The sequence below is a fragment of the Argiope bruennichi genome, chromosome 6, assembly GCF_947563725.1.
Source record: "Argiope bruennichi chromosome 6, qqArgBrue1.1, whole genome shotgun sequence".
In the NCBI taxonomy this organism is placed as follows: domain Eukaryota; kingdom Metazoa; phylum Arthropoda; class Arachnida; order Araneae; family Araneidae; genus Argiope; species Argiope bruennichi.
Window position 1 is genome coordinate 11,470,581 of NC_079156.1, and position 1,054,907 is coordinate 12,525,487.

Consider the following 1,054,907-nt stretch of genomic DNA (forward strand, 5'->3'; position numbering starts at 1 on the left):
GATCATTCAGACGCGCTGCGGGTACGAAGATTCGTGGCCAGATCGGCAGCACGAGCCGTCTAGTTTTGCTGGTCTCCAGTTCGAGTCTCGAAACGGAGAACTTTTTCAATATATTTTTCTTTTCTTTTTTTTACATTTTTTTTAGATATTTTTATCCTTTATTCCCACACTTACTACGAACTTTTCGAAATCTTATACTAGTAAAATAAAATTTTATGTCAAAACATTTCTATATTCAAGAGAAATTTTAGGAGTCGAGTTCACGCACATGCGCAGAATTCATTCCTATTCAAAACATTGTGCTTTTAGACCAGAATGACACCACGTTAAAACTTTTAGTGGATAATCATAATGAGAGTCTTAGACCATTCAGACGCGCTGCGGGTACGAAGCTTCGTGACCAGATCGGCATCACGAGCCATCTAGTTTTGCTGGTCTTCAGTTCGAGTCTCGAAACTGAGAACTTTTTAAATATATTTTTCTTCTCTTTTTTTTACATTTTTTTTAGATATTTTTATCCTTTATTCCCACACTTACTACGAACTTTTCCAAAACTTATACTACTAAAATAAAATTTAATGTCAAAATATTTCTATATTCAAGAGAAATTTTAGGAGTCGAGTTCACGCACATGCGCAGAATTCATTCCTATTCAAAACATCGTGCTTTTAGACCAGAATGACAGCACGTTAAAACTTTTAGTGGATAATCATAATGAGAGTCTTAGACCATACAGACGCGCTGCGGGTACGAAGCTTCGTGACCAGATCGGCAGCACGAGCCATCTAGTTTTGCTGGTCTTCAGTTCGAGTCTCGAAACTGAGAACTTTTTATATATATTTTCCTTTTCTTTTTTTTACATTTTTTAAAGATATTTTTATCCTTTTTTCCCACACTTACTACGAACTTTTCCAAATCTTATAATAGTAAAATAAAATTTTATGTCAAAACATTTCTATATTCAAGAGAAATTTTAGGAGTCGAGTTCACGCACATGCGCAGAATTCATTCCTATTCAAAACATTGTGCTTTTAGACCAGAATGACACCACGTTAAAACTTTTAGTGGATAATCATAATGAGAGTCTTAGATCATTCAGACGCGCTGCGGGTACGAAGATTCGTGGCCAGATCGGCAGCACGAGCCGTCTAGTTTTGCTGGTCTCCAGTTCGAGTCTCGAAACGGAGAACTTTTTCAATATATTTTTCTTTTCTTTTTTTTACATTTTTTTTAGATATTTTTATCCTTTATTCCCACACTTACTACGAACTTTTCCAAATCTTATACTAGTAAAATAAAATTTTATGTCAAAACATTTCTATATTCAAGAGAAATTTTAGGAGTCGAGTTCACGCACATGCGCAGAATTCATTCCTATTCAAAACATTGAGCTTTTAGACCAGAATGACACCACGTTAAAACTTTTAGTGGATAATCATAATGAGAGTCTTAGACCATTCAGACGCGCTGCGGGTACGAAGCTTCGTGACCAGATCGGCATCACGAGCCATCTAGTTTTGCTGGTCTTCAGTTCGAGTCTCGAAACTGAGAACTTTTTAAATATATTTTTCTTCTCTTTTTTTTACATTTTTTTTAGATATTTTTATCCTTTATTCCCACACTTACTACGAACTTTTCCAAAACTTATACTACTAAAATAAAATTTAATGTCAAAATATTTCTATATTCAAGAGAAATTTTAGGAGTCGAGTTCACGCACATGCGCAGAATTCATTCCTATTCAAAACATCGTGCTTTTAGACCAGAATGACAGCACGTTAAAACTTTTAGTGGATAATCATAATGAGAGTCTTAGACCATACAGACGCGCTGCGGGTACGAAGCTTCGTGACCAGATCGGCAGCACGAGCCATCTAGTTTTGCTGGTCTTCAGTTCGAGTCTCGAAACTGAGAACTTTTTATATATATTTTCCTTTTCTTTTTTTTACATTTTTTAAAGATATTTTTATCCTTTTTTCCCACACTTACTACGAACTTTTCCAAATCTTATACTAGTAAAATAAAATTTTATGTCAAAACATTTCTATATTCAAGAGAAATTTTAGGAGTCGAGTTCACGCACATGCGCAGAATTCATTCCTATTCAAAACATTGTGCTTTTAGACCAGAATGACACCACGTTAAAACTTTTAGTGGATAATCATAATGAGAGTCTTAGACCATTCAGACGCGCTGCGGGTACGAAGCTTCGTGACCAGATCGGCATCACGAGCCATCTAGTTTTGCTGGTCTTCAGTTCGAGTCTCGAAACTGAGAACTTTTTAAATATATTTTTCTTCTCTTTTTTTTACATTTTTTTTAGATATTTTTATCCTTTATTCCCACACTTACTACGAACTTTTCCAAAACTTATACTACTAAAATAAAATTTAATGTCAAAATATTTCTATATTCAAGAGAAATTTTAGGAGTCGAGTTCACGCACATGCGCAGAATTCATTCCTATTCAAAACATCGTGCTTTTAGACCAGAATGACAGCACGTTAAAACTTTTAGTGGATAATCATAATGAGAGTCTTAGACCATACAGACGCGCTGCGGGTACGAAGCTTCGTGACCAGATCGGCAGCACGAGCCATCTAGTTTTGCTGGTCTTCAGTTCGAGTCTCGAAACTGAGAACTTTTTAAATATATTTTCCTTTTCTTTTTTTTACATTTTTTAAAGATATTTTTATCCTTTTTTCCCACACTTACTACGAACTTTTCCAAATCTTATACTACTAAAATAAAATTTTATGTCAAAATATTTCTATATTCAAGAGAAATTTTAGGAGTCGAGTTCACGCACATGCGCAGAATTCATTCCTATTCAAAACATTGTGGTTTTAGACCAGAATGACACCACGTTAAAACTTTTAGTGGATAATCATGATAAGAGTCTTAGACCATTCAGACGCGCTGGGGGTACGAAGCTTCATGGCCAGATCGGCAGCACGAGCCATCAAGTTTTGCTGGTCTTCAGTTCGAGTCTAAAAACTGAGAACTTTTTAAATATATTTTTCTTTTCTTTTTTTACATTTTTTAAAGATATTTTTATCCTTTATTCCCACACTTACTACGAACTTTTCCAAATCTTATACTACTAAAATAAAATTTTATGTCAAAATATTTCTATATTCAAGAGAAATTTTAGGAGTCGAGTTCACGCACATGCGCAGAATTCATTCCTATTCAAAACATTGTGCTTTTAGACCAGAATGACACCACGTTAAAACTTTTAGTGGATAATCATAATGAGAGTCTTAGACCATTCAGACGCGCTGCGAGTACGAAGCTTCGTGGCCAGATCGGCCGCACCAGCCACCTAGTTTTGCTGGTCTTCAGTTCGAGTCTCGAAACTGAGAACTTTTTCAATATATTTTTCTTTTCATTTTTTTTAGATATTTTTATCCTTTATTCCCACACTTACTACGAACTTTTCCAAATCTTATACTACTAAAATAAAATTTTATGTCAAAATATTTCTATATTCAAGAGAAATTTTAAGAGTCGAGTTCACGCACATGCGCAGAATTCATTAATATTCAAAACATTGTGCTTTTAAACCAGAATGACACCACTTTAAAACTTTTAGTGGATAATCATAATGAGAGTCTTAGACCATTCAGACGCGCTGCGGGTACGAAGATTCGTGGCCAGATCGGCAGCACGAGCCATCTAGTTTTGCTGGTCTTTAGTTCCAGTCTCGAAACTGAGAACTTTTTAAATATATTTTTCTTTTCTTTTTTTTACATTCTTCTTAGATATTTTTATCTTTTATTCCCACACTTACTACGAATTTTTCCAAATCTTATACTACTAAAATAAAATTTTATGTCAAAATATTTCTATATTCAAGAGAAATTTTAGGAGTCGAGTTCACGCACATGCGCAGAATTCATTCCTATTCAAAACATTGGGCTTTTAGACCAGAATGACACCACGTTAAACCTTTTAGTGGATAATCATAATGAGAGTCTTAGATCATTCAGACGCGCTGCGGGTACGAAGATTCGTGGCCAGATCGGCAGCACGAGCCGTCTAGTTTTGCTGGTCTCCAGTTCGAGTCTCGAAACGGAGAACTTTTTCAATATATTTTTCTTTTCTTTTTTTTACATTTTTTTTAGATATTTTTATCCTTTATTCCCACACTTACTACGAACTTTTTCAAATCTTATACTAGTAAAATAAAATTTTATGTCAAAACATTTCTATATTCAAGAGAAATTTTAGGAGTCGAGTTCACGCACATGCGCAGAATTCATTCCTATTCAAAACATTGTGCTTTTAGACCAGAATGACACCACGTTAAAACTTTTAGTGGATAATCATAATGAGAGTCTTAGACCATTCAGACGCGCTGCGGGTACGAAGCTTCGTGACCAGATCTGCATCACGAGCCATCTAGTTTTGCTGGTCTTCAGTTCGAGTCTCGAAACTGAGAACTTTTTAAATATATTTTTCTTCTCTTTTTTTTACATTTTTTTACATATTTTTATCCTTTATTCCCACACTTACTACGAACTTTTCCAAAACTTATACTACTAAAATAAAATTTAATGTCAAAATATTTCTATATTCAAGAGAAATTTTAGGAGTCGAGTTCACGCACATGCGCAGAATTCATTCCTATTCAAAACATCGTGCTTTTAGACCAGAATGACAGCACGTTAAAACTTTTAGTGGATAATCATAATGAGAGTCTTAGACCATACAGACGCGCTGCGGGTACGAAGCTTCGTGACCAGATCGGCAGCACGAGCCATCTAGTTTTGCTGGTCTTCAGTTCGAGTCTCGAAACTGAGAACTTTTTATATATATTTTCCTTTTCTTTTTTTTACATTTTTTAAAGATATTTTTATCCTTTTTTCCCACACTTACTACGAACTTTTCCAAATCTTATACTAGTAAAATAAAATTTTATGTCAAAACATTTCTATATTCAAGAGAAATTTTAGGAGTCGAGTTCACGCACATGCGCAGAATTCATTCCTATTCAAAACATTGTGCTTTTAGACCAGAATGACACCACGTTAAAACTTTTAGTGGATAATCATAATGAGAGTCTTAGACCATTCAGACGCGCTGCGGGTACGAAGCTTCGTGACCAGATCGGCATCACGAGCCATCTAGTTTTGCTGGTCTTCAGTTCGAGTCTCGAAACTGAGAACTTTTTAAATATATTTTTCTTCTCTTTTTTTTACATTTTTTTTAGATATTTTTATCCTTTATTCCCACACTTACTACGAACTTTTCCAAAACTTATACTACTAAAATAAAATTTAATGTCAAAATATTTCTATATTCAAGAGAAATTTTAGGAGTCGAGTTCACGCACATGCGCAGAATTCATTCCTATTCAAAACATTGTGGTTTTAGACCAGAATGACACCACGTTAAAACTTTTAGTGGATAATCATGATAAGAGTCTTAGACCATTCAGACGCGCTGGGGGTACGAAGCTTCATGGCCAGATCGGCAGCACGAGCCATCAAGTTTTGCTGGTCTTCAGTTCGAGTCTAAAAACTGAGAACTTTTTAAATATATTTTTCTTTTCTTTTTTTACATTTTTTAAAGATATTTTTATCCTTTATTCCCACACTTACTACGAACTTTTCCAAATCTTATACTACTAAAATAAAATTTTATGTCAAAATATTTCTATATTCAAGAGAAATTTTAGGAGTCGAGTTCACGCACATGCGCAGAATTCATTCCTATTCAAAACATTGTGCTTTTAGACCAGAATGACACCACGTTAAAACTTTTAGTGGATAATCATAATGAGAGTCTTAGACCATTCAGACGCGCTGCGAGTACGAAGCTTCGTGGCCAGATCGGCCGCACCAGCCACCTAGTTTTGCTGGTCTTCAGTTCGAGTCTCGAAACTGAGAACTTTTTCAATATATTTTTCTTTTCATTTTTTTTAGATATTTTTATCCTTTATTCCCACACTTACTACGAACTTTTCCAAATCTTATACTACTAAAATAAAATTTTATGTCAAAATATTTCTATATTCAAGAGAAATTTTAAGAGTCGAGTTCACGCACATGCGCAGAATTCATTAATATTCAAAACATTGTGCTTTTAAACCAGAATGACACCACTTTAAAACTTTTAGTGGATAATCATAATGAGAGTCTTAGACCATTCAGACGCGCTGCGGGTACGAAGATTCGTGGCCAGATCGGCAGCACGAGCCATCTAGTTTTGCTGGTCTTTAGTTCCAGTCTCGAAACTGAGAACTTTTTAAATATATTTTTTTTTCTTTTTTTTACATTTTTTTTAGATATTTTTATCCTTTATTCCCACACTTACTACGAACTTTTCCAAATCTTATACTACTAAAATAAAATTTTATGTCAAAATATTTCTATATTCAAGAGAAATTTTAGGAGTCGAGTTCACGCACATGCGCAGAATTCATTCCTATTCAAAACATTGGGCTTTTAGACCAGAATGACACCACGTTAAACCTTTTAGTGGATAATCATAATGAGAGTCTTAGATCATTCAGACGCGCTGCGGGTACGAAGATTCGTGGCCAGATCGGCAGCACGAGCCGTCTAGTTTTGCTGGTCTCCAGTTCGAGTCTCGAAACGGAGAACTTTTTCAATATATTTTTCTTTTCTTTTTTTTACATTTTTTTTAGATATTTTTATCCTTTATTCCCACACTTACTACGAACTTTTTCAAATCTTATACTAGTAAAATAAAATTTTATGTCAAAACATTTCTATATTCAAGAGAAATTTTAGGAGTCGAGTTCACGCACATGCGCAGAATTCATTCCTATTCAAAACATTGTGCTTTTAGACCAGAATGACACCACGTTAAAACTTTTAGTGGATAATCATAATGAGAGTCTTAGACCATTCAGACGCGCTGCGGGTACGAAGCTTCGTGACCAGATCTGCATCACGAGCCATCTAGTTTTGCTGGTCTTCAGTTCGAGTCTCGAAACTGAGAACTTTTTAAATATATTTTTCTTCTCTTTTTTTTACATTTTTTTACATATTTTTATCCTTTATTCCCACACTTACTACGAACTTTTCCAAAACTTATACTACTAAAATAAAATTTAATGTCAAAATATTTCTATATTCAAGAGAAATTTTAGGAGTCGAGTTCACGCACATGCGCAGAATTCATTCCTATTCAAAACATCGTGCTTTTAGACCAGAATGACACCACGTTAAAACTTTTAGTGGATAATCATAATAAGAGTTTTAGACCATTCAGACGCGCTGCGGGTACGAAGCTTCATGGCCAGATCGGCAGCACGGGCCATCTAGTTTTGCTGGTCTTCAGTTCGAGTCTAAAAACTGAGAACTTTTTAAATATATTTTTCTTTTCTTTTTTTTACATTTTTTTTAGATATTTTTATCCTTTATTCCCACACTTACTACGAACTTTTCCAAATCTTATACTACTAAAATAAAATTTTATGTCAAAATATTTCTATATTCAAGAGAAATTTTAGAAGTCGAGTTCACGCACATGCGCAGAATTGATTCCTATTCAAAACATTGTGCTTTTAGACCAGAATGACAGCACGTTAAAACTTTTAGTGGATAATCATAATGAGAGTCTTAGACCATTCAGACGCGCTGCGGGTACGAAGATTCGTGGCCAGATCGGCAGCACGAGCCATCTAGTTTTGCTGGTCTTCAGTTCGAGTCTCGAAACTAAGAACTTTTTAAATATATTTTTCTTTTCTTTTTTTTACATTATTCTTAGATATTTTTATCCTTTATTCCCACACTTACTACGAACTTTTCCAAATCTTATACTACTAAAATAAAATTTTATGTCAAAATATTTCTATATTCAAGAGAAATTTTAGGAGTCGAGTTCACGCACATGCGCAGAATTCATTCCTATTCAAAACATTGTGCTTTTAGACCAGAATGACACCACGTTAAAACTTTTAGTGGATAATCATAATGAGAGTCTTAGACCATTCAGACGCGCTGCGGGTACGAAGCTTCGTGACCAGATCGGCATCACGAGCCATCTAGTTTTGCTGGTCTTCAGTTCGAGTCTAAAAACTGAGAACTTTTTAAATATATTTTTCTTTTCTTTTTTTTTTACATTTTTTTTAGATATTTTTATCCTTTATTCCCACACTTACTACGAACTTTTCCAAATCTTATACTACTAAAATAAAATTTTATGTCAAAATATTTCTATATTCAAGAGAAATTTTAAGAGTCGAGTTCACGCACATGCGCAGAATTCATTAACATTCAAAACATTGTGCTTTTAAACCAGAATGACACCACTTTAAAACTTTTAGTGGATAATCATAATGAGAGTCTTAGACCATTCAGACGCGCTGCGGGTACGAAGCTTCGTGGCCAGATCGGCAGCACGAGCCATCTAGTTTTGCTGGTCTTCAGTTCGAGTCTCGAAACTGAGAACTTTTTAAATATATTTTTCTTTTCTTTTTTTTATATTCTTCTTAGATATTTTTATCCTTTATTCCCACACTTACTACGAACTTTTCCAAATCTTATACTAGTAAAATAAAATTTTATGTGAAAACATTTCTATATTCAAGAGAAATTTTAGGAGTCGAGTTCACGCACATGCGCAGAATTCATTCCTATTCAAAACATTGTGCTTTTAGACCCGAATGACACCACGTTAAAACTTTTAGTGGATAATCATAATAAGAGTCTTACACCATTCAGACGCGCTGCGGGTACGAAGCTTCAAGGCGAGATCGGCAGCACGAGCCATCTAGTTTTGCTGGTCTTCAGTTCGAGTCTAAAAACTGAGAACTTTTTAAATATATTTTTCTTTTCCTTTTTTTACATTTTTTTAGATATTTTTATCCTTTATTCCCACACTTACTACGAACTTTTCCAAATCTTATACTAGTAAAATAAAATTTTATGTCAAAACATTTCTATATTCAAGAGAAATTTTAGGAGTCGAGTTCACGCACATGCGCAGAATTCATTCCTATTCAAAACATTGTGCTTTTAGACCAGAATGACACCACGTTAAAACTTTTAGTGGATAATCATAATGAGAGTCTTAGACCATTCAGACGCGCTGCGGGTACGAAGCTTCGTGACCAGATCGGCATCACGAGCCATCTAGTTTTGCTGGTCTTCAGTTCGAGTCTCGAAACTGAGAACTTTTTAAATATATTTTTCTTCTCTTTTTTTTACATTTTTTTTAGATATTTTTATCCTTTATTCCCACACTTACTACGAACTTTTCCAAAACTTATACTACTAAAATAAAATTTAATGTCAAAATATTTCTATATTCAAGAGAAATTTTAGGAGTCGAGTTCACGCACATGCGCAGAATTCATTCCTATTCAAAACATCGTGCTTTTAGACCAGAATGACAGCACGTTAAAACTTTTAGTGGATAATCATAATGAGAGTCTTAGACCATACAGACGCGCTGCGGGTACGAAGCTTCGTGACCAGATCGGCAGCACGAGCCATCTAGTTTTGCTGGTCTTCAGTTCGAGTCTCGAAACTGAGAACTTTTTAAATATATTTTCCTTTTCTTTTTTTTACATTTTTTAAAGATATTTTTATCCTTTTTTCCCACACTTACTACGAACTTTTCCAAATCTTATACTACTAAAATAAAATTTTATGTCAAAATATTTCTATATTCAAGAGAAATTTTAGGAGTCGAGTTCACGCACATGCGCAGAATTCATTCCTATTCAAAACATTGTGGTTTTAGACCAGAATGACACCACGTTAAAACTTTTAGTGGATAATCATGATAAGAGTCTTAGACCATTCAGACGCGCTGGGGGTACGAAGCTTCATGGCCAGATCGGCAGCACGAGCCATCAAGTTTTGCTGGTCTTCAGTTCGAGTCTAAAAACTGAGAACTTTTTAAATATATTTTTCTTTTCTTTTTTTACATTTTTTAAAGATATTTTTATCCTTTATTCCCACACTTACTACGAACTTTTCCAAATCTTATACTACTAAAATAAAATTTTATGTCAAAATATTTCTATATTCAAGAGAAATTTTAGGAGTCGAGTTCACGCACATGCGCAGAATTCATTCCTATTCAAAACATTGTGCTTTTAGACCAGAATGACACCACGTTAAAACTTTTAGTGGATAATCATAATGAGAGTCTTAGACCATTCAGACGCGCTGCGAGTACGAAGCTTCGTGGCCAGATCGGCCGCACCAGCCACCTAGTTTTGCTGGTCTTCAGTTCGAGTCTCGAAACTGAGAACTTTTTCAATATATTTTTCTTTTCATTTTTTTTAGATATTTTTATCCTTTATTCCCACACTTACTACGAACTTTTCCAAATCTTATACTACTAAAATAAAATTTTATGTCAAAATATTTCTATATTCAAGAGAAATTTTAAGAGTCGAGTTCACGCACATGCGCAGAATTCATTAATATTCAAAACATTGTGCTTTTAAACCAGAATGACACCACTTTAAAACTTTTAGTGGATAATCATAATGAGAGTCTTAGACCATTCAGACGCGCTGCGGGTACGAAGATTCGTGGCCAGATCGGCAGCACGAGCCATCTAGTTTTGCTGGTCTTTAGTTCCAGTCTCGAAACTGAGAACTTTTTAAATATATTTTTCTTTTCTTTTTTTTACATTCTTCTTAGATATTTTTATCTTTTATTCCCACACTTACTACGAATTTTTCCAAATCTTATACTACTAAAATAAAATTTTATGTCAAAATATTTCTATATTCAAGAGAAATTTTAGGAGTCGAGTTCACGCACATGCGCAGAATTCATTCCTATTCAAAACATTGGGCTTTTAGACCAGAATGACACCACGTTAAACCTTTTAGTGGATAATCATAATGAGAGTCTTAGATCATTCAGACGCGCTGCGGGTACGAAGATTCGTGGCCAGATCGGCAGCACGAGCCGTCTAGTTTTGCTGGTCTCCAGTTCGAGTCTCGAAACGGAGAACTTTTTCAATATATTTTTCTTTTCTTTTTTTTACATTTTTTTTAGATATTTTTATCCTTTATTCCCACACTTACTACGAACTTTTTCAAATCTTATACTAGTAAAATAAAATTTTATGTCAAAACATTTCTATATTCAAGAGAAATTTTAGGAGTCGAGTTCACGCACATGCGCAGAATTCATTCCTATTCAAAACATTGTGCTTTTAGACCAGAATGACACCACGTTAAAACTTTTAGTGGATAATCATAATGAGAGTCTTAGACCATTCAGACGCGCTGCGGGTACGAAGCTTCGTGACCAGATCTGCATCACGAGCCATCTAGTTTTGCTGGTCTTCAGTTCGAGTCTCGAAACTGAGAACTTTTTAAATATATTTTTCTTCTCTTTTTTTTACATTTTTTTACATATTTTTATCCTTTATTCCCACACTTACTACGAACTTTTCCAAAACTTATACTACTAAAATAAAATTTAATGTCAAAATATTTCTATATTCAAGAGAAATTTTAGGAGTCGAGTTCACGCACATGCGCAGAATTCATTCCTATTCAAAACATCGTGCTTTTAGACCAGAATGACACCACGTTAAAACTTTTAGTGGATAATCATAATAAGAGTTTTAGACCATTCAGACGCGCTGCGGGTACGAAGCTTCATGGCCAGATCGGCAGCACGGGCCATCTAGTTTTGCTGGTCTTCAGTTCGAGTCTAAAAACTGAGAACTTTTTAAATATATTTTTCTTTTCTTTTTTTTACATTTTTTTTAGATATTTTTATCCTTTATTCCCACACTTACTACGAACTTTTCCAAATCTTATACTACTAAAATAAAATTTTATGTCAAAATATTTCTATATTCAAGAGAAATTTTAGAAGTCGAGTTCACGCACATGCGCAGAATTGATTCCTATTCAAAACATTGTGCTTTTAGACCAGAATGACAGCACGTTAAAACTTTTAGTGGATAATCATAATGAGAGTCTTAGACCATTCAGACGCGCTGCGGGTACGAAGATTCGTGGCCAGATCGGCAGCACGAGCCATCTAGTTTTGCTGGTCTTCAGTTCGAGTCTCGAAACTAAGAACTTTTTAAATATATTTTTCTTTTCTTTTTTTTACATTATTCTTAGATATTTTTATCCTTTATTCCCACACTTACTACGAACTTTTCCAAATCTTATACTACTAAAATAAAATTTTATGTCAAAATATTTCTATATTCAAGAGAAATTTTAGGAGTCGAGTTCACGCACATGCGCAGAATTCATTCCTATTCAAAACATTGTGCTTTTAGACCAGAATGACACCACGTTAAAACTTTTAGTGGATAATCATAATGAGAGTCTTAGACCATTCAGACGCGCTGCGGGTACGAAGCTTCGTGACCAGATCGGCATCACGAGCCATCTAGTTTTGCTGGTCTTCAGTTCGAGTCTAAAAACTGAGAACTTTTTAAATATATTTTTCTTTTCTTTTTTTTTTACATTTTTTTTAGATATTTTTATCCTTTATTCCCACACTTACTACGAACTTTTCCAAATCTTATACTACTAAAATAAAATTTTATGTCAAAATATTTCTATATTCAAGAGAAATTTTAAGAGTCGAGTTCACGCACATGCGCAGAATTCATTAACATTCAAAACATTGTGCTTTTAAACCAGAATGACACCACTTTAAAACTTTTAGTGGATAATCATAATGAGAGTCTTAGACCATTCAGACGCGCTGCGGGTACGAAGCTTCGTGGCCAGATCGGCAGCACGAGCCATCTAGTTTTGCTGGTCTTCAGTTCGAGTCTCGAAACTGAGAACTTTTTAAATATATTTTTCTTTTCTTTTTTTTATATTCTTCTTAGATATTTTTATCCTTTATTCCCACACTTACTACGAACTTTTCCAAATCTTATACTAGTAAAATAAAATTTTATGTGAAAACATTTCTATATTCAAGAGAAATTTTAGGAGTCGAGTTCACGCACATGCGCAGAATTCATTCCTATTCAAAACATTGTGCTTTTAGACCCGAATGACACCACGTTAAAACTTTTAGTGGATAATCATAATAAGAGTCTTACACCATTCAGACGCGCTGCGGGTACGAAGCTTCAAGGCGAGATCGGCAGCACGAGCCATCTAGTTTTGCTGGTCTTCAGTTCGAGTCTAAAAACTGAGAACTTTTTAAATATATTTTTCTTTTCCTTTTTTTACATTTTTTTAGATATTTTTATCCTTTATTCCCACACTTACTACGAACTTTTCCAAATCTTATACTACTAAAATAAAATTTTATGTCAAAATATTTCTATATTCAAGAGAAATTTTATTAGTCGAGTTCACGCACATGCGCAGAATTCATTCCTATTCAAAACATCGTGCTTTTAGACCAGAATGACACCACGTTAAAACTTTTAGTGGATAATCATAATGAGAGTCTTAGACCATTGAGACGCGCTGCGGGTACGAAGCTTCGTGGCCAGATCGGCAGCACGAGCCATCTAGTTTTGCTGGTCTTCAGTTCGAGTCTCGAAACTGAGAACTTTTTAAATATATTTTTCTATTCTTTTTTTTATATTCTTCTTAGATATTTTTATCCTTTATTCCCACACTTACTACGAACTTTTCCAAATCTTATACTAGTAAAATAAAATTTTATGTGAAAACATTTCTATATTCAAGAGAAATTTTAGGAGTCGAGTTCACGCACATGCGCAGAATACATTCCTATTCAAAACATTGTGCTTTTAGACCAGAATGACACCACGTTAAAACTTTTAGTGGATAATCATAATGAGAGTCTTAGACCATTCAGACGCGCTGCGGGTACGAAGCTTCGTGGCCAGATCGGCATCACGAGCCATCTAGTTTTGCTGGTCTTCAGTTCGATTCTCGAAACTGAGAACTTTTTCAATATATTTTTCTTTTCTTTTTTTTACATTTTTTTTAGATATTTTTATCCTTTATTCCCACACTTACTACGAACTTTTCCAAATCTTATACTAGTAAAATAAAATTTTATGTCAAAACATTTCTATATTCAAGAGAAATTTTAGGAATCGAGTTCACGCACATGCGCAGAATTCATTCCTAATCAAAACATTGTGCTTTTAGACCAGAATGACACCACGTTAAAACTTTTAGTGGATAATCATAATGAGAGTCTTAGACCATTCATACGCGCTGCGGGTACGAAGCTTCGTGGCCAGATCGGCATCACGAGCCATCTAGTTTTGCTGGTCTTCAGTTCGAGTCTCGAAACTGAGAACTTTTTAAATATATTTTTCTTCTCTTTTTTTTACATTTTTTTTAGATATTTTTATCCTTTATTCCCACATTTACTACGAACTTTTCCAAAACTTATACTACTAAAATAAAATTTAATGTCAAAATATTTCTATATTCAAGAGAAATTTTAGGAGTCGAGTTCACGCACATGCGCAGAATTCATTCCTATTCAAAACATCGTGCTTTTAGACCAGAATGACACCACGTTAAATCTTTTAGTGGATAATAATAATGAGAGTCTTAGACCATTCAGACGCGCTGCGGGTACGAAGCTTCGTGGCCAGATCGGCAGCACGAGCCATCTAGTTTTGCTGGTCTTCAGTTCGAGTCTCGAAACTGAGAACTTTTTAAATATATTTTCCTTTTCTTTTTTTTACATTTTTTAAAGATATTTTTATCTTTTTTATCCCACACTTACTACGAACTTTTCCAAATCTTATACTACTAAAATAAAATTTTATGTCAAAATATTTCTATATTCAAGAGAAATTTTAGGAGTCGAGTTCACGCACATGCGCAGAATTCATTCCTATTCAAAACATTGTGGTTTTAGACCAGAATGACACCACGTTAAAACTTGTAGTTTATAATCATAATAAGAGTCTTAGACCATTCAGGCGCGCTGTGGGTACGAAGCTTCATGGCCAGATCGGCAGCACGAGCCATCTAGTTTTGCTGGTCTTCAGTTCGAGTCTCGAAACTGAGAACTTTTTCAATATATTTTTCTTTTCATTTTTTTTAGATATTTTTATCCTTTATTCCCACACTTACTACGAACTTTTCCAAATCTTATACTACTAAAATAAAATTTTATGTCAAAATATTTCTATATTCAAGAGAAATTTTAGGAGTCGTGTTCACGCACATGCGCAGAATTCATTCCTATTCAAAACATTGTGGTTTTAGACCAGAATGACACCACGTTAAAACTTGTAGTTTATAATCATAATAAGAGTCTTAGACCATTCAGGCGCGCTGCGGGTACGAAGTTTCATGGCCAGATCGGCAGCACGAGCCATCTAGTTTTGCTGGTCTTCAGTTCGAGTCTCGAAACTGAGAACTTTTTCAATATATTTTTCTTTTCATTTTTTTTAGATATTTTTATCCTTTATTCCCACACTTACTACGAACTTTTCCAAATCTTATACTACTAAAATAAAATTTTATGTCAAAATATTTCTATATTCAAGAGAAATTTTAGGAATCGAGTTCACGCATATGCGCAGAATTCATTACTATTCAAAACATTGTGCTTTTAGACCAGAATGACACCACGTTAAAACTTTTAGTGGATAATCATAATGAGAGTCTTAGACCATTCAGACGCGCTGCGGGTACGAAGCTTCATGGCCAGATCGGCAGCACGAGCCATCTAGTTTTGCTGGTCTTCAGTTCGAGTCTAAAAACTGAGAACTTTTTAAATATATTTTTCTTTTCTTTTTTTTACATTTTTTTTAGATATTTTTATCCTTTATTCCCACACTTACTACGAACTTTTCCAAATCTTATACTACTAAAATAAAATTTAATGTCAAAATATTTCTATATTCAAGAGAAATTTTAGGAGTCGAGTTCACGCACATGCGCAGAATTCATTCCTATTCAAAACATTGTGGTTTTAGACCAGAATGACACCACGTTAAAACTTTTAGTGGATAATCATAATAAGAGTCTTAGACCATTCAGACGCACTGCGGGTACGAAGCTTCATGGCCAGATCGGCAGCACGAGCCATCTAGTTTTGCTGGTCTTCAGTTCGAGTCTAAAAACTGAGAACTTTTTAAATATATTTTTCTTTTCTTTTTTTTACATTTTTTTTAGATATTTTTATCCTTTATTCCCACACTTACTACGAACTTTTCCAAATCTTATACTACTAAAATAAAATTTTATGTCAAAATATTTCTATATTCAAGAGAAATTTTAGGAGTCGAGTTCACGCACATGCGCAGAATTCATTCCTATTCAAAACATTGTGCTTTTAGACCAGAATGACCCCACGTTAAAACTTTTAGTGGATAATCATAATGAGAGTCTTAGACCATTCAGACGCGCTGCGAGTACGAAGCTTCATGGCCCGATCGGCAGCACAAGCCACCTAGTTTTTCTGGTCTTCAGTTCGAGTCTCGAAACTGAGAACTTTTTCAATATATTTTTCTTTTCATTTTTTTTAGATATTTTTATCCTTTATTCCCACACTTACTACGAACTTTTCCAAATCTTATACTACTAAAATAAAATTTTATGTCAAAATATTTCTATATTCAAGAGAAATTTTAGGAGTCGAGTTCACGCACATGCGCAGAATTCATTCCTATTCAAAACATTGTGGTTTTAGACCAGAATGACACCACGTTAAAACTTGTAGTTTATAATCATAATAAGAGTCTTAGACCATTCAGGCGCGCTGCGGGTACGAAGTTTCATGGCCAGATCGGCAGCACGAGCCATCTAGTTTTGCTGGTCTTCAGTTCGAGTCTCGAAACTGAGAACTTTTTCAATATATTTTTCTTTTCATTTTTTTTAGATATTTTTATCCTTTATTCCCACACTTACTACGAACTTTTCCAAATCTTATACTACTAAAATAAAATTTTATGTCAAAATATTTCTATATTCAAGAGAAATTTTAGGAGTCGAGTTCACGCATATGCGCAGAATTCATTACTATTCAAAACATTGTGCTTTTAGACCAGAATGACACCACGTTAAAACTTTTAGTGGATAATCATAATGAGAGTCTTAGACCATTCAGACGCGCTGCGGGTACGAAGCTTCGTGGCCAGATCGGCAGCACGAGCCATCTAGTTTTGCTGGTCTTCAGTTCGAGTCTCGAAACTGAGAACTTTTTCAGTATATTTTTCTTTTCTTTTTTTTACATTTTTTTTAGATATTTTTATCCTTTATTCCCACATTTACTACGAACTATTCCAAATCTTATACTAGTAAAATAAAATTTTATGTCAAAACATTTCTATATTCAAGAGAAATTTTAGGAGTCGAGTTCATGCACATGCGCAGAATTCATTCCTATTCAAAACATTGTGCTTTTAGACCAGAATGACACCACGTTAAAACTTTTAGTGGATAATCATAATGAGAGTCTTAGACCATTCAGACGCGCTGCGGGTACGAAGCTTCGTGGCCAGATCGGCAGCACGAGCCATCTAGTTTTGCTGGTCTCCAGTTCGAGTCTCGAAACTGAGAACTTTTTAAATATATTTTCCTTTTCTTTTTTTTACATTTTTTAAAGATATTTTTATCTTTTTTATCCCACACTTACTACGAACTTTTCCAAATCTTATACTACTAAAATAAAATTTTATGTCAAAATATTTCTATATTCAAGAGAAATTTTAGGAGTCGAGTTCACGCATATGCGCAGAATTCATTCCTATTCAAAACATTGTGGTTTTAGACCAGAATGACACCACGTTAAAACTTTTAGTGGATAATCATAATAAGAGTCTTAGACCATTCAGACGCGCTGCGGGTACGAAGCTTCATGGCCAGATCGGCAGCGCGAGCCATCTAGTTTTGCTGGTCTTCAGTTCGAGTCTAAAAACTGAGAACTTTTTAAATATATTTTTCTTTTCTTTTTTTTACATTTTTTTTAGATATTTTTATCCTTTATTCCCACACTTACTACGTACTTTTCCAAATCTTATACTACTAAAATAAAATTTTATGTCAAAATATTTCTATATTCAAGAGAAATTTTAGGAGTCGAGTTCACGCACATGCGCAGAATTCATTCCTATTCAAAACATTGTGCTTTTAGACCAGAATGACACCACGTTAAAACCTTTAGTGGATAATCATAATGAGAGTCTTAGACCATTCAGACGCGCTGCGAGTACGAAGCTTCGTGGCCCGATCGGCAGCACAAGCCACCTAGTTTTGCTGGTCTTCAGTTCGAGTCTCGAAACTGAGAACTTTTTCAATATATTTTTCTTTTCATTTTTTTTAGATATTTTTATCCTTTATTCCCACACTTACTACGAACTTTTCCAAATCTTATACTACTAAAATAAAATTTAATGTCAAAATATTTCTATATTCAAGAGAAATTTTAGGAGTCGAGTTCACGCATATGCGCAGAATTCATTCCTATTCAAAACATTGTGGTTTTAGACCAGAATGACACCACGTTAAAACTTTTAGTGGATAATCATAATAAGAGTCTTAGACCATTCAGACGCGCTGCGGGTACGAAGCTTCATGGCCAGATCGGCAGCACGAGCCATCTAGTTTTGCTGGTCTTCAGTTCGAGTCTAAAAACTGAGAACTTTTTAAATATATTTTTCTTTTCTTTTTTTTACATTTTTTTTAGATATTTTTATCCTTTATTCCCACACTTACTACGTACTTTTCCAAATCTTATACTACTAAAATAAAATTTTATGTCAAAATATTTCTATATTCAAGAGAAATTTTAGGAGTCGAGTTCACGCACATGCGCAGAATTCATTCCTATTCAAAACATTGTGCTTTTAGACCAGAATGACACCACGTTAAAACCTTTAGTGGATAATCATAATGAGAGTCTTAGACCATTCAGACGCGCTGCGAGTACGAAGCTTCGTGGCCCGATCGGCAGCACAAGCCACCTAGTTTTGCTGGTCTTCAGTTCGAGTCTCGAAACTGAGAACTTTTTCAATATATTTTTCTTTTCATTTTTTTTAGATATTTTTATCCTTTATTCCCACACTTACTACGAACTTTTCCAAATCTTATACTAGTAAAATAAAATTTTATGTCAAAACATTTCTATATTCAAGAGAAATTTTAGGAGTCGAGTTCACGCACATGCGCAGAATTCATTCCTATTCAAAACATTGTGCTTTTAGACCAGAATGACACCACGTTAAAACTTTTAGTGGATAATCATAATGAGAGTCTTAGACCATTCAGACGCGCTGCGGGTACGAAGCTTCGTGGCCAGATCGGCAGCACGAGCCATCTAGTTTTGCTGGTCTTCAGTTCGAGTCTCGAAACTGAGAACTTTTCAATATATTTTTCTTTTTTTTTTTACATTTTTTTTTTAGATATTTTTATCCTTTATTCCCACACTTACTACGAACTTTCCCAAATCTTATACTAGTAAAATAAAATTTTATGTCAAAAAATTTCTATATTAAAGAGAAATTTTAGTAGTCGAGTTCACGCACATGCGCAGAATTCATTCCTATTCAAAACATCGTGCTTTTAGACCAGAATGACACCACGTTAAAACTTTTAGTGGATAATCATAATGAGAGTCTTAGACCATTCAGACGCGCTGCGGGTACGAAGCTTCGTGGCCAGATCGGCAGCACGAGCCATCTAGTTTTGCTGGTCTCCAGTTCGAGTCTCGAAACTGAGAACTTTTTCAATATATTTTTCTTTTCTTTTTTTTACATTTTTTTTAGATATTTTTATCCTTTATTCCCACACTTACTACGAACTTTTCCAAATCTTATACTAGTAAAATAAAATTTTATGTCAAAAAATTTCTATATTAAAAAGAAATTTTAGTAGTCGAGTTCACGCACATGCGCAGAATTCATTCCTATTCAAAACATTGTGCATTTAGACCAGAATGACACCACGTTAAAACTTTTAGTGGATAATCATAATGAGAGTCTTAGACCATTCAGACGCGCTGCGGGTACGAAGCTTTGTGGCCAGATCGGCATCACGAGCCATCTAGTTTTGCTGGTCTTCAGTTCGAGTCTCGAAACTGAGAACTTTTTAAATATATTTTTCTTCTCTTTTTTTTTACATTTTTTTTAGATATTTTTATCCTTTATTCCCACACTTACTACGAACTTTTCCAAAACTTATACTACTAAAATAAAATTTAATGTCAAAATATTTCTATATTCAAGAGAAATTTTAGGAGTCGAGTTCACGCACATGCGCAGAATTCATTCCTATTCAAAACATCGTGCTTTTAGACCAGAATGACACCACGTTAAAACTTTTAGTGTATAATCATAATGAGAGTCTTAGACCATTCAGACACGCTGCGGGTACGAAGCTTCGTGGCCAGATCGGCAGCACGAGCCATCTAGTTTTGCTGGTCTTCAGTTCGAGTCTCGAAACTGAGAACTTTTTAAATATATTTTCCTTTTCTTTTTTTTACATTTTTTAAAGATATTTTTATCCTTTATTCCCACACTTACTACGAACTTTTCCAAATCTTATACTACTAAAATAAAATTTTATGTCAAAATATTTCTATATTCAAGAGAAATTTTAGGAGTCGAGTTCACGCACATGCGCAGAATTCATTCCTATTCAAAACATTGTGGTTTTAGACCAGAATGACACCACGTTAAAACTTTTAGTGGATAATCATAATAAGAGTCTTAGACCATTCAGACGCGCTGCGGGTACGAAGATTCGTGGCCAGATCGGCCTCACGAGCCATCTAGTTTTGCTGGTCTTCAGTTCGAGTCTCGAAACTGAGAACTTTTTAAATATATTTTTCTTCTCTTTTTTTTACATTTTTTTTAGATATTTTTATCCTTTATTTCCACACTTACTACGAAGTTTTCCAAAACTTATACTACTAAAATAAAATTTAATGTCAAAATATTTCTATATTCAAGGGAAATTTTAGGAGTCGAGTTCACGCACATGCGCAGAATTCATTCCTATTCAAAACATCGTGCTTTTAGACCAGAATGACACCACTTTAAAACTTTTAGTGGATAATCATAATGAGAGTCTTAGACCATTCAGACGCGCTGCGGGTACGAAGCTTCGTGGCCAGATCGGCAGCACGAGCCATCTAGTTTTGCTGGTCTTCAGTTCGAGTCTCGAAACTGAGAACTTTTTAAATATATTTTCCTTTTCTTTTTTTTACATTTTTTTTAGATATTTTTATCCTTTATTCCCACACTTACTACGAACTTTTCCAAATCTTATACTAGTAAAATAAAATTTTATGTCAAAATATTTCTATATTCAAGAGAAATTTTAGTAGTCGAGTTCACGCACATGCGCAGAATTCATTCCTATTCAAAACATTGTGCATTTAGACCAGAATGACACCACGTTAAAACTTTTAGTGGATAATCATAATGAGAGTCTTAGACCATTCAGACGCGCTGCGGGTACGAAGCTTCGTGGCCAGATCGGCATCACGAGCCATCTAGTTTTGCTGGTCTTCAGTTCGAGTCTCGAAACTGAGAACTTTTTAAATATATTTTTCTTCTCTTTTTTTTACATTTTTTTTAGATATTTTTATCCTTTATTCCCACACTTACTACGAACTTTTCCAAAACGTATACTACTAAAATAAAATTTAATGTCAAAATATTTCTATATTCAAGAGAAATTTTAGGAGTCGAGTTCACGCACATGCGCAGAATTCATTCCTATTCAAAACATCGTGCTTTTAGACCAGAATGACACCACGTTAAAACTTTTAGTGGATAATCATAATGAGAGTCTTAGACCATTCAGACACGCTGCGCTTACGAAGCTTCGTGGCCAGATCGGCAGCACGAGCCATCTAGTTTTGCTGGTCTTCAGTTCGAGTCTCGAAACTGAGAACTTTTTAAATATATTTTCCTTTTCTTTTTTTTACATTTTTTAAAGATATTTTTATCCTTTTTATCCCACACTTACTACGAACTTTTCCAAATCTTATACTACTAAAATAAAATTTTATGTCAAAATATTTCTATATTCAAGAGAAATTTTAGGAGTCGAGTTCACGCACATGCGCAGAATTCATTCCTATTCAAAACATTGTGCATTTAGACCAGAATGACACCACGTTAAAACTTTTAGTGGATAATCAAAATGAGAGTCTTAGACCATTCAGACGCGCTGCGGGTACGAAGCTTCGTGGCCAGATCGGCATCACGAGCCATCTAGTTTTGCTGGTCTTCAGTTCGAGTCTCGAAACTGAGAACTTTTTAAATATATTTTTCTTCTCTTTTTTTTATATTTTTTTTAGATATTTTTATCCTTTATTCCCACACTTACTACGAACTTTTCCAAAACTTATACTACTAAAATAAAATTTAATGTCAAAATATTTCTATATTCAAGAGAAATTTTAGGAGTCGAGTTCACGCACATGCGCAGAATTCATTCCTATTCAAAACATCGTGCTTTTAGACCAGAATGACACCACGTTAAAACTTTTAGTGGATAATCATAATGAGAGTCTTAGACCATTCAGACGCGCTGCGGGTACGAAGCTTCGTGGCCAGATCGGCCTCACGAGCCATCTAGTTTTGCTGGTCTTCAGTTCGAGTCTCGAAACTGAGAACTTTTTAAATATATTTTTCTTCTCTTTTTTTTTACATTTTTTTTTAGATATTTTTATCCTTTATTCCCACACTTACTACGAACTTTCCCAAATCTTATACTAGTAAAATAAAATTTTATGTCAAAATATTTCTATATTCAAGAAAACTTTTAGGAGTCGAGTTCATGCACATGCGCAGAATTCATTCCTATTCAAAACATTGTGCTTTTAGACCAGAATGACACCACGTTAAAACTTTTAGTGGATAATCATAATGAGAGTCTTAGACCATTCAGACGCGCTGCGGGTACGAAGCTTCGTGGCCAGATCGGCAGCATGAGCCATCTAGTTTTGCTGGTCTCCAGTTCGAGTCTCGAAACTGAGAACTTTTTCAATATATTTTTCTTTTCTTTTTTTTACATTTTTTTTAGATATTTTTATCCTTTATTCCCACACTTACTACGAACTTTTCCAAATCTTATACTAGTAAAATAAAATTTTATGTCAAAAAATTTCTATATTAAAGAGAAATTTTAGTAGTCGAGTTCACGCACATGCGCAGAATTCATTCCTATTCAAAACATTGTGCATTTAGACCAGAATGACACCACGTTAAAACTTTTAGTGGATAATCATAATGAGAGTCTAAGACCATTCAGACGCGCTGCGGGTACGAAGCTTCGTGGCCAGATCGGCAGCACGAGCCATCTAGTTTTGCTGGTCTCCAGTTCGAGTCTCGAAACTGAGAACTTTTTCAATATATTTTTCTTTTCTTTTTTTTACATTTTTTTTAGATATTTTTATCCTTTATTCCCACACTTACTACGAACTTTTCCAAATCTTATACTAGTAAAATAAAATTTTATGTCAAAAAATTTCTATATTAAAGAGAAATTTTAGTAGTCGAGTTCACGCACATGCGCAGAATTCATTCCTATTCAAAACATTGTGCATTTAGACCAGAATGACACCACGTTAAAACTTTTAGTGGATAATCATAATGAGAGTCTTAGACCATTCAGACGCGCTGCGGGTACGAAGCTTTGTGGCCAGATCGGCATCACGAGCCATCTAGTTTTGCTGGTCTTCAGTTCGAGTCTCGAAACTGAGAACTTTTTAAATATATTTTTCTTCTCTTTTCTTTTACATTTTTTTTAGATATTTTTATCCTTTATTCCCACACTTACTACGAACTTTTCCAAAACTTATACTACTAAAATAAAATTTAATGTCAAAATATTTCTATATTCAAGAGAAATTTTAGGAGTCGAGTTCACGCACATGCGCAGAATTCATTCCTATTCAAAACATCGTGCTTTTAGACCAGAATGACACCACGTTAAAACGTTTAGTGGATAATCATAATGAGAGTCTTAGACCATTCAGACGCGCTGCAGGTACGAAGCTTCGTGGCCAGATCGGCAGCACGAGCCATCTAGTTTTGCTGGTCTCCAGTTCGAGTCTCGAAACTGAGAACTTTTTCAATATATTTTTCTTTTCTTTTTTTTACATTTTTTTTAGATATTTTTATCCTTTATTCCCACACTTACTACGAACTTTTCCAAATCTTATACTAGTAAAATAAAATTTTATGTCAAAAAATTTCTATATTCAAGAGAAATTTTAGTAGTCGAGTTCACGCACATGCGCAGAATTCATTCCTATTCAAAACATTGTGCATTTAGACCAGAATGACACCACGTTAAAACTTTTAGTGTATAATCATAATGAGAGTCTTAGACCATTCAGACACGCTGCGGGTACGAAGCTTCGTGGCCAGATCGGCAGCACGAGCCATCTAGTTTTGCTGGTCTTCAGTTCGAGTCTCGAAACTGAGAACTTTTTAAATATATTTTCCTTTTCTTTTTTTTACATTTTTTAAAGATATTTTTTTTAGGAGTCGAGTTCACGCACATGCGCAGAATTCATTCCTATTCAAAACATTGTGGTTTTAGACCAGAATGACACCACGTTAAAACTTTTAGTGGATAATCATAATAAGAGTCTTAGACCATTCAGACGCGCCGCTGGTACGAAGCTTCCTTTCCAGATCGGCAGCACGAGCCATATAGTTTTGCTGGTCTTCAGTTCGAGTCTAAAAACTGAGAACTTTTTTAATATATTTTTCTTTTCTTTTTTTTCCATTTTTTTTAGATATTTTTATCCTTTATTCCCACACTTACTACGAACTTTTCCAAATCTTATACTACTAAAATAAAATTTTATGTCAAAATATTTCTATATTCAAGAGAAATTTTAGGAGTCGAGTTCACGCACATGCGCAGAATTCATTCCTATTCAAAACATTGTGCATTTAGACCAGAATGACACCACGTTAAAACTTTTAGTGGATAATCATAATGAGAGTCTTAGACCATTCAGACGCGCTGCGGGTACGAAGCTTTGTGGCCAGATCGGCATCACGAGCCATCTAGTTTTGCTGGTCTTCAGTTCGAGTCTCGAAACTGAGAACTTTTTAAATATATTTTTCTTCTCTTTTTTTTTACATTTTTTTTAGATATTTTTATCCTTTATTCCCACACTTACTACGAACTTTTCCAAAACTTATACTACTAAAATAAAATTTAATGTCAAAATATTTCTATATTCAAGAGAAATTTTAGGAGTCGAGTTCACGCACATGCGCAGAATTCATTCCTATTCAAAACATCGTGCTTTTAGACCAGAATGACACCACGTTAAAACTTTTAGTGGATAATCATAATGAGAGTCTTAGACCATTCAGACGCGCTGCGGGTACGAAGCTTCGTGGCCAGATCGGCAGCACGAGCCATCTAGTTTTCCTGGTCTCCAGTTCGAGTCTCGAAACTGAGAACTTTTTCAATATATTTTTCTTTTCTTTTTTTTACATTTTTTTTAGATATTTTTATCCTTTATTCCCACACTTACTACGAACTTTTCCAAATCTTATACTAGTAAAATAAAATTTTATGTCAAAAAATTTCTATATTAAAGAGAAATTTTAGTAGTCGAGTTCACGCACATGCGCAGAATTCATTCCTATTCAAAACATTGTGCATTTAGACCAGAATGACACCACGTTAAAACTTTTAGTGGATAATCATAATGAGAGTCTTAGACCATTCAGACGCGCTGCGGGTACGAAGCTTCGTGGCCAGATCGGCAGCACGAGCCATCTAGTTTTGCTGGTCTCCAGTTCGAGTCTCGAAACTGAGAACTTTTTAAATATATTTTTCTTCTCTTTTTTTTTACATTTTTTTTAGATATTTTTATCCTTTATTCCCACACTTACTACGAACTTTTCCAAAACTTATACTACTAAAATAAAATTTTATGTCAAAAAATTTCTATATTAAAGAGAAATTTTAGTAGTCGAGTTCACGCACATGCGCAGAATTCATTCCTATTCAAAACATTGTGCATTTAGACCAGAATGACACCACGTTAAAACGTTTAGTGGATAATCATAATGAGAGTCTTAGACCATTCAGACGCGCTGCGGGTACGAAGCTTCGTGGCCAGATCGGCAGCACGAGCCATCTAGTTTTGCTGGTCTCCAGTTCGAGTCTCGAAACTGAGAACTTTTTAAATATATTTTTCTTCTCTTTTTTTTAACATTTTTTTTAGATATTTTTATCCTTTATTCCCACACTACGAACTTTTCCAAAACTTATACTACTAAAATAAAATTTAATGTCAAAATATTTCTATATTCAAGAGAAATTTTAGGAGTCGAGTTCACGCACATGCGCAGAATTCATTCCTATTCAAAACATCGTGCTTTTAGACCAGAATGACACCACGTTAAAACTTTTAGTGGATAATCATAATGAGAGTCTTAGACCATTCAGACGCGCTGCGGGTACGAAGCTTCGTGGCCAGATCGGCAGCACGAGCCATCTAGTTTTGCTGGTCTCCAGTTCGAGTCTCGAAACTGAGAACTTTTTCAATATATTTTTCTTTTCTTTTTTTTACATTTTTTTTAGATATTTTTATCCTTTATTCCCACACTTACTACGAACTTTTCCAAATCTTATACTAGTAAAATAAAATTTTATGTCAAAAAATTTCTATATTCAAGAGAAATTTTAGTAGTCGAGTTCACGCACATGCGCAGAATTCATTCCTATTCAAAACATTGTGCATTTAGACCAGAATGACACCACGTTAAAACTTTTAGTGGATAATCATAATGAGAGTCTTAGACCATTCAGACGCGCTGCGGGTACGAAGCTTCGTGGCCAGATCGGCATCACGAGCCATCTAGTTTTGCTGGTCTTCAGTTCGAGTCTCGAAACTGAGAACTTTTTAAATATATTTTTCTTCTCTTTTTTTTACATTTTTTTTAGATATTTTTATCCTTTATTCCCACACTTACTACGAACTTTTCCAAAACTTATACTACTAAAATAAAATTTAATGTCAAAATATTTTTATATTCAAGAGAAATTTTAGGAGTCGAGTTCACGCACATGCGCAGAATTCATTCCTATTCAAAACATCGTGCTTTTAGACCAGAATGACACCACGTTAAAACTTTTAGTGTATAATCATAATGAGAGTCTTAGACCATTCAGACACGCTGCGGGTACGAAGCTTCGTGGCCAGATCGGCAGCACGAGCCATCTAGTTTTGCTGGTCTTCAGTTCGAGTCTCGAAACTGAGAACTTTTTAAATATATTTTCCTTTTCTTTTTTTTACATTTTTTAAAGATATTTTTTTTAGGAGTCGAGTTCACGCACATGCGCAGAATTCATTCCTATTCAAAACATTGTGGTTTTAGACCAGAATGACACCACGTTAAAACTTTTAGTGGATAATCATAATAAGAGTCTTAGACCATTCAGACGCGCCGCTGGTACGAAGCTTCCTTTCCAGATCGGCAGCACGAGCCATCTAGTTTTGCTGGTCTTCAGTTCGAGTCTAAAAACTGAGAACTTTTTAAATATATTTTTCTTTTCTTTTTTTTCCATTTTTTTTAGATATTTTTATCCTTTATTCCCACACTTACTACGAACTTTTCCAAATCTTATACTACTAAAATAAAATTTTATGTCAAAATATTTCTATATTCAAGAGAAATTTTAGGAGTCGAGTTCACGCACATGCGCAGAATTCATTCCTATTCAAAACATTGTGGTTTTAGACCAGAATGACACCACGTTAAAACTTTTAGTGGATAATCATAATAAGAGTCTTAGACCATTCAGACGCGCTGCGGGTACGAAGATTCGTGGCCAGATCGGCCTCACGAGCCATCTAGTTTTGCTGGTCTTCAGTTCGAGTCTCGAAACTGAGAACTTTTTAAATATATTTTTCTTCTCTTTTTTTTACATTTTTTTTAGATATTTTTATCCTTTATTCCCACACTTACTACGAACTTTTCCAAAACTTATACTACTAAAATAAAATTTAATGTCAAAATATTTCTATATTCAAGAGAAATTTTAGGAGTCGAGTTCACGCACATGCGCAGAATTCATTCCTATTCAAAACATTGTGCTTTTAGACCAGAATGACACCACGTTAAAGCTTTTAGTGGATAATCATAATGAGAAGCGGGTACGAAGGTTCGAATCCCATCCTCGTCGTTTCCCGATCTTCAGTTTGAGTCCTTTCGCGAATTGAATGATGCGTCGGTACGGACTACATGTTTTAAATTACACTTGCATCGAATTGACAGGGTTTTACCCTTCGATATATGTAGTCCCAACTTGTCACAAGAATGATCCTGCTTTTTCTTTTCCTCTCTGATGGGCATTTTTTAAATTGTCAGAGAATTTTTTTGTCACGTTTTTATTTCGCGGATTTTATTAACAATTTTTTCTAAAGCCCTGCAATACTTTATCAAACTGGTGATATATTTTCTTACCTGCCCACATTTTATTCAAGGTTCCGTTCGTATTCCGCCTGGTAAAGATACCAGATGCGAGCGTTGTGGAGGCAAGCATCTGTATCCTGGCATGAAGCTCCATATTTGTAGAGTTGTGGGCAATCATTTAAAAAATTCATATCCAAGCCAGTCTTTTAACCTATGCATTATAAATTTCTGAAAAGATTTTTTAAAGGGGAAAAAAAAAAGACATTTATGAAAATCTTGCAAACTGTTTAACGCATTTATTAATTTTTTATAGATTTGAAAAATTGATTTGGTGCTTTCATTTTCGTGGTGCCCTCTGTTGACAATTGTTCGGGATTTTCAATTATTTCACGGTCTATTTCAAGTTTTGAAAACCCATCTTCGATTAAGAGTCGCAGTTTCCTTAAAAGGCTATCACTGAGAATCTTCATTGTCGCCGTGATCGTATAGTGGTTAGTACATTGCGTTGTGGCCGCAATAACCCAGGTTCGAATCCTAGTCACGGCAGAGGCTCAAATGCCTTTTCTTTTAAATAAAAAAAAATTCTGAAACATGCTCGTCTACTCCGAAATATGATCATGAATTCCACAAATACAATGGACGCATATCAAAATATTTTCTTCTCAGCTAATGACTGATATATCACTGCATTTTTGACATTAGTTTTGCATGACAAGGAAATTTTCATATCTAATCTCTTTATCCATCTGAAGAGATGACCGAAACTAAAAGGTCCGCATAATAATGCGCTTATTAGCATAATAAGAAGAGGAAATTGTGTAAAACAGTATGATATCGCAACAAAGATTTCTAGAGATAACTTTCAGCTACCTTGTAAAGTGCCATAAGTCACAACAATAACACAACACAAGAATTCTGAATAATTTATATTTGGTCTGGTCATAATCTCTCTCCTTCCCGTACAGTCTTCTCCGAAAGAGGTCAATATTCCAGTCCGGAATCGATTAAAATAATAATAGGAAAAAAATTGTCAAATATTTTTTTTATTCTGCCAATGAGTAATAACATTAGAGATTTCGGACGAGGTGGCCGAGTGGTTAAGGCGATGGACTGCTAATCCATTGGGCACTGCCCGCGTGGGTTCGAATCCCATCCTCGTCGTTTCCCGATCTTCAGTTTGAGTGTTTTCGCGAATTGAATGATGCGTCGGTACGGACTACATGTTTTAAATTACACTTGCATCGAATTGACAGGGTTTTACCCTTCGATATATGTAGTCCCAACTTGTCACAAGAATGATCCTGCTTTTTCTTTTCCTCTCTGATGGACATTTTTTAAATTGTCAGAGAATTTTTTTGTCACATTTTTATTTCGCGGATTTTATTACCAATTTCTTCTAAAGCCCTGCAATGCTTTATCAAACTGGTGATATATTTTCTTACCTGCCCACATTTTATTCATGGTTCCGTTCGTATTCCGCCTGGTAAAGATACCAGATGCGAGCGTTGTGGAGGCAAGCCTCTGTATCCTGGCATGAAGCTCCATATTTGTAGAGTTGTGGGCAATCATTTAAAAAATTCATATCCAAGCCAGTCTTTTAACCTATGCATTATAAATTTCTAAAAAGATTTTTTAAAGGGGGAAAAAAAGACATTTATGAAAATCTTTCAAACTGTTTAACGCATTTATTAATTTTGTATAGATTTGAAAAATTGATTAGGTGCTTTCGTTTTCGTGGTGCCCTCTGTTGACAATTATTCGGGATTTTCAATTATTTCACGGTCTATTTCAAGTTTTGAAAACCCTCTTCGATTAAGAGTCGCAGTTTCCTTAAAAGGCTATCACTGAGAATCTTCCTTGTCGCCGTGATCGTATAGTGGTTAGTACATTGCGTTGTGGCCGCAATAACCCAGGTTCGAATCCTGGTCACGGCAGAGGCTCAAATGCCTTTTTTTTTAAATAAAAAAAATTCTGAAACATGCTTGTCTACTCCGAAATATGATCATGAATTCCACAAATACAATGGACGCATATCAAAATATTTTCTTCTCAGCTAATGACTGATATATCACTGCATTTTTGACATTAGTTTTGCATGACAAGGAAATTTTCATATCTAATCTCTTTATCCATCTGATGAGATGACGGAAACTAAAAGGTCCGCATAAGAATGCGCTTATTAGCATAATAAGAAGAGGAAATTGTGTTAAACAGTATGATATCGCAACAAAGATTTCTAGAGATAACTTTCAGCTACCTTGTAAAGTGCCATAAGTCACAACAATAACACAACACAAGAATTCTGAATAATTTATATTTGGTCTGGTCATAATCTCTCTCCTTCCCGTACAGTCTTCTCCGAAAGAGGTCAATATTCCAGTCCGGAATCGATTAAAATAATAATAGGAAAAAAATTGTCAAATATTTTTTTTATTCTGCCAATGAGTAATAATAACATTAGAGATTTCGGACGAGGTGGCCGAGTGTTTAAGGCGATGGACTGCTAATCCATTGGGCACTGCCCGCGTGGGTTCGAATCCCATCCTCGTCGTTTCCCGATCTTCAGTTTGAGTCCTTTCGCGAATTGAATGATGCGTCGGTACGGACTACATGTTTTAAATTACACTTGCATCGAATTGACAGGGTTTTACCCTTCGATATATGTAGTCCCAACTTGTCACAAGAATGATCCTGCTTTTTCTTTTCCTCTCTGATGGGCATTTTTTAAATTGTCAGAGAATTTTTTTGTCACGTTTTTATTTCGCGGATTTTATTACCAATTTTTTCTAAAGCCCTGCAATGCTTTATCAAACTGGTGATATATTTTCTTACCTGCCCACATTTTATTCAAGGTTCCGTTCGTATTCCGCCTGGTAAAGATACCAGATGCGAGCGTTGTGGAGGCAAGCATCTGTATCCTGGCATGAAGCTCCATATTTGTAGAGTTGTGGGCAATCATTTAAAAAATTCATATCCAAGCCAGTCTTTTAACCTATGCATTATAAATTTCTGAAAAGATTTTTTAAAGGGAAAAAAAAAAAGACATTTATGAAAATCTTTCAAACTGTTTAACGCATTTATTAATTTTGTATAGATTTGAAAAATTGATTTGGTGCTTTCATTTTCGTAGTGCCCTCTGTTGACAATTGTTCGGGATTTTCAATTATTTCACGGTCTATTTCAAGTTTTGAAAACCCATCTTCGATTAAGAGTCGCAGTTTCCTTAAAAGGCTATCACTGAGAATCTTCCTTGTCGCCGTGATCGTATAGTGGTTAGTACATTGCGTTGTGGCCTCAATAACCCAGGTTCGAATCCTGGTCACGGCAGAGGCTCAAATGATTTTTTTTTTAAATAAAAAAAGAATTCTGAAACATGCTCGTCTACTCCGAAATATGATCATGAATTCCACAAATACAATGGACGCATATCAAAATATTTTCTTCTCAGCTAATGACTGATATATCACTGCATTTTTGATATTAGTTTTGCATGACAAGGAAATTTTCATATCTAATCTCTTTATCCATCTGAAGAGATGACGGAAACTAAAAGGTCCGCATAAGAATGCGCTTATTAGCATAATAAGAAGAGGAAATTGTGTTAAACAGTATGATATCGCAACAAAGATTTCTAGAGATAACTTTCAGCTACCTTGTAAAGTGCCATAAGTCACAACAATAACACAACACAAGAATTCTGAATAATTTATATTTGGTCTGGTCATAATCTCTCTCCTTCCCGTACAGTCTTCTCCGAAAGAGGTCAATATTCCAGTCCGGAATCGATTAAAATAATAATAGGAAAAAAATTGTCAAATATTTTTTTTATTCTGCCAATGAGTAATAATAACATTAGAGATTTCGGACGAGGTGGCCGAGTGGTTAAGGCGATGGACTGCTAATCCATTGGGCACTGCCCGCGTGGGTTCGAATCCCATCCTCGTCGTTTCCCGATCTTCAGTTTGAGTCCTTTCGCGAATTGAATGATGCGTCGGTACGGACTACATGTTTTAAATTACACTTGCATCGAATTGACAGGGTTTTACCCTTCGATATATGTAGTCCCAACTTGTCACAAGAATGATCCTGCTTTTTCTTTTCCTCTCTGATGGGCATTTTTTAAATTGTCAGAGAATTTTTTTGTCACGTTTTTATTTCGCGGATTTTATTACCAATTTTTTCTAAAGCCCTGCAATGCTTTATCAAACTGGTGATATATTTTCTTACCTGCCCACAAGGTTCCGTTCGTATTCCGCCTGGTAAAGATACCAGATGCGAGCGTTGTGGAGGCAAGCATCTGTATCCTGGCATGAAGCTCCATATTTGTAGAGTTGTGGGCAATCATTTAAAAAATTCATATCCAAGCCAGTCTTTTAACCTATGCATTATAAATTTCTGAAAAGATTTTTTAAAGGGGAAAAAAAAAAGACATTTATGAAAATCTTTCAAACTGTTTAACGCATTTATTAATTTTTTATAGATTTGAAAAATTGATTTGGTGCTTTCATTTTCGTGGTGCCCTCTGTTGACAATTGTTCGGGATTTTCAATTATTTCACGGTCTATTTCAAGTTTTGAAAACCCATCTTCGATTAAGAGTCGCAGTTTCCTTAAAAGGCTATCACTGAGAATCTTCATTGTCGCCGTGATCGTATAGTGGTTAGTACATTGCGTTGTGGCCGCAATAACCCAGGTTCGAATCCTAGTCACGGCAGAGGCTCAAATGCCTTTTCTTTTAAATAAAAAAAAAATTCTGAAACATGCTCGTCTACTCCGAAATATGATCATGAATTCCACAAATACAATGGACGCATATCAAAATATTTTCTTCTCAGCTAATGACTGATATATCACTGCATTTTTGACATTAGTTTTGCATGACAAGGAAATTTTCATATCTAATCTCTTTATCCATCTGAAGAGATGACCGAAACTAAAAGGTCCGCATAATAATGCGCTTATTAGCATAATAAGAAGAGGAAATTGTGTAAAACAGTATGATATCGCAACAAAGATTTCTAGAGATAACTTTCAGCTACCTTGTAAAGTGCCATAAGTCACAACAATAACACAACACAAGAATTCTGAATAATTTATATTTGGTCTGGTCATAATCTCTCTCCTTCCCGTACAGTCTTCTCCGAAAGAGGTCAATATTCCAGTCCGGAATCGATTAAAATAATAATAGGAAAAAAATTGTCAAATATTTTTTTTATTCTGCCAATGAGTAATAACATTAGAGATTTCGGACGAGGTGGCCGAGTGGTTAAGGCGATGGACTGCTAATCCATTGGGCACTGCCCGCGTGGGTTCGAATCCCATCCTCGTCGTTTCCCGATCTTCAGTTTGAGTGTTTTCGCGAATTGAATGATGCGTCGGTACGGACTACATGTTTTAAATTACACTTGCATCGAATTGACAGGGTTTTACCCTTCGATATATGTAGTCCCAACTTGTCACAAGAATGATCCTGCTTTTTCTTTTCCTCTCTGATGGACATTTTTTAAATTGTCAGAGAATTTTTTTGTCACATTTTTATTTCGCGGATTTTATTACCAATTTCTTCTAAAGCCCTGCAATGCTTTATCAAACTGGTGATATATTTTCTTACCTGCCCACATTTTATTCATGGTTCCGTTCGTATTCCGCCTGGTAAAGATACCAGATGCGAGCGTTGTGGAGGCAAGCCTCTGTATCCTGGCATGAAGCTCCATATTTGTAGAGTTGTGGGCAATCATTTAAAAAATTCATATCCAAGCCAGTCTTTTAACCTATGCATTATAAATTTCTAAAAAGATTTTTTAAAGGGGGAAAAAAAGACATTTATGAAAATCTTTCAAACTGTTTAACGCATTTATTAATTTTGTATAGATTTGAAAAATTGATTAGGTGCTTTCGTTTTCGTGGTGCCCTCTGTTGACAATTATTCGGGATTTTCAATTATTTCACGGTCTATTTCAAGTTTTGAAAACCCATCTTCGATTAAGAGTCGCAGTTTCCTTAAAAGGCTATCACTGAGAATCTTCCTTGTCGCCGTGATCGTATAGTGGTTAGTACATTGCGTTGTGGCCTCAATAACCCAGGTTCGAATCCTGGTCACGGCAGAGGCTCAAATGATTTTTTTTTTAAATAAAAAAAGAATTCTGAAACATGCTCGTCTACTCCGAAATATGATCATGAATTCCACAAATACAATGGACGCATATCAAAATATTTTCTTCTCAGCTAATGACTGATATATCACTGCATTTTTGATATTAGTTTTGCATGACAAGGAAATTTTCATATCTAATCTCTTTATCCATCTGAAGAGATGACGGAAACTAAAAGGTCCGCATAAGAATGCGCTTATTAGCATAATAAGAAGAGGAAATTGTGTTAAACAGTATGATATCGCAACAAAGATTTCTAGAGATAACTTTCAGCTACCTTGTAAAGTGCCATAAGTCACAACAATAACACAACACAAGAATTCTGAATAATTTATATTTGGTCTGGTCATAATCTCTCTCCTTCCCGTACAGTCTTCTCCGAAAGAGGTCAATATTCCAGTCCGGAATCGATTAAAATAATAATAGGAAAAAAATTGTCAAATATTTTTTTTATTCTGCCAATGAGTAATAATAACATTAGAGATTTCGGACGAGGTGGCCGAGTGGTTAAGGCGATGGACTGCTAATCCATTGGGCACTGCCCGCGTGGGTTCGAATCCCATCCTCGTCGTTTCCCGATCTTCAGTTTGAGTCCTTTCGCGAATTGAATGATGCGTCGGTACGGACTACATGTTTTAAATTACACTTGCATCGAATTGACAGGGTTTTACCCTTCGATATATGTAGTCCCAACTTGTCACAAGAATGATCCTGCTTTTTCTTTTCCTCTCTGATGGGCATTTTTTAAATTGTCAGAGAATTTTTTTGTCACGTTTTTATTTCGCGGATTTTATTACCAATTTTTTCTAAAGCCCTGCAATGCTTTATCAAACTGGTGATATATTTTCTTACCTGCCCACATTTTATTCAAGGTTCCGTTCGTATTCCGCCTGGTAAAGATACCAGATGCGAGCGTTGTGGAGGCAAGCATCTGTATCCTGGCATGAAGCTCCATATTTGTAGAGTTGTGGGCAATCATTTAAAAAATTCATATCCAAGCCAGTCTTTTAACCTATGCATTATAAATTTCTGAAAAGATTTTTTAAAGGGGAAAAAAAAAAGACATTTATGAAAATCTTTCAAACTGTTTAACGCATTTATTAATTTTGTATAGATTTGAAAAATTGATTTGGTGCTTTCATTTTCGTGGTGCCCTCTGTTGACAATTGTTCGGGATTTTCAATTATTTCACGGTCTATTTCAAGTTTTGAAAACCCATCTTCGATTAAGAGTCGCAGTTTCCTTAAAAGGCTATCACTGAGAATCTTCCTTGTCGCCGTGATCGTATAGTGGTTAGTACATTGCGTTGTGGCCTCAATAACCCAGGTTCGAATCCTGGTCACGGCAGAGGCTCAAACGATTTTTTTTTTAAATAAAAAAAGAATTCTGAAACATGCTCGTCTACTCCGAAATATGATCATGAATTCCACAAATACAATGGACGCATATCAAAATATTTTCTTCTCAGCTAATGACTGATATATCACTGCATTTTTGATATTAGTTTTGCATGACAAGGAAATTTTCATATCTAATCTCTTTATCCATCTGAAGAGATGACGGAAACTAAAAGGTCCGCATAAGAATGCGCTTATTAGCATAATAAGAAGAGGAAATTGTGTTAAACAGTATGATATCGCAACAAAGATTTCTAGAGATAACTTTCAGCTACCTTGTAAAGTGCCATAAGTCACAACAATAACACAACACAAGAATTCTGAATAATTTATATTTGGTCTGGTCATAATCTCTCTCCTTCCCGTACAGTCTTCTCCGAAAGAGGTCAATATTCCAGTCCGGAATCGATTAAAATAATAATAGGAAAAAAATTGTCACATATTTTTTTTATTCTGCCAATGAGTAATAATAACATTAGAGATTTCGGACGAGGTGGCCGAGTGGTTAAGGCGATGGACTGCTAATCCATTGGGCACTGCCCGCGTGGGTTCGAATCCCATCCTCGTCGTTTCCCGATCTTCAGTTTGAGTCCTTTCGCGAATTGAATGATGCGTCGGTACGGACTACATGTTTTAAATTACACTTGCATCGAATTGACAGGGTTTTACCCTTCGATATATGTAGTCCCAACTTGTCACAAGAATGATCCTGCTTTTTCTTTTCCTCTCTGATGGGCATTTTTTAAATTGTCAGAGAATTTTTTTGTCACGTTTTTATTTCGCGGATTTTATTACCAATTTTTTCTAAAGCCCTGCAATGCTTTATCAAACTGGTGATATATTTTCTTACCTGCCCACATTTTATTCAAGGTTCCGTTCGTATTCCGCCTGGTAAAGATACCAGATGCGAGCGTTGTGGAGGCAAGCATCTGTATCCTGGCATGAAGCTCCATATTTGTAGAGTTGTGGGCAATCATTTAAAAAATTCATATCCAAGCCAGTCTTTTAACCTATGCATTATAAATTTCTGAAAAGATTTTTTAAAGGGGAAAAAAAAAGACATTTATGAAAATCTTTCAAACTGTTTAACGCATTTATTAATTTTGTATAGATTTGAAAAATTGATTTGGTGCTTTCATTTTCGTGGTGCCCTCTGTTGACAATTGTTCGGGATTTTCAATTATTTCACGGTCTATTTCAAGTTTTGAAAACCCATCTTCGATTAAGAGTCGCAGTTTCCTTAAAAGGCTATCACTGAGAATCTTCCTTGTCGCCGTGATCGTATAGTGGTTAGTACATTGCGTTGTGGCCTCAATAACCCAGGTTCGAATCCTGGTCACGGCAGAGGCTCAAATGATTTTTTTTTTAAATAAAAAAAGAATTCTGAAACATGCTCGTCTACTCCGAAATATGATCATGAATTCCACAAATACAATGGACGCATATCAAAATATTTTCTTCTCAGCTAATGACTGATATATCACTGCATTTTTGATATTAGTTTTGCATGACAAGGAAATTTTCATATCTAATCTCTTTATCCATCTGAAGAGATGACGGAAACTAAAAGGTCCGCATAAGAATGCGCTTATTAGCATAATAAGAAGAGGAAATTGTGTTAAACAGTATGATATCGCAACAAAGATTTCTAGAGATAACTTTCAGCTACCTTGTAAAGTGCCATAAGTCACAACAATAACACAACACAAGAATTCTGAATAATTTATATTTGGTCTGGTCATAATCTCTCTCCTTCCCGTACAGTCTTCTCCGAAAGAGGTCAATATTCCAGTCCGGAATCGATTAAAATAATAATAGGAAAAAAATTGTCAAATATTTTTTTTATTCTGCCAATGAGTAATAATAACATTAGAGATTTCGGACGAGGTGGCCGAGTGGTTAAGGCGATGGACTGCTAATCCATTGGGCACTGCCCGCGTGGGTTCGAATCCCATCCTCGTCGTTTCCCGATCTTCAGTTTGAGTCCTTTCGCGAATTGAATGATGCGTCGGTACGGACTACATGTTTTAAATTACACTTGCATCGAATTGACAGGGTTTTACCCTTCGATATATGTAGTCCCAACTTGTCACAAGAATGATCCTGCTTTTTCTTTTCCTCTCTGATGGGCATTTTTTAAATTGTCAGAGAATTTTTTTGTCACGTTTTTATTTCGCGGATTTTATTACCAATTTTTTCTAAAGCCCTGCAATGCTTTATCAAACTGGTGATATATTTTCTTACCTGCCCACATTTTATTCAAGGTTCCGTTCGTATTCCGCCTGGTAAAGATACCAGATGCGAGCGTTGTGGAGGCAAGCATCTGTATCCTGGCATGAAGCTCCATATTTGTAGAGTTGTGGGCAATCATTTAAAAAATTCATATCCAAGCCAGTCTTTTAACCTATGCATTATAAATTTCTGAAAAGATTTTTTAAAGGGGAAAAAAAAGACATTTATGAAAATCTTTCAAACTGTTTAACGCATTTATTAATTTTGTATAGATTTGAAAAATTGATTTGGTGCTTTCATTTTCGTGGTGCCCTCTGTTGACAATTGTTCGGGATTTTCAATTATTTCACGGTCTATTTCAAGTTTTGAAAACCCATCTTCGATTAAGAGTCGCAGTTTCCTTAAAAGGCTATCACTGAGAATCTTCCTTGTCGCCGTGATCGTATAGTGGTTAGTACATTGCGTTGTGGCCTCAATAACCCAGGTTCGAATCCTGGTCACGGCAGAGGCTCAAATGATTTTTTTTTTAAATAAAAAAAGAATTCTGAAACATGCTCGTCTACTCCGAAATATGATCATGAATTCCACAAATACAATGGACGCATATCAAAATATTTTCTTCTCAGCTAATGACTGATATATCACTGCATTTTTGATATTAGTTTTGCATGACAAGGAAATTTTCATATCTAATCTCTTTATCCATCTGAAGAGATGACGGAAACTAAAAGGTCCGCATAAGAATGCGCTTATTAGCATAATAAGAAGAGGAAATTGTGTTAAACAGTATGATATCGCAACAAAGATTTCTAGAGATAACTTTCAGCTACCTTGTAAAGTGCCATAAGTCACAACAATAACACAACACAAGAATTCTGAATAATTTATATTTGGTCTGGTCATAATCTCTCTCCTTCCCGTACAGTCTTCTCCGAAAGAGGTCAATATTCCAGTCCGGAATCGATTAAAATAATAATAGGAAAAAAATTGTCAAATATTTTTTTTATTCTGCCAATGAGTAATAATAACATTAGAGAGTTCGGACGAGGTGGCCGAGTGGTTAAGGCGATGGACTGCTAATCCATTGGGCACTGCCCGCGTGGGTTCGAATCCCATCCTCGTCGTTTCCCGATCTTCAGTTTGAGTCCTTTCGCGAATTGAATGATGCGTCGGTACGGACTACATGTTTTAAATTACACTTGCATCGAATTGACAGGGTTTTACCCTTCGATATATGTAGTCCCAACTTGTCACAAGAATGATCCTGCTTTTTCTTTTCCTCTCTGATGGGCATTTTTTAAATTGTCAGAGAATTTTTTTGTCACGTTTTTATTTCGCGGATTTTATTACCAATTTTTTCTAAAGCCCTGCAATGCTTTATCAAACTGGTGATATATTTTCTTACCTGCCCACATTTTATTCAAGGTTCCGTTCGTATTCCGCCTGGTAAAGATACCAGATGCGAGCGTTGTGGAGGCAAGCATCTGTATCCTGGCATGAAGCTCCATATTTGTAGAGTTGTGGGCAATCATTTAAAAAATTCATATCCAAGCCAGTCTTTTAACCTATGCATTATAAATTTCTGAAAAGATTTTTTAAAGGGAAAAAAAAAAAAAAGACATTTATGAAAATCTTTCAAACTGTTTAACGCATTTATTAATTTTGTATAGATTTGAAAAATTGATTTGGTGCTTTCATTTTCGTGGTGCCCTTTGTTGACAATTGTTCGGGATTTTCAATTATTTCACGGTCTATTTCAAGTTTAGAAAACCCATCTTCGATTAAGAGTCGCAGTTTCCTTAAAAGGCTATCACTGAGAATCTTCCTTGTCGCCGTGATCGTATAGTGGTTAGTACATTGCGTTGTGGCCGCAATATCCCAGGTTCGAATCCTGGTCACGGCAGAGGCTCAAATGCCTTTTTTTTTAATAAAAAAAAATTCTGAAACATGCTCGTCTACTCCGAAATATGATCATGAATTCCACAAATACAATGGACGCATATCAAAATATTTTCTTCTCAGCTAATGACTGATATATCACTGCATTTTTGACATTAGTTTTGCATGACAAGGAAATTTTCATATCTAATCTCTTTATCCATCTGAAGAGATGACGGAAACTAAAAGGTCCGCATAAGAATGCGCTTATTAGCATAATAAGAAGAGGAAATTGTGTTAAACAGTATGATATCGCAACAAAGATTTCTAGAGATAACTTTCAGCTACCTTGTAAAGTGCCATAAGTCACAACAATAACACAACACAAGAATTCTGAATAATTTATATTTGGTCTGGTCATAATCTCTCTCCTTCCCGTACAGTCTTCTCCGAAAGAGGTCAATATTCCAGTCCGGAATCGATTAAAATAATAATAGGAAAAAAATTGTCAAATATTTTTTTTATTCTGCCAATGAGTAATAACATTAGAGATTTCGGACGAGGTGGCCGAGTGGTTAAATCGATGGGCTGCTAATCCATTGGGCACTGCCCGCGTGGGTTCGAATCCCATCCTCGTCGTTTCCCGATCTTCAGTTTGAGTCCTTTCGCGAATTGAATGATGCGTCGGTACGGACTACATGTTTTAAATTACACTTGCATCGAATTGACAGGGTTTTACCCTTCGATATATGTAGTCCCAACTTGTCACAAGAATGATCCTGCTTTTTCTTTTCCTCTCTGATGGGCATTTTTTAAATTGTCAGAGAATTTTTTTGTCACGTTTTTATTTCGCGGATTTTATTACCAATTTTTTCTAAAGCCCTGCAATGCTTTATCAAACTGGTGATATATTTTCTTACCTGCCCACAATTTATTCAAGGTTCCGTTCGTATTCCGCCTGGTAAAGATACCAGATGCGAGCGTTGTGGAGGCAAGCATCTGTATCCTGGCATGAAGCTCCATATTTGTAGAGTTGTGGGCAATCATTTAAAAAATTCATATCCAAGCCAGTCTTTTAACCTATGCATTATAAATTTCTGAAAAGATTTTTTAAAGGGGAAAAAAAAAGACATTTATGAAAATCTTTCAAACTGTTTAACGCATTTATTAATTTTGTATAGATTTGAAAAATTGATTTGGTGCTTTCATTTTCGTGGTGCCCTCTGTTGACAATTGTTCGGGATTTTCAATTATTTCACGGTCTATTTCAAGTTTTGAAAACCCATCTTCGATTAAGAGTCGCAGTTTCCTTAAAAGGCTATCACTGAGAATCTTCCTTGTCGCCGTGATCGTATAGTGGTTAGTACATTGCGTTGTGGCCGCAATAACGCAGGTTCGAATCCTGGTCACGGCAGAGGCTCAAATGCCTTTTTTTTAAATAAAAAAAAATTCTGAAACATGCTTGTCTACTCCGAAATATGATCATGAATTCCACAAATACAATGGACGCATATCAAAATATTTTCTTCTCAGCTAATGACTGATATATCACTGCATTTTTGACATTAGTTTTGCATGACAAGGAAATTTTCATATCTAATCTCTTTATCCATCTGAAGAGATGACGGAAACTAAAAGGTCCGCATAAGAATGCGCTTATTAGCATAATAAGAAGAGGAAATTGTGTTAAACAGTATGATATCGCAACAAAGATTTCTAGAGATAACTTTCAGCTACCTTGTAAAGTGCCATAAGTCACAACAATAACACAACACAAGAATTCTGAATAATTTATATTTGGTCTGGTCATAATCTCTCTCCTTCCCGTACAGTCTTCTCCGAAAGAGGTCAATATTCCAGTCCGGAATCGATTAAAATAATAATAGGAAAAAAATTGTCAAATATTTTTTTTATTCTGCCAATGAGTAATAATAACTTTAGAGATTTCGGACGAGGTGGCCGAGTGGTTAAGGCGATGGACTGCTAATCCATTGGGCACTGCCCGCGTGGGTTCGAATCCCATCCTCGTCGTTTCCCGATCTTCAGTTTGAGTCCTTTCGCGAATTGAATGATGCGTCGGTACGGACTACATGTTTTAAATTACACTTGCATCGAATTGACAGGGTTTTACCCTTCGATATATGTAGTCCCAACTTGTCACAAGAATGATCCTGCTTTTTCTTTTCCTCTCTGATGGGCATTTTTTAAATTGTCAGAGAATTTTTTTGCCACGTTTTTATTTCGCGGATTTTATTACCAATTTTTTCTAAAGCCCTGCAATGCTTTATCAAACTGGTGATATATTTTCTTACCTGCCCACATTTTATTCAAGGTTCCGTTCGTATTCCGCCTGGTAAAGATACCAGATGCGAGCGTTGTGGAGGCAAGCATCTGTATCCTGGCATGAAGCTCCATATTTGTAGAGTTGTGGGCAATCATTTAAAAAATTCATATCCAAGCCAGTCTTTTAACCTATGCATTATAAATTTCTGAAAAGATTTTTTAAAGGGAAAAAAAAAAAAAGACATTTATGAAAATCTTTCAAACTGTTTAACGCATTTATTAATTTTGTATAGATTTGAAAAATTGATTTGGTGCTTTCATTTTCGTGGTGCCCTCTGTTGACAATTGTTCGGGATTTTCAATTATTTCACGGTCTATTTCAAGTTTAGAAATGCCATCTTCGATTAAGAGTCGCAGTTTCCTTAAAATGCTATCACTGAGAATCTTCCTTGTCGCCGTGATCGTATAGTGGTTAGTACATTGCGTTGTGGCCGCAATAACCCAGGTTCGAATCCTGGTCACGGCAGAGGCTCAAATGCCTTTTTTTTTAAATAAAAAAAAATTCTGAAACATGCTCGTCTACTCCGAAATATGATCATGAATTCCACAAATACAATGGACGCATATCAAAATATTTTCTTCTCAGCTAATGACTGATATATCACTGCATTTTTGACATTAGTTTTGCATGACAAGGAAATTTTCATATCTAATCTCTTTATCCATCTGAAGAGATGACGGAAACTAAAAGGTCCGCATAAGAATGCGCTTATTAGCATAATAAGAAGAGGAAATTGTGTTAAACAGTATGATATCGCAACAAAGATTTCTAGAGATAACTTTCAGCTACCTTGTAAAGTGCCATAAGTCACAACAATAACACAACACAAGAATTCTGAATAATTTATATTTGGTCTGATCATAATCTCTCTCCTTCCCGTACAGTCTTCTCCGAAAGAGGTCAATATTCCAGTCCGGAATCGATTAAAATAATAATAGGAAAAAAATTGTCAAATATTTTTTTTATTCTGCCAATGAGTAATAACATTAGAGATTTCGGACGAGATGGCCGAGTGGTTAAATCGATGGACTGCTAATCCATTGGGCACTGCCCGCGTGGGTTCGAATCCCATCCTCGTCGTTTCCCGATCTTCAGTTTGAGTCCTTTCGCGAATTGAATGATGCGTCGGTACGGACTACATGTTTTAAATTACACTTGCATCGAATTGACAGGGTTTTACCCTTCGATATATGTAGTCCCAACTTGTCACAAGAATGATCCTGCTTTTTCTTTTCCTCTCTGATGGGCATTTTTTAAATTGTCAGAGAATTTTTTTATCGCGTTTTTATTTCGCGGATTTTATTACCAATTTTTTCTAAAGCCCTGCAATGCTTTATCAAACTGGTGATATATTTTCTTACCTGCCCACAATTTATTCAAGGTTCCGTTCGTATTCCGCCTGGTAAAGATACCAGATGCGAGCGTTGTGGAGGCAAGCATCTGTATCCTGGCATGAAGCTCCATATTTGTAGAGTTGTGGGCAATCATTTAAAAAATTCATATAAAAGCCAGTCTTTTAACCTATGCATTATAAATTTCTGAAAAGATTTTTTAAAGGGAAAAAAAAAAAGACATTTATGAAAATCTTTCAAACTGTTTAACGCATTTATTAATTTTGTATAGATTTGAAAAATTGATTTGGTGCTTTCATTTTCGTGGTGCCCTCTATTGACAATTGTTCGGGATTTTCAATTATTTCACGGTCTATTTCAAGTTTAGAAATGCCATCTTCGATTAAGAGTCGCAGTTTCCTTAAAAGGCTATCACTGAGAATCTTCCTTGTCGCCGTGATCGTATAGTGGTTAGTACATTGCGTTGTGGCCGCAATAACCCAGGTTCGAATCCTGGTCACGGCAGAGGCTCAAATGCCTTTTTTTTTAAATAAAAAAAAATTCTGAAACATGCTCGTCTACTCCGAAATATGATCATGAATTCCACAAATACAATGGACGCATATCAAAATATTTTCTTCTCAGCTAATGACTGATATATCACTGCATTTTTGACATTAGTTTTGCATGACAAGGAAATTTTCATATCTAATCTCTTTATCCATCTGAAGAGATGACGGAAACTAAAAGGTCCGCATAAGAATGCGCTTATTAGCATAATAAGAAGAGGAAATTGTGTTAAACAGTATGATATCGCAACAAAGATTTCTAGAGATAACTTTCAGCTACCTTGTAAAGTGCCATAAGTCACAACAATAACACAACACAAGAATTCTGAATAATTTATATTTGGTCTGATCATAATCTCTCTCCTTCCCGTACAGTCTTCTCCGAAAGAGGTCAATATTCCAGTCCGGAATCGATTAAAATAATAATAGGAAAAAAATTGTCAAATATTTTTTTTATTCTGCCAATGAGTAATAACATTAGAGATTTCGGACGAGATGGCCGAGTGGTTAAATCGATGGACTGCTAATCCATTGGGCACTGCCCGCGTGGGTTCGAATCCCATCCTCGTCGTTTCCCGATCTTCAGTTTGAGTCCTTTCGCGAATTGAATGATGCGTCGGTACGGACTACATGTTTTAAATTACACTTGCATCGAATTGACAGGGTTTTACCCTTCGATATATGTAGTCCCAACTTGTCACAAGAATGATCCTGCTTTTTCTTTTCCTCTCTGATGGGCATTTTTTAAATTGTCAGAGAATTTTTTTATCACGTTTTTATTTCGCGGATTTTATTACCAATTTTTTCTAAAGCCCTGCAATGCTTTATCAAACTGGTGATATATTTTCTTACCTGCCCACAATTTATTCAAGGTTCCGTTCGTATTCCGCCTGGTAAAGATACCAGATGCGAGCGTTGTGGAGGCAAGCATCTGTATCCTGGCATGAAGCTCCATATTTGTAGAGTTGTGGGCAATCATTTAAAAAATTCATATAAAAGCCAGTCTTTTAACCTATGCATTATAAATTTCTGAAAAGATTTTTTAAAGGGAAAAAAAAAAAGACATTTATGAAAATCTTTCAAACTGTTTAACGCATTTATTAATTTTGTATAGATTTGAAAAATTGATTTGGTGCTTTCATTTTCGTGGTGCCCTCTATTGACAATTGTTCGGGATTTTCAATTATTTCACGGTCTATTTCAAGTTTTGAAAACCCATCTTCGATTAAGAGTCGCAGTTTCCTTAAAAGGCTATCACTGAGAATCTTCCTTGTCGCCGTGATCGTATAGTGGTTAGTACATTGCGTTGTGGCCGCAATAACCCAGGTTCGAATCCTGGTCACGGCAGAGGCTCAAATGCCTTTTTTTTTAAATAAAAAAAAATTCTGAAACATGCTCGTCTACTCCGAAATATGATCATGAATTCCACAAATACAATGGACGCATATCAAAATATTTTCTTCTCAGCTAATGACTGATATATCACTGCATTTTTGACATTAGTTTTGCATGACAAGGAAATTTTCATATCTAATCTCTTTATCCATCTGAAGAGATGACGGAAACTAAAAGGTCCGCATAAGAATGCGCTTATTAGCATAATAAAAAGAGGAAATTTTGTTAAACAGTATGATATCGCAACAAAGATTTCTAGAGATAACTTTCAGCTACCTTGTAAAGTGCCATAAGTCACAACAATAACACAACACAAGAATTCTGAATAATTTATATTTGGTCTGGTCATAATCTCTCTCCTTCCCGTACAGTCTTCTCCGAAAGAGGTCAATATTCCAGTCCGGAATCGATTAAAATAATAATAGGAAAAAAATTGTCAAATATTTTTTTTATTCTGCCAATGAGTAATAACATTAGAGATTTCGGACGAGGTGGCCGAGTGGTTAAGGCGATGGACTGCTAATCCATTGGGCACTGCCCGCGTGGGTTCGAATCCCATCCTCGTCGTTTCCCGATCTTCAGTTTGAGTCCTTTCGCGAATTGAATGATGCGTCGGTACGGACTACATGTTTTAAATTACACTTGCATCGAATTGACAGGGTTTTACCCTTCGATATATGTAGTCCCAACTTGTCACAAGAATGATCCTGCTTTTTCTTTTCCTCTCTGATGGGCATTTTTTAAATTGTCAGAGAATTTTTTTGCCACGTTTTTATTTCGCGGATTTTATTACCAATTTTTTCTAAAGCCCTGCAATGCTTTATCAAACTGGTGATATATTTTCTTACCTGCCCACAATTTATTCAAGGTTCCGTTCGTATTCCGCCTGGTAAAGATACCAGATGCGAGCGTTGTGGAGGCAAGCATCTGTATCCTGGCATGAAGCTCCATATTTGTAGAGTTGTGGGCAATCATTTAAAAAATTCATATAAAAGCCAGTCTTTTAACCTATGCATTATAAATTTCTGAAAAGATTTTTTAAAGGGAAAAAAAAAAGACATTTATGAAAATCTTTCAAACTGTTTAACGCATTTATTAATTTTGTATAGATTTGAAAAATTGATTTGGTGCTTTCATTTTCGTGGTGCCCTCTATTGACAATTGTTCGGGATTTTCAATTATTTCACGGTCTATTTCAAGTTTTGAAAACCCATCTTCGATTAAGAGTCGCAGTTTCCTTAAAAGGCTATCACTGAGAATCTTCCTTGTCGCCGTGATCGTATAGTGGTTAGTACATTGCGTTGTGGCCGCAATAACCCAGGTTCGAATCCTGGTCACGGCAGAGGCTCAAATGCCTTTTTTTTTAAATAAAAAAAAATTCTGAAACATGCTCGTCTACTCCGAAATATGATCATGAATTCCAGAAATACAATGGACGCATATCAAAATATTTTCTTCTCAGCTAATGACTGATATATCACTGCATTTTTGACATTAGTTTTGCATGACAAGGAAATTTTCATATCTAATCTCTTTATCCATCTGAAGAGATGACGGAAACTAAAAGGTCCGCATAAGAATGCGCTTATTAGCATAATAAAAAGAGGAAATTTTGTTAAACAGTATGATATCGCAACAAAGATTTCTAGAGATAACTTTCAGCTACCTTGTAAAGTGCCATAAGTCACAACAATAACACAACACAAGAATTCTGAATAATTTATATTTGGTCTGGTCATAATCTCTCTCCTTCCCGTACAGTCTTCTCCGAAAGAGGTCAATATTCCAGTCCGGAATCGATTAAAATAATAATAGGAAAAAAATTGTCAAATATTTTTTTTATTCTGCCAATGAGTAATAACATTAGAGATTTCGGACGAGGTGGCCGAGTGGTTAAGGCGATGGACTGCTAATCCATTGGGCACTGCCCGCGTGGGTTCGAATCCCATCCTCGTCGTTTCCCGATCTTCAGTTTGAGTCCTTTCGCGAATTGAATGATGCGTCGGTACGGACTACATGTTTTAAATTACACTTGCATCGAATTGACAGGGTTTTACCCTTCGATATATGTAGTCCCAACTTGTCACAAGAATGATCCTGCTTTTTCTTTTCCTCTCTGATGGGCATTTTTTAAATTGTCAGAGAATTTTTTTGCCACGTTTTTATTTCGCGGATTTTATTACCAATTTTTTCTAAAGCCCTGCAATGCTTTATCAAACTGGTGATATATTTTCTTACCTGCCCACATTTTATGCAAGGTTCCGTTCGTATTCCGCCTGGTAAAGATACCAGATGCGAGCGTTGTGGAGGCAAGCATCTGTATCCTGGCATGAAGCTCCATATTTGTAGAGTTGTGGGCAATCATTTAAAAAATTCATATCCAAGCCAGTCTTTTAACCTGTGCATTATAAATTTCTGAAAAGATTTTTTAAAGGGGAAAAAAAAAAAAGACATTTATGAAAATCTTTCAAACTGTTTAACGCATTTATTAATTTTGTATAGATTTGAAAAATTGATTTGGTGCTTTCATTTTCGTGGTGCCCTCTGTTGACAATTGTTCGGGATTTTCAATTATTTCACGGTCTATTTCAAGTTTTGAAAACCCATCTTCGATTAAGTGTCGCAGTTTCCTTAAAAGGCTATCACTGAGAATCTTCCTTGTCGCCGTGATCGTATAGTGGTTAGTACATTGCGTTGTGGCCGCAATAACCCAGGTTCGAATCCTGGTCACGGCAGAGGCTCAAATGCCTTTTTTTTTAAATAAAAAAAAAATTCTGAAACATGCTCGTCTACTCCGAAATATGATCATGAATTCCAGAAATACAATGGACGCATATCAAAATATTTTCTTCTCAGCTAATGACTGATATATCACTGCATTTTTGACATTAGTTTTGCATGACAAGGAAATTTTCATATCTAATCTCTTTATCTATCTGAAGAGATGACAGAAACTAAAAGGTCCGCATAAGAATGCGCTTATTAGCATAATAAGAAGAGGAAATTTTGTTAAACAGTATGATATCGCAACAAAGATTTCTAGAGATAACTTTCAGCTACCTTGTAAAGTGCCATAAGTCACAACAATAACACAACACAAGAATTCTGAATAATTTATATTTGGTCTAGTCATAATCTCTCTCCTTCCCGTACAGTCTTCTCCGTAAGAGGTGAATATTCCAGTCCGGAATCGATTAAAATAATAATAGGGAAAAAATTGTCAAATATTTTTTTTATTCTGCCAATGAGTAATAATAACATTAGAGATTTCGGACGAGGTGGCCGAGTGGTTAAGGCGATGGACTGCTAATCCATTGGGCACTGCCCGCGTGGGTTCGAATCCCATCCTCGTCGTTTCCCGATCTTCAGTTTGAGTCCTTTCGCAAATTGAATGATGCGTCGGTACGGACTACATGTTTTAAATTACACTTGCATCGAATTGACAGGGTTTTACCCTTCGATATATGTAGTCCCAACTTGTCACAAGAATGATTCTGCTTTTTCTTTTCCTCTCTGATGGGCATTTTTTAAATTGTCAGAGAATTTTTTTGTCACGTTTTTATTTCGCGGATTTTATTACCAATTTTTTCTAAAGCCCTGCAATGCTTTATCAAACTGGTGATATATTTTCTTACCTGCCCACAATTTATTCAAGGTTCCGTTCGTATTCCGCCTGGTAAAGATACCAGATGCGAGCGTTGTGGAGGCAAGCATGTGTATCCTGGCATGAAGCTCCATATTTGTAGAGTTGTGGGCAATCATTTAAAAAATTCATATAAAAGCCACTCTTTTAACCTATGCATTATAAATTTCTGAAAAGATTTTTTAAAGGGAAAAAAAAAAGACATTTATGAAAATCTTTCAAACTGTTTAACGCATTTATTAATTTTGTATAGATTTGAAAAATTGATTTGGTGCTTTCATTTTCGTGGTGCCCTCTGTTGACAATTGTTCGGGATTTTCAATTATTTCACGGTCTATTTCAAGTTTTGAAAACCCATCTTCGATTAAGAGTCGCAGTTTCCTTAAAAGGCTATCACTGAGAATCTTCCTTGTCGCCGTGATCGTATAGTGGTTAGTACATTGCGTTGTGGCCGCAATAACCCAGGTTCGAATCCTGGTCACGGCAGAGGCTCAAATGCCTTTTTTTTTAAATAAAAAAAAATTCTGAAACATGCTTGTCTACTCCGAAATATGATCATGAATTCCACAAATACAATGGACGCATATCAAAATATTTTCTTCTCAGCTAATGACTGATATATCACTGCATTTTTGACATTAGTTTTGCATGACAAGGAAATTTTCATATCTAATCTCTTTATCTATCTGAAGAGATGACAGAAACTAAAAGGTCCGCATAAGAATGCGCTTATTAGCATAATAAGAAGAGGAAATTTTGTTAAACAGTATGATATCGCAACAAAGATTTCTAGAGATAACTTTCAGCTACCTTGTAAAGTGCCATAAGTCACAACAATAACACAACACAAGAATTCTGAATAATTTATATTTGGTCTAGTCATAATCTCTCTCCTTCCCGTACAGTCTTCTCCGTAAGAGGTGAATATTCCAGTCCGTAATCGATTAAAATAATAATAGGGAAAAAATTGTCAAATATTTTTTTTATTCTGCCAATGAGTAATAATAACATTAGAGATTTCGGACGAGGTGGCCGAGTGGTTAAGGCGATGGACTGCTAATCCATTGGGCACTGCCCGCGTGGGTTCGAATCCCATCCTCGTCGTTTCCCGATCTTCAGTTTGAGTCCTTTCGCAAATTGAATGATGCGTCGGTACGGACTACATGTTTTAAATTACACTTGCATCGAATTGACAGGGTTTTACCCTTCGATATATGTAGTCCCAACTTGTCACAAGAATGATTCTGCTTTTTCTTTTCCTCTCTGATGGGCATTTTTTAAATTGTCAGAGAATTTTTTTGTCACGTTTTTATTTCGCGGATTTTATTACCAATTTTTTCTAAAGCCCTGCAATGCTTTATCAAACTGGTGATATATTTTCTTACCTGCCCACAATTTATTCAAGGTTCCGTTCGTATTCCGCCTGGTAAAGATACCAGATGCGAGCGTTGTGGAGGCAAGCATGTGTATCCTGGCATGAAGCTCCATATTTGTAGAGTTGTGGGCAATCATTTAAAAAATTCATATAAAAGCCAGTCTTTTAACCTATGCATTATAAATTTCTGAAAAGATTTTTTAAAGGGAAAAAAAAAAAAGACATTTATGAAAATCTTTCAAACTGTTTAACGCATTTATTAATTTTGTATAGATTTGAAAAATTGATTTGGTGCTTTCATTTTCGTGGTGCCCTCTGTTGACAATTGTTCGGGATTTTCAATTATTTCACGGTCTATTTCAAGTTTTGAAAACCCATCTTCGATTAAGAGTCGCAGTTTCCTTAAAAGGCTATCACTGAGAATCTTCCTTGTCGCCGTGATCGTATAGTGGTTAGTACATTGCGTTGTGGCCGCAATAACCCAGGTTCGAATCCTGGTCACGGCAGAGGCTCAAATGCCTTTTTTTTTAAATAAAAAAAAATTCTGAAACATGCTCGTCTACTCCGAAATATGATCATGAATTCCAGAAATACAATGGACGCATATCAAAATATTTTCTTCTCAGCTAATGACTGATATATCACTGCATTTTTGACATTAGTTTTGCATGACAAGGAAATTTTCATATCTAATCTCTTTATCCATCTGAAGAGATGACGGAAACTAAAAGGTCCGCATAAGAATGCGCTTATTAGCATAATAAGAAGAGGAAATTTTGTTAAACAGTATGATATCGCAACAAAGATTTCTAGAGATAACTTTCAGCTACCTTGTAAAGTGCCATAAGTCACAACAATAACACAACACAAGAATTCTGAATAATTTATATTTGGTCTGGTCATAATCTCTCTCCTTCCCGTACAGTCTTCTCCGTAAGAGGTGAATATTCCAGTCCGGAATCGATTAAAATAATAATAGGAAAAAAATTGTCAAATATTTTTTTTATTCTGCCAATGAGTAATAACATTAGAGATTTCGGACGAGGTGGCCGAGTGGTTAAGGCGATGGACTGCTAATCCATTGGGCACTGCCCGCGTGGGTTCGAATCCCATCCTCGTCGTTTCCCGATCTTCAGTTTGAGTCCTTTCGCGAATTGAATGATGCGTCGGTACGGACTACATGTTTTAAATTACACTTGTATCGAATTGACAGGGTTTTACCCTTCGATATATGTAGTCCCAACTTGTCACAAGAATGATCCAGCTTTTTCTTTTCCTCTCTGATGGGCATTTTTTAAATTGTCAGAGAATTTTTTTGCCACGTTTTTATTTCGCGGATTTTATTACCAATTTTTTCTAAAGCCCTGCAATGCTTTATCAAACTGGTGATATATTTTCTTACCTGCCCACAATTTATTCAAGGTTCCGTTCGTATTCCGCCTGGTAAAGATACCAGATGCGAGCGTTGTGGAGGCAAGCATCTGTATCCTGGCATGAAGCTCCATATTTGTAGAGTTGTGGGCAATCATTTAAAAAATTCATATAAAAGCCAGTCTTTTAACCTATGCATTATAAATTTCTGAAAAGATTTTTTAAAGGGGGAAAAAAAAAAAAGACATTTATGAAAATCTTTCAAACTGTTTAACGCATTTATTAATTTTGTATAGATTTGAAAAATTGATTTGGTGCTTTCATTTTCGTGGTGCCCTCTGTTGACAATTGTTCGGGATTTTCAATTATTTCACGGTCTATTTCAAGTTTTGAAAACCCATCTTCGATTAAGAGTCGCAGTTTCCTTAAAAGGCTATCACTGAGAATCTTCCTTGTCGCCGTGATCGTATAGTGGTTAGTACATTGCGTTGTGGCCGCAATAACCCAGGTTCGAATCCTGGTCACGGCAGAGGCTCAAATGCCTTTTTTTTTAAATAAAAAAAAATTCTGAAACATGCTCGTCTACTCCGAAATATGATCATGAATTCCACAAATACAATGGACGCATATCAAAATATTTTCTTCTCAGCTAATGACTGATATATCACTGCATTTTTGACATTAGTTTTGCATGACAAGGAAATTTTCATATCTAATCTCTTTATCCATCTGAAGAGATGACGGAAACTAAAAGGTCCGCATAAGAATGCGCTTATTAGCATAATAAGAAGAGGAAATTTTGTTAAACAGTATGATATCGCAACAAAGATTTCTAGAGATAACTTTCAGCTACCTTGTAAAGTGCCATAAGTCACAACAATAACACAACACAAGAATTCTGAATAATTTATATTTGGTCTGGTCATAATCTCTCTCCTTCCCGTACAGTCTTCTCCGAAAGAGGTGAATATTCCAGTCCGGAATCGATTAAAATAATAATAGGAAAAAAATTGTCAAATATTTTTTTTATTCTGCCAATGAGTAATAACATTAGAGATTTCGGACGAGGTGGCCGAGTGGTTAAGGCGATGGACTGCTAATCCATTGGGCACTGCCCGCGTGGGTTCGAATCCCATCCTCGTCGTTTCCCGATCTTCAGTTTGAGTCCTTTCGCGAATTGATTGATGCGTCGGTACGGTCTACATGTTTTATATTACACTTGCATCGAATTGACAGGGTTTTACCCATCGATATATGTGGTCCCAACTTGTCACAAGAAAGATCCTGCTTTTTCTTTTCCTCTCTGATGGGCATTTTTTAAATTGTCAAAGAATTTTTTTGTCACGTTTTTATTTCGCGGATTTTATTACCAATTTTTTCTAAAGCCCTGCAATGCTTTATCAAACTGGTGATATATTTTCTTACCTGCCCACATTTTATTCAAGGTTCCGTTCGTATTCCGCCTGGTAAAGATACCAGATGCGAGCGTTGTGGAGGCAAGCATCTGTATCTTGGCATGAAGCTCCATATTTGTAGAGTTGTGGGCAATCATTTAAAAAATTCATATAAAAGCCAGTCTTTTAACCTATGCATTATAAATTTCTGAAAAGATTTTTTAAAGGGAAAAAAAAAAAAGACATTTATGAAAATCTTTCAAACTGTTTAACGCATTTATTAATTTTGTATAGATTTGAAAAATTGATTTGGTGCTTTCATTTTCGTGGTGCCCTCTGTTGACAATTGTTCGGGATTTTCAATTATTTCACGGTCTATTTCAAGTTTTGAAAACCCATCTTCGATTAAGAGTCGCAGTTTCCTTAAAAGGCTATCACTGAGAATCTTCCTTGTCGCCGTGATCGTATAGTGGTTAGTACATTGCGTTGTGGCCGCAATAACCCAGGTTCGAATCCTGGTCACGGCAGAGGCTCAAATGCCTTTTTTTTTAAATAAAAAAAAATTCTGAAACATGCTCGTCTACTCCGAAATATGATCATGAATTCCACAAATACAATGGACGCATATCAAAATATTTTCTTCTCAGCTAATGACTGATATATCACTGCATTTTTGACATTAGTTTTGCATGACAAGGAAATTTTCATATCTAATCTCTTTATCCATCTGAAGAGATGACGGAAACTAAAAGGTCCGCATAAGAATGCGCTTATTAGCATAATAAGAAGAGGAAATTTTGTTAAACAGTATGATATCGCAACAAAGATTTCTAGAGATAACTTTCAGCTACCTTGTAAAGTGCCATAAGTCACAACAATAACACAACACAAGAATTCTGAATAATTTATATTTGGTCTGGTCATAATCTCTCTCCTTCCCGTACAGTCTTCTCCGTAAGAGGTGAATATTCCAGTCCGGAATCGATTAAAATAATAATAGGAAAAAAATTGTCAAATATTTTTTTTATTCTGCCAATGAGTAATAACATTAGAGATTTCGGACGAGGTGGCCGAGTGGTTAAGGCGATGGACTGCTAATCCATTGGGCACTGCCCGCGTGGGTTCGAATCCCATCCTCGTCGTTTCCCGATCTTCAGTTTGAGTCCTTTCGCGAATTGAATGATGCGTCGGTACGGACTACATGTTTTAAATTACACTTGTATCGAATTGACAGGGTTTTACCCTTCGATATATGTAGTCCCAACTTGTCACAAGAATGATCCAGCTTTTTCTTTTCCTCTCTGATGGGCATTTTTTAAATTGTCAGAGAATTTTTTTGCCACGTTTTTATTTCGCGGATTTTATTACCAATTTTTTCTAAAGCCCTGCAATGCTTTATCAAACTGGTGATATATTTTCTTACCTGCCCACAATTTATTCAAGGTTCCGTTCGTATTCCGCCTGGTAAAGATACCAGATGCGAGCGCTGTGGAGGCAAGCATCTGTATCCTGGCATGAAGCTCCATATTTGTAGAGTTGTGGGCAATCATTTAAAAAATTCATATAAAAGCCAGTCTTTTAACCTATGCATTATAAATTTCTGAAAAGATTTTTTAAAGGGGGAAAAAAAAAAAAGACATTTATGAAAATCTTTCAAACTGTTTAACGCATTTATTAATTTTGTATAGATTTGAAAAATTGATTTGGTGCTTTCATTTTCGTGGTGCCCTCTGTTGACAATTGTTCGGGATTTTCAATTATTTCACGGTCTATTTCAAGTTTTGAAAACCCATCTTCGATTAAGAGTCGCAGTTTCCTTAAAAGGCTATCACTGAGAATCTTCCTTGTCGCCGTGATCGTATAGTGGTTAGTACATTGCGTTGTGGCCGCAATAACCCAGGTTCGAATCCTGGTCACGGCAGAGGCTCAAATGCCTTTTTTTTTAAATAAAAAAAAATTCTGAAACATGCTCGTCTACTCCGAAATATGATCATGAATTCCACAAATACAATGGACGCATATCAAAATATTTTCTTCTCAGCTAATGACTGATATATCACTGCATTTTTGACATTAGTTTTGCATGACAAGGAAATTTTCATATCTAATCTCTTTATCCATCTGAAGAGATGACGGAAACTAAAAGGTCCGCATAAGAATGCGCTTATTAGCATAATAAGAAGAGGAAATTTTGTTAAACAGTATGATATCGCAACAAAGATTTCTAGAGATAACTTTCAGCTACCTTGTAAAGTGCCATAAGTCACAACAATAACACAACACAAGAATTCTGAATAATTTATATTTGGTCTGGTCATAATCTCTCTCCTTCCCGTACAGTCTTCTCCGAAAGAGGTGAATATTCCAGTCCGGAATCGATTAAAATAATAATAGGAAAAAAATTGTCAAATATTTTTTTTATTCTGCCAATGAGTAATAACATTAGAGATTTCGGACGAGGTGGCCGAGTGGTTAAGGCGATGGACTGCTAATCCATTGGGCACTGCCCGCGTGGGTTCGAATCCCATCCTCGTCGTTTCCCGATCTTCAGTTTGAGTCCTTTCGCGAATTGATTGATGCGTCGGTACGGTCTACATGTTTTATATTACACTTGCATCGAATTGACAGGGTTTTACCCATCGATATATGTGGTCCCAACTTGTCACAAGAAAGATCCTGCTTTTTCTTTTCCTCTCTGATGGGCATTTTTTAAATTGTCAAAGAATTTTTTTGTCACGTTTTTATTTCGCGGATTTTATTACCAATTTTTTCTAAAGCCCTGCAATGCTTTATCAAACTGGTGATATATTTTCTTACCTGCCCACATTTTATTCAAGGTTCCGTTCGTATTCCGCCTGGTAAAGATACCAGATGCGAGCGTTGTGGAGGCAAGCATCTGTATCTTGGCATGAAGCTCCATATTTGTAGAGTTGTGGGCAATCATTTAAAAAATTCATATAAAAGCCAGTCTTTTAACCTATGCATTATAAATTTCTGAAAAGATTTTTTAAAGGGAAAAAAAAAAAGACATTTATGAAAATCTTTCAAACTGTTTAACGCATTTATTAATTTTGTATAGATTTGAAAAATTGATTTGGTGCTTTCATTTTCGTGGTGCCCTCTGTTGACAATTGTTCGGGATTTTCAATTATTTCACGGTCTATTTCAAGTTTTGAAAACCCATCTTCGATTAAGAGTCGCAGTTTCCTTAAAAGGCTATCACTGAGAATCTTCCTTGTCGCCGTGATCGTATAGTGGTTAGTACATTGCGTTGTGGCCGCAATAACCCAGGTTCGAATCCTGGTCACGGCAGAGGCTCAAATGCCTTTTTTTTTAAATAAAAAAAAATTCTGAAACATGCTCGTCTACTCCGAAATATGATCATGAATTCCACAAATACAATGGACGCATATCAAAATATTTTCTTCTCAGCTAATGACTGATATATCACTGCATTTTTGACATTAGTTTTGCATGACAAGGAAATTTTCATATCTAATCTCTTTATCTATCTGAAGAGATGACAGAAACTAAAAGGTCCGCATAAGAATGCGCTTATTAGCATAATAAGAAGAGGAAATTTTGTTAAACAGTATGATATCGCAACAAAGATTTCTAGAGATAACTTTCAGCTACCTTGTAAAGTGCCATAAGTCACAACAATAACACAACACAAGAATTCTGAATAATTTATATTTGGTCTAGTCATAATCTCTCTCCTTCCCGTACAGTCTTCTCCGTAAGAGGTGAATATTCCAGTCCGGAATCGATTAAAATAATAATAGGGAAAAAATTGTCAAATATTTTTTTTATTCTGCCAATGAGTAATAATAACATTAGAGATTTCGGACGAGGTGGCCGAGTGGTTAAGGCGATGGACTGCTAATCCATTGGGCACTGCCCGCGTGGGTTCGAATCCCATCCTCGTCGTTTCCCGATCTTCAGTTTGAGTCCTTTCGCAAATTGAATGATGCGTCGGTACGGACTACATGTTTTAAATTACACTTGCATCGAATTGACAGGGTTTTACCCTTCGATATATGTAGTCCCAACTTGTCACAAGAATGATTCTGCTTTTTCTTTTCCTCTCTGATGGGCATTTTTTAAATTGTCAGAGAATTTTTTTGTCACGTTTTTATTTCGCGGATTTTATTACCAATTTTTTCTAAAGCCCTGCAATGCTTTATCAAACTGGTGATATATTTTCTTACCTGCCCACAATTTATTCAAGGTTCCGTTCGTATTCCGCCTGGTAAAGATACCAGATGCGAGCGTTGTGGAGGCAAGCATGTGTATCCTGGCATGAAGCTCCATATTTGTAGAGTTGTGGGCAATCATTTAAAAAATTCATATAAAAGCCAGTCTTTTAACCTATGCATTATAAATTTCTGAAAAGATTTTTTAAAGGGAAAAAAAAAAGACATTTATGAAAATCTTTCAAACTGTTTAACGCATTTATTAATTTTGTATAGATTTGAAAAATTGATTTGGTGCTTTCATTTTCGTGGTGCCCTCTGTTGACAATTGTTCGGGATTTTCAATTATTTCACGGTCTATTTCAAGTTTTGAAAACCCATCTTCGATTAAGAGTCGCAGTTTCCTTAAAAGGCTATCACTGAGAATCTTCCTTGTCGCCGTGATCGTATAGTGGTTAGTACATTGCGTTGTGGCCGCAATAACCCAGGTTCGAATCCTGGTCACGGCAGAGGCTCAAATGCCTTTTTTTTTAAATAAAAAAAAATTCTGAAACATGCTTGTCTACTCCGAAATATGATCATGAATTCCACAAATACAATGGACGCATATCAAAATATTTTCTTCTCAGCTAATGACTGATATATCACTGCATTTTTGACATTAGTTTTGCATGACAAGGAAATTTTCATATCTAATCTCTTTATCTATCTGAAGAGATGACAGAAACTAAAAGGTCCGCATAAGAATGCGCTTATTAGCATAATAAGAAGAGGAAATTTTGTTAAACAGTATGATATCGCAACAAAGATTTCTAGAGATAACTTTCAGCTACCTTGTAAAGTGCCATAAGTCACAACAATAACACAACACAAGAATTCTGAATAATTTATATTTGGTCTAGTCATAATCTCTCTCCTTCCCGTACAGTCTTCTCCGTAAGAGGTGAATATTCCAGTCCGTAATCGATTAAAATAATAATAGGGAAAAAATTGTCAAATATTTTTTTTATTCTGCCAATGAGTAATAATAACATTAGAGATTTCGGACGAGGTGGCCGAGTGGTTAAGGCGATGGACTGCTAATCCATTGGGCACTGCCCGCGTGGGTTCGAATCCCATCCTCGTCGTTTCCCGATCTTCAGTTTGAGTCCTTTCGCAAATTGAATGATGCGTCGGTACGGACTACATGTTTTAAATTACACTTGCATCGAATTGACAGGGTTTTACCCTTCGATATATGTAGTCCCAACTTGTCACAAGAATGATTCTGCTTTTTCTTTTCCTCTCTGATGGGCATTTTTTAAATTGTCAGAGAATTTTTTTGTCACGTTTTTATTTCGCGGATTTTATTACCAATTTTTTCTAAAGCCCTGCAATGCTTTATCAAACTGGTGATATATTTTCTTACCTGCCCACAATTTATTCAAGGTTCCGTTCGTATTCCGCCTGGTAAAGATACCAGATGCGAGCGTTGTGGAGGCAAGCATGTGTATCCTGGCATGAAGCTCCATATTTGTAGAGTTGTGGGCAATCATTTAAAAAATTCATATAAAAGCCAGTCTTTTAACCTATGCATTATAAATTTCTGAAAAGATTTTTTAAAGGGAAAAAAAAAAAAAGACATTTATGAAAATCTTTCAAACTGTTTAACGCATTTATTAATTTTGTATAGATTTGAAAAATTGATTTGGTGCTTTCATTTTCGTGGTGCCCTCTGTTGACAATTGTTCGGGATTTTCAATTATTTCACGGTCTATTTCAAGTTTTGAAAACCCATCTTCGATTAAGAGTCGCAGTTTCCTTAAAAGGCTATCACTGAGAATCTTCCTTGTCGCCGTGATCGTATAGTGGTTAGTACATTGCGTTGTGGCCGCAATAACCCAGGTTCGAATCCTGGTCACGGCAGAGGCTCAAATGCCTTTTTTTTTAAATAAAAAAAAATTCTGAAACATGCTCGTCTACTCCGAAATATGATCATGAATTCCAGAAATACAATGGACGCATATCAAAATATTTTCTTCTCAGCTAATGACTGATATATCACTGCATTTTTGACATTAGTTTTGCATGACAAGGAAATTTTCATATCTAATCTCTTTATCCATCTGAAGAGATGACGGAAACTAAAAGGTCCGCATAAGAATGCGCTTATTAGCATAATAAGAAGAGGAAATTTTGTTAAACAGTATGATATCGCAACAAAGATTTCTAGAGATAACTTTCAGCTACCTTGTAAAGTGCCATAAGTCACAACAATAACACAACACAAGAATTCTGAATAATTTATATTTGGTCTGGTCATAATCTCTCTCCTTCCCGTACAGTCTTCTCCGTAAGAGGTGAATATTCCAGTCCGGAATCGATTAAAATAATAATAGGAAAAAAATTGTCAAATATTTTTTTTATTCTGCCAATGAGTAATAACATTAGAGATTTCGGACGAGGTGGCCGAGTGGTTAAGGCGATGGACTGCTAATCCATTGGGCACTGCCCGCGTGGGTTCGAATCCCATCCTCGTCGTTTCCCGATCTTCAGTTTGAGTCCTTTCGCGAATTGAATGATGCGTCGGTACGGACTACATGTTTTAAATTACACTTGTATCGAATTGACAGGGTTTTACCCTTCGATATATGTAGTCCCAACTTGTCACAAGAATGATCCAGCTTTTTCTTTTCCTCTCTGATGGGCATTTTTTAAATTGTCAGAGAATTTTTTTGCCACGTTTTTATTTCGCGGATTTTATTACCAATTTTTTCTAAAGCCCTGCAATGCTTTATCAAACTGGTGATATATTTTCTTACCTGCCCACAATTTATTCAAGGTTCCGTTCGTATTCCGCCTGGTAAAGATACCAGATGCGAGCGTTGTGGAGGCAAGCATCTGTATCCTGGCATGAAGCTCCATATTTGTAGAGTTGTGGGCAATCATTTAAAAAATTCATATAAAAGCCAGTCTTTTAACCTATGCATTATAAATTTCTGAAAAGATTTTTTAAAGGGGGAAAAAAAAAAAAGACATTTATGAAAATCTTTCAAACTGTTTAACGCATTTATTAATTTTGTATAGATTTGAAAAATTGATTTGGTGCTTTCATTTTCGTGGTGCCCTCTGTTGACAATTGTTCGGGATTTTCAATTATTTCACGGTCTATTTCAAGTTTTGAAAACCCATCTTCGATTAAGAGTCGCAGTTTCCTTAAAAGGCTATCACTGAGAATCTTCCTTGTCGCCGTGATCGTATAGTGGTTAGTACATTGCGTTGTGGCCGCAATAACCCAGGTTCGAATCCTGGTCACGGCAGAGGCTCAAATGCCTTTTTTTTTAAATAAAAAAAAATTCTGAAACATGCTCGTCTACTCCGAAATATGATCATGAATTCCACAAATACAATGGACGCATATCAAAATATTTTCTTTTCAGCTAATGACTGATATATCACTGCATTTTTGACATTAGTTTTGCATGACAAGGAAATTTTCATATCTAATCTCTTTATCCATCTGAAGAGATGACGGAAACTAAAAGGTCCGCATAAGAATGCGCTTATTAGCATAATAAGAAGAGGAAATTTTGTTAAACAGTATGATATCGCAACAAAGATTTCTAGAGATAACTTTCAGCTACCTTGTAAAGTGCCATAAGTCACAACAATAACACAACACAAGAATTCTGAATAATTTATATTTGGTCTGGTCATAATCTCTCTCCTTCCCGTACAGTCTTCTCCGTAAGAGGTGAATATTCCAGTCCGGAATCGATTAAAATAATAATAGGAAAAAAATTGTCAAATATTTTTTTTATTCTGCCAATGAGTAATAACATTAGAGATTTCGGACGAGGTGGCCGAGTGGTTAAGGCGATGGACTGCTAATCCATTGGGCACTGCCCGCGTGGGTTCGAATCCCATCCTCGTCGTTTCCCGATCTTCAGTTTGAGTCCTTTCGCGAATTGAATGATGCGTCGGTACGGACTACATGTTTTAAATTACACTTGTATCGAATTGACAGGGTTTTACCCTTCGATATATGTAGTCCCAACTTGTCACAAGAATGATCCAGCTTTTTCTTTTCCTCTCTGATGGGCATTTTTTAAATTGTCAGAGAATTTTTTTGCCACGTTTTTATTTCGCGGATTTTATTACCAATTTTTTCTAAAGCCCTGCAATGCTTTATCAAACTGGTGATATATTTTCTTACCTGCCCACAATTTATTCAAGGTTCCGTTCGTATTCCGCCTGGTAAAGATACCAGATGCGAGCGTTGTGGAGGCAAGCATCTGTATCCTGGCATGAAGCTCCATATTTGTAGAGTTGTGGGCAATCATTTAAAAAATTCATATAAAAGCCAGTCTTTTAACCTATGCATTATAAATTTCTGAAAAGATTTTTTAAAGGGGGAAAAAAAAAAAAAAGACATTTATGAAAATCTTTCAAACTGTTTAACGCATTTATTAATTTTGTATAGATTTGAAAAATTGATTTGGTGCTTTCATTTTCGTGGTGCCCTCTGTTGACAATTGTTCGGGATTTTCAATTATTTCACGGTCTATTTCAAGTTTTGAAAACCCATCTTCGATTAAGAGTCGCAGTTTCCTTAAAAGGCTATCACTGAGAATCTTCCTTGTCGCCGTGATCGTATAGTGGTTAGTACATTGCGTTGTGGCCGCAATAACCCAGGTTCGAATCCTGGTCACGGCAGAGGCTCAAATGCCTTTTTTTTTAAATAAAAAAAAATTCTGAAACATGCTCGTCTACTCCGAAATATGATCATGAATTCCACAAATACAATGGACGCATATCAAAATATTTTCTTCTCAGCTAATGACTGATATATCACTGCATTTTTGACATTAGTTTTGCATGACAAGGAAATTTTCATATCTAATCTCTTTATCCATCTGAAGAGATGACGGAAACTAAAAGGTCCGCATAAGAATGCGCTTATTAGCATAATAAGAAGAGGAAATTTTGTTAAACAGTATGATATCGCAACAAAGATTTCTAGAGATAACTTTCAGCTACCTTGTAAAGTGCCATAAGTCACAACAATAACACAACACAAGAATTCTGAATAATTTATATTTGGTCTGGTCATAATCTCTCTCCTTCCCGTACAGTCTTCTCCGAAAGAGGTGAATATTCCAGTCCGGAATCGATTAAAATAATAATAGGAAAAAAATTGTCAAATATTTTTTTTATTCTGCCAATGAGTAATAACATTAGAGATTTCGGACGAGGTGGCCGAGTGGTTAAGGCGATGGACTGCTAATCCATTGGGCACTGCCCGCGTGGGTTCGAATCCCATCCTCGTCGTTTCCCGATCTTCAGTTTGAGTCCTTTCGCGAATTGATTGATGCGTCGGTACGGTCTACATGTTTTATATTACACTTGCATCGAATTGACAGGGTTTTACCCATCGATATATGTGGTCCCAACTTGTCACAAGAAAGATCCTGCTTTTTCTTTTCCTCTCTGATGGGCATTTTTTAAATTGTCAAAGAATTTTTTTGTCACGTTTTTATTTCGCGGATTTTATTACCAATTTTTTCTAAAGCCCTGCAATGCTTTATCAAACTGGTGATATATTTTCTTACCTGCCCACATTTTATTCAAGGTTCCGTTCGTATTCCGCCTGGTAAAGATACCAGATGCGAGCGTTGTGGAGGCAAGCATCTGTATCTTGGCATGAAGCTCCATATTTGTAGAGTTGTGGGCAATCATTTAAAAAATTCATATAAAAGCCAGTCTTTTAACCTATGCATTATAAATTTCTGAAAAGATTTTTTAAAGGGAAAAAAAAAAAAGACATTTATGAAAATCTTTCAAACTGTTTAACGCATTTATTAATTTTGTATAGATTTGAAAAATTGATTTGGTGCTTTCATTTTCGTGGTGCCCTCTGTTGACAATTGTTCGGGATTTTCAATTATTTCACGGTCTATTTCAAGTTTTGAAAACCCATCTTCGATTAAGAGTCGCAGTTTCCTTAAAAGGCTATCACTGAGAATCTTCCTTGTCGCCGTGATCGTATAGTGGTTAGTACATTGCGTTGTGGCCGCAATAACCCAGGTTCGAATCCTGGTCACGGCAGAGGCTCAAATGCCTTTTTTTTTAAATAAAAAAAAATTCTGAAACATGCTCGTCTACTCCGAAATATGATCATGAATTCCACAAATACAATGGACGCATATCAAAATATTTTCTTCTCAGCTAATGACTGATATATCACTGCATTTTTGACATTAGTTTTGCATGACAAGGAAATTTTCATATCTAATCTCTTTATCCATCTGAAGAGATGACGGAAACTAAAAGGTCCGCATAAGAATGCGCTTATTAGCATAATAAGAAGAGGAAATTTTGTTAAACAGTATGATATCGCAACAAAGATTTCTAGAGATAACTTTCAGCTACCTTGTAAAGTGCCATAAGTCACAACAATAACACAACACAAGAATTCTGAATAATTTATATTTGGTCTGGTCATAATCTCTCTCCTTCCCGTACAGTCTTCTCCGAAAGAGGTGAATATTCCAGTCCGGAATCGATTAAAATAATAATAGGAAAAAAATTGTCAAATATTTTTTTTATTCTGCCAATGAGTAATAACATTAGAGATTTCGGACGAGGTGGCCGAGTGGTTAAGGCGATGGACTGCTAATCCATTGGGCACTGCCCGCGTGGGTTCGAATCCCATCCTCGTCGTTTCCCGATCTTCAGTTTGAGTCCTTTCGCGAATTGATTGATGCGTCGGTACGGTCTACATGTTTTATATTACACTTGCATCGAATTGACAGGGTTTTACCCATCGATATATGTGGTCCCAACTTGTCACAAGAAAGATCCTGCTTTTTCTTTTCCTCTCTGATGGGCATTTTTTAAATTGTCAAAGAATTTTTTTGTCACGTTTTTATTTCGCGGATTTTATTACCAATTTTTTCTAAAGCCCTGCAATGCTTTATCAAACTGGTGATATATTTTCTTACCTGCCCACATTTTATTCAAGGTTCCGTTCGTATTCCGCCTGGTAAAGATACCAGATGCGAGCGTTGTGGAGGCAAGCATCTGTATCTTGGCATGAAGCTCCATATTTGTAGAGTTGTGGGCAATCATTTAAAAAATTCATATAAAAGCCAGTCTTTTAACCTATGCATTATAAATTTCTGAAAAGATTTTTTAAAGGGAAAAAAAAAAAAGACATTTATGAAAATCTTTCAAACTGTTTAACGCATTTATTAATTTTGTATAGATTTGAAAAATTGATTTGGTGCTTTCATTTTCGTGGTGCCCTCTGTTGACAATTGTTCGGGATTTTCAATTATTTCACGGTCTATTTCAAGTTTTGAAAACCCATCTTCGATTAAGAGTCGCAGTTTCCTTAAAAGGCTATCACTGAGAATCTTCCTTGTCGCCGTGATCGTATAGTGGTTAGTACATTGCGTTGTGGCCGCAATAACCCAGGTTCGAATCCTGGTCACGGCAGAGGCTCAAATGCCTTTTTTTTTAAATAAAAAAAAATTCTGAAACATGCTCGTCTACTCCGAAATATGATCATGAATTCCACAAATACAATGGACGCATATCAAAATATTTTCTTCTCAGCTAATGACTGATATATCACTGCATTTTTGACATTAGTTTTGCATGACAAGGAAATTTTCATATCTAATCTCTTTATCCATCTGAAGAGATGACGGAAACTAAAAGGTCCGCATAAGAATGCGCTTATTAGCATAATAAGAAGAGGAAATTTTGTTAAACAGTATGATATCGCAACAAAGATTTCTAGAGATAACTTTCAGCTACCTTGTAAAGTGCCATAAGTCACAACAATAACACAACACAAGAATTCTGAATAATTTATATTTGGTCTGGTCATAATCTCTCTCCTTCCCGTACAGTCTTCTCCGTAAGAGGTGAATATTCCAGTCCGGAATCGATTAAAATAATAATAGGAAAAAAATTGTCAAATATTTTTTTTATTCTGCCAATGAGTAATAACATTAGAGATTTCGGACGAGGTGGCCGAGTGGTTAAGGCGATGGACTGCTAATCCATTGGGCACTGCCCGCGTGGGTTCGAATCCCATCCTCGTCGTTTCCCGATCTTCAGTTTGAGTCCTTTCGCGAATTGAATGATGCGTCGGTACGGACTACATGTTTTAAATTACACTTGTATCGAATTGACAGGGTTTTACCCTTCGATATATGTAGTCCCAACTTGTCACAAGAATGATCCAGCTTTTTCTTTTCCTCTCTGATGGGCATTTTTTAAATTGTCAGAGAATTTTTTTGCCACGTTTTTATTTCGCGGATTTTATTACCAATTTTTTCTAAAGCCCTGCAATGCTTTATCAAACTGGTGATATATTTTCTTACCTGCCCACAATTTATTCAAGGTTCCGTTCGTATTCCGCCTGGTAAAGATACCAGATGCGAGCGTTGTGGAGGCAAGCATCTGTATCCTGGCATGAAGCTCCATATTTGTAGAGTTGTGGGCAATCATTTAAAAAATTCATATAAAAGCCAGTCTTTTAACCTATGCATTATAAATTTCTGAAAAGATTTTTTAAAGGGGGAAAAAAAAAAAAAGACATTTATGAAAATCTTTCAAACTGTTTAACGCATTTATTAATTTTGTATAGATTTGAAAAATTGATTTGGTGCTTTCATTTTCGTGGTGCCCTCTGTTGACAATTGTTCGGGATTTTCAATTATTTCACGGTCTATTTCAAGTTTTGAAAACCCATCTTCGATTAAGAGTCGCAGTTTCCTTAAAAGGCTATCACTGAGAATCTTCCTTGTCGCCGTGATCGTATAGTGGTTAGTACATTGCGTTGTGGCCGCAATAACCCAGGTTCGAATCCTGGTCACGGCAGAGGCTCAAATGCCTTTTTTTTTAAATAAAAAAAAATTCTGAAACATGCTCGTCTACTCCGAAATATGATCATGAATTCCACAAATACAATGGACGCATATCAAAATATTTTCTTCTCAGCTAATGACTGATATATCACTGCATTTTTGACATTAGTTTTGCATGACAAGGAAATTTTCATATCTAATCTCTTTATCCATCTGAAGAGATGACGGAAACTAAAAGGTCCGCATAAGAATGCGCTTATTAGCATAATAAGAAGAGGAAATTTTGTTAAACAGTATGATATCGCAACAAAGATTTCTAGAGATAACTTTCAGCTACCTTGTAAAGTGCCATAAGTCACAACAATAACACAACACAAGAATTCTGAATAATTTATATTTGGTCTGGTCATAATCTCTCTCCTTCCCGTACAGTCTTCTCCGTAAGAGGTGAATATTCCAGTCCGGAATCGATTAAAATAATAATAGGAAAAAAATTGTCAAATATTTTTTTTATTCTGCCAATGAGTAATAACATTAGAGATTTCGGACGAGGTGGCCGAGTGGTTAAGGCGATGGACTGCTAATCCATTGGGCACTGCCCGCGTGGGTTCGAATCCCATCCTCGTCGTTTCCCGATCTTCAGTTTGAGTCCTTTCGCGAATTGAATGATGCGTCGGTACGGACTACATGTTTTAAATTACACTTGTATCGAATTGACAGGGTTTTACCCTTCGATATATGTAGTCCCAACTTGTCACAAGAATGATCCAGCTTTTTCTTTTCCTCTCTGATGGGCATTTTTTAAATTGTCAGAGAATTTTTTTGCCACGTTTTTATTTCGCGGATTTTATTACCAATTTTTTCTAAAGCCCTGCAATGCTTTATCAAACTGGTGATATATTTTCTTACCTGCCCACAATTTATTCAAGGTTCCGTTCGTATTCCGCCTGGTAAAGATACCAGATGCGAGCGTTGTGGAGGCAAGCATCTGTATCCTGGCATGAAGCTCCATATTTGTAGAGTTGTGGGCAATCATTTAAAAAATTCATATAAAAGCCAGTCTTTTAACCTATGCATTATAAATTTCTGAAAAGATTTTTTAAAGGGGGAAAAAAAAAAAAAGACATTTATGAAAATCTTTCAAACTGTTTAACGCATTTATTAATTTTGTATAGATTTGAAAAATTGATTTGGTGCTTTCATTTTCGTGGTGCCCTCTGTTGACAATTGTTCGGGATTTTCAATTATTTCACGGTCTATTTCAAGTTTTGAAAACCCATCTTCGATTAAGAGTCGCAGTTTCCTTAAAAGGCTATCACTGAGAATCTTCCTTGTCGCCGTGATCGTATAGTGGTTAGTACATTGCGTTGTGGCCGCAATAACCCAGGTTCGAATCCTGGTCACGGCAGAGGCTCAAATGCCTTTTTTTTTAAATAAAAAAAAATTCTGAAACATGCTCGTCTACTCCGAAATATGATCATGAATTCCACAAATACAATGGACGCATATCAAAATATTTTCTTCTCAGCTAATGACTGATATATCACTGCATTTTTGACATTAGTTTTGCATGACAAGGAAATTTTCATATCTAATCTCTTTATCCATCTGAAGAGATGACGGAAACTAAAAGGTCCGCATAAGAATGCGCTTATTAGCATAATAAGAAGAGGAAATTTTGTTAAACAGTATGATATCGCAACAAAGATTTCTAGAGATAACTTTCAGCTACCTTGTAAAGTGCCATAAGTCACAACAATAACACAACACAAGAATTCTGAATAATTTATATTTGGTCTGGTCATAATCTCTCTCCTTCCCGTACAGTCTTCTCCGAAAGAGGTGAATATTCCAGTCCGGAATCGATTAAAATAATAATAGGAAAAAAATTGTCAAATATTTTTTTTATTCTGCCAATGAGTAATAACATTAGAGATTTCGGACGAGGTGGCCGAGTGGTTAAGGCGATGGACTGCTAATCCATTGGGCACTGCCCGCGTGGGTTCGAATCCCATCCTCGTCGTTTCCCGATCTTCAGTTTGAGTCCTTTCGCGAATTGATTGATGCGTCGGTACGGTCTACATGTTTTATATTACACTTGCATCGAATTGACAGGGTTTTACCCATCGATATATGTGGTCCCAACTTGTCACAAGAAAGATCCTGCTTTTTCTTTTCCTCTCTGATGGGCATTTTTTAAATTGTCAAAGAATTTTTTTGTCACGTTTTTATTTCGCGGATTTTATTACCAATTTTTTCTAAAGCCCTGCAATGCTTTATCAAACTGGTGATATATTTTCTTACCTGCCCACATTTTATTCAAGGTTCCGTTCGTATTCCGCCTGGTAAAGATACCAGATGCGAGCGTTGTGGAGGCAAGCATCTGTATCTTGGCATGAAGCTCCATATTTGTAGAGTTGTGGGCAATCATTTAAAAAATTCATATCCAAGCCAGTCTTTTAACCTATGCCTTATAAATTTCTGAAAAGATTTTTTAAAGGGAAAAAAAAAAGACATTTATGAAAATCTTTCAAACTGTTTAACGCATTTATTAATTTTGTATAGATTTGAAAAATTGATTTGGTGCTTTCATTTTCGTGGTGCCCTCTGTTGACAATTGTTCGGGATTTTCAATTATTTCACGGTCTATTTCAAGTTTTGAAAACCCATCTTCGATTAAGAGTCGCAGTTTCCTTAAAAGGCTATCACTGAGAATTTTCCTTGTCGCCGTGATCGTATAGTGGTTAGTACATTGCGTTGTGGACGAAATAACCCAGGTACGAATCCTGGTCACGGCAGAGGCTCAAATGCCTTTTTTTTTTAAATAAAAAAAAAATTCTGAAACATGCTCGTCTACTCCGAAATATGATCATGAATTCCACAAATACAATGGACGCATATCAAAATATTTTCTTCTCAGCTAATGACTGATATATCACTGCATTTTTGACATTAGTTTTGCATGACAAGGAAATTTTCATATCTAATCTCTTGATCCATCTGAAGAGATGACGGAAACTAAAAGGTCCGCATAAGAATGCGCTTATTAGCATAATAAGAAGAGGAAATTTTGTTAAACAGTATGATATCGCAACAAAGATTTCTAGAGATAACTTTCAGCTACCTTGTAAAGTGCCATAAGTCACAACAATAACACAACACAAGAATTCTGAATAATTTATATTTGGTCTGGTCATAATCTCTCTCCTTCCCGTACAGTCTTCTCCGAAAGAGGTCAATATTCCAGTCCGGAATCGATTAAAATAATAATAGGAAAAAAATTGTCAAATATTTTTTTTATTCTGCTAATGAGTAATAACATTAGAGATTTCGGACGAGGTGGCCGAGTGGTTAAGGCGATGGACTGCTAATCCATTGGGCACTGCCCGCGTGGGTTCGAATCCCATCCTCGTCGTTTCCCGATCTTCAGTTTGAGTCCATTCGCGAATTGAATGATGCGTCGGTACGGACTACATGTTTTAAATTACACTTGCATCGAATTGACAGGGTTTTACCCTTCGATATATGTAGTCCCAACTTGTCACTAGAATGATCCTGCTTTTTCTTTTCCTCTCTGATGGGCATTTTTTAAATTGTCAGAGAATTTTTTTGTCACGTTTTTATTTCGCGGATTTTATTACCAATTTTTTCTAAAGCCCTGCAATGCTTTATCAAACTGGTGATATATTTTCTTACCTCCCCGCATTTTATTCAAGGTTCCGTTCGTATTCCGCCTTTTAAAGATAACAGATGCGAGCGTTGTGGGGGCAAGCATCTGTATCCTGGCATGAAGCTCCATATTTGTAGAGTTGTGGGCAATCATTTAAAAAATTCATATCGAAGCCAGTCTTTTAACCTATGCCTTATAAATTTCTGAAAAGATTTTTTAAAGGGGAAAAAAAAAAGACATTTATGAAAATCTTTCAAACTGTTTAACGCATTTATTAATTTTGTATAGATTTGAAAAATTGATTTGGTGCTTTCATTTTCGTGGTGCCCTCTGTTGACAATTGTTCGGGATTTTCAATTATTTCACGGTCTATTTCAAGTTTTGAAAACCCATCTTCGATTAAGAGTCGCAGTTTCCTTAAAAGGCTATCACTGAGAATCTTCCTTGTCGCCGTGATCGTATAGTGGTTAGTACATTGCGTTGTGGCCGCAATAACCCAGGTTCGAATCCTGGTCACGGCAGAGGCTCAAATGCCTTTTTTTTTAAATAAAAAAATATTCTGAAACATGCTCGTCTACTCCGAAATATGATCATGAATTCCACAAATACAATGGACGCATATCAAAATATTTTCTTCTCAGCTAATGACTGATATATCACTGCATTTTTGACATTAGTTTTGCATGACAAGGAAATTTTCATATCTAATCTCTTTATCCATCTGAAGAGATGACGGAAACTAAAAGGTCCGCATAAGAATGCGCTTATTAGCATAATAAGAAGAGGAAATTTTGTTAAACAGTATGATATCGCAACAAAGATTTCTAGAGATAACTTTCAGTTACCTTGTAAAGTGCCATAAGTCACAACAATAACACAACACAAGAATTCTGAATAATTTATATTTGGTCTGGTCATAATCTCTCTCCTTCCCGTACAGTCTTCTCCGAAAGAGGTCAATATTCCAGTCCGGAATCGATTAAAATAATAATAGGAAAAAAATTGTCAAATATTTTTTTTATTCTGCCAATGAGTAATAAGATTAGAGATTTCGGACGAGGTGGCCGAGTGGTTAAGGCGATGGACTGCTAATCCATTGGGCACTGCCCGCGTGGGTTCGAATTCCATCCTCGTCGTTTCCCGATCTTCAGTTTGAGTCCTTTCGCGAATTGATTGATGCGTCGGTACGGTCTACATGTTTTAAATTACACTTGCATCGAATTGACAGGGTTTCACCCTTCGATATATGTAGTCCCAACTTGTCACAAGAATGATCCTGCTTTTTCTTTTCCTCTCTGATGGGCATTTTTTAAATTGTCAGAGAATTTTTTTGTCACGTTTTTATTTCGCGGATTTTATTACCAATTTTTTCTAAAGCCCTGCAATGCTTTATCAAACTGGTGATATATTTTCTTACCTGCCCACATTTTATTCAAGGTTCCGTTCGTATTCCTCCTGGTAAAGATACCAGATACGAGCGTTGTGGAGGCAAGCATCTGTATCCTGGCATGAAGCTCCATATTTGTAGAGTTGTGGGCAATCATTTAAAAAATTCATATCCAAGCCAGTCTTTTAACCTATGCATTATAAATTTCTGAAAAGATTTTTTAAAGGGGAAAAAAAAAAGATATTAATGAAAATCTTTCAAACTGTTTAACGCATTTATTAATTTTGTATAGATTTGAAAAATTGATTTGGTGCTTTCATTTTCGTGGTGCCCTCTGTTGACAATTGTTCGGGATTTTCCATTATTTCACGGTCTATTTCAAGTTTTGAAAACCCATCTTCGATTAAGAGTCGCAGTTTCCTTAAAAGGCTATCACTGAGAATCTTCCTTGTCGCCGTGATCGTATAGTGGTTAGTACATTGCGTTGTGGCCGCAGTAACCAAAGTTCGAATCCTGTTCACGGCAAAGGCTCAAATGCCCTTTTTTTTTAATGAAAAAAATTTTTGAAACATGCTCGTCTACTCCGAAATATGATCATGAATTCCACAAATACAATGGACGCATATCAAAATATTTTCTTCTCAGCTAATGACTGATATATTACTGCATTTTTGACATTAGTTTTGCATGACAAGGAAATTTTCATATCTAATCTCTTTATCCATCTGAAGAGATGACGGAAACTAAAAGGTCCGCATAAGAATGCGCTTATTAGAATAATAAGAAGAGGAAATTTTGTTAAACAGTATGATATCGCAACAAAGATTTCAAGAGATAACTTTCAGCTACCTTGTAAAGTGCCATAAGTCACAACAATAACACAACACAACACAAGAATTCTGAATAATTTATATTTGGTCTGGTCATAATCTCTCTCCTTCCCGTACAGTCTTCTCCGAAAGAGGTCAATATTCCAGTCCGGAATCGATTAAAATAATAATAGGAAAAAAATTGTCAAATATTTTTTTTATTCTGCTAATGAGTAATAACATTAGAGATTTCGGACGAGGTGGCCGAGTGGTTAAGGCGATGGACTGCTAATCCATTGGGCACTGCCCGCGTGGGTTCGAATCCCATCCTCGTCGTTTCCCGATCTTCAGTTTGAGTCCATTCGCGAATTGAATGATGCGTCGGTACGGACTACATGTTTTAAATTACACTTGCATCGAATTGACAGGGTTTTACCCTTCGATATATGTAGTCCCAACTTGTCACTAGAATGATCCTGCTTTTTCTTTTCCTCTCTGATGGGCATTTTTTAAATTGTCAGAGAATTTTTTTGTCACGTTTTTATTTCGCGGATTTTATTACCAATTTTTTCTAAAGCCCTGCAATGCTTTATCAAACTGGTGATATATTTTCTTACCTCCCCGCATTTTATTCAAGGTTCCGTTCGTATTCCGCCTTTTAAAGATAACAGATGCGAGCGTTGTGGGGGCAAGCATCTGTATCCTGGCATGAAGCTCCATATTTGTAGAGTTGTGGGCAATCATTTAAAAAATTCATATCGAAGCCAGTCTTTTAACCTATGCATTATAAATTTCTGAAAAGATTTTTTAAAGGGGAAAAAAAAAAGACATTTATGAAAATCTTTCAAACTGTTTAACGCATTTATTAATTTTGTATAGATTTGAAAAATTGATTTGGTGCTTTCATTTTCGTGGTGCCCTCTGTTGACAATTGTTCGGGATTTTCAATTATTTCACGGTCTATTTCAAGTTTTGAAAACCCATCTTCGATTAAGAGTCGCAGTTTCCTTAAAAGGCTATCACTGAGAATCTTCCTTGTCGCCGTGATCGTATAGTGGTTAGTACATTGCGTTGTGGCCGCAATAACCCAGGTTCGAATCCTGGTCACGGCAGAGGCTCAAATGCCTTTTTTTTTAAATAAAAAAATATTCTGAAACATGCTCGTCTACTCCGAAATATGATCATGAATTCCACAAATACAATGGACGCATATCAAAATATTTTCTTCTCAGCTAATGACTGATATATCACTGCATTTTTGACATTAGTTTTGCATGACAAGGAAATTTTCATATCTAATCTCTTTATCCATCTGAAGAGATGACGGAAACTAAAAGGTCCGCATAAGAATGCGCTTATTAGCATAATAAGAAGAGGAAATTTTGTTAAACAGTATGATATCGCAACAAAGATTTCTAGAGATAACTTTCAGTTACCTTGTAAAGTGCCATAAGTCACAACAATAACACAACACAAGAATTCTGAATAATTTATATTTGGTCTGGTCATAATCTCTCTCCTTCCCGTACAGTCTTCTCCGAAAGAGGTCAATATTCCAGTCCGGAATCGATTAAAATAATAATAGGAAAAAAATTGTCAAATATTTTTTTTATTCTGCCAATGAGTAATAAGATTAGAGATTTCGGACGAGGTGGCCGAGTGGTTAAGGCGATGGACTGCTAATCCATTGGGCACTGCCCGCGTGGGTTCGAATTCCATCCTCGTCGTTTCCCGATCTTCAGTTTGAGTCCTTTCGCGAATTGATTGATGCGTCGGTACGGTCTACATGTTTTAAATTACACTTGCATCGAATTGACAGGGTTTCACCCTTCGATATATGTAGTCCCAACTTGTCACAAGAATGATCCTGCTTTTTCTTTTCCTCTCTGATGGGCATTTTTTAAATTGTCAGAGAATTTTTTTGTCACGTTTTTATTTCGCGGATTTTATTACCAATTTTTTCTAAAGCCCTGCAATGCTTTATCAAACTGGTGATATATTTTCTTACCTGCCCACATTTTATTCAAGGTTCCGTTCGTATTCCGCCTGGTAAAGATACCAGATACGAGCGTTGTGGAGGCAAGCATCTGTATCCTGGCATGAAGCTCCATATTTGTAGAGTTGTGGGCAATCATTTAAAAAATTCATATCCAAGCCAGTCTTTTAACCTATGCATTATAAATTTCTGAAAAGATTTTTTAAAGGGGAAAAAAAAAAGATATTAATGAAAATCTTTCAAACTGTTTAACGCATTTATTAATTTTGTATAGATTTGAAAAATTGATTTGGTGCTTTCATTTTCGTGGTGCCCTCTGTTGACAATTGTTCGGGATTTTCCATTATTTCACGGTCTATTTCAAGTTTTGAAAACCCATCTTCGATTAAGAGTCGCAGTTTCCTTAAAAGGCTATCACTGAGAATCTTCCTTGTCGCCGTGATCGTATAGTGGTTAGTACATTGCGTTGTGGCCGCAGTAACCAAAGTTCGAATCCTGTTCACGGCAAAGGCTCAAATGCCCTTTTTTTTTAATGAAAAAAATTTTTGAAACATGCTCGTCTACTCCGAAATATGATCATGAATTCCACAAATACAATGGACGCATATCAAAATATTTTCTTCTCAGCTAATGACTGATATATTACTGCATTTTTGACATTAGTTTTGCATGACAAGGAAATTTTCATATCTAATCTCTTTATCCATCTGAAGAGATGACGGAAACTAAAAGGTCCGCATAAGAATGCGCTTATTAGAATAATAAGAAGAGGAAATTTTGTTAAACAGTATGATATCGCAACAAAGATTTCAAGAGATAACTTTCAGCTACCTTGTAAAGTGCCATAAGTCACAACAATAACACAACACAACACAAGAATTCTGAATAATTTATATTTGGTCTGGTCATAATCTCTCTCCTTCCCGTACAGTCTTCTCCGAAAGAGGTCAATATTCCAGTCCGGAATCGATTAAAAGAATAATAGGAAAAAAATTGTCAAGTATTTTTTTTATTCTGCCAATGAGTTATAACATTAGAGATTTCGGACGAGGTGGCCGTGTGGTTAAGGCGATGGACTGCTAATTCGTTTGGCTCTGCCCGCGTGGATTCAAATCCCACCCTCGTCGTTTCCCGATCTTCAGTTTGAGTCCTTTCGCGAATTGAATGATGCGTCGGTACGGACTACATGTTTTAAATTACACTTGCCTCGAATTGACAGGGTTTTACCCTTCGATATATGTAGTCACAACTGTGCACAAGAATGATCCTGCTTTTTCTTTTCCTCTCTGATGTGCATTTTTAAATTATAAGAGAATTTTTTTGTTACGTTTTTATTTCGCGAATTTTATTACCAATTTTTTCTAAAGCCCTGCGATGCTTTATCAAACTGGTGATATATTTTCTTACCTGCCCACATTATATTCAAGGTTCCGTTCGTATTCCGCCTGGTAAAGATACCAGATACGAGCGTAGTGGAGGCAAGCATCTGTATCCTGGCATGAAGCTCCATATTTGTAGAGTTGTGGGCAATCATTTAAAAAATTCATATCCAAGCCAGTTTTTTAACCTATGCATTATAAATTTCTGAAAAGATTTTTTAAAGGGGGGAAAAAAAGATATTTATTAAAATCTTTCAAATTGTTTAACGCATTTATTAATTTTGTATAGATTTGAAAAATTGATTTGGTGCTTTCATTTTCGTGGTGCCCTCTGTTGACAATTGTTCGGGATTTTCAATTATTTCACGGTCTATTTCAAGTTTTGAAAACCCATCTTCGATTAAGAGTCGCAGTTTCCTTAAAAGGCTATCACTGAGAATCTTCCTTGTCGCCGTGATCGTATAGTGGTTAGTACATTGCGTTGTGGCCGCAATAACCCAGGTTCGAATCCTGGTCACGGCAGAGGCTCAAATGCCTTTCTATTCTAAATAAAAAAAAATTCTGAAACATGCTCGTCTACTCCGAAATATGATCATGAATTACACAAATACAATGGACGCATATCAAAATATTTTCTTCTCAGCTAATGACTGACATATTACTGCATTTTCGACATTAGTTTTGCATGACAAGGAAGTTTTCTTGTCTAATCACTTTATCCATTTGAAGAGATGACGGAAACTAAAAGGTCCGCATAAGAATGTGCTTATTAGCATAATAAGAAGACGAAATTTTGTTAAACAGTATGATATCGCTACAAAGATTTCTAGAGATAACTTTCAGTGACCTTGTAAAGTGCCATAAGTCACAATAATAACACAACACAAGAATTCTGAATAATTTATATTTGGTCTGGTCATAATCTCCCTCCTTCCCCTACAGTCTTCTCCAAACGAGGTCAATATTCCAGTCCGGAATCGATTAAAATAATAATAGGAAAAAAATTGTCAAACATTTTTTTTATTCTGCCAGTGAGTAATAACATTAGAGATTTCGGACGAGGTGGCCGAGTGGTTAAGGCGATGGACTGCTAATCCATTAGGCGCTGCCCGCGTGGGTACGAACACGACCTCCGTAATGCTCGAATAAAGTGAAATAAAGTGAAATCCAAATGTATGAATTCGGAGTCGTTGAGAAATCTCCATATGATTTTTTAAAAATAATAATATATATAAAAATTGTTATGTTTGAGGGCATAACGTACTGTCAGTACTGCTTCGATCATTGATGGCGGGTGGTCGCCTGTAGACAAGAAGAGAGTGTAACGCTTCAAGAATAATTTAAATTTATTTTTCTCGCAGATTTACAAATTTTAAAGAAAACAAAAAATGAACAATAAATTAAAACCCATAGACCAAGAAGCAATCTTCCCTACTTCACTTTTTCAAATTCGAAATGAAACTCGAATAAAACCGTAACGTACACCTGTGTGGGGTGATTTCAATGGTTTCGGATTCGAATTCTAGAAAAATTTTCCAAAATCCTAGTCCATATAAAAGTAATTGTATATCATGGGAATATGGCATCAAAAATAATTTATACAGTTCATATTATACAGGTACACAAAAAAAAAACGACTGAAAGTATAAGTATTGACACGCCGTGCCCGACCACTATACATTTACGGGTAACCGTTTGAAATATCACCATTTCTTTAATCACTTATAGACATTTTGGAAATGAAAAAAGCCTCAATGCAATCCTAATGTAGGTAAGGTACGTTTAGAAATCATACTCTGGGTGGTTTCTCTAAAAATAATAAGCCTTATCTAAAATTTTTATATCATCGACTGTATTGTTTCAAGTTTAGTTTAGTTTACTTTAATTTAGTTAAATTAACGTCCCGTTTAAAGCAACACTAGGTTTATTTTGGCATAGTAATTTTAAACCGCGGTCAGATGACGAGGACGACACCTGAGTTGGCACCTCCTCCTCTCCACACCACACCACCCCGCACTAACGGGAGGACGTTTGGCCCTGACGTATTTATCGTGTAACAGACCCCCTTACACGGCGGTTCTTCGGTGGAATGGGGTTTCGAACCTGAAACCCTACGGCTCACAAGCCGAGATCTTACGACCAGGCCACCACCGCCCACATATTGTTCAAAAATTAATTTACATTGATATGTCGCAAGGAAATTTGCAAACCATATTGATATATTTTTAAAAAAAATACCGTTTTTTCAAGCTGGAATCGAACAGAGAACTCGAGATGTAAGTTTCAAACACAGTGTGCCCCGCAAGTAGACTGAGATGAACTTTGCAGCCAATTGAAATTTAAATTTCCTTTCATGCACGTATTACCTCTCGAATTCAAAATGAGAGATCGACAAATCTGCCTTGTAATGACTTTTCGAAGTCGCACTATGGATGATTTTTATAAATTTAGCGATCCACATTAAAAAAATTTATACTAGAAGCAATGATGTTTCAAAAATAATTTAGGTAGATATATATGTGAATGTCATGTGATATTTCTCAAGTAATTTTATAGTTTAAAGCAAAAAAAAAAAAAAAAAAACGCTCTCGATTGGACTGAAAATATAGGGCTATTTATGAAGTGTCTGACCACTCGAGTAAGATATACATTGTAACTGTTTCAAAATTAATTTTCACCTATTCTCATCCTAATTGAGGACAGGTTCCCGCATAAAGCTACAATTTAATTCTGTAATAAGTCGTCAATGCCGTTTCGGAATTGCACTCAGGGAAATTTTTCTAAAAATAACTATCAATATAAAAAAATTATTATATTAGACCCAATAATTCAAAATAATTCACGTAATTGATAATTCTCGGATAAATGTGTATTTTAAAGTAAAAATAAAATTAAGCTTGATCTATACTCGAATCAAGGACTGAAGCTTTTAATCAGACCATGGTGTTTCTGACCACTTGGTCAAGATTTTTAAACAAACGATGCAAAATGAGCTTACTTATTCTCTCTCTTAGCTCACTTATTCTCATCCGAATCTATGATGTGAGATCGAATAAATCCGCCATGAAATCCAATGGTAGCACTTCAAGATCCTTTCGAAATCCCATTCTGCGTTATTTTTGTAAAAATAAAGGTCCATATAATAGAAAGAATGAAGCTTCATAAGTAATGTGATATTTCTCGACTGAATTAATCGCGCTGTGTTTGATTTTTCTAAAAAGGACAATCTATTTAAAAATGTGTTGCATTACATGGAATAATGCTTCAAAAGTAATTTACATAGCCTATATTTATTAACTATTTAACACGATAATTACAAAAGGAAGATAGCTAGATGGGTGTCATTCGGTACACAGATTTAACATCAGTAGTGTAAACAACTCCCAACTTTTGAGTCAAATCCAAAATGGGGTAGACAGTCTGTCCATCTGTGCTTTCAGAATTATATAAACGTGATAATTCAAAAACGCAATGACTTAAATGTATCAAATTTGATATGTGATTTTATGGCCACACGTGTAGTTCTTCGTTAAGTTTTTGTTTCATCCAATAGAAACGCATCTAAAACACAAACTTTACTCCTTGATACTATTAACCAAATGCCAAGAATGAATCACCATAAAACTCAACAAGAATTACACGATAGATTCTGAAATAATGCTTAACTCACACTAAACGTTAGTATTTCGTAATTATTGTACGCCAGTCATATAAGACATTTTTATTACAGAGTATTAGATAACAACACCCTTATTAGAGAGTACGCCAGAAAGTTTCAGGGAGACCACCTTCCACTGGCTTCCTTTTTACATTGCAATTATATTTATCCTAATGTTTTCGATGCGCAAAATTTAATATTACGTTCGATTAAGCCTTTAATTTTTGCAGGCTGATGTCCAAAATGATTGGAAGAATGTATACCCATTCAATGCATCTCCAGCTCAAAGCTTTCATATAAAACGAGAATTGGCGAAACAAATGCAGTTTTTTTTAATCGGGGAAACTAGCCTTTGATTTTAAATATACGGATACAATTAACAAATATAAAGAAGGAATTAAATTTCTTATCTAAGAATTCAAATATTTGCTTGGCGTAGCATAGCCAAATAGCGCTCTTCTGCCAAAAAAATACCAAACCACCACCACTAAGAGGGGAAACTGCAGTTACATAAGAAATTTAGCAATTGTTACAGTTCTAAATATTTATGTTAATTTTTGCTTCAAATATTTCAAATGACATTTCAGAAAACAATTCTTTTCAAATTTGACATTGTTCATGAGCACAATTTGAATTCCCTCCCCTCCCTTCATATATGAAGTAAAGAGAAAATATTGTAATCGTCTAAAAAAATTTTGAACTCCAGATTTTGACAAATTCCTCTACGTTTCCCGAGTTTGAAAAATAAATTTTTGGAATAATGTCTATCTGTCTGTACCTCACGCCACTGTCACGATAACTCAATAACGCTTTTAGATAGACGGGTGGTATTTGACAAATAGATTTCAGACCAAATTTGTACATTTCTCTCAAATTTTGAAAGAAAGGCATTCAGAGGAAGTCTGTCAGTCTGACTGTTCGAATACAAGTGAACCGATAACTACAAATGTTAAAAACTAGATAAATAAAATTTGCTACATAGGTTCAGCCTATAAAATGTATATTCGTATCAAACGGAACAAAATTTGAGAAAACGGTTGACAATCAGCCAGTCTCTATTTTAGCATGCAAGTAAACAATTCATGAACAACATGATTTAAATGAATGAAATTCGGTACGCGATCTTTTGACTACAACTATTGTTTCGTGTCAAATTTTGGTTTCTATTGATCGGAGGGAAGACGTGCAAAATGCATATTCGCATGATAGATTCAATAGAAGAGCTAAATTCACATTTTGTAAACACTGTTTACCAGTGCCATATAAGGGATTCGCCATTTTTCCCAAGATCTGAACTTATATACGATACCTTTTTTTGGAAAATATGCAAGAAACTTTCTGGGATATCATAGCTGCTAGCTCAATTCAATAGTTTATAGTGACTCAATTTTAATCAAAAACATGTGAATTGAAATAATTTATTTATTCATTCATTATTTTATATACAAGAATTGTTTAATTATAACAAAATCTTTTAAAAACAAAATTTTCTAAAGGAAAAGCAGATAACTGCAGAGCAGAACTTGAAAGATATAGTATTATCTATATTAAATTTAAGGATTCTACTGGTTTTGCAGACTGTGTTTCATTCATTCCAAAAAAAAAAGCCATGATAACTTTTTTTAATGGATAATGAGACAAACTTTAAAAATACATAAAAAAAAAAAAACTTTAAATATGAAATAAATTTTACAATTAGTTAAAACACCAGGCAACTTGTTTGACTTATTTCAACAAACAAAATATATACTAGGAAAAAAACATTCTGCAAATAAAATTTCTAAAAAAAAAAAAAAAATGTAAAAATCATTTAACTCACCTTATTAACATATTACAAAAATGGATATAATAATATTTTTATTTTTGCATCTAATTTAAAACTTAAATGATCAAATCTTGCAAATCTAGAAATCTTCTTTTATATATAATTCTATTTTAATATAAATTTAAAGAATCTCCAATACTTATGATCAATAAACAAAAACGCGAAATTGAAATTTAACCCTATTATTTCAAGATAAAATAAATTTCTTCAATAAAACAAATATAACAATTCAAAACCTATTTTTTTAAAAACTAGCTACTGGCTTCCATACTATCTACATGTAATCTTATGATAGAAATATAAATTTCAATGAATTATTATTGAAATCGCGTGTACAAAGGTTCTGAAGTTCTCCACTCATCCTGACATCTCTGGGCACGCCGTGAAGTGACTGTCCAAGCAACACAAGTGCTGACAACTGATGGTAGGATTAAGAAATACTTCTGCGAGTAAGGCAGCCGAGATTTCAATAGAGCTTGTGAAAAATATAAACCTGAAAAGGCTGGAATAAAAAAAAAATGAATGAATGAATTAACCGATTTGATGCATTTTTATGAATCTTTTATAGCCCCGAAACGGGAACAGCACGCTCGTGACTCTTCAATAGAAATGTGGAATCAATTTGGATGCCACTCTAAAGTTAGCTTATTTTGAAATCGTTGACAATTTTTACATTCACAGACACTAAACTAAAATAATTTTTATTACAATAGAACTAAAGATATACAATTCAAATTGAGTTTCCATAACAACAAGTCTATTTTCAAGTTACAACATGATGGAAATATGAATTAAATTTCTAACATGGTGATCTTGTTTGATTTTCTTATTATTTCACCCAATTTCTGAATACAAAATTCTATTAATGACTCTGAACGCCAAATCATATAATTCACTTCGATAGATAAAGTTTGAAAAATTAGTTGCTAAACTGAAGACAGTAGCTTCTATATGATTTTAATTGTTTCAAGATCAGTAACGAGTCACAACATTTCACGTTCCCATTTCGGAGATAATAATTAGAAGGAAAAATAATTAATATATATTTACTTAAGGCAAAGGAAGATACTCCGTAAAATAAAGCTCTAGTCATACATTCAGTATAAACACCAAAACCCTGAAATAAACAGGTGACTAAAATTACTAGCATATAAGAAAAAAAATAGAGATGTTAATGCTGGGTACAGGTTGATTATAAATGAATATTCCAACTTTGCAAGTCTAGTTTTGTTATTCATCAGCAAATTTTCAATAACAATTAAAAATTTCAATTCAACACAGCGATTCAAACTAGAACGATAACTCATTCCACAATTTTTTTCTGCATACTTGGGGTAAAACTTTAATATAATGCAGATATGCCTGTATGGTAATATTTGATTTTTTAATATATATAATTATTGGGCTACAATAAACAGTAAGTATTTTAGAAATACCACTAACTTACGATGACGAAAACTTACTTGAAGGTTTCAAATCGTCACATCAAAGATGCGGAAAAAATATCGGAGGAACTATATCATCTTGCTATCATTCGTATTTTTGGAGGGGTTTACTATGAAAACTTTTAATTGTACTAAATTAAAACTTTCAACTATTATTTGTAATTTCCGATGAGCAACATGGTTTCATTTTCTTTTAATAGCCCTGCAAAGTTGGAATATTCATCTATAATCACCCTACAGAGTGTTACTAAAATAATGCAAAAAATACAGCTGATATTGAAACTGAAGTATTGCACTGTATTCAAATGCTTTATTTAAATCATTTTAAAAAAATGAAAGATTATAAAAAGAAGAGTATCACGAAATTTAAAAGACAATTACATAAAACTAAACTGGAAGCAGTAGTGAAGTGAAATATTTAAACAAAACTTGTAACTCCCAAATTCTAAAACAACAACAAAAAAATCATATATGAAATCAGGTGGTTGAAATCAAAATACTACAACTTTAAACACTGTAGAGAAATTACTAGTGATCATAATAAGGGCAAATCTTAACCATATACATTTAAAAAAATGAGAAATGAATAGAAAAAAAAGGGTTTCAATAATAAATAATAGAAGTGATATGAGCAGTTTCTGATATGAACATAATCTTCATCTAAGATGTTTCAAACACGACTCTGAAACTATAAATTGCATAGAAATATAATAATTACAAATAATTAACCCAACAAAGTCAATCTTGTTTCATGCACATACAAAAAATGCATATTTTGCAATATTTTTAATTAAAATGATTTTTCTTATTTTTAAAATCATTTATATTCACTGCTGAAAAGCATTATTACCAAATAATATTTCATATATGATTTACAAATTAAAATCAAAGTTCTATTTTTTCCTATATCTAATAATATATAATAGCTTAGTACATTTTTTAAGAACTTTTTAAAACGTTTAAGTTTAATGCCAAAATTTTCAACTTAAATAGTAATATATTTTTCACAAGTAAAAAGTGTTAACATACTGCAGAGTATAACTTTTATGCATACTATTAGATTTTCACTACATATGGAACTGAGAGGAAAGGGTAGGAGGGGGAGGGGTCCTGTTCAAGAATATTCTGTAAAATAATAACAGTCAGAAATACTTTATTAATTTTTGTCAAACTGTAATCAACAATTTAGAATGTAATTTAAATTGAAATTAATTCTGAATATTTTTTATCTTGAAAATGTGTTAAAGATTTTAATTGGAGTATGCTTTTACAGGAAATTTGGTGGTACTAATGTAGGAAGGTAATATGAAGGGGGGGGGGGGAATCATAAAAGGGAAGTTGAAGAATTATCACAAACAGATTCAACATCACTTTTCATCTCATTTTGACTGTTTTATAAAAATCACTGGAAACCTCAACTTTCTATTATTTTCTAAAATATCACTAATCGCCAGTCAAATCTTATTAAGGAATGTTGGTATTAATGGAACAATGCTACAAAATTTGGTAATAACTGAGTTGCTATTAAGGGATAAAATATTTATTTTTATCATAGTACTACTAAAGATTCATTGATATTAATGTTTAAATAATTAAATTATATTGTTCGAATAGTTAATACTACTTTTACTAAAATTTTGTCAACTTTTTTGTTTCATAAAAACGTTTATGACCACAAGATACGTCATCAATGTTCACCTGTCATTTTATATTTTTGAAAAACTTTTTAAAACACAATTTCATTGTACACATTATATAAAGAAACACTGCAACAAAGTTCTCCAATCAAAACCACTGCACCTGTTTCAAAAATTTGTGAAGATATGTCATCAATGGTTATTTGCCTCATATTGCATTCTATTGTCAAGAGATATTTCAAAAATTTTCTTTAATAATACATATTTTATGGGGGTTGGGGAACTATGATAGCATTCCTTAACTATAGTACTAATTTTTCAACTTTTATTTTCATAAGAAAGCTCCTCCCCCCTTGGATATATTACAAATGGTTACTTGTTCCCACCAGCCCCCAATTTTAACAGAAATCTCACAAACAACTCTTCACTGTGCATTTTCTAACAATGAGAAGGGGAATTTTTGAGACCAGTACCAATTTTGCCTTTTTTTTTTTTTTTTTTTTTTTTTTTTCTTCTTCATATGAAAGCTTATGAACTCTAGATATGTCATCTATAGTTGCCTATTCCCCATCCTCCTTATTTGAGAGATACTGCAAAATAAAACTTGACAGAGTCTTTACTATGAAGAAACAGAACAATTTCACCAACATTTAAAGCAATTAAAAAAAAAAAAAAAACTGGCAAAGTTTGGCAGTTAATTTTACCATTTTGTAAACACAGCTCATAAATCCAAATATTTTATGTTTATTGTACACGCATAATTTAAAGTAATTCTTACATTACAATAAGATGTAGTTGATGATTGAGACATATGTTTTAACCATTTTGTCATAATTTGTAAAAAACTAAGCACATCAAAATGGGTTATATAAATTAATACAAATATGGTGGGTGAGCAGCTGGTCATTAAAGATGGCTTGTAGTTTATAAAATCATTTAGCTTAATTCTTAGTTCTCATAATTATTGTACAATAACTTCATGTTAAAACACATTTGGAGTAATAATTTGAAATCTTCAGTTTTATGGTTGATTGTTTTCAAAATTTTGCAAGTTTTATATAAAAATAATTTAACTCTATAATTTTCTTGATACCAAATGTAGATTATCTACATAATTTTCTATACTGATTTAAACAGCCATTTGAAGTGATGAAGTATCAGCATAAGATAACTGGGATATTTACAAAAACTCACTACAATTTCCCTGCAAACAGAATAATATCAAATTCAGAATAATTTACAAAATAAATCTTTAATACAAATATGTATATCCTATATGAAATAAATTAACGCCTATAATAATTCATTTAATCATTATAGGCGCGTTAAATCGTTTAACAAGCAACGATATAAAACTTCAATAGCATGATTTTTTTTTTTTTTTTTTACTACTGTTGACAAAAAAAAAAAAAAAAAAAAAAAAATCGCTATTTTAACAAGATTCAAAATGCATAAAAAAATATTTAAAAGAATCCTTAGGGTCAACAAACTAACTTAAAGGTTAAAAAGGCAGAGGTAAAATTCAATTGTAAATTATATAACCATATACTACATAGTTACTTTGTATATAAAAAAAATTACACATAAAAATATAAAACGTTGTTGATCAAACATTAAAACTCAACAGTACCGCCGAGTTTTATTGATTATAGACGAAACCGAAGCATTATACCTTAAATTTTTCACTATACTGTTCTTTAACTTTTTTAAAGTCATTCATTTTAATTACCGGACAGACGACTTTGATTCAAAAATAAAACATAAACAGTTCGAACTAACGGTCGAAGTTAGAAATTAAGACTAGTTAATTATCAGTGATGAATATTATTGACGGAGAGATGTGGTCCAAATTATCATATAGTTCCTAATTTTTCTTTCTTTTCTTTTTTTTCGATGCGTTTTAATTTAGCTTTTATAAATAATATAAAGAAAGTGCAGTAATATCAGAAAGTACAGTCCTATCACAAAGACTAATTTTAAAATTAACTTCTGATATTTCTTTTTACTTTATTTTATATTATTTGCATTTTCATTACAAATTTATCTTTCACTAATATCTGAAAAAAAAAAAGAAGTCTATTGTAACTGTAATTGAAGATTATAACTGTGCCGGCGGCATGCTTTCTTCCATTTATTTGTTTAGATTTCCAAATGTTTCTTTTTGAAGGTCTCTTGTCATGTGGCATATATTAGTAAAAACACTCTTTAACATTTGTGATCAGTTTTATTATATTATTATACGTTTGGATGACAATTAAATCAAAATGAAGTATTAATATTTCATCAGTGTTTTTCAATTAATTGAGGTAATCATGTGAAGCTATTTAATATTTATCCATAATATTGTTATGTCTATTAGATGAATATCTATGTAAAATCATTGTAAAATTTTTTGTATTAATTATCAATCTTTTGCAAAGAATGCACTCATTAATTCTGTACTTATTAATTAACAGTGAAAGAGCCAAATGTGGCACCAAAACTAGATTGCCATTGCAACCCACTTGCCATTGCAATCCACTGTACGCGCTTCTAACTTACGAGAATAAAACAGGCATATGTTTATACAAAATTTACTGAAAGAAAATCGTATTGTTGTTTGTTTTCACTAATCTTTCACCATTTTTCTTTAGTTACTGATTTGGTATTCTTGTCTTTATAACACAAAGGACACACTGAATAATCAGAATACTTACAGGAAATATTGTACACCATAATTCAATATCTTGTGCGACATAGATTAGGACTTCTAAGAATAATCCATGTAAATATTCATCAATTTATTAACTTGGAAGTACATCTGCTCTATGATTTATTTATTCTTTATACATTTGCAGTCATATCTTTTGAGCAGTTTTGTTTGGAACATAATATCATTATCAGATTTAGAAACTATATTTTACACAAGAACATTAAATAGGAGAAAATATCAACTTAAATCTACGGGAAAAGCATTGACATTTCAGAAGTGCTAAATTCATGAAGAGATATTTTTGACTTACATTAATCCAAAAGTGTAACAATGATTATCCATTGCTGAATTTTCTACATTTTACAATATATAAGAAGAAGCATGCAATAAATTAATTGCTCTTTATCCAAGTGACACATGATTTTTGATTTAAATAGAAGCTCTTAAATATGATTGTCATTATCCAGGTAATTGATTTGATAAAATACATAATTATGATGAAGTATTTTCTTTACATAAATGACTACACTGAATCAAGCAACTATTAAAACATAATATTTAAGGAAAAAAGCTAAATAAAACAGTTTAAGAGATGAGACAGTGTAATTGAATTATAAATGATGAACTATTGATAAATTTACATTGTTTTCTGCTACAAACAGTTTCTGATGCAATCACATTAAGAATACAGAAACATTTTGTTTGCTTACTATCTGTTCTTCAAGAACATTAATTATTTATGTTCTTGGCTTATAACTATTTTGAACTCCACAAGGAGACCTTTTCGAATTGAAAGATATTGATTATCTATAATAATATTAGGATTTCTGAGCTGAATTTTAGTTGTATATTTTATTTTTAAAATTAATTCAATAGAATGTGATTCATAAATTTTTTATAGAGTTCTGTTACACTTATTTATTTATAGAATTCTGTTGCATTTTAATAATATTGAATAGTCTATTTAGTTGTAAATGTGTTTTATAATATTATCTTTACTTTTTTTAGTTTCATTTCAGCTCTGTCAGCATTTTTTTACAAATAATGGCAGTTAATAAAAGCCAATCACTAAAATGTAAAGATCTGCATGACTATTTAAAAACTTTATCTGCTGCCACACTTGAAAAATTATATAACCATCCTGCAACTTGCCTAGCTGTTTTTAGGTAAATATTTTACCTTTTTCTGATTGATGAAAGTTGTTATCTGAAAATTAATGCATAATTGTTTTGCAAATTCTTTACTTTCAGTACATTGTATATTTTTTAATATGAAATTGATATAAATGTTAGAGAAGGTTTCAGTCAAATGTTTAGTTCAAATGTTAAATTTATAAGTTAGTTCGGCATTTAAAAGCTATAATACTTGACTGAGTGAGCAGTTGGTTATGTTTGCTTATTTACATCCATATTTTGTAATATTTAGCATGGAATATATTAGATTAAGTAAAAAGTCTTTTTTTTTTAACCAATGACAATAGTGCAGTTTTTGAAATGCTTGAAGCATTGGCAATAGTAGTTACTTCATTGATAGATGATAGTTTAAGCTCTATTGTAAAAAACAAATTGAGTGATTTTTGTCGAATTTTGGAGATTTGACAATACATTGAACATGGAAGACCATTTCCTCCACATTTTATTGTTTTGCTTCTGTAAAAAGAAAAACGTCACACTTGTGAAAAATTACATAAAGTTTATGGTGATGATGCTCTACAAGAATGTCAGTGTCTAAAGTGATTCAAGAAATTCCGTGCTGATGATTTTGATTTGAAACATTCTGCTTAATCAGGAAGACCTACCCAGTTTGATGATGAGAAAATAAAGACATTGATTCAGTCAAATCCATGTTACTCGATGCAAGAAGTTGCAGAGACATTGTAAATCAATCAAAAACGTTTTCACATCCACCTAAAGAAATTAGGATACATAAGCAAGCTCAATATTTGGGTTCCTTGTGAATTCAAAAAAGTTCATTTGAGGGCACAAATAAACATCTGCAATATGCTCATGAAATGCAAAGAAAATTATCATTTTTTTAGAAACAAATGATAACTGGTGATGAGAAGTGGATTGTTTGCAAGAATGTGGCACACGAACAGTTTTGGTTCTGAAGTGATGATTCGCTGTCAACGACTTCAAAAGCAAAACTTCATCAGATGAAATTATGCTCTCAGAGTGATGGGATTGGAAAGATGTGGTGTTTTTTAAGCTCTAATCAAGGAATTGAATAATCAATTCAAATGTATACTATAGGCATTTGGACAGTTTGAATGAAGCTATCATCCAGAAACATCTGAAGCTCGTCAGTCATAAAGGAGTAGTGCTCCATCAAGACAACTCAAGACCATACGCATCTTTGGTGACCTGTTAAAAATTATTGAAGCTGGGATGGGATGTGTTGCCCCACCCAGCATATTCACCTGTTCTTGCATCGTCAGACATGTTTCATTTTTTTTTTTCAAAACTTTTTGCATGGAATAATGCTAAATTCAGATGAGGCTGTAAATCAGCACCTTGTTCAGTGTTTCACAAATAAAGGCAGGCCCTTCTACAAATAGAGAATTATGAAGTTCAATGAACATTGACAAAAGATCTTCGAATGAAAGAGAATTCATACCATTCATTGACCTGTAACCTTTATATAAATATATGACTTTAAAAAGTATAGAAAAAAATTACAATGACTTTTTATTCAGCCCAATAATATAGTAATATTTCATTTCAAATCTTCCAAATTACTATCTGGTATGTTAAATCATTTAGCTAAGAATATATTAAATATATAATTTGTGATAAAGCTTTTTTTCCCCCAGGAATATGAAGTTTTATTGTTTCTTACTTCATTCATATGCTATTCCCCTTCACTAAAAAGCATTTGCACTTCTATCACAATTTTTTTCTTTTTAATCTAAATTTTATATCTAGTGAAGCAGGATGGTCCCAGGTTTCTGAACTTAATTTATAAATAGAATACTACTAAGATCTATGAAAATTTTGGAGAAAAAAAAATTAGTTAACTAAAATAATTTTTTGAAAAAATAAAATTTTGATATTCTTCCTAAAATCTTACATTCACATATAAACTGGATCTTATACAGGAAGTTTAGCTCTGAAATTTACTGGAAGAGTTTCATTTATGTGATAAATTGGCTAATGTTTCTTCTATGAGGGAGAGGGGGATAAATCAAAAAGATTATTTTCCTATTGGGATTTTTGAATTATTGCTATACTCTGTTTCACCCTAACTTGGCAGTAGTGTATATTCTAGGCATGCCGAATCACAGTCACTGTCAGGGGAACTGGGTTACTTTAAAGTACAAAGTTACTAGAAATGTAGATCGCTGGCGAAACTTTATCTCGCAAATTTTTCGCCAAATAGTAAATATTTATTTACTTTATTATATTATCACTTTATCGCAGAATTAATTGTTTCCTTATTTTCATTATTTTTTCAATATTATCGATACATTATTTTAATAAAACATTAATGTTTTTTCATTTCGTTTCATCGTTTCTCAAAAGAAAACCCTAAATCTTTCAATATTCGGTAAAGCGTAGTTCGGCTAATGTTTTTCGAAAAGATATCTGTATAATCGTTCTCATCTTTTAAAACTTTATCTAATGTTGGGATCTCATTTCTACGAAAATATGCATGGATTTTTCGTCAAATACAGGATAATGTAAAATCATCCTATTTTACAAGACCTGAATGTTTACCTACTGAGCCTGATCATTTCTTTCCAGGGGTACTTAAAGAACTGGATGCCTTTATTTCTTTTTTCAAAAGGAAAACTGTTCATTGCGAAACACCTGTAAGGTGCGAAACTTTATCGACGATTTGATTGATAGAATCTTGAGGGTTTTCTGGGAGTCGAGAATAGACGTTTAATATGTTTCTGCATGCTGCACTTTTTGTTGGTATCACTCGTCTTGAAGGTGTGCACAGCGTAGTCGGTGATAACACTTTCTCTTTTTCAGACATTTTAGAAGTGAATAAAAATAAGGAATCGAATAAATATTCAACAATCAAAACTAATAACTACTAATGTGATTAATAGTATCAAAAATATCAGCTGGTAAAAAAGCGAGAATAAAAAAGTACGAAAGATTATAACGGTTGTGAACTGAATGAAGCTAAGTTGGCGGAGACGTAAAAGAAAAACGTGCCAAATATTTGACCTTGAAGACCGGTTCTAGCCAAAGTGGAATTCATTATGTCAATCTTTTAGCTTTATTCGTTCACTTTATTTACAAACTACTTAACAGATAAGCACTTCTAACTTGAGAATAATTTTAAATACATGCTGATACAAAAAGGATTTCTGTAATTTATGATATTAGTTGATAAATTTCTGTGCATTTTAACTATTTTAAAGTCGGAATTGATGGGGAACTCTTTCTCAACGCGGAGCGTCACATTTTCTACCTTTTACAATACTGCCAAGTTAGGGTGAAACAGAGTATAGAGACATTAGTCGATTTATGTGTTAATTTGTCTAATACTTCTTCAATGAGTGAAGGAGAGGGAGGGGATACCATTGGATTTTTCATTTGTATTTTTGAAATATTGCTAGAGGCATTAGCAAAATAAATTTTAACTTTTCTAGAACACCTTACACCTAAGAAAAGAAAATGAGAGTAAAAGAAGGGAAATCCAAAACATTTTTTTAAAAAAATAGTCAACTTGTGAAAGACATAAAAAGAAAATATGTATATTAAATGAAATAGGTAAAATACTATGTTTTGCATTTTGTGATGATTTTATTATGCATGTAAATATGCACAATTCTCATTTATGAATAGCATTTATTCTTTTTCTGATGTTTATAAATATATTTATTCATGTCATTTAAATGTTTATGTTCATTATATGTTTGGCTTTATGATTCTTGTAATAATTAAAAAAATTCTGAACATTCTAGAGAGTTGCCTACTTTGTCCAAGCATTATGTTACTCGTTTATTATTTGTAGAGCAGCCTGTTCCACAAGCAGTCATTGGGTCATGGTTACATCAGCAGTATGTTAAGTAAGAATCTGGTGTATAATTTGCTTATAACAAATAGAAGACTTAAAATACTATTTATAAGATTTTATAGAGCACAAATATTCTGTATTGAAAATATTTACATGATGTTATATAGAAATACTCCACTTTATGTTTTGTTGCTCATAGAGACAAGAAAAAAGTAATAATTATGACCTTATTAATATTTTATTATTTGTTAATTTACTTTTTTTGTTAATTAAATTTTTTAATTTACATGCACATGACAAAAAATATTCAATTATTTATGCTATAACATTATTTGTATTTTATATATTTTAAGACTTAAGGGCAAATGTTTATAGTGCAATCTATCATCTTGGAATTTGAATAAAGTACATTTCTTACTTTTAGATGCATGAAAAACATTTTGTTTCTGTGGTAAATATATAATTATTTCACTCTCCCCTTTCTCTGTGTGTTTGTGTGAGAGAGAGAATTTCTAATTAGTCTATTTCCAAAAAAATAATTTCCCAATCACTCAAACTCTGACTTCATATGGGTTATTAATTTTCTCACAGAATCAAAATGCTGATTCAACTATTTTCTGAAACTATAAACTCAAAAATTTCTCACAATCTCTATTTTCCTGCTATTTGCTTTACTATTCCGTACTCTTTTGGCTTGGACAAATAAGTTTACTAAGCTAGGATTGACAAATGAAATATGTAGAAGGAGATACATTTAGATAGCAATTAAAGTGACATAGCAATTGCAGATAATACTCAAAATTGAATTAGCCATATGCACAATCAATACATAAGTGTCGAAATATCTGTAATTCAAAATGGCAGGCTGAGGTAAATGAAAAAGAATGGAAGAAAATGCATGTAATAGAACAACATGGTTAACAAGAAACCAGTGGTTTAACAAGAACCCAAAAGTATACTCATCTTATTCTCTGTGTATTACACTTCAGCAGACTAGACTCATTCATAGATTTTGGACTCGAGTTCATGAGCTAAACAATAATGCATCTCATTCTAAGGGATGTAATACTGTTATTCACTTCTTAGAATTATGTTCTCTTGCCCCACTGTGTGATAAATATTCTTTGGCAATATCTTTCCTCGATGCATAATTGGTCTAATTTTACGTTATAAGTATGTTAGCTGTATGCTACCATCTTCTTCATAACAGAACAAAGTTATCTTCCAGCTGCATGCTTCAGTTGTCAGTTTTAGTGATTTGAATCTCCTGAATTATAATTTCTATACAATATGATTTTCTTTAAATCTTTAAAACAGTTCTTGCATTTACAGTTAGCATGTAAAATTCTTGTTTGTTTCAGTTACACCTTTATAGACAGAAAAGGCTGCTGCATTAGAAGAGAAATTATAATTTATATGAATGAGCATGCATTTGTAAGAGTAGAATCTGAGATTTCACTTTCTCATAGTTTTGAGCTACAAACTTTGCAAACAAAACTTTACTTATGATCCTCTTTACGTTTTTGAAAGAAAAAAATTATCTTAGTATTTTCATTTTTCATTAAAAAAATCTTTATTTGTCCTTTAATGAAATTCTTTGTAAACTCATCAAAAATATCTAGTTTAAGCCAATAGTAGTCACATTCAAATATGCTGAAAGATCCAAAACATTTTTAAAGAATTCGGACTTATAAGGCTATATATATATATATATATATATATATATAAATAAATAATGATGTGCAGCCCATATATTTTAGGTCATTTTTATTTTAGAGGCAGAAAAGTAGATGATTAAAATTAATTAATTTTCTGCTTCATCATGTCACAATTATTAGCATTTTGAAAAATACTTATTAAGTGCAGAGGGAGAGTTATAGTCTGGAATTTGTGATGTGTATAGTTTTATTTAATAGCAGCTGAAAACTTGGTTTCGTAAGCAATTTGAAGACAAAGAATTTTCACATCTAGTTTAGTGTTGAAGCTGAATTCTGAGTCTTGGATAAAAAATTAAATCTGCCACATGAATCTTATATAGTCTAAAAGTTTTGGATTAATGAAATGTGATAGATGCTTGCTGTGAAGGAAAATTAAAAAATATGTTGCATAAATGCTTCAGAAATTCATATACTTAGGGGAAAGGGGGGGGTCTAACTGTATATAGAGCATAATTATGACTATTGACATAGGGAAGCTCAAAATATGCTACTTCTAATATTCCTTATGTCATCTGACTGTGGATCAAAACTATAATGTCCATTTTTAAATAACATTTGTTTGATTTCAGTGTAGGAAATTATTCTAACTAAATTTTTGTATTTTTATATGTGTGAAAAAAAAAACCAAAATGAAGGTTTATTATACTTTAACTCTTCAAATATTTGTTTCTGCAGGCAGCATCTGGAAGCTGTAGAAGCCCTCTGTGAGCTACATCTATATGTGGAATATCCAGTTCCTGGTGGTCTGCCAGGTTGGATTCTTAATCCAACTTTTAGAAAGAATTTGAAAGTTGCTTTGCTCGGAGGGTAATTATTATTCAGCTGTTCAAGCTTTTCTTGTTAAAAAAAAAGTTTCTATATCCTCATATTTTTGTTTCTTAGTGGGAAGCCTTGGGCGGTATGTGCCATTTTAGAAAAAGATAAGCATGCAAGAGATGTTAATTTCCTTGATACCTATGCTATGGAGCGTTGGGAAGTAAGCCACTTTTTGTATTTGTTTTACAGTAAATTTTCACATCAGGAACTCATCTGTTTGAGCTACTGTTGAAAATGTACTAATTTGAAATATTTGTTTATTATTATTTATTAATTGTTTAGTAACAAGACTTCAATGATATTATTTGCAATTTCTTTCATGGGTTCAAAGCTAACTGTTCTTCAGTTATCTTTTCAAACCTCTGCTAGATAACAGCATTGTTATGCAAGATGTGAATTTCTGTTAGTCTAAATTTAAAAAGTAAAATTTCAGTTTAAAAATAAAATTGCAATTTGAGCACAAAAAGCTGAGTATTATGCATTTCTTTTGGATATTTTTTTTTAACATTTTTTATGAAATAATCTGTAATATATTTTACTAGATGGGAGTGAGTTGTTTTTCTTCTATTAAAATATATTATTATCTTTTTGGTCATTTATATGGCCAGCTATTTTAGCCTAATAATTTTAAAGGACTGAAACATTAATTTTCAAAGTGAATAAATCTTAACTTTTGTACGTTTAATCTAATCTCTGGAATCTAAAAAATCTTTTATGAATGGAATCTTGGGAGAATATGCAGGCCACAGTGCCCTAGTGGTGCAATCTCAGTTGCATGTTGGGTGGGTTACAGATTCAAGACCTAATTCCACTGAAGAACTGCGTGTAAGTAGATCTGGTGCAGGTTAAATCTTCCATTACCAAATGGGTGACTGGTGTGGTGCAGAGGTTTGGAGAAGGGTTACCAGCTCAGGTGTTGTTCTTATCATATGACTAGAGTTCAACATTACGAGGCTGTCCCAAAATAGCCTTAGTATTGTGTTAATACAACTAAACTTAACTAATAGGGAAAATATGCTTATAATCATAAACTATTTACTTTAGCATTCAACATAAAAAGCTGATTTAGCTGTTTAGAATATTAAATGGTTTCTATGTAAATGCTGCTTCGCTCTCTATAATTCAATTTTATCTGATAGTTGCTTCCTATTTAAAGATAACGCACTGTCATTCATCAAGATCTGTACACTAACCTTAAGAACACTTAGAGCTGTTTCTCACTACATTTCAGATTAATTCAGATCAATATAGAAAATTTCATCATGTGGATCTCAAAAGGATATTTTGGAAGGTATAAATGGAATTTCTGTGTAGAAGAATTTTTATTAAGTGATCAAATACGACAAAGTATCAACTCTTATTGTGTATATTTAAGTATCAGCTAATAATATTATAAATGTGCATGCTAAACGTATAATAAATCAATGTTTATAAAGTTCTGGCAATTTTTCCATCCAAAACATGCAAGCTGCCACATCAAATTCACAACAGAAGGCTATCACCCTGTCCTCAATCATAGAGAAAAAACATTCAGAAACTGGCATTCTTTAAACTTCCTGTCTTCCTTGCCTAATATACTAATCAGGCATTAAATTCTGTTCATTTAATAACTAAAAATAAAAAAATATTAACATCAATGAATGTAATATACTTAGAAAAAATAATATCAATTTTAAGCTTTAAAAAACTTTCGTAGTTCTGCTTGTTGATGAGCTATCATTGAATTTCATAAAATTCTGTCTGGTATAATTTTTGTTTCTTTTTTATTAAAGGCTCTTTTACATTTCATGGTTGGATCCCAGCAGGCAGAAAACACGGTGAGCAGTGATGCCATCAAAGTGTTGTTGCATTCCGGCTTGATGAGAAAGTAAACTATAATTTTTATGATATAAAATTGTATATGTATGATTATATGATATATTGTTGTATATATATTATATATTTTTTTTAAGTCTGAAAACAAATATTTAAATTGAGAAATTTCTGACGATAAATAAGTTTTAATACTTTTATCAATACTATAAGCATGCAACTGATGTTAACAGCATGTAGAAAGTAACAAGGAATCATATTAATGGTGATGAAATCATATGTGATTTTACATATATGAAGATTATGAAATTATATAATTAATAGATATGTTCCAAATATATATTGTGGTTATTTATTTATTTTAAATAGATTAATATTTAATTCATTGTTTTGAATTAAATTGAAGTTATATTCAGTTGTAATTAACTGAAAATAATAATAAATTTTTTAACTTAATTGTATCTACTGTAATATACTCTTTTGCTGATGTAATTACTGGTTGAAATAGGATTTTTTTTTTTTTTTTTTTTTTTTTTTTGTCTTTTTTAATGTTTTTTTCTTTATACTTAATCTGTTTAAATTCTTCTTCTTTGAAAAAATATAATACTTTAATGGGAAAAAAAAACACAGTTTTGAATGTAACTTGAAAATTCTAATTATAGATTAAATTTCAAAAATTTTATGCAGCATATATTAAGTTTGAAAGTAAATTTGTTTAAATGAACATTTTTTCTCGTAATGCAAAAAATTTACTTTCTAGTATATTCTTATTATGTATGTGCATACTATAAAATAATATTTTCTTTTCAAAGAGAAAATGACTCAAACATCATTACTACAGAAGGCTTTCAATTTCTCCTCATGACAACAGCTTCTCAAGTATGGCATTTTATGCTTCAATATCTTGATACAGTAGAGGTAAGAATTTAAATTACTTTACCATTTATTAATCTAGATAGAAAATTTACATTTATTTTCAATCTTAAAATTTTTATTTGTATTAATTATTTTTGCAGTGAAATTTGTCCACAACTAATAATGTGTAACAAAGATTAATCTTCTTGTACTATCATAATTGTAAAATTTTGATTCTATATATTTATATAATCTATCTCTTTATGAAGTTTCAAATATTCTGCAGAATGTTTACTTATCAATATAAAGACTTTTTAATTCTTTAAATTTTTTAAAAATTAAAAATTTTCTTATTTTTTATAAGTAATTTAAATAAGTGAAATACAAATGCAAATATTACTTGGATTGTTATATCCTGTACATCTATTTTAATTAACATAAAGCTTTAGGCTTTTAAAATTGCTGGTATTTTGAAAGCATTACTGGGGGTAAAATTATAATATATAACATATGAACTTTCAAATATCTCTTTGTGAACTAGTTGCTGCAAAATATCATAACAAAAAAAGTAAGCAATTTGACATCAAAATGTTGCTCTGTTTCTTTCAATGATTTGAGAATTGAATAAACTTTTTTTAAGTTCTTCGAAATGAGCATTAAAACCATTATTAAAAAAAGCAGCTCAAAATAAAAAATATTAATTGCATTCATTTTATTTTTTTTTTTTAATCTTTGCCACACAATTTCATATCCTTCATGTGAAGTATAGTTATTTGAGGTGCGCAACTAGCAAAATTCCATCATTTATGCTTATTAAACAACATTAATAGAGTTTAATAAGTGCAAATCTATAATTATGTATTTTGGTCATTTCTATGATGATCCTTGGACAAAAAAAAGGACGAAACTTTATTATATTGTTACTTCTATTTCTAATCATTAGATACTTTTATCAATTAATAATTTGATAATTGTAGATTAGGCAGGTGCAGCTATTAAATTCACTCATGATCTTGAATAAATACTTAGTCACTCAAAATATTTAATAAATTAATTATATAATTTGATTGTATTTAGGTGCAATAGTAATAATTTTGAAATGATATTTTTCTTAATTTTTTATTTAAAAAATTTATTTCGTTTCTAGGAGAGAGGATTAAATCTTGTGGATTGCCTAACTTTCCTTTTCCAGCTTAGTTTTCTTACATTAGGAAAAGTAAGCTTTTTTCAAACTTTTTTTGTCTGTTAAGAAAAAGTTGCAGTTGACTTTTTTTTTACATAAATTAGACATGTTGCAAATTATAAATATGTGATATTGTAATCAATTTTTCATTCACGTATTTTCTGGATGATAACACACTTTTAATAATTTGACTAATTAAATGCCTATTTATTTTTATTAAAATGTCCTCTCTTGACTGGGAATTTCGGGAGGGGAATTGATTTCAAGTTTCTGTAATATTTATAATGATGAATAGTAAAAGAAAAAAAGTAAGAAAAAGAAAGTAAGAGATAGTTAAAATAAAATAATTTCAACTTTCCAGTTCATTAATAAAATTGTGTTTTGAATTTATTTCATGTATAAAAATATTTGTCCATGTAAATTATCATTCCATTTTGTGATTTTGTGGATGACTTTGAAATTAATTAAACATTAATATGAGGATCAATAAACTAATTAATTGTTATCTTTTCAGCCTTAGAAATCTAAAACAAAAAATTTTCCAAAGTCGTATGATCAGATTTTAATTTAATTTTAGTCTTTGGATTGTAGTTTGTTTGTATGAAAATGAAACATCAAATAAAATCTTTGGTTTTGGTGCAATGATTCTGTAATGAATGATTGTTGTTTAGCCTCATCAGAAACACAGGGGCTGTAGTAAGAATTAGAGCCCATGCTCTAATTCTGGATGTGTTGGGACAATTTTTTTCCTCCCCTCTATGTCCAGTCGCAACTCAATCTGACATTTCTTAGAATGCTATGAGAACCCTATCACTAATAGTACAATTTTCCTTAGAACTATAGAAAGAGTTCCATAAAGCCAAATGATTTTTTTTATTGCTAAGTTTCAGTATATGGAATATTGATGTCTTATACTTTAACCAAAATTTTGTTCAAATATAGCCACTGTATTTAAAAATATTATGGTCATTATCAGTACTTTTAAACTGGGAGAGCTGATGCACTATGTGGATTTTCTTGCAATTTATATAAGCTTTTATTATTTAGAATTTTCCATAGATATTGTAAAATAGGACATTTTTAATTACTTCTATCTTTTGTTAATATTAATATTAACTTCTTAATCATGTAATAAATAAAAATTATTCTATAAATGCTTTAGAATTTAAATTTTTGTGGACAAGAAAAGATATATTACAGTTTTATTTTTATTTGAGCCACATCAGTTTTATTTACATTTCAGTAAATATTTATGATTATATAATTGTCTTTTACATTGATTTCTTATTTATTTCTAAAATGCATAATTGATTTTGTTTTTCTTAATTTTAGGATTATAGTACAGGCGATATGAATGAATCTATGCTTGTGTTTGTGCAACATTTACGAGAACTCGGGATTGTTTATCAAAGAAAAGTATGTAATTTTTTTACATGCATAACATTTTTATTGGTATAATTTTTGTCGAAGTATAACCAATATTAGATTTTGTTATTATTAGTCTTATTGTTTGCTTTCTCATATTCAAACATTTTAAAATATATATAAACTCAGCTTTGTACCCTCTTCTAAAGTATCTCAAGCTTAACAATATGAATGTCTATTTATCTCTTCAGTGTTCTAAATAATTTGAAATTATATCAGATTTTTATCATATATTCTTCCAAAAATCATGTCTTTTGAAAAAGGTTTGCAGCCATCTTCCCCCCTCCCCCCATTTTTCAAGGATTGATTGTGCTTCCACTAGCATAATCTATCAGCTCATTCACTCCCCCCACCCCTTTTTTTTTACTTTTTACTTTCATTATTATAAATGTTTATTTAACAAATAGAATAATCCTGTCCTCTTTAGGATGTTTAGGTACATATACAAACTTTATACAGGACTTACTTTAAACAAAAGTTTTAATCCTTAATTATCCTAAAGGAGATGGAATTATTCTATTTGCTAAATAAACATTTATAATAAGTGAAAAATGCAAGAGGAGGAATGAGTGAACTGATAGATGATGTTTGTTGAAGTGCAATCCATCCTTTTTGAAAATCTTTGCATGCTTGTTAAACAGTTAATGAAAAATATTGTCAAAAATGCAAATACATTAGATAACTTCTTTTTGATAAAGCTTTATGATGCTAAAAATCTGAGATTGGGAAAAAAATGCCAATATTAAAATAGTTACTACAAATTACTTAATTACTAGAAAATGAAAAAAGTCATTTTAGCTGAGTATTTCATATTCCTGAAGAATACTAAAAATAAAACTAAAAAAGTCCAAAAGTTTGACTGTTTTAAAAGCTGCATCTTGTTTAAATCATTTATTGAAAAAATTTTCACTTTCCACTTATTAAAACTATAGAGCATTGTTATTAAGTAACCTTGAATATTGTCAGAGTAGCTTGTTATTTTTTTTCTTTGTTGTTGAACTTACACAATGAATTTATCTAGTAAAGGAAATTTATTCAAGTCCTTAAAAGAGTGCAATCTTTGTGATTTTTATTACGAATTGATGTATATCTTCGGAATAATAATCCAGATTGCATTTACTTGCATTAATTAAATTAATTTTTTTAAATTAAAAAATCTTGTACGATTCTTTTCTAGTTAGCTAAATACGTTGCTGATAGAGTATGATGCTTCAGTTTTTATGCTATTTCTGGTGAAAACAATAAGTTTAAACAGAATTTTTGTGTTCAAATATATGGTTTTTATTTTTCTTTTGATATTTGGGACCTTTGTCAATTAACTCTGATTTATAGATTTTTAATACTCATTGCTAACTAGGTTACTTTGCATCATTTACATCAGTTTTCCTATAGATTTTTTTTCTAAGGCATTATTGATAATATATTCAAAATTAAATACATTTAAGTTGTTTAACTATTAAAATGAAAAATTTATAAAAAAAACTTGGTAAATTATCTGCAGATCTGGGAAATGGTGTCTTCTACTAAGAGATGTCAAATAGCTGTGTAAAATGGAGAGTTAATAGATAATGGAATGTACAAATGCTGTGTTGTTGTTTTTTTATGAAATTGAAAAAAATATATATATTAATTTTTTTATCCTTATACTTAAAGGACTTAGACTTTTTAATAAAAGTAAAATATATTGTATATTATTTTATACATGTATATTATTTTTAGTTGATTCTATATTCTAAATTTTAAAGTTAATTTTCTACTTTTGCAGAATTAATAAATTTATTAAAACTGTCATTATTAAGTTTGTATTTAGAAGAAATTAATAATTTTTGATTAAAAATAAAGAGGTGAGAAGCATCCTGTATTTGTTTGCTTTAATCTGTTTTATTTATATCATTTGGTGGATTTTATGATTTAACTTTTTGTGCACAACTTAAACTAAAGCAATTATTTACTTGAAAATGCTTATTATATAAATGATTATGTTACTAGAAAAAATTTATGTTATGTGTTTTTTCAGCGAAGATCGGGACGTTTTTATCCCACTCGATTAGCCATTAATTTAGCTTCTGGCTTAAAAGAAGTGAATCTAGATGTGAATAAAGCTGGTTACATTGTTGTTGAGACTAACTATCGTGTTTATGCATATACTGGTAATTTTTTTATTGTTATTGTAGAAATTGATTGGTTTTAATCATTAATTAACAGAAAGTAAACCTATTGAAAATGGGTATTATGATTTGTCCAGTGTATTTGTTGGACATTTTATTTTTCATTAATTATTGAGCAACGTTTTAATTAAAAAAAATTCACTTGTGAAATATGTTAAAAATAAATTCTTCATGAGAAAAAAAAGAATTCCACCTTGATAAATTTGACTATCAATTCTTTCTGTAGTCAGTGATAATTTGTTTGTTGGAATATATATTTATATATATTCCTAGCTAATATATTTAAGTAAAATTTAGTTTTTAACATTCTATGAAATAAAAAATTATATAAATGCTAGCAACCATAGTAGAAATAACAAGAGTTCACACAACAAAGTGATTTCTGAAAGTGAAAATTAGCATACAAGGCTGTATAGTGATAGAAGCAGTTGATTTTTAACAACTTTAGAAATGTAAATTTTTATGAAAAAGGGACAGCAAATTATGTAAATAATGTAAACATAATTCAAATGTATAAAAAGTATTTGAATTTTATCCTTGATTAGTTATTCCTTTTTTAACATTAGCTTTAAAATAAAGATTGTTTTTCACATAGGTTTCTTCATTTACTTAAGATCTATAGAGATATACATTCTGTCCTAATACATACTTTCTACATACTATCATCTTGAGCTATCATTGTTATAAATATTTTATATCCCCTCTATTCTTTAAATGGTTAAAAAAATTTTGCATTAATTTTTAAAATTATATTATTATCTAAATCTAAAATATAATAATATGTAGTATACTTGTTTTTGCATTATAATGCTATTGTCAGTAATCCATATAAAACTTGCAAAAACATGCTAAACAACAAAAATCTCATTAAAATATTCCTGCAACAATTGTTTTTTGTTTTTTTTTTTTTTTTTGTTTTTTGTTTCTGTATTCAAAATAAAAAATCATTAGCACAGATTTGCTGTTTTGGTAATTTATTCAAAATGTTGAAATTTTTAGGTAATAATTGAAATTTTTTGAATGTTTAAAATATTTGCTTGTTTTATAGCATTATAAATATTAGTTTCTATTGGAGTTATATATATGTTATTGCATATATTTTTTTAACTTTTCCTAAATAGTTAAAAAAAATTTATTCTTATTTTTCTAGATTCTCATCTCCAAATAGCTTTAATTGCTCTTTTTTGCGAAATGATGTACAGGTAATTCTAATTCTATATTAACATGAAGTTTTGTAATTTTATTGCTCAAGTTTAAATTTTGTTTTATGCTTCACTTTTAAGTTAGGTTACTTATTATAAAATTCTCTTAATTACTATTTTTCATTGTGGTAAAACAATAATAGGAAATGCTCATATTTTATTAAAATTTCAGAGTTGCTAACACACCAGGAAAATACAGGGAAATAAAATGTTGTAGCTATTGAAACAAAAATGAAACAACTGTGTAATTGCGGAAACTCATTTCTATTTGTTCCCCTTTTTTCCTGTGTAGATAAATCTAATTTCAAAACGTAGTTTTGATAGAGCTTTGATGATCCTAAAAGTTTGAGGTTGAGAAAAAATACTAATATTGTAATAATGGCTACAAATTACTTAACTACTAGAAAATCTCCTGAAACTGAAAAAAAGATGTTTTTTAACATAGTGTTTTATATTTGTGAAGAATACTATAAAAAATATTTGAAAACATATCCAAAAATATTATTGTTTTAAAAACTATATATTGTTTGCATCCACATTTATTGAAGAACCTTATTTTTTCGGCTCATTAAAACTATAGTGTATTGTTATTCTATTATAACTAGACATAAGTGCTGTCTGCTTATTTCCTCTTATTCATATGTATATACACACACACACAGGTTTTTTTTTGTGGTTTTTTTCCCAGGATTTGAGTGGTGTCCTTGAATTTTTATGAGACATTTCTGTTTTAAAGTCTTACATATTTAAGTCAATGCTTATGTTCATTTAATTTTTATCATTATCTTGATTGCTTACCTATATGACTGATAATGTTAAATACTTGTTGAATATTATACATTTTAGATTATACATTTTACTATAGTACTATTATACATTTTAGATTATCAAAATATTTTGTGAAACATATGAATGTTTTGCTTTAGTTGCTTCTTTTTGTAATTGTTAATGCAAATAGCAACTTCATTGCTTTCCATTCAAAAATATTTCTTAATTTGTTTTGTATTTTAATGCATGCTATTTTCATGTCTTTTGCTTCTAATTATTCTTTACTTTACAGTTTATCAATTGATTTTGTTAATTTTTTAATTTTCTTGAATTATAAAGTTTGGGTGTTACAGTGTTGTTCTTTGATTGCCATAATTGTATTGCATTTATTTTACTGATGAATATTTTAAATAACATTTTTAAAAATAGCTTTCAAATAATAGAAGTGGATTCATTGTTGTTTTTATTTAAATTTAATCGTTTACTGTTTTTTCACTCAATAAAAGCTTTTCCTGATGGTATTGAATTTGTATAGACAACAGTATTTCCATTTTGCAATTGTAGTAGAAGAGAGATTTAAAAGTTTTTATCATTGTTAATGACTGCTGCAATTATTACAAAAATATTAAAAAAATGTAGCTTTATATAAGCATAGATTTTAATGTGTAATGTTATATTGATAGGTTCCCTAATTTTTCTGTTGGTGTTTTTACAAGGGAAAGTGTCAGAGAAGCTCTCAAAAGTGGTATCACTGCTGATCAGGTAATAAATTTTAGATCAGCATTGCACATTTTGTCAGCATTTTAAAATAATTCTTTGAATTACAAATGATTATATATTCACCTTTTATCAATAGCTATATATTATTACTTGATACTAAAACTTAATGAATGTATTTATGACTGTGTTTTTTTATATGTACTCTCTGCCGTTTGCTGTAGAATCAGTGGTAAACCTCTCTCGTAACATCGCTTTATTATACATTTACCTCCCTTCTTTTCCAGATAATTAAATTTTTGCAGATGCATGCTCATCCAGAAATGCTAAAACAGGTAAATGAATGTTTCAAATAAAAATTAATAATTATTTAGTTTTAAAGTACATCTCTCGTTTTTCTATAATGCATTCCCTTTTATGCAGAAACCTGTCCTTCCTCCAACTGTTGTGGATCAGATCAGACTCTGGGAGATGGAAAGAGATCGTTTCAAATTCACAGAGGGCGTCCTTTACAGCCAATTTTTATCACAAAGTGATTTTGAGCTGCTTTGTAACTATGCTCAAGTATGTTGCTGCAAACATTTATATGTATTTATCATTAATTTGTAATATTTAGTTTTCATTTTCTAGAATTGGGATGAACTCTTTTCAAACAAAAATAAGTCTAAAAAAATCATTATTTAGCCTGGAGCGTAAAATTTGGGATGGTTGAAACTCAACTATCTTTGCTCAGAGCAGTTGTTTGCTTTTAAAAAGTATAGAATTCAGAACAATTCTTTTTAAATTTCATTGGTATGCATATGAAAATGAAAGTAATGAAAAAGTGAAAGAAAAAAAAAAGAAAGGAGGAAACATTTTCTTATATGTATGTATTATGAAATGAAGAATGTTTGTTAATATTTGTTGTGCTGTTATATTACTTAAAATTTGTCATTAGTTATTACCATTAAATGAAGATATTCAATTTGTTTAAACTAAACACAACTCATTTCTATTTTCTTACTATTCACTGTGGAGACTTTTTTTTTTTTTCAATTATTTTCCCATCTTGTATGCATATACCAAATTCTTATTTTAATTCTTATGTTCTTAGCATCTTCCATTAATAACAAGGAATTTTGTTTGTCAGTGATAATTTTTATTTTATTGTTAATACAATTGTAATTTTATATGTTACGTATTATATTTTTTGTACTTTCTCTATAAAATTGAAAAAAAAAAAAAAAAATGGTTAAATCTTTCACAGATGCTTGGTGTAAAAATTATAAGGTCAGTTTTTATCATATTAATTTTCTAAAACAAAATAAGCAAGTAAGAATACATTTTTTGGGACCTTGTTAAGGAATTCTTTAATACAAAAGCAATTTTATGATTCTTTAATAATTTTAAGCCTTGGAATATTTGGCTAGTCTCCTGGGCAGTTACAAATTCTAAGATGAATGCAGTAATAAATGCTGTTGATAAGCTAATTGCTTAAATAAGTATCTTTAGTTTTGCCTTTCAGCACTGCTTGTTGCCTTAAAGCAAAAAGGAATTTGAAAGTTTTCATAAAAAGCTAAATTCTGTTTTTTTTTTTTTTTTTTTTTTTTTTTTTTAAACCTTGAAACATTGCCCTAACAAAATTAACCTTTTAAATAATAAGAAATAAATAGCTATCTAAAGTGGGTGAGTTCATTTCATGCATCTTATGCTCCAAAATCATAGTAAATATCTTGTCACAGGGTTGCCATGGCATTGTGCAAATTGGGATATTATAAATAATTTTTAAAAAACAGGGAAAATATAGGAATTTTTTTATTTTCTTAGTCTCCCCCCCCCCCCCCTCTCATCTAGAAAATGCTGGTGTCTAAGCATTACAAGAACAAAAAAATCAAGGTTATTTCTCCAAAAATGAAACAACACTATTCACAACCGTGTCATCGTGGAAATTCACCATTTCTCTTCTCACTGCCCCCTTTTCTGTATAAATCAGTCAAATTTCAATGTGAGGAAAAATCTCCCCCCCCCCCCATGAGATTCCGTGATTGCATCTAATGAACATGCATGAGATTCTGTAACTGTAGGGAAGAATAAATTATCTCTGGTATAAAGAGTAACATTCAAAATGGATTTAGCATCAACAGAATGTACTTGTTGAAAATCTGAAGGAAGTTTCTGTAATTGATCTAAAAACTGTGTATGATGTCATAAATTTTTATGGAAGTATTTTAAATGCTCTGATTTCAAAAGATTTGCTTTGGTTTGCTAAATAAGCTGGTTTGAGGTATTATGAAGCTTTAGAAGAACAAAATGGAAGTTCCAAGAAAAGAAAAGGACTTCAAGAAATGCAAAACAACATTCAAAATGAAATTATTGCAAAAGAAAAGTTTTAAATTGATAACTGAAAAAAATTGCAGATGTTGTAAAAATTGATGCCCAAATATATAAATTGGCAAAAATAAATGAATAAAAATAAAAATTAACTTGCTTTGTAATGTTACATAATTGTTAAATGATTTGTATCATGATATTAAAAATGATATTTTGTGTTTTATTTCATCCGGTCCTTAATTTTGTGGGACTTATAGTTAAAGAGCATGATAGGTGATCAATCTCTTCTCCCCGCTTTTAATATGTAAATATTTTCTTGCTAAATTCTAGACAATAAATGAGGAGAAATTGTTTTTTCTATATGTAAATATAAACATTCTTTTATATGCTATTATTTCAATATTAAATTGTTACTTCATTTCCTTGCTTTTTCTACTTATTAAAACTCTGGAATATTGTTATTCCATTATAACTGGCATGCAAATGCTGTTTGGATATTTCCTTCTATATGGCATATATGTGTAAGAAAACACAGGAAATTTTTTATTCAGATTTGAGTGACAACCATGCACCATCTATTATTTTTAAAGAGTAAAGTAAATAGAAGACTTTTTACTTTTCTAACATTGCACTTTTTTTTTCTTATATATTACATCATTTTTATAATACTTGATTTTGTTTAATGCTTTCAATTTCAGGATCTTGGTGTATTAATCTTCAGCAATCCTGCCAGACGTGTGATGTTGGTTAGCAAAAGTGGTCATGATGATGTTAAAAGGTTTTGGAAACGACATCGGAAAGATCTGTAGTATCTACTCCAAAGCTCTTCGACATCATGTTGTAATTGCTACATTGTAATATAACATTTCATTTACATTATTTAATTCTTTTAGTTATATTTCTGTTCATGGTTTTTATAATAAACATTGTACAATTCTTATGCATTGCAATTCAATTTTTGGCTACAATTTTCTGCTTGTATTTTGCAACTTAAGTAATGAGTTTTAACTTTACATCTGGTTATTTTTAAATTGCCATATAGATACATTTCAATAGGAAAATATGTTTCAGATATTTTCAGATTAAATTGCTATTCCTATTTAATATTATTATATATAGTATTACTTTGCTTTTTATGGGGAAAGAGAAATATTGATATAAATCATGAGAAACCACCTATTGAATATATAAATATGATTGTGATATTTTAAGTTAAAAACGACCACTTATCTGTCATAAAAATTGAACATAATTTTATTTGAAATAATTTTCTATTTTTGCACAATAAGCAAACTATAAAGACAAAGGTCAAGTCTAGTTTTTTAGATACAATGCAGTTATAAAGCCAATTTTTGATAGCATGAGAATTAAACCTCACTCTAAAAAAGTCGCCTGTGCATGGAGTGAAATAAATAGCAGTCTAAAAGAGAAATGAGTGGTGAATATGGCTTTGGGGGGGGGGCAACACATCCCATCAAAGTTATTCTAAAATTTCTTTCGCTTTCACTGATCTGACAACATATGGGTGAGCATTATGTTATAGGCAAACAACCTTGTCATGTCTTTTGCCATATTCTGAACATTCTTCCATCAATGCTTCATTCAAATTAATCAATTGTTGCTTGTATCATTTGCATTTGATGGTTTCATCAAACAATGTTTACATATCTGCATCTTTTTTGTTTTTATGGTTAACCATATACTTTGATATTGTATTGAAATTGTCACTTTTAAATCATCAAAACCACTGTTTTAAAATTCTATTCAAAGGAACATGCTTATTAAAAATACCTAACAGCAACCAATGTGTTTCTATTGCAATTTTCTTTCAGTGAAATAATGTAACATAACTTCCTGCAAAAGTTGTTTGTTTGACACAAAACTCAAACATCTTCTGGTATGTTTATAATTTCATGTTTTTACTTTCTTGTATATAAAATATAAAAAAAGTATTGTAATTTTCCAAAACAATTCGAATTCGAGAGTTAGATAAATCTCCATGCTTCAGACTTTCCTGTATCTGAAAAACACATTTTTGGAAATATGTCTGTCTATGAACATGATTATTTGAGATGATTTTGATCGAAATCCATTCACAGGAAATCTGGATGAGTACCCAAAAAAAAAACTTTAATCAAGATTCACGCGAAAGATCATTCTTTCCACAAAGTGATTCCATGAGTTTCTCTGCGAGTTTTTCATAACTATTCTTTGTTAATGGCATGTAATTAATTAAATGTTAATGCATAAAAGTAAATTTTCCTATGCATTAATATAAAACACATAAGTTCCATATGTGAAAACATTCGTGACCTTGTTTGAAGATCATTGTTTTATGCGAGAGGAGGAAATAACAACTTCACTGGAAGGTTTTGAGGATCCCAAACCCATCGGTTTGGGTTTTTTCGAAAGTAATATTTGTGCTTTATTTTAGTTGAATATCTTAGGCATACCTTCATATTCATGAATTTGGTCCACAAATTATTTTTAAGAATCAAATTGTTATAGACATTAAAATTGTGTTGTTTGAAGTCTTACATCTGCTCATTGCGTTTTGTTAAAGTCTTAATGGAATCAAGTCCCACGACATCATAGTGTAATTAAAAATGTAACTGACCTGTTTATCTATCTTATACAATCTGTAATTTTTCTTTCTTATTCCTCATATATATTACTGAGATACTAAGCAAATTCTTTCTTAGAATTTCAGAGCAACAATGAAGAACAACGAAATTAATATCATTAAAAAGATTGAGTTGTGTAAAAATCTATTTTGGATGATGCTAAAATCTGATTCCTTTTTAAGTCTCAAAGTAATTATTTTAAATGAATTTTAAAAAAAAAAACACTCAAGTTCACAAATATATCCCCAAAATTATATCTGTGCAGAATAGCTATACTGTTGGGCACCCTAACAGACGTACCTGCTTTCTGCCGTAGGACTTATTTATACTGCTTGCTTCACCTTGTGTAACAATTATTTTGCTTATTTGTTGAAATTTATAATATCGCAAGTGGAAAGCGAAACTTCGCCTAAAAGCTCCGCCGTTTTGGCGAGCGAATCCAGAGTTTTGATTCGGTCAGATGGAAAGCCAGTTTATGCTAGCTGGTATTACCATGGAGATAACAAAATTTCACCACGTTGTCTCTGTTTTACAGCCTGAAGAGCTAGCTATTGTGGGTGATCTTATTTTAAAACCACCCACAGAAAATCCGTACACTGCACTCAGAGCCCAACTATGTTCGCAATACACCGAGAGTGAAGAACAACGCCTCCGAGACCTCATTTCTGGAATTCAGCTCGGGGATCGCAAGCCCTTACGTCTTTTATTGGAGATGAAAAGCAAGGCTGGAAACCGAACTTCCGATAATTTGATCCCTTTTCCCGCAACGTCTTCCAACCAACGTACAGCAGATTCTTGCTATCTCTAATGATGGAGTGGAAAAGTTAGCTGAGATGGCAGATGGAATTACGGCAGCTGCGTGTATTACACCATCGATTACAGCAGTCGAAGTAGGAGACAAGGAACTGAAAACCATGCTTATGGATATTTCGTCTCTTCTGTCTCGACTAGAAACATGTGAACGTTACCGTCGCCGCTCGGTCAGCAGAGATTCCAGAAACCATGAATACTGTTGGTACCACCGACGTCTCAAGGAACGTGCAACGTAGTGTACCAAGCCATGTTCCTTTCTACCGGAAAACTAGAACGGCCGTCACTCGAACCAGCGGGTGGCGGCACAGCTGAGATTAACCGATTGTATCTTTCCAATAAATCTATGAACTCCAGATATCTGATTGATACCGGCGCCGCCATCTCAGTCATTCCTCGCTCATCAGCACCAAAACATTCCCGATCAGTTTCGCTCAAGCTGTTCACGGCAAATGAAACCGTCATTGCGACTTTCGGTCTACAGCTGTTATCACTTGATCTGGCCTTACACAGAATGTTCCATGACCGTTTATTATCGCTGATGTCTAGCAATCGATAATCGGGGCGGATTTTCTGCACCACTATGGTCTGCTGGTTGATATTCGTCAGGAATGTCTGGGGGACTATGTAACGAACTTGCAGTCCCAGGGAACGATGAAGCAAGGGAATAATTTTGCAATATAGGCAGTTAATAGAGACACAAAGTTTCACAAGCTGATCAAAGAATTCCCTGCTCTTATTGAAACTGTTTCAACCCCAAGGCAATTAAAGCATGAGGTGAAACATACTGTATTAACTAAGAGTCCGCCACTTTTCTCAAAGCCAAGGCGTTTGTTTCCTGACAAGCTCAAAGCAGCCAAGCAGGAGTTCCAGTATCTTGTTGATTCAAGAATTTGCAGGCCGTCAAGTAGTTGTTGAGCATCGCTACTTCACATGGTACCTAAAAAGAATGGAGATTGGCGCCCGTGCGGGGATTTCAGGAAGCTAAATGGTGTTACAATCCCAGATCGGTATGCTGTCCCCCATATCCAGGACTGTTTGCAGGTACTGGAAGAAAATAAAAATTTTTCAACTCCAGATTTGGCAAAAGCCAATTACCAAATAACAGTACAGAAGGAGGACATTCCTAAAACGGCTATTGCTACGCCGTTTGGATTTTTCGAGTTCCTCTATATGCCATTTGGTCTGTCAAATGCGGCTTCTACATTCCAAAGATTCATCCACCATGTCTTGAGAGGAATGGATTTTTGTGTACCATACTTTGATGATGTTCTAGTTGCATTGGAGAATGAGGACCAACATCTGCAGCATCTTAAGCAGGTATTTCAGCGATTTGAAGAGTATGGTGTGATTTTCAATGCTTCAAAATGTGTTCTGGGAGAGACATCTGTGAGATTTCTTGGACATATTATGGCAGCAGAGGGCAATACCAGAGAAAGTCGCGGCTATTTTGGACTCCCCAAAACCAGAAACCATAAAAGAACTTTGTAGGTTTCTAGCAATATGCAATTTTTATAGGAGATTTATACCTCACGCTGCCAGAACACAGGCAGCATTGAATAACTATCTTAAGGGGGCCAAGAAAAATGATTGAACAGCCATCAACTGATCAGAAGAGACACTTGCAGCATTTTAAAACCGCAAAAAGGATCAGGCAGAGGCCACAATCCTGGGCCAGCCAACAGCAGATGCGCATCTTGCAATTCTCCACCGTCAAATATATATATATATATATATATATATATATATATATATATATATATATATATATATATATATATATATATATATATATATATATATATATATATATATATATATATAATGCCAGACATTTTTAAGCAAAGTATGAAATATGAGAATTATTGCATATTTTCTCAAATTTAAGCAATTTTAACACTCCTGAGTAAACCACAAAGTGCAACTGTCAAATTATGAGGCTGAGGCACATGTTAAATGTCACATGCCTTGCCACATGATATTCAATATCGGAGATGTCTTTCATACTTTGCCGGTTTGTCATTTGACATTCTATAGAATGTCTAGGAAATGTGTTAAATATGAGTTATTTCATACATTGCCGCGGTCTTAGGCATTTTATACAATATCTAGGCATTCTATAGAATGCCGGATTTCATACTTTGCAAGTAACATATATATCTAAATATACTACTAGTTGTGTCAATCTAGACAAGCTGTTATTCTCTTAACTATATTTTGGGTATAGTTATTAATGAAAATTGTTGTAGAAAATCTCCTGTACTTGGGTAGAAATATATACATTATTTGTAGTACATTTTACATATGAATATGTTGTAACATTACAAGTTTTGTCTCCTTGATGGGGGATCTTTTCTATTCATAATATTCACAAAACCCAAACTAATCACTAAAATCATTTTGAAACAAATAGCGATTCACTGACAGAAGAAAAAAAAGGATGATGCTAAGTGTAAATAATAATAATGAATTAAGAAGTTTAGGATCCCATAACTAATTTTTATTCATGCTTAGCTTTATTCATACACTGATAAATAATTTGATTGAAAAAAAAATTTTAAGTGTCTCTATTGCTTGGCATTAAAGCAGAAGTTTTTAACTCCCCCCTCCCCGTGTTATAAATGTCAGTGGACTATAATTAAATGTTCCAACTTTAGGGAATTTTTTTTAATGCATAAAAGAAATTTGTTGAGAATCATATTTGCATATCAGAGCAAATATATTGCAGAAAAATAAAAACAGACAATCAAAAGTAAAATTAGTTATTTTTATATATTTTTATTAATTGTATAAATTAAATAATTTACATTCAATGATTTTTAAATATTACAATGAAAGTTAATCAAAATGACGGCATATAGTACTATACTTTAAATACATGTTCTCTGTATCATTGATATTAAAAGCATTAACATTTGAAATGTTTATAGCTTTTTCGAAGTTCACTTTAAGTTGATTTCTTTAGCACAAAAATTTTATATCTTATGCAGCAGTAATGACACTAGACAGTATTGGACTCCTATCTCAAATATTTAGGGAGAAATTCTGAGAAAATATAACTGGTCAAGTTCACCAATCATTAAAAGTGTTTCATTTTTTGTGATACTTAATCTCTCCCTATAATGTTTTAAATTATTTTAAAGGGAACCATTTATGATTGTGGATTTATATCAAATGATGAATATCATTATTTGAAACATCTTGGCTCATTTTTTTCAAGGGCCGCGGTGGCCCTTGAAAAAAATGACCCGATTCAACCGAAAAGACTCGATTTCACCGAAGAACCGCCGTGTAAGCGGGTCTGGCGCACACTAAATCCGTCGGGGGGGCAAACATCCTCCCGCTGATGTGGTGTGGAATCTTGGAGGGGGGATGCCAGCTCAGGTGTCGTTCTCGTCATCTGGTCATAATTTAAAATTACGAGGTCCGTCCCAAAATAGCCCTAATGTTTGCTTTAAAACAGGACATTAATATAACTAAACTAAAAACTCATTTTTTTTTTCTGATCTTTAAAAACTACAAAAAATAATCCCAAAATATAAATGCATTTTAGATAACTGTTACTCAAACATTTATTAAGATCCATCTGTGCTTTATTGTTCAAATTAATTAAAGTTTTAGTTAAAGTTAGATTGTTAAATTACCAGCTGAACATGTATGCTTATCTTGATGGAATCTGGTTAATATGTCTTTCAATTGAATTGGCATTGAGTCATCCCTCGCTTTTGTTCCAAAAAATTTATTTCTGTGCCAATATTTGAAACATAATGCTAAGAACTCAACTATATTCAATGGCCATTACAAACGAGTGAGCTTAAATGTCAATTGATATGTGGGCCAACAGATCCATCTGTTGATATTACTAGCGATGATTGTTCAATATTGTACAAAAATCCACAAATTTTCTTTCAAAATTTTCTATAATTAACAAGATTTTTTTAATACATGAATTATTTTTAATTGCGAAGTTTCAATGTTAACTCCTTATGACATATGTATATGTATTTTTACAAAATATTATTTTCTGTAACTTTTTACTATTCCTACAACTATGCTTACTGTTTGGAGTACTGTAAATTGATCTTTAATAATGATTTTTTTAAGATATGTTCATGTCTTATGGAAAAATGGATGTTTCCATGAAGATGATAGTAAAATCTGTATCTGTCACACAGAGCGTATTTGTGTTTTTAAATGTTGGATGCAACATTAAAATGAACATTTTTTTTTCTTTTTAAAATTTTTTAGTTCTTTTTCTTCAAATGTTCTAATTGTAATTCTATTTTCTTGTGATGAAAAGCATGGCACTGATAAGAAAATTACATAAGATTTCTTTGGCCATTAAGATGTTACTTATTATGCAATAGTTATTCAAAGAATATATACATATTTCACACCATTCTACTATAACCATTTCAAATGTTTAAAATGCGATTTTGATTTTTTTTATCTGTTATTCCATATTTCATTCACCTAGTCACATATTGGTGTAGGCTGAAAAAAGGTTTCAGCTTGTAATGGGCTGACAGGAACTTTGTGAAGAAGTTTATTCTGGATTCTTTAGTATTGACATTGACTTTAAAACCTTTTGGTTGTGATGTCAAACCAAACCTTATTTTCATGAAATTTGGTTGTTCTTTGAAGTGTTTGATATTGAATCGCACGTGAGGCTGTGGGTGATCTCGTAGCTTCATACCCACATTAAGAGCTCGTGATGTAAAGTCACAGTTTTTAAAGTATTCTTCTGTATTACTGTTGCATCGTAATCCATAAGACATCCTATTGGAGAAAAAAAATAGCTTATTAGTTGATACAATTTTTTATACCTTTCTTGTTGGAATATCTTGAATTCAACTAAAATGAATTCCTAATGGTTCGGTTTTATAAGTATTAGATTATTTTCCATTACAATCTTTTTTTAAATATATAATCATCTTGTCATAAGTTTTTAAAAGCTTTTACAACAAATTAATAAATGTACATTTGAATTCTTTAATAACAAAATGAAGTAAACACAATTTTCTTAACAATTTATGCCTGTTAACTTCTTTGCATGCAATGTCGCATGTAACTCATGCAGTGAATTATAGAACTTTTGATAATTTAAAATTATATTAAAGTCAAAGTGGCAACAAATTAAAAAAAAAACTAAAATCTTTGGATATTCTTAAATTTTTCATGTGATTTTTTCTTATATGGATTGAAATATTAACTAATGTCTGAACAAAAAATTCTCTTTTGTTATGGAAAAGAGTAGTATCATGAGAGTACTTTTATATTTTTAAGTAGATATTTGGCTATCTATGAGTCTACTGTTTGATCTTACCATTCATGGAAACCTTTCTCTTGAATAATTTGTTGAAGGCACGCCACATCATCGGATAAATCATCATCTTTCAATCCTGTTTTTATGAGAGAGAAAAGTATAGATATTTTTTTTAAATATGACAATATCTAGGATATAAATATATGATAAAATGTTTGCTTATTCAAAATGAGTTAAAGCTTATACAAAACTATGAAAATTAAAATGTCCTGCTAAGAAAGAGTACTGTAAAGTTGAAAGAATCAGTCATATAAATACTGAATGTTGATAGTATACTTATGTTGTATTGACAAGTACGTTTTCAACATTAAAAAAAAATGCTTATTTGTCAAATAATAATTACTGCATTTGGTTTAATTTCATTTTGTAAATTAATATTTTAATCTAAAAGGAGTCCAAAATATATTTTGTTCTAAAAGGTTACTAAACAATTAAGTGCTTTTGTCACAAAATATTTATCTAGTGTCATAAATAGCTTCAATGTTTTATTTTTCTGTTTGAATTTTAATGTGTGAGTTTATTAAAAGGATTGGCATTGTTAGATCTGATACAAAACACTTAATAAAATGGAAGGCCTTTTTGCTAAATTATTTATGCATTTAGTTGGAGTAAACATACTATTAAACATTAATATGCCAGTTGTTTAAAAAGAGTATGCATTACTTCTATATATACTGTTCTGTAGCTCTTATTTGTATCTTACCATTTTATGTTCTTTTTTAATAGGAGATGCTTTCTCCTGAGTTAAAATATTTCTCTCCATTTTAGTAGTTTGTGCCTGTAATCGAAAGGTGCCCAATTTTCACTAGATACAGTTCTTGATGTCCAGATGAGGAATGATGAACTTGCTGGATACAAATATATAGAATATTTTGATTATGTCAATATGCTTCAATGGGAACTCTTGTCCAGTAGGTGGTCTTCTTGGGGATATGTATTTTAGAGTGGTTACATTTAATTTTTTTTAAAAAGTGATTTTTGGAGAGTAGACGAATTTTTGACCATTGTAGTGGCAAGACATCTGATGATGTAAAATCCCGGAGAAGAAAAATTTTGCTTGCCGCGAGAGACACACGCGCACCTTCCACGGCAAGCAAATAGAAAGAACCCCAAAACAAACCCACTCGCTAATTAAAGAAATTTCAATACCTATATTAGATAACCAGAATTCACTCACTAAGATTTTTTTAATGGAAGATGTGTTTCGAACTACTTTGATTCTAAAACTGAATTTGCGATTGAAGGAGATCTAAGATCTAGTTATGGATAAAGCCATGCTGAATGTACCTGCCTCTATATCTGAAATCCCAATTGGGATAATCCTAGACTGACTGCTCCGACCCGCACGAAGGCACACGGAAAAATTTGAATGACTGGACCGCCGCAACAGCAACACTGGCGGGAACTGTGGTCGAGTCCTAAAGGCCATCATTGGCCACAGTACAACCCTTCCCTTGGGAAGTACGTACCATCATCGATGGGAGGTACCCACTTTGAATAAAAAAAAAAAAAAAAAAAGACGTACATATATCTGATAGCGCAGCTCCTGCTTGTGTTTCTTAGTAAGAGAACGATTCCCATATCAAGGCCATTTCCCGCGCAAAACATTTGAACTTGTTCTCTTTCTGAAGACGAAGACAATTCTAACATTTTTCTTTTCTCTAAATATACGTGCAAAGAAACTTGATCGATAGCAACATTCTTATTTTCAATTGCTTGAAGTTTGTGTTAAGAAGTTTTTCGTGAACAGACAGTTATAGTTGACTGGGAAATTTATCCTATATTTTCTATCTATTTTCTTTTAATTACTTGAATGAATCAACATATCTAGTATGCATGCATGCATTATATTTCCGATTTTATAATTTTCCTTTTGTTATAAACATAGATGCGTATATTATATATATATAACTACTATTTATACTCTTCTTTTGATATTTTAGTAAATGAATTGAAATAAAATTTATCTCTGTTTTTAAACTCTGTCTTTATTATTATTATTATTATTGAAAAATGGGGATTTTTAAACTACTCATTCAGACCACCAGATCACTGATGAGCAAGAAAAAAATTAAAATCTCCTGGTAAAAATGACAGTGAATAAAATTCTATTTGCATTAATTAAACTAACATTTGGATTTTATCGCAACTAATGTATATCAGAATTGCTTCTGAATGCTTATTTAAAAGTAAGTTATGTCAATTCTTCTGTCATTTTTGCATCCATTAAGGATCCCTGATCATTTATTTTCCAGCGATAAGATTAAAGAAGGAAAGAAGCGGTATTGCAAATTCATAACGCTATAAAATGTATCTGAATGTTAAAAAAAATATAAATCTCGAAGTTAAAACTTTGATTACTGTTCATATGTACTTCTAGGATTTTACTGTTATTGATTTAACAATTATTATTCCGAATGCGACTTTTGACTTTTTATAGAACATTTTCCAAAATTCTGGAATGCAAACGATATTTAATCATTGGAAAACAAAGCTAGATTGAACTTACTCTCGCATGAAATGCGACATCTGTTTTGGCTCGGTCTTAGTGGACTTTTGCACCATTTGTCATCATTTATCTGAAAAAAGAAATTTAGAAATCACAGCAAAAATTATTCTGACAGGACTAAAGTTTTGGGGAGATTAAATGAAATAGATGTAAATAAATGAGGTCAAGGGAATAGATCATGTTTTTCATGCTGATTGACATGAATTCCACTTCAAATTTTAAAACATCATAAAATGCAAATCAAGACTTAAGCATTATACTATAATATTTTTGACAAGAAGGTTCGAACTTCCTTTAAAACCAGCGTCCGCCAAACTTTTTTGCGTACGCTGCAATAAAAGTGTTATCTCAGAAAACGTTTTGTATGGCATTGGCGTACAGTAGTTACGAAATATTAACCTTTGGCTTACATTTACTATCGTATGATAATTTTAATAAAAGTATGGCTTTTCTAGTTTTTACTTGGTCTATACTTGGCTAATTTTTTGCGATTATCCTTAGCATGTGGTTAATTGTATTCGAAAATCGAATTTGTGTGCATTTTCCCGACTGATTGAAACCAAAATGTGACACAGAACTAAAATTGTAGTCACAAATCGCATATCAAAATTGATATATTTAAGTCATTGGTTTTTGAGTTATCACTTTTAAATGTTTCGGAAAGTACAGACCGACAAACGGACAGCCCGTCGTTGCAAATGGCCCAAAATTTGACAGGTGTCTACACTAAAGATCTTAAATCTCTGTACCGAATTTCATCCATCTAGTTCTCTTCGTTTTATAGTTTCGAGCAGCCAGACAAACAGACTTCTTCTGAATGAATTTCTTTTCTCAAAGTTTAATAGAAATCTACAAATTTGATGTAAAGACCGTATACCAAATTTCATTCGTCTAGTTCAAATGTTTTTGAGTATCTTTATCACAGACAGACATGAGGCCAAAAATGTGTTTCTCAAACTCAAGGTGGTCTAAAATATGGAGATTCATCAAAATGAATTGGAATTTTTTTGACTGTTACAATACATTTTCTACACTTCTTATATGTGAAAGTAAAAATGTGTATTGTATTTTTATTCTGAAAGATGCCTAAGCTAAAAGCAGTGTGGGAACCGCGAGTTAAAAGCGAACCCTTTAAAATATTACGCGGAACAAAATGTTTGGACATAAGCAAAACTTTAATCAAAGTTTTCACAAAATCTAGAACTTACCATTAATAATTTATCAACAAAGATATTTCAGTCATGTAGAATAGACATATCATTATAAGCAATATTTATAATCAAAATCTTATTAAAATTTAAGAACTTATCGCAAATAATTTAACAGGGAGTTATTCATTTCATATGGATCTATCTTTATAGAACAAAATATTTTGATTACTTTTTTGAGGTGAATATTATTTTCGCGATTTTACCATTCTATAATATAAAGTTGTGAAAGATCAGTGATCTCTACAAAACTGCATGGACAACAAATAAAAAATATATCTTCATATTAGTGAACTCAGTGAAGTGTCTGTCGAGCAAACGCTTTGGGGGGAAATACCCTCTTTGATAGGATTTAATAACTTCGAAATATACAATCAAATTTTTAGCATATGAGTTATAATTTTTTAAAGTGTCTGTTTTAATAGCTTTATAGATGTTCTGTTCATTATACTGTTACGAAATTTCCCGGTTCGTTTGAATAGTGGAAGTTATATGGTGTGGGGAACGCTCAATCAGCAGGCGGCAGTAGAAAAAAAAACAACGACGTTTATTTACACGAAGACTGGACAGGACAGCACAAAGACGACAACTATATACAGCAAAGAGAAGGCAATTATCTTCAGCCGAGACGTGCACACAGCAAGACTCTACTGCGGACAGTAGCGCACAGCTTAGTTCAGCACTAGCTTGACTCCGTCGCTGCTCTGCTAATCTCTGGAAGACTCGTTCTTCACCGTCGATTCCGATCACACTATTCCGGCAGCTGCAGACTGCCTCCTTTTATAGGTCTCAGGAGGCGGGGCTAGAAGCCTCTCAACCAATCAGGAACTTTCGAGGCGTATCTCGGTTCCCAATGGACGGATCGGGAAAATTCTCGATGTTTCGGGTATAATCTGTTTTGGCGCCAAATCCGTCGCCAAATGGTTGTCAAGTTTGTCGCCAAGCTTTGGGACCGACGTGACACCCGGACTCCGTCCAATACAGATGACTGTAAAACAGTCTTTCTGATGATGGAACCAACTATGCTGGGAAGCAGCATCACAGATTCGTAACATTACATATAAATTTTTCTAATGGGAACCAATTCCATGACTTCAAAGCGTCATTGTATCAGGCTCATTTCTAAATTTAGTGAAATTGTAAATTCACTTTTTTTATTCGTCTTGTAAACTGCATAAATATTAATAGAATCTTTTTTTAACTTTTACCAGCGGAAGAAAATCACGCAATTAATTATTTGATGAAACATTGAAAACGATTTCGATTTCATTCACCACAATATATATATATATATATTTGAGAAAAAGTAAGTTAAAGGATATAAACTGTTCACATTTTAATATAAATTCTTTAACGCCTAATTTAAATGCAAGAAACATAAATAAAACGAAAAAGTAAATCGTAGGCCTAGTTCTTAAGAAAATGAACTCAAATTGATTTTATTTTTCACTGATAAAGGATTACACAGATATGAAAATGTAACCCTATGATTAAGAGTCAAAACTTACAGTTTTTAGTTTTTGAAAAGTTTTTAATAGATTACTGCTTCTGAAACGCCTAGCCTTCCTCATTCAATCATGATAAAAGAAAACTAGGCCGGATAGTTGGGAGTTTACTGTAATTAAAATTTCAAAAAAACGCTTCGAGGTGCATATTTCCAACCTCCAAAGTATATTTGAACCACATTTGGTAGCTCTAGGTCAAACGGTATAGGTCGTAGATAGTCATACACACATACGCACATTCATCTTTATTATAAGTGGAGATCAAAACTACTGAAATTGCCTACCTGAAATATCCCATAATCCAGAGAATTCGGCGTAGCGCCTTTGTTCACTGCATTGGTATTGAACGCACTCTCCCAGTGCACTACGCACAGCCCTGTTTTAGGAAAGATGAGTATACGTCAAATAATAAGCATTTGTAATCGGGAAACACAGCCTATTTATAGCTAATGCATGAGTTTGATTAATATGTCTTCGTTAAATTACATAAAGGCCCATGCAAAATGGGCAACACAGCCCAATTGCTAATTACTAAATCTTAGAGAGGCGCATATACTTTCATTTCAAAAAAATTCTCTAAAAATGTAAGTAATTACATTTTATGTTGTTTGAATCAATAAATATACCGTTGGAAAAACTACGAAGTGTCAATGTTTATGCAATTCCCTAGTCCTGGTAATAAAATATTTTTGGCGCGCTGTCATTTTAAACAAATAAAAGCCATTCCTCGGTGATTAAAATGTTAAGTTTTAAAGCTTTAAACTTAATTATTTTAAACCAGTTCAGGGCCATCTCATGGAAACGCCGCCCTTTGATTCGAGGTATTTCTTGAAGGCGGCATTGAAATGCTCTAAAACCCTCTTAAATTATATATTCACAACTCTATCAGTTTTAATCACAGAAGAATGGAACTTTAAAAAAAATGTTGGTATATCAATAATAGTTATTCAATCCGCACAAAATATTATTTTATGCTGAATTGTGTAACGCGGTATACGCGAATAAGCGAATTCTGCAGAATGAATTATCGAAAAAAAATGTACTATTTAAAATGAAAATGCTTTTGAATAACGTTTTTATAGTAGAAGGACTGAACATATAATTACAAGATTTCTGCGCTTACAAATATGTTGGTTTACTTTTTTACAAAAAAGGGAGTTGCATTTTTTTTTTTTTTTTCTTTATGAAATTGCTTTTTTCTTATGTTTCAAATTTTTTTTTAATAATATCTAGGGATTAGTAATCACAGATAATTGAAAGTTTACTGTATTTTTATTTTGCTCAAGTTTGCGTAGGTGGTTTTGAAATATGAAATAAAAACCTAAGATATTTTAACCTCATACATCATTATATTGCAATTCTTTTTAATGATCTTTGTTCCATATGGATCATATTAAAATTTTAATAATGCTATCAATTCATATTTATAATTATATACTGAAAATCTATATTTTTTCCTTTCTGGAATAGTTTCACCTTGTCTAAATGTAATCTGAGGATTCATAACATGGCAAACAATTATGGTAAATAACTATGTTCGTGTAATAAGTTCTATTTTAATGTAGCTATAACATTCGAGGCCTTTGTTTTTTGCTTTTTTAAAAATAAATTATAATCTGAAAAACATTTGAAAATTTATTATCATCTTTTTAAAAATCAATAATTAAATTATCCCAATTTAAGAAGTATTCTTTATTATTTAAATAATCAAATTCTCTATTCCATTTTCTTTATCAAAAAGAACTCTTAACATAAAAGATGAGCAAATTTCATTTTCATTATTTTGGATGCAAATGTAAGGCCATGATAAACTCGTTTGAAAACGGAAAGCTGAAAATGAAAATAATGAAAGTTTCACCTATTGTGAAAACCTTTTGTTTCGTAGCACTGCGGAGAAATGTGCAGGCGGTCGAAAACAAGGTCATTAACATAATCGGAAGGATAGCTTAGATGAGGAAAATGAAATTCTTTTATTATTAACGACATTTTAATGGATTTAAAAATATACAGAAGGCGATATGAAGACAATATTTCGTGATAATGTATATACCAGGTGATCGCTAACGTCCTTTTAAGCCTTTAATTCAACACGTCGCCTCATATAGTCAAGGAAATTACGTATACCTATAGTAAAGTGACTATTCTGAATTCATTGAGACAGGTTGCACCGCATCTAGCGGAAAATAAGGTAGTTACAAAAAAAATTTCAAAAAAGGATACCGGCTAAAGAGTTCAATTGGAAATGTACGTTATACCATATAAAAACAAGGAAAAGTTTCATTTAATTATTGGTAAAATGGGTTGAGATATTTGTAACTTGTTTCCGTAACTTGAAAAAGGATTCGCCATAAAAGATTCCCTCAATAACCTCATACACCCCCTTTCCCAAATGCGTTTTTCAGTTTTTAACTTTCAAATTAACGAAGAACTTCAAACGTAAATTAAATCCATCTCACATCATTGATGATACCGCCTTTTGAAAAGGGAATCGGAAACCTGGTCCAATGATATGGCAAACGCTTAGATTTTCATACTGATTATGTCGAAAAGATTTTTTATGGGCTATGGGAGCTTTTTTTTTTTTTTTTTTTTTTTGAAGGCCTTCATGAAATATTTTGTTTTTCTCTTCTTAGTGTTTAAATTCACTATTCTTATTTTCACTATTTTCTCAGCACAAAAATGTGTTCCATCGATGCTTATGGATTTTCTTTTAATATAAAGAACACATTATAATTAAAAAAGGTGTTGCCATTTGAAACTTTTGAAATTTTATGACTGAATCCGTAAATAATATGTTTTGCTGTTATTTTTCCTATCATACTTGAGAATATACATTAAAATGCAAATGAAATATCATTCTGCTTTCCGTAAGGGTGCCATTGACTTGTATAAAGGTAAAAGTTTTCTTTATTTATTTTTTGTAATCATTTAGTAATTTATTCATAAACAGCCACCTGTAGTGACCGCCTCTCACTTTGAAAGACTTCATGCTATGTTGCTACAGTCTAAAAGCATTTCAGATTCAAGGCATTCTTGGAACTATATGATTGGCCGATTTGCGGGCTAGTGGACGAACACTTGAACTCGAAGTTCTTAACCTCCGGGCATAAGAGTTGCATGGAGAAATGGCTAGGCAATAATATTACTTAGCAAGATGCGGTGCTTAGTAAATATTAAAGCTAATTAACAAGACGGAAGAAAAAAGGAAGAAGTGAGTGGATTTTTAATAAGATCAGATTTTCATTTATAAATTTTTCCAAGTCAAGTTAGATTGATAAAGCCATAAGTTATGGTCTAATCGCAGATAAATTTGCATGGTCTCAATGTTCTAAAGGAAATTAATTCTCAATTCCTTTAATTGTGATGCTATCTTTTTTTTTTCCCCTAAAAATTTGGTGGACAGCTTTTTGTGAAAATTATTAATGGTGGAGAGTTGGTGATGTTTCGTTATTCCAAACAAACAATGCATTGTTGTTTGTCTCATCATCACATTTTGAAGTCTTTCCAGTTCTAATAATTTTAAAATAAAATCCATCCTTGTTTAATACAGAATGGTAAATTATTTTGATGTCTTGTTTGATTTTGATATTTTTACTGCATCGAAAAAATATTTCCTTCTATGCAAGCGTAATCCTAATTTATGAAGCTCATCAGAAAATATTTTATTCTTTTTAATAATGAAAAACAGGGTTCAGACTTTGATGTAGTCTTAGGAGTTGCGAAAATGATAAAATTATTGATCCACTCTTTAACATCTATCTATAAGAACGTTGTGGTATCTTCAAATCCCAATACAAGTTTTGGTATTTTCTTTTCTTTTTGACATTTATTCGTTCAGAATCAACCTTTACAAAGACGATATTAAAGCGAAATGTCCAAAGCAAAGAAACTGACACTTCGTTGAAAAAGTTTTCTACTTTTTCCATTAGCTTTTCTGTCTTTAAATTATTGAAAACTAAAGGTTTTAAAAATAAAATTAAACTGAAAACGAGAAATTTAAATATTAAGAGCAAGATTATAAATTATTAATTAAATTTACATTTTGCAAAATATCTGGGTGCTGACATGCCTATAAACGAGATGCTTCTACCAATATGTCATATTTGTGCTGAAATTTACTGTAATTAAGCTGTTTTTATTAATTAAATAATAATATATCACACCTTTTTTTAAATTTTGAAACTTTGGCTCTTTTTTTTTTAACAAATCCCTTCGTTCTTATCATGCGAAATCGTACCTCAGATATTTAATAACCGTGTGATAATATGTTTGGATATTAAATAACCGAATATATATTCTAATATTTCAGGGCAAAAAAGTTTTTTCATTGTTGCTGTTGAAGTAATCAGCAAAAGAATATTTTGATTTCGCCACGGTCTCCGAAAAGGGATGAGGTACTTCCCATTGTTAGTCACTGAATTTTTCTTTATTATTTTTGATTTTATATTTAAAAAGAAAACGACTTACATCTGGGTATATCAGTGAGTGGAAAATGATATTTTTCATAAAGTTCTCTTCCTAGTTCACATCGATCATAAACTTTTCCTTGCACCATCAAAAGACTGAAGGAGATGAGCAATAGGTGTGAAATCTGAAACGAAATGATAAAAAAAAAACCTTTATTAAACTATTTCATTAATAACCCAAATAAAATGTAATGTAATTTCACAAAACTTTTGTACATATATGTCCCAGCAAATATAAATTAACGCTTGAAATTTTTTAAATACCTAGTGTCACTTAAATATCGAATGTGAAGTTGTGCAAAATAATTACATCACTCTTATTTCCTATGTAAAAACTTGAAAAAACGTTTCCTCAATGATTGCGTTAGCTGTGCAGTGCTATAATTATTATTAAAATATTTAATTATTAAAATTTTAACGAGCATTAAGCATTTAAGAGGATAAAATTTTAAAAGCGGCTGGTCGAAAAAGTCGGCTAGTAATAAATAAATAAAACGTTTTACTCACTGTTCAAATTAAGTAGCAGACATTCCCCCTCCCCCCCCCCAACACACACCTTTTTTATTTGAAATAATTTCTGACAGCTGCATGCTACGTAGTCGTTTTTCGTGTCAAACTCAGATTGCAGCATATGATTTTTTTTTCCATTACATGCTTTGTACCTTTGCTTTTTTGCTTTGAACATCTGTTTGTATCCTTCTTTGTATTTTTGGAGACTATCGTTTGAAACTTACTGATTAACTGGAAAAATTGTTTATCAAGCTTCGTTTTTTTTTAAATTTACTTAATTAATAAATATGGTAATTAAAAATATTTAAATCAAGCAAAGGAAATGCTATCTAGCTTTAAATTAGATAAATTAATATACTATAAGTTTTAAGTTTTTTTAAAAAATGAAATCAAACTAAGAATAAAGTCAGTGAAGTATCAAATACATATACGAAGAAAACCGCGATGTATGTTTTGATCTAATCAATTTCCCTTGAATATAATCTCAATGCATTTAAAATGAATTTCTTTATTTGAAAATAATTAATTTTTAAATATTGATAATTCTTTTTCGGATTAATAAATAATATTTTTAAAAATATAACATGCGAAATGGATTTTCTAAGGAAAGAGAAAAGGAATGAAGTTTCTTAAAGAAATTCTTGAATGACATCCTAATGTTACGAAAAATGTACAATTTTTAAAATGTTCTTTAAACGTATAAAATTTATGATCAGTTTATAACACAATCCGAAAAGGAAGATAGAAAGCAGGGAAAAGGGCGTTAGAAAGTATTCAGAAATATAACTTATATAATTTTTGAAGGGAATTTAACTAAAAAGTGGAGGGCATGGCTTGCAAAATTGAGTTTGGTATGAGATTTAGTATAACATTAGTATAACTTTTAGATGTCCATTAATTAAAATAATAAAGCGCAATAACCAGCCAATTCCGAGGAGGGGAAAGACTTTAAACTTGTTGCATAGTTTCTCTCTGTCTTTAAAACCCAAACAGCATAGTTATCAAGGCAATCGCTTCGTAAGTGGGAAGTTGGAGTTCGGTTCTCAATGCGCCTCCCCCCCCCCCCTCAAAATTATTCAAATTAAATTAGATAATGAAAAATAGTTTTAATCATTATGTTTTCATTTTTTATGCAAAAATAAATGTTTATGCAACTTTTAATTAAAATTATTATTTAATTTTCAAAGAAAAGAATAACTACTAATAATTATTTAAACTATTAATGATTATTAATAGTTTGAATTATTGCTATTATTTCAAAAGAGCTAAAAGTTTAGAACTTTTATATTTTAATAATAATAAATTATCTAATGGATAATAGATTATTTAAATAATTTAATAGATATTTTGTTGTTGGGGGTGGCTTAAATCCTGGTTTTATGTAGCAATGAATGAATGCCCTCAACTTACAAAAAATTAAGTGAATTCGAAAATCAGATTAAAGTTGTTTGACATTACAAAATGGATACAATTCATTTGATGAGTAAACCATAAAATGAGGGCAATTTCTAATATAAATTACAATCACAATATAAATTACAATTAAAAATATAAATTACATTCATTCAAAAATGTTTTTATATTATTATTTAGATCTTGTCGTGATTCCAGTTTTAATGTTCCTTGGAATAAAGTATGACCGGTGGATGGGAGGAGTATGCGGATTGCAGTTTAAACCAGTGTCAGAGTTTTTTTTTTTTTTTCTCGCACTTTTAAAAAAAAGTTATCTAACCTTCCTCCCCAACACTGTTTAAAAATTGTGGACCTTGGGCAAGGTCATAAACCTTACATGTACTCAGAATTTTTTTTTTTTTTTTTTCACAATCCCACACATGAGCCTTTTGTGCATCATAGTTACAATGAAGAAAACCGAGCATATATATTTGGCACGCCTTCCCCCCCCCCCTCCCATCGAATGAACCCGAAATTGACTCAGAACTGCATTCTTAGAAATAAGATGACTTAACGAATTTCTTTCGGCTAAACCATAACGTTTCTGAGTTGCCATGATGACATGCTAAAGTGCAAATCGATAGACGATCAAGCCATCGACGGAAAATTCGATACTAAATAATACTTTTTTGATACTAAATTTCATACATCTAGCCCTTTACGTTTTTCAATTGTCGTATTCCCTTTCTCACAGGTAGACATATAATGTTTCCTGTGATTGTATTTTTCTCAGTTGGCAGTTGTCCACGCATTTTGTATGAAAACCACACCCCATATTTTATGCGTTTAGTTCAATGCCTTTTTGAGCTGTCATGTTTATCGATAGACAGGCATTTTTCTACGAGAAAAGTCTTTCGAACTCGGAAATGTCTGAATCGCAGAGATGGATCAAAATCTCGAAGCGATTTTTGATAACTGCAATACTTCTTCGTATGCGAGAAAGTAAGATAAAAAAGAGGGGTAGAAGGTGAGGTGCCGTTTTGGTATTTGAATTGGCATTTTGGAAATTTCATAACAGTCTTTTCGTATTCCTAAGAGCCTAGAAAGCCCCAGTTAACAAACACGAAAATACGGAGTCAAATAACAAATTACGAAGCTTTTCTTACGATTGCAAGATCCTTTCTGCCTCATTTAGTTTTAATAAACAAAAATCCGATTGAAAACCAATAATTTCAGAGAGATAATACGGGAAAAATAATAGTAAATATTTAAAAAAACAAATCGCCTGGAATACAGTAGACTCCCGATTATCCGCGCCTGCCGCACTAAGTTATTTTTTATTTATTTATTTATTTTATTATTATTTTTTATTATTATTATTATTATTATTATTATTGCTTTCAAGCAAAGAAAAAATGCTTCCAAAGCAAGAAGCAAACACAAATGACTGATTTCTTCAAAAAGGTGTAGTTTTACAGTTATGTTTTTGTAATTACATAATACATTACAGTATTAAAACAGTACATATGTATTGATTTTTCTGTGTATCCTTGACGCCTCTCGTAAGTACAAAGCACTTTTCTGTTTTCATTAACAAAATGCATTTTAGGTTAGTTTTGAGTGATATACTAAAATATTAAGAGCTAGTTAAACATTACCTGCTGTTTATTTTACGTTTCATTGTACATAAAACGATTTTTCAAAGTTGGAATGACTGTTTTCTCTTTTGCTATACCCTTTTTAGCTTTTTTCGGATTATCCGCGACTTTTGTTATCCGCGGCGGCTGCGCCACCCGATTCCGCGGATAATCGGGAGTGTACTGTATTTTGAAATTTCTAAAATTCTTCTGTATTTTATAATTTTTTTAAAAAAATAATATATTTCACTTTAAAGGGTTTTTTTTAAATTATTTGACTGATTTATATTTTGATATGTATTTATAAAAAAACAGTGAATTGCTCTAAATGAATAATTCGCAAAAATGCCTAATTATCCTTTTAATAAAAGTAATGTTGAGCTGAAATTGTAAAATTAATCAATAACTTTGATGTAAATAAATAGTGATACTGGTGAGTTTAATTTTCAAATTGACGTAGCAAGGATAAGGGGTGCCCAGCATTTTGTGATGGTATTTTTTTTTTTTTTTTTATTCACTCATTGTATTTGACTTTTGAAACTGACTTAGTCGCTATAATATGTTGTCCCCTTGATGCCCCTTAAAACTTGAACAGGGACATGTATACACATCTACAATGTCCCTCGGTCACTACGAAAATTGGTCCACTCTAAAAATTGTTGGGAATTGTTTACAATCTATAGTAAAGTCATTTTCTAGAATAGTCATTTTCTACAATATCCTTTATGTAGATTCAAGTCTAAAGTGTCATTAATTTTGATAAATTAAACTGTATTATGGTATGTGACTGCGCCTAGGGCGAAATTTCTTTTAAAGCTCTATATTTTTTAATTTTTGCATAAAAATGATTGAAAAGCATTTGTAAAACTAAAATATGCCAGTTAAATAATAATAAAAAAAAATTAAAGTGGTAAAAATGGCTCTTTTTTTTTTTTGCTAAAAAGAGGCATAAAAAAAACCTTTTAGTTTAGAAGTTTCTCCGGTGATTTGCTCAAACTTTTGCAGATGACTTAAGAAATATATTAGCTCTTTCCTGAATTAAAAAATAAACTATGTTTTTATCCATTCTTTAAATTTTGGGGTCCGATTGATAAATAACGTGAAAATATAAATTTTTTCACGCACTGAGAAGCATTAAAACAGTGTTAAAATATTTCGAAGTGAATAGATTACTTATACTCTGCACAGGAACTGCACAACTTATTAAAAAATTGCTATATCCAATTTACACAAAAAATATGCATTCGGTTTTAATTTGTGAGGTTAAGAAATACCAACATTAGAAAGTAGGAAAATAGCATTTAAAAGTGTAAAACAGCATTAAAACATATATAAATGCAGATATCAAAACAGTATAAGTTCTCAGAAAATGGGATTAGTAACAAAATTCAAATGGTTTTATAAAAAAAAAACAGTCAAGTATTAAGCAATTAAATAAAAAAATTCCTGCTTTCTCAAAAAAATAACTTTTCAACATGGTAAAAGTTTGATTAATTCGATCAATAAAACACTCTTGATCAAACTAATAACTATTTTTTTTTTAAATATGCTTTCGTAAATTCTTCGATTTGCTTTTTAAAACACACAATGCTGCTTCACGTGGATTTATAAAATTTATAACACATCATTTTAGTCTGAAACTGAGGTCAAATTTACACAGAATTTCAGAAAACCAATGTACTTTATAATTCGATGGATATGTGTATTCAAGACATGCAAATTCAGAATACTGATAACTATTTAAGAAGAACTGTACTCACCATGATTGTGTACTTTCCTCTGCTCCTCTAGTATCCGCGTGTTAATTCCTCTGCTTGATGATCCCTCTGACGATTCTGTTTTCTTCGTCCTCCTCACCCGGAAACGTTGCCCCTCTGACCTGGTTTTATTCCATTGCCAAGGTTTCTCGTTCCATTTACATTTTACTGGTCATCCAGACGAGGTGAAAGGAATGGAGGACGGATCTCTTCATTCCCTTTTACCACCTCCACCCCACTTCTCACTTTTCGGGAGCAGGTGGAACCTTTCGGCATGCACTGAACTTTATTTTAAGAATATAAGATGTTTCTATAATTGACGAATAAAGAGATGACCTCAACCTCAGAGAAAAGAAGTTTTTAATTCCCGAGTTTAAACATTGCATTAGAAACAAAGAATGCAATACGAGCCGATTTTCGTAATCAGCTCAGTCTTCAGGAGTATTGGATGTTTTTAATTTTTATTAAATCTCTTTTTGATGTTAGTAATTCCATCAGTAAAATAGTTTGAGGTATCAAATTGTAATATGCATTAGAGTCGTTTTATTTTAATAGTCTTACGCTGTTTTATTTATGGTATATAATCTTTCTAAATGGAGTCAAGTTTCATGATATGATAGGGCCATTCAAAATCTAATTTTCTGGGTAACTTGTGTCATTTGAAGTTACTTCTTAATTTACTTTCGTATTCGTGCTAATAAACATAATAATTGTAATTAATATTTGGCGAAACAATGATAATAATTTCTATCAAATTTGAACAAAATCCATTAATAGAAAGTTTTATCTTCCAAATGCAAGTGAACACGAAAACTACTAAACGTAATGAGCTGAATGGATAAAATTTGGTAACACAATTTTTCACATCTGAAATGTAGATCTGCATAAACTTTTGAAATGAATTCGTCATTGTGGTGACCTCTGCCGGTCTGTTCATTTGCATATACATAAACGTGAAAACTCAAAAACGCTACGACATAGATAAAGAAAATATACTATGTGATCTTATTATTAAAGTGCTAGTTCTGCATCAAATTCTTGTTCAAGCGGTCGAAGAAGCGGCACCAAAAATGCATACTTGGTTTCCTTTATTATAATACGAAGCATAAAACCGCCATGTATGGGATTCCGAAAATAAAAATATGAGCACTCACTGCTTTGATAAAGGTTATCAGTATTCTTTCGAGAAGGAGAAAAAATAATACCTATATTGGAGGGTAAGTGAGAAAGTATCGTGAACACCAAACCCGCTCGTTTTTTTTCATTTTTATTTTGATTTAATCTTAAAAGTGTGCGATTGAATGGTTTGATAGAACAATATAGTTTGAATTCCATCGAAACAATACAAGTTTTGTCAACAGAGTGCGTATCAAATCAAATCTAAAAGTGTTATTAAATTTTGAAAAAAAAAAGAAAGAAAGAAATGAAACTTTAGTTACTGTGAAACTGAATTTTTAAAACGTTTTAAAGATCATTTTTATAAGAGAGTATTTTTTAAAAATATAATAGGTTTTTTTTTGTAAATAAATTTTTTGAAGTTATTAATAAAAAAGTTTAAATATCAATTAATTTTTTAATTAAAAATTAGATAAAATTCCGAAAACTTTCCTATAGAGGAAATTCTGACAAACGATCCAAGAAATAACTACATGTTAAATTTGGCAATTCGAGGTCCAAGGCTCTCCCTTGGAAGATGTTTGAATAATTTTTGAAACATATATGTTAGATGACGCTTCAAGTAATTTACAGATGATATCTAGCCAAAAAAACGTTTTCATGCTAAAGTATAAATGGTGGTTGTCGAAGCTCGGAAAGTACGAAAATATTAAGAAAATAATCTCTCTATATATAAAACGTTAACGTAAGTGGCATGAAATCGTTATTGTTAATTTTTGTTAAATGGCAACAAACAGATGTAAACAAAGCGTCATATAAATATTTCAGATTGCTTCATTGGACGTTTTTACATCTGCACTTAATTCAACACTGCCCTTAGTTAACTGACGAAGCTGCAAAATATTATTTGAATTTCTCAAATGCGGGTTTGCCATTTCACAAAAAAAGGGGGGGGGGGGTGGAATGTGTAGAAGAAGTCCAGATGTTAGGCGTCAAAGTTTAACTGAGCGCCAAAACAGGCTTAACCGTCGTCAGATGGATAATCGTTGTTGCTTGAGAAAATTAATGTTCATATTTTCCAAAACTACTATTTCCCGAAACTGTTTTTGGAATTAAGACTCAAAAAATTATCATTTCAATAACATCAATTTCATTTCCGTATAATTCTTTTGTTTATTTTTCGCATATGTATATATGCATATTTTTTTTAATTTACTTTAGTTTCAGACTGAACTAATGTTAAGATGAAATTCAAACCCATAAAAAAAACTCAACGGTGTGCTTCAGCCAGCTTTAAAATTAAGATTTAAAAAATGGCGGCCTTCTTTGAGCTTTACCTCGGAAGGAGAATTTTCCCTTCCGCTTTTATTTCATTATATACACATTTTTTAATTTGCATCCCAGTGATTTATAGTAGACTGATTATATTAAATGCATGTCTTTTAGTCGTATTGAATAACCCTTTGAAATTTTTTTTAAAAATATGCACTCCATCTAAACCTTTTCACACTGCCTATAAAAATCGAAAATCTGGGCGAACAAGCTGGTCGCTGAAAGCGGCTAGTAATTCATATTTTTGACAGATTTGCAAGATTTTCTGTGCTTGTAATGCACAAAACATAATTATTGAATTTAACATCATCTAAACATAATTATTGAAAGATTTTGGTTAATGAATTTACTTGACAAACATATCCAGCTTTCTTGTAACAGCTCTCAATGTTAAAAACTTTACGCTATTCCTTTAATGTTAAATAGGAGCACGAATTAACTTTACTTATTCAGTAACATATAAAAAGAGGAAAAGGGAACACAACAAAAAATACAAGCAAAAAAATATCTGGACAAATTAACAAAGAATTTATTAACAATTGATAATAAAAGAGAAAAACATATAATTTTTTTTCCAACAATAGATATTATTAAAAAAAAAAAAAAGGGAGCACCTAACATGAAAAAATAAATATTCAGAAGATTTATTTATATCATCTCTCTTTCGGTGTCTGGGCATAAAATATCTTCTGAAGATCGGAGCATTGAACCTGACCTTTTCTCCCTGCATTTTATGAACTTTGCTTTTTTGTGTGTGGCCTCTAACTATTTGTGGCAGTGATTTATTGAAATTCTGTTTCACGATTTTTTGGATCATCATTTCAGGTCGTTCGAGAGAATTTGTTTTTCGTTGCTGAAAAAAAAATGACTGTGACAAAACGGTCGTTTCTTGCGGTTATTGTCTCTGATTAAATAAGATTATGTTAAATATTTTAAAGAATAGCAACCCAAATGAATACGAGGTATATCAATTTCGTTGTCGTTTTGCAATGTGCCATTTTTTCCTTCTCATATACGAAGTATGCAAAGATACTTCGAGAAGATATGATCTTATCATTTCAGACCTTTCTGAATTCGAAAAACAAATTTTTGGAATATGTCTGTTTCTCTGTGAACATGATAAGTGAAAACTCTTTGAGCTGGACAGAATAAATTTGGTATATGGTCTTGAAATCATATTTGTATATTTCTCAAATTTTGTATGAAATTCATTCAGAGGATTGTGCGACTAATGATAATTGACTATGATAACTACAATACGAAAATAGCTAGATGGATAAAATTTAGTACACAGATTTAATATCTAAAGTGTAAATTCTTATCAAATTTAGAGTCAAATGCGTCTGAAGGTGGAGCGTCTATCGGTTTGTCCTTTCACAAGTATGTAAACGCGATAACTCAAAAACTGAATTCAAGAAAGAAAGAAAGAAAAAGTTGAAAGAAAGTTTCAGAGAGATCACTCTCTTTTTTCTTTGCTCGCTCTAAAAATATCACTTAAGCGAATTATGTTGAACCAATGACAAAGACTTTGCTCTATTTAACTTTGATGAGTTCGCAGTTAGTTGTAAGATTATTAAAATAATACGTATCAAATATGCAGAAGTATTCATTGCCATTTTATGCTGTTCTTTTGATTTTACAATATAGAGAATGTATATGAAAAGTGTAAAACTCGACATTAAATTAAGTGCACGTGTTTCATTTATATTTTTGTTCATCAGATGATATATTAAGTCAATGTCATCAGATATTTTTAGGCAGACATAAGTTATCTTGCATGTATTTTATTGTGATTTCACTTATCTGGTCTTATCTCTCGCTTTCTTTCATTTTTTTTTTCCAGTTTCTTTCTCAATTTATTTTGAGTCTTTAAAAGCATTTAAGACAGAAGGGGTATACTTTTCTCAAAAAGGTATACCATTGTTTCGAAAAAGTGTACCATATACACTGTTTTTGACAAAGTAGGAAGAAAACATCTTTCAAATTCTTTACCTCTGCTTCTACAGGTGTTTTTGCAGGAATTGAATCTGCGGCTTATTAGCTAAACATTTCTTATTGTTTCATAACCTAGATCAGATTAAGTCCCTTGGGGCCCTAGACAGTGCGTCTTCATGGGGTCTCCTTTCCGAATCTCTTAACTTCCTTACCTGCCATTTTTTTTTATTAATCTTAATTATTTATGCAAAGAAGTTTTATGTAGCAAATTCTGAGAATCTGACAAAACATTGAATGCGGGCTCTTTCGAGAGAACTGAAAAACTCAACTTATTTATCATATAAAAAGATTCAGAATTGAAATTGAAAACAATTTTGAACAAAATAGTAAAAAAGTTTTTGAACAAAATAGTAAAAAAAGCTTTTGAATAAAATTTAAATACTGTCTCTATATATAAAACGCTGGTGTGCAAAGCACAGAAAGCGCTCTTATCACTTATTGTTGAATGACAAGAATCGAATGTAAACAAAGCCTTAGACAAACATTTCAGATTGCTTCATTGAACGTTTTTACACATAATTTAATGTTTTCTTTAATTAATTAATGGAACCCCAAAATATTATTAAAATTTCTCAGATGTGCACTTGCCATGTCACTAAGCAATCCATTCATTCAAAGGAAAAAATAAGTTAAAGAAGTCGATATGTTCAAAACAAACGCCAAACAAAGTTAAAATGAGCGCGAAATTAGGTTTAAACGTCGTCAGATGGATAATCTCTGCGACTTCCTATGAAAACTGATGTTCATATCTTATAAACAATTATTTTTCAAAAATGATTTTTGCATTATTTTGAAATAAAAATAAAAAAAAAAATTTAAAAAATTTGCTTTCTTAATAATATCGATTTTCCTTTCGTACATTTTTCTCTTCATTTCTTTTTTTAAATTTACTTTAGTTTCAATTTAAAACAATGATAAAAGTCAAACTTATCCATCAACCTTATCCATTATTTGGCCAATGTTCAGATAAAAAAATTGCATCCTCTGAGCATTATTAGGATTTCAAATTCCACTCTTATTTCGTAGTATACAGATTGTTTAGTTTGAACTCCAGTAATTTGTAGTCGATTGATTCAATTAAATTTCTGTCTTTCAGTCGTATCAAATAACATGTTGGAAATATTTTTAATGTATCTTATATTTTACGTATTTACTGCCTGAAAAAAAATCAATAATCTGTGCGAATATGCTGGTCGCCAAAGGCTGCTAGTTTATTTATAAATTCCTACATTTGTCTCTAAATATAAAGCAAAATATTATTTCAAAATTTTTAAATTATATAATGCGAAACTTGTAAAAGAAAATGTGCTAAGAATATTGAAAAAAATATTTTAAAATTCGATCGACAATTGTTTTGAATTTGAATCGGTTCGAGTGTATATACCGTGTAAATTAAATGGGAGCATGAAATTAGTAGAATCAGAAAATATCGCAAAAGATTATTATAACATAATAGTATACTTATTAACTATAACTAGTTTGTATCTAACTGTAACTATTATATACCTACTGTTAAAATAATAGCTACTATAAATGAAATTTTCTGACAAGGAATCAGGTGAGAAAGATATATAGAGATGCTGTATGTATTTTCTTTTTTTTAAAAATTTTATATGTAGTCCTGATAAGAAATAAAAATGGGTTTCTTAAGTTTGGAATAACGCTTATAAATAGGAATTTTTGCTAAAGTAAATTTTGTACAGGAAAATTCGAAGTTTCACTTGAGTTTACTCAACAGACAAGTTGTGTTTGTTTTTACTTTCCTAAACCTCAATTCTAATTCTCTTTTTGAACGCATTGTTGTGATTCTTCTTTTCATCAAAATGTCTTCTAATAATCTTCAAACGGAAGATTTTCTTATTCTTCTTTCTATTCGTCGAAAGCGCAAATAAGTTCACCTTCATTTTGGAATCTCAAAACAGTAGCCTTCCCAATCTTTACCCTAAATCCTTAAAATGAAGTATTTGTCAAACGGTTACTACAGCAAAATATGTTGATGAGATGTTCATTTCAAGGCAAGGAAAATCACTTCTTAAAACTCAAAATGGACATACGGATAAATAGTTACGCTATATTCAAGCAATTATGGGTATTATAATTTGATCTGAATTACGAATAGAACACATTACCTCGAGGCATAACATTGACCTCTTTGATTTGAAAGAAGAATTAGAAGCAGAAAATAATATTAAATTCTATGAATTAAGATGTTTTGATTTTAGAGAAAACGCAAATAATCCTTCAGAATCTGTCTTAGTCACAATTTTTGGTATCATTATATTAAAGTATGGCTAGCAAGACAAAGAGTAAATTTGGTTATTGTAATCCAGAGTAATGTTTAAGGTGTTTTCCTTTTTCGTATCCAATACAGGAATGTGGGAAAGATTGTCAGGGATTGATTATAACAAGCCTACATTAAAATGCATGAATGGGGTCAATTCACGGTCACGTGTCATGTACCAAACAAACCGCTTCTGTTCAATTTTCAATCGTTCTGCGCATGTCGTGATGTCTGTCGATAACGTTGATGAAACCATCGTTTTGTAAATATTACGCTAGCCGATCAATTATTAAAAACTTCTGATTTTTTTAAAAAAGATATTATTTTGAATTATTTAATCCAAATTTTCGTACTTATTTTAATTAGCGACAGCCACTTTCTGTCCGAGAAGGATGAGCAAAAAGAAATTTTTAAGGTTCAAATGTTTAAATCATCTGACATTTACTGAAGCGTCTTTTTCGACTTCCTAATTCGGAGCCTAGCTTGACAGGAGGAAATTGAAAGGCCAGTGAAAAAATTCGTATCGAAAGAACAGTCCAATATATTAAAGGACCATATCAATGAGAGGCATAAATGGATTCAAACCGCAATTTCAGATCAAACAAAGTTTTTTTAACTGAATGTTCAAGAACTTCACTAAAAGTTTCTTTCCGATATTTTCGATGGTGCTTCAAAATAATACGCAATTTGGTCTCAGTAATGACGGGGTCATCAGAATGAAAGAAAGAAAAAAAACCCCAAAACGTTCAAATTTTCGGCCACTCCAAAAGAATTTGATATCAGAAATTTAAATGAAGCTTTTGCTTTTAATGAAAAGTATTCTTCAGCTTTTAATGTCCTGGTCAAACATGGCGAAATGGAACTCACAAGTAGAAATTAGTCCCTCCTTTTTTTTTGGGGGGGGGGAGAGTTTCCATTTTGTTTTTGTTCATCATTTGTTTTTCCTCATCACTTCCGTTCATGGTTATATTTGTTAGGGATGACGAATATTTTCAGAGCTGTTATTACGTAACCAATATCAAAAAGTCACAAATACAAGTGATCAATACTTTTCAAAGAGGGGTGTGATTCAAATCCTTGATACGATCTTACTGGTGGTATTTCGATTACAGGTTTTGGATCACGATAGAAACTAACAATCGATACGATATCACTGAAATTTCCCGGATCAGTGACTTCACTGGAAAGTTACAATCGATACGATCTGTCCAATGGAAGCTCTCGAAAGAAATCTGTGATTGGGTTGAAAAGTGAACGGACCGGTTATTGGAATTATCGTATCGTATCATTGAATTGCATATCACTGAAATGTATCGGAGCGGTGATTTCACCGGAAAGTGCGAGGCTTCACTGGAAAGTGCGAAGTTACCGCTCCACTTTACGGGAGTGCCCGATATTTGTATTTGATGATGCACTATTCCATACAGATCATTTTTAATTGCTCGTGACATGATTGACTTTGATTATATGTACTCTGTTTACTGCTGGCGCCATCTATTGGTAGAATATAGGACTAAAGTAAACATTTTAAAGAAATGACATATATTTTTAACTCATCTTTTCCAGAAAATGGTTCACTCTAATAAATAAATTAAATAAATAGTTTTGAGAAAAAAAATAAAATTTAAGAAGTAAGCTGAAACAGATAAATTAATTCAATCACACGTTAATTAAATTAGTAAATTATTAATTACAATTAATAAATTTTATATTTAATATTAAGTAATAATTTTTAATTAATAATATGATTGAAATAACAGATATTTGGAACGCATATTTAAAAATAACAATAGCAATATTATTTGTTATTCAAAAAATCGTGGATTATGCATCTCTAATATTTGTGTCTCCGTCAGTCAATGGAATGTGCGTAGCATTAAATCTAAAACGCTCTGATTTTTTAAAAAATTCTTCCTTCACAAAGACATTCTTAAAAAATTTCTTAAAACAATCTGCTACATGACATTTTCCTAATAAAAAAGTTTTTAGGAAAGATAGACCAATCAATCTTGGTAAAGGTGGTGAACTCCTCATTGCAATTGTTACAGCTTCACACCGATAGATGGCGTATCTGTCGAGTACAAAGTTTCTGTTTTTTTTTTTTTTTTTTTTTTTTTTTGTATCAGAACGTAGTGTGTGTAAGAACGATTCTGTGACCTAGACGTGGCACCAATTGTGAGAGGTGTCCTAATCTGTAACAGTCTACCTGAAGAGGCACAAAAAATGTGTCCGAAAATAAAATGGTGTTCACCAGAAAGAATGAGTATTGTTTGAAGAGAATTACAGCAATTAATTCTAAAATACCATGTCAAACTATTGATTTGAGTTATATACCGGCAATAGATTTAGAAGCCATGGCAGTTGAGATTTTTCTTCAAAAGTTCCCCTTCATTATAGTTAGCATCTACTTTCAGAAAGGTTCTTTTACTAAGGAATGGCTTGAAACTTGCTTCCTTATTATGCGGACCTTTCTTAATCCTTGGAAATTTCAATGTCAAGCATCCAGCAGTTGCATTTAACATGACTTCTGCATCTGCGAATCTAGTTTTAGGTTGGATCACAAACAATCAAATGATATTATTGAATACTGAAACCCCGACCTACTTTACTAAATCATCTTATAATCTTCTTAATCTCAGCCTATCATCTCCTGTTATTTTTCCCATGATGAACCTCCAAGGTTCATTCGGATCCCGTTCGGATTTTCCCATCAATATGGATATCAAAGATATAGATGAAAAAATAGAATGCAGGAAGTCTTTTTATTGGACGAATGTTGTCAACACGCTTCACTGTTCTTTTGACTCAAAAATTTTCAAATCCTACTCTAATTTCAAGTTTTGTTCGGATTTGTATATTATGATTAAATATGATAATACATGTTAGATTGTATAATCAGTTCTTATCTTGGTTGATAATAAATTTTCATTTTTTGTAACTATTAGTACCTATAACGAAGGTAACTTTTGTAACAAATAGTGCATCTCATTTGCTTATTTCCATCATATTATTTTATATCTTAAATCTATGTTTTCTATTATTTCAATATTCTTCTTTATGCAGCTGTATGATTTTATTTTAGAAGAAACTGATTTTTATCGTTAGCATTTTTATTTAATGTTTTACAATTGTAATTTGAAAAAATATATAAGATTATTGGAATACTTTTTACGTGTAATAATATATTTCTGTATGCTGATTGAATAACCAATATTTTTTGTAGTTAAAATTGCTTTTATTTGCATTTGAATATTTTTTTTTAAAGAATTCATACAGACTGGGATTTTTATCAAACACCTCATTTTTTATAAGTTTTAGTTAGAACATGTTCTAATGGATGTGACTGGTTGATGCGTCAAAAAGAGTACTTTTAGCAAATATCTGAATTATAAAAAATACTTTTTTAATTTGGTTCGATTTGGTTTGCTTTGGTTAAAAAAATGCAGTTTGAAAATGTAATTTAATAAATGTCTTAAAAAGAAACTACTATGCATTAAATATTTAGTTATAAAAGATTCAGAAAATAAATCCCCATGTTTGAAAGAGTTAAATAGATTCTTTCAAATCTCAAACTAAAATATGTAAAAAAAAGAAAAAGAAAAGGCAACTGAAATTTTATAAGTTAATAGCTGTCAGAAATTAACACAAATGAATGTTAAATGAAAATAAATAATATTTAAATACAATTTATTTAGTACAATTAAGTTTAGTTGAATCTTTGACTCTTTCTCTGATAACCATACATAGCATTTGACGTGCATTGCTGATCTATTTCAAAAGAAGATTGGTATCCGATTTTCCGCGCCAACAATGCGTCGATTGATCGGAAATGATAGGTTTATTTTCCAGGAGAAAATATTTCTACGAGCACTATCAGCTTTGCGTGAAATTGACCGCCATACATTCGGAGGGCAAATCTAGAGGTTATCCTTGTTTGCGGCTCATAATTTCTTTGTTATTCCTTTCTCTCTTTCTATCCAAGAATAGGTCGCGTCATACTCTGAAAATGATGATCCCGTCAAGGTTTTCAATTAAATAATACGTTCTTTCGCGAAAGACTCATATCTATTGTGTTAATGTTTGAGATTTTTTTTTAATGAATATGACAGAGAATGGACGAACATTTGAGACTGAGAGATGTTGTAAGTGCTTCTAATGAGAAAAAAGGGGAAAAAAATGAAAATTTTTAGATCAAATTGGTTCAAAATTAACTGTGGAAAGTTCTAATTATTTTATAAACAGTATCACTTCCTTATCCTGTTTCATCACTATTTGTGAAATAGCTCAGTTTCTTCCTGGGAAATTGGCCGAGGTGCCCTGGTAATAAGACCCCGGTTTTGGAAGTGGAGGGTTTCAGGTTCGAGACCCGATTCCACCAAAGAACCGTCGTGTAAGCGGATCTGGTGCATGTTAAAACCGTCTGGTCTAAATATCTACCCTCTGTTTGATTCGGAAATTTGAAGAGGAGGTGCCAGCTCAGGTGCCGTCCTCGCCTTACGACGGCGGTTCAAAATTACAAAGTCCGTCGCAAAATAGCCCTAGAGTTAGGAACGTTAATATAACTAAACTAAACCAAACTAAACTCCATCCAAGAATATGTGCCAAATATCGTTCGAATCCGTCAAAGGTAAAAAATTATATGTTTCATATGTTTGTAATACAGAGGTGGCGGTAGAGATTTGCCGACGAGGGGGCAAGACAAATCCGACAGGGGGGCAAGCACCATATCTCTAATTTGACTTCAAAATAACTCTTAATAATTAATTTTACATTTAATTAAAGAAAATAAAGTATTATTTAATTCTTTTTTATTCGTATCCTTTTTTTTTCATTGTTAAAACTTTATAAAGTTATTTGTAAAAAAAACATGTTCTCAGTTTTTTTACTAACCATCAAAATATTGTCAATATTTATGACTATTTTTTTTATGAGACTCTTGAGATTTAATTTCTCTTCGATCTAATTTAAGAAAAAAATAGTCATATTCTATACTAGATTGTAGTATATAGATAGAAACACAGATTGTACCAGATTGACGCATCGTGATAAATGGAAAAATGCATACTCTTACTATTTTATATGAGAAGCTATATAAAATGAACGTTGAAACAAAAAATTTTATAAAAGTAACTGTTTTAGAAATTCAGAATAATAAATAAAATATATTCGATGTTTTCTTCAAAAACCGATTTTTCTGTTTAGTCCCCTACCTGAAATATTTGTTAAGTAAGAATTGCAACAACGAGCAAGAATCAAGATGTGTTTCGAATCCGAGGAGAATAAGTGCGCGTACTCAACAAACCTTTACTATAGTTCGGACACGAACAATATAGAATGCAGAAAAGATACAATATGGTGTTTTTTAAAATATTTTGTAAATATATGCACAAAATTACTATTTTATGTAAGATATAAAAAATATTCTTATGAAAAATGGACTGTTTAAACGTTAGATCCCCCTTGTATTTATTTTTCTATATATATTTAGGCTTAAAAAACCAATGCATTTTATTTGAAAAAAAATTAGATCTTGAACATGAATTCACCGATCTTCATTTTTATTTATGTACTTTCTGACTATTCTATGTACTATTAAGTACTTCCTTAATTCGAAGTTATTACAAGCTAATTTCCTACCAAAAGGTGAGTTTATCCCCTCAGTTGCATACATAGGCTTTTTTAACCCCTTCATATATAATGACGAGTCTAACTCGAGTATGGAATTATTTAATTTTAAATCTGAAATTAAGTGAAAGTATTAAGTAATATAAAACGCTAAAATCACTTGAAAACGCATCATTACCTCAAATGCCCTTATATTTTTCTGGTGATTAAGGTAACGATAGTTGTCCCAAATAAGATCTGCCATTTACTTAGGAAGTAAGTAAATTCGTATATCAAGGGGTTAAAGTGTTATTTATGAATATTCTAAGAATGACTATTTTAATCATCTTTTTATCAAGGCATCTTTATTCAAAGTCTATTAAAAATTTAGGAGCATCTGAAATTATATACTTTTTGCCAATAATAGTAATTGAAAGAAAAGTATATATAAATTATACGTTCTCCGATTACATAGTCATAATACTGAATGCAGAGTCTTAAGCATTTAGGTAGTAATTTATTTAAAAAAATTAGCGCATACTTGGATAAACTCTTTTAGTGTAGCTAAAAAGTTACCATACCAAAAATATTTTTTTTGTCGTCAACAGCAGTCGGTATTATTTCTGTAGAGTAATCATTGTAGCCTGATAAATTAAATTGCAAAAGAAAACAGATATTTTATTGTTGAATGGATTTAATTTACAATCATACAATTTACTTACTCTATTGATTTATAATGAATTCACATAATTTGGTTACAGCAAAATAACTCTTCTTAGTATGCATACTCACAAGAGTGTCAAAAGAAAACATTGTGTGTGTATGTGTGTGTGTTTTTTTAACTAGATTTTAGTCAGGCAATTCTCATAGAGAAACGAATAAAATAAATTTATAAATTCGTTAGCGAGGAAGTAACCATTATATGAATAAGATGATGATTAATTTTAGAACTTGGATTTGAGTTATGAATTACAGAAAACAACTCTATTGTCCTATTCATGAATAATATAGAAGCTCCAATTTCTCTAATAATTCCACTGGCAGGCAATAGAAGTGCTCGATGAAAACATTTTTTTTTTTTTTATAATCAATGACAAAATCTTAGCCGAAGGATAAAGATTAGTCGGGATAAATGTGACGTCGTGTTCATTTGCCAGATTATTGACTATTCTGCTAAACATAGTATAAATTATATGCTGAATGAACATTATGACATTTAAATAAAATGACTGAGAATTTGGACTCGTCGACATCCCTTCGCATTGAATTCTTAGTTAGCCGATCAAAATTTTTTGACAAAAAGCGACATGTCTTATGTTTTATACACATGTCGTCATGTTCGTCATATTGCCAAAAGTAGTGCAAATTAAAAGCTTGATGAACGACATTTGAATCAAATGTCTCAAAATCTGTGGACATATTTTTCGACATTCATCATATTTAGTTCATAGTCGGCGGCCCAAAAGTTATCGGCAGAATGCGGTATCTTATTCACTTGTCGGATATATTGCCAAATCTAATGCAAATTATAAGCTAAGTGAACGATATTTCAATCAAATGTCTGAAAATCTGCAGATTTAACGTCTTCGGCACTCGCCATTGAGTTTAGTTGAGCGACCAAAAATTGCTAGCAAAATGAAAATATCACCTTGTCAATACCTTATTCACTTGTTACCTTGTCGGCTATATTGCCAAAAGTAGTACAAATTATAAGCTTAATGGCTTAATTAATGTCTGAAAATCTGCGAACTTAACGTCTTCGACATTCATTGCATTCAGTTCTTAGTTTGGTCTATCAAAAATTGTAAAATATGGCATATTATTGACGTAGAATTCTATCGATTATTGACCTACCTCCAAATGATGTTGCTAAATATATCCAAAACACTTTAACCATTACTTGAATATTTCGATTGTTTACAATATATTAACTTTAAGGTGAATTTTAAACAATCATTAGATAATGCTCAACTCTCTACAACCATTATGAAATGGTAAACACTTTTGCCGACGAAACTGAATTTCTCGCCGACGGGGGGGGGACAAGAGGCTGCCGACAGGGGGGCAATTGTCCCCCTGCTACCGTCGCCTCTGGTCTATACCACAAGAAATATAGCGAGATTATAATTCTTCCCCCTCCAAGCTCTACTGTAAACGTAATATTTTCTGTCGAAAGCGTTCTCCATATATATTATAATCCCATGTTGTCACCTGATTGAACCTTGATTATTCTAGAAAACCCATTTAACCCATTCTGACGTGCCTTGCACCAGAGCTGGATGGATTTTGTATTCAAAAGCTTATGGACGGCAACAAGCCATGGAAACCGAACAAGTGGGCTTCCTCGCGTTTTTTTGTTGTTTATTAAATAGTCAGATACTTATGGGAACTCCTGGAGTCTGTACGCCATCGGTTTGGTACAGTCTACTTCTTAGTTGCGTGGTCTGCTGGGTTTAAATGCATTTTAACAACCAGCACTCGCCTTCTATTTCCTAACGACAAAAACTATTAACGATTTTGAAATGTTTAACTCGCTATATATGCCTTTCAAGGATCGACCATTTCAATGATATCCAACAATTACACCTTTCTCGAGGTCAGACAGAGCTGAATTTCGTGGCTAATGCCATTACTGGATCCTACACGATATTTAAGTATAGAAGATGTGACGTCATCATGACGGCAGATAATCTCATTTGCATGGGTGTCCAAATACTTTTTGGTAGATAGTGTATAATCTCAAGTTCTGTTGTTTGAAATTGCCTTCTGGATTGCTATTTGTGCTATTAAGTATTTAGTATTTATTTATTATTACAATTTTGTATTTAACTCATCTTTTTGTTGTTGTTGTTGTTGATTTCAAAATTCTTTCTTAAATTCTAAAAAGTCACGAACATAATAATAGAATATTACTCTATCCTGGAGTTCTTTACCAGGGCTTCAAACTGATCTGCAATAAAAGAATTTAAAAAGAAATATAGTTTATAGTGCGTATTTGTAAAACTGGAATGAAATTCTTAGAATTAAATGGAGTTATTTATCGCAACTTAATAAATAAAAAAAATCCATATTGCAAAGGCTGACGAAATTTTAATAGCATAAAAAGATTTCAAACAATCATGATTAGAACCTGGACCCATAGCTTAAGGAGTTATGCTCCAGTCCATTGATTTGAAGTGAAGTAGATTATAATTTGCAAAGATTTTTGGTATAGTGATATCTCACTTCGTGAGAATTCTGAGTCGGAGAGGGTTCCGACTGCCTTAGGATTGAGACAGACTCCTGTTAATCTGATAAAGGTAATTTTTCTCCTGCTTCTATCGCAAGTTGTTTATTATATTCGGTAAATATAAATATCATTACTATGCGGATGTTTTCTAGTACTTTGCTTTAGGTTATAAACTGATAATTATAGACCATTGCCGTTCTAACAGTTTTTTTTTTTTTTTTTTTTTTTTGCAACCTAATTTTTCTGAGGAGTCAATTATTTCATAACCCTGTAAGTATTTTGCTGCAAATGAAAGTGAATAATGTTTGACGCTAGTTTTTAATGTTTCTGTAGTTAGTTATCTATGGAATATTCATTCTCAGCCAGCGTATAATATGTATCCCCGTTTGTAACGTTTTGTCACGCAATTTTATTGAATGCCAAGTTGGTAATTGTGAGCCATTGTTCTGAAAATTAATTTAATCTCGTTTTCGACACTTTTTGGACGTCTTTTGAGCATTTACTCTTCTACTCTTCTTATTTAAGCGAAATATGTTGATTAAGCTCCAATTATAACAATTGCTTTATTGTTGAAGAATTTTTAATTGAAGTTCGAATAAGAAATTTATCAATTAAAAGTTTCAATGGCATATCCCGACAAACAATTTGCTTGCCATTTGGGTCACAACCTTTAAGTTCAAAACCTTTATGGCTATATTAGTATGTGCAATATTTAGTTCGCAAATGCAAAACAATCGCTTTCTAACTGCATTTTATCCCTACACTATGAAATCTGAAACTATAGAATTACGAGAATTTGAACAATCGAATTCAAACGTATTCCGACCTATTTTTTAATGAAACTTCTAATTTCTCAAAGCATATTTCATTTCTAATTGTTTATTTGATTTTTTTTTTATCTCGGTTGGTTTTCTCTTGAACTGTGAAATCTATACTTAACAAGGAAGTGTATATATTTGTGCCGGAAGTTTACAGGACAGCCACTAAAACTATCAAATTTGGCACAGGTATACTTTATAAAATGAAAATGTTTATCTCTAAGCGATTTTATGAAACTTTAATTGCATACTAAATGAAACTTGAATTTTCTTGGGTGATTATTTCCTGAAACCTTGAAGCAAAAATTTAGTTTCTGCGTCTTTTTAAAATTTAAAAGATTGTCTAAGGAAATGTTATTACCATACAATTTTTCTGAATTTTGACAATATTTAAAATAACTATTAGTTTTTCTTACATTACATTATTGTAATGATATTCAAACCATTTGTGTTTCATCAAATAGCAATCGCATGACTTCCTTCCATTTCTGAAAGCTTCAGGAAAAAACGCTTCTACTAATCCTGGAACAAACTGTAATTACATTACCTTAAAAGATAACTTGAAATTTGATTTAGAATACTCGGAAACTTAATTTTGAGAAACTTAATAAACATTTAAACGATATCATGGAATGCTTCATTAGGAACATGCTTCAGTTGAGGACAGAATCATGAGCGTGAAGTTATATTTACGAGATTCAACATAAAACGAAAGCAATATTTCCAGAAAATCCATCAGTGGTTAGTCTGCAATACTCTCCAACCTGAAAGCGCCTGTATTCGTCATTGAGAATTGAAAGTCGCCATCCTTGGGGTATCTGAAGATGGAATGTTGCAGATATTGTTTTAACTTGAAAAATTCGCCTGAAACTATAATGTGAGCTTAGTAGCTTCTCTAATGCGTTGAATTCAAAGATTTTATATGCAAGCGTAGTGTTAATCGTTTAAGATAAACGGACCAAAACGAGCCACTCTGATGTCGAAAATGCAATGTATGGTTACAAGGTAAAAATACCGCTAACTTTGTTAATTGCTCAATTAATGTAGAAATTTTTTGTGGAGTTCACATTTCAAAATTATATATTTTGCAATTATCCATTGCATTTTGTTCATGAAAAATTTCAATCTTAAATGAAATTTCATCTAGGGGCAATTGAATGATTGGATTATGTCGTATCTAATAAGTTATGCTTTGCGTTTTGATGGGTTTTAATTTATCATGCCATTTCTTCTAGCTTATTATAATCGCTAAATTTCGAACTCGAGTTTTTGATGAATTATGTTTCAGTCCTCCACGAGTTCGGAAACTGTCTTTAGAGATGTCTGTATTTGGCCATAATCGAAACGCGTTGAGCTACAACAATGAAACGTAGCTCAAAATTTTAAGAGCTCGATTAAATTTTGGCCATAACCATTCACAGAACATCTGTTCGAGTACAACACAATAGCTATGAAGTATAAAAAGGTAGACGCTTGGTATTTGGTACAATTTTAACATCTAAATTATCTGTGCCAAATTTGAAACTAATCAGTCAATGGGTTGACTGTCAGTAAGTATATTTGCATGTGATAAAAACTCAACATTTAATAAGATGAAATCTGGCATGTGATTTTCGTACCAAAATTGGATTTCTAACAATCTTAATTTCGATCGACAAAAAATCCTTATATTCTCGGTTCACTATAATACTGAGGTACAAAACGGTCATATGCGGACATCAAATAAAAATAAATTCGTGGTTGTCATGGCCTTAACAATGGTTCACAATTTAAATGCTAGGGCAGGAGGATAACATCTGTATTGGGGAGTTTCTTGAAGACGCTTCGGCATGTTTTGTCAAGCATTTGTTCCACATCAAAAAAACTGAAACTGATTATCTAGCATCAACTCAACACCAGTAAGCTGTCTTTTAATTATTTATTAAGTTTCGCAAAAGATGATGAGTCTCACTCGTGCATCGAATTACTGAATCTTTAATCTGCAATTAAGTAAAAATATAAATCTAAAAGGCAAATCATTAAAACGCTTCACTACCCAAATGCCCTTTTCATAGAAATTAAAATAATGCCCCAAATAAGTTGCATCATCTGATTAGCAAAATAAATCACTGTCAATGGTTTTATAAACTGAGATCACTTGAGGGATCATATCATTTTCTATATCTTTAAGTTGTGAACAGTTTAAACACGTTTCATTTATATATTTCCGTTCTTTTCAGGCTATTCAATTTGTCATCTCATCTGCTATTGTCTGGATACTTGGTGAGTCGAGAAAATTAGTACGAAAATGTCGGAATTTTAGAAGACTTGCTATACAAGAATCGACTAATGACAGACGCAATGGAGGCTGACTTCCGTAATTATCTGCTGGTGCAATTAGAGTTTCAACAAGGATAACGCTGGATCCGAGATGCGTTACGCCAGTACGGGACTTTTACAAATGTAAGTAAATTGAAATATCATTATTTTTCTTAATTTACAATTACTTCCTCTCAACTTTTAAGCTTAAATGATGAATGTTATATTTTAAGCAGCTTACTTAAAATTGTCTCCTGAAATTAATGTATTCAATTGCTAATACTATTTATTGACAGTAAAATCATACTAAGTATATTAATAAATGAGTTTGCTGCATGTGCTTGGTAGAAGTTTTAATTTTTTTAAAATTGCGATTCCATGTTCATTCATACTTTCTAACGTATAAAGTACTGTAATCGTCGAAAAATTCAAATTCGAGATTTTCACCACCCCGATTATGAATAACACGAAGTTTGTTCGTCTGATACAGTTCAAAAATATTTTGAGACAGACTGGTGAATTTGGACTACGGTTTTTACGCAAGATTTTTAAATTGTTGCCAAATTATAAGCAAAATCCGTCCTAAAGAAATCTGCCCTGCTGCTTAAATAAAAATTAGCACTAACTTCGAGAGTTCAGATGCAACTTGGTACATATTTCAATAGACTAGTGTTGCTTTAAATCTAGACATTAACAGAGCTAAACTAAACTTGGTACAGGCTTAATATCTATAGTATAGATGTCCATTAAATTTTGAATTAAATCTATCACGGGGTTCACGTTGGTCGGTCAGTCTGTAATTTCAAAAGCATGTAAACATATCTATACTTGTATAAAGCTCAGGTGTGTGTGTGTGTTGGCGCTCTACAGGTCAGACCGTTTGACCTACAGCTACCAAATTTGGTACATGTATACCTTGGAGGTCGGGAATGTTCACCTGGGGACCATTTTTATGAATTTTTAATTAAAATTTTAATTAAAAACTAACTTTCCCGTCAAAAACTTTTCATTTTCCCCACCGCCAAATGAGTAAGGCTTCAGTTTTTTTTTTCCTACTCTAATTAGGCTAGGCTTAAAATGTTTTCGACTGATTATTTTAAACGATTCGTTTTATTTTCTTAGTGTTTGATGTATTTAAAATTAAACATTGTTAATTAATCGATCTGGCCATGAATCTGAGAAAATATTTCGACAGATTCTTGAAATATTACCTAAATTAAGATATTCTTTAGTTTAAACGCTCAGTGACTGTTTTCAGTAATCAAAATACAAAAAATACTTTGTTTCAGTAAAAAATATTACTATATTAATTGCAGATTAATCCTTTCCACTTGTAAGTATAAATTCTATGGGAGCTAACAGAAAATTAGATACATATTACGTTATGATTGAAGGCCTTTATAATATTATGAGTGAATTATGACTATCCAAAATTTCAAGTTTTAAAATATTTTGAAGCAGCTATTAAAGTAATTGCATAAAATATTTATTAAAATTTTAGTGAACATTAAGATTGAAGAACCGGCTGGTCGCCAAAGGCGGCTAGTATATATATATAATATATATATATAATGGTTTTGGGTCAAACCGATTTCAATCGGTTGGAATAAATGCGCCTAAAACGCATTAGTCTTTCGGGTACTATTAACCGCATGCTAGCTATTAATGGGGACACCGTAACATTCTGACGAATTTAGGATCACACGATAAATTCTTTATTGAAATGAATATTTCATAATTGAACACCAAAGCCATGGAACATGTTCTCTGGAGTAACACCTTTTTAGAGTATGTGAGAGTTTTGGTGCCCACTTCGACTGGCTCTTATTTGCACGGTTAAGAATATATTTAATTCTTCAGTGTTGAAATAAGTTATATATTGTGAAGCAAGATACTTAAATTTACCGCTATTCCCAATAATTTTACTCAACTAAAGCAGTCTAGCCAATTAGCAACAGGCTGTTTCAGTCATAAACTCTACTTAAAATCATCCTTTCAGCATTTTTCAATTTGTTTATAAAATTAAAGTTAAATGTTTCAAAACTGTCAATTAAAATCCGAAATGTGCTCGAAATGGTTAATGGATCTGTTGCCATCTAGAATGTTTTTAACCAATTGAGTTCAGGAGTAAATTTACGCCATCTAAGTCAAATGCCGATGAAACTGCTCATGCACTCCACTACTTCAATTACACGCAGTGATGTGCTCTTTCATACATAAATTATGAGTTTAAAATGGATGCGGCTTATTTAATATTGGGCGCCTTTCTTCACCAATTGGGTCACCAGGTGTAAAACTCACAAAATTCAGTTAAATATTTGTGCTTTGGTCTCTTAATAGATTAATCAAAATATTAAGCTTTAAATTTACAGTTCCATAGCTCACATTATAGAAGCCTTACGACATTTTGTCCATCGTAATATCTATTTTCTGTCATCTCCAATTTGCCGTAAGATTTAAATTTGAATTTGAAATGAAAGAGAACTTTAATAAATGCGAACTTTTTTACTAAATCCAGTCATTTTTAATTACAGAAAATCGAATCTTTCAGTATTGTAAGCTTATATGTATCGGAGAATATTTTATAATTCAGTGAACTTCTGATTCGTCAAATTCAGTTTTTTCTTCAAAAAGATTTGAATGCTGCAAGTGTTATTTCAATCGATAAATGTATTTCAGAAAATTATGAATTCTACGTTATACAGTTCTTCGATCCTGAAAATCATAGTCGGTAAAATTATCTTGCTTCTAACGGTTGTCTTCCGAGATCAAGCCTGATCTAGTTATAATGCTTTGAATATTATTTTAAGATTATCAACGATTGCATTATTTTAGACAATCGGCCTTAGAAAATCCGAGCCCTGAGTAGCGCTTTTTCGTCAAGACGATTCTTTTTTATAGAATAGGCATTCAAATTTCACTTAAGACAATTTAATTGCAAAAGTAATTGCAAAACTTAATATATTTTAATTGCAAAAGAGTGGAACTTTTAATAAAATAGGCTTGAGGCATTAATATTTAATGACTTATAGAATATAGGATCCGTATAAAATTTTTTAATGTAAAAATAAATCTGAGCGTAATTTATAGGAATATTTGATTCAAACTATATAAAATGTCTCAGACTAATTCGCGTATGTATCTAATAAAGTTGTAGAAATCAGCTGTTGGTCCCTGATTAGTGTGGATATCCTATGTATTAAGTTGTATATGCCTTAAATAAGATTGAATTATTGAACTGATAACCATTTTAAAACATCGTAGAACTTTTTCTCGTATTGCTTTTTTAGAAAATATCGCATTTCATGGTCTATTTCATACAAATGCTAAAAATCGCATTTTTAGGTTAAAATTTCAGAAAGAGTTAACTCGGTCTTTTAACTGGAGTTTTAGCCAGCGTAATTGCAATATGATAAATAGAACTACTTTTTTCTACGCACTTCATTTCTTTGTGAAATAAATTGTTTGAAAACATTTAAAATATTTTCTTAAAATTCATTAAAAGTAGAAACTTAATTTATAAGTTAACATTGGTATAATTTGATTTTTTTGAACTTTAAAATGATGCAGAAACCATTTGGGCTATATTTTCGGAAGTCATAGAGGAAAGATACCGATATTTCGCTTCATTTTCAGTTAATGAAAATTCTGATTGAAATTTGCACCTTTTCCCGAAGTAAAATTCCCACCCTCTAAAATGCGTTTCTGACAAGTTGACTAGTTCTAAGTCAAACGGTTTTGCATGTAGAGCGCAGATATATTAAATTAGCATGAATAGAATATCAAATACGGCGAGATTTTTCTCGCCCTGTATTTCATTTTCTGACGAAAGCCATGATCTTCAAGCCACAACTATTACGCCGATTTCCTCAAAATTTACTTTCTCATAAAGTATTGAAATTTGCAAAAAAAACTCAATTAGGGATTTCTCACGAATCTTTTCAGATATCTTAAAATCCACATCGCCTTTTTGGCATTTATTCCCGTTTTTCTGTGAAAGTAAATTCAAACGCTTTGAGCTAAAAAGATGAATTTGGTGTGGGACTTAATATCAAATTAATAGTTCTGTTCAATTTTGGAGAAAAAATCTAATCGGGGAAAGTTAGTCGAAGCTATCCGAGTAAAACGAGCGCAATAAATACAAAACTTAGAACCAACGCATAGTTAAGTGCAGCCAATGTATAGTCTAACTTAACGTATAGTATAACTTGGATGATACACAAGTTTAGCATCTAAAATGTGGATTCGGTTCAAATTTGGAATCAAATTCGTCTCCAAATTTGGCTTTTATCGATCTGTACTTTTACATGCATATCAACGCAATTTAAGTTCATATACAAAATTCTATTTCAGATTACATTTATATCTGTCAATTTTTTGTTTTAATCAGTGAGCAACCAGTGGGAGTAGTTTCACTATGTTTCCTTTCTAATAAGTGTTATTCCAGAGAACGTCACATGTAACATGTGTAATTGTATTTTAAGCATTAAGTATGTGTTATGTATATGCAAAAACTTTTTACTTAGACAAGCCACTTTGAAGCCCATATCGTTATGTCAATTGACACCCTTGGGGCCGGCAATGCTTTACTTGGAGAAATTCGAATTAAAATGACTTGCTTTTAACAATGTTTATTAAACATAACCGGAAAAATAACGTACGATAATTCGGTCTTTGTACCACTAATCCGAACTAATCATAGTCAAGTTCGGAGAACGCCTTGCATGGCATTAGTCTACTATAGACAAGAAATGCTAACTTTGACATCAGTTTGCCATTTTTATTGAATCCGACTTTTGTTCTTTGGCGAGTTTTTTGCCGATTAATCCTTGGTTTGAGGCAAAGAGTATTTGAAAATCGAATTTGTTGATGCAATTTTTTTGTACAGTTAGAAAGTCTACACTTGTAATCGCAATCACATGCCAAATTTGTAACACTCAAATAAAGTTTACACGTTTCTGAAAGTATGAATCGGCCAACTGTCAACCAAGTTGGATTTGGCTCAAGTTCATAGATGTTAAATCTGTGTACCGAAGTTAATCCATTTAGACCCGTCTTTGTAATTACCGCTTTAACTTAAATTCGAACAGACATCCACTGGACGGATTTTGTTCAAAATTTGACTGAAATCTACAAATCTCGTGTGAAAACTGAGTTTGTTGGACATTTGGAAAAGAGCCATACAGAATTATTTCGGATCCGAATTTTTATGGTGTCTTTGGGCTTTTTCGAATTCCGCGCCATAATCTCAAGTAAACTAAAGGATTCGAACCCGACCTTTTTCGTGATTTGTGGTTGGCAGCAACTGCAATGCAAATTTGGCTGCTGTTTAAACTCTCCTCATGTAAGTACTTTAGACGGAATATGCGAAGTGGTTTAAGCTCTTCGGTCGAGGCAGAAGATAAGTTAACTGTGGGCAACTGGTTTGTTGCTTCACCTTTTTTAAACGGTTTCTTTCAGTTCGTTTAAACTTTAGACAGAAAGGATGAATGGTTCGAATCTGTTGACCAAGATCTGGTAATGTTAATTTGAACTTTGATTTTAACATTTATCGTATTTTGATTGCACCAGTAATAAGCACATTGACTTTATACTTTATAATCAATAAGTTACTTTAAGGAAATTGCTTTCAACTTTATGCCTCCTCGACATAAAATTTCGCTGCTAAAATTTGGGTTAATTTACTCAGAGGAATAAGTTTTCATATGTCTAGCTTAAAGCTTTTTCAGTTCTGCCATATAGATTTAATGCTGGAAGAACACGGACGGACTGATATAATTACAAAAATGTTTATTTAATTCGATTTCTAAAATGTGGAGACTCGTCAATATCGAGTTTGAATTTTTTGACGATTACAATACTTTATCGATACATCGTATACGAGAAAATGCCATTTACGCCAAAGATTAATATTTAGTAACTATTGATCACCAATGCCAGTCAAAATATTGGCATATTTTGCCCAAGATTCAGTTTTATGTGAAAGTGTAACGTTTATTAAATGAGTTTGGAGAAAGCCAATCCAATTTTTGTTGGATGGAAAAGAAACTGGTGGTCTTTATATAGTCCAAGTGTCACCTGCTCCATGCCGCGCTTCAATTTTTAAGCTCTCAAAATATAAAATTTCGATATAGCCCCAGAATCACTCTGGAGTCATTTCATCGTTTTCCTTCAATTTACGTACATATCTAACCAATAAAAATGTTGACGGCTTAATGTTAAATGGCATTTTCACTTAGTATAAAATTTATTTTATAGATTTCGAAGAACTAGTCACGGTGGCTAGAGATTTCTAAAATTACAAGCCTATTGACATGACATTTGCCATTCGAAATTATTTTAACTGTTTGGTATCTAACTCTGTATACTGTGTACAGATGAGAATCAACTGGACGGAGTCTTGCAGAAATTTTCGCGCATACTTTCTACTTCATCGTCACTTACCTTCCTTCACATATAATTGTTGAACTTGGACGAGATTGAACTCCACGGGTGCTGAACTTCATTTTCAACCCCTGTATGAGTCTTGCTCTAGAAGTAGAGAATTTTTTCGATGAATCATATATTCAGAAATATAGAATCTTGGTTCGACTGAGGTCACAATTTAGCAAAACTTCATTTTTAGTAAGATTACATAGACAAATAACATTTGATATAAATGCGACGTTTATGGCGCTGCGTTTTTGAGTTATCACTTTTATATCCATAGGAAAGTACAGAACAGATAAAATCTCAATAGATTTATTTCGAAATTTTCCTTTTGTATTTTTCACCTTAAATGCTAATGCTATATACCAAATTTTATCTATCTAGCTCTTTACGTTTTGTAGTTATCGTATTCCTTTATGTTCGTATCGCATTTTGTAGAAATCTAGCGATATTTACAAGATATGTAAAGACCACATACCAAATTTCATCCACCAAATTCAGTTTGCAAGTGTTCAAATAAGATCCAAAAATGTTTTCCGAATACGGAATGGCTTAAAGCGCGGATTCGTTAAAATGTAGAGTTCGAATTTTTTGACGTTCACAATATTTTCTTATAGTTCAGACATGATTAAGTAATATTTGGTAAATTAAATTTTATCTCATTAAACTTTATAATACTTAGAGGTTTAAATAAAGTTATTTCTTTTTAGGGTTGTTGGTTCTTTCATTACTGAATGCATATAAGAATCTACTGCAAGCTGCTAGGAAGGAGGAACCTGACCAGATAAGTTACTTCAGGAATCTGTTATTTCTGTAAACCCAAGCTTGTTTGCTCTTCCCGAACAGATCAGAAAGTTTCTTCAGAAAATACAGCCCGGAAGAGCCCAAGGAATTGAATTTAACATGGTAATATTTTTTGACTTAAATTATAATTAAAAATATCTTTGAATATTTTCTGGATTATTTAAGAAATCTTCATAGTATGTTATCCAAAATAGGATGTTTCTAAAGATATAAAATTTGTGTGAAATGAGCATGTGCAATGAATACTTGAAGCGCTTGACTGACTCTAAATTCCCATTGTAGACTGTCTTAGCAAGTGCTCTCTGCTATTTGATCAGACTTCTGTGGCAGATTTTTTCCGAGTCTCAACGAAATTTCAAAAATCTGACATTGTTAGCAGAAAAACTGCAATTTTCTTTCGCAATTGCATGCGAAAGATCTTTGATACAGAAGCTCGAATGATTTTGATTCTTTTTTGTCCATTAGATGTCTAATTTTCAGTATGTTAATCGTTTTAAGTGTTGTGCAGTTCATTGCGAAGTAGTGTAGAAATCTTTTTCCAGTTCTGAAAGCTCGAAATACTTCGATTAACGTACGGCGGTTCAGCCTCTTCCCTCCCCCCCCCAAATCTTCATTCCATTAAGATTAGAATTCGAAACTAATCCTTCTATTAGTGGCTGCTCCGAATAATAGTATACAAGCCTCGACGCATCAATAAAACTATTGTTTGTGAAGAATACGATATCTTGTCTTGTGTTTTGATAGACCATGTAAACATAAAAACAAAAATTTGAAACCGTTTTAAATTATAGTTAAGTACCCGCAGCATACCTTTGAATAAAAGAAAATCAATCCAAGAAACTCAATACTTTGAGCACCGAAGAGTATTCAATATTAATTCGTCCGATTGAAAAAATTCAATACTTATGATATTGAGAATAAAATTGGCTTCATCAAGTCATCTGACTTTTTGCCTTTCAAGACTTAAGTCGTGACTCTTCAAGCAATAAATTTTAATCGCAGAGCCAAGAATGTGAATATGATGCATGTTAAAAATATATGCAAGTTTACACACGGTAAAACTGAATAAATGGCGACATTAATTTTGGAAATAAATACTCTGAAATTTATCAACTTAAAAACGAATATTAATAGTTAGTAGAAATTTGTAAATCGTATAATTTTTCCCTCTCGATTCCATTTTTCTCCTAGGAAAGTAATGCATCAGAATAGGAAATGCTATGCGTTTGTTATTAATTTTAAATTGTGAGAAAGTGTCCTGAATTACGGTTCTGAAATTTGAAGTTCAAAAATTAATATGGTGTCTACCACAGTAATACAGAAGTAAAGACATAGAATTAAGATGGAAACATAAATTTTCCGACCCTTTAACTATGCGCCTAATGCTCATCTTTCTCGATATCTTAATCTTTAAAACTTCAAATAACCAGTAACAATGCGTTTAGAGAACTGAATGTAAAATGGCAGGAACACAATTCTCAATCCACTCTTGCAAAATCCTTCATCAGTAACGTTAGATGCGGGGAAAATGTTTCATTTATATAAAATTGCAAATACTTCAATGAAGGAATTTTTTTCACCATTATATTTAATTCACGACCAAAATCTATAAATCTCTAATAAATTGCACTTCATTCTATCAATGTTGCCTCCTTTCTGGATTTATCTTCCTGTAGCAGAGATTGAAGTGAAAATGAATCGATTTTGTATTAACCAAACCCGTTTCACTAACTTTTTAGTACTCGGTGTTCATCAACCCACGTCGATTCACTTAATTTTTTCTTCCGATTCTCGATTTTAATCGACAAACATTCTTACGTATTCTTAAGTATAGCGAATTTCATATTCATTTTAATTTGTTGAATACAAAAATGAATGCTACATTGACCTTTCATTAATATTAAATTTACAATTCCAAACCATGATTGGCACAGTTTGTCCATATTTGGCTCTTTAATGAAACCATAACTTGTCAGCATACATTTGCAGTGGTGCATCTTGGCACGGATCTGAGCCTTACGTCATGAAATCGAAACTCGATAACTTCTCAGGAGGTACTTGGACACCATTTCAGTTTCAGAAAGCGAAGGAGAAATTTCATTTCTTTCCCTCATTCCAACTCTGAAGTAAAAAGATGGGCTTCTTATTTTAAAGAGATTCAGATATAATAATGAGAAAGTGCGCGCGCACTATTAGGGATAGGTATTAATAGAAAGGCTTAATATATTTAACATTAAATTGGGGATAAAAGGTTTAGGATAGCACCCTCCCCTCCCCCTTTTTCTTAAAAAAATAGGATGGGCTAGCTACCAGCCGGCTGGTGAGAGGGTGGGAAAATATTCATAACTATAAATTAATTTCTCCCTTTACCACCAAAAGAAGCTTAATTTATACTTTGTTTTGGTAGGTGGTGGAAAAAAATTGAAATTTCCCGTAAAAAGATATCGAACGATAATGTCAATCTTTCTGATGCTCAGCTATAAAAGCAAACCAGAAGTTCATTGAGTTAGGATGAGGCTCATTGAGTTAGGATGAGGCTCATTGAGTTAGGATGAGGCTCATTGAGTTAGGATGAGGCTCATTGAGTTAGGATGAGGCTCATTGAGTTAGGATGAGGCTCATTGAGTTAGGATGAGGCTCATTGAGTTAGGATGAGGCTCATTGAGTTAGGATGAGGCTCATTGAGTTAGGATGAGGCTCATTGAGTTAGGATGAGGCTCATTGAGTTAGGATGAGGCTCATTGAGTTAGGATGAGGCTCATTGAGTTAGGATGAGGCTCATTGAGTTAGGATGAGGCTCATTGAGTTAGGATGAGGCTCATTGAGTTAGGATGAGGCTCATTGAGTTAGGATGAGGCTCATTGAGTTAGGATGAGGCTCATTGAGTTAGGATGAGGCTCATTGAGTTAGGATGAGGCTCATTGAGTTAGGATGAGGCTCATTGAGTTAGGATGAGGCTCATTGAGTTAGGATGAGGCTCATTGAGTTAGGATGAGGCTCATTGAGTTAGGATGAGGCTCATTGAGTTAGGATGAGGCTCATTGAGTTAGGATGAGGCTCATTGAGTTAGGATGAGGCTCATTGAGTTAGGATGAGGCTCATTGAGTTAGGATGAGGCTCATTGAGTTAGGATGAGGCTCATTGAGTTAGGATGAGGCTCATTGAGTTAGGATGAGGCTCATTGAGTTAGGATGAGGCTCATTGAGTTAGGATGAGGCTCATTGAGTTAGGATGAGGCTCATTGAGTTAGGATGAGGCTCATTGAGTTAGGATGAGGCTCATTGAGTTAGGATGAGGCTCATTGAGTTAGGATGAGGCTCATTGAGTTAGGATGAGGCTCATTGAGTTAGGATGAGGCTCATTGAGTTAGGATGAGGCTCATTGAGTTAGGATGAGGCTCATTGAGTTAGGATGAGGCTCATTGAGTTAGGATGAGGCTCATTGAGTTAGGATGAGGCTCATTGAGTTAGGATGAGGCTCATTGAGTTAGGATGAGGCTCATTGAGTTAGGATGAGGCTCATTGAGTTAGGATGAGGCTCATTGAGTTAGGATGAGGCTCATTGAGTTAGGATGAGGCTCATTGAGTTAGGATGAGGCTCATTGAGTTAGGATGAGGCTCATTGAGTTAGGATGAGGCTCATTGAGTTAGGATGAGGCTCATTGAGTTAGGATGAGGCTCATTGAGTTAGGATGAGGCTCATTGAGTTAGGATGAGGCTCATTGAGTTAGGATGAGGCTCATTGAGTTAGGATGAGGCTCATTGAGTTAGGATGAGGCTCATTGAGTTAGGATGAGGCTCATTGAGTTAGGATGAGGCTCATTGAGTTAGGATGAGGCTCATTGAGTTAGGATGAGGCTCATTGAGTTAGGATGAGGCTCATTGAGTTAGGATGAGGCTCATTGAGTTAGGATGAGGCTCATTGAGTTAGGATGAGGCTCATTGAGTTAGGATGAGGCTCATTGAGTTAGGATGAGGCTCATTGAGTTAGGATGAGGCTCATTGAGTTAGGATGAGGCTCATTGAGTTGTTAGGATGAGGCTCATTGAGTTGTTAGGATGAGGCTCATTGAGTTGTTAGGATGAGGCTCATTGAGTTGTTAGGATGAGGCTCATTGAGTTGTTAGGATGAGGCTCATTGAGTTGTTAGGAATACCCATAAAACATCCTGTTCTTCAAAGCTGAATGCGAAATGCAGAATCAAATTCCCCAAATTAGTCTTATAACTCTAAAAATATCGATTGAATACTTATTTGTGCAGTAAAGTTGGCATCACTGCTCGGCTACTTTTGGTAAGTCATCCAGTTATTCAGTTTCTGATCAGTTTTCTAGACGGAAATAATTCATAATCCAATAGAATTTTAAATTTTGCCCAGAATCATTTCTAATTTATTAAATATTTAACAGCGGTTCCTTCTTATCTTCATCGTCAAAGAATGTATAGAATTCTTCCAAAAATGGAGCGAGTTCTATAATTATAGATGCGTTCAACTGCATATTTAACGTCTATTCAAATTTGCGCTACTCTTATTCTTGGAGGATATTGACATCCGCTTATGTTCTATGGTATTTTAAGTCTTCTGTGGTATTTTAAGTCTTCAAATAAAATTTACTTCGATAGCAAACTTAATTTTTCCCCTTTAAAAATATTTGCACTAAAAGCGCTCTTCTAAAGAATTTAGAAAATTTTATGTATTTTAATGGATTGCATAAAATTCCCAAATCCAATTTGGCCCTCTGTTTGATATAAAATTTTTCCATCTTATTTTATTGATCATCTGTTAGAAATCGCACATTATTAAATACTTGTAGGTGCTCAAAGTTATTGAATTATTAGAAAGCTTAACTAATAAAAACAAACCCAAATTATTGAGGAAACACGCATTATGAAACGCTTTCAAAATTAAAGTCGAAAAGTAAAAACATGCCCCAACTCAATTTAAAAGATGAAAACACGCAAGCTTTAAAATTCTAGCATTCGTTTCGAGACGAGTGCCGCAACATTAACCATCCCAGTGCCTATGCAGCAATTCGTACAAATCGGAAGCTCTTGGATGCGGCCTTTGATTTTTGAGGGCAACATTTCTTTTAAAATTGCGGAGTTGAATTATATTGCGTAATTAGACATCGTATAACAATTTTCTAGATGTAAAAAAAGATAGCAAATGTTACAACTAAAACCATAAATCGGCAGGAAGAGTTTACTCAACTGCTAACATAGTCTCTAGTAGACTTCGGAAGTCTATATTTTATCAGGCTAAAGTAGCCTTAGTTCAACTTTTCCAATATTTTGGATCTGTGCTATTGTCTACTTATTGGTGCAATAGTTGATGTATTCGATAGCTTGAAATAATTTTTTCATAAATCAATCTTTAGTTGTACTTAAATGCATTGAAATTTCTTTCTTCATAACTATTTAAGAACAGTACTACTCATTGTCAGAGGATATAGAACTGCAAAGAACAGAGCACTTGCTTTGGGCCATTATTTTTTAATTCTTAAATCTATAAATTGACTTGTAAAGTTCATATTGGGAATCCAAACCTTTGCAATTGATTTTGTATTCAAATATTTGGTAAAATGAATATAACGATAACTTACAGATGAATGTTGGTGAAATTTTTCATATTTTTACCCTATTTCATTCAATTTTATGTGCTTTCAACTTATGTTTATACTTTGTCATTAATACTGCATAAGCAAATATTAAGAATATATTTATATATTGTGCAACTTGTGAAATGGGATAACTTTCTAGGAACTTTTAAAGTAATGCCTATAAAAGTTACATTATGTACATTAGTGTTATGTTTTTACTACTTTTAACTTAGATAAAATAAAATAACTCCTTATTATTGAATAAGTAGTTGGTATGTTTAGCACAGCGAATTCGTTGAATCTTTTCCATTGAGAGGGTTTTTCCAAATATTGAAGATTAAATGCTTTGATATGTATTGAATTCAAAATTCTTCTGCGGAATCTTTTTATATATATCTAATTTAAAATTATGCTTCTTGTATATCTAATTCTTGAGCCTTCAAATTCTTGTTCGTTTATTAATTCTTGCACCCCCCCCCCTTTGCATAACTTTTCTGCTTATGTTGATACTGTAAAGAAATGAATCTTGCAAAGATTTTCCCAATTGCTTTCAATTGAGTTGACCTGTAGAAATAACTCATGGATTTCCACATTTGCTTGGCCATTCTGAAATGGACCAAATGAATCAAACCATTTTAATGCTTACTGCCTGGTTTTAAATAAATCTTAAAATTATTCTGAATGTACAGGCTGTTAATCTGCGCTACTTGAATAGGAAATAATGAATGGAGTTGTAAGATTTAGCATATTTTTATCAAGATTTCAAGATCATAAAACCTAGAACGAAATCTATTGCATTACATTTCCGTATACGAAGTGTAAAGAAAGAATAGTTATTGTCAAATTTCGAACTCGATACTTTGGCGAATCTCCTCGTTTTAAACTTCCCTGAGTTTGAACCCATTTTTGGAAAATGTCTGTCTGTGACAACAAACTTTGACCTAGACGGTTGAAATTTGGTATAAAGTCTCCACACCAAATTTGTAGTCTATGAAATCATAAGCAAAATTCTTTCGAATCCGTCTGCCTTTCTGTTCGAGTTAACACAGTTAAAAAAGAGCTAAATAGATAAAATTCGTTAAAAAAAATGTAACATCTCTAAGGTACACATCTGCGGAATTTTAAGCTAAATCCAACAAAGGGATAACTGTCTGTACTTTCAGAAAAAAATGCAATTGCTATTATTCAAAAACAATGAGATAAATATATCAAATCAGTTAGTATTTTTATTAGAAATACTGTTTTGTTTCAATCGATTGAGAAAAGTGTCTAAAGCCCTAATCCAATTTTTGGAGACTATTAACACATGCCGACGATTCATTGCCAAATAACTCGCCAAGGATGACACGATCGATACAGTAAATGCCAAACTCAAGCCAAAAGTTAATTTTTCGTTACTATTGTGCATTATGTCATGCAAGGCCCTTTCTGGCACAAGTTTATTAGCGTATGTGGAAGTTTTGGAAAGACCGCTCCTGCTGGTTTTATAAGCATAATGCAAAGTTAAAATTAACTTGTAATCTTCATTCCAATTCTGGAAAATAAGCTAGTTTGTCTAATCCTGGGTCTTATTTACAAAACTGCAATCTTTGTAGAAATTGAATATCCAAAATTCAAAAAATCTTCAGAGATGAAATTCTTAATCTTTTAATCGAGTTTCTAGCAATACTCTAAATGTTATTGAAGCGCAACATCTATATTCAAGCTTAAAATAACTGCGAGTCTATCATTTTTTTAATATGTAATCTGATGCAGCTTGAAATCCTAACAATGTATGCCCATCTAGTTTAATTATAGTAGCTGCCTTGTGTTTTATTTTGTATTGGAGTCTGAGTTTTAAAGTCCAGTGTGTTCTTTTTTATTTCATTAAAGGTTTTCTGGAAATCCGGATATTTAAATAATTCGTTACAGTATTGGGAAAATCATTGTGGTTATTCAGTTGTGTGAAAATTTAGTGCTTCTCACGCTTGTCTCGTTCTTTTTGTCCAAGTCATGGAGGCAACTTTCAATTTAGAACTTTTATCTCTAATTTGGAATTTTGTTACTATTTCACTATTACAATGCAGTATCCTATGTATTGTCGCCATTCTGTAGTCTACAGTGTAGGAAACCTATATTGTCTACTCTATCGGTAGTGATGCGACTGATTTCGAGAAGTTTTGGCATGTTTAACCGTTCACTTCTTTTAGGTGAATTTCATAATACTATTGCAGAAATAGACCAGTGAATAAGTATAAGTTTAGTACGCTGAGAAATAGAAGATAGTTTATTCTATAAATATTTCAGGGGAACTCTGAATGCAGCTAACATAGCCGAGTTGAACACATAAGTGATACTTGTAACTAACGCATTAGCAGAAGTCATCTCGCTCTGTAAAGAACACAACAGCACAACAATGTTTGGAGAAAAACTGAAGAGCGCGCTCTGCGTTTAACTTTAAAATTAGCTTCTAGAGTTTTGTATAAATTTTCTTACAAAGCTTGCAATTACCAAGGGAACAGTTTTTGGATCTCCGTTCTTGAAAAGTTTAAATCTCTAAGTTGGCCTATCCCCGTTTTTTCATGCATATGAAGCATTTCGCTAGAGTTCCGCTATTCAAAATAATCCATTTTAAAATTGACCATCGGTTAAATTTAAACAGCTTCTTGGTTATATACAAGTTAGAACAGTTTATTAAAACGCGAGTCGATTCTTTCAATAGATTTCTATAACAGAAAATTCAAGGGAAGTCTCTGAAATAAATACATTGTTCCGTTGGTAAAAGAATCGAATTACTCCCAATATACTTCAGGATCTTCGAAAATTATACCGAAATACATCACTATTTTTTTAAAATTCATTCTTTACTTCAGTTAAGTAAAATCTTAATTAAATTAAAAATATTAGTCCAGCCCTTTAAATTTCTTTAGATTTAAGAACCATAAGAACGAAGAATCTTAATCTAGTGAGGAATTAGTATTTAAGAACGCAATATGTAGAAATAACTTGGTGTTGTTTCTTCTCCTTTCAATCGTGAAATTCTAGTGCTCAAAAATCGAAAACGTAATGGATAGTAAGGTATAAGAGTAGGGAAAGGGAAGGCTTAAGAGGACTTGTCGTCATCTGGCATGGATGAAAGATTAATGGGTCCGTCTTTCAATATCCCTTACGCAACATGAAAACGAGACTAATTTTACCGATCCCAGCAAGGTCTAGGATAAATTCAATGTTTAATTTGCCAATCAAAGCGAACTTTGTTGGGATGTAGTTAAATCTGATATAGATCCTCAGAGAATTTGAGGCCATCCTCCGAAACTGAAGAACCTTTACACAAGACAGGCTGTCATGCATTGGTGCTCCACCGGTCTGCTCACTTCATGCTTTATAACCGTGAACTACCCGTGTGGCTGTCATCATCAGCAATAATCAACATGCGCGATGATTCTCTGTAGTGCTTCTTGTAACATACAGCGCACCCACGAATTTGGACAAGGCTCTCTGCATTGGAAAACGTACTTTATGAAAGTACTCCAGAAGTGACCGAGCAAGGCATATCTTCTAAATTCTAATTTCATTTTTTCAAATGTGATTGTAGGAAGATCAGGAACAGTTTGGAAATTTTTGTAATAACAATTTCTCAAATATGGGCTAGAAATTGCATTTTTCATGACAACCTGAAATAAAACTGAATTGTTTACTTCTGTTAATTTTATTCGTTGTCAATGCAATCATAAACTCATTAGCATAACATTTCCTATTGCAATGTTGCTATGTAGACTATCTTATACGAATTCTATATTTCACATCAAGGCAAGGGATAGCTAACAAAGGAAATAGCGACGCTTCTTTGCTTAACGCAATTTTCCCTTCTCTACAAAATGCTTAATTGTATTTGTTCAACACAATTCATCCGGGAATTATTCATAATATCAAAGGTCTCTTGGGGTGGAGATTCCTTCTGTTAAACTAACTTAAGCGTATTACTTTGGTGTTAACGATTCCTAATTTGAGAACTCGTTTGAACCCCGAGTGCGTGTTTGTGTTTTCCCTCCCCGAGTGCGTGTTTGTGTTTTCCCTCCCCGAGTGCGTGTCTGTGTTTTCCCTCCCCGAGTGCGTGTCTGTGTTTTCCCTCCCCGAGTGCGTGTCTGTGCTTTCCCTCCCCGAGTGCGTGTCTGTGCTTTCCCTCCCCGAGTGCGTGTCTGTGCTTTCCCTCCCCGAGTGCGTGTCTGTGCTTTCCCTCCCCGAGTGCGTGTCTGTGCTTTCCCTCCCCGAGTGCGTGTCTGTGCTTTCCCTCCCCGAGTGCGTGTCTGTGCTTTCCCTCCCCGAGTGCGTGTCTGTGCTTTCCCTCCCCGAGTGCGTGTCTGTGCTTTCCCTCCCCGAGTGCGTGTCTGTGCTTTCCCTCCCCGAGTGCGTGTCTGTGCTTTCCCTCCCCGAGTGCGTGTCTGTGCTTTCCCTCCCCGAGTGCGTGTCTGTGCTTTCCCTCCCCGAGTGCGTGTCTGTGCTTTCCCTCCCCGAGTGCGTGTCTGTGCTTTCCCTCCCCGAGTGCGTGTCTGTGCTTTCCCTCCCCGAGTGCGTGTCTGTGCTTTCCCTCCCCGAGTGCGTGTCTGTGCTTTCCCTCCCCGAGTGCGTGTCTGTGCTTTCCCTCCCCGAGTGCGTGTCTGTGCTTTCCCTCCCCGAGTGCGTGTCTGTGCTTTCCCTCCCCGAGTGCGTGTCTGTGCTTTCCCTCCCCGAGTGCGTGTCTGTGCTTTCCCTCCCCGAGTGCGTGTCTGTGCTTTCCCTCCCCGAGTGCGTGTCTGTGCTTTCCCTCCCCGAGTGCGTGTCTGTGCTTTCCCTCCCCGAGTGCGTGTCTGTGCTTTCCCTCCCCGAGTGCGTGTCTGTGCTTTCCCTCCCCGAGTGCGTGTCTGTGCTTTCCCTCCCCGAGTGCGTGTCTGTGCTTTCTACAGGAAGACCCGTTATTGAATAGAGCATAAGTTCGAGGTCGGTTCATGGGTTTAAGGGATTTATGAACGAATGGAGAATTAAGCAACTTGCAGAGAAAGGAAAGTTACATTAAGCAGAAAAGTATCGTCTTCATTTTATGTTGCCATCTCTTCCATGTCTTGATATGGAATGCAGAGTTTTTAAAGGTTATGTACAAATAGCGTTGTGATTGGAAAAGCTATATTAATGAATTTAATGTTGAAATCGATTAACAGAAATTTTGATCTTGAGGCCTTTTGGTGAGCACGTTGAGGAATTGCCCGAAATGGTAATCTAGGAGAACTTCAATGTTTCAGACGCTAATCTTCTTGGGATCGACAAAATTAGTCTTGCTTTTATTTTGTAGAAGATATTTTGGAAAACAGACCTAGTAATCGTCATCTGGCCATGATGCCAGACACGTCCCTCTTAAGCTGACCTTTATTCGCAATTGTTCTTAAATAGGAAACGTTACTCATTTGTAATCCATGCTATCCATCTGTAATCCATTTTTTGGACCTATCAAAATTAAGTTAAAGCAAAAACAATTATTCTAAAATCTTTTTAAATTTTGTGCAGTCTAGTTAAAAATCGTAAACAATTCTGAAAATTAAATGTATAATAGAAAATGCAATTTGAAAATGTGAACGTAGATTATAGGTAAGATAGTAAATAAAAAAAACTTTCAGATATATTTAGTTTCTTTTAGATCAAACTAGACGTCAAACGGTTAATATAACCATCTTCCACTTAATGTATTAATCCAAAATTCCCCATTAGAAATAAAATATGCGACTGCATGATAGGTTAATTTTTCGTTGCGATATCTAAGACATTGATTTTTGTGCTTTGTTCTATTAATTCGAAATCATTGTTTTCCTAGTTCCTTCTTATTCTTACACCTTAATTTTAAGCATAAGTCTTCAAAAGCAAATTTTGAGTTTTCGTCGAGGGAAAATTCTCGTATATACTAGTTCGAAAATGCAATGAACAATTGAAGTAAAATTTTCTGTTGTGCTAAGAGTAAAAACTAATTCGTGTATCAGTTTTTCTTATTTAATCCGATAAAGTAAATTCTCCTATTTACTGCAAAACTTAAAAATAAACAATCCGTGCTAGTTAGATGCGTGCATTCTTCAGAGAAAAAATTGGGCACTCCCTTCAGCTTATAGGAAACTGCATATCGGAAAATATGAATTATAGTATTTCAGCATTGACTGAAATGGGAGCAAAAAGCATTAATCGACCCATTACTCGATTGGGAATCTTGGATAACGATTTTTCTGAAAATTGGGTTGTCGGCTGTATGCTTAACACAATGCCTCCATATTCATTTCTAACTTTGTCATAGATATGACTGTCGACACATATTTAATAACAAAATGCAATTTGTTAAAAACTGCAGCTCAAACACAGCTGCAGTTGATTTTCAGTTGGCTGCAATATACAAAAGGGCTCTCTAAATAGACAAACGCGTGAAAGTTAGTCCGATTTCCAATCGTGGTTCGTAATTTGATTCTTGGTCTATGAAATGGTTCTCCTGTACATGTCAGACTTCCATCATTAGGTTCCAAAGATTCTTTTTGTGCAGCTATAGTTCTGTACTTTAATAGTGTCTTCCTTGGTTGTATGTTTAAAAGCTTGTCAGCTATTTTGTCCACTCTTTATTCGATATATGCTTTTGTCCGTATTACCTTTATGCTGGAATGCTTCAGAAGCATTGCTGTTATACATTTTCTATTAAATTGTTTTTGTGCGTTGTTGTATTCCTAAAAGTTGCCAATTATGCGTCGAAAAAGCAATTTAATATGGGAAATATCTGCTCTTGGATGAAATACATAACACAAACTACAAGTTGGGTCCTGGAGTCATCTGTGTATACATGTCAGTGTAAAACTGCAAAATGCCAGTCTGCAAGTGAGGTTTGTTCTTGGCCGAGGTATCTTAAGGAGTTTTCTGTCCAATTTGCAGCCTTTTATTATATAGACTTAATGTCAACAGTCTTAGTCTGCAGAGGCCAGTCGTTCTATTTTCCATTTCTTGAGATTAGTCAACCTATAAATGAAATGGTGCTGTCTGTAATCTAATCGCGGCTGTTCTACAAGCGCTTGAATTGCTGAATTTTCTGCCTATCTCTGCTAGGTTCAATATTATACGTGTAAGCCAAGGGGAAACCACCCGGTTTTATTTCGCCTGTCTTATAGAGATGATCCACTTGATAATCTTGTAAAAATGACTGATTGGTTGCTGGTTGTAGATAATGTCTCAATTGAATCTTTTCCATCTATATGGACATCGGGTTATTGATTGCTTACATCCTGCTACTGTAAATACATTATTTTGTGACTGATAAAATCGAGTTTACTAAAGGATTTTAGGTAGAATACAGGTAGGTACTGTTTACTCATTTTCAGTAATATAGTTAATAGATTGGACGACTATTGGATTTTCCTTTTCAAGACAGGTTTGGTCTTGCCGAGTCGTTTACATAAGTTTGTATTGTGATCTTGTCTCCAATAACCATGACTTAATCATTATAATATGGTGCTTTGAGATAATGGTTGACTCTTTCATTGTGTTGAAAATATGGCATATGAAGTTTGTTATTTCTGGATGAAAACGGAAATAAATGTTAATCGATTCTTCGTTTAATTCATTTTTGTAATTCTGTCTGGATAAAGCTTCTCCGATTGAGTATGGAATCGGTAAGTAACCAGTAATTTAAAGTGGCTTCATCCGATTAACTAGGCAGAGCCGAAGGTTAAAATAAAAGGTTAGCATTGAAAGTATATCAGTTAGCTTGCATCTGTGAATTTTTGTTTTTCACTCTCCAAGGCAGCTACTTTCCAATTGTCTGTACTATCGCAATTTTTTTAATGTTGGGTACCATATTGTCATTTGTTGTGGGAAAGTGAGAGGGAATTGCATCTTTTAAAAAATATATATTTCAGTACTTGCTTTTGAGTTTCTAGTTTAATATTTCAACTTTAAAAGTATACTATGCTTAAATATCAAATGAAAATTCTAGAAGCCAATCGCCTGTTTGACTTCAGCAATAACAGCCATGGTTATGGGCATATATTGATCAATTCTTTGAACATATTCTGTCCTAAATATTTAGGAATTCAATTTGACTGAGCGAAAAGGACTGCGTAGTAAACTTTTAATGCCTTCTGGTAAGCTACTTAATTTTCACTGATCTTCAGAAATTTATCTCGAGACTGATAAATCCCAGGAGACGAAACAATGCTTTACTTCCTGTTAAAAAAAATTTTTTAACATGATCATATTTAGAATTTAATTAAAAACTTCAAATGCCATTTTGATCCAAAAACTGCCTGAAATCCAAGTCGCACGTGTTCTATGGAAGTGTTCGTCTCCAGAATTAAATTGTATCATTGGATAGACTCGAACACTGTCGCTTAGGAATCCGATTTATTCCATTTCGTAATGGAGATAAATATTGTATATTTGAGGTTTGGCAAATCCTTATAAATTATACTTCTAAATACTTAAAGAACCCGATCTTTGATTCTTCTGACTTTCATAAGAAGGTGAAGAAACTGGCTTTCTCAATCTCCATTTGCCCTCGTCCATAAGAATCTCTCGGTGAATTCGATGCCCTTTGTGAGGCTCTTTATATAGATTTATATATCGGATTAGATTTGTCCATAAGCAATTTTATAAGCGAGTTTTAAACTTGAATCTTTGCCATCTAAATACTATTTTAAATGACTTGTATTTCTTTAATGTCTTAAACAAGTAAAAAGTTCCGTAAAAGGCTAAGCAACTACTGATTAACAACCAATATTAGTTGATCTCAGCAAGTCTTTCTGTATTTGAATAAATTGTATTTAATCCTAAATCATGCACGAGATTCAATGTCCTCGTAACAATATCAGTGGAATGCTAAAGACTAAATTTTTCCGCACATTTTTCTCTGCATACGCTTGTGCTTACTATATTGGAGAAATTTATTGTCGGACACCAGTGGTCGAGAATCGGACCAATTCTGGTCAGTCTCCAATTGCGGCAAACGTTCACTAATTCAATTCTATATGCCATGCTTTTGTCTTAATATCTAGTTGGAGCTTATCTGGTCTTCCACATTCGTAAAAAGCTTTTTCACTTTCTCTTTGCATTCATGCATGGAAAGCATTAGTATATCGTGGTTACTTTAAACTCTTCTAAGAATAACAGTTTATTACAATAGAAGTGGTTATCTACTAATTTAGTCTAATTCGTCATAGGTAGAATTCTGATCGTTTAAATTTCATTCTATTTTGTTTAGATTACTTCAAATTCCAAACTTATTAGCTTTTCACATAATCAAAGTATAATATTGTAATTGAATTGTATATGCATATCTAAAAAAGAAAGAACAATGTAATCAATTAGGAAATACCCTAATCAGCTTTAAAAGTAAAAAAAAAAAATATATCGGAAAACTCTCACTTAGCCTTTGTATTATTCTTATGGCATATGTTTCATATGTGTGTAAACTGTATCCATTTTTAGTGTGTGTAAACTGTATCCATTTTAGTGTGTGTAAACTGTATCCATTTTTAGTGTGTGTAAACTGTATCCATTTTTAGTGTGTGTAAACTGTATCCATTTTTAGTGCGTGTAAACTGTATCCATTTTTAGTGCGTGTAAACTGTATCCATTTTTAGTGCGTGTAAACTGTATCCATTTTTAGTGCGTGTAAACTGTATCCATTTTTAGTGCGTGTAAACTGTATCCATTTTTAGTGCGTGTAAACTGTATCCATTTTTAGTGCGTGTAAACTGTATCCATTTTTAGTGCGTGTAAACTGTATCCATTTTTAGTGCGTGTAAACTGTATCCATTTTTAGTGCGTGTAAACTGTATCCATTTTTAGTGCGTGTAAAGTGTCTTCAGTTCTAGTGCGTGTAAAGTGTCTTCAGTTCTAGTGCGTGTAAAGTGTCTTCAGTTCTAGTGCGTGTAAAGTGTCTTCAGTTCTAGTGCGTGTAAAGTGTCTTCAGTTCTAGTGCGTGTAAAGTGTCTTCAGTTCTAGTGCGTGTAAAGTGTCTTCAGTTCTAGTGCGTGTAAAGTGTCTTCAGTTCTAGTGCGTGTAAAGTGTCTTCAGTTCTAGTGCGTGTAAAGTGTCTTCAGTTCTAGTGCGTGTAAAGTGTCTTCAGTTCTAGTGCGTGTAAAGTGTCTTCAGTTCTAGTGCGTGTAAAGTGTCTTCAGTTCTAGTGCGTGTAAAGTGTCTTCAGTTCTAGTGCGTGTAAAGTGTCTTCAGTTCTAGTGCGTGTAAAGTGTCTTCAGTTCTAGTGCGTGTAAAGTGTCTTCAGTTCTAGTGCGTGTAAAGTGTCTTCAGTTCTAGTGCGTGTAAAGTGTCTTCAGTTCTAGTGCGTGTAAAGTGTCTTCAGTTCTAGTGCGTGTAAAGTGTCTTCAGTTCTAGTGCGTGTAAAGTGTCTTCAGTTCTAGTGCGTGTAAAGTGTCTTCAGTTCTAGTGCGTGTAAAGTGTCTTCAGTTCTAGTGCGTGTAAAGTGTCTTCAGTTCTAGTGCGTGTAAAGTGTCTTCAGTTCTAGTGCGTGTAAAGTGTCTTCAGTTCTAGTGCGTGTATAGTGTCTTCAGTTCTAGTGCGTGTATAGTGTCTTCAGTTCCAGTGCGTGTATAGTGTCTTCAGTTCCAGTGCGTGTATAGTGTCTTCAGTTCCAGTGCGTGTATAGTGTCTTCAGTTCCAGTGCGTGTATAGTGTCTTCAGTTCCAGTGCGTGTATAGTGTCTTCAGTTCCAGTGCGTGTATAGTGTCTTCAGTTCCAGTGCGTGTATAGTGTCTTCAGTTCCAGTGCGTGTATAGTGTCTTCAGTTCCAGTGCGTGTATAGTGTCTTCAGTTCCAGTGCGTGTATAGTGTCTTCAGTTCCAGTGCGTGTATAGTGTCTTCAGTTCCAGTGCGTGTATAGTGTCTTCAGTTCCAGTGCGTGTAAAGTGTCTTCAGTTCTAGTGCGTGTAAAGTGTTCTAAATGGCGCCATTTAAAACGAGATATCTATAAATGTAAGTGTGTAATCTCAGTTTTATGTATTTAACTTTGACTGTGTGTAATAAAGTTGTTTTGTTCAAATTTGTCATTTGTTAATTTATATTAATCGTAAGATCTCTATTCTTTGCCGGCTATGTCATTACGGAAACAAAGTTCGAACTAAAGATTTTAACGTGTTGACTATGTATTTTAATTGCATCCAAATCTGAAATTAGCTTGTGAACCAAATTTCGCATGTAAATTTATTTTATTTTTTAAATATTTAGAAGTTTTGAAGATCTATTCTTAAACTAAAAATGTTTTTGTACACAAGTATTTAGAAAAAATGCAATACCCTCTACTAATCTAACAAAATACTGAAAAGTATCTTATTCTAGATAATAAAACTCTATCAATCTCGGAAATCCCCAATTAATCGAGTGTTAAATTTAATGTGTGTACAGATCTCAAATTATCAGATTATAATTCCAGAAAAATTCTTGTAAATTCGTTGCTATCGCATCTACTGGAAATTGATATCGATGGAAATTACTCAAGACTAGTTTATGGAGTTTCGGTTTTTATGATCTCCGCATTCAATGTAGGCATTAGCTTCTTAAGAAATGTTCAATTCATTATAAGCAATTAACTTGTGTTTAGGAAACATGTCTTAATTGCGTTTCCCATCGTCTTAAGTATAACAAACCATTTCTAATCAATGGTCGAAAAACACGGTACGTAAGAAAATAGAAGCGAAGTTGGAGAAGTAAAACGTTCTATATTAATCAGTTAAGTTGATGTTTAACAATACAAATGTCTTAAAATAAAAAAAATAATGCAATCGATTCTTCAGTTTTGTTGCTGCCAATCCGCTACAAGTTTATTGAGATAGAAAAATTCATTCACAGAGTTAATTAGAATTTCGGAATTTTTTGATTTCTAAAATCCGGCTTTTTGATCATTTGATCCAGTGTTTTTTATGTGCATAAAATTTCATTCCAAAATTCGTATTGTGAGATAGTTAATTTTGGATCCTTTTGGGTAGTTTTAAGCAATCCATTATGGGCCACATATTAAAGAAATCTGTGTGCTAAAAGCAAAATAAATGCATTAATTTTAATTTCACTTGGATTCCAAAGAATTAACTAAACTTGAATCTGACTGATCGTTAGATTAAAACTCGTTTCCAGATTCCAATTAGTATATTGTTAAAAATTTCAGGACTTCATTACCTTAATTTTTCAGAATCCTCCAGGGGTTTATCCCTCCCAAGCTAATTTTATATCATGAAATTTTAATTGTGATTGAAATTCGCTTCTAATACGTCTAAGTGAAATTTTACTTTATGAAGGAACTAATTAGTTGAATGACATTTTAAGAGAATGACTTTATTAAAGTTTAAATAAAGGTGGATTTAAACTCAGCCAATCATAAATTTCAGTAAGTCGCACATCAGCAGAAATTAGATTGCCATTATCTGTTCTTTCAGCTTATACACAAAATCTTGTTCTCGACAAGTACGCACTTGCTACTGTACAGTAGGATGGAACGAAAAAACGAACTTTTGATTTTTAATTTGGAATAGCGCGGAAAAGTTGCCTTTTGGTGTAGATAAAATAAACTATAAATATGATCAATATTGGAGTACGTCTTGAGGTGCCGCAAGAGCGTTAAAATATCATAAAATTGAAATTTTTGCTATATTTTTGTTTTTTTACGAAACAATCAGCTTTTGATTTTTAATTTGTAATAGCGTGGAAAAGATGTCTTTTGGTATAGATAAGATAAATAAAAATTATTCGAGTACGGTGTCACAAGGACGTTGAATTTTCATAAAAACACACTTTTTGCAACTTTTTAAAGATTTTTGCAAGTCTCGATTAGGAAATAAAGAGCTTTAAATTGGCGTTTTAATATGAATAGGAAAAATTTTTACTCTTGCATTGCTATGGCATCCAAGAAGCTGAGTCATCACTAAAGTAGATGTTATTGAGGGGAGACTGAGTTATGTCTGCGTTTGGTGATGAGATCAGAACTGGTGCCGAGTTCAGTTGAGTTTACGGATGACTAATATTTTACGAGCGGTTATTACGCAACCAATATCAAAAAGTCAAATACCAGTTATCAATACTTTTCAAAGAGGGGTGCGATTCAAATCCGTGATACGATCTTACTGACGATATTCCGATTACAGGTCTTGGATCACGATAGAAAGCAACATCGATACGATCTGTCCAATGGAAGCTCTCGGACAAGAGTTCAATCATGCATAGGGAAAGTCCGTTACCCACTGAAGTAAATGGGCCGATTATTTTCGGAATTATCGTCTCATTGAATTGCATATCACTGAAATTTATCGAAGCGGTGACTTCACTGGAAAGTGTGAGGCTTCACTGCAAAGTGCGAAGTCACCGCTCCACTTCATGGGAGTGGCCTTGACTTTCCGACAGAGGCGGCGGCAGAGATTTGCCGACGGGGAAGCAGGACAAATCCGACAGGGGGGGCAAACAAAATATCTCTAATCTGACTTCAAAATAACTCATAATTAATTTTACATTTGATTAAAGAAAATAATTATTTAGCTTTTTTTATCCAGATACTGACCCATTCTTTCATTGTTAAAAATTTGCAAAGATATTTGTAAAAAAAATGTTGTTCTCGGTTTCTTTTACTGACTGTGAAAATATCGCTAATATTTGAGCATATCTTTTATGAGACTCTTGAGATTTAATTGCACTGAGATCTAATTTTAGAAAAGAACTAAGGGTTTATTTTATTCTAGGTTGTAGTATATAGATAGGAACACAGATTGAGCCAGAATAGCATTCTATGTTCCTGCAAGCAAATACATAAGAACATTCTAACAAATGCATAAGAAAATGCATTTGTTCATTCTAAATGAACATGTATCATGTATTATCTTATGTATGTTCTTATCTTGGAATCTATATGAAATGCATGTTGAAAGAAAAAAGTTTTGTAAAAGAAACGTTTTCAGAAATCCAAAATAATAATTAATAAATATTCGATGTTTTCACCAAAACATTGATTTTTCAGCTCAGTTCCCTTCTTAAAATATTTGTTAAATAAGGATTGCGACAACGAGCAGAGGTGTTGGGAATCTGAGGAAAATCAATGAGCGTACTGAACAAAAATTGACTATAGTTCGGACACGAACAATATAGAATGCGGAAAAGATAGTGATGTTGTTTCTTAAGAAGGCTGGAGAAAATATTTTCTAAATTTATGTATAAACTTATTATTTTATATAAGATATGAAAAACATTCTTATGAAATTTTTATGACTGTTTAAACATTATATCCCCCATGTATTTTTAAATATATTGTCGTGGCTGGTTCGTGAGTGCTTTGAAAAAAATAGGCAAATAGAAAACTTAACAAATTTATTGCAGATTCGTTCGAGTTACTCTGCTCAGTAACTCCTTCTCCTCCAAGAGCAAACACTCGAATGACATCACTCTTTTAATTACACTCGCGCTAGTTGTCTAGTGCCATCTATGAACGTTTATTTCCTAACGCTTCAAAATCCAATCACTATATATATATTTAGGCTTAAAAAAAACCAACGCATTTTATTTAAAAACAATTAGATCTTGAATATGAACTTCTCTATCTTCATATTTAGGCACGCGTTCTTGCGATTAAGTACTTTTTTAATTCGAAGTTATTGCAAACTAACATTCCACCCAAAAGCGTTAGTTTTATTCCCTCAGTTGCATGCATTGGTTTTTCTTAACCCCTTTATATACAATGGCAAATCTGACTCGCTTATGGAATTATTGAATTTTAAATATGAAATTAAGTGAAAGCATTAAATAATTTAAAATGCAAAAATCACTTGAAAATGCATTACCTCAAATGCCCTTATATTTTTCTAAGGATTAAAATTACAATAATTGTCCCAAATAAGATCTGTCGTCTAATTAAGAAATTAAGTAAATCCGTATTTCAAGAGGTTGCATTATTTATGAATATTCTAAAAATAACTATTTTAATCATCTTTATACCAAGGCATCTTTATTCAAAGTCTGTTAAAAAAATTAGAAGCATCTGAAATTATATAGTTTTTACCGCAAATAGTAATTGAAAGGAAAAAAAATATATAAACGATACATTCCCCGATTACATAGTCATAATATTGAATAAAGAGTTTGAAGCTAGGTAGTAATTTATTTATTTAACAAATTGAATGCATATTTAGGTAAACTGTTTTAGTGTAGCTAAAAAGCTATCATACCGCAAATATTTATTTATTTTTGTCGTCAACTGTAGTCGGTAATATTTGTTTAGTATATTAACTGTAGCCTGATAAATTAGATTGCGAAAAAAAAAGATATTTTACTTTTAAATAAATTTAATTTACAATTAACAATTTACTTACTTTATTTAGTGATTTATAATGAATTCACATAATATGACTTCAGCAAAATAATTTTTTTAGCATGCATTTTCACAAGAATGTCAAAAGAAAAGAGCGTTTTATTAAATTTAGTTTAACCTTTAAGCAGATTTTAGTCGGACCATTCTCATAGTGAAATGAATAAAATAAATTTACCAGTTCGTTACTGCGGAAATAACGATTATATAAATAAGATGACGATTAATTTTAGAACTTGAATTTGAATGATGAATTATAGAAAGCAACTCTATCGTCTTATTCATGAATAATATAAAAGCATCAATTTCTCTAATAGTTTCACTAAAGATAATCAAAGTGATGAAAAATTTTTTTTCCATAATCTATGATAAAATCTTACCCGAAGAACAAATATTAGAAAAAATGTGACGTTTTCATTTGCCATCTTATTATTCTACTAAATTGAGTATAAATTAAATACTGACTGAACATTATGACATTTAAATAAAATGACTCAGAATTTGGACTCGTCGACAACCATTCGCATTAAATTCTTAGTCGACCGATCAAAACTTTTTGACAAAATGGGACATATCATATGTCTTATTCACATGTCGTCTTATCGGTTATATTGCCAAAAGTAGTGCAAATTAAAAACTTGATGAACGACATTTGAGTCAAATGTCTGAAAATCAGTGGACATATTTTTCGACATTCATCATATTTAGTTCATAGTCGATCGCCCAAAAATTGTCGGCACAATGCGATATCTTATTCACTTGTCGGATATATTGCCAAATCTAATGCAAATTATAAGTTAAATGAACATTTCAATCAAATGTCTGAAAATCTGCAGATTTAACGTCTTCGGCATTCACCGCATTGAGTTCATAATCGACCGACCAAAAATTACCAACAAAATGAGAATATCACCTTATTGATATCTTATTCACTTGTTACCTTGTCGGTTATATTGCCAAAAGTAGTACAAATTATAAGCTTAATGAACGACATTTGAATCAGATATCTGAAATCTGCGAATTTAACATCTTCGACATCCATTGCATTCAGTTCTTAATTCGGTCTATCAAAAATTATCCGCAAAATACGGTATATTATTGGCCTACCGCCCTATTGATTATTTTGCCGAATAGAGTCAAAATACTTTAACCGTTACTTGTGATACTTCGACTGTTTACAGTATATTAACTAAAGTGAATTTTAAATAATCATATTCGATAATGTGCAACTCCCTACAACCATCCTGAAATGAACACTTTTGCCGACGAAACTATCTCAATCTCTCGCCAACGGGGGGGCAATTGCCCCCCTGCAGAGGTGGCGGTAGAGATTTGCCAACGGTGGGGCAAGACAAATCAGACAGGGGGGCAAGCCCAATATCTCTAATTTGGCTTCAAAATAACTCATAATAATTAATTTTACATTTAATTAAAGAAAATCAAGTATCATTTAATTCTTTTTTATTCAGATGCTGATTCTTTTTTCACTCTTAAAACTTTATAAAGGTATTTGTAAAAAAACAGGTTCTCAGTTTTTTTTTACTAACCATCAAAAAATTGCCAATATTTGAGTCTATTTTTTTTATGAGACTCTTGAGATTTAATTTCTTTGCGATCTAATTTTAGAAAAAATATAGTCATGTTTCATTCTAGATTGTAGTATATAGATAGAAACATAGATTGTACCAGAATGACGTGTCACGCTAAATGGACAAATGATGTACTCTTGACGTACTCTTACTATTTTATATGAGAATTTATATAAAATGAATGTTGAAACAAAAAGTTTTATAAAAGTAACTGTTTTAGAAATTCAGAATAATAAATTAAAAATATTCGATGTTTTCTCCAAAAACCAATTTTTCTGCTAAAATATTTGTTAAGTAAGAATTGCAACAACGAGTAAGAATCAAGATGTGTTTAAAATCCGAGGAAAATAAGTGCGTGTGCTCAACAAACCTTTACTATAGTTCGGACACGAACAATATAGAATGCAGAAAAGATACAATATGTTGTTTTTTAAAATATTTTGTAAATATATGTACAAATTTTCTATTTTATATCAGATGTGAAAAATATTCTTATGAAAAATGGACTGCTTAAACGTTAGATCCCCCTTGTATTTATTTTTCTATATATATTTAGGCTTAAAAAGACCAATGCATTTTATTTGAAAAAAAATTAGATCTTGAACATGAATTCATTTATCTTCATTTTTATTTATGTACTTTCTGATTATTCTATGTACTATTAAGTACATTCTTAATTCGAAGTTATTACAAGCTAATATTCCGACCAAAAGGTGAGTTTTATCCCCTCAGTTGCATGCATAGGCTTTCTTTAACCCCTTCATATACAATGGCGAGTCTAACTCGCGTATGGAATTATTTAAATTTTAATTTTAAATCTGCAATTAAGTGAAAGTATTAAGTAATTTAAAACGCTAAAATCATTCGAAAACGCATCATTACCTCAAATGCCCTTATATTTTTCTGGGGATTAAGATAACGATACTTGTCCCAATTAAGATCTGCCATCTAATTAGGAAATTAAGTAAATTTGTATATCAAGGGGTTAATGTGTTATTTATGAATATTCTAAGAATAACTATTTTAATTATCTTTTTATCAAGGCGTCTTTATTGAAAGTCTATTAAAAATTTAGGAGCATCTGAAATTATATACTTTTTGCTGATAATAGTAATGAAAGAAAAGTATATATAAATGATACGTTCTCCGATTACATAGTCATAATATTGAATGCAGAGTCTTAAGCATTTAGGTAGTAATTTATTTTTAAAAAATTAGTGCGTACTTGAATAAACTCTTTTAGTGTAGCTAAAAAGCTACCATACCAAAAATGTTTTTTTTTTTTGTCATCAACTGCAATCGCTAATATTTCTTTAATGTAATAATGTAGCCTGATAAATTAGATTGCAAAAGAAAGCAGATATTTTATTGTAAAATGAATTTAATTTACAATTATACAATTTTCTTACTCCATTGATTTATAATGAATTCACATAATTTGGTTACAGCAAAATAACTCTTCTTAGCATGCATACTCACAAGAGTGTCAAAAGGAAACAGTGTTTTTTTTTTTAATTTAGTTTAATTATTAATTAGATTTTAGTAAGGCAATTCTCCTAGTGAAATGAATAAAATAAATTTATTAATTCGTTACCGAGGAAATAACAATTATATGAATAAGATTATGATTCATTTTAGAACTTGGATTTGAATTAGGGATGACGAATATTTTAAGAGTGATTATTGCGTAACCAATATCAAAAAGTCACAAATACAAGTGATCAATACTTTTCAAAGAGGGGTGTAATTCAAATCCTTGATACGATCTTACTGGTGGTATTTCGATTACAGGTCTTGGATCACGATAGAAGTAACAATCGATACGATATCACTGAAATTTACCGGAGCCGTGACTTCACTGGAAAGTAACAATCGATACGATATCACTGAAATTTACCGGAGCCGTGACTTCACTGGAAAGTAACAATCGATACGATCTGTCAAATGGAAGCTCTCGAAAGAAATCTGTGATTGGATTGAAAAGTGAACGGACCGATTATTGGAATTATCATATGGTATCATTGAATTGCATATCACTGAAATTTATCGGAGCTGTGATTTTATCGGAAAGTGCGAAGTCACCGCTCCACTTTACGGGAGTGACCGATATTCGTATTTGATGATGCGCTATTCCATATAGATCATTTTTAATTGCTCGTGACATGATTGACTTTGATTACATGTACTCTGTTTACTCCTGGCGCCATCTATTGGTAGAAAATAGAACTAAAGTAAACATTTTAAAGAAATGACATATATTTTTAACTCATCTTTTCCAGAAAATGGTTCACTCTAATAAATAAATTAAATAAATAGTTTTGAGAAAAAAATAAAATTTAAGAAGTAAGCTGAAACAGATAAATTAATTCAATCACACGTTAATTAAATTAGTAAATTAAGTATTAATTACAATTAATAAATTTTATATTTAATATTAAGAAATAATTTTTAATTAATAATATGATTGAAATAACAGATATTTGGAACTCATATTTAAAAATAACAATAGCAATATTATTTGTTATTCAAAAAATCGTGGATTATGCATTTCTAATTTGAATTATGAATTATGGAAAACAACTTATGGTCCTCTTTATGAATAATATAAAAGCTTCAATTTCTTTAATAATTCCACTGGCAGATAGTCGAAGTTCTCGATGAAAACAATTCTTTTTTCATAATCTATGATAAAATCTTAGCCGAAGGATAAAGATTAGTCGGAAAAAATGTGACGTCGTATTCATTTGCCAGATTATTGACTATTCTGCTAAACATAGTATAAATTGTATGCTGAATGAACATTATGACATTTAAATAAAATGACTGAGAATTTGGACTCGTCGACATCCCTTCGCATTGAATTCTTAGTCAGCCGATCAAAATTTTTTGATAAAAAGCGACATGTCTTATGTTTTATACACATGTCGTCATGTTCGTCATATTGCCAAAAGTAGTGCAAAAGCTTGATGAACGACATTTGAATCAAATGTTTCAAAATCTGTGGACATATTTTTCGACATTCATTATATTTAGTTCATAGTTGGCGGCCCAAAAGTTATCGGCAGAATGCGGTATCTTATTCACTTGTCGGATATATTGCCAAATCTAATGCAAATTATAAGCTAAGTGAACGACATTAACATCTTCGGCACTCGCCGCATTGAGTTCAGTCTACCGACCGAAAATTGCTAGCAAAATGAGAATACCACCTTGTCATTATCTTATTCAATTGTTACCTTGTCGGTTATATTACCAAAAGTAGTACAAATTATAGCTTAATGAAAGACATTTGAATCAAATGTCTGCAAAACTGCGAACTTAACGTCTTCGACATCCATTGCATGTAGTTCTTAATTTGGTCTATCAGAAATTGTCCGCAAAATACGGCAGATTATTGTCCTACCTCCCTATCTATAATTGATCTCCCCCAATCGACTTTACCAAATATAGCCATAACACTTGAACCATTACTTGTATATTTCGATTGTTTACAATATATTAACTTTAAGGTGGATTTTAAATAATCATATTCGATAATGCTCAACTCTCTACAACCATTATGAAATGGTGAACACTTTTGCCGACGAAACTCTGCATTGCTCTCCGACGGGGGGGTGGCAAGAGGCTGCCGACAGGGGGCAATTGCCCCCCTGCTACCGCCGCCTCTGATTGTAATATATGAATAGATGAGTGATACAATGTGAAGAAGTACCAATTAATTTTAGATATAGATAAGTTATTTCAAGATTTGAAGTTACAGTGCAACAAATGTTTGTTTGTGAGTCACATTGTGAAAACTTATTCATGACCGCCGTTAGTGCATCTTTATATTTTTATTTGGATTCTCTTAGTTACCGCATTGGCGACAGCGGTATTTTCCGAAATTTGAACTATATATTATAAGTGACAAAAGTCATTTTTTATCTTTTGGAATAACTGGTGACCCAGATTATAATAAGTATTTAAGGAGTCATCTTCTAAATTGTCTATTTACTTAACACGATTTTTTGGATGATTGTTTACAAAGTTCGTTGTTCCATCCAGCTGTTAAGTAAGATGCATGTACCGAAAGATAAAGTTCAGAAATTTTGAGCTGAATATGTAAGCATACAATTTGACATATCTTATGTTTATTCCCTGCTCAAGCTGTCAATTAAAATTCGAATAAGCTAATCATATTACTTAATTAATTATTGAAATAAAATTTTCTTGTAATATTTGAAAAAATTGTTTTTATTTCACTTTTTCGACGACAGTATTACCTAAACAGCCTAATGGAACTTATTAATAAAAATAAATGAATTGGTGTGTTGTTAAAAATAATTAAATAAGCACCTAAGAATCACAGTGGAAATATTTTCATATAATTTTTCTATAAAAGTTCCTTCAGTTTTTTTACCTGTATGTAAATCAGAGCTATCGATAGCGATTCATTTTATTTGGATTCAAAAATTAAAAGGCAATTTGAAATTTGCTGTTACTTGAATGGTGTAAAATAAGAGCAATCAAGTAATGCAATGGACTTTTATAAATAGCTCTTTTCATTTTGTAGATATCTTGATCAGCAATCCAGAAATTGTCAGTTTATTGAAAGTCTTCAAGTACGTTCATTAAAACCAAGCACCGACTGTAAAATATGAGGTACATGAGAAAAATTCTGATTTTTTGTGCTGCTATTGCTTTAATTATCTGTGCTTCTCATATTGTGTCTATATGGTGGGACTTTTCCAAAATCAAACATGAGGAGCCTGTTACCATGGATCCTTGGGTAAGGAAGCACTGGAACCATGTGAAAATACTTACAGACTCTTTGAATAATATGCAAAGTACTAAAACTATTTTATTTTGGACAAAGTTTTTTGGTGAATCAAATTTTGTGCCAAGTTATTCAAATCTAAATTGTCCTAAATCACCTAAATGTTTTGTAACCTTTGATCGCAAATACTTAAACAAAAGTGATGCTGTGGTATTTCATTTGCGGGATATAAATCTCAATGATATGCCCATTTTAAGGATACCTCATCAAATCTGGATACTTTTGCATCATGAAGCACCACCTCATACTCCTACTAATATTTTAGAACAAATGAATGGCATTTTTAATTGGACTGCTACTTATAGACTGGACTCGGATATCAACCTTTCACCTATTGTCAGAAAGAAGAAAAAGGGTACTAAGGAAGTAAAGTATTTTATACAGAATAAGAAAAAAATGATAGCATGGTTGGTTAGTAATTGCAAAACACCTAGCAACAGAGAAGGATATGTTCTGGAACTGCAAAAGACTGTACCAGTGGATATTTTTGGTACTTGTGGTAGCTATACTTGTTTACCAAAAATGTCAGATGAGTGTTATGATGTTTTAGATCAGAAATATCACTTTTATCTCTCTTTTGAAAACTCTATTTGTAAAGATTATGTGACTGAAAAGTTTTTTCGTATTTTGAGTACTAATATGATACCTGTGGTATTAGGTGGTGCTAATTATTCTCAAGTAGCTCCTCCTAATTCTTATATTGATGCATTAGCTTTTAAAACACCAAGAGATTTGGGTCGATATTTACTTCAAGTAGCTAAGGATGATAAGAAGTACCAGAGTTACTTCAACTGGAAGGAAACATATGAACTGGTATATGAACATTATGTATGTCAAATCTGTGCAAAGTTAAATCAACCAAAAATAAATCATTCCATTTATCTAAATATAAGTCACTGGTGGTTTCAGGATGCAAACTGCAGAATGTGGTCAGACTCTCCAAAAAAATTAAAGAAGTATTTAAACAGAAAAACTTTCCAATAACTATGAAGACTTGAATAGAATATATTAGCTATACTAGAAAAGTAAATTAAATAAGAAAAATATTTTACATTCTGATTTGTTAAGATAGCAAACATTTTAATATTATAATTACATCAAATCAAAAAAAAATTAAATTATTTTAAATCTATTTTTGTTTATTTTAATTAATTTCATAAACATAATTATTTAAATAGATTTGGTATTGTCATCTGTTGCCTTTATTAGAAGTTAAAAAAGTATTTTTGTTCTAATAAGTCATCAGAAGTTTACCACTACAAAAAAAGTTGGTCTAATGGGAAACCATCTCCCTTAAAAAGTTTAATAACTTATAATTAGTTGTATTAAAAAAAGATACAATCTTGTTCGTTATTTAATAGCTATTGATTTTTATGCATACCCTTATTTTTTTATTATTTTTTTTTGTATTTATGTGTTTTAGTAATTATTATTATTATTTTTTCTGTATATTATCAAGTAAGCAACAAGACTGATTTACGTTTGTAAATTTTAGAACTATAATAAATATTATTGAAATATAATCTTTCTGCACTACAGAAATAGTAATATAATGACAAAGGCTTATAAATATATATCTCTGCTTACATTAGAATCTCAGAATTGATAAGAATCTCTTCAATAATTAAGTAATTAACAATTTTTAATAAGTAGTATTTGGAATCAAATACCTACCGAATTACATATGCTTTTTTTATAGTTTTTCCAAATTTATGTATGTAATCTTATCAGACTATGACAAATTCATTTTTCAAAATTATTGTAATCACTAGTGATTGTTTTTTTAAGATTTATTTATTTATTTTTACATTTATTATGAAAACTCAATTTTTTTGTGATATGAATAATTTATTAGCTATTTTAAAGTATTTATGTTAAAGAAAAACAATTAAAACTCATATTTTTATGTGCCTGTAGTACCGATTCAAATGTACTTACTTTTATGTAAATATTATTTTATCTTCTCTTGAAACCCTTTCTGGTCAAATGATCAAAAGGTTTTTGTACTGTGTTCTTAATATTAAAAGCATCTGGTCAATTAAGCAGCTGGGGATTTTAAAATCAAAAGTAATATTTTATTATTAGCTTTGCAAATTTTTTAAAAAACCTGTTGCAGCCCAATGTTCAGTTTGATTGGATATTTATGAGATTTTTAATGTAACAAATATTTACGAAATGAAAGGAAGTTAGGAAAATAATCTAGAAATGTGAAAGAGGTTTTAAATTTGAAGCAGATACTGAATATATTTAGATTCTTTAAATGCATTCTTAAGAGTTTTCTTTCTTGCAATGATATTATATCTTATTAATACAGAATATAAAGCAAAGAAAAATTTAGCTTTGTTATATACCCCAAATTGAATTTGATAATTTAAGTCTTGAGCTTGTTTAATAATTTGACTTAATAGATTTATTTTCAGATTTACTATATATGCACTTAATAATTTTGTTCATAAATTTTAATTGTTGCATATTTCATTTTTTATATGCTTATTACAGAAATTTTTTAAATTGTAATATATTTTGTCTATTCAAAATTCTTGATGAAATAATATTCAAAATATTCATTAACATAATTTATATCAATGCCCACCTAAATATTCCTTTCTTCAATATATACAATAAAAATTATAATTATCTTGATACTTCAAATGAATTTTTTTGTGGATAAATTATAATAAAATATAAATTACATTATAATTTTATTTACCATCTTATTAAATATTTATATATTACATCTTGATGGGTTTTTTTTTTTTTTTGCTGAAATTTCTTTTGTTTATTTTGCGTATCTAGCTGATGATTTTCTCGTTCAGATTACTTTTTTATTATTTCTATTATCATATGTATTCTGCATTTAGCATTTTTTAATAATTAATTTCAATACATATATGTATGTTTACTTATAATTAGTTAAGCTGTTAAAAAAATCAGCCAGAAAAATGACAATTTTTTTTTCTTTTACCTTAATTTATTTTGTGGTGATATATCTGCTGAAATGTTAAAATTGTGATATTATACTTGAAAGAACTGAGCTTATATAAATGCCAAATAGTGGGAAATGTACTTAATAAAAAGTAAAAGCAAAGTATTTAAATTGCATGTCTTTTTAAAAATAATATTTAACTGTATTTTTCAAAGTATAGCCTTTAGGATAGAAATGCATTTACATTTACATTAAATATACATTTTTTGAAATGTATTCAGAATTACATGCATAAAAATGTTTTCTTAAATATTAATGATATAATGACTGTACATTAATTTACTTAGTTAATAATTCTTGTTTTTCAAACTTTTATTATCTGCTGAAAATTATATGAGTTTTTATTTTACTTGGATTGTACTGATTAAAAATATGAAGACTTTATTTTCACTCAAATTCAAAAATTTTTTATTATTATTAGTTTACATAATAAAGATAAATAAGCAGGTTTTATATATTTGTTAATGGATTTTTTTTAACTTTATTTTTTAACAAATTGTTGGTATTCTTCAAAGTAATGCACATTATCATATACATTGCAATAATTTTAAATTATGCAAAATGCAATAAGAAGTTACTTTTATTTAGGTGAAGATATTTGTAATATAGTGAACTGTTTCCTGCTGTTGCATTTTTGAATCTTAAAAGAGTAGTTCCTAATAACCTTTGAACCTAAACACTTATGAAGTGTTAAATGTTATGCATTTGCATATAAGAAATTTATATAATAATGCTTTTAATGTTAAGTTTAAAATAATTTTATAGTGAAATATTTATTAAAATATTTCCCCTTCTAGTCTTGAAATGTGTATTTTATTTGTTGAAAAACAATAAAAATATTGTGCTAACATTTGATTTTTAATAAATTTATTCAAACTTAATTCTTATAACCGAATCTTTTTTTTTTTCATTTTGTTTACAATTTAAGCATAGAAAATGTCACATTTTCTTTATATACAGACATTTTTTTTCTTTCAAAAAAAGAATAAGCAATAATACTTGGGGGGGGAGAGGGGAATAAAAATGTGCACTTTACAAATACTTCAAAGTTGACTACAGTAAAAACATCTGTTCAAAAAAATCCATTTTCTTATAAATGCAAGACATTTGATTTATAATACAACTTTGAAATCTCAGTAATATTCATTTTTACTACAAATACTTTTTGAAAGACAAGTAGAATATAATTTTATACTAATCTAACTACAGTCTTGATAAGGCTAGTTATGCAAGGTCATAAATATGAACTTTGAATATAAAACCAATAAATTCATTCATTATAATTCAGTAGCAATTTAAATTTAAGGCTAACTATCTGCTCACCTATATATGTACATTATTCAATAATTTTTGTGTTACTTTAATAATTTAACTCATTGAAATATGTTTATGCAATATATCTTGTAGAGTTTTCATCTGTTATACAAAAATTTTAATTCTGACATTTCTGTTTTTTTTTTTTAAGTAACTGGAAGATTTTTTTCCAACCATCTGTGATTGCCTTTCTCTCATTAGCAATCAATTTAAATCTTAAAGGATGACAAGGAAGGACAAATGATTAGGAGAAGTAAGGTAGCTCTATAAGGAAAGAGAAATCCAAATTGTTTAGTGATTGGGTTTACAGCACCCATAAATAATTCTATGTGTTGAATATCCAAATTTTCAGTTTTTATAATACAAAACTTATTAAAATATAACCAAGCAGAAAAAAAAGACCTAATAATGAATTTTTACTGAAAAGTAAAGATGTACTCTATTCCAACATTTTTGTTGTTAAAAATATATGAATAATATTTCAGTATAAAAATCTTAGCCCAAAGATATTAATACTTCAACAAAATGAACCAGCAAATATCTTGATCTTTTAAGCAATTAATTTCATGTGGTGCAACATATCACTGATGAATTTATACTTTCTTCCCAAGACATCTATACATCTATTCAAAAAAAAAAAAAATGTTTTGTACATAATAATAAATGCCTTACTCCCAAATTAATGAATCTGTAATCCTAATAGACATAATGCATTTTTGCAGATTTCATCATTTAGGAATGAATTTTATCAATCTTCAGACCAATTAATTTTCTATTATATGAGAATACTGCTCCTTCAAAAAAAAAAGTAATTATAAATTAAATCTAACATAAAATCTATTTATAGTTATTTCAATAATAATATCATAAATTTAAAGAAGCTCAGAATTAAGAACGTCTCAAATTTAATGCTTACAAAAGGCTTAGAAAGAAAAGTATATAAATTCATTCTGTTCAGATTATCTTAAGCAAAATCTACGATGTTGAAGAAATTATATTGTTCCTCTCCTTTTGGAATTATTAAAATATGAAAGACAATTCACAGCTGGTTGCCTATTCTTGTTTTTTCCCCCTCATTAGCAATATATACATAGTGATAAAACAGGATACTAGTTTAATACAATCTGAAGATTGATTACAGACTCACCCGGTTAATAACAAAAGGAGAGTGCAATCCTATTAGCTTTAGGCAACATATGTATCATATTGCTCGGTCCAAAAGGCAAAGATTAAACTAAAAGACAATACTGAATACTAAACTGCATTAAAAAATGAAAATTGAGCATGAAATATCTGAAAACTATTGGATTTGGTTCACAGACAAATGTCTTTTATTATTTCCTCCCCTTCTGATTTGTTTTATTTGCACTGATTGATTGTACACGAGAAAAAAAAAATTATCTGCCTCCTCCTAGTAAAACCCAGAACAAAACAAAAATTTGCAAAATTTTTAGTTCTTATGGCATGAAACCAGTTAAAAAAATTACAAAATTTTAAATGTAGACTCGATGTGTGTTATAATGTAATGAATATCTTTTTTTACAAAAATTTCATTTAATTATACATATATTTTAAGCTTAAGCTGTACATTTTAGATATCACACAAGCAACAAAAATTTCACTCAAATTATCTTAACAAGCAACATATACTATAAACATATACAATATATCATAAACATAACTTTTCCTTCCAATAAAATTCAATTAACAGAACAATTAAAATAGAGAAATATACAAAATGCAAGCAATAAATTTTGTATATAAAATTTCAAAATGATTATTTTATATCTTATGAACATATGTCAGATAAGAGTTAGTGAAAATCTAAAATCTTGGATGTGTTCTTCCAAGTCGATTCAAGCATAATTTTGTAAAATATTGTACATTATGCACAGTTAAAATTTCTCTTCATAATGATCTTAGCACTCACAATATAGATATGCCAACTATAAAAGTTATGTTTGCACTGTGCAAGTATTAAAAAGAAGGGTGAGAAAGCAAGCTTGATGGTTATACTTCAATCAGAAGCAATCTACCATATATTTATGTAATGAATTACTTTATATTAACACAATAGATGAATTAATCCTGATCTTTATGAAATAGAAAATCTTTCCTGATAAATTTATCCAGTCCTCCAACTAGAGTTTTAAATCTCTTTGCATTTCAGAAAACCCTCAAAACCTAGCAAAAGTTTCCAGATATGAATTATTAGTGATATTTCTTTTTTCATTAGAATCTTATTATTCCTAGAGATCCATTCACTTTTGGTTTATATGCATCTTGGAAGGTTGTAATCATGATGGTCTTTCAGAGTGGTAATAAGATTTTTAGATATGATAGAGCTCACTTTTATTTATACAACACATACAATGATTTAATTTTTCTCTTTATGAAACAATAATAATAATTTGCAAGAAAGGATTTAATCACATATTTACAAAACAACAGGAAATCGCATTTTACAACAATCAGGAAACAAATATAATTTTTTTTATAAAGTGTAAAAAGTATATCAGATCTACAAACAAGAATCTATAAATTAAATTTATTTAAACTAAGATATAAGAAAAAAATTTCAAATTAATAATATGTTATTATAAAACTTATATCAAGTTTTCATTTAAATAGCAAACGTTTTGCAATAACAGCCCAAATCAATTTTTATTACACAAAACACATCTATGAATGCCACATAATTATAAATATATTTTACTTTAAAGGTATATCCATACAAAACGTTTGCACCTTGAAAAATAAATTACTAGTTTGAAGTATTCTGCATGCTAAAGAAAAAACAATTTAATATTATTAAAACTAAAAATAAGAAAGCAAAATAAGATTTAAAAGAATGATCTTTAAAATTTTCAAAGAGAAAGGAATTTAAATGAGAAAACAATTTTGATGGATTACAGATCAAATTTAAGAAAACATAGCAATCTTTAAATTTTGGATACGAAAAAAAAAAAAAATCTTATCAATAATATGTTGAAAGAAAATACAAGATTAGAAACTGTTTACTAATATTTCCCATCCACAAAAGTATTTTTCATGAATATGAATATGCTAAACATATTAAATTATTATTTAATATAACTTCTTTTTGTGGACTTATAATTATTTTAATTAAAAGATAGGATTGTCGCATTTTTAAATTAAATATCTATTTCATAAAAGCATATCCTGCATAATATGCACAATAAAACTTGATATTTTAAACAAGAAAAATTGTAGAATATTCACAGTGATGATATTAAAGGAGCATTAACAATAAAGTCAAGTACATCAGATTTAAATATTAACAAGGCCAAAAAAACAAGATTTTGAACTAGTCGATCAAATGATCACTTCCTATTTTATAAAATGAGGCTTATTTGATAAGGCTTACATAATTTGTTTTTTCTGCTAATAAGTAGCATCTGTTAGCTTTAATTTTTTTCCTGCTGATAAACTTTTGTGTAGTGATTTCTTCCAAAATTGGAGCTTTTTACCCCCTCCTTTTTTTTTTTTTTTTTTTTTTTTAATATCTGTTTAAATTCACTCATATTTTCAAACAAGGTATTAACTTCATATGAGAGTTTTTGAGTGTTTCTATAATTTGCTGATACTTGATGCTACAAAATTTTACCTTCAAATCTGAATGGAATTGATTCACAAGAAAAATGCAACTGTGCATGGCCTCTTATTGTTTCTAGGCTTACATTCTATTGTAACACTGCATGCTTTATACTCCTGCAAAATGCACAATGGATTCTAAAACCAAATTAGTCTGGGAACTTGGTATAAGTCACAAGAGCATGGATTGACTCTATAACAGTGATTACAAATTCTCACTTTAATACCCTCCTTTGCACATGATTAAGTAACACTTTCACCACAATAATTTAACACAGTCTTCAAAGAAGTTAAAATCTACAAACCAAGCTTCTAATTTATTTAGGATAATTTTGATATGATTCCATTTTACTCTAGACTTCATTAACAATCATGCACATTTAATTTCATGTAAATTTTTTTGTTAAAAAATTACATTCTTAATAGCATGCAAATATTGACATGTTGGAGTGAAAGCATTGCTCGAGTCATAATTTAAAGCAAATGCCTTTAATTTTCTTATTGGAAATCCAGTCAACATTTTAGTATTAACTTAATTGCAAAACATGTTAATAAAAGAGTACAATACGAAACCATATTAATCAAAAAAATAAATGCAATTAAAACAATCATATTTTTAAAGATAAAATAGGAGTATTTATGGAACAAACAAACTGTAAATTCTTTTCACTTTTTTACACCCTTGAGATAAGAACACAAAATAATATCCTATGTACATTTGTAAATCATTAAGCTAAACTCCCTAACAGATACAAATACTATGACACAGCAAACATTCATTTCTGAAATTTTAAGCTTACATATAAACTTAGTTAGTGAATGCATACAAGAATACAAAAATAAATGCAGGTAACTTTTAAGACATTTTTACATATTCAAGCAGAAATATGGATATTTGGCACCTACTAACTGTAAGTATAACTGATTAAGATGCATTCCAAAATAATCTCACAATTTCAAATAAAACAAATTCACACTAAATATGAAAAGTACATAAACTACCTCATATTTGATTTAAGAAAGATTAAAATACAAAGTGATTTATAGAGTTAAGTATTAAACAAAATAAATGTACATATTAGCATAAATACATAGATAAAAAGTAATTTTAAAAAAATTCAAAAACCAAATGTTATCATATTTCAATAATTTATTTCTAAAAGAAAAGGTGATGGCAAAATAATTGAGATATATCTTCTATGACAAGCTATAAAAACAAACTTTTAATAATTAACATTACTTCTTACTTTAAATGTGCAAGGGAAAACATACTGTTAGAATCTTTTAATTATTAATATGACATAATAGTGTATAATGGCATAATAATAGTCCCCCCCCCTCCTCTTTCATATAACTTAAAAAAACGTACAGAGAAACTATCAAGAGGCATTACTTTAATGCTATAATCAAACCTAGTTCACTAATTAAACTCTCAGTGGATGAAAAGTAATAGAGCATCGTGTTTTAAGCATTCATTAATTAAAAAATATTCTGTAATGTCTATTAATCATTTTTGTATCATGAACAGATTATCATCCATGGTATAGTGGTGGAATAGCCAAAGTGAACAGATATCCATGCAACCAATCCTGAAGAGTGTGCCAAGACGATATTCTTACATAGTCTGAAGTTTATATTTGTCTGTATGTAAAGAGAAAGCATTGTAACCAATGCAAAATTCAATCTCAGTATTTTCATGGTCTGATTCACATTGTTAGATCCCTTTTAAGCCTGAAAAAAAGTTTTATTTATTTATTTAATGTTATCTATAAGGAAAAATAATAGCTTGACAATGCAAAATAGAGTTAGACAGAAGAAATTTGGTACAGTCTTCAAATGGAAATTATAGATTTCTACTAAATTTTGGAAGAGAACTGCCATTGTAATATTGTCTATTCATATCTGCATATGAATCTGATAACTCAAAATCGTATTACTGGATGAAAGTCATTCAGCATCATATTTTAATGGTTAAAAGTGAAACCAGAAGTAAAAAGAGTGTTTATTGATGCTTTTCTAATGTATCCTTTTTTCCCTGTTTTTCTTGCACATACATGTTTAGCAAATTAAATTAAGGTGTTTTCATATAATGAAGAACATTTTTTTTTTTTTTTTTTTTTGAAATGATACAATGTTATAATCAGTCTGGGCCACTGCTGAAAAAAATGCAAAATTGTTCCATCATCACAGCAAGTTATTTTCTTATTAACATGCAAAAATCTTCTTTGTTTTCAGTAGCTGAAGCATTTGAAACTTGGGGCTAAAGGCATTCAATTTGTTTTATATTTTAAAAAAATGTTTTTTTCTTCACGAAATGATATTTAATTTCATCACATTTTAGACTTAAAAATTATTCACAATTGCTAAATTATGCTGAGTTGATTATTTAGTTTTGAAAAATGTTTATAAAAGATGAGCCATGTAATAAGCATAGATAATGTCTTTACAATTAGTTTTTAACGAACTTAAGAATATATAATCAACTATGCAATTACATGCATCAATTCTTTCCTAAATAACTAAAATATAATTATTGTTAAAAGGTAATAATATAGAATATTAAAATGCTTAATTTTTAAATGAGAGATATGAATTAAAATGTAATATAAAAAGTTTTCCCAAAATTCATGACCATAAAAATTAATTATATAAGTAGTTGAAGCATATCAATAAAAACTTTCAATAATCAATGTTTCTACTATTTGGTCCCTTTTATTCTTCATTTGAATCTGTTAACTGTCTGATTATTTAAGGACAAATCGAAGGATTTTGAGGAAGAAAGAGAAAACTGTTTTTCACTATTTTTAAATCATTAGAAGAGCAGACTTGATAGAGTTACTTAATCTAGTCTTTCTTCATTAGGAATCAAATTATTCATTAAACATAATACTATTAAACAAGAAAATAAAACAATTTAAAAAAATGACACATTTCCCACATATTCAAACCATGAAGTGAATAAGTTTTAAGAAATTAATAAAATTAAACAAATAATTAAAAAGGATGGTACAAAATTTATCCACACCTAAGGGTGAGATTAAGAAGTAATAAATAAAATGCTGAAAATCTAAATTGTCTTTCTTTTCCAAACCATAACATTTCAAATACTCAAGTAAATTTAGATGAGCAATTGATAAAATTCAATTTTAACAAGCAAACCTTTGGATAATTATTTTATTTAAAAACTATGATAGCATAAACTTATAAATATTTTAACAATATTGCTTTTTTAAAGCAAAAGATAATTAATGAAAACAATATAAGCAAAATAAATAAACAAACTATTTCATATTATAAAGTAATAAGAAAAGCAGGAAAAAAAATCTCCTTTCTTAAAAAAAGTACTAAGTATTAAGGAAAAGTATATTTTGGCATTTTTAAAAATAACCAATGCTTTAATTTTCAACAGCTTAGAATTAGAATTTTAAATGTTTTCAATTCCTGACATCTAGATGCTTAACACTTTAACTAGTACTTTAGATTCATAAATAACAACTTTGACAGATGTTTTTGTATTATTTGAAAATTTAATAATACAAAAATAACATAATTTACTCCTATATTACAAAGCAAGCTGAATTTCATGTTATTACATTATGATACAAACAGCAAAATAATATATATTATATATATATATGCATTTTAATTATTGAATGCTGGGCACATTTTAATATCTTTGTTTTTTTAATGCAAAACTTGCAAAGCGGTCCACTTTTGTTATGAATAAAATTCCAATGTTATGCTGTAATAGCATAGTATAACTCAACATTATGGGAATATACTGTATATAGGAGTATATGCTAGAAGAGGTATACTATAGCAAATTTTCAATAGACATTAATTACAAGTTAAATATTTAGAAAGTTAAATACGATAATTGTTCTAGTGCTATACATTTTATCAAAATCACAATGAAAATGTATCACAGCATAATAACAATAACAAGAATAAATAATTACAAATATATTTTTCAAGTTACATGTTTTGCATTGAAATAATACTATTTACTATTCATTTCTTAGCAAATATTATTAATTACCATTTAAATATAACCTATGCCTTTTAAATTTCTGCTTGAAATAAGTCAGTAATTTGCAATTCATGTTTAAAATCTCAAATAGAAAATGACATATGCCCCTTTTATATAAAGGCCAACCATAAGTCAATATATCTAATAAATTAATAATTTTCAGAGAATGATTTTGGCTATATCTATAAAAATTGACATGTGTATGAAAAATATAAGCATAACATTTTTAAAAAAAAGATATATGGAAAGAGCAATGAAATATTCAGTTACTAAACAATAAAAACAATCAATAAACAAAAAACAATATTTTTAAAAAAATGATACATGATTTTAACATTATATTTAAAAAAATCTATCAAAAAAAATTGTTGATTTAAAAAAAAAAAAAATTCTAAAAGGTTCTTTCCAATCTTTACCCATGTTTTTCACTAGTTTTTCCATAACAAAGATATTTTCTTTCATTCCAATTAAAAGTTAAATGAATTTTATTTCTTAAAATTCATGTATATAAATTATTTTTTAATGAGCAGTTATTCATTGTACTTTAACAAACACAATGATTCATTCTGTAGAATAAAGTTAATAAATAAAATACTAGGAAAAGATAAGATTTTTGGAATTAAAAAATTATCACATTGTTTTAAGATTTTAAATCTCTATGAGATTTTACTGAAAAGCTCACAACAAACCAAAACTGAATGTGCTCCTACTGGCAAAACTGATAGAGGAAAGTTAACAATAACTTTAAAAGAATTTATAGGCAGAAAAGACAAATTTATATGAACACATAAGATATCATTTTTAAATAGTAGTTTTTTTGTTTTATTTTTTGAGCAAGAGTTAGAATGCAAAATAAATTTCAATGCAGTCAAAATGTAAAAGTGTAAATTAAAAACATATACAATTTATAGCTATCAATCAATACTTTGAATAAGAAGAAATGCCATAAAAAGAACACATTATAAAAATATTAAAAGCATGAAAAGAAAAACGATAAAAATATGATGTAATAAAAAGATATCTCTTTAGTTTTCATAGGAGAAAATAAATATTCTAAAAGATTTCTACTACAAAAAGGGTAACAATATGAGGCAGTCTATTAACTTTTCATATATACATGAATGCATTCTGGAGTTGTAGCAGGCAAAAATTTTCTATTTTCATTTTAATGGAAGTGCCCATAAAGTTGCTGTTTTATCAGCACTAGTTGTAAGAAATGAAAATTCACGGGGATGCCACCTTGCTTGAATCACTTTGTCGCTATGTTCAGCCACTGAAATCATGGGCAGTGGTTGCGTCAAGTCTCCTGGAAGGGAAGAGAAAAAACAAAAAATTTTTAAATCAGTAATTAAATTACTGAAATTGGTAATAAATCACGTATGTTAAATTTAAACTTGCACATACACATATGCACAACATCAATCTTTTTTTAGAATTTATCGACTTTAAGTGTAATATGATAGTAATTCTAAAAATTTAGTGGATTTTAACATTATAAATTAAAAATAACACTAAAATCGTCATTATTAAATTCATTGTTTATATTATATATATATATTATGTAACAGGCAGTTAACTAGGGTAAGAATGGTACAAAGACTCCCTATTCCTATTTTAATGCTACCATTTAAATAAAATAATCTCTTGGTAAAACAACTTATGGATTCCCATTAAATTACCTTCTCAAATAATTACAATTTATTTTGCTAAATGGCTTTATGGTATAAAACAAGAATAAAAGTACTTCAAAACTGCTTGCACAATATTTTAATATTTTATGAAAGAATTTCCAAACATAATTTTAAATAATATCAAACAAACCTTGTTTTATTAAATATATTTAAAATAATGTAATCCATTTGAATTTTTAATATTAATCGCATGATTAAAAACAAAAGATCTGAAAATAAATAAATAGTAAGCAGACTTGAGTATAAAATCATGATGTTAGAAAAATAATGAACCACTGTAATAATCTTATTTTTATGTTCAAGATATATAACATGCAATTTTCAGTAAACGTTTTTCTTTTCAAATGACAGTAATATCTAATATGTATCTAGCATCTAGTAACCAATATGTACTTAAAAGGAACAAATGTGAAGATGCAAGGGATATTTAATTACAACAAATGAATTCGGATTATTTACTTACAAAGTTTATCCTAAAAGATATTTTAAATTCTCAGTCAGAAAGAAGGGGGGGGGGACTTTTTTATAAGCTGCACAGGAAATCCACAACCATGCATAGAAATTCAGATCTTGTTAAGAAATTTATGAAAATAGAACATTTATTAAGAAATAACTGTCAATTTTATCAGCATTATCTCACAGAAAAAAATTACTAGCAATTTTATTTTAAACCATAGAATAGGAATATTAAAATTTCAGCTGTAAATGAATACTTTCCATCATCTGCAAAAAATGAAACAGTTTAAAATTTTACTCAAAAATTTATATCTAAAAATAAAATTATTTTCTTGATTATAAAAAGAGTAATATTATAAAGAATCCATCTTACCCTGTAAGTCAATAAGGCCAACTTTGTGATCATATGAGCCAGTGAGTAAATAGTATGCCCTTGGAGAAAACCGAGCTGTTCGGATGTCTGCAGTGTGCGGCTTAAAATATTGAATGTGTCTGCCACCTCTTATATCATACAACATACAAGTGCCATCCTCTTGCCCGGATACTAACAATCTTCCTGAGGGATCCACACAAACAGTAGCAACTGGACTACCTGAATTTCAAAATACAGTAATGTATATATTGAAAAAATTCGAGAAAGGAAAACTATTTCCAAAATCTACAACAGATTTGTGACAAAAATCTATTATAGAAATACTTGTAGATGCTTTTTACAATTTTTTATTGTTTTGCTTCGTTAAGACAATCTAATATATTATTTATACAAGTAATATCAAGACATAATATACTGAACTTTTTAAAGTTTTTTGCAAAAAATAAATAAATAAATAAAAAATAATTTACATAAAAAAATTCATAAAAGATTATTTATACCTATCACAGTCAAAAAATAATAATGGATTTCTTTATTAGAAAAGAATACAGATCATATGGAATGAGGAAATTATCTCGCCCATCATTATTGCAACTGAAATTTATGGCAGATCAGAAAGTTATGTATGAAAAACAATAAAAATTTGCTGGTAAGATATATGCTATAATTAAGTCCTTATGCTATAATTAGTCCTTTTACTGATTTCAAATTCTCATTTTAATTTTAAATTTTTTAAAAATATTAAACAAGGCCCTAAGCAGCAATTTTTATAAAAATGTTATGTCATTAATGAAAACCCTTTGTGATAATATACGATTATTGTCATTAATTAGATCAAGAACAGAAACAGCTTTATTTTCATTTTTATAATTCTATTAGCCATGATGTATAGTAATCATATATGCTGATAACCTTCCAGCAAAATATTTATTGTTCTATATTATTGCTTATATATAAAAAAATTTCACACCTAGTGATAATGATACACCAATTTTTCACCTAGTAATAATGATATCAAGTATATCATTATATATATATATATATATATATATATATATATATATATATATATATATATATATATATATATATATATATAATTTAATATCATTATTACATTTACATAGGCTAGTTGCATCTGCTCTTGTATTGTTGCAAGTGATCTGTGTTTGCTGTATGTTATCACAAAATGCCAATTGTCACTAGTAGTTCCAGCTATAATATAAAATATTCAGATGCTTTGGTCTAATAATTTTTAGCATAATCTTTTGATACAACAGTGATGACACATGAATTTAAATAAGGCAAGAAAAACTTCATTACTGTCTTGAATTAAGGAGGAATAGATGAATGAAATAACTGTTATTTAAAAAAAAAAAATTGATCATCATTTTTTTAACACAAAGCATAATTACCTGGTCCTGATCCAGATAAGGGTGGAGGTGTCACAAGGTGCACACATCCTTTTGTTCTTAAATCCCAAAATCGGATAGTCCTGTCTTGGGAACCACTTACAAACATTGCTCCACCCCAGGTATACAAAGCTAAGATATGACCTATGATATGGGAGAAAAAAAAAGAAGTGTCCTTTAATATAAAATGCATATATATATATATATATATGCACACATACAAACACACACATATATATATACAACTCCTGTTCAAATACTTGAGTACTTCTGATGAATTTCATTTATATAGTAATTAGATTATCCATATTATTATTTTAAAGTGATTTGAATTAGATCAAATTTTACTTCTTATGTCCAATTATGCCTGTCTTCTTTTGAGAAATGGTATATTATTTGTTGTACACATACATTAACCATGTCCTTTTAGGGGTATATAAATAAAATCATGTTATGATTAGTATACACTGAAAGGCCAAATTATTATGGACACCCCTTCAATACAATGTTGGTAGATAGTATGAGAAATTTAAGACCATATCTGAGGAAGTGCAATTTCTAGTTCCTTTGATAGTCCTGGATTCGGCTGTCAAATTGGCAGTCTGTGGATTCGGCTGATACTTTGTTCGATTTCATCTCCTAATTATGAATAGGATTGAGATCTGGTGATTATGAAGGCCAATTAAGCAAGGTACAGTCTCTAGCATACTCTTTGAACCATCTGTGGACAATGCAAGCTTTGTGACAAGGATAATTGTCCTGTTGGGAGTATTCATACCCCAATAGACATCACCATTCACATGATAGGATGTATTTGTTCTTTGATAGCATTTAAATACCCTTTGGATTCAAATGTTGTTCCATTTCTATATAATGCCATGAAAATATCTCCCAAACCATAATATTGCCTCTACTCCTTTGAATGCAGTTGGGGTCCTTGTTTTTGCGTTGTTTTCTCCATATTCACACTCTGGCATCTGTATGGTGTAAATAAAAATAATTCATTAGACTTCATGACCCTATTCCATTTGTCTACTGTCCAATCCTAGTAATCCTTTGTGAACTTAAAAAGTCTTCTCTTTTAAAATGCAGTCTTTTGTTAAATGCTTTTTAACAGGTCATCGGTTCCATACACTATTTGGTGAAATGTGCAGCTAACAATTTGTTCAGAGACCTTCGCAGTTGTTCCTTGATTGAGATACCCCACAATTTGATATACTGTAACTATTCTGTTGGACTAGGCAACCTGGCAAGTCACCTTTCAGATCGAGCATTTAGTAGATTGTGATGACTACAAGCCTGATGTTGAGACTATACTTTTCTGTTTGGTAGTCTACTCTTTAGAAACATTAATAGATGCTGCTTTGAACACTTCTTGTGCTTATAATCATACAACACTCAAACTAAATTAAATTACACTTTTTGCCATTTTCTACTCAAGCAATACAGTGCAATTTGTGCTTCATTTATCCTAAATTCCATTTTTCATAGCTATCTTGCTTTCTAGCAGCAACAATGTGTAATTATAACCAATGTGCGTCAAAAATAATCATAATAATTTGACAACTAAATGTATATCAAACATATAGTAAATGTTTCTATTGTAAATTTTAAAAAAAATTATAGCAAAACAATAAAGATATAAATTGTTATTGAAAAAAATCACCAAACATTAGTTGGGTAAATATTTATAGGTAAGTCATAGCAATTTTAAAAGCAATATAAAGTAAACATACTGCTAAATGACAATTCTATTACTTCTTATTAAATTTTGTGCTATTTATAATTATTAAATAATATTTTATTTTGTATAACTATGCATAATGTTCATACTTGTCAATAATAAATTGCACATAGTTAATTTAAAAAAAAATATTTTTAAGAAATTACCAGAATGCCCTGAAAGTGCTTGAAAAGGAGTAGCAGTTTCACAATCTGTAACATATATTTTACAGTCTCCGGCCCCACCACTAATTAGAAGACTTGACTTGCTTGTAGTGTCTTCAATGAAACACATATCCCTGACTGTACCATCATGCATTGTCAATTCAGCTTCACTGTCTGAAACACACATTACAATAAATGATGATTATAGTTAATATTTCAATAAAATATTAGTTATTTTAATTGGCTTCCAACAATAAACCAAGAATAAAAAATTAAGGAATAATCAATTAATAGCTACCAATTATATTATGAAATAGATTATATCATATTTAAAATAATTCTCTTAGAAAATTCCAGCTATGCTTTCAAAATAAAGTAAAAAAAAAAAAAACTTTCAGGTTTCAGTAAATAATGATTTGAAAATCAATATTTGAATTAAATGAAATTATAAACATCAGTGAAAAATAAAAACTGAACAACCAATGCAACTATTTTCAAGAATATATTAAGATAAGTGCTTTATTCTAAATGACAATAATTAGAAAATATTTATTTGGCATTTCTTTAAGGGAATCCATGATCTTATAAAAAATATGCAAAGTCTACCATACCAATTTAATCACTTTAGGAATCCAAGAATACCATTTGAAAAGTGTAGGACAATATGTAATTAGTAACTGCAATATCACCTATGAATGGACTGAATAGACTCCTATTGCAGTTGGGAGTAAAAATGGTATATCTACATTAAATCTTTTAGATTTTCATATTTTTATTCACTTTAAATTCAAGAAACAAACAAAATGTTACTATAATACTAAAGGAATAATCTAAGTTAAATTGTATAATTCCAAGACATCAATAATAGATATTATATTAATTTAGAATCATTAAATCTCATATATAAAAGACATATAATTAAATTCAATTTAATGAATGCCTCTCATATTGAGTGATTCACATAGCAAGCAGACATCGTACTATCACAAGCTGGATTAGCCTATATCAGTCTGTGTTTAGTAATTGTTTGAAAAGAATCTATATCTGTATGGAAGAAGTTTTGTCTGGAATGACGACTTTTCAAATGAGAAACAATGAGAGAAGTTACAGCATGTGTCTATAGAGCCTTAATTGATGAGATTGTGTCCCTTTTGAAGCTAGAGGTGGACAGCAATGATATCAAAGAGCTAGTGGAAGAACGTGGCCAATAACTACTGAAGAACTTATAGAGCTGAATTCTGTGTAACAGCAAAAAGCTGCATAGGAGATTTGAAAAATGGACTCAACAAAGCAACAACCTTCCAGTAAAATAAAAGAGATAATGAAAGCATGGGAAATCACTGTATCATATGTTCAGAAGCATATGATTATGCTATGTACACTGCAAATTCTTTTAAGGATAATGCTGTGTCTCAAATTAGAAAATGTAGCCAAAGTCAATGCCTTTAAAGAATTTTTTTGTTAAAAAATGCATGCATTATAAACAATAAATTTCATAATTATAAATCTATTTATTGTTTTGGAATGGTACATTTTTTTTTTATTTTATAAGGATTCTTAGGGGAAAATTGTTTTATTTGTTTCATAGTACAGAAGATTTGTGCTTGTTAAGCGAAGTTCCAATGTACATCCAATACATTGTGCATCAATAAAATATGAAATATTAATCAAAGATTATTTGAAAAATATGCCGAAAAATGTTTAAAAAAATGACATAACAAAAAGTTATAAAATCAATGATAAAAAGCAATGCACATATAAATTAAAATTTTGTATGCCAAAATTTTTAAAAGTTATTCCATAAAAATTCACTTTCTAATATATCAATTAAATACACATCTAATTATATTTTAGTTAATTAGGAAAATTAAACTAAATATTTATAAATTGATAAAGAGATTAATTTTTAATCTTGAATTTCTTTTCTTTCTTTTATATCTCTTTTTAAGACACTCAATCTTAAAAAACTTATCTCTATCAACAACCACTACAAAAATATCTCTCAGTTAGTTACATATTTAAATTTAAAGTAATGAACAGTACCTTGCAAATAAGTGAAAAATCAAGAAAATAATGAAAAAAAAAACCATACTATCAACATTGCATGTTTCCATGTTGAACTTCATGAGTTTCACTGTCTTGTCATTTGAACCAGTTGCAAGGAGTTCACCACTTGGGCTCCATGCTAAACAGTAGATTGAGCCCTTGTGGTGTTTCACCTTTTTATATAACACTGTAGGCTGATGAACAATATGATCTTCTCTGAAAATTGTAAAAATTAATAATGTAATCACTAGTTACTATTATTATAAGAAAATATAATTTCAAAGAAACTAACTATGAATCATTACATATAGATAAAATCAACCTGACATAAATGGGTATTTTCTCCAACCAAAATTTAGAAATTTGCATTAACATGCTAATCGTAGCAAAGTAAAGTAACTAATTATATAGATAGATATCATCAGGTGGTCAAATGAGCACTTTGGTGATGTAACATTTATAATTCAAGCACTTCTGTTCTCTAAATGTCAACAGAGCATGTGTATCCAAGTTTTAGATATCAGAGCATGCCAATAAGACAAATTTGAGGTCGATACTGTTTTAGATATCAGTTCAAGTTCTGTTGAACAATATGAAATACAATATTTTAAGACGTTTCATGAATAGAATATTTTGTGACTAAAAATAATGTCATATTACCATGAGAAATACATATGAGTCATATGTCAACAAGCCCACACACACACACACAAAAAAAAAAAAAAAAAAGCAAAAGATTTAAGCCTAATATAGGAGGAATATACCTTACCAAACTATTTGGTAAAATATTCATAAAAGTAGTCATTCATGTCGTTAATGAAGTGAATATGTTATGGATGGAAATTACGTTATATGCAAGGGTTAACATTTAAAATACTTTATATGAATAGATTAAAGTTATAATAAGAATATTTCCAGAACCTGATGCATTACAAAAAGCACTGTTTTTGTTCAGGAACTAAAATGTTGTAGTTTTATCTCGGAGCCAAATTTAACATAGCAGTTACACTGAATAGAATTTGCACATTATTTAATAGTTTTTACAGTTAACATTTTCTTTTCTTTCTCTCTTTTATTTATTTATTTTTTATTTATTTTGAAAAATGACATGCACCATTTTAATTTAATCTGTCCATATTTCACTTCTTTACATAATTAGCAAGTTTCTTACAATTAATGTTTTTGCAGGACAAACACAAAAAAATATACCTAAGATCTGTTATTTTAGGATAAGCACAAATACGCAAAGTTTTGGAATTAGAACCAATTGCATAGAGTTGTCCAGAAGGATGAAATTCTCCTGTTCGAATCGCTTGTGCATCTTCAAGTCGGGTAACTGGGATAAAATGTGGTTTATTACTATCAGGGCCTTCAACAGCCATTTGATTCAGCGCTGTTGTTGTTTGCTAGAGGAACAGAATTTCAGAATATTAGTAATATTGAAATAATAAAGATTTAATTCTAAAACCAGAAAATAAAATATGAAGAGACATCCTTTATTTCTAATAAGATAAAGTCACATTAAATGAAAATGGACACAGAAAATTCAAGTCACTGATACATAAAGGTACCTTAAACCATGAATTTCTACTAAAGTAGAGTAGCTTAGAAATAACTAAGATTATGAAAATTTGAGCAGAACTTTCCTTCAGATACTGAAACACTTATAGACAAAAAGATAATAAAAAATATTGAGGTATAATATAATTAATAAATTTACTAAATAACTTTTTTTAATATAGTTAATTTGTGTTTAATAGCATTTCCATATAGTCTTTTTTTTTTCCTCCCCCTTGATGAAGTAATGGCAAATTTTTCTAACGGAAGTAGGGTCCTGAAAGTTTTATAACTCATTCATACAAAGAACAAAATCAATTTAACTAAAAGGAATTGAAAAAATATCTTGAATCTAATTATTAAGTGAATTGCACAATAATTCACAAACATGCCATTAAACACAAATTTATTTATGATTTAGAGTAACATGATTCAGGCAGCATTTAAAATTAATCATATTGTCATGAACATTCTAAATTATTTTTATCTCCATTTTTATGAAATATTAAGTTTTATCTAGAAAAAAAAATGTATGAATTTCAATTTTGACACAATGGAACATTTTTGGAAATAAAAAGTTATTTTGAAGAAAAACAAAATTTTAATGCCAAATTTTTAAAATGAGCCTGCAACTATTTCTATTTAATATGATAATATACATCACACATAAATGCAAATAAACAACCAAATACCATTAGGAGTTAAGGCTATAAGCAGTATTTTGAGATAAGGGAAATAGTAAACAATTTGATGGACTCTCGTAAAACTAAACAGAAGATGAAGTTAAAAGAAAAAAGATTAGGATTAGGAAGATTAGGACAGAAAGAGGGCTATTTAATTTTTTCTGAAGTTACTGTCTGTAATATAATATAATAATCCAAATATAAAAACCCTAAATAATGTGCTTTCAAACATAGCCTATATATGCAGAATATTTGTTTTGACTAGCATGTCAAATATTCAGAAAAATATTTGCAGCAGAAATGAGTTTAATAGAAAGCAGTTATGATAAACATTAGAGATATGTGCATTAAATGTAATATATTATCCAGGAGTTACAAATAGAAGACATTTTGCAGCCCTTTCCAAGCTATGGAACCATATGGCATCCGGCACTAACCCCTTTTTTATGCATTTCTTTTTTTAATTTGGACTAGAGAGGTTTGATGAGGTGTGTATTGCAACATAATGTGGATACAAATGAAAACCGAATAATAATTTTAATTAAGAAAACAACTAATCAATAATAAATAAAAAAATTTCCATATGAAGTATTTTTAAATTATTTTTTTTTTAAACTTACAGATAATTATTTGAGTCAGAAAGGGTTATATAAAAGTATTAAGGAAATCATGTTAGTTACAGCATTAATCATTCTCAACAACATTCAGTACATGATTTAGAATAGGGGCTGACAATAATGTAATTATTAAGCTACATACAGCTTATTTGGTTTGTATGAGCAACTCTGAAGTAATGAAATTGTAAATAAAGGCACTGTAGTTTTCTTTCATCATAGAAATGCATCACTTTATGAATGAAAGACACCTTGCCCTAGAAACAGTTCTTGATCCATAGCATACTTGATCTCTCATAATAAGATACACACTTGATTTTTTCCTTAAATGTGTTTTTATAAGTTTACATGAACAATAAATTTCCAATTCCGATTTTATTAAATATAAATATAAAGGTGAGATTCCTGATGACAACTTTCAGACCCGTCTTAATTTTAAAATAAACTATCACAAACAAGACATAGATACATATCCACCTCAATGCTCATAAAGATAAAAATCAACAAATTGAATTTTTGATGGTTTTTATTTTTATTTTCATGAAGATATAATTAATATAGTAATGGTTAATATAGCTTTAAATAATATTTATTTCAATGTAAATATTTATAATCTAAGAATGATTTTTAAGTTGTCATAAGGGATAAGTCTGACTATTCCCCCATCAATTTACAGACTTTTGGTCTGGAAGAAATGATGTCTCTAAAGATATTTTTATGGGTGCAATTAGAATATTACTTTAGAAACATGCAATATACTCTTACTTTAACAGAAGGAGCTTGGGCTGAAGGTACTGGTGACTGTCTTACATTTGTATTTTCCTGCTCAATAGGAGAAATAGTTCTTTGAATTGGAGAATAACAGGATCCTCTCCCAATAGATCCTCCTGGACTGCTCTTCTGTGAATTTGTTGTTATAGTTCTATAAAAACAAAATATTAAATGTAGTGCTATTGAATTAAATTAATTACGCCATTCAATACTAAAAGCATTGATATATTATTTTTTTGAATTAAGAAAAATACTAAGCATTCAAGAATTTAAATTATATTACATGGCAGAGTTGCAATGGATGTTATTTCGAAAAGCAGACAACAAAATCTTAATATGATAAAAATATAAATTTATAACTAGTATGATATAATTATATATACAGTTCAAAGGCACAAAAAACACATTAGAGACACTATTCTCCTGCTCTTTATCTCTTTCAATAAGAACACAAGGATGTCAACAATATGAGGGAAAAAAAAATAATTTTATGCAAAATGGTAATGCTTATATTAAGCAAAATCTTAGCAAACATAGCCCTTTATCCCTCAGCTGCATATCAATGTACAAAAGTTGAGTAAGCGCTTAGACAAAATAGCCATTCAGGATGAAGTATTCTATCAAAAAGTTGGCACATAATTTTGGTGCAAGGCATACAAGTAAAATTTCATACTTTTAATTTGCTTCATTTTGATTACTACTTCGATTTATTTGCACATATGTACTTTCATGTACTTTTATTTTTAACAAAGAGTTCTATAAAATTTTATTTTCTTAAATTAAAATTCATTATATTTTTTTCTCTCTCTTTTTCTGTTGTACAGAGCAAAATAAAAATATAGCAGAAATTTTCTAACATATACAGAGTTTAAGACACAAAATTCATTTTCAAACACACCTTAAAAGCATTGGACATGTTCATCTCTATAAAAAAAAAAAAAAAAAAAAAAAACCAATTTTAATATTTTGCTTAGAATGTAAATCGTTTTTTTTAAAGGCATTAATGTATCTAATTATTTGAAAGAACCTTAAAAGATATTGCTTCAATAACAATCCATCATTATTATAAAAATTATTTTTAATTATTACAACTATTATCAAACACACTAATTTAGAGAACAAAAAGAATGAAATTCCTAAATCTACCAGTGCTGAAATTAGCCTTTAAATGTAAAACTTTCTTCTAATCAAGCAAATCTTTTAAAAATTAGAAAACTGAAATGTAAAAACAAAATTCACTGAATTAATACAAAGCATGGGAAGCATGGAAGCTGAAACAATTGCACTACTTTTAATGATGACAAATCTTTCAGAAATATTAATAAGACATTTTCAGGAGCAATATACTAAGCATGGTGATAAAATAAATTTTTCAAACAATGTCTTTATATATATTTTTTAATAATCTATTACTATTAATTCCAATTGAAACTAACCATAAAAAACTTTTTTATGGAATACTTTAATTTTAACAAGAAATGAATTACAATAAAATAATGCAAATAAAATCTTTACTAATAATAAAGATGAATGCATGTGTGTAGAAGAGCTGACACTCTATAGGCCAGATTGGGAAAGAGCTATTAAACTTGGCACATATATACTTTACATGATAAAAATGTGTATATTAGAGTAATTAAGAAAGTAATTAAAATTTTAATGTATTAAAAATTAAGTGAAGTTTTAACATTTTTCTGCTATAAATCATGAAAATATTTCAGCATAACTCAAACATGATTTTTTTTTAAATTTTAAAATGAAAAGAAAAAAAAAAAAAAGGAAAAAGGAAAAAGAAAAGAAAAAGAAAGAAAAAAAATATGTTTTCAATTATACTTAATTTTTTTTTTTTTTTTTGCCGTATAATTTCAAATATTTTTTTACAAATTTTTTTAACATATTTTATAGCAGTGTATTTCAATGTCGAAAAGAAATGCAAATTATTTTCATTTCTGCAACTAATATTTCATCCTAGCTTTCTTTTCACTGTTGATGATTAAGATAGAAAAATTTAGTTTATTTTTCCATATTCAGTATGTTTCAAAACAAAACATGCAGTAAAATTTAAAAAAAAAAAAAATGAAACAATTGGTAAAAATTCTTTAAATTCACATATTTTTAAATGCTGGTGCTCTTTGTGATATATGCACATCACAATGAACAGAATGTTGAAAAGCTTCTAAAATATTATTAGTTATATGTCTATCAAAATTTGAATAGTCTACTCTTTCTTTTTAATTTATTTAAATGAAATTGAGAGGCAACAAATGTTCTTTACTTTGATTTACTTAACAAAATAGTTTTGATCAACTGAAGCAAAAAAAAAAAAAAAAAGTCTTTGGCATATAAAAGGTATTAATTATTAATAAAACATAATATTTAAAAAGAATTTAATTTCATACAAAATTTTAAAATTAACACTTTATGCATGGCTTGCTCATTTTTAAAAATGAATGAATACCTTAAATTTAATTAAAATGATACGATATAATAGAGAAATTATTTATTCCTTTAAAGAAAATAAAAAGATTGAATACACTCACTGTTGGGTGGGATTTCTTCCAGATTTGCATAAAAAGTAATGAAACAAACAGCCTAAAAATTTCTTTTAATGGTATGACTAGGAACTGATTCATAATAAAATAGGAAGAAAGGATTTTTTAAAAACAACATGGAGAAGGGGGGGGGTTCAGAATGGTTCAATCAAAACAGAATTTTGTTATAAGAGAAAAAATTTAGCATTTCCAGTTAAGGACTTTTTAATATTATATATAAATATATATTTTAGGTACCTAGCTTCTTGGTACCTACTAAATTTGGTACATATTTTGAAGCAAAATGTTTGGATAATACTTGTACCTTTGACAAAAATCCATTCAAAGTATGGGTGACCATTTTTATGAGAGAATTTGCCTTCTCATTTCAAGAAATCTGCAAATGTCCTGGAGTTCAAATCAGTACCAACTTTTGCTATAGTTTGTTTTAATTAGAATTTTTTTTTTTTTTTTTTTTTTTTTTTTTTTAACTATTCAACAAATAACTTCTAGTGATTTAGGGGGGGGGGGGAAGAAGAAAAAAAAAAACTTTTCATCTTTTGAAAGACAGAGAAACAAGTTGTCAGCTACAGTAAATTCTTTTCTGGAATCAAAGAACTTGACAGGTAGTTAAACCTTTAGTTATAAAGTATGGAATTAATGGGATGAATTCAGTAGGTGAAGTGTTGCTATAGTAAAACATTTAATTGTTAAAATAAGTTGTTTTACTACAAACTTTAATGTTCTGCATCAACATCAGATCATATGCATATAAAAGCCTTGAGATTTAAATTTTCAGTAATATTTAATCTAATATTCAAAATCTTGTAGTGGACTTATAAACAAACTTAGTAAGTGAGATAAAATCCAATGCAATAAAAAAAAGTCATACAATATGCAAATTGATGATACTAAGATTTTATATTAAAATATGAGAGAAAATTAAGTCAAGCAGTTAAAGGAATTGCAAAAATTTAAAAGACAGAGCTTAAAACTTATATCAAAAGTTTCGATATAGTAAATTGAACTCAAATTTAACTTTTGTTAGTTAATTTTTTATTTGAGATGCCTAAAGGAAATTTAACATTTTAAGAGTATGTGAATGAGATATATGGTTAAACAGAGAAAACGGTTTAATATCTTAAAAACAACAAAAAATGATAAAAATTGTTGAAATTAACTTCCAAAATTTGATTATAAATCAGAGAAAGATAGTAAGGATCAAATAATAGTAATAATCAAATAGATGCCACAAATTTTTTGAGTTATATGTAGAAATAATTTTTGTGCAGTGATTTGTTCGGAAATTGAGGTGGTCATTAAACCTTTTAACCTTCATCACTTTTAGAGGGTAAATATTAGGTCACTTTTAGATATTGGAAACAAGTACTCCATCTAGGTATCAAGGAATATATGTGCCAGATTTTATTCAAAACTGCCAAGGGGTATGGAAATGTACAAGTTCAAACAAACAAATGAATGCTCAATTAAATATTATATATAATTTAATATCCTCTTGCATTATATATATATATATATATATATATATATATATATATATATATATATATATATATATATATATATGAGATGCTATCAAAGAAGAAATGCTTTAAAAAGATGTTTTAACACAAATAATGACACATTTTTTTGTAAAAGATGTAAATGTTTATTTATTTATTGTCTTTAATTTGTAATACCCCGTAGTGTTTAGGAACTTAACAGCCACATTACAAAGCAGAATCTGGTGCAAAATTGATTTTAAGTGCCTTGAAAAACATTTCATGCAATGTTATAATATATTGCATTTTGCTGTTTACTTCACTGATCAAATTGGTGTAATAAAAATCTAAAGAATGCATGAAAATAATAAAATAATATTAATCCCATATTAGATTAAAGTGATTTTTTCCATATTACTTCAAGTTTTATTAAAAATTTATGGATTACATTATCATAATTCAAGTTTTTTTTTTCTTTGCCTAATTTGTATTCAATAGATAAATGTATAAGGAAATAAATTTACTTACACTAATTATAAGACATTTTATAGTTTTTGATCTTGTTATGAGATTTAAATTACTCACCATACCTTGGATTGGTACATGTGAAAAGTTCAAATATTCATGTTTGTATAGTTGAATTAAAAAACAAACACATTAAAAGCATTCTTCATTTTAAAAATCAATAAGCAATTTGGAGCCCTATGAAATGCAGAGATTTATGACCTTACACCAATATTAACCCTCTCAATTCGCCCTGTACAAATGCAAGTTACCTAAATTAAATTTATTTGAACAAGTTCTACAAAGCACACTAACGATTTTTAAACAAATCAGGGAGTAACAAATACATCCCCAAATGTTTCTAAATCACTGCTGTTCACAGAAAAATAAGTTTTAGGATAGAAATCTAGACTTATGCATTATTAATTGTCTGCATCATTAAGATAAATGATAAAAGTTGCTAAATATGAAGAAACACATTTTACATAGAATTTCCTTTTGTCAAAAAATATACAAATACATAAAATGCTTTAAGTTAAGTAAACACTTAAACTTTTTTTTTGGGGGGGGGGACATAAGCACTCAATTTAGCAATCTCTCTCTCTCTCTCTCTCTCTCTCTCTCTCTCTCTCTAACACTAATATACGTTGTACAGAATATGTTCTTATTACTTATTGTTGAATGGCAACAGTCAAAATGTCATACAAACATTTCAGACTACTTCATTGAATATTTTTGTAGTGGAACTTAATTTAATTCTTCGCTTAGCTAATTAAAGGAGCTGAATTATTAAAAATTTTACAGAGGGGGGGGGGAGATTAATTGAGGGTTGTATGCCAAATATGCACTATGTACTTTTTATATTTTATTTTAAGAAAAATTAATGCTTGCTCAAAAATAATAATAATAAAATAAATGCTATTTTAAATGAAATTTTAAAAAATTATCTTCAAAAGTCTTTGCTTTAAAAATATTATATAATTTATTATTATAGGCTTAATGTCAAACTAAACTATCTATAAAATTTGCTTTAAGATAATGTATTAGCATTTGGAAAAGAAACAACTATATGAACAAAGAATGTAACATGTATTTCATTTGTGAAATGCTTCAATCTATAGGTAAGAAATCGATTGAGATGTAAATACCGTTAAGATGAGCGAGTGATTAGGCTATGCACATTAGCAAAATAAGGCAAACCACAAAGATGTTTGCATTTTATAAGCAAAAAAAAAAAAAAAGTAAACTTATATGGAATATATATGGATATTCAATAAACAAATTTTCAGACTATATTCTCTTGCTTTTGGAAGAAGATAATTCATAACAAATGGAATAAAGTTAATGAAATTCATTAACATATTTTATTTCATTAATTTTTGGGATTACCAAGTTAAAGAGTTACGTAAAATTCTGATGGAAATCAAACATAAATAAATTTAAGCATCTTCAAAATATCAAAGCCTTAAATTTAAAAAAAAATCCAGTAGGACATTTCAAAAATAGATATAAAGTTAAACACTTACCCATGCGTTTCATATGCCTGGGAAACATTTACACTAGTAGGTTGAGTTAAATCACAGGAATTATTTGACGCAGAGCTAAGGTTTCTTGTAACAGGAATTGAACGCAAAGATGATCCATCTAAAGAGCTAGTGTCATTCCGAGGAAGTATTGGAGAACCCTGAATTTCAGGAGTCATATTTCTACTTGTTGCTGGTTTTGGGGTACTTGTTGGAAACTTATCTATAATTTGTGGCACTTTTGCATGACCAAAATGGGAAATTTGGGTTGGAAGAGAGGCACAGACATTTTTTACATCAGGAGTTTTGCTAGATAAATTCCGAGAAGATACATTTGATTCTTCGTGTAAGAGTGCAGAAACATCTACACTAGAAATATCGGATATATTCCTAGACAGATTATATTTCTTCTGAAATTCCCTCCATAAGTCTGAAACATTTCCATCAGTACAAAATGAATTACTCGTAGAAGTATCAACTGATATTTTAGAAGAGTTGCTCAAGAAAGATGGCTTCAATGAATCTTCTTCTAGACCTGTATCTTTTAGTGAATTTTCTTTTTCTATTGTAAGTCTTTTAATTCCAGCACCATCTTCAGCTTTAGGACTCACCTGCTCTAAAATTTTAGGTGGTACAGTAAATTTACTTTTTGAAGATATATGTGTATTTTCAAGATCTGATTGAAGATCAGCACAACTAGTGCTGAACACATCACTGCTTTCAAAAAGCCGATCAACAGAAGTATTCATCGCTTTTTTGCCAGTTAGATGAAAGCCCGCATAAGACCGTGACATGTTGGAAAGGTCACCAACAGAATATGCCATAGCATTTCGCCCATTTCCAAGTCCGTCTAAATTAGGAGTTAAAGATTTAGACATAAAATCAGAACTCCGAAGTCTTGTAAAAGGCATAGCTGAATGAGGAAATATTTTTGGTTTTATGGGTGCGACTAGGATTTGTTCTGACCATGAAGCTTCTAACGATGGCTTATCTAATTGTTCAACGTCTACACTTAGTGTCTTTTGCTCAAATGGGTAAGAAAAAGTCTCTGGTGGAATACACTGAAGCCAAGAGAGTAAACTCAGGTCAGAGTCACTGAAGCCTGTGCCATTTAAAATATGTGAAAATCCCATTTCCTGCATTTCAGATGTTGCACTTGTAGCTCTTTGTTGACAATATTCAACACATGACTCATAAAGGACACCTTTGATGATGAGCTGTATTAGCCTATCCCCTTTAGCTGTTTGCGATTCTGCTCCTTTTTTATCAAGAGGTAAAAATTTTTCCACAAGAGGATAAACTGCCTTGAAACAATTAACTCTTGCATTGCTAGGATTCCAGTTACGATAATCAAAATGATCAGAGAGTCTAGGTAATGTTACCAACAAGCATAGATTGTTATAATCCTCTTTTGATGGACAATACTTTTCAAGGTCAGCTAAACTCTTGACAACTTCTTCGACAGCAACATCCACATTTTGGAAAATACCAGTCTCTGAGCGTATGCATAGCAATTCAATATATTTGTGCTTGATGACAATATAATGAAATTGCTTTGAGTCAAAATTTTCAAGTCCTTCAAGAGGTTGCACAAATTCTAGAACATCATCCCACTGGCCATCCAGAATCAGCTGCCTGAGGAAAAGAATGTCATCGGAAAACGTTCCATTTATAACTCCAGTTTCCCTCTCAACTGAAAGCTGAGATATACTAAGTTCTCTGTTAGACAAGAATTCCAATAATAACTTAACAACTTCTTCCTCTTTCAAAGTCAAATGAGCTGAAGGCATTATCGGGTGCCACCAAGCCACAAACCTAGAAAAAGAAACAAATATTAAAATTCAAAAGCCCATTCAATGAAATAAAAAAAAAATAGATTTTTAATTTTCATTAAATAACACAGTAATAGCAATAAAGAATTTTAAATTAAAACAGAATGCCATTTCATTTACATCGTAATTGTGCACGGTACAAAAGTAATTAATTTAATAAAATAATTATATTTTAAAATGCGCATTTATTAGCATGCTTTAAAACAAATTTTTTTATTTTAACAATTTGCCGCATTTTAATCTTTGATTTATAATAAATGGATTCTTTGTGAAAAACACTTTTCTAATTTTAGCTACCTACTGGGAACATGTATATGGAATTAATCGAATTAAATGAAAAAATGATGAATCATTAATGAAAATATTAAAAAAGTGGACTGTCACTAAGAATTCACCAGAGTACAAAATTAAAAACTAGCACATCAGAAAGTCACAAAAAAAAATCAAGCACTAAATTCTAACATTATAAATATGAAACAAATCAAAATTAAATAAAAGTTAAGAAAAACACACAACAACTAAATGCACTTTTTTTGTGTGTGAATGCACAGAGAAATTAAATTTGTTAGTATTTATCTTTTCACCATTATAACTTAAAAGAAAGTAATTTACATGAATATATAGAAAGACAAAATCCACTAATATATATATGACATACAAACGATTTCTAATAAAAATACTCACCATAATGAGATAAATTTTATTTTGAAAAATTATTTTTAAATTTATTATTTCTGAAATGTGATTTCTCTAACAGATATATCTTACGGAAGTTTCTAAATGTATTTAACATTTTCCAACTAACAAGAATACTTGAAAAAAAAAAAGAAAGAAATACTAGAGTTTACCTAAAAATTGGCAGGAAAGTAATATTATAAAAAACCTCAAATGCGCTTTTAGAAAATTAATATGCAAACATTTCACAGGATTTTAAAGTAGAAGATATGAAAAAATAGCGATCACAGATGAATTTATAGAATCACTATATTTTTCACCATGGGACCCTAGAGAAATGGAACCTATACATTTGAAGAGTCAATACATTACACATTCTACATTTCTTTAACTAATATACAAATGAACAATAATTTTAAACAGTAGTTCAAGTGTTTTTAATTAAGATTTCATTAGTTGATGATTCTTTTTTTTAGATAAATCTTTTTGAGATAAATATTAACTACTATATTTGATAATATAATTCTACTACATTATTTCTACTATTTCTGCCACATTTTAAATCAAATAAGTAAACGCTAATCCTCAGCAAATATTATGAATTTGTGCTTTACGTTCAATTTCGTATCAGTGACGTATTATTTTCTTCATATAATTTTTAGTAAAGTATTTTTAGCTACAAGAATGAAACATGCATTTAAGTAAAAAAAAAAATATTAAAAATTACATTTTTCTTGTTATAAAACATTTTTATTAAAATATCATATTAAAAATTTCAACCAAACAAATTTCTTTTTAATTAGTTAACGGAGCATAAATAGAAATATCGATTATTAAACAAAACCGAGCAATAAATTAAGATTACTAAAATTTTCAACAAAGTTTGACGTTTAATACAAAATTATTTTGCGCAAACACTTTAAAGATAAAACGAAACCAAGATATATCACTCGTAGAGAAAGAACCAGTTCTCACATACCTTCATTCTTCGTAATTGCCGAACGAAGCAACCGTGTTTCTGCTGATAACAGAAATTACAAAATGCGCGCTCAAGTAGCAGAGGATGAGCAACAAGGATAAAGCGGAGGCAATAAAAAAATAATAAAATAAAAAAATGTGGCAGAGTGTATCGCAGCGTGTCGCTGCAGAGCGAAGCAGTCCATCACAACAACCAGTAGGTGGGGTCATTGGCATACCCACCCTGGGGCTGAGCGAACTTGCGTTTCCTTCTCCAGAGCAAACTTAACGGCCGGTGGAAGAGAAAAAAAGCATCTGCCTCCGGAATTCTTTCTTGAAGAAATTCATTTTGCCGAGAAATTATTTGTGTTCGAAGCAACCGAGAACAGATTACAGAGCTTGATAAGCCTGAAAAAAAGTGAACGTTCCGCATCTTTAGGGTATAGTACAGCAGAAGGTACCGAATCGGGCACGTGCAGCAGATCGGTCCAATTAGGTGAGCAATTCTGCTTGCTCCAGGAGAGAGAGAAAAAAAAATCTGAATTCATCGTGAGTAATCAGTAATCGATTTCTTTAAAAAAAAAAAAAAACAGGAATATAAAATCCAAAAATTATAAGAGAATCTATCAATGGCCTAGAGCACTAGAGCATGTGACACTAGGAGCACATTATATACATTATTGCCCTTGATGCGTCATCTGTGATATAACAAGTATAAATGGCTCCCAGAATATAAAGTTATTTTTTCGTCCACTAATCATATTTGACTTTAAAAAAGTGGTATAAATGCACTCCTGTTTCACTTCCATGGTGCCTGGACATCTATTGTCCCCTTGGGCCCTCGGTTGCTCTGTCACAGAAATCTTATTTCAAACTCCTTTAAAAAATGACTCGCTTTTGAATAAAATGTTCAGAATCGTCCTATTTTTAACATTTCAATAAATAGCTAGTAGCCCTTACAAAAAGTTATGAGCGACCGAATCTTCCTTCAATGAAATAATATGCGCCTCAGATCTATAGAAAGCGATACACGACTATGAAATTAACTTAAATACAGAATTTAATCGCTGTTAAAATATTAATTGTTTATTATATTAGAATATCATTTAGGTCTATTTAATAAGTCAAAATTATACCCCCCCCCCCTTGCTGTCGTTGAATAGTTTGCTTGAGTTGCCATCCACTTCAGCTTAAAAATTAGCATTTGAAAATCTGTCATTCTCAGCTTATATTAAACAAAACACTGCACAGTACATTCAGGATTTGTAAATTGTTCTCGGGGTATGCCTAATGCTTTTTTTTAAATACCACAGTGAAGTGTACAGAATTCCTGTTAAAATGTAAATAGTTTATATCCTTTCTCTTACTTTCTCTTGAAGTGCAGTAAATAAACATATATAAACTATTAGTACAGAACGTTCTATTTTAACTCTACACATTACCGGAAACTGCTCCTATGTTTCACATTCTGTATGGCCTGAGATGAATGGAAGTCTTAGTACTCAATCAGAAGTGAGGAAATACATATTGCAACATTGAATTTTGGCATGAAAACTTTGTCTTCTGGTATTGGTGGACAAAGAAATGAGTTCATAGAACTCTGGCTTATCCGACTTTTTTGTTATCCGGTCTTCCTTTCGCCACATTAGGCCGAGTACTCGAGAGTGCACTGTATATATATGAAAAAAAGCTAGTCGATTCCAGCTGGTTTCTTTCCTAAATACTAAAAGTAAACACAGTGACACCAAAAGAAATAAACATAAACTTCTCTCACCCTTGACACTTAAAAAAAAAATCTGACTCATCCAAGTTTGCAGGATAGAAATAAACCTCAATGCTATGAACAATTTCCCAATATTTGGGTAAAAGGGCAGAGGAGTTAGTCTGAAGCTAGACATGGCTTTCGAAAGAATTTTTGTCGAGTTCACATATAGAACATTTACAACATTTAGAGCATTAATTGAAGAATATTGCACATATTACAGAATCACCTGCAAAAAATGCGAGATGAGATTATTAGACACACAGAGATATATACGATTTGCGCTTTCTCTGTGATGAGACGTTTGAGATTCTACTCATTTTTATTAACTCCGTCATTTCATATTGTTAATGGAGTCAACTGAAGTGACTCCACAGTCATAGATAACTAGAACTGCACATATAATGAAACTTCAAGTCGCTGCATATCGTTTATTACTATAAGATTTTGATTGGTTAAAGTTGATTGCTCATAAACAAAATAAATTGGATGAACCAAATTTAATTGAAAAGTCAAATTATTTTAGAAAAGGCTAACAAAAGAGTAAAAAGAAAGAAAACCCATTCATACACAGTCATTAGATAAATCACGCTTATCGTATTTTCGAACATATTTTCTACGAATTTCGGTACGCATAAAATAAATTCTATTCATTACAATCGTATAAAATTTTATACAGCAATATTTGCAAATATAATACATCTGTCAAACCTATTTTTATTTTTTTTAAGCAATCGTATTAAAATTCAGACGCTATTTATCATGCATATATATTTTATGCTTTTCAAGTTACAGGACATACATTATTTCTTTATTGATTTTTTATTAGCACATTTAAATTAAAATAAGGTTATTATAATTATCAAACTTATGCTTATATATTATGTTCATTTTGCTATGATTTTTACAATTAATTATTATTTAGCGCATTAATTATGGTTATGAACTTAAAGAATTATTGCATCACAACTTATATTCATTAAAAAAGAAATACTATAAGAAACAAATATTTTCTACCGTTTTATAATAAAAATAATATTTCTATATGTCCTAAAAAATTTTTATATCAGACATAACATTCATTGGAAAAAAAAAAAACACTTTTTTTAAGAACTGAAATTTTGACAACTGTAACTGTCGTGAACGTCCCAAAAATTTTTTTTTAAAAATTAAATATCTGTAAAAAACTGAAAAGCTGATCAAAACATTTTGTGTCGCTTTGTCTAAAAACGGATGAACGAGTTGAAAAGGAGCGCAGAACAGTGGCAGATGATACATTCCTGAGCCAGAGACTGAAAGTGGTGGGAATTTTGTTTGACGAATGGAGATGGATCACACACTCCGCTTTCTTAAGCGTTTCAGCGCTGGAATTAAGAAAATAGCTCGCGGTCTCGCATTTTAGAAAATCTGGAGAGCGCTGACTCATGGGAAAGGATGATGTAGTTAAATGACAGATATCTGCACACATGACTGTTTAGCGATGGAAAAAAAAATAACCAGAAAAACATCACTCTCCTTCTCTATCAGGCATTAAGAAAATAGATAGAGTTCTCTTTCTTTCTTTTTTTAAAGTTGTATTTATACTACTAATCTGATAAAAATCGGAAAGTTAATATACGTCAAGATACTGCTTTTTAGAGAAGATTTGGGTACTCGTTTTCAAATCATCACATTTCATGATCTCAAAGTAGTAAAATTAACATTTTTGACAGGATTTTGTTTTGAATTTTTAGCTAAGAGAAATTTAATAATTAAACTCGTGAGAAAAAAAAATGAGCATTTATGGCACTTATGCAAATGAATAATCTCTCAATATAAAACACTAGCGTATGTGACACAGAAATAGTTAGTTAGTTTAATAGTTTATTAGTTATTGGCGAATTGCAGTAATTAAATGTAAATAAAACATCGTACAAATTTCATACTGTTCCATTGAACGAAAAGTCGTTTAATGGAATTTCAAAATATTATTAGAAATGTTCTGAAGAGATTTTGCTGTGTCAACGAAAATTCCATTCAGTCAGAGGAAAGAAGATACAAAACATAATAAGAAATAGATTTCAAACAGAAAGTTTGATCCAGCAAAAAAGTAAGCTTAACCATTAACGGATAGGATATGAAATGGGTGACCAATGGGCCTATGAAAATTGGTGACCATCATTTTCAAAACAATCAAATTACAAAAATGGTCTTTTTATTATCCAGACTCAAAAAATTATCTTTTTAATGGTATCAATTTCATTTCCATATAAATTTCCTCCTAATTTTACTAATATTTAGAGGTGCATTTCTCGCTTCGCTAATGGATATAGTAATGCTCAGAAGTAGAGTCGCTTTCACTCCAATTATGAAACATACCTCTGACAGGAGGGGTTATAGCGTGACCAGTGATGATGTCTTACAATTTAATCTCAGTTTTTTTTGCTTCCAATCGTGACGACGGTCATATGATCTATTCTGGGTGAACGTTGTCTGGAGGGATAACTCTTGTAATTTTGATTATTATTTTATTGGGGACACTATGAGTAAATAGATGAGAAGTTACCCATAATTAAACACAAGGTGCGTAGCACTTTTAAGTACCTTTAGAGAATAAATAAAAACAGACCTTAAGCTGATATTTTTTATTATAGAACTATGTGTTCGATGAAATAAATAAGTTATATATTAACTAAGAAAGTTCCCAATTGTATACAAATATAAATATAAAATATTACCAGGAATCACGGAATATTTTTCACGAATATTGGAACTAAGTTATTTAAAATGTTTTTTTAATGCAAGTTTCGTTTGAAAAATCTTATTAAAAGGCTACCATCACATATCTTAAATGATTTAATTACACTGCAGTTAGTACTATACAGAAGAAAAAAAAGTTATGCTGCTACTTCATTAACATTTCAATTCCTTCAAAAAAAGTTAAGAACATAATTAAACAAATCTATAATTATGCAAATTCTATTAAAAATGTAAATAAAAGACTGTTTCTCTTCAGGGATTTTTCCAAACACTTTCAATTCGTTCTCCCCCCCCTCTCTCTCTCTCTGTAATAATTTTTCTTAACAAATTAATTTTGTTAGTAGTGAAAGGTTTCGAGCTTGTCGAACAAGTAAGTGCATTAGCTTTATATTCCCTCCCTTTCCCTTTCTTAGAGAAATTCCTTTTTCCGTGGTTTAGTTTAGTTATATTAACGTCCCGTTTGAAGCAACACTAGGGCTATTTTAGAGGACGGACCTCGTCATTTTGAACCGCGGTCAGATGACGAGGACGACACCTGAGCTGGCACCCACCACACCACACCAGCGGGAGGACGTTTGGTCAGGACGGATTTAACGTGCAACAGACCCCCTTATACGACGGTTCTTCGGTGGAATCGGGTCTCGAACCTGAAACTCTCCGATTCCGAAGCCGAGACCTTACCACCAGGCCACCGCGGTCCCTTCTTTTTCCGTGAACATCATGAATTCAGTTACAGAGATCAAGAAATCAGAGTAACTTTCTTTTGTCAATGACAATTATTTATTTCACCATATGTTTCCCTAAAAGCAGTGGATATTTTGAATGGGCTGATATTGCTAACTTTCTTAATTCTTTAATTATGCTCAAATTCTGCCAGACTGCTTTATGTGGTCATAGACTACAAGTTATGAAATATATTTTTCATTGACATTTCTATCTTCTATATTTTAATTAATGCCGAATCGTCTTTCAATACATGCTGTTCACGAGAAAGAATGAAAATATTCAAAACTCTCCACATATTTTAAATTTAATCTTTAAATAAAGAATTAAACCCCCCCCCCACACACACACACACCTCATTCAATCTTATTTTTCTGATATGAAAATGACAGAAATAAAATAAAGATGATTGGACCTGGAAATCTATAAACTCCAAGGGAATGGCATTTTCATATCGTCTTTTATCCTTTTTGATGACAGAACATGATTCTTTTTCAAACTTAGCTGTCCTCCACCAAAACAATATTTCTTACTGATGCAAAATTTAATGAATTCGTTACGCATTCAACATTTTTAAAACTGACAATTCATACTTGAAAAATATATAAAGTTATCGGAATTGCTTTTCTGGAATGTAAAGCAATATCCGATAAATAAAACAAATTATTTTCAATAATTTGCTTTTTCGTGTGCCTGCACAAAATGTATCAATTTCAATCAAGATACATTGTTAATAAAATCATATAGCCATTAGCAATTTACTGAAGAAATAAAAGGGTCATTGTAATTTTACTAACTTACGTATGTCATCTACATGAAAAGGCAAAAGTGAGTCATCACTCTGATGCATTTGAAGAAATAAAATGAAGGAATTCATTATATCAGTTAAACATTGAAACACATCAGTTAAACATAACAACGCAAATAAATACAGCCTGTAATCGGTTAGATCTAGCGTGGTGAAATGATTTTTTTCCCCCATCAGAAGAAAGATACAAGCACCTGGATTAAATTATTCTTTGTTGAGAGGGATTACAGCTCATTGGGGCCGCAGGCCCCACCATCCGTAAATCTAAAAATGGTTAACTTTGGAGTGATATGAAACTGACCTTAGTAATTACAGTGCATCATACATGGTTTATTTTAGTTTGGAAGTATTGTTTTCTTGTGTGTGGGAAAAAAAAGGGTTATGCATTATTTGTCTGCAATTTAAATTGCAAGGGCACAGCGAGGTCTGCGTTTGTTGCAGGTGTCGTTTATATCATATGTCGGTAGATTACTTAGGGTGGGGTTGTCTATATTTATGATGTTTCCATAGAAGTTTTGGGCTTGTTTGAGGATGAATTGTTTGATTGGGGGGATGTTCAGAGCTTTAATGATTTCCGCATTTCTGATGAACCATCTGGCCCTGACTATCATCCTTAATGTTTTGTTTTCCAGTGCGACTATTTTTTGTAGTTTAGTTTTTGCCGTAGCAGCCCAGATCGGACATGCATAAGTAAGTATTGGTCTTAGATATGCTAGGTAAATGAGGACTTTATTGTTTATTAACAGACCTGAATTTCTGCAAATTAGCGGGTATTGGATTCTGAAAGCCAAATTAAATTTTTCTCTTGTTTTATTTATGTGCGTTTTGTAATTTAAGTTTTTATCTAGTGTTATTCCCAGGTATTTGACCTCGTTTTGCCAGCTGATTTCAGTTTTGTATATTTGGATTTTGGGCCAGTTATTATTTTTCTTGAAGAATAAGATTGCCTCTGTTTTGTCCACGTTGAGTTTTATTTTCCAGCGGGTTAGCCAATTTTCGAGATTATTAATGTAATTTTGTAGGGGGATGATTGTTTGCTGAGGGTTTTTGCTTGGGAGAGAATTGCAGTATCGTCTGCATAGAGACTTATCATGATGTCTTTTTGTTGGGGTATGTCATTCAGATAGAGTAGGAATATGACAGGTGCCAGAATTCCGACTTGGGGTACCCCGGCTCTGAGCTTTCTTTTTGTTGAGTCCATCTGGTTAACTTGCACTGTGAAATATCGGTCCGTGAGGTAAGATTTAATTATGTCAACTATTGTTTTGGGGAAATTGTAAGCAATTAATTTATGTATTAGGCCTGGGATCCAAACTTTATCGAATGCTTTTGCTATGTCCAAGAATATGGCTGCTGTTGGTTTTTTGTTTTTCCTGCCTTCATGAAGGAATTCTATCATGCGGAGTAATTGATGAGTGGTGGAGAGTTTCTCCGTGAAGCCAAATTGCTGTGGGATTGAGATGCCAAGTTCTTTACTGTGTGTTAAGTATCTTGTGAGGATTATTTTTTCAGTTAGTTTGCTGAGGGTTGGGAGTAGGGAAATTGGTCTGTAGTTGACTGGCAGGGAGGGGTCTTTTCCAGGTTTAAGTATAGGGATAACTCTCGCAATTTTCCAGCATTTGGGGAAGTATCTGAGCTTTAGTCCTGGATTAAATGTGAGCACTTCTAAGGCCCTTATATAAGGATTTTTAATGATACTCGCCTCTTGAAACAGGTATCCGTTCCTTCGGGATGTAAACTATAAATATAAATGATTGTGCGTACCTCCTGAGGGAGGCAACTAAGCCATTTGATAATAAGCCATAATTTTCGTGTTATTTTTGTATAGGTTCGGTTTTAGTATTCTCTGGGAACCCAGTTATTATTTATGATTTTTAATAATTTATTCTTGATTTTTTGAATTTATTCTCTGATTCTAGAGTAATAAATTTTATTGCATAAAAATAGGATCGCACATTTTTTTAAATTCTGAAAATCGCCTACATTAAAGCGCCACAGATATTTAAGTAAGTTGGTGTGGGGGTGGAGAGTAAGCTCCCCCCAATTCCATCGCTTAGATGTATTGTATTTGTAATGTATTTTGATATATTTAATGCAGTTTTGCACACACATACACCAAAAAGTAGAAGAAACTATAAATAATTTCAAAACAGAAAGAAATAATAAATATTATTTTTCTTCTCACTCTAGGCTTTATTTGATTTCAATATTATATTATATAATTTATAGTTTATTATTGCTAAGATTTTGAATTTTATATATATTTATATAAAGAGCACTTAAAACTCAAGTGTTTAAGGCCAATAAAAGTCTTCATTCGACTCTGATTGTAGTATCTGCTTTTCAGATATAATACACATTCTTTGTACTTATCCAAGCGTAGAGCTACTCAGCAAATACAGTGAAATTCTTCAGTGAATACAGTAACGTTTGAAAACCAACATTAAAAACCTTTTTAATAATAAAATAAAGATAAGGGGGATAACAGACAAAGTAATGGCATCCTCTTCATTCATACACTAGTTCACTTTCTCAAACAAATAATTTCAAATCCGAAGCTAGTTGACATTAATGATGAATCTACAAAGTGAAATTTTCTTAACATAAGCTCAACGAAGCATTACTCCTTAACTAGCCCAGATTTGCATAACGATCAAGAACAAAAAGATCCGGCAGTCTCAGATCAGATGAAAAAGCGGTTAGCTGATAACGAAACAGAGAAACATTTGTAGCTTTTCATTGGTCAGAATAAAGTAAACAATATAGAGCAATCAATATCAAATCCATCAATGAAATATCAGCATTGCCCATTCTGTTTTGAATTTGTATCGAACAAAAATGATAAATTTATAAAATTCCCCACCTATAAATAAAAACGATGAATTGTAAATTTTTATCAACATTCTTATCGTTTAAAATAAAAAGAACTTCCTGACACATGAGCCATAATCGCATATTTTGAAAAAAAAAAAACGATTGAATAGTATTAAATTAAATTTAGGAAAATGCAAAACAGTAAAGTAAATGAAAGACACAACACACAATTGCTAAATAACTTTTATTTTTTCAAAAGCATTACATTTTGAAAATTTTAATTAAGTGTAGTCGAGTCGATATTAGAGTATAAGCGACGAATTACAGCATTACGTCCAGTCGAAGTCTTAAATATGATCTTAAGAGTATTTAAAAGTAAGAAATATTATTTCCACCTAATTTAGTTTCAGACTGATTATTGACATTCCGTGTAAGAAAACTTGATATTAAAATGAAACTTAATATGAAATTATTTTTAAAAAATTGAGAAATACAGAAACAACTTGTTTTACAGAATTCACCCGCGATTCCGGGCCTTTACACTTTAATAGATATTATTAACTTACTTTTGATTATAAAAGTTTTTCTAGATAACCCGGTACTTCAATGAAATAATCTTATTACCAAAACTTCAATAAACAAAGATGGTGAATATTTTTCGGAAATTTTTTAGCTTATTACTAATATCTAGCTACTCTGAGCGAATAGATGAGCCCTATACAGGTCATTTTTAATAATATTTTATTAATTAGCGAAAAGTTGAATAAAGTGCAACTATAAAAACATTCACTGATGCTGTCTAAAATGTTTGTACAGTGATTTGTTTACGTTTGACAGCTGCCACTTGACTAATTGCAACAACAGAGATTCCTATGCCTTAACATATCTTAGCGTTTTATTTATGTAGATGATGTTGAAATTCTCATTTCTGTTGAGGCGATGAGTGTGAAGAGTTAAGATGAAGATACCTTATCGCTTAAGTTCTATTTCGGAAAGAAGTATGGTAGCGTGAAATATAGTTTGAGTTAAGATGAAGATACTGTGTCGCCAAACGTCTTATTTCTACTGAAGTGTGAAAGTTAGTGATAGTGAAAATTTACTTGAAGTACGTCATTTGTTTTAAATGATTTAAAGTCGATTAGCTTATTACTAATAGAAGATAATAATTACAAATAGAATTACAAACAGAAGATATAAAATTAATTACTAATAGAAGATATAAAAGAAATTAAGAAATATACGTCATGGTCTAAACGAATGCGAAAATAGACTTAACCATTGCCAGATGGGTACTGAAATGATTTATCTATGGAAATTAATAACAATATCTTCTAAAACTATTACCTCACAAAAATATTTTTCGCATTATGTTAAAAACTCAAAAAAAAAAATTACTTTTTTAATTATATGAATTTCATCTCTGTACAATATTTTCTTTATTTTTAATAATTTTTTTTAATGTAAGAAACAATTCGTAACAGTTAAATTTTAATGCTATGATGAAATTCAAACTCATCTACTATTCAAAATATTGTCTTGGCAATCGCGTACTTTTGCCGATGTTAAAATTAAGATTCTTTTTTATAAATACTATCTTTGGACAATAATTCCGAAGCAAACTTTTCACTTCTGCTTTCATAGTTTTTAAATTTGCACGTATTAGAATCTTTTTTGAATTACTCAGTTAAATTGGAGTTTTTCGGTCTCATAAAATGGAAAGTTGAATTTAAAAATATATATATGCATTCTACATCGAAGTTCAATAGTCTAAAAAGTCAATCTAGGTGAACAAAATGGTCACCAAGGCGGCTAGCTTTACATAAATCTAACCAACACGCTTTTGTCATTTTGGTAGAGAACAAGTATAAAATCTGAGATCTCAAACACTGAATTTAAAAGCGAATTATATCAAACTTGGCTTATAAAAAGGACAAATTTTATCAATGGCATTCTTCATTCAATACTCAAAAATGCTAACTCAACCTTATAGATGGAGCATTAATTGACCGTCCTAAATATTACGTTAGAAATGATATGGAGAGCACTACATTCAAAACAATAATTAAAAAAAAAGTTCAATAATCAAGTAATGATTAATTTATTAAAAATAATTTCTGCCAAAATGCCATTCTTACTCAAAAGAATAAATATTTCGAAAATTTATTCATCATTAAAACTAACATTCTTATACTTTTAATAGAGACGGCAAATTATTATGGATTCACGAGCGCAAATTGAGAAATGCACTGTCATTTAAAAAGCAGATTGGATACTGAAAATTCAATAAAAAAAAAAAAAATTCTCTCTCAATTTAACTTGGCTTGTTCAGAATATTTAGATTGGAATTGTAGTAGAAAAAAAAATAAAGCAAAAAATAAACATCTACAAGTTTAACTCCCGTTATAGGTCTATAAAAATATAAAATATGAAAAGAAGTGAATTATGAAAATGAATTCTATGAAAAATCAACATGCGGACGACGAAATGATTGCGATCTCAATTCAAAAATCCTAAAACTTATCGAAAAATAAAAATCTGATACAAACTGACGACACAGTGTGAAAACATATATACAAACATATACATACATTTTCAAACTAGTTCATAAGAGGAGCACAGAAGGCCATTTTAAAAATTTATTGAAATAATATTGAAGTTTCGTTATTTTGGTTCACAAGTTCGGCAACATGTCGCAAGTTTGGATTGGTTATGTATTCGAATTGTCGGAACGTCTGGGACTATATTCCGTTTAGTTTCAAATACAAACTGAATTAAAAGCCAGGATGAATTAAAACGTCACTGTAAAATTTAACTCCGAGAGGTCTGAGCGTAGGAACTTGCTTAATTGAAACAACATACAAAATTTAAAAAAAAAATATCTTTTTGCAAATGGCGAGATATATCATGGAATGATACAATGCGGAAGAATATTAATAATTAATCTATGAACATGACCATTCATATGTGAAAAGGCAAATTTTTGACTATGCCGGAACTTAGTCGATGTTTTTCCACCGAAAAAATATAAGGTACTGTTTTTTCGATTACTCTGGAAAATGGTGGGTGGTAGGTAACAACAAATGACACATATAGACGCCATAAGCTTTCATATAAATTAAATTTCTTGAAATAGGCCCAGAGATTAGTACTGGTGAAATCCGTCGCGGGTTTCTTCTGGTTTTGATATTGTTAACATTCGTCAAGTCACTGTGCGGTTACTACTAATAATTAATGAAATTAAAAATCTGAATCATGCGAAATAACAAGGTTTCACTGCTAGCTGGAAGAAATGTAAAGAACTTAGATAAACTACTCGATAAATTATTCCTAAAATTTTTTGCCAATAGTATTTAGAGAGTGATTTTCTAACATAAAAACTTCATTTGAATTTTGTTCAATGAGATGAGGTATTTCGCAGTCTGCACTGGATCTAAGCAATCAATATCGACCCCCTCCCGTCCTCCTCGTCCTTTTTCGGTTATAACGTGACCACTGAGAATTTCTTGATAGACACGGTTTGCACAGAACTCAATCATTCCTATAATAATATGTATATCGAAAAATGTACAAATCGACGGATGCCTTCACAATATCATCGAATATTTAAAAGATCACAGAGACACTTTCTATTCATCCAGTTAAAATTAACTGCTCATTTGCATAAAACAATTAAAACGTCCCTTTCATAATCTACTATTGGTGTTCCAGATTTAAAAACAATTCAAACCATCCTCAGCCTCATTTATTGGCATATTCCTCTCTCTTCGTATAAAGAAACTTGTTAATTCTCTGGAAACATTGTTTCTGGGAACTTGGTGTTGACTACTTACTGATGAATTCGGAACTTATTCGCACCGCCGATCAAGTTTAAAATCGACATTTATCCCACGCGTACTGCTCAGAAAATGTATTTAAATCTCATAACTATGTACGCCGACACATTCAACTTATAATAGGAAATAAATTGTCCATGAAGATAGTGTTTACTGCCTTTACATTTCTCCAGATCCCTCCGTCGTATAATAGAAAAGGGATTCATTGTGAATAAGACCTCAACCATGACGTAATCATTAAAAAAAGGATTCCTGCGACCTGTACTGGCAAAGGGTTATATTATTTCATTCAAAGCCAAATTACGCACACTCAAAATGGACTAATTTCGAGCATGATCTCAAACTAAGAAACAAAAGAACAATGCCTTTGTAGGGCAATGGTACGGTTCTTATATTGCACTGATACTATGGAAAAAGAGAAGACTCTATCGCCTTTGTCTACCAACGAAGCAATATTCGACAAACAAAAGTTAAACTGACGCACACAATTGTTCACTCAGCAATCATCATCAGAATATTTTATTTCGGAGAGACAGCGATCACTTTTTATTTTCTCATCTACAAAGCGAAAATATTGTAATAGTCAAAATATTCCACTCCGAAATTTTCACGAATTCCCAAGTCCGAAAAACATATTTTTGGAATTATGATTGTCTGTGAACATGATGATCAAAAGCGCTTTCTGGTAATCGAATGAATTTTTGTATCTGGCTTCCATTCCAACATATTTTGAACGAAATATATTCCGAGGTAATATATCTATCCAATTGTCTGAATATAAGTCAACTTGATAACTACAAAATCAAGAGAGCTAGATGAATAAAATTTGGCACACATATTTAATATCTTGAGTATAGATATGTAATAAATTTGGAATTAAACCCATCAAAAGATTTCCCATCTGTACGTACATATTTTTACAAATATATAAACGCGATAACTCAAAAACGCTATGAGTTAAAAGTATGAAATTTGGCATGTCATTTTATGATTAGAATTGTAGTTGTGTGCCAAATTTTGATTTTAATTGATCGGAAAAATGACCGAAACACACATTCAGTTTTTTTGGTACATTCAGTTTTTATGCATTAACTGCATCTCAGCGAGTAATTGCCAAAAAATTACACTCTAGTATGCTGTCTCTTCAATTATATTTCGCCACTGAAGTATATTTAATAATACACAAGAACAATTATTAGACAGCATGCCAGAAAGTTTCGAGTACACCTCCTCACCCCCGGAGATAGATTAAACACTACGAGATATATTTTTATTTTAGTTCAAAGTATCCTATTTTATATAAAATCTTTGCAATTTTAGATTTTTTGAAGATGATTATATATTTTGGATCATATTATTGTCTCGGTCAGCCTCTCGATTCCAGAGGCGATAAGGAGGATAAAGACCTCATTTTAACTTCTTCTTGTGTCGAAGTTTTTAATGGAAGTTACAACACCGACAGAGTTGAACGCTGTTGCAAAGTACTTAGTTATAAATGGTTTCAACTATTTTACTTCAACAATGTTTTCTTTAAACCATTTGAAAAGTCAAATTTTATCACTGGTCATTACAAAGTTGTAAGAAAAGATTCCGAACCTCCTCCTTCATCCATTCATCTTTGCCACTTTGTTTATATATTTCGTCTAAAAAGCGCTTTACTTCAGTACACACAGATTCAATAGCTAATTTTTTAGCTTCAGGATCAATATTTTCACATTTCCACATCGCATGGCACGTGCTATGGTATTATAACCTGAAAAAGATCACGCAAAATAGTATCATATATCTCGAATCAGTTATCCATGATGGAGAATATGTTATGATTCATGATATTACAGATGACAGTTAGAATTATAAACTTGGTGATCTTTAGAAGTTAAGTTCGGTTAGAAATAATATGGTAGTTTACTTAAAAAATTATACTGCACAAACTGGAATATAATTGAAATCTTCAAATAATTTTCGAAGTTTGTAATATAGAATTTTTACACTGAAAACGGTAACAATAACTTCATAGCTGCATTTATACACAATATAAAAAACGATTTTCATCAAACAAAATACGATATTCAAGCTCCAAATATATAAATTCTGAATTTAAAAAAAAGTTATGAAAATATATTAATTATCACGAAAGAATGCAGAATTGAAAACATTCCTTAAGAATTGCACCTTTCAACTACGAACATATCAGTCGTATTTCCTATACAAAAACATCGAAGCAACCTTGGATGATAAGGCGCTAAAATGTGTGGGTTGATACAATTCTTTTTTTTCAACTATCGAAAAAACAAAAGTGACATTGAAATCGACGCAAATGCGTTCAAACCTAAGAAAATAGCCTTCCTTTAAAAACAAAATCATTTGGTATTTCCTAAAATAGCAGTAAAATTTTTTTACAGTTATTATCTGGGGGCACGGCAGTGCCCCCGCCAAGTCAAGAAAAACAAGCGGCACGCCGTAACATCCTTTTCTCGAAGCAGTTCAGGTCATTTTTGACCCCCTATAACTTCGTTGTGAATAAAACTAGAAGCCTGAATTTTCAAAATCCAAGCAGGCATTATATAAATACGGTATGTTTCAAATTTCATTACATTTGAACCAGTGGTTTAAGAATTATAACTAATCAAAGTTTGTGAATTTTGTCACTGACTGACTGACTGACCGATCATCAAAACTCTAAGGCACTTCAGACATAGAAGCTTCAAATTTAGAATACAATTAGTTTTTAGTGTATAAATCAACTAAAATATCCGTGTAATAATGGACGGATCGATAACTTTTTCGAAGTTTCGAGCATTATCCATTTTGTCGGCAAATTCGTCGCCAAGTCGCCAAATGGTCGCCAAGTTTGTCACCAAGCTTTGAGATCACTGACTCTGTATCCGACAGGATTCAATACAGATTAATATAAAACGGCCTTTCTTATGATGAAACTATTCTCGCTGGGAAGCAACATTACAGGCTTGTAACAATATCTAATTTGAAATGATTCAATTTGAAGCTGTGGAAGCTGCAAACGCAATGGGTGACTTTCAGAGAATCAATCTAATTCAATTTGAAGCTGTGGAAGCTGCAAACGCAATGGGTGACTTTCAGAGAATCAATCTGGTAGAAGAGCAAATTGATCTTCAAAGTATGATCGCAAAACTTAATGTCGATTAAAAAAGAGTCTTCGATATGATCACAAATAAAATGGACACAACTGATAATAACGCTGACATTTTACGCTGTTATGTGAGTGGAACTGGAAAAAGCTTTTTGATAAAAACTCTGAAAGTTTGGGTTAAGACGTATTTAAACAAAAAAGTGGCAGTTAGTGCTCCAACAGGAATAGCTACATTCAATGAGAATGGATTGACTATACATAGACTGTTGCAGCTGCCTGTAGAACACAAGCAAACACCGAAGTACAAGTCACTTTCTGATGAAATGCTCCAAGTTCTGAGATCAGATTTGAAAGAAGTAGTGTTGCTTATCATAGACGAAGTGTCGATGATATCCAATGATACTTTAACATATATTCATTTACGCTTATCTGAAATATTCGACACAAGCGACGATCAGAATGGGTGGTTTGGAAAAAAAACTTCTTGTAGTTTTCGGAGATCACTTACAGCTTCCGCCGGTAAGAGAAAAGTCACCTTTTGAAAAACTATCAAGTGCTGAAACTAACAAATTGTTAGGTTCCCTCAGTATACCGAATCTGTCGATTGAACTGTTCATATACGATGAACTTACAATTAACATGCGACAGCTCAATGATTCTAACTTTGTTGAAATGTTAAATAGAATAAGATTAGATATGACTACAGAAAAAGACCACGACTTACTCTCGACTAGATTAATAACTCTCATATCCAATTCCAATGAAAACAGATTAATATAAATAATTGAACACCTCTTGAAACTTCCTGATGATACTGTTTGCTTATTACCTACAAAAAACATGTGTCAACAATTAAATACTGCAATGCTTAAATCTCTTCCACATCCCGAAATAAAACTTACAGCTGTAGATAGCATAGATTGCCACAGATACCTAACAAAAAGAGCTCGTGAATGCATAAAAAAATATGAAGACGATGCTTCTATGACTGCAGGCCTCGAAGAGAACATAATTATAAAAATATGAGCAAAAGTCATGTTAAGGCGAAATATTGACGTGAGTCTTGGTTTAGTTAATGGTTCTATCGGTATAGTGCAAAGAATAAAGGTTGATCCGGAAAATACAAAAATAATTAAGAAAATATACATTATATTTAATAAAGAACATGTTTACGAGCTTAATCCGGTCAAAACTAAATTTGAAATTATTAATAGAGCTTATGTTCATCGCGAACAGTTTTCCATGTGTATAGCCTATGCTATAACCATACACAAAAGCCAAGGCCTAAGTCTAAATAATGCACTGATGGATATAGGTTCTGCAGTATTCACATCCGGTGAAGCTTACGTGGCACTTTCGAGAGTTACAAGTCTGGATGGCTTACATCTAATTAATGTCGACTTTGGAAGTATTAAAGCGCAGGAATCCTCAATTTGTGTATACAAGAGACTAAGAAGCATTTACCGTCCAGACTTGTCAAAAATTGTAACGTCAAAGCTTACGAGAAAAACCCATAGAGACAGGGAGTGGGCTTTAAGAAAAAAATGTAGCTGAAGCTCAAGAAGTAGTACCGGAAAAGAAAAAGAGGAAGACTACATTAAAAAAGAAATGAGATGCCATCAAAAACATAACTTGTAAAAAAAACCAAGTCTCGCAACTCAGTTCTTCTATCGTAAAAAGTTGTGAGATCATTTAATACCAAGTCGGTCAATTTATTCAGTCCCTACTTAAGGGTGCTTCTGTCTTAAGTTATTACGTAATTAGCTAACTTAACAACATCTTATAGTAATCATATCAATATTAAAAATCTTTTATGGTTAAAATAAATAGATTGACTTGGCAATCGCACTAAACAATCTAATTTAATATAATATGTTAATGTAATCTAATTTAATGTAAAGATACATTGTGATTTCATGCGATGGGGTTTCATCCCGAAGTTCACCGAGAAACCAAGTCAATCTATTTATTTTAACTATAAAAGATTTTTAATATTGATATGGTTACTATAAGATGTTGTTAAGTTAGCTAATTACGTAATAACTTAAGACAGAAGCACCCTTAAGTAGGGACTGAATAAATTGACCGACTTGGTATTAAATGATCTCACAACTTTTTACGATAGAAGAACTGAGTTGCGAGACTTGGTTTTTTTTTTTTTTAAGTTATGTTTTTGATGGCATTGATATTTAAAGAAAGCATATGTTCACTTCCTTTCTAAATTGACAATAGCTTCTTGGAATATCAGTATTTGAGAGCAAAAGTTCTCAGCCTACGGTACATGCACACAATACAATATTTCTGAAAACAATTTTATGCAAAAAATTTATACGAATGAAAAATGACACTCCTTTTAAAATTTAGTTCTAGTGATTATTATTCAGATGCATATACATTTTTCAGTTTTTGCAGTCCCCTTAAAACGACAGTTTTTCTTAGCACATTGGCCATATGCTACGAGAAACTGTTCTAAAAATTTTCCAGTTTAAGAATAAGACAGTGCGTATATTTATTCTTAGTTATTTGGTAAAAATGACTGAAAGCATCTGCTTTAGATTCTTTTGTATTTAGATGATAAGGATAAAACAAGTGCTCTTTAAGATTTACAAACTGCTTCATTTTTATTCATACATCAATTGAATATCCAACGTCGTTTGAAGTTAAAACTATATGTACAATAATTTTAACATAAAAACTATCCTTGAATAAAATATTACAATATTCAAAATATTTTTCATGTGTACTGAAAGTAAACAGGAAATTTAAAGAAGTAGCGGTAAGTAGTTCAAAGTCTTAACATTGGCCTACTAAGGAATACCTATAAAATTTCAAAATCATCCGAGTTATATTTCTTAAAGAATGAATAACAATTAAAGGGAAAAAGTGCAAAAAATGAAACTCGCATCGTTGAAAATGTAACATTTTAAATTTTAAGATGATCATTTTTTTTTTTTTTGTAATAAGTTTCTCCGAATTTTCGGGGGAGAAAAAAGTAAAATATTGGTTCATTTCTCATACACTGAAATTACTACTGTTGTTTCATTTGCTTGTTAAAATTTGGGCGGTTGACTTATGCCTGCTTTTAATCATTGCTAAATCACTAACGAATGAAAAAAACTTTTGTTAAAAACTTTTAAAAACTTAAACTGTTAAAAACTTTTGTATTAAATTATAACAAATTTTACAAAAAAGAGCTAGAGTAATTCAAAATTAATTTTAATGAGTTTATTGAAATGAGTTTAATGACAATTGAAAGAAATGTTGTAAGCAGCATGCTGTAAGAAAATAAAATTGATATCATTGAAATGGTAAAATTTTGAATTTTAAAATGCTGAAAAATATTTCTTTTAGAATAACTTTCCATGAAGTATCGGTGGAAAAAGATGCCAAATATTGGTTAATTCTTAAATGAATATTTAACAAATTGTGAACTTCTGAAAATTTGACAATACTTTTTCTCTTATCTTAAATAATATGTTCACAAAATTTGGTTAAATTTGACCCATTCGTTTAGAAGAAAATGTAAAACGTATTTTATATAATCATAATGATTTATTTGCATTAAGATACAATTCTGATAAAACTCAATAATAATTAATTATTTTTGAAATCTATAGGTTAGGAAATAAGGCTATCGATATAACATTTTTATAACATCTTTAAACTATCTGAAACGAAGAGAAAGTGAAAGTACAGTTGAAATGCTGATGTACAGTTTGCATTTTATGAAATGGTTCAAAATATATCAAAACACTCAGTTAAGATTAGTATCCAATTCCCTTCATTGGCACCTTTGAAATTTGAAATGAGTATAAAAGAGCAAACCAGCCTAGCTTAAAAATAAGATTACATCGAATAAGAATTGCTTTTTCGTTCTGTTCTTCATGATTTAGTTATTTAGATAACTCTGATATTTGTCGTTGAAAGTTGATAACAGATAAAACGAGAGGGAATAGTTTCCCCGAAACTTTCCAGTACACTCTATTGAAGGGGTTATTATTCTTCTCTCCCCCTCCACACAGCATAAAATTGTAAACCCGGCCGTGAACACCCTGAATGCTCACATTTCTATTTTTAAAGCCTTGCCTTTCAAAGGAGTTTCGTACTGAATATAGAAAACCGGTACTTATGTATGAAAAGTCTTAAAAATTGTTTTTCAATTTACTGAATCAATAGTTTACAACTGAAGCCCATTCAAAACGCGTAGCTAAAATAATCATTTTTGACTATCTATTCTTATATAGAAGTATTTAAGAAAATAGAATAATAATAGAATAAAATTATGCCAGAATTTAAACTTTCTAAAAAGAACTTAAAAGGAAACTCGCCATTTACCTTAGATGCAAAACGCACGGTAAAATTCACCGAGTACAGTCGCCGTAAGGTTCCATTGGCAAAAACCTGATAGCGCAACTAACTAGCCTAACTAAGCGTTTACGCTACGACGAAGACGCTACCTACAGCGCAAAGAAAATTTACTAATTATTCATTACTATAATAACCTAACATTGCTTTTTTTTAAAAATAATAAAACTGCATTTTCCGCTCCTCTGCAAGGCTAGTAGGCCACATTTTCAGGAATCGGGTTGAGGGGAAAAACGGAATTTCGGCAATTTCGCCGGTGTCAAAAAAAAAAAAAAAAAAAAGCCGGCAGCGACATGCAAGCAATTAAAGACCGATTTCCCGTACCGAAAATCGAAAACAGAGAAGACAAAACGCACCGTGCCAATCGGTTGAATGATTTCGAGAACTGGTTGTTAATGAATAGGAATTCACAGGATGGATTCACTAGACTGGAACCTCTCATTAGCCCAGCTTCCCAACGGAGGTGTGTTTGGGAACTGCGTGACTCTTTAATATTTCGATTATGCGAATCACAGAGGCGAAATCATTAACCTTTTACTTAGTAGGACAGCGTGTGGCGAAGCTCGCCAGGTGGCGCCAAACGCGTAAAGGGCTAATGAAACGACGTGGAAGATAAGGCTACTTACAGCTAGATATAAGTGTGCACTAAGGTGATTTCTATTCATGAAGTTGGATGAACTCGCATTTTGTTGAAAAAATGCATATTTACGAAGGGAAGGTAAAAGATCCTATACATTCCTTCAACAGCCCACGCATTCTCAAACTGAATGACGTACCATGATGATGGCTTCAGTTGCAATTTAGTTAGCAAGATGGACTATAAGAGATGAAATCTATCCTGTAACATAATCCAACCTTATCTCGTAGGATAATTAACCTTATCTCGCAGGATAATCTTAAACAGCACACAAATAGCTTGAACATTTTTTTAAAAATTAAAGTTAAAGAATTCAGGCACTATGGTTTCACCTTCACCTTGGTGAAGGTGAAACCATCATTCACCTTCACAGATTAAATCTTCACAAGTAAAAACTAATAAGTATTTGGAAATCACCATGATAAAAAAAAATGATGAAAGATCCCGACAAACCGTCTTCTCATTCTCTTCAGAGTTAAATTATATATTTCAAGATTACTACTTATACATATTTCACGGACAGCAAAGTTTTCTCAGGGTAATTATCAAGTCCTAATTTAAATTCATAACACAAATGTTTCCAGATTAATTCGATATAATTTGTAATTTATTAAGATACAAAATTATTCACTAAACAGTCATCAGATGCCAAATGGAAATGTCCAGACAACAAAAGACAAAAAAACCAGACTGTGCCAACTAATTAGGGACTCAGACGCACAATTATGAAAATTAAAAACATTTGAAGAGATTATACCTCTGAATAGTCATTATACATTACAAATGGCATATTCCGTGCAAAGTATATAAGGAAAAATAATTTCTTAAAATATAATTTTTTTAACTATTTGTTTTCAAAAATTGCAAAATATAATAAATAAATAAAATGGCAATATTAGAACATTCTTTCAAAATCTTAAAAAAAAAAAAAAAAAAAAAAAAAAATTACAGAATGGTATTATCTCGACTTGTGAGAAGATTTGATGATTTTATACACAATTCATCTGACACACCCACATCCTTTGTTTGTCTGCTTTGTTTCGAAGATTCATTGAATGTTCATCAAATATTACATTGAATACATTAAGATCAACTAGACTCGTAAATAGAACACCCAGAATATATGAAACAATGCTTTACAAATGCATCCTTGCAAAATCTATACGAATAATAACTCACCCTGCACTTCAAAGAACGTTTCAATTCTGCATCTAAGTATCATGAAAATACAATGAATGATATAATAATATTCTCTCAAACGAAGATTCCTTCCATGTGTGGTAATCCTGCTGCTACATCCACTTATCCTTTCCTTCAAACTAGACATAAGAACAGATAGGAAACTGACAATTCTTTCATATCAACATCTCTTATGAGAGGCACCATCCGAGTGCAAAAGGTTAAAACATTTCAGAAAAATTTCGAAATGTCTATTTATTTGTCAGATTGTAAATTTTCCCTTAAAAATAAACAAGTATACATTTAAACTAAGAACAATGTAAAGAGAAAGATAAATGAAACAAAAATATTTATACGAAAAAAAGCATCAGATGTCAAGAGAAATGATTTTAAGCCTAATGCAAACATTTAGATTTCGCAGAGGGAAAAAAAAAAAAAAAAAAAAAAAAGACTATCCCTTCAGAATATTAACATTTTCTTAACCGCTTTCGAGCGATTAAACTGAAGAACCGCGATTTCGTCTCTTCAAAGAAAAAAAACAATTTCCGGCACTTTGCTGCCATGACTTCACGTAATTAACGATTACCTTTTATGACTGTTCGCGAAAGAGCGGGCTGTATTTTGCCATCGAATAACGCAACGAGTATCAAAATTCAAGCCATTCTCGAAGCTAAAAAAAGATAAGAAGTGAGTTATAGCCTTTTAGATGCTCAGTGGCTCATTTAAAACGTGATGGACAAACTAAAAACGAAAAGTGGTTTTCTATTTTAGAATAAAATAGTTTTCCCAGTGTTTTTTCGATAAAACTGATTTTTTTTTCTATAATTCTTATATGCTATATGTCTTTTATATAAGATATTTGCATATTTTTCGTTTAGCATGGTTAATACAGTTTCGACATAGCATGGCACTGTGACAGAGACCGTCAATGCCTCAAATGATTAGATTGCATACATGAAATGTTTTGAATCTCGTAATATAATAAAAAAAAAAACATGTATTTCTTCTTTTGCTGCATAACATGGTGAGCAATAATTACGAAATATCGATCTAGTCTAGTGTTCCATTAAATCCAGTATTTTTAGTGAATTTAACATGCGAATTTAGCGATTCATCACTGCCATGCGTTTAAGACACAAGTCCCAGAAAATTAACTTTTTGACCAGGTTTGACTTTTTTTTCCTCCCACGGAATGAAAACCAGATTTTACATATAATTACAACTGAGTCACAATATCAAATTTCATTTAAGGCATTGCATTTTTGGGTGATCGCGTTTAAATGCACGTACAGATCTACAGATGGTTCATCTCTTGTCGGATTTAGTACCGAATTTGATACAGATATACATTTTAGATGCTAAGCCTGTGAAACAAATTTTATCCATCTAGCTCTTTTTCGTTTCGTAGTTATCGTGTTCATTTGGATAGACAGCATTCCTCTGAATGGATTTCATTCAAAATTTGACAGAAATCCAGAATATTGTTCACATATAAACAAAATGTCAAAAATATATTTTTCGGACACAGGAGATCTGAAACGTGGAGTTTCTTTAAAATCTCAAGTTTAAATTTTGTAACGATTTATAATGCTTTGTTTACACACTTTATATACGAAAAATAAAAAGCAAAGTCATCTCAGTCACGGTGGATTTTGTATTTACTTTTGTTTTATTGTGAAGAAAATCAAATATGAATTTTGGACATTTTACCGTCGATAAATGGGTTAAAAATCCGACAGCTTTACCTGCAGCTTTGACGTAAGGATTATATAGTAAAATTCATGCATGTAGCTTGGTGCATTTTTAAGTTACAGCATTCACAAGAATACACATATCGACAGATAATGCACTTTTTGATAAATTTTACAGAAAATTTCAATAAATTATGAAAAAAATAATTTGAAATTGTATATTTTATAAAAAAAATTAATGAAATGCTCAAACGATACCCTTGATTTATAATGACGAATTCTTAAGTTGGATATTAAAATAAAGAAATTTAAAGGAAATTATATCAAATATATAAGCATGAAATTTTGAACATTTTCTTTTAAAGTTGACTTCAAAAATACGGTAAGGATAAGAGTCTGCTTGTAAATTAATTTATTATCACATTGTTTAAATATTATAAAATTAGATCAATATAAAAGCATCAAGCAAAGCATAGGAAATGATGTTAATTTCTGATCAACAGGCCGGCAATGAAGTTCTCTCGCATAACTGCGCACTTAATGTAAATTACAGAGAAGATCCAAGCGTAGGTTATTTAATCATTATTAATGAATGGTTCAGACAACATGGAAGAAATTTTACAAACGTGGGACGATTTGCTTCTCTATTTTGTCATATTCAGTTTTATAGCACATTTTCAAGGTTGCAACAGTGTTTTCTTGCATTTTTTCTTCTTGAATAGAAGTGAATCGTCACTTTTCAAAACAAAAGATGAATTTTATGTCATTAAAATTTTCACCACCTTTAAATTGTAATTAGACAACAACAAAAAAAAAACCGGATTGTTTTTTCCTCGAATTTTATAATAGTACCTTTACAAAAATATTCAACTTACAGCTTATTGTAAATTTTAATTTGATTCTGGTTTATGTTTTCAATTTTTGAAATACACCTCACATTTGCTTTTAGTGAAAACGATTAGAGAATAGATCTTCGATAAAATATACGAATTAAAAATAATTTACAGATAAATGCGCCATTCCATCAAAATGAAGTTTGCCGTTATTAGAATTCTAATTTTCGATCACCCGGAAGGATATCAAAGCTGAACAAAAATCGAATAATATTTTGATAATGAGGTAAAAATTGTATTTTAAGAATTTTATTGTAATTAAAAATGTCTTGTCTGATTTTTATTAAAAAAAATTGTTATTGTTATTTAAAGTAGTATTCATACAGAATCGAACATCCATTGGTTTGAATTTGATACAATTCTACACCGACTCTATAAACGATTTTGGCGCAAACATTCCTTACCACTTAAAATGATTCCAACTCTATTAAAAAGTCGGTACGTCTCTTTAAAAAGGAGCGAAATGAGGGTAAAGCGCTTCAATGCTTTTCAGTCATAACTTCGAAACTTATCACTACACAGAAACAATTCATTTACTATTTTAAAATTAGCTTCTCAGCGACATTGAATTCATTACTGTTCAATTTTCCTTTGATTTTTAATCAATTTTTTTAATTGTTGATTTAAATACGATTTGTATAAATTCCTTTTCTTCAGATATTTCAATTTGTTTTTTTCTTTTATTATGTAGTATATATATCTTAACTCTTTGCATTCTCCTCTCAGGTACCATTCAAAACAGTACATTGTTTTGATGTTTTATTTATTTAAATTTAATTGTTAAAAATACCTACAGAATGGTACGAGGATGTAGATTAATTTTTCGGTGAAATTCAACTAAAATCAATAAAATGTATTTATTTTTCGGAGCCATAAACAAATCATAGTATTACATGAATAACTATGCAATTACTTTTTTAAGTCCAAAGGGTTAATATATGCGCACAGTAATTTAACTTTTAAACATGTTTCTTAAAAACTACTGCATTTTTTTTTTTTTTTTTTTTTTTAAAGTTTTGACCAAATTTTGTCTCATCTTTTAGTATTTTCAACCGTACATCCAGTCAGACTCGATATTTTGAAGAAATAACTGTTTTTACATTCTTGTTAGATAATGATTATAAAATCGTATAACAGTAAAATCTCTTACAATCTATAATAATCTTACGATCAATAATAATCTTTTACAATCAATAATTACAACAAATTCATAACTGTATTTTTAAATTTCTTAAGCACTAAAAGGAATTCTTACACTCACTCATACATAATTATGCATCGTATTACTTTTCAAAGTGCAAAAGATAAATTTTTAATATACTCAAGTTCATGTCTCCACCCACCCTCTCGACTTTTCAACTCGGGCTCATTGAACAAGTTTTTATTTCACTTGATAAGTTTGCCAGTTTTTATTACATTATTATATATTTTAACTTAAGGTCAACCCATGCCTCCAATGCCTATAATCCGAAAAATCCTCTTACCATTTTCTAATCGGTCTATACTTTTTTTCAATGTCTCAATGGACATTTCCTTTAAAATTTGCATTTTCTAATATCATATTTTTGAAATATCAAAACGAAATATAATTTTCTAATACCCCAACGACACATAAACAATCGTGTGTTTTTAGCATTAGTTAAGACTCAGTAGTAGGATTTTCACTTCCGTTTTTATTTCGTACTATATATACTTTTCACTTTGCAGAGTACTGATTGAATTCATGTTTTTCAGTCGTATCAAATAAAAAAATTAATCGTTTAGCAACCTAAATAGTCGATAAACTGGACGAACAAGCTGGTCGCCAAAGGCGGCCAGTGTTAATAAAATTCAAATAACCGCCGAAAATAGTGAATATTAGTAAGATTGATTCATTCATTTTAATCAATTTTAATAAATATATTTTATCTTATTTATATTACATTATTTCAATTATACTTGAGCAATAATGATAGAAAATTCTGAGTGATTAGTTATATTCAACGTGGCGATGATTCAATAGTTCGGAAACGTCATTCTGTAAACTAAGATGTACATATATGCCTTTATTTTATTCATTCATTCATTCTGACTGCATCTTATGAATGATTCTTCAACACTTTCATTTACCTTTAAAATTCGTCTTCGTTCATTGTTCTGATGATAATTCAGTGAAAATATTTGTTTAAATATTCATAGCAAACATTCGGAATGAGGATCGTGTTTGTTTACTTTTGAAAGAGTAATCACGTGATCACATCTGCGACATTGCCAAATCCTATAACTAAATAAAGTGTTTTTTGGATAAAGTGTTAAAATAAAAAAAGTGTTTTTATAGCAAATATTTATATAGATTTGAAATGTCTAATAGAAGTGGAAATGATAACATTGCATAAAATATTGCATAACTGATAGAATTCGTTTCTGTTTCTGGTGTAAAGACATAATCACTTAATCTATTTAGATCAGGATCGTGGTTAAATTAATACGTTGTATAATTATACAACAAAAATAGTAATAAAACACACTCTGCTAACTATTTACTACTTTAAAATTCCAACATAATGTTATACTAATTATAAATCATTTATATTTTTCTAGTTATATCATCATTAGTATCGGTTATAATCATTATTCCAATGACCTGAAATTTTTAAAAATATGACAACATGAAATCCTATGTATGAACAATGCATGCAAATTCTTACAAATCAATTCAAACATGGTTAAAATTTATGATGTTCAACAACTGCATCGTACCATAATATTCATATAAAAATATCAACATTACTTTACAAACAACAACAATAAATTAGAATATGAAAATAAAATTAATTAGAATAATCAGATACACGAGTATTATTCGCCTTTGATTTCACAACATCCTACAACCAAAGTTAAAGTACCATCTTTACTACGAATAATAACTACGAGTTTATTACGAGTTTCGTCAAATTTCGAAAATGAATCTGAATAATCATGTAGATAGTTACTTTTTACTACTTCAATTTAGAATTTGAATGAAAAGTGCATCAAGGCAAATTGTATAAATGAAGTTTATTAAGAGCTGCTCCCAATCTCCGTGCATTCTTCTGATTACAATGAAATTGTAGATTTGTGAGGGATTCTTTCATAATGACTTGCAACTTTTTTTTTTAATAATCAGAGACAAAGAAGCTTTGAAATTATTGAAAAAAAATAAGCGATGGTACATGATAGAGTAAATTCTGTACTAAAGTTTGCATGCGTTTTTTAAAGAAATATTAAAGAAACAGAAAAAGAATAATATGAATCCCATTTGAGTCGATGCATCTTTTAGATGAACCAGCTGAGCAGAAAGCGAAATAAGGGTTTGAAGATATCAAGATGTTATGTGCAGAATTCTAGGCCCGTGGAACACCAGGCGAGATTTTATACAAAAAGTTAAAAACTTCTATCAGTCATAACCTGCATGTACTTATATTTTATTAAACCCTTTCATAGCAAAAAAGAAACTCATTATTTCAATAAATTTAACGACGATGTTTCCTCTGGCGTATTTTGATCATTCTTCATCCCACAGACAGAAATTTTCAATTGCGTTAAGCAATTACGTTCTTTTTGAAAACGACATTAACAATATAGCATTACCAACTACTGAGCAACCAAAGTTATCTCAAATCGAAAAATTTTGAAAACTGAGCAATGTTTCTATTAATGCATTCAGATACGAAGGAGCTTCTCCCCCCCCCCCTCTCCTCTCCTCCCTTCAAAATACTAACAGCAAGGAAAGAGAAATCGGTTTTTAGTGTTTTCGGGTGGAGACAATCGTCATTATATTCTAATTAAAGTTATGAATCATTAGTAATCTGATATGATGTTGTACAAGAATAAGAAATGAATCAAGAATAGTGAATGAATGAAACAGTGAAATGGAGAACTGAGCGAACAGGAATTATAAAGAAGGACAAAGTGAATACCAAATCGATTGTCTGATGCATCAAGAAATATTTTTTTAAAAGAATAAAAGCCTACAACAAAGGAAGAAAAATGGTTTTTAAGCTTGAAAATGGCCGTCTTCAGTTACAAAGAATTAAACGTCATTTGAGACTGTTTGAAAGTAAACTTGATTGTATTTGAAAAAAATTTATATTTTTCAGAACTCATAATCAAACAGATTCCATCTAAATTAATTTAAATCATTACAGAATCCGATTACCTTATAATAAATTTTTCTGTATGTAGAGAAAAAAGAAGCGATTGAAGAATTTTTTAAAAAATTGATTTGATTAAAATTTTGAATTGGATATTTAATCTCATAAAACGAATGAAGTCAATAATTTTTATATCAGATAAGGAGAAAAATTTTCGAGTCGCCTTGAAAGTTGGATATACAAGAAACCTCTAAACAGAGATGTCATTTTTGATCCAAGATTATCTGACAATTATTTACCTGGAACTGCGCATATTAATTGGAATGTGAAATTCCATATCCTAAATACATTCCAGTAATAATCTATAACTCTCAAAATTATGATGCTCCAATATCGGAAAAAAAAAAAGTTTAAAAATTAAGTTATTTATCAGTCGAGCTTCAGAATTTAAAAATTGAATTGAAAATGCTTACTGCTTGATTTAGGAATAAGATACTGTATTTCTTAAATTGCAGGTAATTTAAGAAATATAAATTTGATAAACTTCTAAATGAAAAGATTTTACTTCATACCTCTTTTTAGAAATTATATTTCAAAATATATTCGACATTTTACTAATATACTATTGTTTCATAGACGTTTTTTCAATTTATTTTATTGCAAAAATTATTAATTATTAAAAAAATTATTTTTCAAATAAATCATTTCGAACGTAGTCGTATATATACTTTAAAGGAAATTTATTATTTACAGATATATATTTCCAGTTGAAATGTAAAATCCAATGAATATTAAAAAACGATTATTATTATTACTAACCATGGTTATCATTAACGATTGATTCGAAAACCCGGTTTAATAATCATTAATGAATGATCGAAATAAACATAATGATGTTTTGAACTGAAATACTGGCAATTTTAATATTAGGAAATAAACTATGAATAATTTAAAACTTTTTTTTTATTCTCGAATATAATCGAAGTTCACAAAATAAATCAGCGATACAAACATTTTGCATGGATGCATGAATATTTATGTTTAAGCACGTGCCTTAAATCTTTCCTTTTTCGTTGATTGTAAAATCAGAAGTTCGCTCTAGTGGAGATAATAAAGATATTACTTTCCCATAATTTTCTGAAGTAAAAAAAAACAAAAAAACACTGAGATTAATTAATAACCGATTTCGACTACAAAATGGAATTGATGCAGAAATCACTCCATTTTATTCAAAAACTAAAATAATTGGTAATAATCATAAAACTAATTTCTTAAAAACCAGTCGGAACGTCTCCCCAAAACTTCCTCGCATATTCTCTCATAAAGGTGTTATCCCAGAGAACGCCTCGCATGACACTGACGTACAATAGTTACGAAATATTAACTTTTGGCGTGAATCTAGCGTCCTTATTGGAACTATCGTGTAATCCTTGGCCAGTTATTGGTCGACTAATCCCTGGAATGCGCTTAATAGCATCCGAAAATCGAAATGGTGCTTTAAAAGCGCTTTTCTCAACCGATTGAAATAAAAATTTAACACAGAGCTATACTTGTAGTCATAAAATCCGATACCAAATTTGATATATTTAAGTCATTGCGTTATCAAGTGACATGTTTCTGAAAATACAGACCGGCAAAATGCCAATCCCTAGTTGGATTTAGCTCAAAATTCGGAAAGAGTCTATATTATAAACGTTCATTCTGTATCTCGAATCTTGTGGATCTCTCTTCCTTTTGTAGTTATCGTGTTAAATTATATTCAAACAGCTGGACAGACCGACTTCCACAAAGCAGATTTTGCTTAACATTTGATAGAAATCTACAAATTTGGTATAAAGACCATATACTAAATTTCATCCGTCTGGCTCAAGGCGTTTTTGAGTTATCTTTGTCACAAACAGACAGACGGATATTTTCCAAAATTGTGTTTTTCGAACTCTGAGAGATCTAAAGCATATAGATTCGTCAGAATCTCAAGTTCGAATTTTTTGATGATTGCAATACTTTCTCGTATATACGAATACGAGAAAGTAATAAAGTGGAAACATTTGAAATTGATAATTATTCAGAAAAACTCTCAATTTTTTTTAAATGATACGTATCAAATTAATATGTAACACACCTTTATAAGTTTAGATTTATGCAATTTTAAAATAACAGCAATGAATTTCTGGTAAAAAACACAACTCAGATAGAACATTCCAGATTAAAAAAAAAAAATCAATGCTTTTAAAGAATTTATTTCAGGAGGAAAATTTGGGAATTCAATACTCATAAATTCTAAATTATTATTTAAAATCAAAATGGCATTAAAGGATTTTAATATTCTTAGACTTGAAATAAAATAACATTTTGAAAAAAAAAAGTTTCATAAATGTTGAACGACATGCAGTCATTTCCTTTTCGCTGACTATACATTGAAGTTAATCCCTCAGAAGCGCATTAAACTTTCAGGTACTCAACTGCCATTACAAATGACGTGCTCACTCCAGACCACTTACTTGATTACTTTAGAAATGGCGACACTATATAACCTCTATGCTATATCGAACAGGAGAAAATTTTCTATGGAACCAGAAACATCAAAAGAACAAATGATAAAAGAAATTACACTCATTTTAAAACTTGATAGATAAATTTCACTAGGTAGGATTATTTCAACACGTGATTTTTTTTTTAGCGTTTTGTATTTTAAAAAAAGTACAATAATGTTTTGTAAACATATAAAGTAATAATTTTTTTTAATCATGCGATAAAGAGTTTCAAAAGAATTTGAAAAAAAAATGTTTTTAAAAGTTATTTTAACATTGAAGTGAACTTTCACGGTTAATTTTTGCCATATTACATATATCTTTGAATAAGATACGAAAAGTGTTTCATAAAAGAAAACATGGTTTTAAAATCTTCCCAAATTTTTTTATTTATTTATTTATGTGTAATGATTTTGCAGAATTATGATATTTTTTATTAACGTTAAATAAAAACTACTCGAAAAGAAGCAATATTAAATCTCACGATAAGTTCTTGGATGTACAACATATTAGGATTTCAATAATTTTCGAGTAGTAACCTTTAAAATTAAAGTGACTAGATCAACTAACTTCATAATTAGAACATTTTAATTAATAGATGGGGCGGGACAAAAAAAATGATTGCCATAGCTAATTCTATAGGCCTGGTTATTTTACTATTAATGCTAGTAATTATGAGGTTTATACATAAAGGACATAATCAGACTGAAAAAGGAAATTAGCAAGATAAACTGTCTTTATTTTGCAATAGAGAGCCAAATCTTTAATTATGAAAAAATAAGAAATATCATTTTAAGAAACTATTTTTTTTATTATTATCCAATACATAATTTCAACTGGCAACGACCCTTGTATTCAACTATCAAAACATAACAATGGCGAGAAATAGATGACTAGAAAAGACATTATATCGATTCCGACGATGCCATTCTCAGTTAACGTTAAATAAGCCTTTGCATTCTGTGCTTAAAATTTAAGTTAGAAGAAGAATTAAAACTATGATGATACTTTACTTATCAATCCAATAATATTATCCTATATACAGTACCTGTCGCCTCAAATAATCACTTCGGGTCTTAAGAATTTTGATAACATTAATCGAATTGGGAAAATCAGCTATTACTTGTTTATTCCAATTATTCCTTAAAGGTTCAACTCGCATTATCCTTTTAAAATTTGCTGAACTATGATGCCAGGTTTCAATATATCAAATACTTACTCTTTTCGGCATTCGTCAAAGGCTTTCTTTAACACATTCTTACTTTTGGAAGCATTCATGTTTATTACTTAGTCTTGCTCACAAAAAATGTCAGCGGGTTTTGAAATTTTAGTAAGAAAATTATGTAAATTTTTCAACTGCGTTGCATAGTTGCATTGACTAATTTTTGGTAAATTTTCATGCCTGTCAAGAATCTCAATTTTGTCTTTAACTCTCAAATCGGTTCATTTTGTACCCACTTTGCTTTAGTATTGGTAGGAAATAATAATTTATGGCTATGTCCAACAGATTTCAAACCAAATCTGGCAACGTAGCTATTTGTTTAAATCGATCGAGATCACTCCATTCCAGATAAAAGAATGTAAACACAATTCCATGGGGAAAATGACTTTAAGAGGTTTTCTTGGAAATGGTGTCCATCATTACTGCCGGTTGAAAATAAAAGACTAGTGAATTATCTACTTCAGAAGCAATAACATTAAACAATGGAGTAATCATATTAAATGAATACTTTTATGTATATCTGAATATGTCGATTCTCGATCAGAGTTTTTGAAAACATAAATCGAATGATAAAATTGGTCGCGATCACATTAAGTGACGCCTACTGTATTACTTCTGTAGCCAACATCTCTGTTTCTCAACCAGTACAAACAGCACCGAATCAAGTATCAAAAAATTTTAACTCACTTCTGACACAACATGTTTCACCGTGACTTCAGTCACTGGTAACTTTAATTTTTACTGGTAATTTTAAAATTTAAGTTAAACGTGAAGTCCAAACAAGTTTCCAGGGTTTTACTGGTTAAATTTAATGAGTCTTTTTAAAAATATTTTACGGCGAATTATTTACACTTACTCAAAAGACGGAATAATGCGAAACATTTTATTTAAAAGCTGAGGAAATTTAAATGATCTTTTTCAATCCGAAAAAATAAGTCAAAAATTAGAATACCTGGTCACTACAAATAATAAACTTCCAAAACAAACACAAATGAAGGTTGAGATGACTCATAAAGCTAGCACTTAAAAAACAACAACAGTCTACAAATACAAGCATGGTATACAGATAAAAAGTGAGAAAATAAAAGGGACTTTTATTAAAGAACAAAAAACAAAAAAGCTTTTGAGAAAAAAGAATGTTGCACATACTTTAGCAATGCCAGGAAAAGCACAAATCTTAAAATTAACCTGAAGAATGTTAAAGGGTGAAAAGGGATTGGAAATCGTAATTAGCGGAATGAAATCCTTTCATAAGAAGAGCTTAAAACACAAGAATCTTTTGAAATCGATCATTTTGTGTTAATTGAATATTTCCAGTTTTGCTCTCTTTTTATGCACATTCTTGTTTACTAAGCCGGAATGGGATGAACCCTATGTCGGCTTCATCAAACCTGGCAGAAACCATGTTTAAAAGCAGTTGAATATTTCCAAATTAGAGTAAAAGTGAAGAATGCTAATGATCATGCATTTCTTAAAAAAAATAACGTTTTCGGCACTGTTGCAATATAAAAATATATTTTAAAAATGCGTCAAAGAAACTGAAATTAAAATTTTTTTTAAATTATTGCCCTATTATTTTATTAACAGTTGCTACTTTTAAATGTGGAGGATAGCTTCTGTCTTTGTAATAAAGTAAAATTTTTACTCGTCAGCTCATATAATGTCACTTATAGAATACAACAAATTGCAGAAAAACAGGAATTTTATGCCGTAATTATTTCTTTGTAGGAATTAACTATTTAATTTTACAAATATTTTGACAGAGTATTTCTCTTAGTAATTTATGGATAACAAACTCCATATTTTCTAACAAGAAAAGGGCCATTTGTGTTTATTGAAATTTACTAATGTTTGTTTAAGAGCACAATTTTTCTTATACAAGTCTAAAATCCCATAAAATTAATTTGTTGTAATTATAAAGATTGTTAATTAAATTGTAATTATAATTATTAAACTATAATTAAATTATAATAAATTATAATTATAAAGAAATAATATTATAATTATAATTAAATAATAAAAAATATATTTAATTTTATATCTTTTATTCATACAACAAAATTTTCCATTTTGATGTTTCCAGCATAATGGGGAATCAAGATCAAATGCAATTTAAACAAAACTTTTAATGCTTTTAAATATTTCTTTCCAGAAAAGAATCGAGATTCTTTTAAAATTTTTGCTATAAATATTTTGTCACGAATGGAACAGAAAACGACGTTTCTGAGGAGTTTTACTAAAATATAGATGAACAAGCATTCATTTCAGGTAATTATTTTCATCCAATACTGCATTTTTATACTGGACAGTTTAAGTATCCAAAATTAGATACTAAGAAGCATGGGAAAGCCACATGTTAGGGAATTTCAAAAGTTAAAGATCTTTGTATAGTTTGGATTTAATATATAGAAAACAATTTTAAAATCAGACAAACTGGTTTTACTAAGCTGAATATAATATATATAAAATATATACATATATATTTATATATATAGTTATATAATAATTTTAATTTATTTGTATACTAAAAATAATTATTTTTTAATCACTCAAACCTCAGCCTTTAATTTCTAAGTTTCACAGGCTCACTTAAAATCTCATTACGACTCTAACATGCACCAAACTCAAAATGTCCCACCAGTAAATTCCCTTCTACTACTATACAAGTACAAAATAAATTCTCACCCTCGCTTTTTTCATGCTCTCTGCCTTTCTTTTCACACTGCATCTCTCATTAATTGCATCTTTACATTTATTAATATAGCAGTTTCTATTTAATCTACATTCCAAAGGTAATTTCCAAATAATTCAAACTCCAGCTTCAGTGTAACTTTGATTTCCAAGCTGTGCAGGCTATTATTTTTCTCATAAAATCAAAATGCTGTTTTTAATATATATAAAAAATATAATTTTGTAAAAGAAATTTTTATGATATCTCTCCCTCCTGCTTTCCACCTTTCTATAATACTCCAAACTTACCATGACTTAGATGAAGAATCTTGATAATATATGGAAATGTGACTATTTTCTTCAAATTACGAAAAATAAAAAGCACTAAAAAAAACATGATTGTTTCTTCAAATCTTGTTATATATATATAAGTAATGATATATCTTAATTTTAATAATAATTAATTTTCTGCTTCTTTATCTTAAATTAGTTCATGTTACTTTATTTTAAATGTTCTTTTATTTTCTGATCCAAATCCCACATTTTATTTAATCATTGTCAACACACATTTTAAAAATTGCTTTTTCTTTGCTTACCGCATCATGAGCGAAGAAATAAAAATCCATTGTGCCTATGCAATTGTTTCAAAGATACCCCAGATGCCCTTTCCTCAGTCAACATGTGTCAAAGAAATCCCTATTGTAATCTTGTAATAAAATCACTAAAAAGAAAAATTGCCACATTTATTCATCTTGTGGCACTAACAAACACATCCTGCTTTTGTCCCTATGTACAAATTCTGCCTGCCATGGTAAAATAAATTTTTCAACCATGAATCCTTCAACAACAAATATATATAAAAATTTCTAATTAATTTACTATCTAAAAATAAATTCCTAGTTTTCAAACCCAGCTTTATTGTAACTTCTAAGTTGTGTAAATTATAATTTTAATTGTTACCTTATTTTTGACATGCTTTGGATAAAAACATCTACACAAAAATAAAAATTATGATTATTCGCTTGAAAGTATGAAGAATAAAAATTATTACAGAATTCCTATGCTGCTTTTTCCAATCTTTTATATATACGGCCTGTATATGCAAAATTTTGTTGATTATATATATATATTATCAATATAATTTTCCAGATGCATGCAAAAAAGTAAATTTTGGAATAATTCAATTTATTTCACCATGGGAGGGAAAGATTGTATGTGTGAACGAATTTGGTCTGTGTTCCTTCACACCAGAAGACAAGAGCAAAGTGACAGAAATATCTCTTTTTAGTGATTTTATTAAGAGATTCTGATAGGAATTCTTGGACACATATTGATTTAGGAAAAAGAATATTGTAGACATTAGTACTTGTTACCCCTTCGCTTGAAGCCTGAGAATCAAAGAGTTAATTTTAGAATAAGGTAACTTGTGGTAACATGTAAGGTAAGGTAAGATTTTTTTATAAAAAAAGGAAATTCACTAAGATTTAAATTAAAAGATATCATTACTTATAAATATAAGCAATTACCTTCCAGCATTAAAGAATTTTTTTTGTATTAGTAAGAGAGCATTCAAAGATAGTTTTATACATGAATAAAATATATGACATAAGTGTATAATTGTTAAGAAGCAAAAAAACACACCTGTTTAAATTTAACTAAATGAAAAGAATTATATAAACAAATGGAGCAAAAAAAGATAATAAATTTTTAAAGAGATAGCTTAAATATATATATATATATATATATATATATATATATATATATATATATATATATATATATATATATAAAGCTAAGCATAATTATTTTTATAAATGAATCCACACAATCCAAGATAAATATGAAGGAAATTACTGAAATAGTAATACATACTAAATATTAAACTAACATTATCAATAGTCAGCACAATCACACTTTTAGTATTTAATATATTACAGATTATGTTATGAAAAATGTATAATCTGTAAAGATCCTTAATCAGCCAAATTAAATAGAAAATATCTTATCCACAGCCTTATAATCAATTTTGTAACCTTATTTTATATAATCTCCGTTAGAATGTAAAGCACATTTAGACAGAATTAAATATTTCTTTCACTATTACATCATTTTTCAATACTTCAGTAGACTTATTATTCTAACAATGTAAAGAAATAAAAATCATGCAGTTTTAATGTCTTGTAAATAATAAGCATTAATTATCAATTAGTAAAATGAAGCAGTTCATACACAATATAAATATTTAATGACTCTCTGGAAGTAGCATAAATTTTTTAAAGAAACTGTACTATACAAAATATTTTTAATTCAAACAAAAACAATCAAGTTTCATTTAAATAAAAAACTTAAATAAAACTTGGTATTATTTTAACTCTTCATTGATGTTTTCTTTTGGAAGGAGGTGGAGGGAAGAAATTTACTCGACATTTATAGTTAAAAAATAAAAGTGAATAGAAAAAATATCATTCAAGAGACCATACTTTGAAGACACTGATTTGATATTTTTGAAAGATACAGACAAATCATATCTTATTGTATTATTGTAATTCTATATGTAAACACAACAAATAACTTTTACAGTAACAAGAAGAATTTATACTTTATAATTAGTTGTTTGAGTCACATCTAATCACACTTTACACAGTATCTTAATTATTTAAAAGACAATAGCTCTTATTTCTTGTTATAACCTGATAATGGAAACTATAATGAGCTTAACACATTAATAAGCATGACTCATATTCGCTGGAAACTATAAAACAATTTGTCCAGTACGTAATTTTAATTCAAAGGATAGTAAGTTTACAGTACTGTATTAAATACAGATTAATATAAAAATACCAATGTCTTGTTTCAAAATATATTAAAGCAAATTTAAGTACTCCTTTACAAAGTTTTAAATCTTCATTAAAAAAAACTTGTATAAAATGTACGAATTGACTTAAGGAGAAATAATAAATATATTTCATTGACTCGTAAATCTTTTAAGAAAGAATACACTAATTACATGATTATATAAATAAAATTACTTACTTGTTTACAAAATCAAGAGCATTAAATAAAACATAAAAGTAAATGTTTTTTGAAAGTTTAGATTGGCTGAGTTTTCGGTATGCACATGATTTTAAATTCAATACTGTTAATTCAACTTTTGTCACATTTTATCAAACATGATTCTAAACACACAACTGCTGCTGACAGACTATTTAATTTTAAATTCTTTCACGGTTGTGAGTAAAATAAAAATTAAAACCCATATATAATATATATGATTCTTATGTCACATGTTTTTTTCTTTCCCTATATAATATATATAATAATAAAGTCTACGTCTACTTATCAAACAAAGCATTTAAATTAATATATTATACGATTGATATATTATATTATACGATTAAAAGCAGCGAATTATCTTTATTAAATTCAGATGCTGAGCTTTCACTTATTGACTTTAACCGTGTTTCTTTGTTGCATAACGAAAGTGAATGAATGTAAACAAAATACAAAAATTTGAAATTTAAATAGAAGAAATAGGATAAATTCAGAAAAAATAGCATGCATATCTTCTGAATTTATTGTAAGCACTAGAAATTATAATAGAGATCTGAACCATTTTCTAATGGCGTCTCGTTTGAAAATCCCAATTGTTAATCGAATATTTAGTCTTGTAATCCATAAAGAAAGACCAAAATGTCCGGTTTTTCTGCAACCAAGGTGGCGTTCTACATTAAATGCTGCTGCCCCCCCTAAAACTCAATCTAATCGAAAACTTATTATTGGAACTGCTATTGGTGCCGTGGGTATTGGTTTTGGATTATATAGTTATTTGTCACCTTCTGATTCCAAACAAAAGCATCAAACCGGTGTGGCTCTTATAGAAAAAACAGATTACACAAGAAATGATGACATTGTGGATATTAAACCATCGAGAGAAGTAATAAAAGATTCTCTTTAATTTATTTTGTTCTTTTATTATTTTATTTTTTCTAATTATACTAAATACATTTATAACTTAAAATTACTTCAAACATTATATATTGTTCTGTTTTGTGTTCTGATTTTTTTAACGCATTAGTAATAAGATTTATTGGATCTATTTTTAAAAAATTAATTTTTTCTGACTAATGCTGTATTAACAGTTCCTTTTAAATCGGTTTTTCATATTAATTTTATATATTAAATAAATCAGTTATAAAGTAATACATTAATATGTATATTACTGTGAACAAAACGCTTTTTTGAATGTCATTGGAATATTTCCTTTCCTCATGAGCAATATTCTATGATAATTTATCCATTATTTCTTTCCTTTTTATAGTAAAGTAAATAGCCGTTATTTATACTGTGGTGAAGCTTATAAGCCAGATAACAACTACTGGACACAAGTAATTAATTTTGCCCTGTGGTCTTGTTACTCGGCTATAAACCCGAACATGCGAGTTCGGTTCTCACCAATCTTTCTTATTCGTTTGAAATAGTGAAATTTTATAACTATTCATCACATTATTTATGATAAGAAAAAAATAAAATGATGTATGGTCTGTAAAATTAAAGTTTTTTGCTAGTAGACAGCTTTTTAATCTAGTTAGCTTTTATGCTACTTTTTCTATATTTATATGTATGTATGTTATTCTTTGAATTTATCATAAGTATTTTGTTGTATTGTAAACAATATTCTGCATTAAGAATTTACTTGTTTCTTTATTAATTTTATGGTCAGATGTACAACTGTTCTTCCCAAATTTCATAATTACAAATTTTTACTTATTGGTGCAGTTTTTTTCCCCTTTTTTAATTGCAAATACCCAATTAAAACATGAGTGAAACATTTATAATTTAAAAATAATTTTACTTTCATTCATTAGATATTTGGTCCAGCTACTGGTATCGGACTTGATTTAACCCTCTACCAATATCAAACATGTCCGTTTTGTTGCAAGGTTCGTGCTTTTCTTGAGTTCTATGGTATTCCATATAAGATAATTGAAGTTAATCCTGTTATGAGGCAGCAACTGAAATTTTCAAAATATAAAAAAGTTCCAATTCTTATTGTTGAAGATAAAGAAGCATCCAAAAAGGTGAGTCCAGAAATTTTTAATTGATTAAATATTAACTTAGAAATTAATAAAAGGGGGTAATTATGTAGATTTATGTAATATTGAGTTGAAAATTTAAAATAAGAACTTTCTAGCATTTCAAATGATTAATATCTCTTACTTAATTTTTCTTTCTTTTCCATTTTGAAATTTTATACGTTTAAATATAATTTTTCATATATATATATATATATATATAATGATATTTTAAAATCTAATTTAAACTTAATTAATTTCTTAATTTTTAGCTCAATTCAGCCCATATTAACTTCATATTATGTTTTATTTATATATTCATATTATATTAAGTTTAAATTAGATTTTAAAATATTATTATTATATATATATATATTAATTGTGAGACAATCTAAAAAAATATAACAAACAATGTAAAATCTTTAGTTAATGCAAATTCATATCTGTTTTTAAAAGTTTTAATGTTTATAATGGAAAATTACTTATTGTACCGGCAGAAAGTTAATTATTTAAGAACACATAAGTATCAGATATATAATCTCTAGATGTTTGGGTGATCATATTTTTTAAATATGCTATACATCTACTCAAAAGGATGCATTCTCTTTTGTAATTTTTGATTTCTTTATAGGTGTAACTTTCATTAATATTTTGTTAAAGATATATGGTTCTAAATTTGTGAGAATTTAGTTTAACATCTAAACATTCATTGTGCATGTGTATTTCAGCCAGCTAATGCAAATGTCATTGTGTCATCTACAATTAGATTTAGCAATATTAAAACTAATTCTTACATATATAAAATGAAGAATTTTAAACATTTGTTTTATATTAAATGATAATTTGTATATTCAACATATTGTTGACTACTCACCAATATCTCTCAGATTTTATGAGAAGTTCTCTCTTCTATTTCTTCTTTTTTTAATACCTGTCATGTAATCTGTATTTGAATTTTTGGTATTCAAAATGTAATTCTTCATTTTAGCATCAACTGAATGATTCTTCAGTTATCATCAGCATCTTGGGGACATTTCTTGAAGATGTTTCTTTTGGATTAGAATCAGTTCTAAAGTATTATGTTCCTGTAGCTTATATTAATGAAGACGGTAAAGAAGTCGAAGAAATAATGAATAAATATTTTCTTATGTTTGGAGACAAGTATAAAGAAAGTGCAGATACTTTTTTAAAGTGAGTGTAAAGTAACTTTATATATATATATATATATATATATATATATATATATATATATATATTCTTTTTTGAATTTATACTTGGAGTAATAAGATTGCTGAATTTTCCTGATGGAGAAATACTATATATTTAATGACCTTAAACACTACTTGTAATATTTCAAAAAATAAATAATCATTCATATTTATTAAAATTATAACATTTAAATAGTTTGAAATGTGTACATTAATGTTGCTATTTATCATAAATTTGGATTGCAAAGGGAAAAAAAAAAAGAGGAATTACCCATTAAAGATTGGTTTTCATTTTAAGATTTAATGTAATTATTTACAAGTGAGCCAGATTTTTTTCTTCATTTGTTATAGGAAAGAGAGGCAGTGGCGGAAATGGGCTGATAATGTATTTGTTCATGTTCTGTCTCCAAATATTTACCGATCATATAATGAAGCCCTACAAGCTTTCAATTATTTCTCTGAAGTTGGAGAATGGGAAAAAAATTTCTCAACTATTGAAAGGCTTATTGTCATTTATGTTGGAGCCACAGCTATGTATTTTGTTGGAAAAAGATTAAAGAAAAAGTAAGATTCTAATTTTAATTAAGATTTAATTTTAATTTAATTGTTCTAAAAAATTTTACATTTGGAATTACTTTTTTTTTCTTTTCAGTTTCAATAAAATTAGGGATATTTATTCCCTTTTTATTTTTGTTAAAGCGTTTACTCTGCAATTTTTTTATATCTTTTTTATAAATGTGTTATTGTATGTGTTAGGTTGGTATGTTCTAAAGTATAATATGTGTACCTTATATCTATTGTGTTAATAGAATATTTACAAAAATTGATTTATATATGCTATTTATATTTATTTAAATCTGTTTAAGCTCTAATTAATTTCCTGTTTAAAAATTTTAATGGTTTAATGTGCATATAAGAAAATATGCACATTAATTTTTATAATTTGATATAAAATTATAATAGATTTTTATAATTTAATATAAAATTGGATAAAGCTGTATTTTTTATTATACCTTTGAACTGATTATTATTATTATTTTGAACTACCAGGATAAAAAATGGAACTACATTTTGTACAATAGTGTTTGTTAATCTGTATCTTGTTTGTTTCCTATAATATATATATATATATATATATATATATATATATATATATATCTGTCAGTAATTGTAAGAGCAAAAAAAAAAAAAAAAAAAAAAAAATAGAGCTTTGACATTATTTTTTATTTTGGTTATAATGAAAATTTAAAACATTGTTACTTTTCTACTTGGAAGCATTTTTTTATTGATGTTTATGTATTTCTTAAACCATTAAAAGCAATTCTTTAAATTTGATACTTTTAAATTATTTTATTTAACACATACATTCACTACATCTAAACTGCTGTCAACAATTTGGGAAAGTTTATTCCCAAGAGCACAAAAATTATAATCAGTATTTTATACTACATTATATATCATCATTCATTTTTTCTCTCATCAGTCTCTCAGAATATATGTCTAACCCTAAATTAGCTACAGCATGATTTTTATCCAATCAGTAGATTAAAGTAGTCGGATATATGCCACCATCAATAGGTAAAATATTTCTCCAAATAGATCGATTAATGAGAAAATGCAATAGATTCATGCAATTAAAAGATGAATGCACATTTATATAGTTGTTGCATCATGAGGCATCAATTAAACCCATATTCTCCTTAGATATTCAACTAAAGTAATAAATTTAAATTTTATAAATTCTAGGGTTTTTCTTATAAAGTTTTTTTAATTCTATCATGCCTTTATATTTCCAAGAGGAATTATTGCTGAATATGATTTTGCAGCATTAACAAACAACTAAATTCAATGTCTTCTCCATTATTCTATTTATTCTACTATTTAGAATTGCTTTAAAATAAAAAAAAATTTATGTAATTTTAGAAATTCTGTAATAAAATAATTTTTTCCAATAATAGAATTACAGATAAGGCCATAATTATTACTTGTTCAAATTTAATTTAACTAGGTAAGTTTTTTTTATCTGGTAAATCAGGGAACTCACGACAATTCAGATGAATATGTCAATATTCAAATCTATACTTTTTTCACTTATCCACAATATTATTTATTCTTTAATATCTTTTCCTTACTAAAAATTAAAGCATATGTTATTCATTATGTATAAAATTCAATGTAGGTAACTAACTTGCTAAATTTTTTAGACATGGGTTGAAAGATGACGTACGAGAATCTTTGTATGATGCCTCTAGACAGTGGATGAAGGAAATTGGCTCAAAAAAGAAATTCATGGGTGGTGATTTACCGAATCTTGCAGATTTAGTAAGTACTTGCATAATTTGTTTTTATGATACAGGATTCCTAGAAGAGAAAATGAAAATTTCCAAAGAGGGAAATGGCAAATAATAAATTAAATATTTTCTCTACTTATGTTCAAGTGGACCATTACTTCCTTGCTTACAAATTCTTCATGCATAAGTGTCAAGCAATAATTATGCTTATCTTACAGTTAATAAACTAAAACTTACAGTTAAACCTGGGTTTCAAGATTGAAATGCCAGTGCCTTTCCTATTAATCTCCACATCACTTTTATTAGATGCTAATTTCACTCAAACTACTATTAAATACTTGTTTCACTATCATATTCATACCTTAGTTGAAAAAAATCATAAATATATATGTGTGTGTGTGTGTGTGTATTAATCCTACAAACATCTGTATCTTATTTTTGATCATTTGCTTAGCAGAATGAAGAAGAATACAAGAAAATACCAACTAAAGTAATAAATCTTTACTTCATTATGAAGATAAACTAAAAACAACCTGCTATGTTTTAAATTTACTTTTTTAGTTACTCTGTTTAAACATCAATTTTTAAAGCTATTTTATTCTTCTATAGTTGAAAATCTTCGTTTTTCTGCCTTTTCATTTTTTTTTACAGAGTTGCCACTCAAATTTGGAAAAAAATTCTCCCTGTGTTTTCCCTGTACATTTATTCTACGAGAAAATGTGCAAATAGCACACATGTGCTAATTATATTGGAATATGGTTTTAAGGGAGTGGTAAAAGCAAGGAAAAGAAGCAACAATTTAACATTATTTGAAATTGCATATTAAAAGAATGCTTACATTTACATACAGAAAAAGATTATTTTTATTTATTATCTAGAATAAGTCACACAAAATTTAAGACTTGGGTGAAATAAAACACAAAACATTTTTGTTATCATAATACAAATCATTTAATGATTACTTAATTAAAAAAGTTACAAAGCAAGATTACTTTTTTTAATTATTTATTCATTTTTGCCAATTCAAGTATTTGGATATAAATTTCTGCAGATTTTCTAGCCATCAGTTTTATGGAGCTAATCCTTAACCAATAAGGTATGATATTCCTGTACAGTCTAACATATATTTTTTACCTATTTCACTTTCAGTGAAAATATTTCCAATATATTATTGATTACATTAAAGGGCAAATGTGATGCAGCAGGTTTTAATGCCCTTAAAAATTCAGCTTTAAATGATTATTCTTAAACTAGAAAATTCCAAAATTGATTTATTTTCGGACATTAAATTTGGTATGCCATTTTTTCCTGTATTTCTTTTAGATACTGAGTCCAAAATCAGTCATGAGTCTTTTGAACTAGTGCACAATCTTGTATGTTTTCCTCTTTAGGTGTTACTAGTAAGTGCCTATTTCCCCATATTACTTCAATTTATTATCTTCTTCCAAAGCAGGCAGTATGCAATAAATGGATTTTGTGGAACTTCTCGAACTCATTCAGTATAATCAGAATGTATTTTTTTATCTGTCCAATTCGTATTACATACAGATTTTGAGCTATTTTTTAAAAAATTCTCTAATCTACTTTGAATAAGCTCACAGTTTCGCAAATAATAAACAAATCATTCAATAAATTTAAGTATGATTGACTAAACACCACTGCTTTGTTTCCGCAGAATGAATGTTGCTAATTCCGCCAGAGAAATGTATTCTATTCTTTCAAGTAGTTACAGAAGTCTTGTACATGTTCATTAGCTGCAGTTTTGGAATCTCATGGGAAAAGAACAATTGTCTTGCAAAACAAAATTGGAAGATCTAGAAAACATGGGGGTGAAAAAGGGGCCAAGTTTTCATATTACACAGTCACAAATAGAATTGTTTAGTTTTTAGAAACTATGATTTCGATCTTTTATTCTTGCAATCATTAGAGGTCACCATTTTTTAGATGGGAAAAAAATAACTTAAAAACTTGAAATTCCCTGGTTTTATGAAAATTCTCAAATTTCCCTGTATTTTTAGACGATTTTGTAATTTGCTGTTCTCCCGGTGGCATGGCAACCCTGTTTTAGTCCAGACTTTCTTTAATGTAGAAAGTATCTCTTCATCTTTTTCAAAATTTAGTTATTGTTGTGGCTTATCCTCCAGCTGTTTGATGAAGTCAGACAAGATCCATTAGACCGTTCATCCGGTGAAAGTCGAGGACTAGAAGTGGAGAGGAGTATATGTCCTCTCTGGGAAGTCCTAAAATTTAGTTCATCTGCAAATCATATATCTGGTGTCAACTTTTATTTTCAACATTTTTAAAAGTATAAATTGACTTGTTTTGTTTTCAAACAGTTATTGAATACTTTATCAAACATTAGACAATTCCCTTTAAATGTCAGTCAGCCATTTAAGTAAAGCATCCTTCTTAGTGCATGAAGTGGTGCTTAATGAAATTAAGTTAAAACATCTTATTGACCCACCATCTTTCTGTCTGGAAATATTTCTCAGAACAAGTTTGAAATCCCTTTGCAAAATGTTATAGGGATAATAATAATTGTCCATGCACTTCCAAAATTTTTCATTAGTTTCATTTCTGCATCCAAGTATTGTGAAAATACAATAAATCTCAGAATGATATTATCTTTAGTGGAGAAAAAGATTTTTTCATAGTTGTGATAGTGATTCTCTTCACAACTATGACAAATTGTTTCTGACTTCTTCAAATTACATAGAATATGCAAATTCTTAATTTACAATATTCTCATATGAACACTCTCTTTTTCTGTTGGTGGAATTTTCAAGGCAAAATCTAGTCACAAATTGGCATGCTTTTTTCTTTCAAAAAATAATAGATTTATATTTCTCCTAATTTTCAAAATCTAATGAAAAATCAAATACTTTGCCAAAGTCCTGAATACAGTAAAGGAAATCCTATAATAAATTATCTGGATATTCATTAATTTTAAAATACAGAAGCAAACTTTGTTTTTTAAATCCAATTTCAGATGTAGTTACTTACAAAGGGGGAAAAAAATGCATTCTCTTTTTAAGACTTTTGAATGATTTGTAAACTATATTTATTAAATATGGATAATATTAACTATTAAGTAAACTTTAACTCTCTTTTATAGTTTGTATAGTTATAACAATTATTATTAAGATTCTTTTTAATAAAAAACATCATAAGTAGTAAAAAATTATTATAACTGAGTTTATTAGTTGAAATGATAAATAGGAGTTAATATCTTTTTGTAATATTCCCTTTCAGAGCAAAAAAGTAAAATTGAACTATATTTTAATCTAGGATATCCTGAATATAGGACTGTGTCAATTGAATCACATAAAATAATGAATTTAAATTGCCTGTTAAGCCAAAAAAATAGTTTTCTATAATATGGAACTCTAAAACTGTATTAAGAATTAAATGCTTTATGAAAAAATATAACCCAGTAAGCAATTCATTCATATGTATTTGTAGTTTGCATGTTTTATGTATCAGTAACATTGAGTATCCTTTTTTAAATTCTGTATATAACAGCTTTAATTAGTTGCTTCTTATTTACTGCTGAAATCTCCATATTATCAAAATATATTTATAAACGCAGTTTATTGAAATTATTATAAGCATGTTTTTAAATTTCATAAAATAATGAATATATATCTTAATGCTTAACCATGTCTTTCCTCTTATTTTTGTAGGCTGTTTATGGTATGCTTAGTTCAATCGAAGGGTGTTTAGCATTTCAAGACTTGCTGAAAAATACAAATATTGGCCCTTGGTATTATAATGTAAAGGAAGCTGTTGCCAATCATCATGGATTCCAGAAGTTAAAACTATAATCAAGTGTTAAATTTTATTCAGTGTAGAATTGACTTATATATTATTTATTTTTAAATAAAGTAAAAAATATGTCTTTATTAATTGGGAAATCAATGGATATAAAATTAGATTGTTATTTTAAAATGACAATTTGATATTGCTATGTTTAAAAACTAATCAAATTGACATTACATTGTACATTACTACTTAATAATAAATTATCCAATAAGTGTTCCTGTGCTTTGTTGACTGCTAAAAGAGTTCGTGCAAATAAACTTTATTTTTATTTCCTAAAATGTCCATCATTGATAATTTAAATTTACTTTGATAGAATAATTTTCAACTAATTAAGACCATTTTCATGATAATTTTGCTGGATTTAACCTTTAAAGGGCCTTTTTTTTTTAGTCATTTTGGAGTAAAATGTTTTTAGAATTGAGATTGGTCTAGGAAAAATAATTCATTTAGCTTATTAGATCAATTTAATCTGATTTATTAATTAATTTTGTTAATTAATAACTAAGAAATAAATCAAGGCAATTCATTTTATTTGAGATAAGCAATTTAAACATCTAAGTTTCTGCCTTATTGAAAAACTTATCAACTGAAACTTACAAAGCTTCAGTTGATTTAATTAAGTGAAAAAAGTGGAATTAGATCAGGAAATAAGAGAATATTTTAGAATGAAGTTGATATGGACTAAATTAAACTGAAAGTTAGGAAATTAATTAAGTTTAAATTAAATTTTAAAATATCATTACATACATACACACACACACACACACATATATATATATATATCTCCTTTTTAAAGTCGAAAAAATAAAAAAGAATCACTAAGTTTCAAAGGCCAAAAATTTTGTCAACAGAATACAATATTGAATACATCACTATTTAAACCAATAAATTAAAATACTTTTCCTTTCTTACACTATTGTTATAATGAATCGAAAGCATGGCTGATTGCCTATGATTAAATGCTAAATGAAAGGTAGAATGTGCGAGATGCGTAAAATAAACATTCCTTAATATCCAAATTACCTTACAGGCCATACAACAATTTTAAATTCTTAGGTTTCTTTTTTTTTTATTCGGGCAAATAAATGAAGTGTAAATTTAAAAATAAGTTAAAAGAGTCTAGAATTTGCATACTTTGACAATAACTAGTATATAAAAATTGACACTGTAGTTAAAAAGCTATATTTTATATCTCTCCTAAAAAAAGGAATTTATACAACATTTAAGTAAATTACAGAAGATCAGTCTGAAGGATAGAAGAGCTAAAAGCTTCAAAAAATGATTCTCAGGAGTGTCTGAAAGAAACTGGTCACTCTCACAAAGAAGGTATGTTCATTATTATCATCTTTATTTACTGTTAAATTTTTTTCCTTTTTCATCATTAAAAGGAAAGAGAATGAAGTAAGATTCAAAATCTAACGGTTATTAGAAAACATTTCGAGTAACATTAATTTTAAACATGCAACAACATCTAATTGTATTACAAATTTAATTATTGTCAATAATGAGCTAAACCTAATCAAATAATTCAGAAACTAATCAGATTAAATTATACCCAATGTATGATTTGAGGTGCAAAATTATGTTGAAAAAATATTAAATTCTTAGTCAAATTTTATCTTAAAAATAAGCACCTTTTTAGAGAAAAATAAGAACCAATATTAGTATAGTATTTCTTGATTATATTGTACAACTATGTATTACAATGAAATGAGCCAAGTTGAATAGTCACTGAGTAAATAACAAATTTCATAAAATATAAACATAAAATAAACATCGATAATTACTGAATATATTTCACCAACAACTAAAAACTAAATTATTGACCATGTTTTTTTATTAATAACTTTCATTTAAAAATTTTATTAAAGCACTTTTAGTGCATATCTAAAATTATTTTGTTACACTAAAATTAATAATATTAAGAAAAAGTATTATGCTACTTCTTTTTTAAAATTTTTATTGTATTTTTGAAAGAAAAAAGTACAAACATAAATAAACAAAGTTTTGGTAATTTTATTAAATATGTTTTCTTATAGAATTTTGTTTCTAAAATCTTTCAATTTTCTCACTAAAAGCTTTCCACAATTTATTAGATTGTAAGGAAAAATCTCTGGCTTGTTGAAAAATGCAATTATTTTATTTCAATAATTTCCTTTTCTAAAAGGTATTTCAATTTCTGCAAAAATATAAAGAAATCAAATTCTAACTTTCTTTATGTCCTTAGCAGCTATTTCTTTAGTCAACTGTTCCTAAAAAAAACTGCAATATTTTGAATGGACTGATATTGATGATATTCCCAATTCTTAAATGATGTATGCTTATAGTTGGATTCTAACAGAGTACTTACATGGACATTAATTCTGAAATACGACATTTCATTCAATTTCCCATTAAAAAATTTTATCAATGCTAAATTCTCTTTTATCAGATGCTTCTTCATGAGAAATAGTAAAAATAAGTTTCATCAATCTCTGCAGTTTTGTTTATTACCTTTAAATAAAAGGGGAGAAAAATTCATCCACTCATTTTCCTGACATTAAAATTCTTGATATTGAGTGAAGGTCATTTGATTATCATCCATATGGACCATGAAATAAATCTATGTACTCCATGAGAACAGCATCACACTGAGTGATCTTATATTTTCTAATGAAAGAATCACTTTTTTCCCACTTACTAGTTTTCTTTGCAAAAATAACATTTTTTTATTTATTATTATTATTATTGCATAGTTTAGAGGAAATATATTCATCATGTATTCCAACATTTGTAAAATAAGTAATTAACAATCTTGCTACAAAAGCATATCAGATATTTCTTTTTATAGAAAATGTAAAACTTTTAATAATTTGTCTTCTCTTACACTTTTACTACTTGCAGAAATAATATATATGAAAAATTAAGCTGACATTAGCTATTTAAAGAAGAAATAATTTTACCTGAAAAATTTTCTTCCAAAACTTTAAAAAATAAATTCATTTTTTTACTACTTTATATGTATCAGGTGCATAAAAAGGTAAAAGTGGGTCAGAACTGTAATACATTGTAAGAAATAACTTAACACCCTCTGCAAAGATAAAGTTTATAATGTGGTAGCCTTTCTTAAGTCTTGGGCGGAAAGGGGGAAATTTACTGAGCGCAAATGCCACACAAAACACTCGCTCCCCTCGCTCGCCACACACAACGCACCCCCTTACCTTGCTCACGACTCTCGCTCCCTCCTCCCCCTTCTTCACTCGCTACACATAATGATCAAGCTCACTGGCAATCGCGCGAACGAAGACTAATGGGGGGAGATCTGCTTTTGCTTATTGCTTACTACAGAACAACATACAGAACGCTTAAACAAATAATGAGAAATAATAATTGTCTGGAAAAAATATATGCCATCAAAAACATAACTTGTAAAAAAACAAATCTCGCAACTCAGTTCTTCTATCGTAAAAAGTTGTGAGATCCATGTAATACCAAGTCGGTCAATTTATTCAGTTCATACTTAAGGTTCCTTCTGTCTTAAGTTATTACGTAATTAGCTAACCTAACAACATCTTATAGTGACCATATCAATATTAAAAATCTTTTATGGTTTAAATAAATAGATTGACTTGGCAATCGCACTAAACAATCTAATTTAATATAATATGTTAATGTAATCTAATTTAATATAAAGATACATTGTGTTTTCATGCAATGGCCAAGTCAATCTATTTATTTAAACATAAAAGATTTTTAATATTGATATGGTCACTATAAGATGTTGTTAGGTTAGCTAATTACGTAATAACTAAAGACAGAAAGAACCTTAAGTAGAGACTAAATAAATGGACCGACTTGGTATTACATGAATCTCACAACTTTTTACGATAGAAGAATTGAGTTGCGAGACTTGGTTTTTTTTACACGTTATGTTTTTGATGGCATATGATATTTTCAGTCTGTTATTGTTTAGTGCAACATTTTTCTGGAAATTTTAGAGCTGTGAATCAGGACAGGAATTTTAGATATAAAATTATAATTTTTTTTTTTAATTCACTAAAAAAGGATGTATGTAGCAAAATTTCTAGTACACTTTGCTCAAATCGCAGAAATAGATTACTAAATATTCTTTTACAATCGAATCTCTACATATCCAACATACAAGTCATATGGAATAAGTAAAATTTTTAAATTAAATCTAATGTACAATAATCCGGACGTGCAGAAATATTTAGAAATGTATGCACTACACTTAATTCCACATTTTGTAACGAAAAACAACTATAATTTTTTTAAAATTTAGAGGATTAAAAGAGAAACAAAAAAATAATAAATAAATCTTGAATTCAAAGATGTTTTTAAAAGATTTAGAAATTGTAGAGATTACTAATACATACTTTTTGATGTGCCATATATTTTGTCGATTGCTTATGTTTTTCAGACTTTTAGCTTTCGTTTAGGGATATAGTCATGACACTAGTCTAAAGTAGGATTAGAATTCTGAAAAATAAGTAAAAGAATATCTGCAACGGAAAATGAGAATCGTAAATGACGTTAAGTTTATATCCCTTCTTTGGCCTCCAGCATTTAGAGTTTCTTTTCTAATGAAAACTGGTGAAACAGTTTTTTTTTTTTTTTTCTGATTTAATTTTTATAACTTCTTATAAAAAAAATGCCTGTATATAATTTTTGAATGCAAAATTTTATACGTAATGAATTATTTATTAAAATATATCTTATTTAAATCCTAATTTTATTTCTTAATTTTTAACTTAATTTACTAAATATTTTCATTCTAAAACGTTCTCTTATTTCCTGCAACAGTTCCCTCTTTTTATTTAATTAATTCTTCACATGTTCTAGTAAACAGCTAACATCACCATTTTCACACGCCCCTAGTAAAAATATTAAAACCCCTAATTCTTGCAGCATCTTTTTAAGATACCTAAGATTTCCTACCCTAAATCTAAACGTACCAAACAAATCCCTATCAAAATCTCTTTGTTACTGAAGAGAGAACATTTCTGGCTCTTTTATACTTGTATCGCGATATAAATGGACGTCAGTTTTATCATAGATCTTGTACAGAATATGCCTACCTTAGGGAAATAAATTGAAGTATATATATATATATATATATATATATATATATATATATATATATATATATATATATATATATATATATATATATAATTAGTTTTTATGACAGAAATTTATACAAATAAATGTTTTGAAGTCATTATTTGGTTTCAATTTTTACCAGTAACGCAAAGGTTTTTACGTAGGAATTATGAGTTTAAATTCAGTCTTATTAAAATATAAAAAATTATATTTATTAAAACATGTAATAAAATCTTAAGTTTTTCTATATAATAAGTTTTATCATATAAACAGGCATTCGTTACGTATCGGTAAGAAAGATATATATTTGTTTCATCTGAATGGTTTATAAAAATCATATACAGTTTTCTATATTATGATTTTAAGATCTTCAAGATTTAAATATTAAGGATTGAAATTCAGAAACTTCCACCTGCTCTCTACTGAAGCAAGTCACATATCTTCATAGCAATTGCGATGAAAGTAATCAGTAGTTATTATATGCACTTTAAAATTCCGCAGCAGTTGAATCTATAAATTCATGCACTGTGCGCTTAGTTTTTTTTAATACAAATAGCGAAATTTTATGACTTGAAAATGTATATATTTTGAAGACATGAAAAATAAGAAAAAGATAAGTAAGCTATTTTCCAGATAAATAAAAATTCTTTATTTATATTTCACGCTTGAGTAACATCTTAGCCGTCGCAGTTCAAAAGAAATGCGACGTTGCCCAGGGAACACCACGTGGAGGTGTGCTACTCTCGTTCCCCTCCCGCCAACCCTCCCTTCGTCGCTGCATCAAATGTTTTAATGTTTTTTTTTTTTTTTTTTTTCCTTTATAAAACCATTTAGAAGCAAGCTGACGACAGATTTTAAAAGAGCTTCTAGATGTTGACGATAGTCTTTGAAAATCCATCTGGTTACTGACAACAACATTTCAAATAGCCTGTAGAAAACAAAGGCAATTTTAAGTAGCATCTGGTAATAAAGGCATTCGTTTTAACTGCTCCTGGATGTTGAAGGCAGTCAAAAGTAGCATCTGGTAATGCAGGTATTCTTTTCTAACTCCGTTTGGATGTTGAAAGCAGTCAAAAGTAGCATCTGGTAATGCAGGTATTCTTTTGTAATGCAGGTATTCTTTTGTAATGCAGATATTCTTTTCTGTCTGCGTCTGGATGCCAAAAGCAGTCAAAAGTAGCATCTGGTAATACAGATTTTCTTTTCTAACTGCGTCTAGATGTTGAAGGCAGTCAAAAGTAGCATTTAGTAACACAGGTATTCATTTATAACTGCGTCTGGATGTTGAATGTAATCAAATGTACCATGTGGTAATACAGGTATTCTTTTCTGACTGCATCTGGATGTTGAAGGCAGTAAAAAGTAGCATCTGGTAATAGAGTCATTCTTTTTAACTGCATCTAGATGTTGAAGGCAGTCCGAAGTATAATCTAGTAAAGAAGACATTCTTTTTGACTGCATCTGGATGTTGAAGGCAGTAAAAAGTAGCATCTGGTAATAGAGTCATTCTTTTTAACTGCATCTAGATGTTGTAGGCAGTCAAAAGTATAATCTGGTAAAGAAGACATTCTTTTTGACTGCATCTGGATGTTGAAGGCAGTAAAAAGTAGCATTTGGTAAAAGAGTCATTTTTTTAACTGCATCTAGATGTTGAAGGCAGTCCGAAGTATAATCTGGTAAAGAAGACATTCTTTTTGACTGCATCTGGATGTTGAAGGCAGTAAAAAGTAGCATCTGGTAATAGAGTCATTCTTTTTAACTGCATCTAGATGTTGAAGGCAGTCCGAAGTATAATCTGGTAAAGAAGACATTCTTTTTGACTGCATCTGGATGTTGAAGGCAGTAAAAAGTAGCATCTGGTAATAGAGTCATTCTTTTTAACTGCATCTAGATGTTGAAGGCAGTCAAAAGTATAATCTGGTAAAGAAGACATTCTTTTTGACTGCATCTGGATGTTGAAGGCAGTAAAAAGTAGCATCTGGTAATAGAGTCATTCTTTTTAACTGCATCTAGATGTTGAAGGCAGTCCGAAGTATAATCTGGTAAAGAAGACATTCTTTTTGACTGCATCTGGATGTTGAAGGCAGTAAAAAGTAGCATTTGGTAAAAGAGTCATTTTTTTAACTGCATCTAGATGTTGAAGGCAGTCCGAAGTATAATCTAGTAAAGAAGACATTCTTTTTGACTGCATCTGGATGTTGAAGGCAGTAAAAAGTAGCATCTGGTAATAGAGTCATTCTTTTTAACTGCATCTAGATGTTGTAGGCAGTCAAAAGTATAATCTGGTAAAGAAGACATTCTTTTTGACTGCATCTGGATGTTGAAGTCAGTAAAAAGTAGCATTTGGTAAAAGAGTCATTTTTTTAACTGCATCTAGATGTTGAAGGCAGTCCGAAGTATAATCTGGTAAAGAAGACATTCTTTTTGACTGCATCTGGATGTTGAAGGCAGTAAAAAGTAGCATCTGGTAATAGAGTCATTCTTTTTAACTGCATCTAGATGTTGAAGGCAGTCCGAAGTATAATCTGGTAAAGAAGACATTCTTTTTGACTGCATCTGGATGTTGAAGGCAGTAAAAAGTAGCATCTGGTAATAGAGTCATTCTTTTTAACTGCATCTAGATGTTGAAGGCAGTCAAAAGTATAATCTGGTAAAGAAGACATTCTTTTTGACTGCATCTGGATGTTGAAGGCAGTAAAAAGTAGCATTTGGTAAAAGAGTCATTCTTTTTAACTGCATCTAGATGTTGAAGGCAGTCCGAAGTATAATCTGGTAAAGAAGACATTCTTTTTTACTGCATCTGGATGTTGAAGGCAGTAAAAAGTAGCATTTGGTAAAAGAGTCATTTTTTTAACTGCTTCTAGATGTTGAAGGCAGTCCGAAGTATAATCTGGTAAAGAAGACATTCTTTTTGACTGCATCTGGATGTTGAAGGCAGTAAAAAGTAGCATCTGGTAATAGAGTCATTCTTTTTAACTGCATCTAGATGTTGTAGGCAGTCAAAAGTATAATCTGGTAAAGAAGACATTCCTTTTGACTGCATCTGGATGTTGAAGGCAGTAAAAAGTAGCATTTGGTAAAAGAGTCATTTTTTTAACTGCATCTAGATGTTGAAGGCAGTCAAAAGTATAATCTGGTAACGAAGGCATTCTTTTTAACTGCATCTGGATGTTGAAGGCAGTCAATAGTGTGCTTGAAAGCAGCTTTGAAATTAAACTGCATCCTGGAACTGCCGGTATTCTACAGGCAAGTCCAGTGCCAGGCAAAACTGGTAGACCACGTATGACTCGACTACTGGTGTTCCAATGGGAGCCAACTGTGCAGGCAGATCCAATGCACAGCACATTGCATATATCATATTTGATTTTACAATCGGCGGTGCAGCTTTCTGGACTTTGATTGGAGCCAGTTCAGCCGGTATCTCCAATGCCTGGCAAAATCTATAAACAGCGTAGGAGTGCACTACAGCAACTCCCGGTACAAGCGATGGAGATGTCATTTCCGCATTCAGACCCAAATCAGGATCAGAATCAATGTCCAAAAAAGTTGGTAGTAAGGGAAATAGGAAAAGTTTCATAACTTCCCAAATCGCCATCAGGGCGATGATTCCAAAGAAGGCCGTAGCCTCATCGAAAAGTTCAAAAACAGCACTAAGCATAGCTCAGAAATATAAAGACACACAACTATCGGTTGCAAGAAAATAAATGAATTTTAGCAGAAATCAACAATGCATATGTTGATTATTTCTTCTATAACATTGTTTGTATACTATAAATTTGTTGAGCATTTAAACAATGATTCTTTGTCGACAACAATAGTTGAAGTGACTGTTTAAATACTTTTGTGCAGTAACAATTGAAATACGGTAATTATTAGCTGTTTAACAATTTACTAATAATAAGTCAATGGATTTGGTGTGGAGGCAAAAAAGGGGTGTTAATATGTTAATGAATTTAATTTGTAATTAATATTTCTATGGGCAGTTAAAATTAGTTCTTCTGATTGAAAATGTACAAAAAATAAGATATCTTTTCCATTTTGCTTTATACGTGGAGAATAATAATTATTCTCTCTTATGTTGTATATATTAAAGTGTACACAGAACTTTGAGGAATTAGGTAGAGAGAAAATGTAGGAAATAACAGAAATGAAAAGTTATTGTTTAATTGAAAATCAATTAAATATTTTGTAAATTTTGATATATTAGTTTGTATTTCTTTAGTATTCGTCATTTCATGGCATCATACTACAATTGAGAAACTGAATGAAAGCTCATCTTATACAAAATAATACTTTTCTATTTTGCTGCATACTTTGTGTCACAAGAAATTGGAATGAAACGAAGAAATCATGAGAAATATATCATTAAAACAACGGTGAATTAGTTTGCATCAGATAATTGGTTTGAAATTTCTTGTAGTAACAATAAATTGGTTATTTCAAAAAATTGAAGAATATTTACTAGAAAATTGTACGAAGTCTACTTTTAGACATTTTTTCTGTATTAATTGAGATTTAATTTTTATGTAGTAAAAAAATGTAATCATTTAAGTCCATACATTAATAGTGATATTCTAATATGAACGTGATTTATAATAAGGCGAATAAATTTGTTAATTAAAGTTATTTTATTTTGTTATTAAATATTAAGGCTTTTTTAAGTACTTAACAGTTATACGTTTAATAATTTTTGGTTATAAAATTATTCATTAAATTTACTCTCGCTAATTGAAATTATGTTTAGTAATATATGAAATGAACTTTAAAAACTTTTTGTCTGAAAAATAGCGCTCGAATTAAAAGTTCAATTAAAAACAAATTAGATATATATTCCAATGCATAAAATATTTTCTTGATATTTCAGCATTCGATAAATTTCTGGAAGAACTGAACAAAATATCTTTCCTTTTGCAGCTAGATTTCTTTCCAATAACCCTCACCCACCGAAAAAAATGTTAATCTTTACTTTCAGCCAATTAATAGAAAAAAAATGTCATATCTTCATTTCGTAAGAGAAAATGCCATCAAAAACATAACTTGTAAAAAAACCCAAGTCTCGCAACTCAGTTCTTCTATCGTAAAAAGTTGTGAGATCCATGTAATACCAAGTCGATCCATTTATTCAGTCCCTACTTAAGGGTCCTTCTGTCTTAAGTTATTACGTAATTAGCTAACCTAACAACATCTTATAGTGACCATATCAATATTAAAAATCTTTTATGGTTTAATAAATAGATTGACTTGGCCATCGCATGAAAACACAATGTATCTTTACATTAAATTAGATTACATTAACATATTATATTAAATTAGATTGTTTAGTGCGATTGCCAAGTCAATCTATTTATTTAAACCATAAAAGATTTTTAATATTGATATGGTCACCATAAGATGTTGTTAGGTTAGCTAATTACGTAATAATTTAAGACAGAAGGACCCTTAAGTAGGGACTGAATAAATGGACCGACTTGGTATTACATGGATCTCACAACTTTTTACGATAGAAGAACTGAGTTGCGAGACTTGGTTTTTTTTACAAGTTATGTTTTTGATGGCATCTCATTTCTTTTTGTAGATGGTCCTTTTCTTATTTTTGTTTGTAGTCTTCCCCTTTTTCTTTTCCGGTACTACTTCTTGAGATTCAGCCACAGTTTTTCTCAAAGCCCAGTCTCTGTCTCTATGGGTTTTTCTCGTAAGCTTTGATGTTACAATTTTTGACAAGTCTGGACGGTAAATGCTTCTTAGTCTGTTGTATTCACAAATTGAGGATTCTTGCGCTTTAATACTTGCAAAGTCGATATTTATTAGATGTAAGCCGTCCAGACTTGTAACTCTCGGAAGTGCCACGTAAGCGTGACCGGATGTGAACGCTGCAGAACCAATATCCATCAGTGCATTATTTAGACTCAGAACGTGACTTTTGTGTGTAGTTATAGCATAGGCTATACATATGGGAAACGGTTCGCGATGAACATAAGCTCTATTAATAATTTCAAATTTAGTTTTGACCGGACTAAGCTCGTAAACATGTACTTTATTAAATGCAATGTATATTTTCTTAATTATTTTTTGTATTTTCCTGATCAACCTTTACTCTTTGCGCTATACCGATAGAATCATTAACTAAACCAAGACTCACGTCAATATTTCGCCTTAACATGACTTTTGCTCCTATTTTTATAATTATGTTCTCTTCCAGGCCTGCAGTCATAGAAGCATCGAAGCATCGTCTTCATATTTTTTTATGCATTCACGAGCTCTTTTTGTTAGGTATCTGCGGAAATTTATGCTATCTACAGCTGTAAGTTTTATTTTGGGATGTAGAAGAGATTTAAGCATTGCAGTATTTAATTGTTGACACGTGTTTTTTGTAGGTAATAAGCAAACGGTATCATCAGGAAGTTTCGAGAGGTGTTCAATTATTTCAATTAATCTGTTTTCATTTGAATTGGATTTGAGAGTTATTAATCTAGTCGAGAGTAAGTCGCGGTCTTTTTGTGTAGTCACACCTAATCTTATTCTATTTAGCATTTCAACAAAGTCAGAATCATTGAGCTGTCGCACGTTAATTGCAGTTCATCGTATATGAACAGTTCAATCCACAGATTCTGTATACTGAGAGAACCTAACAACTTGTTAGTTTCAGCAGTTGATAGTTTTTCAAAAGATGACTTTCCTCTTACAGTCGGAAGCTGTAAGTGATCTCCGAAAACTACAAGAAGTTTTTTTTCCAAACCACCCATTCTGATCGTCGCTTGTGTCGAATATTTCAGATAAGCGTAAATGAATATATGTTAAAGTATCATTGGATATCATCGACACTTCGTCTATGATAAGCAACACTACTTCTTTCAAATCTGATCTCAGAACTTGGAGCATTTCATCAGAAAGTGACTTGTACTTCGGTGTTTGCTTGTGTTCTACAGGCAGCTGCAACCGTCTATGTATAGTCAATCCATTCTCATTGAATGCAGCTATTCCTGTTGGAGCGCTAACTGCCACTTTTTTGTTTAAATACGTCTTAACTCAAACTTTCAGAGTTTTTATTAAAAAGCTTTTTCCAGTTCCACTCACAAAACAGCGTAAAATGTCAGCGTTATTATCAGTTGTGTCCATTTTATTTGTGATCATATCGAAGACTCTTTTTTAATCGGCATTAAGTTTTGCGATCATACTTTGAAAATCAATTTGCTCTTCTACCAGATTGATTCTCTGAAAGTCACCCATTGCGTTTGCAGCTTCCACAGCTTCAAATTGAATTATTTCAAATTTGATATTGTTACAAACCTGTAATTTTGCTTCCCAGCTCAAATAGTGTCATCATAAGAAAGACCGTTTTGCAGTAATCTGTATTGGATGCTGTCGGATGCCGAGCCAGTGATCCCAGAGCTTGGTGACAAAATTGGCGATCATTTGGCGACGAATTTGCCGACAAAATGGATAATGCTCGAAACTTCCAGAAATTTATCGATCCGTTCATTATTTCACGCATATTTTAGTTTTTCCTTGATTTGTACACTAAACACTAATTGTATTCTAAATTTGAAGCTTCTATGTCTGCTAGAAGTGCCTTAGAGTTTTGATGATCGGTCAGTCAGTCAGTGACAAAATTCACAAACTTTGACTAGTTATAATTCTTAAACTACCGGTTCAAATTTAATGAAATTTGAAATATACCGTGTTTATATAATGCCTGCTTGGTTACTGAAAATTCAGGCTTCTAGTTTTATCCACAACGAAGTTATAGGGGGTCGAAAATGGCCTGAACTGCTTCGAGAAAAGGATGGTACGGCGTGCCGCTTGTTTTTCTTGACTTGGCGGGGGCACTGCCGTGCGCCCAGATAAATTAAACTGAAAGAATTAAACCTACCAGATTTGTATAGCTGAATCACTTTTGTAAGCTAATGCTGCATAGTCAACTAGTGCGTGTGCTAACTATTTTATTAATAATATATATTATATATATAATATTGAATTTTCAATAAGATGAAAATAAGGAGATATAACATTTTGCTGAGAGGAATAAATTCATACATCTGAAAATAATTGTAAATGTAATTATTTGACAGACTATATTTTATTTCAAGGGAACTTTTTAATGATTTGAAGGCCATCAAGAGACATGGTGTCTCGTCGTTTTCTACTTACTGTTAACTTAAGATTCATCGATTGCTCAGTACCGTTCAAATATTAATTCTTTAGTTGTTAGCTCCCTGACAGCATGATCATTTTATATTGACTTATGTTCATATTGTTAGAATATGTGCATAAAATATAACGAATTTGTACCGATAAAGTACCTACATCAAATTAATATTAACTAATATTTAAATAAACTCATTTACTTTCACAGATTTTACAGTAGGCCAACTTAATTTTTGACCGAAATTGCAGTCGTGAAATTTGTTTTGAATGCTCCTTTAATTCTTTTCTCTCAATTTTAGGAGCCAAATTTTCTTGCTCTATGGTTGAGTACACTTTTAAAAATCGTGCAATCAAACTCTGTTTATCATTTGTTAACCCTTTAAAGGGCAATTTTTTTCTAGTCATATGTAAAAATAATTTTAGACTTGAAATTAGAATAAGAAAAGGGATTCATTTACTTATTAGATAAATTTAATTTAATTAATTCGGTTAATTAATAATTAAGTGACAAACCAAGACGCATCATTTTGTGTGATATAGAACTAAAGCATCTAAGTTTCTGTCTTTCTAAAAAAATTTGTCAGAACTTATGCCAACCTACATAATTTCTTACAAAGATTGATAAATTTGGTGGGAAGCATACTTCCCACAGCCTTAGAAAGGGTTAAACTCAAAGATATTTCTTAGTTAACAACTAGTTTTTCTTTAGACTTGTGAGCCGAAATGGCTCAGTGATCTAAATTAACCCTTTTGCGTCGAACAGCGGCTTTCGCCAGCGCCTCAGCTGAGCGAACAGCACCTGTAGGCGCTTAGACGAAGTTTCTCTATCCGAACGAAGAGCGTCTTTTGGACATATCCTTCATTTGTGACATATCCTGCACTGACATATTTTTCAGCAAACGCAAAAAGCGATTGGAATGTAAAGATTGTAAACGTTTTATTATGTATTTAACCTTGCTTTAAATTATATCGTGTAAAGGAAAATTATTAAAAATTTTTGAAAATTATCTAAGATTATTAAAGATTACTAAAATTGTTATTATCATTGTTGTTATTTGATCGGCGTCCTGGCCAGCTGTCTCAAAGAAATGACCAGCAAAACCAACTCCGCACGTCGAGTTCAGAAAGCCTCGCGTGTCGTGTTGCCTGCTCGGAATATCTTCCACTATCACAACGGCTGCCTAGAGCACAATTCATTTCTTAGCGCTCCTCCGCGAAAGGGTTGATGTGGCAGTAACGAAGACAATCCCCACCAGTGTCTAATTCATATGATCAGCTTTAATTATTTTATGGAAACTCATTATGGGCAGTCATGCAAAATTTGACAAATTTCATTGAAAATGTTGCTTTTCGAATGCACTAGACTAAGAATTTTTTCTATTTTACAGTAAAATTTTCTCTATTTCTCTCTAAAATGTCCTCTGTTTCTGAACATTTCAGCCCATTTCCCCCAGCATTTCTCTTATTTTTTCCTAAAATTTCCCCTATTTCACAGTAAAATTTTTCAATTTTCACTGTAAAATTTCCTCTATCTTTCTTAGTATTTATCCCCATTTTCTCCAGAATTTCTCCTAATTTTCCTAAAATTTAAAAAAAAAATCCTATTTTACAGTAAAATTTTCACTATTACTCCCTAAAATTTCCCTCTATGTTTAACATTTCTTCCCCTTTACCATAGCAATTCTCCTATTTTTCCCTAAAATTTCCCCTATTTTTTCATAGAATTTTCAGAATAATTTTTTTTAAAATTTTACAGTAAAGGTTTCCCTATTTCTCTCTAAAATTTCCTCAGTTTCATAACATTTCTGCACATTTTCCCCAGCATTTCTCCTATTTTTCCCTAAAATTTACCATATTTCCGAAAATGTTTTCCTATTTTATATTAAATTTTTCCCTAAAATTCCCTCAATGTTTCTAAACATTTCTTCCCAGCATTTCTCCTATTTTTCATTAAAATTTCTCCTATTTAATTTTTTTTTCAATTTTACAGTATAATTTTTCTTATTTCTCTAAAATTTCCTCTATATTTCTTAACATTTCTCCTACTTTCCCTTAAAATTTCTCCTATTTTTCCCAAAAATTTTAACAATTTTTTCCAATTTTACAGTAAAATTTTCCATATTTCTATCTTAAATTTCCTCTATGTTTTCTTAACATTTCTCCTATTTTTCCCTAAAATTTTCCCAATTTTTTACTGCATGCTCTCAACGTTACTCAGATGAAACAAATAGTAAGAAATAAATTTTCTGCAAAAAAAAAAAAAAAAAATTAAACTAGGGGAATTGAACCTGCCATATCTGTATATCTGAATTTATTCCGTAGAAACATGCTTTCCATGAGAAGCAAACAGAGTGGTGGCAGCTTTTCATAGAGACCTCCCTCACTTGCCGTCAAGGGATGGAAGGATCAAGCAGACAGAAGACAGCATAGCAGAGAATAAATCATAAAGAAAGTAATAATCACTAGGAACTTCGGGATTGGGACACCCATACTCGCCTATAGTAGGTGAGCCCCTAGGGGGTTTCAGGTAAGGAAAAATTATCTTCAGAGGACTAGCTAGGTCTGTATATAAATAGATTGTATAATATATAACCATTACATAAAATTATAAAAATACACTCACAATATTAAATCAATTTCTTTTTATTTGTAAAAGCAGGTAAAAATTTCAATAAAAAGATGTTCTAATCACAATTTGTTCATATAATACTTTGTTTGAAAGAAAACCAAGGTAATTGTATTCAAACTCTTAATTTTGTTCAGATATATTTTAAATTGTCACTGTATTTCAATAATACATACTTGCGATTAACACACGACATCATTTAGAAAAACTTATGGTTTTGTCCATTATTGGCAATAAGGTTTGTCTTGGATTCACCGAGTATAGAAATGGTACTGAACATAGACTGGGAATGAGATTGAAGCATCTTTGTTAATTCACATGGAAGTGGATCTGTCCAAAAGAAGTCATGATTCAAAGCAGTATCGCTGTCAATTCGTTTTGTAGGATCGATAGTGAATAACTTGTCGAGTAAATCCAAGGCATGTGGATCTTTCACATAAGCCTAAAAATGAAAACATTTTCTTTGTAATAATAATATACAACAGACACATGAAGAAATTTCGCACATAAAAATAGCAATGAGAAATGAATATTGCATGTGCTTAGGTGAAAAAAAAAGTCTTAAAAAATGCATCAAATGGAAAAGGGAATAAATACTTCAATATAATTTTAAAATTGCCTTTTTCAAACATTTTTGTTCAAATGAAGAAAGAATCTCATAAAATTTAAAAAAATGTTTACTAAAAGAATAAAATCATACTGTTGTCATGTGACAAGTGCAATAAAAAAAAAAGAAGAAAAAAAAAAGAGGCGTGGTGGTGGTGAGGACAATTAGATTAGACTAAAAACATGCAGAACAGCCCTGGCCACATCTTCAGTTTTATTGAAATAAAGAATATCCCTAGTGCAGTCAATGTCTATTTTAAAGAGGGCAAATCATACTGTTAATCATATTGTCATTTTAAATCATACCGTTAAAATGACATTTTTGTTTAGAGAATTTATCTATAATCTATTTGGTTTTTTTAAAAAATAAAGAAAATATTTATGTAATATGCAGAGAAATATTCCTTTCAACCAAGCTTTCATTTAACATCAAATGCAAATATTTACCGTAATTTTCAGTATTTGTTAATTTTTAAAAGACATTCTGAAATGGAGGGATTTTAAAACTTAAACTTTTTCCATCAAAAATCAAACTAATATAAACTAAAAATTTTGAATTCCTAAATTTTTGGTTGGATGTTTAGAAATAAAGCAACCCCCATAAGAGAAAAAAATTCATTTATTTGAAAGAAATAAAAATCAACGCTTTCCGATACATATGCAAAAAAGAGACAAAACTTAACAAAATATAATATATAAAGAGTATAGAAAAGAAAAGTATAGTAATCAAAAAATTTCACTTCAAGATTTTTGCAATTATCTGCATTTTAGGCTATACTGAATATACATTTTTTGGAAATATATTTAGTTGTGAATAAAAACTGATAAAAGGAATAAATTAGAAATTTCTCTAGGCCAATATTATAAATCTGTATCAAATTTTAGGTTAATTCTTTATAGGAAAATTGTCCTTTCCTATGCATGTGAATATATTAATTCAATATTAAACATATTAATTCAAATAAATAAGCTATACAGATGAAATTTATTGCATTGAGGAATCTGACAATACATGAAACTTCTAAGGCCCATTTCACCAACAAGTTGGCCATGTTTTTATATTACACATGAATATAATAAATTATACACATATTTGTTATTTTAAACTAAAATTGCAGGTTTGTACTTAATTTCAAATGAAATCTTATAAATTATTGACTAGTCAGTTTATATTTGGTGAAAGCTATAATCTAAAAGTGTAACAAGCTAGGCAATTAAATTTTAATATGCAATCATGACTTGATATCATAATCATATTTGTAAGAATCAATTTTAAACATAACATGTTTATAGGAAGAGCTTCAAAATGCATATTCAATTCTCTTCTCCATACTACAAAATTAAACATTAAATGTGATGTTTAATTTTGTAGAAATGCCAGTAAAAGCCAGTAAAAGCACTGCCAATAAATAATGCCAGTAAAAGCACTGGAGAGAGAAAACTGCTAGTTCATCTAGTAATATTCTTTAGCATAAATATCCATTTTTTTAAGCTATTTCCACACTTTTTAATTATACAAGACTAAAAAAATTTTTTTTTTTTTTTTTTTTATCAAAATTGGCATGAAATGCATGCTGTGTTTTATTATTGTCTTAATCATACTTAATGATATTAAAAATATTTTCTTATCCTGATGGGGCCATTATTATTTTCTTTCTCGTACATTTTTTTAAAATCATCGGTTTCATGGTAGTATCTTATGCCTTCAGGGGAAAACTCATTATGACCGTAAAAAAATTGAATATAGCCAGCTGTTGATTAAAAGCTACAACATATTTCTAGGAGAAAACTATTTGCTCTCAAGATTATATTTTATAAATTTCTTTTATGCTGGGTTTTGCAATTTTGTAGGAACAAAAATACTTTTTAAATCTTTGAAATTTATTCAATATTTATACTAAAAGTATTTTTTTTTTTAATTAAGAGCTTAAAATTTATGTAAATTAAATCTAAAATTCTTTTAAAGTTGAAATAAATTGGAAGTGGTATCTTACCTTTAACCTATTTTTAACTTTGCGTTTCTGCTTCTTGGGAAATTTTATTTGATTCCAAAAGTCTAGTTTTTCACACCCTGGAAAAGTTTCAGGAGTAATGGATCCACAAAGTTTACAGATCAATGCCAGCTGATGTTGCTCCGTGTCACCCTGAAATCAATATATACCTTAGATCAGGACAGTGTACAAACATTTTAACAAACCTATGATTTCCCAAAGTTTTTTTAATATTTTTTTTATTGAAGATATAGATAATTTATAAATGTTGCAAGTATTCAAACTTTAAAAAAAAACACTTCACACTGCTAAATATTACATATCTGAACACCAAAGCTGTAAGATCCATGATTATAAGATTAAAATATAAGAGCCATTTTTTAAAAAAATTACCTAAAGACAAAATATTTATTAAATGTATATTTTCCTTAAATGAATATATTTTTTTACTTTGCATTTCATAAACTCTGTTAAAAATTATACTTGAACTTTTAAAAGCAAGTAAAATTATTGCAAGCAAAGTCAATAATACGAATTGCACTAAACATTTGGTTCTGAGAGATAATGAAAGATTAAATTTGAGAAGATAACTGTAGAATGATTCATTACATTATTTCACTGGAATTTTTTTTTAATTACCTTAAATATTGCAAATATTTAAAATATTAAAAACAGTATTTTTTCATTTTGCCTGGAAATGATTGTTAGAAAAATAAATGTATAACTGCTTTATTTTTTAAAGAAATATTATCTTTTTTTCCCCCCCCATTTATACTGGAGAATTATAGAAAAACTTTTCACTTGGCATAAAAAAAAATTTATGAAGTTTAGAATATATAAGTGATAATAATTGTATTAAACATTTGTTGCTATCAAATAAGGAAATATCAAATTTCAAACGATATAAGCGAAAATATTTTCTATTAGATTCTTTAAATATTTTTTAATAAATACTTGCAGATTCTGAACATAAGAAATATGAAAACAAATATAAATTAAATTAATGAATTCTAAAATTTGAAAAAAAAAAAGAAAAAAAGCCAAGAGTAAACCAAAATTTTTGTAATAAGTACTAAACAACCTGTCTTGCTTCTGAAGTAATGAAAATTCAGAATCAGTAACTTCTAAGAAATTGGCACATCAAGCTGTATTTTAAATATTCTAGTCTTTAAATACTCTATACATTGCTCTTATAATAAGATCTACTTTCCATTCAGAAGATTTATGTCCATACTGAAATGTGTAGTCAACCAGTACTTAGATCTAAAAGTTCCATCATTTTCACACAGAAGTTCTTCTTTGACATATTTAAGAAATTTTAACACTTCATTTGGTCTATCCATACTGATGATTTGCAAAAGTAACTGTACATAAAAACTTAATGTAACTTCTTTAAATTTCTCAAACAATTCTTGAGCAGTAATATGCCTTAAAAATATTGAATTCCAATTCTTCTGAAAACTACTAGTTGATTCACACTAATATCTTACAATAAGATACATTTGGCACATCATTTTTGTGAAATGCGATTCAAAACTACATCACAGCATATTGCAAATTTTATATTGTTTAAAGATTTCTTAAGAGATTGTTAAAAAAAAAATGGAGCTAATAATGTACAACATTTTTTGTACGACCTTTTTTTTTTTTTTGGCTATTTCTCTATCACTGAACATATGTGAAAATATTTCCCCGTTATTAAAAATGCATTAACGGACAAAAGCGATGCTATAGTTTTAATGCCCATAAAAGTTCGGCTTTAAATTATTGTTCTTAAACTAAAAAGTTCGCATCCGGCTAATTTTCGGACAACAATTGTAACTTTTTTTTTTAAATGGCACGCAATTTTGTAAGTTTTCCTCTTTTGGTATAAATAATAAATGCCCTTTATCCCATATTACTTAAACTTATTATCTTACAAAGCGAGCAGCAAACAGATTTTATGAAACTTCTCTAACCCATTTAGCAAAGTCGGGATTTATATTTTTATTCTTTCAATCTGTATTATATAAAGATTTCGAGCTACTCCTTGTTTAAAAAAAAAAAAAATCTTTAATCTACTCTAAATAGGATTACAATTTCTCACCTCAGCGATTCTTCCGCTGATTGAATGTTGCTATTCCCGCCAAAGAAATTTAATCTTTAAAGCAACATTAGCAGTCTCATACCTCCTTCTTAGTTGAAATCCGGGAATCTCGTAGAAAGAAAACAACTGTCGCTGAAATCGAAATTAGACTTATCTATACAGAAAAAAGGAGAACAAGCAGAAAAGCAGCAAGTTTCCATGTTTATACAGTTGTTCCAGTTTTGGTGGTACAGCTATGGTCTTTTATTCTTGCAATGCTCAAAGATCGGTATTTTTCAGGTGAAAAAAAAAATTAAATTCCCTGTATTTTATAAAACTTCACATTTCCCGGCATTTACCCTGGTTAGATGATTTTTAAATGCCCTGTATTTTCCCGGTTCTCGTGCTACCATGGCAGCCCTGCACATGTATTATTATATCAAGTATTAAATCATAGGTCTCTTAACATTAGAGACATCACATACATTGCCTGTTCTTGACATTTACTTGAAAAATAAGATTTAATCTTTAAAAAGTTGGTGTGAACAAAAAACTCGATGTTTCTCCAATAGTTATACATTTTTTGCTGTAAACAATTTTTATAGAAATGCACTAAATTTGAGACAAAAAAAATATTTGTCATCTGAAATCTTTAGGTTAGTAATTGACTGTCTGAAAACGTCTTAAGTGTTTGAATACAAAAATTGTACGATGTAAAAATATTTTTTTTTTCACATTTCTTTGCCTACATAAAACAGATAAATGTAGGTGAAGCCACAGGTTTAATAGCTAGTTGAACAATAAATATGAAAACAAAAATTACTGTGTAACACACCTGCATAATTGGCCTTCTTTTCCACATTTCTGCCATGATGCAACCACCACCCCACATATCAACTGCAGGTCCATAATTTCTCTCACCTAAAAGAAGTTCTGGTGGTCTATACCACAAAGTAACAACTTTATTTGTGTAGTTGTTCGGTTTGTCAGTATTTTTGATAGCGCTGAAAGCTCTTGCCAAACTAAAATCAGCAATTTTAAGTATCCCTGCTTTTGTAATAAGGACATTGGCAGTTTTCATATCTCTGCAAAAGGCAGAATAAGTATGAATTTAAGTACATCAAATAAAATATCAAATGTTCAGGAAATATTGAAAAAAATCTGAAACTTAAGAGGAAGACATTTTTATATACATAGTAGCTTCATCATACAACCTACAACAGTGTTGCATGGCATGGGAGAACCGGGAAAAGGCAAATGAACCCAATTCAAAAATGAAGAAATTTTTTTACTTTTAGTTCTCATAAGTTTAACTTTTTTTTACATATAATTTATAATAAATGCTATTATACTAGTTTAAATAACTCAAAAATTTATAGCCAATACAAATTCTTCACATACAAAACTCTGATAAAACTAAAAAGGCTTGTATAGTGATTAATTTTTTTCCCATTAAACATAGTTTTATAAAAAAAAAATATTGAATATACTTGAAGCCTGTGTTGAATTAAAGCATTCTGAGAAAATTCTTTTTCATTATAAAACTGTTTAGAAGAAACCTAAATATAAAATTTATTATTACTTTTTATTTTAGAATTGAAGGTATTTATTACCTCAAAAAAAAATCTTCCATAAGTTTACTTCCTTAGATATAATTTTAGAATTCTTTACACATAATTAAGATAAAAAAATGTTTGTAAAAAGAAAAACATGTAAAAATTCACAAATTGCAATAATTCTGCTTAGGTATTATTGATTTCTATGCATTTATAGAATTTAATAACAGAATCTGAATATTTTCAAGTGAAACAAAAGCAGTCTTCTATCCAATATTTATGTACAAGAACATTTTGCAATTACACAAAATCCCATAATATCAAAAAATTTAGAATTTAAATAAATAATCATAGAAAAAATAAAATTGAAGATTAGCAGTTACTTGCATTATTCCATTAAAAAATAAGCAAAAAAATTTCTATATTACAATTACAAGAAATTCATGCACTTTGAACACAATGCCAAGATTATGAATTTTAAAATTTTGATAAGGAAAATTTTTAAATAGATTGAAAAAGAACTAACTTTAAAAAATATTTTTTAAAGACTATACTTGATACTTTTTAGCTTAAAACAACTTTCAATAACTATTTTTATAAGAAATTACTTAATTTTTGTATAATAACTTACCTATGAAGGATTTTATTACAATGTATAAAGTATAAACCATTAAAGAGTTGCTTCATAACCATTTTGATTTCTCCAAGAGAAAATTTTACATTGGCATTTCTCAACAGACCACCCAGATCATGCTCACAAAATTCAAAGACTAGATAATAAGTTGATTTATAATAATTGAAAGATGTTGCTGTAAAATATTAAAAAGAAACTATAAACAAGTCTTCTATGATGAAAAATACATGAAAAATCAATTGAAATACAAGATGAAGAAACCTGACCAACCCATAGCAGTTATGAAGGTAGATTTAGCTGAGATTTTAACACAATTGCAATTTAATAAATATCAATAAGTAATTTACTGTCATTTAATACAAGACAACACTGCTGAATTCAATGCTGCCAATTCAAAATTACTCTAAATTTAGAATGACTAAATTAAATTAATGATAATAGCTTAAATATTGTAAAATGTGTAGTAGATATTAAACATACCTGTTGTTCGACATATTTCTATCAAGTTGACAACATTTTCATGTTTTAAAAGTTGAAGAATTTTTATTTCCCTTAAAGCAGATATGGGAAACTAAAATAAAATGAGATTTATGTGTGCATAAATACTTCAAGAATAATTTATAAAAGTAAATTAATACTAATAACTATATTTAATTTATTAAAACAATTTTTGTTGAATATTTATCAAACTTTTTTCATTTTTAAACACTTTTTATCAAAAAGATTATTATAGCATTTAAAGTAAGCAATACTTTCTCTCCAAAAGCGTAATTAAGAAAACAAAACTAAAAAAATGAATTTTAAAAGTACTCAAACTTAAATATTATTTGGAAAATTTAGAAAAAAAAATTTCAAATTAGAAGTCAGACTGACAATGACATGGTCTAGGATATTTTCTCTTTCATCATTCCACAATAATAAAAAACTTAATTGAATTATTTATTTTAACTTTGTAAACAAGGATGGATTTTCACTTTACCTGATAAATTGCTCAAACTAAATAACACACCCAGCCAAACTATGTTTGTCATTAGATTAACTTCATAAGAATATTTTAGATTTCAAATACTCTTTCCTAGATCCAAGTATTTGTAGGTACCTAGGTAGATAGGTATATCTACCTAGGTATAGGTATAGTATAGATTTGTAGGTAGATAGATATTTGTAAGTGCATACTGAAGAAATCTTTAATGCACACCTAAGAATAACTTAGCTGCTTTATAATACTTTTGAAATTGAATACAAATTTTCAAAAAAATATACTCCACTGGTTTCCAAGTGTTTAGAAGCTGTCTGAAACAAAAACCTATTATTCCAGTCATAAAAGAATGGCTTAAGACATTATACATACAAGTTGCATATTCTGCATCTTTATATAATGAAATTACTCTTGAATGATGGTACTCTATAATAAAAATTTCAGAGAGTCCATAGATGTATATTTTGGAAGCTACAGAGTAAATCTGAAAACAATTATAGAAAGCAAATGAAAAAAGTCAAATGCAAAACTGTAGTGAAAAGCAACCTACTACATATACTGATATCCTAAAATATTCTCAAATTCTAAATATTGAAAGATTTCATCACTGTCATAACTACATCACATTACAAGAAATTATGCGCTATATTTTAAGACAGATGAAAGGAAATTAATAACACTAACAGTTTAATTTAAAAAAAACTTGTATTGAAGCTAGATATTAAGAACTAAATTATAGAGTTGGATTATTATTATTATTACATAGTGTGCATTTGAAGTACACATGCTTAACAGTAATTATTGAACTCCAAGTTATTAGTGTATTAAAAGAATAATTCATATTAAGTAATTGATCCTTTACTATTTTATAACCGAATATCTTTTTGTAATTTACCAGTGTTTTCAAAATGAAGTTGCTAATTTCCAAGATTCACTATAGGGTTAATGTAGCAGCCTCGAATAATACATATATGTATACGATTATTTTTATACAGGGTTTTAATTTTTTTCAGAGCAATTTTGATCCATAATGTAATAAATATAAAAACTTCTTAAGTTCACAGAAATTACCAAACCCTCAAGTGTCTACTTGGTATATTTAAAAAAAATAAAATGCTGGGAATCACAGGAAATTGAGATCTTACCCCATCATTCTCATTTTGTACCAGGATCTTTTTCAGGGCAACTAATTTTCTTGTTTTATGATGGCATGCTTTGAAAACTTCTCTATATTAAACAGATTAAAAAAATTGCATTTAAAATCAACGAAAAAAAACTCAAAACACTTAAAATCTTCACATTCTAAAAATGACTTTTTTAGTTTTATCTTAGAATTACATTACCATGGTTTATAGTTTCATAATTAATAATCTGATATCAAAAAGTAAAATATTAACTGATAAACTAATGTAACATCTTATTTTTACAAATTTATTTCTTATATATAGCTTGAATAAATAAAATAATTTTTTTTTAAATATGTAGTATGGCAAAGGAGAAATTTTATATCTTGGTATACAATCCATAGTTGTTTTAAGCATATAAGAAAGAAAAAATTAAAAATAGAATAAAAATTTACAAATTCAAAAAAATTAGATATCTCAGATAAAATTAATTTTTAAAAAGAGCATGATATTTTTTAAATCAAAAGCAATCAGAAATGGTGGCAGTGAATTTTTAAGGAGGGATTAGAGAATTATCTATAAAAAAAAAACAACTTCCAAGTTAATCATTTTTATGAGTGAATTCCTCTACTACTAAAACAAAGGATAGCGAAAGGCTGAGGGATCGCAATCTAATACCTTTTAACACCCATGGGGGATTTTGATATTTTACAGTTGTAGAGAGTGTATATCACGAGCCCCTTTATTAGGTCAGTTCAAATTCTCATTTCATTATTAATTAATCCAGTCAAAATATTAATTTAAAAAAATCATTGTGAAAATATGTATCATTCAATTCCTTTGTTTATATGTCATTCAATATATATATCATGCAGAAAAAGGGAAAATCATTTATTAGTTAGTGATTTACTTACTTAAGAATAAAAACATGTAATTATTAAATTATAAGAAAATAAGCTTCAAACAAATACAAGATTAAAAATTATTTTAAAGGACCTATCAAGTAGAGTATAATACTTTAAGACTTATCAAACCTTCTTAGATTTTTGACAAAATTTATAATTATATATTCAGTTTCAGAAATAAATATCTGAAAGAATAATGAAAAAAATTCTAAAAAGAAAGCATCGATAATTTAAATACTAATGTGAAAATACATACATTTGCAAAAGATTTGAAAAGAATACACTTTTTTCGTAAATAATCTGAACTAATCAACCATATTAGTAATTTAGACTCATTGCCATAAAATTTATACTTTTTTTGTAAATTAAATCGACAAATTAAATGGGGAGAAAAAACCTTTGATCCAACTCAATAAAGCATCAGTCAAAATCCTAGTCAGTAAAGCTGAAGAGAATAAAATATATCAGCTTATTTTCTTACCTAACAGCCTAAATGTAAATAGGAGAACTACAATCTAAATTATTCCAAAATGCTGAGAGTATTTTGGATTTTTATGGGGGCTGGGGAGTCCTCTTGCATTAAGAGGCAAAAGAATTATGCACATCTTTATTGTTAACTCTGCTAGCAAAAAAATTTATATATAATTATTTTTTCTTAATAATTGACTTGGAAGTAACTAGCCAATTTTTCATTCTTCCAAAAACATTTGAATAAAACATTTTCCAAATTAGAGATTTCATTACATGTTAAAAATAAGGATAATTTCTAATATGTATCAGCTTGGGCAATTAAAATGTATGCATTCATGTTAAGTTTGAAATTCATACACAAAACTTTTTTATTAAAAAAACATGTAATATAGCAAAAATTTGTACTAAAATTCATTTTTATACACAAAAAAATACAACTTTAAACTTATTATTTTCAATTAATTAAATTAGATTATTATTCTATAATTTTAAAGCAAAATAAGAATAAGTTTGGAATATCTTGATTTTAAACTTTTGCCTGATGGGGGAGGGGGGGGAGAGATGAGCCAGCTTCTCACCTCCATATCATTAAACTCTACAATACAATCACAGAAAATTTAATTCAAGATAGTTTCAAAATGTTCTATGCTCCTATTTATGATGGATCTTTAATAGATTTGGATATTGAACTTGCAGTCCATTAGTTCTGTAACAAGACTACAACCAAATCTCTGTAATAGGGCTATTTCCTGCATCCTAGTTCATCCAAATAACCAATCCTTTTAAATAATTAAAATTTATATTTGATAAAATAAAATAAAAGAAGGACAACATTATAAGAATAATTTAAGTATTGTCTTTAAAACCAGTCAATAGAAGAGAAAGATTAAAAATCTATTCAGAAATTATGATAAATATGATATTATCAGGCTACTACATTACCCATAAGTTCCTTGCCCAATTTTTGCTAATTTTTCATATTTTTCAACTTTATGACAGTAAGGAAAATGTGTAAGTGACATTTTTTCCACAAGTTTCTCTACACAGGTTTTTTCTCTGTAAAAGAATAAACATTTATTAGTTGTATAAAAAATGTAGTCAAAGCACATAACTGGCATTTCATGAAAGTACCCATTATAAAGAAAAAAAATGCTATTTAGAATAGAATCCAAAGACAACTCTGATGAGTAGAAAATATATCTTATAATTTTAATACATTTAACAATTTTATTTAACAAATTGATAAAAAAAATGTTTTTTTTTTTAAATACTTGATAAATACTTCAGTTTTCTTACGACAGTTTTTAGAAAACGGTTGACCACATTTAAAACTCACTGCAATAGCATTTGTGCAATTATTTTTATCCTTTTCACTGTTACATAACAGAGCAGACTTTCTGACAAAGGTTACAAATCTAGCATAAATATGCTTTGCAAAGTAAGCACGTATGCTCATTTTAAACAGATTCTTTTCCTCAGAACATTAATTAAAAAAATAAGAAAAAGTTACGATATTTTTTATTAACTTGAAAATATCATTGCACTAAATAATTTTTAATTTTGAAAATTCAAAAAAAAAAAAAATTAATGACAAATTTAGTAGCTGTAAAATTATTTTTTTCATTTTTTTTTTTTAAATTTTAAGTATGAATTACAACATTTTTAGTTGTTAAAATTTCAGTCAAATATTTATTTCATTATTTCATGAAACTTTCTTTCTAAACATAAAAGAAAAATTACCAAACAAGATCCTTAGATTCCAAATAATTTTTTCTAAAATTTTCTACATCTATGAAAAGGTAGCAAATATTTATTTACTTGGATTTAATTTTTTATCCTCCTTTTTATATAACTTCATGAAAATTTTTCTTCGATATTATTTTGAGAGCATTATTTATGTTACAAAGTGAAATTTTGTAAATAAGTATATTTCATGTAAATGAATAATTTAGATAATTGTGTGATGAATGCTTATAAGCCAGTTAGCAGCTACACTACACGAGCAATTACTTTTGTATTGTGGTCATGTTACTGGGCTGCAAACCACAAGGTCCCAGGTTCTATCCTTGCTCATCACAATCTGCCACAATTGTTATAACTTTATTTTCTAAATCTATATAGTTTCACTAATTTTATTTAATTTCAAGGTTAGTGCATCTGAAATAATTTATCCAATTCTGTTTTATTTTACTTAAGCTAAATATTGGGTAATTGTAATTTAAATTTATGCTAGACTAAAATGATAAATTATTAACATATTTTTTGTGAAAGTCATTCTGGTTAAACATACGGGTCTATATCATTATTATTTTTTTAAATCTATAAATTATTTCAAATTGTATATTCTATACAAGTTTGCAGTTGTTCTGAAATAAATGTAATCTTTTACTGCTTGCATGGCCTCTGCATTGTCTCCTATTTTCAATTCCTCTTTATTGCACTTTTTTATATAGAATTAAACCATCTTGTTCACATTTGAAAGGAGCTTAAATAATATTAACTTCACTAATGCGAGATGTATATTTCAATACTGTTGGAACCTGTCCCTAGAATATTATTGAGATCTTATCCACATACAACTATTAAATTTAAAATAAACATATTTCGCTTCAGAAAAATAATTTTTAGTTTTTAATTGTATTCTAAAATATAGAAATGCTTAGTTAATTTGATGAATAAATTCAAGTTTCCTTAATAAAAAATAATTTCAGTTTTTATTTAGCAAGCCATAAAAAAAAAGCTCCTTAAATAGTAAACACATGTGTTGAAAATTAGGAAGTTTGTTATAAGAATATGTTCACAAAAAAAATTTAATAGGCAACCTATCAGGCAATGATATAGCATTTCTAATTGAGTTTGTTTGTATTTTATAGCACAAAACCAAAAAAGATGTGCAACACTCAATTTCTAATTCAGTGAAATTTTAGTTATTATAATATACCCTATGTTGAAATGTATCCCTCTTTCCACTACACATTCCATAAACAGTATTTGAAAAGTTAGATAATTCAAATTAAAACTGAAAGTAGGCATACATCCAAAAATAATTATAATCAAATGTTTTTACTTTTAAGATATAAAAAAAACTATAAAAACTTACATTGGATATATTCTATGTTTATACAACATAATATATCCTGCAACATACTCAAAACTTATATAACATAATATATTCCATTTTGTTTATTGTATATCTATTCTACATCAAATTCCACTGTTTCATATGAATTTGAAAATAGTTCTTTAGTTATTGAAAGGGGGGCGGAAATAGAAAATTTCATGAGTTTCACCCGTTTTAAACACAATATATTTAGAATTAAATATTCTCTACATTCAAATTTTTTTCCCCTCATTTTTATCAGTATAAATTCATACATTTTTGTACAACTCAATCTTTTATAATATAACTAATTCCTAGCAAATATTTAAATGGAAAATGAATTAAATTCTAAAAAATTAAATAGAATTCTAAAATATGTTCCCAACAAAATCACAACTTACGCTTGAGGATTTGTAACCTCCATTTTGATGTCCGTAACATGCGGTGCCGCGAAACACACATTCAAATTTCGACACGCATTTTTTTTTTTTTTTTTCCCAGCAAAGAATCGTTATGAACAGAAAGAATGTCGATTCCGATCAGTAATTCATTCCCTGCCTAAACAGAATGTGGATGTTACTTTTATCATTTCTATCGATAATGATTCTGTGATGTAATGCTGATCTATTCACCTCAGTTGTTAAAGTGTATAAAAAAACTTATCTGAGACAAAATTATGTTTTGATGGATTGCCATTGAATATATACATTACCAGAGTTTAGATTTAGTTATATATACGTCCCATTTTAAAGCAACACTAGAGCTGTTTTGGAATGGACCTCGTAATTTTGAACCTCGGTCAGATGACGAGGTGACACCTGAGCTGGCACCCCTTCTCCAAACCAACTGGAGGACGTTATATATTATATATATATATATATATATATATATATATATATATATATATATATATATATATATATATATATATATATATATATATATATATAATTTAAGACTACTTTGATTTCATCGTACCGAAAAAATAATTTCAATCAATCGTTTATAGTCAGTAGCTGAACCTTATTAAATATTTAATCTACATTTTGTTTCAATTTTTATTATTCCATTAGTAGTTTTAATCTATAATATTATTCTGTAGATTTCCATAAGAATAAGTCTTAGGTTTGCGCATTTTTCAAAATTTTTCTATAGGGTAAACGTTCTTCCTCTATTGTGCAATGAACGCATTTTTTTATGCGTTTCAATGAAAATACTGAATTTATTTTACAGCGCTGAAAAACAGCCTAAGTAAGAATTTTACATAATTTTCAGCGACATTTAAATACAAAACAAATTTACACACTCGCATATATTTGTTCCATCTGCTATTATTTTTTCTATATGCAGGGAAGAAAAAGAAAAATCCATTTACTTTTACGTTGTAAAAGTAAATAAATTAATGAAACGTATTTACTTTACGTTGAATGAGCCTATGTAATGAACGTATTTACTTTACGTTGTAAAAGTAAATGAAATGTAAATTTTGATATTTAATCCTTTAAGAAGTTTTTTGACCTTAAACAGCTAGTTTGCTAGTTTAAAAATTTCGGATACATGATATATTAATTTTTATTCTTACAGATAATATAATTCATACAAGCAATAGTTTCATTTCATACATCAAATGTAAAGTAGCCGTTTGAAGTTAATTTTAATAGAAATAAAAATCATTTTGTCTATATATGCAATTATGCTCCACATATTCTCCTAACGATTGATACGATTTCTATCAAAATGTGAGCACTTATTCTGGACGACAAAAGAATCTATCATCTTTTCGAAGTGCGAAATTTAATTAAATATCCAACTAATTAGATATTATCCGAAATGTTTTTCTGTTTTTCTGCAGTAACTTTGGAACAAGTAATTTCACAAGAAATATTTCAATACAATTTATAAATTCAAAATCTTATCATTTCAATGATATCATTTTCGTTTGTTACAATAGTTCATTCAAATGTAACTAATTTTAAAAAATAAAATAAAAGCATTAAAATTAATATTAAATTTAAGCTATTCTATTTACCACTCTTTTTTAATTTGTGTTTTCTTTTAATACATATTTTTAATCAGGTTTCCACTGATGTAAAGTTCGCGATTTAACTATATTTAAAAGCGAGCATAAGTCAATCGTTTAGTAGTTTATCGTTTAGATTTTCTTATAGTGGAAAGCTAAACTTGATGGGCAGGAATAATACGAATCTTATTTTACACCCGCTTTTCTTAGTAAATTTTGGCTTTTTGTCGCAGAAGGTAGGAGACATGGGCTTGAAATTGTAATTCATTATTTTAATAGAAAAAGGGTTTGAAATCATATGCAGGAGAAGTATTGATGTTGGCGTCTTATCGCGGCCGTAATGTGCCCTCGTAGTATAGTGGTGAGTATCCCCGCCTGTCACGCGGGAGACCTCGGCTCGATTCCCAGCCGAAGAGGGGAAATTTTCCATATAGTTTTGTTTATTTAGTTAATAAAGTAAGAATATATTCTTCTTTTTATAGTTCATTGAAAAAAAAAATTCTTACATATATATAAAATTAATTCAATTTTTAGACATCAATATCTTGCACAAGGGCATCTATTCATAATATTGTGCTTTTAGATCAGAAACCCTTCGTGATTTATATTAGGAATGGTAAAGGATATTTAGAAACTTATACCACGCAGGCAATCAGAGGATGCGTTGCCTGATGGATAGAATAGAAGGTATGCTTTCGGGCTTTCAGTTCGAATCTGGCGATCGATGATTAAAGTTTTATATACATTTATTATTTTTTTTAAATATTATTTAATATTTTCTCAATACAAATTCAAAATTAACGAAGAATTACTCCTCATGTCACAGTTTACTGGATAAAATTTTACAAAATAAAAATCTCACATAAATATAGAATTAACACAATTTTTAGATGTCAAATCTCCTATTCATAGCATTGGGGCTTTAGACCAGAAACCCATCGTATTTCATGTTGGAAGTTGCAAATAGCATTTGGAAGCTTATACCTCGCCGCCTATGAACGGAGATGCGGAACGGAGGATAGAAAGGTTAAGCATGTCTCAATTTTTACAGCGTTTAGATCAAATCTCCGAACTGATGATTAGATTTATACATATTTCCTTTATTTATGTGATTAATAATTAATATTTTCTCTAGACCAAATTCAAATTAACTAAAAAAGATCCTTTTTGTTATAGTACATTGAACAAAATTTTATCTTAAAATATCTGTATAATTAATAAAATTTTTAGGTGTCAAGATATTGCACAGGAGCAGAAACATCTCCTATGTCAGCATTACTCTGTTTCGCAGGTCTTTAGTTTGAATTTCGGAACTGATAATTACATTAAAGATAACTGATAATTAGAATTAGACGAAATTTACATTTATTAATAATTATTTTTCTTGTTACAGATCATTAAATAGAATTTTAACTTTTTAGAATAGAATTTAATACAATTTTTAGATGCCAAGATGTCCTATTCATAGAATTGAACTTTTAGACAAGAAACCTATTGCATTTTAACTTAGGAATGCTAATTTATATTTAGAAGCTTATTCCATGAGGGCGCTCAACGAATGTTTCCCTATTGTTAGAACGGCAGTTCTTTTCTTTGTTTTGCAGGTCTTCACTTCGATTCTTGGAATTGATAATTAGATTTTTATATATATTTCTTTTTTTATTAATATTTTCTCCAGACGAAATTGACATTAACTAATAATTATTCATTATGTAATTGTGCATAGAATAAAACTTTATCTTAAAATATATATAAAAAATTAATACAATTTTCAGAGTTTAAGATCTTGCACATGCGCAGAAACATCTCCTATTCATGGCATTGTGCTTTTAGAACAGAAATCCGTCGCATTTCATATTAGAATTGTTAAATAGTATTTAGAAGCTTTCACCTTGGAGGACAACGAAGGATGTGTAAGCCTGATGGATAGAACGACAGATCCGTTCTTTATTTTTCAGGTTTTTAGTCTGAAACTCAGACCTGATGATAAGATATATATATATATATATATATATATATATATATATATATATATATATATATATATATATATATATATTCTTATTTTTTATTAATATTAATTTTTTCCCTTGAAAGATTCTAAATAAAAGAATTATTCCACACACACACACACACACACACACACACACACACACACACACACACATATATATATATATATATATATATACTAAAGTATTAGAATCAAGTTAATAGGAAAAACAAAAATCAAATAAAAATTAAACCAAAAAAATTATTAAAAAAATATTAAAAAAGAATCCGGCCTGAAGACTTTTTCAAGGGTCACCCTCAGGCAGGGATTCAAATAAAGGGATTTTTTCTGTGAGGACAAACAGACATAAGTCTAATAATGATTCCTCGTGACCCGAAAATCCCCTGAAATCATGCTCAAGAGATATACCATTTTAACAGAAAGGAAATACAAAATAACAAATTAGAAAAAAAATAACCACAAAGTAAAAATACAATAAAAACAATAGAGAAAAAATAAACCATAACAAAATTTTGATTTCTATTGGTAATGATTTGGATGTTTTTATTGCCAAATTATCTAGAAAATACCACTGGCCTGCGGAAGGTTTCGGGGAATGGAAAGTGAGAATTTTAAAGGAAATTAAAATAAAATTGAATACTGATTTTGACAGATCTAAAGAACGTGGGATTTATTTTCGTAAAACATTAAAAAATGAAATAAAAAATTTAAAAGAAAAATTTGTTATTACAGTAATAGATAAATCAGCAAATAATTTCTGTTTAATTTGTAAATATTATTATAAAGAACTTTTAATTAATGAATATAACTCTAATGCAACTTATATGTTAAAGAACACCGGGAAAAAGGAATTAGATAAAAGAATGCTAGCTTTCGCAAAAAAAACCCAAACTAAGACTTGCTCTCTTAACTATCCTTATTTATTCCCAACAGTTACATTTCATAAAAATCCATTAAAATTCAGATTCGTAACCTGTAGCACTGGTAGTTATAATTACTATACGGGTAAACATTTCTTTAAATACTTAAAAATTATCCTGGACAAAATAAAAAATGAAGACAACTTTATTATTTCTAGTAACAAAGAAGTATTGGATTTTCTTAAAGATAACAACATTAATAAACTTAATACTTTTGATTTCGAAAATTTATACACTAATCTACCTCATGAAAAATTAATAAAGGTCTGCACTTTTATATATGACGAATATTTAAATGAAAATGTCATTCCTAAAAATAACTGGCTTGAGTTATGTAATTTTAATATTACTGAAAATTACGTGTTTAATGGTATTAATTTTTATAAACAAGTCAAGGGCATTCCAATGGGGACAGCTTTCTCAAGTGCTTTAGCTAATATTTTCCTGCATTACTATGAGAAAAGAATAATTAAATATAATTTAATAAACGGGTGGAGATATATTGATGACCTACTTTTGATTAACTTCGACAATACTAATATTATTACTAATTGCTATCCAAAAGATTTAATTCTAAAAGATACAAATAAAAATCAACTTGAGGCTACCTTTCTGGATTTAAAAATCGAAATTGCTAATGATAAAACAATAGTTGGTATATACGATAAAAGGGATGATTTCAACTTTAAAATAACAAAACTATGTAACTACCATTCCAATCTAAACTCTAAAATTTTCAAAAATCTAATTTTCTCACAAGTTAACAGGATCAAAAGGGTTTGCAATAATAAAAATTCTTATATTGAAGCATCAAATATTCTCCTTAAAAATTTAATTAAAAAGGATTTTCCTAGAAATTACTGTAATGTCAATTTTTTAATTAAACAAGGTATGGTTTGGGATTAATCTTTTGTCTTAAATAAAAATAGAACTTTACTTGCATATTGGATCACTCAATAGATGGCGCTGGGTGCCTACCTCTGTTTACATAATTTACCGTTAACTTTTTTTAAAACAGGAAATCACAAACGATTGTTTAAAGTTTCCTTCACTGTTGGATGGTATGTTCTGGCCTTTTCGTTTTTAATTTTAATTTTAATTTTAATGCTGTTTTTGTTTTTATTGTTATTGTTTTTATTGTATTTTTACTTTGTGGTTATTTTTTTCTAATTTGTTATTTTGTATTTCCTTTCTGTTAAAATGGTATATCTCTTGAGCAGGATTTCAGGGGATTTTCGGGTCACGAGGAATCATTATTAGACTTATGTCTGTTTGTCCTCACAGAAAAAATCCCTTTATTTGAATCCCTGCCTGAGGGTGACCCTTGAAAAAGTCTTCAGGCCGGATTCTTTTTTAATATTTTTTTAATAATTTTTTTGGTTTAATTTTTATTTGATTTTTGTTTTTCCTATTAACTTGATTCTAATACTTTAGTATCAATTCATCTGTGTTTTAGAAGTAGCTGCAATTGCGCTCTCTAAATACTATGAAGTTCCTTTATGGTTTTAGTTTAAATAGGTAATAAATTTTAGTTGCGATTTCGAAACTGTTTTGTTTCGTTTTCATTTTAGTTTCGTAGTTTCGTTTTCAAACTTTTTCTTACTTTAGATTGGTTATATATATATATATATATGCATGTATGTATGTATGTAGTGATATTTTAAACTCTGGTTTCAATTATAATTAATTTCCAAAGTTTTATCTTAATTTAACCCATAGTAAGTTCATTCTCTTATTTTCTGATCCAATTTCAGTTTCTCTACTTATTTAATTCAAGAGAAGATTTGTAAAATTGCTGAATCGTCTAAAAGCCTAACTTTCCCACATTCCGAGTGAAGGGACAAAATACCACTGACGAAGAAAAATTCTTTTTGAAAAGATCCCTGCGTTCCCCTTACTTGTGATTGCCATTCGTCAGAAATCCCTATCAGAATCTTATTAACATATTAGCACTATGAAGAAATATTTTCCCTATCAAAATCTCAGGTTATATAAGACGAGGGATAATTTATTTCTCTCTTCTTCCCCACACCTGCTTTTGTGCCGCGCAGAGAGCGAACGTGCCTTGTCCACGCCTACTTGTAAATAAATCATGCCTGCCACCCGAGAGAGATGAAAACGAACTTAAAAATACAAAGTTTCTTCACTGTCTTCGAACCTGCATTCTGCGTCACATAAAATAATGCTTACATATTAAAGAGTCGACAAGGATAGTTTCCTGTGCAAAATTGTCAAATTAATTCAAATTAAATCCGCCTGGCAGGCTTCGACGTTCATAGGCCTCCGCAGCTCGCCGTGCTCCGAAGATGATTGCGTGCTGGCTCGGGCGCTCTGTCTCTCGTTACGCTGAAGTTTTCCGACACCAATAGTTTTCTCCTCACGCACGTCGTTCCATGCAAACCATAGTCTAGGGTCAGGTCCAGTTCCCATTGAGTTCATCTGTGCTTATCGCTCCTCCTTCCGTAACCTGAGATCTCATCCGACATTCCTGCATTGCTGTTCAATAAATACCCTTGTGTTTGTACTGCTTATCTTCAAGAAATTCCTACCTATGCCATGCTTCATCCAGTTTCTGAAAATATTACTTGTGTTTTATATTATCACCAAAATATAATGAGCACCTTCGGTCATCTATTTTATTCTCCAGTAGTCTACAGTGCCACTTCCAGTGCTCAAAATTAACTTTTATGATTCATCAAAAAGTTATTAGTGTTAAAAAGAAAGAAAAAAGCCTCCAAGAGCTGACTCAACAAGTGAAAGTCAAGATCTATATTCTGTGCTTTTGATTTTATTTTAAATTGAATTTTCCAATTAAAATACAATTGCAAATGATATTTTCATATTATTATTTAAAATATTATGATGGTTTTAATTTTTTCCAGATCTATTATTTAAAATTTATTCATAAAATTATAATTTGTTGATTTCCCAAATAAATTAAATTTATTTTTAAATAAAAGAAAAAATAAATAATTAAAAGTCATGACACATTATATCAGAGAAAATTAGTTAATATTTCAGAGGAAAATTTGTTACACCTCTGATTGTAATGAAACTATACTCTGGTATTTATTGTGTCAGATTGCTTTTTGTTTTAATATGCATACAGAACTTGTGAATGAAAAAAAAAAGTTGCTTACCAAGATTCTTATATACTTAATAATTAATGGTACGTGATAATTAGAATAATTTAGTAAATGCCTCAGGGGCAATTGTTACACCTCTGACAGTCATTAAGCTACCCTCTATTATCACTGTGTCAAAATGCATGTTTACAAATATATATATATATTTTCAATTATCAAAATATTTTTTTATATTATTATTTTCCAAATATTTATCTTATAAGAGTATTTTGAATCTTGTGTTTGTTACATTCATTTACAAGTGTTTTGTGTGAAATCTTTGAATCTTCCATTTATTATTTTTAGTTCAAGTCTTTTTTATGAAAACATTCAATTTTACAAATATTTTTATTTCCAAGTTTTTCATTTGATATTTTTGAAGTCATGCAATTATTATTTTCATTTTCAAATGATTTATGTGAGGTTTTTTAGTCTTATATTTATTAGTTTCAGTTCCAAGTGTTTAATTTGAAAATTTTCAATCTTAGAGTTACTAAATTCATTTCGAAGTTTTTATTTGAAATTTAAAAATCTTATGTTTTTTATTTACAATTCAAAGCATCCAAATACTTTATTTGAAATCATGATTATATTGATATTTCGTTTGGGTGAAATTATAACAATATTGATATTATATTTAATAATTTAACACTTAATTTCTAATTTAATAATTTTGTTGAGTCAGACTTTCTATAGGCAGTAATATAGACAAGCATACCATTGACCTTCCTAGCCAAATTAAATTCATTAATTCAGTTTTTACAGAAAAATAGTCAAAATAACTTTGTGCAAAATACCGTTTCATTTATTCATATTTTGTAATTATTGTTAATTATTTGAGTTTGCTAAAGATTTTTACAGATATTATTCTTTTTCTTTTATTATTCCAATATCTTTGTTGAATAATAAGTTAAATTAAAAAAAGTCCTTTCATTTCCCATTTTTTTTTTCCACATAAACCAAGATTTAGGTTGACCCATTGAACCCTACCTGGACCGAAGCAGTCATCTTTGGAGCACAGATGGCCGGAACGAAGAGCTATTGCACGATTCCTTTTCCTTTCTCGCGGATTTAATTTTAATTCTTTTACCTCATTTCATAATTTTTCACAGGAAACTATCCTTGTCGACTCTTTAATATGTAAGTATTATTTTATGCGAAGCAGAATGCAGTTATGAAGACAGTGAAGATACTTTTGATTTCGTGGCGTCGTTTTATTTCATTTTGAAGAAGCAGGCATATGTACAAGCGATGAGCACACAGAACGACACAGAGAGGAATAAGGAAAAAGCTCTTGGACATTTTATCCCTTGTCTTTTATAACTTGAGATTTTTATAGGGAAAATATTTCTTTTCAGTGCTAATATATTATTAAGATTTCGATAGGAATTTTCGTTAAACGCGTCAAAGAGGTGGGAGAAACACAGGGATCTTTTAAAAAAAAATTTGTCTCGTCAGCGGTATTTGGTTACTTCCCTCGGAGTGTGGGAAAGTTAAGCTTTTAGCCGATTCAGCAATTTTACAAAGCTACTCTTGAATTAATTAAGTAGAGAAAGTGGAATTGGATCACGAAATAAGAGAAAATTTTTAGAATGAAGTTACTATGGGCTAAATTAAGATAAAATATTGGAAATTAATGAAATCGAAATTAAGAGTTTAAAATATCATTACACACACACACATATAAATGTAATAAACTTTACTACACTACACATACTTTCACTGCTACAGAAATTTCAATTAACAAACAAAAGATAGCAAACAAAAGTTTTTACAAATGGTTTTCAATGTGCCCACCTTGCTGCAGGGTTAACATGCTACACCGTGTTATAACATGATTCACAGCGGTATGTAACAAGGTTCAATGTTACCTACGTGCAAGAGGATATGGTTGTTCAAATTCGCCAGATTTCCTATGCTTCCTCGACAGTCTTTAACCTTGAAAAACTAAAAGCGAAAAATCATAAAGTGTTAGAACAGGTGAATGTGGAGGTCATCTTGTAGGAAATGCATGATTGATAATGCGATCCTCAGTAAAATTACGTCGCACCTATCGTTAAACAACACATGCTATGTGAGGAGGAGCACCGTCTTGTTGAAATATTTTTGTAGTGAAGTATCTCTGGAGTTCTGGAATGACAAAAATTTTTAACATAGCCCGATAACGTGCTGCGGTGAAGGAATAGGTCAATGGTCCCTGCGGAATGATTTCCTCAAAGAAAATGGCCCAATAAAAAGGTCGCAGTGAAGCCGATCCAAACAGTAACCTGTGGTGAATTCAAGGGCATTTGTTGATAATTTCTGGGATTGCCTGTGATGCAACCTTCTATTGGCATTCTTTCTGCATGTTCCATTTATTGACAGAATATAGAACTAAAGTGAAAATTTTAAAGAACTGATACTCTTTTATTTCAATTTTTTTCAGAAAATATTTTTTTCCCTATAAATAAATTAAATAAATGCTTTAAAAAAATCAAATTTAAAACTTTAACTCAAATGAAAAAGTATGCTAATCGCATGTTACTTAAATTAATAAATTAAATATGAATTATTAATAATAAATTTTATTATTAATACTTATTAATAACTTTTAAATAAAAGTGTAATTAAAATAACAGTTATTTGGGACAAATATTAACAGAATAAATATTTCTTATTCAAAAAAATCGTGGATTGTACATTTTTAACCTCAATTGTTGCCACTGTTCCTGATTATAACTGCACAGTATTCGTAAATTGCTCTTGGGTTGTTGTTAATATTTTTTAAGTGTGTCACAGGGAAGATTTCAAAACGGGTGTTAAAATAATAATAATAAAAAAAAATTGTAGTGACTATGGAAGGGAAATTAAGCGCTATACAGCGACTAGATTCCGGTGTAGCTGCAAAAATATAGCTTCGGATTTAGGAATTGGGGAAAGTAAGTGGGGGACTGAAAAAAAATCGAACAGAATTGAAACGTGATGTGTTGCACAAGCTAGTGCACTTGGAATAAAAGTAAGAAAAAACATGCTGAAAGGCAGTATACAAACATACATAAACTACTATTACAGATCCTTCTATTTTAACTCAACACGTTACATGCAACTGCTTTTATGATTGAGTGGGTCGTGGCCGCTTTCACATTCTACATGGCTTGAAATAAATGGAGACTTTAGTACTAAATAAGAAGTGAGAAAATACGTATTATAACGGTGAGTTTTAGTATAAAAACTTTGTTATTGGGAGGCAGGAAGTGAGTTCACCAAACGGCCTTTTTTTGTTATTCGACCTGCCCTTCCGGTACATTAGACCGTAAACTCGGGAGAGCATTGTATTTGATATCGAAATAGAATTTTTCAGTCGTTTTTTCATTAAAGAATGAATCGATTTAAAAACATTTCATGTTTTTTCGATACTATTCTAAACCCGATGGGTACCAGTACTCATCTTATTTTGTGGTCGACTAGACAGTCATTGTCGTTCAAATTCAGTTATATAACCCTCACAAATTCCTAGAATTATCCTAGTTCCGGTTACAAGAGTTCATTTTTGTCTCAGATTACAAGATATAATTTTTTTGTGTTTGAAATTTTAGCCGTTCCCATCTCTTCCGCCACTGTCAATATCTCCTGCAAACAAGCTAGTCAACGAAGTCAACTGGATGTAAATAAATTAAAAATTCTTGCCTCAATCTAATATTCAAATAAATTGCTGTCTTATGTCAAACTGCAAAAAAAAAAAAAAAAAAAAAAAAGTCGCACTAATTTACAAATGACTATGAACCCCCTCCCCCGCCTACCCCAAAATTAAAAACAATATTTTGAAGCGATAAACGATATTTGATTTTAATTTGAATAAGTTCACGACCTTTGCGAAGCAAGTTATAATACAAATAAATCTTAGTACCCCGAAGTTGCGTAATCCCTAAATTGTTGCATGATTTATCTATTTAATAATCTGGTCGGAGAACGACTTGAATGCAATGAAGAGGTAATTTTCTCGGGTTACTTTTCGTTACAGTTCAATTGAGCCAGACTTATGTGTATCTTTCTCTACTTAACAAACAAGCAAAAAAAAAAAAAAAATTCAACCCCATTTGTAGATCTTATTTATTGTGCCATCATCTGATGTTCCCTGCTTGACGTCATGACGTCATTATATGATTACTAGAGCATCCCTATCGTGCTAGGTTCTACCAGATGTGATTCATCTAAACTCATTGCAATTCTATTTTTCAGTTCCTTCGCGTGGCAGTTGCAACTGTGAGAACCGAAAACAAAACCCGAATATCGAATAAATTAACTTTCGTATTAATTATTCGTTGTTTTACCCTTATGGCTAACGTAATGAATGGTGATCAACCCAATACAAAAAAGGTAAGTCTTAGTTTACGTAGAAATTATAATTATTGAATTAGCACGTGGCCTTTTCATTATATGACTGAATACGAATTTTTATTGATTCTCCTATTATGTGATTTGTGTTTATTGGCTAATTGATGTGTAACATTTTAAATATTTTTAATTTTCACAATTCGATATTTCATTAAAGTTAGTATAGAAAATAGTCAATTCCTTTAATGGTATTACTTCAGTTTAAAAGTTAGAAATATTAGATTCTATGCTTGTATTTATAATGAATATAAAAGCAGGTTGGTTAAAAATGTATCAACAGTTTGAAATATTTACGATGATTTTTCTGATTCTCCATATATTAATCTGTTTTTTTACTGATTTCTATATGTTTGTTGACATAAGCATTTCTAAACACAAATTTAATTCGATACATAATTCGATTTAAGGAAAGTGTCAATAATAGTATTTTAGCTTAAGAACGTTTAAGAATCTGCATGTGAAATCTGTCTTCCTTTATGCAAGATCATATCACATTAAGATGAAGATCTTTTCCTTTTTTGTGGGGTTTAATAATGCTTAAGCATTTTAATTTAAATTAAGTTAATCAGACTTACAGCTGTAAAATTTGGTTAGAAGAGCCAATTGTTAGTTAGAATCTGAAACTTGTCATAATCTTTTTTTTTATTTAAATTTTTAAATGGATTATGAATTTTCTTAAAAGATCCCTATCACATATATTTTGCAACTTATTATTGATCCAATATACTTTTAATATTTAGAATTTTAAAATGTTTATGAGTTGTAATTTAATACTTTTATCCTTTGGCATTAATAAATGCATTTTTTTTGTTCTTAAAATCTATTACAAGCATTAGTTTAATTCAGAGATTTTTTAATTCTAGATCTTGTGAATGGTTAACTTCTTTTTTGATTAAGTAAACATGAAGAATTTGATGATAGTGCCCCTTCGATATCTATGCTTTCGTAAATCATCAATTACATCAGTTACTTCTTACATGAGATCATTATCTCTCTTTTCTGTTGAGGTACAGAATAGTTATCAATTACTATTATTGTTCTTGTATATATTAATGTCTCAAGAAGTTGTGTTAGCTTTTGTATTACCTTCAATATCTATTATTTGTTATATAAGATAGTTTTATATTCTGATTATGGTGTTTGGCTTATGCTACCTAAGATGTTCTGTTAGCCATTAATAGACATTACGTTTCTACTTTTTGATAATTTTCTGGATATACATTTAATAATAATATAATTATAATATGTAATTATATAATAATATAATTATATATATAATTTTCTGGATAATTTCTGGATATTTTATCCGACTTGTAATTTTTCCCATTTATTTATTTTTAAAAAATATTTTTAACTTCATCTTCAGTTTTAAAAAAATAGAAAAATATATATTGTTGGTATGTGCATATTTGAAATTTTTGTATGAATGAGATACAGTTAGTGTAATGTCATATTTTTCCTTCAAGTATTTCAGCCAAGTTTGCAAAAGTATTATAAAAATAACCAGAACTAATGGCATAATAAAGATAACTAGAACTAGAGCTTTTGAAATATATTTTGCATTTGTACTAGAATTTATTTTCTTGTATGAATTATAAATTTTTAAAGGCCAGTTTAAAATTATATAAAATTGATTAATTTTAGGTGTTTTAAATCTTTTCAAGATCCAAATCTCTTGCATGTTGTATAATGTTTTAATGCTTAAAATTAAAAGTCTTTTTATGAAATTTAAGTATAATAGTCATCATGTCTCTAAATTGTTATTTAATATAATTCTTGTATAAAAAAATGCATATTGTATTCATCAGTATCAAATATTAAACTAGAAAGGCAAAGTAGTTTTGTACTGTTAAAAGTAATGTATTTATTTTGATTAGTATTTTAATACACTTATCTTGTAAAGATTAATATTGTAAGTAAATTTCAAATTTCTGATAAGTAAATTCAAGAATGTAGGATGTATTTCAAAGGCTTAGTTTGCATTAAATACCATGACAGTATTGTAAAGATTTGAAACCTATTAGTTGAACTATGCAATAACTAACAAAAACATTAAGTAGAACAGGGTGGGAAAAGTTAACCTTTTATAACTCCACCCAAAAATGATATGTAATTATTCCAGGAAATTGATGTGTCATTTACAGAATATTAGTTACATTCTTCCAAAATTCTTCATTCAACAACTGTTTAATTTTCTTTCCCTTTCCAGGTTCCAAAAAAGAAGGGGACACAAGGTTCTAATACTGAACATGAAGCTGAAGGTCAGCAGAAATTTGTACTTAAGACTGCAAAGGTAATTTAGTATCTTGTATGAATATTTTTTGTTTGAATTTTCATGTATATGATTTATAAGTAGTGTTCAAATAAAGTGATCTGATTTTTCATAACTTGTCTGGTAAAGTAAAATGCATGACCGAGGATGATGGCTAAATGTAAGGCAAAAGTGTGGAAAACTTTATAAAAATATTAAGAAATAATTTGTAAATGAAATTTTTTTTTAAAGTGCAATGTAGTGTTATCTTTATTATTTTTCTTCATGCTGATTAATTCATATTATTGTCATGCTGTTAGGTGTTTAGTAAAAATTCAGAGGAGAATTTTTTAAGGGATTTTTAAAAAATTAAATATAATTAAGATTTTTTTTTTCTGCATTTTACTAATATGTTAAAAAAAATGAGCACAGGCCCTGCACTATAATAATTCAGATTCAAGACTCTTTTTCATTGAAGACAAGAAATCAAAAAATATGCCTGATCTGGTTATGTTGGAATATTTGATCACTTTATTCTTCCTAAACTTGATATTTCCTTCTATAAAATTCTTTAATTTTGTGTTAATACCACAAATGCCATTAAGAAAGTTTTGCTATATTTTACATTTAGATCCTTCAGTGCAAATATAATTAAGTAAAACATGTTGATTTATAGCATTTCAATAAAATTGAAGTTAATGATTAAATATTCCTTCATAATGTTTAATTTGTGTACTGAAATGGCAACTTAAAATTTTATTCAAGATGTTATTTGGGTACACTTCTGATGTAATATACAATTGGAAACTGTAAAATGCACAATGGTATTTGATAGTAGTTTAACTACTAAAGGCAAGATATTTAAATTATATTTGTTTCAAATTTATTTTGTATTTACTTTTATTATCATTATTTTTAACTTTATAAAGGCTTTCTGCAGTTTTAATTTAAATTTTATTTTCAAGTCTGTTTAAGCAACTTTTTGTATGTGATAAAAATATATATAATAATCTACAATCAAAGTAAATATGCTATATTATATATGTATATTATTAATATTTTGTAAATCGTCTTTTCAGGGAACGCGGGATTATGGACCTGTTCAAATGGCTGTTAAAGAAAAAGCTTTTTCCAAAATTATTAAATGTTTCAAAAGACATGGTGCGGAAACTATAGATACACCAGTATTTGAACTTAAAGTAAGTTTTGTCTTCTTCCTTTACATTTAACTGCAATGCAAAATAAATGTCTAATTTGTTTGTCAAAAATTTAAATGCATCCAAATGCATTAAAGTATTATATTGCCAGAATATTTTGTCATCCATGATATTGCACCGGAAAACATTTGCAGATTATTCTGTCGTTTTATGCAAACGTATTACTCGCATTTATAAATTAGTTCAGTCAGATTGTTTGCACATTTTAATTTTTACCTAAACAATTGCATCATCAAAAGTGCTGAAATTTGAAAATCATTTTTAAGCATCTTAAAAGTGCTTAAAATTTGGTATACCAAAGAGATATATTTAACATGGAAGAAGCTACTTTAAAAATAATTATTGTGAAGCCTCTTAGTCCATTTCGCATTCCACTATAATTCTCATTAATATAACATTTTGAAGCAATCTCTTGAAAAATTTATTAAAGGGATTTTCCTGTATTGTATTGAATTGTAATTCATTGCTGTGTGTAATTACATTAGCTAATTATGTAAAATCTTATGTGATGAAAATTTTAACTTGAAGCCATAGATTTTCAATGATTGTGATTTCTTTCACTTTTTTTTAATGCCACCATATATTTGAAAATTTTTGTTGGACCAAATTTTATTTTTTATATATAAAAAGAAATTCTGATATATCTGGTTCTTGAAATTTTAAAAGAAATAACAATAAAGAAAAAGATTTTCAAAACTTCTATTCTTTAAGGTTCAGTTTCTATCAATATTTTTTAATGGCTTTTGTTTTCACTTTTTTTAACTTATAGAATTAAAAGTTTCATTAAAAAATAAAAATAGAATTTTAATGTATTTCTACCATAACATTAAAGCTGAATATCGTACAAAAATTATTTTTACACTGTTTTTAAAGTTTACCATAAGCAGTCTGTCTAAAAGTAGAATTCATAAATAATATTGTTTTAAATTCATCTGTTGTGAATTAAAGCTTTACTTTTCTTTTTTTGTCACCATTTGAGCATCAATACAATATAAATATTTATTATAACATAATAATATTTATTAAATATTTCAAACAATATAGGCAAAATAAAGCTCAATGCCATTGATCAGGTGACTTGCTATCTTCCAATCACAAACTGATAAAATGCAATATTTATGTAAAAAAATTATATAATAAAGAAATAAGAAATCCTGCTTCTGTATTTTATCAGTGACTCATCTATGGAAACTGCTTTAGCAAGCAAGTATATTTTACCCGTTCTCTTTTATGTAATGGATCATCCTATAGCAAGAAATTTCTTGAAACTGATAAAAATCAATTTTGGGTTATTATTTGACTGAAGCATGGTATTTCAGTATTCATTCTGCATCCCAATAACTGTAATGCAATGTATGTTTTTGATCCACAGATACCAACATCATTGGAGCAAAATAAACTTGCAATTCTTATATAGAACTTTTTGTGAAACTTGTTCAATTTTACCAAATTAATTAGTTTCAATGTAATATGTTGAAGAATTTCCTGTAGTAAAATTTGTAATATTCTTATTTGTTTCACTAACAGATATAAATTATGCTGTTTGTATTTTTTTTTCATTTAAAATTATTTATATTTTGATATTACTATCATCATTTTCAGAAGAAAGCACAACTATGCATTTATGTTTTGTAGATCTAATTGCTTCCTTACTATTATCAAATAAAAATGTTTTTAGTTTAATTATTGCTTTCATTTCAAAATATGAACTTTCAACTGCTTGCAATCATCACTGCTTTGGCTGTGCACATAGTTAATGGAAATTAACTATGTGTGAATTAATAATTAATTTTTATTTGATACTGGCAATTTTTTTGTTAAAGATAAAATTGCTATTTTTGAATGTTTTTTTTTTTTTTTTTTTTTGAAAAATTTAACTTTAAATAAATTTTTTCTATTTTTTTTTCAGCTGCTGTTCCTTTTATTTATTGATTTATGGAAATACTTTTGAATAATAAAGATAAAGTAATAAAAATAAATGCACATGTAGATAAATTACTTAAGTATAGTTGTAGTATTACTTTTGCTTAGTATTAGTAGTGTAATATTTAAAAATAAAATTTCTTTATCTTTAATTAATCTTTATCTTATTCTTTATTTTCACATTGTTCCACTGTTGAAAAGTTTGAAATCCTAATTCTAACATTTAGTGAACTGCAGTTTTATCCAATGCTTTCTTCTGTGTTTGAGAAAGTATACATATTATTACTATACATGATGGCAGAAAGAAATTGGCAGAATTCGTCTAAATTGTTGTGTTTTATAAAGTTTTCTTCCTCTCTTAAGAAAGGCATATTGTTTTTATTGCATTTCCCTTGAAAGCGGAAAATCTTTGAGGAAACATTTTATTGGTAAAATATAGTCCACTCAAAATTAAATAAATTAATGATTAAATTTATAATATTAAATATAAATTTTTTCTCATAATATCATCTGTTAAGTAAGTTATAATAAAATTTTGCTGAAGTTTTAAGTAAAAGATTTATAATATATTCATTTTGTTTTTCGTTTAGTAACGCAGCAGATTAATAAATGATTAATTTTAGGAAACTTTAACTGGGAAATATGGAGAAGACAGCAAGCTCATCTTTGACTTGGCAGACCAAGGAGGAGAAATACTGTCTTTGAGATATGATTTGACTGTTCCATTTGCTCGCTACCTGGCAATGAATAAAATTACTAATTTCAAAAGATATCATATAGGAAAAGTGTACAGGAGAGATAACCCATCTATGTCCAAAGGTCGTTACAGAGAGTTTTATCAATGTGTAAGATGTTTTTTTTATCAGTACATTAAATATGTCAAATACATTTGATTTTCATGTATAAATGTTATATTTGTTTTATTTTTAAAGCAGCAAAATTAGCTATATCAAAAGACATTTTAGTCATTAGGAATTTAATTCTTTGTTGTTCTCCCTATTCCAGTATTAGCAAAAATAATTTTGAAACAAGCCTTCTAATATTAGCTCCATATATCTATAAACTGAATTTTCCCTATTTGAAAAATACACTAAGAAATTAAGTTTAGAACAGTAAAAAAAAAAAAAAAAAAAAAATATGATAAAGTGATATTTTTGAAATTCTTATTTATAGTAATTTTTTATATAATCTATTAAAATTTGAATGCTTTTTTAAGGATCAAAAGTTTTAGACTGTAATGTCAGGGTTATTTTTTTATTGTAATATTGTAATATTTTTCAATTTATAACATTTTTATATTCTTCCAGGATTTCGATATTGCTGGACAGTACAATGACATGGTGCCTGATGTAGAATGTGTTCGTATTATGAAAGAAATCCTTTCAGAGCTTGATATTGGAGACTATGTTATTAAAGTTAGTTTTTTAAATTACTAATTAATTAAAATTTTAAAAATTACATAGTCCCATATTAATATAAACTTTGTAAAAAAAACTATTTATTAGGAAAATATATATGCTGATTAATTCATGTTTCTTTTTATTCACCTTTTTATCATGCATTTGCTTTTGCTTAATATGCATGTGTGTGCATTCAGATCTTCAAAATTTTTTTAATTGTATCATTCTTTCTCTTTATTTTTCATTATTTTAAAAATTAACTCTTTGTGGGTTTATTGGAAGCATTTTTCCTTTTTAAAACTAAATTCAGTTTGGAACATAGTTCAGAAATTCAGTTATAGCATTTCTTTATGAAATATGTTGAATTGATCTTTGGAAAACTTATATAAAATACTCTTGATATTATTAAGGGCAACTGTTTAATCCTGCTACAGTGATGAGAATGTTGAAAAAAGATTATTTAATTATAAATATGTTAGTACTTATTATTCTGCTCTTATTTTCTCATCTTATTTTTTTTATTTAGAATGTTTGAACGTAATCAATTTATGTTTAGGTTAATCACAGACAAATTTTAGATGGAATGTTTGATGTTTGTGGTGTTCCTGCTGATAAATTCCGAACTATATGCTCCTCAGTTGATAAATTAGATAAGGTAAAGGAAATGTTTTATTTATTTATTTATGTGTATGTATAAAACATAATTATTCTTTATATGTATAAAGTATGCATACCATAATTTTTGTTTCTTTGTTTAGCAATTCAGTATATAAATAAAATGGTTCTTTTGCAGTTATAAGGATGCCCAATTATTATTTAATAAATTCAGTTGGTAGAGGTTTAAATTTTTGTTTCTTTTGGTAAATGTAATCAAAGTTAATATGTAAGAAATTTCTGAATGGCATGTTTAAATGTTAATTTCTACTTAGTAATTTTTTAAAAATATAATTTAATATGCAATCAAATGTCATAATTTCATACCAGGAATTGTAATATTTAATTGTGTTTTATTTTTTGCACATTTTTGATTGAACATTTTTAAATTACTGTACAATTTCTTTGAAAATAGACTAGATTTAAAATACAATTTTTCTAACTCTAATTTTTCTCGCATGTAGTATATATCCTGAGTGGATTAATAAAATTTTCTCTAGAGAGATTTTAAGCAATAAAGGATTCAAAAGTAGTCTGTTTTTTCTAAAATTATGCATGCATGCACAGAGAGAGAAAGAGGATCGAAAATTTACTATAATTTTATTTGTATCTTAAAGTTCCATTAAAAATCTACTTTTCAATGTAATTATCTCCATTATTTAAGTATTTTGTTGAGGTACAAGTTTTTCATTGTCTTGTGCAAAGAAATCCCAATGCTCAATAGACATTTTTAGGTTGCAGCTTCACCTCATCATCTAAGTAGTATTGTTGTTTTGGAAGATTTTTTTTTTTTTTTTTATCATGGAATCAAAAACATGGAAGTCTCAAAGTGAAGGGTCTTGATTATAAGAAGAGTGATTTCCCACTTCCCACCTAAACTTTTTCAGAAGTTAGCATATTTGTTTAGCTGCATGCAGTCTTGCATTGTCATATAAGAGCACAATGCCTTTTGACAGTTCAGCTGGCCATCAATTTTTAAGTGATTTTCACAATAAAAAAAAAATTCATTGTGGCAATATTTGGCAAAAACTATGTATGCAAAAAGCCTTTTGTGTTGAAAAAAAAAGGTCATCCTCATGTTTCTCCCAGATTGAACAGTTCAACACTTTTTTCGACTTCAAGGAAGTCATCAGGGTGAGATGTGTATGAACCCAAGTCTCATCTCCAGTCATGAATTCATGATTTTTAACCTTATCAAATAAAGGGAAATGAAAAATTTTCATTAGTAGTAGTTTAACAGCCTAAAAACTTAATAATATGAGTGGAGGAGCTGTTTGCCGACTAGTAATGTTAAAAAAAAATTAATACTAATGTTAAAAGTAACTACATTTCTTGCATTGAATTAACCCTGGTCAAAATGCAATAAATATATATACTTTTTTTGTGATCATATTTTAATTTGCCATTGTATATAAGTGCCACTGAATTTTGCATTAACTTTTAAAATGAAACTCAAGACCCCCCCCCCCCCCAACCAGTTATTTTACTATGTAATTGGACTTACTTCAGATGCAAAAATAATTTCATGTAAATCTGCATATTAACACTTTTCAAGATGTTTATGTAAGTTACTTTTTTATTTTCATTACATATATTATATAATATAAACTAATTATGAGATGCAAAGTGTCTAATAAAATAATTTTGCCTTCTTATGAATTTTATAGTATTCATGATATTTATTGTATTGTAATTGATAAAACAATTTAAAAATGTTTTCACTATCTTGCAGTATTTCAACTAATTTTTTTCTCATAAATAATTGTTGATACTAATTTAATTCATTTATTTTTCTGTTCACTATCATTTAGTGTTTCCTCTATATAAATTTTTTGCTTTATTTTTGTTTAACAGACTCCTTGGGAAGAGGTTAGAGAAGAAATGATAAATGAAAAGCATCTAGATGAAAGTGTGGCTGACAAAATTGGAGATTTTGTCAAGAAGCATGGTATGTTTTCCTTTTTTTCTAGCTATCTAAGGAACGGTTTTCACTTGTTATAATGCCTTTTAATTAGGTAGACTAAACCTGATTCATTTGAACTTAGCTAATTTGAAAATTTTTCCCTACATTTTTGAGTTTCTTATTAATTTAATGTTGGAATTTAAATATGTTTTTTAATTTGAAGTTAAAATAAAAATAGAAAAAAGAAACTTTAGCGATTAAATAAATCCTTATTTTATGCTCTCATTGGTCATTAATTATAATTTGTCTTGGTCCTTAATCTTCACACATGGTATTTATTGATCTGCATCATATTCAATTAAAATAATAAAAAAGTTCATGATAAAAGATATGGCTATGAAAAACGATGTATTCTGGCTTATTAAAATTACTTATTTATTGATATTTTCTCTATTTATTAAATATATACATTATCTGTTAAATATATACAAAAATTATTTTAATTACCATTTTTAATTTAAAAACATTTTTTCTGTTTCTGTATTCATTTTTAAACAATTTTTTTAATTTTTTTTTTTATATAAATCCAGTTTTTACTATTTCAGTTATTACTATGTTCAATTCAAAATTAGCCATGTTCCATAGTGATTAAATGTTTTTAACCACTATACTTAGAAACATTTAAAGTATCTCTTCCAAATGGTTTTGAATTATATAAACGAAATCATTTCATTTTACTGAACTTTTGGTTATAATGATGTTACATTTTTTAAAATAACACCTATAATTTTATTTACCAAAATTTAAACAATTTATAGTAATCTGCTTAATTTATTGTGCATGTTCCTTCTTCAGTGTTAAGGTTCAGTTGATCCATTTGAATAGTTACTATGAATGAAATAATAATTCACATTGATTACATTTACTTTCCTTTTAATAAATATTTTTGTATTAACAAATTTAATTTAGAGAAATAAAATACTAAATATATGAAATTTATTTATGCATTTATATTTATTTATATATCAAGTTGAATTTTAGAAACTGTGTTATTTATTTGAAAGCACATTTTTACGCTTTAAAAATATACTTTCTTCACTTAGTGGTTTAAAAACTGAATCATCATGTGTCAAATACTTTGATATAAGTAGTTCAGGAAATAAACCAACAGTCTTGAAAGAGTTAAGATGTTAATTTCAAAGTTTTTATATGTATGAATTTGACATATATAGATTTTTGCAATTTTTGTCCAAAACTGTTTTTAAAAAGGTTTGTAGTATTGGATTAGAAAAAACTAAATTTTTTACTGTTATGAATTATTGTATTTCAATTTTTGTATTTCAAATAATTATGGTTATTCCTCGAAGATGATTAATAAGGCATATTAAGGAAATGTTTTTTGCCTTTTAATAGGTGGTGCAGAACTAGTTGATGAATTGCAGAAATGTGAGTCACTTGCTCAAAATAAGTTTGCTGCTCAAGGCTTGGAATCTATGAAGCTATTTTTTACCTATTGTGAACTCTACAATGTGTTAGATAAAGTAAGATTTTCATCACAAGTCATATTATATTTTTATCAACACCAGTACATTTCACTTTCCAGTTACCTTTTAAATTCATTAATTATATTAAAAAGTACTGCTAAATATATATAAAAACACATCATTACTTACATAAAAATATTAATGAGAAGTATTATAGCTTTATTGATTTTAATATTATGAAGATATAATTCATATTATTTCATTTGGTCGTGTGAAAATTTCTGCAATATTTTCCCTTATGAAATTTATTTATTTATTAAAAATTAACTTGTATAAGCAATTCTGACTTAGTAAAACAATTGCATATGTTCCCAATAAATTTAATCAGTTTTCCTGATCCATTGCTAAATTTGTAATCTGGTTTAAGGCCAACATCTCATGACCTCATAGAAGGGAACTTTTAAAACACAGGGAATTTAAAAATGGACTTAAAAAAGGGAAATTGCTGGGAAATTTCAAAATTTTCATAAAAAGCAGGGAAATGCAGGGAATTTTGAATGTCTTAGTTATTATTTTTTTCCCATCTAAAAAATGCCAATCTCTAAAGATTGCAAGAATGAAAGATCATAGTCATAGTTTGAAGTAACAAAATAATACCATTCACGATTGCGTAATGCGAAAATTCGCAGCTTTTCTACTGTCTCCCTTTTTTTGTATAGATCAGTCCAGTTTCAACTTGTGACACGTTTCCCCCCCCTCCCCCATAAGATTCTCAAATTCTAGCAAAAAGGCACAAGACTTCTGTAATTGTGTGAAATATTGGAATACATTTCTCTAGTGGAAATAGCAACATTCACATTGACGCATTGCAGTGGTATTTAGTCACTCACACGTGAGTTTATTGAATGGTTTGTTTATCATTTGAGAAAGTGTTAGCTTATGCAGAGTAGATTAGAGAATTTTTTAAAAGACAATGTGCTGCTAAAAATTGGTATTTAATATGAATTGGTCAGATAAAAAAAAATCAATCCTGATTTTGCTGAAAGGGTTTAGGAAGTCCTACAAAATCCATTTGTTATGTACTTCTCACTTTGTTAGAAAATACTAAATCCAAGTAATATGGGAAAACAGGCACTTATTAATCATGCTGAAAAAGGGAAACAAAATCATGTGTCAGTCTAAAAAAGTCATAATTAATATTAGAGTTTGTATCTAAAAGAATGTAGGAGAAGGTGATATGTCAAGTCCGAAAACATCAAATTTAATGTCTGCAAATAAACCGATTTTAAACTTTTTAGATCAAGAATAATAATTTAAAGCTGGATTTTTATGGTATTAAAACTTGTTGCATCACCTTTGTCCTTTAATGTATGCAATAATATATTGGAAATATTTTCACATATGTTCACTGATGGTGAAATAGCTATAAAAATGTGAAATATCTTACATTAGCATGTACAAAAATGATGTACTTTATTTGTTAAGGATTAGTTCCATGAAACTGATAGCTGAAAAATCTGCAGAAATTGATGCCCAGATACATGAAATGGCAAAATTGAATAAATAAATAAAAAGTAATTTTGTTTTCTAATGTTTTTTTTTTTTGTTGTTGTTAAGTAATCATTAAATGATTAACAAATATGTTTTATTTCAACCGAGTCTTTCATTTTGTGTGACTTACAATTAAAGAGTATGAGAAGCAATATATCCCCCACCCCAATCTTAATTTATAAATTTTGCCTTGCTAAATTCTCGTTAATAAATAAAGAGAAATTGTTTTTTTTAAGATCACATTTTTTTTAGTATGCTATTATTTAAAATAATGTTCACTTGATGATTTTTTTTTTTGCTTTTTCCACTCTGTATTATCATATTGCATTATAACTAGCATTAGAGTGCTATTTTTGCATTTCCTCATACCTTGAATGTACATATTGGGAATTTTTGTCTTCCAAATTTGAGTGGCAACTCTGTCATAGATATACCCTTGCTATGAAATCATGAAATGTTGTTCCTTCTCTGAAGTGGAAGGAATTATTTGCTATTTAGCCCTCCTTTTTTACCATTACACATACTCAGAGTTACTTGAGTGACTCTCTAATTCAAAAGAAGAAAACTTTGCTGTTCATTATTGGGGGAGGGGGAATCATTTGAAATTTTAAGTTGTTGAAGAAATAAATTAAGATTACTATTGAGTTTTTAAATATCATTTTCAAATATTTAAAATGTATTTTGCATTGAAACTTTTCATATCCATTTGGGTTAATGGAAAGTAATCTTTCCATTGATACTAAAATCAATGCTGGTATTTTAAATTGAATTTTAAACAATCTTTAATCTTGTTTCAAATTCTGCAGTTTAAAACTAATCTTGCAATAGATTTTATTGGAATTTCATTCACTAATTTATTTGTTTTAAATGTTTTCATTTTTAAATATAGAAATTAATTTTTTTTATTTCAAAATTTTTTTAAAGAAATTAATATATTAATTATTTCAGCTATGTACCTGGAGGTTCAAATTAATATTTGATCTCCTCTTGATCTGATCCAACTCGAGATCCTCTGGAACTGTACATGAATTTGAATTTTTGGAAAAATCAAATGAATGAAGAAAAAATCATTTAAAAATTCATTTTTGATCTTTCAGTTTTAATTTTTATCCTTCTTGGAAATAAAATTTATTATGTTCAGAAATCACTTCTTCTGATAGCTTTAATTAAAAATTATTAATATAAAATATAACAACTATTTGAAGCAACCAATTTGCACATTTTAAGTTTTAAAGCTGTAACTGAATCTTTTTAAGTAATAATCTAAGCTAATTGGTTAATTAAGCAATTAGTTTGTGCTATACATTTTTTTATATAGAGCATTTTTTATTTTGTATTTAAACTTTGAAATTTTTACTATATTTTTTACTATGTATATGTTATATAAATAATAGACAATGAAAGACATTTGAAGCAACTAAGGAAATTTGGTTCAGAACAATTTGCTTTTATATATCTTTAATTTCTAAACAAGTGTGAGCCTTCTGGTTAAAGTTGTTCTTTCCTTATATGTATGTTTTCATTATGGATTATTTTTGTTCTCATTTATAAATTTGATTTCTTATTTATATCCACTTCTATTATTGTCAATGCATTTGTCAGGATAGTTTTTTTTATTGGAAATGTTGCACCTCCAACTTTTCTCTTCATTCATAATCTAATTTTTTGACATTAATTTTAAAGGGAGGAAAAGATATTCAATTTTAAGAGGGGTAAAAAAACCCCAGATACTTAAGAGAATTTTTTCTATTCACCAACTTTTTACAATTAATTCCTTTTATGTGAATGCTATTATTCTAAATTTTGCTCTTAATTCCATGTTTTAAGTTTTCTATGCAGGTTATATATGTTTTTGTTGATCTTTTCTTGTATGTTCATTATATCATTTTGAGTAGGTGGAGCTTGTAAAGATTAAATAAAGAAATAGTTTATTATATTTGACAGTCTTTTCTGATTGTTGTTGTTATTATCTGTAAAATAATATGGTAATTACAACATACTTGAGAACAAGAAAAAATACTTTAGTATACATATATTATAAATATTAATGTTGAAAAAGTAAAAATTTTCTCTTATTCTTTTCAAGACATTTAAAGATGTCACTATACAATCGTTAAAATGCATTGTAAAGTTTATTTATGTTTTAGGTATCATTTGATTTGAGTCTAGCCAGAGGTCTCGATTATTACACTGGTATCATTTTTGAAGCAGTCTTGAAAAGTAAGTTTTTAAATTTTATTGTTTATTGATATTAATGGGGTGAGGAAATCTCTTCTTGATATGGAAACTTTAATCCTTACCTATCAAATTCTGATTTGATACATAATTTGTTATTAATCTATGTGAAAGTGATTAAAATTGTTCATTCATTTTAGAGTATAATTACAATTCTGTAAATTTTAATACAACTTTTCATCATATCTGGAATTTTTATTTTGCTCAAATATTTAGGTATCAGAATCTATCATTGTAAATGTCAAGCCAAATACTATATTGAATTGTCATATATTTTTTATTTATACTATAATGAGATAGAATGATGAAGTCTTTTTTTATTGATAGCATTATAGTTTTCTTGTAGAACTAAATGTGTCAAATATTTAATAAATGAATTGGATACTGTACATTGTAAACGAGATTATTTTTTTTATTTCTAACAAAACTTATTTTTATCATTTGTTACTGCACTGAAAGGTATCAGGATTTTAAACCTTTCAATCTAGTTTCAAGTATCATTTCTGCATCTAGTAGCCCAGTTTTCCAAATAATAAATGTTGCGAAATCCATAAATATCTTAAGTATCATAGGAAGTTTTTGTTGAAGTAATATGATACATTTTCCTGAAAATGTAGTCTAATGAAATAGTTGAAAAAACTTCTTGATTAAGAAGTTAAATGTGTTCAGCCTGACTATAGAATTTATATACATGATAAATGTGAATTTGTAATGATAGATTTAATTTCTTGTTTCATTTATATTAATTAATTTGCTGCATTTTAGTTTACAAAATACCTTTTTTAAACAGTTTCTGCAACATATGATTGCAAGTCACTAAAATGTATGCAAATGTTTGTATAATAGGCCAACCTGTTGAGGTGGTAGATGAGAATGGAGAATCCACCAGTATTGGTAGCATTGCTGGAGGTGGGAGATATGATAATTTAGTTGGAATGTTTGATGCCAAAAATAAAAATGTACCATGTGTAGGCATGAGTATTGGAATTGAACGAATCTTTTCTTTGATGGAAGCAAAACTTCAAGTATGTTTATTTTCTTTTCATTGAAGAGAAATTTTCATTTATTTACTTTTTATATTAGAAGATTAATATGCTCTTAACCACAAAAACCATGAAACCTTGTATAGTAAAAGAAAATAAGTAAATAAATAAAAATTGTAACGATAAAAAAAACTATATTTGAATTAGAATATAGGCAATAAAGAAAGATCATATTAATAACTTAGCAACATAAAGACATACAAGGGGTGTCCAAATGAAAAGGTACGAAACAACACTGTGGGTATAAATGAAGACTTTATTCAAAGTATACACCATAGGCCTGAGCACAACGATCCCATTGATTTAATGAGCTGAAGGATTCCTTTTCCCCAGAATTCCTTTGGCCGTAACGAGACCCAGTCCTTCACCGCGTCCTTGAGTTCATAGTGGCACAGGCAAATACGTTAACATTATGTTGTTATGACATTTCTTACCTTTTCATTTGAACACCCCTTGTACAGAATTTAAAGTAATAATTTTCTTATTAGCATATTGAAAATATGCAAACTGCAAATGCTTATCCATAATCAGTAAAGTCAGAAAATCAATTAAGTATAAAATCTCCCAAAATTAGTATAATGGGTGAGTGAAGTTTTAATAATTATAATGAACTTAATTTTCTTAAACGTAAATTTTTTTAAAAAAAAGTTGACTCTTATATATAATTTGAATTATATAGATTTTCCAGTAACATTTTTATTAAAGTGTATAATTCATAAAAATAAACAAATATGTTAAACAGTGTATATGCTTATAAATATAAGAAAATTTTAAATTGCAACAAAAAAGATTTTTATGTATGTTTCCTAAATTGAAGACAAAATATTTATAGGGGAATGAAAACATATTAACTGCAGAGTAATGTAGGTATTTCTTTTAATCAAATTGGTTTTTGTAATTTACATTTTAAAATTTTAATTTATGGCATTTCAAATCATGATATATTATGCACTTCTGGAATTTGTCCCCTGTTTTATGAGAGTAAATTTAATTTTTTGATGATCTCCAATTTGCTTAAATTATTAAATCAAATATTTTAACTTCTTATGTAATGTACTATTGAATGATGTTGTACTGCATTGTGAATTTTACAACTAGATAAGTTCAAACTGTTAAAATAAAATTTGCATGAAAAGATATAATTAGATTAGTTTCACAACAAGCTATAACTGGATAATTTGACATATATAATTTCTTAGCAATACTTAAAATAAATAGTCAAAAAATGGTTTAGTCTGACTTAATGTTACCTAATTATAACGCTTAGCCTTAAATATAATCATGGAGAAAATTTAATATAATTCTTATTTTGAAAATTTTTGCTAGTTGCAAAGTTCAATATAGTATTTAAAAAATTAAGTGCACATAATGAAAACAGCAAAGAAATTTTCATTGCTTTCAATGATAAGGCATGGAAAGCTGCTAAGAATGGTTTCTTATTTTTTTTGTTATTATTTATTTTCCTATTGTAATATATATTTCCCTTTTATCAACATTCTTGGATAGTAAGAAACTACTGGCCAATTTGGTGGAAAATATTATCTTTGAATATTGCTGAAAATAAAATTTTAGAAAATAAGACTCCCTTAAAGATTTGATAAATTAATTTCTTGCTTAAATTAATCAATAAAATTAAATTTTTTAAGCATCATGTCTTTTTAGTACTGAACATTTTACTTTTTGAGTCTCTGAGAGAGTGTCATAATCTTTTTGATATCTTGAAATAAGTTATGATTCTCAATTAATTAATTTGAATTTAAACAGAAAATAATTTTTCACTTATGTAAATCTTTTTTTGATGGTTATAATCTAAATTTAAGGTTTTGTAGTTCCATTTAACTATCTTCTTACAGCTGATTTACATATTTCTTTTATAACTATTTATTTGTAACTACTTTTTAAAATGGATTACTTATATGACTTAGTATTAGTTTTGCAAATATGTATTTCTTAAAAAGTATTTATACATTTTTAGGCCAATGGTAAAAAAATCCGAAGCACAGAGACTGAAGTATATGTAGCTACAGCCCAGAAAAAGTTAGCACACCACAGAATGAAATTGTGTCGAGAATTGTGGGATGCTGACATAAAAGTGAGTTAATCTATGTAACATTGATTCTTAGAGTGATATAAGTTTTACAATCTTGTAAATAAATGGCTGCAATATTCCAAGAGCTATATTTTCTTCATATTAGAAATGTAAATATCTTGTAATATTAATATTAAAAAAAAATTGGTTTACCTCTAATATCATTTTACTGCATTTTCTATGTTTTATTAATATATTGTAAACAGAGTGTAAATCATTACTCCTATTACCTTGAATTTCATATAATTGCATATTTATATTTTAGTGAAATGTATTTAATTGAAAATAATGCTTTTAAAATATTTTTAAAAGATCCTTTATTAAGTTTATATTTATCCTTTTGATATATTTGTTTCATTCACTTTGAATCCAGGCTGAACAATCGTATAAACTAAATCCTAAGCTGTTAGACCAACTTCAATATTGTGAAGCTCGAGGCATTCCATTGGCAATTATTCTTGGGGAATCGGAAGTGCAAAGAGCTGTTGTAAAAGTGCGAAATGTGGAGACAAGGGAAGAGGTAAGTATTTTTTTAAAACTTTATTTTATATGAGTGGTATTCTGAAAAAAAGTTTCCCAAAGCAATACAAAAGGAATAAAATGCAAAGATGCAAGCCTGATAGATTGTGGTGTGACTATCATATATAACAGTTGTAATTTCCCCGGTGTTTACATTAACAGCGTTGTAGTGGCAGAAATTGTGTTGGTTTTTATTTCTTCTCTTCTTCCTTTGCGAGATGAAGACCTTAATAAAGTTTCTGAATACACAGTTAGTAGTGCCAATCAAAATCCATAAGTTGTTTTCAGCATATGGACAGGATGTGATGAGCAAACAGTTGGTTTGTCATTGGTGTCGATAATTCAAAAGTTTCATGACAAACCGCGCTGTTTGCAGCCGTCTCTCATCGATGATGATCTGAAGTAATGCAGGCAATGCATCCTGCTTTGCCTGCAATCGTTGCTTTACGATTACAGAACTCAGTAATCATTTCCGGCAAGTATCACAAACTGTGATACATGAAATTGTTACTAAACACCTGTTGCTTCAGAAATTGTGCACCAGGTGCCGAAATGGTTTACACCCAAATATCTAACAAAATGTATAGGAGCAACATTGACCCTTCTGCAGCAATACCTCAATGACGGCGATGAGTTCCTCAACAGGATCATTACGGGTGGTGAGGCGTGGGTTGCTCTCTTCACCCCAGAAACCAAACAACAATCGATGCATTGGTGTCACATTGAATCTCTCTGTAGAACCAAAGTCAAGCAGATTGATGTATATGGTTTTCTGGGATATTAAAGGCATTTTGCTCATTAACTTCTTGACAAGGGGTGATTCAGTGAATGGAGAATGCTGCTGCGCAATACTAGAGAAGTTGCGATAAGACATTCTGAACATCAGGGGTGAAATGCTCAGTGCTGGTATTATGTTGCTGCACGACATCGCTCACCCTCATATAGCAAATTCGACAAAACGTTTGCTTTAGTTGTTTTGCTGAGATGTGTTTGACCACCCATCCTTTAATTGCTTCTACCCTATAGAACAGGTGAAAGTTGCTCCCAGCAACTTCCACCTGTTCATGTACTATGAAGAAATACTTGTCTAGGTATCACTTTCTCACAAATGAAGAGAAGAGAACCGTAAGATGCTGCTGCATTCCCAGGCGGTAGAATTCTATGAAACTGGTATACGAAAACTTATCCCCCAATATCCCAAATGTTACAATTTGTATGTTTGTGTTTGAATGGTTCAGAAGTAACTGGTATGTTGCTCTATCTTTTGCAATAAATCTTTCCATGTTATTTTGTTTTGTTTCTTTTTATAAAGGGCGGGGAACTTTTTTTTCTTTTCCAGATGATGCTCGTAGTAGCTGCAGTATAGAGATAATCAACCCAGTTTTACTCATGTTTCTTGTATAATCAGATATTATCAATTTTCTTAGCCAATGAAATGTAAAGTTATTTAACATATCTAGACCCCACTTCTATACATGACTTTTAACTTATAACTTTCTTGATGCAGTATAAATTTGCTTTCTAATGTTTGTTTCTGCAAAAAAAAAAAAAAAAAAAAAAAAAAAAAAAAAAAAAAAAGATTTAACCTTAACTGTGCATTAAAATACATTAATGGTACATTTATGATATTATAGTATTATTATATTCAGATTCTTTAGAAACTATATGTTTATTTTTCATTACTTTTTCCCCCCAATAATTTGGTGCCCATTTTGTGTCTTCCAGTTTCATGTAATTTACATTTTGCTCTTTCATAATAAGGAAATTTGCTTATTTAAGCTGAATTTTGCAGGTGCTATATAAACATTCAAATTGTTTGGATCGTTGCATATAAACGTTTTTTTCTTACAAAAATGAAATTAAATGATATGCCACAAATGGATTATTAGAACTGTGCAACTGTCATTAGAATTATACATCTGCATTTAATGGATTTAATTTTTTTTCATCAAATTGTTTCAAAATTTTTAGTTAAACAAAGGAGTGGAATTTGTTTTGGTCCATTGACACTCAAGTTAATTGCATACTTAAAATTTTTATTGAATTGTGAGACAATATTGATTCTAAATATGAGATATTTTTCGGAGAAATATGTGACACCCAGAGATTATGAAAAATCTAAATGCCAAGTCATTTTTTGATAAACGGAGGTTTTTTTTTTTGATGATTACATAAATTTTTACTTAGAATAAAGAAAGATCATACACATATTGAGATGTTATAATATAAAACACAATAAAAATAATGTTGTAGTCAAGTCATTTTGAAAAAAAAAAAAAAAAAAAAAAAAAAACCAATTTGCAGATTTTAAATTTCAAGCATGAATTCATGCTTTATTACTTTTAGTGGATTGGAGGGGGAAAAAAAAATCCCCACCATTTAATCAAACTTTATTTGTGAAAATTGGAAGCAGAAAGAGCAGCTTGGCAATATGTATCTGCTCAGATAATATAATTTTTTCTTTTCAAAACTGACTGTTTATATTAAGGTGGCCAGAGTTAAATTTATTAGTTTCTGAAAGTTGTAAGAAAAAGCATTTCAGAAAGACTTGAATCTTTTGATTTGAGAACAAATATTTTTGAACACATAGTTATTACTTAAAAAGGTAAAAATATGTATAGTAAATTAAATTTTTTTTCCAAGTTTATAAAGTTGACTAGACCTAAAAACCAATAAAATTTGAAAAGTGTGTCTCAAATTCAGTTTTAATAGACATTGGATGTCATTTTCAAAAATCAAAATTTTGAGATACGATTTAAATTTGTACCCATTAACTGTTCCAAGGAAACTATTTCATTAACTATTCTAAAGTGCTAAAATACATTTACTTAATGACTTACTTTTCCCCCTTTTAGATGGAAGTGTCTCAAGCTGAATTGATTAAGTTCCTCAAAGAGCGAAGGACTGCCAATGAAGATTGAGTGATGATCTGCATGTATTTATTTCCTATTTATTTGCCTTCTAGGACATTTTATGTGGCTGTGCAACTTCGATTAATAGGTGTAATATTTCATTACTTTGTAAGTTTTTGCTACTCTAAAATCAATATAAATTGTGTTAATAATTAGTGTCAAAAATTTTCAAAACAGTAATATTATAATAATTTTCACATAGTGGAAAAAATAAGCAGTTTAAAGAGCTATTATTTTACATTTCGATTATTATCCTTGCTAAAAACAATAATTATTGAATGTTAATTTTTAAATATATTTGGCACTTTCACATCCATGAGGATAAAAATTTTCAATTGTATTATTGAATGTTGCACATATTTAAATAAGAGCTAGAATCGACTAAGTCTTTATACTTAATACCTAATGTTTTATGAAGCTTAATATCAAATGCAGACAAAGTCTATTTTTATACTTGTAATTAAAACTTAAAAGTGTAAATAATAGTTTTTCAATAAATGGGGAAAGTTAAATGTATATTTCTTTTCATTTCAGCTTGTAAATTTAAACTTTTATTAAGATTAAAACTTTAAATATATATATATATATAATGACTATTTCACTTGAAAAATATGCCAAAGAGTTTTTCATTTCTTTGAAGTTTCCTAATTTTTGTACATCTTTATATATATATATATATATTTGTATATGTTTTAATATATAATTTGTAAAATGCATGTTTTTAATTTCCTCTATATAAATAATAATTTTATAGTTTTTGTCTATGAAATTACTTTAATAATCGTTTGTGATTTTAAAAGTACATTTTGAATATTCAGATATCTTGTTTAACATAAAACATAATAATTTTATGAATCATTTTATGTTTGTAAATGTATTGTTTTCATATTATATTTTGCTTTTGAACATTTTAAGATAATATGCTATAATTTTCTAGATCTATATATTGTTGATATAATTTGGCACATAATATCAAATGCAGACAAATAATGTATTAGATATGAGAAGGCATGTGAAAATATTGCAAATGATCTATAAAAACTGTGTATATCATATACTTAAATATCTAAATTGTCTGGAGCTGGGCTAATTTGAACAAAAGTGACGTGGTGCAAGGTTAATTTGTAGAGCCTTGACAAGAAATATAAAAAAAAGTAAATTAATTTATTTTAATAAAGTTAACATTTCAATTATACAAAACATTGTTAGTGAATCAAGTAGCAAAACATATTGCTTCACAAATTTATAATATGTTATTTGGGATGTAATTTTGTTTAATTTCCTGACATGTTTTATTGCAAATTCCTTGGTGATATAATTTAGCCTTTTGCCATATTTGTATTCAATAGATAAAATGATTAAGGAGGTGATTCATTGTTGATTAGTCCTAAATTTAAAATTTCTTTTTTTCAATCTTGAGAAATATTTTTTTACAGATGATAACAATATAATTTTCTTTATAGTTAAGTTTGAATTGTAAGCTAATTTTTATTTTTAAAATAATATATTTGGGTTTTAAAAAAAATCAATCAGATTTGCTAGATCTTCAGAAATGCAGGACCTAGTTATGCTGGGGTCCACTTCCAACTGTCTCTAATCTGAAGTTGTATAATTCACTATGTATTGAGCCTTGTTAATTTTCTTTTCATCTCATAAACTGGACATTTTTTCTATAGTTCAGATTAACTTTTTAATTGCTTTAAATAATGGCACAATTAGTATTTTGTAAATTTAAGATTTTATCCTTTTTACTTTCTAAATTCTAAAGATAGTATTGTATTTTACAATCGTCAGACATGGTTTACTTAACCAATATGCCATCAAGTAGTATGCTATATTACTTTAAATTAAAATCTTAATATTCTGTTTAACTATTCATTCTATTGATGTGCTCGTAGAACAATTTTTTTGATACTCGCAAGACGTTTTGAATTGTATCAAAATATAAATCTACAAATAATGCTAATGCTAAAGTTTTTTGCCATCTTTTACACATCATAATGCAATTTTAAATAATGAACTCCAGTTTCTGTTTTCATCTGAATCTTATTTGAATTTGTTACATTTGTATTTTACCATGATTTTCTTATGAAATTGTTTTTGAATAATTATCTCTTAAAATTGCATCTATTCTTTCTGAAAATTGAAAGGGGAAAAAGTACCTGAAAATATGCGATATTAAAAATTGTCCTTTTTTCTAAAGCATTCTGCTATCAGTCCTTGAATAAATTCTGTTGCTCTGTATTAAATAAAAAATTTTATACATTTTTATTGGGTCTGTATGCTTAATATTTTTTATCTGAAGTGTTCATTAATGATGTAGAAATGAATGATGCCCAGACACGTAACATGTTCCAATTGCTTATTGTTAAATTTTAAATTATTTAATATTTTACTTTTAGGTATGCAAAGAGATTGATGTTGTATTTACATTTTAAGCCAACATTTGATTATTGCACAAAGTAAATGAAGGACAAAACGCTTTTCCTTTTAGCAGTCCTATCATAAGCAAAAAGGCTATTTCATGCTCTGTATTTTTAAGATATAATGCTTTTGTAACATTTTGCTCAACATGTTTAAATAAGCAAAAATTAGATTTATATTATTACCCATGGCTGTACATCCCTGTAAACAATGACAGGAGTAAAATCTTTTAATATAATATAAACTTCATATTTTGTTGTGTGACTATCTTTGGACATTGACAATATCCGAGCTTTTACAGGGAATGCAGATACTGGCACAACCACATGTATCCAAATATATACTTTTTCTTGCTGGCATTCATAAGCACCAACAGAATGGTGTGAGGATGCTGCAGACAAAACTTAAGGGAGTTGCTCTCTTCCTAACTTTACTAAAAGGCCAGGAAGAGTTATTTTGTATTCATCTATGAAGAAAGTCTAAGCGACAGTTAAATTATTTGATTACATTCCAAAGCCCGCGTTTTTTAGGCTAATAATGGAAAATGAAAACAACCCCCCCCCTTACCCCCGCATTTCAGATGTCATAAGAAAATCTCAGTAAATACCTCAATCTTAATTTTGTTGTGTTGGCAATCTCGAACAGGCATGATGAATAATATAGTTCATTATCACACACAAGTTTTAATTTTTCGCTTTTTTTTAAATACAAAATACAGAACAGACAAAGGTAATTAGAGAGAATTAAAAATATAAAATACGAACTATGAAATGATCATTGAAAACATTATATGTACAATGTCTGAAGGCTTTCAAAGAAGATGTTCTGCTTGAAATAGTTTATTCAATTTTTAATTTGTTGACAAAAAAATTCATTAAAGACGTACTTTGAACAGTTCAGGTTCATTTTCTTTAAAGCAAATTGCGTAGGGAAGGATGTAGAAAGTAAGCACTTTCCACCTCTATACAAAAGACTTAAACAAAGGCAGTCCAATCTTCCTGGAGTTTTTTTCCTTTTAAATGAATAAAATTGTACGCGTTTCATTTTTGTAAAGGAGTACAGGCTGAACTTTCAAATATACACAATATACAAAAGTAATTGAAAATGAAATGCTTTTCACACAATATTAGAGCGATAGACTTTAAAGTCACACAACATATTAATTTTTAAGAATTAAAGGTTTTCCATGTATAAAAAAGATATTTGCATATTTACATAGATACATAGTCATAAGTCTATATATGTGTATAGTACATTTAAACAATTTGACATTCTATTCAACACCTCAAAGTTTAACAATTGTTCATTTTATCACACAGCTTACGTTACAATTGACCTTATTTTTAAAACATCTTTATTCGGAAACAATAAGCAATCGGGAACTAATACTTATTTTATCTAAATTTCAAATATAGAATTTTTTTTCACTGTAAAACATTCTTACTTTATAATAGATATGTTATTTTCTTAACAAAGATTATATCTCCAGAAAAAGATTTTAATGCTTATATTTTAAAAGCCACATAACTGAAATATATATTTAACTATTAGATGCTAACTTTAGTTTTTAAAAATTTAAATATTCCATAACAGTTATTCTGAAACATAACGATGGAGACATAATCTACAGTCAAAATAGAGAATTGCAATATGGAGGAAGGTTGCTATTAGCGTGCAACATATTTCTTCAAACAATACAATAGCTATAGAAAAACAATTTTTTTTTTCAAACATGATTTTAGCATCTATTTTTTTAAAGTAAAAAAATAAAACAATATGTAACAGTTACACAAACAAATGAATAACACTTACAAAAACGAACATTATCAATATTTCCTTTTTTTATATAAACATTTTATCTATGGAAAAGACAAGCATGTAACTTCTTCAAAGTAATACTTGACTTCTCATAAAATAAGCGCAGTAAAAAAACTGCTTTTGATTTTTTAAAACTTTTAATAATTCATACAAAATATTTACCTTCTGGCAATAAATGATAAAAAGGCCAATTTTGCAATGTCTGAAATACATCTTTAATTTTACTTTTTCAGGGTTTGTTTCTCAGTCACTTGATTAGAGCAAATAAGAGAGTCTAACAGATAATTTTTTTGTTTTTTAACAACAATTTCAAAATACTATAACTCTTCAAATGGTGAAATACTTTCATTGAAAACTAATTTTCTTTTCATTTGCATTACTAAAATAAACACCAGACAGTATCTAAAATGTGACACATCGTTAAAAAAAGTCTAAAATTTTTTTTTAACAATGAGATTTCAAAATTATGACTGGTACTTTGAAAATTAATAAATGAAACATTTACAATGCCAACATGACAGAAAATTACGGAACTTATTTTAAGTAAGAAGGAAAATCATGGATATAACAAGAGAAAATGTATTATTCTTTTAAAAACTAGCTTCAGTTTTATTATTAAAAATGACCCTCAAAAAGGAAATTGAGTGTAGAGCAGTATTTGTTAATCAGACGAAATTAAAAAAAAGAGTTAACAGAGCCTTTGCATATGAACGCTTAATGGAAGATGCACATAAAAATTGTATGGAAATAATAATCGATAGTTACAATTCAATGCTTGTGTAAAAGACAAAACATGTTTCAAAATAACTTTTATTTCTGCTTTTAAGTTAACTTACAAATGAGTTAAGAAGATTCAAAAATTTAGTTGTTACATTTCTTTGCTCAGTGGAGAATCTGAGGCCAGCTGATTTCATTCGTTTTTGCTTAAAAATAATTCCGGGAAGAAATTTATTGACAATCAACATAGAATGAATATAAAATATCCTATCATCAAAATAAAACAATATTATTTCTTTCAAACGCCTTAATAATGGGGAAAAAAGAAAAAGAAACTTTAAAAATTGTTCTTGGAATTCTATGGGGAATTCAAAGTACTAATTATGGCAGCAAGAATTGTGTGCCTTTTCGTACATTTCGAACTAAAAAAATGGATTTTTAGGCTTATAATTTTGTTCAAAAATAAGTTGTATCTCCAGCGAAATGGATGAAGAAAGTACAAATTAAATTAATTTTTTTTAAATAAAAATTTCAAATGGCTCAGTTAACTCCATCTGCCCTTTAGCATTTGTCTTTTAATATTAATCATAGTGCACACCAATTTATACCAGAGGCTTTAAAATATATTAATATCAAAAATTTATATAATACCGGTAACAGGAGTTATTAACCAGTACTTCAAAACAATTGCATTTTTCTTTGACATGATTTATTTCGTCGATTCCCCGACTAAATTAAGCGTACAATTGAAAACCGACAGCTCAATGCACTTATTAGTTGTATTTTAATCATTAAATTTCTGATTTCATTCACTACAAATAACTATTAAAACATTTGTAAATTTATGTCAAATTAACTACATTTGGCGTGCACCGTCGACAATTTTACGGACTGCTTGACTAGAATATTTTGTGGGAAAAGTGATAATGACTAGAAACAACATACAAAAAAATATTTTATATTATAAATCACAGTAGTTGGAGAGTAATTAACTCAAAATTAGTCCCCAAAATAAATAAAAGCCTAAAGCAGATTATTGTTGGATCAAAAAAATAAATAAATGCTTAGTAAAGAAGGAATGTTGCTTAGAAAAACTGGCTTCAGGACATTCACAGTTTTTCAATATCATTAATTTTGGCATCCTGTTTTGGTGAACAGTTTAGTCTTTTATTCAGTTTGCTAATTCATCTTACCAAATTAAGCATTTTTGTATTTGGAGCAAAACTTTTAATCTCAGACCGAAAAGTTCACTCGTTCTTAGGGCCACTTTATTTGGCAGTGGACTATGAACGAAGGTCCTTAAAATTTCACTCCAGTCATCGATCTGTTCAATTCGATTGCATATACTGAATGTCAATAATTGTTTAGGCAGGGTAACTGAATGACAACCATAAAAATGTGTAGGGAATCGTCTTAGAAAAGGTAAGATTTTACTTTATGGCAGAACAGTTGGTATTTCGTAGAAATCCAGATTCTTTGTGAAATTATGAAAGAAATCCTGTTAAGGCGCATATAATAGACAATGCGGGTCCCTCGATAATGTTTAGAGTAGGACTTTCAAGAAACTAAATTCATCACCATTATTAATAATAAAAAAATTTCATTTCCTTTTTAATTGATGCTTAATTATTTCTTAAAATATTGATGTTTTTAAAGAAATTGAAAATTCAGAAAGAAATAATTTAGAACTCATTTATATTTTTATTTGATATTACTTTCTGAAAATCCGCAACATTTTAAAATTAATTTAAGACTGTTTATTTCAAGCTTGCATTTCAGCTAATGTGTGTATTGATTCCGCGATATCCAGCGTCTGAGCCAACTGCTGGATTAAGCACCATCCAAGTCTCATGGAAATCCTTCATTTTGATTTTGAAAATGAAGATTTAGAACTCGCCGAGGCAGGAATAGTTTGACAAGAGAAAAGTTCAGAGAATCTCCATGACTTAAAATAATTTTTATGAATATATTTGGATTTTCGAGGAGATTAATTTTATTAATACATATATTTATTTTTCAGTTGAGGATAGCAGAAGTGTACATGTACCTGCGTAAATGTAACACCTCGTTTCAGGATCCCTTAGAACTATGACATCTAATATTTTGCAAATCCAGTCATAGCTACATTGTAGTACCGGAATTACAGTGGAATATAATTATCAATTTAAAAATACAAATTGACTCCGTCTAAACAACAATTTTCATTCAGTATATTAAAATTTCTGAATAAAATGTATGATCTTCTAACTATTTATAAATAAAATGGGCCGAATATATGTTCTTAAATGCTTTCTGTTTTGCATAGGACAATAAACTCGAAATTCGATGTCGTGAACTTTGATCAGGAACAGGAGTTATTCGTTTATAAGTCACTAATTCAAAAAAAAAAAAAAGAAAAAAAAAAGAAGAAGGAATGTTTAAATTTAATTCCATAAATCAAAGTATCACTTAAACACACATTAAAAATTTCTTTAAAAACGGAAAACACATTTATGTAATGAGGTGTAACAGCAAAGGAATATTAATCATGCAAAATAATGAATAAGTGGTAGATCGTGCTTGTAAGTATTATAAAGAAATCCTAAATGATACCTCAGAAGTACTTTTGATGAATATAATGTAAAGTAAACCGACTCTGGGCCATTTTCAGAAAGTAAAGAGATCGTTTCCATTATCTGACACAATTGATTGTAAGGAAGTACAGTACAGGCAATAAGGCTGCAATATTTGAATTTTCATTAATACAATTGAATTCATTCTCAGAAGTGAAACATCTGGCAACTCGGCAGTCAGCCAATCAGAAAAATTTACAAGGGCGGCTTGTCTCTTTCGATTGGGCAAAAAGTTCGATTACCAAAGCTTGATACTCCACAATGAACCAATTTTAATTTATTTAAATTTTCAGCCACTAAATAGAAATAAAACTGAACACATTGAGAATAAATATTCGCCAAGTGCTAGAGGGGATATCACACAGATAGAAAGTGAATGTGTTAAGGATGAGATCTTCTCTCATAGCGGTTTCTTGGCTTAAAGTTAGGTAATATTGTGTTGTGACAGACTGTCACTGTAACCGTATCTTGTGCTGATGGAAAGAGTGGCAGTAAGAGGGAAAAACACAGTAGCACACGAAATTATTAAGAGTCACTTAAATAAGAGAAGCACTTAAATCAGTCTCCCTGCATCTAAACTCCTATCATCGCGACAATGCAATATAAAAAAATATAAATCTGAAATTCACACCATGCTCACAGTCGTAAAGGAAATAGTTTTAAGGTTACAGAGCCGGAAGGTTGGCTTTTTTATTTTTACAAAGCTTGTTGTCCTTTAAACATCATCAACAGATAAATGGTTTATTTGAATCAATGAATTACATTAAATCAAAAGGGTAGTAGTCTTACAGAAAAAAAATACAGTGAACCCTTCCCTAAAGTTATTAAAATAAGGGGAAAAAAATAATAAAATCTGCATATTATTTGATAATCAGTGATCGATATCGATCATTTTTCTTTATGTATTTTGATGATTTTTATCGGAAATATTTAAATAACCCGATCAAAGAATGCAATTATAATTATTGCTATTAGTTTTATGCTAAACAGAAAATTATATTAAATTTCTCAAAATAAACACAATGATTTTTTTTCGAAATTCCGTTAAAAATTTTAAAGCTTTCTATTATAATATTAAACGAATAATTTTGAAAAATCAAAAAGCATAAAATTTTAACATTTCTGAACGAAAATGTAGGTGATTTGTCTAAAGTTTTTGCTGGAAATGACAAAGTTTTGAAACGAGGAATTCCGTTTAGTTATGATTTATTTTGGCAGGCGTTTTAATCGATTCCCCATAATAATTTGGATATTATTTTATTTTAAGTAAATTAGAATCATCTTATTCGAAATTTCTCACTAATCAAAGCCAAATGATTGCTTGTAGTCATTTACCACTAGATACAAACGAGACTTCTTGATTATTAAATGATTGAATTCAGCCTTCAATATTTAATAAAATGTGCATCGTGCTTTAAGAAATATAGAATGAAACGACTACAATTAAAAGCGTAATAACATAACGTCGAAAAACAAAAAAGTTTCAAAAATAAAAATAGCGAAATTAAATAGTTATATTTTTCAAATAGGAAATCCCAATCTCAAATCATATAAAGATGGAAAAATTCCTTCCTGGACTACTACCCCTCATCAATTTGTGAATGGACTGAACCAAATCCGCTTTTGAAACAAAGAAATCATCTTAAAGGCTCTTCCGGCTCTGCAGGTCGCTTAGTTATTCCACACTGGACATAAGACAGCGCTGAAAATCACATGTACATTGAGTGAAGAGTATTTTTCCTACTTCTTTACACTATCTTCCAGTTAGTATTATAATTACTTATGGTACAGTAATGCATGGTATAGCATTTACATTTACATATGTATATATTTATATATGTTCGTAAAAAAGGTATGCCCAAGAAAAAGTACAGATAACAATTAGTATTATTAGTATTAGACATAGCTTGCTTGCACACCGAAATAGGATCTCCGCTTTTTTGTGTTAAATTGAGAGAGAGGCGACACTAGTTCCAAGAGTAGGGAAAGCCTAAATCTGCTACAAGGCCTCGTTCCCACTTCGGAGCTTAGCTAAGGGGACACTGATCGTCTGCAACCACTTGATCATTATGATTTTCGACTCAATTTGGAAGGCGAATTTCGAACATCCACCGCTCAAGCAAACGCGAAAGAAAAGTGAACTATAGGCTCGTATTCAAAATCGCGGGTTTCCTCCGATTGGAATAATATTTGTACTCAAGATACATCGTAATTGAAACATTGAGCATTTCACATAAATGCAAAGATCTTAAATCTAAAAGTAAAATACATAACTTCGATAAATTCTTTTTCCACATTTATAAAAAATTTCAAAGTCAATGTATATTTACATAATTTTTGTGTATAAATTCTTCGATATGAAATTTAGAAAGACTCCAAAACACTCAGAAAGCACCGTTATGGAGTTCATTTTTTTAAATTTTAAATAAATTTGGTTCTCAAGCTTCTGAATAATTCCTTCTTTCTGCGAATCGGCTACGATTTTTCATTCGCTTTGCGCAGTATCGGCTTTGGAATACAAAGCACGAAGATGGCAACGAGACCTGCATGGAGTCCTGTTCTCTCTCTTTTTGTAACAAAAAAGAAAAGAATCGATTAAAAAGAGAGAAAAGAACTGTTTCATCGAAACTGGAGATGTTTTTCCCCCTTTTTGTTTCCCGAAGCAGAAAGATTTTTTTTTTTTCTTTTGCCATTTCGGAAAGATGATCGGATGCAGTAGTTAAGTGTGAGACAGGTAGGGTTCATATGACACAAAGAGGGGGCAAGGAGAGTAATAAGAGTTAGTTTCACGTAATGAAAAACTGGTTCATCGAATGAGCAAATGTCGGAAGAACAGACGACGCGGAGAACGCGTCATATTTCTCGAGTGAGTGAGTAGTGTCCCGGACTAAAGTGGGTGGCCGGGACAACGGCGACGACACCGACCCGCACGGTCGGGGATGCATAGGTCCCAAAGTGTCCCCTTACTGCACGGGGATGTTTTCGTCGTTGCGGACCTCTGACTTGAGCTTGACGAATTCCCTGGCCACTTCGTCGTTCGTGCGCTGGGACAGGATCCTGAGCACGGTCCAGCCCGTCTCGTCCATGTTGACCCGCCGCCCAAGCGGCAGCCAACAGGCACAGCTGCCCTGCTCGATGATGTCCCGCAGCTGCATCACCGCCACGCCCACGAGGCGGTCCTCACGCGCGAAGCAGTAGTCCTTCACACAAATGTGCAGCTCGAAGGACGATGGCTCCTCCTCGTTGCCGATGATGCTGAGGGGAAAAAAAATGAAAAACAGTTCATCAGTATTAAGCAGAAACATTTTTCATTTCCTTTTCCACTCTAGTAGCACATAGATATTGTAGAAAATTGTATGATATTAAACAATATTCGCAAGATTATATAATATTGTTGAATATTCAATGATATAATATAATATTGCACAATATTGTATAATATTGTGTTACAGGATGTGCTTGCTACCTGGGTGCGGAATCAATTCACCGCCTCCGAACTGAGTGAACCATTTGCCGGATGATTCGAGTTTTGACTGGTCTAGATTTAAAATAAAAATCTAGTTATTTCATATAAAAGAAATCTAGCTGAAGACAAATTCTTTGGGGCTAGTTGGGTAAAAACCTGCCCCGCATTTTGCCTAGCTTTTCATGCGTATATTTTAAGCCACCTCGAAAAATTGCAGTTATTCGTGGCCGTACAAATGAATATTTTTATTTTAAGTTTTTCATTTAGTTGGTATTGGTCATGTACCAAAAATAAATGCGTAAATAATTGAAAAAAACTATATAAATCAAAATGCATCAGTAAGCTGCTGTGATTTTTGTCGCTCATAAAGTCAAGAATTTTTTCTTATAAATAAGTTGCTTTATAATTAAAAAACATTTGATGCTTTATACTAATTTTGAAGCTGTAATCATGGGATTACATACATGCCCCACTCTGTAAAAAATGACTTATTGAAATGTTTTTACTCATAAGCTATTTCCATTTTCCGTAAAAACTATACACTGTTTAATAAAAAATATGCTTGAAGATAACAGAAGTATATTTGATAGACTGCGATTAGAAAGATCATATGTTATAGCTTAAATGCTTAATATGATTACTGCAGGTCTAGTACACGCTATTATAACGAATCACAATTTGGATGAACCGAAAACGATCTCTCTCTAACTATGCTTCCTTATCAATTCCAGACCGTCTGGGTGTTGCAATTGGAGAGAAGCAACAGCGTGTCGACTTTCCCCAATCAAATCCAATAAGGTTTGCTGTGAATATTGTGGACAAATTCTTAAATGGGAAGTAAGCTGCGTTCACTGGGCTGACGGAAATACTTGTGATGTGGCAACAGTGCTTCTGTGGTGTAGAATTGGAACATACTCGTTTTTAATTCACAATTCTTCGAAGGTATGAAAATGCATTCCATCACAAATGCCCCATATACAAAATATTACATAATGACATAATTTCAACACTGCAGCAGCGAAATGTTGCTAATAACATTATATGTGATGCTCACTAAGAAAAAACGTTTCAGAATCTCAAATAATTAAAAGTTCATCATTTTGAATTTACTCTTTTACAGTTTTTTCTTCAATAACTTCTAAGCATATTATAGCAATATTTGGAAGACCGAGCTTCGATCGACATGTTTTTTTGTAATGTTTCGAATTAGCTGCTCAATTTTTTTTTTAAATTTTATGACAAACGTTATCATTAAGAAAAAAATTACAAAAGTATGAGGCCGACGTTTTTATTTTATTGAACGATTAGAAAGTTTCTCAACATTTATTACGGCTTAATTTCTTCATATTGTTTTTAATGCCTCAAGGTCTCATGATTTTTTTTTATTGAAAACATGTTTGTTTCTTTTGATCCACAAATAAAAGTATATTTTTAAAACTTTGTTATTTTTATTATTTCTTCACTTTTAATTTCCCAAATTTTCCTTTCAAAATTAATTTTTATAAAATACCATTGAACTTTTAAAGAATTTTCGTCAATTTCATGCTGAATGTCAAATTCATTTACATTAATTTACTATACATAGAAAGTGTATCCATCTGAATAAAAAAAAACTATTAAAAATTTCAGAATCTTTATAAATAAGAAAGGAAGATAAAAAAGTGATTACAGAATTTATCTTTACAAATTCGAACCAATATGAACTAAATGAAGAAGCATAAAAATAAAATATGTATATTGAAAATAACTAATTCGATAATGTTTAAAGCCTAAGGGAAGAAACGCTGGCTGGACTTACAAATGAAAAGTCTCGTTGTATTTTGGCGACCAGTTGTTGTTCTTAGATTTGGTGGCATGTTTTCTTCTCTTGTCGGACAGGTGTGGGCCGATAAGGTTGACTTCTACAAATGGGCGGAACATACTAGTGCTGGGCCACTTTAGGTCGTTGGCTGCCACCACTAGGAAAAGAGGAAAATCAGGTAACAACACTGACATTATTTCACTAAGAGAAAAGAATAGCACAAAGGCATTGCAGCTCTACCTTTGACGGTGATTTTGTGCTCTCCCGTGCCTGGGTGCGTGAAGAGATCTACTTGGATGGAAACCTCCCCCACGCTGCCTTCCTCTGCCGTTGGAGCATCTGAAAATGGAAGGGAAAACCTTTTCAGTACACAGAATTTGGTACCACTAATAATGTTTCTCAAAGATAATAGGAAATTACTGCATTGTACAGGTTCAAAAATTTAAAAATTGTCCATAAGATATTTGTATAGATTTGAAACGAAAGAATTATTAGTGATATGAGGGTAATTGAGGAAATAATATATATTTGTTTATGTGTGAGGATAATCCGGGATAGAAACGTCATTACAATGCTGTACTGTACGCAAGTGGCCTTGCGCTTTCCCTATTAATGTCAAATTCTAAAGTCAATGACAAATGAAATTAGTAGGTTGTGGAGTAGTTAATTCGGAGGCTAATTCAAATTAAAATAAAAGTTGAGATAGAAAATCCCACTAATTGGGAAATATATTCAATAATTCGATTTTTTTCATGCGTGGAAAAGTGTTTGGCTGTTGGAATTCTTGATTAAGTCCGTAAGTCAACAAAAACAAGTTTCGGAACACGCAAAGTTATGGTTTCGGTTCACTACAGTGTTCTTCCGTATACCACTACTCACCCCTAAAATACTTTCTAATTCTTATTGGATACTCAAGTAGTAAAAATTCGGCACTTTTAGCACGCTCGCACCATGATTGATACCTGTCATTCGGAGTACTATCCAATAAGATGTTTATTAATTTGCTCTCTTTTAATTGTACTAGAGAAGAAAATATCTAACTTGACGTTATGAATGAATTACAGGCGATTCATGTGCTGTGCAACGTGTTAAAACAAGGAAATATAAACTACACATAAGTTTGTTCAACTCGCACCAAATTCTATATTGACTTTGCTATCACGTGAGTGTGAATGACATGGCACTCAATGATTTAAGGCAAATGAACCACGCATCTCAATCACGCAATGAGGGTAAGCGTCGCCTCAGTATACGATTGTTTTTTGCATTACAAATGGCAAGAAGGTTGATAGTAAGTAATGGCAGGAGTGTGATATTATTTCAAAAAGAGGCATCAATATATTAGCATCCTTCTACTAAGACTGGTGCTCCCATCTTTGCCCATCTACCCGATAACAAGGTACTGACTTTTTCTGTGATCTATTCGTAATTCCGCAATAAAGCACACTTTTGTGCTTCGTAGAATAATGAAGAAAGCAGAGTGTGCTTCTTGGATTCGTTTGAAAGAAAAGGGTCAAAAAGAGACACAAATCTACAAAAATAGAATAGAAACAATGCGTCAAATTTCGTTCATCAACACCATACTTCTTTAAAGTAATCACGTGCAGAAACAGGCCGATATACAGACGGGAGAGCAGTTAGTCATTCGATAGAGTTGGCTCAAAATTTGACATGGATCTAAAATTCTGATGTGGAAATCGACTGTGCGATGAATGTCACCCATTTATCTCTATGTACACTGACGGAAAAAAATCCCAGCACCAAGAAAAATTATTGTAGAGTAATGAAATTTGAATAATGCATTTGTTTAGTTAACATGTTTAATTAATTAAATTTTCAAGGTCACAGGTTAATTTAAGCTCAAGAAAATGCATTTAAAATGTGAAATGCTGTCACATTAATAACCGGTATTTCGAATGTTAGCCTGCAAACGTGCATGCATTGTGTCATGCTACTTTGTGATATGGAGTTTCATGCTTGTTGTACTTGTTCTGTCAATACTGGGATTGTCAATGCTGGCTGTGGATGATACTGGATTTGTCGTCCTATGATATCTCATATGTGCTCAATTGAAGACAGATCTAGTGATCTAGCAGGCCAAGGTAACACTCTGTAGAGCACGTTGCGTTACAACATCGGTATGAGGGCGAGCATTATCCTATTGGGAAACTCGCCTTTGAATGCTGTTCATGAATGGCAGAACGACAGGTTAAATTACCAAGCTGACGTACAAATTTGATGTCAGTATGTAACCATGAGAATGCTCTTGCTGTTATAGAAAATTGCTAACCAGATCATGACTCCAAGTGTAGGTCCAGTGTATCTAGGCCGCAGACAGTTTGGTTGCAGGCGTTCCCCTGGTATTCTTCAGACCAACACACTGCAATCACTGGCATCAAGGCAGAACCTGCTTTCATCAGAAAACACAAAAAATCTCCACTCTGTCTTCCAATGAACTCTGGCTTGATACCATTGGCATCCCAAACGCCAATGGCTTGGAGTCAGTGGAATACACGCTACAGGACGCCTGGCTTGAAGCTGTCCTTGAAGTATTCGATTTCTTCTAAAAATTTGTTGTGTCACTGTAGTACCAACTGCAGCTCGAATTTCTGCTGTAGACGCAGTGCGATGCGCCACAGCAGTCCCCTCAATACGGCGGTCTTTCCTTTCAGTAGAGCCACGTGGCCGCCCGGAACCCGAACTTCTTCAGGCCGTACCATCCCTTTAGCCCTTCTCCCAACAATCATGTACAGTGGATACATTCCAGCCAAGTTTTTCTGCAATATCGAGGAATGAAAATCCACTTTCTCATAGTCTTATTACGCGACTTCGTTCAAACTCGGTGAGCTGTTGATAATGGTTTCTTCGTTTTCTTAAAAGTATTCTTGGCTAACATCAACTCAATACGCCGAATTTCAAAGATAAAAAACGCTCACGAACTTTACAGCACGCATTTCAAGCAAACCTGATTTGCAAGTTCTGAGTGGCGCTACTAGCGCCACACTTATACGCGAAATTTGAATCGATGTCATCTTCCAGATGCATAAACACACCTACCAAATTTTGTTTATCTGACACAAGTCTTTCTTGGTGTTGGGATTTTTCCCCGCCAGTGTATTTTTAGGAATCGCATTAATACACGCGCACGCGAACAAACAAACCGACGGATTTCGTCCGACAGTTCACGAAAATCTACAGTTATGATGTAGGCATCAATTTTATCCTGCAAGCTTGTATTGTTTTTGAGTTATAGTGTTCACAAGCTCATGTATAATTCTAAGCAAAAATCCAGAATCACTCGCTTTCTGAGCAAGAGGAGGTATGAAATCTCAAAGTTTACAATTTTACCATTTCGTCTTTTTTTTTAATACTTCGCACACGAAGTATAAAGCGAGAATGAGCTGCCTTACCCTGCTTGAGCTGCGTCGTGACGAAAGTCTTGATGAGCGTGTCGGTGGTTTGCGTATAGAGGGAGAGGGCATACCGCAAACTCTGCAACTCAGCGCTTTTATCCAAGAAATTCTTCTTTAGGCCGTTGCCATTCGCATGGAAGTACTGCTTGATGGTGTCCAAGGCCATGTCCAGCACGGCACACTGCTTCGGCGTCAGGTTTTTCTCCACCTGCAATGATGCATTGTAATTTCATAGCTTCGAAAATTGACATATCAGATGCTCACCACAAATTGAAATATTCTTAAAATTTATGCAAAATAAAAGAATTTCTGATATAACAAATTGCATCCTTATAATCTAAAAGTTTTGATGCAGCACTTTTATTTCTTTTACTAGAGAAAAATTAAGCACTAGCTAAATTCAGTACTCTGTTTCAAAGTAATATTGAGCTCTAAACTTAAAAAATTACCATTAAATGGATAATGGAATTAATTCTAAACAAGATATCATTTCAGTCATTTAAAATTTTGATCAATTTTATTAAATAAAGGCAGATTTTTAATATAAAAAATACGAAAAGAAAACACAGAGGTGTACGTTCAATTTCAAATGTTACTCTATTTTATAAAATAAATCAGTAAAATGCAGGATTTTAGAATAGTTTTCAAACAAAAGACAAACGCTTTTGAGTGAGAATTAAAATATCAGCACAATTAAGTTTGTAAATAAATTTCAAAGACTAATTCCTTATTCTAGGTCGAGAGGGAATCTAAAAGATGATGCTGTAGTTATTTCTTGCGTGGGACCCAATGAAGCAGAGAAGCGAAAGAGGGCATAGACTAATTCCTAACAATAACTTTTTCTTCACAGCATCTTTTACATTGAGAACAGCGTACGCCAACATTAAGACGTGTTGGCGTTATTAAAGCGTGATGTCGGGTACTTCTCGCAAACGAAGTGCTCAACGGAATCTATTTAAAAATGCGCACCAAACATTCCATCACTTCATCTGTTGGGTGGAATTTTATGTTCACAATGCAAGCTTCGCCGTGAAGAAAAAGTTGTCAGCAATGATGAGGGGGAACAATTTAAGTTTCATGTAAGTACTTTCACATATCACATGTAGCTATATATATATATATATATATAATTCTTGCTTTGTAATCCTTTAATTACATCATCAAGTTTTATGATGTGTTCCTGAATGTCTTTCAATTAAATAGGTACAAACTAACTAATATAACATTTTATTTTTAATAGCAGAAACAAAGATGTAAGTGAGGATGCGCAAAGAGCAAATTGTGGCCCATAGAAATTAGAATAACCCATAGAAACATTTCAAATTTTTATTTAAAAAAATAAATAAATAAATTTGACATAAAACAAAGTAAAATCAGAAGAAAAGAAACTGAAAACTTGAAACCAACGAAATACAGTAAAGCAAAAAGTGTTGTAAGAAAGAGTTTGGGCATCGAAATTGAAATTGCTCCTCCATTCGATAAATCGGGGAGTTGCCCGAAAGAATAAGAAGCGGCCAAGTAAGCAGATCGTACCATGACGCCGAGGGCTGAAGGCAGCTTTGTGGTCGCTGTCACGTGGTTCCTCAACAGGCGACCCATATCTTCTATTTTGGCATTGGGAAGGTTTGGGAGTATCACCTGCAAGAGAAGAGACAGTGGTTACTCGCCAGAGAGAAAAAGCAAAGCACAGAGCGCATTAAGCAATCAGTCTCCTAAAAAGCATTCCAGGATCCGTTAGAGTGCAAGCTTGTCAGAGAAAGCAGGCGAATTTTCGGAGATAAAAATTTATTACGTTCGCAAGCTGATATTTGGTATTTATACAGCAACAGAAACTTGATGAGCATGAGACTTGATTTTATATTATCGTCCCTTCATTCCATTTTATTTTATAAAGAAGCACGAAAACACAATATTTTGTTTCCACGGCAGCCTGGCTATTAATACACCATATCCTCTCTGACCAATCACTATTATTAATTCTCGGATTCAGAAACCCTCTACTCCATTGCAAATGTGTCAATAAGCATTTATTTCATCAAAAAAGGGGTGGGAAGAGAGATGAAAAGAGGTGATGTTTACTTTTAGCAATAGGGGGAATTCAGATTATTAGCTGAATTAGGAAGTCTAATAACTGCTCATTTTTCTACGCGCCACCCCTTAGCGAAGTACATCGTAGAAAAGCGCTTGTGATTGAAACGGATAGTATGCCACTCTATATTTCTACTGTCACAAGCAAAAAGCCCGGCTCCCCTCTGAACGCATACCAGAATGCATTGACTTTGTAAAAGAATGACTAGCAGACTCACATTCTTTTCAGATATGGGAGGTAACACAACAATTTTTTCCATGGTAGTTATCACAATCTTCCATAGTTCCTGTTAAAAAGGAGGAAAATATATAATATAGTTATAATCATATATAAGTATAAACATAGGAAATGCATCAATAAAATAGTGATTAGAATAGAGTTTATAAATGAACGATTTCAAATTACTTAGAAAAATCTAGTACTTTAAAATAATAAAAAAAATCAGTGCAAGTTGTCGTATGCACAATTATTCTAAAAACCATAAGTGGCTCGTCTTTTAAGGCTGCACGCTCTCTAATATTATTTTTAAAATCTGTTTTCTTTCATTTTTATTTTTATTTAGGGGTTTTTTTTCCCTCTACGCGTTTGATACAACGAAAAAAATAAAACTAATCAAATTAAATGAATCAAAATTAAAAAAGAAGAAAGGCAGAAAGCGAATCAATAAATATGCGATGTCCAAACATGAGATAGTACCAAAATTTGTCTTCAAAAGTTCAAAACTTCCTCTCCTATGATTACTGAAGATTGCTAATTGAACGATGATTCGGCAAAACTTTTTACAACTTGGATTTGGCACTCAGCCAGCTGTTCTCTCATATCCGCGGCAAAATTCGCTCTCCTTATTTATTACTAGCCGCCTTTGGCGACCAGCCGGTTCGCTAATCTTAATGTTCGTTAAAATTTTAATAATTAAATATTTTATGCAATTCCAACTTTAATAGATTCTTCAGCAAAATATTTTAAAACTTCAAATTTTGATAGTCATATAATTCACTCATAATATTATAAAGGCCTTCAGTCATAACGTGATATGTATCTAATTTTCTGTTACCCCTCGTAGAATTTATACTTTAAATTAAAGTGTAAATGATTAATCTGCAATTAATATAATAATATTTTTTACTGAAACAAAGCATTTTTTTTAATAATATGATTACTGATAATAGAGTCACTGAGCGTTTAAACTTTATGGGCACTAAAGAATATCTTTCTTAATTTATGTAATATCTCAAGAATTTGTTAACAAAATTTTCTCAGATTCATCATGAACAGATCGATTCATTAACAATGTTTAATTTTAAATGCATCAAACACTAAGAAAATAAAATGAATCGTTTAAAATAATCGGTCTAAAACAGGTTTAAAAACACTACTTAGAAAACGATGTACTTAAAACTATAAGCATATACAAAAAATATATAACTAACATAAATACAATTTACTTACAAAAGCATGCAACTAACCTAAAAATAATTTAAATCATCCGTTGATAGTGGTTGTCATGACAACAATCAGAACAATGCGCATGCGTGAATTTTCTTCGCCAGTTAGGTAACGCAAATGCGTGAATTTTTCTACGCCAGTTGGGAAAACGCTATGCAGATTATACATTTTTAATTTCCTTTATTCTGTGTTATTTTAATTCAAAAGTATTTCAGAATGAATCTGAAACATGGATTAATTAACAATGTTTAATTTTAAATGCATAAAACATTAAGCAAATAAACAGAATCGTTTGAAATAATCCGCCGAAAAATGTTAACCCTAGCCTCATTACTGTTGGAAGAAAAAAAAAACTGAAGCTTCACTCATTTGGCGGTGGGAAAAATGGAAGATTATTTTGGCGGGAAAGTTAGTTTTTAATTAATAATTAAAATTTCAAAAAAAGGGACCCCAGGTGCACATTCCCGACCTCTAAGGTATACATGTACCAAATTTGGTAACTGTATGTCAAATGACCTGGCCTGTAGAGCGCCAACACACACACACACACACACACACACACACACACACACACACACACACACACACACACACACACACACACACACACACACACTTTGAGCTTCATTATAAGTATAGATTATTTTTTTTTCCGTTTTCTCTCATTCGCCGATTTATGACTTAATTCTTCCATATTTTCCCAACAGAATCACATTTAGTTCAATATTTTTGATTTTCTTTTGTTAGAACCCCCCCTCCCCCGAAAAAAAAATAATTGTGTCAATAAATTGTTTAAAACATAATTTGGATAATAATGATTAAATCTTAATATTCTCAAAGAAAAATTATTTTTTAAAAACTGTAAGTCAATTCTAAGATTTTGAGGGAAAAAAAAAAAAAAAATGCAACTCTACTCGTTTCTCATCTGACGAACCACCACTGTCAGAAATTTTAAGAATTAGCCATTTTCAGTAACTGATTTTGAATTAGTTTCAATTTTCTACAATTTATTGATAATGAGGTGAGAACTGAGCGAGTTTACGTTGATGCGTTGTTTACGAGTCAGAGAATGTATACCTTTCGACAGTTTCCATTTTTATACAATATTTTTTCCAGTCATCTCTGAATCATTTGATATAAGAATAGTGAACCTGGGAAATCTATTTATCTTGCAATCATCATTATTTTGGCGAAATGATCCCGAGAATCCGGGTTATTGACCTGTGATTTCATTCAAATAATTCCCGCTAATTACCCAGACAAATTAATCCGCATCATTCCGAAAAGTAATTTGTTTCATTATTATACGTATGTGAATATAAAGATTCCTTTTATTCACATTTTACCTACAACCATTTTAGAAATCTCAAATGGTTGTAGGTCTGTTATTATTCCTACAAATGAATATAAAAGCTTTTGCTATTATATGGCTTTAATAATAATCATTATCCAACAAGAATATGAAAATGATGGTAGTCGGACTGGACATAGAAGCGATGACGGTTAATATTTTAATATTGCTTTTGATTTGACAACAACATAAATAGATTGATGATGTGCCATCTGTAAAAATATTGATTTTAGAAAAGGTTCGGCCTGCAGTGAGATTAATAACATTACGAACCAGTTGAAAAGAGAACTCACCTTGAGCAAGCGCTTCAAGACTGTGCGTTCGCAAACCTGATAGAACATTGACAGTTTCCCGTCCAAAATGTCCATGAGAGGGTGCAACACATGGTCTGCTTCGGCCATCACCTCATTGCGCTGCGACACCTGCGTCATGGACACTTGACCTGTACCCTTCACTGCCGACAGCAGAGCACTCAGTTCCTGCATACTCTGGCGGATGGTGCCTTCCAGACTGAAAAAAAAAAAAAAGGGTATTCAATAGTAGGTATCAGAGGCGCATTTAAAATTTCGGACACTAATATAAAGTAAATTTAAAAACAACAAGTTTTTAATAAAAGGAAAAATGCAGCACCATTTATTCTTATCTAAGAACTAATAGTCAACTTTTAAAATATTGATATGAAAGAAAAACAAAGTTAGTATAATTTAAAATTTCTTTTGTAATTTTAAAAAGCTTGTCAAACAAGGCTTCATCTTCTTTCGACAGTTTTTAATGTATGCATACGATACATTAAGAACCCTATTTGTTACCATGCATATGGTTTTAAAGTTGATACCAACAGATGTCAAAGGATGATTTATAAAAAAAGTATACAGTTTCATTGTACTAATATAAATCAAGAACAATGTAAAATGCTATATGTCATCTGTAATAGAATTATATGGGATTATTTTTTGTTAGAGATAGTAGCAGATGTTCTATGTGTGACTTCTTAGAAGGGAACGTACACTTTCTTTCTGGACACAGCACAGAACAAATTTACTTTAAGGGGATATCGTATGTGTTGCACTGTGGATTTTTGATTCTCTCTTACCCAAAAGGAAACATTGTCCTTGTGTACCTTCCTCCTGATTGAATTGTTGTTTCATCAATGAAAACGATGTGATCGGCAAAATCATCATTTTTATAATGAAGCTGCATATAGACACAAAATTCAAAACGCTCTTGTTTGTCAAAGTATTTCAGATTTTGCAACACCTGTAGTTCGTAAGGAATCATTTTCAGCTTCTTTCTCAAAATTCTCCAGAAGATGAGCTGAGAAATGTGCATTTCACGGCCCACCCTCTACGTTTATTTTTCCGGGCTTCGTTGAATGACGATTTCTTGTGATACCGTCAGTCCTCCAGGATTTATACCTTTGCATAAACAGCCCGTAGTTTAAAATTTTTTATGCCATTGATAGATAGATTTTCTAATTAGAGCTTCTTTTCCGAATTGTGATCGAATATGCAATTGCACAAGAGTTGTGGATTACATCTTCTACATTGAAGAACACAAAATGCCTCCTCCACTGCAGACGCCGCCATTTCGACTGACTACTGCCTGTGTGATTTCTGCCAAAGGCGCGACACAATATTTAACAGTATATCTACCTTAAGATCCGCAAAAGTGGTTCGTGTCCTTGCCTGTTACTGTTTTGCAGTCATCTAGAAAGTGTATACTTCTTTATGAATCACTCTGTATTTTTAAACAACGAATACCATTAAGAAGGAAACTACAGGAAAGATATTAAAATGCGTATGAACATTTCTTTCCTGAGAATGCTTTCAAAATTGCGAATTCAAGTAAGTAGAAAAATTTATTTTTAAGATTTAAAAGTGAATGGTATTCTAATTTCTCTCTACATATTAGGTTGCAAAATCACGAAAACGACTTGCGATTAAAATCGGAGATTAGTCATTTGCTGATTACAAATTCTGATTTACTCTTTTAGTGTTCTCTGTTTCACTCCTAGACTATAGACCAGTGGTTCTTAACCTTTTTAAGCCGCGACCGAAATTTGAGAAATATGTTCATGTCGCGACCCAAAAAAAAGTCAAAATTTTTTCATTGCTTTATTTTAGATCGTATATTTAAAAAATATTCAATCCTACGATGATGATTTTTTTTAACTTACAAATTTTTTATTTATTTTTTTAATAATAAAGATAAACAAAAGTACTTTTCGATCCAAGGAAAATTTAATTAATAATCAAGTGTTTTTAATAATTTTTATTGACCAAATTAAAATATATTTATAACTTTTTGAAAATAGTTGACATTTTAACAGTTAACTTAATTTAACTTATTCCTAAAAAAAAAAAAAAGAAATATCAATACATATGTTAAGTCTTTTAAATTTCAAATGCAAGTCGTACAGTTTTAATGAGAACCTTGTGCTTGAATACATTTTGAAAGATCTTCAAACCTCGGTTGAATGCTTGTCAAGGAGCACCTTATATCTATTTCAAGATTTAACTTGTTCCGGAAATTGTTTTTGATTACACACAGAGCCGAAAAACCATCCTCACACATATATGTTGTTGAAAAGGGCAATAATACTTTTAGGGCTTCTTTAACAATTATTGGCTTTTCGGTTTTTAATTTTAACCAGAAAGCACATAAAGATTCAGTGTTTTTGTAGAAATTGTATCGAAGTGCTTGGTCACTTTGTATTTCTATTAATTGTTCTTGAAATTGATCAATATTAACAAATTCCTCATGCAAATCACTTACATCAAAATTAAATGGCATTCGAACCCAATTATATTTGAAAACATCGTCTGCAGGGAAATATCGATCAAAGTCTGCTATTAGTTTTTCTAAATGATTAATAATAATTTTCTGTATTTCAAAATCTGTGATATCAATATTATTGTCTTCAACAAGTAAATTAAGAGTCGGGAATGAAGCAAGTTTCTTTACTTTAACCTTATTTCTCCATAATTTGAGTTTATTTTTAAAACATGTAATTTTTTCAGTTAATTCAATAATAGTATGATTACTTCCTTGCATAGACGTATTTAGATTATTTATTTCAAATAAAATATTCGACAAATAAGCAACTTGAGTAATCCACTTCAACTCGGAGAATTTAGATGCTAATGGGTGTTTTTTTTCTCTCAAAAATAATTCGACTTCTGTCCGTAATGATAATACTCTTTGAACAACTTTGCCCCGAGACAGCCATCTAACTTCAGAATAATATAATAAATGTTCGTATTTTGCACCAAATTCGAAACACAGTTCGCGGAAAATTCTACAGTTAAGAGCTCTTGATTTGATAAAATTGACTACCCCAACAATTTCATCCATAACGATACATAATTCGGGTGATAATTTTTTTGAAGCAAGATTTTGTCTATGTAACAAACAATGAATCGATATAATTTGTGGATTCATTTGTTTTGCTCTTGTCGAAAATCCCTTTCGAGATGCTGTCATGGCAGTTGCACCGTCGGTGCAAATACTGAAACACTGATTCCAGTTTAATCCTTCTTCTTTAAAAAACGAATCGACCATAAGAAAAATATCTTCACCTCTAGTTGTTGTTGACATTGGTTTGCAAAATAAAATGTCCTCCTGTATATCTGTTAAACCTGGATACCGCACGTAAACCATGAGTTGAGCATCTTTACTTACATCAGTCGTTTCATCCAGTTGAATACTAAATAAACCAGCAATGTTTATAGCAGAAATAAGTTGATTCTTAATATCAAATGACATATCATTAATTCGTAAACGAATTGTATCATTTGATAATGGTATCTTTTGTAATTCCTTTGAACTTTATCTCCGCACATGATACGTGCCATGTCAATGGCAGCATGTTTTATAAGTTTTTCAGCAATATTATAGGGTTTCTTTTGTCTTGCAATATGCCAAGCCACATGAAAAGAAGCAAGTGTAGCTTGTTTGGCAGAATTTATAAAACCACTACTACTTGGTGCATCCAAACGCTGTCTTTTTAAATGGGCTTCTTTTCTTTCGAAAAAAGTACGATCTTTTCCCTCAAAGGAAAAATTTTTATGTTTTGCATCAAAATGTCTTTTAAGTTTGTTCGGTTTCATCGATTCATTACTTAATATTTCACTGCACAACACGCATTGCGGCTTGTTCACTCCTCGATCATAAATGCAAGTAAAACCTAATTCTAAAAATGCTTCCTTGTATTCACGTTTTGCCATTATTAGGGTGATTACAATTTTACAATACGCACTGCAGCTTGATCACTCCACTATTAATAATAAGACAAAATTTGCTTCTAAAATGCTTGTATTCACGTTTCCCTGTTATTCACAACACAATACGCAGAAACGAGTTTTTGACAGAGAGCTTAATAAGTCTGCGAGCACGCAAAGCAATGGCATTACCAACACCTCCTATACTCTGTTTCACCCCAACTTGGCAGTATTGTAAAAGGCAGAAAATGTGACGCCCCGCACTGGGAAAGAGTTCCCCATCCATCCGGTCTCCAAGGTCAAATATTTGGCGCGCTTCTCTTGTACGCCCACGCCAGCTTTGCTCCGGAAAGCCATTCGCGAAGAGTGGTAAAACCGAAACATTGTATTAGGGAATAACTCTTCTAGGAGGTGTTGGTATTACTTATTATTTGGTGTATTACTAACTTTTTTGGTTCGACTCAGCGCGACCCAAGAAATATGCTTCGCGACCCAATTTGGGTTAAGAACCGCTGATAGGAGTCTTAGTCCTTCATTTACCCCGTCCCGTATTTACTCTATACAGGAATGCAGTAAATGAAGAATTTGTATAATAGACATAGTATTTTTTGAACATTCTAGCCACTTTTAAAATTATTCACGGTTATTTATTAGAGCATTTTAATGCATGATTTCGAATTTAATACCGTGTTTTTTTTATACATTAAATATATTAAAATTATACGTCAAACAAATAATTCCAGTGTCCTACCTTAAACTAGTTGAATCTATAATTTATCAGAATAATTAAAAACATTAAACACTGAAAAAATAACGAGATTAAAGGAGCCATTATAAATTACCTCTTGGAAAAGACGACACTCAAGTCATCCAATACAGTGTTCAGCTGCTGTTGCAGATCATTCAAAATTCCAGCTGCCTCCTCGTCCAGCTAAATGGGATAGAAACTATCAGGAATAGCTCAAAAATGAAATGAAATCAAAAACCGAAGGGAAGAAACATAGTTGAGATTTACTTTTTCGCCGCCCATCGATTCGAACATCTTCTCCAACTGAACTCGCAGTTGTTGAATGTTGTTCATCAATATGCAAGCCTACAAGAAGAAAAAGACAAAACTATAAGTTCCATTCCTACAGTTTGTTAAAAACAATGTTTTGCGTAAATTTGATTCCAAACAAATTCAAAAGTGAAACAAATTAATAAATGGAATATTTTGAAGAAATCTTTTTTGAATTGTTTAAGAAAAATATGATTACTTTTCTTATTAAATCATTGACAGTGTTATTCGGACGGACGGAAAAAATTGATGGAGACATATTGCAATAAAATATTTAGTAATTTCCTTTAAGAATCCTTTTTAGAAGTCCTCAAAACTACTTACAGAGTTGAACATCGACAGCAAATAAAATTCGCTTACATCATGTAACATCATCATTAATGGCATCAGTAATGTCACAATCAGGTGATTGTGAATGATCAATGTAGATAACACTAGCTCCAATAATCTGGCACTGTGCCGAACTTATATTTTAAGCAAATGTATAGAAGGGATGTAAGAAATCTGCGGCAACAATTTTTTTTTTTCTTTGTGTGTCATAAAGCAAAAGGGAACGAAAAAGTTTTTCAAACTTGCTTTTAACATTCCTGAACAATGATAATTCGTAGAAAAGGTTTTAAGCTTATAATCCAAGAAAATTTTTATAACAAGATGGCTTACAGGGTTTTGAACAAAATTAAAAAAAATAAGGGACAAATATTTTAAATAGAATAACTGACATTCAAAAAATATCGGTATCTTATTTATATTATTATATAATACATAATAGATAACATATTATTATATATTGTAATATATAACAGATAACATATTATTAATTATTATATAATGTATTATATAATTATATAATATATTATTTAGATAACATTAATTCTTATAACGTACTGGAATACGAATTAAATAGAAAACGAACTAATATAAAATTTAACATTTTAATTAAAACTTTAATAAGAGAACTATTGCAAAAAAAATTTATTAATAAGCCACTAAATATTTCTTCTTGAGATAAGGTTTCCGAAATTAAAAGTGCCTGAGCGGTTTATTATTAAATATATTATTTTATATAATTAATCGGAAAATTTTAAATTCAGTGCTTCAATTATTGAATTAAAACGAATAGAGAGAGTGAATAAATTCCGTTTAGTAAAAAAATAAAATAAATTAACATATCATTAAAGTAGTACTTTGCCTCTTATAATTCATGTTAAGATTAGATATATTGCAATAAAAATTACTCATTCCTAATTAAAAGTATAAATTTTCAATAGTTCAATAAAATTTAAATCTATATTTTGCTCTCAAAAAATAAAAATGCATTAAACATTGTAGATGAATCAGAAGACAGTTCGCGCTTTCTTTTGTGTGCCCCCCCCCCCAAGGTTTGTACATTCACCAACCTCCTCAAGGTTATATAAATAACCTTATGATCTGACGCCAGTGTATTAATATTTAATTACTTTGATTTAAGTAGATATTCTATTTATCTGCACAGAATTTTAAAAATACAGAAAGGGTTAAAAATAACAGATATTACAAAAAAAAAAAAAAAAAGGAATGTAAATATAAACTTATTTGTTTGCAATAATTCATGATCACAAACACACAAAATACTTACTGTTTTTTCTTGGCTGATAAAGTTTGGAAATTCCTTTTTAACAATGTCAGCGTAAGCCGTCAGAACTTTTACTATCGTCTGAAAAACAAAAAAAGGTTTTACTATAACGGAAACAAAAAATCCACTCATCGAGCCATCTTACGACTCACAAATATACAAAATGCATTTTTATCAAAAATATTTGCGCATCAGATAGGCACACTTCTTTATGTAGTTTTTTAAAGGATTTTTTGTTGTTGTTAATTTAACGAAATTTAATACACTTGCTGAATAACTATTTTCAGTAAGTGCATTAAATTTACTTAGAAAAATGTTAGGGAAAAAGAACGTTTTTTTTTTCTTTGGATTTTGATCTAACCCACTCTCTATGCTTCCTGACATCTCTGTTTAATTTAAAGAGACTTTGTCGAAGACTTAAAAAAATGAAATTCGGTCACTTTAGTGGTTTGATTACATTTATGCCACAAGTGTAAAATATGAATTTGTTGTAGCAAAGGAATTTATTTTTATAATGAGACCATGATAGTTTTCATAAAATGAAGCATTAAATATATTTAGAGGTGTAAATTATCAAAAATAATTTTGCGATGGGTGAGAGATTAAAAAAATATCATTCCTCCCCCCCCCTATATAACAGAAATTGCCATTTTGTAGTCAAGGAACTTTTCTCGGCCATGAAATCAAGAAAAAAAAATGTTCAATTGCGATTGCCTCTGAGTAAGTTCTCCATCATATCAGCTTTAGAAGCAAAAAAAAAAAAAAAAAAAAAAAAGCCTTTTTTTGTGTTTTATTAAAATTTTTGTTTAAAACAGCCTCTTTATAATTCCTATATTATTTCATTCTTTAAAATAATCTAATTAATCTGTGGAACAATTTAGATGCATTGATCGACTTCTAAGTTATATGCAATTATTTATTATTAAGTTATAAAAATACTTTATATATAATTATTTAATTTTAATTTTACTGCACCCTCCTTACAATAACTTTTTAAAAATGGAGGAGGGATGCTGTTTGCCCTGGTCGCTATTTTATATAGATATGCCTCTGTATGCCATATTTATGAGTGAAGATAAAGTGTTTGTGGCAATATATTTAAACTGTTGATGATGTCGTGTCCGAGTTACCACAGAAAGGGGAGGCAATAGCTTCTGAGGGCAAAGACTCCTGAGCACCCGAGGGCAGAGGTCTGACTTCTAGCTCATATGAAGATGAAAGTCACACATTCGCTTGCACAACCCCTTTTTACAGGGGGGCACATTCACACACCTCACAGATAGAACACAGATGAAGAACAACCATGCCTGAACCGGGATTCGAACCCGGGACGCACAGATCACGTGGAAGATGCGCTACTCCTATGCAAGGACGCCGGCATTTAAACTGTTTGCTTATGAAAAAAAAACATTAAGAAAATATGTTAAAGAATCAATATCTTTCTCCCAACCTTGGCGAATCTCTTCATGTATCGTTTGACGAGTTCGGGGTCCGGACATTCGAGCTTGCTGATGACGTCGAAGCACTGCGTCAGTTGAGTGAACACATCCACCACCGAGTTGGAGAAGAGGGCGTGCTCCGAACTTTGCTGGAACTGGGGGAAAAAGAGAGAAGAACCATTTCAGAATACATATTTTTTTTCTAAGTCATTTTTGCTAATAATTTCCATTATGGATAACACTAAAACACTTATTAAACACAGAAAAATTTCCTTTACTACAGAAACTATGCATACACATATTCCCAAAATCCTTTTGATAAAGTAAGTAGTGAGAAATAATAAAACTATCCCTTCGGGTGTAATACAGAGTGATTCAAAAGTCCGTTCACATTTGAAAATTCAATTATTCACGGAATAAGGTAGGTAGAGAGGTAAAAAGTGACACTCATGCTACAAATGACAAGGGGTTTTATTGAAAAAAAAAGTGCGAAAGATGGGGGAAGTGGGTGATTGTTTGTCTAAAGTGTTATGAATCGACGAAGTCCATTTCACACTTGGAGGGTCTGTCAACTCCCACAATTGCAGAATTTGAGTTACAGAAAATCCTAGAAATGTCATCGTGGAAACCTCATTGCATGGCGTTGGCTGTGAGGTTACCTGAAGTCACAAGTCCACCACGATCATCCAAACTCATTAGGGATGCTAAAAGACAACATACGACGACAATTTCTTACCACATGTAAAGATATGCTGTACAGTGAGTGCTGTTCACAACATTATTCCTCAGCTACAGGTATTGTTGAATGACGGTCGACATGAACATTTGTTATAAAGAACATATTTACTAAGAAACTATTCTTATGCTCATTATTGCTTTTGTTATCATATGAAGCTTCATCTACTGGCCGTTTTTTTTGCATATTCTTGATGTCAGCAAAACCCCATGTCATTTCAAGCATGCGTGTCCAGTGTTACCTCTTTATCTACATTATTCGGTAAATTATTGATTTCTTAAATGTTTACGGACTTTTGAATCAACCGGTATCAAATTCTTTGATGCGATTCAGATAGGGTGGTAGCTGGAATTTATTAACATTCGTGCAGATTCAAACATATGGTATAGAAGTTCGAAACAGTTTAGCGAAAGAGGTGCCAATTCAATTGTTGTTATAATCTGACATCAAAGCAGAATTGGAAATTCCATATGCATGTATGCATTTTCAAAAAGGTCATTAACTGTGTCGATTTGATGGAGAAATATATATCCCGTTGGAGTACTTTAGGTGGGCGTACACTCGTCCAGTTATAAGACGGCCAGTAAGCAGCGCATGCGTAGAAAGGCTGAAAAATGCAATTCGGTCCATGGCAAGTACTTGCCAGACGGGACAACAACATGCTGCTGTATTGTATTTTTTTTTTTTTTCTTATTGCGCTTATTCTTAGAATTTGGCGGGTTTTTTTTTTGAGTGAAAAAATTGATCACTTATCATAGATTCAGACATTTTTTACTCTTTGTTCTTTTTGATGCAAGTTTGCGTTTTTTTTTTTTACTTTATTTACCATTTCTTTCTATAATTTCCAAATTTAGGGATATTGGCCTTTTCTTTTTATTTTACCTTGTTTCTTTGTGTAAATATCCAAAATTTTAATGCGATACGTGAAAAAGAAAAGTTCAGGGACGGCCAAGCATGGAATTCCTGAATCTATCCTATATAATCGTAGCAAACAAAAATCAGATCCTTTCTGAGCATGCATTTTCTTACTAGCCGTCTTATAACCGGCCAACCTTAAGAGACGATTGCTGTCTAAACAGTAAAACAGCTCTGAGCGTTTTACTGTTTGTCAACATGATTGCAAGTCGAATTTCTTACTCATTAATATTTAAAAACAAACTGAGGTTGAAAACTCTAAAAAAAATAAATAAATAAATAAAAGGAGCCCTCCTTACCCCGTCCTTCTTATCCCTCAGGAAGGCACTGTTGAGGTATTCGAGAGAGACGTCGTCGTTCTCATTCAGCCACTGCATCACGAAGGGTTCATACCACCTGGCGGAACAACAATCTATTAACAACATAAAACTGATATTTTGGTCATTTTTCAGTGTAATAAAGTCCTGCAATTTTCACTTCTTATAAAGAATTAGCCGCCTTTGGTGACCAGCTGGCTCGCCTAGATTGTTGAATTTTTAGGTTATTAAACGGTTAATATGAAATGTACTTTTTTAAAAAAATTTCTGTTCATTTGACACGATTTAACAAAAAGACTTTAACTGAATCATTCTGCAACAAATTACAGTGAGTACAAATTAAAAGTGTATATATTATGAAATATAAGTGGAAGTGAAAATCCTATTTCGGAATTAACGATAGAGAAAAGTAATTTTTTTTATCTTAATTTTAACATTAGCAAAAGCACGCGATCGAATATTTTGATGGATGAGTTTGAATTTTATAACGTTAAAAAAGCAACTGAAGGGAGCATTACTCTTTAAAAACCTTTTCACAAACCAAACCTAACCTAACATTAAAAGTATCGTGACATTATAAATTAAATTTGAAGAATTTATTAAAAGTAAAGAATAAAAAACTGTATACAAATGAAATCGATATCATTAAAGAGGTAACTTTTTAAGTTTTAAGATAATACGAATTTTTTTTGGGGAGAAATTAACAGTTTTGAAAGTTATTTCTTTCCAGTAGGTAAGTCATTGCGTGTGTCCATAGTAATGGTTAAGCCTATTTTCACTTTCGATAAGTAAACGTCTGATTAAAGTTTATTTTTTAATTTTTTTTTTCATCTTCTGACTGAATGGTTTCATACGGTGAGCAGCATTTATAATATGATAATTTTATTTAATAAGTGAAGTGTTGAATGAAGTGCAGCTGTAAAAACGCTGAATAAAGCAGTCTGCTGAAACTTTCGTACATCGATATGTTACATTTCATTGCTGACATTTCGTAATAAGAGCGGTTTCTGTGCTACATACGAAGCGATATATTATATATATATATATATATATATATATATATATATATATATATAAATGCATTTTGACAGGGATATTTAAGAGTTATTCATTCATGTTTCAAGATAAAATTTATAATATTATTTTACAAAGTATGCATTCCTGCTTCTTAATTCAGGATTCTTCTATTTCGTAAACTAAACGGCATCTATAGACTGAAATTAATTTTCATATTCTCCATAGAAAAAAAAAAAAATCAACTATTTTAACAATTAAAGAAAAATGTCTCTCCTCAGTGGTATAAAATCATCAAGCACAGGAAATTTATATATTTTTTAAACATTTGATAGTCATCTTATTGAAGAAAGGATTCCATAATTATGATTTTCCAGTATCAGAAAGAATGAATTTGCACAGTTGGAAAAATGACCTTCTGCAAAATAACACGAAAGGCAGACGAGAGAGGTACTCACGCTGGGTATTCAGGTACTGTATCTTTGTATGGAGGGACATCTTTGACATAATTGTTATAAAACCACTTCACCTTGAAGTGGAGGTTCATGTAGAGGGAGCTCTTGCACAGCCGCCGGACTTCGTGCTCTAGAATGGAAACAGAAGACAATCGACAACACATTTCGTAAAAATGAATGGAAAACAATTCCTTTAAATGGCAAAATATTTGATGTTTTTAATAATATCTTTTTTTTAACCTTTAATAATCTGCATTTTACTTTTTCATGGAAAAACACTCCCCAGATTCTGATGAATCTCCACGCTCTAAATTGTTCCGGAATGAGAAGGTGTCTATCTGTCTGCCTGGTAGCTCAATAATTAAAAAAAAAAAACATCTTGGCAAGCTGGAATCAAAGGCAGATTCCTTTACATCTAAGTTACTATTTTCGCATTCATTTCAATCCTTAAACAAAACCAAAGGGAATTAGTTTTCCAGAAACATTCTCGAATAACCTCCAATTAATTCCCCCCTCCTTTATCTTCACATAAAATTATAGACCTTGGATAAGGCCACGAATACCTTGGATGGCGTCCACTAACGTCTTGCAAAGTCATTACAAATTACAGATCTAGTGATAATTACAAAATACAGATCTTTGGCATGGATCTACCGTTTCTACTGAATCTATTTTGATGTGTTTTAAACGCCTTGTTTGCAGCCCAACCCCAACATCAAAATTTGACATGGAACTGAAATTGTAATAACACGACAACGAATTTCATTCATTTAAGCCATTTGTTTATGAATAATCGCATTTATATGTATGATAAAGTATGGACTGACAGATGGTAACCTCTTGACAGATTTGGTTCAAAATTTGCTAATTTAAATCCCTATTTCAGATGTTTAATCTGTCTACCAAATTTTATTTGCATAGCTCTTTGTGTTTTGTAATTACTGAGTCCATTTTTACTCAAATAGTCAGGTAGACAGAATTCCTCTGAACAGAATTTGCTCAATATTTGATAGAAATCTACAAATTTGGTGAAAGAACCGTATATGAAATTTCATTTATCTACCACAAAGAGCTTTTGAGTTATGTTTGTTACAGACAGCCATAATGCCAAAAATATGTTTTTTTGGACTTAGGATGGTCCGAAACGAAGAGTTTAATCAAAATTTCGAGTTTGAATTTTTTTGACTATTACAATGCCTTCTATATACTTTATTTGCGTTGAAGTAAAATGAAATATTGAAGTAACCATAGGTAATGTTTATATTGCTATCGAATAATTTATTATTTATTAAAAAATAAATAAAATCAAAGCACAAAAATTGTAAAAATAATATACAAATCTAGGCGTGTTACAAAGTTTATATTATTGAAAAGCTTCGAAGTTTTTAGTAAATGCCAAACGTTTGTATTAGTTGGCAAGAATTGAAAGTTTGTGTTTGCATTTTAAACATATTTAAAGATAATATTGTAATAATATTGCAAATATTGTACTTTTAATGAAATGCAAACAGAAACGTCTTATGATAAAATGTACGTATTTATCATTTGATTTTTCATTTCTATTGGAGGAAAAAAATCGTCCGCTTTTCTTAATTAATATAAGAAATAATATCTTACTGCTGCGCATTTAAATATAATTATTAATCGGAGTAAACGGAAATTTATTCTCACTTTTTAAAAAAAATATTCTTCAGCACTATGTCATTGGTAAACTTTAGGCTTTACCGCACGTTATTAATGAGCATAGTCAATAGATTAACATGATATCTTTTCCCATGTTTTTTGGCGATTAATTGCTATTAGCAAGTTAATAAAAGTACCTATACTTGGGTAAAATTCATAAATATTGCCTTTTATTATTACCATATTTTTTTTAATAGAGTATATTCTCAGAAATTCGGCAGACATCAAATCAAAAGACCGCCAAATTCACTAAAATTCCGGAATAACAAAGCTCATTAAAAGAAAACATATAAAGGACTAAAAAACAAGCAGCTTCTAAAAATTTTTAAGCTGGTCGTTTTAATAATGCTTTCTTTAAAACATTCCATTTTTTTACTTAATTAGTTTAATTCAAACTTTTAATCTTTACTCCATGTGCATTTAAAAATTGCACATGCATTAAATATGCAAAAATTACATAATTTAAAGAAAAGTAAAAGTTTCATTTAAATTCTTTTCAAAACTGGCAACATAAATTGCAGATGTTAGAAACGGAATAGAGCTTGAAAATCACTTTTTAGCTCCTAACTTTTAAGATTTTGCAGTTATCGAAAAACTTTGAATACAAAAGTTGTTCGTCTTCACGAGGCGCTAATTTGGCTAATTGGATTTATTTTTCTATCTTAAATATTAAGACAGTTATAGTGAAATCAAAATTTCAATTCCCAAACCTTTTCCACACCTTTTGAGATAGATGGCCCATTTATCAACTCATCTGAGATTTTTACATTTCTAACAACATATTCCAAGCCAGTTAAAATTCAAACAAAATTGTTCTAATTACACTGTTTACAAGATAACATGGGCAAGGCGTTATACGCATATATATATATAAACTTTGGTTTTGGGCTTTTTTGGAACGAAGGGTGGTTTTGGGTTCTAGGTACCATGATCAGTGAATTTTCCTGAAGTCTTGTCATGAGAACCGAACCATTGCAATAGGTGATCTTCTTATAGGAATCTACATACAACGAAATTAGTCAGGCAGATGGTCTTCCCACCAAAATTTTAGATTTCCGTCAAATTTTGGGTGAAATCCGTTGAAGCTTCATTTTCTTGTTTATCCATTCGTAATCTTTCGCATTTATATTTAGAAAAAAAAACCCTCACAATTTATGAGGATAAAATTTGGTATTTATCATCGTAATTGTAACACATTTCGGATCTTATTGGATATCTGCCAGTCAATTTATAAATAAGTAATTTTGGAACTCAAAAATAATAGTAGACAAATAAATGAAATTTATCATGTCATGAAATTGTAGATTTGTGTCAAAGTTTGCACTCAGTAGGTCAAAGAAATGGCATTTCAGTTACATATTATTCAATATACTTTGACGCCGTGGGAGTAGCTGGAAGGAGTCTCTGATTCAATTTCCTTATTTTCGGAAGAAATTTTTTAGAAATTTTTCTGTTCTATTAAACTGACTAGATGTTTTTTACTTACCTTCCAGGGCATACTTCATGTCCACAGCGAAAAGACTCCACATGGTGGCCGCGCTCAGCTGACCCACATTGAGCTCCTGAGGAAACCTGCGTAACAAATAATAACTTTCAATGATCCGCTCACTTTAACTTGAATGAGCGATCTTTAAAGAGTTAGATGTTCGCCCTCTTCGGAAAATGCGTATGTAAATTGTATGGCAAAAATTTAACGGTGACGAGTATACTTGTCAAACACAGAGTATTATGTGTAATATGAAATTATGTTGTAATGAAGTGACTGTTATTTTTTTATTTCAATAATCACATTTATTTCTTTACTTAAACTAACATACATTTTTTTGCATATGAACGAAAAGAAACATAAAAATGAATTTATTATAATTTGCAGTTAGAGAATGATATTGAGCAAAGCATGGTATCCCGGTTTTGATCATCCCGGTTTTTATTACCAGGTACGACCCTTATTGAGTAGTCTATAAAACAATTTATGGTTGCCCAATTGCTTCTGAGATGATTAATACAACACAGCGAAACATTTAAGAAAAACAATTCGTTCCTTTGATTTCGACTTGATCTCAAAATATTGTAAACATCTTAAAATTTACGAGTACGTTTGAGGTTTTACTAAAATTGTTATTCAAACTGCAAATTGTCACTACTTATTACTCCTGACGAATAAACTCGTCACAACGCAAAATTTACTTTTTCCATGACGAGTATACTCGTCAAAAACAGTTAATTGGATAAGAAAGAATGTTTCTAGCACTTATTAGGAATCATAAAACGTAAGGTGTAGTATAAAAACAAAAATTTGGTTCGATATACGTGGCTAATTAGAAACGTTCATTGGAATTTATCTTCTTTATTGCACTCCATAGCGAAACTACGATTCATGCAGGTTATTAGTAGATATAATTAACTGGCATCTTTGTAAATATCTGTTTTATTTCTCGAATACGTCTACTGTTAAACATTTTAAACTATCTATGTTTGTTTTAAATCATAGTTTGCCAGCAATATATTGTTACTTTTTTAAAGCATCATTTATATGTTTAAAGAAGCTAAAAAGTCACGATTCACTACCGAAATGAGAGTTGGAAATATTCCTTGCAGCGGAGATATTCCTTGATGTTGCCCGTAGATTCAAATAAATGACAGGAAATTCAATGCCCACGATATCGTTCACAACTGAAATACATGACCTCATTCCGAATTTTATTTTAAAGGATAAGGATGGGGCACTAGCCAGCGATATAAAACATCTTATTATTTATGTAAAAGTAGCAAACAAGTAAATTTATTGAAAAATACTTAAGTTCCACAAAGTGTATCTCTAGTTTGGCATTGATTCCCTACTGTTTTCTTTAAAGTAAGGTGTCTGCCAAGATAAGCCTATGGACATTCTTGAGGATTTTTCAAAGATGCATTTTTATTCAGAATATGACGGATCTTTAATGGATGATAATACCACCATCCAACTTGACCAATATTTCGAGAAAAAAATAGCAGCAACGATGACAAGCCATACCAGAACACTATCTATTAAAATTTTGACATCAAATTTCAGTACTTACATAGCCAACAACTGGGATTTAGGAGACTATTCGACAAAAAAATTGATGAATGCAGAACTGTCATTCCGCGTTCATATACACATCAGGAAGTAAAGAAGATAAGATTTATAATTCATCGATCAGAGTACATTTGTTTAAGTTGGTTATCCAAATGCAAATTTATAATATCACCGATTTTATCTCATACGTTAAAATGAATTTTACATTTTCCATGATTTCCTTACTTTTATATCAAACAATATTTTGTGCGAGGGATAGTAAAAGATGAATGAATGATATCGGATGAACTCACTGGTTGAGAACGGGCGTGTAGCTGTTCCTGTCCTCCTCTATCACAGATACCATGAGCGCGATTAGCTTGTGCCAGAAGTCGAGGCTGTACATGTTCATGGGGCCGTGGTCCTCCCCTGCCTCGCGGTTCTTTTCCTGGGGATCCACTTGGAACTCCCGACTGTACAGGTCGTAACAGTTGTCGAACAGGAACTGGAAAGTAGAGCGGAGGCACGCCTTCACGCAGTCCTTGACCACGGTGCTGGCGCGGGGAGGGCTAGACAGTTCTTGTACCTGTCGAAAGGAATTTCACACATTTGTAAGACAGGATATGTAAAATACAAATTTTTGATCGGAAGAAAGACTGAAAAAATCCTACCTTCATCCTAAAGAAGGTGATGCTAGTTAATAGATCAACGGTGGATTTTAAGTCTTGAAGCTTTTCGGGGCTGGATGCAGGGAAATTATTCTACAAGAAAATGAAATCTCAATACATGTGGCAACAGCATGAAAAAAATTGTGAAATTTATTTTTTAATAAACAATGTACCGAATTCGACGCACTGTTTCACCATCCATAATTGCACCAGGAATTAAAAAAAAACTTCTATGTGCCTTTATGCCTTTCAAAAATTATAAAGCAAAATGTAATGCATATATTCCAATACTAGGACGCCATTTTTCGAACGTTGATCTAACTTTTGTTTCAAAACTAACCTTTATTTTAGAACATTAGGCATAAAAGAGCGTAGGCCTTTCTTGAATTTTCTTAATCTCATATATTTACTTGGATGAAACTTATGCTTTATCAAATGTTTAATTTTCATTTAGCTTTATGAACAAATGATATTAAAATTCAATTCTAAGAAATAAATTGACTTTACATCCAGATAAATTCGAAAGATCCAAATACATCATACTACATTCAACAACAAAAGATTTTTATAGTAGTTGAAAACAACATATATATATAGTCTTAATCTAAATTAAATCCTAATTCATTTCCAAATTTTTATGTTAATTTAGTCCATATTAACTTCAGGCTAAAATGTTCTCTTATATCCTGATCAAATTACTACTATTTTATTTAATTAATGCTACACGCGCTGGATAAAAATGCTCACTTCTGCATTTTCTTACGTTTCGAGTGAAGGAATAAAAATCTTTAATACACATTCCTTTAAAGATACCTAAATTTCCCTATCCTAAATCGAAAGGTTTCAAAGAAATCCCTAAAAAAATCTCATTGTAAAAACCATTGAAGAAAGAATTTTATTCTCTTTTACTCTTGTGTAGCGATGTAGACAGATGTATTTCTGACCACTTATTCTTTGTATATAATATATTTCTCGGGATTGAATAAAGTTTCTTCTATTCGGCAACAACAAAAAGAAAATGTTTATATATGCATTTGTTACTATTATTATTATCGAAATGAATAAAGTGGATTATCAGTAGCAAAGGCTGTTATCACCGAATGCGAAAGAATAAGAGTTAATAAACATGAAAAAACTTAAGAAAGCGCTTATTAAAAACAGTTTTTTTTTAATTCAAAATTTTCAGAGACGGACACTTGCTCTCTCTCTCTCTCTCTCTCTGACACACATACAATAAAAAGAGCACCAGCAGCATTATTAATATTTAGAAATGAAAATTGAATCCAAACACATTCTACGACGATAAACTTAGTAACATTGTTCAAATTGAAGAATATAAAATGGAAGTAACTTTAATGAAATGTGATAGAGAATGCTACTTACTCGATACATGGATAAGTCAATGCGTAGTGAATTATGCAATTGGTCCAAAAGTTTCACGAATTTTTCTTTCTAAAGAGAGGAAAATCTTTTATTAATACAAAAGGTAAATAATAATAATTATAGTAAGCAGTTTTTTCGCCGTTGTCGCGTCATTGATTGAACTATTATTTCCAAAAATAAACTTGTCCATATAATTTGTGAGGCACTACAACAAATCATATAAAAAGGTAATAGATTTTATTCAAAAATAATTAAGAGAGCAGACATAATGAAGGCGCAGGAATCTGATTACGATGTCAATTGAAGGAATGTTTCTTACACATAGGGATTGCAATACCTGACCAAAAGTTCAATACCGGTATTCGGTATTTTCTAGATCTTAACGCCGGGATACCGGTTTTAATACCGGTATTAGAAATTTTAGAAAAATAAAGAAGACACAGGTTTTTTTTTGTTTTATTTGCAAGTTTTATTAGGCAGTGTAAATATCACAAAAAATAATTTGTATACTGTTATAAATTATAACAGTATATAAAGAATCACAAAAAAGTAAAGGAACATCTTATTCATTCAAATAAAAAAAACCTATTTAGTCTGTGGTATTATTACAAATTTTTGAAATGTGATCTTAAAAAACATAATGCATCAATTGTACTGTCATTAAGCCTGGAATGTAATTTTGTGCAAAAAGTACCAGCTGTCGAAAACGCTCTTTCGGCATCTACGCTAGTTGGTGGTACTGTTAGCAATGCGCGATATACTTTTTCCAATATTTGCCTCTAATCTCTCATCTTCAAATAAACCGATTTCTCGTCGGATGGTTTTGGATACAGCTGATTCATGTATTGTATTTTGGTTTGTTGATTTTTTTTGTTGATAATTTTATTTTTTGTTCAAGAGACAATTCCTTTTCACTATCGATATTAGTGTCATCATAATCTTCGATAATTGAACCGAATTCTTCTGAATGTGGATAGGTTTCTGGATAAAAAAATTTTAAGAAATTTACTATAAACTTGATCAGATTTGAATCGGTTAGGTTCTTTTCTTGTTTTTCATTTTCATTTTTAAAATCATTATAATTATATAAATACCGTAAGACATTTTCTATTTCGGTATGCCTTTCATCTGTGCGATTTTTCAATGTAATATATAATTTTTCAGATAGTGATGTGTGCTGTTCTTTCAGTGACTGCAACATGAAATTTATTGTCGCATTAGCTGTTAATAAATTAGAATATTTTCGACTTAATGATTCAACAGAAAGTTTTATTGAAAGTAGAGCTGATAAAATTCTGGATATTAAGTCGAATTTACTATCTGAAAAATTAATCTGCAAGTATAAGTCGATTATTGCTTTTTGGATTGGATTTCTCAGTTTCAAAAATCGTTCCATTATTAGGAGTAAACTGTTCCAACATGTTTTAGAATATGATATTAACATAGATTATGTTTTATATTCAGTTAGTATATATTTTTGTAATATGGCATTTTTTGTAGGGAAACGTTTAAATATCTTAACAATTTTTCGAACTTTATAAATTATAGGAAGTAATTCTTGAAGGGTTAATATTTCATTCTCATTAGCAATATCTTCTTCAGCTATTACATTGTCATTATCTTCATTGTCAATATCACTCTCACTCTCTTCAAAGTCGGAATCCAAAGTTTCTTTATCTACAATATTTGGATTCTTCTGTTTTTTTTTTTTTTTTTTTTTTGTATAATACATCTATTACTCCTAATTGAATTCCATGAGCATAGCACAATTGCTGATTTTCATCAATCAACTTTCCAACTTTTTTGCATAACTGTTGTTCCATCAGTCCTTATGGATACATAACATAACAATAACATATAAAAAAAGAAACATTTTAATAAAAAAATAATTACCAAATTTTAAAAACAGAAATTTTTCATTTATTTTTCATAATTTAATATTTATGTCTCTTATATTAAATAAAAATTGCTCTGAAATCTTTTACTGTGCATTAGTACCTTTTTCCTTCTGTATAACTAATTTTCTGTATTGTTTACGTCTCATAAAATCGCGAGTCTTCATTGTTAAATGTAAATATCTCCCCCTTTTATCTTTCCCCTCATCCCTATTGTGTGGAATTAAACCCATCCTAAAGCATGCGCAAAAGCGCGGAGGGTTTTACAATTCGTTGTCAAAAAGTATTTTATCACTTCTCTTGATTGTACGATGCAACTTTGTATACACAGATGAATTAATTTCGCCCGTTAGAGAGACATAAAAACAAAAATGTATACTATTTTGCTATGTTAACGATCCCTGAACACATAGTGGAGACAATTTAAAAAATCTTTCTAGTAAATACCGAAAATACCGGTGTTTAAACTTGTGAATACCGGTATTACAAAATTGTACAAATGGCTCAAAATACCGGTATTCGGTATCCCGGTATACCGGTATTGCAATCCCTAATTACACAACATTCACATATGTAACTTCACAAGGGTACTACAATTATTTTTTGGTTAAAAATTATATCAACAGGAGGAATTATGGCGTTTTATTGTGAGACTTGAGAGGGAAATCTTCTTAAGGGACATGATCAAATTATTAGTAAAAAAGAACACTCCGCATAAAATTTTCTTTTGCACATAATGACGAAAAAGGGATTCGAAACTCTAGTCGTTGTCTTGCGACTATTTTAAGCAAAGTTTTTTCGCAGTAGCTTCTGAGGGTAAAGACTCCTAAGCCCCCGAAGGCAGAAGTCTGACTTCTAATTCATATGAAGATGACACACCCACTCACGCGTCACAACCAACCTCACGCGTCCAAAATTAAAATTTCATAGTCCTACCGAATAACGGAGGAAATATTCTAAATACTTTCATATTTAGAGATATTTATTTCCATGTATTTTCACATTTAGAGGCATTTCGGTTTATTCTTTCGCCATATTTATAAATCTTAATTCGATGTTTGGGTTTGACTACCCATCGGTTAGTGAAAATCCATTTAAATCAGCAAGAATGATCTGCTCAAAACCTTCTCGTATACTCTGTAATAAAGGTGTCGTTCCAGAGAATGTCTTGCACGGCATTAATGGACAATAATTATAATATTAACCTCTGGCATGAATTTTGGCAATTTTACTGATTCTATCGCGCAACTAATCCCTGGCATGCGATTAATAATACTTGAAATTCAAATTTGTTGGAGACGTGTTTTTAGACACGTTTAGACGGGACTGACTGAAATTACAATTTGATACAGAACTAACTTGCAATTTCAAAATCGTAAACCAGATTCGATATATTTAAGTCACTGTGTTTTTGAATAACTGCGTTTGTATGTTTCTGAACGCACAGGTCAGCAGACGGTCAATTTTTGTTCAATCTGGCTAGAAATTAGGTAGGTGTTTACCACGTAGAAGTTAAATCTGGGTACCAAATTTTATTCATCTCTCTTTCCATTTTGCAGTTATCGAGTTCATTTATATTCGTACAGCTGGACAGACTTCTTCTGAATGCATTTTGCTCAAAATTTGATAAAAATCTACAAATTCTGTCTAGGATCCATACAAAATTTCAACCCTCTAACTTAAAACGTTTTTGAGTTATCTTTGTCACAGATATACAGACAGACATAATACCCCCCCCCCCAAAAAAAAAGTTTTTAAATTCAGGGAAGGCGATATTCGTCACAATCTCGAATTATAATTTTTTGAAGATTACAATACTTTCTTATACGAGAAAGTAAATGGAGCAAAATTTATATTTACTATATTATTAAATGTAGAAAATTAAACAAAAAAATTATATTATGTATAATGTTACAAATATTACAAAGTATAATTCGAAATCCGAGCAGTCGTTCACTGTCTATGCCATTCCAAAGTCACTGGAGCAAATGACTTTTTTTTTTCTCTGTTTTCTTTTCTGAAAGAACGGATTAGAGGAGAATATGAAGAAAAGCGTCTTACGCCGAAATTGGAGGCAGCGAACCTATCACTAGCGGAGACGGCGGAGGAGGCCGCCGTGTGTGCATAGTAGGCATTGATGTTGGCGAGCAGGGTGCTCATCACAGCGGGCACCCCTTGGCACATGTATTTGGTGGAGAGGCAGTGGAAGTGCCTGCGGGACGAGAAACACTCAATGAGACACAAATAACTTTAATAATAAATAAATAATAAATCTAATAAATCTAAAAGATCTAATAAATAATAAATCTAAAAGATCTACTAAATAATAAATCTAAAAGATCTACTAAATAATAAATCTAAAAGATCTACTAAATAATAAATCTAAAAGATCTAATAAATAAAAAAAAAATCTATAATCATAATTTCAATAAATTAGCCGTCTTAGGCGATCAGCTTGTTCTCGCAGATTATGACTTTAAGAGCAGTTAAATATTAATGTAGAATGCACTACAAAAAAACTCTCCTTTTTTATATAAAACCATGAATTTAAATGAATAAATCAAAACAAATTTTAACGCTTGCAAATTAAAATTTTTTTATATACTATGAAATAAAAAACGGGACTGAAAACCCTGCGTCAAAATAAATGTCCAAAGAAAGCGTTTTTTAAAATCTTTATTTTAACGCGTTTGTAAAGCACGCAATGGAATGCTTTGATGAATAAGTTTGAATTTCATGAACATCAAAAATTGTTACAAACTATGCATTATATTTTTAAAAAATCATTAAAAATAAAGAAAAGATTGTGCGGAGATGAAACTAGTATCAATAAAAAAAATATTTTTTTGAGTTTTAAAATAATGCGAAAACCATTTTTGTGAGATTGATAGTTTTGGAAGATACTGTCATCAGTTTTCATAGATAAGTCATAACAATTACGTATCTGGTAATCTGAATCTTATTTTCTTGCTCTATTAAATTTTATTTGGCACTTTTTTCTTGATTTCTTTAAGTGAGTAGTTCTTCTGAGTGAATAGTTTTATCCAGGTGAATAGTTTATTCTAATAGTAATCTTCAGCGTCGTTAATTAGCGAGCGCTGAATTGAATGCAGTTGTAAAAACGTTAAGTTAAATAGCCTGAAATGCTCACACAATGTTTTGTTTACATTTGACTGTTGCCATTCGATAATATGTAATATGAGCGATTTCTATACCACATACGTTAGCGTTGTATATATAAAGATGAATGATTTTTACAAGGAATTCTACTAAATAATTTTAAAGCTACTAATTCAAATTCATTTAAAAGCGATACAGTTTTTTAAGGCAGTAGAAATTAGAATATTAAAATATGGTATTGGAAACATTAATTGAATTTTAAAATTAAGGATTTATGGAAAAAGTGAGAAAGATCATTATTTTATTGCATAAATAAATAATAATTATTTATTATATGCAATAAAATAAATAATAATTATTTATTTATTGCATTATGCTGCTGCTGTACATACTTTACATACTTTATGCTGCTGTTGATGTATTGATGTACAATTGATGTATTGAGTATCTCACATCCTGGATGTCTTTGAATATTATAAATCCAAAGTTAACGAAATGTTTTGACAAATAAAACAAATTCGAAATTTCTTCTTTGAATTATAGCTGTATTTCGGTCTATTGACGAGTGGGTAAAAAACACTTCTTATTTATTATCATCTCTTTCAAGAACACATTCATTAAAATGTGATTTCTTGAAACGGCAGCAATTTGTGTTGGTTTATATTCTTATCGTTTCTTTTCTTTCTATGATTCTTATTTATGCAGATAGGGTATTTTTTAAATCATAAATTTCTCCCAGTGGATTATTATTAATAATAATAATAAAATTTAAGTCAAAATCAAGCTTTAGTATGTGTGTAAACACATCAAAAGGCAAGGCAGTTTAACTCGCTAGAGTTTTTTAAGAAAATATTAACATAGAGAGCTGTTGAAAGTACTCACGTCATAGCTTGATAAATGGATTCGATACCGTATCTCATGGCAAATTCGTCAACTATGTCTTGAGCAGGTTGATCGAAATAAACTTTCCATGCATCATCCTGGAAAAAAAAATCGAACTTCAATGTACTTAAATATTTAAAAAAATGTATTCTGTGTGCCTGCAATTTTTTACTAACTACTTGCATTTCATATAACTCAAATGTGTATTAGGGTGTCCCATAAGTTTCTTTCATACCCTGACTTTATCTATGCATATTCTGATGATGATTAGGTGTGTGTGCCAAAAGTGGCGTTACACCGGTAAAAGCTCATAAATAAAATTAAAGAAAAATAGAATTTAAATAGCTATCAAAAGACTAGCTATTCAAATTTTTTTTTTCATAATCTTGTGTACTAGAAGCTAGACACAGCCAAAGAAAAAAAAAGAGCATAAAAAGAAAAAGTGGAGAGGTCTAAATGGCCCAAGCAGAAGAGTACATAATATTCCAACAGCATCATTGAAGCATAATTTGTAAATAATAAAATTTGCCGAAGATAGGCAATTAAAAAATTTAAAAAGCAAAAAATTAGCAAATTAAATAAACACGCGGGTATATCTATTAACCGATTGTGGCAACAATTTCAGTTTTCTCAGAACTCTTTTAAAGAACATTTCTTTTGTGACAGTCTGTTTTGAAACCATTTTCTACGCCGATCAATATGGTTAGGAAAAAGCATTTGCTTCCTTTGGATAACTTGCTTGGCTTTGGATTGATATGTTTAAATTACTTCAAAAAATTAATGATATGTTCAATTACTTTAAAAAAATGCAATTGTGCAAAGCATTCTTAAGAGATAACGGATTTTGCATCAAATCCAGGTCTTAGTCTAAGAACAGAAAACTTTGAACTATCGCCTGAAGAATGTTCTTTAGTTCATTTGAAGGGACTAGAAAGATGCATTCTAGAAGGAACTCCTTCCTCAAAGTGAAAAATACAGCAAGCCATTTGATAAACTAAAAGCAGCCTTTGTAGAAAAATAGTCAGAATTGGAAAACCGACGGGACTTCACCATCACGACAATGCAAAATTGCAAGCTATAGTAACTGTAAGCAAAAAGGTGCTTCGCTTTGATTGGGATATTCTATCGCATCCTCCTACTTATCAGATTTCGTTCCACTATTTCTTGCTTTTGTCATTAAAAAAAATTCTCCACGACAGACGGTTCCAATACATAAACGAAAATAAAACACGGCACGACAAATATGCTGCAAGTAAATTCCAACAACTTTGGCGAAGCGTTCTGAGTGATCGGAATAAGTGACAGAGAAGAACGGTTCATAAATAAAGCAATAAATCAACTTCAAGCAATAAATGTCGCATATTCATTTTGCATTTTAAAAAAGAAATTTATGGGGCACCCCAATATTTGTTAACAACGAAAATGCAATTATGACATAAATTACATAAAAATTTCAAATGATGTGGATACGTTAGTTTTTTAAAAGAAATTAAACGTTTGAATGTTAGTACTTGGTATTACATGTATATATTCGAAAGCCATTCATATTAGGATTACTATTTACACTATGCAGGATGATTATAAAATGCTCGACCGATATACGACAGCCTAGTGAATATGCCATTCGTGGCAACAGAAATAAAATATTATATGGGAAATGGTCAAGTATGATGAGGTAGGCAAGGCTGCTTAATCTCCCCAGAAACCATAAAAAAACTACGAAAATATACAGTTTTGAAGCTCAATTGTAGATAATTCCAGGACTGATGTTACTTGAATGTTGCGTCTTGCCTTTCAACTTGAACAATATACCTGTTTCAAAATAATCGCGCAACGAAATGATAAAACTTTTATTTAAATGGACCTTAGACACATTTCTAGTCTACAGCAGAAATCATCGGCTGCATCAAGACCAGTATTCTGAGTGAGTTGGATGAGACTTGATATGTAAATCTGAAGACATTTGCGATTGATTTTATTCTGGATGACCTTCTGTTCCAATGAAGGTTGAAGCCGTAGCGCATCAAGCAATAAGTGGAGATTGTGTTGGAAACGCAGGAAGAGCTTCACGAGTGCAACTGACGGTCATATAACTGTTTCAGAGAGTAGCATTTCTATGGTACGGAAAATTTTGCGCTCTGTTTTTTATATACTTATGTATTTGCATCAGTATGGATAAATATTCACCAACTAAAGAAATAATTATTCAGTATGATGCCAATAATTGCTGGCTTTAACGCATTCTGTGAGCCGATGAGGCACACTTCTTGTTTATTTATAGCTTAAATTCGAGGAGCTGAAAGCATTCATTTCTATAATGTGATGTTACACGAAGCAAGTATGGGACGAGATAGCAAAAACCTTCATCGTTGGATCTTAATTTTTGAAGAATTAGTTTTTATGAATTAATGTTGTTTCAATATCCTTTCCTTTTATGCACATATAAAAGAGTGTTATATTGATACCCTTTAATACATATAAAAGGGTATCAAAAAAGGTTTAAAAGGTATATTAATATCCTTTTTGAAGCGGCTCTTGAATTGCTATGGGATGGATCTCGTAATTTGCACCGTCAGGTTGAATGAGGACAATATTTGATCAGGCAACTACTTTCTAAATTTTTACACCACATTATGGGAGGATATATCGTCCCGCTTGATTTACCGAACACTTACTGAGGTTTTATTGTGGAATCGGTTTTGAATCTGGATACTTTTGGTCCCAATGACCGTACCACCAACCATCGAGACCCAAGTTGTTTTGAAGAGATTATTTTTTTTCAAGGGCCACCAGCGTATGACAGTAACGAGTGTTCTTTATGAATCAATGTTGATTAATTACGTCATTCCCGAATTGCACTACCGAAACTCGCTATATGAATGACATCATATGGATGCAAAATGGCATTACATACTAAAAGAGCCTTCTGTCAAATGTTAGTTAATACAGTGTTTTGTTATTTTCTCCTGTCATTTCATGTTCCTCTAATGCCCTCTGATTTGTCTGATGGGGATTTCTGACTGTAAGGATATCTGAAATCAAAAATGTAGGCATCAAGTCCGTAAACAGCGTAACTAATTTGAAAGATACAATCTAACGTGAGATTCAAGTAGTTATCATATACCGCGTGCAAAATAACAATGCATACGAGGACAGGCACATCTAAAATGTCAGAAACATAAAAATATTTGCTTTAATATTGTTTCTCTGTTTTTCATTTCTTTCCCTTGAACAAGAGTATCATACATCTGCAAAGTTTCTTTTGCAATCATCTTGCGCGTTAATCTTTTAGTCGTCCTTCTTAATCATCCCTTAGTCGCAATATCTAATCATGGACTATACATCTATTATCTCATTTTAATGCATCGTAATCTATTTTTTCTTAGAATACTGATTTTATTTCTCATTATAATTGTTAAAACTGAAATGTTATCAAAATCAAATCAACAGATCATAGCAAAGATTTTATATCAGCGAAATGTAAGTAATTGGAGGAGAAAATCTTTATTAATCATTTACACGAATATCTCCTTTCAGGCACCATTCATAATGATGTATCATTTTGATTTTTTATTTATTCTTTAATTTCGATTGTTAAAAATACCTACAAGCATAGGTTAATTTTCCGGAGAAATTCAACTTGAAACCATTATATGAAGCAACTCCTTGTATTAGATGAATAATTATGCATCGAATTACTTTTCCGAAAATAAAAATAAATGGGCGGCAGGTACGTCCTCTATCACAGATTGTATGAGATGGAAGAGAAAAGGTCACGCAAAACAATTAGAGAAATTCGAAGCAATTCTTTATATCTCCAATTCCGAAAATATGACTGGAAGTGGAAACCGAGCACGAAATCTGGATTCACATAAATGCTCAATCAAGTGGATGGGAGGGGGATGAGGAGTCCAGAGGAGATGTTTTCATCGTCATGGTCTTCCAACCATTCTTGATCGGAGTAGATAAGTGAGTTGTCATCTTGAATGAATGATAATTCTCCAAGGAAAAATGAACAAACTTAGTCGATCAGAATGCTATGGTAAGATTCGCTAGTTATTCTTCTACAAAAGGAACGAGTTGTCCGCGCCAAGAAGTAAAGGAGCTGGTTCCGTATGTAATTGTCGACCGCAATTGGAAGGGGCCATCTCCACACATATTCTTTGCCTGTAGTTTGAAAGAGGGTGATTACAGTTTTCTGAAATCAGATTAGATGCTTCCACTGGACAGGGAGGACTACTTAGTGGGACCAGCCTCTATAATCTCTATTTCGTATTATATTATCATCCATCAGCACATTGCGACCTTGGGATGAATGTTGTTCTGCCTATCATATTTTACTAATGAAAAAAGGCTTTGAAAACTATCCGTGCTTTAAAAAATTTCTATTATACCTTTCTATTGTTTATTGTAAAAATAAATTTAATTAATTATTAATAGCTTACAAAACAATTTACCAAACTTTTAATTATTAAAATTGTATTATATTTCTTAAAAAGAAACTAAAGGACGTTCCAAACAGATAGTTTACTTACTCCTTTGGCTTCAGGCAATTTTACATCTCCGTTTTCGTTTTGTTCACACAGATAATGGAAAAGATTCTGAAAAAAAAATCCAGTTCTAGATATTCTCACAAAAATGGAAATACTTTGTTTACATATATGAAATAATTTAATCAAGGTGATAAACAAACAGGGAATCTTTATTAATGGTCTGGTTTTATTGCGTTAACCATGTTCCTCACTATATTTTTTGCATTTGTTAATCTTCCTTGCTTAATCAACAGAAAGGAGTATGGATTCCTGGGTCTGTAATTTGATATAGATCAACAATTATGATGTCAAGACCATATACCAAGATTCATCTATTTAGCGTGTGTTTTAGTATTGTCACATTCGCATAGCACGAATAGGCAGGTTTTTTTTCATAAGTTCAGCCCTAAATTTAATACGGATCTAAAATTATGCTAATAAAACTATATACCAAATATTACTACTCTAGCTCTTTGTATTTCTGAGTAATATAGACAGACATAGGCAGAAAGGAATAGGCAGACTGTGTTCAAAGGCGTCGTCCAAAAATGATCGAAGCATTCAATTTTGGTATAAAGACCACAAATCAAATTTTATTTTTCTAATTTTTTGTTTTGAGATAATTTTGAATTGTGTATTACTTCAGTTGTTCGTGGACAGGCATAATTTAAAAATTGGCATTTTTTTTTGTCGTGAGAGTCATCTATTAAAATTTCGAGACTAAATTTTCTATCTATTATGAGATTTTCTATTGAAATACGGGAAATTAAAATCCTTGTAGCAACTTACTGATCTTTAGAAAATACTATACAATTACATGCAAATATGCTGTAAAATTTCGAAATGACACAGATTAGCAGGATGTCCAAGTCTTTTATGACACGAATCATTACAGCTAGGGAGTGCTGCACTTTATTTCTCGTTCATTCAGCTTCCAGAATTTACGAGGCAGTTTAAAGTCTAGGTTGTATCAATACACTTAATTCATAACGATCTCATGCGAGACTCAATTTAACTTTTACAACCTTCTCGTAACGATCGCCGACGACACTTAATGAGGATAAATGAATGGGAAGAGCTTCAGAAAGTTCCACGACTGAATAAAGTTTATATTCTTAATGAGTTACATTTAGAAAGTCTTGATGGTCCGATTCGCTGCTAGTAGAGAGAGCAGTCAAGAGTTTCCAATCCAACTATACAGACCTATTTCATTAATGTAGGCAGCGGGCAATTAGTTGTTTGTTTCATATGAACACAGAGGTGTATAGATACATTAAGTAGAACAGCATCACAGCTGTTCTTGTCTGAAATTCCCTCATAAGAAAAATTTCAATGATATTGGAAAGGTTCAATATTTTGAAGAAACACCATTATTACAAAGATTATACCATAAATCAAATCAAGATTAAGAATTAATTATTTCAAAGAGAAACTGATGCGAACTGAATAAGAATGAAAGAATATGTCCTCTCACCTCATGTAGGCATGTGTACTGCACATGGTAAGGAGCGACTTTCTCCTCTCCCTTGATTTCTACGCTAATGTGCAGCCGAATGGCACCCGATACGGCAGACTTGTCCGTCCTCTTCTCTGAAAGAAAACAACATTCATGAGGTAAGCAGATTTGGGCAAGAAGGTTGTCCTATTTTCTCAATTCAGTGAAAGATTAATTTAATCGTTTAAAGAGAGTATTTTCATTCTAATGATGTTCCAAATTTCTTTAATCCAAAATTACAGGATGCTAAATCAATTCAGATTTACAGGGTAAATCAAAACTATTTACTTATTTTTTTTACAGTGGAAATATAGCTGCAGATGCTATGCTAGAAGAATCGCAGTAGTCGTGAAATAATGACATGATCTGGATATTTATGACGGCGATTGTCTACTAGAACATGGTTACATTTACTCCATGGATATCGTGTAAATTCTGCCGCCGAGTCAACAGGTACATTTCAAATGAAAAATATGCCATATTAGTAGTCCAAATTTTAATGCTAGAGCCATTGTAGTGCACTACGTTACTTTGCTACTCATGAGTTTTCAGACACTCACAATCTCCAGTTACATGCGTCTAAAATGCCACAACATGAAAATATAGCTTCCCTCAATGAATAAACTAGGGAGGAAAATCAGTATTTTCAGCATCCTTTTGGAAGTTGTTTTGACACAAATATTTAAGTAAGAATAATTTATCTGTATATGAGCAACAATCCAAAGAGGCCTCCTCTTAGCTGTTACAGGAACTTACAAGACCACGTCGATGGCAGCATTTCAGGTGATCCTTGTTCTACACTTAACTTCACCTCCCGATACAGATGCAGAAAAGAATGACCGAACTTTACAGGTTCCATGATATGTCAGCAGTTCATGATATATCACTCAGCAACTCGTATTAATTTGAATACAGAACTGCAAGTTGGTTGACATATCTCTCTAAACATATTCCAATCATACCAGATCTCGCTGGAAGACAGTGGTTCACAAAATTCAAGATTTGCATACATGCATCAATATCGTTATCTGGAATCGGGGCTGCATATTGTGTCATTGAGGCACACAATAGTAGCAGATCACTAGGTTGAAAAAATACAGTCTTACAAGTACTCGTAATCAATAAAGAAGTCTTTTCTGCAAATTCACTCCTCTTATCAGAGACAATCACTACTTACACCGACATTAGAACAAGCATACAAATTTCGCTTTTCAAAATCCAATAGCCAACAAGAAAGATACATTCTCCTTTCTCTTTGGAAATTCCAGTATTCAAGTCTCACGAATCAAGGAGCATGTAGTTTATGACGGAAAAGTGGCAGACAACATAGCCAAAACAGTGCCTAGCTCAAACTCAAAATATTCTGTGGTGGCAAAAATAATGGGATACCACCTAATAGCGTGTCGGACCTCCTTTTTTGGCAAATAGACTTGGTATATGGACTGAAAAACTCCTTGGAAGTCCCTAGCAGAAATACTGAACCATGACTGCGAAAGTGTTGCGGGTGCACGATTTTCTGTACCAACTGACCTCTCGATTACGTCCGAAAAAAAATGTATTTTTTATCCAGCAGAATTTATTTGACATATCTGAGAGATTATCTCATTCAAAAGAAAGGAAAGAGTGCCTAAATAAATTATTTTTAAAAGAGATTTTGTAATGGTTAAATATGTCAAAGAATAAAGTAGACAGAAATAAATATTTACATCGTTAAAGTGTCGAAATATTCTTTAAACCCTATTAAGATATCCTTTTTACATTTTCTTCTTTTCATTGATTTTATTGTAAATAAAATTCCCTACAATGATAATTTTTAAAAATTTAGACAAGAATAGATATTTGATTTTAAGATCATGTGCTCTACTAGAATTTGAAAAACGTTAAGCTCAGTCGACAAAATTATAATTTGTATCGATCTTCTTTTATATGCAAATGTTTGAACTGAAGCAGAAATACTCGTTCAAACAAATAAGAACACTTGTATCGAAAGAGTTAATTGCGATAAAACAAGTCAGAAACAGTTATTGAACAAATATAAGGGGATTGAGGCCATACCTAAGTTGTACCAAACGTCCATTTCGCCGCTGAGTGTGCGTACTTCGATGATGGTTTGACCCAAGAAATCGTCCGACTCCCTCGTCAGCTTTTGACGAAGTTTAGACTTTAAATCGTTGTCTTCGTCCCTGAAAACATGATAGTCTTTTTAGAATTTTTCACGCAACAATCATTCAGAATTATTCGATTCAGATTCTGAAAGCGAAACCAAAACTTCAAAATTCCTGGAAGCGGTAATGAAGAATAAGGAATTAATCAATGAGTTTTAGGATGGGATGCCTAAAATATAAATGAAAATGAATTTCTTGTCAGATCTGAAGAAATAAGTGATAATGTTTGACCCTGGACGGCAATATGCCATAATAAATATATATATTTTTAAAATCTTCTGTCTATATATTTTAAGTTTTAACAAAAATTAGTGGATTTTTTCTTTCCTATGATATTATTCATCACAGCTTACCCAAGCAGCAAGAGTGGTAGCCAAATGATTGCATGAGTCGGGTATAACTCGTCCGTATTTCGCCATTGCATTCGCGCGACATCGGATTCTGACCATATTTTTTTCTGTCGCCTATGAAAGTCGCTTTTTCATCGGGGCGAACTCCCATGGCGACTTTGTGAAAACGGCCTGTTCAAAGTAATCGGCCCGCAATCACCTTCGATGTCTGAAAAGTCTCTTTTCCTATGCGGCGCTATAGTTAGGCTATAGGCTAACTATAATTCCTTTGCGATATAATTTTTTAATGTCATTCTTTTAAGTTTTCTTGATTCCTATATTTTTGTTAATAATAATGATTCTCTACTTTTATTACATTAATGAAAGCTATATCTTGAAATGCTTTTAATATTTATTATGACCTGTATCTCAGTCCTTAATATATTATTTAATGATAGCAAATATTTTTGAATTCTGTTATAATTTTAGCTTAAATTAACTATCAAATGAAATTAAAGTTTAATTAAAATAAATTGATTAGCCAATCATTAAGCTCTGAAAATATTAATATATTTCCGTTGGATAAATGCTAACATACAAAATGTCAGACCTCTAATGTCTTAGGAAATGAATAAAAAATAGATTACAAAATATTTTGTAATCCATGTTTTAAGCAAAATGAAATTAAAGTACATTAAAATGAAGCTTACCACACTCGTACTTTGATGCGATCGGAGGAATTATGGCATTCGCTAGAAGAAAGAGAAAAAGGGAAATGCATACTCCATGATTGAAACAACAAGCATTCACATAAAACAACACAAAATAAATAATATATTTTCTAAGAAAGACAATATTATAAAGATAGCCCTCATTCAGTAAGAGAATCCGCTTTCGTCTCTGAGAACCAGTTCTAAAAATAGCATTTATTACTTAAGCAGTAAGATTAGTCTGCTATTAATTATTAACTGTTATTACTAATTATTAACTGTTATTTGTTATAATTTAAATATTATTATATTATAATTTATAAAAAAATTAATGATTTATGACTCAAGCCCATTTTTATTTACAAGTATAACATATACAAAGAGAAAATATTGTATTAATCAAAAAACAAATTTGACAAATCTCAACATTTCAGACTTTCCAGAGTCCATAAAGCTCAGTTCGGGAATTATGTCTATCTATGAGTCTGTGAACATTATAGCTAAAAAACAAAACAAACAGCTTAAAAAGTCTTGAACCTGACAAATGGGTTGCGTACTCTTTGCAACACATTTATAGATTTTCTGTCGAAGAATTGATTGTTTATTGGTCTGTACGTGCAATTGCGATAATTTAAAACACATGAACTTTGTTTGTGTAACAACGTATTTTTGTGGAGGAAAGCATTTTCTCGGACTTTCTTTCCTCTCTCTCTATATATATAATGAGAGCTTCATTACAATTTATAATTAATTTATCCTCTAAAAAATATGTCCTGTATTTTTAGCTTCTGAGTTGCGTGGGATTGTATTTTTCTCACGGAATGCATTGATTCTCCAAATGCTGCGCTGGCAAATTCTTTTGTCAAACTATATCAGTTCAAAATATTTTCTATTTCCGTACTTTCTGCCTGCTTCTTCTTACGCTACAGAGTACTTAATAGGCCTTTGACAAAGAATCCTTATAGTGTATAAAAATTGGACTATTTCCTTGAAATTATAAAGAATAAAAATCATTAAGGAACCCCAAGACTCTTGCTTCAAATCAAATATTGTTCCTAAAATCATATTTTGCATGCATATAAATGTATATATTGCATTGATAAAAAATATATTCTATGCACAAAATAAAACTATAGATGCGTTAAATAATATATAGGAATTTCTTTTAAATTATAAAACGATATTTGAAAACTGGCATGAAGATCAAGCTGAAAGCTCAAATTAGTTTAGTTCCAGTTACTTTCTTGTCATCGATATAGTTTTTCCAGGAGAGGCCTCAAAATAATTTAGGGCTTGTGGCCTTATATTGTCATAATACGCCACTGTCCACACAATAAAAAATGACTGAATTCAATACTTCTCCCTTTTTTAAACAGAGGAAGATCCTATCATAACTGCATCTCAACCAGCTGTTAATGTATCTAAATAAGAAAAATTTCATTTCCCTTTCCAAAGTGCTCCATTTAGAGTGACAACAATGTCACCTAGAACACGGCTTAATAGTTTTCGAATGAAACATGGACACATTTGTTACGAATCAAGAATAAATTGCTGGGAATGTTGCTTTAAAAATATTATTGATATTGATATTATTTCTTTTTTAGTTCCATACTATGAAAATTCGTCAATAAAAACAAAAGTAATTCCTGAGGAAAAATCAAACTATGCAATAGGAGTGGATCGACCTGTCAACAATGTAGTGCAGTGCTCCATAGAATCAAAAATGCGGACTTATTTAAGTTTGTCATTATTAAGGAGGGAAAACATTATGCGAGAGTTGCAAAAGTGGAAACGGAAGAAGTCACAGTGAAGCGAGATGGAAAATGTATTTGCAAAACCAAGTATTGATAATGCTTTCAACGCAAAAGTTGTCCAAACTGACACTTGACAAAACCCTATTTTATTTCTCAGATCAAAATTCCCTATAAGGAGTTGGTAAAGACAATCCAGCAATTTACCTTGGTAAAGAATGAGACTTGGTAATTAATATGTTTTAAAATTTACAGTGCAATGAGATAGGTACAAAAAACATTAAAAGTTATTAAAAAACTGTTATTAGCGATGTTCGTAAAGCGACTCCTCTATTTAGTTGATTTGACAATCTCTTAAATAAAAAAATAAATAATAATAAGCAATGCGAATGCTTGAAATCGCTTCTAATTTGTTCCAAATATATAAATATGAAGACGATTCATTTTTTAAAAATCAAAATAAAGCCTTTTGTGGGATTAGATCTCTTTCGCCTCTCTGTATGAGGTGGAGAAAAAGGATTTAACGAACGGATTGTGAGAAGAAAAGTTTAATGACGTGTGACTGTGATATGACATGAATTGGTTGATTGTAAATCCTTGCAACTCTCATGTTTTTTAACTCTAGACTCCCACTTTAGCGGAGGCACTTTCATAACGAGTGATCCGAAGGTGATAGCTTAATATTTTTACTGTAACAGTGCGGAAGTTGGCTGCACTTAAATAAGGCGTTCTGTCGTTGTAACTATTTTCAATCTTAATAAATATTAAAGATATTTCGTGCATTGAAACATTTATGATTAAGCATGTGCCAAACAAACTCGGAATTTGTGCTTCCAGTCCATTTGAGAAACGCAAATAAACAAATTACATACGCAACTACTGTGACAAAGCTAACTGTGCATTTATTATCTGCCAAGAGTGTAAAAACAAAATGTTATCACTTTTCTGTTTTTTAATTGAAATATTATAATAATTCTCCAAATTATGCGAATTTATTTGAAATAAATAAAGGGAATAAAAAAACTTATTTATTCTTAATTTATAGTCTATGAGCTGAATGATTAGTTACAGATTAACATTTTTTTGAGTTTAATTACCTAGAATTAATGACAATGTGTACCAAAGATTTTAAATCGGATATTTGTTTCTGGTGATTACACATTAACATGTTGATATTTGCAAGTCGATTTTTCTACGGTTTTCTCATAAATATTTTCCTTTCTAATGATGCATTTTCTCTAACAAAGACTATTCAAATTCAAATTTTCGAACTTTTAAAAAGTTTATAAAATAAGATTAAAAAGGGAAAAAAAATTCTTATAAATAAGAATATGAACTAATAAAATGAAAAAATAAGGCATATAATTTTTCCCGGAAAAATTAAATAAATATACTGATGTAAAGACAGTTATATTCAAGAAATTAAAAATACAATCGTTCATTCATTCATCATTGGTAGAATGCTTGAACAAAAAATTTGAAACTGAGATTAATTTGAGAATTTGAAGAGGAAATCAAAAGACTAAACGTGGGATTATTGGTGAATGGAATTAAAAGTGATAGACATAATGACACAGTTTCGATCTGATGATGAGAAAATTGCCTTGTAGTGATGTATTACATCAGATTGCAGTCCATTAATGTCAAAAAATATATAAATACCGACATTTATCATTTTTAAAGATTTTCATTAAATAACAAATTGATTTTTAGCATTTAATAAAAAAGAGGCAAATCTTTCTTGGAAGTTCCTCAGCTTCTAAAAAAACTGAATTTAAAAATGGATAATTACTATAAGCCTGTTCTTTTAGAATTATTTTCTCTTCTCCAGACGATACGTTATTCATAATAATGTTCACCTGAATATTGAATCAAGAGAAATATGATATAAAGAAGCCTTAACAGTTGTAAAGACAGATCATTAAAATTCGCTATTGCCATATAATTTTGAAATTCGCTTTCAAATGACCAACAATACAATAAATAAGCTTGTACATTTTTGTAAACTTAAGAGAACTAAATTTTTCATACAAAAAACAATATTCGAATCATTCCACATTTTCAATTACAATGCGGTAAATTCTTATCTCTGTCTTATCCATTCTCCAGATCATCCAACATACACATGATGAGAAGACGAAAGTTTTTCAGAAACATTCAACAGTTGTCCGGTTCCATTGTCCGGCCCATGAGAACCTCATCGACCGGTTCAGGAGCAACAGACACAAATTCGCTAGATCGGAACACGATCGAAGTGATGAGCTTCCTCTGCTTGGCTTGGCAGCTTGCCAGCAAATCATTCTCCCAGCTGGGTGCTTAAACAGGAGCTACAATGACTAATTTTAAACGACTGATTGAACACAAACTCTTGTCATTATCCCGATAGAGATGTTTAAAAAGAATTTCAAATCAAGAAATCCGCAACATATTTTTCATTTAAGTTATATATTAAATCTAGATGGTATTTTCAGGCACATTTAAATGCTACGATTAAGTTTGGACAAAAATTAATACTAATATTTGATTGCATGTCTAGTTTGGTATCGATTTGAGTTCTTCATCTATACTTATAATAAAGCTCAATGTGTGTGTGTGTGTGTGTGTGTGTGTGCGTGCGTGTTGGCGCTCTACAGGCCAGGTCATTTGACATACAGCTATCAAATTTGGTACATGTATACCTTAGAGGTCGGGAATGTGCACCTGGGGTCCCTTTTTTTGAAATTTTAATTATTAATCAAAAACTAACTTTCCCGCCAAAAAAATCTTCCATTTTCTCCACCGCCAACTTTTCCGCCAAAAAAATCTTCCATTTTCCCCACCGCCAAATGAGTAAGGCTTCAGTTTATTTTTCTCCCAACAGTCATGAGGCTAGGGTTAACATTTTTCGGTGGATTATTTCAAACGATTCTGTTTATTTTCTTAATGTTTGATGCATTTTAAATTAAACATTGTTAATTAATCCATGTTTCAGATTCATTCTGAAGTACTTTTGAATTAAAATAACACAGAATAAAGAAAATTAAAAATGTCTAATCTGCATAGCGTTATCCCAACTGGCGTAGAAAAATTCACGCATTTGCGTTACCTAACTGGCGAAGAAAATTCACGCATGCGCATTGTTCTGATTGTTGTCATGACAACCACTATCAACGGATGATTTAAATTATTTTTAGGTTAGTTGCATGCTTTTGTAAGTAAATTGTATTTATGTTAGGTATATATTTTTTGTATATGCTTATAGTTTTAAGTACATCGTTTTTAAGTAGTTTTTTTTAACCTGTTTTCAATGATTTAAATTATTTTTAGGTTAGTTGCATGCTTTTGTAATTGAATTGTATTTATGTTAGTTATATATTTTTTTGCATATGCTTATAGTTTTAAGTGCATCGTTTTTTAAATAGTTTTTTTAAACCTGTTTTAGACAGATTATTTTAAACGATTCATTTTATTTTCTTAGTGTTTGATGCATTTAAAATGAAACATTGTTAATGAATCGATCTGTTCATGATGAATCTGAGAAAACTTTGTTGACAAATTCTTGAGATATAACATAAATTAAGAAAGATATTCTTTAGTGCCCATAAAGTTTAAACGCTCAGTGACTCTATTATCAGTAATCATATTAATAAAAAAAATGCTTTGTTTCAGTAAAAAATATTATATTAATTGCAGATTAATCATTTACACTTTAATTTAAAGCCTAAATTCTACGAGGGGTAACAGAAAATGAGAGAGATACATATCACGTTATGACTGAAGGCCTTTATAATATTATGAGTGAATTATATGACTATCAAAATTTGAAGTTTTAAAATATTTTGCTGAAGAATCTATTAAAGTTGGAATTGCATAAAATATTTAATTATTAAAATTTTAACGAACATTAAGATTGGCGAACTGGCTGGTCGCCAAAGGCGGCTAGTCTATAATAAAAATATCAGATGAAAATAGACTGTTGTGATCCTATACAAGTCAGTCCCAATTTTTCTTTACTTTCTTTTACATCTATCTTTTAACACTGGGACAGACACACCACTACGATTCCGTAAAAGGGATCCATTTGATTCTGGCTATAAAATAAGTCCATTTGGCAATTGTCAACATATTTTATGAACACAAAATGTCGATAGGAACAATTCATATTTATTAAAACTAAGTTTTATATGAATAATACATAATTTATAGTTATATAAAATTTATATTAATAAGTCCATTACTCCCAACCTAGAAATATGAGGAAATATGAGGAAAACGTGACGCATTTAATTATCAAACGAGGCATTCTGTTCTGAATATCCGAACTTTCACTCCATTCGTTAAAAAAGAATATTTTTTAAGCCCCCCCCCCGGATACTAAACTTCTTCTTGTGATTCATACATGAAATCGATTTCATTCAGAGAATTTGAGAATCTGTCATTTGAAAGGGAAACGGCAAACATATCAAGGGCAGTGCTTGATCCTCAACTGACTTTATGCCGGTACATAAAATATATAATTATTAATAGAATAGGCAGGTTCAGTTTGAGTAGAAGCTGGAATCATCATAACCCCACATTCCCATTCCAGAGTTAATGAGTTTGTTGCAAAATGGATGACTATGTTTTACTATGCGGTTAGGAATTTAGACTATTTGGTGATTTAGATGATTCGGGAACGAAGCTTAAACCTTATCGATGAATTTTTCATTGATACAGTTTAGTTTCTAAAAATTGCATTTTGCGCAAGATGGCAGATATCTAGTTTTTAAGTAAAAGTCTTTCACTTTCTAAGAAAAATACCCGCTAAAATGTATCCTGATGATCCTAAGGTCCTTTCTGTATCATTCATATTCTCAATCGACTCGACGACAACTCTTTGGGAGTACAAAAATATTTCATGTCTCGTATAGCTTGATGATGATTATTTGATGATTCCGTGATACTCGAGTCGTCTGATGATAACAACAGTCTAGTACACCGAAGTGAAAGTATCATATTTGATGGGGAAAGTATCATATTGAATGAGGATTTTTTTGATGATTTTTAGCTTTGAGGATACTTGAAGTACAGCGGCAAAATGCATTTTGATACAATAGTTGATTTTCATTAGATTTATAAAAAACGTCAAAAGCATCTACGCATTCATTCGGCAATATTGAAAGGACAAAAAGCGTACTAGTCCCAGCGATTAACCACTATTTACCGTTTATTTTAGTATCTGTCCCATGATAATGAATATCCTCATATTTCCATTTATTGTTGTAACATATTTAGCACGCACCTTCCTACATCCAAATAGAGACCCATATGCCCATTTTAGAAAAATTACCTAATTTTAAAAAATTCTTTCGCTATAGATTGAAACTAAGGGTCACAGATTTGACTCCTCAATAGGTGCTCTGAAGAAAACAAATGTCGCACAGAACCAGTTGGAAAATTGAGACAAGTATGTAAGGACGAATAGAACCCGAAGGGATTGCGAAATGGAGTGAAGATTATCGAGTTGAACTTGAATTTTATCACAACCGATTTTTTTTCGAATTTTCCTTTTAAATATGCATCATATTTAACTTAAATATTTTAAATTCATTAACCCTTTGCCCTCGGATGGTGCCTCTCACTCACCATTCGAGACGGCGAGTCATTTTGAAATTTTATTTCTTTATTTCATTTTGTTTGTTAAAAATATCTGCAGAGTAATAAGATAATGTAAATGAATTAAACTTGCGAATTCAACTTAAAAAATTGAATTTATTTATTTTTCGGTGCATAATTATTAGGTGAATAATTATGTATCGATTTACTTTTCAGAGTGCAAAGGGTTAATAATTGATAAATTCGCTTTTTCACTCCGTCAATGAAATGTCTTTTACAGATTTTTAATGTAAACATGGAACATTCAAGAAAGGAAATGAGGAGAAGGCATACTCACAAATAAAATTTCTCGTTCCATACGGGGTTGAGGTCTTGAGGCATTGTGCGTGTGCGTTTCTTTGTTTTGCCCACCTGCACCGTAACGTACGGATCGCTGGTCCCGCTCTTATCTTTGGCGATGAGCCCTTGCGCGCAGATCACTGCACAAAAATCATTCACAATTATGCACTGAAATTTCTATAATGGACAATTATTTATGAACTTCTCTTATCCTGCCAAATCCTACAAATAATTCGCCAAACTCATTGGAATAGTGTCATCGCAGCCATTGACACTGTCTGTAATGAATGCAGGTTTACTTTTAAGGTTATACAAGATTAAAGCATTTGTATTAAAGTAGTATCAGTGATTTCTTTGACTGTCATTTTTTTAATACTCTCTGTTAACCCGTTGACTGCGGTTCCCGCCTACTATCTAATTGTACCGAAACATCTAATGACACGTTCTCTTCTCTACTATAGTTTAATAATAAAGGGACCATCTCATTAGATAGATGGTCCGATTATCAGTGTGAGTCGTGTCAGTAAACGTGTTAAACAATAAAATTCTTAATAATAGAAACGCCGATAAAAGTATTCACCCTATAATCACTTTTAAGATTCTAGTTCCTGGATGTCAATTAAAATATAATATATTCTTATACTATGAATTTTATTATTTTACATTCAGTGACAAAGAATTTTTATTTTGCATCGAAAATTTGCTTTGTTCTATATAAAAATATTTAACTTTTGACTAGAATTCTAACACGCTTCTTCTCTGATTTCAAAAAGTCACACATTTAAATGCGCGATTTCCGAAGAGATTTATCCATAAATAATAAGTAAAATTTATTTAAAATAAATTTTCATTTTAAAATATTAATATGAACAGATATAAATCAATAAAAATTGCGATTTCTATGTCTGAGAAGTACTGAATATTGTGGTGGAAGTTTGGTGTAACTCGTACATAATAATTATATCATTGATTTATAATGGAATTTACAAACATCGTCCTATTTGGTTTCTCCAATAAATGCAAATTTTTACGTAGTTTAATCAGGATTATTGTGCTAAATGCCTACTCAAATAATGGGTAGATTTTAGAAACTAAACGAAAAGTGCTTTCATGATAAGAGTTTTTCAGCATTTCTTCAAGTGTCTTAACATAAGCATGATGTGGTATTGATCTTCTGAATAGCTGGTTAAAAATTTCATAGAACAATAAACAATAGGTAAACAGTAGGTTACAGCTACTGGTCAATGAATGAAATACCTTGGTTCACTATTTTATTGGACATCCTTTAATCTGAAATGCTACTCGCGTTTGGTTGGGATTCTACAAAATTCGAGGCCGGTTTCCGAAGAGTAGGGTATAAGCAAAAATTAATGAGCCTCGAAATAAGAAAGTCCTATTAGTTAGCATTACCCGAACGTTTTTAAAGCTCTGGTTTATAGTTTAAGGGGAAGGGGGTGCAGAGCTGATAGGTGTCGGTCAGGCTCAAAGAACCACTACTGAATGGATAGTGATCATGGCATTATTATCCATGAAAGAGGGGGGGGGGTGCAACATTATAATGATGGTCATAATTAGAGGCATGCTAACGTAATCCTTGACCTTTCCTTTCACCTCCTTTACCTTCCAGAAATAACAGGAAGCCAGAATCAAACTATCAGAACATACATCACATCATTGTATAGCCATCAGAACTCGTGTGATTTTGCATCATTCCGAATACACTTACGTAATTTGTGATTCATTGACCAGCATATGTAAATACGAAGGGATAAAACTAAGACCCGGACACGTCAATATCTAAGGTACTGATATATGGTATGATTGATCTATGGTATTGATGGATATATCTATGTTATATAACAATAAAAAAATGAACATTTAGCACATTTAACAATATAAATAAATACAGCATTAATAGACATATCCAATGAACTGTCGAAAGCACAAATCATTCGCAAGCGATGAAAAAAGTGAAATACATGCAACAAGCGCAGACCTGCATTCCCATGCAAACAAGCATTTCATTACAAGAGGCAAAACACGACAGCAACAAATATTGCTACTTTTTCTAATACACTTCATATCATAGAGCAGAATTTAATATTTTATGCAGAAGCAAGCAAGCACATAAAACATGTAATTATTCAGAGAAATGGTGCAAACAGATATTTCGTGTTTATAATCACTATAAAGAGTGAGAATCCTTATTAATAGCAGTTTATAGACATTAAGTTTATTAAGATAATAAACGATGCCAATAAAACTTTAAAACCTGTTTCCTCTTCAAAAAAGTAATATATTACTTTTTAAAATGTAAGTGCATACTCATAGTTTTTCATGGATCTCTTAGTTAATTTATTTTATCTTTTAAAATATATTTGCTAATTCTTAAAGATATATTAAAATTGAATACTTTTTATAAATTTACAATTTTAGTCACACAAAAATGAGGGTTATAAGAAATTCACATTAGTTTTTGGAGTTAAAGAATAAATTCTTAAAAACTTAATTGCTATTATAGGAATTATGATGCGGCATCCATTGATAAATGTCGGATGTTAATAATGATTTCAATTTATTATAAAAGTTTTTATTCTAGCTTACATTGAACTAATGAAATTTATCAAAATTTAAACTGCTAATACTAACTTTACGTTATTATAATTTAAAGAATAATTATATTAATTTAAGAAAACATTTATTTGAATGAAATGAGTTCGAAGAAAATATAGTATTAAATGTCCAGTTCTTTTGCATTAAATCCATTTATGTATCTTCATTTTCAGTTACAACACGTATCAATCTATTTTATACAAAAAAAGAAAGGAAATCAAGAGATCTGAAAGGGTGCAAATTGATCAAGTGCAAGAGACGAGTTTTTGAAGAATGAAAAATAATATGCGGCCTTCGTAAATGCGTGATTGAATCATAATCAAATATATCGAATCTGCAAATAAATAAAAATCTTAAATATATAGCAATTTCGTTTCATCAAACTGTGCAGAAAATTTGGAATTTTCTTTCTAGATATGCAGAAAAAGTGCAGTGTTCTCCTTCCGTAAATAATTAAGGAAAATGAGAAACAATTCATTTTCGGCATAGTTGATTCTTGTTTAGGCCAAAAGTATATGGCACTATAAAAGGAAACTAAATATGTAATTATTCAGAATTAGAAATTTATTTTACTTCCATGATGTCAATGATCATAAGATATAACTTGAAAAGTTTATATTAAATTAAATTATGCTAAAATCTTGGAAAGTGTATCGTATTTCTATCATGAATAATTACCTGCCAATTTCCTCTGCATTTTCATCATGAAATAACAACAGAAATGATTCTTCTTACAGTGACTCTTAATACAGAAAGAGACAATACCAATAAAGAACCTTTTTTTTTTTTTAATTTTGAAACTCCCATAAAAGATTAATATTTCATCAAAATGACTTTTGAAAGCAAGATTTCTTACACTTACCCACCCCCGCAACTTTAAGAAGCCCCGAAAATCTTTTCAATATTTTAAAAGGTATTTAATTCTGTATAATTTAATTATGCGCAGCCTTATTCAAATTAAATTCAAGTATTGTTTAAAATAACTTTGGACATTATTTTAGTAGTGGTCTTAATCAATTACAATTGACAAGTTTTATATTACGCTCATTTCTAAATTTAAAAAATTTAGTGCTCCATAATTAAAAAAAAATTCTCGAAATTATTGTCAAATACTGTGTTAAGAACAGCTTTGTCATCTTTTACTATTTTCTTTAAAATTATTTTTTAATTTAAGCGGAGCACGTGATACACTGAAACCAATTTTTTTAGAAAGTGATTTGCAGTTAAGCGTTTTTCTATTTCAATTTATCAAAATTTACTATTTAAAACTAATTTTATAAAGATTAAATTTAAAAAAAATTATTTCAGTTTGAAACTTTTTAAAGATGTTAGAAGAATAATGAAAGTCAATGAGTGGGATTATTTGAGAGAAAGTTAAAAAAAAGATAGAATGAAATTTAAAAAAAAAAATGAAATGTTTTTTTAAAAGTTGCAATTTTTATTCTCATTTTATTCATTGACTATTGAGTTCTATTAAAGGAATACAAACGTACTTTCATTATTTAAATTTTTCCAGGTAAATGGATTTAAAATGGATGGATGGAAAATGGATGGAAAAGTTTTTAACTTCTAGCATTTAGAGATGTTGTTCGAAATGACAATTTTTCAAATAATAATGATCAGAATCACTATAATAAGAATCTATTTACTATATATAAAATGCTAAACAAAATCATCTTTGTTAAAATTAGGAATCAAAAAGGCTATTGGGAGTTTAGCATCAAAACGATATAAAATGCAGAATCTAAATAATTATATTTTTCTAATGACTGCAACTTTATTGACTACAAACTAAATTTACGCCTATCCAGAGGTAACGTAATGATGCCTATATCTGCTTCAAACTAAAAGGAAAAGAAATTCATTATTTTAGATCTACGCAGCACTGAATGCCCTAGACAGCGCTAAAAAATATGGAACTAACCTACGCCGCCTTTCAGAACGCCTTCTCAAATGCGAAGTGTCTCAACCTTAATCGCTTTCTACAGATTAGGTTGCAGAATTTATGAAAAAAAACTGTTTTAAAAATTAAATAATTTATGGTGTTTCTATAGTTGCCTGTTTCTCGGGAAGAAAGAAGTTACATGGACCGGCATAGCCTGGTTGGTAGGGCGTTATTTGTGAGTTTGAATTGTGAGTTCGCATCCCACCAGCCGAAGACTCTCCGTATACATGGTAACTGGTGCACGTATAAATCTGTCGTAACCACAAAATCCTCCAAGTCGAGACAACACCAGAGGATCAGAGGTGATCGTTCTCTGATTCATGTCTAAATTACGATCTATGGAGGAGTGAATGAAATGTATGAATGCAGTCCTCCCCATGAAAATGACTGTGACGCATGAGTAGCTAAGATGAATTCTTGGCACTAGATGGCGCTAAGAAAAAAAGAGACTTTAAAAACTCGGCTTAAAATCGCTGACTTCTTGACTATGGTTTGTCTATGACAAGTGCCATAAACAACAACAACAACAGAAATTACATAAATAAAATGAAATGCCCAATTTTTGCATAGAAATGCATAATTTTTTAAATTATTTTTATTGGTGCAATATCAATAATGACAGATAAATATCCTCTCTAAAGAGCAAATAGTCGTTTCAAGTATAAAAGATATTCACTCATTTTAAAATTCGAAATAATGAGATGGCATCCCCAAATTTTATCAGAGAAATGAGAGTCCATGCCGTCTTAACAGATTTAGACTGCAGTCAGTAAGCTTTCTAGTAATGGTCTCTTCTTCACTCTCCCTTTTTTTCTCTGGTGAATAGGTCACAAAAAGTTTCTCTCCGAATGATAAATAATGCTGTTATCTGAGACATTCCGCACTGCCTGCTTTTCGGTATTTCATGTTTCACCGATTCCATTCCTTATGTTTTATCAGGAAAGAGATGAGAATTAATCTTGAGAATAATTTTTGTGTCTTTTTCGCCATTGAGTTGTAAACAGAAAAGATCTGTGGCCCAGACAGTGGTTGTTCGTCCACTCCCTTTGGACCCACGGTGTTTGTAGCAGTATGTTCATATCTCCAACAATAGCTGTTTTTCTGTCTTCAAAGGAGGAGGGAATTCTTGGATTCTTTTATTTGCTTCTCTTCTAACGGAGTGTTTACTTTGGCAAATATAAGTATATTTTTTCAATCATTTGGCCTCCAATTGAACTAATCTAAGATTTATTAAATGTTTTGTGGCTCATTTATCGTTACGTCAAACATTCGTTTAATCTGCCATAATTTTTTGTTCAAAACCCGAGTTTAAACCATTAAAATATATAATGTAACCCTTACTTAGGAGCTAGAAAAACTTCATACTCCTTTTTCAGAGAAAGTTGAATGATATAGTGTACATTTAAAATGCACTTGGAATATTTCTGTAAAACAAATCGTCCCTTCATAATCAGTCTCAACTTCGGAACGGGGGATGTGATTCTTTCTTCTCAAAAGATCCCTCATATACTCTGGCCTGGTCAAGTTTGTCGAAGTCAGATGCTTTCGTAAAATACCTAATTTTCAAATTTGGAAGTTTAAGATTTTTTTTTTGTAATTGTAGACAATGCAATAAAATAACTTTGCTGATCAAAGCGAATATGCTCCTTTTACTCGATTGCTATCAGAGGCCCTATTTCAGAAATACATATCTACAGATAATCCTAACATTATATTTAATTTCACTAAAGTGAGTGATTTACCATGTACATAATCAATTTCAGTTAGCAAATATCCTTTAGTTACAATTTTTGTTTTTATATATACACATATACTGTTTACTGTCATATACTGTTTACAAGTGTAATGACAGTGAATGCGCGATGGGAGATCCGACGACGGAGAATTTTGAGATGATGATGATTTTCGTAGAATGCAGTTATTGGAGATCTTGGATTTCAGTACATTCTTGAAGTTTGAAAGAAGTTTTGAAGAATGAAAAATAAGTCATTCAAGTCATGAAGACCACTCCCAAGACAAGGCTCTGCATTTCTAAGAAATCAGGCTGAAAAGTAAAACTTGTTCGCCATTTGAACATAACTAAGGAGCATGGTCAGCTCCCAACTGGAAGGAAAATGGACGTTGAGTAGTAAACTTGAGGCCCTAAAATGAATCCACACTTGGGAACTGTAATTAACTTTTTTCTAAATGGGTTGTAATTAAATGTGTATATTTAAGATTAATTTACCTAAGTAGCATATTTATGACTACATAAGTACTTTATAAAATGTTAAAGATAAAAAGCTCTGAAATGCAATTTAAAAATTTATTTGTTTTCTATTATTATTTTTCGTGCGATGCGATGCATTTCTGACTTTTTTTTGTATCTTTATAGCATTGAAATGCAAGAAACACTGAGAAAACGGTGCGATTGAGACACTTCGCTCTTTGGCAGAAAATGACGAGCAAAACCAACCACCTCTCTCTCTCCTAGGCGCGAAGAAGGAAAAAATGGAGAAGTTAAGTGAGTGCAGAGGGAGAGAGAGTGAAAAAAAGAGAAGAGAACCCCGCACAGTTGTGTTCTGTACCTGTGATGGCGATCTTTGCCGACCACTTGCTTGTCCCCTCCATTATTTGATCTTCGCATTGTTCCATAGCGTCGATATGAGTATCGGGATCAATGCCGAAGGTCATCCTGTAAACAACACGGAACACCAAGAGTGAACAAGGAGGGAAGGAATGCCATATCACCAGTTTGCCACAGCTACCTGTTTGCCTCCCCTTACAAGGAGGGAGCAGCAACTCACCTGCTGCATTTAGAGTTACCGCATTTAGCTTGAAATGACGTAGGCACTTTGTTCATAAATTAATAAATTGCATATTAGTTCTCCTCCCACGCTTTTCACAACTGCATTACATTTTAACCGAGTGCATAATATAATGTAATTTGGTTACATGCTTTGTGATCACATCATTCACAGAAAATTGACAAGTGGATTATTTTTAAAAAGTGATATTAGAGAATTGAACCATATTAGGAATGACACTGAGTGATGTTTTTAATCCTTAAGTGAGTTATGGCGCAGCTTATCATAGCTATGTTTATTCACAACAAACGAATAAATATCACCAATAAGTATTGTTACCAAGTATGTCTGTTTTGAAGGACATCTGAAGGACAAGTTATTATACATTTATTACGTATTAATCCAAGAACGCAATATAGATGGACGCCCCAGGCATCATTTAACCTTGCAATCTCATTGTTTTTAAAATATAGCTGTTGTCGGGGGGATATAAACATTTTAAAATAAATGAAATTTAGCTTTATCACTTATTCTCATAACGATTCAGTCACAATTTTATTTTTGATTGATGTTAGCCTCTTTCAGTAGATTCGATTGTCTATTGAAAATCAAATTACAGAATATGTTATTTATATTATTTATAAAAATAATTTACTCATCAAATTTAATAATTTACTTACTTTTCAAATATCATAGAAAACAACTACTTATTTTTCATTTTTATTGGATTTTAAAAGTTTTGCTAAAGGGATATCAAAAACGATTAGTTTTCAAACTTTAAACACATTAAGTTAAATTAGTTACATTTTATTTACGTATAAAAATTTTATCATTTAATGCATATAGAATTCGTACTGTGCCTATGATAGATACATATAAATTTAAATCGAAACCGCAGCATGTGTTATCTTAAACAATACTTTTAATAAACATGATTTGAAAGAAATTAACCTTCATTTTGTTTATCCAATCGGAACAAAATCTACCAACTCAACAAAATGTTGCTGTAGACACGCACAGCAAAGGAATGCATTTACGCAAATAAATATTTTGAAAATGCACTCGTTGTGAAATCAGCAAACAAACGAAAATCCACCTCAATGAATGTGAATGAACTATTTAAAAGTGGTTCATTTAAAATAGATAATTCCGCCTGATAGACAAATGCTGAATCATCGATGAAAAGGTCTATCGAACGAGAATTTCAAAGGGTAATTGGCGGGAAAACTCTACCTTTTATAGAAATCAGCTGCATTCAGGATGGCAAAATGTTAATTCAAGGAGAAAATGCCCGAATTAATACGTTCATAGAGGCTACCATCTTGCTGCATTTCAGATACATCATCAATGGCAGGATTTTTTTTTAATTTGATAACAATTCTTCTTCTTAACAACCGGTGAAAACTCTATCGCGTTTCCAAGTTACATATCAATGCAATTTTCAATTCTAAGGCATGTGTCAAGTTTTGAGTCAATTAAAATTCATTTAAAATATTTTATTCTTATTTAATTTGCTGCCAAGCAGTAATCAAAACAATAAGGATTTCCATTTTCAATTGAGAGAAGAAAATTTCAGACACGATGAACGAACTTAACACAACACGAGAAAAAAAAATTAGCCGAATGGCTTTGAGACTTTCCATTCTTTTTTTTAAGAGGAATATAAAACCAGGCTATCAAGTGACTGAAATTTTAATTTGCGGAATTCGAAAGAGCATAAAAGTCATTCTTTATTGAACAGGAATATAAAACCAGGCTATCAAGTGACTGAAATTTTAATTGGCGGAATTCGAAAGAGCATCACAGATTTTGGACTAATGATTCAAAATAGTTAGGTTTATTTTCTTATAAAAACAAATATTCCATTTGTAGTTTACTTAATTCATTATTAACATGTCATGTCAATGTTGGCCATGATATTTTCTAATGAAAATATGCGGCTGATACTCATTTAATAAACCTAAAAAATATGAAAAATGGGATTTAATTCATTTATAAATGCTTAAAAATTAGGACTGTTGAAAATCAAAAACTGCAGCAAGAGTTAATTATGAATTTACAATGAAATTACAGACTGTGGAGGCTTTATTTTCGATTTCTAGGAGTAACATAGCTCGTATGTGGATTGTTTTCTTCATTTGTGTTTCGCTATGGATTTCATTTCATTATTTTTTTTTCAAACTTAGGTTAAAATTTATGATTTTGTAAATCATTGCGCTTTACAACCTTTTCGGTCGGTTTGTGCCGGTGAAAATAAATAAAAAGACGAGAAAGTAATGATTGTATTTAGATATACTGCGATTAAGTGCAACTGCCGAATACATAGCTGTAGAAACAGACATATGGCAATCCTTCCTTCAGAAAAACATCAACACGAAAACATGCCTTTTTCACAAACACAACATCGATACACAAACGCGTCGTTATGCATATACATGTACAGAGACGGTGGGAGAGCACACAGACAGGCTAAAGCGACGTTAGTGATCTGGAGACAAGGGGAGCACGCCCGAGGGGGGATTCCGCGATGGGGGTGGGGACCTACCGGTGATGGCGATTTTGGCTGACCATTTGGAGGTGCCGTCCAGGACGCTCTGTTTCACGGCCTTCATATGGTTCGTGTGGGCAGAGGATTCGACAGAAAATACGCCCCTAAAAAGTGCGGGGATGAAATACAAAGTTCAATAAAATTATACACAGCGACTGGCAGAGATGGTTCCCAAAATCACATATATTTTTTAAAATTCAAAATGCGACTTACCTGATGCTCATGTTTGTGATAATGACCATTTGAAAGAAGAGGTTCGACTGATTCCATAAAATATGTAAACCGTGCCCAAATGAATTAGGACTATGTGGTCGTTCTAAAGGCATCATTCCCCGTTTCAGAATATTGAGCTTTCTATGTTACGGCTGCAAATGTCATAAAAATAGCCAGTGGCGGGGACGAAATAGAATCCAAAAAACAAGTAACGCCGTGCCATGGGTGGCTTCTTATCCAAACGTTTCTAGCTTCAAATAGATTCATTGTTTAATGATTACATTTTTGGCGGTCCAAAGTATTATTAGAAGCGAATGTAGAATGTGCATAGCGCTAAATGCACGCCATCTAGTGGAGTCAACTGACGAATATAATGCATATATGATACGAAGTTATTACTTTTATTGCGTTTCCAATATTATCACTAATCGCTTAGTGAAAGAGATACCCTGATGTTCATAGATGTTTACTGAAGAAATCTCACAGTTTTATCTCCCGGAATAACGCGGTTAAAACCACAAGTCCGCCTTCATTTGAGCGAGGTCTCATATTAGAAGTTCACTGTTGTCACATGGAAAATGTTGTTAGATTGTAATACCTGCTGTCACCAAGAGTGTAAGATAATCTGTTGATAATTCTCAGTTTCCAAAAATCTGATCCGAATTCTTATGTTCATAAATTTATTAATGGTGAAGCTAACAAATATCGCTTATTTTTATGCAAATATATATATATATATATATTGTCATTACTGTCATCACCTTGCAATCCGAATGTCATTTGATCCCTTTTTATTAGATTACGTTAGAAAATTAAACTGCCGGTTATTCAAACAGTTAACAAACATAAATGTTAAAATTATCGAACAAACTAAGTTTCTCGGAAGAGCAAATTGCAGACAATGTATTAAGGAAGCCTACTATTTTCTTTTAGTAATCCAAGTAGTAATTAAAGTTTCAGAAACCTATCTCATTTTCAAGATGTACATTTATCACATTAAATTCGTATTGCCTTTCCGTTTATTACATAAAAGTCACGCTTTTCATTTGATAAATTTTGCGTTGGCTTTCTGAAGCAAATTTTGTGACAATTTGTTGCAAATATAAATAACGTTTCTCGCTTCAAATAGTAACAACAAGATATTTAAGAAATTCGAGAATTTCGTTTTAAGAATAATTTTCTTTATAATATTTAATTATGGTACTCAGTACCAGTATTCAAGATACATAATTTTTCATTATTGGTTTAGTTAGAATAAATGTTTTTTAAAAGTTTGAGACATCAAAATGTTTGATTACGAAAATTAAATATCATTAATTAACAGGGTTTTATTCAATTGACAAAACACGTGGTATTTGAGTATCGATTATGTAAGACATACACAACAACGCTGAAAAATGCCCATCAAATACAATTTCATAGAAAACTATATTAATGTTATTGAGCGAAACAAGTATAAAATAATAATAATACAACATTTTTTTTCTGCAATCAATATTACTATAAAGAAATATTCAAATTCTCCGTTTTTAATTTAATCTTACGCCTTCCTTGAAGTATTATAGAAACTATTTGCTTCAATAAAATTATTTAAAAAAAATGTTAAAAAACTTTCTGAGATTACACTTAAAATTCCTTTTAAAATTCAATTTCATTCTTTGCAAGATTCGCTTTTGGGAATACGAACTATAATATTGTTGTTTCTATATTTTCTGTTTATAAACTAAAACATTCCCCGTAATCTTAATTAAAAAATTGATGGTTTGTTGTAAACTATAGATACCGTTAATATTTCTCCTTCAGCAGAAGTAAAAAAATCGCTTATTGGAAATATATCCTACTAATTTTCACGCGAAAACGAAATAATTCGTTTAAGCTCAAGATTAAATGTTATTGATAAGTTAAAACAAATGAGTTTTTCTCTATTTTTTCTTTCGTAACCCATTTCATAAAAGATAGAATTCAGTGTTCTCTCTCGTGATTAATGAGACGTAAATATGTAATAGTTAAAATGCAATTTGCAAGAGAATCACTGAAAGCCGATTTCCCACCACAAAAAGTTCTAGAAAAGGTAATTTATGGTTTTCCGCGAATTAAACTTTCCCTAACAAGAGCTACAGACGACTGCAGAATTTCTTTTTTTTTATATTACTTGTAAAAATGTTGGGCATTAAATTTTTGACCTTCAATTTTTGGTACTAATTCTTCGCAACAATAATCATCCTGTTTATAGTTCGATCTCAGTCTTCAGTCTTATTCGATCTCAGCATCTCAGTCTTATTTGTATCAGTCAATACGTTGTTGCTGCATTTATTGTTAATGAAATAAACAAAAAATGACCAACTATTGGACGATCGAAAAAGTCTTTTAAAAGGAGGGAAGCATAGTCTAGTTACTTTGCCTGAATTCTGGTTTTAAAAGTTAATTTCGAAATAACATTTTCCAGTAATATAACTGTTCAAATAAAAAAAAAGTTTAAGATTATCGTAACGGACCTAATAAGCTCAAAAATTTCTGGTTTGTCCCTCTCTCGAATCTTCATTCGTTCTTTCATGGCCATGATGATGTTATTCGCCTTGTCGTCGGCTCCATGCTTGGAACTCTTCTCCGCGGCACCTGCAAAAGAACCTTCCTGTAATCACAAGTATTTCCTTTATTGGACAAGACAGCATTAGATAACGGTTATGTTATCTAATAACATTAGATAATAGTAAAACGTCAAAAATGGTAGCCGATTTTTGATTGACACGGATAAGAGTGGAATGTGTTAATGGCAGACACAAGTTTTCCAAAGAAATATTAAAGAAAATATAATGTAAAATGTGAGAAGAAGTGGATTAATCAACAATAGATATGTAAAGTTATTGGAGATCACACAATCAGATACAATTTAACAGATTTTTTTCAATCTTATTCTATTTTTAGAAAGAAAAAAAACCCATTTGCAGTTTATCTGAATCAAAAACATTAATAATGGTTTCACAGCTTTGTGGCACCGTGCTTCTCAAGAAAAGAGAGTTAGGAAGCGAAGTCACTCACGTTGCAGACAATCGGCGTTGAGCAGGTCTTTGCACTTTTCGTGGCACTTGACACCGCACTCTGTGCAGCGGACCCCCTGTCGGGCAATGCCCCAGAGGAGTCCTTCGCACTCGTAGCAATAGGTGGGGGAGGTGGCCGTCCATGGCTGGAAGTTATGGGGAGTGGTGCTCGAAATGGGGTAGATCAGGGCCTGAAGGGTCTTCTTGTACACGTGGGTTTTCTAAAGAGAAGGAAAACACAAGAAAATGAGTTCTGAATGATATATGCACTTTATGTTCCGGTTAATTATTGATTTTAGTTTCATTTATGATAAAGAACTTGAATTTTTACAACAAATTTCTGGCATAGTTTCAAAAACCTACACAAGGCTCCTTAGAACTCTCAAGTACACAACAATTTAAAAGCTGTTCTAATGAATAAGCTGAAACCTTTTATATTTCAATATTAAAAACTCAAATCTTCAATGCTGTAACTGTTTAAGATTCATTCTTTAATTAATTTTTTTAATTCAGCAAGGGAAATTATATTAATTCGTTATTCATTTTATGAAACAAACAATTCTCGGGATATATCGCCACCTTAAAACGTTATACCTTTATTATTTTTAGTTTGAAATTCTAAATAATTAATTAAATTAGACTTAATGGTTTCACAGCAGAAGATTCTCTGTGAGGATGAAATGACGCTGAATTAAAAAGTACTGATTATTTTTAGTTTGAAATTCCAAATCAGTCTGCTATTTTTTCATCTCGCTTCTGTGGCCAAAACTAATATTTTATTTCTTTTATAATAATATATTTTATTTCTTTTTTAATAATATATTTTATTTCTTTTTTAATAATATTTTATTTACTTTAATTTATCGAGAATTTTTAAATTAAATTTAACCACAACGGGCCTTTATTTTACATATAAATTTTCATAAGTTTTCTGAAGACTTCGACATTTTTATATGCCCTTTTAAGTTTTTAAAGATTTTATACCTAAATCGTTTAAAATCGTAGCATATTTTTAAGTTTAATGTTTACAATTTTCAATATTTAATGATTCAATTCGTTGGTTGATATTCAATTTGAATCACGTAATAATAGTGATTGGGAGTTTCTGTAGGGGCGCATCTTATTTAAATAAATAAATAATGTCGGAAAATGAAATAAGTGCATAGAATATTTCTGAAAATAACAAAAAGGGTATAGCTAAATAGTATGAGACCACCCGGAATGTTTAGGAGGGGAGGGAGGCCTTTATTCGTTTTGAAGAATTAGAACAGCAATATTCTGAATCGTGGTTACCTCTTATTTTTCAGTCCCATTTCTCTATGCTAAAAATATAAAATGACACATTCCTCAGCTAAGTAATGCAACGTATAGAAAGTATCCCATAATATTTGTGAATAATTCAGCGTAATTTTTTCCCCTGTAATAATTTTAAGTAAAGTTTTTTTATGTAAAATATTCATTTGCAAATATTATAATTCTCAGAAGGGCTTGAAGAACTTTTGGTAGCTGGTTGAATCGAAGTAGTTCTCTTGAGTAATGATGATTTTCTATTTGACATTTTGAAAGGTCTTGGTGTGAATAAACCGGTAATCTTGATTTTGTCTATCGGTGACCTATGGCTTCCCTTGTGTAGATGCATTTTTTGGCAGTTAAGTAAGCTTCGTCTAAGTAAATTTTGGTTTTATTCACCCTATTATGAGTTATCGCCACTTTTGATAGCTTGGAAAGTATTTTTAAAATCACCATTTTACAAGTTTAATAGAGAAATTCATTAAAATTAAATTAGACTTAGTAGTTACCACAGCTTAAGATTTTCTGTGAGAATGAAATGAACCTCAATTAAAAAGTAATGATTCTGCCAATGATGAGAAAAAATGCTGTTTTATGCAGATAAGGATGCTATTTAGAAACAACAGTAAGAAACTACAGAGAAAATGCTAAGTGTTACTATGGATACCGCCATTTTTTAAATGCATAAATCAGTTAGGACGAGATGGCTTTTGAATTAAAAATTCTGTATAGCAATCAGTAATGTAAAATATAATACACAAAGATGTTAGGTCGTGTCTTAATAATTAATTCACAATCTCAAGACAAATTTTGCGATAATCATGCTTTCAATGGTTGACAGGACTCACCAGTTCCTCATCGTTGAGAGACTGCCGGGGCACAGCGGAAGTGAGGCCAGCATTTCTCTTCGTCGCTGCCATCGTCTACAAAAACATAATTTTTTCAATACAATGCATGTACTACTCGATAATCTAAAACAATGAATAATAAGTAAAAAAGCACATATAATCAATAGAAAAAATTAAGTTTTTAAGTTTAAAAGTTTAAAGTAAGTAAAAGTAAAAAGTAAGTTTAAAAAAAAGTTTTTAAAATGCCTTTAAAAAACAGATGATTGTTTCATTTAATACTGCACAAACATGACTTAATACTGCATTTCATTAATATTGCATAAACTAATCTCATAGAACAACTCCAAGAACGCTTGTTGAATAAAAACTTCAAAAAAAATGATGTGGTTTTAAAACAGGCTTCTTCTTCAACAAATTAATATCTAACAAAAACAGTTTCCAATGTGGAATAATAATTGAGATTCTTTAGATTATTCTTTATATCTGAACAAATTTAAATGTACACTGTAAAACAGAATTATTTCAGTAAGCATTAAATTTGGTTTTAATGGCAATTCTAGTTTAATATATGAAATTAAAGAAATGAAGGAAAGATGAAATACCTTCAGCACCTTCACCACAGTAAGCACAAAAGAGAAAAAGACATGGATTAATTCCCAAACAAAAGTACAGCATTCAGTATTGGAAAGTAAAGAAATATGCAAATAAATACAAGTAAACAATTTAAATTCTATAAAAACAAAGAATTATATTTTAAAGCGCCCATCAAAATCCATTTGTTTCTTTTAAACTCTTTCTGATATCATGAAAATGTTCAAATATAATATATAATTCTTCATTCTGGTAGGTTTTATATTTTAAAAAAATGCGTATGATTACATGTATGTAATTTTCGTTTTTAAAACACGCGAATTATCATTTTTACATTTCATGCCATATATAGTTCTAAAAATGAAATTAATTCTTTTTTTGCTACCGATAAACTTTATACGAAGCTTAAAAAATAAACTGATTGTTTCCGAAATAATTTTGAGAATACTTTAGCACTGCCACAGTCACTTTTTGATGAAAAACATTCTACTTGGTGTTCCAACTTTGACCAAAAACCTCTTTTCTAATTACAAGGAGTTTCTTAAACGATCTTTTGCCCGACAATTAGAAAATCACATAGTTTCGTGTACTAGTTTATCCTTTTTCCAGTTAATTTTACAACTGATTTAATGAAATTATTTACATTTGTAGCCGCTCTTGTAATATTAACCACAACTGATTGTGATGATGTCAGAGACAGCGGCCTCTGATGCCTTAAGACACTATGACTCAGTTCAAGTCAGGTGATGGCATGTATGCTTTGATCCATGCTCTTATATATTTATTTTAAAATTATTCTAAAATTATGTATGTAAATTGTCTGTGTGTAACGTAACCTGCAAATAAACAACTTTTACACTAATTCGGATCTCTTACCGAACCCTTTAACGACCCCACACATTTTGATGTCCAGAAGGAAAGTACTTCAACACATAAAAAGTGAAAAGTTCAATTTAAAATTTATTTTAATTTTAAAATTAAACCAATCTGTCCAAATTATAATTTTTAATTTGTTCTTTCATTCATTTCGCTCTTTAACATAGACCTGTACATCCTCGGTTAAAGCAGGAAGTAGTAAAGTATAGAACTTACCAACTCGCTGACTAGCGGGATGGACTTCCGCCTGGGTCGAATGTCAGGCATGGAGTCGATGTTGCTGTAGAAGGGGTTGTCCCCCGGGCTAGAGAAGACAGGTAAAGTATAAGATTAGGTCCAAGAAGAAGAAAATACAAATGATATTCAATCAATTTTAACAATATTGCTTTAGAGTATTGTTAAAATTGATTGTTTTTAGAGAGCTTCATTCGTTTAGAGAGCTTCATTCGTTTATCTGTATTTTCTCTAACACAAGCTAAAAAAAGTTTTAAACATGGCAGTGTATTTCTTTATTTCCATATACCATAGTGAATATGATCGAATATAGCGTTACGAATCTGTAATGTTACTTCCCAGCATGAACAGTTCCATTGTAAGAAAGACCGTTTTACGATCAGCTCTATTGGATGCTGATCGCATGCCGGTTTAGTAATCTCCGGCTTGGTGACAAACTTTGCGACCATTTGGTGACTTGGCGACGAATTTGGTGATTCCGCCGAAAAAATAGATAATACTGGAATCTTCAAGCATTTTGGCGATAGAAGTCATAGGAGCCGAGATTCCAGATTGATTGTTACAGAACCTTTGCTGCCCTGCTCCGGATTTCTTACATTTGCAATGCTTTTTCTTTTAACAACCCCTATTGCAATTATTTTTTTTGTTGTCTCAATACCTTTTCATTGATACCTTTAGACCCATTTAAAGACATTCAGATCCTGCTACCAAAGAGCTCTGCGTCGTTTTAATTTTAAACACAAACAGATATGTTTTACAACAGATAAGTACATTAATAATCGTTATTATAACTTCTTTAGTTTAATTTATTAGCTGTTTTTCCAGAACAGCTTTAAGCGTCTAAAAATAAATATTATGCCATTCCACGGTAATGCTCGTAGCTCTTCAGCTGGACTTGTTACAAATTAACTAAGCCTCTGTAACTAATGGATATCTCCCTCTTCAGAATGAAACAGAATGCAGAAGACATCTCGATAATTTTCGTCTCGAAAATATATTAAAAAACCTGGCAGCAATACTTGTTATTGTAAAGAAAGGTTATCTATTTTATTAGTATATTGTGAATCTTTATTATGAAGTTCACCGCTTTTTTTATTAGTGTTTTAACCACTTCTATTGCAATTAAATTGGTTGTTCGGATGAAGCATACATTAATTAATCTTGAATCTAATTTGTCAATTTTTACAAATAATTTCAGTAAATGACTTTGCTTATCTCTAAAATAAATATTATGAAAAAATATTAATTAGATTAATGAATTTATCTTGATATCATTATTTCGTTTAAGCAAGCTAATTATTTAATGGACGAATATTTCCTCCATTAAGTAATTAATTTTCATTATCTCAAAAATGGATAGCTTATTTTCGAAGAAAAAACCCCCGTTCCTATCCAATAAAATTAGATTAATTTTGGAACGTCTAAAATATGAGTGGCGTCAATCCCTGCAAGATCATTCGCACGATCAATGAAACTACGCGTTATCATCTAAGACATAAATGTGCGTTCTCTTGCGCTACGACAGCTCATCTTTACTTGCTCTTTTTTCTACTTCTTATTCATGAAAGTACTGGAATCGGAAAAGATTCGACTTCTAACTTGAGATGAATCACTGAGTCAGAGTGAAAGTGTATCAGTGTATAAAAATTGATTTAGCTAGTTTCCACTGTCTCCAAATCCTATTATTAATTTATTCCATATTAAAGTTCTTCAACAGTTGTAATCATTATCTCAGGATAATATATATATATATAATGATATTTTAAACTTTAATTTCAACTTAATTAATTTCCAAGATTTTATCTTAATTTAGCCCATAGTAACTTCATTCTAAAATATTCTCTTATTTCGTGATCCAATTCCACTTTCTCTACTTAATTAATTCAAGAGAAGCTTTATAAAATTGCTGACTCGACTAAACGCCGATACTTTCACACGGTCGGCGTGAAGGGGTAAAAAATGTCCAGTAAGCACATTCTTTTTAAAAGATCCCTGTGTTTCCCTTACATGTGATGAACATGCGTCAGAAATCCCTATCAGAATCTTAATAATATATTAGCACTGGGGAGAAATATTTTCCCTATCAAAATCTAAGGTTATATAAGACGAGGGATAATTTATTTCGCCCTTCTTCCCTATTTCTGCTTTTGCAACGCGTTATGACGGACGCGCAATGTCCGCGTCTTTGCTTGTAAATAATTATGCTTTCCCGATGGATATTAAAAAGATAAAAAGTCTCTTCACTGTCTTCAAACTGCATTCTGCTACACATAAAATAATGTTACACACACACACACACACATATATATATATTAAAGAAGTCTGCATTTGCTCTATCTGTGATAGTATGGAAAAAATACAGTCTATATAAGTCTTTAACCTAAACCAGTTTTCAAGTTTTAGTTTAAAGACCTATTTATTTGAAGATGAAAAGTTGGAATGAATATAAAAATGGATTACAACAGAAATAAAAGTATATCAAAGTACTTAATTAAATAATTCTCATACTCGTAGGCCATTATGCTGAAAATCTATCTTTTAAGCTTTACTTTCTTTTCTTCTATTTTCATTTCTTATGTGGTATGCTTCGTTGCAAAAGATTTTTTTTAAATTCATTTCTTAAAGACATTTTTTTATGAATAAATATAGAAAACAGCATCGACATTTATTCTTTTTTGCAGATGGATCTTTTCAAATGACACCGAATCCGAAATCATTCTTTGGCGAGAAAAAAAACATTACATCTTTACTTATTACCTTAAATATTAACTATTTTGGAAGGTAAACATGCAGGAGATGGCAACAGATATTCGGTAACTTTCTTCTATATATTAACAAGTAAAAAGATTTAAACTGGAATTAATAATTTATTTCAATTTTTGAGAAATATATAAACCAGTTACCTAGTTAAAATAGTACAGAAAAAAACAAATATGATTTTAACGTTTTTTTTGTTTGTTTATCAACATGCTTTTGTCTGTTCGATTTATGAAGAAGAAAGTGGTAGACACTCACCCGCCATCCTTGGGCCACAGGCTTCGGACGGCATCCGTAGAATTCCCTCGCAACGCATTCCCGCTCTAGAAAATATAGAAATAATTAGTGACATGGTTAAAAACAACACAAACATGGTTAAATACAACACAAAGAGTAATTATATTAGTATGTTAATGATTTAACAGTCATTACATCAAACTTATTTAGCACTCTTTTTCTTTCTATAGTTTAAATAATTGTTTTACATTTACGGTTTTCCTTCAGGTTACATTTACGATTTTCAGACTTGCGGCTAACCAACTGCATTACTCAAACATAAAATATTCATGTTCGGATACTGCTTATTTAATGTTCAAATCTGAAATAATTCAGTAAATTTTAAGTATGTGTATTTTTATCGCGTATTGCAGTTTTAAAAAAAAAAGTTGAGTTCCTTTTTTTTTACAAATATAATCCGTCTAAACAACAAATTAGAATTAAAAAAAAACTCTCAAATTTTTATTACATTTGGAATGAAACTTTGAATCATACGAGTGGTCAACTTTTTCGTTAAGTGCCAATATTTATGAATTTGCAAGTGAACACGTGCATTACTGGCAGCGATACTTTAAGGAACATCCTCCTCCAGCCCGATCGTACACCATTCCGACTGCCATGTCGATTTAGTTTAATTTTAGTTATATTAACGTCCCGTTTTAAAGCAAAACTAGAGCTATTTTGGGACGGACCTCGTCATTTTGAACAGCGATCAGATGACAAGGACGTCACTTGAACTGGCATCCCCTCTCCAAACTTCTACGTCCCACCAGCGGGGACTGGTATGTCGGAAGTCGGTTTTAATTCCCTTCAATATTATATTCAGTGCTGTTTCATGTAGAGTAGTAGTAGCAGGGAGGGGATGCTATAACTTATATTGCATTAATTATGAATAACTTAATAATCAAGCAATAAACAAATAACAATTAGATTTTTGACTTGATACAAATAAAATGAAAAAAATAATTGTAAACATTCTTTAATGAATTTTTGTCCCTGCCTTTTCTAAATTATTATATTCAAGTATATGCCAGAACTCTTAAATTTACTTATCATCTAAATACAACAGTATTTTGAACAACTATATAAAAAGTGTGCTTCAATGAATCACTTAGAATGACGCGATATCAAATAAAATGAAAGTTGATACAATTTTCCAAAAATCAAGTTGATACAATTTTCCAAATTTTGAAAGAATAATAAGATACAAAGTTGCATTAACATTTGCGGAATAAAAGCAAACGGAATATATTGCAACCATTCATCTTGGAGTCTTTCTTTCTGTTTCTAGAAAACTTAAGATCAGAGTGTGTGACCCACTTTTCTTGAAAAACTAATAGTAAAAGTAAATCTAAAATGTAGCAAATCCAAGATTAAGGGAAAAAAATAATAACACGAAAATCGATTTCTCGTTGCGTTTCTCTCATTTCCAGGTGCTATTTTTAGTCACAGACGGGGAAGAAGCAGCATCCTGCCACCCCTCCTGTCTTCATTAAGAATACAGATCATCTGCTCTTCGGAGCGAAAGGAAAAAAAATTAAAACTCCGAATTTTCTCGTCCGATCACTGAAGGAGAAGCCTTCAATCGGCCCGATTACTCCTAAGTGAGCCAACAGGAATCATAAAGTAATTTATCACTGGTTGAAGGACGAGCGCAGTTGAATAGGAATTCTCAACTAGCAGGAATAATCTCTCCTGGAATTTCTCATGCGCTCATCTCTTACTGCCCTAATTAATTTAAAGCCTTATGTTCGGTAAATTATTTTAAAAGATGATAAAAACATCAATGTTAGAATAATATGAAGTAAAATTATATTTCTAAAGAAAAAAAAATTATATTTTTACTTTACCTTAAAAAAATAATTGAAAAATCAGTAGAATATTGTTTACAAAATCTTTTTCACAGATTTTTAAAATTTAATAAAATATCAAAAACAACAACAACAACAACAAAAAAAAAATGATTTCAATTTCTTTGTAATTTAAAAAAAAACCAAAGGAAAAAAACCCGAAAGATGATATTTTGACTTCAAAATTGGATTAATTATTAGTATACGCCAGTTGAAAACCGTTTGAGAAACTTATTTGACGCATTCGGTATTTTTTAGCATAGCGAAGAAAACAGTGTATGCATTTTTGGCACCCTACTTTTGTTCAAATGGAATTAAATTTGATGTGTATTTACAAGACCACAAGATAAATCACTGATCCGACATCCGCTCAGCATCCAACAGAGCTGATCGTAAAACGGTCTTTCCTACGATGGAACCGACTGTGCTGGGAAGCAACATTACAGATTTGTAACAATATGCTTTGCTGATTTCTTGTATTAAAAATTAACATCTAATAAAAATTTATTTTTAGAGTTTTTTTGTTCAGTAATTATAATTGCTTTTCGTGAGCTATGGAACATTTAATGTTGGAAGTGTAAAGAAAAATGTCATGTCATGACATTTTGTCATGAAAAATGGCAATTCTCGGAAGTCCAAGTCATGGCAGGCCATTAAAATGTAATTAATGCAACATTAAACTATTCAGACCGCGAGGAAGGATATGCCACATTTTTAATCGGACGTTCAAATTTATTACCAACAAAGAATCAAATCTGAAGTCAAGTTTCTTTTTTTTGAGGGGGGGGGGAGGGGCACTAATAAATGATCTCTTGAAACATTTTGTCACAAAAAAGAAAAGAAAAAAAAATCGAAATTTTAAAAAGAATTTCGAGAAGTAGGATAGATTACTGCATGAAATAAAATGGGTTTGGTTTAGCTATATTAACGTCCCGCTTTAAAGCAACACTAGGGTTATTTTGGGACGGTCTTCGTAATTTTGTGCAACAGTCAGATGACGGGGACAACACCTGAGCTGGCACTCCCTCTCCGAACTTCCGCTCCACAACAGCGGCAGGACATTTGGCCTCGACGAATTTAACGTCCACTAGACCTGCTTACAAGACAGTTCTTCGGAGGAATCGGGTCCGAATTTGAAATCTTCTAGTTTCGTATTCAAGACCTTACCACCAGGCCACCGCGGCCCCTGAAATAAAATGGAAACTTGACGAGATAATCTACTTGTGAAAAATATAATAACTATGAACGCAGGAAATAATAAATAGACGAAACAGAATAGCTGCAGTGAGATAGAATTTTGTTCCACACGGGCAAGGCGGAAAAATTAATTTTTCAATCCTCAGAGCGGCAAGGTTATATTTTTCTCCATATCTTTTCATCAGACCGCATATATGTAAATCATATTTTAGTAGTTGCATAGCCGAATAGAAGAAACTTCTGAAATTTTAACTTCAATTTATTGCATCCAGGAGAGGTATTTTATGTATAAGGATAAAGAGATGATAAGTTAACGTCCGTTTACATCGCGATACAAGAGCAGAAGAGATAAAGATAGACCGACATTTTCCCTTCAATGGTTTTACAATGACATTTTGATAGGAATTTCTTTGACGCGTCTCGATTTAGGATAGATGAATATAGATTCTTTAAAAGAATGTTGCAAACATAAAGGATTTTTATTCGTTCACTCGGAGCGTGAGAACCCGCTGCTGCAATTTTCTAGAGCGCGTGTTAAAATAATTAAATAAAAAGTGGATTTGGATCAGGAAAGAAGAGAAAATTTTAGAATGAAGTTAATATGGGCTGAATTGAAATAGGAAAAATTAGAAAATTAAATGATATTTATATTAGATTAAGAGATACCATTACATTTATTTACCATCATTTCAGTTGGCGACCCAATGTATAAATGACAATGATACCTTTTGTTTCGTCTATGTTCTTAAAATTTTAATCACAAATACTGAAGAACCAAGAAAATTTTAGTGAATGATTTTTTTATCAATAATTAATGACATGAAATTATTTTCAATCTGAAAAACACAGGATTTATCAGCTAGCATGAAATCGTTCTTCAAGTAGCACTGTGATGTCAGTTAGATTGCTAAAAGTATAAGTTTAAGGGCATCGATTATCCGTTACCCTCCAAATCACCTCTTGAAGCAGGGAATAAATCGTTTGGCGGGGTCTTCTGGGACATCCAATATTTTCGGCCTGAGGACGTCTGATAAGGCTCTCATCAATTCCAACTCGAAGGACGAGTTGCCACTCTTTAAATTCTCTCTCTCACACACATACATATATAGGCAGGGAATCAGAGAAACGAATTGCATATGTCTACCGATAAAGGAGGCATTAATCATTCGCTTTCTTCGGAAAGTTCAGTTAACTTGATATTAATGGTTATCTAGTCTTCATTCAGTAACTGTGAAAGGTACTGATTATGTTGAAATTCCATAAATGATGCAGATACGATCATTTTTTAGAGGGCAGTAACTGCTGTGTAAGTGTAATTAATTTGAAATTTTCAATCTCTCCCTTCCAAAAAAAAAAAAAAAAAAATACGCTGCTAAAATAAAAGGGTGCGCAGAGCAACGCCCCGCAATTTATTTGGTTCAAAGTAAAAATTATTCATAAAAATGAACGCATGCCTGTCTGTTTAACAAATAGTTGAGCTACTGAATTAAGTATACAGTTTGGATAATGAAGTTGTGTAACCATTTTTAAAATTTTAATTACTTAATAATTGAATCAAATTACAGTACATTCCCGAGTATCCGTTTCACGACTATCCGGCGTCCGTACTATCCGACCTTGTTTTTTTTTTATCGTAATTAAATGAGGAAGGCAAAGCGTTGCATTGGCAACATTGCCAAGACATTGGAAGCGGGCGTCTGCTTCAATCCTCCTATATGTCGTGTGCAAAATACAAGTTGTGACAGGAAAAGAACAGCGTTCTGCTCGTTGTTCATTGTTTCGTCAGTGTCGAAGATTAAACTACCTGTACGGAGCCTTCTATTTTAACACGACACGTTTTCGGCAACTGCTTCTATGATTCATCGGGCTGCGTTCACATTCTACGTGGCTTGAGATAAATGAAGGACTTAATATTCAATAAGAAGTAAGAAAATAAATATTATAACAATGAGTTATTGTATAAAAATTTCATATTCTGGTATTAGTGGGCAAACAAATGAATTCACTGTACGGCTTGCTCTTCAGTCATGTTAGGCCGGATATGCTAGAGTGTACTGCATGGCCTTTTACTTATTTTTTCGACAGTAACATCCGAAATAAATATCATACAAATATTATTTAAAAATAATATTAAAGTACAAAATTTTATCTTTCCAATCATGTTCACAAGTTTTTTGGAGTATTTTTTTCGAGTTCTGAAAATATCGTGTGCTGCTAGAAGCTCAGGGAAAATTTAAAAAATCAACAACTCTCCTGGATTGCGAAATGTTTACAGTGGAGAGAGGAAATTTCGCTAAAGAAAAAAGTTTTTTGCTCTCGGAATTTTAATGAATTCGGAATTTAATGAATGGATTTTAATGAAATCTTTACATTTGTATTAAATTTAATGCTAAGAGACTTTTTATCGGATTTAATGAAATTTTTAGATTTGCTTCATATTATATATACCATCAAGAAATTCAATTAGAATACCAAAATATTTTAACATATATAACGGAGCATTAAATTAAAAAAGGCATTTAAATAGTTTCTTGTGATATAAATATTTTCGTTTAGTTTGTAAAATTTGTAAAAAATTGTACAAATTTGTAAAAATTGCAAAATAGAAAAATTTGTAAAAGTTTTGTTATTGCACATCAATACGTTTTGCATTTATTAAAATCACTTCTTTTACATTATTACTTAAAATTAAAATGCATTTCAAATCATTCCAATAATACAGCAAGAAGTTCAAATCAATATTTTATAAGTAGTAGTTAATAATTCTGGACTCTCTAAAACACTAAAGGAAACATTCTCTTATATTTCTGCGACTTTTAAATCCAATTTAAAGTATTCACCAACATTCAAAACTTAATTTTAATCAAAATTCCGATTTTTAATGTTGATAATGATATTAATAATTTTTTTTATATAAAAACCTGTATCTTTATATTCTAAAAACCACTTTACTTTTACTTCTACAATAATTAGAAATAAAATTAGGCTTTTTAATAGAAAACAGATACGAATGGAATCATAAACGATACTATAAAATGTCATTTTTCATTGTTTTTATTTGGATTATTTAATTTTTTCTATTTCTTTTTCTCTACCATACATCAGATATTATTTCGGAATATTTTCAGTATTCATTTATTTCTTTCTGATGAAATTGTTGCAAATTTAGATAATTCTTAATTACTGATATATCATTATTTTCAGTTGCTGCTTAATTCTGAGATGACGAGTCACTATAAAGTTACGCAGCCTTTAAACTTCGAAAAAGAAGCTCAAAATCCCCCCTCAAAGAACTTAAGATTTTATTCTAAAACTTTCGTAATTCCAAGAATTCTGAATTGTTAATAAACTTTAGGTTTAGTTTTAAGACAATATATCAATGAATATTATATATATATATATATATATATATATATATATATATATATATATATATATATATATATTCCTTCAATCTGATCACTTTTTTTTGATCGAGAGAGCGTTTGAAAAAAGTCTAATTTGCAAAAAACTAAGTTTTCTTAAATAATGTAAAAATTTTTAAATTACAATTTTTTTCTTCAATATATAATTTTTTTGCATAAATTTTATATGGAAACGGGGAAAAATGTAGTATCCGAGTATCCGGTTTCCGTATTATCCAGCCTAGTTTTCTTTCACCGTAATTAAATTTGGAAGGCAAGGTGTTGCAGAAGCAGTCTTCTATCAATGACTTTTTCAAAAACTAAAAACTGTAAGTTTTGACTCTTATCTTAGGATTACCCTTTCATATCTGAGTCATCATTTATCAGAGAATAATAAAATCAGTTTGAGTCAATTTTTTTAAGAATCAGGCCCTACGGTTCAACATTTTGGCTATGTTTGCTGCATTTAAGTTAGGTATTACAGAATTTGTGCTAAAATGTGAACAGTTTATATCTTTTAAATTACTTTTTCTCTAATAAATCCTTGAAATGATCAGTTCAGTATATAAACTACCAGTAAAAAGCCTTCTATTTTAATTCGACACGTTACCGGCAACTGCTTCAATGATTTACCGCACCGCGCCTGCGTTCACATTGAGATAAATGGAGGGCTTAGTATTCAATAAGAAAATACGTATTATAAGTACTTTAAAAATTTTCTCTTCTGGTATTAGGAGGACAAAGAAATGAATTCTTTGAATTCCGGCCAATCTGGCTTTTTTGTTATCCGGCCAGTTCTTCTGTCACAATAGGCCGGATACTCAAGAGTGTACTGTATAACTTTAATAAAATGTTTACTATAAAACACAACCATAATATTTATTTAAAACAATTTGTACGTTTAAAGGTTGTTAATATACGTGAATTATTATGAATATAAATATGGTCGAATCAGTTGTTGACCTAAAAGCGGCTTGTAATTCCAACAAATATATTTCTTAAAAACATTCTATTACTTACGTACCAAAAGAAATGATTTTTATACTAATTTTTATGATCTTTAATCCTTTACTTAATTATTCATGAAAATAAATATTATTGCATCATGAAATAAATTTTTTTCTCATAAATTTACTATCAGGAGATGTCAGTCATATGAAATTAAAATTTAATTAAACAAATCGAATTTTCACTTTTTAAATTCTGCTAATGCTAAAATCTTGTATTACCATTCAAAACACACAAGAGCAACAGAATTTCTAGTCCATTAAAGAAATAAATAATATTCGCTGAAGTGCTATAAAAAGAGTAATGATATCTTACAGTTAATGAGAAATAGGAGAACCAAGATTCAATAACATTTATTATGATAATGAATTATAAATTAAAAACAAAAAGAAAGAAAACAATTAAATAAAAAAATTCTAACTTTTGGTACACTCATAAAAACGAAATTTTCAGAAACAGTTTTGATATATAAAGAGGATATTTTTATAAAATAAATTCCAATCATTTTCTTTTCTCAATGTAATTTCTTATTAGCGTCGATGACCTAAGATTGTTAGTTCGAAGTTATGCCATGAAATAGAAGGTAAAATTCGCCTGGACTTGAAAATTGTTGAGTAGTATTTTTTTTTCTTAATGCCTTCATACACGTGAATATGAATCTTCTTGTGTACAACCGACATCCACACCAGCACTAAACGTAGCTGTATCGACAGGATTTGTTGCAAGGAATAAGAATCTCTGTAAACAATGAATCCAATCACTCTCGCTTCAAGGTTTACGTGTTTGCTAAGCTGCCCGAGTTCCGAATCCTTCCATTAAGAAAGTAAACCTACACGCATTGTCTTACTCTCATTACAAGAGATTTGAGGAAAACCTCAAATGCCAAAATTTATCAACATTTGTAATATCTTAGACGCCCATAAAATCCTAGAAATGAAATTGACAAACAATCATTCCTTTCCCACTAAATTGATTTACGACTGGATGAAATCACACCAGTCACTTGGATCACAAGTATTTTTATTATTTTAAAATGGTAATTTATTTCCTAAAATGATTGTTTTATTGCATTCGTGCACGTGGAAAAATTTTCCACCAACTTTTTGTTCTTAGACATACTAATAGCCATTTTAACAAATCAATCATTTTAAAAAGGGGAAAACTACCAATAAAATGATTTTGAATCGTGTATTTTTTTAATATGTAAAAAAGTAGAAATTCTTTTAATTTTGACTGTTGGCTATTTTTTAGCTTTTAATTAACAATTGATCCTTATAAATATTATGGTATCTTTAAAATCCACAATTAATGGAATCACTGGAACAAAATTAAAATTTAATTAAGAATTTGGAAAACTCTAGCCTGTAAGTTAAAAATTGATTAAAAAAATTCGCAATTTACAAATAAAGTCGAATCAAATAAAGTTGCATAAAAAATGCCTTATTTATTTATTTTTGTTTTCTCCCACCAGTTGTTAAGAAAATTACAAAATGTTGAATTAGCTCAATTTTAAGAAAAACATAATATTATATAAAGAGTTATGGTATGAATTCGTCTGTATTTAAACAGGGTCGTTTATTTCTGTTTGAAGTACAAAATGCCAATCGATTCTAAATTAAATTCTTGATTATCCACATGACTCAATCAAATCACTTCAAATCTCAAAAGAAAAGAATCGACCTCAAATATTTAGTTCATAATATACTTTTTTGGATAAATATGCGATATTCAAATAATTTTAGAATATACAGTACGGATATAAAAATATATCACTTAAATAATCATCTATCCTCAAATAAATAAAGTTGAATATGTGCTTTAGACGCATAAAAGATTGAAATTAAAATTTGACAAAAAAAAAAAAACTGCAATTTTTTGTCACAAAATCACATACCAAATTTCATATCGGTCATTGCAGTTTTAAATTATCGCGTTTACATGCTTCTGAAAGTACAGACAGACAGACGGTCAATCCTCGTTGAATTTAGCACACGATTTGTTAGATGTCTTTATTATTATTATTTTTTTGCCGTGTGACTATTTTAAGCCAAATTTTTTTCAGTCGTTTCTGAGGGTAAAGACCCCTGAGCACCCGAGGGCAGAAGTCTGACTTCTAGCTCAAATGAAGACACACACTCGCTTGCACAACCCCTTTATAGAGGGGGGCTCATTCATGCACCTCACAGATAGAACACAAGGAAGAGAACAACCATGCCCGTACCAGAACTCGAACCCGGAACACCTAGATCACGGGGAAGACGCGTTACCCCTAGACCAGGACGTCGGCGTTAGATGTATGCAATATAGATATTAAATCTGTGCACCAAATTTTATCCATCTAGCTTCTTTCGTTTTGTAGTTATCCGGCTAACTTATATTCGACATATAGACTTCTCCTTAATGGATTTTACTTAAAACTTCAAAGACACTTGGTGCAAAGACCCTATACCAAATTTCATCAGTCTCGCTCAAAGTGTTTTTGAGTTATCTTTGTTACAGACAGACATTTTCCAAAAATTCGATTTCGATATTTTTCTATCTCAGGGAGATTTAAAACATGGAGACTCATCAAAATCTTGTATTCGAATTTTTTTGAGGGTCAAAATTCTTTCTCTATACTTCGTATACGAGAAAGTAAAAATGCCAATGAATTATTAAAACTTGATGCTCCAAAAACAATCCTCATCAAGTATTGTAAGTAAACAATCCTCATCAAGTATTGAAGAACGTTCCTTCGTACAGGATAAGCCTTGCTCGTCTATTTTCACTGAGAATTACATTACAATGCGTAATCCAGATAATAATTTTAACGCGAGATCGGGTCGTTAATGCTCGTTAATGACACGAAAATGAGCCGAGACTCCAAGCAGGGCTTACATATGCACTAGATGCGAGTAGTTTAAGCGGAGGATTAGTAGTTATGATTAGTTATGCATGGTTTGTTCATTTTGCGTCTATTTGGGAGAATTATTGCTTTTTCCGACGTTTCAGGAGCCTCGTCTCTTCGAGCACCAACGATTAAAGGTTTAGACATTTAGGTAGTGATGTATTGGAGGCATTCATTAGGTCTTACGGAAATGGATAGTGTTTTATTTTTTAGGAGAAAAATATTCATTAGAAGAGCAATAATTCGTCTTCAGTCATTTTTAAAGGTTTGATGCGATTTCTTACTGTCCATAAGGCTGCTAGTAAAACTGAATCTTATAAGTATGTCTTTCCTCAGGCCCGTTCAGGAAAAAGAATAAAAAAAAAGGACCTTATATATATATATAGTTAAGAATGATTATTTTTAATGCAAGTCATGTGTCCTGTTAAGCATTTTAGACACAGCTAAGAATGAGTTTGGAAGATGATTTAGAAATGTTAATTAATTTTATTTCTATCTCCATCGTCAGTTGTAAATAAATATTTTTTCCACTTACAGCGAGCATTGTAAAATTCTTCTTATAAACATTTTTGGCACAAAACTTTTCTTTAAAAAATATTGCAATTAATTTATAGTTTATCGAAATTTTTACGGTTCTTTCAAATATAGTTGATTGCAATTATAAAGAACTTGATTCAAATATAAATTCGTCGTAGAATTCTTTCACAAAGTTTAAAAAATAAACATCTTAACATTCTTTTTATAAATAAGAAAGAAGAATACATACAAATATGGCATTATAAATGAAATATTAAGAACTGACATAGTACATAGAATAAATAACACAAGCATTATTGGAAAAACCGCGATAGAAAAAGAAAACGATTTGGAGACATAACAACAATCTGTTTAGTTTCTAAAACATTTATTTGCCTTCTTAAAAAAGTAAAATTCATTCATTCGAAATAAAATCTATGAGCTTCAGAGGCTTTATCTTGGTAATGAACAAGAAATTATAAAAGGGACATTCACTCAAAAAAATGCTTTATAATGCATTTTTACAGATTAGAAATGGCAACACCAGAAGACACGATCAAAAGTGACACAAATTTTTCCCTTTAATTATTTTACTGAGAGATTCTGATAAGAAATTTTTGTTGACTTAGGAAAAAGTACATCCCTTCGCTCGGAGTGGGAGATTTCCCAACACAATAATTTTAAAAGCATGTATTAGAAAAAAATTAAATAAAAAAATTGAGATTTGTATCTGGAAATAAGAGAACATTTTAAAGTGACATGAGTTAATTTAAGATAAAAATTATGAAATTAAATTAAGTTTATGTATAATGTGTGTGTGTTAAAGGAAAGGAAAGTAATGAAAAGTTATATTAGTTATTAAATACTTAGGCAATTATATACCAAATATAAATGAATTATCGAAATTGTTTTGCATATTCAAAATTTCCTACATATAGAGAAAAATTTGCAATAAAAAAGGAGAAATGATTATAATAATGTTCTAAAATATTTTAAATTGTCAGAAGTTAAATAAAAAAATGTCCAAGAATTTGTTTAACTAATCGAATGAAACATTCGTTTGCCGAAGCTTTATCAGCAGCCTTTGTTTCATTAGTTCATTTATTCAGTCATTCCGACATCCGTTCAACCCAAAAAGTTTTCACTAATTAGTTTTCATAAATTATCTTTAATTGTCACTGAAATGCTTCAAAAGTTTCCTAAACGAATTCGCCAATTACCCGACGACAAGTAACAATTGTCGAGGAAACTATTCACTGAAAATAAAGAGTGATAGTGTGCAGTGCATAAGAGGGAATTCATTAGTATTTATGCTAAAGCGCATAGAAGCGAGATAAGACAGATTGCGGATTGTGTTTGGAAACACTTTTGCGGTAATTCTACTAAAATGTAGACGATTTTATTGAGTTAGGAATGTTGAATAAGAATAAATCGAATATAGGGTTGCCTTTTAAGTATTGACAGAAATGAATAATCTTCAAATGCCTTATTCATGTTGGTAAACATTATCTAAACAAATTATATTTAGAGTAATATATAATAATAAATATATAATAAAAAAGTTATTTTTATATTATTTATTATTATATTATCTAAACAAAATATATTTATATTAGAACTATATTTAGAGGAATAGTTACATTTCGTTATTTTCAATTTTGGGAATAATGATTATTTATAACAAAAAAAAATTGAATTATCCTGATTCTTTTAAGAATATTTATTTAGATAGTTTTATAAGCTTCGAAAAAAAATTCCGCACCCAGAAAGATTAAGCAAATGTTTATCGTACATGTCCTAATATTCACACAAACACTGTCAAAAACAAGAAATAATAGCAACTTTCGTTCACCCATACAAGAATAATATTATATTAAATCTTACAATGCATTGTTATGTAATTTGTCATTCATTACACGGTAATGATTTCTTATATTCTATTTTCCGTTTGTCCTTTGATTTGATATATTCAGTTCTGTTATATTTTGTTACCCTTTGATTTGTTATACTCTGTGTTCATTACGATTCTGTTTCTGTCCCTCTGTGTCTGTTCTATTTATCATCTTATAATTCTGACATGCATGTTTCATAGTTTCTGTTTACCGTTTTGTTCTTTGATTTGATATATTCAGGTCTGCTATATTTTGTTACCCTTTATTCTTTGACTTGTTATATTGTGTTCTTTACGATTCTATTTCTGTTCTTTTATGATATTATCATCCTTCTGACATGCATGTGCCGTAGTTTCTGTTGTAGGATACTAACTTTATATTGTTGAAATAGTATTTGTGCTCCTGCGTTATACCGAAGTTTCAATTCATGAAAAAAAAAATTTGTTCCCAGTGGCGGAAAGTTCCAATAAAACAAAAGATGCAGCTGTGTGCAAGACACAATGTACCTCAGTTTGTTTTGTTATTTCTTTAAGCAGTGAGCTTTAAATTCACGACAAAGAAAGTTATGAATTTTTATTTCTAAAAGAATAAAATAATCCATCATGGCAGTTTGTGCAAAGTAAAAAAAAAAAAAAAAAAATGCTAAACAACAGAAATAATCAGATTACAGCAGTCTCTTTTACATTCAAGTGGAATTTTTGAATATACATACATGTCGAATATTCAAAGAATTTTTAAGTATCAAAAAATTCCGTAAACAAAATATTTAAGTATTTAATTATTAATTAATTAAATAAATATTGAAATATTGAAAATTTTGAATTTAAGAATAAATTTTCCACAAAGAGCGGATTTTTGTGAGTGAAATTGCAATATTTGTCATCGAATATATAACATGATTCAGAAAAAGAATTTCATTTCATTTTTTTTTTCGAATATGGTAGTTACATATTTTATTCTATTTTAGCCTTGTCACATGCTATATTACATTAATATGTTTAGTATTCATATTTAATTTATATTTTTAGTTAAAAATAAATCTTCTAATGTTATTCGTGTTGTATGTTATAAAATAAGTACACGTATACACTAAGTACACTTTTTTTAATGTTTCTTTCAATAAAATGTATTCATTGTTTTTTCGTTTATTTTGTGGGAAATTTTGTTCTAATCCCTTTTTTTCCTTTCCAAAATGAATCTTCGTTACGAGTTCAAATTAATTAATTAATCGGCCCACTGAATATAAATTTGCGAACAGAATTAAACCTGTTAATTGTTCCGTACTAGTTTAAAACTGGAAATGAATATAAAAGTATCTGTCCCTATTAAGTGTTTCGAGAGTTTACTGATTCAATTACTTACGAAAGATAATTTCTTTCGTTTTTCTTTTTTCGAAGGAAAGCTTCTTCACTTCGACCCCATGCACAAATTATGTCTTCTGTGATAAAATAAATCGAATATCCCCCAAACACCACTTTTTCTCCTTCGTATCAACTAAAATTATACAATATTGTGGACAGTGGAAGCAAGAGGGCCCAGGTTTCCAGGAACATTTCTTTCATGATCACATTTCACACAACACACGAAGACAAGACATTAACGCGCGCACACCTTAACAGAACAGCATCACATCTTCTTATTTTTACAATCGCAATGCACTATGGAATAGGTACGTAATCAGGCATCGCCATCTATTATCCAAAAGAAAAGATAGAGTAATGCAACTGCTACAACATTATATTATATATATGTATATATATGTAATGATATCTTTAAATCTAATTTAAACTTAATTAATTTCCTAATTTTTTGTTTCAATTTCGCCCATATTTACTTCATGCTAAAATGTTCTCTTATTTCCTGATCCAATTCCCCCCTTTTTTTATTTAATTAATGCTACACGCTCTCTACAAAACTACTGTCTGAGCAAGTTCACACGCTTCGAGTGAAGGAATAAAAATCCTTAATGCTTGCAATATTCTTTTAAAAATACCTACATTTCCTTATCCTAAATCTACACGTTCTATACAAATCCCTATAAATTTTTTTTCGAAAAAGCTATTTTAGTATAACCCTCATACGCAAACTTCATAAACGTTTGAATCAGACAAGATACTTTTTGTTTAGCATAGAGCAGATTTCCCCCGAATATTGTACGTCTATGCTTGAGGATACACAGAAATATTACGGCAAAATAGAAAACTCAGAGAATAACAGACTAACACACCAGAAAAAAAAAAGATACAGAATTTTATTTTCTCAAGATTTCTGTACTAAAGCAACGTGTACTCATTTTTAAAGTATATAACGGATAAGTAACGTAACCCAAACATGAGAATATGCTTACTTAATTTGAATTTAATTTTATAAAACTCAACTTCATAATAAAATTCAAGAATCACATTGAAATTATTTTGAATAGTTCATTAACATGAAGAATGATTCTTACTTTTCTTGAAAAGTGTTAAGGAGAAATTATTTCAAAGCTGCTGCCATTTATTTTGTGATTGAATTAAAAGCATTGTAAAGAATGGGAAGAAAGTAAAATAAAATATATGTCCTATAAAACGTTATTATATTAATTAAAGTAATTTAAATTAAGCTAAGTTAAGGCCAAAAAAGATTATTAATAAAAGCAGCTTTGAGACAAAAATGTTTGGATAGAATATTTGAAAATGGTGAATGGACAAGAATAGAAAGCCTATTCAAGAGATAAATTGGCAACAGTTGATCTAGAGCAATAAAAATATAGAATACATGCATTTTATTGTCCTTAAACTGCTATCGAATAAAAGAATAAACAGAAAAGAAGCAATATATGTTCAATATATAAAAGAATAAACAGTAATTGATAACTTATCGTTCTTATTCGTTTTTAGTTATCACATATAAAAAAAAGCATATTTCAAATTTGTGATATTTCCGTTTAAACAATAAAAGAACACAAGATTTCCACGTACTAAATTTTCATTTCAGAAAATTTTTCTTTTTATCTACTTAAATAAATTATTCAGTTTTTTTATTATTACGCTCTTTTATAGACATAAGGGAAATTATTAAGCAACAAAGTCATTCAGAAGCGTGATAAAGAATAGTCAGTTTGCAAGAACCGATTAAAAAAAATTAAATCACTAAACGTGCCATTGTCACGGCTGACTTTTAAAAAAAGCCTAATATCCACATTTTTTCTTTTTAAAATGACAAAATAGAAAATTGCGTTATAAAATAACAGAAAGAGAAGTTTAAAAATTAACAGAAAACAGAAGACAAAAATATCAAAATGAATGAAAACAGAAGACAAAAATATCAAAATGAATGAAAACAGAAAGACATAAAGCAACAAATAAAAGCAGAGGTTGAATGTATCAATAGTGAAGTTTCCAAGTAATTTCTTATTAATTGTAAGACTGAACAATTGTAAGACTGAAAATTTTTCATGGCTTTGAATTTTTTTTTTTCATTTTAACAGAATAAGCAGCTTTTTACAATTTATAAAATTAATGGAAATGGAACAAAATGACAATTGTTCGAATGAAGAATCACTATATTCTTTTAGATGTAATTTATTGAAGCTGTGCTATAAATGAAATGACGAATTGTAATAAACAAATGTATTCATATATTCAAAACAATTCAAATGAGAAAAATTCTAGTGTTGCCATTCTAACTTCAAAAACTTCAAAAAAACCGAATAAAAAAAGAATTACAAAATTATTAAAAAAATATCAATACAATGCGGATTTTTACAATAGTTTTTATTGATAAATAAGTACTATTAATTTAATTTAAAAACCAAAGCATTCAGTTTAAATAATGCATTTGTTTATTCAAAAGAAAACTATTTCAAAATGAGCAATAATCAACGCTCAATTATTCACTGGTATTGAAAAATGTTGGTGTATATGGAGAAGTAAAATCTTGACAACTTTTTTATAATATATAATTAAATTTTGATTTTGCCATAGAAACATAATAAGGGTGGTTGATTGCATTTTAATATTATTAACATATACACATAGAATATTCGATATTTCGTTTTTAGGAAAATATTTTTAAAATCATACCTCTCTCATCTCAACAACTAGACGCATTGCACCTAAACAATGTGAGCCGCCATCATTTGCGGGAAGTTCTCTTTAATCTAACTCTGAAAGAAACATATTGGTTTTTAATTACCGCGATAGCTTTTTGAATATGCAGCTTTCTGACGTAGTATCCTGACGCTACAGATTTACACTCACATGATGCCTGACGTCCACGCGCCTGCGTCAAAACCAGAGGATAAATGCCTATAACCAAGAAAAACGGATCAAAATAACGGAAGGTTAATTTATTTTTCAGAATACGTTTGCCTCTATTATTCGTAAGAGACGCCTTGAAACAGGGGTGGGCACGTGACAGCGGAGGGAGGGACGTTTTGCCTCAGTTCGCAAGAGCGTTGCATCGGTCAGTATTCCACAAAGGTCGAGCAGTGCCGTTTCAGCTGCGGTTGCAGTGGAAGTGAGTCATGAATTTGGAAGGCTGCACAAATAAGGGTGGCAGATCTTAAAATAACACTCTCACTCGCAATTCTCAGCTGTCAATATTCACAGCGGTAATATATATACAGTTTTTCCTCTCTGCATATTTTGTGGCAGAATCTTCTATTCCATAACGCTTTTTTTATATATTGCAGCATTGAAAAAAATATAAAGAACTAGCTGCCTTTGGCCACCAACTTGTTCGCCTAGATTACCACTTTTTTTTTTATCTGCAATGGAATGCATTTTTTTTAAAATTCACTTTCTTAATTTATACGAACTGAAAAACATGAATTCAATTGAATTAATTAAAATTAATGGTACATATTATGAAAAAAAGGCGAAATTAAAAGTCCTGTTATTGAGTTAATGATTGGTACGCGATTGAATGCTTTGATGCATGAGTTTGAATTCCATCATAACATTTAAAAACGTGTATCAAATTGAACTAAACAATATTGTTAAAATTAAGAGATACTAACTAGACCTATTTAATGAAGTCAATTTCATTTCCGTAATTTTTTGAATCTTAAAATGATATGAAAACAATTTTTGTGAGATAATTGTTTTGGAAGACATGAAAGTCAATTTCTACAGACAAGACAGCGATTACACATCTGGTGACGGTTAAGCCTATTTTTGCGTTCGATTAAATTTTCTGTTTGAAATTTATTTCTTAGCTTCTTTCCTCTAACTAAATGGACTAATTTGTTGACACGGCGAATCCTGTCCAACACATTGAATAATATTTTGCAGCTCCATCAATTAACAAATCGAAGTGCTCAATTAAAAGCAGCTGTAAATATATTCAATGAAGCAGTCTAAAATTCGCACATTATTTTGTTTACGTTTGACTCTTGCCTGCCGATAATAAGTAAAAAGGGTGATTTCTGTGCCACGTACATTAGTGTTTTATAATAGAGATGTTCAGCGTTTGGCCCTGATGTCTTACCAGATATACAAAAGAAAAATATCTGAACATTTCATGTCACAATGTTTTATTGGTTTATTAAAACATTAAATAAAAACACACTTTCGACAATTTATGATGATCAGTTTGTAGAAGTAAAAGCACGAAACGTTCATAGAATTTAGAATTTTATTCACATTCGTAATATATTTTAATTCATAATGAATGCCTTTCTATGATATTCACTGTAATTTAATATTATTACAATGACATTTAAGTCTATCCAAGGGCAAGAAATTTCTTTTGCTTAATAAACAAATAAAATTAAAAGATCAATAAAATTAATAAATTTATTAAAAAAAAGTTAATCGATCTCAAGAATGATAGAGTGCGATGCCGAAAGCGTTGAAATCCGCCTTTTCAAACACAATGTAAAAAACGATGATAAAAGAAAAAATTAACAAATTTCACTTCATTAATTTTAGCTACAATCCAGCTTTAAAAATGTAAATAAAATATGACGTCCGTGATTCCATAACTTCATAATACTCAGGAATACTTATATTAAAACTGATTATTGACATTTAATTGCAAATAAATGGTGATTTATTAATAGAAAAAAATAATCGTTAAATACAAAATTAAAAAAAAAATGCCGAATGTAAAAAATAAAAAAAGAACCATATGCGTGTACACAAACATTTCCGGGTTTGCTCGGTTTTATTACTCGAGAAAAAGGATGCCAAGACAAAAGTTGGGTAGACGCCAAAAGAGCTTCACTGCAAGTTTCAGCTAATTTTTATTTAAGTGAAGCGAGAACTGACCAGAAGGAGATATAAAAGGCTGATGGTCAGTCCAAAAGTATAACATATTAATGTTGACTGAAAATGTCTTTCGTTTATTTGTCTATAGAAGTTTAGTTATAAACATTTACAAGAAAACAAAAAAGTGCGATGAGAGATAGATTTATAAAAAATGCATTTAAATAAAATAAAATTCATCCAAGGGTTTGTTTTTAAATAAAGGAATTTATTTGAAACAATCGAAAATAATCTATTTTAGGAGAAATGATATCACTTTTCAACAGAGTAGAAGTTTCGTACTTTCTTCAGCTTCGAGTAACAGTATAAACTTCTCACAAAATTATTTCAAAAAGTCACGAAGGAGAGCAATGAAAGATTTATGACGTAAAATTTTGTTATGAAATATACAAATCTTTAAAATGATTTATAACGGAGATACAATTTTGCTATTTGTAAGAATTCGATCTTTTAATCCCTTAAAAAGGTAAATATTTTCAAGGCTCGGTAACATAATAATAAAACATATTCTGATACGATATCAGAAATTACGACTTACAACCTTATTTTAGGAAGCGAAAATGAAAACGACTGCATTCATCACAATAAAAAAAATTCTAATTGAAATTTTTTTAAAAAAAATTGCTGTGAATTGCATATTTTCCCTTTTTAAACAGTAAATGTGAAAAATTTGATAGCTTAGATGCAGATCAACCTCTCTCTGTTACCTGTAAAGTGGACCGCACGCACGCGCGCACACTCACGCACGCACGCGCGCACACTCACGCACACATGCGCGCACACTCACGCACCTTTATTATTAATATAGAAAACTTTCTATTATCTGATATATGATTTTTATGTACCTCAATATTCAGTTTATCAATACTATAGAACCTTGCATTAAGTTTTGCTACTATTCGCTACAATTATTCAACAGCGGGCCTCATTACATTTCTAATAGAAAGTTAAAAATTTAATTAAACTAACTCATTTACTGACAAATTTTGAACAAATTTATAAATTATATTCTTATCGAAAACACATAACTACATACAAATTCAGAGTATATATGTACATCAAGAAATAAAAACATAAAAAAAATATCAATTCAAAAACCCATCTTTATAAACAGGAAATAGGTCAAATCGAATAACAAAACGTCAATAATTCATATCAAAAATCCCTTTAAAATAAATCATCAAAATTAAATCTTTCCTTATGGCTAGATTTTATTTTTTCAGGGGCATTTTAAATATACCAAATCAAAAATATTGACAGCGCTCCGAGCAAAGAAGTAGAGCTGAGACAAAATTCTGAAGTCCTGGTTAATAAGGGATAATTTCTTCATATTATGGTCGAAGAAAGTACTTATACATTTACGTATTGAATTATACAGAAATATATATTGGAAAGTTTTCATAACTTTCTAGTTAAAAATGATTGCTAATAATTTAATTTTAAAGAACACAGAAATATCAACGTAATTTGTAAACTTGCTTACATTATAGTAAAAAAAAATCTATGTTAGTATAAAAATAAATTGCATCAAATTTTTATTTATTTTTTCATACCACCGGTTTTCTATGTTTTTCTATTGAGCTGAACTTCTCTTTCAAACTTGATTTTCATTTAGAGGCCATACTCACTAAAAGACATCGAAAGATGAAAATTTATGATGATAATCTCACCAAAAGACATCGAAGGATGAAAATTTATGATGATAATCTGGCCGAAAGACATCGAAAGATGAAAATTTATGATGATAATCTCAGTAAAAGACATCGATAGATGAAAACTTATGGTGATAATCTCAGTAAAAGACGTTGATAGATGAAAATTTATGGTGATAATCTTAGTAAAAGACGTCAATAGATGAAAATTTATGATGGTAATCTCAGTAAAAGACGTCGAGAGATGAAAAATTATGATGGCAATCTCAGTAAATGATATCGAAAGATGAAAATTTATGATGGTAATCTCAGGAAAAGACGTCGATAGATGAAAATTTATGGTGAAAATCTCAGGAAAAGACGTCGATAGATGGAAATTTTTGATAATAATCTCGCTAAAAGACATCGAAAGATGGAAATTTATGTTGATAATCTCACTAAAAGACAACAAAAGATGAAAATTTATGATGATAATCTCGGTAAAAGACGTCGATAAACGAAAATTTGTGATGATAATCTCAGTAAAAGACGTCGATAGATGAAAATTTATGATGGCAATCTCAGTAAAAGACGTCGATAGATGAAAATTTATGATGATAATCTCAGCAAAAGATTTCGAAAGATGAACATTTATGATGATAATCTCACTCCAAGTGAGGAAAGGGATTCATAGGAAAAAAAGTTAAATTTAGATGGCTAACCACCAGATTTTTTTTCCTCCCATAACCAATTTCTAATCTTCAGAATTTTTTTTTTCAATAAGAAATTTGGAAACAATTTGTCTTATTTAATTTATATTCCTTGTTTTAAAAGAAACAATGGTCTGTATGAATGAATCATAATTTTTCAAGTAAAAAATTTTGTTAAATGAATTTCATGAAAAACGTTCGATTCACAGAGATTTTCAATTCATGGAATTTCCATTTATGGAGTTTCCACTGTGTATAAGCATATATGCAGGGAAATCAACAATACTCAAAAGAATTGTAACGTTGATTGGTTACTAATTATTTATGCGAAGTGATAATATTATTTGTATAGTAAAAATTAGAAGGGGGGGAGCGTTCTATTCATTGATTTATTTAAAATTTAATTTTGTTAGGAAAATACAAATTTTTTGATTTACACTATTTATTTTCTATTGAAAATCGAACCCTTACAGGACAGTTTATAAAAATCGAGCAAAATTGAGCATTTTCTTATTTCACTTTTTATTTACTGACGGTACTTAAAAGTACCATTTAAATCTGGCTTATATCTTCGTAATATGACAATTTTTGTTGATGGTATTCTAAAGAACACGGAGAATGCAACCCAAATAGCAAGAAGGTAATATAAGCTAAAAGTAGGAATTAAAAATATTTAATTAATAATTAAATTAATTAAGATATTTCTATTAATTAAAATATTTTTTTGGAATCCCTGGGACTATTCTGCAAGAAAACTTAACTACTAGTGCAAAAATGAAGTTGAAAAATTGATGGCAACATAATTCAATAAATAAAGGGTTAAGATAAACAAATAAAAACCACAACGTCTAGTAATTGATCGGGAAGTCTATCCAAAACAAATGAAGTACTAATTTTAGTTGTGATTTATAGTTCTTGATTTCGGACAATTGTAAATTGAAATACTAGGACAGTTGAAACTGTCTTTTTTCAAATGTTAAGCCATGATTGTTGCTATACGGGAATAGAAAATAGGAATAGTTGCTACACGGGAATAGAAAATAGGAATAGTTGCTATAGGGGAATAGAAAATAGGAATAGTTGCTATACGGGAATAGAAATAAGTAATAAAGTCGCATTACTAAGCAAATTCGCTTTAATAATAAGAGCACCCTTAATTATTTATTTATTACTTATTACTGCATATTTATTACTTACATTCATAATTACTTATTTATTTTTAAACAAATACAAATTATTTTTACAGTTGTATTTTAACAGAGCAAAAACTCTTCTTAAACACTAACTACGTAGGAACGTTTTTGCGTCGACTATCGCAATATATCGTTTAGTGCTTTGTTTCGTCATATGATGTCGAGAAAAGAATACGCGTTTTAGACCTTTTGCCACTGACCATTTGGATTCAAAATTGGATACTGAATTAGAATTTTTATGTCAAGATCACATTACAAATTTCATTTTCAACTATCGCGGTCACATATATTTGCACAGAAAGACCGACAGATGCATAAAATAATGGTGCAAAATATTTCGCAGATTCCAATTCTGGCAATAAAATCGCTCATCGGTTTGCATTTTTTTTTTCAAATATCATGATTTTATTGATCTGCAGTTCGACAGGAAGACGTACAGGTATTACATGGATGGATTTAGTCCAATATTTGATAAAATGATTTTTTGTGTGACCTAAAGCATGAATATATTTCCAAATATCTAATGTTTTTACCAACATAATGCATTTTCGTTGTATACTTCATAGACGAGAAAATAGAAAATAAATTCATACAAACAATTAACACAAAATGCTTTTACAAGTACTTATTTGAAATTCTACAATCAATTACTTGAAGGAAATCGGATTTAGTGAAATGATCCGGTAATCTCATGTTTTTGTAAACAACGATTCTGTTAAAAAAGATGATAAAACATTTGATTCATAAGTAGTACTAAAGTTAAGAAAAGATATATAAACCGAGACATTAATTACATACCTCTAATTCATAATGAATTTTTATAACTTTTTTAAATAAATGATCGATTATTTAAACCTTTAAACATGGCTCGTGATCATAAATACCTTTTTGATTTTCTTGCGAAAGGCCTTCAAAACATGGAGAGAGAGCAGAACCTGCAGCATTGCGGCAGGGAGAAAGGACGAATTCAGCAAAATCCGATCGTTAAGTAACCTCCCAATAATGGACAATATTTACTACTTTTAACTTCACCAGTAATCGATGAATCTATAACCAACTGTTAAGATGAAATCCCGTAGGAAAAGTGCTTGTGGAATACTGAACCATGTTCGTCGTTCACGTGTGGTAAATATTCCGTAATGTGGACTCAGGTGGTGGACACATGCGTCCCAAGATTGAAGGAAGGAAAATGAAGGTGAAGTGCGTCGCGATCCGCCATATATGACCACAGAGTTGCATGAAGAATTACAGTTTGATATTCCATTTTCTACAACTTTCTTGAATATTATATATATTTTCCATCCCCCCCCCCAAAAAAAATTCTAATAAGCGAACTTGTTTCGTTTGATAATTAATTGTTCCTGAAAAAAATTAATATTTTGGTTAAGTGGTTGAATAGTCAGAAAGGAAGGATAAAGAAACCCGATCTTTAATCGGAGAAGAAAGGGACCAAATCAAGATAAAAGTTAATCAAAAATCAAGATAAAATTCTACATAAAAACAGAAAAGTGGGATTGCACCAATATTCTAAGAAGCCTGGTTACAGACACTATGGTTTAAACTGTGGTTATACATAATTTGTTATGCACGTACTTCGAGGAAGCTATTTTAAATTAAAACGTGGTAACCGAAATGAAAATTAATCTGCATGAAGACGAGCTGCGCAAACTGTAACCGATTTCAGTATCATTCAAGATGTCAATTTCCTAATTAATTTTTTCCCAATCAATCTTATCTATCTATATATATATAACATGTGCTTTAAAACTGATATTAAATAAGCAAGGTGAAAATTCCAAAACACACTATTTTAAATTACCTTTTAAATAATCAGTTTTTATTAATTAAACTTAAAATTGGTTTTAAAAAAAATTATTTTCAAAAAAAAAAAAAAAAAAGAAAAAGGAAAAAAAGAAAGAAAGAAAAGGAATAATATTTGCATTTTCGTTTTCATTTCGGTTTTATCAAAAGCTTGCATCGCCTTGCTCACCCTGCTTCTACTACTACTTAAAGTGCCAGTTGAATTCCGAAAATTTTTTTAGGAATAAAAGTAACAGATTTTTTTTTTGGTTTAAATAAGTTACACGAATGTTTCCCTGCATTTTCCATCTGTGGATCGTTTTTCTCAGTTAGCATTTCTCCGTGGAATTCCCTCTTTATTCTACCTCAATAAATTAATTTAAAAAACATGATAAACATGAATGGTTTATGTCAAAAGGAATCATACTCATTCAGATCAAATGACATCCTAATCAAAAAAAAAAAGATTACATAAATTATGACATTAAATGTTTGAAATACAAGACATGTTAAATAGTTTATTGAAAACGATATTCATTTATTCCTGTTAAAGTTTTATATATATCAAGTAAAAATAAGGTATTTTCAAATTAAAAATATTTTTTATATAGCTTACAATAATTTACAAAGAATGAATTATTTGTAGAAATTTTAATTGAAATTTAAAATTCTGTTCATTAAATTGATAATACTGCGATTTGAATAATTCTATTTCCTACAGAAAAATTTTAGTTTATTATTATCTAACGTTTTTCTAATTTGCATTCCTTTTATACCCTAGTCGTAACTAAAAATGCCCTCAAAAGTGTATCACAATCATAATTTATATACAAACGTAAACTATAAATATAAGACAGTCAGTATTATTTATTACTAACAATTTGACAGTTAATAAATGACACTTAACATGTCATGTCATTTTAAAAATAAAAACACATTTATTTTAGATATAATGCAGTATTTTCCATCATGATATTAAGGAATAAAATAATATTTTACACCATTTAGAATTCCCTGAATTACTTCGGGTAATGACGCTTCAAACTGTTTATCGAAAAACAAGCTTTTTATGAGTGGAAAGCATTGTTTGGAATTGTTTATTGTTTAATTATATAAGCATTCCGTTTTAAAGTAACACTAGGACTATTTGGAGACGGACCTCGTAATTTTGAACCGCAGTCAAATGACGAGGACAACAAATGAGTTGGCACCCACTTTTCAAACTTCCACGCCACACCAGCGGGAAGACGTTTGGCCCTGACGGATTTAGCGTGCACCATACCCGCTTATACGACAGTTCTTTGGTGGAATCGGGTCCCGAACCCAAAACCCTCCGGTTCCGAAACCGAGATCCTACCATCAGACCATAGCGGCTTTGAAGTCAGATTAAGAAAGAATACTTCTTCAAAAAGCAAATCTCATATGACAGCATGTTAACGAGAGATTCTCGTTTCGAATGCAAACGTATGTGTATCTATCTGGTAAGGATCACACTACGAAATATTTTCATTTCAGTAACGAAAATTTTGAAAAAGGTATTTATTATTATTCAACAATAAACTGTACTACTGCACCCATGCTTTTATTTTATAGGCAGATACTTAATCTTGCCAACAGTTAAGAAAAGAAGGAATTTATTTGTCGGTGATGAGTGAATAGAAAGCAAACACAGGATCGCTTCTTTTTCACCAATAAAAGAGGAAGGAGCGTCGAAACTTAAAACAGTTACTACTATCTTTCATTTTTCAAATTTAAAATGATCAACATTAGAACGCTCAAGTATTCAAGCCACGTCTTCATCACACTAAGTGCTGGAAATAATAATAAGTCATATCACTGACTCTCCGACCCACCCGAAGGCACACGGATAAATAATACTGAATGACCGGACTGCCGCAACAACAAAACTGGTGGGAACTGTGGTTAAATCCTAAGGATCATCACCGGCCACGGTACAATCTTTCCCTAGGGAAGTACGTCTCGTCATCGATGGGAAGAGCCAGACCCCCACCTTTTCGTGTGTCCAGAGTGTCCAGAATCAACCACCATGCCGGAAACTTCTCATCCCTTGACTTATAGAATGTCTGAATAATTTTCTTATTTTTTAAATAAAATATATTCATTTAGATAGCGATCTTAAAATCACTATAGCGTATATAATATACATCTGTATAGCAAAAGTGGTATTAAAAAATAGCAGAAATCGATTAGAAATATAACGGCGAAAAAAATTTCCTGCTTTCTCCCTGAATTTTTCCTGTACGTGTATGCAATATAAAAGGAAATAGGAGAACAGAACTCATGTGCTAGTTGTAATTAAATAACGATTCTCCATAGCTTTAATAAGTGAAAAAAAGCAAGTTTCTTCAATAAATTCGAATTTTAACAAGACGCAGTTTTCAAAACAGTAAAACTTTTGGACATGCGTTCAAATATTTCTTATAATATTTTTCATAAATATAAAACGCCCTGCTTTTTAATTTAAATTTGGTCTATCTACACTAATTTGTAAAAGTATTTATCTATCCAACATTGATGTAACTTCTTTAAAATTTTCAAATCATTCTTGATCAGTGGGATGCTTTAAAAATATTGAATTTCAGTATCTGCTGTGGAGTCTATTAGTTGATCCACACGAATATCTTACACTAAGATCCATTTGGCATTTTCATAAAATGCGGTTCAAAGCTTCGTCAAAGCATATTATCCATTTTTTAAACGTTTTTCTTAAGAGATTGTTGATAAAACGGAGCTAATCCGTAACAAACAATGAGTGAGATTTTTGTACAATCTAAAGTACATTTTAGGTTATTTCACTACCAGTGCACGCATGTGAAAAGATTTCCGTCATATCATTGAATGCACTAAAGGGCGAATGTGACGCAACAAAATTTACTGCTCATAAATGTTCAGCTCTAGATGATTGTTATGGATCTAAAAAGTTCAAAATCGGTTTATTGTCGGACATCAAATGTGACATTTTCTGACTTGGCATATCATTTTCTCCAGTACTCCTTTAAGATACAAAATCCAATATCAGTGAAGACTTTTTTGAAATGTCACGCAAGTTTGTTTTTCTTTTTTCGCATGACTAATATGTGCTTGTTTTCCAATAATACTTAAGCTTAGTATCGTCTTATAAAGCGAGTAGTATGAATAAAACGGATTTTGCGAAACTGTTCTAACTCATTCAGCCAAGTCAGTGTTGTGACGCACAATTTTAAACGTCGAATCTATATTAAATACGGATTTTCAACAGGTCATTGCTTTAAAAAATTCTCTGATTTATTATGAATAAGTTCACAGTTTTTAAAACTAATAAACAAATCATTAAATAGACACACGCGAGTGAGTGACTAAACACCACCACGATGCTTCTACCGATTCAATGTTGCTATTCCCACGAATGAAACTTATTTTATTTTCTCACGCAGCTGTAGCAATTTCATGCATCCATGTTAGCTGCAATCCGGAAATCTCATGGAAAGAAAACAATTGCCGCTGAAATCGAAATTAGACTGATCTATACCGAAAAATGGGGAACGAATAGAAAAGAAATGAGTTTCCGCGATTACACAGGTGTTCTATTTTTGGTGCTATAACTACTCTCTTTTATTCTTGTAATGTTCAGAAATCAGCATTGTTTAGATGGGAAAAAAAGGAAATAAGAAACTTAAAATTCTGTATTTTCCAGGATTTTATGAAAATTTTAAATTTTCCCGTATTTTACCTGTTGCTAGATGATTTTTAAATTCACTATATTTTCTCGGTTCTCCTGGTGTCATGGCAACTCTATATAAACATATTTCACAAACCTGGAAAGAATTAAAATCAGAATCCTTTGTTCTCACCAAACCACTCACCAACATAATTTTTTCTATTAATTTAAATAATTGAATTTTTGCATTAAAAGTTCAATTTAAGATTAATTTTAATTTTACTATTAATTTTAATTAATAAAAATTCCAAATTGGTTTCTTTTTTTTTGATAAAATCTCTTTACTTCTTTCTTCAAGTAAAAAATTAAATAAATCATATATAGTATAGTAATTCATTTAAAATAACATTATTATTAGTTTATTTGATTGAAAATAAATGGCATCGATGTTAATAATAATCTTCATATATTCTTTGAGGTTTGCGACCGAAAATGGCAGTCCTTCGTGTTTAGCGAGCATCGCGGATTTTAAAATTCCAGTGACGTCATACTCTGGGAACGCAAGTGTGTTTATGGTGAGAGCTAAATGAAGGCCAATGTTTGCAGAGTCGCAGGCGGGTGCATAGCAGCCGCTCTTACAACTCCTCTACGTGAAACCATCCATCAAATCGTTTTGACGTCACCATCAGAGAGTGCGGGGTGATGATCGGCAGTTGAAATGGGCTTTTAACTTTATGGGAAAATATTGTGATTTTTGAAGTGCCGGGTTGACAATCATTTTTGCACGCCCCCTTTTTTTTTTTTATGAACGAAAGGTAAATGTTTATCTTTGCAGAAAGCTATCGCGTGACACTAGGTTCTTCAATATTTTCTTCTAAATATACTTTAGTTTTTTTTTCGGAATTGAGGAGGAAACGTGTAAACAATTATATTATAATTTTATAGACGTACAGATTTTCCCTTGAAAGAAAGATTTTTTCTTTTTATTTGAATTGCAAATACAAAAGAAAAAAAAAAAAGAATTCGTTAAAAAAATGGTTAAATAAAAATCAAAATATTTGAAAAAACAGTTTAAACTTTTTTGCATCGCAAGAATAAATTATCACACAAAGCATTATTATAATGAGTTCTAGTTGCTTTTGCAATATCTGCTGTTTCCATATGCCTGATTCTGCTGCAAGGATATTTTGTCGAACGATTATCATTTACGCCCAAAATCTTTTCTTCGAAGAGTAGCTAAATGCATCCTATCAAGACAATATTCTTCGGCCATGGAAGAAATTACTGTTACACGACTTTGTCGGGATCTATCATAATAAGACTTCAAAACGAAGATGAATCATTCTTTCAAAATTAGCCGTCTTCGAGCAACCAGGTGAGCTGTCTTATTTCTTAGTTATAATGACATCCATAAAATTTAAAGTTCACACGTTGCTTGATTGAATTATTTTTAATAATATGGAAATAAAACTATTGATCCACTCATTTCCAGTTAAGAAACTTTCTTATAGAATTCTACTCTATGAAAAATAGAAGCACCAATGAAATAATGTAATTTCATTTATGTTCATTTTCCTTTACTTTGTACGAATATTTATTCCAAACTATGAGTATACGATCTAGATAAAGATAGGTGCATTAAAAAAGAAAGAAAGAAACAGAAATATTACTGTTAATATAATCACATAGACGCAACAGTTGAATTCACTTTAAACAAAATAACAGTTTTCATTTAAAAAAAAATTATATCTAAAGACTGAAATTCCAAACATAAAAAATGTGACAATCAAATAAAATGCCTGCTGAATAACTATATAAAAAGGCAGATTAGTCCTTTCTAAAGAAACGACGCGCAAATACTGTGTCTATAAACAAGGTGCATGCACACCTAATACAAATACGAATACATTCATATTACTAAAAAGGAAAATAATAGAAATGCAGAAATTTCACTTCATATTTATTATGTTAAAGAGAAAGAATGAATTCACCTTACAGAAGTGAGTCAGTGTCTGCATAAACAAGACAGGTAAGTCAAAATGCGTAGTATAAGATGTTGAATGGACTGTTTGAACTTCAGCCGCGAAAGGCGAAAGAATGGGGAAGAGACCAGAAGCTAACGAACAGACACTCTTATAAAAGTGAAAAAAAAATGTTTATTTAAAAAAAATTGTGAAAAAATTTTAAAAATAAGAAAATTTAGATTTTTTTTGCTTGAAAATGAGAGCACACATTATAAAGTAAAAGTAAAAACAAAAAATGTAATCATAGATTGTAAATAAGAGAGAATTCCTTGCTTTGCCGTGCATCCGAAAAGCTCATTGTACGAGATACATTCAAATTAAATTTAGTGTAGTTTAGTTATATTAACGTCCCGTTTTTAAAGCAACACTAGGACTATTATGGGATGGACTTGGTCATTTTGAGCCACTTTCAGATGACGAGCACGACACCTGAGCTGGCATCTCCCTCTTCAAACTTCCACACCAGCAGGAGGACGTTTGGTACCGATGGATTTAACGTGCACCAGACCCACTTACACGGCGGTTCTTCGGTGAGATAGGGTGTCGAACCTGTAATCTTCCGATTCCGAAGCCGAAACCGTACCACCGAACCACCGCGGTATCTGTCCTCTAATCACCCCTCAGCGTACGGTTGAATTATCTGTATTGAAGGAAGATAGGAACAGGTGATCAAAAGGAAGCAGATTTAATCTTTCAAGGAATTCGATAGGTAAACTGAACCAAGATCTCCATCTTAAAAGGTAATATTTCGCATTTAGCAAAATATTGACTGTCGTTAACAGGAATCTAATGAATTCCTTATTTATAATTGCGACTGAATTGAAGTTTTGATTCTTAATTAAAAGTAGAGTGATGGGTGAATTAAACTAAATGTTCCCAAAAGAATATGATTGAAGATATGCAATCAAATATTCAAATTAAGGCCGATAAGTTTAAATTAATTATCTGTTATAGGAAATGCAGATAGGCGTCTCGAAATTGGACATTAAGTACTGGAAAATGCTACAACATGCGAATCCATGCTATACAAAACAAAGAGCAGCCAGAAAAAGATTTGATTCAAAAAGCAAAACATAACATCGACTTCTTTATAAATAAATTTAGTTCAGGGAGATTAATACTACCCTATTCACCATAGGGTTTGCTATCCATCAAACCGTCGTACTTATATTTAAAAACGCGTAACACATCGAATTATATAACAGAAATTCGATATGTGGCCTACAAGCACTGCAGGACTGTGTCCAATCAGTCCATAAGAAGCATACTCAGTTTGCTTCAATCTGCAGGGAAACAATAGATATACTGTATATGGGAAAACGGAAGGGAGAGCTGCTATTCCACTGATTTTACTGGCAAACGAAGTGAGAAATATCTTGCGACTTCATTGAATAAGAAACTGTAAATAACCTCACAAAAGTTCGTGCTCTCAATACTGCCGAAATCTACGCTATGAAAGCTGATAATGAGTTTGGTTTTTCTATTTGCTCTGACAGAACTCATGAAGATTGTTGTGCATGAGAAAATGATGTGAACTTTCACTTTGTTATACTAAATTCGTTTAATAATATTCGTTATTTTAATACGGAGTTCTTTATATCAGAAAACTATGCGAAATTTAGACTAAATTGGGTAGTTTTAGAGTGCATATTTATAGAGTTAATGAGAAACAATACTTTTATTTCCGGTTCGCAATATTTCAACTCAAAGCCAAATTGGGCGAAATCCCCCCCCCCCCTCAGTGAGCAGAATTACCTGCAGTTGGGAGTAATATCGTACAACGACACTTTTTAAAAAAAGTAAACTGATTGGACAAAAGGAATAACTCTCACTTTACACTTTATGGTTGCATTAAAAGAAGAATGAAAAGTTGTCAGTGAAGAGTCATTACTAATTTTACTATTACAAAACTCCCTTAGGTGTACAGATTTCCCTCACTCTCCCCTACTCCAAACAAGTTTTAGCTGCACAAATAAAGAAAACAAATTCACCTTCAGTGTCCTGAAAAGATGATGCCTAGCTGCATTTAGCAAAAATTATGAATGGTAATCTCTGGTTTCCATTGCCTCATATATCAATATCACTCTCTTTTAATCGGGCATGGCTATGCTATTAGGAACCAGTTTCATGAAACATATTTTGTCTATAACTGCTATTTTCGAAAAATGTTAAAGAAACTGAATTCTCAATTCGTATTTTCTCAAAATTAGTTATTATACTTTTTAATAGTCTCTTGGAAAACGAAATAGGGAATCCAGTATAATTTTCTAGAGCAACAATTATTTCCCGAATGTGAAGTCATGCCAAATTAGCATACAAAATGCAATTCATTAACCGGTTGGTAACGAATGATAAGTAAATTAAGTTAAAAAATAAGAGTTAGGTTAGTAATAATAGGGTTAAGAGATAGAGGAATTAATTCTCTAGTAAGATCATCTTTGTTTGTTGTAAAATTATTTCTGTTTAATATATGAATGAAATCAAAATACTTCATAATTTTCAATGCCATGAAAGAACATTTTTTTTTAAATTTAAAATGACTGTTTTTAAATGAATTTCACATAATAGTTTTAGGGGGAATCAGGCATTTCAATGCTTCTTTTAGCTATATTTCAAAATCAAAACTAATTCATTCGGAGAAAAAAAGAAATATTCGAAGATTCGAATTCGTGAGTATACATATTTTATGCAGAACTAAAATGAATCTGTATAATTTAATTTTACTAAATTATATCAAAAGATTTAAGCTCTATTTTCTGATGATGTACAGTGATTTGAAAGAACAGAAAGTAAATTCTTAAGAGGAAGTTATTTTTTTTAAGCATAACAATTGATAAATAATTAAAAACAACTTACGGAGCAGAGGATGTTATAAAAAACTGATGATCGAAATACGGATGACGTTATTAAATCTGCCATGCGGATAAAAAAATATTTATTGAAATGTCAACCGATAACTATGACGTGCGCCATTTCAATCCAAATATAACAAAATTCAAACTCAAAAATATGTTGTCTGCTTAAAAACATGACTACGTCGAATATTTTCGGTATAAGCATCACGCAAGCTCTCTTCTAGTCCGATGAATGTTGATTTGAGTCACGTAGCGGAAATCATTACTTCCTTTTTAGCATCCGTGCGACAGGAAAGTCTTAATGAGCGGTAGAGAACACTATGTCGCTCTTTCCTCTGCAACCCTCTCTAACTTAGAAATAAGAATTAATTTTTGAAAATTTAATTAAATGTTACTGTTATAAAAAACGCCGAAACGCAGTCAAATTTTAAATATACTAGCCGCCTTTGGCGACTAGTTTGCTCGCCTAGATTATTAGGTTTCTAAACTGGTAATTATTAATAAGGGATGCATTTCTTTAAAAAAAACATTTTCTCTTGTAATTTGATACGACTAAAACACATGAATTCAATTGAAATAATTTGCAGCAAATTAAAAAGTGTATATATATATCACGAAATAAAAACGGAAGTGAAAATCCCACTATTGATTTACTGATTGGCAAAAACACATGCTTGGATGTATTGATGAAGACCTTGAATTCCATCATAGCGTTTAAAAACATTGTTTCAGATAGCGTATCGAATTGAATTGAAAACATTATCAAAGTTAAATGAAAAATTGTACGAAAACGAAATTTATATAATTAAAAAGGTAATTTTTTTAAGTTTTAAGAAAATGCAAAAAACATTTTTATAATTGTTTTAAAAGATATGAGTATCAAATTTCATGGCAAGTCATAACGATTATGGCTAGATTTAAGATTAACGCTCCGGGCACCACAATTGAAACATTTTGTAGCGATTCCACGCCAAATATAATCGTGACAATTTCTTATTGAAATTTTAAAAGCCATTTGTAGCATTTCTGGCATACACTCAGGATGACAGACTTTTAGAGAGGTTTTGGACGATTGGGATAATTTTGACGTTCTTGGCGAGAAATCGGACATTCATTTTAAGTTTTACCTCGATTACTTATCTCGAGATGGTTAAGCTATATTTGCGTTTTATTCAACTTTTTTAAAGCCTTTTTCTTGATTTGTTTTATATCTTCTTTCCTCTGACTGAATGTCCTCTTAGGTGACATGGAGAACTATCTCGGAACACGTCTAATAATATTTTGCAGCTCCATTCATTAGCTAAGCGAAGCGTACAGCTCTAAACATGTTTATTGAATGAAGCTATCTGAAATTCATATGATGTTTTGTTTATATTTGACTGTTGCCATTCGTCAATTAGTAATGAGCTCGATTTCTGTGCCATATACCTTAGTGTTTTGTATATACAGATTTTAAATTCAAGAAATATTATTATTTTTTTATTATGATTCCATCAAGATTGTTAGCACTAAATTTAAAAGCTTAAATTAGGGCTAACGAAATTTCAGATACATTTTTAAAACGAGAAGATGTTCTCACTTCAAAAATAACCCATTCAATTACTACACCATTCTTGTCTTTTCGCTTCACATACCCTACGATGGGATTTTATTAGTTCGAAGTTGAGTATCCAAAACTGAGCATTTCCACAGAATACTGTCACGAATTAAAAAAAAATTGAATTCATCCGATTTAAATCAAAGGCTATTAATCTGAGAAGAAAAATTTAAGTGAACAGATTAGTTTAGTTATGTTAACGTCCTGTTTCAAAATAACACTAGAGCTAATTCGAGATGGTCCTCGCAATCTTGAGCCTGGGTCAGATGACGAGGAAGATAATTGAACCGGCACTCTCTTCTCCAAACTTCCACACCACACCAGTGGAGGACGTCTGGCCCTGACGGATTTAACGTGCACCAGACCCGATTACAAGACGGTTCTTCGGTAGGATAGGGTCACGAACCTGAAGCCCTCCAGTTCCGAGGCCGGGGGCTTACCACCGCCCCTAGGTGAGCACATTATGGGTAATAAAAATACTTATAAAATGAGTCACTGAACTCTGAGATATTTAATTTGGTACTGAGGATTTTAAAAAAAATGTAAATTTCAAAAAATGTTTGTTTGTTGTTTGTTTGTTTCTTATGACACTTGCCACTGACAAGCCCGCTGTTACGAAGACAGCGATTTTTTTAAGCCTGAGGGGAACGTCTCTTATTTTTTATAGCAGCGCCAACTAGGACCAAGAGTACGACTTTGCCACTCACGCATCATTCATTCGCTTGCACAACCCCTTTTTACAGGAGGGCACATTCACACATCTCACAGATAGAACAACAGAAGAACAACCATGCCCAAACCGGGACTCGAACCCGGGACGCCCAGATCACGGGGAAGACGCGCTACCCCTATGCCAGGACGCCGGCTCAAAAAAATGTTTCATGTTTTTTTAAATTTTAGCGAACTTTTCGGAATAGGATTTTTTTAAATGGTTGTGCAGGAATATAATCATCTTTATAAACAAGTCCATCAGAAATTATATTAGGACATGATAATTTATCTCTCTTAATTATAAATTTCCAATTAATTTGATTCGTTTCATGTTTGCAAAGTTGCAGGCTGGTAATCGATTTTCCATTCAGACCCTGATGAGGTAGTCAAATTTTACTCATTTGTGAATTCCAGATAAATATATACAATTTTAATATTTTCAGAATTTAATAATGGATTAACTTAAAAAAATTGCCATTAATAAATACATAAATAACTTTGAGACGAAAAAAAAAATAATTTCAAGATTTCATAATAATTATAATATTGAATCTAAATTTTTGAATTAAAACTTTAAACAAAAAACCGTTTTCTACTTTTGTATATAAAAAATGTTCTTTTAAAAATTACTATTACTAAAATCTAATTCTAATAATTTTCAATTTATAAAATTTGAAATTCTATTTGCTTCCAAATTGAAAGACTGCATAACATTCTATTTCGAGTTTACTATGTATTTTGACGTGCAATTTTTCAAGAAAATTGTTCAGCATCATTTTACTTTCTTTTGTCTCGAAGTATGAAGGGGAAAATGCTGCACAGAGTTCTCTAACATATAAAAAATAATCAACATATAAATAGAATACTTTACTTTCCATTTCTACAGCTCCTACATCTTAAATCAAAAGTTTAAAAAAATACTGCTGAAACATGTAAAATGACATTATTATTCATAGAAAAATAAATATTCACTTTTTGAAAACAAAGGATAGACGTCAAATGAAAATATGGAAAGACATTTACAATGAAGGCAATAAAAAGCATATTTTTTCCAGACGAAGAATAAATGACGATACAAAAATACGCTGGCAACAGAAGAGGAATATGAGTAGAAAAATGCTTTTAACATCATTTATTCATTGAAAAATAGTTTGATATAGAGATGGAAAAAAAAGAAAGTGAATATATGCTCTAGAATTCAAGAAATGCGAAGTCATAAGAAGTTATTTTGTATCGAATAACTAAATTGATTACTTTTCAAATAACATGCCTTTAAAACAACGATAAATATAAATTAGCTCTCTACGTTCGCAAAAATATTCTAAAAAGAGTTTAATATCGTTATTGATTGTCAATATAAAAGTATACGAAATCATTTTACATTTTCAATTTCAGAATCTGGAAAAGGCGAATGAATACTTAAAAGTTGCATCATACCTTTTATGTTGTTGATTCTGTAAACCGTAACCGATGATTAAATGGTCCAGTCTTAAATCTATCAATAATGATATCATAATAATAGTATTATAATTTTTTATAATATCATAATTTATTATTAAATTAACTGCGTTTCTGATCAGCTGGTTCGCCAAAAATATTGGTTATATTTAATTTTAATTAAATTTTGTAGACATAACTTCATTTTCATAATTTCAGGAAATTATCAGACATTAAAATCATGTTATTTTAATTGTCTTACATATGCTCCGCTCCCTGCGTATATGAATCTTCCTAATGGAGACCACTCCCATGACATCATAGTGCATGACTAAATGTAAATGACAGATTGATTTTTTTTCCTAAATTTCGCGGTATTGTACCATCATTTTTTTTTCATTCTTATCATAAACTAGACAGACATTAAACAAAATCCTTCTTCATTAGCTTTCAAAACTGGAAGAAAATCATGCTATCAGATAATTGACGAAACAATGAAAATGATTTGAACTTCAGGGCAACAATCTGTTATTCAAAATTAGGTAAAAGAAATGTCTTTAAAAATTTGTAAAAATCCAGGAAAATTTCGCGTATTATTAAATTAGTATTATTAGAAAGACAATTTTTTAAACTTTTGAAACAGTATAAAATTTATTTTTCAGCGGTAATATTTTTGTTAGCTATCGCTGGAAAACGTCGAAATTTAGTTTCATTTTAAATTAATTAAAATCAAGCTAAGAACCTCTTAGAAATGAAGATTACCAAACTCAAAGGTATACAAATGCAAAAATTGGTAGATTTAGATCAAATGGTCTGATTAAATATTGAGCGTTGCTAGACGTATGCATGCATGCATGCACACACGCGTAGACACATACATTCATCTTTATTTTTTAGCCGCCTTTGACCACCAATTGGTTCACCGAGATTAATGTTCGCTAAAATTTTCAATTAAATATTTTATGCAAAAGAACTTCTTCAGGAAAATAACTAAAATTATTTTTCTGAAGATGATTTGCTTCAAATTTTGATTGCCATATTACTTATATTATTATTATTATAAAAGTTTCTGTTCATTCCACTATGTATCCCTCTCATTTTCTGTCAGCTCCCATAAAATTTGAATTTCACATTAAATTGGTTAAAGTGCAGTAAACAGTTTTTGCTGAAACCAAGCATGTTTTCTTTAAAAATAGAGTCATTCGGCATTGAAGTCTTATGCGTACTACAGAATTATATTCATAATTTATGCAATATCTCAAAGAATTACTCAACAAAAATTTATTTGATTCATAATAAAATACAGTTTTTAATTTTAATTTCAAAAGCATTTAAATGGCAAATATTTTTTAAGTAAATAAATATACTTAAAAAATTGTGAATTCTACATTTTATTAAGTTTTTTGGTCCGAAGGAATCATATACTGAGAAATATTTTTGACATTCTAACTTTTAAATAAATAAATAAACATTTATATCTTCTGCGATCAAATCTGATAGAATTACAAAGGTGTGAATATTACAATTTTAAAACAATAAGCATTTTCATAACCTTAGTTCAATCGATTTTGCGGAAACTGGACGCCAATTACGTATCTTCTTTGAGACAGTCGATGGGTGGTCTAAAATCTTCCATTTTCATAAAATAGTAATATTCAAATTTTCATAACTCACTCAGTTTCAATCACAATAGAGTGAATCTTTCTTTTTGTTTAAAAATATTCATCTATGGCTACCAATTGATTGGCTGAGAATATCAGCTTTTAAATTCGTGTAATTTTAATTGTTTCTTACATATGCTTTGTTTATTGTGTACATGAACATCTCTAATGGAAACCAATCCCATGACATCATTGCGGTATTAAAAATGTTATCCAGTTTATTTATCTTGTAAATTTCACGATACTGTATATTTATTAAACGCTTATTAAACTCTAGTGATGTTAAGCAGAAATTTTGTCCTTCAGATTTCAATAATAGAAACAAATCGCACAATGAGATAGTTGATGAAACAAAGAAAATGGTTTGAATCCCAAGGCAAAAATATAATCTACTTTCCGAAATTAGGCGAAAAATGTTTTTTAAAAATTGAACAACGTAGGAAAAACTCGACACAATTGTTAAATTGTTATCAATGAAAAGACATTTTTTAAAATTTTGAAACGATATAAAATTTAGTTTTCTGCGATAATATTTTCAAAATTTATCATGCAAAAATTGCAAAATTTTGCTTCTTTTTTATTAAATTAAAATTTTAAAAAAATCGCTTCAAGGTGCGCACTTTTACCTTCCAAAATATATATGTGAAAATTTGGTAGCTATGGTCCAAACGGTTCTGCCTGTACAAGGCCAATACATACCTATCTACACATCCTGACACATTCATCTTTATTATTTCCTTTTAGATTAATATGTATGTATTATTAGCATAAATGATTATTAGTATTAGTACAGATTTTTATTATTAGTATAAATTTTTTATCTTAATGAGAAAAAACAAATCAATATACAAATAGCGAATTTATTTAAAACTGGCGATTGAAAATATTCAAAATAAAGACAGAAATAACATTATATAAGCATTTTAATTTTGGATGGATGGAAGTGAAATTAATGTTTCAAATTAATTACTAATTAAATATCATATGATCATCGGAAAATCGATCGATTTGCCATTATCACTTACTGCACACTATGCTCAGACTCTTCTTCTACTCGAGATTTCAAAAAACTAAATTTTTCTTTTCTTGTGTACGAAGAATACAATTAGATGAATCCTCATATTTGGAATATGCACAAACAGATTTTTGGAGTTGTGTTTTTGAACGAGATGACACTCAAATGATAAAAAGTTAGAAAAATAAAAACTTCCATGAGGCTTTTACGCCAAAGTTATAGATTTTTTAAATCAAATTTTGGAAAAAATTCATTCTCACGAGGTCTGTCCATTCGTCCGTGTGCATACGAACACAAGAATTAAAAAATACAACGAACTAGATTGAAGAAATTAAGCAAGTAGTTTTATTGCTAGAATTCTCTGTTTTCGGTCTTCTTCCAAATCCCTTAACGATTAAATGCATTTACTAAACTGTGTCCCACGCTACACATGCGCACAACAAGGGCAAGAGAAAAACGTTTCCTTTGGTAATTGAAAAAAAATCTTTAGATTGCATAGTTTCGTCTAAATTTAAAATTCCGAAATATTTAAAGAAAGTACGAGATATATTACAAATGAGAAAACTGCGATATATAAAATGAAAGAAATTCGTTTTATGAAGTTACTTTTAAGTTTTCAAACGTCAAAATAGTGGTATAACAGGCTGAAAAGACTTATAAAAATACGTTTACATTAAAAACAGTTCGAAGTTAACCACTAGGTGAAAACAACACACAAATATTAACCAGACTCCATTTTGACGCAATCAATATGTAATTTTTTTTTATCTAATCTAAATGAAAACTCTCAATCGCTTCATTGGGATTTTGTGAAAAATTTACTACGCTTGTATTGCGTTCGGCATGCTTGGTTTAAGTAAATAAATAAATAAAGTACGCAGTTAAATTGTTAATCAGATAAGTGATAATGTCAATACAAAATTATTCTAAAAAGGAATGAAACAACAATTAAAGAAGAAAACAAAAGCAATGATTAAGCTAGTGAAAGTCCCCAAATAGAAATAATTTTTCATCAGTTCGGCATCAACAAAAATAATACTGTGCGATACCCGGGCATAGCCAGAGACCATACTGGAAACTTGATGGGGCCGCCGAAGAGGCAACCCCACCTAGCATGAAGGAACAACTTGATGACATTGGACTCTTGCAAACAATAAAGAACCCTTTAGAGAAAACGCATATTGGTTCAGAAAAAGAACACAAGTCAAACGTCTAAAGCAGTACTTACAACAACCCTAGACATCGAAATATATAATTTGTCCCCCAAATTTGGAGAATCCTTCTTTTTCGCACTCGCAAACATTCCAGCCATATCAGCAATAAAGTGACACTTCGTTTTCTCATCTACACCTCCTTAATAACTTACTACTTAACTGGAAAGTAGCAAACGATTTTAGAATGACTTCAAAGTTTAAGCCAACCTTTTACTGACAGTGTGTATTCTTGAAAACGTTTAAGAAATTTTTTATCTCAGTATCTGAAGTTTCTAAAAATACAATTAAGAATTTCGGTATAGGAGAGCTCTAAGATTATCCCCACCCATTTCATCTCAAACAAAAAAGAATATTTTAGAAGTTCTTAACACACTCACCTGCATTAAAGTTGGAAAAAGCAAAAACTTCATTCCCACAGAATTCATTTCACTCAGTGATTTTTGAAGTCAGGTTCCACACAAATTTAAGGAATTCAAAAATCCTAGTGTAGAGCTAATCTTCCTAGCTGAAGGAAAACACAACAGTGGAATTTTCATTCCTTGTGACTGCTCGAAAAAGAATCGAAAATGTGCAATCATTAGAAGAAATATTAATTATTGCATGTCTAATTCCTTTTGCGTTCTTTTAGAGATCACATGGTTTACTTAAAAACCTTTTCTTTTTTCTTAAAAATTCTTTTTTTTTTTCAGCTTTTGATTATCACCTTTAATTTTCTAGATGTTTCCCACATTCTTCCCTTTTATGCAGGGTGTGAAGTCCCCCAGAGCTGTCAGAAAGCCTCTAACATTTGCGTTCGGATTCGTAATTAGATGCTTAGTAATTCGCTCATTCAATTGCTTCAATGACAAATGTCTGTAGACAAATAATTGCAATTTGATTTTTTTCCCACAAAATAATTTGCCACTCAGTGCGAATTTTCTTGAATTTTCTTATCTATCAAAATGAATCACCATCAAAATGATCCATTTTTAAGAATGATAATTGAGATGTTAAATCAGAACGATTCAAAGCAGTTCCATTCTGTTTTACAGTTTACTGAGAAAAGTTCGTTTGCTTCTTCACTTCTTCTCGAGTTCCATTGCTCTATTCAACAGCACCGTTCCTCTGAAGACAACAAAATATTCCAATCCCACACTCTCTTGTCCCAGTTCTTTCTGTCCTCGCAGCTTCACAGGAACTGTTCGCCCCCGAGAAACTATAGCAAAAAGGAAACATTTGTCCGTTTGAATTCGGATGAGAGCTTTCTGCTTCGCTCATAAATCACCACCTGGTGGAAGTGGGTCACAGAGATACGATTCATGGGCACACTTTCCAAGAGAAGACGCTATTGAATAACAACTTTCCAATACTGGCAGTACAAGCTTCTAAAAATTGTTTATAAAAATATCTATGTTTTCTAAATTTTATTGATTTTTGTCAGTAGACAAATAATTGCAATATCATATTTATTAAAAATTATATACAGTGATTCACAACTAATGAAAAAACTCTGTTTTCTCTGTGATAAACTATGCCTCTTTATGATACTAATCAAAAACCAAGAAGGGCTGTTTTAAAACTTGGGAATTATTTTTAAAGCAATGAACATTGTCCAAGAAAGTAAGAAATACTATGCTAGATTTTTACAAACTATTTTAAGACATAGTAAAATGGAATTTAGTAATACTTTGGTTTAATTGAATTATATTAAAATCTTAAAGGACATAAGAGCTATTTTGGGACGGACTTGTCATTTTAAACAGCGACCAGATGACGAGGAGGAATGTGAATTAGCACTACCCTCTCCAAATTACTACATCTCAACAATGGGAGGTCATTTGGTCTCAACAGATTTCATCAGACCCGACTATATGGTGCTCTTCAGTGGAAAGGAGTCTCGAGCTTGGAACCCTCTGGTCCCGTGTACCAGGCTATCTCACCCCTCAGAAACAATTCGTACTAAACAGCTAATTTTCCGAGCTCAAATTCTTGGTAAAACTGATTCTACAATGTCATATTTTTCGGGTAGATAGCATCGTAATAGTTAGGCCCTTTTTAAATATTGAGGGTGATTCAGGATGGTTGAATCCCTTAAAAATTACCACTCTCACTAATAACTCTCAACTATAACTAATCATATAAGAGTGTCATTTTTTAATAAGATTCTCTCATATAAGTGTAACACCTGTGATCGAGGTTACCGCTTGGCCGCCTTGCCACTGTATAGTTCACGTCACAACTTTGAGAGGTCAATGATGTACTCTTCAATATTCCAGTATTGATAAAGTCGTGTTTAAATAAACATTAAATTCATAAACCCCCTACTAGTGAGGGGAGAGGGCAAATTCCAAACATGTCATCATAATATATTATCATTGTTACCATATTTCATCATAACAACCCAGTTAGAGGGGTCTTCCCAAACCGTCGTTGCGTACCCTACAAGAAAAGCGAATTCGTGTTTTGAACGAATTCACTTTTATTATAGAGTATATGAAAATGAAATCTCGAGTTCTCATTTTTTGACTATTGCAATAGTTTTTCTATACTTCGTACACGAGAAAGTAAAAGAGATATTTTTCAAGTTTCAGACAATTAGAATGAAATACTCGTTTTACTCAAAAGCAGAAACAAACACTTAAGTATTCAATGGATTCAAGAGCATATAACAAATGTTTTATTTCTGTCCAGAAGTCTTTCACAAATTATCAGAAATCTTATTCATATTCTTTTTGAACACACAATATTATTTTGATACTCTCGTATAGATTACAATTTTTAACGGAACTATATAAACTATTTTTTTTTTCGTTTAAACTTGCAGCTAAAGAATAAATGTTAATTGCTTCACAGTCTAGCGAGCATCACGGAGACGCGCAGAATGAATTGCACATTCTTTATTGGCTCAGTTTTTTTTATTGATTTCAAACATTGAAAGGCAATGGATTTTTTTCGAGTACTGATTAACGATTTCCGCCTGTTCTTAAAACAATATATATAGTTTTCAAAGAAAATTACAGAAAATAGATTTGAAATTTAAATTCATTTTATAAATTTAATTGAAAGAAGTTGAAAATTTATTAATTACTGAAGTTGTAGATCATTTTATAGCTCAAAATTCTAAATGTTCTAAGTGAATTCTAATTGACAAATTCATTACTAAGTTTCATTCCTTCGAGGATTTTCAACAGGTGGGAAACAAACTTTTCCATTAGGTTTTATTTTTGTTTATTGTTTATTTTGAAGAGACAGCCGAGTTGTACGAATTAATTTTACAGTTCACTTTTATAATATATATATATAGTAAATGTATGCTTGGCAGCTCAGAGATGCCTATACGCCGGCCGTATATGACTTTATGAACTCCGATTTCAGTTATCAAATCATGAAGCATAGGAATAGGAATGATATGGAATAACACCTGAACAATAATATCCAAATCACGTTGTTTTGAAGGTTTAGTAACCGTATACAGGCTACACCGACCCGCCCTGAGGCACATGGAAAAATCTGAATGATCGGACTGCAGCAACAGCAATGCTGTCGGGAACTGTGGTTGAGTTCTAAGGGCTATCACCGGCCACGGTACAACCCTTCTCTTGTGAAGTACATCTCGTCATCGATAAAAGGAGCAAACTCCCACCTTTTCATTTACGCACCAAGGTGGCGAGAACCAACCACCATGCCGGAAGCTTCTCATTCTCAATGACGAGGTGGTTCCCAGAGGGTGGAAGATTTAGGGAGCTAATAATCTCGCCAAAGCTTGAGAAGAAAACGCAGAAGAAGCATAATTACACAAACAAGAACAGGCGAAAAAGAATCCTTGTTAGCCAATATTCAAAATAGGGAGGAATCAAGCTTGGTATGAATGCGCCATTGAATGCATTATTAATAAAGCTTTATTATTACATTAAAACTGTGTAAAGAAAAGAACCCTTTAAAAGTTCTCATTTATAAGTCTTTCACATATTTATATAAGTATGCTCCTCACAGTTGCGTAAATATTGCAATTATATTATTTGTACTCTACGAAGGATGTAAAGCTTCAGTTATATAAGCGGTGCTTTTCTATATATGAAATCCGCTGTTCACCAAATCAAATCGCCTGCATAGGAGAAGTATTTTACCCCTAAAGAAATTATATGTGCGACAGCATTGAGATGAGATGGTTTCTTACGGATTGCAAAGTCTACATGTTGACTTCTAATAATAGCCGATATTTTCTTGGAATGCACTCCTCTCTTTGATTATGTGAGGGAAAAATCAAGTACCACAAAGTAATAATAATATTTCGTGAAAGTGACATTGCATCAGAGACAGAAATTCAAAGCAAGAAACTCATTAAGGTGCAAATATGAGATTTTCTTTAGTTACACCGGATGTTAATTGAGAAGTGCAAGATATTTTTTTTTAGAAATAATGAAATAGTTTTTTTCTTTCTGCTTAAAACAAAAGAAGGCAAGCTGAAAGAGCTAAAGAAAATTGAGAAAATTCTATTACTTTTTTTCGTCAGATTGATTCATTTATATTAGTAATAATTTCTGTGTTCCAAGAAATCTTCTTAGCAAGATTTTAAGAACTCTTCTTAAAATAAAAGAAATGAATTTATTCTCAAACTGTTCTCTCTTCTGTTCGGTAATTTTATAGTGAAGTAACTCATTATTTTCCGGAATTTGCAATTACTTCACTTTCTATATTTCCAATTTGATCTTAAATACACAGTTGATAACTTTAGTAAGATCTATATATCCAATGATGGTATTGCTCTGCTGTTGAATCTAGCTACAATAAAAAAGGGAAGCTCACAAATTTTTCTTAATTATTTTAACTAAAATGATTAAATAACCAATGATTTCAGTGGTCTTAAGGTTTTGATATAAGAGATCAATGGCATCGCATTCTTCTTTAGCATATTTAAATTAAGGAATAATTAGGGGACTGATAAGATAGCGATGCGCTACAAAAGGTGCATTCGATTCGGCCGCATTCGCAACATCCATTTTATTACAGATCCCCCCCCCCCAATTCAGGTCATTGGAATTCAATAGCAATAACACGGAGGTCGACGGTAATATTCGGGGGGGGGGGTAATTGCGGGGAACCAGCAGCAGCCAATAAAACAAGAGCCAGGGGAAGTCTTGGTCTTTTTCTTCGCACGCCTGTGGGTTATCGATTTCTAGGGGCTCCATTTTAGCACCTCTACCTCCTCCGGGTCGGGGGATGGAGGTTGGAGGACGCCGTCTGGAGGCAGTTTCATTCAGAAGGAGAAACCGGTAGAGGCAGCGGTGGAATTGAAGGATTTGTAATCGAGTGGGGAGGGACTTGAAAGTAAAAGCTATCCAATAAGCAATGCTGGCAGATTTGCATATCAAGCCATTCATCTACGTTTCCATATTTTTCCATGCATCTATCTACGTTTATCTTAGAATAGCAACATTTTTTTTTTTTTTTTTTTTTTTTTTGCAAAATTAATGCTGCAAATTTCGTAGAAGTCACCTGGAGTTCATTCAGATGCGCTGATTTTATAAATTCATGAATGAAACCACCTCAACGCATGAAGATTTAATCTACAATGCAATCATAATACATACTTCTATAAAGACCACCAAATTAGAACAACTTATTCGAAGAAGAACTGGAAACTTATGCTTTCTTATAACTTGTCCCCTGTATAATCTTTATAACATTTGATTATCCAGTTTCTTTTTTTCAAAGGAAATGCAAGGGTTGTCGTAAAATAATTATCAAAGTTTGGAGGCATCTGCGGCTAAAACTAATGAGTGAAAGGAGACAAAATTTCTTTACAGTCTGTCAAAGCACGAAAAAATAAATTTTCGCAAAATAAAGAAATAAATAAAAATAATCACAGAAATAAAATCCTGTAAAAAATATTCCGCAAGAAAAGAAAAAGGAAATAGAACATGAAAACTATCATAACAAGAAAGATAGTAACAAATTCACCCTTAAAAAAGATTTCAGTGCTATCGGAAAAAAAAGTCAGTAAAATCAATGATTGGGGCAAACGCACGGAAAATAAGTGAATACAGAATTTCATTAATGTTCGTGTGATACAAATTGTACATGCAGAAATTAATGATATGCAATATGATTCCCAGGGAAAAATATTCTTTTATTAAACCACAGCGAGACAACAGTTTCGATGTGCTGATCCTACCTTTTGCATAAAAAAGAACATCGGTAACTTTTTTCTAGTGTATATCTCTTTACATCTTCTAAAATTTACACAAGAAGTTTTGCTCTATTCTGTTTATTAGTTTTAGCTGTAGATAACCCCAAACATGGAAAGTTATTTTGTGGTCTCTGCATTTAAGTATTTAATAGTTTTGTACAAATAGCAAAAAAAAAAAAAAAAACGTCGTTACTCTTAATTTTCTGATTTCGACCTGCTTAAATACTGACACCACATGGAGCGTTTTATGTTTCATAGTAAGGAGAACGAAGCAACCATTTTCAATTTTTTCGGTTCAAAATGAAATTGAAATACATAATTCCATTTATTCAAGTCGTCAAGGTTAAAGCAATTATATAAAAATGAGGTGTTAGAGAAGATTTTAAGATGTACTATGAATAAAATGCGAGGAATTTTAAAACATTGCACAGAAAAATGGATAGGAATCATTTAGTTGGAATAATTGTTCATGATTTGAGAATTTAATCACGTTTATGATCCCTTTTTATGATGAATTAAGGGCCAAGAAAGATCTTAATTTATCACCAAAAAAATGTGTACTTTATTTCATGCTTGCCTCTCTTTCCATTTATGAACAATCGAATTTATAGATTGAATTTCGAAAAATATGCATGCGAAAAAGTGACCAGCAGGAGTAGTCCCCCCAAAAACTTACTCTCACACTCTCTAATAAAGATGTTATCCCCCATTCTATGCAAAAAATTGAGGACCTCGATTAATGCAGAGAATACATTGCATGGAATTGGCGTACAATAGTTGAGAAATATTAACCTTTGGTGTGAAGTTAGCATTTTTACTGAATTTAGCGTGTGATTCTTGGAGAGTGCTACGGCAATTAATCCCTGGCATGCGGTTAATAGTATCCGAAAATCGAAATCGTGTTTTAGAAGCCTTTTTCCCAACTGACTGGAACTGAAATTTCACACAGAACTATAATTGCAGTCATAAAGATCACACACCAAATTCGATATATTTTAGCACTTGCTTTTTTGATTTATCGCATTTACATTTTCTGAAAATACAGACAGACAGATGATCGATCCCTTACTGTATTAGCGAAGAATTTATTATCTACATTATAGATGTAGAATTTGAGCACCGAAGTTTATCCGTCTAGCTCTCTTCTTTTTTTAGTGATGGTATTAACTTATATTCGAACAGCCGGAGAGACAGACATCCTCTAAATGGAATGTGTTCAAATTTTGCTAGGTTTGCACAAATTTGGTATAAAGCCATGTACTAAATTTTTTCCATCTTATTCAAAACGTTTTTGAGCTATTTTTTTGATGACAGTCTAAAACGGAGAGATCCGTCAAAATCTCGAATTCGAATCTTTTGTTGATCACAACATTTCATCTATATTTCCTATACGAGAAAGAAACATTCTAATTAGCCAGAAAGTGAATCAAAAGTTCTTGCATCACACAATTGGTTGCTGTGTCGGATTTTGGCATCTTGTGACCTACGCAGAATGCATTATGACGGCTCTCTTTTAATTAACTAAGCAATTGAGATTGAAATTTTAACAAGTAAACTTTTTATTTTATGACAATATTCTATTTATTTTATTAACTTTGCGAAAATGTAAGTTTTTAATATCTATTATAACCCCAGACTTTCTAGTATCTACGTTCTTACACAATATTATCACATTCGGTATTTATAAATACTCTAATAATAAATGAGAACTATATGAGCCTGCCCAATCATTAATATTATCCTAATATTTTATAATTCACAGGATCAGCAATATTTACAAACTTGTTTATCTGGCAACTAGAAAAATAAAGCTTTTTTAACTGACTAGCTTTAGCCATCTCTTCCTGGATCGTTGTAGTCACAGATGTGAAATGAAAGCCTTTTCAGCGATTTAATGAACTCGTCTCGTTGTTTGACATCCTAAACGTTCTTGAAAGCTTCTGTGTGGACGAAGAACTCCTTTATATCTCTAATCAATGTTTCAACGATTAGCTCTTCCTCCTATTTACTTTAATTAGTTATGAGAAATGATTCCGTGACTTGCAATTAAGACCCGTGTGTGTGCTTTGCTTCAAATGACTTGGTGACATTCTTTATTCTTAAGTCTATTTGTACAGCTTTTTTGTATCTGTCTGCTTGACAAATAATTTTTCAGGAATAAAATAGTATGTAATAAAAGAAATATTTTAGATGTATCATAAAGACCCTGGTTCTATAGAATCGATTCAACAATAGCCTTCAATCCCCCTTCTATTTGTGGCAATTTTTAAAAAAATGATCCATAAATAATTCTCGAATAGCATTTTATAATATATTATGAGAAAACATAAAATTTCCAGACAATGTCTGCTAATTTCCCAATGCGGAGTTAGATCATGTGATGTAGTATATAAACATACAAATAAATTTGCCATGGGAGATGCTCCCTGGATCTCTGGAAAAATATTTTTATAATACTCAATCTTCCATTTTATCAAGTGATAACTTTCTAAAACATTTTCCTTTTCCTTTCATAAATAAAAATAAAGTGCAATTATGACTGAAGTATGAGTTAAATCCCAAAGGTGCCTCGAATTCCACTCTCATTAAAACTTTCTTTCCAGTGATTGAGAGTTCACTACTTTATGGCACTAATGTTGGAAAGGTTAACTGTTTAACTGAAATTTAAAAAAAATTAAGAACAAATTAAAAATCCTTTACGATTAAACGAATATTTTTACCTAAATTAATAAAAACCTGTTGCTCTTCCCATTAAATACACTAATGGGAATTCCACCCATTTTGTCCCATGGGAACGGTCTTTAAATATAATATTTGGGTTAAACGTTCTGGCAGATTTCGTTCTATTTTTATTGAAATTTGTTTAATATTAATTATCCAATGAAGGGTCTTGCCGCAAATTTAGAAATACGTGAATGACCCGAGAAAGTGACGAATTCTGCTTTTGGAACGCACACGAAATTATCCAGGATTGGTGACGACCTTGAGTTCCAAATGTATATATTCAGAAACAATATTTTACAACCAGCTAACTGTTTTAAGTTTTACAATGTTGTTTTTCAGGTTAAGCTCTAGGCAATCTGTTTTGCGGTGAGGTGGGGTTCGAAGAACGGTTAGAAAGAAAATATTTTTTACAGATAGTCATTCAACCATCCAGACTTCAAATGGCTCCAATTCTTGATCTTCTAAATATTAAAGAGATATTTCTTTTGCTTATGACATCGCTGGATTATCTTGTGTTAAAGTATACGTTGGAAACCTATGCAATCAAGTGGCGGACCACTTTTCAAAATGAGTTAATGAGATTGGTGAATTCTATGATATCCTGGCATCATATTCATTTTTAAGACAATGGAAACTTTTGGGGTTGAGTTTTGAAACTAGGTAAATAGTTAAAGAGGATATCATAACGCCTAGTCTTGAGATGTTAGCCATAAAGTCAAATGTTTTGTGTACTTTATTACCGGGCATGGTTCTTTTATTTTTTACTTCAATCAATGCTATATTTCTCAGACCCATTTATTCCTACGGAAATATTGATGTTGTGGACCCCTATGTTTTGCTTGTACTTTTACTTCTAGATCTCAAATGTGGCTTAGTAATGTTTTACAAAGCAAAGAATCACTTCATTGCTTCAAAAAATGTTGTGAGATTTCAGAACAAATTAGCGATGAAAATATGATCCCTGGAAATCAACCTTTTTTATAAAAATAAAAACGTCTAATGACTAAGGGGGGGGCATTTTGGAGGGTAACCATAGTTTATGAAAATTTTATAACGGAGATTTATTTTTTATTTAATTAGTTAAAAATTTATATTTTTAGTTATAAATTTTTAGAGCTAGATTAAGAATTGCATATCCGAAAAAGGTGTACGTTTCTGCTTTTATATTCTTTAAATCAAATATCAAGCTTAAAAATGCGTAGCATTATTCATTATCTCTTATTTATTTAATATTTTTTTTATTGCAGTCGGATAACTTAATATTTTAATGAGTTTTATATGGCTTATTTATATTTATTCACCATTTGGTTTATCTATATTTATATGCATGTATAATTTTAAGTTAATTTAATATATCATTATGTTAGTTTTTATAATATTTAGTTTACTCAATTTGGTGTTTTGGACGCATATTCATTTTATTTAATATCTTTTATTGATGATGTATGGTTTTTGTTTCACTGTCTTTTTTTATGCCTATTACAATATTTAGCAATTTTTATTTATTCGCTTTCATACTACTGAACTTCTTGTAAAGTTCATTTATATTTTGCTGCTTGTTACATTGTTATTTGTAATTTATTATATTTATTATTATATTTCTATGTATTTTAAAATTCATCTTACCCATCATCAAACTTCATCTTTTTCTTCATCATAATCCATCTTCGTTAAATTTCAACCATTTCAAAATTTATTATCCAGAATTTAATTTGATATACTTTATTGTATGCACTTATTCTTATCTGAAGCTATACTGCAATAAAAATTGATATTTAAGGGATAGATTGAAAATTTTAAAAACATGCGTATTTGATTTTGATGCGCGTAGATTTGGAGAGATCAAAATTACACATACTCTAAATTAATATTCTAAATCATATATTTTGTACTTTAAAAATTGCTTTCCATTCCCCCCCCCCATTTTTTATGATTGTAATATTTCCTTATGACTGATATATAATCTTTTTTTTAAATAATTTTATATTTATGTCACTCCAGAAATATACAGTTACATAAAATTAAAAAAAGAGAAGGGTCGAGTAAACAAATTTTAATTTTGGAGCAGCATATTTTACAGCAAAAAAAAAATTTACTGTAAAAAAAGATGCTAGAAGCAAATGAAACCATCAACAATAGAACTTTTACTTTGAGAAAAATTCGATACTACTACTGCTAATCCGGGAAAATCTAAATTTAACATGACACAGATATAATTTTTCAGCTGTTAATTAGCAGTCCAATTTTTACATTTTTATAGCTTTGAACAAAAATTTGCTTTCTATTTTTGTTTTTTAAGGAACTGAAATTCAGACATTGGGTCCATTCCAGCTCATCGAAATATATTTCAATTTGCCAAAAAAAATGATAAATATGTGACCATATTGATAATTTTGATTGAAAAAATTTTGAATTTCGAAACGAAAAAATATAATATTTTTTATATTCATTTTAATGTACAATCTTTAACACATTTAAATTTATTTGTACCAAATGTGGTAGTTCTTTGTTCATTAATCTACCTTGTAGCATATAGATACACAGGCATTCAAACTTAAATAATCTGTAAAGATTAATAAATCAATTATCATTATGCAGGGCACCAAACATTCCACTCTTTTACATCCTGCAATGACAGTACGAATATTCCTCTCTCCCAAGTTCCACCTCTGTCATCCCGATCACGTCACTAGTCCCGGAAATGTCCCACCTAATCGATACCTTATCGGAAAAGAAGAAGCACCAGAATAAAGTCCCTTTTTGATTTGATAGGAAACCCCCATCACCTCCGCCTCAACTTAGAAATCAAATCTCCAAAGTTCAAAAGATTCGGAAGAACACAGAGTAACTGCATATCTTCTTGAGAGGAAGCAGAAATATTTTCGGTTTGAGGCGGTGCTAAAAAAAGAAAAAAAAATTTCTCTTGTCATCTCTCCCTCCCTTTCTCTTTCGTGAACATTCTGAGAAAGAACAAAGTTCCAGAGACTTTTTCCATCTCTTTTCCTCCTCGCGTCTTCTTGATCTTGACATTTCTATTCATGGAGTGCCTTGTTGCTTTCGAGATTCAGGTAAAGCGACCTCTAAGGTAAGCGACGGTTTTCTGAAATTCAACCGGACTCTTTAAATATTGCAGGGTATTTTTTTTGTTTAATTTAGTTATATTAACCTCTCGTTTCCTCCCTAGGGCTATTTTGGGGTGGATCTCGTCCTTTTGAACCGCTGTCAGATGACAAGGATGACATCTGAGCTGGCACCCCCTCTTTAAGCTTCCACACCACACCAGCAGGAGGATGTTTGACCCCGATGGATTTAACGTGCACGAGACCCGCTTACACGGCGGTTCTCCGGTGGAATCAGGTCTTGAAACTGAAACCCTCTGGTTCCGCAGGCTGAGACCTTACTACCAGGAAAACGCAGTCCTAGATATGGCAGGGGAAAGGCTGGTAAATGACTTCGTTGTGAAGTTAAATCAAATACAAATAAAAAGGGCATTTTTTTTTCTCAAAATCATTGTAGGAAGTAAATTATTATGTGAGCAAAACTCGAGCAGGGAAGAAAATGGAAATAGGATAGATCTGTTGAAGTTCAGCTATAATAGTTCTATTTAACTAATTCGCTCTTTTTTTTTTTTTTTTCCAAATTAAGAAAAAGTCAGGACTAGAAAAATTAGATTTAGATAGTTACCCATCCATCTTTTAGTATGTGTATGTTTAAATGCAATCTTAATTGACGATTCCTAACTGAAAATTTCCAGAATAACTCACTATATTTGATTTCTTCTCCCCTCTACCGGAACCAACATTTTGAAGTAAGAAAATATTTTTGCATGTTATTTGAGTGTACGATGAAAAAGTACAAAGAAATGAAAATGAATGGAAATAATTGTTACCATTTGCCTCATACGATAAAGGAAAACTTTGAATGAAACGGTCAGTTCTCAACTGTAATATTTTGTGATTTCAATTTGAAATCTAAGCCAAAGGGTGTATTAAAGGTATAGGTGTATTAAATTATCAAGCTTAATAAACATCACGATCAATTAATTAAGTTTTTATATGCGATTGTATTCAAACAGATTCCAAAGATCTTTTTAAAAATTGGACAACTAATTTCGAACAACAAATCGGATAACTGAAGTTGGAAGGAAGACATATAGTCAGATCATAGGGTAATTCTTGAAAATTATGCAACATTTTTAAAGCAGAATCAGAGGCAACAATTGGGATTATCTTTGCTAAATCAGGATATCTGGTTATTTTTTATAAGTTCCTAAAAGTAGCGAAAAAGGCAATGCTTCAGTAAAAAAAGAGAGAGAGAGAACGAAAAGAAATATTCTTCCATTATAGCTTTTGTTATGATACAAGTTTTATGTCCGAGCTAGCTCTTCACAGATGAGGGAGTCCAAATGGGTTGAGCGAACGATTAAGGGATGTTTCCACCACTTTATGTGGTACTTAAGTCTTCAGATCACAGTGCCTCAACAATCGTAAAAGCCGCGGATCCTACATATTGAACAAGATTAAATAGTTTATTCTCTTATTATTCAAAGATATAAAATGAAAGAAGTTAGAAGAAGCTCTTTTAATCTTCTTGAATTAATTCATTTTGTGGTATCGAAGGAATATCAAAGAACGAAGCTTTGACATAAATATTGATGGATAGAACTGGATTGCACATTTTTTAAAAAGTTTCCGAACCAAAATACTTGAAGCTTAGCTAAACAACTGAATCCTGTGGTATAAATTTAAACTTTTAACATGGGAAATAGAGACAACAATTTATTTACAAAAAGAAGATAAAACAAAAATAGAAATACTTGACTAAAGCGAAGAAAAAAAACATTGAAGGGTGGATATTGAAATAATGAAGGGAATCTGTCCTAAAAGGGACTTAGTATTTTGCTTTTCTGGTAGTCAATAAATATCTGGTAGTCGCTAAATATCAGTTCTAATCTATATAGATATTGTTTTTCCGTCATGCGAAAATAGGGAATCTGAAATATGTTTAACCTATATAAATATGGTTTTTCCGTCATGTTGAAATAGGGAATCTGAAATATTTTTAACCTATATAAATATGGTTTTTCCGTCATGTTGAAATAGGGAATCTGAAATATTTTTAACCTATATAAATATGGTTTTTCCGTCATGTTGAAATAGGGAATCTGAAATATTTTTAACCTATATAAATATGGTTTTTCCGTCATGTTGAAATAGGGAATCTGAAATATGGAGTAGGAATGGAATGGAGTAGATGGCAGTAGATATGCAGTTACAGTTAATCAGGTCAGATAACTTTTACAATTACAGTTAATATTGCGCTAAATTTTCCTCTAAAATATGAGCAATGCACAATAATCTATTAACATAAATTCTAAAATACTGAAATTGTTCCTTTATTTAATGTTCATTTTTAATATTCATTGTCTTGAAAAAAGCACCTTGAATAGTTTGTAGAACGCATCCATGTATCAGAAACGAATTTCAAAAGATCTTAGTTATGATACTGCAATGCGGATGCTAAAAGAGCCTGTATTCTTAATAAATAATTTAATTTATAACGTAACATTTTCTCTTAAACTCTGAAAGTCCGGCCTTCAATAAAGTCGCCTGCCACCTTCGAATGGTATTGATCGCTGCTATGACTGTAGAGAGAGAGATGATGCACCGGTGAAGTCGTGATGGAAAACTTACATGGATTTTTCCTACTCAAAAAAAGAAAAGTTCCACATATTTTTGGAAAACTTTCGTGTTTATTTCTTTTTTTGGAAGAAGGGTGGGAAGGAGAAACCAATCAACAACTCAGAAACTTCTGATCAGTTCTTTCGAAACCAATATAAGGAGACTTAAAAGGGTGAGGGGAATTATAGAACTATAAAAAAAGAAATAATAAAAAGGCAATATGTAAGAAAAAAAAGAAATATGAACGCGTAGAAAGAAAAATCTATAAAGATGTAGCACAAGAGTGGTTTTAAATAATGAAAGAAACATACAAGGTTTGAAGTTTAGAAGCCAATTTCAAGAATTTTCTTTTCTTTTTCTTCTTTTCTTATATTTTGGAATAGAAACTGAAAACCAGATTTAAATCGAGTGAATATAATAATTCAGTTTTGTTACAATTTAAGTCACTTTCATATTCCACTTTTTTTTGAAACAGTAATATGGCCAGGAGATGAAAAGAATGTTTTAATAAAACAAATGAAAAAATTTAATAAATCAAATTTTTGTTTAAATTAAAGGTGGGGACTGCCTTTATCACGAGAAATAAACAATTGATATACACTCAAGTGCATAATTTAAGGATAACTCAGAATCACACGGAAATCGAACTTTAAAGTAAAAATTTCAGCTGTAGAATTATCAGAGGCATCTTCAAGAATAATATGCAAATTACAGGGTGCCACCACATGACGCCGATAATAAGGCACAATAATGAGAGTATAAGAGAGGACGTATATAAGAAATGGTGGCTAAGAAGTCTACAAGCATTCTGTAAGCCACCCAATGCTATATCCAAATAGTTATGATACAGAGGGCGCATGCGAACGATTTTTTACGTAATACCATTATCAGCTTCTGGAATGTGGGCATACTTAGATGGAACTATCCGAGGAACTTGGAATCGTCCAAAGTGTCATCTCTAGACTGAAAACTATTCCAGGATGATGAAAATGTCAATAGACGTTACAGTACAGCTCGCCCTCGATTTACAAAGCCGAATAACGACGGGTATTTGAGAGTAACTGCCAAAAGAAGCAGACGGAGCACAACATCAGACCTGTCTCGTCAGTTTTCTTCAACCATGGGTAAAACAGTTTCAAGGCAAACTGTAAACGACATTCGGGACATATTAGTCTGTATGATCGCAGACCTATCATATGTGTTCCATTCAGAAAGAAAAAAAGAGAAGAAAGAAAATACGAAATGTGTTCAGAAAGAAAATACGAAAAATACCATTTATATCTATGTGACGTTTCAACACATTCAATCGTAACAATTGTAATGGTAAAGTATTTCGCTGATACAACGCAAAACTAGGATTGTGAGTCGTTTCACCTACCTTTAGAAATTTTGGAATGACTCAATAATAAAAGAATAAATTTTGTTCATTATTTCCGCTTTTCTGTTACTGGAGTAAAAAGCTGCGGAAATAATATCCTTTCCCATGCAGCTTTCTAAATGAAAGACTTAATATATTATATAAGAATATCTGCGAACACCCCGTGGTTGGAGGGTAGGGAACGGGCAATGTGAGTGCCACTCAAATTTGTTATTGGACTTGTCTATCTGTTATTCTTAATTTCCTACGTATTTGAGTACCGACGATTTCTCAACATTGCCGTGTTTCGTAAAAGCACAAAATACTTTCACTAGAAGATAAAATTGAAATTTTAAAAGAATTTGGGAAAAGAACTGAGAATAAGAATATTAGATTAAGAGAATTAGGGTTATTAAAAAAATGAATAAATCAATTTCAATTATGGAAATTTGCGTTCATCTACAATTAATTGTATGAAATGTGTAAACTGACGAGTCTCTAAAGAATTTAGCAAGACCAATTGTCAAGCAGATTTAAAGCACATTTTCAGTTTTGATAATAGTGGCCTCTTTTACTATCTTGTGGCTGCCGAACACTCATATTTTAAAGTGATAATTGCCGAGTCGGAAAGAAATTTATAGACGCATTCAATTAATTAAGTTTCTTACAAATTTAAAAATTTGTACATTTGAGTTAGATTTCCAAAAACTTTAAAAGATTAGCCTTTTTTTTTTTTTTATTTAGAGTGCATGGCATTCACTTTTTTTTTAATTCACTTTTTTAAATTCCCGAAGAACTTTGCAGAATCCAGCGCTTTTCCATTACAGATGCCATTAACGACAGACAAAATCGAAAAGTTCATTTTCAGAATTCAGGTAAGCAGAACTCATTCACTTGCATTCCGGGACCGCGATGAAAAATGAACTTGGAAAAAACGATTTCCATATTTGTTTGCCGCGGCCGACCGCGTGCGATTTCAACAACTAGAAAACTTCCCACACTTTTACGCACTGTTATTGAAGAATTGCAAAGCGAAGGGAGTCATGAGCAATGGGTAAAGATTAATGAGCGTGGCGTGATTCAACTGAGTTTCTTTCCCTAGGTAGGAAGTATACTCGCATGGAAAAACGAACAGAAAGGGAAAGAAAAATTAAACTGCAAGCAAAAATAGCTACGATATTTTCAGCATTTGTTCGCAAGACAACTGAATATGTTAAGGTAAGTAAATAATTCAGTTACTTTGCATAAAACGTAATTTTAAATTCAGTTTGCTTCGTGAAAAGAGTGCACATTTTATGGTGATTAGATAAATGTATAAAATGAAGAATATGTGAAAGTTTTTACCTTGAAACTTCTTGGAAGAAAGGACATTAAATTTAATATAAATAGTCAATAAAATATTTTATTAGTATTTTAAAAAGATAAATGTTTAATTCATCATCTCTATACAAAAAATGTTAACATTCGTGGAACAGTAATCCCTGTTAATATTTATCGTCGAATGGCAACAGTCAAATGCAAAAGAATCGCTTTACAAATGTTTCAGAATGCTTCATTGAATATTTTTATAGCTACACTTAATTCAGAGATTCGTTAATTAATGGAACTGCACAATATCATTAGAAATGCTCGAGAGAAGGCTCACCATATCTCCAAAATTCTGTTCAGTCAGCGGGAAGGAAATGTAAAAGAAGTCAAGAATAGAGGCCAAAAGGAAAATTTAATCGAGGACGAAAATAGGTGCAATCATTGCAGAGGGTAATCGATATGGAAATTAATGATCATATCTTCCAAACTTAATCTCACACACACACATATATTATATATATATATATATATATATATATATATTGCATTATCTTACAACTCAAGAAATTATCTTTTTAATAGTATCAATTTCTTTTCTGTACAATTTTTTTCTAATATAATGCTTTTAATGTTATGATAAAATTTAAATTCGTCGATCAAAACATTTAATCGCTTGCTTTTAAAAAAGATTGTTAAATTAAGATTAAAATATTGCTTTCTTTAACATTAACCTTGAAATATAATTTTCACTTTCGTTTTTATTTCATAGTATATGCACTTTTAAACTTGTATCCACAGAAATTTATAGCAGATTGATTCAATTACTGTTTTTCAGCCATATGAAATAACAAGCTGAAATTCAGCAAACTGCATCTCATGTTAACAACTTAACAGATTAAAAATCAATAATCTTAGCGAACGAGCTGATCGCCAAAGGTGACCAGTTGTATACAATACGGAATCCTGAAACCAATTTCTCCACAAATTCCCTTCGAGGTGAAATCGCTATTCACAAAATAGTATTTTATGGCCAATGGCCAACAAATATTTTTCGGTTGTCATGAAGTTGCCGGATTATACGCATTTTATACTCAAAAGTATAAAAATATGTGCATGTTGGAAGCCAGTCAAAAATTGTTAAGGATAGTATTTGAAAGCTCAGCATGATTTTATATTTAATTTCGTGCAAGCAACACACTTCGATTGTCAGCTAATATGTACTATCGAACATGTCCTCTTAGAACAGTCAGCGATTTCTTGTAGAAATTGAACTGAAAATTACAATTAGTGTAAACTAAATAAGAGATTGAAGAAAATGGCTGTTTAATTAATTGATTATTTTTAAGCGAGTTTCCAATCCTTAGCAATGCTATTTTTCTTGAAATAGAAAATCATCTGGCTTAAAAGCAATTTCTACAAGTTCTTATTGGCTACACGTTTTTAGTGAGCACAAAAGAGAGACAGCGCTAATACTAAATTGGCCAGTTACGAATGGATTTAAAGCAAATAACAATATTGTAAAATGTAGGGCTATATATCGATGCATTATAGCGAAGCTTAAAGCATTTTGAATACCAATGGAAATGAAAAAAATTGGAAATAATATCCACATCCACGAATAGTATGATATCCCAGTATAAAGAAACACGAGAGCAATTGTGTGGATAATCCCGTTGCTTTAAACATAGGACAGATGACGAGGAAAATAACAGAGCCGACTCCCAGTAACACCACAGAACATATCGCATCTCATTATTCTGCGTACTACTTTCAAAGTTATTCTAAGAGAAAAAAAAAAGGATAGAAAAGAATAATTTTACACTACCACGTATACAAACTAACGAAATGAATCACTGTTTAAGGAATCGATAAATGACCCTGCTTTAAACAAATAGAAGGTTTAATGAAAACAGTGGAAAAATTATTTTTCTCAACTATATCTATTTCGCATCATTCAAATTATATTACAGAATTTGTCTACATTTTAGCTTTTACAAATCTCCTAAGCATTAATAAGATTATTCCACATTTTGATTTAACTTAACATATTTCCTGTTTGCAAAGATAAAATTTTGTAGACGATCTAACACTCAGTGCCTGATGTTCTAGAGCTTTCAAACTTTGCACCATTAATTTTAGCATCAGACTTTTCTCAACATATGTCCTTAATGATTAATTTCAACAATATCAGAATTTAACAAATAATTCATTTATTTACAAGAAAAGTTCGGTTCCATTCGATTGACTTAACCAGATAGTAAATTTGAAAAAAAAAAATTATATCAAATTCCATAATCGATATAAATTTATGACCATATAGTAAAAAGTAATTAAAATAACGATGCAATACATTTAATACCCTAATAAGAGAGTATGTTAAAAAATTATTTTTATGAATTCAACTAAACGATAAATGTAATATAAAAAAACGAGCTATTTATTACTTAGTAGTTTTTAGTTTGTAGCCAATCCATGCTGAAGATAAGTGCACCAAGCCAATTTGATATTAGAACCAGCAACGCACTTCACAGGAGTTAAAGGGGGTCGCGATGGCCTGGTAGTAATGTCACGGCTTCGGAAAAAGAGGGTTTCAGGTTTTAGATCCGATTATACCGAAGAACCGTTGTGTAAGCAGATCTAGTATACGCTAAATCCGTCGGGGCCAAACGTCCTCCCACTGGTGTTGCTTGGAAGTTTGGAGAAGGACAGTGGGCTCAGATGTTGTCCTCGTCATCTGACCGCGGTTCTAAGTTACGAGGTCCCAAATAGCCCTAGGGTTGCTTTAAATTGGGACGTTGCAAGAGTTAAAAGGATATGATGATATAGGCAGTATGAAATAGAACAAGCACCTGTTAGATGGCGTGGGCAGATTCGTCCTGAAACTTTTAGTATTTACATCGATTTCTTAAAAAAATTAAATTTATTAATAAAATTTAATTATTTTAAAAGCAGTTAAAAATTGTGTAGTTTGAAATGATTAACAAATTTAATAAAAACAGTTTTCGAAACACACTGTTATTAGTATTATAAGGAAAAAGTATTTTTAAATTTCAGCAACTAATTTATTATTAATGATTAAAAGTAATACGAAATGCTAAAACCATTTTTTTTTCTGAAATTCATTATCAGGTAGGATCACTCGTATGGAATTAAAATTTAGTCAGATTAATCAATTAACACAATTAAGTTATGAAAATATTAAAATAATGTGATACTAGGTACTTCACTTCCCGCCAATGAGCAGCGCCACTGACGAAAGAAACGAGAGTTGCTGTCAGTTGATGCCAAGACGTGGCGATGTGAAGACGAGCTATTACGACGTGTTGTTTAAAAGACGAACTTTTTATGTTAGATCTGCACCTGATTATCGTAGTCTCATACTGTAAATTTGTTATCTTCAATTTGTTCATCATGATTTGTGCATCATCATTAACGTAACTATATTGTCACTCATTAAATTCAACTAACTCATATCAACCAACTTGAACTTGTTATTGGCCATCATCTTCACAATAATGTGTTGCAATCGAAAATATACGACTAGAAAATTTTAAAACTAACACAAGTAAAGAAAAAAATCTATTACAAAATTCTGCCTCGGCAAAGATGAAACAAGTCAATTTAAATAATGAAACAAAACAGTTACTTCTTTAAAATCTCAAATCAATCTTTTAAGTTAAAAACAGGTGCGTTCAGATGCACGCTCCCAAGCAAAAATAAATGAGACGTCGTATTTTTAGCTAATGACTGGCAGAAAGCACCATTTTTCGTCTGTCGCTTCCGTAAATCGATATTTTCTAGCTGAATCGAATTCTTTTTTCTTTCTTTTATTTTCTTTCTTCGGATGGTTTTTAGCCGAAGCATCATTTACATGCAAATTGAATTTGCAAGTTTGGCAACGCTTGATTGCTCGTGTTTGCCGATCGAATATTTCATTGTTCTCTTCCCTTTCTTTTTTGTTCGGAAGTTTAGAAATAAATTGTCGCCAGCATGGGAAAAAAAGGAAAAGGTGGGGATTGAAACACGATAAAGATAATGACATTGAAGAACTCCCGCGGTAATCGAAATCGAAGCGTATATAAGTGAGATAAAGGGTTCATGGACACGAGTTCTGAGACAGACAGATTGTAGAAATGGTTTCCTTGAATAAACGTCTGCTAGAAAACTTCTTTTGTAATGCTGGGTGGTTTATTGGTAAAATTATCTTCAGCTTCAGTTGTTTATTAAACAGTTTAATATTTCAAAATTTGAGTTCCAAATTTCTTGATTTAGTTTAGTGATATTAGCGTCCCATTTAAAAGCAACACTAGGGCGATTTTAGGACGGACCTCGTCATTTTGAACCGAGATCAGATGAGCAAGATGACACCTGAGCTGGCAGCCCCTCTCTCCAAACACTACACCAGCGTGAGGACGTTTGACCCGCCGGATTTAACGTGCACCAGATGCGCTTACACGACGGTTCTTCGGTGGAATCGGGTCTTGAATCTGAAACCCTCCGGTTCCAAAGCCGAAACCTTATTACCAAGCCAGAGCGGCCTCTGAATTTATTTAACTAATGAAGAGAGCTGCGATAAGAGAGATAAAAAGAATTGGCAAAAGCCGTCAACTTCAACAATGATCATACTTTGTCACTTTAAGAAAAAAACATTTAACGATTAAATATTGGCAATCATTTAATGACGCAAATAAAATTAATCAAAGTTGTATTGTCCCTTTATTTTATTTGAATCCAAGAAAAGATGCGGTTTATTAAGAATATTGTATGGCGCGTTTTTATTTCTAAGTGTTCTCAAAAGAAATTTTTCAATATTTTTTTTAGATTCTTAATTAAAAATGAATTAATATTGTATATTTTTTTTCAGGAATTATTGCACATCAGCAATTTTTGCTTTATTTTACAATTTACAAAATAAGCTTTTTATTGATATCAATTATATTTCTGTAAAATATTTTCTAATTTTTATAAATTTTAAAAACTTATAATTAATATATTTGATAGAATACTAATTTTTTTTGTTTGTTTTAAGAATTGAAATTAAGCTCATTCGTGTTATGAGAATTTTAAAACACAATTAAAAAATGTTCCCTTGCTATATAAATGAGAGCAACTTTTAAAAATAAAATAACGATTGACGAATAAAATTCAAAGCAATATCATATAACGATGCACCAGAGTAGAAGTCTGAGTTTCTTAATTTATCTCGTTAATTTTTTTTCCATCTCAAATAGCACAAGGTGCTTTATACAATGTCGCTACAATACTTTTCTGCTAATAATATTTAATCAAGCTTAGTTTCATTATCCACCCGCTATGAAACTAAATCATAAATCATATCAAAGGGAATGAAGACGAAAACTAAATATTTGTTTTAATAGAGGCAAAAAAAGGACTCCATCTTTCTTTTATTAAATCGAATTCTACAAACAGATTGTAAGTTTAAAATTCATCGCTAAAATACTAATGCTAAACTTTGTTGTAAAACCTTTATAGTTTCCTTATCTCAAATACCAGAAAAAAGTTCTTAAATTAGCAACTACGAGTTTTATTACCCAAAGTACAAGCCATGAGTTTGAAAAATGGGTTATTCTATGTCATTCAAACACCATAAATGTACGTAAATCGAATATGACTTCAGGGATGAACATTGATGAATATTTCATTTCTTGTTTAAATTTGTAGTGCTCTTTTATTAAATCGATGAAAGGGAGTAAATATGCTCATGCGAAATATCTAAGAAGCACATTTTGGTTATACAAATAGATGTTTTCCTATAAAAGATAATAAAAGTAATTCTAATTATCTTATCTTCTTAGGTTCCAAAATCCAACTCAGAAATGGGACTAAAAAACTAATAATTAAGGATTGGCAGGAGAGATGGAATTATTCCATCAAAGGGAGAACGACCTATCAATATTTTAAAAAAACTTTTCGATTAACCGAATCGAGAGTGATTTTTATCTTAACCGAGTATACACTGGACATGGTGCATTTTCTGAACATCAAAGCTGTTTCTTTGACAAAAGGTCGACTGGTCAGTGTAGCACACAAATCACGTGATCAAAGCCTGTGTTCTATGGCGAGAACAGAGACTCAAATGACAAAGAAATTGGATGCCCCTGGACCTCTAAGCACTCTTAAAAATTCCAGCCATTGGATCTTCTATTAAGGACATTCTGTCAAAGCTCTTGTCTTTAGTTTCCTCCTTATGTAAAAAGTGAACGTGCATTTAATATATTTAATACGTTTTTAATGTTTCACAACTTAATAAGTAATGTAAAACGTTATGTTTTTTTCTCTATTCTTTTTCTGTACCAATATGTGTTTTCTCTAGAGAGTTCTTTATTGTTTTTAGGAGTTCAAGGTCATCAAGTGTAAGTTGTTCCTTCGTGCTAGATGGGATTGCTCTTCGGCGACCCTATCAAGTTCCCCGCATGGCCTCTGGCTAAGTCGGGGTATCGCACAGTATCCTTAATTCTTAAAATAAAACCATTAAATATTGCAAGATCACATAACAAAAGAAAACTTTCAGAATACTGGTTTACGTTAATATTTATTTTCCCTTTTGCAGACACTTCGAAACTCGCCTCTGAAATAGTATCGTGACCTGAATTCTCCACATTTGCGTCAGCTACATTCCTTCAGAAAGAATTTTGAAAGAATTCTCTCAAATTTTCTCACATTTCAGCTTTCTCTATATTTACAAACTTATCTAATATAGTTTTTTTCTCTATAGAACAAACTTTTCTTCTCTAAATTTCTGTCCCACGGGGTGGGGCACTTCGTAATTGATGATAAGAAGCTTGGTTGGTTCTCGCCACCCCTATGGATGCACGAAAAAGTGTGGGTGGATCTGGCTCCTCCCATCGATGACGGGATGTTCTTCTTTAGGGAAGATTTGTACCATGGCCAGAGATTTCTCTTAGGACTCAACCACAGTTCCGGCCAATGCTGCTGTTGCGGTGGTCCGGTCATTCAGGTTTTTCCGTGTGCCTTCCGGCGGGTCGAATTAGTCAGTTCGTAATTCTCTTTATTACTTAATTCATAAAACACTAAAAACTGCTCGCCGCATTAAAGGAACTTTTCATTTAAAGAGAATATTTGAAATTCCCCTAAATTTAATTTTATAGTGAGAGAGAGACAAAGTTATCATGTTGAAATTGAAGTTCATAATGTCTACATTTATCTCTATTAAACAGAAAACGGGAGATAATTGGTTTAAAGAACAACAAAAACATGAAAACATGTTTTAAAAGTTTGAAGTGAAATCTAAACAAAAATTGATTTTCTTTTGTATTTATAACCGCTGTCCCTTCAGGGGGGGGGGAGAACATCAAATATGGGAATGAGAAGCTTTTGGAAGAATGGTTGGTTCTCACCATCCTGCTGGGTAAAGAAATGGTGTGAAATGACTAACTCCTAATGACGGTGGAACATGCCTCCTACGGTCTTCCATGGTCGATGATGGCCCTTAAGACCCAACCACAGTTGCCCAATGCTATCGAGGGGCCCGGCATTCAGATTTTTCTCTGTGCCTCAGCACAGGTTGAAGTAGTCAGCTATGATTATCTATAACCTTCCCCCTTAGTTAAATTTATTGATCAGTTCGTATTTACCAAGATTCTAACCCCTTTCCGGGGTTACCTGAAAAGTTTAATACAACTTATTTCATTCACATATATATCTTTCTGTTTTCAAAAGGACCAGCGGAATTTTTATACTGCAAAGAAATTCAAATATCAAAAGAAAACGAAATTTACATTATCAAATAAAACACTATTTCTGAATAAAATGTCGTGCAACAACGCAAAGATACAAAAAATGGAATTAGAGTATTCAATGCAACGATTGGTAGCGGCAAGGGCCATGCGTGTCCCACACCCATTTTTCACTTGCTATTTGATGTCTTCCGTGACACGCTGCAGTCCATCCCAAAAATTGTTGCACATTGAACCCGCGTTGATTTCCAAGTAGGAAGGACGGGATATCTTCCATTAAGGCGCATTCAAAGGGCACTAATGCCCCGCGCTATCATTTAAACGGCAATAAGGAACCGATCCGTCCTAAAATGACATTAAAGTCTTTTCATTGCTAATGTCGTCCGTTTGAGCGACGAAGCGACCACATCGCAATGATATTTTTATACGATGCTCAGCAATATCACAGACTGACAATACAGGAAGAGATATGTCACCATTTAAGTTTAATTAATGTCTAATTTTAATCAATGTCTATTTTTTATTTAATAACCAATTTAGTAATCGTCCAATGCTTTTTTTCTCTCGCAATTTAAGAGTTTAAAAAACATTTTTATGAATAAGTTGTAACTGTACTTATTAAAATTCAAGTCGTTTTTTAATTTTTTTTGTACAAATGCATAATTAGGAATTTTTTCCCATTGCCTAAATCTAAGGAGTGAAGTTAGTGGGTTCTTCCATATTGTTTTATAAAATCATAATTATACTTCTTTCTTTTATTTCAATAATTTTTTTTTCAGAAATTTGCATGAAAAGTCGAGGAGTACAATCGAAAATATATCCCATAAATTGAATGATTACGGTTGGTATTTTCATTTCCTTTCATTTCTTTTTCCTGCTAAATGTTGTTGCCCTTCTTGCATGCTGCTTTCTGTTTAAAAAAATAAAATAAGCTGCACCATCCTAAGTTGGAATCAACCAATATATCCATTATTATTATTATTATTATTTTTGTTGTTGTTTCACCAAAGGAATTTCAAATATATATCACAATTCGAAGTTGAAAAAAAATGTTCTTAAAGTAAATTATGGATATGAAATCATGCATAAGAAATACAAATGAGATGAAACTGCGTTATAATTGCTGGGGGTATCCTAAAAGTAAGTAAATAAAATTATCTCGCTTGAATATATTGATTCTAACATTATTAGCGCAGTTTTCTACTTTTTGATTTAAAAGTAACACAATTTTTTTAAAATGCGAATTCTACTGAACAGCAACTCACTTCTGAGTTTACATTTCCATTCGCCATTGATTTGCAACTTCACGGTGAAGAGACAGAAATGCTGGAAGTAATTTCCAAGTGGAAGTAAAACTCTCCTCTTTCTGGGGGGGGGCGGAGGGGAAAGAGTTCTTTTCAATAGAATTGCGCCTTAACGGGGGTGAAAGAAATTCGATTCGAAAGGAAACGACCTTCTCTGTTTTATGAAAAGGCAGGAAGCTATACGGAAGTTAACAAAAATATCTCTTCTGTCTTAAGAGTGAGAAATATTGTCTGTCCACTACTTCTCGTATAAACGTCCATTCGATATTCGATGGGATCGATCGCTTTCTTCCTTTCACTTCACTTCTCCACGAAGGGGAACAAAGAAGAGACGTTCTTTTAATTGCATGCGTGACCGCCGAAAGTCCACGATGGGAAAAAGAAAATAAAAGTCTACTATTTGGATTACCCATTTGAAAGAACTACATTCGTTGGAACACTATAATAGCGATAAAAACAATCGAATTGAATCGATATTGGATTTTTTTTAACAGGCTTATTTTGAAAATGGTTGCGATTTGAATGACTATTCTCGATTAGCCTGTTCGAAAATGTATTTAATGCTTCAATTTGTTTGAATAATCTAAAACATAAAAGGAATGGTACATACAAACAAATCTTAAAAAATGGAAAAGACGGCATTGAATCAAAACACGTATATGGTTCTATATATCGTTTACATGGAAACAAAGTGACGCAATATGAAATTCTCTATCTCATTGTCCCCCCCGCCCGACGGAAATCTGAAAATCAGGCATATTACTTGGAGATCATATCATATCGCATACTTTTAATATTTATTGCTGGATAAAGCACTGGTGGCAATTTCATATTGCAAATGAAAATCTTGCTGTCTTACAAGAAATTGGCTTAAGTAGGTGAAATTGAAATGCTTCCGATTTAAAATTTTGGATTTCTTTATACTATAACAGTCTTCTTTCAAGTAAATGATATTATATATATGTTCCCAAGGTAAGTAAATGATTTATAACGAGCCTTTAATTAAGACTCACTTGGACGAATTTATGCAATAATACTTCAAATACTTAGTACCGTGATTTTCTTCCAAGAAAGCTAAGGAAGAATGCTTCATACCAGTATAGTTCACAGAAGGGATAAGAAAATGAAATTAAAGTACCTTGAAATTTAGAAGACCACTTATATTGAAAATTATGTTTTTAATAGTACTACAATAACATGGGATTTAGTTCTATGAGGAAGGCTCATAAACGTTATTAACAGAACATATTGAAAATAACATGACTTTGATATCAGTTACACTTGGATGGCTAAAAATATTTTCTTGGGAAATCGTGCATGCTTACTCATGTATAAGAAATTTCTTTGAAAGAAAAAATTATAGTTCTGTATCAAATGTCGGTTCCAATCGGTTTGGAAAAATACATCTAAAACATGAATTCGATTTTCGGATGGTATTAATCACATGCCGGCGATTAATTGCCAAAACATTCGCCAAGGATCACACGACAGATTCAGTAAAAGCGTTAAATTCATGCCAAATGTTACTATTTCGTAACTTTTGTACGCCAATGCATGAAAAGAATTTCCAGCTTTTCCCAAAAGCAACATTTTTTGCCGAGTGTGAGGGATAACACTTTTATTAGTGAGTATGCGAGAACGTTTTGGGGAGACCAGTCCAACTGCTTTAGCCATCGTTTATACATACATATACATTTCTTTTTTAAAACATTTCTGGTGATATAAAACGTAGAGATTCAACAAAATATCAAAATTGTATTTATTTTATACGAGAAAAAAAAAAGTAAAATCTTAAAAAAGTTAATATCCTATTTTCGAGCACTTAAATTATTTGTATTTATTGCTCCATGATAGCTATTAAAAGGGTATTTCAGCTATTATGACCATTTTTAATATATTTTGCATTCCTCTGGTGAATTTGTAATAAAAGTGCATCAAAACTGTGAAATGATATAATTTAAATACCTAATAGTTATATATTCAGAGGTCTTTTAATCAAAGAAATGTAGATTTAATAGGAACCTATATCCAATTAGTTAAGAGACTAATTTAAAAAAAATGATACATCAAAATTTTTTATTGCACCAAATAGACTTCAAAGGTCACTATTAGAAGAAAAAAAAACACTCATTGCCTTCAGTTTTTGAAAAAAAAAAATATGTTTATTTAATGAAAATTTAGCAAAATTTTCAATTTTAGGAAAAAACAAAGTACGTTAAAATAAATGAAAATATTTAATTTTTATCTCACCTATATATATAGCTCTAACTACATAAAATGTGATAGACCATAAGATAAAAATTATTTTAATCAATAAAAATTTTATGAGCATTTGAAGTGGCCGTTAAAGATTTTTTGACAAAATTTGTCTATAATTTGAACTTAAAAATGTGTCTGTAAAATATATCTAAATGAAGCTATCTTAAAATTCGTGGTTTATCACACCCTCAAAGATATTGGATACATGCATACCAAAATTCAGGAAATTTTATCTAATTGATTTTTAGATATCATGTTTTACGTGAATCAATCACAGTGAAATATTCATTCTTCAGAAAATGCGTTTAGATATTCTTCTTGTAAATTAGTTCAACTAAATGCGCTGGTAAGAAATGTAATATAAACATATCAAATATTATTTTGGAGAATTTTTTGGAGTAAAAATAAAATAAATCGCTCATTTTCAGTTAAAAATATCACTGTTTTCTTTCATTTATATTTGTTGCGTATTATTGAAACTACTGTATCTACAGTTCTATCCCACATATATTAAAAACAAAGTCTGTTTTAGAATCTACGAAGTTTGGATTTTATTTTCAGATCATAAAAAACAATTTCAAAATTTTCTGGAAAAAATCATCGTTACAACCTAGTCGGATACCTTAAGAATAGAATGAGTGGCGAATTTAGGTATTTCGCGGGCAGTGCATATTATGAGGTTCCTTTTTTAATAGATTGATCCATTTAATTTCACATTTCAACACATTAATGAGTTATTAAAATTAAAAAAGGATTAACACAAATAACTTTCTGAAAATTTGTTTTCATTTATCTCTTATGACTTTAGGCTGCTTTGTATCGACGTTTGTAAAAAACATTGTCGAGGTAGAAAATCGTTATTTATAAATATTCAATAACTAAGTAAATGCAGTGAAACATATAAGAACTTGACAAATTACGTTTTCAAAAGTGTTAATAGTATTCTATTATTTTATAAAAAATATAATTTACTTTATTTACAATTATTAAAATAATGTATTCCAATCACTTTACTGGTCACCTCTCAGTCTAATGGTCATAGGCAGCTGTTGGAAGATTCTAGTTGGAAATCTGCCACTGTATAGAATAGTACTAAAAGTGTATTTATTACCTGTAACAAAAAAATTGAGACAAATGAATCGGACTCATTTTTACGAAAATTTTTAGATAGTCGGGACACTTTAGAAATCACTCATAAAAAGCAGCAGAACTTGTGGAATCCCAATTGCGATTCAGAGAGGAGTAATGGACGAGGAATCGATATTCCATGTAGTAGTGGCGCTATCGATTTCCGGCGCTTCCTTGTTTTGTATCGATGTGCCGAGGAGAAAATTGAGAAACGATGTATCGGACGTTTTTCTGACAACCAAAAATGTAATGACCTACTTTCTCAACTCCGGCGTCGACTTCCCCCCCCCCCCCCCTCCATTCCGACGCATTAAAATAGATATTCGCTATTTGATTGAAAAAAGAAAGATGAAATGTATGAGTAAGCATTCATTTCCGATTCATACATAATAGTATGCATTATCATTTTACATGCCTGAGAGCTTAATGTTTCCATTCATCACCTTAACTATCTGCTTTTTTTTTCGCTTTTCTAATCCGCATATAAAAAAGAGATATTACGGAAATAATGAATCAACTGAAGTGGAGAGATTTTATTAAATTATAGCCGAAAGAACTGTCAAATCGCCGAAAGCAGTTATTTGTATGAATTACATAATGCTCCAATTGTCTTTAAGTGAAATATGAAATCGCTTTCAAGTGAAAGAAAATGTGGAGATATTTTTAGAATGCAATTAAGATAGAACAAGGAAAGGTTCATTTAGAAACCAGTCGGAGTGGTCTCACTAAAACTTTCTCGCACACCCTCTAATAAAGGTGTTATTCCAGAAACTGCTTTGCATGGCATTGGCGTACACTAGTTACGAAATAGTGGCTTTTGGCGTAACTTTAGCATTTTTACTGAATTTATAAGGTGATCCTTGCTGATTAATACGTGGCATGCTGTTAATATTATCCAAAAATTAAGCTTTAGAACGTGTTTTTCCCACCCGATTGAAGCCAAAATTTTACACAGAACTACTTTTGTAGTCTCAAAATCACATACCAAATTTGATACATTTAAATCATTGCGTTTTTGAGCTATTGTGTTTGCATGCTTTTGAAAGTATAGACCGATAGACGGCCTTGAGGAATTTTGCTCAAAATTTGATACTTGTGTACACTATAGATGTTAAATCTGTGCATCAAATTTTATCCAGTTAGCTCTCTTCTTTTGTTAACATGTTAACTTATATTCAAACAGCCGAACAGACAGATTTCCTCTGAACAGATTTTGCTCAAAACTTGATGGAAATCTAAGAGTACCAAACTTCATCCGTTTAGCTCAAAACGTTTTTGAATTATCTTTGTCACTGACAGGCAGATATAATGCCAAAAACCCAGGAAAATCTAAAACGTAGATAATTCGTCGTGATCTCAAGAGTTTTAATTTTTTGACAATTACAATACTTTGTCTGTACTTCGTAAAGTAAAAAAATGTATCTTAATTGCAAACCTTATGCCTTACAGAAGAAAATAAATTAAAGAATTCAGAAAATGTAATAAATAATGGATGTCGATTCCTAAACGTAATAAATATTTCAAAATAGGATGAGCAGTCTATTGCTTAAGTCGTGACAACTTTCATGATGTCGATATGTATTCCTTCCACCCTCCCCACTCGTCCACTTTGAAAAGCATAATAATCAACCAATGCATTAATTAGTGGCTAAGAAAGAATAACGTGAAATATATATATATATATAAAAAAAACCATAAACATAACATAAACAAAAAAATAAAGAAGGGAATTAAATGTAGAATATCTGATGTTCATATTTTTAAATTAGATTATCAAAATGATAAATGATTTGCGTGGCATTTTTCATAGAAGAGCGCCCCCTCAAGTGCCCGTGATCTTTATTTGCCCACGATATGAAATGATAAGATGGATTCCACAACAACTCTTCATAAAAGAATGTTATTTCATTCAATTTAATTCCTTTTATCTAGAGTGGCGTTATTTATCACTAGGTGACTACGCTTGCCATTTATTAATTTTCTTGAATAAAAATGAAGCCATTCTCGGTACGTGTATAACAATTAACAACTGCAGCGAATTCAACCATTTATTATTTAAGACAAAAGAAGAGAATACTGTCGAATTTTCGCAATCCATTAAACATTGAATAAAAATAAATCCAACAATTTTGGAGCCAATTACCTCACTGAAAATATTGTTCAAATTCAAAATGTTACATTTTTTTAATGTTGCCAATAAAAAAGTGGCTCCCCTACGACCCAAATTTCATTTCTTTTTTCACATTTTAACGAGTTTTTAAAACTTTATTAAAATGAAAGAAGTCATAAAGAAAGAGAGACTTTTTCAGACTCTAAATATATTGAGATGCCATTTCTTGCAAGGCAAACCTGCAAACAGGTCAATTTTGTTTAAAACATAAGCTCTTGACTTACGGCAATTTCATCATATTCAGGAATTTCGTTTCCTATATGCAATTATTGATGATTCTGACAGAAGAAGGGTATATGAAGAAGCTGTTTAGAAAGACAAAGAAAAGCAGTAAGAAATATCTATCACAATGGCAGCTGTAAAAGTATTGGAGTTTACATTGTGAATTCTTAACTGTTAGCCGCATTTCTTCATAAAATTGAAGTTTTTTTTATCTGAAAAATTGATATTTGAAAATTTCTTTATTCTGTTAAATGGACAAGTAATAAGAAGTTATTTATTTAAAAATTTTAATGCATGAAAACATATTATTGTGGAAAAGAATGACGATTTATTTTTGCACAGCTTTGGCTCGTGCATTGGCACTTTTTCCAATGTTTCACAAACTAATTTATTTAATTTACTAAACTTAAATAAATTAATGCATTATTAATTGCATTGTTTAGATCCAACAAGAATTTAACGAAATGTATCTTTCAGCCTTTTCTTCTATAAAGAGGAAATCAAATTAAAACTACAACAGAAATTTATTTTCCTAATTTAGTACAGGCTGAAAAAAGACATTTTTTTTAAAAAAAATAGTTTTGATTTCTATCAGTTGAGGGGAGGAATTAGGCAAAAACGAATTAATATGTGAAAACTTTAATTTGTCGGAGTTTAATGAAAATAAATATGAAATCACAATCGCTTATTATTCATAGGATGTATTTAAAATTATATATTGTTAGTCATCTACTATTGTGAATAAGAAAAAGTTGTGAAACTATTTACTAAAATTAAAGACGTAAAAATAATTAAATAGAGAAGTCCAAATAAAAGCGAAAATTTACTATTTTAGGAAGCTCCCGTTATATTTCCGCTTATAATATTTATCATTGCGAAAAACGATGGTTTAAATATCCATCGTTAAAGAAAATGGGGCTTTTGTTTAGTTTATATCGATCTGTCCAGCTGTCAAGTTTCTTTTTTGGAAAAGCGCCAAATGTGGACTTGATTGAGATGTTAATAGTTTCTCTTGCATATTCCTCAGCAAACGAGCATATTCGATTATTTTTGAAACTAAAAAAGTATATTCTTTGAGTCGGAAATTTCGTAATTTATTTTCACTGATTAAAAAAATTACACATGTAAGCAAAAAAAAAAAGGTAAGGAGGGGATTTCAAAGAGACATCTTGATTATTAAGTGGAAAACAAGTAAGTGTACTTTAAAAATTTTTTACAAATACTCAAAAATACTCAGATCATAATTTTTCAGAATGAAGATTAATAAACTAATCGTTCAGGATGCGAAAGGTACAAATAAGGAACCAAACATATCAAATTTTGATTCGAGTACTTCATTGAGTCTGCATGTACAGACACAAGTCAATGAGGTCATTTAAAAATACCTAGATCTAGATAAATGAGATCTGATGTAGTCTTGTGACAAAAATGATCAATGTATGAAATTTCGTGAACTGTCAAGCGGAAGATGCACCTAATGCTTACTGGCGTCACTATACTACGAAATCCAAAACACACTGCTTTGTACAGTATAAGTACACGAACAGAGATGATCGTGATTCCATTTCATAATTCTGAAAAATTAATGGAATTAAAATCCGACATAATTTCAAATGATACAAAATGCCAATGTGGCAATTTATTTATACATATGCAGTTTTCAGAACAATTTCCTTTTAACGTAGGTTAACAAAAGACAATTTTGGAAAAAAAAACATGTTTCAATAATGTCTTCATTTAGCAAATGAGTGCGATCTTGAGAATAATTATTATTCACTGCAGCATGTCAAAATATCACTGGGAGTTTTGTTTCGTCGTCAGTTTTTAAATAATTATTAGTTTAATTTTCTTTTTGGATGGTCAAGGAGTGGTAGTTGCTGTATTTGAAATTTTCTTTACCAATAAAATCTAGTTCAGTTTGGTCAGCAAGACATTTTAAAGTAGACAATAGATTTCCATTTGACCTATCTAGTACTAGATTAGAATATGAAGGACTATATTAACAAGTTTTGGGAAAGAATTGCAGCCAACAAGAGAGGTTCATGGAATTTTGAAAAGTAAACTGTCCAACTATTCAATAAGATTTTATTAATACCTGTACCAATGGAAGAGTCCATGTGGGATTTTTTAAAGTAAATAATATTTTACATTTTGTTTGGTATATAGGTTTCCGGTTTTCAAAAAGGTTTGCATTTCATTCATATAATCGAAAGAACTTTCAAATGAGGATCTATAAAGGAAAGTAAATCGGGTTTCATTAATTTTATCACATTTCTGTTTTCTATTGTCGTTTAGCTTCAAGACTTCAACCTCCATTTTTTTTTTTTTTTTAAAGTAAGTCTTTTCTAGTAAGAAAAGAGACCAATTAACTCATTAATAGTGTCTGACTTCTTAGTCTAACAAACATTTCTTCATTTAAAATTATATTTCGCAAACTATTAGCTGATTTCATTAACTCGATAAAAGAAAATTCGAACATTCGGATTTTTCTGGCACAAGGTTTTGACTATGCAACGCTAAACCAGGATTAAAATCATATTAATGTATACCAATCAAAAACAGATATTATACAAGTGTACTTAAAAACAAACAAGATTTAGATGAGTGCATAAAATTTGAGAGTCTAAGAATTCAAAAATTTGAGCATGTGGTGTCTTACCAAGTAAGAAAGGTAATGGAGTGTTCGTGTTTTGAAAAAATAGCAACGCTGAGCATTGAAATTTGGGAACTCTGGCATTAATATGTTGGACAGACATTTGACAGTCATACTGGAAACCTATAGATGTTTGTTCACCTAACAACAAGTGAAGATAGACGAATCTAATATGTACAATGCGTAAACGGGTTAACACTATGTCTCCTTTTCGATTCGGTAATGAAGTTAATAACAGTTTCACATGAGGTTTAATAGAGTGTAGTTTATTGTTAGCTTTGAGGTCCCACTGAGATTGCCATTTGGAATAAAGAGGCATTTTAGTGTGCTTCTTTTATCCTCTTAAATATGGTTAACTTTATAATATGGTTATAAATATAGTTGCTGGAATACTTGGCAATTTAGCAGTTTTGTCTGCTTCCTCATTGCCCAGAATTTCCACATGAGAGGGTATCCAAAAGAATAAAATGGTAAAATTACGAGAAATCAGTTTGTTAAAAACTGACGGACAGTCTGAAAAGCGTATTTTGTTGATTAAAATACGTTAAAATATAACCAATTACTTCAACGAATATGCAATAAATAAGTTTTTATCACAGTGGTATTTTCATGGGTGTGCTTTTATCAAAGCAATACGAATAAAGAATAACTTCCCATATATCCATACGAACGTCATTCATTTGTGTAAGTTTGCATTCATTCACTCACGGAAACCTCTCTTTTACGTAAAGCGGACGAAACATCTTGACTTTATTAAATAATTTCGCGGTTTCCAAAATGCATAAATAAGTTTGATTAGTTCCATTAGTGTTTAAAGAAACGCCCCACTGCCTGAAACCGTCCATTAGGCGTAATGGTGGGAGTGTGGCGTCCTTCCGCCTCATAAAGCTTATCAAAAACCTGTTGCCGGACGCCCGTGTCAGTCGCGCCCCTGCGTCGGCATAGTTGGAGATCATCAAGAGAAAATTCCACTTTGCGAAATGTTGACCTTTAAGAGAAGATAAATGGACGGCTGTCCTAATGGATAAGTCGTCCCTTAAAAGGAATGAATAAACAGAGCCGAGAACACTTCGAATCTCATTCGCAATTGTCAACATTTTTTTTTTCTGAAAATAAGAAGGGTAATTATGAGTATATTTCGTAAGAATAAAATGAATTTCTTCAAAAAATTATTTAAATAAAAAGTTAACCATATTTAAAATACGCGCATCACTTGTTTTATATTGGCCATTCTTTTTTCACAGTATTCTGGTATGGTTGTTCCATTTTTATCGTATGGCTACATAGGTTTCGAATAAAATACAGCTGATTCCATTCAGATTTCTCACTGATCTTACGGACTGATTAGAATTTGTTCCTATTCTGATTACCGATACAGAGATAATTCGGAATTACATTAAGAATAGATACACTTCACTAAATATATCATTATTATAGCATATAAAGATCAACGAAAATATGAACAATTTAAAATGTCGCTTATTTTAAATCATACAGAATAAGAAACTGGTGCGTGAAGTTTTGTTTTGTTGTTCAAGAGATATAATTATGTTCAAAATATTACGAAAAGTAATAAAATTCATAATAATTCGAATACTGTTGAGTTTTACAATCTCAAATTGAGGTTAAATTGTGAAAGAGGACTGATTGCTAGACGAAGTATTACAAAAGGTTGAACTATTTTGATATTTCCAGCAGCTATTGTGATATTTTACAATAGGCACACTACAGTGGAACATGATTGTTCCCATTCTGATGCACATATGACGTATTATCGTCATTTCTTTCATGATATATTTTTTGTTGCCATTTATATTATATAACTTTGCATTTAGTTAAGGTTATGGTGGCTGAAAAAGTAAAGATACTTCAAATCCGAAAAGATAATGCATTTTCAACTGAATCGGCTATACGCTAAATAGATATTTTATTTTCTCGTATATGAATTATATATATTTTTTTAAAGAAAAGAAATCGTTAGAAATTTCAATTTAGAGGTTTGAATAAATCTCCAAATCATGGCAAATTACATGCTACATTTCCTACATGGTCTTTGCTCTTAAAATGTAGATTTTAATCAAAATGCATTGAAGAGGAGTCTACCAGTATCTCCATTTGTATACATGTGAAGAAAAAATGATTGCACACAACAGTCAGCTTTTAGAAAATTTTGCTAAAGTGTTGATTATTTATGAGTTTATGAATACAATAATCAAAGTCACAATAGATTAGATACCTGAAATTTAATGAGTCATTTTAGCATCAGAATTGCAGGCTCAATCACCAAAATAAATAAATAAAAGTCCTAATGTGCTATAATGATGAACACAAATTGTGTCATATCATTTTTAGTGAAAGGTAAAGCATTTCCGTTTAGCAAAAAAGAAATTCGTGGAATTAGAATAAAGATCGAAAAAATAGAAAAATTTTTGCAAAAAGAAAGAACTCTTCATAACCATTTGGAAAGGTCCCACAAAACTTCCCGCATATTCTCTAATAAAAGTATTATTCCCCACTCCCGCATAAATTGTAGATAATGGGAAAGACATAGAAAACCTCGCATGGCATTGGCGTACAATAATTACAAAATATTAACTTTTGGAGTAAAATTAGCATTTTTGTTGATTCTATCGTGTTGTGATAGATGACTATTGGGATTGGAGTGTGTAACTAACTATTGGAATTGGAGATTAATCTCTGGTACAGACAGTACAGAAAGTACATACCGACAGACGATCAGCACTTTGAGGGTTTTTATCCTTCTTGCCTCCTTCGTTTTGTGATTATTGTGTTAATTTATATTCGAACAGCCTGATAGACAGACTTTCTCTCAATGGATTTGCGCAGAATTTGATAGAAATCTACAAGTTTGGTGCTTAGATCATATACCAAATTTCACCCGTCTAGTTCAAAGCGTTTTTGTGTCATTTTTTGTACAGATAGACAGACATTTTTTCAAAATATGTTTTTTCGATCTGACTGAAGTCTGAAATGTGGAAATGTGTCACAATATCGAGCTCGAATTTCTTTTTGACGATTACAAGACTTTCTCCATTATTTCGTATGCGAGGAAGTGAACACAATTTCAGATCAGGAAAGAAACCGCGCCCTTCGGATATTCCTACCAGTTTTTTTATGGTCCCGAAAGCGCAGCCTTGAAGCCGTGCAGACATTTCTCGGGAAGTGGTGCAGAAAATAGGGATTTTCATCTCCCTCTTTCGCTCAGAGGGAGGTGGGGGGGGGGAGTGCGATTTCGATTCAGTACATTGAGTTGAGTTCGAGTGTTATGGTGATGCAAAAGAATTTTATTCGGCATCTTACAGATGCCAGAGGATCTTCCTTTGGTGCTGCTTGTAGAATATAAATTGGATGCAATAAAAATGCAGAATGGAAAAACAGACGTAATTCGATAGCAGATAAACAGCGCCACATTTAGTTACCGTTTTTAAAGAAAGATTATTTTTATAAATTTATAACTCATAATAAAATTCATGTAACTGAAAAATTTATTTTTGCATAACGTTCAGTATTTTTTAGTAAAAATCGACAACCGTTTTGTTCAGCGCAGTATTATAGCGGTACGTTTTTAAAAAATGCTTACTTATGCTACAATAACTAAGTGTTAAAAAATGGTAGAATAACTTGAAAATTCTTGCCTCTATACGCTTTATTTATATTTCTATACGCTTTATTAGAAAAATGCAATTCCAAATTTAGAAAAATGCAGATTTTGATGTTTGTTTTTTTCGATTTATAAAAAGAACTCTTCAAACATTTACGCTTCCGTCAGGGAAAAAAAATAAATAAATGGACACGAATTTGAAATGAACCGAAGAAATGAATGATGACCACTCTACAATTATGATGTGAGAATTATTTGCCTGCTCGGCTGGATAATGCACTAAAATAATGCATGCCACAATGTATAGGCTGTTGTTGCACACCATTTGGTCTAACAATATATGGAGTGTGTTCCCTTCATATAGTGCGCATCTAACACCGTTTGAATTTTTTATGTTTGACGTACTAGAGATTTAATTCATCCATGGTTGTTTTGAAGTTGGCAGAGATGCTTCTAAAGATGTCTCCAGTATGATTCTATAGGCGGAAGACTCTTTGGATTGAGTGTATGTTTATCAAAGGGGGCTATTTCGAAACAAATTTTAATCCTTTGACAACGTAATTTTTTAAAATCACTATTTCGATGCGTTGTTTGCAAATAAGTTTAAATATTTTTCAAACAAAGTGAACTGATATTATATGTTACACGATAATAATATGATATAATAAAAAAATCTGCAATAGTAAAAATAAATACTCTTAACTGTGAAAAACGCGGGATGTAATAGAAAATGGATTGATTGCCAACCCGCGGGATAAAAAGCTGGGTGATTAACGAACTGAACTCTACGAAACGTATATAGGCTATAGCTTTTACTTAAGAATTTATTTATTTATTATTATTCGGAATATATACTGCTGCATGATATAGAGATAACTTAAGCTAATTAGAATTACAAAAAAAAGGGGGGGGGAATATAAATTTAAACAAATACGGAACGTTCTGATAAGCCAACTGTACCCAAAATGTTAAATACTTTATGACTCAGCAATTTTCGATTTTATTGTTTCAGAAATATATTTACTTCCATCAAAGACACGTTACCAGCAATTCCTTGAAACTTCTCTACTGCCTGGGATATAATAATGCTTGAATCTTTCAGTTAAGCAACTGAAGCATGCACAACCTTGCTGACTCTCCTCTGTAACGGTTTCTCTCCCTTAAGTATATTTATTCAAAGATGCGCAATTCATAAGTGCAGGGATGGGAGATAAATGTATGACCCGAGGATTCGGTGACATTTAGAGCGTGTCACCAAGTCGCGACATTCCCTTTTTGGGAATGCTGCTCTCCATGTGCATCCATTCTCGCTCGAAAAGGGCGGGGGGAGGGGGGGAGGCATTTCGTAATCGATGCACCAAAGATCAGAGGAGAAGAGATGTATGATAATAATTCATCTTCATAGACATATCTTAGCCGGCAGTGATAATCAGTCCCCGGCACGCCCCCAGGTGCTACGAATGCGATTTAATTTAATGGAAGGTGAAAAGGTGCTGAAGTCGGATTAGAAAGGAACATTTATAAGTACGGATCAGATGCTTGCTTTATTCAACTAAGAAAGGGTTTCAAGGTGCGATTTTAGTTCCTCGATAGTAAAGAAGATAATTAATTTTTTTCAGGATTCATTGAATCTTGATTAAATAAATCAAGTATTATCAAAACGTCTAGAAATTAAATTTCGGCGTGTACTTTTTCATATAATCGAGCTAATTACAAATAGTAACATATAATCAAAAGAAATATTCCATACGAAATTTTTCATTGAATATATTTGGTGGTAAAATATTGATTACATTGCCGTGATATGGGTGAACAACAATTTTTGGAATACAGATGGGTTTTCTTAAAAACTGGTCATGAAACAGCTAAATTCTCTAGACTTTCAGATCATTCTGCAAGAGTTTGCTTTGATAAATATTGTTTCAATTAGACCTAACTGGATATGTTTATCCGATTTCTAGACCAGAGAATGCTACCAAAATTTTATATAACATATACTTCTATTAAATAATTCAATTTATGCACTTTTCGTTTCAATTTATTTCACATAATATAAGGTGAAGATCTCGGAGAAAGTAAAATTTACAAAAACAGAAAATACTTTCAGTCTATTATAATGCAACAACTGTGCACCAGTCCCAAATAACATGTTGCGCTATCAGCAAGCAACACCCCATTGTTAAATGCAAACGACCCACGACAAATGACACCATGAAAGAATAAAAATAATAAAAGGGGATCTCCATCATATTCAGACAGTGCGTCGAGCACTCCTATCCCTGGCTCAAACGGGCATGCTGCCATAAAATTCCGACAACGGAATTCTTCATCTTTTCCCCCTAAAAAATACCATCCTTCGTTTGCACGGAAGCAGCAGAAATGTGACTTCAATCCTATTAATTATTGGATGCGGATTACTTTGAAATGATTGACAATTTCAGTTTTCATGATATTTTTGAATGGCTGTCATGTCAAAATAAATTTGGAGCAAAATGAAATGCAAGAATATTAGTAAGTTTTACTAAAATGTTTCATTTTAGTAAAACTTTGCACCCACTATGTAACATTTACGCTGTCTTGAATTTTTGTTACGAAATTAGCAATTCTAAAATGGCAACATCTATGTTTAGAATTATTTGAAAATCTTTCGAACAATCCATGCCGTTAGATAATCTCTTTCTATTTATATTGTATATATCATCTATATGAGGTAATGAACTAAGTATATAATAAATAGTTGTTAAAAAGTTTCGACTATCATTTGTTCATCAAAATACATCAGATAATGTGTTCATAGTCACAGCAGTTAGTTCATCAAATCCAAATCAGATATAGCACCCTAACTTTGTCCCTCGACGTTTTTAACAATTTACTTTCTCGTATACGAAGTATAGAGAAAGTATCGTAACAATAAAAAAATTAGAAAGGTCTCTTAGATGTCGCTGAATTTGAGAAACACATTTTTGGCATTATGATTGCCTGTCTGTCTGTCCGTGACAAAGATACTCAAAACCGCTTTGCGTTGGTGGTTGAAATTTAATATTTGGTCTTTATATCAAATTTGTAGATTTCTATCAAATTTTGAGCAAAATCTATTATGAGACAGTCTGTCTGTTCAGACGTTCAAATATAATAAAGCAAAACAACAAAACGAAGCGAGATAGATGGATAGAATTCCGCACGCAGATTCAACATCTATGTCACAGATATCTATAAAATTTTAATCTAAAAGCCACTTGCATTCAACAAGGAGTTGACCATCTGTCGGTCTGTACTTTCAGAAGCATGTAAATGCTATAACTCAAATACACAATGTTGTAAATATATCAAATTTGGTATGCGAGTTTTGAGAATACAAGTGCGTTCTGTGTCACATTTTCATTTCAATCGGTTGGGAAAAACGCGTCTAAAACCTAAACTCGATTTTCGGATACTATTTGGATACACTAGGGCCATACTATTTGGATGCCAGGGATTAATGGCCAAGGATCAAACAACAGATTCAGTAAAAATGCTAAATGCACGCCAAAGGTTCATTTAAAGTAACAGTTGCACACCAGTTGCATTGTTAACAAGGCGTTTCCTGGCTTACCTAAGGTCCGCAATTTTTTTGTAGGGGATGGAGGATAAAATTTTATTGGAGATGTACGAGAAAGTTTCGAAGAAACCACAAAAGACCAAACATTCATTATAAAACTCCCTTTTTTCAATTAAAAATAAAAATTGGGGAAAAATAATTAAAAATAAAAATGCTCCTCCAGATTTTGTTTCGATGAAAACATTTTGCTCTAATCCATACCTCTGAAAATAAATAAAAACTTAAAGCATTCTTGAAGGGCACGTTAAAGGAGCACTTGCATATTCATTTATTGAAGATCTCCTAATTTTAGACGAATAGTACAGTTGCATTCAAACTTTTTCCCATACAAACTTACACGAGGAATTTACTCACAATTTAAGAAAACTCTAATTTTCGAATTATGAAGAAATATACTTACTGAATTTACAATAAGATGACGTGATTTGGATTTTATCCTTTTATTTATTAACGGTTCTTTAAAGTACCGTTGAAATCCGGCTGACATCTCCACAATATGATTACTTTTTCTAACAGCATTTGTAAGATCTGGAAGAACGTATTTCCAATAGAAAGCAGTAGATGCCAGTTAAAAATCTTTTATCATTAATTTTAATTAATTAAATTATTTTAATTAATTAAAAAAGTTTTTAATTCTTTTTCCTGGGTTTATTCTTTACCAAAACTTAACTAATGGTTCAAAAATGGATTTGAAAAATGGATGGTAAAAAAGTTCGGTAAATAAAAGGTTTTAGCGTATCTGTCTTTTTATAGAAATTATTCAAATCCCGGATATGAATGGATTATAATCAAAGATTGAATTCATAAAATAATTTCTTATAAACACATTCAATTGTAACCGTAAAGCAATTTTACAAGGAAATTAAATGCATTTAAAAATATTTTTTTTAAAAAGAAAAAATTCTAAAATCTCAAATTCTAAAAATAAACGATTGCCTCTGCAAAGTTTAGTAAAATTTGTATAGAAAATCTCAAGGTATCATAAAAAATCCCCTATAGATGAAATTCCTTTTTATTATTTAGTTTACCTTCGGTTTTTATATCCATTATAAATATAAATTGAATATATATATCTAGAATTGAGAATGAACGGCTTGTTCCGAATTCTATTCATTTTAAATTTTTTAGGGGTGGGCGGAAAAGTATAAGAAAGAACAAGGAAAGCTTCGAAATAATGTCATCGATGCATAAACACAGAAAGAAGAAAGCATGTAAACAAAGAAAACAACCTCTCCTAGCATCCTGTGCCTTTCTTAACTGCGGTCGCATTTACGGGTTTGTAACTTTTGGATCTTCGAAACGTGCCATCGCGATTTACGTGATAGAAATGGCGATGTTTTCCATCACCAAATAAAAAACAAAGATGCACTTCAAAAGCGGTTGAGGGGAAAAAATACGCCAAAAATAAATACACAAAATTTAATCTACGCCGAGATTTTCTATCGAGAAAAGTCAACAAAAGGCTGCGAAGAAATTAAGCGCCACATAAATTTGATTTCACCGGAGAAAAAGCAAAAGGTTTCTTCCCTTAGGTGACTCAGGAAAGGAGGCATTTCCTAACTTTCCACAAGGCGACTTATTTAACGTAGAGGATTCTTATTTGCAAGAAACTGGTTTTTGCAAACTTTTTAGCTGCACTCGTAAAACAATAGTTTTCGTTGATTTTTCCAGGTAAAAACAAAGGCATAATAGAGTAAAATAAATTGATTTGAAAAAAATGTTTAAACCACAAAAATTTTCCTCCATTAAATTTTTAGTTGATCCAGTTGCATTTGGAAATATTTCTGATATCCATGCAACATTCCAAAAATTTTCAGAAGTTTAAAATCTTAACAACGCAAATTGAGGAAAGGTGAGAAAAAGGACATTGGAACAGTATAAAATTCTATATAAATGGCATACTAATGCTAGTTACTTAGTTAATGACATATTTATATTTGCTGACTCAAAGACTCTTTAATTAATATATTCGAATTTTGTTATTTTCCCCCTTTGAAGCAACACGAGAACTGCTTTGCGATGGAACTTATTATTTTGGAATTTGTCGTTTTATGGCATGGAAGCCGTTGAAGCCGTTGTCGGATATGCTGCGCCAAACACAAGATTAAAATATGAAACCAAGTAAAATGATTTAAATAAGTAATATCAATTAATATCAGTCGGAACTTTTAAAAAAGGCTTCAGATTTATTAAAAAATCAAAGAGAAAAAACATTTACGGTTACCAAGTATAAAAGACATTTAGAATCCCAAAAATTAGTAATAACATGAGTTAAAATCTAAAATAGAGATAAGATACCGATATTTCTAAAAACAAATTTGGGTGAGGTTTTTCACTCACTAAGTCCTTCAAATCTAAAATGGTTGTTTTAAAATTAAGAAAGAAGTTAAAACCAGGGCATTTTGTTAAAATATGGTCTATAGTTTGATATTCGTTGTATGTAGCACACATTAGTACTGAATCTCTAGACAGCAAGTGATTGTGAGTATCATACGTGTGTCCAATTCGAAGGCGTGTCAATTTAACTTCAAATCTTCGATTAGGAAGAATGCTTATATTGTTGTTGATATTTATGGCTCTTGACAAGCCCGGAGACGAAGTCAGTGATTTCAGCCGAATTTGTGCAGTAGCTTCTAAGAATAAGGCCCCTGAGCACCCGAGGGCAGAAGTCTGACTTCTAGATCATATGAAGATAACACATACTCGCTTTCACAACCTCTTTTAATATGGGGGGGGGACTCTTTCATACACCTCACAATTAGAACACAGGGTAAAGAACAACAATGCAGAACCGGGACTCGAACCAGGGACGCCCAGGTCACGGAGAAGACGCGCTACCCCTAGGCCAGGACACTGGCAGAATGCTTATTATTTTTAGTTACGTTCAAATGCGAAAGATGAAAATCTACCTGCATCGGTGCACTTCTTTATAAACTTCTACGCCACACCAGAACAAGGACTTCTGATTCCGACTGATTAAAAGCGCAGCCGGCACCAATCTTGGATGGAGTCATATTTCGACCTGACATTTACAGCCCCGAAACCAGTACTTTCTTACTAGGTTACTGCAAAGTTTCGAGATGCTATTCCACAGACGATAGCAGCCTGGTGTAAGTTTAAATTGTCATTGCGAGCAAGGCAAACAATGGAAGACAAAGGACGGGTTCTGCCGATTCTGGTGCCATCCTTATCTTTTTTGCAGTTCAAATGGATAAGTTCCTATCTAATAATTTCCGTATAAATCATTAGCCAAGCAAATCGAAAACATCATGTAATGTTTTTTTTTTTTTCATTGACGTATTCTTTTGGACACTTGTTTACATATTCTTGACCTGATTATCAAATGCAGCGGGATGGTAAGGATAGAAATGAGCGGGAAATTATTCCTTCAGATTTCAACATAAACACGAAGACCTCTGATCTGTGAACCAAACTGTGAATCGCGATAAAATCTTGAATGTATACGTATTCCCCCATAATTTGCAAGAATGTAATGCAATCTTATAATTTTCATGAAGCTATATAGTAGCAATTTGAAACCCTCAAAATTAGCGGAATGCGTAAACAAATAATATTTGTCAAATGAGAAGAAATGAAGAAGCAAATCAAATATCTTTCGAACGTGGAGATGACGCACATAAAGAACAGTTGCGCGCTCCTGATTCGTCACTACCATCAAGATTTCTCTTAAGGAAACTCCTGAATGTTCAGTTTACTTCAGTACATTCATTTCGAAATGGTTCATTATCATTTGTATAAAAATGCCTTTTTTCATTCTTTTGGGAATCATAAAGGTGCTTTTATAAAAAAAAGTTTGCTATTCGTATCGGAAAAAAATTCAGTGCTCAAAAATGAAACCAACTGCTATAGTTTCGGTTTCTGAAAAGTTGGTCGAAATTTGGAATTCATGAACTAAGATAAAATTTAACTACTTCACCCGATTAATATATATCCTATTTGAAGTTGAACTTTTGCCATTTTAAGGTATTGTCATATAGAAATGAACAACGAAATAAGATTCGATTTCTAAACTGATTTATTTTGCCGTAGAACTTTACACAGGCAGAATTGCCACTGAAGACTTACTCAGCTGTAGTATTTTTATATATCCGCAGGAATATTCTAGACCACTCAACCAGGGAGAATATTTACATACTGTACATTCGCATAAATAATAATTTGCATATGAATTAAATGAAGGAAATAAATGTAAACAATCGTTTACATTTTTTCGAAAAATGAATAGAAAATCTAACATATTTAGATATGCGAACTTCACTAATTCAAATGTATTCTCACTTACATTTTCAAATTGTCAAATCTTTAAAATAATTGACAAAGAAACATTTGAATAGGACTGAAGATTAATTATTATCGGAAAACAAGAAAGTCTAAAAGAAGATTTATTATCCTCTATTCGAATTAAAAAATCCATCTTTCACCAGCACTGCTCTTTAAATCTCAGCAAACCAGGAGATTCTTCGTCAGCCTCACAGAAAGCAATATGCCCTCGAAAGAAGGGAAACTTTTCTTTAATCAGCTCTAGAAAGCATCAACGGAAATATTTTTCGATCGTATAATTCCTCTTTAATCCCAAATAATAATTACTGTGATTGTACGCTTATGAGTTAGAGTCGTTTTTCTATCCTTTATGTCTTATGATGAGACATAGGTAAGGAGAAATTGCAAAGGGCATATGTTTGATATTTTCTCCAAAAGTCTTAAGAATTAATTGTTCTTTCCTCTGCGTTAGAATAAGATATTCTATTATTGAGTATTTGAATATTTATGTAGGATTAGATGGCAAATGGAATAATTTCTTCGGGGGGGGGGAGGAATGGAAGAAGAAGCATATTTCCATTCGTTTCGATATTCTTTTAATAACGTCATGGCGGATTGAATGATAGAAAGGTATTAGGAAAGAGAGGTAGATTAAGCAAAGAAATGTTAAGATTGGTAGTATTAAAAGCAAATATGTTTACAATATATTTTTTTTTCAGTTTCTTTTGTGTATTTGGAGTATTTTTATCACCAAACAAATTTGAGCATGAGATATCAACTTGGATTGTTTTGTAAGCATAATAAATCAAGAAAAAGTATAATGAGAGGAAGAGGAAAATTCCAGAATATTCCTTTAACTCCAAATTATATTTATGGTTATTTGATATTTGCTTGAAACGTATTGAACCAATTATATAATACCGTACTTCTGCATTAAAAGTTATAGTTTTTTTTTCGAACTCTGATATACCCAGATAAAATTTACACGATAAAAATATTTTCCAGTTTCATATTTTTAACGTAAAAAAATACTTTAATAGAAATATTACAAAGACACAAAATCGTCATCAACTATATTCTTAATTATAATAGGAACATAATTTACACCAAACAACTTTTAAAAATCTCCAAAAGTTAACAAAAGTACATTTCAGCAAATAATCAAACATGACTCAGATTTATCTTTAATATGATAATCATTCTCAAATCATAAATAATCTTTAAAAAAATGAATTCAGACATTTCTATTATTTTTTTCTTTTGTTTGTAATCCAATCAATTTCGATGATCCTGCAAATAATATTTATTGCGAATAAAATAACAGACGCGAAAGAATCATGAGACTTTAAGCTAATGAGCTTATCATGCTTCATTAAAAGAGGAATTTCCTTTTCAGACGGAAAAATTATGAATTCGATAAAAAATTCATTAAACTAAAGAGTTTTTCTATTATTGTAAAGATATAAGGTTGGTTGGTTGGTTTATTTGAGTTTTTTGGCACAAGGGCCATCTTTGGCCATACGAATTAAAGATATAAGATATATGAGCTTTATAACTAGTCCGATAATATTTGAAATCAAAACATATTATAATCTAAGATGACGACATTCAAAATCATATTATCAATAAATATTTTTATAATGAACATATAATAACAATATCTTAAATGACAAAAATAAAAGTTGAATTTTGGGTAAAAATTCAATTTATCTAGTACAAAGAACTATAAAGGTGTAATTTTTAGAGTTACTAAACAATATTTATCATGAATATTTTTTTTTTTTTTTTGCTTTTCCATATGCTAAGATTACAAGAAAAAGCAATGTGAAGTCGAGAAATAATCTAACCGTGAGATTTTAAGGAATCTTGAATAAAGTTTGAAGCATGTCGAATCAGAAAAAAAAAAAATCATTTTCGGAATTAAATCTATTTGTCTGTGAATCAGAAATTAAGGGGGTCAGAGATTTGTTATATGCTTTTACATCTGATGATCTCTGAATCAGAGCTCATCAGGGGTATATTGGAAACGAAAAATCAGATACATTAGCCGAAGAAGCTCTTTCCATCAATACAAAATCCAACTCAGAAATGAGAAAACTAATAACTAATGATTGACAGGAGAGATGGAATTATTCCATCAAGGGAAGAACAACCTGCCAACATTTTAAAGACGTTTCTGTTAACCGAATCGAGGTTTATTTTTATTTTAACCGAGTACACACTGGCCATAGTGTATTTTCTGTGCATCAAAGCCGTTTCTTTGACAAAAGTTCGACTTGCCAGTGTGGTACCGAAGAAGGCTCTATAAATCACGTGATCAAATCCTGTACTCTATGGCGAGAACTCACTGACCAAGAAATTGAAATCGAAGAACTCTTAAAAACTCCAGTCATTCAATCTTCTATTAAAGACATTTTGCCAAAGCTCTTGTCTTTAGTTCTCTTCTAATGTAAAAAGTTAACGGACATTTAATGTATTTAATGCATTTTTAATGCTCGACAGTTCAATATATAATGTAAAATGTAATGTAAATGTGAGGTCTTCTGATTTTTTCTTTCGTCCAAAAAGTCAGACCCCTAGCAGAAAAAATCTCTGGTTTGAAACCCTGCCTGAGGGTGACTATTGAGAAAGTATTCAGGCCGGATTCATCATATCTTTCTTTTTGTTTTTTTTGCATTAAACTTAATATTTATTTCTAATTTGATTAAGTTCATTTGTGTTTAGTTGTAGTAGCATAGCTCTAATACAATGTATCTTTTATTAGTTTGGTTCAGGTAATATATGAAGTATTTCAATTTCAAAATGATTGCTTTTGGACTGATAGTTTCTTATGAATTTTCGAGTAATTTATCAGTGCCATTGTGTAGCCTACTGCTGAAAAATTCAAAAATATACAATTAGTCAATGATTTAAATATTTAGGTACATTTTTTTTTTGTTGCAAAATATTCACAATGACTAAATCGAAATGTGTCCTTTTCGGTTTTGGTAACATTTTTATGTGCATGCTTGGATAAATTAAGGGTTGCTTAATCTCATATTATTAAGAGCCAAATTGTCAGAAACGGTGTTTTATGGAAATATCACCAAAGAAAGTTTATAAACACCAGAGAGGTATAAATTAAGACATTTGGAATTTCTTTGCTGAAATATTGCATCCATTTTGGATCATCGATGGTTGTGTTCCCGGGATAGTGGACAGATACAGTCGTGTACAAGGCAGAAAGTCCGTTAATTGCGGAACTCGGCCAATCAATAGGAATTCCAGAGGGAATTACTGGAGCGGGCAGACGACAACACTTCGTCAGATAATTCAGTCAATTGAAACTTTCGAATGAAATAGAAGCCAGAATTCAGACTGGAATACACCCGAAAATTGCTCGAATTTGGGGAAATGCTTTGAAAGAAAGTAACGCTCTCGGGTTTCTTAAAAATGTTATTGAAATAAGTAATTAAATAGAACCAAGAAGAAGTAATCAATAGAATCAAATAAAGGAGAACACAAAACTGAATGATAACTTATGTTGCTTCAGAGACGTGGATGGAATAATCATTCTTTGAAATTTATATTTACGATTAGCGGATATAAATTTCAACGTCGATTAACCAATGCCATATTGCGCGACATAATAGTGACATACTTCCAATTACTCTATATTTGTTATTATTACTTTCATTACTTTCTATTTGGGAGCGACATGCGAGTGAATTCAGTCAGTACAAAAATAAAATAAAAATATATGAAGTCAGTATAGTTAATTTATTGTCTTAGAGAATTATTCTCAGAATTTTTGTAAATCTTGTAATCTATTTTTTAGAAATAATCTTTCTCTTTTGTGTTGTTAATCATAGCAATAAAATATAGAGTCTAATTAATAAATAAATTTAAATAATGACCTAAAGTAGGGCAGAATCCTTATGTTAATCCAAATTTTATGGTTAAAGATCCAATCCAATTATAATTTTGTTTGCATCATTTTAACATAGGTCTTGACATACTTAGTGTTTGTCCTGTTACGTTTCATGAAAATTAATGGAAAGATTAAAATCAACTTGGAAATTTTTATTAATATCATAAAAAAGGTATATGATGTTTTTGATATGTATTTATCGTTTTTTTAAGCAAGGAATGAACTTTCACATCCAAATGTGTTCATTCCGTTGATATGCACGTGTTTCAGCCACATTAGTTTGCTATATGATGTGATGTAAATGATTGTGTTCACATCTTCTTTGTACAAAATAATCTGTAAAAAACTATACTTTTATTTATCTTATTAAAAGTTCTTTTTAAATCATAACTTAAAGAATAACATCATCATAACGGAGTCGACTTAGTACACCTAGACGGTACTGCTTTAATCACGCGTATATATTCATAATATGACGCATCTTTCTGAAGGTGTTCACAAGATCAGGATGAATGCAGTGTCGACAATTAGATGTTAATTTTAAACCAAAATAATGAATATTCTCCGTATTGAAATTATGCTTTCAAAATCTTAGTGAATATAAAGAACTTTTAATACTATCTCAAGGCACTTGGGATAGTATCAAATAATGCCCCCACTAATACATCTGCATGTCAATGAGAAACAATGATTACAGATTACACAAATTAATGAAGGAAAATTCCAAAACTCAGAAAAAAAGTTCTTGTATGAATATATCTTTCAACAAATTGTGAAATGTTGAAAATCCAGTTGAAACAGAGTGGATATTTTAAAAGCGATTTCACGAAAAAGATGGTTGTAACAAAATTTCTGCATTAAAGAATTGCTTTTAACAGAAGTAACAGTTTTTTATTTGACATAGATTTTCATCATTTCTTGTTTAAAAATATTCTCCATTAAACATATTTTATATATTCTCAACTAAACACAGTTATAAAACGACTATTTTGAGGTCCAAAAACAATACTATAATAGATATATTTAAAAAAAATAAAAAAGAACAGGACGAGAATTCGTTTACGATTCGACAAGAATAAACGAATGCGAACTTTTTTCTTTATAAATCAATTATCAAATGCTTAAATAGTATGTGTAAGAAATAGTAAAACGTTTGGACAGTATATTCTATACTGTAGAGCCCTAAACACCTATACGTTAGTTAGGAGTATCCTTTACATTAGAATAAGTACACGAGACCGAGCCGGCGTCCTGACATAGGGGTAGTGCGTCTTCCCCATGATCTGGGCGTCCCGGGTTCGAGTCCCGGTTTGGGCATGGTTGTTCCTCCGTTGCACTATCTGCGAGATGTGTGAATGTGCCCTCCTGTTAAAAGGGGTTGTGTAAGCGAATGAGTGATGCGTGAGTAGCAAAGTCGTACTCTTGGCGCCCTAGTTGGCGCTACTAAAAAAAACAAGAGACGCTCCCCCTCCGGCTTAAAATCGCTGTACTCGTAACATCGGGCTTGTCCATGGCAAGTGCCATAAGAAACAACAACACACGAGATCGAGGTAGATACCAATTAGACACAAAGACTGATACTCTAAAAGATTTGTAAAAATAGAAGCAAAATCGCTCACAGATACAAAAATTAAAAAAAAAAAAAATATTCCATACATTTATTCTTCCAATCAATGTCTAGTTTTTTTCTAGAAAAGTATTTTCTCTCAAAGAATTTTTTGTAATAAAAAAAAAAAGCTCCAATTTTTTTTAGAAAATTTCGGCGGAAACATCTTTTGCAACATGCATTTATAATACAAATTATAAATCAGTTTTAAAATTAATTTAACTAAATATTTAAATAACAAGCATTAAAATTTCATGAAAAGTAGTTCACCAAACAAAATTTTATATTGAGGTAATTTTTACAGATCCATTTATTGATGTATTTCTCGTTTACAAATTTCATTACGCGAATTTTTGAAATTTTCTATTATACTAAAGATAGCTGCGATAGCACATAATAAAACTATTCTGTCATATTGCGTATTATGTCATCTTATTAAAAATAAAGTATTTTCTCCCGTATCGTATTTCTGAATTTCTGTACAGTTATTGGTTCTCGATGATAAAAGGAAATTCTAATAATTGTAGAGATCTTAATTATCATTAAATTGATTTCACGTAGGTAAATTCTTCAGGAGAATTTGTGAAATATGAATTTTTAGATTCCATAATACTTACATCTATGAATTATACAATATATTAAGAATATAAAGAAGAAAACAGTAGAAATAAAAAAAAAAGTTTTTGATACCTTTTCTTTGGTGTACAAAAAATAAGATTATAAATGTTAAATTAATTTTTTTTGAATGGAAACCAAATAATGCTATAACGGGACGAAGCTATTATAATGATAAGCTTATCTTAATTAAGCAATCTTAAGTTTAGAAGCTTATTATCAATAATAAGTTTATCTTAATTAAGTAATGTTAAGTTTATAAATGCAAAACATACCAATTTACTTTGAGCATTTATTCTAGAAGCTCACGCTTTTATGATTTTATTTTGACATACATAAAAATTAATTAAAATAAAAAAATTATAATATCATTGAAAATATAATAAAAATAGGAATACTATTTAAAAAAACGGGTATATTTACTTTTCAAATAGAAAATCAAGTATATAAATAATGAACATTATAAATTCTGTTCCACGAATATTCATTTTTTACTGAATATTTGTAACCTCAGTGATTTACGCCTTTTTAGAAGGCTCAATGAATGTCATAAGAAATAATAATATTAAAATTATTTTTATTAAAAATCTGGGGGTGAAAAGTCTCATTTCTAAAATTGGAAGCGAAGAAAATAATCGGAAAGCAACAATAAATATTATGTGAATATTTAATTTATTATTATTATTATTTATTATCTTTATTATTTACTATCTCAAATATGTGCAAAATGGAAATGCATGATGAATGTGATTATAATTCTAATTTCTTTAAAGCCTTTAAACCAGCTCCTAATGCTTTTACGATTTTTTTAAATATTTTTCCTTTTAAATATACTAATAGAAGAGTTGTTTTTTATGCTTTTTATAATATTTTTTTATTTTTAAAGTTTTTAAAACGTTTACAGCTCAACAGTTGAAAATTTAATTTGAAATTTACATTAATAAACATAAAAAAATAATACATTTCTTTTAACCAGTTGACTGTTTTTGACGAGTATACTCGTCATGGGAAATGTACAACATTTTGCGTTATGACGAGTTTATCTGTAAGGGTTAATAAGTGATACATTTTTCCGACACAAATTAGATATACATTTTCCGAAGAGGTCGAAACAGTTAAGTGGTTAAAGCTAACTCAAATATTTACACGCTGTTAAACTTTCTATGAATGGGATAATCCTTTTTTTTCTTTCTTTCGCATCTCGCTTATACTGGATTGTTAAATACTAAACATATATTTGAATTCCCAATGCATTCCGGTCTTTCTCCGCCAAATATGGTAATGGTCAACATTTCCAAGAAGAGCACGTGATTTGTGATTCAAGGAAAATCCATACGATAAAGGGTTCCGATTCCCTTGTGCGAGGGCGTGGCTCCTCTTATGACAGTCATTTATCCGGAAACGCTACTGACCCACTGAACGGGAAGGAAATGGAACACAAGTGGAGCTGTTGAGGGTTCAGTTTCAATGAGAGGACGTCAAGCTGCTACTTTCTTGCAATTCTTTCATGCCTCTTCCGGCAGAATATTTCATTATTCATTCAACTAGGAATTAAATTTGAATAAGAATCTTTTCTTGAAACATGGCACAGATGTTGTATCTGAGTCATTTATTTTTTCTCAGCTTATGGGCTGCTACAGGAAGCGAACCAATAAGTAACTACGATTCGAGTACATCCGGAGCTTGTATCCTCTGGTAACGTGTTTACTTCTTTTGCCAGTACTGCCGTTTGTATAATGGCTAAATGGACTAGCTATATAACTAAATGATTAGAATTTCACTTTTCTTCATTAATAGTAAAATTGGTATCGTTATAGGTTGCCCCATTTTTATCATTAGATCCATTTTTTACTGTTACGCCATGAAACAATTAAGATTTCATTACTTCCGTAGTACCAAACTTTCTGTTTCAGTATTTTGTTTCCTTGGTTTTACATAATTACATTCAATCAATATCACGACCTAGCCAGAGGAAACTTGATGGGGCCGTCGAAGAGCAACCCCACTTAGCACGAAGGAACAAACAACACTCGATGATATTGGACACTTGCAAACAACAAAGGATCCTCAGGAGAAAGCGCATATTGATCCCATCTGAGTCCATGTTCTGAGTGTATAGGATACACGTGATTTTTAGAGCCTACTTCGGTGCCACACTGAGAAGTCGAACTTTCGTCAAAGAAACAGCTTTGATGTTCAGAAAATACACCATGTCCAGTGTATAACCCGGTTAAGATAACCCTCGATTCGGCTAACAGAAACGTTTTTAAAATGTTGATAGGTAGTTCGCCCCTTGATTCCATCTCTCCTGCCAATCCTTAATTATCAGTTATTTTAGTCTCAGAAATGAGATTAAAAATAATTATTACTGTTTGTATAATTACACGTATGAATAATTAAGGAGTGGGCAATAAGAAATGAATAGGCAACTTCATAGACAAATCGTATTCTCTAGCAACCTAAATAAAGGGGGGGGGAAGAAAGAATTTCGCTATTTCAGCTGGAATATTAAAAACAAATTGTGAGTTCTTATTTAAAGATTCTTTGTCTTGAATTGATATTCTCACAAATAACGAACTAAGTTCAAAAACAAAGTATCTTCGGTCCTTGTAAATATATGTATATAAAAGAAAGGGCAAATATAAAAATAAATATAGCAAAAAAAAAAGTGTTTTAAAAATAAATTTAATTGTTCATGTAATAAACATCTATGTATTATTAATAATAAAAAAATTCTCTATTGATGAAAATATGAAAGGTGAATCAATAAATTGAGAATTAATATTTTAAACGCCTTATAGAAAACATTAAAAAATCAATGCTTATAAATTATCAACAATCCTTTCAAGCTAAGCAGAAAGTGAATAATTTGCTAATGGGAGTTCAGATTGATTGATGGTAAATGCACTTTCTGCGTGTTTTAGATTTAATATAGAGCACTTGGAAAAATCAACATAATAATGAAAAATTTCTAATAGGATTACAGATTAATGGCGAAAAAATATTTTGAACCTAAAATCAATTTAAAAAAATAAATCTGTTCATCTTTATTTTTATCAAAACAAAAGAAAACGGAATTTATATAAAAAGAACCGTTATGTTGATATAATATTTTTTTTCACTATCTTAAACAGTTTTTAATGATTGCAAGAATAACTCATGAATGCAATCAAAAAGATTTTGCTGTTTTTTTAGTTCAATTTTATATTCCTTTTATTCTCAGAAGAAATTCTCTCCTTCTTAGTGTCACAAACAGTTAATGCGATGCGTAAAATTTCGCTTAAATGTAATGTCTCCTTTTAGATGATGAATGAAACGAAAGGATTCGAATCCATCCCCGTTTTTTCAAATGCGCGCAGAAGTTTCTGTCTCTTCCGGCACTTCAATGATTTGATAAGAGAAAAGAAAGAAATTTTTGTTTCCTGAATGACAGAATAATGATGATGATGATGATGATAAAATCATGCATTCGCGAAACTTTGAGGATCGATTTTTCTATATAACACTACGCAATGATTAAAAATTTTGTTTATATACTTTCTGTAAATGAACTTATTTCATGATAGCAACGATGAAATTTTGAAATCGATTTTATTTTCAATTTCCGACAAACTTTTGGAATTTTGTATGCTTGCGATGGTAATTTATTGTTTTGATATTTTTTTTTACATCAATCAATCGATTCATTCCATTAAATTTAATTCCGTATCTATGGTGCCATCTGGTGAGGAATTTGAGAAAAAGTGATTTCAAAATTCCATAATATTTATAACAATGAAATAACCCATATTTTTTTGAATATTTTAATTAATTAATAAAACTATAAAGTTGATATTATTTGAATTGCTCATTTTGGAAAGGGGCCCTGTCCAAATCATTCATAGTTTCACTTTTTCGTGGTTTCGCAGTCCTTTGGCTCATGTAATCTGTATAAAAATGAGAGGCATTTCATGAATTAAAGTCTTTTTGGATTATTCTAGTCAAGAGATCATTTTGAAAACAAATCACTTCCTAAAGCGCGGTTCTTATTTCCACTGCTATATATGCGCTAAATGCCTAAAAATTGACTACTTAAATTTGATAGAATTCTTTAATAATACAAACGTATTCAAAGCCAGAATTTTACAAAATAAAATGTTGTTGATTTTAAAATTTGGTCAGCTTTCTTTAAAATGAAAGTTTTCGCCATTTCAAACTACGGAAGAGATTGTTTTTCAAGATCCAAAATATTATTTAGCGAACGACTGTTATAAATTTTTTTTTATCAATGAAGAACCAGGATTTGTCACTGACAAGCGCTACGTCACTATTTTTTAGAAGAATGATTAGGTATACTGAAAAAAAAAAAAAACACTTTTGAAAAAGCTACAAAAAAATCTCTTTTAACATAAACCATATCTGAGGTATCCCTGACTTGTCAAAGAATTTTGTGTAGTTGACCGGTCGCCGCCTCAACAACAGGAAACGGGAAGAAATGATCCCCTCTCGTAGGAAATATGTCCCGTCAGTGGAGTGAAAGTCAATTTCACAACATCATTATGCCCATCAAAGAAGTGAAATGAGTGGGTCACAATTACAACGGTCAACTACTCTTTCTCTCTCTCTTATCTTGCCCATAGTATGGAAATCCATTGAGGTTTTGTAGTGTATTTGCTTTTATGTAATATAAATTTTATAAAAATACATGCAATAGCTTTGATGTTTTATCACTCCACATAAAAATGATCGAACAATTTTACCAAAATTAAATTTCTAAATTCCTTAACTGGAGGTTTTTTTAAAAAATTTTTAAATTTATTTTTTTACAAAAGTCACATAAAATAGCAAGGTAGGAAAAAAAAAGTTATTGAAAGCTATAATTTTCAGCTTACATTTTAATTAAAAGCTCTTTTTCCAGAATCCAAAAATGTAGCAAGCCGATAGTTTTATTAATCATTTATTAATTATTGAAATTTAAGGTGTACGTACACACTTGAAGATTTTTTTTATAATTTTAATTTTAAAAATCCAGTTTTTTCACAGTAGGTTAGTAATATATGTTTAAACTCATTTCAGTGAGAAAAAACCATATTACACTAATTATTAATTAAATAATATTTAATGAGCTAATTAGCCTATTTTTTGAAACATGATATCTTAAATTCTAATTTGTACAGACACACAATTCTAGTTGGAATTGATGACTAATATTAGTCTTCATGTTGTCTGCCTCAAACAAGTTATAAAAATGTATAGTTTTTTTTAAACAATTTTTTCATCAACAATGAATAGAAAAAGCGAGATTTTTTCTGTCATTTTAACTTTTAAATAGCTATTAAAAATTTATATCTATAAATATAACTTTGATTGAGGCACAAAACATCCGCTATTTCATACAGATTATTTTGATATATAAATAACTGTATTTGGTTCATTTCTTGTTGAGTTATGATTGTTTGAATGAAGCAACATAGTGGGAAAATATCAATCTTCATAAAATGAGTTTTAAAAACACCGTGACTAGAGTTTTTAATGAAAGCACCTCAAGAAGAATAATTATAACTTGAGAAATATTTCAAATATTGACAACATCTTGGTATCGTTTGAAAGCTAAAGGATCAGAGAACATTATTAAGCAATAAAAGAAATATTCGATATTTTGAACGATTTTCGAAGTTTCAAGTGTGTACATACACCTTAATTTAATAAAATATCGATGCAACTGTACAATTTTAGATTAAAGACGGATAAGAATAAAATAAGCCGCCTTATCTTCACAAAAAGCAAACCTTTGAAATAACTGATGTCTTTCCCAAACATATAAGCTGAAACACCAAGTTTTGTGTATTCCCTAATTGCAAAAAAAAAAAAAAAAAAAAAAAAAAAACACTTCTCCCTCTTCCCCCCCTTAAGATTATTCAACACTCGGGAGTTTGCCCTCTTTCTTTTTTTGGAAACAAGCTGATTACTTACAGAGAGATTCAAAATGCGCACAGGACACTAAAAAAAATAATAATGATAATAAAATAAAATAACTACAAAAGCAAACTATAGTTTGAAAACAGTTTGGAATTGTGGACAGCGTGACGTGTAGTGGGGATTGAATAGATTAGGAAAACTCAGAAGCCATGCGTTCGTTGCCTGGACAACTAAATGTTTGATGACCTAATGCCCAGCAGCAACAGTACTAACCCGTTTCTACATTTCATAAGCCAATAATAATTTGTTAGTAGTCGGTTTTCTCTTCTAGTCATTTTTCTTGATTCTGTCGCATTTATCGCAAATATTTTAACAAGATTTTTTTGTTGCCAGGATGGTGAAAGAGCATTCAGTTAGGTAATTTATTTTAATTTTATAGATAAAAAAAAGCACTCTAACAGTTAAATAAGAAAATAAATCAAAACATATAGGGCAAAAATATCGAAAAACATTTCATCCCCTCATTTAAAACTATTTTCATAAATTTTCTAAAGTTACAAAGAACATGAGCTGAAAGCAACAACAAGTTAATATTTATTAATTTGTTACTTTCAATCAAATTACTATGCTTTCATTCTTTTACTTTCTTCCAGACGAAGCATATTAAAACAGAATACTATAATAGCCAAAAATTTTGACCTCTAGAGGATGAAGCACCACGTTTACAGATTCCTCATTGCTTTTTTCCAGGATCCATGTCTTAAGATTATATTTCGCAATGATTTTGGTTTTATTTCCATCAATAATTGAAAGAAAAAAAAGTATTAATTGAGATGCCTGAAATAGGGTATGCCATATTTACATCACAATTGAAGATTTTTTTAAAACAAAACTCATTTTTAGGAAAGACGTTTGTCTTGTTTAGGGTCTAATTTAAGCTAAATCAATGCGATTTTCATAACTTTAATTATATTGATATTTATTAATTATATAGATAATATAATTAAATTTAATTATATTATCAAGAATTATATTTATTTATTTAAAGTTAGGATTTCCTTTTTTTTTTATACACTTTCATTTCAACATGTTTTCAAAAGTAACAGGCAAAGTGGAAGACACGCAAAATGTGCATTCATTTATACATTGAATTTGTCTTTGTTTTGATGTATTTACAAAAAAAAAAAAAAATGCGTAGCTCGCCATTGGGGAGCACTTAACGCGTAAGGAAAATATGCAGCTAAACAAGGAAAATATGTATTCAGATTGTATGCGAAAAAGTAAAAATATGCTAAGAAAACTTTTATCTACTGTTCATTATGGCAGAAAAAAACTGGGACAAAATCTATACATGAGTTTTTACCATCAATTTATCACAAAAATATATATTTTTTATACTGATTATATTAATTATTTTTACTTATTCGAATATGGTATTTTATTATCGCACTCATTTCATCAGTCATTTATACACAGTTAAGCTTAATTTATTTAGCTTTGTTTTTTCGAACAAACAAATCAAAAATGAATCAATAAATGAATAACCTATACATACACCCTAATTCAACAATTTTTGGACTAAAAACATATTCAAAGGAGATTTTAGTAATTAAATTCCATCGAAGAACGCAGCAAAAATAGGAATATAAAGTTGTCGTTGTTTGGACATTTATAGAAAATTAAAACAACAGTTTTCGATCTGTGGCATCAAGATGGTAAAATGACAAGCTGTGGAGTCAAGTATTGTACTGTGATAGCTCTTTGACAATTTTGTAAACTTAGAGGTATAAATCAGTTTCAAAATAAAATGAATGACATTTACCATCTTTTCTCTTACAAAATCGGCATTACAAAAGATTACAAAAAAAAAAAAAAAAAAAATTAACTCGATAATACGATAACATTGAAAATAAATACATTTTTATTCCTTAAAACGTGAGCTTTACTTTCTCGTTATGTAATATGTTTAATAAGAAATTACAGAGTATTTGAACTACTCACCCCACAAAAAGATTATATTCATCGCTAACAAATAAGTTGTTATTGATTATGTGGTGTGAAGGACATATACAAAATAAAAAATATGTTTGATTTTGACATTTGTCAAAGTGCACGCAAATTCGCATTTTTAAAAAATTATTTAATTTTAGTTGTTATTGAATCAATATTTTTATGTAAAATTTTACAAGAATTCTAATGAGAATTAAAACGAGAATATCAAATGAATTTTTAAAAAAAGATGAAAACTCATTTTCTTCCTATTAACCACTTTTTTAAATGTTACAAAATTCAACTATAGACCGCCATTTACATCTCCGAAACTAATTAATAAATAGGTTTATGATATCAATAAAATTTTCACTTAATAGCGTTTGTAACGTTAAAATAATATTTTTCTCCTGAATGAAAATATAATTTTAAATTAAAAAAAAATGAAATCATTGAATGTGGCTAAATTTTTTATTTTCATACTATGAGTTCACTAAATCATGACATCGCTAAAAAATTTCTTATGCTTCATACTATAGTTTAGTTTTGTTTCATACTATAGGTTTTTTTTATTTGTAAATTTTATTTACATAGAATATAAACGGGTGAAAATCTGCAAAATATTGTCAGTTTTAACAATTTTTTTTTATATAATTTCAAAATGAAGAAAAGCTTGATTATTTCTTGCTGGAGATGGGTATACAAGATGTTGTGTCATCGAAAAGAATTCCAAATTGAAAATATTAGATCCATAAAAAATATTCATCAAATGATAAATTCGACGTGGTATCAGTGAAAAAAAAATAATTCATTGAAATAAGGAATTAGGTGTGGCACATGCCTATACTTTCAAAATGCTAATTAAATTACATTATATATTATTCTCTTTGGTTATCGGTCGCGATTCCACAGTATAAGTTCAAAATTTTGTTTAGATGAAAATTTTGACTTAGTAGAAAAATAAGAGATAAATTCAGCCGTATTTTCTCTTCTTTATTTGCATACATATATCTCTTTATTTTGCAGATAAAATATCTTTTTAAAGTCCTTCCTCTTTTTTGTATGTTGATTCGGATACATTAAATATCATTTACAATGATAATAGCTGCTACTTAATTATAAGCCCAATAGTCTGCAAATCCCGTTGGTTTTGAAGCGACAGCTGGCTCACAACATTCACGCTCAGTAAGTAACTCTTAAATTGTGTAATTCTGTGACTTAAAAAAATCGATTCCGCTAGCAAAAATATATCCCATGTGAATTAAACAAAATGATATTCAAACGAAAAGAGGAACGCTCAAGTGCACTGAAATAGAATTTGGAAAATCTTTCATAAAATTTTTGCACCTGTAATCAAAACTTTTTCTTTCTTTCTAAAAGCGTTAAATGTTTCAAGTGAACACTAAATGCAAAATAAAGAGTACTTTTAGCTGTAATAACCATGAGAGAAGAATTGGATTTAACATAGCATATAATGAATTTGGTTTTTCAAGTTTCAAATTCCTGCTCTAGTCTAGTTACATATTGGATAGAAGAAAAATCAAATACGTGTGTGCGCGTGCGGTTTTAACTTATTAAAGAGATCAAGGAATTTAATTTCATATGATGTTATGATGATGATTTAATGTTATGCGTATAGTAATGGCAAATGAAAACGCATCATTTAACTTTTTTTATGGATATAACAATATAAATTTAAATCGAGCGAATAAGATCGATAAGAAGATACTTTTTATGTATTTGCTATGTAAACGCAAGAATGCATCATAAGGTTTTTTTTTTTTTTTTCATTTTTTGTACCATCTTCATGTATATGACAAAAATTAGAGAGAAGCTTTTCATTGGCCATTATTGTAAACGAAAACAATCTCAAAAGGAACCAGAAGAATTTGATAAGATATCAGGTTTTAAAAACATTTGATTAAAAGAAAGTAAAAATACGAACCGCTAATTTCATCCACTTGCTCTTGGTGCTGCCGATAGCTTTTTTCGACTTATCCTCGTCTATGGCGTCGTCTCCGGCGCCTTCCTCCTCTCCGCCTGAAGGGCTTCGACTTTCAAATTGAACTTTCTTGCCCTTCTTTGCGGTACCCTCTCCCTCCTCCACAGGCTCTTCCTTCACCTGCTGCTGTACCTCTTCACTTCCGTCTTGTAGACCCCGATCGCCGTACGATTCCAGGGATCCACCGTCTTGTTTGGCACCCTCTCGATCATTGGGCACGACAGACTCCATGGAACCCAGACTCCCGTACTCGGACTGGGCGATGGAGCTCTGCCGGCTGTCACTGACACAGGAGAAAAAAGCGGACTCGTTGGACACGCTGGCCGTTAGAACACCGGACTCGGTCGAGTCCTCAGGCTGCCTCGGCGGGTTCCTGACTTTGGAAACAGTCTGGAACAGGGAGGCAAATTCTTCGGCCGCGATGCTCTTCTTCCGCTTTTGCTCTTCCGCTTTAGATTCTTCAGCAAAGGTCACTGTCCTCTCAGAGGAAGGAAATTCTTCCTCCTCCTCTGGAAGCTCCTGTGTCTCATAGTAGTCGTCAGGATACTCGGTGGTATCCTGGTAATTCTCCTCCTGGTAATCGTTCTCCTTCTGATCCTGATATTCAGATTCCAGAATATCCGGTTGTGTTGCATAAGGGTCTTCTTGGGCATCTTCAGTTCCGTAAAAGACATCGTGATCTTCCTCAACGCTGGGTTGTTGTGCTGAATAGGTGTCCCTTACAGGCGGTGGTGGTGCCTGAGGTTCTTCTTGTGGATAAGAAGTTGTTATATCAGCTTGAGGCTCCTCGTAAACGGATAGCTCGCTTTCGCTCTTGACGCTATCCGATCGAGATTTGGACCTGGATCCCAGCTTGAAGCTGTCCAAAGTCGACCCTATATTGAAAAGGCTGGTCATGCTTCCGCTTTTAGACCCACCCGTAGTGGATGGTGCGGAAGTGGGTATCACATTATCCTTTTTAGTTAGAACTGGCATGCTCATCATTTTGTAGCCCTTAGAGACTTTACTGGATAGAACACTAAGAATCCCTCCACCTCCAGCAGTAGAAGTGTCCTCCGCCACACTTGTAGCAGAACTAGACAGTTCTTTTGTAGATTGAGTGATAGTTCCTGAAGAAGTCACTTGCGTTTGACTGAGAATGGTATTTGAAAGAGTAACTGGATCAGAATACTGTCTTTGGCGGCGACGTTTGCTACTTCTTTGAGGGGAATATCCTTTATGCAGAGTAGATGATGTGAATCTCTCATTTTTTGCCACTCTTTCATGTTCTCGTAAAGGTTTTTCTGGAGGAATCATAGACTGATCTACTTGCTGTTCGCCCATGTCTTCAGGATACATCACGTCTTCATTCCCAAAGTAATTTGCAGTTGACTGTTCTCCTAGTGATTGATTGCCTTCATAACCGGTGTAATCTTCTTGTTGAACTTCGGACGAATATCCATAGTTATCTTGATGACTTTCAGTGGCATAGTTATAACCGGCTTGTTGATAATCTGTCTCGTTCGAATATTCTGGTTGGCTGCTGTAATCTCCGTAAGGATGTTCTTGATAGGCACCAGCGTATTGTGGTTCACTATATACCTGAGAATTTTCTCCATATGCATCTGATCCATATTCATCATGTTGAGGCTGTAAATATTCCTGTTGTTGAGATGGGGCTACATTCATTTCATTATCATAGCGATATTCAGAGCTCGTTTGCTGTGAATCATCCCAGTTTTGTTCCGACTGAGAATTCCAGTCATAACTCATTTCTACACTTTCTCCAGGTTGGTCAACATAAGATGAGTTTTGATAATCCACATTATGTTCGATATAAGTCTCGGCAACATAAGGCGAATTATCGGTATCTTGATAGTAATTAGAAGAATATTGCTTATCATTTGGCTCAGGTGGAAGCTCTTGATATGTTTGGTCATCAGTTGCGTCTTGTACATAATAAGGCTCATTTTGAACTTTGTCATAATTGCAAGTTTGTTGGTTTTCTGTTGAATATTTAGCACTGTCATTTTGCTCAGGAGAGAGCTCTGTTACATCAACATTTTCGTATTGAGGAGAATCTGCTTTATGAGGCTGGACTAAAATTTTCTGAGATGTTTGGCTTGAATCGTATTGAATCGGTACACTTTGAAGATCGCCTACTTGCAAGGGAAGTGACTCAAACTGCTTCTGCTGTAGCAAAGTCTGAGTATCAGGTATAGATGTAGCAGGTTTCACACCTTGAGACCTATCATAAGTTATCTTACCTGACTTATCAATATATGGTTGAGGAAGTTTCCGTCGACCCGGTGCAGGGGACGAACTCTTAGTTTGCTTTTGGTTCCTCGGAGGAGGAAACGTGTTAGTACTTCCTTTCTGGTAAATTGGTTCAGTTCTAGTTAAAAGTTCGGACTTTTTTAGCCTACATGGTTGATACGGTATTTGGGGTAATTCTTTACCACGTCGATGCTTATTCTTTTGAACACTATTCGTTGCAGTGGTATGAAATTGAGACTGTTCCTGTTTAGAAGTTTTCGGAAGGCTTTCTGAAAAAGGGCTATCATCCGAAATTCTGCTTTTATCGGTTAAATGAACTTCTGCTTTTACTGTTTTCGTAGGATCTCCGGGACTCATAGGAGATGTTGTTACATCCGAAACAACATCTAATTTTTGCAGAGACTCAGGGCTCCGCGATTCACCATTCCCAGCTGTATCGGACGTTGCATACTCAGGACTTATTTCTGTCACAGGAGTGAGGGCATGACCCTTCTGTCTTTCCTCTACAGTGTGTCCTAAATAATTAACATCAGTGTAATTGGAGGCCTCACTGACGCTTCGATCTGGTGGGGTAGGAGCTACTACTATAGGGGGTTGAGAGTAATATCCCATTCCTAAGCTCCTTTTGGGACTGGCAGAAGACTCGGACCAAGACTCAATGTTGCCGTAACTATCTCTGATATCATTGCTACCTTTGGCACTTGTTACCAAGTCTGATGTGAACCTCAGGCTATCAGTATTGTCTAAATTATGGACATCGGTGATGAGAGCAGACGCTTTAGCGAAATCGTCGTAAGCTGACAATTTGTATTGGGAAACATTATCTGGATCGAAACTGCTGGCGGGATCATCGCCAAGTACACCATGGTCCCGCTTACGCAAAGGACTGTTACGGATATTACTTAATGTCCTATACACTTCTCTAGCTGTAGTACTGGTAGTCGAGGTGGAGGCCTTATGCAAATTTGCTGAAAGGCGGTCTAATTCCTCTAGGTCTCTTTCACTAATACATGGAGAGGCACCCCTGTACCTTTTGTAGTCCGATGCCGTAAATATTTCTCGACGGGGATATTGCAAAAGATCTGGATGAAAATATCCAGGACTACCTTGGCTAGTTCCTTCCCATTCTGACGTCTCGGATGCAGTCGAAGGATCCATGTATTTAGAAGCGTATTGGTATCCCGGGTATTTGGAATCCTCAGATGTCCCAAAAGCACCCAAAATATCACTATCGGATAATTCGCTTGAAGCTCCATGCTTTAAGAGAAGCCTCTCCTTCAGAATAGGATCACTTACCGAGCTTAAATACTCCTCTGGATCTTCCCCGCTGTTTTTAATGACAGCCATAAGTTGAGTGATGACATTCTGCTGCTCGTAGAGCAATATTTCCAGCCTCTCCAGCTTCTCCCACATTTTGACGTATTCCTGGGACAGAAGATCAACTGCCCTCCAAGCGTATCGGAGCTCAACCTCCAATTCACCGAGTCGACCTCCCAATCGATCCATGAAGGCATCGACAGCTTGCTCCACACGACTGCCATATACATTGCAGTATTCGGACGGCGAAACACTTTTGCTATTGTTTCGGACTATGTCCATGGTGCGTGAGCCCCCGCTGAGTCTTTTAGAAACAACGGTGGTGGCACATGACGCCTTCCCTAGAAGCCATTACCAGACTGAAGTGTAAACTCGAAAATGAAGATTGGAATTGCAGACTCCATTATTCGAGGTATAAATAATAAAGGTAAAGATCTACTTAGATGTATCTCACCTCACAGTAGTTTAAAAAATGTCTCTGGTCTATCACAAACAAAGCAATAGTTCTTTTGCCATCTAGGGATCAGAGCACAAGGACTATCGAGTTCATAGATATTGATAATAAACGTTGTAGAGTTTTTAATTGCCAAACATGCGTTTGAGAAATTTTCTAAATTCCGTTTCATTTAAATACGGAGAAATAATTTAGTAGACGATAGACAACATAGAGATGAATGGAATCACAATGTATCATTTAACAGTACTTAGACAATGCAAATAACGTAAATTTGCCTTATTCAGTCAGAGCTCTAAAGTACTTTGAAGTTATTTGTTAAACACGTAAGAGTAATGTTAAATCTTTCTCCTAGCACTCCAGAATATCTGGATTGTTATTACGGCTCTATCAGTTTTTGATAAATGCACGCATCTCATTCCTTGAAGACAGAAATACATGGAAGAAGCAAACTGCGGATACTAATTGACAGACTATCAGAAATAACAGACGTGCCCTAAGAAAAAAATGAGATCTAACTACGAATAGCTCAATGTTTTAAATATCACTGCATCTTTAATTGTATAAAGGATTTTGTGGAAAAACATTTAGATATATTCTTGTGAAGCGATATGCTAAGAGATTATAAATGTACCAATACATTCAGATAGTAAAAAATATTCAAGGTAATACTTCTCAGATTAAAATATTTTGTTTGAGTAAGATTGTAACACTTATATGGTCAAGTAATATTTAAGATACTTTAAATATAACATGAATGAAAAGAGAAGTTTTTCAATCAAGAGTGTCTAGGCTGCAGTAAACGCGATAAAAATGCGCGCACTTTGAAATGCAATGACTCAAGATATTTTTTCATGCAACATCTCCATTAAAGTGGAATTAACTTTCTAAAAGTTCAGTCATGCACAAGGAAAGAATTTTCCAATTAGATCGAAAATATGTCAGTTCCAAAAAAGACAGATCAACACTCAGCAGACGAAAGTAACAAGTGATCTTCAAGTCCATGGTGGGACAAAGTAACATTTCTGGTAAACGAATTAAAAATGGCATCAAATGCATATATCAATCCACATTCAACTTTTTGAGAAATTAACTTTTCTAAAAGTTTAATAGCAAACATAGATTAAAAATTATTTTTTATATAAATAATTAATTATAAAATGACAGAAAATATTTGTTTTGCAATGCTATTTAAGAATACCATACACTTAAAAAAATAGACTTCCTAAAATAGGAATAAATAAAAAGTTAATTCCTTAAAATATTATATGCACATATTAATATTCTAACAGAATAATAAAAATCAAAAAGCATTGAAACTTTTATAATAAAATAAACTCTAAATCCTTTTATCCTAGAAAAATTATTTAATGAATGAATGTAAAATAAAAAAAAAAGATTTCGAAACTTTTCACCATAGAACTGTTGCGCACACCACCGTATACCTTGACAAACCAACCAGGAATTGTTAATTTTTCCCGCCACAGTCTTAAGATCACAAACGACTCGCAATCAAATCAACTTCGATACCACACCACCACAATTCACACGGCTCTCGGCGATTCTGTAGGAAGATGCGTATATCACACCAAAATCACTCGGTATTATTTCACACAAATGCAATATAGCTTGGGGCTATGTATATCCACCACCGATTTGTTTCACCAGAAGCAGTGTAATCCAAAAACTGAGAAGGTGGTTAATCCGTGAGGTAATCCAGTCGGTAGAGGCGAGGGTCTGAGAGAGGGTAAGGCATTCTTCGGGCAGGAGGTTGCGCCTGGGGGTGTACCGAGGATCAAGACCGTTTGGCGCATCCTGGTGTATCCAGCGGAGACAAACTCCCGAGGAACACTCTCCGGTTGCGCCCCAGAAAGAGCTTTCGCGAATCGACTTGTAGCAGTGGCGCCCCCCTTGCAAGGAAGGTGGGAAGGGCGGATTCATTGTCGACGGAGGGGTGGGTGGATTTGTGCAGCGGCGGTTATCGATTGGAAGGGTCGTAGGTACCGCCCCACTGACGTAGGTTCCAGAGTGACGTAGTGTCCCGGCCGTACGCTCTGTGACTGGCCAGTGAAAAAAAAAAGGATGCTCAAATACGGGCTATTTAATAATGAGGCGTCGAGCTCGCGCTGCTGACCTGTAATTTCGGCAGGACAAATATTGGGGGTGTTGTGTACTGTCGAAGTTTTTTAAAGAAATGCTCCGATGCATACTTTTTTTAGGAAATTGTAATTTCGACCTATTTTTAAAATAGAGCCCGGACAGACAAATTTGTAGTGAATTTAAGGATATTTTTTTATTACTAAAAAAATAAAGTGATGTAAAATGACCATTGATGTTTGCCAGATGTTAAACATTTATGCAGACTTATGAAAATAAGATTAATAGATTATGAGATGAATTAAGGAATAGAAAAGAGGAAGAACTTTATCCCAAACTCCTCTTCGCCAGAAAGCAAAGAAGAGCACAAGTTTTAATAGTTATACAAAAGCATTTATACAGTATACATTTTGTTGGAATTTTTAAAAACTGAAAAAGAACTTTGATTATTAATACAATATCAGAAACCCATTAAATTTAGCTTGGACAATCTTTAGTCTAAATATATTTAGACTAAAGATTATCCATGCTAAATTTAATGGTTTTCTAATATTGTATTAATAATCAAAGTTCTTTTTCAAATTTATAATATTTTATTAATTATTATTACCTAATATTAATAAAAAAATGAAACTATTTTACGAATAACATTAATAGTAAAAGACAGTAGTGTGAGGCCAAGATGAATTCGTAAAATAAGTATTCTGTTTCGGTGCTTCTGAAGTGATGTAATAACCAAAATAAAAAACAAAGTCCTTTGAATATAGAAAGAATATCCTGTTGTAATCTTAAGCAAATATCTTATTTTTCTCATATTTATTAACACGTGGCAATAAATATATTTTTGCGGTATGTATAATTTTTTTTAGATTTAGAATATAAATACTAGATTTTGAAGGCTCAAACGCTTTAGATTTCATTGAGAGGAAATTTTAAAATAACTCCAGTTTGAATAGCAGATCATGTTTCATATTAATAAAACACACCAATTAATAAAATACACCAATAATAAATGGATTAGAAATAAAAGAAATATTATTGAGATTAATCAGAAAAAATATGTCTAATTTTCCAGAATAAATGGCTGAGACTCGACGGAAAAAGGCTCCTTCTCCACGAAAAGATATTGTTTTGGCATTCACAGGTTCAGTTTGAAAGACAAATGAAATTTCTGTCCTTCTTTAATTAAAATTCGGCAATTCAAGTTATTAAGAATGCAAATTCATTCCGCAATTCAAGTTATTAAGAATGCAAATTCATTCGGCAATTCAAGTTATTAAGAATACAAATTCATTCCGCAATTCAAGTTATTAAGAATACAAAAATAATTTTCTCAAAATTTTTTAATTTCTATTTTTGTCACAGATTTTAGTCAAATGTTTTTATTTCCAAACATTTTTGCTTTTGGGAAAAACTGTTAAAACAAGCTTATGCAATTCATTTGAATGTGCATTTTGTTTCTGAATAGGTACGGAAATCTGAGATATTTTTTTACTTGCATTACCAGAGATCCATGCTAAAAAAACATATTTAATTTTTCAAATAAAGCGTCTAAGAACAAGTTGTCTTATTTTCTTTATAAAATGTTCATAGCAAGTATTTTATTCTTTTGTGGATTAGGACATTGCATTGATTTTTGTTGTTGCCCTTCGTGCCTTAAAAATTCTGATAGCATATAAGAAAATAGACTTTTTATTGTTATATTATCTATCTAAATATTAGTTTAAATCTTAAAGAGTTTCTCTTTTTTATTGAGAAATCTATTCCTTACATTGAAGGATATAAATTTTTAAAAAATTTAAACTCAATTTTTTTCTATTTAAATTAGTTTTCCATATGCTTTTTTATTTTAAAATTTATGATAAAATTTTTGTTAGGTTTTAAAATTATCATCAACGTTCAAATCAACTAATTATATATAATCGAAACACAAAGAAATCGATATAATGATTTAGAAAAATTAAAATTTACGAATTAATTTTTTTACAAAAAAATTAGCGTTTCTAGGTTCAAAATCTAACTTCTCATCTTATATATTTTATGATTATTGTCTTGAAGATTGAAATATCTAATAAACGCCTATTTTTCTTGATTTGCCTTTGAAACCATATTTTAATATGCAAAATACGGTGTTCTCATTTATTTTAATGTGAAAATGTCTGCTCACATGCACTTAGACATAAAAAAATTATCGTAATATTAAATCTTTTAATAATCATACTGCCTTGTATGCTAAAAAGTATTTTCAAAAGTATTAAGTATGTTTCAAAATACAGTACAGAATAAAGATGAGTAAAAAAAACTAGTTGGTGAGTGGTTATATGTATTTAAAGTAGGTATAATATGCTTTGAAACAGAATTGATTTGCTTCAGCTTAGCTTATTTTATGTTTGAAACAATGGAATTCTATAATCAGCTTTTCCTTCACTTTCCTACAAACTGTGATTATAAAATTTGGGAAAATTGTGTATTTTATATGACAAGGTTAATTTTGTTAGTTTATCAATTATTTCAATTAATCTCTGATTAGTATTAGAAAAATCATTTGGTATTGCTTTTAGGAAGAAAAATGATTTCAACTTTTAATAACAAATAAAAAATTAATTCAATCACTTTTAATTAAAATGCTTCTAAAATTTGCATTTCCCCCGATTCATTAATTAGATTTAACAAAATTTTACGGAACCTAATTTTGTTAAATTCTAGTTTGTACTTTGGTCACATCATTATCTATATATTTGCAGTATTGAATAAAAAAATTTACATTTTAGAAAAGATAAAGATGTTTAAAATATTCTTTATACTTTTTTTTTACTAATACTAATACTAACAAACTGTGCTTCAAAATATTTTAAATTAAATTTATCATCCCTTTACAAATATTTCCTTTTCTGTTAATTATATATAGTTTAAAGAAAGATTAAAGTTATGCATGTAGAACTTAAAAAAGTGATTCATTTAGCTTATTAAATAAATTTAACTTGAATAATTATTAACTAAGCAACAAATCAAGAATATCATTTGATGTGAGATAAGAAACAGAAATATCTAGATTTCGGTTTTAGTAAAAAATATGTGAGAATTTAAGCGATCCTATTATAACTACAAGCAAAGATTGATGAATTTAGTAATAAGTATATTTTCCATAATCCTAGAACGAATAAAACGAACTCAAATTAAAATAAAATGGAATAACTCTCTCAATATCAAAAAAACTTTTTGTCATGGCATTTCTTGAATAGATAATCAATCAAATAATTATTTTCTTTAATAAGAAATTATTATTATCTTTTTCATTTAGAATCATTTAATTTAATGGCAATAATTTAAAACTGTGCCCTGTAATCACAAGTGTTTGTTTTTCTGAAAGTAATACCATCATAAAGATAATATCAGTTATTATCCCTTTTGGATATAGTCATTCATTTATGTGGATAAATGGAAAAAGGCTTAAATGCCAGCTATTACAGGAATGCTCCATATTAAAACTGACGAGTTATTTTCCCATTAGAGATCCATAAACGAGTTGAACCAACAACGCATTCGCCTTTTATGAAAAAAAACTTTTTATAATTTAATATTTTCCCATTTGCAGTTAGGAAGAGAATACAATGGCGAGGCATCGTTTCTATGACAACTAGACATTCCCACGCAAACATAAACAAGGTTCGCAGTTTGAATGACTGGCCTGCGAACTACTTGAATTACTTTTCTTGAAAAAGCGCCATTTTTGTGTTTTCTTTCGCCATTTTCGGATAAATGAAAGTAATATATCGAAAAAAACTGCTATGAACAATCTATATAGGGTAAAAAATTGGGTAAGATATTCATTATCATCTGTGATTTAAAGATTAAAAAAAAAGAATCTCTAATTTGAAACATAGAAGAATGATGTTATAACTTAATCTGAATCAGCCGTTCTACTAAGTTTAACGCATTACGTAATTCACAGATAAAAAAAATGAAGGCCCAAAAATGGCACATTAACAATCGGCAAAATGAAAACTCTTCTTTTTTCAAACCAATCAATTCTTTTTATCATAATTTTAACCCTTTGCACTCAAGAGGTGACTCATGGTTACCATTCAAGACGGTGCATCGTTCTGATGCTTTATTTATTTATTTTTCTATTTTGATTGTTAAAAATACCTACAGAATAGTAAAAAGATGTAAGTTAACTTTTCGGGGAAATTCAACTTGAAACAATTATATATATTTATTTTCCAGAATAATAAACAAGCCCCCCCCTTGTGTTACATTACAAAAAAACCATCTCTTCAATTCTGAGGAAATGTACTGAGTTCTGTTGTCGAACCTTTTCGATGACCCATCCAAAAGCTGCAAAGATACCACCTACCTTGAGGAGAGAACGGGAGGCATTTTGAAGAAAGTGTTAAAAGGACATCAGGTAGTAAAAGACTTACCTAAAAAGAGAAATATATATATTTAAATGGATTGCATCTACGAAAATTCTTTAAAACAAAATCATTAAACGAAATCATTTAACTGAGTAATTACTCTCTTTAAGGTTAAATATTTATTTAAAATTATAAGTTGTGGTGGGACAACATTAAAATAATTACATGCAAAGTTAATAGGTTCATATTATTTTAAAATTTAGAATTCACAGTTTTTTTCCTTAGTGTGAAAACGTTTCAAACTCATATTCTAGCATTATTGAGACTGAGCTTTCCTACCGACTCTTTTCACTTGACACCGTGCAGCATAAGAAGCCCCTCTCAGCAATTGCGCAAGGCTGAGATACATATATTGTAGTCTTTTTAGAAGCTATTCTTTTGGAATAATGATGGATGCACAAGTTGGAAACGCAAATTCAACAAATTAAGTGTCAAATTTACTCACTAAAATACTGTGAGGATATCAGTAGTATATTCATATTCCAGTAGGCATATTCGATCCTCAAAGGCGGTTATATGAATTTGCAACGGCATATAATCTGTCGCGCGCCTTGATACAAGTGATAACACTTTTTTTGGAAACACGAGTTTATTACATTATAAGAATTAATTTATGTTAATCATCAATAACTATTTACATATGTACAATTAAATTTCGATTTAAATCTAAACTCTTTTCTCGGAGTTCCCATCTACCAACCCATATTCTTACGGGTGTCAGCCACCAACACCCGCGCAACTCTCCCTCTCTCTTCACTTCAACTCCTTTCAGCCGTGATACCGGAACAGCTACGTGGAGGTTAGGGGCATGACATAATCCAATGAAGACCGCCGTTCGCTACTGGCAAGATTATTAAAATGTAAAAACGTTTGGCCCAAAATCGTTAAATTTACGCGCTGACTATTATCTCCATCCATCGACATAATGAAAGCGAGCCATCCATTCCACTTAGCATCGCATTTGGCGGAAGAGCAAAGTCGTGTTGGCGGCATGACTTATGTTTCCCACCCATTAAAAGGCCATTAATCCTTCATTCTCTCATTCCTGGCGATATTAGAGACAGATGCCTTTTCCAATCAAATGTCTGCCATGGATACAGTCGACCGAGATTAGAATCGGGAGAGATTTGTTGTTGATTGAAAATGTCGCCTCGCTCATCAAAAGAAAAGGCGACAAAACTTTTTATTTTGAACTTCAAATGATCGCGCACATTTTTGAGTTTGACTATCGAGTTAAAATAGCCAATGGCGACTTATTCTGATATTTATGAGTATCAATTGATATCTGTACCATTTTAATTTTCTAATACATCAACATGCCTTGTAGTTCCATCATTTTGTGGGTCATTCTTCTTTGAGTCCTTTTTAAGAACTGTCCTCATCTTTAAATCTTTAATTTAAAAAAAAAAATGGTTATATTACTCGACACTGTTTTCTTTGGCTATTTTTTATTGCTTCCAAATTCATGCAGAGATGAAAGTAGATCAAACTGAGGAAATCTATGTATTCAATATAAAAGATGAAATTTGAAAATTTACACTGTCAGATATTATAAAAGTGAATCACTTGATAACGTTTCCTTTGAAATCGTACTATTTTGGGTATTTCAATCTACCTGACCTTGAACCTTAAACCGGCTACTCCGCCCAGCCCGAAGGCACACTCAAAAATCTGAATGACCGGACCACCGCAACAGAAACACTGGTGGAAACCGTGGTTGAGTCCTAAGGGCCATCATCGGCCACTGTACAATCCTTTCCTTCGGAAGTACATTCCGTCATAGATGGGAGAAGCCGTGAATCAACCACTATGGCGGAAGTTTCCCATTTCCAATTAGAAGTGTGAAGGGTATTTGAATCCACAGCCTGATTCAAATTTATGGTGCAAACTTGGAGAAGGGGTAGGGAACAAGAGTTTGAATAGTATGCCCGTAGGAAACCTAGGCCGCAATTCATTTCTTTAGTCACAAATACAAGTTGTTTCAATTCAACTGAAAAAAGATATTTAATTTTCTAATATCTACAATAGTGAAGATATTTTAGTGAAATTTTCAACAATGGTGGATCCTTCCCAAAAGTTCATTAAAATATTTTTACTATCAGAGATATTAGAAACTAAACATTGTTTCAATTGAACTGAAAACCTTCTACTTATGACCAAAGAAATGAATGGCTGCTTAGGTTTTTCTATGTGAATACTATTCGTATCCTTGTTCTCTAGTCTTCTCCAAGTTTTACCATTAATTTAAAACCACCTTGTATAAGTCTTGTCAAACAAAGTTTGATGCTGAAAATAAGATGCTTCTTCTTTTACAAGATCTTCCTAATGTACAGATCATGAAAGGATGTATTCTTTCTCGGGAAGATTTAATTCAATTTTGTTTAGTTATATTAACGTCCCGTTTTAAAGCAACATTAGGGCCATTTTGGGACGGATCTCGTCATTTTGAACCGCTGTCAAATGAAGAACAATTCTTTGAATATCGCATAAATTATAAAGAAATATATCGTTGTGCACCTAAGCCTAGAATGCTGAACGATTCTGTTTTCTGTGCTAATATTCTTAAAAGCATGTTTGGTTTCAGGAATCACTTTAGTCTCAATTTAAAGTTCAAATTTTACGGAAACAGACAGAAAATGAGAGAAATACATGAATGAACAGAGCACTGAAGGCTTTCATAATAGTAATGATATGAAAATCAAAATTTGTTACTTAAATATTTTGTTGAAGAAACTTTTAAGAGACCAGGTTACATAAAACATTGAATTGAAAATTTTAGAGAACATTAATATCGGCGAACCAGATAGTCGCCAAAGACGACTAATTATGTAATAATTTCTATTTTTTCGTATTCTAAAAATAATTATGCCCTAATTATAACAACTCTGGACCCACTTTAATTTCAAAATTGCTTGTGCTTTTATTTTTTTACGATAATTCCAAAAAGTGTTGGAACCAAAAACACTTCTAAGGAACCAAAAACACTTGCAGAATTCCATTCTAAGGCTATAAAATTTCAAAACGCTTTCAAATGTTCCTCTTTTTTTTCTTCTGCTTTCTTCCTTCCATTTAAGATCACCGTTTTCGCAGAGAAGATACCAACATGCAGAATAAAATATTTTATTAAATAATTCCACGCACGCTTCTTAAATAAGAAGATATGTACTCGTAAGATGTGTGCTGTACTGAAAAAGCTCAAATGCGATCCCTTATCGTCACATCTTAGTCAAATGTGTTAAATAAAAATGCAAATAAGTACCAAATTAATTCTTTTTTCCATTTCAAATTATGCCATTTTTTAAAAACCAATTCACAATACCATAAACAGTGATTTAGCATGTCAAGAAACAATGTGTCTTATAATTAGTAATGGTGAGTGGTATTATTTTCTACAGGTCACGCCCTAAAAAGTTACCGGTAACTGCTTATTATTAAGTTACGCCACCCCTGAGAATTATTTATGCATACCATAGAAAGTAAAAGTGATGTGGAAAAATGGATTGAAAAATCTCGTCGCCATCTTAAGAAATAAAATAATTAGAAGAGGTTAAAAGTGGCTCCTTCTCTCATGAAGACAGGACCAATATCAAATAAGTAAAGGAAGGACATCGAAGGAGCAGGGCATCATTCACTTTCTCGCATGCGAAGTACTGTAATTATCAAAAAATTCGAACTCGATATTTTCTCGGAATTTTCACGCTCCTGAGTTCGAAACACACCTCCACATTACGTCTGTCTGTCTGTGAAGAAGATGGCTCAAAACGGCTTGGAATTGAGACATGAAATTTAGTATACTGTTTTCACACCAAATTTATAGATTTCTGTCAAATTTTGAACAAAATTTATTCAAAGGAACTCTATCTGTACGACTGTCCAAATATAAGTCAACAGGATAATTGCAAAATGAAGAAAATTAGATTGATAAACTTCGTTATGCAGATTTAACTTCTATATTGTAGACATCTATTTGCGATTTAAAAGTCTGTCTGTCTGTACTTTCAGAAGCATTTGAAAGCAATAACTCAAAAATGCAATGACTTAAATCTATCAAATTTGGTATGGGATTTTGTGACTGCAAATGCAAATTTTTTGGTTTCAATCGGGTGGAAAAAATGCATCTAAAACACAATTTCACCTTTATTAGAGAGTATTAGAGAGTATCTCAATACGCATTCAAGACGGAGCAGTATTTTGATATTTTATTTATTTATTTTTCAATTTTGATTATTAAAAACGCCTAGAGAATGGTAAAAAGATATCTTTTCAGGAAAATTAAACTTAAAATTCAACTTTTTCAGGAAAATTCAACTTAAAACAATTATATGTATTTATTTTTTGGTGTAATAAACAAATCCATGTATTATGAAATTAATTATGCATCGAATTACTTTCCCGAGTTCAAAGGGGCAAAAGGAGACACTCGAAACTAGCATTTACGTGTTAAAGCGCCCCCTAGAAAACAAACGACGTCTCAACGATTGCTACATTGTATTTATTTTAATGTTTGTTTCATCACAAAGAATAGAAACATTGTTAAAGAAACTAGCTTTGAAAATTACAATAGTTTAGTATTTTAGGTTCTACTGCAGAGTTTACGATGGAGTAGTTTTTCAAAGAGGACACTTTATACTTCTCAGACGAATGGGGAATTAAACTTCAAGAATCTGAAATTTTGCGTTTCATTTTTTAAAATTTTCAATTTTTATTCCACAGAATACCTTCAAGTAGGTAGTAAAAATACAAAATACTATTGGAATACTTTTGATATTATCTTATTTCTCTTTTTGTTCACTGAATAACTTATTCTTTGCTCATTTAATTTTCATTCTATATTTAGTATCTAGAATTTTCGCTTACACATTTTTCTTTCTGTTTTAAAATCTGCAATTAAAAATGTGTCAGAACTGAAATTTTAAAAATATTTAATCATATGAATTAACACAAATGATCATTTTAAACCTTAGCATAAAAGAGATAAAATTTCAGTAACTTATATTATGTGCAATTAATTTCGCCATATTTTTTCCGTATAATTCGAAATCAAGCCAAAAAGGTGTTTATTCATATATCGTATCATTTAGCATTTATTGTAGAATCTACATATAGAAAAAGCAATCTCTCACCAGCGAAGATGAACTATGGAAATTTTGAGGTGCAAAAGTTTTGGCGAACATTTTCTAACCTGCATTGACGTTTTTTTTTTTTTTTTTTTTTTTTTGTCCATTTCAACAATCAGAAACAGATTTCGAATAGAAAAAAAAATCTCCAGTATTCTTTTGATATTTCCAAAAAATTTCGCTAGTGTGCTAGACATTAAAAAAAAAATGATAAAGATACAGGATAATAACAATATATAATTACATCCTGATAAAGATACAGGATACAATTATATATTGTGGGTTTGAAAAATTTTCTAATTTTTGTTTTAACAAATGTAAATTGATGGGGTAAAAAATACCCATGTGTGCGCTTACTGATTAAGATAAAAATGATGGCCACTTAAAGGGCACTCCTAAAGTCAATGGCAAATGCCCGATCCAGAAAATTGGCAACTCTTCAAGAACGGGCAAACCTTACCTTACACATCATCCATCTTTTTGGCCCCGCGTGTGTACACCCATCACTACTTTACGAACGCGTTATTTAAACATTGATATCCTATTTCCTTTTCCCGTTCCGAGGAATAATCCCGCTCCTTTGTTGTTGGAGTGTGTCAGTGCTTCACCCTATCCCCTAAAAATAGGCCGCCCATGGAGCCGAAATGAAAATGGCTCTTCTTCTTCTTCTTACCAAAGCCATGATAGTAGTGGCTCGAAATAATCGACCTTCCCTTAATGCGTTTCACTTGCTCCGCGGCACAAAACAAAAGAATCGAAATCTTCTTGGTGGTTGTTTCGCACGAGAAATCGTCATTTCGCTTTCCCTTCTACCCCATCTCCAGATCACGTCTGCACTTTCGGGTAGCCGGATTTTCGACGCAAGGGAGAGAGGAGGAGGGGGAGGGGGTTCGGAATTTTTATGTATCGGTCGACGCACTTCACGGATGGACGCTTTATAGTTTGCTGATACTTTGATATGTGTTTGCTTATTTATGTCTCGCCTGCGGCTTTTTGTTTGAAAAAAATATATAGCAAACTCTTGGGAATTCACGGTTTAAAAAATCTGAAAATCTTGAGAATGTTTGTTACTTTCGAGATTTAGGCATGTTGGTTTTTGTGGTTATGCTGGAAACGAAATTTAAGGGTGCGTTTGTGTTGTAAACCCATTTGTGAGAGCATGTCTAGAAAATAAAGGAATTTCGAAGCTTTATTAAGAGAAAAAAAAACTATATCTAAATTTTTCTTAATTAATAAGTACGCTTAATTTTGGTTCTTACTGGCATGCTGTTTTAATTTAATAAGAAAATTTTGTGAAAGCGCAGAGAAATAAAATTTACTGAATGAGAATGCTCTGTTGTAAATTTGAGCTAACAGTGACCCGTGCATCCGAAGATTCCGAGCTACACCTAGCCTAATTGTTAAGGATGACAAAAAGTTTTAAACTCGTTTTGATACGGTAAATCTGAGCTAATTATTATTATTATTATCTCGTATGAAATATACAGAAAGCCAACATTGTAATGGAAAAAAAATTAATAATAATAATAAAAAAAAATTGAAAAAAATCCACCCTCGCTGATAAAAACTTTCTAAAGTGAAATGGATTGAATGATATATACTTCTCAAGAGATGAATATCAGAAATGGATTCATTGACAGATAATAACCCTATGAAAATAAATTCCAGTCTCATGTTTATCATTGACTTCATTTTGGCCTATGAGAAAAGGTTCATATATGGAACAAATGAAAAAAAAAAATATTAGGCAGACGCACATAAGATAGTACCTTCATGTCCAAATCAAGTGTTCATTAAAATTCATATTGATTTCTGGAATTTCTTTTAAATTTCACTCTTTAAATTTGTTCCATACATGAATTTTTTTTCTTGAAGGTAGCGAAGAAATCGTGTTTGAATTTTTCCGTTCGGTTTCGTAGATTTCCGTTGCCGGATTACGTTGTAATAAATGGATGAAAATTAATCACCTCAGAATAGTTCAGCGCATCATATAAATAATAACTTAAAATGAACTACAACACAAGGTCATAAAAATAGACATATATAAAAAAAAATCGCAAAGTCTCCAAAAGTAATTGAGGTAAAGCAAAAATTTTTTTTTCTCACTGTTCAAGAATTCTCTGAGTGTTTTTTAGATATAACTTATTAGCAGTCATAACATTCAGATAATGAATTCTTTCAATATTTTGCCTTGTGCTAAAGAAAGTAATATCTTTAGTAAAAACAATTTAGAGAACTTCCCAGATTGTTTATCGTAAATAATGGTACAAGTTATGTAAAGAAAGGGGAAAATAATATAGTTATAAAAACAGTCTTCTGAATGATTAAAAACAAGCGAATCTTGAGCGCATTCTTCACTTTTTCATATAATTATTGATTCTGAGTTTCAAAATGAAAAAAAAAAAAAAAAAAAAAAAAAAATGTTTAGGCTAGTTTACTAAGTAATATATTTTTAAATTTCCAAGAATTTTTTTAAAACATTTTTTTTAAAAATCAGCTTGTATTAATTATAACGCAGCATACAAATAGCGATACACTTCAATGCAAAAGTGTTTTTATATTTATATTCGTAACACTGCATGCAAATTCTAAAGAACCCTTACTCCGGGCAGGAGGCAGAATACCAAGAATGAGTTGGCCGCTCTGCAGTCCGACAGCGACGAGAAAACCGAGCGCCAGAATCAATAAAATGTTCTCATTCTCTTCCGTTCTACTGATGGAAGCCAATAAAGCCTCCACTCGGGATGAAAAAACTCGAGGATGATGGGATCTGTGCTTTAAGAGAAACGAACGCGGAGGCTAATTAAGGTTAACTATCAAAAGGACCCCTTGAACATCCCTTTCACGCGCAGATGATGCCCAAGAAAAAAGTTGGCCAAAGAAAAATCATTCAGTTTAATATCGCACGAGATGAAGTGAATGGAAAAGGGTGTCACGGATTACGGCTTCCAATTTTCGGGTAATAGGGAGGACTCGTCCACCCCCCTCCCCTCCCGGTGTGGAAAGAGGAGATGAATCGCGGAATGACTCAGTTAAAAGGAAATTGGAATCCTGAAATGGATATTCGAAGCCAAAATTCTTTCACCCCTTCCTTTGTCGGAAAAACTTGCCCTCGGAAATCACTTTTTTGGCAAAGAAGGTCTAGTTCTTTGGGTATAATGATGGGATGATCCGGAAGAATTTGGAATAATCATTTGATATGCGAGAAGAAAGGACGAGTCAAGAAGAATAGACCGAGAGTCAATGGCCAGACACACTTTTTTTAATCCCAAATTGTTAACATGCTCAATCTACTATCTAAATATCCTGCTTTATCTGTTCATCGTTGTAATTTACGTAATGGAACACGATCTTGTCTGCATTAAAACATTTTTTTAATTATAGAAATAAATGAAGAAAATAATTAAGGGAACTGTGGCGATCCTGCTTTCATCAAGATGATGTCGCGGTTTAAGCTGCGTGCTCAGCGGATTAACCATGAGATGCACGAACTGTGTTCACGAGATTAATATATATTTAGGTATATATTCCATTAACGTGCAAAGAACTTTTTCTTAAAGTTTTCTTTAAATAAAAAAATGCTATTTTTTACGCCGTTATTGAATTAAATATTATGGACAACATTCATATGGGTGACCCGGACGTGATTTGAATACACAACCCTCTGATCTGGAGTGAAGGTAACCGCGACGTCATATTGATGAAAGCACCTTTAAATTAATATATGGAAATTTAACTGTAAATTATAATAATAAAAAACATTAAATTTAAAAGAAAACCATTTCATAACACAACAGCAAAAAAGAATGAAATTACTTTTGCCAATGTATACAATCTGAGTATGCCATTTGAGCCAATTTGGTAGTATAAAATTTCAGTCAAATATATTTTAACACTAGAATAAATCAATTTGAGAATTTACGCAACCGCTTATTTTAAATTCTTTACCAAATAATCCGTAAATTTTCTTCTAAAGCCTTATTCTAAACTTAAGGAAATTTTTACATGAATTTCTGGAAAAATGCAGTAGACAAGTAAGATGTAGCCGTAGTAGCAGTTTAATTCTTGAGAAAGGATTTTATTGCCTGGCTTCTTGAAGAACAGATATTTTAACAACCATAGTTTTCTGTCTTCATGTCAGCAATCGCTAAAATCGGAAATATCTGTTAATGACTGTTTTGAAAAACATTTAATTAACAAATATTTTTTTAAATTGTTATCAGATAACGTGTCTAGAAATTCTTATGAAAAGGCAGTTATATAAACAATAATAAGACATCATTATTAATATGTTATTGTTGACAATAATAAGTCATAATATATCGTTTTCATGAGATTTTCAAACAATTATAGAATCAGTTTAATACATATGTACAAAAATTCTTGGTGGATTATGATATGATTAAAGAAAAGAAATGCTTCCGTAAATGATATTATCAATTAAAGAAATCAACTTCCTTAGAAGGATTTATACTCGATGTAACACTCTTAGAATCAAGTTATAAAAAAATTAATATTTAAAATAAAAAAAAAATCTGAAAAATATTAATTTCCATATCTCTAGCAAAAATTTGGAATTGGAATAAGAGATTAATTCATTTTTTAAATATAAAATTATGCTGTTATTCATTTTTCATAGCAAATAGTTAATTTGATGTGAAAAAATGAAATCATTTGAAGTTTCAAATCATATTTTCTGCAAAATTAATAAATTACATTATTTTTTACATGAATGGCAAAATTTACAATTTTATACAACGATTTTACGACTGGCTTATCAAACTGGGTATTCAACTAAAAAATCCGATTGATTTTCATTAATGTAGATTTATTTCAAACTAGCCTTCTTTGACGACCAGTTGGTTCGCCGATCTTAATGCTCGTTAAAATTTTCAGTTAAATATTTTATGTAACTTGTCTTTAATAGCTTCTTCATTAAAATATTTTTAAGCTTCAAATTTTGATAGTCATATAATTCCCACTTACTATTAAAAAGGCCTTGAGATATATTCTACTATTAATCTCTATATCTATTAATCTCTGTCAACTCCTGTAAAATTTCAACTTGAAATTAAAGTGGAAATAATTAAAATGCCATAAATATAAAAAAAACATATTTTACTGAAACCACGCATTTTTTTAAAAAAAAGTACTGAAAACAGAGTCCTTCAGTATTTAAGTCTTACGTGCACTACGGAATAATTTTTATAATTTATGCAATATCTTAAAATTCAAGAATTTCTCAGATTCATCATAAAATTCAGTTTTTAGTTTTACTTTCAAAAGGATTTAAATGACGCCAATAATAGTATTTTATTTTGTCTTGGTCAATAAATACACTTAAAAAAATGAAATCTAAAGGAATCCCAAGGAATCATATTCTGCGAAATATTCTTGACAATGCAACTTTTAAATAAATACATGATCGTTACTATTTTCTGCTATAAAATAGGATTGATTTCTGAAGTTTTGAATAGAATAATTTAGAAAAATCGTCATTTTCATAAACTTAGGCAAATCAGTCTTGAGAAATCCTGGGCTGTGATTGAGGTATCCGTCTTTTAGACCGTCGATAGAGTGGTCTAAAATCACCCATTTTTATTGAATAGTGGTATTCAAATATTCATAAATCAGTCAGTTTTAGAGACTGATTTAGTTGATTGGAGTGTTACAGTTTTTTTTTTTTTGAATTTAAAATATTAGCATCTCAATAATATTTTGTTAAAGATGATTCGCAGAGCAGAGGATCTAGATAAAAGCTAAACATTCGTCATTTATTAAAACATTTATAGACTCAAGTTACATATAATGTATTATTCCCTTCATTTAGGCCATTTTAATGTATTTCTATTATTAAAGGTTTACAAATTAGGCGTTGAGCCTTGAAATGAAAGGATATAAATTAAATCATATTTATCTTAAATAAAGCTGATTTATTGAATTAATAATATAGAAATTGTAAAAGATCATAGAATTTTTTTTTATTTACATTTTATAAAATATCCTATTTTGCATTTATTTCATTCCATACAGAGACGTGCTGAAAATTATATCTTCATATGTTTAATTTGCAATGATAGTTAACTGATTTTTTAAATTTGAGCTTTTGTCAATATGATGGCAAAACATTGATAAAGGCTAATTTTTTCCCATTAAAAAAATTTCTATTTTTAATGGATTTTTAATCGGTTGGTTAAAACGTTAGTATGATTGGAAAGTTTATTTTTTAAACTTCAATATAATAAAAAAAAATCAATTTTCTGCTGTGATACTTTCTGAAGTACAGCTGAAAATCGCCCAAATTTCACTTAATTTTTAATTAATTAAAATTTTAATTAAAAAATAGCTCCGAGGTGGACATTCCCGACCCTTAAGGTATACATGTGCAAAATTTGGTGGCTCTAGGTCAAACGGTCTGACCTGTAGAGCGCTAACACGCTAATACACACACACACACACACACACACACACACACACACACACACACACACACACACACACACACACACACACACTACTTTGAGCTTTATTATAAGTATAGATTTTAAAGTCACCTTGGATGTAAACATCTGTTACAATTTTAAAAAACGTTTGGTTAACACTTTTTTTAGTCAATTTCATATGCCAGTCGTTGATTACTCGGCGTAGATTTTCATTCGCGTCGTATGCTATTTCTTTCGTAGGAACCAAACATTTGCATTCTTTTTCACTACCCAATTTGTCAAGTCATTCATTCATTTTGTGTATGTCTGCAAATCCGAGTCGCGAGCGAGACAAACCCCCGAGTGATTGCGGATATGGAAGTATTCAGTTGGTATAACTAGTGAAAACAAGAAGAAAGAGGAAGGAAAAAGTTCCAGGAACAACACCTAATCAGCCAGAAATCAGAAGAAAAAAAATTTTTTTTTTTTTCTTTCCCTGACCTGTGACAAGAAAATCGTGACTGAAATCCAGAAAAGATTTCCGCTACACTAACCAGAAAACTTCCAAACTTCCGTTAGAAAAGGGGAAGAAATGAAAAACAGACATGCCCGGCATGTATAGCAATCCAATACTTCAATGTAGGTGCTGTATAATTTGTTAAGGTAAAAATACACAACATCTTTTTTTTTTCCTAACAAATATTTAACCCTCTATAGGGCGCAATTCCAGGGCATTGACAAATAAAATTTTTTAGAATTATATCATGATAAACTGATGATGTAAATACAAAATCAAAAGTTTGTTGATTTTCCTTTTAATTTATGAAATAAGGGGTGGTAAATATACTTGCCAGAGATCGTTCAGGGAAAACAAAATGGTAAGCCTACTTACCACTAAGCGTAAAGGGTAAAAATATCATCGAATATTCATTGGTAAGCATATTTACCGCTTTATTTTAGGCAATTTAAAACAATTTTATACAGTTCTTTTAGTTAGAAATCATAAAATTCAAATTCAGTAATGTCTTTTCATTAAAGTTTGAAGCTAATTTTGTATTTATTAGGCTGGCTGGGCGGATTGCAATATTGAATAAAAATAAAACTTGCAACCTGATAACATCTTAGTCCCGTTTTGCTTTAAGAAATAAACTAAAATATCATAAACTACAGTATTCAAATAATCAAATTTGAAGTGAATTGAAAATACAATAAAATATCCATAAAATTTTAACAGGAAGAATTTTATGCACCAACAATATTTGTTCATTTTTAAAAATGAATGTTGAATTTAAATTAAATAATTTCTATAACAAGCAATGATAATTAAATATAAGAATATCTTAGACATAAGGAACACAACACAATGATGTTTTATGTCTGAAAACTTTTTCGGAAGTTAAAACTTAATGACAAACGCTGGAACTTAATGTCGCTACAAAAATCTTTACTTCGTGAATGGGCAGTGGTAAGCCTATTTACCACTTTTGAATTTAAATGCTATTTAACTACAGACTTAATGTACTTCAGAGCTATTAAGGTAGCTCAATAGAATTTTAAGCATCTGATTACCCTATTTATATAAATACATTTGAGCCCTCCTAAAACTCTTTTACAGTCGGTAGGGATATATATACCAGAGAACTATAAAGGATTAATGGAATTTGACTTAATTTGGAGACAAGCAAAAGATGGATTGCACCATTTTGGTTAGCAATATCAATCGTAGAAAAACAAATGCCTTCTGCAGGCTTACTGGAGAACAAAGAATGAGCAGTTACAGTAGAATATAGATGTACAGCCCAACAAAATGATAGAAGGCAGTAAATAGGAGAGATGGATAACGATGCCCTGGATGCAGATATAAATTAAAACTATTCCTTTTTTTTTTTCATTCTTCCCCCTTCATTCACTCAGGAATTTTCCAAATTTTATCTAGATTAGTTAATAAATAAATACCGTTATAAAGAGATAAGAATATGCCAAGAGATTATAAGAAGAGAAAAAGCGAAAATTATATAACCCCTTTCATTTTATGGAATTTTAAATTCCAACTAGTTGGAGCAACGCATTTTATGGGACTAAAGATTTCTCAGTTCATCGGCGCGTGCAGACAAAACAGAGCAGCAAAAGAGCTGAAGTTAGAATCGATTTTTGATTGGGTTTTTGTTCAACACTGAATAGCTTTTATTAAAAACAAATATTTCTGATTATATCCAAATAATAAACGAAGAGAATGTATAACGGAATTTTGTTTACTGAAAAGTATAAAGCCTGTTGGAGAAACAAGTGTTATTCTTCATTTCAAACCTCATTCAAAAGATATATCTGCGCTACAATCAAGTTTTTAATGGGAATTTATTAATGCCAAAGAAACAACAGAAAGTTTTATAGTGTTTCTATGACTCTACCCAAAATCTCTATATGATTTGTTGCAACTTCAATTTCAAATGACTAGGAATAAACGAATTCCTAACTATTACCAACATTTTGTATAACTAAAGCATCATCATTAAAATACCATTATTTAAAAATTTGCAAATTATTTTTTTGGGAAACAAATGATTTAATCTAAATTTTATCTCTAGAGATTTATGGAGGTTTTAAAATAGAAGTACGTCATATTCTCGCGTGTACGTGGCGAAAAGAAGAGAATGATTGTGAATAAGTGCATAACATGTTAAGATCAACTTCTCGGCCATGCTCTGTGCCCCAATTACATATTGAATTGTAAAACAGCACGTGAATAATTTTATTTGTCGCTTTTCAATGATCTTGAAATATCTGATTCTCAATCGGCTTGTTCGCGAATCAAAGACCTATAAAAAACGCATCGGTTAATAAAAGTTTTTCTTCATCGTTTACAGCATATCCTATCCAATGCAAATCGCTTTTGAATATGATTCATCCAATCACACAACCACCGAAGCCAGGAAAAAAGCAATTTGAAGACAGATATTAAAGCTAGGATTGGGGTGCAGATACGACACTGGCATAAAAACAGTTATCGTTCAGGAAAACACCACCCTAGAAACGATCCCCGCCAATATTTGTAAAATGGAAATAAGGAGCAGGCCGTTCCCTTAAACTCATCATCCTTTTCTGAGAAGAAGCTAGTGAAAAAAAAAATCTCATCCCTTTATGAATGTTTACGGTGGTTTACGATCACATAAAAACCTTCGACTTTTATAAGACTGCCTTTATCGTAAAAATTACTTGATAAAATTGACCCAGGATATGTAGCGCGTCTTCAGGGAAATTCCATGTCCCTTGATGTGACAGAATCGCTACGATCAGAAAAACAGTTTTAATAAAAGTGACTGAGAGAAAATCATCTGCAGTTTATTTGAAAATTTTTGATAACACTTGTCTCAAATCATCTCGTTTAAAGCTGGTGCATTTATTGACAGAACAAGATTGGCATGTTTCGAAAGAAAGTTAATACTTTTGAGTGATTGCCCTCTTTAAAAACAGGTATAAATATTTAAGCAACAAGGATAACAAATTTACAAGAATAGCTGATGAAAAATTTAAGTTGCATAGTGTTCTATATCTCTCATTATTTTGATCACAAGAATATAATTTAATTGGTAGTATATCAATAGTTCTGCTCTGAAAGATGTGAATTGTGGAATTTATATCTGGGCTATGGCATCAATACAGCGTAGCAAAGACGCGGGAACCAAACTTGACATACATTTTTACTTGACAAGAGATAAACAACATATATATGTTGCTTAGTAGCAATTAGAAGTGCACCCCTTTATCTAAGTACTTAACATTGTTTATTGTATTCAAAAGTCGCATTCTATGCATTGAGTTCAAAAGGCCTTTCAAGGTTCATCCTGTCAACACCGTCTATATATTTTCTCGGTATGCATGGGTAAGATAAGCAATAGACATAGGTTGCTTAATAGTAATTAGAAGTGCGTCACATAATTAGAATCTGCGAAGTGTTACATAATTAGAATCTAAATATGTAACATTTTTTTACTGTATTCGGAAGTCGAATTCTGTGCATTGAATTCAAAAGAACTTTTAAGGCTCATCCTGTCAACATCGTACGTAACATTTTTTGTTTCAGGTTAAAATCAGAAAAAAAGTCAATTTTAAAAAATAGCTTGATTTATTTCAAAACAGAAAGTAAAGAAAAAACAAACACTCACTTCAAAGATAATAATCGTAATAAAATGTAATGTAATGTAAATAAAGGATATGCTTAAATTTGCAAAACATGTAGAAACCTTTGAAACTTTTAAAAAAGATATTTTATAGAAAGTTCCCAATAAACATTTAACAGCTAAAAGAAAACTAGATAAATAAAACAGCTGAACACTTTGGTCCGCACGCATCTAATTCGCACTTTCAAAGGGAATTGAGACAACAAATGCAGATATTTTATTCCTTTCAATGTTGTTGTGACTTATGGCACTTTACAAGCCCGCTGACAGTTATCTGTCAGCAATTTAAGCCGAGTGAGCGTCTCTCGTTTTTTTAGTAACGCCAACTAGGGCCAAGAAGAAGACTTAGCTACTTCATGCGTCACATTCGCTTGCACAACCCCTTTTTACAGGGGGACACATTCGCATACTTCACAGATTGAACGCAGAAGAACAACAACAACAGTGCCAGAACTGAAACTCGAACCCGGTTAGCACAAATCACGGGAAAGACGCTCTACCCGTCAGGACGCCGGCCCTTTTAATGTAATTACATTATAATGAATAATTTTTTGCCAAATCCTCTTTCTAGAGTATTGTAAAGACCTGACAGACAGCGAGTTTAAATTCAAAATTTTTACAATTTAAAAATTTTTCAAAATTCTATAATATTTTTTAAAAATATGCATTTAAAATTTTAGATAATAAAAAAAGTTACAAAAGAAATGAAAATGGTCATTTATTAGATGTCCCAGATAATGTACAAAATAATTTTACTGTCTCTTCGTTTTAAGATATTCCAAACTAATGTTTTATATCTTTTTTTTTTCTAGCAGCCATTGAGTCAAGAGAGATTATTGTATGAAGAATAATGTTTGACAGTGAGTTTACCTGAATTAAAGAACCTGTCGCTGAAATGGAGGATATTTAAGCCATTATTTGTTGAAGATATTTTTTATTAAAACTTGCCCTTATTGAAAGTTGAAAAATTATTATTAAAGTGCAGGTAATGCATAAAACCATTAAAATCTTATTTTAAAATCGAATGGGATGCAATCAGAGAAAAGCAAAATAATGAACCTCTATATTTTCCAGCAAAATAAATGCAATATCTTAGGACTATTTAATAAAGTACAATTATCAAAAATTTGAACCAGAGATTTTGTCGAATATCCATGTTTTAGATCTCCCAGAGATTGAAAAGTACATTTTTGGCATTATGTTTTGTCTGTCTGTTTGTTTATCTGTGTCAAAGAAAACTCGAAGAAGTTTGCCTGTCCGGCTGTTCGAGTATAAATTAACACAATAACGTCAAAACGAAGAGAGCTAGATGGATGAAATTAGGTATACAGATATAACATCCATAGTTTAGACACCTATGAAATTTTGAATAAGTTCCAATAGGGGGGTTAGCCGTTTGTCAGTCAAAACTTTCAGAGGCATGTAAACCCAATAATTCAAAAACGCAATGACTTACGTAAATGCATTAAATTTGGTATGCGATTTTATGACTGCAATTGTACCTGTGTCACATTTTGGTTTCCATATTTTGAAAAAATGTGTCTAAAACAAGAACTTTATTTTCGAATATTATGCACTTATATTATTAAACTTACATTAAGATTTATTGGTGTACTCCGCAGTTTAAAAATCAAATGATAATTTAATTCTTTCTTTTTATTGAATTGAATATTTAGAGCTTCTATAATTGAATTCGGATATCTTTATTTTATTTTTATTTTTTTAAAAAGAACAATTTAGACTTTTTAGAAATATTTCAAAATTTTTACGAGAATTTTATTTCTAAAGAAAAACCCAAATAAAAGATCTCACCATTGATAAACTATTCGGAAACCCTACAAGAATGAAAAAAATATTTTGAATGGAAAAGATTAATAAAATATTTCGAGGTGAAGAAGTAACTCCAATCGAATTTTGTTATTCTAATGTACTTTGCTCGCGAGCGTGGGCGATTTATCCAAAAGCCTTCTTCGATATTCTTCCAAATCATATTTCCTTCTGAAATAAAACTCAATAGAAGATTTATAAATTCTTTTAAAAAAAATAAGAAATCTGCTTTGAAAAATAAAGCTGCAGAACAGAGGGCCGACGCGCTTGAATTCTCATTAAATATGAACCTTACCGAATCACTTTGTGAGTAAGAGAAAGCGCCATCTACTTTACAACGGGAACGAAAGCTTTCTTTTGTTTATTCGCCGATCGCCATTTTTTTAAACGAAAAAGATGGAATGAAGAAAGCAGAAATGCATTTTATATCCTATGTTCCTACGGAGAAGTCTCTTTCTAAATCCAATTACAGAGATCAAAAGATTTTTCTTCCATTTCCGAGTTAGAGGAAGGTCTTGGAACTCTTTCGAAGGCATTAGTAAGCAAATTACATGTAGTGTTTAATAGCGACAGCGTCTTTCGAAAGAATGAATATTTAATGAACTCTTTCGGAATTTTTCCTTTCGAAAAGATGCAGCTTTGGAATGCAATTATCTGTCTAGTTGTTGAATGTATACAGCTTATTTCTTGATAACGCAACACTTCTGCTTACAAGAAAACTGGTCTCTACTGTTTTTTTTTTTTTTAATTCGGCAGCTACTATGTAGGAAAAACAAAATACAGCTGTACTTCTGTTTAGCCCAACTTACAGTTTTAAATATCTATCCACCATTTTTTGCAATTTTATGTTAATTTTTCACTCACAAAAGAAAAGATGATAATAATGAATGGCAGAAAAATAAGGTAAGTAATTCGTAAAATAAAAGCAAACCATACTTATAAACTTAGACATGCCTCGTAAAAAATATATTTTAAAATGAAAAAAAAATCAACAATTTAATAAGCAAAATTATCCCTAAATCACTGTGTGGGTAAGATGTCATTTCCGCTGTGGGTAAGATGTCATATTCAAATCAAAATGATCAGAGATATATTCTGTTGAACAAAAGTAAATTAGAAATGATTAATATTTTTGTGAAAAAATAGATATTTTAAATGGAAAAGCTTTCTGCAATAGCGTATGAAAATGTCTTTAAGGCACTGATTCTTAAAGTTTGAGATACGTAACACTTTACTGGTCGCTCACATAGCACGGAATATTAATGTCCTAATATGTGCGTGATGATACCGTCGTGTTTTATGCGGGTGCTCGTACAAGTTGAATAATTTCACGAAGTTTTTAAAAATTAATTCTTCAAAAATATTGCCAGTCCTTGGTGACATTTAACTGCGTAGATGTGCGGTCATTCAAGTGTTAAGACTAACTGACTACTCCAACACTCCGGCAGACATATGGAAACATTTGAATGACCGGACCTCCGCGACGGCAATACTGGCCGCAACTGTAGTTGTGTCCCAAGGGCCATCACCGGCCGCGGTACAACCCATCTCTAAGGAAGTACGTCCCGTCATCGATGGGATGAGTCAGACCCCAACCCCTTTTCGTGTATCCACAGGGGTTGTCAGACACAAACACCATTCCGGAAGCTTCTCATCCTCAATTAAGTGTTAATATCAAAATAAAACAGATTAAATAATCGAAAAACAAAATCAAAGATTTTGTTTTATCAATCTATCAAAGCATACGTTCAGTTCTAAAATGCTCATTGTTAAAAATAAAGGCAATGTAATAAATGCACATAAAATTCTATTTGAAACATGTTTTCCCTTCCTCGTCCTATCGTTTCTACGGCAGCACTGAACTATGAAGCTCGGTTGATTAACACCCCTTCCTTTCCCTCCTTTCGTGAAATAGTAGTAAATAAAGTCTATTTCGGATCATGATTAGTATGTTTCTGAGTTATTATTATTATTATTATAATCACTAAAATGGTTATAAAGTGTTTCAGTTTTATAAATCTCTTAATAAAACATGCCTTTTCTCAAGTAATACAGCACAATATTTTCTTCTAAGGAACTTTATTTCAAAGGCTAAATATAGCCTGTGTGAATATTGCGCCATTTCAGGGAAAACGATTAATTCAAATTTAATAACGACGAATGGTGGCTTCTAGTATTATAATACCAAACAAAGAGACGCTCAATATTATGGCAGTATTTCTGCCTCTCTTGTTCGAACTTACTGCTCTGCACTTGGGAAAAACATTTATCATCATGCATGGCATCATCACCATTGTGCATCTATTCCCCTACTGGCTGTCCTCTATCATACACTATACAATTCGTGGGCACAATGAATGCATTTCCCATCATATCTAGTTAACAGCTCCGAGCACAACGCTTCTGGCAAGGGCGAAATAAATTCCTTTGTGGCCTCTTTCATACAGTGTTGCTTAGTCAAAAGTAAAAGTCTTGTGAGTATAAGAAAAAAAGAAATGCAAAAAGCTGTCTTTATCTAGCCTTTTGTTCCTGATCATGCACTCTACCTTAGATTGAGCCAATGTATATATATATATATATATATATTTATTTTCCCAGTTTATTTATTTATTTATACTTTTCTCTTTGCTTTTATTTTTCTGTTTTCAAAACTTAAACTGCCTACTTTTTGTCAATTTTGCTATCTACAATTTATGTTTCAATGATGCTGTTACTGCGAAATATCATGTAGGCTCTTCTGCTTGAGCCATTTAGATCTTCTCCACTTTTTCTTCTTATACCTGCTCCTTTATTTTTTGTTCAGGCTTTTTTTTTTTTTTTTAAATTTCTTTGGCTGTCTTTAAGCTTCTTTTGCATCAAGTACACACGCATATAAAGATTTTTTTGAATTAAATGCTATTTTTTATTTTAAATATGAGTTTTTTACCAGTGTAACGTGACTTTTGGCACACACCTAATCATCATCAGAATACATCATCAAAAATAAAATCGAACCTCTGAGAATATCCTTACTTTGAGAATTTATTTCCCATTTCATATGTAACAGAATAAAAAGGATATAAAATGAAACTAACGGAAGTATTTGATTTGACACATAGTATAGTGCGTTTTGTGCTTTAAAGAAGACACAAAGTTTGCAATTTAAAAATATTTTCTTAGTCGATGGGTGAAATATTCGCTGCAATTTTACAAACTCGATGTCAACAATATGCCACATTTTCCCCCTATTTTTGCGTTCTTTGTTTCATATACCCTCATCCTTAAATAAATTAGATTAACGATTTAACATAAATGGATATTTCCACCAAACTATGCATCAAGACAGAGATTCAAATGTATCAATCAATTATTATACGTTAAGTTAATTGCATTTTTTGTTATTGTATTCAGGCGAATTGATATATATATATATATATATATATATTTCCTATGGAGTTCGTCTAAAATTGATAGTAATTTTCAAGATTGATGCCAAGATCATGCCAAATTTCAATTTCCGTGCTTTCTGCAATTTTAAATTCCATTGACATAATTCAAAACTAGATTTTTATGATGTAAGGAAGCCTGAAATATTAGTCAATGTCAAAAAATAGAATTATAGAAAATTACAATATTTTCTTTTTCGATAGTCTATAACAAGAAAAACAAAAATATCATTGGACAGATATAGGAAAAGTTGTATTGTATTAATGTAAAATTTTAAATATTAGCATGGTTCATACTTTTAAAGTATGAATAGTTTTCACTTAACAAAAAATACAATAAGAAGGAAGCAGCAAAATTATAAACTCTCTTATATTGCTCTTAGCTCTGAAAGGGGGCGCGATTAATGGGATCCGACAAGGATCAGAGACGAATTTTTTAAAAAATGATACATAAACATTTTTTATTCTACCAAATAGGTAAAACAGACTTGAAAGGTCACTGTTAGAAGAAGAAAAAATACTCATTGCCTTTAGGTTTTGAAAAAAACTGCTCATTTAATGAAAATTTAGCAAAATTTTCAACGTTAGGAAAAACTAAGTAAGTTAACAAATAATGGAAATAGTTAATTTTTATTTCATCTATATATATAGCTCAAACTTCATAAAATGTAACGGACCACACGATAAAAATATTTTTAACAAATAAAAATTCTAGAGCATTTGAAGTTGCCATTTATAATTTTTTTTTTTTTTTTTTTTTTTTGCCAAAATTTGTCTATGTTTTGAACTTCGAATGTCTGCAAATCATGTCTATTAAATGAAGCTACCCTAAAATCCTCTGTCTATCACACCCTCAAAGGTTTCAAATACAGGCATACCAAATTTCATGAAATTTTATTGAATTGATTTTGAGATGTCGTGTTTTCCGTGAATCAATCAAAGTGAAATATTCATTCCTCTGAAAATGCATTTCGATATTGTACTTGTAAATGAGTTCATCCAAATGCACTGACAAAAAATGTCATTTTCACGCTTTTTTAACAGAAATATCAAAAATAATGAAACTACGACTGAGTAGGCAAAGATTTCTTATAAGCATACCAAATATTATTTTGGAGAATCTTAAGGTAAAAATAAAATAAATCACTCATTTTCGGTTAAAAATATCACTCTTTACGATTTCATTTTCATTTGTGGAGTAAAATTTGAAATTTCTGTATTCTTATTTCTGAATACAGTTCTATCCCACGAATATTAAAAACAAAGTTTGTTTTAGAATCTACGAAGTTTAGACTTAATTTTCAGGTTATAAAAAAATGTTCAAATTTTTTTGAAAAAAAAGCTTTTTTACAATCTCGGATATCTTAAAGATACGTCAAGTTGGACTAAAGTTTCACGAGCACAGGGAGTGTATATCTTAGAGTGTGCAAGAAATGTGCGTGATGTGAGGAATGAAGCTGTAAATCGCAGTCATCCCTTTGTCTCATACACTAAAGGGGCCTCCTTTCCTGCTGCCGGCAAACCAGAAACGCACTTCAGCTGGTCGTTTGAACGATTGAGATAACTGGATTTTCATTTAATTATCTGAACTCGCACCCGAACGAATACATCGTCGTCCAACGAGAATATGTTCGAGAATAGAAAAGTGAGGGTCATCCATCGTTTTCCCTCCTCTGGCTATTTGCGTCAGTCGCATCATGATGAATGACCCAGAAGCTGCATAGGACTTTTTATGGTTTCACCATGCCCATGTTCATTAGTTATCAGTTTGCACATAGCTGCATCTTGACTGGCGCTTCAGTGACCACAAAATAATCTCATAGAAAATCAGATGTATTCATTAAGATTTATCAAATTTCATTGAAATGTTGCAGGGCGATGATCTTCGGTCACACGTCGATTGTCCTGCTTTTAATAATAATCGTTTACGAGATTTTAATGCAATATCCATGGATGTGAGGGAACGAGTGGTTGAAAATGCTCACACTAATATTGTTCAATTGTCATAAACCATTCATTTGTTACATTTTATATGTTTATTATCCCTATATTTTATAGATGTTTTAATAATTAATGTTCTTTTACTTTTTTCTTAAATGATTTTTAACGTATCATTGTTAATACATCTGCTTGCTTTTTCAAACCTTACTTTTTTAATTTCAAGAATCTTTTTAACATCATGGGAAATTCGTTTTCCACCATTTGATAGGCGCATCATGGCCAGATCTGGCTTTTATGTAAAAAAAAACAAACAACAACAACAAAACATTTATGTACATTTTTTGAGTTATGTTCATTCGTTCATGTATATTCTTTTCAGCATAGCAAAACAAAAGAAAAAAGAAAGAAAGAGAAAGAAACGTGAACAAACATTTTAATGAAATCAACCGAGCTTCATAAAACATACACATTTTGTTTTTGTTCCCTACCCTTATTTTCCTTTGAGTAAAAACAAGATTTCAATAACCCACATTTCTGCTGTTCTGCTGATTTATGCAAGGTCTCTACTCATGAATTTGTATTCAGGTTATTTTCCTCTACTTCTTGTCAGTAAATAAATTCTTAAATGATTGTAATAATTTTCTTAAAATCATTTTTTATACACAATATATAAAAATATATTGATTTCCGTTGACTTTTATTTAAAAAAAACATTTTTTCCCAGACAAAAAGCAAAATAAATAAGTAAATAAAAATAAAAAAATGAAACTCTTTAGTATTATGAAAACCAGGACCACATCTCTTTATCAATTGATCATTTTTCTTGAAATGAGTTGTTACAAGAAACGCTTTTCATAAATGATAGGATTTCATTAATAATTTCGTTGATTATTAATTATATAAATATAGAAAATGAATATTTAAAAACAAAAACCTAGAATAAAGATTAATGGATGAAATAAGGATGACGCATACTTCTGCCGAATAAGCGCAGCCTGATAAATGAAGTGTCGTGGGAGCGTTGAATTTGTTTACTTTTTTTCCAAATTTCTTCTCTGTAAGAAAACCACATACTTCATTTGAAAATTTTAAAGCAAAAATATAAGAATAGTAGGATTGTTTTTTTATGGTAAAGCACCTAATAATTCATTTCACTCTTTCGCTTAAGAATCATAGAAAGGTCATAGTCAGACCATAATCATAAAAATGTCATAGAATCAGTCACGATTTTAATGAATTGATATGTTTCAGATCCTCCCTCAGATTCGAAATCCGATTTTAAAATTATGTGACTCTGTCTGTGATCACGGTTAATTAAAAGAATAAGAAGTTGATTTTCTACGAACTAGGACAGAGAAGAAAACATGTAACTCGTCCCTTCTTTTACCGATGAAGTTTAGTAGGTGATCTCGAAAAAACAAAACAATTGTATATAACTCAAATTTTAGATGAAATCTGTCTATCCACACCCAGAGTATTTGTAAAAAATCTGAAAATAATTAAAATAAAAAAAAATAACAAATCATTTTTAGTATAAAAAGTAAATTTTTTTTTTAATTCTCTTATATTTCTTAATAAACCCACGTACAACTGAACCATAAAAAAAAATTCATTAGAGTGTTTAAAAATACATTCCTCAAATTTTATGAAATATAATAATGAGTGCAAATTTAAAACTAAAAAAAAAATGAAAATAATTGAAAAAAAAATGAAGTACATATTTTTTAAAAAGATTGTTTTATATTTCACACTGAGCTCTTGCACGACTGAATTCAGAGAGAAATCCATGAGATGTTTAAAAATAAAGACATTTTTCAATCGTTATGAGAAAGGTTTGTAACCTCAAAAAATTGGTTTTTCAATTTTGGACTCATAAAATAGGAGACATTCCACCAATTATAAAAATGTATAAATTTTAAAAGCTCATAAATTAGAATTCATTAATAAAAAATCACATTAAGATACACTAAAATGCATTGATTAAAATACATTTTTTCTATATTTTTCTCAAAAAATATCTTTTAAAATTTCATATATAAAATTATTTTTAATGCATTCGCAGGAAATATTTTTCTATACTCTTTATAAGTATTATGCATGCATTAAATTTATTTCTTTAGGGAAATATGTTTTTAACAGGCTATTTATGGTAAAAAAGTATCGTACATGTTTTAGATTTTCAGCTATCTGCTTTTCAGTCGTTTTTAAAAAATATTACAAATATATTTAAATTAAAATTTCTCTGTAATTATTGAATCTATAAGCAATAATGCACAAAATTTGGAATGATATCATTAAAACACTAAATATTTTTTTAAACACTTGATATTTCTGTTTTATATAGGAAAAATAGTTCATTCTTTTATAAGCCTAACTTTTTTATAACAAGCATGACATTTATTTTGAAAATATTTTTTGATACGTTTCATAAACCAGAACATTATAGTTACTTTCTTTTGTTACATTTGTTGATCCCAAATATTGTATTTTATTTTTAGAATATCGAAACAAGAATCTTCTTTTAAATCTTTTTAGGAAAAACTTACCATCCAAAGGATCTATATATCAAAAAAAATAAATTGTTATTTTGTCAGAGTTAAAAATCCGACGATGCAAATGAGTAAAACGAAAGACAGAAAACTCCGAAAGCAATTTAAATATATAAGAAAAAAGCACGTAGATTAGAACGGCAAGGAGAAGGGGGGAGGCGTATCAAGGGGAGTGGACTGAAGAAAAGCTATTTTGTATCTAGCGTCCTCGTCTTCATCAATATTACGAACAAAACAATGTTCGAGACGCTTTCTTCCTACACGTGAGTCGAAAGAAAATGACGAGGGAAAAAAACCTTGAGCTCTGCAGACTATAGACAAAACAAAAATACTGTAATAACACGTAAAAAAAATTGTTCGATAATAAGAGAAAAAACTCTATATAGCAATAATAATATTCGAAAGTGAATAGTTGAATAAAAACCAGCTCGTGAACATTGCTTATAATAATAACTTGATCACAAGTGGCTCGGGCAGAGTAATTCTCAATTTTTTTTCTACTCAGAGATCATGTTTAGCTCATAAATACTTATGAATCAATTTTAGATGATATTTATGAGATTGAGGATTTCTAAATGGAAACAGAAGTTTTTGCGAGGTAATCAATTTTATTTGACCAAAATATGGAAGCCAGCAAATATTAGTTTCTTTCCGCAAAAATGATTTGATATTATATATGTAATGATATTTTAAACTTTTAATTTCAATTTAATTAATTTCCAAGATTTTATCTTCATTTAGGCCATAGTGACTTCATTCTAAAAATATTCTCTTATTTCGTGATCCAATTCCACTGTCTCTACTTAATTCATTCAAGATAAGCTTTATAAAACTGCTGAATCGGCTACACACCGATACTTTCACACGCTCAGCGTGAAGGGGTAAAAAATGTCCAGTAAGCACATTCTTTCTTAAAAGATCCCTGTGTTTCCCTTACATGTGATGAACATGAGTCAGAAATCCCTATCAGAATCTTATTAATATATTAGCACAATTAAGAAATATTTTCCCTATCAAAATCTAAGGTTATATAAGGCGAGGGATAATTTATTTCGGTCCTTTTTTCCCCACATCGGCTTTTGTACTGCGCTGTGGTGGACGCGCAATGTCCGCGTCTTTGCTTGTAAATAATTATGCTTTCACGATGGATTAAAAAGAATTTAAACAGATAAAATGTCTCTTCACTGTCTCCAAAACTGCATCCTGCTTCACACACACACACATATATATATATATATATATATATATATATATATATATATATATATATATATATAATTTTTTTCCTGCTCGCGATTCATGTGCTCTGGTTTAGAAAATGGATAGTTTCCAAAATATAATCTAGATTTTCCATCTCAAATTTGAACTTTTCTTTATATATTAATATCTTAGTTTTTTTCTTCAGTAATAATACCAATCAAACCATTAAAAAAATTAAATGTTCTGAAATTAAAGCAATAAGAATAAAGCTACGTTTATATATTTATATTAATGCGCTATTACTATTTATATAATAATAAATGTTATTATGTCAAGAAGTAATTTATTTATTTATTCAGCTTTTATTATTTACTGAAACCCCAATATTTATGTCTGAAGATAAAAATGGAACGAGCGATCACTGAATCTTCTCGTTCTTCCGGATCGTTAACAATCGCTTCGAAAGAGACTAGTATATATATGCAAATCCGAATACTACGCTATCACGAGCCGAATTGAAGATGCTCATTTGTCCACTCTGATCGCAACCCTACTCACTCCTGATGGGTTCTGAAATCTTCCTCTTTTAGCTAGACGACTTTTTAGGTAAGAGGTGGGAGGCGTAGCTAAAAATGAATCACGGAATGCTACTCTTTGCACAACAGAAGTCAATAATTGAAAGTAAAAAGAAAGGGGATTCCAGAATGAAGGAACGTGTTCGATTTCCAGAGAATCGATCTTCCTGAAAAATGATAACCCCTCCCAAGAAGGAGACAGACTGAAATAAAACAGGCTTTCAGAGTGGAATTAGACGAATAATCATCCGGGAACAATTGAGAGGATAGAAAGCTTTTCGCCTGATGGCGCGTAATCGCATGAGAGAGCTACGAGGTGGCGGCGCGAATCTTGCTTGATCCCGGCGAGAAGTTTGTAACGATTCTTGATGGGGATGGATTTCGATTGGAAACCTCTTTCGCAAACATTCGTTGGGTGTTTGTGCAAGAAAGTCAATGGATAGAGAGCGCCTTATCTGGGAAGAGGCGTTATTTATTGTTTGGGAGTAATTTATGAGAAGAGAGTGACACTATTTATTCCTTCAAGAAGGTGAGAGAATGTTCCACACAGTGCATTAAAGAAGAGTGTTATGGATTTTTTGCACTATATTTTAACTCTTAAATGCGCGAGTCTTGTTATTGATTTAAAAATTTTTTAAATTATATTAGGGTTTATAAAACACAGTAAATATAGTGAAAAAAATATAGTATTGACTTTAAATGCATAAAACATTAAGAAAATAAACAGAATCGTTTGAAATAATCCGCCGAAAAATGTTAACCCTAGCCTCATTTCTGTTGGGAGAAAAAAAAAATGAAGTCTTACTCATTTGGCGGTGGGGAAAATGGAAGATTTTTCTGGCGAAAAAGTTGGCGGTGGGAAAAATGGAAGATTTTTTTGGCGGGATAGTTAGTTTTTAATTAATAATTAAAATTCTGATTAAAATTTCAAAAAAGGGACCCCAGGTGCACATTCCCGACCTCTAAGGTATACATGTACCAAATTTGATAGCTGTATGTCAAATGACCTGGCCTGTAGAGCGCCAACACACACACACACACACACACATTGAGCTTTATTATAAGTATAGATGAAAGAATGTATCGCAACACGCGTGTTCTTTTTTACAAAGATTAGGCCTACAAACCAGTCTTCAGTTATACGTCAATTACATACACTATTGTGCATTTTGCTCATAAATTTTGAGAATATAATGCAATGTATCATAACGACTTTCCCCCTAAAAGATTGTAATTAAGACTCTTAGTAGTAAGACAAAACACTTTATAATAAGTATATTTTAACTATATATTATTTCTTAAACAGCTTTTCTTTTTTATTAATTAAATAACAACCTTTGTTTATAAAAATGGTAAGTTTAATGTTCTCTTTCATGGCAACCCTTTAAAATGGTATCAAACGAAACAAATTATAAATATATGTACACTTTGAAAAAAAAAAAAACACCACCACATAAATTTTCAGACCCTATTAAGTTAAAAGAAGTGAAGAAACGATTCAATCTTTGAATTTCTAAATAGACTAGGCAAAATTGGGATTTTTATAATAAATTTTTCACTCACTTCTGGAAGTTTAAGATTTTAAACTTTGTACAACTGTGTGTTGTCGATGACAGCATACTATTTTAATGTTTTCAGTACTTCGAAATTTTTGGACCTCCACTCCGTTTTTTGTCATTGACATCGAAATCATCACTCTTAAATCGGTGAAACCAAAACCAACAATCGGGATATGACGGAGCAGCATCCCCATAAGTTTCTAAAAGTGTCTGATGGGCTTCGGCAGCAGATTTCTTCAAATAAAAAAAAAAGCGATGAATGTCGAAAATGCAATTTGAAGCATTCCATGATTGGGGTCTTTATACACTGAATGACTCAATAATACTAAATGGAAAACTTTCAGAATGATAAAAGTAACAGTAAATTGGTAAAATCCAAAACCATTGACGTTTATATAGATACTTCGTATTGCCGATAGATGTCGCTGATTAAAATACATGCAAGTACCTAATATAAATTTTATATATTTAAAAAAAATATGCTTTTGTTTGTTTCTTTGTAAAAAAAATATGCTATACCAAAAATGTGTTTAAAAACAAGCGCTCTTATTAAATTTGTAAGATATATCATTGAGTCGGTCCTAATGAAAGTTCGAGGGTGCGTATGCACTGCCAATCAATAAATTTATGACGTACAAATAAATGAATGCTCATCCTTTCCTTTTTATGTCAAACACCATAAATTGTAAATGATTAGAAGGGGGAGGGATACTTCCAAACAATCACCGATAATATTTCTTTATGAATCATCCCTAATCTTTACAAATAAAAAAACTAATGCGTTCTTTCATAAATGACACTATTCACGATTTTCGAACACTGTCTGAAATATTGTCACACATTTTCGAACACTGTCTTTAAAAAAGGGGGGGGGGGGCTAATCTGCTTCGTAAAGAGTTCCGTCTCTTTGACATTCATTTTCGTTTCGAAAACCAACTTTCGAAAATAAAAAAAATAAAAAAGTTAACCGTCTCCCACCTTCGTCACGAGATAATGACAGTTCACGAAATTACTTTCCATAAAGGCCTGTAGAAAAGGATATGCGTTCAGATGGAACACATACCCTTTGATTGGCACTTCGCACGATGTCCTCTGGCAGAGATACGTACTGGAAGTCCTGTTAGAGAACGTTTGAGGCGAAGAAAGTGTGAGTTTATGTAAGCATCTGTCACTTAGGAAAACAAGACAAGCGGTGTTTTAGTGGGCATTTAGTTTTGACGAGAAATTTGATTGGCAGATTATTATTTATTTTTGATTATGAGTTAGAGAGTTGTTTTGATGATATTTATGTCATTTATATGTCATCATGTCATTATTTTTATGTGTCATGTGAACTCAATTTTAGTTGTTATTTGTAATTTAAAAGAATGATTTTGTAAAAGAGAGAAAAATTAATCTACAGCTGGAAAGAAATATTTGCTACGAGGGCTTTTATCATCATTTAAATATTGAAAATGTGAAAAATTGGTTAGGTCAATCTATACTATTTTTTATTTTTATGTAACCTTTGATCAAATGAAAATGGGACTGTGGCTCATGTGGGTGATTCCTCTGGTAGATTATTGTGTATGTTAGGAGAGATGGGTTTGAAGCCGTTAACAGCATTGTGTTGCTGGGTGAAGCACGCAGTATTTTTGTCGGTGAAATGAGCAAATTTATAGTAGAACAGAGTGCATAACACGAAATGCAATTTTCTGATGATAAAGAGATTTTTACACTAATAAACAACAATGTCTGATCTGTTCGTGTATGTGCTCCATGGTTAAAACGACTTCAAAAATGGCACTAAGTGACTAACACTCACTACTTAACACATTATTTATTCGGCAATCAATGTTAGTTCCGCTAACATCTTGCGCCCTCAAAAACATCATGAGCGCGTTTAGTCCGATTTATGGCACGGCATTCCTTATTTTATCGTTTCTCATTCACTGAAAGTTACAATTTCAGCATTCATTTTACACAAGATATACACAGCTTTTTACTAGAGAAAATCACAGTCGAACTTTCATTTTGGAGCCTTTATACAATAAAGCTGCTTTTTTTAAGAATGCTGTAATGATTCAGCTTCTTCCCTGCTTGACCACCTTCTTTTTCCCACGCTCCATCATTAGCATCCAGACAGCAGTATCAGCAATGGCGACGCCCTACCGCAGTGTAAATGCTTCCAGAAGTGCCAGGTGGTCAACCCCTTTAAAGTAAGGACATCTGGGCAGTTAGTGTGAGTCCAGATAAGGGACCCCACCTGCATTGTATTTGAAACAGATGTAAACCTGCATTCCTTACATTGTGAAGGGTGGCTCTTCAACGGAATGCCACGGTCGACGGTAGACCAGTGAAGTAGTTGCTGAACGATTATTGGATAACCAGGAAAATGGTCCGATGTGAATGAGGGTGGGGACAGAATAAAAGTGCGGAAAAGAAGGAGAATCGTGCAGAAGGAGGCAGAGAGTGGAGTGTCCGACAAGAATTCCACCCGAGAAGATTCGGTGGATCCCTGGAGCTACGCCTGTGTTTGCTAGAACGCTAAGAGCCGGTTAGCTGTTTCCTTGGGAGGTTTCTCCGAAAGTATTCGAGGAACTATCCTTGTTGCGTCGAATAGAATACTACTCACTCAGTTAACCTAGATTATGAACTGTAATTTTATGTAAATAAAGCTATAATAAAGAATTTGATCATAACGCTACCTTTTATCGGATCGAGACTTTACAATGCTTACCAGTATTTTTTTCACAAAATTCTATTATACTATATTTTGGAAAACAAAATGAAGGCAAACATTCCAAGGCCAATGATGTTTTTCCAATCATGTAATAGATTATTTTAGATTTGAAAGCCGAGCTCTCTGGCAGTGACTGTAAATGAGTTCCGATAGCTTCATAGAAGAAACTAGAGATCGCTTTACATCCAGCACCTCTCGTCCACCAGGATAGAAAATTGACACGGCCAGATTGAGCTGTATTATGAGTCAGAAGGTTAAAATCATTTTTGAAGAAAGTATATTTTTAATCTTTGACTGAACAATTATGTATTAAGAATTTTGATGCAAGTATTTCATGAAATAATATTAGTGTTATTTAAAAACAATTCATTCATTCATTGGACTGTTCGTCATAATACCATATAAAATTAAATTCATTTGTGAAGAATAAGGACCATCGAACTATTGCAATTCTACAGAAAGTACAAAATGATAATATAATAAAAATATACGGATATTATAGATATTTTTTTAAGGCTTAACACAATTTATTTAATAAATAACCACATCTCAAGTAATAAAATACTCTATTGTGTGCAAGTTTTTATTAATATACATATTATAAAATGTTATCTAATCATTTAAAAATTAGTTACGAATCTTCAATAAATAGAGTAAATTTTAAAATGTTTTTCGTAAAAGTAATTAAAATACTTCATTTCAAAATGATGACAAAAATCATAGTAAATTGCCCCGATTTTTTCTAAATCTGCATACGAATAAGCTAGAAACGTTAAGTTTTCGCATGTATTTTCATTTTACTTGCAAAAGAAATAACCGCAGGTAGAAAATGTGTTTCAATAATAATATGTCTTGAGAGTTTTCCCTTATCTAAATCAAAATTTTCCATTAATATTAAAGATATTCTCACTCTTAAAAAGCTACAAATATCCGATTACAAATCCTTGCTCAGCTCCCTAAATCATATCTTCGAGAAAAGCTTATTTACTTTAAACTTGTTATATAACAAATCTTATAATTATAGCTGCAATCAGATGTCTGCATTCTCACAGGCGAAACAGAAAAGCAATGGTCATTCATCTGAATTATTTATTCTAGATTTAATCAAGCGGCAATTCAGGCAGAAATCGATGAATAAAAAAGTATATTTTGCACAAATGCATCTATATGCAACATATTTAACTCCGTAAATAAATTCACACATTTAAGATGAGAATGGGTGGTGCTTAAATAGTCGAAATAAAATCATAAAATATGGTTTTAATGGAATACAAGTGAATGAAGATGATTAAATTTGCTGGAAGATATCTGATTAAATCGTATTTCTCAATACAAGCGCTTTCCACGGGATAACGTTGTCTGATGCGGAAGACTCCGCAATCTTTGTCTTCGGATGTTTCGGCTGCATCCGATTGGGGCGGTCCGATAGTTTATCACATGTCTGCTCCTAATTTCTGGACCACGCGCCACAGAATTCATTCATGCTTCATTGGGGGGGGGGGCACATTAATTAATGTTTGAGCTCACATTATCGATGCAAAACATCGAGATTGAGGGTGCCAGAGACCTATTCCAGGGGCTGAGCGCATGATTCATTTAAATTTCATTGTTGCCACTTCTGTCTGTGGTCTGCCTTTGTTGAAATAAATTGTCGTTGTTAGATTATTTTAAATATCTAGGAGGAGAGAATTATCTCAACAGATCGGGTGCCTGATATTCGCACACGCGGTATATATAAAACGTGAATAAATTCTGCTTAAGTTATTATTTTGGATATTAAATGGCAACTTGAATAGTACTAGCAGTCTATATCAAAAGCAATTTCACACTCAATGTGACTAGTTTGAAGCTTTTTATTTTCTCATTTATGAATGATATACAAAGCCACAGTAATCATAAAAAAATTCCGCAATAAAATTTTGTATCTCTATGATATAAATCTTCGAAATTCGATCTCGGGGAAAAAAAACGAATTTTAGAAACTTGTTTGTGAACGTGATAGTCAAAAAACGAAATGGGTCAGAAGTAGGGATTGCAAGGGAGAAGTATTTTGAGCCATTTGTACAATTTTAAAATACCAGTATTCACAAGTTTAAATACCGCTTTTTCGGTATTTACTAGAAATTGTTTTACTCCTAACAGTTTACTCCTAATGATGGAACGATTTTTGAAACTGAGAAATCCAATCCAAAAAGCAATAATCGACTTAAACCCGCAAATTAATTTTTTAGATGCTGAAATCGACTTAATAACCAGAACTGTATCAGCTCTACTTCCAATCAAACTGACTATTGAGGCATTATGTCAGGGAGATTCTAATTTATTACCAGCTAATGCAAAAAAAAAATTTCATGTTGCAGTCACTGAAAGAACAGTACACATCACTATCTGAAGAATTATATATTACATTGAAAAATCGCACAGAAGAAAGGCATACCGAAATAGAAAATGTCTTACGGTATTTACATAATTATAATGATTTTAAAAATGAAAATGAAAAAGAAGAAAAGAGACTAACCAATTCAAATCTGATCAAGTTTATAGTAAAAATTTTTATCCACAAACCTATCCACATTCAGAAGAATTCTTTACAGTTATCGAAGATTATGATGGCACTAACGTCGATAGTGAAAAGGAATTGTCTCTTGAACAAAAATTAGAAATTAGCGACAAATAAAAAAATTTCATCAAACCAAAATACAATACAGAAATCAGCTATATCCAAAACTATCCGAAGAGAAATCGATTTATTTGAAGATGAGGGTTTAGAGGTAAATACTTGGAAAAAGTGTATCGCGCATTGTTAACATTTTATTTCGACAGCTGGCAATTTTTTCACAAAATTACATTCCAGGTTTAATGACAGTAGAATTAAGGCATTATGTTTCTTAAGATCACATTTCAAAAATTTGTAATAGTAGCACAGACTGAATAGTGATATTTACACTTTTTTGTGATTTAAATAAATAAGGTGTTCCTTTATTTTTTTGTGATTCTTTATATACTGTTATAATTTATAAGTTACAAATTATTTTTTTTTGTGATATTTGCACCGTCTAATAAAACTGACAAATTAAAACAAAGAAACACCCGTGTTTGCTTTTTCTAAAATTTCTACTACCGGTATTAAAACCGGTATCAAAATCTAAAAAATATCGAATACCGGTATTGAACTTTTGGTCCAATATTGTAATCCCTAGTCAGAAGGGAGAAAAATTGTTGTTAAATGCTAATCAAAATGTAAATACGCTCCAAATTTCGATGAAATCTATATTGGGGTGAGATTTCCTTCTCTAAGTCCATGTTATGTGAACATCATAAATATGAAAAAGTACAAATAGAAAGATTAACCTTGATTAGGAAGTTGAAAATGTATTTAATTATAGAACGATTAATCCTTTACTGGTGAGGTGAAGTTTTTGCAGTAAACTAGGGAGGTGAGGTCTTGGAGACCTCATATTTTAAAAATTCAAATAACATTTTCTAATAAAAATTCTATAACGGCATTTCATCAATATATTCTGTAATTTTTTTTATTATTAGAAATATTTTTTAATATTTCAAAATATAATATAATTTAGAAAATTATTTTGCAACCTGTTTCAGAATATGTATATAGTGATTAAACTTAATCTAGAAAAGCATATTTTTTATTTTTCTAATTATATTACATAAATCTTTGAAAAAAAAAGTAACAGAATGTAAAAATTAGCCATTGTATTAAAAAATAATTAATATTGGATAAAAGAGGTCTATTTTTACAGGGAATTATTTCAGTTAGGATTCTTGTGTACATATATTTCATTTACACACTGATTTCTTACAATAAATTCATAAATATATAGTTTTTCCTTTCTTTGATGGAAAAAAAATTAATTTTTTTCCTGTACTTCCCAATTTATTTAATTCAGAATTAAAGACTTATTCTGGAACTTCGCATCAATGGCATTTCTTGATAGAATTTCGATTTTTCTTCTCATTTTTTAACAAATGATTCTTTTGGGCATGTTCATAAAATCTGCTTTCAATTTACAACACAATTTATAACAGAATTTTGAATAGAAATGTATGCATTTTTAATATTCATGACAAGTAGTTTATAGGTCATTGCCTTATTCATTTTTTGTTCGAATATATGAAATTTTGGCGAAAATGTTTTAACCTTCATGCTAGTAGTGTGTTGCGTTATTGATTGATTGCATCCAAAGACGGTTGTTTCGGGCTGGGGTAGATCTGAAGCGTGGAGATTTGTCAAACTCTTTACGTCGAAGGTTTTAGTAGTTTTAATAATTTCTATTTGAATTAGGATAGGACAAAAATAATAAAAAAAAAAACATGCATAAAAATGCGAGTAACGATGTAGTAGTAACAAAATTCACTTTTTCAATTCGCAAGTCTAAAAGTTTAATTATATTTATGTCTCTTTTTAAAGCAACATGAGGTCTATTTGAGAACGGACCTCGTCATTTTGAACCGCGATAAGATGAGGAGGACTACTCCTGAGCTGGCATCCCCTCTCCGAACTTTCACACCATACCAATGGGAGGACGTTTGGCCCCGTCGGATTTAACGTGCACCCTATCCGCTTACACTATGGTTCCTCGGTGGAATAGGGTGTCGAACCTGTAACCTTCCGGTTCCGAAGCCGTGACCTCAACACTAGTCCACTGCTGCCACTTATTAAGGATTCGTAAGGATCTTCGTACACGATAAAAAACGTTACATTGAATGACTGATGATACTTCCATTAGAATTCATGATAGATATATAGATTGGATGTGCATTTTGCTGTTAAAATTTTGTCAGAAATATTATTAAAAAAAGTTTATATGGGCTTTCTTTAGTGGAAATTAGATTTCAGAAGAGTGAGAAACACGAGCAGTGCGTTTGAAACATTGCCCAGTTGGAATTCGTAGAAATATTATTTCCAAATAATAATATTTCCAAAAATACACTTTCACATCTGAATGAATGAGCAACTTTAAAACACAAAAGTCGCTAAACAAATATTTGTATAAAATTTAAATGTTTTAATTGATTTGAATTTTGTATGAATTTTGTTTCTCAATATTCAAAATTATTTGGTTTCAAAAGTAAAGTGTATTATTATTATATAAGAAATATTTTATTTGTAGCTGTGGTTCTTTTATTTTACTATGAGAAAAATTATATTCACCCCATATGTTTCCCTCTAAAACCAGAAGTTTTTAATCATGAAATAAAATTCACAAAATTCCTACTAAAGCAATTGAATGAGAAATCTTATCGCTTTGCTGCATTTCATAAAATTTATTTTTATAAATATCCTTCCAATTATACAAAAGATTTAGGATCAGTTGTGAAAGGGATGACTTTTTTTCAGCAAGACAACTGCAAACACAATGTAATAACTTCCCAATTTTTCACCCCTAAACACGGACAAATAAATACTCAGCTAAAACGTTTCAAATGAAGGATCCTGCTTTAAATTCGATGATATCAACATGTATATCCAAACGAGATAGATGGAAAGCACAACTTAATTTAGAAGATAAAAGTTGGCGGATACAAAGAATATTCTCTCTCCCAACTTTACCCATATTTTAGCATGTTTTCTTTAAGGCTTCGAAGCATGATGAAGAGAACCTAGAATACATTCGGACATCTACAGATTGAATTTAAAATGCAAGATCATACATCGAATGCCATTTATATAAATCGTTTCAATTTTGAGAATAGGTTTAGTTTCGTTACATTAACGTCCAGTTTTAGAACAACATTAAGGCTATTTTAAAATGGATCTCATAATTTTAAGCCACGGTCAGATGACGAGGGCGACACTTGAAATAGCATTTTCTCCAAATTTCCGCACCACACTAGTGGGAGAACAATGAATGCCCCGATGGATCAAACCCGCTTACATGGCGGCTCTTCGGTGGAATCGGATTTCAAACCTGGAACCTTATCACCAGACCACGGTGGCTTACAGTTTTGCGTGTAAATATTCTTAAGTAGAAAGATCAATAGATAGTTAATCTTATGATCGATATAAGCCAAATCTAATATGCATCGATTATTTTGGCAATTAAATTATTTTCCAGAGTCTATCTTTCTGAATTTTTGAGCTTTAGAGGAGTTATTCTCCTCAACTTTTTCTAATAAATTAAAAAAAACAAACATAATCATTATGTTTTGGGTATATTGGCTGTTTAGCATCTTAATTCCATTATACATCATTCATTTCCAGTTGGAATAGACCCGTTCCTTTATTATAGAATTAAAATTCAAGTGCTAGATATCTTGACGTCCCATTCTATCCCTATTTGTAGAATAATCCATTTTGAAGTTTAAAAAAATGCTCATTTTAACTAATAATTTTTTTTATCTCCGCATGTGTTGTTTTGTTAGTAATCTTTGTTTTCACCGATTTAGTTTGCTTATTGTTTTAACTTAGAAGCCGAATATATCATTCTAAATTAGTGATTAAAGAAAAAAAATATATCGACAAAAACCATTTCTACTGAATACATTTATGATTCATCTTTCAGCATGAAACATTCTAGCACGAAAAGGATTCAAAAAGAAAAAAAGAAAAACATCTGGTTATGTTCACAGCGAAATAAATATTTATCTGAAAACAACCATAAATCAAATTTTTAAACTCTTCTACAAAGAAAAAAAATGTAATAGATGGTATCAGTCCGCAGATTATTTTAGAATTTCGGAAGTCAGAGACGGTTCCTCAGAAGTGGCAAGTAGAATTAATGTTCACATTGAAACATATATCAAAGAATAAAAAAGATTATTTGCAGTAAGTTATTGACACTCGCAACCGTTTTGATTTATAGAGCAATATCTACTGCTAGATCTGGTTGTGAAAAATGGCATTTTTAAAAAAATGTTTTTATTTAATTTCGGATTAATTTTGCCTTTGGAAGAATAAAAAATGCTTTTGTTGGCACAAATATGAAACAATTTTCCTGAAATAACAGAAAATTAATATATATCTTTTGAAGAAAATGCTTTGAGAAATGATTATTGGATGGCGTTTTGTGAATTCTGAAATTCTTTGAAAATGAAAAGAACTCATCCTCGTCACGGCGGCGTACATAAGCTATCGTTTTAAATTTGATTTAGTTATATTAACGTCTCGTTTTAAAGCAACATTAGGGCTATTTTGGGATGGACCTCGTCAATTTGAACCGAGGCTAGATGACAAGGACGACACTTGAGCTGGCATCCCTTCTCCAAATTTCCACAATACACCATCGTGAGGACGTTTGATCCCGAAGAACTTAGCATGCGCAAGATTTGCTTACACGACGGATCTTCGGTGAAATCAGATCTCGAACCTGGAACCTTTCGGTTCCGAAGACGAAACCTTATCACCGGGCCACCATGACCCTGTTATCGATTTGAATCATGATCCTACTGCCAATGTTTAAACTATCGGAGATTAGCACACACTTCCAATTGGAAAAATGCTCTATATGATGCAAGAAATTATTTTTATGTTCGATTCATTAAATGTATTATTGAAAAAGTTGAGAAGTATAAAATTTTATACAGTCCACCGATCCTATTACCTTTTAGTAAAATATTTTTGATACATTAGAATTTAAAAAAAATCCGCACTTCTATGATTAATATTGACTTAGTTATGAAGCTTTAAATCTAACTATTTTAACTGCTTCAAAAGCCGATTCAACGAAAATCCACCAATCAATGCATAGAGTTGGCGAAGATAAGATAATGAAATTCAAAGATTCGGTCAGTTTTCGTCACAGCAGACTTAACTGCATTCCTTAAAAATTTCAGTATGTTAAGAATAGTTTACTAAATATAAGCAGAAATTTGTATAAATATTCAGACTTCATAACTTTCTCAGTTATACATTTATTGATTAAAACTATATAAAATATAACTCCTAATGCTATTTAGAGCATTTTTGTAACAGGAAGTATTTTCCGGTGTGGACACCTTTTATTCTATGTTTATCGTTGATGTACATATGCATGCAGATAATAATTTTCGTAATAGAAAATAATAAAAATTTATTTCCGTCGTACTCATATTGCTTATAGTAAGTACATACTATTTATAATAATTAATTCCTTCACACTTTATGTGAAGTTTTATTTCTCGATCTGTTTCCTTACAGAACAGAGCAAACAGATATCAGCTATAGCTATTAAATTTCTACCTATGGCATATCTACATAGCAAATGACCCATGCCTTCATTAAATTAAACTCAGCCACTGAAATATGTGAGAAACTTGATTCTCTTGAGAGCGTCAAATCTAGCATGATGCGATTAACGTCCAATTTTGAAGATACTTGATTATTTTTAATGGATCCCCACATTTCTTAAATGATTTGACGAAAGAGACAGCAAGAAAGCCCATATCCCGTTCTCTACACAGCCATATGCCATATCTCGAACAGCCACTCAAAGGAGTTTTCGCAATCCAGTATCCAATACGGATGATAGCATTTGACGAATCCACCGACCTTGAACTGGAAACGAACAAATGAAATTGGGGATACTGTGAACTTGCAGGAACTGTTTAAATCCTCGAAAATTATTTTATGTGACTTCGGTAGGTAACACAGTAAAATGGTTTTAACCAAAGACGGTTTAATACATTATTATAAGTATTTTTAAAATAATGAATTTATATCCCTCTTGAATCGTTTTAATATTCGAAATGGTGCTTATTGTATCATACTATAACTGAGTGAGTAAGCTCAAACTTGTAAAGTCTAAACTGCTTAAAGACGAATAGAAATATTCTCGGAAATCTAGAATGCTCAGAGCACATCAAAATCCCATTAGCAAGCGGGGTCGAACATTTCCTCATCGCTCTGCGCATCATTTATCGCCCCCTCATGCTACACAAACACATGCATCAGAACATAATGATGGATTAATATTTGGCCCTCGATAAAATTTTCACACTGCGCATGTTCGTTCATTTTGGCGGACAGTGTAATAAGCCTACTTGTTCATACTTCATTTTAAAATAAGTCTAACTAAATTTAAAATCCTAATAACCGAATTATCCAAAGCAAAAAATGAACAAGACAAATACGAAGGTGTATCTTCAAAAAAGTCAGCTCAGCTTGAATTAAATATGAACTACATGCACGTTTTCATATAATATACTTGTTACGGTCATTGTTAATAATAACCGCTTCTTTTGGTCAAAGTGAGAAATATCTGAAATTATTCACTTTAACCAGTTATTATTAATAATTCTCAATGAAGTTTGGCCAGTGTGATTAAACGGTTTATATAGTATTGGGACAAGGGTGCGCCTCTTCGTATATGTTTTTTAAACTTGATCTGAAGTTTTTCTATGATATTGTTTTCTAACTTCCTTTTCTTATTTCATATTTAATTAGTCTTTTGCGAAGGGGGTATTAGTCATTGAAAAATCCCAATATCTATCAGTTGAAATGAAAAAAAAAAAGATATTTTGAAGCATTAAAAAAAATTATTCATCATGTCGTAGTAAAATTTGTTAAAATAACTATCTTAACTCTTTCTAGGGCTGTGGGAAGTATGCTTCCCACCAAATTTATCAATCTTTGTATGAATTTATGTAGGTTGGCATCAGTTCTAATAAATTGTTTTAGAAAGGCAGAAACTTAGAGGCTTCATTTCTTTATTTTACACAAAATGATGTGTCTTGATTTGTTACTTAATTATTATTTAACCTAATTAATTAAATTAAATTTATTTAATAAGCTAAATGAATCCCTTTTCTTATTCTAATTTCAAGCCTAAAAATATTTTAACATAATATGACTAGAAAAAAATGGCCCTTTAAAGGGTTAATTTTGAAAAAACAATAACAAACGCCAAAAGCTGACAAAGAAAGAATCGGGAACCTAACTTGTAAAATAAACAATCAAATGATATTGTCTAGCTGTTGCCAGCACATAAAAAAAGACGAAAATCTGACATTGACCAAATTTCATTGGCTATTATTAATGATAATCGGTTAATGTGATAAATGCTCATAAATTATTCACTTTAACCGGCTTGTTTGGATATTTATTAATAATGACCGGTTAGTATTAATAATAACCGATTATTTACATTGACCGTAACATATTTATATATATATATATATATATATATATATGCAAACTCATGGAAGATATACTTCGAGAAAAAATGCCTGGAAAATCGCAGATTCAGCACATTGGAATCATTCTGGTTCACCCATAAGTGAACGGCCCCAAACTCAGCAACATCAGATGGCCATCTGGATAATCCAATAAAGCAGGGAGTGTAATCGTGTTGCAGATACTGGTCTCTGCAGGGGCGTGCCGTGAATGGCTTGTAAATCTGCCGATGCGTTCGCCCCAATGACATGTGGAGTGGGGGCGAGGGCTTTACGACCCTTTTAACTGCAGTAAAATGGGAAATGATTGAAATCGATAATTGAAAATGGAATCGAGTTATGACAGTGACTTTCAGGCATGCGATTCTTATGACAAAATGGCGACATTAGAAACTATCGAAAAGGGATACAGAGTGATTTTAAATTGAGCGGTGTTCTCTCTTAATGAATTTTAAGGACGAAATGTTATATGTCCTTGCATCATCTATAAGGCACTTATGAACAATCTAGATAAAGATTTTCCCTTTCTTACATACACAAAAAAGAAAGAAAGAGCAATCGCCAAAAGGGAAAAAAACTGATTTTAATTATTTTTCCTCTCATTCTGTTCTAATATACAGGGTGTTTATAAAGTCCCGGACCCATTTTGATGTTTAATAACTCATAAAATAATAAAGATATAAACAAACTTATGGCATTTATGGATGGAATAACTCATATATTTTCCTTATCAGGTTTGAATATTTTTACTTTTGTAAATATCGTCTGCACGTGTGGTTATTTTCAGATAATTTCATTTTCCAGTCTAAATATCTGTACTTTTCTAAATATTGTCTGCTTATTAATTGCATTTTTCTCTCTTTTGTTTTTGGCAACTATTGCAATGTTATGTTTACTTTTGATGTGTTTGTTCTATGTAGTACTTTTGTATGTGATGTTTTATTCGAGTGGATATTAAGGAGAATGCATACACCACAAGAGAAAGCACAGATTTTATGGTGGTTCATAGAAATGAAATCGATAGTGCAAGCACAGAGAAATTTCAGAAGAATTTACCAAAAAGATCCTCCATCCAAAAACAGCATCTTGCGGTGGAAAAAGAATTTTCTAGAAATTGGAAGTATCGAAGATAAGAAACGTTCCAGACGTCCTTGCACAAGTGATTTTGATGTTCAGCGTGTCAGAAAGACATTTTTACACAATCCTAGAATATCTGTGAGATCAGCGGCAACATAATTGGATATGCCAATTTCGACGGTGTACAAGGTTATTAAGAAAAAATTAAGACTGCATGCATACAAAGTTCAAATTGTTCAAGTTTTGGAACCGAACGATAGGCCTAGGAGGATGGCCTTTGCAACAGATATGCTAAGAAGGATAGAAGATGCTGCAGATTTTCTGAAGAGCATAATGTTCTCCGATGAAGCATCCTTTCATGTTTCTGGCATTGTTAATCGCCATAATGTGCGCAAATGGCTCTGTGGATGCCGACATGCTTGTCACTACCTGGCGTGAAATTGACTATCGACTTGATATTCTCCGTGCGACGAAGTGGGCACACGTGGAAGTTCATTGACAAGGGTCATGAAACTTTTTGAGTCTATTTAACCATTTATGTTATTAAATTAAATCTATCTTTATTATTTTATGAGTTATTAAACATCAAAATGGGTCCAGGACTTTATAAACACCCTGTATATATACATATAATGACTATAGAGTTATATATGACAAATGATCTATTTGCCTGTAAGTAAAATAACTCAAAAGCACAAACAGGATGAAAGTATACCTTTTTTCAACTAAAACTCAAGATTTCCATCAAAATCTTTCTATGAGAAGTATGTATGCACGACGCATGTCTGCGTTCGCAATAGCTGAGTCCCGAAGTAAGCCAGATATACGAAATAGGGTGTATTAATTGAGTTAATGTATAACTTACATTGAATCTAATCCGTCAAAGATTTGGTTGTTTGTCGATTCACTGGGTAAATAAAATTAAGTATCTGGTAAGTAAGTAATGAAGTAAATGAAGTACTTATATAATAGGTAAATAAAATTAAGTCTATGTACTGGACTTTCCATAAATATATGTAATATATAATATATGTAAAATAAAAAAAAATATTTTATTGATGGTAAAGATTGGCTTGTTTTCAAAACAAAAACATAACTTTAATATGTTCTACAGCAGAAAAACTTCTCTCCAAAAAAATGGGGGGAAGGGTTCAAATTCACAACATTTCTCACAAATATTCAGTAAACATTGGGCGAAACATTTCAATAAGAATTAAAACACAAAGGCTTTGCTGAACTAGATATGAGGTTCAGACGAATGCCAAAACAGACTCAGTGAGAGAAGGGCAAACATTGTTCATTCACAAATGGTGGCGAAAATCAAGAAATACAGATGCGGCAACCTTATCGAAATAGAATTCATTTAAAATTTGTCATGCTGTTCATTAGAAAAGTGGAACGAGCTCCAGTAAAATGTTTAAAAACACTGTCGAGATTTTCCAGTTCATCAACCAAATCCTACAGAGACTATTAATAGAACTCTTTGAATAGAGTTCTCATTAACTGTGAATAAAGTCTCTGGTCCAATTCTAAACAAAAATCGATTCAATTTGCCAGCTCATCCATTTGATAAATTTGTTAGATAAGTCATCGACATTTATAAGTAACTCTTTCAGCGATTTTGATGCTGCCGACGCTGTGTGTCCCCACCTTTTAATATATATATAATGTTGCGCAAGTAACGAAGTTTTAGACAGTTGTAATATATATATATATATAAATTGTACCTTCATAATTGATAATGGTGTATATTGTTTGCTATTAATTTATATTTTTTGAAGTTCAAAGAGCTTACAATAATTTTTTTGTACATATTGTGTGTGTATATTATATAAGGAAGAGAGGGGGAGGGAATCCATACATGTATTACTATTGTCATGAATTCAGTATATCGTGTTATAAAAAATATTATTTGACTTCAAATAGAAGATACCAGAGCGCAGATGCTCTATAGGAATTCATCTAGTTGTCAAACTTTGAATTCAGTAAGTCCAAGAGGAAGGGTTCAAATGTTTACATTGCAAAGAAGTAAACGAGCCATATAGTGTCAGATGGATACTCTACCCCATTATTATTTTTGTTATGACATTTTGGTCAGTTAAGTGGTGAGTGATAACAGTTTAGTTTGTTTATGGTCCCAGAGCTACGGAATTTGAGTTACTTCATATTTTGGAGAAAATAAATTATTAATATTTACGCCTTAAATGTTATCGAGTGTTATTTGCTATTTAAAACAAACAGTTAAGTAAGAATTATAAATAAAATTTTGGCGTGCTAGTATTAAAAGGTATTTACATGAAACAACTGACTATGCCAAGTATAATCTGAGAATTTCTGATTTCAAACTCAAAGCGGAATAATAAATGTGATGGATATACTAGTTGATGCCACTGATCTTTTATCAACACATTATATTAGAAAGGCCGGTCATCCAGGTTTAGTTTAGTTATATTAACGTCCCATTTTAAAGCAACACTACCGCTATTTTTTGGAACGGACATCGTCATTTTGAATTACGGTCAGATGACGAGGACGACACCTGAGCTGGCACCTCCCTCTCCACACCACATCAGCTGAAGGACGTTTGGATTGACGGATTTAAAGTGCAACACGTGATCACGTGAATATAAGTGATCCAAGTTTATGGCCAAGTATTATAACAGATAAGTTTAGAATGTTTTGTGTTAAAACCAGACCTGTACAAACACAAAGGGGGTTTTGCGAAGAATAGTGAAGGTTGATCATTTTCCACTATGTACTGCTTAAAAAATACCAAAGGGTGAAACCCAGCTTCGCAGCTGGTTAATTTACATAAAAATCAAGACTGGGTACTTTGTTTTTGTTGTATATTATTTTCCAAAAGAAGAGGAAATGAGCAATCTATACGATTTATAGGTGGTTATAATAACTGGATAAAGCTGTGAACTGTAACTCAAGATCATGAGCGTTTTATTTGTCATTTTAATTCAAATTATCATTTAATTCATTTAATGACCCAAAAATTCGTAATTCAAATTTAATTCATTTGCCATTTAATTCAAAAAGAATTACTAAAACGCTCAATTTATTTTCGTCTGTTGATAAAACAAATCAAGTTAATATAAATAAGGAAATGAAACGACTTAAATTACTATTCCAAAGGATTGTAGATATAAATCTATTTTTAGCATGTAATAATCTTCCACTTCGATGAACTCATGAAATAATAAATTTGGTTGGGGTTTGTGGCGCAAGAACCAACCCTGGCTAAAATGCGCCCGTGAAATAATAAAAACGCCAAGTAATGGAATTTTTTATAATTTAATCGGATTATTAAGTAAATAAGATTGTGTTAATGAGTCATATAAACAGAATAAACAATTCGAAAAATAGAATATCGCATCATTTAGCACATAGATCACACAAACCAATCATTCCCAAATTAGGAAATAAAATTCTTAACAAAATTGAAGACGATATAAAAGCTGCCACGTACTATAGTATCCAAATGGATTGTATCTCTGATATATCCCATATGGACCAAACTTTAGGCATTATTAGGTATGTAAATTTTGAAGAGAAAAGATTAATTATAAACGAATCATTTCTAGGGTTTATTGAAGTAACTGATGTGACTGAAGAAGGACAAGCAAAAACTCTATTGGAAATATTAAGTGAGCTTCATTTAGACATTATGAATTGTAGAGGACAGGAATACAACAACGATAGCAACGTGAAAGGAAAATAAAATGGTGTACAATCTATAATAATTGTACTAAACCCTCATGCGATTTATGGGCCTTGTCTGTTACACTGTTTTCATTTATTAATTTGTGATACCGCAGTATATATTGCAAAATTTTTTTGGAAATTGTAATTTTTGAATTGCCTATTTTCTGCATCTACAAAAAAGGTGGGAAATTCTACAAAAGCATTTAAGTATTATTCTTAAACCATTACGCGATAGGTCCTGGAATTCGTCCAATATAGATTCGTTTAAAGCAGTGTATGCACAGTTTGAACAAACTTGTAAGCCCTAGAAGAATTTATTAATGCATATAACAGCGCCATCCGAAGCTAAAAGACTATTAGATTCAATACAAGAAATGCCATTTATGTATGTTTAATGGTATGGTTTGAAATATTGTCCAAAAATAACACTATCAACAAACCATTTCAAGCTGAAACAATTGTTCTTGACTAGGCTTTCAATTTAATCAATAAAATTAAAACTGAAATCAAAAAGTTAAGAACAAAATACAACACACTTTTAGACGAAGGAATAGTGATAGCATGTAATTTGAATATTTCAGAATATTTTCCTAAAAAACGTATTCGAAAAAGAAATAGCAGAATTTGAAGTTGTAACAAACATGGCAGAGGAATTTAGATGTTAATTTTTAACTCTGCAACTGATACTGTTATTGCACAGATGGAAGAAAGAATTATAAGTATTTACAATTAATCATTGATATAAAAATTTTTTTAAAAAATATGAGTTAGAAAAATATACCAAAAACTTTGTAAAGTTATAGAACAAAAATGTAGATGAAAACCTAATGCAAGAAATTTGTTTGTTGCGGGATTTGATTTTCAATGTAAAGGATGTAAACAATGCATGTCATATTGTAATACAAACTATTGTAAATAATAATTATAACAAGTTATTTGCAAATGTATTAACTGCATTCAAACATTTCCTTACATTTCCAGTTACCATATCAAATTATTGACTGCTATTTACGCAAATTAATAAAGGATTTTTTTTGTTCAAAAATGTGTGCAGAACCCATAATACATTTGCTGTTCTAAGCATCGAAAAGAAAATTGCAAAAAATTGTAATTTTTCTGAAGTATTTTTATTAACATCAAGGAAAATATCACGCATTAATCATGCAATAGTATTATACGTTCATGTTTGTAATTTTATTTTTACTTTATAAAAAAATTTAGGGCCCCGAATGTTTTTTTGCCCCCAGGCTCCTTTATAGAGATGGTTGGCTCTGCATATTAGATCCTGTTAATAAACCTTAAAAATGTCAATAGCATATTTTAAAACATTCGCCGCAACGTAATCTCGCACAGTTCAACAGCAAAATTTCATTCATCCAGCACCCTTGAAGCACAGCTTATTGCAAATTGTATTCTGCCGCAATATTTTATGACGCAGCTGCACCACCCTTCCAGAGACCGAACTCACCTGACGCTGCCCCTTTCAGAGTAAATACATTTTGATATCTTCCAATTCTGCTAACAACGTTTTTCTAATCCGTTCCGGACACTTGCAAAGACGGACCCTGCAGCAACTCCTCGCTCTTGGAAGCCAGTGCCCGAGAAATAAAAAAAGTGGTTGCTCCCTTCTTTCCATCTTTCATCCTTCTTAAAGAAGCAGAAAAACAAAAAAGTTTTTATTTCGCTCCGAAATAAACCCCTCTTTTTCCGAAGCTGGCACAAAATCCTCCAAAAAGAGGATTTTCGTCCCCATCGATTGAATGAGGAAAAGCTGACTAAACTGAGCATGCGCGGGAGGAATATGAATGCTGGCTTTAAAAAGACCCTACTTTGATATTTGCAGACATTGGTCATCGGTCAGTTCTGGGTAATACATGAACAAGGATGCTCCCTTCAAATGATTTTTACATTGTATTAGTAGTAAAAATAATTAAATTTATTAGTTATCAGTATAAATGTTAAGTTAAGGAGTAACCAATTAATTTTTGTAGGTTGAACATGACTAAATTTTATAATCTAATAACAATTTCAGATATAATATATAAGATAGCGTATGCGGTTGTAGATATATTAACTCCCCGTTTTCAAGCAACACGACGGCTGTTTTTGAAGAATCGCATAAGTGCAGGCAGATGACGGGGACTTTATTTTAAACCAGTGGAAGATATTCAGCCTCGAAGGATTTAATGTTTACCAAATCAGTTTGCATAGTGATTCTTAAGTGAAATTGAGTTTTGAACCTCCATCCCCGAGGCCAAGTTTGTTAGTTTACTTTAGCATCCCATTTTAAAGCAACACTAGGACTATTTTGGGTCGGATCTCTTAATTTTGAATCACGGTCAGATGACGAGGACGACAGCTGAGCTGGCACCCCTCTCCAAACTTCCACACCACACCAGCGGGAGGAAGTTTGACCCCGATGGTTTAACGTGCACCAGAACCGCTTGCACGACGGTTCTACGGTGAAATCGGGTCTCGAACCCGAAATCCTTCAGTTCCGAAATCGAAACTTTACCACCAGGCCACCGCGACTTCCCAGAGGCCATCAATGGACAAAAATGTGGGAGACTCTCAGGGTGTGCTTTAGAGAACGAATGATGATGTATAGAGTTGGGTAAGTGGAGAAGAAGGGAAAATCAAGATTAGTTGCTCAGTGACCATGAATGTGATATAAATTAATATCATGATTTGCGTATTTCGTAAAGAAGGATTTTATTCTTTTAGTATTTATAAATTATTATTTCCTTGACGTCTAAGAGAGATTTCATTGTAATTATGATGAAAATAAAAATATTCTTAGGGAGACATAATTCTAAAGCGATATTTTAAATTTCATTATCTTCAAGTAAATATTTTCTAACAAAAATATTTCATGGACTGTATTGAATTTAAAGTTAACTCAAAATCTGAAAATTAAGAAACGATGCTTCAAATAATAAAGATTAGCAAAGATTTTTTCAAACAACCAATGGGAATGGAGGTTTACAAAATCTAAGAAGTAAATGAATAAAAAATGACAGAATATGAATTTTTTATTTCATATTTCATTTTCTTTCTTTTTTTAAATTCAGCGTACAATATTTCAACAAAATGTTATTGTATTTCTCTTAGCGTTTAGTGTAAAATTAAAGTTTAATTGTTTTGTTTGAAATCAAGTTATAGAACATTAATTATTTAATTTACTTTTTAACATCATTATTTAATTATTATTTACATTTTAAAATTTATTTGCATCATGTTTATAAAGATAGGGACTAGAAATTGTATTTTCACTCCTTTCTGATCTTCTATAGTTTTTAAATTTTAATATGTTGTGTTCAATTATATATTTTTAGCTTTTAAGTTTCAATTCACCGATTAAATTAAATTTAATGTTGATTTCAAATGAGTGCTGGTATTAGATAGCATTTTTTAAATGCACATTAATATTTCATAATATTTATGATGGCGAATTATAAATTGAAGTCTTAAAAATAATAGAAACAATTAAAATTAAAAAATTTACTTTTCGTACGATAATTTATCTGTGTTTTAAAACTTATTTTTATTAAATTTATCATATTAAAATTAAACTTTCTTTCAATTCATTTCAAATAAGTCGCCCAAGGACAGTAAAAAAACAAAACAAAAAAAAAAAAAAACAGTGAAAAATGCTGTAGAAAATAAAATATTAAACGGAAGGAGAAAGAAAATCTAGTATTAACAGATTTTATACGGCTATTTTATAATAGAAAAGCTACTATCTTATAAATAAATAAAAAAAAAAAACGCTGAAGTTAATTTTTCCAAAAAGTTATATGTGAATATTTATAATTCAACTGTTCCACATCATTTCTCTCAACATCAATTCAAGCAGATATGCGTACTTTCGCAGTTTTTTCTTCCCAAACCCTTCTTTCAACAAAAAGGGATATAGAATTCCTTCTCATTTCAACACCTCTCAGAAATCTGCGGAGGCAGACGATTTTTTTTCCCGGAAGAACAACGTGGACAAGGTTTCGAACACGATTTGAATAACACCCCTCACTCGAAGAAAGAGATTCGCTGATGAAGAGCAGCCTTTGAAGAGGGTGCTCGCTCCAACCTGCTGGAATTGAAAAGCATCTCGTCTGCAGGATTCGTGTCACAGGTTGCAGGAGTCTTCGGGAAAGAGGGTGGAATTTTGAATAGAGTCACTCGATTCTCGAAAGAATAAGAGTCCGGGAGTTTTATTGGATGAGTCGATGTACGTATTTCCGGGAAGATCAATTAATAAGGAATCATTTTTTAAGCAAAGAGGTTGGGTGCTCGAAAATTGATTGGGTCAACTTTTAATGGAAGAACCCTTAAGATTTTGGTTCGGATTAATGTTAAAAGTATGTAATTATTTCCCCGCAGGCAAAGGAAAAGAGTTCTTAATATACGCTGTCTTTATTCTTTTTTTTGTGCACATTTTTTATGTGAATTGTGTGGATTTTCATATGTGTGAGGATGAAATTTAAAGATCGATTTTTCTTTATGTGCTAGATTTTAATGAGCTTTGAAATGTTCCACATTTGTGCATTCCAGATGAAATTTTTTTTTTGATTTCAGATTTTATTAATAATTTAAGTGATTACTTTTAATTAATGTTTGATGCCATAAGGTTTGCGCTTATTTGTATTGAAATTGAATCGTTTCAGAAACTCCATAATATTTATAATAATAAGTTACAAATTTGAATCTCAAAAGCAGAAAATAAATAAAATACAAAAAATCTGCTTCTTAGCAGATTTTTTTTTAGCCTCTTTTATTTTTAAAAGCTGCTATCATAAACTTGTTAGTCATCCAGTTTCATGCATTTCAACTCTCTCAAGCCGGCGGATATAATTTTGTATATTATAGAAATGCACATGTTATCTTGCTCTTCTAAAATTTGTTTTATGAAATATCAGGTGAGCTAAAGCAGAATGCGTTTCAACTGGATTCACTGAGAGAAACAAATTATGCTAACCTACATTCATAAAAGGAGTACAATACATTCCTGAATATCCGGTTCGCGACTATCTGGCTTCCGTACTATCCGGCCTAATTTTCTTTTATCGCAATTAAATAAAGAACATTGCAAGCAGGCGTCTGCTACGACCATCTTAAGTGTCGTGTGCAAAATACATGCTGTGACAGGAAAAGAGCAGCGTTCTGTTCGTTGTTCATTATTTTGTCAGTGTGGAATGGACTTTAATTGTTGCCGCTGTTCTTGGTTATAACTGCACAGTTCGAATATATTCGTGCATTGTTCTTGAGGTATGTTTAATATTTTTTTAAAAATATGTACCACTGTGAAAATGACAGAATTTATGTTAAAATGTAAAACAGTTTATATCCTTAAACTTACTTTTTTCCTAATAAATTCTTGAAAAGTGCAGTGCAGTATATAAACATATATAAATTACGTGTACAGAGCCTTCTATTTTAACTCCACATGTTACCGGCAACTGCTTCTATGATTCATTGGGACACGGCCGCCTTCGCATCCTCTGTGGCCCAATAAGAAATGGGAAAATACGTATTATAGCATTGAGTTTTGATATAAAAACTTTGTTTTGTAGTATTGCTGGGCAAAGAAATGAGTTCATACAACTCCACCCTATCCGGTTTTTTTTATCCGGTCTCCCTTCAACCACTTTAGAGTGGATTCTTGAGAGTGTAATGTACTTCTCTCCATAAAATGCCTGGTGAAAAGAATACATATCAAATTTTATTTTCCTGTTTCATTTCCGTCAAATTATACTCGAGCAGACAATAGCTAAATGTGTTATCGGTTTCAAGAGAGAGGGAAGAAAAGAAATGGAGGCGGAGTTTATCGACAATTTTCAATTCTTCCTTTTTTCAATTTCATTCGTATACGAAACCTTAAATCCGCTACTCCGAGCCGCCGAAAGCACGCAGAAAAATCTGAATGGCCGGACCGCCGCGATAGTAACACTTATGGAACTGTGGTTTAGTCCTAAGGGCCATTTAGTCCTAAGTGTTGTACCAGTCACGGTACAACACTTCCCTTGGGAAGTACGTCTCGTCATCGATGGGAGGAGCCGACCCCCACCCTTTTCTATACATACCAGGATAGCGAGAACCAACCATTATGCTGGAAGCTTTTCATTCTCAATTATGAGGTGTAGGATATGAATATGAAAAGCAGCTCTAAGATTAGTAAGATATAAAAAGAACTATAGAAACATGAAATGAATGTTGCTTTCATTTATATGAAACTGGATCAATGATAAAACAAATGATATTTAAAGGATACTAGCAAAGCCTTTCGTTTTAAAGCAGCATAAGCCAGTAAAATTTAACTTCAATCAAACTAGGATCATAAAGCTAAATGACTTTTTTCTTTCTAAATATTCCTTTCCTTTTTTCGCAAATTCTGGTTTCTTGCAGTTTAAATTTTTTATGCACAATTAAGTAATAATTAATAAAATAAAAATTTGCCATTTTTGCAACATTTGAGAAGATGAATATTCATACAATGGATTTGGCGCAATTTATTTATAAAATAAATCATTAGAAAACATTTAAAAATCAAAATTTTTAAGGAATTTAATATAAAAACACGTTATGAAATTATTGTTAATATTTAAAGAAAACTTTCATCTTTCACCAAATGAAAAAACAATCTTTGCTCCGAAAGTTTTGGCTTATTTGATTCTATTATATTAAAGGAGAAATTTCTTTTAATTCATGTTCAGAAATTGATTATTTTGATGATTTATTTCAATCCTGAATGCATACAATATAAAGTGAATATTTAGAATAAGAAATAAATGATAACAATATGTCGGTTTTTTAAAGCATTTTTTTTTGAAAATTTTAATGTTCTAATTTCCATTACATTTTAATTTTTTACGGTTAGTTTGATTTTGTATCATGTTTATAAAGTAAGAGAGTTCACATCTAATGGCTTCGGTCTTCAAATTCTATTATGTTTGAAGTTGCATTACTCTATCTTCTCTTTTCGATAATAGATGGCGATGCCTGATTCTATAGGTATCCCATAGTACATCACGATTGCAAATAATGAGATGTAATGCTGTTCTGTTAAGGTGTTCACGCGTTACTGTCTTGTCTTCGTGTTTTGTGTTTGTTTTGTGTGAAATGTGATCATTAAAGAAATGTGATCATTAAGAAAACATGGGTCCTCTTGCTTTCACTGCACGGATCATAACGATTTTCATTCCACCACAATGTCAGAATTTTATTATCAGTGATTGTTGGATTTTATAAAATTTGATTCCATGCGAATGCAAACAATTGCTAGTGTATTTGAGATAAAAAAAAAATATGTATTTTAAGATATGATGATATATGTAACAACGAGCTGTTAATATAAATGTTAAAAAATTAGAAAATAATCATAATAAACATTCATGATGCAATAGTATAAGTACATGTCTAAAATTTAAATTTCTTATAAAATTTCTATTTGAAAGATTAAGCGTACTGAAAAACAATAATTGTATCAACCAAAACAGTGATCAAGACTATACCCAAAATGTAACTATGAGCAACAGCGTGGCGATCTTAGCTCAACAGGGTTCTCTCAATCAGTTTAATATTTTCACCAGCTAAATAATTCATCAAAGCAAACAAGAAGTAACAAAAATAAAAAAATAAAAATTGCAGCTGTAATTTGAGGATGGCAGTGTTCCAGCTCTCGAGTTTCGTTGCCCGATTAATGTTCTTAATGCGTGTGATTTCTTGTACCATTTAACACTCATGAATAAGAAAGCGCTGAATAATTTGCAAACGATTTCAATAACACCCTCTTTCGCCGCTGAATTCATAAGTCCGTAGGGAGCGCCATTTGTTACCGCGCTGTCATCCCGGGCTGTCGAAGGCCACTTAATGGCCGCCTCAAATTAAGAGATATTCCTCGGAGCTGTCGGAGAAGCTCTTTTCATTTTTGGAGCATACGGTATAACTAATAAATTTGAAACTATTCTGAAATCAGTAGTTGTAATTTTAGTAGTTAAGAATTGGATTTTCAGGAGATTCTGAGAGATTCATTCTATGATGCATAATATTTAAATCATAAAATATGTTAATACTTCAATTCTGTTGAAGGTTTAATGAAAACAGTATCTGAAAAATTCAATAGAATGCAAAAGTAGACATTTCATTCGAATTATGAAATAAAAAAAAACCACTATCAGTTGCTTATAATCATGGTATATTAAACAGAAATTGTACACAGGATATTTTTTCCAGGTGAAATCTATTTATTACATCAAACAAATGATGTTGGGATAGGAAATTATAAAGTTGGTACAATTTTAAATATGTAGACAACCTTCTATGAAACTGTTAGGCACATCATCTTTTAGTACTAATTACTATCTTTAAAATGGTACTTTTAGCTTTCACATAGGATGATCGATTACAAAATAAATCTCGGTAGCTCCTTTTTAATCTGCGACTGTACAATCGATAGAAGATGTAGGAAAAACGAGAAGGTTTATTTTTTACTTGGGTGTTGGACGTCGGACTCATAACGAGTATGTGCAATCAGTTCAATGTTACAATTACTATTTCTTATCATAATCGTCATTTAAATATTCATTTTTTTTCAGGGAATCAATTATTTTTATGAAGGATAGATAGCTTTTTATGTTTAGTATGTTTTATATGCATGAAATAAGTAAAGCAGAAAATCTTAAAGAATAGGATGATAGTTTAACTTTTCTTAGTTAGTACTGAAAATCGTTTTTGATTTTTAAATAAATAAATGTCTTGAATAAAATATTGAAATATTAAGGAAAATGAGTTTTTTAGAAGAATTAATACAATATGGAGAAATTGTATAAAAATTTGGGGGTCAAAATGACTCTAAATTGTTATACAATTATTGTTTGCCATGTACCAACAATACTATGATATTTTTGGTAATTTACGATTTTAATGGTACATTTGGTCATTTAATTGGTAAAAGATTTTGAAATAAATAAATGTCTTGAATAAAATATTGAAATATTAAGGAAAATGAGCTTTTTAGAAGAATTAATACAATATGGAGAGATTGTATAAAAATTTGGGGATCAAAATGACTCCAAATGGTTACATAATTATTGTTTGCCATGTACCAAAAACACAATAGACGAGTGAATACATTACAACATTTTTCTTACAATGACAGCAATTATTTTGTTACATTTGTGCGGCAGTTTGTTGTGAAAATAACACTCGCTCGAATGTTCATTTACCAAAAGCGAATGACTTTGTACCAAAGATGTACATTGTACACATTGAATATATTATAGCATTTTTTGTTTTCTAAAATGCGTACTTTTTACTGAATCCGGGTGCAATATTCTGCTTCATATCACTCACTCTCATTCTACGTTTCTTTTCCAGAGAAATGGCCCGAATGAAGGATTCCATTAGAGCTCTTTGTTTATAGCAGAACCATTATCGTGTCTCGGGATTCAACATGAGACATGTTAATGGCGCACGAATAAATGATATCGGACATGTGGCGCTCATAAATTACGCGCTCGCGGTTCAGCCGAGACGCCACGGGAGGATTTACTTCCCAGCTATAATTAGGACTCTGCAGAATAGCAGTTCTCTTGGTTGTATCCCAATGTAGTTCTATAGCTCGAAGGTTGTTCATGCAGTACATGATGCTTTACGAGTTTAAAGAAGCCTATTTAAAACTGTAACTTAAGCTAAAACTATAAAACTGAATCTATACTAAAACTTTAACTTATAGAAATAGTTTTATTTCTCTAATTGCCATTAACGTCTCTATTGCATCCATTGAGTTATCTTAAAAATTTAATTCTTATTGCTCATATTCGATTCACTCTTTAAAAATGGTAAAATAACTAAATGGGAAAAAAATATTATTCCAAAATCAAAAACATTGCTTAGTTTAAAATCTCACTTATCGAAAACACGGCTTAGTTTTTGACTAAAACTCCACTTATTTCGCTTATTCTGCAAATGGAGCATGTTTTAGATATTCTGCCGCAATAAATATGTTTTGTTTGCAATAACTCAGTCTGCAATGATTCTTGTATTTCGCACTAAAATAATAGAAACAAAAAAATTTTCCTAGGAAACGTTGATTTGCAATATCTATATATAATTAATTGAAGCTATTATTTTTCATTTCTTTCAGTTATAAATTATAAAACCATATATTATAATTCAAATATAAATTATTTTTATCTTTATTTTTTTAAATCTTATTTTTTTAAATTTTAATTTCTAGAACAAGATGCAAATATAATTTATATATAATTTTCCAATCTAAAAGCATTTCCATATTCAAAAGAATAATAAAATCTCTTTTGTTGATAAAACTTATAAGAAAAATACCAAAGTGCAAGCAGAAAAAAAATTTCTCATTATGAAATGCAAAACATTATATTGTTCCGTAACATTGTAAACCAATAACAAGCACCATTAAGAATAATTTTTCTTTTGATAACTATTCTTATAACTTTCCAAATGATTTTTAGACTACTTTTACAATGTATATAAATTTAATAAAGAAATAAACATAAATGTTTTTCTTAACTACTATATATAATGTCCCTGTTTTAAATTACTTTCTCTGAAAAACACTTTTTTACGCCTCGATCTTTCAAATTTTATTCGAATCCATTATTTCACGGCAGGTATCACGATGGAATTTTATATTTTCTTCCAAATAATTTATTTCGTCTTCCGCTCTACAATGTTATTTCCCTTACGTGCAACGATTCGTTTTTAGGGACTCGTTACTCTTAGCTGTTGCCAGATCTCGACTGAAGCAACAAAATCATATCGAGCGTATGCGGGCCTCTTTTTGGCGGACCTGGTCAGATCGATCAAAAAATCTTTTCAAGAACGGAGCTAAAAAGTGCAAAGTGAAAAGAAAAAAAAATCTCACCCACTTTGAGAAAATATCGGGAGATATTTTGAAGAATGCGATCAAAAGCATCAGGAAGTGAGAGACTTACCTAAAAAAGAGAAAAAAATATTTATAAATATTTGTTGATTACATTTGCGAAGCTGCTCTTTAAAAATGGAATATAAAAGACAAACTTTTAATGTAACTAAAATAATGGCATATATTTACTTTAAAATATGAATAAAAAAGAAAAAAATTCAAATACTTTTTTCTGTACGCTGAATCATTCAAGTATGTCCTGGCAAAAAGTTTTGTTCAACCGCAACATATCAAAATGCAGTACAAAGTGATTATTTACTATCATTTACACCGAGTGTTCCATATTTGTAAAGAAGGAAATCTGTCAGTGATTTTTTCATTCATTTATTGATGTGTTATGCTTTTAAATTTCATACATTGTTTGTTATCAATAATAATATGCTATTTTAATATTTTCGGAATTTAAAGATCAATTAACGTATTAATTCAATTAAATTTTATTCCCCGCACAAGGCACCATAGAAGCAAGCAATTCAGAGTTTGAGACTCGTGTTTCTTTTAAATAAAAGCTTTTATGTATTAGGCGGCATAAACAGGACCTCGTAATTTTGAACTGCGGTCAGATGACGAGGACGACAACTAAACTTTCAAACCACACCACACCAGCGGGAGGACTTTTAGCTCCGAAGGATTTAGCATGCACCAGACCGCTTATACTACGTTTCTTCTGCGGAATCGGGTCTCAAACCTGAAACCCTCCCGTTCCTAAGCCGAGATCTTACCAGGCCACCGCGGTTCTGTGATTAAATGTGAATTAGCTCTATTCCCACTCAAGCTGAATTTAGAAGAGGATCCTTGCTTATCCTCTGTATTAAAAAATCTAAATTGTTTGCTGGCAAGATCATGCTGAAATCATACAATTTTGCTTTTGTGTCACCGATTGTGTCTTAAAAATGCAATTTAAATATTTTAAGAAAACTTAAATTTGTTTGAAACTCAATTTTGCATCGAAGTGGCGCACAACGTGGAGGAAAAGCCTCCACCGCTAATGCAATTCATAGGCAAGAATAAATTCTCTTAAAACAGCTCTGAAAAAATGGCAAGTTTTAAAAAAGGGGATCGCGAGGCATTTTTTGCTTGTCTGGTACACAAAAGCAGATTTAATGGTATGCATTATAATTTAGATAAGCCGCTGTCGCTTGGGGAATCGCATAACTAGATTCGAGCTCCTGCAGATGGGAAAACTTTGTGTCGAGTTAAACACAGCGGGTGGATCGATCGTCGATCCAGATTTTAAATCCGAGCCGAATATCTCCGCGGTGACAGTGATGGTACAAGCTGGCAGGTGGATGAAATCATTCTGGGAAGTAAATAAAATGGTGCCACCTTTTTGAAACCTCGATTTATAAAGAGGAAAAATACGAATAACTTTGCAGGGCATTTATACTTCATATTCGAGAAACTAACAATACAAGTTATACATTTCTTTGAGATTCGGATGGCTTTCTCTGTTCTTTTTCATGTGGTCTTTACATTCTCACATTTGTACGCGTGACCGTTCTTGAGAAAGCGAAAAAAAAAAAAAAAAAAAAAATAGAATGAGATGACGGCGGGAAAGAGGGAAAGAAATAAATGGATGAGAAGGACGGACATTTTTATGTCTCTTCTTCTTTTCCCTGGTTCGTAGAAAATCAACCTCCAATATTGAACCAGCTGTTTCTTTTCACAGACATGACGACTACCTCGTTCCGTTTGATTAAAGAAGCCTTTCGTTACTGCACCAGTGTTTGTCCTCAGTCACATTCCTGTGTCAGATGAAATACACGAGTTTCTTCGTGGAATTAAATAATTTTTGCCTTTATTGGTTTCCTAATGCTGGGACTTGTGTTCTATCTCATTTATAAAAAAAAACTTCTTATACCTCTATAACTATATATGCGAATGTGTCCCTGTGTCAGTCCTCTACTCTGGCCTCTGTGCGTGTGTCAATTCTGCCTCTGTACTCTGGACATGGAGAACCGAAATTTCAAAACGAAGTCATTTTAAAAATGCTTTTCAGAAGGATTTTTCTAAAATTTTAATTTGAGTTTCATACCATTATAAATTAAACAATATTTTGGCAATTTTCTTCAAAAATTATAAGAACTCAAAAGTTTTAACATTATTTTAAGATTTCAAATTTTTTTGGAATTATATCCATTTAAGTACAGTGCATACTTTCCCTCATTTAGCATTTAAAAATATTTTATATATATTAGTGTAAATATTGGTTTCAAACTGTTATTGGTATGAAAAGTTTTTGCATTCATATTAAAATCAATTTCATCGCTTCATCAAATCATTCATTAATCAATACAAATTTTTGTTTTTAATTTTTTTTGGATAAAAAAAGTTATTATTCAGCACATCCATAAAAGCATTTTAAAAGCTTTATTATGCTTTTTTCATTTATTAGTCTGTTATAATATTTTTTAATGATGTATAAAAATATCATGGAACAATGTATTGTTCATGGCTTGTTCACATTTATTTCCAAATGGCGTCAGAGTTATGAAATCAAATTAACAATTAATGAGTAAAAATAGTCCATTTACTGATAATAAAATTGTGAAAATATTAACCCTTTGGGTATATTTGACATATCAGAACGTCTTGTTCCAATTTACGTTTCAGTTGTTTTTGTAATGCTATAAATTAACTTAATATCATGCCTGCAATATATATTCTGAATAATATGAAGTAAATGAATTCTTACATGAAATCTACAGCCTTTACATGTTCAAAAATTAAATGTGCTCCAAATGCAAAAAATGCTTTCAAATAAATGCGTATTCAAAGGGTTAAGATATTGCATTTTCATCATGAACATAGAAACTCAATGAATTTCAAAACTCTCGCACATGAAAATGTGAATGACAAATCAGTTATAAACGTAGCATGACAGGAAACTTGTCATATCAAAAAAAAAATGTAAATGTGAATAGGTACGGTTACGAAATAAGCAGAGATCGTAAGAGTTTTTTTTAAGTCTCTGTTCTCTAGTTATTCGTTGTACAGCATTTCGCAGAAGTACGCTGTTTCGCTAAAGTTATAGAATTTTGGTTAGCTGTAAGATATACTTAAATGTTAAGCCTCGAAGACACAGTTGGAAGTAAATTTGACGCTTTACACACGCTTTAAAAAGCGCACTTGAAAGCAAATAATAAAAGCATGTGAGAGGACGAATGCATTCATTATTCTCGTATTTTTCTTGTGATTTCGAATATCTAAAAAAATTTATAGAATTTTTATTAATACTGATTCATTTTCGTTATTTTTCCAGTTCGACAGTCCCATTCTTGCGCCAATGGGTTAGTTCATTTTTGCAGGTCCATTCCATTTTTTCAAAAGTTTTTTTTTTTTTTTTTCTTTTTTTTTTTTTTTTTTTTTTGTTAAATGAAACCAGACATTCGGTCTCTAAAGAAATTCTCCTTTCAACAGCAGTGAAGACTTCTTTTTTGTTTCCTTGGGGCTGTAATAAATGAGCGGTCGTAAATCCCAGGGCGTATCACTTCCCGGCATCTCAGGTTTCCTTCGTGTCCGCTCCATTTTCCTCGATACCTTTCATTCTTTGGAGGTATAATTTTCGAAGCTGTCGTGTGTCACGGGGTGTAACAAGCCCCCCGGGGGCAGGTTTCTCGCCCAGCCGGCAATTGGTGGCAAAGTAATGGGGCGTAATTTCCAATCTGTCTCCTCGACAGGTCTGTGAGACCCTGAAGATATTTTAAAAGCGACAGGAGCCTGATTATACCAATTTGGTCTTTTCAGATCCGTAAACATTTTTACATATTTAAAAAGCACGGTATATCTGGGCAGCAGGAAAGGAACCGGACACTTCCGAGTGTCCGGTTCGCGACTCTCCGGTTTCCGTATATTCTGCCTAGTTTTCTTTTATCATAATTAAATGAGGAAGGCAAGGCATTGCAGAAGCAGTCATCTATCAAGGACTTTTTCAAAAACTAAAAAGTTTTGACTCTTATCTTAGGGTTACTTTTTTCATAATTGTATAATCATTTATCAGTGACAAATGAAATCAATTTGAGTCCATTTTCTCGTCGACGATTTACGTTAATGTTTTATTTATGTTTCCAGCATTAAAATTAGGCATTACACGTTAATTTACGTTAAAATTTGAAAAGTTTATATCTATTAACTTACTTTTTCTCTAATAAATTCTTGAAACGTGCAGCGCAGTATATAAACATACATAAGCTGCCAGTACAGAGGCTTCTATTTTAACTCGACATGTTACCGAAAATTGCTTCTATGATACACTGGGCTATATTGTACGAGGCTTGAGATAAATGGAGAGCTTAGTACTCAATAAGAAATAAGAAAATGTGTCTTATAACAGAGAGTTTTGGTATAGAAACTTTGTCTTCTGGTATTGGTGGGCAAAACATGAGTTCCTAAAACTCCGGCCTATCCGGCTTTTTTGATATCCGGTCTGCCTTCCGCCTCATTAGGTCGGATACTCGGGAGTGCACTGCACTTCACAGCATGAGTAGGATATGAGTCACTATATATACAAGTAAAACATGCTTTTATTTCCTTAACAATTATAATTAGAACATATAACTCCAATAGACCATAGTGAAATAAGGTATATAAATGTATGAAAATGTTTTGACTTCTTCCACTATTCCAAATAAAAATTTATCGATGAGTAAAATACATTTCCTTCCACTCAACTGTGAGGATATAGAGTTTCATGCGCCTATCTGTGATACGCCCAGAGACATTTGACCCTTTCGGCACATGCAGTCCCGAGATCAGACTTCATTCATGATTGGGTATATAAATCTTATTTTTAGGCGATTTATCGTATAAAGACCCATTTTATATGATATTTAAAATTTTAATCATGCAAAAATTGGGTCGAAAGGGTTAAGGGCAAATGTATTGACTTTATTCATACTATTATTTATCTATACCTCTAACCAGTGTTCAGTTTTAGTTTAGTTATATTAACGTCCCGTTTTAAAGCGATTTTAGAACGGACCTCGTCATTCTGAACCGCGGTCAGGTGACGAGGACGACACATAATCTGGCACCCTCTCTCTAAGCTTCCATACTACATTAGTGGGAGGACGTTTGGCTCTGACTGATTTAACGTGCACCAGACCCGCGTACACGACGGTTCTTCGGTGGAATAGGGTCTGGAACATGAAACACTCCAATTCCGAAGCGAGACTCTATCACCAGGCCATCGCCTCCTAACCAGTCTTCAAATGTAGCTTTTGTTATAATTTTCATGGATAATATACATGTCACGAAAGATTATTAAAATATCAGGATCAAAAAATAATAACGCATTGTTATTAAATTAAAAAAAAAGATAGATAACATAGTAAATGAAGGGCTTAAACACTTGTTCAAAATGAAAATTTATACAGAGTTGTATTCTTTGAACAATACTGGAACATATGTTATCGAGTTTATCCATTGTGACTTAAAGACAGTCATTTTGAATTCACTGGCAAAGATCAAGATCAAAACCAATTCATCCTTTCATTTAGACATAATAACACTTAAAACTAAACCAATATATCGTTCACCGTTCAGCATGCTGATGTACAAAATAGAACCAACCCAATAGTTTCAAAAAATGCTACTTCACACATTTACAGAAAACTGCCATTGATGATGAATCTTCTATTGCATGAAGAGTGAAGTTGACCGTTCTAGAAGTGATAGTATTGAAGATGAACATTTTACGATTCAAGTTAGATTTGTCTGTTCAAATGACATTTTTCAGGAAAGAAAGATCTTATTTTACCTAAGGTAGACCTAAAAGCTAAATTTTAGACGAAGATCGTGTCGTTGTTCATGTAACAGCTGTGACAATCCATAAAATTCGGGAATAGAGTATGTCTGCAAATTATTACGTTGAAATAATCTTGATGATGACATTTTGAGTTCTGAACTGACCGTTCGTACACAAGCATGAGGATAAATTGGCTTAGTTACATTATCGTCCCTTTTTTTAAAGCAACACTAGGGCTATTTTGCGATGGATCTCGTCATTTTGATCCTCGGTCAGATGACGACGACGACACCTGAGCTGTCACCCCCCCCCACTCAAATCTTCTACACCACATCAGCAGGAGCACGTTTGGCCCCGTTGGATTTGACGTGCACCAGACCCGCTTACACTAAGGTTCTTCGGTCGAATCGAGTCTCGAACCTAAAACCCTCCGGTTTATAGTTAACATGATAACTATAAAATGGAGAGATCTAGATGGATAAAATCCGTTCGCAAATTTCAAATCCATAGTTTCGACATCAAGTAAATTTTGAGCCAAATCCATAAAAGTGTTTGTCGATCTGTTTGTTGGTCTGTGCTTTTAAAAGTGTGCAAACGTAATGACTTAAATACATTAAATCTGGCATGTAATTTTGTGACTACAAATGTGTCAAATTTTTATTTTAATCGGTTGGGGAAAATGCATCTCGCCTAGTCTAATGCGTTTGAGAAAAACTCGCAAAAGATCACGCGATAGATAAAACCGATCACACGATAAAACCGATCCAATTTTTTACCGATCACACGATCGGTAAAAATGCTAAATTCTCACTCAAGGTTAACATTTCGTAACTATTGTTCACCAGTGCCCTGCAAGGCGTTCACTAGGATAACAGAAGAAAGTAACCTAGAAAGTTGTTGGGAGACTATTCCGCTGGTTCAAATATATGCGAGTGCCTGAGCACATTATTTTGTTAGTGCTAAAGCACTTTGGAACTTGTAAGGCTGCAGTTTGTTTCGTATTTGGTGAAGCTAGAGAAATAACGGTTTCAGTTTCATACAGCCTTTCCTAGAAGATAGAAGTTCTTTTGCGCTCTTCAGGCCTTTATTTGATGTTTGCTTTCTTTCTTTATTTGTTGGTGGAAATGGAAGGTTTTTTTATCTTCTTATATGTTTTTATTTTTATCCTTCGTAAGAAAATCGTTTTTCGTTCAGTTTTGAAGAAATTCTCAAGCAATTGCAACTAAATGATAATTTTTTTTTCATTTTTCAATAAAAGGGTTCGATTTGCGAGCGTTTGTTTTTTTAATGCTGTCGAGTGGATTTTTATTGTTACTGAAATATGAATTTTGGTTAGATTTTAGAAGCATTTTTGGCATCACTCTTTAATTCCTTCAAGTAATCGATCACTACTTTTGATATTGAATGTAATTGGTTCAAATCTAACGACTGATCAAAGTTGCAAACTTGGCACCAGTACAGTATTCTTAAGCAAAATCCAACTTTACTTTTCATTTTCAGTTTTGGAACAATGCAAATATTTCAGTACAGAATACCCAGAATTAAGAGATTTGGTTGAAATATGTATTAGATTTTTATTGCAATAAAGAATCCGAAGCATCGACAAATGGTAGATGGTTTCAGTGCAGGTTTTTACTATCGATACTTAATTGGATCTTAATTCAATGTCTGACGGACAGAAATAAGTACTTCTGAAAGAAAATTAATCCATAGAATATCGAGAATACACAACTGTAGCAATCAGACAGTAGATGAAATATTATTTACAAAATTCTGCGGATTAAAAACATGGAATAAAATTGGTTAAAGAAAAATGTGTAAGAAGTGAATCTTTAAAATTTCTTAATACAGCTACGAAGTTGTTAAAAGTCTTACAGTTATCTAAAGATGCTGTCAGAAAAAACCGTCTCTCGTAATATTGAAAAAAATTTTATATTTCGCTTGCCATTAATTATTTTTAACTATATTGTCGATGCCACTGAATTTTACAATTTATTCTATTTATCCACACGTTTCTAACGATTTTAATTGCTTTAAATGTCATATGCATAATGTGAAAATAATTTTAAAAATTAATACTACAACTTTTCATTTATCAGGAAAAAAAAAGAGGAAAATAAGAAAAGGCTATTTTTTAACCTTTTCTTTCTTTCTTACTGTTTGCTTAAGAAGTTTCTTTTTTTTTTCTCGATTTTTCCCGCCAATACCGTTGTAAAACACGCTTGAAAGCCATTATTAGTTTTTTTACTTTTGTGAGCATCTTATGATTCAAGTTTTTAAGACTTTTCAAACCCAAATTCTTCCTTTTAAACCATTTCATGAATATTTTATCAGCCCCCAAACTATAAAAAATGATATGACGAGACTGTTAACTTTAAAAACAACTCCCCCCTCAAGTTGATGATCTCCTTTTTATTAAAATCGCCATGTCTCAGTCATTGAAGTTAATATCCGGTTCTGAATTTTTTAAACAGAATTTTGTTCGTATTTCTTTTGAATGTATTGAATATTTCATTTTTTAGCATTCAAGGCTGTTGCATTCTTATCTTTTAAAGTGAGTAGTTTTCGAGTAATATTGAATGTTCTTTGCTTTCTGCCTTCTCATACAATTCGAACTTTGGATTCTGATGTTTTCAGGTGTTCTTCTCAAACAGGAAATGCAGAGTTGGATGAAAAGTTTTCCTTGTTTATCTCTGGATAAAATTTTTCAGTTCGATAATCATCACGGAAGCACGAAAATAGTTAAAGATGGAATTTTAAAATGCTGGAAGGATGCATTGTCGCATATCTAAATGAAGACGCCGAAATTTAAGACGTAAAATTTGCTAGAACCAGTTTCAATTTTTAAAATCTTCTTCAATGCAAATATAATACGTTTATTTCTTTTTCCCAGTTAGACGCTAGAATAAACTAATCAATGCTATTCTGATATGCTTCCTTTATATATATTACTGAGTTAATTTGGTAACATTCTAAATAATTTTAACCCTTAACTGATGAGGTGTGGTTAGAACGCTAAAGATGGACTTTTGGTCACACCTATTGTATTTTTAGACCAATAGAATGGATTGTCCTAGTAGTTTCTTGTTTCCTGATCTTCACTTTACGTGGATTTTTTCAATCGGTATCAGCGGATGCTTTTAAAAATATTTCAGCTATTTCTTTGGCGAAGTCTGTGAGACCGCACCCCCCTTTTAGTGTTCCAGTATTGTAGTACAAGGCTTAGCAGATAGCTCTAAAACTTAATCCTTGAAATATCATCCAATTTACTGATCCTCTTTATGAAGCAGAGCCCCAGAGACTTAAATGAAGCAAAAAGTGATTTTAGTAATGAGGATAATTGTACTGAGGATCTGTTCGATGAAAGTTTGCATCCGACTGATTCTGATGTGTATGCTAAAATATAATAGATTTTTCTAGTGATAATATATTTTGAAATATTTCTAAAATATATTAATATATCAAGAGAAATATCTATAGAATTTATAGGCTGGTTTTTATTCTAGTACTTAACCTGTATACTTAAGATGCCCTCGAAAACCATGCTACGAATGTTCACAAGTTTATGTGTAGAAATGATGGCAATAAAAAAAAAAAAGAGTCAATTTTACTCATTGCCAATTTTTTATATTTTTTATATAATTAATGAATTTTCCATTATATTGTTTACTGTATACCTTTGTGTATTGGAAAAATAAATATGATTTAAAAGGAAAAAGTAATATGTTTTTTCAAGAATAGTATTAGCTGTAACATGCCATTTGAGAAGAAAATGCATGTTCTAACGCCCTTACTTTTTTCAATGATAATATATTTTGAAAAATTTCTAAAATATATGTATATCTCAAGAAAAATGATTGCAGAATACATTGGGTGATTTTAATACTAATACTTTCATCAGAAAATTTAATTTGAGGGTAAAGAAAATGCGGTCTCATAGGTCGCACCACCCTATTTAACTTCTCTTTAATCTCCAAAATAGTTGACTTCTAGATTTTGATGAATACTCATATTTTACTCCTCTCAGGTTCTGGTAAATTAATTTTTGGAATCATGTCTATAAACGTCATAACTTAAAAACATAATAAATTATAAAGATGAAATTTGTACCAAAATTGGAACGCTGTACCCAATTTGTAAGTTTCCATCGAATTTTGGTTGTCAAAGGGTCTATCCATTTTCGAGCATACCAGCACAAAAACTCAGTCACCCAGTTTCAGAAAATCGACATATGGGCTTATTTCACAATTGCAGTTAAGTACTAAGTTTTGGGTCGATTTTGCTGCCACTCGATTTATTTTTTGCGTACATGCGAACTCCGAAATACAAAGGGAAAGCGAAAGAATATTAACCCATTCAAGAGTAGATCGTTGTCTCCATTCAAGACAGTGCATTATTTATTCATTTTTCAATTTTGATTGTTAAAAATACCTGCAGAATGGTAAAAATATGTAAATTAACTTTGCAGGGAAATTCAACTTGACATTTTGACAACAAACATTTTAACGTTTTATTCTTATTTTTCAAATTTTGATTGTTAAAAATACCTACAGAACATTAAAAAGATGTAAATTAACTTTTTGGAGAAATCCAACTTGAATCAATTATATATATTTATGTTTCCGAATAATAAACAAGCCCTTGTATTAGGTGAATAATTTTGCATCGAATTACTTTTCCGAGTGCAATGGGCTAATATGTGTTTTTAAAATCATAATCATACATCTATGTCAAATTTTAGGTGCAATTGGTCACAGGGAAGAGGTATTGCCGAAAAACAAAAATATCAATAGTCCATTCAAAAATTTATCTATCTTCCCCAGTAGTCTTTGGAAACCACTACTGTAGCTCGCGAAGATTTTAAAACAACCGATATTTAGCTAAAAGGCTTAAAAGCAACTTATATTTCAAAACCAGCAATTTAATTATTATACCGCATTTCTATAATTCTTATGCTTGTTGTTGGTCTATTGCCAGTATTCCAAAGGAAGAAGAAAATAACCAGATGCGAGAATGCCATTTTGCCGCACAAAAAGTTGTGACAATAACAAAACTATTTCTCAAATAAATTGCCTGTTACGTCATTGTTTCGCAGTATTCTTTTATCATATTCATTTACTTAATTTTCTTTGTTACGCTAGGCAACAGCATCACCGCTGTGCCAAAATAAATGCTTCGGATAATATTTTAGAAAGTGCTCGTGTTATTATTTTAATGGCAGAATGATATTTTTTGAATAAAGATTTTGCATCATCTGTCGAGCTTTAAATTTAAAATTTCAACCTAGAATTTGTTTTTAAAACTTAAACGCGAATCTTTTAAATTTTTAATATAAGCCCGATGTTGAATAAAATTACGAATTGAATTTCGTTATATTAAGCTTTAAAATCGTCAAAAGAAAAAGTAAAAGTAGGAGAAAGTAAAATTAAATAAAAAGAATTTTGAAATGTATGTTTCATGAACAACTGGATACAATTGACAGGTCAAAATTTCAAAACACATCATAAAATAATTTAAATGCCACTTTGTTTCAAAATCAGTTGCTGCATTATTTAAAAAAGGAACAGAGCTCATTTTTGCATGATAAACTACATACATTTGGAAGCAATAAATTTATAATTCTTTATATATTTAGGGCTAACGTAGTTTCATTGGTAACGTTATTAATAAAAAGAAGTAAATTTCCTAAAATATGGTATAGAAACTTTGACCTTCTTAAAGTTTTATTCGATGTTTGAAATAAAAATATTATTGATTTTACGATAATATTGAAGTTCTATAGAATATAATTATGCCAAAATTACCACCGAAGGTCACACAAAGAAAGGAAAAGGTTTTTTTATTAGGAATTTTTTACATTAATCTAGTTTAGTTATATTAACGTTTCCTTTTAAAGCAACACAGACTATTTGGGGATAGACCTCGTCATTTTGAACCGCGGTCAGATGACGAGGAGGCCACCTGATCTGGCACCTCTCCCTCTCCAAACTTCCACTCCAGCGGGAGGACATTTGCCCCAACGGATTTAACGTGCACCAGACTTGTTTACACTACGGTTCTTCGATGCAATCGGGTCTCGAACCGAAGCCCTCCGGTTCCGAGTCCTTACTACCAGGCCACCGTAGGCAATATTTATATTAAATTTATAACAATAAGTCTGAAAGGAAATTTAAGAGCTTGCTTGTATGTTTACCCATCATATGACATCATAGTTTTCAAATTTCACAATCTGTTTTTTGAAGCATTATTCAGATACCTGTAAGGAAGTTTCACTGTTTCAATTACTTATTTCTAGAATAATTTTTTTCTTCTTCTCAAACCTTACAATTTTTTGTTTGAACAGCCGCAGTTGCACGTGGATGGATATTGAAAAGTGCCGAAATTCTTCGTCCAAGAAAACTAATACTTTTCTCTAGAGATTTAAACTGACTTATAGCATCGTGCACCCGTCTTGTTTTGTTGCTAAATGCGATTTTTAATGATTTGGTTAGGGTTCAAATCTCTGATCACTTCTCGAAAAATGTTGTTTGTTTAAATAAAATTGTTTGTCACTTGTTTAATAAAAGTTGAAAATCGTTTTGTATAAATTTCAAGACACATGTAAAAACATGGAAAACTTTTAGAAATTGTCTTCCAGGTAAACTTTATTGTAACCCAAAATTTTCTTTCCTCTCTGTTTTTCAATATTTTAATTCAGGAATACTTTTGTGTAAAGTTCAGAACTGTTGAAAAGATTTCATAGTAAAATATCACCTTGAGTCAAGAAATCCTTTTGATAAACAGTCACATAAAAAAATGCAGAGTTTCAAGAATACATTCAAAAAGCACCAGAGTGGATGTCTTATTTGTAAAACGCACGGCATCTAAATAAGACGAAACCTCATGTCAAAATTCACACGCAAAGTGTGCATGTTACAGCTGAAGACTATAAAATTTGTTATGCGCAGAAGCTGGTCAATGAATCAGAAAAAAATAACATGTATGCAAAAGAAGAAGAAGAAGGAAAAAAAAAATATCAAATGAAAATGGACTATACGAGTTTCATCAAAGTTTTGTTGAGCGTATCATTGTGAGGGGTATGATCACCGGGTTTGGAATAGAGGTCTTTCTGCTTCTGGGAGAAGGTGTCAATCAAGAATTACATTCTTATTGATTAAGTCCATCCAGAAATGATGCATTTCACTCCGTATGCTTTTTAATAAACGCCGATCCAACATCCATTGCGCTGCGTCATTCTGAGCATAATCGGTAGTTCCAGCATTTACTTTGGACTCGTATTTGAACTGTTTGCGAAAATTTATCTACTATAAATCTAAAGAGTCAACTTTCTGAACATTCCGCCTCAAAGTAGATTACACTTAACAAATTAAGCTCCAGTATGTGAGTAAGAACACAATTATTTTCCTATAAATTATCGAACTTTTTATTTGATTTACATAATTTCTTTTAAGAGATGCCTTGTTTCATTTTCCCTTTAAAAAATAAGCCTTTTTTTCATTCCTGATATATTAAGTTTGTTAAAAGATAAAGTTATCGGCTAAATATCTATCACATGCACTTAATTTCAGATAATAGCACGCATCCTAGAAATAAAAAAAGAAGAAAAGTTTGGTTCGCGAGTTTATCTCCCTTGATCCTTATTCATGTTTGCGTTATGCTAATTCACGTCGCATTAATCGCCAGAAGTCTACTTTATCCTGCTCAGAAACAATGCTCCAGTTTCCATAATCGCCCATTCTTTCAAGCCAGTAAATTTTGATGTTTATGATACAGTTGAAAATTTAACGTATTTATTTCCCTGACTTCGTCCCAAAAGCTTCCAGTTATGGAAAGTTGGTGAGCTCCGAATATTGGATGCGGTCTAGTATAATGCAAGTATCCATTCTCATTTTACTCCGTAACTTTAAATTGCAAAAGAACCAGTCTCTAGTTTTTGTTTTATGCCTTCGAGTTTCAAAGATGATTTCCCCTTTTCTTTGACTTACTTTAAGGAAGGCTTTAAGAATTCTAACATAAAAGAGGATGAAAGCCAAATGCATCTTACGTTAAAATTTCTGTCTCGGTTATAATAGTCTGAAACTGTAAAGATGTTTTAAGAATCTTAATACATCTTGCTTAAAACTCATTTGTATTCGTAGGATTTCTATGATTTTCCCAGCAATGCAGCCAGTATGGCAATGACCCAGACTTTTTGAAATTTACAACAGATCAGAGTAACGGTCGATGGCGTAGCTAGAAAACGTAAGATTTCCAGCAAATGTTTAAGATTAGATAATCAGAAAACTGAATTTATTTCAATCATTACTCCATTTCTTGAAAAATAACTTAGCAGATAACCTAAGGAAATAATCTAGCATTGATTTATATTTTTAACTGACACCATTATATATATATTTTTATAAATTAATAATATTTTACAATTCGACATACCTTTTAAAAATACTTGCTGCTTTAAATTGATTTATTCTACTGTGTTTCCGATCATGCGAGACATTGCTTCATGTTGATGTAAAAGCAAGAAAATTTCAAAATTTAAATATGATGTAGCGTTTCGTTTTGACTTGCCTGTAACAAAAATACAGATGGCAAGAGATGAAAACTGCAGCTGCTAAAATATAGAAATCCCAAGAGAAATTCATAATTTTGCTATCATTTTCATAAATGCAGAATTCTGAAAATCCATTGAACTTAGTTGTATTATACTTGTATTTAATTTGATTTGTTTCGTATTAGTAAAAATGGAGTTTTGCATTTCCATTTTCAGTTACTTTCTGATGCTCTAAACTTATGAAATTTCGTCATTGTCACCATATCAACTATGTCAATATTTCTAGAGCTTGTTTATTGACTTAAACATTTTATTTAATTTTTATTTTATTTTATACGATTGGTAACTATCGGTAGAAACAAAAAACATATTTTTTCAAATTCCTTAGTATTTTTATCAATGAACTCTGAGTTCATTGATAAAAATGCTAAGGAATTTGAACTACTAAGGTTTCACAGCGGACGAATCACTATTACTTTATTAGCGGCATACTCGAAAAAGTACATTCATTTCGAACAATGTCTATAAACACTTCAGTTCAGATATTATTTGAATTTTTTTGATCAAATAAGCATTGGTAAAATCATTATAATTTTTTTTAAATCCACTTTTTTAATAACATTTTTGCGCAATATTCGTGTTACTCCAAAGATGCACATTGAAATAGAAATAAATGGTTTAAGTCAATAAATTTGCCTTTTGATATTTTTTGCAAATTTTGAAGGTACAGTCGTGAAATTTTGTATATGAGTGTAAAAAATATTTACTTAGACATTTTCATGCTGTAAAAGTACTATACAATTTAAAATATTCAAAAATTATTATTGCCGATCCTCGCAGAAGTCAAAACATTTTCATACAATGTCTATTTTACTTAGTGAATCGGACTTTAAATCTAAGTGCTATATTAAAAACTAAGTACAGTACACTCCCGATTATCCGCGGAATTGGGTGGCGCGGCCGCCGCGGATAACAAAAATCGCGGATAATCCGAAAAAAAAGCTAAAAACGGGTATTGCAAAAGAGAAAACAGTCATTCCAACTTTGAAAAATCGTTTTATCTATATCTATACTTATAATAAAGCTCAATGTGTGTGTGTGTGTGTGTGTGTGTGTGTTGGCGCTCTACAGGCCAGGTCATTTGACATACAGCTATCAAATTTGGTACATGTATACCTTAGAGGTCGGGAATGTGCACCTGGGGTCCCTTTTTTTGAAATTTTAATTAGAATTTTAATTATTAATTAAAAACTAACTTTCCCGCCAAAAAAATCTTCCATTTTCCCCACCGCCACCTTTTCCGCCAAAAAAATCTTCCATTTTCGCCACCGCCAAAAGAGTAAGGCTTCCGGATTTTTTTTCTCCCAACAGTAATGAGGCTAGGGTTAGTATTTTTCGGCGGATTATTTCAAACGATTCTGTTTATTTTCTTAATGTTCGATGCATTTAAAATTAAACATTGTTAATTAATCGATCCTTCAGATTCATTCTGAAGAACTTTTGAATAAAAATAAAACAGAATAAAGGAAATTAAAAATTTCTAATCCGCATAGCGTTACCCCAACTGGCGTAGAAAAAAAAATCACGTATTTGCGTTACGTAACTGGCGTTGAAAATTCACGCATGCGCTTTGTGTTCTGAATTCCGCATTGTGTTGACGAATTATTATCAACCGATGCGGACTGGATTTAAATTTTTTTTAGGTTCGTTGCATGTTTTTGTAATTAAAATGTATTTATGTTAGTTATATATTTTTTGTATATGCTTATAGTTTTAAGTGCATCGTTTTTTAAGTAGTTTTTTTAAAACCTGTTTTAAACCGTCTATTTTAAACGATTCGTTTCATTTTCTTAGTGTTTGATGCATTAAAAAGTAAACATTGTTAATGAATCGATCTGCTCATGATGAATCTAAGAAAATTTTGTTGACAAATTCTTGAGATAATACGTAAATTGAAAAGGATATTCTTTAGTGCCCATAAAGTTTAAACGCTGAGTGACTCTATTTTCATTAATCAGATTATAAAAAAATTCTTTGTTTCAGTAAAAAATATTATTATATTAATTGCAGATTAATTCTTTCCACTTTAATTTAAAACATAAATTCTACGGGTGCTAACAGAAAATTAGAGAGATACGTATTACGTTATGACTGAAGGCCTTTATAATATTATGAGTGAATTATATGACTATCAAAATTTAAAGTTTTAAAATATTTTGATGAAGAAGCTATTAAAGTAGGAATTGCATAAAATATTTAAATATAAAAATTTTAACGAGCATTAAGATTGGCGAACCGGTTGGTCTACAAATTCTTGAGATATTACATAAATTAAGAAAGATATTTTTTAGTTCCCATAAGGTTTAAATGCTCAGTGACTCTGTTTTCGTTAATCATGTTATTAAAAAAATTAACATTTATTGACGAACACACTGATATTCACCGTTACTCTAATTAGATATTATAAAATCTGAATAGATAAACATAAACGTGTAAACAGCTGTGCGCCGGTTTCTATGGCAACACAGCTGGAAAGGGAAAAGAAGTTTCCGAAGAAAATTCACGCATGCGCATTGTTCTGATTGTTGTCATGACAACCACTTTCAACAGACGATTTAAATTATTTTTAGGTGAGTTACATGCTTTTGTAAGTAAATTGTATTTATGTTAGTTATATATTTTTTGTATATGCTTATAGTTTTAAGTACATCGTTTTTTAAGTAGTTTTTTTAAACCTGTTTTAGACCGATTATTTTAAACGATTCATTTTATTTTCTTAGTGTTTAATGCATTTAAAATGAAACATTGTTCATTAATCGATCTGTTCATGATGAATCTGCGAAAATTTTGTTGACAAATTCTTGAGATATTACATAAATTAAGAAAGATATTCTTTAGTGCCCATAAAGTTTAAACGCTCAGTGACTCTATTATCAGTAATCATATTATTAAAAAAAATTCTTTGTTTCAGTAAAAAATATTATTATATTAATTGCAGATGAATCATTTACACTTTAATTTAAAGCATAAATTCTACGAGGGGTAACAGAAAATTAGAGAGATACATATCACATTATGACTGAAGGCCTTTATAATATTATGAGTGAATTATATGACTATCAAAATTTGAAGTTTTAAAATATTTTGCTGAATAATCTATTAAAGTTGGAATTGCATAAAATATTTAATTTTTAAAATTTTAACGAACATTAAGATTGGCGAACCGGCTGGTCGCCAAAGGCGGCTAGTGTACAATAAAACGTAAAATAAACAGCAGGAAATGATTAACTAACGCTTAATATTTTAGTATATCACTCAAAACTAACCTAAAATGCATTTTGTTAATGAAAACAGAAAAGTGCTTAGTATTTACGAGAGGCGTCAAGGATACACAGAAAAATTAATACATATGTGCTGTTTTAATACTGTAATGTATTATGTAATTACAAAAGCATAACTGTAAAACTGCACCTTTTTGAAACAATCAGTCAAAAAAAAAAAAAAAAAAAAAAAACTTTGTGTGGCAGGCGCGGATAATCCGCACCGCGGATAACCCGCCCGCGGATAATCGGGAGTCTACTGTACTATATTAAAAAAAAATGTTTCAAAAAAGTGGAGCAGTCTACATCTTTATATGAATTCTCAAAATCAAAAGGCAGACATCGAAGAATTCCACCTTCTTTATCTGATAATGGAAGGAAGGCTATGAAAGATTAGCTGATGCATTCAAGTGCTTAGAAAAATAAGGGAAAAAAAAGGAATGGAAATACAAATGCCAGAGTTATTACAATAATTCATTTATTTATTCCAAAGCAAATCAAAGAAATAATGGACTACTATAATAATATCTTTAAGCTATATATTCACGGCTTATTCCAGTATCTTTTAATATTTGGCGTTTCATAAATATAATCTTTTTAGTTTAAAGTGTCATTTTCACCGATTTGTAAGAACAGAAATTGAAATCGATGCGACATTATGAAATAAAAAATACTTATAACTACTTTGACATTTCCTGAGTAGATGAGAATTAAAAAACAATTTTGCTAGAAATAAAAAAAAAGCTGTTTTTAGAACACCCCTATCTAAAATTCAACAAAGTGGAATCCCTACCCCTTTGCACTTTCACAGGGCATCCAGTGGCATCGTCTTTAATTAGAAAGAAATGGCCCCGCTCTCTGTTTACTCCGGAAGCAAGAAAAGGAAAGAAAGGGAGGGAGCTGCAACTTGTGGAATCGGTGGGGCAGATTGTTCCGGAAATGATTTGGCGTTGTTGCTTGGCGAAACCCTCCTGAATGAAAAGAGAGAGGACTACGGACCGGTAATTAGTTTTTTTCTCCAGAAATACTGCGGAGCAACGGCAATTAAGAAAAAGATTCCGGAATTTAAAAATATTTTTCTTCCCGGGAAAGAACTCTGTGATGAGGAACAGAGAAAAGAAGATGAAGCTGACGCATTGCGCCTCGTTCTGGAAAACTTCGCAGAATAATTCCATTCGGTCGCTGCTTTATTTTAGAAACGATGCTCCGTAGAGATGCAAAAATATTTTGTGATAAGTAATGAAACAAAGATAAAGTACAGTACACACCCGAGGATCCGACCTAATGTGACTCAAGGGCAGGCCGGATAACCAATAGCCAGATAGGGCGGATTCTATGAAATCATTTCTTTGCCTACCAATACCAGAAGACAGAGTTTTTATACCAAACCTCACTCTTATAATACGTATTTTCTCTCCTTATTGAATATTAAGCCCTCCATTTACCTCAAGCCACATAGAATGCGAAGGCGGCTGTGGTCCAATGAATCATAGAAGCGGTTGCCGGTAATGTGTCAAGTTAAAATAGAAGCCTCTTTACTGGTAGTTTATATATGTTTATATACTGCACTGCAAGTATCAAGAATTTATTAGAGAAAAAGTAAGTTAAAAAATATAAATTGTTCACATTTTCATATCTATTCTGTAATGCCTAACTTAAATGCGGTAAACATACACAAAAAATAAACGTAAATCGTAGGCCTAGTCATTAAGAAATTTAACTTAAAAGTGATTTTATTTTTCAATGATCAGTGATTACACAGATATAATCAGAAAAAGTGGCAGCAAATGTGGTCCGTAACACACTGACGAAACAATGAACAACGAGCAGAACGCTGCTCTTTTCCTGTCACAACTTGTATTTTGCACACGACATATAGGAGGATCGAAGCAGATGCCCGCTTCCAATGTCTTGGCAATGTTGCCAATGCAACGCCTTGCCTTCCTCATTTAATTACGATAAAACGAAATTAGGCCGGATAGTATGGAAGCTAGAGAGTCGTGAACCGGATACTTGGGAGTGTACTGTAGCGAAATATTACGGTAATTAAAGGAATGAATTATGAATTACTATACACTAAAAAGTAATTTTTGCACAGAAAACGTCGGAAAATGATTCATATCAATAAAGGGGCAGATTTTTTAGAAAACGACATGCTAGTAAAATGAAAACTTAAATAAGGGTTAAAAGTCTTATTTAAAATTGTGAGTGGCATACAAAAAATATGAGAAACTAATTTATTTATCCAAAGTGATCAATCTGTGCTTATCAGGTTGCAGTGAGCGTCTTGACATTTGATCGCTTCAAAAACATTATAAATAATTTGTTTTTAGGATTGGAAGAATTGCTTTGTGTTTATAGGTTGCGGAGTGAGAAATGTCACTGCATCGAGCATAAAACAGATAAATATTATGGCTTTCAATGGAATTAGAACATATGATATCAGAGTAGCCTGATAATTATCACTGCGCATGCCACTACCAAAACATTGTTATATATTTTAGTTTAGTTATATTAACATCCCGTTTTAAAGCAACACTAGGGCTACTTTGGGACGGATCATGAAATTTTGAACCACAGTCAGATGAGCTGGATAAGTGCGGAGGTAATGGAATCGTTGCGCATGATTATATGCAAAAATGAATACTGCTGCAAGAAATGTATACATCCAAACTGAGTGCTCTTAACATTTTATTATCTATTCTGCGACAATAAATAGCATATTTATATGATATTTTGTCACGTATTTCATAATTTTGAATCGTGGTCAGATGACGGGCACACCCTCCCCCTTCTCTAAACATCCACACTACACCAGAGGGTGAACGTTAACGTGCACCAGACCCACTTACACGACGGTTCTCCGGAATCGGGTCTCGAATCTGAAACCCTCTGCTTTCGAAGCCTAGACCTTAATCAGCCACCACGGTCCATATGCTGTATATAAAGTTACTCATTTTTCCCTCTTACGGATTTCAAATTGAGCGTGGCGTGCTTGGTGAAACGCATTTGATAGCATTAATCTACGCCTTATAGGTTTAGCTTTAACATAATCCAGCGGAGACAAGCATCTTAACACCCATTACTCCAGGCACGGGATCAGGAAGCACTGAATGAAAATCAAAATTACATTTCATCAAAGTGAGTAAAACGATGCTGTAGATGAAATTTCTGTTTCACACGCGTGCCCTAATATAAAATTATGAAATTCCTTATCGAAACGGAGAGAAATCGGGCAACTTTCCCAAGTGATGAATGTCTTGAAGTAAAGCAGAGTGAAGTGTTTTCTGACAAATGATGTGTTCGATGCTTTTCATAAATCTACTCTGGACTGTTTCCATTTTTTCCCTTAGTTTTGGCCAGAAAAATTGGTTAAAAATAATGGAAGTCCTTAGCAAAAAGAAATGAAACCGTTCCGCCGAAATTGCATATTTGTTTTCAGATACTTGCCAGCGGTTTCTCTGCAATTTCCTTTAAGTGTTTCCTTTTCTTTCCACTCAAGGAAAGTTTTTTTTCACACGTCTGTATCCGTCAATCTTCAAACGAATTGGATGACAGACCGAAAGTCCTATTATTAACTCCTAGTTTTATAATAATTATTTATAATTGCTCCAAGTATTTCCTAAGTAAAAGATTTTGGGTGTAGATGCGAAAATTTCAGTTCTCGGTATTCTTTATTCTTCTAAAGATAACTTGATTGCTGGTGAAAGATTCAATAGCTTGATAGACGGCGTCGAAAAAGGGTACGGCATTTTATTTTTCCCTTGCCAAAACTCAATTTTAAACTAATTAACTTATTTTAATGAATCAATTTCAAGAAAAACTAATTTTATATAATACGTTCAGATTTCTTCTTCCGTTTTATCCAAGTTAATTAATCATTCTCATTTTAACAATTGAGTCCCGCGTTCCATACTTTTCACATTGGGCGGGCAATTTTAAAAAAGTATCAGAGCAGGTTCAGATAAAGGAAAATAAATATTTTTAAACATTTTATCTAAACACATTACATTTAAGAACTGAATTTCAGTATATTGCCTTTATTAAAGCCAATAAACCATGTAATAGTAGATAGTAATATGATAATATTTTCTTCTTAGAATAGAAAACGTTTCACAGATGGACCAAATGGTCAAAATTGTTCTGAATTTTATTTTCTCTTAATAATTCTTGGTTTTTTTAGGTGTGCCTTTGACTGTCGTTCCTAATGTTTTAACTGGTAAATTGCCTGCTTCCTAATACAGTGAAGTAGAAGCAAAATCCTGAAACTCTAATTGGCACTTGCAAATTCTAAATATGTTAACAATTGTTTATTGTAGAAATAAAAATCTCTATATGTTCTTAAGTTTCAAATTTAGTTGCAATTTATTGGTCCTTGTTAGAATATTACACTGCAGCAGGATTTCAAAGTTGTCCCATCAAGGGGGAATTTTTTTAGAGTGGGAAATGATGATCGACGAACAAGAAATTAGCAAGGAAAATATTTCCGGCAAAACAGTTGCATAAAACAATCAACTCTCGAGCCAATGTCACCTCATCTCTGAAAATGAAAAAAATTATCCTCCTCTTTGTTCTGATCTTTCGTTAAGTGATGGTGATCTGCAAAATTGTTTGGGTTACCCGCAAAATCAATTGGCACTTGTTTTATAGGCCTTCAAAATATAAGAATCAATGAAGTATTGGGTTCAATCAACGCTGATAAGGATCCGCGATTTCGCTGTCTCATATCCATCGAGTCACCAAAGTTTTTTCTTATATTTGAAGTTGCATATTAGTATAATTTTTAAATCAAAATGGGTATAAAGTAATGAGAAATTTTGTTTAAAAATTCTGAAGTTGTCTTCGCGTGATTCATTTCAATACTTTTTTTTTGTTTTACTTTCACAAAGATCTCTAAAATATGTCGAAAGCTATTTACAAGAAATCTTTGCCTTAAGAAATAAAATAATACATACAAAATTATATATATTTTTTGTCCTTCATGTTAATAATCAAAGACTAAATTTACTAGACAGTTTAGTTATATTAACGTGCCGTTGTAAAGCAACAATAAGGCTATTTTGGGACGGACCTCGTCATTTTGAGCCGCGGTCAGATGACGAGGACGACACCTGAGCTGGCACCCCCCTCTCTACACCACACCACACCACACCAGCGGGAGGACGTTTGGCATGACGGATTTAACGTGCAACAGACCCCCTTACACGACGGCTCTTCGGTGGAATCGGGTCTCGAACCTGAAACCCTAGGGTTCACAAGCCGAGACCTTCCCACCAGGCCACCGCGACCTTTACTAGACAGAAGATTGAATGATCGCTGAACCTATTATTATATTCGCTATCAATGGAGGAAAAATTTTAAAACATCTCTCGACAGTAATTAAAGTTCTGCATTGCGAAAACTTCACAGGAATAATAATAAAAAAAACAACATGATATTGGTAAAAAATTTTCCAATAGAAAACAAAACAAACTTTACGATAAAGATTTTTTTTAAAAAAATACTAATGATCTCACATTTTTTGTTAATCACTTACAAAGTTAAACTTTTCTCAAAGTTAAGAAAAATCTTACAAACTTTTTTTTTTACTTTTCTCAATCGTAAAACCACTAAAATACCATCATAAAAGCTGATTCCGTTTTTTTTTAATGGCTGTAACGCGAAGGCTACAATCGATTCGAAGCTGATAGCTTCCTCGGCTTCAACATTGATAACTCGATAACGAATATTAATGTCACTCAGATGAGATTCCTTTAACTTCCAAACGATCTCAACAATTGATAAGTTGAGAAACAAATCATCCTTAATCGAATATAAATCTCCAGGCATTGTCATTTTTTTCAATTTAACAAACACCATTTTCAAAACAATTATTTAATCCACACGCATTACGGATCTTTCACTAATGGTAGGATTGCAGGAGCATCATCAGTTATGCCAAGAGAAGAAATTATTTTTAACATTAAATGTCATTATTTCTTTCAAAAAATTATTATAAAAAAATAATTATTTGAATGTCTCCCTTCTTTTCTTCGCAAAAGAGCAATAAGCTCGTTTAGAATCTTAATTTTAACCAGATTTCATGAGGAAAACATGTTAGTATTTCTTGAAATAACTGAAGGCTTTTTTAAGACCAAGTTTGTTAATGATGCGTTTGTTACAAAAATATGAGGCGCATATAAAAGTTATTAATTTACGCGGCTGTAACATAGAACATTTTAAAAATACTTTACTTTGATTGCAAAGAAGAACATTTTTTAAATGGCTGTGATGTTAATATTTTTTTTATAATGTCGATTAAGTAACATAACAGATGATCATTGAATAGCATGCATGATAAATACGTTTATTTATTTATTAAGTTTTATTCAATAAATAATGTAGATCTCAAAACATTCCTGCTCATTTAAAATCAATTTTTGAAATTTGATTCAATTTTTGAATCCGATATAGAGCTCTTGCATACCATTTTTTCAATATGGCATCTCCTTTACCTCATTTCTAATGAATAAAGCGAACTTAGTTTGCAATTTTGATCTCTTTTCTAAGTTTATTTGTTCGAAAAATTTGACAGAGATCTGTAATTTGAATATCAAACCAACATACCCAATTTCTTGTATCAAGCTTTGTTGCAACTATTAACTATCATGTTCACAAATAAAAAGGCTGATACAAAGATTTTCGTCAAAATTTTATACATAATATGTAGATATCAATATAATAATAAAAACGTGTAAAATAGTGCATATATTTTGCTCATTACGTTTTTGAATTATTGTGTTTACAACCGCAGATACACAGGCTTTTGCTGGCAAATTTTGTTCCAAATTTGATAGAAATCAGTGAATTTGATGAAAGTACCACATATCAAGTTTCTTGTTTGTGATAACTGAGAAACGTTTTGAGCTATAATCCTCGATAATTCCGCTAAAGTGCGAAATCCTCGATAATTCCCGAAAGTGCGTGTTTCAGACTCAAAGTCGTCTAAAACGGGAAGATTTAACAAAATCTCATGATTGATTACACTTACTTTCTATAATATTGTTATGAATTCGGGATTCTTTCGATTTGTTAGTCGATGAAGAAACAGTCCTTAGTAACGAATGGCGACTTTATTAACACGAAGACACAGACGCAATACACAGCAACACATTGCAACAACCAGTAGCCCATAAGTGTAATCGGTAGTAAGAACAGCCACAGCACACAAAGTGGTTTGATAGAATTCAGCAGAAGGAAGGAATATTCCTAGCTGCTCTTTACTGTCTCTCCAATTGCTTGAAATTCGCCACTGTCTCCTCGTTTTAACTGTATCAGACTGTCGACCCGCTACTAGATGACTGGCTACTCCTCAAACAATTCGACGCTGCTTCTATAATAAACACCAGGATTCGGCATATGCTAAATTCAGCAAACGCTTGAGCTCCACGCAACGCTTGCGCTTCATTGAACTGATACAGCTATCCATTGACTCGCTATGCGACTCTAAACCTTATGGCGACTCTTTGCACGATTGACTTCAGCGTGGACTGCCGGCCATTTATAATTCCCGGAACCGTACAGAAAAGGTTCTGGAACAATCAGGTATATCTCGTTTCCTATTATCTCTATCGCCAAAATTCTGGAATATTCCAGTTTTATCTATTTTGTCGTCAATGTCGCCAAATTCATCGCGAAGTCGTCAAATGGTCGTCAAGTTTGCCGCCAAGCACTGAGATCATTGATTCGGCATCCGATCAGCACCCAACAGAGCTCTTTGTAAAATGGTCTTTCCAGTGATTCAACTAACCATGCTGGGAAGCAACATTACAGATTTGTAACATTATTAAAAGAAAGTGAAGTATCCTTTTTTTAAATTTTAGAACATCAGAAAAGGTAATATATTTAATCACGTTATTCAGAATTCGCAATGTTTCACAAAGAATTTCAATAGTTGATCTCCCATGCATCCTCTTGCGCACACATCAGTCGGATGCTCATACCTCGCGTTTCCATCCTTCAAAATCTAATTCGCCCTTTCATTTGCATTCCAAAAATATCTTTTAGAGCTGAGATGTATCGGAATTCAATACACAGGTCCAACGAACCTCTTCAGTGACAACCTCCTACTTCGAAACAAACTAGCATCCCCCCTTCCACCTCACAAGTTCGACGAAGATATTGGAGGCTAACGTCCTGCCGACGCCACCGATAAATCGATCAGGTGGTGATGCTCGATTTCTGGCGACCTCTCTCTAGGCATCAGACTCCCCCCCCCCTCCCGCCAATGAAAGGACACTTCCAGCAAGCAGAATAAATCGATGGTGTATTGATACAATTTAAAGGAAAAATGTTCGCTGGTAAAATTTCAAAAGTTCCGAGATTCGAAAATTACAGAAACAAATTCTGTCTATTTTAATAAAAGAGGTTCGTTACTTCTCATTTTATGAGTAACGCGATAATTTTTTTTATATATATAGGGACATTGAGATATTAAAAATAATATTCACGCATGCAAAGAATTGTCAAATCCAAGCGTATGAATTAATATAGTATTGCTGTTTCATCATAATGGGTAATTCAAGATATCAAGTCCATCCATATCAAAGAGGAACTTTGATTTTCTTTGTTTTATTCTACGCTTTAACATTTGTCGGATATGCGGTTTTGTTTGTATGTAAGGATAAATCTTGTTTACAGCAAATGGTGTCGGTGTATTATTTCGTACAACTACATAAGCATCCTTTTATATAGCTGTGGTGTGCAGTAATCTACTTTTCATCAGCAAATGGTTTTAGGGACTCCACAACTACTGCCATATGATCCTAGTAATAAGGGTATGCCACGGAAAGCAATTTGTTGATTGTGTTATGACTTTTTATTGACGATTAAGATGGGCCTTCTCAATAAAATCGTTGCACTCACATTACCAGATCATCGAGGAGCTAAACTCATTTGGGATCGTGTTAATTTCCAGTATCATTTCATGTTCGCACAGCGGTAGAAATATCTACAAGATTTTGCACTAGCTGCATTTAAATATTTTCACCTATCCACGCTGAGGGAATGTTTCTATTCCGGATGCATGATGTATCTTGAACTGCAATTCTTTAACAACATCGATGCATTTCACTATTATATTATTACGTGACTTCATCACTGGCTTGTAAGAAGATATTTCAAGCCTGCTAAAGTTTCTCGATTTGAATGACAATTTTGTTGAAAAGTAACATAGTTTGACTGTTTCTGAATGCCCATAAAAGCATTATGCATCTATTAATGTCTACCTTTGATCACCAAACAAAACTAATTTTCTGAATTTCCATCTTACTGCACAACAGAGCACCACATTTCTTCAGTGATCAGATGTTTTTAACTTAATGCTAAAATCATTACTTGCTTGTTATATTTGGGTTCATTTTGGTGCTCCTTTTTCACAAAACTGCCTTTTTGTCTAGCTTCTATAATATAGAATTTCAAATTCTATCGATTATACGGGTGCAATCAGAACTCATAGGCAAAACTCAAGGGCTAGTGCGGGACACTAAAAACGGTTTATATATAATACATTATATATAAGCTGTTTTATAAATAGTTATATCATGCTTGCGTTTGCAAAAATTGCTTAAAACTGTGTCTAACACAGTAATACTTATTCGAAATCGTCAAGGGAGCGTACAATTTAAAAGATGCTACAACATTCTCAACGTAATCTATCCAAAGAGGGGCGCTAAGCACATCATCGATTCAGCTAGTGGACGTAAATTTGAATTAATTCTGTAAGTAACAATTTTCAGCGATAATGAGAGGAAGCATGTTTCATGCATGTGCTTCAACAGATCGTATGTGTTTATTAAATTTTTTACAAAAATATTTGCTGTCACGTCCAATCACCCATTCAGGTTTTGCTCAAGAACTCAAATTCATCTTCTAGTTTTTGGTTATGGAATCCTTTAAGAGTTTATTTAATTGTATATTATACAGAAACTTGTATTAATATGGGCTTCATATAAAAAAAGCGACTATATCAGTTAACCGATCCTTATTACATAATGTTGCTATGTAAGTGTTTAAATCTAGAAATAATCGCTTTCTCTTAATCCACTGAATAAGTCTAAAGACCATTGACCAAAAACAGCCTAAAACTCTGAAAGAAAAAGCATCGGTCTGAAGACTTATGGGAAAGCCGCTCCGACCCAACTCTTGGATCATTTAAACAAACAAACAAAGAGGGAAATGCCCTAAAAGGAGTGGAGGGAAATGAAAGAAAGGGAAGAGAAATTCCCCTTCGCCGTGGCTGATCAGCGAATAAAAGGAAAAGAAAAAAAACACCTTTTCCCTCCGAGTTCTAATCTGCCACAAGCAGCCTCCTAACTTTTGTAGAGCACTGAGATGAAGGGGAAGGGGAAAGGAAAAAACGACTTCCCCCATCTTCAAAGAGCAAAAATGTGCAATTAAAGAGTTGCTATTTATTTTCTTTTTCTGCTTGAATCGTTTGTTTGCGCACAAAGGGTTAAGGGAGAGAGTGGACCGTCAGGTGTCCCTCGAAAACTGCTGTGTAATAGTTACTGTAGAACAAATACCAATGTCTTTTCTTGAAAAAATTGTAGGAACGCTACATTTATTCGTCCGTGATAATTTTGACGTTGAATTTTTCATGAAAAACATTTGCTCCAGTGAAAATTTATTAAAAAAAGTGAAATAATTATGGTCTCGGCCAGTTTAAGTCGATTATTGTCTACCAGAGCTCAAAGTGTAAATGTTGTTAAGAGAAATTTCATGCAAGAAATGATTCAAATTCTAACTCTTCGCAACAAATAAAAAAAGATACATGACTGGGAAAAAGAATTCAAGTATGTTTTACGTTTAAGTTTCCTTTAACATATTTTGTACAAGTAAGGTGGACAAACGATGAATGGGTATGGAAACAGAGCATATAAAACATGATTATCAAATTTTTGCAAATTAAATCTCGTAGATGCAAAATGAACCCCGAATCTTCGTTCTGAAGACGTTTAGGAATTATACAATATGCTAAAGAGCTTCTTAAATCTTCTTCAATTCTATCTTTGAAAAGTTATTAGATAAATCGACTTATATAACTTATTCTTAAAATTATCATGAAATATAACATATGGGTTTTCTACCGGGATAGTACACCTAATAAATTTTATTTAGTATGTAGATTATTTTCAATGTAAATGCCTGATTTCTAGCAGCTTCTCAAACGATCCTCAACAATGAGTATTTTTTGTAGTTTTTAACACTGGAAGACACAGTCTAAGTAGTATATATACAATGATGCTTAGAACTTGATAAAGAGCTCATTTTATACAGACATTAAATCCTCCACACAGGCTTCTGCAGTGCTTTAAATGACAGCTGCTATTATCCACCTGGAATTCTTTAATATGCCTTGAAGTTCATATCTTCTGGTTTCACTCTTTTGTTATTGGACCTTCAAAACTTCTGACAAAATGTTGAAGATTCATCTGTAGACACTCACAGTAACGCACGATGATTCTGAAACTTGCTGAAACAGTCGGAGGTTTAGCGCACTTAAGAAGCACACTATTTACCTGCTCAAACCTTTCAAATTTGCATGAATATGAATAAATTATTTCAAGTTAAAAAAAAATTAAAAACCAGAATAAAATTTTGAACAAGAAACACTAAAGCAAAATTCCACAACTCATCTACTCAGGATATAAAACAGGTTGCATCGCCACTCATAAATAAGTAATCAATCGCAACAAGTTTCATTTTAAAACTGTGTATGGGGTTTTTTATTGCGTGTAAACGCACATGTTCTCTCTCAAAAGTTGCGTGAGTAAGGAGAATACAAAAATGAGTTAATGAACATTATACTAATTCAAAGTTTAGGTTGAGGTGGTGGGAACAAACATGAATCACTCGCTTTGAATACTCATTTTTTTCGCAGAAAACCAGAATGATATTCTATGCAATGCACCAATGCATGAGCAAAAATCGATGTGGAAAAGAAAGACGTTAGACGTTAAAACTCAACCAATCTATTGGGGTGTTACCAGTTGTCGGGATGGAGCATACATTATGTGGGTAATAATATTAATACACAATGCAATAGATTGCTAAATCAAATCTACTGAAGTGAAAGGCCAGTTCCGAAAACCTTTCAGCTATTTGTCTGCAGAGACAACGACATCAACAATCTTGCTTCTAAAAATTTTCTAAGAAAAGGAAACTGGGAAACATATAGCTCCATAAAACGGAACTTGGTTTAGGTTAGTTATATTAACTTCCCGTTTTAAAGCAACAATAGGACTATTTTGGGACGGACCTCGTAATCATGAACCACGGCCAGGGGGAGGACGTTTGGCCTCCACGGATAAACCCGACCCGCTTATACGGCGGCTTTTGGTGGAATCGGGTCTCGAACCTGAAACCCTCCGGTTCCGAAGCCGAAACCCTACCACCAGGCCACAGCGACCCGGCCTCCCCCTAAAATAAAACAGAACCTTGAAAACAACAACCTCGTGCTGACTGAAACACTGACTCACTTGTCTCGGATGAACGATATCAACTAAATCAAATCTCAAAAACAACTGAATCTAATTTCTTCATGTTAAGTCCCATTCCGACGGCATGTTGCCTTTACGGGTATGGTCGTAGAGCTGCCATCTGACCCTTTGTAGGACCACCTCGCCTGTGGATGTCGATCGGGAGTTTTCCACAAATTGTCGGTAAAATAAACAGACCTTAAAGAACCCCGGAATGCCACAAGAGAGAGGAAACAGGGGAGGGGGGGGATGTGCCTGCCTCAAGATGCGCACGGGCCATCGGAACGGGGCCTTAAACAGAATTCCTAGACGATTCCATTGAACTATTCAATTTGTATTATAAATTCCCAAATTATCCTTCATGGGGCTCAATGCTCGACCAATGAAAGCTCAATATCAATGTTATTGAAAGTTATGGAGAGAAAGATACAAACGCCATAAGGCGATGCTCAAAACTAAACATGTAAGAAATAAAAAAACTCTGTCTGTGAAAAATTGATCTCCAATAGTACAAATTGTGTCAAGGTGAATTTAAATCACATCTTAGGTTCGTCCGCTCCTTTATTCATGTACAGCCTAATGTTTATTTTACTATATTAAGCAATTTCATAAATTTTTTTCAAAACATAGAGATCTGCTGATCTAAATCAAGGAATCTACTGATGCATTTTTCAATGGTAACCACTAAATAACTTCAGAGGAAACATTTAAATCTAACACTAGATTTTCCCACTTTTGCCTTTTTTTTTTTTTTTTCATTTTATGAATTCTTTCACCTAAGTTCTATGTGATTGCAACATTATTTTGTAAAATCATAAACGCCTATAACATTTTCTTTTTAATTTTGCAACCTATACCGATAATATTTGTTGATTCGCAAGGTGGCGAATCCACTACACAAAGAAATGAACCCAATTGCGGGAGGAATGAAGAGAAGACCGCCTCTGAATTTTTCACTTCCGTTCACAAATTGATCAGTACTAGAATATTTTAAAGTTAAGATGCTTTGAAAATTAAACTGATTGTAATCACTAAATATGAAAGAATTTAATTTTTGCGGAGTTGAATTATTCTTTATAAATACTATTGGTTCTATTAGTACTATTAGTAATACTATTAGTTAGAAATGGGTAAATTTTATTAGAAGCGAATGAAAAAAAAATGGCCAGCCAATATGAATTATGAAATTTAATAAGAATTCAAAAATATTTTTAAAATTATTTAACACTAATGCAATAAATGAATAAAACATTGCATTCATAAAGGGTATATTTTGCAGTAAATATCCTATTCTTTTATATTATTTTTAAATCTGTATCGGGCTAAACGAATCGCTCATAGATCCGCATTTAGCTCGCAGTACGTCATTTGCTTATCACAGTATTAGTGGATTTTAAAGGTTTCTATAATTTGAAAGTGTCAAGAAATAACAGAATCGTCTTTGTGCACATATAATTGCAACATATTTGAATCGATTTCCGATTAAAAATGTAGTCCCGTGATATCCCGCTAGTCTTGCCGCTCTCAAATTTCGTTAAAAATTCAAAATGTTTTGACTTAGCGGTTTCTTCGACTCCTGATCGAACCCCTTAGATCTGCTCTCAAAGTCAAGTTGGCAGGAGATAGCGAAGCTTCGCGTTGCACGCGCACCAAAGTCTGTTCCTTGTGTCTTAGCAGTTTGAAATAGCCATTTTTAGAGCAATATTTTTAAGACTGTCCTTATGTAAATTCCAACACAATGAACTGAAATGCAAGCTTACAAATTGGATCAGAATACTCAAAGAGACAGATTTCGATTGAATATAAAAGGACCTTTTGTGACAACTAACATATATCAAATTATAAATGCTGGTAACAAATAATTAACAACGTGCATGAAACCCTACAGCAAAATCTTTGTTGTCATCACGGAAAAATTCTTGTTGGTTCGTAAATGGATTTCTCCGGCTTTTACGTTGTGAAAGAAGTACGAGCTTCGCGAATCTAATAGCTGCAATCTATTTAAATTTTAAAAGACCCGCTTCACTTTCTATTTGCATGACACTGGCCATGTAATTAAATTTATATTGTAATACAATGAGAAAGCATACAGTGAGAATCGTGTACAGAATTCTTCGAGGAACAGTTTTCTTTTTAATTATATTTTGGAGTTTCTAAAAGTAATATTTATAAAAGGAAGCGGGAATTCTGAGTTCTGAGGACGAAAAGACTTGCATACTTTTAACAGTTTTGAATTGCTGAGCAATTTAGATTAAGTTCAAGAAAAATTAAGTTTAAAAGTATATTCATATTTGGTCAGCTATGTATAATAATACAAAAACATTCTTTACATAATTTGCCTGTATCTATCTAAATCTTATGAAGGCAAGGTCTATCTATGAAGTTAGGTTTTCTTATATCTGTCATTAACAGATAATTTATCTTTCCTAAAAATGAAATGGGTAAATGTGTATGCTGAGATCAAGTTTCATTCTTTAATTGAATCAAATCAATTCAATAATAATAACTGCAGTCAGTCAAAATCTTTAAATTGTATCGTTTTATATCGCAACAATTTCTTATTATCTCATCCACTCTAAAATATACACCCTGGACTCCTCAGAAAAACCGAGTTGGATGTAATGCAAAGAAGAGGAGGCGGGAAAAGAATCACACAAGCAGCCGGAAGTCCCCCACCCCGGACCAGCCTAGAATCTGGACAGAACCATTATAAGAAATCTTATCAATACTTCCGTAACAGACGAATATATTGGGCAACAGAAAGAGAGAGAGTGAAGAAATTTAACTTCATCTGGGAAAGTAGCCAATATCATCGCCAATGTGTTTATTGCAATAGTTGGATAAATGCGAAGTTAATGGAATCGTTGAGCATGATTGCATACAAGAATGAAAACTCAAGAACGAAAAGATTTGTAAGAAATGTTGCTGATATTTGCAAATGTATACTCCCAAAATTAGTACTCTTAATATTTTATTATTTATTCTGTGACATTAAATATCATACATTTATTCAATATCTTATTTTGAATAAATTAGTAGTTAATGTCGCGGATTTTTAATTGTTTAATTACTACGAAAATAAATACGATATTAAATAATTATTGATACTTTAATCCGTTTCTTGTGTTATTAATGAGAAATGGTAGAAAAGAAAAATAAAAAAAATATATAATTAAAAAAAATTGTGATTTTTAATATACAAATCATGTTCCACAACATCTTTCACCACACGGCAAATAAGTCACATTTTTTCTATTATTTTATTTTCAGAACAAAGTGAAGAATAATAAATGAAAGTATCCAGCTCAAGCGAAGATTATTTTCATTTCTCTTTTAGTTTGAGGTCACTTGGAATGGTTGACTTTCAACCTCGAAACATGACTGCATGATATCATGGATAGTTTTATCTGTATCTTTCTCAAGTTTACGACCTGCTTTAAAGCAATTCTAGGATTGTTTTGAGTCGGACCTCGTAGCTTTGAACCGCTGTCAGACGAAGAAGACATCTGAACTGTCGCCCACCTCTCCGAGCTTCCGTAGCACACTAGCGGGAGAACGTTTGGTCCGACGGATTTAATGTACACCAAACCCGCTTACACGATGGTTTTTTCGGTGGAATCGAATCTCTAACCTGAAACCTTCCAGTTTTGAAGCCGAGACCTTAAAACCAGGCAACCGCGGCCTTTGTATTTTTCTCAAACGTTATTGTTTCAGAATGGAAGATCCCAAGAGAATACAACAGATATGCAGCTTTAATCCTTAAGTTACCGATATGTAACAATTACAAATGTTAAAACATTCGACCTATATTGATCAATGACATACTATACTGTTTATCGTATGGAGAATATACTTTTGTGGTTTAGAAATAAATAAATAAATAAAAAAAAAGACGAAGCCCTTTTCCATAGGTACACGAACAATTTGTTTTATCTGCTTTGCGAGAACTTGAAACAAGTTTTACTGCACTTTTGAAGAAGTTTTCTTTGAAAGATGTGCTGTCTGCAATGTCCGGCTAGGTGATAGCAGTCAAAGAAATTTTTCTTTTGTTCTTTCAGAGATGGATGAATTTTTTCTGCAAACTAGGTTCACTTGTAGATGTTACCGTAAAAAGATCGAAAGCTGTTAATGTGCAGATTATCTAGCTATTCTGCAGATGAACCGATTTGCACCATTAAAGTGCGGAATAAGGAGTTTTCCGCATTTTAACTAAATATTGAGCACATTAGAGACTTAAATATCGTTAGAATTCAAAAGTTTGTTCATTTCATTTCCTTTCCCTACTCCTTCCCCCTCTCACTCTACTTTTAATTTGGTTTTCGTCAGCGTCTGATCGTCGCCGATTGCTTTTATTTCTCTGTAGAAATATCTTTACATCAAACAGCAATATAACAATCCCTTAGTACAGAGCAGGGTTTCAAAAAATTTGACTGTAAATCTAAATGTACAACAAAGAGCCGTGCTTGTCGCAAAAACCAATTCAATGCAATTCAAAATGTCTCCAATTTTTAGATTGCATTAACTAGTAAGCATAATTTTATATGTTTCTTTAATTTATTTCCTTAATTGTAATATATTAAACCATTTGATTCTTTGTATGATAGTTTTTAAATGGATTGATGATTGATTCTATCAACTGTTGTTTGCTTGACTGTATTAAAATTATTGACTGTATTTGCTTCAATTTGTTGTTTGCTTGACTGTATTAACGCGATTCAAGATATCAAAAAATAAGTAAGCGACAATAAGTATACAGAAATGTTGCTGTTCCAGTAAAGATCTTAATCTTCACTTTTACGAGCGTCTAGTATGTAATGTGCAGGTTATCTATGTAATTCGGAAATTACCTAGGTAATTTGAGAAATGAAACAATTTTTCGCACTTGAACGGATTACTCTAGTCAATGTGCAGATTGTATTGCTAATCTGCAGATTAACCGATTGCTGAACATTAGCTGTAATAGATACACTGAATTTGATGATGGCGATTGTTGCATTTTAATTATCTAATATAATCTATAATTAAATATTTTAATTCGGTTAATATTTGGCTTTGTGTATTTGTGCCATTTGAACCTGAAAAAAAAAGAAAAAAAAAAAAAGAAAAGAAAAAGCGTCTTTCTCGAAATTTTTCACAGCATCACGTATGCAAGACATATAATGCTAAGTTTATATTATGGCATTTATTGAGATCACACAAAATGAATTTAGCAGCAAGTTCTAGCAGTCTTTGAACAATGACTCATGTAATCATTCTTTCAGACAGATGGAACCCCCTCCCCCCCGCAAGGAGCAAATCCAAACTAATCATATATGCGTTCTCCCCACAACAAAGCCTTTGACACTCCAAGGCAAAAACAAACTGTAAAAGGGCTCCTAGCTTTAATTAAAGCGGCACGCAGAGAAAAGGGAACGAATGCCTTGTTCGGTCCGCAGTCCTGCTAATTAAGCTATAATTTTGCATTTAACAGGCATTATTAAATTCCGCCGCCAACAACCGAGGGGGCTCCATTTCTTAAATTTTATGGACTGACGAAGAAAGAAAATAACAAATTTAATCATACTCGTGGGGGACATGCGACTAGAGCTGTTTTTCGCGGCGCCCCTTCATAAAAATAATTCTCTCAGAACGTTTGGAAAATGGTGGCTCTTAATACGTAACAAATGGTTTACACTTCGGCAAGGTCATTTCTCATTGAGGCGGTAATGCTCTTAGAAACTGCAGTATGATGACGTCATTAGAATAAAGCTGAGTTGAGGAATTTTTGAAAAATGATTGGAATGGCGGTGCAATATAGTTGAGGAATAGAATAATTTTGAGAAAATTATGTTTTGATATGTAGTATTGTGCCGTGGAAGGAAAAGTTGACACTAATATTTTCCAGTTTTATTTCATAAAAATGACGCAACAGATTTTCTCTAAAATTTCAATTAAAAATGACTTATGTCACAGAGCTAAAAAAAAAAAAAAAAAAAAAAAAAAATTCGTTTCATGAGTTTAGTTTCAAAATTTTCAAAGAGCAAGATTTATATAATATAAAGAAATGCGTATAAATGAAATCAATAAAATCAGCTTTTTAAAAATATTTTTAAATGCATTAAAAAAGAAAAAAATTCAAAAATATTTTCTATTTATTAACCTTTAATTTAAAATTCGTTATTGTAAACGTCACGAAATATTGAACAAAAGAACTTCCAAAATTTACTGCACTCTTATAGAATCAAAATGCAATTAAATGAACAAATTAATTGATAATTTCTTCATAAAAAGTATTGAAATATATTATTGTCATTGTTGACACACAAGTAAAAAAGATTTCAGAATTTTCCCACATCAAAAAGACGAGTATAAAACACCATTTTCAGAGCAAAAACAAAGTCTTTCAATAAAAGCGATCACTTTGAGTCACGACAAGTTAAAAAAAAAAGCTATTAACAACAGTAGCACACATAAGAAAAATTGTGATTTAGCAGATAAATTAAAGTACTCTTATAATAATGTAATTAATTAACCGTGCGACAAACGGCAATATTTTGATATAAATATATGCCTTTTAGAAAAAAAGGCATTATACTTAGTCGGGTTGCATTAAAAAATAAAAACACGTAATTGATCCAAATTACACTAATAAATAATGACTAACAGGTATAAAAACATCTTATTTTGATTGATTAAAATTTTCACAGAATAAAAAACTATTGCTAATATTTTAGGGTCGCCATATTGTAGGTGCTTTAAAAGAGTAGTAATGTTACTGATAAATGTTCCAATTTTTTTTTCTGTAGAGTTTTTTTTTTTGCATGTATGTTTTCTTTTCCTACAACACATAACTAAAAAAATTATTCGATAAAAAAATAAACAGAAGAGTCTCTCCGAGAAGAGGTATCGTGATATTTAGGACCACAATTATCTCAAGGGAAGCCTGCAATCTTAATTATCTTTAATTATTAAGCAGAGATTGATGTGGTGGTGTCCGAACTCTAATTATTGGATGAAAAATTAATATTCATCATTTTTTTCATTATGATGGATTTATTTTCATTTTCCTGCCCTGAATACAAATGTCTGTCACATAAATAAAACTTAACGAGTTCTTCGCTCAGATCTATTATCAGCTTTTTTGTGTAGGTCTACCAATTTTTCTTCTGAAATTTTAATAACGTCGCTTGTTTGTTTGTCATTTTCGTAAAAATAATCTTCAAACTAACACTTAATACATTTTATAAAAGAATTGTTCTGTTTTAATTCAGTATATTAACGCCCAGTTTAAAAGTTATTTTGGGATAAAGTTGTCAAAAGTTTTGGGATAAAGTTAAAGTTTGGGATAAAATTTGACAGTGGTCAAATAATGAGGATGACACCTGTGCTGGCACCGTCTCTCTAATATTATACTTCACCTAAGCGGAACGATATTTGACTTTCCACAGATATGACGCATGTCAGGCTGATATACGTACAAGACAGATTTTATAGAGAATCGGATCTCGAACTTGGGATTATACGAGTAAGAGACCTCTAAAAACAAAGACATTAGGTCAGCACGGAATTCAGACACAAAAAGTATTCCAAATTGTATTTATATATTCCAAATTGTATTTATATTTCAAAATATATTCCAAATGTATATTTATATTTTACTTATAAACTATTTTATTAGAGAAGCTTTAGTTCGAGCTCTAACGGAGATCACCGAATAAATGACTGAAATTTTTGAAAAACACCCTGCTTTGAAGCAAAACGATGGTTAATTTGGGACGACATCTTCAATTGTGTTGAGATGCCGAAAATGATAATTATGTTTATACTTCGATCTTCAGATTTCTACGCCGCACTAAAGTAAGCAAATTAATTTCTATTCAGTCGAATATATCATAGCCAAATCAAGCTAAAAAAATTATCATACAGTTTCATTTCAGAGACGGTTGTTTTCTTTCTTTCTCTATATTTGTTATAAATTGATACTTCTTACCAAATTAAGACCAAAAAGCAGTAATGGTATATCTATGTTTCTGATTCGAATTGCATGACACTAAGGAAATCTTAACTTCTTTCATTGAGAGGTATTTTAGGCTACTTTTAATTTCATTTAATTAGATAATCATAACGCATTGAAGCAACAGAAATCCAATATTGAAAGAAATCTCAACATTTTGCATCCCATTCTGATGACAGGAAATTCCCTCGCTAGGAGCGCCACCTCTGCAAGCTTTATGCGACATTAGAGGTGACAACGGATTTGGTATGCAATAGACTAGTCTGCTCTGGATCCTCAGTGGAGTTAGACCTCGGATCTACGACGATCCTCTCGCAAAGCTGCAGACCCAATATCCAGGCTTTAGTCTCCAGTAGCTTGCATTTTCAATTTTAAAACTATTAACCATTCACTGCCATTTACGAGATATTTCATAGAAAGCTGCTGTAAAATTAAGTGTCTATAAATTTCTCTGGCAGTGAATGGGTTAATGAATATAAGTAAAGTAATGAGCATTTTTTAAAGCTAAAAGTCCTCTGTTTTTCCGGGCAAAGTCAACCCAAAACTTAAATTATTAATGGTGCAAATGGCGTGTAAAATACATCATATTTTATCAGCAAGATATTTTTTAAAGAACATAATCTTATTTCACATAAAACCACATAATTCAAGGAGAAAAAAGCAAAGAAGTTTCCAACTTTTCGGACTTTTAAATCCGTAATTTTTCTGGTGACTGTATTTATTCAATGATGCAAATCTTTAACAAGAAATCGAAACGATATATATTTGTGTGTGTTATATAATATTTGAAAACAATATTTTGTTCACTATATCGTTCACTATTTTGAATAATTAATCGGTTAGACGGCAATTCTTCAAGAAAATCCCCTTCAAAATTTAAACTTTTACTCGCAAACATTTCATTTTAATCGATCGCATTTTAATTATCCTGTTAACCAAACACTTAAATACCGTCTATCTAGTGTTTTAATTTCAGATTATAAACACGAACGCATCAATTACCGTCGACAAAAAATTAAGGACGATTGATATTTTACGAGTTAGTTTAATCGAAATTATTGATACTGCGATGCTTCCTTATTGAATACAGACATCTTTAAATCGTAATTAAATGATATAATAATCTTCTGGACAGTAAAAAGTCAACTGCACAAGATTTAGTAATTATGTGACAAACTTTAAAGAAATCTAGTCTCCATTCTGCAAAGAACAATAAAAACATATCTAAGAAGCAAAACGAGAATAGTTGCGAGGAAAACGAAGTAATGGGGGAAAAGCAAAATTATCTGTGTGGCCTTATTTTCTGAATATACATGGCCTGATACGAAATTCGGAGAATACCAATGTGAAGGTACATTCTTAAGGAGTTACACAATAAAAAACATTTTTCAAAAATATATCCTTTTTAACTGACAAAAAGGAAAGAAAAATATATGAATTTAATGTGAACATTTATTAAAAAACACACTTCTACTTGTCCGCCACTGAGTAAAAAGTATATTAAATTTAATTTTCTTAAATTTTAGTCTTCAATATATAATTTTTTTATTATAAATATTATGGAATACTGAAATCAATTTTTCTCTCAAATTCATTACCTGAACTCAAAATCGAATCAAATCTTAATTACATCGATCTGTTAACTGATAATTAAGTTCTGAAGATTTTCAAAAGAGTTTTCAAAGAGTTTCATATTCTAAAATACGAAAGTGTACAAAATTGTCACATCTGAAAGTGATTAAAATGTTGATTATTATAAAATTCCATCTTTATACTCATAAATTAAATTAGTTAAATAAAAGTGTGTGAAAATAAATATAAAAAAGGCTTTAAAAATAGACTTTCATTGAAATATTAAACATAAACAATTTTTTTACATTACTCGCTTTCCCGGTTGTTTGTTTTTTTCAAATTCAACACCACAAGGCGTCTCAGGCATAGAATAAAAATTTAATTTAATTTAATTGATCTGTTAATTATTAACCCAAGCAATTCGATACATAATTATTTACCTAATACAAAGATTTGTTTTATTGCCCTAAAAATAAATGTACATCATTGTTTTAAGTCGAATTTCTCCAAAAAATTAATCTATATCTTTTACCTTCTGTAAATGTTATTAACAATCGAAATTGAAAAATAAATAAATGAAACGGCAAAATGATGCACCGTCGTGAATGGTGAGTGAGTGGCACCATCCGTGTGCAAAGGGTTCATTCAATTCAGTAAATAATAATACTGTACTGTACAAAAATATACAGTATTTCAGAACTGTAGAATGCTAGGAAATGAGTTAAATCGCTTCCGATATGCCATCTTTACAGACATGAAAGAAGCCAAGTGAAATCAAAGTATTTAAGAAACGTCAGTTCATTTCGGAATCTTGATTCATGCTTTATTCCAAGCCTCGGCTGGCAATGCCCAAACATTAGCGACTTCTTGCAAATCGCAAATCACACTTCGGACGACTCATTTGGAGCAAAGATATCCAGGAACCTAACAACGCGCTTTCCCCCTCGGCATAATTAGAATTCCGAACGGGAGACGAAAATGATGCAGGATCCCGCAGTGGTCATTAGTTTGCGCACTAATTTGATTTCGTTACTTTTCTTAGATAATAGAAAGAAGTCGTTGATCGATGCTGCAAAAAACAACTCCGCAGTCATTTATTTTCAATGTCTTCTGGATGAGTTAAAGATGGAGACATTTGCTTAATTAAGGCAAGGACTACGGGGATTAAATTTGCAACAAAAGTTGAGAATTTGAGAGAAAAAAAAGGCAATCAGGTGACATAAATCGAACTCGATAGCATAATCCTACCTACATACCATCAAATCTAGGCATGGATTTGTTTCTTTACTTTACTGAACATATAACAGTTCTACGTTCAAACAATTCCAAATCTTACTTTATCACAGAAGAAAGAATGCGGATGTTTTATTTATGTCGAAGTCACTGCCCTGAGGATGAACGAATGCGATTCAAATATGCTTTTGAGCTCTCAACTTCGGAATCCCAGTTTTCAATCAGATTCTTCAAACCAAGAAATAACGAAACCAAGAGAACGAGTAGGTTATGAGGGCCTTATTGTTGTCTAAGTACTCATAACTGTCCCTTCGCCAGGATGAGTGCAGTCATGAGCTCCTGTAGCTGTCTGAAGCAGATGAAATTGTTCGAACAAGTCTATCATAACATATTCTTCACTTAGCCTGCAAGAAGTGCCAGAAATTATTTATATTTGTAAAATATGGGTAAAGTCCCGCAAATTTTTGAACGTAGGAAAGTAGAAAAAAAATATATAACCATCCAAATTCAACCTCAAGTTGTTGATGAATCATCACGTTTCACACTTCCTTGAATGAGAAGAAGACATTTTAGGAATAATACAAGGGTCTCCCAAATGAAAAGTCGACAAGTTGAATGAAAAAATATCTATTGTAAATCAAAAGAAATTGACATGGGCGTTGTAACACAGGTCCCATCGCTTAGATCTATGCCTTTACTGTACAAAGATAGCGGTTGATTCTTGTGGAAGTCTTGCACAGCTTCCGCCATTCGTCGTCCGTATGGAAACGTGTCCCATGTAACGCTCTCTTAAGTGGGCCGAAGACGTAGAAGTCACAAAATGACAAATCCGGACTGTACGGTGCATGTTTCAACACTTTCAAACGGAATATTTTTAAGGTCATCTGGGTTTCACGGGAGACGTGCGGGCAGGCATTGTCATGGAGAAGGATCACTTGTTGTGTGAGAAGGCCTGGCCCTTTGCTTTTAATTGCAGTACTCTGACGAAACTACGGAAAGCAATAATGTGTTGAATTGAGAGTGCTCCCTTGGTGCAGGAAATCAACCAAATTGGATGTTATGGCCCATGGTAATCGAAGAATCAGAAACCTTACAACCGCGCGTTATTCCGATCTGGACGTATCCATGTATATAACGACTTTTTTTTTCGATCAATTTCCTCTACCACGAACAGCTTTCACTGTTTAACGCCGTATGCAGAACACACCTACTACCACTCTTTATATCTCTGTTCAGTGGAGCTGGTATAGCTGCAGTCATTCTTTCGCAATTGCAAGTGACAACTTTTCATTTAGGCGACCCTCTTAGGAATGTAGAAAGAGAAGATATATAAACATCCAAATTTAACCTCGATATGTTGATGAATCATCACGTTTCACACTTCCTTGAATGCGAAGAAGCCATTTTGGGAATAATATTTGTCTGGCTGATAGCGGTCGTCCGAAAGCTCACCGAGCTAGAAAATGCAATACATGCAAGAGTTTTGGATAAAAAAAGAGTATCTTTCAGCTAAATTTTGGAATGTGATCCATTCAAGGAAGTTTGTTACATAATTCATTTTAAAAACATGAAATCAGTTAAGACAAGCAAAAGTGTACAAAAAAACTGAAATCCGAAAAATCTCTTAGATGTTATAGCAAACATATAGAGGTGAGGAAGCATTCAGCAGATCAATTCAGAAATTATTTATAAGTGACTGGAGAGTCCTAGCGATTTATAAGCAGCTTCAAACCACCAGCAACCAACATAGCTAGTCAAGGAGAAAAAACTTTTAATTCCATCAGCTTGGTAAAAATAGTTTAGATTCATTAAAAATCATTAGCATATTCTTTCCATTTGTCAATATTAATCTTACTTTTTCCTTCTTGGTACTCAAAACTCTAGAAGATAGCACTAATTTATCGAATGAAAACAATTGACCTCATCGCATCATTTTTCTTTTCATTCAGGTTCTGGTTATAGAATGGGAATGGGTCGCGGAATAGGCGACGACATAGGCACAAAAGGCAGGGCGGCAACTCACCGGAAATCAGCCCCAGGAGGAGCAGAGATAACACTCTGCATCGGATGAGGCAATTACCTTCCGAAAATTAGAGATATCGGAGATTGGAGACAGATGGATTGAGATGGTAAAATAAGTTCCACGGGAAAAAGAATTGTGTTTTCTCCAGTAAAACATCGGTCACTGTCGCATTGGCATGTATTAACAGTATGCTTACTGTTCAATTGAACCAACTATTAAGGTCTACTTTATTCACAACTGGAATAAAGTAGATTGTTCATTTGAATAATGGATAATTTTCATCAATATGCCTCCAAGTAATTTAAGCAATGCATGTAAGTTATTAGAAATTCAGCCTGAGTTTCATCAATAAACGACTATTGAATTTCTAATTTTAGAAATACACACTTTATCCTGAGTACAAGTCGAAATCAATTCAAGATTTGAACAGAATTAAAACTTTACATTAAGTATCACATAAGGTTTAAGCTATAGTTTTATTTCCCCCTATTAAACTGATACCACAGTTGTTGATTTCTTTAACTGTCCCTTTTGAAGCTATGTGACCAGTGGTGGGGCAGATCTTGTAATGTTGAGACAGTACCTAATTAAATACAAAAATCCCACAGAATAGTGGTTTGGGTTATTAAACATTCAGTGGCAGAATTAATGTCATACGTTATGCAGCTCTTTGAAAGAACAGGATCAGAAACAAAACCCTTCCCACCAGAACACTGTGACTCACACTCACAGTGTTCTGAGAAGAGGAAAGAATATACCAGAAAAAAAAATCCATATTGATACTTATATAAAGACGACTCTGTTTTTAAATGTAATCGCGATGAACTAACTGATGCAGATCAAGATAACAGGAAATGGGCAAATTTTGTTAGATCCACATTCCTTTGACTCGGGGGTTACTTCGAGGTCTTATCGGTCTTACAACTGATATAATTTTACCAACGTCATCCTTTTGCGTCCAAGCCATTGGCAGAAATATGTAGCACTCATCATTATAAAGAAGAAAACACAAATGCTAACAATCAGAAGATAAATAAAGTGATAAAAATCAATACGAAGAATAAACAGTAGTTTCTAGTTTAATGAAAATATTACCCCTCTGCTTCCTTTAAATCCCAAGATTCGAAAACAAAAGCATCGCTTTTCGATTTAAAGCAAACCGAGTGTAATCAATAATGCAATTTCAAATTGTTTATTATCGAGGAGAAGAATTTAAATAGAATTCTCACATGCCCAATCTAATTGGCTTTGTCTAATTATCGAAAGTTGAAATCAATTGAATGAATCAGCTAAGCATTGTTAGAAAATTTATTGATCCTTTTCAAAATATTTAATGACTTATTTCTCAATGCAGACGAATAATTATTAATTCCTTTTACACTAAGCGAACAAAAACTCTTGTAAAAAGACAAAAAAATATGGATATATTATTCTTCTCAAGCAGAAGGATCAAATGTTCAGCGCAATATTATTGATTCTGTCTAACCTACATATGTGTTTATTCTTTGGATGTATATGTGAGCTTAGGAATACAAGAAACGTAATATGAAGTTTGATCTACGAAGATAGCTGCCTGCGGTTGCGGAGCATTCGCAGTTTTAAACTCAGACAGCTACTCCGGGCCAATTCGAATGCACGCGGATCTGTTTCAACGACCAACAACGCAGCAGCTAAGGTTGAATCCTAAGGGCCATTAGCCACGGTACACCCTTTCCCTTCGGAGGCACATCCCATTATTGATAGGGAGCAGCTGACCCCACATCCTTTCTGCACCCACCAAAGTGGCGAGAACCAAACTACTATACAGGAAGCTTCTCTTTCCTACATTTGAGTTGCCCCTCCCACCCGGTGAGATGATGACGCAGGGTGAGGGTGGCAATCCTGATAATCTTTTTTAAACCTTATCTGTTGCACCACGGAAAGGGAAATGTTAAGACTCAGAAAAGTGCAAACGATCATAAATAAGAACTTAAAGTAATTAATGTTGGAACTGCTGAAAACCAGACATTGTAAAAAAAATGTACTATTCACATTAAATGTAGGAATCTTCAGCTATCCCTTTGTACGTTCTTTAGAATCCCTTAGAGGACAATTAAGCACTTTTCTTTTTACCATGTAATGAAAATTGTCTATTTGATAACTTAAAATGAAAAAAAAAATTGGAATTTTTAGCTCTTGCAACGTTTACCACTTTTAATTTTTTCCTTTCAGCTACCGATGAATTCCTGGATGTTAGACATTGCCTATTGGCGATTGTCTATTATCGATCCCTTTGGATAAAACTGGGAACATCAAAGAGCAAAGAATCAAGCAAAAAAGGGAGGGGGCGTAGAAAGAAAAACGGAATCCAGTGCTCTTATTGACCAGACTGCTCAGCTCTAATTAGAGCCATTCTACTTCCATCTTGAGAAGCCGCTTACCTACACAGTCTTTCTTCCTCCTATCCGGATGAAAACGTTAGGAGCCCTTCCAAATCATTAAACAGATACATCCTTTTATCTAAAGACATCTCCAAATGATATACCTTTGCCTCCACCGGCTCCTTCGAACTTCCAATGTATCGATTTACTTGCCTCACAGCGAACTGGCAATGGACGCAGCAAGAGCTGTGCTTCCCTTGCCGAGCCATTCCGATCGTTTCTCAAGAATCCAGATACAGACAGCTCAAATTGCAACAGTTAAAAGGCTATCAATGAAAGGATAATTTCAAGGCACAGCAAGAAATGGTAGCCCTTTTTTCCTACAGAACTTTGTTTCAGCTCAGTTGAAGCTGCACGAGGGTTGTGAATGGGTATAGTAGTTTTAAAGGACGATGGTTAATTGAAGCCAGTGATGGGGTTTTAGTTAAGTATCTGCCTAGGGCAACAGGCAGATCAATTGATATATAACAGTCATGCCAAACAAATATATTCCAAATAAATACATTTGTAAAAAAATATAAATTTTATGAATTATTAAATATTAGAACTACAGTGTGCGTTTATATAAAATCATTATTAAATAATTTTAATAATAGTTAAAAACATTTATAATTTAATGGGATATTAGTTAATCATATCCTAGATCATTTTTATACCACTCGATAGGTCCAATAAAATAATAATTTTTATTTTTATACTTTTTAAATTTTATTTCTTCCTCTAAATCTATCAATTAATAATTATCATAATTTTTCCCCTGAATTTTAATATTTCAGTCATTTTTTTCCTATGATATACACATTAAAAATAAATATGAATTAAAATAGATATACATAAAATAAACACTCATTTTCATAAAATTGTTAAAAAACAAAATTTAAAACTTCTAAATTAAAAATTAAAACGAAATTCCCAATGCCCCAAGCCAATAAAAAACTTAAAAACCATTAAAAGCTTAAAAAATTGTTATTCCCACATTATGTTGCTGTTTGTGGAATCTTCAATCTTTTGGAGTAATTCATTTATGAATTACTCCAAATTACTCATTCATCTTTATATTTCACAAGTGTGTGTGCATTTTTTTAGTTTGTTTCATATAAATTTCCTTTATATGAAACAAATTAAAATTCCTTTAACAGTTTTTACCTTAAAATTCCTTCTTAAGGTAAAAATTGTAAGGAAATAGATAAGGTAAGGATCATACCTCCCTTTTATATTGTTTACTTTTATTAAAATTTTCATTTTACAATTGTAATAAAAATTTAAAAAAAATGTAATTCCATGTGCACGAAATCTCTGTACCTATAACTTGCTGCCAATAGCAAGATTCTGTTTATGTCTTTACAGCATCATTATAAACAAGATTCACTGTATATCGCCCTGAATGTGTATATGGTGAAGTTCATCTTACTATAAAGTAGTTATTTTCACATCGATGAGCATATATGATTGATCAGTTCCCGACATTTTTTTTTAACTGTGCTCGCAAACCCACTGGAACCCTTCCCGAATTCGGGGGAATTGAACTGCCAAACAATGAAGCTATTTGAAGCTAATTACAAGTGGAGAAGAAGCTATCCATGGCACAGCGTTACTTGTTTTTGGGATCTGTTTCGTCCCCGCCACTGATTATTTTTATATTAGATTCCTCATGACATTCACAGCCCTACCAGAGAAAGCTCAATACTCTGATACCCCCTCCCCCTTAAAAGTGAAGTTAATATTGAAAAATATATCTTTATTGTACAAATTTAAAAAAATGCTTTCAAACGGTAACTACTAGATTAAACAATATGCAAAACATTCAAGGTGAATAAATTTTTTTTTTGAGCTATAAGAAATCAGTACTATATTCTACAAAAAAAATTAAGAAAACAAAAGAATTTTTGTTTGCTTTATTATCAAAAAAGTTTTATGCTTTACTCTTTGACGAATTTGTCCAAAGCGAAAGTTTGGACACGTGAATCGATTTCTTAGAAAAATTTCATAGAAAGATAAATAAATCACCATCAACCTTTAGATAAATCAGATTACTCGAAAAATATATCAGATAAATCTCAAAGTTTTATCACTCGAAATAACATTACTAGAATTGTAGTGACCCTATATGCATTTTGATATTTAATGCTATTTAGAGGGCGTTTGCGACTTGGTGGGGGAGTGTTAGCATCGGAGTCAAAAAGTCACGGTTCTGGATCTGATTTCATCAAGATCCATTCAATCCAATGTTCGAATCGTAATTCAATCCATTCAATCCAATGTTCGAGCCCTAGGGTTTCAGATTAGAGACTATTATACCTAAGAATCGTCGTGTAGGGGGGTCTGTTGCATGTTAAATCTGTCATACCAAACATCCTCCCGCTGGTGTGGTGTGGAGAGGGGGGGGGTGCCAGCTCAGGTGTCGTCGTCGAAATCCGACAGCGGCTCAAAATTATGAGGTCCGTCCCAAAATAACCCTATTGTTGCTTTACAACGGGACGTTAATATAACTGAACTGAATCCAATGTTCCATTGTTCACATCAAGATCCAATGTTCTTGATTCAAGCAGTCTTTGTTCCACGTTAAATAAAAGAAGTTACACTGACGCGATCTGGAAATGTGACGTCTCCAATCTCACCTGCTGCTTCAAAACTAAGATTCCAACCCGAAATGGTCTTTATGCAGTTTCAAACTCAGACATTAATAACTAAATCTAAAATTATTTTAAAAGCAGAGTTTTTACAGCGCACAAGTCTTATTTTATTCATAGCAAGTGACTGCAAATCAGAATTCACCTATGCAACGAATACTAGAAAAGCCTATCGAAGAATCCTATGCATCGATCATTTTTGCGTCTCTTGAACCCCGCCTCCCGCCAATTCTAGTGACAACCCGTCGGGATTTCTGTCGCGAATTGATTTATTTCGCACCGTCCAGTCCACAGTTGGCGCAGAAAATTCCAGGATTTCGTACCACCTAATGAGGATCGCATCATCGCATTTCATTTAAGTTTGCAGTCGCGAAATTCGGAAGCGCTCGGCATATCACTGACTATTTGCTCTCGGTATAATAATCAAAGATTTCGCTTGCAGTCTCTTTTGTACTCGACGCATTCTGTGAAACGAAGTACGAAATCTCTGTTCTATTGTAATACTGATAGAACTGGCATTTCTAGGGATAAAAATATTTTTCGTTTCTTATTAATAAAAAATAACTATTTCTAGTTCACAACCCTATTTGGTGCAAATTTTATGATTGCTAAACGTAGAATCATTTTTTTTTTTATTATACGACTAAAACTAATGCTTTACATTTTTATTTTAGTTATAAATAACCTATTTTATTTAATTTATTTAACTTTAAATTTTACCATAAGTGAATAGTAAAATAAAGTTCATTTTTTTTACAAAAAAGAAAATGTTTGCACGCAGAAGGTCCATGCTTCCAAGACGGCTGCTTACTTAGATCCACTTTCTGTTACAGTTATCAGTATTGAGGCTAGTTTTGTTTCGACAAGATTCCAGATACGAAGAGAAGAGAAAGAAACTCATTTTCACAGTGAAACTTCGAAGATTTCAAAAATAATAGAGTTGGGAGCGGTTGCTTTATTAGTTGATTTTGCAGCATGCCTTGGTTTAAGTAACGTGAACTTTTCAAGCGGTTTTTCTTCTCGACAGATGGCGAATGTTATTATTGCTTACTGAAAATATGAAACTAGGTTCTAAATCTTTTTCTCTGACTATTTATAGTTCATCTTTGTATTAAGTCGTACACATCTTTTACTTTTTTGTATACAGAGTATAGAGAAAGAATTTCAATAATCAAAAACTCGGTATTTTGATGAATCTTTACGTTTTAGAAAAAATACATATTGGTATTATGTCAATCTGTCTGTTTGTAACAAAGAAAATTCAAAAGCGCTTTGAGCTAGATGGATGCAATTTAGTATAGGGTCGTTACAACAAATTTATAGATTTCTATCAAATTTTAAGCAAAATCGGTTCAGAGGTTTCGGCTGTGATGAATTTACGGACGCCGCTCACAAAAAAACCGCCACAGTGGTCATCGTCTCCTGTAATTGCCTTCAAAGTCAGAAACATTTTAGGCTGATATTTTGTTTCAAATGGAGGAAGGATTTCCTGATAAAATGTCCAAAGGTATTCTGATCGCCGTGGCATTTCTAACAAATAACTGTAAAATCTTCCGCTTTCTTCTTTAAAACGAGTATTTGAAGAGAGTTTCTTTTTTCTTCTCAGAATTTCTTTCTATTTCAAAAATAATACTGTTATATTAAACAGCATAATAAACTTTTTTGTGAAACATTAAATAGCTACTAATTTTCCAATATTGCTTATAATTATAAGATTAAAACATTTGTTAATAATAGCAACTCATTACGGAAATAAAAAAAATTAATAATTAAAACCAGAAACAAATGCACATGTAAACAAAGTTTGTCTGCCATTGCAGAGTGTGATCACAGTCACTTCGAATTTTTCACGTCCCCTACATTTTTGTGAATCTAGGAGGTAAATACATGTGAGGAAATATATACTAATTAAAATCATTTCTCTCTTTTTACTTTCTTGTTTACGAAGTATTGAAAAAGTATTTCAATCCTCAAAAAATTCGATCTCGAGGTTTTAGATGAATCTCCACGTTTTCCGATTTCCAAAAGTTCGAAGAATACATTTTTGGTATTATGTCTGTCTTTCTATGACAACGATAATTTAAACTCTTTGTGAGCTTGATGTATGAAATTTGGTATGGGTCTTTACATTGAATTTGCAGATTCCCGTCAAATTTTGAGCAAAACGTATTCAGAGGAAATCTGCATTCTGGCTGTGAATATAAATTAATATAATTTTTACAAAACGAATAGAGAGCATAGCATCTATAGTGTAAACGTTTATCATTTTTCGAGACAAATCCAACAAAGGGTTGCCATTTGGCGATCTTTTCTTTCAGAAATATGTAGGCGCGATAACTCAAACACACAATGACTTAAATACATCAAATTTGGTATGTTTTTTTTATTGCAACTGTAGTTTTGTGTCAAATTTGGTATCAATCGGTTGGAAAAAAGTGTTTCTAAATTAAAAATTCACCTTTTATTAGATATAATGCGAGAAAGTATCGGGGAGACCATTCCAGCTGGTTCTTGCAACACATCGCTACGCTCCGAAAATTCCAAAATAGCTTCGAATTTCCAGAGAAATTTCATGTTAAGCATTTTTGCCCATAAATATGTCAAGGATTTTATTTCACTAAATGGTCCTTCTTCTTAAGTTAATGGAATTAAAATTTTATCATCAATATTCACTCATATTTTCCACAGAAAAGACCAATTGATATTAAAACAATATTGTTTCACACAAGAATGTAAAACTCACATTGCCAAAAATGTCCCTCTACAACGGTAGGAAAACAGCTGTGTGTGCGAACTTGCATTTGGTCCTTTAGTTAAATGCTAATAGTATAACTATCTTAGATTATAGTGGCAATCAGCGAATAATATATTTTCAAAATATATTATTGCTGAAAAAAGTAATTGCCTTTAAACATACATTTTTTTCTCTCAAATTATATGTTACAACAAATAATACTCTTAAAAAAACACATTACTTTTTACTATTTAAATTATATTTATTTTTCCAGCAAACAAAGGTATATAGAAAACAACTAATGCTTCAACAACTACATGAAAAAAAAATAGCAATGGGTAAAATTGACCCTTTTTTTTTTTAACAGCATTACTTCTACGAGATTCTTTCAAGGGTATTTTAAACATACAGGTTAAGTACTAGTAATAAAATCAACCTGTAAATTGTAGATATTTCTCTTGATATAAATATATATTTTAGAGATATTTTCAAAATACATTATCACTAGAAAAAATAATTATATTTGAATATACACATCAGAATCAGACGAATGCAAACTTTCATCGAAATAATCTGCTGTACAATTATCCTCATCACTAAAATCGCTTTCTCCTTCATTTAAAAGTCTCTGGAGCTCTGCTTCATAAAGAGGATTTGTAGGTTGGATGATATGTCGAGGAACAAGTTAGAGCTATCTGTTAAGACTTGTATAATACTGGAACACTAAAAAGGAGTTGCGGTCTCACAGACGTCGCGCAAAGAAATAGCAGAAATATTTTTAAAAGCATCCGATGAAACAGGTTGAAAAAGTACACGTGTTGTGAATGTCATGAAACAGGAAGCTACAAGGTCAATCCATTCGATTGAGCTAAAAATGGAATAAGGGTGACTGAAAGTCCATCCTTAGCAATCTGACATACCGAACTTCCCCAGTTCCCCGAAGTTAAGGGTAAATCCAAAGTTAGCTTTAATATTAAGACCGTAATATTTGATCAAAATTTTCACATTATTTATGTGGTTTCGGAGATTGTTAACAAAAGAGACCGTATAAAATGGCGTAACAGCTATATTTAAAATTAATGATTTAAAGGAAGGTGCGACCAACTCTTTTTGCAGTCAAGGAAATAAGTAAATATAAACTACAATAAAAAAAATCCAAACTGATGTAGCAATGCTAAAGAGTGCAAAAGGCAAAATTAATCCCCCTTCCCATGTTTGACATTATGAAGCGAAGTACACTTGTTTTAATGTATCCCCAAAACTGGCAGAGGAAATGTCTTCTCCACCCTCGCACCCAACCCACACTATCACTACAAAACTGCGCAAGATTTGCTCTAAAGTGGAATGGAAGAAAACGCATGTTTTTGCTGAAACACTTTAATGTTCGAGCCATTCGCGAAAACGCTCAGAAACACAACTTTTGGAATAAGCGAGGTGGAAAGAAATCGCACGGGTCATGAAATAGTCAGGACTTGTACTCTCCGGTAACTGAAGATTCAGGAAAAGTCGAGACGATGAATCGCCCTCTTCCTTGGAGCGACAAGCTTTTTTAAAGACGCCCAGGGCTCTTAAACTTCGCTCATATTTCATCCGCGCGATTTTTCATGGTCCATAAACTTGCGGAATCTTCTGTCCGTGCAACAGCCTCCTTCATTAAAGTGACAAGGATGGGATTTCAACTCACCCTTCCCGCCGCCAGAAGAGGATGGAAGATTCCAGTTTCGCCCAATGACTGACTATTTATGAGTCTAACTACTGATGTTAAAAAAAAAAAAAAATGGGCACGATGGCTCCCGAATTGACCGGAAAAATGAGCAGGAAGTTGATGCGAATAAAAAAGAAAGCTAACTTTTCCCCAGAAGGGCACAAAGGTTATTTAAACAGAAATGAACAATTTCAGCAAATGGAAAGAATCACCAATTCTGAGAAATATGAATGGCAGCAAAAGTTCAGATAATGAGCTTATAATGATGAAACATATATGTTTCCAGTTCTATTCGTTTTAAATCAGACCGTAGAATCACAAAGCTCCCTGACTTTGACTGAATCTCGTTCCAACTGGCAGGTTCAAAGTCAGATTTATATCTTTTACAGCTGCTTTCATTGAAATAGGTTTTAAAAACCCTCTCTAATAATAATAAGTATCACTACTACTAATAAAGGTGAATGTGGTTAAGAATGCATTGTATGCTTTGGCATTCTACAGGCATCAAACATAATAACATACTTTTGCATAAATATATTTTAGAAGGCAGAAATATGCATCTAGAAGTAATTTATTGGAATCTTTATTAAGAGAAAATTGAGATTTCGGCGCTAATCCGAGGCATATTATTACATAAAAATAATTTATACATCCACCATTAAGAAGATTAACGTAATCGGCATCTTCATAATAGAATATAAAAGACATTTGTGCATTTCTGACACGCTCCTAATTCCACGATGAAATTTAAAAGCAGAAATTAAAAAATGGCATGTCAGAATAAACAAACAGTAAAAGTTAAAATTAGGAATAACAAAAGTAAAATTCAAAGTATACTTTTTCGAGAAAATTTTTGGATATGTGGGCACACATTTTTTTTCTCCTCCGGTTTCATAATACAGCATTGCTCAACAGCTGGTTATTTTTTAAACACACATTTTACTACCATCGACATAATAAACGACAATATATGGAAGAGAACTGCAGTAATATTAATTTATATTGAAAGTAACTAGGGGGCTCCTCCCCCTGCTCGCTTATGCTCGCCAGACCCCAGGAACTGCTCTCGGATCGCTTCGCTCGCTCGCCATCCACTAAACCACTTTAGTTTAGCAACAGATATATTCAGATTCAATTTATTCCAAAATATGATAAAACAATGAAAGAAATAAATGTAAAGCAAGAAGTACCCTCGCAAAAATCCCCTGCGTCAAAGTTCTTTGTAAACAGAAATAACCTTTCATTTAATTAACATATACATCCACCAAATAAACAAACAAAATTGTGCCTTTGTCACAATTTTTCAAATTTGGGAACTATACCTTAGAAACAAAGTAAAAAAAAAAATATTTACAAAAAAAGAGCCTTTTTCACAATTGTTCAAATTTGGAAGCTTCACTACAAAAACAGAATAAGAATTTGATATTTACAAAACAATAAATTGTCTGAAAGCAGCTATATTCAAATTCGTGTATTTATCACTTGAATTCACTTCTTTTTCCCAGTAACGTGCCTGGCAAAAAGAACAGAGTCCTGACATAGTGCCACAACTATGTTCCTGTAATTCGAAAACTTTGCTTCGTACACATAAACGTCTAACCCTTTCCGTTCATTACGCCTGGATCTTCTTATGAACAATTCTTGAGCATTTTCATTCGAAAAGTCTTCACTTTTTCGACAATTTCTTTTTAAAATCGATACGGCACGACTTAAGCTCATCGTAGAATATTTTGTCCGTTTTTTGACCGTTAATTTTCTGTTTAAAAAATTTTCAAGCCGATACAAGAATAGCGTTCGCTTGAAATCTTATCAAACCACGTGTTGATGTTCTCGGAAGAGGTCGAAGTGTTGCCAAACGGCAATTAACAAATTCGGCATGATTTTGCATCCACGTAAGCGTTTTATATTATATATATATATATATATATATATTATATATATATTATTAGAACAATGTTTTATAAAAGCTGTACTGTAGAAAATCAAAATGATTTTCTTTCCGATCCTATAATTAAATTTTATATCTTTTAATATCAAATATTTTTTATTATTATTAACTTATTATTGAATTATTGTACAGAAAATACTTTAAAAATATATGGTAGCGTATTAAATTTTTAGTTGTTAATACTTCGTTTGAAATATTTTCTCCATAAAAATAGCAAAAATTAAATAATCAAAACAAACGTTAAACTTCAACGGTATTTAAAAGTACAACAGGAAATTCGTAATGGTAGCAATTTTATCTTTGTCCTCATAAGAAAAACAAGCTCAAAAATTATCTCGTTAATAAAAATTAATACCACAAAGAAAACTTTAAAAAATTAAAATGTGGATGTAAATCCAAGATAATGCGGCAGAAGGGAATAAAGCATGCCAACTCATGCAATCTTCCATTTTGAAATTTTTCCGAGATTAGCTGTAAAAAGAAACCCAACGTTTCTATTTCCATTCAGAATTTCATTTATATGTCATAATCATGAAATTCAAGAGCAAAAAATAAATGATATAAATACTTTTTGTGTCATTTTATTTAAATTATTACTATACATTTTTAGCTCTTAATTCATAATTTATTATTATAAATATTTTGGAATCACTTTTTTTCTCAAATTTACTTTCAACAAGTATGCAATCAAAATTTAATTAAATAAATCGATCAACGGATAATTAGTTTCTGAAAATATTAAAATAGTATATTGGCATCAAGAATACGTAATTGTAGAAAATTTCAACTCTCTAGCATATGAGGAAATGAACGAATACTGGATTTGAAAATTCCATTTTTGCAAACACGAAACAAATCAAACTAAATAAAAGAGTATTAAAATGATCAACTATACGAGAAAATATTAGTCTGAAACTCGCCAAAAAGTGACTAGACTTCCTTAGCTAAGATAAAACAAGCAAAATCGCTTTGAAAAACGAATCCAAGTAGCAGAACACGCAATTCACTGGTTTCTCGAAGACTGCGTTATCCTCCCCTATTGCAATACCTGGGGTAGACTTCAGCTCAAGACTGACAAACAGAATGGATTTTATTAAAATCTGCCAATGCTTTCGCTTAATATATTCCTCCCATTCAATCTGATATAATAAACGGACGAGCTAATGATGATATGGTAAGTTGGACAAAAGAGTTAGTAATCTCGAATTCAAACTTGACCGTACGTAATCTGGATTAATTACTTCTAAGTCACTGTCAGATATGAATAGTAGAACATACTGCTAACAGATCTATATTCTGCATGGCGCCATGTTGTGTCATTGATCACATGATGCTTTCCAGCCATAATTGGCAGACGAGAGCTTGACGGTGAAACGGCAAGACGCACCGCTCACGCATCTTTTTATGTGTTTTATGTTAGTCTAATAATGTTTTGTCCTTGTAATCATAATAAATATATTTTACATATTAATGCTGATCGTTGCCTTTCCCCACAATACTTAATAATTCCAATAAAATTATCAGAAATATCTTATGGTTCTTTACAAGTCGAAAATTTTATTATCAAGGGAATGAGATTAAACATGTGTATTTGTTTAAAATTCTAACTAAACGAATATTGAAATATCACATTTTTTAAAAAGAATTGATATGGAAATTAGAATTTTAAAATGAGAGCTGAGAGCGGGGCGAGTTGTTATACTCGAATTTTAAATTAATCATACGTTTAGATTACCTTTTAACTTGGTGGATAGAAGCTCTCAATCAAGAGGCCTCCTCAACAATTTTTGGGTTGCCTGTAGTTAGTAACAAAACAAAATATATATGAAAGCATTAATTATGCAGTTATATGCAGTTTTTCCTTTAAATTTAAATTTTTATTTATGTCGGAACCCTTGGAGATATCTGTATGATCATTACCACCAAAAATTCTACATTTCAGACAAATGATATAAAGTTTAAAAGTTCTGTAAAACTGTATTATACCACTCATAAGTAGCAAGTATCAAGATATAAAATGGCGTCACAAGAGAAAACTTGTTATAGACCATCAGGACTGTTTGCTACAGTGTGACAACTTACCCTAGTGAGTTAATTTTATAGTATATATTTTATTTTAAAAGTTGATATGAGTAACTATAAGAGAAAGAAGGATGGAATGCACTCGCATTGTTCACGAGACAAAGAAACGAAGGTAGCAGGCTTCTTAACAGCCATCTTCGAACGAAGAGAATGGCAATTGGTACTGCATAGAGTTTTAAGAACCAATCATAACACACTGTTGACCGCGATTTGATGCCGTTGGTACGAAAACACGAGTTAACTCGTGGGCGGATAAAAAAACGTTAAAACTCAGGCTAGTTTCAATGTCGCAACTGATTGGAATGGACTCACGGCCATAGAGCTAATTTCACAAATTGGATATTTGTACAAACTGCAATTCAGATATTAATTATAATAAACTTCCAGAATAACTTATGAAATCAAGAGCTAAAATGAATATAGTTTAGACCTATTGCTGCTTCACAGATCCTATAAAATAATAAGAGCAAAGATTATATTTTTTATTGTTAATATATTGCATGTAACAAATAATCCCTAACAATAACAACATACACTATTGTGAGGCATATTGTTTCGTAAAAGCATCTGTAATAGATAAGACACTTGTAGCAGAACAGATTATAAACCTTAAAGTATAACAACTAGCCCTAGTCTTCCCTTACATTTATGAATTTTAATTTAAAATTTTTTATAAACATTTTGAGGAATACAAGGTTTGACATTGTAAATGTGTGATGAAAAAGTGATTCACTGTGAAGCAGATTTCAGTGTTACTTACAATTAATTTTTCTTAAATAACATGTTTAATACTCATAAATAACGGAATAAGACGCAGCATCTTTTTAAAATAAATTGACCGTTTTGAATTATGCGTTGTATATGATAGTATCGATATACCTTCATCATTCCTTGCGCTTTCTTATGACAAGTCTTTATAAAGTATCCGTAATAGTATATTTTTGGTCTTTGCATTACATTCAAAATGATTTCTTTTTATATAATCATTACTATTTTTTTAGAAAATCAAATCCAGAGTAAAATCATATGATCAAAAAAATTCAAAAATCCTTTCATCACTTAAAAAAATATTATTCAGCGAGATGATTTTTTTCAATTAATAATATCACAGTTTAAGTCAACATTCATTTTCTGTAAATTTTTCAAATGTAATGAAGACGAGGAAATAGAGAAAAAATGACAAGTCAAACATTTTTTAAAGAAGCCTTCAAGTATAAATCGAATGAGATGCGATTAGAAAAGAGGGGGGGGGGTCAGATAACATTGGATTAATCTAACAGTATTCAGCATAGCTGCTTCACATATAATTCTCTACGAGTTTATCAATTTATAAATATGACTCAAGGGACGAGATAATGAGTAGAAGCACCCACAATGTGGCAGTAAAACTTCCAATGAATAATCGAATCATCCGAAGAAATAGAACAAATACATGGCAACGTGCCAAGTTTAAATTGAACAGAACCAAAGACAGGTGCTGAAGCGGAAATTACTTTTACAATCAAATTTTCTCCTCATGAGGAGTTGCCAGGCAAATTTACTTACTTGGTTACATATGTATTGACACTCTTTGATTGCAATATGACGAAGAAGTTATTATTTTAAAGGCATGACAATTTAACATTGCGAATGATCTAATCGAAATCGGATTTCCGACTATGCAGTGGCGGATTTAGACATTTGCAGCCTTCGGTAATGTTAATCGTTCCATTCCTCCTTTAATAAACTGGAGCATTTAATTTCATACTTGATACACATTTTTAAGTTATGTTAGCAAGTTAATGATTTACTAGCTCTCTTTGGCTACCAAAGTGTTCTTCCAGTTCATTGACTTTTTAGGCTTTAAACAATTAATATGAAATATAGGTTTTAAAATTTCACTTAGTTCTTTGATACAACCGATAAACAAGAGTTTAATTGAACGAGTTTGTTAATGGTGGGTGCAAATGGGAAAGTGTATATACTACGAAATAAAAGTGGAAGTAAAAAGACTACTTACAAGTTGCTGCCCAAAGAAAGTAAATTTTAATCTTAATTTAAACATTGGCAGAAAGGCACTAATCGTATGTTTTGGTGGCTGAATGAAATAAATTTGAATTTCATCTTAACCGCAGAAACAGTTTACAGATTGATTAATAATAAATAAATTATAAAAATTGTTTGGAGCTGAAATAGTTATCATAAAAAAGGCAATTTTTTTTTAGTTTTAAGAGAATATGAAAATCGTTTATGTGAGATATTAGTTTGGAAGACAAGGTCTTCCATTTCCAAAAATAAAGTGTAGCGATTACCGATATGACGACGGTTAAGCCTATTTTTGTGCTCGATTAGGCTTTCTATTTAACGCTTATTTCGTTTATATCTTAAGACGAACCATTCCCAGAGAATTTCCAATAATATTTTACAGCTCTATTAATTAGCGAACTGTTGAATTCATTGCAGGTGTAGAAATTTTAACTTGAAACGGTCTGAGAGTTCACACTGAGATTTGTTTGTATTTCATTGTTGCTATTCTGCAATAAGTAATAACAGCGATTTCTGAGACACGTACGTTAGCGTTATATATTTATAGATTTTTTTATTACTCTATTTTACTTTAGTAACTTTGTGAAAATAGTTGCATTTTATTACTCATTTATGACCCACGGCTTCACAACATTATTTAAGCAGATATTCGGTGTAAGTTAACATTATCATAAATAAGCGAACACAATGAAACAGTGAGAAACCTGACAAACAAAATTTGACAAAGTAGTAATAATATCTGGATATACTTTTTTAGTTTTAAAAACGGTTTTTATACATCAATGCAACAAAAATTTGCAGCCCTAATATTTTATAATGTATACATTTCTAATTTTTACAATTTTTTTTTATTTGACAGTTAAGCTGGTAATGTTTTTTTTTTTCATCGACCAGCTTGCGACTCTAGCTAGTCGAAAATCCATTCTAAGGTAAAGCAGCTGTCTACAGCCGTGGAATCGCAGACAAATTGATTAAAATATGTTATGAGTCTAGCTACCAAATTAATAAATTTGTAAAAAATACGAAATATATAGATATTATTATAATTAGTATTATCACTATTGTAATACTAATATGAGGATTATAAAATATTAATGAATGAATAAATTATAAAATAATAGGACTACAATAATACATCTATTTGCGCTTAATTATTAAAATCATTATTAAAAAAAGGAAGCATTAAGTATTAGTATAATATTAGCACTTTGTCACATATATCCTTTATTACATCTACTTAGTATTTATAAATAGCGAGATGCTGTTTAAATATTTACGTATTCAAATGGCAACACGGTGTTAATTTCATAATCATGAGACCTAAATGGATGCTACAAAGTATACATTTAACAAAGATTCACTTAAGAACTAAGCTAAAAATGTGTGGAAATATGAAATTAAATTGATACGTTAATAAAAAAAAGTGAGGAGAGGGACTCTTAATGCGCATTGCTCGCAAAATACCCAAATCCACTATTGAATCAGATCACCGCAACATGGGGTGTTGAAGCGTCTTAACAGCTTAAGACTTGCTTAGCTTAAATTTAACTTCCCTCAACATTTAACAAAATCTGTTTTAACACCGTACAGTGGAATTGTGCATGATCCCCACAGAAAGAAATGAAAATTATTAATGTTTAAATAGAAGTCTGGCTGGAATATATCGTGTGTACTCAATTACATTGAGATCACATTCTGGACAATTTAACTAAGTGTAACAAAATTCGGCCATGTTCATTGGCTGCATTTATCGGCTCACTATTCCTAAGCAAATGCATAATTACCTCATTATTTGCTTCCTTTAAAGTTAAAAATGGTACGTCCATTTAGACCAAATCCAGTGACAGGTGTCGCTCACGAACTTGCCCCCATTCATCCACATTGGAGACAGGCGTATCAGAATGCAGCACCGATTAAATCCAAAAAGAAATGTGGAAGCATCTTGTAACAAATCAACTGCATTTCGTTTTCGGTCAAAGAAAGAGCTGGGATCAGCTGCCCCAAGAAGGCGAACAGCAGGAACAGGAAACCGTAGAGTAGCAGATGAAAGAGTCTGCGCACTTAATCATTGGACTGCAGTGTCAGATGCGGGAGAGGCATTTCCTGGTGCTCGTTTCCGCCAAAGACAGAAGGAATGGTAAAAACGCAGGTGTCACGTGACGTACGAGAATGGAATGATTGAGGGGGGGGGGCAGCCAGCATGATGATAGAACAGGTGATTCTGCACAAATCCTAGCAGTACACAGATGCAAATACAATCAGTAGGGCAACGTGAATAAGTAGTATAGTGACTTTGAACAAATGCGTTGACGGTATGTTTGCTGAGCAAATAAGCTTTTGTTACTGTTATAAAAATAACTTTTTGATTTAGTTTTTCCCTATCATGGCACTTTCTAAACCCGCAAGTACACGCGGAGGGTCTTATATACCCCATTTTCTCTTTTTTGTTAAAAAAAAAATCTCATTCCGGAGATATTATTTTCTTTCCTTTGTGGGTAGTTTAGAAGGAAGTGATTCGAACAGAATTTACTGGGAAGAAAGTAATTCATTTTTTTTTACTGAGTGTGCAGGAATTAGATTCCCACCATGCGTGTCATCACTTGTTATATTCGATTACAGTTTGACAAAAAATTAAAATAAAGTCATAAAATCTTTTTTTTTTTAATTTAAACATTTTTGTGCAGCAAAACGATTTAATTTATATATAACTAGCAACTGCATTCGCCGCTAAGCCTCTGTTTATCCGGTTTTTACGTACTTAAAAAAACAAAATACAAAATCTTATATTTACATAAATGAATATATTTATACGTCATATAAATTAGTAAAGATTTCGCATAACGACATTTTGAGTTTCAACATTTAACGCATATATATAAAGTTTTCTTGGTGTTTCCTCTCTAGAATTTAGCAGTATATAATTGACCATTTCAAGAAACATAAGGTTTTAGGTTTATATTCGTTTTTTTAATAACTATTAACTTAACAGAGTAGCATTTTTATGAGAAGACAACCCAGAAGGTATCCGATATTAATATTTCCATTATTTAATACCTACGCAAAATCTTTACACAAGAATTTACACAGACATCTTCACACCGAGCGTTACTATCTCTTAAAACAGAATTTCAGTGATTACAAAATTCCGATAGCGCTCATGGAGGTGCAATATGCATTGAATAAAACGCCAATGTAAATGGAAATGATTGATTTGATAATTTCTTTTTGCCTGCTGCAGATTTTATGACACGTTTCCATATTCATTATGAATCACGGTGTCAATGCGAAATTTAATATCAGAATATCGATTTTCTTTGATATTTATTTTTTAAAAATTAAAAATTTGGTATTTGGATTTTGAGCAGTGATGATAGGACAACAATAACTAACAGAAAAAAAACCCTGCAAACATATTATTACGAAGTTAAAAAAAAAAAGCTATTAATAGAGAATTAAATTATACCAGAAAATGCAGGGAGCACTTAGGAATACCAAGCCCCAGAACTTACTATAGTACCTGACTGGAAACTATAATCTCAGGTTTACCCCCAGAGATAGTAAATATCGTTAAAGCCAAGTCACTGAAAAATTCATTATCCCTGCGAAATTTACCATTTTAGAAGTAAGCTAACAGCTACATCGAAGACCACAGTGCACCACTTGTGTGGCATCCCCCACACAAAACCAATACACAGGGTTTTCTACTACCCATGAAACGCAATAAGCAAACGAAGAGGCAAAGGCTTCTCTAAAAAAGTCCCTCGCTTGCTGACAAGCGAAAGAAATGGCAAAGCTTATAGCAGGAGTACGGTCACTTTGAAGGAGGATGAAATCTCTGAGACATTGGTACTCATCTAGAAAAGCTGCATACCTGAGTGTCTTATAGTGAAATTAAATGCAGGTCTGAAAAATAAACTTTGCATCAAAATAGACAAATGCAAGAAAAAGATTAATTGAATCCTTTATCTTTTTCTTTTGAACGTTTTATATGCCTATATTTTCCTTTACGTCAGTATGACTTGTTTGTAATCTTAAATACTATGAACAATATATATAATTAATTTAAAGAGAAGAAAAATTATTAGTGATATAGTGTGTTAATTTTACGTCAAACGAAAAAAAAATATCAGTCGAATAATAAATATTACTGGTCGCTATCGAAGATCTACTGTTTTCCCACTATCTATAGATTCAAAATGATTAACAAAAACAAAACATCATATTTTAAATACCATTAATATGGTCCCGAAAGCGGATTATATTAATAATTTGGTTATGTCAATGAACTTTAACGAACTGCATCTTATCACATCAAAAAATACTATTTTACATTATGATTACAGAATAACCATTCTGATATCCTAACTATTCTTCAAGATGTGATTCAGTTATTAAAACTGAGACATCTTTTAAAATTTTATTTTTCTTTATACTTCGTAATGGAGAGGAAGTGAGTAGGCGAGCATTGACGAGAATCTTACATTGATTTTTACTTCATGGACTTTCATAAAATAAAAATAGTGAAAATTGGTTCCGTGGTTTTGGCTATAAAAATATACAATAAAGTAGTTTTTTTTTTTTTTTTTTTTGTAATTAATAGAAAGGTATAAGGTTCATAAATAGCACGAGTTCGATGTCTTCCGAAATTCGAAAATAAAGAGTACTTAGCCAGTCTTAGGAAGCTATTAAGATAATTACGCATAACATATTTATTTTGAAGTTTTTAGTACGCGTTAATCTAAGCGTGTCAACTAGTCACCAAAGATGCTATTAACCAAAATTAACAAAAGATCTACCAGAACGGTTAAATTTTAAAGTAAAGTAAATTTGAAAAAAACCCAAACACACCTTGGGAATAATGTATCAGATTTTAAATTCAAACAAAGATTGTTTAAACATCAAATACTTTATACTACAACTACAAGAAGTCACAAATCTTCACAGTTTTTAAGGGATATCTTGTCTTCCAAAATTTTTCCAGAAAACGTGTCTATCAGATTGATTCTCAGTAGGTTTTATATTTTCCATCCTTGCCTGATTTTAAATCTTCCTTGAATAAAAATTTAGCGATTTGGACCGAACATAAATTGCATTCATTTCCCTGCAAAGAACCTGCTCAGGTTTTTTCCTCTGAATCGGGCACATTTCTCCAGGAAGAATGAGCTGCCGAGATTCTTCTACGAGATTAAACATCTGCTCCAGAGCCGAGAGATTTTGGCTCCTCTCCAAAACAATCTCCCTCCCATTTCATTTCCACATTCGCATGGATGCCATTCAGATTTGTCTCTCCAAAAATGATTTGGCTGACAGGAGGCTGTTTTTTTATTTTTATATGTCTTGGAGCTGTTTTTAATTCGTGCTCGTATTAAAAGCCAACAGACGACTACATTATATTTAACAGCCAGAAGCCATTTCCTTTATCGATGTCAGTTATCGTAAGACATGAATGGGGTTGTCGGGTAGTTGATAATGTTTAATGTTGCATTCGAGTTTCGAATAACCGGATTTTATATTTAAAAAACTGATTTATGACATTTAAAAACGCATAACGATAAAATATACCCTGTAAAGTGTAATGACTATCCAGTTTAAGAGCAAAATAAAACAATGACCAACAAAAATCAACAAATATTCCTTGAGTATTTTTCAAGCAATGTAATTAACCATTGCAGTGTCGCAATTAGAGCTTGGAATCCTTGACAAATGCTTAGAGGGATGCCGATGCTATTTATGCACTTAAGTAATTCTAACATCTCCAGTGAATGGATGCCAGATATTTTACCAGCTAAGCCAACGCATGCTATTAAGTTCTTCAGAGGTATTTTTAATTTTTCGTGTTCGAAATATAGAAAAAGTATTGGAATCGTCGAAAAATTCGAACTCCAAATTTCGACGAATCTCTTATTTCAGATCTGAGTGAAAAAAAAACAAAAAAAACAGTTTTTGGTACTATTCTATTCGTCTGTGAACACGATAACGCAAAAACACTTTGAGCTACCCTGATGAAATTTGGCATGTGGACTTAGGACCACTTTGATCTATCAAAGTTTAAACGAAATACGTGATCAGGAAATGTGTCTGTCTCGATGTTAGAGAGCAAAGGAACTCGATAACTAAAAAATGCATTGATCTAAGTAGATAAAATTGAGTACGCAGGTTTAACACTTCAAATGTAGAATCTTATTGAATTCTGAAGCAAATCTGTCAAAGGATTGATCGTATGTCAATCTGTATTTACGCATGCAAACGAGTTCAAACAAATTTTGAACAAAATCTGTTCGGAGGAATTCTGTCCGGCTTTTCGAATTTCAGTTAATAGGATACTTACAAACCGAAGAGAAAGATATAGACATCTATCGTGAAGAAATTTATCAAACTTTGAGGCACATCAATCCAACAAGTGGTTAAGAGAAGCTTCCAGCATGGTGGTCGATTATCGCTATTGTGGGTATACGAAAGGGTGGGGGTGGCTACCTCCCATCGATGAAGGGACGTACTTCCTTAGGGAAGGGTTGTACCGTGGCCGGTGATGGCTCTTAGGACTGAACCACAGTTTCCACCAGTGTTGCTGTCGCGGCGGTCCGAACATTCAAGTTTTTCCATGTGCCTTCGGGCGGCTCGGAGTAGTTAGTCTATGATTTATTAATCCATTACTATAGGGATCAATTGCCAAAATACTTGCCAAAGATAAGAATGGTTTAATGTTTCGTAACTATTGTACGCTAATGTCATGTAAAGCGTTCTCTGGGTTAATGCCTTTTTTCTAGAAAGTTTCCGGGAGACCATTCCCACTGATTTAAAAAGAAGCCCTAATCATCTACAGACATTTTTAAAGAAACCTTCCCTTTTCCTGACGCCTATAATAAGATTCTTTAAAATTCTTCATCACACGCTTCACGCGGAAATCAAGGACGCGATCTCATCAGTCAAGGGGTTCCTCGCTCGAGTGTCTCTTTTAAGCTTATTAAAAGCCATGGCGAAGAAGTCAAACTTTTGAGTCACTTCACTTACCGCACTCATTACTCAAACGTAATAAGATCATTAGTTATAATCAAAGCCCACGTATTCCATCATTCTACGATCCATTCTTTTCTCGAAGGTACCTGGAAGTTTAGACATTTAGTTTAAACATTAAAAAAATTTTAATGTGTTCCTGACATGCAAAAATTCTGAATGCTCAAACATTCGGAACAACTTTTAAACCATAAATGAATGAAAGTAAAAAGATGCTGCCTGAGCAAAAGGCATGAGAACGAAACTAGATTTAAAAAAAATCAAAATTTATCGTTCTCATAGTTTTCCATGAAATGATTCACCAATTAACCCCTTAACCGGTATGCCCATACGCCAAGCGTGCATCGATATATCTTATTTTTCCACTTTTAAGCAACAATTAAGCTGCCCATAATTGTTATAATGCTATACAAAAATTACTTAGGAAAAATAAAATATCAAGTATTCTATATGAATTCTCAATTGAATCACAACGACAAAACATTCCCAAAATTGAAGACTTCTTCTAATTTCATAGTAAAGAATATAAATCAGTGAATATGTTAGCAGAACGATGGATTTTCTTTTTATACTGTTAGTATAAAGTACAACATTAACAATTATTGTAAGCAAACTTTTAATTTTATAACTAACCAGATTATCGACCTAGTTGGAGATCTAGGCGGAAAAATGGGTCGTAAAAATATTTTCATCATTATTATTCGAAGTAGAAATAATTAATGCAAAGAGAGAAATTATAATATTTCTTGCAAGGAAAGCATAATTTTTTGTTTAAATTAGAATGTACGAAATGCGTGATAAAATGTAGGAATTCACAGAGTGAATTTTGGTATGCAATATTTTATTCGGTTCATCAGCATAGTTGGAACACGTTTGATACTATCGGTTGTAGAATTTTCATGAAATTCAGCATTAGCACTGAAACAGAAAGAAACCAATGGGAATGGTCACCTCACAATTTTATCTCTACTCTCTAATAAAAATGTTATCACCTGTCAAAATCGGGAACCTTGGATAAGGAAACTCCTTGTATGACATCAATGTACAATAATTACGAAATATTAAACTTTGGCATGAATTTAGTATTTTTACTCAATCTATCTGCGATTGCTTGGCGAGTTTGTTGGCAATTGTTCCATGAAATGTGGTTAATAATAACCAAAAATCGTATTTTAGTTTCAGATGTACTTTTTTCCAGTAATTGAAAATTAAATTTGATAAATTACTATACTTAAAGTCATTAAATCGCATACCTAATTCAATATCTTATAACCATTGCGTTTTTCAGTTATCACGTTTACATGCTTCAGAAAGTACTGACCGACAGACGGTCAACCCGTTGTTGGATTTGGTAAAAACTTTGAAAGGTGTTCTACACTGTAGATGTTAAATCTGTGAACCGAATTTTTTCTGTCTGTCTCTTTTCATTTTGTAGTTATCATGCTAATTTATTTTCGTATAACTTTAAAGGTAGACTTCTACAGAATGGATTTTGCTGAAAATTGGATAGACATCTACAAATTTGAAATAAATTTGTAAATGTCTATCCAATTTTTTACAAATTTACATGCAAATTACTACAAAATTTATTACAGCAAAGCATACATCGACAAATTTGATGTAAATTTGTAAATGTCTATCCAATTTTCTACAAATTTACATACAAACTATTACAATATTTATTACAGCAAAGCATATATCTATAAATTTGATGTAAATTTGTAGATGTCTATCCAATTTTCTACAAATTTACATACAAACTATTACAATATTTATTACAGCAAAGCATACATCGACAAATTTGATGTAAATTTGTAAATGTCTATCCAATTTTCTACAAATTTACATACAAACTATTACAATATTTATTACAGCAAAGCATATATCTACAAATTTGATGTAAATTTGTAGATGTCTATCCGTCTAGGTAGTTCATCCGTCTAGTTCAGAGTGTTTTTTGAGTTATCTTTGTCCCAGAGAGACTGACGTATTGCCAAAAATGTGTTTTTCGAATTAAGGGAGGTCTAAAATGCGGAGATTCGCCAACATTTTGTATTCGAATTTCTTCACGATTACAATAATTTCTCTACACTTCATGTGCGAGAAAGTAAAAATACAGGAGGACGAGCAAAAAGAGTAGATTCAATTTAAATTTCACGCGTACTTCTTTTAAGTGCAAGTGAGGGAGCGTATTTACACATTTCCGAACACAATTTAGTCAGGAAAACAAATTTGCTCTCCCCTCTTCAGAATATTGGTAGAGCACACATTCACTGCGCTACGGAAAGGCGGAGAGAAAAGTTCATTTTCAACCGAGTGGAAGCAGAGTGAGTTGCTTGAAATTCCTCGCAGCTTCCAGCGTTGGTTTTTTTCCTCCTCTATTCCTTCTTTTTGTTTACAGTTTCTATTTACTTTTACCATAAAATTGCGAAACTCGATATCTTGTTTCTCGCTTAAAAGGTAAACGAAAACAGAAGAAAAGTCGTTTATAACGAGGAGGAATCCTAATCAACTGCCTAAGAGGTTGTCACATAGAAATAGAAACATAGAAAATTAAATTATTCATCTGCATACTCAAATGGCTGCTGTGTTATTATATTTTTGATTTGGATTATTCTTCATTCGGTATATATTCAAAGTCACGAAGACTTGAAAAAGTATTTAAATAAATCAATTCAATAAATTTAATATGGCAATATATGAGAGTGGCGCATTTTATTAACAGCTATATTCAAAACTGAATTCTTTTACATACATTTAATTTCATTTTTTATGTTAGTAGGAATTTAATTTATAATGAATTTTTCATACTTCTTGATTGTACACTATCTTTTGTCTTTGTCTATTAGTGCCCTTCCACCAGCCTGCAACTGCATATACTAAAATTCTTTCCAGGGCTCTTTTGTATACAATTTTGACACTTTTTCCGGATATCCCTCTATTGTACTTGGCAACTGTAAGTCTATTTAAAATTTTAGTCATCTTGCTTCCCACATGATTTATATGGGCATAGCATTTAATCTGTAATAACACCAAGAATCTTCATACTTCTTTTAAACTTGCTTATTTTACCAGCACGAACAAAACGGGAGTACGCCCTTTTTTTCCAAAAGGAATCAGCTGAATTTTTTCATGCGCAAAAGTAACCTTAGAATCCTTACTCCAACCATCTAATTTTTCTAATGCCCTTTTAACCAGATCTCGAATTTTATGCTTGCCAGTTGCTGCCACAAACAGATAAAAATCATCCGCGAACGTAACTGTTTTATATCTTCTCCAAAATTAAATTGGATTGCTTCATTAGCTACTAGGAGCCAATACAAAGGTCCAGAATTAGAACCCTCAGAGCATTGAATAGAATTAAAAATCTTGATCACCATAAATTAAAAAAAAACTAAAAAGACTTGTCGTTGGAGAAACTTGAAACATCGAAAAGGTCTTATGGCCAATTCCTATTATTCAAGTTACGTAGCACTAATGGTCACCAAAATTATATAATATAGCATACATATATTCGCACAATAACAAAATTTGAAATATAACTACTTAAACACGCAACATGAATTTCCTAATGCAACACAAAGCCACAAACGAAAGAAACATGTCATGAAGTGAATCGATGATTCCACTTTACTTCATTCGTCGTGACACGCATCTCCGTATTCGAATTCATCTTGCGGCATGACATTCAAGCACACTTTAACTCTACTCTCGGTGGCAATCGATTACGATTATGCTGATGACCTCTCGAATCGATACAGCGACTCGCTTCATTTCCCATAATTACAATAGCACTTTTGTCAGAATCATATCCCTCTCCTCTCCTTTCCATGGGCCAAACGAAATTTAAATTGTAAATTTTTCTACAGAACTGCCAGCAACCGTCTTTGTTCGTCTTTCCTGCAGAGAATTATCGATTTTTCACGCATGATGAGATGGAATCCTGTTTTGTAGCAATGATGTTCATAGTAAAATCAATTTTGGAAAAAGATAGATATCTGCTTATAGTAATTTTTCCCTTCCTATAAGAGATGACTGAATCAATTCGGAAGTCACATTATTCACTAGGTGTTCATTCGTACGCAAATCCTACAATATGCCGCAACAAGGATAGCTAAAAACTTGTTTCCACCTATATGCTTCATATAATAATGATCTTATATCTGCGATTACGTTTATAATTTTCATTTTCCACCCGGCTCATTAGAAACATCATACCTGCAGCATAGACTAAGTCTCTATAAATAAATAAATATCTTTTTGAGAAGTTGTAACATTAACTATTTCGAAAGATCCCAATTATACTAGTCATCATAAAAATATTAACACTGACATCAGATAACTTTGAATTCAAAACGAATTAATGACATTAACTATTTAGAAAGATCCCAATTACACTAAAGATATTAACACTGACATCAGATAATTTCGAAAGATATAAACGAATTCGTGACGGTAACTATTTCGAAAGATCCCAATTATGCTAGACATCATAAAAGATATTAACACTGACATCAGATAATTTTGAATTCAAAACGAATTGGTGACATTAACTATTTCGAAAGACCCCAATTACACTAGTCATCATAAAAGATATTAATACTGACATCAGACAATTTCGAATTCAAAACTAATTGGTGTCAGTATCTCCTTCGAAAGACCTCAATTACACTAGTCACCATAAAGATATTAACGCTGACATCAGATAATTTCGAATTCAAAACTACTATAATTAACAGAGACCCAATTATTTCTGCATTTTTTTTTAAGCTCACAACTTCTATCCGCAAGTTTGTCCTAAACATAAATTTGGCCTGAATTCTCTGTAATTTTCTAAGCGATTCATTAGTTCGCTTGACAGAAAACGAATTCCGTACATCAGTAATAAAGTATATTAAACTTATTATGCAACTATCCGATTACATATTAAATGTAAAAGTATCTGATGGATCGGATGTAAAAGAATCTAAATGATGATGTTAAAGGTATTAGAACAGATATATTCAAAAGGTGAATATTTTCTGAAAGGTGAATATTTCTACAGGATGTAAATTCAATACGTTAATTTAGGCTTTTTCTATATAAAATGCAATCTAACAGAGTATGAATATACCGATTATATTTCTTTACCGTGGTATTTCGTGGAATGCAGTATGTTCTTAGAAGAAAGAAAAAATGATAAAAGGAACAATTCAATCACACGAAGTATTTATTTTGTTATAAATATTTCCAGAAAAAAATAGATAAATTTTTTGTGCGTCTTATATTATTATCATCTAAAATTAATCTGTAGTTTAATATGCATCCTGGATTCTATCCTCTCACTTAAACCAAGAAACACTTGTTAAACTTCCTGCACTCGAGAAAGAGTATGAACTATTTTTTTCTTTGCCAGTTTGATGAACAAGAAATGAAGCACGGCACCTTTGAGAATGAAGTGCTTCAGAAAGGAGAGTGATATACCGTTTCAGTAACATTTCAAAGAATGGAGGATTTCATCGAAAAGGCAGTCGTCTTTCAAAAAAAATTTTAGACAATAGCCAACAATATAATGTATAAAATGGAAGCAAAAGCAAATGAATAAAAAACACTCGGCGTTCAAAGGACTACTGTTCATCGCACGTTGATATACGAACAGCTGTATTATTGTAAATGTGCTTTCCTTTAAATCTTACTTTGCTTTTACTTTATTCCCTCAAAACGGCCATCATTCATTATACATGTGATGACAACATTTCCTTTTAAAAAACTGACTTGTACACACGTATCTTGCTACGCTTGCAGTCTGTCCCGTGATTTTGAAATCATCCTGTGGTTGAATTTATTAACGAAAATTTCACAGTGGATAATCAACAATCAGATCCATGCAATCTTTCAAAAGTTTTTTTCTAAAGACTTTTTAAAGCATTTCTTATTCGTTATAAAATTTTAAACTTTTCGATGTATTTTCTTTAATGAAGTAAATTTAATATTCTTTTATTTATTTATTTACTCTAAAAAATAGATCGTCGATTAAATTTAATTATTGAATCTAGTAATCTTAATTCGCTTATTCTCTAAACTGCTTTAAATAATACATCGCTCATTTGAGAAAAAAAATTACTGCTTAGTAACTTTAATTCCTTTTATTATTTTGTTAACAGTTTAGGACGAGTTAAAAAAAATGTCCAAGAGGATTATTTCCCTTGATTCTCTTACACTGTTGAGTTCCTTGCTTGAATAAAAAAATAACACATGCGAAAATAAAAAAAAATAAAAACTGCTGACAGATCTTTAAAGTAATTAACTTTTTTTGCGAAGATCGGCGCTGCAAGATAGGAATTACTTAAACAGAAAAAAAAATTGATATTGTTCAAAGGAATTAGACAAATTAATTCATTTAAATATTTAACTGAAACTTTAAATTAATTCAAGAAATTAACAAAATTCAATATGTAAATCATGACTCATTTCATTGGAAAAAAAATTCTCAGCGTGATTGAGGCAAAAACAGAAACTTTGAGCCTATTAAATCTATTGGAAGTTGTTAATAAAACTGCGGATTAATGTTCTTTGTTCCTTTTTGAATAAAATTCTGACTTATTTTGCTGTTCCTTGCAGCCCATTTAATTATACATTAATTTTGTGGATTCTACTATATACCTGTTACGTTCTTAATGAGTAAACTGTTTTTGACGACTATACTCGTCACGGAAAAAGTACATTTTCCGTTATGACGAGTTTAGTCGTCAGGAGTAATAAGTAATAGTGAAAATTTGCAGTTTGAATAATAATTTTAGTAAAAACTCAAACACATGCGTAAATTTCACGATGTTTAAAATATTTTGAGGCCAAGTTGAATCAAAGGAAAAAGATTACTAATAATTATTATGAAAAAAAACCCTCATGTAATCTGAATTGTTTTTCTTAAATGTATCGCTGTGTTTTATTAGTCATCACAGAAGCAATTAAGCAACCATAAATTGCTTTAGATTATTCAATAAGTGGCGCATCTGATAATAAAAACCGGGACTCTATCTGTCTAATCGGGAAGTGTTAGATGGGTAAACAATTTCTGGATTATGCACTATCAACTTCAAAATCTAATCCTACACGAAGGTGTGCCCATTGTGCTAAAATAATATACAGAAAGAACCGCAATACTGGTGTCCAACTTGTGAAGTTCTATAATGCGTTGTACCATGCTTTGCTCAATACCATTCTCTAACAGCAAATTAAAATAATAAATTAATTTTTTATGTTTCTTTTCGTTTCATATGCAAAAAATATATGCTGGCTTACTTAAATAAATAAGTGCAATATTTGAAATAAAAAAAGTAAAATTTATTGCATTACAACATAACTTCATATTACGCATACTCTGTGTTTCACGAGTACACTCGTCATTGCTACATTTTTGCGACACAATTTACAAGCGCATTATCCGAAGAGGTCGAAACAGTTAACTGGTTAAAGTCCTTTTCACATCAAAGTTCAGAGCATTCAAGAAGTACGAACAAGAGATTTGCTACAAGTAATAAAATAACTGAACTATTTTTAGACTAAAATATTCGGTTGATGAGTGACGTATACAAAACATTATAAAATTTGGTTTCTGTTGCATTTTAGTTCAGCTTTGAGGGTGAGCAGAATGAAGTTCATCTAGCGAAATGTTGGAGCCTTATGTTTATCATTTCGAGAGAGGAGCTTCATTTGCTGTCATTATTAGAGACAGATCCACATAGGGTTTATCAAATCGATGAAATTCAAGTCAGGTGTAGCACTTATTTGATAAAATCAACCATAATTCTTTTTTTAACTACATCGTTCAGACTTCCCGTTTTTCTTCAAACGAACAATTATCAACTAGCTTATCAATATCAGTAATATGTGTCATTCATTTATATGCGACAGCTAGTTGCTTTGCTACTTTCTTAACAATAAATAATCTTCTATTAGGCAAAAACTATTCAATATATATAATAGATATTTAATGCTTTAAGATTTGAATTTCCCTTACAGAATTTTCATTAAGGTTAATTATGATAATTTATTATTAAATTATCAAAAAAATTTTCATTGCGACATATTATAGAATAGATTTTTTATATCCGCGAGATACACTTTAAAGATGAAGATGATTGTGACTCATTGTGAGTCAAAGAAAATTTAAAGTTTATTAAAATGAATCGTTGCCTAAAAGAATTGATTTTTTCAAAATTAATATACAGAAATATCGGATAGATTTTCATTATTTTGCTTGGAAATCAAAGAAGTCTATTGAAGTAATAAGTATCGATAGTAATTTGTTAATTTTATATATAAGCTAAATGAACGCTTTTACTTGTACTAAAACATGTTGAGATTGAGTTTAGCTTACCATTGCGGGAAAAAGTTGATCATTCAAAGCGTAAAAGAAAATCGGTAGCAACTGAATCATCAGGATACACAAACACGATAAATCAAAGACAACGCCATGGTCATTCTTCAAAAAGAAAAACGTAATGATGTTGGAAATTTAGACTTTAATATTAATGTTTAAATCTCCAATCAGGTGTTATTAATATAAATCAGGAATAATACCAGTCATAATTTATTGTTGTATATTTGAATTCGCATAGGGAAGCAAATATATAATACATTATTTAATCAATTTAAAAAAGGAATCGCCAGAAGGATGGCACAAAAAGAAATGATTTATTAAATTATCAAAAATCTTATTCAATAAATCTATTCTTGGATGCGTTCCACATACCGACGGGAAAAGAATATGTGGTTTTAAGAAGTCGATTGAATATAAGATAAGGATGGCGGGGTAATCAGGGCTCGAATAATCTTTTTATTTTTTTTATTCGAACTTTTCTTTAGATTCTTTCTCAAATAGAGAATTTTTCGAAAGAAATTTATTTTATGCTTGAAGTTTGTATATATTTCCAAAAGAATTTGAACATCAAATCAATGGTTTTGGAGCGAAAAAGGGCTCAATTAAATGTGTTATTATGTTGTTTGAGAAACTATACGATTCTATTGTTTCTAAAAAAGCAAATTGTTACTCCAAGTTCGATGTTTAAAATTAACGGGAGATAATTAAAAAAAATTAATAATAAAAGAAAGACGCATACAGAAAACTTACTTCATTTAATTTCCCATATTGCTAGCGAAGTTATAATATATTAGAGAGATTTGTCCTTCGCTTTATCGTGTGCTTGCACAACATGGAGCGTTTATTGTGTGATGAATGGAATAAATAATGCGTTTCGGACATCCTTCCTTTTATGATTAGATCTAATATACATCTACAATATTAGTACAAAACCTCATACCAGATGTATTTATCTACTCATATTTTCGAGTAATTGTGTTCATATTTACACGAATAAAACGAGGTTTAAATCCCTAACAAATTTGGTACACAAACCCACAATCGAAATTCAACGCTGATCCGTAATTTTGTTGATAAAACTATATGTAAAATAGAAACCACCTGACTGGTTTTAAAGTCAAATGAATTCTCCAACGGGTCAACAATTTTTTTACAAATGGATCTTGTCCAAAATGTCCCGGACTTATGAAATTTTGTTGCGAAACCTATATAGTAAAGTCTTTCGTTTGGCAATCAGAAATGCTACTATTTCCTTCAGTTGCACTTTTTTTAATTATTTCTTTCACATACAGACAGTTTAAACAATACTTTTTATTTTACTTTGGAAAATTTTTTTTAAGCTCCCAAAGTTCTCGGATTCGGAACTGAAGGGTTTCAGGTCTGAGACCCGATTCCGTGTGTCGCATAAGCGGGATCGTGAGAGACCCGATGAAGAATGTCGCATAAGCGGGATCGTGCACGTTAAATCTATCGGGGCCAAATATCGTCCCGCTGATGCGATGTGGAAATTTGATGAGGGAGGGCCAGCTCTGTCGTCGTGCTCATCATCTGACCGCGTTTCAAAATTAAGAGGTCCGTCTCAAAATAGACCAAGTGTTGCTTTAAAAGCGGGACTTTAATATATCTAAAACTAAAAATCCAAAGTGGAGAATTATCAGTATTTTGGTATCGAATTTCTCGACGATTACAACAATTTCTTCTTTAAATATAATGTATTGCTAAACTAAAAATACTGACGATTTTTACTCAAAAGAGTCTTTTTGGTTTCTTTTCTACTAAAAGAGAAAACTCTTCCCTCTTATGAAGATTTTGTTTTCTGTTAGAAAGGAAGATAATGCTCCGTTGCCATGGCAAATGAAGAGGGAATGCTTAAAGAAAATAAATACTGTTTGCATCCCTCCTCTGGCTGCTACTTGTTACCATAAATATATCGTTTACTGGGAATTCCTTTTCTGAGGGCAACCCTCATCCTACGTGGAGAGAAAAAAAATGTGGATTTGCAAGGGCTTGAAAAAAGTCTGTATTGCCAGCAAGCGCCACTCAGAAGCCCCCCAAAAAAAGAGTATGTTTTTGTTATTTTTCTCGCTCAGCCCCTGGCTAGAGTAATCTGCAATAAATCTCGAATTTTTTGCCCCCACACCGTCGTAAAGTCTGATCGCATAACCACCCTTTTTGCTTTTGCTGACTTTATAGTGGTGGGACGTGAGCAGAGTTAGCGTCGAAGAGTATAAACCTAAAGCCATTTAGTTTGCAGCCCTTAGAGAAAAACACACGAAGATTTGTTAAAAATGCATTACGTAAAAACTTTCAAATCATAAAAATACATCTATGATAAAAGCAGAACTGGGTTTTACATAATACAGTTTATTTGACTCCTTTTGACGTAACACTTATAAGATAGACTACAGTAGGATTTATTCGTAAACAAAAAATGGATTATAAAAAAAAATGATTTAGAAGCTAACAAGGGTTTTTAGAAAATAATGCCCAAAACACTTGTAATCATAGAAGTCATTTAAATAATAATACTACAATAGCCTTAATATATTATCTGTCAAATATTTTTATTTTAGAACATCATGTAATGCAATTAAACCCTTTCCCGTTTGAATCAGAACCGCGAGTTTAAACTGTATGGTTAAGTATACTTTTCTCGTAAATCCGTAAAAAACTCAGGTTACAAAGATTTGGAAATGCACACATTCAAATAGGCCGGTCTTTAAAAATATCAACTTCTTAAGAATAAAGTTTTTTAAATATAACCTCGATTCGCAACTGAATCTTCCAACTGTAACGTATTAATCAAGGAGTTAACTTTGTTCAGCTTTTATATGTTTTGTTCATAACCTATTGCTTAAGATTCCGATACAACAAACAAATCACGTGATGACATTGCACAGCAGCACACCAATGCGAACGCAGAATGAACTCAAACACTACTAAGACGCAGTTTTAGTAACTACAAGAAATTATTTAAAAATGCATAAAAAAGTAGTATTACCACCCATTCTGGCAGTATTCAAACATGAAGACAATATATCTGACGCGGCTTCGATATTTATTAGTATTTATGCAAACCAATGAGATCTGAGTTATTCAAAATAGAGTTTCTGCATCTTTGGTTATTCTGCATTTCTACGTCCATATAAGCTCCTATCCTGTACTCTCTATTGTGTTTATTAATTAAAAACAACACGTTTTCCATCTTTCCAGTTGGTCCTCTTTTAATAAGACACAAAATATGCTTGGATTAAGCATGGATAAGCTAAGAAGCATCTAATTCGGAACGAAGCAATGAATATCCACATGAAAGGAAGACATCAAACACCAGATAGAATCAAATTAGAAAAAGGAAAGTGAGTATCATCTGATTTCCCGTCTTGTTTGGGTGCAGTTTCATAAAAAGTCACTTTACAAATGTTAAACAGTAGTATTATTCTAATAATATAGCTAAAAACACTTCGATAAAGAATTTTAGGAGCTAAAACTATTGATCACTTCGCCTGATTTCAACAAAATCGGAAAATTCGTTAACCCCATTTACTTAAAAAAAAATACGAATATTTATTTTTGTTCTGAAAAAAAATGAAAATTTTAGTTTAACTAATAATTTATTAGATACATAACAACTCTCTTTTATTAAGACTTTTATGCACCCCATTTGCAATTTAATCTATACTTATAATAAAGCTCAATGTGTGTGTGTGTGTGTGTGTGTTGGCGCTCTACAGGCCAGACCGTTTGACATACAGCTACCAAATTTGGTACATTTATACCTTGGAGGTTGGGAATGTGCACCTGGGGTTTCGTTTTTCGAATTTTTAATTAGAATTTTAATTATTAATTAAAAACTAACTTTCCCGCCAAAAAATCTTCCATTTTCCCCACCGCCAACTTTTCCGCCAAAAAAATCTTCCATTATCCCCAGCGCCAAACGAGAAAGGCTTCAGTTTTTTTTTCTCCCAACAGTAATGAGGCTAGGTTAAAATTTTTCGGCTGATTATTTCAATCGGTTCTGTTTATTTTCTTAATGTTTGATGCATTTAAAATTAAACATTGTTAATGAATCGATCTTTCAGATTCATTCTGAAGTACTTTTGAATTAAAATAAAACAGAATAAAGGAAATTAAAAATTTCTAATCCGCATAGCGTTACCCCAACTGGCGTAGAAAAAATCACGTATTTGCGTTACGTAACCGGCGAAGAAAATTCACGCATGCGCATTCTGTTCTGATTGTTGCCATGACAACGTTATCAATGGATGATTTAAATTATTTTTGGGTTAGTTGCATGCTTTTGTAAGTAAATTGTATTTATGTTAGTTATATATTTTTTGTATACGCTTATAGTTTTAAGTACATCGTTTTTTAAGTAGTTTTTTTAAAACCTGTTTTCAACCGTTTATTTTAAACGATTTGTTTTATTTTCTTAGTGTTTGATGCATTTAAATTTAAACATTGTTAATTAATCGATCTGCTCATAAAGAATCTAAGAAAATTTTGTTGATCAACTCTTGAGATATTACATAAATTAAAAAAGATATTCTTTAGTGCCCATAAAGTTTAAACGCTGAGTGACTCTATTTTCAGTAATCAGATTATAAAAAAATGCTTTGTTTCAGTAAAAAATATTATTATATTAATTGAAGATAAATTCTTTCCACTTTAATTTCTACGGGTGCAAACAGAAAATGAGAGAGATACATATTACGTTATGACTGAAGGCCTTTATAATATTATGAATGAATTATATGATAATCAAAATTTGAAGTTTTAAAATATTTTGATGAAGAAGCTATTAAAGTAGAAATTGCATAAAATATTTAATTATTAAAATTTTAACGAACATTAAGATTGGCGAACCGGCTGGTCGCCAAAGGCGGCTAGTAAACAATAATTTTAAGTAAACAATATATTTGGAGAAAAAAAAACTACACTATATTGTTTCCTAAGAAGAAAATTTAGGAAACACTATATTTAAATAAACTAAGTATTTGATTACAAACAGAAGCAAACATTTCAAATTAAAATGAATTTATAAAATTCTTGAAGAGGAAAATTCTTAGCTTAGCGAACAGGATGGTTAATGACCTCAGCACAAATTTGGATGGAAAAGTACCCGAAATATTAAAGCGTTGACTATATTAGACAATTTACAATACGATTTAAATTTGTGGTTATTTTTATATAATGCACATCTTCAGATAAGTTACAAAATTGCAATAATATAATACTTTAATTCAATTGATGGCTTCCTAAACTATCCAAACAAAACTTCTTCCGAAACATTAAAAAAAAAACCCTTCTTTGGGAATCACCCCCACATTAAAAAGTCGCGCATGAGCAAATTTAGTTGAATGAGATATCTAAAAATGAAATTGTTCGTGTTATGCTTTTTTTTCTGTTTTGTTTCCGAATACCAATAATAAAGTATTAAAATTAAATCAGTTAAGAAGAGGATTGGCCAAAGCAGGTTTCATGCACTAAAGGGCGTAATATTTAATTTCGATATCCCACAAGTCTACTTCTACAATTTCGAATATTATGCAATCAAAATTAAACCAATCATAACAATAGGTTCCCGAATTCCAAATGTGACTGCTTGAAAAGTACTAATGCACCTCTCATCTGAAAAGTAAGCAATAAAAGGACGCAATCAATTTCTACCCATAACAGCAAATCATTATTATTAATACTTCGGGTTTAAGGTATCTAACTAGATTGTAAAAATGCTTTTTCCAGAATAATTCGAAATTTTGTTATGATCTGGAAACAAAGTCCAAACTTCATAGATTCTAAAACAGACTTTGTTTTTGAAATATGTGAGATAGAACTTTAGATACAGTAGTTTCAATAATACACAGCAAATAAAAATAAAATCGGAAACAGTGGCATTTTTAATAGAAAATAAGCGATTTATTTTATTTTTATCGTAAAATTTTCCAAAATAATATTTCATATGTTTATATTAACCCTCTAGCTACTCAGCCGTAGTTTGCTTCTTTTTTAGTATTTCTGTTAAAAAAAAACGTGGAAACTACATTTTGACAAAAATAATTAATGGCAACTTCAAATAAAAGAAAGATGAAAGCTTATGATAAATTATTCTTCATTTATAGTTACATACTATTCTGGAGAAATACAAAATAAAGAGTATTTTTAATTTAGGAAATGTAATCTTATTAAAAAAAAGACGATTGTCAGTGCATAGTAAAACATGTGCATATACTTTCTCATCCAAATTATTACAATTTATAATAAGAGCACAATTTCTTTCGTCTATATCAGCACGGAAAAAAATAATGTCTCGAAAAAAGCATAATGGAATATATGACTCGTAGCAACAGATTCTACTATGAGCCAAAAGAAATTATAACTAAGCACAACCCTATTCTTTTATAATTCATTTGTTGAGAAAGGAACATTCATTTACATAACTCGAAATAATATGAAGCAAAAATGGTTATCTTGGGGAATTTCTTTATATTTGGCACACAGCAATAAGTGAAAGTAATTCATGCAGCCCCAATTCCGAACCGCTTGCTTTTCATCAAGATGAAACAGCAAAAGGAAACAAAGAAACAATCTCTGCTCCAAACTGATGAAAGATATTTGTCTTCGGCGAATATGCTGAAATTATGTTATGATTAAATTTCAAATGTATATATATCCGAAGAAACATTTTTCCTCGGGCGACATTAAAAAACCCCCATGATCTGTACCAGTCCTTTTTGCTTTCTCCGAAGACTTTATTTTTTGCTTTCTTTATACTCCGAATTATAAAGAAAGTATTATAATCGCGAAAAAACTTCGAATTCGCAATCTGGACAATTCTCCACGTTTTAAATCTCTCTGAATTTGAAAAACATATTTTTGGCATTAGATTTGTCTGTCTGTGATGAAGATAATTCAAAGAAGTTTTGAACTAGACAGGTGAAATTTAGTATATAATTTTAAAACCAAATTTGTAGATTTCTGTCAAATTTTGAGAAAACTCCTTTCAGAGGAAGTGTATCTGTCCAGCTGTTCGAATAGAAATGAATACCATAACTACAAAACGAAGGGAACTAGATGGATAAAATTCGGTACATAACTTTAACATCTACAGAGTAAACACCTGTCCAATTTTCAATCAAATGCATCAAAGTGTTGACCGTATATCAAATTTAGTATGTGATTTTGTGACTACAAACGTAGTTTTGTTTCCAATTTTTGTTTCAATCAGTTGGAAAAAAAGCTTTTAAAACCCAAATTCGATTTTCGGATACTATTGATCGCGTGTCAGGGATTAATCGCATATCAGGAATCTTTGAAAACATTTGCATCTTATACCATTCTGACTTTTCAAATAGAAATTTTTTCAATACATTAACATTAACTGCAATACCACAACTACATTTAATTATTAGATTGATTTGCAGCTCCCTATAAAATCATAAATTATTTGAAAACAAAACAGATACAAATGTTATAATAATTAATTATATTAATTACAAATGACTTTGGGTAAAATTACATTTTTTGGTTCACAAACTTGATAATAAATCAGAGCATTTCTCTATAAGTTTGATTTTTGGAACTTACTACGAATAACTTCGCATACTCATTCACGGACAATGCCAGCTTTACCAGCGTTGTTACCAATTTCAGTTGAAAATTTGTTTCTGACATTGGTTGACAGAAATCGCAAGGGCCAGTCGAAAAGGAATCTGTCTCATTAAAACTTCAAAGGCATCAGTTAAATTTCATTAGATGTTTCAAAATAGCTGTCTCAAGTCGTGTCCAGAAACGTCGAAAATTTGAATTATGCATCATCCAAGCTTTAGAAACGTCAGACTGGTAAGCACTCTTAAATAATAAAGATTATCTTTATTTATAATTAAACAGATTTAAACGACGCTCTGAAACGCTCTGGAGGCGATACTGCCTTGATATGGGAATTGAGTTTCTCCTCAGAAGGTGAGAATCGATCGTAGATTTGAGATTCAATCCTTCGACTCGCACGAAATACACCAAAAATAATTCATTTTAGTCTTACGGCGGTGGAAGGAAATTAGACATTAAAAGCAGTTATTTTTAAATATTTGATTTACATCATTAAGATCTCTGTATTTAGATAAATCTGCTAAAACACTGAAAACTGCTTTTTAATTTGGACAAACAGTATAAATTAATGAGTTCAATTCAACACGAATATCTCAGGAAAAAGCCTAATATGTATATAAGATAATTAAAGATATGAAAATAAAGTTTTTAAAAACAATTATCTGTTCTATATTTAAATCCAAATGTTTATAGAAAAGAGAAATTTACTCCGATTTTAAAATTAAATCTTTTGTTGTTCTATTAAAAAATTATTGATGATGATGTCGTGTCCGCGTTACCACGGAAAGGGGGTGCAGTAGCTTCTGAGGGTAAAGACACCGAGGACAGAAGTCTGACTTCTAGCTCATAAGAAGATGAAATTCACACATTCGCTTGCACAACCCCTTCATACAGGGGGGCACAGATATAAAACAGATGAAGAACAGCCATGCCCGAACCAGGATTCGAACCCGGGACGCCCAGATCACGGGTAAGATGCGCTGCCCCTATGCCAGAAAGCCAGCTAAAATATTATTAATATATAATAATATAAATAAAAGCATTCCAACTTCAAAAATTAACTATAATCTTAAACTTGAATTCGAAGTTAAAAAATCTCGAAATTTTAAATTTAAATTCCAGATGTTAGTTTTAAAACATTCAATATTTATGCCACTTCTAGTAAATAAAATAAACAATAAATTCTTATTATATATATTTGAAATCAATATTGATAATTATTGGTGTAATTTCATTATTTAAATCATAAACGTTACACATATGTAGAAACTAAATATGTACCTCTGAATCTTTAATTCACAAGGAAGTGAATTTCTTTAAAGATAAAGATACACGACTCAGCTGAGAGGACCCCGAGTAAGTAGCCTGATGAATTGCGCAAGTGTGTTTAAGTGTAAGAGTGTTTGTGGATCCTAAGCTCTACTCAATAAACACCTGAACTATGTATCTGAAAATTAGCTGCACGAAAGCTCAGTGAAACAATGTTTATAATGATACGGTGACTGACAATAACGTAATAATAATGCTCTTTCCTTAACATTTCCCTCGTCAGTTTTAATGAATAATAGTTTAAATAAAATTCTATTTAGTTTTGAATCACCGAGCACTTATTTCAGTTCTTTCTGTTGTTAGAAACTTACTGCAACAAATTAAATCTTTCAAGTATTTTATCAGAAATTTTATTAATGTCTCTTATGGCGATAATTTATAAATGCGATGGCATATAATAGATTTACAACAACGCTGATATAACAACGATCAAACCCATAGATAATTTGTTATTACCTACATTATTATTTCGGAAAAGGATACATTATAAAATGAAACTGCATAAAAGGAAGTTTAAGGAATCTAATGAATTTTCATTATGCCAGCAATACATTTTCTATTATCGAAATTAAATTCCGAATTTTTGGAAAATATATACAGCTGCTCGATCCCTTAGTAATTGCAATCCAGTCAGGCAATAATAAGATTGTTATCAAATGGCAATGCATATTTTAATTAAATTACAGCTTTGCAGATAAAAGAGTTCTTCAGCTTCAATTTAATGACGCTACGAATTATTGTGATGAGAGAAGGCATAAAAAGAAACTGCTCAACAACAGTTCTATTGCTGTTCAAAATGTCTTTCAGACCATCACATTCAACTGGAAATAGTATTTTTATTTTTAAAGTTTACATTTATGTGACGAAAATATATCCATGTTTCTACGACGGTAGTTTTTAAAGTATAAAAACAACCTAAGCCATTGGCATTGAGTTTAGGAAACGTCTGTCAACTCTCCATTTATTATCCTTGTCAATGAATTGGCTATCTTATTCACGAGGTGTTAAATCATATGACATCTGTATTTTGAGTCCATAAGAATGATTCATTTTACAAAAAGAAACTACAAGACACAATATGCCGTGAATGAAATATTTTTCAGCTTAAAAAAAGAAAAATGCTTGAATATGTACCTTATATCTTTTATATCTTTTGCCTAGGGTGTGCTACACTACTGTCTCTAAAGAGTTTCAGTTTGGGAATATTGTTAAGAATCTGTCAAATTACTTTCTTGCAATATCAGTTTCACTGATAAAAATATATATTCTCAATGGATGCTAAATGCATGCCAAGTCAATGAGCTTGACAATCTTGTCTTAAGTCTCCTATTTGGCGATAAAGTGGATGTCTTGATAACGAATTTGGCGAAAGAATAAATGTTCTGGAAATACAAGAATTTTGACTCTATCTCTATTAAGGAACGATATCTGGAAATTTATAATGGGAAATTCCATGCTCTGTCAGAAAATTAAACGTGAAGGTTGAAAGATGTAGTCCTATCTCTCTTTGAACTATTGAACCTGGAATGAGTTCTCCAACTGTGCTATGACAATTTTTGTTGTATTTTGTCTCTGTGGAGTTGCATTTTATCTCTGTGTCAGTTGCATTTTGTCTCAATAGCCTCGGCTGTTTGCTAGCTACGCTTTTTTTGTGAGACAACAGCATTGTTTTCCATAATTCAGAAAGAGACATTTTTCATTGCATATCGAATGAACGATTTCAACAAAAATACTATCCATTAAATTAATTTTCTGTGTTCTTTTCAATAAAAATGTTAGTTCTATCCTCAATCATTCAAACGTTACTTAAGATCGAAATTATCGGTTAATCTAGACACTCACTACAATTTTATGTGCTAGATTATATACGATTTTTGTACCCATTTTTAGAAGACAAAAAATAAGCAATCCCACTGATAGAAAAAAGATTTCTAGTTCATTTTGATAAGTGCTTTTTTAATTTTCTAAGTGTTATATTGCAATTTTTCTTCTCTCGCGATCTTAAGGTTAAAAGACTGATCACATATTAGCAGAAGAACGTTACAAATAAATACAGTCATGTTTAGAGCCACAACCGTGATGATGGTTCCTGACTGAGAACGCATTTGTCTGGAAACTAATTAATGACCATCAAATCATTTATTTCAAAATATGGAGATTCACTGTTACAAGGTAATTTCATGGAAGTATGAAGGATACAATACGCATACACCTACGTGCAGCTACGCAATATATTATTACATAGCTGCTTATGGATTTAATTTCGAAACAGCAGCAAAAATTTTAAAAAATTACTATCCATGCTTGTATGATTAAAAAAAAACTATTTTTCTTTTTGATACCAGATTAACCTCTACATCGTCCGTATCGCGTCTAGCGCGTCCAAGTGAAACTTCTTCAGGACGGCCACAACGCGCTTCAAGAATTCTTCTACATTTTAAAACTTTTAAACATTTAAAACGTTTTGTAAATGTTTACTTGTTTGAGTTTTTATTTTTGTTTATTCTAATGTGGTGAAATACACAGCGTGGAAAAAATAGAACTTTTCGAGGATAGGAGAGAGCAGCGAAAAGGTTAAAGTATTTTTTTAAAGTTGCGCTTTTACATTGATCATTTTCTAGTTTTTAGTCTTTATTTTATATGATATTCAATGTGGCTTGAGAAAAATCCTAAGCCTTCTCAGGGAATTGAATACGGTCAACGGTTACAAGGTGCTGAAATGCAGTACAAAACTCACATACCAAATTTGGCAGAATTTTTAAGTCTGCTGTGTGTCTTTCCATTCTAAAAAGTCATACACAATTCCACGGTGAAGAAAGTTACTTTCCAGTAACATTCTAAATTTCCAAGTATAAATATTATAATTTGTACATTTAATAATCACCCAGAATAATTTAGTTTTCATTAAAAAGTATTCGTAATCAAAGAAAAAATATGTAATACTTATCTTTTTATAATATTTTTGATTTCTTATTTTTTCAAATAAAAACTTAAAATCACAATATTCTGGAAGAAATAACTTAAGTCAATTGGAATTTTAATCATATTCATTACATATTTTAATTATATTATTATGGATTTTTTTTATTTATCGTATCTCTTCGAATTATGATTATAAGTATTATATTATCAAAAAATTCAAATTTCTTAAATTAATTTCTAAATGTTGCCACCTTTTTGAAATCAATTTTTAGTTTAATTAATACATTTGTTAAGAGCTATAAATTATTTAAATATTCTGCTGGAATCAATCATTGCACAAAATTTCAGAATTCTAGTGTTGAGGAAATGAGTGCAAGAGTCATAACAAAATTCTTTCATACAAACAAGAAACATACAAAAGAAAATAAACATATGAAGTTAGTTAAAAAAAGGATTATACTTTAAAGATTACTTCTGTAATAATTTATCTGCGAAATGAGAGTAAAGGCACAACAACAAAACTGGAAACATTTTACAAACTGAAACATAACATTTAAGAGAGCAATTTAAGGAATTTTTCGTCTTTTAATGTCCGCTGTTTTATAAACTAATCCTCTGATGTTTCATTCTGGGAGGAAAATTTGCGACAAGTGGCGCAGAGGAGCGCCTTGTTATGGAATTAAAAACACGGTTGGTTAATTCCTGAGCCATTCTAATAAGGCGAACCAAAAATGAAGTTTTCTAGCATCTTTTAATTGGAAACAGGTCTTACCTTTCGTTTGCTGCGGCTAAAAATAAAATAAGTAAAAGCCGAAAACGCAGCCAACTTTCTGTTGGGAAATCATTAAATTAGAGTTAGCCTGTCAACAGCGGTATGAGAAGATTCGGGATATTTCCATGTCTAATTAAAACTTTAAAAATATAAACCTTTAAGTCCCTCGTTTGTCAATTAAATTTAAATAAATTCTATATAGGTGAGAGATAAATAAAAGGCAGTATTCAAAGTAAAATCAACAGATTTAAAAAAAAAAAAAGAGCACAGAAAGCGAAGGATTTTTCAGAATTTCAAACAACTAAAAACAGAATATTCTTAAATTTCAACAAATGTTTTAGTTTCTAAATTACTATTACATTTTTTGCTTGTTTAATTCTAAGAAATATTTCTTTTACATTTCAATCTGCAATATTATATTCCTTTAAATGAAGCTGTTATGCTTCATGATGATGATGAAACATGCTTCCGATGTCTCATGTGAAACTTTCACTAAGAAAAGACTAGTAATAATTAGCAAAGCACAAAAGCATTCATCCTTAAATATTTTCATTATTTCCCTCATTTATTTTCCTTATAAATGACTCGATAAAAACTCATCTGAAAAGAAAATAATAATTGGAATAATGAAACCTTCATTTATATCTATAAAAGACATACGTTTCTTCAATCGACTAAAATCTTAAATCATGCTTGAAATTTCTTTTTTTCCAGTTTAAAACGATTATTTTTACACTTGTATTCACAGAATTAATACTTTCAATGAAGTGGTAGCTGTATCCTAACTTAAATTAATAAATGCATATTGTTAATAGATTCATGGAAATAAAATAATCAAGAGTCAATCGTTTTAATAAGAACTCAAATATTCTACTCATCTAAGTAATGACAAGTTTAAAAAACATTTCACGAAGAATGAAAGTTAGTTTCAGACTTCTTGAAATAATATATGGATTTAATTATTCCAATTGGTTTTGTTTTTTTTCAATTACTTCAAGCAGCTAACCGATATAGATCAGAATTTGTTATTGCTGAATTACCTTTTCTATATACTTTGAACAGTTTTTTTTTTAATTTTCGTGTCTGCTGTTTATTGTAATTAAAATTAAAACTAAAATAATGCGCAAAAATGAAGCAAATAATATTTACTGTCTTGGAACTGTGATAACATTCATATTGTTAATAATATTCATATCCTGCATATTAGTATAAGAATTCAATCATAATATTCGATTCAAATTAACATAAAAGCACAGTAATATTTCACTTTCTTAGCATTAAAATACGAAACAACCATAAAAATAGGCTTCATTAAAAATCCCTGCATAGATATGGGCATACTAAAATTATATACATATAGGTGTTGCATTTCTATTTCTTTTTGTGTTCCTTGTATTTCTATTTTTATTTTTATTTTCTTATTAAATGTGGTTAATAAAGAATTGTTTTGTTGGGGACTTTTTTTATTTTTCAAAACATTTGCTACGATAGCCAATTGTTACATCTTAATAGTCAATTGTTACATCTAATCGCTTCTTTTGTCATAAATTAATTGGGTTAAATCTTCAAATATGGCGAAAAATATAGAAATAATTTCTTTTGATTTTCAGTGTTAACTGCTTCAGCAGTCAATTAATTTCCAATGCTATTTCATTCATAGTAATAATTTCCAATGGCAATGATAAACTGACTAATTAAATATTAGTCAGTTTACAATACGATATCTTAGCTAATAAAATACTTCAAATGAATTGAGCTTTGTTTTTTCAAAAATTAAAATAAATTTTAAAAATCATATGATAAAATCTCATATTTAGTGGAATTAATTTGAAATTTAATGAAACTTACTTCGAGCAGTGTGCACTGGAAGTGCAAAGAAACAAATAGCTTACCTGAAATAAGAATTTCAAGGAATTAATAATTTGTAATGAAAATATTTTTGTACTTATAAAAAGAGACATATTTGAAATCATGTCAAAGTAAAATAGCAATTGATAGATCTCCATTCGAAAATATGTGCGCGAAAATAATTATTATGAGACCAACTTTATAACATACTTCATTCTAATACTAGACAGTCGTCTGGCAAATAACATAGGAAAGAAATAAAAATACTATTCTATAAAATATGTTTGAAACATTCGTATTTGAATCACAATTCATTATAGTTTGATGAGTTCAATGCCTAAAACAAGAATCCAGACATTATAAATTACAAACTCATAATATATGTTTCAAATGAATGTTAAATACCAATGAACGTTCTATATAAGTATAATCATTGCAAATGTTCACCATTAAATGCATTTTATGCATTGGTAAACCATAAGAAATGTTTGAAAATACTGCCTTTTATACTTCTGTGCTATATCAGCCTTTTCTTCCCGTAATTAGAAAAACGCCGAAACAGCGGGAGTGTAACAAATGAATTTAACTCATTTGTAGAAATATGTTATTTGTAATTAAGGTTATATATGTATATATATATATATATATATATATACAAAAGTATTAGAATCAAGTTAATAGAAAAAACAAAAAATCAAAAAAAATTAAACCAAAAAAATTATAAAAAATATAAAAAAAGAATCCGGCCTGAAGACTTTTTCAAGGGTCACCCTCAGGCAGGGATTCAAAGAAAAGGATTTTTTCTGTGAGGAAAAACAGACATTGTCTAAAAATGATTCCTCGTGACCCGAAATCCCCTGAAATTATGCTCAAGAGATATACCATTTTAACAAAAAGGAAAAATAAAACAACAAATAAGAAGAAATTAACCACAACACAGTAAAAATACAATAACAAAAATAACAATAAAAACAAACAATAGCACTAAAATTAAAAATTAAAAACGAAAAGGCCAGTACATACCATTAACAGTCAAGAAAACTTTAAACTATTGATTGTGATTCCCTGTTTTTAAAAAACTAGCGGTAAATTATGTAAACAGATGTAGGCTCCCAGTGCCATCTATTGAGTGATCCAATATGCTAGGAAAGTTCTATTTTTATTTAAGCCAAAGGATTAATCCCAAACCATACCTTGTTTAATTAAAAAATTGACATTACAGTAATTTCTAGGAAATTCATTTTTAATTAAATTTTTAAGGAGGTTGTTTGATGCTTCAATATAAGAATTTTTATTATTGCAAACCCTTTTTATTATAAAGAACTTTTAATTAATGAATATAACTCTAATGCAACTTATATGTTAAAGAACACCGGGAAAAAGGAATTAGATAAAAGAATGCTAGCTTTCGCAAAAAAAAACCAAAACTAAGACTTGCTCTCTTAACTATCCTTATTTATCCCCAACAGTTAAATTTCATAAAAATCCATGAAAATTCAGATTCGTAACCTGTAGCACTGGCAGTTATAATTACTATACGGGTAAACATTTCTTTAAATACTTAAAAATTATCCTGGACAAAATAAAAAATGAAGACAACTTTATTATTTCTAGTAACAAAGAAGTATTGGATTTTCTTAAAGATAACAACATTAATAAACTTAATACTTTTGATTTCGAAAATTTATACACTAATCTACCTCATGAAAAATTAATAAAGGTCTGCACTTTTATATATGACGAATATTTAAATGAAAATATCATTCCTAAAAATAACTGGCTTCAGTTGTGTAATTTTAATATTACTGAAAATTACGTGTTTAATGGTATAAATTTTTATAAACAAGTCAAGGGCATTCCAATGGGAACAGCTTTCTCAAGTGCTTTAGCTAATATTTTCCTGCATTACTATGAGAAAAAAATAATTAAATATAATTTAATAAACGGGTGGAGATATATTGATGACCTACTTTTGATTAACTTCGACAATACTAATATTATTACTAATTGCTATCCAAAAGATTTAATTCTAAAAGATACAAATAAAAATCAACTTGAGGCTACTTTTCTGGATTTAAAAATCGAAATTGCTAATGATAAAACAATAGTTGGTATATACGATAAAAGGGATGATTTCAACTTTAAAATAACAAAACTATGTAACTACCATTCCATTCTAAACTCTAAAATTTTCAAAAATCTAATTTTCTCACAAGTTAACAGGATCAAAAGGGTTTGCAATAATAAAAATTCTTATATTGAAGCATCAAACAACCTCCTTAAAAATTTAATTAAAAATGAATTTCCTAGAAATTACTGTAATGTCAATTTTTTAATTAAACAAGGTATGGTTTGGGATTAATCCTTTGGCTTAAATAAAAATAGAACTTTCCTTGCATATTGGATCACTCAATAGATGGCACTGGGAGCCTACATCTGTTTACATAATTTACCGCTAGTTTTTTAAAAACAGGGAATCACAATCAATAGTTTAAAGTTTTCTTGACTGTTAATGGTATGTACTGGCCTTTTCGTTTTTAATTTTTAATTTTAGTGCTATTGTTTGTTTTTATTGTTATTTTTGTTATTGTATTTTTACTTTGTTGTGGTTAATTTCTTCTTATTTGTTGTTTTATTTTTCCTTTTTGTTAAAATGGTATATCTCTTGAGCATAATTTCAGGGGATTTTCGGGTCACGAGGAATCATTTTTAGACAATGTCTGTTTTTCCTCACAGAAAAAATCCCTTTCTTTGAATCCCTGCCTGAGGGTGACCCTTGAAAAAGTCTTCAGGCCGGATTCTTTTTTTATATTTTTTATAATTTTTTTGGTTTAATTTTTTTTTTTTTGATTTTTTTTCCTATTAACTTGATTCTAATACTTTTGTATCAATTCATCTGTGTTTTAGAAGTAGCTGCAATTGCGCTCTCTAAATACTATGAAGTTCTTTTTTTGGTTTTAGTTTAAATAGGTTATAAATTTTAGTTGCGATTTCGAAACTGTTTTTGTTTCGTTTTCATTTTAGTTTCGTTTTCAAACTTTTTCTTACTTAAGATTGGTTATATATATATATAAGAATTATTTTGTTTAAAGCAGAATGCAGATTTGAAGACAGAAAGACTCATTGAAGTTTTAAAGTTCGCTTTATTTTCTCTCCCGAGAGGCAGGTGGGCATGTTTATGTACAAGCGGCGCAGACAAGCACTTCCGCTCACAGCAACACATTAGTCAAGAAGTGGCGTAAAAAGAGGGAGAAATAAATTATGCCTGTCTTATATACTGTGATGTTTAAATAGGGATTTCCATCGCATGTCAATCAAAAAGCAAGGGAAACACAGGGATCTTTTAGAAGAATTTGTCAAGTCAGCGGTATTTTGTCCCTTCACGCAGAGCGTGTGAAAGTGTCGGGTTTTAGCCGATTCAGCAGTTTTATAAAGCTTCTCTTGAATTAATTAAGTAGAGAAAGTGGAATTGGATCAGGAAATAAGAGAATGAAATTACCATGGGCTAAATAAAGATAAAGTTTTGGAAATTAATTTGGATTAAATTAAGATTTTAAAATATCATTACACACACACAAACACACACACACACACACACATATATATATAACGTTGACGGACATGGCATGGAAATCGTTCTTATTATTTATTATTGAATGGCAGCAATAAAAGCAGCATTTATATTGAATGGCCTCAGACTGCTTTATTCAGCGTTTTTACAGCTGCACTTAATTTAACACTTCGCTAATTAAATAAAATTATTATATTATAAATGCTGCTCTCCATAAGAAACCATTCAGTCAGAAGATGTAAAAAAATTAAGAAATAAACTTTATTTGGAAAGTTTAATAATCGACGCGAGTGAAAATAGGTTTAACCATTACTATGGAAACTCGTGGTGACATTCTCAATGGAAACATATGATTGCCAAAACTATTAATTTCCCAAAAAGGTTTTGGGATTATCTTAAAACTCAAAAAATTATGTCTGTAATGATATCATTTCTATACAGTTTTTTTTTCTTTACTTTTAATAAATTCTTCAAGTTTAATTTAGAATGTCACGATGCGTTTGATGTTAGGTTCGGTTTGAAAAGCAGTTCCGAATTTCGGAGGCTTAAATTATGCAGTCACAAACGGCATCGATTAAAATAAAAAATAATGACAAAAATTAAATGCTACAATTTGTCAATGCAATATTTCTGGTGAAAATATTCCAATAAAATAATAGAAGAAAAAATAGCAAAGATTAATTTCATACCTTCAGAAATCCTTTATATACAATTAACTGATTTGCCCACATTGAAATCTAAAGAAACTCTTTTGCAAAGGCATTAATTAAGAAATTCGTCAGTTATTATTTGAAATTAGTAAAATATTTTTAACATTTTCAGAGTTCTCTATGAATTGCTTTAAATGTCTGTCATTAAAAAAAATGTATGGTGTATATCACTTTGTATAACTCAAATTAAATTATTGCCCAATTAATCAGTTTTATTCTTCGCAGAATGTTCAGTTATATTAACATCTCGTTTTAAAGCAATACTAGGGACATTTTGTGACAGTCCTCGTAATTTTGAACCGCGGTCAGATGACGAGGAAACACCTGAGCTGCCCCCCCCTCTCCAAACTTCCACACCTCAACAAAGGAAGGGTGTTTGGCCTCGACGAATTTAACGTACATCACACCCACTTACATGACCGTTCTTCAATGAAGTCTGGTCTCGAACTTGAAATCCTCCGGTTAAGAAGCCTAGACATTAACGCCAGACCACCACGGCCCGAGCAGAATATTCAGAAACAAAGCGACAACATCTTTAAAGAACAGTTTCCTGACTACAAATTCGGACGCTTATTTCTAGCTTATATAGAGTTATCATTTTATTAAATCAAAACTCTGACTTAAAATTATATTTTATGAATTTTTTTAACCATTTATACATTGCATAAAATGATTTCCTTCGTGCTTGCAAAAGAAATAATATTTTGTAATTGAGTTTTCAATCATTTCGGAAGGATTAGGGTTTTCAATACTTGTATACTTCTGCGTACGCGATGACAATGCACAACTTAAACATTTTCAGAATTTAATTATCAAATAATCTGTCAATTTAGCTTATAATTATTTTCATACCAGTAATATCATCTTGAAGTTAACTTATTAAACTTATGTAGAGATTTCAACATTTCGTAATATTTACATTAATAAATTATGAAGGCTAAAAAGTAAAGAATAATTAAAATGCAAAATAAAACTATACCTTTAAATACATTAATAAAGCTGGTTTTAAATACTGTTTTTATTATTAATGGTGCAGAATACGAATTTTATTTATTTATTTTTGTCCTAAAAATGCAACGGGACAGAATAGAATAGCACTTAATTCTCACAGAACGGTACAGAGTCCAAATATTGTTACTTAATAGACACTGTCTAAGAATGGAAAAAACAGAACTCTAATAACAGAATTCTGCAGCAGATTCCCTCCCATAAAACTAATAACAGCACCGATCTGAAACAGCATTAATTAATGAAATAACTGAATTTTCTTTGCTCCATTAGAAAGTCTCATTGGAATTCAACATAAAGCCCCGAAACGAATTTAAAAATAAAACGCCGACTTCATTTCCCCTCAATCCGCGAAATGAAACACCGCCCCCAAACTCTCATTAGTTGGCGGAGAAGGTAATTCTCCGCTCGAATGTGATTTCCAAATTTAATTAAATCATCTGTGCATGAGAAGCACATGCAATTACCACATTTCGATTGTTTTCTTACTTGCATCTCATACCGATCAGAAACTAATCCAGATGAGCAATGAAATCATTAAGAGCAAAACTGCAGGCGTGGGAATATTCTTCCGTTATGAATAAAGACATAATTATATGTAAGAGCTGTTTGTAATATATTCGTTTAATAAAATAGAACTCATCACAGAGGAAATTTCAGAATCGTGTGCAACACCCTAAAGGGAATTTACAGGAGATAGGTAATCAATAGGAAAGACATTAATTATAATAAAAGCTGATATTAATCCACGTGGCCTTACAGGTCCTACACACCTTCAACTTCGTAATTTCACATTGACAAAGTGCGTCAAATTTCAAGAAAATTTTAATAAAAGAAGGCTACAGAAAAGACATTTCGATTTGCGTGAATGTCATAGAATGACGACTAAAACCCACCCGAAGGCACACTGAAACGCTACGACAGCCACACTGGTGGGAACTGTTGTTGGGTCCTAAGGGCCATCACCGGCCACGGTGCAACCCTTCTCTAAGTAAGAGATAGTCATAGAGGGGAGGTAATCACCCCCTCACACACACACACTTTCGTAAACACTTTTGGATGGCGAGAACCAACCACCATACCGGAAGCTTCTCATCCTCAATTAAGAGGTGCCTCCTTCAAGGGATTGTTTTGGGGATTTTGGTTTTATTGGAATTTGGGGGGAAGATTTGCGTGAATATGATCAGAAGGATACTGGACTATTTTCCATGTGTAAAAAATGACTCGCACAAATCATATTGAGATGTTTTCATATTAATTAGGCTGGCAGTTGATTCCTGGCTTGAAATGGATTCGTCGTTCCTTCCCAGCAATATACTTCCATAACCAGATTATGGTTAAAAATTTTTAAAAGGATGGTGAATCCTCAAATACTGCATTGTGAATGTTTCGTCCGGATAAAGGATTGAAGGTTTAAAAAAAACCCTATATCATTGAACGACAAACTGAATTTAATATGACGCGTTGACGCAACGGAGAGTTTGGAGGATAGTCTACGATGTTACAGATTAACTTTTCGCGCACATTGGCCACCGAAAGACATCAGAGGGTAGTAGCCATGCTCGTGAATCTGGAATGTCGGAATCTTATTCTGGACAGAATCCTGGATCTGTATCAGTAAAAGATACATACCACCAGTTATTACAGCAGATACAGGTGAAATGTTCAACTTTGCTGCATTTGCGGTAGAACAAATAGAGCTTGACTAACAATGACTGCTGAACGCTATGCGCACTGAAAAATTCCATTTTTCTCCATACGATGCTGTCAGTACGCAAAACAGTTGTACCTGGGCGATATGTAACTTTCGTGAATACCGGATTCAGCCACTGAATTTTCCTCATGTCATTTCTGTCTTTCCGCTTTTCATTCTGGACTCTTTCTGTTTTCAAGTGCATGTCCGACTGTCACTGCACAGCGGAATGTGAAGCAGCGTTCACTCGCAGCCAACTATTGCGCTCAGTGAAAGGTCACGCCTATCTCAGAAACATCACGTGATCCCCAACGTTGCAATGGCAAATGATTGTCTCATCGGGACAACTGTTTGCCATTGACCAATTGCGGTTAAATGATCATCCTGAAGTAGAAGTGACTTTCGATTGTTCGTAATAGTTGGCCTCATGTGAACCCTGCTTTATGCTTTTGCGAGATCTTGCTAAGTCTGCAATCCAGGAAAGACATACATTACCAGTCGCCATCTTCTAGCAGGACGATGCCCCCCCCCCTTTGTATGCGAAGGTAAAAACGTTCCTATTGGATACTTTCTTCAAATTTAAGAATATTCAGCAGATGCTGGAATATTTTGCCGTGTGCCCCGGTGATTCCCAGCAACTTCGGTAGAATGGAAGAATGCCATTCGAAGGATCGATGATACCATCGATGCTGATATGCTATACTCAACTAGTACCAGGCATAGTGACACGCTGCACTTGCTTTATAACGGTAGTGGTCATGTTAAACATCTTTTATTTTAAAATAAAGACACGATATCAAGTTATTTTGATTTTTCATTGTCTGATAAGCCTGAAGTGCAAAAAAACATTCCAGAATGGCATATAAGCCTGATATATGATGACATTCTATTAAAAGATGTAAATCATCTTCTTTTAAATATAGAGTAACGAAGACTATATAACTTAGAAGAAAGATTTCCTTTCACCTAATCAAAAGAATTTGTGAATGCAGAATCCTTATTCATATTTTTGTGTAACAGGAAGTGTTCTGTAGTGAACAGAAAATAAAGTGAGAAATATATAAAAGTTTTCGAGATCTAAATTTTATGACTCATTTTATATTGGATGTGTCATTGCTCAAAACCTAATACATCTTAAAATTTTCATCAAAAGTTTATAAGAATTTGGAAGCTTATTTCAAAACGAACAATGGGTTGAACGAAAAAAATTGTCAGATAAAATGAGAAAAATTCGAGATATTAAATAATGAACAATCTTAATTGTCTGAAGTCATCAGTTTTCCTATTTTGCTCTTTTGAGTTATTTCTGCTGACAACAGTATTGTGGAGATGCGATAGTAAATACTGGAGTTAAAGAAACTTTTCCATTTTTCTGGTTGTTGGCAATTGTATAGCAAAAAGAAAAACTTAGTACACATGTGGATTTCTACCTTTAATCAATAGAGACCAGTCTCTGTTGCAAATTTTCAATTTTGATGACTTTCTAAATTGTATTTTTTTTTTATTGGTCTTTATTTAAAGTTATCAGATTGATATTTCTATGAATAGATGAGCAACCAGATTATCAAAGGAAAGGTTTGAAAATTTTGGTCCAAAGTGTGATACAAATAAACAGTTCAACAAATAAACAGAATAATACAAATAAACAAAAATTCTAACCAATCGGATATTACAATTATTTTATTTTCATACAGGGGAATACAGAGACCAACAGAATTTCAGTGTTTTTTTTAGTTGTATTTACTTTGAAAAATCACTTTATAAGAAATAATTTTAAATTTTGAGCGGATGAGAATTTCACTTGAATCGGCATCCTTTTCCACATTTACGCGGTGATACTTCGGTGAAATCGGATTTCGGGCTGCATTTTTAAATTAGCTTTAATCCATCCCGGGAAGGCATAATTTATTTACAAGACGGCGCGGATAAGGCACGTCCGCTCACAGCAACAGATTAAGGGAAAAGAGAGGCAAGAGCGAGAAATTAATTATCCTCGTCTTATATAACATGAGATATTGACAGAGAAAATATTTTTTCACAGTGCTAATATACAATGAGATTTCGATAGCAAATTTCGCTACACGTGCCTACCATGCAAGGGAAACACATGAATCTTTTTCAAAAGAATGTGCTTGCTGAACAATTCTCTATCCCATCACGCGGAGCGTGGGAGCCACCGACGAAAGAATTTTCAGAGAACTTTTGTTGCATTCATTAAATAGAAAAAGTGGAATGGGATCAGAAAATAAGAGAATATTTTAGAATGAAGTTATTATGGGCTAAATAAAGATAAAAATTTGGATTTAAATTAAAGTTTAAAATATCATTACACACACACACACACACACACACACACACACACACATATATATATATATATATATATATATATATATATATATATATATATATATATATATATATATATATATATATATATATATATATATATATATATATATATATATATATATATATATATATATATATAATTTTGAAGATGCGTGGTCAAAAAGAAGCTTTTGGAATAAATTTCAATTTGGACATAATTTGCACACAGGGAAGATCGAAAATAAATATTGCGTCGATTTACACGAGAACAAAGTGAAAATAATTTTTCCCTGAATTATTTTGAAACAAAATTCTGATAAGGATTTCTTTGACAATATAGATTTAGGAATGGGAATCTTATGTAACTTTGAGAGGAATGCCTACGCGTTAAGGATTTTTAATCCTTTCATTCGAACCGTGAGAAAATGCTATGACCATCTACTTTTGAAAGTGCATGCTAGAAATAATCAAATAAAAAAGTGAAATTTGGATTAAGAAATAAGAGAAAAACTTTAGAATCAAGCAACATTGCCTAAATTACGATGAAAATTAGGAAATTAATTAGTTTTAAACTGAATTAAGAGATAACATTACATGCATATATATATATATATATATATATATATATATATATATATATATATATATATATATATATATATATATATATATATATATATATATATATATAGAAAAGAACTAAAGATATTTATTGGATGCTCTTATGTTTTTTACAGATGGAGGTGGTCTAAAAATTAACATATTTATTAAATTCGTATTGTAGTGCTAATTTTATCTTCACATCCAATGCCGCTGCATTATTGCCACACAGCTACACTCACTAAGCAGTGAATGAATGGCCAATTGTGCACAAACTCTTCTATAACAATTCACTGATAAAGAAACGACCATTCATTAAGAGACACTCCCTATTCTAGATCCTCCGGTTTCAAGAGAAAAAATTCCAGTATTTATTCAGTATAATTATCTCATATTTTTAGTCGAGAAGGAAAAAAAAACTAATCGAGCTCACTTCCATTTAATGTTTTAAAATGATATTTTTTTTCTGTAAGTTGAAAAATAACTTGCTTTATTCTCTGACACAAAGCAAAAACAGCAAAAATGAAAATAAAAAAGAAGAAAAGGAAAGAATCCTCTGAAGATATATTAAAAAAGGCATGGAATTCAAGAACTTTTATAGCGTTTTATTCTGTCTGACAATTTTCATCTAACATAGTTGGAAAGAATAAAAAGAAGAGTTCCATTTATTTTATTTGTGACTTATCAGCTAAATTTTTTTTTCTGCTGTTGCTTAAAGTACAAAAAATAAAATGCATACCCATACGTAAACAAGTATTTCTGAATCTTGAATTGATACAATTTTGAAACTTTTTTATGTATCCTTGGAGCTATTTTTAAAGAGTCGGAAGTTTTAAGAAGTGACCAATGTTATCATGTTGTTAAATTATTCAATAATAAAAGGCTTATTCTTTTGCATTATCTCTGAAAGACGTTCTATAGAATCTTTTCAGACTCGGCCTGTCTCCAAACAGATAAAAGGATGCTGAAAAACTGCTCGTGAAAATCTCCTTTCATCTGTAAGGGAATTTGATGGATTTATTCCAGTTTTGAAAGGCGATTAGAAATCTGTGGGCTTGAAGCTGTTCCAAGGCTTTTAAAAACCGCAATTTTCCATGGTAGTTGAAAACATTTTTTTATGACAACTGTTTTTCAGATATATACAAGATGTATATTCTTTTACTTGGAATGATCCTTTTACAGTAGTGAACATGTTTGCCAGTAAAAAGAAACTGTGAGGTTAATATTTTCATTTCTTTTTGTTTTAATAATTAGCATGGTTCCTCTATGTTTCTCTAATTCTAAATCCTTAACCGCTGTGATATCAACAGGGACGATATTTATCTCTCATTATTTGATAGACACGCCAATTGAATTAAAGGGAATAAAGATTGGGCAATGCATTTATTTTTATCTGTCTAAATTATAAATAATTTTGCCAGATAATTTGATCTAGACGGTAAATGAATATGAATGAGTTAGGACACTGCCACCAGAAAAATTTATGTCAAACATACAGCAAAGAGATAAAAATTCGTGACTCACTAAAAAAGAAATGTTCGTCTTATGGCTAATATTGCATTCAAATTTCAAAAATTATTTCAAATAATAAATAAGAGGATTAAATATAAAAAATTTTACAGACTGTATTTGCTCTAGAACCTGTAGAAAAAAAGCTGAAGCCAATTATTGATTTTCTCCTTTTTCCTCTTTTATTTTGCCATCACATTCGCGATTTTATGTATAACCCTATTAACAGTCAGCAGACTATAATTTAACCATATTAACAGCAGTCTGAACAACAGTCTGAAATGCAGCAAAATGCTTGTGGTTTAGTATTAGAAAATCCCAAATCATAATTTTTAGTCATTAAATGATAACTTTTTTATTTTCTTTATTAAGATGTGTAGATTGTTCCGTTTAATTTTTCTGCGATTTTTTTGAATATTTTCACGTGTCCTTAACTTTTTAAAGTTTTGCGTTCCCTAAAAGCAACAGGGGGGGGGGGGGATTCAGATATATTAAGAATGAAAATGCCTAAAAGTACCAATGAAATTTCATAATCCAGTTCTTCCAAATCGCTACTTTGCTTTGTTTTCACTATTTCGTAAAATAAATATTCATCTAATAAAGAATTTTAAATTGCAGCCTATCATGTTTGAAGCTTACAATATTTATTACTTCACGTCCTTAAATGATCGATTTTAAAATTTCTTAAACTGCATTTTTGTAATTAATTATCAACTTGTAAAATTTAAATAAACAATAATTTGTATCAAATCTTTAATTATTACATTCAATATTAAATTTATATACCGAACCGAATGAATTGTATGAACAGATTAAATTTAGAAAACACACACACACACACACACACACACATATATATATATATATATATATATATATATATATATATATATATATATATATTGAAATTTACAAATAGCAATATAGAAAACTTGAAAAATGGAATTCGTTTTTCGATTTGATTTTTACAATTAAATATCAGCTTGTAAAATTTAAATAAGTAGTAATTCGAATGAAATCTTTAATTACAACATTCAGTATTAACTTTATATGCCGAATGAATTGTACAAACAGATTAAATTTAAAAAACATAGTTTTTTTAAAATTTCTAAATTAGAATATAGAAAACTTGAAAAGTTTAATTCGATTTTTTATTTAATTTTTACAATTAAATAACAGCTTGTAAAATTTAAATAAGTAGTAATTCGAATGAAATCTTTGATTATTACATTAAATATTACCTTTATATATAGAATAAATTGATTAAATTATTCCGATTAAAAATTCTGAATTCTTATTAAAAACAGATTAAATTTAGAAAGCATAGGTTTTTTGAAATTCTCAAATTGCAATGTAGAAAACTTGGAAAATTCAATTCGTAATCGATACAAAAATTTACAGCGCAATTAAAATTTTAGTTTTTATAAAAATCATAATTTACGAAGATCTTTCTTTCATACAGAAAAAAATAGAAAACTAAAAAGCTGAATCATAATTTTCTAAGAAACCGCATTCTATTACCCCCAAACATTATTGAATTACTGCAAACAAAGAGAATCAATCGCCTTTGGCCTAACGATCTTCGAGGGGAGGAAATAGAATAACCATTTCTGTCTCGAATGTTCATGTAGTAGTAAAGAAGTGATGGCAAAGCGAAATTAAGATGTGAAAAACGTTTTGATACTACAATGTTTCTCTTTCTTTCTCTTTGAAATACGAGAAAACTACGAAAAACCGATCACTAGTAAAATTGCGTTATTGTTTTTTTTTCCCTGATCAAAAATGGAGAGTTGTGGGCGAGATCTTTGAAAGCGAAAGTGTAAATAAAATATATGGAATCTAAAACACCCAAAGACTTTTGTGAAAGTCTTTAGCTACAGTTAAGAAATGCAAATATCGGAATTGAAAATGTTTGCCTAAAGGGGGAAATATCGCTTCTCAAAAGAATCATTTAGGTAGATTTCTTCAAAGATGGTGGAAAGTCGACAAAAATAACTGAAGCGAGATGAATTCGCTTTTTTTCTCTTTTTATTCAAAGGAAAAAAGCAGGCTAATTTAATTAACTTTCAGCAGTTCTAAGATATTCAAATGAAGGAGAACAAAGAGACAATTTCTAGAGGAAAATCTTTTCTGTTGATGAGTAAGAACCGTGAGAAAGAAATAAGAAATGGATATTAAAGCGGCTCTTTTGAGAAAAGTAGAAATGAAACTAAATGATCTTTAGGAATAAACTTGGTCTTTATGGCAAATAACATTAAGATAAATAAACATTCATATTAAAAGAACTTTTTTGTATTCTTGCGGAAATTGATATAATTTAATGAAATAAAGAATAAACAAGATGCTACAAAAACTTTTTAGGAAAACTTTTTAGCTTTTAAAATTAGAAATATACACACCCTTGGAAATCAACGTTTTCCTTCATATATAAAAAGAGAAAGTACTGAAATCGATCTTTTGAAATTAATATTCAGATACATTGAAAAGTCTGATTCTTGAATCAAATGACTGAACTTTTAATATGTAATTTAGTAAAAGTGTTAGATAATTTAAAAAGGAAAAAAAAATCAGAATACCTAATATCTCAAATACCCTTATATTATTATTATTATTATTATAGGAATTAAAATAATAATAAATGTCCCAAATAGAATTTTTCTCATCTAATTAGGCAGTAAAATTGATTCATATATCAATGGATTAATATATCTTCACGTTTAAACCAACTTGATTTGATTTTTGGAATTATGTTTATCTGTGAACAAGACAATTTAAAAACGCTTCTTCACTGCGTTTTCATCTTTTAAAGATGGGGATAAAATTAATTGAAATTTATTTTCTCTATTTATGAAAAAATTTGAGTTTTACATGTTCATATATCTAAATATTCCGATTTATGTATAACTATACTAATATCATTTATTTAAATCAGCCTTGTTCCCATTAATTCATATAAAAGAAATGAAATTTTCTTTATGCAAAGCTCGACCGAAATAGCTGGGTTAACACTGGATTAAAAGTTTAGTTTTAGTTAAGTCAACATCGGGTTATGAAACTACACAAGACCACTTCCGGACAGCATCCAGTCAGCAAACTTTCACACCACATCAACAAGAGAACTTTTGTTTCACGATGGACTTAGAGTATGCACTACGACGATTCTTCCATGGACTGATGTATCCTCAAATTCTGAAGTTGAGTCTCTGTCATTATTGTATTAAAAAGATTAAATAACAGTTCAACGAATAAGAAATTATGCCTTCTTTAATACTGGGATATATATTATGCAATAGGTTCTGAAACACTGCCATCATAACATTTTGTTCTAAAACCAATTATATGAGAAGACAACACGAAACTTTCAGATGGGTAGGTAGTGATATAAATACATAGTGATTCATAAAGAAGTACACACTTTCCAGATGCTGTAAAACAAAAGCAGTCAAAGGCGAACCTTAACGAACACCTTAACGAATCGTAAAGTAGATGCACTTTTAAAGTTTGTGTCCCGCCCTTGGCAGAAGTCACACAGGTAGTAGCATGTGTGTCATGTGACTAGTCAGTCGAAATGGCGGCGTGAGCAGTGGAGGAGACTAATTCTGTTCTTCAGTTTAGCAAAATCGAATCCGTAATTGTTGTGCAATGGCATATTCGATCACAAATCGGAAAAGATGTTCCAATTAGAAAACCTGTCTATCAATGGCATGAAATTTTTTTTAACTACGGGCTGATTGTGCAAAGCCATAAGTCCTGGACGCTTGACTGTATCGCAAGAAATCGTCATTCAATGAAGCCCGGAAAAATCATCTCAAGCAGAGGGTGAGCCGTGAAGTGCAGATTTCTCAGCGCACCGTCTGAAAAATTTTGTGAAAGAAGCTGAAAATGATTCCGTACGAAGTGCAGGTGTTTCAAAATCTGAATGACTTTCACAGACAAAAGCGCTTTGAATTGTATGCCAATATGCAGCTTCGTTTTGAAAATAATGTTTTTGCCAATCTCTTAGTTTTCATTAATGAAGCAACATTTCATATCAATGGGAAGGTACACAAGAACAATGTTCCCTTTTGGGCAAAGAGAATCAGTGCAATCAATCAATCAATTTACAGTGCAACACATATGAGATTCCTTAAGGTAAATTTGTTCTGTGCAGTGTCCAGAAAGAAAGTGTAAGGCCCCTTCTAAGAGGTCACACATAGAACATCTGCGACTCTCTAACAAAACTTAAAATAACCCTATACAATTCTGTTACAGGCTATATATATATTATCTTACATTATTGTTGATTTATAGTGCATTGAAACTGTATACTTCTTTATGAATCACTCTATATAAATTCGAATAAATGCTTTTAATATTTTATTGTTTTGCTATATCTTTTCTATTCGAATGTTAAAATATCAGCAAAAAAGTTCGTGAAACGTATATCACTAAGAAAATCCAGTGCTGTTTGTTAAACTTGAAGGATTCTATCAAGCAAGTAATTTACTCTTTAAAACTGAAGTTCAAAGAGTTGTCCGACAAAATAAGAGCCTTTTAGACAAAGGAAGTGCATTAAGGAAGAAAAGGAAATATTCTCGTCTTATTCTTGGTTCTGTTTTTGGAATCTGGCAACTTAAATTAGGTTCCGAAATGCCGCACAGGAAATATTTCGATTGAAATTCCAGAACGTTCGTCGTATTTTCATCTATAAACAGTATTTCTATTTGTTTATTCTACGAAATGAGATTGGAAAAATTTAATTCAAACCATCCAGTATGGATTAGACTGGAGGAAAGAAAATATCTGACATCCCTATGAAAATGGCAATCATCTTGAGTTTATTTTAAATTCCGATTACCGAAAATCATGTAATTCGAATTTTACATGTTGTTATTACAAATAAATTACTTTTCTTCTAAAATGCACACTTTTCCCTTCATTATTATTGTTTGTTGACGATTTAAAATAGTTTATGCTTAGACGATCCTATATACAGGGTAGACAGAAAAAAAGCTGATATATAAACTTCTAGTGACTGATCCATTCAACCAATCCAGCTGAGATTTCAGATATAGTTATTTAGAGTTAAGAGCTCTGGATTTTGTAAATGGCAACACAGTTGCGTTCACGATTATGGTTATAGGCATAGAAACTCGAATTTTTCGAATGGCAATGACCACTGTTTTCCGTCGTAAAATATTCAGCGCATGCGAAAAACCCTAAAGAGCGTCGGAACAGTACAAAAAACGGTTTGGTGTAGCACAAAAAGCAGACATGTTATGCATGCACAAAGATCAGCTCTGCAAACAATCCCCGAAAATAATCGGATGCTCACGGAGGAAATTTACATATGACAGAGGCACGATAATAACCACGTGCAAGACGAAATAAAACATTATTTTAAAAAGCCTTTTTATTTTTTTTTCTCCTAGAAACATACAGTGGATAAAAAAAGTTTCCGTACACAGCTATAATGGTTAATGAAAATTTAATTTTTGACACAAAATAGTTTGTAATAAAATTGGAAATTTGAAAATTCATTTAAAACAATTTCCTTTATTATATATGAATATTATAAAGGAAAAAATACGAAGAAGATTAAGTACGTAAATTGAAAGAAAAAAAAATCACTAATAAGGAACAAAAAAGTTTCCCTACAGCATTTGCATAGTACATGAAAGATCTTTTTCATGCTGACCAATTTACATTTAATGATCGGTAGGCTCACCTTTGGCTTTTATCACTTCTCTCAAGCGTTGTAGTATAACTCTCTCACGGTTTTTTTTGTGTTTGTTTGTGTGTGTGTTTGGAGAAATATTGCACCAAATGTCTTGAATTGCCCTTTTGAGTTCAATATTGTTCTATTGTCATATCTTTTCAGCTAACGACTGATTTTTTCCTATAAATGTTCTATACGGTTTAAATCGGGAGACTGGGAAGGACTGTAAAGCTATCGTTTACATGATACAGGAGGTATGTTTAGGATTATTGCCCTGTTGATAAGTAAAGTCAATTCCAAGAGAGAGCTTTTCTGCACTGGTTAAAACGTTTTGTTTTAGAATGTCAAGACACATGTACCTATCAATATTTCCTTCTACAAAACATAAAATTTCCGTCACTAGCAGCGCTCATATACCGTGATCCCGCCACCACCGTGCTTCACAGTTCCACAAAAATTCTTAATTAACATCTGTTGCTTTGGTTTTCTCCAGACCATAACTCCATCCATCTGAACTAAAGATATTAAATTTTGATTCGTCACTAAAAAGGACCGATTCCCAAAAAGATATTCGCTAGCTTACATGGTTCTTTGCAAACTCGAGGCGCTTTTTTTCTGTTGTAAAAACATATAAAAGGCTTCTTAAAGGCCACACGTCCATTATAACCCTTTTTAATGACATTTCTCCCCATTTGAGGTGTGAATTTAATATTATAATGAATCATGAAATAAGTTTTCAGTTGAAAGGCACTAATCCACGGATTATCTTGCACCTTGCGCATGATATTTCTTATATGCAAACGATTTAACTTCGGAAGTCTTTCGGACCGATTTCAATCTTCAAATGTTTGCAGCTAAATGTGTTTTTTAATAATATACTGCACTGTAGACTTTGGTAAGTTAGTGATTTCACTAATCCTTTTAATAGATAATTCATCTTTTCGCAACCGAATAACAAACTCACGAATAGCTTATGGAACTTCTATTTTAAGACGATAAGCTACAAACTGGAATTCAATAAATGTTGCAATGTTGTGTTCTTCATTCTGACGAACCAACAAACCTCGAATGTTTACAGTGGTTTAGTTGTAGAACACGGTAGGACGAATTTTATTAGGACGTACGGAAACTATTTTTGCACGACACTTCGTCATTTATTTTAACAACTGCAAAAAGATTTGCTCTGTTTTATAACAAAAGAAATTTATTATGTTTATTAGGAAACTCCCTTTTAAAAACTCATATTAACCATATATAAGTAGTTTTTTCACAAAGATAAAAAGCAAAATTATGCTAATTTATTATCATTTTGTCTACCATACGGAAACCTTTTTACCCACTCTATAGCCTACCTTATATAAGCGCTCAACATCTGAACTAAATTTAATTGCTGAAACCCTTCAGATGCGGAAAGAAAAAACGTTTTCTGGACTGAAGTCACTTAGCCCCAGGTCCCGTTTTCAAGTGAGGGCAGATAATTATGGGAAGCTAAATTTTTTCAGTCAGCACGTTTCCGTCGTGTCGCCAACAAAGAAAGGAAATTCATCCATCCGGCAATGCAGATTCAGCAGCATCGGGGCCTCGGGCGAACACGCGCCTCTACTTCAGTACCTTTCGATGTGGCGCAGACAAAGGATATTGGCGACTGATTATTATGTTTCATTTCATATCGTAAAACATACACCGTAGAAAAAATTGAAAATATTTTTACTGTTTTAATCGTTTAAATTAGTAATATTTTTTTCCAAATTTGAGGCCATCTATGAGTGATATTTAATCTTTTCATATTTGGACATGGAACTAACGTAGAATTGTTCATTTTGAGATATTATTTATTCTCACAAAATATAACAGAAAATCTTTAGATCCTTCATTATTTCAGAGTTAATATTTTCATGGCTAACTGATCTGATTTCGCATAAAAATTCACGCACATTCAGGAGTAAACCCAAATAATGCGCTCAAAATCAACCATATACAGCTGGAATGATCTCCTTCCACTTTCTCTTTAGCTTTGCATTACGATACATTTTGTGTCTATTTCAACATCTTTCCATTCATAAAATGAATCAAAAATTTCCTATAAGACTACAATTTTCATTACAAGAGCATTTATCAAATTTCATTTTACTTGAGAGTTACGTTTTTATTGTGTTTGTATGGAATCGGAAGGACTGATAGTCCTTTTACCGCACGATTTCATCGAGAATTTGACAAAAGTCTACAATTTTCGAGGAAAAAAATTTTAACTAAGTTTTATTGTTTTCGATTATTGGCTTTTCGAAATGTTCTCCAACTGAAAAATAGAGTTCCAAAAATAATTTTTTTTTTCTGACTGAAGGAGATTTATAGTGTAAAGAATTATCATTACCTATAGGTCAATTACTTCGCTATTACATTATTTTCTCTCTATATGTCATGTATACGAGAAAATAACCAGCGGAAGTGGATTTCTCAAAACTGTCTCTCATATTCTCCGATAAAGATCGTATCCCTAGATTGTACAACTTGGGTGAAGCCACAAATGCATTTCATGGCAATGGCATGGGCAAACAATAGTTACAAAATATAGATATTTGGTGGAATTTATCATTTTTACTGAATCTATCGTGTGATCCTTGGCGAGTTTTTTCGGCAATTGATCCACTTTTTAATAGTGTTTGAAAAAAAATCTTTGAGGTAATTATCATTAACGCAATTTTTTTCAAATTACTGAAACAGAAATTTGATAGATAACTGCAATTGTTGCCACAAAATCACATAACAAATATGATATATTTAAATCATTGCGTTTTTTGAATTGTCAAGTTTACATGCTTCTGAAAGTAGGGAGCGACAGAAGGTCAACCTCTTTTTTGATTTGGCTGAACATTTGATGTGTTTACACAATTAATGTTAAATCTGTGAGCCTAATTTTATCCATATAGCTCTCTTCGCTAGACAGAAAGACTTTCTCTGATTAATTTTCTTTCAAAATTTGATAGTCCCACAAATTTAATGTAAACATCATATGCTAAATTTCATCCATCTAGTTCAAAGCATTTTTGAGTGATCATTTTCACAGTGCAGACCGACAAATAGATACAATTTCAGATATGTATTTTTCGAATGCGAAATTGTCTAAAATATGGACATAAGTCAAAATCTCGAGTTCAATATGTTTTGACGACTATAATTCGTTATTTAATATTATTATTGTTTGAAAAGATTTCTTAATAAAACCACTGGATTTTTTTACCTAAATTAATTTTCTGGGAAGTTACGTTGATTTTTTATATTTGCATTTACATGCGTTTTAATACTATTTTACATTTTTGGAAGCTTTTTTCTCAAATTCCAATGTTTGATAGAATTTTCTTATTAAAAACCTCATAAACTAAAATCTAATAAATATATTTTTCTCAAATTTGGTATAATAATTTATCAGTATGTTCTGCAGTTCCTGGACTAGAAAATAAGTTATTTTATTTAGAAATATTTTTAGTTATATTAAGGCTTTACAATGTGAAAAAAAATTGAACATTTCGTGTTATGCATCAAACGAACCCCAATATTTAAAGACACAAAGATTGAAACACAGCTTATTTCTTAATTCAGAAACTAGAAAATTTATACCTTAAAATTTTAAGAAAATCATTTGATGAACCACTAAAATATAACTAATCATTTGATGAACCAAAGAAGTAAATATTTTCGACCGTTTTTCAAAAAATTCATTCTGAACATACTGCCATAACTTATATTTTTTGTGTGTAAAATTTTTGTTAAATATTTTTTTGAAGCAGAAAATATTTCTAATATCAGTGAGCTGACTGAAGACGGAATTTGAATTTGATGCATATCTAGAATTTGTGTGATCAGACCAGACACCAAATTTCATTTATCTAAGTAGTTGTAATTTTGCTTCATCACGATCGAATAGGCAGACCGATTCCAAAGACCAGGTCCAAAATTCGACACACATCTGCAATTCTTGTGAAAAAATATATTCTAAATCTCATTTGTCTAGCTCACTGTGTGTCTGAATTGCTTTTTTCACAATCAGACCGACATACACAATTCTTATATCCAGATAGAATTAAAATACAGGTATCTGTCAAAATCTAAGGGTAAGATTTTTTTGACAATTACAATGCTTCATACATGAGAAAATAAAAAAGATACAGGTGTAACAGATGTTTAGAGGTTATAACATTAGAAGTGAATTTCATTACCAGGGTCCACATATTTAACTTGCTTGTTGCGAGCGAAATGAAAAAATTTAAGTTCTCAATAAAACTCAACTATTGAAAAATGGTTGTGTCTTATACTTACTGCATACCTGAACGTAAAAAAGTCCGCAAAAAATTTCAGTATTTAAAAAAAGAGATGGCATTGCTGCACTAATTTGTAATCGAAGAGCATAAGCAAATTTAACTATAATTATTATATAAGCTTATGCCGGGTTTACACTCGATCAGTAATAAAACGGCCAGTAGGCAGCGCATGCGCATAAATAGGCTGATTTATGTTTGCCACAATTTCATAAGATAGACTCAGGCATTCCATGCGTGGCTGTAAATTGCCGTTTTGGCATCCCTGAATTTTTCTTTTTCACTGGGTATCGTATTAAAATGATGGATATTTACACAAAGGAACATGTTAAAATAGAAAAAAAAATCATATTTAAATTTGGAAAACTATAGAAAAAAATGGCAAATAAAATGAAAAACACACATAACCTCACATTAAAAAGAACAAAGAGCAAAAAATGCCGGTATTAATCTATGGTAAGTGAGCAATTTTTTCACGCCAAATAAAAAAACCCGCCAAATTCTACTAACGCATGTGCAGTAAGGAATAAAAAATCATACCATATACAGCGACTTGTTGTTCTCCCATCGGGACAATTACTTGCTATCGACCGAACAACATTTTTCAGCCTTTCTAAGCATGCGCTGCCTATTGGCCCCTTATAATTCGCCGAGTGTAAACCCGGCATAATAAGAACTTTAGTTTTATATTTCACAGAATTCAGCTTAGAAATGTAAGTCATTTTGTAATAAACCCATTTTATTTCGACTTGCTGTTACGATAGTTGTATATTGCATTTATGAATAACGTTTAAAGATAAATATTAATAAATTCATTTGAGGTCCTTTACTTTTTTATACTGTACTTTTGGCAAACTATTTCAGTATATTCAGAACAGGCAACAAAGATAATGAAAAAATATGCACCATAAATGTTTTCATTATTTGTAGTTAAATGTAATAAATTTCTTCCTCTAGTTCCATAACTAGCAAGAATGCGATGATATAGTAAAATCCCCCTCGCATTTCGTTGTAATGTTCCAAAGAAGAAACTTTCAAGTGCAGAAAGAAAAAAATCTTTGGAATTATGGATAGAAAACTACTTTGAATTGAGAAAGAAAACTCTAATTTAGTATCGCTACTCCAATCAAAAGGCGCTACTTTTTTGAAACTGCGATCAGAAAGGCAAAAATAAATTCTGGAAAATGGAATTCGCATCCCGAAATAAATTTGGTTCCCCAGACAAATGCAATTTGGGGAGGAGTATTAGATTTAAACAATCTGGAGGAATCACTCAGGATCATTTCCCTTCTCTCGTCATTTTCGGGGGTATTAGGTCTTCTCATTCCATTCCATTACTAATTCAATTCGAGAACGTTTCGTTGATTCAGAAAGGGTTGCGTTGCAACGAATCAAATTTTTTGGTATACGAAATGGTGTGATCAGGACAAATCAAATGCAAGAATCTTTTTATAACACAGGCAAACATAAACTTCTTTTTCAATTTCTTAGAGTTATTTTTATATAGCAAAATAAAAAGGATAATGATATGATGATGATGACAAAGCTAAAATTCTACTTTTGAATATATGATGACAACATGCTTATATAGAATATGATTCATTAACAGTTTTTATTCGTAACAATAAAGATATGCTAAATGAAATAATAGAACTGAAATATCAGAATTCAGATTATACCATTTCATCTATTATATCTTTATAAATTTATTCATAAAAATACTTACTTCATAAAAATTATCTTATTTATTATAACAAAAAATTAATATATTTTATAAAAATATTTTTTTTAAATTTATTAATATACAAAAAAGTAAAATTATTTCATTTTAATGATTTTTTTTCTTAAATTTTTATTTGAAGTTCATTGTAATAAATAGATTGAGACCACGAAACCAGTATTTATTTTTCATATTTCCACTCAAATTGGATGAAAATTTAATTAGATGAGTTTATTAGCTAATAACTGAATTCTGAATATATTAAAATAGAATAGTGTCATCGAGAACACAAATGTGTTAACTTACAAAACTATCTTGGAGATTTTTAAAAATTCCATTTTTATAAAAGTGACAAATTCAATTAAATAAAAAAAAATGTATTTTGAGATAAGCTATTTTTTTAAAGATAGATAAAAGATGAGCTATTGATAAGCTATTCTAGAGAGCTGTGAGATAAACTATTTTTATTATTAAGCGACCAAAATTTTAGCTTGGGATAAGGGAAAAAAATGCAAGAATTTTTTCAAAATATACTATATTTGTGGGGACTATTAGATACTAAACCTAATTATTTCTCTTTGATAACAAATATATATTACAAAAGAAAAGAGAAGAAAAAAGTAAACATTTAACATAACTGGACTGGATTCCTTTGATGCTGTATCGTTAAAGTTATAATGAAGTAACAAAAATAAAATTCAGTTTGCCTTACTAACGCTGATTATCCGTCAGTCTTAAAGCCTATGATAGTCTCTTCTTTAGAGGTATGACCCGTTGAACAGGGCGAGTAAATATAGTATGGTATTTTCATTAGAAATGTACAACTGCACAAAATTTCAAAACTCTAGCACATCAAAAAGGGAGCAAAAAAATCGATTACAAAATTTTATCTTCACAAACATGGCACAATTTATGTTAGAAGAAATAGATTGGTTTAATTCTTAAGAATTCTAGAGCAAATCACGATTTATCTATTCTGAGAGATAAAAAAAAATACAGGGGAATGGTAATAGGAAATCATCGAAGTTGAAAGCAACAGAATGTTTTAATGATTCATGAAACTTCGCTTAAACTAAAGAATTAAGTCATGAGTAAACTAATTGTCAAATTATTAAACTAAAAAATTACGTCAAGTAATTCTTTATTTTTTTAATTTAACATTTGTCCATAAAAAAATCTAAGGATCTAAAATGGTGCCACACTACTTCATAAATTCTGGAAGTTCTTTGATAATTCTGCATTCCGCAAAATCTTCAGAATTACTATTTCTTTCACTGACTTGGGTAAAAATAATCGATTCAAAAATTTTTCCACCGTCATTGAGGTAGGCACGCATAAAATATATTTATCTAGGAGTAGACCCTGGTGCTATAGAAATGGTTATGGTTGGAAATCTGGCCTGCAACATAAAATGTGCGCCACCCTCGGCATATAAACACATGATTGATGACGTCTAAATCACCAAGCACCCCTTTCTCTCCCCCCCCCCCTTAATATATTTCTCAGAGCACACCCCTTTCTTCTTCTCTTTGGGTTGCAGGGTAAAAGAAAATGCAGAGGAAGAATCTATCATGAGCTAACGAGACGTCAGCAAGTGGCTGGCGGCCCACGTTAGATATCTTGGGACTCACTCCCTCGACCCTCAAATAAGCGACTTCTGCAGAATTTTCATACACTTTTAAATACTGATCGTATAGGTGGAAAAGTCTAGCATTCAAGAGAAAAACAACTGTGACTCAAAATGTCAAACTTATGAATTTTACCCTCTTGAAAGACTATTGCCACAGAAGCATTCTTCATGAAAAACTAAGCTAAGTGATCAAATTAAAATTAAGACAGTATTTTTAAACGTGTTATGCAACGAATTAAATTTTAAACAAAAACATAAATATAGATATCATTCTTGTATTTTGAATTTAACAACTGTATTTCACTTGATGATTAACACTGCTTTAGCTTCTAGAAACACCAGGAATAAACAAATACAATAGTTTATTAATAATACTACATAACACATACTAGAAACATCTTAAATATGAGGGGAAATAGTAAAGGTTAATAATGCAGACGGATATCTAAATAAATGCCTGCGCTGTCTTCCAAATAAATTCAAAGCATGCATGTCCATTTTAAAGGTGGGTTTACACTCGGCCAGTTATAAGGCAGCCAGAAGACAACACATGTGCAGAAAGGGGCTGATTTGTGTTTGCCCCAATAAGATAGATTCAGGCATTCCATGCTTGGCTATAAATTGCCGTTTTGACGTCCCTGAATTTTTCTTTTTCACTTCATATTAAATTTATGGATATTTATACAAAGAAACATGGTAAAATAAAAAAAAGGTCAACGTACCTAAATAAAACTATAGAAAAAATTTTATTTTTTAAAAAGAAAAGTCATAACATTGTCGCCGATATATATTTCTTTGTATAACTATAGAAAAAAATAGCAAATAAAATGATTTTAAAAAAAACTCGCATCAGAAAGAGCACAGAGCAAAAAATGTCGGAATTAATCTGTAATTAGTGATTAATTTCTTCGCACCAAAAAAAAAAATGCCAAATTCTACAATTGCATGCGCAGTAAGAAAAAAATACAAAATAGTTGTGCTTTCGGAACAAGTGCTTACCATGGACCGAACATCAATTTTCAGCCTTTCTAAGTATGCGCTGCCTACTGGCCGAGTGTAAACCCACCTTAAAGCGAAATGTACACGCATTTACATTCTTGCCAGGCAAAAAAAAAAAAAAAAAAAAAAAAGGATGTTAAAATCCATACAATTAATATAATGTCTATTACTGAAGCATTTGAATTTTTTGGTACTTTTACCTCGACCTTTTCAGAAAGGAGTTCATAACTGAGGGTTCAAATAAAATAGATAGTATCGAAGAAGTAATGATAACTAAGCGCCATAACACACCTTAATAATTGGCGAAATAGCCAATACTCGTTCATCCCACCATCAAAAGAATTCGAATTGCATAAAAGATTTCTAAACATAATGTAATCGAGGCAGAAAAAATTATTTATGGTTTGAAATTTAAATATAAATATTTAAAATATACTTAAAAATACTCCTTTGTCATGTTCTTTTCAATTAGTTATTTTTGACTGTTTTTTAACTGCTTATGAAATAACTGTTTAAGTCTACAACTGACCATTCGACGAAGTCGCATTTTTACCCTCTTGCAGGAAATTGCAAAATTGATGGAAGCATGAAATGACTTCATTAATGGAATGTAAGTATACTTAGATAAAAAAAAATCTTCATATGGCAGATCAACTTGAAAAAAATTTAAATTTGATGATAGTGAGTCAGAGTCATCAACCAATAATTTAAAATCTAGACATCTTCACATTTTTAAAAAATATTTTGGAAGGAAATTTGAAAAATGTATTAAGGAACTTATCTTCCGCATAAACCTCGCCTTCCCGTTTTTAAATTGAATTCGAGGTAAAGAAAAAGTAAAAAAATCTGTTTGGTTTCGTATTTTCCCGAAAACGTCATTCTTTCGCATTGTTTTGGGCTTTAAATCATCGTAAAAATTATCTTTATATGTTTACTTTCTAAAATTAGATTTAGTTATTTGAATTAGTAACAATACTTTTCACTGAATTAAATGGAAAATTAATAATCTAATTAAAATTCTGAAGACGTCTTTCTTAACGAGCACTTTCTACTAACAAATATATGCGTGCTTATTTTGATAGCTTTGCAGAGAGTTTCGGCTGATGTGCCTTTTTTTCATATGCTCGAGGCAATTGAGGGAAAATATTAAGAGATTTGCTTATTTATATTTACTTTCCAAAATTAGATTTAATTTTTTTAATTGCTTGAATTAGTTGCAATATTTTCCATTGACTTAAATTTTAAAATTAATGATTTAATTAAAATTCCGAATTCGCCCTTTTTAACGAGAACTTGCTACTAACAAGTAATTGCGTGCTAAATTAGGTAGCTCTGCTGAGAGTTTTGGCCAATGTGCCTTTTTTCTTATGCTCGAGGGAATACGGAGGAAAATGTGCTAAGGAAAAATATTATATGTTTTGCTTATTTCTAGCCAAAAATCTAATTGAAATTAAAAAACCTTATTTAATAAACACCCAAATCTAGTCGAAATTCGCAATTGATTCAAAAGTGTGCACTGTGGAATGTTTTGTATGTTTTTATATCAAGCATGTCGCATCACACAATTTGCAGATATATACCCAGACTATAAACATCAGCAAGTTAAATAAAAAGTCCGTCTAATGTACTTGAATAAAGGGCACTCGCATAAAGAGACAAATATAATGATTTTCTAATTCTTTGACATAGTGATACAATACATTTTCTACGTTATGAGATAAGGTTTATGTATATCAGACCCTTGTAGGAAAGTTTGAAAATATTTTACATCCGTGATTAAAGCTGAAAATATCTTATATCCGTGATTAAATGCATTTTCAAGGGATATAGTTTTGTGTGTATGGGGTGGGGGGAGGTGGCAGACAATAACCGAATGTAGGTGATTCGCAGTGCCTGAAGTTAGAACGCGATATCTAGAGAGTAATTAGTGAATACAAGTGTGATGCGAAGCAAATAGCTGCATAAGTTCAAAATATAAAATTAGAAACTTTAAGTTTAAATGGATTCGGACTGTGTTCTGCCCAAGATGTGTCGAAGGATTTTGATTAAATACCGCAATCAACGCACCAGGGTCACAGAAAAAATGTTTCAAGTGATCACTCAGCGTATTTCGTGCAACTAGAATACGATTGCAAAAGTGGTTTTTGTTTGTGCCTCAGTGATTCTGTTGTTGGATCTTTCTCTAAGATGCAGAATGTTTCTCTTCCACCCCCTTTCCATCCTTTCCTTCTACAAGGGTGTTATGTATTTTCTTTTAAAAAAATGAAATTTACAACAATTTTTTTACAATTAAATTTATTTACAATAATAAATAAACTAATGGGAAAGTTCTCCTCTCGGCTTTCTCATGTACTGAAACTATATTATGTATCATAACACAATGAAGAAGACTGCGGATTTGTTATGCCTTCTTTTCCTCGATTTCAACAAGTTGCCTTTTTTTCGATCGAATACAAAGACTGAAACAGATTTGTACTTTTAACGATAAATACATATGCCTAATCTACTCCGTCAGCTAGCTTGGGCTAAACATGAATGCGCAAAGAGACAGGCTAACTTCCTAATGATGAAATTTTGACCAAAAATGGATGACAATCTGCAAATTTATTCAAAATGTTAAATGTCAAAATTCCATACATTTTGCTTGTTTTATTTTCGAGAAATCGTGTTCATAAACAGACGGATATAGATTCAAGAATGCGAGTTTTGAATTCAGAGGAGCCTTAAATGTAGAGGTTCCTCCAAATCTCAAAGGAGAATTATTTTGATGAGGAGAATACTTCGCACATTTCATAGATGAGAAAGTAATATTCACTATCCATGAGCATCTCGAGCATTTATATATATGGCACGAATATATATCTCATTTTTCATGCAGATGGATATTTCATGGTAGGGACGGAGAATAAAAAAAAAAAACTATGTTAAATCTTATAGAAGGCAGGTTGACAGAACGGACTCGAAAAGAATTCTGTCTCGACTTTCATTCCATTGCGGATATGAGTTTAGAAAATCGGAAGATATCCCATTTCTTCCTTTCTTTCTCCAATATCGAGGCCAAGAAGAAAATGGGTCTCTGCTGAATGCTCTTACGTGACCAAAAAAACAACTGTGCGACTAGAGAAAACACTCGAGGCGAGTGAGGAGTGATGTCCAGTCATCCCCTGACCAAACACTGCAAAAGAAAACATCCACTTTGCATGGAGCGGAATATGGGAGAGCATCAAAAACACTTGAAGCGGGAGAGAGAGATTCCAGACACGCACAAAAGTACCCGGAGTTCAGAAAAAAGTCTGTAAAATAACTCTTGAATTAAAACTGAAATCTTTCTAAAGAAACGCTTCATTTTCCAGATTTTATTTAAAAAAAAGGACTCAGTGACTTATTTTTCCGTATAAGAGGACAAAATACAGTAATTGTCAGAAAATTCCATTAAGAGATTTTGGCGAATGCCCGCTTTCAGATCTTCCAGGATACATCATTGGAATTCTGCCATCTCTCGGTCTGAATGTGCACAAAATTGGTTACATAGTCTTGAATTTGAAATTGCAGGTCTTGCAATGTTGTTTGAGGAGTTATTCTTTGATAAGAAATTTGCCTATCCAGCCATGTGAATTAAAACACGATAACTCACAAATGGGATTAAATAGGTGGCTAAAATTTGATGTATCATTCTAGCAGAACTGTATCGAATTTTAAATCAAATTGGACGAATAACTGATTGTCTATCTATCTAAGAGTTCATTCATACTCGATATAACTTGAAAACGCAGGAATGAACTTCTGTCCATGGCTTCAGTATCATACCATGGCCGTCAACGGGTCATTTCTCAACATTGTTTTGCAGATCTCGATTCTTCAGAACTATGTGAAGAGCATTTCATGCAAATATAAACTGGAGGTTTATGATTAAGCACAAACTATCTCAAAATAAAAAGTTTGCCATAATCATTACGATAGGGCTTTCTTAAATAATTTAAAGTCATGATTTAATTCATTCTTTATGACGATTAGAAAAATAAGAAGGAGGAGATGAGAATTCATTCATTGCAAAAAGAATTATTTTAGCAATAAAATTACTTCATGTTCCTGCGTGATGCTTGCAGACATATTCTTTCCTAATACAATTTGTATAGAATTGAAAGTTAAACGGAAACAATACGTTAAACGGAAGCGCAATGAAACGAAAGTGTCGATTCTTTTCAGCGTAACCAAAGCAATGATGCTTTTTGAGAACGCAACAGAAATCCCTTTCTTGCCAATGGAACTCCCATACTCAAGAGCACTGAAAGTTTTGCATTATACATTTCTTCGATGAAGATTTCAGTTGTGCATTCGAACAATAGATTTTTTTATTTTTTGATGACAGAAATAAAAATTCGCATTTGAGAATAGAAATTGATATGGGCTGTGTTGAAAAAAGTTGCGTTTTGCCAATTTAATTTTACAGAAAACACATTTTTTTTTTCACCCACGACATTTTATTCTCTGTTTTGAAGCGTACAAACTCAGATGTTGGTTCTTCTAAATAATGGCAATAGTTTTCGAATTTTTTTGCGGATAATGTGTAGAGAGGTGCTCGTGAAATTTCGAATTTTGATGAATAAACAATTAATATCAAATATTTAAAATAAAGTTTCAAGGGAAAATACGCATATACATTGCGTATACAATGCATGTATTAATGAATGTAATATACGCATAAGCGTAAAATGTAGATAACGTCCATAGATTGTTCAGTATTCCGGTATCGCCCAGAGAATTAATTCAATCTGAAAATATTTCCCATTGTGTTATTCTGCAACTGCAGTTACATGTCTTCAATTTATGGTAAAGTTTCCACAGAAAATAATTAAATTTAATGCATACTAATGCATTTAAGTTCATCGGCCTCTAAATCCGTTTAATCATCCAAGAATGACTCTCCAGAATGCTATTCAAATCTTTATAGTTCATTACTGACAGCGCAAAGGAACACTTTCCATCTACAAACCATAAGGCATGCGTCTTGAGAGATCGCAGCGCTCTTATCCCACGATAAGCTCCAGATCGAAGAAATTAAATATTTATAGATTTCCGTTGCAGCGACATCCTCAAAAGAATGAATATTCATTCCATTGTTAGGGAGCTTTCAGCGCATTTATAAATTCAGTAATATAAGAGTTACGAGCGAAGCAAACAGGAATAAATAGAATTATTTACTCAGAATGAAAGAAATCGGAATGATTTCTTTATGGAGGCGATCGTCATTAATGTCAAAAATTATTCCATGCCCATTCCGAGACTACAGGAGGAACATAAAAATGAGGAAATAGATAAAGCGGCTTCAGAGGCGGGAAATGAACCAAAACAGAAGAATAAAAAAAGCCTTGTAGCCTACCAACTTCCAAACAAAAAAGTAAAAAAAGTGTTTTAGTGTTCGCCATCCTTAGGAGAAATAAAAATGGCTTATTTCATAATTATTATGACTCCATTTATATTTTTCTTGTTCGATTTATTCACTCCTAAATAATAAATCCATGTACATAAAAGCGAGTATAAAAAAATACATTTATCTTGTGGTAAAACAATTTCGCATTCCTCTTGGCACTTCCAGTGTTAATGCTTTTTTAACAGTTGCAAACTTTAAATGGGATCCTACCATTGCCTGAGCCTTTCAAAGTATGCATAGAGAAAGGCAAGCACCGTTAAAAGTGGATAGTATCTTGTGAGTATAAGAGAAAAAAATGCAAAAAGACGTCTTTATCTAGCCTTTTGTTCATGATCATAGACTCTACCTTAGACTGAGCCAATATATACATTTATTTTTCCTGTTTATTTATTTATTTTTTCTGTTTATTTATTTATTTTTTCACTTATTTACTTATTTTTTTTTTTCATTTATTTACTTTTTTCCATTTATTTATTTATATTTTTCTCTTTGATTTAAATTTTTTTATTTTACTTTTATTTTATTTTTGCTTTTGTTTTTAATGTTTAAATTGCCTGTTTTTGTTAAATTGTATTGATTACTAATTATGTTTCAATGCTATTGCTACTGTGGAATTTATGTAGGCTCTTCTGCTTGAGCCATTTAGATCTTTTCCACTTTTTCTTCTTATACCTGCTTCTTCATTTTTTTGTTCTTTGGCTATCTTTAGCTTCTTTTGCATCTAGTACACATGCGTATGAAAGATTTTTTTTGAATAGTTAGTCCATTAATAGCTGTTCAAATTCTACTTTTTAAATTTTAATTATGACCTATTTTTACAAGCGTAACACCACTTTTGGCACACATCTAATCATCATAAGAATACATAAAAGTCAGGATTTATTAATAATTTTTATGCTGTAGAAAACAAAATTGCAAAAAAAGAATTTTCTTGTAATACGGCTACTAAATATGATGACGCACAAGAAAGCTTTAACTCAGTCTAGAGTTCACAACCGCCTTTGATACTAGCATCATTCAAAATTTAGGCATGAGCACAGAATATGATTTCTAATTCATAGTAAAAATAAAAAACACACTACATCATATATCCCCAGTAATCGATTAATTCAAAATGAAACAACAAAAATATGCACTCGTACACCTCCAAATTTAGTGACGATTTAATAGCCCAGTCGGTAGTCGTCCCCACAGTTTGTGCGTCCAAACAATGTAAACAACTGTAACTCGATTTCTCCGGAGAAATGTCTTCGTTTAAGTCGAGACAAAAACCAGCGAAAAAGAGGTGCAAACAAAAACATAGCTCTGAGACATTAGCATAAAAGCGTCTGATTAGAAACATGAGAAATCGGCATCCATAATTCATGAGGGTCCTCTTCTTCTGCTGCAGAATCTGTCGCAGAGAACGGAACTGAATTAAGAGCTCAGTCTCGTTTTCTTTCTTGAAAGAGAATCAGGAAGAATGCAAAATAAGTGCAACTAGAAGGAGAAGACCACGCTATCATGCGAATTTGTTTTATTTTTTAAAACATATAAATATAAAATTTTTTACCTATATATATATAAACACTCACCTACATATATGGAACTGAATATATATATATATATATATATATGGAACTGAATTAAGAGTTCAGGATGCCGAACAGTTTCTTTCTTGAAAGAGAATCAGGAAGAATTCAAAATAAACGCAACTAGAAGGAGAAAACCACGCTATCACGCGAATTTATTATTTTTTTAAACCTATAAATGCAGATTTCTAACCTATAAACGCAGAAATCGTTCTTATTAATTATAGACAAATGTTAGCAATCAAATATAAACAAACCATTATGCGAGTTTCAGAGTGCTTCATTGAATGTTTTTACAAATGCATCTATCGAACACGTCGAGTAATTGAAATATAATGAAGCTTCAAAATATTATTAAAAATGTTCTGGAGATGGTTTGTTGTGTCATTCAGAAAGTACTTTCAATCAGAGTAAGTAAGATATAAAAGAAATGAATGAGTAGTTTTGAAACAGAAAGTTATCATTTACATGGATACGTTTTAAAAGTTAACATAAACACTATATACTTAGAACTCATTTTACTTTATATGTTTTCATAATTACTAAGAAAAACATAAACGCATTCCTTCATATAAAGAAAAAGAAGATTTTCAAAACCTTATCTTGAAAAATAAAACTTTTTTGCTTTAGAACCAACAAAACACAAACTTACTTATCTAGACAAAAGGGAAAAATTAATTTATCTTCACAAATATTATACTCAAAGGAATTTCAGTAACACGCCGAATAAAGCTACAGCTCTCCTTATTTCAAAAATGAAAGAAAAGGAATGCTTTAATTTTAGAAAGAATAGTTTTTTTTCCTTCTTTTCACCTGCCCTGACAACTATAATAAGGAAAAAAATTCCAAGAATTTAAAAATGGCACCGAGATTTATGTTCTAGCATTTAGGAGATGAAAAAAATTTATTTGTGTTTAAAATTCTCTGAGATGATATTAATTGTTTTTCATTCCTCTTAACTTGGAAATATTGTTCCATATTGCGTTATCTTTTTAATGAAGATTTTAAGGAAACGGATTTGGCACAGTAATAAAAGTGTAGGGAAAATGTTTCTTATTTATATTGATGTTTGAAGTCTCTTTTTTGAATAAAGCGAGAAATGACTGACTGGATTTTGAGAACTAAAAAATTTAAAATATAGCTTAAACAACAAAATTCTTTACTGAAACAAATAATTGAAGCACGTTTAATTAGCATAAAATGAAAAAGTATCAGAAGTGTTAATGGGACAGACATTTTAAACTTTTAGCCTTTATTCTTCCTTGCATGAGTTAGGAATAACAGTGCGCTTTTAAGGAATTTAAAAGTGTATTATTGACAATTACTATAAAGTATTCCAGCAAAAATTGTTTATATAATATACAACAGCATTTTCTTCCTCCTTTATATTGCCAGAATTTGATGGGAAATGGTGGGAACGTTCCCCTCTCGACTGCGCATGTCCTAAAGCAATTTATACTTCGTAGTAGTGAAGAAAATCGAATATGGATTTTGGACGTTTCAATGATTGAATGAAAAATTTGATTCATAACTCTAATGTTGCTAACATGATCACGCACTCAATTTCACTTATCTATTTCTGAATAACATATTTACAGCGATGCAGAGAGTCCTTACATTTAATGCAGCTCTCTACATGCTCCAAGTCATCGATCTAGCTATTTACATTTTTGAATTACAAACAGACTGGCTCGGGTTTTGAATGAAATTTGATAAAATCTGTAGATCATATTAATCCTTTACACTCAGAAAAGTAATTCGATGCATTCACCTAATACAAAAACTTATTTATTGCTCCGAAAAATAAATACATATGATTGTTTTAGTTTGAATATTGTTTAGAATGAATAAAATAAATTCACACATTCTTACCACTTTGTAAGTATTTTGAACATTACAAATTATCCACCGGGGATACCTCGTAATTGAGGATGAGAAGATTCAGACATGGTGGTTGGTTCTCAGGACCCAGGTGTGTACACAAAAAGAGGGAGGGGTCTGGCACCTTCCATGAATGACGTATTTCTTTAAGGAAGCGTTGTACCGTGGTTAGTGATGGCCCTGAGGACTCAACCATAGTTCCCAACAGTGTTGCTGTTGCGGCAGTGCGGTCATTCAGATTTTCCGTGTGCCTTCGGGCGGGTTTGAGTAGCGAGTTTAAGGTAAAAATCAAAATTTAAAATAAATAAATTAATAAAACGTCAAGATGATGTACCGTCTTGAATGCTGCCTGAGAGGAGACATCTGCGTGTTAAGGATGACCGACAGACAAAACTAATTTAGAGAGCTCTGAAAAGGAGTGGATATTTTCAAATCTCAAATAATTTTTTTTTTTACAATTATGTTATTTTCTCTTTATGACTTCATAAGTTTAAATGTAGAAAAACTGGAAGCAAGCTAATCATAACTACATAATTAGCAAACACCAAAATGTGATGATAAACTGGGAAACGAAAAATAATAATTAATGATTAATTTTAATTTTCAAAATTAATTTTTTCGTTTATTTTTCTTGTAGTCTGTACAACCATTTATAAAGATTTCTGCAATTCCACAATGGAAATGTAAATTCTTTAAAATAATGGTATGTTTTTTTTAAAAAAAATGTTTAGAACTATATTTTAATTAATGCTCATTTTTCACTAATTATCATTCATTTACTCATTTGTTTTAAAATTAGAAACCCTCGGATAAAAATCCCAAGTAAAAACACTATTAAAACTCTTCTGAAGACGGACCCACCATTTGAAAGATCCGATTTTCTTCCCAAAGCTAAAATATTATCTTTCAAGAAATTTTCTTCGTCTGCTAAGAGAATTATACCGTATTTTCGGAAGACTTAAAAAAAATCATGCTGATTACTATATCTGTATTTATTATCTTTCAAGAAATTTAAGAATATTATCTTGCAAGAAATAATATCTTTCAAGAATATTATCTTTCGAGAAATTTTCTTCTCCTCCAAAGAGAGTTGTACCGTATTTCTTGGGGACTTGAAAGGGAAATCACGCTGGATGAGATTAGGCAGGATTTGAATATTTAATGAAATAAAAACAAAAATAAATTTTTGATGAGTTTATATATTGAAAAAGATAAAGGCGACCCTCCACCTTTTTTTGCATAGTATCTAGGGATTTCATGCCCTGTGCTTCGATTTGATTAAAATTCCAGCAGTATTAAATGCGCCATAAATATTTAGAATATTAAAAATCAGCGGAAGGCGACGAGCGTGCTCCAGGAAGAAGTCAGCGATTAAAACATCATGCCAAGTGGATGGCGATTAATATCGAAGCCAGAGCGGAACGCGCGCCAATTTGATGGATGGAGGGCAGGAAGCGGGTGAAAGCGGATCGCTGCATAAAGGGAAATATCTTAGCTAATCTTTCTTCCCGGGCCACGATTTATCACGGCCGGATCGAGGCAGGGTCTGCAAAACAGGTGAGCTATAATTCAACAGAGATGAGGGCTTGCCAGTGGATTTCTGCCAACGATCTCGGTGCAGTATTGAAGAGGATCTGAGACGTCTAGCGAGTGATCCGATGGATTGCGTGATATAGTTGACACTAAATTCAAATCAACTGAAAAGGCTAAAAATAATTTAATAATACATTTGGGAAAGCTTTTTTATTCATTCGTGTGTTTTATTGCATAACTTTCATATATCCTTCTGATATAATTTTACAAAATCGCAGTTGTCCTTACAGTTACTGTAAAATAAATGAGTCTTAAAAGTCTCGTCCGTTCTAAAATTACCAGACGGTCGTTTTACATAAACGCAACTCCCCCGGGAGAGCACCTCGTTATTGAGGATCAGAAGCTTCCGGCACGGTGGTTGGTTCTCGCCATCCTGGGTGGTACAGAAAAAGCTGGGGTCTGGCTCCTCCCATCGATAACGGGACATACTTCCTTAGGGAAGGGTTGTACCGTGGCCGCTGATGGCCCTTAAGACTCAACCACAGTTCCCATAAGTGTTGCAGTCCGGTCATTCAGACTTTTCCGTATGTCTCAAGGCGGGTCGGAGTAGCCGGTTTAAAGTTGCAAGACAATGGAAAAAGGACCTTGTTTGCAATTTTACGTAGAGATTTACCATCTTCTGACATTCAAACCACAAGTTTCTATCATCACTTGCTCGAATTCTATGACTCATTTTCAGAATCAAAAAACCTAATACTTAATGGACATCAATTAATACTGCATCTCAGTATTGCATTAATTATATTGGCTCATTTAAATAAAAGTACTGTTTGCCAAATTGATTTTTCTTTCTTTTTTTTTTTTTTGTAAAGTGTATACTCAAGTCTGTGATTCTCAAATCTGGAACTTTAACGTAAAAATTAACCCAATTTTTATTACATCGAAGTTTTTTTTTTCCCTTACTAAACTCAATTTTTTTTTAATTAAGTCTGTCTATGAATAAATTACTCCAACACTTTGAATTAATCGAATGAATATTGGCATGTATTCTTCTCTATAATAAGTTTATAACCTATGTATCAAATTTGAGACCATAGTAGTATATCTCCAAAAAGTATATCTATCAATCTTTCAATATGCATGGAAACAAGATAACTGAACAAAATAGATGGAAAAATGTTGTTACATCTAAATTGCAGGTGTCAATTTTGTACCAAATCCGCTTAAACGTCGCCTGTCTATCCGGGTATATGCATAGGTGGTATCGATTCTATACAACAGAAAATTCAATTCTTTGACTGGATAAAAAAGCTACAGTTCTAAATCTAATTATGAAGACAGTTACTCAAAATAGAATGGTACAAAATGCAGGATTGATTTTTTTTTCATGAATGCCACATCCACTGATCCCGTTACCACTGATTTATCCCATTTTTATTGAAAGATGATGACCAAGCTGCCTATCACTAAAAATAAAGTAACTTTTAGTTTTTCCAAAAATTTTTAACAGAGGGTTTTTGTAAGAGCTGTTTTTTAACTTTCCCAAAATTCTTGCTTCTATTAGAAGATAAAGTAAAAAGTTCTTCTCCCTTTCAGACTTTTTAACAGCAAAGTAAACATTTTCTTTTAATTCAAGAACAAAATCAAGTGCTCATTAACACGAAAGTCCTTTTGAGAAACCGCCCATCCCTCAAGAACTTCTTGAAAATTAGAACGGAAGCCCCACTCTTTGGCAGAATTAACAGAAAGCGCAAACTTCATGTTGGCATCATCACATGCCAGCTTAAATCAAGTGGACACTCAAACACTTATTCAAAAAATTCTGAATGCAAAAATTTCTGAAAGACAAAGAGTTTCAGATAACTTTTAAAGACATAAAACTTGTTATGAAACTTAGGATAAAGTGGAGAAAAAAAGGTGATAAAAAAAACCCAAGTAAAAAACATTTTAGATAAGTTGAAGTGTCGTACAATAATTGTCTCTGAAAGAGTATTCCTTAAAACTTTATCATTTTAAAGAAAGAAAAACAGCTTTAAGAAAGCACCTTTTGGATGAAAGTAGAATTTATTTATTTATCCCATTTCTTACAGTTTCATTTCTTGTTCATTGTACAATGTTTTTATTATAAATGTATGCTCAGTTTTTCCTTTAGATATTCAATTTTAGCTACCAGATGATGTGACTCTTAGGGAATAAAAATGAAGCTATATTAATTAATTAAATCAAATTAATTAATGAAATGAAATAGATTTAAATTGAAATAATTAACGACAATTAAATCTTATAAATATTGTCATTATCAATAAAACAGCACAGAAAATTTCAGGGATTTTCATCCAGAAGTGACTGAAAAAGCGAATATCAAATTTTATTTTTTACAAAATGAAAGTAACCAAGTTTAATAAAAGTGTGAAAAATCCAAATAATTATTTACCCGTTTTCATCAAGTTTTTACTTTTGGACAAAATTTCGTTAAAGAAAACATTTTCATTGTCACTTACTGCAGTTCATCCAGGGAATTTTAACTTATCTGAAAAGTTCAAGAGATTGCAGACAAACAAATCTTTTCAAAAATTAATAAAGCTATTAATCAGTGGGTGCAAAAATCTATTGCTGACTGAAACTAATTAAAACTAATAAAACTGAGTAATTAAAACTAATGTGGTTACTCCTTCTGGTACTCTTCGACTCATTTATTACACGAAATAATTCATAAACATTCTCTTATCGCTTAGAAACTCTTCGTCCTCTCAGAAGTCCCCAGTAAAACAAATGACATCCTACAACGTTCTAGAAGAGTTCAGTTCACAAATCCTCTAAAACAGTTTTTCTTCTCCATCATTTGTAACTATAAAAGATGCGAGTTCTCAAATATCAAATGTTTTCAGTAGCATCCTAATTTGTACAAGTATTTGAAATTTAATAGTGGCAATCATATAATTCCAGAAATATTTGTTTGAACTTTATTGTCCTTTACTAGGGTTACGTACATTTTTTTATTATTATTACGTAAAAGTCCTAAAATGTCTGAAGAAATATCTTCAGACATTCCTTCGTGGTTTGGATGGAATGGTCTATCAATTGAGAATCTCCTGAACAGTTGATAGAGATGGCCACGAAGTCTTCCAAATTAAATCATAATCATATATGCTCAAATTAGGATAGAGGAACTCTTAATTCCATCCAGCAAAAAATCATTAACGTTTCTTTACCTAAATGTTTAAAAAAAATTTAAAATTTTTTTAATTGAGGAAAATAGTCAATTTGTACCATATTTCACAATTCTTAAATCCCATGCAGAAATGGTAGGTATCAATCACATTTAATAATTTTTTTTTCTGATTATATTTATCGACCGGATTGTGTCACTAATCAATCAGCATTATGAGGCTAGATCTGATTAGCAGCAACATCTATGAGCTGGAGAAAGAATTTGTTTAAAACTATCGAAGAGCAGCATTCTGTATCAAAGCAAAAAACTACGAATGAGTTTTGGCCAAGAGAAGAGGAAATAATAGTTTCATCGGAGCAATAACATTCCACTGAGATAAGGAAGAAGCATCGAAAATCATTGCACCGTACGTGAAGAAGCAACATCCTGATACCTACGTGTACTAAATTTCATCGCATGCTAATGCCGTGTCTCTTTTTTGCCAAATTTTGGAGCATGGCCAAAAAGAAAATGACTTTAAACAATTTCCTCGTAAAAAAAGCATGCATTCTAAATGATGAATTGCATTATTATAAATGTATTTGAATAATTTTTTTAGAAGAATGCATTATTTTATTTAACATCGATTTCTACGAAAAAATTATTTCTCTTAAGGATTGTTTCGCATTACGAGTAAAATTCGGGAATGGATTATACTTGTTACACAGTATTTATAAAATTAAAGAAGTGGCATGGAAATAATTCTTATTTCTTATTGCCAAATGGCAACAGTTAGATATAAACAAACTATTCAATGAATTTCACAGTTCTACTAAATTGAACCATTCGTTTAGCTAATAAATGGAGTTGCAAAAATATTATTAGATTTCCGCGTCACCAAAAGTACGTTAGTCAGAGGAAAGAAGACATAAAAGGAATCAAGAAATAGATTTCAAAAAGAAAATTTAGTCGAGAGCAAAAATAGACTTAACCATCGTCAGCTGGTGTAATCATTACAACTTTTCAACGGAAATCGATGTTCATATCTTCCAAAACCATTATCCTCATTATAATAGTTTGTATATATATAATCTCATTATAATAGTTTTGTTAGTTATCTAATAAAATCAGTCCTTGTGTTATCTTAAGAGTTAAAAAATGTAATTTTATTGATATCTTTTTCATTCATTTTTCTGTGATTTGTAATAATGTTTTGAATAATGTAATAATGTTTTTAAACGTTATGATGGAATTAAAACTCACTCATCAAAATATTCATTCGCCTACTCTTACAAATCCATTTCGTAATACATAACCCTTTCATTTTCAATTCGAGGGATTCATTTCAATTGAAATTCGAGTATTCGAGTTTCAATATTCTTTATTTTCGTACAGGTCGATGGACGATAACTGCTAAATAATAATTTCATCTTAACTTTCAGAACTGTGAATATGAAACTATGTTTTTTTCATTAATTCATTTATAATTTATTAAACTATGATTGGACAACCAAGAAATGAGGTAAATAAATTTATTCTTATCTTAAAATAATATTTAGAATCTGGGGATTAAAACTCTTATCAACTTAATATTAAGCAAACCTTTTCCATTGCCATCTTCAAAAATAAGAACTACAAACATTTTCTATTTTTTCCAACAAGAAATGGCTATAATCAACATTTTTTGCTATGATTCCAACTTAATTTAATATCTTTCCCTTAAAAGGCAAGCGCCTGGAAATATTTTCAAAAGCATTTCATTCCTTGCACACCATTCCAACGAAAGTGAGCCAAAATATTTTATTCGGAAAATCATTTCAGCTTATTTAACCTTTTGCGGTGTTATTTTAAACATAATTAAATAACATGGAAATTTATTCTTTCTTGACTTTTAATCTAGACAGGAAAAAAAAAATATTTATTTTCATATTTTAGAATTAAATTAATACGAAGGAATTTTAATTAAAAAAAATTTTACCAAGCACACATTCTAATCATAATATATCTTAAAGTATACCACATATGAAGGAATTCTGAAAATGAGAGATTCATATTTTTAAACACAAGATTGGAATTTTGAATAGGATAATTAAAAATAAAAACAAAACCTCTGAATTTCACTAAACAATAAGATTTTCCTCAAGAACTTCTTAAAAAAACATTCGGAATATTTCTGAATTTTCTTTCCTCTATTCCCAAACGTTTTGTACTGAGAATGAAAGCCAAGCTTTTCCATTTTTAATCAGCCTTTTCATTAGTGCTTCATCTTTGAAACTGAGTTAAATTTTATCTCGTCAACTTAATTAGATTTGAATAATTAAAATGCATTCCAATCTCCTCTTGTCGGCTGCGGACCATCTCATTAATGAAGATGCTTTTTGTTCAAGGAGGGATTGTTTTTAATTAAGAAAACGAATTCTCGGAAGTACTGTTATCTGATATAATATACTTGTATATAAACTGTAAGAGAGAAAGAATTCTAGAGAAGATTTACTAATTTAGTATCTTGTTCCAATATTTAAACAAAATATTACTAACAACTTTCAATTTTTTTTGAAAAATGTGTTGGCTTTCATAAATTGTTAATATATACATATTTATTATAATAGAAATTGCAAACAGTATGCCTCGCATCTTATAGTCCTATATATAGATTTGAATGGTTTGGTGTAACTGAAAAAGGGAAACAAGTTGACTAGCAGAGGTTATTTCATTCATGGCCCTTAAACAGAGTGTCTTGAAAATGGAGCAAGATTTTATTTTATTAAAATAGTGCACCTTGACATATACTTCCAGTAACTAAGTTTCATTCAATAAGGTAAGTATTTGTATGAAAGCGCGTTGACTCCTGTGAAGGTTGGTGTTAAAAAGTTAAAAATAAATTATACTTTTATTCGTCTCCCGGTGTGCAAAAGAGTCAATTAGTAAAACGTTTATTTTACTCTCACCGGTGCATTCACAAAGTTTTACATTTCTATCAACAAAAGTTGCAGAGACACGCTTATTTACAAATTTAGAGAGACTCAGCATGAAACATTTGTGAATTGAGATGAAAACATTTGTTTCAGAAATACAAAATTATTCAACATAGAAAAAAATGGCCTATGTAAATATTTATCAATAATATAGCATCCAATCACCATAATTTCAAAAAAAAACACCTTGCAAAACAAAAGACATTCAATATATGCAAATTACGTATAATGCTTTCTCTTTCATTGGTTGACATTTTATAACATTGATTTTATAAAGGAAGGAAAATAAACTTTAGAAACTAAATATTTAAGATATCTCAAAGACATACCAGAATACCGAGCAAGAAAATAAATTTCATCGCACTCGTGTTTCTAAATCAATAACATGTTTCGGTAACAAAGAACATTTGTATGAAATAGTAATGCCTGTTTAATTGTAGAAGAAAACAAGCATCGTTAGCAGAATTCCGTATAACGGCTCATCGTTTCAAGGAAGTGTGCCTGAAGAACGATTTAAAGATTATGAATTACAAGATCTTTATTTCCATGGAGAAGAAGGGCAAGGATGATGATGCAGTCATTGACATTTTGTCTGATTTTTCAAGTTACATTCATGATGAACAGTTTATGAACAGTCAGTCCAGATCTCAACATTCCAAAAGCAACAATATAATGAATATTGGCATCTATAACTAGTATAATAAGAACAATCGGTATAATATAATAATATAGAGAATAGCTGGCATCTATACAACATGAAATTAGAACAATTTTACAATGAGGTCTTAGTTAGGTAAAATCAAATCTTTCTTTGCTAATGTGCAAGAATAATTTTAAAATTATTTTTTGTTCAATAAATACTTTGCTCTGATTAGTTTACGATAAACTTGATATCTCAAAATTATTTAAATAAAAATTAATGAAATGTGATCTGCATGTGTCAAAAGTCTCTCAGATAAAATATAAATAATAAACTGAAAATTTTAAGATATCACCATTTAGTCATGTTAGAATTTGAGTTTTAGTCATTGGAGATTTTTGAGTTTTAAAATTTAAAATACAAAGAAATTTTATCGAAAAACTCTGAAGACAATTTCGAATCTTCATGAAATATTTATTCGTTAAATAATTTTATCGTGGTTTTTATTTTTTATATTCTAGATAATTTCAGAGGCAATTAATTAAATTTACTCTGTATTTTTTCAGTTACTCTATTTTTCTTAAAATGGATGATTTTTCTGAAATTTCATTAACAAAACAAATATTTTCATCAGCCAATAGTGATATAATTTATTAAATTTTTTTTATATTTGATACATATTTTCGTCTAATTGTGATTTTTAAAGGCTATTTCAATTATTTGACATTAAAAAAATATCTATATAAGACTTTTTTTAAAAAATTTATAATAAGTGGAATAAATAATAGTAATAAATGGAAATCATCCAATAAATATACAATAAAAATGAAAGCTTTACAATTCGATAAGTTTTAATTACAGAGGATCAAAGAGTATACTTTAGAATATAAAGATAATTTTATTAAATCTTTAATCCAAGGAATGCATGAAAATTTAATAAATTTAACGCAGAAAAATTCATAATTTTTTAGCAAACATTTATTGATACGAAAAGCATAAAAAATAGCTTTTTACTTCATTTAAAAGATTTGATTAAACTTGTATAATGAGTGCAATTAAAATTTCATTTTATATTATTTATAAGAGTGGATCATTTTTGTGATTTCAAATTAATCTAAAAAATTCTGATATAAATTATATTCAAGCTTTTAGTATTGATTTACTTTTAAATTTTAATTTTAAAAATTTAAATTTTATTAAAAAAATTTACTGTTAAAATTTATTTACTTTTATTTCTGACTATATATTTAATTTTATTTTTCTATTTCAATTATTAAGGAATTACAAAAATTTCTGGAAACGTTATCTCCAATTGAACTTAATTTACAGCTGCTAATTACAAATGAATTACAATAGCGCGCACACACACGTGCGCGGGAGCGCACACACAGGCACACACACACTTTCTACGTTAAAAATGAATGAATCACATCTAGATTCTTTAATATTTATATAAAAAGCGAATATTGTCAGCTCTTTGGCTGGAACACGAAATGCACTCGACTTGTTTATTGATAATGCACTGAGAACGTCCGAGAGGGCGTATCTGAATGTGATCCAATCGATTCCATTTGCTGATTGTCCAAAAAAAGGCTACGTTCCCCAACAGCAGGTATCATCTGTCTCTTAGACAGACACATAAACAATGGAATGTCAAATGGTACGGCACGGATAGCCCGAAGACACTGATATTAGTCACACATTTCGAATCGGAGCAGCGTCTGTTTAGATGTTCCACTTATTTTTATCCTTTCAACAATTTAACAAAATATTTTTTTCATTTGTCTTAACTAATAATGTACAAACTATTTTTATTTTATAGTATCCTGTACATTATTATATTTATTTATTTCCTGTATAGTATTTTTTTATTATTATTATTTACTGTATAGTATAGAAAGTATTGTTGTCACTGAAAAATTTTATTTTGAGGTTTCCACTATTCATACCTTGCTAAATCCGAAAACAAATTTTAAAATTATATCGCTTCCTATGTGAATACAATAACTCAAAACCGCGAAGATCTTGCAATTGCCATAAAATGACAGCAATAATTAAATAAACGCGAAACGAGAATAAATTAGTAACTGAAATAAAATGATAGCAATAGGCAATCCCAATCCTTAATGTATTTCGAAAATACTTTTCTTTTGTTGAAATGTTTCAAGAATACTTTCTCTACAGTTGCAAACAAGATCGGGTGGAATGAAATAAATGGCTCCACTGGCAGACACCTCGCTCTCCACCGACAAGGAAGGATGAACTCGTTCGATTAAGCCTCGCATACTGCGATTTTCACCTCATTCCTATTACTTATTTACCCACCTCGAAAGGGAAAAAGTAACCGTTTCATATGAAGATAAATGAACGCATTCTATAATAAAAGGGGTCGTTTATCACCAGTTTCTGGAAAATCTAATCGCCGTTAATGGATCTTCGTCATTTCGAGGGATCTTTTTTCCCTTGTCGAACGTTAAGCCTTTGCAGCGGATGATCATTTTTCGCTTCGCAACGCATAGAGATAAATAGAAGGATGCCGACGTGACGATTTTCGTGTTGTCGACTTGATTTCTATCTCCACCAATTACAAAAAGGAGCGAGAGATACAATGTTTGTACACACATGTATACACATTGGTTCTGTATAAAGTTATCATTAAGCCTATTGTTACCAAATTTGATGTAGATATACTTTGAACGATGGAAATCTATACTTCATAATGATTGCTCCGAAATTTTTATTAGAATTTTGATTAATGAAGCGCAATTTTCACATTACCTCGCCATAGTTTCCAAAAATATTAGAGTATATAAATGACTTTTAGAACAACTTAAAATTTTAAAAAATCGTTTCTTCCATTTAGCTGCAGAATAAAAAAATTTTATCTAATTTTCAATAATTTTTAAAGAAGTTGTTAAGCATATTTAGCAATAATAACTTTAGTGTTGTAATGAAACTCCAGAAGTTTTTATTGGTGCTACATACTGGATTGCTTAAGTGCAAATAACTGAAGAAAAACAACAACAAGATATTAGAATTTTAATATGTGACAGATCTGTGCCAAAATTTGAAGGCTTCCTGCCAGCAGGAAAAGTTCAAACTGTTTAGTCAATCCTATTTATCAAACAGCGCAACTAAACACAATATTATGAAGTATAAGATAAAACCGATTCAAGACCCTCCAGTCGGTTACAGTAGACGAATAGAAATTTCATACAGACGTTTAATATGGGATTGATTGTCTGTTTATTTTAATCTTGTACACAAGAAAAATTGGGGTTGATTTGAATTTCTGAACAGTGGACAAGGAAGAAGCAGTGCGCATTGAATAGTCTAAAAAAAGCAGAGCAAGTATGAGAATGAATGGAAGGGCATCCAATGGAACAACTGCCATTCTCAAAAGGACAATGGCTCATTTGAAGACCGGCCGACAACAGCGAATCGCTTCCAAAGGCACGTTCACTCTCGCCTCATTTCTCGAAATTCGAAACTAATTAGCGTGACTTCATCAAACCCGCATCGGCAAGGGACAATCAGAGTTTCGACTAACCTGATTAGCGTGCAGAGTTGGTGCGGATTAAAAACTGCATTCCAGACAGAAAGAGTTTTCGCAGAATGTATTCACTGTACTTGTGAAAGCACTCAATGGGAGGAGAATAATGTTGGATGCTGTTGGGAAATTCTATCACTGTAAACAATCCATTATGACAGGAGAGGCTTCATTCAAAATAGCTAACTTGCGTCTTTTGTCTCTCCATTTTCCCTACTATAATTGATAATTTACTTATAATATTTGTTAAACAAATTCATTGCAGTTTATGAAAAAAATATAAATGTTTTTTTTTTTTTTTTTTTTTACATATACAGTGTGTCCTCAAAGGTTGTTTGCAAACTACGGGCAGATCAGGCATACAGAAATAAGCCACCGCCACAACAAACCAAACGTAAAGTAAGTTGTAAACGCAAAGGTTGTCGGTGAATTAACAATAAGTGAACTATGCAGGGAGCACTCGGATGTTGTGAATAACTATTGTTATTCCCATCACTGAGACATGAAACTGAGGTTGAGTCCTAAGAGCTATCACCATGAACGGCACAGCCTCTCCCATAGGAAGTATATCCTGTCATTGAAATGGAGGTAATTTGACTCTACAAAAATTTTTTCCTCATAAAAGTAGCCAGAATATGTTTACTTATTCGAAAGTCACTCCTCTAAGTACTCAGAATTCCCTTCGGTGGGGATTGTCGATGCATTAAGAAAACGAATACACCAGCATATTAACGAGGGAGAGAAGGGACGAATAAATGCTCCGATATCCGTTTTAGAAGGTGAAATAAAGACAAAAACATGAGTGACTTTGTGTGACTTTCTAGACAAATTTAAAGTATGAACAACAAGGTCGGCACCATTTACATTTGCTAAGCCATAGACGATAACTAGGACTGAAAAAAAATTATTGTGCTCTGAGTGCCATCTATACTCGCGCTGCATAATCAGAAATGGTTTTAGCGCCAGTAAACTCCATCAAACTCAAAAGCCATCTATACTCGCCTCGCCAATGGCAGATAAATTGCACTATACACGTTTAATAAAATACAAATGTACAAGAAAACAATTCATGAATAGTAATACTACAATAAATATTTTTCTCAACTGTATGATTACCTTCTAGAAATACAGATATAACATTTACATATTTTATTCTCGTTTAACGTTTTAGTTCGACTTGTTTTATATCTATAAAGATAAAATTTTGTAATCGATTTCTTTTTCTTGCTTTTTTTCTCAGGTTTTAGAGTTCTAAAATTTGTACGGATATTGTTCGCGATGACGATACATTATTTTAATTATTTTCGAGCAATCAAATAATATTTTCAACTAAATATTCACTTTTAAAAAGGAAAGCCGACTAGATGAAAGTTTGGAAAATATTAACTTAGATTCTAATAACATTTTTAAGCATGAAATATTTTAAAGATTACAAAGAAGAAAATAATAGAAATAAATCACTTTTAAAAGCACTTTTACTACCAATTAGGTAAAAAAATGAAAACTAGGAAACAATACTTTTTAACAGAAATTAAATTATGTTATAAAGGAATTAAGACGCAATTACAAGAGAAAAATTCTTGATAATGGAAAGCTAAAATATATTATAAATATGATGGAAATATACTTTTACAATTTTATTTTGATATTAATCTTTCTAATAGAAATTTAATTTTTCTAATAAAATTAATTTTTCTAATAAAAATTAATTGAAACAAAAATTAAGAACGTTATAAGAAGAGACGAATAAAGATATTTATTCACAGAATAAGAATATTCTTAACCCATTCACTGCCAGCGAAATTTATAAACCGTTAATTTTTCAGTAGTTTCCTACGAGATATCTCGTAAATAGCAGTGAATAGGTTAATGCGAAGTTTTAGAATAATTAATATTCTGGTAAAATATTAAATATTCTATGTATAATATACGAATGATAGTATTTCTAAGAAATCAACAATACCAAAAAATAGTTAGTTTCATTCATGATGAAATTTTATATATTTGTTAAGAATATAGATGCGAATTTCCAGACAGCAGGTCAGTTTGTTTAGTGATGCACGCACAATGTTGCAAAGTCATGGTTCGATTCACAAACAGGAAGTTTTATATGAGGGAAGATCCAATTTCTGCCATCAGATAGATTTAAAAAGGAAAAAGGTATTAAATACATTTTCATCATTTCCTTTTTAATACACTGATGAAAGAAAAAGATATTTTTTTGTATGTTTATTACTTTACATATTCTTTCTCAATGTTAAAAGCGACAATTTTTGGGGATTCACATATTCTTGGATAGGAATAAACTTATTATCAAATAGGAATTAAAATTCGTCATTACACATTCTATTACTGCTGAAGTTGTTATGACAAGAAATTCTTTAAGGACTGTAGTCTTAAAAAAAGTTATGAATCCCGATATAACCTACCATTCCAATTAATTTAATCCAAGAAACTTAAAGTTGGCAGAAAATAGTTCATAACATTTTATATCCTTTTCCGGGAGTCCACCCTAGTCTTCATTCGAAGATGCTGTTCCATCCTCCGATATGGACCTTCCAAACGTCCCCTCCTTCCTTCTTTTCATGGAACCTCTGTTTTTCCTCTTGTTTTATAGACGGTGCTGGCTTTTGGGCAGTCGTAACTTTACGATCCCCTACCCGAAGATGAGATACTCTTCCCTCGACAATAACTATTTATAGACACTTCCCGTTTCTCCCGGAATAAATTTATATTTCTTCTAATTCCAAATGACTCCCTTTTTATATGAAGGCCGGAATTCAATAAAAGCCTCTGCTAATTGGATCTGCTTAAAGCTAGCTGATGCGAGTGCAGATAGGGTGAGCTAAAGAATGTTCATCTAACGAGAAAAGAAGGGGAAAAAACAGAGAAGAAAGAAACGGATGGAAAAACAGAGGATTTTCCTCCCAATAGCTCCATAAAATTTTATTCAATATGTCGTCCTTTCTAGCAGGGGGATAACCATAAAAGGAATGCGTGTGACGACACAGAAATGTGTCCTTACCGTGGAAGCAAATGAGTTCTCCCTTAATAAGTCTCTTAACACGGAAAGCAAATTGGCTGCATATATTTTGCGTTTGATACAAAAAAGATATTAATAAGCGCTAAAATGGCGGCATGAAGAAAAGATGAGACATTTAATGCAGCGATAAAGAAAATGGAAATAGGGTGATAAAAATTATGAATTTTACTACCCTCCCCTCCAATTAATTTCGTGCCTGTATAAAACTAGAGGGTGAGAATAGAAGAAGTGACAGTAATTTTATTGCGTCATTTCCTCCATCAGTTAACTTATAATTAAATATTTCTTAAGAGATCATCATCAATGAAGAAGAGCGAATAATTGCGGCTATAAAAACTTTTCACGCGCTCCTGTTATTGGGAACTGTCGAAACAGTTTTGAAAAGTAATTGCGCAGTTCCAATGATTCTAAGGCTTATGATATTTGGCAACAAATAATTAACTATGAAGTTGGAAATTAATTTAGAGGCATAATTGTAGCACTAAAAGAGATAAAAGTAATAGATTCTTTAAACTAATAAATTTTCAAAGTCACTAAAAGAGATAAACAAAATTAATTCTAAAAGATTTCAAAATCTTTTTTCCCACATGGTAGTCCTCTAAAAAAATTCCAAAGAGCTTATAAAGACATTTCTAGTGTGAGACTTATTTGATGAGATCCAAGAAAGGTGAAGGCTGGAAAACACTGTATTTTTAGTTCCCTTTAAACGAAACTTCATTCATCCGACTATTGCGTAGGGAATGATGAAATCCACAAGCAGGAGAGTTCCTTTTCTTTCAATTTTGAAGCATAGAACAGCGTTTTGTATCTCGGAGTATATTAAGAATATGCTTATTTATGAGTATGAGATTCTTAGGTGTCTTCTTTTTCGATCGATCGAATACAAATTTCAGTATAGAGGCTTTATGACAAGAATACAAAATAAATTTCATTTGCCTGAGTCATATACATGCAAATATACAGACGATACGATGTCCAAAATTCAGTATACATCTAGATTTCTGAAATCGCACCTCCCAGAACAAGCGGAAGGTGCGATTGGAGCTTAGGCCCTTAAACAAGTAAATTAATCGATCCACTTTCGCCAAATGTAATGATCAAACTAAAGAAATTTTATTCGATAAAACATTACTCAAATCTCTATCCAGTTTAAGCATAAACAAATATCTTCAGTCTTCAAAGGTCTTCATTTAAAGTTCATCGAAATATGAATGCATAACAGCAAAATGCTCTGAAATGAAAACTGAGAAACATAATCTTTTTTTTTCTCCCTAAATGAACTTTTTTCTTCAGAAGAATTCGTAATAGATAAAAACAATTTCATTAAATCTATCAGAAAAATTAAGAGTGAAAGATTTAAAGGAAAAAATCTTGAGTTTTTTTTCTTCTCTCTCACTCTTTTTTTTTTTTTTTTTTTTTTTACCCTGACAACAGAACAAAAGTAATAAAAATTGAAAGTCTCCAACAAGACAAGAAGACAAGACTTGGGAGAAAAGTATTTTTTATATACTTTAAGAAAGGTAATTAAACGAATCTCTTCTATTTTTTTTAACCTAATTTAAATGTCCGAACGACTTATTTCTCTTTCTGTAAAGCTTGCGTGTTTTCTTGCCGAAATTATATAAATAAACGAATTATGTCAAAATAATTGGAATTAAAATATCAAGTACGCATACTTATCGATTCTGCTTTTTTTTATGCATTTAAAATTCTAATTGGTGAAAATTTAAGCATTTTTTTTGCAATAGATTTTCTAATTAAGTTTTTTGAACACCCATGCATAGAGATTTTAATTGTTTTTTCAATTCCTACTATTAGTTCACACTCTCCCTATACATATTTATATATCTTGTTCAAATTTTCAATCGTTAATAAAATACTTTTTATTCATCCACTCAAGTTCAAATAAATTTTTTAAAACTTGTAGTGGATGACACTTGATGTTAATAGTTTTTTCAAATTTTAATTCATTAATTATTAAATTTAATTAATTTTTAATATTTTAAATAGAGTTTTAGCAGTTTGTAATGAACATTGAAATCAACAGGCAGTAGCTCAATCGGTAAAATGTAAGGATTTCGGTTTCTTTCACGTGAAGGTGAAGAATGCGAGTTCAATTCTTGCGAAAGTAGGAATTGATTTCAAAAAAAATTATATTACTTGTTTAAAGACTTTTTCGTGAAAAATATTTTCCTCTTTAAATAGAGACAGTGCAATACAAAATGGAATTAAAATCTGTCACATACTTGTATTATTACACTGAATTTAAAGTATGTCTCTTTTGAACACAATCAGAAACTTAACACACGGCAATAAAATAAATTTCAACTATTAAAATTCAATATAACGTTTTCTGTCAGATTTTACATCGCAAAATATTTCTAGTGTTAATATTCAGCTCACGAACCTCATGTTTCGTAAAATCATGCAATAATTTATTATCTTTCGGTGATCACAGTAAATACTATTAATATTTCAGCCATGAAATATTAGAAGAAGGAAAGAAAACAGGGTTTAAAAAAATGAAAAAAAGTCAAATTAATACAATTTACCTAAAGTGGCAATACATAAATTGTGTAAATGAACATGTAACACACGCAGCTCTTAAAAATAGGGAATTATTACAAATATCTCACAGAATTCTATATAGTATGGCTTGTTTCATAACAATGATATTTTTTAACCGAATTTTCATTCACTATCTTATATAATAGAATTTTGAAATTCTGTACATTTAAGTTTTCTTAAAAATAATATACTATTTAAATATTTTGCTGAACTAAATTTTTAGTTAATCTCCTTCACTGGTGCGCTTTGGTTCTAAAAATTATTGGAATATTCGAAATGATAGCGTGTACGATTTACATGGATTAGAGAGTATTGTGTACTTACATTTGTAAATTTGTAATATGAAATACGAATCACTTGCTTTTTCGAATATATCTTTTTTACATCACTTCCACGATCGGCTGAAAAGCCAGACATGTTGAAAACAAAAGCAATTCGATAAGAGATTTATTCAGAGATCGAACAGTCCATACACATGCTCCATTTTGATTCATTCTCTGAAATTAATTTTGGATAGAAATCCTTGGACGCGGTCGTAAAAGCTCTTCCTTACAGAGTTTTCCTTACGCAGGCCATTAAAGCCCTTGGAAAAAAGGACATTTTCAGTAGAAGAGATGGACTGCTGGGCTCTTTCTTTTGCCGCAGCCCTTTGAAAACAGAGTGTTAAGATGATGGAGTGAATTGTATCCAACAGCTGCTGCCGAAGAAAGGAAGCTATTAAAAGACGGGCGGGGAAGAGGGGGGGGCAGTTAATACCTTTTAAAAGCAGATTAAACGGTTCGACGTCGAGGCAAGTTTTCAAAATCATTCGGCCTGCTCTCTGATTTCCTCCGAACCAGACGACATCATTTCTAAATTTAGGAGGGATACAAATTTAAGGGCGTTTCAACCAGAATGATTTGCTGTCGCGTAGCTGCGAGGCCGGTTTAATAATAACATGATTTGCACTGCTGTCAGTCATTCAGGTAATAATTCATACAGCTTTCGGTATTTTGTTAAATATAACAGCGCAATACAAAATGGAATTCTGAAATACACTGGGACTTCATTAGCTATTAAACTCTAAACGAAAATGTTACAAACATGACACGACATTGGTGACTGTAATAAATATGGCTCTGTAAAATGACTCTGTAATAAATATGGGAATCATTGCAATCGTCAGTAATTACGATTCCCAATTTTTGATGACAGATAAAATTTTAATGAGTACAAAAAAATGCATTAAAAAGAGACGGAGATTACTAAAATGGAGCTATTCCATCCAAATTCATTCATTTTTTTCAGGAAAAAAAAATTAACCACTTCGTCTCCCCCCCCCACACACTTCCTAAACTGTCTTCAATAGATTTTTTTAACTTGGATATCCTCACATCTTCCGCATACTTTATATTAGCCACCTTTCATGAATAGTTGGTTTTAATGGAATTACTGATTATGTTTAACTTATTTGAATCTCTTATGAGTCATTCAGCACAACATTTCTAAAAATGAAATTGTGATAGACATTTATGCTTTTTATTTTTTATGTATACGGGACCCCCTAAATGAATTAAATTCCATGACTTCACACTGGTACACAAATGCAATCTAAAATCTAATAAATTGCGATTTCTCTCAAGTTGTGATTTACTTCCTCATATAAAATGCGTAACATTAAAATGATGGGACATATTTTACCTGCATTATAGGAGGGTGTCTAACAACATTCCAATTGAAAAGAATTATGCTAAAAAGGAAACTAAAAAGTAGACAGTGTAATTATTCAGAATATAGGGTCTATATCTTAAAATGAAGGTTTACTAATAGATTCCACAATAAATTTGATGAAATAAAATAAAATTCAAAGAAAAGGGGGGAAAATTATTTCTCACTTTTTTAAAAAGGAAGAAAAACCCGAGATAAACAGCTAAGAAAAAGAAAAGTGGAAACGTTTCAAATTTTAAATACATCAATGAAAAATATTTTAGCAAATATTGCATAAAATTATTTTTAAGAAATTGTCGAAATACAGGAAAAAGTTAAATTGGATTCATTAGAAAGATAATTTTTGTATAGTAATAATTTCAGAAAATATTAATTAGTTTTTCCATAAATTAAAATTCTAATTAATCCTTTTTAAAAATCGTCCTGATGTGTACTTTCTACCCTCCAAAATATATCTGTAGTAAATTTCATAGGTACAGATATATTTTGGTTCAGTTATAAATCCACAGAGTAGCAACAAATAAATTGAAACTCACACATTCTCCTTTTATTATTCTAACAGTTTTTGATTGCCCGAAATGAAATCCAATATTAGTTTTAATTCTGTTCTCACTCTCTTCAATTCCCAAACAGAGCAAGCCTAAGATATCGGAAATTGTATTCTTCTTGATAAAATTGATTTCTTAATCCTCTGAAATCCAGGGACGAATCTATACTTTTTCAAAATCTGAAAAATTATTCCTCTTTCTGACACTCTATTTAACATTAAAAATAAATTTCAATTATTCATATCTGAGTTAAACAATGATTCAAAATAAAGCCAAAAAATGAAATACAATTATAGGATGCGGACAATAAATTAAAAGCAAAAAAAGTAAAAACCCGATGCAGATAATATTTTGAATGAATTCAAAATTCTAAGCCTAAGCGTACTCGAATTAATTGGATTTAATTTTAATACAGAAAAGCATTTCTTAAAGAATAATATATCGTTTTATAAGATTTTTTTCTTCAAATTTATAGCAGGCAATAACTGGTCGCGAAACAGAAATAGGATAACCTTTCTTCCCGCGTTGAGCCATTAATTAGGATCATAAAATTCATCAAAAAGATTCCTCAACCGTAGGCGTCCAATTGATAGATTTCGTATCTCCTCAGTAAAATTACAAAACTTCATTGCTACTATTTTTGTCCAGTTTAAGTTTAGTTTTGTTATATTGACGCCCCGTTTTAAAGCAACACTAGGGCTATTTTGGGACGGATCTCGTCATTTTGAACCGCGGTCAGGACGACAAGTGAGCTGGCAACCTCTTCTCCATACTTCCATACCACACCAGTGGGTTATCAAGTTTAAGATGTCAATAATTAGGGTTTAGTTAACAATGGAATGGTACTAACATACACTCACAGTTACTTATTTTTTTGTCGATTCTGCTACTTTACAATTATATATGGTGTAGTTATTTTTTCGAATACTAGACAAATCGATGGGACTACTAACTTCATAATTAATCCCAATGGGCGTATTCAAGAAGTTATTTCTTTAGAAACAAACGTAAAAGTAAACAGAAAGTAGTTTCTAACTAAAAATAATAAATCGGCAGAGATGGTACCGGACTTAATATCAAAACGGCGCGACTCGATAGAACAAGGAAAATAAAAAGATGTTGAAATAAGTGTAAAAAGAATGCGAACACAAAATCGAATGCATTGGCAAAAAAATTCAATGAATAAATGTAAGCACAATACAATACATAATTAGAATAAATTTATTAATTAAACTTGTTGTAATTATGTTATGTTGTGCAACAGTTATTTAAGAAAAATTCGCAGTTTTCTTTACCGGTCAATTTCAAGGTTTCAGTAGAAATACAAGAAATGCTCATATTCACAAGAAGTGCTCACATCCTTCCTGTATGGAAAAAAAATTGCTAGCCAATGAAGGAATTGTATAATTGAAATTTCTATTACTAAAAAGGAAGCTTCGTGGGATAACAGAAAGTGTCCACCTATCAGATGAATAAAGTCTTGCGAACAAACACCATTCATTAACAGCGTAAACAGGCTGGACACCATTATGCTAACGAGACGGCTTTTCCGCAAACTTCTCGTCAGCAAATCTCTCGGAATTATGACCACGTCTGACGCCCCTCTTGAAAGACGATTTAAGGTTTATTTTAAGGATCTGGATTCTGGAAGGGCACCAGACTGCTAAGACCTGTTTGAATGGCCCTCTTAACGCAGATATGCCCCCAGATTCAGACAGAAGGGGTGATAGATGCGTCTCTGGAAGATAATGAAGTGCCGTTGTGTTCTCCTTAAAACAGTCCTCTGACGTCAAAGACGTAAGGTATAGGCATGGGATGATTATTATTTGTGTCGGCACTTGAGTATGATGCAATGCAATGTAGGAAATTTTGATACAGGACTAATGAAAAGAAATTCATTAAAAGTGAGAAAAACCAGTTTGAAGGATCTCCCTTCAACTTTTTCGTATATTTGAAGAATATAATAGAATTTTGTGGCGGTTTGTCAGCTCATTAGAAGTGTTGCAAAAATATTTATCGAGGAATTTGCAATTTAAAAAAAATAATATTTTACCTATAAAAATTACCAATACACCAAAAAAACCAATACCCCAAAATTTTTAACTTTCAGAACCAGATTTGAAAATTATTATAATTAAGGAACATCACATCTATTACATTACTTAAACCCTTTACAGAAGCTTTTTTTCCATGATTTTTCATCAACACCTCCACTATAAAGTAAAAATGGAAAACAAAACAATGTCATTTTTTACATTGCCGCCATATATAGCCAACGATGTTTGGAATTAAACTCTGAGAAGTTTCCGCTGGTTCTGGATTTTCATTCTTGAAGATTTTCGAACAAGACCGAAATCTGGCACGACCGGCACTTTTCATATTCAATTTTTCGCTCGTGAGGACTACAAAGATATAATTTTTTGAGGATCTGCATCGTTCTCTATTTTATACATTAAATAATAATAACCATTGGTTTATTCTTATAAATATTTTCAACTGATATTTCATTTTAGAAAACCTTTTTATCTCAAAAAGCGAACTTTAATTTAAAAAATCAATCTCTAATGAACCAAATAAATTTCGGAAGAGGCAACAAGAAATGAAATCGGAAATTTATATATAAGCAGTAAGAGAAAAGAAGAGAAACACAAAAAGAATTTTATAATGTAATGGAATAGGAATAAAAACAAACTAGAGATGAGCTGGTGTCATCGCCGCTACAAGGCGTGCCTGGTGGACTTGAAGCTGTGTTATGTCTAAATTCAAAGAGAGAAAAGTCTGGTTGTAGACTTCAAATCGGTCAATCAATTGCGAACGTAGCGCGCCTTCATGTAGCTGGACGACTAGCATGACTCTTGCTTGTTGATTTATTTTGTCTTCGCTTAGGATTTTATTTATTTTCTTTTCGTTTTTCATCGATCATCATACACTCAAATGGATAAAGGCAGGGCAAACTATCTAACTCCCTGAGTGAAAAAAAAACCCGCATGAGTGGTCTCTCCTAAATAATATCTAATAAAGGTCAATACGTGTTTTTAGATACATTTTTCCCAAGCCAACTGAAATCCAAATTTGGCATAAAGAAATACAATAGCAGTCATAAAGTCAGGCATCAAATTTGTTATATTTAAGTTATTGCGTTTTTGAGTTATCGCACTTACAGACCGACAGACTTTCAAGTAATTGATGATTTAGTTCAAAATGAGTTACGTCACCGAATTTTATTCAGTTAACTCTCTTCATTTTGCAGTTGAATCTCTGTACGTGATTTCGGTAAGACAGACAGATTTCATCGTAACAAATTTAACTTAGAATTTGGTAGGAGATTGTAAATTTGTTGTAAAGGCATTATACCAAATTTTGTCCCTCTAATTAAGTTTTGAGTCATAGACAGACAGACATAATGTCAGAAATGTGTTTTTCAAATTCAGGGTGGTTTGAAACGTGGAGACTTTTTCCAAATCTCGAGTTAGAAGGTTTTTAACGATTACACGAAAAAGTAAACATGGGAGGATTTAAACAAATGATATTCGGTATGTGAATACTCATTAACATCGGAATTTGAGCCCATTCAGTGGAAACGAAAGCATTCAAAACTCCGTTGACTTTGCAGTTCTATGAAGCACAAAGCATGGCATTTTCTTAACAGATAAAATATATCGTTCATTAAAATCCTAAATGAAACCAATTAAAAGTGAATGTCTCCTAACTTAAAGACCCAAATTTCAAAAATATCTCAATACTGTGGGATCATTTTGAGAGCAGGTCGAGTAAAAAGTGAGATAATTTGAACACTTAAACACTTTACGAAATTTATGTAAATCAACCATTTTTCTTTACATTAAAGCGACAAAAAGGATACTTTTGAATTCAGAAAGCTTTGAAAAGAGATTTTAAAGAAATATTGAAGATAAAATTACAATCTTAAGCAAACATGAATATTTCAAAAAGTATGCAAACCAATAAACGCTCTAAAAAAAGAGTCTGAAGAAAATTTGTCAAATAATTACTGTTTAAATAGCTAGCGTTCATTTTCGATTATCAGATCGTGTAATTGAAAAACCAGACCATCTTGAAGACATTTCTTGCACCTACAGTATAGGCAAATAATGTAAAAATAAGAAAAATGTAAAAATTGTAATCTGAACTCAATGTTTCTCTAAGGAAGACCATAAACATTAACTTTGGTTCCTAATTCTGAAGCGATGTATCTGTCATTCATTGATTACTAAGATAAAAGGAAAAAAATTGAGCATAGAACTATTCTAAATATTATTTTTAGTAGATTTACAGATGCATCAGATTTTTTTTTTATTTTCACACGATAGTATAAATATGCATTACATTAACACTTGAAAACAAAGTCTGGAGAAGCAATCTTCTAAAGTTTTCTCCTATGAAATGTAAAAAAGGAATTTTTGAAAAGGTTATTTTTTTTTTCCTTATATTTCGAAAAAAAAAGGATAGTCAAAAATAAGGAAAAAGCACATTTTAGTGTACTTGACTTAAAAAAAAGATTCTTAACTATATGTTACGGAAACTTTCTCTCTCAATATATTGTAAACTGCGAAGTTCAAATGGAATTTTCTAAACTCAAAATCACAAACATATCTCCCTACTCGGCCTTTAGACTGCAACCTTACAAAGAATTAAATTTCTCTCAAAATCCCCATTGGCAAAGCAAAACCACTTGGAAATATGTCTCGCTGGATTTCAGCCTGATGACAACTAACACACATAATAGCAATGAATTTCAATAATAAGAACAAATATCGGATTCCTCTGTGCACGCCAATAAGATGTAGAAATGCTGCATTTAATTAAGAATTGATGAGCTAAAACATTATCTGTTTTGTTACAATAGCATTCGACGCTGTTTCTCGAGCATAAAAATCATTCATTATTTGGTAAGATTAATTAGCGAAAGCGCAGAAAAATGAAAATCTTTGTTCTATTATTTGTTTCAATCATTTTTCCTATGCATTGCTTAATTGATTCGTTATTTTTTTCATTAATATTATCGAATTGCAACACTAATTATTTCTTTGCAAAAATTTACTGGAAAATTATTGAAAAGATTATTTTCTTTTAACTCTAAATTTAGAATTTTTCAGGATTTCCCGTTTCCCGTTTCAATTTCTTACATATATCAAATTTTTTTAAAGAAAATTTTCTGATGCTTTTTGGGGGGGAAAGGGAAAAAAAAGAAACCAGCTCACTAGCAAAAGAGCAAATGTCAGTAGTAATTAATTGAAAAAACATTTTTTTTTCATATTTATATCGATCAAAATAAATATATTCTCCTAGAAAATTAAATAATCTTTGAATTTAAATGAAGTATATAACCAAACATAGTTTAATAACTAATAATATAAAAATAAAATTTCGTGAACGATCGATAAATTGATGTCAAAACTAATGAAAAAAAAAAGCATATCAAGACAGAAGATAATGAATATCTTTTGTTTCTCTAAATTGCGTATAAACTAAAATGCTGTTTTTTCCTACTGCGAGTTTCTCCTGATAAACTAATGAGCGCTATTTTCGTCTAATTAAAAGATAAAATGAAACTCAATTTTGTTTGTGCCTCATCATTTAAAATCCGGCTGGTAATTATCTTAATAAGCTCCCCAAATAAATCATTAAAGCAAGTTTCTAATTAGAAATCTTGAAGTGATCAGCGCTTGTTGGCAATTTAAGGGATCTCATGAAGCAAAACTGGTTACTTCGTATCTTTATAAGCATGATAGGCAAGCACTTCAAACTGCTAATTATTTGCCAGAAAAATGTTTCACCGCTCGAAGTCGGAAACGCGGGGCAACTCGTTGTTCAAGAAGCTCATTTTAAACACTTCAGGAAAAGAGAATGAGTAGTATATCGATGCTTCTGAACTCTACGAGGGGGGTTCAAAAATCTATTAGCATTTTAAAAGCACTAGAATTTCAATAAACCCTGCATTAAAAATTTGCATTCAAAAAAGTTTGTCATTAATGTTTTTTAGAAAATAAATGTATATTATAAATTTTTTTCATCACAATATAGAAAAGTTGTCATATATATATATAAAAAAAATTATCCTGTTTAGCCATTTTAAGATTTATTTTTTTAAAAATCATCGATTGAACATTATATTTAAACATTATGTCAGGTATTAAAAGAATAACACTAAATGTAGCTACCTTAAGTCTCCTTGTAGAAACCAATAAAAAAATCAAGAGTTAATATATATTTTCTCACAATATGCAGTCTTTGGCACAACAGAGAGAAACAAGTGAGAACCCTCTCCCCGTTGGCCGAAAAGTTTAATATCGAATTTCATTTGTCTTGGAACTAACCATCGAGTTTCTTCAATCCCAGTTTGACAGTCGATGATTTATTTAAAAGTTGACATGCAAACTTAATATATATCTGAACTGTTCCGCTTTTGAATGATATACATGCACACAAACGAAATTAGAATTATAGGAGGAGTTCGGAAACACCTTGCATACTTTTATCCCTGCTCCGATAAAATCATTATGCTATGATTTGTCCGCTAAATTTTCGTCTTTCATCTGCTGAATTACTAATCTGTATTTTCAAAATAATGCTAAATTTGGGCAGAAAACATTTTAAACGCACACATTTTCCAGCTCAAACTTCAATAGAAAATAAAAATCATATTTTTAAACGATGCTGCAGTTTCCGCTGTTATTCTGTGGATAATATTAATCATTTGCTTACAAGGAAGACCTTCTTCAAAGTTTTAATGGATTTTTGAGGATTGGCTAAGAGAGTTATAATGCGATTTCGTTGAATAATGGAAGTCACACCAATTTCTGAGACAAAGATTGTTTAAATTGGTTGATCATCTCATTAAACGCATTTGAATTATATATATATATTTTTTATAAAAACTCACAAAAATGAAATTTGTTGCTAATGGAAAAAATCAGCACTAAAATTCGTGTTCATTAACTGAGGCAGTATTTTTGTTTACTTCCAATTTAAACCCACGCTGCATAAACACATTGAAAAAATTTATATAAATAAAAACAAAGAAAATAAGAAAATTAAATTTAAAATTTTATTTTGAAATAAAAGTTTTGTTTTAATTTAGAAATATGGAAATACAAGTCTTTCAAATTAATTTCGTTTCTAAGAAAAGTTCGTTCAAATCAAAATATAAGTAATAATTTTAGTATTCACCAGCCATCTTTGAGAACCAGTCGATTCGCCAAGAGTAAAGGTCGTTAAAATTTTCAATTATATATTTTATGAGACTTGATCTTAATGGTTTCCTCAACAAAATATTTCTAAACTTCAAATTTTGATAGACAGACTCATAAAGTTATAGAAGCTGTTATAATATTGCATTTTAAATAACAGGAACTAACTTAGCAATTTATAAATATTAAATCTTATTAATAGTATACGAAGTTCTGTTTGTAGCAAATTTAACAATTTGTTTACATTTTGTTAACAAATTGAATGAACAATTGAACAACAATTCTTACCTTCATTCATAGTTAACAATAAATGAAGGTAAGAATATTCAGTCAGATATTGAATATTGAGTTCAGAAATGAGATGGTCAATAAGAAATCGCAAAGTGTCGTAACATTTGACGATACATAATGGATATAAGCTCTAAATATTATGGTCATTTTGAATAAAATATTTAAACATCCCGGCGGCGCCTGAGTCAAATGTTAATTTGATTTCTGGAAAGGCAGTGACAGTTTTCCGAGAATTTCAGATGACAATCCTCTCGAGTTACGTTTCTCAAATTACCTTAATAAAGAGTGGCGCGTTCTTGTAAAATATTTAACGAGTATCCGATTTCGGATTAAAGTAATTTATTTGAGTGCTTCAAGAAGTGCCGAATCGGAGCCATAATAAAATTTCATATCTGTCCTCCATTCAAACTTCGATTTCTTCTCTACATTGTCTTTATTTTTGAATTCTCATATATTACAAAGAGAAAAAAAGTATTGAAATCTTTAAAAAAAAGTAGATTTTAAGATTTTGATGAATCTCCATATTTCAGAATTAATAAAAATCATTTTTTGAAATGAGTTTAACTGTTTGAGCATATCGTCATTTTGAACCGCGGTCAGATGACGAGGACGACACCTGAGCTGGCACCCCCCTCTCCACACCACACCACACCAGTTGAAATGTAACAAGATAAACAGATGAAAACAAAGTTGTACACTACGTAAAATTTCGGATGAGATCAGGGGATGGAAGTCTGGTTGTTCATCCACAGAAGTGAACACAATAACGCGACAAGCCAAAGACGAGGAAATGTGGCTCGTAGTTTCATTACCAGCATTATCTAGTTGCGTCAGATTTTGAACCCAAAGGAAGGAGTCTCAAAAAGCATACTCTGATTCCTTCACTGTTGCGACGTAAAGAAGCGCAGCATACTGCTGTAAAAATCTTGTAGAAAACGCTCCGTGAATGTATTGAAAAATAGCAACTACCTTGATTTGAATATTTGTTGTTGTTGTTTTTAAGTCCTTAATTTATAATTCATTTCTATAAATATTATGGAATATGGAAATCACTTTTTTTTTCAGTACCATTTGAAACTGCTGAAAGGAAAATCAGAATTTAATTAAAATTAATCCATTAATTAATAATTAAGTTCTGTAAATATTTAAAAATCACTTTTTTTTTTCATTACCACTTGAAACTGCTGAAATGAAAATCAGAATTTAATTAAAATTAATCCATTAATTAATGATTAAGTTCTGTAAATATTTAAAAAAAATTATTGTTGCAGAGAACAAGTAAGAAAAATTTTACAGTCAGAAGAAATCGATACTAAAATCACTTTTTTACGTATCTGAAATATGTTGCATCACATGACAAAGGTGAATGCCCAGATCATCTGTCATTTTATTTCATATGGTCTTTTTTTTCTCCTTCAAAAGACTCTCTAGATTTCAAAACTTAATTGGCAAAACGAACTTTTGTCTCATACCTCGTTTTCAGATGTCCCATTTGGAACCAAAAAGAAGTTTATATTCGTGATTTTATACTATGTTCAAATACTGCCGAAGCACCAGATAAAAAAAAAACATCCTCCTTCTCCAAACTACCCCGCCACATTAGTTAGAAGTCGTTGTACTTTCAACATCACATTTAAAGGGCACTAGGCTTATATGATGTTGTATATATAGTAATTTCCGGATATCTGATTCGAGATTTTATAGCAGGGATAATGTAACCTCAATGACGTGAGCATGAATTATTATCGTGATACATCAGAAATGTCAATAACTTTTATTTATTTTTCTACTTATGTGCATTTTTTTTCTATCTTGGAGATAAAGTTCAAAGAAACACTTTTAGCATCACCAGGGGCCGCAGTGGCCTGGTGATAAGGCTTCGGAACCGGAGGATTTCAGGTTCGTGACCCGATTCCACTGAAGAACTGTCGTGTAAGCGGACCTGGTGAACGTTAAATCCGTCCGGCCGAAAAGTCCTCCCCCTGGTATGGTTTGGAAGTTTGGAACGAGAGTGCCAGCTCAGGTGTCGTCCTCTTCGTCTCACCGTGATCCAAAATGACGTGGTCCGCCCCACAATAGCTCTAGTGTTGCTTTAAAATGGGATGTTAATATAACTAAACTTTAGCATCACCACTCAACGATATTTGAATAAAACTTCTCTGTTAACAATCGGAAAGCTAACTGTCACTCTTTCAGAATCTACAGAAAGCTAAAAAAAAGTTTAATTCCCTGTCTCCAATTCGAGACGCCTGTATGTCCGGTATTATATAAAAAAAAGAACTGTTTCGACACAAAATGAAATCAAAATGGCAAACGAAATCGTTAAGAGATCTAACGAAGAAAAATATATAGGCTCGGACACTTCTCTTAAAGAAACAAGAGAATGGCAGTTCTTTGAAAGAACCTCTTAAATTGCTGGGGATTGAATTATAGCGGGATTCTTTTACAGACGCAAAGTCCTCATCTAATTTAAAAGAAAAATGGGGTGAAATATCGGAAATCCGAAAAAAAAAAGTGGTTGAAAAAGGAAGGTCGTAAATTGCCCGTAGTGTTTCAAAATACTCGATGATAAAGGAGGAAACATCATAAAAAGATTTGAAATGAAATAAGAAGTAAAAGCTGGCTGAAAGGCACATGACCATGGCGGACAAGAAAATGAAATAGAGCAATTCGCCTTCACGTAAGACACGTCAAAAAGACTCCGGCAGCTAAATTTTGGAATTCACTCTGCTTTTTGAATCAGAAGCAAACAAGAATATTCCCTCCACTAGGTTCTGTGGTCTACAAATCTATTTTTGCACGTTTAGTTTTAAGCAATACAATACACTGAAGAGGAACGAAACCGCTTTGAGAGTATTTTTAAAATTTATACACGATCATATCAAACTGATGTGCTCTCTTTCAAGTGGTTATAGAAAAAAAAAGAATGAGATACGGGTCTGGAGGTTTTATTGGAACAGGAAAGATAATCTCTTTCATTTGGAAAGTTAAATGAAAGAAATGCTTCACCAGCAATTTAAAATAATGGTTTCTACATTGAGCGGTAAGAGAAGGCAATCAGTCTGAGATAGTTAATAATGCAATTATTAGATCTCGAAGTGTGCAGATAAACTGAATTTTCACATATATATTTCTATAAGAGAATTTTCGAGTTTCACCTACAGAAATATTTTCAGCTGGAAACATTGAACGTGGATATTTGGAAGGGGAGAGGTTAGCGCCTCGCCATATCACCATACATCAGCATTAATAGAATCTACCACAGAATAGAGTTGTAATAATGTTGAAAATGATTCATAATTTGACTTAACAAAATCTTTCGAGAATACACAACAGAACAAATTTCTTATTATTCTTGCTCATGTATTCATGTGCGAATGTGATGCTATTTATGCATCACATTCGCTTGCACAGCCTCTTTTTACAGGGGGGGGGGCACATTCACACATCACGGATAGAATAGATGAAAAACAACCATGTCCAAACCGGGACTCGAACCCAGGAAGCCCAGATCACGGGGAAGACGCAGTATCCCAATGGAGGATGCCGGCTGAATTATATATAGAAAATGCGTTGTAAAAAGCTGCTTTTATTAAATTCATTCTAGTCTGCCATGGTTTTCTTGTCCAAAAAAGCACAGATTTATACCTGAAGAATAGAATATTCATGATTTGTAACTATCCATCTCGTTGAAAAAATGATTGACCATGCTAAAAAATTAACATACCAGTGGAACTTATTCATTTTCTAACAGAAATAAACGTCGAAAGCATTAGGAATTCTTGGAGCATGCGCAGTGAAAAGAATTTTCGCCTTCCTTTCAGTCATCTACTCGCCTTTAAAAAAAATGGAGGGGGGAAAAAAGCGGGAAAGGACACAGGAGCTATTCCATTCAATAAAAGAAACCATTCATTAGAATCCATTCGATTGTACCTTTTTCATCTCTATGTCAAGAAGAATTAATGATACTACAGTGGATCACATACGATAAAAGAAGAAATAGTGTCGAGTTCCTCTAATGAGATATTTGCTTAGGGTTCTGTGGGATTCGAGAAAATATGAGACGGATCATTTTTTGGCCTGAATGATATAAAAAGATAGTTAAGAACAGAAATTTTCCCATTTAAAGAGTACGAGTAGTTTGGGATGAAGTTATAATATGTAAGCCTTCTAGTAAAAAGAAATATTCCAGTCCATTTTCATATGGATTCACATAACTGCCACTATTTGACTCATTTTTACTTCAAGAAAAAGGATTATAAAGAAACAATTAAATTAAAAAAGACAAAATAAAAAAATCTGGAGAAATAAGGTTCGCTAAACTTTCACAGAGCGAAATGGCAACGCTCTTCCTGTGCAGTATTAACATATTGATAGATGGAATTAGATGTTGTTAACTTTCTTCTTGTAAATAAGCGCATCATCTTTCTTCCTGTAGTTTTATAGTATTACTGAACGAGAAAAAATCACAAACACAATTAGAGGAGTCAGCAGTCTTCGCATTCCATATCTCTTCAAGCCTGTAAACAAGTTAACGTCTGTGAACATCATAAATGTAACGAATTACAGGAGTGAAATGTGTATGTAGCCTTTTCACTAAGTTTGGAGATTTCATCTCCATTTGGGGAATTTTTTCTCGTTCATTTGTAAGTGTCTATGCGTGTACGACAACTCAAAAATGTAAATAATTAGAAGGATGAAATTAAATATACAGTTTATTAATCAATAGAATAACAGATGCGTAACGTATTTCGGATTCAATCTGTCGGGCTATATAGCTAAGAGTATGATGATTGGAAAACTTAACCAAATGTAATGATCTTAGCAACACCGCTGTTGTGGTGTGGAAGTTTTGAGAGGGAGTATCGGCTCAGGTATCCCTCCTCGTCATCTGACCACGGTTCAAAATGACGAGATCCGTCCCAAAATAGCCCTACTGTTGTTTTAAAACGGGGCGTTAATATAAATAAATAAACTTGTTAGCAACACTATATTGAATTTCGGGCTCAATCTGGCAACAAACGTGTTGGCAACATTCCAAACTCCTATGGCGGGCCGCGATGGCCTGCTGTTAAGGTATCGCCAAGGGAACCGGATGATTTTAGGTTAGGACCCGCTTCCACTTAAGAGCCGTCATATAAGCGTGTTTGGTGCACATTAAACCAGTCGGGGCCAAATGTCATCTCGCTGGTGTGGTGTGGAAGTTTGGGGAAAGAGGTGCCAGCTCAGGAGTCGTCCTCGTCATCAGACCTCGGTTCAAAACGACGAGGTCCGTCCCAAAATAGCCCAAGTGTTGCTTTATAACGGGGCGTTAATAGAACTAAACTAAATTAAACAGATCTCCTATAACAGTTATGACGAATTTTATAGCACCGACGTAAAAGCCTTCTAACTCATTTAATTATCGCTGCAATAGTAGATGGACAAATTATACGATAACCAGAAATTAAATCGGAAGGAAGTTATTTTTATTGCACAAATCGTCCACATTCCATTCAAAAAATTTTCAATAAATAAATTGTAAAAGTTTCCATCTTAACATTTAGACGACACTCAACGAAAATTCCTCTAGTATTATATTCATATGAAGGAAATGTGAAATTTTGGTGTTAAGACCACAAAACAAAATCTGTGTTTTAAGTGCATTAAGTTTTCACAACATAATTCCAAAAATGTTTGCTTCGGATTCGTGGAGAAATAAACGTGCACATTCTGACCACGTTTCTTTTTATTAAGTTTTTTTCTTATAAAGCTTCGTAAATGAGAAAGGGAAAAAAGGCTGAAAGTGAAAGATATTCCATTTGTTTTTTAAATGAAATGTGAGTGCTTCAAACAAATTCTATTCACAAATAAATATAATTAACACATTAATCACAAGATCCGATTAGAATTCTGAATAGCTAAATGGCATTTTGATTTATCAGCCATTCAAACAACAATCAACATTCTGGGGATGAAAGCGAATTTTCTCTCGATAGAAATCAAACGATGGTCCAGTGATGATTGAGATCAATCAGGAAAATCTAATCACCATCCATTCACCAGAAATTTCGATCAACGAGAGTTGAATGAATAGCAGAGCAATAACTAACCTTTTTAATAATGAATAGGAATAAAATAAATTAAATACTGTGTAATTTGTACCCAGCTTATGTAAGTACAAAAAAGAATTAACAACAGCTAATACAATTATCTAATAAGGATTGTCTAAGAAGATCTTCGAGCATTTTATTAAATATATTCGGTGAATAACCACGAAAAGATTCCCGGTGCAACCGCGAATTTATTTCTTAGAAAAGTTTATCGGTGTTTTTTTCTTGATAAAGAATGTGAACACTTCTTTAAAGAGTATTCCGTATATTTGAAAAGTGCTTCTTTTTTAGAATTTTAGAAGATCTTCTCGAAAATAAGATTTTTTTGAGCATTTGAATGACAAAACATTTCGATTGCATTAACAAGAAATCAAACACAAATTATGGGTATGACATTCCATGCTGTGTTGAAATATTGAAGATGAGGCACTGATGATTTTTAATGTACTTTAACTCTAGTCATAATTTATTTTTGTTATCACATTAATAGTTATAAAAATTCAAGTTATTACTTTGAATAGTCTGTTTCTTTGCTATCAAACCAGATGACATATTCACGTGGAGAACATCCCGGGTATTCTTGAAATGTGTTTATGATATTTTGTGTATAACTGTAATATGAATGAGTGGCTTCAATTTGTAATTATTTGATACACGAGTTATACCTCATTAAAATATTCTCAAGAAGTTAATTTTTTTTCAGTAAAATTTTTGCCTCCTCTGAAGAAAAATTCAATATCAAACAATTATTCTCCCGAATAAAATTTTTGTAAAAAAACAAAATTGGGTGAAAGATTGTAAAATGAAAATGAAACAAAAATGCATAAAAAAGATTTAACAGAAATAATATTAACTAAAATTCGTTAATAAAGGTGTATTTAATCTTCCAGTTACAGAGAGATACATAGATAATTTTTTTATGATTCATCTCTTATTCCTCCAGACAAAAATAACAAAAAAAAAAAAAAAAAAAAAAAAACCCTACATTTGTGAAAAAGCGTAAGATTTTATAAAAGCGTGTAAGTAGGAATATACTTGATAAAATTTCCCACTTACCTTAATAATTTACGAAATTATTAAAAAAATGCCTCAAAATCAAATGGCAAAGAGAAAAAAAAAATAGCTATAAAAAATGTCGGCGATGACCAAAAATTTTCTGTTGAATACGGCAATATAATATAGAGAGCCATCTTGCAAAGGAATTTTAATGATAAATTTAAATATATTTGCATACATCAGATCGAACGAGTATTCATTTTCATAAAAGGGGTTTTTTTTAACTTATAGGCATTAAATAATATTTCGGAAAAAAAACATTCATGTGCATTTTCCGGTCTCATTCCGGTCATTAGTTTTTCGGGAAATTCTCGATTTATTCCAATTCAAAATCCTGAGTTATTAAGGAATATTTAAACAATAATTGGACGAAAAAGTTTTAAAATTTTCTTTTAATAATTTATATTCGTTACTTAACTGATCTTGTCAATCAATCAAGATCATTACATTTTGAGCTACTCAATTAAAATGAAGATTTTATAAAAGTAAACTGAGTATCAAATGTCACCCTTCGAATTCGCCATTACCATTCTCATAGACATAGAATTCTAAACACTGCATTTTCGGATTCAAAGATATGGAGATTCATCCAAAATTCGAGAGCGAATTCTCTATCATAAATCTTCGTGTTCAAGATAGCAAACATGAGAAAAAAAGAAATAATTTCGAAATTTTCACTGCAAGAGTAGGAATGATGTATATGATACCCCTCTACCATAAGTACAGAACCCACGGAATGAAATCGGACTTGAAATGAAGTCGTAACAAATAGTGAGGAAGAGGAGAATGCAGTTCTCAACGCGAACAGACATGCTGAGGTGTCAACACATCCATCATGCCAATTGAATTCGAGCAAACCTCCTCCGAAGATCATTTGTCTCTTCCATGGAGCCTGAGGTCTGGACGCACAGGAGAGACTCAGCGGACATCCGTGTCCGGACACTCAGAACGTTGCAGACACTGCTGTAAGATATGTCCGGCTGTCTTCCAGGGACACTGCTGAGTAATGGAATCAATTGTCCGGCGACGGCGCTGGAAAGTTTCTCGGCTCCTGTTAGAATCGACAGCAAAAGAAACTCGTTTGAAAGCAAGATGGAGGGGATTTGGGAAAGACTGCAGATGAAGGTGAGATAAACGCGAATGAGGATGAACAATTTAATGATGAATTAAAAGAGTTATTTAATGTGCCATCATTGATTCATTCATTTGATCGCGATTTAATGAGGAACAACAGATTATTTATAAATAAACTGCAGATTCTGAAAATTTGAAAGCTTAATTTGAAATTTTATAAAATTATATTTTATGACAGAATCATATATTTAGAGTCCCCTCAAATAAAATTTCGAGAATAAGGATAGGAAGGCAATAGTTAAAAATTCAGTTTCTGGTCTCAGAGTCTTTCGAAATAATAAACAGACTTTAGTTTATGAATGTTTTCTCTAATGCCTACAAATAAATCTTTTCAGAAGTTGAATGAGTGGAGTTATACCAATATTTCGTTTTGAAGAAACACGAGTACCATTTTGGAAGTGCATTCGTCATTCTGAGCCGTGATCAGATGATGGTGGCAATTTTTGGCCTGACTATCCTCACTCCTCCTTCTTTTAATCATAAAATTATTAAAAAAATACTTTAAGAATCTGATCAATGGAATAATCATTATTAAATTTGGTGCACACTTCTTAGATAATAAATACTCACTTAGAAAGTTTATCTTAAAATGTTAATTAGTTTTCAAACGAAAAACACATGAAATTTTAAGGTGTCTTGTCAACAAATTCGGAATATAATTTTACCCAAAAACAATTTTTACACTATTTTAAAGATCAAGACATCGGATTTTCACTTATTCCATTTTTAGTCGCAAACTATTTTTTTTTCCTCTAACTTCAATAAATGTTTAAAATTATTTTCAAATGCATTTTACAATAATATTTTTCATTGTGTTAATAACTGCATTTACACACGCACGTTTGGTGACGCTTTTAAACATATTTTTTATGTGTGTGTATCTGAATTATTGCTATAAAATTAAGAATAAATATTAAAAATAAAATCAGAATAGATGAATCGAGTCTAAAACACTGCCATGTTCTACTCCGAAGTAGATATTCAAATCTCCTTTAAATTCCCCTTATTTATCTATCCCATACTACAAATCAAACTTCCAGACATCGAAACTCACAAATGAATATGATTTTATCACATTATAATCTGGTACAAACCGTCACACCCTTTCACAGACATTTTATTATCATTATTAAGTGTGCGCAAATTTTACAGTTTATACAATTTAAGAAATAGCAAACAAATCAGAGAAATAGCGAATTTACATATTAAAATTTACGAAGCAAAATGTTTAGTAATATCCCCATGAGACTAAACTAATGCGTCAATTTTTACAAGCAGCTGACATTCATGACATTCCAATCAAAGAAGCGAATTTTTTGACACCCGGCTGTTTACTTGTAGCAAATATATCAGGATGAGCTGGGCAGAAAATACATCCATCATCTCCAAGAATTTTATAAACAAGAGGTTGTCATGGTAACGACCGGAAAACGCTCATGGAAGGGATCCGGGACATAAAAAATTAGACACGAGGACACGATCCAGGAGCCGAGTAGCGACCCGCCCGCTGCACGATCTCGACATCGAGAACTGCATCTGATGATTGTGAACGCCAAGAGAGATTTATGGGTACAGGAAGAAGTTGTACTTGTTAAGAACGGGGGGGAGATGGAATTTCCAAACTGCGAAAAGGCGGGAGATGGAATTTTTAGGAAAGTTTCGGTATATACAGGGCATCTCCAAAGAAGTGTTTATTGTCTTAAATGTAAGGACACATTTATACTTCTATCTTAAAAATTTTGCTGGGATATTAAAAGGCAAATTTATTTACTCAGGCCATTTTCCCATATCTTTAACCGGTATTTGAGGGAAACGTAATTTTAAATTTAATCAAGATACTACAAAAGAATATTGAAAGTCCAAAATCAGAAAGCAATAGCGCATTTATTATCTACAATTTAATCTTAAAAAGTTGTCAGATGATATATTAATTGAAGTGCTTCAAAACAAATTCAAAATAAACGCCTTCGACTTTTATACGAAATCCCATTCTAGCACATATGCGATGGAGTTCACTTGTGACTTAAAGGCAGATTTTTTGAATTTATCGGGAAAGATCTGCAGAGTCAATGCATCCGTTATTTCAGACATAATGTCAATTAAAATTAACTCAATACATCGGCCACCAAGTACAATGTAAAGACAATCAAAGGGACATCTGTCACCAAAGTACAATGTGAAAACAATCAAAGGGACATCGGTCACCAAAGTACAAAGTGAAAGCAATCAAAGGGTTTCTAAAATGTCACACCACACATTGACAGGAAATTGACAATAATAATGAAACTATCGTACAAAGAATGGATTTTTACTGCTAAAAGAATGACAGGTATAAAGATTGATGAAAGAAATCAACAATCTTCTAAACAAATTTTTTTTCTCATAAAAAAAAAAGAAAAAAAAGTGATTTTATCTAAGATAAGGTTTAATTGTGAAGTCCTAGATATCGATTGCTTAGTTGTCCACGAATCTGTTGTATCAGTCCATAGACACTTAGAATACTGTAAGGATGCTGGTCGTCGCATTGAAAAATGTTCTACACTATTGGACTGTTGTGTTCTGGACTGATTACTGATGAAGGCAACTTAAAAACCAAGCCAATACATCAATTTCTGCATAGCATGCATAACGTCTTGGTCTGGGAGTTATCTCCAGGAAAGTAAGGATTCTTATGTTTGTAAACTCTAGACTATTCTACAAACACAATGAAATATAGAAGATGGTTAAGACTTAGAAGGATGCTGGGAATTCAGAAATCAAAATTTGGATTATTTTATAGTTGGACCAACATTAGAATTACGAATAGCATAAATTGTCATTCAATCGTTCCTTATTATTGAAATATATCTTTCATTTGAAAAATACTCAAGCGCGAGCAATGAATTTTATTTTCTTGCTCGGCATTCCAGACTTGTCTCAAATGCCGAGGTTTTCACGTTTATCGTCCTTTCTTTATAAAGTCAGTGTTGCAACTGTAGACCAATGAAAATGAACAACATTATGAGTGATTAGCAAATTTCCTTGAAATCATAATGATTGGATGATACTAGACAAATATTTGCTGATAATATTTGTATATAGACCAGACAAATATTTGCTGATAATATTTGTATATGAAATTTTCTCTGAGTCTTATAAATTTGTATTTCTGAAACTGATGTTTTAATCTCAATGTTTTGTGTTTAATCTTTTTAAAATTTAAAAAATAAACATATTTCTATAAATTTTGTGGATAGAAATCTCTTTTAGAAATATACAGAAGCGCTGAAAGAAGCGCATAATAGAAGTAAGATATACTTTAGGACTGCTGCTCAGAGTACACTTAAGGATATGTAATGGAAATTTTTACTTATGCCAACTGCTCACTGGCCATTGAAACTTTCCCATTTCTCAACAAAGATTTTTCAAAAAGATAATGGACTTGACAAAGGTACAATTAATGACAGCGTCTATAGATGTAGTATATTTAAAGGTACAAGAACTAGTGTTTTCCGACGAATCATGATATGCTAAATCAGGATTAATTATTAAGAATAAGGAACTGCCTGGAATTTTTAACAAAATTTCAATGTCTTTGGGGAGGATAATGTTTCTAATCTGATGTTTTGTTCATAGCTTCTGAAGTTTGCTTTGTTGCATATCTTACAATTGTGTAATGATTAGTACATAAAATTATATTAGGTATTCAACTGCACTAAATGATGCTTTTATTAATGTATTTTGTTATGTTATTGTTAGTGTGTAAATTTATAATGAATATTTAATTGAATTTCAAATGGATTTTTTGTATATTTAAACGAATGTGAAACTATAGACATTTTATTTGCACGGATATACTGTGTCACTTATATTACATACTTGTATTTACTTTATATTCACTGTATGGACGCTTCGATTTGAATGTATTATTGTTTGTATTTTCTATTTTTATTTGTATTGAATATCGGTATGTTTTACAAGCAGGATTAAAATTTTATAAAAATTCAAACACTTTCTTTATAAGTATAAATTATCAACTAATGGAATCCTTTATTTAAATTCCGATTCCAAATGCTTGGCATCACTTGATAGTAATTTTCAAAAAAATAAATTTTAAGTTATTTTTATAACAGTCATTCATGAATTGAAGAATAATATGTAGAAATTATTTTTAAAAAAATTTGTTTTGAATAACACAGTCAAAGCGTTTTCAAACACTGTTTTATTAAATTTATCTTTTGACAATCCACTTTTAAGCAGCTGAAACCATTTAAATGCATATTTCAATTTGATACGAAATCCAGATATTAATTTAGAATGTTTCTATCGACAGAATAAGTGCCACATAAGCAAAATAGAAGAAATAATTTTCTTTTATCGAATGTCTTAAGAAATGTTTAGAAAGGTTTCTGGCTGAACCCGGAATTCTTGCAAATATCTTTGTATACTCTGAATTCTTTTTCCATCTGAAGCTCTCGAGGAACACTTCGTTACTTTAAATCGTGGTCCAGAGAAGACAGGTGAGGTGAAGCTGTCGGCTCCGAAGAGCTATTCAAATCTTTTGGCGAATGCAGCCACTCCACCCTTCCGAGATAGCTTCTTAGCCAAAAAGGAAACAGTCAATAAAAGGGGATGGGAAAGGGAGAAGATTCCTTAGTAAAATGGAAATCGGCAAATTCAATTTTCGAAACACCTTTTGCAGAATCTCCATTTCCAAATGCAGCTTGCCACTAGGACAATTTTTGTTGTTTTCTTTCCCAGTAGAATGATTTTTTTTTATTGCATAGTTCCCCATTTATGCTTACATGAAACAAGCAGCGAAACAAAGAGACTGTTCTCTATTCAAGTGCATGGTATAATTTCGCAGTATGATTTTGAGTTGAAAGTTGAATTTAGTTTAGTACAATTGTATGTCGTAATAAGTTTAAGTTACTTCATAAAATCTTTTTGAGTATATTTGCTGTTATGTTCTTTGCCTCCTTATAACTTATTGATATTTTTTGGATTTTATAGTTTTATAATTGTCTTATAGTGGCTTGGTTTGATTCAATTTTACAGTGATATTGCTTAGATTTGAATTTTGAAATAATATTTTGCTTATTATTGTCTAATTTCATTGTCATTGCTTTATTGATATTTATTCTTGCCTTCAAAAAACAATTCATTTCAGGGATTATCGAGTCAAGAGGGATCAATACTTGGAAGAAAGTTAGACCCCTCGCAGAAAAAAATCCCTGGATTGAATCCCTGTCTGAGGGTGATCCTTAATAAAATCTTCAAACCGGATTCGTCATTTCCTTCTTTTTTATTCCATTTAATTCATGTTTTACATTTAAACTTAATATTTATTTTTAATTTGGAAAAGGAATTTTAAGTATAGTTGAAAGGCATGTGTAGGTGTTACGGGCTTTTATCCTCCGCTCTGAGGATTAAGAAATTGCAATAGTCGTCAGTTAGAAATAATTATATCAGTTAGAAGTCAGAGTTAGAAATAATTATATAAAACAGTGGGATTCAGAGCAGGAAATATGAAGTAAAATAAAATGTAATGTAATGTAATAAACATAGGCTAATTTAAAATAAAATTTAGAAAATTAATTAAGATTTAAATTACATCACAAATAGCATTACACACACACATACACACACACACATATATATATATATATATTAGCACTTCACGCTTCCAAGATTTTTTGTATGTCTAGGCATTTCGTAAAATAATTATTTTCACTTATTTAGAACAAAAATAAAGGCGTATTTTAGAAATTTATTTTTATTCTGTCATATTTAAAGATAATTTTTACTTATGTTAAAAACTTATTTTTTCCCATTATATCTTAAAGATAAAATTATTTTTTATACTACAATCTCTACTACTATCTCAAATAAAAATAAATTTTAAACAATATTTTAAGTGACATTTTTTTAATGAAAACGTGAATTCTACTCAGATGAAGGTGAAACTTATTGCAAGATTTAAATCTAAAACTGCCCTTTCAGCCAAATTGTGTTTTAAGCTCGTATTCTACACCATTTCAATAAACTATTATTTAAATTAAATATTAACTTTTCAAAATCTGAATCAAATGTCTTTAAAATACCACAACATATTTCAAAAAGAAATCTTGACTCTGTGAGAGCAACAAAATATCGAGAAAAGGTACTTTCTTTTTATTTCCTCCACCTGACGTACCCATCTCTCAGACAGGAGCGTGCCGCTGAAGGACTCCCCGTTTGACAGAAAACTAATTTTACCATTCATAGTAGAGAAAAACAAAGCAGAAAATTTGACAGCTGAGACCGAATTCTTTTCCTCCTCCTTCCTGGAACAACTCGCTGCGGGTGGAAGTGAATCAAAAAATAAAACTCCTCCATACAGAGAGAGGAAGAATCATAAAAAATGACCCCTTTTCTTCGAAGAGAAGCGACGATAAAACAATAAATCGATAGGATGCTTATTTATCGATTTTTCACTCTTCAGGAATGAGGCATCGACTTGTTAGAATATAACCATTCTTCAAGGAGATTAAATGAAAACATGTATCTGGTTTTTGAATCCTGATTATCTGAACAAAACTTTCAACATGCATATCGCACCACAATCAAACCCTTTTCATTTATTTAAATATTAGCCGTTTAGTAAACTGCCAACAAATTAGGATACGGGCTGTGCTTCTATTTTAATTATCCTAGACTACCGTGGTGAAATATTCGACATTATTGGCACGTTTAAGGTGAATTATTTTTTAATGATGCTTATTTCTTAGAAATTATTAAGTTTTTACAATAAACGGTGAATTATTTAATGTAATAGTTTCAGATATTAAAGACAGCAAATCTAAGAGTTTGGAGATACCCAATAGTATCACAAACCTCACAATGTTGATGACTGAACAGAATTGATTAGAGAAAGCTTAAAAACCGTGGACTTTTCTATTTTAGACATTTTCTATAAAATGCATCGCTATGCGCGAAACAGTTCCATAATTGTCCCGATTAAAAAGCATTTGAAAAAATTCTTGAAAATATCTAGAAATCTATATATATTCTTCTCTTCTTCTTTTTCTATTCTAACATACATGGCACAGAAATCGCTCTTATTACTTACTAGCCGCCTTTGGCGACCAGCCGGTTCGCCAATCTTAATGTTCGTTAAAATTTTAATAATTAAATATTTTATGCAATTCCTACTTTAATAGCTTCTTCATCAAAATATTTTAAAACTTCAAATTTTGATTATCATACAATTCATTCATAATATTATAAAGGCCTTCAGTCATAACGTAATATGTATCTCTCTCATTTTCTGTTAGCACCCGTAGAATTTATGCTTTAAATTAAAGTGGAAAGAATTTATCTTCAATTAATATAATAATATTTTTTACTGAAACAAAGAATTTTTTTATAATCTGATTACTGAAAATAGAGTCACTCAGCGTTTAAACTTTATGGGCACTAAAGAATATCTTTTTTAATTTATGCAATATCTCAAGAATTTGTCAACAAAATTTTCTTAGATTCATTATGAGCAGATCGATTCATTAACAATGTTTAAATTTAAATGCATCAAACACTAAGAAAATAAAACGAATCGTTTAAAATAAACGGTTGAAAATAGGTTTAAAAAAAACTACTTAAAAAACGATGTACTTAAAACTATAAGCATATACAAAAAATATATAACTAACATAAATACAATTTACTTACAAAAGCATGCAACTAACCCAAAAATAATTTAAATCATCCATTGATAACGGTTGTCATGGCACAATACGAACAGAATGCGCATGCGTGAATTTTCTTCGCCAGTTACGTAACGCAAATACGTGATTTTTTCTACGCCAGTTGGGGTAACGCTATGCGGATTAGAAATTTTTAATCTCTTTTATTCTGTTTTATTTTAATTCAAAAGTACTTCAGAATGAATCTGAAAGATCGATTCATTAACAATGTTTAATTTTAAATGCATCAAACATTAAGAAAATAAACAGAATCGTTTCAAATAATAAGCCGAAAAATATTAACCCTAGCCTCATTACTGTTGGGAGAAAAAAAACTGAAGCCTTACTCATTTGGCGGTGGGGAAAATGGAAGATTTTTTTGGCGGGAAAGTTAGTTTTTAATTAATAATTAAAATTCTAATAAAAAATTCGAAAAAAGGAACCCCAGGTGCACATTCCCAACCTCCAAGGTATACATGTACCAAATTTGGTAGCTGTAGGTCAAATGGTCTGGCCTGCAGAGCGCCAACACACACACACACACACACACACACACACACACACACACACACACACACATTGAGCTTTATTATAAGTATAGATTACGGAATGACAGCAATGAAATGTAAACATATCGATTTGCGAAAGCTTCAGTCAACTGCTCTATTCAGCGTTTACACAGCTGCACTTAATTCAACACTTCACTTATTAAATAAAATTATTATATTATAAATGCTGCCCTCCGTGTCAAACACTTCATTCAAACAGAAGATGTAAAAAAATATTAAAAATAAACTTTAAGTGGAAAGTTTAATAACCGAAACTGAAAATATGTTTAACCATTACTATGGATACTCAAAATGACTTACTTACTGGAAGTAAATGACTTTCAAAACTATTAATTTACCAAAAAGGTTTTTTTGCATTATCTTAAAACTAAAAATATTATCTCTTTAATGATATCGATTTCATTTCTATACAGTTTTTTTCTGTATAGAATTGATGTGTAATATATTTATTGCAGAATGATTCAATTCAAGTTCTATTTTTAAGTGGTATCAAATAAACTGAAATTTTAAATAAATGCATTCCTTACTAAGCGTTTAATAACCTAAAACATTAACACTCTTGGTGAGTAAACTGATCGCCAAAAGCTGCTAAGCTATGTAAGAAGACGGCTAAGCTGAGCGTAGCAAAGGCGGCTAAGCTATGCATGAAAATTAGAATAAAACAATCTCTGGATTTGATTATAATTACAGTTTCCATTGAAACATTGTGCTCTAACAAGGAAGTTTTACATTCGTACACGTATATTCATACAGGCATTTTCAAAAAACTTTATTGGCGAAATGAAAATATAATCCAAAAGCTTATGAAAAATTCATTTGTGTTTCACTGCATTCAGACAGTTGCTTATCTTTCTGGCTACCTAATGTTTAAAAAATAATAATAATTGCTTGGTTTGGTTTATTTCTGTTGGAAGATAAGAGGAGGGAGGGGAATCTGGAAACTGCTGTATCTATACAAAATGAGTCCAGAGTCATGGAACAAACTTTCTGGATAGGCACGGCTCACAGAAAAAGGTCATTTTTATAATAAAGCAAAGGGTTACAAATGCTGTGAAACTCTTTACCACTGAATAAAAAAAAAACAGATGTATCCTATAGAGTTTTTAACGCAATCTAGTATTGAGGGATAAAGGCACTAGTTATAGAAAACATTTTCTGATAGGAATGTGTGAATGGAAATAATGCATGGAATCACAAAATTACATAAAAAAATGAGGATATATTTGCAGTAAGGAAACATTTGTGACTATATTACAACTAGAGAATGCCTCGCTTTCGGTCGTATCTAAATGTTTTGTGATTCCATATCAACGGATGACTTCCATCAATATACAGAAAAAGAATTGTTATATCAACGTCTTGAAAATATTCGTCTCGTAATATTCATAGAAATATACATATATTGCTTATCGCTTTATGAAATATATAAATTTCAAGATGCATCCGTTATTTAAAACAACAAAAAGCTGTATATAATAATCAGACTTTTCATGCTATTATAAATCCATTCTGGAGTTTATTTACTTACCAATCAGATAGGAAAATCAAGCAAAAAAAGATCTTACCTGAAAGTAAAGAAAAATTGATTACAACATTGCAGTTCCTTCATCATTCTGATTGAAATTACTGTAACATTCATATGCTTTCTACACTGAAGCGCACAAGAAATTCCGAACATTTATAATCCCATCTCTAATTTACGATAAATTTAATTTTTTTAACACGGCACATTATTGTGTTCGTTATAGAATTACACAGACAAAAAGGAACACCTAATTAGATAAAATAAATAAAATTCTTTCTCGGATATACATATGTTCCAATGGAAGGAATACATTCAGATATTGATAAAGCCGTATCTTCGCTAATAAAATAATTGCATCAATATTTAGTAATTATTATTTATTTCGCATCGTCTATAAATTATGGTGACTTCCGCTCAACTCTCCTATAATAGAAGTAATTCTTTCCGTGCGATATAGAAAACTAAAAACAGATCAAGGAATTCCATTTCAAAATTTATTCATTTTTTTTATTTATTTATTTATTTAAAGTAAAAGCAGAAACAAAATTAAAAAATTTAAAAAAAAAAACTTCCAACTGAAAAGAGTATGACGCAAAAGGAGCATCAAATAAACAAAGATAAAAATTTTAGCGTAGAAAAAATTTTAACATTAAAAAAAAGTATTGAGCACCTTAGTGGATGTTGATTAAGTATGAAAATGTCCTTTTAAAAAAGAAAAAATAATAACTTAATAAATTATCAAGTTTGAGTGCCAGTGCTTACATGAGAACAAACTAAAGGCCTGAGAAGTAATAAAATAAAAATAAGATGTTAGTAAATACAGAAAAACAAAAACAAAAATCCTTTCTATATTTGCACTTAAAAGAGAAAAGCAAATTTTAAAAAATAAGAAAACAGATATATTTTAAAAAGAAAAAGATAGAAAATAAGAAGAAAAATAAAGTATCTGCTTGTAATGAAATTTAAATTTAAAAAAGAAAGAGATTTAAATTAGAAAAAAAATAAAGAAAGAAAATAATTATTCATATATATTCATGCACATAAACAAACTGTGTACAAATGTATCTTCATAAATGTATACAGAAAGTATAAAATGTAAGAACAGTTCGTCATTCAAGATAAAATTTTAATAATTGGGATTGTCCAATTCCCAGCTGCTGTTAAAAATAGCTTTTGAGTTTGTTCAATTCCATTTCTTTTGAAGAGTACAAAGAATTAAAACTATTGAGTTTATTGAGCCGTTATTTTTCAAAAACAGAAAAGAGTTTGTTTTATTGGATAAGAGTTTTGTTTGGGAGAGAGAAATTTATTGTTTTCTGATTTTACCTAGAAGGGCTCTAGGAAAAGAATTAAAAAGCTGAATGCTTTAAAAACATCAAAAAACTCACTAAAAAAATTAAAAATTGTAGAAATTTTCACTTAAGAAAGAAAGGACATATTCAAAACACTAAATTTAAAAAAAAAAAACCTTGTAAAAAATTAACGATATTTATATGGCGATAAATCCTTTTATAATTAAATATGGCGAATACACTTTCATATAATTAGAGTATCTAAAATTCTGGCTGGTGCAGCAAAATATTTATAATATTTAACGAAATCAGCCGCATTATTCAAAACTTAATAAAACAGCGAATATAAGAAAGATTTCGTTGGGATTTTTAATTAGAAAGTCATAATAATACTTTTTTGTATTAGAATAACTGAATATTTTACTGGTATTGTATCATAAGATATATATTAAAGTGAAAATCTGGTATTATCGGGCGTTTCAAAGGCATTTTCAACATCAAAACGTTTGGGGAGAATGTGCTATATTAATACATTGATGAAATAAACGCCAGTTCACAAAGAATAATGGTTTCTTTAATTGTTAATACGCTGTTAATTAATTAAGCTGTACCTATATATAATTATTTAATATTATTGTCCAAAATAGAAAAATTTTGTAGAAATTGATATGTTTGCGAAAAAGAATTCCTTTTTTATGTCTGTTTTCGAAATAAAGTAATTTCAAACTATGTATTTTGCATTATATGCCAACACATGGGCGAATAAATTTTAAACAATTAATTTAGATGTGAAAAAAGTTATCTAAGAAACTATATTATTATACATACTGTGTCAAAAATAATATGATTTTTTTTGAAAAATTGAATGAAATGCTTTGAAAAAGAAACTAAATCTACAAACAGCATGCAAAAAAATATTGAAAAATTCATTTATAAAGATCTATCGAATCTATTTTTCAAATAATAAATTTTAAAGAGTAAAATGCCTGCTTTTATGTTTCTTATTCAATCTAAAAGGAAAGAAACTTGAATTATAATAGTTACAAAATTAAAATGAAACCTAAAATTTTAAATTATAATGCAAAACATCGCTTTATTCAAAGTATCAATTAGAAGCTGTTGCTTGAAAATATTTTCCTGAACATTAAATGTCAATTAATTGAAAAATAAAAATAATTTTATTCAAAGATCTTGAGTTAACAGTTATATCTAAAGGAATATATAATACCAACACAGTTATAACATCAACGAAAATTTACATTAAACTTCAGTTCATGAATCAAAGAGAGCAAATTTTGCGAATTGCAACCTCAGCAACGATAAAAGGTAACGTAATGACCATATTTAGCGAAACAAAGTATTTAATTTCATTGTCATCACAACAATGAAAAGTATTGTTGCATATCATAAAGATAGTTATAGAAATTTTAAAAAATCATGCGACATTTAAATTGATATCATTTAAAAGTCATTTTTTAGATACTTTCGGAAGATATAACGGTCACTTCAAAATGATCTTAAAATAACATAAACATCATTGGCAATAACAGCAGTACTGAAATATGCAATCAATGAAAATTAAAGATAATTTTTCAGGCTATTATTCCTTCAAATGACATTTAGTGCGGAGAAACTTTTATTTCTAAAGAATACGTTTCTCTCCCAGGGCAGGATATGCGTGTAGTTATTCATAGGCAATTGATTAAACACGAAGCTAGACTTTTACATCTAGTTAGTTGGAAAGTTTCTAGATTTAATTGTACATCAATTAATCGCAATTACAATTAATTAATTTATTACAATAACAATAATAATAACTTCACTTCGGAGGGACTATAGCTCAGAGCCCTGGCATGCCTACCCTTTCATCTGTCACTGTTTACAACATCTGAAGGTGACGAAAATCTGCAAAATTGGTTAACAAAACGCCAAATGCCAAAATTCATACCGTTGCATATCAAAATGAACAGGTTTACAAACAGACAGACATGTTGACGTATTCCTGAAAACGTGTTCGTTCTGATTCTAAAACGTCAAAAGGTCATGATTCATCAAATTTTCAAGGTAGAAACTTTTAGCAATAATAATACTTCGTATACAAGAAAGAAAAAGGATTCTTTTGTCTTTAAAACGTTTTCTTTTCAAAGATCTCATAAATACAATATTAATTCTTCCAAACAAAATATCCGACAACCACCGACAGAAGTTCATCTTCTTTCGTAAAGCGTGACTACTTCAGACAAAGTTTTCTTTTTTAAAAAAACTCGAAGCAAGCGCCCGAAATAATTTTCTTTCGGCGAATGAAATTTAGGAGAAAAGGAAAGCAGACAAACACTTTCTTGCCTCAACGCTTTCGAATAAAACAACTTTAATGACCTCCAGTCCAAAAACGGTTCGATTACGAGTGTGTTGGAGACAAAACATTAGTTTGAAGAATAGCCGATTTCGTGGGGGAGAAAGAAACAGTTATAATATTCTCTAAATTTTGGTACAAGAAATAAAATAATAGGGTAAGGCTCAGCTCAATCATATTAACGTCGCGTTTTTAAGCAACACTAAGGCTATTTTGGAACGGGCCTCATCCTTTTGAGCCACGGTTAGATAACGAGGACGACACTCGAGCTGGCACCCCACTCTCTTAACTTTCGCACCACAGCAGCGGGAGGATGGATTTCCCAAGCACCAGACCAGCTTACGCGATGGTTCTTCAGTGGAATTGGGTCTCAAACCTGAAACCCTTCGGTTCCGAACCTGAGATCTTACCACCAGACTACCGCGACCCTAATAGGATAAGGTTATAATTATCTTTCTCTCGGGTAAAAATTTTGATCCTCTAATACAGCATTAACACCTTAAAGAAAATTTAACACATTATTGCACAGAAATGTCTGCAAATAATACATAGACAAGAGACATCAGAATTTTAAATCAAGCTTCGTGCCCGTAAAGTAGGTGACAAGTTGCTGCCTTTAATTTCAACTTTGAATTGTGAGCAGGCGAGTAGATAAAGATCACTTTCAGAAGTAAGGGGCTAACATCTCCGCTTGATTGCGGAATAAATCACGACCTCTTCTTGTCGCGAAAAGTGATGGAGCGATCTCCCCCCACCCCACCTCGACTAATTAAAGCACAATTTTCTCTGGCAATGGACCTCAAGTGGACAATGATGGATGCGATGTAGATTTCCTTTCCTCCCATCTAATCTACATTAATTGCTATTAGGACTTGATGGATGGAAACAAAAGAAACTATTTTTTTAAAACTTCCATTGCTTTACTTCATTGAATTATTGACAAAACAGAATCTCCAGATATCCATTTTCAAAATCAGAAAATATGTCATATATAAAAGACTCTTAAAAAGCGATGCAAAAGCAATGCAGGTAGAATTCTTTTCCTCTGCATATATCGCACAAACGCTGTACTATAGGATATTAAGATTTTACTTCCACAGCAGAATTAACCTTTATTCTAGTCACACTAATGTAACTTCTTCTCTCCAAACTTGTTGTATTACTGAACTAGGCACGTTTGGTGGCCAGCTGGTTCACTAAGAGTAAATTCTCAAAAATGTTGAATTTGATTAATTTTTAATTATTTAAAATTCTAATTAAAAATGCAAAAAAATCGCTCTAAAGCCATCGCTCGCCATTTCCATCCTCCATGGTATATATACATTTGCCAATATTGGTAGCTGTAGGTCAAACGGTCTGCCCTGTAGAACTCCAACACACACATACATTCAGCCTTATTATTAGTACTAGTCGCTTTTGGAGACCAGATGGTTTGCCAATATTAATATTCGCTAAAATTTTCAATTAAATATTTTATGTTACTTGGTCTCTTAATAGCTTTTAGGCAAAACATTTTTAAGCTTCAAATTTATATAGTCATATAATTCACTCATACTATTATATAGGCTTTAATCCGTTCAGTTCATTATACTACGTACTTCTCTCTAATTTTCTGTTAGCTCCCTTAGAATTTCATCCTTAAATTAAAGTGGAAATGAAATACAAATAATTTTTGCTGAAATCAAGCTTGTCTTATTTTAATATGAGGACTGAAAGAAGAGTCATTCGGCAATGAAGTTATATGTGCACTACAGAATAATTTTCATGATTTATATGATATCTCAAAAGGTATTCAACAAAAATGTCTCTCTTTCATCATAATATTTAGTTTTTTAGTTTTATTTTTAAGAGGATTTAAATACTCTCAATATTTCATTTTTTGCGATCTTTAAATATGCTTCAAAATATTAAGAAATTTAAATTTTACGCAATCCTATGGAATTATATTCTGTAAAATATTCTTCCAATATTTCAACTTTTAAAAAAATAAATAAACGTTTCTATCTTCTGCGATCAAATCTGAAGAATTTGTGAAGTTTTGAAAGAAATAGTTTAGAACAATAAATATTTTTATAATATTAGACCAATTCACTTGAGAAACGCTGGAAGATGATTCACTTCTTTGAGATGGTCGATGAAGTGGGCTAAAATCGCCTGTTTTTATAGAAAAATTATATTAAAATTTTTATAAATCAATGAGTTTTAGTAATTGATTTAGTTGATTGGAATGCATCTCATTTTATTTAAAATATTATAGTCTCAAGAATATTTTTTTATATATGATTCACAGGGCAGAGGATATATATAAAAATTTAAAATTCGAAATTCATCACAGCATTTATTGACTCAAGTTACATAAAATATAATTTTTACTTCATTTAGACCATTCTTTTATCAGATATATATCTATTACTAAAGGTTTATAAATTAGCTGTTGGACCATAATTAGAGTGGATATCCTGTATATATTAAATCATGTTTGCTTTAAATAAAATTGTTTAATTGAATTAATAATGTAGATAATGTAAAAGAATATAGAAAAATTGTCCTCGCATTTATTTTCTAGGAAATATCATATTTCAAATAGACAAGCGCTGAAAAATGACACATTTTTATGTTTAATTTGTAATAGTAGTTAACTTTTTTTTATTTGTGCTTTTGGCAATGTGTTGGCAACTCATTGATAAAAGCTAATTTTTTTTTTCATTGAAGCGTAACATGCTCATGCAGGTTTAATCTTATTTCTATTTTGTGCGAAATAAATTGTTGGGAAATGTGATTAAAACATTCCTTTAAAACTTCACTGAATATAGAAACTTAATATATAGGTTACAACATTGATATCACCAAAAAGATAATTTTTTGAATTTGAACTCGATTTAAAAATTGTTTTTGTGTGATAATATTTTCGAAAATTATCACAAAAAAACGCCGAAATTTCGCTTAATTCGTTATTAATTTAAATTTTTAAAAATTGACCTGCAAGATATATTTGTGCCAAATTTGGTAGCTGTAGGTCAAACAATCTGACATGTACAGCGCCAACACACACACACATTCAGCTTAAATAAGTATAGAGAGATAAATATAGATATAGATGTAAGAGTGATGTTTGTATTAAATGTTAAAGAGAGAATACAAGTTAAGCTTTCTAGTAGTCAGAAAGAACCTCTGATATTATTCTCCGTTGATTTGGAAAGAAGGAAATTCGAGTTTTACTCCAAAATCATCGTTTCAAAATAATTTAAGAATATTTCCCTTTATAGCTATTGAAATATATTAGTAATCCAAAGGTTATAGCTTGGAGGATGAGATGATGGATCAGATGCTGTGTTTGCTTCATGGCCAAGATTCAAGGTCATGAGATTAGTTTCAAAACAACCCTGGAGGCTATTTGAAGGGCATTTAGTTATGTTTCTAGCAGCGATCATCAGAAAATGTCAACACATGTTGGAGGAAATGAAGGTCTCCAAGTGACGAGCAGAATTGGGAAATTTAATTCCGAATTTGGGATTAAAAGTTATATTTTTCGTAAAAACAATCGGGAAAGACAATAAAGTCGAAGCAATTAATTTCAAAATGAATTATTATTATTATCGCGCATATAATTCTGTAATATTTTAAATAATTTTAATTTAAAATTAAATTATTTTATTTCAAAATACCGCAAGGATTCATACTCAACGAATTTTATATTGAACATTGAATATAAATATGAATTAAAGCTATCTCTCATTTATAGGATGTCTACTCTTATCGCCGCTTATTATCTAATCAGGTAAATTTCTAATTCTAAAAAGATAGGCATATTAATTCCGAACGAAAAAGTGGTTTAGATGATGCAAAGAATTATATTTTATTTTATTACAAATCAATAAATATAATCTGAAGTGGATATTTCCATACAATCAATCATCCTAATGGTATATTTAATGAAATATTCTTGACACGCTAAACAGAAACAATTCCACTCTTCTAAATGAAAACTCACCGAATTATGGAGCTTTTATCATCATGGTTCAACATTGTTAAATGTCGAATTTGCTATATAGTTTGCACAGTGTCGCATAACATATTATTAATTTAGAATGATTATTTTAAAAATAAAATATCAAATGAAATTAAAATTAATGTTTTATTTTAACAATACTACCACAATATTAGCCGATACTCCTTAGTATTCATAATACTGTTCCATATTGTCTAAAATATTTTTCAATATTGTGGTATTGTATAAAGACAAAAAAAAATGGGCCCCATTCTAATAATTTGCTAGAAGTCTCTTACTTTTTGCTTACGTCACAGTATTACATACTAATTACTCATTCCAGTAAATTCCCATTTGAACCAAAAGCGTTTTTGAAAAAAATGAAAGGCTCCTCACGTCTATTTCGCAAATTAAAAGATATCATTTTCCCACTCTTAAATAATTCTCTCCCTGTTGTTCAAACGCCCCTTAAAAATAAGGAGAAATTTAAAAAGAAACGACTTATAAATTATTCATATTATTCCTACTTAATAGGGAATCAAAGAATTCGCCTAGTAATGGCCAGGCAAAAAAAGTCTTAATTAGCCGAGGGGAGTACAAAACAAATGACCCCACCATGATTCGGGGGAGGCAGGACTAATTAATAGTCATCGCAGCGTTTCGCCGATGCATTAATTGCATCGGCTGCAACAGTTCCACAGAAAGAAAATTATAATCGCATTAGCCGTTGTCGTTAAAATGGAGATCGCGTTGCCGTTTTTGAGTCACGAAAGAAAACGTGGCAATTTGGAATCTCAGGTAATATTCGGCTCGGGTGATGTCTATTCACAAACAGTAACTACTTCCCTTACTAGGAATGGATAACAGAGGATTAAATACTCAAAGCTTTTGCTATAAAATAAACCACTGCAATAGATTGTACATCATAAATTACTTTTAATCAGTAACTTAGTAATTTTTGAATTCTACTTTAAGATAAGATAAAATTTTTAAGCAGCTTATCGATGTTTCAAATTCCCGCAAAGCTAAAAATAGCATAGATAGTCGATCGAAGAAGTGATGTATTACAAATATGTAACTAATAAAGGATTCTTTAACAAAATACTCTCCTAGAATTAAAACATCTTTAACGTAATGTGCAATGAATGGAAAAGTCTCGTCTGAAACAAAAAGTATACGTGTAAGACATTCAAATGCTTCATTAAAACAGATGCAAGAATATGTAAAAGAAGTCAAAATGTTAGAAACAAGGATCAAACAAGTTTTAATTGAGCTCGAAAATAGGTTTATAAACCATTAGTCTTGCCAATGGCAACAGGTCTTCATATATTCCGAAACTCTTATTGCCAAAAAGATTTTTACTTTCTTTAAAAATTCAAAAAATTACATTTCTCGTTTCATTTACGTGGAATTATATTCATTAATATTCTGTTCTTTGAATTTACTTTCGATTCAATCTGAAACAATATTATGGTGAAATTCAAACTAGTCCATCCAAAAAGCACAATAGCGTGCTTTTGCCATCGTTAAAATTAAAATTAAAACGTTTCCTTCCTTCAGCGTTACTCCGTAATAGGCTTTTTGATTCTGCTTTTATTTTACAGTATATATATATATATATATATATATATATATATATATATATATATATATATATATATATATATATATATATATATATATTAATTTGAATCCCATTCATTTGTAGTAGATTGATTCTATTAAATTCATCCATTGCACTGTCAATTCTATGAAATTAATCATTTCACTGTCCAAAAAATCAATCATATGAGCGAACCAGTTCCTTAAAATGCGACTAGTATGTAGAAGTCCACTCTTCGAAATAGTATGGAGCCAGAATAAATACTGCAGAAAATTCACAACATATTGCATTGGAGCTTTCAGGATTGAACAGAATTTGGTATTCACAAAGTCGTCCAAATGAATGTACTTCATCTACCAAGAAAAAGGCCCAAAGTCATTCTTTACCAACCTCATAGCCATCAAGAAATTTGCAGCATGTTTTTCTTATCCTTTTATAAAATCCTCCGTGAAATTTCGCTCTCTTCTGATGAACCTTTATGGGTTCAAAAAGCTTAAATCTGTTGTATTCAATACGGACAGCTTGTATAGAGTGCAACAAATTGTTCGCAACACTATAATTAATTTTTCTAAAACGGCGCGTCAGAATTCTCCTTTTATGTTTTGCGAAACAGCTGTGTTTCAAAATGTGTATTCGAGGATGCTCCCTAATTATTCTAGATGTGAAGCATTTTCTTTTAATTTAAAATATGAAAACCACTACAGGGAGTTATCGAAAAGTAATGCAGGTGTTTTATAGAAAATCGAAGTAATGAAAAGGCGGTAATGGTAAAGAAATGCAACACACGTTATCAGGAAACATCTTCAGATGCGTCAAAGAATGTTCTAAAAAAATAGATTATTGACAAAACATTCATTTCCCTCCATGTTTTGAACAAATTTTTAACCACCCGAACAAAGAATGAAAGTATCTTCCTTTCTTAACCTGCGTCGAACCGCTTCCACCAGAATCAATTAAAAGTTTTAACACATTTTATCTCCACCATCACGAATTTCCTAATTGAAGGACTCGAACAAGAAATGCGTTAATTAGGAGTCCGGCTCACTTTTCAACTATCCTCAGTCCATCAAAGCCTTAGAAAACTCGGTTGATTTTTTCAAGAGGAAGGTAAGATGGTGGAAGCATTTTAAATAAACTTTCGTAACATATTTGTCAGTCATCAAACTTCTAAGTAAAAAAAAAAAAATCTTTTAATTCTATACAAGAGAGGATTTTAATATCCTTTGTATTCCATTACAATAGAAACTTTAAAAAAATAATTACTTGCATGTTAAAGAGTTCTTATAAACTAGTAGATATCGCTTAATATGGTCGTTTAATATGATCGTACACTCTTCATGGCAACAGGGAACAGTTCAGGAAATACTCAATTGAAACTGCGTGAATTTTTTGCATCTTAAAAATATTTCAATTAACAAAACTTTCGATTCTAGTTTTACAATTTAAAATGCCCCAAATAATAGCAGCATGAGAGATTTTGCTAGTATTTCACTAAGACTTATTTTCATCTTTCATTCTTGATTTTCTTCAAAAATCTTTTATTATTTTTGAAGCTGGTTCTACTTAAGTAGCATCAATTAGTAATTTTCAAAAAATGTGTTTCTTGTGACAACATAATACATTGGATTGCCAAATTTTATTTAAGGCAAATAAATTTCAAATTTATCACAAACTATTACTTTTTTTAGCATAATTGTAAAAATATTTTTAAAAAATCAAATATGTTTGCATCGCTAATTTACAATGTTAGTTTAAAAATTATTTGAAACTGTCTCAAAATTTCGTTTGCTTTGAATATTAAGTGAGTGAGAAATTATTCTTCACATTGAAGCTGATAGAATTTAACGTATCTTCTTAAAATGAAATTTTTTTGCATATTGCTTGAATTTTGCTTTCTAACTTTGAATATTTTGAACATTGCTTTCTAACTTTTCAAAAAAATCAGAAGAGAAAATATCGATACTAATGTTCCCAAATGTCGTTAGAAAAAAATATTTTTACTGCACAATGACTTATAAAATTTACATATACTCTCAACATATATGAAAAATGTGATTATTGTTTGTGGTTACAAAAGGTAAATACTGCTAATTCTTCAAACAGTTTACACAAAATCTCTTGCTTTACTGCGGGCGGACTTTGTCGTACCGAAAATAAGAACGGTAATATGTAACTCTTTAAAACGTCTCCAGATACGAGATGACTTCATAAAATTTAGATGTCGACTTTCATTAAAATGGCAGTCCCACGGGGAGGGATACCTCTTAATTGAGGATGAGAAGCTTCCTCCGGCATGGTGGTTTATCCTCGCCACCCTTGTGGGTACACAAAAAGGTGGAGGTCTGGCTCCTCCCGTCAATAATGGGACATATTTCCTTAGGTAAGAGTTGTATCATGGCCGGGATGGCCCTTAGGATTCAACCACAGGTCCCACCAGTATTGCTGTTGTAGCGGTCCGGTAATTCAAGTTTTTCCTTGAGCCTTTCGGAATGCCCAGTTTGTGGTTCATTAAAATGGCAGAATTTTATTAAATTTCCGACAGATGATCATCCTTCCTGTGAGCATGTGAATGAATGAACTCAGAAACCTAATGAATTAAATATATGAAGTTTGGGATACAATCTTATGGCTCAAAGTAAATCTGTATCTTTTGATTCTAATTAAAATAAAAGAAGGCATCTAAAATGAATTAAAAGATATTCTTTATTATATTACAAGACTTAAAATTGTATTAGCGAACGTCAAAGTTCAAGTGAAAGCGTTTCTGCAACTTTGTCTCACTAAAAAATTAAAACATTTGTCACACAATAAGGAAGCATCAACAAACAATAAAAGATTATTACACTAACTTCGAGATGGGGCAGAGTTTCAAAATTTCATTGTGAATCACGAGAGCGCTAATTCCGGAGAATAGAGCTAAAATTCTTCCCCGGGCTAAAGCATTCTATAAAGGTGTACTCCTCTTAAATTAGTTCTTCTTTCACCAGGTCAGCCGCATTCGAATTTCATTTCAAAATACATCAAATGAAACAATTAATATTTCTAAAATGGCAACCGGAACGAATGAATTGCATCCGATTCTGATAAGCTCGTGGTAGCAGAAAAGCAGATCCAGTTCATGTAATTTATTTGGAAAGTGATTGATAGATCGGAAAAATTCGAATGAACCCGCTTATATTCGGAAGAATACAATGAATAACAAACAAGTTTATAATTCTGAGGAAATTTCCGCTTTCTCTGAAAGAAAATCAAATTATTCCACCTAGGTGGAACTTTTCGGCAACATCGAGAGAGGAAAAGTGGTTTTGTTCCTACTAGATAAGAAAGGATTTGATGCTGAAATATAACCAACTGTTAAAAAAACGAGCCTGCCAATATTCTTTATTCTCAGAAATTCGAAATTGCCTTAATAATCAATAAATCAGAAACTGATGGAGATAGAAAAAAATTCTTCTGAACGGAAAGGATAAAAAATATGAAATCACACTTTTTCCTTTTTTATTTTCGTTTTTTTTTTATTTATTTATTTATTTAAAACATTTGTTTGGTGATCGATCTTTTGTATTGAAGATTATTTTTAAGATATGATAGTCTACAAATCTGCAATTTTAAAATAAAACCACAGTAGATGAGCAAAAGTAAATGGCGCCATGGCAAAATATTTATTCGTTCTCTACATCAAATTAAATTAAAAAATTAACTATTATAATATGCTATTTCTCTGGCATTCTTTTAGTTGGCACTCGCCCGCTGCAACGTCACCTTAAAATTTTATCAATTTTACTTCTTGTGTGTTTCATCTAAAAGACAAAAATACGACTCATTAGAACTCTTTCAAACTCGGGGGAGGTCTTAAACTTCAGTATGCATCAAAATGCATCGAACTTTCTCAAACTGTATTTCGACCACGAAAACAAAGAAATTAAAAATTATAATAGTTAGCTTACAAAAATTAGTCCAATAATCCAGGTTAGAAATTAAAAATTCACTCACATTTTGCGTTCCATTTGTTATAGAAACAATAGAAGACGAAAGAGCGAGCTTTGTCTTCCATTTTCCCCATTTCTCTCATAGTTTGGCGGTCTGGGAATTCCAGAAAATAGAAATCTAATTGGTTCCGGGACATTTTTCCTTCCGCTTTAATTAAAACTCATATTGGGAAAGGATTTGTTTTTCTTGGCGACGAAGATTATTTCCAGGAATGAAAAATCAATCTTGGCTGAAAGTTTTGGATGAAGAGTTGGCGAGGAATCAAAGTCGTTAAGAAGGCAATTAACTTTTCCAAAAAAAGAAAACGTTGGTTTTCTTTATTTGGATGAATGATTCCTTATATTCTTTGAATTGATTTGGAAAGTGCTTTTCCTATAAATATTTAAAAGAATCGAAATCTGATTTTTTAAAGAAAAAGTAAGATAGTATTAAATAATTTCAACAACGATATTCGTATTTTGTATTAATATCAGACATTTTCATTTGCTTCAAAAATAGTGGAAAGAGAAGAAAGGTTTAGTTCCAAAGTTTTTAATAATTGCGCTCTCTTACACAATACACAAAAGAATTATTCATAGAAATTTTATTTTGTAAGGGCGAAATAGGATAACTTTTTGGATTTACAATCTTAAGAAAATTCGGCATCGGCCAGTCATTCTGTAAATTATCATAAAATTTCACAAATATTAGATCAAATTTTTGTACCTACTAATAAATAACATTGCCTCACACAATCTCGTTTTTCATCTATATTCTTCAATCATTTTAAAGCAGGTATTTGGAGTTTCATAAAGCAAAAATCATAAAACTCGGATAAGTTACAGAGAAAAAGCCATGCGTCTATGTTGTGTTAATGTATTAAACAGAATCACCTGCTTTTAAAATTACGGTAGTTGATAGTACGTATTAAGAACCACCAATTCATTTACACTACTTTCCCCCATATTTTATTATTAGTTTTAGCAAGGTCGGGTTATCGAATAAGAAAAGTATTGTTACTTTAAGTTTCTCAGAGATTTATGAGACTCAAAATCTTGGTCAAACCATTTTTTTTCGGTAATTTTAAAGATGTTTTTCAATGTAATTTATTTGCTTCGTGCATTTATTTTCTTTACCAGAACCATTCATTTGAATTTATTCGAATCAAAATCATGTTTAATTTTTACGGCGTTATTTATATTTTTTCTCACGTATTTCAGCTTTTATTTACATGTTTCAAAATTTGAGTTAAATTTCGAAACATTTTTTAAATACTTTTTGTTTCTTATAGCATAAACTTGTGCAGGCTCATTCGAATTATGACTGTCCTGATTTCAGATGGCGGGCCAATACATTTGTTCGACAGGTCGTTTAGTTGATGTGTGCTTTTGAAATTCTGGCACTAAGATGGATGTGAATACATTTCCGGATTTTTATCATTCTTTGTGAATCATTTTAAAATTAGGAAATTAATTAATATGTATTTATATTTAATTAGACGACAGGATTCAAAAACCGTTGTGCGAGGAAACCACAATAGAAATTAAATGTTAACACATATTTTAGCAATTGCGTGACCAAATTGAAGAAAGTTTTGAAAATTTTAAAACTTTATTTCAATCCGGAAGACAAAATTTATACAGATAAAAAGCGATTGGCAATACGTCAATCTACATCGTGACACAAGAGCAGAAGAGCAAAAGAAGAGACTAAAATTTTTTCCCTCACTGGTTTTTACCATGAGATATTGATAGGGATTTCTTTGATGCGTGTCGATTTAGGTAAGGAAATTTTAGGCATCTTTAAAAGAATGTTTAAGCATTAAAGCTTGTTATCCCTGCGCCCAGAGTGTGAGAAAATGCTGAGATCAGCATTTTATAGAGCGTGTGTAGAATTAATTAAACAAATATTGGGAATTGGATCAGGAAATAAGAGAACATGTTAGAATGAAGTTAATATGGACAAAATTAAGATAAAAATTAGGAAATTAATTAAGATTCCAATTATATTTTAAAATATCATTATATATATATATATATATATATATATATATATGAATGAAATCAATTAAAATTTTCAAGGGATTAAACTTTAAAAAATAGAAAATTTAAATTTTTATACGGACCCCGTACAAAACAATTCCTAATGAATAAAATGTGCCCCATCCTCTAATAAGGCCATGTACAAATTTTCATCATTTTATCACAAAAAGTCTCAAAGATATGAAACTACATAAATGCTGAACTTAAACCACTTGTCGATGCCTGGTTATGAGTTCGCAAAGAGGAAATATCATGTTGGATGTTCGTATTTTAGGGGCGTAGACAAATTAACAAAGAAAGTAATGATTGAATTAATAAATAATAATTTTACAATTTATTGGCTCAAAAGTATTAAAAATGTGTACAAATAATAACTTAAAGTAAAGATTACATAAAGGAAAGATCACTTTAATGAAAGGTTGCATAAGAGTTTTTACAAGTTCACTGACTGTGCTATATTTAAGTATTATTCTGTAATTCATGATATAAAATAAATTCATGATATAAGTATTTTTCTGGAAGCATAGATTTTGAAATTTGTATTTAATACTAAAGATATGAAGCATATTTTATTGTCATATGATACACTCCTGCGTCGCGTCATCTGCACTGAAGCTGTAAACATTTGCATTTTAATTTGTGATTGATCCTTCTCCAACTTTGTTTTAACATATGTTTGAGAATTTTCATGATAAAATTCTGAAATTTTGTACATGACCTTATTAAAGGATGGGGCACATTTTACTCATTGGGAATATTCTTACGGGGTCCGTTTAAAAATTTAAATTTTGTATTTTTTAAAGTTTCATTTTTGATAAGTAATTGTTATAAATTTTTTAAAATGTTTATTGGATCTTTCTTTAGGGTTCTCTGCATACACTCTGAAACTTTTATTTATCATTCAGATTTCATTTTTTATATTTCAGTAATTATCGTTTTTTAGTTCCATTTGACTGTTGAATGGTCCTCTAAGATACTGCAAAATTATTTTCAAAATCAACAAATTTTACTCGGTATACTGATTTATATTTAAATATCAGAAGCATAATCATTAATTACAGTACACTTCCGAGTATCCGATTCGCGATCATGCGGCCTAGTTTTATTTTACCGTAATTGAATAAAAACGGCAAGGCGCTGTATTGACAACATTGCCAAAGCATTGGAGAGGACGTCTGCTCCGGTCCGATCCCCCTAATTGTCATGTGCAAAATACATGTTGCATGAGGAATAGAGCAGCGTTCTGCTCGTTGTTCATTGTTTCGTCAGTGTGTAATGGAGCCGCTGTTCCTGATAACTACACAGTATTCGTAACTTGAACATAATGTTTTTTTAAGTGTACCAAAATGAACATGTCAAAACCTGTGATAACGAAAAAAAAGTTGTAGTAACTATGGAGGAAAAATGATGGGCTGCACAGCGACTAGACTCTAGTAAAACAGCTAAAACGGGCAACTGCTTCTATGATTCACCGGGCCGCGTTCACATTCTACTTGGCTTGAAATAAAGGAGGCTCAGTACTCAATAAGAAGTGAGTAAATATTTATTATAACAGTGAGTTTTTCTATAAAACCTTTGCCCTCTGGTATTGGTGTACAAAGAAATTAGTTCATAGAATTCCGGCCTATCCGGCTTTTTTGTTATCCGGCCTACTCTTCCGCCACATTAGGCCGGATACTCGGGAGTGTACTGTATATTTATAGCGTTATATGACAACAATTGGTTCAGCTATGATGCGTAATGTTTTCAGTGTTGCGAGAGAATCAAGAAGCAAACCCGGATGGAATGCTGAACAGTCGTTAGGGATGGCGAAGGTGGCGAGCAAAGCGCAGAGCACTGTAGTTAATAATAAAATATTTCGTTTTCTTTTTTAATTATTTAGTTTTAAATAATAATATAAGAGCAATACATTTAATTATATATTTTTCCATATATTTTGAAATAAAATGATAAATCCCTTTGTTGCTTTCGTGTGTCAACAAAAATGGAATAACTTACTTATAACAAACTTACTATTCAAATAAATATTATTACATTATATATATATAATACAAGTGTCTGCATGTCGCAGGAAACATGTAGTCAACACTATAGCGAATAGTAAATAAACGAATTTGTGTTGCTGTACAGTCCAATGCTGCTTCAGCAAGCATACTGTCCCAGAGAAAATAATTCTGGATAATAACACCCTAATTACCTAGAGTTATGAAATATACTTTACGACCTATTCTCATGCCTACCAAATACACATAAAAAATTTCATAAAAATCGACCGAGCCGTTTCGGAGGAGTACGAACACAAACACCGTGACACGAAATTTTTATATATTAGATTATCAAATTAACATCAACTTATTTTTATTCAAACTCTAGTATCATTAGAAATAAGAAATTCAAAAATTCAATAAAATATCACTGTTGGCAATCTGAATTAACAACTATTTACAAACTGTTTTTACATGACATTGGAATTGATAAGATCCTTTGAGTTTGTGTTTTAATTTGCATGTGTGTGTGTGTGTGTGTGTGTGTGTGTGTGTGTGTGTCTTACTTGGAACATTGTATATCAAGATAAATCATGCGTTTGGCGCAACGTGGCCAAATATGGCTTTTGTGCCACTAAAACAAACCAAACCAAACCATACAAAATAGTACTTATAATTATTAAACTGCTCGGGAGTTACTTTTAAATGCAATATTTATAATTTATGTCGCAACAAATTAAATTGGACAGAAAAAGTTAAATATAACATTTTCATTTTCAGTGGCAACCTAAACTGAAAATGAAAACAAAGGCTTTAATATATTAAACGCGCATTTAAAGGCAAGTAAGATGAAAATATGTAAATCTGTTTATGTATAAATGTATGCCGTTAAGTCGTCTCTTAAAAAAGAAAAGCCCCATCTAAGCACATTCTAAATCAAACAAAGCGAGCTAAAGTAACGAATAAGCTTGGATGAGAGGTGATTTGTCATTTAGTTTATGTACCAAACATTTCCAGTGTAAAGACTCGAACCCAGTTTCCTTGCAGCATAAAGTGACAGAATGTTGTTTGCTCAACAGGATGCGAAACTAAAGCTTTATGGATGCAAATATTTTCTGATGAAATGCACCGCCACAGTTTTTCCCCTAAAGTGCACGAGGTCATAAAATTTTATGCGTATGGGCGATAGTTGGAAGTCTTTTTTTTTTCCCTCTCTTCGTATTTAAATTCTTGAATGTTCCTGACGTCAGAAAAATGATTGATTTTATTGGGACACGAATATTCACATAGAAAAGAGCCATTTCATGTCCCCATCTAAGAGCGGAGGAAGGGATTCATTCATTCTGACATTTTTTCAAACTTCAAATCTGGAAGATTATCGGAATGAGAAGGGATTCTATTGTTGAATCATCAACTTAAATGAATAGAAATCAACCAGTAAAAAATACTTTCATTGAAGCAATCGAAATAAAAAATTATTTATCATTAATTGTATTGGATTAATTATAATGTCAAAAAGAATCGTAATACTAAGAATGAATGCCCATTAAACACATAGATAGATGCTCACAGAAGATAAATTTTACATTATTTTTAAATACACTCACTCATCATAGTAAGTATGTACCTTTTATTTCGATTCATACACTCTAAATTTCAAATAAATAAAACAAACGTTTAATTAATATATAACAATAATAATAGTCAAATATTTACCTACTTTAGCGAATGTTAAAATATTAATTTGGATTGCAACATTTCAAATAAAGAGAAGTAAATGCCAGGTTCGTGTCATTTTTGAACTACTTTCATAGAAACAAATTTCAGCGCCATTGAAGTATACATAAACTTTGGAAGTTTCCAGGGTCATAAACTTCTCAAAGGATAAACACAACAGCACTGCGTACTCTGAGTCAGTTAATACTAATTTTCCTTATTTGCACAGTTCAAGATTTAAATTATTAGTATAAAAAATCTATTACAGATTTCGAAAGATTTAATTTTAGAATTATATAAAGGAAAGCAGATCTCAATGGCAAATTGCTGAAATCATTTGAGATACACCCTTTAAAAAATCATCTAAAATTTCTAATTTAAAGTGAATAACCGAAACCAGACTGGTATAAAATAAGTGTCAGCTCCTATGAACTTCGAATTTAATTCATTACTTGACACATTTCATTTCAGACATTTTTTCTTATTTTCTTTCGTATAAGATATCATGCATGATAGAATGCGGAAACGGAATACAATATTCGCAATATGCAAACTTAATCGCCAGCAATTTGCAATAAAACATGAAAAAGACCCAGTTTTTAAATTCTGTGATTTTATGGGATAATATAAGCGGGCATTAAAAACTTTGGAGAAATTGAACGGAGACATTACGAGAGGAACACAAAGTTGGCTGAGTCGCATAGCAGCTTCTGGTGTAAGCAGCGTAATTGTAAAGAGGGAATAATGAGTCGATGACGCTATTTGTATACATTTTGAAAGTAATAAATGCTCATCAAAATGCTCTGACCATATATTTCCCCAAAAGACATATATTATTCACTTCACATTGTGCATAAATGGTTGTTTTACCATGCATAGAAATGGCTCAGAATTCCTCCCCAAGCAAAATATATTTCCCTTAAGCAGTTGTAAAACTATTTGTATAGACAAACCAGAAAATAAAATATCTAAAAAAAGTTTTTCTGATAAACACAATCGTCTATGGAGGAAGTTACATAATTTTACAACTTGAAATAATGTCGCTAGATCCGTCATCCCACATTACTTACTTTATGTTAATATTTTCAAAAAGCTTATACAAAAGTAGATCATTTTTCCCATGTCAGCTGGTAACTTAAAAATGCACGCATTTAATTGTTGAAGTCAGAAGAAAAGTAACAAAAACAAATCTTTTATTTAAACATTCTTTGTCACTTAAAGATAAATTGTTGTCATGACAAATTCATTTATTTAGAGAATTTCCCCAAAATTTTTTCATTCTATTTCCATCAAATTAACTTTTTCTTTAACATTCTGAATAAACATAGGTCGATTATGGAATCCCGAATGTATTAAGCAAAAATAATTACCTGACCTCTGATATTCCAAGATAATTTAATCTACTTGATACCGATTGCGCACAAAACGGTCACTAGAAAATGTTACGAACTGCGTATAATTACATGTAGTAGATAAGCAATGTAATGTAACAGGCGAAAAATATACAGATACATAAGAAAAATAGTCTTCCATTATAATAGAATATTTCCTACTGACAGGCATATTCGTTAAATGTGACCGTTTTCTGCTAAAATCGGAGGAGAGAAAGAGATTGCCGGTAGAGTAGAATGCAAAGTGGCTTGAATCACGAAAGGAGACTAGAAAAACTGGAAGCGTGGCGCAGAATGACTAATATCGGAGGGAATTCAAGTTTTCTCACAACAAAGGAAGAATACAAAATTTCGAAATAGGCACTATTATAAATGGGTACAATTTGGAAGGCAATCTCCGTAGAGAAATAATTGAGTTCGTGTTAGCAATCCTCTAACAATAATCTTCAAGCAGTTAAATTCGAACCAGCCAGGGGATTCTGTTCCCGAATCTTTCGCATTTTAACGTACTTTCCTTTTATTATTTTTTTTATTGTATTGTCAAAAGAATGCCGAATGTATGTCAGTATCCAATGACGGTTTTTCACATTTTAATAGAATATCCACAATTTAATAATGAACATATTCGCTGATTTTATTCTCTCCATATCAAATTAAAAGACATTCTTCATAAAGTTCCCCATCCCCATCTTTTTACTTATTTAAAAATGATTGGTTTTTTACTTCTTGATATGATTCTGAAATAACTTTTAGATTGTGCTTACCACGTTACTAATTTTAGTAGATTTTACAGGTTGACATGTCTTGGAAAATGATGCAATTTAGAAATAAACTTTTAACTTTCATCATATGTTTGGCGCAGTTTAAACAAAAATGGTTCTTGCACTAATAAACTCCATCAAACCAAACCTATTCTCTTTGACTGAAATGGTGAAGTATGCTATATATATCTAATAATGATTATATATATATATATATATATATATATATATATATATATATATATATATATATATATATATATATATATATATATATATAATGATATAACAGCCACTTTTCAAATTTCATTTATCTTGCTTGTCGAATTCAATAATGTGTTCACATATGCAGAAGTACAGATAACCAACCGATTTGTTCCGAAAATTGATAAATATTTATAATTCAATAATTTAAAATGATAATAAAATATACCAAATTTCATTTCTCTGCCTGTTAATATTTTTGAATAATCGTTCTCCCATAAATATGTTTTCATGCAACAGGAGAGATCTGAAACATGCAGACTCATCGAGGTCGAATTTTTTGGCGATATAAATATTTTCTTTATTTCATTCACAAAACAACATTTCTTTCAAAGTTTATTTAATTTCTTCAGATATAATGACAATTTGACTCGCTCATCGAATTACTGAATTTTTAAGTGAAAGTATTAAGCAATTTAAAATACAAAAATCACTTAAAAATACACCATTATACCAAGTGCCCTTATATTATTATAAGAATTAAAAAAGTAATAAAAGTCCCAAATAGAATGTATCATCTTATTAGGAAGCTAAGTAAGTTCGTAGTAAAGGGTTAATGATGCTGCTCACTCAGAAGTAGTTGTTTAAACTGGTAGTAATCTTAAAATTACAGTAACATCATTTAAAGCAGTAACTATCAATAAGGTTTCATTTCTCATGTATTACTCTGAAATTATCTTTTGTTTTCCAATGCAATGAGTCATGCTCACATGAGCCAATTTGATTTTGAAGCCCTCTGTGTTAAAAAGATATAACATCACAGCAGTGCACAAGAGACATATTATTAAACTCCAGGAAATAATGTATCAAATTTCGTTCGAATGAATGAATTGGTTTCGTAAGTTTTTTATTCAATTTTAATTTGCAAATCAAGAATTTCTTGAAATTAACTTTAAAATTAAATCTGTATACATGTATACACAGTATTAAGTCCTTCTAAACCCTTTAACTTCAAAACGGTATTCCTTGTAGTCAGAGAAGTAACGTATACCTCAAGTTAAGTGAATATGCTGCATTTATTGAGACGGGTAACAACGCTCCTAGAGGTGAAATAAAGAAGTTACAAAAATAACTCAAAAAATAGAGATCAGCGAAAAATCAAATCGATCAGTTCAAATAGAAGAATATATCTATACCATAAAAAACACATTAAAAGGTTTCATTGAGTTATCTATAAAACTAGCGGAGATATTTGAGATTAAAATTATGAACTTTCTCTAACTTGAAAAAAGAGGTGAAGTCCTAAATTGAAAAATATATTTTGTGCTTTTATCATAATTTTTCCGAGTTAAGAAAAGGCGAAATTAAATTTAAGCAACAAAGAACGTAAAAAAAAATAATTTTTTAAAAAATCTAAAAAAAGGCACTTGGGAGATATAATCAAAGAATACATTTTTTTTTTTTTTTTTTTTTTTTTATTTAGGACGAATCATTTTTCAAAAGAAAGTTCATAATTTTAATTGCAAATATTTCCGTCAATTTTACAGATATCTCCATTAAACTTTTTTGTGTTTTTAATATGGCATAACGTACAGTTTTCTAGTAAGATTTTTTGGGCGATCTTCTTTATTGCTATTTTTTTTGTAAGTTCCCTACTTAACAACCAGGGGCGCTAAGTCCAATAATTCAGCATAATTTCTTCTGGCTTTTTATTGTACTTCTACGGCATTTGTTTAGGCATTACTTATTTGGCTCTACGAATGGCTGTTTCGAATTTAAAGAGCTTAAAAGGATTTTACCAATATATACAGAGTGTCCCAAAAAAGTTGAAACGTAGTTTAAATCTTTACCCATTACAGATAAGTGAAAGATGTAAAATGCAAAACAGTTCAAAATAAGATACAGAGTAATGCGATGTTAATAAAAAAAATTGCCATTCATTTTTAAAAAGTTACACATTTTGAATTTTTATGCCATTCCTGTAGATAACTTTGGTCCATTAGAAAGTTTTTCTTACCCATCCAACAAGATCATAAAAGAAAGAAACATATCTGTATCTTTAAAACCAAACGAATTATAATAAGAAAAATAATTGACTTATGCCATTTTTCGCATCACTTAAAACGCTATTTCTTCGGTGAAAATAGGGGCCACATACAAATTGATAATTGAAATTTTTAGATCAAAAATGCGACAACGTGTGTCAAAAAAAATCCCAAATGCTCTTAAAAAAAGCTTTAATAGCCGGAGATAAACATCGGTCTGCCGATGCGAGCAGCAGGACGCGTGTGTCTCTCAATTTCATTTCATTTTATTTATTTATTTATTTTGTCCACGATGACAAACTACCAAATGAGAATGCGCAAAATTGTAACAAAGTTGAATAACTCTTTATCACGGATGAAATATTTGAACAAATATTTATACCACACAAACAAGAAGGCTGCCAGACGTATTGAAAAATAAAAATGGAAATATGTGGTTTCCCACAAATAAAAACCGAAATAAAGAGTTTTTTGAACTGATATTGTGGATGAGATGGATAGAACTCGTAACTTTGCGTCTATATTGGTCCCAGGATCCATTGTTTATTCTAAATTCCAGCGGAAAATAATGGGGAGAGACGGGTTTGAAATTCTGCGGATTGCAAAAAAATGTGAAACTTGGTGCTTCCAATCGTCTCTCGAAGGTCGAATTTGTCATTGACGAACTGAATAAAAAAATTTTTTTAAAACATTATGATTCCATCGAAATATTATACACCCGTGGGTCGGAAAGATCAATCCGCAGATGAGTCATATTTAAGCAATTTATGATAAAAAAAAAAAGAGATACAGGAACGGGATAAAGATATTTAAATTGTGCTGCGATAATAGTTACATTTATAGTGCTCACATTTACACATAAATGTACTGTGTAAAAAAATACACCAACAAATGTTGCAATGAACTTATGTGAAAGCATGCTCATAGAGGCTTTACTTTATGCATGGCCAATAATTACACCAGTATGAATTTAAACAACAAATTCATATAAGAAAATTATGTATTTGTTCGGTATCCTTCGACCAAATCACAAAGCAATCCATATGAAGTTGTGACAGCAAAATTACAATGCAGACATGTCTTTTCTCGAGGAAACAACTTAACCCTTTAAAGGGCCATTTTTTCTAGTCATATTATGTTAAAATATTTTTAGACTTGAAATTAGAATAAGAAAAAGGATTCATTTAGCTTATTAGATAAATTTAATTTGATTAATTAATTTGGTTAATTAATAATTAAGTAACAAATCAAGACACATCATTTTGTCTGAGATAAAGAACTGAAGCATCTAAGTTTCTGACTTACTAAAAAAATGTGTCAGAACTTATGCCAACCTACATAATTTCATACAAAGATTGATAAATTTGGTGGGAAGCATATTTTCCACGGCCCTAGAAAAAGTTAAGGATTACTATCTGAAACTGACGTTTGGTTCTTTCCACCAAACATTCTAAAGAAATGGAAAATGCAACAAAAAGAGAGGAAATGAGTGTGTAAGTGTGTATAGCAACTTATTGAGGAGAAAAAATAAATTTGTATAGAAAATTAGTATTCGAACTTTTTTTTTTGAATGATGCCATTGTGAATGCATCATTCAAAAAAAAAAAAAAAAAAAAAAAAAAACGGGAAGAAAAATATCAGTTACAAAATTCTGGAAACAGTTACAGATGCACTCACACTTGGAAATCCAAAACAGGGCCGATACAAGCAGAACAATTCATAGATTTTGAAGAAAGAAATGAAGGCGCATAATGTCGAAAGTTGTAGTACAAATATAAAAACATTCTGGTACGCATTAATGAGCTAACTCACAAAAAAAAGGACAATATTTATTATATTATAGGCAAATTTCAATAACATCTATTCTTAAAATGGTTTGATAAACTCCAATAAAAATATAATATTAATTTTTAATTGCTATTAATTTTTTAAACCTTGACAATGCTGGTCTCACTCGCCGATGTTGCCCAAATGAAAAGTCCACCATCAATCCTCAGAGAATAACGCCATCTGTACGGAAAGTTTGTCTCCAGAGACAGATGTCGCACGCAATGTTACGACACGAAACTTACGACAAAATGTTTAATGGTAAAAACAATCTTAAAATTTGAGTGTATTCTTACCTAGGTTTCTATTTACATTTTAACATATTTAAATGGAATTTCCTAAATCGCATTCATCTCATTATTCCATTCCTTCGGTATTTCCTCGATAGAGATCACGCCGAATAATAGAATTCTGCATATTAGACAACGAAAATAGTCTTTTAACCGACACTCCAGCCTATATATTTTTACAACAGCCACTAGTTATAAAATAAATGCTGACAGAGTAATGCATCTATTACACCTAATTCCGCATACACTGACAAATATGTATTGATTTGAAAAAATTACCACTATTGTCTATTATGTTTTGGAAGTTACAATAAGCAGAACAGAAAAGCAACAAAGTAGCAGATAAACAATTTTTTTTAAATTAAGAACTCGTGAAAAAAATATCATTCTTTTTCCTTAACAGTTTTTGACAGAATTACCTTTCACTTGAAAAGAGTTGTATTTTTGAAAAATTGTATCTTTAAAAACAAAACCAAAAAAAAAAATGCTTTGGTAATCTTTTAATACAAGAAAGCGAACATAATACTTTTGTGTCAGAAATATATTAACACTCCAAAGGAAAATTCTGACTCCATTCTCATTTCCAGCCCCGACACAATGCACGCCCGCTCAAAGTGTAGCCTGCAGTGAACGGAAAAGAAATTTGCATCCGAACCATGGCCCAAGATAGGAAATGAGTGGAGAATTAAAAACTGTCGGAATGGCAATAGCGAAAGAGCTGACTGCCAAGCAACCCCTTACAACGAAACACGCAGTGGTGAGAAGTCTCTAAACGGCGGAAGCCTCGACTGCGTGAGAAAGCATTATTATTCAGAAACGCCCGCCTCATTAAAAGCCTCGGCGATGAATTCAGAATGCTTGACAATGCAGGCATAAGATTTTAACAGCGACGGCCAGAGACAAACTGGAGAGCTAATGTTGAACAAATGAATAGCCTCAAGTTATTTTAGTTAGTTTAGTTATATTAACATCCCGTTTTTAAAGCAACACTAGGGTTATTTTGGGACGTACCTCGTCATTTTGAACCCCGTTCAGATAACGAGGACGACATCTGATTTTTAAAGAAAACAAATAAAAAAATTTTAAAACATTGGCCATGGATCGAACTCTTCTAGTGAATGCTAAGCCAGTGCCTTATCGATAGTGCTGTTTGTAAGCTTCGAGATGGTGATTCATTATTAGTGTATAAGCTATATTGAAAGTTTGAGGGCCATTTCCTCAAAACTGGCCGGCTATTGCGCTTTAATATTTTATTGAATGAGAATCCTAAAAATATTCTACCATTATATTAAATCTCATTTCGAACTCAATTTTCCAAGACTGCCTTTCATCTTGTAAGAACTGTTGCTAGTAACAAAAAATGTAAATACAGAGTTTCTAAATAAACATACTTGCAATTATGCAAATAATCAAGATGGTTAGTGTTCCTTAAAACAATTGATATTGATATAGGCACAGATCGAAACGCAAATAGCAGATTAAACTTATAAGTTTATATTCATGTTTGCAGCACCTCTTCATAAGCACAATTATATGGACTTTTGAAACAAATTGTTTAAGATTTTCCCTGGAACTCTTTAAAGTTATTTTAAATTGATTCATTTGTAAACTAATTTTTTTTCCTTCATCGTTTCGATGCGTATATTTAAAAAAAAAATCTAACACTTTTCAAATTAAGATATGCTAAAATTAGTAACGTGCCATGGTTTATTCGAAACATTAATGTTTACAAAGTTCTCCGACACATGATAAACACGAAAAACTCACTTCATGATTCTTTGAAGAAATTGGATTTAAACCACAACGAAGCTCTTAAGGAAATATGTGGCACCCCAAGAGCAAAAGAATACTAAGAAATCTTATAAGCGAATAACTTTCGCAAGATTTGATGCCTCACTATACCAACATGACTCCTAGGAAAATCTAATTGTCGATATAAACATATAATGCTATTCTGATCAAATCATTTTCAGATATTGTCGTCCTTTTTTCCATTTTCAAATTATAATTAAGCTTCAATTTAGGTCTTGTCAAATTGTTAGTTAAATTTTTAAATGAAACTTCCAGATTTACTAAGTAACGGTATTTGAAATGCCGTCCTTCTTCAACAATAACTATGTTCGGAAGTTAAGAACACTTGAATGTAAAAAATTAATAATACCCTACGCATTGCTGCAATCATATTTAACAGCACGGCAGAGAATCAAGTTTAAATTCTTAATAAGAAAGTTCAAGCCAGTTCGCACTATTCGTTTACACGAGAGAAAATGCATGATCCATCCATTGATATAGATGTGGCCGTAAGCTGTAGTAGAAGAAGGTTTATTTATTTATTTAGTTTGAACAGCACAAGAGAAATATTTACCTAGATTAAAAATCACTATAGAGTACGTTTGATATCTTCATTGGAAGTAGCAAATCAGTAAATAAATGCCGTAGGTTAATATATTAATTGGATTATTACTGCACATGAATAACAACATGCAAGTAAAATGATGCAATTAAAAATGCATATTTTCAAGAAACTTAAAATGACAAAGCTCTTATTTAAAGACAAAACTATAACTTCTTTTAAATACATGGCTATATTGACTAGTGAAGTAATGAATTATACACATATAAAATTTCTATTCATATGCATTCTAATAAATAAAAAATATATATATTTTCTTATCACAAGAACTCAGGTTCCACAATGCTTCACAGTTGCGTAAATTCGTATATCCCACGTGGGTACTATACGTGCTGCAACTAAGAATGTGTTCTTTGAAAAATTCCATTTTAAAGATATAATAGTTCAAAATATTTTCACGCTGCTCTTTTCTTATTTTCAGTTTTGTATTCTACAGATGCGTCTCTTGTCGGTCATGGTTCTTATAAAGAAATCTTAAAAATGGATGAAAATTAAAATTTCCCCCTAACTTTCAGAAGAATAAAAGATATGACGTCAGAAAAATCTCTAGATGTCAATTCTTAAAAAAAAAAAAAAAAAAAAAAAGGCAATATATCTTGCATTTTCCGAAATTTCATTTCTGACGCCAAAATCGGGAGTCAAGAACCAGCATTCTTTAAGAAATTCTGTAAATCTTTCTTTTAAACCATACACATTAACATGGCAGGAAAATAATATTGCAGATTCGTATCAATGTATAGAAATTTTCTTCTCCTTGCCGATCGATTTTGTCAAAAATTTTATAAAGAATAATAACCGTGATATAAGTGTAGCATGCCAAATTCCATTACGTTTTGAATTACCAAATTCATAAATCAAGAACAGACGAGGAAAGTGTTTATAAAATTCGGGAAAGTCTAAAATTAATAAGAAACAACTGTTTAAAGCATATTTACAGAAAATACCAGTAATAAGTTGAGAATTATACAAATGTACAACTACTATAAAAGATACTCCGTACTTTGTTTCCATCCTCCATACGAGTTTGAGATTAGACATTACTCAAAGTATGCTGATAAATTTGGCAGAATGCACACTGTAATCGACTTAATTTTATCTTTAGAACTTTAGCTGCTTTATTGTAAACAAATGGAAAGAGGATTACTTAGATTTAATAAATCCAAATATATAAGTTGTATTTTTATTATTATTTATTTGCAAATACACATAGTAGAAGACGTATATCTTACAAGAAATATTCTTAAAATAATTATTTGATTAATCGTCAAGTCACATGATCCTTTAGTTCTTAGAATTCCCCAAAGTCAAGAACAACGCGACCAAACTGTTGATCATCGAATTGTTCCAAGAGTCCCTTAACAAACCATTCCTTTCCCAAAGAAAAACAATCATTTCATTCAAAGTCAGCAATCCGGTCACTCATCTCAAAGGAAGGAAAAAAATGATGAGATTTAATTGGTGAAGTACTTTAATTAGGACTTTGAATCTTGCGAGCAGCATGATCAAGAGTTTTGGGAGGACTTCTTATTTACAGATCGGCCGTCGTGGGGAGAATCCCTAAATTTAATTAAGAATGGCGTGAGAGATTTTGGATAAGCCTCTCTCTTTGGTAGGTTCCAGCGGGATTAAAACAAATAACTTTCGATTGCCAAAGGTACTTAACGGAACCAGAAAGAAATGGCCACTGTTTTCACTGAGTGCTAAGTCTTATCGCTTGTTTAGAATGAAGGTTCTTTCTCCGCTCAACTCTCACTCCAGATAAGCAGGCGAGTTGCTAAGTTAATTAAGAGAACTGGAGCTGGACTAAGAATGTAAACAATCTTCCACAATATTTGATTAAGATTCGACCACTATTAACTTTTGATCCTTTTTTTTTTCTAAATTCAAATATCCTATTGGAATTTAACGATGAAACTGTTCGAAACATGCACATGGGAAAATTAAGTAGATTCTTTAAAATGTTTTATTAATGTATAAAGGAAAACAACAGCACATTTCTAATAATAAAAAAAAGAACTTCTGTTATTCAAGTATGCGATGTATTAAACGAACCAATCACAAAAATATACATAGCATAAACAGTATCATTATGAACTACAATACTTATGGATTACAGAAGAAATGCTATGTCGCTATTTTCAAATTAGCATGAGAGACGACCTATTCATTACCCTTTTAATTGATTTTCAAAGCTGTAACTTAAGAAACGTCTTAGTTATACTCACATATCGCATCATAACAGTAGTACAGTGTCTGGAATGAAAACTGCCAGAAAAAAATATTATAAGTTATTTAAAAACCATGAGACAGTTGCTGTAGATCTTCATATAAAAGAATTTTTCACATAGACGATGCTATATTCCGTATTAAGAGCCTTTTTATTCTTACCAATCATTGATAATTGAGAAATGGAGTTAACCATATGTATATTATATAAGTATACGTAAGTATTTAAGTTCCTTTTTTTTATTATTTAGCACAATCTAAATGTCCAATATCCATGAAAAATACGTAACTAAACTACAAGGAAGGCATGCAATCAAAATATGAGAAGTTGTTAAAAATAAATATTCTAGAGAGAGAGAGAGAAAAAAAAGAGCGAAACTAGGACAAACGATGCCCCTGACTTTCCTTCTAGGGGCTATATCTAGAACATTGTTTTCCAACACCCATTGCAAAATTTGCATTACAAACCTTCTGTAATTTGTGCAACTGTCCTTTCGCATACGACGAGAAACATATGACATGAGACTGAAGACCGCTTAGGCATCTGCAATATTGTACATTGTGCTCACATTGAAAACTTAGGGAATTATCTTCAACTTCCATTGATTACAAAACTTTCTTTTGTGGTTTTAATTAAATTTATTTTCGACAGATTTCCTTCAGGACATCCTGTGAAACAATTAACATCTCGAAAAGATATTGCCACTGTTCGTTATTTTTTCAGGCAAATCAATTTAAATTAAATTTTTCACTTATTTTTTAAATTTCGTTGCTTAAAAAGAAATACACTAAATAAATGCAACGGCGTTTCAATAAGTAATAGAAAAATTCAAATTTTTCACTACATTTTATCTCAATTATTATGTCACAATGCGTGTTAGCAAAAAAAATTAAAAATTCAAGCATATAAAAACTAATTTCACATTCACTCCCCCCCCCCCTCCTGTTTTTGTGAATAATGTTGGTATAAGAACCATTTTTAATTTTATAAAAATGCTTCAAAAACAGAGGGTTTTTTTTTCATCTGATGGATTTATATATGTATAAAAGTATTTACGGCATTTTTTTTTCACAAAAAAAATTGAACTTTTCAAAGTGAACACACTTTTATAATTTATTCCAAATCCAATAAAGCCTTCTTGAAGTTCCATGCTCATTTTATAGGTTTATTTAATTCCAATAATTTTTTTTAACTTCTTTTCTGCTATCATAAATACCCTTTTATTAAAACTCGGAAACAGATGTCATGTTTCCTCCTTCACCTGGTCCTAAATTTAGGTATGTGGTATAAGGGCATATTTTGGATGGTCAATTCAACTTAATGTAATAAAAATTCTGTTATATATGTTTCCATAATTTCATATTTTGATATTAATAATACAATTGGACTAGACGGCAGCCACAAAGACGAACGTCCAATGCAGACAAGGCAATCTAAAAGAACTAAATTTGGGTTTTCCAACATTCAGTTGCCAGTCTCAAAATAAAAGATAATCCACGCAATTTCGTAAATTTTTGTAAAGATCTTCGTTAATGTTGAACAAGACTGGACCATTAGCAAATCCCAAAACATAGTAATTCATTTATAGTGATAATCTTCAATTATAATATTTAAAGACAGTCTTTCTCTCCGTTGAAATCTATATAGTTCTTTTGCTTTTGATGGATTCGAACGAAATTCGGCAAATACTTTGCACTTTTCAGCACTTTGAGGCTGCCATTTATCCATACCCCTGACCAGAGTTGAAGTGAGGCTTCTGTTTTAATTTTCAGGAATAATATACATATTGCGAAAGATTATTTAAAGGGTAAAACGATTTCAGCAAGATTCAGAGTTCTTGCAACCTTATTACAAATTCAAACAGCTATTCCAAACATTCATTGCCCCTTGGGAAATATTCATCGGAGAAGAAAGGAAAACGGTAGGATAAACTCATTCTATATTCAAAAGCAACATATACGAACGCGCAGGAGAGCTCGAAAATTTTAAACAACCGAATAACTGCAAATCATTTTCATTGCTATTTCTCTCCAAAAAATGTTATCAAACACATGCATTTCATTATCTACAATTACTATAAAAAAATCATATCATTATACTCTCTAATAAATGCATGCATGGAGACAAATACAGCTCAAACCACTCAACTTAGTTATTCTCCAACCAACTTTCTGGTGTGAACACAAAATGTGACGCATTTTGTATTTAAATTCGAAACATAATGAAGCGGACCTCTTCTTTTTTACTAATCGGAATCAATTTGACGCAAATCTACAATTTTTTAGGCTAAATTTCATCTATCTAAATCACCGCGTTTCCCGAGCTTTGTGTTCATTTGCATAGCAGAAAGAGGATTCATGCTGAGAGATCATATCCAAACTTCGACATAAATCTACAACTATGAATAAAAGATCATGCGTCGAGCTTCATCTCGGTACTTTTCCGTTTTCGAGTGTTGTAAAAAAATCGCCAAACTGTTGGCATTTTTTTTTGGGGGGGGGGGGCAATTTAGCGAATATAATTTAACTGTCGCCAACGGCCTTCGGAACGGAAAAGTACCTTCATCTCTTTGCATTTTTGAGTTGTGAGCATAGACAAGCATGTTTCAAAAACTGTGTGTTTCGAATGTAGGGAGGTCAAAGATGGAGATACACAATTTCGGTGAGATAAATTCCATTCATTTTTTAGTATACCGTTCACACAGTCGTGTCCAGATAAACAGTAAATACTTTGATGGATGTTGTTTGAATGAATAACCATATACCGAATTTTATGTCGTATCTAGCTCATCACGTTTGGGAGAAAATGTGTTCGCATACGGGCAGACAGACTGACGAAGATATATTTTTAATAAAATTCTACAATTTTAGAGAGAGGGCAGTATAAGATTTTTCATTCTTTTAACTCTGTATTTTTCAGTTACTGTATTTATAGACAGAAAATGTTCATGCTTCCTCAAATATGTTTTTCATCAAAATCTCATTTTCGAATTTTTTGGCCATTTCCTGGAGACTAAATAAAAGAGTTGAAAACATTTATTTGTTCATTCGAAAACTATTCCAGTCTCGACCTGTTGTGCCCCAGAGTTTCAACTCGACGTCACTTCAGAAGCAGGAAATAAATAGCTTAATAAAACAAAGAACATTTCATTTCGTCCCGCATGTTTCCAAGAATCAGGGAGAATTCTGATCCTTTTGTTGGAGTCCGGACGCATTTCGAAAATGAAAGTAATTACAAAGAAACAGACGGAAAGGAAAGCGGAGCTGCAATTACCACACTGCTGAATACACGAGTCATATCGATTTTGCATTACTTTCATTTAAAGTAATCAGCAGTCTAAGGAATGCACAGCGTCAGTCAGAAAAACAGCGATCTCTGCTGAAAGGAAAGAAGATTTAACGGAACCCTTTTAATCCGTGATAAATTTGAAATGCCTTATTTATTTTTCTCGTACACAAAGGGAATATTTGCACAAGGAGTCGTCATCGACAAAAATATCCGACCTTCTAGCTTCTAAGGGATAACTCTGCTTCACATTTTTGGCAAAATGGAAGAATCAATTTTACTTTTTTTTAACAAGATATTATAGAAAGAGAAATTATTGAATTCATAGAAAAAAAATCTAATTTGAAATTTTGATGATTTTCCATGTTCAGACATTTCCAAGTATGAAACACTTATTTTGGAACATAACTGCGTAGATGATGGCGGAATGAGTTGATAGAATTTAATATGTGGTCCTTACACGAAAACTGTAGATTTCTATTAAGTTTTAGATATAACAGTCCATAAAATGGATGTCTGAACTACACTTTACGGTTTTTATATTCAATCTAGAAAATGATGCGAGTACAGAATGTTACGACATGTATATGACGAATCCTACCCTTACGTGATGTAAACTCAGATGCGTTAAATCTTATTTTTAAAATGGAAATTACAATTACAATATTTTAACTACGAATTCGTATTTTTTTTCACTGGTCCTCGTATTTCATATTAACATGATATTAAACTAAACAGCAATTTGAAGTCAATATATTTTTTTTATATTTATATTTCCGAATAGTTTTTATACATTAAATACGTCCGTACTTTCTACCCTCAACGCTCATGAAAAAATAATATTTTAAGGCTCTTAATTCATTAGAAAACTTAGTTGCTGTATGATGCATAAAAAAAGAAACAAAAAAATTGCTTACTTTTTGAATCTTTTAAATATAAGTTTAACATATAAATTTATTAAAATTATAAATTCAATTCTTATTAAATGTTTTGACTTTAAAATGTTAAAAAATATTTTGACCTTATTTATTTAAATTTTATATTTGATTATTTGTTATATGTTATTTATTAAAACAGGTAAATATATCGAATGCATCCAAATTTTTTTCAGTTTGATCTAGGATTTTGTAAGGCTCATGTTGACTATAATAATGAAGAATTAATTCCTCCAAAATAAAGATGTCAGGTTTAAAATTTTATTTTTTCCTTCATACCAAATTATATCTCAAGAAATAACGAAACTACTTCTGAAGAACGAGTTAATAACTTAAATCAATAAAATCATTGTTCTAGCCTTATTAAATAAAATTCTATTATCTAATAAATGAATACTAGGAAGCATTCATTCATTCTTGGACACAATAAGGGTGCTAAGAGGGACAGACTATCAATTTTATCTTTGAATTTATAAGAACCACACATATAGTAATGGTAATTTTGAGCATCTGTTGGATTGGAAAAAAAGCTGGAATCAATCCATTTTTCGAACCACGTTTCCCAGCAGCAAAGTTCACAGGGGAAGAACGGCCCGCTCTCCCTCATGTTTCCAATCTCCGCAAGTCGTCAAAGCTTTTAAATATAATTACTCTTTCCCAGAACGAACGGAAGCGAGTTCAATCTGCTTAAGTGCCGCTTGACCTTCCTCCCCGTAGAATAACAGCCTCCCACACCGACCAAAAGGTTCTTAATTGTTTTTGTTCTCGGTTCTTCAATTAAGAAGCTTTAATCTCGTTCGGTCCATTTTATGAGGAGTTGTCCTTTTTTTCTTCCCCCCTCCCTTCCGACGGCAGTGGGGAAGTTTATTAGCAATCTAATTTTACGCGTTCGTTCGGGGTTTATTAGTCTTGTTATTACGGGAAGCAGCTGAAAAGTCGCTAATAGCCCGCCCCTGGACGTAATTGGAAAAGAGGTTCATTAATGGATGGAAGTACGTAGTGACATTTCAGGTTGAGAAAGGATATTTATCTTGGAATCCGTTACCAGTTTGATGTACGAAAATTTTATCGAGAACGCAGCAGATTCTTGCTGATAGAAAATACCGATATTTCTATGGCACCTGCGGAATCAAAAGAAATAAAAGGAAGTTAAAAACCATCTAAAAAACAGGGGAAATGCCGTGGGAAAGTACAGATAATTTTAAGTTTCTTAGGTGTTTTTTTTTTTTTTTTTCAATCTAAAAATGCCGATCTCTACACATTTCAAGAATAAAAGATCGTAGCCATAGCTCGGAAAACGGAACAAAAACTGTGTAATCGCGGAAGCCTTTTTTTTATGTACAGATAAGTCTGACTTTGATTTGAGAGAAAGATATTCTTTTCCCACAAGATTTTCGAATTTCAGCTAATGAGCATGCAATAGACTGTTGTACTTGCGTTAAAGAATAGAATAAATTTTTCTGACAAGAATAGCAACAGTGAATCTGCGGAAGTATCGCGGTGGTGTTTAATCGCTCACACTTGAATTTATTGAATGGTTGTTTATTATTTGACATATTCTGAGTTTATTCAGAGTAAATTAGAGAATTTTTTCAAAACAATGAGTTACTCAAAATCCGTATTTAATTTGGATGACAGATAAATATATAAATCCTGACTGTGCTTAAATAGGTCAGAAATGTTCCGCAGAATCCGTTTGTCCCGTATTGCTCGCTTTTTAAGAAGACAATAAGCTTAAGGTATATGAGAAAAGAGGCACTTATTAGTCATGCCAAAAGAAGAAAACAAGCATCATTAAGCGCCAGTTCAAAAAAAGTCATCATTAATATTGAATTTTGTGTCGATAAGGTATATATATCAAAAGATGATAAGTCCGAAAAAAAGGTCGATTTCAGCCTTTTCAGTTCAAGAACAATACTTTAAAACTGAATTTCTACTGACAATAATTCGCTGCACCATACTCGTCCTTTAAGGCAATCAACGATATAGCAAAAATATTTTCATATATGTTCACTGATAGTGAAATAGCCAAAAAATATACATTAGATCGTACAAAAATGTCGCACATTATTTGTTAAAAATTAGCTCCATCTTTTCAACAATCTCTTAGAAAATCTTTAAGGAATAAAATTGCTTCTTCAATATGCATTATGAAGAAGCTTTGGACTGCATTTCACAAAAATTGCCAAATGGATCCTATTGTAAGATACTGGTGTGAACCAACCAATAAAGTCTTCACAAGACATTGGAATTCATCATTTTTAAAGCCCACCGCTGCTCAAGAGCAATTAGAGAATTTTAAAGAAGTTATATCAAGTTTGGACAAGTTTTTACTTTTACAAATTAATATGAATGGCCCAAATGCAAATTTAAAAAATACGTCAAAGAAATGACTGAAAAATTTTACATCTAGGAGCTTTTTTAGCTAAACATAATCCGCAGAGCGTTTCAGTATAGACATAAATTTACTGGATGGGAAGTAGATGTTACTTTAAGAGCAATGTATAGAATATTTATAGACACTTCAGCTAGACGTGCCGATTTCCTGCAAGTTACAGGTTCTTCCGAATTCCCAATTGAAGTTTTGTTCTATCCGGTGGGTAGAAAATGTCTATAGTTGCAATAGTACTCTAAAATTTTTTGATAACATAAAGAAATACATAGATTTCAGTATTAAAAAAATGCCTGGATCTGCCCGAGAGATATAAATGCCAGTCAGGATAAAATGAGCATTCCCTAACATTGGTAATATTCTTCAGCCATTTCTTTAAAAATTTCAGACATTTGAACCAATGGTGCCTTTATTTTATGAATATCTTTTCATTCTTTCTAAACAGTTAATAAGAAATACTTTCAAAAGAAGCATAATCGATGAAGCAAAAACATTAGACAGCTTACTTTTGATAGAGCCTGATGATCCTAAAAATCCAAAATTAATACTACTAGCAAACTACTTGATTACTAGAACTACTGAAACTGAAAAAAGAGGCTTTTTAGAAGAGCACTTTTTGTTTGTAAAGAATACTATAAAAAAATATTTGAACGTATGCTCAAAAATGTTGTTGTTTTAAAAGCAGTATCTAGCAGTATTCTTCAATCCCTATTTATTGAAGAACGATGCATTATTCTGTAAAACACGAATGGTTGATTTGCTTCAACTTCTTTATTCCAACGCACAACTTTCTCCTAGCATGTCCAGAACATGGAAAGATCCAAATTGAAATTTTCCTAAAAAATCTAAAAGATGAATACAAAGAGCAACTTCATTCATTTAGTGAAAAAATTTGTTCAGATGATTTCTGTTTTAATAACTAAGATCAAAGTATTTCCTGATTTTTGGAAAGGTATAAAAATAATTCTTGAGCTGTCACATGGTAAAGCGGCTGTGGAAAATGAATTTAGTATTAACAAGGATATGCTTGTTGAAAATCTGGAAGAAGAGTCTTTAACTGGACTAAGAACTGTGTATGATGTCATAAACTTTTATGGAGATGTTTTAAATGTTCCCATTCAAAAAAATTTATTTCAATATGCTAATAAGCACGTGCGAGGTATTATGAAGCTTTAGAAAAGCAGAAAAAAATTCAGAGGGCAAAAAAAAAAGTCCAACAAGCGCAAAGCAGCATTGTAGATGAAATTGTTGCATAAGAAAAAAAAATCAAATTCGTGATTGAAAAGTCTGCAGGCATGATGCCCTAATATATGAATTGAAAAAAAGAAAAATGAAAATAAAAAGCAAACTTGCTCTATAATGTTTTCTTTTCCTTAAATAATCATTAAATGATTTATATCATGATAGTAAAAATGTTATTCTGTGTTTTATTTCATTCGAGTCCTTAATTTTTTTTTAGATGACAGATGATTAATATCTCTCTTTCTTTTAATATGTAGATTTTACCTTGCTAAATTCTAGGCAATAGAGATTTTTCTCCCTGTATGTAATTATAAACAATCTTTTAATATAACTATTGTTTTGAGTAATATTAAATCGTTGCTTACTTACTTTGCCTTTTCCACTCATTAAAACTATGGATCCATTATAATTAGCAATTGAATGCTGTTTCTCTTATATTGCATACACGTATTGGAAATTTCCATTGTCGCTAATAGGAAAATAAAATGTTTTGAACTAAAGTATTTATCGATATAAACAATAACAGCGCACTTTTCAACGTTCTTTTCATGATTTCTTTTAAAATAATTTGCAAATACCCAGTTAAAAATAGCATTTTCCTTCGGCACAATATGGCAATAATAGCATAATGTTGTTTGAAGTCCATCATTATAATTAACCAGCTAGCTTTGGCATCTTTACAAATTTTGACAGTTTATTAGCGCCATTTTGTAAATGGAGGTTTAGCTAATTACGCCTTTTATTTTCATGACATCCATACAAAATCTAAGGAGTCTTTATATGAATTTAAAACATCTTCCATAACTCCAAAGTGTGAATTACATTTAAAGTACATTAATTAAAAAAATAAAATATTAAAACACTGTAGGTTTGTCTTCTTAAAATGCTTTTTTCTTTGATACACGCAACCTCTATCATTGCGGATCCGAATGATTCCCTTATAATGATGAAGAAAGAGAATTTCAAACCCTGTTTAGTGGTATGTTGGATATTGAGGGCCTTCGAAATGGAATAACAGCAGACGTTGCGGAATGGGTGGTGATTGTCAGTGTGAAATGAATTCTAATTAATGTGGCAAGCTGAAATGGTGATTACTGGTGTATCGTTGTCAAGGGTATAGTTTAGAAAGAATGTTCTGGATCAATAGAACGTTTTTCAGTATAGCAAGTTAAAGAAAAGATGGTGGGCAAGTACTTTACTTGAAAGACACCAAGTTAATAATTGTTCTGGTACTTGATACACAGATAATTTGAAAAGATAGTGATAACTTAAAGATCGATAAAGCATAGATTGAGACTTTTAGACTGCATTTGCAGCAAAGGAATCTGGCTGAGGTGTGTTGCTTGGTGTTGAATGTCTACTGCAGAAAATTCCAAGGAACACTAAGGATGCTAGTAAGGAAAAGAACATCTTCTTTGAATGCGCAGATTAGTAAGTCCCTCGAACGACTATAAGTTAGTACAAAACAACACTTGATGCATATTTAGAGGGAATATAATTATTTAATAGAGACCGAATTTGTTAGAGTTCTAGACTAGTACCGGTCGTTTGATGGCGCACGTCTTGGAAAATTATTAATAAGGTGAATTAATCTGGGAAGTTAAAATAGTTGGAAGTTTGGAAAATAATGAGCTTGATCCACCCTCAGAAAAGAGCACAGAGACCCATGAGGGTGAGTAAGGTATAGTTTTGCAACGTATGTGGGAAAGGAATTCAAAGGTTGTCTCAAGCAGTATTGAAAGATGTGATGATTGCGGTTAGAGGTAAAAAAATCCTGGGTTTGACAAGAAAGGAGAAATTAGTTTGGTGGAAGGCATAAGTTGGATAACTAAAAAGAATAGGATAGCCACTGGTAAGAGCGTTTAAATCTTTAGAATCTGGAACATAAAAATGAGATACGTTAGGTAAAGCCTGAGTCTTGGTTTTCCAGAGGTGTCAGGTGAAGGGGAGATGTTAGTGGTCGGGCTGGCTTCGTCTAACGCTAGTGGCTGGGGGTCAATCGCTGCGAACAAGAAAATATAGCAAAAGATTATAACAACGGGCACACGATTGTTCCGACATAGAGTGCATGTAGAGGAAAAGGAGGAGTCGACCTCTACAAAGAGACTGTTATAATCTGGATAATTGATTGCCGTCGTAGATGGAAAGTGAGTGAACATTAACACTAACTCTGTTTAAACGTCTTTGTTCTGGGTGTGGCTGTCTTTCACTAACTGCATAACAAATGCCAAAATGTAGCCTTTTGGGTAAATGCGTAGTGATCATGGAAATGAAAGCATTTGTTTCGGCGATCCTTGTGATTAATACACCGTGATTTAGTCCAACATAAATATGAAAAATGCTCCAAAGAGACGACAAATAAAGATATCCCGGTTTTTGTCTTTTTTTAATTTCGATTTTTATCTCTGAATTGGTTTTATCCAGGACATATGAAGATCACTGAAGCAATCATTTAAAATATTAGCAATTATAAAAATCGTAATAAAAATTTGTTGCAGGAAAAGCAAAACACGACTTCTCTGAAAAGAGATTACACAAACAAAAAGTGAGATGATTTGCGTGAAAATAATTGCGCTCCTGTAAACACCCTGGTACGTAGTTTGTTGAAAGTGTTGTATCTTCCAACAGACTTTTTGGAAAGTAGCAGGCTCTCCAGAAAATTTATTACTGCTTTGCAAGCTAGGTAAAAAGGAATGATTTAGGATGAACATTAAATGTTAAATGAAACTATACTTATCGCCTATCAGCCATGTATCTTTAGTATCCAATATTGCAAAGATAAAAGAGCAAAGGATGAAAATTGAGGGTACTTCTTGAATTATTTTAAAAATAGTTTACAAACTGCATCGACTTACACACAGTCGCGAATGAATTAAATGAATTAATTCAACATTTTATTAGAGGGCCGAAATACAACTTCTGGCCAGTAAAGCATTCTAGACCCTGATACTTTGAAGGCATTTGATAAATAAAGTTTAAGACTCTCTAAAATCGACAAGTTCTGATACTGCTGTTGAAATATCTCTCTCGAATATTCCATAGATGGTTTAAATTTGTACTTTCCCAATTCAGTCTTGCTCCGGGTACCAATTTAGGTCCTCCTTCTCCTTAAAGAGCTCTTTACATGCGGGATAAAACTGTATGTTGCATGATGATTGGCAGAAATTCATGTTATTTTTTTAATACAGTCATGTTTTCCATTTCCAACTGCATAACATATCCACCAGAATCTTGAAGGGACTCTATGCAATTTTGTATATTTTCGTCAGTTACCTAAACCTATGAACATAAATGTTCATAGATTTTTAAGTCATTGGTCAGTACTTGTACAAGATAATTTTATTAAAATCGAATGATTAAAATATTTAATAAAAAGAAAACGTGCAACTTAAATTTAAAGCAACGGAGTTTTATGGACGATTTTCATCTGAAAATGATCACTCGTAATACAGCGACTTCAATATAAGCTGTGTCGTAAAATTAGTATATACTTGCATAATTCACAACGTTAATCTTTTAACAACAACAACGGTTAAAGAAATTGATTTCATTATAAAGAAACATATTCATAACAAAAATATCTTCAATGGATAGCACTCGAAACCTCATGGGGGTTCTTCCTCTATTTTCTCGTACGAACATTTTATGATTTGCAGTATGATAGGTGATACCAAATATTCGTTCCATGCGCCAACCATTTGATGGACCGGGACCAAAATTTGGCACAGATGTAGAATCTTGTCGACAAGACGACATACCAATTTTCATTCATATCTCTTGTTAAAATATCTTGTTCATATGCAAGTACAGATAGACAGGTTGGCATAAAGTTAATATGAGAGTAAATTTGGTAGAAATCTATAATTCCGATGATAAAATCCTATACGCCATCTATCGTTTTTTCCCGTTAGTGGGCGATCGTCTTCAAATGCAATCTCATGAGAGGACTGCATCGAAATTGGATAGGATTCTACTGTTATGATCACGAACCAAATTCAGTCCCTCTACATCTTTTTATTCGGGAATTATTTATTCCTGGAAGAACAGACATCATTCCATTTTTTTTTTTCGGACGTAGGGAACTCTAAAACGTGCTTATTCAGCAAAATGTCACGATCGAATTTCATAATGGTTACAATATTTTGTATCTGAAAAATATGGCGGGTATCCCCCCCCCTTGATTTAGCCCGCTAACTCAAGTGAGATAGTGACCACTCACCCTTCCAAAGTAAAGGCAAGATGAGGTGATGAAAATAAAAACAAGTGGCATGGAATGCACTGATATATATATATATATATATATTCTTTTTCCGGATTCTTTTTTAATATTTTTTTAATAATTTTTTTGGTTTAATTTTTATTTGATTTTTGTTTTTCCTATTAACTTGATTCTAATACTTTTTTATGTATGTATATATATATATATATATATATATATATATATATATATATATATATTAAGCTGCCTCCTTAGTTGCAAGACTGAATTCTACTCAAACTTTCTTGCTCGGCTAAGCAAACAAACAGTCTGTGATTACAAGATTTGCAAAACTAACAGTCCTCCCCCACCCCACCCCCGAGCCTTTGAATGCTTCAAAAGAGAGGGCTGAAAGTCGCTTTGAAAAGAACAAAAATGAGGTGAAGTTTATGTGACTCTCTATGCCAGAAGCGAGGAGCAAATGTAGTATTTAAATAAAGGAAAAAAAAAACTGCAAAAAAAAAGTGTTTTCTTTTATTATACAATGTATGTCATTGTACAGTGCATAGAAAAAAACGTTCACTAAACCCATTCATTTTTTTTAATCTTATAAAATTGAGCTTACTTCCAGAATACGAGAAATAAAATTTAATAAAATCTAAAATTGGAAAAAAAAAATTCGAAAAAGTTACATATTTAAATTATGCATTATGAAATAGAAAGTAACTTTTTTAAATGTTACGTTTATTTGTTGAAAATGTTAAGTTTAGATTGTTAATTTTCAATAAAAATATTAAATCTGTCGTGACAAACTTAGGTCTCCCGAAATCTGTACGCATACGTAATGTGTGCATGTTTTTGAATTTTCAACCCATTCTCTAGATTAATATCAATTTTTTTATACATAGCTGAACAGATTTTAGAAATCACGAAACATTTATTTTATGAGATGGCGCGTAACTACAATCGGGTGTAAGAAAGACCAGACGATTCCTTATAGCCGCCAGAGAATCTGCTCTGTAAAACTGTCTTCTTTATAAGGAGACTTACTACAAAGGAAAACAACATTACAAATTCATAACAATATCCATCAAAATTAATAGTGTTTGAATTTTCTTTCCTCAGACGAATTTCCGATCCGATTTTCTTTCCGATACGAATAATTGTTCTACTTAATTCAGAAAATATAAAGGTCCCTTGAAATTAATTGAAAATTTATACAGCAGAGAGAAAACTTGATTTAACAAATTAATTATAAATGCACAATGTACCTTAATTCAAATATAGCTCTATTACTTATTATTCGCAAATGCATTACATTGGACAAAGAATTCTTTTTAAATCAGTGAGGGAAAAAAAATACTTTTATATTACAGAAATATTAGTGAAAGAGAAAATCATGAATGATTTCTCCACTTTGAACATATAACACAGAAAATGGTGGACATATTGAACCGCCAGCTTCTCGTTTTAAACACTGAGCAACGTAATTGCAACTTCCGCTTCGTGTATACCTATAACCTGAATTGTAACATTTCCTTTTTCTTTCACATAAATGATCGTAATTAAACAGGAAACTGAGTTCTACTTTCCATTCCTGATCATTTTTATTAGAGCGCTAAAAGCCTTTTTATGCGCGCGCACGAATATAAAAACGGCGCTCTGCACATGATAAAGCTTATTAGAACACATAAGAGTGCGCGCACCCATACAAACAAAAGATTTTGAATGGAGCAAAAAAAGAAAGCAAAATATAAAAGACAGAGTGAAAAGTTTAGAAATTCTTCGGAAAATGAATGCCGTGCATAAAAAATTGGAGAAAGAGTAATAATCGCTAGAATGATTAGAAGTTTTATTTTTGCGATTTACTACGCACATTTGGGCCAGATTCTTTCTTTTTTGTTTTCAATCTCATCTTCCATCGCTTTCAACAACTAGAGGGAGAAAAAAAAGAAAGAAAGAAAGAAAGAAATTGACTGAAAACGCTTATGGATCATAAAAGAAAACGATTTAATACACTAAGAGATTCTCCGTCACTTTATCTGTGATAAAATCGACTTTCAAATGATCAAAGAAATGGTCTTAGAATTATTTTTTCTAAAGTAAATAAAAAGAATTGAAAAGAATGCCCATAGTTTGCTTTTGAATATTTCAATGAAACTTTAATCCAAAATGATAAAAAAAAAAATCCAACGACGATATGAATAAATTAGCACTTACCAAAGATTTTTTTTTTTCCATAATTATTTTTACTTCCTCTTATAAGAAGTAAAAAATATAGAAATGTTTAAAATTTGACTCGAGATTTTTGGTTTTAAATTTTATGGAGACCGAAAACACACTTTTGCTTTCTCATATAGGAAATATGCCACCTTTTTGTATTAGATTGCTAAGCAATTGTAAAGCTGGTAAGGTTTAGCTAGGTTTAGTTTATTTATATTAACGTCCCGTTGTAAAGCAGCGCTAGGGCTCATTTGGGATGGACCTCGTCATTCTGAACCGCGGTCAGATGACGAGGCCGACACCTGAGCTGGCACCTCCCACTCTACGCCACACCGCACCAACGGGGGGTCGTTTGACCCGGACGGATTTAACGTGCACTAGACCCGCTTACACGACGGTTCTTCGGATCTCGAACCTGAAACCCCCCGATTCCGAAGCCGAGACCTTACCACCAGATCACCAGGGCCCATTTCTATGTAGGGAGGGAAAGATATGCAAAAAGAAGAAAAAAAAATCAATATTTCTTTAAGTATTTAAAGCTTCGATATTCATTTATTCGAGATTTAAACCTATATCAAAATTCTGAACAATAGATTTTAATATTTATTTTCGGATCAATATGCGTTCGCAGACAGTTTCAGGACCAATACAGTGTTCAGATATAGATGAATATGCGAACAGACATGAGGTGGATTTAGTCCAAATATTGATAGAGATCTACAATTCTGAAATTAAAATTGCATGTTAAATCTCAACTCTTTGCATTTTTTAGTTTCCTTGTTCACATGAAAAAGGACGTACAAATTTTTCGTTGGAAATTTTGTTCTTCATCCACTTTACACAAACATACAATTCTGGTGAGAAGACCATATGCCAAATTTCATTTATCCAGCTCGTTCTACTTTCGAGCTATCGTGATCAAAGACTGGCCCAACAGGCATATTTCAAAAATTTGTTTTTCGGAAGTACCAAAAACTCGAGGTCGAATTTTTGAACGATCACAATACTTTCTATTTCTGTACTTTATAATTGACGGAGTAATAGACAGACAGAGAAACTATTCACTAAAACACGTTGCATCTTGAATTGATCGGTGCAGTGAATAAACAAACAATCAATTAAAGCATCAAGTGCAAAGATGAACTTATATTTAATAATTTTCCTTTCAATGGCTCATTAAAAAGAAAAGATAAAATGACTTTTCTCTCCAAACGTCTGACTAAGCAAATAAACTGAAAAAGGCGTCTAGACATCATACTATAAAAATATAAATTATCATATCGTCAAAATTTATTTCAATAATGATATTTTTTTATGATTTAGTGATTATAATTATTAATTAACAATTTGAATATTTGATTAAAAAAGGTAGTTAATGAAGCGTTTGAACTTCGATATTCATTTATTCGAGATTTAAACCTATATCAAAATTCTGAACAATAGATTTTTTCCCAGTGTGGATTATGACCTCTTCACAACATGCCATTTTTCCAGCACAATAATTTAAAAAATACGTCTGGTGTCTAAAGCAGAGGTCATATTCTTTTTTCTTTCCTTTAGTCGCTATCAATGGCTTAGAATATGTAAGCATCGCCCAGGGCCTGGCATTTTTTTCTCTTTCCTCGTGATATTTGGCTTTAAAGAGTGACATAAATGCACTCTTCATTTTGACTCCATGGCACGCCTCAATGCCCCTCTTCGCTGCACAAACATTTCAACAATATCATTTCATTTTCATCTAATCTCAAAGGCAAAGGTTGATTAGAAAAAAGGCAAAAGTTCTCAAAAATATCAGATATAGGAGAGGAGTAAAATTACGGTAAATCTAAAAACATTTTCCTTGCCCAATGTAGTGTAGAAATAAAGTATTAGCATTCAAAATAGCTTGCAGTTTCTTCCAATGGATAAATACAAGTTCTCTGTGCCTACGAGGGAATCTTACATCTTTCTTTCTGAAAAACGATGGTAAAGTTAGATTGATGGGGGTGGATAGTGATCAGGTACTTTCCTCTCCAATGCAGACCACAAAAGTTCAATAATATTGAAGTCTAGTGACTGTGTTGACCAGGAGTGATATGGCAAATCATCCTCGTGTTCAGAAAGTTAGTCAGTAATGTGGCCTTGCAGAATAATGATGGAGCCCAAGAATACCACGATGTAACTGCCCAAATCGTCAAAGAGCTTCCGCCATATTTCACTCTAGGCAGCAAGCAGTTGTATTAAAGACTTGAAACGCCAAACGCAGACACGATCAGCAGTGGGAAAAGTATGAAAAAAGATTCATACGACCAAATTACTGTCTTCCATTGCTTCACAGTCCAATATTTATGACTTAAACACTACTTTTTCCTGCCACGGGCATTGGCATGACTGATGAATGGTTTTTGAATTTTCAGCTTGGGCAGAAATACCCAGCTTACGGAAATCCCTTCCGATAGCATCAGTAGGCGAAAACACCAGCACCTCCTACGCATTCGACTGCAATAAAATTTCTTTTCAAGCACGCATTTCATGAGGTTTCTTCCGTATTTCTGTTCTCCTCCTACCTATGTATCCAAAAGATTTATCACGTGAAAAGATCAACTAAACTATTTATCAACCACTTCAGCGAGACTTATCATTTTTCATTATTCCACAGATCTGGCAAAGCTTTTCGACAAAATCTGAATCGATACCTCTGTTCCGTTGTTATAAATTTGCTTCGCGCTTTATTAACTCTGAAATATGCATTTCAATTAATATCCAAATATAAACAAACTCTATATATACACTTTTAATTTTTAGTATGCGAAATATGTAAAGAAAAAGCATAGAAAATTCGATTTGGATGAATCTCGACATTTCAGAATCTTCTGAGTTCAGAAAACACACGTTCTGAGTTATGTTTGCTTGTAAATACGGTAGATCAAATAAACAAGTTACAGGCATGGAATATGGATGTAGTCATTACACTAAATTTGCAAATGTCTGTCAAATTTTGTATAAACTTCAACATGGGGAAGTTTCTGTTCATGCAAACACAGCAATTCAATAGAGGGGTGGAAATGACATAGATTTATCGTTGGAATGACAGGTCTGTATCAGAGATTTTGGATCCAACAATAAATGAGTTGACTGTCTGTATGTCTGTATGTGTATGCCAATATATGAACAAGATAACTCGAAAACGCTACCAGGTAAACAATTGAAATTTGATTTGTGAGCTTCAGAAACACTATACCAAATTTTGAATTCAATCCTTGGAAAGAAAGATCCTAATTTTTATCATTACAATATCCAAAACATATGATAAAAGAAAAATTGAATATTACAGCTAGTTTGTTTCTGTCATAAATTGCATTCTTCTCAACAATGCATTTGAAAACTTTACTTTGTCCTATTTTTTGAACATGCAGTGACATGTTTTTCGGCAATGCAATGTGTATATGTTCACACTGATATAGAAATTTCATTCTGAACAAAAAAATATCACTAATAATAAAAGCGAGAAGCAAACATTAAAATGAGGGCGTCATTTTACAAAATTAACATGTCATACTTTACAGCACAAGCATGCCACTATTTAACATTGAAAGAATATTTTTTATAAACTCTTAATAGTAATGATTAACACAGAAAAACTTAATTCATATCTCTCCATGATCAGCAATTATATAACAGCAAGCCAATGTTTGCCACACAATTCATATACTGAAATTTTACGTATGATACACACATATAATATACATAAATAATAAAGAAAAATTATTTTTCGGAGACAAAACATGAAAAAAAAAATATTCTTATTTATTCAAGGCATGCATATACTTCAGTGGAGGTTATACCGAGCATCTTTTAGAAGCAATACAATACTGAAGTTGTTGTTGCTTCTAATGCTCTTGTCTAGACAAGCCCACTGACTTTTAAGCCGTCTCTTGTTTGTTTTTTTGTTTGTTTGTTTTTCAGTAGAGCCATTTAGGGCCAAAAGAATGACTTAGCAACACACGTCACAGCCCCTTTTACGGGGCGGACTTCATTCACTCATCCACAGATCGTAATTTAGACCTGAATCAGAGAACGATCACTCCTGATCCAGTACTCCCAGTGGTATTGGACTCTACATGTAGGACTTTGTGACCACGACCGATTTATACGCGCGTCAGCCACCACGCAATCGGGGAGTCGTCGGCCGGCAGGGTTCAAACTCGCAACCAAAGGGACGCGAATCCAACGCCCTACCAACCAGGCTATCCCGGCCCTACAATACTGAAGTTATGGATCATAAAAATATTAATGAAGTTACACTCCAATAAACAATAATTTCATAAAGGTAAGAAACTTTTAGTAGTTCCATTTTAAAATAAAACTCCAAAACGATTTTATTTCGATTGCGATTCATGCTGAAAATTTCAGTAAATATAATATTTACAGAAAATTTGGTGTGTATTCATATGTGTGAAGATTAAGGAAAAATATGTGACTGCTATATAAAATTATTTTTTGTAGCATGTGTAGAGCTATTTGAAGTGATTTTGTCATATCATGACTCAAGCTTTTCAGATAACTAACAGTTACAATGCAGCCTTGCAATAAGACAGCACACTAACCATATAAAAAGATCCCCACTTTACAAATACAAACGCAATTGCTCTGTTTAGCGACTGCCACTGCTGTGCAAGAGTATTTCATTTCTTTAAAAACACAAGAGTAGAGGGTTAGTGACAGAACTGAGCTCATCAGTGCTGGGGAGAAGTGTTAGGAGGGTTTCGCTGAAGGAAGTTAAAGCCCTTTTATTTTATCGTTTTGATTCATTTATTTTTGTTTTTTAACTACTGAAGCTCTTCTTTTGAAAAGCTGAGAGTAATTATTTTCAATGAATTACTTACAACATTTATAAAGCCATATTAAAAACACTAAGTTCTTATGGCGTTCAAAAGGAAATTTGAAGTAATACACTGTTGTTACTATAATACACTGCCGATCCTCAAAAGTGTAAGGGCAGTGGGAATGAATAGTATTAATTCAATTTTTGATAGGTCAGGATCTTTAACTTCCCTCCCCAGCAGACCCTCTTAAGACTTAGAGCATGCAAATCTAAAAGAGTTTATTTCAGATACTCATCAAAATTACAGAGAGGAATGTGCATTTCAGCCATATTTGTGTAAGTACAAAGTATACAATTTACGAAATGAGTGTATATATTTTTCCCTTTGATAAATATTTATTGAATAAATTTTAAGAACTTTAGTTCCTAATAATAGATGCTTTCTAATATTTGTAATTAAAAGCCGTGAATTTTCAAAAGTGCATTAAGAAAATTTTCTATATATTAAAAATATTATGTTTTATTCATAGCAGAAAAAAAAATTAATCTACATTCAGAATTTCCTCAAATTTTCAACTATGCAATGCTCTTAGATATTTTCAATAGAAAAATTTACTTACTAATAAATTAAAAGATTTAATTAACCATTTATAAAATCGAACCAATAATGCTACAAACAACAGCATGGTATTCAAAATATTTTTATTAAAAAATCATAAGTTTTAAAATTTTTAAACGTTTTATATTTTCTATTTCAATAAAATTATAAAAAAGACATCACTTCACTTCTTTGAAGTTTGACACGAAAAAAATAATTATAAATAAAAATTGTTTTTAAAAATGAAGTTTTGATTTCAAAGCCTCGGAATCTTAACGTTACTACCAAATAAATCATTAAAAAAAAACTACCTTAATACTCAAAAAAATACTACCAACGGATTTAGTCATCGCTGACCGAGAGCAAGAATTATCGACTAATCGAATGGGTAGACAACTTTAAGAACGTTACTTTCTTAAGTATTCATTTCTTCTTACCAAAGCGATGTAAACTGAAATGCATAAGAAATGTCAGAATTTTATCCCCACCTTAAATGAAACTTACCTCATTCAGTTGAGCCACTATTTTGTTGAAGGCATTGATCCAACGGCGTTTCGCTCGGGACATGGTGGGATCATCCTCATCAAGAGGCAGTTGAGGAACTTCCGGCTGAGCAGACATCATGCTTAGATCAAGCAATGGCACATCAATGGGACCCTTGGCAGAGAGTACACTCGCCCTACGGTCTCTAGTTCTATCAGCCTCACTAGGCTCTGCAGTCAGAGTCAGAGATGTTTCATACTCTGATGGCTCTTTAGTAGGTGGAGGAGGTGGTTTAAAAACTGGCTCAATTTCCAGTTCATCTTGACTGTTAGGGACTTCATTCACTTGTATTTCTGGATATTCTGGCTCGGGCATTATTTTTTCATATTCTTCTTCTTCTTCTTCCGGTAACCACTCACTTCGCTCATTATCGTCTTGCCACTCACTAATCAAAGCATCCATTTGGTGATTGGTCATCTCCTCCTCATCAGCCCAATCTTCCTGAACAATTGTTTCTTCACTCCAGCCATTTTTAGCTTCTGCATTCTTCCATCGTTCAGCATTTCGAACTGGCTCAATAGTACCATTGCTTTCCCACCTTTCCTCCTTTTTATTTGGTTCCACTGATGAGCTCCGCCTCTCATCGTTTTTCACCTTGAGTGACTGATTATTCCACCGATCATTGTTCTTCACTTCTGTAGGATGGTCAGCCCACTTATCTGCAACCTTTACAGGAGGAATAACAGAACTTCGTCTTTCAACTGGTTTGGCCGGTTCTAACCCTTTATTATTCCATCGATCCTTAGCTACCGCAGATGCATCTACCGGCTGGTCCTTCCACCTATCGTAGTCTTGTGCTGGCTCCGTTGGATGGCTATTCCACCGATCAACATCCTTCACGGGTTCAGGATGGTTATTCCACCGATCAGGATCTTTCGCAGGTTTGACTGGATGCGTATTCCACTGATCGACATCTTTTGTTGGCTTTGGTGGATGGCCATTCCACTGATCGACATCTTTTGTTGGCTTTGGTGGATGGCCATTCCATTGATCAATGTCCTTTGCCGGTTCCACAGAATGGGTGCCCCACCGATCAACAGGTTTCCCTGACTCAGGAGGAACTCTTTCTGCCACTGGAGGCATCTCATCCGTCCAGCCTTTCTTACCATGCTTTGGTGGCACTTTAATTACGGGTGTTGTTTCTTCATTCCAATCATGCGGTGGACTTTCTTTCCTCCAGTCTGCCACAGGACTTTCTTTACTCCATTCTGATTCAAGACTCCTCTTTTTCCAATCACTGCTAGTGCTATCATTGCGCCACTCTTCAGGCTCAGGCACATGCCTGCCACTTCTAACTGCAACAGTACCATTTACTTTACTCCAATCAGTTCTACTCTCTTCTTGAATAAATTTTCCAGGTATTTTCCCCGTTGTTGCTGGTGGCGGTTCAGGTTCTCCATCCCACTGGGACATATAATAGCTATCCTGTTCAGAATAACTAGTGGTGTATCGACTGCCTTTCTCCCAGTCGGTAGAAATAGAATCATCTCTAAAACTAGGATAACTTTCAAAACTACTTTGCGGATATGTTTCTGTACTGTCTCTGTAGCCATAATCATCTGGGTTGTAGTGTTCGACAAATCGGTCGTGAATTGATTCGTCAAAGCCAGTTTGACGTTCGAGACTACGTCGTCTATCTGATCTTTGAAATCGTTCTAAATTCTTTTTATCAGTTTCATTATCGATGGTGTCCTCATCCCAGTGGCAATGCCGAGAGCTCTGGTCTGTTTCGAAGGAGTAACGCATATCACTCTCGTAGTCTAAGCTAAGACTATTGTCATAGCCTGATGTGGATCTAGTTGAGCGAGATCTAGAACATTAAAGAAAAGAAAAAATATGGCAAATTAATAAAACCTGCACCAAATTTTGGCATCTGATAGTAAAAATATCTTGCAAAACTTTTTTTTTTTTTAAAGTTGAAATAATTGTTTGATTCTAAAATTTCACAAACCACTTTCTTTTAAAATCCTATTTTTCAAGAGAATATTTTAGGCAACTAACAGAAAAATGGATATAATAGGAATAACTGCGACTATATTCCAAAATCTCTGAAAAGTAGTAAAGTGTAAAAATCCGACATAATTTCGAATAATTCAGATTTAAAAATATCATTATATATATATATATATATATATATATATATATATATATATATATATATCCTGCTACTTCCAACTCCTAATCTTTCCTTAATAGCCTTCTAATCAGCAAAAAACAAGCTGTACAAAATTTCACAAGAAATGGACAACTATTAAGAAACCCATAAATACCTTGAAGCTGGAACAGTCCTTGAAATAACATGTAAAATTTAAAAATAGTATGTTATTTTAATAATGCAACAATTCCTATCAGGGAAATACGTTTTTACTCTCATGTATACGTAGTATACAGAAAGTACAGTAATAGTTGGAAAATTCGAATCGAGAATTTGATGAATATACACGTTTTAGACCTTCCTGAGTTCGAAAAACACAGTTTTGGAAAATGTCCCGTCTGTCTGCGACAAAGATATCTAAAATCCATACAAATGTTTTCTGTATGTCCAGTAAAGTGGTCACATATTTAGATTCGGATACCTCACAGGCATCAATGAGACAATTAAAAGTTTTCTCCAACCTGGGTTCCCAGCAATAAATAAATGCAAAATAAAAAATAAAAAGATGTATAATGATACAAACAAAGAATATTTTGCTCTTATGAAAAAAATATTTGGAAACTAAAAATAATTTTTTTTTTTTTTTTTTTTTTTGTTTTTAAAACAGATTTTAAAAAGTAGCATTCACAAATCAATATGTTGCATTAATTTTAACACACGAAACTTTTAGCACTTTTGTTATGAACCATTTTGAAATTGTATATGAATCTCCACAAAACAATGCAACAGTTACTCTTTTTTATTTATTTTTTATTAATGTTTTGAATTAGATAAAACTAAACATTATTATTGAAGCAAAACAGCAATAAATCTTATATATCTCATGATTTTCAAAGTATGAGGATGTGAACTGAACTTTTAAATATACATTAAACTTAAAATTCTAATATTTAAAAACTTAAAATTTCAAGTGATTACTTTTTCTAATAACATAGATTTATCCTTAAATTTAACACTCCATATTCATAATATAACTAACTGTGCATTCTGCTAAACAAAATCGTAAATTACATTTAAACAAAAGGAAACTATGTAATTTGCTTTAGAATTAGAATAAAATCTTTACCTATCTGTGCTGTGTGAATTCATACGACGATTGGGCCGACTATTATAATACAGAGGATCTTCAATGGAATTCCGATCCATATAATCATTCCGATCTCTAGAATTGTAAGGAATGTTATCATAATCTGTTTCATAACTATTGCCAGGTTCTATATATCTGAAAAGAAAGCAAATAAAATTTAATGTATTTTGTCCCATAAGTAGACCCTTAAATTTATCTTCATATATTTAGTGTGCTGTTGCATAACGTAATTTTTATTCATTAGCTTTTTTAAATCAGAAAAATTTGATGCAAGATTACTTTAAAAAGAGAAACAAAAGAGAAAGAAAATCCACAGTGAACTTCGAACCTGTATGTAATGAATAATACAAATAAAAAAATATATTCTGAAAGTCAAAAAAGATTTTAACACTTGGTCTATTCTTTTAGGCACAAAAAAAAAAAAAAAAAAAATACAAATTTTAAATGAGGTTATATTTATCCTTTATAATTATATGCTATAATAGTTTTCTCACAACAGGAATAAAAAAATTAGAACAAGGATAAATACTTGTTCCACTTTTATAATTTGATGAGATATTAATTACTCACTAGATAGAAGCGATGAAATCACTAAAAAACTAAATGTATGTATTACTAGTCCTCCTCTAAAATGACATAAACTGAAAAATTACTTGAATTAATGTCAAAATATTTTACTTTATAAAGAGGTTAACACATTCAATATTAAAAGTTTTAATGAATATGGTGGATTTTCTAGTAACGAATCTCATCAAAAATGCTCTCTGCAATAACAGAAAAAACTGAAGCAAAAAAATCTATTTAAAAAACGCCTATTTCAAAAGAAACACATTTATTTGCAAAAGTATACAAAATATTGATATACATGATAGATATAAAATTAGTTAAACAATGACTTACAAATACATATTAAATCAAATATATGTAATTTTAATATATAATAATTAATAATAGTCATCATTGTTGATTTATATTTAATATTACTTTTGTCCATTAGTCATGTTTATTTAATATATAATTAACGCAAAAATTCCATGAATTACTTTCTAACATAAATATTTGCTATTATAATATATTTGCAAACATTTGAAAGTATATATATAAGGAATTTTTACCAAAATTTGATGAAATCTTCATTAGTTTAATATGCTTTTAATTTTAATACATGATTGGTAGAGATGGATAAAGGATGGACAATATCTTCTTTCAAATCCAAAAATGCAGTAGAAATAAAATATCTTATTTGAATTTGAAATGAGAAGCTATAATTCATGACTGCCATAAATTTTCAAGAGTATGCATAAAGCAAAGTGAATTAAATTCTTAAAAAATACATCATGTAATAAAAAATTTTATGTGCAAAAGTATCGAAGTAAAATATTTTTAGAAACAATGATGAAAAGTGTGTGCCAAATTAAATTTCAGCTTCTCAGTAATTATGTCAATGTTATTTTTTTAATAACTAAGTACAACAATAATTTTCAAAATAACTGTTCATTTTATGTATTTCAAATTCAAGAATTTTTTCAGAAGAATTAATTTCATCAAAAGTTATTTTTTTATTACATAAACTGTAGTATCAATTTGATGAATTTCTAAAATCTTATTAAGTACTAGTCTTTTTGCAATATTTGCAGGTGTTTAAAAATATAAATGCATGTATAGTTAATATTTACATGTTATCAAGCTAAAACTAAACATGAAAACCTTTCCATCTTAAACAAAGCTAGATGTATCATATACTAATTAAAGAGATTAAAAAAAACTTACTTAGCTCTGTCCCCATTGCGGGAGGAGGGGTATTCGGAAGCCCTGCGAGTGATCTCCGCAGCTCCACCGAACTGTGACGCCGAGCTGTTGGGATGGTGAACGGAGGCACTTGGGTGTTGAACCGTAGGGTAGCTGACATCACTGGTGTAATCACTGTCCTCAGAGATGCCAGCTAAAAATAAATAAATAAATAAAATGGAAATGAAAATGAGGTCAACTTAACTTTATCCTCTAATACAGCAGTGAATAGAATGATTTGTTTTTATGCAACATTAGATTTCTATGAAATATTATCACAGACCTCCAGGGTGATTTTTTCTGATTAATCACATTGTCACATGTGAGGATGAAGAAAATTTTAAAATTAATTAAACTCTATAAGTTCTATGAATTTAAAATTAAACTCTGAATATATATTACAAGCAGATATGGAAGAAAAATACCTCAGCAGAAAATAAAACAGCATTTACTTTACTAATTAAAATTGGCAGTATTCCAATAAATATACAGAGCTGAATAAATTGTTTACCAGCGAATCTTTGATTGTTTACCTCTGAATTCAACACATTTGTCAATGGTCTGAAATTAGTGGCAAAATACTACACAATAGACCATTTCAATATCTGCAGTGAGAAACATAATGCAGTTATATAGATATAGTTTAAAGCCTCATAATAGCAATATTTTTACCCCATGTTACCAAAAGAACGCTGTATTGAACACAAAGACAACAAAATTGTAAAAAAATCATTTATCCAACAAGATTATTTTAACCATGAAACACCATCTACTATTTTATTACAAAAAGTGGGGGCGGAGACCTTTGTACATCTAATATTTTCTGATATTCAAATCAAGAATTTCATGACTCATTCTCTTAACCAGTAAGAATATTTTCCCAATTACCTTTTCATATACTTTCATAATATGTAATATTCTGTAATCAATTTTTGTTATATAAAGAAGAAAATTAAATATATATTTCAAATTTCTTTCCATACATCAACTATGCACAAAATTTAATACTTTTTAATTGCCATGGTCTCAACAGCACATATGAAATTTGTTTCTAGGTTACTGTATTTTTGAATTATGATTTTCACACCTAATGAAGCAGATTTGCAGGCAATTGATAGATTTGACCTAAATGTGATATGGATCTACAATTTTACTTCATTCCCCTTATTTACTGTCTTTTTGAATGTTTCCTTACATTTGTGCAGACAGCCTTCTTTCAATAGATTCTGCCAAAAATTTCATAGATATTTGCAGTTTTGGTGAAAAGACACACATTAATCTTTTAGCTCATTGTGTTCCTGAATAATCCTCTTCTCAGATTGAAAAATTCTAAAATATACGTTTTTCAGACTTAGGAGTTGCTGTAAAACATGAAGTTTCACCAACATCTTGAGATTTTTTTTAATCATTTTGATATTTACAACACATTCCCTTTTTAGTACTTCATATATGAGAAAGTAAAAAGATCTTGTAATATATCATCAAACAATCCCCGTGGGAAAATAAAATGTTCTTTCAAAGCAAAATTCCACAGCTTTATCTGCTGTAATAACAGTTAAAGCAGATGTCCAAATATTAATGCTGAGGGATGCAATTAACTCATTGAATACTACAAAAATTTTACATGGCTTACCTATCTGGCCAATCTGAATTTCTCATCATGGATTCAACTTTTTGGTGAAATATTAATTAATTTATATGGCAAGAAGTAATTCCTCAAATAGTACGTCTGATGATTTATTTATATGAATTTCCTCTATACTATGTTGAATAGTATCAGTAAAGCAAGGTCCACAAGCAGTGATTCAATAACAACTTTCTCACAATATAGCCTTTAATTTGAATCAGATAGTGAAAATGAGAAAAAGTGATGATGATCAAGACAGGACAAGTCAGGGTATGTAGTGAGAAACTGCTGCACAAATTAAATACTTTTAAGTACCTTAGCCAAAGAAACTGAACAGCTTTGCACATGAATGCACACATAAATCTTCATTTTTTTCTAAACAAAGGATATTTTCTATTTTATAAGAATGTATAGTTTTTATTAAAAGAAACTTTTAAAATTAATTTTTAATGTATATTTTTTAAAATTTAATATTTATTTCTACTTTTGCACAGCGCCTTTTATTGTAAAACAAATTATGCATTTTTGATTTTGATAAAAACATAAAAATGGTTGTAAAAATGAAAGAAAAAAATTATCAATACCAAAAAAACTATACCAACATTTATAAAATTAACAATAAAGATATCTGATCTCTTTCAACATGTTTTTAAAATAACAAAGATAATCTCGATACTGATGTTCATGACTAAAAATTTTGTATTTGATTTTTATATATGTGATAAAAAATAAGATTCAACATGACCGGGATAGAAAGTGTAAATTTCCTCCTGCATTAATTTACTATATTTAGTAATTTTATTTGCAGTTTTATGAAACTAAGAACTAAAGTATTTCAGAATGACTACCATTATAAGACAGACAAAACTTCTATTTAATTAAGGACAAGACAATGCAACATTCTAAATATGTTTTGGGGCAATTTTTTCTAATAGAAAAGAATAGTAACATTCAGAAATTGTCAGACTATATAAAAACTGTCTTACAGTCCGACAATTTAATAACAGCCTACCTTTTTAACTTTAAGCAAGAAAAAAAAAATCTTAATTTAACTTTCTAAAAAATTACAGAAAAATGTGATTATACATTTTACGAAAAAATGAAAATGCTTTAATAAGTCCTAGTTTTCATAAACAATAAAAATTAAAAAAGCCATCTCTGTAGTTAGAAGCAAAATTAAAATTTAAAAAATGCCAGCTGAAGCTTTTTTAATTTTTTAAAAATATTTTCTGAAGCCAGCATCAGATAATATATTGCCCTACTCCAAAATTTAACAAATTTCATCAAATAAAGAATCTTCTTCAATGTACCAATTAAAAATATTTTTACATTTAAGTTAAAGCAAAGAAAGCATTTTTTTTTTTTTTTAAATCACAGCAGCAATATAAAGTGGTTCAATGATTTGAAGAAGTAATTAGATTATATTGAATTTCAATATGATAAAAATTATTGTTAGAAACTGTGTTCAAAAACCAATTTTTCAAAAATTACTAAATCTAAAGAAAAAAATGCATTCATTCAAACAAAATTTGTATCATTGAAAAGCTTTTTTTAAAAAAATAATCAAAGCAGTATAAAAATAACTTTTGTGTGATAATATTTTTTGATATTATGGTGAAAACACATTAAAATTCAATTTTTATTTTTTAAATTGAACTTTTTATCAAAATTTTGAAAAATCCATTCTTAATAGGCCTCTACTATCCTAAAAACAACTTCCCAAATTTTAAGCTATTAATTTTAATTATTTAGGTTTTGCATCTATCAGAACAAACATTTATATGTTAAGACATATTTCATTAGGAAGAACAGAAAAAAAAAATTCTATAAGAAAAAAAAATCCCCATAATATCTGAACCCAAAAGAATAAAAGTTTTGAAAAACTTTTTACAACTCTAAAAAATTTTGAGTATCAGATCCAGCAGTTCCCCCCTCCCTCAGTAAAAACTAAAATTTGGTGAGAATGGTTCAACAAATAACAATTTGCAAATGGATGGGAACATTCTTAAAAGAAGAAAGAAATTGCAGCCATTGAAAATGTATGGCTTTGAATAAAATCTCATTATATTAGATTTTAGGCAACTGACTAATGTAATTGAATACTGCAATTAATTACAATTCAATATAGTACAGTAAAATCCCCTTAATAGGTCATTAAATGGATTGCTCCAAAACAACATATTAATGAGAATGATATGTCTTTAGAGCAACTTCTCCCATGTTCGATATATCTCTTTTGTGTACCAAATTCATTCTTTTCCATTGATCATATTTTCCATTGATCGAACCAATCTATGCATTCTTCTTTAACACATAAAAGATTAAACATATACTTCTCATGCATAACTTAAATAACTTCTGCAACATTCAAAACGCTAAAAATTAAAGTTAAAATGTTGTTGTTTTTTAATTGTTTTCTTGATACATCAGACAAAAACATAGAAACAGGTTAATTAGATAAGCAGAAAAATTAAAAATAGATTGGGATACTTTTTATTGGGAAGTTAAAAAAAAAATTACCTCATAGATTTGTTAGTATACTTCTATTCTTTTGACATTCTGGCTATTACAGAATAAAATCAAGAGCAATAGAGGTAAACAGCACTTATAAGAATCCCCTAAAAAAGAAACAAGGAAAAAAAGGAGGAGGACTACTTACAGTTAAGTGAAAAATTATGTCTTCTATCTTGTTCCCTTAAGCTTGATATCTGAAAACAAATACAATAATACCTTAGAATTATGCTGGTTTCTAATGAATTATAATAAATTTCAAACAAAAACAGCAAATTGCAATTAAAAAATGAAATGAGTTGGAAACTGTAGATTAGAATGTAAAATTCATATTATAGTCATATTTGAGAAAGTTATATTCAATACAATATTTAAATTTTTATAGACATTCAACAAACAATGTGAATCACTGAAACTTAAAAATGAAAAACTTAGTAAATTGTTTTAATGCTAAATTTATATATTAAATATTTTTAATTTGATATCTGCAACATCAAAACTAATATAGACATTGAGAAAATAGCTAACCTAATTTATCATGAACAGTTTTTTCTAATGTGTAAATTACAAAGTTTTTTAGCCCGGTTTATCATTACAAAGAGTATTCTATAAGTTCTACTTTTAATGGTTAATTTTATTCATTTTAATTTTGAAGAATTAATATTGATTGTGCAAAACATTTTGAAAAATACTACTGCTTCATTTAATGTGAAATACATAAAACAACTGGATAATCTAATGGCAGCTATCTTAACACTAGAATTACAGCAGCTGTCATTTTGAGTGAAAAATTCAATTTAATAGAATTTAATTTGTTTTATTTTCTTATTTATAATTTTGATATTTCATGCCTTTTCTTAAAAACATATAAATATTATATAAATTTATTATTATTCATTTTAAATAATTATTTTTGCAAATATTATTGTGCATACCTTCAATTACAAATGTCGGTAATTTTGACAATATTAAAAAAAAAAATTAATTTTCATGTTTCTTCTAAGATTTTCTCATTTATTTATTTAAGTTGATAGATAAACAGTTTAAAAATAGTTTCAAAAGGATTAATGTTCTAATTTCATATTAAAAACAACAGAATTTTTAAATGTTTTTTATGTTTAATTTATTTATTAGTTTTTTTTTTAATTGAATATAAGAAAAACAGAAGAGTCCTTCAATAAATTATGGTCCTTAAAAAATTATTCAGAAGTGGAAGTGAGTGGGGAGGTGAGAGGGTAATTTACTTGTTTGAAATTTCTAAGTGGCATGTGATTGCACATTTCCTTTGTATTAGAAATGTTACTTTTCAAAAAATACACATATACCAAACTTCATTGTGTTTTATATAATTTCAGCATTCTGATCTGTGTATTTGATAAATGAATCTGATTCATCTGATGCAGAGTTTATTCACTAAACAACAAAAGAAAGTAAAAATGTAAGCCAAGAAAATATATCACTGTCAGCTGCTAGTACAATCTCCAGCATTGAAATTAGAGAGAGTAGTCAAGGATGGCTGAACAGGATTCAATAAAGAGAAAGATGTATCTAAAGTGTGAAAAATGAAAGAAAAAAGAAAATATTGATTCAATTTGGAAAATAGGAAATATTTTGTCAAGTGTTACACAAGTGTTACATGTCCCAAGAGGAACAATTTATGAGAAATAGCAGTATAAACTTTGCTTGCAAATAGTAATAGATGGCAATACAAATAGTGCATACAGATTGTTTATTAATGAAAAAATACAGCATCACATTCACCAATTAACTGAAGTAGCAGGAAAGAAGTCCCAAGAACAAAACTGTTCTTTATCAATAAATGAGTTAAACACTTTTATTTCACACCTTTCCTGAATGAATATCCCTATTTGGAAAAAGATGAAACATGACCAGAGAGGGAACTGATGGATGCAAATTACTGTTTGATGAAACCTCACAAAACTAGAAGAAACTTGACAAGAAACAATTTCTTTATTTTGCTGTAACCAAAAGAACAAATAAGGACAGCAGGAATAAGCTGCATTGGCACAATAAGTCTTTCAAAGAATGAAGTACCTTATAAATCCAAACAAACTAAGATTGCTAAGCCTTATAATATATTGCTTGAATCTTATCAAAGTAAAAAAAAAGAAGGAAAACATTATGCTCCAGCATACCTTATATCCTACATTAATTAAATCATATTTAATGAAAAAAATAAATATATAAACGAAGTTGAGAAATTTTACAATCAGACAAAATATTGAGTAAATGTTTTGGAAAGCACTTTGTGAAATCCTCAACCAGAGATTGGCCAACTGAATTTCATTTAACATTTTTAATTCAGCACCATAAAATGATAGGATTATTTACAAAAATACAACTAGATATAAAAACATCACTTGTCACGATTTTATTTTGGATATGATTAAAAACACTTGAAAGATTTGCATTTTATTAAACTTCTCAAACTTTCTGTTTCTAACTGAAAGAAAATTTATAATTATGAGGCCTCTTCTTGTAAACATGAACAATACCAAATAAATTCTGTCAAAATTAGAAAAGGTTTTTGCTTACATAAGTTTACTTATTAAACAAGCAAACTGCATATTTATAAGATTCAGCTTTACAAAATATTATTAAAAAGTGCACTCTTTCTTTTAGCTTGGACATGATTTCAAAATGACCTTTGGACATAGTTAAAAATATATGGAAAACGCTATAATCTTATAATTAAAAATATAATTCCAGACAAAACCAAGTAATTACTCTATTTGTAAAAATACAAATTATTTCTTGAAATTACCGACAAAGCTAATAAATGACCTTAGTGTAACAAAAAAAAAATAAATAAAAGTAACATTGAACACATACCTCATTGCCTAAAAGAGCGTTTAAGTAATCAAGCTTTTTCACGAGCTCCTCCTCCTCAAGGTCTTCTATGTCTTGGAAAAACCAAAAACAATCTTACAAGTAAGAAGCAGATATGCATTGAAACAAGAAAATAGGTTCTCAGATACTCATATCACAAATTATCATGAAACTTTTACTTATTCACAAAAGTACTAAAATTAAATTAAATAATTACATGTCTAATTAATAGAAAGCTTTACAATGATTATGAAATTTCAAATAAAAATAAAACAAAATACCATGTCACATTCATTACAAAAATTAAATATCTTAAGTCTGCAAAATAAAAAATAAACATATATGAGTAATATATTTAAAAAACTATTCAAAATAGAGAGCTGGATTAATGTGAATTATTTTGTAAATTAGCTAATTTAGACATTTAGCTAATTAGCTAAATTAGACATTTGTAAATTAGCTAATAATTCAAAAATGAGACAGAAAACAAGTTCACATTAAAAATAATTTTAAAATTATAGCTAAATTATTTTGTGGTTATGACTTGCCACTCTAAAAAAATCTGTTAACATTATCAATATTTCAGGCATTGTATTACATAGTTCTACTAAAAACTTCATAATTATTTCCACTGATTTTATATAAAGTATTTAACATCATTCAAGACAATAAAAAAAGCTTTTAAAATAGCCTAACAGGCATTACACAAATGTAATGAAGATTTATTTCTAAAACAAAATAAACTTTTTTTGCATTAAGATGCACACAGTTACTATAAATATAGAATAATTCAAAATTATTGCTATTATAAATTCTTCAAAGAAAATGAGTGCAAGAAAAATAGAAAGAAGTTTCATTTTTTTGTTTATATTTGTAATAAATGCTATGTAAAATTATTCTTGATCACATTAACAATATTTGAATAGTAGTTCTTTTTCATTATTAATTGAAGAATTTCCAACAAAAAATATACACGAAGAAAGATGGCCATATACAATAGAATATGCAAACATTTTACATATATAAATTAGCCTTTCTACTCACTCTATCCTTGTGACTACAAGAAATCTCACTAACTCACAAGAAATTGTAAAAGAAACTGTTTTGAAAGTTTTTGAAATGCATGTGAAACAAACACACATAAAAATGCCTGGCATGTTGATCATATGACAAAAGGCAATCATTAATCAAAATAAAAGTGCATAAACAAAGATTAAAGCTTCCTCCTGTACTGTGTTAAAATTTTAATTCCTATCCTTGCTGATAAGGAAATTACAGCTATTTGTAATCACACCAATGATTTTGAATTATCCAGTATTGAAATGATAAATTGTCTCTAAACAATATTTAATGAAATCAAACATAAAAATACTATTTGCAATTTAAAGATTCAGAAAATCACTTTTAAAGTAATATTATAGTAAAACACACAATTAATAAAAACAGCAAACAAGGATTCCTTAAGGTATCAACATAACATTGCAATAAATCATAATAAAATAATTTGGACACAAAATTTAATTCTTTAAGGAACCATTCATTAGTACACCCACTTTAAGTAGAAACAGCATATAAAGAAGATAGATGCTTTTATTGGATTTTCACACATGTCTTAAATAATATTAAATTTTTTACTTAAGGTCTATCAGAATATTTTTTTTTTAAAAAATCAATGTTTCAGCAAAATTATAACTGTAGGGAAACTAACAGAATTAATTTTCCTAAAAAGTACTCTACCAGAAGAAATTTCTTCATTAATTTGAAAAATCTTGCCTTTTGAATATTTTTTAACTTTTAAATATGTATTTATGTTACTTAAAAATATTAGGGCTAAATTTTATTTTCATAGTGCTTCTCACTACTTAATGTTCACTGATAAGAAAACATAATATTGATATCAATTTCAAGTTAATCTGTATATAGCAATAAATTTTCTACAAAATGAAGAGACCTAGCAGGAAAAAAAAGCATACCAAGCATTTGTAAAGTTAAAACAAATGAATATTTAAAAATTAACGTTATTAATCAATTATCAATATAATATTAAGATTTGTTTTCTTAATGAAATCGAAATTTGAAAACATACTGCATGTTTAAAAAAAAAAACTCTTATTAAAATTACTGAAAGAAATTGAACAGGAGGAAAAACGCAAACCCACCACATGGAAGTTCGAAGTGAGCCTCGAGAAGAAGGCTATGTCCTGTAGGCACTTTGGTTCCAACAATTTCTCCATCTTGCATCACTAGCTCCTGGTCCAAGGATAGCCACTGACCCTCACCCATCTGGAAAAACATATTAATATAAGAGACATCAGCTAGTAAAAGTTATGTACCTGAAATGATTATGAATTAGCATTTTAAGCAATTTAAAATCATATTCTTAATCTGTGGTAGTGATGGATAAAATAAAATAGCAGTCTAACAGTTAGAAATAATCATAATCTGAAAAAGGAGAAAGTTTCTTCTTCAGCTAATAGCATAAAATTCTGTTTTTTTTTTTTTTTAAATCTATTCTTTACAGATGAATGTGTTCAAGCCATAAATTTTACACACTAACTATCAATATTTATTTATTTATTATTTATTTTGAGAATATTAGGTGGAAATTGATTTGGTAGAAGACATGAACTCCATCTTATTTATGAATATTAGCAGCTTATATTAATTAAAGATCGGTTTTACTAAAGTTTTAAATGAGAATACTAAAGTTTTATTACATAATAAATGCTAAAGTTTTATTTACTGAAAAGTACAATGGATTCTTTAAAAAATGACTGAAAGTCACTCGGTGATTGTAAAGTGTAAAAAAATGACTGAAAGTTGCTCAGTCACTTATTTCTGATCAACTAAATTAGAGAAGTAAAAAGCATAATTATTGTGAAAATGAAAGCAATGCAATTTTATTTTTAAAAGCTGCTAGAAAAATCAATTTTTATTCATTTAATATACTTTTCACTACTATTATGAATCCATATTAAACAATTAACTTTTACATCCTGAAAATCACAGAGCAACTACAAATGCATATTGTCAACAAACTACAAAAATATGAAAGCATATTTTTTTATCTGAAATAAGCACACTACAGAAATTAAGCATTTACATAGTGCACAGTGTATACCTAGTATTAATCAATGTCAAAATACTTAAAACAAACATTTATTCAAATATACATACATCTAATGAAAAAAAAAAACATTAGCAAAACTATATATAACAGAATATCATCACTTGCAATACTTTGTTCAATTGTTTCCTTATAGAGCAAAAAACATAAATATTGCCAGTATATTTATAATGCAATGCTTTTTTTCCCCCTTTTTCTTTTTACAATTGATTAATCAAAGCATTTTGGAAAACCAAAAGGCTTTAAAAGCAGAACTTTAAAATTAAATTATTTCCAAAGTTAAAAATTGGAAATAAATATAAATTATTTATTACATTTTTTATTAAATGATATCAAAACTATAAGCAACAGAATTCCTAAACTTATTTAACAAAGACAAAGATGCAGAAATCTGAAAACTTTGGAACAAGTCAATAAATTTAGCTGTTATTGTTGAAAATGCATAATAGCACATAATTTTTTATTTCAAATGAAAAACAAATCTATCTAAATGCAGATCTAATTTTTGAAAAGTTGATTCAGCTATGCTTTTTAGGACATAAAGTAAAAAAAAAAGAAAACGCACATATTCAAATGGATTTTTGAACACAAAAGTACAATTCTAGGACAAACATCTCTATATTTTGAGGAATTAAGCACTGTCTCATGTGACTGTGAAAATGTCATCAATAAACAACATCTAACTAATGTAAAAGATGATTCAATTGACCTAGAACCTCTTTCTCCCAGTATGTTCTTAGAAGATGTCAGAGAGATTGAAATACCTGATCTAAATTTCCTGGATAGTAAATCTAAATAAAACATTCGCTTATTGCCAAAGATTACGACAAGATCTAAGAAAATGCTTTCATCCTGAATATTTGGGACAGCTTAGACAATTTGAAAGAAAAACAAGAAGCTCACCATCTATCAAGATTGGAGACACTGTTCTAATACTCATTGACAATATGAAAAGATTGGATTGGCCTTTGGGCAAAGTCATCGAAGTCTTTAAATCGCCATACGGAAACATCAGACTTATGAAACTGAAATTCACAAGTGGAGAAATCCTACATCCAGCATTGAGACTGTATCCTTTGTGTTTGTGAGCATAACTAGGAACTTTTTCAAAAGTGTTAATCACCAGTAAAATCTACATATGATGATTTCAATGCAGCTGAAAGTGATACTTTGGGTAAACCTGAGCCTGGTGAACCAACGTCTAGGCATGGCAGGAGGTTAAAAAGGTAAAAAGACTCTTATTGTGAGAACTGAACTTTTCTTTATTACAAGTACTCTTATCCTTTGAACTTCTTATTATCTACTTCATATCTTAAGAACTTTAATTGATAATTGAACACTAAATTATAATTTTGTACCTTTGATATTTTGACAGTTGAATGATAATTTGGTTTATTTTAATACTGAAATACTTTTTTGTAATATTTTGATAGTTGAATGATAATATGATATATTTTAATATTTGAAATATTTTTTGTAACTTTAATAAATTTTGGTAATTGTAGTGGTTTCTTGATTTATATTTGATAGTGTAAGCATTTTATTAATTCAATTATTTTGTTATTTGTCGATTTCTATTTGATAATTTTGAAAAAAAATTTCACAATAATTTGAGCATTGATTTTGAATTTTCTGTTCTTTAAAACTTAAAGGTGGGAGGATATTGCAATTCCTGACTTAACCACAATATGATGTAACCCTTATGTGCATGCATGCTTTGATGATGTCAGAAAAATATCCCATGATCTCACAAAAACAGAAGTAAATTATTGGTGAAGAGTAAGAAGAGAATGAAAGATGGTTGCACGCTATATAAAGAATTTGTGCACATGAAATAAAATATGTAAATGCTTGTAAATAATTATCTGTGCCTGTGTCCTCATCCAGAAAATAAAAAAGATGATAAAATAGAGAATGTACAACCCTTATTGGATTATTGTTTTCGATGTTTATGGGGACTAATTCATTTTGGAATACCTCAATTCTTTTGATTAGAAGACAGGTAAGAATAAATTTTCTCTTGCATTTAAAATTTTGAATTAGGGGCCTAGAAATCCCCAAAATTACATTACAGATGCCATTTTTGTTATAGTAAAACAGACTATATAATAAACTTCCATGTATTTTGTTAAATAAATTTTTCAATCCCCAATGTGTGTAAACTGTTTTTCAAATCTTACACATTATAAATTTATTCAAAGTACATTCCTTCAATAAATTCAGGATCTGTTTCATTCTATGGCATACTATTTGATATATTAGTATGACAAATACGAAAAACATTAAACAACTTTAAGTATGAATAATACATATCAAAATAAAAATAATTCCTCTTACCTCATTCGTATATTTTATCCTAGTCAGAGGCAACCATTGCAGACCTAGAAGCTTGTCCCAGAGCATCCCTTTGTTCCAGACTTCAATTATAAGACCAATATCCATTCTATTGGTCTCGCTAAAAAAAGAAGAAAAAAGCCTTATTCTTCATATAAATAAAAAAATTTAGTTATTTCATACATACTAATTTTTAGTGTAACAAACTATATAATAAACTTCCAAATATTCTTTCATACACACTCTGTGAGTATGAAAGAAATATTTTTACCACAGTTCATATACTTTTATTTATTCAGGGTGCATGGTAAAAAATTGATGCAGAAATTAAGCACTTTTTAAGCACCTTGGCCAAAAATATTAAGCATCTTTGTACATATATGCATATATAAACCTGTGAATTTTCTAAGCATAAGATATTTTCTGTTTTCTATTAATGCATGGTTTTCATTGAAAAATTTATGAATCAATTTTAAAAGTGCATTTTTTAAATTCTAATATTTATTTCTGCATTTGCAGAGTCTCTTCTATTGCAAAACAAATTATGCCGTCTTGGTTTTGATTTTAAAAAAAAAAGGGGGATTATAAAAATGAAAAACTATTAATACCAAAAAATAAAGAAAACTTTTATAAAATTAACAAATTACATAAGTGATTTTGTTTTCATTATTTCTTAAAATAAGAAACTATCAGTTTATTTAGATGGATACATCATTTCTGAAAATGCCATTGATGTAGAAGCATAGCATGACCAACAGTTTATATTTAAACATGGAACAACAAATAAGATTCAACATAGTTCGGATGAAAAGTGTAAATTCCCCTCCATACACACACACTGATTCAGTAAATTTAGAAATTTTAGTTACAGTCTTATAAACCTAAGAACTAAGCATTCTGGAAAGGCTACCATTGTAGATTGGCAAAATTGCCATAAAATTGATGACAGAACAAAGCTATATTCTAAATGTGTTTTTAAATCATAATTTTAGTAGAAAAGAATAACAAAGTTCATTAATGGCCAGACTATAAAAAATTTGTCCTTTCACTTATTTTTGTAGTAAAGGCTTTTATTAATGTTTAACATTCCACAAATTTAATAAAAACTTGCTTTTTAACTTACATAAAAAATTCTTTAACTTAAAAAAATTAGCTGAAAAATGTGGTGATATATTTTGTGAAGAAATGAAAATGCTTTAATTTCTAATTTCCATTAATAATAAAAAGAAATTCAAGAAGTTAAAAGAAATAATATAATAAAAGTAACTTACAATATGAAGTCTACCTCCCACTCCGGCTCATTTCCTTTTACAGAAGTTGTTGTAGATTTCACATTTTGTAGCTTTAATGTAACATATGTGTTGAATTGATCTGAAAGAAAAGGAAATGTGTGTTTATAGCACGATATGTACATTGACAAGAAGAACTCAGTTTCCAAAACAAGATAAACTGCTTAGATAAAAAGAACTTTCCTTTAAAAGAAGTAATCAATGGTAAATTTATTTAATAACAATAATTAAAGGTAGTCAGATTCAAAGACTCAGCTTTTTTAAGTGAGCTTTTTGAAGTTTCAATTCCCACAATTCAATGCAAGAGGAAATTAATTAGGAACACTAAATTCATTCTTGGCATGAAAACTTAGCTAATTTCTAATATAAGAATTCTCAACCCATCAATTCAAGCCATCAATCATCACAATAAATAATTTTAAGTGCCTACAGATATATTATATTTTTTTTCTATTCATCAAATGCAGCAAGATAAACATCATTTCTGTAGGTTGAATCTATTGTTTATAACAACACAAACTGACAACAAAGAGAAAAATGTATAGATGCAATCATAGGTCAGTATTAAATACGGCAAATAAAAAGTAAATGATATTTAAAGTAATAAAACTTTGCAAAACTTGTTTAATTTTGTACCTCTTTTGACTTACAAAAAGATTGTCATATTATGCTAGTTATTAAACATGCAACCAATCATTATTTCACAGTTCATGTTGAATTAACTGCAATTTCTTTTCTCCTTAATTATTGTCTGATTATGTCACAAATGAAACAGAACACCACCCCACCACCCCTCTTCCAGGTTTGTTTTTAACTGAGGACTTTGATAAGGTTATAAGTATAAAATTAAGAATCCTTCAAAAAAAATTTTACTGATGAAAAAAAAAAAATGTCACATAAAACAAACTTATTTGTTCGTTATATTTTGTCTACATTATCTATTAATAGTTTGTTATATTTTATGTCTACTATCCTCTATTAATAGTTATTAAGCTTGAAGTTTTTTCTTTTATTGTTATTTACTAGATTTCTAAAGATTATTTTCCTAATTTAAACATTTCATAATGACATAATATATATACTATCATTTTTCATAATTTATATAAAATAGACTTTTAAAAAAATATGTTATCTTTCCTGTCATTTGCCTTTATTACTCACATACATATGCTTGATGCAGCTTAATCTAAACTCTACTAAATCAATCAAATCAACCCTTATTACTGCATATTGCTATTTTTTTCTTTCTTTTTCTGTTTAGACTTTTAAATGATTTCTTTAAGGAAAAAAAATTGAAAAATTTTTCTTATATATTTGATTTTTTTCATTAAAATTTAAAAATAGAAACAATTTATTGCATTAAAACATGGGAAATGAATTCATTAATCTCTAACTTATTTATTTGAAGTTTAGAATAAACAGAGGATTAATATGTGAAATTTTTCTACACCTTATCTAAAAGAAATACAAAATAAATTATTAAACATGCCCCAGCATACTTTTCTTATTCCATAAACCTGTTTTTAAAAAATCAAAGAATTTTAAATCAAAATAAAGAGAAATCCTTGCAGAACATAATATAGCATATCATAAAATATAATTATATTCTAAAATCATACATACTAAATCTTCTGACACAGAAAGTAAAATTTAATGAATATTCTTGAATGACAATAAACAATATTACACATTAAATGATAAAAAAACTAATTCAAACTTTGGAGAAGGTCATAAAAACAGTTATTATTAAAATACTATTTTTTAAATGATAAAAAAAATGGAGAAAAAGAATAAATAATTACAATACAGAGATAGATATTGTGTTGATCGAATTTGATAAATTTTTCGATTTTGTATCAAATGCTCTATTTCATTCTTGAATTAATTACATATGTGCAGGAACTGCCATTGATGAACTGTTTTGTTTTAGAAATCAGACACTAAACACTTTCAGTCATCAATTAACTAAATATTTTGGTTTTTATAAATAAATTTTTTTCATATAAGCACTTAAAACAATTAGCAACCTTAGTTCAAGTATAATGGTGAGTTACTTTTGAATTCACAACTACTAAATGATACAAGAGAATTTGTATATAAACTGTACGTCACAAGCATACTTTTAGCTTAACTATATGTCACTAACGAGCTCAGTCAATAAACAAACATGACAATGTTAGCTTTTTTTTGTAATTAATTGTTGGTTGCAATACATTTGTGGTAATTAATAAGTGGCAAGTGGTTAATACAATAATATCAATATAAATAAATTTTGCATAAAATCAAATATTATTATCATATCTAAAGATGAATCATTTAATAAAGTAAATGCATATGATAATGTATTTTGAAAAAATTAATTAACAAATTATTGCAGTTCTAATACTCACTTGGGTTTCCTACCAAAGCAGCTCTTTTCACTGAAAATTAAAATAAAAAGAGTTAATATACAGTTTTTAATAAGCAAACAAAGAAAATTTAGGAGAAAGTCATATTTAGCAATTTATTTAGACAGAATAAAAATAAATTCCACCCAAATTTTTTCTCATATTTTGAAAACTGGTTCATCAACTTTGCAACATAAAACTGCTGGCTTACAGAATTGTACAGAAAAGCATATTCTATACTAACATTTGTTTGATAACAACTGCCAAAATGTGTATTATCTGCAAGCAAATATTTAGTTTGAAATACTTCAAAATACAAAAAAAAAAAAAAAAAAAACTTATTCAGTGTTTATTATTTCCAAATAATTATAGTAGAATAAGTACAGATTATTATAATTATACAATTTTATTTTTTAAAACACAATAATCTTACTACTCTTCTCATGATGAAAATACTAACAGGAGTATACTTTTCATCAAATATTACTCAAGAATTATTTTTAAAAATTCTTCATCACAATTTTAACATTTATGCCAGAATTAATAGCCTTCAAGTCTGTTTATTAGTATACATTTTATAATTTTAAAATGTGTCGAATTCTCATCACTTATTCATACTTTTGAATTTTAAAAATCCACCAACAAAAACAAATCTTATATCATCAATTTTATTTCATTTTCACACTCAACTGAGAAAAGATTCATATGTAAAATATAGTACTTTTTCATTTAGGAAAAGTTGTGACAATGCAAGAGGAAAATTTTAAAATACTATTACAGACACGAGAATTTTCCAAATAATTTAGAAGATCATTTCTGATAAAAAGTAGTTTGCATTCTGTGACATGCACAAATTTTTCACTTCTGCCTGTCTTTCTCGCACTCACCTATTTTATTTATTTATTTTCTCATATATGAAACATAGAATAAGCAGTATGATCCTCAAAAAATTCAAATTCGAGATTTTTACAAATTCCCCTGTTTTAGACAGAAACACACTTTGACACTGGAAGATCTGGGTCTGAATATACAGCAAAAATTAACTCTGATTACATAAAAATATCAATATCTGTTTGTCTGTGACAAAAATAACTCAAAAATACTTTGAGCTAGACTGATGAAATTCGGTACACATTCTTTATATCGTATTCGTAAATTTCCATCAAATTTCGTGAGAAATGCATTTAGTGGAAATTTAATTTTTAATTCTAGTATTTAACTGAATATAATATATACAAAATAGAGAAAGCAAGATGGACAAATTTTAGTAAATGCAGATTTAAAATCGAAAGTGTAGAAATCTGTCCAATTTGGAATTAAAGGGCTTGACTGTCTGTTGGTCTGTACTTTTACAAACATATAAATATGTTAACTCAGAAATACAGTGACTTAAATATATGATAATTGTTATGTGATTTTATGAGTATAATTGTAGTTCTGCTTCAAATTTGGTTTCAATCAGTTGAAAATAATACATCTAAAACATAAATTTGATTTTTAGCTATTTATTGCTAAATACCAGCAATAAAGTGGCAAAAAAAATTCTCAAAGACTGCATGTTAGATTCAGTTAAAAAAATTTACTTTGTACCAAAGATTAATATTCATAACTATAGTTCATATGTCATGTTCATTGTTTATATGTCATGCCAGGCATTGGTATACTTATCCAAAGTCTGCAATTGCATGCAGGGGAAGGGAGATAACACCCTTACACCCTACATTATGAAAGAATATGTTAGAAAGTTTTAAGATGACCACTCCTGTTGCTTTATAAAGTTATTCTTTCAAACTATGTTTAAATGAACAGGGAAATCTGGCCTAAACATGCAGCTCTGATGACATAAGCTCTGATAGAATAGGTAAAATGTATACTTGTAAAAATGTATACTTAATTTCATAGAAAAATTCAATTATTTTCTTTTGTAATTTCATAGAAAAATTCAAATTCTTTGCAAATTAACTGGGATAGAATTAATCAAAAGGGGGGGGGATTTAAAAATGACATGAAAAAGTGCAAAAAGAAAAAGCATTCAAAAAGTTTTAATTAAATAATCAATGTGAAGAAAAAATTATCAGAACTATAGCCTCATTGCATTTTACATAAATTTAAAAATTATTATAAAGAAAAAAAATCTATAACTTATGATTTTCCCAAAGATACTTTAAGAAGTAAATTGTCAGAACTAATTTAAATGTATGTGTACGAGATAATAGGGGAAAGCTAGTACTTTATTGTAAATATACCTCACTAGCATATTTTAGCAAATATTTCATTAATAGCCAATGGACCTTTTACGCATATCTCAGGCATATTGCCGGGGTTTGTTTGTTTTTTACAGGTATTTCATTAATATAACTCAACTGAAGTTTTAGTTACACTAACATTTGAACATTATTCATACTTGTACAACAAGTAGTTTTGTTTTTTGTACAAAACTCAGATATCAGAGAATTACTTGATAACACGGACCTCATTTTTTCCCCCCTTACATCTTTTTCATCTATTTTACTGCTGCATGTTCTATTTCTTAGGGTATATAAGATTTGCATATTATTCTAAATAATAATCCAAACTCTAAGAATATACAAACCAATTTTAGAAATACTATTATTTTGAAAAAAAAAAGTTTCGAATATCAAATAAAATTAAAATTTAAAAGATGGCAATGTTCAATAGTACCAACATGTAACTTGAAAACTCAATTTTGAATGAAGGGAGATGGCAATAAAATAGCAGGCACAGCAAATGAAATTCATTAACTAAATGCTTGACTACCTCATAATAAAACTAGGCGTTATTTGGTTAAAAGAAAAAGAAAAATATATATACAATTTTTTTCCCCACTAATATTTCTTTTTTTAATCAATGACAACATAATTCAAAAGTGAGTGGTCAAGTAACATGTGAAAGCTTAGCAAAACAAATATATGAGAACTGGAAGCCTCACTGTTAATGCTGTACCAACTGACAGCAGCAAATATGAAAATAGTTGTGAAGTATAGAAATTAGCAGTAGAATAGTAGAGAAATAGAAATTATTTTCAATAATTAGAAAATCAACCAGAATTCAAGTTTTCAAGGAAATAAATTTTTATATTAAAACAAAAGTTTTTATTTATAGCAGTAAATTATAATATTGGATATTCATACCTACTGGTTAATTTTATGTACTTTGTAAAATTTAAACCACATTTGATAAAATCTACAAATGCATAATAACAGATTTCTGACTAAGGGGAAGGAAAGCATGGAAGGAAGTAAAATTCCTTTAATGTTTATTAGACTGATTGATAATTAAATACATTTTGAAAAATAAATTGTCTGAGTTATAAAATATTAGATTCATATTAATAACTTATCAATATAATTAGTCTAATTCCTACCTTTCATATTATTGAGATTTAGAAAATGCATTATATTTACAAATACTGTGAATCTACTTAAATAATACTTTTAACAACATGGATTCTTTTTTCTTTTTTTTTTTCTCCCTTATTCCACCTCTATAAATTAAAATTAGCTGAAATTCTTCTAAAACTTTTAATTTTAAAAAAATCAGTTTTTTTTGTTTTTTTTCTGTGGAAGCTACATTTGAAATTATTATAAGTTTCTAATAATGTTTACTAATTTAAATGTTACGAACCTTGAAGTGCCCAATTATTTTGATCTAGTAGTCTTGAAAGTTAGAAAAATTGGTTCTCAAATTGAAGAAACCCTTTTTTTTTTAGCATGTGTGTACACAATTTATATAAATCAAATCTTTAAAAAATATTTCCTTCATGGAATTTTAAAAATATATGCATAAAATTCTCCTCTTGAACTGAATATGAACAGAAAACATGATAATGAGATACAAAACAGTTGTTAAGCAGAGAATTTGTACAAATATAGTTGTGTGAATAAAAGTAAATAATAATAGTAAAGGTACAAATAAATTTATAAAAAAATGTAAGTAAACTGAAAAGAAAAGAAAACAATTTTAACAACTATGTCAAATGCACATGCATTAAATCGATTGCTCAGTTATAATATTTTAATTATCATATAAAAAAGATATCAAATGTCAGTATTGAAAATTTTCTATCAAACTGAATGAAATCATTTTTTTTAGTATGTTTGTGTGCTAATTGAAAGCTTTGAGGTATTACAAATATTTTATCTCTGGAATTAATGAATATATAAACATGTGAATTGTTTGTTTTTGAACTGGGCATGAAAAAATTAATTTATAATAGAGATTAAAGTTGAAATGAGAAATTTTCAAATTTTTAGCCATAAGCTTGAGGGGATAAGAAAATTATATTTGTAAGAGATTAAACAATAATAAAAATATAATGATTGAATAAAAATTCAAAATATATATTGTTGACTTATTGATATAAAAATATTACACTGAATGTTCTTCCCAATAAGTTTCAAAGTATTTTACACACTCCCTCATAGAGAATTTAAAATAACTTCACAGTAAATAGGAAAGTGTTATCTTCCCATTATTCTGAATTTGGAAATTTTAGAAACTAATTTTATATTTTATTTTTCAATTAAATATTACAGAAAAATAAAATATCACTTTAAAATGGAAAAAAAAAATGAGATTAAAAAAATGTCATATAATTATGCATTGTTTATTAGCTTATATAAAAAAAATCAATTATCTCATATACTAAAAAAAATTCTGTTTTATAGAAATCCATGAGACAAGAGGAAAGGGCGACTTCATGTAAAACAGAGTTTGGTCATTGATGAAATCTTGATATTAAATATTGAATAAGTGACCTTTCACACTTCAAAGACTTATTTAATTATTACAGGCAAGAAAGGAGAGTAAGGGAAAAATCATAAATAAAATCTTACAAAAAAAACTTTTCAGAGGTGTTTTTTTTTTTTTTTTTTTTTTTTTTTTTGAAGTCAAGTGAAATTTAAAGAGTTTAAAAAATAATTTTTTTTTAAAAGAATCATTAAAACACATATGGGATTTTAATATTATTAAAAGGTCCTGAAATTAATAAGTTTTATATCCAGCTTAGAATAGAATTCATCTAAGATAAAAACCAAAACAAATGTCAATTTTTTTTCTGAAAACAAAATAAAACTCTTCTACAAATGAAGAATTCATTCCTTATGAAACAGAAAGTTTTTAAAAAAATATTCAAACACATACCATTAGTAATATTTGTGTAAAGGTTTTAAGAAAAATGGTGATAAACATTCTAAAGTTTTGTAAGCTTTTCATTAAATTATTAAAATGAAGACAATAAAGAACTTTGAAGAAACAAAAACTTCACACTGATGAAAAAACTGCAAATATTTAGTCAAAACACAAGAGTGAGGGGAAAAGCAATTATAGATATTGCATGAATATTTGCGGAAGTAAATTGAAGGCATTTAAAAAAATCCTAAACTGTTACATTTTAAAAAATCCTAAATTGTTTTGAAATAAAATAAGCATTACAAGAAAACAAGAATTTTTCTGTTTTAAATATCTATCTCTTTTAAAATTTCAAAGTGTGCATAGTACTAATTTTAAAATTCTTCATTGCCTTATCTATGGCTCAATGATATAATAAATTATATTGTATGAATTAAAGAATAACCAATTTTTATGCGTAAATAATTACGAAGATACGTTTTCACTTTTGAATATATAGCAGAAACACACACAGAGGAAGTTGGATCAACATTTTGTTCCGAAACTCACATTCACTGGCACTTAATATATGAAAAAAACTCAATAATTCCTTAATTAATCACCACATGAACATCCAGAACGGCAAAATTTTATCATGCACTTGTTTGTAATCCAAAAGCGATGATGATTTTGAAAGGTGAAAAGCAAGAGTCACATATCACAAAAAATAATCCAACTTTTTTGTTTTATCCGCATACGAAAAAAACACTATAAATATATTAAACCATTCATTAACACACGTATATGAAGATTTAAATAAAAATAAATGGTCTTTTTACGCAAAAGAAAAATAAAAACCAAATGATCTTCGAATTCCAAAAACATTCCCCAAAACAGTCCATGGTTTTGAATTTATTTTGTCTTGGCACACTTTTAGGAATTATTTGATAAATTCCACATTGTTTGCACATAATTATGGTACAGATTTTTTAAATTTTTGATCATTTGCACAAGTGAAATTCGCATTATCACGTCTTTTATGGATCGGAGAATCACAACTCTCCTAAAGATGAATAGGAAGAGCATGATCCTTACCCTGAACGCAGAGCAAAGACATACTTCTTCAAACACAACTATAGTAGTTGTCCAATAAACACCTGGATTACATAATCTACACAACTTCTTGGCTTCCCAGTTCAGAAGGCCGATCATTCCATGGCGTTTAAAAACACATCTCTAGTATAAGCATCAGTATTCCATTTAGATCACACATTTCCGCCATATCGTTACGTCATGAGTGACGTCAATGACTGGCGGTCTTCGGAGCAGACTCGGGAGGCAGTGGCTGGATGGGACCGCCCAGTCCAACACCAGTCTATTATGTTCGCCATTTAAGACCACAAAAAGAAATTTTCAAAATAAGATATTCTCCTCTTTTTAGTTCAATCATCTTTGCTAATTACAGCTTAAATGATAGCTCCAACGTGGAGAGAAATTCTGTAGAAGTAAACAAAAAAATTATAAACATAAATGTAATTGCTCTATTTTATTGTGTCCTGTTCTGAAATTTTTTTCATTAACTTGTATGCTTTCTTTACAAATCTATCACATCAATAAATAAGAAGTTCTTGAATGATTTATTCAGTAAAATTAAGTTCACAGGGCAAAATTATTTCTCCAAAACTTTTTTGAGGAATGACATTACTTAACCAGCAAAGTACAAAGAAAATTTTTGATTAAATTACATTAATGTAACTTTTTGCTCGGAATGGTGCCCTTCTCGGACAATACTTTAAATGGTGCAACATTCTTGACTTCCCAGTTTAGAAGGCCGATCATTTTTTTTTTATTCTTATATATTACTGTATAATTGAACAGGCAAAATAGGCAATTGCCTAGGAACTCCAAAACTTAAGGAGGTGACTAACCTTCAAGATAAATTTGCGGTATTTTGAAAGTTATTTAATTTCGTGCCTTCATTTAATTTATAAAGCTCATGAAATCGAAGCAATTAAAAAAGTCACGTGTTTTTAATTACTTTTAAATCATTACTCTAGTAACATTTCTAACAAATTATCATTTGCAATTCTCAAAAATGCAGTTCTTTATAATTTTTTTAAAGAAATGCCCGATTCCTATTAGTAATTATTGTTTAAAATGCGTTAAAAAATATGTCATCTTTTCCCCATTATATTTCAAATTACTTTTAAATTTGAGTTTCGCATTTTTTATACATGATATATTAAAACTAACTTTTTAGTAAGTGACCAACAATTAAGCGATTTGCTATTTCAGTGTGCAAATATCTATTACTTAAAACTATTTAGATAAAGATAAAACTAAAACCGAAAAAAAAATTGTTTTGAAAAGAATGGCTTTGAGAGAGGCATTGCCTAAGAGTGCCTAGAAAGCTCAATCCGGCCATGTTCCAATTTACTAAAGAGAAAATATAAGTAAGAAGTAATTTAAGCTTTCAGGTAAAAACTAAGTTATGCAACAATATATATATGTTACTTACTAGGCAATAAAACAAGCTCTTGTATTCAATGAATAATTACGCTTCTAATTACTTTTACAGGAGCAAAAGAATAATTTGAAGATCAAAATAAATAAATTTTTCGCAAAATTTTCCAGGAGCTACAATTGAACCTGATTGTATTTCATAGGGGGGGGGGTCTTTGTTTGGAACCCGATTCTATCAAACATTGCCATGTGAATGGGCCTGCTTCATTTTAATCCTCAAAATAAAACAACTCCTGTACTAGAATTTTTAAAAGACAGCGGCAGACTGGCCAGGTTAGTTATATTAGCGTTCCGGTTGAAAGCAACACTAGGGTTATTTTGGGACAGACCTGGTAATTTTGAACCGTGGTCAGATGACGAGGACGACATCTGAGCTGATTACCTCCCCACTGAACCAGGCCTCGGTGGATTTAGCGTGCACAAGACCCGCTAACATCAGGTTCTTCGATGGAATCGGGTCTTGGATCTAAAACCCTCCGGTTTCGAAGCCGAGACCTTGCCATCAGGCTACAGCGGTCCCTTTTACGCATAAGATAATGTGGACTCCTTGGATAATGTGTGAAAGAGAACATAATCCAGCACAATCTGCCTTTATAAACAATATGTATAGCATTGAAGCAAATAGTAAGAAGATATATATATATATAACCAATCTAAAGTAAGAAAAAGTTTGAAAACGAAACTAAAATGAAAACGAAACAAAACAGTTTCGAAATCGCAACTAAAATTTATTACCTATTTAAACTAAAACCAAAAAGGAACTTCATAGTATTTAGAGAGCGCAATTGCAGCTACTTCTAAAACACAGATGAATTGATACAAAAGTACTTTTATATATATAGTTAGAAATGCACATGCATTTCTGTGCAAGGCTTGGCTTCAATAATCCTCGTAGGTTTTTACGCCTGTCTTAGATTTGTGCGGCCGTTCGTCCAACGAAACAGAAGGAATGATACTCCCCTTTACTAGAAGTTTAGTTTAGTTATATTAACGTCCCGTTTTAAAGCAACACTAGGGCTATTTTGGGACGGACCTCGTCATTTTGAACCCCGGTCAGATGACGAGGACGACATCTGAGCTGACACCCCCCTCTCCACACCACTCCACACCAGCGGGAGGACGTTTAACGTGCACCAGACCCGCTTACACGACGGTTCTTCGGTGGAATGGGGTCTCGAACCTGAAACCCTCCGGTTCCGAAGCCGAGACCTTACCACCAGGCCACCGCGGCCTTTACTAAAAGTGTTCTGTCCTTGCGAGAGGTGACTAAGTGGCGTGCTTCTCTCTCTCTCTCTCTCTCTCTTTTATTTTTTTATAACTACATTTTATCCTCAAAAGGGGATGAACATGCTAATTGATTTTTCTAAAGCAAAAGAAAGTTTTCTTCGGACCAATAAAATTCTTACAAAGTGGGAGAAGAATGATGTAGTTTAGCGACCAAAGCCACATTTGGGGAAAGAAAAGATGTACGCATTTTTTTTAGATTTATGTGTTTGGGAGCATTCGTTTGAATATCTTTACAGTGCTGACGAAAAGGCAAAGGGGTTTCAATCTTATATGGACAGATTTCTGAACTCTTTAGAAGCAGACATGTCGACGAAAATGTGGTTTTTATGAGTAATCAGAAAGAGATTCATAATAATTGTCATAAAAAAACCACAAAATGAATTATTTTTCACACACATACGACGAAAAAAAAAAAACAGAAAATGAATTGATATAACTTAATTTTTTTTTCAGAATAAAACGTACGAAAATAATAATATTTAGTGGCAGTTATTTTTCTTTAATATATGTATAAAGCGGTTTTAAATTACAATTATATGGCTTATTTAGCTAAAGTCATTCTTATCTTTACTACTAATAAAGATGGCAACAGCGGGTGTAGAGGCAAAAAATTTCAATATTTGGAAAAATTAAACATTATAAAATTAAATGCGGTGATTTTTTTTTTTAAAGGAGATGGTTATCCAGAAAAAGATGGGAAACGGCGGTGAATTTAGAACTGCCAATTTTGATACCGATATACTGTAAAATGTGAAAATCTGCAGCTTAGAACTATTTTTTAAAGTTTTAATTACTTAAAAATTAAATGAAATTTTGAACTTTTTCTCTCGTATCTGCTAAAAATTTTTACAAAATAAAAATAAATTTTATGTCGTCTTGAAATTTAAAGATTACCTTTTTAATGATACCAATTTGAGTATTGCACAGATGTTTGTGTCTGTTTTCAATTAATTTTTAAAAATATTATAAAGCTTATTTTGCAATAATATATTTCATTCCTATAGAGAAATTTGAATTGTTTTCATTGTTGATAACGAAGGCATGAAAATGCTTTTTATTTTTCCACAATGAGAGGATTTTCTGTTTTAAATTTGCTTTTAAAATGCTTTTTGCAATTTTCTTATGTTTATAATTAAGTTTAACTTTAAAAGTAAATAATGATGGGAAATTTTTTACAGTACATCCATTTTTAAATAGAGTTTACAAAAAAGTTTTCATTTGCAACCTTTAAGTTTTAAAGAACAGAAAATTCAAAATCAATGCTCAAATTATTGTGAAATTTTTTTTCAAAATTTTCAAATAGAAATTGACAAATAACAAAATAATTGAATTAATAAAATGCTTACACTATCAAATATAAATCAAGAAACCACTACAATTACCAAAATTTATTAAAGTTACAAAAAATATTTCAAATATTAAAATATATCATATTATTATTCAACTATCAAAATATAACAAAATTACAAAAAAGTATTTCAGTATTAAAATAAACCAACTTATCATTCAACTGTCAAAATATCAAAGGTACAAAATTATAATTTAGTGTTCAATTATCAATTAAAGTTCTTAAGATATGAAGTAGATAATAAGAAGTTCAAAGGATAAGAGTACTTGTAATAAAGAAAAGTTCAGTTCTCTCACAATAAGAGTCTTTTTACCTTTTTAACCTCCTGCCATGCCTAGACGTTGGTTCACCAGGCTCAGGTTTACCCAAAGTATCACTTTCAGCTGCATTGAAATCATCATATGTAGATTTTACTGGTGATTAACACTTTTGAAAAAGTTCCGAGTCATGCTCACAAACACAAAGGATACAGTCTCAATGCTGGATGTAGGATTTCTCCACTTGTGAATTTCAGTTTCATAAGTCTGATGTTTCCGTATGGCGATTTAAAGACTTCGATGACTTTGCCCGAAGGCCAATCCAATCTTTTCATATTGTCAATGAGTATTAGAACAGTGTCTCCAATCTTGATAGATGGTGAGCTTCTTGTTTTTCTTTCAAATTGTCTAAGCTGTCCCAAATATTCAGGATGAAAGCATTTTCTTAGATCTTGTCGTAATCTTTGGCAATAAGCGAATGTTTTATTTAGATTTACTATCCCGGAAATTTAGATCAGGTATTTCAATCTCTCTGACATCTTCTAAGAACATACTGGGAGAAAGAGGTTCTAGGTCAATTGAATCATCACTTAGATAAGTTAGATGTTGTTTATTGATGACATTTTCACAGTCACATGAGACAGTGCTTAATTCCTCAAAATATAGAGATGTTTGTCCTAGAATTGTACTTTTGCGTTCAAAACTCCTTTTGAATATGTGCGTTTTCTTTTTTTTTTACTTTATGTCCTAAAAAGCATAGCTGAGTCAACTTTTCAAAAATTAGATCTGCATTTAGATAGATTTGTTTTTCATTTGAAATTAAAAATTATGTGCTATTATGCATTTTCAACAATAACAGCTAAATTTATTGACTTGTTCCAAAGTTTTCAGATTTCTGTATCTTTGTCTTTGTTAAATAAGTTTAGGAATTCTGTTGCTTATAGTTCTGTATTTTTTAAAGTTTTAATTACTTAAAAATTAAATGAAATTTTGAACTTTTTCTCTCGTATCTGCTAAAAATTTTTACAAAATAAAAATAAATTTTATGTCGTCTTGAAATTTAAAGATTACCTTTTCAATGATACCAATTTGAGTATTACACAGATGTTTGTGTCTGTTTTCAATTAATTTTTAAAAATATTATAAAGCTTATTTTGCAATAATATATTTCATTCCTATAGAGAAATTTGAATTGTTTTCATTGTTGATAACGAAGGCATGAAAATGCTTTTTATTTTTCCACAATGAGAGGATTTTCTGTTTTAAATTTGCTTTTAAAATGCTTTTTGCAATTTTCTTATGTTTATAATTAAGTTTAACTTTAAAAGTAAATAATGATGGGAAATTTTTTACAGTACATCCATTTTTAAATAGAGTTTACAAAAAAGTTTTAGTATTAGTTGTAGTTTATTTAATCATCTCCATTTCAAATTAAAGTGAAAATTTTAATAAGATAATAGAAAGTTACTGAAATACAGAGTTCAATAAAGAGAACGATGTAAGGCTTCTAAAATAGTGGATGCTACATGTCTATAAAAATTTTAAGTTTAAAGGTAATTTGCTAAGAAAATCATTAAGAGGAAGCTAAATTAAATATTTAATTGAAAATTTTAGGTTTATGGTTTATTGCCATTTTCTTCTCTTCTTTCTTAGGACTCGACCCTTTATTGGCCAGACAGCAGAATCGGGTGCACGGTGGCCATTCGCTCTAAGTTGTAACTTTTTGTTGGCGATTAAATGTAATAACTTTCTTTTATCATTTTCTAATAACCCTAAAAGCGAATTTTTTTTTGCCTCAAAAGCCATAAATCACCAATTTTCTGACCGTGTATTTTGAGGCTTCAAAAATCTCAAACCAAAAAACATCATGTTCTCACATGATAAATAATTCTAAAATTAAGAACAGAACAGCATGGCAATTAAACGGTATCATTTGAAATACTGATGAAAACTTAATGGATTCTCTTTGCAATAACTATAAAAATTACAGTATTTGCACAGGTGGGATATTAAAGATTTTAGCACCAAACAGGCTTCATGAAAAAGCATTTGATATCCTTTACGAACTTCGTAAAGTCGTTTGCACTCTATCACTCAATAAAGAGTACTTTGAAAGAACATTTTCAAAATTGTAGGTAACTAAGCATAGATTAAGAAATTAATTGTCTGAAGAATCTTTCAGTTAACTTTTAATTGAAAGTAATTATTAGATGATTTACATGCAGAAATGATTACTGATAGAATTGCTGAATAATTTTGAGAATGAAAACGCTTGTTTACTTGTTCTTTAAATATTGAATTATATATATTTCTGTACTTTCAGCAGTTAATCTTCACCAATAAGAAATATCGAAACTGATAAATTGTTGACACTATATTTTAAACTTAATTTTTTAAAAAATCCCAAAACAAAAATATAATTTCGAAATGTCAGTACATTATACATTATACATCCGTCGAAAAATTATTCAAAAATTCAATCATAAATTTGTTTTATATTTAATATTTTTTTTATTTCCATAATATGTATAATGTTTTTATATTATGATTAGTAATATATTTATTAACAAATATTTGGGATTGGAAGTAAGTTTATGTTAATTTATCGATTTTAATAATATATGTATGTAAGTCTGAGTGAATGCCCCCCCCCCACTTTGACAACCATTATTTTCAGATTCAATCCGCCACTGTGAAGAGGAGATCCTAAGCAGTTGTTTCCTTCATCATGCATCCGCACGATATTTCAAATAGCCCACGAGATATTTCAAAATGGTACGTAAATATTAATAAACTAAAAGAAGCCAAACGCTATACAAGCATCTGAAAATTGTTTAGCATATTATATATTTTTAAAATAAATGTCACGCATTTCAAATATTATTTGTCGGGTCTGGCATATTTTTCGATTATATTCATTCAACTGCAATAATAGAAAAATTATCTGAAAAAATATGCTCAACAACGGGCATCTGCACAACCTTAATACGATAATTAGAGAGTGTGAAGATTCGTGATTAGTTTAGCTTAGTTATATTAGCGTCCCGTTTTAAAGCAACACTAGGGCTATTTTGAGATGAACCTCGTCATTTTGAACTACGTCAGATGACAAGGACGACACCTGAGTTCGCATGCGTATTAGTTTTTTTTTTTTTTTTTTTTTTTTTTTGTAGGAGTATCACAAATAAACAAGTACAAGAATTGCGTCGACAAAGAACCCTAGCGCAGATTGAAGTGTTCACGCAACAGTGATCACTCACAAAATTGGACCGCAACAACCTCTAGGTGGAAGAACAACAGTGGAGTGGGAACTAGGAAGCAGGAGGTAACAAATGTTCTTAAGAGCGCCATAATTAAACATAAATTTGACATCGCTTTTAAAGTCAGATATTATAAAAAGGCGAAAAAAAATAATCTGTTGGGAGTACCGTTCAGCTCATTGGGAGTATCCAGGAAGCTACTTAATTTCGCTACGCCACAGCTTCTGTTATTCATAAAATATTGCTTAATGGTTTTTTTTTTTTTTCCTTTTTACAAAATCTTTACTTTTTTGAGCACGAATTGTATACAGAGATAATATTGTGATCGTCAAATAGCTCGATCTCGAAATGATGAGGAGTCTTCACATATTAGAAATATTTCAGTATGATTCATATTTTGCAATTTTATCTATACGTCGATCTTTGTATACAATACAACGAGCAAACCGTATGAAACTTAGTACGTGATATTTTCATCAAAATTTCAGATATTTATCCAATTTTGATTCCGTGTCTACAATTATTATTGTTTTACTTTGGTCAAAGGGGAGATGTTCAAAATCTATACTCATTTCCACTCCCCTCCTTCCTATTATGTTAGGAAACGCGAAATAACTCCATATTAACATTCGACAAAGTTAAGAAGAACACTTGTCGCTGAGTGTGGGGGGCTTTTATCCAATGAACATTCCACAGAAAACATGGACGAAAAGCACAAATCATTTAGAAAAACACATATCATTTCACATTTAACACTGCTCTTAACAACGAGTGAGCTGTAAATAACTACACCAGCTTATTTCAGAACAGACATTGAAGCAACAAAAAAACAAGTGCTCACCACTCACTCTCAAACAGTTTAGAGAATACATAAGCGCCGTCATTAACAAAATTAATTAGCCACTTTAGCATATGAATAATCACACAAAAAATAATAATAACAAATAAAAAAATTATATGAATACACTCCCACTCACCAAGAAGTCATTCTTGATGCATGGGTAATTCACAAAGTTACACGATAGATTTTTTGAAAAGCCCTTCTAAAGTTTATAAAGTAACTACTCGTACGACTCCATCCTTCTATTACAACTTTACCAAGAGGCCATACAGCTGGTGGAATATGTCTTCTTTAATAATTGCAACATCAACAGTTTTAATGTTAGGATTGCAATTTTTCCAATTTTTTCTTATTTTGTAAAGAACCCAAATAATCCATATGCCATCATTTTCAAAAATTTAAGTTCATTTTTTGGACAATATCTCATAGTTTCTTTAATGAAATAGTATCTCAGGAGGACTAGTGATTAAGCCTCCAGTTAAAAAAATAAGATGGCGTTAAAATATTTAAGTTGTCTAAGTCTTTATTCTCTAAACTAATCAGATGTCATGAATTTAATATTGCCTCTAATTGAGTTAAGAATGTATAAAGTTCTTCAAATGTTATATTAGAATTTCGTGAGATTTGGTTAAGGCGAAAGTTTACAGTTTTTACCTATTAACAAACTGTAACCTGCAAGTAATTTTAAAATATGAAAATATTATACAGTTAAACTACTTAATTTATGCTGGCTAGGTAATATGATCGGATGCTTTGCATTATATTGCAGAGGCACATTTTAAAGTCTCCCTCACATTTTTATCAACCCGTTCTTATCAACGAATGGACAAAGTTCTGCTAGTGGGCAATTTCTTTTAGCAATGATTAGTATGAACCTTATACAATTAATTTCGTTATCAAATAATACATTTTTGAATATAACAATATTACGAGCAAAAATTCTTTCCTCTGTAGTCAAAGATGTAGGCTTACCTGTGGAATTTTAATTAACCTTACCAGCCTTACAATTGTTTAGCAATATAATACAAAAAGGTAGCATATTTCCTATACGAGAAAGCAAAAATGTTCTTTCGGATTCCATAAAATTTAAAATCAAAAATCTCGAGTGAAATTTTTAAACATTTTTATGTTTTTTACTTCTTGTAGGAGGAAGTAAAAAAGAATTATGAAGAAAAAAAGATTCAGGTATTGTTCTCATTATATGATAGTGGCTTACGCGAAGTCCATCACAACAAATTCAAAAGAGAGTTCATTTATCTGAAAAGCAAAACACCTTAAAAAATCTGCCGGATTGTGTTTCAAAAATTTTAATTATTACTCATATTAGAAATTAACATCGGTCTAATAGCATCAGCCATCCTGAAAGAACAAGCAAAAATGGACTTTGCAAAATTTCTTTCAGATTCCTTTCCAGTCAACAAGCGTTTTGAAAGCTTCTGTTGTCAAGTGCTCTCTGATTCTGATCATCCCTTCTAATCCCGATACAGCAGATTTTAAAAAGAGGGAAGAATAATTTCGAGGACCTTTCCTTAATCAATTTCATGTATTGTCACTTGCAGGATCATCTGGGGCACGCCTCTTCGTTATCATTTGCCCCGACCCACCCCTCTCATGAATATATATTCTTCACTCAGCTGCCCCCCCCCTTCTTTTCAATCTTTCGGGGTCGAAATTTCCCTTCCAAAGCGATCGATTAGAAATTTTGGCTGCTTTGCATTTAATTGTTAAGTACGGATTCAGTTAGTTTCATGTTTCAAAGTTTTCTCATGTAGCGATGTGACAATTGGTTAATGTGGTACAATTAGGCACGCTGATGTTATACAAATGCGTTTTCATTTTCTCACAGACGAAGTTATATAAAGAGTAATCGTCAAAGGATTCGGCCTCAAGATATTGATTAATCTCGGAGTGTCAAATTTGAAAAACACATTTTTGGATTTATGATTATCTGTGAAAAAATGATACCCAAAAACTCAAGGTGCATCAGGCACGAAATTTTTTATGGTGCTCTCTCCCATTTTAACAAATTCTTGGAAAATTTTAGTGAGATCCATTAGTGTGAAATCTGTCTATCTGTCTGTGTGAACACTAAATTTTAAAAATGCAAATAGCTAGATAGGCGAAATTAAACATATAGATTTTTAATTCAAACTATCAAATAGTTGACCGTCTGTCGGTCTGTTATGCGAACAAGATAATTTGCAAACGCAATTTCTTTGATAAATGAAATTCGTCGAATAGTCTTGTCAGCATCTCTTTCGAATTATTCCCTTTTAAGTTTCTCTAGAAAATTCATTAATTAGTTCCAGACGATGCTTGACTAAAATTAAGTATTTGCGAAGCATGGGAAATACTCCAAATCTACGAAGCTGATGTTTCTAACTTTGCATATTTATATTTTTACAATTCCTCTCGCACGAACAACTGTTTGCTCCAAAAGATGGCGTATGAAACACTCTGCTGAATTTTTTAAAAATCAAAACATTTAGGATTTTAATGCGGCATGAAAGTGCGAGTCATAAGTTATGTATTTTAAATACAAAATGGCGACACTCATTAGAAGTGTCAATGACTTTCTTGTAAATAATAAAAGAAAAAACAATCCGAACGATTGTTTACAATTTTGTTTGCCTATGTAAAAACGTTGTCCATGTTAGCAAAATCAATCAGTTACAACATCCGACATTAATCCATTTCAAGTTAGAAATGCGTAGCCATTGACACCAATGCATCCTATGTTCGTGCCTTTCGCAACTTAATCTCTCAGCATTAGCTAGTGGAATGTACATGCAACAAATAACAAAAATTTAAATATTTTAAGACAGCAATTATGAGGAATAATTTAAAACGTATAACTCGCTCAATTTTATATACAAAAGAATAGACATTATTTTTTTTTAATTTAAAATGTTAATTTCTCAATATTATTTTACTAAATATTATTCTCAGGACTAAGTACAGAAGTATAAAACTCTTAATTCATCAGAATATTTATTGACTCAAACTGCGTTAGAATAGCAATTTTTACTTCATGTGTTCGTAGATAATTTTCCCTATTAGATGTATATATCTAATACTAACTTTTTAGGAATTAAGTATTGGGAACCGGTTATACTGAATATACAGTGAAATTGTCTGAAATGTGTTACTTTAATTGAATTACATATGCTCTGTTCATTGTGTAACATGGACCTTTTTAATGGGGACAAGTTTCATGACATCGTGGTAGTATTAAAAAAATGCAAATGTGTGGTTCATTTATCTTATTTATTAATTTCACGGTGTTATAATTTCATTTTTTATACGCCAAGTAAGCTATACAGTTAGTAATCAGACTCTTTTTTCGTTAACTTTTAAAAATGGAAGAAAATCACTCGACCAGAGAGTTAATGAAACGATGAAAACAGTTTAGATTTCAGAACAATAATGTAATTTATTGTTGAAAATTAAGCAAATAAATATCTTTTTAAAATATCGGCAAACTTTATCAAAAATTCATATGACTAATAAATTGATCATTTAAAAGATAAATCATCGTTCAAAATACAAATCATCATTCAAAAACTAAAAATTGATAATTCGAAAGATAATAATTATAAATCAAGTAATTCAAAATATAATAATTATAAATCAAGTAATTCAAAAGATAATAATTAAAAATCAAGTAATTAAAAAGATAATATTTTATATTTTGAAACGGCGTAAAAATCGTTTTTTTGCAATAATCACGAAAAAATGCCAAAATTTCGCTTAATTAATAACAAATCTAATTAAAAGATTTTTTTAAAAAGAAATTGCTCCGAGATATACATTCTCACTCTCCAAGGATTATATGTACCAAGTTTGATAGCTGCAGGTCAAACGGTCTGACCTATAGAGTGCCAACACACACACATATACATTCATCTTTATTATTAGCGTAGATTAGATTTAATAACAATTAGCTAAGCTATCTAATACTGTGAGATATTGAAGTAGGAAAAAAATTTGCTTGTTGATTGTACAATGTTGTTTCTCGTTTTAACTGGATTATGGGCAATTAATTTCATGGGTTGTGATTTTGTTTAATTCGGGTATTGAATGTATGAATTTAATGAAATCCGGTTAAGAAAAACAGCAAGAAGAACTGTAGGATTTTATGTTTACTGCATGCTTTTATGTGCATAATGCAAAAAAACATTATGGTTTAATATGCTTAAATCATTCTTGATTAAAAACTCAAAGAGAGAGAGAGAGAAAACAGCTACCGATTCTCAGACTTTTCCTTCTCAGGATAGAACAGTTAAAGACTTAAAGACTTCGCAAGCGTTTATGATAATATAGTAAGATAAAATAGGTTTTTTTTAACCTTAAACTCAAAATTTGTGGAAGCAAACATTTTACATTTGATGAACATATTTTACAGGAAGAATTAATTTTTGCAAGAAACCTAAGGAGCCAATTCATTTTTATCTGTTCAGTTAAAAATTGACCATGAATTTATATTTTGAATCCATCCCTGAACTGCCAGCAGTCAAAAGAGCATGGCGTCACAGCATAACGCAAGGCAAGTGTAATTACATAATGTATGACAACTCTGTGCACAACTCAGGTTTGGGGCCTTCATGCCACGTTAATTAACTTATTTAAGTCGTTTATTATTCATAAAACGTTCCCATTAATTTTTTTAATGTTATCATGAAACGCAATTAAAAATTATAGGGACATTTTAAATTTCCGAAACGTACACAACGAAACGCCTGCTGGTATGGTGTGGAAGTTTGGAGAAGGGGTGTCAGCTCAGATGTCATCCTCGTCATCTGACCGCGGCTCAAAATTACGAGGTCTATCCCAAAATAACTCTAATGTTGCTTTAAAAACGGAGTATTAATATAACTAAATTAAACTGAACTAAACACAACGAAACGCAATTTGTCTTGGTTTCATGAACAGTGACACCGCAAGAAGGGATGGAAGTTTTAAGAGACGATCACTTGTTCTGTCGATCCTGAACGTGTCGACACACCGGTGGAGAAGAAATACGCGTTGAGGAAATCCGTTGGTTGCGATGAATAGTTCATCGAACGCTCACGTCGGAAATTGCATAAAATGATATTCTTTTTTTTTAAAGTAATATCTGACAAGAGTTTGAATATTTAGCGTCACTTTGGTCCAATAGAAAATATGTTTTAATCAGTTTAGAACGCATATTTGCAGAGTTTCGCTTTTTCATTTTCTCACATACAAAGTACACATGAAGACAGCATCGTAGTAAATATCAAAAAATTTGACCACAAGATTTCAGGGGACTTCGGCATTCCTCTAGAAAGAGGATTAGTTTGAGTTCGAAAAAAAAAAAAAAAAATCTGCTTTGAGAATGCTTTTGCTTTAATATTGTTACGAATCTGTAATGTTGCTTCCCAGCACAGTTGGTTCCAACGTAAGAAATTCAGTTTTACTGTGAGCTTGGTCAGATGCTGATGGAATGCCGGATCAGTGACTCAGTGAAGTACTGGAATCCTCAAGAATTTTGATGATAGAGCCCATAGGAGCTGAGATATGCTTGAGTGTTCGAGAACCTTCTCTGCCCTGCTTCGGAAAATATAAGAGGTTGGCAGTCTAAGCTGAAGGCAGTCGTCCAGTGATATTGAGTCGCATAGCGAGTCAACGTCGAATTAGTCGGTTCAGTCTAGCAAAACGCAGGTGTTGAGTGGAGCTCACGCGATTGATGAATTGAGCTGTGAGCCGAATGGTGGAGTTTATTGTAGAAACATCGTCGAGTCGTATGAGAAGTAGCCAGTAGTGTAATAGTGAGTCGGCAGTTGGATACAGCTAAAGCGGGGTGAGAGTAGGGAATTGCAGGGGAGGCCGTAGCGAGTAGCTATGAAGATTCCCTTTTCCTGTTGAATTCTGTCTGGCCGCTTTGTGGGCTGTTGTTGTTGTTACTACCGATTATTACTTGTGAGCTGCTGTTTGTTCCAAGTTTGCTACTGTGTACTTCTTGGCTGTGTTTTGTGTGTTAATAAACGGCTTTAATAAGTGTTAAAAAAGCACAATAAATGTTTCTTCGTGATAATAAACGTCATTATTTGCTATTGAGACCTGTTGACTGTGTTACACCATATACCCACTACAAACGAACCCATTGACGTTACAGACTCTCTGGAGGAAATTCAATAGGATATGAGGAAGTTCTATTTCCGTAACAATATGATTATTCAAAAACTTTAAGATCTTGACAGATGAAACTATCGAACCAAAATTGCAAGATTGATATAAATTTTTGGCTTTAAGAATCAATACGGAAAGGTGCACCAGCGCGATAATATTCATTGTTCAATATCTTCATAAAAATCGCATTAAGCAGAAGCATACTTTTAAGAATTATTTTTATAATATGCTGCCATTTAAATTGAATAAAACTATTGCATTTATTTCCTAAACACAAGCAATCGTGGCCAATAGCAGCGTCATCTAGAAATTTGATTATTATTATTATTATTATATTGATATTTTATTTTGAGGGTAAATGAAAACAATTTCTTCTAATAATAAAGGCGAAGGTTTGTCTGTTAATGTTTTCCAGGGAAGATTCTTACACTTTCAGCTATCAAAAATTACTTAAACAAACTTTGAAAGGTGGCAATGAATTCCACAGAGCAAATATTTCAAAATGTTTACCAAGCAAATATTAAGCAAAATTTCAGCGTTTTTCTAGGATAAGTTCCGAAAATATTATCGAGTTAAAATTATCTTTACATTGCCTTAAAATCCGGGAAATATCTTTTCAATGATATCGCTTAGATTTTCAAGCAATATTTTCTTAATAATAATGAATTTTGCAAGATGATTAACAATGCTTTCATTGCTATAATCAAACGGATTTCATAATTTCATAAATGTCAAATTCTTTATTAAAAATTATAGAAAAATTATCAACATTTTTTCAGAGAAAAGACCGCAACAGCCTAAAACGCAGATTAGCTTTTTTTTAACAATGTCAGTAAACATATTTTGAATAGATGGATGCATATCATTAATTTAATTCGATGAACATATTCACATTCCTGCTTGAAATTTAACCCAAAAATTATTGCAATTATCCAGTACATTAATTCGTCTTTCATAGCAATTAATTCTGTCCTGTTTGCTAATGCATTCAGAACTATGAATCAAATTATGTGGAATATGTGCCAATGTTACATTTTATGAAATTTCAAAGCCTATATTTTGAATATTTGAAGAATGTCAAAATTTGCTTTAAAAATATGAGAAAATATTAAAAATTTCAATTTGAACTTTAGATCCACGATACATAGCATATTTTTTCTTTCATAGTTTCAAAGTAATGAGGGCTTTTCCAACAATTGTCGTCATCCATATTATTATTTCATATTAGTAATTGATACATTTGCTGAAAAAGGAATATATAAAGATGTCGTCTGTTTAATTGGGTAGTGTATATTAATTTGCAAAATGTCACGATTTATGCAAATAATGCAAATTATAATAAAGTTTATTGTTATATATGGTGCTTAATTTACTATAATTATTGATATGTAAGAATATTTAGTATATTTCTAATCTTTAGTATTACTATTTAAAGTTTAAAGTTTAAGAAGCATATAGTTTCTCTTAGAGAGCAATTGATTTTCAGCTTTTTGTAATACCCTGTATCCTTTAAAGGATATTCATTTGGAATATTTGCATAAATTGACTTCTAAATTACGAAGGAAAATATATATAGTTAAAATAAAATTAATATTGTTAAAATTTCTTCAAACATTTAAAATATTAATTCAGAAATTTAACACAATGATTCGCTGGCACGCTGTCATATATTCTATGAATTTAGTACAATTTGATCTGTGCCAAATTTTAAACCAAATCCGTGAAAAAAATTAATTATCTCTCGTCTTTCCATTCTTGAATATGTGAAAGAGATCATTCAAAAGCGCAACAAGCTAGAAAAAAAAAATTCGGTTGTTGTCTCATGTCTTGTCAACATTTTTTATACTTAATTTTAAAGCCAACATTTTGGTTATTTTATATCTAATTTTTAAATCATCAGCTTGACATTTAAAACATATATTGTTTTATAATTATCGTTATTCAGACATTGCTCATTCTCTATATGAATTTTTCTGAATGTGCAGAGAACGGAATAAATCTGATAGAGCCATGTTATTTCCTGTGAAATATTCCTTCTTCTGTTTCCCTCCCTACAATCAAACCTTTGATTTCCAAGGATTTAAAACCTTTCCCAGTGAAAATGGCTTGCTGTGCTCGGTGTGGAAAAAAAGTTGAATGACGAGAGTATGGAGAGAATGGAATTTTTGGCACCTAAAAATCAAGAGACCAATGAGATGCGAAGGAAATCAAACATCAAAAGGCTATATAAACTAAATAAGCAATATCTTCATGCAGTCCATTATGATATGGTCATCTCAAGAAATATAATCGCCATGAAAGACGCCTGCATCGGGCAATGAAATCGTCCTCTTCTCGCTGTAACTCCATCAACCTTCTCGAATGTCCCTTCTGTAGATAGTATCAACTAAATTGCCAATCGTAGTGACTCATCGATGCTTTCATGGAACTCAGTTAAATTCTTTTACCTTATATATATATATATATATATATATATATATATATATATATATATATATATATATATATATATATATATATATATATATATATATATATATATATATATATATATATAAGGTCCCACTGGGGGCACCTCGTAATTGAGGATTAGAAACTTCCGGTGTGGTAGTTAGTTCTCACTACCCCTGTGGGTATACGGAAAGGTGGGGATCTGCCTTCTCCCATCGACGACCGAAGTACTTTTTTAGGGAAGGGTTGTACCGTGGCCGGGGATGGCCCTTAGGGCTTATCCATCCTTTCCGTGTTGCTGCCCCGGCGGTCCGGTCATTAAGTTTTTCTTTGTGCCTTCCGGAGGGTCAGTTTGTAATATATATAGAAGAAAATTTTTAAATGATATTTGAATCCTGTGATGCTTTCCAAGCATTTCTGTTGAATTTTTACCGTCTTTTAATGTATATTTTTAGTCTTTGAGGTGTAAAAAATAAGTCTTTCTAATGTGCGCGATTGTAATTGCATATTCATGAAAAGCAAAGGACTGAACCATACAAGCAACTTTTGAAATGTGTTGTGTAAATTTTATATTTTTATTCTTTAGGGGCCACATTTATTAATTAGCTGTATAAGTTGGATACTTGAAATAATTTAAATTGCTACTGAAGATTTTAGCAGATGAATAGGATTAATTATTAAAACTATCTGTGTATATTTTTCGATTGATGTGTAGATGATTACAATCACCTAGAGTATGTCGAACCAGTATGATTAAGTTTTGCTCATTAAAAAAAAAAAAAAAAATGAAAGCTCAATTCGCTTTTATTTGGGTTATTGCAAAAATTATGTTAATCTGTTTTAATATTTCTGTAATATTTGAATAATCTGATATTTTATTTAACAGCACCACACTAAGAATCAAATTTTGGAATTTATTGGTGAACCCGAAAAGGTACGAATGCAAACTGGCTTTTTGCACATATAAATAAAGCTTAACAGATTGCAGATACGTTAAGGCAAAAACACTCCCCAATTTTATATTTTCATATATATCCGCGATTTATCCGTTTCCCGATATTTTCGTGTTCATATATGGCGGCAATGAAAAGTAGTCCTGCTTTTCAGCTCCGTCAGCCGGCGAAAGCTCCCCAGTCCAATTACGGCGCTCGTTCGCCGTAGTACTACGACGTTTAGGTGTCTGATTAGCACCGGCCCGTGCTCGCGCTCCCCAAAACAAAGCCCCTCGTCGGGCAGATGGGCCCTTTTTTCGTGCCCCGTTTTCCCGCTTCTTTCACCTTTTCGTTGCGCACAGCCCGTTTGCCGCCGGGGTTGACGGCGCAGGGCCCCGGCGGCCTGTTTCGAAATTCGAATGGGTTCGGATCGAGGGTCACCGGGAAGTCTGCAAGTTGCCCGGGTGAATATCCGCCACTCCTCACCGCTTTAGTATACTGTTGATACATATGGAGTAAACCCATTACATTCCAATTGTCGAAGCAGAACTGAGTGTGTTGCAACATTTTATTTAAAATAGAATAGAACCCCTGCATTGTGTCTCAGAAAATACTGTGAAATGTAAACATTCAAAAATCAGGTTTTCAGCGCGACTCCTGCAGATTTTCCAAATAAGATGTCATTACGAATGAATTCCTAGATAAATGCATAAGAAAGAGTGGGTGTAATTCAACTTTGCAATTTCTTCACCTTTCATTTGTTTGTTTGTTTCTCATTCTTCCGTTTGTGAGAGAACAGTGCACAAATGATATTTAATGTAATAATTAGATTATTGTGACTCGTTTACATTAGTGTTCCATTTTAGATTAGAGAAAAGGCGTTTAAAAATGCATATAAAATGCTATAAATACAAAAAAAATGGATTGAAATTCCCATGAGATGTTTACTTGTTGCGCTCGACAGACTCCATTTTAGACAGCAAATTCACGTTTCTTACTTTCGATAATTTAAAAAGATGCCGATAGAACTTTGAAAGTGTCTTAAATTGATTCGCCCCTATACTTTTTCATATACTCTCTAATAAATGTACTTGTGTATCATTAACCATGCGCCACTGACGAATAATAGTTACGAAAACAAGGAATGCTTAAGATCTTTGACATACGATCCTTGTCGATTCATCGCTGGGATGCCATTAATACACACGCAACAAATGAGAATTTTGCACTCCTTTTCTCCCCGACTGATTGAAACCAAAATTTAACATAAAACTACAATCGCTTAGATATATAAAACTACAATCATTTAGATGTATAAAGCTACAATCACTTAGAAAAATATTACAATCACTTAAAAATATAAAATCACTTAGTTATATTTAAGTCAGTGCGTTTTTTACGTGTTTCAGAAAGTACAGACAAAATCCAACAAGGTCAACCCCAAGTTGGATTTACCTCCAATTCGATACGAATCTATGTTTTAAATGTTAAATCTGTGCACCAAATTTTATCCATCTTGTTCTCTCTCTCTTTTGTGGTTATCGTCTTATCTTGTATTCGGAGAAATGGGGTGACATGCTTTCTCTGAAAGTATTTTTTGCAAAATGCGATAGAACACTACTAAATTGGTCAAAAGACTAAAAAGTCCTTGACTTAAATATGAGTAACTATGAAATTTACGTATTAATAAGACGAGTTTACTATTTATTAACTATCTTTCGGTATTTAAATATGAAGGAAAAAATTAAGTATTTAAAACCTCCATTTTATTATCTTTATCAAGACCATGCGTAACTCAAGAAAACACATCTTACACAGAATGAAGAATTATAATTTAAAGAGAAACAACTCATTAGAAATACAAAAATATCCTCATTTAACAGAGATGTCATTTTGTGTGATCAGCACAATGAGGACCACTCCCTCCTCAAAGAAGCCGCTCCTGCGAAGACATTCCCTTGCATAAATTCACAAGAATGTTATCATCTCCTTAGAAGCGGCGTATGTGCCTTCATAATCAGGCAAATGAATGTAACGCCACTGTTCGGTCAATAATGTCCGGAGATATATAACCTACTTTTTAATGCCATTTTTTAGTCACGGAATACACTCCGTTAAAAAACACAGACAAAATAGTAGCGACCCACGCAAATTCTTATTGACCTGACGACGCACGGGTAAATCCAGCAAGCATCGGGAATACCGTGCGTAGGATGATGCGCAGAGAAGAGAGTTAAATGGTTAGTTGATGTGAAAACAACTTGCAGAGATATAAAAACATTAAATTCCCGATTATTTGGTTAGGTCAACAGTATAAAACCGGGAATAAAAGAAAAAAAAATCAGAAATATTAATTCGTTCTGTACAAGGGTTCCCAACCTTCCGTAACTTTTAACTAACCTATCTGAATATCCTACAGTGCTATAAATCTAAAACTATTATCCCTTCGCTCAACAGGCTAAAACTATTTTCCCGTATTAATAAAGGTAAGGGCTGATCTTTGCTTAAAAGTCAAACGAGTCGAGTTATTAATATTTTCAGGATTTTATATTCTACTCTATTTTTATAATGGCATCAGCCGCCTTTGTCGACCACATTGCTCGCGAGGAATATTGGTTGTGTTCACTTTCAATTAACTCTCTTATGTATAGCTTAATGTTTGTGATTTCCTCAAGGAAATCTTTTTTGATAAATATACAAGCCATGTAATAATAATTTTGATAAATATATAAGTCTCGCGAATATTAGTTCTATAGAAAATTTCAAAGGAAAGAATTTTTTTGTAGTTTAAATTAAAAACTGAGCGAAATTTTAACATTTCTTCTCAATCAATTTTGAAAATATTACAGCATAATAATTTTTCACAAGCCTGAAATTCAAAAATTATTTTTTCTGTAATACCAATTTAATTGCTTTATAATTTTTCTCTTCATTCAAATAAATTTATATATATATATATATATGATTTTAACACCAAATTTGCAGATTTCTATCAAATTTTGAATAAAAGCTGTTCAGAGGAAATCCGTCTGTCCGGCTGTTTGAATGTAAGTTAAAACAATAACTACAAAACGAAAAGAGCTAGTTAGATAAAATTTGGTACGCAGATTTAACATCTATAGTATAGAAACCTGCCAAATTTTGAGACAAATTCAGAAATATATAAACGTAACAATTCAAAAAAATGCAATGACTTAACTATATCAAAATATAGGATTTTCTGATGTCAAGTGCTGTTTTGAGTCAAACTTTTCTTTCAATCAGTTGAAAAAAAAACGTGTCTCAAACACTAATTTAATATTTGGATACTGCCAGGGATTAATCCATAAATATTTCTCCAAGGATGACACGATTAAATCACTTAAAATGATAAATTCAAGGCCAAAAGTTAATATTTCGTAACTGTTGTACGCCAGTGCCATGCAAGGCGCTCTCTTGTATAACAAGTTTATTTGAGCGTATGCGAGAAAAGTTTGAGGAGACCACTCCAGTTGGTTTTAAAGCTGTAGTAATTATAGATAAAGCATAATATCAGATTTTCAGATTATTTTTTATATCTAGCTCATTTTAAGTATTTCCAAGCTTCTATGTGATATAATTGGATATTTAAAAGTGAAAGTATCTCCTTTTTTTCCCGAGCTTCAAATTTTGCTTTCCTATAAAAGTACAATTTTTTATTAGATCAATAAATAAAAATTCTCTAAAAAAATTATAAAAATTACCAAATTTTAACCTTCTCCCACGCGCGTTGTTAAATTTTCATGATTAAGGACAAAATTGAAAAAAATAAATAAATAAAAATTCAAATTCCTGTGCACGTGGCGTTAGGAAAAACCGTAAAGACAAAAGAATTCGAATTGATTATTTATGCAGTTTTAATATAAATGCGGAAAGATTAAAGAAAAAAATAAGAAGAAGATGCCCATTTCGCATCGAAAGCACTCTCTGCTCCCCCCCCCTCCCCCTCCTTTCCAGCTCCTGTCTGCCGACTGTCATCCCGGGATCGGTGACATAATTGAAGAAGAGCCAGAGACGGCATTTTATAATAAATTTCTGCTTCTTGTAGAACATTAAATTCTTTTTTCGATATTAATAATGAGTACTGAGAACGTTTTTTTTCAATTTTTTATTATATAATTAATTATGTTAACAACTAAATTTTATTATAAAACTGCTTACAAATTATTAATAAATATTATTGTTTTGTAAATTGGTATAAAATAATAATCATTATTATTATTTTCTTAACTTTGTATATATAAATTTAAAGGGACAATGCGTCTAATATGAAAAAAAAAATATTAAAATATTTAAGTATGCTTGAATGTAAATAATGAAATATATATTTTGTTTTTTTTCGAAAATGTATCTTCTATTCTTAGCTTCAAATAGAAAATGTTATGAACAAAGCGATGATTTTAAGAAAAATGTATTGGCAGAACGGCTTTCACTGGCGCATCGAAAATCAACTGTCACTTAAAACTATTTAAATATTTGAGTTGTATGCTGATATGTTAACAATTTAATCCTTATTTAGACCTTCTCTTGTGCTTCACTTGTAGGGCATCTCCTCTTTATCTTCTCCGCTATTTGAATGTTCTTCTTTCTCTTTACAATCAAAGTAGAATCTGAACGCATTGGAAAACGTTTCTGAATGCAGGAATTTAATTGAAAAGTTTCTAAATGTTTCAAATTTGTAATGCAGAAGTTCCTTTTTTTCAAATCGATTTCCTTATACGAATACTATTTATTGTTATGGTTCTCATGATAAAGTTCTCATGTTATGTTTCACATGTTAAAATTCTCTAGAAAGACTCTGACGCAAACCAACTCTCGTTTAAGAGTTTATATATCCTAGTTAACATGAAAACTGCAGTGATTTTAATTGAATTTGAAGATGTGAAGAAGATGTTACTAAAAAGATCCTTGTACAGATCGTAGATTCTCAAAAGGGGTGAAAATGGAAACTTCTATTTTTCCATAAATCTCTTATTGTTGTATGTGGCCATAACTGTTATAGATAGAAAGGCAATTCAAAGTAGACAAATTATCATTTTCTCATCAAGAGTATTTTTTTATTAAAGCGTTTGTATTAAAAGATTTTTTAAGATTGCAATTTCTTTGAAATTAGGTAAATTGCTTTAGGTAATTGCAAACTTTAAAGTAGTAAGGTTTGGAAAGGGATTTTTCAAATCTTTACTTCGATTTCTTTTAAACCTATGATTATGATTTTTTTTAAAAATCGTTTTTTTTTTTCACAGAAAATTAAACAGTGGGAGTAATTTTCCTAAAATTTCCTCGTGTACTCTCTCATAAACTTATCATGCCAGGGAACGCCTTACACGACACTGGTCTACAATGACTAAGAAATATTAACTTTCGGAGTAAAGTTAGCATTTTTAATGAATCTATGGTGGCATTCCTGGCGAGATATTTAGCGATGAATCCCTGGCATGCGTTCATAGTACCCAAAAATCAAATGTTTGTTTTAGACACGTTTTTCTCAACTGATTGAAACAAAACTTTGACTCAAAACTGTATTGTAGTCACACAAAAAAATTTCTAAATTTTTTTGGCGGCTACTATATTTTCTCTCTACTACGTATAAGAGAAAGTTAAGCTGACAACGTTTTCACAAAACGTTCCACGGGCATGACTGTTGAGCCATGAGCTATCGAATTAAACCTGTAATTGCTTTCAGGTAGTAACCTTTCATTGTGATAGGTTTTTTTAAGTGATAATTAAATTTCTAAATTAAAAGGAGCTTAGTTTAGTTATATTAACATCCCGTTTTTTAAAGTAACACTAAGGCTATTTTGGGGCAGACCTTGTCATTTTGAGCTGTGGTCAGATGACGAGGACGACACTTGAGTTGGCACACCCCTTCTACATCACACCAATGGAAGGACGTTTACCCCCCGACGGATTTAAAGCCCACCAGACTCTTTACACGACGAGAATCGGTTATCGAGTAAAGCCGAGACTTTACCACCAGCCCACTGCGGCCCCAAATTCTAAAAGGAATCAGATTGTTAATATTTTTCCTTAATAATATCGGAGGACATTACTGCTCAAAACTCACTTTTTATATCATATTAAAATTCAAAAGTTACTTTTTTATGAATATCAATTTTTAGTCAGCACTATTTTTTTTTATACAATTGCAAATAAAATGTTTTTAAGCATTTTTTTTAAATGTATTTCTTTATTTTAATGATGGACCATCTATGTTCACGCAACGATATGAAATACATTTTGCTTGTGCGTGTTTGTGGGTGCGTTATCACTGCTTTCTAATTAACAATAAATTAAAAATATATATAATAAAGAAGAATAAAAAAAAATAGAAAGAATCATATCTAAAATGTTACCGCTCTGCGGTGTTTCGGACAAGAGGTTCGAATCACCTCTAAAAAATGTTCTGTGTGAAGCACAATAATAATTGCAACCATTTTTTGCGGGAAAGAAAAGAGCGGTGCCGTTTCTTCCCCAGGAAAAACACGGCCCGGTGGTCGGCGGGCTGTAATCCGAGAGTGGATCCCGCGGCTTAATGGCCCTCCTGTTTGCAGAAATTAGGATCGTATCGATCCTTTCCTATTCCGAATCGGATTTCGGAGTCGATTCTGCTTCAGGATAGAGGGAATTTCCTCTTGGTGGAAGAGATCCAGAAGAAAAAACAAATTTGAAATGCGATACATAACCTAAAAATATTATGAATGAATTTTACAAGAGCTTTCATCCATTTAATTAGAAATGTACTTTTATTAGAAGATTAAACGATTAAATTTTATTTTTTTTATCTTTTCTTTCTCTTAGGCGAAGTGCATAAAGAAAAAATATTATAACCGTCAAAAAATTCGAACTCCAGATTTTGAACAAAACATTTTTTAAAACACTCCAGAAAACAAAACATTTTTGAAATGATGTCTGTCTTTAAACAAGATAATTCGAAAATGCATTGAGGCAAGCGGATGAAATTTGGTATATAGCTTTTGCACCAAATTTGTAAATTTCAAACGTATTTTGAATGGATTCCAATTTTTAAAAAAAATTACCACTTAACTGATATATTTTGATTAGATAGATGCCAATTTTTTTATGCAAGAATTCAAAACCTTAACTATTTTAGAGTATTTAATAAAAATTCAACCCGAATGCAGTCCCGTACCTTAAGTCATGAATATATTAACCCTTTGACACCAGTGACCTTCGGGCCCATCAGAATTATATTATAAGAATTACATTATAAGAAATTCAGTGCTGCAGTCAAAATATTTATATTGCGCTTTTTCGTTGTGTATATGTTACCGCTAAAGAGCAGAAATCAGTTAATTTGTAGAAGGGTGATCGGTTAAAGTGCGGAAAATGGTTTCATTTTTCAAATCACCTAGGTAATTTGCACATTACCTACTAAGGACTAAAGGGGTGGCACATTCACACACCTCACAGATAGAACACCCATGCCCGAACCGGGATTGGAACCCGGGACGCCCAGATCACGGGGAAGATGCGCTACCCCTATGCAAGGACAAATAAGAAAATGAATTTTCAAAGCATGTGATAAAATTACGCTTACTTATTAGTGCAGTCTAAAGATTGGTGACACTTTTAATTGCATAGCAATTTAAAGTGCCATCATTCGCGACAAGCACATTTATTTGTGGTACATTTAGATGGCAGAAGCTGGCTAAACCAAATTAAAAGTGGAGGGAGATGGGGGGGGGGTAGGGAAAGGAAAAGAGAGAATCAAGCTTTTGAACTTTAACGATACGGAAACCGCTAATGTGCGCATTACCTACTAAAATGCGGAAAAGGCTTGATTCTACACTTTAAAGTAGCAAATCAGTCAAAATGCATATTAACAGCTTTCGTGCTTTAACTGCAATAAATATAAAACTACGCAAAATTTGAAAACACTACCACAGAAAGAAAGAAAAAAATCAATTTCAAAATGCCATCTTTGAAAACCTGAAACAAGTGCATTTATCAAAAATGCAAAAAAGCAACCTTCCTTCGCAAAACAATTCTCTCAGAAGAGCTGTCTTATCAAAGACTTGATGATAAGAGGATGAGAGGTTTCACCATCCTTCCCCTAACTTTTTTCCTGAGTCAGTACATTTTGGTCATTTGTCGGTAATATCTAAAGGGATAGTCTAACATGATATTTTATTCTGCACTTTGATGATATGTAGATAAATATGATTAAATTATTAAAAAAAGGAGAGTGAAATGTTACTTCCAAAGTCGGTATTTTTGCGAAATAAGTAGAGAAATTTTATCGGAATTATTTAATTATCGAAAGAAAAATATGCTGCCTTTGCAAAAGGGCAAAATCATGTTTCCTTCGTACTGAAACTCCACCTTCTGCTTCATGTGAATACATTACTCTTATTGGCAAAAATCAACGTTTTAATCGTAAGTTTAAATATATATGTGTATGCAATAATAGCTCTTAATCTAATTTAAATTTTAATTAATTTCCTAATTTTTATCTTCATTTAACCCATATAAACTTCATTTTATTCCTTGATCTAATTCCACTTTCTTATTTAATTTATTATACACGTGCTCTATAAAACTGCAACTTGCAGCATTTTCACAAACTCCGAGTGAAGGATAAAAAATCTTTCGCGCTTGCAATATTTTTTAACGACACCTAAATTTTTCTATCCTAAATCGCACGTGCCAAAGAAATCCCTATCAAAATATCATTGTAAAAATCATTGGAAGGAAAATTTCGGTTTCTTTTTACTCTTCTGTTGAATTCGCCTTGCAGGGCACCTGAATAAGGAATGCTTTTTGCTTATTTAATATTTTTAATATTAGATGACATCAATGCAATATTTTTCAGATTCCAAAACTTATCTAGATATTTTTTCAGGACCTATAAATCATTCAAAGAATTTTTTTACAGTGATACTTAGCTAACTGGAAAATGCTTGAATTAAGTTTGTTAATAATTCGATTTTTTTTTCTCTGGTCTCTTGAATTTTCTATTAAAATAATATAAAAAAATTGTCTATAATTGGAATGCATTTGAGTTAATTCAATATACAAACTAAAACCTAAACAGCTCCTGTAACTTGAAAGCGTCAATTAGTATTTTTTTCCATCCATCTGTGCATGTACAAAATTTCACGCTTCAGAGGCGTGCAAAGACAAAAGCACGTTTCACTTCTATCAGCCTCTTGACGGTGCTTAAAGAGCCTTCCGCTGCACACACCGTAAAGGGGGACGGAATCAAGAAATGGCTTTTATAAGATCCTGTCAAATTTAAGGAAATATAAATAGACACGTTCAAAATAAACATTTCCGATACCTGTTCTGGAATTAAAAAAAATACTTATATACAAGTTACTGAAATACGCTATAATTTTTTTTTTCCTTTGAAAGACGTAATGATAGTCTAAGTAGTAGTACTCATTTTGAAACACGTAGTTTTAATATTTTATGTCAATAAATTATTGTTTTAGAATATCTACTGAGAAGATTATTTTGCAGCCGGAGAAAATAAGGGGACATTGACGTCTTTCACGTGTTCATTTTCCTTTCAAAAGTAAATAGCACTTGTAGCGCTGGAGTAGTGTAGCAATAATTTACGCTTACATTTTATATCTGTCTTAAGAGATAATAAGAGCGGGAAGTATTTGCGGTCTTTATCAGTGGAAACAAATCTGCTCCAGGATGTAGATGAAAACTCTTCTTGCTCAGGTGTGAAGCCACAGGTGTTGAGGTCGGTGACGACATTCCAGAGGCATTTCGATGTCAAGGAAAGGGATTTTCGATTTGTTTTTACCATTTCAGTAATCTTTTAGGAATTTTTTTAAAAGCTATCTTAAGAATAAAATTATTTTTTCATTCTTTCAATGATAAAAAAATAAGCTCAGCCTCTTCTCCCAGTTTTCTATTTGCTTGTTTGTCCATAGTCTTGGCTTGGGAATGGAGATTGTAATTTTGAAACCCTATTCCTCTACGTATCCGTCTTGTGCAGAGGTTTGCGCTAAGTCTTGATCTAAGTTTAGTTTTGTTATATTAACGTCCCGTTTTAAAGCAACACTGGAGCTCATTTGGAACCTCGGTTCGATGACGAGGACGATATCTGAGCTGGCAACCCCCTCTCCAAACTGTCACACCGAGGACATTTGGTCCCGACGGATTTAACATGCACCGAACCTGCTTACGCAACGTTCCTTCTGTGGAATGGGGTCTCGAACCTGAAAAGTTCCGCCACTGACGCCCAGACCTTACCACCAGATCCTCCTGATGCCAGCTAAATCGAACTTGGTCGGTCCCGTGAGGGTGAAAATTTAAAGATAGACGGGCAACCTTTCGAATCGTCGTCAGACCCTTGTGTTGTTTCAAAATGAAAAATTCCAATGTAACTAAGCTGAGTGAAACTGTACGTGAGTACAGTGTAACGAAAACGAATGAAATGAGTGCCATTTCGACCTCTTAATTTTAATTGATTAGGTATAAAATTTGTGCAATCTTATACTGATTTTTATTTATCTAACTCCTCGTGTTTTCGCGTACATAATGATTAAAAACCAATTTAGCTTTTGACGGATTGGATCCAAAATTTGGTACAGATCTAAAATTGATGTCAAATTATGCCAACTATATGCCAAATGTTACCAATCTAGCCACCTGGTATAAGTTATCTTTTTTACATCCATTCAAACATACATATGTCGTCTAAAATTCTATTAAAATTATATATATATATATATATATATATATATATATATATATATATATATATATATATATATATATATATATATATATATATATATATATACAGAGACCCCCAAATATTTTTGTATTCGGGGAACTAAAAAATAGAAATATGGCGACTGAATTTTTTGACAACTTCAGAACTACCTCTTTATCGAGAAAGTAAAAATTTTAATAAACATACTTTGTTAGATTTTATTTCTGTAAAATTTTTCATAAAATATAATTTATGAAAAACAAAAGGCAAAGCCAATCAAACAAATGTTTTATAGGTGGGTTGTAATTCCATTTTAATGCAGAAACTTTTCCCATGTTTTCTTATAAATTAAAACAAATCTATATATAGCTGCATGAAGCAAATTGTATCTAAACTGATGCGTTTTAATGCCGCTAGAGGGCAGTGTTAGGTTGACCTTTCTAAGGAATGAATGAATTAATTAGTTTTCACCATATAACGGAAAACTACTTTGAATCTGCAAAAAAAAAAAAAAAAAAGATTTTTTTTTTTAATACAGTGCTTACTGATTTTCATCCATCATTATTATTTTTATTACATAAGGAAACTTTATTAAAATTCATAAAAACTTATAATCTTTGTTCTAAGTTCCTTATTATAAAGACCATCATTTTTTTTTAAAGTAAAAGATGATTTGCTTGTTCACTTTGAGATTTCACTGTCGGATTGAAAGAAAAATTCAAAATGAAAAGCTTAGAGTGAATAGGAAAGATAATTATAAAGTATAAATAATGTAAAGTATAAATAAAGTAATAAAAGTATAAATAAAGTTTTATTTTTCAATTGCTAATTGTTTAACTGCCAAAAGAAAACAACTGCTCGATTTTGTTTTCTTCTTCCACAGCTAATCTGTTTAAAAATTTGAATTGTGGATAATCATCTTTAAAACACTGTTAACAATTTTTAATGTCTGTGGAATCCTCTATTTTATAACTTTTATACTTAGTTTCTATATTTTATAGCTTTTATTTATTTCATATTTAGCTGATTTTCAGATAAATTTGAAGTAATTCTATTCTCACTTTCTTCCCAATCCCTAATACTTCGTACATGTTCTAAATTAAAAAAAATAATAATAAAAAAAAAAAATAGTATAAATATTTTTTGAAGTCTTCTCAGTTACTTTCAGAGGAGAAAAATTTAATTAAAATTGCACAGTTCCAATAAATAATTAAAATATAGGTATTTGTTTAGTTTTACATAAAGTTACATAAACCTCCAAATCTCACTATCCAAAAATAAACAGCGTCTTACACATTTAGAAAAGGACTAAAAAATAAACAATTCAATATTTTTTCGAAATAATGGAAACGGTTTAAATCTCAACCCATGAATGAAAATTACTGTCGAAAATTATATCTTTAAATCAATTTTTAATTATTAAAATTAGGGAAAGATTCTTTAAAACATTATTCTTACCCGAAAATGACATTTTTTTCCGTAGCTATAATTTAAGATTTCTCTCATTCTTTGTAATCCAAATAACTAACTCCATGTATCAGAAATTACATTAGCAGAAAGCACTGCTCCGTCACCCTCCCAAATACCGAATGCATTCGAATGCCCGTTCCTTTATGGATATGCTCGTAAATCTGCCATCTGGCCCATTGTAGGGGCACCCCCACCTGTGGACGTCGATAGGAAGCTTCCCGCAAATTGTTGGTAAAATGAACAGACATCAAAGAATCCGTAAAAACACAAGAGAGAGTAAAGAGGGCAAAACGTGCATGTTTCAAGACGCTCACAGGTCGTAGAAATGTGGCTTTCAAACAGAGCGTCTAGACGATTCGCCGCTGAACTTACCAATTTGTACTACAATATACGTATTATAAATTACCTAGTCATCATTCATGTGGGTCAGTTTATCGGTAAACAGGACAGAGATGAAAAAACCCTGGAAAACCGTAGAAGAGAGTCAAAAGGGGAAAGTGTGCCCCCTCTGCAGACTCACGGGTAGTTGGAACGCAACTTGAAAGGGGCTTTATAGTGGTCCGAAGAGAACGGATCCTCTAACACATTGTACCACCAAGTATTGTTCTTAAATAGTGTTCAGAGACAGTCGAACCCTTTCTTATGCATACAAAGCAAGCCAAATGGTGATTCGTTCAGATCCGAGGGTTTAAATAAGATGATTTAAGGGGCATCAATATATACGCGTTTCCGCATTTATCCTCATTTTTTTGTTTACTTCAATGTAGTTACATTAACGTCCTCCTGAAAATTTTGAACCACGGTCAGATAACGAGGACGACACCACTGCTGGCGTCTCTCTTTAAATTTCCGCACCTTATCAGTGGGAGGGCATTTGGTGCCCTGATGGTATTAAAGCGTACTAAACCCACTTACAAGGCGGTTCTTTGGGTCTCGAACCTGAAATCCTTTAGTCCCGAATCCGAGACCTTACCATGAGGCCACCGGCGCCCTTGCATTTTGTTTTAAAAATCAGAACAGAGGTCCGAACTCAATAAGCACCCGATTCATCGATAGCGTCACGAAAGTTCACGAATAAGGGCGCTCTGAGGGTCTAAAGCTAGGCCCTCCCCGAGGGATTTAATTTTCACACGAATTCCTATTGATCGGAATTGATAATTATAAACAAAAAATAATAAGTATTTGTCAATAAATTAGGAGTTTTTATTCATTTCCCATTACTTTCTTTATAGTAGTTTATGAAACTTAATTATTATATTTTTCCAGTCTTATATTCAAAATAACTAAAAAAGAATTTTGCAACCGATTATTTGCGAATTGTGCGCAAAAAATGCTTGTGTCGCTAACTTTTGTTCACTTATTTTCACGATAGATTTTTATTTTTAGAATTTTATTTCCGATTCATCTATCAATTAAATTAAATGTTACTTCCTTAAGAGTGAAGCCATCTAGAAGTACTTGTGAGAAAAATAGGGATTTGAAGTTTCAAAACTCTATTATATTTGTCGTGGGATTTTATAAATTACAATTTGAAAGTAGAAATCAATTATGTAAAATCCACCACCATCCAGAAAAAGGCATTAATAAAAGTATGTTTTTAAAAATTATTTTTATTGATCTATTATGTTCACAAAAAAAATACAAATGCTCTATATTTATTTTTTTAAAAAAGCAAAAAAAAAAAAAAAAAAAAAAGATGAGTAGTCTTGGCACATATTTCGAAATTCTTTTTTTTAATACTTCCAATTTTTATTTCTTTCCTTATTTTCCTAAACATATTTTTCACTATTTCCATCCGAAAAATATATGCTTCAATATTTACAATAAATATTTTTAAAAAAATTCTTGAAACTTTATTTTTCATTCAGAATTTCTGCTTTCTTCGAGGCTGCTTCGATAAAGATTGCGATGAAGACATGCATGGACTCATTTTTATCGGTTTATCGATATCTGATTGCGCCGTAAATAATAAATGAAACGAAATCCAGTGACCAAACGAGTGAATCTTCAATACCGACAGCTTCCGTATTTTTCATTTGTTTGCAGATATTTCTTTGCTTGTTTGGAAGCGTACAAATATTTTTGTCGGTAAGAAATGAATTTGACGATGTATAGAAATGGTGCAGCATATCACTGTAACCGGCGAAATTGCTCTTGATGTTTGTAAAAATTGATGCTCAAGACTTTTGTTAAATCAGGGGGAGGGGCTATAAGTTAGGTAAATCACAAGGAAACAAATCATTTCTTTTATAGAACATGAGACTAAACTTAAAGGAAGGTGTCAATAAAAAAGTGACACAAAATGTGCAAACAGATTTACTGGAATACAAATCTACAATATCTCAATAATCTACTTTCCATATTAAGAGTTTTACATGCTTTCTGGATCAGGGCAAATACAATAATGGCTAACAGGTTGGGATTTGTATTATTTAAGGATCATCGAAATCCTTAAATAATATAAATTACCTCAATGAAAGTTTGAGCGTTCTTGTTTATAATTATACTTATCTGGTTAGAGGCAATAGCAGCACTATGGCTAACGTTTCAGACGGAAACTTCCCATTATTAATGACTAGTCGTCTTTGGCGACCAACTGGTTCACCAGGAGTAATACTCTCTAAAATTTTCAATTAAATAATTATGTACCTTGGTCTCTTAAAATATTTCTATGATTCAAATTTCTATAGCAACATACTCTATATTATTATAGAAGCCTTACGATATTTTATTATTGTATTATATATATATCTCTAATTTGCTATAAGCTACCGTAATATTTAAATTTTAATTTCCTATGGAAGTGATAATACTTCAATAAATACTAAAACTTTTTTTGCTGTAACCAAAAAAATATTTAAAAAAAAATATGAATATAGAAAATTGAATTCTTTGGCATCTTAATCGTATGCGTACCAAAGATTTTTTCAATACTTTATGCAATATTTCAAAGAATTATTCAATAAGCATTTCTCTAAAACATCATAAAATTAAGTTTTGCCTTCATAAATATTTCAATGCTGTAAACAATATTTTATTTTATTACAATCAATAAATGCCTTTCTGAAAACAATGATGAAGTCTAAATTTTATGCAGTCTTTCGATTCTATAAATCATGTTCAGTAAAATTATCTTGACAATGTAACGTTCCAATCTTCTGCGATCCAATCTGACCAAGTTATAAAGCTTTGAATATTTCAGGATACTCAACAATTACATTATTTTAGACAATAAGTCTTGAAGAAAATCCAAGTCTTGATTGGTATATTTTCTTGAAAACTATCGACAGAGAAGTCTAAAATAGCGCGTTTTTATAGGACATAGACATTCAAATTTTGATCATTCAATCAGTTTTCATTGTAAAAGAGTGGAACTTTTTTAAAAATTTAAAATATTAGTGTTTAGAGAATATTTTACTAAATATAACTCACGCAACATTGATCAAAACATTTATTGATTCGAACTATCTACATAAAATGTAATTATTTATTTCAATTTGACCATTTTTTATTAGATATAAACGCCAATTAATAAAGTTTTAGAAATTAGCTGTTGGGCCTTGATTAGAGTGGATATCCTATATATATTTAACTATGTGTACCTTAATTAAAACTGAATTAAGGAATTAGTAATATAACTATTTAAAAAGTCACAATAAATTTTTCACTCATTCATTTTTTAAAGAAAATGTCATATTTCTTTAATTTCATACAAACATTAACATTACTCATTCCTAGGTTTAGTTTGCAGTTAGAATTAATCTTTCAGTTTCAGTTTTTGTCAATGTGATGCCAACGCGCTGATAAAAGCTAATTTTTCGCAGCCACTGATAACGAGCTCGAGCAGATTAAATTTTATTTTCATTTTGTGAGAAAGGAATTGTAAGAAAATATGATTAAAATACTTTTTTTACAAAATTTAATTAAAACAGAAACGTAACTCAAAAGTTAAAATATTAGTATCATTGGAAAGATTATTTTTTGAACTTTAAGATGATGTAATCAGTTTAATGATGTAAAAATCAGTTTTTTGTGTCGTAATATTTTCGGAAGTTATCGCCAATTTGGCTTAATTTTTAATTAATTAAAATTATTGGATCGAAAACCACCAGCTGCCTTATGCTATACCTTTAAGGATTACATACTTTTATTTATACTGAGATTAGGAATATTCTATATGTACATTAAATGCATCTGATACATAATAAAAATTTGGCAAGAAACCTGCTTAGAAACAACTCGTACCATTTTTAACCCCTTCACGTACAGGGACGATGGCATCGGATAACTGAATTTTTAATTTCAAAACTGCAATTGAAAGAAAATATTACGTAATTTAAAATGCGAAAAATTCTAAAAAATGCATCATTATCTCAAATGTCTTATATTATAGAATTAAAATAATAATAATTGTCTCATACAGGACATGTCATCTAATTAAATAAATTCGTATGTCGTGAGATTAAAGGCGATTTTATTGCATTTGTCTCATATTTGTAAAAACATAATTTTGTCATCGACTTTACATTCCCTTTCTGTTTAGATATTTGTTACGAAATTTGCGTCATTTAGTTTAATGCTAAAATTATATAATTACTTATTATAACTAGTTAAACGATATTTTGAAACTTTCTGGATTCAATTACATTAAAATCCTATTTTAAAGCAACCCTATGGCTATTTTGGGACGGACCTCGTAATTTGGAACCAAGGTCAACACGATGACAAGGGAAACGCCTGAACTGGCATCCCCTCTCTACGCTTCCGTCTACGCAGGTCTGCCCTTTCTAAGCAGGTCATTTGGTCCCGACGGATTTAACGAGGGCTAGACCCGCTTACACGGCGATACTTAAGAAGAGTATGGTGTTGTACCTGAAACCCTCTTACACAGAGCCCGAGACTTTATACCCAGGTCTCACGGCCCAACCGGAGGGACGAAATTAAGTGAATAGATCTGTGTCACAATTTGTCAACTGTATATTTGTCAGTGAGTGAACCAATAACCTGATAATGCAATGCTTTATTAAAATAAAATTCTGTTTGCTATTTTATCAGCAGTATTATAAATCTGTTTGGAATCTTAGTTCCAACCAAGGATGTGTCTAAAATCCCTTTTGAGTTTTCTTAACTTCATTGTGTGGCACAAAAAGCGCTCTACAGAATGAATATGAGTCAGAACAATGCCACTGGGTTAAGCAGGGTCTCTAAAAAATTGTTGAGACAGAAATGGAGTCTCGTTTGGTCGAAACTGAGGGAGCAGTGATCACATGATTTCCAAATAGTGAGACGCTCACAAAAGCTCTCATCGATTCTCCTTCCGAGTGATTTATTCTTGCTCTGCAGATGCTAAAATTCGAGTCTCTTCTCGCTCCAGGCGTTAAAAATAGATCTGTCAACTTGGATCTTCCGGTCAATTCCTTTTTTCATCCTCCCGCTCCGCCCACCCTTTCCTCCCTTTTCAGTGGTTCGGTGCATAGCTTCCAGAATCACAAGAAGCATTTGTTATTCTTCAAGAATCGGCAAGCGTTTTGAGACTTGGAAAAGGTTTGCCGAAATTTTACTTCAAAGTTTATATGTATTCACAAAATGGTTTATAAATTCAGAAACAAAATCAATAATTCACAAATGAATGGAAATGTTTTTTTTTTTTCCCAAAAAATGGTTAAAATAAAATCCAATTATTTTAGTCATCATAAATACAGAATTTATTGATTCCATTGTTCCTAATTTATGCTATCAGATGTTAATTCATTTTATCGTTATAGAGGCTATGAAATTTGTTGGATTAACGGATTGTAAATATTGTACATACACCGGATGGTACCTCGAATATGAAGATGAGAAGTCGTTGGTTCAGTAGTGTTGTTTTGCTGGACTCAATATTGGTATTGTTTTTCTCCGGCCCTATCGTCAATGATAGGTCGTACCTCTATTTGAATGGCATTTCATATAATGGAAAGAAGGTGTTTTAAGTCTATCACTGAGTCTTAAATATTTCGATTCTTGGCATCTCAGTGAATTATATCTTCATGCTTATAAATGTTATATATATTGTCTTTCATTCAGGAGTTTAACTGTCAGAAGAAGAATGATACATTTTCACTTCAGTTAGGCATATGTCTGTTGCCCGTGCTCTCTCATGCCATCAGAAATGTGATTCCTTCTCTTATGGACAGGTTTCTGAATGGAAAATGAAACATTGGAAAAATGAAGGCCGTTACTACATTCATTGTCTTATTCTAAGTAACATATCATTCTGACAGCTGCAGAGTCATCTCCAAAAATAAATTCACCTAATGCAAAAATTAAATAAAAAGTAGAGGGAAAAGCGATAGTGTTACAAATAGAGTTATTTACCAAGAGCCACCGGATGGCGCTTCTTTTACTTTCTCCACCGAGTAACAAAGCTCTGTTTGGTTTAGTATAATAATGTCCCAATTTAAAGCAACTCTGAACCTCGTAATTTTGAACAGCGGTCAGATGGCAAGAGCGACACCTAAACTGCCCTATCTCCAGGCTTCCACACCACACCAGCGGGAGGACGTTTGGGCCCATCAGATTTAACGCGCACCAGACCCATTGACACAAGGGGTCTTCGGTGGAATAGGATCTCAAACCAGAAGCCCTCCAGTTCGGAAGCCGAGATCTTATCACCAGGCCACCGTGGCCCTACCAGAGCTCTGAGGCTGAGCCAAACTAATACATTCAGAGAAGTTGTTCTCCACCATTTTAATAAGCAAAATAGTTTTTTGTTCATAAAATTGCTCGCAATTATAATTAACATCAAATTAAATTATTCATCCAAGTTCATAGTATACGATTCTTTCTTAATCCTGAAAAAAAAACATTACTTCTTAATATATAAACAAGTATAACTTATCCAAAAAATTGATGAGCACTAAACAACGTTCACACAAGGCTAACTATTGCGGGCAATGGAAGGCAAATAGTTGTCTCATTGGGACAATTATTTACCATTGCCCCATTGCGGTCACGTGACCTTTCTGTAGGAGGTGTGACCTTCCATTGCACGCAATAGTTGACCTCGTGGAAACCTTGCTTTACCATATTTGTATCTTCATTCAGTTACAATTTTTTTATTATTAAAGTGGTTTCCGATTTCTGAAACATTCTGTAAATTCAGTATTCCATTTTGTAAAAATTTAAAGTCTTATAATGAAAAAAAATCTGGCCTAAATTAACCTTTTACTCTCGGATATTGCGTCTCACTCACCATTCAAGCCGCAGCATCATTTTGAAATTTTATTTATTTATTTTTTAATTTTAATTGTTAAAAATACTTATACGATGGTAAAAAGAAGTAGATTCCTTTTTTCTGGGACATTCAACTTAAAACAATTGTATGTATTTATTTTTTGGTGTAATAAACAAGTCCATGTATTAAATGAATAATTATGCACCGAATTACTTTTCCCAGTGTAAAGGGTTAAATAACATTTGCAATAAACGTCTATCATGAAACAAATTCAGAAGAAAGCATCTCCTGAGCTATAAATAAAAAAAGAAACGCATTCAAGGATATTGCGATAGGAGACGAAGCATTCATACTAGCTTTAGTCACTGTTCCGAGAATGTGGTAAGATTAACATCTGTCGCTGTTTTGACAGCCCGCATGACATTACAATCAGAGGGAGAAATACAGCCACCTGTTGCCGTCGTATGAAACGACAGATAACATGCGGAGCTTCGAAATAACCTTGTAAAAAAAGATCATTTCAATTTTCAGAATGATACTAACAGGAACACAAAATTCTTTATACCTTTTATCTTGCTGCAAAGTGCCTGTACTTTGTTACAAAAATGTGGTGGATCTTTTATTACAAACAGCGGGAAATCTTGCCATTTATAATACAATGCACGAAAGGTTTCTATATAACAAAATTTACATTATCGTATATAAAGTAAGAAAATATTGTAATCTTCAGCTTTGACTTTTTGATGAGTCTTTATATTGTAAATATATATGTAAACAGCAAATTCGTGACCGTGAAGTAATAATTTATTTATAAATTATTATCAATATTTTAAACCTTTGATTTATTTCACTACAGGAAGCATATTATGTACAAGGAAGAAGCGACTAGATACGTCAGTCTACATCGCTACACAATAGCAGAAGAGACCGAATTTTTCCCTTCGGTGGTTTTTACAATGAAATTTTGATAGGGATTTCTTCGACACGTGTATATTTAGGATAGGGAAATTTAGGTATGTTTAAAAGAATATGGTAAGCGTTAAATATTTTTATCCCTTCACTCGAAGTTTGTGAAAATGCTAAAATTTGCAGTTTTATAGAGCACGTGTATAATAAATTAAATTTTAAAAAATGGAACTGGATCTAGGAAATGAGAGAGCATTTTAGAATAAAGTTAATATGTGTTAAATCAAGATAAAAAATTACGAAATTAATTAATATTTAAGTTAGATTAAGAGCTATTATTGCATATAGAGAAGAAGAATTATATACAAATAGGAATCAAGACTCAGAAACAATTCGAAACGAGGGGGAGGAGGGGAGAAACGACATATTGAGGGTGTGACTACATCGGATTTGAAAAGAAAGTATACAACTCCATGATTCCTTTCCCAGCTCCTCCCACCCAACCTGAATTAGATCCCGAAGAAAGTTCGAATTCAATGGTGGACGAAAGATGAAGAGAACGGACAATTGGGGGATGTTTGAACCCACCTTTAATCCGATTAAATTGATACTCCTTCCTCTCATACACCAGTAATAAGGAATCGAAGACGGTTCGAATCCTAGAGGAAATTCAGTTATATAACGTCCCGCTTTTAAAGCAACACTAGGACCATTTTGGGCCGGATGTCGTATTTTTGAACCGCTATCGGATGACGAGGAGGACGCCTGAGCTTAGATCCCCTTCTCGAAGCTTCCACGACACATCAGCGGGAGGAGTGCGCCCCCACGTATTTAACGTGCTTCAGACACGCTTATATGACAGTTCTTCGGTGGAATAGAGTCTCGAACCTGAAACTCCCCGATTCTGAAGCCGAGACCTTCCCTCTGAGGAATGTAATTGGAGAAATGAGTGAGTTATTTTTTTGTACCTCTACATGCGGATACAGCAAAGGTATAGACTAAAAACATGGCAATGAAACCACTTAGGTTGTGCTTGAGATAATTTAATTGTGAATTAAATGATATTTCCTAAAGAGATTAAAGACTAAATTTTATATAAAATATAGAGAATAAGAAAAGATATACATAAAGATATTTTCGGCACAATTCGGTTCAGTATTAAGTTGGCTCGGAAAGTTGTTATTAAGTTTCAGTCATGGAGGAGACTTGTAACCCTGTTAACCATATTATCTCTTTTAGTCCGCACCCAACAATTAGAAAACAGGTTTAAATCCTGAGTCTGAGGAAGAGGAATAGAAGCAGGACTAATAAGAACGCGTAGGGGTTCCTGATTGGGTGCCATTCTTTCATATTTATTTCTTTATTATTATTATTTTCTCCTTCCTTCCATCCTCAAACAAACTGGACACGGAAACTATTTGAAATCAGTGAAAGTGAAAAACTGAGATTGATAAAAGAGTCTACGTTCCTCTAAAGTAGTATACATTGCTAGATATTACCCTTCCCATATTCCTGCTAAATGGTTTGAGCCTTAGTGGGGTGAAAGGGGCTGCGAATCGGAACAATAGGAATAAGCTCCCAAGGGCAAGTACTGGGCTTTGCAACTTCCATTTCTGAACAGATATTAAATCTTTTACTTTTCGTCCCTCTAATCAGGACTCGGATATGTTTACTTGTTTCTAAACATCTTGTTTTTTTATGTAAGCAAAGGAATTTTTAGAACAGAATATTTAATATTCTCTACGTAGTCAATGAAATTATAAGAAATAATTAAGGCTCGATTGCCACACTAGCCGATGAATTAGAAACCTAGCTTCAATATTTGAACTCACTTACTAATTTGAAATACAAATGAGATAGTTGTAAAAATAAAGTTAGAAGTCCTCCTGGAGTACAGGAAATAATCATCGAGTGCGTCTTACCAGCATTTCCAATTATTCTCTTGACGCTTCTGTCTAGACTTATCAAGGGGCAGATTAGATATCAGAGCTCAGAATTATGCCTCTGTCTTCTGTGGAAGGCAGCTTTGCAAGATTGTTTCCATAATTTTAGAAAGACATCCTGTCACAGCAGAAATAGAAGGGGGACCAGAACTTCGGTGAATTCGAATGATTTTGCATAACTTTATTTATAAACAATATTTACATAAGAGTTCATTCATTTTTAATTCAGAGGTCATTAAACTGCCAAAGGGGAGTTTCATTAGCATCTCTTAGAGATTTATTGTCGTCTCAAATTTCTTATATAAAATAATAATATTATGGTGTATAAAAGTTTTTTGAATGCTTGCATATAAAATCTTGTTTCTAGTACTTCCTTTATTAAATTAAAAATGTTGTAAGAAAGGAAATGTGCTTTTTTATAATCTATATTCAGTCACCTTTCTTCCTTTTAATTTAAGAACATTTGACGGATGATATAAAAAGAAATATTTTATCCATCTTGAAGAAGCGTCATTTTAAAATAGTCCTTATAGTCAGTGAAACTACTCGCAGAATTCATATTTGAAAAGCATGGCAAAATGACTGACAAACAACTCGAATGCTTCAAATTTCGCCTAACGCTTAAAATTCACCCCAGAAATAATAGATTGACACTTGCAAGTCCAATATAGTTAAAAAGGAAGAAAAAGATGAATTTCATTCTTTATCATTCAGAAACTTGCAAGAATGCTTGGATACTCCAAAGGTATACGTGATATGTCGATCCTACCATATACCGCAAAAAGTATATATGGAGTATCTAAGATTCCTCTTGAAACAAGCATATCTTCGAATGGAAGTCTAAACTACCTCGAAGAATCTTTGGTTTTTTGTTGTTTTTTCAGGCAAATATGGAACATGTGATGAAAAATGAATACAACTACGAAACCTTGATTATCTTAAAAAATTATATTATTTCAGTGAAATCTGTTGAAAAACAATAACGAACTGACATAAATCATTGTCTGATGGAAATTTGAACTGGTCATTCCTTTAAAGAACCAACTAGATATTTACTTTGATGCCTTTGTTGCACTGTATGTGCAATTGCTGGATTGAATGCTGGTTGCTTAAAATTTCTCTCTTTATTATGTCAGTAACTTGGCCTCCGAAAAAAACAATGGTGAGAATGATTGCCTCAAATAATCCAACCCAAAGGACAGAAGTTTGAAAGAATTGATCTTTTGTAAAATCCTGCTTTTTGTCCGAATTTTACTAAATCATTTTATCACTAGTTTTCGGCAATATCATCTTTATTACTTAGTAAACATTTTAGAATTTTTTAAATTTTTTTTAAAAAGTAGGTAAATGTGGGTGTTATTTTTTTCCGTCTAGAACAATAGAATCATATCGCCAAGATTCATTCCACTAACAAAAATATAACAAAAAATCATTCCCTATTTTGCATCTTTTGAGATTTTGTGATTTTGTACTTGCATTTAAAAAAGGTTTGGTTGTAAAACAAAACTGCTTTAAGTCAACTCCAACAATCGCAACAAAATTTCTTTCAAGAAAGCTCACACTCTACAAAACCCATGAACAAATAATCAAGAATTTACAATTATTGATGACATACAGAAGCCAGTGGACAATTGACGATTAATACAAAACACAGAATGACACTCAAAAACACTGGCCGCTTTAATAATATTCTTTCGATTTTCATAACCTCGCAACAGGCATGTTTGAGAAATTGCGAAAGCGTGTCTTGTTCTCTCCCACCGACCACCCGAGGTGCCCCGGAATGTCTCGTGACACATTTTTTCCGGGTTGGACTTATAAGGGCTAAAAGCTCGCTGCGCCTCGAAATCGCCTGTATTTAAATTCCCGCAAGAAACAATGTCGTGTCTGCTAAGTGCACGATGGAATTCCGGAGTCTCCCCCGTTCTTTCGTTCTAATTTTTTAGAAAGGGTCACGCGACTCCGGCTGAAAGGCTCAGGTCACAGCACGCCACCAGTCAGAACAGAATAGGTAAATGTTTTGGAAATTCGTCACTAGTATAATAATTCGTGTAATTTTTATCACATTATTTTGTAGGAGTAAGCTCCTTGGTTATTTAAGAAAAAGAGGGAGGTTTGTTATTTATAAATATACAGCCCAAATACATCGTGATTAATATGCTGAAACAGTGAAATCCGCCATCTTTTTCCAAACAGTAACTATGCCACACGAGCTGCCATGAATGCATTTTCACACTCTCATCTACAAAGTATCGATAGCGAAAGTACTAAGATCATCAAAACGATTCTGCCTCGAGGAGTCCATATAGTTCAGGTATACCGGAATCTGAAATATTTATTTTGGAATTATGTATGTTTGTTTTACATAACGATAGTACTAAAATGGAATTTTGCTCAATGATGACCTTTTGTATGTGGTTTTTGCTGAAATATTACATATTTCTGCCAATTTTGGAGGAAATCCAAAACCTATTTGAAACCTATTTATCCATCCACGTTCGCGTGAACTCAACAATCCGAATAGGATCACGTTTGGTTGGCAACTTTTACCTTCTAATCGATTTTAACTTAAATCCTAATGACACATTTTTCAAATACAAGAATTATAATTAATTGAGATGACCAAACGTCTCATTGCTGATAACCTTCATGAGAGCTGATTTCAATGTCTCGAGTATAAAAAGTAATATTTATAAAGATTTAAAAAATTTCAAAACTTTTAAAAACATTTCATATGTTTTAATACAAAGATTGTTGACTGGTTTGTGAATCAGTCAGCCAAATTCAAACAAAAAAAAATTTCAAAAATCCCAAGAATGATTTTCTGAAATTCAATTAATAGTTGAATTTAAATGAAATAATACCCAGATTAGCCCACATTAGCTAATTCCGATCAGGCGGTTGCTTAAAGTTGCAAGGTTAACAGAAGATTAAAAAATTATTACCCTAGCCAAATAAATAAATTTATAAAAAAAATACATCAATTAGGATGATAATAAGTATACTTACAATGAAACTTTAAAAACTGTTATCAAATAAATTAAAATATAGTTCATTAATTATTTATAATATATTGGAATGTTAATAATTTATTTTTTTTATTTTGTTTATGTTCATGGACAAATCCTGTAAAAATTATTTCTACGTTTTCGTAATGCGTTCTAAAATTATCATTCTATTTTTATGTTCATTTATTTTATCTCTCTGATGTTATTAAATCGCAAAATTGCTATTTATTTCCTCTTATCTGTCTTACTGTCTGTCTGATAACTTCTAAATGCCATCTATAACATATCCTGAAGAAAGTGTCGTTTCTTTAACACAATTTTACTTGCCTTGCTATATTTTTGTAAAGATAAAATTTTCAAATCAACTTTTCTTTCCCTTCCTAGTATTTCAAATGTTGCTCAGTGATGCATTTGAGAAGATAATACGCTATTTCAAAACTTTCAGCTTTGAGCTGTCAGTTAATCAAATTAATTTAACCCTTTCTAGGGCCGTGGGAAGTATGCTTCCCACCAAATTTATCAATCTTTGTATGAAATTAGGTAGGTTGGTATAAGTTCTGACAAATTTTTTTAGTAAGTCAGAAACTTAGATGCTTCAGTTCTTTATCTCAGACAAAATGATGTGTCTTGATTTGTTACTTAATTATTGATTAACCAAATTAATTAATGAATCAAATTAAATTAATCTAATAAGCTAAATGAATCCCTTTTCTTATTCTAATTTCAAACCTAAAAATATTTTAACATAATATGACTAGAAAAAAATGGCCCTTTAAAGGGTTAACTGAATTTGATTAATGACGTCTGAATGAATTTAATTGAGTGACGTCTCCAGTTAAGAAATATGCAATATTAAAAGTACTTTTTTATAACCTTTTTTTTTATTTTTACATTCATTTGAAACATGAAATGGTATTCGATTATTCGCTATACAAAGGATCGATCATCGTATTCACCATTAAAACTAAACTAAAATGATTAAAAATTAACTTCACAAAAAAATCTTTAATTTTTCGTTAATCGTTAATTCTAATCTATTTTTATCTTTATTATAATATTTTACATTTATGATCAAATATTAATTCATAAGAAATGTTGCCAATTTAAAAAAAGAAATATTGATGGCAAGAATATTTCTTAAGGAAATTTTAATTATTTATTTACTTTCTTATTTTCTGCAGAATATAACATTTCAGAGAGCAAAACAGCAGAAATGGCGCAGAATTGTAAATATTTTTTCCATCTCTTGACAAAAATAAAAGTTAAAAAAAAGGCATTTATCATGGTTTTGAAATCTCGCTCTATTAAAAATGATGCCCTTGACCTTCACGGCGGAATGGAAAAGCCATTTATCAGAGCGATTACTCCCCAAATGGATCCACTCTCTCCCCCTCTCATTAATTAACGGGAGATCTCTCCCCTCCCTCTGAGATCCCGGAATAAGATCGTCAAGAGGTTTTATTCATAAAGATCGAAGATCTCAAGTTAATAGAAAAGCTGACTTCAACTCAATAGTAACAAAATGTAAACGAAATATAATTTTTTGAAAAGAACTTAACAGCGATTTGAGAAGAGATAAATTTGAAAGAAATCTATAAAATAAAAACAGTTTTTTAAGCCATTTTTTTCGACCAATACATTAAGCAATTTCTAAAAATATACTTTCAATAGTGTACTTAAAATTAAATTTTATTTTTAATTTCATTATTTCCTACTTTTTAATCTTTAATTCATTATATATTGTAACAAATATTACAGAATCTTATGATTAGATTTTTTATAAATCAAGTAATTCAAAAAAGTACAAAGGTTTACTATATGTTTATTTGTAGTAATTAAATAACTTATTTCAGATTAAATATCAATTAAAATATTTCTAAAATAACATTTATATATACGAATTATTAGAGGAGTGACTTTGCAACTTCGAAAATTGAAAATTGAATTATTCGAAAATTGTTGCAAAGCACACTGAGACTAAATTGATTCTAATATGTTGGGATAACTTTGTTGGGATAATTATCTTGAGACAAATATCTACGGGACTACTTTGCAAACATTATTTTTTCATTTTCGAAATAAGGAGAAAAAAATACTTTGTGATTTGAATGAAGTTCCATGTCTTAGCTCCTAAAAACGTATTTTTGAAATTTTGACTCTCTATAGCGTGACCCACCTTCCTCTCGGCCACGCCTTCGGTGCGAGATGTTTGTTGGTCTGGTTAGTTACAGATTCTTGTTAGCCAAATTCGATCGTCAAGAATCACAAGAATTCCAAGAACGGAGAAATAAAGTGGATTCACGTCTCTTTATCTGATCACAAGTTAGAATTGAGTAATAAAGTGTTATAGAAAACGCCAGTATTTGTTGAGCCCCGTTCAGACAGCCCATGCACGTCTTCAGACAGGCACATTTTCCCCTCTTTCCCCTCTCTTGTGGTTTTCCGGTGTTATTTGATGTCAATTTATTTTACCGACAATTTCCTGAAAGCTCCCAATAGGCGATCACAAACGGGGGTGGTCCTGAAATGTATCAGATGGCAGATTTACGACCCTATCCGAAAAGGCAATCGGAACGGGCTTTAGAAATAGAAAAAGGTACTTTAGCATTTGTAAGATTGCACTGAGGAGCATTCTAAAAAATGTATGTTTCATAAGTCTTAGTCCTTAACACAGACCGGACATCGTTAGCATATCGAGTTATAAACATTCTGAAAACCTGAATAGACACGTGAGGATCTTTATCACTAACCACATGACCTTTATCAATGATCTATGTCGCCAACCAAGAGACTGAGGAGTGCATCGAATCTCTCAGTTGTTTGAGAAAAAAGAGTAGGGGGACTGCAACTGGCTTGGCCAATGCATGAGACCAAACTGACGAATGCAAGATTGAAATGAGTCACAAAAGGAGTCATCGAACTGATCTGGACCTCCAAGACACAGCAATGGAAGTCAAATTATATCTTCTAGAATTCTGATAGTCTGTTCGAATAAGCATGGGTCGCTCTCTGCTTTAGTCAGGCATAACGCCTATCGCAGCAACTAGCATGTTTTGGATTCTGCTTTTTACTTTCTCCTATGTGAAGTATAGAGAAAGTATTATAATCATCAAAAAATTCATATACGAGATTTTGAAGACAACCTTAAATTTAAAAAAACCCCATATATTTGGCATTATGACTGTCTGTTTGTGACAAAGATAACTCAAAAATGCTTTGATCTAGATGGATGAAATTTAGCATATAGTCTTTTCCTCAAATTTATAAGTTACTACCAAGTTTTGAGGAGAATATATTCAAAGGAAGTCTGTCTGTCCTAGTATAATTTAATGCGATAACTGCAAAGTGCAAAGAGCTAAACGGGTAAAATTCTGTTCACAGATTTAAAGTCTATATTATAGAAGTGTAAGTCAACCAACTGAACTCTCCGACTCGCCACGAAGGCACACGGATTTAAACCATAAGGCTGAATGACCGGACCGCCGCATCAGCCACATTGGTGGGAACAGTGGTTGACTCCTAAGGGCCATCACCGGTCACGGTACAACCCTCCCCGAAGGAATTACGTCCTGTCATCAATGGGACGAGTCAGATCCGCCACCTATTTGTGTACCCTCCAGGGTGACGAGATCCAACCACCAGCTCGAAATGAGGAAGCATCTCATCCTCATTTCGAGGTGCCCCCGGGGGTTATTATTGACGTGTAAAAATTTTTGAGCCAAATCCAGCAAGGGTGATGATCGGTGGTCGGTCTGTACTTTCAGAAACATGTAAATGCGGTAACTCAGAAACGCAGTGATTTAAATGTATGAAATTTGCATACGTGATTTTGTGAATTCAATTGTTTGTCAAATTTTAGTTTCATTCGATATAAAAAAACACGTCCAAAACATAAATTCACCTTTATTAGAGAGTATGCAAGAAAGTTTCGGATAAAAAAAACTTTCGCTGGTTGAGTTTGGGTTTTATGTTAAAGCTCTTATACCAATGCATTGCATAAAATAGAATAAAGTGTCGTACTTGACATTCGTAAGTATTTAATAAGATTTACTTCTGTAATGGCAGCATTTTCAGAATCATACTTTTTTTTATTTCAGTTATGCATTATGATTTTGAATTGTTTTATTTCATTGCAGAATGTAGACAACTTTTTTTATGATTCAAATAATTCGGCTTTTCTCAATTAATAGAGAAATAATTTGTTTACTGTATTTTTCTTTCCTTTTCTTTCTTTTTTAAAAATTGGGAAAAAATGTGGATATTTTTATATATTAAAATCTTTGTCGAGTGGTAATCGCAAAATTTTATAACTATTGCATAAAATTTCAAATATGTTACAATTTGAAAAATATTGCATTGAGAAAGAAAATTAAATTGTCAGAATCGCTCTTGTTAATGTCTGGAAAGATATCGTATTCGTTTTGTAATGAATATATTTAAAACAATAAAAAGACCAATGACCAATCATCAATGATTGCCTGCATTTTACCATCCTCCAGTCATGAAATAAATCGGAAAAACTTCTACTTCGTTGTACTTTCTGTACGGAGAAAATGACTGCACTTTCTGCCTGCCAGAGATGGAGCTCATCAACCACGTCCATTAAAATTTTTATTCCATATGAATGTTCGTGTCTCCTAGATACGTCATAAATGATTGTCAAATCCCCCCCTTTTTTTCTATTTCAAAAGATGTTGCAAAATAAAATTTTGACAAAACTTCTATCTACAGTACTGGACCGATTTCGTTAATCTTCGGTAAGATTCGACCCACGTTTGCTTACAAATGAAATATGACTACTGAAATCGAGGAAATCAGTTTTCCTCAGCAGGTAGCTATCAGCAGGTTACACATAATGAAAGTGGCGGCTCATAATGAACATTAATGCATGAATTTAAGTTAATGTTAATTTACTATTTATTTTATAATTAATTATTAGTTTGAACATTAGTGCAAAAAGTTTTATCATACGATATATCATTACAACATCATAGGAAATTCTATTTGCAATGCGATGACTTTAATTTCAAATTAAGACAAAAAAAAAAAAAAAAATTGAAAAAAGGTTTCTTTTTTTTTATAAACAATCTTTTTAGAAAAAAGGTTACTTATAACCTTCCAGTGAAAAAAATTACTTACAAGAAGAATATCGTTTTTAGGCATTTCATTAAATATACGAAAAAAGAAAATATATCATATCCAACTGATGTGTATGAATGGATCACATATCAACGCTTCCCGTGAGGGCACAATTTCTGTCCACACTGATTTGTAGAGCAAAAAGCAATGGATGATTTTCTTTTCTGAAAGGCGCTAAGAATTATTTGTATCAGCCAAACGTATTTAAATGAATCATGGCTCTGATTTATTGGAAATTGCTGGAATTTGAATTTAGATATACTGGGTGGTTATAATTGAAGTTCCACTTTAAAATAGTCATAAAAGTAAAACTACTGGACCAAATGTTATCAAACTTGGTAATAATTTATAGAAAGTCATGAGAATTTCTTTACCGCCAAAAAAAAAGTTCAAAAACTCAACAACAGGGGGAAATGGCGCTGTATGCAATATTGTTAAGCAAAATAAGACATGAAGACATCGGTATAAAATGTGTTTAATAGTTCCTTAAACGTGTTATAAAGCATGTTAAATGTGGCGTCCACCATTTTCTGAAAGCAAATTAAATCGTTTTACCGCATTCTCAACAATAGTACTTAGCATATCAGGTGGAAAGTTACGCACATATCGGTGCATCGCTTCTTTCAGTTCCGCCAGATTGTTTAAATTATCAGCATAAATAGTGCTTTTGAGATAACACACACTGAACATGCTTTGTAACACGTTTTAGAAACGATTAAACACATTTTTAACCAATATCTTTATGTCCTATTTTGCTTAATAACATTTCATACAGCGCCATTTCGCGCCTAGTGGAGAGTTTTTGAACTTTTTTTGGCAAAAAAGAAATTCCCTCCTTTAAATTATTATCAAGTTCCATTACATTTAGTTCAATAGTTTTCCTTTTATGACCATTTCAAAGTGGAACTTGAATTATAACTACCCAGTATATCGCTAAAAAGCTGCAGTATAACTTCTCCACCCAATTAGTTTCTTGGTAAGGAAGAGAGTTTTACAGATAGCTCAAACGGACGCCGGATCAGTGACTTTTGGGCTTTGACATTTGACAACTAACTTGAAGGTTCCCGAACATTCTCGATATCACCATTAGGACCCAAATTCTAAAATATTCAATACTCTACATGAGAACTATAAAGGCCGCGGTGCACAGAAACAATATCTCTACGCTTCGTTGCGATCGTTCAGTGACGATTTGCTATTTGTACGTTGATGGTGGCATTTGATTATTGTGAGATGTTGGAGGACGGGCGTAGATGCTCCATATTCTCAGACTCTACGTCAGTCCTTCAGGCAATACAATCCACAAACACCAAAAATAAAAAAAAAATCTGGAAAATGAAAGAAAACTTGAGAAAGGCTAAAGAGACCAAATGGATTAGATTAAACTGGATTAAGACTCACATCGGAATATGCGGAAACGGGAGAGCAGATGAATATGCAAAAAAGGGGGCACAGGAAGACCAAGTAGATATTGTAGTCCCAAAATCATTCCAAATGTGAAAGAAGGGAAATTAGAAGGGAGATGATTATGCAGTGGCGGGATAGATGGATAGTGTCATGCAAAGGACGCATGACATCTGAATTCATAGCGGGACCAAAAATTATAAAAAGAATATTTCATCCGATGATAGTACAAAATATATTTGGACATGGAAGATTTCAGAATACTTCTACAGATTCGGGAGGATGCAAGACAACATATGCATATGCGGGGAAATTGGATCAGTCCAGCACTACATTTGAACTCAATGAAATGAGAGGAAGACTCATTATGGATAGTAATTTTAACACAATATTACCTGGAAATACCCTGGGAATTTAAAAGTATTAAAAGAAAGGATGGAAAAGATTTTTAGACTTTTACCAACAGTTTGAAGATTCTTTGAACTTCTGTTGGCCATTGTTTTCTTCTGCAAAAATTTGGACAGTTAATGAGCATAACAGTCAGTCACAATAATCCCTGTTTATACGGCTTATTTCTGTAGTAACGGGGTGACTGGTTGTGATTAATAATAATGTATGTTGAAGGTTTCTGCAAGTATACGTACGCTTCGTCTGTGTTTCTTGTTTTCGTATAAAATAGAATAAAGCTTCATTATCCAGTACTGCGCCTTTGGCGTTTCATCGCAACCTACCAACCAGACGGGTTTTCCTTAAAAATATAACACGAAGTCTCTAAATGAAAAGAAAGAAAATTGTCATTTTACCATTTTAAAAATATCTCGTAAAATTTTTATCTGATTTCTTTTGCTGCCAATCACCATCATTCTTTGCTTTTAATACCATTTTGAATGCTGCTCAAATACTTATTTTTGTGCTTCTCTCGAAAGCATCAATAAACTTCTTGCTATCACTTATTACTTTACTTTCTGTTGTTGCCGCTCGAGAAAATGCTTATTTAATTTCGCTTTTTAGCAAAAAATCAGCGAATCAACTAAGTTTAGGATACCACTATAGTCTGGTTCAGTTATGTTAGATGTGAAACTCTCATTTTTCTTATTAAAATTTACAATTCATGTTATTCAGTAAACAGATTTAACACCTATACTGTAGGCACATATCAAACTTTGAGTCAAATCCAGCAAATGGTTGATTGTCTGTCGATCGGTTCTTTCAGAAACATGTAAGCCCGATAATTCAAAAACGTAGTGACTTCAATATATCAAATTTTATAAAAATTACAATTCATGTTTTTAAAGATCAGAACATTTTAGATAAAAAATGGAATGACGCGAAACATTTTTAAAAATTTACTTTGCATTTCAACTAGTAGATAATGCTTTTATGAATTATTTTAAGCTATCTGAAAGAATATTGCTTTAAAGCTTTTATAAAGTAATTGAAATACTTTTCCCCTGTATTGTAACATTCAACTATTGGAACAAAATTTTTTAAAAAATTCACCATTCACTTCAATTCGAATTTCAGAAGAAATACAAATTGCTAATTTAATAGTATTTTCATAATAGTAAATCTGATTACAGTTAAATAAATAACTAACTTATTACAGTTTTATAAATAAGATATGTTATCTGATTTTCCACTTTTAATTTTCCTTTTTAAACTTAAATAAGGATTAGAAATATATAATTTAAAAAATATTTTTGCAATATCTGACCGGAGAGAAGACACTTTTGAAATTTTAAAACTTCCTATTATTTCATCCTGGAGGCATATTATGCACAAGAAGCAAAAATGAAACTGACGTCACGATACAAGTGCAAAAGAGACAGAAGTTTTATCCTTCGATCGTTTTACAATGAGATTTTGATAGGGAGTTCTTTGCCACGTGTCGATTGAAGTAAGAGAATTATGATCGTTATTTGTGTTTTCCTAAGGAGGATCTAAAATAATTTTGTACCTGTGATCTGATGATGTCAAAATCTGTCACTATGAAAGAGACAATTTGTAAATAATATGCCAACCTATGAATTTTATCATGTTTTCGGTTTCAGGGTGATTAAAAACTTAGAGATTCATTAAAATATCGCGAGCTTTTTTATGTTTACTAGTATCTCAATTTAAGTACTGAGATAAAGTGAAAATGAATAAAAAAAACTTTATTTTTATTCCGTCTGCTGACTTTTCGCTCTAGTATTTCATATAATCCATTATTAAACCGTCTCGCCCTATTTCTATTCTTCTGTTTATTTTATTTTTTATTTCATGAAAATAAATGAAAAACTCCTCCAACATTTCTCTTCGTCAAAGAGGGGAGAAATAAAAAGGGAAAATAATATAAATGAAAATAAAAATAATGACTAACTTCCATGCTTGCATTCTTTTTTTAATTTTTTGCCCTTTAAAAACTTTCGAAAGAATGAAAAAAAAAAAAAATCTCAAACCCTTTCAGCACATAAATAATCGCTTCTTGATGAATGAAATGAATGACACGCCATCTGGCGGCGACAGGAGGCGGAAAGGAGTCAACATTGCTGTGGAGAGAAATCGTCTGCCCTTAAAATAGTAAAAAAGAGCGGCAGTTTTGGCGCCTCTTTGCCCCAGTCAATGAAATCTGCGTAGGATGCTCCCGTCACCGGAAGGTAGAGTGACGTACGATGAACGTCACTTCCTTTCCGAGGATTATTCTTATTTTTTTTTCCATTTCTTTTCTGATATTTAAAGGGCTAAAAAAATATAATAAATATTTACAGAAGAACTACTTTATTTTCTTTGACTGTCAATTGCTTTGTAGACATGTGAAATAAAAGAATAGTACCAAAGAGGCATCTTTAAAACCAAATGTAATGAAAGTGGCATTTGTTCAATACGATTACTGATAATACGAATTTGTATTTGGTTTAAATTTCTTTCTGATACTTCTGTTCACGTTTTACGATTAAATTTCTAAAATGAATGCATTTGCATTTAGCCAAAAGGTACTCAGTAAGAGGCAGAACCAAATTATTAAGTAAAACTTAAGTGCAAAGACTGATCATCAATTAAGAAATTATACCAGAATTGCTGCTATGGAAGGGCACACAAATTGAGGTGAAATAGTACAGACAAAACAAACACGTAAATACAACACACGGCAACAATGAGCAGCCAGAGGAGCGATAGGAAACTTGAAAAGTGCAAACTCACATTGAAATGAAGTCATTTGCATTGGTGTAAGGTGAAATCTGTAAGAAAGAAGCATATCTCATATTTATAGATATCTTTTAAAACAAACTATTATTGTATGATCTAAAGTATCTATCAATTGTACCTATAATCATTCTCTATGAATTATAAAGACGGATGTGTGTGCATGTATTGACTCTCTACAAGCCAAATCGTTTAGCTACTCAAACTACCAAATTTAACACATGTATACTTTGAAGGTTATAAATTTTCAATTCGGAGTAATTTTTTAAAATTTTAATTAATAAAAAAAGTGCCATTTCGAAATTTTTCTGAAAATATTACAGCACATAAACTATTTTTACATAATCTTAGCAAAAATTATCTTTTATAATAATACTACTTTTTGCTGTAATTTTTTTTTTTATTTTCAGTTAATTTTTTAAAAAATATTTTAAATGGATTTCCCAACATTACATTTCACTATTTAAGTGAAACTCAATTCACTTGCTTTGTAGACACGAATAATTCAACATGTTCTTTTTTTTTATTTTTAATGATAAAAATGCTTAGCATAAAATGTTGAATGATGCTGTAATCACAATTAAAGTTTGATTTCAGAATCAAGCAACAGTGAAAATTTTTGAAATGTGCCCATTTTTAAACACTGCAGCTCTTTTCTGTGATATAATTGGGTTCATATTGATAAAGATAAATAATTAGGAAAGTGCATATTCGAATGAATAGGACGGTGTAAAACTTCTAAAACAATATATGCCAGTCGAAATTTGAAATTTAAAAATAATTTATTGAGGAAGCAATGAAGACCAAGTTTCACAAAATACACTATTGAAATTATTAGTAACTATAAATATTTGTGAAGCAACTGATCGTTCAAAGATAGCTAATAACTAAATAATTGCATTTATAGCATCATCCAACATGGAATAAATGTATCTGTACTGAGTATAACGAAGAGTTGCTAAACTAGGAGAAAATGTGGGAAAAACGACTTTCTAGTTTTTCAATCCCTGACTGTAGGGAAAATAGCAAACTGGCATCCTGCTTTTCCTCCTTTTCCTCTAATTATCCTGATTCTCTTGATTTTTTTTTATTTCCTTTTAATAATTGAGTAGAAGAAGTCTTTCTGGCTTAACAGACACAGCACTATTTTTTTTTTTTTTTTTGCTATTTCTTTAATCAATTGCTTGTATGAAATTGTTTAACATAATAGAGAAAATAAACATATTTTAGAGATCTTTTTGTTTTTTATTGTTAATTGGGAACTAAAATAATGATATATATGTATTTGTGTCAGCACACACTCAAATATAGCTTTCTAGCGTAAGTGGATTGATAAAACGAAAAGTGCTGCATATTTAAATCTGTTAAAATCCAACAACTTACACTGAATTTAAAAATTTTTACTTAATAAGAATTATGAGCAATTTTTACTTTCTCGTTACAAAAAAAAGTTTCCTGGGTCAATAATAATGATAACAATGGGGGAAAAAACCTCTCTGTAAATGTGATAGTTCAGGAGATCTAAAGGAAAGATAGAGGAATTTTTATATGGGTCTTTACCCTCTCACTATTAACTCGACCGATCCGGTTTTCTACAGTTTTCATATTAATCGGATGTTTTGATGCCGGTTTCTTTTTACTTTTTCGTTTACCTACTACAGAGAAAGTATATTAATTGGCAAGAAATTCGAAATAGAGATTTTGACAAATCTTCAAGTTTTAGACCTTTCTGAATTCGAAGAACACCTTTTTGGTTTAGTTTAGTTTAATTTAGTTATATTAATGTCCCGTTGTAAAGCAACGCTAGGGCTATTTTGGAACGGACCTCGTCATTTTGAATCGCGGTCAGATGACGAGGACGACACCTGAGCTGGCACCTCCCTCTCCACACTGCACCACACCAGCGGGAGGACATTTGGCCTGACGGATTTAACGTGCAACAGACCCCCTTACACGACGGTTCTTCGGTGGAACTGGGTCTCGAACCTGAAACCATACGGCTCACAAACACCTTTTTGGAAAATCAGTGTTTGTCTGCCTGTCTTTCATAAAGATAACTCAAAAACGCCTTAAGCTAGATGGTTGAAATTTCGTATAGGTCTTTACATTAAATCTGCAGATTTCTATCAAATTTTGAGTAAAATCTATTCAGAGAAAGTTCGTTTGTTCAGTTCTTCTTATATAATGTATCACGACAACTACAAAACGAAAAGAGCTAGGTAGGTAAAATTCGATAAACAGATTTAACATCAATACTGTAGGCACATGTCAAACTTTGAGTCAAATCCAGCAAATGGTTGATTGTCTGTCAATCGGTTCTTTCAGAAACATGTAAACCCGGTAATTCAAAAATGTAATGACTTCAATATATCAAATTTTGTACGGGATTTTGATAATATAAGTGCAGTTTTGTGTTAAGTCTTTGTTCCAATCGGTTGAGAAAAATGTTTCTGAAACACAAATTAGATTTTCGGATACTATTGACGGCCTGGCAGGGATTAATCGCCAAAAACCTTGGAAAGGACGAGACTATAGATTCAAAAAGAGGCTAAATTCAAGCCGAAAGTCAATATTTCGTAACTATTGTACTCCACTGCCATGCAAGGCGCTCTCTTGCATGACAAGTTTATTAGAGAGTACGCGAGAAAATTTTGGGGAAACCACACCTGCTGGTACAAACGAAGAATGCAGGATGTAAAGCTAGAGTATCTTTTGTGTTAATTTACATCCTACAACCATCGTTGGGAACGGAAACCCGCCCTTATTAGTGTAAAACTTGCACGACCGGATGAGGGCTGATTAGTTGCGAGAGGGTTGGGTCAAAATGATGCATTTTCTGTAAATTGTGAGTTAAATCTTTTTCAGAAACGTTTACTTGTAGTCCGTTAGTGTGTATAGGAGCATAATAAATCAAACACTCAGCAGGCTGCATAGTTGAAATTCAGCAAATGGTTTCATTATTAGAATTATATTAAATTTAAAACCAAATCTGAGGAAGGGATAAACGTTCGTTTACACGCGAATGTGATAATTTGTGATCGCAGTAAAATAGAGGAAGGAATTTTAGTACACGATAGTTTTTCTTGAGTTACAGATCTCTCTCTACTTTTTGACAATACTCATTCATTGCATATACCCTCCATGTGTATATCAATATAGGAACATGAAAACAGATCAAGCAGACCTTGGCATAAAAGACTCAAAAAGACGTGGTCCAAAACGTGAGTGTGAGCATTCGAAGAAAGAACACTCCAGTTGGTAATGTATTTCTGACTCTTCTGGATTTTGAATCAGCACAGCTACTATGCCATTTCTTTTCCTCCGCATGTAAATTAAATTCTCGAATTTCATTATCGTATTTCGAAACTGTTTGGTGACAAAAAAAAGTCATAAGAGGTTTTAATTTTTCTTTCTAAATTTTCTCTCTCACTCTCTTTATATATATATATATATATATATATATATATATATATATATATATATATATATATATATATATATATATATATATATATATATATATATATATATATATATATATATATATATATATATATATATATATATATAAAATAACATTTTTATGTTTTCTAACTTTGTATGCTTATAGAAAATTTAACTTTTCTTTAATTAACTTCTTACACATTATTTTAAAGAGAATTTTATGCTGATTTCAATACAGAAAGCAAAATTCAAATATTTGCAAAACAAAAAATTTGAGTGGCAATAATTATCGAGATATATTAGATGTTGATGACTGCAGTGAGTTAATAAGATAGCCTTTATTTTTTTTATTACAGCTTCACACTGATGTTTCATTAAGCAGACGAGAGTTTTAAGCTCTTCCTTCGTTATTGAATGATGCCAGGAAACAATTTTAGCCTCAATTAATTCTCTTTCATTTGATGAACACTTCAAATATACACGAGTTTTCAAACGGTGCCATAAGTTCTCAATAGTTTTGAGGTCAGGACTGTTTCCTGTTCGTAATAACAATAATAACAATTAAATGCTGTTTGTACAATACCAGTCTTTCGATATTTTTGCTGTGTGGCAAGGATCTGAATCCCGTAGAAAAATAAACGAGGCGTTGTTGGGAAAGAGATCGCTGATTGAAGGCGTACGTTTTGGCTTTAGAAAAGTTTTAATGTAATTTCTTGCATTGAATGTCCCATCGATAACATGAAAGATATCAATAAAGATACATTCTTCTAACATTCATGACCAAATCATAACACTAATTGAGTTCTTCAGAGGTGCCTGAATGCAGTCAGGATGTAGCTCTTCCCCTATTCTATGCCTTACATATCTTCGCCATCACTACCGAATAACAATATGTTTTCTCACTCCGTATAACTTGTGATCACTGATCATCTGTACATTTAATACATTCCTTTGCCCACTGTAATCTTTTTATAGGCTGCTGTAAATTGATATAAGGATTTTTTCGTTCAGTTCTACCTCTTAGTCCAACATCTAATAATCTTCTCCTGATTTTTCTTACAACATAAATGCCAGCATCATTTAATTGACTTCTGATGACATTCTTCTATCTTGAATACATAGTTTTTTTTATTCTTCTGTCATCAACAGATGTAGTGCACCTTTTTCAGTCATTTCCTGCTTTGTTTTTTTATTGGTCTCCTGATATCGTAAACAAAAATTTCGGACTCCAGATATAGTCAAAATTTTTTATGTAATCAATTGCGTTAAAAATTTTAACAAAATTTTTAACGCAATTTGATTACATAAAAAAACAGTCTTCCTAAAAAAATGACTTTTTCCAACTTTAAACATGATGTCAGCATCTGCTAGCAATTATTAACATTTGAGTGGTTCCCAGAATAAGAACAGTGATTTGTCAAGAAAGTTAGAAATTACAATTCACTTCATCACTGTCTTTGTTATTCAGATTAAAGTAAGAATAACTTTTTTTTATTGCAAACATTTGAATCTTTCTTTTTGTATTGAAATGAGCATTAAATTCTCTTTAAAATCATATGTAAGATATATATATATATATATATATATATATATATATATATATATATATATATATATATATATATATACTAGCCGCCTTTGGCGACCAGCCGGTTCGCCAATCTTAATGTTCGTTAAAATTTTCATAATTAAATATTTTATGCAATTCCTACTTTAATAGCTTCTTCATCAAAATATTTTTAAACTTCAAATTTTGATAGGCATATAATTCACTCATAATATTATAAACGCCTTCAGTCATAACGTAATATGTATCTCTCTCATTTTCTGTTGGCTCCCATAGAATTTATACTTTAAATTAAAGTGGAAAGGATTAATCTGCAATTAATATAATAATATTTTTTACTGAAACAAAGTATTTTTTTTTTTGTAATATGATTATTGAAAACAGTCACTGAGTGTTTAAACTTTATAGGCACTAAAGAATATCTTTCTTAATTTATGTAATATTTCAAAAATTTGTCAACAAAATTTTCTCAGATTCATCATGACCAGATTGATTAATTAACAATGTTTAATTTTAAATGCATCAAACACTAAAAAAAAAACCCAATCGTTTAAAATAATCGGTCGAAAACAGGTTAAAAAAAACTACTTAAAAGACGATGGTCTTAAAACTATAAGCATACACAAAAAATATATAACTAACATAAATACACTTTAATTACAAAAGCATGCAACTAAACTAAAAATAATTTAAATCGTCCGTTGATATTTGTTGTCATGTCAACAATCAGAACACAATGTGCATACGTGAATTTACAAAGCTAGTTACGGTAACGCAAATGCGTGAGTTTTTCTAAGCCAGTTGGGGTAACGCTATGCAGATTAGACATTTTTATTTCCTTTATTCTGTTTTATTTTAATTCAAAAGTATTGCAGAATTAATCTGAAAGATCGATTAATTAACAATGTTTAATTTTAAATGCACCAAACATTACGAAAATAAACAGAATCCTTTGAAATAATCAGCCGAAAAATCTTAAGCCTAGCCTCATTACTGTCGGGGAAAAAAACTGAACTCTTACTCATTTCGTGGTAGGGAAAATGAATAATTTTTTGTCGAGAAAGTTAGCTTTTAATTAATAATTAAAATTCTAATTAAAAATTCAAAAAAAGGGACCCCAGGTGCACATTCCCGACCTCTAAGGTATACATGTATCAAATTTGGTAGCTGTAGGTCAAATGGTCTTTTCTGAGGAGCGCCAACACACACAAACACACACACATTGAACTTTTTATATAAGTATAGATGTTTTTTTAAAGCAAGCGATGAGGGGAAAATAACTATTCTAAAAAATTGGGTAAAGCAGGTGTTCTTATTAAATAAGTAATTTTTTAAAAAAATGAAACGAAAAAGGGGAAAAGTTATTCTATAAAATTGTGTAAAGCAGATGTTCTGTATTAGAAACTTCTTTTCCCTTTGCAGCTGTGTTGCCATAGAAACCGGCGCACAGCTGTTTACACGTTTATGTTTATCTATTCAGATTTTGTAACATCTAATCAGAGTAACGGTGAATATCAGTGTGTCCGTGTTCGTCAATAAATGTTAATTTTTTTAATAACATGATTAACGAAAACAGAGTCACTGAGCATTTAAACCTTATGGGAACTAAAAAATATCTTTCTTAATTTATGTAATATCTCAAGAATTTGTCGACCAGCCGGTTCGCCAATCTTAATGTTCATTAAAATTTTTATATTTAAATATTTTATGCAATTCCTACTTTAATAGCTTCTTCATCAAAATATTTTAAAACTTCAAATTTTGATAGTCATATAATTCACTCATAATATTATAAAGGCCTTCAGTCATAACGTAATATGTATCTCTCTAATTTTCTGTTAGCACCCGTAGAATTTATGCTTTAAATTAAAGTGGAAAGAATTCATCTGCAATTAATATAATAATATTTTTTACTGAAACAAAGAATTTTTTTATAATCTGATTAATGAAAATAGAGTCACTCAGCGTTTAAACTTTATGGGCACTAAAGAATATCTTTTTCAATTTACGTATTATCTCAAGAATTTGTCAACAAAATTTTCTTAGATTCATCATGAGCAGATCGATTCATTAAGAATGTTTACTTTTAAATGCATCAAACACTAAGAAAATGAAACGAATCGTTTAAAATAGACGGTTTAAAACAGGTTTAAAAAAACTACTTAAAAAACGATGTACTTAAAACTATAAGCATATACAAAAAATATATAACTAACATAAATACATTTTAATTACAAAAGCATGCAACGAACCTAAAAAAAATTTAAATCCAGTCCGCATCAGTTGATAATAATTCGTCAACACAATGCGGAATTCAGAACACAAAGCGCATGCGTGAATTTTCAACGCCAGTTACGTAACGCAAATACGTGATTTTTTTTCTACGCCAGTTGGGGTAACGCTATGCGGATTAGAAATTTTTAATTTCATTTATTCTGTTTTATTTTAATTCAAAAGTACTTCAGAATGAATCTGAAGGATCGATTAATTAACAATGTTTAATTTTAAATGCATCAAACATTAAGAAAATAAACAGAATCGTTTGAAATAATCCGCCGAAAAATACTAACCCTAGCCTCATTACTGTTGGGAGAAAAAAAACACGGAAGCCTTACTCGTTTGGCGGTGGCGAAAATGAAAGATTTTTTTGGCGGAAAAGTTGGCGGTGGGGAAAATGGAAGATTTTTTTGGCGGGAAAGTTAGTTTTTAATTAATAATTAAAATTCTAATTAAAATTTCAAAAAAAGGGACCCCAGGTGCACATTCCCGACCTCTAAGGTATACATGTACCAAATTTGATAGCTGTATGTCAAATGACCTGGCCTGTAGAGCGCCAACACACACACACACACACACATTGAGCTTTATTATAAGTATATAGATATATATATATACCGTTAACATTATCATTTTAAAATAGAATATCATGTTCGATTACTCCTAGAAATATTACCGACTAGGGAAAAATTCCAGAGAGTGTATAGCGCCTCCTCCCCTTTGTCACGTTGTTAGTTCGGTGAAATAATTTCAGCCACAATGAAAGTCCTTTTGCCGGCGATCTTGGAGACACAAGAAATCGATGTTCGAAGTGTCAACTATGAGATGACAATCTCCGTCTCTGCCCGGGGGGGGGGGGGGGAGCTGATAGTTAGTTAAACTTTATTTGGTGACATGTCCGAAAAGTTTCCGAACATCCCAGGAGCGGGTCAAGAACTCGGTTCTCGGAGGGAAGAAGTCATCTTTATCAACTTTTCGCCGAGAAGAAAACCTTTTGTTCTGTTTAATTTCGTCTGCGGTTTGGAACTGTGGAATTACTTTCGGCAAAATCTTACTTGTTCCTCCCTTTTTCTCTCAGGAGGAGGGATCGCAGTCACGGTTACAGGACACAAATTCTTGATTACCATGGTGGCGTATTTAAAGCTGGCTTACTTTAAGTAAATTGCGACATCTGCCAAAATGCTATGCAAAATCAACCACTGTAGTAATTACATATAGAGTAAAAGACACTCACAAAAACAACTTTTTCAAATTTTTATTTAAAATTTAAGTAAACTAAAAATTACTTGAAATTTTAATGTTTTTTCTGAATAATTTCGGAGCATAAGATTGTATAGAAACTTTTCACACAACTTCAATGTTGGTTTTTTTCAATTGATTATTAATTAATTTTTAACATATTTAAAAAACTGGATGCTTTTTAAGATGTTAATGCTTTTATGTTGGCTTTTTTCCTCTGTAAATTACGAAAATTAGAATGTACAAAATTTGGCAGCGGCTGCTATCAAATCAGGCGATGACGAGACTAATGAATCGAAATTGAAACATTAGCATGGTATGACGTTTCAGACTGTCTCGGAGGGCAAATCTTCTTTAGCTTTTAATTTTATTATCATTTTTGCTAATCGCTGTTGAGATATTAGTAAATGGCGGATAATGGAAGCTAATTATGAGCAAACCATTATTTTCGGTTTATCACATTTGAGAAATAATTAAACTAATAAAAATTCTCTGCAACCCCGGGATCAATTCAATTCCCTTTTCTGTTGAATATCAGTATTTTCCTTAATTAAGAGAAACTCATCTGTGCGGAACTCAATCCAAAGAGGTTCTCACAGTTATATGCATTATAGACGCTCAATTGAATCAATAAAAAAATAGATTTTGGTTTTTTATGGCCCCTTCTTAAATAAGCCTCGAAGGACTATTTTGGGACTGACCTCGTCATTTAGAACCGCCTTCAGATGACGAAGACGACACCTGAGCTGGCAACTTTCACATCACATCAGCGGAAGGACGTTTGGCCCCCTCGGATTTAAAAGGCACCAAAAACGCTTACACAACGGTTCTTCAGTGGAATCGGGCCTCGAACGGGAAGCGCCCTAGTTCCGAAACCGGGACCTTACCTCCAGGCCACCGCGGCCCTGAGAAAATTTTTGGAGGGACCTCTTTGTTCCTTACAATTTCTGAAGTTAATCAATAAAATAATAGGATATACTTTCTACCAGAATGAACTACAAAGTGTTGCGTGCATACTTGATAAAACTAGTTATTTCTACAACAATTTTATCGAAATGTCCGTCAATTAACTTATTCACTGTTAGCTTAGAAAATTGTTTTTTCCCTCCTTTTAATGAAGTAATAGTAGCCTTTTTCATCACCATCGCCAACTCAGCGTTCCAGACCTCTCCTACCAGAAGGTAAACCACCTCTGCACGCAGCAAGGTGAGTTGGGGGGAAGGCACATTGATCGAGGAGGAGACTCGTTCATCGTTCCTTGTTAATGGACCGCAGTTAAAAGAATCGGCCTGAATGTGAGACACTTTGCATGCAAATAGAGTCGTTTCGCCTCAGTCAGGGGATGAAGACCCGAAAGCGCGAGATATCCAAAGTGCGGATAAACTCATAAGGGATTATCCGAATGGCAAAGGGGTCGTCGTGCCACCTGAGGAGTTAACAAGCCTCGAATGGAGAAATCAGTAGATCTGCTTATGCAAAACTTTTTAAAAATATTGTCTCTGTTCTTTGCCAAATGCGTTATTTAAATATACAACTTGTATTTAGAAGTGCCTTGAACGCTGCTTTTCATAAATCGAGTGGAATTTAGCTCATTCGAGCATATAATTAAAATCGATTTATTTAATGACTTAGATTCAGAGAAATATTTATTTTAAAGGTAATTTTCAATAAATAAAGGTATTTAACAATGAAAAAAATTTCATTGTAAGTTAAATAAATAACAATGATTAAGCAGTTAACATTTTAAAATAGCCCGTACTTTTTAAATCAAAGGTGTTTAAAATCTTTTTTTTTAAAAACGAGAAATAGAAGTGATTTTTTTTAAACTGAATACATTACAAATAATAAAATCTTAATGAATGAAAGTCCATAAAAAACTATTTATTTATGACACAAAGAAAACGAATGTATTTAACTAATGAAAAAATTTCAATTGTAAAAGCAATATTTTAGAGTTTTTATTTTTGTTTTAAAATTAATTAAAATTAAAGTGAGTTTTGAGTGACGATTCAACTCGATGCAAACAGGAAATTCTAATAACCCGAAAAAAAATTTAAATTGCTTTTAAATAAATAAAAAAAAAAGCTTAAATCACCCAATCTCATTGTAATGAGCAAAATTATTCTGAGTCGATTGATTAGCTGAATAGCTAAAATCTGTTATATGGATTAAGACGTGAATTACTTAATTGATTGGATTCTGGAATGTATTGGTTTAGTTTAGTAATATTAACGTCCCGTTTTAAAGCAACACTGCGGCTATTTTGGTACGGACCTCGTCATTTTAAACCGCGGGCAGATGATGAGGATAACACCTGAGCTGGCACCCCCTCTTCAAACTACAACACAACACCAGCGGGATTTCGTTTGGCCCCGAAAAATTTAAAGTGCACCAGACTCGCTTACACGACAGTTCTTCGATGGAATCGAGTCTATAATCTGAAGCCCTCCGTTTCCGATGCCAAAACCTTATCACCAGTCCACCGCGGCCCAATGAAAATCGGAATCCTAGTAGCAGATGTCATCCTCGTCTTCATCGGATGACGAGAACAATATCTGAGCGAGCTAGAAACTTCCTCTCCAAACTTCCATACCTCACCAGCGGCATTGAGATATACTGGAGCAAGAGTCATGTTTGGCTTTATTGAGTCAAGCACATAGTCAGTGTATAAGTACAATATATGTACAGGAAATATAAAAAAATTGTTCAATTCTAAAATATATGAGATGAGTATTTAAAAAAAATCTTATAAAATCCAGAATTGGGTGATAATAGTAATTTTCAGCTACTGTTATCACGAAAAAGGATTAGAGAAAGAAAATCATTTGTCTCAAGAATATTAGAGAATAATGACTTTCTAAATTCAAATAAATGACAGGTTTGAACTGGAAGTAAAAATCAAAATGCCTTTTAAGAGCCAAACGATCGAAGAAGAAAAATCGCTGTAATCTTGGTGTCCTTGTCAACTTGTAACTTGGTGTACAATACTGTCATATTTTACTTAAGCTTAGTTATATTAATACTCCGTTTTAGAGCAAAACTAAAGCTATTTTGGAATAACCTTCGTAATTTTAAACCGCGGTCAGATGACGACGACGACGCCTCAGCTGGCACTCCTTCTCCAAACTTCCACACCACACCAGCTGAAGGGTATTTAGCCTTGGCGGTTTTGAGTTGCACCAAACCCACTTACACGATGATTGTTCGGTGGAATCGGGAGTCGAACCTGAAGCCCTCCGGTTCCAAAGCAACCTTACCACCAGGCTACCGCAGCCCCCGACTACCAAACGAATGAGAGTGTCCTTCTGTCTACTTTCTAGTTCTCGAACACATTGTGGGGAAGCTCAGTAGAGTATTGTAGAATATTCAAGTTTGCATTTGGATCCCTCCCTTATGCCTTTATGAACCCAATATTCAGTGCAGGCATGCAACTGTCATTTTCATGACGCATACCGAATTTACTAATATAGCTTATTTCGTTTTAAAATTATTTCATTCACAAACCGACGAATAGACAGATTTGCAGATTTAAAAAATCATGTAACAATTCTAGTAATAACAATTGACACCAACTTAGAAAGTTGAAATTTTAAACAATTGTATTCACATTGATGCATATAGGAAAACCATTTTTTTTTTTTTTTTGAGAAATTTTATTCAAAATTTGACAGAAATCTATAATTCTGATATAAAGACAATCAACAAAATTTAATCTTTTAACTGGATTTATTTTTCAGTGATCATAATAGAAATACATGATACTAAGTATGTGTTCTTCGGACTTGAAATATGGAATCTTGGATGATTTTAATACTTTCTGTAATATGTATACAAGATAGTAAAAAGCCCAATAATTATTATAAATCATACACATTTCATTTTATTATTGTTCCAAATTAACTGACTGATTTCTACGAAATCGAATGTTTACTTTCCAACATAAAGTTTACACCATGGGTTAATTTCACTACTTAAAAACACCCCCCCCCTAAACACTTTTTGCACATTTCTCTTTGGAAGTCACCGTTCGAAACAAAACCGGCCTCCGACTAAAGCAGGGGAATGAAGAAGTGAGAGGGGGACACCCAAACGACACCTGCATTCGATCCAACAGGGGAATGTGAAAGGGATGAAGTCGTTGATCAATCCATCTTGCTTCTTTTCTACGCAGGGCTGAAGGATGGAGGAGGGGTTGTTGCTGTTACCGCCTGAGTTGCATTCTAATATAGAGGTGTATCGAATTTCGGTCGTGTTGCGAATTCGTTTGGTATTCAGGGAGGGCATGTTCACGGGGAGGTCCTGAAGGGGAGATCAACCCTCCTATTGGGAGACGTGAGCAGATTCGGGTTCCGAAATATTTGGGAAGATTTTCCGACGGGTGTAGGGGCATAGGGATTTTGTCCCATTCATTTGATAAATGTTGAGAGACTGAGCAGCTATAAAGGAGAGAAATCCTCTTCAGTGAAAAAGTAGGGATGAGAAATAGAGATTCTTGTGATGATTCTGATCACTTAAACGATATATTTTTATCTAAAACGGTAAAAAAAAAGTAGAAAATTTGTTTTGAATTAGGAAATCAAACTCAGATCAAGTATTCATCTTAATACGAATAAAAGCTCTTCATTATATATGTAGACAAAATATACAAACAAAAGTTAAAAGGTAAAAATAAAAATAGAACAACAAAAGTAACAGATAAAGTGAAAATCGAAGTTAAACCAGAGTAGGGAAGAATATAAGGGGTGCATATGTATGCATACTCCCTCTATATTCTATATGTATATAACTCTACATAATATACAAGATGAATGAAACGATAACACATAGCCAATCACAGAAGGCATAACAGTAAACGGTGGCTTTCTGGCGTAGGGGTAAGGCTTCTTCCCGTGATCTGGGCGTCCCGGGTTCGAGTCCAAGTTCGAGCATCATTGTTCTTTACCCCGTTTTCTATCTGTGAGGTGTGTGAAAGAGCCTCCCTGTAAAAAGGGGCTGTGCAAGCGAGTGTGTGAGTGTCATCTTCATATGAGCTAGAAGTCAGACTTCTACCCTCGGGTTCTCTACTGCAAAAATTCGGCTTAAATTGCTGACTTTGTTTATGACAAATGCCATAAGTAACACAGCAGCATAACAATCAGTTACATCAAACAGCTAATCAGAAACGAAAACACATATTTGTTGAAAAGTTGTCACGCCACTCAAAGTAACATCGCATGTAAATGCGAATTCTAAAGAATTACTTCACGTCGTTTGTGAGTATTAATTTTACTTAAAAATTTTTTTAAAAAAAATCACAATCTCGCATCAGAAGGAAAAAAGAATAAAAAATGTTGGAATTAATCTATGATAAGAGATCAATTTTTTCATGCCAGAAAAACCGCCAAATTCTAAAAACGCATGCACAATAAGAAAAGAAAAAAAAAAATGCAATACAGCGACATGTTGTTCTCCCTGTCGAGACAATTATTTGCCATCGACCTAACAGCATTTTTCAGTCTTTCTACGCATGCGCTGCCTACTGGCCGTCTTATAACTGACCGAGTGTAAACCCGGCATCAAGATGAACATGCTGATGCTATTTATCCAGATGCATTAAAAGTTCTTTTGCTCGGCAGTCATTCCGATGCCATTACTTTTCGCCAAAATATTCGATCGTACAATTCTTCGTTTGCGACGGCTGCTGTTTGCCCATTAGAAGAAGCATCTTTCAAAGGTATAAGTTGCATTACTTTTAAAGGTGATTTCAATGTTAGGACTCTTACAAGTGTGATTCCAGTCAAATGCCAAGAATTACACTAAGGCCTTTTGCTTTATACATAACACAGTTTCCTGTTCAACTGGCTTTTACTATGGCCATTAACGAGTCACAAGGTAAAACCTATGATAATTTTGGTCTTTATATAGATCAAAATAAACCAATTTTTGGACATGGTCACCTTTATGTTGCACTTTTAAGATGCCACTCTAAACAGAGTATAAAAGTACAAATCGCTGGAGCAAAAAACGAAATTGAAAAATATCGGGAAGTTTTATAAGTAAATAGAGAAGTTTTGCTGTTCATTTTTTAAAAGAATTATAGTATTTTCTTTATTTTTAACTAAATTTTTTCTTAATTTTTTTTTTTTTTGCTTTTATATTAATATTCAGCATGGAAAAATTCTTCACTATTGTTAAGATTTGGGTGTCAAATTTGAATTTATTTTGTTTTAATAATTTTGTTAACATTAACACCAATCAAACATTTTGTTATTTCTATTGTGGTTAGGAAGTATATAATTGTTGAAAATGTGATTGCTTTTCGTTATTATTCATTTTAAGACAGTGATTTATTAATTTTTTATTTGTTTTTGAAATTTATGCAAAATTAACAAAATGTGTTACTTTATACTAGTACTTTATTTTATAGTACTATGTAACGTATTAGCTTACACTAATTTATGTTTAACTACTAAAATGTATTAGTTTATAAATTAATTGAATAGTTTATATTTGAAAAGTAATGAGGGGGGGGGGGTGAAACACTTTGCAGGGAGCGTTCGACAACCTATTATTTGAGACATGCCACACGTGCTTCTGTTACGGAGATTAACACCGATTAATGCCTTTTAATCCATTTTACCTCATTTAGCTTATTTAGTGAAAGATATTAATTTATTACGTATTTCTTTGGTTTCTTTACGATCGTCAATGATTCACTGAATTCATTCAAACACTGCAATGTACTTTTAGGAACCAAAAAGAATCAAATGCATTGCTCTATACTGGAATAACCAATTGTGTTTGCGAAACAAACAAAAAGATAATTGCATAACAAATATAAGGTGTCGATGGAATAGTAAGCAGGGGGCTCAGTCCCTTAGTATATATATATATATATATATATATATATATATATATATATATATATATATATACAGAGAGAGAAAGGTTCCACCTGAACGACTGAGCCGATTTTTGCCAAACTCTTCGCACGTACTATTTAAGACAAGAGAAAGAATAATGTCAACTTTTCAAAGTGGAAAAGTTAATTAAATATTCAATTAATTAATTTACTCTAATTTTGCTGTTTTTTCTGTCAATAAATTCGAAGCAAATAACTGACAAGAAATATTTTAATACTCTCATAAAATTCAAAATTTTACCATTTCAGTGATATTAACTTTATTTTTGTACAGTATTCCTTTAACCTGTCATTCATTTAAGAATAAAATTAAATACATTAAAATTAATTACTCTGTCATTGTTTTTTTTTAATTTTAAACTCATCTTTTTTTTTCAGATTTGTATTTGCCTTAAAGTTATTATTTAATTACGCCTAAGGGGACGCGGTGGCCTGGTGGTAAGGTCTCGGCTTCGGCCTCAGATTCGACATCCAATTCCATCGTAGAATTGTCGTATAAGGAGGCCTGGTACACACTACACGCGTCGGGGCTAAACGTCCTCCGGTGTGGTGCGGAAGTTTGTAGAGGGTTTGCCAACTCCTTCGTCGTCCTCCTCACCTGATCCCGGCTCAAAATGACGCGGTCCGTCCCCAAACAGCCCTAGTGTTGCTTTAAAACGGGACGTTAATGTAACTAAATTAAATTTAACTACGTCTCAAAGCAAGCGTAAGCCAGTCGTTGAAATGGAAGAAAAAAAAAAATCATTACGAGCAAATGAAGGCCAAAAGTAGCCTAACATGTTTCCCCTATTTTGCACAGCCAGGGTTAGCTTCGAAGGAAAATATTCCGGAAAAATTTGAAGTCAACATAAAATTAAAAAATTAACCTTTGTAACAGTTCTTATTTCAATGTTATGTAATTTTTCTTTCAACTGTTATTATTTCTTTAGAAGATTTTTTAATAAAAACATTTGTAGATACTTCTTTGCTGGAGAACGTTAAAACTTTGAGCTACTATAATATTTTTTAAATTTCTCTTTTATTTTAAAACATGTATTTAGGCATCATTTTAAGGATGATTTAACTTTGCTTTAAAACAAATATAAGTCAGTTACTCAGACGGAGGTAGTAAAAGTAAAGTTTTTGCGAATAAGTGAAACAAGCATTCAACGACTGAAGCTGCTTCAGAGTATGTGAAATAACCACAATTTTTCTTGTTGTCAATAGCAGCATCGGAAAAAATGATCCCAGAAAATGTACTTTAACATCATTTTAAAATTTTATCTTTTCAACGATATCGGTTTCATTCCCGCATAATATTTTCAATCGATATCAAGTTGTATATTAAAAAAAAAATTACTTCAGGCGATTTTGAAATAAGGAAAAACGTCGGCGCTCCTTTGCAAATAATGTTGAAGCTTTGAATTACCCTACTATAATATATTTTTTTAATTTGTCTTCTTTGTTAATTCATATACGGAAGGTTAAGTAAACTCCTTTTGGATCCTTTACTGAAGCTAGGGAAATTAGTTATTTATATTGACGTCCCGTTTACACGTCGTTTTAAAGCAACAATCGGGCTATGTTGGGATGGACCTCTTTACTTTGAACTGCGACCAGATGACGAGAACGACACCTGAGCTGGCATCCCTTCTTCAAGCTTGCACACCTCACCAACGGAAGGACGTTTCGCCACGACGTATTTAACGTGCACCAGGCCCGTTGACACGACGGTTCTTTGGTGGAAACGGGTCTTGAGCCTGAAACTCTCTGGTTCCTTAGCCGAGACCTTACCACCAGGTTACCGCGGCGTTTAAGATAGGGAAATAACGTGTATTTATAGTAAAGCGACTAAGCTGAATTTAATAAGACGGGTTACAGCGGCGCCCCTAGAGGCGAAATAAGAAAGTTACAAAAAAAAAACTCAAAGAATGAAGTAGACTGGCCGTCTTCTATATTACAACTTACAAATTCTCTTTATGAATATCATGAAAATTTGAAATTAATCTCCCCCCCCCCCTCTCAAATTCACAATCAAGTGATATTTTTTTTTTTTTTTTGAAGAATCAAAATATTAAATAAATTAACGAATGATAGTAAAATTTCCGAAACGATTGATTGAAAGAGAATATTAGTTACTTACGTCCTATCTCAACCCTATTGGCGAGATCGTATAAAATTCAATGTCGCCAATATTAAAATTCGCAATTCAGCGCCTTAGACACGTGTGAAATCGGGGTTGCCCCATTTGATGAGTTATCCTAAAAGTTGGCATGGTTGTGATAGTACATAAGTACCGTTTATTATTATCAAACAAACACAAGAGAGCGAAATTTGAAATCTCTGTCATATCCAGACGCATATGACTACGGAATTCCATTTTTATAATCAGTCAAATCAAATTAAATAGATGAGAAAAGCAAATTCCGACGACAATAAAATCTCCCTTCGGTACAACTAAAATACTTTTTATGTAGTTTTTCAAAGTATTTTTTATGGTATTTTTAAATCCAGAGTCCATTTAAGGTCATCCATCGTAATGGAAGAAAGGAGTATCCACTTGAAACTAAGTATCGAAAGATTGGAATTTGCTCTATTTCATGGAATAATCACTTCTGAAGTTCAGAATAATGGAATATATTACATATACTTTCCACTAGACGATTCGAGCTGCAAATGTGTAAAGTGTATTTTATACCTAATATTTAAAATACAGTGTATGAAGAAATGCCTTTTACATTGCATAATTGGGGGGGGGGGGGGGATTGCAAATAAAGAATCATAGCCTTACAAAATTCTTGGAAACAAATTTAAATTTATGCAGATGATTCCAATGTAGATAAAAAAAAAAGTTGTATCATTTTTGTACGAAAACAGCCTTCCAATTTCCACCAGCATTAGAAAATGGAAACGATTTTTTAAAATTGTTCTTTTTAAATTTATTTATTTAATTTGTTAATGATGAAATTCAGTGCGAGAAAAAAAATAACTATTACAGTGCACGCAATCGTCGAGAGATGGCGCAAAATCCCCGCACAGAGCAGACGATTATCTACTCCTTTTACGAAACCTCCCTCGCAAACGGTTTAATTAGGAGTGGAGGGAGAGGATGAGAAATAAAATTTTACCTCACGCAATTTATCTACCGCACGCTCACACTCACCAATACCTACCACCGAAATATTTTCTCAGAGTCTTACATGCAGCGCCATCTGTAGATAATGATGGATACTAACTTACTTATTTATTTGTATGTTTTTGTTAGCAGCTTAAATTTTTTTCATGTGTATTCAAGCTGAATTGAATAGAATCATACGCAAGGAATGCATAGACGCCATAAATGCTTTAAAACCTATTTAGTAAAGAATCCTTAATGGATGATGTAATATGCCATTAAATGTTTACATGTAAATTATTTGTTTAATAACTCTTTTACAGCGAATTTATTTAAATTCCTAATTAGATGTCACGTTTCGTTAGGGATATTAATTACTATTACAAACCATGTGAAAAGAAGAAAAGAATCTGAGATATTTAAACGTATCCGAATGGATAATTAACTTTTTAATGAATAACCATTTTGACTTAATTCTCAAATAAACATAATCCAAAAAAATCAACGATTTATTTTTGGTTAGCTTTTTTTTATTTCATTAACTTCGTGAAAATTATTAATTATGGCTGAAGACTGCAGAACATTTATATTTGTACAAATTACCATTAAAAGAGAAGCTCGGTGTTCAAAAATATTGGAATAACCAGATAAATGTAATAAGGGAACTTGAGAAATTTTATCCTGTATTATTTAAGATTATTTTAATTTTTTTTCACAGATTCATTTATATAGCAAGTAGGAAAGTAAAGGTTTATAATCACCTTGCCTGCGAATTTACCTGCACAGCAGAGGGCCATCACTGTTTCTTCCTTTAATTCTTTAGTTTTAATGGCCCCCTCAATATCTAGTTGAAATTTAAAATATCTGAAATCTTAATAATTCTTAAAGAAACCTTTTTGCTTCAAGATTTTCTTGTTAATATTAATACCTTTTTTATAAAGCAACAGATTCTAAAAATCACATTAGGATGTGATTATAAGAAAATGAAATTTACACCAAAAACAAAGGTGTTTCAATGCAAATTATCACTTTCTTAATTATTAAACTTTTATTTAATTTTTCGGTCTAAAAGAGATTTTAAAAAATTAAATTAAAAGTACTACCATTTTATGCAATGCATGTTGATTCATTTTTATTATTTTACCTTTGATAAAATTACTGGCACAGTTTGCTTGGAATAAAATTCTATTTCCAGGCTATACGAGGAATATTTCAAAACGGAGCGGCAAGCAATATTGACCCTAGAAATCCCTTTTCAAATCGTCACTTGGTGTTAAAAGAGGCACATTTGAATTTCTGTAGACATGTGCATGAGGCGGTATTTCTAGCTGCACATTACGAGGACCCTTATCATGTTTTGCTTTTTTTTCCCCCTTTTCAAAAACTTCAAAGAAAATTATTCGGGAAAAAAACTATACCGTCATAAATTTCAAAATCTTACCTTTCTAATTATACCAATTTCATTTTTTTTTTTTTTTTGCAATTTTTTTTTTCTAAATGCAAGTAATTCTTTAGAAAATTTAACGTAGATGATTTTGAAATAAAATGTGTAGGTATTCCTTTGTTGTGCAGTGCTAAGATTTTGAATTATTCCGCCCTATTTTTTAAAATTTCTCTTTTATTTTAATATATATATATATATATTAACATTGTTTTCAAATGACATTGGAATAGAGATTTAACGTTGCCTTAAAACAAGTATAAATCAATTGCTCAAATGGAGGCAATAAAAGTCAAGTTTTCACAAACAAGTGAAACAGATGTTCGATGAGAAATAATTAAAGTTTTGCTTTTTCCCTATAATAATGTCGAAGAAAATTTTCCCTCCCTCCAAAAAAGAAAATTTTTACAACATTTTAACATTTAAAATTTTACCTTCTCATTGATATCTGTTTCATTTCTATGTAATTCTTTTAATCAATATTTATTTTTTAAGAATATTAGTGTAGACAGTTCTGAAATCTTTGCTAAACAGCGTTAAGACTAAGAATTACTCTACCATAAATTTCTCTTTTATCAATACATATCCGTTGATAACAGCGTCTCTTCTTTGTTTGCTTTAAAGTAGTACTGGTTTAAGATTGACTGAAAATCCAATCCAAACGAAAACTCGGAAAGTGGATCTTTCTGGGAAAAAAGATATATTTTTTTCTGTTGATCAACAAGGATACGTACTGAGCTGTTGCCAGAGCATATGTGCAAAAATTAATAATGTGTATCCTGAAAATTATTGATTTAGTTTATTTTCAATTTTTTATTAATGAAAAATTGACTATTTCATTCATTGTCTCTTAAATTGTTCTTTAGACAAATGTTATAAAAACGAAATTTCCAGTACTAATGCAAGAAGTATTTCAAACTTACTGAGAAAATCAGCTGTCGGAAGTTTTTAAAATCCTCTGCTTAAATGGTATTGATATTACAATTTACATTTGCATTTTGATTTTAATACTTTTAAAAACCATGTCAGATAATAAAAGGATTTTGTTTTAATAGTATTACAAAACGATAAATATAGTACTGCAAAATGACAGGACTGCTTTCGTTAATAGGATTATAATATTTTATAGAAAAGTAGTTGCTACGTTAAAAGAGCTACACGCCATAGGATGTTAACCACGTCACGTTACCATCTTGTAACTTTATAAATCTAATATGTACAGAATTTTCAATCTTATTATGCTCGCACTATTTAAGTCATTTTTAAATGGTTAATTAAAGGATCATAATAATTAATATAATAATAATAAAGGAAATAATTAAAGGATTTTTATTAACTTTTCATTGATGTTGGATTCCATATTTTCTAATAAATAGTAAATTTTTGTTTATTTTTATTAGATTTCTTAAAAGTTCTTTATTTTTCTAATTTTTATAACCTTGATAAAAATTATATTACTCTTTGTACATGCAGAAGATATAGACTGAAGATGAGAAACAAGATGTGCAGTATTTTTCAGTTTTTACCGAGTGATAATTCTAAACCAAAGAAAATTCCTCTTTCAAGGCAGCGAAGATATGCACCATCCAAAATAAATTTCTATTCGCGCCACTACTGAGTAGATTTCTATTTAAAGTATGCTTTTAATAAAATATTTGAAATATTATTCCACTTGCAAGTGAAGATTAACTTCACAAATAAGCAATGATGAACACTTTTTAAAGAGCGTTCATTTTTTTAAGGACAGCCGCTCTTTATCATAATATATTTTGACATATAAAAATAAATTATAGTTCTTAAAGCTTGAAAATTCTTTTTTCTTTTGTTGTATTCCCCTGAATGTCTATTGCATGAGAAAGTTTTTCATTGAACAGCGTTAGTTATAAAACATATTCTTTAGTAGAAGTTTAATTTTTAGGGGAAAGTATGCAACTGGATATAGGATTTTGATGTTAATGAACCACGCAGAAACTAACGTTATATCAACTTTTGATTGATTTTCTATGTGCTTGAAAGGACACGCCTCGTCTGCTAGATTTCTCCATTTTGCTTTAAAGAGAGATAATAGAGCCAGACCTGGAACTAAATTATCTCCGATTTCATACTTCTGAATAACAATCATATTATGAGTAACTCGAAATTCGTGCTTCTGTGTCCGAAAATCAATTTGCACGGAGTGTCACTTTGCTCCTCAAAAAGAAATCCGAAGAATAGGGTCTTGAACTTGAAATCTTCCAACCTCGTAGCAGGATTTCCCCATATTTACGATAGGACACTTTAGCATCCTGATTTTTTTTCCCTCGTGTGTTATAAACTAGTTCGAGAATATATTGCCGTGTCGATCCAGGGAAATGTCAATGCTGACAATATCTTTTACATTTCAGTTTTTTTTTATTTCAAATCCCAAGAATTTGAAGCACACGTCTGACTTGCTGAAGCATACACAGGAGGTTCATATACTTTTAAAAAGATTTTATCAAAGAAACATCGAAATTTCTAACTGCACTGATACGTGAATGCCATTCTATGTGGACTACAAGAAAATTGAACGGAATTTGCTGAACAAGATTTGAACATGTATTATCTGAATTTTGTAGAATAGAGTCCTGTGATCAAAGCTAACAACCCTCGATACATATTTAGAATTTTGTAGATTTGTTTTCAAATTAAAATGTATGTTAGCATGAACATTAAACTGTTGCGGCATAAATCGTAAATATTTTATTTAAAAGTAGCTAACGATTATTTTAATAATTATAAATTTTATTTTGCAAATAGTTGTAAAATTCAGATTGGCAACAGAGATACTTTTGGAACTTGTTGTTTAAAATACGATGCTAGAATGTTGAATGAAAATAAGTTGATGTAAATTTGAAAATATTATCTATATGTAATATTTAGTTTTATAGTACGTTGTCTGCATTTTAATTTTGTTGATGCACGAACACAACAAAACAATGAAACATTTAAATAATCCAAAAATATATATATATTTATAATTTTATCCCCAGGAACACGCACGATTCCTATGTCTTGTAAATAAACGACGAAGTAGTCGTGAATTTTAAAATGCATCCTTCAAAAATCCTCTCCTCTTTATCACGAAAAGTCGCCCACTCCTAAAACGTCCGCCAACCCCCTCCCCTCGTAATATCACCAATGAAGAAGGGGAGGGGGAGGCTGCTGCTGACGAAAAATTGGCACTCATTTTCCCCTCTTCTTTCTACTTCCACACGGTGCAAAAAAACAGATGACTTTTTGAAACGGCCGCGATCTTTTGTCGCCAGAAATGGAAAAATAAATTCACCCCTTCCCCATTAACGGAAGCAGGACCTGCATTCAACAACTTCTTCTAGACCAGTAACTTTAGTATTTTCTGGAAAAAATTTTATGCCAAAGTTTTTTTGTTTTTTTTTCTATTCTACTGATATCTTGTTCAGGACATTTTAAATGATATATCAGAAATCCACGATATTCTGATGCATGCGTTCCGATTTTGTGGGAAGAGGAGCTTAGAAATTTATAATTTAAAAGTCTGAGCGTATGGATAGGGTTGTGGTGATCTGGCGATAAGGTCTCGTCTTCAAAACAGGCGGGTTTCAGGTTCGAGGCCCGATTCGCCAAAGACCTGTCGTGTAAGCTGGTGTCGTCATTCCATCCTTATCTATTTGAATCGCAGTACTGGAAAATAATTTTTATCGGGATTATTATCTTATTATTATTATTATTATTATTATCTCCGTCCTGAGCAATTTCTCAGGATGGAGAGTTGTTTACAATCAGATTTTAAAAATTAGGAATCTTTTGTTCATTCTACTTCTCAAATTTTGAACATTTATAGAAAAATCTCAACCGTCAGCGAAAAGAACAAACCTTCTTATTATCCCAATTGTTAATTTGGAAATCAAGCCAGTAGCACTGAAATAACGCAGGTGGGAACTTAAAAACTAAGTAAAAGAAAGTTTCAAAATTGCCAAGGGATTCTACAAAGACGCATCAAATAGTTTAATAAATATAAATTTTATTATTAATAGTATTACTCAGCTTAAAACTTAAAGAAACTTGATCATAAAACGTATTATGAAAACCAATTGTTTTAGTTAAATCTTAAAAAAACAAATCCATTATTTCTACGATTGTCATTTAGAATTACAGATACTTTTGTACAGAAAATCAAAAACTCTACATCAGGCATCTCTACCAAACTTACAAAATCCTTTTATCGTCAGCTTAAGAGTCCTTGACGTGTATACCCATGTATATGGAAACATGGTCAAGTCTGAAAAATATAGTAAAAATTGGGAAATCAAACAAGAATCTAACAGATCAATCTGCTCGGTTTCGAATATGTACAACATCTTGGAAGAATGATCGTAAGCAGAATTATTCCATTTTTTATTCCTAAATTGAATCCTAGTTATATTGGCTTCGTTTCATGTAAAAAATGGCCAATTTCGTCAGTTAACCATATATTATAAAAGTATTCAGTTTTAAACTTAAAATAATTTATCATCTTAGTTAAATTAGCTGTAGGAAATGAAATGGAAAAAATCAAATATGTATTTTAATCGTGTACCGGTATGAAATATGTATTTTAATCGTGCACCGGTAATCAAATAAGTAATCAAGTAGTATCAAAAACACTTTTACCTTTCGATGAGGTAAGTGTGTACAAATTTTGAAATAGATCTATTTCGTCTAAAATCTATATATTTAATTTTTTGCTAATTTGCAGTATTTCGTAACAGGCAATGAATAGACAGACAAACTAAAGATTTACAAATTAGGTAATAAAACTGCTTGTCAAATTTCATCCAACTAGTCACGAATTTATTCATTTCTATATGCACATGTATGCTCTGACAAGCTTTCTTTAAACAGATTCCGTCTATAGTTTAATAAATATTTATACTTTAATAGTAGATCAAGTCCAAATTTCCTCTATTTAGCTGTTCATTTTTGAGTTATTATGTTATTATTCCAAAAATGAGCTTTTCTATTAATCGGTTGTGATACTTTCTCTACCCAAACTCCGGTTTCATAAAAGATCTCTATGAAACGAACAAAAAAGTTGCATAATTAAAATAATAATCTTTTAGAAATTTTTGGAATATATTGTATAAATTAATTTTGTTGAAAACAATTGCCTTTATTTTGAATGTGGCATATTTCAATAATTTTAGAATAGTGACCCCAAGTGACCCAATGAATAATTTAAAAGAATAATCTAGTACTGTGAAAGAAATATTTCAACTTGCAACTGCAGTGAATACACATTGAGGAGTTAGTTTCAAATAATCTATTTTCGTCGGCCACATTTTAAACGCTTTATAACAGACAAATAAACAAAACGGACGATACATTTTTGGCTTTAGCCCTTGGTTTCAATTATTGTCAAGCATGCGCAGTTGTTTTCGTTTATTCCTTTGATTTCTTTAGTTCGATTTCGTTTGCTTTTCTTGGCAATGTGCCCAGGTCGTGTATTTACTCCTGATGTTTTTTTTTTTCCCCTATTCTTTTCACATGGAATGGGAAGCCAACAACAGAGCCACGCATTTTAATGATATTCCCTATCAAATACGAAAACGGGAAGTTAAAGAGTGTTAAAATTTATGTTACTGTCTGAAAACAGATCATAATTAAATACTTTTTGCTGGTGGAATATCAGTTTCCAAAAATGAAATCTAAATTAAGAATTGATTAAATATGCAATATTTTTCAAGGTTTAAATTGAAGTTTGTGTAAAAAATAATTATTTAATTAAAAAAAACAAGTTATTATATTAATAGGACATACTACTGAATTTTAAGAAGAAAAATCGATGCTTTATTTTCTCGTGTCCAATATAGTAAAAAAAGTATGAAGAAAGGAAAAAAAATCGAATTGGCATAATACTAAACTTTTATGTTACGATTAGTTATTTGTAAGTTGTGTTTATGAACTAACACTTGGAATATTTGTGAATGGACTTTATTATTATTATTTAGACCGAGTTCAGAATGTGAGGCCAGCCAATTCGATCCATCTGAACTAGAAATGTTATCTTTTTTCCAATAATTAATTTGAAGACATTTACTTTTTTTTTTTTTTTGGTGCTAAATACATTACATCTAAAACTTCTGAGAATTCTATGTCTTCTTCAAAATTCAAATATTCGGATCTGATAATCTCTTAAGACCGTTTCTAAGTTCAAAGCAGCGGTAGCTTTGCAATTTAAAAATACGAAATTCTTACTTTACATATGAGATGCACTTCGTCTACTCCCCCCCCCTCCAAAAAAAAAGAACAGTTTTCTACCAAAGATGCAAAGAAATGTTCTTTTAATAACAGCTTAGTTCTATTTACATCATCAAGAATAAACATATTTCTCTGATTTAATTCTTAAACAAAAATAGTAAGCAACTTGTAGTAAAAGAAGCACTTTTTAAAAGTGCTTTTTTAGTATACCAGAAATTAGTAATTTTTATTTTAATTATCACCTAGTTTTAAATCTTTATCTATACTTCATTATTATGGAATCTTATAAACAACTTCATCTCAAACTCTCTACCATATAGCTCCATTAGTATGAAATCAAAATTTAATTAATTTGTACTACTTTCTGATAAAAAAAAAATCTGAAAGTATTAAAATATTCACCAAGATCATTAGTGTACGAAATATGAACACTAGGAAATATTAACTACACGATTTTATCTTTACAAATTTGATACAAATTATATAGCAAAATGTATAACAAATAAGGAGTTGTATAAAAATTATAAAAGTCAAACTTCTGAAGAATGTATTTTGTTTGTTAATGGATAGTTGAGTGAATGTCTTAAAAGTAAATACTCAGATTTCCATTTTTAGAGCATATAGTTGTTTGGGAATGAAAAAAAAACAAAAAACCAAAGAATGTATTTGCCAATGAATACATTTTTGCTGGTAAAAATAATAATAACACTGATAGAAATCTATATCTTTTTTTCTCTTTTTAATTATAACATCCATCTGCCAAAAATGTTCGGTCGAATTTTACTCCCTTATTCAACCAACCGATAAGCGTTGAAAGTTTCCGTTCAGACAACAATTCATACTCCAAGACATCGTTTGAGACTCCATTGTTTTGAAAAATGTATTAAAAAAACGGAGTGAATTGGAAAAATGCCCAAAAGGCCTTCTAGTGCAAATTTTTACCAGTTTGCGCAGCTGACTTTACAATTTTATGAAAACAAAATAACTCGATTTTCTTATCGTTCATTTCATGACATGATGAATCTCAAACGAGGATTAATATTTAAAGCAATGTATTTGCTTTGAATGTACAGGCATTTATATTTTGTTTCAAAATATTGAAAATATCTATTGTTTCTCTGAAAGTTGAGATTTCATGCACGTTGTTCCAAATATGACAAAATATTCTCTTAAAATTAGACTGCGGAATTTTTCTTTTCACTATCGATCAGGGATAGCACCAATAGGGGTTCTTGGGAGACCATTATCCGTTCTATCTAGAATGATGTGCCCCCCCCTCCCTCTGGGGCAATATATATGTATGTGTGTGCGTGTGCTTGTGCGTTTGTGTGCATGTGCGTGTGCATATGTGTAAAAATATTTGAGCAGTTGCGTGACTGAATCGAAGAAACTTTTTTAAATTTTAAAGCATTGATTTATTTCACCATGGGAGGCAAATTTCCCTAAAAAGAATATGCGATAAAAAATACGTCAGTCTACAATTATGACACAAGAGCAGAAGAGCCAGATGGTAAGCATAATTAGGAAAGAGGCGATGATTAAACTGAAGTCCGTTTTCATCGCGATGTAAGCGCAAAGGAGACAGAAATTTTTCCCTTCGATCATTTTACTATGAGATTCTGCTGGGGATTTCTTTGACACTTGTCGATTTAGGCAAGGGAATGTTAGGTATCTCTAAAAGAATGTGGCAAGTATTAAGGATGTTTATCCCTTCACTTGGAGCTTGGAAAGATGTTGAAGTGAGGAGAATTATAGAGGACGTGTTAAAAGTAATTAAATAAATAGTGGAATTGGATCAGGAAATAAGAGAACCTTTTAGAATGAAGTTTATATGGGCTAAATTAAGTAAAAATCTAGGAAATTAATTAGAATTTAGATTTAAAGATAATGTCATTATAATCTCCCCCACCGCAAGAAGTGGAGTGCGCCGGGGCTGTTTCACGCACAATCCTACTTTCCATTGGTGTCCAAGCAAAAGATTGAATTTAAATGCGTATTAAAAGTTATACCTTGATCATTTTCATCAAGGATATTTGAAATATAAAATGACAAAAATTATATTGCAAAGATATTATGCAGACCTAAAATCAATAATAATAACAAAATATTATTAAATTAAAAGGTATTGTGCATAGATGTATTCCGGACCTTTTTCTGTAGAAGCACAGCTGATGAACTTAATTTGGTGAGGAAATCTATCGTATGCTTGCCTATATCATTCCTAAATATTAGAAACTTTGACTCAACAAAATTATTAGATTAGAAATAAAATGTTAAATTATTAAATAAAATATCAATGTTGTTATGATTTCACTTTATATATATATATATATATATATATATATATATAATCAAAAATATAATCATTATGAAATTCCAAATTAAAACCTATTTCTGAAACAATCTAAAATTAAAATTATTTCCGAAACAAATGAAAAACCACCGTTGTATTTAGAGAGCGCTAGTGCAGCTATTACTAAAACACATATGAACCTAACCTAATTAGTAATAAATATAAAGTTAATAAAGTAAAAAGGAGAAATAGAAACAAAATTAAACCAAAAAAAAAAAAAAAGAAAGAAAGAATCCGGCCTGAAGACTTTCTCAAGAGTCACTTTCAGGCAGGGATTCAAAAAAAGTCACTTTTTTCTGTAAGGCGTCTCACCCATTGTCAAATATCGCACCCTAATATGTCCTTTCATAACTATTCTCGCCAATGACATGCGATTAATTATACACAAATATATTTATTAGAGAGTGTGCGAGATCATTTCAGGGGGACTACTCCCATTGGTTTATTTTGAAATATTTTTGATACTTCGTCTATTCTGATAAGAGTTCTATTGAAAGAGTATCGAGCTTTTTTAAATATAATATTCGTGTCTCTATGTATGCATTTTTATAGATTTTTTTAAAGTTTTATATATTCTCCGCAGATTTTGACTAGGAAATGTTATAACTTTAGAAAGCTATAGACAAATCTAAAATGATATTTTTTGTTTTATGATATTTTATATAAAAATAAGTTTTATTTTGAAAATAAAGGCATGAAAATACTTTTCATTCCATCTGTGAAGCTGGATTTATCAATCACTGTAAAATGAAATTGAAATCGAAATTCCATGATTATTAGAAAATATTTCCCCAAGTCCTTTATTAATACAAATCCATTTAATAATGATATTTAATAATGCCAAATCCATTAGATAATAATGCGTTTAATTCATTGTTTAATAATGCGTTTATATTCAAACTAAAACTTCTCTCAAAACTTCCTTATGGTTAAGTATTTAGAAGCAAAATTTTAAAGCAGGTCAGAAGTCAACATAGCGAGTCAGAAGTCAAGACAGTGTGATGGCAAAGCCATATGCGAGAGAGAAAATAAATTTAAGGTTTGATGTTATGAAAAAAAAAACAGCATGTGTGTGTGTGTGTTGGCGCTCTACAGACCGCCAGACCGTTCGACCTACAGTTACCAAATTTGGCACATGCATATCTTGGAGGTCGGAAATGTGCATCTTAATTAATTAAAAATTAAGAAAAATTTTGACATTTTCCGCTATAAATTCCAAAAATATTAAAGCACAAAATTGATTTTTATATCATATTGAAGATCAAAAATCTATCCTTTTAATAGTACTAATATCTTAACGAACAAATCAAATTTCTATTTTTAATGAATTTTCAAAAAAAATTTAATAAAATTAATTTAATAAAACTAATTAATTAAATTTTAAAAAGCTGGATTTTAGTAAAAAATGTTTTTTTATATTAATTGCAGTTTAATCATTTTCACTTTAATTTAAAGTTGGAATTTTACAGGAGCTGACAGAAAATTAGAGAGAAATATAGCACATTATGGTTTAAGGACTTTATAAAAGTTTGAGGGATTTATATGACTATTAAAATTTGAAGTTTAAAAATATTTTGATGAAGAAGCTATTAAAATATATAAAGTGCTTAATTTAAAATTTTAATGACATTAAGATCGGCGAACCGGCTGGTCGCCAAAGGCGGATAGTATTTAATAAAAATTAACTATTTAAGGAATTATCACTCAAAACTTCCTTCTGATTGTGAGCAAAATTTGAATGTTTTTGTTTAAATAGGCCACAAACTTCCGTTTTACTTACGTGGATTGCAACGCTACGCCTCTTTCGGGGCAATTTTTTATTAATGCATCCGATGTGGTTGAAATAATTTTTGCAGTACCTTTTCTGCATAAGTGACATGAATTGATTTCTGATCGCAGTCTCTCATGCAGATGCCGATCGAGCGATGCCGTCGTGCCCGCCATTCATCATACGTCGGTCCGATGCCTCTCCTTCGCATTAAGGCCTTCAATCGTGCATACGGCTGCCCGAAATGTATTTTTGGTAGGTCCATCGAAATGTCACTCCCCGCTAAACACCGTCAATCTTTTGGAAACTTTATTTTGACGAGGACGTACCGAGTTAAGAACATTGATGACGAAATCAGGAATAAAGAAGAGAAAAAAAATTCTAAATTTAGTCGAACAAGGTGTGCGAATGTCAAAAAAATCATAATAAGAAAAGTAATGCTCAAAAAGAATTGCATTTTGAGGGAATATGCTCAGATAGACTTTGGATTTTTTCCCCATTAAAAAATGAACGATAGATGGTGCTCATGTAGAAAACAGAGTAACTTAAAGCAGCGCATTTCATGTTAAAGCAAAAGATGTTCAAAATGACCCCCTCTACAAGATATTAAGCAAGTGAGGCTCGTAACTATATCTATTACAGCTAGATGTAACTTGACGGCATCGAAGCCACCAGCGACCCATTCAATGGCATCTTTCAGTTCCACCAAAGTAACCGGAGATTCTCTTTAGACGCGAAATTTTAGATAATCTACCAACGAAAAATTCGCTGGAGTATGGTCTGGCGATCGTGAGAGCCATTTAATCTTACATCCTCGGCTTATCACTCGATTTTCAATAATGCGCCTAAAATAAACGTCTTGACGGAAAGAAAAACTTGAGACGAGGCAGCATCTTGCATGAAGGTGATAACGCACGTCTTTGCTGCTAAGAAGGCACAATATGGTTTCTCAAATGCGTAAAACACTATTTTGCAGAGACGGAACCAGTTTTCCAACAGGATGCAGGATGGCCCAGAAGAACGCGGGAGCCAAAAATTGACACGCGAATAATGTACTGGTTTGGTCGTGTATTCAAGAGTTTTTGATGTCGCTCAGATATAACTATTTTGTGAATTTCATGCCCATATGATGTTCAGCAACCATTGTGGGTCATTGTGGTAATCACTGGATTATATTGAAAAGCCTTTCTTTTTCTTAACCTAAATAGTTTGCTCATCTTTGGTCTAGTAAGTAAAATACTCAACAGAGCATTTTACTTACTAGACTTACAAAGAACTTTACTAAACTTACAGTGTACTTTACTTACTTTGCTCTAGTAAGTAAAATACTCAACAAGAATATTTTACTTATTATGTTCACATCTAGAAAGGTTTTGTGGATTTGGAAATGTCTGATGCTGGGAGAAGGTTCAACACTTTTTCTTTCGGTACCTTAAGTATGAAAGAGCAAAAGTGCAAATAGTGTTGGGAATAGTTTGGGAGTCAATTCGAGTTTCCCATTTTTTTTTTTCCGAAATTCAACTGCTATGAATATATATAATGTGTTCCATAGCACAGCCTACAAATTTTTCGAAATCACTTAAATAATTTTATGAATTATTATTTGTGGGTTACATTTTTTAAAAATTTTAATGCACCTAAAGGAATTATTTTGAAATAGGACCTTTTATTTTCATGGACAAATGATCTCACACCCTTGATTCCCTTTTGATTTATCTAATTAGTCAATATATAGTCCTAAACATGTTTCAACCATTATAGCTTTATAATGGTTGGAACATGTTTAAATAGTTTTTAAAGTTAAAATGACTTTTTAAGAATTAAATTTTTTTAGAGATATCTGTTATTATGCAATTAATTCGAAAATTCTTTCTTTTTTAGTATTTCATTACATTTAAAAATATTTTATATAGTTATAAAAATTTTCATTAAAATGATAAATTTTCTACTGAAACTATAAAACATACTCCACCTCTCCCCCCGAAAAATGAATTTAATTGTACTTCGCATTAATCCTAATCTTGATATTGGATTATTGCCTGTCGTTGCTACCGCACTGTGAAATTAAAACAAGGCTCATTGCAAGTATGAAGAAAAAAAAAAAAAAAAGAGAGAGAGAGAGAGAGAGAAAATATGCTATTCATTGATTTGGACAAATCTGTTGTGAAAGTTCTTCAAAAATATCTTCTTGCATTTTGAATTGGCAAGCTACCATTATGTGTGCGTATATAAGACATTTAATTACAGAACGCTCAACCTATCCAATAACTTATGTCATAGATAAACAGAAATTTTGAGATTACCCTCTGAATGTCTAGTATCATTCTTTTCTCTCTTACTAGTTGTGTAACTTTCGGGTAGAATTTTACATGTAAATTAAGCCCTGTTTATGTTTTTGCTATTTTATAAATTTTATTGAATGCACTCGAAATGAAATAAAGCAATGTAAATCTTGAATGAAGCATTTTATATTTTGTAATTAAAATGTAAAACATCAACATTTCTAACATAAATGAAATGTTTGACATTCGAAGCGTATTGAGAGTTGCAAATGTCAGAAGCGAAAATTTTGAAAATTACAAATTCATTATTCGATTAACTCTCATCAGGAACAATTCACTGTCAACTTCTTTACAAGCTCCGGATGATTGCCCTAGAAAAATTTCCAAACATTTTTCACATTTTATTATGAAAAATGGTGTTTTAAAACTTTTGTGGCATTGTTCATTACTTCGAGTCATCATTTCCTTTTTATTTATTGAAACCTGTGTTGATACTGCATAGCTAAGAAAATTTAAATTTTCTTTTTATAAAATTAAACTATGATTACTTAACATAAATTCATAAATTCCTCATAAATTTTGCTGGAGAAATATGTTTAAAATCTTATATTTAAGATATAAAAATTAAAATCTTATGATAAATTTCTTTTTTCAGTGTTTCAAATAACAAAAACGTAAAAAATAATTAAAATGATTTGAAACCTAAAAAAAAATAATTAAATCAGAATAATTATTATGAGGATCCCCTCAATTCATATAATAAATCTGAAAAAAAAATCCTAATTGTTGATATTTATTTAGAAATAAAGATGCAAAGAAAAAAAATCAAATTCTCTGCCTTTGATTGATAGGTGGCGATACGAATGGAAGATATAACGGAATGCTCATGGCGCCATCTAGTTGTATTGTAAACTAAGAACATGCGATTTTTTTTTCATTAAAAGTTTTATTGCATCAAAAATGAAATGCGATTTAAAATATAATTTGCAAGTATATTGTTTTAAATACTTTAAAATATATTTATTTAAGATAAATTCTTATGTTTTAAATTTTTTTTTTGGCAGTAAAGTGTCAGTTGAACAAAAAGCCTACTTTCATAATTATTCATTAATTTATCATATTTATAGAATAAACAACAAACTAACACTTCATTAGAAAATTAACAAAATATTTCATAAGGTTCATTTCTTTAATAAGGTAAAAATCATTCTTTTAACTTAAACTCAACATTACTTAAATGGTACAGCTTTGAGGCATGTTAGAAAAAAGTTATACCACAAAACGAGGGAAAAATAGCTATTATAATTATAAAAAGTAAGATTGTTTACATTCTTGGGGAAGAAAATTATTCACACCATCTTTTTATTTTTTTTTTCTAAAAAAAAATGCATTATTTTTTGAAAGCAGGAAATTGTTTTCGCCATAAATATTTCTTTAAACAGTTATGAGGGCTGAAAAAAAATCTAAAAGCTATTTGTAAAATTGGATTAAAGAATTCGTAATAAAAGAATAATTTTCTATTGTGCCATCATAATAAAAATCCTGTTTTCCTTACAAGGGGAAAATATGTGTGACGTTGAATGACGTAAGGAATTTGACCTATTCTTTCACTAACATCTGGCAACGATCGACACTCAGTTAGTAAAGAAAAGTAATGGCGGGCGAGAGCAGTGGTTTATGGAACAATTTACCCAGTATTATTATTGTCGAAATCTTTTCATTTTTAAGCTTAAGAGATCGTTTAAATGCATCTTCTGTGTGTAAGGCTTGGAGAAATAATCTTTTCCATCCAAAACTATGGCGTAAAGTCGTATTCCAATTAAACAGCTGTGATAATAAAACAGTCAATCAGAGTAATGGGGCCAGATTTCTAGCCAAGCACTGCGGAAGATTCGTCCGCGAAGTCATAATCGAAGTCAACTCTTCAAACCCCAGAGACGTCCAGCTCTGCAAAGAAGTTTTAAAAGTTCTTACATGCAACAATAATCTGCGTGCATTGTCCATAAAACCACTAAGCTCTCGACTGGAGTGGACTGATTACAATGATACGCTATCCTTAGACCAGTAAGTCGTCTGCCAAGTTTCGTTTTTGACATTATGGTTTCGCAATCCACTATCTACTGATTCTATAATACTTTTATGCGATTTTGTATTTATTAACATTTAGCATTTTGTTTTAATAAGTTTAGCTTTTTGCATGTTACAAATAATTTTTTAGTATAATAATGAAATTTTATATAAAAGGTAATTTTTAAGTATCATTAAAGTCCGCCTTATATTGGATTATTTTTCATTATATGTAAGATTTTATATTGAGCCTTTAAAATGTATTTTGGAGTATAAAATGGAAAATTTATTTAAATTTGAAAGTGGATTATTTAAGAATTGGTTTAATTAAAATCCAGATTTATCATAGAGTTTTGTTTATTGATATTTTATTCTGTGCTTAATTATTTACTAAGAAAAGAACATAAAAATGGTGTAAAAGACTTAAATAGTTCTTTCTTTAATGAAATCTGTTGGTATTTGCATTTACAGTAGTTTATCCAAAATTTTATTTTTTATTTATTTGGATTATATTTGTAGTTAGAAATGCAGATGGAAAGCAGCATGATTGTGCCCATTTATTATTGTTTATATTTTGCAAAGTTCTCGCCTATTATATTTTAATGGAATGTGAATTTATTTTGAAGTTTTCTTTTATCCATTGTTATTCTAATATTCATTGAAAATTTAGATTATAGGCTGTTTAACAAATTTGAATCTGCAGATGCTCTACTTCTGTTACTTATCTTATAAAAATGAAGTCCAGAGAACATCAATATGAAAAATGTGTTGTATTTTATTCCTGTTAGTCGTTTAATACAGTTGTATAAAGAAAAACATAGTTTTGGTTAAGAAAGTAATTAAAATTTTTCCTACACTTTTTGAGTAATTTTGGATTTTACTTAACCTCTTATTTATCATATTAGAGTTGAAATTATTATTATTTTATAAAAGCTTTTGAGTTTTGAATTACCTTTCATTAACTAAAATCTCTGCAACTTCATAATTTGAGTTTTTGTGAGTTTGATTCATTAAAATAACCTATTGCAATTCACTATTATTGGAATAACATTCACTTGCAATGATACCTCAAGCTCAAAACACTTATAATTTTTTCATCCAATTAAAAAATTTTTTACCGAGTTTGTAAGTACTTAGTGAGCATGTCTTGAAAAGCACAGTGAAAATCTTCATTTGTACTTGAAGGGCAAATGATTAAGTTGAAATCTTAAACAGGAAATTTAACAAAACTGATCATAAGTTTCTTTAATTAATTTAGATTATAAGTTATTTTTATTTATCAAATTTTATGGAATATTAGTTAATTTTATATAGCTTTGAACATCTCTAACATATGGTAATTTTTAAAATTTATAATTCTATTAATTAATGAATAAATGTGGGTGGAATGAAATTTAGGTAATGTGAAAATAGATAATAAATTTATTTGAAAAAAAAAAAATAACTGAACATTTAAAATTTATTTTCAGTATTTTATTTTTAGTATATCACCACAATTGATAATTGATTGATATCCTTCATAATATTTTATGCTTGAAAATATTTATTTGGTGTTTGTATATATGTTGATTTGAATCTTTTTTTATACTACAGTGCATAAGTATTTACTTTTATTTGTTTGCTATCCTAATTATTTTGTTTCAAATTATTTACTTTAGTCGATTTTTGAGTTGTTTGTGTTTAGATTTCTAGAAGAAATTGGAAGCAGGAACTTGCATACCTTCCTACAGCTATAAAATTTCCTTAGTTACTACAGAAAATAGGTGAAAACTACAGAATTACTGATATATAATGGAAAACTATTAAAAAAAGGATATATATATATATATATATATATATATATATATATATATATATATATATAGTTTTTAAAAAAAGTATGTATGGAAAACCACAAAATATGTTGAAGATGTCCTTTTCACAAATCTTTACATGCTGCAGTATGGATAATGAAAGTATTTTTAGCTTCATTCGGGGGGGGGGGGAATCTTATTTTAGCACAAATACAAGAATCGCTTCTCATAACACAAATGAATGTGTAAGTTTGTTATGATATTAAACTGAGTAATGATGACTTAAGAAAAGCATAAATGACTGTTATTTAAAGAAAAAAATTTAAATTTTTAAAAATAGTGTTATTTGATCAAAATAAGATTTTGTTCATCAAATATATCAACACTGTTTGTTAAAAATTTGTTTAAAATATATATATTTTACTTATATATTTAGTCATTATTAAGTATCTTAAATAATTTTTGGAAATATATGTTTTAATTTGTTAAAATTATTTACAAATATCTATTCATCAGTAATTTGTTAATATTATTACATTACATGTAATATATCAGTAATAACTGCTACTTTTGACTGGGTAACCAATATTGGAGGATATAGACTTGGCAAAGGTTTCTACTAATGCAGCATATTTTAGTAATTTGTTTATAAAATTTGAAAGAATTATTCAATATATTTTTCATGACAATATCATATGGATAAATATGACTATAGTTCAAAATTTTTTATTTATTAAGTTTACAAAAGCAGTAAAACTATATTCATTGTATGAAGAAATTGCTGATTTTGCCCTGTGTAAATGCAAGTTTTGTATTTGCCAAAATCAGCTTTCTAATCATAATTTCTAATATAATTTTTCGATAAGTGTGCAAATAGCTAATATTACTATTTTAAGTATCTATTGATTCTTAAGAATCAACATATAACGGATCACATATCAAATCGATAAATTAGCAAAAGATAATACGAAAGACCACCTTTTAAATGAATCAAATACAAGAAAATTTGTAAACTTAATGAGTAAATAAATGTTAATTGAAAAAGTCCCAGGGAATATTGTAAGATACAGTATTTTTAGAAAAGTAAAGCCTTTAAACAGTAACATTTTTTAAATCAAAAGTGCACTAAAAAGAGAAAAGCTGAACAAGTTTTCAATTATTAGTCCTTAGTTTGGAAATAATCAGCTTATATAAATTATGGATCAAATGAAAACCTTAAACTTGGAGCTTGCATTTCCAATATAGGAGTTATTGATATTTTGAATGCTAAAAATAATATAGATGAAACCTTAATGTGAAATGCTTATTTTATGTTTTTAATTTCAGAAAATAAAAATTTCATTGATATAATCTTGCTCAAAATTTGAAAAATTGCTCTGATAAATACTTTTTAGTTCCTATAAATTAAAAAGTTTAAAGTGATAGTTAATTGAAGACTCTCTAAATAAAAATTGCTCTTCATTTGATTTTCCTTTCCCTGTGTGTGTATGAATTTTCTGTGAAAATTATTTCAGTATGTTCTGAATTAAATTATATATTATCTGATTCAGCTATGTAAACAAAGATTTCTATTTATTTCTGAATTTCTCTTATTTTATGAATATATCCATACATAGAATTTCCAAGGATATAAGTGAATTTTTGAACTCTTTAATTATAAGATTGCAAAAAATTTCATAAGTGATTGGCAAGAATAAATTGGAAATTTGAATTGGAATTTTCTAATTTCATCTTAAATTTTTATATCGATAAAATGTGGTTTTCTTTACTGCATTAAAGAAAACTTTTCAGTTAGTTTTCATATTCTGTAGAAACATACATAATAATACTCTCCCTTAAAATTTTATTACCTCTGTGAATTGAACGCATGTAGAAAAACTGAATAGATGAATGTATCATCAGAATAGTGATACATAAATTAGAATACTGATTATGATTCAATATATGTATATATTATTGTTTCCATCAAAAAGAATAATTAAATCAATTGGATCTCTAAAATTGAGATGATTGTCATTTCAGAAAATCTTAAGACGAAGTTATATGTTTAAATAAAAATGCTTCTAAATTTAGTGACTAGTGCTTTAATTTTGTCAGTATTTTAAAAACAGTATTTAAATTTGAATTATAATACATTGAACTTTCAAAATTGTTTGTATTATTCTAACATTACTTTTCTTCAGTAACTTGTGAAAGATAATTCAGTACAAAGAAATTGATTTCAACCATAATCAAGTTAATATAATTTATGTGTATTTGAATAAATCAAGTTTTAGTTCCTTAAATAAAGTTGTGATCAATTTTTTGTTGAAAAAGAAATTCTATAAGGCTTTATTATTAATCATAAAAATAATTTGTGTCTTGATAGAATTTTTCAAATTTTTTATAATTTATGATTTTTTAAACTTTAAAAGGTATTCATTAAAAGTGATAATATAAACTTTTTGGATCACTGATATCTCATCATTTATTAGCTCTTCAATTATATATGATATAGCAATAGACTTTGTATACAATATAATTTTCCAATTTTCAATAAAAAAATTGTTGATTGAAAATGTTAAGCCTTGTACTATGCTAGCACAATGATAAATAAGATACCTAGAAAATATTAGTTTTTTAATTTGGTAACATTTATCTCAAGAGTTTGCATTTTTCTTCTCATTTCTCTAATGCAAGATACTTGCCATGTCTCTGATTAAATTATCCCTTTATTTATTATGAAAAATTAAATTTGTTCTCTAAGTGACCTATTCTCCTTTATTAATCGATGGAGCTTAATCCTTTTTTATTTCAAATTGATTCCCCTAGTGTTGTTAAAGATAAAAATATTTTCTCGACTTATATTAATAAAAAATATCATAAACCCCTTGCTTAAGTATTCAGTTTCTGTAGTCTCAATAAGATTTCAGTTATTTATTACATAATAAAGATTACAGTTACCACTTATCAAGTGAGCTGTTCATAATTATTTGGTGAAATTGTTATATGCAAGAAACGTAAAAATACATTTAATGTTAGTACTTGATTAAATACCAACATTCATGCATTTTAAAAACATTTGTTACATTAAAAATGCTTTTTTATAATATTAACTATTTTCTAAATTATCAATAAGTTAATTTTTGTAAAATATATGTTGAATCCTTTTAGTATCTATTACTTTTAAAAAAAGCAGCTGCTCCAAACAATTTTTAAATCTTGAGAAAATGGGATTGTATCAAAAGCACCATACAATTTTTTTTTCACTATAGTATTAATAATTTTTAAAGATATAGAACATAGTTAAATACTGAGAGTTAAAATTTAGAAGCAAATAAAATAATTTAAATTATTTATAATATTTCCATTTAATATTAATAGAAGTACTGAAATTTGAATATATTTTTTTTAATGTGTGAAAGCATAGCCTTTAATAAATAAACAATGAACATTTAATTTTTGCGAAACATTCATTAAAATCTTACTTATGCCTCTTGGTATTTATGAGTGAGCTTTGAAGAAAAACTGTACTGTACTTTCATTTCTAGAGCATAAAACTGTTTATAAATTTTTACATGTGTCAATATGGAAAATATATTGAAAAATTAATTGGGGATAAACCATTTATCACATATAGATATATCGTAGATTAGACCAGTTAGATTTATATCTGTGATCTTCATTCCTTTTGCATGTGTGAAATATTTCTATTTCTTGTAATTTAAAATGTTTCATTTTTTATAACAATTAAATAGTTGACAATTTCTGATGTGCTGCCTCCCCCCTTAATCAAACTAATATTCACTGTTAAGATTTATTTAGTGTGTAATTTGTAAAATGAGATTTTTTTTAAAGACTAATTTTAAATTCTCTGAATCAAAAGCTTGTGAATAATTTCATTCACATATAGAATGTCAAATAAAAATTTCAGTTCCATTTAACTTAGTAGAATCAAAAGTATATAAATGTCTTTGCTTATTGTGTGTGCATTTAATTACTTTGTTTTTAAGCTTAAAAACCTTTTTAAAAATTGTTGGTGAAAAACATTTGGATCCCATATTCTTATGTTGGATGCTTATCCTATGTAGATTCCATATGCTAAATATTCTGTAGCTTCTTGATATCATCAAGATGACTGCACATTTTAAAAACTTCTCTAGTTAATTTGTAAAAAAAAAAATTTGAATAGGTAAATGATTAAATTTATCCATTATTACCTTCAAATTGCCCTAATTAAGAAGTCTTGTTAAAGAATAAAATAGAATTGTAAAAATGCTATGTTTTGTTAAGGCTTATTAGTTTGTATATCAAGGATTAATGTTGTGAATTTTTAAAGAAATTTTAACAACATTAAAAAGAACATTCTAATTTCAGGTATGTTGAATTCCTGATAAGAATCATCAAACGAGCTCATTGTCTGGAACATCTCTCTTTGGGCTGTATAGAAGAGCTCCTTGATCTCTCTGAGCACTTTCTAGCTCCACTGTCCAAATATCAGGCCAAATGTCTGCGATCCCTCCACCTCTCCAGTGTGAAAGAAGTCCCCGGTAACTACTTCATCAATGACCTCAACACCTCACTCTTTAAAACCTTCCTCCAACTTGAACGCCTCAGCATTGATTATGACTACCTAAATGACCAACTTCTTGATGTGTTTTCTCAAACCCAACACAGGCCATTGTCTCACCTGATCATCCATGTCCATTCGTTTGATTATCGTTTTCCCAAGGTTAGTGATGCTGCCTGGAAGAGGCTGACATTGCATAGTCCAAATCTGGAAGTTACCATCAATTTGCTCCACTTTCACAACCTTGCAGAGAATGTCAGACATGTCCTGAGTGGTGAAATGCCTTTAGCACACTTCCGAGTCTACTTCTCGTCTGGATTTGATGTCGACATTTTGACTCGCATAGCCTTTCTGAATGACCATTCCCTTCGGTCATTAGTCCTGGTAGATGAGTTGAATGATGACTTGTCACCAGCTGCCACTTTTCTCAGAGGTGGTGTTGATCCACTGGTCATGCTGGCCTGGAGGTGTAAGAAATTAACATATGTCAAAATAATAGGTTTGTATTATATTTGATTCAATATTGATGAATTTTTTTTATGTCTTCCATGAAAATATAAATTTTATTACTAAGTGATTCGTATAATATTGATTGTATGTGAAGTTTAGCTTAATATAACAACTAACTAGCAGCTAACTTCATAAGAGGTGTTATAAGACTAAGACGCCATGGAGTGAAGAATTGGCAGGGGGGCTGTTAATAGTTCTAAGCATTACCAATAGGTGAAATTATTGTGCTTTCGTAATTTACTTAATTAATACTATATTTCAGATGTAAAAACTCAAAATGTAAATTTGCAAGGGCAAAAGCAACGGCTACAGAAAAATATAAAGATAACTCCAAAAAACATCTCAAGGATCAGCTCAGTGGTATCTCATATGACGATAACTTTCTTAATCTTGTTCATTACACCTTAATCATCTGAGTGGCAATCAGTTTTTTTTTAAATTTACTTTAAAAAATTCTATTATCAGGGGTGTTTGTTCTCCGGGGAAACCCCGGAATTCCGGGGATTTTGAACTTCAATACCCGGAAATTCCGGGGATCGTCGTTCAAAAGGAAGTAGGAATAATAATGAATTATTTATTTTGATCTGGGTAATTTTGTTTGCTTTGAAAGCAGAAAACGCAAGGTCAGTGTGTGTGGTGAAAACTTTTCCTTTCTTTCTCCAAAGGCAGTGATAATGCGTGAAAAGGGGGAAAAAAACTTCTTTTTTGTTCTTTCCTTATTGCGAGTTATGACTCATTTCCCCGGTTCTCGGACATTCTCTTCTGGATTCTTTTCGGCAAGTAGGCGCGGCAGAAAAAAAAGGAGAGTCTTCGTTCGACCAGATGTGCGATAACATGACTCTGGGTTCAAAGGTCTTATCTCTCCTGGCGTGGCGCCAATAAGTAGAGAAGGGGGATTTTTCGCCGTATTAGCTATTTGTCATTGATCGCTTCGCAACTTTTTTTTCTCCGCTGTGTAAAATTTTCGTTTCATTTATTGATGCACGTGTAAATTTTTCGTTTCGCTTATTGAAATATTTTTTTTATTTATGTACGCAAGAGAATTTCACTTTGAAATTTCAGCATATGAAACAGAAATTACCCCTTAAAAATTCATATCTAATTAGTTTTACAGCATTAGATCCAGAGCTAAGAGGTAAAACCAGTACAATATTAGCTTTTGAAAAATTATCATCTTTTATGTCCCATATTTTTAGTGATAATGAAAAGTCAAAAGTAGAAGCTGAAATAAGGTTATACCAGAGTGATATTGATATCACCAAAGAAATGCTCTACACATCTGATGAAAGTGGAAATCAAGCCAAGTGTACAATTGATAAATATTGGTCTAAAGTTTTTAATTTAAAAGATGATTTCACAAATGATTATAAGTATCCTACATTGGCTAAATTGGTCAAAGCCTGCCTTAGCTGCTTCCATGGCCCATTAGTGGAAAGTGCATTCAACTTAATGGATACACTTGTCACTGACTATAGAACCTCTCTTAAGATTGATTCCCTAGATGCAGTGCAGACTATTAAATATGATTTAATGGCTTCTAAAGAAACCTCATGTGAAAAATATGGCTCAAAAAATCCAATGACTGATCCAATTCACAAAGATCTCTTACTGAATATGAACAGAAGTTGGAAAACATATCAAGAGGACTTAAAAACATGTATTTCAGATGAGTCACCTATAAAAGTCTCTGAAAAACCTTCTACATTAGCAGAAAAGCAAACTGCTTCTACCTCTGCATGTGCTGTTCTCGAGGAAATTTCTTCAACTGTAAATGAGGAAAATAAAAGTCAACCTTCCTGCAATTATGAAGTTCACCACAAAAGAAAGACAAACCCACAAACATCAGAAAATAAAAAAAAGCAGCAGAAATTAGATAATTTTTTTAAAAGAATTAATTCTGGTAATTTAAAATATTTGCATAAAATGTAGTAGTTCATATGTTTGAAAATTTATGGTTATTAATTTTGCAAAAAAAGTAATTCATTGAACTTTTATAATTAGGTCATTCAATACTTCATAATTGTAATTTTTCATTTCTCCCCCCCCCTTCTCGAAACTCCAAAATGCCGGTAGTAAGTCCGTAAAAGTTTCAGGGGATTTTTTGGGGTCCCACAAACACCCCTGTATTATATAACAATGAAATATTTATGTATCGAGCAATAAAGCATTTCACATATCAGATTTGCCCCCTTCCACCTTCAGAAGGCTGTAGAATGTCACAGATTTTATCATGAGACTTGAGCATTCTCCAATCTCTTACCGTAATTTCTATAATTGTTTCACAGATATATTTGTGGCTTAAATTCGTTATTTGATCCATGTTATTTAAATCACTCAAAAGGAGATGTGTTGTTTATGGTTGTAGAAAACTTTTCTTTTTCAAACTACAATTATATCAGTACATAAATTATATTCAGCACTTCATAAAATTTTGCTTTTTTTTCTTTGACTTATTAGAAAATATAGAACAACAGTTTAAAAGCTTATCTGTCTGTAATTATTTGGTTTAGACAAAAAAAAAAAAAAAAATCCAGAATCTTATATTTTTTTTACTAATTAAAATATGAAATTTAGAGATTTTTGGAATGTACTCTTATCTCAATTTTTCCTTGAATGCAAATTATTTGACAATAATATAAAATTGTCTTGGATATTCATAAATATTACTGCAGAAGCAATTAAATATTATTCATTCTAATTAAACAGAAATACCTGTGAAAATTTTAAGAATCAAGAAATCTCTCAAGACAATCTTGTCAGTGTTAAATATTTTAATTTTTTAAGTAAAGCAATCTAACCTAATTTCTGATATTCCTTTGCACGCCTGTAGCAGATTTTCATATTTATTCGCCATGTGATATGAACTATTCACTTTCTCAGTTGATTAAAACTATTTTTATACCTATTTAAAAGTATAAAAAATAGCTTTTCAATTATACCAATTTTGTTTGAATGAATGCATTTTTCCCTTTATTTTTAATAATTTTTAAAAATTTATTTTTAGACACAATTTGTTTTTTTATTATAATGAAATTCAAAACAATACAATTGCTTCTTCAAATGATTGAACCACGTTATTCAAATGCTGCTAATATTGTGATAAAAGAAAAAGAAAAAAGCTGCTTTTGCTTTAATTTAAAAGCATTTCATTGAATAATATTCTTCATTGATGAGTTTTGTTAAATTTTGAAGCAAAAAGGTATATTGTCTCACCCTGAATTTAAAAAGTACTTTTTAAAAATGTTTCAATTGGCATCTTTTATTTTCATTTTGCTTTTAACTATAGAGCTGACTTTTTTTAACTTTATGAATTTGTTTCAGTTATTTATGAAAACTAGGATTTGTTAAAGCATTTCAGTTCTTTGTAAAATATATAATCACATTTTTCTGCAATCTTTTAAAAACTAAAGGTTATATTATATATAAGGTGAAAAGCAGGATTTTATTAAATTTTCAGAAAGTTAAAAATGTTTAATAAAGGCTGTTTCTAAACTCCAGATGTAGGAAGAGATATGCTGCTATTGTTTTCAGTTAAAAAAAATTTCTTTTAGATCATGTAACAATTCCCTGCAGTTTTGTTCTCCTTATGATGGTAGCTGTTCTAGAATGCTTTATTCTTAGCTTTATAAAACTCCAAAACAGAAAAACAAGAATATATTGAGTTAGTGCAGGAGGAAATTTATGCTTTCCATCCTAGCCATGTCAAATTTTGATTGTTGTTGCATATATAAAAAGCAAGTACAAAATTTTTGTTTCAAGTTATGTGTCTACATCATTAACGACATTTTGATAAATGATGCATCTATCTGAATGAACTAGAAATTTGGTAATTTTAAGAAATGTTGACAAATATCACAGATTTTAATTATTATTATTAATCTTATAAAAGTTGACTTAATTTTTCAATATTGATAGTTTTTCTTTTTTTATTATAATTATCATTTTTTTTCCAAAACCAAAATAATAATAATAATTTGTTTTAGAAAGTATTACAAATTTATATTGCAAAGATGTTGTGCAGTTACAAAAATAAGTATTAAATTTAAAGAATACACATTTAAAGTTTTTAAAAAGATATTTCAATTAAAACTTTGCATTATAAAACAGAAAACATCTTATGCTTAGAAAATACATAGATCTATTTATGTATACATGTACAAAGGTGTTTATTTTTTATTTTTACTTATTTATTATTTCTCTATTTTGCTAAGGTGCTTAAAAAGTGCTTAATAGTATTTTTCATCAATTTCTCGCTATCCACCCTTGTTGATAACTCATCTTTCTGTAGGAAAACAAGCTATCTCTCTGCAATTTTATAAAATAAATTTCAAAAAAAAAAACAGTTGTATAAAATGATATTATAAAATAAACATTACTTTTAAGTAATATTTATTAAATTATTTTTATTTTGTTTTTCAAATTGTTTGAAAGTTTAACATTTAGATAGGATGGTGTACATCATTTTGATATCTTAATTTATTTGACATTTTAACTCAAAGTAGTTTTTCAGATTTTAGAAATAAGATTGTAGTTACTCGTGTCTCTGCTAAGACTTTTCCTTTCAATTTTATTTTTTCTTATAACTGTATCTTGAATAATTTTTTTCTATTATTTAATAGTTTAATTATTGCTTTTACTTGCTATTAATAATGTTATTTCCTAAAGTTCTAGCTATTAGGAAAAAAAGATTTGTAGTTACAATCCTTTCTTTAAATAAGAATAACATAACTTGGAAACAATTACATAAATAATTGTTAATTTAGTCTATTTATACGACTTTCCAAAGTCTGACATTTTGGTATTTTTTAGGTTATGAAGTTGGTGCAGACAGCCTTATTGCTGTCTCTAGGCTACGAGGAGAGCAATTAAAAGATCTAAAAATTCCAGCGTGTTGCATTTCCTCCACCCAGTTGGAAGAGAGTGAGCAGCTAACTCAGCAGGGAGCACTGGATCACATGCAGAATGAGGTCAGTTATGGCCTTGGTCAGTACTGGCAACCAATGACCCTCAACGAACTCCCCCTTGCAGTTCGGAATGTGAACATAGATGCAGACGGTGCTTATTTGGACGAAATCTTGAGGGATCAGATGTGGTGAAGCCGGTTGCATGCTCTTATTTTTATCAAAATCTATTAATATGACATGTTACTTATCTGTTTAACAATACTGTGTCTTAAGCTAGTCATTGTTGTAATCGCAAAAAGGTGTTTATATTTGTGCAAACTTCTTATCTCTTTAAAAGAAATAAGCTATTCTGTTGTGCAAAAAGAAAAACTTTTTATGATCTCTCTTAATGGGAATATATATATGATGTGGTTTCTTCACAAGGGGAACATCTGTATTATTTGATTTTATTTTTTTAAAATAGTTTATTGACGGTACCCTCTCCAGAAGTTGGTTGATTGTGTTCTTTTTTGCCTGCTCTCTTTGTGGATGCTTTCAATGTCGTTTGTTAGGAGCCACACTCTATGGCGAGGAGATTGTAGCGACGAGGGCGATCGTTGAGATTTACGTACTTGTATTCGAGGACCATGCATGTAGTAGCCTTGAGCTAACTCAGCGCTCAAATGTAGAACTAATTGTGATTACATCGTCTCTATTACATCCTTTTTAAATGCGCACACACTTCCATCTTTTATATGTGGCAACTGTCTCATCGCTTGCGGGGAAAGCGGGTTCTATTACAGATTATATAATGTATATATATAAATGTTAACATTCCATTTGTATTGATGTTCCTGACATCATCCAGGTAGCGTCCTAACTCAGGGAAGAGACTTTGGGGAGTCTAGGTGGTAAAGAAATCAATAAATAAAAAGTGCCAACTTTGGTGTGTCTTTACATCCAAATCTATTTTAGGCTTTTCCTCGCAATCGATGAACCTTATTTTGGTGCTGACCGTGTGTACTTTAGCACAGGCATAGCTGAGCTGAAATGGTCGTCCAAGGGTGACCAAGATCTGTATAGAGAAAAATTATATTGCCCTTAGGATAAAATCCATAGCACATATTTTTAATGTGCATTGTTTGACATACTTGTTTATTTTTAAGATCTAGTATTTTTTATTTCTCTTAATTTATTGTGATGTTCGCAGAAATGGGCCCTTTTTGCAGGCTCCAGATTTACATATTTACAACGTTTGAGATCTTTTACATCTACAAGAACGATCATGTTCTCGTTGTTATTGTTTATTTTTTCCATCTGGGTATACAGTGATATCGAGATTGGAGAAATCTGTTACATCTGTGTGTGAGTGTGTGATAGTTATAATCTAGATTTTACACCTAATGTATGACGAGTCCGCCGAAAACCATCTTGTCTTTTATTGAGATAGCTGTGATATTGAGCGTTGTTCTAGATCTAGAAGTGCAATGCATACTGTGTTTTTAACACCAAATTCTGCTCACTGTTTGGGAGCCATTGTGAGACAGTGACAGGCTACCCATGCTGCAATACTATATATTTTGAAGTACACTAACTATACCGGGCACTAAGTGCAATTGAAATTGCTCAAGTGACTCAGTCATGCCAAAAAGTTTTGCCTTTTTTTAAAATAATTATACCTGTCTTCCTAATATTATTAGTGTAATTGGGGATAATATTTTTATTAATAATGCAGAAATGTGATGAAGTTAATAACCCTTTAAAGGACTGGGATTTATACTTCTTTCACCAAGTCTTTCATTAAAAGTAGTAAATAAAAAAATATGAGCATGAAAAAGCAATTTGAAATTTCAAGTGCTTTTTAAATGATAAAAATTGAATATAAATCTCAGTTTCTTTGAGTGTTGAATATACAATATTTGGACAACATTGAATCGCAATGTAATATTATAATCTTTTTTCACTTCATTTCAAATTTTTATTATTTAATTATTTAATATTATTAATTATTATTTTATTATTATTTATTAAGAATGTATTTTAGTATTGTCAGAATGTAAAAAGATAGAAATTAGATTTTTTTTAAAACTTCTCCAGAACTCAGTATAATGTGCAGTATTGTTTAGTATTACCTCACATTGTGCAATATTGTACATTATCTATATACTACTGCAGAAGCACCAGTAATTTATTTGATACAGCTTTTATAATTATTTAAAAAAAGCAAAAGATTAATTTTGAATTGCATTTATAGGTATGAATACCTTTTTATATTCCGAGTGATAAACTTAATAGAGCAATTTCAATTGTACTTCAAATCCCACATATGCAGCAAGCACTATATATCACATCGGTGGTGTTAACGATGTACCAACTATTGAATGTTAAAGTGTATTAATATCTTTATTCAGATGTTTATGTATGTTATGTTTTTCAATTGTGAATCAGTTTCCTCCCCCCTCCCTCTTTTTGTTAAATTTTTTAGCTTTAAAAGAACTAAAAACTATACTGTGAGATCTGTAGAAATGGTGCTGATTCACATGAAAAAAAAAATATCAAACCTGTGACATGCTTGCTTTTCTGCTGTAATTGCTAATCAATGTTTTTTGATATCCTTCTTTAATGTTTGTATGTGCTTTCTATAAATGTAATGGACTTGGAAAATCTAGTTCCTTTTAAAATTATTTTTTGAAAAAAGATTTAATTATATATGTTTAATCAACTTTACTTTGAAATATTCTCAATTATATTTTATGTTCCAGATATTAATTTTAAAAATTCTAATGTAAATGTTATTCTTTATTTAGATTTATTTTATTTTAAATTAAGTTGATTAAATGTGTTGATTAGCATATTTAAAATATATCCAATCAATTCCTCATTTTATTTTATTGATAATGGAATTTGCTGTCTTGAATTTCTATGTAGTTCCTATTCTTTCATCCCAGAATGCCAAAGAAACTTACATTAAGTTAATACTGTTAAAGTTTGATATGGTTTAAATTCAATGTGTAAAAGCTTGTAATCATTTTTTTTAAAAAATTGCATTTAATTATTGAACAAAGAATGAAGCAGCTTAATTTTTAATTCAGGAAGTATAAAGTTTAGAGCACATTCTATACTTAAGATTTAAACTCTGCTTTCATGTTCTGCTGTTCTATGTGGATCATTTGTTTTCAAACAATGTTGTGGTCTCTACACTATCAATTTTGGATATTTATCTCATATAAGTGTTTTAAAATTTTTAATATTCCATTTATTAAATGTAGTAGTTGTTTAAAATCGAAGCATGCATCTTTTTCCATTAGCTTTCTCGGCTCTTTTGTTTCAGCTTTATAGTTGATTCTAGAACTCTTCAAATGCTTGTGTATTTCTAGGTGCAAGATTACTTACAGCAATATTTTACTCTTTTCATTATGTTTGTTGCAGTTTCCAGCTTTTTTTTTTTTTTTTAAATCCTTAGATAAAGTTCAATTGGTTGTCGATTTTATAGTTGTGTATTTTTATGTTAGAAATAAAAGGTAATATTTGTGGATGTATTGTTTTTATTGCAAGAAGAATTGCCTTGCATTTACAGATTAATATCTGCATAATCATACAGTATGTTTCAAAGATTCAGAGCAACTTGCCACTAATTGTATAATTTATTGATTCATATTTCTGTTGCTTATATTCATTCATACCATTAGAGATAACATTCAGTCCTGCCAAAAGTGGTATCGAAGATTTTTCAATCAAGTATTTTACTTATTGTCAACATTGATTGAGTTTGATAGAGAAAAAAAAGGTTTTTGGTTTGCTATTGTTTTTTTTTTTTTTTTTTTGCATGTATAAATTCAGGGAAACTGATTTTTTTTAAAAATTTCTTCTTTATATAAATCCACAACTTTACAAAAATATATTTATCTTACAAAATTTGACCTTAAAAAATCATCTAAGAATTAAGAACCTCTTTTCAATTTAAGAAAATTGTCAATGTTAATACTTTTAATTGGATAGTATCATTTTTAATTGAGATATTGTCTTCCTAAACTGGAATGCTTTCTCTAAATTGTATGAAGCATAAAGTAAAGTGCAACTGATTTAAAAACATTATTTTTCATTCATAATCTTCCATTTGCATGGTAAGCATTGTTAGGTCTGTTTAACATACTTTTAGACTGACATGTTTTCTCTAAATTGTGTTTTATAAAAATAATGCATAAAAAAAAGAATTTACTATACTCTAAAGAATTGCAGTAAGAGACATTCTTTTTATAAATTGCACTATATAAAAATCTTTACGCCCAGAATGCAACTACTGCAGAAATTGAGTTTGGCAAAAACTTGACAGACATTTCAAGTCTAACACATTAATTATTAGTGATGTACTGAATCTGAAAAAAGTGATTGCTAAGAGACAATATGGGCTCATTCACATCTACAATGCTATTTTTAAAAATTAAAAAAAAATGCATGAACTTAAAATGAAAAGATGTAAATATAAATTTTACAACATTAAACTGTTATGATTTTGAATATCAGGACCCTTGACATTAAAAAAAAAAAAATATTATATGTTTCTTAACACATTCATAACACACACAACACATTTTGGTATTCAGTCAAATGCTATTATTTGATATATATTTACTTCCTTTCAAATGATGTTTGCACTACATGACCAGCAACAGCTGATCTAATATGATTACTTTTGTCATTTTATAAGTTCTTAAAATTTTGCTTACTACTACAGGAGAATAAGAAAAATTTAAGTGAATGTTTTGTGAGAATACATTATTAATATTTTATTAGTAGAAAGTACAAGAAATGTTTTCTTTAAGCACACACTCCTTAATAAAGGTGTTAAGTTCCAGACTCCCTTATTTGGCAAAAAATTTTGAACCTTGATCAAAGTTAGTTTTCAGTTTTAATTGATAATACGGTATGGCCTCAATTGGTTGCAATTCATTATTGTTATACCATTTTTAGAATTTATTTCATTTATGACTTGGAAGTAGAGTTATGTTAAACCACTTACTAAAGAATCCTGTCTCATTGGTTATATTTTCCAAATTTTTGATATTTTAACTAAATAGCATGTTCTGAATTACATTGTGATTTGCATTAAAATTTATTATTTTATTTGAGACTCCTTAAAAATTATTCTGTTATGAAAAGGCCGAGGATTTTCATGATCAAATATATTGTAGATATATCTATTCTTTTGAATACATACATTATGTATTCAAAGCCGCTTACATTTTAAAAAATAATAATCTTCTTTCTTTCTATATATGATTGATTGAATGTAAATTTTGCAATTTTTCAGTTTAGTTTAAATGGTATCCTGAAATTTTCTTGATGAAATAAACACCTGCTCTGGAAATCAAAATTACATTTCAATGTTTCAAAGTGTAGTTAATCTCGCTATTTGTACGTAGACATTTTTAATATACAGTCGTTATTATCTTGGGGTGCATAACATCATGAAAATGCTTAAATTTGAAAGCCATTTTTGAGCACCTTAAAAGTGCTTAATTTTGAAAAAAAAAGATCCTTAAAAAATGCTCAATTTTCTCGAGAAATGCAAAGAAAGATAGTTTTGTTTCCCCGCACATAGAAAAGTGATATCACAAATGCTTGTTTACTTGATTTATCAAGAAAATAAACCAACTAACAAAAGGGAGAAATTCGGGGAAGGAATTCCAGGATGAAATAGATCCGGGGGTTCCAACATATATTAAGATAACACTTAATGAGCCATTTTTTTTTTCGCACTCCCTTTTTCTGTGCATTACGTTTATTGAAATAGTTATGAGGCAGTATGAAATGATACTGTGCCTTACTTGTTGCCTATGTATCAAGAAAGCGATTCGATAAACGTTCAAACTTCAATTTTTAGTGTTTTGGATGTTGAAGAATTTATATAAGTTGCCTAATCTTTTATGTGTTGTTAAAGAAGAATATGCAGATTGGTCTGATCAATGAAAAATAAGAATGCAGCAGAATGAATTTGATACGTCAAAAATATACATCGAATATAAGAGAAGTTGCTCTGAAGACATTTACAATGAAGCTTTTTTATTGTACGTTACATACTGGATCATCATTCTCATTAATATGTCGTTTTGGAGCAAACCATTCAACGACCTGTTAAAGGGATTAGCCATGAATTTTCAATGGTCGCGACTACTATTATGTTTTATGAATGCCCCCGTTCATTTGCAAATTAATATTTATTGGACCCATCATGCCAAATTTTAGTTTTTACTAGGCAGGAAAAAAATGCTGCATCAGATAAAAAAATTTTTTACAGAAGTAAAAATTTTTCAAATTTTTTATTCTTTCGGATTCAGATTTTATATAACGATTTTTCATTTTTTTAAATTCTTTTTTATTACTCTTATAGATTTTTTTCCCTAGTGAAAAATCTCATTACATGGAAATGTTTGTCCTGACAAACGCGCAGCATAAATTATTGAAATTTGGGAATTTATTTTTAGGGAGATGTAGAATCGTTTTTTAAAAATTTCAATTCAAAGTTTAATTTTAAAATAATAGAATTTCAGCCTGTTTTCGCCATAACATCAAAGCATATTATAATACAATTTTTTTTTTTTTTTCCAAAACAATATCATTACTTCTTCGAATCGTTAAATCGCATTATTTTATCGCTGTTAAATCGTGGTTAAAAATATGCTTTCTTTCCTTTAATTTAAAATTTTTAAGGCAGTTCATTGCAAAAGATTCTTTATTTGATGAGTTTTGTAAAATTTGAAGCACTGCGATGTATCTGGCGCTGGCTTCTAAAAATAATTTTAAAAATGCTTCACCTGGCAATTTAATTTTGTTTCTAGCTACAGAGCTGGTTATTTATTTTTTGTTATTATTTCTACTCCGTTTTGTTACCGTTGTTTAGGAAATCCGTTTTTTTTTTTTTGTTGTTGTTTGTTTATTTCCGTTATTTATGAAAACTAGGATTTGTCAAAGTATTTTCATTTCTATCCAAAATTTATATTCACAATTTTCTGTAAATTTTTAAAAGTTAAACTAATTTTATTTATTATTGTTATTATTGTATATAGGTTAAAAAAAGCTGACTTTTATTAAATTGTCAGACTGTTCAAAAAAAGGCCTTTACTAAACTTCAGAAGTAAAAAGCGATTAGACAGTTTTTATATAGCCTGATCATTTCTGACAATTGATTTGTAAATTTTATGAAACGTTGAAAGTGAGAGATTATTGTTAATCTGATAAAAGTTAATTTAATTTGTTTTTTCCTTTCATTTTTATGTTTTTGTCAAAACCAAAAGGACAAAATTTGTTTTACAATAGAAGACGTTGCGCAAATACAGAAATAAGTATTAAAATTTTAAAAAATACGCATTTAAAATTAACTAAGAAAGTTTTTTTTTCCAATAAAAATATACGTTATTATAAAACAGAAAACATTCTTTGCTTAGAAAAAAAATGTAGATTTATACATGCTTGTATGTGCGAAGGTGCTTAAAAGTACTTTTGGAGTAATTTCTTGCTACACATCTTGTATCTGTGTATAATTTCGTTTCATTAAACAATAAAATTATGCTCATCCATACTTTCATTAATAAATAAAATTTAACTGTTAACAAATAAAACTAACAATAAATTAAATTAAAATGAAATTAATATTTTAACTTTAAAATCTTCATTAAATTGAGATGAAGTTAGCATTCTTTTAAATTTCTATGGAGGAAAATTGTTGGACAAAAATATGGAAACACCTAAAAAAAAATATGTTTCCTTGCTTAATACGGTTTAGGAAAACCGCTGGCATTCAAAACAGCATGTAGTTTTCTCAGAATAGATAAATCGGTTTCTGTATTGTTGCCAAGAAAATCTTGTACCCTTCTTGCTGCAAAACAATGGCAAGTACAGGTAACGATAATGGTGGTGTATAGCGACCACGTACTTCCCTCTCCAATGTAGACCATACATATGTAGTTTCAATAATATTGAGGTCAGGTGACTGTGGTGGCCAGGGGAGTTGTAATAAATCATCCTCGTGCTCAGAAAACCAGTCTTGGACAATGCGAGCAGCTGTGTGAACAATGCATTGCCGTCTTGGGAAACACCATTCATTTTGGGGAGCAAATTCTGTACCTTAGGATGGGCTTGATCGACCAAAATGTTTACATAATCCTTGTCAGTAAGGTTCTTTAGCAGAGTTATTACGGGGTCCAGGAAAAAAAAAAAAAAACGAAATGGTTGTCCAAACCATACAGAACCTTCGTCATATTTCCCTCTATTCAACAAGCAGTCTGTTTTATAGGCTTGGGACGGTGTTCGCCAAACGTAAACTAGTCCAGAAACTGGTGAAACAACATGCATCTGAAAATATTCCTTTCTTCTACTGCTCCACAGTCCAGACTTCATGAATTAAACACCACTTTTTTTTTTTTTTTTTTACGAGCATTAGCATTACTGATGAATGGTTTTTTTGAATTGCAGCTCGGCAAGAAATACCCTGCTGATGGAGCACCCTTCTGATTATTTTGGTTGCTGACAGGGTTTGTGAGCACATTCATTTCCGCAGTAACTTTGGCAGCTGTAGTCTGCTTCGTCACAATCCTCCTTCATGATCATTCAATACACACTTTCGTCAACGCTGTGATTCAGCGAATGGTGTTTTTCTGCATTTCAAATATGCGGAATAAATCTTTGATACACTACTTCTTGAAACACTAAACACCTCAGGTACCTTGCTTACGGAAGCCCTCACCATATGCGCTCCAACAATTTGACCACATTCCATGTCTGTCAGCTCCGACATAAAGCGATTGCAAATTAATAGAACAGTGCACCGACAACGAATGACCTGCGCATTGTATTCAGATGTAGGTGGGATCAATAGGCAAAAACATCAGCGCCACTTATACATTTCCCTAGAGTAAACATTTCTTTATAAGCATGCATTTCAGATAGATATATGTTTCTAGAAAAGTGAATTTGTAATTTAAATCGTTGGTTTATTTATTAATATTAACCAGTTTAAAATTTCAGAATTTTATTTGTTAAAGTTCCATTATTTTTAATATGCGCTGGTGGAACTTTGTTGCAAAACTGTGGAAATATTGATTTCGGAAGTACACAAATGTTAGATTTCACTTATTGTAAACAGTTTAAAAAATTACAAATTATAGTATAAATAGTTTTCAAGATTGAAGTTCTTTATTCTTATTGTTTATAGTATATATTTTCTGCTATTAAAATGCTTATATATTATCTTTATAAATAATTATGTAAATGTTCGTTTGTTCAAAATCGGTAATTTCCCAAAGTTCTTCGCCGATTTTTTTGAAATTTTGGCACAACATTGCATTCGAATGCAGGCGGGTTTTTATATTCTTATTACATAAATGTCACACATGTAACAGGTGAAAATAGTTTTTTTATTGTTCTTGATAATGGAATCCAACAGATGGCGCCATATGTTAGAGGTAAAAACAACACAGGCTTCACTAATTATTTTACGATTCCATTTCAATATTTCCGAGTGCTTTGTTAATTTGAATTTTCATAGATTTCGATTTATTTTCATTTTGATTTTATTATTTCGTTGGAATTGAGCTATATATTTTATCATTGCGTTCATTTCATGTACTCAGCAGAATGTCAAAATAACGGATTGCTACACACACATATACAAATTTGGCCCTATTACAAAATCACTTTAAACATAATATACGAAGTAATATGCGTTGAAATACCCAATACCAATATCGAGAAGGATTTGCATGAAGTTGAGACAAAAAATATGATACATGTACGCTGCAGTAAACTGAATTCAATTCAATTCCTAAGCATCTCTCGAGCATTAGTATGCAACCCATTTACAGGAAACTATGGATATCCTTTACACAGAAGATTATCAGAACATGTCGGTAAATTAGCAACCATAGAAATGATAAATGGTTGTAAGTAATCGGTGGATTATTCCATATTCGCTTTTGTTACGATGCAAACAAGGGAAAAGTCGGTGGACAATCTAACATATTCATAGAAACTAAGATATGCAAATTGTACACCGGGCATCCCAATGAAGATCAATGCCTTTTTCCAATGACGATGAAGTGGAGATGGTCATAAAATGGGTCAATTGGCAGATTTATGCCCAAATCCTTAAGGCTACAGGTCGTCGGAACGCGTCTTTAGACTGATTCTACCTGCAGTTTCCTCCTAAAACGATATAGTCTTAGCTCTCTCATCCGGAACATCTTCGACATTGCAACCAGAATGCCAGAAAGACTGCCAGTTGCAGGAAATACTCATTCCGTCTTGAAATTGCCATTGAACATGCACTTCATTGAAACTCCCACGTGAAACATTTCAAATGCATCTGGCATGAAAAAGTATTGCAAAAGTAAACTTATTGTTTGAGATAATGCACAATCCGGATGATCATCACCCCAGCTCTACTGAATGAATTTGGATTTGTCTCTCCTGCAACCAAGAAAAGGACACTGAACATATTCTAGTGCACTATTTGAAGCATTTAACTCAAAGAACCCATGGAGCAAGCTAACTTACTAGCCCAAGAAATTTTGTCTCTAAAAATTTCTAGAAATTGTTTTTCATAAGCGTTCTCTTCAAATTTTTCTTCATTCACTGAATTTTTTTGATATTTATTAACTCTACCTCGCTGGCATTAAGGGACGACAAACTTTACTGCTAAAAATCCCAATTTATCCATTTCAATAACAATGATGATGCTTAATGACGCATAAAAATTCGCCCGTGGCTCTTCATGGATCATTGTAAGATTTGCGTAGAAAGATCAGATCATTTGAGAACGCATTAATATTGCTTGCAGGAGATTTCAGGCAAACATTATCTGTAATTCCTTGATTGACACCAGTGGCTGAAATAAATGCTTGCCTGGAAATGTTCGACACTTATTTGTGCTGACGTAAAGACGTAATTAACTTCACAACTTCTTGATTGCTGAGTTATTCTCATATCAGTTGCTAGAAATTGAAAACGGAATGGTGCCGGTTGTTCTTGTTTAGGACAAATTTCATTACTTCATAACTTCTGCATTTTAGAGACATCAAAAGGAGAATTGGCTGAAAAAGTATTTCCCAGCATTCAAATCAATAACACGAGTCTCTATTGGCTGAGTGAACGAGCTATTCTTGCGGCCAAGAAGAAAGAAATTTATGGTCTTAACAATGTCATTTAGTTTAACATTCAAATCGAGGCAATTGCATGCAAGTCCATCGACGCTATTTTGGAAGCAGATGAAGCCGTTAATTATCCAACAAAATTTCGGAATTCACTCGATCTACCGGGGATACCACTGTACTTACTGCAATTGAAAATTGGCGTGCCAATTATCAACCTAAGCTTTTCAACAACCATGTTTAGAAGTAAAAAAAAAAAAAAAAAAAAAAAAAAAAAAAAAGAGCAATGTTATAGAAGCAACAATCTTGGCCTCTCAATGGTGAAGTTCCCTCATTCTTCGTACTTCTGTGATTCCAACGAATGTGCCATTTCAGTTTAAGAGATTGCAATTCCCATTTCGAATGGCGTTTGCAATTTCCACCAACAAAGTACTCGGCTAATCTTTAGAATTGTATAGTTTAAATCTAGATATAGATTATTCTCACATGGACAATTATAGGTTGAGTGTTCTAGAGTCGACAAAATAAAAAATATTTGTACGTGCACAAACAATGGAACAACAAAAAATATCGTAAATCCACAAGAATTGTAAAATTAATCATACTTGAAACGCCACAGCAGCTTCTGGCCGGGTACAGCCAGTCCTTAAAATTTGAATGCAATTTGTATTGTTATCGCATGATAAAATTTATTCTCAAGTATTTTGAAAGAAGTTTAAATTGTTTCGAAATAAGCTGAGCTGCGTTTCAAAAGCGTATGGAAAAATCCAGTAAACAGTACTCGTAATTACTCATGGCTAACAGATTTAATAATGCACTGATATTTTATTATATACTAATGTTTATTTTATGAGATATACTGAAAAATTATATTAATATCTGTAATTTCTACCTTTTTTTTTTTTGAAAAATATCTGTTAACAGCGAATAATTATATAAAGATATTATTTAACATTCAACTTAATTTAAAGCACATATTCTTGCAAATTTTCTAAAATTATTTTAAAATCTTTAACTGTGAAGTAAAATTCTTTTTTGCTTTTTTATTTTTTTAAAAAGATTATCAAAATATCAATAAAACATAATTTAAATTTTTTTATACTTATATAATGAAAATTTTAAATAATGTAATAAAGTATAAAAAATAGACTGTTTCTAATTTCTTGAAATACGTTGAAAATTATTAAGTAATAATGATAATAATAATAATAAAAAACTGATAGTTTGATTGTACAATCTGATTAATGGTATATACTATTTGAAAATTGCTTAAGACTTTGGGGAAACATATCGACTTCTTAAATGAAAAGGTGGAAAAAAAAAAGAGTGGAATGCATTTGATAATTTAGTTTGTAATAATGTTATCGACAAACTGAATAAAAATTAAAAATGCATATTTAAATTAAATCTGCTGCTAATACTTTATGTTATTCATATACCGAATTAATTCTTCATGATATTATAGACTACAGATTTCGAATTCGCTATTTATCAAAATTATTTCATTTAGCATATTAAAGGTAAAAATATTTTGTGTATATGTGAAGGATGAAAGGGACTACATTTTCTAAATTGGGATTAAAGAAGATAACATTTTAAAAACTATCCCATTATTTAAAAAATATAGTATTATGATATATTGTGAAATGCATACATAGTTAGAATGAAAAGCTATTGCAATACTCTATTGAAATAATTTTAATATCACTATGCTTTAATTATTTTATTGGAAGAAAAAATGTGAATATTCTTATCAGTAATTAAAATTAGTAAAGTAATTGAAAATTCCTTTTTTTTAAAGAAGTTCTGATAAGTTAGTATATGTTAATAGATGTTATTTATAATTTGTTTTTGCAATAAATAACTAATAAAATCGCTATATATTGAGAAATATCGAGTTTTCTTGGACGATATATCGACATGATGAAATGCAGTCATCGCCCGGCCCTGCTGGTTAAGAATTTATACGCTTTCCTTTGTTTATGTAATATAAGCATAAGGACTTATATAAATTTTAACATGCTTTCCAACTACAGATACTCCTACCTCGACATGCAAATAAACTAATAGTCACTTTATTTGATAATAAAATTACTATTTTTATTTGAAATTCAAATGTTACAAATTACAAGAATTGTTTTATTGCACTTTTCATTACACTTATAAAAACTTAAACATATTTTAAAATAAGGCACATGATAGTCTCATACTATTATGAAGAATAGACAGAATAATTGTTTATGTATATTTTCATACAACTTCTAATGATAGAATTTGCAATTATATAGTATACTCAAATAAAGAAGATTTTTGGTGTTGAGTGTTGTAATACGTCAATATATTTGCTAATATGACAAGTAGTAGCAATAGCCCATATCAAAAAAGGATAATTTAACATGAATGTCAGTGAAATGATCCTCATGTTCTTTTTCAGAGAATCTGTACTCAAGACTGCTTAGAATGGAATGAAACAATGAATTCTCAACAGTACTACAGTACACTTTTGAGGCTAGTAGCAGATTTATCATTAAATGGCAGTCCAGAACTATAGGAAGATGATTTAAAAAACGTTGCTATGCAAGTTGTCAAATAAATAAATTTGTAAGCAATACAAATTCCATAAATTATTAAATATTATTAATTAAAATATTCACAGAATTATTGACACTATTAAGAAATAAGTATAATGAATTACATTTTATACTATGTTAAGATGTTAATTATTCATTTAACTAGTTACATTCCAGTTGACAGTTATTATAAAATAATGATTTTTGATGCTGTATTTGCTTGAAGCTTATTATTTCTTTATAATGTATCATAATAATTTAATTCTTTTATTTAAAAGTAGGAACATTATTAACTAATGGTTAATTTTTCATGAAATATACATTAAAAATAGGTTAAAACCTATGTAATTTTAAAAATTAAACTGAAAATTTAATCTAAATCATCAACATATTGATTAAATATTTATTAAAATGTAAAACTACACTAATCAGCTATTAAAACAGCCTCATGACGTCACTGCATGGGATCACAAAATGCATAAATCAAGAGGCCTAAATATATCAAGAACAAAAATAGACAAATATTCTCTGGGAACAATTAAGGTTGGTTAAGAAGGGAATGGTTAAGAAGAACAACATTCCACCTATATAACTCTTTACACTATATCTCTGATCCTTTAAAAAATGAGATAATTCACATAAAACAATGGAAGCCAAGTGAAAGGAATATCCATGATCAGAGCATCCATGTTAATGGTAGTTTTGAGCTTTGCTATTGCTATATGTCTATTGTAAGTGTAATAATTTTTAGATATAACTGAAATCTCATTCTGTTTTAGATACATTCATATATGTGATTCTCTAATGTATTTATAATCTAAAAGTACAACCAGTATTAGGCAAGTCTAAGTAAAATATTTAGAAAAGTTAAATGTATTCAAATGAAGCAATAATTTCAGTTATAAAGGTAATCTTTTTTCAATTCAAAGACAATTGGATATCTTTGATGTCAAGAATTATTATTGCATGCATTTTGGCAGAATAATATGAAATGCATAACATACATATGAATTATAAGAAATTTAAAATCTTCTTATACAGACACATTACACTGTTTATGCAGTTTTTAAGGCATTAGTTGGCAATGAAATCTTATGCAATTCATTCTTATGCAAACAGATGCAATTCAGCACTAAACCATGATTTCCCAAGAGGAAAATGGCAAGCCCAACAATTCCGGGGTTGGATGAAACACAGTATGGAAACATGTATCCAATTAATTTCTTAGTTAAAAATGATTTCCATTTGATTTTATGTCACCTGATTCCTAAGGAGATGACATTTTTTCTATAAAATGAATCTCCACTTCAAATGGAAATGCAGTTGAGTCTAAAGATTGGCGAAATAGTTGTGCATGTTGCCAGGAATCGCCACCAGTCAATTCAGCTTTAAGGATGAAATTTGTGTTTCCTTTCAAATCTGTAGTTTCTAAAGGACATACTTCTGAAAGAAATATATCACACATCATTTTCAAATATACAAAACATAGTCAAGTAAAACAGAATTCATTTTAAAAATAATTTTTTTCCCAAAACGTATTACTTATTAATTAATAAACAAATTAGATTTTTTTTACAAAACTTCTAATCCAGAAAGAGTCAATTTTTTTCCCACTTCATTCATTAATACTTTTTTTGGATTATTTCTCAAATATTTATTTGTCAATTGTTCCATTTATAAATTGTCATAACGCAGAATAATTCATAAAGATTATAAGACAATTTTCAGCATAATACAGAAGAAAACGTGATGTTTTGTTTGCATACATAATAACGAGTTGCCTTTGGCATCTAGCTGGTTTTGAAGAGAATACTGATTGGGTTTAATTTCAATTAAATCTTTTATACATAATTTAATGTTCAACAACATAAGTGTAATACTAAACTATGAGAGGCAGCTGGGATATTTTCAAAGCTTTGGACCTGTTCTGTTTATCATGTACATACAAGGACCTTCCTAGCTAGTCAAGTTTCACAGCATCCCAGTTCCTTTAAAAATAGGCACAAAATTTGGATTACACTGGCAGATCAATGCTATTCTGTCTTCTTTTCAGCCGACTGTCTGTTGCAGAAATCAACATGATTAAACCAATAAAATTTTCCCTAGAGTCATAAAATAAATATAGTTAAAACTGCAATGGAAGGATAAAATGTATTATGTTACTAAGGTTAGCCACTTTCACAAAAAGAAGTGGGGGAGAGAGAGGTGGGCATTTGCTATCATTCGCTAACCGTATACCAATGGGATAATATTGTTTTGTAAAGCTAAGTAATGTTTTTACCTCTTGTCTGCTTGAAGAGTTTCCATGTCATTTTATCGCATACTCAGATTTTTTTTAATACATTTTTAAAAACAAGAAAGCATTTACAATTTTTTTTTCCTCCAGAAAAAAGGAATATATAAACTTTTAAAACTGTATCTAAATGAAAACTGTAAAAAAAATTGTAACTGCAAGTATTAGGAACCTCGTAAGATATGAACAATTTTTTAATAAAATTTATTTGGAATAGTAATTTCATCATATCATAAATTTCGAAGAAATTGCTTTCTTCTAAAAGTTTCATGAATTCGATATGAAAACTTATGATATAATACAATATCATTTTTATACAAAAGATTTAACTCAGCGTGAAGGACGCACATATACACCCAAAGGCCACACCGATGTTTTTTGCTTAACGCATTACAAACATCGGTATCGAAAAATTTTAGTATCCCACCTCTCCTCAGATGTAAGGCACTCACCACTCATTCCTGGTAATAATGTATTGCTTCGTTTTCTTGCTCTCTCTTCCCTAGTTATCTGATTAAACCCTTTGTGACTTCTTTTGGAGGCACTTTAAGGAGCTTATATATGAATCGTCACCACTAAAATATTTTTTTTTTAAAAAAAGCTTAGATAATAGATTAGTGCTGCAGTGATTGCGCTATAAAATGTGCAAACAAATTTAACTACCACAGGACGTGTGTCATGTGATACATGGAAGACACATAGAACACTTGGAGAGTATGCAAGAAACTTGGCAAGTTACTCATATTTGTACAATTTGAAAATGAATGAATCTTTTACAGTGGCCTTGTACTGCTACGCCCATGCATAAGTGACGCCTGGTATTGAATTCTCATTTTAATGATAAAACCATCGGATTATTATAATACTATTTGTTGAAAAATGGGCGAAATATATTATAGGGATAACTTTTAATGGAAATTGTAATAATGATGAGTAGAAATATATTCCTTCACATTTCTCTAAATTTAAGATGTTTCGCCCTAAGTTCCTTCTTAATTCTCTAATATGAACTACTTTCTATTAATATGCAGGAAAACTACATTTCTTATAACACACTTTTTTCCTGCAGGGTTTTCCTTGCCGTTCAATCTAATTAATTGAAATTTGCATATTTTCTATGTATATACAGACGCCAGCTTCTATACTTGATCCCATCACCCTGTAACTTCAAGGTAGTATGTAATTCCCTTTATAGATAATCAGTTACTTTTCAAATACAAATTAAAGACGAATAGAAAATTCAACAATGATACTCACCTTCAGGAGAATATTTTGTTATTTTGTCATCTTCAGAATTTGGAAAAAGCAACCACTTTATAGTCCCCGAGTTGAACGTTCTACTATGCAGGTTTAATTTTACAGTACTAATAACCAGATTAGTATCCCTAAAATCAAATTTCCATGCAACGCTTCCTCTACTGAAGCCCTCTGCGTGAGCAAGATAGGAAACTTTCCAGTCTTTCTCCACTTTGCGGAACATATTCGCGTGGGAAAAAGTGAAGGACTTCCAATCTTCCGTCTGGACAGACAAGGAACTGACACGCATATATTTATCCAAAGCGCAGCTGTACTTAATGTGAAAATACTTCTGTTTTATTTCTTCAGTGTTTAACTTAAACACATAGAAATTCTCAAGGAAACTTATTTCCCCTCTTGCTAGTCGCCATGACAGTGAACCAGAAGTTCTGCCACTGTAATTCCCACTATCAGGTTGAGCAGGAGATAAAAATTCTGCTAATTCTCTGGCACGACGCTCTTTTAACTCCTTAAGTTGTGGCGGAGATAAAGACTTTTGTAATTTTTCTTGTAAAGTTAGAATACAGTGAAGAAGAAATTCTTCACGGCACACATTTCGCCTTTTAAGGACGTCTTCAAAATTTCTTGTGTAACGCCACGTCACATCTTGTATTTCATACCTGCCTATGGCTATGACATACTTCAGCTTTTTATTCCATCCCACTTCATACATCAAAGGCTTATCACAAACATTTTCACAAGGATCGCAGTGCAGCCATTGTTTGTTGGAATGAGAATATACCTCTGTCCAGACGTGGTCCGTCCAATCTATCACGAAGCGAGAATCATACCCTAAAGCAATACACAGTAAGGTAAAGCAGTTGGCCCACTCTCCACAACGTCCTCGTCTAGTCTCTAAGAGTTTTCGGGGATGATTAAAGCGAGGAAATCGATAAGTCTTTTCACATTTTGGGCATTCAAAATGTTCGACCGTTCGTGCGTCCCACTTAGCTTCATCTTGGGTGGGTGTGACGAATCCTTTCTTCTCAGTAACCACATCACAAGTGTCACACTTGGGTGCATCCAACCACTTGAAGAAATCCTCTTTGAACCATTCCAGTAGTTCCAGAAGTAAAAGATCGTCAATATCAACATTGTTACTTTCTGGCAAGCTCGAGTACTTCACGGTTGCTCTTACTCTCAGTTCATCTGCTGGAATGAGTGTAAGCGCACACTGCAGCAAGGAATCGTCTTTCCAATAATCGGTGAAGGACAACATGTTGACAAGCTTCGAGTATAAAAGTTTCTCCGTTTCCTTAAAAACAGAAAATATTTTTTTTTTTAAATAAATAATATTTTACGTATCACAGTATAATGCTAATAAGATTGTGATTTTATAAATGCTAATAAGATTGTGATTTTATAAATGCTAATAAGATTGTGATTTTAAAATCACAATCTTATTAGCATTTTAATTATTTTCTAATTTTGGATATTAATTTCTAAATATTATGGAATTTTTGCTCAAGTTCACTACCAGGTAGCAACACTTCATGCGGAATCAAAATTTAATTAAAGTAGTAACTGATAATTAAGTTCTAAGAATAATAAAACGGATTATTATCACTGAAAGGAATCAAATGCACAAAATTTCAGAGTACAGCATGATTCTGAACAAAGCACCAAACAACAAAATTCCATATTTACAAACATGAAATAAGTTAAGGTTGACAAAAGTGTATGAATAAGTTTAAATGAAACTAAATACCAATGATTTGAATTACTAAATTAAGCAATAAATACATATCATAGAATGTAAAAATGTGATATAAAAAATCTGATTTTTAAAAGAAAGAAAATGCGTGTAAAATGCTTTAATCAAAAACGCTACAAAATATAGTTCTGCTTACATAATCAATAGATAAAACATAATGTTTTAATTAACAGCTGAGTTAAAACAAACAAACAAACAAACAAAAAAAAAAAAGTCAGTTAGCGGGAGTTACTTTCCCAAAGCTTCCTCGCATTCTCTCTAATAAAAACGTTATCTAAGAGAACGCCCTGCACTGCAGTGGTATATGATAATTAAGAAATGTTAACCTTTGGCGTGAAATATTTTTAGTGAAACTACCGCATCATCGTTGCAAGATTTTTTGGCGATTAATAGTATCCGAAAATCGAATTTCTGATTTAGACGCGCTTTTCTCGAACAATTGAAACAAAAATTAGACACAGAAATACACCTGTAGTCACAAAATCCCATACTGGATTTGATGTACCTAAGTAATGGTGTTTTTAAATTATCGCATTAACATGCTTCGGAATGTATAGACTGATAGTCAGTTAACTTCTCATTGGATTTGATTCAAAATTTGACAGAAGTCTACAATGTTTAATATACGTACCGAATTTCATTTTTCAATTATCTTTGTCATTGACAGACAAGGATTTTCCAAAAATGTTTTTCAAACTCAGAGAGATGTAAAACGTGGATATTCGTGAAAATCATGTGTTCGAATTTTTTGACAACTACTATACTTTCTCAGTACTACGTATACGAGAAAGTAAAATAGCATTACGCTGTTATTTTATTATTTTCTAGTATGCGAAATATATAGAAAGTATCGAAATTCGAGATTTTGTGATTCCGCACATTTTAGATCTCGGTTCAAAAATCATATTCTTGGAAAATGCCTGTATATCTGTTTGTCTGCCTGTGAAAAAGGTAAATCAAAAACACTTTAAGCCAGATGGATAAAATTCAGTACATGGTCTTTATACCAAATGAGTACATTTTTATCATATTTTGAGCAAAATCCTTTCAGTGGAAGTCTACCTGCCTGATTATAAGTTATTACAGTAACTATAACATCAAGAAATATAGATGGATAAAATTCAGTACACGGATTTAAGACCTGGACACCTACCAATTTTGATCCAAATCTACAAAGTTTGCGTCTGTCGATCTGTACTTTCAGACGCATGTAAATGCGATAACTCAAAAAAAGCAATGACTTAAATATATCAAATTTGGTATGGCATTTTGCAAAATGAACTACAAGTGTAGTTCTTTGCCGAATTTTTGTTTCAATCGGCTGGGAAAAACTCGTCTAAAACACAAATTCGATTTCTGGATACTATGAGCCGCATGCCAAAAATTAATCGCAAAAAATCTCGCCAAGGATCACATGGCAGATTCAGTAAAAAGGATCACATGAAGAGATCACTCTTCATCTTATTTGGTATTTTACAAAGCACCATATTAAAGCATATTACTTAGGAGTGGTCTCAACAAAACTTTCTCGCATACTCTCTAATAAAGGTGTTATCCCAATGGAGGCCTTGTATGGCATTGGCGTACAATAATTCCGAAATATTAGCCATTGGCGTAAATTTGGTATTTTTACTGAATCTATTATGCAATCCTTGGCTAGTGTTTTGGTGATTAATCCCTAGCATGCGGTCAAAAGTATCCAAAAAACGAATTCGGTTTCAGACGAGTTCTTCCCAACCGACTGCAACAAAAAATTTGGGCCGCGTTGGTCTGGTGGTAAGGTCTCGGTTTGTGAGCCATAGGGTTTTAGGTTCGAGAACCGTCGTGTAAGGGGGTCTGTTGCACGCTAAATTCGTCAGGGCCAAATGTCCTCCTGTTGGTGTGGTGTGGAGAGGGGGGTGCCAGCTCAGGTGTCGTCCTGTCATCTGACTGCGGTTCGAAATGACGAGGTCCGTCCCAAAATAGCCCTAGTGTTGCTTTAAACGGGACGTTAATATAACTAAATTAAACTAAGCAAATAATATTTGACATAAAACTACACATAAAGTTGCAAAAAGACGTACCAAATTTGATATATTTCAGTCATTGCGTTTTTGAGCTATCGCGTTTACACGTTTCTGAAAGTACAGGCCGACAGAAGGTCAACCCCTTCTTATATATCGTTCAAAATTTGATAAGTGCCTATACTAAATATGTTAAATCTGTGTACCGAATTTCATCTATCTAGCTCACTTCATTTTGTAGTTATCGTACTAACTTATACTCGAACAGCTCAACAGACAGTCTTCATCCGATCGGACTTTACTCCCATTTGATAAAAATCTACAAGTTTGGTTTTAATCCTGTGTACTAAATTTCACCCGTCTATCTCAAACATTTTGAGTTATATTTGTCACAGACAGACAGACATTTTCCAAAAATGTGTTTTTCGAACCGGAGAGGTATAAAACATTGGAGATTCGTCAAAAACTCGAGTTCGAGTTTTTTGACATGTATTTTCTCTACATGTCGTATACATGAAAGTAAAAAAATAGAAAGGTCAAAGCATGTTTCAATTTATTTTTACAAAAATATTCACTATTAAGTAAAATTTTTTAAAGGAAAATTTTACTTAACAGTTAATATAATTCAAGTTATTATAACTGTCGTTTTGGAAATATTTCAATGCATTTTGTTGCGATTTTTAAAGCAGAAACAGAAAAAATGAAAGAGTCTTTTTTCCTACGAAAATAAAAAAAAATGTTTACAATCTTTAGCAAGCAACAGCAAGCAAAAAAAAAAAAAAAAAAAAACCTTGAAGAATTCTTATTTTTTTACAGACATGTTCACAGAAACCAATTTTAAAACAAGCAGTTAGAAAACCCACTGAAGAAATCGGCTCCAAAAATCACATTTCAACGATTGGCGGTTTGTCCATAAAGAACTACAGCACCCTTGGAATTATTTTTTTAAATCTAATTTGATTAGTTTTCGAGTCTGAGAAATCGATTGTCGTTGCTTACTTTTTCATTTAGATGAAAAATGATGACCAACGAAAAAGGAAAAATGCAATAAAAAGCGTGAAAATAAGACAGGAAATGAATCAACAAATGAAAGAATCGTAGATTGGAGCTGGTTTGTGAGTAGCCATGAAAGAGTATTTAAATGGTATTAAAAAGTTTTGATTCCTTTTTATTGTTTTCTTGAAAATAAAATATTTATTATTTCAATTAATTCGACAATTTTTATTTAAAAATTCTTAATAAAACACTTTAAGTCAACAAGTTTTAATAATTAATTTGGTCCATTGAATAATTTTAAACTAGAGTATTAATAATTAAAGTAAGATAATAATACTATATTAATTATTTTAATATGTTTTTTCACTAAAAAATTTACATACAAATATACAGTTGAATGAAAAATACCATTCAGCCCATAGGACAAGGAATGCTGACACTGTTTATTCAAGTTTGAAAGGAATATAAATAGTAATATTTTCCCTTAACAGTTTTCAGTTTATAATAAAACTCTTTAAAGTTAATGAAAAAAATTGGGGATTTATGAAATTAAACCTTATTAAATAAATTGCCTTTAAAAAAAACTTAAATAAATAAAAAACTAAGATGATGTATTTGTGAAGAATAATCTTTGAGTTCAAGATTTGAATGTTTGGGTGTAGTAATGTCCAACCCATTTAGAAAATATGCAAAGACCGAAACAAATCACTGTCATATTCTCATTTTATATTATCAAAAAAAAAAAAAAATGAAGATAAAGGACAGCAACTTTATTGATTTCATATATATATATATATATAAACATATTTCAACAGTTGCGTGGCCAAATAGAAGAAATTTTTGAAATTTTAACTTTGATTTATTTCACCATGAGAGGCATAATTTATATAGAAGGAATAAGTGGTAAGAAATACATCAGTCTACATCATGAGACAAGAGCAGATGAGACCAAAATTATTTCCTTCAGCACTATAAGTACTTCTGATTTTAGTAACTGAGAATCTGGTCTCTATGTCTCCTAATATTAATTTAAAAAATATGTTTTTGAACTTGTGTGTTGTGTACAGAACAGATTGCCTGAGCTAGAGCTACCAAATTTTGCAAAGATGTATTTCTACGATTGGAAATACCCCCCTCAGACATTCTCTCCCTTATCTTAAATAATTAAAAAAGTAAGAGGCTTTTGGTGTTTTCTTGAGATAATTTTCAACACTATTCTCATAAAATTGACTTTTATATCATTTTAAAATTTAAAAAAAAAAAACTGTATTTTTAATGATATCAATATAAGTGTCTAGCTCATTTTCCCTGCCATTTTTTAACAATATTTTTACATAATTTTAATAATACATTTCATTATTACATTGAATGCCAAACCATAGACATTGTTTCATCAAATATTTAATGGTGTGGATTGCTTTCATCATTAGAAACTAAGAGGAATAAGAAAATGAAGTTATATATAAAGTGTTATGAAAGTTAGAAGATGGATGCTACAGTTTTAAAAATACTATTATGTCATAGTATTTGAGTCTATCAGAAAGGTTCATTTACACAGTATATAAAACAAATGTAGAGCTACTAAAATAATATTTCTCTTGCACATATTTCAATTTGATGCTTTAAAGAATTTTTTTTTTTTCCTTTGAGATAATCATGAGCATCCAAGTTATACTTAAGAGACTTAAAATAAATTAAGCACAATTCATATTCTCTACAAACAAACTGGTCATCAAAGATGACTAAATTCTTTAATCAATATTTATTTATTAATAATTTTTTAATTTCATAAAATTTGTTTAATAGGAATGCAACTCAATAAGAAAACAATTATTAAATACTAGCAATAGTATGCAGCAGTTATTCTACTTTCTTGTTTGTGTTATCATATTGGCAATATACTCAAGGAATGCATTAAGTAGATTCAATCAGTTACAGAAGTATTCAATAAATAACATAAATCATGTGCTATTATTAAAACAAACAAAATAAAAATCTTACATTTATTGGTTCCATTTTCAATGACAAACCCTTCTGTTTTTGTATTTCTTTACTAAATAATGTTGTAAATCCAGGCTTTATTTTCTTGTAATATAAAAGTCATTCTTCACACACCAAAATTATAAAAAGTTTCAATACTAAGAAACCTAAAAAGAGAGAGAATAATTGCTTTTTCAGAAAAACACACTTTATAATTTTATTTGACACTTAAAAATACTATCTTTTTAGATAAGTAAAAACAAATAAAATATAATAAATATATAAACATGAAAATTTGATATTTGAATAGATATATGAATCAAAGCAATTAATCATAACTGCTAAAAGGAAAATGCAAAAAATACCCCAAAGTTAAAAAAAAAACATTCAAAAGAAAAAGAATAACTAAATAACTTAATAAAAAATGATAACCATCTATTACTATAGTACTGATCTAATTAATTTTAATAATACTACTTTGTCTTCAAAATTCCAAAACAGAGAATATTTTTACATACTAATTTTTTCCTCCCTAAACTCTTCAGAAATATGGGTGTAGTTTCATAAGGAAACTTTAATAACAAATTCTACAATACTGATGAAATTCATCGCAATAAATATTTTTAAAATTTTTTTCAAAAATATTATTTGATAATCAAAACCATGCAGCAAAACCATATCAAATATTCTTTCCATTGGTCTGCTAAAACTTTTACGGGAAAAATACACTAGATAAATATTTTTAATAAACATAAAAGGAATATAGTCTTCTTACTCTGAATCTATTTTCAATGTATTTCAAATGCTATGCAAGAAACTTCTTTATCTTCGAGAAAACTAGATCTTTAAAAACATTCAAACTTTTTTTAATTTTACTTTAGATTAACTTAATTACTCATCACATCCGATATTTGATGTGCAAAGATCCCCCACTTGATTACGCTAGTAACACGGCTTTACTTCAAATGATGATAATGATAAATAAAATATTTTTGCTATAGCTGTTATTGGGGGAAATCCGTTCGTTTCGCTATATTTTTCCTAAACTTATGAAATTTTCAAACCGAAGTGAGGGTTATCTGTGTAATTTTTCAATATTCATTGTTATTTTCGCCGTAATCTTGAATCGGTTTTTAGGGTATGGTTTTATTCAACAAAAATTAATGGTCTTAAACTAATGGGTATTAAAAAGAAATTTAGATATTAAGGTAATAATTTTCATCAAATTATTTTTCAACAATTATGATTATTAAAATGTATGCGTTTACGTTACAATACTGATGCAAACAATCTCTCAGTATCTCTTTTTCAATTTCTTTATTAGATTGCATTTGTTTTGATTCGGATTATTTACCTCGATACATTAAATCTGAATTATAATATCTATTTAATTTTTTAAAATGTATTTTAAACACAAAGAGTGTAATCATTTTTTTTATGTTGTACTTGTCCTAAAATCTAAAATAGTTATAACGGCATAAAACTTTCTTTTCTTTTGTGTGTGTGTTCTAGGCAGCATTTAAAAAACAAAACAAAAACTTTTCTCTATTTCATTATTTTTGTTGATTTTACTAATTTTAGTTTTATAATTTCTTTAGCAATTTCAACTCCAAATTAATTTAACTATGTACTGTGTAATTTGCATGTATTTTTATATTAAGCGGCACAAAATCCCCCCCCCCCTCCCAGTTATATAGAGCCGGAATTAATTTGCTATAGGAATTTTATTCAGAATGAAATAATTCTGTGAAATTATAAACTTACTAATGAAATTCTGTTGCTTAAAAGTAAATTGAAAAATAAGTTTTATATGACAAATATTAAAGACTGTAAGTAAATAATCAATTATTGCATGTCTTGAGATTTGTCTTCTTGTGTTTGTGAATGAGTTACTGTAATCATTCCTTAATTTAAGATGTCAGGATAGATAAGGCTAGTTGAATGATTTTTAACTAAGCAGTTAGGTTAATATAATATATTAAAACATGTCTAACACATTGTACATATTCTTGAATATAATTTTGTTGCACAACATTTTTTTCCCCCTATTTGCTTCTAATATTTTTTTATTTATATAATAGTTTTTACATAAATATGAATAAATTGGAATTGAATGCATTTTTTAATTGTAAAATATTTATTAATTTATATCTGTTCTCAAATAATTAATGAGAATCATATATAGATAGAAGTTTAATGCAAAGTACAATTTCATGATATGTAAATTGAATTGATTATAAGGTAACTTAGATTATTGCTGAAGTTATTGTTTGAATGTTTATTGGTTAATGTGCCTTATATTGAAATAAAAATTAAATTCTGGTTTTGATGTAATATTTTATTGCCATCTTAATAATTTTGTTATTTATATTGTTTAAAGTATATTTTATAAAGATGTTTTTCGAAATCTAATGTTTTGCATGTTATTGATTTTATTTTTAAAACTGTATTTCTAAGTAATGAGTTTGCCATTGTCAATGCTTTTAAAATTTAACTTTTCCCTTTGATTTGTGGGTTTAATTTTTATAATATATTATATTTGTTTTCAATTTGATTTAATATCTTTTTGTATGATGATTATTATAATTGTCCTTATATTTGTTGCTGAATTATTATTGGTTTTATAACTGGTTTCCTTGTTCATTTATTTATAAATTTCATGAAAATTTTACTTAAATGAATATATGACTTATAGCCATTTATAATATATATTTATAAGATAAATATATCATTGTTTTAATTACTGAATTTTTAATAACATTTCTTCAAATATAGTATATTAAATTGCATGCAATATTGTAATCACTCTAGTTCATTTGTATCCTTGTTCTTGAATTTTCATTCAATACATTTATGTATTTAATAAATATCACAAGAGTTTTGATATGGTGTATTCTTACCTTCATGAACTATGAAATTGAATTTTTATCATAACTTTTGATGAATATTTTTTATTTGAATTTTTATTTTATTATTAAATATTAAGCTTTAAACTGCATTCTTCAATAAGTAATATTCTATATTTACCATCTATTTTTATTATATATATGAAATTAATTAATTTCTCTTATTTTTATGGTAATATAAATAAATAGCTAATATTCTGTAACATCTTTAGAAATTCTTTTCTTTTAATTTAATTTAGTATTAAGTTTTTATTTTTTATAATGAAATCAACATTGGCTTAATAATTTAGGTTATAAAATAATTAATTAGTAATTTTTGTATTACAATTCACTTTTGTCATATTTCCATCAATGCTCTTTGTGGCATGTTTGTTATTATATTTAATTTTTTATATAATATTTTTCTTCCAAAAAATCCAGATAATTTTTAAAGAATGAAGTATTTTAAATTATAAAAATACCAATTTGTTGAAAAGAAATATTTTTATCTCTGAACAGGGAGATTGTATTTCATCTTTCTTTGTTGAATCAATTTTAAAATTTCTTCTTTATCCTTTTAAATATAAAAATTTTGATTTCATTTTTTATGCTTATTATTTATCAATTTCTTTCGAAGAAAATGATTTAGTATATTTATACTGTTAAGCTTGATAATATTGCCTTATGCTTTTAAATAATAAAGACTTAATTATTTTTTACTCTCATAAATTGTATGCAGGTATAAAATTTTGGAAAATAAATGAATGATAACATGAATGGATATCTTTGATAGTTTGAAAATAGTGGAACTATCTTAGTTCAGTTGCCTATGATTAAATCGTTATGACCTTCATGCATAATAATTTTTTTTTTTTTTTCTTATCATTCAAACTTAATGAGAAGGGAGAGGAATCAAAATCGGTAAAATTCTTGGAATCTTTTCCTAGAAGAAGATTACTGATTTAGGACATACATATTCAAAAAAAATTTGAATGTTTTCCATAGAACCCATCATGAGTGGAACTTAAATTTTTTATTGCATATTTTTATATCCCCCCTCCTCTGATGGAATAAGAAACTCACACATTCTCTTTATGCTAATCTGAACTACTATAGGTATCCAGGAGTCAGATTTCTATCTAATAATCTATACTAATTATGAATATGAATGTGTGTTAGTGCTCTACAGGCCAGACCATTTGATTTGTAGTTGTCAAATTCTGCATATGTATGTATACTTTGGAAAATGCAAATGTGCACTTCAGAGCAATTTTTTTTTTTTTTTTTTGAAATTTTAATAAGTTCAAAATTAAGCTGAATTTTTGAATTCTTCCATTATAGCTACCAAAAATATAATTCCAAAAAGTATATTTTACTTTGTTTAGAAATTTTAAAAATTATCTTATTCATGATACTAATTTAATAATCATGTATATTTTTGTTGAATTTCAACATTTTTTAAAAAAAATATTTTGCCTGGTTTTCAATAATAGATTACATTGTTGGACTGAAGTTGGAGCTGTTTTCATTGCTTTATCAACTATCTGGTTGCAATATTTTCCATTATTGAAAATTGAAGATCACAATTTTTGTTTAATATCTGTATAATTTATAAGACATAAAAAATGACATTACAGTATTGTGAAATTTAGGAGATAGATGAAAAGGATATTTATATTTTTAATAGTACCATGATGTTATGGAACTGATCTCCATTAGATAGGTTCATGTGTACACAATAAACAAAGCATATGGAAGAGACAATTAAAATAATGCAGGTTTAATGTCTGATAATATGATGGAATTATGAACAAAAAGTTATGAAAAATGATTAATCTGAATGCAAATGTAACCAATATTCCTGGTGAACCAGTTGTTAGTCATCTGAGGTGATCTCTGCTAATAATAAAGATAAAGGTATGTTTTTGTGTATGTGTGATGATACTGTATAAGTCAGGAAGATATGTTTGACCTAGAATTAACAGACTTAGCACATATATATTCTGGAGGCAAAAATATGTACTTTGAAGTAACTTTAGAAATTTTAATTAAAAATTAAGCAAATTTCTGGAGTTTTTCTGCAATTATTTCTGCAAATGTTATTATGTAAAAATGATTTTTCCATTAATTTAATTTTTAAAAATTATCTTCCTTAATAGAAATTTTTTAATGTACTAATATTTTCTTATATTTAACCAGTTTTTTAAAGCACATTTTCTGACAAGGAATGTGAGAATTCTGTGCAAATCTTAAACTTATCACAAACAACAATACAAAAACATAAGAATGCGGGAAGAACACCACAGTTACTGATTACTGTTATACTCAAGTTATTGATTACTATTAAATTTGTAGGAATTTTTTCATTTTTGTTTTAGAGTCCAGATTATTGTCTTGTCTTTTATACAAGTCATTATTCTCAAAACAGGTTCTAAAAAAGTCAGCAATGTATTTAATTATTTCTGAGAAGAATTTGAAAAAAAATTTATATTTATATTTAAAATTTTTTTGCTAATTTTAGCACAACTGACAGAAAATAAGCAAAATACATAATAAAATGAACAGAACAACAGAAGTCTTCTAAAATGGTACAAATTATATATCTTACAAAATTTGAAGTTTAAAAATATTTTATTGTAGAAGCTATTAATACTGAGTTAATAAAATATTTAATTAAGAATTTTAGTGAACATTAATCCTGGCAAACCAGCTAGTACATCTGTCTACTTGTTAATTACCATAGTTGTAATTTGCACACGGAAGAGAAAATGGGGGAAGGTTGGATCTTAAATTGAAATAAGTAGGATCCTAATTTACAGATTATTTGCTCAGTTAAAAATAAATTGTCATTTGTTATCTAATAGTCACTTCAAATGGAGTCTTTTTACTTACTATTTGTAGGTACTTGCCTTCATTTTATATTTCTGTTAAAGGGATACTTTTTTTTTTTTTTGTACTTTTCTCCTGGGCCTAGTTTTTATCATTATATTATTTATATAATTGAGGAGAAAAATCTTTACTATTTTAAATTACTGTTACTTGCAATTTTAAAAAGTACATAATCTGTTACAAACTCATAAAAATTTGAATTTATTCTTTGTGAACATCTTGGGATTGAATGATAGATTGAACCAAAACTAAGAATTTCTGATGCAGAAACTGAAAATATTTCTGAAGTTATTTAAAACACTATTTAAGAAATTTCTTCATTGCTTTGGGGCAAATTTGCACAATTTTTTTTAATTCCTCGGCATTTTCAAAATACATTCAATGTTTCATTTAATAATATTGCATAATATAATGACTCACCTTTCCTTTTTGTAATTTATTATTTAATAATACATTAATTTTATTTGTTAAGTCTTTCAAATCAGTTTTGAATATTTAAATTATTTATAACTAAATTCTCAAATTCATTCAAGCACTGATTTTTTATTCATGTCTTGTTATTCATTCATTATGAGGTGGAATAAACAGTATAGCATATTCAAAACAGAAAATTTTACATAAAAATGTGCTATTAGTCTTACTAAAATATCTGCAAATTTAAAAAGTAAATAAATATACTAAAAACATTTATAATCATGAGAAACATTTTTGAAATGTAAATAATAGAATTATTTTATCTCACAGTGATTACTATTTCCTAATCAGTTATAGAAAGGCATTAAATTTTAAAATATATCCATTTACAATTTGTAATGTAGTATAAATTTTATTCTTCATCCCTAAAATCATTGACAAGTCTTTTATTTTTGAATGAAAGCATATTTTGCTTACATCTTGAGTAATATGCATGAACAGTTTAATTGTAAAACTCCTTTTCTTTTTTATACTGTCTGCCTGAAATTTTCAAATAAATGTAAATAATAATAATAAATCTTTACATACTTTCTCAACTGATTTTATAAACTATTTTTAAAATGATTCAACCTAAATAAGAATATTCCTTAAGATAGCTTCTACTATTAAAATGTTGTTGAAAATATTTTTTTTAAAAATTCTTAGTTGTAAAATTATTTTATTTTAATTAATGAAGTAGATTGAAAAAGGTATTTGTCAATTTTAAAATGCTATACAAAAGCTGAAAATTTTTTAGTTTTCTAAGTCCCTATATATTTAAAATAAATAGCTTTATGTATGAAAAATTAGTTTTTAAGACACTTAGTACTTTTTGGTATTTAATCAAATTTCAAAATTAAAAAAAGAATACACATATAATCTTGAATTAATTGCTTTCGAAAGAAAACGGAAAAGAAAATTTAACCATTTAGAAAATTTTAAAATTTCCTAAAAATTTTATTTCTTACTTTTATGTGGTGTAGAAACTGTAATATGTTAAAAATATCTATCACTAAAAAAAAATTTTTTTTTTTTTTTCTTTAGGTTTGTCAGAAGACCTTTCACTTTCATCATTGCATTCAACAGACAATAGTTTGCTCAGCTTTTGCGATTTCTGTTCCTATTCAACAGCCTATAAAGGCAATTTAAAAACTCATATGTTAGTCCATACTGGTGAAAGAAAGTATCTTTGTAATATTTGCAAAAAATCTTTTAGCTTGAAAGGTAATCTGAAAACACACATGCGAATTCATTCTGGAGAACGACCTTATGAGTGCAGTATATGTAAAAAAAAGTTTACACAACAAACTGCTTTAACAAGTCATCAAAGATCTCACTTGAAACGAAGCCTTTAAAAATTGATGAAATAGAAAGTATTTTTGTAGTCTTCTGTTGATAATACAAATTGCCAATCTATAGAAACTAGGAGCAATTGAATTACTGATAGTTAATTATGTAATATTTATATTAACCTATTTTAGTTGTAGAATTCCATGAAATTAAATACTCAATTACTGTGTATTATCTTCCCATTTTGCATGCTAATGTAGTATCTTAGCATATTTAAATTTTAGAATTTTCAACATTGAGACATAGTACTTACTAGAGGTTATAATTATTTCAATTCTCTTTATATGATCAATGATAAGATTTTGATGCATCATATTGTGAAAATGATAGAAAACATTGATTTAACTTGCTGTTAGAGATATTCATTAAAAATATTTTTTTTTTAATTTAAAAGTTTTTTTTACACCTCTCACAATGTGAAAATACAGTTGGTGTTGGTGAGGAGGGGTATGATCTCGGATATACTGAGTGTAAACTATAGAATTTTACTGTCATTATTAGTGTAATTTCTTTCTTCCTAATTAAAGATATGGACATGCTTTATATAAACTTCTATTCAAAATCAATTTATTGTATTCCAGAATAGTAGGCATGTTTTATTGCTAGTTGTAAACTATAGAGGAATTTTTTTTTTTAAATACACATGCTCCCAGGATAGTTTGTTCATAAACTGTAGGTCTAAGACTTAAGTGGTTAAATAATTTTTTCTATTAAATATGACAGATGATTATTTACATATATTATTTCCATTTCAATGTTTTGGAAATAGTTTGCATATTTTACTATGATAATGTACTCAGTGACTTCTCTTTGTTCATTAATTTGAGGTGTCATTGATTATATATATAATGATATTTTAATATCTAATTTAATCTTAATTAATTTCTTAAAATTTCTGCCTGATTCGGCCCATGTCGGGGTCATTCTAAAGTGTTCCTTTGTTTCCTGATACCACTCCATGTATGAAGCTGTGTTAAAATTACGGCACAATCAATTCTATGTATCAAATGAAAATGATCCGTTTGGTGCCCTTGTCAAAGGTCAACACATGTATTCAATCGCCCCATGGCCGGAAATCCCATGTTATATAAGACTAGTGATCATTTGTTTCGCCCTCTCCTCTTTACTTCTACTTTTCTGCCGCACTGCCCTTCTTGTAAATAAATCATGCCTGTCTCCCGGGAGAGAATAAAACAGAATTAAAAATACAAAGTCTCTTCTATGTCTTCTTCAACGAAATAAAAATAAGTTTACACACGCACACTATGATAGTAATAATTTTTTCCCTAAGAGAGTGTTTTAGATTTTATTAAAAAAAAAACAGCCAGTGTGCTTTTAATATTTTTGTACATATTTTAAATTGGCTTGGATCTGTGTATTTTTTTGAATTCAGCAAAAATGAAATGTATCTGCACTAAAGTTATTTTTTTTATAAAAGATCATTATCTCTATATAGAAAACTATATAATATTTGTTTAACCTTAAAATGAATTGAATATCATACGTTTAAATCAAAGTGATTTAGATTTATGATATTCAATTTTTTAATCACTTAAATTATGTGATTAAAGTGCATTATGATTGTTTCAATAATTTTTTTATTAAAAGTTTTGAAAAATTTAATATTTAATTTTAAAAAGTGCACCTTTATCAATTGAAATAACAAATAATTAAAATTAGCTATAATGGAGTGCCTATTAAGAATTTCTGCTTGTTGCTGGTACAGATTTCTTTTTATAACATTTACTTTCCTAATAAGTTTGCTCATTATGTTGCTAAAAGGCTCTCACAAATTTTGGCATTTTGATTGTATATATATTTAAGGCTGTAAACATTTTTCATATAAATTTTCTTTTCTTTAAAAAAAAGTTTTCTAGTTTATAACAAAGCTAATTTCATTTTCATATTGTTCCTTTTTATTTCATATATTTTGTTGAAAACGAGCGAAAAAAAAAAGCGTAAAATGCTTTTTATATAAATAAAATTCTGTTTAGTAATATGTATTCAGTTCTATAATATTGAATTTAAGTAACCATCAAATGTACACATATTTTTAATTTTTATAATTACGTCAGATACTCGTCATCTTCACCAGTATTTGCATACTCATAGTGACTATAAAATATAGATATTTGTTATTGCAAATTTTCATGGTTTAGTTATTATAAATTGTTATTCTTCCTTCCTCATTTTAAGTAAAGCAACTGATGCCAAACATTAAATTAATTTTGGTTGCTTTAAATTTCTAAAATTACTACATTCATGTTTATATTCTCTTATAACAAAAATTCTTTAAATTTTATTGTTATCCAAACACCACAACAAGTTGCACAATATTGTTTAGTATTATACATTATTGTTACATGTTGTTATTCTGTATTGTAAGTTAAATTTTTGATGTTAAATGTTTAAAAATATAGATTGTGCATTTTTTTAAAGAATAAATATCTTGCATAGCTTGTAATATTATGATTCTAGAATACATATGATTATGAACAGTATTTTGAAATAACTTTAAATTTTACTATTGCAAAATGGTTATTTTAGAATTATTTTGTCTAGAATTGTCTAAAAATCAATATTGTATGTTTTAACTTATTTTACATGTCTAATCTGTTTTTTTTTTTTAATTCAAAATATATTTTTCAAGCTTTTTAGAAGAAAGTGATTACATTATTTTCATATTGGTGTTAAATGATTTTTAAGATTCTCTTTTGTGTTATATTTATATGCAATAATATTTCTTAATCTAATTTAAATTCTTATTAATTTCCTAATTTTTATCTTAATTTATCCCATAATAACTTCATTCTAAATTGTTCTCTTATTTCCCACACTGGAACTGGATCGCAGTTTCCACCTCTTTTTATTTAATTAATTTCTGCTTGCACTCCGTAAAACCATCTAAGCTTTTGTCATGCTCCGAGCGAAGGAATGAAAATCCCTATTGCTTACAACATTCTTTTAAAGATATTTTCCTAAGACTACATGTATCAAAGAAATCCCTATTCCTCCTGTGCTGAAATAAATTGAAGTTTCCAAATTTCAAAAGTTTTTTCTATTCAGATATGGAACTTCTAAAAATGTTAACATATATGTAAACATGTATATGTATTTCAAGTTTAATCACCTCATATTCTATTGCTACATTTTCAGTAGATTTGAGTGTGTTTTATTTTCAAAAGCAATGTCCTTGTGCTTTTCTATATACAAGAAAAACAATAAAGCAATTTCAGTTGGAAAAAAAGTAGGCATGGAGAGATAAGAGAATAGCTTTAAATCGGAACTTTTTTCATCATGTTCCTTGTATAATTATTTCAGTATGTAAACAGGTATTATGATTTAAGATTATTCCTTAGAAAGAGATTATATTATGCAAAAATTTTTTGAAATACTGACAAATTTTCTTTAATTTTCAGATATTTTTTACTTAAATATGTATTTAAATATTTTGAAGAAATATTTAATTTTTGTGATTCAAATAAATCATTTTAGGTTTTATATAAAAGATTATTCAGTTTTCTTTTAAAGTATAGAAATAAATGAAATTGGGATTTTTATTTTATAATTTTTAGTTTCCACTGTTGTTAAAATATCTTAAACATATTTAAGAATTATTGTGCCATCTATAAATTTTATTTTCAGAAATAATGCTCTAATATAAAATATATCATGCTGCCAACCACTATTATTTTTTAAAATCATTGTCATATGTTAGAATATGCATGTGATATTTTACCAATGAAAAAATATGGGTTTTTTTTTTCCAATGTTTATTTTAAACTTTTTAAAGGTATTTGGATGTTAATTTTTTCTTCTTTGATGTATGTTAAAAGAATTTAGTATGACGAAATATTCTTTGTTATATATTTTTACATATAATTTTATTAGATGAATTCATTTTTGCATCTTAACTGCCAAAGGAATTTTGCATGATTTGTTCCCTAATATCATCTAATCCTATGTGATTCACTTTTTTTTTTTTTTTTTTTTTACCATCTTTATAGCAATATCACTTTTCTTTGTTGCAAAGCCCATATAATATTTTGTTTATTGCATTTCAAAGCAATAGATGCACAGATAAGAGAGGGATATTTTTTAAAGATGTATATTTAAAAATATCCTTGGCAGTTAAGGCATAGGTTCCAATGAATATATATATATATGATCATATCTAAAACAGTTAAGAAATTAAAAAGTTTTTAAATATTTCCTTCATTGTCAATAGTAATTTGTGTAAGTAAATAAATATGTATATAATTCATTAGTTCACCATTATATTAGCTTTTGAACTAGATTTGTTTCTTTAAACTGTTTGTGTTGCATAATGATTTTGATTTTAATAAATGCTTACAATAGAAACAGGCTTTCATGTAAAAGTAATATTTTACAGAAATTTAATTTTATGTAAATGTTTTACTTAAAGATTTAAATTGTAAGTATCTTTGAAAAAAAATATGTAAATTTTGTTTTTCTAATGACAATAAAATTATTTCCTAATATATCACAACTGTCTTTTGAATCCTCATCTGATAGTAATTTATGAAAGTATGAATCATTACTAGAATTTGTAATGTTCTTCTGGCTCAATTTTTTAATTGATATCAGGTAATTAATTTAACTATTATTTTTTTTTTAGGAAATGTTACAGTAATGAATGAATCAATTTTAGAATATTGATTGTTTTTGCTTTAAAACTTTGTTCTTTCAGAAATATTTAAAAATTTCTCACTTCCTATGTCCGCACAAGTATTTATAGACTTTTTTTTTTCTAATTTTAAATGCTTGAAAGATATTTAATCTTTTAATTGAAATGAAATATTTTGTTAGATATTAAGTAATCTTTTAAGATCTATGATTAGTCAAATCGTATGTCTTGGCCATATTGCAAAAAAATAAAAAAAATCTTAGCAAACCAAAGTAAATAAAAAAATAAAGTGGTTCTTCGATTTTTATTTTGTAATCCATCACTTCAAAAAAGAATAATAATACTATGTACTAAATTAAGTTTAATTTATAAAACAATTATTCTGAGTAATGTTTAAAACTGACTAAGAAAAAAAAAACATCTATTACTTTTTTTTTTTTTTTTTTTTGAGGAAATTAGTATTTTAAACATATGTTCTTGGAAAACACATTAATTGTTTTTGAAATCAAATTGAAAATATTTTGTAAAATCTTATCAAATAAAAGTTTAAATTCCTATTGCTATGCTTTTAAATTAACTAACTTTTTAAAAATTCTCAGCACATTTTTTAAGCAATGAAATTATATTATGTAATTCACATTCTTCATATAATAATATGTTAATAATTTTTCCTTTTTTTATTTAATTGATAATTGTTTTTAATAGCATTTTTTTTTCTCTAGATGCATAAATAGATTATATTATACTCATAATATTATAACAAATTTTCTATTTTATTATCATATAATGAATTTTTTACCACTATTTTTCAATCATTTTTATTTCCCCCTCTTTAGATTCACACTATAGGAATATATCAATTCTTACTAATGAAGTACCATGCCATCTCTGCTCTTATTGCTCTTACAGTACACCATACAAAACCACATTGAGGAACCATTTGAGACTTCATACAGGAGAACGTCCTTATTCCTGCTCCACCTGTGGCAAAACGTTTGTTCAGAAATCTACTCTTCAAAAACATATGACAATACACTATCGAGAATGAGTACTCAAATACATTTGAAATAATATTCATAATAATTAGAATGAATGAAAAACCATGACAAAAACAGATTCATCCCTTGTGAAATAACATTTCTAAATCATGTACTCATTATTTCTGTATTTTAATGATTCTGATGAATATGTATGCTGTATAACTAGATTGCAAATGTATTGAATCAGAATTAAATCTCATCATTTTAGTTAATAATTTTAATTTTCTACATAGTTCAAAATTCTTCTCACATTTTAAAAAGCAGCAAATTTTAATTTCATAATTTTTATAATAATTACAGTTGATAAAATATGACAGGAAAATTCATTTCTATGGTTTGCTATAATAATCACATTATTTTCTAATATTTTTTTACATTGATTTCTTTTAGGAAAGCTATTTAACTTATTTTGATTTTTTGTTGTTGTTGAAATGAAACTTTAATTAATTAGGCTTTAATTCTTATTATCACTCATTTCTGTAGTTCTTGAAATCTTATTTAACAGATATTATCAGCAGAACTTAACTATTATGATTCTATTTTAAGTGCTGATTGCTAACGATATGTGATAGAAAACTTTGCAAATTCACACAAGGGAATATATATGTTGCTAATAACATAATATGTATTACAGAAACTCAAAATTATTTTTTTAATCGGTACCTTATGTGAATAAATATAAATTTCTTTCTTATAATATTCAAAGATTTTTTTAAAAAATGAAAAATAACTGTTATATTTTGCAACCCATTTCAAAACTTGGTTTATTAAATGGTGTAAATTGGAAGTACAAAAAAATTAAAGAATATCTCTAATTTTTTGTTTGACTTTTTTATATGGATATGCTTGTCTGTAATGTATAATTTGTTTAAAAAAATAGTTCATTGTTTTCACTTTAATTCATTGTTTTTTCATTGTTACTTTCATTGTTTTAGAAAGTAACTCTTTAGCACAGAAAATGTATGTACTTCTCTAAAAGTAAATATAAAACACTTTTTTAAAGCTTGTAAACTGAAACTTTTTCTATTATTAATTAATTTTTTTATATGTTAAGTTTGATTTTAAATATTTTGATTCTATTGCACAATTATAAATCAGGAATTTAAATTAAATTTTATTGAGAATATGATTTTTTTTATCAGAATGTTGTATTATTATCATATCTAGAAGTGATGTATTATTTCTCTGTACTATAAATGCTTGGTATCATATGCTGATTATGACGTTGTGTTGTGGCCATAACATAAAATATTTGAATCCCTGTTATGGCAATTTCTTAGAACAATTTTTTTTAAATTCAAAATTACATCCCCCCCCCCCATTGAATGATAATAGTTGCATCTCATATAAAAATATTTTATTTGAAAAGTATAAAATTTGTTGTATAAATATAAAAATGTTTTTTAATATAAAGATTATTTTTAATGCCCTGAAAAGAATTAAATAAATTTTTTCTGAAATGTCTCTAAAAAGAGTTTCAGTGGATATTAAAATTTTGCTCGAAGGGCTTTAAGTTATGTATACATCTTTGAGACAAAATATCATATTCACAACTTCAGTTTAATTATTTTCTGCTGCAGAGAATAGTCTTGTAGAAAATTCACGAATCTTTTATTTTATAAGAAATAGACAAATTTCAAATGCTTCAACTGTAAATTGTTTATCATGTTGTGACATCTTTTCCCAAATGAACAATCTATATGTTCTAATTTTTTTGCTCAGTTTTATTTTTTTAGAATTGATTGTCATTTTATTTTTTCACTAAATTTCAACTAAGCTCATAATCATATTTTATTAATTTTCTATTTTCCCATTTTTAGATCCAAAAATTAGAAGCACATTTCACCTTACCAATGAAATGGGTGTATCATTCCATCACTGCTCTTACTGTTCTTACAGTACACCATACAAAACTACTCTGAAGAATCATTTGAGACTTCATACTGGAGAACGCCCTTATTCCTGTTCTGTGTGTGGCAAAACTTTCATCCAAAAAGCTAACCTTCGACGACATATGTTAATACATAATTAATTATAATTTCCGAGTAAATTGTGGATGATAACCTAGCAATGGCAACCTAGGTTGACAAAAAGTAAAAAATTATGGGTGTCTAAATCATAGGAGAATAAAGTAATGTCGGTTTCTGTGAATTTCAAGCTTATAGAGTTTAATAAAATTAATAAATTTCACATTAAATATAATAATTTTTAATTATATGAGCTTATAGTTTTGAAGTTTCTATTCTTTTTCTCTTCTTTTAAAATTTATCATTTTAATATATGCTGCAAGAATGTAATTTGAAAATAAAGACAAATGTACCAACTCAAGTCACTCCTCAAGAAGAAATTAATTTTGTCTGGCAATTAGATTTGGAAGTTGATATTAATAATGTCCATCAGACTGGCATACCAAAGAATTAAAAATAAATGAGCTTGTAGATAGTTGTGACGCTGACACTTGGATACAGATTTAAATTGAACAAAAAAGCAAAGCTGGACAGATGAACTGAACTGAAAAAACAGTTACACATGTCAAATCTAATGAAATGACTAATGAAAATCATTTTACAAATATAAGAAAAGTAATAAAAAAAAATTATTATTTTAAGAAATTTTAAGTGAAAAATAATTGTGGAATAGTCTGGCAAATTTGTTACATTTTATGAAGCTGTTGATATCAAAGAACTCCATTTTTTTAATACTGTTATTTTTCTTTCTTTAATATGTCTTATTTTTGTATGAATATGTATGAAAATTATATTCCTTATAACAACAGGAAGTGTATGTATCTGCAGTGTCCAAACAATTCTGTCTCATTTTCAATCATGAAATTTTGCACACAGGTAGTGCACAGGTAGGTGACTCAAGGTACCTTAAATCCAAATTTGAAAATTTACTATATAAATTTTTTTTATTTAATCTTTTGTGTTATTTTGAATGATTCTTTGAACAAATTTGCCCATAATTTTATTTTTGATGATAGCTGAAGAATCTGTGCATCGTGGAATATTTTAAAGAATTATCATTCTAAAGAAATTTGCTTTGTACTTCTGACTTAATTTACTGAAATTTGAGAAATTATGAAATTTGAATAAGACTTGGCTGAAAAACTTTAAGGGTTGAAATTAAAATTTCTGCATCTGACATTCTAATTTCATTACCTTTTTGAAATATTTTGAGATTATGTCTGTAATTTAAAATGATAGATTAAACTATCTTTATTCATGGTTTTTTACTTAATTATTTTCCTGATAAATTCAGATTTTTTTTTCTCTGATCTGCTGGGAGACATTTTCTTTTTCACTGATTTTGGCATAGTTACAAAATTAGCAAGCCAAGAATCATAAAAAAAAATATTTTTATAATTCTGGTTTTAGTATGTCTTTATTTTTAGTTATTTATTTATTTTAGTTATAATTATTTTGATTTTTTTATTGTTTGTAGTCCCCCAGATCCAAGTGAATTCTATAATTTTTTTATTGTTTTATTTTATAGCTTTATTTTATTTTATTGTGGTTTTAATTTTATTGATATTTATCAGACATGGGCAATGCTGTGTAAAAATCATATAGCTTTTTGTACATAACTTAATTTTAATAGTACAATTTACAATTTAATTTTACTTCCATCCTTTCTTCTAATTTCATTGTCTCTCCCCTCTCTTTTTAGAATGTCAACATTTTCTGTTATTTGTTTTGATTTTTATAGTTAGTACTCTTAGTAGTAACATTGTCATGAACTAAAATAAATACATAAAATCAATATCAAATTTTTTATATCTTTTTCATAGTTTTATTCTATGTTGCTGTGGTATTGGTTGCTTTTAGAAGCCATTTATTTTGTAGGAATTAATGGTTTCTAAAATTTTTCTATTAAATATTTTGTAAAACCTTGCCTGAATGATTTCTCCAGTAAAATGTTTTTAAACTCCAAATTTTGATTGACATATTACTCATTATTTTATTCGCTAAAGTGCACTTCTATACGTTTAAAATTGTAGAATCCTTACAGTGTTCTGTTCATTATGCTAAGCATTTTCTCAATTTTCTATCTATAGCTTAATGCAATATATCTAATTACATTTTAGGAAGGAGCAGTATTATTTAATAGTAATGCATTTTAAAATTTATTTAATTAAAATTATAATTAATATTTAAAGAAAAATAATTTTGAGGTGCATATATCACTCTTCAAAGTTTATATGTTCCAAGTTTGGTATCTCTAGATTAAACAATCAGACCTGTTGAGTGCAAACACACACATTCATCTTTATTGTTAGTAGAGATTGATTTTGCTGACACTCATTCTCATAGGCAACATTGTACATGTTCTGTTATTTACAAGTTGTAACAAAATTGAAGTGAGTGAATGATATTATGAACATGCTACAGCTGAAGATGTAATATTATTTATTTCAAGATGATGTTTTTACTTGAAATACAGGTTTCACACCAGAAGTGAGAATGAATTGAAGATGTCATTAGTATTTTTTTTTTTTTTGGCTCGGAATTAGAATTTAAAAAAATAATTTGTCTAATAAATATTTTATATATATATAGTACAAATTCTTTTATAAATAAAATGCAAACTCCCCAGATTAAATTATTTTTACAATACAAAGGCTTATGTTCTTTGATGTGATACTTTAATGCCTCTCATCTAAGAAACAATTTTCTGAATCATTTCTTCTAATTGATTAAATGTTCTCTTGTTAATACAAATTAAACTTAATTATGATTTACTTGATTTTCATTGATCCACTTAGGGCCTGACTTGGGTATATTACTAAGTATAGTTCCAATAGATTAAATATTAATAACTGGAGCTTAAAACTTAACTCTGATCAAATGTATACCTTTTCTTTTAAATATATAAGAAAATAATTTTAAATTGAGTTTTCATGTACTATAGTTATAAAATATAATGGGCAAAAGTGTCTTAGAGGTATATTTTTTATTTTGGGGATGACAGTGCTTTAGTCAGTTGAATATTTTGATATTTTTATTAATTTTTGTTGTATTTAAAATATATTTGCTAATAAATTGTAACAGTTCATTTTTATTCACTTATTTATTAATTTTCATTTGACTGTCATTTAAATATTTGTATGTATCGCATTTTAAAATATAGTAGTTTCACTTTTCATGATTTTTTTTTTTTTTTGGTTACTTCATGATTTACATCCTATTTTGTTCTACATCCATTATATTATTTGATATGTGCTTAAAACTGAAATTATGTCGTGGGAAACTGCAAAAGAGATCTCCCTTTATTGCCATACAGTCCATTTTGAATTGAATTACCATTATCATTGTTTTCTGATGGGAACTAAAATTGAGATCTTATAGCCATCACCAACTATGGAATAGCCTGTACCATAGAAGATATATTCTGAACCACCTTAAACACCAGGGAAGAGAGAACTAATCACCATACTGAAAGTTTCTCATTCTTACTTTTGAGATGCTTTCTGCTGGAGGAAAATAATTGAAAAGTTAGAATTAAATCAACTCCTAAATTAAAACAAGGGTGCTCTCTGGCTGCGGAACATAATTGAAAAGACAAAATTTAATCATGAACAAAACTATTAAGCATAAAAACATTCACACAAAAAAAAAATTACTGAAAGATTGACATTTTCTATCATTGCAGTCTAATAATCTTATAGCTTGATAGAATTCTATTATATATTGACTTTCACTTGTTCATGTAATTTTGAGGTTCAACAAAAATATTTGCTCTAATGTTTTGAAAGCTGCAAAATATTTTTTGTTTATTAATGATTTTAAAAAAATCAAATCAACTGTGGTTAAAATGTGTTGTTGAATAACAAATTGGGTAAATGTTATAAATATGGTATTATTATTTTTAATTATTATTTTATGTTATGGTAATGTTAATAAAGTGACATCTGAAAACTTGCCAGTTCAAATAAAATTAGTTATGGCTGTTAAAAAAGTGGTATTTCATCATGTTAGTAAATGCTAATTTTGATGGTTATAATTTTGTTTTTAATACTTAAGGTGATATATTCACAAACAACTGAAGATTCATCATGGTAATATCTAAATATAATTTCTTACATTTTTTTTATCCCAACACCTGGCTCTTTTGAAACAAATAATCAAGGTACTAGTTCATTTTCCACCTTAAATTTCAATAGTTTGAACTAATGAGATTTTAAAAAAATATATTTTACTAATATTTTTTAGAATTTGAGTTTTTACTTTTGCTACTTTCTTGTATACGAATTGATATTTTTAAAGCTAATTATTGTGTGCTTGAAATTGTTATAAAGAAAAAAAAAAATTCAAATATTTAATGAATAAATAATTTTGAACTGCTGTTAGTTTTTTAGTAATAAAATGTACAATATTATATTTTAATTCTTTTATAATTTTTTAGTTTCTACAGAATGCATTGGAAAGTTCTTTGGCTCATTGAAAAGAGTTTACTTGTTCTTTTTAAATTCTTTTATGAGCTATTATAATCTGTTTGTAATTTTTGTAGTTTTAGCTACAATTCATTTTTTAAAGTATTATGTTTTTATGATCTGCAATTCATAAAAATGATAGATTAATTTCATTAATTATTGAATATGTGTTTATTGTTTTCATTTATTTTTAGTATAACATGTTTTCCTATGACCTATAAATTCATTTACTGAAATTATAGGAAATTATTTTTTAAAAAATTATATGTACTCTTAATATTCTACTTTATTGACCTAATGAACTGGTCAGAGTCGCTTATTGATTATTTTGTGGCAAGCTTTCTTTTTCAATATTATATGGAATTTAATAAATTCTATTTGTTTAATTTTTGCTTGCCTTTAAAATTTGTTTTTAAAAATGTACCGAACTTAAAGTGCAAAACTCATTTAATTTTTATCTTTCTCCAGTATATATCTGCATATATATAATTTTTGGTTCTTTAATGCTCAAAATTGATTTGGAATTATATATATCTTTTTAATCCTTTTCTTATGTATCTGATTTGACAATTTCCTTCATTAGCATAATCATTTGAGCAATAATCTGTTTAAATATGATGTAATGAAAGTGTTATTAACATATTTATAAACTTCTAAAATCTTGAATATTGATTTATTCACCTTTTTATTCAACTAGTTTCATGCTTGTAAGGATTGAATTTTGTCACCACTTTTTTTACTTATTTTTTGATGGGGAAGAGGAATTGAAATTTTATGCTGGAATTTTGTAGATTTATGTGTTCCTTACAACAATATTTACTTTATAATTTTGTTATTTATTTAATTAATTTAGTAACATTTTAATTCCATATATATGGGCTTCTGGAATTGAATTTAACAACTAAGAAATTCAAAACTATTTATTAAATTTATTTATATTTGTTATATGTATTTATTTAGAGATTCATGTCCTTGTATTTAAATCATGATTTCATTTTACTAAATAAATTTCTTCTCTTAGGTGCAGAAAATCGATTTTCTCTCATAAAAAATGTTAAAAGTGGTTTTCATATCCTTGAGTGCCCTTTTTGTCCCTACACAACCAGAAACAAATCCAATTTAAAAACTCATTTATTAGTTCATAGTGGAGAACGTCACCATGTTTGTGATGTCTGTCAAAAGTCTTTCTCCCAAAAGGCACATTTAAAAACTCATCTGCGAATCCATTCTGGTGAACGCCCATATGGTTGTGAAATATGTGGTAAAAAATTCACTCAACGTTCACATTTATTTACACATCAACTAGTTCATATTAAAGAAAAAGTAGCATTTCCTGTTTGAGAATAAAATTGTTTTAGAAAGTTTTGTCATTTCATGCATTTTTTTATCAGTTATAAGAGATCGATGGAAATAATTGAAAGAAAACTATAAAAAATAATGTATTTATCAAAAGATCATAAACTTTTGTACAATTCTATTTCCACCTATAGAAGCATTTATTACTTTGTAATATATATTTGTGTTTAAATGACATAACTATTTGTTTATATTTATTTTTCTGAGTTTTAATAATTATCTGAATTGTCTAAAATTCCTAAATTATTTCTGTGGGCTCACATTTCATTGTTTGTATATTTTTTAAACTTTAAATTTGTTATTTTCAAAGATTTCTGAAGGAATACTGTGCAAGATTATAAAATGTATGCAAAAAAAAAAAAAAAAATCCTTTACATTTCAATCCTCTCCTTTTCTTTTTCTCTACACAGTTTCAGAAATGCATGGAATATAGTGATTTTTCATCCACAAATGTCTTCTTAAATCTTAGAATTTCATGCTATGTGATGAATTGTTTCATACTGCTTGCATTTTTATTTTTTCCCTTCATAATTACCATATCTATTGTTTAATTACTATTTTATAAAGTTTTTAAATATTTTATTCTGTTTGTGTATTCAAGTTAATTTTAATAAAAAAAATTTTTAATTTTTATTTTAAAATAGTAATTTTTAAATTAAATCAATAATTGTTGCATGTCTGAAGATTACAATTTCATTAATATCATCGTTTAAATAATTGTAAAATGTATAAGTAAGTTGTAATTGTAAATTTTCCCTTGTCTTTTGAAAGGATTTAAAATAAATTTAATTAATAAGAAAAAACAATTTTGAACTTCCTGAAGCATTGAAGTATGACAACATTTTAATTTGATTGATTGATCTTGTCTGTAGCTAATTTGATTGCATTAGCTAATCCATTATGGGTAACAATTTTTTACTATCTTCCTATTTATAACAAGAATTTCTTTTAACAACTTTTTACAAATAACTATGCTGAATAAAAGTACTATAGTTTCTATCAAAACAATCTCTGTGATTTTTTTCAAATCTTTGTTCATAATACTAAAAATTTTGGTAGAAGAAGAAGATGATATTACTCTGAATGATAATGATTTTTTTTATTACCTAAAATTCCACCTATCTGGGTTCAACAATTACAGTTACCTAAAGATGATACTTTTTGTCATGTCAGATTAACCTAATGTTTCCTTTTTATGTGTTGTTAATTGATGAAGAAGTAACATACAAAAGAGTTTCTCCTCTTCCCAATATGGATTACTTGAGACAGCAGAATCTGAACAAACTTTTAATAGCAGTCTCAATAAAATATTTGATTTTTGTAAATTTTATGGAACAATGAATTTAATATTCACATTTCCAAACATATATTTTTATGGGAAATGACCCTATATCTCAATACTATTTGAATTTTCCCCATAGATAAATATCTAGATAAAATAATGTTCTGTACATGTATCATACTTTAAAATTGTATCTTAATGTGAAACTTACTTATTATAGTAAGAACCTTTTAAATATAATTCGGGTACTTTAATTTAATAAGGAAATCATGATTAATCATATATAAAATATATTATCCTCCCTCAGACATTGAATATTATTCGAGCATTCTTTTGCTATATTTTATTATTGACACTCATAATTTATTTTTCATTTCTGTTTCATTTAATAATAAATTTTTCAAAAGTTGCATTTAAAATTTTGTGGAATGAATTAAAATTCTCATGACATAAATGAAAGCTGTATCTTTTAACACATTTTTATTGAACTTGGCTTGCACCATATTCTAAAAAATTATTTTTTTATCTAAATACATTAAATTTTTGCTCATTTTTTGATGTTTTAGAAAATTTTGCATATTTGTATGATTTTGATAGCAATAACCAATTTAATGTTGTCTGTTTACTTCTCATTTCATTATCAGTTAATATATTAATTTTAATTCCTTGTTAGTAACACTACTTGAATGTGAGAAAAATTTTATTTCAAGATTCTGTAGAGTTTATGATAATAAATTGCAATAATTAAATAGTAAAAAACAATCAAAATAAAAAAGTAATTGTGCTAATAACAGTATGTTTGTGTAAAAATTGTTTCTATTAAATTTATTTCTGGAGAATTTCACATGTTAACGGTGGGTAGATAAAAATATAAATGTAATTTATTTTTTTTCTTATTGTTTGCGTCTTTGAATGCTGTATAAAAAACAATAACCTGAAATACAAAATTTTTAAATTTATGTTTCAGGTAACCAAGCATGTTACTTCTTTTCTAAAGATAGAATTTTTATCCATGATCCTTCCCCACCCTCCCACCAGAGTATAAATGTGTCCCTCCAAAATAAACATATGGAGTGGCATTTAGTTTGCTCATATGTCCAAATATGGATATTGTATGCTCAAAATTTTCAAGCCCTACAAAACTCTCAATATGCATTTAATAAAACATAGCAGATGAAAACTGCTGTGCATCTTCACTGTATGGAAATAAAATTTGAATATCCCTTTTCATCCTTCCCAAAAGAATGTTCTTGTAATAAATTATTTACAATTGAATAAATTTCTATATTAATTACTTTTTGTAAAAAAAAACATTTTAACTGAATGGAAATATCAAAATGCTTTGTTTATTGAAAGTAGAAGATTTTAAATTAATGTAACAAATCTATTTCTTAATAGATTCTAAGTATTGAAGGTATATATTTTTTATTTTAATTGCTGTAAATTTTACTACTTTGTTCCAATTGTCAAAAATGATGACTATCCATTAATTATATCAAAGTATTCAGTAATAACATACACCTATTAGTAGACCTAATAATAGATTTTCATTCTTTTAATGGAATAATGTGATTATTAAGAAATATTGATTTAAATTATATTACTGATATTGATCTGTGTTAGCTATATAGGTTTTATAAATAGGCACCAACTAGTTTTTTTTTGTGTGTATTTTCATTCTTGAACTTATTTAAATATTTGTTTACTGAAGGAAATAAAATCCTTTTAAATGAAAATTCTGTTAATTCAGTATATTTCAAAGAGACAATTGATAATATTTTCTGCTTATAGTGCTGAAATTTAAATATAATTTCTACACTTTAGTTAATGAAAATTTACTTTTGTTCAGACTATCCGCTTTAGGGATTTACTTAGCATGCCAAATGTTTTCTCATAATTATTTAAAAAATTGGATAAAAAATGAAATAATAAATAATATCATGTTTGTATACATTTTGTATAACCGAATGTGGAAAATATGTGTGAAAATTATAAACCTCCTTGCTATTCTGAATTCATCATCTGTTTCTTCCACTCACATTATCTATTTTTTGACATTAACATAAACGTATAACCATTTTTCCTTAAGTTATGGACTATTACTCCTTATTTCATTATTTTCTTTATAAAAAGAATGTCCTGTATATATATTTTGTGAACTAAATGTGTTGTCAATTTTTGTGACCATCGGAACACTCACTAGATATCTCAGCATTTTTCTCTGTAAAATGAATCTAAAAGACAATCATACAAACAGGGTAAATGTGATCCCCATTAAATAAATAGACCACTCTTTGCTGCTCTAACCCCCCCCCCCCCCGAAATAACCATTAAGGTACAGGAAATAACAATTTCAGTTTATAAGAAATTTCTGATATTTTCATAATGAAAGGAAACTGGTGGGTGATGAACATCCATGTGTGATGTTAAAAAAAATTATTGAAAATTATCAGATTATTTCATCATCACTATAATACTTTTGAGATGATAATTATATGTATGAATTAACAAGATTTTTAAATATTGTGCTTTAACTACATATTCTTTTTTTAGATTACTCACAAATAGAAAACTTTCCTTCCAACATTGGGGGAAATGTCTCTCCACCGCATTCATGCCCTCACTGCCCTTACAAGACTTGGACAAATACACACCTTAAAAGTCACTTGAGAACACATACTGGAGAACGCCCTTATTTGTGTACTGTGTGCTATAAGTCTTTTATTCAACCGTCCCATTTAAAAACTCACTTCAGAATTCACTCTGGAGAACGTCCATATGGATGCAAAACATGTGGCAAAAAATTTGCTGACAGAAGTAATTTTTTGAGGCACCATCTTATTCATGTAAACAAGACTTCCAGATAAATACTTGTATTAGCGAAATTAATTTCTGTTAAAGTGTTGAAAGTGTGTTTTCATCATTTAGTCCACTATTTTCTTGCATTTAAAATTTTTTTTAATTAGTTCTTAACATTTGAAGTTCGATTAAAATTATCATATATAAATATGCTTTTAATGTTTTCAATGGGACTTATACCTAGTGTAAAAAAAAAAGAAAGAATTCTATGCATTTTGAAAATAACATTGCAATTGTAATATCTATTTTTTACAAAAAAAAAAAAAAAATTAATGCATATTTGAACAATTTATATAGATTGATGAGTACCAATTTCTCAGCAGCTTCATAAATTACAGTTTCTGCTTTGCCTAAATTTACTTGGGGGATAAATGAATGGCGAAGTATTGAAGAATTTCACAATTTTTTATACTTTTCAATCATTTTTAATTATCTGTATTGTATAATGCATTGTTTGTTTTGTTTTGACATTAGATATCATCTTGGTGTTAAGTGAAATATGGTGTTATAAGAATGTTTCTAAAATTATAGTTCTTCTCTGTCTCTCTCTTTTATATCTAGATGTCCAAATATTTATTAAAATTGAAAAATCTTATTGGCATTTGGAGAATCATTCATTATTTAAAGATAGGATGCTAATTCGTGTTACGTTTTATATCATTGTCTCTTCATATGTATTGGTCTTAGAAACAGTTAACAAGTGCAGTTTTCAATTTGGTGTTTTATTAACAAAAGTAAACAGAATTTGTGTTTCTGATAATAATAAATGCTCTTAGACCAAAAATAAAAGAAAGGGGACTATCTTGTTTATTGAATAAAAATTTAATCTCCCATTATCTATATGAATATTATGATAATATATGAAATTATGATTCTAATAACATTTTGATAACATATTATTTTATATTATGAAATAGTTTATTTGTGTATTGTAAAATTTATGATGGCTGCTGTTTACAATTAATTCAATTATTTTTCTTCATCACTAAAATCACATTGATATTTTTTAGATTTTGTAAAAAAAATAAAAGAGGAGTACATTAGTTTTCAACTTGTGGTGAAAATTTCTTATAGTTATTTCAGCTATAACAATTTTTATTATTTTTTGGACATTTTCATTTATACTAATGCCCCTTACTCATTTGTCTGTAAAATATTCCTTTCTTTATCTTAATGTTTGCTTTATGAGGTTTTTATTCAAGAAATTATGCAATGAATTGTCAATAAACCTTTTGTAACTTTCTTGTGTTGGTTTATTGGCGTTAAATATTAGCAAATTGTTGATCTTAAAAATATATTTCCTAAATTTAATTTTAATATTTCAGATTTTTGACCCCCCCCCCCCCTTCATTCAGGTTTTTGAATGTAATTTACCAATTTCAGGCAATTTATTGAATATTATGGAAACTTAACTAACATTTACATTTATCTCAGTTAAGAGGAAAAAAATTTTATTAATTCAGTTTAATTGTTCCTTAAAAAATGTGAGTGTTTTATTATAAAATGATATTTAATTTGTTCCTTTTTAAACTAAACATGTTTACAAAGGAAGGAAATTAATTAAGGAAAAGTTGTTTTATTAAATAATACACGAGTTTAAATTTGTATTGTATGAGTTTGGATATATTTGCTATGTTTTAATTTAATTTTGGATTTATATTGATTGATTGATTTTGGGCTTGTACTGATGTTCAGCTTGGTATTGATTTTTCTTTTCATTTCATGTAGAAAAATGAAATAATTTTTTTTTTTTTTTTTTTACTCATTGAAAATAATGTTAGTAAAGGTTATTGAAGTGTAATGTATTGCTACTTTTGGTGTTTAAAATTGTTTGGAATGGAATAAATTATGAAAAAAAATGATTAGAATATAAGTGCTCACTTTGAGTTAGTAGGTTAATAAAAATTACTATAATTTAATCTTTAATTGTTTTTGTTGATTTTTCCTTTGTAAAATTTTCAAATTTTATAAATTTATATTAAAAATTTCAAGTTGAAACTGACTTGTAAAATGTGTACTTTGTAAAATGAAATTTCTGTTTTTAATTAATTTTAATTCACTTATTGAAGCCATTTTCATAATTCATTCCATTGTTAGTTATTTTAGACAACTTTTTCCCCTTCAATTTTCATTAACTGCAGTAATATTTTATTTTTAAATACTATAAAATTTTAAAAACATCCTTGTGTAGTATATATCTCTAACATTTACCAGACACATTATGTCTACGACTGCATTATTTTTTTCCCTTCAAAATGTGCCAGGATTATATATTGACTTAATTTTTTTTATGCTGTTAATAGTTCAGTTATTGTTTATTATATATTTCTTTAGTACCAAAACTAGATAGTATTTGAGCATCTGAAGTATTTAAGTTGGAACCATTAGAAAAATTAATATCAGCTCTATCACTAAAAATAAGAACATTCCAATTTCAAAGATGCCAATAGTGGACTATAATTAATTTAATTTTATGCTGTTTGGAACAGCAGTGATATTATTAAAGATCATTTAATTTTCACTTCTAAATGATAGAAATGTAATAGAGCCTATGCAATTTTAATAACTTGGCTGAATGGCACTTAAAATTGTAGGTCATTGTCATTCTATCAATTGATAAAGTTATACTATTGTATTTCTTTTAAACTTTTTATTTTATTATATAATATTATTTTAAAATTCTTATTGATGTATAATTTATGAGGAAATTGATAATTGCTTTCAAATTATGCTTGCTTCATAGTTTGAAAAGCATTTCACTTCATCCCTGATAAAATGAATCAAAATTTTGTTTGCATGTAATTTACATCTGATTTAAATATCTCATGAAGAAATCTTAATATTCTTTTTATATTTCTGTAATAGGTTCCCTGGGAAAAGTCACCTTTTCTAAAATTAAGGATTGCAATTATACTTTCTATTTGTGTTCCTTTTGTTCATATTCAACTTCACATAAATCAACAATGCAGAAACATGTTTTGAATCACACTGGTGAACGGCCATTTATGTGTACATTTTGCAGAAAATCATTCAAACAAAAAGTTCACTTGAATTCACATATGTTGACCCATATAAATAAATCTACTGGACATTTGAACCATTTTACTGGAAACTGATAAGAAAAAGGTATAATAATAAGAATTTGTCCCAACAATACAATCTTGCTTTATTTAAATTACTGTAAGGAAGAATTTTTAATCATTATTTTTGACAAGTATTAACATGAATAATTTTTTAAAAATCCAAATTTTTAAAATTTTTTGAAAATATTTTGCTTTAATAAATTTGAAGGAAGCCTTGCATTTTTTTGTATATATATATATATTGCTAAAATGTATTATTATTTTTTTATGTTCAGATGTAATTGGGATTTGTGCTTTATTCTTTTGTGTTTTATTATATTTTAATATCATGTGTTTTTATCATCATCATTATATCAATATAACATGCTTTAATATTATATTTAAAGTATTTCAGACATATATAAAACACAAAATTTAGCTGATTGAAGATGAAAATATTATGCTAATTTTTAAAAAGTTGTGTTTAAATGGTTTGAAATTGTGTTTATGTTTTTGCAAAAGTTAGAAAAGAAATTATTGTTGCTTTGATACTATAAATTACTAAACAAGCTATCCTGATACTTAATTTGTTTATGTAGCTGACTAATCTTATTATTATTTTTTTTTCTTCTTTCTTTTTAGATCCAAATCAAGGAAATTTTTTTAAAGCACTTAAACTCGAGACAGGTGTTGCATATACATGTTCTGTGTGTTCTTATTATACTCCACATAAAGGATCTATGAAGATGCATATTTTAATTCATACTGGTGAACGACCATTTCTGTGTAAAGTTTGCAGTAAATCCTTTAAACAAAAAGCTCACTTAAAAGCCCATTTGTTAATCCACTTGAAGTGAATTGTTGAAAATTTAAGTTTTTTTTATAGATTTAATTTCCTGAAAATTTAAGTATATTATATCTTTAGATTTCTCAAATATGATTTATTATTGTGTAGACATCTGAAAAATTAAAAATATCATCTGAGGTATGAAAAAGTTTCAAAAAATGTGTGTGATTTTAGAAGATATTGCTAAAGAATGAAATCTTTTGATAAAATCATTATAACATTTAGTCATTTCAATGTATTTTATTTGTGGTTTTGAAACAGTTGTCATGGTTTCTTTTTTGTTATTCTTAATTGTAAATTTTGTCTTTATTTCAAAGTTTCAGTTTGAAATATCTCTTTTTATAATAAATAAATTGAGTGTATATGTGAATTTTCTCTAAGTCCTTTTAATTTTTAAACTTTCTATATTGAATTAATATAAACAATTTATTTATAAATGGACACTGTTAAGTTATAAACTCCAGATTCACATTTAGAGATATACTTGCCTTTTCAAAACATAATTATAAAAATCAATTGTTACTTTCTCTAATTATATTATTAATAATTTATTATAAAATTAAAGATTGAATTAGTCCAGTTCTTTCTTGCTTAAATAATAACTGTAAATTTCAACAATTCTGTAGTTATTATAGGTTTAATGATATTTAAAAAATACATATGAGATTAAAATTAAAAAAACATATAAGAATTTTTGGTGAATATAGTATTATTTATCAAGAAAATTTTAAAAGGATAAGAAATGATGTGATAATTTTGTAGAAAACTTATGGTATTTTTTTTTATTTTTTCATGCTTCTCCTGTTTAATTTTTTGTTACTTATATGTTTTAATTGCTTAATAACTTTAACATACATTTTTGTATAAATATGATTATGTTTGAAAATTTTAAAATTATCTGTCTTCTTTTACTGGGAAAATTCATTTTCATATTAGCCATGTGCATGTTTTTACTTTTGAAGTACATAAATATGATGGAACTCTTTCAGATGACACTTTAAATAAAATTCCTTTAAAAGTAATGTGAATTCATTCTACGATTATTTTTTCTTTGTAGAGAAATGTTCAATGCATTGAATAAAATATCTCATAAAAATGGTAGTTAGTGAAAAAGAGATTACTGATTCTTTACAGAAAGCTAAAGTGTGTTAAAGAATTTTTGAAAATGAATTCCTTATTTTCCAAAAATTCATTTTGCAACAGATTGTAACTTCATTTATTTAAAATATGTATACTTTAAGAAATAATATAGAATCATTCAATAAATATATGCTCGTTCTGGCATACATCAGATATATAATTCTTGATAGACTTTTTGTATCTGACAATAATGGCTGCGATAAAGTATTTTAAAATCATTAATAGTCCTTTGGCATTGAAGCATTGCTTCACTTTCATTTAATCATATCATTGGTGTAGCTGCTCAGCTGAGAGTTACTTTGACCACTGGCACATATTCAAGTCATACTAAATGCAATTTATTTGTTTTTAGGTAGTTTATGGAAATTTGATTGTATGTGCTTTTTTTTGTCCACTGACCATCACAGTATTTTCAATCAAAACACATAGCACACTAATATTATTGTTATGTTCTTAAACTGAATTTTTTTTACTGATTATATTTTTATTCCTTTCCTTTAAACTCTTGAATTTCACATGTATAATAAGAAATATTTTCTGATATCAGCTAGGAACAAGATAATAAATATTATTTAAAATTTATAACTTGACAAATTTTAAGATCTGGCAGATTCTTGTAAAAAATGAAAACATATTTATATCTAAGATTTCTGAATTAATTTTACAATAAATTCAACTAAAAAGAAAATGCTTATCAATTTGATATTCTGCAATTTTTTTTCTCATTACCTTTTACAAACACTATTGAAATATTTTTTTACTTACCTGATTGCAAAGACAATTTTCAAATTTATTGGCATATTTTAGTTTTAAAATGCTAATCATATGTAAAAGTGCTCTTTTTACACACATTTTTGTAATGGAGGGTTTTTTCAATCGACTTTTCAGTCCTTTTTTGAAATATTATACTTAATATAATATACTTAATTATATTTTGAATAATATACTTAATTTTGCTCTATTCTATTTTCTTTTGTATAACATATTTTAATATTTTCAGTTTATTGATTACTTTTGATTGCGTTTGTGTGATGTTTATTACCTTGAATAAATTTGAGGGAAACTGACTTAACAATTCTGTAATATTTATAATAATTATTTATAATTTGAAGACTAAGAAATTTGACTAATTAAAAATTCTATTTTGATAATATCAATGAAAGAGTGATTTTTATAAAAACTGCTTTCTTTAAATTTGTTTAATATGGTGATGACTATGGAAAAATAGTTTATTTTTCCATAATCACCATATTAAACAAATTTGTCCTTTTATTAGTGTATTCTTTTTATATTCAATATAGGATTGCAGCTTGTTTCTTCAATTTCTCAAGACTTGGAGAATCTTCAACTTGGAATTCAAATTCATTGCTGTTCATTTTGCAACTATTCATCACAGTATCGTGGGAATGTGAATAAGCATATGATTGTTCACACAGGAAGACGTAGCTACTTGTGTAATGTCTGTAATAAAGCCTTCGGACGGAAAGCGCATATGAAAAGACATTATAAAATTCATTTCAAACAACATGCTTTTGAATGTGAAACTTGCAAAGAGAAATTTTCCAACCAATCTGAACTTGATCAACATCAAGCATCTCATACTTAAATATGTAATGCATGGAAATAATGCATGTTTTGCATTGCCTAATGAAGTATATGCAAACAAACGATTCCACTTAGCACATAAAAAAACAATGAATAACAAACTTACCTAAATGTGAAACAACTAATTGTGCTTTGCCATCTAGTATAAATCACAATATCAACTGTATCAATCATTTTTTTAAATAAAATTTAATATTTCTGTGATGAAGAAAAAATACACTTAATGCTATATTTGTGATCTGCTTATATATTTGGCAACATATCTTTTCAGTGTGGGGATTATTAAATTCATAGAGTTTTGCATTTAAGACTCAATTATTACTAAATAATCCTCCAGGTATTACTCTCTAACTGTTTTATTTTAAAAATCTGAGTTGATAAAAAGATCGAGGAAATTATATTCTTTTTAAAAAAAGAAAATAATTAAACATATGTACTGTACATGTCAAAGTAAATATTCTGATTTAAAAATTTAAAGTGAAACATGTAAAATTGCTGCATTTATTGTAAATGTAATATTTTAAAGATAATATATTAAAATTATAAGTTGAAGTAACAGAAATGAACATTGTGCTTCTTTTTAATAGATTCATGCATCAAATTCTGCTATGCAATTCTTGTTGTCCCTTTAGCAGCACTGATTTAGACTTTCAAATTATGATCATTGTTTATCTCGGTTTATCTGAGGTACACCAAATTCCCATCTTTGATTGACAGTAGCACAATCATATCACAGAAAGCGTGGCAAAAAATTGCATTATAGACTTTATATACAAGATCTAACAAAAGGAACATGAAGTGAAAATCTGTGATACCTGCATTCATACCTTCTTGAAACATTGCAGATCAAATTAATAAACTGATACAAAGTTTTGAAGTGCAATTCATTACCGCATATTCAAATTTTGAAATGTTTATTTGACTCAATCTGTAATGCATAGTTATTCAATTAATTATTCTCCAACATTAATTTAGAAAAGTACATTATTATATGTTGCCGAGTTATTTTTACCACAACTTTTGTGTTCAAAAATTGAATGATTTTATTACTGCAGTCTGTGTAATTTGTCTTTTTATATATATATATTTTGTAGATTTTGAAGCTGATTGTATCGCAAGTGCCAACTCAAGTGGTGTTCTTTTATATTTCTGTAAAATGTGCACCTATAATTCTCCCCAGAAAGGTAATGTTTTGAGACACTTTTTGATCCATAGCAAAAAAAAGGAATATGCTTGTGGAATTTGTCAAAAATCTTTCTCGCAAAAAGCTCATTTAAAAAGTCACATGACTATCCATACTGGTGAACAACCTTTTGAATGTAAAATTTGCCACAAAAAGTACACTCGGATGTTTGGATTAAGATTGCATCAGATGTCTCATTTCAAATAAATTTTTATTTTGAAATTTTTTACTGTCTTTTTTACAGTGGATGTGACAATTTCATGGTATAATGCAATAATTTTATTAAATGGTACTATCAAAATTTATATAGAATTTTCCAAAATAGAATTTTGAATAATATCTTTCAATAGTAAAATTTATATCCATGATCCCTACATAGAATAAAGTTCCAATTCTTTCTATTAACATAATTCACCCTACTATTCTTTGAATAAGGATGTAAATATCTTTTCAGTAATATATCTGAACCAGTCACAAATTAGTGTTTTGATCTTTTCTTTCATCATAAATTCCCTTTTTTTCTCAGAATCAGAGTTTTTACATTTTTTGTAGTCATAAATCTATCAAATGCACCTTCAATAAATATCGCCAAATTCATTTAAATTGGTTATGAAGTGCAGGCATATAATCCATGTCCCTATTATTTTATAAAATACTTCGTCTAAAATCTAATATTTACAACATACACTATTGAATAATTGCCTGAGATAAAATAATGAATTATGCTATTAACGTTTTTGCACACATTACAAATCAAACTGGAATTTATGGTCATAGAATTTCTAAGTTTTACACTTACTTCGCTTTTCATATGTAATGTAAAAACTTAAAAGATAAGGAATGATGAGTAACTCTGAAAAACTTCAATAAATTCTTCCCTGATTCAAGTAGACTGTCATTAGAGGAAATTTGCATGACAAGAGACTTGCTACTTTTTATTACTTTTTAAAACAAATACTTGATGAATATAATTTGAAACATTGACAAATTTTATTTCATTACTATGTTGCAGAGTTAGTATAACTTTGTTTCCTCATATAAAAGCACTGGCAGTTCTTATGCTTGGAAATGAGTAGCATTACAAAAAAATATTTCTCAAAAGAAAACAGTCAAAAAATTATATATATTATTAAATAGCAAAAAAAAAAAAAAAAAAAAAATTGTAATTTTAATTGTCTGAATAACATTTAAAAAATTATTGATGGTATCTTTTTACGATGAATTACTTTTAATTAAGCCTTTAAAGGGTCATTTTTTTCTAGTCATATGTTTAAAAATTTTTAGGCTTGAAATTAGAATAAGAAAAGGGATTCATTTAGCTTATTAGATAAATTTAATTTGATTAATTAATAATTAAGTAACAAATTAAGACATCATTTTGTGTAAGATAAAGAACTGAAGCATCTAAGTTTCTGTCTTTCTAAAAAATTTGTCAGAACTTATGCCAACTCACATAATTTCATACAAAGATTGATAAATTTGGTGGGAAGCATACTTCCCACGGCCCTAGAAAGGGTTAAAGAAAATAAATATTTATTGAGGGCGATGAGTTTTAATAGGTGCAATGTGAAAGTGAAAATAGCTAAGAAAAGTAAATCAAGAGGGAGAGGTTTGAGCAAGAGGAAAAAACAGGGACAATATAGAACTGGCTGCAGCATAAGCAACACAGTCAATGGGAAGAAACTCTGATTTACAATATGTCACTTAGCTATTGGGTAATGAATAAATTTTGTTGTCTTTAAAAACTGTTTTGTAAGCAACTCCAATTTATAAACTCTTACAGGTTCATTTTCTTTCTTTGCACCATTTTTGTAAATTATTAAACTTTCCAAAATGATAAAATAACAAGAACAAGTTGTTAAACTATTTTCAGGAGCTACTGAAGCCAGAAAGAATGAGCAGTTATTATATAAAACAATTTTAAAATATAATGATTTTTGAAAAATTAATGATTTTTGATTGTGAAAATATTGTGAATTGTGAAAATATTTTTTATAAAATATCTATTTAATTTCTCTTTAGAAATACTTTTCTAGGTCAGATTAATTTGAAAATACTTTTATTTCAAGACCATATATCTAGCAGCTTTAAATAAAGAAAATTTAGCAACAATAAGGTATGGTGATGATTAACAGATACAACAATTTTCTTCTGCAAAGCGCAATTTCCAAAAACTTTTTAAGTCTTAGACCCTCCAAAATTACATTTGTGTGAAGCAATGTTTTTCAATAAAAAATAATTTTAAAAAAATCTATTATAATTAGAATTCCTGGAAAATTCAGTCATATAAAAATATGCAGTAGAAATAGTCAATTTAAAATGAAATGTGAAAGAATGAATTATTATTTAAATGTATTATTTACAATAATTATCTACAAAAGTTATGAAAATTTAACTACTAATTACTAAATAAATGAATTCTTTTATATAACTGTATTACTCATTCTTCAATTATTATAAATAATTTTTATTAGTTAAGTAATAATAAATTTTCAGATTTGGCATTATATAAAATTTTTAATCTCTTTGATCAACAGTGATGATGAAAACTGTTGATGGATCTTTTGTCTTCCCCAAAACACAAATGTTTACATGTCTGTTTTAAGTTCACTTAAATAATGACTTTTAAGTAAAAATCATTATCCTTTTGCAGTTTCTTTTTAATTGAACTAGCAATGAACCCAAGAATGGCTAGTATAAATTTCTTATAGATACTGCTTATTATTTCAGAGAAATTTTTAGGACAAGACATTTATTTTTCTCTTTAAATATTATCATTAAAAATATAATGACAAAAAATTGATTAGAAGATATGCCACATAAACATTTTTACATAATTTTTAATTTGTTTTTAAGTTTTCTGAAAAAAATTTCTTTTTATCCTATTTTTTTTATTTGGTAAGCAGTGATTTTTTTTAATAATATCATAAAGAATTGTTAATTATTGTCTTTTGTTTATGGTAATAAACAAAATAGTAAATAACAACCCTGATAGTTATTTACTATTTGAATACTAATAGTAAAAACAATTATGATAGTTGTTTATAAATAAATACGTTATTTCACACAATCTTTGAACTGATTTCTTTCAATTATACTAATTTTTAATGCTTTCAATTATCATCATTGGAAAAAAATAGTTTTTACTTTCTTTACAAAATTTTAAAAATATATATTTTTGGTGAAATAAGAGCAACTCACTTTCTTGATAAAAGAAAAACTCAACATAACTTCTTAAATTTTATGTCAACCAAAAAGAAAATTATTACAAACTTCAATAAAAATAGGCAGTAAAACCTGATTAAAACATTATAGTTCTCAATAAAATAAAAAGCTTTAAAAATTTATAAATGTAATAATATATTTTTAGAAACAGATTAATGCAACTATATACTAAAAAAGTTGCAAGCTTCACATTCTGTAATTTTTCCATCAATATCCTTTCTTCCAATCCACCTCATTTAGTAGTGGCTCCTTTTTTACATATCTCATGTAGTTTTGTGCAATAAATTTGGCAATCTAAAATATTGAGGAAGGAATTAAATATACACATTAGATTACTATGGCAAAATGTAAAAATAAGAAGGGGAAAAAAGGAAGTGAGAGAGGAGAAACAATTATATTTGGCTGAAAGCTTGCAGAACAGCCCTGGCCACATCTTCAGCTTTATCAGAATAAAGAATATCACTGGTGCAGTTAATGTAACTTAGAGTTTTAAGCAACATATGGAAAAGTCTTTAACAAATTACTATTTCATAGAATATGTAAATATCATTATTTGTCAAAAAAAAAAAAAACAGCTAAAAATATAGGGCTGTTTTTTAAAATACAAATAATTCTGTGAAGTAAAGTGGAGAAAATACTTATAAAATTGGAAGAATGGAAAATATAAAATAGAAATAAAATAGAATTGAAAAAGTTTATAAAATTGGGCAAGAAACAAAGAAACTCAATAATGCAATAAAATTAACTCTTCATATATAACTGCAAAGTGTACTCTGTTTGGTTAAAAAGAATGGCAAATTTCAAATAATTAAAGTCATTTTCCAATGTCACAAGCTATGATAAAAGAAAAGTAATTCACATTATAACAATTTAATAAAAATCACATATCTTCCCACAAAATACATTCACTCCAGATCACATATAAATAATCCTTTTTAGAAATAAAATATAAAAATGTAACTTATCATTAAATGCCTTTACATATAATATTGTGAAAAAAAAGACAAAATATTAAATATGAGATTTTTACAAATAAACCATAAAAATAAATTCATACATATTTATTAAAATTGTGCTGCTACTTACACCTTCTATTCTAGGAATAGCTCCAATGTGAGGGGTGATATAAACCTATAAAAGAAAGATAATTGCACAGTTATATATATATATATATATATATATATATATATATATATATATATATATATATATATATATATATATATATATATATATATATATAGAAGCATGTTGCAAATTGTTCAATAAAAAAGGAAATTCCAACAAACCTCAGGAGTGTTCCATAATGGATTGTCTGGTGGCAATGGTTCTACTTCAAAAACGTCTAAAATAGCTTTAGATATCCAGCCTGCTCTAAAAAAAATAAAAAAATAAAAACAGTTTTAATAATGACTGCAAACCAGGGAGATAAGAGGTTACATTTAGTGTGTAAATTAAATATAAAACTTTGATTCATTAATTTATTAATTGGACATAACAAGTATTATAAAAATTCACATAAAGAATAAAATTAAAAACCTTTTAAAAAATTCACAAAGTAACATTTTAAAACTAATATTGTTTATTTTAAATTCAGAGGATTTCGTTTCACTTTTTAATATATGCAATATGACACCTTTTAAGGTGAGCAAACAATAAACAAAACATTTGATAGAAAAAGACATTTAAAAGTAATTAAGCTGATTGAAAGGTTACAAATATTTTCTAATATAGGCATATTATTACTGAAATTTTATTATTTTCAAATATAAAGGGTTACAGATAAAAACTTCCAGATGTACTAAAAAACAACCTTTCAAGAGAATTACGAATCATTTACTGAAAAATCTGGATTTTAAAAAAGAACAAGGAAATTTTTATTCAACAACAGAAAAGAATTAAGACATGGCTTTACTTATGAAAACAAATATACATAGGTAAATCATGTAATTTAGAACTTGATAATCCAAATAAAAGCATAGAATAAATTTAAAAAAAGAGCTAATTAGATTGGCTTGATATAGATGAAAATTACATGATTGAAACTGTCAGGTAAAAAGCGAATTTAACTTTACAGGGAAAAAAATCAAAATTAGCAACAATCAAAACTGTTAAAAAAAATGATAATATTTAAGAACAATAAGTAATAGAACTGAAGAAATTTGAAGTATAGCAAAAATTAAGGATAAACATACTTTAGTGCTTTAATTATACTGCTGTCTTTAATAATATCTCCTCTACCAATGTTCATAAAAATAGGTTTCTGAAAAAAACGTTTATTATCAAGCATTCATTAAATATTTAAATTATAAAGCATATTGTCATTACATTTAAAAAAAATCATTTTTATTCATATACTTAAAAGCAACAAACTTTTCGATGTAGTTCACTAAAAATACACACATAATACATTTTGATGCGTAAATAATGGTAATAAGCTTTCAAACGGTTTAATATTTCAGAAAATGTTCAGTATAAATCATTAGTTAAATTTTTTGAGTTTATCTATATTTTAAAAATTTTTGTTTACCTTTTTTTTACATGCCAAAAAAAGATAAGATTATACAAACAATTTTTCACTCATATCTTGATATACTAAATTTTTGAAATTCCCTAATTTTGGATTTCTAATCACTATGAAAATGTTTAAAAATTTATAGAACTTTAATATCAAGCTAATTAATTTCTTTTAATTTAATTCCATATAATTATGCACATCACCCAATGATTTTAAAAGACACTTTTTATGAGATTTCATTATAATTATAATGATAAATAATGAAATTTACCAAAAAGTAGAAAATAATAAAAAATTAAAAATGCTTTATTAGTGTAATAAAATTAGAACAGTTTAAAATTAAAAATTTGGAGGTTAAAAAAAATCATAAAAGTATGAGGTACTGAAAACAATATTATATATATATATATGTTATGAATTTTTAATGCTGCTTAGTTGCCAGTATAGTTAGCTCCATAGTAAGGCAGACAGTTTTGCACACAGTTCTGATGGATGCTGTGTCAAAGATTGGCACTGACAATGAATTTGGCGACAAAATTTAAGATTCCAGAAACAACAAGAATTATTAGAATGCAGGTTATTATGACTTTTCTAAAAATTTTCCTGCTCTGTCATGGAAACTATGAAGTGACAGGAGACAGAATTGCAGTCAGTTGATAGTGAGCAAGTTCAGAGTATGAATAATTATGCAAGGTTTCTCTCTCATGAGCTCTTTTTTAACACTTTGTGCTATGGTAATTGTTTATTACTGATCTTTTGCTTGTATGCAGATATTTATTACAAGTGCTATTTTATGTATTCTTTGTTTGTATTTTGTGAAGTAAAACCACAAGGAAAAAAAGTTTTATAAATCGTTATTAAGCCTGTTGGATTCTATTAATCATATAATCAATGCAGCAGTACCATGATTTTCTGAATTTACATAACAATATATATTAATACACTAATAAAAACCTAATTTTAAAGATTTATTTATCATTATTAATCAATATTATTAATCAAGTTTAATAATCAAAAATTATTAATAAAAATAATGAAATTTTTAAAACTCTTATTATTTATTTAAAAGCTAAAATGATCAAATCAAAGAAAAATAAAACATCTAGTAACATCTCCTATAAATCCATAAGGCGCTAACCAAAAGTTCAACTAAAAAAAAATTCTTATGAAAAATTAGAAGAATTCAAAGAATCAGAATTAAAATATTATTGTATAGAACACTCCACAGAAGGAGGGGGGGGGGGAGAGAAAGAAAAAACAGAGATCATAAAAATTAAGACTCAGTAACTGACATTTTAGAAACATGGAAAAATAAACAATGCAAAAAAAAGTAACACTATTTTTTTAATTCAAAATTTTGTTTATTAGCACTAACTAAAATTTATCTTCAGATTTAATATTAACTTCAGAATAAGACTGAGGTTTCTTGCACTGTTGTACCACTTATACTCATTATTTGTAATTATTTGTTATGCATCATGACTATGAACACAATTTTATACAACAGCTTCAATATGTTTATACTAGATATTGGTTGCCTATTCTTCCCTACAATTAATTCTTAGAATTTTTTTCCATTATTCATTTCTATATGTTGTGCATCCCACTGTATACAGTATATTTTATTTAATATCTCAAATTATATTTGTTAAAACCTAAGGGCAAGGGGATTTACATATCGTGGGGACAACATTGCAGCATCTACAGGCCCCAAGTATTAGTAGTACATTTATGTCATTTCTTAAAACTAAATATGATAAAATAAGGTCACACACCAAATATTTTTTACACTTACTTAACTATAAATGTGGATAAAGGCAAAAAAAAAAAAAAAAAAAGTGTCAAATCATTTTTTTTTTTGTCACCATTGCTTGAATAGAAGCTGACAATCCTAATTGACAAACATTTCTTGGAAAGGAAGAAAGAAAATAGCAATACTGTTTTTTTTTTTCATTAACAGATAGCAAGTAGAAAGTCTATTCAAAAATTAATAAAACCAAATGTCAACTAAAATAAATGACAAAGATTTAATATCAAATAACTGGTACCTCCTTCACGCATGATGAATATGAATGCTATTTTTTCTAAGCAAATAATTCTTGATTTTAATTTTCTGGGCAAGTACATAAATTAATGAAACAAACCTTCTGACAATTTTTCAAAACATCTCCATCTAAAAGTCCTTCAGTTTCTGGAGTGCTTGGAAGAACATTAACCAAGTAATCACATTTCTCCAGAACATCATTTAACTCTGTAGTTACTCTATTTGAATGAACAAGCATAACATTAGTATTTCTCTAAAAGATATTCAAATTTTATTTGATAATATGTCAGTGGCATAACTAGACAGCATGGGACTTTTGACGCATGTTTACAAAAATTGAACACATTGCAAAACTAAGAATAAGCAGTGGGAGTAAACTTCCCAAGACTTTTTCACATACTCTCTAACAGAGGTGTTATCTTGCATCTCCAACTAAATATTTTGGTCCTTCCTGCATTGCATAACATTGACATATGATAGTTACGAAATATTAACATTTGATTTTAAAGGATTCTATAATTTCAAAAGTATTTTTGTGTTCAAATTAACACAAATGTGTGTAAATTAACAATATTTTATAAGCAATTTAAAAATGTTTATTTCATGATAAAAATATCAATTAAAAGACAACGAATGTTATTAGAGAGCTATAATTTAATGCTGCCCAATTTTAATGTTTGATTTCTTCGCTTTCTTAAAACTGATATACCAAACCAGTCATGAATAATTTAAACTTAAAATGTATCTTTTTGTATCTGAAACTGTCATTCCATTATAGTATTCTGAAATCTGTGTGATGATTTTTAGCTAGTTATTGAGATATTAAATAGAAGTCTAGAAATGCAATTAAATATATATAGTTTAAATCATTCAATTTTTGTAACTATACATGTATGAAAAAAGTCATGCCAAAATATATTTATTTTCCAATCTTGGATAGTGAAAAATTAGAAATGTCTATTCCAAAATTTTTTAATGCAATACAATTGTAATATCTCAGGTATGTCCTTAAGTCAACTGCTCCCTGGAAATTGTCAGTTCATGCTCTTATAGTTATGCTACTGTCAAGACTTAAAGAATACATTACTCATCATAGTTATTTGTAGGACCATCACTCCGAGAACTTCGGACAAACACTAATACACTACAACCAGCTTTCTTCAATAAAGAACTCACTAAAAACAAGACATTTATTTCAATTTTCATAAATGGATGTGATATTATTTATTATTATCTAATACAGGAAAAACAAGATATTTTTAGACAAAAGCAAAATGTTTTTCAAAAAAAAAAAGTTCTGATTATTACATTTAAAATAACATGCAGAAATAAAATTTTTATCAGAAATCATTTATTTGAAAAATATTTATAGTTTAGAAAATCAAAAATTATGAAATATTTGTACTATAATATGTATAAAAAAGCAACAATATTTTAAATATAATTTGAAATGGTCTACATCTGTTTAAAAATAAAACTTTTATCTATCTTAAAAAAAAAAATGTATCATAAATAATTATATGCAGAGGGAAAAATTATAGCTGGATAATAGCATTATTTTCACTTGGATTATTTTTAAAAAGTCATCACATTTAAACAAAATTTAATCAAAATCTAATAAATGACTAAATTTCAACCATCAAATTCATAAAAGCAGCATTCTAAAAGTAAAATGAAAGCATCTTGTTAAAAACATCTTTAATGCTTTTTTAAACCTTATTTCATATTTAATTAATACATATAACAATAATCTATTATATTGCTAATATTGCTCGAGATTATATATATTCTTTGCAACATTTTTAACTGTCTTATACAAAATTTTGAAATCAATTATAAAACAACTGCAATGAAAATTTTTAATTTCTAGTTTGTTACTGATATAACAAAATATAACACAACACATTCATCTCAATTTTTAAAAAAATCCTGTAGGCATTTAAAAAAAAACATTATCAGAAAAATTATTAAATAACTTGACTGGTTTTAGTTTCTTCTAATTTCTATAATTATTCTGATTTTTATTATCAAAAATAGACTTAGATTCTATTTCTGATTATCAAAATCAAATAGAAAGCATTGATATTTGAAAATAAATGCAAAACAAGAAACCAATCCTTTTGCCTAATCCTTTGTAATAATCCTAATTAGAAACATTAAAAAAAATGGTATCAGCTTATTGTTTAGATTTTTGAGATATGTATTCATTAGGTTGCTCTATTTTCAATTTTCCAAACAAAATTTTCTTTAGTTTTTAAAAGCATTTTCAAAAAATAGTTTTTGTTGTTCATATTCTATACACTGAAAAATAATATGCTCTAAATTTTCTTCTTGCTTGACACTACCGCAAAGGGGAGGAGTTAGGTGATAATGAAAAACTTTGACTTTGATTGGATACATCTTAGTTTTGGTTCAGAAACATGTCAGAATAACTTGCTTTAACCATTGTACAGTATTAAAATATATTGGGTTTTGATATAAGATGCATAACTTTTTATAATATTTGGAATGCTATTAGGTTGTACAAACTGCATTTTATATATCCCCTTTTTATTTTTAAGATAATGGATGATATCATGTAATGAAATCATTTAGAAATACTAAGATTGTACAAACAAGTTAATATTTTTTTTTGAGGGGTGGGAGAAAGGGGCAATTTCCAGAGATATCAGACACATACAAAAACTGATAATATGTTTGAGGATTGTAGGGTTTGCAAAACAAATAAATTATTGGTTGATTAGATGCACTGCTTAATGAAATAGTAACTGCATGCAGGATTGGAAGGACCTCCCAGTGAAGTAGCAGTTGTAGGAAGAAATAGATCCTGAGGCAAATTCTCCTGTATTAATATTTGTAGTACCAAATGAATATTTATAATTAGACTAGGATGCACTGACCGCTTGAATTGTTTTAATCATCCAATTCTGAAGTTTACAGTTCTGATATAAATCTTTGATAAATGTATATTTTGGAATTGAAAGGGTAGAGAAAATATTTTGATAATTTAATTGAATTTTGGAACTTGTAGGCATACTGAGTTTTTTGAAAAATGTTCTAGAAATTTTTAAAAGCAAGTGGGTTTTCTCAGTCTTGTTGGCCATAAAGAAGATATTTGAATAATGCAATAAAGGGGGTGACAGCTAAGGTTTTAACTTTCAGCCAGCACTGTAAAGTGAATATACAGAAGTGTTTTAAGTGGATTGGATTGCTTAAATTTAGGTAGTCTGCCTGTGGAACATAGAATGTGATATAAGGTATCCAAAAAAAAAAAAAAAAAAAAAAAAAAAAGATTATTTTTGTTTGTAGCTTTGAAGACATATCATCTATATGACAACTTGCTGCTTATTGCTGAGTTTATTATTTTAATTAAATGAATGAACTATCTCAATTTTTAATCCATTGAAATATTAATGCTTCCTAAGGTTTTTTTTTTTTTTTTTTTTTTTTTTTTGCAAATTAAAACAAAATTTGGAATTAAGTTATATTGGAAAAAATATAGTCCAAGAATTTTGCTATTTAGTTTTGACAAATTTTGATATTATTTATTTTAAGATGATATCTGGGAAGTACAGCATAATTTATTCAAAATAAACAGTCAAAAGAAAAATATTCAAACACAAACCTGAAGCTCCTAATTTCCCAGCACCTAAAACACCAATAGTAAGATCACTTAACACACGAAAATCAGGAAAAAATGGTCTAGACCTGTAATAGAAATTAAGTATGGAAAAAATAAGTCCAAAGATTATTATCTATGACACAATTCATTTCATAACTAATGTAGATAAAAGATGAAAGCTGAGAAAATTACATTTTACCACAAAAGCATTTAGTTTTACAGCAAGATAATTCATATGTATTGAGTTAGTCAATATTCAATATTCACAATATTCTAAGAACTTTCCAAATTTGACAAAATAGTTTTCCCTAACATGAGCATAAAAAAAACTTTCCTTTAAAATTAAAAAGAATTCACAAAAAAAATTATAATAATAAAGCAATAAATAACTTAACAAGATTCCCATTCAATTTCAGAATTATTTTTCCTAAATTTTCACAATATTTTGAAGAAACTGTTTATAATAATTTCATACAGCTTTCAGCATATACAACATGAGAAAACAAAAATAAATAATAATAATAATAATAATAATAGAACTTAATAACAATTACTTAGACACACATCTAAAAAACAAAAGAATATGAATGACTGAATTATTCCCTTTTAATTACATGGAAAACCATTCACTAATCTATGTTAAAAAACATTTCATACAGAAAAAAATGCAATCAAAATTTTCCAAGACTTCGAAACAAAAATGAAATTCAGTTCTAGATTATATAAGATAACAGTTGCAAACTCTGCCTGATCTATGAAGACTTTTAACAGCAGACTTCTAAGCAACAGTTACTAGACAGTTAGACAACTTAGATGAATCGGTCCAAATTTTCAACTTTTCATGACAGCCCAATTTAGAATAAAGTACCTCATACTATAAAAATTTTTATTATAAATAAATCCTTTTATTTAAATAAATCATTAATTCAGGCTGCCACTCAAATCTGGGGGAAAAATCCTGAGTTTTCCTTGTATATATACACAATATAAGAGGAAAAGCATGAACAGTACTTATGTATTAATTATAATGGAATAACAATACTCCATAGTTTTAATGAGTGGAAAAAGCAAGGTTTTTCAATAAACATGGATTTAAACAAGATATAGTTTTTAAAAGCATTAAAATTCTTGGGTATGTATTTAAATATTTTTTTATAGTATTCTTCAAAAACATAAAATATTCTGCTAAAAAGCCTCTTTTTCTTCAGTTTCAGTAGCTCCAACTAGTAATAAAGTAGTTTGTAATCACTATCCCAACACTGGAATTTTTTCTTAGCCTTAGACTTTTAGGATCATCAAGCTCTATCAAAAATGTGTCTAATGTTTTTTGCTTCTTCGATTATGCTTCTTTTGCCAATGTTTTTCATTAATTGTTTAACAAAAATGAAAACATTGGCAAAATATAAGAAAGTTATTATATTTCTTATAATATCTTCATAAAAGCAACACACCATTAGTTCAGATGTCTGAATTTTTTAAAGAAATGGCTGCTATAAGAGAAGCAATATAAGATATGCTTATATTAGCAATATAAGAGAAGCTAATTTTAATCTGAGAAGAATTCATTTATAATATTGACTCTTGTGGCAGATCCAGGAATTTTATAATTATTATTGAAATTCATGTTTTCTTTACACAGTCGAAAACCTTTGGGGCACTTTTGCAAACACAAATATTTTCTGCCTAGTGGAAAGAACAAAACTTCAATGAAAATTCAGAATGACAACTTTTAAGAAATCAGCACATCTCGCTGGACTATCTTTAAATATTCTATACATTGTTGTTAGAGTAACACCTAATTTCCATTCAGCAGATTTATGTTCCTACAAATCTGCTCAATGAAGTATGCAAGTATCAAGATCTAAAATTTTAGTCAGTTTCACATGAAAGTCCTTTTTTAACATGTTTTAAATTTTTTACATTTGGTTCGTCCATACTAATTTGTAAAAGTAACTATAAGTCCAAACTTGATATAACCTATCTAAAGTTCTCAAACAATTCTTGAGCACTGGTATGCTTTAAAAGTAATGAATTCTAATAACTTGTGGAGACTCTATTGGTCGATTCACACCAATATCTTACAATAAGACCCATTTGGTATTTTTGTGAAATGCAGTTCAAAACTTCATCAAAGCATGTTAAAAATTTTTCATTGTTTAAAGATTTCCTAGGAAATTGTTGAAAACATGGGGCTAATCCATGATATATTTTGCCTATTTCAATATCAGTAAACATATATGAAAATAGTTCAATATATCATTGATTACATTGAAGGATGAATGTGATGCCATAAGTTTTAATGCTCATAAAAGTTCAGCTTTAAATGATTGTTCTAGAAATAAAAAATTTAAAAAAAAATCTTGGAGATCAAATTTTACATGTCTTTTTTTTCCTGCATTCCTTTTAGATACAAAGTCAAATATCAATTATGACTTTTTTGAACAGGCACAATTTTGTGTTTCCTCTTTTGGCATGATTAATATGTACCCATTTCCCCATATTACTTAGCTTATTATCTTCTTAAGCAAAAGGTTCAGATATTAACTCATTCAGCAAAGTTAATTAGTTCATATTTTTATCCATCCGATCTGTATTAAATTCGGATTTTAAGCAACTCATTGTTTTAAAAAAATTCCTCAATCTATTAAGCTCACAATTTCTCAAATAAAAAAATTATTCAACAAACATGTAAGTGTAACTAAAGAAGACTGTGATACTTTCGCAAATTGAATGCCGCTATTTCCAGCAGAGTAATTTATTCTATTCTCTCATGCAGTTACAGCAGTCTCCCCCCCCCCCCGAGCCACAATCAAGGAATTCTTATGAAAAGAAAACCGTCTCTGAAATCGAAATTAAACTGAATTATATAGAAAAAAAGGATACAAGTAAAAAGGGTGAATTTCCACAATTATACACAATTACTTCATTTTTGGTGCTAAGGCTAAGATCGTTTATTTTTGTAATGTTCAGAGATTAACATTTTTTAAATGAAAAAAAAAAAAAAAAGAGCTAAGAAACTTATTTCCTATATTTTCCTGACTTTTATGGAATTTTTCATATTTCCCTGCATTATCCCTATTTCTGGATAATTTTTAAATTCAATGTATTTTCACGGTTCTCCCGATGCAATAGCAACCCTGCAATTCTTCTTATCAAATTTTACTAAAATAAAACATTGACAACCATATTTTAGTGAATAATGAAAGTTCATAATTGTCTGCAAACAATTTATAAAAAATGTTGGCTTATATAATTGTTGCTAAAATATCCAGCCAAATAGCAGAGATTTTAGAGTATTAAAATAGGTATTAGGAAAACAAGAAAGGGGGGGGGGGGAAAACCAAACACATCAACATTAAAATGAAATAAAGAAAAATGCAAAGCAAACTGGAGATTCCTTCCTTACGATATTTATTGTAGCTTAATTTTGATGGTACCTCATTGACTTAGCTATTATTTTATTTTGGAACTCATATATATATATATATATATATATATATATATATTCTGCCTTTATTATAAATTCTTCTTTCCACAAAATAAACATTAATATTTATTATTTTTCCCCTCTAGTCTTAAAAATATTTCGTAATATTATGACTACTATGAAATTTTGCATTCAATTTTTCTCAAATTTGCTACAAGATAGCTCCACTGATATGGTACCAAAATTAATTAACTAAGGTCTGAAAATATCAAGAGAGTAATGTTATATAATGTAAAGAATATACAAGTAGACAATATCTCAAAACTTTAACAAATATGGAAGTGAAGAAAAAATTATTCCAAAATCCAGTCTTTGTAAACATAAATAAGCCAAGTTAAATAAAAATATGAAGAAATATAGCGGATGCTTTACCATGTAGCAGTTTTCTGTGCATCATGATACACGTAGAAGCCTCTTTCAATATTAATTATCTGAGCAATGACATAATTAGACATGAGTTCACCGAAATATGGGTCTACATATCTTGTCAGAGTAAAATTAGGTGGTGGCTGAAAAAAAAAAAAAAAAAAGAATAATTTAAGACCTCTAAAATAATTTTTTAAATGCTATATTATGTTTATAATTATATGCAGATATAAAACAAAATAAAAACTGTAAAATCTGCATTTCTTAAGAAGCTATTTTTGCAAAATACGATTTTAAAAATTCCAATTTTATATTTTCCAAAATTAATTATTACATTATAAGTGGTTTGTAGTTAATTTAATTTTGCATTGTAAACCTCACAAACTTAAATAAATAGAAAATAATTAAGTTGAAATCTTTACATTTTTTCCTTGTTCCTAATTGAATTAAGTCACATAGTTCTTTAAGGATATTTTTTAACTTGAAAAATTGTTTGTAAAATTATGAAATTATAAAAGATTAGATAATTTTCTAATAAACAATTGTTAATTTTCCAAATAATCAATTACTTTAATTTAAAGATTTTTAGATGGAAATAATGATTTCTTTATTACAAAAAATAAAATTTGAAATTCTTTAAAAAAAAAAAAAAACCTGGAAAAATATAATGAAGTTTAAAAAGAAGTTCTTTAAGGCATTTCGGAACAAAATAGAAAAGAAATAGTTGATAGCTTACTTGGTTTTATTTGTTTCATTTTTTCCCACAAAAATCACAAAAGTAACAAAACTGATCCCCACAAAAAGTTCATAACAATATCAAAGTAATAATATAACAACATTAGTCAATTAATGTAAAAATATACTTAATACAACATTAAAACAAATAAAATGGCTATATAAAATTTGATAGAAAAATGAAAAAAAAAAGTATTATAAAAGGTCTTACTATGTCAAATTGACAAGATGTTAGATCTTATTCTAGCACAAGATCCTTTTATAGGATAAACTGCACCTAAGCTTAAGGTTCAGAGATTCTTAGCTTAAGGTTAATTGCTGGAAGAGCATGTAGATTCAAAAAGTTTTCCCAAAATGTTAGCTATTACCTGTACATCATAAACATCCCTTCCATCCTTTTTGAGATATGAAAAAGGAGAACCTGGGTAGATTCCATCAGGTTTTGTAATATTAGACCACATTTCTCCAGCAATAATAGAGAATTCCTGAGACAAAATTTATCCAGGAACCTCTTTGACTACATTGTCGAATTGAATATGCAAGGATTTTTGCTCATTGAAAAGACATAAGATTCAATATTGTAAGGCACCATCTAACTTTATCCCATGCCCATTTTTCTTTTTGCTGGGCCTTAGTACAATTCAAATCCTGTCATGGGCTTTGATGTTCGGCATAATTATTTCTAGATTTTGGAATGCATGTATTTGTACCAACAATCAAAGTATGAGTTAATAAATTAACCACATTTATGTCTTCAATATTTATCAGGTCTCTTGTCATGGTAGCTCGCTCTTGCCAAGAAACCCTTCCATGAGCTTTGGAGATGCATATAGATGAGCATTGCAACAAAGAGCCATTTAAACAGACAGATTCAATGAAAATGGGGAAATGATCACTCTCTACTTGATCTTTCCCGACTCTAAAATTGAAATTAGTAGCTAAAGATACAATAAAAAAGAGCAAGATCTATAGAATGAAATTTTCTGTTCCGTTGATGAAAATATGTATGTTCACCATTATTCAATATACAGAGAGAGTGGTCATTGATAAATTCTTCTATCTCCCTTCCTTGAGCATCAACCGACTCCTTTCCCTAGAATGGGTTGTTGCCATTGAAGTCGTCCAAAATAATGAAGGGAGGTGGTAATTCCTCACACAGCTTATCAAGCTATTTACAAGAAATGGGAACAGAGGAAGGTAGATATTGACTGATGGGAGTATGGAAACACTCTCAGCTACAGCTTGCAGGTTGGTATACAAAGGAATAACAGAGGATTACCTGCCATGTGAAATGAGTATAGTAACATCTCTTGAAGCTCTGTGAACGCTGTTATTATAATTTGAACACCTTTTGATTTTAGCCATGCTCATTGGTTTCAAAAAAGTTTCTTGCAATTTGATACAAACTGGATGTTTCTCAAAAATCAGATATTTGTTGGGCTCAAGTCTGTGACAAAAACCGTAACAACTCCAACAAAAAAAATATTGGTGGGCTTTTTTTTAGTTTTTACTTGCAGATTCAATATTTGATATTCAAGTGCATTCATCCACCTCGCCTGTCGAGGATGCCAAATCCCCAACTTCACAGGTCAACACTTTATCTGATCTAAAGATCTGTAGTGGTAGTGTCACTGTTCCTGCTTTTATTGATGTTCATTTGTTAAAGAAAATCATCTTCACCATAATTTCCTGCATATAATATGTGGATTATCTGTTAGAAAAAAAATGAAAATCATCACTAATAATCTGTCACTATGGATATTCCACCGTATAATCCGCATATTATATGATGGTGAAGATTATCTGCTGAATTTTTTTTCCATCATGGCTAAAAGTAGCACCTGCGGATTATACTCAGAAAATTATAGTAGTTAAAGGTCAATGTGGAAGTGTGGCAGATGCCTGTTTTTCAGTAAGTATTAAAAAATGGCATTTTTTTGTCTTTTGTTTTTTTCTGGAGGTCAGATTTTGCCTTTTTTGAATTTTTAGACGATTTGTGAATTTGTTTGGGATATGTGTTTGATGTTGAAGGAATAGAAGTCATGACAGATGATTTTTCCAATTTAGAATGCTCGGTAAATTTGTTTGTTCTGCAACAAGTTTTCTCCAGAATTTTTAGAAAGTTTTGAAGTTATTTTTGGGAATATACTTGGGCAAAGAATTTTACTAGATACTGAGAGATACTTTGTATCCTAATGAACTACTCACACTCTCAAAGGATTTTTAAGAGTTCAAGCATATGAAATCCCTTCTTTTCGTGCAAGCTTATTAGGATTATTGTTGCCTCTGGAGATTATACATTTTGCTTAATTTTAACAGACAAAAATCTCTTTTTTACTGTTTCATTTTGGGCAATTTCTTGAAAAAGTTGGATGAGGTCAAGAGCAGTTTATGCATTTAAGTGTATTAGACCTACTAGAATTTGTGTCATGACTGATCTCAGCACATTTCACTCTTGTTGGTATACCATAGAAATTTGCATGAACGTGCCAGAATCTTTGACACTTAAGCCATCTAAGAGGATTTGGCATATATTTACAGACATTGCAATTTCTATTACCAGCTCAGACAAATTTGGGTGCTTCACTTATAAAAATTAAAACAACATACTGGGTATTTTTACGTGGCCACCATATCTGATATTTATTTTATGTGCAGCACACGTCTTTTGATTAATAAATTTTGCAACAATTTCAGATTTCAATGTTTGAGCTGAAATAATACTGCGAGAAAAGTTCAGAGATTGATGAAGTGAGACTCTTATTAATGGACTGAATTAATTGTTAAGATCTGCAGCTTGGGTAGGATTTGCTATCTTGATTTCCAAATTGCAAGAACATAATTTTTTGACATTCTTCACTTCACCAATTGTTGACACAACAAATTTGTGAACCATAAATGGTGAAACATTGGTATTGCATACCTTGACGTAAGTGATGACACTTTTCTTGGCAACACAAGAAATTTATTATATTTGAAGGATTATATGATCGATGACTATTTACATTTGTAAAATTAAATTTTGACTTAAATTTACGCTCATTTCTCAAAGTTTCCACCAGAGCTCCTACAAATGCACATGTTTACCAATATCAGTCACTGACTTCCACACAACTCTTTATCACCTTTCTGCCATGAGGCTAGAACAACTACATGAAAGTTAGAGGCATGATAATTGTGAAAGGTATTATTGTGCATAATGAAGAAAATGGCATCAATAGTAACATCCGTGCGATTAAAAGGAACTATGCAAGACCAAAATAATTCAGGTCATGATGCCACAGTCCACTATGGAGCCTAACAAGAGAAGGCAGCCACTGCCTCTTGGTAACTCCAGCCTCAGTGTGGCACTTACCTAGATGTTAGACAATACCTACGTGCTCAGAGCTATTTCTGGGAATGTTGACCACTCTTAAAGCTATACCCTGGAAATTGACCACTTTTGCTTAATCCCTAACAATTAAGACATTTAAGTGACCAAGTTACCAACCAAATTGATACACAGGAAATGAACAGCGCTCCATTCATCTAGCAGGTTTTCATGCATGATCAACATGCAAAATTTTTACTGTCCATAAGGAGCATAAATCAGACAGAGTGATGATAGCTTTTCATGGAGAGTTCTTTCCCTTATTATAGAGGAATGTACGCAGAAAATTGAAAGCAGAAGATATAGAGAAGAAGAAACTTACGGAGAGGAAGGATCCTTGGGTACCTCAGGCTTGGAACACTTGTAATTACTTAAGAAGGTAAGCCACTGAGGAGAAGAGTAAAATTGAAAGCTTTGGAAAAATTTTAAATGTTAAAATTCAAATATGGGTATTTTGTCAATGCATGTAGAGAGAAATGTTAAAGCATGATTAAGTGAGAAACATTATTAAGAAATTGTGCAAATCATCTCACCTTGGTCCTATCAACACTTCCCATCAATAATTCTAGTCCTATAAAAGGAGAAGAAAAGAAAATACAATTTTCCTTCATTCTCCATATATACAAGAATAGCAAGTACTGTTAATAAAAATGAATATGTCTTTGTTTATTGCCATACAGAAGAGCTAAATTTTTGACCAGAGCTATAAAATTTGGAAAAACGATAATTTGGAGAATATAGAATGTGTCTCTGATAATGACTTTTAAATTTTTTCTTCATTAATTACAAATTAAATAAAATTTAGACATTTTTCAATAACTTCTAAAAATATTTTTGCAGAAAAATAATCTTTACATTGCTTTAGAGTTCTGCAAATTGTCTTTTAATTATACTTATGTTGCTGCTATGTGATTTCATCTCTTACATTTAATAAATTTTTAATTATGAGTTTCAACAATGCTTCCCATTGTTCCAGTGAAAGTCCAAACTATTTGATTGCTTTAGTATATTTTTAAATAGCAATTTTTCTACTTACTTAAAATGGTTGTTCCTCAGATACTCTTTTTTATCATAAATTTGGAGAATCTTAAGAATAAGGCAAATTTTTTTTTTTTTTTTTTTTTTTTGCGTTGTATTTGTCATGTCATATTTAATGGATATATGAATTATTTATGTTTAGATGTTATCACAAATCTCAAAGTCCTAGGCGATATTTATCTGCACATTTTGCAGGGAAATATCAGTTTAGTTTAATATTTACTAAAACAGCTTGAATATAAAATTTTCTTTAATGCAGTAAGAAGTTATAAGAGCTGACTTTTATTATAAATTAGCTGGCTCTTACCATTTAAAAAGGAACTACATAGCTTTGACCATTTAAGTTTATTTCCAGTAATCTGATCGTATTGAAAAGATATTTATAGTTTTACATGAGTTTATCAAAATAAGAATTAAAAGAAAATTAAAACATATTATATTTAAAATTTGAATTTAAAAATAAATTTAAAACAAAGACAATTCATAGAAAGATTATCTATATTCATTAAACAGAAATCATTTTGTAAAATCATTCAGTAACATTTGATGTTCTGACAGTACCATCACTTTAAAAAAAAAATTTAATGCTCGGTGCAGATTTATTTCACTAAAAGATTTAAATTCAAAATTGCTTAAAAAATGTTTCCACTCAAATTCACTCATTTTTTTCCCTTTTTTTAAAAAGAAAGTTGTTAAAATCAATCAAAGATAATATTCTTTTTTAAAAATGTAGAAATGATAAGAAGGTAATGTAAAATCTGACAATCATTTGTAACTAAAAAAAAAAAAAAAAAACATATGTTATGACACTTATTTTTTATTTATTTTTCCCTATAAATTAACAACAGCATAAATATTCAATATAACAAATTACTACAAAACTCGTGTTAAGCAATAATTTCCACAACAGAAGAAAACTTATATAATATAACTCAAATATCAAACATACATATTTTTCACATGCAAAATTCCAATTCTTACTAGAAAATGTAGCACAAAAATCTGTGATGTGTAAAAAAATCCAGAAATAACTAATTATTCAAAGAGAAAGGTAATTAATATTTTCATCCTAAGTTTGGCTTACTTTACAAGAAAATAGAAAAATAATGCTAATTAACTAATGCATTTTGTTCCATTCATATATTTTCAGTTATATTGAAAATCATTACAATAAGAAACTCCTTAATTAAAAAGTAAAGAAAATACTTACCAGCCCATGTTGTTTGTATCCATTTTGCATTTGGAAGAGAGTATAACATCTCTGATAAATAAGTGCAATCCATGATTAATACTTCAGCATCCTTAATCAAGACTTTTCCCTCATCAGAAAGTTTGATACTTTTATCCCATCGCTTCACTTGATCTTAGAAAAATAAAAATGGAATAAGTATAGGGAATTACAACAATAAAGCAAATTTCAAAACATGATCACACTAAGAATAAATTTGGTCAAATGTGAATCATTCAAGTTTATTTAATACTATTTAACAGAACAAAAATAATATTACAAAAGTTTTAAATGAATCATTTAAAAAAATAAACCTTAATTATTTTTGGAATTCCTGCACTTTTATAGGTGTGGAGAAGGGAACTGGGAACAAAATCTCATTTCAAATAAACAGATTTTTTGATACAATGTTGAAAAATTAATTACTATTAACTAAAATTAATTCATTAATTACTATAACTCTTAATAAAAGTAAATTAAGTAAATATTTTTTTTTTTTTTAAATTCCAATCAAGCCTTATAACTATTTTTCCTTGCAAATAAAGCAAAGAAAAAGTAAAAAAGTTTGAAAACGAAAAAGTGCAGGAAATTTAGTAGCCCTAATTTAAGGAAAGATTCATATATAATATTTAAGGTTACATTCAAATAAAAGTTTGGGAATCGGGATGTAAAGTTATACTATTATATTTTACAACATAATAACAAACTTAAGAGTTTAAAAATGCATTTCATTTATTTTTAAGAGAAAGAAATTTTATTCAAACTATAAAACAAAGAACAAGTATGACAAAAATTAATATTAAATTCGCAATTATTTAAATAAATACAAAATAAAGATTCTGTGTCAAACCTGTTAAAGGTACAACAATCAAGTTAGATTCTTTAGGCAGAAAATTCTTTAAATGCTCTGCAATGTTTGGAAATTTGGATACCAAGTAAATATTAGGAAAATTATTATCCATATCAAACGATTTAAACACTATAATGTTTTACACACAATTACAACTTCTTCAGAAAATCACAAAGCAAACAGCTCTCCAGGTACAGAATAATCAGCTAATACGAAGAAGGAACTTAATATAGTCTAGTGTATTTTGATATGAGCAGCTGCATGCGAAAAAGTGAAAATTCATAAGCAGATAATAACCGGGCAATGTACGATAGCTCGATGAAATCTCAAAACAAATATCAAATCTTATTGAGATCGGAGTTATAAAACTCTCTCATTTAGTCTGATGAATTCGCAGTTATAAAACTCTCTCATTTAGTCTGATGAATTCAGGAAGGAAATATGTCAAACTAGTTTACCTTGTCCTTAAGGTGCTATTCCTGGGACGTGATTGCAATACCAATGAATATTTACACAATTTAATTTTGGAAAGACTGAAAAAAACAATAAGTTTAAATCAAGAAACATAATTTCAAAGAAATTTATCGAAGCGTATCTCCCAAACAACATCTGTTTACTTGAAGTGATTTAGATAGATGAAGGAAAAATTAATTTTATTCGTTCCGAAAACAGAGTTTCACCTCAAGGTAAACTTAATTTCAAAACAAGAACTTTCCGCTAACCTGAAATCTGAAGTTGATCATTGTTGCCATCTTATAACAAATATAAGTTATTTAAATTAAATATTGTTCCTCATAAAATAAAAAGTGGTTGAAGGATTATTTTTCTATCATTCAGATAAAATCAGTTGAAACCGATCCAAAAAATATTAAAAATTGAAATATAATTAAATTTATTAATCATCAATGACAAAATTTATTAATCATCAATGACAAACTAAATTTTATGTAGTATTTTACAGCAGATCGTAGATTGAGCAATAGGTGATGGTGGACATGATATATTTTTACTTTCTTGTTTAAAAAGGACTAGGAGTCAAAAATCATTACGAAAAGAATGGGCAGTGCTTTTTCTTGTTCTTTGTTTGTCGTTCGTTTGATGTGTTTAGATGTGTTGCTTGTTTTTTCTTTAGTCTGATAGAAGAGGAGATCTCGCTGGGGACGTTTCTCTTGTATGTTTTCAAGTGTTGCTTTTCGGTTCTTGTGTTGACTTCAAAGCTGTATTCTAGGGATGACGAATATTTTACAAGCGGTTATTACGTAACCAATATCACAAATACCAGTGATCAATACTTTTCAAAGAAGGGTGAAATTCAAATCCTTGATACTATCTTACTGGTGATATTTTGATTACAAGGAGCAGGATAGAAAGTAACAATCGATAGATCTATCCAAGATTTAACCGGTTTTCATACGTCACAAATTTACTTTTAAAAACCGGGTTTGAAAAACCGTCAAAGCCTACTGGAGACTATACGATTTTATGCAAAAAAGAAAGTTAATAAAGCATTTTGAAAAAATGTGTTTAAATGACATTTGGATGGGCACTAGGGATTTTTTATTTGCTTGAAAACTTCTTCCAAGTAGTGATGATAATTATTAAATTTGTCGCTTATCGTATAATACCATTTGTTATAATTTGAATTTAATGCAGTTGTACATCTTATAAGATTCCTAGTTATTATTTTATTGTATAATCAAATTAGTCTCTTCTTTATTTTTATGAACACAAAAGAATACATGCATTTATATTATTGGCAATGCAGCAGAAAATTTAGCCCGTAGAAAAATTGTGAAAAAAGTTCAAGGCCTTAGTCCTTGTACTGTAAACTCTAAGAACAGTGTATTAGAATAAGATTATTAATGAAAAAAAATTGAAAAATTTTAATACAGTAAAAATTTTATTTTTCTGGAGGTTACAAGAAGCAAACATAGTATTCGCACCATTTTAGTAATACTATAAAATGGTGTAACTATAAAATTTTAGTAATACTATAAAATATCTTAAAAATGGACACACACACACACAAAAAAAAAAAAAAAAAATACACATATTTCCATAGCAGAACAAGAAATAAATTCACTCTATATAAAAATTGCACAAGTATATACATACTTTTTATTTGTTCCATTAATTAAATCTTTCTCCCTAATTTCGAGAAATAATTTTGCAATTAAATGTAATAATAAATTTAAACATTTTTAAAAAATTTATGAGATCGGACACATTTAATTATTAATAACTAGAACCTTGTCAAAGCAAAAATTATAAAAAAATTTTTTTACTGAAGTTTTACGCATTGTTATATGAAGCACATTACCAATTCCCACACAGATATGCTGCATTTTTAAACTACAAGGCATTTTAAATTTTTCTCAGAAATTGGAAAAAAAGAAGGATCTATTTTCTCACAAAGCAAAAATTCGACACGATAAGCAACACTGACACTGCTTTCAGGTGGCTGGAAATTAATTAGCATTCCGACTGGGCGGGAAATCTAAAGAAGGGGGAAGCAATACCTTTTCCCAATTTGTGGCCCTTACAAGTTGTAAACAATGTAGGAAATGGAAAAATTCAATTTTAAAAGAATCATATTTCAGAGCAATGGATAAATATATTACGTCATCCATCCTTAAAAATTAGATTTAAAACAGACATTTTAGAAAAAAAAGTTTATATTTTTTCAAAATACTTTTTAAAAATAAAAAAAGCCTATAAAAGGAATATAAAATTAGTTATGCTTAGAATAATCCATTCATCTAATGTTTTTTTTCTAATTTTTAGAAGTAATGAATGGTTTCATTTACAAAGATCTATGAAATCACATCCATAAATGTATGATTTTTGTATGAGAAATATTTACATGATAACATTTTTTTCAAAATATATTTAACAAAAAAGAATATAAGACTTCTTTGTTGTATAATGCGTAGAAAATAATCAACATAAAAAAAATTTCTTTTCACTTAATTAATATAAAATTAATCATTCTCAGGTTAATGTATCATGAAACTTCATGATAAACACTAACAATGCTTCGTTATCACAAACCGCAGAAACGAGATAGAATTATCAAAAATTGCAATTACAAATTCAATTTTCCTCAGCATTGATATTTTTACCTTGAAATACTGAAAAATATATTGAAAAAATTTGTTTATTCCTAATACTTAAAAATTTATAAACGATCGATCATTCTTATGTGGATGTATCAAAAAGACGATATTAATAATCGATATCAGTCGATTTCAATTTTTTGTACGATATTAATACAAAATCTTAAAGTCGGCAATAGGCAAATATGTTGTAAGTGGAAAAGGGATTAAAAGGGTCGCGGATTCCCTTCAGTCTAAAACCGCAAATGAACAACTCCCGTATTGACATTACGCTATCAAAACTTAAGCGATCTGAGCCGACATCTCTGAAAGAAAAGAAGGGGCATCGGCTGATCCCCGATCCTCCAGGGTCGTAAAGGAAATTCTTCACAAAACATTCTTCTCTTGTGTCCTGAGGGTCGTGCCTGAGGGTCCCATCACTTTAACGCGAATAAAGGGAAAAGAAGAAATTTATGAATGCGTTGAAAAGTGAACGGACCGGTTATTCTTGGAATTATCGTATCATTGAATTGCATATCACTGAAATTAATAGGAGGTGGTGACTTCACTGGAAAGTGTGAAGTAACCGCTCCCATTAATGGTAGTAGCGATCTTGACTTTCCGATATTCGCATTTGACAAATGCACTAACCCAAAACTATCATTTTGAATTGCTTGTGACATGACTTTCTCATTGCATATATTTTGGTCACTGCTGGCGCCATCTATTGGGAGAATATAGAACTAAAGTAAACATTTTAAAGGAATGACATATAATTTTAATTCAACTTTTTCAGAAAATGGTTTACTCTAATAAATAAATAAAATAAATAGTTTTGAAAAAAAATCAAATTAAAAAAGTAAGCTGAAATAGATAAATTAATTCAATCACACGTTACTTAAATTAGTAAATTAAATATTAATTACAATTAATAATTTTATATTTAATACTAATTAATAATATGATTGAAATAACAGATATTTGGAACAAATATTTAAAAATAGCAATAGCAAAATTATTTGTTATTCAAAAAATCGTGGATTAGGCATCTGATTGCTTAGTAGAAGAAATTGGCAATACAAACCGTACAAAAATAAAGATTAATCGAATAATTTTCAAAATTAAAGTTCATTGAGAATCCTATATTATAAATGCTTAAAATTTGGGCACGCACAACTCCGATGTGAAAACAATAATAGATGCAAAAATTGTGTTTGTATGTGAGGGTACATTTGGTGAGAACTGTAATTTATCTACAAAAACTTTTCGATGTAAAGAAGCACATGATGCACTCAGCAAAGAGTATAGATTTTATTCTCTAGAAAAGGACATTATTAATTTGGTTAGAGAAAAACATATTTCATTCCGGAATGCAAGGAGGAAAGTCAGAGAGCAAATTTTTGTGCAAACGGTTAAGGATTGTTTGCTAGTTCAGAATACGGTAAACCCAAACAAACAAATAACTGATCTTTACTTGGCATTACAAGACTTAATAAAATTAATTACTGCTCTTTTTCCTTAAAGAAATGAACTCTTAAAACTTCAAGAAGTAAATATGCAGTGCACAGCAAGTGTAGGGGAAACGCAGAGGAACTTTGATAAATAAATTGAGGAGAATATTACTCTTCAGAAATAAATCGAGATTCAAATGGCTTCTATCGACTCGATAAAATCTAAAATTGCTCTTCTTGAATCAAATCTTGAATATAGCCTGGTTATTCGTCCAAGTTTAGTGAACGGTCAATGGTCTCCAGGTGAAATGAATCACTTCAGTGTTGCGGAGGATATCTTGGATATCGGGTAGTTCTTTTTATGCAGTTGGTTCAGTGGAACGTCTTATGAAATAAAAATAAGATCCCTTGGCTGCAGGAACCCACTTTATCTTCTGCCCAGTGTCTAATTATGGCTCAATACTTCTGCTGCCTTTTCTCTAAAAAAAATATCCCGTGTTGAAAGGTAAAACTCTGTTAGAGATGGATTGTTTACTGCACTATGACAGGATTGTTTAGGATTGTTTACTGGATGATGGATTGTTTACTGCACTATGATGGATTGTTTAGGGAGATCAGCTCAGCTGATCTCCCTAACTCTTCCCCCTTCAGAAGGTGAAGTCTTGGTGAAAATACGGATTGGCTCAAATTCCGAATTCCCTCTCATGGTTATTTGTCTTTTCTCTCTTGGAGGCAAATTAGGAGCCAATTGATTGGACTATTCTGTACTCTCAGATTTCTTCAGCTTTCGTGTTGCTAGTGGATTTTAATATTGTTGTTGTTTCGTATGGCGCTTGCTACGGCCAAGCCCGCTGTTCGAAGACAGCCGATTTAAGCCTAAGGGGGAGCGCCTCTTGTTTTTATCGTAGAGCCAACTAGGGCCAAGAGAACGGGAAAGAATACTTTTACTTCCTGATTACATTATCAGTCTGATTATCTGTGATCTCAATCCAAATTTAACTTGAGGGTTAAATTGAAAAATCCTTTAAAATTAATTGCAAAAAGATATGAAACTTGCTCATGAACAGCAATTAAAGGATGCGTGTTTTAAAATCAAATAAGTATTTTTAATTAATTTTGTTTGCATTACATATATTTTTGTCTGTACATTATGCTGATATGATTAAATATTAAATTTTTAGAATTAATAAATATAAAGACAGGGGAAACATTTTTATACTATGACAATTTTCATTCAACTCATCAGAAACCTCTTATTAATTGCCCTTTTTTTGCTCTGTCTTTGATCTTCATAGCTCTAATTTGGATGAAAATAGTAGAAGGATTGAAATTTTCTTTTTATCTCGTGACAATAGGCATCTTCTCTATTTCTGCATTCTGACTTGCCGGCAAGAATACTTTAAAATTTTTTAAAATCAAAAACAAACAAACAAAAATGCCAAGTCAATATTCCTTCCCCCCCCCCCCCCCCCACACACACGCACACATACACCTGTTGATTTACATTTAAAGAATGTTATTCTACTTGAACCGTATCACCATCTATGACAAAAAAAAAAATCCACGAAACATTTAAAGCAGAAGGGAGAGATATTCCCACCCTTTGGTATCCGTCATCATCGCATGTGCAAATTCCAACTTTCTGATATCAAACGAGTCACTTAGGTGTGTTTTAATGTTTAAATTTATTTATCGTTACAGAAATAAACCTAAGCATGAATAAGAATTAGTTATAGGATTTAAACACATTTTTTACTTCAGTGTTGCGGAGGATATCTTGGATATCGGGTAGTTCTTTTTATGCAGTTGGTTCAGTGGAACGTCTTATGAAATAAAAATAAGATCCCTTGGCTGCAGGAACCCACTTTATCTTCTGCCCAGTGTCTAATTATGGCTCAATACTTCTGCTGCCTTTTCTCTAAAAAAAATATCCCGTGTTGAAAGGTAAAACTCTGTTAGAGATGGATTGTTTACTGCACTATGACAGGATTGTTTAGGATTGTTTACTGGATGATGGATTGTTTAGGGAGATCAGCTCAGCTGATCTCCCTAACTCTTCCCCCTTCAGAAGGTGAAGTCTTGGTGAAAATACGGATTGGCTCAAATTCCGAATTCCCTCTCATGGTTATTTGTCTTTTCTCTCTTGGAGGCAAATTAGGAGCCAATTGATTGGACTATTCTGTACTCGCAGATTTCTTCAGCTTTCGTGTTGCTAGTGGATTTTAATATTGTTGTTGTTTCGTATGGCGCTTGCTACGGCCAAGCCCGCTGTTCGAAGACAGCCGATTTAAGCCTAAGGGGGAGCGCCTCTTGTTTTTATCGTAGAGCCAACTAGGGCCAAGAGTACGACTTGACTACTCACGCAACACTCATTAGTTTGCACAACCCCTTTTTACAGGAGGGCACATTCACACACCTCACAGATAGAACACAGGAGAACAACCATGTCCAAATCGGGACTCGAACCCGGGACGCCCAGATTAGGTGGAAGACGCGCTACCCCTATGCCAGGATGCCAGCGGATTTTAGTACACATCACCCGACACTCAGGAGTTATATCATTCATCTTCAGATGCAAACTTGGTGCTGGTTGGATTAGCACCAAACATATGTGTCTGCGAAACATGCACTATTTCCCTAGATACCAGGGGACTCAAGCCCCGTCTTTATTAAATTTGTGTATCAATTCCGCAGGTATAATCAGTAAGATTAGTATAGAGATCTCCCATGATATATTTAATAGCGATCATGATCCAATTTTCAGCTCCCTCTGAAATTTTGGTACAAAGTTTCTTCAAACAATGAAATATATAAACTGGGGCCAATTCTCAAAGAAGGATAATGCTTTTCTATATTGTCAAGGTATAATCTTTTCCTCAATGAATTTTCTCAAATTTTTCAGGAAAGTGCAAATTTATCATCTGACTCTTTCTCTAGGATCACTCTCACCCCCCCCCCCGGCGGGACGCAAAATGCAATTTCTTGAAGGCGCTTAAAAGATGTTACTAAGAAAGGCGAAATCATAGCACTCATGCGAATTGGACTGCATATAAAGAAATGGCTGCTATTTTTAGAATGTACAACAAGAGTAAGAAAGGCAATTTTGGGGAGAAAACATACGAAGAAGTTGCTTCTTCCCAACCAGGCATTCCGCTTCGTAAAAGCTTTACTTAACAAAAATATGTCTCCTTGCATATCCATTCTTGTTCTCTCCTCTGGTATTTTCTCCTCTGACAGCGCCAACTGCTCAGGCAAATATAATAGCGACTAGATTAATTAAGTGGGGACTGCCTTTTACTTTAGATGTACTGACATACTTTAGACTTTTCTGCAAATGTTTCTGAGACTTCTGGATATAAGATTTTGAACCGTCCTTTCACTTATAGGGAATTTCAAAATGCTTAGTCAAAACCAGAAACGAATCCCCTGGCATGGATTAGATCATTAAGAAAATGTTGTCTTGTCTTTCCGACGAAAACGCTTATAAAATATTAGATTTGTTCAATAACCTATGGACCAACATGAATTGTCCCAGAAAACGGGAGAATAGCGAAGATAATTCCTATCTTAAATCTAGAGAGAAATTCATCAGAGATCATATTCTATAGATCCATAGGGTTGGCATCTGTCTTGGGAAAAAATTTCGAACTAATTATTTTGGATAGATTTCTACGTTTTTATTTGGAATTTTTTTCCTCCGTTTCATGCCGGATTCCTCCAGTGCAAAGACTTTAATAGCCTATCTACGGCCCTGCTTAATAATAGTTTGACAGCCAGAGCTCAGAAGAAAATCATGCGTTTCATTTTTTTTAATATTAAAGCTACGTACGAAAACATTTGGCATGACGTTTTAATGTCCAAGTTATTACAATCCTGGCTTTAAGGGTAGTCTTGCCCTGTAGATCTCTTATTTCTTACAAGACCGGAAAACATCTGTGATATGGAGAGGTGTGTCCACTATTCTAGCTTGAAAGGAGCGTCCCTCAAGGAAGCGTTTTCCCCTTTACTTTTTATAACTTTTATGAGTGCTATTTATAGTGTCTTACCCAATGAATTCCCAACTGTATCGAGATTAAATTAAGATTGAGGTTAAATCTATTATCTCTTATCGGATAGTCCAAAGACTCCAATGTGGGGACACATTGGAAGATTATTCCAGTTTAGGAAACCTGCCCCTATATCAAATCATCCCGATTGTGGTTCCGGTGAGATGGAATGATTGCAAACATTTCGTTATCAGGACTCGTGACTTGAGTTTCCAACAAAGAAATTTGAATCCGATCGCCATTAATTTTATGTATGCCTAGTACAAATCATTACTTCTCCCTGATGGGATTTTTTTGGTCACAGGTGCATCCAAGAATGAAAACTCAATTGTGATTGCGGCTTTCAACTGTTTCTCGAATATATCACAAGGGGACTGACGCACAAAAATTTTGTGTTTTCAGGGGAGTTCTGGCTTTCACATAGTTCTGGCTGTTATGAATTTATCCAAGAAAATTAGAATTATATTATCTTGACGGACAGTTTGTCCAATTTGACCTCATTGAGAGGCTTCAACTTCCACTTCCAAGTTATCTTTTTCTGGCCAGAATATATTTAATGCCTTAAAGCTTTGCTCCTCATTGGAGCTGATATTCATCACAGCCCATGTGAAAATCTTACTGAAAACAAACAGGTTGACTTTTTAGTTAAAACTATCCTTAACTTCTCCTAACATCTGTAACTAGATCTCGCCCGAGGATGCCAAAGCGACCTGCTCTAAAATTGTCCTTCAGAAGAAAAACATGGAATGGGAAGGCAATACAGGGAATTCTGTAGTTAAAAATTGATATAACTAATTATACATTAGATACATTTATTATACATTTGTATATGTTTTAGCTGATGTGAATTAGATCAGACAGTTCGGGAATATTTATAGATATCTTGATTTTGACTCTTCATCCTGATCGAAAAAAAAAAGAAAAAGTTTGATCTTTAAGAAAATAGTCTATTTTGTTCTTTATTAATTTAAAGGAATGCAGTCAACCTTACTTAACGAGAACCTTTGATGATGAATGATTCGCATAACAAATTTAAAAAAAGATTAAAATGTGACTCGTTTAAGGAATGACGTTTCGTAAAACGAGTGGCGAGGAAATACCTTAACATCACAAACTGGATTGTCCTGTATTAGTGTTGAGAGCTCGTTTGAAGAGAATCCTTATATTTACATGGAAGAAATTTTGACCGGATAGTGTTGCCGAACACGATTCCGACGTGTTTGAGATAATGCTTGTGGAATCTTAATCGACGAGACTGTTCTCTGAACAAAATTATGGGACTAGAGTAGGGTAGCAGTGATATAGATGAGATGGTGAAAGAATATAGCCAGAACTACCGAAAAACTTATGGGGCTTCATCCTCTTCACAGCAAAGATGGTCAGCAGAAGAAGAAATAATACTCAACAGAGCAAAAACTTTCAGCGAAATAAGAGTGATACTGAAAGCATGGGAAATTATTGCATCATACGTCTAAAAGCACCATCTTAATGCGTAGTATCTATGCGTTTTACCAATTCGTTTAACAATAAAGCCTCATTTTCACCATATTTTGAAGTGTAGTCGAATGCAAATGACAATTCAGATAATCTTCTCGAAAAAAAAGCACATTTTATAAGTAATAAATTACATTATTCTGAAATTGAGTACATTTTTTGGAAGGGAATGCGATTTACAGAGATTCCTAAGGGGGACAAAAAAATATATATTTTCTTTTAACGAGTGTTTCACATTTCAAGTTAAATTCGGAAACGAATTCTACTCGTCAAGTGAGTTCCACTGTATAAGTAAATATTATACAAAAAAAGAAAAGTAAATAAAAAAACACTAAAAGAAAACGAAATTGACTCCACACACAAATAAAAAAAAATCACTGTTGAAAAATTTTCCATTCCAACTTTCACTATATATAAAACATTCAAAAATTATCATGTTTAAGTAAATTATAAAGAGTTGGTTTTTTTAATAAGCGAACCTTGTTTTACAAGCAAATTTATTTCATTTAAGTATCTCTTATTTGAGCAGGGGAAGGAAGTAACACTGGGGAGACATACGTACTAAAATTTTGGTATCAAGAAGATGACACCTAATATGAAATAAGATAATGTTTAAAGTATTGAGATCGGGATTCGCCTCGGTAAATCCGAGCACAGAGTGTCGGAATCACTGGTAATGAACTCGGGATAATGATGCAAAGAGTTCGTATTTGCTTCTACAGAGAGACGTCCCATTCAGTGATGCAAAAAATGCAATCCAACGTCATTTTTACTCACTCTGACAGGAATCATGGAACAATCAAATTAATAACAAACTTCACGTGATAAAACCTTTTGTTTTTTTCTGGCCTTGTTTGCCTATGCTAGAGCTAGACATTAAATTATCTAGACTCCGCATTGGCCACACACGTCTTACATATAAACATCTTTTATTCGGCGATCGAGCTCCATTCTGCACGAGATGCAAAATGATTTTAACCGTTCATTACCTTTTGGTCGAATGTCCTGATTTTAAACATCACCATTTAAGATTTTTTCATGCTTCAACAGTGGACATGTAAATGCTAGTGGGGGAACGTTCCCACAAAAGTCTTTTAAAATTTTTAAAAGCAATTGGTTTTTTTCATCTTATTTAATATTTCCTCTTAATGCCATTTTTTACACCATGTTCATAATTTTAAGAGACATTGCAATGTAATTTTATCAATTGGTTTCCACTTTTACATATTTTTATATAAGACAAGGATTTAATATTTTAACCATAGGTCTGGCGCAGTATGGTCAGGTAAGCTCTTGCGCCACTAAACCTCACAATCCAATCCAATCCGAGAACAGAGTGATGTAACATTTCAAATTTGTTAAATTCAGTTTTCCATGAAATTAGAAAAACTCCTTGATAGCCGAACTCTTTTCTACGAAATGAAAAAATGCTGCTTTCAAGTGCTTTTTGCAGTGCGTCTAAATGCGTCCAAAGGTTTTAAGACTTTTGCTTGGAGACTGAGAAAAGAAATGCTAGGGGATCATATTTAGTAAAAATTTAAAATAAGATACTGACACTTTTATGTTTAGATTAAAGGGATCTATTGGATGCCATTTTCTATTAAAGAAATTTATCTAGTATTCTGAGGAAATTGAATGGTGCCACATTTCGCATCATTTCTGAATATGTTGCCCGGTGATTTGTAATTTGTAGATGAGATGTTGCATATTCGAATGTTCGAGAATGTATCATCAATAAATTAAGACTGAAACACTCAAAGACATACTTTCAAATTATCAGACACACAAAATGTAAAGCAAAGCTTATACGTAAAAAAATGCCTGAAGTGACTGCCTTGTTGCAACACTCTGAAAATAATACGGATTTCAGGAAAATTTTCCAGACCAATTCAGACAGAAGTTGCGTTCGATTATTAATTCAAAGATTTAGTTTGTAATCTCTCAGGTTAATAACTTGAAAATGAAACTATCTAATCAGACTGATTCATATGCATTCTCTATATCTCATTGAATTAAGATGACAAATTCCTTCAAGTTTAAAGTTGCAATAATTTCATGGTTCCTGATTAAATGAAGGGGTTGACTGTCTTTCTATATAAATACAAGATATTTTGTAATATTTTTATATTTTTCTACATTCTAAATCCTGGGCAATATCTCGAAGACATACTTTATAAATATCGCAGCAGTATTGTTCGGCAATTTGAGCTATTAGAGTTGCTTGGAACGAAACTAGAATAGCTAGAATTTAGTTTAGATATTAAATTCGGAGTAATTCTATCGAAAACCATTCTTTTAAAAATTTAGACTGAGAAGTTGCGCAGATCGGTCAGTGATTTTTTTTATATCGTTGCTTGGTTTCCAGAGCCACTCAGCTAAGTACTCGAACAAAGATCAACCGTCACACGGATACAGTTAAATCCACTCTTTAATCACTTATCCGATCGGAGTTTGAACATGGGTGCAATTTAATGCTATATATGAATATGAATATATGAATCTGTTAGAAGGGAATTGGAATTTTAAACTCTTTCTCCACAATTAGTGATTTATAGACATTCAATAAAATTGGATTATTAAATTTTCTGAAACCTCAAATAACTTTATATTTAAGGGCCAGAAAAGTAAAAATACTCTTGATTTGAGCGAGAAAGACTAAAATATTTACATTCACACTTTGATTTTTATCTATTACGCAGAATCAGTCTACTCAAGAATTTAGATGGCAAGATATGTTTTTTTTCTCGAATATCTCCCAGCATTCTGATCTAATTGAACCTTTTCGCTAATTCCTTCCAGTTTAAAGAAAATATTATTGATAGTAAAATATAAGAGAATGAGTTACACATATCTTACGAGTTTCAGCTTAATGAAACTTTTAGACTGAAATTACTGAAATACAGCGAAAGTTTGATATTTCAATACATCTCTGGAAGAAAATGTGCGGATAGCACTCATGGGCTATTTATAATGGAATATGGTTTAAAGGAATGGAAAAAGAAAGAAAGGAAGGGCAATTTAAAGTTATTTGAAATAATAGCATATTAAAAGCAAGTTTATATTTACATACAGAAAGAAAATTATTATCTAGAATTTAGCAAGACAAAATTTATATATTAAGGGGGGGGGGAGATATATTACCTCTAATGCTCTTTAATTGCAAGTCGTACAAAATTAAGAACACGGGTGAAATAAAGCACAAAACATTTTTATTATTATGTTACAAATCATTTAAGGATCATTTAACAAAAAACATTAAAAAGCATTTTTTTAAAAAAAAAATTCCTTTTTTTTTCCAATTTAAGTATTTGTGCATCCATTTCTGCAGATTTTTCAGCCATTCGTTTCATGGAGCTAATGAACCTAATATGTAACAAATAAGGTACAACATTCTTGTATGGCCTAACATACATTTGTTAGCTGTTTCACTTTCAGTGAGCATATGTGAAAATATTTCCGATATATCATTGCATGCCCTAAAGGAAGAAAGTTACGTAACAAGTTTTAATGCCCATAAAATTTCAACTTTAAATGAACTAAAAAGTTTGAAATCAGTATATTTTCGGACCTTAAATCTGACGCTTCTGGGTTTGACGTTCAATTCCTTTTAGATACTAAGATTAGCATCAATGACGACTCTTTTGAACTGGCACGTAGTCATATATGTTTATCTCTTTTGTTAGGACAAGTGCGTTTTTTCTCGTATTATTTAGGCTTATTTTCTTTTTTCAAAACGAAAAATTTATTTTGTGTATTATTATTTATTGTATTGCATACGCATTTTCAGCAGTTCACTGATTTTAAAACATTCTCTAATCTACTTTGAATAAGCTCACAGTTTCTCAAATAATAAATAAACCATTCAATAAATTCAAATATGGAAGACAAAACACCACCGCACAGAATCCCGCAAGAGAAATACATTCTATTCTTTCGTGGAATTGCAGATATTTGGCGCATGATCATTTGCTGTAATTCAGGAATCTCATGGGAAAAGAACAACTGTCTCAAAATCAAAACTAGAATGATTCCCACAAAAAAAAAAAAAAAAAAAAGAGAGAGACGAGAGAGGAAAGTAGTGAGTCTTCACATTACATAATCACGAATAATATTGTTTCGTTTTTTGAAGCTGTGATAACGATTCTTGCAATCTTTAGAGATAAGCATAATTTGGACGAGAAAAAAAAATCAGAAATTTAAGTTTATCAGAATTTAAAATTCTCTGTATTTTCCATGTTTTTAAGAAAATTTTCAAATTTCTCTGCATTTTTAAATTCCCTGTGTTTTCCCGGTGGCATGACAATCCTGATTTGACAAGTTTCGGACTTAGAAGTTGCAAGATAATGAAATGTTGATTGTTCCCATAAATCTTTCAACATATTGATCAAATTTGATCTTCCTGTTAATATTCCATTTTCAAGCAAAGAAAGGTTCTAATTGCTTAATAAGATAATACGGGAGATTGAATTAAAATATTGCTAAGAATGAAGATTTGGTCTAATTACTGACATCGATTCAAAGAGAGCAGAAGGAATGTTTTTCCAAGACATATCAGTGTGTTCTAATTGAATTTGGCCTTTTTACTAATTCCTTTCCAGCTTAAGATACATATTAAACAATGAATAGTCTACTCGGAATTGCAAAAGACAAGTTCAGTTAGAGAATCTTTAAGTTTAGTTAATTCGTATAGAAAGAGAGTTATAGTTTAGCTTAGAATTTTATGCGAAATGAGGGGTGAACATGCATTTTGCGTGTTGAAAATCATGATTAAAAAATCACTACCAGTGCTCTAATTATCAATACGTACCCCAAAGTCTGCTGACCATCCATAAGTAGAGGAGAATACAACAGTCGTACATCAAAGAGAAAAAGAAATAAATTTAGCCTTTGATTACTTATCCGAATCAGACATAAAAGTTTGACCAAGGACATAGTTTCAATTGAAGGTGTTAATGTCAGTTTTCTGGTATTGGAATTCCCGATATTTTTGCTGAAATTACTGAGTTAGAAATAGTCTTCCGTAAATAAATTACTAAATGTTGTGGAAAATCAAATAATGTTATATTTATGGGGAAAAATAGTAAAAAAATTTAGAGATTCCAGCGGGATGACTGAAAAGGTTTTATTGTCACCCAATGTTCTAATCACTATTTAGATTCAACCTATTTTAGTTCAAAGATTTCAAATCAAAGGAAGATTTATTTTTCGATGCATGACCGAAATTTGGCGTTTATTTTTAAATATTTACATTTTAAAGAAACCGTTCTGTTTAATATGGAAAAATTAAGATACATACGTAATTGAAATTTTAGCCTATGTAGTGTGATTCAAAATCAATCAAAAAATATGTACCGAACCTATTTTCTCATATAAATTCAAAGAAAACAAAAGGTGTATTTTTAAACAAATCTTATCATGTTCTAAATGAATTTGGCCTTATTATTTTAAAAATTTCTGTCACTTTTATTTAAAATTTTAAAATAGCTCGGTAGGAGAAAATAAGAAATTAAGAAATATGCATTGAACAAGTTTCAGCTTAATCGGAAATAAAGATTGGAAAATAACAAAATGGGGATTTTTCCATATATTTGGCGATGTTCTGATCAAACTGCACCCTTTGGTAATATCATTCAATTTAAAAATAAAAAATAACAACGTCCTGGCTGCTTAATAAAATGATATAGGAAACGAAATTACAAGTATAATCGATGTCCCACCATTTCGCTTTTATGGACTGAAGATAGCAAAGGGTGTATATTTCGCAGATCTCGCCATGTTCTGGTCGAAATTGACTTTTTCGAGAATGTTACAATATCCAGATCGTATAGAACAGGAAGTTAAGATGTACACATTTAACAAATTTAAACTGTATCGAACTTATAGACTGGGGGGGGGGGATCCCATGAAATGTTGATTTTTCTGTACATCTCGCGCTTTACTGACCAAATGTAGCCTTTTCTTTAATATTTTTCTATTCTAAAGAAAATGTCAAGTAGTTTGTTACATTGGTGAAGATACACGTACGAAACAAGCTTTAATAGATTTAAAGAGAGCAAAAATATTTTTCCAAATATCTCGTCTTGTTTTAGCTTTCCGTTGAAATTTTTCCATTCTGAAAATAAAACGTTTCAACTGTTTAAAAGGATGATGTTGGAGAGGATTTAAAGTGATTTTAAAATGTTGATTCATGAAATTTCAGACGATTCAGTCTCATGGAATCCAAGATAGAAAAAAGATTTATTTTTCGATAGCTTTGACACTATTCTGAACGAAATTGGGTTTTTTCGTTAATATCCTAATAAGGGAAAATTAAAATAACTTGATAGAACAATATGGAAGGTTAAGATTTACTTATTAAAAAAATCAGTCGCTTCGGAATCGTAGATTGGAAAATATAGTTACAGAATTCTGAAAGAAATTTACGTGAAAAAAAGCAACAACACCAGCAAAAAACAAAAAACAGTGCTTTGTAGCGTGATTTAAAAGCATGACTAAACAATCTCTTCATATTCTCTAACCAGTATCACTTATCCCATTTTGACATTGACAAAGAACAAATTTTCCAGTTTGACTTTGGAACTTGACAAAGAACAAATTTTCATCCACCCACCACATGCAGTATACCAGAGTCTAGCTGGAATTCCCGACTTTTTCCCTATCTAGTAATGCATCATTCTTTTAAAAATAGATTATTAAGTTTTGTGAAATTCCACAAAATTTAAAATTTAAAAGCAAAAAAGTAGTAAAATATGTTGTGATTCAAGCGGGATTCAAGCATACCAATCAAAGAAAAAAAAACCCGCACTGTTTAACACCCTGTGTTATAACTACTATACAAGTTCAGATTACTCGAAATTAGAGATTTTAAGTTAGCAATTTTTCAATGCATCTCGCAGTGTTCTGAATGAATTTAGACTTCTTTTCGTTAAAAATCCCTCCATTTTGAAGGAAACGTTTTAAATGTTTAATAAGATGACACGGAAGATAGAAATACATACATGATAAAAATTTCAGCTTATTTTCTCTTATAGATACAAATAGAGCAAAGAATGTATCTCCACAAATGTCTCTGTGTTCTAATCGAATTTTTCCTTTTCACGAATTTTCTTCCAGTTAAGAGAAAACATTAAAATTTCATAACATAATATAACAGATTAAGATACATTTATTGAACAAGTTTTAGCCTAATCGGTTCTAAAGATTGGAAAATAACGGAATGTTTACTTCTCAATATTTCTGGCGAAGTTCTGAACAAATTTTGCTCTTTGGTCATATTAGAATAATTTCTTGGGAATGGATTTCATCCAACGATTTGAGAGGAATACACACATTTCATCATCTTTTTAGCCCTCATTATTTTGAAGTCATGAATCTGACAGATATTCAGCCAAGCATAAATCCCAAAATATGTTTCTTAGACTCAGGAAAATTTGAAACATAAAGATTCTTCGAAAACACATGAACGAATTTTTTTACCATTAGAACATTTTTCTAAGTCTTCGTATACAATAAAAAATTGTCAATTATCAATATAAAAAAAAGTGGATGACATTTTCGGAAATTACTTCGGTCAAATTCAGAAAATTTCACATCATGTTAATGAATCAAAATTTCAAAAGAAAAAAAAAAGTTTTGAAATGAACATTCTAGCTTCTTTTTGCAGAATTTGGCCCTGTAGAATGTCAACACCACATTGTGTTCAATTTTTAACTGATGCCACTGGCCCCTGATCATCCCAATAATCAGTGCAACCATCAGTCACTCGGCAAATCACGACGAATCATAGCAAGAGTTTTATTAATAGATCTCTCAAATAATTGCTATAAAGTATGAGAAGGACGACAGTCAGGCTCTCTTGTACTTCTCCATGCGTGCTTTCATGATGTCGATGCAGGGCCCGAGCAGGCGCTCGAACGCTTTCACTTCTAGAAAGGCGAGCTTCGTATCCACCACTGCCTTTGCCGTTCCCGCTCTCGGCTGGTTCTTCACCAACGCCATCTCTGGAATGAAAAGAAAGAAACATCTTACAGTTGGTATAGCCACATTGAACCAACAATGTTTGTTTGTTCGGTTTATGTCTTTTAGAACAGAACCCAAATAATTTAATATCTTCAATAACTAAATTTACTCAACTAATAAATGAAGGGGGGGGAGAGAAATGACTAAGATGCATGTCTCCTGATTTTGAAGTTTCAGCACTCTTTGTTAGTAGATAGGATGTTATTTTCCAATATCAATTAGAGGATGCGCCATTCTAAATGGGTTTTTATTCCGTTAACTATATTTCAGATAGGATTGTACCGATTAACTAATGGAAGTAATAGTAGAAAATTTCAGGCACATTGGCATAGTGCAAAGAAATAAAAAAAGAATTATTCGTAGGCTAATTTAGAGGTAAATACAATGTAATATTAAAAGTTTTGCTTAACTGCAGTGGAATTTTCTATATTCCTAATGTTCGCGAGCACTTAAATCAAAATAAGCATTAAAATCGAATTGAGATAAACAATAGCCATAAAAAAAATACACTACCAAATACAAAATAAAAATAATGTCGAAAGAAAATACTATTAATGGATTCTAAATGGCTTTGAAGCGAGAATATAATGAATCAGCATAAATATGAAATGATATAATTTGCAGAGTGAACTGACTGATTTTCTCTACGAAACACGCTTGAAAGAAGATATTTAAATAAAATGTGTTTAAATCCTATAACTAATTCTTATTCATGCTTAGGTTTATTTCTGTAACGATAAATCAATTTAAACATTAAAACACACCTAAGTGACTCGTTTGATATCAGAAAGTTGGAATTTGCACATGCGATGATGACGGATACCAAAGGGTGGGAATATCTCTCCCTTCTGCTTTAAATGTTTCGTGGATTTTTTTTTTTGTCATAGATGGTGATACGGTTCAAGTAGAATAACATTCTTTAAATGTAAATCAACAGGTGTATGTGTGCGTGTGTGTGGGGGGGGGGGGAGGAATATTGACTTGGCATTTTTGTTTGTTTGTTTTTGATTTTAAAAAATTTTAAAGTATTCTTGCCGGCAAGTCAGAATGCAGAAATAGAGAAGATGCCTATTGTCACGAGATAAAAAGAAAATTTCAATCCTTCTACTATTTTCATCCAAATTAGAGCTATGAAGATCAAAGACAGAGCAAAAAAAGGGCAATTAATAAGAGGTTTCTGATGAGTTGAATGAAAATTGTCATAGTATAAAAATGTTTCCCCTGTCTTTATATTTATTAATTCTAAAAATTTAATATTTAATCATATCAGCATAATGTACAGACAAAAATATATGTAATGCAAACAAAATTAATTAAAAATACTTATTTGATTTTAAAACACGCATCCTTTAATTGCTGTTCATGAGCAAGTTTCATATCTTTTTGCAATTAATTTTAAAGGATTTTTCAATTTAACCCTCAAGTTAAATTTGGATTGAGATCACAGATAATCAGACTGATAATGTAATCAGGAAGTAAAAGTATTCTTTCCCGTTCTCTTGGCCCTAGATGGCGCTACTATAGAAACAAGAGGCGCTCCCCTTCAGGCTTAAATCGGCTGTCTTGGAACAGCCCGCTTGTCCATGGCAAGTGTCATAAGAAACAACAACAACATAAGGCACCAGACATATTTTTCTAACTTAAAAAAACACCCTACAGTTTCTCTAGTAGTGGAAATGGAAACTTAGTAATTTCGCTAGCTCATTACATTAAAAAGTTTTCAGAATAATAGAAATAACACAAGGAAAAAAGAAACTAACCATTCCTAGTAACTTCAAAGAGACAGATGCTTTTATTTAAGAAGTTTGAAGGGATAAATACACTTGCTCCTTTCAACTAATTCTTCATTTGAGCAGAAATCGATTTAAGAATTTCTTTCTATGTCTCTCTCTATATAAAACAGTGGAATTTTTCAATGATGTAAGCGTTGTTCTATTGGGACCATATATATTTCGTAATGTAGAAATCAAATACTCCTACACAATATCCCCCGATATTGTTTGTGATCATATTTCTGGTTATTCCAATCCACAGACATCACGAACACTTTCAGACTTATCGAATTATCATGGGAAATCCACGATAAGAATACCAAATCGCAAAGAATTTCGTTAGAACGGTAAGCTAAAATGAAAATGAAAAATTGAGAAATAAAGAAAAATTATTTTTTAAAGTTTATAACAGATGCTTATAGTTTTTTTATTATCTATTCTGATAAAATTCATAAACAGTCGATTTTAATTAGAATAAAATAATTCAGTAAGAATTGCAAAAGGATAAATATTATAGGTTCGTATTTAATTCACTTTAAAAATAACACTAGAATGTTTCAATAACTTTCAATTATAAAACGTAATTTAATTAAATTCTTTAATGGGTGCTTATTGCTTATTTATTTACTATTTTTAATTTTCCTTTCTTACAAAATTGTTATAGTAGAGGTGCAACTCAACAATCGAAAAAAAATGTAAACAAATCGTTATCAGTATTACTAGGAAAATTAGTTCGCTCACTTTTTTTGATTTTTATATTGTTTGCAAACTGGGAGTACACTAAACCAAGATTTAACGAAACGCCCTTTTAGATTCCAAAATGATTCCCTTTGTCACGAGCGTAGTAACATTAATGATATTGAACACATAATTCTGTCAATAGGGACAAATTGTGCACTTTTCAACAATTAGATAAACAAGGTATCTCCTTCAAAAATGTTTTGGGAAAAATAATTGTAAACAAAACCAGTCTTCAAGTTTCATAAGCAACGAAGCAACGAATAAGCAACGAAGCACTTCAATATCTACTAACCTCATTGATGACATTCTGTTGTGATCTATGTGGGTTTCTTTTACCTAATCAACACTCCGTATTATGTGAACTGTCCGTTTTATTGTACCTTTTCATTTGATTTTTAGAAACCTGAATAAAAGCTGAATCACATCAGCGAAACTGCTGTTTAACTGCTAACTGACTAAAACTTCAATTTTCTGTGTGTGTGTCTGTGTGTGTGAGCTCTTGTGTTTGTAGATGAAATTTCTTGCTCTGTACATCTGGAACCAGGGGATAGCAGTCATTGTTGCTTTAAGTCCCTATCTCTTGCATCTTCCAAGTTCAATAAGGTTGCAATAAAAATTATCAGTATTACCGTATTTAACGAAAAACAGCTAAAATATTCAGTTTTGATAAACAGAAACTATTAAGTCATATTTAATTTTCAAATCAATAAACATTTGTTAGTTATTTTCAATTTAAAGCTCTTTTAAAATTCTTGTAGTAGGCGTACGTGTATCTCAATAACAACAAATATTCATCAGAGATTTGGTATTGGAATACTCCACTTGATTGTTTGGGCTGCCATATTGGCGAAAAATTCAAGGAATTATTAGATTTGGGTCAAATTTTTTTCCAGTTCTGAAATTAAAGTGAATAAAATGTAGCCTATTTTCTCTTGACATCTCTGCTTTATTTTGCATTTAATTTGGAAGATTTCATGTTTTTAATTCGTCTGATCATGTAAGAATGACACAACGTATTACATTTCATTTTAATCAAAGAGATATAAGCCTAGAAGAATTATTTATGACATTAAGAAAAATAAAAACTCAACCATAAATGAAAAAAAAAATGGATGCAATGCAGTTTAGTCCACTGTTTAGCGACATTTTTTTCTGGTTGTTAAAGGTTTTATTTAAGATAAAAAGCTATTGAATATTTCTGAATTACGGTAAAAAAGAATGGAAAATTAAAGAAAAAAAGAATGCCTAATCAGTAGATCAAAGTATATTTTCATCCAAACGTATTTGACATACCTCCAAAGTACTCTCCTGGACCTAATTGGGCCACTTCTTGTTCGCTCTTGTTCTTTGAAGACTTCTGTATGATGCTGATCTTCCCCTCTTCCACAAAATACATTCCGTCCCCTTCATCTCCTTCTTCGAAAAGAATATTTCCTTTTTTTAGAAACACTGGACTGAGTGCATCGCATACCTGCATCTTCTCGAATTCCGTCAGGGGTTGCAATTCAGGCACCTTTTCCAGAAGAGCCATATACTTCTGCCTTTTTTCGAAGGCTCTTTTCACGACCAATCTATTGAAAGTCTTTCTGCTCACGGCCCAGAGAAGCCCTTTCGTCGTGGCCGTAACTGTAGCAGCCCTTGGTTGGTTATGAAGCAATGCCAACTCGCCAAAACTGCCAGAATTGTCATAGATCTTTACTATCCTCTCTTCACCTTTTCCATCTTTGACACATGCCTCAAAAGTTCCTTTATCGACCACATAGAAAAAGTCGCCATCATCCCCTTGGCGAATGATAACTTGTCCTGTTTCGACCTCTCTAGGCATCATGGCCTCTATAATTTCATTGATGTCCTCTTCGTCTAAGACCTTGAAAAGAAAGATATCCTTGGTCCGCTCTTTGATCCTTTTCCTTTCCTCATCAGATTTTGGAAATTTTTCGATCTCCTCTTCATCGTCGTCCTGTTCTGGATCATATCGTTCGCCGACTACCGATTGGCGTCTCGAGGCTCTGGATCCCAGAATATTGCTGATGTCAGTCTTCTCCCCAACCATTCCAGGAGGATTTTCCTGATCTCTGTTATCCCTCAGGCGAGTGAAATAATCGGCTGCATGGCTGATAATATCCTCCGGATTTTCCACCAAGACATTTATGGTGTATTCCAGGAGAATGTTTTCCAAGACAGGTGGCACTGTGATCTGCCTCTCCGACATTTTTTCCTTTGAGAAACAACTTGTCCTAGATTCCAGACAAAATGAAATTCGTTGAATAAAAATAAAAGCTTAAATACTGAATAGCATGTTGCCATTTAATTTTTCTCTCAACTATAAATTGAATTTCCCTGAAAATGGGAGGCACGTTCCTTAAATTATAATCATATTACCGTGATGGTTATCATTATAAAATGGAAATAAAAGAGAAAAAAATGTTTGCAAAACTTTTTCATGAGTATAAAAAGAAACATAATTACACTTTTCGTAATTTAATCTTATGTGAATATTTTGAATTAATAATTTAAAAAAAGGAAATATTTTATAAGAGTTGTTACAAAAATGCGAGACCTGTTACGTCGAGGTGATGCGAAGCAAATGAAATGATGTCAGAGGCTTTTGTGTGTTGCTTAGTTTAATTCTGAATCCGCCTTTCAAAGTAATGGATGCAATTAGACCAAATTCTGAAAGATAAATATTTAGAAATAGAAACCCTTAAAAAACTGTGATTCTAAAATTAATTATTGCAACTAAAAATGGCACGAATGCAATGACCCTTTTCTTTTTCAGTATCAATATTTAACTAATACTTTATTCGATTTTGCACATATTATTTAAATCCATTAACAATAAAGCAATTTTTGTTAATGGATTTAAAAATGCAAAGTATCTTTAGAATAACAGTGCCTACTAAGAATTTTATAAGATTCAGGATTTTCAAGAAGAATCATGGATTAAATTAATTAATTAATTAAGGGTTATTAGCCATCAGGACAAAGGCAGACGTCCTCATCCGAAAAGAGGTTTTTCATCTAAGAGACGAAGTATTTATCAGAGAACTGTTATTTTTCCTTAGCAGAGATTTTCTGTTATCACCAAAATGGACTTAAAATGCGCAGTTTTTGTATTATGAATTTAATTAAAAAGAATACTCTAAAAAACCTCAGTTCTCATTGGTAGAAATGTCAAAAACTTTTATGAGGCCAAAAATTTTCACATTATTTTCATAGTTATTTTCAAAATCATTTCATTATTTTTATTTTTCTTACGAGGTCAAAAATTTAAAATCAGCAAAGAAATGAAGAATGATAATTGATAAATAGAAAAGAAATTTAAAATACCGGGTGTTTCAAAAATGATCGGTATATTTCAAAAATTAATAAAAACTAAACGTGCAGCGATAGAAATATACCGTTTGTTTCAATATGCTTGAGACAACAGTAAATTTTCAGGCAGACAAACTTGCGAAATTAGTTACAATTTACAAGAACAGATGGCGCTGCAGGCGATTTGAAAGATATTGAAGAAAACGCAGTCTGAGTTCGCCATTCTGTAAGTCGTCTTTCTGCTTTAAGCGTGTGCTGTTCACAGATTGCAAGTTTTTTGTGAAAAAATGGTTTATTCCTTAGAACAAAGGATTTTTCTGGTGTTGGAATTCTACCGCGTAGAACACAGTGTTGTTGCAACAAGACGAAGTTTACAAAGAAAGTTTAATGTAACCAAAGAGCCGAAAAGCGATACAATAAAGGATCTGTTTGAAAAATTTTGAAATCGCTAGACATGAACCCATGCGACTTCTTTCTGTGGGGACACTTGGAAGATCAGGTGAACCGCCATAATCCAGAAACAATTGAACAACTGAAGCAATACGTCTGTTCTGCATGTGAAGACATTCCGCCTGAGACGTTTACACGGGTTTCTGCTCATTTCATTCTGAGACTACGCCATGTTATTGCTGCGTATGATGAATATTTGGAAAATATTGTAGTTTAGATTTTTCAGACTACAGCGCCATCTGTTGTTGAAAATTGTAATATTTTTGCAAGTTTGTCTGCCTGAAAATTTACTGTTATCCCAAGCATATTACAACAAACGGTGTATTTTTATCGCTGCCCGTTTAGTTCTTATTGATTTTTCAAATATACCGGTCATTTTTGAAACACCTGGTAGATACAATGTCGTTAAATTTGAAAGAAATTTATTTAGGAATTAAAATGACGTATTTTTATTAATAGTTATTAAAGGAATGTGAACCATTGTTAAAAAAACTGCAATTTTAAACTGAATATCACTGAACACTACTTTTTATCCACTATCCAGAATTGTATTCACATTTAGTATCATCACAGCACACATCTACATACACAATTGAATTTATCTTTTTTAAGATAATCAGTATCAATCTTTTTTAAGATTTCAGTATTTACAGGTTGGCGCAAAATGAATGTGCTAAAATTGGCTAAACCCGCGCTAACATTGGCAGTATAACTGCCAGTTTTAGCACTATTTATTTCTTGAGAGGTAAATACTCACGAAGAAAGAGTTTTGAAAATTTCATTTGAAAAACTAATTGGAATTAATTATAAAACTAATTGAGAATAGTAAATTTTTTGGAATAGTAAATAGTAAAGAAATACAATTTTGTCTATTTTAAAATAGTGAAAAATCTCGGAAGTATGCATTTATATTCTCGAATCTTACCGTGAAAATGTACCAAAATCTCGATTCATTTTTAACTAATTAAAAGTAAAAGAAACTGTTGCGAAGTGCGCATTCGCAATCTTTGATTGGACCAAATTTCATTAACTTTATTTCTCATTCATTAACTTATTTGGACCAAATTTCATTAATACAGGTTCTGCAATACAGGTTTGCAATCTATAGACCATAGGCGAGAGCCTATGGTCCATAGATTGCAAACATAAACGCACACATACACATGAAAGCCTAAAAAAATCGTTTTAGTTATGAAGTTGGATTCTATCTGAGCTGCAAGCATGTGAAGAGCGTGATAATGACAGATCTGAAAATGCTGTTCCTTAAGATATGACGTCAGAGTCATTTTCAATTACTGATTTCCACACAGTAGTTAATTTTATTTCCACACGTGAGAGTTATACGCTTAGCAGTGTAAGATGGGAAACCAACATTTGTGATTTCACTGTGACGAGCAATAATTACGATCACTATCTTTGGTATGAACCTAGTGTTTTTACTGAAGCTAACGTAATATCTCTGGAGATTAATCACTGATATACGCCCCCCCCCCAAAAAAAAAATCGGAAATGTATTTTCAACACCTTTCTCATTGAGCTGAGCGTCGTGCAGTGCTGAAGGAATTTAACTGAAATGATATAAACCAGCATTACTGAAGTCAATAAAATCTGATTTAATTGAATAAATTTTTATACAAAATTTTGTTGAACTACTTTAAATAAACTGAGTTTCTCTGCCGAATTCTGATAACTGTCATGTAAAAATATAACCTAAGTCTAAAATTTACAGTAAAAATCTAAATGTAACTAACGAAATGTTTTCTAGGCTGCCTTTGGAGTAGACATTAATCTTACAAGGCCTCTGATTAGATTAGGCACATCTAGATTAACAGAAACATCTTCTTTGGCATTTGGTGATAAGCTGAGGTGTCATATATATATATAAGCATTTGATGATAAGTCTTGTCAAGAGTCAGAAGTGACTTCCTCGCCATTTATAAAACATTGCAAAAAATTCTTAAGTCACATGCATTTACTGTAGCGTTTAATGATTGTAAACGCGCATTTATTAGTAACCAAAGTGCTTTTTTTTATTTGCTCGTATACATAGAACCCCCGGGGGCATCTCGAAAAGAGGATGGGATGCTTCCATCTCGCCATCCTGGAGGATACACAAAAAGGTGGGGGATCTGGCTCCTCCCATCGATGACGGGACGTACTTCCTTCTGGAAGGATTGTTCCGTGGCCGGTGATGGCCCTTAGGATTCAACCACAGTTCCCGCCAGTGTTGCTGTTGCGGCGGTCCGGTCATTCAGTTTTCTTTATCCGTGTACCTTCGAGCGTGTCAGAGAGTCAATGTTATGACTTCTCGTATACATAGTATAAAAAAAGTATAGTAATCGCCAAAAAATTTGATTTTCAGGACTCTCCACGTTTTTGACTTCCTTGAGTTCGAAGAACTCATTTTTGGAAAATGTCCGTCTGTCTGTCTGTGGCAAAGATAGTTTAAAAACGATTTGAGCTAGAATATTGGAAATTGATTACAGTATTCACACCAAATTAGCAGATTTCTGTCAAATTTTGAGCAAAATTGGGTTTCTGAAGAAGTCTGTCTGTCTGTTCGAATATAAATTAACACGATGATTTCAATACAGAGAAAGTTTGGTAGATAAAACTCGGTATACAGATTCAATATCTAAAGTGTAGACACCTGTCAAATTTTGAGCCAAATCCAACAACGGGCTGACTGTCTATCAGTCTGTACTTTCAAAAATTATTAAACACGATAATTCAAAAACACAATGACTTAACTATATCAAATTTGGTATGGGAATTTGTAACTGCAAGTGCAGGTTTGTGTCAAATGTATTTAATCTGTCGAGAAAAAAATGTCTGAAACAAAAATGTAAGTTTTAGATGCTATTTACCGCATGCCAGGGAATGAATCACCAAATAGTTAGTCAAGGATGATGAGAGTGATTCAGTAAAGATGCTAAATTTGCGCCAACAGTTAATATTTCATAACTATTGGACGCCCATGTCATGTAAGGTCATTGTGCCATTACTTCGCAGGAAGTAATGCAATAATATCACTATTGCATAACTGTGAAGTTTCTCGCTCTTTTTCACCAGAAAACCACAAGTGTGAAAGTTAACAATCACAATTTTATCAAAGTGATTTCTTTTGCATGACAACATTCTTTGGCAGCTTTAAGCATAAGAGAGAGATTAATTCGACTTGTTTATGGTCAAGGTTATTGTGCCAGGAAGTCGCTTTAGATCATGAATACACATTTACTGTATTATTAATGCGAGTTCGCAAATTGTACAGACTAAGTCTATGGCAAAGGATACCGACGTGCTCTGATTGGTTTAAGCCTTGGCATCTTTTTGGCAAAACATTGCCAAAAAGATGCCATACCGTAATATATTTTTATGAAAATAAATAAAATTTGTAAATTTATCCCCCCCCCTATTTTTTACGGTTTACATGTAATATTAATCTGGAACACATATACAGCAGAAAAGATCAAATCCTGAAACCTAAATTCAGGAAATATAAAAATTACAATTTATTAAAAATATTTTTTTTGTGTGTTTCTTCTTAATATTATTTTGATATAACTAAAAAAAATTAGCTACGAAATTACATTTTTCGTTAAAGCTTACATATTTATACATTTTGGGCATTAAATAATCATCTCCCCATATGTATTTGATGGGAAAGTAACAAACGTTCAGCAAAAAGTTTCAATGACTACATAAATTATCTAATAAAGGCACGAAAATCATAGAAAAATAAGAATTATTTAATTGCTGCATCATATGTTGAGTAATTATTTTCATTTTGTTTTTATACTTCCGTGCATAAACAACATTAGTTACTTGTATTACTAGTATTATTAGTAATAATTAGTATTAGTAGTATTACTAGTAATATTTAGAGAAAACAATTATATTAATAAAAATTAGGTCGTGTTGATATTCACTCGTATCTGCCAAAAAAACTAATGAAAGGTACAAAATTTGAGCCAAATAAGCGAAAACTACACTATTATGAGTGCAAAACATTGCCAAAAAGATGCCAAGGCTTAAACCAATCAGAGCACGTCGGTATCCTTTGCCATAGACTTAGTCTGTACAATTTGTACATTATTAATATATGCGCTCATTCGCATTTGCACTCGCCGTTGTCATTTGCGCTCTCGTTGGAGTTTTATTGGAGCTTAGTCAGCATTGGAAAGAAAACGTAACGAATATCCAAAAAGGCTACAGAAAATGCATATTTCTCGATCTAATAAAAGATTGATTTATGGCTGAAAAGATTTTAGGATTTTTTTTCCAGTGGTAAAACTGACAATTACTTTAAAAATGAGAGGAACATATTTACAATTTTATTTCTTCATCTGCTTTTGTTCTCACCGTCTCTAGGCTCTGGGACTTTCGTTTCACCAAAATTTTGTTTACATGTAAAAGCATATGATTTTTTTTTGTCTGTTTTGATAAAATGGAGTTCCCCATTTAAAATTTACGAGCTTTTTTTTATTGAAATTTAAATGCTGCATACATCTGCTAAGAACTGAAAAAGTCGATGCCATTGAGCTGTGACATGAAACAAGCGCCGAGTCCCATGTTATATGAAATCTTTGATATTTGTTGCGTGTGGCATCCCCTAGCCAATCAATCAGAGTCAACCAGAACTGATGACAGCTCTTCCGTTTTTCACTTTCCATTTTGTCGGGGTTATACACTGCCAGTTATAAGATGGCCAGTAGGCAGCACACGCGTAAAAAGGATGAAAAATACTGTTTGGTTGATGGCAAGTAATTGTCCCGACGAGAGAGACAACATGCCGCTGAAGTGCATTTTTTTCTTACAGCGTATGCGTTTGTAGAATTTGACAGTTTTTTGGCGTGAAAAAATTAATCACTTATCATAGATTAATTCAGACATTTTTTGCTCTTTGTCCTTTTTGATTCGAGGTGTGCGTGTTTTCATTTTTTTTCCATTTTGTTTCGATAGTTTTTCAAATTTAGGTATGCTGACCTTTTTTTTTATTTTACCATGTTTCTTTATGTAAATATCCATCACTTTAATAGGATATGCAGTGAAAAAGAAAAATTCAGGCACGCCAAAACGGCAATTCACTGACGTTTGTAAGATGAATCTCCTTTCAGTGAGATTAATTTTACAACAAATTTTATTTACTATTATTCAATAATTTAAAGTTTCTCTTAACATTTCCATTAATTTTAAACAAAATATTAAGTTAATATACTTTTTTTTATTTATGATTTCAATGAAATATATGCACGCTTCTATAATAATTTCCGATATTGTAATTATTTTTTAAAGATATTTTCTAAATTGAGTAATTTGATTGTAAATATTATATGGTAATAAGTGATTAGACTCAAATCATGATATAATCGCCAAACCTGATTTTTTTTGATAATTCGCCAAATTTATTATTAGACATAGCTTTGTAATTACATTTAAATATTTAAAATAATAACGAAAAGCAGTCAAACAGTTATATAATTCTAATCACTGATCCGATATCACGAACTTTTATTTCATATGAAAGCTTATGCAATGGTTTGCTTGTTCTCATCCACCCTCCATTTTAGAAAGAAATCGGAAAAACACTATATGTTTTGTTCATTTTCTGAGAAGAAAACTCGCGGGTAGAGCTCCCCAGCCACAACCTTTATGCATATTTCCAATATTTTTTGATGACATCTAAATACTCATAAATGGTTGGCCATCCTGTTGTTTATCATTTCAAGCTATATGCCAAAATAAAACTTTGGCAGTGCCCTTAACTTCAACGATTGAACCAATTCCGCCAATTTTCGTCGTCAAAAATTTATTTCTCCAATTTGAAGCATTATTAACCAAGCAGAAATTGATTGACATGACCAAACTAATTTTATTACTTTAGTATTTACTATACACAACTGGGTACTTTGGGATTATTCGGTTGATTATTTTCACCAACCCGATATTATCGCCAAAATGTAGATTTGCTCCAGTAACCGCAAATTACTTTTCATTACGATGTCGCCAAAAGTTTGGCGCCTTTTCTACAGCGTTGATAGGTCGACGGGATAATCCTAAAAACAGACTGCTATATCCTTCGATTCCAGGTCCACTATAGTTGCATTTATAAATAACTGAAAATACTACATTATCAAGGCTTTTGTTACTGGATTTAATATATTAATAAAATATGAATATGAACACAAAATAATAACACATTTTAAATTAATCATATACATTCACATTTCTGTTATGCTTAAAAATAATCGAAAGTCTATTCAAAATATTTCAAAAAGAAACTACAATCATATTTCAGATTAATCGCAAATAACGATGCTACCAAATCGTTTTTGCTTTTAAATTAATCATATATATTCACATTTTCGTCATGCTTATAAATAATTGAAAATACATTCAAAATGTTTTCAATCCAAACAGCAATCATATTTAAAACTAATCGAAAATATAATCAAAATAAGCTTTCCGTTACAATGAGTAAATCTCAGTGAATCACATGACTAGACCAGCCAATCATATTCAAGATAGCAAATATGGAATCAAAAGATCTGGTGTATATACGTACGAAAAAAAAAATTCCTGATGTAACGTTGTATTGCGATGATTAAATGCTTTATATGGCATATTCTTGTTTGTTCAGCGTATTTTAAAATTCCCTCAGCCAAAACAAACATCGGGGAGATGACAGCCCAGCATAATTATTTGAAATATCGAGTAGCATAGAGTTACGCTACATAAATTTTGGTGCCCAACGTGAGGCATGTCTTGGCTGTTAGTTCATATTTTGAGCCTGAAAAAATAGATGTGACACCGCTTAAATACAACGGAAAGCACTCTCTACGTCGTTTACGGTTCGTGTAAGAAGATTGAAGATGAGATAAATAAAGAAGCTTCTAACATAAAAGAACATTCGGTTTTAAAATCACAAATTGGCGATAAATTTACGAGCTTGGATAAGTGCCAAGCAGATATAACATATTGTAGCGGATTGTTATGAGCGAGGATAGAACCTGGGACTTTGTGGTTCGCGGCTGAGTAACAAGACCACAAGACAAAAGTAATGACTCGTGTCCCGTAGCTGTTATCTGGCTTATAAGCTTCACCATAATATCTTATTTTGAAAAATCAAGACACCGAAGTGGCGAATGAAAAAGATTATTAGTCTACTGAGAAATATAGAGACAAATATTCTGAGCTTTGCTCTCATATTGAACGAGTGTCTTTGAAAGAGTCAAGCAAGAATTTTCTCAAAAAAGGAAGTTTAAGGTCCCGAATATAGAGCTTAAAAAATTTAAAGAAGTTGCTAAAGACTGTTTAGCATTCTGTGTTTAGCATTTAGTGTCATTTTCGGACAATGACGCAAGTATTCCTAATGAAGATAAAAGGCAGTATCTCTTATAAGCCATTGTGCTGAAATCGAAAGCGGCTTGTGTGAGGGAGAGTTTCCCTGCTACAGCGAAAAATTATCCAAAAGCGATCTCGTAGCTTCAAGATAGATTCAGGGGTGACGATTTGTTAGTGTAAATATACGTTGAATAAAAATGTATTTGTGGATTCTTCTAAATAAACAGTAATTTAAACTTTATAAAATTCCAGCTTGATTTTAAGATAATAAAAGGTTGATGATGGAACCTGAAGTGGCAGTTATAAATGCTTACAATTAGTTTTCTTGAATTCTTAGAATATGGCTTAAGAATCAGTCTCGCAGTCTCTAATGAATTACTCAAGTAATGTCTTTTTAAGCTATCTTCGTTCTTTATATTTCGTGTACAATTTTCTTCTTTCATTAGTCCAGTATTTTTTTAATCTTGTCAACAAGAAGATAGGTTTTCACTTAATGTAGTATAAATTTGACTCCAGTTGTTCTTTCAGATGTCAAATGATTTCTTCTTTTATGAAAGGAAAGCGCAGAAAATTCTCTGAAATGTGCTAAGTCATTTCAATTATAGCAGTAGTTCCATTCGAACCCCTTTAATCACATCATAAAAGCGAACTCATATTCTCAAATACCTTCATATTTTCCTTCCCTTAGCCCATTCTTCTCTTTTTAAGAACAAGATATGTCTTCAGTTTAATACCGTCGAACTTCATTTGCTACCTAGCTTTTTAAATGAAAATGAAATTATCAAATCATATGGGTTTGAATCGCTTCTTTGTGCCGTTGGATTTAAAATTTAAAATCTCAGCTGTCAGTTGAAGTGAACCAATACCAAATAATATATTTCTCTTAAATGATCTCTTATTGTGAATTAGCTTTTCTTTCCCTGACATTCTTCCAACATTTGATACCTTTTATGCCCTTTTATTATTTTAATCAGCGGCATCTATTGGTAAGCATGCGAAGTATCTATACGTACGACAATGGTTTTGGGTTTTACCAATTTACTATAACTTTATTCTTATCATTTTGAAAGTTTTCCATTTAGTACAAGTGAGTTATTCAGTGTATAAAGACCCTAATCATGGAACGCTCCAAATTGTATCTTCGACATTCATTGCTTTTTTTGTTTTATTTGAGGAAATCTACTGCCGAAACCCATCAGATGCTTTTAGAAACTTATGGTGATGCTGCTCCGTCATATCCCAATTATCAGTTTTGGTTTCAACAATTTAAGAGTGGTGATAAATGATTAAGGCCTAGAAGACCAAAAAAATTTGAAGGCAATCAATTGCAAGACATATTGGACGAAAATTGGAAAAAGTTGTGGAAAATGGTGGAAGATATTTTGATTGATATATATTGTACCAATTTTTCTCAATAAATGACTTTTTAAAGTAAAGAAATGATCAAAATGCATGCAATCATCTAATATTATGTTTTTGCGTTAAATGGTTCCAATTCCAGGATAAATTTGTACCATTATGAGAACTGGTAGTTTTTATAACTGCTTTCTGACTCTAGTTCAGATTCAAAGTCCCATTCGTTTCACAATCGAATTCATTCGTCAACGCAACTTTTGAACAAAGCAGAAAACACACACACGCACGCACACATACACACACACATACAGACACGCACGCACAAAAAAACCAACCTTAAATTTAAAGTACGAAATTATTTTAGTGAATTGTAGTGAAACAAGTTCTTTCTTTCAGAAGATAATAATAATAAGTTTCGTCATTTGTTTTCAAGCAGCATAAGGACTATTATCTTTTGTTAAAATATATATTAATAACGCCATCTGAATACAAATCCCAGTTCCTATCTAAAGTCCCGCCGCACCTTCTGGAAAAATGATTCTACAAACTACGCTTACACAATTGTTACGTAAGTGCTTATTTTATGACCTAAATATTCGATGGAACTGAGATTGCCATACAAGTTACAAGAATATAAATATTTGTTAACTTTCTCCTATCAACAAAAAATACAAGAATGAAAACGAAAAGAGTAAAATTCAAATTGATATATCAATTTACATGCGATTTCCTAGAATAAATTGAAAATTAGCACGAAATCATTGACAATGCTTTTAAGAAAATAGATTTAATTTGCTAGCTTTTTGTCTGCGAATGAAACGTACCAGTGTATCTGAAAACCAAACATTACATGTATATCTTTTTAGCATTTTCATACAGAAAAGATATGTTTTTCTAAAAACTGATCAGCGCTGATTATTTTGTAGAAAAATGAAATTTAATACAACATGTTTGAGTAACTTAGATGTAAAAAAGCATTTATTAAAATGTCTTTTTAAACTATTATTATTTATAACTTTTTAAAAATAAATAGTCGAATCGAATATAGATTAATTTTATTTTTATTTAAGTAAAAAAAAAAGGTCTATAGATAGAAGCAAAATAAAAATAAATCAACGGGAGCGCCTCCCCAAAACTTTCTGGCGTACTGCCAGAAAATATTTTGCGTGGCATTGGCGTACAATAGTTACAAAATATTAACTTTAGACGTAAATTAAATATTTTCACTGCTTCTATCGTGAGAAAACTTAGGAAGTGATTTGGCGATTAATACCTGGCCTACGACAGAAAGTATCCGAAAAGCGAATTCGGGTTTCAGACGCATTCTTCCCAATGGATTAAAACAATAATTTGACTCAAAACTGCACTTGAAGTCACAAAATTGCATAGCAAATTTAATATATTTAAGTCATCGCATTTTAGAGTTACCACCTTTGCATGTTTCTGAAAGCACAGATGGTGAACCAACTTGTTGGATTTGGCACAAAATTTTATAGATGTTTGTATTCTAGAAGTTAAATCTGTGTATAGAATTTTATCTATCTACTCTCTTCCTTCTGTAGTTATCCTGATCATTTATATTCGGGCAGCCGGACAGACAAACAGATATCCCTCAAAATTTGATGGAAATCTACAAACTTGATGTGAAGATCGTATACCAGATTTCATCCATCTAGCTCAAAATGTTTGTGTTATATTTGTTACAGATAGATGTTTTTCGAAAATGTGTTTTTCAAATTCAAGGAGGTTTGAAAATGGAGATTCGTAAAAATTTCGAGTTCAAATTTTTTGACGACTGCAATACTTTCTCTAAATTTGGTATACTGGATAGTTCTTTCTTATGGCACGTGCCATGGACAAGCCCGCTGTTACGAAGACAGCGATTTTAAGCCGGTAGGGGAGCGTCTCTTGTTTTTTTAGTAGAGCCAACTAGGGACAAAAGTACAACTTTGCTACTCACGCATCACTTATTCGCTGGCACAACCCCTTCTTACAGGAGGGGACATTCACACTTCTCACATATAGAACAACGGAAGGACAATCATACCCAAACTGGGATTCGAACCCATGACGCCCAAATCACGGGGAAGACGCGCTACCCCTATGCCAGGACGCCGACTATACGAGATAGTAAAAATGCCAATTGAAGAAACAATTTTAAAACATTTTTTTAAAAAATTTCTTGAAGCCAGAACGAGGCAATATATCGTATTGCTTCAAAATTTAACAAAAAGCATCAAATAAAGAATTTTATTCAATGAATTGCCTAAAACTATTTTATGCATCGAATATAAAAAGTGATTTCTTTTAAAAACAACTCATCTCCAATTCTCTTTTAAAAGATTCGTTTTCAAGCTCAAAATTTATGTTATGGTTAAGCAATAAATGTCAATTTTCCTTTCTGCATTTGTTTTGATACGAATTTGCCACAAAAGTATTCATTTTCAGCTCCAAAAGCAGTAAAAGTTATATCCAATGACTAGTTGATTATTCTATCCGAGCTACTTCCATCACATTAAAGGCGTTTTTTTATTAATGAAATTTATTCCCGGCTCTTCTCATTCAGTTTAGTTTATAACAATTCTAAACATTCTATTAAGCATTTGAAAGCACCAATCGGTTTTTGTGCTGGCTGATATACCATCTTATTCATATTAATCACTATTTCAAGTTTAATATAATTTATCAAATAGCACACTTATGTATTGCTTATATTATGGAAAAAATGCATAATCCAAAAGGTATTTTCAAATGTTGAAGACTCGCATGTCTGTGTCAATGTTTGCGTACAGAGCTTAAATAGTGGCTCGAATTCAGGAATTCTTCGAGCTATGTAGACTGACTAGATAACTAGAAAAGTCATCTGCATTACTTCCTGTTTAGCAGAATCGCATCTTAATCATTTATTTTTAAATTTCGTAAGAAAGAGAGAAAAAAAAAGTTGTGCGCATCTTGCGAAATGAATTACATTTGTTCTTTCTTATATAGTTGTATAAATTTAAAGATTTCCGTATATTTAGGCTAATAAGCGAGGGAAACAAATATTTCAGTATCTTATTGTTATGTTTTCAAATAAAGAAATATCCTAAAGCTGTTTTTGTATTCTTTTTTATTCATTGTTATTATTAATTTTTAAAAATCATTTTGACCTTCATTCTCTTTTATTCCTTCATTTTTTTAGTTCAGAAATCGAAAAGAGAGCAACAATGTTTGATAACCGCAATCAAGTGCGTTTTCCTGAAGCTCGCTCATTAATAAAAGAATCAAATCGGTTAGAAATTTATTATTCCAATTTTTGATCAAACTATTTTTACAGTAATTTTTTATATTGTTTTTAATAAATAACCATTCGATTTTTTTTTTTTGAATTTTGACAATGCTTTAAATATACATATATATTGCCGAATTTGCAACAATATAGTATATGTTTCCCAGAAATTCAAACTATTTTCATTGTTTCATCAAATACTTAATCCCGTGATTTTCTTCCAGTGTTGAAATCTAAAGAAAGAGGATTCTTTTCAATATTTCTGTAGTTTGGAACAACAAATAAGAAAATTAAACGTCGTGAAATTTAGGGAATAGGTGAACCGGATATTTAATTTTTCATAGCTGTATGGGATTGCCCACATTAAAACAACTAGTGCAATTAAAATAACATGGCTTTAATTTTAGACAATTTGGCTGAATTATGCACAAAAAAAAGATGGTTGAAGTATACAGCATAATACTCCCGGCGAATCAGTTAGAGATTTCAAAAGACTATTTAAAAAACTCTTCTTATTAAAAGTTCTTATCAGTTTCATTGTTATAAAGTTGTCGAAACGTGGAAGACCAAGCCAAGAAGAACAATTTATGTCATCCACAGAAAGTAGTCACAATCTCCATTTGGTCAAATTCAGGCTTAAATTTGGAATCAATGCATAAAATTTGTCAGCCTTAGAAGACCACAACCTTCAAGGTGAACATATCCGTGATCTACAGGCTGTCATTATTGGGAGAGCGGAAAGCATGAGCAGAATGAATCTGCTGATAAGATGGAGGACTGCCTCACAACAACAAAAAATCCATTTGAAATGCGTTATTATTTTATATAGGTACTGAAATTGTGAAAAAATAAAATATCAACATTGGAACCATATATTTGCTACGAGTTTGTAACATTGTTTCCTAGCACAACTATTTTCATTGTAAGGAAGACAGATTTACCGACAGTTGTGATGTTTACGGAACAGATGTTGGATTAATGACCTCCGATACTTGGCGATAAAGTTGGCGAATTGAAGATGACTCTGGATACAAAGTAGAAGAGTTCAGAGTCTCCAAGAATTTTGTATATAGATCCATAAGGAGAAGATTTACAATAATCTTTGTAGAACCTTCTTCGCCTTGTTTTGGAAACTATAAAATACCAGAAGACCTAAATGGAATCAAATGATATGAACTCAAGCGATTGATCAGCCATGAGTCGAGTATTGAGTCGTATGTAAAGTTTTGTAGTCAAGTATTGAAGCAGCCTCGTGTCATGTGCTGAATAGTCAGGCGTATAATCAAGTAAGTTGGCAATCAAATGCAGCTAAAGCGAGTAGACAATAGACATTAGTAGACATTCGAGGGACGTGAATAATTGCACGGAGTTCTCTCAAACCCCCTCGTACGGCTACAGTTGTTTACTACATATTTAATGTTTTGTGTTGCATACTTTAAATGTTTTTTTTAGTACACTCGGCAGTATTATTGCTATCTGTGCTTTTGTGTTGAATAAACGTCTTTATTTGTTACTAGCCGCCTTTGGCGACCAGCCTGTTCGCCAATCTTAATGTTCGTTAAAATTTTAATAATTAAATATTTTATGCAATTCTTACTTTAATAGCTTCTTCATCAAAATATTTTAAAACTTCAAATTTTGATAGTCATATAATTCACTCATAATATTATAAAGGCTTTCAATATCTGAATTTAATATCTCAAGAATTTGTCAACAAAATTTTCTCAGATTCATCATGAGCAGATCGATTAATTAACAATGGTTAATTTTAAATGCATCAAACATTAAGAAAATAAACAGAATCATTTGAAAGAATCGGCCGAAAAATGTTAACCCTAGCCTTATTAGAGTGGTGAAAAAAAAAAAACTGAAACCTTGCTTATTTGGCGTTGGAGAAAATGAAAAAATGTTTTTGGTGGGAAAGTTATTTTTTAATTAATCATTAAAATTCTAACTAAAAATTAAAAAAAAGAGACCTCAGGTGCACATTCCCGACCTCCAAGGTATACATGCACCAAATTTAGTAGCTGTAGGTCAAACGGTCTGGCCTATAGACAGCCAACACACACACACATTGAGCTTTATTATAAGTATAGATTGAGCCTGTCGGTCTGGCCTGTAGAGAGCCAACACACACACACATTGAGCTTTATTATAAGTATAGATTGAGCCTGTTGGGCTGTACCCCATACGCCCACTAAACCGGATCCCTTTATTTTGAGGAATTTTCCATAACAATATTTTGAAGTTATTATTCGATATTTTATTCCTGATTACACATTTGCCCAATACTTATTGCAGTTACAAACATAAATATAATGAAAAAATATATATATAAAAAATTAACTTATGTTAGATTTTGGATACATTAATTATTTCATGGGTTTTCAGAATCTAAATAAGACCGATAAAAATGCTTATAATCTTAAAAATCTATTTGTTTATTATTTTTATTAATTTAAAATGTGAATCATATTTAGGAAGATAAGGGTGAGTCAAATATTTTTTTGATTAAAGAAGGCATTTTACAATTTTGTCTGATTTATTTTAGTAAATAAATAAATAAATAATTAAATAAAAATAACAGAAATAAATGCCTGAACACTGTTCTACCGCTTTCCAACTCATTACATCTCTGAATATAGACAATGTAGCCGAAACGGAAAACCCCAATCCCTCAGTTTATTATAATTATTTTAATATTCGGACCTAAATTTCGCAATACTAATGTTATACGCGGTTCATTGTTGTGTGTAATACGATGGATGCTGGAGAAATCATAATAATAATAATAATAAAAGGAAAAAAAAAGAAATAAATGAAAACTCGTGACACAGCGCGTTATCCTTATCGCTCAACCTATTTCAAAAATTTTAATGTTATATAAAAGTCTTATGACTTCTAGCTGTGTCATTAGTGGTCTGCTGCAACTCACTGCCTTTCATTTTCCAAAGAAATCTGCGATTTTTTTTTTAACATTTATTTTGGTGGAAACTCGTCGACATCAATTCTCAGTAGCAACTGTACTAATTCTATATACTACATTTATTCATCATTGCATTACCCTTTCTTTCATTGAAATATTAAACCCATTATCAATCTGTAAAAAAGCTTTTAAACTTAAAATCCAGAACAAAATTAAAAGAAAAAAATCAAGAATTCTGAGAAAAAAAATACAGCGGAATCAAAATGGTCTTTTTACTACATATTTTTCTTTAATTTTCTTGACTGCATAAAAATCGCTTCCATCAGATAATGGTCTCCTAAGCTGTCATCGAAAATCTTTAAATTTCATTATGTGGAAATAAAAATCGATTATTATTATCCGTTGCGAAGTTAATTTACATAGAATGCAGGTACAATCATTTAAAAAACTTTTGGAAGAGCATTGTCGGCTTCCTTTCGTCTTTCTTAGCAACTTTCAAACATTTCTGTAATCATAAAACTGAAGCCGACAGTGTTTGAAGCTATATAATGAATTGAATAAAATTAATCTCTGAGACCGGTAAGGTATTAGATATTTTCTGGTACCGAAATTTGAACCATTTTCCATAGTTCCAAGATTTTATGCAAATTTCACGCAACGAAATGGATCCTATAGCCACATTTAAGACAAAATTAAACTTGAATTTGCGTATTAAAGCATCTTTTCTTTCTTACATGGGGAAAAATGAATATTGAAATTTACGATAAATTATCTCTGTATTATTTTCACGTCATCCGTTTTAGAGGTCAGATAAGGATAAAGCCGCAAAATTCTCGAAAGAAGTAAGCGGAAGACTGAACAACTTTCTTTTAAGTATAGAATTTGTTCTATGAAATATAATTTCCTGATTTTTCTCATCAAATTAGAAATTTACTCATGAGAAATAAGAATCCTGTTCAGGTCTATTTAAATGTGTGCAGTGATGGAATACAGGATTTTGTGAGAGTTTAGCCACTGAATAGTGAGTTCTATCTTGATTGCCTGCTTTAGAGTTATTTATTCGATAAAAGAGCAATCGGCTCTTGTAAAGATAATCCCATAAAATATGTAAATTACATATGTAATATATTTCAAATTTTTTTGAAGTGGGAAAAAGTTTTATAGAACCAAATTGATTGAAGCATTCTGTCTTTAAAATCCTGAACTAAAACTATTAAATATAAATGGTATCAGAAAGAATCATTAGAAAATTACTTCTAATTAATTGAAATGATTGTTAAGAAGTACTTACAAGAATCTTCAGATGCAATCGCTGTAACGACTTACCGAGTGGAAGTCGGAATTTGTGAGCTCGCTTGTAACATTTTTGCTTCGAATATCATCACATCGCTGAATATAAAGAAAGAAAAAAAAAAAAAGAGTCAATTACTATTCAGTTTCCGTCTACTTTCGCACCTTCTACTGCATCTGACACCCGACGAAACACGTTTCCCCAGCCGTTCACCAAGTGATACGACCGGCCTTTATCTCACATCATTGTGCAATCGAGTTTCAGTTTTCTCAAATCAGCTCCACTTTCGAATGCATTTTTCTTGATTAAGAACGAACAATGAATGCAAAGATAATAATTTTCTGATAACTCCCATCTGGGAAAAGTTCCCATGACTGTAGGTGAAAGCGATCTCGGGGGTTTTAGTAGTTTTAAACGTCGAATATTTGTGGTCTAGTTTTATATTTAGAATTGATTCATTCAAAACTTAGCGTTGATGCCGGGAATATTATCAATTACCATCATTTCAAAAAGACTTTTCTTTTTTTATTTACTCTTGTGTGAAGCATACAAGAAGACAATCTTAAATTCCATTTCCAGAGTTTGATCATTCTGTTTCAGATGTTCCTAAAATGGAAAAAAATATTTTTGTTCTCTCGGTCAGATAACTTAACCTTTGGCAGTGGTGTTTCCTAAATATTCTTGTGTTCTCTCTAATATTGTCGAATTTAGAAGCTTTTGTTCTAAAAATTTGAAATCAAATTTTGACAAAAAACTGAAGAAGTTGAAGTCACTGAGTTTCTGAGTTGTCGCGTTTACGTGCTTCTGTACGTTCAGAACTACAGACATCCAACGCCTTGGTGGATTTGGTTCAAACTTTGATAGGCATATACTCCATAGATGTGAAATCTGTCTACTGAATTTTACCAGTCTAGCTCTCTTCGTTTTGTATTTACTGCTTTATCTTATACTAGAACAGCCGGACAGAAAGACTTCATCCAAAGGTATTTATTCAAAACTTGATAGAAATTTACAAGAAACTAGAATCGGTGGTGCAAAGACCTCTATTTAGATCAACGCTTTTTGTATTATCTTTGTCACAGTAAGATAGATATTTTCTAAAAATGTGTTTTTCGAACTCAGGGAAGATAGTGAAGATTTCTCACTCTAGATTGTGAAGATTCTGCACAATCTCGAGTTACCAGAAAGTAAAAATAGGGACTTCGATCTCACTTATTGGAATTTCATATTGTCTTCGAAATACTTCAATTCTAATAAAATATGTTTGAAATGTATGCTATTTTCGTTGAAAAAAATTGTTGTGCATATGAACAAAAGCGAAATCCTTACTTATTATAAAAATGAATGTGCTTATGTGTGTATGTGCTTGTATATTGGCACTCTACAAGTAAAGAAGTTGAAAAACAGCTACAAACTTGATATATATATATATATATATATATGCTTTGCAAGTTTGAATATTACCTATGGGAGCAATTAAAAAAATTACTTAAAAATTAAGCTTAATTTTAGCGTTTTCTCGTGATAACTTCCGAAAAAAATAACTGTATAAAAATGATTTGTAGTTCATTTTAAAATTCAAAAAAAAAAAAAAAACCTCTTTGCATTGATATTAGTTTTTTGTGATAATTTACATTGATAGTATTTTTAATTAATTTTGGAAGGAATGCTTTAAACGTATATTCCTACAATATGCAGGTGGCTATCAAAATAACAGCAACAGGCACAAACAAATACAAGAATCTTTATCAATAAGACGTAGGTCCACCTTTGAGATGTAAGACAGCTTAATATCCTCTGGGAATCGAATCATAGATGTTTGAATAGCGTTTAGAGGAATATTGTAGTAATTTTCGTGGAAATATTGTGAACTTTCTGGGAGAGATACCGGTGGAGGATTCGATTCCGGATTGCATTTTCTAACATCGATCATAACAGTTCGATTATATAGAAGTCGAGTGATTGTGCAGGCCAAAGTAGATGTTTCACTTCATTTTTTCATCAAACCACTGGACTGGACAAGTCCCATTGCCTGAACAGGAGCGCTATCATCCCAGAAAATTTCTTCGCCTGCCAGAAACAAAGTTTTCATCGGAGGATGGACCTGGTCAGCTAAGACTTTTCTGTTCTTTTGCCCAGTGATTTTTCCTTTCAAGATTACAATTGCGCGAGCAGAAGATCACAACACAGCTGCCCATACTATGACAGATATACCTACCTGCCTGGCAGTTGGAAGGAGACAGTCACGGTCATATGCTCGTGCAGATATCCTTTAAACGTGTACCCGTCCTATTGTGGAGAAAAGTGCCAAATATAGTTAGTATTACCATATAAAGCAGGATTCTCACGACTCCAGATATTGCGCGCAATCAAAGGCTAAGCCTACTTCAGAAAGATCACGTGAACGCAATTGGACAATGGCAAATAGTTGTTTCGATGAGACAATCATTTTCCATTGCCTAGTTGAGGTCATGCGATGTTCCTGAGATAAGAGTAGCCTTCCATTGCGAGAAATAGTTGGCCTCGTGAGAACCCTACTTAACTGTTATTTACTGTTGTTGTCACGATTATGTATATAAAGAGAGAATAAATAAAAATAGTTGGAGCCGTGTGTACAAAGGATAGTTTAATAAACAATCTAGCAATATTTTTTGAATGAAGCCACATTTATTGAATAATTTGCGAAAGTTTTGAGTATAGAAGAAAAAATTTTCATTCATTTAATATCTTTTACCTGCTGTTTTTGAAATTATGGTATTCAAGCATCACAAAAGAAAGGCCTTGCAGTATTATTATCGCAGTATTATTGCATTCCTCTCCTAGTCTAAGCGTGCCTAAAAATAATCCAAATCAAAATTGTTCATTAATGTCTTCCTTTGTGAAATTCGTTTGCGAATTTGTCAGCTTTTGATATCTAATCTGTGAAGAATAGATAATATATATTCGATAAATTAGATAACGACATGAAATCTCGAAAGTCTTTCTGAGAATATTTCAAGATTGCAGATTGATTTTTATTCACTGTATTTTCATTTCTCCTAGCAGCATTCTTTCTTCAATAACATTGCAGATGAAGCCACTTTATCTGCAAGCAAAATCAAACATTACATACTTTGTCATCTACCATTATCTCTTTAAATTCTGATAAGATTTCTTAATTAAGATTTGTAGTTTTTTTTTCAGTTGTTCTCGAACAATTTTCAGTTCATGAAGAATTTCTGTCTCAGAATCATTTACAAATCTTAACCTTATAAATTTGCAGTATGAGATGGTTGAGAACTCTGACAAATGATATTCGAAATTAAATGCAAAAAATGTTTGTTTACTCATTGTTTATTACTCTGTTCCTACCCCCCTCCCCCTACACACACTGTCATTACAACTCCATTTACTTACTATACCAGTGCTTTCTGCGTTACAATTAACTGCCTCAAAAAATGCACTTCCTTTTCTACTATGCAAATGCATTTTATAGCTTAGTCTGACTAATGACCATAATTTAAATTTTATTTTAGAAACTGACTCTGCTGTGATTCTCTCAGAACCAGAAGGATAATGTTTCTTTTCAGCAACTATACTATCTTTATAAATTGGATAAATCGCTGTATTTTTTTAGAGAACTCCTGCTTGTGGAAGAATAAATTGTTTTTTGATTAATTTTGTAGGAATCTTAAGTGGGAGATTTTCTTCACAAAAAGGTATGAATATGTATTTATTCACATATTTCTATAAGTCCTCTTAACTTTATTAACTCCTTTTTGAAGAAGGATGTTTCCCCTTCCTTGTTTTCTCAATTTAACTCTCCGTACTCAACGACGTAATTAAGTCTTCCTCAGCATTTTTTTTTTTTTTATGTTTGACCGGAGAAATATTCAAGGCGACACCTACAGCAGATCTTGTGGGCAAACGAGTTTCAGTAATCACTTTGCCATCAAGCCAATTCTCATTATTCATTTAAATTTTCTTTTTTTGCGTTTTGAAATTTTTATTTTGTTTTGTTTTCTATCATCTCAGAACAATGTGATATTTTTTTTCTCACTCTAAGTTCCCCGTGAGTTCCTCTGGATATTTCTCTGGCAAATGATGAATTCTTAGTTTTAAAAATGACATCTTTTGAACAGAACAGATTGAAAGATTCAAAAGAAAACAAAATTCCATTTAAAAACAGCAAAAATCCGTTTATCCTTTGTTTCGCAGGTTACTAATTTATAATCCTACAGCAAACTCAACGCATAAATGGGTATAAAATAGAAAATGCAATCTACTCTATTATTTATTTCTAAAGAAAAAGTTTTTTTTTTTTAAACCCAAATATTGCTTTAACTTTCGTGGAAAATAATGCTCCGAATAAAGTTGAAATTATATCAAATATATACCGTTTTCTTCCATATTGACTAAAAAGAACAGCTAGCTTAAAATGAATGATTAAAAATAAATTTTGCTTTATCTGAGATCATTGTGATTAGAACAATGGAACTGCTAGAACTCTTCACTTTAATGAATAATTGGCGCCTATTTTTTTGCTTATTTAGAATTTTATATTCCAGACAATATTGCCGCATTGAAGAAATATAGTCGAATTTCCATAGTTGTAGAGCTGGCCGAATGGTCATAGACCGTAAGTTCGAATCCCGCTAGATTCACTGTCTGTGTAAAAATTTAATTCCTTGATTTTATGTTTTCCTTTATTTCCTGTTCCAGAAGATTCTGGACATTTCTTTAGTTTACCAGACAAGTGTTCTGGACTTTTCTTACTGTCTCCAGAAGAGTATTCTGGAACTTTCCCTGCTAGTATAAAAGCTGAAGATTTGTCAGTCACTGTATTCTCAGTTCAGAGTTGAGTTAATAAATTGGTTTAGCTCTACCCCTTGTGTTTGTTATTGAGTTCCACACTAAAGAACTTACGTGACAATATAAATGACTGAAAGTGATTCATTAATGCAAAATTTTCTGGTTTTCGACGCTCTGGCTGTGTTAAGATTAAATTATTCCTGCAGTGATGAAAAACGAGAATAACACTGAAGATATATTATTTGATTTAGTATTTTGTAAGATTTAGTATTTGATGTAACTCTACAATTCTGGTTGAAAGGCTGTTTGTGAAATTGTATGATTATATGCAATTCTAAAACCGGATTTAGCGCAATTTCAGGCTAAAATCGCTAAGCTAAAATATCGAGAATGGATTTTTTTTTAAATGCCATTTGAGTAATTTCTCCTAATACACAAAAAGTAAAACGAAATAAAAGTTTTCTTCTTTGAGTTGTAATTTACGTATTCATAATTCTTTGAGTTGTAATTTACGTATTCATAATTCTTTGAGTTGTAATTTACGAATACATAATCGCCTTCAACTGAATGCCTACAAAGTGCAAATTGTGCAATCTTTACACTTTAATATCATTAATAAAATTCTTTGAGTTGTAATTTACGAATACGTAATCGGTTTTTGAGTAATATTTTTTATTCGAAAGTTATGAGGTACAGAAACCCCGACAATAATTAATGAACACTCTGTATTTAATAAATTTATTTTCATGCAAATTACCCTCATTGTCATTATTTTTTTTTAATTTGTGAATCAGAATGAATGAAAGTAACAATCAAACAAATAAACTAAATCAATACATTTTTATTTTTACTTTGTTTTATTTTTTTACAGTGTAGCCCAAAAATCTTACCGTAATTCCTAATATTCAAATTCAATTATTCTGCTCATAAGTGAGCAAACAAAATATGCTTTACCTTGAAAATAAAATGTAAAGCATGTTTTTTTTTATATTGTCCATGAATATAGAGGGCAGCACGAAGCTAGAGATTTTCGTTCCGAAACCAGAATATGTGTCCGTCGTTATTAATAATATCTGTTTGTCACAAATTAACTAACGAAAGCTGTAGTAGAAAATTTCATTCACATTGGCAAGATGCTTAAGAATGTTTTTTAAAAAAAAGCGTTATTTGTATTACTCTTTAGATGCAAATATCACAGCCATGTTTGTTTTTTTATTCGTGAATCAGAATGAACGAAATCGACAATCAAATTGTTTAGTCCAAATTATAATAAAACATATTAGTTAAAATAAATCACAACCTCGACATCCAAATCATTTTTTTCACAAATCACATCACGACAAATCGTAATCACAACAAATCCAAATCATAAATCACAAAAATGATTTGGACGTCATACCTCGACATCCGAATCATTTTTTTTTTTTTTTTTTTTTTCATTTCACATGCAGCTTTTCACCTAAAGCCATAAATCTTTTTTTTTTCGTTACAAAGTTGAGTTGTTTCAATCAATATTATAAACTTAGAACTTTATTTTAATATATATATATATATATATATAATTACGTCTCGTGGTATAATATCAATATTAGGTGAAGTCGCGACACAAATAGCAAAGTTCCTTGATGTGGAATCTTCTCCACCCATAAAGTTCATGAACACTCAAATCAAAACTAGTTACTGAAATTGATTTGAAAATAATTGTGATTTACTAATTGAAAGAAATCAGACATGACAGAAATTTGGAACAACAACAACAAACAAACAGTGCTGAAATTCATACATTAAGGAATTCTGCCAAACAAAAGTGAAATAAGTATGATTAAAAGAACTAAAGAACAATAAAATAATAAATTTATACAAAAAGTGCTTCTTGCATAGGAGTAGCGCATGTTTCCCGTGATCCAGGCGTCCCGGGTTCGAATCCCGGTTCGGGCATCGTTGTTCTTCATCTGTGTTCTCTCTGTGAGGTGTGTGAATGTGCTCTTCTGTAAAAAGGGGTTGGGCAAACGGATGTGTGAGTTCATATGAGCTAGAAGTCAGACTTCTGCCTTCAGGTGCTCAGGGGTCTTTACCCTCAAAAGCTACTGCACCCGCTTTCCGTGATAACGCGGACACGACATCATCATCAGAATATAACTTAAAAATAGCACAGTCAGTGAACTCGTAACAAATCATATGTAATCTTTCCTTTAAGTTATTATTTCTACACATTTTTAATACTTTTGAATCAATAAATAGTAAAATTATTATTTATTTATTCAATCATTACTTTTTTTTGTTCATTTGTGTACGACCCCTAAAATATGAACATCCGACATGATTTTTTTCTCTTTGCTAACTCATATCCAGGCATCGAAAAGTGGTCTAAGTCAGCATTTATGTAGTTTCATATCTTTGAGACGTTTTGTGATAAAATGCTGAAATTTCGTACATGACCTTATTAGAGGACGCGGCACATTTTAGTCATTGGAAATTTTTTGTACGGGGTCCGCATAAAAATTTAAATTTTGTATTTTTTGAAGTTTAATCCCCTAGAAACTTTAATTGATTTCATAGCATTTTGCATCTTTTTTTACGCAACTTTGTAATTTACAGTATATTCGTAAAAACATGTCGTCACCTTACTATTTATATTAAACGGAAATAGACTAAAATCTGAATCATTGCCAGATGCGAAATGAAGCAAATAAGACGAAAATCATCTTATTTGCTTGATTTCGCATCTCGCAAACACAGAAGTTCCAAAAAGGGAAGAAACATTATTCTAAATGTAAGTTGTTGTTTTTTCATATATACTAATTTCTATTGCTTATTGAATTTAATGTAATCTAATAAAGATATTTTGCCTCACAAAAAACGTATTTCTTTTTCGTAAAACCATTTAAGCACCATAAAATATTTTTTTTTCAATTTTATATAATAATTGTAAATTAGTAAAATTGTGATAGAAAATAGAGTTATCATGTAGAGAACGATTTAAATAGGTTCGCATGTGAATATTCGAATAACAAAAAATCATAATGTTCTCCGTTTAGAGATGTGAGAAATCTGAACTTTACAGCTTAGAAAAAAAGGAGGAATGCCCATTTTCAAATGATGAATAATTCTTTATTTTGAATGTTGGTTTGTTATACATTTGCAACATTTTCATTTATTTGAATTTGAAAAATGAATAATTAATGCTAATATTTATTTATAAATGAGCATAATTAATTTTCAATATGTATAGAGAGTAAAAGATCACTTGGTAAGATTTGTTTTGTAATATGCTGCAAGTAAAAGTGTGGATTGCTTTCCGTTTCCTTTTATCACTTTCAACTCATTTCATAAGAAATGGCATGATTTTCCTTAATATTTAGAATTTTTTATACGAATAACTTTATCACGGCCAAACTATGAAATATAAAAACAAAGACTAAGCTGTAAAAGGCATTGCTTATATACTTCTTTTCTGCCTTAGTTTCTATCTTTCCCCAAGACTCAGACATTTACTGAAATAAAAAGATAGAAAATAACAATAATAAAAAATGAATGCCCACTGATAAACGAGAAATGTCTCGCGTGCTTGAAATGTTCCAAATATTGGAATTTAGTTGGACTCCTTATTTAGTTGGAACGATCCAATCCATTTCGTGTTTGTGTGATGCGTATTGGCTCACTGAGCCAATATTGGATTAAAAAGGTACAAGCAGGTAGATTCAATATCATCTTCGTAAAAACGAGAAAAAAAGCAGAACAAATAATGGTAGGAAAAATGGTAATTAAAAACATAATATTATAAGATTGTAATTATTGTCAAATGTATCTTGGTTAAACAGATTCCACAATGCATATGAGATCTAGTTGAAAATTTTTAAGTTTATGAATACGAAAATGTTTTTAAGTTCTGTAAAACGGAAAAAATCGTCAACATTAGGATTTTTTTTTTCTGCAGTAACAATGTATGTCTTATTTGTAAAAAAAAAAAAAAAAAACTCGTGAAATTTTATATTACACAATGCATGTCTATTTGGTTTAGTTCAGTTATATTAAGGTCCCATTTTAAAGCAAAACTAGGCCTATTTTCGGACGGACTTCGTAATTTTGAACCGCGTTCAGATGGCTAAGACGACACTGTGCTGCCAACCTTTCTCTCCAAGCTTCCATACCACACCAGCGAGAGTGTGTTTGGCCCCGGGGAGTTGGATTTAATGTGCATCAGACCCGCTTACACGATGGTTTTTTCTGTTGAACCCTCTGGTTCCGAAACCGAGATCTTAGAACCAGGTCACCAAGGAACATGCATGTCTGTATTTATAAACAAAATTAATAAAAGGGAATATTGA

At 30.9% G+C, this 1,054,907-nt stretch overlaps 14 protein-coding genes, 1 long non-coding RNA gene and 66 other non-coding genes across 95 annotated transcripts; 73 read left to right on the plus strand and 8 right to left on the minus strand.

The window, feature by feature from the left end:
- The first annotated feature begins 28,770 nt into the window (after positions 1-28,770).
- Trnah-gug (transfer RNA histidin (anticodon GUG)) lies at positions 28,771-28,842 on the plus strand. Its single transcript has one exon. It is a non-coding gene; the product is annotated as a tRNA-His (tRNA).
- Positions 28,843-29,375: 533 nt separating this feature from the next.
- Positions 29,376-29,457, plus strand: Trnas-gcu (transfer RNA serine (anticodon GCU)). Its single transcript has one exon. It is a non-coding gene; the product is annotated as a tRNA-Ser (tRNA).
- A 701-nt stretch (positions 29,458-30,158) lies between these two features.
- Trnah-gug (transfer RNA histidin (anticodon GUG)) lies at positions 30,159-30,230 on the plus strand. The gene has a single exon. It is a non-coding gene; the product is annotated as a tRNA-His (tRNA).
- Positions 30,231-30,765: 535 nt separating this feature from the next.
- Trnas-gcu (transfer RNA serine (anticodon GCU)) lies at positions 30,766-30,847 on the plus strand. The gene has a single exon. It is a non-coding gene; the product is annotated as a tRNA-Ser (tRNA).
- A 704-nt stretch (positions 30,848-31,551) lies between these two features.
- Trnah-gug (transfer RNA histidin (anticodon GUG)) lies at positions 31,552-31,623 on the plus strand. Its single transcript has one exon. It is a non-coding gene; the product is annotated as a tRNA-His (tRNA).
- A 537-nt stretch (positions 31,624-32,160) lies between these two features.
- On the plus strand, positions 32,161-32,242 carry Trnas-gcu (transfer RNA serine (anticodon GCU)). The gene has a single exon. It is a non-coding gene; the product is annotated as a tRNA-Ser (tRNA).
- Positions 32,243-32,937: 695 nt separating this feature from the next.
- Positions 32,938-33,009, plus strand: Trnah-gug (transfer RNA histidin (anticodon GUG)). The gene has a single exon. It is a non-coding gene; the product is annotated as a tRNA-His (tRNA).
- Positions 33,010-33,543: 534 nt separating this feature from the next.
- Positions 33,544-33,625, plus strand: Trnas-gcu (transfer RNA serine (anticodon GCU)). Its single transcript has one exon. It is a non-coding gene; the product is annotated as a tRNA-Ser (tRNA).
- A 702-nt stretch (positions 33,626-34,327) lies between these two features.
- Positions 34,328-34,399, plus strand: Trnah-gug (transfer RNA histidin (anticodon GUG)). The gene has a single exon. It is a non-coding gene; the product is annotated as a tRNA-His (tRNA).
- A 537-nt stretch (positions 34,400-34,936) lies between these two features.
- On the plus strand, positions 34,937-35,018 carry Trnas-gcu (transfer RNA serine (anticodon GCU)). Its single transcript has one exon. It is a non-coding gene; the product is annotated as a tRNA-Ser (tRNA).
- Positions 35,019-35,722: 704 nt separating this feature from the next.
- Positions 35,723-35,794, plus strand: Trnah-gug (transfer RNA histidin (anticodon GUG)). The gene has a single exon. It is a non-coding gene; the product is annotated as a tRNA-His (tRNA).
- Positions 35,795-36,331: 537 nt separating this feature from the next.
- Trnas-gcu (transfer RNA serine (anticodon GCU)) lies at positions 36,332-36,413 on the plus strand. Its single transcript has one exon. It is a non-coding gene; the product is annotated as a tRNA-Ser (tRNA).
- Positions 36,414-37,116: 703 nt separating this feature from the next.
- Trnah-gug (transfer RNA histidin (anticodon GUG)) lies at positions 37,117-37,188 on the plus strand. Its single transcript has one exon. It is a non-coding gene; the product is annotated as a tRNA-His (tRNA).
- Positions 37,189-37,725: 537 nt separating this feature from the next.
- On the plus strand, positions 37,726-37,807 carry Trnas-gcu (transfer RNA serine (anticodon GCU)). Its single transcript has one exon. It is a non-coding gene; the product is annotated as a tRNA-Ser (tRNA).
- Positions 37,808-38,509: 702 nt separating this feature from the next.
- On the plus strand, positions 38,510-38,581 carry Trnah-gug (transfer RNA histidin (anticodon GUG)). Its single transcript has one exon. It is a non-coding gene; the product is annotated as a tRNA-His (tRNA).
- Positions 38,582-39,118: 537 nt separating this feature from the next.
- Positions 39,119-39,200, plus strand: Trnas-gcu (transfer RNA serine (anticodon GCU)). Its single transcript has one exon. It is a non-coding gene; the product is annotated as a tRNA-Ser (tRNA).
- A 707-nt stretch (positions 39,201-39,907) lies between these two features.
- On the plus strand, positions 39,908-39,979 carry Trnah-gug (transfer RNA histidin (anticodon GUG)). The gene has a single exon. It is a non-coding gene; the product is annotated as a tRNA-His (tRNA).
- Positions 39,980-40,511: 532 nt separating this feature from the next.
- On the plus strand, positions 40,512-40,593 carry Trnas-gcu (transfer RNA serine (anticodon GCU)). Its single transcript has one exon. It is a non-coding gene; the product is annotated as a tRNA-Ser (tRNA).
- Positions 40,594-41,296: 703 nt separating this feature from the next.
- Trnah-gug (transfer RNA histidin (anticodon GUG)) lies at positions 41,297-41,368 on the plus strand. Its single transcript has one exon. It is a non-coding gene; the product is annotated as a tRNA-His (tRNA).
- Positions 41,369-41,903: 535 nt separating this feature from the next.
- On the plus strand, positions 41,904-41,985 carry Trnas-gcu (transfer RNA serine (anticodon GCU)). The gene has a single exon. It is a non-coding gene; the product is annotated as a tRNA-Ser (tRNA).
- Positions 41,986-42,691: 706 nt separating this feature from the next.
- Trnah-gug (transfer RNA histidin (anticodon GUG)) lies at positions 42,692-42,763 on the plus strand. Its single transcript has one exon. It is a non-coding gene; the product is annotated as a tRNA-His (tRNA).
- Positions 42,764-43,296: 533 nt separating this feature from the next.
- Trnas-gcu (transfer RNA serine (anticodon GCU)) lies at positions 43,297-43,378 on the plus strand. The gene has a single exon. It is a non-coding gene; the product is annotated as a tRNA-Ser (tRNA).
- A 704-nt stretch (positions 43,379-44,082) lies between these two features.
- Trnah-gug (transfer RNA histidin (anticodon GUG)) lies at positions 44,083-44,154 on the plus strand. Its single transcript has one exon. It is a non-coding gene; the product is annotated as a tRNA-His (tRNA).
- A 533-nt stretch (positions 44,155-44,687) lies between these two features.
- Trnas-gcu (transfer RNA serine (anticodon GCU)) lies at positions 44,688-44,769 on the plus strand. The gene has a single exon. It is a non-coding gene; the product is annotated as a tRNA-Ser (tRNA).
- A 704-nt stretch (positions 44,770-45,473) lies between these two features.
- Trnah-gug (transfer RNA histidin (anticodon GUG)) lies at positions 45,474-45,545 on the plus strand. The gene has a single exon. It is a non-coding gene; the product is annotated as a tRNA-His (tRNA).
- A 533-nt stretch (positions 45,546-46,078) lies between these two features.
- Positions 46,079-46,160, plus strand: Trnas-gcu (transfer RNA serine (anticodon GCU)). The gene has a single exon. It is a non-coding gene; the product is annotated as a tRNA-Ser (tRNA).
- Positions 46,161-46,863: 703 nt separating this feature from the next.
- On the plus strand, positions 46,864-46,935 carry Trnah-gug (transfer RNA histidin (anticodon GUG)). Its single transcript has one exon. It is a non-coding gene; the product is annotated as a tRNA-His (tRNA).
- Positions 46,936-47,468: 533 nt separating this feature from the next.
- On the plus strand, positions 47,469-47,550 carry Trnas-gcu (transfer RNA serine (anticodon GCU)). Its single transcript has one exon. It is a non-coding gene; the product is annotated as a tRNA-Ser (tRNA).
- A 706-nt stretch (positions 47,551-48,256) lies between these two features.
- On the plus strand, positions 48,257-48,328 carry Trnah-gug (transfer RNA histidin (anticodon GUG)). Its single transcript has one exon. It is a non-coding gene; the product is annotated as a tRNA-His (tRNA).
- A 537-nt stretch (positions 48,329-48,865) lies between these two features.
- On the plus strand, positions 48,866-48,947 carry Trnas-gcu (transfer RNA serine (anticodon GCU)). Its single transcript has one exon. It is a non-coding gene; the product is annotated as a tRNA-Ser (tRNA).
- A 703-nt stretch (positions 48,948-49,650) lies between these two features.
- Positions 49,651-49,722, plus strand: Trnah-gug (transfer RNA histidin (anticodon GUG)). Its single transcript has one exon. It is a non-coding gene; the product is annotated as a tRNA-His (tRNA).
- Positions 49,723-50,258: 536 nt separating this feature from the next.
- Positions 50,259-50,340, plus strand: Trnas-gcu (transfer RNA serine (anticodon GCU)). The gene has a single exon. It is a non-coding gene; the product is annotated as a tRNA-Ser (tRNA).
- A 705-nt stretch (positions 50,341-51,045) lies between these two features.
- On the plus strand, positions 51,046-51,117 carry Trnah-gug (transfer RNA histidin (anticodon GUG)). The gene has a single exon. It is a non-coding gene; the product is annotated as a tRNA-His (tRNA).
- A 533-nt stretch (positions 51,118-51,650) lies between these two features.
- On the plus strand, positions 51,651-51,732 carry Trnas-gcu (transfer RNA serine (anticodon GCU)). Its single transcript has one exon. It is a non-coding gene; the product is annotated as a tRNA-Ser (tRNA).
- A 707-nt stretch (positions 51,733-52,439) lies between these two features.
- Trnah-gug (transfer RNA histidin (anticodon GUG)) lies at positions 52,440-52,511 on the plus strand. The gene has a single exon. It is a non-coding gene; the product is annotated as a tRNA-His (tRNA).
- Positions 52,512-53,044: 533 nt separating this feature from the next.
- On the plus strand, positions 53,045-53,126 carry Trnas-gcu (transfer RNA serine (anticodon GCU)). Its single transcript has one exon. It is a non-coding gene; the product is annotated as a tRNA-Ser (tRNA).
- A 705-nt stretch (positions 53,127-53,831) lies between these two features.
- Trnah-gug (transfer RNA histidin (anticodon GUG)) lies at positions 53,832-53,903 on the plus strand. Its single transcript has one exon. It is a non-coding gene; the product is annotated as a tRNA-His (tRNA).
- Positions 53,904-54,436: 533 nt separating this feature from the next.
- Trnas-gcu (transfer RNA serine (anticodon GCU)) lies at positions 54,437-54,518 on the plus strand. Its single transcript has one exon. It is a non-coding gene; the product is annotated as a tRNA-Ser (tRNA).
- A 707-nt stretch (positions 54,519-55,225) lies between these two features.
- On the plus strand, positions 55,226-55,297 carry Trnah-gug (transfer RNA histidin (anticodon GUG)). Its single transcript has one exon. It is a non-coding gene; the product is annotated as a tRNA-His (tRNA).
- A 533-nt stretch (positions 55,298-55,830) lies between these two features.
- On the plus strand, positions 55,831-55,912 carry Trnas-gcu (transfer RNA serine (anticodon GCU)). The gene has a single exon. It is a non-coding gene; the product is annotated as a tRNA-Ser (tRNA).
- Positions 55,913-56,616: 704 nt separating this feature from the next.
- On the plus strand, positions 56,617-56,688 carry Trnah-gug (transfer RNA histidin (anticodon GUG)). The gene has a single exon. It is a non-coding gene; the product is annotated as a tRNA-His (tRNA).
- Positions 56,689-57,224: 536 nt separating this feature from the next.
- Positions 57,225-57,306, plus strand: Trnas-gcu (transfer RNA serine (anticodon GCU)). The gene has a single exon. It is a non-coding gene; the product is annotated as a tRNA-Ser (tRNA).
- A 703-nt stretch (positions 57,307-58,009) lies between these two features.
- On the plus strand, positions 58,010-58,081 carry Trnah-gug (transfer RNA histidin (anticodon GUG)). The gene has a single exon. It is a non-coding gene; the product is annotated as a tRNA-His (tRNA).
- A 536-nt stretch (positions 58,082-58,617) lies between these two features.
- On the plus strand, positions 58,618-58,699 carry Trnas-gcu (transfer RNA serine (anticodon GCU)). Its single transcript has one exon. It is a non-coding gene; the product is annotated as a tRNA-Ser (tRNA).
- Positions 58,700-59,405: 706 nt separating this feature from the next.
- Positions 59,406-59,477, plus strand: Trnah-gug (transfer RNA histidin (anticodon GUG)). Its single transcript has one exon. It is a non-coding gene; the product is annotated as a tRNA-His (tRNA).
- A 533-nt stretch (positions 59,478-60,010) lies between these two features.
- Positions 60,011-60,092, plus strand: Trnas-gcu (transfer RNA serine (anticodon GCU)). Its single transcript has one exon. It is a non-coding gene; the product is annotated as a tRNA-Ser (tRNA).
- A 707-nt stretch (positions 60,093-60,799) lies between these two features.
- On the plus strand, positions 60,800-60,871 carry Trnah-gug (transfer RNA histidin (anticodon GUG)). The gene has a single exon. It is a non-coding gene; the product is annotated as a tRNA-His (tRNA).
- A 533-nt stretch (positions 60,872-61,404) lies between these two features.
- On the plus strand, positions 61,405-61,486 carry Trnas-gcu (transfer RNA serine (anticodon GCU)). Its single transcript has one exon. It is a non-coding gene; the product is annotated as a tRNA-Ser (tRNA).
- Positions 61,487-62,195: 709 nt separating this feature from the next.
- Trnah-gug (transfer RNA histidin (anticodon GUG)) lies at positions 62,196-62,267 on the plus strand. Its single transcript has one exon. It is a non-coding gene; the product is annotated as a tRNA-His (tRNA).
- Positions 62,268-62,800: 533 nt separating this feature from the next.
- On the plus strand, positions 62,801-62,882 carry Trnas-gcu (transfer RNA serine (anticodon GCU)). Its single transcript has one exon. It is a non-coding gene; the product is annotated as a tRNA-Ser (tRNA).
- A 705-nt stretch (positions 62,883-63,587) lies between these two features.
- On the plus strand, positions 63,588-63,659 carry Trnah-gug (transfer RNA histidin (anticodon GUG)). The gene has a single exon. It is a non-coding gene; the product is annotated as a tRNA-His (tRNA).
- Positions 63,660-64,192: 533 nt separating this feature from the next.
- Trnas-gcu (transfer RNA serine (anticodon GCU)) lies at positions 64,193-64,274 on the plus strand. The gene has a single exon. It is a non-coding gene; the product is annotated as a tRNA-Ser (tRNA).
- A 705-nt stretch (positions 64,275-64,979) lies between these two features.
- On the plus strand, positions 64,980-65,051 carry Trnah-gug (transfer RNA histidin (anticodon GUG)). The gene has a single exon. It is a non-coding gene; the product is annotated as a tRNA-His (tRNA).
- Positions 65,052-65,584: 533 nt separating this feature from the next.
- Positions 65,585-65,666, plus strand: Trnas-gcu (transfer RNA serine (anticodon GCU)). Its single transcript has one exon. It is a non-coding gene; the product is annotated as a tRNA-Ser (tRNA).
- Positions 65,667-66,374: 708 nt separating this feature from the next.
- Trnah-gug (transfer RNA histidin (anticodon GUG)) lies at positions 66,375-66,446 on the plus strand. The gene has a single exon. It is a non-coding gene; the product is annotated as a tRNA-His (tRNA).
- Positions 66,447-66,979: 533 nt separating this feature from the next.
- Trnas-gcu (transfer RNA serine (anticodon GCU)) lies at positions 66,980-67,061 on the plus strand. The gene has a single exon. It is a non-coding gene; the product is annotated as a tRNA-Ser (tRNA).
- A 708-nt stretch (positions 67,062-67,769) lies between these two features.
- On the plus strand, positions 67,770-67,841 carry Trnah-gug (transfer RNA histidin (anticodon GUG)). The gene has a single exon. It is a non-coding gene; the product is annotated as a tRNA-His (tRNA).
- A 533-nt stretch (positions 67,842-68,374) lies between these two features.
- On the plus strand, positions 68,375-68,456 carry Trnas-gcu (transfer RNA serine (anticodon GCU)). The gene has a single exon. It is a non-coding gene; the product is annotated as a tRNA-Ser (tRNA).
- A 1,310-nt stretch (positions 68,457-69,766) lies between these two features.
- Positions 69,767-69,848, plus strand: Trnas-gcu (transfer RNA serine (anticodon GCU)). The gene has a single exon. It is a non-coding gene; the product is annotated as a tRNA-Ser (tRNA).
- Positions 69,849-70,552: 704 nt separating this feature from the next.
- Positions 70,553-70,624, plus strand: Trnah-gug (transfer RNA histidin (anticodon GUG)). The gene has a single exon. It is a non-coding gene; the product is annotated as a tRNA-His (tRNA).
- Positions 70,625-71,157: 533 nt separating this feature from the next.
- Positions 71,158-71,239, plus strand: Trnas-gcu (transfer RNA serine (anticodon GCU)). Its single transcript has one exon. It is a non-coding gene; the product is annotated as a tRNA-Ser (tRNA).
- A 1,314-nt stretch (positions 71,240-72,553) lies between these two features.
- Trnas-gcu (transfer RNA serine (anticodon GCU)) lies at positions 72,554-72,635 on the plus strand. The gene has a single exon. It is a non-coding gene; the product is annotated as a tRNA-Ser (tRNA).
- Positions 72,636-73,339: 704 nt separating this feature from the next.
- Positions 73,340-73,411, plus strand: Trnah-gug (transfer RNA histidin (anticodon GUG)). Its single transcript has one exon. It is a non-coding gene; the product is annotated as a tRNA-His (tRNA).
- Positions 73,412-73,944: 533 nt separating this feature from the next.
- On the plus strand, positions 73,945-74,026 carry Trnas-gcu (transfer RNA serine (anticodon GCU)). The gene has a single exon. It is a non-coding gene; the product is annotated as a tRNA-Ser (tRNA).
- Positions 74,027-75,340: 1,314 nt separating this feature from the next.
- Positions 75,341-75,422, plus strand: Trnas-gcu (transfer RNA serine (anticodon GCU)). Its single transcript has one exon. It is a non-coding gene; the product is annotated as a tRNA-Ser (tRNA).
- Positions 75,423-76,124: 702 nt separating this feature from the next.
- Trnah-gug (transfer RNA histidin (anticodon GUG)) lies at positions 76,125-76,196 on the plus strand. The gene has a single exon. It is a non-coding gene; the product is annotated as a tRNA-His (tRNA).
- Positions 76,197-80,740: 4,544 nt separating this feature from the next.
- On the minus strand, positions 80,741-86,014 carry LOC129972414 (transmembrane protein 141-like). Its single transcript, XM_056086549.1, has 3 exons — positions 85,912-86,014; positions 82,208-82,274; positions 80,741-81,659 (listed from the first exon to the last, which is right to left on the minus strand). The coding sequence occupies exons 1-3, from the start codon at positions 85,957-85,959 to the stop codon at positions 81,475-81,477; spliced, it is 300 nt and encodes a 99-aa protein (XP_055942524.1). The 5' UTR covers positions 85,960-86,014; the 3' UTR covers positions 80,741-81,474.
- Positions 86,015-86,355: 341 nt separating this feature from the next.
- Positions 86,356-107,808, plus strand: LOC129972746 (general transcription factor IIH subunit 4-like). Of its 2 annotated transcripts, none has more exons than XM_056086988.1 (15): positions 86,356-86,545; positions 87,940-88,097; positions 91,853-91,957; positions 94,299-94,430; positions 94,506-94,599; positions 96,212-96,306; positions 97,064-97,169; positions 98,254-98,322; positions 99,622-99,705; positions 101,732-101,864; positions 103,033-103,084; positions 104,536-104,614; positions 104,857-104,904; positions 104,993-105,133; positions 107,578-107,808. In XM_056086988.1, exons 2-15 carry the CDS (start codon positions 87,976-87,978, stop codon positions 107,686-107,688), a joined length of 1,371 nt encoding a protein of 456 aa, XP_055942963.1. In that variant the 5' UTR covers positions 86,356-86,545; positions 87,940-87,975; the 3' UTR covers positions 107,689-107,808. The 2 variants fall into 2 exon arrangements, with proteins under 2 accessions (XP_055942963.1, XP_055942964.1); XM_056086989.1 differs by having other exon boundaries at positions 87,951-88,097.
- Positions 107,809-113,170: 5,362 nt separating this feature from the next.
- Positions 113,171-130,692, minus strand: LOC129972484 (lysozyme C-1-like). The gene is made up of 6 exons (XM_056086629.1): positions 130,627-130,692; positions 125,329-125,452; positions 121,146-121,237; positions 118,149-118,218; positions 115,640-115,715; positions 113,171-115,092 (listed from the first exon to the last, which is right to left on the minus strand). Exons 1-6 carry the CDS (start codon positions 130,627-130,629, stop codon positions 114,783-114,785), a joined length of 675 nt encoding a protein of 224 aa, XP_055942604.1. The 5' UTR covers positions 130,630-130,692; the 3' UTR covers positions 113,171-114,782.
- A 15,491-nt stretch (positions 130,693-146,183) lies between these two features.
- On the plus strand, positions 146,184-156,625 carry LOC129971097 (uncharacterized). Its single transcript, XR_008784758.1, has 3 exons — positions 146,184-146,250; positions 149,218-149,440; positions 156,436-156,625. It is a non-coding gene; the product is annotated as an uncharacterized LOC129971097 (long non-coding RNA).
- A 26,120-nt stretch (positions 156,626-182,745) lies between these two features.
- Positions 182,746-185,232, plus strand: LOC129973096 (alpha-(1,3)-fucosyltransferase C-like). The gene is made up of 2 exons (XM_056087478.1): positions 182,746-183,140; positions 183,592-185,232. The coding sequence occupies exon 2, from the start codon at positions 183,676-183,678 to the stop codon at positions 184,837-184,839; it is 1,164 nt and encodes a 387-aa protein (XP_055943453.1). The 5' UTR covers positions 182,746-183,140; positions 183,592-183,675; the 3' UTR covers positions 184,840-185,232.
- Positions 185,233-196,334: 11,102 nt separating this feature from the next.
- Positions 196,335-255,085, minus strand: LOC129971419 (WD repeat-containing protein 47-like). The gene is made up of 9 exons (XM_056085172.1): positions 254,936-255,085; positions 213,354-215,165; positions 207,285-207,441; positions 204,875-205,071; positions 203,712-203,881; positions 201,623-201,793; positions 199,736-199,876; positions 198,321-198,539; positions 196,335-197,106 (listed from the first exon to the last, which is right to left on the minus strand). Exons 2-9 carry the CDS (start codon positions 215,138-215,140, stop codon positions 196,961-196,963), a joined length of 2,988 nt encoding a protein of 995 aa, XP_055941147.1. The 5' UTR covers positions 215,141-215,165; positions 254,936-255,085; the 3' UTR covers positions 196,335-196,960.
- A 286-nt stretch (positions 255,086-255,371) lies between these two features.
- On the plus strand, positions 255,372-264,511 carry LOC129971420 (prostaglandin E synthase 2-like). The gene is made up of 6 exons (XM_056085173.1): positions 255,372-255,836; positions 256,768-256,980; positions 257,963-258,165; positions 258,534-258,746; positions 260,387-260,504; positions 264,157-264,511. The coding sequence occupies exons 1-6, from the start codon at positions 255,522-255,524 to the stop codon at positions 264,295-264,297; spliced, it is 1,203 nt and encodes a 400-aa protein (XP_055941148.1). The 5' UTR covers positions 255,372-255,521; the 3' UTR covers positions 264,298-264,511.
- A 15,692-nt stretch (positions 264,512-280,203) lies between these two features.
- LOC129971421 (cyclin-dependent kinase 9-like) lies at positions 280,204-294,201 on the minus strand. The gene is made up of 8 exons (XM_056085175.1): positions 294,002-294,201; positions 291,443-291,556; positions 289,146-289,227; positions 287,502-287,592; positions 287,019-287,196; positions 285,667-285,916; positions 282,770-282,919; positions 280,204-280,611 (listed from the first exon to the last, which is right to left on the minus strand). The coding sequence occupies exons 1-8, from the start codon at positions 294,022-294,024 to the stop codon at positions 280,369-280,371; spliced, it is 1,131 nt and encodes a 376-aa protein (XP_055941150.1). The 5' UTR covers positions 294,025-294,201; the 3' UTR covers positions 280,204-280,368.
- Positions 294,202-305,881: 11,680 nt separating this feature from the next.
- Positions 305,882-329,505, plus strand: LOC129972516 (histidine--tRNA ligase, cytoplasmic-like). Of its 2 annotated transcripts, XM_056086677.1 has the most exons (14): positions 305,895-306,035; positions 306,917-307,060; positions 308,263-308,346; positions 309,384-309,503; positions 312,068-312,289; positions 312,752-312,859; positions 313,401-313,499; positions 315,353-315,446; positions 316,815-316,942; positions 320,584-320,656; positions 321,518-321,696; positions 323,690-323,806; positions 324,177-324,323; positions 327,178-329,505. In XM_056086677.1, the coding sequence occupies exons 2-14, from the start codon at positions 306,956-306,958 to the stop codon at positions 327,241-327,243; spliced, it is 1,542 nt and encodes a 513-aa protein (XP_055942652.1). In that variant the 5' UTR covers positions 305,895-306,035; positions 306,917-306,955; the 3' UTR covers positions 327,244-329,505. The 2 variants fall into 2 exon arrangements, with proteins under 2 accessions (XP_055942653.1, XP_055942652.1); XM_056086678.1 differs by lacking the exon at positions 306,917-307,060 and having other exon boundaries at positions 305,882-306,035.
- Positions 329,506-330,321: 816 nt separating this feature from the next.
- Positions 330,322-826,534, minus strand: LOC129972515 (protein unc-13 homolog B-like). Of its 5 annotated transcripts, none has more exons than XM_056086676.1 (40): positions 826,365-826,534; positions 820,143-820,172; positions 817,735-817,834; positions 816,467-816,584; positions 813,162-813,285; positions 811,006-811,070; positions 808,301-808,349; positions 803,997-804,168; positions 802,206-802,361; positions 798,946-800,794; positions 409,697-409,761; positions 406,664-406,751; positions 404,981-405,055; positions 402,844-403,063; positions 402,300-402,420; positions 396,825-396,931; positions 389,698-389,839; positions 382,036-382,077; positions 380,887-381,014; positions 378,811-378,926; positions 377,340-377,405; positions 372,805-372,902; positions 370,864-371,014; positions 366,908-366,976; positions 365,528-365,617; positions 365,171-365,442; positions 363,306-363,391; positions 360,140-360,266; positions 358,650-358,746; positions 356,711-356,854; positions 355,264-355,341; positions 353,607-353,684; positions 353,434-353,522; positions 348,665-348,881; positions 345,792-345,860; positions 345,019-345,123; positions 343,483-343,693; positions 340,313-340,411; positions 340,070-340,229; positions 330,322-338,060 (listed from the first exon to the last, which is right to left on the minus strand). In XM_056086676.1, exons 1-40 carry the CDS (start codon positions 826,384-826,386, stop codon positions 337,769-337,771), a joined length of 6,387 nt encoding a protein of 2,128 aa, XP_055942651.1. In that variant the 5' UTR covers positions 826,387-826,534; the 3' UTR covers positions 330,322-337,768. The 5 variants fall into 5 exon arrangements, with proteins under 5 accessions (XP_055942651.1, XP_055942650.1, XP_055942648.1 ...); XM_056086675.1 differs by having other exon boundaries at positions 811,006-811,076; XM_056086673.1 differs by lacking the exons at positions 798,946-800,794; positions 802,206-802,361; positions 803,997-804,168; ... (5 more) ...; positions 820,143-820,172; positions 826,365-826,534 and adding an exon at positions 512,383-516,309.
- An 87,012-nt stretch (positions 826,535-913,546) lies between these two features.
- Positions 913,547-929,228, plus strand: LOC129971638 (F-box only protein 33-like). The gene is made up of 3 exons (XM_056085589.1): positions 913,547-913,971; positions 920,124-920,815; positions 925,636-929,228. The coding sequence occupies exons 1-3, from the start codon at positions 913,562-913,564 to the stop codon at positions 925,920-925,922; spliced, it is 1,389 nt and encodes a 462-aa protein (XP_055941564.1). The 5' UTR covers positions 913,547-913,561; the 3' UTR covers positions 925,923-929,228.
- A 9,759-nt stretch (positions 929,229-938,987) lies between these two features.
- LOC129972140 (peptide-N(4)-(N-acetyl-beta-glucosaminyl)asparagine amidase-like) lies at positions 938,988-950,661 on the minus strand. Of its 2 annotated transcripts, none has more exons than XM_056086152.1 (4): positions 950,481-950,661; positions 949,727-949,872; positions 942,974-944,267; positions 938,988-940,863 (listed from the first exon to the last, which is right to left on the minus strand). In XM_056086152.1, the coding sequence occupies exons 2-4, from the start codon at positions 949,739-949,741 to the stop codon at positions 940,691-940,693; spliced, it is 1,482 nt and encodes a 493-aa protein (XP_055942127.1). In that variant the 5' UTR covers positions 949,742-949,872; positions 950,481-950,661; the 3' UTR covers positions 938,988-940,690. The 2 variants fall into 2 exon arrangements, with proteins under 2 accessions (XP_055942127.1, XP_055942125.1); XM_056086150.1 differs by having other exon boundaries at positions 938,988-940,866.
- Positions 950,662-970,229: 19,568 nt separating this feature from the next.
- On the plus strand, positions 970,230-975,809 carry LOC129972728 (zinc finger protein 723-like). Its single transcript, XM_056086970.1, has 2 exons — positions 970,230-970,664; positions 974,595-975,809. The coding sequence occupies exons 1-2, from the start codon at positions 970,370-970,372 to the stop codon at positions 974,906-974,908; spliced, it is 609 nt and encodes a 202-aa protein (XP_055942945.1). The 5' UTR covers positions 970,230-970,369; the 3' UTR covers positions 974,909-975,809.
- Positions 975,810-985,964: 10,155 nt separating this feature from the next.
- On the minus strand, positions 985,965-1,022,670 carry LOC129973007 (glyoxylate/hydroxypyruvate reductase A-like). Of its 5 annotated transcripts, XM_056087351.1 has the most exons (12): positions 1,005,838-1,005,914; positions 1,005,679-1,005,753; positions 1,004,353-1,004,505; positions 1,002,638-1,002,675; positions 998,006-998,142; positions 994,150-994,232; positions 991,612-991,699; positions 990,625-990,742; positions 988,158-988,225; positions 987,252-987,336; positions 987,049-987,093; positions 985,965-986,256 (listed from the first exon to the last, which is right to left on the minus strand). In XM_056087351.1, the coding sequence occupies exons 3-12, from the start codon at positions 1,004,423-1,004,425 to the stop codon at positions 986,170-986,172; spliced, it is 822 nt and encodes a 273-aa protein (XP_055943326.1). In that variant the 5' UTR covers positions 1,004,426-1,004,505; positions 1,005,679-1,005,753; positions 1,005,838-1,005,914; the 3' UTR covers positions 985,965-986,169. The 5 variants fall into 5 exon arrangements, with proteins under 5 accessions (XP_055943326.1, XP_055943324.1, XP_055943325.1 ...); XM_056087349.1 differs by lacking the exons at positions 1,005,679-1,005,753; positions 1,005,838-1,005,914 and adding an exon at positions 1,022,531-1,022,670; XM_056087350.1 differs by having other exon boundaries at positions 1,005,679-1,005,929.
- Positions 1,022,671-1,023,142: 472 nt separating this feature from the next.
- On the minus strand, positions 1,023,143-1,046,186 carry LOC129973006 (cAMP-dependent protein kinase type II regulatory subunit-like). 4 transcript variants are annotated; one of them, XM_056087347.1, is made up of 4 exons: positions 1,045,824-1,046,184; positions 1,028,399-1,028,511; positions 1,027,132-1,028,075; positions 1,023,143-1,023,306 (listed from the first exon to the last, which is right to left on the minus strand). In XM_056087347.1, the coding sequence occupies exons 3-4, from the start codon at positions 1,028,048-1,028,050 to the stop codon at positions 1,023,152-1,023,154; spliced, it is 1,074 nt and encodes a 357-aa protein (XP_055943322.1). In that variant the 5' UTR covers positions 1,028,051-1,028,075; positions 1,028,399-1,028,511; positions 1,045,824-1,046,184; the 3' UTR covers positions 1,023,143-1,023,151. The 4 variants fall into 4 exon arrangements, with proteins under 4 accessions (XP_055943322.1, XP_055943321.1, XP_055943319.1 ...); XM_056087346.1 differs by having other exon boundaries at positions 1,045,789-1,046,184; XM_056087344.1 differs by lacking the exon at positions 1,028,399-1,028,511 and having other exon boundaries at positions 1,045,824-1,046,186.
- Positions 1,046,187-1,054,907: the final 8,721 nt, after the last annotated feature.

Excerpts from the sequence above, each read along its gene's own strand:
- LOC129971638 (XM_056085589.1), top strand. The coding sequence starts at position 913,562 with ATGGCGGGCGAGAGCAGTGGTTTATGGAACAATTTACCCAGTATTATT. Across the intron at positions 913,972-920,123 it reads GATACGCTATCCTTAGACCA|GTATGTTGAATTCCTGATAA; the intron begins GTAAGTCGTCTG and ends TTCTAATTTCAG. Across the intron at positions 920,816-925,635 it reads AACATATGTCAAAATAATAG|GTTATGAAGTTGGTGCAGAC; the intron begins GTTTGTATTATA and ends GGTATTTTTTAG.
- LOC129973007 (XM_056087348.1), bottom strand. The coding sequence starts at position 1,005,332 with ATGGATAATAATTTTCCTAATATTTACTTGGTATCCAAATTTCCAAAC. Across the intron at positions 990,743-991,611 it reads CCTACAAATAACTATGATGA|AGTAACTACAGAGTTAAATG; the intron begins GTAATGTATTCT and ends TCATTCAAATAG. Across the intron at positions 987,337-988,157 it reads AGTATAATTAAAGCACTAAA|AGCAGGCTGGATATCTAAAG; the intron begins GTATGTTTATCC and ends TATTTTTTTTAG.
- LOC129972515 (XM_056086673.1), bottom strand. The coding sequence starts at position 516,294 with ATGGACATAGTCCGAAACAATAGCAAAAGTGTTTCGCCGTCCGAATAC. Across the intron at positions 405,056-406,663 it reads TCCCGCTAGTCAGCGAGTTG|ACGATGGCAGCGACGAAGAG; the intron begins GTAAGTTCTATA and ends ATGTTTTTGTAG. Across the intron at positions 353,685-355,263 it reads TTATCAGCCAAGAAAAAACA|GCTTGCATATTGATGAACAA; the intron begins GTAAGTATTTTG and ends TTCTTCTTGTAG.
- LOC129972746 (XM_056086988.1), top strand. The coding sequence starts at position 87,976 with ATGGCAGTTAATAAAAGCCAATCACTAAAATGTAAAGATCTGCATGAC. Across the intron at positions 99,706-101,731 it reads GGATTGTTTATCAAAGAAAA|CGAAGATCGGGACGTTTTTA; the intron begins GTATGTAATTTT and ends GTGTTTTTTCAG. Across the intron at positions 104,615-104,856 it reads GTGGTATCACTGCTGATCAG|ATAATTAAATTTTTGCAGAT; the intron begins GTAATAAATTTT and ends CTTCTTTTCCAG.
- LOC129972414 (XM_056086549.1), bottom strand. The coding sequence starts at position 85,959 with ATGAATGACTTTAAAAAAGTTAAAGAACAGTATAGTGAAAAATTTAAG. Across the intron at positions 82,275-85,911 it reads AGTATAGTGAAAAATTTAAG|GGTTTTGGTGTTTATACTGA; the intron begins GTATAATGCTTC and ends TGTTTATTTCAG. Across the intron at positions 81,660-82,207 it reads AGTATCTTCCTTTGCCTTAA|CCTTTTCAGGTTTATATTTT; the intron begins GTAAATATATAT and ends TTTTTATTCCAG.
- LOC129973006 (XM_056087344.1), bottom strand. The coding sequence starts at position 1,045,879 with ATGATATTCGAAGCAAAAATGTTACAAGCGAGCTCACAAATTCCGACT. Across the intron at positions 1,028,076-1,045,823 it reads CAAATTCCGACTTCCACTCG|GACAAGTTGTTTCTCAAAGG; the intron begins GTAAGTCGTTAC and ends TCTGGAATCTAG. Across the intron at positions 1,023,307-1,027,131 it reads TCCAGGAGAGTACTTTGGAG|AGATGGCGTTGGTGAAGAAC; the intron begins GTATGTCAAATA and ends TTTTCATTCCAG.
- LOC129972728 (XM_056086970.1), top strand. The coding sequence starts at position 970,370 with ATGTCCTTGTATTTAAATCATGATTTCATTTTACTAAATAAATTTCTT. Across the intron at positions 970,665-974,594 it reads ATATGGTTGTGAAATATGTG|ATTACTCACAAATAGAAAAC; the intron begins GTAAAAAATTCA and ends TTCTTTTTTTAG.
- LOC129973096 (XM_056087478.1), top strand. The coding sequence starts at position 183,676 with ATGAGGTACATGAGAAAAATTCTGATTTTTTGTGCTGCTATTGCTTTA.
- LOC129971421 (XM_056085175.1), bottom strand. The coding sequence starts at position 294,024 with ATGGAGGTTACAAATCCTCAAGC. Across the intron at positions 287,197-287,501 it reads AGAAATATGTCGAACAACAG|CAACATCTTTCAATTATTAT; the intron begins GTATGTTTAATA and ends AATATTTTACAG. Across the intron at positions 282,920-285,666 it reads AAAGAAGGCCAATTATGCAG|GGTGACACGGAGCAACATCA; the intron begins GTGTGTTACACA and ends TATTGATTTCAG.
- LOC129972484 (XM_056086629.1), bottom strand. Across the intron at positions 115,716-118,148 it reads ATGTCGCATTTCATGCGAGA|GATTGAAAGATGATGATTTA; the intron begins GTAAGTTCAATC and ends TCATAAAAACAG. Across the intron at positions 115,093-115,639 it reads GAGAAAGGTTTCCATGAATG|GATGTCTTATGGATTACGAT; the intron begins GTAAGATCAAAC and ends TTTCTCCAATAG.
- LOC129972140 (XM_056086150.1), bottom strand. Across the intron at positions 940,867-942,973 it reads AACAAAATATTCTCCTGAAG|AAGTATGTCCTTTAGAAACT; the intron begins GTGAGTATCATT and ends TATTTCTTTCAG.
- LOC129971420 (XM_056085173.1), top strand. The coding sequence starts at position 255,522 with ATGGCGTCTCGTTTGAAAATCCCAATTGTTAATCGAATATTTAGTCTT. Across the intron at positions 255,837-256,767 it reads ATATTAAACCATCGAGAGAA|ATATTTGGTCCAGCTACTGG; the intron begins GTAATAAAAGAT and ends TTCATTCATTAG. Across the intron at positions 256,981-257,962 it reads ATAAAGAAGCATCCAAAAAG|CATCAACTGAATGATTCTTC; the intron begins GTGAGTCCAGAA and ends TCTTCATTTTAG.
- LOC129971419 (XM_056085172.1), bottom strand. The coding sequence starts at position 215,140 with ATGCCTTCAGCTCATTTGACTTTGAAAGAGGAAGAAGTTGTTAAGTTA. Across the intron at positions 207,442-213,353 it reads CAGGCATATGAAACGCATGG|AACTATAACAACAAATTCAC; the intron begins GTAAGTGTTTAA and ends TTGTTTTTATAG. Across the intron at positions 197,107-198,320 it reads TGGCCTTATTGACTTACAGG|GAGACTTGACGCAACCACTG; the intron begins GTAAGATGGATT and ends CTTCCCTTCCAG.
- LOC129972516 (XM_056086677.1), top strand. The coding sequence starts at position 306,956 with ATGAAGAATTTGATGATAGTGCCCCTTCGATATCTATGCTTTCGTAAA. Across the intron at positions 308,347-309,383 it reads TTGTACTTAAGACTGCAAAG|GGAACGCGGGATTATGGACC; the intron begins GTAATTTAGTAT and ends TCGTCTTTTCAG. Across the intron at positions 316,943-320,583 it reads TCTACAATGTGTTAGATAAA|GTATCATTTGATTTGAGTCT; the intron begins GTAAGATTTTCA and ends TTTATGTTTTAG.